General features: G+C 46.6%; 2 protein-coding genes across 2 annotated transcripts; both read right to left on the bottom strand.

Moving 5' to 3' along the window:
- Positions 1 to 256,528: 256,528 nt before the first annotated feature.
- LOC139228252 (transcription factor Atoh1-like) lies at positions 256,529 to 297,605 on the bottom strand. Its single transcript, XM_070859437.1, has 3 exons — positions 297,287 to 297,605; positions 273,496 to 273,631; positions 256,529 to 257,516 (listed from the first exon to the last, which is right to left on the bottom strand). The coding sequence occupies exons 1-3, from the start codon at positions 297,603 to 297,605 to the stop codon at positions 256,529 to 256,531; spliced, it is 1,443 nt and encodes a 480-aa protein (XP_070715538.1).
- A 3,656-nt stretch (positions 297,606 to 301,261) lies between these two features.
- grid2 (glutamate receptor, ionotropic, delta 2) lies at positions 301,262 to 769,002 on the bottom strand. Its single transcript, XM_070859425.1, has 15 exons — positions 768,657 to 769,002; positions 761,493 to 761,777; positions 711,758 to 711,963; positions 677,032 to 677,085; positions 666,481 to 666,654; positions 656,666 to 656,827; positions 653,614 to 653,733; positions 611,583 to 611,684; positions 601,882 to 602,079; positions 589,373 to 589,685; positions 518,995 to 519,133; positions 458,803 to 458,998; positions 416,268 to 416,434; positions 326,317 to 326,557; positions 301,262 to 304,990 (listed from the first exon to the last, which is right to left on the bottom strand). Exons 1-15 carry the CDS (start codon positions 769,000 to 769,002, stop codon positions 304,568 to 304,570), a joined length of 3,126 nt encoding a protein of 1,041 aa, XP_070715526.1. The 3' UTR covers positions 301,262 to 304,567.
- Positions 769,003 to 1,153,433: the final 384,431 nt, after the last annotated feature.

Here is a 1,153,433-nt window from a genome sequence, read left to right as displayed (position 1 = left end):
TGACTGATGTGGCCTCTTGAATTAAAGATAAACAATCATGACTGGGTTCTTCCTCATCTTGGGGCGGCTCAGTAAGAAAACAGGCTGGATTAATTGCAGTACAGTGCCGAAAGGTCAGCTTAGGATTGTTTAGTAAGTAGATCTCATATCTGCTTTGCCTGGCCATTGTAAGGTGTTGAGTCTGCAGTTGGCCCAGGAGGGCAGCTACGGAGTGAGATGTGTTAAGACAACGGTAGCACAGTCTTTCAGAATTGTACAATACAGTTGAAAGGGCCGGTCATAGAGGGGCCGGCCCAAAGCCGGAGCTTGCAGCAGGGCTGTCTTTAGTTCCTTAAAGGCTTGGACGTCTGCGGTTTCTATTTCAAAGCTGCCTTACTTATTTGTATACGGGGTGAGGTGCTTAGTCATTAGAGCATGGTACGGTCAACCTCGTCTATAGCCTGGCGCACCATAACACCCAAATCTTTAGCGTGGTGGGGAGGTAATACTTCACAAGTAATATGTGGTGCCACCGTTGGGGGCTGTCCATTTCCACAAAATCTGCCTTCCCTTCCGGTCCAGTCACTCTAGCCCTTAATAGAATTTCCTTCACTTCCCCTTCGTGATCCTGATAAAAGTTCTGCAGGTCCTGATTCTTTCCACTGGGATCGTATGCTAGGGTCACGTGATAGGGTGCCTGCGGCAGGTCCAGAGACCACCACTGAGGGGTTCTAGTGGTATAATACTGCCGCTTAAGGGTTCCCTGTTTTACAATAATCCCATCATCTCCACACTCCAAATACAACTGGAATTTGCAGAGGAGGTCTCTAGCCATCAAGTTACAGTCCAGATTGGTTGTGATAACAAATCGATGTTCCACCGATTCTTCCTGGTAACCCATTTTAACCGGTTCTGACACCGGGAATGTAGAGACTTGTCCCAGGAATCCTGACAGTCCCTGTGTTTCAGTGAAGGCGGGGAGTTTAAGCTTTGATTGTACAGAAGGCATGAAGGCTCCCGTATCTATCAAGAAGGGTTGCCACTCATTCCGAATTTTTAACAATATCATCGGTTCGTCATCCGGGGAGGGTCCCTGCACAATCAAGCTGCGTAGTCAATACGAATTGGGGGATGGTTGGCCAAAGGGGTTGTTCTGGGAGAAGTTAGTGTAAGATCCCCGTCCTCTCCCCCCCTTGCCCCCCTCCTCTTCCTCCTCTTCCTTTTTCGTGCTGACGGGAGGGACAATTTCTATTCCAATGTCCTTCTTGCCCACAAATAAAGCATCCATCTCGTCTTTCCCAGCCCCGACCTCTTCCCATACCAGGCTGGGGACAGTAGGGCGGTCCGTAATTAGCAGGGCCCGGGCCATTTGGGTGTTTGATATAACCGTATCCCTGTTTATCCACCCAACCCTGCACGCAATACTGCGGTTCCATCTGGTATCCCCTTGGGTCAGGTTTTGGTCCTTCCACCCGAGGCGGCTCCATACTGATGGGCTTCTGAAGGGTCGTGGTGAGAGCATTAAAGATAGTGTTTCGGCGATCCTGGACATCGTTAGGGTGAGCAACCACCAATGCATCATGAGTAGCACGTCCTAGGTGAGTTAGAAATCGGGCATGCTCAGTTGGGCTCAGGGTTTGCTTTACCAGGGCCCACAGGTCCCTTGATTCTGCATTATATCCATGCATGTCGAGGTCACTCCATGAAATCGGAGGTCAGGGTTAAGTTGGGTTTGTGGATCCCTTTCCGCTTATTTATCTTAGCCTTTTAACTCTTCAATTTGTTTTGTTTGAGTATCTATTTCTTTATTGTATCAGGCAAGTATTATTACATAAGCTAGTTCTGTTTTTATTTTTATTCTGACTATCGCACCATTCCTCTGTTAGGTGAGTCTTTTTTCTATTAAGAAATCCAAATTGATAATGTTCAGTATGAAACGGCTTTCAATGGAAAGGGTTAACTCCTTTACAGGTTTGTAAGAAGACCTGATGTCATTACGTGACTTCACGTAACCATCTGAAAAAAAATCTTTTCATCAGGAAAGGCAGCATTTGATTAAACTCCAATATTTTTTTAACTTCTTATTCAAGTACTTGCCAAAGATATTTTTTTTTTAATTGATTTAAAACGAGACCACACATTTGTTTACTGAAATTCAATTTCGTCATCAGCCTCGGTCAATGCAAAGCCAACCATTTTAACTACGTAGTCTATCGATATATTTCTCAGAAGTCCCAGTGGAACTCTGAGTACATTTCTCGTGCGTGCATTCTTTCTTTAAGACGTCTACGGTTTTTAATATGTCCTCCTTCTGTCAATGAAAGCCCTAATTTAATGGAGTTTTTCTGCCAACTCGACAGGAGTGATTTTTTTTAGACTGCAGTGGAATTTTTCTCATAATTTAAAATCTCAGAACATTTTTTTTTCTTTCAGCACCTTTTTAGTACGTTACTTTTTTTTTGTCTTTTCCATAACTAGAGGGAAGTCTGACACGTAGGCTGTGGACTGCTTTTCGTTATCTCAATTGTTCCAGCCTCAAGGTCGTGTTATTTAAGATAATATTTTTTTTGAATCCTTTTGAATCCATCTCAGTTGTTTTGCTGTGCCTTCTCTGAATGTTTTCTTTCGACAAGTAAGTGAGCATGTCAAATCCTTTTTTTTAACCACCGGGACCATGTATTTTTTTCTTTTTTTTTTACTCAACAAACCTATCCTTTGTGCATTTCCTGGCTCCGTAACTTATCATCCGAACATACGTAATTCAATAAGGTTCACACTCTTAAACTTCCCACATACAGGACAACACTACGAAGGGTTAAAAAAAACTTTCATTCTGTTTGAAAAAGTGGGTGGAGCTAAAACAAACCACAACTCCCCGGCTTTTTTTTTACACAGTAAAAATCACACAAGCATTTCTCATTTAAAACAAACGTTCACAAGAGTCTCTTTTCTTTCCTATTAATTTTTGGATCCATGATTGATCATCTATCCTATCTAGCTCTAACTATCCCTACTTTCCGTGTCGCCGCACGGATCTACTTCTAACCTATCTTTCCAAGTCGCCGCTTGGTTTGCGTCACCGTGCAAGACTTACCTATTCTAACCTATCTTTCCAAGTCGCGCTTGGTTTGCGTCACCGCGCAATACTTATCTATTCTAACCTATCTTTCCAAGTCGCCGCTTGGTTTGCGTCATCGCGCAATTTCCCTATCTCTATCCCTATTCTAAGTTTGAAAGGTATTCACCAGATTGTCCTGGATCTCGTTCAGACACTACCTGAGAACCAGCGAGTGGCTAAACTTTCCTCAGACTTTTGAAACCGGGGGAAACTGGAGCAGTATTGAAATCATACTCACTCCAGTGGCCACTTTCCCCTCGTCTCGTCCAAGGCTAGTCTGGCTCTTAATTCGCAAGTTTTCGGCAGTCGTCCGTTGAGATCCCACTTCTGACACCAAATGTAAATGTAGATTCTTTTCTCTCAATCTGGTTCAGCAAAATTACTGAAACAAATACCGTTTGTGCTTTAAACAAAGCAAGCTTTTATTTAAAAAGCAAATCCCGATCGGGGACCTTATCAGACAGAAGGAATGCAACTCTGATAGAACGCACCCACTTCCTACGGACAAAGTGACGTTACATTGTAAAGGGACGACGGTTATACATTTTCGGCAAAAGATAACAAGATAGGGCTAGAGTGACATCCTAGTTCAGCCTATCTCTTTTGATCCCTCTTTCCCTTTGTCCACTCATAAGCCGACCTAAGTATGGTCTGATTTTAAACAAAGACCTTCTGTTAATGTTTCAGGTTAATAACGTGATTTAATAAGACCTTGAGGTTTTTCTGCAAGCTGTGGGTTTTGCTTCAATATGTGTTAGTGTTGTAACATTTCGCAGTGTCGAGTCTGAGATGTCATGGCTATTCCTCCATGAATTCTTTGTTAGCTTATACTGTCCCTATATAATTCCCATGTTCTCAACTTCTCGACTTTATACATTTTTAAACATTCACACTTTTCCGAATGACAGGCAGTGACTAGTGGAGTGCCGCAGGGCTCAGTGCTGGAACCCCAGCTCTTTACAATATACATTAACGATTTAGATGAAGGAATTGAGTGTAATATCTCCAAGTTTACAGATGACACTAAACTGGGTGGCGGTGTGAGCTGTGAGGAGGATGCTAAGAGGCTGCAGGATGACTTGGATAGGTTAGGTGAGTGGGCAAATGCATGGCAGATGCAGTATAATGTGGATAAATGTGAGATTATCCATTTTGGGGGTAAAAACACGAAGGCAGAATATTATCTGAATGGCGGCAGATTAGGAAAAGGGGAGGTGCAATGAGACCTGGGTGCCATGGTTCATCAGTTGTTGATACGGATTCTTTTCCCCTCAATCTGTTTCAGCGAATACACTGACGCGAACACCAAAGCAGCTTATAACAAAGCAGTCTTTATTATTTGTTTCACTGGCCGGGACTTATCAGAACTCCCTTCAGAGTGCGCTCACTTCCCTCGGACAAGCCCCGTTACAATGTAGGGGCGCAACGGTTATACACTTTCGGTACGTAATACAATTGAGGGACATTCAGTTCACCCTATCCTTTGTGATCCCTCCTTCCCTTTGTCCACTCATGAGCCGACACCTGGCCTTCCTTGCCCAATTAGATAGCAATTGTTTTGCACAAAGAGCTTTTTCACCCATTACTTATTATTGCTACAATTTTACTGGCGTGACTAGTAACCAAGACCTTGAGCAAAAAGTCTGCTATTTCTGCTGATGTTGTAACATTTGCAGTCTGACATTCTTTTAGTTATCCTTCCATGATTCCTTTGTTCACTTCACTGTCTCTATTGCTATACATTTTTACACATTCTCATTCCCCCCTTTTATCATTCCATGATAACCCTGGTGACTATTCCAGGAGTATCGCATTCAGCCGTTCGCACTCTCTTTCCTGATCCTCCTTGTCGAGTAGGTCTTTAGTTTGCTGGATCATAACCCGGGAGCCCATGGCCACAAGAGGGTTTGCTAACCTTGCCATCATGACTTTACAACAAAGGTTAAAGCAACCAATAATCAAGCAACAGGTAATTATTACTACGATGAGAATAATTGCTCCATGCATTAGATACGATCCCCAGGATCCACCTAACAGCCAATCAAACCAGCCTACTCCTCCTGCAGGGGTGGATAACTTCTTTACCTCCCTTCTTATGTGATCAGCGAGATTGGTTATATTTTCTGAATTATCGGGGATGTAAGTGCAACATTCAGATCCTATCAGGGCACACATTCCCCCTTTCCCAGCTAACAGATAATCGAGGGCCATTCGGTTTTGTAATGCCACGGTCCGTATTGCTATCATTTCGGCCGTGATGCCCTCCAGAGCTTCAGCAGTATAGTTAGCTATCTGTTCCAATACCTTCTCTAGGTTCTGTACTTCATCCATGGTGCGTCCTATCACAAATGGTAACATCATGACCCCAAAGAACCTCTCGACGGGGGTGAGGGCTCGCCTGTGTCGGCTGGAGGCATGTGCTTCCGCCAGGGTACGTGTTTGCCGCACAAATGGCACCACATATCCCAAATAGCAGGACCCTGTCCATCGCCTAGGTAACCAGGGGTATGCCCTATGCTCGCACACAAAATACGTGCCGTTATACGCTGCCTTTATATATATTGTGTTGGGGTCCCAAGACTGGGCCCACAGACCTCCACCTGTTTTATTCGGAAGGTAAGAGAGGATAGTGACTCGTGCACCTGTTGTGATGTTGAGGTTGTGTGGGCAATCGCTGTACCCTATGATATGTCCCTTTCTGCTGTTGTCATTTTGGGTTAAACATATGGCCCCGGTTGGCCTCCCGATCCCCGAGGTATTGGTCAGGACTAAGAATGGGGGTTCCTTTTTATGGTCATAGGGTGGTTGGTACCATCCCTGGAACGTTTGACTAATGGGGTACCCAGCACTCTCCCACTCGGTGACGTCCCCGTGGTTGTCCACGCGGTAACGGTATTATGCTCCTCCTGCCCTCCGTGATCCCTCTCTTGACCCACCTTTCATCTTTCATATTTGCATTGGCCCCCCTCCTCTCATGCTAGTCTGGCTCAGAAGCCACTTGACAGTCTCAGTTAGGGTCAGTGGAACGGGTGCAAAGGAATTCCCCCTTTGGAATGTATAGGGATATGTAAGCACACCCAGCAACTAGAAAAGTTCCCATTTCGCGCATAAACATAAGACATATACAAAAAGGTGTTTACATGGAGCTCTCGCTTCAGTCTCGCTTCCCACGCGCCGCACTTGACGTACACCAACGCTACTATACAGACTGTGGCACACAGACACAGTTTCATCTTATCGCTCTAGGTTAACAATTACTCGAGAACAAAATGTTTCTTGTAGCATCTCTATGGACAAGGATAAATAGTCCGAATATTTTACTGATTCAAAGAGTTCGGTTTTCTCGCCTCTCTTATCAGGTCACCGTCGATGTAGCTGGTTGTCTATCACTACGGGCAGGGGTTCAAACTGTTCTCCTCGGGACCCACTCGGTTAGTCGGGATGCTCCTAGGAATGACCTTATTCAGCTATGGAGAAGAGGAAGTCTGGATCCGAAACAGGGGTTAGGACAACCAGTAAAATAGGTTCGTTATGGGGTGACAAGTTTACAGTGGTGCAGGTGAACCCAGGCACTTCTTCCTTCAACCTTAGCTGCAGTGGGGGTAGTAAGTAACACCTGAAAAGGCCTCACCCATCGTGGCTCTAATCCCTTCCGCATCCATTTCTTAATCAGGACATACTTTCCTGGTGCCACGAGAGACGATTCAGGTAAGACTGGGAAGTCGAGGTGAGCATCTCGGACCTGGTTGTGGGCAATTCGCAGAGCCTGAGTCAGGGCAAGAATGTAGGTAGTCATTTCCTCAGTCATGTGGTGGAATTGGACAGTAGAGGGGACATTCTGGTTCCAGGGGGTCCTAAGGGGCCTACCATAAATAACCTCCGCGGGGGTCAGTCTAGCCTTACCGGTGGGAGTAGTTCGGATCTGGAATAGGGCTATGGGAACGAGTTTGAGCCAATTGAGTCCGTTGATGCTACCAGTTTTGCAAGCTTGGTTTTAAGAGTTTGACTAGCATGCTCAACTAGTCCTGCAGCTTGGGGTCGGTAGGCACAATGCAGCTGCTGGTTAATGCGTATCTGGGAACAGAATTCTTTGTTAACTTGGCCAATAAAGTGAGGGCCATTATCGGAACTCAGTCGAGCTGGGATACCATATCTAGGAACAATTTCCCTCATTAACACCTTAACAACAGTTTGAGCCTTATTGCCCAGGGTAGGGTAAGCTTCGATCCATTTGCTAAACACATCTACTATTACTAACACATATTTGTAACACTGAACTCTTTGCAACTCAATGTAGTCCAATTGCAAGGTCTCAAAGGAACCTTCTGGTAGGGGCGTCCTACCCCAATCACAGGGGACTCCCTTCTCTGGATTATGCTGTTGGCAAACAAGGCAGCGACTACTGATGTTCTGGGCCAGCGCCTGGAGTCTAGGGTGCCACCAAGTGGCCAAAAGCGTGTCACTTGTTGTCCTTGCTCCACAATGAGTAGCAAAGTGCATACATTCAATAACCCATAGGGCCAACTCGTCAGACATGCAAGTCTGTTCCGTGGGAGTGGTCCAGAGTTTAGAGACATTCTCATAAGCACATCCATAATCTTTCCACAACACTTTATCTTTTTCAGGAGCGTCCTCCTGTGCTTTAATGACATCTTGGATGGTTGGCATTGGTTTTTCCGAGGCTAACTTATCTTTTGCAAGGTTTTAGTCTGACTCATCTTTTATCCATGCATGTCGAGGTCACTCTGTGAAATCGGAGGTCAGGGTTAGGTTGGGTTTGTGGATTCCCCACCGTGGGGTACATTGGCTCGTTTGCCACAGGTGATGGTGCTATGGCTGTGCACTGTACTATCTGTCTCTGTCTGGTCCCGTTTTTTTAAATCTCTTTCAGCTTATTTATCTTAGCCTTTTAACTCTTGAATTTGTTTTGTTTGAGTATCTATTTCTTTATTGTATCAGGCAAGTATTATTACATAAGCTAGTTCTATTTTATTCTGACTATCCCACCATTTCCTTTGTTAGGTGAGTCTTTATTCTATTAAGAAATCCAAATTAATAATGTTCAATATAAAACTGCTGTCAATGGAAAGGGTTAACTCCTTTACAGGTTTATAAGAAGACCTGATGTCATTACGTGACTTCATGTAATCATCTGAAAAATTTTTTTTTAAGTCTTTGTGCCTTCAAAACTTGCTTAGAAATTAGGAATCCGTTAAACAGCAGAAATCATGAGTAAAGCCGTCATAATAAAAGTCTTCTCATCAGGAAAGGCAGCATTTTAGATTAAACTCCAATTTTTTTAAACTTCTAATTCAAGTACTTGCCAAAGATTTAAAAAAAAAATTGATTTAAAACGAGACCACACATTTTTAATAGCTATTTTGTTTACTGAAATTCAATTTTTTCATCAGCCTCAGACAATGCAAAGCCAACCATTTGACTACGTAGTTGGTCAATACCTTTCTCAGAGGTCCCAGTGGAACTCTTAATACGTTTTTCGTGCGCGCACTCTTTTTTTAAGACGTCTACGGTTTTAACATGTCCTCCTTCTGTCAATGAGAATCCTAATTTAGTGGTGTTTTCCTGCCAACTTGACAGAAGTGATTAATCTTTTCAAACTGCAGTGGAACTTTCTCATAATTTAAAATCATTGTCAATGGAGAGTGTCTTTTACCTCTTCCAAAATTTTTTCAATTAAGCCAATATCTTTTTCACAGCAAATATCAGCTAGTATTTAGTAAGTTATGTCCTCGGAACACTTTTTTCCCTTTCAGCACCTATTTAGTACGTTACGTTTTTTTTTTAAGATCTCCTTTCTTCAAATTAGGTTTTGTATTTGTTTTCTTTCAAGGTAGCGTCTTTTTTTCCCGTCTTTTCCATAACTAGAGGGAAGACTGGCACGTAGGCTGAGAGGGCTGCTTTTCGTTATCTCAATTGTTCCAGTTTCAAGGTCATTACCATGTCTCTTCTAAACTGCTAAAGCTTGCTGTTTTTAACATTTTTCAAAAGTCACTTTTACACCTTCGCAGATAGCTCGCCAGTCGCCCAGGAGTTTGACCTGATCCCTGAAGGTATTTCCAGATTGTTTCCAAACCTTTTAGTTTTATATCTCCTATTTTCTTTAAGAGATCAGATTTAATATAATAATTTTTTTTGAATCCACCTCAGTATTTTGCTGTGCCTTCTCTTAATATCTCAAAATCCCAATTCAAATTTTGTAATTTCAATCTTTATTTAAAACCTTTTTTTTTGAGCTGAGAAGCTTTTTTTAAAAGGCATTCTTTATCTCATTCTGAGGCTAAATTTATGTCTTTCAACCCAATGTAATCAATCATTTCATGTCTTCTTTCGACAAGTAAGTGAGCGTGTCAAATAAATTCTTTTTTTTTCAACCACCGGGACCATGTATTTTTTTATCTTTTACTCAACAAACCTATCCTTTGTGCATTTCCTAGCTCCGTAACTTATCAACCGAATATATCCACACCTGTGTTCCTAACTTAAAATGTAATTCAATAAGGTTCACACTCTTAAACTTCCCACATACAGGACAACACTACGAAGGGTTAAAAAAACTTTCACCCTGTTTGAAAAAGTGGGTGGAGCTAAAACAAACCACAACTTCTCGGTTTCCCAAACAGGCTTTCATTCTACAGTCAAAATCACACAAGTACTTCTCATTCAAAACAGACGTTCACAAAAGTCTCTCTTCTTTCCTATTAATTGTTTTGGCCAGCTCCATTTTTGGATCCATGATCTTTCAGGGAATTTGTAGTTTTATCTAAATTACCCATCCTCATGTCGCCCCGCGTAGGATCAACGCCGTACCTAGAATAAGTACAATTTTAAATTTACACAGTCCCGCGTTGCCCCGTGGCTTAATTTTACGTAATTCCCTAACCTCCGCGTCGCCGCGCGGTTCACGTCACCGCACGATTGTCTATCCCTCCACGTCACCGAGCGGTTTTCCTGTTCGCGTCGCCGTGCGATAAGCCTTACTTAATTTGTTCTAGGTTCCAGATTTCCCTATCCTTCCACGTCGCCCCGCGGTTCGCGTCGTCGCGCGATTTCCTAAGTTTAGAAGGTATTCGCCAGATTGACCTGGATCTCGTTCAGACACTACCTGAGAACCAGCGAGTGGCCAAACTTTCCTCAGACTTTTGGAACTGAAGGAAACTGAAGTGGTATTTAAAGTATACTCACTCCAGTGGCCACTTTCCTCCCGTCTCGTCCAAGGCTAGTCTGGCTCTTAATTCGCAAGTTTTTGGCACCAAATGTTGATACGGATTCTTTTTCCCTCAATCTGTTTCAGCGAAATACACTGACGCGAACACCAAAGCAGCTTATAACAAAGCAGTCTTTATTATTTGTTTCACCGGCCGGGACTTATCAGAACAAAGGAACGCTCTCCCTTCAGAGTGCGCTCACTTCCCTCGGACAAGCCCCGTTACAATGTAGGGGCGCAACGGTTATACACTTTCGGTACGTAATACAATTGAGGGACATTCAGTTCACCCTATCCTTTGTGATCCCTCCTTCCCTTTGTCCACTCATGAGCCGACACCTGGCCTTCCTTGCCCAATTAGATAGCAATTGTTTTGCACAAAGAGCTTTTTCACCCATTACTTGTTATTGCTACAATTTTACTGGCGTGACTAGTAACCAAGACCTTGAGCAAAAAGTCTGCTATTTGTGCTGATGTTGTAACATTTGCAGTCTGACATTCTTTTAGTTATCCTTCCATGATTCCTTTGTTCACTTCACTGTCTCTATTGCTATACATTTTTACACATTCTCACAGTCATTGAAAGTTGGCATGCAGGTACAGCAGGTGGTGAAGAAGGCAAATGGTATGTTGGCCTTCATAGCTAGGGGATTTGGGTATAGGAGCAGGGAGGTCTTACTGCAGTTGTACAGGGCCTTAGTGAGGCCTCACCTGGAATATTGTGTTCAATTTTGGTCTCCTAATCTGAGGAAAGACGTTCTTGCTATTGTGGGAGTGCAGCGAAGGTCCACCAGACTGATTCCAGGGATGGCTGGACTGACATATGAGGAAGACTGGCTCAACTGGGCCTTTATTCACTGGAGTTTTGAAGGATGAGAGGGGAGCTCATAGAAACGTATAAGATTCTGATGGGACTGGACAGGTTAGATGCGGGAAGAATGTTCCTGATGTTGGGGAAGTCCAGAACCAGGGGGACATAGTCTTAGGATAAGGAGAGGCCATTTAGGACTGAGATGAGGAGAAACTTCTTAACTCAGAGCATTGTTAACTTGTGGAATTCCCTGCCGCAGAGAGTTGTTGATGCCAGTTCATTGGATATATTCAAGAGGGAGTTAGATATGGCCCTTACGGCTAAAGGGATCAAGGGGTATGGAGAGAAAGCAGGAAAGGGGTACTGAGGGAATAATCAGCCATGATATTATTGAATGGCGGTGCAGGCTCGAAGGGCCAATTGGCCTACTCCTGCACCTATTTTCTATGTTTCTATGTTGTGGGTATATAGGTGTTGACAGCTATTCTCTGGCAGCGTAAATGTGATGACATTGGGGTGAGTTTCCTCAGAGTTTAGAATCATCCAGCAGAGAAAGAGGCCTGTTAGCTCATCGTGCCTATGCCGGCTCTTTGAAACAGCTATCCAAATAGTCTCACTTCCCCACTCTTTCCTCCTAGCCCTGTAAATCTTTCCTCTTTAAGTATTTATCTAACTTCCTTTTAAAAGTTACTATTGAATCTGCTTCCACTGACCTTTCAGGCACAGGTTGGATAATCCATTGTTGCTTTGACAAAGAAGTTGACATGAGGGAAATTTTGATTGGGTTTACACACCATTATCGCTTAAAGGGGGTTGTTGACATTTTGATTATTACCGATTAAATAAGTCTACAATTACCCTTAAACTGGTAATTTTTACTGTACTTTTCTCATGGAGATTGCAATGTATGCACCTGTGAGTATGCTCACAGGTTTGTAGAGCTCTTGCATTGTGAGTGTCTTAGTCATTCACGTGATGGTCACAAGACTCAATAAAACCCCAGTCAGTTGGGTCTAGGTCATCCACGATGAGGTATGCAGTTGTGAGCCTAGTGGATGAACTGGTAATGTGTAGTGTGATTGTTAAACCTTTGTTAATAAACTAGTTCTTAATAGCAATGTGTTGCTATGAATTCTTAAGCAAAGAACCCATGAAGCAAATGCATTACAGAGATGACAACATAAGAATGATTTTCCTGTGAAGTTACTCTAGTTTTCACCACCCACTTTATGACCTGCATCGACTGTAACATCGTCACTCTCGCTGGACACCAGAAGTATCGGCCCTAAAACAAGTGGACGGAACCAGAAAGGGCAGTAAAGAAGGAGTGATGCCCTGCATCACATTTTCCATTATTACTGCCGTGGCAACGCTGGCTGTCAGAACCGCCGACATACAACAGGCTCTCTGCGTTGCTAGGGCCAGCAGAGCCCCATTCCTCATACTGGCACTTGGCACCAGGTCTGTCAGAGGCCAGTAACATTTCCCTGGCCTGAGGACAGATGATCATTTTTAAGTTTCTGCACATGCCAGAGTCCTGCAATAGCAGGGATTTTCTATGCACCCCCCCCCCTCCTCCCCCGCACACTCCCCCCGCACTCTGGTAGGATCTCTGGTACAGATGGAAGTCCTGCTAGAGCCCACCAAAGCTATATAAATTAGGCCGAATCTGGAAAATGTGCAGGGATCTGTTGAATGGAAGGAGGCGCCATCCTGCCATACTTACAGAAGCTTAGCTGCCACATAGAGCTGTCCAGGCCCATACAGTCAAATTATTAGAACTATTTTTAATCACAGAATCATTGAAAGAGCACTGACCAAAAGTCATTCCTTCTCTGGCAGTATGTTATATCAGCCCTGTGTGTGCACATTAATTAAAGTGAGATATGAGTATTCATTTAGCAATACCAACCTCTCCAAATGCCACTAAACCAAATTGGTTTTAAGCACAATGCCGCTACAGATTACCCCTGCACTGATGCGAATATCAAAGAAACATTTCAGTCTAAAATAAAGCAAGTTAAGCCTTGAGACAACATATGCACTTCTAAAAAGAAAGAGCTTGCATTTATCATCATCATAGGCGGTCCCTCGTGTCGAGGATGACTTGCTTCCATGCCAAAAAGTGATGAGTTCACAAGAGTTTCAGTGAAGGACCTAATATTCCAGGATTTCAAACTGAATGTTGAAGGGTGGAAGATGCCTGTGCGTGGATTTTTTTAACGTGTAGTGGCCGTTGCACACCAGCCACTGTGAATGTGTGAAAATGTATAAGCAATAGAGACAGTGAAGTGAACAAAGGAATAATGGAAAATAACTAAAAGAATGTCAGACTGCAAATATTACAACATCAGCACAATTAACAGACTTTCTCACGGTCTTAGTTACTAGTCACGCCAGTAAAATTGTAACATTTACAAGCAATGTGTGAGAAAGCTCCTTGTGAAAAACAGTTGCTGTAACCACTTGCCCATATTTAATTGGGCAAGGAAGGCCAGGTATCGGCTAATGAGTGGACAAAGGGAAGGAGGGATCACAAAGGATAGGGTGAACTGAATGTCTTTCAATTGTATTACGTACTGAAAGCGTATAACTGTTGCGCCCCTACATTGTAACGGGACTTGTCCGAGGGAGGTGGGCGCACTCTGAGGGAGAGCGTTCCTTCGTTCTGATAAGTTCCGGCCGGTGAAACAATTAATAAAGACTGCTTTGTTATAAGCTTCTTTGGTGTTCGCCTCAGTGTATTCGCTGAAACAGATTGAAGGAAAAAGAATCCAGAATCAACACCACCACACGGGCTTGACAGAGCTAGGTCCTGGTCCAGTGGCAAGGATTAACCAAGAGGACTGGAGACCAGCTCTGCTGCACGGGCCTGGTGCGCGCACATATAACAGTGTGGGCTGGCCCGTGCTGCCTCTGGGCCCTTGGCTCTTCTGGGCCCTGAACTCGCACCTCTCCTGGGCCCCGATCACATTGCTCCACAATCACTCGCTGTTCCTGTGCCCCTACCACGCCACTCGTGCTGTATCTGCCCACACTCCAATCACCGACCTGGACCTTAGTGACGTCCAATCCAGTTGTCCTCTTGCATTTATACCTTTCACCTTTCACAGCCCCAGAGAGCTTTACAGTCAATTAAGTACTTTTTGGAGTGTAGTCACTGTTTTAATGTAGGAAACACGGCAGACAATTTGCACACAGTAAGCTCCCACAAACAGCAATGTGATAATGACCAGAATCTGTTTTAATGATGTTGGTTGAGGAATAAACATTAGCCAGGACACCAGGGAGAACTCCACTGCTCTTCAAAAAAGATCCATGGGATCTTTTACATCCAACTGAAAGGACAGATAAGGCCTTAGTTTAATGTCTTGTCTAAAATAAGCTACCTCTGACAGATGCAGAACTCCCTGAGTATTGCTTAGATTTTCGTGCTCAAGTCTCTGGTGTGGACTTTGAACTCACAACCTTCTAACTCAGATGCATGGGCGCTGCCACTGAGCTGACACCCAACTCGATGTTGACATGTTAAAACGGAACATGGTTTATGTAGTATGCATTCAATTTGAGGTATATGCTCAGCCACTTATTTATATACAAGCGAAAATAAAGCACTTCTGAGATTCAAGGTACTTATGCTTTGGGGAAATAGTTGGACTCAGAATTTTAATTTTTAAAAAGTAAGGATAACAACAACAACTTTTATTTATATAGTGCCTTTAATGTAGTAAAATGTCTCAAGGTGCTTCACAGCAGTGTTATAAGATAAAACAAATGTGTAAGATTGGAGAATAGCTTTTACTAAACACTGCAGAAAGAGCCAGTTAGAAACTCTTGTATCGCAGTGACATTGGACAACTACTGCTTACAAACACACAATGGTAGATCTGAAAAACACTGCCAAGACAAATTCCGACTTTTAAAAATATTGTGATATTTATTTATTTCACTGGCATTTGAGCATTCTTTTTGAAGTGATTCATTACGAGGCAGCGCTTTATAACACCTCTGACTGCAATGAGTTTACAAAAAAATGAAATGAGGAAGGAATGCTTCCTGACTTGCTTCCATAGTGCCACTGTGGCCTCCTGCTTGATGCACAAGCAGTTTCGGAGCGTTAATGTAAGAGACAGCAGAGGACTGTGCTACCTGATTTCTGTCTGCACAAGACACAGATGAATGGTCGCTCACAGTGCATAGGTCACGTGTGAGGAGTCCAAGGTCACATGCTTTACATGCAACCTGATGTGCCTGTCACCCTGTAGCAGAGCTCTCCTGTGGTAACATGGCGACATGACGAGCTGATCACTAAGGCACCAGGTCTGGCATTTAAACTTGCTGCACTGACTCCCACAGTGTCAAATTATCAGTAAATTATTAGAAGGAGGGTAACAACAGCAACCGACTGCCAGGACCATAGAGTCTTTTCCAAATGGACCCATGGGTGGCGCCATATTAAATCTTGTGCTGCAGTCCAGCTGAGCTGAGTGGGATTCCTCCAGTACTTTACAACAGCAGGGGCTTAATTGGGCAGCAAAGAATTTACATAGAAAATACATTAGCCGCACACTGCTTTCTTGGACCAGGCTCCGCCAAGGGTGACAAATGTGAAGGGTTTCTTGGGCAAATGCAGTTCACAGCGTTGGCTAAATTTAAAAAAAAATTAATGAAGATGTCGCCAATTAAAGCTATCGCGGCGACGTTTTGCTAATGGGAACTTGAGCGCTGCCAAAGGGTAAGGATAAAATGGTTGGAATTGAAGAGCCATTGCAGGCTCTCGTGAAGGCGTGGAGAAAACACACAGCAATAAGATGGATTTGTAGAAAGTTATAGAGACTAAAAGGCGGGTGGCAATGCTATACCAGGCCACTAGTTATTGAGGGATTCTGATCACGTCTAAAGCCACAAAGACCTTCAGAATGATGTCCTAATTTTATTCATTGGTCTAATCCCCTTACTCGCCCCCACTCATCCGAAAAGAAATATAGATATTCTGCAAGGCTGTTTGTAGTAGTGTCTGTGCAACCTGACTACTCAATGTTGTAATAAAATAATCTAGATAAATACCATACAATATTAGTGCACTCAAATGGTTATCAGAGCCAATGCTACTGGAAGGGCTTTGACTCCAAAGGTTATGCTTTTGAACCAAATGATCCTAAAATCCTGCCTATACATTGGGGTACATTTTGTGAGACTGAAGTCGCAGTGCGGAATTTCACTCAATGGGAGTGTGAATTAGCCATGGAAGTCAGTTTGCTTCAATCGTGGTGCTACCGATTTTCCAGTCATTAATCATTAATAATTGGAGCTTCACAAACGTTACCCCATCTTGTATTTGTTCTTACCTTTTGTTGTCCTTTCATATTGTCAATGCTTTCTGAAGTTTCATTCCCTCCCACCCCCCACCTCAGCATTCAATTTTTAAAATTTGCTGGCATATCTTCACATTATGAATTCTCACATATCACTGTTTGGTACAGACGCATTCTGCTTCATCGTCACTTCGTTTTGGCTCCAGTCTTACGGATCTTAGAGCTCCCTCTAGGTGTTGAAATAAATAATTCCCCCATGGACTGGTGGTGCAGTGTTAAACAGTCATGATCATTCTACTCTAAGACAGAGAATTGGGCTCACATTTTCCTCTGTAAAAGGTCATGGTTTTTACATTGGACTACATGAGATGTATGGCACAGAAACAGGCCATTTGGCCCAAGCGATGTTTATGCTCCAGTGAGCCTCCTCCCGTCTTTCCTCATCTAAATCTATCAGCATAACCCTCTTATGCTTGTCTATCCTCCCCTTAAATGCATCGATACTATTCACTTCAACCACTCCTTGTGGTAGCGAGTTCCACATTCTCACCACTCTCTGGGTAAAGAAGTTTCTTCTTAATTCCCCATTGGATTAATTGGTGACTATCTTATGTTGATGGCCTCTAGTTATGCTCTTCCCCACAATTCTCTCTGTGTCCACTCTATCAAAACCTTTCATAATTTTAAAGACCTCTATTAGGTCACCCCTCAGCCTTCTTTTTTCAAGAGATAAAAAGAGACCCAGCCTGTCCATCCTTTCCTGATATGTATATCCTCGCATTTCTGGTATCATCCTTGTAAATCTTCTCTGCACCCTCTCGAGTACCTCTATATCCTTTCTATAATATAGTGACTAGAACTGTACGCAGTACTCTATAAGTGTGCTCTAACCAAGGCTCGATAGCATAACTTCCCTACTTTCAAATACTATACCTTGAGAAATAAACCCTAGTGCTACTTTTATTTGTGTAATTAGAATAAGTGCTTTGATTCTCATATTACAAGATACTTTAAATGTAAATTGAATTCAGCCTTATATTGCTGCTGTCACGCCACAGAGCGTATAGATTCCTACCTTCACGTCTGTTGTACTAATGTCGCCATCTTTTCATTGATACAAAGTGTGACTTGTAACAGGCAATCACTCAGGTACAGCAGCAATTAAGAAAGCAAATGGAATATTGGCCTTTATTACAAGAGGATTTGAGTATAAGACGTCTTACTGCAATTATGTAGGGCCCTGGTGAGACCACACCTGGAGTATTGTGTAAAGTTTTGGTCTCCTTTCCTAAGGAAGGATATACTTCCCACAGAGAGAGTGCAAGGAAGATTTACCAGACTGATTCCTAGGATAGGGGGATTGTCCTATGAGGAGAGATTGAGTAGACTAGGCCTATATTCTCTAGAGTTTTGAAGAATGTGAGGTGATCTCATTGAAACATACAAAATTCTTACAGGGCTTGACAGGGTAGATGCAGGGAGGATGTTTCTTCTGGCTAGAACCAGGGGTCACAGTCTCAGGATAAGAGGTCAGCCATGTAGGACTGAAATGAGGAGAAACCTCTTCACTCAGAGCGTGGTGAATCTTTGGAATTCTCTACCCCAGATGCTCAGTCTTTGAGTATATTCAAGACAGAGATCGATAGATTTTTGGATATTAAGAGAATCAAGGGATATGGGGATAGTGCAGGAGAGTGGAGTTGAGGTGGAATGATCTTATTGAATGGCGGAGTAGGCTCGAGGGGCCGAATGGCCGACTCCTGCTCCTAATTCTTATGTAATCATATGGTTGGCGTCCATGCAAGGATCTTCGGCATTTTCATTCCTTTGCCAGCGTCAATGCTCCAGTGTTCACTTTGCTGATCCACTTACATTTTCAGCCTGTCAATGTACACTGACAGTTCAACAGGAACATCATGTAGTGGTGCCACATTGTGCAGGATGTGATGGGCAACATCATGTTTGGAGATCTTCCCTTCCTCCATGATATTGAAATATCAGTTTATTTCTCTTTATATCTGTGGTACTTGACCCATTCATTATACCATAGTTGGCTGCGGTGTTCTGGCACTTACAGTGATGAGACAAGAAAGAGAGAAAGAAAGAGAGAAAGAAAGAGAGAAAGAAAGAGAGAAAGAGAGAAAGAAAGAGAGAAAGAAAGAGAGAAAGAAAGAAAGAAAGAAAGAAAGAAAGAAAGAAAGAAAGAAAGAAAGAAAGAAAGAAGAAGATAGATGCTGGAAATCTGAAATAAAAACAGAAAAAGCTAGAAACACTCAGGAGGTCAGACAGCATCTGTGGAGAGAGAAACCAAATTAACGTTTCAAGTCGATTGCGTTTATATTTGATTTGCATTTATATAGCACCTTGAATAGGCCAATGAAGTACTGTTTTTTAAAGTTTTAACATCTGTAAATGCTGCAGCCAATTTGCACACAGCAAGGTCTCAAAAACAGCAATAAGATAAATAACGAGATAATCTGTTTTGGCGATGCTAGTTGAAGATCAATGTTGGCGAGGAGACCAGAACGCACCTGCCCCTCTTTGAATAGTGCAATCTCTTCCAAAAGGTGGCACCTCTGACAGCACAGCACTCCCTCAGTACTGCACTGAAGAGCCAATGTCGAACACAGACAAGGATATTATCTTAATTAACTGCCATTAAAAAGTTAATTGTCATTCCATAAACCTCCTTCCTAGATCCAATTTACCAAGGATACATGGTTGTGGCCAGGGAGATTGCCACAATGATATTTTTGGTATCTCAAACTGCGTGTAGATTCATAAAAAAGAAATACTTTGATTTATATAGCGCCTTTCACGACCACGAATGTCTCAAAGTGCTTTACAGCCAGTGAAGTACTTTTGGAGTGTAGTCACTTTGGTAATGTGAGAAACGTAGCAGCCAATTTACGCACAAGCAAACTCCCACAAACAGCAATGTGATAATGACCAGATAATCTGTTGTTGTTATGTTGATTGAGCGATAAATATTGACCAAGACACCGGAGATAACTCCCCTGTTCTTCTTCGAAATAGTGCCATGGGATCATTTACGTCCACCTGAGAGAACAGACGGGGCCTCGGTTTAACATCTCATCCGAAAGGCAGCACCTTCAACAGTGCAGCACTCCCTCATACACTCTCTTCCTCAGGCAACCGAAGGCACACTGGAGGCGATGTTGGATCTCATCGTCGATGTCTGCTCTTGCTGATAGTAGGCTCCTGAGGTATGGAAAATGGTCCACGATGTCCAATGCCACGCCATGGATTTTGATGACCGGGGTGCAATGCTGTGAGGCAGGGTCAGGTTGGTAGAGGACCTTTGTGTTACGGATGTTTAGTGTAAGGCCCATGCTCTTGTATGCCTCGGTGAAGATATTGATGAAGGCTTGGAGTTTGTACTCTGAATGTGCGCAGACGCAAGCGTCGTCCACATACTGTTGTTCGATGACAGAGAATGGGACAACCTTGGATCTAGCCTGGAGGCGATGAAGGCCAGGACCTCAAACCTGGCACCAAGCTTATGGTCTACAGGGCAGTAGTGATACCCGCTATATTGCTCAGAGACGTGGACCATATACAGTAGACACCTCAAAGCACTGGAGAAGTACCACCAACGCAGCCTCTGCAAGATCCTGCAAATCCACTGGGAGGATAGATGCATCAAAGTCTGTGTTCTCGATCAGGCCGACATCCCCAGCATTGAAGCACTGACCACACTCGCCCAGCTCCGTTGGGCGTCCATATCGCCCGCATGCCTGACATGAGACTCCCAAAGCAAACGCTCTACTCGGAACTCCTACACGGCAAGCGAGCCCCAGGTGGGCAGAGGAAACGTTTCAAGGACACTCTCAAAGCCTCCTTAATAAAGTGTAACATCCCTACTGGCACCAGGGAATCCCTGGCCCAAGACCGCTCTAAGTAGAGGAAGAGCATCCGGGAGGGCACTGAGCACCTCGAGTCTCGTCGTCGAGAGCATGCAGAAACCAAGCGCAGGCAGCGGAAGGAGCGTGCGGCAAACCAGACTCCCCACCCACCCTTTCCTTCAACCACTGTCTGTCCCACCTGTGACAGAGACTGTAATTCCCGTATTGAACTGTTCAGTCACCTAAGAACTCATTTTTAGAGTGGAAGCAAGTCTTCCTCGATTTCGAGGGACTGCTTATGATGATAATGATCATAAAATGAAAGTTACTCTATTATAGCAGCTATACAGATGGACACATGATCATTGGGCTGGATTCTCGGGTGCTTTGCCAGTGGGTTTTCGCCGCGTTTTGACCCACCGCGGCGAAAACCTGGTTGCAAGGCCTGGGTGCGATCCTTGGTTCCTTGTTTGCGGTGGCGCCGGGGAGAGCTGCACCGGATGTATAACGGCGTGGATTGCACTCACCCGTCCTGTACGCCAAGCCCAAACACCGACAGGTAAAACCTCGCAGTGCAGCCCTGCCAGCAGTGGCAAGTAGGAAAACTTGCAAAAAAGGTAAGTTAAAGTTGTTATTTTTATTTTTTTTTGCAGCGATTTTTTAGCTAAGGGTCTTGGTAACCTTGTTTGAATCTTTTGAATTTTTTTTCCCGCCTCCCAAGGCCTCTCTCACAGCGCTCCCGGCCCCGCAACAAAAATCAATTCAACAATTTAGATTTGAATATAGGGAGTATGATTAAGAAGTTTGCAGATGACACTAAAATTGGCTGTGTGGTTGATAATGAAGAGGAAAGTCATGGGCCGCAGGAAGATACCTACTGGTCAGATGGGCAGAGAGGTGGCAAATGGAATTTAATTCAGGAAAGTGTGAGGTGATGCACTTAGGGAGGGTTAATAAGGAAAAGGTGTACACATTAAGCAGTAGGCCACTTAATAGTGTAGCTGAACACTATTAAGGGACCTTGGAGTGCTTGTCCACAGATCCTTGAAAGTAGCAGGCCAGGTGGATAAGGTGGTTAAGAAGGCATACGGAATGCTTGCCTTTATTGGCCGAGGCATAGAATATAAGAGCAGGGAGGTTATGCTTAAATTGTATAATACTTTGGTAAGGCCACAGGTGGAGTACTGCGTGCAGTTCTGGTCGCCGTATTATAGGAAGGACGTGATTGCACGAGAGAGGGTGCAGAGGAGATTTACTAGGATGCAGCCTGGAATGGAGAATCTTAGTTATGAGGACAGATTGGACAGGCTAGGTTTGTTCTCATTGGAACAGAGGAGGTTGAGAGGTTGAGGTGTACAAAGTATTGAGGGGCCTGGACATAGTGGACAGTAAGGGTCTATTTCCATTGGTGTAAGAGTCTATTACGAGGGGGCATAGTTTTAAGGTGGTTGGTGGAAAGTTTAGAGGGGATTTGAGGGGGGTCTTTACGCAGAGGGTTGTGGGGATCTGGCTGCCTGGAAGAGTGGTGGATGCAGAAACCCTCACCACTTTTAAGAGATGGTTGGATGGGCACTTAAAGTGCAGTAACGTGCAGGGTTATGGATCTAGAGCTGGTAATTGGGATTAGACTGGATGACCTTTAGTTGTACGGCGCAGATATAATGGTAAGTACTGCAGGGAATAGAATACAGCCAGGGTGATCTCCTGGACTAGTTTCAATTGCCTGGATGCGTCGGACAGGAATTTTCCCAGATTTTTTTCTCCCTAAATTGGCCTGAGTTTTTATCTAGTTTTTGCCTCTCCCAGGAGATCACATGGTTAGGTTGGAGTGCAGAATGTTTCGGTGCAGGGGGTGTCGCAGTTGTGTGAGGCGGACTGGTTGGGCTGGGTGCTCTTTGCCTTTCTGTCATTGTTCATAGGTTTATATGTAACCTTTAGGGCTGTTGACCAAGGGCCGTGCGGCTCTTTGTCAGCCGGCACGGACACGATGGGCTGAAATGACCTCCTTCTGCTCTGTAAATTTCTATGTTTCTATGTTTCTAAAGTTGGCGAGGATCGCGCTTTTTGCACCGCAAGTAATTGTGCAATGCCTCCCTCTGTGACCTGGCATAGACCTCAAAGACCAAAAATGAGGCCTCAAATCGGTAACACAGCGAAAACCATAGTTTTTACATATCGCTTGGGTTTTCACCCGAAAATCCAGATCCTGGATTGCAGCCCATGAAAGCCGAGGTAGGGAGGAGGGATTTACATTGCCTGCGGGGTTCTGGCTGGAAACTGGTTTCAATAAGTTTCCCGACTACGCGCGGCAATTTTAACTGGCTGCTTCATCAAGCTGCTGCCGGTCCACTTCCTTCCTGGAACGGATGGGAAGTGTCTGCCTGTCCCCGGAAAATCAATGGACCCTTGGCCGTCTGCCCGCCAGTGTTTGGGTAAGTTTAATGCTTTGATACCCAGACTCAGTTCACCATCAGGAGCACATTAAATGATGGTGCACAGTTTGAGGCACTTCGGTGTCGGACTAGACCTACTTTTAGCCCTGCTACGATCAGCAATGGCTATCAGTCACCAATTTATGGCTGGTTTAAATACATATAATCCCAGCCCATTTTGTTGAAGCCTATGTTTGAATTAATGATTATAAATACAATATGTGTACCTGTTTATGCTTTATTTCAGGTCTATTAAAAAAAACCCTCAAGATTATGTTACCATTAATACTCTGTGCCCGCCCGCATCCCGAAAAGGTTCTGTCCAATTTAAAAGAGGCAAAATTGCACCGCAGTGCCAAATTTCCCCCACGATTATTTTATTTATTGGCGCAGAAAATATGCTCAGAAGTGTGATCGTTATGTCGGACAACTGCAGTTTACTCCAAAGATTGTCATTAAATAAATGAGAAAAGATGCTGCGAGCCACTTGCATGATATTAAAAGTCTGAAACTAGAAGTTTTCGCAAGGTATACTGCACTTGTAACTGGGCAATTTGCCTCAAGAATTCAACCCGGGGTTGAAAGATAAAATGGAATTAAATGTCTATGATCAGTTTGGGTGGTAAATGTATAGACGCTTATGCTATAATAAAAGTTATTATGTACTTATGCTAAGAATAAGTCATGTTGCATAATTAAAAGTGCATAGTCACAACAGGTTACTTTTGTTGAGTAGGTCACTATCATCAGAAACACATCATCTGTGAGAATGGAGATTAAAAATCTCTACTTATCCAAAGTGCAAGTTAAAAAGTGCAAAGAGCATCTTAAAACTACGCACAGCGGCTCGAATGTCGTTATTGTCTCTAAGTTAGGATATTTTTTCTGCTGTACAATTTGCATAGGTTGGTGGTTGGCTTATTTGGAGACGGGAGTCTTTGAATCTTTTTTTTTCCTTGTTTCCTTCAGACTTGGATGTCATCGGGGAAGGATAGCTTGGAGGCACCTCGAAGCTTCTCACGGTTGGTGGTCACAGACCTGGACTAATTCAGGGCAGCGTTGTTTAATTAAAACGCAGTCCAGTTGTTTCCCTGGTAAAATGAGTGTGGGAAGGGAATGTGTGTCAAAAGAGACATGCTCCTCGCTGTGTGCGCTTATTGTCATACCAGGCTTAATATATTGTGGGAATTCCCAGAGCTCAAATGATAACAGTATTAAAAATGCCACATAAAAGAGGCACACCACAGCACAGGTTACTGTAGCTCTGAATTGCATTAGTCTGTCCCATTTATTTTATTATAGCTGTATTCAGTGCGCCATAAATGCATTAGACTCTTTTCATTCTGCTCTGGAGCGTTTATTGTTTACCTCAAATTAAGTGTCGTGTTATTTTTTTTTGTTTTGGAGGCTTAAGTTTGGACCTGCACCTAAAAAGAAAATAGAATTATTGGGAAAAGAACATAAAGTACAGTTGACAGTTTTTGTTCCAAAGGAACTAAAAGATCTTATGAAAGCTGACAGCCTAGGTGGCGAATTCCTTAGCAGCTGCGATCGCTTCTGTTCCATTTACTTGAAAATTCAGTTTGACTTCACCGCACTCTAAATAAGTTAATTAGAGCTGAGGTGTCCAAAATGTCCTCGGTTTTGAAAAGTGCGGAGCAGCTTTTGCAGTGTACTTAATATGGATTATGCCACTTAAGGAATTCTTCATCATTTATCAGAGGAACGCTCCCCGCTCCTCAACTTGGCAGGATGACAGCACAGATAACAGTACTGTTCTATCGGAAAACAAGAACTGATTGTCAGTGAATAAATTGTTCAGATTCATAATCTACGCCTCAGCCCTGCAAGCACTTCTGATAATGGTTGTGTTGAATGTTTCTGGCTAGCAGGACTGAATGAATGTATTGATTACTTTTTTTAGTGAGTCAATAATATTTTTGAAATAGTATTAATGGCTAAGTACAGTCACTGTGAATTTTGTATATTTCCATTTTCAGATAGCAATTGGTTCAGAATTACTGTATTACTGACCAGTGGAAACAACCTCTCGCTATTCACCTTATCATAATCCTTCATAATCCCAAAGATCTCAAATCACCCTTTACTTTCTGAGCCTTAGTTTCAAAAATTGCCCTGGTTTTTCAAATCTCTCTGATAGCTATAATCTTTCAGCCAGGTAACATCCTAATAAATCCACACGGCATCGTTCCAAGGCTTTTATATTCTTCTTATATTGGGTGGCTACAACTGCACACTGAATTCTAACTGCAGCTTAACTGAGGTTCAACATTACTTCTTGCTTTTGTATTCTGTGCCTCTCATTACAAAACCAAGGATTCCATTTGCCATTTTTTTACCCGCACTACTTGCATTGCCACCTTTAATGTGTATCAAGACCCCTCTGCTCTTCTATTCCATTCAAAATCTTACCATTTAAAGTGTATCTTTTTTCTCTGTTCCAAAATGTCCGACTTCACATTCTTCTACAATGAACCTATCTACCCATCTTGCGAGTGTATGTATGTCCTCCTGCAGTCTTGTACAGTTCTTGCCACAATATGCAATCCCTGCCTCATCCAATTTGGTGTAATCAGCAAGTTTTGATATTATTCACTCAATTCCAAAGTCCTGACCCCGTCTAAGTATTTATAGTGATTAAACCAGACAAATAGAGACTGCTGTGGAACACTAATCGTGCTCACTAGGAACAGGATTGAGACTGCTCAAACCCTTATGCCTGGCAGAGAAAGACACTTTTATCCCATCACTGCACTGGACTCAAACTCAAACATGAAAGGAAAGTGCGCTAATCACCTGCAACACTTAGTTCCTATGAAGAAAGCTACTTCATCATCTTAAACAGTTAGCAAAGAATACTCTGTTACAGTTTGGACTTCTTCCTCACACCTTTGTTTGGTGTTTACAACTATACAGCGGTTTCCATAAATAGACTGAGTCGCCTCTGAGTGGAAACTTGTATTCATATGGGTTAATGTCGCCAGGTTTAACAGTTGACCTTTAATCAAGGGAATACTGCTCAATGGAGAATTACCCACCATGTACTTCAGCCCTTTTCGAAAAGCAAGAGTTTTGAGCCTTTAATGGATTCTGTAATGGTTCAGTGGTCTGTGTAGTCCAATATATGAGTATACTCATACAGTGTGTGAGTAATTTGAGACATGACTTGGGAGGAACAGGTAGCTATGGACGGACCTATGGTTCCCAAAGCCCTCCACTACTGGGAGTTTTCCTCACCTTATATCTGGGTCTGCTGTAGACTATTTGATAGAGGTTGATTGCTGTGCTTAGTTAACAACTCCATTATCATTGTATCAAACGACTACCAGGATGACAGATGACAAACTAGATGGACCTTGGTCTTGTTTCATCTAAGTATGCTCATTTATCCATAGTGTAGCAGAGATCACAGTCATTCTGTAACCAAAATGGAACAGTATTACTCACTAGAGTGGTTATGAGGGCCCATTTGATACAATGCAGAGCTCTAGAATGCTGTGATATCGAATATATGGACATACAGATGTTAACGAGTCTGCTTTGAAACAGAGGCTGGCATAGCAGAGCGGTATTGAGGAATTACTTGCCTCCTTGTAAATGAGAGTGGGTGGTGATCTGGGTAGTGGGGAGTCTAGCTGTCCCTTTTATCTGACTTGGGGATTGATAACACCAGTGGTATCCACAGTGGAGACGTTAATTAGTCAGGTCCTAGACAAAGTATGATGATCTTTGATGAACACTCACACTGCTGCAATAGAGGGTTTGGGGCTCAAACTCCAATGTCAACTCACTTGGAGATCAGTTATAGTCAACAGTGAGGCCAGGATTCCGAGAAGCTGGTAGATGCCCACTGTTCTGTTCTCAGACAGGGCAGTGGACATGGTGAGGAGATGGCCCATGTTATTGTTGGCAGTAAGCAGTCGCAAAGATGCAGTTTTACCGTCCACTTATAGTGGGAAAATCACGCTAACACCAACAGCACTAAAAGTGGTGGGGACTGTCTCAGGAAATGGTTTTTGTTACAAAAGGTAATGATGGACTGTAGCCAGAGCCTACAATTATATTGTGATAGTTGAGTGGGAAAAGTTGACACAGCAACTTACAAGGATAAATGTTGCCACAAAAGCTTGACCAAAAATTGTGGTACCAGCAAGTGCACACTCTGCACAAAACATTTAAAAACATATAGATGCAAAAGAATATTTTATATTTTGATTTTACTATTTAAAAGCGTTGCTTCAGTCTTGTACTTATATTTGAAATGTCTGCCCACAGGTACTTGCACCACGACATCTGCTGACAGATGCGTACCTATCTCACTTTGGCAGAGGATTAACACAAGCAGAGGCTGCTGTTCCAAAAGGAAGTGGGCACAGGACACCTCTAAGATTTTACATATGAACATAAGAAATAGGAGCAGGAGTCAGCCATTCGGCCCGTCATTCAATAAGATCATGGCTGAATTGATCTTGGCCTCAACTCCACTTCCCTGCCTGCTCCCCATAACCGTTGACTCCCTTATCTTTCAGAAATCTGTCTATCCCTACCTTAAATATATTCAATGACCCAGCCGCCACAGCTCTCTGGGGTAAAGAATTCCAAAGATTCACGACTCTCTGAGAGAAGAAATTCCTCCTCATCTCCATTTTAAATGTGTGACCCCTTATTCTGAAACTATGCCCCAGAGTTCTATATTCCCCCAAGAGTGGAAACATCCTCTCCGCATCTACCCTGTCCAGCCCCCTCAGAATCTTATATGTTTCAATAAGATCACCTCTCATTCTTATAACTTCCAATGAGTACAGGCCCAACCTGCTCAAACTTTCTTCATAAGACAACCCCTTCATCTCAGGAATCAACCTAGTGAACCTTCTCTGAACAGTCTCCAATGCAAGTATATCCTTCCTTAAATAAAGAGACCAAAACTTACGCAATACTCCAGGTGTGGTCTCACCAACGCCCTGTACAGTTGTAGCAAGACTTCTCTACTTTTATACTCTATCCCCCTTGCATTTTATCCTTTTGTGCACTTAATGCACCCAAAAGGCACAACCTGCCAAGAAATGGAGCAATAAGCTTCTGTAGTTTATCCAAAAAGTACCTGTAGCCTCCCTTGGGTTATTTGCCATTCATGTAAGGATGTGCTTTTCCATCATTCGCGCATTATTTCTTACATATATACTAAACAAATAAACCATATAAAGCTGTGTGGGTCAGGACAGATTAAAACAAGGCAGCAGCACCTAAGCAAGTCAACATTTATTGCTGATGTCAGCTGTGGCTCAGTGCGTAGCACACTTGCCTCTGAGTCAGAAGGTTGTGGGTTTCAAGCCCCACTCCAGGGACTTGAGCACAGAAATCTAAGCTGATGCTCCAGCGCAGTGTTGAGGGAACGCTGCACTGTCAGAGGTGCTGTCTTTGGTACGAGACGTTAAACCGAGGCCCCGTCTTCCCTCTCAGGTGCACGTAAAAGACCCCATGGCACTATTTCAAAGAAGAGCAGGGGAATTATCCCCGGTGTCCTGGTCAATATTTCTCCTTCAATCAACATCACTAAAACAGATTATTGAGCCATAATTTGCGGCCCATATAGACGTCTACGCACCTCGTACGCATGCGCTAAAACCCAGAACCTGCAATCTGTCAAGAATCTCCTTGACAGATCGCACGCATTCCCAGAAAAAAGGCCTCCGAGTGGGGCTATTTGCCCAACATCCACCCAGCGAATGCCAGTGAAATTCTTACACCAGCATAAGACTTTTAAAGGACAAAAAAATACATTTTTTTCATTCATTTAAACATTAAAGCACATGTAAAATAAGGTAAGTTTATTTTTAGACACTTTAAAATATGCACATTTATTTTTCAAAAAATCAACTTTTTGTTTTAAATATTTAATTAAATGCCATTTTGATTAACTTTAAATATGTGATTTAAAAAAAATTATTTTGGGGGGTTTTCCCATTCATACTTATAGTGATTCAGTACATACGGAATCCCCATGTGTATGAATGGGGGTCCCCCTTCTTTCATTGGTTGGGCCAGCCCATGTGATCCCAGGGGCGCTTGCGAATTGCCTGCACCCCTGGAATACGTGGGCTTCTACGCAGGCCTACGTGTAGAGGCCCAGGAGCGCAAGTCCCCGAACCTCCGGGACCATCAGGTAACTTCGTAGATGTTTTGCAGGTCGGAGGTATCCGCTCACAGGAAGCCTCCGACCGCAATTTCAGGCCCCATCTCATTGCTGTTTGTGGGAGCTTGCTGTGCGCAAATTGGCTGCCGCATTTCCTACATTACAACCATGACTACACTTCAAAAAAAATTACTTCATTGGCTGCAAAGCGCTTTGGGACGTCCTGAGGTCGTGAAAGGCACTATATAAATGCAATTTCTTTCTTTTTTTCTGTTTATCACTTATGTAAATGCAGGGAACTGGCTCGGGGGAGAGAGCACAGTGCCTGAACCGACTGTAGGAGTGATCTATTTCTGGAGCGGCTGGCTTCTTTGACAAACTATTGGGCTGTAGTCACTGACACCTGAGATGCAGGCTGCTTGAATCTTCACCTTCTATCCAGTTAACTCCTTATTTGTAGCTGATCCTCTTCACCTAAAGCTGTGACATCTCTTCAATTTCTGGATAATATGTGCATGGTATATTTACTGCTGTTGTTCGTCTGTTGTAACACCCAACACAATGACACAAATCTCCTTTAAATGCGTTATGTGCATGAAGTTGATTTTCCCTCCAAAAACAGTGAAATATTCACCAGGGTTAATTTGAATCTAACTCGCTGGGCAGCAAACCATCTCGGCCTCCTCCTGAGGTACCCGCCATCACAGAAGCCAGTCTTCAGCCAATTCGATTCACTCCTGGTGAAATCAAGAAATGGCTGAGCGCACTAGATACAGCAAAGGCCTTGAAAATATCCCAGCTGTTGTGCAGAAGACTTGTGCTCCAGAACTAGCTACGCCTGTAGTCAAGCTGTTCCAGTACAGCTACAATACTAGCTTCTACCCGGTAATGTGGAAAACTGCCCAGGTATGCCCTGTCCACAAAAAGCAGGACAAATCCTATCTGGCCAATTACCGCCCCATCAGTCTACTCTCAATCATCAGCAAAGTGATGGAAGGTGTCGTCGACAGTGCTATCAAGTGACACTTACACACCAATAACCTACTCACCGATGCTCAGTTTGGGTTCTGCCAGGACCACTCAGCTCCAGACCTCATTACAGCCTTGGCTCAAACATGGACAAAAGAGCTGAATTCGAGAGCTGAGGTGAGAGTGACTGCCCTTGACATCAAGGCAGCATTTGACCAGTTGTGGCATCAAGGAGCCCTAGTAAAATTGAAGTCAATGGGAATCAGGGGGAAAACTCTCAACTGGCTGGAGTCATACCTAGCACAAAGGAAGATGGTTGTGGTTGTTGGAGGTCAATCATCACAGCCCCAGGACATTGCTGCAGGAGTTCCTCAAGGCAGTGTCCTAGGCCCAACCATCTTCACTTGCTTCATCAATGACCTTCCCTCCATCATAGGGTTAGAAGTGGGGATGTTCGCTGGTGATTGCTCAGTATTCAGTTCCGTTCGTGATAATGGAGCAGCTCATGCCCACATGCAGCAAGACCTGGACGACATTCACGCTTGGGCTGGTAAGTGGCAAGTAACATTTGCGCCACACAAGTGCCAGGCAATGACTATCCCCAAAAAGAGAGTGTCTAACTATTACCCCTTGACATTCAATGGCATTACCATTGCCAAAACCTCCACCACCAACATCCTGAGGGTCACCATTGACCAGAGCAGCCCATTTGATCGGCACCCCATCCATCACCTGAAACATTCACTCTCTCCAACATCAGCGCACTGTGGCTGTAGTGTGTACCATCTGCAGGATGCACTGCAGCAACTCGCCAAGGCTTCTTTGACAGCACCTCCCAAACCCGTGATCTCTACTACCGAGAAGGACAAGGGTAAGCAGGCGCTTGGAAATATATTGCCGTTTCATCATCGCTAGGTCAAAATCCTGGAACTCCCTCCCTAACAGCACACGGACTGCAGCGGTTCAAGAAGGCGGCTCACCACCACCTTCTCAAGGGCAATTAGGGATGGGCAATAAATGCCGGCCTTGCCAGCGACATCCATATTCCATGAATGAATAAAAGAAATCCTATGGGATCAGGTGTAATGCATGTTTAACATAACGTCCAATATTACTCTCCAGTGACTTCAAAGGAGAGTAAGATGAAGCGGGGTGTAAAAGTAATGTTGGATCCGATCCCATCTGTCTATCAATGGGCAGAAGGGCTATGTTTCAATGATCCCCTTTAAGACAAAGCAGCGCCCCTTTAATTCCATACTTTCAAAAGTTATTTTTGTGTTGTAGCGATGTGTTTGCTTTTGCCCTTTCTGCTCATTCTCCTGGGAGTCTTCAAGCGGATTTCAATCTCCTCATTCCTTGTGGTGCCATGTGAATAATTAGTTCAGCATTCTTAACCGCGACTGATTATAAATCAGCAGCAAATTCATTCAAAAAAGGTGACTGCATCAATTCCACATGTCTGTAAGCTATTCAGTTGATCCAAAGCAGTCAATTTTACAAATATCGGACTTACAAGAAAGCACAATTTTTTCACAATGCAAAGGGAATTATCTTAAAAAGTGTTGATTTATGAAATTGTGATATTGGTTATGACTAATTCTGTGAAGTAATAAGTGGCTTTGTGGTTAATGAAACATCACATAAGGCAAAATGATTCTTTACAAAACCAAAAAGTAAAATCTTTCAGTTATTAAGGAAGCTATATTAATGGCATGGGCTCGACAGGCCAAATGGCCTTCTTTTGAGCTGCAACCATTTTATGATTCTACAACCATGGTTTTTCGGATGAGACATTAAACTGAGGTCCCATCAGGTGGACTTAAAAGATCCTATGGCAATATTTTGAAGAGGAGCAGGGGATTTATCCCCGGTGTCCTGGCCAATATTTATCCCTCAATCAGCATCACTAAAAAAAACAGATTATCTGGTCATTATCACATTGCTGTTTGTGGGAGCTTGCTGTGCGCAAGTGAGTTGCTGCGTTTCCCACATTACAACAGTGACTACACTCCAAAAGTACTTCATTGGCTGTAAAGTGATTTGGGACATTCGGTGGTCATGAAAGGTGCTGTATAAATGCACGTCTTTCTTTACATCATTTTTAGTGATGTTATAAAAGAGAAAAAGGAACACATTTTAAAAAGGCCATGAAATAATTTCAGCATGGACAGGGTTATAGTAACTTATATTGGTTTATACATTGGGGTTGAGCAAAAAAATACTTTCAGATCTTTGTTGCATTAATCTTATCTTTCAAATCACTTTTCATAAAGTAAATATTATTTTCAACTTGGCCAAAAAAAGACTTCCTTTGTTAAGAAAGATAAGACACTCATAAATGAATGTGTGTAAACGCGCTGTAACATTAAAAGATTTTCTATTTGCAACTTCGGAAATATCACGGGCTTTCTACAAAATTGCTGCATTTGAAAATCCAATAAATGCAGGACGGTCTATATTTCTGGCTTTCTCTACTTCGTACATCTCTACGCTTTGTTTATTGAATTGTGCAGGTTATCAGCTTCTCTGTAAATCCCCCCGATGGAATGTTTAAAGGCTGTTGCAGGGAACTTCTCCCTGGCATTGGTGGTCTGTCGGAGGAATGCTGGCCGGACGTGGATTATATAAACTGGGACAGCCCTTGGACACTTCATGTAGATCAACTTGCCGTCCTTTACTCGCTGGTGGGTTTGCTGAAGTCTCAGAGAAGGATGGCAGAGTGTTAGCAAGCTATCGCCTCTCTATCTGGGTCTTTCTGTTTCAGATAACAAATACTACAAAATATAGATCAACTGCCTTAAGAAAACACATAATCAAAGTCATGTAAATTTAATGTCAAATTTATCTGTTTTGTCCAATAATACTGCTGTGAAGCGCCTTCAGATGTTTTACTACGTTAAAGGCGCTATATAAATACAAGTTGTTGTTGTAAATAGCCTGTAGCAAGAACCCGCTTGGCTACATCTCTTTATCAAACAGATAATAAAACATGTCTGTGAATCCTATTGGATTATTTGTTATGAATTAAAAGATCTTACAAGGCAATTTAAGAATCTACGAAGGAAGATTCATTTCTAAGAATCGATTTCTGTTACATGCAGTATTTGACTAACAAGCAAAGTTTTTCAATTGGGAACCACTGTTTAATACATGGTTAAGTATCGTTCCCTGTCTGAGAACATGTCTACAGCGTCTCTGCCTATTCAGACGCCGTTGGTTCTTCCCGAGTGCAGAGTCAAAAGCATCCAAAATGTCAATGGATTCCTCCGGGCTCCCCCGCTGCCAGGGCTGGTATGGTCCTTGTCTGCACTGAAGCAGCCCTACCAGGGGGTGGTGACAGCTCTCAGATGCAAACAGCAAAATAAAGAGGTACATGACAGGGGCTGCTGTCTGACATGGACCTCAGCAGCAGGGGACAGGTTGGGGGAGTGCCCTCTGCACAGCAGGGGACTGGGAGAGTCGCCATTTATTCTGGTTGTCAGACAGACAGTCTTCGACTAACAGACAGGTAAAGACAGACAAAAAAATCTGCATTTTGTTAGGAAATGCACATACATATTGGAAAAGCGAAATACAAAGTGCTTTGTCTGACAAAGGGAGGGTTCCTGTTATAATGACTAGAGAACTGACAGCCACTTTTTTTTTCTTGCCCACCAGACATATTCAGACTTTTCAGGGTGACAAAATACATTCTTCATACCTCTCGTCCAAAAATTTCTGATTGATAAAAAATCACATAAGATGTGTTCAGATACTTAGATCAATTTGCCCGTGTTCCCTGAATAAACAGCTAACTTTGAAGTTTTGCATCGATCAGAAATTGGGTTCATAATAAAATATAATATTGTTTATAACAAAATCTATTAACAATGCGGAGGTTCTGAATATTTTAGCATCCAACAGTGTGTTACATTTTACCGAGACTGAACGAATAATTGTCCTTTTTCATTAACTCTCCATAGCAATTATTCTTTTGGTAAGTATTCTGATTTATTAATTACTTTTTCCCCCACGAGAGGTCTGACTGTAATGATTGAAATGAAAACTATGATTATTGGGAGCTGTTTCAAGAAGTTTTGCAGTGCAGCTCATCCCATACAGTGTGAACTGCAACCTTTTGTCCATACAGAAAAATTGAGAAGTTTATTCTTAATAGAAATGTGTAATGTTCCACTACATTCATGGTTCAGGGTTCAAACATACATTACTGTTTGTCAGCCTTGACATTTAATAAGAAATTGGGCAGGTTAGTATTTTAGTTTTAAGTTGTAACTGTTTTGCAACTTTATTTTTTTGAACATAGATTTTAAACACTGTACACAATAAACATGATGTTCTTTTTCGAAAGGTACAACTGCTGGTTTTTGATTTTGCACAATTGTCAAGTTTTGGGATTTTTGACCTTGGAGGAATTTTTTGGGCCGAGGCAGAATTTTGGGTAATTTTGTTGCGATGTTCTAAGTTTATAAATCAACAGTTAGGCCTCAACTAGAGTATTTTGCCCAATTCCGGGCACCACACTCTAGAAAGGATGTCAAGACCTGGAAGAGGATGTAGAGGAGATTTACCAGAATGGTATGAGGGATGTGGAGAGTTATACATTCTCCATTCCATTGCCCTCGGACTCCATCCGGACACGTCCTGGCATTTCATCTTGCCACCCGGCCGAGGGAGGGGTCGTCGGTGGAGGGCTCTCTATGCGGGAGTCGTCCCCTGTTCCATTGGGGATCTGGCATGGTGGGTGTTGCACAGAGCAGGCGTGTGCAACCGGGGGTTGTAGGCAGATTCACGGACTCCCACGCTGCCCGGAACTTCTGCGGCCTGGAAGAGTCCGTATTCCATGTCTACACAGGGTGTGAGAGGTTGCAGAGACTCTCTTCCAATAACTGAAAGGGCTGCTCCTCAGCTTCTGGCTGCACTTCAGTCCCACACTCCTGGTCTTTGACCACTTGGTGCGGAGGGGAGCGGGCAAGTCAGAGGGCATCCTCAAGGGTCTGCTCCTGGGCCTGGCCAAGGTGGCCATCCACAGGTCCAGGCAACGCACGGTCAAAGGGGTCGTTCAGCCCGACTGCCTGCTTCTTCTCCGCAGTTTTTGTCCGCTCCCAGGTGTCCCTGGAGAAGGAGCACACTGTGCCCACAGGTAAGCTTGAGGCCTTCTACGACCGGTGAGCATTGGGGAGACTGGAGTGCATTGCACACACTAGAAATAATATTACGATTTAATTTGATATGATTCCTTTGTTTTCATTTATAATTTGGATTTTATGGTTTGTGCCCCTTTAAATAAGAGGTGTGTTGGTTAATTTGATTTTTAATTGGTCATTCAAATCAATGAATCAGAAGAGGAGAACTTCCTTCTTAAGTTTAGTGCTGACTAATTTCAGAGAATTGCTCATCAGAAAGGTGCATTTAGCCCGCTTACCTAGATAGTGTGGCGTGCTTTGTTACTGTCTATGTTCTAAGGAGTATTATAAAATAGATTAAAATTCACGGTCAATTTTTATCTTGTTTGCTCATCGATTATATGTAAATTAACTAAAGGAAGAAAAGAAAGACTTGCATTTCACGACCTCAGGCCATCCCAAAGTGCTTTACAGCCAATGAAGTACTTTTGAAGTGTGGTCACTGTTGTAATGTGGTAAGCGCGGCAGCCAATTTGTGCACAGCAAGCTCCCACAAACAACAATTTGATAATAGCCAGATAATCTGTTTTTGTTATGCTGATTAAGGGATAAATATTGGCCCCAGGACACCAGAGATAACTCCGCTGCTCGACTTCAAAATAGTGCCATGGGATGTTCTACATCCACCTGAGAGAGCAGACGGGTCCTCGGTTTACCATCTCATCCAAAAGACGGCACTTCCGACAGTGCAGTGCTCCCTCAGTACTGCACTGGAGTATTAGTCTAGATTCATGTGCTCAAGTTCCTGGAGTGGGACTTAAACCCACAACCTTCTAACTCAAAGGCAAGTGTGTTACCCACTGAGCCACAGCTGAAAAGGTGCCATGTAAATTTAAGTTCTTTAACCTTCTTCACCCTGCCATTGATGGCCGTGCCTTCAGCTGTCTCGGCCCTAAGCTTTTGCATTCCCTCCTTAAACCTCTCCACCGTTCTTCTCCTGTAAGACGCTTTTAAAACCTACCTCTCTGACCAAGCTTTTCGTCACCTGTCCGAATGCCTTGTTCTTTGGCTTGGTCTCAATTTTTGCATGATTATGCTCCTGTGAAGTGACTTGGGACATTTGACTGTGTAGAAGACGCAGTATAAATGCAAGCTGCTGTTGAAGTCACCAGATTTCTGGCTTCAATGAAAGTTTTGCAAGCTGAAGCCCCGATGTTAAGTTGAGCGTGAATCGTTTGGGCGGGAGCTGAGGTGGGCAGCAAACCGCCTTAACCCTGGCAGCGTGAGGACAGGGACGTTTGAGTGCCTGGACCTCGGCTGGATACCCCCAGTCCGTTTCCCACCTGACATTTGATGGGAAGCGCAGCTAGCTGGTGGGCAGGAGTGCGATGTCGGACGAGAGTAGGCTGCTGCCGGGGACCGAAGGAATGGTGTGGAGTAGAAAGGGCCTCACACAATAGGGTGAGCAGGAGTCTTCAACTCCCACATGTAACGTATGTGCCTGTGTGCTCACAGGTTTGCAGAGCTGTTGAGCTGTGAGTGGCTTAGCCAGTCACACGATGTTCACAAGTCTCAATAAAACCCCAGCCAGTTGGGGTCAGGGGATCCATGGTGAGGTAGGTGGTTGTGAGCCTGGTGGATGAAGCGGTAATGTGTAGTGTGATTGTTAAACCTTTGCTAATAAACCAATTCGATCTTAATAGCAATGTGTTGCTATGAATTCTTAAGCAAAGAACCTATGAAGCAAATACATTACACCACATGAGCAAGCTGGCTGTCCCTGCAAATTAATTGATGCCCTCCTGAATCTTCCCGAGGCACTTTGGGGTTTTTACTCGGCCCACAACTCACAAGTGTGAGTTCTGTTGGGTTTATCAGGTGGCATACTGGGTAAACCTCCCCTTAACATGGTGGGGGGGGGGAGGGCGGTGGCGGTGGTGGTCACAGAGAGTCAGTTCTCACCCCTCCATTGACATTTTTCACCCTCCATGGCAAAGGACAGAATCCTAGTGGGATTAAGTTTTTCCCTATTTACTAGTTCCCTCTAATAGTTACACTAGAGATGCTCCTAGGCCCAGGGTGGAATTTCAGGCCCTACCTTTTTAATCACATCCATTTCAATGTTTTTCTCGCCTTCTTGGCCACCGTCTGTCACACACTGATAAACTGAGAGGTGTCCTGCAGCATGACCCATAAAAGGTCTAGAAAAATTGTTCTACATGCTGTCTTCTTAGTTATTAGTCAAAAAGTACAACACCAATGTAATGTGCCGCTAATTCTACACAGTGTAAATGATAGAAAGTTGCTGTGTAAGATTGTGAATAAAGTGCCTGATGTACAAACACAGGAGCTTTGCTTAGCACTAATACAGTAACTAAAGAATAAAGTGGTACCCTAGCCTGGTGATTATGGTGCTGGATAACCTAGATTTAACAGAGGCATTCAAAGTTATGTGGGGTTTGGGTAGATAAATAAGGAGAAACTGTTCCCATCGGCGGGAGGCTCGGTAACCAAAGGACACAGATTTGAAATAATTGGTAAACGAACCAGAGGGGGAGATGAGGAGAATTCTTTGAACGCAGCGAGTTGTTGTGATCTGGAATGCGCTGCCTGAAAGGGCGGTGTGGGAGCAGATTCAAGAGTAGCTGTCAAAAGGGAAATTGGATAAATAATTGAAAAAGGAAAACTTGCCGGCTGTGGGGAAAATGCAGGGAGAGTGGGAATAATTGCAAAGCTCTTTCAAAGAGCCAGTACAGGTGCGATGGGCCGAACGGCCTCCTTCTGTGCTGTGTGATTTCTTCTCTTCTTAGTCAGTCCCTCAGAGCTGAGGATGACTTGCTTCCACAATAAAATTAGTTCTCACGAAACTGAAGAGTCCAATGCGGGACCTACAGTCTCTGTCACAGGTGGAGTAGACGGTGGTTGAAGGAACGGGTGGGTGGGGAGCCTGGGTTGCCGCGCACTCCTTCTGCTGTCTATGCTTGGCTTCAGTTTGTTCTCGGATGCTTTGCCTCCACCTTGGGCGGTCTTTGGCCAGGGACTCCCAGGTGTCAGTGGGGATGTCGCACTTTATCAAGGAGGCTTTGAGGGTGTCCTTGAAACGTTTCCTCTGCCCACCTGGGGCTCGCATGCTGCGTCGAAGCTCCGAGTAGAGCGTTTACTTTGGGAGTCTCGTGTCAGGCATGCGGACGATGTGGCCCGTCCAATGGAGCTGGTCGAGTGTGGTCAATGCTTCGATGCTGGGGATGTTGGCCTGAGCGAGAACACTGACGTTGATCTCGCTCAGACCAACATCCCCAGCATCGAAGCATTGACCACAGTCAGTATGGATTTGTTAAGGGAAGATCGTGTTTGACTAATCTGATTGAATTTTTTGAGGAGGTAACCAAGAGGGTCAATGAAGGTAGTGCGTACAATGTAGTATATGTGGACTTTAGCAAGGCTTTTGATAAGGTCCCACATGGTAGACTGGTCATGAAAGTTAAAGCCCATGGGATGGGATACAGGGCAAAGTGTCAAGTTGGATCCAAAATTGGCTTGGAGGTAGGAAGCAAAGGGTAATGATTGATGGATGTTTTTGTGACTGGAAGGATGTTTCCAGTGGGGTTCTGCAGAGCTCTGTACTTGGCCCCTTACTTTTTGTGGTATATATCAACGATTTAGATTTGATTATAGGGATTACGATTAAGAAGTTTGCAGACGACACTAAAATTGGCTGTGTGGTTGATAATGAATAGGAAAGTCATGGGCTGCAGGAGGATATCAATCTACTGGTCAGGTGGGCAGAGCAGTGGCAAATGGAATTTAATTCAGAGAAGTGTGAGGTGATGCACTTTGGGAGGGCTAATAAGGACAGGGTATACACATTAAGTGGTAGGCCACTTAATAGTGTAGATGAACAAAGGGACCTTGGAGTGCTTTTCCACAGATCCCTGAAAGTAGCATGCCAAGTTGATAAGGTGGTTAAGAAGGCATACGGAATGCTTGCCTTTATTGGCTGAGGCATAAAAGCAGGGAGGTTATGCTTAAATTGTATAATACTTTGGTTAGGCCACAGCTGGAGTACTGCGTGCAGTTCTGGTCGCCGAATTATAGGAAGGACGTGATTGCACTAGAGAGGGTGCAGAGGAGATTTACTAGGATGCTGCCTGAAATGGAGAATCTTAGTTATGAAGACAGATTGGATAGAAACATAGAAACATAGAAAATAGGTGCAGGAGTAGGCCATTCGGCCCTTCGAGCCTGCATCGCCATTCAATGAGTTCATGGCTGAACATGCAACTTCAGTACCCCATTCCTGCTTTCTCGCATACCCCTTGATCCCCCTAGTAGTAAGGACTACATCTAACTCCTTTTTGAATATATTTAGTGAATTGGCCTCAACAACTTTCTGTGGTAGAAAATTCCACAGGTTCACCACTCTCTGGGTGAAGAAGTTTCTCCTCATCTCGGTCCTAAATAGCTTACCCCTTATCCTTAGACTGTGACCTCTGGTTCTGGACTTCCCCAACATTGGGAACATTCTTCCTGTATCTAACCTGTCTAAACCCATCAGAATTTTAAACGTTTCTATGAGATCCCCTCTCATTCTTCTGAACTCCAGTGAATACAAGCCCAGTTGATCCAGTCTTTCTTGATATGTCAGTCCCGCCATCCCGGGAATCAGTCTGGTGAACCTTCGCTGCACTCCCTCAATAGCAAGAATGTCCTTCCTCAAGTTAGGAGACCAAAACTGTACACAATACTCCAGGTGTGGCCTCACCAAGGCCCTGTACAACTGTAGTAACACCTCCCTGCCCCTGCCCCTGTACTCAAATCCCCTCACTATGAAGGCCAACATGCCATTTGCTTTCTTAACCGCCTGCTGTACCTGCATGCTAACCTTCAATGACTGATGTACCATGACACCCAGGTCTCGTTGCACCTCCCCTTTTCCTAATCTGTCACCATTCAGATAATAGTCTGTCTCTCTGTTTTTACCACCAAAGTGGATAACCTCACATTTATCCACATTATACTTCATCTGCCATGCATTTGCCCATTCACCTAACCTATCCAAGTCACTCTGCAGCCTCATAGCATCCTCCTCGCAGCTCACACTGGCACCCAACTTAGTGTCATCCGCAAATTTGGAGATACTACATTTAATCCCCTCGTCTAAATCATTAATGTACAATGTAAACAGCTGGGGCCCCAGCACAGAACCTTGCGGTACCCCACTAGTCACTGCCTGCCAATCTGAAAAGTCCCCATTTACTCCTACTCTTTGCTTCCTGTCTGACAACCAGTTCTCAATCCACGTCAGCACACTACCCCCAATCCCATGTGCTTTAACTTTGCACATTAATCTCTTGTCGAAAGCCTTCTGAAAGTCCAAATACACCACATCAACTGGTTCTCCCTTGTCCACTCTACTGGAAACATCCTCAAAAAATTCCAGAAGATTTGTCAAGCATGATTTCCCTTTCACAAATCCATACTGACTTGGACCTATCATGTCACCTCTTTCCAAATGCGCTGCTATGACATCCTTAATAATTGATTCCATCATTTTACCCACTACTGATGTCAGGCTGACCGGTCTATAATTCCCTGTTTTCTCTCTCCCTCCTTTTTTAAAAAGTGGGATTACATTGGCTACCCTCCACTCGATAGGAACTGATCCAGAGTCTATGGAATGTTGGAAAATGACTGTCAATGCATCCGCTATTTCCAAGGCCACCTCCTTACGTACTCTAGGCTGGGTTTGTTCTCATTGGAACAGAGGAGATTGAGAGGAGACCTCATTGAGGTGTACAAAATATTGAGGGGCCTGGACATAATGGATAGTAAGGGTCTATTTCCATTAGTGGAGGGGTCTATTACGAGGGGGCATAGTTTTAAGGTGGTTGGTGGAAGGTTTAGAGGGGATTTGGGAGAGGCTTCTTTACGCAGAGGGTTGTGGGGATCTGGAACTCGCTGCCTGGAAGAGTGGTGGATGCAGAAACCCTCACCACTTTTAAGAGATGGTTGGATGGGCACTTAAAGTGCAGTAACCTGCAGGGTTACGGACCTAAAGCTGGTAATTGGGATTAGACTGGATGACCTTTTGTTGTATGGCGCAGATATAATGGCAAGTACTGCAGGGAATAGAATACGGCCAGGGTGATCTCCTGGATTAGTTTTGATCGCCTGGATGGGTCAGAGAGGAATTTTCCCATATTTTTTCTCCCTAAGTTGGCCTGAGTTTTTATCTAGTTTTTGCCTCTCCCAGGAGATCACATGGCTCCGGTTGGGGTAGAGTGTAGAATGTTTCAGTATAGGGGTGTCGCATTTGTGTGAGGCGGACTGGTTGGGCTGGTGCTCCTTGTCTTTCCATCATTGTTCATAGGTTTATATGTAACCTTTAGGGCCACTGACCGAGGGCCGTGTGGCTCTTTGTCAGCCGGGGCGGACACGATCGGCCGAAATGGCCTCCTCTGCGCTGTAAATTTCTATGTTTCTATGATGCACCTATCCTGCCAATGGATTTGCAGGATCTTGCAGAGGCAGTAATTCTCCAATGTTTTGAGGTGCCTTCTGTACATAGTCCATGTGTCTGAGTCATATAGGTGGGTGGGTATCACTACTGCTCTGTAGACCATGAGCTTGGTGCCGGGTTTGAGGTCCTGGTCTCCAAACACTCTCTTCCTCAGGTGAACGAAGGCTGCACTGGCACACTGAAGGCGGTATTGGACCTCGTCGTCGATGTCTGCCCTTGTTGACAGTAAGCTCCCGAGGTATGGAAAATGGTCCACATTGTCCAAGACCTCGTCGTGGATTTTGACAACTAGGGAGGCAATGCTGTGGCGGGGCAGATTGGTAGAGGACCTTTGTCTTATGGATGTTTAATGTAAGGCCCATACTCTTGTACGCGAGGGTCTATGGAGCGTCCTCCTCCGTTTCGGATGCCCCCAAAAGTACGTCACCATACTCCGCCTGCTCCACGACGACATGCAAGCCGTGATCCTTACCAATGGATCCATCACAGACCCAATTCATGTCCGGACCGGGGTCAAGCAGGTCTGCGTCATCGCCCCAACCCTCTTCTCAATCTTCCTCACTGCCATGCTCCACCTCACAGTTGATAAGCTCCACGCTGGGGTGGAGCTAAACTACAGAACTAGTGGGAAGCTGTTCAACCTTCGCCGTCTCCAGGCCAGGTCCAAGACCACTCCAACATCTGTCGTCGAGCTACAGTATGCGGACGATGCCTGCGATTGTGCACACACAGAGGCTGAACTCCAGGACACAGTATTTACCGAGGCATATGAAAGCATGGGCCTTACGCTAAACACTAGTAAGCCAAAGGTCCTACACCAGCCTGTCCTCGCCACACAGCACTGCCCCCAAACATTCAACATGTGGCCCTGGACAACGTGGACCACTTCCCCTATCTCGGGAGCCTCCTATCAATAAGAGCAGGCATTGATGATGCGATCCACACCGCCTCCAGTGCGCCAGTGCAGCCTTCGGTCATCTGAGGAAAAGAATGTTTGAAGATCAGTCCCTCAAAACCGTCACCAAGCTCATGGTCTACAGGGCCGTAGTAATACCCGCCCTCTTGTATGGCTCAGAGACGTGGACCATGTACAGTTGACACCTCAAGTTGCTGGAGAAATACCACCAGCGATGTCGCCGCAAGATCCTGCAAATCCCCTGGGAGGACAGATGGACCAACATTAGCATCCCCGACCAGGCCAACATCCCCAGCATCGAAGCACTGACCACATTTGATCAGCTCCGCTGGGCAGGCCATATGGTTCGCATGCCAGACACGGGACTCCCAAAGCAAGCGCTCTACTCGAAACTCTTCCACGGCAAACGAGCCAAAGGTGGGTAGAGGAAACGTTACAAGGACACCCTCAAAGCCTCCCTGATAAAGTGCAACATCCCCACCAACACCTGGGAGTCCTTGGCCATAGACCGCCCTAAGTGGAGGAAGTGCATTCGGGAGGGCGCTGAGCTCCTTGAGTCTCGTCGCCGAGAGCATGCAGAAATCAAGCGCAGGCAGCGGAATGAGCGTGCGGCAAACCAGACTCCCCACCCACCCTTTCCCTCAACGACTACCTGTCCCACCTGTGACAGAATCTGTGATTCCTGTATTGACTGTACAGCCACCTAAGAACTCATGCTAAGAGTGGAAGCAAGTCTTCCTCGATCCCGAGGGACTGCCTATGATGATGATGATGATGATGATGACGACGATGATGATGACTCTCGTACGCCTCCAAGCCTCCGAGTGTACGCAGATGCAAGCGTCGTCTGCGTACTGTAATTCAATGACGGAGGATGGGACGACCTTAGATCTGGTCTGGAGGCGGCGGAGTTTGAACAGATTCCCATTTGTCCTGTAATTTAGCTCCACTCCAGCGGGGAGCTTTCCGAGGGTGAGATGGAGCATTGCAGCGAGGAAGATTGAGAAGAGCGTTGGTGCGATGACACAGTCTTGCTTGAGCCCAATCTGAATGTGTATTGGGTCTGTGGTGGATCCGTTGGTCACGATCACGGCTTGCATGTCATCGTGAAACAAGCGGAGGATGGTGGCAAACTTTTGAGGGCAGCCGAATTGGAGAAGGATGCTCCATCATCCCTTACGGTTGACAGTGTCGAAGATCTTTGTGAGGTCAAAAAAGGCCATGTACAAGGGTTGGTGCTGTTCCCTGCATTTCTGTTGTATCTGCAGTATGGTGAAGATCGTGTCCATTGTGCCCCTTAGTGGGCAGAATCCGCATTACGACTCTGAGAGGAGCTCTTCAGCCACAGGGAGAAAGCGATTGAGGAGGATTCTTGCAATGACTTTCTCTGTGACCGCAGCAGGGAGATTCCTCTGTAGTTACCTCAGTCGGACTTGTCTCCATTCTTGAAGATGGTCACGATTACGGCGTCTCTGATAACCAAAGGCATTAAGGAATATGGGCCAAAGGCGGGTATATGGAGTTAGGTCGCAGATCAGCCATGATCTCATTGAATGGTGGAACAAGCTCGAGGGGATGAATGGCCTCCTTCTGTTCCTATGTTCTTATGGTCTATAATTCTATGAACTTGCTATCACACCTGAAGATAGAATTCACCAACAAATTAAGATAACACGACACTACAGTTTTTATGCCAAGCAAATACTTTAAAATCACAAAAGACGCAGGTCGTTACTATTCTAACTATAGTTAGGCTTGCAATCTGCTTTCATCCAATGTGGATAGGCTGGCAGTGAAGCAAGACTCAACCTTTAAACTGAGAGTGGCCGTGCCTGTCTGCGTGCTGCTGGGGCTTTTCTTCATGTGGGTAAATCCATTGTGGTTCCTTCAGCCTTGGTAGGCTGCTTGGGTGGTTATACCCCAGGAACAATGCTTGTCCCCTTGAAAACCATTGTTTCAATTCAGGTGTTAAACGGCAGAAAGGCACTCCACGACAGCGAGAGGGAGAAATAGCGCAGTCTGCGACATTGCCCTTGAAGCAATTCAGACAGACGCCCTGTTGCTTCTCAGGGAAGGAGCTTGTTGCGAGAGAACCTTTTTGGGGGGGTGGTGGGGGATCAGAGATCACACAAGAGAACTCCTGACTTTACCCACATCACTTCTGGCTTTGGATGGCTAAACATGATGATGCATAAATCTCTAAGCTAAGAGGCTAACGTGGCATGTTTTCAATAGTCTGGACTGCTTCCATGCATTGCCTGGCAAAATACAGTTAGTATATACGCCTTTGTCACGGACTCCTTCTGTGTGAGGAGTGAAGGGAAGAAAGAGGGATATGGAGGAGGTGTGGGGGAAGGAAGGACAGTCAGCTTTCAAGTTTACAGAGCACACAGAACACTGTGGAAAATGCCCTAGTCCTTTATAATTCTCAGTTTCAATTTCAAGGTTAGAAAGTTATAAAGAAAGACTTGCATTTCTTAGCGTCTTTCACGACCACTGGACGTCTCAAAGCGCTTTACAGCCAATGAAGTACTTTTGGAGTGTAGTCATTGTTGTAATGTATGTTCTAGTATATTATAATAAAATATGTACACTTTTCAATATAATATTGCTGAGGTAATTAAAATTAAACATCGATTCCTCGATGGTATTCTCGGTAAACTGTGAAACAGTTTAATTATGAAGGAAAACTGACAAACATGGGAACAAGGGTAGGCCATTCAGCTCCTTGAGCCTGTTGGTGATGCTGGTGGAAAATATTAACAGGACATGCATGTTATATATGTGGACTTGTATTTACACTGTACAGCCACCAGAAGGCTCATTCTCCAGAGTCCCAAGGGATCCCATAATCCCTTGGGAGCACAGGTATTTAAGGAGGCTTCACAGGTTGGAGAGGCACTCTGGAGACCTGCAATAAAAGACTCAGGTCACACTTTACCTTGAGCTCACAGTGTTCAGTCTGACTCTTTCTCCATACACAACAACTGGCGACGAGATACAGATAGCGAACCCAAAGATGCAGAGAACAGTGGGCATCCAGGAGAAATTTTCGGAGGGAGATGATTCGGAAACGTTTGTGGAGCGACTCGACCAATACTTCGTGGCCAATGAGCTAGATGGGGAAGAGAGCGCTGCCAAACGAAGAGTGATCCTCCTCACCGACTGTGGGACACCAACGTATGGCCTCATGAAGAATCTGCTCACTCCAGCGAAACCCACGGAGAAATCATATGACGATTTGTGCACACTAGTCCGAGACCCAAACGAAAGTGTTCTGATGGCGAGGTACCAGTTCTACACCTACAAAAGGTCTGAAGGCCAGGAAGTGGCGAGTTATGTCGCCGAGCTGAGACGCCCTGCAGGACATTGCGAATTTGGAGCATATGCTCAGAGACTTTTTCGTACTTGGCATTGGCCACGAAACCATACTTCGCAAGTTTTTGACTGTAGAGACTCCAACCTTGAGTAATGCCAAAGCGATAGCCCAGGCGTTCATTGCCACCAGTGACAATACTAAGCAAATCTCTCAGCACACAAGTGCTGCTACAAGTACTGTGAACAAAGTGATGTTGTTTTTGAATTGTAATGTACAGGTCAGGTCACACATACCTGCAGCTACACGTCCGCAGATGTCTCAGAGTCCACTATCAAGCGTGATGAATGCAAGGCCATTAACACCTTGTTGGTGCTGCGGGGCTGATCATTGTTTTCATTCATGCCGATTCAAAGGATACGTTTGCAAGAGCTGTGGAACAATGGGACACCTCCAACGAGTGTGCAGTGGAGCTGCTAAGTCTGTTAATCCTGCAAACCACCACATTGCAGAGGAGGACAGATCCAAGGAGGATCACTACAAACCAGAGCCTCAGATAGAGGAGGCAGAGGTACATGGGGGGGCACACATTCTCCATGAATTGTCCCCCGATAATGCTGAATGTTGAACTAAATGGAATCTCGGTGTCAGTGGAGCTGGACATGGGCGCGAGTCAGTCCATCATGGGCAAAAAGACTTTCGAAAGGTTGTGGTGCAACAAGGCATCAAGGCCAGTCTTAACTCCAGTTCACACGAGACTAAGAACTTACACTAAAGAACTGATTCCTGTAATTGGCAGTGCTACCGTAAAGGTCTCCTATGATGGAGCAGTGCACAAGCTACCACTCTGGGTGGTATAGGGCGATGGTCCTATGCTGCTCGGCAGGAGCTAGCTGGGAAAGATACGCTGGAACTGGGACGATGTCAGAGCACTATTGCCCACTGACGACACTTCGTGTGCCCAGGTCTTAAACAAATTTCCTTCACTGTTCAAACCAGGCATCGGGAAATTCCAAGGAGCAAAAGTGCAGATCCACCTAATTCCGGGGGCGCGACCCATCCATCACAAGGCGAGAGCAGTACCGTACATGATGAAAGGAAGGGTAGAGATCGAGCTGGACCAGCTGCAATGAGAGGGCATCATTTCACCGATCGATTTCAGTGAGTGGGCCAGTCCTATTGTCCCAGTCCTCAAGGGAGACGGCACCGTCAGAATCTGTGGCGATTACAAAGTAACTATCAATTGTTTCTCCCTGCAGGACCAATATCCACTACCAAAAGCCGACGCTGGCGGGAGGAAAGACGTTCACGAAGCTGGATCTGACTTCAGCCTACATGACGCAGGAACTGGAGGAATCATCGAAGGCCCTCACCTGCATCAACACGCACAAAGGTCTTTTTGCTTATAACAGATGCCCGTTTGGAATCCGATCGGCGGCGGCGATATTCCAGAGAAACATGGAAAGTTTACTGAAGTCGGTCCAGCACACCGTGGTCTTCCAGGAAGACAGCTTGGTCACAGGTCGGAACACAGTCGATCACCTGCAGAACCTGGAGGAGGTTCTTAGTCGACTCAACCACGTGGGGCTCAGGTTAAAACGCTCAAAGTGCGTTTTCCTGGCGCCTGAAGTGGAGTTCCTGGGAAGGAGGATTGCGGCGGACGGCATCAGGCCCACTAACGTGAAGACGGAGGCAATCGAGAACGCACCGAGGCCACAGAACGGGACGGAGCTGTGGTCGTTTCTGGGACTTTTGAACTATTTTGGTAACTTCTTATAAGGTCACAGCACCCTGCTAGAACGACAATATGTCTTACTACAAAAAGGAGGAGAATGGGTTTGGGGCAAAAGCCAAGAAAATGCCTTTGTAAAAGCAAGAAAATTGTATGTTCAAACAAATTGCTTGTGTTGTATGATCCATGTAAGCATTTGGTACTTGCATGTGATGCGTTGTCATATGGCGTCAGGCGTGTATTGCAATAAGCTAATAATTTCGGGAAACTGAAACCGGTTGCTTATGCATCCAGGAGTCTGTCTAAGGCCGAGTGAGCCTACAGCATGATTGAAAAAGAAGCGTTAGCATGTGTCTATGGCGTAAAGAAAATGCACCAATATTTTTTTGGGCTAAAATTTGAATTGGAAACTGACCATAAGCCACTTATATCCCTGTTTTCCGAGAGTAAAGGGATAAATATCAATGCATCGGCCCGCATCCAGAGATGGGCGCTCACGTTATCCGCATACAACTACGCCATCCGCCACAGGCCAGGCACAGAAAACTGCGCCGTTGTTCTCAGTAGGCTGCCAGTGCCCACCACGGGGGTGGAAATGGCGCAGTCCGCAGATCTAGCCATGGTTATGGAAGCATTTGAGAGTGAGCAATCACCCATCACTGCCCAGCAAATCAAAACCTGGACAAGCCAGGACCCCTTATTATCTCTAGTCAAAAGCTGTGTGCTTCACGGGAGCTGGTCCAGTGTCCCAGTGGAAATGCAGGAAGAGATAAAGCCGTTCCAGCGGCGCAAAGATGAAATGTCTATACAGGCAGACTGCCTTCTGTGGGGCAATTGAGTAGTGGTCCCCAAGAAGGGCAGAGACACCTTCATCAATGACCTCCACAGTACCCACCCAGGCATCATAATGATGAAAGTGATAGCCAGATCCCACGTGTGGTGGCCTGGTATCGATGCGGACTTAGAGTCCTGCATTCACAGATGTAATACATGCTTGAAGTTAAGCAATGTACCCAGGGAGGCGCCACTAAGTTTATGGTCTTAGCCCTCTAAACCGTGGTCTAGGGTACACGTTGACTATGCAGGAACGTTCTTGGGTAAAAATGTTCCTGGTGGGTGTAGATGCGTATTCCAAGTGGATTGAATGTGAGATAATGTCGGCTAGCACACCCGCTGCCACCACTGAAAGCATGCGGGCCATGTTTGCCATACACGGCTTACCCGATGTCCTGGTGAGCGACAATGGGCCATGTTTTACCAGTGCTGAGTTCAAAGAATTCATGACTCGTAACGGGATCAAACATGTCACATCTGCCCCGTTTAAACCAGCGTCCAATGGTCAGGCAGAGAGAGCAGTGCAAACCATCAAGCAAGGCTTGAAGAGGGTAACTGAAGGCTCACTGCAGACTCGCCTATCCCAAGTCCTGCTTAGCTACCGCACGAGATCACACTCACTCACTGGGATCCCACCTGCTGAACTGCTCTTGAAAAGAGCACTTAAGACAAGGCTCTCGTTAGTTCACCCTGATCTACATGAACAGGTAGAGAGCAGGCGGCTTCAACAAAGTGCATACCATGATAGCGCAAAAGTGTCACGTGAGATTTGAAATCAATGATCCTGTATTTGTATTAAATTATGGACAAGATCCCAAGTGGCTTCCCGGCACTGTCGTGGCCAAAGAGGGGAGCAGGGCATTTCGGGTCAAACTTTCAAATGGACTCATTCACCGGAAACACTTGGACCAAATCAAACTCAGATTCACGAACCCACCTTGGGCCCTACCTTTTTTGATCCCCCAACACACACACCAGTGGCAACTGACACCACGGTTGACCACGAAGCAGAACCCAACCCCTGCAGGGCCCAACACACCAGGCAGCCCAGCAAGGCCAGCTGCACAGCAGCCCAGCGAGGGCCCAACAAATGATTCAACAACACAGCTTTCACACCGAGACGATCAACCAGGGTAAGAAGGGCCCCAGATCGACTCACATTGTAAATAGTTACACTATTGACTTTGGGGGGGAATGTTGTTATATATGTGGACTTATATTTACTCTGTACAGCCACCAGAGGGCTCATTCCCCAGAGTCCCAAGGGATCCCTTAATCCCTTGGGAGCACAGGTATTTAAGAAGGCTTCACAGGTTGGAGAAGCACTAAGATCACACTTTACTTTGAGCTCACTGTTCAGTCTCACTTTTTCTCCATACACAACAATGCAGACATGTAAAAATGTTTTAATATATGATGCAAGAAATTAGAGCAACATTGGAAGTCAAAGATCAGGTTACAAGATCAGCTCAGACAAAGAGCAACCTTCAGCCCATCAGAGATATCCCTGCCAGAATATCAACCTTGTGGGAATTAAAAAATAAAATTGTGGTTCGATACCGTGTTGCGGCTTCCCTGCTGGTAAACAAAGGCTGGCAGATGAACCAACGATTCGCCTAGTGCTTTAGTTTATTCATGCATCATGTCTTCAGCCCCTTGCAGACTTTTATGGTAGGTTGGGATCTCAGAGCCGTTTAGTGGGATAATGCTGAGGAGGTGTTAAAGGTGTTTGGGAACGTGCTGCCTGCAGGCAGGCAGAGAAATAGCCCACTGCTGATGAGTGCTTATCCTTGAAATTTCTTTTTGGTGTGGAAGCAAGTCATCCTCACTTTGAGGGCCTGCCTATGATGATCCCTGAAAACCAGTGAACAGCAACGGGAAAGCAACAAATCAGACACAACTAGTCAGAAGAAGTGGTTCCGAAAATCCACAGCCCTCCCGATGTATTTCCACTGTAACTTTGATAGAGAGTCACTAGAAAGGTCAGACTTCAGGCTGAGACTCTCGGGTATCCAGGTTCAGGGGTTCCTTAAAGCTAGCAGGTGTTATCGAGGGGCCAGGGACCAAGGGCAGAAAATCCCAATGTTGGAGTTCCCGCTTCCCCGGTCCCCCTCAACAACAACAACTTGTATTTATATAGTGCCTTTAATGGTGTGAAACGTCCCAGGGCGCTTCACAGGAGTATTATGAGATAAAAATTTGACACTGAGCCGCGTAAGTAGAAATGAGCGCAAGTGACCAAAAGCTTGGTCAATCGGTATGTTTTAAGGAGCATCTTGAAGGAGGAGAGAGAGGCGGAGAGGTTTAGGCAGGGAGTTCCAGAGCTTGGGGCCGAGCCAACAGAAGGCTAGGTTGATCGATTATAATGCTCAAGAGGGTAGAATTAGAGGAGCGCAGACATCTCGGGAGGGGCGAATCCATGGAGGGATTTGAAAATAAGAATGAGAATTTTGAAATCGAGGCGTTGCTTAACCAGAAGCCAATGTAGGTCAGAGAGCACAGGGGTGATGGGTGAGCGGGACTTGGTACGAGTTAGGACACGGGGCAGCCAAGTTTTGGATCACCTTTTGTTTACGTCAGGTAGAATGTGGGAGGCCATCCAGGCATTGGAATGGTCAAGTCTTGAGGAAACAAAGGCACGGGTGAGGGTTTCAGCAGCAGATGAGCTGAGGCAGGGGCAGGTGAGAGAGGCAGGTGAGACCACGTAAACCACTGTATGGCGGAGGGCAGCCAACTTGAGTTCCAGGCCGAATGACGGCCTGGATCCCTTTTAAACTCTTCCCCACTCCGCCCTTGTCCTGCTGACAAAGCGAGCTGCTGATGCAGCTTAGGGGTGTTTCAGTGGGCAGACTGGCACTCCCTACCCGCACCTCCCCACCCCCCCCCCCATCCCCACTCTTTTGCTGGACTGTCCGGCATCTCCAGGTTCCCTAGATGTTGTCCGAGTGGCATGTGCGTCCGCCATTGCCCTGCAACAAAGCAGGGCACCTTCATCTGACACCTGGCACTTGGGCAGGATCAGCTGCAGAGATCCTGAGTGGGGGCAGCTCAACAATTACCCTGAGACCCAGCAGCTCTAAGACGCTGGTTTCTTTAACTGATGGGAATCACAGTCGCTTTGGAAACTCAGGTTCCAGCCAGTCCAAAGGGTTAGAATTGCAGCACGTCTGTAGATTTTAAAGCCTAAGAGAACAGTTGTGTGCTTGAATTTCTATCTGAACTTTTCAGTTCTTTTGGTGGAATAAGATCTAAATCAGCCATCAATGTTAAGACAAACATAGAATTAGGAGCAGGAGTAGGCCATTCATTAAGATCATGGCTGATCTTCGACCTCAACTCCACTTTCCCTTCCGATCCCCATTACCCTTGATTCCCCCAGAGTCCTTGAATATACCCCCTTGAATATACTCAACTATTGAGCATTCACAGCCCTCTGGGGCAGAGAATCCCAAAGATTCACAACCCTCTGAGTGAAGAAATTCCTCCTCGTCTCAGTCCTAAATGGCCGACCCCTTATCCTGAGACTGTGGGGCTGAAATTGCCCCTCTCAAAAAGGTCCGTTGGCGCATTCCAGGAAGCGCTAACTGGGCGATAAAGGGCACGTTGGCCAGAGCGCCCCACCTAGAATTGCCCCTGTGGCTCCACCACGAAAAGTGGGTTGTGCCACGCCCCGGGATTAGCACACCGGCGCAATGCACGCACGGCGATGATGCCATTACCGTGCGTGTCGACCCCTTGTCGTCCCCCGCACCAACCCCTTTGTGGGACGCGAGGGGCGGCATGTGGCGATGCCAGTGAAAGCTTGAGAAGCTGCGCTGGCTGTGGTGTCCCGGCCACCCTTAAAGGGGAGGCGGTAGCACGACGGCCGCCATATCTTTTCATTCGGCCCAACAATGGCGGCCGCTGGTGTGGCCAGGCCACCAACATGCAGCCCCGCACCCCTTCTTGGGTGCCAGGCCGCTGGCCCGGCCAACACCCTCCCCAGTGGCCCAGTGGGCTCCACTAAAGGGGCTGCAGAGTTTGCAGTGGTCCTCCCCTTTAAAAGAAGGGAAGGGGCATTGTGACGCGTCAGCCCCACGAGCACTGCGCGAGCGCCGGACAATAATGCTCCGTTACTGCTCCCCAAATTTGTTTTTACTCAAAGAAACCAATTCCGCTCTGGGACCGGCGTTTCCCGCGATAAATTGATTTGATCGCCCCTAACCCAGCGTGGCGCAATTTCAACCGCTATGACTCCTGGTTCTAGACTCTCCAGCCAGGGGAAAGAACCTCTCGGTATCTACCCTGTCAATCCCCCTCAGAATCTTATATGTTTCTGCTATGTCTGCAATGCACTTATGAATGACTCCACGGGGCAATGTGTTGTACTCAAACTGTAGTGACCTTGGTCCTTTATTCGTAACTCCAGAGTGAGGCACAAGCATGGTGGGCAGCCTTTTATACTGGGCCTGCACACCTATGCAGGTGACCCTCAGAGGCAGGAAACCCCGGTCTCCACCAGTTGCACCCTCTAGTGATGCCAGCATAGTATATTCATAGTGTAAACCTTATTGATAGTACATCAGGTAACAAGTTTCCATTTTATGCAACTATACAGTGACTACACAGAGAGTATATCTATAGTCTGCATTCTAACATCACTCTCCCCCAAGTCCTTTGTGCCAATTACCTTTGCACTATGTGCTCTGGTTTAGATCTCCCCAGATTTAAGTGCCAATAGCCCTTGCACCTTGGCTGTGCTTTGGCTTGGCTCTCTCCCTGTTAACCCCCAAGTCCTTTTGCCACAATGTTGGGTCGTAGTTACCAGTTTGGATGGTTCGATGATGCAGTGGAGGTTCCAATGTTATCTGGGTGTAATCCATGTGTGTGTCCATGGCTACATACATCCATTTCCTCCCCCCACCCCACCACCCCCTGCCACACAGCGACTGGCCCATTACATTAACATACAGGGTCAGACACAGTGCAAGTACAAAGAAAGGAAGTTACAGTTTGTATCGTGACACCTTGGTTCAGTGACTTACATTCGTTACGTTTTACGGTCGTGCGCCAGGATTGGGTAGATTGCATTCATCGTTCAGTCATGGTAAATACTGAGGTAGCAGTACAGGTATGCGAGGACGCAGGTTCCAGAGCAACCGGGCGGGGTCCTAGTCGTCCTGCTAGCGGGGTGGGCTTGGTTCGCTCACCTAGCCAGGACTCAGGGCCTTTGCCATTGCCTAGTGGTGGGCAGAGCCACAGATGTGTGTGGCCTCCTTGTCCTCCTTTGACGGCTTCAGAATCTTCTGCCTGCTCTCTAACGGTGTTGGGAACCTGGCTGTTTCAAGTCCGGTTTGGGGAACTCGTTGGTTCTGACCTTTTGCTCCCGGACATGGCCGAGGTAACGACTGGGTCTGGCTGACTGCGCGTATTGGCGCCGTTTTCGTTTCCAGGTACGTGGCGAATAGTGCCATCGAGTGCCTGCAGTGTGGGATAGACCTGGGGCAGGGTATCAGGATCAGTGTCCTCACCCTCCTGAGGTCACTGGCATATAACTTGAGGGGACACCTGGGGCAGGGCATCACGATCAGATCCTTTACTCTCCCGATTTCGCTCGCTTGTTACTTTAGGGGACACTCTATTCCCGCAACATTTTGTTCTTTACATTAGGACTGGTACCAAAATCTCGCAATAACATTTTGTTCTTTACATTAGTTTGTTCACAATCTTAATCGGTTCGTTACATTGATTGCCGTGCATACAATGTCTCTTTAAGTTCAGTTGGTTGCAGGTCTCCTTTACGAGAACCCTGCTGGCTTTACCCCAATCAAATCCTTTGTTAGACACCACGTGTTGGTCCCTCAGCGTTGCACCTCGTGATATGGCCATGAACATCTTTTTTTTCAGCCACACTGCACCTCGCTGCAGCAGGGACACCATCTTGCCTCTGTCCTCGAGGTCGACTGCCTTGATCCTTCTCTCCCGCGATTCTGCCACAAAAGCTGGAAGAGTGCCTGTGAATTCGATCTTCCTCCCCAGGAGTCCTGCCACTGGAGCCGGGAAAGTACTTTTAGGTCGTTCCGGTCAGATCATTGCCACGCAGTTGTGATGGACGGTCTGTGCCTCAGGTGCTGTGCTCTCTGGTGCCTGGCCCAAGCGAAGATGAGGTTTTGCTCTGCCTCTGAGCACGGGGGACATCGATTGCTGGAGTGAAGAGGTCTTCCCATTTCCACTGGATCTTCCCCATCCACCTTCTTCCGAGTAGCATTGGACCATCACTGGCAACAAGCCACAGAGGTAACTTGTGCACCATGCCATTATGGATTACACTTACATCTGCACTACCAAGGACTGGGATCAGTTCCTTGGTGTAGGTGCGCAACTTTTTTTGTACTGGAACCAGCTCGGGTCGTTTTTCATTCCATAGCCTCTCAAAGGCATCCTGGCTTATCACTGACTGGCTCGCTCCCGTGTTCACTTCCATGAAAGACTGGAACGCCGTTTATCTCGACTTCCATCCTCACTGGAGGACAATCGGTGGTGCAGATATACACTCTATACACTTCTTCTTGGGGCTGAGTTGCTTCTCTGGCCAAATCATCATACTCCCCGCTGGCTTCAAAGTCATCTACCGACTCCTCTGCTAGACAGTGAGTCATATTTCTTTTACACATACGCTGGAGTTGGCCCTTTGTGTTACAGGTTTTGCATACGTACTCAGCAAACCGACACTGGTGAGCCCTATGGTTTCCTCCGCAACGCCAGCATGGTGCTACTCGATTAGCACCCCTTGGCGCAGAGTTCTGGAACCCTGAGGTCTGTGCTCTCTGCCAGTCTTGCCTGTGAAAGGCACCATTCTGTGTACAGTACTTGCCGGGTTTGAGTCCACAGGATGAATAATTTGCTTGGTGCTGCAGGTCGAGGTCATGAACGCCTGACTGATGCCGATGGCCTTCTGCAGGTTGACTGTGGTGTCGGCAGATAATAGCTTGTGAAGGAGGCCCTTGTGGCCAATTCCCATAACGAAGATGTCTCGCAATGCTTCGTTGAGGTGCGTACCGAAATCACACGGTGCCGCAAGTCTCCTGAGGTCGGCAACATATTTTGCAATCTCCTGGCCCTCAGGTCTGTGGTGAGTGTGGAATCTGTGCCTGGCCGTGAGGATGCTCTGTTTTAGTTTCAGTTGATCGCGAATTAGTTCAGTCAGCTCATCGTATGTCTTATCCTTGGCCTTCGTGGATGCCAGCAAGTCCCTGACGAGGAGGTAGACCTCGGGCCCACAACTGGTCAGCAGTATAGCCTTGCGCTTCTCCGCCAAAGTGTCCGTCTCCCCTGCCAGGGCGTTTGCCACAAAATATTGCTCGAGCCTTTCCATGAAGGCATTCCAATCATCACCCTCTGCGAAGTCTTTGAGTGTGCCAAAGATAGCCATAATCACGTGAAAGTCCGTATTCTCAGTTGATATGTCTATAATGCACTTATGAATGACTCCACGAGGCAATGTGTTGTACTCAAACTGTAGTGACCTTGGTTCTTTATCCAGAGTGAGGCACAAGCATGGTGGGCAGCCTTTTATACTAGGCCCTGCACACCTATGCAAGTGACCCTCAGGTCTCCCACCGCAGTGCCCTCTGGTGGACAGCTTCTGCCAGAGAGGCAGGAAACCCCGGTCTCCACCAGTTGCACCCTCTAGTGGTGCCAGCATAGTATATTCATAGTATAAACCTTATTGATAGTGTAAGCCTTATTGATAGTACATCAGGTAACAAATCTTCATCTTATGAAACTATACAGTGACTACACAGAGAGTATATCTATAGTCTGCATATATAACAGTTTCAATGAGATCACCTCTCATTCTTCTAAACTCCAGAGTATAGGCCCAATCTACTCAATTTCTCCTCAGAGGACAGCCCTCCCATCCCAGGAATCAATCTAATTTCTTTACTATATCAAAACATCACTTAATTTTTTTTTGCTGAACTTTCCTTTTCAACCGTTGGAATTTGCACAAAGCTAATATTCTATTTTGCAAAATTTGAATGGTGAATAATAAAAATGATAATTAAATGAACAACGGGCTATTTATTTTTTTAAAAAGTAAATTATTTTTGGCTACTAGTTTAATTTATCCTCCACCTCCCTGCCTCGTTTCAAGTCTTCTTGGACCAGTTATCATTCCCAGGAGGATAGGCTGCTTACAAGCCTGCTTTGCTTTAGGTCTGAACCATGGGGATTAGTCAAGGATTGTGGGAGTGTCTCATCCCCCCTTCTGCTTGCTGTATCACCAACCTTAATAGCTGGTACTGGAATGTACCCCTCAGAGCACTGTGGGTATGAACTAGAGGTGCCAACTTTGTTTGGAAATATCCCTGGAGGTTTCCTCACATGACCACCCCACCCCGCCCCCACACTCTCGCCATTGGTCCCCCGGCATGCCCATCTTCCTGGTGCACCACCTACCTATGCCAATCAGAAAGATGAATAGTCAAACATTATATTTTCCCCCATGTGCAATATTTTATAAGTAGCAAACATTGTTTTTAAAACACAGTTTCCACCTGGGTTGCGTGCAGCAGTGTTCTAGTGATTAGAATTTAATTCCTACAGGCTCCAGGGCAATCCTAGTATGAATCCATGTCCCACCTTTCTGTCGTACAGTTTATTTGAGTCTGTTTTACTTGTGATGTACATTGTTTTACTTGCAGAAAACTCTTAATAGGCTGAGAAAATTGCAGACGTCCTTTCCGTTTACTGTTAATGCCATGTTGCCGCATTAGCTGCCAAAAGGGTTAAATGGAGGCCTCAAGGTATCATTTAAGGTTTGACACTTCCTGACTGTCCTTTTTCTGCGATAATTCTCGAAAAGATGATCAAATACAGAAGAGCAATTATTTGGCTAAATCTGTGAATTGAAAAAACTCTGAGCTCAGCGCCCGTATGCATTACAGCTGAGGAGCCAGAGTTATATTCTGTCTGGGTACGGTCGGAGCTCGAGCACGAACAGAGGACACTGATGCTCAACCTGAAACCAGAGCCTGACGTAGGCTGCTCTTCTCTTGTTGTCCCTTTTCTTGTCAAACCACAGGGTCACACATTGTGCTTTCCCTGGGTCACGCGGGTCCAGTCACAAAGCTGCCTCTGTCTGCCTACTGTACTTGAGACTTGTACTAGGCAGCAGAGCGTAAACACTGAAGAGAAGTAACCAACCAAAAGGCTTTTAGACACAATGCCTGCTGCTATCAGAGCAAGACAATCCAGGGGATCTCGTGGTGGTGTATATTTTCCATCATATGCATGAAAGAAGCTCTAATGGGCCTTGTTAGCCTCTTAACTAGCTTTTAGTGGCCTCTGAAATGGCTCATTATCAGTTCTATCTGTGTTTCCAAGATGTCTACCTGAATGTCATGGAACTCGGGCAATAGTTCTGTTTTTATTCTCCCAATCGGCTTGGAACTGATAAGGTAATTAGCTGGGAAACTAGAGATCTAAACCATTGGCATGCCCCAGAATTACCATAATGTTAAATAGATAAACTGCCTAATGTTCAGCTTGTATGCTCAGACACCTGAACATGTTTAGTTTTGCTGCAATCCAACGGAACCTGGGGAGAAACTCATCCCCCCCCCCCCCACAACCCCAATAAATGACAAGTTGGTGAAAAATTCCGACCGTGTCTTTAGATCAAGTACCAATAGTTCAGTATTTTCATATCAGTTCTTTCTTCAATCATCAAGACACTTTTTATTTATCAGAGTTGTGTTCATTGTATCTCTAATCATATTGTGCTGAAAATTGCGGCCTCTCCGGTTGAGTGTAAAGTACGCACGGTGAGGCCTGGCAAAAGCCGGTTCTTGGGGCGTGATGCGCCTGCATGAGAACCAGATTTTCCGATCTGTCAAAATTTCTTAAGTCAGATCTACGCATCCCCGCAGGAAGGACATCCGCGCAGCAGAGATTGGGCAATTTGCCCAACTCTTGCCCAGCGAATGTCCTTCAAACTTTTATGCCTGGTAAACTAGCGTAACACTTTTTAAAAAGTAGAAAAATTAAATTTAATCTGTGATAAAGCAACGAAGCAAAGGCGTTCACTGCTGGCCCCGAAGTAAATCTTGCACAAGGCTCTTGCGATTCTTGTGTTGGGAACTTCAGGTTTTCCAACCTTCATTTCAAATCAACGGAAGTTAATGGGTGCGAACTGCTGTGACGTCAATGGGCTGTCTAAGCAGCCAATCAAAAGGCAGAATTCTGACAGACAACGAACAAGGAAGTGAGTAAGCTCTTAAAATTCTAACTTTTAAAAAATGTTAGAGAGAGCAAAACAAAGATTAGAGCTCTCACCTGGGAAAAGGCAACAAAGATGGACAAACTTTAAAAAAAAATTAAATTTTCTTTGAAAAGTTTCTTAAAAAGGTAATTTTTAAAATCAAAATGGGCAAATTTCACACTGCACAAATTAAAATCAATTTTACAGGCCCTTAACATTTGTTTTGCAGTAATAACACTGTAAAAAGCCCAGTTACAGCTAATCCCTTTGGGTGAATTTAAGTGTATTTACTGCGGAAGAGCCGAAGTTTTCATCAGTTTCAATAATTTAGCTGATTTCACAGATTGCCGGCTCTGTAGAGTAGGGGGTGGCGGTGGGATTGGGGGGGGGGGGTGCATGTATGGCACAATGCGGCCTGTTTTGGAGCTGTCAATGACAGACTGCAACTTCAGGAGTTCTGCATGCGCATGCGCCAAACCCTAAAGTTGCGGTCAATTTCAAAGGCGGAATGATGGCGAACGCTGCCAGTTCACCTTCATCCCGACCGCAAATTCTGGGCCGTTAAGTCACTTACTTACAACTTCAAGAAGGTAAGAAAAAGCTCCTTTGAAAAGGAGAAAATAGTCATGCAGCATAATAGCATTGCATTTCTGAGCTGTCTGATAGACTCGGCATGGAGCATTCATAAACAACTTAGCATGTCAGCTTGTAGTAATTGACTGGTGGGGACTGCGTATTACTTCATTGATTTGTCAGGTCTGTTCTGACATTAATTACATAATTATTGGTGCAGAGTTACAAGTTCAGCATGTATTAGAATAGACAACAAAAGATTTGTGTTGGGGAGGTATCTGAGCTCGTATTAGTTAATATTACATACCCACTGACAAAATAAGTTTCCATGGGTTTTGATGTCATCAGGTTTGAAATACTCGACAATACAACTACCGTATATACTCGCGTATCATGCGACTTTTGAAGACCTAAATTGTAACCTAAATTTGGGGGGTCGCATGACACGCGAGATACAAAATTTGCGGGTGTGAAGTGCTGGCCAAGATTAGGCTGTTAGGCTGTTAAGCAGACCGTATCCACGCTGAATCTCGGCAGGTATCTCCTGGGCTGGATTGCAGCCTCTATTGTCACTTGTACTGTATCTTTGCTGTGGTCTAGAGATCGCCACCCACAACTCCCTCTGAAGTTTGCTGCATTATTAGAGGCTTTAACAATCAAATCTCCATCTATCTCAGCCCATGCTTCTTTTACCCGCAAACACAGTCGAGGCAAATCCGGAGCCTTCATATTCCCTCCCTTCGTAAATGATTTCTCTCCTTCCATCATCCAGTCATTCCATTTCCTTCTTATATTGTCTTTAAATGGCTTATTAATGGATACGTCAAGCCAGCTGGAATGATTGCTATATCGGTGTTCGATTCGCGAACAGCTTTCACAACAGAATCCACTCGATGTTTCATGATTCGGTTGTTAAGGTCTGTATTCGATCGTTGTTATGTGTTAGGGTACTTGTTACGTGTTGGGTACTTGTTAAACTTGTTTGAAAGCCTAGCCTAGTGGCATCTGGCATCTCAAAAAAGTGACTCGCATGATACATGGGATATATGATAAAATCATGTTTTGGGGACGAAAATGTAGGGGTCGCATGATACGTGAGATCGTAGGATACGCGAGTATATACGGTATGTCAATATTTAGGGGGCTTTGGCATATATTGAGGGCGGCAAACAATGGAGGCAGTTAACATGGGGAAATCCAAGAGTCTATTAGATAAGTATTTGAAGAAATGGGCCATTTTTTAAATTCATTCATGGGCTGTGGGTGTCGCTGGCAAGGCCAGCATTTATTGCCCATCCCTAATTGCCCCTTGAGAAGGTGGTGGTGAGCCGCCTTCTTGAACAGCTGCAGTCCATGTGGTGAAGGGACTCCCACAGTGCTGTTAGGGAGGGAGTTCTAGGATTTTGACCCAGCGACGAAGAAAGAAATGCACATTGAGGGGTATTAGTTTCTGGGAGTAGCCTGTTGGATGTCAGAATGCTTTGAGATGCTGCACTCTCTAATGTACATATATTAGTTATCAGAGCAAGGGGATGTGTGGCTTTGTATTAATCATGGGTTAAGAGAAAGAAAAACTTGGATTTATATACCGCCTCTCACGACCACCGGACATTTCAAAGTGCTTTACAGCCAATGAAGTACTTTTGGAGTGTAGTCACTGTTGTAATGTAGGAAATGTGGCAGCCAATTTGCACAAATACTTATCTAATACGCCCTTGGATTTTCCCATGTTAACTGCCTCCACTGTTTGACACACTCAATATATGCCAAGGCTCATTAAATATCAACACAGTTGACACTGTTTTTTGTTATGTTGATTGAGGGATAAATATTGGCCAGGACACCGGGGATAACTCCTCCGCTCTTCTTTGAAATAGTGCCACGGGATCTTTTACGTCCACTTGAGAGAGCAGATGAGGCCTCGGTTTAATGTCTTGTCCAAAAGATGGCCCCTCCAACAATGCAGCATTCCCTCAGCACTACACTGCACGTGTCGGCCTAGACTTTTTGTGCTCAAGTCCCTGGAGTGGGACTTGAACCCACAAGCTTCTAACTCAGAGGCGAGTGTGCTGCCCATTGAGCCACAGCTGACACCACAGCAAGAAAATCATCTTAAAGCATTGGTACTCTACTATGGAGGATTAGGCAGTTGATACTCATTTTATAAGAACATAAGAAATAGGAGCAGGAGTAAGCCATTTGGCCCCTCGAGCCTGCTCCGCCATTCAATAAGATCATGGCTGATCTGATCCTGACCTCAACTCCACTACTCCACTTCCCTGTCTGCTCCCCATCATCCTTGACTCCCTTATCATTCATAAATCTGTCTGTCTCCACCTTAAATATATTCAAAGAGCCTCCACAGCTCTTTGGGGTAGAGAATTCCGGAGAAGAAATTCCTCCTCATTTCGGTTTTAAATGGGCGACCCCTTATTCTGAAACTATGCCCCCTAGTTCTAGATTCCCCCACGAGAGGAAACATCCTCTCTGCATCTACCCTGTCAAGCCCCCTCAGAATCTTATACGTTTCAATAAGATCGCCTCTCATTCTTCTAAACTCCAAGGAGTATAGGCCCAACCAGATCAACCTTTCTTCATATGACAATGTCTTCATCTCAGGAATCAACCTTGTAAACCTTCTCTGAACTGCCTACAATGCAAGTACTGGTGTTCCGGAGTTCCGGAATCCAGAAAATCCGGAGTTCCGGAATCCAGACCTATCGACCCTGCCGACCTCGGGCCTCGCCCCACCGCCCCTTGCCCTTCCCCGCCGCTGCCCTTACCTCGAGCCTCCTCGCCGGCCCGCCCCAACACCTCCTCCGTGACGGGGCCCGCCCGAACACCTCCGCAACGGGGCTCGTTCGCCCAAACACCTCCTCCACGGTGGGGCCCACCCGAACACCTCCCTTACAACGGGGCCCGCCCAGCCACCTCCTCCGCGATGGGGCCCACCTGAATACCTCCGCGGCGGGCCCCACCCGGACACCTCCTCCTCGTTGGGGCCCCGCCCGAACACCTCCTCGGCGGTGGTGCCCGCCCGAACACCTCCTCCGCGGTGGGGCCCGCCCGAACACCTCCTCCGCAGTGGGGCCCGCCCGAACACCTCCTCCTCGGCGGGGCCCCGCCTGAGCACCTCCTCCGCAGTGGGGCCCGCCCGAAGATCTCATCCACAGGGCCGGCGGCCCGAACAGCTTCCCCACCTCCCTTTCTGGTGTTCCGAAATCCGTAAATATCCGAAACTGGGCTCGGGTGTTTCTGGAATCGTGACATCAGAAGGACGATCGAAAGTCCAGAAAAGCCCGGTATCTGGAACAGCCTCTGTCTCGAGGGTTCCGAATTCTCGACGCTGCACCTCTATATCCTTCCTTAAATAAGGGGACCAAAACTGTACGCAGTACTCCAGGTGTGGTCTTACCAATGCCCTGTACAGTTGGAGCAGGACTTCCCTACTTTTATACTCCATCCCCTTTTTGCTAGAGACTGGAAGGAAGAGGGAATTTGGGATCGGTTAATTTCACTACATATTAAACAACCAATTTGTCAAGCATGTGGTATCCATTTTACAAGTCTACTATGCCTTGAATAAAATGAGGGTGATCTAGATATGTAAAATGAATACTTGGTTGACATGCCTAAGTATTGCGTTTCCAAAGGAATCAGTGCCAGTACATTGCAGTGGATCTACCAATCTCCAAAAAGTGGTATATATTATCTTGCTGGCACCAACCTATGTTGTTTATATTTACATCTGTAAGGGTTGCCCTTGCCTGGAGATAGGATGCTCAGGATGCAGCAGTTATAGGTCTCAAGGGGGCTATCAGCAGTTATGTCTCGTTGGACTTGTTCGTAATACTGCTATTTAATTTTAAGTTCAGGATTGAACTGAGCCAAAGTTCAAACATTTGATAGTTTAATTTGGATTTGTCACAATTTTATTTTTTAATTCCCAGTAAAACGTTACACGTGTTTGGGGAATTACACAAACACTTGTGTTACCAGAATTCGTGTGACTGTAAATGCATGGGGCTCACATGTCGACCTGAGTTAAAAACTGTACAGGATGCCATTGATTGAGTAGTTGTCGATCCGTAAGACAAAGGTCCTCCACCAGCCTGTGCTCGCCGCACAGCACTGCCCCCCCCAGTCATCAAGATCCACGGCGCGGCCCTGGACAACGTGGACCACTTCCCATATCTCAGGAGCCTCCTATCAACAAGAGCAGGCATTGACGACGAGATCCAACACCGTCTCCAGTGCGCCAGTGCAGCCTTCGGCCACCTGAAGAAAAGAGTGTTTGAAGACCAGGCCCTCAAAACTGCCACCAAGCTCATGGTCTACAGGGCTGTAGTAATACCCTCCTTCCTGTATGGCTCATAGACATGGACCATGTACAGTAGACACCTCAAGTCACTGGAAAAATATCACCAACGACGTCTCTGCAAGATTCTACAAATCGCCTGGGAGGACAGACACACCAATATCAGTGTCCTCATCCAGGCTAACATTCCCAGCATTGAAGCACTGACCACACTTGATCAGCTCCGTTGGGCAGGCCACATAGTTCACATTCCAGACACGAGACTCCCAAAGCAAGTACTCTACTTGGAGCTCCTTCACGGCAAACAAGCCAAAGGTGAGCAGCGGAAACGTTACAAGGACACCCGCAAAGCCTCCCTGATAAAGTGCGACATCCCCACTGACACCTGGGGGTCCCTGTCCCAAGACCGCCCTAAGTGGAGGAAGTGCATCCGAGAGGGCGCAGAACACCTCGATGCTCAACGCCGAGAGCATGCAGAAATCAAGCGCAGGCAGCGGACAGAGCGTGCGGCAAACCTTCCCTCAATGACTATCTGTCCCACCTGTGACAGAGTGTGTGGCTCTCGTATTGGACTGTTCAGGAGTGGAAGCAAGTCTTCCCCGATTCCGAGGGATTGCCTCTGATGATGATGATAAGGAGGAGTCGGTGATGGTTCCTGTCTTATTTGGTGATAGAATTGCATATTTACCAGTTTCAACAGACACTGCATTAGATTATTTTGAAATAACTGACATTCAGAAAGATGATAACAAACTAGATGAGAAAAGCATAAATTGGTAGCTCCTTTATGTAAATAAAGCGTCAGTAAATATAGCATCAGCTGTGGCTCAGTGGGCAGCACTCTCGCCTCTGAGGCAGAAGGTTGTGGGTTCAAGTCTCACTCCAGAGACTTGAACACAAAATCCAGACTAATGCTCTAATACAGTGCTGAGGAAGTGCTGCAATGTCGGAGGTGCCTTCTTTCGGTTGAGATGTTAAACTGAGGCCCCATCTGCTCTCTCAGGTGGATGTAAAAGATCCCATGGCACTAATTTGAAGAAGATCATCATCATCATAGGCAGTCCCTTGGAATCGAGGAAGACTTGCTTCCACTCCTGAAGTGAGTTCTTTGGTGGCTGAACAGTTCAATACGAGGGCCACAAACTCTGTCACAGGTGGGACAGACATTCGGCGAGGGAAGGGGCTGAGTGGGACTGGTTTGCCACACGCTCCTTCCGTTGCCTGCTCTTGACCTCTTCACGCTCTCGGCGTTGAGATTCGAAGAGCTCAACGCCCTCCCGGATGCATTTTCTCCACCTAGGGCGTTCTTCAGCAAGGGACTCCCAGGTGTCAGTGGTGATGTCGCACTTTACCAGGGAAGCTTCAAGCGTGTCCTTGTAACGTTTCCGCTGCCCACCTTTGGCTTGTTTGCATGAAGGAGCCCTACTCCTAATAAAATGTCTCGAACATGAACTCCTCATCACCAACACCCTGTTTCGCCAGAGGGACAAATATAAGGCATCGTGGCAACACCCTCGCTCCAAACACTGGCACCTGCTCGACTATGTCATCGTCCGAGCCAGGGATCACAAGGATGTGTGCATCACCCGCGCATGTCAGGAGCTGACGACTACTGGATGGACCACGGCCGAATCCAATCCATCATCGACATTAATATAACCCCAAAGCAGAAGGGACAGCAGAAGCAGTGCTGCAAAATAGTCAATGCCGGGGCACTTAAAGAGCCAGCTAAGAGAGCCCTATACAGCCAGCGCCTCACAGTTAATCTGGCGTGCCTTGATGACCCTGAGATGCTGAATGCCCACAGCACTTGGTCTGCCATCCAGGCCTCTATAACCAGTGCCTGAGAAGAGACACTTGGTCACTTAACCAGAAAACACCAGGACTGGTTTGATGAAAATGATCAGAAGATCCAAACACTAATAGATCACAAGCGCAGAGCATTTCTGAGCCTCAAGCAATAACCCAACTCGGGAGCAGCAAAGCAACACTACAAACGGATCAAGGCTGAGGTCCAACAAAAAATATGGAACCTAAAGAACAGGTGGTGGATGGAGAAAGCACAGGAGATACAACAACTGGCCGACAGCCATGATATGTGAGGATTCTTCATTTGAAGAAGAGCAGGGGAGTTATCCCCGGTGTCCTGGCCAATCCCTCAATCAACATAACAAAAAACAGATTATCTGGTCATTATCACATCGCTGTTTGTGGAAGCTTGCTGCCTACAAATTGGCTGCCGCATTTCCCACATTACAACAGTGACTACACTCCAATACACAGACCCAATCCACGTCCGGACCGGGGTCAAACAGGGCTGCGCCATCGCCCCAACCCTCTTCTCAATCTTTCTCGCCGCCATGCTCCACCTCACAGTCAACAAACTCCCCGCTGGAGTGGAACTAAACTACAGAACCAGTGGGAACCTGTTCAGTCTGTGCCATCTCCAGGCCAGATCCAAGACCACCCCAACTTCTGTCGTCGAGCTACAGCACGCGGATGACGCTTGCTTCTGCGCACATACAGAGGCTGAACTCCAGGACATAGTTGACGTATTTACTGAGGCTTATGAAAGCATGGGCCTTACGCTAAACATCCGTAAGACAAAGTCCTCCACCAGCCTGTCCTCGCCGCACAGCACTGCCCCCAAGTCATCAAGATCCATGGCACAGCCCTGGACACCGTGGACCACTTCCCATATCTCGGGAGCCTCCTATCAACAAGTGTAGGCATCGACGATGAGATCCAACACTGCCTTCAGTGCACCAGTGCAGCCTTCGGCCGCCTGAGGAAAAGTGTATTTGAAGACCAGGCCCTCAAAACTGCCACCAAGCTCATGGTCTACAGGGCTGTAGTAATGCCCGCCCTCCTGTATGGCTCAGAGATGTGGACCATGTACAGTAGACACCTCAAGTCGCTGGAGAAATATCACCAACGATGTCTCCACAAAATCCTACAAATCCTCTGGGAGGAGAGGCACACCAACATCAGTGTCCTCATCCAGGCTAACATCCCCAGCATTGAAGCACTGAACACACTCGATCAGCTCTGCTGGGCAGGCCACATAGTTTGCATGCTAGACACAAGACTCCCAAAGCAAGTACTCTACTCGGAGCTCCTTCACGGCAACCGAGCCAAAGGTGGACAGCAGAAATGTTACAAGGACACCTTCAAAGCCTCCCTGATAAAGTGCGACATTCCCACTGACACCTGGGAGTCCCTGGCCAAAGACCGCCCTAAGTGGAGAAAGTGCATCCGGGAGGGCGCTGAGCACCTCGAGCCTCAACACCGAGAGCATGCAGAAAACAAGCGCAGACAGCGGAAAAGGCGTGCAGCAAACCAGTCCCACCCACCCCTTTCCTCAACGACTATCTGTCCCACCTGTGACAGAATCTGTGGCTCTTGTTTTGGACTGTTCCGCCACCAAAGAACTCACTTCAGGAGTGGAAGCAAGTCTTCCTCGATTCCGAGGGACTGCCTATGATGGTGATGACTCTCCAAAAGTACTTCATTGGCTGTAAAGCGCTTTGAGACATCCGGTGATTGTGAAAGGCGCTATATAAATGCAAGTCTTTCTTTCTAAATAATCTTAGGAAGAAAAAAAAACAAAATTGCAAAAGCAGGTGAACGTGTAAATACAATAGGAAGCCTTCCACTCTGATCAATGTAAGAACCTATTTATTGTCAAATTGAAATGGAAGCTGAGACACAGTCGTAAACAACAGTAGTTTAGAGATACAGCGAGGAGGTTAGCAATCAGTTCAGCAACTTTTTCCCTGCCGACACAATTAAGCAAAACAGTTCAAATTAAATGTCCACGAGGGGTCTGGAGAAAATGTTCCCATTGACGGAGGGGTTGAAAACCAGAGGACACAGATTTAAGGTGATTGGCAAAAGAACCAAAGGCGATTGAAGAAAAAACTTTTTTACGCAGTGCGTGTTTGGGATCTGGAATGTGCTGCCTGAAAGGGTGGTGGAGGCAGACTCAATTGCTGTTTTCAAAAGGGAGTTGGATAAGTATCTGAAGGAAAATAAATTGCACGGTTATGGGGAAAGGGCAGGGGCGAGAGTTGACAGGGCTCGACGGGCCTTCTTCCGTGCCGCAACCATGTTATGATTCTAGGTTACAGGAGCTACCCGAGAACCCAGGATTAAACCATAGCCAAAATCCACAGAGCACAGAAAACGGGGGCAGTAAAAACAAGGTCCATTTCTATCTGCACTACAAAAGTTAAGAGAAGAGAAAGACCAGTTCTGGGGTCAGAAGTCAAGCGAGACCCACATACTGGGAGGCTTGGTTACCAACTTTTGGAGCTGATATCAGCTTTTCCAGCCGCCGCTCATAATGTTCACGTGGGGACCGTGGATGCAGCTGATTGCTGAAGATCCTACAAATCCCCTGGGAGGACAGATGCACCAACATTAGTGTCCTCGACCAGGCCAACATCCCCAGCATTGAAGCACTGACCACACTTGATCAGCTCCACTGGGCAGGCCACATTGTCTGCATGCCCGATACGAGACTCCCAAAGCAAGCACTCTACTCGAAATTCCTTCACGGCAAACGAGCCAGAGGTGGGCAGAGGAAACGTTACAAGGACACCCTCAAAGCCTCCCTGAAAAAGTGCAACATCCCCACTGACACCTGGGAGTCCCTGGCCAAAGACCGCCCTAAATGGAGGAAGTGCATCCGGGAAGGCGCTGAGCACCTCGAGTCTCGTCGCCGAGAGCATGCAGAAAACAAGCGCAGGCAGCGGAAGGAGCGTGCGGCAAACCAGTCCCACCCTCCCTTTCCCTCAACGACTATCTGTCCCACCTGTGACAGGGACTGTGGTTCTCGTATTGGACTGTTCAGCCACCTAAGGACTCATTTTAAGAGTGGAAGCAAGTCTTCCTCGATTCCGAGGGACTGCCAATGATGATGATGAAGTTTCCCCAAAATGCTCTGTGACCAATACATTATGCAGCAGCTGCAGCAACCTGTTATATTCATGCATTATCCCCACCCACACAAACAGCACAGAAATGGTTGTCAACCATGCATCTACTGGTTTGACAATTGACAATACCGCCGAACCTTCCGGTACCTTGTCCTAACGCATCAAAATCTGGCAGTCACCCAAGAAATGTCAGAATCTTAAATGTATCCATTTTGTTCCCCTTCTGAATTCCCAGAATGTATAAACCAGTTAACCGACAGATTGCTGCTTAGCCATCTCTCAACACACATTGGCTGACCACAGCAGGAATGGTAACTTCCCTCAATATTGGTTGTTCAGTGAAGGTGTTGCTTGCCGTCGGACCCTGAGATCTTAGAAATAATTGCATTTGTATAGCGCCTTTCAAGACCAGCGGACGTCCCAAAGTTCTTTACAGCCAACGAAGTACTTTTTGACGTGTAGTCACCATTGTAAAGTAGGAAACTTTGCAGCCAATTTGCACACAGCAAGCTCCCACAAACAGCAGCGTGATAAGGACCAGATAATCTGTTTAAGTGATGTTGATTGAGGGATAAATATTGTCCAGGACACCGGGGATAACTCCCTTGCTCTTCTTCGAAATAGCGCCATGGGATCTTCTACGTCCACCTGAGAGAGCAGACGGGGGCCTCGGTTTAACGTCTCATCTGAAAGACGGCACCTCTGACAGTGCAGCACTCCCTCAGCACTGCACTAGAGTGTCAGCCTGGATTTTGATGTGCTCAAGTCTCCAGCGTGGGACTTGCACCTTAACCTGCTGACTCAGAGTGAGCCACGGCTGACCTTTGGGACATCCTGGTGTTGCGAAAGGTGCAATATAAACGCAAGTTTTTCTTTTTATCAAAGGAAGCTTCCCTGACAGCTAACTAAATGGATCTCTTTGTGACTGTAAAGTTGAAATCATTAGTAACTTAATTTTCATGCACTATGAATCTCCCTTTGGGCATAGAAACATAGAAACATAGAAAATAGGTGCAGGAGTAGGCCATTCGGCCCTTCGAGCCTGCACCACCATTCAATAAGATCATGGCTGATCATTCCCTCAGTACCCCTTTCCTGCTTTCTCTCCATACCCCTTGATCTCTTCAGCCGTAAGGGCCATATCTAACTCCCTCTTGAATATATCCAATGAACTGGCATCAACAACTCTCTGCGGCAGGGAATTCCACAGGTTAACAATTCTTTGAGTGAAGAAGTTTCTCCTCATCTCAGTCTTAAATGGCCTACCCCTTATCCTAAGACTATGTCCCCTGGTTCTGGACTTCCCCAACATCGGGAACATTCTTCCCGCATCTAACCTGTCCAGTCCCGTCAGAATCTTATATGTTTCTATGAGATCCCCTCTCATCCTTCTAAACTCCTGTGAATAAAGGCCCAGTTGATCCAGTCTCCCCTCATATGTCAGTCCAGCCATCCCTGGAATCAGTCTGGTGAACTCCCTCAATAGCAAGAACGTCCTTCCTCAGATTGGGAGACCAAAACTGAACACAATATTCCAGGTGAGGCTCACCAAGGCCCTGTACAACTGCAGTGAGACCTCGCTGCTCCTATACTCAAATCCTCTAGCTATGAAGGCCAACATAACATTTGTCTTCTGCACCACCTGCTGTACCTGCATGCCAACTTTCAATGACTGACGAACCATGACACCCAGGTCTCGTTGCATCTCCCCTTTTCCTAATCTGCTACCATTCAGATAATATTCTGCCTTCGTGTTTTTGCCCCCAAAATAGATAACCTCACATTTATCCACAGTATACTGCATCTGCCATACATTTGCCCACTCACCTAACCTGTCCAAGTCACCTTGCAGCCTCTTAGCATCCTCCTCACAGCTCACAACGCCACCCAGTTTAGTGTCATCTGCAAACTTGGAGATATTACACTCAATTCCTTCATCTAAATCGTTAATCTATATTGTAAAGAGCTGGGGTCCCAGCACTGAGCCCTGCGGCACTCCAGTAGTCACTGCCTGCCATTCTGAAAAGGATCCGTTTATCCCGACTTTCTGTTTCCTGTCCGGCAACCAGTTCTCTATCCACGTCAGTACATTACCCCCAATACCATGTGCTTTGATTTTGCACACCAATCTCTTGTGCGTGACCTTGTCAAAAGCCTTTTGAAAGTCCAAATACACCACATCCACTGGTTCTCCCTTGTCCACTCTGCTAGTAACATCCTCAAAAAATTCCAGAAGATTCGTCAAGCATGATTTCCCCTTCATAAATCCATGCTGACTTGGTCCGATCCTGTCACTGCTTTCCAAATGCGCTGCTATTTCATCCTTAATGATCGATTCCAACATTTTCCCCACCACTGATGTCAGGCTAACCGGTCTATAATTACCCGTTTCTTTCTATTTGCCTGCTGTAAGGGAGAAGTAAGAAGCAGGTTGAAGGAGATGTGCCAGGCAGATGTGTTTGCACCTTAGGTACTCCAGTTGACCATGAGCTTGTTTGAACAAGCCCAGGCTCTTGTATCTGGACGCACCTGCCTGTGCAGATCAAGATTCCCAAAGGATGTCGAAACAGAGTTGCAGCTGGCCCCAGAGTTCAGCACAGCGATTGCTGTGGCTGCAGCTGTAAAGGTTTGTGGCAGCAAAATCTCAGTTCATCATTGCATCAAGCAGGCTAGCAATGTGTTGTCAGCTGTGTCTCAGTGGGTAGCACACTCACCTCTCAGTCAGAACATTGTGGGTTCAAGTCCCACTCCAGGGACTTGAGCACATAAATCCAGGCTGACACTCCCAGTGCAGTGCCGAGGGAGTGCTGTGCTGTCGGAGGTGGCGTCTTTTGGATGAGACGTTAAACCGAGGCCCCGTCTGCTCTCTCAGGTGGACGTAAAAGATTCCGTGGCACTATTTCGAAGAAGAGCAGAGGAGTTCTCCCTGGTGTCCTGGGACAATATTTATCCCTCAATCAACAGAACAGAAACAGATTATCTGGTTATTATCCCATTGTTGTTTTTGGGAGCTTGCTGTGTGCATAGAAACATAGAAAATAGGTGCAGGAGTTGGCCATTCGGCCCTTCGAGCCTGCACCACCATTCAATAAGATCATGGCTGATCATTCTTTCAGTACCCCTTTCCTGCTTTCTCTCCACACCCCTTGATCCCTTTAGCCGTAAGGGCCATATTTAACTCCCTCGTGAATATATCCAATGAACTGGCATCAACAACTCTCTGCGGCAGGGAATTCCACAGGTTAACAACTCTCTGAGTGAAGAAGTTTCTCCTCATCTCAGTCCTAAATGACCTGCCACTTATCCTAAGACTGTGTCCCCTGGTTCTGGACTTCCCCAACATCGGGAACATTCTTCCTGCATCTAACCTGTCCAGTCCCGTCAGAATCTTATATGTTTCTATGAGATCACCTCTCATCCTTCTAAACTCCAGTGTATAAAGGCCCAGTTGATCGAGTCTCTCCTCATATGTCAGTCCAGCCATCCCTGGAATCAGTCTGGTGAACTTTCGCTGCACTCCCTCAATAGCAAGAACGTCCTTCCTCAGACTAGGAGACCAAAACTGAACACAGTATTGCAGGTGGGGCCTCACCAAGGCCCTATACAACTGCAGTAAGACTTCCCTGCTCCTATACTCAAATCCCCTTGCTATGAAGGCCAACATACCATTTGCCTTCTTCACCGCCTGCTGTACCTGCATGCCAGCTTTCAAGGACTGATGAACCATGACACCCAGGTCTCGCTGCGCCTCCCCTTTTCCTAATCTTCCGCCATTCAGATAATATTCTGCCTTCGTGTTTTTGTCCCCAAAGTGGATAACCTCACATTTATCCACATTATACTGCATCTGCCATGTATTTGCCCATTCGCCTAACCAGTTCAAGTCACCCTGCAGCCTCTTAGCGTCCTCCTCACAGCTCACACCGCCACCCAGTTTAGTGTTATCTACAAACTTGGAGATATTACACTCAATTCCATCATCTAAATCATTGATGTATATTGTAAAGAGCTGGGGTCCCACCACTGAGCCCTGCGGCACTCTACTCGTCACTGCCTGCCATTCTGAAAAGGACCCGTTTATCCCGACTTTCTGCTTCCTGTCTGCCAACCAGTTCTCTATCCACGTCAATACATTACCCTGGGTGTCATGGTACATCAGTCATTGAAGGTTGGCATGCAGGTGCAGCAGGCGGTTAAGAAAGCAAATGGCATGTTGGCCTTCATAGCAAGGGGATTTGAGTACAGGGGCAGGGAGGTGTTGCTACAATTGTACAGGGCATTGGTGAGGCCACACCTGGAGTATTGTGTACAGTTTTGGTCTCCTAACCTGAGGAAGGACATTCTTGCTATTGAGGGAGTGCAGCGAAGGTTCACCAGACTGATTCCCGGGATGGCGGGACTGACCTATCAAGAAAGACTGGATCAACTGGGCTTGTATTCACTGGAGTTCAGAAAAATGAGAGGGGACCTCATGGAAACATTTAAAATTCTGATGGGGTTAGACAGGTTAGATGCAGGAAGAATGTTCCCAATGTTGGGGAAGTCCAGAACCAGAGGTCACAGTCTAAGGATAAGGGGTAAGCCATTTAGGACCGAGATGCGGAGGAACTTCTTCACCCAGAGAGTGGTGAACCTGTGGAATTCTCTACCACAGAAAGTTGTTGAGGCCAATTCACTAAATATATTCAAAAAGGAGTTAGATGAGGTCCTTACTACTAGGGGGATCAAGGGGTATGGCGAGAAAGCAGGAATGGGGTACTGAATTTCACTGTTCAGCCATGAACTCATTGAATGGCGGTGCAGGCTAGAAGGGCCGAATGGCCTACTCCTGCACCTATTTTCTATGTCTATGTCTATGTCTATACCATGTGCTTTGATTTTGCACACCAATCTCTTGTGTGGGACCTTGTCAAAAGCCTTTTGAAAGTCCAAATATACCACATCCACTGGTTCTCCCTTGTCCACTCTGCTAGTTACATCCTCAAAAAATTCCAGAAGATTTGTCAAGCATGATTTCCCTTTCATAAATCCATGCTGACTTGGACCAATTCTATCACTGCTTTCCAAATGCGCTGTTATTTCATCCTTAATGATTGATTCCAACATTTTCCCCACTACTGATGTCAGGCTAACCAGTCTATAATTACCCGTTTTCTCTCTCCCTCCTTTTTTAAAAAGTGGTGTTACATTAGCAACCCTCCAATCCATAGGAATTGATCCAGTGTCGATAGACTGCTGGAAAATTATCACCAATTATCACAAATTCTCTGCTGCATTTTGTTCATTACAACAGTGACTACCCTTCAAAAAAAGTACTTCATTGGTTGTAAAGTGCTTTGGGATGTCCGGTGGTTGTGAAAGGCACTATAAAAATGCAAGTCTTTCTTTTTTTATTGGTCGCACCAATTAGTGGAAAACTGACAGCACCAGGAACAAGCTCTCCACCGCCACTGTGTGGCTGGATTCCCACAAGACCAGAGCATCACGAACAGCACTCATGTGTTCATATATTCCTCAAGCTCCAATTGATACGTCCTTACTATACAGTATAAATGCACACGAGGCCGATGCTTGAGAGAAGGTCAGTCTGTGACCTGTCCTTTATTCCTTAGCACTCAAGTGACGGAAGTGGGTGGAGCTTCCCCTTTTATACCTGAAAGTCCAGGTTAGGAGCATCTCCCACAAGTTCATCACCTAGTGGTCAGTGTTCTCACGGTGTACAACTTAGGTCAGATTATACATGGGTTACAATGCTGGTTGAATACATGGCATCACCTCCCCCCCAAAGTCTTATTGGGATCACAGGTTGAGTCTCTCTGGTGGTTTACGCTCTCTTGTAGAGCGCCTGAGTTGGGACTCCGGTTGTTGGGTGCTGACCTGAGTGTCTGCTCTTTGCGGTGCCTCAGGCCTGTCCGGACTGCCCACAGTGACTGGGCTCTCCTCCCTTTGGTTCCGGTGTTCGGTCACCTGTGGTGGAGTGAACTCTATATCGTGTTCTTCCTCTGCTTCTTCTATGGGGTTGCTGAACCTCCTTTTTGTTTGATCCACATGTTTGCGGCAGATTTGTCCATTGGTAAGTTTAACTACCAGAATCCTATTTCGCTCTTTGTCAATCACAGTGCCTGCGAGCCATTTGGGCCCTGCAGTGTAGGTGAGGAGAAAAACAGGGTCATTTACATCAATACATCGTGCCCCCGCATTCCTGTCATGGTAGTCATATTGTGACTGGCACCTGCTCTCGAAAATTTCTTTCATGGTGGGGTGTATAAGGGATAACCGGGTTTTGAGCGTCTTTTTCATTAGCAGCTCTGTGGGTGGAACCCCTGTGAGCGAGTGTGGTCGGGATCTGTAGGCCAACAGGAAGCGTGATAAGCGGCTTTGTAGGGAACCCCCTTGGATTCTGAGCCTCCCCTGTTTGATTATCTGCACTGCTCGTTCTGCCTGGCCGTTTGAGGCCGGCTTGAACGGTGCCGTTCTAACATGGTTAATTCCATTGCCTGCCATAAAGTCCTGGAATTCGGTGCTTGTGAAGCACGGGCCATTGTCGTGACCAAGATGTCCGGTAGACCGTGGGCGGCGAATATTGTCCGTAGACTTTCCACCGTGGCAGAGGATGTGCTTGAATTTAAAATGTCACACTCGATCCATTTGGAGTAGGCGTCTACTACAACCAAAAACATTTCTCCCATGAAAAGATCTGCGTAGTCCACATGGATGCATGACCAAGGCTTGGCGGGCCATGGCCAGGAGCTAAGGGGGGCTTCCCTGGGCACATTGCCCAGCTGGGCATACGTGTTGCACCTGCGAACACAAAGTTCCAGATCTGCGTCTATCCCTGGCCACCAAACGTGTGACCTGGCAATTACCTTTATCATGACAATTCCTGGGTGCTCATTGTGGAGTTTTCTGATGAACACCTCTCTGCCCATCCGGGGCATGACTACGCGGTTTCCCCAAAGTAGGCAATCGGCCTGAATCGAGAGTTCATCCCTGCGCCTGTAAAATGGTTTCAATTCCTCAGGGCATGCCCTGTACGTGGGTCTCTATTTGTCCAGACTTTAATCTGACAGGCTGTCACGGGTGAGCCTTCGCTTCGGAAAGCTTCAACAGCCATGACCATCTCAGCAGCATGCTCAGTAGCCCCCTCAGTGGTGGCTAGTGGGAGCCTGCTGAGTGCATCGGCGCAGTTTTCGGTCCCCGGTCTGTGCCGAATTGTATAGTCATAGGCGGCTAACGTGAGTGCCCACATCTGTATGCAGGCCGATGCGTTTGCATTTATGGCCTTGTTGTCGGCCAAAAGGGACGTTAGGGGTTTGTGATCTGTCTCCAGCTCAAATTTCTTGCCAAACAAGTACTGGTGCATTTTCTTTACCGCATATACACATGCGAGCGCCTTCTTTTCTACCATCGCGTAGCCCCTTTCTGCCTGGGACAGACTTCTGAAGGCATAAGCTACCGGCTGCAACTGACCCTTGGCATTGACATGCTGCAACACACACCCGACCCCATAGGACGACGCATCGCATGTTAACACAAGTTTCTTACATGGGTTATATAACGTTAACAGATTGTTGGAACATAACAAATTGCGTTCTCTATTAAAAGCCCTTTCCTGGCTGTCCCCCAGACCTATTCGCGACCTTGGCGTAGGAGCACGTGTAGCGGCTCTAGCAGCGTGCTCAATTTGGGAAGAAAGTTACCAAAATAGTTCAGGAGCCCCAGGAATGAACGCAGCTCCGTCGTGTTACGGGGTCTGGGTGCTCTCTGGATCGCTTCCGTCTTGGACGCAGTAGGGCTGATCCCATCTGCTGCTACCCTCATCCCCAGGAATTCTACCTCTGGAGCTAGGAAGACGCTCTTCGCCATTTTCAGTCGCAGCCCTACCCGGTCCAGTCTGCGTAGCACCTCCTCCAGATTATGGAAGTGTTCTTCAGTTTCGTGATGAGGATGTCGTCCTGAAAAACCACCGTCCCTGGAATCGACTTGAGGATGCTTTCCATATTTCGTTGGAAGATCACGGCGGCCGAGCGAATCCCGAACGGACATCTGTTGTACTCAAACAACCCCTTGTGTGTCGTGATGGTGGTCAGCTTCTTCGACTCACTCGCCAGCTCCTGGGTCGTGTAAGCTGAGGTCAGGTCCAATTTTGAAAAAAGTTTGCCACTGGATAGCGTCGCAAAGAGGTCCTCTGCTCTCAGTAGCGGGTACTGGTCTTGGAGTGACTCCCGATTGATGGTGGCCTTGTAATCACCACATATCCTGACCGACCCAGCCGCCTTGAGCACCGGCACAATCGGGCTCGCCCAGTCACTGAATTCGACTGGCGAGATGATGCCTTCCCTCAGCAGGCGGTCCAATTCGCCTTCTATCTTTTCCCGCATCACGTACGGCACCGCTCTGGCCTTGTGGTGTACTGGCCTGGCGTCCGGGTTTACGTGAATCACTATCTTGGCCCCCATGAAAGTGCCAATGCTGGGTTGAAATAATGAGTCAGATTTGTCCAGGATCTGTGAGCATGATACTCGCTCCACAGAGGAAATTGCATTGACATCGCCCCATTTCCAGTTCATGACAGCAAGCCAACTCCTCCCCAGTAGTGCGGGACTGTCCCCCGGGACAACCCAGAGTGGCAACCTGTTCTCCGAATCCTTGTGGGTCACGATTACCGTGGTGCTGCCTAGCACTGGAATGATCTCCTTTGTGTAAGTCCGTAGCTGTGCGTCAATCGGCGATAATTTTGGCCTCCTGGTCTTGGATGCCTACAACTTTTCGAACTGTTGAATACCCATCAGGGACTGGCTGGCCCCCGTGTCTAGCTCCATTGATACTGGGATGCTACTGAGGAGCACTTTCATCATTATCGGTGGCGTCCTGGTGTATGGACTGTATACGTGCTCCACATGAACTCGCTGAACTTCAGCTTCCAGCGATTTCCCCCAGCGTTCATTTCTGCAATTTCTGCAGGCATTTTGCTCATCTCTGCAAACTCCGGCTGAGTGTGTGTCTCCACGCCTCCAACATGAGCTGTTGCTGGAAACAAAAGGTCCCTTACCAGTCGATCGTCCCTGACTGCCACTGTGACTGTCCTTGAGTGCGCCATTAACAGGTGTTGATGGCCCCATTACTGGCCACATTGTCCCTTGCAATGGCGTGAATCGCCGTTCAGCTTGCCATTGTCTCTGTCGAACTCCCCCTCTGGGTTCGACTACATGTTGGGGCATGCCCGATTGCCCTTGTCTGCCTCGAGAACTGTGTGCTGCTTTAACAATGTTGAATCTCTGTCCCAACCATTCCTTAATACAGTACCTCTCGTCTGTTTTGCTAGTGGCCATGCTCGCATGGTTTAAATCCCAGTTTCTCGTCGCCATTGATACGTCCTTACTATACAGTATAAATGTACACGAGGCCCATGCTTGAGAGAAGGTCAGTCTGTGACCTGTCCTTTATTCCTTAGCACTCTAGTGATGAAGGTGGGTGGAGCTTCCCCTTTTATTCCTGAAGGTCCAGGTTAGGAGAGTCTCCCACAAGTTCACCACCTAGTGGTCATTGTTCTCACAGTGTACAACTTAAGTTGGATTATACATGGGTTACAATGCTGGTTGAATACATGACACCAATGAAGCTTCATTCATGAATAGAAAGGGATAGAGACTATCAATGTGCAGTGAGCCTCAGACCACAGTAACAGAAGCATGCATATCAGTGCTCTTTACCCTGGCCACTCTCATGATTCCAGCTTCCTGCGGCAGCTAATGATGCTAGTGTTATTTGAAGGACGAAGAAGACTTCAGGAATGGTTGTTGGGTGATCACGGATCAGCCCTGCATCTGCAGCTCATGACACTGCTATATCACCGACGGAGAAAACCTGAGGTAAGGTACAATGCGGCCTATCCGTCTAGCAGCATCATAGTGGAACACATCTTCAGGATCCTCAAACAGCGATTTTGTTATCCTGACAGATCAGGGGGATTGCTACACTATATCTCAGCCAAAGCCTCCAAAACCATTGTGCCTCCCCTGTCCTGCTCATCTTTGCCATGCATTAAGGGCCTAAGCATTAAGGATAATCAGGAGAAAGGCGGAAGAAGATGAAACGGATCAGGAGACAGAGGGGCTGAATTTGCGGTCCCTATGGTCGCGTATGAGGTGCGCACGCATAAGTTCCGGGTTTAGGCACGTTCTGCGCACGCGCTAAAACACGGAACTTGCGGTCTGTCAAGAACCGTCCGAATCCCCGGGAAAAGGGCCTCCGTGGACGGAGAGTTCGGCTATTTGCCCGACTTCTGTCCAGCGGCTGCTCTTGAAATTCTTACGCCTGGTAAAAGCAGGCATAAGGCCTGCTTTTACCAGCGTAATAGTTTTAAAAAACAGAAAAATAAATTTTTTTCAATCACTTATACATTAAAAGCGCTGTGCAAGAAGGTAAGTTTATTTTTTAGCCCCATTAAAACATGTAAATTTTTTTTTTCAAAAAATTAAATGTTGGGGATACGTGGGCCTCTACGCAGGCCTACGGGAAGTGGCCCAGCAGCACAAGTAACCGAACCTCCTGGACCATCAGGTAAGTTCGTAGATTTTTTGCAGGTCGGAGGCATCTGCCCGCGGGAAGCCTCCGACTGCAAATTCAGCCCGAGGGTAATTAGCTGTCTAATGAGCTGTTCGGTCTACCAAGGTCAGCGGACAGAGTTCAATTGACCAAACTTTTAACTAAGTGTCTTACAAAGGTCAATGCAAGACAGTAATCCCCATACGTGCCCAAACCCCATTGGGCCAGGTTGTACGTAAATACATATGAACATTATGTCATTTCTCCCCAGCAACCTGAATCTGCCTCATGACAGAAGACATACAAAAAGAAAATCAGAAACAAAGGCTGACTCCATCTAAACTCACTTTATACCTGCCTGTTGACCCTGGTAGCCACTTCCTTCCAGATATGTTGTGCTGCTGCCCCCTAGGGAGGATCCCCTGTAGTACCATAACGGACAACCCTCCCCATGCACCAGCATCTTGTGTCAGCTATGACTCAATGGGTAGCACTCTCACCTCTAAATCAGAAGTTTGTGGGTTTGTATCCTACTCCAGAGGCATGAACACAAATTCTAGGCTAACACTTCAGTACAGTGTTGAGGGAGTGTTGGACTATCAGAGGTGCCGTCTTTTGGTTGCGATGTTAAGGCCCTGTCTGCCCTCTCAGGTGGATGTGAAAGATCCCATGGTACTATTTTGAAGAAGAGCAGGGAAGTTATCTCTGATGTCTTGGCCAATATTTATCCTTCAAACAAGATAACAAAAACAGATTATCTGGTCATTATCAATTGCTGATTGTGGGAGCTTGCTGTGTTCAAATTGGCTGCTGCGCTTCCCACATTACAACAGTGACTGCACTCCAATAGTAATTCATTGCCTGTGAAGCACATTGAGATGTCTGGTGGATGTAAAAGGTACTATGTAAATACAAGTCTTTATCTTCAATTCACCAACCAAACAGGCATTGGATTCTGTGCCATGCTGTCACTTGCTCGCCAACCCCATTTCCTGTCTCCATATTTGTTTTGCCAGACACGTTTCCTCAACCAGTCTTTGGACAGTCCTACGTACAGCTACACACCTTTAAGTGGAGTGACTTAGCTGTTGATAAGTAGATGTCATGTGTTAGCTGTGGCTCAGTGGGTAGCATTCTCACTTCTGGGACAGCAGGTTGTGGGTTCAAGTCCCACTCCAGCGCGAAATTCAGGCTGACGCCCTAGTGCAGTGCTGAGGGAGTGCTGCCATCTTTCGGATGAGAAGTTAAACTGAGAACCTGTCTGCCCTCTCAGGTAGACGTGAAAGATCATGTGGCACTATTTTGAAGAAAAGAAGGGGAATTCTCCCTGGCGTCCTGGGCCAATATTCATCCCTCAATCAACATAACAGAAACAGATTATCTGGTCATTATCATATTGCTGTTTGTGGGATCTTGCTGTACGGAAATTGGCGGCCGCATTTCCCACATTACAAGTGACTACACTTGGCTGCAAAGTGCTTTGCAATGTCCTGAGTTCGTGAAAGACTATATAAATGCAAGTCTTTCTTTATAAGACATACCAAAAGAAAATCAGAAAACAAAGTAAAAAAATGATTGAAGCACACGCTGTTAAATAATACAATCTTGGGTTCAGAAACAATACGATGTCATCTGAAGTTACTGACCAGGTTATTTCCTTAAGACCCCTTCTCTGGTCCATTATTCCCTATGCCATTATCACCAACCAAACTGGCTCCTTAAAACAATAGTAAAAGGTAAATCCTTAATTGTATTCATAGACTACTACTCCCTTCAAGATATCCATCGTAAATGAAAGACTTGCATTTATATAGCACCTTTCACAACCACCGGACGCACCACAGCGCTTTACAGCCAATGAAGTACTTTTGTTTTTGGAAATGTAGTCACTGTTATAACGTAGGAAATGCAGCAGCCAATCTGTGCACAATAAACTACATAAGCTTTTCCGTTAGGGCATTATTAACAAATTGTCTTTTGAATCAACATGTCAATTATGAGGCTGGTAGAAAAAGAACAGTTTAGAGAAAACTAAACATCGCGCCGGTTGGCTCAAATGTGTTTGGCATAGACCCCTCCTGCCGCTCCCTGGTGCTACAGTTAATATCAGGGGAGGACAAAACAAAAGGAACAATCTCCAATAGATGGTCGCTGAAAGGCTGGTTTCAAAAGAACTGTCTGTGTAGGAAACAAATCCCAAAACCCAACATATTTCAGTGTTTTCAGAAGGAAATGTTGGCACAGTTTTGAAGTCTGGCTAAGCACTGGATAGGAACGCATCCCACTGCACAGATTCCAGTTTACATATGTTATGTTGTAAGTTGGATACAATAACAACAACTTGAATTTATGTGGCACCTTCAACGTAGTGAAACATGCCAAAGTGCTTCACAGGTGTATTATACGACAAAAGATTTGACACTGAGCCACATAAGGAGAAATTAGGGCAGGTGACCAAAAGCTTGGTCAAAGAGGAAAGTTCTTAGGAGCGTGTTGGAGGAGGGTAGAGAGGCAGAGAGGTTTAGGCAGGGAGCTCCAGAGCTTGGGGGCCTCGGCAACAGAAGGCATGGCCACCAATGGTTGAGCGATTATAATAAGGGATGCTCAAGAGGGCAGAATTGGAGGAGTGCAGACATCTCCGGGAGTTGTGGGTCTGGAGGAGATTACAGAGATAGGGAGGGGTGAGGGCCATGGAGGGATTTGAAAACAAGGATGAGAATTTTGAAATCGAGGCGTTGCTTAACCGGGAGCCAGGGGTGAGAGGTAAACTGGACTTGGTGCGAGTTAGGACAGGGGCAGCTGAGTTTTGGATGCAAACCTAAGTAAGCTAATGACAAACAACCTTAGTCCTTGACGACCAGATGGAAAAGGTATAGGCGCCGAAATTCAGGATCTCGAAGAGACCCGTTAATGCCCATAAAGAAGATTTTTTGCAATCTAAAAGTTGTAGAGTGAGATTTTCTTGCTGGAAAACATAGGAATATAGGTACAGGGAAAGGCCATTGAATCACTCGAACCTGTTCTGCCATTCAGTCAAAACATGGCTGATCTGTACCTCAACTCCACTTACTCACCTTTGATCCATATCCCTCAATATCGTTACCGAATAAAAATCTATCGATCTCAGTCTTGCAAATTTCAATTGACCCCAGCATCCATAGCTTTTCATCTCACCTCCAAAACAATACACACAAAAACACATACTGAGCAATGTATAAATAGGTAGAAAGACTTGCATTTATATAGCGCCTTTCACGAACACCAGATGTCTCAAAACGCTTTACAGTCAATGAAGTACATTTGGAGTGTAGTCACTGTTGTAATGTGGGCAGCTAATTTGTGCACAGCAAGCTCCCACAAAAAGCAACGTGTGACCAGATAATCTGTTTTTTGTTATGTTGATTGAGAGATAAATATTGGTCCCAGGACACCGGGGATAACTCCCCTGCTCTTCTTCAAAATAGTGCCATGGAATCTTTTATGCCCACTTGAGAGAGTAGACGGGGCCTCGGTTTAACGTCTCATCCAAAGGATGGCACCTCTGACAATGCAGCACTCCCTCAGCACTGCACTGGGAGTGTCAGCCTAGACTTTTGTGCTCAAGTTCCTGGAGTGGGACTTGAGCCCACGACCTTCGAACTCAGACACAAGTATGCTACCGTTATGTATGTAACCATCATGCAACGATAATCTTCATGTAACTGTAACCTTCATGCAACTCCTGTACACTGTACTTATACCCTAGAAATGTACACCCTGACCACAGGGGGCGAACTTGTGGGAGACACTCCTCACCTGGGTTTCCAGGTATAAAAGGGGAGGTCTCACCCAGGGTCAGACGCCTTGGTCCTGGGAATAAAGGTTAAGGTCACGTAGTGACTGTGTCTGCAGTACATGCCTCGTGTGAGTTTGTAGTACGGTTCAGGGACACCACATTTGCCGACAAGAAACGGGAATCACTGAACCACGAGGATGGCCACCGGTAGCACGGGGGAATGTTACTGTGTGGGTGAGGACTGGGACAACTTCGTGGAAAGAGTCCAGCAGAGCTTTGTCACGAAGGATTGGCTGAGAACGACAGCGGCTGACAAGCGGAGGGCGCATCTACTGACTAGCTGCGGACCACAGACATATGCGCTGATGAAAGACCTGCTCGCACCCCAAAAGCCAGCGGACAAGCTCTTTGAAGAGCTCAGCCAGCTGATCAGTGAGCATCTCAAGCCGGCGAGTAGCATACACATGGCCCGGCACCGGTTCTACACACACCGGCGTCGGGAGGGACAATACATCTCGGACTTCGTTGCGGACCTGCGGCGGTTGGCCAGTCTCTGTAAGTTCACAGACGCCTGCAGGGGGGAGATGTTATGAGACTTTTTCATTGAGGGCATTAATCATGCTGGGATTTTCAGGAAGCTCATAGAGGCCAAGGACTTGACTTTTGATAGCTCAGACCTTCATGGCAGGGGAAGAGGAGACCAAGCTAATTTACGCACGCAGCCCTGGTCCCAACGTGGCGATGGACCAGGGAGTTAACATTGTGAACGTGGCTCGGGACCCCGCAGGCAGGCAAGGGCATTTCGAAACCGCCCAGGCAGCAACAGACTCTAGGGTGGGCCCGCAACAGAGACAATGGAAAGGGGATCGGCAATTCACGCCATCATGAGGAACAATGCGTCCCGTGATGGGACCATTAACACCACCATCAGAGTGCTTAGAAACAACCAAATGGGCAATCAGAGAGGAATGCCTGGTAACAGTCCCTTTGCTAACAACAATCTCAGCTCATGCTGGAGATGCGGGAGTAGACATACTGCGAAAAGCTGCAGGTTCCAGCAATATACCTGGAGGATTTGTAACATCAGTGGACACTTGGCCAGGATGTGCAAAAAGGCTGTGGCGAGGCTAATCTGCAAGACAGAGGAACCAGACGAGGGGTCTGCAATGCAGGATGGTGCCTGGGGAAAAGCCATGGATGCTGAAGTTCAGTGGGTTCACATGGCTGACGTCCACAGCTCATACACTAAAACGCCACCCATGATGATGAAAGTTTTATTGAATGGCATCCCAGTGCGCATGGAGCTGGATACAGGAGCTAGCCAGTCACTTATGAGCGCCCAACAATTTGAGAGACTATGACCACACGGGGCTAGCAGGCTCAAACTGGAACGCATTGACACGCAGCTACGAACGTACACCAAAGAGATCATCCCAGTGCTAGGCAGTGCAAACTTGGTGGTAACACATAATGGATCACAGAACCGGCTGCCACTCTGGATCGTCCCGGGCTCTTGAGGAGGAGTTGGCTAGGAGATGAATTGGAAATGGGGGGATGTGCACGCCATTTCATCTGTGGAGCGAAATTCATGCTCACAGGTCCTACAAAAATTTGGGTCACTGTTTCAACCCGGTGTCGGAACATTCAAGGGCACTAAAGTAGTGATACGCATCACTCCGGACGCCAGACCAGTGCACCACAAAGCCAGAGCGGTGCTGTATGTGATGCATGAGAAAATTGAAAGTAAATTGGACAGGCTGCTCAGAGAGGGCATAATTTCGGCCATTGAATTCAGCGACTGGGCAAGTCCCATCGTTCCTGTCCTTAAAGCAGATGACTCGGTCAGGATTTGTGGCGACTACAAAGCCACCATCAACCGAGTGTTGCTACAAGACCAATACCCGCTCCCGAGAGCGGAGGACCTTTTTGCCACGCTGGCAGGTGGCAAGCTGTTCACGAAGTTGGACCTCACTTCGGCCTACATGACTCAGGAACTGACTGAAGAATCCAAGCTTCTGACCACCATCACGACGCACAAGGGATTATTTATCTACAACAGGTGTCCATTTGGCATTCGTTCGGCGGCAGCTATCTTTCAGCGGAACATGGAAAGCTCGCTCAAATCCATTCCTGGGACAATCGTATTCCAAGACGACATCCTTATAACGGGTCGAGACACCGAGGAACACCTCTACAACCTGGAGAAGATGCTACGCCGACTGGACCGGGTAGGCTTGCGGCTGAAAAAGGCCAAGTGTGTGTTTTTGGCCCCAGAGGTCGAGTTTTTGGGCGGGAGGGTTGCCGCAGACGGGATCCGGCCCACTGAATCAAAAACGGAGGCAATCCGCCGGGCGCCCAGACCCGGCAACACGTCGGAGTTGCGATCATTCCTGGGACTTTTGAACTATTTTAGGAACTTTCTGCCGAACTTAAGCACATTGTTAGAGTGGTTACACGTGCTCCTGCGTAAAGGTTGTGAATGGCTTTGGGGGGACTGCCAAAAACGAGCTTTCAATAAGGCGAGGAACCTGCTGTGTTCTAACAAACTGTTGACATTGTATGACCCCTGTAAAAAAACTGGTTTTAACGTGCGATGCATCGTCCTACGGGATTGGGTGTGTGTTGCAGCAGGGTAATGACGTTGGCCGATTCCAACCGGTGGCTTATGTCTCCAGGTCACTCTCCCTGGCAGAGCGTGGATACGGCATGGTCAAAAAGGAAACACTTGCTTGTGTTTACGGTGTGAAAAAGATGCACCAGTACCTTTTCGGTAGACGGTTCGAGCTCGAGACCGACCAAAAGCCGTTAACATCCCTGTTGTCTGACAGCAAGGCTGTCAATGCCAATGCATCAGCTCGCATACAGCGATGGACTCTCACGCTGGCTGTGTATGACTACACCATACGGCACCGGCCAGGTACCGAAAATTGCGCTGACGCGCTCAGCAGGCTCCCACTGGCCACCACCGAGGGGGCAGCGGAGCAAAGCGCTGAGATGGTCATGGCCTTTGAGGCTTTTGACACCGCAGGCTCCCCCATCACAGCCCGCCAGATCAAACTCTGGACCAACAGAGACCCCTTCCTATCCATGATAAAGAAATGCGTCCTACCTGGGGATTGGGTGCCCCGAGGAGGTCAGATCGTTTCAGAGACGGATGGATGAGCTCTCCATCCAAGCCGACTGCCTGCCAAGGGGCAGCCGGGTAGTCATGCCCCAGAAAGGCAGGGAAGCGTTAATCATGGAATTCCACAGTGAGCACCCTGGCATCGTGTTAATGAAGGCCATTGCCCGGTCACATGTATGGTGGCCGGGGATTGACTCAGACCTGGAACACTGGGTTCGCAGGTGCACGATGTGTACCCAGCTGGGCAATGCCCCCAGGGAGGTCCCACTCAGCCCGTGGCCCTGGCCCACTAGGCCATGGTCACGTATTCACGTAGACTAGGCGGGCCCGTTCAAGGGGAAAATGTTCTTGATCGTTGTCGATGCACTCGAGATCGAGTGCACGACATCCATCACTGTGGAGAGTCTGCATACGGTTTTCGTGACCCACGGCTTGCCGGACATCCTGGTCAGCGACAATGGCCCGTGTTTCACCAGCCATGAATTCCAGGAGTTTATGTCGGGCAATGGTATCAAACACCTCCGGACAGCGCCGTTCAAGCCGGCTTCCAATGGCCAGGTGGAACATGCGGTCCAAGTCATAAAACAGGGCATGCTACTCATCCAAGGACCCTCCCTTCAGTACCGCCTATCGCGCCTCCTGCTGGCCTACAGGCCCCGGCCGCACTCGCTCACGGGAGTCCCGCCAGCGGAACTCCTCATGAAACGCACGCTTAAAACGCGGCTGTCCCTCATTCACCCAGCCCTGGCAGACATTGTTGAGGGCAAGCGCCAGTCCCAAACTGAGTTCCATGATCGAAACTCAAGGGGGAGGTGTATAGAAATGGATGACCCGGTATTTGTTCTTAACCATGCTTTAGGACCCAAGTGGCTTGAGGGCACAGTAATTGGCAAAGAAGGGAATAGGGTCATAGTGGTCAGACTAAACAATGGGCAGATATGCCGCAAACACTTGGACCAAGTAAAGAAAAGGTTCAGCATAGACACAGAAGAACCTGAAGAAGAGCATGAGATGTCACCCACACCACTGCCAGTGGACGAGCAACGAGGACAATCCATAGTATGCACAGTCCCTGCGGCCAGCCCGGACAGGCCGGAGACACCTCAGGTGACAGAGACGCGTGCCGAGGCTCAGCCACCAGAGCCACAACTGCGGCGCTCCACGAGAGAGCGTCGACCACCTGAAAGACTTAACCTTTGACACAAAAAGACGTAAGAGGGGAGGTGATGTCATGTAACCATCATGCAACGATAATCTTCATGTAACTGTAACCTTCATGCAACTCCTGTACACTGTACTTATACCCTATAAATGCACACCCTGACCACAGGGGGTGAACTTGTGGGAGACACTCCTCACCTGGGTTTCCAGGTATAAAAGGGGAGGTCCCACCCAGGGTCAGACTCCTTGGTCCTGGGAATAAAGGTTAAGGTCACGTAGTGACTGTGTCTGCAGTACATGCCTTGTGTGAGTTTGTAGTACGGTGCAGGGACACCACACTACCCACTGAGCCACTTGAAAGAAAGAGCTTGCATTTATATAGTACCTTTCACATCCTCAGGGTACTCCAAAGTCACAGCCAATGAATTACTTTGAAGTGTAGAAGCTGTTGTGTAGTTCAGCGCGGAGGTGGATCTGTGTGCCTCAAGCTCGGACCAACAGCAGTGAGATAAATGGCCGGGTGATCTGCAAATGTGGACTTGTCGGCTTAGCGCTCAATATTAGGAGTAACATGAAGAATTTCAAAACAGTAAAATTGTAAACAGAAAGATAGGGGTTAGATGTAGAAGGGTGGGAGGAGGCTGGTGTGGAGCATAAACACTGGCACGGACCTGTTGGGCTGAATGGCCTGTTTCTGGGCTGCACATTCATGTCATCATCATCATCATAGGCGGTTCCTCAAACGAGGATGACTTGCTTCCACAAGAGTTCACAGATGTTTCAATGAGGGACCCAATGTTCCAGTCCTGAACTCCAATTGAGGGGATGGAAGATGTCTGTGCGTGGATTTTTTTAACGTGGGGTGACCGTTGCACACCAGCCACCACACGGGCTTTACAGAGCTAGGTCTTGGTCCAGTGGCAAGTGACTGGAGACCTGCTCTGCTGCACGGACCTAGTGCACACATATCGCAGTGTGGGCTGGCCCGTGCTGTCTCCTGGGCCCTTGGCTCTTCTGGGCCCCGTACCCTCATTCGCCGCACCTTCACCCACGATGTTCCAGGGCCCGCGCTCCAGCTCTATTTATAGCCCCGACCTGCGGTGGTGGTCTCACACAGGTCGGGGCGGCCCACATTCATGTACAAGAAAAATCAATACATTAAAAAAAAATGTGACAAAATAAATGAAAACAAATAGTGAGGGGGCGTAAGGGAGATGAGCGGCGCGCTTTGGAAATGCTATAGTGTCTTCACTTGAAAGCCTTCTAATGGAACTTTCATAATTTAATGAAAATAATCTGGGTTTGTCGTAGCAGAGGCTTCGTTTGAGATTTTGAGACAGGTCCTGTGTGCGGACAGATAAAACAAACCGTACTGTCTTTCAACTCTTTTATTCACTTATCAGGTACACAGTTAATGTGAAACGTACTCTATCTGCCTTGGTCTGTATACATGATAGTACAGGATACTTAGATACAACCTAACAATGAAGGTCTGACATTTAAGTAATTCAGCCGCAACTCAGTACTGTCTATTTGTAGTTTTTTTTTTAACTTTGCTGCTGGGTCAAATGCAGAGCGACTACATTGTGAGTTGCACCTTATCTTGCCTGCCTGCAGCCTTGAAGGGTTTGTGGCTAGATGTGTCAGGTATCACCCAGGGACTTGGGCAGGAGGCTTTTGCAGTTAACCCAATACGATGACCCGAGCAGTGCCGGCTTTGATTTAAAGGGAGTTTCGTTAACCGCTGGATCTGCCTGTTCCATTAAATGGAATCAAATTCGCTTCAAATGTGGGCTTACAATAATTCCTGTTTTTCTTTATAATGGCTTTGGCTATACTGTGTTACACCTTGCTGCCTTGAGAGCATACAGCCATGCCAACAGCAAACAAAGGGCAGGTTTCCCATTCGCCTTTTAAAATTTAAAGTACGTCCTTGCCATTTTTTTCCCCTTCGCCCTCCCCCCTCCCGCTGCTGTTATCCTCGCGATATGGCGTTTTTGCACTCACTGATTACATTGTGCCTCACGGAAAGCCTTCACGTTAGAGGCAAATATGTCCCTCAGATCACTGAACTGCCTTTGCAGAATATGCTGTGTGCTGCAATTAGAGCCAATCGACTCCTTTGACCTTTTCACCATAACTATTATGGGGCGAAGCTCAGGAGTCCCATAACAACAAGGGTGGACACTTGCCAACCACAATCCACAGCATGCTGTCAAAACAAAGACCTGGTCACTCTTATGTCTCTCTCACTCATTAGCATAACAAAAATGCAGCCGTTACTGAGCAGGGTTTACCGTAGGATCACATGTTAATGGAAAAAGTAAAAAAAAGACTTGCATTTATATAGTGCCTTTCACGACCACCGGACGTCCCAAAGCGCTTTTCACATAATGAGGTAGTTTTTGAAGCGTAGTCACTGTTGTAATGTAGGAAATGCAGCAACCAATTTGCACACACAAACAGCAGTGTGATAATGATAATCTGTTCTTTTTAGTGATGTTGGTTGAGGAGTAAATACTTCTTGGATACCAGGGACCCTGGAACCCTCCTCCTCTTCTTCAAAATAGTGCCATGGGATCTTTTACGTCCAACTGAGAGAGCAGACGGAGCCTCGGTTTAACGTCTCATCTGAAAGACTGCACCTCCGACAGTGCAGCATTCCCTCAGCCACTGCAGCGTCAGCCTAGATTTTTGTGCTCAAGTCCCTGGAGTGGGTCCTGAACCAAAAACATAAGTGTCATGATTGCTGTGAGGTGCATAGCTGTTCCAAAGCCATTGCTACATTTCACTATCATCATAGAACCAAATCTTGGAAGACAATGCCCAGGATGTACATGGGCAAACCATTCCTCAAACTGAACTGAAAGAAATATTGAGCTGGTAAGAATGCACAATGTTTCTTTGAACCAATTCCTTCTGGCTTGCTAAATCTCACTCCTGACCAATATAAAGCAGATGTTTACAAGTTGTTAAGCTACATCCGCCATACCTAAAGAGCTGCTTGGCTTGTACATAGCGAGAGGATTTGAGTCTAGGAGCAGGGATGTCTTACTGCAGTTGTACAGGGCCTTGGTAAGGCCACACCGTGAATATTTTGTACAGTTTTGGTCTCCAATCTGAGGAAGGACATTCCTGCTGTTGAGGGAGTGCAGTGAAGATTCACCAGACTGATTTCTGGGATGACAGGACTGACATATGAAGAAAGACTAGATCGACTAGGCTTATATTCAATGGAATTTAGAAGAATGAGAGGGGATCTTATAGAAACATACAAAATCCTGACGGGATTGGACAGGTTAGATGCAGGAAGAATGTTCCTGATGTTGGGGAAGTCCCGAACCAGAGTTCACAGTCTAAGGATAAGGGGTAAGCCATTTAGGACCGAGATGAGGAGAAACTTCTTCACTCAGAGAATTGTGAACCTGTGGAATTCTCTACCACAGAAAGTTGTTGGGGCCAGTTCGTTAGATATATTCAAAAGGGAATTAGATGTGGCCCTTACGGCTAAAGGGATCAAGGGGTATGGAGAGAAAGCAGGAATGGAGTACTGAAATGCATGATCAGCCATGGTCATATTGAATGGTGGTGCAGGCTCGAAGGGCTGGATGGCCTAATCCTGCACCTATTTTCTATGTTTCTATGGGGCCAAGTTTCGGGCTGCGCCATTCTGGACACCCGTTTTTGGCACCTAAAAGTGTTACAGAAAAATACCTCTTAATTCTCCAGCTCCTTGCTGGTCCCTGGGAGCTCGGCGCGGCGCACAGACAGCAGCGGGGAGGCGGAGCCACAGAGTCGTGCCGATTCTACAAGTGGAGGGGGGCGGGGCTAAGTTAAATGAGGCAACGTCGTGCCGGCAGTCCTGCGCGTGCGCGTTGGAGCGCGCGTACGCGCAGTAGCCCAGAAACATTGGCACTCGGCCATTTTTAAAGGAACTGAAAGAAAAGTGCTGATTTGTCTCGTGGACCTCTGGAAAGGCTTGGGATTGAATTTTGGTGATTTTTTTGTGTCTGAAGGACTGCTTTTAGCAGCACTGTTGAATAAATCACCTGATGAAATCAGTGGGTGCTGCTTTTCACTGCTAAACTTCCAGAACAAGTGCTGCATTGGTGCATGCAAATTAAAGACTGTGTGTTTTGAAAAATAAGAGTCTCAATTCAATACAGCAATGGAACAACGTCCACCAAGAACAAAGAATTTCTTGCATGAGGAAGTAGAGATATTAGTCAACGTCATTGAGCAGAGATGGCAGGAGCTAGATACCAGCAACAGAGGTCGCATAAAAGTGCTACCTAAAGAAATGAAGAAACGCTGGAACCAAGTTGCAGAAGATTACTGCGCAGTGGTGCATACCAGGAGATCTGGAAGCCAGTGTAAAAAGAAATGGCATGACCTTGGTCAAGTAGTTAGTGTAAGTAATATTTTCCATTTTTAATGTAATCGTAATTGTAATGTGACTATCTGTATGTCCCACCCTGCAGAAAGACGCACTCTGTAAAAAGTTATATTTTACTCTTTGCAGAAGAAATTGGCCCACAACAAAAGGGAAGCAACTCGAACAGGAGGAGGCACGCCCAATCTGCATCCACTGATACCCTTGGAACAGAGGGTAGCTGCAATGATGAGTCGTACATGGAGAAAAGTAATCAGTACAGCACAAGCTGGGCCCGCACGCGAGGAAGAGGGTAAGTCCTGAAAATGCATCGTGGCCCTTCAAATCAACCTGCTGGCTGGCCTGTGTGAGAGTACTCATGCCACCCATCCTGCCCCCTCCCTTGCTGTTAAACATTTGACTGTTCTGATGTATTTTGCAGAACATGATGATGATGATGATGATGATGATGCCAACCCTGAGGATCCTGAAGATACAGAACAAGAACCAGTACAACCAGATGCGGACGATCCAGACTGGATGCTGGCGGCGATGACTGAAATATCTACAGGGGAGAGCTTAAACAAATTAATGTTTATGAGCCCCCATTAAGGGGCATCAGAGTTTCAACCCCTTCCATAGGTTCTGGTTCCACCTTCCATGGTTTTGATTCAGATGTTGCGGGTCCCAGTGGTGCTGGTGATATAATGGAGCAGTTTTCACCCATTCACCCACCATCCCAGCCCACAGCTTGCACTCGAGTGCTGTCGTCTGGAACACCGAGCGTCCCACCGTCCCAGCCCGCGCCTCTCTCTCTAGTACTGCCGTCTGCAACACAGAGCGCCCCACTGTCCCAGCCCGTGCCTCTCTCTCTAGTACTGCCGTCTGGAACACAGAGCGTCCCACCGTCCCAGCCTGAGCCTCTCTCTCTAGTACTACCGTCTGGAACACCGAGTGTCCCACCGTCCCAGCCCGTGCCTCTCTCTCTAGTACTGCCGTCTGGAACACCGAGTGTCCCACCGTCCCAGCCCGCGCCTCTCTCTCTAGTACTGCCGTCTGGAACACAGAGCATCCCACCGTCCCAGCCCGAGCCCCTCTCTCTAGTACTGCCGTCTGGAACACAGAGCATCCCACCGTCCCAGCCCGAGCCCCTCTCTCTAGTACTGCAATCTGGAACACCGAGCGTCCCACCGTCTGTGCCCGCGCCTCCCAGTGTAGTGGTGCCACGAGGCAGACCCAGGCAGAGGAGAAGGGGATTGGAGACACGCTCTCCTGAGATTCAGCGTGCAATAGATGCGGCTCAGGTTGTGGTATTGGGTATGGAGACCAATGAGCTTACCCGATCACTCATCGGTAGCGTCAGTGCAGTGGGTGAAGAGGTGACGGTCCTGACAGGAGAAATAGCAGTAATGACACGGGAACTTAGGGAGGGAATGTCCGAGGGAGTGCAATCGATGACACAGGCCATCAGGGAGCATGCAAGCGACGGCACAAGCCGTCAGGGAGGGCACAGGCCACCATGGAGGTAGCTGCTGCAATCAGGGCACACAGCCCCGCCAATCAAATAACACCCCCATGAAGAAGTGAACATTCACTGAGATGTGGATGAGAGATGGTTGCAGCCTTTCTTTGCTGCTTTTGTTCTTGTTCTTGATGTAGCTCTAGTAATGTTTTTCAAATTGAAATTGTTTTGTAAGTTTTGTAACTTTACAACTTATAAGTGATCTTAGGGTTTTTAAATGATCTTATAGTGTAAATGCTCTCACATTTTGTATCTTATTTAATTTTGCACCTAAAAAGTGATCCTGAAGTCTAAGTGATCCTAAGAGTGTAAGATTTCTCACATTGAAATTGTTTTTTATGTTTTGTAACTTTACAACTTATAAGTGATCTTAGGGTTTTTAAGTGATCTTATAGTGTAAATGCTCTCACATTTTGTATCTTATTTAATTTTGCACCTAAAAAGTGATCCTGAAGTTGAAGTTATCTTGAGAGTGTAAGATTTTTCAAATTGAAATTGTTTTGTAACTTTTGTAACTTTACAAGTTTATAAGTGATCTTAAAGTTTTTAAGTGATCTTCAAGAGTCATGTTAAAAAGTAAAGTTTGATACAACAAATATTTTATTACAGTGACGTTAACTTTTCAATAAAATTTTTTTTTCATTAAAACTGAATCATCTTCCATTAACACAACACAAAGTAAGAACAACTGCAAAGAATAAACATGTCCATGCACAACAGTGGTCGCAGAGCCCTCAGGCATCAGTAGTTGAAGCGTTCACAGATGAGCTGCTGGCGCAGGGCTCGAGCAATCGTTAAAGGAGCACGATGGACAGCCCTCCTCCGACCTCGTGCTCCGGCATCAGTCACTTGCATGCTTTCCTGATCGTCGTCATCATCCTCATCCTGCTCTTCCAAAATACTATCATCATGCATTGGACCCTCACGTGTGTCTTCTGGTTCCACTACCAGCTCCTGCTGCCTCATGATGGCTAAGTTATGAAGCATGCAGCACACAACAGTGAAGTGACCGACAATCTGAGGAGAGTATTGCAAGTGGCCACCGGAATGGTCCAGGCATCAGAATCGCTGTTTCAATATGCCAATGGTCCTCTCAATGATGCTGTGCGTCGCAATGTGCGCCATGTTGTATTGACGGTCAGCTTCTGTCCGTGTCACGCGTAGGGGCATCATGAACCAGGTGGTCAGGCCGTACCCTTTGTCTCCCAGTAGCCAGCTCTGCCCTTCTGGCTGCTGCTCAAACATGTCAGATATAACGCTGTCGCGTAGGATGAATGCATCATGGGTGCTGCCAGGGTATCTCGCATCGACTGACATGATGCGCTGCTTGTCGTCACACACGAGCTGCACATTGATGGAGTGGAAACCTTTTCTATTCCTGTACTGCTCGGAATCCTCCACAGGTGCTCGCAAGGCTATGTGGGTACAATCAATGCAGGCCTGTACCTTTGGGAAGCCGGCAATCCTGAAGAAGGCCACAGCCCTCTCATGGATCGCTTGTGCGGTCATTGGGAAATTGATTAAGTCATTCCTCTGCGCATACAGTGCAGCCGTGACCTGGTAAACGCAGGCATGTATTGCTCGTTGAGAGATGGCGCACACATCTCCAGTTGTAGCCTGAAACGATCCCGAGGCACAGAAGGCAAGTGCAGCTGTTACCTTCACTTCAACAGACAAGGCAGTTGGCGTTCTGCTTCTGGGCTGCAAATCTGCTCTCAGCATATCACAGATCTCAACGACAACTTCTCTGTGGAAATGCAGCCTTTTGACACAATCAACCTCGCTCATGTCCAGATATAAGCGCCTGGCTCGATATTGTCGATGTGGGTAAGGTCTCCTGCCCATAAGTCTATGGTCTATGACGTTCCTGGTGCGGTGAGCTCTAATCAATTCTCTCCTATGCAGTGAATTGCTGGTGAACCATTGCATAATCAGTGGTGTTGACAATGCAGCACCCATTCTACAAATTTAAATTTCAAACTGGCTATCTGGCTGCCTCTCCCTGTCCCTGGCCGAATGGCCTCAGCCTCCCTCGCAGCTCAAAGGCTGCTTGCTGTGTCTTCGGCTGCCGTCGAGCCACTGATGCCGCCCCTGTCTCCTACATGGAAGGAAGGACTGCCTGAAGCACCGCAGCTCGAAGGCTGCTGCTGATTCACACAGGTAGGAATATTCAATATTTTGTATTTGCTTTGTTTATAATTTTTTATTCAGGATGGCTCTTTATTTGTATAAGTATTACTGTTGAATGCTTGTAGAATTTAATTACTTCCCTCCCCACCCCCACCCTCCCCCCCGTTCCCTACGCCTGATTTGTAACCTACGCCTGATTTGTAAAGTGTAGGCAAGGTTTTTCTGAGCGTACAAAAATCTACACTTACTCCATTCTAAGTTAGTTTGGAGTAAGTTTTCACTGCCTAAACTTTCAAAACAGGCGTAAGTGGCCGGACACCCCTCCTTTTGAAAAAAAAAATCTGTTCTAAAATGAAACTGTTCTAACTGACTAGAACTGGAGCAAACTAAATGCCGACAATTACAATTTCTAAGATACTCCATTCTAAACCAGTTGCTCCAAAAAAATAGGAGCAATTCAGGCCGAAACTTGACCCCGATGTTTCTACATGTTCGTAGGGACACTGTGCACCTTCCAGGCCACACAAATCTCCCTGTATGCTTCAGAGCGGTGACATTCTTGGCATGACCTGGTTACCATTTGCTACATGGCTTCCTTTGCCCTCAGCAGACTTGATGTTTCAGTCGATTTTCGGCCTTTATTCGCAGTTTGCAAGCTGTGCGGTGTCAAACAATTGCAGGATTCACTACTGTTCCCTCCCCTTTTCTTGCTCTCCAGCAAAAGAGGTCGATTCAAATAGAAGCATTTGATAGAACGATGCTTTCTACAATCTCCTCTCCCCGCCCCCCACCCCCCCACCCCCCACTGCTGCCCAGCTCTCTTCCTTTGGGGAAACATCTTGACAACTGGCCATTAAATTCAGGAATAAAAAACAGAAAATGCTGGAAATCTCAGCAGGGCAAGCAGCATCTGTGGAGAGAAACAGAGAAAACATTTTAGGTCAGTGATCCTTCGACCTTGAGAGTGGCCTTGAGCAAGATATGGTTTGGGATGTTGACACTGGAAAGAAAGTGAGTAATGTCGACTTCAACTAACAACTTGGTGCAAACTGATGTGGAGAAGAAATAATTTTTTTTGCCATTTTAGTTGTGTATTTGCCTCCACAGCAAATAATATTTTGTAAAAACGTTGTAAATATTCATCCCCATCTTGTTTCAATGCAGTTGCTGTAACGACTGGGTGATCTGCTGTGCCGGATTACCACCCAGGCATTGAAGATGAACATTTACCCCACATGCTAATTGGGTGGTTGTCTCAGGATAAGGGGCCGGCCATTTAGGACTGAGATGAGGAGAAATTTCTTCACTCAGAGGGTTGTGAATCTTTGGAATTTGCTGCCCCATAGGGCTGTGAATTCTCCGTTGATTATACTCAAGACAGGGATTGATAGATTTTTGGACACTGGGGAAATCAAGAGATTATGGGAATAGGGCAGGAAAGGTTTTTTTTTAGTCATTCACGGGATGTGGGCATCACTGGCAAGGCCAACATTTATTGCCCTTCCTTAATTGCCCTTAAGAAGGTGGTGGTGAGTTGCCTTCTTGAACCGCTGCAGTCCATGTGGTGAAGGTGCTCCCACAATGCTGTTAGGGAGGGAGTTCTAGGATTTTGACCGAGCAACGATGAAGGGACGGCCGATATATTTCCAAGTCAGGACGGTGTGTGACTTGGAGGAGCACTTGGAGGTGGTGGTGCTCACATGCGCCTGCTGCTCTTGTCCTTCTAGGTGGTAGAGGTTGTGGATTTAGGAGGTGCCGTCAAAGAAGCCTTGGCGAGTTGCTTTCGTGGGGTTGATATAAAAGGTTCAGCCATGATCTTATTGAATGGTGGAGCTGGCTCGAGGGGCCGTATGGCCTACTCCAGCTCCTATTTCTTATGTTCTTGTGTTATTCAGAGATGCTTATTGCTAATTACAGTCTATTTTCTCACAATTGCCTTTTCGCCCCACTGGGGTAATGTAGAACTGTTTGGCTAAAGCTTTATAATGGAGCCCCAAAATGAGGGTAGGAGCCTGCAGGCTACTGTGACCCAGGCTTTGTGCCCCTCCCATTGATTTCTCAGCAGATCTGGCATGGGCAGACACACCTCCCCACTATTTTCCATGGGCTGGTTCCATTAGGAGAAAGTTTGCTTGCCCATATGCGGTTGAGCATATGGTACAGAGATGCCATGTTTCCCACTATTTGTACCCTTGGAACTGGGCACAGGGGTGGCCTATTAGGCCCCAGGCTAACATCCCCAGTATTGAAACACTGACCACACTCGATCAGCTCCGCTGGGCAGGCCACATAGTTCGCATGCCAGATACAAGACTCCCGAAGCAAATGCTCTATGCGGAGCTCCTTCACAGCAAACGAGCCAAAGGTGGGCAGCAGAAATGTTACACGGACACCCTCAAAGCCTCCCTGATAAAGTGCAACATCACCACTGACACCTGGGAGTCCCTGGCCGAAGACTGCCCTAGGTGAAGAAAGTGCATCCGGGAGGGCGTTGAGCTCTTCAAATCTCAATGCCGAGAGCGTGAAGAGGTCAAGCGCAGGCGGTGGAAGGAGCGTGCGCTGATCGAGTGCGATTAGTGCTTCAATGCTGGGGATGTTAGCCTGGACGAGGACATTGATGTTGGTGCACCTGTCCTCCCAGGGGATTTGCAGGATCTTGCGGAGACATCGTTGGTGATATATCTCCAGTGACTTGAACTGAACACTGGGGTCTAATAGGCCACCCCTGTGCCTAGTTCCAAGGGTACGAATGGTGGGAAACATGGCATCTCTGTACCATACGCTTAACCACATATGGTCAGTCCCACACACCCCTTCCCTTGGCGAATATCTGTCCCACCTATGACAGAGTTTGTGGCTCTCATATTGGATTGTTCAGCCACCAGAGAACACACTTCAGGAGTGGAAGCAAGTCTTCCTCGATTCCAAGGGACTGCCTATGATGAGCGTTCAGCATCTGGTGATCATTGGAGGGCGTCCCAGGGAAAAAACTAATGTGAGCTTCCACCGATTGCATTCGTTAGGGGGACGTTCATCACATTTGCGACCAAATTCTCAGGCGCACAGGCACCCGTGGTCACATGAATCCAGCTAGTCTTCTTTGGAGCTCATACAAGTGACTTCCTCTGATCATCATTGTATCATGTCTGCTTTGGGGAGATTCAAACCTTTTCCTCAGTTAAAAAAAAATACTCTTTTATTGATTACATTAAGCCTGCTGTGTTGCATTAAACTTGTTCCCCCGTTATTAAATACATTTACGGTAAATTAGTAACGTTGTCTTTGAAGTCGCCTCTATGTCTCCCTCGGGGAACTACCATAGACTTAATGGAATTGTCTTGATTTAAGGGCTGTAGATAATAAATTCTTACACTCTCTACGCGTAGTGCACTTTTTTCTAACACGCTGTTATTGCACAATATTGAGTTTGAAAAGTAAGTCCGAATCTTTAGTGATGTGATTGAGCTGTCCACAAACTAATATTGTGCAATGATTCTTTGATATCACACCATTTTACTGTCAGAATATAGTGCAGTTTCCCTTTGATTATGTTTTTGTTTGGATCTTTGCTGCAGAATTGAATAGAGCGCAGTTTTATCCTGAGTCTCAGAGGACTATCATTTCGAATGTTGACTTGTATTAGCCTGTTGGGACTTCACTGAATACGTTTCAGTTGAAACCTGTATTATTCCTGTTCACAAGCTGATGGCACTGATACAATTTTTAGGGGTGATTCACTTAGGATGGAGGCTAAAATTCAAAGTAGTCTTTACCCCCTTTGACCTGACTATTCTTGAAACTAATTGAGACAATGTACATGAATGCGCTGTTAGCCAACTTACTGTTGAATTATATTTTAACTAAAAACATCAAAATATAAGTGAAAACTGGTTTGATAAGCATTAGTGCACACACGCGATTAGGACAAGCACTTTTGAGATACAGAAAGAAAGAAGAAAGAACTTGCATTTATATAGCGCCTCTCACAACCTCACAGGATGTCCCAAAGCATTTTATAGCCAATGAATACTTTTGAAGTGTAGTCATGGTTGTAATGTAGGAAACACGGCAGTCAATTTATGCACAGCAAGCTCCCACAAATATACAAATGATGCTGACCAGATAATCTGTTTTTAGGTATTGGTTGAGGGATAAATATTGTCCACAACACCGCGAATAACTCCCCTGCTCTTCTTCAAAATAGTGCCATGGGATCTTTAATGTCCACCTTAGAGAGCAGATGGGGCCTCAGTTTAATGTCTCATCGGAATTATTATTATAAATATGTCACATTGACCCTGTTTGCATATTACAGTGTATTTCATTTTCAATCATTGCATATCAATTGGACGTTATAGGATTTTAATAATTTCTTTTATATATCAGTTGCATTTACTGATGTGTTGGCAAAGGTTGGTTTTACCACAACATTAACCAGCATGTAGGTATTAGTGACTAAAAAACTGTCACTTGTGCCTTCATGATGCAGAAGAAGCAGAAGTTTATTGTCTCATTTTCTGATCAAATTCATCGATCAATTTTCTGACCAATCATCCATCATCATCATCATAGGCAGTCACTTGGAATCGAAGAAGACTTGCTTCCACTCTAAAAGTGAGTTCTCAGGTGGCTGAACAGTCCAATACGGGAATTACAGTCTCTGTCACAGGTGGGACAGACAGTGGTTGAAGGAAAGGGTGGGTGGGGAGTCTGGTTTGCCACACGCTCCTTCCGCTACCTGCACCTGATTTCTGCATGCTCTCGGCGACGAGACTCGAGGTGCTCAGTGCCTCCCGGGTGCTCTTCCTCCACTTAGGGTGGTCTTTGGCCAGGGACTCCCAGGTGTCGGTGGGAATGTTGCATTTTATCAAGGAGGCTTTGAGGGTGTCCTTGAAACGTTTATCTGACCACCTGGGGCTCGCTTGCTGTGAAGGAGTTCCAAGTAGAGCGCTTGCTTTGGGAGTCTTGTGTCGGGCATGCGGACAATGTGGCCCGCCCATCGGAGCTGGGCGAGTGTGGTCAGTGCTTCAATGTTGGGGATGTTGGCCTGATCGAGAACACTGACGTTGGTGCATCTGTCCTCCGAGGCATATGGCAGTGAGCACTATTGATTTGCATTGCTGAACAATACGCAAAGGTTTACCTCGACTTCATCTACATGGCCTGCAGTCAGAATAAGTTAGAAATATTGCAAGGTGCAGATTTATAGATCAATTTCAGAATTTAGTGCTAAATATTAGCTCATATGCAAATACCAAAAGTTAAGGGCCTAGAAATCTGTCTCGGACAGTATTGGACCGCTCGCCCGATAATTAATTCCATTGACTGCAGTGGGACTGAATATCAGGCGCTGCGTATAACGAGCGGGCGATCCAATATCGCCCGTTTTGGGCCAGTGTCAGAGGCAGATTTCTAGGCCAAAAAGTCTTGATATGATTGTAATAGAGCTCCCCCTAGAGGACTACTGATGTAAATGATAAAAGGGTCATGAGGCAAAGTCACATGATGACAGTTTTCTGTGTTGGAGCCACCTTGTAGACTGAGTTTCCTAGTGATGCCATAAGAATATATCACATTGATCAATCTAGTCAAAACGCAATTGAAGTCATGAAAATACAATTATTTTGCTGAGTTACGTAGCATGGTCACGTTATTCCAATGGAGATTATGACAAATCCTGCATATGAGGATGTAGTTTAGGGTGTGTGAGTATGTGAAAGTGTGTGTGTGTGTGAGAGTGTGTGTGTGGGCGATACCAGTTTAGTCCATCTTCAAGGCAGTTGATTCTTTGTTCATAATTTAACTATTTAATAGAGGGATAAAATGATTACATAGATAAAGATGTAATAGTGTCATTACTTGTACACGAGTAAGTAAGTGTGTAGCATCAATGACAGCGTGCTGTTAGCTGTTTCTGGTATTTCACTGTGAACTTAAGTACTGTACATGATTGTATTGCAGCTATACTGCTTTAATACTGCTATGTTTGACAGTGTTAATTAAATTAGATTATTGATCTGTATATATATTTCTCTCTCTTTCTGACATTCATTGATACAGAAAATCAATTTTGCAGATCGCACATGGAAAAGTGACATGTTTAGATCACTGAAAATTCTACTGAGACTGGGATGATTGGAATGTAAAAAGTACATTCAGATTCTGCCTTTGACCTGTGAAAATAACAGGTTGGATCTCATTCTAGTAACCTAATAAATATCTGGTATCCTGCTCAGTAGAAGACAATTTCTTCTTCCGCTGAAATCTTGCTTTAGAGTTTGAAGTAGAGCAAGTTACAGCTAACTGAAAAATATTGACATTTGCAATAAAATATTAGGTTACAATACTTTTCACTAAATATTCATTCATCCTGTACAAGCTGACAGACTAGAATTTAGGTAAAAAAGGAAAAAGAACGACTTCTATAGCGTCTTTCACGACTACCAGACGTCTCAAAGCTCTTTACAGCCAATGAAATACTTTTGGAATGTAGTCACTGTTGTAATGTAGGAAATGCAGCGGCCCCGACCTGCATGGGAACGTCAGCGGCAGGTCAGGGCCATAAAAGGAGTGGCGAATGGCGGCCTGGGTACAGCGCGAGCTGATGCAGGAGAGTGACGGCTGTGAAGAGGGCGACTGAATTGGATGTCACCGTAACCCAAGTCGGTGATTGGAGCTTGGGCAGGTACAGCAGGAACAGCGAGGTCGGGGCGCAGGAGCGGTGAGAAATTGCAGAGCGACATGATCGGGGCCTAGGAGAGGCGTGAATTCGGGGCCCAGAAGAGGTGCGGGCCCAGAAGCAGCACAGGCCAGCCCACACTGCGATATGTGTGCACAATAGGTCTATGCAGCAGAGCAGATCTCCAGTCGTCTTGGTTAACCCTTGCCACTCAAGACCTAGCTCTGGTGTGCAACGGTCACCACACGTTAAAAAAATCCATGCTCAGGCATTTTCCACCCTTCAACATGTAGTTCGGGACCTGGAATATTAGGTCCTTCATTGAAACACCTGTGAACTCATCAAAATCATCCCTTTTGGCGTGGAATCAAGTCATCCTCAATTCAAAGAACTGCCTAAGAAGAAGAGAAGTAGGAAACGCGGCAGCCCATTTATGCACAGCAAACTCCCACAAACGGCAATGTGATAATGACCAGATAATCTGTTTTTTTGTTATGTTGATTGAGGGATAAATATTGGCCCCAGGACACCGGGGCTAACTCCCCTGCTCTTCTTCAAAATAGTGCCATGGGATCTTTCACGTCCACCTGAAAAAGCAGATGGGGCCTCGGTTTAACGTCTAATCCGAAAGATGGCACCTCCGACAGTGCAGCACTCCCTCAGTACTGCAATGGAGTCTCAGCCTGGATTATGTGCTCAAGTCTCCGGAGTGGGACTTGAACCGACAACCACCTTCTGACTCAGGGAAGGGTACTACCCACTGAGCCACGGCTGATAATAAGTAATTAATGTAACAAGTAACATAACAGGGGAAAATAGTGATAAGTTTAAAAGTGACTAATTGCCACACAGTTATACTGTTTATTTATTTTAATGTCCCAAATGTTCTTATTGATGGTACCATTCCCTTGGATTTACAATGTTTCTTTTGGGAGACGGTTTAATTCCACTAGTGAAAGATTAACAGCCAGCTTTCATGTTCCAGTTGGTGTTAATCACTGCCTGCAATGGCTCCCATCCATTAAAAACAATAAGGGATGTCTGGGAAAGGCCTATTTCCTATTTTCCAACGCAAATCGTTGCTCTGAAAAATGACTCTACAAAGGCTCATTTTAAGTTCGTCTTAATAGTCACAAGGCACCATTTCGAAGAGGAGCCGGGGAGATATCCCCAGTGTCCTGGCCCTCAATCAATATCACTAAAACAGATTATCTGGTCATTATGTTGTTTGTGGGAACTTGCTGTGTGCAAATTGGCTGCCGCGTTTCCCACATTACAACAGTGACTGCACTTCAAAGGACTGAGATGAGGAGAAATTTCTTCACTCTGAGAGTTGTTAACCTGTGGAATTCCTTGCCGCAGAGAGTTGTTGATGCCAGTTCATTGGATATATTCAAGAGGGAGTTAGATATTGCTCTTACAGCTAAGGGGATCAAGGGGTATGGAGAGAAAGCAGGAAAGGGGTACTGAGGTGAATGATCAGCCATGATCATATTGAATGGTGGTGCATATCGAAGGGCCGAATGGCCTACTCCTGCACCTGTTTTCTATGTTTCTATGTTTCTATGTAAGGCACTATATAAATGCAGGTCTTTCTTTCTTTCTTTCTTTCTTTCTTTCTTTCTTTCTTTCTTTCTTTCTTTCTTTCTTTCTTTCTTTCTTTCTTTCTTTCTTTCTTTCTTTCTTTCATTCATCCACATTCTAACCACTCTCTAGGTAAAGAAGTTTCTCCTGAACTCTCTATTGGATTTATTGGTGACTATCTTATATTGTAATGGATTTCTCGCTCTCTCTCCTGAAGATATTGACCCTACATGTACTTATGCAGATCTTGGTTACGGTATTTGCTATGGCTACTATTGCCTTTAAGATACCTCTAAAGGATCATGGTGCGAAGTTGTGAACGTCAAACACCCTGCTTTTGATAACCCCAAAACTGATGATGTCTTCAAAGAAACTTGAGCCTGAAAAACCTCCATCAAATTATTGAGGCAGCTCTGGAATAATGCTGACATCATTTGTCTTCATCTTATGATCTAGCAGAACTTCAAATTTGATCAAAACCAAAATGGTGTTTTTTTTCTCCACGTTTAAAGATCTATATAGTCAAATCATCCCATTACTGTTGTAATCCAGGGTCGTGTATCTGATGTTTTCATTCTTCAGAGGTCAGGAGAGGCCACTAGACTCCTCTCACACACCATGTAAGTAATTTTCACTTTTGATGATAATATAAAATGGTGATGATAATATAAAATGGGAGATAATGATTCAGCCGCATGTCATACACCACTCTCGAATTTCATTTCCATTGAAGTCAATGGAATGGGCTGAATCGATATGGCCCATATTACACTAACACACAAAGTCAAAATTACCCCCGTTGTTCAAAGCTGAGATTGAATTTATCCTTATTGTTATCTGTTCTCATATGGGTGACTTACAAATAAACCTTAATCATTGTTTATTTGTGTCAGAATCTGTGTGTGGAATGGCCTGCATTTTTGTAACTCTCCAAGATATCTGCCCTCCTCTAATTCTGGCTTCTTGCAGGTCCTCGATTTTAATGGCTCCACCATTGGCGGCCATGCCTTCAGCTGCCTAAACCCTAAGCACTGGAATTCCCCCCCCTAAACCAATCGCCTCTCTACCTCACTCTCCTCCTTTAAGACATTCCTTAAAATCTAGCTCCTTGACCAAGCTTTTGATCATCTGACATAATATCTCCTTGTGTGGCTCGATGTCAAATCTTATTTGGTAAGGCCCCTGAAGCGCCCTGGGAAGTTTTACTATGTTAAAGCTGCTATATATATGCAAGATATTGTAGTTGCATTCACGCAGTGATCCTTGTATGCATACAACTCAGAACTGATGAAACGTATCCAGTAGCCCGAGGATTCAGTTACTTAGGTATGGTACCACTGAGTCAGGCAGACAAGGTGGGTGTAACATTCCCGCTAAGGTGCGTGGCCATGTAGCTATTTGGAGGTCCCGCGCAGCCTTGGACCGGCTGTTCAAATGGGATATTTTGTGCATATGTGAAATTTTGAATGGGCCACGCGACCTGTTAAAGGGACCACGCACCCCCCAAAAATTAGGGGGAACATTGGGCAGGTCCCAAGTTCAATTCCACCTACGCTGAGTTAGCTTGTCTCAGCTGAGTCAGTGCTAAGGCACTGAAATGACTCTCTGGACGAGGGTGGGTAAAGGTTAGTCGAGTCTCCAAAACCCAATGTCTATCTGGTGACCCTTATAGGGTCGTTCATGTGTGGGTTATGTTGGGTAAGGATTGGGTCAGTTTTAACTGTGAAGTACCTTCTAGTTTAATAGCCTGCATCTTGTCATGGCTCACACGTGAAGAATAACTTCATGGAATTGGTGGTAATATACTAGCATGGATTGAGTATTGGGTAACGGACAGGAAACAGAGAGTAGGAATAAAAGGGTCATTTTCGGGTTGACGGGCTGTAACTCGTGGGGTGCCGCAAGGATCGGTGCTTGGGCCCCCGCTATTCACAATCTATATCAATGATTTGGATGAGGGGACCCACTGTAATATTTCCAAGTTTACTGATGATACAAAGCTAGGTGGGAATGTAAGTTGTGAGGAGGATGCAAAGAGACTTCAAGGGGTTATAGACAGGCTAAGTGAGTGGGCAAGAACATGGCAAATGGAATATGATGTGAAGTTTCCCACTTTGGTTGGAAAAATATAAAAGCAGAGTATTTTTTAAATGGTGAGAGGTTGGGAAATGTTGGTGTTCAGAGGGACCTGGATGTCCTTGTACAACAATCACTGAAAGTTAACATCCAGGTACAGCAAGCAATTAAGAAAGTAAATGGTATGTTGGCCTTAATCGCAAGAGGATTTGAGTATGAGTAAAGACATCTTATTGCAATTATATAGGGCCCTGGTGAGACGGCACCTGGAGTATTGTGTACAGTTTTGGTCTCCTTGCCGAAGGAAGGATATACTTGTCAGAGAGGGAATGCAAGGAAGGTTCACCAGACTGATTCCTGGGCGATTATCCTATGAGGACAGATTGAGTAGACTAGGCCTATATTCTCGAGAGTTTAGAAGAATGAGAGGTGATTTCATTGAAACATACACAATTCTTACAGGGCTTGATAGGGTAGATGCAGGGAGGGTGTTTCCCGCTGGCTGGGGAGTCTAAAAGCAGGGGTCACAGTCTCAGAATAAGGGACGGCCATTTAGAACTGAGATGAGGAGAAACCTCTTCACTCAGAGGGTGGTGAATCTTTGGAATTCTCAACCCTAGAGGGCTGTGGAGGCTCAGTCATTGGGTATATTCAAGACAGAGATTGATAGATTTTTGAATATTAAGGCAGCTGAAGGCACGGCCTCTAATGGTGGAGCGATTATAATCAGGGATGCTCAAGAGGGCAGATTTGGAGGAACGCAGAGATCCTGGAGGGTTGTGGGGCTGGAAGAAATTACAGCAATAGAGGGGGCGAGGCCATGGAGGGATTTGAAAACAAGGATGAGAATTTTGAAATTAATACTAAGGCAAATAAATTTAAGCATCAGGCTGTTATGTATTTATGCTTGGGGTCACCAGACACCAGGGGGTGCCACTGTCGGAGGACATCGGGCTGTAGGCGCGCGGGCGCAGTGACTGGTATATAAACGTGGGTACCATGTCACGCGGGTTACTTTGGGCGCGAATAAAGTTGGATCAGGTTTATACTTGAGGCAGTTTACAGTAACAAGTCTTTTGAGTTATTACATTCATTACAGTTGGCGACGAGGTGACTTAAGAACCTTCACATGTACAATGGACAATATTGGAATTCTGGAGAGATTCGCGGATGGTGAGGATTGGGCGGATTTTAACGACCGCCTGGATCAGTGTTTTGTGGCCAACAAAATGGAGGGAGAGGCTGACGCAGTGCGGTGCAGGGCGGTTTTCTTCACCGTTTGTGATCCAAAAATTTATGGCCCCATGAAGAATCTTCTCTTGCCTTTGCGTCCAACAGACAAAGAATATGGGGATTTGTGTGCTTTGGTGCGTGACCATCTTAAGCCAAAAGAGGGGATCATCATCTCACGCTATGGCTTCTACACGCATGTTCGTGCTGAGGGCCAGGATGTGTCGGGATTCGCCGCCGACCTGCGACCTCTCGCTGAGCCGTGTAAGTTTGGGAACGTGTTGGAAGACATGCTGCGAGATTTCTTCGTGATAGGCATCAACCATGATGTGATTCTTCGGAAGTTATTGGCCGAAGAGAAGCTGGATTTGAGCAAGGCCATCGCGACTGCCCAGGCATGCATGACGACTGATGATAATTTGAGGCCGATATCATCGAAGAGTCGGAGCTCCACGGCAAGTATTGTAAACAAGATTGTGTCGTCGTCTGGCAGATCTGCTTATGGCAGGGCCTATTCGACTGCTTATATGCTGCTCAAAGTCCGCCAACTGTTACGAATCCGATCTCACCCTGTTGGCATTGTGGGGGCAATCATCGGCCTCATCAGTGTCGGTTTAAACCGTACTCCTGTAATGGCTGTTTGAAAGTGGGGCATCTTCAGAGAATGTGCCCACAACTGAGCAAGCATGCTGCCGCTCATCACATTGCTGATGATGACCAGTCCAATGCTGGCCCGGATACACAACCCGAGGAGGAAGTGTATGGTCTGTATTCGTTCTTGGGAAGGAGCCAGCCGATAATCGTTAATGTGAATCTGAATGGCGTGCCTGTATCAATGGAGCGGGACACGGGTGTGAGTCAGTCGATAATGAGCCAAAGGACATTCGACAAGCTGTGGGACACTGAGGATGTGAAGCCTAAGCTGAGTCCAGTCAATGCCAAGTTGCGTACTTACACTAAGGAACTCATACCGGTGATTGGCAGTGCAGCAGTCAAGGTGTCATATGATGGTGTAGTTCATGATCTACCATTATGGATCATCCCAGGTAATGGTCCAATGCTGTTCGGCAGGAATTGGCTCGAGAAAATCAAGTGGAATTGGAATGATATCAAAGCATTGTCATCGGTGGATGACACTTGGTGTGCTCAAGTGTTGAAGAAGTTTCCTTTTTTGTTTGAACCTGGCATTGGTAATTTTACTGGAACCAAGGTGCAGATTTACCTGGATTCTGATGCAAGGTCTGTCTATCATAAAGCTCGGTCGGTTCCCTACATGATGAGGGAGAAGGTTGAAATTGAGCTTGACAGATTCCAACGTGAAGGGGTCATATCACCGGTCGAGTTTAACGAGTGGGCGAGTCCAATTGTTCCTGTGTTGAAGAGTGATGGCACTGTCAGGATTTGTGGAGACTACAAGGTTACGATTAAGCACTTTTCGAAACAGGATCAGTACTCGTTACCGAAGGCTGATGACCTGTTCACCATGCTAAATGGTGGAAAGTCGTTCACTAAACTGGGTCTGATGTTGGCCTATATGACACAGGAGCTTGTCGACACTTCGAAGAAACTCACCTGCATCAACACCCATAAAGAACTGTTTGTCTACAACAAGTGTCCTTTTGGAATTCGTTCGGCTGCAGCCATATTTCAGAGGAATAGGAGAGTCTATTGAAGTCTGTTCCTAGAAATGTCGTGAAACAAGATGACATTCTGGTCACAGGTCACGACACTACTGAATATCTGAACAATCGAAGAAGTCCTACATCGTCTGGACAAAGTGGGACTCAGGCTGAAATGTTCGAAATGTGTCTTCATGGTACCTGAAGTTGAATTCCTGGGGAGGAACTTGCTGCTGATGGCATCAGGCCCACTGATTCAAAAACCAAGGCCATCAAAAGTGCACCCAGGCCTCAGAATGTGACGGAGCTGCTTTCATTCCTTGGGCTATTCAACTACTTTGGTAATTTCTTACCCAGATTGAGCACTTTGTTAGTGCCACTGCACGTGCTAATTAGAAAAGGCGACAACTGGATCTGGGGTGTGTCTCAAGATAAAGCCTTTGAGAAAGCAAAGAATCTGCTCTGTTCAAACAAGTTGCTTGTTCATTATGATCCATGTAAGCGTCTTGTATTGGCCTGTGATGCTTCAACATATGGGGTTGGCTGTGTACTCCAACAAGCAAATGAGTCGGATAAGCTACAACCTGTTGCACATGCTTTGAGAAGTTAGTCAAAGACAGAAAGAGCTTACAGCATGGTAGATAAAGAAGCTTTGGCCTGTGTGTATGGGGTCAAAAAGATGCAACAGTACCTGTTTGGCCTTTGTTTTGAACTCGAAACAGATCACAAGCCACTCATTTCATTTTTTTAGGAAAACAAAGGTATTAATACCAATGCATCGTCCCATATCCAGGGGTGGGCATTGACATTGTCTGCCTATGATTACGTCATCCGACATAGACCTGGCACTGAGAATTGTGCCGATGCACTGAGCCGTCTGCCATTGCCCACACCTGAGGTGGAGACGCCTCAACCTGCAGATCTACTGTTAGTAATGGATGCTTTTGTGAGTGAAGGAATTCCTGTCACTGCTCTACAAGTTAGGATCTGGACCAGCCATGACCCTATTTTATCGGTTGTGAAACATTGTGTCCTCAGTGGTGATTGGTCTGCAATACCTATGGAAATGTGTGATGAGACCAAACCTTACAACCGTCGCAAAGATGAACTGTCCATACAGTCAGATTGTTTACTGTGAGGTAATCGTGTCGTTATGCCTAAGAAAGGTAGAGAAAAATTTGTACGTGAACTACATAGCACTCATCCTGGTGTTGTCATGATGAAAGCCATTGCTAGGGCTCATGTATGGTGGCCTGGAATTGACTCTGATCTGGAATCATGTGTGCATCAGTACAATACTTGCATGCAGCTAAATAAAGTACCAGTGGAATCTCCGCTGAGTCTTTGGTCGTGGCCATCTAACCAGGGTTGAGGATCCACATTGATTTTGTGGGCCCTTTCCTGGGAAAGATGGTTTTTGTTGTGGTGGATGCATATTCAAAGTGGATAGAGTGTATTATTATGTCATCCAGTACATCCACAGCTACTATTGAGAGCCTTCGTGTTATGTTTGCTACTCATGGTTTGCCTGACATTGTTGTGAGCGACAACGGATCTTGCTTCACAAGTCTGGAGTTTCAAGAGTTCATGAAACTCAATGGTATTAAACATGTGAGGTCAGCCCCATTCAAACCTGCTTCTAATGGTCAAGCAGAGCGTGCTGTTCAAACGATCAAGCAGAGTATGAAACGTGTAACTCAGGGTTCACTGCAGACCCGCTTGTCCTGTATACTGCTCAGTTACAGGGCCAGACCTCATACACTTACTGGGGTCTCCCCTACTGAACTATTGATGAAAAGAAATCTCAAGACCAAGCTCTCTTTTGTTCATCCTGATTTGAATGATCGTGTTGAAAACAGACGTCAAAGTCAGCAATGGTGTCATGATCGTGCTGCTGTTTCACTTGACATCTCTATCACCGATCCGGTTTATGTACTGAACTATGCTCAAGGTCCAAAGTGGATTGCCGGTACTGTTACAGCCAAGGAGGGTAACAGAGTGTTTATTGTCATGTTCAAGAATGTGCAAACATGCAGGAAACATGTTGATCAGATAAAACTGTGGCACATGGATGAACTGGAACCGCTTGAGGAAGATGCAGTCAGTGACCAACCAACCAATGTTCATTCATCAGAGGACTTTGCTGTCATTATTGAAACTGGACCCCCGTGGTCATTACTACTCCCATCAGATCGGTTACTCAGCCTTCAGTCACAACTGACTCAGAACGCTCGCCGAGAACTGAAGTTGAACTGAGACAATCAACTCATGAGCGGAAAGTCCCAGACCATCTTAATTTGTAAAAAGACTGATATTAAGATCTTGAAAGGGGATGTTGTTATGTATTTATGCTTGGGGTCACCAGACACCAGGGGGCACCACTGTTGGAGGTCATCAGGCTGTACGCGCGCATGCGCGCTCACTGGTATATAAGCATGGGTACCATGTCACGGGTTACTTTGGGCGCGAATAAAGTTGGATCAGGTTTGCACCTGAGGCAGTTTACAGTTACAAGTCTTTTGAGTCATTACATTCATTACAGAGGCAGTCCTAGCTATCTAATCAATAATCTTCCTGGCACGAGGAAGAGTCTAACATGCTGCTTTTTAAAAAACTGTTATATTTTTGTTAGGCAAGGGTATTAAGGATTACGGAACCAAGGTGGGTAGAAGGAGTTAAATTACAGATCAGCCATGATCTAACTGAATGCAGAACAGACTCGAGGGGCTGAGTGGCCTCCTCCTGTTCCCACGTTCCTAATCTGTGCATGTTTTATTTTCATTAATAAAAGGATCTGAGAAAAAGGCTCACCCTTGTGTCTTTATGCTTGTACCTTCTCTCTGGTTCCTTAAACTAGAAACATTAGGATACCCTTTACAATTAGGTTGTAACGCATCAGTAAATTCACCCTCTTGTGGCCTTGGATTAAACAGTGTGGAAAACTTTGCTCTAAACTCAGCCTTTGTTCGGTGGGAGATCGGAAAAACTCCCACGAGTCCCCGTCTCAATTTGAAATTGTTCAACACCAGAGCGTTGATGTGAATTCAAAGCCATTGTTTCCAGGACAGGATAGTTAGTGACACTTTCTTTTACGAGGGCTCCCTCTGATTCTTAGCAGTCTTACGCTGCAGTCTCACACAGCCGGACCAGCACCTTTCTAGCGACTGCACCCTGACATCAGGTAGGCCGTCGTCTCTTTAACAGCGCTGCGAGCTTGCACTCAGAGTGTCATCCTTGTGAGGTGCATCACAAAGGGCAGAGGCAGAAATCATTTGGTCAGTGTGGATGACTTGGTGACAAGAGAAGAGTAATTCACCTGCCACTCTTGTGCCAGTAGCTTTCAGGAGCAGTTCAAAGTGAACACGATAATGACCCCACTTGAGGGACAGCGTGTGTTTAGCCAGTGCCCCTCAATAATACCAATAACAAATACCGAGCAAATGCAGAAATACAAAGGGTGAGGGTTAGGGTTAGGGTTAAACCTTTAAACCTTTTACCTGAATTTGACTGGCTGAGAATCTAACCATCACATGTTGATGCAAATGCCCTTGAGTGACGTGTGTTTTCTTGTTTTGGAATGAAAGAAAAAAAAAGACTTGCACTTATGTAGCGCCTTTCACGGCCTCAGGACGTCCCAAAGCGCCTTACAGCCAATGATGTACTTTTTGGAGTGTTGTCACGGTTGTAATGTGGGAAATGCGGCAGCCAATTTGCGTACAGCAAGCTCCCACAAACAGCAATGTGATAATGATCAATGAATCGGTTTTTGTGATGTTGATTGAGGGATAAATATTGTCCAGGACACCAGGGATAACACCCCTGCTCTTCTTCAAAATAGTGCCATGAGATCTTTTTAAGTCCACCTGAGAGAACAGGCCTCGGTTTAATGTCACATCCGAAAAACGACATCGCCAATAGTGTAGCACTCTCTCAGTACTGCACTGGAGTCTCAGCCTAGATTTATGTGTTCAAGTCTCTGGAGTGGGACTTGAACCCACAACCTTCTCACTCAGAGGGCACGGCTGACAAGAAGCTAAAGTTATCACATCAGTTTGATTTCATCGTTAGTCACTACTGATACGGGTTTCTCTGTGTGGTCTGGTGAGGCCATCGCCAGAAAACATCGTACAAGAACAGAATTTTTTTACTGCCTATTTTCTCCCCTCCTTTTTCCTCCTGAAGAAGCTGACCCTTGACGGTCCTGCCCTCTGGTAATTCTTCCATTTGGCCGTTATTCCTGTTTGAGCCTTCAGGGTGAGTCGCAGCAGGCATGCATGGGGAGGGAGGCATCACACGTGACCCCAACCCCGACCTCACCCCATGTCCGCACAGGCGCACCTTCCAGTGGGGGTCAGTGGGAAAGTGATCAGCTTCGGAAATTCTTGGCAAGCTTCCCTTCCCTTCCGTGGCGTTGCTGAGGCCAACAGGAGAATCCATGGTCGTGAAGTTAGCATGGGCAGGGACGCAAAACAGCCGGTATGGCATCGATTGCCTGATACACGCTCCACCCCATAGTCAGTTCCTTAAACATCAATCCAACTAACTATCGGGCGGCACATGTGATTCTGCCTGCTTTGTGTGCCCACGCATGGCCAATTTCAACCCCCATATTACAGAGATCAGCTAATTCAGCCCAGAATGGGGGCTAAATCTTACGGCTCACTGGCTGAACCTGAGGAGCTTAGTTCCTTAGATGTTGACAGTAACTTTAAAAAAATTCATCATGGGCTGTGGGCGTCGCTGGCAAGGCCGGCATTTACAGTTGTACAGGGCATTGGTGAGGCCACACCTGGAGTATTGTGTACAGTTTTGGTCTCCTAACCTGAGGAAGGACATTCTTGCTATTGAGGGAGTGCAGCGAAGGTTCACCAGACTGATTCCCGGGATGGCGGGACTGACCTATCAAGAAAGACTGGATCAACTGGGCTTGTATTCACTGGAGTTCAGAAGAATGAAAGGGGACCTCATAGAAACATTTAAAATTCTGACGGGGTTAGACAGGTTAGATGCAGGAAGAATGTTCCCAATGTTGGGGAAGTCCAGAACCAGAGGTCACAGTCTAAGGATAAGGGGTAAGCCATTTAGGACCGAGATGCGGAGGAACTTCTTCACCCAGAGAGTGGTGAACCTGTGGAATTCTCTACCACAGAAAGTTGTTGAGGCCAATTCACTAAATATATTCAAAAAGGAGTTAGATGAGGTCCTTACTACTAGGGGGATCAAGGGGTATGGCGAGAAAGCAGGAATGGGGTACTGAAGTTGAATGTTCAGCCATGAACTCATTGAATGGCGGTGCAGGCTAGAAGGGCCGAATGGCCTACTCCTGCACCTATTTTCTATGTTTCTATGTTTCTATGTTATTGCCCATCCCTAATTACCCTAGAGGAGGTGGTGGCGAGCTGTCTTCTTGAAACTGCTGCAGTCTGCGTGGTCAAGGCCTTATTATAGCTTCTTGTAGCGGCTTGATAAAACGGAGTGGCTTGCTAGGGCATGTCAGAGGGCCAACCACATTGCTGTGGATCGAGAGTCACAAATAGGCCAGACTCGGTAAGGATGGCAGATTTTCTTCCCTAAAGGACATTGGTGAACCCGATGGGTTTTTATGACAAACCGGTAGTTTCATGACACGAGCTGCCTGCCGCATCTATTTAATTGAATTTAAATTCCTCAGCTTTTTTAAAGAATTAGCTCACGGGATGTAGGTGTCGCTGGCAAGGCTGGCATTTATTGTCCAATCCTTAATTGCCCCTTGAGAAGGTGGTGGTGAGCCGCCTTCTTGAACCGCTGCAGTCTGTGTAGTGAAGGTGCTCTCACAGTGCTATTAGGGAGGGAGTTCCAGGATTTTGACCCAGTGACGATGAACGAACGGCCGATATATTTCCAAGTCAGGATAGTGTGTGACTTCGGGGTAAACTTTCAGGTGATGGTGTTCCCATGCGCCTGCTGCCCTTGTTCTCCTAAGTGGTGGGTTTGGGAAGTGCTGCTGAAAAAGCTGGTGTGGTGGGATTTTAACTCACATCTCTGGATTATTAGTCTGGTCCTCTGTATTACTAATCTAGCAACATAACCACTATGCTACCATACTCCTGTTACAAGTTACAAAATTACAGGTTACAAAATAAAAATACCAGCTATTCAATGCACTGCTTAAAGTTTAAAGATGTATCGGATCTTATTGGATGAAGTTTACCTCCTCGGAGGTACGTTTTGATGTAAAACAGGAGACAGTGAGTCGGCAATCCATTTTAAACCTCTTCCAATTTTTGAAGTCAGTGGAAATAAAAATAGGGAGAGATGTAAAACGGGCTGCCAATTCGCCAAGTCAAAATTCCATCCCCCCCTGCCCCGCTCTCTCCCCAGTCGGTACTGAGCGAGCTGAACTCAGCTCACAGGCAGTCCCTCGAAATCGAGGAAGACTCTAAAAGTGAGTTCTCAGGTGACTGAACAGTCCAATATGGGAATTATAGTCTCTGTCACAGGTGGGATAGACAGTGGTTGAGGGAAAGGGTGGATGGGACTGGTTTGCCGCACGCTCCTTCCACTGCCTGCGCTTGATTTCTGCATGCTCTCGACTACGAGACTCGAGGTGCTCAGCGCCCTCCCGGATGCTCTTCCTCCACTTAGGGCGGTCTTTGGCCAGGGACTCCCAGGTGTCGGTGGGGATGTTGCATTTTATCAGGGAGGCTTTGAGGGTGTTTGTTATTTATGCTATTTGCCTCAACCAGTCCCTGTGGTAGCGAATTCCACATTCGCTGGTAAACAGGTTTCTTCTGAATTCCCTATTGTTGAATGTTCCTGTTCAAAAACTTCACGCATATCAGAATGGATAAAAATTAAATGAAATATCCCATTGTGCATACACTATGAGTGAGAACTGAACCACATCTAAAATGAAAATGGACATGAATATGTAAATTTTGGTCAAGTTACAAATTAGCCACATTTTGACCAGTGTGGAAATATGGGGTTCATGTTGTTTCATCCATGTGAAATATAATAGTGTGCCTGTGAACAGGAATGACATTTCCCTCTCTCTGGGCATGCCATCATGGAGTACATCTGCCATTAATCTCCCACCACTGTGATGGATGGTACAACAACAACAACAACTTGTATTTATGTAGCACCTTTAACATAGTAAAACGTCCCAAGGCAGTTCACTGGAGTGTTTTAAAACAAAACAAATAAATTTGACACCAAGCCACATAAGATGATGCTCAAGAGGGCAGAATTTGAGGAGCGCAGACATCTCAGGGGGTTGTGGGGCTGGAGGAGATTACAGAGATAGGGAGGGACAAGGCCATGGAGGGATTTGTAAACAAGGATGAGAATTTTGAAATCGAGGCGTTGCTTAACTGGGAGCCAATGTAGGTCAGCGAGCACAGGGGGTGATGGGTGAGCGGGTCTTGGTGCGAGTTAGGACACGGGCAGTCGAGTTTTGGATCACCTCTGGTTTACGTAGGGTAGAATGCGGAACGTTGGAATAGTCAAGTCTAAAGGTAACACAGACATGGGTGAGGATTTCAGCAGCAGGTGAGCTGAGGCAGGGGTGGAGACGGGCGATGTTACAGAGTGTTGTGAGTGATACTGAAGTGAGTACAGCCATAGTTGGTTCCTTAGTTGTGAGGAGACATTCAATTCCTTATGGTTTAGAATCTGAGCACTAGTCTCCTTTCGGTGGGTATGGGTCCATTTTCTCTTGTGGCGAAACGTAGTAGTAATCTCTTTCAGTCCCGTGGTGATTGGGTGTTGGTACTCACTGGTGCACTGGTAGGAGTGCCTGTGTTTCTTGTTGACTTTGATGGAGTATGTGCCCCTGGCAATACTGACAGACTGGGGTTGAACTTTCAGCGGGGGCTGAAATATTTGTCCACATTTCTCTGCGTTACAGCGAGAGGGAGAAGGTGTTTGCTGTCATTGGCAGTTGTAAGGAAACTTGTGCGTTGGTTTGGTTGAGATCTGATTTTTGACTCCGTAACTATTTAGATCTTCAAAGGTGAAGTCACACTGTAAATGATGCTGAATCCTCATTTCTGATCCATGCAGGGCCTTTTCTCTTAATTATTCTTAGGCAGTCTCTCAAATCAAGGATGACGTGCTTTCACGCCAAAAGGGATGAGTTCGATGAGTTCACAGGTGTTTCAGTGAAGGACCTAATATTCCAGATCCCGGACTACATCCTGAAGGGTGGAAGATGCCCGTGCGTGGATTTTTTTAATGTGGGGTGATTGTTGCACACCAGCCACCACACGGGCTTGGCAGAGCGAGGACTTGGTCCAGTGGCAAGGGTTAACCAAGACGACTGGAGACCAGCTCTGCTGCACGGACCGAGTGCGCACACATATATCGCAGTGTGTTCTCTTAAAGGCACATCCCAACAGCATTCGAATAACTTGGCCAATGTTTCGACTCTTTCAGACTTATCCGTACCAGCTCAGTTTTGGAGGGACGGAATTCAACCTGATCCCCAGGAGGTTACGCTGCTTCAGTTTGTGTTAAAGTGAAACGGCACTCCATTTAAAAGTGACAGACTGTACTAACACAGCCCTCTGCCAGGTAACCTGAACCACATCTTGCCATGTCACAACGAGCAACAGTCCAGTTCAGCCTACTCTGCCTCCAGGGAAAGTTGGACTCAATAATATCATGTTTCCATGGGGAGAAAGGATCCCCATGTTATTCAATTTACTCCCTTTCAGAACACTGTCCAATGATTTGTTAATATTGTGCTCCCTTGTACTCCAGTCCATGTGTCCTGGCTGGAGTCACACTTAGCAGAAAGGTGCAGCAAGTCAATAATAGCAGGAAGAAGACAAAATGCCACACACATTTCTGGAGATTCTTCCAGACAGCACAATACCTGGACGAGGACTGTGTTTCTGTGTAAGCTATTAATTTTTTTTTACCATTTTTAAACAGGGTAGGGTTTCCCCTATGATAAAAATACATTCCTGTTTCTTTGTCATACATGACTGTTGTGGACTAGGGAATTAAGCAAAAACTAATATGGGGCTGTCTGAGTGAGAGGAGCAGAACAGATATAACAACAGCTTCATTCATATAGCGCCTTTAATGTAGTAAAATGTCCCAAGGTGCTTCACAAGCGTTATGAGTCAAAATTTGACACCGAGCCACGTAAGGAGATATTAGAACAGATAACCAAATTCTTGATCAAAGATGTAGGTTTTAAGGTGCGTCTTAAAGGAGGAGAGGGAGGTAGAGAGAGAGAGAGATCGTAGAGTTGTGCCCCATTTCCCAGCAAGACATCTGTAATATACGCACCTGTGAGTATGCTCACAGGTTTGTGGAGTTGTTGAGTTGGGAGTGGCTTAGCAAGTCACATGATGCTCACAAGACTCAATAAAACCCCGGCCAGTTGGGTTCAGGGGATCCATGATGAGGCAGGTGATTGTGAGCCTGGTGGATGAACTGGTAATGTGTAGTATGATTGTTAAACCTTTTACTAATAAACCAATTAGTTCTTAATAGCAATATGTTGAAGCACTCATGAAGCAAATACATCCATAGACGTTACAACACTGAAACAGTCCATTCAGCCCAAATGGTCTGTGTTGGTATTCACCCTCCACATGAGCAATGCACCTTTAATGTTTGACGGCTTGCATGAGGAGAACAAACGCACGCTGCACCAAAGAATGAGAAATTAGGAGAGGTGACCTAAACTCTCAGGGGTGGGTTGCAATGAATCTTAAAGAAGGAGAGCTGGTGAGGCCGAGGGGTTCAGGGAGGGCGTTCCAGGGCTTGGGGCCTATGTGACTGAAGGCACGGCCATTAACGATGAGGCAAACGAGGGCAGGGATTGCGCAACAGACGGGAATCGGAGAAATGGAGAGTTTGGAAGACTGGAGGAGAGAGATAGGGAAGGGTGATGCCATGGAGTGATTTAAATACAAGGATAAGAATTTTAAACCTCAAGGAAGATGGGAAGGCAGAACTTGGTGTGGGATACCAACTTGAAGTCAAAGATTCAGCAGCAATTTATATATTTTTAAATGTAATTAAAATTTTAAGGGGGAGAAATTGGATTGCGCCCCGATTGGGGCGTTAACTTTTAAAAGTTTGAAAAATTAGTGCCAGGCGTTAATGGTTTCAAACTTAAAAAAAAATGTGATAGTTGCGCTCTAGGGAGGAAGTGGAGCCCTAAAGCAGGCGATGCACTTCCTTCCTGGAGCGCAAGAGGCAGCAGGCGGGTCGGTGACGGGAGCAGCGTTGCACACTGGGCCGTGCAGCGTTGGGGCACTGAACGGCTCCTTCCCTCCCTTAAAGGGAAGGGCCATCGCTGCAGGCTCTGCACAAAACACCTTACCTTCTGCACGATGGCAGCCGCGATCCCGTCTGATCAGCCCGGCACTCAAGCAGAGCGCCGGGCTGATCGATCGTGGGGGCAGGAACCCGTGAAAAAAACCTGCAAAAGAGAAGTTAAGTTGTTTTTTTTCTTCACTTACCTCGGCCACTTCGTCTTTAATCTTCGCCCCCCCGAAGTGGCCGGCCGCCCAACACATGCCTCCCGCAGCTGTCGGTGTTTCCGCCCGACGATGCGACAGGGGGCGGAATGCAGTTTCGGCACCGGGGCGCTACCGGGGCGATGCGCACGGCGACGACGTCACGATCTCCGGGCGAAGTAGACCGGGGCGCAACGCCATAGCACCACCGCAAAACTCCCGCCATATATAGCGAGAGGCGATGATCTCGGCACGTCTGGTCGCAAAGCCATTTGCGACCCGACGGCACCTACAGGATGCACAAAGGGGCCCAAATTCACATCCTAAGAAGTTACATACACAATCCAATTTATAGAAGCCGCTGTGCCTTTTAGGAAAGTAGATTAATATATAGGGTTGTGTGCATGATTATATATGCTATGTATTTATGGTTGTTCAATCTTGGTCTCTGGGGTTTAGGGAATGAGGTATTTTGCTTACATTAACCTGTGGTCTATTCGTTGGAAGGCGTGCAGTCTTCATGAAAAAGCGTTTCATTCATTTGTTAATATGTAACACAATAACCAAAATCATGTCAAAACATAATCATTTAAATCTTGTCAGGACACATCACATGAGATGTGCGGTGATGAAAGTTATACTTCTTCAAACGTGCTCTCCAAATGTTTGATTAGCTTTGATACAGCACTTTTCGTGACCTCAGAATTTCCCAAAGCGCTTTACTTTTGGAGTGTAGTCACTGTTATAATGTAAGAAACGCGGCAGCCGGTTTGTGCACAGCAAGCTCCAGCAAACTACAATGAGGTAATGACCAGATAATCTGTTTTAGTGATGTCTATTGAGAGATAAATATTGGCCAGGGACACTGGGGATAACTCCCCCTGCTCTTCTTCAAAATAGTGCCATGGGATCTTTTACATCCACCTGAGAGAGTAGACGGGACCTCAGTTAAACGTCTCATTCAAAAGACGGCACCTCCTTCAATGCAGCGCTCCCTCAGCACTGCACTGGAGTGTCAGCTTGAACTTTGCGCTCAAGTCCCTGGAGTGGGCCTTAAACCCGCAACCTTTTGACTCAGAGGCGAGAGTGCTACCCATTGAACCACAGCTGAGACCAGTACCCCTTGTGAAAGATCAAACAACAGATTGCTGCCACATTAATCGGTGTAGGTCCAGCAATTGCGCTGTGGGGTACTCGACTATAAAAGCTAAACATTTGTGAACATACGACTAAGATGGACAGGAAAGAAAGACTTGCATTTATATAGCGCCTTTCATGACCACTGGATGTCCCAAAGTGCTTTACAGCTAATTAAATACTTTTGGAGTGTAGTCACTGTTGCAATGTGGGAAAAGCAGCGGCCAACTTGCACACAGCAAGCCCCCACAAACTGCAATGTGATAATGACCAGATAATCTGTTTTTGTTATGTTGATTGAGGGAAAAATATTGGACACAACTATTTGTACTAATAAAATGGCCATCGTGTCTCTGATTGGCTCTCCATTATCACATGACCTATTGCTGATTGGTCCCCTTGGAGGATAAGCCACACCCTGAAGTTTTTCTGGAATGTGTAAATGGAATTGCCCAGCCCAAGTACTGACTGACTGCAAATTGTAATTTGATCCATTCTGACTTCTGAAGCCGTAGAGGACAGACCTCGAACAACCCAGCAAAAGCCTCCCAAGTTCCAGCCAAAGTCCCTTACCCCAGCGCAAGTACATCCCTCCCCCAGCCAAAGTCCCTTACCCCAGCGCAAGTACATCCCTCCCCCAGCCAAAGACCCTTACCCCAGCGCAAGTACATCCCTCCCCCAGCCAAAGACCCTTACCCCAGCGCAAGAACATCCCTCCCCCAGCCAAAGACCCTTACCCCAGCGCAAGTACATCCCTCCCCCAGCCAAAGACCCTTACTCCAGCGCAAGTACATCCCTCCCCCAGCCGAAGTCCCTTACCCCAGCGCAAGTACATCCCTCCCCCAGCCAAAGACCCTTACCCAAGCGCAAGTACATCCCTCCCCCAGCCGAAGTCCCTTACCCCAGCGCAAGTACATCCCTCCCCCAGCCAAAGACTCTTACCCCAGTGCAAGTACATCCCTCCCCCAGCCAAAGACCCTTACCCCAGCGCAAGTACATCCCTCCCCCAGCCAAAGACCCTTACCCCAGCGCAAGTACATCCCTCCCCCAGCCGAAGTCCCTTACCCCAGCGCAAGTACACCCCTCCCCCAGCCAAAGACCCTTACCCAAGCGCAAGTGCATGACCTTAACCCCCCCCACCGCCATAGATGGGGCATATTGTGTGCGGATTGTTCACAGATTTATTGAGTATAAAGTGAATAGTGACAGTATCGTGACTTCTGGATTTCATCCACTTAACGATGTCCCTTGTAACACACACACCGAGCTTTCTGAGAAATCGGCTGTGGGTGTAAAGGAGGTTGGAAGAACGTGATCCGTCTTCCCTGGGTTCCCTCTCTCCCCTCTGATCCCCCCCACCCACATCTCTCTCTTCCCTCCCACTCCATCTTTCCCCCCGCCCCCATGTCTCTCTCCTCCAACCCCCCCCGCCACCATGTCTCTCTCTCCACCCATACCCCCCCTCCCCCCCGGCTCTTTCTGTCTCCCCCCATGTCTCTCTCTCTCTCTCTGCCTCCCCCATGTCTCTCTCCTCCCCTCCCCCCGCCCCCCCACCACCAGGCTCTCTCTCTCTCTCGCCAACCCCGCTCAACACCGCCCCCACCACCGGGCTCTCTCTCACCCCCCCCACCAGACTCTCCCCACTCGCCCCCCCCCCTCCACCAAGCTCTCTCTCGCTCCTTAGCCTCCCCTCCCCCCCTGCCCCAACCAGGCTCTTTCTCTCTCTTCCCTCCCAGGCTCTCTCTCTCTCCCCGCTGCCATTGCTGGCTCTCCCCCACCCCGCCACCACTGCCTCTCTCCGCCCCCCACCCCCCCCCCCGACCACCGCCGGTTTTCTTCGGCCCAGCCGCCACCACCGCCGCCCTCCCCCCACCCCAACCCCACCTCTGCCGCTGCCCTCCCCTCCCCCCCACCCACTGCCAATATTTATCCCTCAATGAACAGCATTAAGAAAACAGATTATCTGGCTATTATCACCTTGCTGTTTGTGGGAGCTTGCTGTGCGCAAATTGGCTGCCGCGTTTCCCACATTACAACAGTGACTACACTCAAAAAAGTACTTCATTGGCTGTAAAGCGCTTTGCGACATTCGATGATCATGAGGGGCGCTATAGAAATGCAATTTTTCTTTCTTTTTGATTAAGAAAGCAGAGAGAGCAATTCAGACAGAAGCGCTGAGCATTTGCGCACAATTTCAGTGGCGTGTTTGTTTTCTCAGGCGCTTTTATGAAATGATGGCAGGCGGCAGCTGGAGTCAGGGTGGGCTCTGGAATTAGACTGTTTCGCTTTGAATGGTTCCGGTCTGAATAGTTTTTGGAATCCCCTTCGCAAACAGGAATAATTGGAGTCTTTGTACTCTGAGCACGCTGTCAGTCAACGGCGTTGCCAGCAAATATCACCCGCTGTCCATCAGGAGAATTGCACAGGAAAGATCAATTGATAAAGGTGGCTGAACAACCCTGCTGATGGCCGCTTACAACTGCCCTGTGCCCTTTACCTTTCAGACGCAAGCTCACTGGAAATGTCAATACGCTTTAAAAAAAAATTGTTCAAGGGAGGAAACACAAGAGAAATAAAAGGGGCAATGTGGAAAAAGCCCAATTGCCCTACAGGGAGTTTTACACATCGCGTTAAGATCACCCGCTGCACTTGTTTTAAATTCGAACCTCCCTTTTAAATCTTGTCTGATCGTGCCGTACTGGTTGGTGGGTTCCTGACCGCTACTTCATCTGGGTGGTTCTGGCGGGTCAGAACAGAAGTAACTATCGGTGTAAAACTATCTGCTACATTAACCTTAGCAAGGACTCTCTCCTTTGCTGCAATCTTTCAGCAAGGGCCCAAGGGAGGCTAAAGTTTAGATAGGCCTATTCTCTGGCAGAACTTTGATTCTCGATTAAGTTCCTTATAATGAAGAGAACTTCTCCATCTCACGTTCATCAGCAGACTCTAGGCGGAACAATGCGAGAGCCAGCTTAGATAGAAGCTCATTGTTCAACGTTCCTTTTTTGTTAAGTAGAACAAGCAAAAAAAAAAATCTCAAAGTCCAAACTGAGTTGCTGGGGTTTTAGCTGATTCTTTTCCACTTTTAAAACACTACTTAAAAAGATATTATTTACAACCCCATAAAGCGCAACGCTAACCAAGATCTAATCAACTGAATTTAAATGACCAAGATTCTGTTCACAGCTCACGTCTCAGCCACTTTGCAGATTATTTAGTGGTTGTTCTTGCACCCTTGATGCCATCAATTCACTTGGGAGCTGGCTCATTGGTGTTGGTAATGTTTATTGCGCAAGGAATAGAGTCATTTGTTCACCTTAAGATAGCTACGGAATAATCCGCCACTGGTTTAAAATCTGATGCTAATGTAATAAAGAAAGACTTGCATTTATATAGCGCCTTTCACGGCCACCGGACGTCTCAAAGCGCTTTACAGTCAATTAAGTACTTTTGGAGTGTCGTCACTGTTGTAATGCCTGAGAATATTACATAGAAACTGTGTGGAGGTGCGTGGAGAGGCGTGAGTTCCGGGGTCGGCGAGAGGCCTATAAAGGCCCAACGCGGCGGCAGTCGGGAGCAGCGTGAGGAGGTGCGTGGAGAGGCGAGCCGGTGCAGCTACAGGGAGAAGGCAAAAAAGAAGTAGAAAGAAACAGAAAGGTGACGTCACAGCCAAGGGGGTAAGTGATTGGCTGGTGATTGGTGAGTTGGTTTTCTTTTTTCTCTTCTATAACAGTGAGTAAACTTTAGCATTGTTGTTGCCTATCTAAGGGTTAAGTCATGGCAGGACAGCTCGGTCACGTGTTATGCTCCTCCTGTACCATGTGGGAACTCAGGGATGACACCAGTGTTCCTGACGACTACGTGTGCGGGAAGTGTATCCGCCTCCAGCTCCTGACGGACCGCGTTGCGGAGTTGGAGCTGAGGGTGGATTCACTCTGGAGCATCCACGATGCTGAGAATGACGTGAGTAGCACGTGTAGTGAGTTGGTCGTACCGCAGGTAAAGGGTCCACAGCCAGATAGGGAATGGAAGACCAGCAGGAAGAGCAGTGCAAGGAAGGTAGTGCAGGGGTCCCCTGTAGTCATCCCCCTGCAAAACAGATACACTGCATTGAGTACTGTTGAGGGGGATGACTCATCAGGAGAGGGCAGCAGCAGCCAAGTTCATGGCACCGTGGCTGGCTCTGTTGCACAGGAGGGCAGGAAAAAGAGTGGGAGAGCGATAGTGATAGGGGATTCAATTGTAAGGGGATTAGATAGGCGTTTCTGCGGCCGCAACCGAGACTCCAGGATGGTATGTTGCCTCCCTGGTGCAAGGGTCAAGGATGTCTCGGAGCGGGTGTAGGACACTCTAAAAAGGGAGGGAGAACAGCCAGTTGTCGTGGTGCACATTGGTACCAATGACATAGGTAAAAAAAGGGATGAGGTCCTACGAAACGAATTTAAGGAGCTAGGAGCTAAATTAAAAAGTAGGACCTCAAAAGTAGTAATCTCGGGATTGCTACCAGTGCCACGTGCTAGTCACAGTAGGAATCGCAGGATAGCGCAGATGAATACGTGGCTTGAGCAGTGGTGCAGCAGGGAGGGATTCAAATTCCTGGGGCATTGGAATCGGTTCTGGGGGAGGTGGGACCAGTACAAACCGGACGGTCTGCACCTGGGCAGGACCAGAACCAATGTCCTAGGGGGAGTGTTTGCCAGTGCTGTTGGGGAGGAATTAAACGAATATGGCAGGGGGATGGGAACCAATTCAGGGAGACAGAGGGAAACAAAAAGGAGACAAAAGCAAAAGACAGAAAGGAGATGAGGAAAAGTGGAGGACAGAGAAACCCAAGGCAAAGAACAAAAAGGGCCACTGTACAGCAAAATTCTAAAAGGACAAAGGGTGTTAAAAAAACAAACCTGAAGGCTTTGCGTCTTAATGCAAGGAGTATCCGTAATAAGGTGGATGAATTAGCTGTGCAAATAGATGTTAACAAATATGATGTGATTAGGATTACAGAGACGTGGCTCCAGGATGATCAGGGGTATTCAACATTCAGGAAGGATAGAATAAAAGGAAAAGAAGGTGGGGTAGCATTGCTGGTTAAAGAGGAGATTAATGCAATAGTTAGGAAGGACATTAGCTTGGATGATGTGGAATCTATATGGGTAGAGCTGCAGAACACCAAAGGGCAAAAAACGTTAGTGGGAGTTGTTTACAGACCTCCAAACAGTAGCAGTGATGTTGGGGAGGGCATGAAACAGGAAATTAGGGATGCATGCAATAAAGGTGCAGCAGTTATAATGGGTGACTTTAATATGCACATAGATTGGGCTAACCAAACTGGAAGCAATACGGTGGAGGAGAATTTCTTGGAGTGCATAAGGGATGGTTTTCTAGACCAATATGTCGAGGAACCAACTAGGGGGTGGCCATCTTAGACTGGGTGTTGTGTAATGAGAGAGGATTAATTAGCAATCTCGTTGTGCGAGGCCCCTTGGGGAAGAGTGACCATAATATGGTGGAATTCTGCATTAGAATGGAGAATGAAACAGTTAATTCAGAGACCATGGTCCAGAACTTAAAGAAGGCTAACTTTGAAGGTATGAGGCATGAATTGGCTCGGATAGATTGGCGAATGATACTTAAGGGGTTGACTGTGGATGGGCAATGGCAGACATTTAGAGACCGCATGGATGAACTACAACAATTGTACATTCCTGTCTGGCGTAAAAATAAAAAAGGGAAGGTGGCTCAACCGTGGCTATCAAGGGAAATCAGGGATAGTATTAAAGCCAAGGAAGTGGCATACAAATTGGTCAGTAATAGCAGCGATCCCGGGGACTGGGAGAAATTTAGAACTCAGCAGAGGAGGACAAAGGGTTTGATTAGGGCAGGGAAAATGGAGTACGAGAAGAAGCTTGCAGGGAACATTAAGACAGATTGCAAAAGTTTCTATAGATATGTAAAGAGAAAAAGATTAGTAAAAACAAACGTCGGTCCCCTGCAGTCAGAATCAGGGGAAGTCATAATGGGGAACAAAGAAATGGCGGACCAATTGAACAAGTACTTTGGTTCGGTATTCACTAAGGAGGACACAAACAACCTTCCGGATATAAAAGGGGTCAGAGGGTCTAGTAAGGAGGATGAACTGAGGGAAATCCTTATTAGTCGGGAAATTGTGTTGGGGAAATTGATGGGATTGAAGGCCGATAAATCCCCAGAGCCTGATGGACTGCATCCCAGAGTACTTAAGGATGTGGCCTTGGAAATAGCGGATGCATTGACAGTCATTTTCCAACATTCCATTGACTCTGGGTCAGTTCCTATGGAGTGGAGGGTAGCCAATGTAACCCCACTTTTTAAAAAAGGAGAGAGAAAACAGGGAATTATAGACCAGTCAGCCTGACATCGGTAGTGGGTAAAATGATGGAATCAATTATTAAGGATGTCATAGCAGCGCATTTGGAAAGAGGTGACATGATAGGTCCAAGTCAGCATGGATTTGTGAAAGGGAAATCATGCTTGACAAATCTTCTGGAATTTTTTGAGGATGTTTCCAGTAGAGTGGACAAGGGAGAACCACTGGATGTGGTATATTTGGACTTTCAGAAGGCTTTCGACAAGGTCCCACACAAGAGATTAATGTGCAAAGTTAAAGCACATGGGATTGGGGGTAGTGTGCTGAAATGGATTGAGAACTGCTTGTCAGACAGGAAGCAAAGAGTAGGAGTAAATGGGGACTTTTCAGAATGGCAGGCAGACCCTAGTGAGGTACCGCAAGGTTCTGTGCTGGGCCCCCAGATGTTTACACTGTACATTAATGATTTAGACGAGGGGATTAAATGTAGTATCTCCAAATGTGCGGATGACACTAAGTTGGGTGGCAGTGTGAGCTGCGAGGAGGATGCTATGAGGCTGCAGAGCGACTTGGATAGGTTAGGTGAGTGGGCAAATGCATGGCAGATGAAGTATAATGTGGATAAATGTGAGGTTATCCACTTTGGTGGTAAATACAGAGAGACAGACTATTATCTGAATGGTGACAGATTAGGAAAAGGGGAGGTGCAACGAGACCTGGGTATCATGGTACATCAGTCATTGAAGGTTGGCATGCAGGTACAGCAGGCGGTTAAGAAAGCAAATGGCATGTTGGCCTTCATAGCGAGGGGATTTGAGTACAGGGGCAGGGAGGTGTTGCTACAGTTGTACAGGGCCTTGGTGAGGCCACACCTGGAGTATTGTGTACAGTTTTGGTCTCCTAACCTGAGGAAGGACATTCTTGCTATTGAGGGAGTGCAGCAAAGGTTCACCAGACTGATTCCCGGGGTGGCAGGACTGACCTATCAAGAAAGACTGGATCAACTGGGCTTGTATTCACTGGAGTTCAAAAGAATGAGAGGGGACCTCATAGAAACGTTTAAAATTCTGATGGGTTTAGACAGGTTAGATGCAGAAAGAATGTTCCCAATGTTGGGGAAGTCCAGAACCAGGGGTCACAGTCTAAGGATAAGGGGTAAGCCATTTAGGATCGAGATGAGGAGAAACTTCTTCACCCAGAGAGTGGTGAACCTGTGGAATTCTCTACCACAGAAAGTTGTTGAGGCCAATTCACTAAATATATTCAAAAAGGAGTTAGATGAAGTCCTTACTACTAGGGGGGGTCAAGGGGTATGGCGAGAAAGCAGGAATGGGGTACTGAAGTTGCATGTTCAGCCATGAACTCATTGAATGGCGGTGCAGGCTAGAAGAGCAGAATGGCCTACTCCTGCACCTATTTTCTATGTTTCTATGTTAAATTTAAGACAGAAACAGACAGTTTCTTAACCGATAAGGGAATAATGGGTTATGGAGAGCGGGCAGGGAAGTGGACCTGAGTCCATGATCGGATCAGCCATAATCATATTAAATGGCGGAGCAGGCTCGAGGGGCCGTATGGCCTGCTGCTGCTCCTATTTCTTATGTTTCTTATGTTCTTATAATACTTCTGTGAAGCACCTTGGGACGTTTCACTCTGTTAAAGGCGCTATATAAATACAAAGTGTTGTTGATGTTGTTGTGGGAGTTCTATTGGTCTCCTGTTGATGATATTGGCAGGAGATCAGGAGAATCCCCATGGAATTTCCAGGCCATAATATATATAAATACACATCCACAGTCCCTATCCACACAACCATATATATCAACCAAGCACACACGCATATACACTTTCATTATATTCCATATAACTTTGCATGCATCCATATATATCACACATATAGAAACATGCATATACATATACATATACACACATATAAACATATATATTACTAAAACAAAGGGAGAGCAGGTTCAGGTTCAAAAGGCAAAAAAGAAGCAGAAAGAAATCAAGTGTGATGTCACAGCCAAGTGGGTAAGTGATTGGCTGGTCGATTGGTGGATGGTTTTTCTTTTTACTTTAACTTTTCTTTTCTTATCAGTAAGAAACCTTTGGCATTGTTCCCAATTACGTTAATTTAAGGCTTAAGTCATGGCAGGAGAGCCCAGACCCGTGTCATGCTCCTCCTGTGCTATATGGGAAGTCAGGGACGCTTCCAGTGCCCCTGACAACTACATGTGCAGGAAGTGTATCCAGCTGCAGCTCCTGACAGACTGCATTATGGCACTGGAGCTGCGGATGGATTCACTGTGGAGCATCCGCGATGCTGAGGATGTCATGAATAGCACGTTTAATGAGTTGGTCACACCGCAGGTAAAGGTTACACAGCCAGATAGGGAATGGGTGACCATCAGGCAGAGCAGTGGAAGGAAGGTAGTGCAGGGGTCCCCTGCAGTCATCTCCCTCCAAAACAGATACACCATCTTGGGTACTGCTGGGAGAGATGGCTCATCAGGGGAAGGCAGCAGCAGTCCATGGCAGGGGTGGCTCTACTGCACAGGAGGGCAGGAAAAAGAGTGGGAGAGCTATAGTGATAGGGGTTCTGTTGTAAGGGGAATAGATAGGCATTTCTGCGGCCGCAAGTGAGACTCCAGGATGGTATGTTGCCTCCCTGGTGCAAGGGTCAAGGATGTCTCAGAGCGGCTGCAGGACATTTTGGAGAGGGAGGGTGAACAGCCAGCTGTCGTGGTGCATATAAGTACCAACGATATAAGTAAAAAATGGGATGAGGTCCTACAAGCTGAATTTAGGGAGCTCGGAGTTAAATTAAAAAGTAGGACCTCAAAGGTAGTAATCTCAGGATTGCTACCAGTGCCACGTGCTCGTCAGAGTAGAAATTTCAGGATAGCTCAGATGAATACGTGGCTTGATAATGGGGGACGGCTTCAAATTCCTGGGACATTGGAACCGGTTCTGGGGGAGGTGGGACCAGTACAAACCGAACGGTCTGCACCTGGCCAGGACAGGAACCGATGTCCTAGGCAGAGTGTTTGTTAGTGCTGTTGGGGAGGGGTTAAACTCATATGGCAGGAGGATGGGAATCTATGCAGGGAGGCAGAGGGAAGTAAAAAGGGGGCAGAAGCAAACGGTAGGAAGGAGAAAAGCAAGAGTGGAGAGCAGAGAAATCTAGGGCAAAAATCAAAAAGGGCCACATTACAACATAATTCTAAAAGGACAAAGAGTGTTTGTCTCTGAGTCTCAATGCGAGGAGCATTCATAAGAAGGTGGATGAATTGACTGCACAGATAGCTGTTAACAGATATGATGTAATTGGGATTACGGAGACATGGCTCAAAGGTAACCAAGGCTGGGAAGTCAACATCCAGGGATATTCAATATTCAGGAAGGACAGACAGGAAGGAAAATGAGGTGGGGTAGCGTTACTGGTTAAAGAGGAGATTAACGCAATAGTAAAGAAGGACATTAGCGTGGATGATATGGAATCTATATGGGTAGAGCTGCGAAATACCAAAGGGCAGAAACCGTTAGTGGGAATTGTGTACAGACCACCAAACAGTAGTAGGGAGGTTGGGGATGGCATCAAACAGGAAATTAGGGATGCATGCAATAAGGGTACAGCAGTTATCATGGGTGACTTTAATCTACATATTGATTGGGTTAACCAAAAGTAGCAATACTGTGGTGGATGATTTCCTGGAGTGTACAAGGGATGGTTTTCTAGACCAATATGTCGAGGAACCAACTAGCGAGCAGGCCATCCTAGACTGGGTCTTGTGTAACGAGAGAGAATTAATTAGTAATCTGGTTATGCGGGTTCCCTTGGGGAAGAGTGACCATAATATGGTAGAATTCTTCATTAAGGTGGAGAGTGACACAGTTAATTCAGAGACTAGGGTCCTGAACTTAAAGAAAGGAAACTTCGACGGTATGAGACGTGAATTGGCTAGAATAGACTGGAGAATGATACTTAAAGGGTTGACGGTGGATAGGCAATGGCAGACATTTAAATATCACATGGATGAACTACAACAATTGTACATCTCTGTGTGGCGTAAGAATAAAAAAGCGAAGGTGGCTCAACCGTGGCTAACAAGGGAAATTAGGGAAAATGTTAAATCCAAGGAAGAGGCATATAAATTGGCCAGAAAAAGCAGCAAACCTGAGGTCTGGGAGAAATTTAGAATTCAGCAGAGGAGGACTAAGGGTTTAATTAGGAGGGGAAAATAGAATATGAGAGTAAGCTTGCAGGGAACATAAAAACTGACTGCTAAAACGTCTTTAGATATGTGAAGAGAAAAAGATTAGTGAAGACTAAAGTAGGTCCCTTGCAGTCAGAATCAGGTGAATTCATAATGGGGAACAAGGAAATGGCAGACCAATTGAACAAATACTTTGGTTCTGTCTTCATTAAGGAAGACACGAATAACCTCCCGAAAATACTAGGGGACCAAGGATCTAGCGAGAAGAGGGAACTGAGGGAAATCCTTATTAGTCAGGAAATGGTGTTCGAGAAATTGAAGGGACAGAAGGCCAATAAATCCCTAGGACCTGATAGTCTCCATCCCAGAGTACTTAAGGAAGTGGCCCTAGAAGCAGTAGAGGCATTGGTGGTTATTTTCCAACATTCCATCGACTCTGAGTCAGTTCCTATGGATTGGAGGATAGCTAATGTAACCCCACTTTTAAAAAAAGGAGGGAGAGAAAACGGAATTATAGACCGGTTAGCCTGACATCGGTGGTGGGGAAAATGCTGGAATCAATTATTAAAGATGTAATAGCAGCGCATTTGCAAAGCACTGACAGGATCGGTCCAAGTCAGCATGGATTTATGAAAGGGAAATCATGTTAGACAAATCTTCTAGAGTTTTTTGAGGATGTAACTAGTAGAGTGGATAAGGGAGAACCAGTGGATGTGGTGTATTTGGATTTTCAAAAGGCTTTTGACAAGGTCCCACACAAGAGATCAGTGTGCAAAATGAAGGCACATGGTATTGGGGGTAATGTATTGACGTGGATAGAGAACTGGTTGGCAGACAGGAAGCAAAGAGTGGGAATAAATGAGTCCTTTTCAGAATGGCAGGCAGTGACTAGTGTGGTGCCGCAGGGTTCAGTGCTGGGACCCCAGCTATTTACAATATACATTAATGATTTAGACGAAGGAATTGAATGTAATATCTCCAAGTTTGCAGATGACACTAAGCTGGGTGGCAGTGCGAGCTGTGAGGAGGATGCTAAGAGGCTGCAGGGGGACTTGGACAGGTTAGGTGAATGGGCAAATGCATGGTAGATGCAGTATAATGTAGATAAATGTGAGGTTATCCACTTTGGTGGCAAAAACAGGAAGGCAGATTATTATCTGAATGTTGACAGATTAGTAAAAGGGGAGGTGCACTGAGACCTGGGTGTCATGGTACATCAGTCATTGACGGTAGGCATGCAGGTACAGCAGGCAGTAAAGAAAGCAAATGGCATGCTGGCCTACATAGCAAGGGGATTTGATTATAGGAGCAGGGAGGTCTTACTGTAGTTGTACAGGGCCTTGGTGAGACCACACCTTGAGTATTGTGTGCAATTTTGGTCTCCTAATCTGAGGAAGGATGTGCTTGCTATTGAGAGAGTGCAGCAAAGGTTCACCAGACTGATTCTTGGGATGGCAAGACTGACATAAGAGGAAAGACTGGATCGGCTAGGCTTATACTCACTGGAATTTCGAAGAATGAGAGGGGATCTCATAGAAACTTATAAAATTCTGACGGCTCTGGACAGGTTAGATACAGGAAGAATGTTCCTGATGTTGGGGAAGTCCAGAACCAGGGGTCACAGTCTAAAGATAAGGGGTAAGCCATTTAGGACCGAGATGAGGAGAAACCTGTGAAATTCTCAGCCACAGAAAGTTGTTGAGGCCAGTTCGTTGGACATAATTCAAAAGGGAGTTAGATGTGGCCCTTACGGTTAAAGAGATCAGGGGGTATGGAGAGAAGGCAGGGGTGGGGTACTGAGGTTGCATGATCAGCCATGATCATATTGAATGGAGGTGCAGGGTCGAAGGGCCGAATGGCCTGCTCCTGCACCTATTTTCTATGTTTCTATGTTTCTATATACATATTATATATACACACATACATGGATAACTTTTTCTGGGTGCGCGTCCGCTTTGACGGGCTACAAGGCCCATTCAAATTTCTGCCCATGCGCAGCTTTTCCGTTTAAAAGCCGGTGAGCAGGCTGCGCGGGACCTCCAGACCGCTGCATAGCTGTGCGGCCACACAGCTCAACGGGAACACTGATCCATATCTGTAATCACAGACACCCACACACAGACACACATTATACGATATGTATATATCGTCAGTCAGTCAGAGGCGGTCCCTTGAATCGTGGATGACCCGCTTGCACGCCAAAAAGGGATGAGTTCACAGGTGTTTCAATGAAGGGCCTAATATTCCAGGTCCCGAACTACATGTTGAAGGGTGGAAGATGTCTGTGCATGGGTTTTTTTAACATGTGGCGGCCTTTGCACACCTCTGTTATTTCTTCTCTTGCTTCTCTTAACAGCCTGCTATACCCTCTGTACCTTTCACACTAATTCGATCATAGTTAATATTAGGATAGTTGAAATCCTCTACTATTACTGCCCTATTGTTTTTGCACTTCTCAGAAACCTGCCTAGATATTTTTTCTTCTCTCTCCCTCTGACTGTTTGGGGGTCTATAGTATACTTCCAGCAGTGTGATCGCCCCTTTTTTGTTCTTCAATTCAACCTATAGGGCCTCATTTGATAATCCTTCCAACATATCATCCCTTCTCACAGCTGTAATTGTTTCTTTAATCAATACTGCGACCCCCCCCTTTTTTTACCCCCTCTCTATCCCGTCTGAAAACTGTGTAACCAGGAATAATGAGCTGCCATTCTTTACATTATATCTACATACACATACACCCATACACATACATAGGTATTACCACACACACACACACATATATACACATACATGTATAAATATATATATATATATATATATATAAATATATGTATTAAATTACTGTACTTGAGGCTGTGATGGATCCGTGATCTGTGTCCAGGTCAGTCACCTCTGAACTATGAGTGGCAGCATCCATGCTTGTAACAATTAAAAATCTTTCATTCTAAAACCACACAAGTGTTCGAGAAATAATATACCAGTTCAGCTCTCATAGCATTGCTTGCAGAAAGTCCAGGACACGGCGTGCAGATTTTAATGTTTATCGTCCTTCTTTTGTTGACTAAGCCTGCACACGGTTCACTCATTGTTGGAACACAGCAGATTGACCAAGACAAATATCACACAGATAGAAATTACAATACGGAAACAGGCCGTTTGGCCCAACCGCTCTATGTCAATCCTCCACATAAGCAATAATCCTAATCTTATGTGCCTGCCTTTTACACTTTCCTTAAACCATCCATCTCCCCTTAGTGTCAGCTGTGGCTCAGTGGGTGGCACTCTTGCCTTTGAGTCAGAAGGTTGATGGATTCAAATCCCACTCCAACTCAAAATCTAGGCATGCAGTGCTGAGCAAGTGCTTCACTGTCAGAAGTGCTGTCTTTCAGATGAGATGTTAAACTGAGGTCCTGTCTGCTCTCTCAGGTAAGTGCAAAAGATCCCATGGCACTATTTTGAAGAAGAGCAGGGAGTTCTCCCCAGTGTTCTGGCCAATATTTATCCCTCAATCAGCATGACAAAATACAGATTATCTGGTCATCATCACATTGCTGTTTGTAGGAGCTTGCTGTGCACAAATTGGCTGCTGCGTTTCCCACATTACAACAGTGTCTACACTTCAAAAGTAATTTATTGGCTGTAAAGAGCTTTGGGACTTCTGGTGGTCATGAAAGGCGTTATACAAATGCAACTCTTTCATTTTCTTTCTATTCTTAAATGTTTGACATGGTCTGTGCTTCATTCACTGACTCCAGTTGTGCATTTTATGCCTCATGATCCTCTGTGTAATAAGGTTTCTCCTGCTCAATGTCCTAAATCTCTTACATTTAACCTTCTAGCCTCACTCGAGACCCCTCAATCATTGGAAATTTACTTCAGTGGAAAAGAAGATTGGGCCAATTCGCTACTGCCCAAATTTAATTTCACCCCCAGTGTGTTTCAATCTACTCAGTCCCAATCCCGTCATGATTTTAAACACCTCAATCAAATCACCCGGTAATCTCCTCTGTTCAAATGGAAGCACCACCACTGGTGGAATGCTGTCATTGCAGTTGAAGAAGACTCTTGCACCCAAAGTGGAAACTCTACCCCTTGGTATTTACTCCAACTAATATCTGTATCTATATGAGGTACATTGCTCCTTTAAGGATCTCCTGAATGACAGTGCTACAATACGTAGGAACATCAGTAGGCCATTTAGCCCCTCGAGCCTGTTCCATCATTCACTGAGATCATGGCTGATCTATGACCTAACTCCATATACCCGCCTTTGCCCCATATCGTTTAATACCTTTGGTTAACAAAAATCTATCAATCTCAGATTTAAAACTAACAATTGATCTGGCATCAATTGCACTTTGCGGAAGAGAGTTCCAAACTTCCACCACCCTTTGTGTAGAAGTCTTTCCTAATTTCACTCCTGAAAGGTCTGGCTCTAATTTTTTTTATTACCTATACCTTTATTGTTTAGCTTACAGTTTTGTTTAAAATTAAATGTTATCATTTTATGTTTGAAAGAACCAAGATTATAACCATTAGAATCATTTAATATCTCCTAATAGTCAGAGAGAGAGAGAGCAGAAAAAAGGAGAGGGATGAGAGGGACATTTAAAAAAATCAACTCAATTGCAGTAACTTCCTCAGACATTACCAATCAAACTCTGTCAGGGCAACCACTCCCATAAACGGTTCCCTCCAATGTTACGTCTCCAAAGTCCATTCCCAGTGCGGGAAGAGGAACAGGAAATCCATCCATGTCGTCCTCAGAGACATTCATGCTCGGGATAATAGGGGAGGTGAGGAGAATTTTTTTACACAGCCAGTTGTTGTGATCTGCAATGCGCCGCCTGAAAGGGCGGTAGAAGCAGATACAACAGAAACTTTCAAAAGGTAATTGGATAAATACTTGAAAAGGGAACATTTGTAGGGCTATGGGGAAAGAGCAGAGGAGTGGGTCGAACACTACTGCTAATTTCGCAGGACGGGAAAAGCCTATAATGGGAAGTCTAGTTTAGCCATCCATTCAATGGGCCCCTGAAGTGCTGAGTGGAGAAAACAGATCTTAGTGAGTGGGTCTAATTGAATAGTGTCATGTATTCAACCCATGTATAAACTGACAAGTTGTACACTGTGAGAACAATGACCACTAGGTGGCGAACTTGTGGGAGACACTCCTAACCTGGACCTTCAGGTATAAAAGGTGAAGCTCCACCCACCTTCATCACTTGAGTGCTATGGAATAAAGGACATGTCACAGACTGACCTTCTCTCAAGCATGGGCCTCGTGTGCATTTATACTGTATAGTAAGGACATATCAGATAGCTCTTTCAAAACACAGGCACCATGGGCTGAATGGTTTCTTTACTTACTGTCAGATTCTATAACTAGGCCTTAAGTGTTGGTTACAAAATTCCTGCTGTTCAATGGTTTTTTTGAGAGAGCAATTAATGGATTTGAATGCTTTTGAACATTATCATTCTGGAGATGTATCCATGTTCAAACTAAATCATCGAACCTTCAGACATAAACAGAGCAGTGCACCCCTCGTCCTTTGTGGGGTAGAGGCCGTCACGGATGATACCAACCTTTCTAACCAAGTCGGCAGCCCATTCCACATCTCTCCCGAGTTCTATGTCTGTTGAAGTCACTGGAAATAAATATCGAGAGAGATGTAAAACGGGCTGCCGACTTGCTATTGCCCATTTTACAAGATCTACCCCAGTGATCGTACAACGTAAATGCCCAGAATACAGACGGAAGGAGAGGATATCAACCAGTGTCCAGCATTACCTGTTGGTCCTGGCACCAACATGTGTAAGAGTCGGGCTCATTCTGGAACCGACAGCTTGGAACGTTAACATACCAGAGTAGCCACTCCAAAGATTCAAAAGGATGATTCCTCTTATCGTATCAACTGGCATCTTGAGTGACATTAATTCATGTTCCATTTCTGTCGCAGCCTATTATAATAATATTTAAAAATCACACGGAATTTATTCCAATGGCAAAGATGCTATCTCCTAGCTTGAAGAAAAAGAAGGCTTGAAGGAAGATTGATGGAAGCAACAGAGTGGGAGAGCAGCAAGAGTCTGAATTGATGATCACTTTTGAGTATTGCCACTCAGATTATCACCTGCAGCTTTTTACAGCTGAAATTTGCAGGTTTAACCAAGGAATGAGATGATTGGTAAGGCAGAACACATCCCTGGCAGAACATTTCATCGCATCAAGTGTGTTATCTACCTTAGGGGTTGATTTGGTCAGATAGCCACAAACTCTGTTAAACTCTTTTATCTGAAGTTGTAAGCAATGCTAATTAAATTTATCATGGAGAAAAATTTCAAAGTGCCGCAGTACAGAGGGACCTGGGGGAGTTCTTGTGCATGAAACACAAAAGGTTAGTATGCAAGGTACAGCAAGTAGTCAGGAAGGCAAATGGAATGTTGGCCTTTATTGCAAGGGGGATACAGTATAAAAGCAGAGAAGTCCTGCTACAACTGTACAGGGTATTGGTAAGGCCACACCTGGAGTACTGCGTACAGTTTTGGTCTCCGCATTTAAGGAAGGATATACTTGCATTGGAGGCTGTTCAGAGAAGGTTCACTCGGTTGATTCTGGAGATGAGGAGTTTGACTTATAAGGATAGGTTGAGTAGGTTGGGCCTATATACATTGGAGTTCACAAGAATGAGAGGTGATCTTATCAAAACATATAAGATAATGAGGGGGCTCAACAAGGTGGATTCAGAGAGGATATTTCCACTCATAGGGGAAACTAAAACTAGGGGACATAGTCTCAGAATAAGGGGCCGCCCATTTAAAACTGAGATGAGGAGGAATTTCTTCTCTCAGAGGGTTGTAAATCTGTGGAATTCTCTGCCCCAGAGAGCTGTGGAGGCTGGGTCATTGAATATATTTAAGGCGGAGATAGACAGATTTTTGAGTGATAAGGGAGTGAAGGGTGTTGGGGAGCGGGCAGGGAAGTGGAGCTGAGTCCATGATCAGATCAGCCATGATCTTATTAAATGGCGGAGCAGGCTCGAGGGGCCAAATGGTCTACTCATGCTCCTATTTTTTATGTTCTTATGTTCTTATCAGGCTCAGCTTCCAGGTGCAGATGGGTCATCTTTGGGATTGGCCAATTTACCAACTCTAGCTTAAATCAGAATGCAGAAGGACAGACATGAAAGAAGGAGGAAAGGATTGGGGACTATTGGCCGTCCCATTCTTCAACTGAAGACTGCTCGGACAATATCTGATGGTGGGCAGTCCTCTCTGAGTAGAGTTTGAGATGGTGGGCATAGCATTAGCTGTGAAGCATCTTGGCAAGGGGAATAGGATGGGCCTTGTACAAATCTCCAACATCCAGGGGTGAGGATGGGACTTATACCAACTTGGACTGTCCAAGATCTGTTGACATTTTAAGAAGCAACAAGTCATGCTTGGGGTAAAAAGTTTTGATAGGGCACAGTTTAGCTGGAAATGGTGTAATGTGGAAGATCCCGTTAACTTTTCTCTCATGACTGTCCCTGTCTAAAACGCTGAAGGTGAACATTGCCGTCCAACTCATTTTCAGATCCCCACGTGATCTTGCCCTGCCATATGTCCCAGACCAACTTTGCATTTCTCTAAGCTGAATTACTGCTTGTCCCCTTCCACTCTGCTCTGTCATTGGAGACTGATCCTAGAACCATTAACTGGAAACACTTTGAATTGCTAAGAAGAAAGACTCGCATTTATATAGCATCTTTCAGGACCACCGGGTGTCTCAAAGTGCTTTACAGCCAATTAAGTACTTTTGGAGTGTAATGTGGAAACGCGGCAGCCAACTTGCGCACAGCAAACTTCCAAAAACAGCAATTTGATAATGGCCAGATAATCTGTTTTTGTTATGTTGATGGAGGGATAAATATTGTCCAGGACACCAGGGATAACTCCCCTGTTCTTCTTCAAAATAGTGCTATGGGTTCTTTTACGTCCACCTGAGAGAGCAGACAGAGCCTCAGTTTAAGGTTTCAGCCGAAAGACGGCACCTTCGACAGTGTGGCGCTCCTTCAGCACTGCACTGGAGTGTCAGCTTAGATGTATGTGCTCAAGTTCCTGAAGTGGGACTTGGACCCACAACCTTTTGACTCAGAAGCAAATGTGCTACCCACTGAGCCACGGCTGACCATCTAAACACCTGTCTCTCCCACCGCTGAACACACAGTTTCTTGACCATGCTACCCAACTGTCTGCCTTCAGAAGCCTCCTAAAAACCTATGACTTCTCTCTGATCTCCAGCCAACATGCCAAACTTTATTCCCTGGTCGGCATCCACATCTTCTCCTTGTAAAGTTCTCCGAGAAGTTCTTCATTTGAGCAGCACTTATAACTACGAGTTGTTGTTACCAAGTACTTTTGCTTTAAAATATAAACTTTTATAATTATTTTATTTTTAAGAAATTGAAGCACACATTGACATCTCTAAAAATGCAGTCAGCATCCCACACCAGTTGTCCTATATCCAGCCTGCTAGGTAAGCAGGGAAGTGGACCTGAGTCCATGATCAGATCAGCCATGATCTTATTGAATGGCGGAGCAGGCTCGAGGGGCCGTATGGCCTACTCCTGCTCCTATTTCTTATGTTCTTACAAATGTGGTGCTTTGACTCCTGTTTTTAATGATTAAAATATGTCATTTTGTCAACTTTATCATAACTACGCTGGCTTTAGTGACAATTATACCCCGTCTGTGCCTGTTGTTGGTCACAGATTGGGCATAATGGACCATGAAATTTGGTGGAAATCCATTTCACGCCGTGCTAGATCTTGCCGTTAGGTCTGCGGGGAGGATGGTAGATGTTTTGGTCTGAAGCAACCGCAAGGTTCCTTTATGCCCCTGGCTGAATGAGAGCTGGGCATCAAACCTAAAACATGCTCAAGAAACCGTTCAGCAGTGGGAGAGACAGGTCTTCAGGTGAGGGGACTTTCAAACGGTCCTGAATTTAACAGCTAAGTATTTTGGGGCAATTTTGAGGTTATTTTCTTTTCCTGCTGGCATCTAGGCTTTCATGAGCTTTTCTTTTGTTGTCATTTTTACTTAATTATTATGTGTGTTTTGCAGCAATAATGAATTTATAAATTAATGAAGCTATGTCCCCCCAAGAAAGTTTTCAGTTTTGAAACTTTATTTTATGAACTTTCCAGAATTATTTGACCTACTGTATTCCTGTTTTTGTGGCCATAAAATAAGTTCTCCTGGAAGGGTAATTTTAAATATGAAAATTAAAATAATTGTATGGTCTTCAAAAAGTCAAAACATTGGATAAAGGGATGTCAGATGTTTTTTGTGCTATTATTACCAACAGCAATCTGTACCCCTTATTGCTCCATTGAATCTGCCATAGAGGTGTAGTTGCCTCTACGAGAAATAAAAATGACATTGTTATGCTTCAGGATTTTGTAACCATTTTCCGCAGAGAGAATCTAGATATGAGGGGGCCAAAATTCAGGATCCTGGGAGGGACCGTTACTGCGGGTTTTCGGCAAAATCGAGTGGCCGCCGTGTTCCGGTCGATTGGCTCCCGCGAAGCATTTTCAGCACGGGAGTTTTTTCGGCGGTGTAGACTTCCGAGGCTTGCGGCCGTGGTGATGTCATCAGGGTGCGTGCCGTTGCTATGCGGCCACGCCACTCAAATTCAGCTTTAAAAAGTGAGTTTTTTGTTGGACAGTGCCCCTGCCAGTTTTTTGGGTCGGTATATTTTGCCATGTCTACTCGACACTGCTGGAGGAGGAGAACGTAGGATTCCAGCGATCGGGCATTTTAGGCCACAACTTTTTCTGTTCCTTTGTGTGCGTTTGGTTAACCTGCAGAGTTGTGTTCATCACTTTTTGGTGAGTTTTGACGACTTTCAGCTCTCACTGATTAGTGAAGGCCTGTAGGCCTCAGTCTGTGCTCCACAGAGGCCTACGTGTCAGGGTCCAGTGTTGGCAGGGGAATGCCTTGTCCACCTTGTGAGATGCAGAGCGTCACGCAGGAGAAGGCGGCGCCCTCAGCAACAGGTAGAGAGATAGCAGGCAAGGGAGGCAGCAGCCAACATCGAGAAGGTCCTGCAGATGGGCGCAGACCTCCTCATAGCGAGGGTGGCCAGGAGTGAGATGGCGTGAGGAGGAGGGTCAGGTACACTGACCGCTCCCCCCCCCCCGCTCACCACATACTGGGCCAGGAGTGTTACCTTGCCAGTAACAGCCTGCAGAGGCTCCCGAACATGAGGAGGAACAGGGAGAAGGCCATGGGAGGGGCCCAGCACAGACCTGGGGGAAGGAGGCCCTACCATCAAAGGGTCTACCGACGTCAGTTCTCCTTCCTGGAGCACAGTGATGAGCAATGCTTGTGAAAGCTCATGTTTAGAAAGGACTTTCTGAAGGAGCTCTGCAATGTCCTGTGCCAAGATCTGGAGCCTCACACAAGGCTCAAGGCCGCTCTGACTGTTGAGACCAAGGTCACCATAGCTCTGAACTTTTATGCTATGGGGTCTTTCCAGTCTGTGACTGCAGCCATATCCAACATTTCCCAATTCTCTGCCCATCACTCCATCCGGCAGGTCACCAATGTTCTGTATACATAAGAACATAAGAAATAGGAGCAGGAGTAGGCCATTTGGCCCCTCGAGCCTGCTCCGACATTTAATAAGATCATGGCTGATCTGATCATGGACTCAGCTCCACTTCCCTGCCCACTCCCCATAACCCTTTATTCCCTTATCGCTCAAAAATCTGTCTATCTCCGCCTTAAATATATTCAATGACCCAGCCTCCACAGCTCTCTTGGGCAGAGAATTCCACAGATTTACAACCCTCTGAGAGAAGAAATTTCTCCTCATCCCTTATTCTGAGACTATAGGCCCGACTTTCGGCTTCATTGTCGGTGATTTTCTCAGCGTTACAGCTGGTTTTTCGCCCGGTGAGAGTTTCCAGGTAAGTCTTTGAACGTTGAACGTTATCGCCCACATCTGAAGTCGCCCGCTGGGACCAGACCGCCCACGTGCAACGCTGAGAACAACCGCCAGCACGTAAGTTTGGCCTTAACCGCCGACGTCCCAATCGCCAAGAGACCTGCCCTGTAATAACTGCTTAAACAGGCTGCAAAAAAAGGTAAGTGAAAGGTTATGTAATTTTTAAAAAAAATGTTATCACGGCGATTAGGGTTAAAACTGTCTTGGGAATGTTTTGTATGTGTTTTTTTTTAATGATAATTTTTTCTTTTCAGTTTTTCCCCTCTGTAGGCCCAACTGCAGCCTTGGCCTAAATTTTTCTACTTACCTTCCATTCCGGTAACGACCGCCCATTTGGCTAACTTTCCACTTACCCGCCGAGAAAACCGCCGAGAATGAGTGTGCAACGCCCATTTTTTCACCCGGCGATCAGTTCTACTTACCTTTACACTCAAAATGGAAATTCTCGCCCGCTTTTTTCACCGAGCATTAGCGATCCTTCTCGGCGGGCAATCGGGCGTTGAGGCCCTTTATGGAAAGTCTGGCCCTGTGTCCCCTAGTTTTAGTTTCCCCTATGAGTGGAACTTTCCTCTCTGCATCCACCTTGTCGAGCCCCCTCATTATCTTATACATTTCGATAAGATCACCTCTCATTCTTCTGAACTCCAATGAGTATAGGCCCAACCTACTCAACCTACCTTCATAAGTCAACCTACCACTCATCTCCGGAATCAACCTAGTGAGCCTTCTCTGAACAGCCTCCAATGCAAGTATATCCTTCCTTAAATAGGAGAAGAGTGGACTATATCTCCTTCCAGATGACCAGTGAGAGGCAGGTGGAGTGGCAGGCTGGATTTGTCTGGAGGGTGCAGGGTGACATCGACTGCACACACGTTGGCCTGAGGGCGCCACAACACCATCCCGAGATCTTTATCAACCGGAAGGGATTCCACACCCTTAATGTGCAGCTGGTATGCGACAGCCAGTGTAGGATCCTGGCGGTTGATGCCAGGTATCCAGGCAGCAGCCACGATTCCTTCATTCTGCGCCAGACCAGTGTGCCCGCCCTCTTCACCGGCCCAAATCAGGATTGTGGTTGGCTGCTTGGTGACAAGGGATATCCCCTATCCACCTGGCTGCTGACTCCACTGCAGACAGCGGCCGAGCATGCATACAACGACGCTCATTCTGGCACCAGGTGCATCCTCGAGCACTGCATGGGGATCCTCGAGCAGAGGTTCCATTGCCTGGAGGACGTCCTGAGTCTGGTGGTGCCTTGCAGTACTCTCCTGAACGCGTCTCCATATTCGTGGTGGTCTGCTGCATGCTGCACATCCTGGTCTCCATGAGGGGCCAGCCGCTGGAGGTCGAGCCAGCAGTAGCACTTGATGAGGAGCAGGCGCAAGAGGAGTCGCAGTCGGAGTCAGATCCCCATCGCCACCCAGCCAGGAGGCGTTTTCGCCATCCCAACCCTGCAAGCGAGGTGCAGATACATCTGATAGCTGCTTGATTCACATAATCTCATTCCCACATGACCCTTCAGCTCCTATTTTCCATGGCCATCCCAATGAGTGCCTTCACACAGTGCCCATTCTCAAATGAAACACCTGGTCAGTTATATGTGCAAAATATAAAGATTTATGACATGATGCAAGTCAGTGCAAAAAGACAACAGAGCAAAAAACAGTACCAGAAACTAACAAAAAAACATCATTTTTTTGCCCTTGTGCATCTTCTTATAACACCTCTTATGTGTGCCTATCCTAATACTACGCCTAAGTGACTCCCCTGTGGCTGCCTCATGCCTCTGGGAAGGCTGCTGTGGTTGTTGTGTCGGAGCTACAGATGTCCTTGTCGGACGCCCTCAACCACCTTTGGGCCTGGAAGGGCCGGATGCAGATTGGCCAGCACCCTCCTGCGAGGGTTCAGCCTGTCTTGGCTCAGGCGAGGCCATGCGTGGAGACACTGGCGGAGTGGCAGGTCTGGGGCCAGGAATGCTGCGATCCTGAGATAGCGCATCATCCGTATCCTGGCCCGAGGAGCCTGAGTCACTCCCCGGGGGAGGCACATTAGCATCACCACCAAGCTGAGGGCGCGACACCGGAAGGCCCCCCGTGGCCCGTGGTGGACCCAGCCGCAAACGCAACACTGAGGTGTCGGGTGGCATCGAGCTGTGACTGCGTGAGAGCAGCCAGAGTTTCAAAGCCAGCAGACATGGCAGTTGTTTGACTCTCCGTGGCAGCAATAAATTGCTCCATGGCCTGTTGCCTAGAGTGCATCAGAGCATTCTGAACTTCCAGGGCCGCGGCCATCCTCTCAAGCCTGTGCTGCAATGGCAGCTGTCACATCACCTGTAGGTTGCAGCATCACAGCTGGATCCACACGGTCTCTCTGGGAGTCCACCATCGCCTGCACATTGGCAATAATGGGCTCCATGGTGTGCGCAGAGTGTCCATACTCCTCACCACTTCTGATAGCCACTCGAGCACCCTTGTCAGTGCTCCCAACATGTGGGACTGTGTGGCTTCCACCCTTCTTTCGCAAGCCGCAACATCGATGACATCATCTGAGTCCTCCTCGGCAGAACTCCGGAGCGGACTTGCCCCCCCGGAGAGATGGCACCTGAGGTTGCCTAGCCCTGTCACCATGCTATAGCCCGCTATGCGCCAGTGCAGCACCCAATGCAGACCGCTGAACTACGTCAACTATATCAGACCGCCCTCCCAGTATCTGAGCTGGCACATTGGTGCCTCCTCCTCTTCCTCTTCCTCCTCCTCTTCCTCTTCTTCTTCCTCTTCCTCTTCAGTTGCCTCCCCAAACGATGGAGTGCTCTGGATACTGTCAGCAGGGCTTGACCCCTCAACGTCGTCACTGCTGCGATTTGAGATGTCTGCTGTGATGTGGAGAAGGCTCTGATCCAGGCCTCCAGCTGGTCTGCGAGGTCTTCCTCACTCCCCACTGCGCTGGGTGCGCTGCCACTCGGGCTGTCATTTCCATAAATTGGAGAAGGGCTGCCGTGAGGGGGAGGTGGAGGATTGAGGCATGGAGCCTATCAGAAGGAAAGGCACAGTAGGTAATTTCTTAACTTCTCACCCTTTGTGTTGAAAAACCCTTTGATTGCTGACTGTCAGTGAGTGGGGGTGAAGAAGAGCGACACACGGAGAGGTTTTTGAATGAGCAAAGCTAGTCAGTTGTTGCTAAGGGAAATTCTGTGAGGGCCTTTGCTGAAGTGAAGAGGTGGCGGATAGTTTAAAAACCTCTTGTTCAAATTAGGCCAAATGACCCACTGATGTGGGCTGTTGTAGCATCTTCATTATTTTTATACTATTGAACCAAGATAAGTTGTATTGATTAAACCAAGTCATAACTATGACTCAGTGTATTCACCTCACTGTGGAATAAACTAGCTTCACAATTTGAATCAAACTTCACCTCACCAGTGTTAATTTAGTTTGACGTTAGAGAGATTGAAATAAATAAAGACTTGGATTTATATAGTGCCTTTCACGACCACCGGACACATCAAAGCACTTTACAGCCACTTTTAGAGTGTAGTCACTGTTGTAATATGGGAAATGCGGCAGGCAATTCGCACACAGCAAGCTCCCACAAATAGCAATATGATAATAGAAACATAGAAACATAGAAAATAGGTACAGGAGCATGCCATTCAGCCCTTTGAGCCTGCACCACCATTCAATATGATCATGGCTGATCATGCAACTTCAGTAACCCATTCCTGCTTTCTCTCCATACCCCTTGCTCACTTTAGCCATAAGAGTCACATCTAACTCCCTTTTGAATATATCTAACGAACCGGCCTCAACAACTTTCTGTGGTAGAGAATTCCACAGGTTCACAATTCTTTGAGTGAAGAAGTTTCTCCTCATCTCGGTCCTAAATGGCTTACGCCTTATCCTTAGACTGTAACCCCTAGTTTTGGACTTTCCGAACATCGGGAACATTCTACCGCATCTAACCTGTCCAATCCCGTCAGAATTTTATATGTTTCTGAAATCCCCTCTCATTCTTCTAAATTCCTAGTCGATCCAGTCTTTCTTCATATGTCAGCCCTGCTATAAGTCTGGTGAACCTTCGCTGCACTCCCTCAAAAGCAAGAATGTCCTTCCTCAGATTAGGAGACCAAAACTGTACACAATATTCCAGGTGTGGCCTCACCAAGGCCCTGTACAACTGCAGCAAGACCTCCCTGCTCCTATACTCAAATCGTCTCGCTATGAAGGCCAATATGCCATTTGCCTTCTTCACCACCTGCTGTACCTGCATGCCAACTTTCAATGACAGATGTAAGATGACACACAGGTCTTGTTGCACCTCCCCTTTTCCTAATCTGTCACCATTCAGATAATATTCTGCCTTCCTGTTTTTGCCACCAAAGTGGATAACCTCACATTTATTTATATTATACTGCATCTGCCATGCATTTGCCCACTCACCTAACCTGTCCAAGTCACCCTGCAGCCTCTTAGCATCCTCCTCACAGCTCGCACTGCCACCCAGCTTAGTATCATCTGCAAACTTGGAGATATTACATTCAAGTCCTTCGTCTAAATCATTAATGTATATTGTAAATAGCTGGGGTCCCAGCACTGAACCTTGTGGTACCCGACTAGTCACTACTTATCATTCTGTAAAGGACCTATTTATTCCTACTCTTTGCTTTCTGTCTGCCAACCAGTTCTCTATTCACGTCAATATATTACCCCCAATACCATGTGCTTTAATTTTGCACACTAATCTCTTGTATGGACCTTGTCAAAGGCCTTTTGAAAGTCCAAATACACCATATCCACTGGTTCTCCCTTGTCCACTCTACTAGTTACATCCTCAAAAAATGCCAGAAGATTTGTCAAGCATGACTTCCCTTTCATAAATCCAAGTTGACTTGGACCGATCCAGTCACTGCTTTCCAAATGCGCTGCTATTACATCTTTAATAATTGATTCCAACATTTTCACCACTACTGATGTCGGGCTCACCGGACTATAATTGCCTGTTTTCTCTCTCCCTCTTTTTTTAAAAAGTGGGGTTACATTAGCTACCTTCCAATCCATAGGAACTGATCCAGAGTCAATAGAATGTTGGAAAATAACCATCAATGCATCCACTATTTCCAGGGCCACTTCCTAAAGTACTCTGGGATGCAGACTATCAGGCCCTGGGGATTTATCAGCCTTCAATCCCATCAATTTCTTTAACACAATTTCCTGACTAATAAGGATTTCCTTCAGTTCCTCCTTCTCGCTAGACCCTCGGTTCCCTATTATTTTTGGGAGCTTATTCATGTCTTCCTTAGTGAAGATCGAACCAAAGTATTTGTTCAATTGGTCTGCCATTTCCTTGTTCCCTATTATGAATTCACCTGATTCTGACTGCAAGGGACCTACATTAGTCTTCACTAATCTTTTTCTCTTCACATATCTATAGAAGTTTTTGCAGTCAGTTTTTATGTACCCTGCAAGCTTACTCTCGTACTCTATTTTCCCCCTCCTAATTAAACCCTTAGAACTCCTCTGCTGGATTCTAAATTTCTCCCAGACCTCAGGTTTGCTGCTTTTTCTGGCCAATTTATATGTCTCTACCTTGGATTTAACACTGTCCCTAATTTCCCTTGTTAGCCACAGTTGAGCCACCTTCCCCTTTTTATTTTTACGCCAGACAGGAATGTACAATTGTTGTAGTTCATCCATGTGATCGTTAAATGTCTGCCATTGCCTATCCACCATCAGCCCTTTAAGTATCATTCACCAGTAGATGTAGCGTAAGTTAACTCCCATAAAAATAACATGCTCAGACTGCTTACGGCACCACTTAACCCAAGACATTATGTTCGGCAGGCCTGAATTTGTAACTGTAATAATTAAAAAGAGTAGAGCGTTCAAAAATGTGTCCTAGAAACTGGCATGGCGAGTTCAATCTTGTGCTCCGAGATGCACCTGACTGATTGCCTCCAGGCTGGAGATGGCAACCGATTATACTCTTATAGATTATTAATGCAATTCCTCATATTCCCCTGTGGATGTTGATTGCTATGATATATGTGGCATGCGCTCGTTCTCCAGTTACTCCACAGTAACAGAAGGACCTCCCTATGAGTGTATAAATGCACTAAAAACTGCGAAGTTCTATAAGGTAACCAGGCACTTGCGTCCACATACACACACGCCAGCAACCTTCGTCACACTTCTTGTTTCATTCATTCTGGGGATGTGGTCCATTTGGGACCATGACCGTAATTGAGAACAAACACACGATCATTAACCTCAGTGTCACGTGATACAGCCGCGCGATCGTGGTACACGTTATGCCGGTGCTGCCGGGTTTCTACATGATCATTGAGATCCAGGTGGACTAAGGATAGCCTGGTTTTGAGTGCTCTCTTCATTAACAATTCTGCAGGGGGAACCCAGAGAGCGAGTGGGGGCTCGTCCGGTAGCTGAGCAGGACCCGAGATAACTGGGTCTGCAAGGAGCCGTCCATTATGCGTTTCAAGCTCTGCTTGATGGTTTGGACTGCCTATTCTGCTTGACCATTGGATGCAGGCTTAAATGGGGCAGACCTGACATGCTTAATGCCATTGCGGGTCATGAACTCGTTGAATTCTGAGCTGGTGAAACACGGCCATTGTCACTAACAAGGACTTCGGGCAAACCATGGTTGGCGAACATGGCCCTGAGGCTTTCAATAGTGGCAGTGATGACATTATTTTACATTCAATCCTTTTAGAGTAAGCGTCCACTGCTACTAGAAACATCTTTCCTAGAAAAGGGCCAGCAAAATCTACGTGGATCCTGGACCACGGTTCGGAGGGCCATGACCACAGGCTCAGTGGGGCTTCCCTGGGTGTGCTGCTCAACTGTGAGCAGGTGTTGCATTGGTGTACGCATGATTCCAATTCGGAGTTAATGCCGGGCCACCAAACATGTGACCTGGCGATAGCCTTCATCATGACTATGCCTGGGTGGGTACTGTGTAGGTCGCGTATGAACATTTCCCTGCCTTTTTTTGGCAAAACCACGTGATTCCCCCATAGAAGACAATCCGATTGCATAAACAATTCATCCTTACGTCAGTGGAACGACTTAATTTCATCTTGCATTTCCCCGGGAACCACCGACCAGCTCCCATTAAGGATGCAGCTTTTTACTAGTGATAGCACAGGGTCTTGGCTGGTCCAGGTCCTGATCTGACGAGCCGTGACGGGTGACCCCTCGCTCTCAAAAGCATCCATGACCAGAAGCAAGTCTGCAGGTTGTGCCATTTCCACCCCGGTGGTGGGCAATGGTAGCTGACTGAGGGCATCAGCACAGTTCTCAGTGCCTGGTCTGTGGCAGATTACATAGTCATACGCAGACAATGTTAGTGCCCATCTTTGGATGCGGGACGTATCATTGGTGTTGATACCTTTGCTTTCTGAGAGCAGTGAAGTAAGCGGTTTGTGGTCGGTTTCGAGCTCGAACTGGAGCCCAAATTAGTATTGGTGCATTTTCTTAACCCCGTATACACATGCTAACGCTTCTTTCTCAACCATACTGTAGGCTCTTTCAGCCTTGGATAAGCTTCTGGACGCATATGCAACCGGTTGCAGTTTGCCTGACACATTTGCTTCCTGTAACACACAACCGACCACGTATGACGACACATCACAAGCTAGTACTAAACGTTTACATGGGTCATACAGTACAAGTAACTTGTTAGAGCACAGCAGGTTTCTGGCCTTATTAAAGGCTGTTTCTTGAGATTTACCCCAAACCCAGTCATCACCCTTGCGTAGCAATAAATGCAAGGGTTCCAGCAAAGTGCTCAACCCCGGTAGAAATTTACCAAAATAATTGAGGAGCCCCAGGAACGAATGCAGCTCCGTCACATTCTGTGGTCTGGGTGCATTCCTGATGGCCTCTGTCTTGGAGTCCGTAGGTCTGATGCCGTCTGCCGCAATCTTTCTCCCCAGAAATTCGACCTCTGGCGCCAGGAAAACACACTGGGAGTGTTTCAGCCTGAGTCCCACTCTGTCCAGTCGCTTTAGAACCTCTTCCAGGTTGTGCAAGTGTTCGGTGGTGTTGCGACCAGTGATCAAGATGTTGTCTTGGAACACCACAATGCACGGAACCGATTTCAGCAGATTCTCCATGTTCCTCTGGAAGATGGCCGCAGCCAAGCGAATCCCAAAGGGTCATCTGTGGTACACGAACAGTCAATTTCTTTGACGGTTCAGCCAACTCCTGTGTCATGTAAGCAGAAGTTAGATCTAGCTTGGTGAATGACTTTCCCCCTGCTAGTGTTGCGAATAGGTCCTCCGCTTTAGGTAGTGGGTACTGGCCCTGTAACGAGACTCGGTTGATCGTTACCTTGTAGTCCCCGCAGATTCTGACCGTCCCATCGCTCTTTAGCACCGGCACGATTGGACTGGCCCACTCGTTGAACTCGACTGGCAATATGATTCTCTCTCATTGAAGTCTGTCCAGCTCGATCTCGACTTTCTCTCGCATCATATATGGGACTGCTCGGGCCTTGTGATGAACAAGAACAAGATGGATCTGCACCTTGGCGCCTATGAAGTTGCCGATGTCAGGAATTTGTTTAGTATCTGGGCGCACGAGACGTCATCCACCGAAGACAGTGCTTTGATGTCGTCCCGGTTCCATCAGATCTTTCCTAGCCAGTTTCTGCCAAACAGCATTGGGCCATCGCCTGGTACAATCCATAGTGGTACATCATGCACTATTTCGTCGTACGATACTTTCACTGCCGCACTGCCGATAACAGGTATGAGTTCTTTGTGTAAGTGCGCAGCGTTGTGTGAATCGGGCTCAGTTTTTACCTCTGTACCTTGTTGCCCCACAGTTTCTCAAAAGTCTTCTGGCTCATGATTGATTGACTCGCCCCCGTGTCCAATTCCATGGAGACGGGAATGCCGTTGAGTTTAACTTTTAACATTATTGGAGGGCTTTTGGTGGTGAAGGTGTGTACTCCATACACTTCCTCTTCATCCTCAGGTTGAGTTGCCTCTCCTGCTCGTTCAGCGTGATCCACGCTGGATCGGTCGTCCTCTGCTGACTCTGCCACGTGGTGAGTCAGAGGTCGTCTGCACATTTGCTGGAGGTGCCCCATTGTTCCACAGCCCTTGCATACATAGTGCTTGAATCGACATTGATGGGCTCTATGACTGCCCCTGCAGCACTAACATGGTGTTAATGGCCCCACAGCGGCCTCTGAGTCACCCTAGGCCTGGCCTCTGTGGTCGTGTAGGCCCTGCCATGTACAGTTCTGCCTGCTGAAGGCATTTTTTTATGCACAGTACTTGCCGGTGAGCTTCGATGCTGTGAAGATATCTGTTTCGTGTTGTCGCTCGTGGATATGAAAGCCTGGGCTATCATGATGGCCTTGCTCAGATCTAGGGATTCGGCAGACAGCAGTTTGCAAAGAATGACCTCGTGGCCGATTCCAAGCACGAAAATGTCCCGCAACATTTCCCCCAAAGATCCGGCAAATTGACACTGTCCCACAAGGCGTCTTAGGTCGGTGACAACGCTCGCCACGTTCTGGCCCTCGGAGCGATGGTGCGTGTAAAAGCGATACCTGGCCATTAGGATGCTCTCGTTCAGCTTCAGGTGTCCCCGAACCAACGTGCACAGCTCTGTGTAAGTCTTGTCTGTTGGTGCCAACAGATTTTTGAAGAGGCCATATATCAAAGACCCACATATGGTGAGGAGAATCGCCCTGCGCTTGACCGTGATCTCAGCTGTGTCCAGCTCATTGGCCACGAAGTACTGGTCGAGACGCTCAATGAAGGCTTCCCAATCATCACCCTCAACAAATCTCTCAAGAATACCAACAACGGCAGCCATTACCACGTGAAAGTTCGTGATCTGTAACTCGTCGTTAATTATTATGTTCAGAATAACTCCACAAGGCTGTGTTGTAAGTTCAAACCATTGTGACCTTGGTCTCTTTAATGTAACTCCAAAGTGAGGAAGCAGCATGGTGGATTGCCTTTTATAGCTGCTTGTCCAGGGTGCACCTTAGGTCTCCCACAGGTGTGCCCCCTGGTGGCAAGTCTTAAACATTGGTGAGGTTTGCATACATAACAGTAAGGATGGCAGGTTTCCTTCTCCAAAGGATACTTGGGAACCAGTTGGGCTTTTCCGACAATCCGATAGTTTCAAAGCCACTGTTATATTGCACAATTGATTGCTATTTGCATTTATATTTTTGGATGGAATTTGCATAAGTTTATAACCGTTTATAAGATGAAAACTGGCCTCAAGGAGCTGACAAAAATGCAAACTACTTTGCTGTAGTATTGGTGATTTATATTGGAAGTGCTGTTGGAAGTAGTCTTAAGTAGATCCCCAGTAAGATCATTAAAACATCGTAAATCCAATCACCGTATCGCTTCTGTGAAAATATATATCGAAGCATTCGTGGAGTGTGGTGAAGTCGGTTGATGTATTAACACGTAACCTGCCTCTTCGCACCGCAATAAGTGGCCCTGGTCTGCTCTGCCACAGAACACTGCTCTACCTCAGCCACCACACACAGATCGTTGGATGTGCAGCTAAAGGCCGCCATGAGGATGGTGTCGGGGATGCTCGGGTCCACTCCAACTGAATGGCTCCCGATGCTGTCCAACATCGCCCCGCCTGCCATTCGCGACAATGCCACCGTGCTCCCTGAAATGCAAAAAAAATAATGAGCCTTCCCGTTCACCAAGACTTGAAAAACCCACCACGAAAGCGCTTAAAACGGCGCCGGCCATTCTGGGAAACGGCAGCCTATTCACGCAGCCAGTAGCGACTCACTGTCTAGGTAGACGGAATCGTGCGACACGCGCAACGTTAAGAACCAACTCCTCATCACTGACCCCAACAGCAGAGGTCCCTGGCTTCGACCTCCCTCAGAGACAGTGGGCAGCGCTCAACCCGACCCACACAGGGGCACGAATAATGCAGCCACCTGCTCCACACGTAGAAGATGAGGGAATGATCCGAAGTGTGATTATGACCACTGTCATACATGTGGACTTGTATTTACTCTGTACAGCCATCAGAGGGCTCATTCCTCAGAGTCCCAAGGGATCCCATAATTATTTAAGAAGGCTTCACAGGTTGGAGAGGCACTCTGGAGACCTGCAATAAAAGACTAAGGTCACACTTTACTTGGAGCTCACAGTGTTCAGTCTGACTCGTTCTCCATACACAACAACTGGCGACGAGATACAGATAGCGAACCCAAAGATGCAGAGAACAGTGGGCATCCTGGAGAAATTTTCGGAGGGAGATGATTGGGAAACTTTTGTGGAGCGACTCGAGCAATACTTCGTGGCCAACGAGCTAGATGGGGAAGAGAGCGCTGCCAAACGAAGGGCGATCCTCCTCACCGTCTGTGGGGCACCAACGTATGGCCTCATGAAGAATCTGCTCACTCCAGCGAAACCCACGGAGAAATCGTACGACGATTTGTGCACATTGGTCCGAGAGCATTTGAACCCGAAGGAAAGTGTTCTGATGGTGAGGTATCGGTTCTACACCTACAAAAGGTCTGAAGGCCAGGAAGTGGTGAGTTATGTTGCTGAGCTGAGACACCTTGCAGGACATTGCGAATTTGAAGGACATTTGGAGCACGTGCTCAGAGACTTTTTCGTACTTGGCATTGGCCACAAAACCATACTTCGCAAACTTTTGACTGTAGATACCCCAACCTTGAGTAAGGCCATAGCAATAGCCCAGGCATTCATTGCCACCAGTGACAATACGAAGCAAATCTCTCAGCACACAAGTGCTGCTACAAGTACTGTGAACAAAGTGATGTTGTTTTTGAATTGTAATGTACAGGGCAGGCCACACATACCTACAGCTACACATCCGCAGATATCTCAGAGTCCACTATCAAGGGTGATGAATGCAAGGCCATTAACACCTTGTCGGCGCTGCGGGGGTGATCATTGTTTCCCTTCATGCCGATTCAAAGGGTACGTTTGCAAGGGCTGTGGAACAATGGGACACCTCCAATGAGTGTGCAGGCGAGCTGCTAAATCTGTTAAACCTGCAAACCACCACGTTGCAGAGGAGGACAGATCCACGGAGAATCACTACAAACCAGAGCCTCAGATAGAGGAGGCAGAGGTACATGGGATGCACACATTCACCATGAATTGTCCCCCGATAATGCTGAATGTTGAACTAAATGGACTCCCGGTGTCAATGGAGCTGGACACGGGCGCGAGCCAGTCCATCATGGGCAAAAAGACTTTCGAACGGTTGTGGTGCAACAAGGCCTCAAGGCACAAGTTCGCACGAGACTAAGAACTAAAGATCTGGTTCCTGTAATCGGCAGTGCTACCATAAAGGTCTCCTATGATGGAGCAGTGCACAAGCTACAACTTTGGGTGGTACCGGATGATGGTCCCATGCTGCTCGGCAGGAGCTGGCTGGGAAAGATACGCTGGAACTGGGACAACGCCATCGCCTGCTGACGACACTTCGTGTGCCCAGGTCTTAAACAAATTTCCTTCGCTGTTCAAACCAGGCATTGGGAAATTCCAAGGGGCAAAAGTGCAGATCCACCTAATTCCGGGGGCGCGACCCATCCATCACAAGGCGAGAGCAGTACTGTACATGATGAGAGAAAGGGTAGAGTTCGAGCTAGACCGACTGCAACGAGTGGGCATCATTTCACCGATCGAGTTCAGCGAGTGGGCCAGTCCTATTGTCCCAGTCCTCAAGGGAGACAGCACCGTCAGAATCTGTGGCGATTACAAAGTAACTATCAATCATTTCTCCCTGCAGGACCAATACCCACTACCAAAAGCTGACGACCTCTTTGCAACGCTGGCAGGAGAAAAGACGTTCACGAAGCTGGATCTGACTTCAGCCTACATGACGCAGGAACTGGAGGTATCATCGAAGGCCCTCACCTGCATCATCACGCACCAAGGTCTTTTTGTTTATAATAGATGTCCATTTGGAAACCGATTTGGCGGCGATATTCCAGAGAAACATGGAAAGCTTACTGAAGTCGGTCCCGCACACCGTGGTCTTCCAGGATGACATCTTGGTCACAGGTCGGAACACAGTCGAGCACCTGCAGAACCTGGAGGAGGTTCTTAGTCGACTCAACCACGTGGGGCTCAGGTTAAAACGTTCAAAGTGTGTTTTCCTGGCGCCTGAAGTGGAGTTCTTGGGAAGGAGGATTGCAGCGGACGGCATCAGGCCCACCAACGCGAAGACGGAGGCAATCGAGAACGCACCGAGGCCACAGAACGTGACGGAGCTGCCGTCGTTTCTGGGACTCTTGAACTACTTTGGTAACTTCTTACCGGGTCTCAGCACACTGCTAGAACCATTACATGTCTTACTACGAAAAGGGGGCGAATAGGTTTGGGGCAAAAGCCAAGAAAATGCCTTTGTAAAAGTGAGAAAATTGTTATGCTCAAACAAATTGCTTGTGTTGTATGATCCATGTAAGCGTTTGGTACTAGCATGTGATGCGTCGTCATATGGTGTCGGGTGTGTATTGTAACAAGCTAATGATTTCGGGAAACTGCAACCAGTTGCTTATGCATCCAGGAGTCTGTCTAAGGCCGAGTGAGCCTACAGCAAGATTGAAAAAGAAGCGTTAGCATGTGTCTATGGGGTAAAGAAAATGCATCAATATCTGTTTGGGCTAAAATTTGAATTGGAAACTGACCATAAGCCACTTATATCCCTGTTTTCCGAGAGTAAAGGGATAAATACAAATGCATCGGCCCGCATCCAGAGAGGGGCGCTCATGTTGTCCGCATATAACTACGCCATCCGCCACAGGCCAGGCACAGAAAACTGCGCCGATGCTCTCAGTAGGCTGCCATTGTCCACCACGGGGGTGGAAATGGCGCAGCCCGCAGATCTAGCCATGGTTATGGAAGCATTTGAGAGTGAGCAATCACCCTTCACTGCCTGGCAGATCAAAACCTGGACAAGCCAGGACCCCTTATTATCTCTAGTCAAAATCTGTGTGCTTCACGGGAGCTAGTCCAATGTCCCAGTGGAAATACAGGAAGAGATAAAGTCGTTCTAGCGGCGCAAAGATGAAATGTCTATACAGTCAGACTGCCTTCTGTGGGGCAATCAAGTAGTGGTCCCCAAGAAGGGCAGAAACACCTTCATCAATGACCTCCACAGTACCCACCCAGGCATCGTAATGATGAAAGTGATAGCCAGGTCCCACGTGTGGTGGCCCGGTATCGATGCAGACTTCGAATCCTGCGTTCACAGATGTAGTACATGCTCGCAGTTAAGCAATGTACCCAGGGAGGCGCCGCTAAGTTTATGGTCTTGGCCCTCCAAACCGTGGTCTAGGGTACACGTTGACTATACAGGCCTGTTCTTGGGTAAAATATTCCTTGTGGTTGTAGACGCGTATTGCAAGTGGATTGAACGTGAGATAATGTCGGCTAGCGTGTCCGCTGCCACCACTGAAAGCCTGCGGGCCATGTTTGCCACACACGGCTTACCCGATGTCCTGGTGAGCAACAACAGGCCATGTTTTACCAGTGCTGAGTTCAAAAAATTCATGACCCGTAACGGGATCAAACATGTCACATCTGCCCCGCTCAAACCAGCGTCCAATGGTCAGGCAGAGAGAGCATGCAAACCATCAAGCAAGGCTTGAAGAGCATAACTGAAGGCTCACTGCAGACTTGCCTATCCCGAGTCCTGCTTATCTACCGCACGAGACCACACTCACTTACTGGGATCCCACCTGCTGAACTGCTCATGAAAAGAGCACTTAAGACAAGGCTCTCGTTAGTGCACCCTGATCTACATGAACAGGTAGAGAGCAGGCGGCTTCAACAAAGTGCATACCATGATAGCGCAAATGTGTCATGCGAGATTGAAGTCAATGATCCTGTATTTTATGGACAAAGTCCCAAGTGGCTTCCCGGCACTGTCGTGGCCAAAGAGGGGAGCAGGATGTTTCGGGTCAAACTTTCTAATGGACTCATTCACTGGAAGCACTTGGACCAAATCAAACTCAGATTCACGGACTACACTGAGCAGCCCACCTTGGACCCTACCTTTTTTGATCCCCCAACATACACACCAGTGGCAACCGGCACCACGGTTGACCACGAAGCAGAACCCATCATCCACAGCAGCCCAGCAGGGCCCAACACACCAAGCAGCCCAGCAAGGCCAGCTGCACAGCAGCCCAGCGAGGGCCCAACAAATAATTCAACAACACCAGCTTTCACACTGAGACGATCAACCAGGGCAAGAAGGGCCCCAGATCGACTCACATTGTAAGTAGTTACAGTATTGACTTTGGGGGGGGGGGGGGCAGAGAATGCTGTTATATATGTAGACTTGTATTTACTCTGTACAGTCACCAGAGGGCTCATTCCCTGGAGTCCCAAGAGATCCATAATCCCTTGGGAGCACAGGTATTTAAGAAGGCTTCACAGGTTGGAGAGGCACTCTGGAGACCTGCAATAAAAGACTAAGGTCACACTTTACTTTGAGCTCACAGTGTTCAGTCTGACTTTTTCTCCATACACAACAGCCACGAGTCCCAGACCACGGAACACATCGCATCAACCGGCCCATTGAGATCTGTTGCAGGAGGCGCCTCATTTCTCCACTCGGCATCTCCGGAGGGCATCGAATCTTTTCCCGTCACACGAAACAACAACAACCTGCCTCTTCACTTTGGCTGACTTGATTAATGTTTCACGGTCCACTTCTGATGGGGGAAATATCAATATATCAGTATCACATCAAAAAGATGAATTATGCAGAATGTGACTACCTAACGAAAAAAACGACAAGCATAAATCATAAATAACAGGACTCCAGCTGTTGCTGGTATTGACTTTATCGAGCGTTTTAGCTTTGTGCTGGCCTGGTGAATGCGAGCAAGCTTTGTTGCTTTTCAAAATTTGGACATGACTTCTGCGAATGGATGCTGTTTCTTTCTCCGTTTTTATGACTCATTATTATAAAATTATCAGTCTGGAAAAATGAATAGATTTTTCAAAGCCTTTTTTGCCGAAAAAAAGGTTGTTGTCTCAAATACTGATCATGTTTCTGAGAAATTATTGCATGTGGCAGATCAAGTCAGATAAAGTTACAGTGTTCTGTTTTATCCTTTAGAATTATTAGAACTTTAGGCCGTGATGAAAAGGACACCACCTACTAATAGCGCATGTTCCTATGGTAACGAGGTTATGTAAAAAAAGAAGATGGCACATGACTGCCCCTTCCCTTTTTACCCATCACTAAGCACCGAGGAGAAACATGAAATCCCAGCGGAGGACAGTAAACCCAAAGCAAAGTACACTGTAACACTTGTTGACAGCGATGGCTTTGCAAAACAAAAGTAGAAAGCCAATACACCAAAGCCCCATAGTGTGTCACTGAAATCACACAAAGTACCGTAATAATCTTCTCCAAATAAAGGAGAAGGTATTTCCATTTATTTAGTGGGTGAACAGTCATCGACTTGTGCCTTCTTGCTTAACCTTTCTTACGGGACATTTTAATAGCCCTGTTTGACGACTGTTTCAAATGAAAGGTTTAGAGCGCTTTATTATCTATTTTCTTTTCAAGGCACCCACTTGAATAAAACTCTGCCCTCCCTTCATTTGCTTTCCTATTTTTAGATACAAAGATGTTTTACTGCAAATGTACCATCTGGCAAGTGTATTAAAAGGAGTTTTATTCTTCTCGCAGATAAATTTTGTAACACTCAAATATTATTTGTTCTTCCGTTGAACAAACAGCATCGACTCATATCTTTTAGTGTATTAAAGTCCTCTAACAATCTATAATACATTAAAAATGTTCCGTCTGCACAATGTCCTGATACTTTCTTCAATATAATTCCACTGGTAGGAGGGTGTAATTAAAGCGTGACACGCTTTCACGGGCATAGGAATTTGTAATGGGAATGTAGAAAAATAAGAACAGAATGTCTGGCTTTCGAATGGGGAGTGAATGGCATCTGTCTAACCCCTCTTCAGCGGAAGATGAGAGTTGGTCTTTACCCTCCGTATGAAATGACATCTCTAACCATTTCCAGTTCTGATGAAAGGTCATCGACCTGAAACGTTAACTCTGCAAGAGGTGGTTGTAGGGTGTGATATGTTGAGACACCACAATGCAAGCACACACCTTACAAGATGGTCCCTAACAGAACTGTGTCACATGACCTTGCCACATGACTATTTATTGGTATTACATCAGTGGTTGATGTTACATCAGTAGTTCACGAGGTGGCGCTCTATCACATAGGGAAGGCGGCCATGTTTGCCACTTTACAGTACTTGTACCATCTCCATCGGTCCGCATGGTAGCATCGCTTCATCCCGGGTACCATTCTGGAGAGCTGAGGGAAGGAGGTTGAACTAAAGGATGGGGCTAAAGATTGGGTCTCCAGTTGGCATGCTATCCTCGGTTTCCTAGGACGGTGCAGCTGAAAATTGTTACACCCATTCAGTCACAGTCCTTGTTTCTACTATTCGAGTCATTATCTTTCAATTCTAGTCTTTGGATCTTTTAGAAACTGCTGGCTGGGCTCAAATAGGGTTCATTCATCGCTGGTGACATGCTAAAGAAAGACTTGCATTTATATAGCACCTTTCACCACCACCAGACGTCTCAAAGTGCTTTACAGCCAATGAAGTTATTTTTTTTAAAGCGTGTAGTCACTGTTGTAAGGTGGGAAACGCAGCAGTCAATTTGCACACAGCAAGCTCCCACACACAGCAATGTGATAATGACCAGATAATCTGTTTTTGTTATGTTGGTTGAGGGATAATTATTGGCCCCAGGACACTGGGGAGAACTCTTCTGTTCTTCTTCTTTGAAATAATGCCATAGAATCCTTTACCTGAGAGAGCAGATGGGGCCTTGGTTTAAGGTCACCTCTGAAAGACAGCACCTCTGACAGTGCAGCACTCCCTCAGCACTGCAAGAGTGGGACTTGAACCCACAACCTGTGTGTGTATGTGTATGTCTGTGTATTTATGAGTGCATAAGTATGTATATGTGTGTGCATATGTGTATGCATATATATGTGTGTGTTGTGTGTTTATATGTCTGTGTATTGATGAGTATACATGTATGTGTGTATTTGTGTATATATATATATAAATATATATATATGTGTGTATTTGTATATATATGTCTGTGTATATGTGTGTGTGTATGTGTGTGTGCATGTATATATCTATGTGGGTATGCTTCTCAGAGTGTTAGCTGTGGTTCAGTGGGTAGAATCATTGGGCCCTAGTTTCAGCTCAAGTTGCTCCTATTTTTTTGGAGCAACTAGTTTAGTACGGAGTATCTTAGAAATCGCAATTCTCGGCATTTAGTTTGCTCCAGTTCTAGTTAGTCAGAATAGTTTTGCTTTAGTAGTTTTTTTTTTCAAAAGGGGGCGTTACCAGCCACTTACGCCCGTTTTGCAAGTTTAGGCAGCGAAAAGTTACTCCAAACGAACTTAGAATGGAGTAAGTGTCGATTTCTGTACGCTCAGAAAAACCATTTTAGAAATTAAGCGCAGAGAGTGAGAGATGGGGGTGGGGGGGAGGAAGTTAGAGGGAAGTTAGGGAATTTTACAAAGCATTAAACACTTCACTTTTACCAATAAAGAGCCATCATCAATAATAAATGATAAATAAATTAATAAATAAATAAATTTTCCTCCCTCTCCATCGAAGCAGCGGCAGCAGGCACCGAGCTGCGATCGTTCGGCCGCTCAGCCAGGGGATAGGGGTGGCCTTGAAAATACTTGGAGGGCGATGTCCAAAGAGCTCGGCTACAGAGCAGAGTCCCAGCTCGCAGGCAGCACACCGAGCTGCGATCTTTCGGCCGTTCGGTCAGGGGATAGGGGCGGCCTTGCAAACACGGGGAGGGAGAGCCAGCCAGCCAGCCAGCATGCACCTTTGAAAGTTTAATTTTTACGTCAAGTATGGGTGCTGCATTATCAATGCCACGGATTATGCAATGGTTCTCCATCAATTCGCTACATAGGAGAGAATTGATTCGAGCTCACCGCACCAGGAACATCATAGTCTGTAGGCTGATGGGCAGGAGGTCTTTCCCACGTTGGCAATATTGAGTCAAGCGTTCGTACCTGGGCATGAGCGAGGCTGATTGTGTCAAAAGGCTGCGTTTCCGCAGAGAAGTTGTCGTTGAGATCTGTGATATGCCGAGAAGCAGAACGCTGACTGCCTTGTCTGTTGAAGTGAAGGTTACAGTTGCACTTTTGTTCTATGCCTCGGGATTGTTTCAAGCTACAACTGGAGATGTGTGCGCCATCTCTCAACGTGCAATACATGCCTGCGTTCACCAGGTCACGGCTGCACTGTATGCGCGGAGGAATGACTTTATCAAGTTCCCAAATGACCGGCCAAGCAATGCATGACAGGGCTGTGAGGTTCTCAAAGATTGCTGGCTTCCCAAAGGTACAGGGCTGCATTGATTGTATCCACATTGTCTGTGAAGGATGCCAAGCAGTGCAGGAATAGAAAAGGTTTCCACTCCATTAATGTGCAGCTCGTGTGTGACAACAAGCAGCGCATCATGTCAGTCGATGCGAGATACCCTGGCAGCACCCATGATGCATTCATCCTATGCGACAGCGTTATATCTGACATGTTTGAGCAGCAGCCAGAAGGGCAGAGTTGGCTACTGGGAGACAAAGGGTACGGCCTCGCCACCTGGCTCATGATGCCCCTACGCGTAACACGGACAGAAGCTGACCGTCAATACAACATGTCGCACATTGCGACACGCAGCATCATAGAGAGGACCATTGGCATCTTGAAACAGCGTTTCCGATGCCTGGACCATTCCAGAGGCCACTTGCAATACTCTCCTCAGATTGTCGGTCACTTCACTGTTGTGTGCTGCATGCTCCATAACTTAGCCATCATGAGGCAGCAGGAGCTGGTAGTGGAACCAGAAGACCCACGTGAGGGTCCAGTGCCTGATGATAGTATTACGGAAGAGCAGGATGTGGATGATGACGACGATCAGGAAAGCATGCAAGTGCCTGATGCCGGAGCACGAGGTCGGAGGAGGGCCGTCCATTGTGCTCCTTTAACGATTGCTCGAGCCCTGCGCCAGCAGCTCATCCGTGAACGTTTCAATTACTGATGCCTGAGGGTTCAGCTGTTGCGCATGGGCATGTTTATTCTTTGGAGTTGTTCCTACGTTGTGTTGTGTTAATGGAAGATGATTCAGTTTTAATGTAAAAATATTTTATTGAAAAGTTCACAATGTGCTGCACGTTAGTGTAATAAAATATTTGTTGTATCAAACTTTACTTTAATATGACTCTTTAAGATCACTTAAAAACTTTAAGATCACTTATAAACTTGTAAAGTTACAAAAGTTACAAAACAATTTCAATGAGAAAAATCTTACACTCTTAAGATCACTGAAACTTCAAGATCACTTTTTAGGTGCAAAATTAAATAACTTACAAAATGTGAGAACATTTACACTCTAAGATCAGTTAAAAACCCTAAGATCACTTATAAGTTGTAAAGTTACAAAACTTACTAAACAATTTCAATTTGAAAAAAGTTACTGCAGTTACATCAAAAACAAGAACAAAAGCAGCAAAGAAAGGTTGCAACCATCTCTCATCCACATCTTGGTGAATGTTCACTTCTTCATGGGGCTGTAATTTGATTGGCCGGGCTGTGTGCCCTTATTACAGCGGCCACCTCACCCAGGCCCTCCCTGATGGTCTATGCCGTCACTTGCATGCCCTCCCTGACGGCCTGTGCCACCATTTGCACTCGCTCTGACATTTCCTCCCTCATTTCCCGTGTCATTACTGCTATTTCTTCCGTCAGTACCGTTACCTCTTCACCCACCGCACTGATGCTGTCCACGAGTGACCGGGTAAGGTCATTGCTCTCCACCCAATGCCACAACCTGAGCCACATCTGTTGCACGCTGCATCTCAGGAGAGAGCGTTTCGATTCTCCTTCTCCTCTGCCTGGGAGCCACGGGCTGGCACAGTGGGGCCCTGGGTGTTGTTTCCGGCACCACTCCAGTGCGAGTGGACGAGGACAGTGGGGCACTGGGTATTGCAGGCAGCACCACTCCAGTGGGAGTGGACGAGGACAGTGGGGCCCTGGGTGTTGTTTCCGGCACCACTCCAGTGCGAGTGGACGAGGACAGTGGGGCCCTGGGTGTTGTTTCCGGCACCACTCCAGTGCGAGTGGACGAGGACAGTGGGGCACTGGGTATTGCAGGCAGCACCACTCCAGTGGGAGTGGACGAGGACAGTGGGGCACTGGGTATTGTTTCCGGCACCACTCCAAGTGGGAGTGGACGAGAACAGTGGGGCACTGGGTATTGCAGGCAGCACCACTCCAGTGGGAGTGGACGAGGACAGTGGGGCCTTGGGTGTTGTTTCCGGCACCACTCCAGTGGGAGTGGACGAGGACAGTGGGGCCCTGGGTGTTGTTTCCGGCACCACTCCAGTGCGAGTGGACGAGGACAGTGGGGCCCTGGGTGTTGTTTCCGGCACCACTCCAGTGGGAGTGGACGAGAACAGTGGGGCACTGGGTATTGCAGGCAGCACCACTCCAGTGGGAGTGGACGAGGACAGTGGGGCCTTGGGTGTTGTTTCCGGCACCACTCCAGTGGGAGTGGACGAGGATAGTGGGGCCTTGGGTGTTGTTTCCGGCACCACTCCAGTGCGAGTGGACGAGGACAGTGGGGCCCTGGGTGTTGTTTCCGGCACCACTCCAGTGCGAGTGGACGAGGACAGTGGGGCACTGGGTATTGCAGGCAGCACCACTCCAGTGGGAGTGGACGAGGACAGTGGGGCCCTGGGTGTTGTTTCCGGCACCACTCCAGTGGGAGTGGACGAGGACAGTGGGGCCCTGGGTGTTGTTTCCGGCACCACTCCAGTGCGAGTGGACGAGGACAGTGGGGCACTGGGTATTGCAGGCAGCACCACTCCAGTAGGAGGCGCAGGCGAGGACAGTGGGACACTGGGTGTAAAATGCTGCATTAGACCATCACCAGCACCACTGGGACCCGCAACGTCGGAATCTGTGAAACCATAGAATGTCAGACCAGAATCTATGCAAGTGTTTGAAACACTGATGTCCGTTAATATGGGCTGATACATATTAAGTTCAAAAGCCTCTCCTGAAGACATTTCCGTCAATCCCTGCAGCCACCCTTGGTCTGGATCGTCCGCATCTGGTTCTTCTGGTTCTTCTTCTGTATCTTCAGGATCTTCAGGATTGGCATCATCTTCTGCAAAATATATCAGAACAGTCAAATGGTTAGCAGCACAGGAAGGGGCAGGATGGGTGGCATGAGTAGTCTCACACATAGCAGGCCAGGCAGCAGGTTGGTTTGAAGGGCCACGATGCATTTTCAGGACTTACCCTCTCCGTCGCGTATGGGCTCAGCTTGTGCAATACTGATTGTTTTTCTCCATGTACGACTCATCAAAGCAGCTACCCTCTGTTCCAAGGGTATCAGGGGATGCAGATTTAGCACGCCTCCTCCTGTTTGAGTTCTTTCCCTTTTGTTGTGGGCCAATTTCTTCTGCAAAGAGTAAAATATAACTTTTTACAGAGTGCGTCTTTCTGCAGGGTGGGGCATATCAGATGGTCACATTTACAATTGAGAGTCCATTGAAAAATGAAAATATTACTTACACTAACTACTTGATCAAGGTCGTGCCATTTCTTTTTACACTGGCTTCCAGATCTCCTGGTATGCACCACTGCGCAGTAATCTTCTGCAACTAGGTTCCAGTGTTCCTTCATTTGTTTGGGTGGCACTTTTGTGCGACCTCTGTTGCCGGTATCCAGCTCCTGCCATCTCTGCTCAATGACATTAACTAGTGTCTCCAATTCCTCATGCAATAAATTCTTCGTTCTTGATGGACGTTGTTCCATTGCTGTATTGAATTGACACTCAGTGATTTTTAAAACACACAATCCTTATTTTGCATGCAGCACTTGTTCTGGAAGTTTAGCAGCAACAAACAGCACTCACTGATTCTAGCAGCTGATTTCTTCCACAGTACTGCTAACAGCACTCCTTCAGGCACAAAAAATCAGTCAGTACAGCTCCACAAAATCAAAAATCACTCTTTCGCATGTCCCTTTAAAGATGGCCGATTGCCAATGTCTGTGTGCCACTGCGCATGCGCGCATGCTCCATCGTGCATGCGCAACGCTGCCAACACTCAAAATGATGCTGGGCCCTAGCCCCGCTCCCTGTCAGCAGTGCTTGCTCAGAATGCATTTGCTCCGCCCCCAGCAGCTCCTGCTGCGCCGTGCTGAGCTGCAAATGGACCTACAGATATCGGAGAATCGCGAGTTAAGTAGTTGGCACTTTTTGAGTTCTAGAAATTAGGCGGGCCTTTCCGAGGTGCGCCGTTCTACCAGCGATCCAAAACTTGGGCCCAATACTTCTGTGTCAGAAGGTTGTGGCTTTAAATCTTGCTCCAGAGACTTGAGCACAAAATTTAGGCTGACATTCTGAGAGAGGGCTGCACTGTTGGAGGTGACATCCTTTGGATGAGATGTTAAACCGAGGCCCCGTCTGCTCCCTCAGGTGGACGTAAAAGATCCCACAGCATTATTTTGAAAAAGAGTAGGGGAGTTATCCCCGGTGTCCTGGGCCAATATTTATCCCTCAATCAACATCACTAAAACAGATTGTCTGGTCATTAACACATTGTTGACTGTGGGAGCTTGCTATGCGCAAAATGGCTGCTGCGTTTCCAACATTACAACAGTGACTACACTCCAAAAGTACTTCATTGGCTGCAAAGCACTTTGGGTCATCCGGTGGTCGTGAAAGGCGTTATATAAATGCAAGTCTTTCTTTTCTTTTTCAAGCCTATAATGTGTATTTATGTATGCATACATCGAACTAGCATGTTTTTATTAAATTCCCTCATCATTCATGCACATACAAATCCTCGATCACAGTTTGGAAGTGAAATGCAACCTTGCATTCCTGTGACTGGTAAAACTGCTTGTAAGTTGTGGCCCCATGCTACAGGTTCGATGTTTATCTCTGTCGTTGCAGTGACGTGATGTAGCGTTAAAGGCAACATTCAGCCTGGATACTCGGGGTAGGTGAGCCAACACTGGTTAGATATGCAGTTAGGACCGAGCTCAATGTCAGAAGCACATTGAGTTAGGAGCTGACAACAGCTAGAACTGATTAACCGCCTCTTCTCAGTTATAAAGTGGAATGTTTGCTCAGCTGCCGGGTCGTAGATACTATAATGAAGTAAATAACAGAAAAATGTGCTACATTTTTAGAATAAATTTAAACTCATGAGGCTTAGCTGAATAAACTTAGGTTGATTCCGGAGATGAAGGGGTTGTCCTATGAAGAAAGATTGAGCTGGTTGGGCCTGTACTCATTGGAGTTTAGAAGAATGAGAGGTGATCTTATTGAAACATATAAGATTCTGAGGGGGCTCGACAGGGTAGATGCAGAGAGGATGTTTCCCCTCATGGGGGAATCTAGAACTGGGGGCATAGTTTCAGAATGAGGGGTCGCTCATTTAAAACGGAGATGTGGAGGGAATCTTTAGAATTCTCTACCCCTGTGGAGGCTGGGTCATTGAATATATTTAAGGTGGAGATAGACAGATTTTTGAACGATAAGGAAGCCAAGGGTTATGGGAAGTGGGCAGGAAAATGGAGCTGAGTCCATGATCAGATCAGCCATGATCTTATTAAATGGCGGAGCAGGCTCGAGGGGCCATTAAATGTTAGGCCTTGTTGGATTTGGTGTAACTGGGGATTTAACAGCGCATTGACTGCTAAACAAAGGTTACGGCCCTGAAATATTCATTTTAATTTTGTGCTGTCTCAAATTTCTCCATCGACTCCTGCTCCTATTTCTTATGTTATGTTCCTATGTAAACCTCCAACTCTGACAAGGCATCCAAATTCAGCTCAACAGGTCTGGGTTTTTATTCATCAATGTACGATATATGGCGGTTGTTACTACAAAGCTATCTGTAAGAGGCAATACAAGCTCTGCCAGTGGCTCAGTGACCACGGCCCGGAATTTGCGGTGGGTAATATCAGCATTATTACCCCTCTGAAACTGACCGCAACTTCAGGACGTAACGCGCGTGTATCTAAACGCGGAAATGCTGAAGCTGCGGTCAGTCATTCGGTGCTCCGATACAGGCTGCGCTGTGCCCCCCCCCGGCCCACCCACAGGGCCGGCAATCAGGGTAATCAGTGAAAGTGACAGAAACTTGGGCTTTTCCGCGGCAATAGCGCTGTTAAATACCCCATTAAATGTTAGGCCTTGTTGGATTCGGTGTAACTGGGGATTTAACATCGCATTGACTGCTAAACAAAGGTTACGGCCCTGAAATATTCATTTTAATTTTGTGCTGTCTCAAATTTCTCCATCGATGAAAATTACAATTTTTAACTAACTTAAAAAAAAATTAGACTTTTAAAAAGTTTGTTCATCTTTATTTCAGGTTTACCTTTTCCCCATGTGAGAGCCCCGATCTGTGCTTTGATCTCGCGAACATTTTAAAAAGTCAGAATAAAAGGAGCTTCTTCACTTCCTGATTTCTGGTCTGTGAGACTTCTACATTGCGATTGGCTGCTTAGACAGCTTGTTGACGTCACAGCAGCTCGTGCTCGGGGATTCCCATTAACTCACACTGATGGTAATTGAGCATCGCATGAAGGTATGAGGGAGAGAATTGGTGGGAGGGAGGGAATCGGATGGGTGAGAATCGAGAGGGAGGGAATTGGGCAGGTGGGGGTCGGGCCGGAACCGGGTGGGAGGGAATCGAGTGGGAGGGAAACGGGCGGGTGGGGATCGAGTGGGAGGGTATAGGGCGGGAGGGAATCTGGCGGGTGGGGATTAGGTGGGAGGGAATCGAGTTGGAGGTAATTGAGTGGGAGGGAATCTAGTGGGAATCAGGGGGAGGGAATCGAGTAGGAAGGGAATCGAGTGGGAATCGGGTGGGAGGGAATTGAGGGGGAGGGAATCGGGGTTGGGGGGAGGGAATCGAGTGGGAGGGAATCGAGTGGGAAGGAATTGAGTGGAAATCGGATGGGAGGGAATGAGGGGAGGGAATCGAGTGGGAAGGAATAGAGTAGGAATCAGGTGGGAGGGAATCGAGTGGGAGGGAATCGAGTGGGAAGGAATTGAGTGGAAATCGGATGGGAGGGAATGAGGGGAGGGAATCGAGTGGGAAGGAATAGAGTAGGAATCAGGTGGGAGAGAATCGAGTGGGAGGGAATCGAGTGGGAAGGAATCGAGTGGAAATCGGATGGGAGGGAATGAGGGGAGGGAATTGAGTGGGAAGGAATAGAGTGGGAATCAGGTGGGAGGGACTCGAGTGGGAGGGAATTGAGTGGGAAGGAATCGGGGGGATAGTATCGGGGGGGTGGCCGGGGCTTGTGGCAGAGACACAATGTTGGGCAGTGGGAGGCTGTTGCCTCAGGGAACTCACGTGGAGTGGGCTCAGGATGGCCTTGCAGGCGGGAGGCAGCCTGGGCAGGGAGACCTAAACTTTCCTTATGGGGCCGAGAGGAGCACTCCTGCTCCTCCTGGCCAAATAAGGAACATCAATATAGTGATAAAGTCTTAGCTCTTTTGACCTTGGCTCCTCTCCTCACTCGGTTGACCTGGCTAGAAAGCCACAGCCACTTCCTCCACTCAGGCCTATGGTTAAAAGCAGTTGAGCCTAAATAAAATCACCGGAGGTTGACCTGCTGGGGGTGTATGGGTTCTGCTGGGCGGGCAGGGTTAAAATTGCCCCAACTACATGTTCTCAACATTATAGGATTATATAAAATATACGGCACAGAAACAGGCCATTCGGCCCACCGATATTTATGCTCCACTCGAGTCTCCTCCCGTCTTTCCTCATGTAAATCTATCGGCATAACCCCCTATTTATTCTCCCTCATTTCCTTGTCTAGCCTTCCCTTAAATGCAGCCAGACTATTCGCTTCAACCACTCCCTGGGGCAGCAAGTTCCACATTCTCACCACTCTCTGGGTAAAGAAGTTTCTTCTGAATTCCCTATTGGATTTCTTGGTGACTATCTTATATTGATGGTCTCTAGTTATGCTCTCCCCCACAAGTAGAAACATTCTCTGTATCCACACTATCAAACCCTTTCATAATTTTAAAGACCTCTATTAGATCACTCCTCAGCCTTCTTTTTTCAAGAGAAAAGAGACCCAGCCTGTTCATCCTTTCCTGATATATATACCCTCACATTTCACGTAACATCCTTGCACATCTTTTCTGCACCCTTTCCGGTGCCTCCATATCCTTTTTATAATATGGCGACCAGAATCTGCATGGGCATTCATTTCTTTACTTACCTTGGCCAGCTTGGTGAATAAGGAACAAGAGGACTTGCATTTCTATAGTGTCTTTCCCCATCCTAGGACGTCCAAAAGGGCTTTAAAGCCAATGAAATACTTTTTGGAGTGTAGTCACTGTTGCAATGTGGGAAACGCAACAACCAATTGGCGCACAGCAAGCTCCCACAAACAGCAATGAAGTTTATTCATTTATTTCGCGTATGCAGACTCGGATAATTCCCGCCAGTTCAGAGCATTGTCATCACCAGCATATAAGTCAGATAGGTGACCAGAAAGTTTAGTTAGTGGACAGAATCTCACTGGCGTGGGAACGTGGTTTGTTTGTTGTCGTTACAAAGGCGCTATACTTGAAGACTAGGGCCGCACGTTCCCTGTCCAGCTCAATATCAGTGGAGAAGTGCCCGATTACGACGTGGCCAGTTGACTCCTGGTTGATGGTCTGTAGGGTTGTAGATGATTCGATGATTTTTAAGAACATCTGCCGTCCAACTCTTCCGGCCAGCAAGTTGATGAGGAAACGTCAAAGGCATCAGTTAAAATTAGCACCATCTACGAACTTTTTTTGTTTTACATGCCAACTGCATGCATGAGTGTTTTGAAGAGAGCCGCACCGTTGGTGGATAGAACGGATCAGAGTGAATTGCAAACATGATTTTGTCAGAAAGTTTATTCATCAGTTTTGCTAGTACATTTGATGCAGTTGTGATGAGGTAAGCACACATCGTTTTTTGTTGGTTGGTTGAGGACAGAAAGCGTAATGCCAACTGGTGGTCTGCAATGACATATCCAAGGTGTCAGCCTTGACTCTGAGTCAGAAGGTATTGGGTTCAGGCCACACTCCAGAGGAAGGTACTGAGGAAGTGCGCCACTGTTGTTGTCATCCTTCGGGTGAGATGTTAAAAACAGGCTCTACCTGCTCCCTCAAGTGGATGTAAAAGATCCCATGTTACTGTTCAAAGAAGATCAGGGGAGTTCTCTCAGTGTCCTGGCCGACGTTTATCTCTCAAACATCACTAAAGCAGATTATCTGGTCATGTACCTCATTGCTGTCTGTGTGATCTTGCACCATGGGAGTTGGCTGCAGTGTTTCCCTCCATTGCAACATTGACTCTACTTCAGAAGTCGATCATTGGCTGTAAAGTGCTTCAGGCTGTCCTCAGGTTGTGTAAGGCGCTATAGAAATGCAAGTTCTTTCTTTAAGCAGGAAAAGGATGGATCTTGCGCTGGGCTTCGGTGAGTCCTGCAGCTTCAGCCTGATCCACTTCCTCTATGTCTGAGGCTCCAAGATGGTCAAGTCAGGACAGTTCAAATTGACTCAAGGATCGACTATTACAGGGCGAAGTTTGCATCAGCCCTGGTGGACACTCACTGAAATTATGGCTGGAGTCCCCCGGAACATAAGAATTAGGAGCAGGAGTAGGCCATTCGGCCCCTCGGGCCTGCTCCGCCATTCAATGAAATCATGGCTGATCATCGACCTCAACTCCACTTGCCTGCACTGTCCCCATATCCCTTGATTCCCTTAATATCCAAAAATCTATCTATCTCTGTCCTGAATATACTCAAAGACTGAGCCTCCACAGCCCTCTGGGGCAGAGAATTCCAAAGATTCACCGCTCTCTGAGTGAAGAAGTTTCTCCTCATCTCAGTCGTAAATGGCCAACCCCTTATTCTGAGATTGTGATCCCTGAGGAACAGCTGAGGAACTTTGGTTCTGTGATTTTTGATACAGATACATGATCGATACATATGTCTCGGTCAAATATACTACTAGCTCACCTTCTCCACTTGGTGCCAATAACTGGTAGTAATATCTGTAAGTAATGTACAATATTTAAGGAACAGGACACTGGAAAAATAACTCAGTTTCACTTTTCAAATACTAGCAGCATTATTATTGACAGTAATAAGACCAACTTTAAATCGAGTGGCCTATCAACTCCAATAGTCATTGCAACTCTTTGATCTGATGCTTCAGAACATTTCTAACAGGGTATGTTGTGGGTGACTAGAGACAGCCATGTTGTCCAAAAGTTGACCAGATAGTCAACCATATTCATGTAACTGATCCATCTGGTTTGGATATGTTTGTACATCACGGCCAAAATGCTATTCTGGCAGGCAAAGACACTCAGTCTTACACCATTATCCTCCTCCAACCCTAAAGTACCCTCAGTTATTTTGCACCAATTACTTCTTTAAATCATAGGTGCTCCCTCGTAGCGAGGATGACTTTCTTCCACGCCAAAAAGGGATGAGTTTACGGGTATTTCGATGCAGGATCTAATATTCCAGATCCCGAACTACATCTTGAAGGATGGAGGATGCCGGTGCGTGGATTTTTTTAACATGTGGTTCTGTCACTTAACCAATTTCCTATCCAGGCTGCCATTGTCCCTTTTATTCCATGGGCTTCAACTTTGCTGGTAAGCCTATTATGTGGCACTTTATCAAATGCCTTTTGGAAATCCATGTACACCACGTCAACCACATTGCCCTCATCAACCCTCTCTGTTACCTCACCAAACGATTCAATCAAGTTGGTTAAACACGATTTGCCTTTAAGAAATCCGTGCTGGATTTCCTTAATTAATCCACACTTGTCCAAGTGACGGTTAATTTTGACTCTGATTATTGTCTCTAAAATCTTCCCCACTATCAAGGTTAAACTGACTGGCCTGTGGTTGCTGGCCTTATCTTTGCATCCTTTTTAGAACAATGGTGTAACATTTGCAATTCTCCAGTCCTCTGCCACCAGCCCTATATCCAAGGAGGATTGGATGATTTTTAAAAATTATTATTATTAGTTCTGGGATGTGGGCATCGCTGGTAAGGCCAGTATTTATTGCCCATCCCTAATTGCCCTTGAGAAGGTGGTGGTGAGCCGCCTTCTTGAACTGCTGCAGTCCGTGTGGTGAAGGTACTCCCTTTGAGTTCCTTCACCACTGCAGGGACCATCAGCAGGTCGGAGCCTTCAAAGAAGCGTACCACTTCAAGGTACAGCGTGTGCTGGAGAGCGACGGCTGTGAAGGGGGCGACTGGATTGCACTTCTTTAAATATTAGTTAGATGGTCACTGTAGTAAGATAGTTGATATTCTTGTGTTTAAATCAGCTCACGCACCATAACATCAGTTGTTTCTGAAGGATAGTTTCGAAGGATAGGTTGATAGGATTAGATGGAGAGGGGCGGGAAGAGGCTGGTGTGGAACATAAACACTGGCACGGACCAGTTGGGCCGAATGGCCTGATTCTGCCCTGTACACACTATGTAATTCTATGGGGGAGAAATTGGGTGCCTTTGTGCCTCCTGTTCGTGCCGCCAGGACTTTGCAAACTGGCGCATGTTCGGCGGGAGTTTTGCACTCCGATCTCCAGCGCCCGGAGATCGTGACAACATCGCCGTGCGCATCGCCCCGTTAGTGCCCCGGACCCGAAATTGACTCCCGCCCCTGCAGTATCGCCGGGCGCAAACATCAACTGCTGCGGGAGGTGCGGATTGGGCGGCCGGCCGCTACAGGGGCGATGATTAAAGGCCAGGTGGCCCAGGTAAGTAAATAAAAAACGTACTTTCTCGTTGCTGGTTTTTTTCGTGGGGTCCTGTCCCCGATCGTTCGGCCCGACGCTCTGCTTGAGTGTCGGGCTGATCGCGCAGGATCGCGGTGGCGGTGGTGGTCCAGGTCTGTGCCTTTTACATTGCAGAGCCTGCAGCGATGGTCCTTCCCTTTAAGGGAGGGGAGTGGCCATTGAACGCGGCAGTTACCGCCTGCTGCCGATTGCCCTCCAAGAAGGAAGTGGAGCGCCTGATTTAGCATTCCATTTCCTTCTTGGAGTGCAATTGGCAAATTTGTTCACCTGGTGCTAGTTTTTCAAACTTTTAAAAATGCCCCAAACGGGATTTTTGTGTACGTGTAAATAACTGACAAACTGAGCCAGGAGAAAAGTAACTTAACTTAACTATGCTTTTATACAACCCAAAATGGTGTCCCAAATTGGCATGAACCAGAAAGAATACAGTAACTGTGACTAGCTCCCGCAGGGTCCTAATGCCCGTCCAGTGCGCTGTAACAAATAAATAGAGTATGAACACAACAGGGGTGACAGTGAATTTCTCCCCCTATATCTGTGTAAGTTATGAAGGGATAGACGTAAAGAAGATGTTTTCACTTGTGGGGGAGTCCAAAACCAGGGCCCATCAATATAAGGTAGTCACCAAGAAATCCAATAAGGAATTCAGGAGAAACCTCTTTACCCAGAGAGTGGTGAGAATGTGGAACTCGCTACCACAGGGAGTGGTTGAGGTGAATAGCATCGATGCATTTAAGGGGAAACTGGATAAACACATGAGGGAGAAAGGAATAGAAGGATATGCTGATACGGTGAGATGAAGTAGGGTGGGAGGAGTCTTGTGTGGAACATAAACACTGGCATAGACCTGTTGGGCCGAATGGCCTGTTTCTGTGCTGTAAATTCTATGTAATTCTATGAACTGATCAGATGAAAAGGATGCTGAAATCTTACATCCCACAACGGCTTCAGGTAGTTAGAGAAGTTTTTTTTGCTGTTGTAGCATTGGTCGCTGCGAACATTTGTATCATACCTTAGTTTTGCAGAGGGCTTTCTTCCGTCTAGTGGATTAACAACTTACTTAAATTGTTCTGCTGTGTGCTTCATTCCTCTGTCCCTGAATTTTCCGTAATTTTCCCTCAGTTTGTTTCCCTTCAGTGTCACGTGCCACTTTGACAGTGTCAGCCGTGGCTCAGCGGGTAGCACTTTTGCCTCTGAGTCAGAAGGTCATGGGTTCAAGTCCCACTCTAGAGATGTGAGTACAAAAGTCTAGACTGGCACTCCCAGTGCAGTGTTGAGGGAGTGCTGCACTGTCAGTAGGTGCTGTCTTTCAGATGAGACGTTAAACCAAGGCCCCATCTGCCCTCTCTGGTGGATGTATAAGATCCAATGGCACTATTTCGAAGAAGAGCAGGACAGTTCAATGGTTCCTCAACCAACATCACTAAAACAGGTTTCCTGGTCAGTATCACATTGCTATTTCTGAGAACTTGGTGTGTATAAATTGGTAGCCGTGTTTCCTACATTACAACAGGGACTGTACTTGATTGGCTGTAAAGAGCATTGGGACATCTGATAGTTGTGAAAGGCACTATATAAATGCAAGTCTTTCTTTTCTTACTATTTTTGGAAGATCAACATTTAGGAAAGCCTCATGTTGGGTGGGGCCAGTTTTGTGATGCACTGCTATACTTGCACGCTGTAACACCAAGCCGCTCTGTGATTGATATGAACGTTAATATGAGTGTGGGCCAGCATGGAAAACTGGAATTAGTTTTCCTTAGTTGCGGCCAAGCTTTGCCTTTCCAAACTCAAAGGTCATCTTTTAGAATAAATGTCATTATGTGGAAAGACAGGAGAAGCTGGGGTTGTTCTCCTTAGTGCAGAGAAGGTTAAGGGGAGATTGGATAGAGGTGTTCAAAATCATGCATGGTTCTGATAGAGTAGATAAAGATAAACTGGCCTGGAAATCTCAGCCTCCCCGGGTCGGTACGGAGTGTGTACGGAGAGTGCACGGAGTGTGTACGGCGTGTGTATGGACCCGGGAAGGCATCACAAAAGCCGGTTTTCAGCGCACAATGCGCATGCGCTGAAAACCAACTTTACCGATATGTCAAGCCTCAGCTTGACAGATCATCCGCGCCTCGGGAGCGAGGACATTTGCAAAGGCAAGATTGCGGGATTTACCCATACCTTGCCCAGCAAATGTCCCCAAAACTCTTGCGCCTGATAAAAGCAGGTGCATAGCTGACTGTTACAGACATAAGAGTTTAAAAGCATTCAAAAATATAATTAAATGAAAAAACACATTATTTTTAAAAACCTTGCCCACTACCTTACATTTATTTTTAACCATAATTAAAAAATCTTTTAAAATACTCTGATTTTTTTTCTCCAAGATATTTATAAATTTTAATTTTAATTATGTGAGGTGTGTTTTTTAATTTTTATTATATGTGCTTAGTGTGTTCATTTTTTCCCCCTCATTAATAGCGATGAGAACTGGTAGATACGGAGTTCCCATTGCTATTAATGGGAAAGCTGTGGAACACTGTACCTGATTGGCTGAGCAGTCACACGTGACTGCACCGTCTCCGTGGGAACCTGGAGGACGGGAGCGCGCTTCGCAGCGCGGGAAGAGAAGGCCTCCCCACCGGAATCCCACGTTCCTCCCGGGACCACCGGGTAAATTTGTAGAAATGTTTCAGGTCAGAGGCAATTGCCCGCGGGAAGCCTCCGACCGCAATTTCAGCCCCGCTCTGTTTCCAGTGGCAGGAGGGTTGGTAACAGATTTAAGGTGATTGGCAAAAGAACCAGTGGCGACATGACGAGTTGTTGTGATCAGAAACGTGCTGCCTCAAAAGGTGGCAGAAGCAGATTCAATAGTAACTCCCAAAGAAAATTGGATTAGTACTTGATGGGGAAATATCTACAGGGCTATGGGGAAAGAGCGGAGGCATGGGATTAATTGTATGGCTCCACCAACAAGCCGGCACAGGCCCGATGGTCTCCTTCTATGATGTATCATTCTATGATTCTGTGACTTCAAATATTATTTGCAAAAGTGACAGCAAGTCTATTAAAGCTGTTCCAATTATTTTGAAAGACTGTGGCAAATTAACCCTGCAATGATAAAAAAAAAAGTGAGAGACTGTGTGGTCTTTTTGCATGGCCCAGTTGTTCTGAGAGACATGATAAGATGCAATACAAACAGAGGTTCTTTCTATAGTAGTAATTGCCGTCGGTGTCTGTTACACCTATCCTGGGAGACTAAATAATCTTTAAATGTTACAGTCTTCTCCACGGTAGACACTTGTGCCATGCGCTGTGCTCCATTAACCACAAATCTGGGGCGGTATTACGCTTTCTCGATGCCTGGGGGCAGTGGGAATGAGCGGAGCAGGAGGAAACACCAATGGAAGTAATTAGTTTTGGGGTTCGGGAGGTTGGGTGCCTCGAAGCATTGTATATTGTATGTGACACGCATGTTAGCATTAGTGCTATTGATCATAATACTGTATTCTAGATGACGGGAAAGGGAATAAGCAGCCTTTAAAATTCGGGTCAGACAGTTTGACCGGCACCAAATATTTCCCTCCCATGCTAAAAGTTTAAACCATCAATTCATATTATTACATTAGTGACTGCACTCTATTTCAAAGGCTATAAAGCGTTTTGAGATGTCCGGTGGTCGTGAAAGGCGCTATATAAATCCAAGTCTTTCTTTACCACAGTGGAATCGTTAGGCAAATGTCATGTCAAAAGTACACCCATCCTACTAAAACATAACCTTTTCTTTGCAGGTTTTCCCAGCCCTAGGTGCAGCTTCTGATCCTGAAATCGCGGTCCTTATCTTTGTTGAAATGAATGAGGTCAGGCATGTCGCTCTAATTGGGGAGGGGGGAGTGTATGAATAAACTGAAAGCGATACGCTTGTCTGTTTGAACTGCTCCCTCCACCCACTAGTTATCTGAGAGACACCGTCCCGAGGGAAGAGCGGGGGAAAGGGACGTTCAAAGGGTTTCAAGGAAACAAAGCCCAAATACTGTACCTGACTCAAAAGCCCGTGCTTAGATCTGAAACCATATCTGTACAGAGCCAGTACTGTGTGGGATAAACCAATGGAATCAGCAACAAGCCAACACTGCCCCTGCACAGTGCAAAAATCTATCAAAAAGCAAGGCAGCGGTGTATTGACCTCATGTTCTCAATGTGGTTTTTTTTAAAAGATATTCTTCATTCGTTTATCAATAAAAAAGTTACAATTCCAAAAGAAAACAGTTGCATTAATAAGGGCACAAACCTAGCTGAGGTGTGTGGGTGGGTGTGGAGGGAAGGAGTTATTTGGCAAGATCTTTCTTTGTATACTGTGCAACTCAATGTGCATTCAAAGCCCTTGTCCTTGTGAAATATTATACATTGCTAAAAATAGTGTATTTTCGACTGAAGATTCTGGCTGTGCGAGGCGTTGTCATGGAGCTCAGAAAAAGCACTCACATCCCATATCTTTCAAAGAAAAAATGTTATCGCCTGTTAGGAGCAGGGGAGGGGTGGGATTTGAGTGCAATCTCAGGTAGTTCAAAGCCCAATTGTAACCAAGCGTCAATTTTTCCTCAATCCCCAAATAAAACCTTCGACGTCGGCCACTGGGGGGAAAAAAAGGACACGGCATTTCTAATCGCACAGTATACATTATCATCATCATGGGCAGTCCCTCAGAATCGAGGAAGACTTGCTTCCACTCTAAAGGTAAGTTCTCAGGTGACTGAACAGTCCAATAGGGGAATTACAGTCTCTGTCACAGGTGGGACAGACAGTGGTTGAGGGAAAGGGTGGGTGGGGAGTCTGGTTTGCCGCACGCTCCTTCCGCTGCCTGCGCTTGGTTTCTGCATGCTCTCGGCGACGAGACTCGAGGTGATCAGCGCCCTCCCGGATGCACTTCCTCCACTTAGGGCGGTCTTTGGCCAGGGACTCCCAGGTGTCGGTGGGGATGTTGCATTTTATCAGGGAGGCTTTAAGGGTGTCCTTGAAACGTTTCCTCTGCCCACCTGGGGTTCGCTTGCCCTGTAGGAGTTCCGAGTAGAGCGCTTGCTTTGGGAGTCTCGTGTCGGGCATGCGAACAATGTGGCCCGCCCGGCGGAGCTGGTCGAGTGTGGTCAGTGCTTCGATGCTGGGGATGTTGGCCTGATCAAGACATCTTTCTCGACATCTTTACACACAAACAGAATTACAGTTAATAACGGCCCTGAATTTGCGGTCGGAGGTTTCCCGCGGGGAAATGGCCACAAATCCGCAAATAAGATGCCGGCGTACCTGGTGGTCCGGGAGGTACGGTGGTGCTGGGCCTCTCTGGGTACCTGTGGGTAGAGACCCGCCTATCCCAGGAGTGCAGACGCCCCTGGGATCACGTGAGCAGACCTAACCAATGACAGAAGGGAATACCCACTCATGCTTTTGGGCATTCTGGATGTACGGAAACCCTATCAGCATGAATGGGACTACCCCCAAAATACCTCTACACATCAAATCATTAAAAAAAACTATCAGATATTTAAAATTCATTAAAATGCCATGTAATTAAATAGTTAAAACAAAAATTTATTTTTTTCAAAAATAAATTTACGTGTTTTAAAGTGGCTAAAATTAATCTTACCTTTTACACAGGTTTAAACGTATAAATTATTGATAAAATATTATTTTTCTGTTTTTTAAAACTCTTACGCTGGTAAAAGCAGGCTTTATGCATTCCAGGCGTAAGAATTTCACGGGCATTTGCTGGGCAGAAGTTGGGCAAATAGCCCAACTCTCCACCGGCGGAGGCCCTTTTCCCGGGGATTCGTACAATTTGTCAAGAGAATTCTTGACAGATCGCAAGTTCCGGGTTTTAGCGCATGCGCAGTGCGTGCCTAAACCCGGAACTTGCGCACCCCTTACAGGCACGTGCGCAGCTTGTACGCACTCGTTGGGGCTGCAAATTATGGCCCATCATTACCCACCATTTTATAATGGTGAAAAACGTTCTTAATATGTTACTAGCAGGTCTTCTGCTACATTGTTCAAGGTGCCCAGAATTGGACACAATGCACTAGCTGAGGCCAAAACAGGGATTTACAAAGGTTTACGATTGCTTTTGTACTCTATGGCCAGGATTTTCTTGAGGTAAAGAGTGGACAGGTTGGAGGCATGGGGGGGAAGTGAATGTTTACAAAATTTGAACCCTGACTCCAACCCACCTCCAACCTGCCAACTTTCACCTTTCTCTCAGGCAGGACAGGGGGATGGCGGGGGGGGGGGGGGGTTGAGGGGGATGGGCTGCCAAGCGCTGCCAGGAGGCGGGTTGGCAATTTACGTATGATAATAAGACCCAAAGCCTCTACTTTAACTGGCAGGCCTCCGGTGATCCTGGGGCTCGGGATTCCTGGCGGTCGCAACCTCTGGGAGCAATCCTTGTGAGCCGGAAGGAGCAGAAATGCTTCCTCCTGGCTCGCCAAACTCTCCCACCGTAGCAATAATGTTACTGGGCTAGTAATCAAAAGGGCTGGACTAATGATCCAGAGATATGAGTTCAAATCCCACAGCTAGGGAATTTAAATTCAATTAATTAAATAAAGCTGGAATAAAAAGCTACTATCAGTAATGGTGACCATGGATCTAAAAGATTGTTGCATAAGGAGCAGGAGTAGTCCATACGGCCCCTCAAGTTTGCTCCGCCATTTAATACGATCATGGCTGATCCGATCATGGACTCAGCTCCACTTCCCTGCCTGCTCCCCATAACCCCTTATTCCCTTATCGGTTAAGAAACTGTCTATCTCAGCTTCCACAGCTCTCTGAGTCAGTGAATTCCACAGATTTACAACCCTCTGAGAGAAGAAATTTCTCAGTTTTAAATAGGCGGCCTCTTATTCTAATATTATGCCCTCTGGTTCTAGTCTCCCCCATCAGTGGAAACATCCTCTCTGCATCCACCTTGTCAAGCCCCCTCATAATCTTATACGTTTCGATAAGATCACCTCTAAATCTTCTGAATTCCAATGAGTAGAGGCCCAACCTACTCAACCTTTCCTCATAAGTCAGCCCCCTCATCTCAGGAATCAACCTTGTGAACCTTCTCTGAACTGCCTCCAAAGCAAGTATATCCTTTTGTAAATATGGAAACCAAAACTGCACGCAGTATTCCAGATGTGGCCTCACCAATCCCCTGTATAGCTGTAGCAAGACTTCCTTGCTTTTATACTCCATTACCTTTGCAATAAAGGCCAAGATTCCATTGACTTTCTTGATCACTTGCTATACCTGCGTACTAACCTTTTGTTTTTCATGCACAAGTACCCCCAGGTCCTGCTGTACTGCAGCACTTTTCAATCTTTCTCCATTTAAATAATAACTTGCTCTTTCATTTTTTTCTGCCAAGGTGACCTCACACTTTCTAACATAGACCCATCTGGTTTGCTAATGTCCTTCAGGGAAGGAAATCTGCCGGCTCTGACAATTGCGACTCGCTCCTGCGTTAGGAATTAGAACCCCCCGACGAGGAATCGGACTCTCCACTGCCATTCACCAAGGTTTGAACCCCCCCCCCCCCCCCCACAATCGCAACTCGGCTCTGGGGTAGGATCCCCCCCGCCCCATCCTGGGCCCAGCACTTGCCTGTTGTTGTGGCCTCCATGTCCGAGTTCTCCACATGACTGGCCTGTCAATCAGGCTGATATCTGGGCGGGGGGCCCACCCCTGACATCGCACGCTCGCTGCGGAGTTAAAATTCCACTGCCTGCCGGGAAACCCGACCTTTCGGCTTCTCCTGGGTCACACCCCTCCCCCATGCGGATGGGACCAGGGAAAATCCAGCCCAGGGAAAATAAAGCCACGGACCCTGTATGCTTTTTTTTTAAACAGCATTATCAACTTGTCCTGCTGCCTTCAAAGATTTGTGTGTGTGAACCCCTCGTCTCCCTGTTCCTGTACCCCCTTTAAAATTGCACCATTTACTTTACATTGCCTCTCCTTATTCTTCCTACCAGAATATATCACTTCACACTTTGCTGCATTCATTTCTATCTGTCTTGTGTCTGCCCATTTCACCAGTATGCCTATATCCTTCAGAAATCTGTTACTATCCTCCTCCCTATTTACTGTGCCATCTTAAAACTATGAAATTATGCCCTGTATACCCAAGTCCAGGTCATTAATATATCTCAAAATGAGCAGAGGCCCTAATATCGACCCCTGGGGGACGCCACTCTCTATCAATGTTCCTGCACAGTTCGATTTTACAGGATTTTCATTTATTTGCATACGTTGCGATCTATGACATTGATTAATTTCTCTTTCTTTAAATATCTTCAACAAGTTTTGCTTATCGAGGCGATCATCGCTAAAAAACAGTTGGACTCTTTTCCTTGAAATTCAATGGTAGCTAGGGGCACTGGAGGTCGATGCCACTCATGAATCTTTAAGCGAAAGAGTTAAAGAGGGTCTTCACTTTTTGAGCAACAGAGAGTGCAAGATGTCCAAGGGGCAGCAATCGAGGGGTTAGGGGAGGGCAGTCAGCAGTAGGAAGTGCTCTTAGATTCTTTGATGCATTGGTGGAGGTGCTGGATGAATTTAGAGCAAGAAGGAAGTAACTATTAGGCACTGAGGGCAGGAAGCCCCATGAGGGAGGTTTAAGCTGTGTGGAGGAAGGCAGCAGAAGTTGCCAGTGCCTTCTCCATCAATGAGCTTCCAGATATAGCCAAGGTAAACCTATGAATTCTTGGCAATTCACAACCTGCACCACTGATAGAGGGTTTACATAGAAACATAGAAATCTACAGTGCAGAAGGAGGCCATTTCAGCCCATCGTGTCCGCGCCGGCCAACAAAGAGCCGCACGGCTCTCGGTCAGCAGCCCTAAAGATTACAAATAAATCTTTGCACAATGAACAATGGCGGAAAGGTAAAGAGCACCCCACACAACTGCGACACCCCTTACACTGAAACATTCTACATTCCACCTCAACCGGAGCCATGTGATCTCCTGGGAGAGGCAAAAACCAGCTAAAATCCCAGGCCAATTGGCGAAAAAAATCTGGGAAAATTCCTCTCTGACCCATCCAGGCAATCAAAATTAGTCTAGGCGATCACCCTGGCCGTATTCGATTCCCTGCAGTACTTACCATCATATCTACACATCTCTTTAACTCTCATACTCTATCTCATATTCTTACGACAAAGCTCGATAGATTTTTGGATATTAAGGGAGTCAAGGGATATGGAGACATTGCAGGAAAGTAGTGTTGAGGTAGAAGATCAGCCATGTTCTTATTGAATGGCGGAGCAGACTCGAGGGGCCGAATGGCCTACTCCTGCTCATATTTCTTATGTTGTAATGTCAAAACCTGGGTGTCAGGGAAACTCACTTAGGCAAAGGGCAACCTCTGCAAACACTCACACAACCATCTGAATTCACAAGCACTTTGCCAGCTCAAATAGCCTGCCACAAGGTCTTCCGCTAGACCTCAAGGGGAGAATGTACCTGCACCTCTTGTCATCATGGGATACATGCACTCAGGTCTCCATCCCTCTCGCATCTACAAAGGAAAAGGTAACATACCGGCACTGTGCTGGAGGGCACCAACAGACATAATTTTGTCATAACTCTCTCTATCAATGTTCCTATACAGCACGTTTTTACAGGACTTTTATTTATTTGCATATGTTGAGATCTATGACATTGATTTATTTCTCATTAAATATCTTCAAGACGTTTTGCTTATCGAGGCGATCAACATCATTGCTAAAAAACAGCTGGAAACTTTGGCCGAGAAATTCAATGGCAGCTAGGGGCACTAGAGGTCGATGCCACTCATGAATCTAGGCTGACGCTCCCAGTGCAGTACTGAGGGGGTGCTGTCTTTCGGATAAGATGTTAAACCGAGGCCCTGTCTACCCTGTCAGGTGGAAGTAAAAGATCCCATGGACTATTTTGAAGAAGAGCAGGGGAGTTATCCCTGGTGTCCCGGCCAATATATATCCCTCAAATAACATCACTATAAAAAAGATTATCTGGTGATTATCACATTGCTGTCTGTGGGAGCTTGCTATGCGCAAGTTGGCTGCGAGCAAATTGGATTTAGTAGTGACTATCTTATATTAATGGCCTCTAATTTTGGAGCCCCTCAGAAGTATAAACATCTTCCCCACGTCTACCCTATTAAAACCCTTCATCATTTTAAAGAACTGTATCAGGAGGTATTAGGACATAAGACCAAAAGCTTGGTCAAAAGGATAGGTTTTAAGGAGCATCTTAAAGAAGGATGGAGAGGTTTAGGGAGGGAATTCCAGAGCTTGGGGCCCAGGTAGTTGAAGGCATGGCTGGCAATGGTGGGGTAATGAAAATCGGGGATGCACAAGAGGCCAGAATCAGGGAAGTGCAGAGATCTCGGAGGGGTTGTAGGGCTGAAGAGCAGAGGCAGTTGTCAAAAACACAAAATAATGGTAATGGTGGATCTCCATAGTTTCCTTTCTCTTTAAGTAAAAATGCTGTAAAATTGACAAAAAGGCTACTAATATTGGAGTTTATAGATACAAGTTGTAGGTTGTCTCACCTTGGAATGGAGTGTCATAATACATGAGAGGCGGGTCCCGCTGCCTTGGATTCCCTTCACAGCAGAAGAGTCAGCGTTACGGTCTCGTGTGAGACAGATTACAGGCTGACCACAATGTTTTTATTTCGCTCATGGTTGCTACCTATAAAGTACCCACCTGAATCCAAAAAGTTCGGCATGCTATCTCCAGTGTGTGTCAGTGCTACATAAAAGTGCAAAGGCTATAAATCGGAATCAAAGACAGAAAGTGTTGGATTTTGCACACCAGGGCAGTCAGCATCGGAAAGAAAAAGATAGATTAACATTCCCTTTATCATCTCAATGTATGGAGATAAATGAGTAACTTGCTGCGACAGGAAAATTTGAATGATTGCGTAAACTGCACGGGGGGAGAAATTGGGCTGTTTCGCGACACCATTAGCGGTAAAGGGGCCGCTAAGCCCCTGCTGCCCGAGCGGCGCACTGTGACAGCCTGCCGCGAACTCCACTGGCGGTTTAGCGGCGGCGCTGTCATTTAGCGCTGCGCACTATAACCCTGCCCACTTGGTGACATCACCGAGTGCGCAACGTCCCCATTGAAACGCGTTTCCGAAATTGACTGTTTTCACCTGCCGTAGCGCCCATCGCCACTCCCGACGGGGGAAGCAGACGGTGCACAGAGGATCCCGGGGCAATATTGCAGGGAATGAAAGGGGTAAGTGGCAAGAGTCACATTTTTAACAATTTACTTACCTCCCTTCCATTTTTTCACAGGTTTCACATGGTCGCCCTCACCTCCTCTTTCGGCGCTAAGACGCTGGTATCCAAGCGCCTCAACTTGATAAACGCTCCCGCGGTACCGTCCCACGATGGCCCTTTAGCGCCCCAAGAGGATTGTGCAGCACTCCCCTTAGCGCTCCACTCTCCTCTTGGAGCGAAGCCACTGAATATTGCACTTTGAGGCGGTAGACACCACCCGGTGCTAAAGGTGGCACCCCGGTGCCATCATCACCTCAAAACGGGCGGTACTGAATTTCTAGCTCTTTCAAAACTAGTGAAATCAAATCAGCATTCAAGCCTTCAAATACATCAGAGTATTAAGTTAATATTTTTGTCAGTTCCAGTGTGGCCCCCTGTCCTAAATGCTATCACATTCGGATTCAGTGGAGTCCCAGTTGGGGAGGCAACAGGCGTTTTTCATCCTCACGTTCCGTAATTGCCACATTTTAGCCACCGCATGGAGTCAAGCGCGGAGGCTCCCGACAGAGAACAGCGCTGTCCAAGAAGATCCTGCAGCCACCTGCCCTTTGTTGGCAGGCTCAGCGCCACAGCTGCCAGCTGCAGAAGTGGCATCGGAAGGCAGAGTGCACAAGATTTCCAGCACTGGCATCTCGCAGTGCCGAGGTGGCAGACACTTCAAAGGGGCTGGTGTCGGGAGCTTCAGCAATGTGCTGGCGGGAGTCCAGGAGGGAGGCAGGCTGGAAAGAGAAAAGACAAGCAGAGTCCCCGAATATCTGAACGAGGAAGGTGAGCAGCGAGAAAGTGAGAGGGAAAGAGAGAAAGAGGAAGGAAGGGAGGAGGAACAGAAGTTACTGCAGCACAAATAAGCAGCATTGGGTCTAGAGTTAAAAGAGTGATCGAGCTTAGGAGAAACAGACACATGTGAGTGATCTTTAAGCAAAGAATTTAAACAGGGGGAAGGAGAAATGGAACGGGTGCGACTGAAAGCACAATGTGTTAAAGTCAATCCTGCTGGTTGAATCAGAAGAATCACATGGCAAATTTAAGGAGGGAAAAAGTAATTTGTTTAATTCTGAGCTGTTTAGTTAAAGAACAATATCAGATGAAGGCAAAATGGGCACAGGAGAATTATACAGGGCACATCGAGCCAACACACTGAGCTCTGTGAATGTGAGGGAGAAAAACTATTACAATGGCGGAAGCCATTTTTTAATGATTCACATGCACAGTATTCCAACAACAACAGCATTTATATAGCGCCTTTAACGTAGTAAAACATCCCAAGGCGCTTTACAGGAGCAGAATCAAATAAAACGTGACACCGAGCCACATAAAGGAGATATTAGGACAGGTGACCAAAAACTTGGCCAAAGAGGTAGGTTTTAAGGAATGTCTTACAGGAGGAGAGAGATGTAGAGAGGAGGTAATGAAAACAGAAAGTGCTGGAAACATTCAGCAGGTCAGGCAGAAGGTTTCTTCTGTGGAGAGAGAAATAGAGTTAATGTTTCAGGTCGATGACCCTTCGTTAGAACTGGAAAAAGTTAGAGAAGTAACAGGTTTTTAAGCAAGTGTAAAACAGAAAGCAATGAAGATGAACAAGGTAAAAGAGACAAATGTAAATGCCGTCGGAGAGAAGAGCAGAACTTCTTCAAGGTGGGCATTCCTGGAAGAGAATTGGCAGTGAATTAAACACTAATACAAAAGCAAAACACGACGGATGCTGGAAATCTGAAATAAAAACAGAAAATACTGGAAATGCTCAGCAGGTCAGGCAGCATCGGCAGAGAGAGAAAAACAGAGTTACTGTTTCAGGTCGATGACCCTTCGTCAGAACTGGGAAAAGTTAGAGATGTAACACGTAGAGAGGTTTAGGGAGGGAATTCCAGAGCTTAGAGTCCAGGCAGCTGAAGGCACGGCCACTAATGGAGTGAGGAAAAGCAGGAATGCGCCAGAGGTCGGAATTGGAGGAGCACAGATATCTCGGAGAATTGGAGGAGATTACAAAGATAGGGAGGGGCGCGTCCATGGAGGGATTTGAGAACAAGGATGGGTATTCCAAGCACTGTCACAAAGAATTTCTGCTTAAATATATTAGTTTTCTTTCCAAGACCATCTGATGGTGAGGATATTCAGTTACCCTCCTGCAGCAACGTAGAGGCAGAACAATGGATCGGGAATCAGCGAGAATTTCAACACATGTACAATAAATAAAACTACTGGCAGAATGAAGGATGCTCCTGAGTAATAAAGAAAGGTTGCAGGTTTCAGGTCTTTGATCTAGAAGTTTTTGTTGTGCCCCACTCATTTCCAGTCGGATCTGACTAGGATACATTGCTTTTCACTCACAATTCGACCTTTCAATTTACGTACAGTAGTTATTACATCAGGTTGAGCAACAGCCATACTGTATGATTCAGAAACTTTTTTTGCTGTGACACAATCTGCGATAAACTTTCAAAAGGACAAGTTTCTCTTTACCGAACCAGAAACCAATGCTTGAAACATCTAGTTCTATTGTTATATCCTGAATGGAACAGTTACTCAAGACGCCTTCTGTAAGTTCACGCATTTACAGTTTGCAGCAGTAATGAAACTTTACACAAAAGGCCATCATAACTTAAGTGGCTCAAGCACCGATATTTGTCTCAGAAATGCATTTGATCTTTGCAGATTTCAAAAACTTAATACCTGCTACTATAGAAATATGCACAATAAAGCAGCTCTTCTAACAGGCTGCCGCGGTATATGTGGACACATTCCCTTTCCTTTAATGTGCAGAAGTCGGCAATAAATGGCTTCAATGCGGTTTTTATTGAAAGTTGTCGGCCGTGAGGTTTACTGGAATGTAACAATTAAACGTGCATCGATGGTATCTGGCATCACCGTGCGTTGCAGCGGCAGTTTTCTGCATCGAGCTGAGTTCCTGATCTTGGCTGTGCTACTGTGACGTGGCACTGAGGCAAATATCATCATCATAGGCAGTCCCTCGGAATCGAGGAAGACCTGCTTCCACTCTTAAAATGAGTCCTTAGGTGACTGAACAGTCCAATACGAGAGCCACGGTCCCTGTCACAGGTGGGACAGACAGTGAATGAAGGAAAGGGTGGGTGGGGAGTCTGGTTTGCCGCACGCTCCTTCCGCTGCCTGCGCTTGGTCTCTGCACGCTCTCGGCGACGAGACTCGAGGTGCTCAGCGCCCTCCCGGATGCTCTTCCTCCACTTAGGGTGGTCTTTGGGCCAGGGACTCCCAGGTGTCGGTGGGGATGTTGCACTTTATCAGGGAGGCTTTCAGGGTGTCCCTGTAACATTTCCTCTGCCCACCTTTGGCTCGTTTGCCGTGAAGGAGTTCTGAGTCGCGCGATTAAACGTGCCTCGGTGGTATCTGGCGTCACCGTGCGTTGCAGTGGCAGTTTCCTGTATCGAGCCTTCATTCCGCTGAGTTCCTGATCTTGGCTATGCTACTGTGATGCAGCACTGAGGTAAATAAGCCACTTGCTTTCACCTGGGCACTTTTGGTCAACCTTCGACAGCCAGCCACAAAAATACACTGACTGTGGCCCGAGAATAGGCTGTCTTGCCACTCACGACTGCTGTCTGGCCTGGGAGTGCTAGTAATGGGAGAAAACTCGAAGGAGAGAATGGGGTAGAGGGAGAGCAATATATTCCTGGACGATGGAGACATGTGATATGTTGGTCCCTCCTTACTGCAGATTAGGGTTGCAAAAGCCACTGCTTGTCCAGTTACCGATAAAATCCACGAATAAAGAAAGACTTGCATTTCTACAGTGCCTCTCATAACTTCAGGACGTCCCAACGCGCTTTACAGCCAATGAAATACTTTTGAAGTGTGGTCACTGTTGTAATGTAGAGCAATAATGTGATGGTCTTCCAGAAATTCTCCCTTTCTATATTACCCGGCCTCGCCCTCTAAACAAGTGCCTCCCTCAAGAAAAAATATGAAAATTTCAAGGGATATGGTTTTCACAGAAAAGTGTTTCGCTAACAATTTCGGAAGGCAAACATCAGTTTTTGTCACAATGCAGGGCTTATGTCAAAGTATTCCTTTAAAGGAATAAAAAAGAAAAACTTGCATTTATATAGATCCTTTCACGACCTCAGGACGTCCCAAATCACTTTACAGCCAAGAAAGTACTTTAAAAAAATGTAGTCACTGTTGTAATGTAGGAAACATGGTGACCACTTTGTGCATAGGTAGGTGTCACAAACAGCAATGTAATAATGATCAGATAATCTGCTTTTAGTGATGTTGGTTAAGGGATATATACTGGCCAGGGCACCGGGGAGGACTCCCCTTCTCTTCTTCGAAATAGTGCCGAGGGATCTTTTACGTCCACCTGAGAGGGCAGACGGGCCTCGATTTGACGTCTCATCCGAAAGACTGCACCTCCGACAATGCAGCACTCCCTCAGTACCACGCCGAAGTGTCAGCTTGGATCTTCCACATCAAGTCTCTGGAGCGAGACGCGATTCTTCCGACTGAGAGGCAAGAGTGCTGCCGACCGAGCGACTGCTGACATCTAATGTTGGATGTTGGTGCAGGGCATGGGCAGTGCCAGAGGGGACAATCCAAAACCCTTCACATTCAGAGGTGGAGAGATCAGATATATTAAATGACATTAATTTGTTAGCCCTTGTAAAATGAATCCTTGGCTTCTTTCCCCATTCCCACTCACCAGCTGCCTTGTTCTTTTCAATCCAGTTGTTGTTGAGTTCGTACATGTTTGTACGCGGCTAATAATGGACATATTGTGACTGTATTAGTGCTGCCTGAAACTCTAGTCATCAATGTCCGAGGGACCCATAACTCTTCGAAACCAGCCCACTCTCTCAGGTTTTCGAGGGAAAGATCAGTTTTCTTACTTTGCACAGTTAAACATTACCAAACACGCCTTCGCACACACAGCCGGGAATTCCCACTCTTCACTGCCTCACCAGGATGAATGTGCCCGTTCTTGTCCGGTTGGTTCTAACCTGACAAGTGAATGTCTTTCCCCGTAGCCTCAGCGGGAGCTAACCCATGTGCATGTAATGAATCATGCCTCATGTGAAGTCAGCAGTGTGAGTTTTACAATTGACACTAATGAAGTGATTAATTGAACTGATTCCTAAATCTGCTCTCAGATGCTGACAGACATGCAGCGTATTTCCAGCTATCACAGTTTGGGCTTTTTCCCAACATTTTCTCTTTTGCTCTTGGCTACACGGAAGTTTTCATGAGGGGATTGAGTTCCTTATGAACTTATTGTGGTACATTACTCACTGGAGAATACATGGGTCAGCACCATAGTCTCCCATCACTTCTGAAAACAGAAAGAAAGAAAGCACTTGTATTAATTCCAGTCCGGCAACGATTTTAAAATTCTAAACCTTGTTTGCAAATCCCTCCTCGGCCTCAACTCTCCCTATCTCTATAACCTCCTGCAGTCCTACAACCCTCCAAGATCTCCTCCAATTCTGGCCTCTTGTGCATCCCGATTTTCATCGCTCCACCATTGGTGGCCGTGCCTCCAGCTGCCTGGGCCCTAAGCTCTGGAATTCCCTACCTAAACCTCTCCGTCTCTCTACCTCTCCCTCCTCCTTTAAGACACTCCTTAAAACCTACCTCTTTGATGAAGCTTTTGGTCACCTGTCCTAATATCACCTTATTTGGCTTGGTATCAAATTTTGTCTGATAATATTCCTGCGGGATGTTTTACTATATTAAAGGCGTTATATAAATACAAGTTGTTGTTATATTGCACCTTTCTTGATCTCAAGATGCCCCAAGGCTCTTTATAGCCAATGAAGTACTTTTGAGTTTGGTCACTGTTGTGATGTAGGGAAATAATACATTTCCAGATCACTGTGTATCGGCTAACATTGGTTGATCAAAGGTACCTGCAAGTTAAATAGTACACAGATGCCAAATAATACAAGTAAGATATGGTGGGAAAGCCAGTTGTGAGGAGGACACAAAGAATCTGCAAAGGAATATAGACAGGCTAAGTGGGGTTGCAAAAAATTGGCAGATGGAGTATAATGTGGGAAAATGTGAGGTTATCCACTTTGGTAGGAAAAATAAAAAAGCAAATTTTCATTTAAATTGAGAGGGATTACAAAATGCTGCAGTACAGAGGGATCTGGGGGTCCTTGTACATGCAACACAACAAGTTAGCTTGCAGATACAGCAAGTAATTAGGATGGCAAATGGAATGTTGGCTTTTATTGTATAAAAGGGTATAAAAGCAGGGAGGTCCTGCTACAGCTGTACAGGGTATTGGTGAGGCCACACCTGGAGCACTGCGTACAGTTTTGGTCTCCGTATTTAAGGAGGGATATACTTACATTGGAGGCAGTTCAGAGAAAGTTCACTAGGTTGATTTGTGAGATGAAGGGGTTGTCTTATGAAGAAAGGTTGAGCAGGTTGGGCCTGTACTCTTTGGAGTTTAGAAGAATGAGAGGTGATCTTATTGAAACGTAAAAGATTCTGAGGGGGCTTGATAGGGTAGATGCAGAGAGTATGTTTCCCCTCGTGGGGGAATCTAGAACTAGGGGGCATTGTTTCAGAATAAGGGGTCGCCCATTTAAAACAGAGTTGACGAGGAATTTCTTGTCTGAGGGTCGTGAATCTTTGGAATTCTCTGCCCCAGAGAGCTGTGGCGGCTGGGTCATTGAATATATTTAAGGTAAAGATAGATTTTTGAATGATAAGGGAGTCAAGGGTGATGGGGAACGGGCAGGGAAGTGGAGTTGAGGCCAAGATCAGATCAGCCATGATCTTATTGAATGGCCGAGCAGGCTCAAGGGGCCAAATGGCCTATTCCTGCTCCTATTTCTTATGTTCTTGTGATATTACAACAGCACAATATTTTTAAAAGACAGTGAAACCCGAATCAGTGCACAAGTTGTTAATATACTCTTTACAGAATGGTGTTTCTTACAGAATCTAATAGGCATCAGAATGTTTGGTGGGAACAGTCAGATTTGTCTCTTAGTAGACTTACAAGATGAGATGCAAGACCAATTTGCGTACATGAGAGTGAATGTTTTTGAAAGAACTGAAAAGCTCAGGGCTCAAGTTGTGATCCATGCCTATGGATTTCTAACTTTCGATGGCCATTTCTTTTCAGATTACCTTGCAAAACGGTTGTATCATCATTTGGAGATTGCCATTGCTTTTCTCCGAGCTGGGGGTTTCACCCCTTATTATGGAGAGTAGGTTATTTACATCGCTGTCGAGTAAGACGAGAAACTCTAAGGAACATTCTTTCCCTCAGAGTAATGGGTATATGTAAAGCAGACTCCAGCAAAAGCAACTGATTCTGTTTCACTTAACTCTTTCAAAAAAATGCGAGATAAGTTGAACCTCCCTTATCCAGAACTCCCTTATCTGGAACCACCCCTCATCCAGAACCATTCCTGGCCACCGGGTGGTGTATGCGTAGAACTGCGACATGAACAAATTGAAGTCCTTCCTCGCTGTCGACTCCCACAATCGCTGGCCTGACCCCATGATCCACCGCCCCCCCATGATCTCTGTGCCGCACTCCCAGCCCCAAGCCAGCCAACCCTGATATTGCCTGGCTCAGTACCTGTACCATCAAATTTAACGTGACCACCACTCGTCTGGAAAAATCCCTGATCCAGAACAGGCCAAGTCCTGAAGGTTCCGGATAAGGGCGGTTCAACTGTATCTGCTTGGAAATTGGATTAGAGGTTGTAGATAGAGGTATAGGCTAGAATTATTAAATATTCAATTGGGCATTATGATCCTCTGCTGCTGGAAGGCAGAAAACCAGGGATGGATAGTGGAGATCTCAGAATGAATTCCAATCATCCTTGACCCATCTATGCTCTCCATTTACCATCTCCTGCCTCCCTTTCCTCTGTAATGTCCATGAATAGCCTCCCAGATCCTTGGCCATCTCTTCCATAATTATTTGTTTGAGCCCCTCCAATCTGACCCTTCTCACAGCGCCGAGATGCTTCTGGCCAAAGTCACAAATATCATTGTCTGTGAGCATGACCATGGTACATTATCCCTTCTTGATCTCCTCAACCATTCTGTGATGTTTACTACGATCGACCGCATCATTCTCGTCCATTCTCTCATCTGTAATCCAGTTGGATAATGGGACTGCCCTTGTGTGGTTCCACTCTTACATGTCTGAATGTGGGCAGCACATCTCCAGCAATGGCTTCCATATCCTTCCATATGTGTCCGAATTTTAGATCAGTTAAAGCATTTGCATAATTCGTGGGATTTGGAATGGTTAGTGTCCAGGGTAGGATCTATTGCCCATGCAGGCTTCGTCCCGGGCCCTGTACATCCATAAACTAGTTTTGCATTGAAGTTGCCAATGCAACAAGAACCCTTAAGATCTCTTAATTCCAAGCCATTTGACCTCATTTCTACATTTTGGGTCATCGACCTGAAACATGAACTCTGTTTCTCTCTCCACAGATGCTGCCTGACCTGTTGAGTATTTGTCACCATTTTCTGTTCTTATTTCCAGTATTTTGCTTTTGTTTATTTCTACATTTTCACAGTTTTGCATGGGTTCCCATTGTGAGTATTGAACTTGCTGGTAAACAGTCCTGATCTGGGAATGCTTATTTTTTTTAAACTTTCATTCATGGGATGTGGGCATCGTTGGCAAGGCCGGCATTTATTGCCCATCCCTAATTGCCCCTTGAGAAGATGATGGTGAGCCGCCTTCTTGAACCGCTGCAGTCCCGTGTGGTGAAGGTGCTCCCACAGTGCTGTTGGGGAGGGAGTTCCAGGATTTTGACCCAGCGACGATGAAGGAACGGCCGATATATTTCCAAGTCAGGATGGTGTGTGACTTGGAGGGGAACGTGGAGGTGATGGTGCTCCCATGCTCTTGTCCTTCTCGGGGGTAGAGGTCGCCGGTTTGGGAGGTGCTGTCGAAGAAGCCTTGGTGAGTTGAGGCAGTGCATCTTGTAGTTGGTACACACTGCAGCCACGGTGCGCCGATGATGGAGGGAGTGTCATCATAGGCAGTCCCTCGAAATCGAGGAAGACTTGAAGAATCGAGAAAAAATTAGTTCTTAGGTGACTGAACAGTCCAATACGGGAATTACCGTCTCTGTCACAGGTGGGGCAGACAGTCGTTGAAGGAAAGGGTGGGTGGGACTGGTTTGTCGCACGCTCCTTCCGCTGCCTGCGCTGATTTCTGCATGCTCTCGGCGATGAGACTCGAGATGCTCAGTGCCCTCCCGGATGCACTTCCTCCACTTAGAGTGCTCTTTGGCCAGGGATTCCCAGGTATCAGTGGGGATGTTGCACTTTATCAGGGAGGCTTTGAGGGTGTCCTTGAAATGTTTCCTCTGCTCACCTGGGGCTCGCTTGCCGTGTACGAGTTCCAAGTAGAGCGTTTGCTTTGGGAATCTTGTGTCAGGCATATATGTATGTTTATTGTGTATATTTAAGGTGGTGGATGGGGTGCTGATGCAAAAAGTGGAAAACTGTTCCTTTATCCAATGCCTTGATGAGGATTTAAAATAAATATATCCAGATACTAAAAAACAAAATTCTACTTCAATATATTGCAGTAGCCATTTTATATCAGCCGTAACTTGTATTGATATAGTCCCAGTAGCAATGAGGGTTAAAAGGCAGAACGCAATGTATTCAGATAGCAATAATCAAAGGGCATGGACCTTCTCCAAGGCTATTTGTTTATGGACATGAACTATAAAAAAAAAACAGGTTGCTTCCACTGTAATATATATTACATACAAAATCAACAAGGTTAAGCTGCCTCATTTTTGTCAGGAATCTTAATAAGTATATAAATCCTCACTGGTCCTACTGATAAATATAAAATAGGAAGTATTTAATTCAAGTTGAGGATAATTCTAGGATTTGTCAGGATGTCTTCTTCATACATAAATTGACCTCCAACAGATCCAGGATCCAGCTTATTTCAAACTGTAGAGATTCTACACACGATATCTTTTGATATGAAGTTTCTGGATTGTATCCCTTTGTGCTTTTAAATATATACGAAGGGCATGGTGTGGTGTTTTTATAACTAGCTAGGGTTAGAAATGAAAATTGCTCGTCTTATGTGATCACCAGGTGAGGATGTGTCAACCTGTCTAAGGGAAAACCAGCCAGACTCTTTGATCTGATCATTCGCTCGGGAAGACCGTGTTTGTACAAAGGGGCAAATGATGCATGACCCAGTGTTATCATTTCCTGAGTAACACAGATGCCAGGTGGCAGTACAGGGATTCATTAGCACGGAATTCGCCCATTTCCATGGAATGGATTTTGTGGGTAGAGCAGTAGAGGTGAAAAGCCTGGAATTATTTCAGCAACAGCTGAGTACTTTGATGGGATTGTAGTATCTTTCTGGATGTATGAGGGTAGATGGGTTGAATGACCTTCCACAGCTCTGGCCATCTTGTGATCCTTGGCTGCCATTTTAAATATAGGCATCATCAAAACCGATTTGCAAACTTCCAGTGGTTGTGAAATAAACTAAAGACTAAAAATTAAAGAAGGTCATGAATCTTTGGGATTCTCTACGCCAGAGAGCTGTGGAGGCTGGGTCATTGAATATATTTAAGGTGGAGATAGACAGATTTTTGAACAATAAGGGAGTCAAGGGTTATGGGGAGCGGGCAGAGAAGTGAAGTTGAAGCCAGGATCAGATCAGCCATGATCTTATTAAATGCCGAAGCAGGCTCGAGGGGCCAAATGGCCGACTCCTGCTCCTATTTCTTATGTTCTTATGAATCAATTCAATACAACAGGCCTTGTTCACTGCTGTCCTTTAGAAAATGCCACAATTCACTGAATGATAAGAATGATATTTTTCACCTAACAGTTTAATGCCTGTCAGCAATGCTTAAGAGGTAGCCGGGAGCCAGAGACAGTCAATGGGCCATGTTGGCTTGCTGTTGGAGCACATGACACGACCATGACAGGGTGTCAACAGCTCGAACCTTTTGTTTATGAGCAACACCAAACAGCACCCACCCCTTAACATAGTCGTACAGACCGGCAGAAAGTGATACCATCGTACAGCTGGAGCACTTCTCAAATTCTGCATTTTAATGTGAGTTGATCTCAGTTTTGCAGGCAGCAGAAGACTTGGGTGTACTTATAAATTTTTTAGTAAGTAAACTACAAAGAACGGTAATTAACCTCAAATGCAATGACAGGTGTTCTGTGCAGAAATGCTGGCTTTCATCATCAAATTGAATGACTGCGTGCCAAATGCAGTCATCAGTAACGGTGCTGCTTCAACATAAAGTATAATTGACAGCAAGCCCTGGGGAGGATACGTGACCGTCAACATTATGAGGGTGTGTGTCTCTCCACCTATTAAATAGATAATATATCATAACTTTTCTTTAATGCTGGGGGAAGATGCAAAATATTTATTGTAAATATCGTGCCTTCAGCTGCCTGGGCCCCAAGCTCTGGAACTCCCTCCCTAAACCTCTCCGCCTCTCTACCTCTCTCTCCTCCTTTAAGATGCTCCTTATAACCTACCTCTTTGACCAAGATTTTGGTCATCTGCTGTAATTTATTCTTATGAAGCTCGGTGTCAAATTTATTTGCTTTGTCTTATTATACTGCTGTGAAGCGCCTTGGGACGTTTTACTACTTTAAAGGCGCGATATAAATAAAAGTTGTTGTTGTTGTAACCAAATGCATGCCAAAAACATTGTTTGTGCTTTTAGTGAATAGACCGTAACAATGTGCATTGCATTGGAGATCTAAGTAAAGGCATGTTTTATCAAAAAATGATTCAGCGTTGGTCAACATTGGATGTACAGATAAATAGAAATACATCTGAATCCTGTTGGATATCTGTCCCATGAGTGGATGAGACTGAATAATGTACAAATGATTTTGATGGATCTTTGCATCATGTTAGGTTTCACCTTCGATTAAAGGTGCCCGTCCAGTTTACTGTTCGCTGAACGCTCGAGGTTATGTTTCTGTTGTGGTGACTATCACAGAGAGTGCAGGAAGACAGCTGTGATTTTCGAAAGACTTGTTCAACAACTTCTGGATATAAGTTGTTAGTGCAGCAGGGAGGAGGGCTTTGCATGATACGATGTGCTATGCTGGTGGCAAGGACAATTAACTGCTTATCCAGTGACTTGGATGAGTACTGCTCTCCATTCCTATCCTGCAGTCACAGACTCGTTACATTATATTTCCATTGGTACAGGGAGTGCTCCAGTACCTCGCCCAAGTGGCATTTGTTATGTGTGAGCTGAGATACAACAATAACTTGCATTTATATAGCACCCCTAAAGTAGTAAAAAGTTCTAAGGTGCTTCACAGAAGTGATTATCAAACAGAACTGGACACTGAGCCACATAAGGAGATAATAGGACACCGTGAGAGACGGAGAGGTTTTGGGGATGGAATTCCACAGTTTAGGACCCAGGTAGCTGAAGGCATGGCCACCAATGGTGGAGCGGTTAAAATCAGGGATGGACAAGAGGCCAGAATTGGAGGCGCGCAGAGATCTCTGAGGTTTTTGGGGCTGCAGGAGGTTGCAGAGATAGGGCAGGTGGTGAGGCCATGGAGGGATAGGGAAAACTGAGAGTCCATCTACCACCAAAACCTTCAATAGGTTTGTCAACTGTCCCGCTTTGCTCCGGAGTCTCCGGAATGGACGGTAGTTCTCCTAGCTGCTTGCTGAATTTGGATGACTCGATTCAATGGAGCCTCTCCTCTTGTCTCAATAGGCGGCGCCAGTAAACCTATCTGTGTAATAACAATCTTTGTGACTGCTGTGTCTTTAATGAATAGGCCATCGGTTTCATTTGTTGAACATCAGTCTTTCTCATAGGGTAAATGTAATGTCTTCTTCCTCATTGGTTTTGTCTTTCTCCTTTTTAATTGGTTATTCTCTACATTTTTTATTAATTAAAGTGCACAAAAAAAATTCTTTACCCCCAAAAAATTTCCTATCCAAAAATAATTTTCCCAACTATATTGCAACAAAATCATATTCTCTGACACATTGCCACTATGACAACTCTTAACCACCCTGCCAACAATAAAGTTTAGGAAGCAAATACCTCACAAACCTCAACACTTAGAACATAAGAAATAAGAGGAGTCGGCCATTCAACAAGACCATGGCTGACCTTCGACCTCAACTCCACTTTCCCGCCCGATCTCCATGGCCCTTGATTCCCCTAGAGTCCAAAAAACTATTGATCCCGGTCTTGAATAGACTCAACGATTCAGCATCCACAGCCCTCTGCGGTAGAGAATTCCAAAGATGATTCACAGGAGACTCAAAGTTTTACCAATAAACCTACACATCTTCAGCAGTTCAAGAAGGTCCATCACCACCTTCTCAGAGCAATGAAAGCTGGCCTTGCCAGCGACGTCCACATCCTGATAATGAGTTATTATCAATTGCTCCCTCCTTTCCACAGAGGGCTTAATGCCCCTCACCTCCTCAATAGACCTCACCAACAAGGTAAACCTCACTTACACACTTTCCTAAGAATCTATTAGGGCTGGATTTTTGGTTTTGATGATTTTGGGGCGGTTATGGCGGCGGGCGCTAAAGTTTGTGCCCGGGAACAGTTTGTGCCTCAGCGAGCAAAATTGGGCATCTGGACCCTGAGTGTGGGGCGCAGCACTAAGGGAGGCGTTGTACATCTCTCTTAGAGCATTAGCATTGGAAAATCCCGAGATAAAGAGCTGGGCCGGGAGCGCTCTGAGAGACGCCTGGGGAGAAAAAGAAAACCTGAAAAAAAACCACAAAACATTCCCACACATAGTCCATGTCACCACAACATAAATCACAAAAAAAATTAAAATAATCAACAATCACACTTACCGAGCACTCTGCAGTCGGTATGGGTTCCCTGCCCGATTTCCCAGGCGGTCACTGCGGGACGTGCTGCGGGGCGTACAGGTCGGGCGGGAGTCAAAAAGCGTGCTGGTGTCGCAACCAGGGGCGTTGCACACCGGCACAGCTCTTCCGGGCGGTGCTGCTCCACACCGCCACAAAACTGGCCCCAAAAACCCCCGCGGGGCGCTCCAGGCGGACCGCCCGCCCAGAAGTGCTCACCGCAGCCATTGCCTCCGATCCGGGGCGGAAAATGGAACGCAAAGGACCGGAAAATCTGCCGCTAAGTCTCTTGTAATTTAAGTTAATATAGTTACCCTTCACCTATAAGCTTATAATACCCTCCTTTAACGAGTTATTCAATAAAATGTGAAGTTAGCTCACTGCGGCTCTTACCTCGGAGAGATTGAGACAAAGCTGAATGCAATCACTCTTCCGCGATATTGCTGAAAATGGAGAAAAATAAAGCAGCGATTAGTGGGAATGAAGTTTCTTTGGAGAACTATTTGCTATTTGGCAGCCGAGGATTATATTGACTGCCGATGCTTAAACTGTTCTGACAAGTTGCCTCCACAAGATGGGGTTATCAGAACTCCCTCTTGAAAATAAGCGCTGCACAGATTGAGTGCTTAGACAGACCATGTTATAAAAAAGGATCTGCGGAGGTGGAAAAATTACTGCTGCACCATATCAATGAATCATTCGTGGATCTTCTATCATCAGTTGGTGAAAGGTGTAAAATGATGCAAACCTTATCTGATCTAGCTTATAATTTGAAGCAAATTTAAAGGAAATCCCTGCATTTGGAAGCTCTTACTTTCAAATTGCTATTGGCATTGATTAATTTAGTATAAATAATAGGATTAAGATCAGAGGGTTGTAAATCTGTGGAATTCGCTGCCTCAGAGAGCTGTGGAAGCTGGGTCATTGAATAAATTTAAGACGGGGATAGTCAGTTTCTTAACGGATAAGGGAATAAGGAGTTATGAGAATGGGCAGGGAAGTGGACCTGAGTCCATGATCGGATCAGCCATGATCGTATTAAATGGTGGAGCAGGCTCGAGGGGCTGCAAGCCTCCTGTTCCTATTTCTTATCTCCTTATGTTCTTATCAGGCTTTTGAAATGAGCCCTTTACAAGGGGAATAGTCTGTCTGAAACACTTGATGAATTTGAATTATGTGTGAGCAAGGTAGATGATTGTGTGAAATGAGCCTGAACGGTAGTTTCTGTTGTCTGTCTACTGTGTGAGACAACATAACCTGAAAGATACACTTTAGCAGTGACAGAAAAAATGGAACAAAGGACGAAGAAAATAGAAAACTTTGGTAAATCTGTAAAGAAAGACTGGCATTTATATAGCACCTTTCATGGCCACCGGATGTCTCAAAGCACTTTATATTTAATGAAGTACTTTTGGAGTGTAGTCACTGTTGTAACATGGGAAACGCGGCAGCCAACTTGCGCACAGCAAGCAATGTGATAATGACCAGATAATCTATTTTTGTTATGTTGATTGCGGGATAAATATTGGCCAGGACAATGGGGAGAACTCCCCTGCTCTTCTTCAAAATAACGGCGTGAGATCTTTTCTGTCCACCTGAGAGAGCAGACGGGGCCTCGGTTTAACATCTCATCTGAAAGACGGCACCTCATACAGTGCAGCACTCCCTCAGCACTGCACAGGGAGTGTCAGCCTGGATTTATGTGCTCAAGCCCCTGGAGTGGGACTCAATCTCACAACCTTCTGACTCAGAGGAAGAGTGTGCTACCTACTGAGCCGCAGCTGTAACCTCCTCTGGCTCTACAACCATCCAAGATCTCAGTGCTCCTGTTGAGCATCTCTGATTATAATCGCTCCACCATTGGTGGCCATGCCTTCAGCTGCCAGGGCCCCAAGCTCTGGAATTCCCTCCCTAAACCTCTCCGCCTCTCTCTCCTCCTTTAAGACGATCCTTAAATCATTTTGGTCACCTGTCTTAATAGCTCCTTACGTGGCTCGGTACCAAATCTTGTTTGATAATCGCTCCTGTGAAGGCTCCTTGGGCATTTTACTATGTTACAGGCGCTATCTAAATACATGTTGTTGGTCTTGTTGTAACTAGGGAGTGAAAGGAATTGTCTGGCAAAAGAGGAGCTCCAAGATCCATATTGTGGGACCTTTCCTCTTTCATTATTTTTCATTGTTTGGAAATGTAATCACTGCAGAGAAAGTGGGTTTTGCGAAAAGTGAAAAGTGCAGAATGGGCTGAAATTTTTGAATCATGAAATTGGTTTCAAACTACTTTTTGTAAATTGAAATCCTGCTCGAAACCCCAGCCAAGACGGCCCAGCATTAAATGGCCGTCGGCAGCACAATCAAGAATGAAAATAATTTCTGCATGGTAGGGAGACATAAATATTATTTAAAGAGGGTAATGCGGCACTATCTAACCAGCCTAGTGCAGCCAACAATATTTTTATGATTTATGGACACCCTTAAAAAGCAATACGTGGCAGTTCAAAGGTGATTGTTTAGTTTCTCAGAAAATAAAACAGTCATTAGACATATAGCGGGGGAAGTTGTACATGAGCGGGGATCGGTCGCCCATTATAGGCCCCTCCCCTATATTCAGTTTGATCGAAAAGGACCTGGTAACCTTTGCACACAAATATAGATGTGCATTGGCTCCAATCCTCCATGTACAATTTCTGTTACACGTGAGGTTTGAACGGGATCTGTTTCTGTGAGAGGGCTTTGAGGGTGCCCCGTGACTATTAAAAAAAAGACTTGCATTTATATAGCACCTTCCACGACCACTTTACAACCAATGAAGTACTTTTTGAAGTATAGTCACAGTTGTAATGTAGGAAAAGCAGCAGCTAATTTGTGCACAGCAAGCTCCCACAAACAGCAATGTGATAATGACCCGATAATCTTTTTTTGTTACGTTGATTGATCAATAAATGCTGGCCAGGACACCGGGGAGAACTCCCCTGCTCTTCTTCGAAATAGTGCCATGGGATATTTTATGTCCATCTGAGAGAGCAGACGGGGCCTTGGTTTAAGGTCTCATCTGAAAGACGGTAACTCTGACAGTGCAGCACTCCCTCAGCACTGTACTGGGAGTGTCAGCCTAGAATTTTGTGCTCAAGTCCCTGGAGTGGGACTTGAACCCACAACCTTTAGGTTGTGCATTAAAATATAATTAAAATAAATTAAAATAAAACTGAACACTAAAATAGAAATCGAAGTCAGTAGAACTGAATATTGTGTGCGCCCTATATCGAGCAGCAAAAGCGATTCTACCAAATTTGCGTCCCCGCTCCCAAGTCCAATTTCACCCCAATAAAAAGTACTCTGCCATAGGGATGTGAAGCTTGTACTGATCTCCAGTTCCCAGCTGGATTGTCACAGTGGGAAATGCTGATGCTCCAACAAGTGCAGATTTGTTTCCAAAATGTTGTACAACTTGCCCCTTTCTTGGTCTTCCCATGTCAAGGACTATCCCTGATAGAGAGGGTGGGTGAGGAAGCCCACACTAAACCATGGACAGTGCTGCTCTGAGACTGAATTGCTGGGAGGTGTACAGGTGTAGCCCACCGCGAAGAGTCACCACGCAAATTCTCCCTTGTCGCGTGACGGAGTGGCTGGGTAGCCTTTCGAGGATGTTCTTCCTTTAAGTTAAGCCTTTTCCTGCTGTTTTATTGTCTGCTTTCTCTCGTGCCTCAGTCACAGAACAACAAAAATTCAGTTACGCCCAACTGCTCAGAACACATTCAAGATCAAACAATGGCAACACTTCAAGCACAGGTTCGTTTATCGCACTTCCCTCTTTGAAAAGACCGTCCATCAATTATGTAGATGTCTCAGTAGCTTAGTGCATCTGGAGGCTCGTACTCAGAGGACAAGTCATTACCGAGCAGTGTCCAATGGGGCATAACCTTCAAATTAGAGCTCGGCCATTCAGTGGTGATATCAGGAAGCAATTATTCACACAAAGGGTGGCGGAAATCCAGAACTCTCTCTCTTAAAGGGTTTTACAGGGTAGATGCTGGAAGAATGTTTCCCCTGGCTGGGGAGTCAAGAATTAGCAGTCACAGTCTCAGAACAAGGGACCAGCCATGTAAGTCTGAGATGATGAAAAATTTCTTAACTTAAAGGGTTCTGAATCTTTGGAAATCTCGAGCTCACAGGACTGTGGATGTTCAGTCGTTGCGTATATTCAAGACTAAGATCGATACGCTGTTGAGGGCGAGGGGGGGGGCAGTGGTCGGGGGCGGGGGTGGTCAGTTAAGAATTTCAAAACTGAGATAAATAGATTTTTGTTAGGAAAGGGTATTAAGGGTTACGGAACCAAGTTGGGGAAATGGGGTTAAGGTACAGACCAACATAGGCATCATAGGCAGTCCCTCGGAATCGAGGAAGACTTGCTTCCACTCCTGAAGTGAGTTCTTTGGTGGCTGAACAGTCCAATACGAGAGCCACAGACTCTGTCACAGGTGGGATGGATAGCCGTTGAGGGAAGGGGTGGGTGGGACTTGTTTGCCGCACGTTCTTTCCGCTGTCTGCACTTGTTTTCTGCATGCTCTCAGCGCTGAGACTCGAGGTGCTCAGTGCCCTCTCGGATGCACTTCCTCCACTTAGGGCAGTCTTGGGCCAGGGTCTTCCAGATATCGGTGGGGATGTTGCACTTTATCAGGGAGGCTTTGAGGGTGTCCTTGTAGCGTTTGCATTGCTCACCTTTGGCTCGTTTGCCGTGAAGGAGCTCCGAGTAGAGCGCTTGCTTTGGGAGTCTCATGTCTGGCATGTGGACAATGTGGCCTGCCCAGCGGAGCTGATCGAGTGTGGTCAGTGCTTCAATGCTGGGGATAGACCAACCATGATCTAATTGAATGACAGAACAGGCTTGAGGGGCTGAATGGCCTCCTCTGTTCCTATCTTCCAGGGGTGGTGCCTGGTATGGAGAGGTACTCAGTTGATGATTCCAACTGCTCTAAAACCACAACAACTATCAATTTCTTGGTCACCGATTTGTTCCAAGAGGTGATATAGATAGTGAGCAGGGTTTGCCGGTGATGTTCAAGTTGGCTGAAATCTTGTGTCAACACCAATTCAGCACAAATATCAATGGAACACAGCTCTGAGTTCTTGGATGTAGGAGCACAGCTTAGGCAAGGTCAATTAGGGATGGGCAATAAATGCTGGCTTTGCCAGCGATGCCCACATCCCAATAATGAAATTTTAAAAATCATTGCATGCAAATACACCTTCTCACTTTCTTGCATATATACTCTATTAAAGGCACAGGCACATAAGACAAATAGAGAGCGGCACACTTGTGCACATTTGTGTTACATAGTATTACATAGGATACACGGCCACGGAACAGGCCATTCGGCTCAACCAGTCTATGCCGGCATTTATGCTCCGCTCGAGCTGGTGTTCAAACAACTTTCTGCTTTTGCCTGTTCTGTAAACATCCAGGTATTATCAGCACATGCTCAAGTGGCTGAATTACTGTTACGTTGCAGAATATCAGTGTCCAAGTAAATAAAATGGGCAGCATAAGATAAATGTTCCAGTGCATCAGCTGAAGGAAGCAAGATTTCAGTTGAGCATCAGCTTGCCTCCATGGTAGCATTGTTGCTCGTGCATCAGAGGTCATGGGTTCAAATCCTACATCAGGGACCTAAGCACCGTCTGACTCTTCAATGCAGTAATGAGGGAGCGCTACTTTGTCGAGGAACGCTGTATTTCCAACGAGATGGTAAATCGAGGCTCCATTTGCCTGTTTCGTTGATGGATATGATCCCATGGCATAATTTGAAGAAGAGCAGGAAAATTCTCCAGATGTCCTGGCCAACATTTATTGCTCAACCAACATCTCCAAAACGGACTAACTGGTAACTTTTGTCGGACCTCGCCGTGCACAAGTTGGCTGTCTACATGTCAACAGTGACTTTTTAAAATTCGTTCATGGGTTGTGGGCGACACTGGCAAGGCCAGCATTTATTGCCCATCCCTAAGGTGGTGGTGAGCCGCCTTCTTGAACCGCTGCAGTCCCGTGTGGTGAAGGTGCTCCCACAGTGCTGTTAGGGAGGGAGTTCCAGGATTTTGACTGCCTTTCCAACGTCATTAATTAGCTCTGCAGCACTTTGGGATGTCTTGAGGATATGAAAACAGCTCTATAAACAGGAGTTCTTTCTTTGCTACTGTTCTTGGCTGCCGGTGGTCCTTCTTCCTTGAGGGCAGATGTTGTTGCCCCTCCTCATTGTCCTGTTGCATTGCTGTCTGTTGATCATCATTGAACAGGATACTGATCAGGGCTAACATGATGCAGCATTCAGCATGATCATAATTTGGTGATCTTCGTTGGGACATGAAATGTCCTCATGCAATGTTGATTAAAATGAAATGACTTGCCAGTTCATGAGGAGAAATTTGTCGTGAGTCCGATGGGAAGGGGCCTGAAATCTGAAGGAACCCACATTTGATGACTTGATTCTAGTGACTGACCTGGAAGCTGATTAAATGGGGGCTCCACCATTGCTGGCCGTGCCTCCAGCTGCCTGGACCCCAAGCTCTGGAACTCCCTCCCGAAACCTCTCCACCTCTCTATCTCTCTTTCCTCTTTTAAGACACTCCTTAAAACATACCTCTTTGACTAAGCTTTTGGTCACTTGCCCTAATTTCTTCTCATGTGGCTCGGTGTCAAATTTATTATATAACGCTCTTGTAAAGCGCCCTGGGACATTTTACTACATTAAAGGCGCTATATAAATACAAGGTGCTGTTGTTGTTGAGGGGGTAGTCAAGAGGCAGGAGCACATCTGGGAAGGAACTGGTGTCTGCTGGAAAGAGTTCCATATTTCCATGCTGTTGGGAGAAACACCCACAGCGTAAGCTTCAGCGGCAATTAATAGTAATTACACAGTGTTAATTGACCAGCCGGCAATCATGCAAAGGCTATTAATTTATCTACTGTCATTACTACTAGCAAAGTAATTAACAGGTACATTTAATGGCTCACAATCAGTCCGAGAAAGCCACATAATTGATCCACAATCGCAAGCTTGGCAAATTCTTGTTGGTAACGAAATAGAAGGAGTAAATGTAATTTGCCCAAAGAAATAATCACTTGTCACGGAGGTTAATGTTCCCAAGGTGGAGCTTGTTTTATTGATGTGTGCTATACTTCTTTGTGAGGGGCATGAGTCAGTGATAGACTACAACTGCACTCTACTCTAATGCGGTCTATGTATAATGCTACACCCACAGTCTCCTCTCATTCCTCTTTCTCTTCTCTTTACTGTCACTGGTGGCCTCACTTGCCTTAAATCGTTGAAGCCCAGACCCCATTTACAACAATCTCCATTAATACTCTCCCTTCTGGACTGCAAGCTCGGCCTCAAGACAGAATTGAGCACCTGCCTGTTTATCTCATCCAGTATGAAAGGGCCCATACATGGTACTACATGACATTGTGTGTAACTTAATGAAGTGGGTCTCATGACCGCCAATGAGGAAGATAAGATATATAGGAGAGTGAAGGGAAAGCATTATGAGATGAAGTCATCTCACCCTTGTCAATCAATAGTATAAGTTTACCAAGTTTACCCATTGGTCATATAGATCTTTACATACATTTAGAGAGTCACTTGCATGCCTTATAAGGGCATTCAGCTTAGTAAATTGTAGCACATAAAAAGTGTCCAATTGTGGTCGGACTTTGGACTCACTCCAGGAAAGTTTGAACTCAAGAGCTGTATCCTCAATAGGTCTCCTCTCCCATAATCAGCCTCCCTTGATTTGTACTTATTTCACCTCATTTGGTGCTAAACATTGACTATACAAAACTTTGCTTGTTAGCATTATGCCTTACCATCATTGAATGAACTCACTTAAAAGTAACTCCCCAACACTCTCATCGTTTACCTTGTTCTAAGATGTCATTTCGTTTGGGCTGTTTGCAATGACGCAGGAAAGAGCAATTTTATTTAATTCTGAATATTAGACACATCCCCTCCACTCCATGGAATAGTTCATATTTGACGTTTCATTATACCTTATTCTGCATTCCTCATTCATGCAGTCTCAGATATAGATATGTACTACTCAGTCTTAAGTGTCAGCCGTGGCTCATTAGGTAACACACTCACCTCTGACTCAGTCAGAAGGTTGTGTAGCTCAAGTCCCACTCCAGAGACTGAAGCACAAAAATCTAGACTAACACTCCAGTGCAGTACTGAAAGAGTGCTGCACTCTCATAGGTGCAGTCGTTCGGGTGAGACATTAAACTGAGGCCCTGCTTCAGATCCCATGACACTGTTTTGAAGAAGAGCAGGGGAGGTGTCCTGGCCAATATTTATCCCTCAATTGGCATCACTAAAAACAGATTATTTGGTCATTATCGTCTTGCTGTTTGTGGGAGCTTGCTGTGCCACATTTCCTACATTGCAACAGTGACAACACTTCAAAAGTACTTAATTGGCTGTCGGGCCCTTTGGAATGTCCTGAGGTTGTGAAAGGCGCTATATAAATGCAAGTCTTTCTTTTTATATTCATGGTTTCACAAAAGCAATTTATATGAATAAGCTGCAGTTCACTGTACAGGCATGCATATCAATCATCACTTATTGCCTTTGTCATCCTGCCCGTGTCTTTGTTTGTGGGTTTTGCAACAATTTTCTTTGGTTTTGAAACAAGGCAATGTCAAAATGATAAATATTGCGAACAAGGATGTGCAACAAATGAGCCTTCTGCGAGAGGTGGGCGCCGAAGGGACTGGAGTGCATCATCACCCCCGGCAACCAAATTTTAATTTGAACGACAATATCTAAAGTTTAATTTGTTTAAGTTTGTCGGTTTTGGTGCGACCCCCTCTCCCTTTTAGCCAGGGGGCATTTGTATAGTTTGTGTTTTTGGTGCCCTTAAGAAACAAAACAAAAAAACCAAAAAAAACAAGGGGGCACTTGATTGAAAGTTTTTGGAGTGTGACCCCCCCTTAACCAAGGGCACTTGTTTACAGATACAACAAAAATAGTTGTACAACAAATGATTGGCTCAAACCTGCAGTTAATTAAGAGCCAGCCTTCTAAGTTAGCGGGCATCGCAAGTCAGTTCAGACACTCTATGCATGTAAAAATGCCAGTGAATCATTGATTGCATGCAGTGGTGTCCACGCCGAAGGATTAATGATTGCCACACGGTCACTGCAAGCATATCTGTGATTTGGTCAACATTTGATGTAGGCAGCATACATTGTAACATTTATTATGTAAGGCCATAATAGTTTGAGTAACTATCAAGAACAGGATGTAATACACACATCACCTAATCATAAAATCGTTATCTTATGTGCATTATTAAGTCTGGGGGAATTTATGGTGATCTTTTGTAAGTCCAAAGACCATAATGCCAGTTTCTTTTTCACTCTTTCTCATAGTCCCAATTTTCATCCGGGGCTAGTTTGCGGCAGCTAAATTTTGACAAGGAGCCCCCCCTCCCCCAGTAAGTCAGGGAGAAGTGGTACATAGTCGCACGGCCTGGAGGCTGCTTGCCAAGGCCAGGTAGGCCTCGGGGGTGGGGGGGGGGTGTGTGTGTGTCAGCTGCCAGGGAAAGAAAAGAAAGAAAGACTTGCATTTATATAGCGCCTTTCACAACCACCGGAAGTCTCAAAGTGCTTTACATCCAATTAAGTACTTTTGGAATGTAGTCACTGTTGGAATGTAGGAAACACAGCGGGCAATTTGCACACAGCAAACTCCCACAAACAGCAATGTGATAATGACCAGATAATTTGATTTTTTTCCATGTGGATTGAGGGATAAGTATTGGCCAGGACACTGGGGATAACTTCCCCCTGCTCTTCTTTGAAATAGTGCCATGAGATCTTTTGCATCCACTTGAGAGAACAGACAGGGCCTTGGTTTAACGTCTGATCCGAAAGACGGCACCTCCAACAATGCAGCACTGCACTAGAGTGTCAGCCTAGATTTTTGTGCTCAAGTCCCTGGAGTGGGACTTGAACACACAGCCTTCTGACTCAGAGGTGAGAGTGCTACCCACTGAGCCACAGCTGACACTGAGGAGGGCTACAGGGGCAGGAGAGGCCCAAAGTTTCACTCCTGCTCCTCCTAGCCCCACAAAAAAGCATAAAATAAAAATGAACCCTAGCCCTTTTTGGGGCCCCTTCTGGCCCCGATCCTGTTCATTGCTGGGCAGGCCTGGCGGTTAACTTGCTGCTGTTTTCCAGCTCGGGCCTGGTAGCAAAGGTTTGCAGTTGGGTCCTGATGATGTCAGCCTGTGCTAAAAAGGATCCCGTTGGCTTTACACCGGGTTGTCCTTGCCGCCTGCGGTGAAAGTCCCAACAGGTCCAGGGCGGATAACTGACCTGGGGGCTTCTAACTGGCCTCCTGCCCGGGTTTCCACTAGGCGGGTAGGATTAAAATCACCCTCCCGGAAATCTTATTAAAAGTACACTGCTTAAAATTTGTTGAGAATTACCTTGCGTCCATGGCGCAGAAACAGGCCATTTGGCCCAACTGATCTATGCCGGTGTTTATGCTCCATATCAGCCTTCTCCCACCCTACTTCACCTCACCCTATCAGCGTATCCTTCTATTCCTTTCTCCTTTATCGTGCTTATCCAGTGTCCCTTGTATGCACCTATGATATTCATCTCAACTACTCTATGGGGGGAGCAATTTCCACTCTCTGGGTAAAGAAGTTTCTCCTGAATTCCTAATAGTATTTATTAGTGACTGTCTTATATTAATGACCCCTAGTTAAAAACAAAACTAATCGTGATACAGCTTAACAAAACCCGTCTCTGGTGGTTGCGGGTTATGTGACCCGTGCCACTTGCTGCTTTATTTCACATACTCTACTATTACCCAATTTGCATGAGGGCAATGCAATTATTTATATGACCTTCTGGTATCTTCAGTACTGTGGTAGCGAGTTCCACATTCTCACCGCTCTCTGGGTAAAGAAGTCTCTCTTGAATTCCCTATTGGATTTATTGCCGATAATAGAAACATAGAAACATAGAAAATAGGTGCAGGAGTAGGCCATTCGGCCCTTCTAGCCTGCACCGCCATTCAATGAGTTCATGGCTGAACATTCAACTTCAGTACCCCATTCCTCGCCATACCCCTTGATCCCCCTAGTAGTAAGGACCTCATCTAACTTCTTTTTGAATATATTTAGTGAATTGGCCTCAACAACTTTCTGTGGTAGAGAATTCCACAGGTTCACCACTCTCTGGGTGAAGAAGTTCCTCCGCATCTCGGTCCTAAATGGCTTACCCCTTATCCTTAGACTGTGACCTCTGGTTCTGGACTTCCCCAACATTGGGAACATTCTTCCTGCATCTAACCTGTCTAATCTTACATTTATAAGTCAGTAAGAAGTCAGTGTGGTGATATTTACCCCCCCCCCCTCTAAAATAAAGATTGCTGGGTATGTGATTTTGTTTAATTCAACAATGACCTTAGCTACCAGTGTCAATATAAAGAGTGCTAACTTGTGCAGAAGTAAATTGTTGGAGAACATGACAACGGCGATCAGGAAGTGAGGCACGGGTTCTTGAAAAATAGGAAAGGTTCATTTAATTTTTAACATTCAGAAGCCAGCGACATTTTTGCAGGCCTCACAGTAGAATTTTTGCAAGGAAGGCATTGCGAAAGGTGGGCCTGCAGTGTTCCTTTATGTCAATGCCAACAAACATAAGCTTAACGGAATCTAATTTACCAAGTAACGCCCGCAAACTGATTGGTTCCGGTACGTTTGCCTCCTGTCGAATTGTGATGAGCGGAAAGATGGACAGCACTTGAGCAATCACGGGGAATAGCCGCAGGAAGGCCGCGGAGGGGAAGTCTTCCGATTTAAGCCGCCAGTTCGTTTTGAGGCTAAATTTCCACAATGACTTTTATAGTCTAAAGGCTGGAGTTGGCAAATGGGTTATAGACCAACAAAAAAACCCCAGAAGACTCGACAGCTTTATGCTTAAATAAGATATCAAAATGATTTTGCCCTGTATTAAATTCCATCTTTCATTTATTTGTTTTTTTTTTGTGTTGCTTTCTTTATCTCGGGTGAAAATAAAGTCGCTCAGGACAATGGAGCTTATCACATTAGTGAAAAGATAGTGCTGGATATATGTAATATAAATCCAGTAATATCCCCATGGGGGTATTTATGGAACGTAGTCTAATTTGAGCCTGCTTGATTAAATTAACAAAAGCCATTTATATGTATCTGCAAGCACTCCGTCTGCAATCCCCCTCAGGTTTGTTTAGAAATAAATATAAATGAAGTATGTTTTTAAGAAGTTAGTTACCATGCTACTGCTGCAATATTGGAATCAGCTTGACATTATGTTTTTTTTAACGCACTAACAGTTCTTGTTGCAAGTCAGTTCTATTGCTGTCACTGCGACCATGAAAATGCCGCCTGCACCAGGAAGGAATAATAGGAAATGAGCAGCATCTTGCCAATAAAAAAAAAATTGAAAACGACGCCACACATTGCCTCTGTTCTTCAGGTTTCCAGCAGCCCAAGCTCGTCCTTCACACCCAGTGCCAGATGGGGAGTGAGAGCTGACACAACTCTTTGTGCTGGAAACCCCCAGAGCTTAGTTTGCAGGTTACAGGTTACTGAAGCCCTCATGAAAAATTCAAAGCTGACTTAACAAGCTGGCTGAAAGTGAACATGCCACTTTATCCACCCCTTCTCTCTCCCTCTCTCCCTGTGTGAGCACCGTGACTGATACGCAACAGGTCTTTAAATGGAGAATGTGGGTCCCCAATTGCTCGGGCTAGCTGACATAACCGGTGCTGAATAAAGAAATTGCCTTTCACAGTCGGCCAGGAACAATGCTGACACCGAGCTAATACCTTAGCGGAACGATCAGCCGATCAATGAGATTAACTCTTCTTCTGTTAAAGAGACACTGGGAACATCGGGGGATTTGATGCTGCTTGAGAGTGTATTAAAAAGTATTCAAAACAGTTGATAATAGGATTAATTTGATCTGAACTGCTCTGTGGCGAGCGCCAATTTATTCCTAAGCAGCAAAGTTTTTTTTTTAAAAAGAAAAGTGATTCGGTTAACAAAACTTTTCATTTCTTTTGTTGAAGCAATTGGCCCAAAATTTGCATCTCACGCCGAGCCCCGTTTGTGAGGTGTTTTTCCTCACCCTTCAGCTCGAAAATGTTTTGCGCCGCAAATTGATGGAAGTGCTAACGGATAACGGCGGCGGGGACCTCGGTGAGCGACAGCACCAACAGTCTATCTCCTCATCAACGTGTGGACCTACTTTTTACAATTTATGTATCTGTATTCCCAGATCTCTTTGCTCCTCCACCCAGTGGTGTCCCTTACCTTCCAAGGAATAAGTGGCCCCCTTATTCCTCGACCAAAAATTAATCGCCTCACCCTTCGCTATACTGGATCTCATTTGCTATTTATCTGCCCACCCTGCGAGCCTGTTACTATTATCCTCTCTGCATCTACCTTGTTGAGCCCCCTCATTATCTTATATATTTCGATAAGATCACCTCTCATTCTTCTGAACTCCAGTGTGTATAGGCCCAACCTACTCAACCTATCTTCTGGTGCAGTCTCCTCATTATTAGCTCTAACCGCCTGAAAATTTTGACACGATACCTCCAATTTCTGAGTCAAAATCCTTCACGTACATGGTGAACAACAGTGGTCCCGGTACGGATCCCTGTGGGGCACCACTTCTCACCTTCTGCCAGTCCGCGAAACTTCCTTTAATTCCGACCAATTGTTTTCTGTTTTATAGCAATCCTGCAATCCATTCGGCTACCTAATCTCTGACTCCACACGGCCTGACCATTGTCGTGACTCTCTTATGTGGTATATAGGCCTTGTGAACGTCCATATATACCACATCCACTGCATTACCCTTGTCAGTTCTTTCTGTTATTTCTGTGAGGTTGGTTAAACATGACCTTCCTTTTAGAAATCCATGCTGACTTTTATTATATTCCCCACCTCTAGATGTTTTATTATCTGATCTTTTAGCAAGGATTTTGGTATATTTCCTACCACTAAGCTAAATCTATAGCTCCCTAGATTAATTAAATCACCTTTTCTGAATAAAGGTATTACTTGACTATTCCAATGCACTAAGATCATAAGAACATAAGACATAGAAGCAGGAGTAGGTCACCTGGACCCTCGAGCCTGCTCCTCCATTCAATAAGATCATGGCTGATCTGATCATGGACTCAGCTCCACTTCCCTGCCTGCTCCCCATAACCCTTTATTCCCTTATTGCTCAAAAATCTGTCTATCTCCGCCTTAAATATATTCAATGACCCAGCCTCCACAGCTCTCTGGGGCAGAGAATTCCATAGATTTACAACCCTCTGAGAGAAGAAATTCCTCCTCATCTCAGTTTTAAATAAGCGGCCCCTTATTCTGAGACGATATCTTCTAGTTTTAGTTTCCCCTATGCGTGTAAATATCCTCTCTGCATCCACCTTGTCGAGCCCACTCATTAGCTTATATGTTTTGATAAGATCACCTCTCATTCTTCTGAACTCCAGTGTGTATAGGCCCAACCTACTCAACCTATCTTCATAAGACAACCTCCTCATCTCCGGAATCAACCAAGTGAATCTTCTCTGAACAGCCTCTAATGCAAATGTATCCTTCCTTAAATACGGAGACCAAACTGTACGCAGTACTCTAGGTGTGGCTCATCACCAATACCCTGTACAGTTGTATACTGCTTTTATACTCTATCCCCCTTGCAGTAAAGGCCAACATTCCATTTGCTTTTCTGATTTCTTGCTGTACCTGCACACTAACTTTTTGTGTTTCATGCACAAGGACCCCAGGTCCCTCTGTACTGAAGGACTTTGCAATTTTTTTCCATTTAAATTATAATTTTCTTTTCTATTTTTTCTGCCAAAGTGGATAACCTCACATTTTCCCACATTATACTCCATCTGCCAAATTTTTGCCTACTCATTTAGCCTGTCTATATCCCTTTGCAGATTTTGTGTATCCTCCTCACAATTTTCTTTCCCACCCATCTTTGTATCATCAGCAAACTTGGCTACTTTACACTCGGTCCCTTCATCCAAGTTATTAATATAGATTATAAATAGTTGAGGACCCAGCACTGATCCCTGCGGCATCCTACTAGTTACTGTTTGCCAACCTGGAAAATGATCCATTTATCCCGACTCTCTGTTTTCTTAGCCAATCCTCTATCCATGCTAATATATTACCCCCAACCCCATGAACTTTTACCTTGTGCAGCAACCTTTTATGTGGTACCTTATCGAATGCTTTCTGGAAATCCAAATACACCACATCCACTGGTTCCCCCTTATCCACCCTACTCATTACATCCTCAAAGAACTCCATCAAATTTGTCAAATATGATTTCCCTTTCATAAAACCATGCTGACTCTGCTTAAATGAATTATGCTTTTCCAAATATCCTGCTACTGCTTCCTTAATAATGGATTCCAGCATTTTCCCAATGACAGATGTTAGGCTAACTGATCTATAGTTTCCTGGCTGGTCTCCCATGTTCTACCCTTTGTAAACTTTACGTCATCCAAAACTCGTCTGCTCGTGTCCTAACTCGCACCAAGTCCCATTCATCCATCACTTATGCTCGGTGATTTAAATTGGCTCCCAGTTAAGCAATGCCTCAATTTCAAAATTCTCATCCTTGTTTACAAATCCCTCCATGGCCTCGCCCCTCCCTATCTCTGTAATCTCCTTCAGCCTCACAGCCCCACGAGATGTCTGCGCTCCTCAAATTTTGCCCTCTTGAGCATCCGTGATTATAATCGTTCAACCATTGGTGGCCGTGCCTTTGGCTGCCTGGGCCCTAAGCTCTGGAACTCCCTAAACCTCTCCACCTCTCCACCTCTCTTTCCTCCTTTAAGACGCTTCTTAAAACCTACCTTTTTGACCAAGCTTTTGGTCACCTGCCGTAATTTCTTCTTATGTGGCTCGGTATCAAATTTATTTGTTTTAGAACATAAGAACATAAGAATTAGGAACAGGAGTACGCCATCTAGCCCCTCGAACCTGCTCCGCCATTCAACAAGATCATGGCTGATCTGGCCGTGGACTCAGCTCCACTTACCCGCCCGCTCCCCGTAACCCTTCATTCCCTTATTGGTTAAAAATCTATCTATCTGTGACTTGAATACATTCAATGAGCTAGCCTCAACTGCTTCCTTGGGCAGAGAATTCCACAGATTCACAACCCTCTGGGAGAAGAAATTCCTTCTTAACTCGGTTTTAAATTGGCTCCCCCATATTTTGAGGCTGTGCCCCCTAGTTCTAGTCTCCCCAACCAGTGGATACAACCTCTCTGCCTCTATCTTGTCTATCCCTTTCATTATTTTAAATGTTTCTATAAGATCACCCCTCATCCTTCTGAACTCCAACGAATAAAGACCCAGTCTACTCAATCTATCATCATAAGGTAACCCCCTCATCGCCGGAATCAGCCTCGTGAATCGTCTCTGTACCCCCTCCAAGGCTAGTATATCCTTCCTTAAGTAAGGTGACCAAAACTGCATGCAGTACTCCAGGTGCGGCCTCACCAATACCCTATACAGTTGCAGAAGGACCTCCCTGCTTTTGTACTCCATCCCTCTCGCAATGAAGGCCAACATTCCATTCGCCTTCCTGATTACCTGCTGCACCTGCAAACTAACTTTTTGGGATTCATGCACAAGGACCCCCAGGTCCCTCTGCACCGCAGCATGTTGTAATTTCTCCCCATTCAAATAATATTTCCTTTTACTGTTTTTTTTCCCCAAGGTGGATGACCTCACACTTTCCGACATTGTATTCCATCTGCCAAACCTTAGCCCATTCGCTTAACCTATCTAAATCTCTTTGCACCTTTTCTGTGTCCTCTACACAACCCGCTTTCCCACTAATCTTTGTGTCTGCAAAATCTGCAAATTTTGTTACACTACACTTTGTCCCCTCTTCCAGGTCATCTATGTATATTGTAAACAGTTGTGGTCCCAGCACCGATCCCTGTGGCACACCACTAACCACCGATTTCCAACCCGAAAAGGACCCATTTATCCCGACTCTCTGCTTTCTGTTCGCCAGCCAATTCTCTATCCATGCTAATACATTTCCTCCGACTCCATGTATCTTTATCTTCTGCAGTAACCTTTTGTGTGGCACCTTATCGAATGCCTTTTGAAAATCTAAATACAGCACATCCATCGGTACACCTCTATCCACCATGCTCGTTATATCCTCAAATAACACTGCTGTGAAGCGCCTTGGGACGTTTTACTACGTTAAAGGTGCTATATAAATAAAAGTTGTTGTTGTTATTGTTTGTACTGTGTATACCACTGTTAATCATTATATTAACCCTTATTTGATTGTGATCAGTGCTCCCTAGGTGTTCACCGGTGCTTAATTCTCTTATCTGCTCTAGTTCATTTCCCCTTACTAGGTCTAACAATATTTAAGCGACACCGAGTATAGGTGAATAGTTGAGGCAGTGGAGGGGATGGAAGAGAATGATGAGGAAGCACCAACCAGAGACGGGGCTAGAAATTCGACACCTAAAGATCGATTTAGCTCCATTTTTTGGAGCTAAATTTTTTTTTGGAGCTAAATAACTTTAGGACCATTTTGCTAGTTTCGCTAGTGATGTAACACCATCCTTAAAAAAATAAGGGCCGATTATTTTGAGAACCGTTTTTGTAACGTCACTCAGGGTCAAACCAAACGATAACGCCGTTTTTGCGAGTTTCCCCAATGAGGATATTTTTAAGGACAGTGCTAAATACCATTTTTAAAAAGCTTGCCTTACCTAGTCAAGTTCGATCGAAATCAACGTTAATGGGGCTATCTCGGGAAACGGAGCTAAAAGTTAAAGCTTTGGGAGGGAACAAAACCTATATTTTATATAAAAACGGCTTAAAAATGCGCTGAACATTTGAGGTTTTAAAAAGACTACTTTGACTACGAAGCAGCAATTTCAGAAATGTAAACTTTTGGGAAATTTTGTTTTATTCTTCTGCCGGCACTGTCAGCCACACTGCACTGCAACAATTTCCCTGCCCTCCTCCTCAAAGCAGGCATACTGGCCGTAACTGGCCTCAGTACCCGACCTGGAAGGTAACACCACCGCCGGCAGCAGGGAGATAAAGAGCAGCAGCCCACGGACATGAAACTACATGGACATTTCAGTCTCATTTCCAACCTTGTTAAAGGGGTTTAGGAGCTGTGGTTACAAGAGAGCAAGAGAGAAGAGAGCATGAAACAAGACAGAGAGAGAGAAAGAGAGAGAATGGAAAGAGACAGAGAGAGAATGAAGCGAGACAGAGAGAGATTGAACTCAAAACTCTATGTGGTCAGGCCATGTTTATTTCACAGAACAAGTTTCACTAAAAGATGCCCAAATATCCATTCACCAGCACCAACACAGAGAATAAGAAATGTTTCGATCAGAGTAATCTCCTGCATGTTAACTTTAGAGCCTCAAGTATATGTTGTGTTGGACATGCGCAGAACGGGTATTATTTTTAAGGTGAAAAAATTTAGCTCCATCCTTAAAACAGTGGTATTTTAAGGCTACACCAAAATTTTAAAAACTTTTGGCGAAACTTAGGCCTTAATTTTTTTGCCGCTATTTCGGCATTAAAAAAATTAGCCTTATTCGCAAATAGCGCCAAAAAACGGAGCTATTTTTCAATATGGAAAGTCCGGCCGCAGATGTTTTGTTGTTTGAAATGAAGTCAGTTTGGAGGATATTTCCACTCTTGCATAATTTGTAATGTCAAGTTCAAGAGCGTGATTTGCAGGAGGGCTAATTCATAAAATGTATCCTTAGGTGCCATAATGACCAAGTGCAGCTGAAGATGACTATGATCAGGACAGGCATCTCTTACATTGAACCCAAGAGGTTATTGAGTGCACAGGTGGCAAATGTTAATAGAGGATGCCAAAAGAAACTAAGAAGGTGAAAAGATTTGTGAGTAACTAATGGACAGGAGGTGCCCTGTCATGTTTCTGCTGGCTATTGGAGATGCTCATCCACCTACCTACCTTGCCACATTTGATTTGGGCGTTGACCTTCTTCCTGGCACTGCAGTCGTGTCCTTGGCACCTCATCTGCCATCACCTACCATGCTTTTTTATGTACCACAGCCTTTGGCATCTTTGTGTCCTTACTTCTACCTGCAGTGCTGTTGGACATTGTAAGCTTCTTCTTCCATGTTCAAAGACAGCGTAAATGCTGATGCAACATTACCTCCAAATGCGACTAGAGCAGGCAGTCAAAACTGTAACGAGAACCACAACAATTACATAGAATGTACAGCACATCTTCTCCATGCCAGTGTTAATGCTCCACACGAGCCTCCTCCCAACCTACTTCATCTCACCCTATCAGCATGTCCTATTTCTTTCTCCCTCATATACTTATCTAGCTTCCCCTTAGATATATCTATTCGCCTCAACCACTCCCTGTGGTAGCGAGTTCCATATTTTAACCACTCTCTGGGTAAAGCAGTTTCTCCTGAATATTTCTTAGATTTATGAGTGACTATCTTATATTAATGACCCCTAGTTTTAGACTCAATATCAAATCCTTTTATCATTTTAAAGACTGCTATTAGGTCACCTCTCAGCCTTCTCTTTTCTAGAGAAAAGAGTCCTGCTTGTTAAGTCTTTCTTGATTAGTTTCTAACCTCTCAGTTCTGTTACCATCCTTGTTACCAGATAAAAATGATAGACTGGACAGACGATCCAACAGTAAAGGCATCCAAGGCGCAAAATCCACCCTAACAACAACATGCCCAGTTCCTATCTAATGCACGCACAATGTATGCCCTATGCATGCCCACTTCATTCAAAATGCATGCACAATTTATGCCCAATTAATTTACAATGCATACCAATTCCTTCCCAATTCCTTCCCAATTCATTTCCAATTCATTCCCAATGCATGTCCAATTAATTCCCAATCCATTCCCAATCCATTCACAATTAATTTCCAATCCATTATCAATTAATTCCCAATTAATTTCCACTTCATTCCCAATTCATTCCCAATGCATGCATAATTCCATTCCAGTGCATTTTCAATTCATTCCCAATTCTTTCCCAATACATGTCTAATTCATATCCAGTTCATTTCCAATTCATTCCAAATTCTTTCCCAATACATGCCTAATTCATATCCAGTTCATTTCCAATTCATTCCCAGTTCTTTCCCAATACATGCCTAATTCATATCCAGTTCATTTCCTATTCATGCCCAATGCATTCCCACTCTTTTCAAATAAAGCAGCCCTGAAATATGGCTGTGTTACTGATCCGTCTGGTGGAGTGCACTTCCACTTCTACTAACTGTGTGCTTGGGCAAAGGCCACAGGGGAAGATCAGCCCCTCACAGTCACTTTCTCTGTGATCGTGGGAACAATTTATAATGTAAATATTTTCTCTGCATCCTAATCCAAAAAGCGTGTAAGAAGGCAATGCAAAAAGCTCATTTAAATCAACATAAAAATCCTGTGTCGCTTCCAGGGTTGCTTTCTACAAGAAGCTCGGCGATAATGCTTGGTGTGAATGGGCTGTACTATCATGTTAAACTTGTATCGAACTTTGGTTAGATCTCACTTGGAGTATCGAGCACAGTTCTGGTCTTCATATTATAAAACGATACAGGGGCACTGGAGAAGATAACTTTTTTACCCAAAGAGTAGTAAGAATGTGAAAGATTCACAACGATAATACTAGAACTGAGCAGATACACTTATCAGGAAACGGGGCTTTTTTTTCTCTCAAAGAATGAGGGGTGACCTAATAGAGGTCTTTCAAATTATGTAGGGGTTTGAAGGGTGGACGTAGAGAAGATGCTTCCACTTGGGAGAGACTAAAACTAGGGGCTATAAATATAAGATAGTCACTCATGAATTAATAAGGAATTTATAAGAACTGTCTTTACTCAAAGAGTGGTAAAAATGTGGAACTCGCTACCAGAAGGAATAGTTGAGGTGAAAAGTGGAGATGCATTTAAGGGGAAGCAGGATAAGCACATGAGGCAGAAAGGAGTAGAAGGATATGCTGTTAGGATTAGAGGAGGAGTGGTAAGAGGTTCGTGTGGAGCATAAACATCACATAGACCAGTTGGCCTGTTTCTGTACTGTAGACTCTATATAACATATAATGTAATAAGATATAAGAAATACAACATGTATGGTCTGTCAGCAAACAAGATAAATATGCTGAATAAGACTAGATGGTCGGCATTTTGGGAGAATAGACGACCATCAACCACCCAGTTGAGATGTCCCGGGTTGTGAGTATGTGACACCTGTAAATTGTAATAGAATAGGCAATATAGCATTATGTTTCATCTAGAAATCTAGCACTCTGCCTAAGGTTTTGTGGATGTTGGACGAATAAAGTTGTACCTTAAGTTATACCGTGCCTGTGAGATCCATGCCGAAACTGGAGTAAAGTTATCCCGATCAACATTATTGATCCTTGCAGCACCTCGATGTGTGGGTCTCATTCTACCATCACAAAGACTTGGGACATGCAGAATTTTGCCCTCCAAACCGCCCCCCCCCCCCACCGCCCCATATCAATATTATACCAGCTACCTGATATGTTTGGCCCACTTGCCATTTTTTCCATTGCATTAGGGAAAATAGTACTGAATAGTACTGAATACAGATGAAAAAGATACTGAATTTCAAAAGGTTGTGACTGCTGATGAGGTGAATTTCTGGATGGTTTCTCTTGTTGAAACTAATGTGCCAGCTTTACTTAGTTACTGTCACAAGGGATCTGGTCTGTTCTCCATGTCCTGCTGGAAAAAAAATTAAAAATGACTCTGTTTCTAACTGTCTGTTTTTATGTTTGCTTTGCGGAAATGTGAAGAGAATTTTCAGGGCCGAGAGTCACATGAAACTCTACTGACACACTTCAGAGCTATTAACTTAATGAAAGTCTTTAATAATTAAAGATTTTTTTTCTCATTTTACTATGCTTCTGTTGCTTATGAATTACTGCCATTTTCTCATTTTGTATGTCCTCATTGTATAACTTAATCCTCTAGTAAAATGAACAAGATGCCTTTTACCACTCCCTATTGTACGTGGAATAAATAATTGATAGTTGATAACTTTCAGTTGTAGTCCTCTCCCTTCCATGTTTTATTGCTTGGTCTCACTGGAATTTTCCTTCCTGCTTTGCATCTTGGTTTACGGCCAAGGTATCACTTACCTGTTGCCTTTCACAATGCTATGAAATGAAATCTGTAATAAAGATGAAACAGGAATATATTAAAGTTCAGCATTTCTCTTCTGACCAAGACCTTCCAAATCAGCCATTTTCTTTTGTCACCAATGGTTGTGACAAATAGAATTTGTGGTCAGGCCAACTTTTGGGCCTATTTTCTGAGAACTCCTCACCTTTGCAGCAATTTAGCACCGCTTTTTAAAAACATTTGTTCCTGGGATGTGGGCGTCTCTGGCAAGGCCGGCATTTATTGCCCATCTCTAATTGCCCTTGAGAAGGTGGTGGTGAGCCGCCTTCTTGGACTGCTGCAGTCCGTGTGGTGAAAGTTCTCCCACAATGCTGTTAGGGAGGGAGTTCCAGGATTTTGACCCAGCGATTTTGAAGGAACAGCAATATATTTCCAAGTCAGCGCCCACTGCCCTTGTCCTTCTAGGTGGTAGAGGTCGTGGGTTTGGTAGGTGTTGCCGAAGAAGCCTTGGTGAGTTGCTGCAGTGCACCTTGTAGATGATACACACTGCAGCCACGATACATCGCTGGTGGAGGAAGTGAATGTTGAAGGTGGTGGATGAGGTGCCAATCAAGCGGGCTGCTATGTCCTGGATGTTGTCGAACTTCTTGAGTGTTGTTGGAGCTGCACTTGCCAGGCAAGTGGAGAGTATTCCATCATACTCCTGACTTGTGCATTGTAAATGGTGGAAAGGCTTTGGGGAGTCAGGAAGTGAGGCACTGTAGAATATCTAACCTCTGACCTGCTCTTATTGCTACAATATTTATGTGGCTGGTCCAGTTAAGTTTCTTGTTAAACAGAAATTTACACTCTGTCTAAGGTTTTGTGGACATTGAACTAATAAAGTTGTACCTTAAGTAATACTGTGCCTGTGAGATCCCTGCCTAAACTGGAGTAAAGTTATCGCGATCAACATTTTTGATCCTTGCAACATATCGATGTCTGGATCTCATTCTACCATCACAAAGACTTGGGACATGCAGAACTTTGCCCCCCCCCCCCGCCCCATATCAATATTATACCAGCTACCCGATATGTTTGTCCCACTTGCCATTTTTTCCATTGCATTCGGGAAAATAGTACTGAATACAGATGAAAAAGATATTGAATGGTGGCAGATTAGGAAAAGGGGAGGTGCAACGAGACCTGGGTGTCATGGTACATCAGTCATTGAAGGTTGGTATGCAGGTACAGCAGGTGGTGAAGAAGGCAAATGGTATGTTGGCCTTCATAGCTAGGGGATTTAAGTATAGGAGCAGGGAGGTCGTACTGCGGTTGTACACGGCCTTAGTTAGGCCTCACCTGGAATATTGTCTTCAGTTTTGGTCTCCTAATCTGAGGAAGGATGTTCTTGCTATTGAGGGAGTGCAGCGAAGGTTCACCAGACTGATTCCCGGGATGGCAGGACTGACATATGAGAAGAGACTGGATCGACTGGGCCTGTATTAACTGGAGTTTAGAAGAATGAGAGGGGATCTCATAGAAACATATAAAATTCTGATGGGACTGGACAGGTTAGATGCAGGAAGAATGTTCCCGATGTTGGGGAAGTCCAGAACCAGGGGACATAGTCTAAGGATAAGGGGTAAGCCATTTAGGACCGAGATGGGGAGAAACGTCTTCACTCAGAGACTTGTTAACCTGTGGAATTCCCTACCTCAGAGAGCTGTTGATGCCACTTCATTGGATATATTCAAGAGGGAATTAGTTATGGCCCTTACGGCTAAAGGGATCAAGGAGTATGGAGAGAAAACAGGAAAGGGGTACTGAGGTGAATGATCAGCCATGATCTTATTGAATGGTGGTGCAGGCTCGAAGAACTGAATGGCCTACTCCTGAACCTATTTTCTCTGTTTCTATGTTTCTATGAATTTCAAAAGGATGAGATGAGTTTCTGGATGGTTCCTCTTGTTGAAACTAATGTGCCAACTTTACTTAGTTACTGTCACAAGGGATCTGATCTAACATGAAGTTCCACAAGCACCACTTGAATCAATTTTAACAGGATGGATCCAATCAACTTAACTAAGATTGCATATTGCGAAGACTTTACGTTAGCTGTCTGTCACTTTTGGACCATGTTTTGAACGTGACAGCAGACTGAAGTCAATACATGTCATTTTTGTAGTAAATTCAACTCCCTAATAATGCACTGATCTATTCTCAAGCAATTGGAATATGATTGAAGATGGATTAATTTATAATTTAATATTATAAATTAATATTAATAATATTTAATTATTAATGAATGAATACCTCATTCTAGGTTCACATGGAGTGTGGGAGGTTATAGGAGGGAACGTATAGTGTTAGTTTAATTACTGGGACTATCATATATAAAACAAAGACCACAATACTGAGACTATAAAAAACATTAGTATATTTGGAGTATTTGGTCTTTGCACTTGGCAAGAGATATATAGCTTCTAGGGAAGGTGCATAATAGGATGAGCAGAATGATACCCAGCCTTACAGCTTTTAGATTGGTTCCAATAGGCACTCATATATTTCTCTTTAACAAGTCATATTCCAAACCACTTGTGTATTCCCACATGATTGATTGAAGCCTCCAATTAAGTGATTGACTGTTTATGTATACCTCTTTTACCTCTTCATTGATCAACGTGTCAGCCTTCTAGTGCTGACTGGTGGTCTGTAACTTACCTCCAATGGCAACTTTGTCATTTTCACATCAGAGATGTCTAACTTTCCACATCCCACAGAATCAATTTCATTATCCTCCCAGCTATCCCTAGCATACAGGGTTACACCATGTCCATTCCTATCTTGTTCCATATTTTGCGAACACTCTCTACCTCTGTATATCATCATCTGGGGCTAACCGTATTTCTGATGTTTCTACTACATTGTACTTGCCTCCTGCTGTATCCTTTAGTTCCAGCACCTTTTTCTGAATGCTACAAACATCCTTATATATATATTTTCATACTACTTAATATTTACCTACACATGGTATCTGGTACCTACATGTCTCTCTTGAGTTTCTTGTCCATACTTGCCTGTTGACACCTTCCATTCTGTGATCAGTCTTTTCATGAATTCAATTTCTTCCCACACCTATCTTGTTTAAATCATTCTTGATAGCCTCTATGTTCCTTGCAAGTCATGTTCTTCCAACTTTGTTTCTGCGCAATTCATATATTCTGTCCAATAATTTTGACTTTAAAATGTTCCCAGTTACATAAAAGAAGCTGCATTATTATTCCCTTAATCTTCTTCGTCCACTGCCCTCCTTTACTAAACACTGGACTCATAACATTTATGGCACAGAAGGAGGCCATTTGGCCCATCATATCTGTGCTGGCTTGAAAAGAGCTATCCAGCCTAATCCAATTTTGCAGCTCTTGGTCCGTGACCTTGTGGGTTACGGCACTTCAAGCGCACATCCAAGTACTTTTTAAATGTGATGAGGGTTTCTGCCTCTACCACCCTTTCAGGCAGTGACCTCCAGACCCCCACCACCCTCTGGGTGAAGAAATTTCTCCTCAAATCCCCTCTAATCCTTCCAACATATTAAGTAATGGCGGTTTATATGTCCAAGTTAGGATGGTGTGTGACTTAGAGGGAAACTTGGAGGTGGTTGTGTTCCCATGCACCTTGTCCTTCTATGTAGTGGAAGTCGTAGATTTGGGAGGTGCTGTCGAAGAAGCGAGTTGCTGCAGTGCATCTTGTAGATAGTACACACTGGAGCCACGGTGCGCCGGTGGTGGAAGGAGTGAGTGTTGAAGGTGGTGGATGGGGTGCCGATCAAGCGGGCTGCTTTGTCCTGGATGGTGTCGAGCTTCTTGAGTGTTGTTGGAGCTGCGCTCATCCAGGCAAGTGGAGAGTATTCCATCATACACTATAGTATAAGCAGATATGGGATAGCGTGAGTCTACTTGGCATGTAAGGGACATGGGATCCACTTGCAGGGCAACAAGGTACCTCTGGAAGACCCTAAGCCTGTAACAGTGAGATTTGCAGTTTAGTGCTAATTACTGATGAATTGGAGCAGATTTGTAAGGTGGGCCCATTCCCAGTAGAAGCTAGATTGAACCGACACAAACTTGCTTCATATAAACCATCACAGCCAGCAGAAAAAATAAGTCCTTTATCTCTTCAGTCTGGGCTGAATTTGAAGCCAGGTTCCAGAGCCGCTACAGTGTAACAAGGGGAGACATCATCGATCTTGACACCATACGGAATTCTGGTAAACAGTTCGCGATCACCTCAAGGAGCTAACTTCACATGAGAGCAAAAGCAAAATACTGCGCATGCTGGGAATCTGAAATAAAAACAGAAAATGCTGGAAATACTCAGCAGGTCAGGCAGCTTCTGTGAAGAGAGAGAAACAGAGTTTAACATTTCAGGTTGACGACCTTTTGTCATAACTGAAAAAAGTTAGAGATGTAACAGGTTTTAAGCAAGTGCCGAGGCAGGGACAGGAGGGGAAGGAACAAAAGGGAAAGTCCGTGATAGGGGTGGAAGGCAGGAGAGATTAAATGAGAAAAGGTAAGATTGCGCGAGGCAAAAGGGGATGGTAATGGGACAAGTAAAGAAAAAAAAAGATGGGTCCAGAAGAGCTGTAAATGGCAATAGCAGAATCATCATCAGTTATCTTCTGAGAAAATGAGGCAGAGGTTACGGTCTGAAATTGTTGAACTCAATATTGAATTCAGAAGGCTGTAAAATGCCTCATTGAAAGATGAGGGAGGAGAAATTCAGTTGGATAGCACCCCCCCGGTGAGGGGTGCTGCAAGGCCGCTAAAGGGTTTGAAGCCACGGGCACAGGCATTCATGCCGCTCGGCAAATTCAGTGTGCCGGTACCGGTGGGGCTGAGGATTTTCGCCCGAGAGCGTCGCGCCGGTGTGCAACGCCTCCGGTATCGGCACAGGTGCAAAATTTGGTTTGCACTGCACCCATAGCGCCCTCTAGTGACCGCGCCTGACGTGCTGCCATGTCGAGCTGTCCCGGGCATTAAGGGAAGGAATAACTGTGTGAGATAAGTGTGAGTGATATTCTTTATTTGGAGTGAGTAATGTTTGGGGAATGTTTTTTGTGGGTTTTGTTCCGAATCTTTTTTTTATTCCAGGGAGGCCTCTCTTAGGGCGCTACGGAGCCAGCTCTTTAGCAATGGGTTCTTCAGTTGCTCACCCGGCCTAGCGCCTTAAGAACCCTCCAACCAAATTTCTAGCCTGAGGTGCTGTTCCTCGAGCTTCATATGAGCTCCAGCTTCGCTTGGCTTCATTAGAACATAAGAACATAAGAAATAGGAGCAGGAATAGGCCATACGGCTCCTCGAGCCTGCTCTGCCATTCAATACAATCATGCCAGATCCGATCATGGACTCAGGTCCACTTCCTTACCCGCTCACCATAACCCCTTATTCCCTTATCGGTTAATTCTAGCTGTCTGACATTTCAATGCTTGATTTAAACATCTTACTATTACCAGAGGGACAGCTCGCCCATTAGTTTTTTTTTGTATTTCTGATGCTAAAATTCTGACTAATATTTGTAAGCAGATCTCCACTCTGGAGATGGAGGCTGCACTCTGCCTGGCTGGTAGGTGATGTAGAGCAGGGCTCTGCTGTGCAGGAGATACCAGTGACAAGCCTGCAGTATAACAGCATTGTTTGACTCCATGATAGTCACGTATTATCAGTACAGCCTTGGAAACACCTGTCTGCTTAAATGACTTGCAGTTACTGTTGTATCAAAGCAAATAAAAGGTTCCAGTCCAGTACAACTGTAAATGAGCAGAAGACTTTATTGCAGGGTGTGGAACTGAACTTGGGCCACAAGCTGGAAAACTCGCAACAAGTTAAGACTCATGTGAGGTAATTTTTAAGACTTGCACAAAATGCCATTGATTTTGTCTGATATTATAATAGTTTTGTCCTAAATAGCATCTGTCAAATGAACTTCTGAATCCATTTCTTTTTTATATTTTCCACAAGAATTTTTTTTTGTTCTATTCATTCACGGGATGTGGGCATCGCTGGCAAGGCCAGCATTTATTGCCCATCCTTAATTTCCCTCGAGAAGGTGGTGGTGAGCTGCTTTGAAAACAACTGAGTGGCTCGCTTGGCCATTTCAGAAGGAAGATAGGAGTCAGCCACATTGCTGTGGGTCTGGAGTCACATATAGGCCAGACTGGGTAAGGGCGGCAGATTTCCTTCCACAAAGGACACAAGTGAACCAGATGGGTTCTTATGACAATCTGGTAGTTTCATGGTCACCATTACTGATACTAGCTTTTTATTCCAAATTTTATTTAATTAATTGAATTAAAATTCCCCAGCTGCCATGGTGGGATTTGAAGATTTTAACAACATTCCCTCTGTGAAAGACACACACACCTTTATTTAAATATTTCTTCAGTTCTCCTACCATACGCACATTATTTTATTTGTGTCTCTACCATTTGAGTATAGTGCGCATGTTGGGTGTTGGATGAAATACTGGTCATTTCCTCCTCCTTCTTTAACACTTTCTAATGGTGATTTAGAATAAATTTTTGGGACACCCTGAAATCACAGCATGCATCAATGTTATTGTGGGATCAAGTTCTATTTTACGACTAGCCAAGTATTCCGTAAACACAGTGTCACTTTTCACATATGTGCTGACGACACCCAGCCCTACCTCACCACCACTTCTTTCGACCACTTCACTGTCTCTAAATTGTCAGACGGCTTGTCTGACATCCAGTTTTGGATGAGCAGAGATTTTCGGCAATTACATTTTCGGAAGACCGAAGCCATTGCTTTCGGTCCCCGCCACAATCTCCGTTCCTGAGCCACTGATTCCATCCCTCTCCCCAAGTTCTGTCTGAGGTTGAACCACACTATTCGCAACCTTGGTGTCATATTTGACCCTGAAATGAGCTTCCGACCATATTTCCGTGGCATAACTAAGACCGCCTATTTCCACCTCCGTAACATTGTCCATCTCCGCCCCTGCCTCAGCTCATTCGCTGCTGAAACACTCATCCATGCCTTTGCTACCTCTAGATGTGACTATTCCAAAGCACTCCTGGCTGGCCTCCCACATCCTATTCTTGTAAAACTTGAGGTAAACTTAAGGTCATCCAAAACTCTGCTGCCCGTGTCCTAACTTGCACCAAGTCCCGTTCACTCATCACCCCTGTGCTCACTGACGTACATTGGCTCCCAGTTAAGCAATGCCTCGATTTCAAAATTCTCATCCTTGTTTACCATGGCCTCGCCCCTCCCTATCTCTGTAATCTCCTCCAGCCCCACAACCCCCCGAGATATCTGCGTTTCTCTAATTCTGCCCTCGAGCATCCCTGATTTTAATTGTGCAACAATTGGTAGCCGTGCCTTCTGTCGCCTAGGCCCCAAGCTCTGGAACTCCCGGCCTAAACCTCTCCGCCTCTCTACCTCTCTTTCCTCCTTCAAGACGCTCCTTAAAACCTACCTTTTTGACTAAGCTTTTGGTCACCTGCCCTAATTTCTCCTTAGATGGCTCGGTGTCACATTTTTTGACTTATAACACTCCTGTGGAGTGCCTTGGTATATTTTACTATGTTAAAGGTGCTATATAAATACAAGTTGTTGTTGTATGATGAGAGAATAGAAGCACACAGAGAAGGTTTGTGAGCCTATAAAGAAAGGAAGACTTGCATTTATATAGCACCGTTCATGACCTCAAGACATCCCAAAACACTTTATAGCTAATGAAAAACCTTTGAAGTGCAGTCACTGTTGTAATATTAGAAACGCAGCAGCCAATTTGCGCACAGCAAGCTCCCACAAACAGCAATGTGATGGTGACCAGTTAATCTGCTTTGATTATGTTGATTGAGGGATAAATATTGGCCGGGACACCAGGGAGAACTCCCCTGCTGTTCTTCAAAATAGTTCCAAGAGATTATTTACGTCTACCTGAGAGAGCAGATGTATACAGAAAGTAGGAAGTGTTTTGCTCAACATCCACCCTTTACTGAGGAGCTGCAAGCAAGGCCAGCACCCACGACACTATGGTTATAATGTCAATTTCAACAGGGCACCTCCCTAACTAAATAATGCCATTGATCAATTGTTTACACACAAACACTGGGTTATAACACTTACCATAGAACTGTTGCTCAATTGTTGAGCAATCCAGCTTTTCATGTGGGACGCTGCAAGCCTGGATTTGCTGTTGTGGTGGAAAGTCAGCATGTGTGCTTTGCACCTACTGCTTTGCCCTGTGAATCTCACGGGATCCACCTCCTATGATTAACATTGATAAGCTCCCAGCAAGACTCCACTCCCACGTTTAAAGAATCCACCTTGAGCACCTGCAGTGGCGGAGAGTGTCTGTCTGCTGAAGAAACTAAGGGGCTGAAATTACCCCTTTCCTTAAGGCGTGTTACCACCGCAAATCGGCAGGCAGGCTGCGGAGTGGAGAGGCCGCTGACTTTTGCTGGAATGGCCGCTGCTAGCCCAGTTGCCCTCCCGAGTTTTCCCGATGGTGCCCTGATCCCCCACTTACCGCTCCGCTGCTGCCGATCGGTGTTAAGCTCGTCATCACCGTACGCACCACCGATGCTCCCACCTCCCCCCCTCCCCCCCCCCCCGCCTCCCGATGACGACATTCCCCATGGAAAATCTTCAGCCCGCCCGCTGTGCCAAAACAAGCTTTTTCCCGGTGGTCCAGTGAGGCTGTGGCCCTCTGCAACAGCGGTGTGGCTTCCCGTGTTTTTAGCTTGTCGGCCGACTGCCAATTATGGCCCCGGGTTCGGCCGGGCCACCAACAGGCAGCCTGGCACCCCCTCTTGGGCCGAAGTTTCAAAAGCATGGAGGCTCTCCCCTTTAAGTTAAGCGGTGGTGCGGCGCCGTGATGACGTCTACGCAGCGGAGACTCCGCTCCCCCCCCCCTCCGCCCCCAACTTCCGCCCCTCAGTTGTTGTCACCACCACATCTTTGCCCCTCAGGTGTAGTCACCGCCCCCACTTACACCGACTTCCAGATCAAAACAAGAAAAAACACAAAGAGTGCAATTTTGTGAAGGAGTCCTCCTGAATCGCAGCTGCGGTAAAAACCATCGAAACAGGGCGGAGGGGCAATTTTTACCCCTAAATTTTTCATGTTAAAATTTCCCGGGCAGAGGTGGTGTAATTGATCACCCCATGATCGATGTGGGGGAGGGGGAGCGGGGAGCAGGGAGAGGTGGGGGTCTGTGGAAATTACATTTTGCATGTCCTTCTTTTCGCCATAGTGATCGTTAATACCAATGATGCAGCATGTCATCCAGCTTTGATCTGGTGCTAGTGATTTCTAGGCATTTCCAGTCATTAATGTGTCATTTGAAGACACCTAACCATATCAGGAAGAGTGAAACTTTGGCTTAGTGGTAGCATTCTCACCTCTGAGTCAGGTTTTTAAATAACACACTATGTATGATAAGAAGTGGGCCGATGTATTTATTGCCTAATGAAATGTACTGTTGAGAGATCCCATTGGATACCAGGCAAAGTGAGATAAAGAGAAACTGGTCCATCAAGATTGTCACATCCTGATATGGCACAACCTAAATGCACTTTTGGGGCCCCTATTCCCCCCACCTCACCCCGTCACTGGGAGGGGTGATAAAGTCTGGAAACTTCTTCTTCGACCCCTGAAAATAGGACAGCAAGCTCCAGGAGACTACCGTGACTGATGTAACTAGTCCCAGCGAGCCGTTTTCTGAATGGACGCAACTGCTGACAACGATATAAAATAGTTGTGCATGCACCGTCCCAATGGTTTCTTGGTTGTTCTTGCCGTACTTATTAATGTGGTTTGTTCGTGAAATAAGTACATAAGAACTAGGAGCAGGAGTAGGCCATTCAGCCCGTCGAGCCTGCTCCACCATTCAATAAGATCATGGCTGATCTTCGAAGTCAACTCCACTTTCCTGCACTGTCCCCATATCCTTTGATTCCCTTAATATCCAAAAATCTATCAATCTCTGTCTTGAATATAATCAAAGACTGAGCCTCCACAGCCCTCTGGGGTAGAGAATTCCAAAGATTCACCACCCTCTGAATGAAGAAATTTCTCCTCATCTCAGTCCTAAATGGCCGACGCCACTTATTCTGAGACTGTGACCCCTGGTTCTAGACGCTCCAGCCAGGGGGAAACATCCTCCTTGCATCTACCCTGTCAAGCCCTGTAAGAATTTTATAGAAACATAGAAATATAGAAAATAGGTACAGGAGTAGGCCCTTCGAGCCTGCACCGCCATTCAATAAGATCATGGCTGATCATTCACCTCAGTAGCCCTTTCCTGCTTTCTCTCCATATCCCTTGATTCCTTTAGCCGTAAGGGCCATATCTTACTCCCTCTTGAATATATCCAATGTACTGGCATCAACAACTCTGCGGCAGGGAATTCCACAGGCTAACAACTTTGAGTGAAGAAGTTTCTCCTCATCTCAGTCCTAAATAGCTTACCCCTTATCCTTAGACTGTGACCCCTGGTTCTGGACTTCCCCAACATTGGGAACATTCTTCCCGCATCTAACCTGTCCAGTCCCATCAGAATCTTATATGTTTCCATGAGATCCCTTCTCATCCTTCTAAACTCCAGTGAATAAAGGCCCAATCGATCCTGTCTCTCCTCACATGTCAGTCCTGTCATCCCGGGAATCAGTCTGGTGAACCTTCGCTGCACTCCTTCAATAGCAAGATTGTCCTTCCTCAGATTAGGAGACCAAAACTGAACTCAATATTCCAGGTGAGGCCTCATCAAGACCCTGTACAACTGCAGTCAGACCTCCCTGCTCCTATACTCAAATCCCCTAGCTATGAAGGCCGACATACCATTTGCCTTTTTCACCGCCTGCTGTACCTGCATGCCAACTTTCAATGACTGATGTACCATGACACCCAGGTCTCGTTGCACCTTCCCTTTTCCTAATCTGCCACCATTCAGATAATATTCTGCCTTTGTGTTTTTGCCCCAAAGTGGATAACCTCACATTTATCCACATTATACTGCATCTGCTGTGCATTTGCCCACTCACCTAACCTGTCCAAGTCCCCTGCAGCCTCTTCGCATCCTCCTCACAGTTCACACCGCCACCCAGTTTAGTGTCATCTGCAAACTTGGAGATATTACACTCAATCCCTTCATCCAAATCATTAATGTATATTGTAAACAGCTGGGGTCCCAGCAGTGAGCCCTGCGGCACCCCACTAGTCACTGCCTGCCATTCTGAAAAGGACCCGTTTATCCCGACTCTCTGCTTCCTATCTGCCAACCAGCTCGCTATCCATGTCAGTACATTACCCCCAATACCATGTGCTTTAATTTTGCACACCAAACTCTTGTGAGGGACCTTGTCAAAAGTGTTTTGAAAGTCCAAATACACCACGTCCACTGGTTCTCCCTTGTCCACTCTACTAGTTACATCCTCAAAAAATTCCAGAAGATTTGTCAAGCATGATTTCCCTTTCATAAATCCATGTTGACTTGGGTGGATCCTGTCACTGCTTTCCAAATGCGCTGTTATTTCATCTTTAATCATTGATTCCAACATTTTTTCCACTACTGATGTCAAGCTAACAGGTTTATAATTACCCGTTTTCTCTCCCTCCTCTTTAAAAAAGTGGTGTTACATTAGCTATCCTCCAGTCCATAGGAACTGATCCAGAGTCAATAGACTGTTGGAAAATGATCACCAATGCATCCACTATTTCTAGTGCCACTTCCTTAAGTACTCTGGGATGCAGACTATCAGGCCCCTGGGATTTATCGGTTTTCAATCCCATCAATTTCCCTAACACAATTTCCCGCCTAATAAGGATATCCTTCAGTTCCTCCTTCTCACTAGACCCTCGGTCCCCTAGTATTTCCGGAAGATTATTTCTGGCTTCCTTCGTGAAGACAGAACTAAAGTATTTGTTCAACTGGTCTGCCATTTCTTTGTTCCCCATTATAAATTCATCTGAATCTGACTGCAAGGGATCTACGTTTGTCTTCACTAATCTTTTTCTCTTCACATATCTATTACATTTCAATGAGATCACCTCTCATTCTTTTAAACTCGAGAAAATATAGGTCTAGTCTACTCAATCTCTCCTCATAGGACAATCCCCCACATCCCAGGGATAAATCATCTTTGTAATTATTAGAAGTAAAGATATTGGTGGTTTCAAATAATTTCTAACGTGTTTCTGATTGCCGATGTGGTAGTTTGATTGGAATCTGTTTGATGTGGTAGTTTGATTGAGTGGCTCTGGGTTCCTTGCATGGAGCTGGCATACTTGAGAAGTGAAAGCACCTGGAGTTTGCCAACAGTCAACAGCCACCGAGCTTTAAATATCATTAATAATATAAATGGCTGATGATGGTTTAATGCTAAAAATGACCAACAACAGGGAGGGGGTGGGGAAGAGAGATCGCTGCTGCCAAACTGAGCCCAGAGAGAGATAGTTGACAATTATGCGCTGGCGAACTGAGCCGAAAAGAAAATTAAAATTACATTTTGAATCGGTGTTTCTCTCGCATTATGTCTTTCGTCCGACTTTCAGATGAGACGTTCAACCGAGGCCCTGTCTGCTCTCTCAGTTGGACGTAAAACATCCCAAGGCACTATTTCGAAGAAGAGCAGGGGAGTTATCCCCGGTGTCCTGGCCAATATTTATCCCACAATCAACATCACTAAAACAGATTGTCTGGTCATTATCACATTGCTGTTTGTGGGAGCTTGCTGTGCGCAGGTTGGCTGCCGCGTTTCCCACATTGCAGCAGTGACTACACTCCAAAAGTGCTTCAGTGGCTTTGAGACATCCGGTGGACGTGGAGGGCCCTATATGGATGCAAGTCTTTCTTCTTTTATATTCAAGACTGACATCGATAGATTTTTGGATAATAAGAGAATCAAGGGATATGGGGACAGAGCAGGCAAGTGGAGTTGAGGTAAATGATCAGCCTTGATCTTATTGAATGGCGGAGCAGGCGCGAGGGGCCAAATGGCCTACTCCTGCTCCTATTTCTTATGTTCTTATGTTGAATTGGTTTTTCTATTGGATTAATGAAAGTTATGAAAGTTGACATTTACGCGCAGAATGCTTCTGGGCAGCTTCCGGCAGCTTCTGGTAGCTTCTGGTTCATTGGCAGCATTCACTCCGTTTCGGAATACAGATGTTTAGCACTTGCAGGAACTCCTCCAGCTGCCTGTAAAGACCTGCAGTCAATCCACACTCAATGCACTGGCCAGAAATCTATTCCAGAAGCCAACGACTCTTTGCGAACAGAAGTGCTCCCTGGCACCTAACCTAACTCTTTGCTTTCATAATTGGTAACATAGAAAACAGGAGCAGTAGTAGGCCATTCGGCCCTTCGAGTCTGCACCGCCATTCAATATGATCATGGCTGGTCCTCTATCTCAACACCATATTCCTGCTTTTTCCCATACTCCTTGATGCCTTTTGTTTCTAGAAATTTATCGATCTCCTTCTTAAATATATTCAGTGATTTGGCCTCCACAGCCTCCTGTGGTAGAGAATTCCACAGGTTCACCACCCTCGGACTGAAAACATTTCTCCTCATCTGGTCCTAAATTTCCTACCCCGTATCCTGAGACTGTGACCCCTTGTTCTCGACTTCCCAGCCCGGGGAAACATCCTCCCCACATCCAGTCTATCCAACCCTGTCAGAATGTATGGATATAAGGACTTACTAAGGATATATATGGACTGGCTGCGCCTAGCCTGTCTCAAATGGACAGAATATAATGCCCTCATTATTTTAAAGAACGCAATCTTATCCCCTCATAGTCTACGCTTTTCCAGAGAACAAACCAACCTGCAGTTCCCTACACCTGTTACGATAACTCAGGGCATCTATCAATGAGTGGCCCTGATCTGGACCTTTTCCAAGGGGTTGAGGAGATCAAAACTGGGTGCCGTAATCTAGATGTAGCTGGATTGCTTATCTATTACTGAATTTCTGTTCCATATTTTCCAATGACTCTCTCATTTGCATTTTGCAACGGTAGAGAGAATTCACCTTTGACCAAGTTGATCCTGGTTTTTACTGCACGCGTGGGATACGATACTTAACTGCCAATACTTTGTGGGGCTATTTTGCAATGCTACTGCTTACACCCCAAACTCACTCAGCTGACACTTTTAATCATTCTCAACTTCCTCTCCTCTCCCTGCCGCATCTCCCACCCCCATTCACCCCCACCCCCATGCATTTACTTTCATTTTGGACTTTTCCATTCACTGATTTCCATCCATTTTTTATTCCTGGTGTTTCTTCCTCCCTACTGCTCTCTCCAGCCCATACAATCATAGACTGAGTGCTCAGTGGCACTAATCTCTGATAGGCCGCAGCAACCAATCTCATCAACCATTTCACTCCAGTGCAGCATAACACAGCAGAGAATATCATAAAAATCACAAAGAAATACTCAAATATTTAAAAACTAAAGGGTAACCGAATATTTGTGATGTGAACAAAGTGCATTGGAATAGCAGTTCATAAGGATTACATTACATCGAGTGTACAGCACAGAAACAGGCCATTCGGCCCAACTGCTCCGTGCCGGTGTTTATGCTCCACACGTTCCTCCTCCCACCCCTCTTCATCTCACCCTATCAGCATATCCTTCTATTCTATTATCCCTCAAGTAATTATCTAGCATCTACTTAAATGTATCTCAACTACTCCACAGGGGGAGCAATTTCCACTCTCTGGGCAAAGAAGTTTCTCCTGAATTCCTTATTGGATTTATGAGTGACTATCTTATAAAGAATCATAGAATCATAAAATCAGAGAATGGTTATAGCACGGAAGAAGGCCATTTGGCCTGTCGAGCCAATGCCAACTCTCAGCTAGTCCCACTCCCCTGCCCTTTTCCCATAGCCCTGCAATTATTTTTCCTTCAGATACTTATCCAACTCACTTTTGAAAGATAAGATTGAATCTGCCTCCACCACCCTTTCAGGCACTGAATTCCAGAACCCAACCACTCGCTGTGTTAAAAGGTTTTCTCTTACTTCGCCTTTGGTTCTTTTGCCAATCACCTTAAATCTGTGTCTTCTGGTTCTCGACCTGCCAATGGGAACAGTTTCTCTCTATCTACTCTCTCCAGACCCCTCATGATTTTGGACACCTCTATCAAATCTTTGCTCCAAGGACAACGACCCCAGCTTCTCCAGTCTATCCATGTCACTGAAGTCCCTCATTCCTGGAACCATTCTCGTAACTCTTTTCTGCACCTGCTCACCTATTTAATGACCCCTAGTTAAAAACAAAACTAAACGTAATCAATGTTTCCATCCATTTTTTATTCCTGGTGTTTCTTCCTCCCTACTGCTCTCTCCAGCCCATACAATCATAGACTGAGTGCTCAGTGGCACTAATCTCTGATAGGCCGCAGTAACCAATCTCATCAACCAGGGATCCCGCGCAGACGGCGTTTTAACTCAAAAAAACCCACGTGCGTGGCATTTTGAATGGCCTGCGCAACCTCTTAAAGGGGCCGTGTAGTGCCCCCCCCCCCAAAAAAAATAGACAGGGGACATTGACCACGATACATCTTAACAAACCTCGTCTATGGTGCGTGCGGGTTATGTGACTTGTGCCACTTGAAGCTTCACATTACATAGTCTACTCTTGCCCAACTGGCAGGGTTATGCAGTTACTTGCTGCACATATCACCAGTATCATTTGTTGGCCATGTTAAAAGGATGGTGAAAGCATAACTACCTCGGTAGGTCTCATCTGCCGCACAGCTACAAAGAAATTCAATGGGATTTGTTGAGCGGGGACAATGGTAGGTGGCGTTCATTTCAGGCTCAGCGGCGGGTAGAATAGAATGAAGTAAACCTCTGCTCCCGGTGTGTCATTACTTACTGATAGAATGTCCCTGCAGGCACCTGAGACAACAGATGCCAGGCTGAGGCTGTTCTCCTCCCGCCCCCGCGCGCCCCCCTACTTTGCAGCCAGCCAATTTTCATTTGTAGAGTACATATATTTATCTGGCTGTTTTATCGAGCCACTCCTCCCGACCAGGATTCTGAGCAGGATCCAGGCTTGTCTCTTATAAAACATTTACTAGTTTTCAAGATAACACACACCCCAAGATCCAGTAGGTGGTGAATAGTACAAGCACTGATGTGCTCTCTGATATTCTGAGCATTACAAATTGTGTAGACATAGTTACTCAGAGAATCGGTGCTAACTAAGTGAGTGTTGACGGTTGCTAGGATAAGCATTTGTTATTTGGCTTGAACAGATCTTTATTAAATTTTTTTTTTTCAAATTCACTGATAGTGCCAAGGCTTATGCTAAATGTGAGGTGATTTGTGGTGAATGTAGTTTCACCTTTGACCTCCACACGCTCCTTTCTTTCTTTTGCTTGATAAGCTCAGAACAGCCGAAAGGCTTTGATACGATTTTGTCTGCAAATGACCCTGAAGGCAATATGAGAGGCTTTTCTAATCACTTTATTCAGTTTCACTTCGTGCAACTATAAACAACATACTGTTTGACACCCTAATTAGATTTATGTTGTAACTACACTCTACGTGTTATTACACCTGGACTGGGTCTGAATATGCAACCAGTATAGTCTTACCACCACAACAACAATAACTTTTATTTATATAGCGCCTTTAACATAGTAAAATGTTCCAAGGCGCTTCACAGGAGTATGACAAGACAAAAAACATTGACACCGAGCCACATAAGGAGAAATTAGGGCAGGTGACCAAAAGCTTGGTCAAAGAGGTAAATTTTAAAGAGTATCTTAAAGGAGGAAAGAGAGTTAGAGAGGCGGAAAGGTTTTGTAGGGTGAGGGGGGCGAGGCCATGGAGGGATTTGAAAATAAGGATGAAAATTTTGAAATTGCAGCGTTGCTTAATCGAGAGCCAATGTAGGTCAGCGAGCACAGGGGTGATGGGTGAATCCAAAGTTAATCAAAAGAACTACCAAAGAGAGTGGAAGCCATTTGGATAGAGGGTGAGTGGAACTCGGCATAATCAGTTGTGCAAAGGATATTGGCATGAATTAAAAATCTTTCAAAGAGCTGCCCTATTTTAACTAATATTTATAACAAAGTTATGGATATCTGCAGGGGCTTAGGACGAATAGATAATTGGGAGCAGGCTTCATGATTATTGTACATTGTATATGAACTGTGGATGGAGTGGCAATGATGGGCTAAATTACTTTTCTGGTTCCACAGATTCCTTTTTCCCTGCATTTTTAAATGTGTAGTAGCTGTTTCGTTATGTGAAATCGCTCATGATCATGCATTCACTAAATCGGAATGTGTTACAACTAAGCAATCCTAAGGATAACAATAGTATCCAAATGTATAATGGCCAGCATTGAACCAGTAAAATATTTATCTAGCGCAGTGAGCACTTAAATCCCATAAGAAAAATAGCAACTTAAAAGTAGAGTGCTGCAAAAAAATAGAAAATGCTACAGGGCTTAACCAAATATGCATAGACTTACAGTATTATTGCAGGCATCATTTGACATCAGTACTTGTTGCTGAAGCAGTGCTAGTTGTCAGTAGTTATACTGTCGCACTTGCACCACTTGCTAATCAGAGCAAATACGTCAAGCTGTGCACAGAGCTCTGCTCACTGACTTTGAATTGCCAATTAAATTTCTAATGTTTTTTTAAAAAGTGCTGATGGGATAGTTGGTTCTTTTGTAAAAATAATTTTCATTTTGGTTGTGCTGGGAGACTGATTCAGTTGGATTATAGTTATTTTAAAAAATTCATTCATAGAATGTGGGCATCGCTGGCAAGGCCAGCATTTATTGCCCATCTGGAATTAACCTTCAGAAGATGGTAGTGAGCTACTTTTAGCTGCGGAGAGCAGTTAAGAGTCAACCACATTGCTGTGGGTTTGGAGTCATATATAGGCCAGACCGGGTAAGGACTGGCCTATAGTCCTTCCCTAAAGGACATTAGTGAACCAGATGGGTTTTTGTGACAATCCGGTAGTTTCATGGTCACCAATACTGAAAGTAGCTTTTTATTCCAGATTTATTTAATTAACTGAATTTAAATTCCCCACTTGCCATGGTGGGATTTGAACTCATGTTGCTGGATCATTAGTCCAGGCATAACTATAACCACTATGCTGCCATATCCCTAAGTTATATCTATAGTCTACCTAGAAGGACAAGGGCAGTAGGTGCATGGGAGCACCATCACCTGCACGTTCCCTCCAAATCACACATCATCCTGACTTGGAAATATATGGGCCGTTCCTTCATCGTCGCTGGGTCAAAATCCTGGAACTCCCTCCCGAACAGCACTGTGGGAGTATCTTCACCACACGGACTGCAGCAGTTCAAGAAGGCGGCTCACCACCACCTTCTCAAGGGGCAATTAGGGATGGGCAATAAATGCTGGCCTTGCCAGCGATGCCCGCATTGAATATAGACTCCAGAGTGACGCTGTCAATTTGTGCACCCAAAACCATTTAGCATTGATACCAAAGTGCCAGTGAGAATCTTGTTTTGCAGTGAAGCAGAAACAAAACGTGCCGTATGACTGCACTACAGGAGATTTCCTCAGAGCTCTGGGTGTAGCAAATATGTACCAAATAAACGTTGTTTTGAGAATTTTGTTGGACTGAGCACACTAACATTTTCACTGAAGACAGTCATAACAGTGACTTATTTTCACTTATCTATTGATCATTTTAGTCTGGTACAATTTGTACCAATTTTTTCTTCACAATATCTACTGGACAGAAGCTTTCCCAATGAGAGTCATAGAAACATAGAAACAGAGAAAATGTCCCTTCGAGCCTGCACCGCCATTCAACAAGATCATGGCTGATCATCCATCCCAGCACCTCCCCCCCACGCCCCCTCTACACACCCCCAACCCCCCAGCTGCAAGGACCACATCCAACTCCCTCCCGAACACATCCAATGAACTGGCATCAACAACTCTCCGTGGCAGGGAACCCCACAGGCCAACAACTCCCCGAGTGAAGAAGTCGCTCCCAATCCCAGCCCCAAACAGCCCACCCCCGATCCCAAAGCGTGCCCCCCACCGGCTCCAGACCCACCCAACACCGGGAACACTCCCCCCGCACTCAACCCGCCCCGTCCCATCAGAATCCTTCCCAAATGCCGAACACCCCCGGATGTCGAGCCCCCAGCCCCGGCCACCCCGGAGCCACGCCCCCCGCGACACCAACCACACCACATCCACCAACCGCCATCTGCGCAGTCAACCCATCCACCCCACTCTGAACACTCCCCGCACCGAGGCACAGAGCCCCCAGGCCCGCCCCTCCAACACACTTCGCCCCCCCCCCCCGCAGACCTTCGCTGCAATGTGGCCCCTCCTGTCCCCCGCCCTGGGTTTCTCTGGCCCCCCAACTCCACCACTCTCCCCTCCATCCCCCGCTCCCGTCTCCCCTCATCTTCCCGCTGCCTCCCTGCACAGGCTCCCATCTTGGGGGCGGTAAACTTCTTGGGCAGGGAACTTTAGCCCCCAGCGGGGAAATCCTGCTCCCGCCGCAGAATTGGCCTTACCACCCCTCAATGGAAGCGGAGTGCAATTTCCCACACTCCACTTCCCTTGGGGGCAGTTACCGGGGCACGACTGGATGCTCCTGTGACAGTTTGAACTGGTGCTCTCCACTCTCCTGTCCTGTGACAGTTGGAACTGGTGCTCTCCACTCTCTGTCCTGTGACAGTGGGAACTGGTGCTCTCCACTGTCTGTCCCACGACAGTTGGAACTGGTGCTCTCCACTATCTGTCCTGTGACAGTTGGAACTGGTGCTCTCCACTCTCTGTCCTGTGACAGTGGGAACTGGTGCTCTCCACTCTCTGTCCTGTGACAGTTGGAACTGGTGCTCCCCACTCTCTGTCCTGCAACAGTTGGAACTGGTGCTCTCCACTCTCCCATCCTGTGACAGTTGGAACTGGTGCTCTCCACTCTCTGTCCTGCGACAGTTGGAACTGGTGCTCTCCACTCTCCCATCCTGTGACAGTTGGAACTGGTGCTCTCCACTCTCTGTCCTGCGACAGTGGGAACTGGTGCTCTCTACTCTCTCTCCTGCGACAGTTGGAACTGGTGCTCTCCACTCTCTGTCCTGTGACAGTTTGAACTGGTGCTCTCCACTCTCTGTCCTGTGACAGTTGGAATTGGTGCTCTCCACTATCTGTCCTGCGACAGTTTGAACTGGTGCTCTCCACTCTCTGTCCTGTGACAGTGGGAACTGGTGCTCTCATAGAAACATAGAAACATAGAAAATAGGTGCAGGAGTAGGCCATCCGGCCCTTCGAGCCTGCACCACCATTCAATGAATTCATGGCTGAACATGCAACTTCAGTACCCCATTCCTGCTTTCTCGCCATACCCCTTGATCCCCCTAGTAGTAAGGACTATATCTAACTCCTTTTTGAATATATTTAGTGAATTGGCCTCAACAACTTTCTGTGGTGGAGAATTCCACAGGTTCACCACTCTCTGGGTGAAGAAGTTTCTCCTCATCTCAGTCCTAAATGGCTTACCCCTTATCCTTAGACTGTGACCCCTGGTTCTGGACTTCCCCAACATTGGGAACATTCTTCCTGCATCTAACCTCTCTAAACCCATCAGAATTTTAAATGTTTCTATGAGATCCCCTCTCATTCTTCTGAACTCCAGTGAATACAAGCCCAGTTGATCCAGTCTTTCTTGATATGTCAGTCCCGCCATCCCGGGAATCAGTCTGGTGACCCTTCGCTGCACTCCCTCAATAGCAAGAATGTTCTTCCTCAAGTTAGGAGACTAAAACTGTACACAATACTCCAGGTGTGGCCTCACCAAGGCTCTGTACAACTGTAGCAATACCTCCCTGCCCCTGTACTCAAATCCTCTCGCTATGAAGGCCAACATGCCATTTGCTTTCTTAACCGCCTGCTGTACCTGCATGCCAACCTTCAATGACTGATGTACCATGACACCCAGGTCTCGTTGCACCTCCCTTTTTCCTAATCTGTCACCATTCGGATAATGGTCTGTCTCTCTGTTTTTACCACCAAAGTGGATAAACTCACATTTATCCACATTATACTTTATCTGCCATGCATTTGCCCACTCACCTAACCTATCCAAGTCACTCTACAGCCTCATAGCATCCTCCTCGCAGCTCACACTGCCACCCAACTCAGTGTTATCCGCAAATTTGGAGATACTACATTTAATCCCCTCGTCCAAATCATTAATGTACAATGTAAACAGCTGGGGCCCCAGCACAGAACCTTGCAGTACCCCACTAGTCACTGCCTGCCATTCTGAAAAGTACCCATTTACTCCTACTCTTTGCTTTCTGTCTGACAACCAGTTCTCAATCCATGCCAGCACACTACCCCCAATCCCATGTGCTTTAACTTTGCACATTAATCTTTTGTGTGGGACCTTGTCGAAAGCCTTCTGAAAGTCCAAATATACCACATCAACTGGTTCTCCCTTGTCCACTCTACTGGAAACATCCTCAAAAAATTCCAGAAGATTTGTCAAACATGATTTCCCTTTCACAAATCCATGCTGACTTGGACTTACCATGTCACCTCTTTCCAAAAGCACTGCTATGACATCCTTAATAATTGATTCAATCATTTTACCCACGACCGATGTCAGGCTGACCGGTCTATAATTCCCTGTTTTCTCTCTCCCTCCTTTTTTAAAAAGTGGGGTTACATTGGCTACCCTCCACTCGATAGGAACTGATCCAGAGTCTATGGAATGTTGGAAAATGACTGTCAATGCATCCGCTATTTCCAAGGCCACCTCCTTAAGTACTCTGGGATGCAGTCCATCAGGCCCTGGGGATTTATCGGCCTTCAATCCCATCAATTTCCCCAACACAATTTCCCAACTAATAAGGATTTCCCTCAGTTCCTCCTTCTTACTAGACCCTCTGACCCCTTTTATATCCGGAAGGTTGTTTGTGTCCTCCTTAGTGAATACCGAACCAAAGTACTTGTTCAATTGGTCCGCCATTTCTTTGTTCCCCATTATGACTTCCCCTGATTCTGACTGCAGGGGACCTACGTTTGTCTTTACTAACCTTTTTCTCTTTACATATCTATAGAAACTTTTGCAGTCCGTCTTAATGTTCCCTGCAAGCTTCCTCTCGTACTCTATTTTCCCTTCCCTAATCATACCCTTTGTCCTCCTCTGCTGAGATCTAAATTTCTCCCAGTCCCCAGGTTCACTGCTATTTCTGGCCAATTTGTATGCCACTTCCTTGGCTTTAATACTATCCCTGATTTCCCTTGATAGCCACGGTTGAGCCACCTTCCCTTTTTTATTTTTATGCCAGACAGGGATGTACAATTGTTGTAGTTCATCCATGCGGTCTCTAAATGTCTGCCATTGCCCATCCACTGTCAACCCCTTAAGTATCATGCGCCAATCTATCCTAGCCAATTCACGCCTCATACCTTCAAAGTTACCCTTCTTTAAGTTCTGGACCATGGTCTCTGAATTAACTGTTTCACTCTCCATCCTAATGTCCATTTTCTGTCCTGTCACAGTTGGAACTGGTGCTCTCCACTCTCTGTCGGCATATTATTTCTTGAAAAACACAACAATAGGATAAAAGGATTCAATAGGTTAGATAAAGAGAAGCTATTTCTTCTGGCGGGGGAATCGAGAACAAGGAGCCAGGCGATTCTAGGCATGGAGTCAGGAAGCAGGGTAATGGAAATCTGGAACTCTCTTCCCCAAAAGGTTGTAGAGGCCAATTGAAATGTTCAAGGATGAGATTGATAGATTTGTGTTCAAAATTCCAAAATTTTCATTCTTTTGTTTTGAAATCCCTCCATGGCCTCGCACCTCCCGATCTCTGTAATCTCCTCCAGCACCCCTCCCCCCCCCACACCTCCCCCCCCCCCCCGAGATATCTGCACTCGTCTAATTCTGCCCTCCTAAGCATCCCTGATTATAATCGGTCAACCATTGGTGGCCGTGCCTTCTGTTGCCTGGGCCCCAAGCTCTGGAATGCCCTGCCTAAACTGCTCTCCCTCTCTTTCTCCTTAAGATGCTCCTTAAAACCTACCTCTTTGACCAAGCTTTTGGTTACCTGTTCTAATTTCTCCATTTGTGGCTCGGTGTCAAATTGTTTGTCTTATAATACACATGTGAAGCGCCTTGGGACGTTTCACTATGTTAAAGGTGCTATATAAATACAAGTTGTTGTTGTTATTGTTGTGTTAGGTAAATGTATCAAAGATATGGAGTGGCACCTCCAACAGTGCAGCACTCCCTCAGTACTGCACTGGAGTGTCAGCCTAGATTTTAGTTTGAACTGCAGCCATAACTGAAACCTAATGTTGGGTTTCAGGTAATAGTAATTGTGACATGATCTCAATCACCCCTCCGCAAGATCCGCGCCTTGTAATCACTCCCAAACTTATATTGTCCTTTAAGTGTCAGCTGTGGCTCAGTGCCTCTGAGTCAGAAGGTTGTGGGTTCAAGTCCCACTCCAGGGACTTGAGCACATCAATCTAGGCTGATATTCCAGTGCAGTGCTGAGGAAGTGCCGCACTGTCGGAGGTGCCGTCTTACAGATGAGACGTCAAACCAAGGCCCCGTCTGCTCGCTCAGGTGGACGTAAAAGATCCCATGGCACTATTTTGAAGAAAAGCAGTGGAGTTATCCCCATTGTCCTGGGGCCAATATTGATCCCTCAATCAATTTCACTAAAACAGATTATCTGGTCATTATCACATTGCTGTTTGTGGGAGCTTGCTGTGCGCAAATTGGCTGCTGAGTTTACCACATTACAACAGTGACTACACTCCAAAAGTACTTAATCGGCTGTAAAGCGCTTTTTGAGACGTCCGGTGGTGGTGAAAGGCGCTATATAAATGCAAGTCTTTTTTTATGTGAATAGGAGTTACTGATATCTCGCATTGTTCGCTGGGTTCCGATCAGAGCCCGATGTGAGTTTCCAGGAGACAGCATAATGCTAATAACACCGTTTATGCTCATCAGTTCGGGGGAAATTGATTAATCGTCCAATCTGCAAAGTAAGCTCGATTTAAAGAGACACCTTTAATGCTCAAACCTCTTCTGCCGCCAGCTTTCGTAGCAAATCTCTGCTGGCCAACTTTACGAGAGCGAAAAACGAACCCACTGCATTTATGTCTCTTCTAATCCAGCAGTTAATTGTCAATGACATTGCAACCTGGTCGCTGCACAACACGCTGGCGCGTCCTTTCTAAGTGCGGGATGGGATATTTCGGCAGGAATTCTCCTCGTTTGGAACGAAATACTGTACCGGGGGAGGGGGCGAATGGGTCGCAAAGTGCCCTGTTGGAAATGGGCAGCGATGCTTAGATCTGTGTCGACGACCTGACCGGGTAGACTGGACCGATAAACGGCCCCGGTCTCCAGATGTTGTACCGAAATAAATGCAGTGGATCCAATAACACGCCCCTGAATAAGCGATTCCATGATGCATATTGTGAGGAGCTCGTGGGCTGAACTCAAGCCGGAGTTTTATTTATTATTCATTTCTTCCTTGCATAATCTTTTCTGAACAAACTGTGGGGCGCGTTTAAAATATGTCGAAAGTTTTTTAAAATGGAGATATTAAATATTAATCTTTAGCAACCTTGTGAGGTTAATGCGGTACGTGCATTGGAGTTTAAACAAATGACTCGTTTTGTAAGGCATTGCATTGGTTTTGGCAAAGTTTGCAAACAAAAATGGGGCACATCGATGTATCTGGGATTAAAACCCATTTGGGTTCGTTTTAAACTGCGACCACTGCATTATCACAGTGGCACTGCACCATATCTTCCTATATCTACCATTTGCACTTTCTCGTCAAACTGATGAAATTATTAATTATGTAATAGCAAAATATGTGGAAAGAATTGAATTTTCGCGGTGCAGTCGAAGCCTTGTTATAGTTTAACCACTTGTACCGTTTCAGATTAAACCCATGTAGAGGTGATCCCTATTTTTGGTGATTTTTACCCTCCCACTTGTGAGCCGCTGTAAACACACTCAAAAATAGTTCGTCAATAACGTGAAGCAAGAGCCTGGACTGGTATTCTCCAGGTGAACAGCCCGGGCACTTTGCTGTGCTCAATAGCAGAGTCACTCGCCGTCTCCCCACTCTGGGGAGCACGAACTATATTGTACAGTGCACTCACCGAATTACAGTCAAAGCCCCGGGAGCTGGTGCCGGTCCTGCCAACCCCGAGGAAAGTGCTGCAGACTTGTCCTCTCTAACCCAAGGAGAGAGGCAGAAGGGACAGTAGACGGTGGGGAGGAAAAATAAAACGCAAATCCTAAAGGGTGATACAGGGGACAAATGAAAGATTTAAATCCGATCCGCATTCACCCGGCGCTCACACTTGCAGTGAAAGTGTCACGGTAAAATAACTGGAGCAGGATAGTTGGAGAGTTAATTCAATACAAGCCGGTGCAAATATAACGCGGAGAACCTTTCCGTTCGAACACCGGTCTGGGGCTGTATTTTTGCAGAAAGGATCATGTGTTGTGTAATTCAGAGATAAAGAATTAAACGACTTGGATTTATATAGGGGGATAACGGATAGAAACACGGATACGTTCAAAAGGGGGAAACGAGTCAAGGTAGAATGTGGGCAAGGGAGTTACCATATGGGTGAATAAAGTGTTTAAAATTATGAGCTGTAGCTGGAGTGGACAGGAAGGACCTATTCCCCTGAGCAGAGAGGTCAATAACCAGGAGGTATAGATTTAAAGTAATTGGTAGGGGAATTGAGGGGAACTTTTTTCACCCAGGGCGGTCTGGAACTCACTGCTTGAAAGGGTGGTAGAGGCAGAAACCCTCATTTAAAAAGTGCTTGCTATGGACCAAGATCTGGAAGGTGGGATTAGGCTGAATGGTTCTTGGTCGGCCGGCATGGACACGATGGACCGAATGGCCTCCTTCTGTGCCGTAAATGTCTATGATTCTAAGATGGGATCACATCGAAATAAGATGCAACTATTAATATGCGTACGTATATCCTGGTTCATACCTGCCCGTTCACGGGGAATAGTCAATAGTTATAAAACACAGTTCAAAGTAAGTTGGGTGAGATTTAAACCACTTGGTGTGGACTGTGCTGATATAAGGGGGCTGCACAGGACACAACTTGAGCTTCGTCTCCAGTTGAAAGAACACGAGAAGAGGCTTCATTAGGTGCAGGGTAGGTAACCGTGGAACATGTTGTCACCCCCCTCTCAAGGGCTTTGTGCTATTACTTTGATCCTTGGACTAGTGGACGGTGGGGGCTTGGTTGTCAAGAGTGAAGTGTGTGTGTGTGTGTGTGTTTTAAAAAGAAGTTATGGCTTGGCACGGATTGTTTTATTTGTGCAGGTTCCCCGGGGAGATGGAGGGGTGTTGGAAGGGCGGGTCGTGCGCTGGCCAGCTGACGGCGCGTGTCTCAGACCAGCTCCCAAAGACAGTCCGCAACAAGCGCACGGAGCCCCGCCACAAATGCCAACCTCCCATTGTCCCAGTCTTAATTAATAACCCCAGTGGCAGTCACACTCCGCAGGCTCATTCTGACAGCAGTCTGGAGGCGAGATTCGTCACAAATTACAATTATATCACACGCAAGAGGTGTTGTAAACCCTTCCACCAACCTCCCCCCTCCCTCCCAATATATAATCATTATCAGGAAATAAAGTTTGGTTAGTTATAATACAGCCAACTAACCAAATGTGTATCCTTTATTTCGTTAGGACTTCTATGCAATGGACAATAAAGGCACCGGGCTAGATATAAAGAACCCGCTTTGTATTCTCTCAGCCTAATTGTTCAAAACATTCAATTGCAAGAATCAAAAGTTTGCATAATTAATATAAAGTGACAATTAACACGAATTAGCGACTGAGCCGCTTGGGAATGAAGCGAGGGCAACCAGATTTTTGTGGGGGGGTTTTTCCCGATGCAATTGCGGACTTGTGTCATTTTGTTCCGCGTTTTTTTGCACAATTTCGTAAACGCTGTACCGTCCGCATTCTCCAACTCCCCCCCCCCCTCCCCCGCGGAAAATCCGGCGTAAAACAACAGATGCGAGTGTTTTGGTTTTCTCCTCTCGAATCAATGCTGGGTGGGGTGCTAATGAGAGCCATGGGATGGTGAGGTTTGTATATGTGTGTGTGTGTGGGTCCATACCATTCCAAACCTTGCCCCAATCCTTTGCCAGTCTCCTAGATAACCGGCGCTGGAGTCTGGAGGTTGGGGGGCGAGTTGCAACTCTCGAGGAGGAAGTCTGTGCTCAGCAGGTCACGAGTGGGCTGGCATATGGGAAGTGCGCACCACACAAGTCCTAACTCCCCGAAGTGTTAATGAGATTATTAAAAACAGGCCGCAACAAAGGTTACAGCTTGTTGATGGAGCACAAGAATTCAGGCTGTCAAGGGTGCTGAAAACATGAGCGATTCTCGTTGACACCGGTAGCCAACTTGATAAACTGTTTCAGAGTTTAAAGCGTGGCTTCCAGAATTTTAGGATTATCATAATATATACTATTGTAAATTATTCCAGCCGTCCTTAATATTGCACCGACTTGAAGATGAGTTAGTTAGCGTAATTTTCCTAATGTGAATTATTTGGAAAAAACTGGACAAATTGTAAGCGTGTGTAAAAGAATGTCCATTTTATACATACAGTTGCCTGGCTTGCTGAGTATTTTCAGCATTTTCTGTTTTTATATTATATAAGATTTGCCAGTTCAGCTTTAAGAAGTACAGTAATTTGATAGGTGTGTGCTTACAATGCTGTAACTCTGTCTACTGCCCAGAACTGTAACTGTCTGAATTATATCTCTCATTACAACACAAGCTGTATGTGAGTTTATTTAACCTTTCTCCTCCAGCACTCTTCTGAAACCCACCGAAGTTCAGAATCGTCAGAATAAGCAATTGCCTCTCCGAAAGCGGAGAGCGCCGCGAGTGACGGGAATTTAAATAATAACCACATATATTATTTTGTTTTAAGTTTGTACAACTCGGACTTGGCATTATTCAACCAATAAAACAACTAGGCAACTGAAAACGTTTTTGGAATTCGATTTTCTGCCTTTAAAAAGTGCATTTAAAACCATCGGTGCCAGATCTTACATTAATTGCAAGCACTTCCAAAAATTTAGTTCAATGGCAGAAGAGATTGACAAGAATGGTTCCAGTGATAAGGGATTACAGTTACCTGGAGAGACAGGAGAAGTTGGGGTTGTTCTCCTTGGAGCAGCGAACATAAGTACATAAGAAATAGGAGCAGGAGTAGGCAATACAGCCCCTTGAGCCTGCTCCATTCAATAAGATCGTGGCTGATCTGATTATGGACTCAGCTCCACTTCCCCGCCCGCTCCCCATAACCTCTTATCCCCTTATCGTCTATTTCTGTCTTAAATTTATTCAATGTCCCAGCTTCCACAGCTCTCTGAGGCAGTGAATTCCACAGATTTACAACCCTCTGAGAGAAGAAATTTCTCCTCATCTCAGTTTTAAATGGGCTGCTCCTTATTCTAAGATCATGCCCTCTAGTTCTAGTCTCCCCTATAGTGGAAACATCCTCTCTGCACCTTGTCAAACCCCCTCATAATCTTATACGTTTCGATAAGATCACCTCTCATTCTTCTGAATTGCAATGAGTAGAGGCCCAACCTACTCAACCTTTCCTCATAAGGCTAAGAGAAGATTTGATAGAGGTATTCAAAATCATGAAGGTTTTAGATGGAGTAAATAAAGAGACTTTTCCAATGGCTGAAGGGTCGATAACCAGAGGGCACCAATTTTGATTGGCAAAGAGGCGATATGAGGAAGAACGATTTTAGGCAAGAATTTGGAATGCGCTGCCTGATAGGGCGGTGGATACGGATTCAGTAGTAGCCTTCAGAATGGAATTGGATAAATATTGAAGGAGAAAAATAATGCAGGGATGTGGGGAAAGAGAGGGGGGAGTAGGACTAACTGGATTGCTCTTCGAAAGAGCCGACACAGATTCAATGGGCCGAATGGCCTCCTTCTGTGCTGTACTATGTGCTGAAGCATCCGGGAATGTGCCGAACACTTCGAGTCTCTTTGCCGGGAGCGCGCGGAAGCCAAGTACAAACAGTGGAAGGAGCGCACGACAACCCAAGCCCCCCACCCACCAGTCTCTCCAGCCACCGTCAGCCCCACCTGTGACAGAGACTGTAGGTCCCGCATTGGACTCATCGGTCACCTGAGAACTCATATCAGTGTGGAAGCGAGTCATCCTCGACTCCAGGAGCCTGCCTAAGAAGAAGAATATTTTATGATTCTATAAGTCAGTCTGGACTCAAACACTCATTCCTTGCAGATATTTAAAAATGGGCTGATTAGGACTGCAGCCCTCCCTCCCTACCTGCCTCTGGGTAGCGGGATCCTGAGCACTGGAACTTGTTCCTAGCCTGCAGTATGTTAGCTTTGCTTGTGTACCTTGGAACCAGTAGCACAATTCGACTGGTAAATAGAGCTGTATGTGTGCAGATTATCAGTGGAGCAACCAGTTGGGAGTCAGAGGTTATCTGGTGGGATAGGTGCAGCCTGCTTGTTGTACCTCTCTACTCCCGGAGAGATTGCAGATTCGGTACAACCTGAGCACGGGGTTGATTCCGTTCTGTGCTAACTGCAGGAATTCCTGTCAAACCCGGCGGACGGAAGGTGGGAAAAACTCAAACCAGAACGAGCCCCCCTTTTCTAAAATTCGCGGTTACTGCATGAAACGCCAAATACATCACTAGTATTTGTTACTATGTTATCAACCCTTGTAGCTTAGAAAATACTGAGCAGATCAGTTTGAAAGTTACTTTAAAAAGAAATTATTTTAGGATTAAAAAAAAAACTTTAACCTGAGTTGCTTCGAGTCACTCCCAATATTAAAGAATAATTTGCAGTGAATCTGTGAACGTTAGTATATAATCTTCACCCGTCTTAACCATAACACACAATGGCAAAACTCTGGAAATCATACTTTAAAATCCTGCAAACAGTCTATCAAGTGGGGTATCTGTGTCAACAAGCGGCACTCGCATTTTTTTAGCCCCTATTGTCTGCAGATAGGTATTAACTATGGAATTCAGACCTATTGTAACGCATGATAGATTTTGGATAAAAATGGACTGGAGCGATATCTATCTATCTATCTATCTATCTATCTATCTATCTATCTATCTATCTATCTATTTATCTCTCTATATATAGCTCTCTCTCTCTATCTATTTCTCTCTCTGTATCTATATATCTATCTCTCTCTCTTTCTATATATATATACATATATCCATCTCTCTCTCTCTATCTCTGTATATATATATATATATATATATATAAAAGCTCTATCTTTCTATATATATCCATCTCTCTCTCTCTCTCTATGTATATATATATCTCCAGGAATGCACTGCCTGAAAGGTTGGTGGAATCAGATTCCACAGGAACTTTCAAAAGGCAATGGGACATGTTTTTGAAGAAGACTAATGTTCAGGGTTATGGGGAGAAAGCTGGGGTGTGGGACTAATTGGGCAGCTCTGTCAAAGAGCCGGCAGAGACACGCCGGGCCGAATGGCCTGCTTCTGTGCTGTAGGATTCTATGAAGTGGGTTTCTAAAAGTGGCGGAAGATTCACGGAAACCTGGTTTTATACCTAGTTTGACACTGCACTGGTGTCTCACTCCATGTGGGAATACCACCAGCTCCAACTCGCGCTCTTGCCCGACAAAGCGGAGCTCTGCCCCCGGGTGCAAACAAACCTCCCGGCATCCAAATGCTGGTTACATTTAAATGTTATCAACGAGCTTGACGAGTCGCTCGGCTCTCTGCACGCATTAAAAAGAACACTCATAAAGTTTCCATTAAATGATTTGCAACTGGAATGAAGCCGAAGTGGTTGGATGATTTCCTGGAGGTCGTTTCACATCACTCACACCCCTCGCCATCTTTCATTGCTGATTGGCCCAGTCAAACTATTGCTGGTCCCATCCACCAAGCACCGCCTAACCTCATCACCGCGACTGCAGAACTAAACTGGCACATTCTAACGCTGAACGTAAATACAAAATATTGAAATACTAAATTCGTTCGAAAGAAAAATGGAAATGGAAACGACACAGTCTAAAGAGTCACACTTTGGACAGATGCCTTATACTGGATTATGGTAAAATGGTAGTGAATATAAGAAGCACTGTGTCCATGGTTATGGTATCAGTGACAGGCTGACATTACAAACCAGCTTCGACTGGTTGTCAACACTGCAATATATATATATGTATTAAATGTAATGTTTTAAATAGGTTATGATGTTGACAGAAATGTAATGGGACACATATGTCCAGATATGTGGTTGATTAGAAACCCTGATCATTTTGAGACAGATCAGTTGTGCAGTTACTTTTGAGTTTTTTAAATTCATTCGCAGGATGTGGGTGTTGCTGGCAAGGCCGGCATTTATTGTCCATCCCCCATCGTCCTTGAGAAGGTGGTGGTGAGCTGCCTTCTTGAACCGCTGCAGTCCGTGTGGTGAAAGTGCTCCCACAGTGTTGTTAGGGAGGGAATTCCAGGATTTTACAATATATTTTCAAGTCAGAACAGTGTCTGATTTGCAGGGGAACTTGTAGGTAGTGGTGTTCCCATGCACTTGATAATTGGCTAACTCAATAAAGACTTGCATTCAAACAAGGTGGGATAAACAGTCATTATTTTGTTCAATTGCTTACTTTGGTGAGTTACTTCTGGTCATAACTGAGGTGTGTTTTAGCACCTCTGCTGCCAAACTAGCTGTGACCAGTAAACACAGCACAAACCAGGGTCAAATCTGGCACTGTCCCACTCTGTATGGATTGACTTAAGCAACTAACCTGCATTTGGCTGCAAAAAAAAAAAATCTATTTTTGAAATAGTATCACTGTTTAATTGTATGGCTTTCTGTGATAGTATAATTAATTCAGTGCGTTTGCATTGTACCATTGCTTTTCTGTTCATGCATTCTGTCTTGATGGGGCGCTTCACAAGAGCGTTATCAGACGGAGTGTGGCCACATGGGGAAATGTTGGGCTGGGTGGCCTGGGGCTTGGCCGGGGAGGTCAGTTTTGAGGAGCGTCTTGGAGGAGTAGAGTGAGGTGGAGAGCTGTATTTACATAAATGCACTAGACACAGCCGGGATGCTCATTGAACATAAAGATGTGTAGTAATGTATTCTTGATGCCATCTTCCACATTTGAGCAAATCCTGTAGCTTCACGCTGTAAATGATTGAAACTATGATCCCTCCTGAACAGTGTGCACATTGGCCTTTTCTCTGTCCGGCTTACGTGGGATCTGGTTAAAGTGCTGGTTCAAGTACCATCCAACCACTTTGCTTTAGAATAGTAGTAAAAGCAGAAACTGCTGGAGCACTCAGCATTTCAAGGCAGCATCATCGACCTGAGACATTAACTCTGTTTCTCTCTCCATGGATGCTGCTGAGTATTTCCAGCATTTTCTGTTTTAAACTCAGACTTACAGTATCCACAGTATTTTGCTTTTTGTTTTATGCTTTTGTAGAGATCTGGTTCTTTTGAGGGGGAGGGAGGGGCCGGAGAGAATGGTACATTGCTAATTAAGGTAATTGGCAAAAGAACCAAAGACGACAGGAGGAGAGTGAGGTAGCGAGGCGGTGAGGTTCAGGGCCTATGTGGCTGCACAAAAGGTCAGAGTTGGAGGAACGCAGAGTTCTCGAAGGGTTAAAGGTCTGGAGGAGGTTGCAGGGATGGGGAGATTATTTGCCAATAACACCCTCACCTCGCAGTACACACATGAAGGATATCTGTATTCAATTGCAAACCCATTTTCACTGCGCACGGTTATTTGGATTTATTCCATCTACCATTCCAAAGCTAAGGTTTGAACCTCTGTCAACATCTCAGCAATACAATATTGTGTTCATGGAATTGAAGAAAACTTTGTACACTGAAATTCTTCTCGATGGCTGTAGTTTTTTCTGTATATGTGAAGGGTTGTGAATGAATAAAATCAAGCCAAATCAATTCATTGAAGTTGTCATTGACAGTCAGTAGCAGGACATCACAAATGCACAGACCTTCACTTGTATTGGTCACAAGCTGTCCTATTAGAGCATGTTGATATGCAATTGGATTTTCCATCTGTACATTGCAGAATGACTTGACTGGATTTATATTGCATGCTTTAGGAACTCAACCCAGTGCCTCGGTAACGTTCTGACTTACGCAGGCAATTTTACAATGATGTTTCTCCCAAAACTGCCCTGCAGGGCTGCTGAACTAGTGTAACGGCAATCTGGAGTTTGGGCCTGAATTAACTGCATGGAGTCTCACTCCTTCACTCTTGCCAACTCACAGTGTCAGCTGTAGCTCAGTGGGTAGCATACTTCCCTTTGAGTCAGAAGGTTGCACACCTCAACAGTAGACACCTCAAATCGCTGGAGAAATACCACCATCAATGTCTCCGCAAAATCCTGCAAATCCCCTGGGAGGACAGGCACACCAACGTCAGTGTTCTTGATCAGGCCAACATCTCCAGCATCGAAGCACTGACCACACTCGACCAGCTCTACTCGGCGGGCCACATTGTTCGCATGCCCGACACGAGACTCCCAAAGCAAGCGCTCTACTCGGAACTCCTGTGACAGAGACTATAATTCCTGAATTAGACTGTTCAGTCATCTGAGAACTCACTTTTGGAGTGGAAGCAAGTCTTCCTCGATTCCGAGGGACTGCCTATGATGATGATGTGGCTTCAATTCCCACTCCAGGAACTTGAGTACATAACTGTAGGCTGACACTCCAGCACAATGTCTTTCAGATGAGACATTAAACCGAGGTCCCGTCTGCCCTTTCAGAGTGGACGTAAAAGATCCCACGACACTATTTTGAAGAAGAGCAACGGAGTTATCCCTGGTGTCCTGGCTGATATTTATCCCTCAATCTACATGACTAAAACAGATTATCTAGTAATTATCACATTGCTATTTGCGGGAATTTGCTGTGTGCAAGTTGGCTGCCACGTTTCCCACATTACAACAGTGGCTATACTCCAAAAAGTACTTCATTGACAGTAAAGCGTGAATATCGTGAAAGTTGCTATATAAATGCAAGTCTTTTTTTCTTGAGTCAGACTACATGTGACATGTGCCTATGCCACAGTTTAGTTTAAATGCATCCTTACTTAACAGATCCGGTGCCCTCGTTGTATACTTGCCGTGGCAGTATTTTGATAGAGTTATGGGCAATCTGAACTGCATAATCTGGCGCAGTTAATAAGTACAAGCTACAAAGGAAAGGGGAGGCAGTGAGTCAACAGCCCTCCAAGACCAAATGCACACATCCCCCAAAAATGAGCTAGGTCCATGTTTCCTTACTTTAATCTGACTTCTATTTTCACATGCTGCATATTTCCAGTAATTCTGATTTTATTTCAGATTTCCAGTATTGAGTATTTTTAGCACCCTCCAGTTGCTGATTTTGCTCCTTGTGTTTTTACTATAAATTCACCAATAAAATATTCTCTACCTTTTTGAAAATTAACCAAAATGACCTAAAATTAATATATGAATAAATGTATATTGAATAATGACATAAATGCATCTTTATATAATGGGGATCGTTGTATTTTAGATTAGTGATTGAGCATTAAATCTTGGATCTACACAATCCTGTTTTATAGTAATATCGCTCAATGCCACTTTATTAATTTAGTATTGATTCTATGGTTATAAAATAGACAATTTTAATCATAAAAATTGAAGTTTCCATCTTTATCCAGTCCCCTTGCCCATATTTTGTTCTATATTACATAGTTCTCATTTAAATAAGCTACAGAGTTCTTCTGCAAATCATCTTAGCATAGAGCATAGGACCAGGCCATTAAGCTGACCTACATTGACTCCTGGTTAAGCAACGCCTCGATTTTAAAATTCTCACTCTTGTGTTCAAATCCCTCCATGGCCCTCGCCCCTCCCTATCCCTGTAATTTCCACTAGCCCCACCCCCCGAGATCTCTCCGCTCCTCCAATTCTGGCCTCTTCATCATCCCCGATTTTAATCGTTCCACCATTGGGGGCGGTGCCAGTTGCTTGGGCCCCAAACTCTGTAATTCCCTCCCTAAATCTCTCTGCCTCCCAACCTCGCCTCCTTAAAACCTACCTCTTTGACCAAGCTTTTGGTCATCTGCCCTGGTATCTCCTGATGTGGCTAGGTGTCAAATTTTGTTTGATTACGCTCCTGTGAATTGCCTTGGGACGTTTTACTATGTTAAGGGCGCTATAGAAATACAAGTTGTTGTTGTTAAATGCGCTATATAAATGCAAGTTGTTGTTTTAAATTCATGTCACAATGTAACACAAACAACAGGACCAACTTAAACCTTATACTGTTAAGCAGCACGTTCTAAAATGTTGCCCCAGATAGTGGAGCTTTGCTGCTTAATTAACCTTGGGTCTAATTACAGGGGCTGACCTCCAGTGAGAGTGTAACACTAGTGCTTGCGTGTTGCAATGTACAAATGCATTTGTAATGCTTTGTCTGAGCAGATCTACATAATGCCCTCCCCAAAGCCCTTACAAAAACGAAATGGCAAGCCTAACTTTCTCCGTTCAAATGAGGCTCCTTCATGAACCGACGATCAAAGGAGAAGCGAACTTTTTGTTCACTGCTATGGTCTTTGTCCCGCCCAGTAAGACACCTCAACGTTTTTAGCACATATATTTTAAAAAGCAATCTACAACTTGGGTCTCTCGCTTTGAGAATCCTCCAGTTACAATAATACCAAATTTAAGTACAGCAGCAAAGATTTTTTTTTAAACATTTTGCACAAATTAAAGTTTACGCATACGAATATATGATTGCAATTCCTCGCCATGTGTGAGCAAATTTCGAAGCGTGTTTTAAATATCCCAAAAGCTACACAACTTTCAGCGAGGAGAAACCCAACCTTTTTTTATGATCGAACATCCTCTATTTAGCTATTTTCTCTTTTATTCGATTATATTAACTTGTTTTTTTGTTGCACTTTTCTGATGAACTAGCTTTTTAAAAGAACATTTTTTTATCAATAAATAACAACCACACCCACCGCACATTTTCAGAAACATTTATTTAGTTCAAAAACTCAAAAAGCAACATTTACATAAACGGTGGCAAAACGACAGCTAAATTTAAACGAAACTTTTTTTAAAAAGATGCATTTTTTTTTCCATTTGCACGATTGCAATTTAAAAAAAAATATATATAATATATACAAGAGTAACCCAACAGAGACAAGCGATCTAGACAGAAATACACTCGGAATCAGTAATAAATAATAATTGTATTATTTCCAGCAGCCAAGACACATTAACTCGTCTACGAGGCCAGATGCTTGACACAAACGTCTCGAACCAATATCACCTACACATATATATATATATATATATTTCTCTCTTTCTCTCTCTCTCTCTCTATATATATATAAAAACACCGTAATTGGCAGTTTCAGAACCAGGGGCTTACGCCGAAAGGCTGAGTTTTAAAGTGCGAGCGTATGGAATCCGTATAAAAATTAGCAATTTTATTTAAACACATGAAAACAAAAATATTTCTATTAGCATTCAGCGTCATAGCACGAACAATTATTATGGAAGACAACAAAGTTCGTTTTCTCCCTCCACTTGTTGCATTTCTGCGCTGGTTTTTGCATTTAATCCCATGTCGCATTTATGCACTTGTTGCAATTATGCACCGGTTTTATTTTTGTTTTGCATCCGTGCACTTGTTGCATTCATTGGTAATTCGGGCATTGGCGGAGTTCAGAGAATTCCTCGTCTTCGCTCTGCAAGTCCAGAGGGACGTCCTCGGAGTCGCTGTAGTGTGAGTGAGGGGAGGACTCGCCGTCGCTGCGGTGGGAGAGCGGCGAGGTCTTGCTGCCCTCCTGGCTGGACGAGCAGGACAGCTGCGCCTGGGCCACGATGTCCATGGGCACGGCGGGCTGCAGGGTGAAGGGCAGCGGCTTGACCTGCAGCGAGTAGCCGGGGTTGGAGTAACGCCGGCAGGCCGGCGGTGGGGCCGCTGGCGGTGCTGCTGGCGGTGGCGGTGTGGGTGGCTGCGCCCGGGAGGAGCCCTCGCCCCTGGGGCTGGCCTGCTCGTTGCCCCCGGCTGTCGCCCCTCCTTGCAGCAGCTCGGCCAGCGCGTTGATGTAGATCTGCGCCATCTGCAGCGTCTCGTACTTGGACAGCTTCTTGTCGTTGTTGAACGAGGGGATGACGTTCCGCAGCTGGTCGAAGGCGTGGTTCAAGCCGTGCATCCTCCGCCTCTCGCGGGCGTTGGCCGCCAGCCTCCGCTGCTTCTGCACACAGCCGCCGGCGCTGCTACCGCCGCCGGTACTACCGCCGGCGCCGCTACCGCCCTTCAGCCTCCACAGCTCCCGCGCCCGCAGCGGGCTCTTGCAGCGCAGCGGCTCCAGCTCCATCCCGGCCCCAAGCAGCAGCAGTTCCTCCTGCTCCTCTTCCTCCTCCTCTCCCTCCTCCTCCTCCTCCTCCTCGGGCATCAGGTAGTCGGCATGAGCCGGGCAGCTGCTCTGCAAAGCCGGGGCGAGCCAGGCTCGGGGGTCGGTGTCCAGCAGGGAGAGGGCAGCGGCGGCGGCCGCCGCCTGCGGGTAGCCGTGACCGTGACCGTGGCCGGTCTGGTGCTGGTGCTGCAGACACCTTTCAGCCGCCAGCTCTTTCATTTCTCTCCAATCTTCCGAGTGCATCAGGCTCATTGCAACTTGACTATTGCAATAAAACAATTGCACGCGCACAAAAACAAGAAACAGCGAATAAATTTAAAAATGCAAAATAAAAAGTTTTTTTGCAAAATAAGTTTGCTCCAAGTGCTGGTGCTTTTTTTTTCTTAGCTTCTTGCGTGCATATATGATACAATAGCACAACACTATCCATGCGTGCATGCATATACACACTGTGCACACACACACGCAGCAGACGTGTGCAGGTAAATCTTCTCCTGTTGCTGCAGACGGGCTTGCGGCTGCCTTTAAATGCGGCACGCGCCGCCGGGATCAAAGGCGCCGCTCTTTCTCCCCCCTCCCCCCCCCCCCCGCGCGCGTGTGCGTGTGTCAATGGGAGGGAGGGGGTGGTGCTCGCGCCGGTCGCGTGTTGCCAACCAATCGGGGGGGGCCGCCAGCCGGCGCGTGCGGCCGGCCGGCCCAATGGCAAAGGGGGCGGCGCCAGCGGCAGCGGCAGCGGGCGGCGGTGAGCACTATGCAAATGAGAGAGGGGAGGAGCCGGCCAATCAGAGACAATGGAGTGCGGGAGGACATGGAATGTTGCGTGCCCCCGCGCCGCCGCGCGCCGCGCGCGCCTCCTCTCCCCCCCACTACCCGGGGGGTTTTGTATCAATGAAAAGGGGAATGGCACGCGGCTTGCTTTTGAGCAAAGCGGCTGATTGGTTCCCCAGCTCTGGTTCCCTCCTCCCCCGGGGGGGTGTTCCCCAACTCGCGCCAGCCACGCGCCTGGCTTCACACTCTCTCTCTCTCTCTGTGTTTGCATACCTGTGTCTGCAAAGCGCTCTGCAAACTCCACTCGCCCCTCTCTTTTAACCCCCCCTTGTACTTTTTTTGGAGGGCACTTTGCACTTTTTTTTGGGGGGGTGGGGGGGGGGTAAGTGGGTCGGGGGGGAAGCCCACTCCAGAGCAAGGAAGGGTGGGTTTGCATGCACAGATAACGAGGGGGGTGGATTTGTAGCGGCGAAAGGTGCGCACAAAAAAAAAACAAATCCAGAGGTGGTGGGAGAATAAATGCCAGCTCATAAATTGTGCATTTATGCTTCTGCAACAAAAAAAAAAGGCAGAGGTGGTTTTAGGACAACCAGCCTTCGCAGTTGAACCCTGCAAAGTGAAGGGATTGTGTCTTTAAGCCACACTTCTCAGCAGTCACAGCGCAAATGCTGCAGATAGCGAAAGTTACCTTGTCCCGGAGCAGGATAGCTGGTGCACTTAACCCAACCGTGCAGGGTGAATCCCTCTCCCTCTCTGTGTATCTCACTGTTAGTTTATTAATTTCCATCAATCAGTGACTGACTTGATGCTTGGTGGTGGGGAGTAGGAGCATAATCTCTCTCTCGCTCCCCCCCCCCCCCCCCCCCACCACTCCCCCCAATACAATCCCTCGGGAGCATTTTATGGAATGGGATGCTGTGCACACGATACTTTGTTTTCCCTCTAGGCTTTGCACGTTTAGAAGACAACCACCTCTTCAGATTTAATTCGTACATTTAAAGCACTCGTTTATGTGCCTATAGTTAAATGCGCAGAACGGGAATCATTTTTAAAATGCTGTGCTTTAAATAAGAAATATGCACTTTGACCGTTTCAATTCGCAACTTTCAACCATATCCTAGAACCATCAGTTGAGAGAGCAAATAATCTAGCTGGCTTAAATGATGTGTCTTAAACCTTAAAGGGCTTTGGATTAATGTCAGTAACACCGAGAGCCTAGCTAAACAGGATTTAAACGAGGATTTTAAAGACATGGATTATAATCTTAACTATAAAACAGCAGCAATCGCCTTGCCTCAGTAAAATGCTACAATCGCGATCAGTCACACCACGTGGCGGGCCTCACCGAATTGCAATTTAAAGCCAAGATTGACTTTTGCTTGTGTGAGTCATATCTCTGCATCAGGAGTTTATGGCTGCATCACCATTGTACAGTAGTGTGTAGAAACGTGCGTTGGAGAACTACCGTGTTAAGCCTATTAAAGGATTAATCTCCCACTGCGGTGTGTTTACTTTGGAATGATATTGCCACAGCAAGCATCCCACTTTTTCCTTTGGTTCAACCTATTTTTTCATTAATTTAACACAGGAGGGTAACATAAATAAAACGACCGGTCTCTTCTTTAGTTTCCTTTAAAAAAAAGTTCAATTAAAAATTATTCTTCGCAGTTAAACTGTGTTCCAGTCTCCCCGTCGCTTGTTGAGTCCGTCTGATTTCTGACAGCCCAGAGATAACTGCTTCTTTGTGCTTGCAGAAGATTGACAGAGGAGGTTTGAGTCTGAAAGATTGTACGGCGCAGGTCTTTCCTTTCTGACAACTCGTATTTTACTACAAAAGGAAAAGTTAACGGGGTATATCAGCCCGGCTACAAAAGGACCAGAGAGAGAGAGAGAGGGAGATACCCATTTCCCACACATGGATAAGCAAGTTTCATTGATTCGCCCCAGTTGCATTAAAACTAGCACTGTGCCGCCTCTTAACACAATGACATGTGCCTGTATTAAAGCAATCACACAGACAGCAACCGAACAGACGGCCAATCCATATCAGGTCTCACTGATTTTCGTTCATATCGAATCCCCCAGGCGTGCCCACCTGATGGATGTTTTAACCCAAGAGAGATATTTGAGGGTCTATTTATAAATAAGAGCCTCTTGACTTTGTCCACAATTGCGTATCATTTGTAACCGTTTTTGAGCTGGCTGCAATTATATTATAGAATCATGCAGCACATAAGGACCGGCCGACCAAGAGCTATCTAGCCTTATCCCACTTTCCAGCTCTTGGCCCGTAGCCCTGTAGGTTACGGCACTTCAAGTGCACATCCAAGTTTTTAAAAATGTGCTAAGTCTTTCTGCCTGTACCAACCTTTCGGGCAGTGAGTTCCAGACCCCCACCATCCTCTGGGTGAAGAAATTTCCCCTCAAATCCCCTCCAAACCTCCCCCCAATTACTTTAAAACATGCCCCCTGGTTGTTGACCCCTCTTCCAAGGGAAACAGGTCCTTCCTATCCACTCTATCCAGGCCCCTCATAATTTTATACACCTCAATCAATCATGAGTCCCACTTTCCCAGCTCTTTCCCCACAGCCCTGCAACCCTTTTCTTTATAAAGTATTCATCCAATTTCCCTTTTGAAAGTTACTATCGAATCTGCTTTTTCAGGCAGTGCGTTCCAGATCACAGCAAATCTCTGCGTAAAATAAATTCTCCTCATCTCTCTCCCTCTTTGGTTCTTTTTCCAAATGATCTTAAACCTGGGTCCTCTGGTTACCGAGCCCCTCCTGCCAGTGAAAACCTTTTCCAATCTTGCAGTGATACGAAAAGCTATGCGTTGTCCTTCAGCAAAGAGTGTAAAAGCTCCGATCTGCCCCAGTCCCCGGTCTACATCTGGCTTCCTGCCAAACCTGCACACTTAAAAAGTAAACTCTCGCTTCCAACTTCACGTTCCCCCCCGCGCCCCAAAGTCAGAAAACGAACCCAACTCCCATCTGAGGCGATGCCAGCCACAATTTGCTTTTCTCTCTCGAGCCGGCAGACGTTGTACATTGGGACGGACATTCGAGGAACTAACAGTCAATGATTACCGCAGTCCCGGTCGCTTTCAAAGCTTTCAAGTGAGAAAGTAATCTGATTAAACAAGTTCGAAGGAAATGGACAAACCACACGAACGAATTATGACAATATGCAAAATTGGCGGACAATGGCATTGTATGTGTCAACATGTGTCACCGTTTGATTAGAATAGGGTTTTTAAAAAGTAAAAAGCAAGAGACAAAAGTGCCTGTTTGTGTGTGTGTGTGTGTGCAAACGAAAACAGTGCTTCCTGTGACGACCCTGAAGTACACAATTGTAGCTTGCAGGAGTTGAAAGGTTTGGTTGGTTAAACTCTTGTCGCATTCACCACTCTGTGTGTGTGTGTCTCTCTCTCTCTGGCCAGCCTCAAGCTTACTTGAGTTTCCTGCCTCGCTCTTTTGATCTGAAAACGGCACGCCCTGTTCGAGAGGTTCACACAATGCAAAACACTCATCAGAATTCAGTATCTTATCATAACTGTGCGTGCATGTGATATCCACGTGTAGAAAATGCACCGAAGCATGAACAGAGTAATATATATATTATATATATCAAAAACGAATATATATATACATAGTGTCTGTCAGCTGTGGCTCAGCGGGTTACACCCTCGCCTTCTGAGTCAGAAGGTTCAAGTCCCACTCCAGGGGCTTGAGCACATCGGCTGACACTCCCAGTGCAGTGCTGAGGGAGTGGTGCACTGTCCGAGGTGCCGTCTTTCGGGTGAGATGTTAAACCGAGGCCCCGTCTGCCCTCTCAGGTGGACATAACAGATCCCATGGCACTACTGTGAAGAAGAGCAGGGGAGTTATTCCCTGGTGTCCTGGCCAATATTTATCCACAACGTAACAAAGACAGATGATCTGGTCATTATCACATTGCTGCTTGTGGGAGCTTGCTGTGCGCAAATTGGCTGCTGCGTTTCTCACATTACAACAGTGACTACACTCCAAAAGTACTTCATTGGCTGTAAAGCGCTTTGAGATGTCTGGTGGTCGTGAAAGGCGCTATATAAATGCAAATCTTTATATATATAAATGCGTGTATATATAAATAACATTTATATTTATATAAATAGAAGAGATTTACTAAAATGATTCCAGGGAACGTGGATACACTGCAGAAGCTGGGGTTGTTCTCCTTAGAGCAGAGAAGGCTAAGAGGAGATTTGATAGTGGTGTTTAAAATCATGAAGGGATTAGACAGAGTCAATAAAGAGAAACTGATTCCAACGGCTGAAGGTCGATAACCAGAGGGCACAGATCTAAGGTGATTGGCAAAAGAACCAGAGGTGACATATATATAAGTTGTATTTATGTACATACATTTTATTTATATATACATGTATACATTCATTTTTATATATATACTATATATATTCCTCTACCTACTGTGAGAAAAAATGTTTTTTAAACAAGGGAGTGGTTAGGATTTGGGATGCACTGCCCGACAGGCCGGTGGATACAGGATCAATATTCACCTTCAAAAGGGAGTTGGATAAATACTTGAAGGAGAAACCATTGCAGGGATATGGGGAAAGAGCGGGGGGAGTGGGACTAACTGGATTGCTCTTCGAAAGAGCCGGCGCGGACTCGATGGGCCGAATGGCCTCCTTCAGTGCTGTACTGTTCTATGATTCTATATAAATAAAATGCATATAAAATTCTAAATATATAAGTATATATATAATGCATTTATGTGTGTGAATACACACAGAAATATAGATACAGTAATATAGATGTGGCGTATATATATATACACATACAAAGGCATTATACATACATACACAGAAATATATATATACACATCTATTTTGCTGTGTACATATATATTTCTGTGTATGTATATATAATGCCTTTGTATGTGTATATATATACGCCACATCTATATTACTGTATCTATATTTCTGTGTGTACATATATAAACGTATGTATATGTAATGCATTTGTGTATATATATATGCGCATTTATATTTCTGTATATATATTTTAGTGTGTATATATGTACATACACATCACATCTATATTCATGGATACCTGCACAGTATTTTAGAGTGGCGCCAGGAAAAGACGTAAAGAAATGAACGAAGAAAATGAGATTGGAAAAAAACCCAAACGCAATTAAAAACTTTTTTCCCCCAATGTGGAATCCAACGTCTTATAAATTACTGCTCCCAAATTCTTCTAGTGCATGTTGCTGATTTGAACTACCGTTTTAAAGTATCGTTCTTTCTGGGCATGTCTAACAATCCGATATAAAGCGACCAAAGCCACAAGGCTCCGAGTGAGAGTGCAGGTGTTGTTTGGGCTGTAAAGTCACATCTTGGCTGTCCCCCGATGCAAATATAAAAAAAAATCAAAGCAGGGAGAGCCAATGCATCAAGCAAAACGCAGAGAGAATGCAACGGTAAAACGCGAATCAACGAAAAGGCAAACGGATGCAAATATTTCGTCCTTGCTGCACGGATTATTGGAAATAGTTTGTGCGCAACTGAGGTGCAGTTGGGGAGAGGTGGCGCCTTGTGGCTGGGACTGGAGATTTCTCGGTCTCCCCCTCAACGCTCTGCTCCCCGTTCCTGTGCCATAGGACCAACCCCTGTGCAAAGACCAGGTTGAGTATTTGTAACTGGGGATTATTAAAATGTCCCCGGCACAATGGCGTTCTGTGTCCCATTGGCCACGCGCTGCTGGCTCCTTACAGAGTGTGACGGGAGAATGTGACACCATGGTTGCCCCTGCACATTATTCAGTCTGGATACCAGCTAACACAGCGCAGTCTCCATGGCAATCATGCCCCCAGACACCTTCCCACAAAAAAACAACCCATCCCAGATCAAGAGACATAATGCAGAGGTGGGGACAAGAGAGAGAGGAAGAGATTATAAATTACATCACCAAAATAAGCAGAAGAAAATGTGTATCACATTAACCTGTACAGCCCTATAAGGTTATCCACATTCCAGTTGCCTGTTATTACTGTGTGTATATATATATATATATATATATATTGTGACAATGATTGCTTCCAAGGGTCTATTTTACTAACCTGGCCTTTCCCTAACAGTCAGGGCTCCTTGCCCCTAACCCATCTCAATATGCACTTGGCACAACACCGTTATCAGCTGCACTTTTGTGATGAAAATGCATGATATTATTAACTTCCGAATGCATGTATCTCACGGTTACAAACCGAGAAGGGCAAACCGTTACTATGAGTGCAACATGCCTTAGTTACGCCAATTAGATAGATGCAAAAATTATTAAAAAATATATATAAATTGCACCTCCAAAAAGAGAGAAAGACTTGCATTCATATAGCAACTTTCACAACCACTGGATGTCCCAAAGTGCTTTGCAGCCAATGAAATACTTTTTGAAGAGTGGTCACTGTTGTGTCCAGATAGACATTTAATGCATAGGCAGTGCATTCCAAATCTTAATCACTCATTGCGTAAAAAACATTTTCCTCATGTCACCTCTGGTTCATTTGCCAATCACCTTTCCTCTGTGTCCTCTGGTTATCGACCCTTCAGCCACTGGAAACAGTTTATCTTTATTTACTCTATCTAATCCCTTCACCTCTATCGAATCTCCTCTTAACCTTCTCTGCTCTAAGGAGAACAACTCCAGCTTCTGCATTTTCTAATCCCTCATCCCAGGAACACCTCGAGTAAATCTCTTCTGTACCCTCTCCAAAGCCTTCAATAGGGTGGTGGATACAGAGTCAATAGTGGCCTTCAAAAGGGAATTGGATAAATACTTGAAGCAGAACAAATTGCGGGGCTACGGGGAAAGAACGGGGGAGTGGGACTAACTAGATTGCTCTTCGAAAGAGCCGGTGCAGACTCGATGGGCCGAATGGTCTCCTTCAGTGCTGCACTTGTTTATGATTGTATGATTCTATAAGGATCGATCCTTGGCCCCCTCCTATTTCTCATCTACATGCTGCCCCTTGGCGACATCATCTGAACATATCCTCATCATAGTCAGTCCTTCGAAATCGAGGAAGACTTGCTGTTCTCAGGTGACTGAACAGTCCAATACGGGAATTACAGTCTCTGTCACAGGTGGGACAGACAGTGGTTGAAGGAAAGGGTGGGTGGGGAGTCTGGTTTGCCGCACGCTCCTTCCGCTGCCTGCGCTTGTTTTCTGCATTCTCTCGGCAACGAGACTCAAGGTGCTCAGCGCCCTCCCGGATACTCTTCCTCCACTTAGGGCGGTCTTTGGCCAGGGATTCCCAGGTGTCCGTGGGGATGTTGCACTTTATCAAGGAGGCTTTGAGGGTATCCTTGAAACGTTTCCTCTGCCCACCTGGGACTCGCTTGCCGTGTAGGAATTCCGAGTGGAGCGCTTGCTTTGGGAGTCTTATTTCGGGCATGCGGACAATGTGGCCCACCCAACGGAGCTGGTCAAGGGTAGTCAGTGCTTCGATGCTGGGGATGTTGGCCTGATCGAGAACATTAACGTTGGTGCGTCTGTCCTCCTAGAGGATTTGCAGGATCTTGCGGAGACATCATTGGTGGTATTTCTCCAGTGATTTGAGGTGTCTACTGTATATGGTCCATGTCTCTGAGCCATACAGGAGGGCGGGTATCACTATTCACAGCGTCACTTTCCACATGTATGCTGATGAAACCCAGTTCTACCTCACCACCACGTCTCTCGACCTCTCCAAGGTCTCTAAATTGTTAGACTGCTTGTCTGACATCCAGCAGAAATTTTCTCCAATTGAATATTAGGAAGACCAAAGCCATTGTTTTTGGTCCCCGCCACAAACTCCGTTCTGACTCCACTGACTCCATCCCTCTTCCCAACTTCTGTCTGAAGCTGAACCAGGCTGTTCGCAACCTTGATGTCATATTTGAACCTGAAATGAGCTTCTGACTATATATCCACAGCATAACTAAGACTGCCTATTTCCACCTCCATAACATCACCTGTCTCCGCCCTTGCCTCAGTTCATCAGCTGCTGAAACCCTCATCCATGCCTTTGTTACCTCTAGACTTGACTATTCCAATGCATTCCTGGCTGGCCTCCCACATTCTACCCTATGTAAACTAAAGGTGATCCAAAACTCGGTTGCCCGTGTCCTAACTCGCACCAAGTCCCGCTCACCATCACCTCTGTGCTCGCTGACCTACATTGGCTTCTGGTTAAGCAATGCCTTGATTTCAAAATTCACATCCTTGTTTTCAAATCCCTCCATGGCCTCACACCTCCCTATCTCTGTAATCTCCTCCTGCACTCCTCTAATTCTGCCCTCTTGAGCATCCCTGATTATAATTGCTCAACCATCGGTGGCCGTGCCTTCAGCTGCCTGGGCCCCAAGCTCTGGGACTCCCTCCCTAAACCTCTCCGCCTCTCTACCTCTCTTTCCTCCTTGAAGCTCCTTTAAACCTACCTCTTTGACCAAGCGGTTACCTGCGCTAATTTCTACTTATGCGGCTCGGTGCCAAATTGTTTGATCTCATAACACTCCCATGAACGCCTTGGGATGTTTCACTATGTTAAAGGCGCTATATAAATACAAGTTTTGTTGTTTTATAACAATCTATAAAATACCGAAATGATCATATTTATTCTGTACGGTTGATTTTATATTCAAGAACTTGTTCAAATTCCTTGATTGTATTCTTCTCCAAAGATTTAATAATCGGAGGAAGAATGAATGCTTGCTGCATATAAAACCCCGACTAGCTGTCCACTCTAAGTACATTTAGTCTTTAATGTTACATATGAGATATGTGCCTCACAATTCATTTTGGGAAGTTATGCATGAATTTTCCCTTATTTTTGACTTCTGAAGGAACACTGCCTTCATGAAGAAAGAAATATTTGTGCTAAAATATTGCATTACGCAAGATCAGTATCGCTTAAAAATGAACTTGGGAACAATTGTACTGTTTTGTGAAGTTGCACAGTTACCTGATTGTAATATTAATGGTAAGTTATTGCAACTGGGTGCAAAAAATACTTGGCAATTAGAAAATGTTTCCAGATATTACAACAACAACAACTTTTATTTATATAGTACCTTTAACATTGTAAAACATCCCAAGGCGCTTCACAGCAAGACAAAACAAATAAATTTGACACCAAGCCACATAAGAAGAAATTACGGCAGATGAAGAGGTAGGTTTTAAGGAGCGTCGTAAAGGAGGAAAGAGAGGCGGAGAGGTTTAGAGAGGAGTTCCAGAGCTTGGGGTCCAGGCAGCTGAAGGCACAGCCACCAATGGTTGAGCGATTATAATCAGGGATGCTCAAGAGGGCAGAATTTGAGGAGCGCAGACACGACTGTCTGTCCCACCTGTGACAGAGACTGTAATTCCCGTATTGGACTGTTCAGTCACCTGAGAACTCACTTTTTGAGTGAAAGCAAGTCTTCGATTTTGAGGGACTGCCTATATATACTGATATTTATCATATTGAAACATATAAGATTCTGAGGGAGCCTTGACAAGATAGATGCTGAGAGGATGTTTCCCTTTGTGGGTAATCTAGAACTAAGGGGCATAGTTTCAGAATAAGGGGTCGCCCATTTAAGATGGAGATGAGGAGGAATTTATTCTCTCAGAGAGTTGTGAATCTTTGGAATTCTCTGCCCCAGAGAGCTGTGGAAGCTGAGTCATTGAATATATTCAAGGCGGATATAGACTCATTTTTGAACTATAGGGAAGTCAAGGGTTATAGGGAACAGGCAGGGAAGTGGAGCTGAGGCCAAGATCAGATCAGCCATGATCTTATTGAATGGCGGAGTAGGCTCGAGGGGCCAAATGGCCTACTCCTGTTCCGATTTCTTATGTTCTTATATTGGCTTCTGGTCCATCGACGCCTCAATTTAAAATTTCACATTCTCATGTGCAAAATTTGATACCGAGCCACATAAGAAGATATGAGAATAGGTGACCAAAAGCTTGGTCAAAGAGGTCGGTTTTAAGGAACGGTTCAAAGGAGGAGAGACAAGTGGAGAGGTTTAGAGCTTAGGGACCAGGCAGCTGAAGGCACGGCCGCCAATAGAGGAATGCTGAAAATCAGGGATGCGCAAGAGGGCAGAGTTGGAGGAACGCAGAGATCTCGGAGGGCTGTGGGGCTGATCAACAGAGGGCTCAACTTGTGGCACGGACTTCGAAGTAGTGCAGTAGAAGCAGTTGGGCTTTGTAATGGGGACTGCTTCTTTTAGCAGATAGATTGTCAAGTTGCCTCCCTTGTCAGAGAGAGAGAGAGAGTTTTGAGAATATAGTCCTGTTGCAGAAAATGTACATCTTTTGCTCTGTGCGTAGAAATTTTGCGCCCATCAAGGTGATGAACAATAGTGGTGTGGGATGAACATTTCCCTCAGTAGCTCATGGAGTTGATCTGTCGGAGCGACACAGTGGTAGCATCCCAAGCATTTATCCAGCACCATCTTTCAGTTTAAAGTTCAGTTTCTCTTGCCTTGAGTCCAGACATGAAATAACTATCTGTTAATTTGTTCTGTCTCGCTCTGCAATAGTGGATAATATCTTGTGCATTAAATTAATCTATCTTAGCGTCCTTAATACAAAATAGCATAGTATTTATTGTGTGACTCAGTTATTTTTATGACCTGAAAAATTAAAATAACTTTTAAAATCTATGTATTAGACTGTTTTCTATTGCTTCCTGTCAATATTTAAGTACAACATTACAATAAACTTTCCCCACTTTCGGCTGTGAATTTTAGGAATAATTTTTAATATTTTAGTTACTTTTTCATTTTAGCGTGTAAATTGCTTGCACCCATACTTTGAACATTTATTTTGCTGGGTATGTGTATTACACTCTAAAATTTACAGCTGCAAAGATTGAGTTAGTGGCTCAGTGGGTAGCATACTCGCCTATGCGTCCGAAGATTGTGGGTTCAAGTCCCACTTTAGAGACTTGAGCACAAAAATCTAAGATGACGCTCCAGTGCAGTGCTGAGGTAACGCTGCACTGTTGGAAGTGCTGTCTTTTCGATGAGATGTTAAACTGAGGCCCTGTCTGCCCTCTGAGGCGGATGTAAAAGATCCCAGATCATTTTTTGGAAAATGAGCTGTGGAGTTCTCCCCTGTATCCTAGAGAATATTTATCCATCAACCAACATCACTAAAAAAGATTATCTGGTCATTATCACATTGCTGTTTGTGGGAGCTTGTTGTGCACAAATTGACTGCCACGTTTCCTACATTACACTTCCAAAAGTGCTTTTTTGGTTGTAAAGCGCTTTGGGACATCCTGAGGTTGTGAAACACATTATATTGTAACGTATTTGCTTCAATGATTCTTTGCTTAAGAATTCATAGCAACACATTGCTATTAAGAACTAGTTGGTTTATTGGCAAAAGGTTTACCAATCACACTACACATTACCAGTTCATCCACTGGGCTCACAACCACCTGTCTGATCGTGGATCCCTTGAACCCAACTGGCTGGGGTTTTATTGAGTTTTGTGAACATCATGTGACTGGCTAAGCCACTCACAACCCAACAGCTCTATAAACCTGTGAGCATACTGGAGAAGCCAGCAATGGAATCAATTATACTGCAGAGTCACGCCCAACAGAGGATTTAAAAAAAAATCATTCATTCATGGGATGTGGATGTCACTGGCAAAGCCAGCATTTATTGCCCATCCGTTATTGCCCTTGAGAAGGTGGTGCAGTCTGTGTGGTGAAGGTGCTCCCACAGTGCTGTTAGGGAGGGAGTTCTCGCATCTTGACCCAGCGACGATGAAGGAACGGCCGATATAGAAACATAGGCCCCAAGTTTCCACATGATTTGCTCCTGATTTTTAGGAGCAACTGGTGTAGAACGGAGTATCTTAGAAATCGGAATTCTCGTCATTTAGTTTGCTCCAGTTCTAGTCAGTTAGAACAGTTTCACTTTGGAACAGAATTTTCTTTTCAAAAGGGGGCGTGTCCGGCCACTTACGCCTGATTTCAAAGTTTCGTGAGTGAAAACTTACTCCAAACTAACAGAATGGAGTAAGTGAAGATTTTTGTACGCTCGAAAAAACCTTGTCTACACTTTAGAAAATCAGGCGTAGGTTACAAATCAGGCGTAGGGAATGGGGGGGGGGGGGTTTAAAGGGAAGTTTACAAACATTAAACACTTCAGTTTTACAAATAAAGAGCCATCATCAATAATAAATGATAAATACATCAATAAATCAACCAATAAATCAAACAAAAAAATTAATAAGAAATAATTAAAAAAATAATCAATAAATAAAAAATGTTCTACTTACCGACTGCAGCACCGGGAGCCCTCCAACAGCGTGCTGGGATGCCCCCCCTCAGTGTGTCTCTGTCAGTGTCTCTATCTCTCTGTCTGTCTGTGTGTCGCTCATTCTCTGTCTGTCAGTGTCTGTGTTTCTGACAGCGAGGGGAGGGGGAGGAGGGGGGTAGAGGGAGAGAGGGGGGGAGCAGAGGGAGGGAACGGGGTGGGAAGGGGAGAAGGGGAGGGATGGGGGAGAAGGGGGAGGGAGGGAGAAGGGGGAGAAGGGGATAAAGGGGAGATGGGGGGAAAGGAGATGGGGGAGGAGATGGGGGGTGAAGGAGATTGGGGGGGAAGGAGATTGGGGGGGGAAGGAGATTGGGGGGGGGAAGGAGATTGGGGGAGGAAGGAGATTGGGGGGGCGAAGCAGATTGGGGGGGGGAAGGAGATTGGGGGGGGGGAGGAGAAGGGGGTGGGAGGCTGAACGGGCCGGGCCCGAGACTTCGGGCAGGGCCCGTCCCCAGCACCAGATTTACAGGTAGGTGGCGTTGGGTCGGGTCGGGGGGGTGGTGGGAGGGAGGGAGGCTCGGTTCGGGTCAGGGGGGAGGGAGGGAGGGAGGGAGAGGGAGGGAGAGGGAGGTCAGGTCGGGGGGAGGGAGGTCAGGTCGGGGGGAGGGAGGTCAGGTCGGGTCCGGTCCGGGGGCGGGGGAGCGGGTGTTGGGTCCGGTCCAGGGGGTGGGGGAGGGGAGTGGGTGTCGGGTCCGGTCCGGGGGCGGCGGGGGGGGGGGGCGGTGGGGGGGAGCGGGTGTCGGGTCCGGTAGGGAAGGTGGAGTCGAGTCGGGTCGGGAGGAAGCAGGAGCTGGCCATGGGAGGAGCCTTATTCACGCAGCTCCAGTGAGGCCATTCGGCCAGGGCTAGGGGCTGCATGCTTCGGGCCCCTCCCACACAGTTTCGGGCGCCTGGAGCTACTGCACTTGCGTGCCCACTGTTCCGTGCATGTGCAGAGGTCCCAGCACTGTTTTCAGCGCAGGGACCTGGCTCCGCCCCCTACAGCTCCTGCTGCGCTGCGCTGAGGGCCAGAGGACCTGCAGGGAGGTGGAGAATCTGGAGGGTTTTTTTAGGTGCACTTTGTGGCACGCAAAGTGGGCGTCCAGGTCGGGACTGCGCCGTTCTAGACGTGGCTCAAAACTTGGGCCCATAGAAACATAGAAAATAGGTGCAGGAGTAGTCCATTCGGCCCTTCTAGCCTGCACCGCCATTCAATGAGTTCATGGCTGAACATGTAACTTCAGTACCCCATTCCTGCTTTCTCGCCATAGCCCTTGATCCCCCTAGTAGTAAGAACTACATCTAACTCCTTTTTGAATATATTTAGTGAATTGGCCTCAACAACTTTCTGTGGTAGAGAATTCCACAGGTTCACCACTCTCTGGGTGAAGAAGTTTCTCCTCATCTCAGTCCTAAATGGCTTACCCCTTATCCTTAGACTGTGACCGCTGGTTCTGGACTTCCCCAACATTGGGAACATTCTTCCTGCAAGTAACCTGTCTAAACCCGTCAGAATTTAAACGTTTCTATGAGGTCCCCTCTCATTCTTCTGAACTCCAGTGAATACAAGCCCAGTTGATCCAGTCTTTCTTGATATGTCAGTCCCGCCATCCCGGGAATCAGTCTGGTGAACCTTTGCTGCACTCCCTCAATAGCAAGAATGTCCTTCCTCAAGTTAGGAGACCAAAACTGTACACAATACTCCAGGTGTGACCTCACCAAGGCCCTGTACAACTGTAGTAACACCTCCCCGCCCCTGTACTCAAATCCCCTCGCTATGAAGACCAACATGCCATTTGCTTTCTTAACCGCCTGCTGTACCTGCATGCCAACCTTCAATGACTGATGTACCATGACACCCAGGTCTCGTTGCACCTCCCCTTTTCCTAATCTGTCACCATTCAGATAATAGTCTGTCTCTCTGTTTTTACCACCAAAGTGGATAACCTCACATTTATCCACATTATACTTCATCTGCCATGCATTTGCCCACTCACCTAACCTATCCAAGTCATTCTGCAGCCTCATAGCATCCTCCTCGCAGCTCACACTGCCACCCAACTTAGTGTCGTCCGCAAATTTGGAGATACTACATTTAATCCCCTCGTCTAAATGATTAATGTACAGTGTAAACATATATTTCCAAGTCAGGATGGTGTGTGACTTGGAGGGGGAGCTTGGAGGTGGTGGTGGTCCCATACGCCTGCTGCCCTTGTCCTTCTTGGTGGTCATCATCATCATAGGTAGTCGCTCGAAATCGAAGAAGACTTGCTTTCACTCTAAAAGTGAGTTCTTAGGTGACTGTACAGTCCAATACGGGAATTACAGTCTCTGTCACAGGTGGGACAGACAGTGGTTGAAGGAAAGGGTGGGTAGGGAGTCTGGTTTGCCGCACGCTCCTTCCGCTGCCTGCGCTTGTTTTCTGCATGCTCTCAGTGACGAGACTCGAGGTGCTCAGCGCCCTCCCGGATGCACTTCCTCCATTTAGAACATAAGAACTTAAGAACATAAGAAATAGGAACAGGAGTAGGCCATACGGCCCCTCGAGCCTGCTCCGCCATTCAATAAGATCATGGCTGATCTGATCATGGACTCAGCTCCATTTCCCTGCCCCCTCCCCATAACCCCTTATCCACTTATCGTTTAAGAAACTGTCTAATTCTTTCTTAAATTTATTCAATGTCCCAGCTTCCACAGCTCTCTGAGACAGCGAATTCCACAGGTTTCCAACCCTCTGAGAGAAGAAATTTCTCCTCATCTCTGTTTTAAATGGGCGGCCCCTTATTCTAAGATCATGCCCTCTAGTTCTAATCTCCCCCATCAGTGGAAACATTCTCTCTGCATCCACCTTGTCAAGCTCCCTCATAATCTTATACGTTTCGATAATATCACCTCTCATTCTTCTGAATTCCAATGAGTAGAGGCCCAACCTACTCAACCTTTCCTCATAAGTCAACCCCCTCATCCCCGGAATCAACCGCGTGAACCTTAGGGTGATCTTCGGCCAGGGACTCCCAGGTGTCGGTGGGCTTGTTGCATTTTATCAAGGAAGCCTTGAGGGTGTCCTTGAAATGTTTCCTCTGCCCACCTTAGGCTCGCTTGCTGTGTCGGAGCTCCGAGTAGCACGCTTGCTTTGGGAGTCTTGTGTCAGGCATGCGAACAATGATCTTGGAGGTAGAGATCTGGCGGCCGTTCACTTGTTTTTTCTTTAGTGTTTTGTTTATTCCTGGAGGCTTTTTAGCCGCGCTTTTGGCCAGCAAGCAAAATTCTGGAGGTGGAAATTTCAGTGGGGTTTCCTTTCTTTGGCATGAAAAAAGGTGAAAGGAGATAAGGTTAGATTGTATCTGAGACAGACTGCTCTTACCCACACGACTGCTACTATACACCCAGACACATCTACCTGGAATGTCTGACTTTGCCATCCAGACAGGCTTCTCAATGGAGCAGCTGGAAGAAGAGAAGGCCGATCTACTGCCAAGGGCAGACTAAGATACCAGTGACTAACCAGAAGATATCCCACATGAAGCATTGTTGTCGGGAATAAGGAGCCGTATGGCAGGCTCTTGGGAGGGCAAGACGTGACATACAGGCACAGAGGATGCCTGCTTACTTTCTGGTTGCACCCTGAGAGGCATATCCACCCAATTGAAGAAATTGTTATCGCTACATATGTGCACAGTGCAGTGGCCTAAAGCCTTTCAGCAATATTGGTTTTAATACAAACTCTTATCATTTCATCTGCTAATTCTACATCCTCAGAGGAAAGTTCTCTGGAAACATCTCAAATAAACTGCAACCAAATTTAATTCCCTACAAATTATATATGAGGCCGACACATTTTTCTTCTTAATTGCCTGCTCCTTCTAGGGTTCCACCAGCCCGACAACGCTCCGAGATCTCTGTGCTCCTCCATTTCTGGCCTCTTGTGCATCCCGGATTTTAATCGCTCCACCACTGGCGGTCGTGCATTCAGCTGCTTCGGCCCTAAGCTCTAGAAATTCTTCCCTAAACCACTCTGCCTCTCTCCTCCTCCAAGACCCTCCTTACAACCCATGTCTTGACCAAACTTTTGTCCTAGTATCTCCTTATGTGGCTCGGTGTCAAATTTTGTTTGATAATCGCTCCTGTGAAGCGCCTTGGGACATTTTTGCAATGTCAAAGGCGCTATATAAATGCAAGTTGTTGCTGTTAATTCCACTGTGGCAGCAGTAAGTGAGGAGGCACCTGGATGTCAGTGGGAGGATTGTTAGACTGAGGTGGCTCTGATTCTCGCTGGCGAGATCATGAGATAAACCTCCAACCCAATGTGAGTCGTGGCTCAGTGGGCAGCACTCTTGCCTCTGAGTCAGAAGGTTGTGGGTTCAAGTCCCACTTCATGGGAGTTGAGTACAGAAATCTAGGCTGATGCTCTAGTGCAGTACTGCAGGAGTGCTGCATTGTCAGATGTGTCGTCTTTCGGATAAGCCATTAAACTAAGACCCTGTCTGCTCACTCAGTTGGACATAAAAAATCCCATGGCATTATTTCAAAGAAGAACAGGGGAGTTATCCCTGGTGTTGTGGTCAATAGTTATCACTCAATCAACATAACCAAAACTGATGATATGGTCATTATCTTATTGCTGTCTGTGGGAGCTTGCTGTGTGTAAATTGGCTGCCGCGTTTCCAGCATTATAACAGTGACTACTGTTATAATGCGGGAAAAGTAATTCATTGGCCGTAAAGTGTTTTGAGACATCCAGTGGTCATGAAAGGCGCTATATAAATGCAAGTCTTTTCTAAGTGATGCTGCCATCTAGTAAAAGATAAGTATATTCTCAAAGAAGAAAGCTTAGGGATGATACAAATTTTAAGAGTGTAACATTTGTCGAATATCAGTGGTTAAGGAGAGACGAGAATTTTGTGTCCATTCCACTGATGGTGATTTCCAGTCCTATATAGGCCTACGTTTCTCAGGAAATTGGGACATTTTGTGGGGAGGGTGGAGATTTAGCTTAAGTAAGTCTAGTGATATGTCATGGCTAACCATAGGCCCCAATTTTACTCACACCTCTCTTCCACTCAGTGGGAATGGGGCACGGGAAGGGTTAAAACGTACAAATTCTACCTCTTGGCTCCAACCCACTGACTTCTCAGCTATGTACATTTTAACTCCCCCCAACTCAAGCCGTCCATGAGGCCCCAGCAAACGTCGTGGCTTGATGACATCAGCAGTGCCGCCACGCAGAATTAACCACACGTTAGGGGGTGTCCCGCGCGGTCAGTTGCCCGGCAGCACACCCAACGTAAGATGGCTCTGATTGGCCAAGGTGGCTATTAATGATCTGCTCCTTTTAGATCTGCTTGTGGGCCAGAAGGAGCAGCAGTGCCTTCTCCCTCCCCAGGCCTCTCAAGGAGTTCTTGGGCCTTCCCATTCCTGGCCTCCACCCTGTATTGTATGCACCTGTGGGTATGCTCACAGGTTTGTAGACCTGTTGCCACCCTGTGCGGAGGGGAGCGGGCAGGTCAGAAGGCCTCCTCGTAGGACTGCTCCTGGGCACGGCCAAGGGGGCCATCAGCCGGTCCAGGCAGCGGGTGGTCGAGGGGTTCGTTCAGCCCGACTGCCTGCCTCTCTTCCACGGTTACATCCGAGCCAGGGTGTCCCTGGAGATGGCGCACGCGGTGTCCACCGGTACGCTCGCCGCCTTCCGCGAGAGGTGGACGCCAGAGGGACTGGAGTGCATCATCACCCCCGGCAACCAAATTTTAATTTGACCGTTTAATGTTAAAAAGTTTTATTGGGTAATTTGTTGGTTTTAGTGCCCCCTTTAATCAAGGGGCACTTGATTTATTGTTTTGCACTAAAATTGTTGAAGAGTTGTTGCATTGTTAGCCAGTCACATGATGTTCCCAAGACTCAATAAAACCCCAGCTATTTGGGTCTAGGTCATCCACGATGAGGCAGGTGGTTGTGAGCCTAGTGGATGAACTGGTAACGTGTAGTGTGATTGTGAAAGCTTTGTTAGTAAACCAATTAGTTCTTAATAGCAATGTCTTGCTCTGAATTCTTAAGCAAACAACCCATGAAGCAAATATATTACACGCCTTACCCCATGATCTTGCTGGAACCACCGAGCTTCTTTGCACTCACTGCTGGGATGGCGGGGGTGGGGGGGGGGGTGCTGTCCCCGCGGGTCCTGCCGCTGAATTTCCGCCGCCTCCCGCTGGCTAAGCGGCCCATTCAAATCTTCGCACATGCGTGGTCGTTCCCGTTGAAAAGCCGGCGAGCGGCCTGTGCGGGACCTCCAGACCGCTGCACGGCCGCGCAGCTTAACGGGAATGTTGCAAAGGACTACAGACAACATCTACGCGGCCTGTCCTCAGCATTTATCCCTTTCAGCCCTGGTGTCATTCTGGTGAAACTGCTGTAGTTTGCACACGCTTCCTGCTCTCTTTCTTTCAGGCGCGTTTGAACCACTTCAGCACATGTGGTACTAGAGCGCCACCATAGGTAACAGAGCAGAACTGCAGGTGAGGTCCACTACGTCCGTCCACAAGTGTTCAGTGAAGAAAGGCATCCCTTGGTTATTTTAGTTTGTTTGGCAAGGCAGCAGTTTCACAAAGAAAGGGATGCAGTTCAAAGAGATCTATAGAGAGCCAAGCAATTGGCATTTTGCATTAAGAGATGCAAGATTAGAGGAATAGAGCTCCAGTTATATGAAAATAAAGACTTACATTTATATAGCCCCTTTCACAACCTGAGGATGTCCCAAAGCGCTTTACAGCCAATACAGTACTTTTGGAGTGTAGTCACTGTTGTAATATAGGAAACGCGACAGCGAACTTGCGCACAGCAAGCTTCCACAAACAGCAATGTGATAATGACCAGATAATCTGTTTTACAGATGTTGGATGAAGGATAAATATTGGCCCCAGGACACCTCCCGCTGCTCTTCTTCGAAATAGAGCCATGGGATCTATTACATCCACCTGAGAGAGCAGACGGGCCTCGGTTTAACGTCTCATCCAAAAGACAGCACCTCCGACAGTGCAGCACTCCCTCAGCACTGCACTGGGGGCGTCAGCCTAGATTTATGTACTCAAGTTTCTGGAGTGGGACTTGAACCCACAACCTTCTGACCCAGAGGTGAGGGTGCTGCCCACTGAGCCACAGCTGACATTTGCTACAGGAATAGACATATTGTATAGAAAAGCACGGAATTTAACCTCAGTGAAACGCTTTAGACCCTCTTTTGACATTGAGAATGTATTGAGATCTGTCACGTGGTTGTTGTTATCAGATCTGCTCTGTCCACTTTATCACGCTCAAACTTACTCAACTGAGCAAAACTTTACAGGTTAGTAACTTATCATTTTTCCCCCCCCAGGAAATCTTTAGGGTTAGTTTGCCTGAGTGCTGCCTCAGAGCAAACCAATGGTGCGGTAACAACCTGAAGCAGGCATAAGGCCCCTGATTTGCACATGCAAACACCTTAAGGCCTGCTCCAGACGTGGCTGAAGGACACCTGTTGTTTGTGCTGACTAAGGCCCCAATATGGCTGGCGGGCGGGCACAGTCCCGGTCGGAAGTGCGCATGTCCTGCCTGCCATTTTGGGGCCTCAGGAGGCGCGGTGCGACCAAATTTCAGATGCAACATAATTATAATTTTTGAATATAGTTCAATACAATGATCTTGACGTCCCGAAGGATATTGCTAGTTTAAATTCCGTTTACCCATCTTTGGTCCACGTCACTTACCTAACAAAAATTCATTGATCTAATTCTTGAAATTATCAATTGACCCTCCCCCCCGCATATCCACAGCCTTTTGGGGACGGAGTTCGAGATTCCTACTATTCTTTGCATGCAGGAGTGCTTCCAGATTTAATTCCTGAATTATCCAGCTCTAATGTTATGATGATGCCCCCTTGTTCTGGATTTCCCCACCAGAGGTAGCAACTCTTCAATATTTATCCTATCCAATCCTTTTATCGCTTGAGCCACCTCATCCAGATCACGCCTCAACCTTCTAAACTCAAGGGAATACAAACCAAGTCAGTGCAACCTGTCCTCATCATTTAACCCCTTAAGCCTCGAAATTCTCATCCTTGTTTTCAAATCCCTCCATGGTCCTCGCCCCTCCCTATCTCTGTAATCTCCTCCAGCTCCCCAACCCCCCCCCCCCGAGATGTCTGCGCTCCTCTAATTCTGCCCTCTTCAGCATCCCTGATTGTAATCACCTGAACCATTGTTGCCTGGGCCCCAAGCTCTGGAACTCCCTGCCTAAACCTCGCCGCCTCTCTACCTCTCTTTCCTCATTTAAGACGCTCCTTAAAATCTACCTCTTTGACCAAACTTTTGTTCATCTGCTGTAATTTCTTCTTACGTGACTCGGTGTCAAATTTATTTGTTTTGTCTTAAAACACTGCTGTGCAGTGCCTTGGGATGTTTTACTATATTAACGGCGCTATATAAATCCAGGACTTTGTTGTTGTTGTTGGCATCATCCTGGTGAATCTGCGCTGCACCGTCTCCAAGACTGATATAACCTTCGTGTGGTGCGGTGCGCAGTATTGAACACACTACTCCAGATGGGGTCTGACCAGGGCTCTGTACAACCAAGGCCTCACTTCCTCCACTTTGTATTCCAACCCCCTGCAGATAAAGACCAACATTCCATCTCCACGTTTTACACCTGTGCCCGAGCTGCAGGTGAATTGTGTACAAGGACACCCGAATCTCTTTGTCCCTCGACAGCTTCCATTTTTAGACACTGGACCTTCTTTTCTCTTGGTTTCTTTCTTTTCCTCTTTTTCCTGTTTCTCACATTCTCACATAGAAACATAGAAATTAGGTGCAGGAGTAGGCCATTCGACCCTTCGAGCCTGCACCGCCATTCAATAAGATCATGGCTGATCATTCAACCTCAATACCGCTTTCCTGCTTTATCTCTCGTTCTATCTCTCTCCTCTCTCTCACATTCTCACTTTCTATCTCTCCCACTCTCTATCTCTCTTCTCTCTCTCTCTCTCTCTCTCACACTCAGTTTCTACCTCTCTCCTCTCTCTCACACTCTCACTTTCCATCTCTCTCACTTTCTATCTCTCTCCTCTCTCTCTCACACTCAGTTCCTATCTCTCTCCTCTCTCCCACATTCTTACTTTCTATCTCTCTCCTCTCCTCTCACTTTCTATCTCTCTCCTCTCTCGCTCACATTCTCACTTTCTATCACTCTCCTCTCTCTCACTTTCTATATCTCTCCCCTCTCTCACACTCTTACTTTCTATTTCTCCTCTCTCGCTCACATTCTCACTTTCTATCACTCTCCTCTCTCTCACTTTCTATATCTCTCCTCTCTCTCACACTCTTACTTTCTATCTCTCTCCCCTCGCTCTCTCACACTCACTTTCTATCTCTCTCCCCCTCTCTCTCACTCTCACTTTCTATCTCTCTCCCCTCTCTCACTCTCTCACTTTCTCATTCGCTATCTCTCTCCTTGCTCTCTCTCTCTCTCTTTGCCACTCGAATCATATCACACAGCACAGAACAAGGCTATTCGGCCCATCAGACATATGCCAGCTATTTGAAAGAGCTATCCAATTAGTCCCACTCCCATGCTCTATCCCAACAACCATGCAAATTCTTCCTTGTTAAGCAGTTATCCAATTCCCATTTGAAAGTTACTATTGAATCTGCTTCCAACGCCCTTTCAGGCAGTGAAGTCCAGATCATGCTTCTGACCAAATCAGATACATTAAAATGTGGGCAAGTCATTGCAAGTTGGTGCAAATCTTGTCAACAGATGCATGTGATTTCCATGTGGACTCACCTTTTCTTTACTGACCATTGCTAACTTTTGTAAGTGTAACTTTCTAGTGTTTATAAATATAGTAGAAAATATACGTGTGTGTGTGTGTGTGTGTGTGTGTGTGTGTGAATGTGTGTGTGCGTGAGTGAGTGAGTGAGTGAGTGAGTGAGTGAATGTGTTGTGTGTATGTGTGAGTGAGTGTGTGTGTGTGTGTGAGTGTGTGTGTGTGTGTGTGTGTGCGTGTGTGGACTGTGTGTGTGTGTGTGTGTAAATGTGTGTGTGTGAGTGAGTGAGTGAGTGAATGTGTTGTGTGAGTGAATGTGTGAGTGATTGTGTGTGTGAGTGTGTGTGTGTGTGTGAGTGTGTGAATGTGTTGTGTGTATGTGTGAGTGAGTGTGTGTTTGTGTGAGTGTGTGTGTGTGTGTGTGAGTGTGCGTGTGTGGACTGTGTGTGTGTGTGTGTAAATGTGTGTGTGTGTGAGTGAGTGAGTGAGTGAATGTGTTGTGTAAGTGAATGTGTGAGTGATTGTGTGTGTGAGTGTGTGTGTGTGTGAGTGTGTGAATGTGTGTGCGTGAGTGTGAGTGTGTGTGTGAATGTGTGTGTGAGTGTGAGTGAGTGTGAGTATGTGTGAGTGAGTGAGTGTGTGTGAGTGCATGTGTGTGTGTGTGAGTGTGTGTGCATGTGAGTGTGAGTGTGTGTGTGTGTGTGCGTATGAGTGTGTGTGAGTGTGTGTGCGTGTGAGTGTGAGTGTGTGTGTTAGTGTGTGAATGTGTGAGTGAGTGTGAGTGTGTGTGTGAGTGAGTGAGTGAATGTGTGTGTGAGTATGAGTGTGTGCGAGTGAGTGAGTGTGTGTGAGTGTGTGAGTGTGAGTGTGTGTGTGTGAGTGAGTGAATGTGTGTGAGTGTGTGTGAGTGTGAGTGCGTGTGAGTGTGAGTGTGTGAGAGTGAGTGTGTGTGTGCGCGTGTGAGTGTGAGTGTGTGAGTGTGTGTGTGTGTGAGTGTGTGTGAGTGTGAGTGTGGTTGAGAGTAAGTGAGTCCTTGCTCGTACTTATCCTGGCCGACGTGATATATGTGCTTTGTTGTTGCTGTGAACAATTTATTTCCGTTCACCTTCACTCAGGTTCCGACACCTTGCCTGGTCCTTGCGAGTTCTGGCCCTGGTCCTTGCGAGTTCTGGCCCTGGTCCTTGCGTGTTCTGGCCCTGGTCCTTGCCTGTTCTGGCCCTGGTCCCTGCCTGGCCCAGCCCTGGTCTTTGCCTGGCCCAGCGCTGGTCCTTGCCTGTTCCGGCCCTTGTCTTTGCCTGTTCCGGCCCTGGTCCTTGCCTGTTCTGGCCCTGGCCCTTGCCTGGCCCGGCCCTGGTCCGTACTCGAATCCCCCTAACCTGTTGCATTATGGGTGCCTCCCAGCAACATCCCTGAGTCCATCTCCTCCTCACACAGATGCTCAAAAACTGGACTTTAATTAAGAGGAAATAGACATCTGTGATTGAGAGCATAAGAACATCATTAGGAGCAGGAGTAGGCCATTCGGCCCCTCGCACCTGCTCCGCCCTTCAATGAGATCATGGTTGATGTTCCACCTCAACTCCACTTTCCCGCCTGATCCCCATAATCCCTCAATTCCCCTAGAGTCCAAAAATCTATCGATCTCAGCCTTGAATATACTCAACGACTGAGCCTCCACAGCCCTCTGGGGTAGAACATTCCAAAGTTACACAACCCTCTGAGTGAAGACATTTCCCATCATCTCTGTCTTAAATGGCCGACCCCTTATCCTGAGAATGTGCCCCCTGGTTCTAGACACTCCAGCCAGGGGAAACAATCTCTCAGCATCTACCCTGTTAATCCCCTTCAGAATCTTTCAATGAGATCACCTCCCACTCTTCTAAACTCCAGAGAGTATAGGTCCAATCTACTCAAACTCTCCTCATAGGACAATCCTTACATCCCAGGAATTGGTTTCACTGCCTCCATGGCAAGTATGTCCTTCCTCAGAGAAAGAGCACTGTGCGCAGTACTCCAGGTGTGGTCTCACCAAAGCCTTGTATAATTGTGGCAAGATTTCCTTACTCTTGTTCTCGAACCCCTTTGCAATAAAGGCCAACATACCACTTGCCTTCCGAATTGCTTGGAGGATCTGAGTGAATTGCTGTTATGTCTCACAGTTTATATGATGGCAACACTTTTACTTTTTTCTCTTCTTCTTAGGCAGCCCCCCGGAGTCGACATTAAAATGAGTTCTAAGGTGACTGGTGAGACCAATGTGAGACCTACAGTCTCTGTCACAGGTGGGGCAGATGGTGGTGGGAGGGGCAGGTGGGTGGGGGGGCTTGGGTTATTGTGCGCTCCTTCTGCTGCTTGCGCTGGGCCTCCGCGTGCTCCTGGCGATGAGACTCGAGGTGTTCGGCGCCGTCTCGGATGCTCCTCCTCCAATTTGAGTGGTCCCGGGCCAGGGATTCCCAAGAGTCGGTGGGGATGTTACATTTTTTCAAGGAGGCTTTGAGGCGGTCCTTGAAGCTTTTTCTCTGCCCTCCTGGGACTCGCCTGCCATGACGTAGCTCGGAGTAGAGCGCTTGTTTCGGGAGTCTAGTATCGGGCATGCGGACAATGTGGCCCGTCCATCGGAGCTGGTCGCGTATGGTCAATGCTTCGATGCAGGGAATGTTGGCCTGAGCGAGAACACTGATGTTGGTGCACCTATCCTGCCAATGGATTTGCAGGATCTTGCAGAGGCAGTGCTGGTGGTACTTCTCCAGAATTAGAGGTGCCTGCTGTACAGAGTACATGTCTCTGAGGCATATAGGAGGGCGGGTATCACTACTGTAGACCATGAGCTTGGTGCCGGGTTTGAGGGCCTGGTCTTCAAACACTCTTTTCCTCAGACAACCGAAGGCTGCACTGGCACACTGAAGGCAGTGTTGGACTTCATCATCAATGTCTGCCCTTGCTGATAGCAGGCTCCCGAGGTATTGCGCTCCTGCTGTCCTCCAGCAGCTCAATGGAAGAGCGACAGTGGCATTGACTGAAGTCTGGCTCCAACATTCCGGGAGTCCCGTCTCATTGGCGGGAGCGCGGTGGTGGGCAACTCACGCCAGTCCGCCATTAGTGATGCGGGCCCCGGGCCAGAGTTTTGGTCCTGCGTGTGGAATTAGGTGGCAAGCCAATGGCTGCGTGCTGGTGCCAGGGGCCGTGCTGAATTCATCACCAGGCCCCCGCCTGCGTTTAACCGGCGAGCTCTGGATGCTGATTGGGTGACCCGTGGTAACTCGCCGGTCTGGAGGTCACCCAATTAAATGTACCTGAGGCCCCCAGGTAGGTTATCGGAGGAGGGTGGGGAGGTTATCGGAGGAGGGTGGGGAGGTTCTCGGAGGAGGGTGGGGAGGTGAACGGGAGGCGAGCGAGCGAGCTGTGGAGCCGGCAAGAGCACTCCACCTCCTCCTGGCTGCACATTCAGGTAAGCAAAGAAGAAAATGTCACTGCCCCTCTGTCACTCCTTGTGGTCGCTGACCGACATTGGCTCCTGTAATGGAGCTCCTCCTAGTGGACTACTGCTCCACCCAGTGCACTACTGATGTAGACATTTAGAGACCGCATGGATGAACGACAACAATTGTACATTCCTGTCTGGCGTAAAAATAAAAAAGGGAAGGTGGCTCAACCGTGGCTATCAAGGGAAATCAGGGATAGTATTAAAGCCAAGGAAGTGGCATACAAATTGGCCAGAAATAGCAGCGAACCTGGGGACTGGGAGAAATTTAGAACTCAGCAGAGGAGGACAAAGGGTTTGATTAGGGCAGGGAAAATGGAGTATGAGAAGAAGCTTGCAGGGAACATTAAGACGGATTGCAAAAGTTTCTATAGATATGTAAAGAGAAAAAGGTTAGTAAAGACAAACGTAGGTCCGCTGCAGTCAGAATCAGGGGAAGTCATAAAGGGGAACAAAGAAATGGCGGACCAATTGAACAAGTACTTTGGTTCGGTATTCACGAAGGAGGACACGAACAACCTTCCGGTTATAAAAGGGGTCGGGGGGTCTAGTAAGGAGGAGGAACTGAGGGAAATCCTTATTAGCCGGGAAATTGTGTTGGGGAAATTGATGGGATTGAAGGCCGATAAATCCCCAGGGCCTGATGGACTGCATCCCAGAGTACTTAAGGAGGTGGCCTTGGAAATAGTGGATGCGTTGACAGTCATTTTCCAACATTCCATTGACTCTGGATCAGTTCCTATGGAGTGGAGGGTAGCCAATGTAATCCCACTTTTTAAAAAAGGAGGGAGAGAGAAAACAGGGAATTATAGACCGGTCAGCCTGACATCGGTAGTGGGTAAAATGATGGAATCAATTATTAAGGATGTCATAGCAGCGCATTTGGAAAGAGGTGACATGATAGGTCCAAGTCAGCATGGATTTGTGAAAGGGAAATCATGCTTGACAAATCTTCTGGGATTTTTTGAGGATGTTTCCAGTAGAGTGGATAAGGGAGAACCAGTTGATGTGGTATATTTGGACTTTCAGAAGGCGTTCGACAAGGTCCCACACAAGAGATTGATGTGCAAAGTTAGAGCACATGGGATTGGGGGTAGTGTACTGACATGGATTGAGAACTGTTTGTCAGACAGGAAGCAAAGAGTAGGAGTAAATGGGTACTTTTCAGAATGGCAGGCAGTGACTAGTGGGGTACCGCAAGGTTCTGTGCTGGGGCCCCAGCTGTTTACACTGTACATTAATGATTTAGATGAGGGGATTAAATGTAGTATCTCCAAATTTGCGGATGACACTAAGTTGGGTGGCAGTGTGAGCTGCGAGGAGGATGCTGTGAGGCTGCAGAGCGACTTGGATAGGTTAGGTGAGTGGGCAAATGCATGGCAGATGAAGTATAATGTGGATAAATGTGAGGTTATCCACTTTGGTGGTAAAAACAGAGAGACAGACTATTATCTGAATGGTGCCAGATTAGGAAAAGGGGAGGTGCAAAGAGACCTGGGTATCATGGTACATCAGTCATTGAAGGTTGGCATGCAGGTGCAGCAGGCGGAAAGCAAATGGCATGTTGGCCTTCATAGCAAGGGGATTTGAGTACAGGGGCAGGGAGGTGTTGCTACAGTTGTACAGGGCATTGGTGAGGCCACACCTGGAGTATTGTGAACAGTTTTGGTCTCCTAACTTGAGGAAGGACATTCTTGCTATTGAGGGAGTGCAGCGAAGGTTCACCAGACTGATTCCCGGGATGGCGGGACTGACCTATCAAGAAAGACTGGATCAACTGGGCTTGTATTCACTGGAGTTCAGAAGAATGAGAGGGGACCTCATAGAAACATTTAAAATTCTGACGGGGTTAGACAGGTTAGATGCAGGAAGAATGTTCCCAATGTTGGGGAAGTCCAGAACCAGAGGTCACAGTCTAAGGATAAGGGGTAAGCCATTTAGGACCGAGATGCGGAGGAACTTCTTCACCCAGAGAGTGGTGAACCTGTGGAATTTTCTACCACAGAAAGTTGTTGAGGCCAATTCATTAAATATATTCAAAAAGGAGTTAGATGAGGTCCTTACTACTAGGGGAATCAAGGGGTATGGCGAGAAAGCAGGAATGGGGTACTGAAGTTGAATGTTCAGCCATGAACTCATTGAATGGCGGTGCAGGCTAGAAGGGCCGAATGGCCTACTCCTGCACCTATTTTCTATGTTTCTATGTTTCTATGTACTGCAATTACTGGTGTCAGTAATAAAGGATCTTGTGGCAAGATCACATAATGACAATTTCTTTATGGATCCATCTTATAGAGTATGTTTTTTAGTGATGTCGTAATAAAATGTCACTGTTCCCAGTCCCGCAACACCTCGATTATAAAATTCTCATTCTTGTTTTCAAATCTCCTCTGTGGCCTCGCCCCCTCCCATCCCTATCTCTGTTATCTCCTCCAGCCCCACAACCCTTCGAGATGTCTGCGCTCCTCCAATTCTGGCCTCTTGAGCATCACTGATTATAATCGCTCAACAACTAGTGGCCGTGCCTTCAGCTGCCTGGGCCCCAAACTCTGGAACTCCCTCCCTAAACCTCTCCGCCTCTCTACCTCTCGTCCCTCTTTCAAGGCGCTCTTTAAAACCGACCTCTTTGGTCACCAATCCTAATATCAAATTTTGTTTGATAATCGCTCCTGTGAAGCGCCTTCGGAGGTTTTATTATGTGAAAGGCGCTATATAAATGCAAGTTGTTCTTTCGCAGCCTCCAGTGGTTCCTTTAAGTCTCCCAAGTATCGTAACTGATCATCCAGAAAATTCCTTGTGAATCCAGATCTGCGATCTGATAACTTCTCAAAACTTTACAACCCAAAGTTGTGAAAATAAAAACCCAGACAAATTGTTGCACTTGAGCTGCTGTCAACTTTAATATCACTGCACAAACCGAGCAACGTACATTCGGAAGGACTGCTTTGGTTTAAATCTTTGGTTTTACTTGTTCCTAGAGATTGAACCAGCTGTCCTTGTACGCTTTAGGTACGTGTTTGTGGGATGGACTTGGGAGCGCAGGGCTGCATCTGCTGAAGTGTGATTTATCTGGGAACGGTGTAATAGAATAGAATTGGACATTACATTGGAATGCTTTGTGTTCAGAGTTACTGGGGTTATCTCAAACCCCCAGAATTCAGACTCGCTTGAAGTTTGGGTTCAGACTAATACAGTTCCAAAAAGGCAGCATTCACCCCCTCACATCACCACTCCCAAACACACATAAAATACACCCTGCCACACACCCTCCCACACACTCTCACGCACGCACACACACACGCCACATGCACACACACCTTCCCACACACCCTCCCACACACCCTCCCACACACACACACACACACCCCTCCCACACATACCCAAACACACACCCTCCCACACACACACACACACACACACACACACCCCTCCAACACACATACCCACACACACACCTTCCCACACACCCTTCCACACACACTCTCACAAGCACTCTCACACATGCACACACCCTCCCACACACCCTCACACACACATACACCCTGCCATACACCCTCACACACACACACATACACCCTGCCACTCACACACACCCTCCCACACACACACCCTCCCACACACTCACATACACACCCTCACACACACATACACACACACACATACACCTTCACACACACACATATATCCTGCCACACACCCTGCCATAAACCCTCCCACACACACACATCCTCATACACACAACCCCACCCCCACACACACCCTCACACACACTCTCCCACACACTCACATACACACCCTCACACACACACACACCCCTCCCACAAACACACCCGTCCCACACACACCCCTCCCATACACACACACCCCTCCCACACACACACTCCATCCATGCACACACACACACACACACACACACACAGAATACACGTTGGATCAGGGCTTTTCCAACATAATCAATATCTGCCCAACAGTGCTATTATTTGCATCATTAAGCAAATCAATCGGCCTATCAGCAGAGCAATTGATTGCTGCAATCAAACTTGAAATGAAACAGATTAAGGCTCTAAATGCCCACAGGCTTCCATGCCAAAAGTCATGCTGGGGTCACCCCTGCCCGCTGCCCTCGGGCACTGACCCAGCTGGACTTGGCAAGAGCATTGGGAGGGCATCGAGTTTGCTTGGGGCTGTTAGGCTTATGCAGGCCCACCTAGCCCCTTATGCCTGCAAAATCTGCGGCCTGGCCTCCTTCGAGTAAGGGGCTGTCTGAGCCTCCTCCCAGTTCCCATGAAGCTCCCAGCCCACCTCCCCCACCCCCACCTGCCCTGAACCCCCTGCCCTTCTTGTCTTCAGAGGTGCAGGATGCCTCCATGGCCTGGCCCACACATGGGAACCCACTTCTGTCCATCAGGTTGCCAGTCCGCCTTGTCTGACTCGGAATCCTGGCACCGGCGGAGGGGGAGCAGGAGCTCACTGCACAAGGTGCCCACCTCCCCCGAAATCTTTCTCCTTGTAAAGGGCGGGCGGAGGTTCCACCCCATGCCCATAAAATTCTGGAAACAGCCAAGGGATTTTGGGGCTGAATTGTTATCGTCCACAACACGGATGTTGATCAAGTGGAGAAAGAGATGACTAAGCTCATACGCTTGTCATAAACACCAATATAGTAAAAGGTGTCTGTCATGTAAGCACCAGTGAGCACGCTCCGGGTTTGTAGAGCTGTTACACTGTGAGTGGCTTAGCCAGTCACGTGATGTTAACAAGACTCAATAAAACCCCGGCCAGTTGAGTTCAGGTTCTCCACAATGAGGTGGGCTGTTGTGAGCCTGGTGGATGAACTGGTAGTGGTTCAATTTGATTGTCAAATCTTTGCCAATAAACCAGCTAGTTCTTTATAGCAAATGTGTAGCCGTGAATTCTTAAAGCAAAGAATCCATGAAGCAGATACACTACAGTGTCCATTATCTTATATTGGCTGGAAGCCATGTCATTTTGACTGCTATTTATTTGCTTCTAATCACAAAGAAAAACAACTTGATTTATGTTGACATCTCAAAGTGGTTCACAGCCAATGAATCACTTTTGAAGTATAGTTATGGAGGCAAATACAGCAGCCAATTTGCGCACAGCAAGGTGCCACAAACAGCAATGAGCAAAATGATCTGTTAATCAGGTAATCTCCCTATCTCTGTAATCTCCTCCAGCCCCAATTCTGTCCTCTTGAGCATCCCTGATTATAATCACTCAACCACTGGTGGCCATGCCTTCTGTTGCCCAGGCCCCAAGCTCTGGAACTCCCTCCCTAAACCTCTCCGCCTCGCTACCTCTCTTTCCTCCTTCAAGACGCTCCTTAAAAACCTACCTCACCTGTTAATTTCTCCTTATGTGGCTCGGTGTCAAATTTGTTGTCTCATAACACACTTGTGAAGCGCCTTGTGATGTTTCACTACATTAAAGGCGCTATATAAATACAAGTTGTTGTTGTTTTGGCGCTATTGGTCGAGGGCTAAATGTTGGCCTGAATACTAGGAGGATTCTCCTGTTCTTCTTTGAATAATGCCATGGGCTCATTTGTGTCTATCTGAGCAGGCAGATGGGGCCTCAGGGTTAATGTTTCAGCAGAAAGCATGGCACCTCCGAGAGTGCAGCACTCCCTCGGCACTGCACTGATGTGTCAGCCTAGATTTTGCACTCATCTCCTGGAAGGGGGGACGTAGAACTCGTGACTTTCGGACTCAAAGGCAAGGGTATTGACACTGAGCTGGGCTGCCATTTAATCACAATATTAATTTAGTAGACTTTCTAGAAGCTCTTTATATCATTGTTGTCAGCTGTTTGCACAGTTTTTGGTCAGAAACCATTAGCTCAGGAAGAAAATACCTAAACTTAGCCAGAATCTATCTCGAATTAGTTATTTTATTTGCTTCGCAAGTCTTATTTACATAAGAACATAAGAAATAGGAGCAGGAGTAGGCCCCTCGAGCCTGCTCCGCCATTTAATAAGATCATGGCCGATCCGATCTTGGACTCAGGTCCACTTCCCTGCCCGCTCCCCATAACTCTCCACTCCCTTAACATAGAAACATAGAAACATAGAAAATAGGTGCAGGAGTAGGCCATTCGGCCCTTCGAGCCTGCACCGCCATTCAATAAGATCATGGCTGATCATTCCCTCAGTACCCCTTTCCTGCTTTCTCTCCATACCCCTTGATCCCTTTAGCCGTAAGGGCCATATCTAACTCCGTCTTGAATATATCCAATGAACTGGCATCAACGACTCTCTGCACCAGGGAATTCCACAGGTTACCAACTCTCTGAGTGAAGAAGTTTCTCCTCACCTCAGTCCTAAATGGCTTACCCCTTATCCTTAGACTATGTCCCCTGGTTCTGGACTTCCCCAACATCGGGAGCATTCTTCCTGCATCTAACCTGTCCAGTCCCGTCAGAATTTTATATGTTTCTCTCTCATCCTTCTAAACTCCAGTGAACACAGGCCCAGTCGATCCAGTCACTCCTCATATGTCAGTCCTGCCATCCCGGGAATCAGCCTGGTGAACCTTTGCTGCACTCCCTCAATAGCAAGAACGTCCTTCCTCAGATAGGAGACCAAAACTGAACACAATATTCCAGGTTGAGGCCTCACTAAGACCCTGTACAACTGCAGTAAGACCATCCTGCTCCTATACTCAAATCCCCTAGCTATGAAGGTATTTGCCTTCTTCACTGCCTGCTGTACTTGCTTGCAAACTTTCAATGACTGATGTACCATGACACCCAGGTCTCGTTGCACCTCCCCTTTTCCTAATCTGCCGCCATTCAGATAATATTCTGTCTTCGTGTTTTTGCCACCAAAGTGGATACCCTCACATTTATCCACATTATACTGCATCTGCCATGCGTTTGCCCAATCACCTAACCTGTCCAAGTCACCCTGCAGCCTCTTAGCATCCTCCTCACAGCTCACACCTAGCTTAGTGTCATCTGCAAACTTGGATATATTACACTCAATTCCTTCATCTAAATCATTAATGTATATTGTAAATAGCTGGGGTCCCCCACTAGTCACTGCCTGCCATTCTGAAAATTGACCCGTTTATCCCGACTCTCTGCTTCCTGTCTGCCAACCAGTTCTCTATCCACGTCAGTACATTACCCCCAATACTATGTGCTTTAATTTTGCACACCAATCTCTTGTGTGCGACCTTGTCAAAAGCCTTTTGAAAGTCAAATACACCACATCCACTGGTTCTCCCTTGTCCACTCTACCTGTTACATCCTCAAAAAATTCTAGAAGATTTGTCAAGCATGATTTTCCTTTCATAAATCTATGCTGACTTGGACCGATCCTGTCACTGCTTTCCAAATGCGCTGCTATTTCATCTTTAATAATTGATTCCAAAATTTTCCACACTACTGATGTCAGGCTAACCGGTCTATAATTCCCCGTTTGCTCTCTCCTTCCTTTCTTAAAAAGTGGTGTTACATTAGCTACCCTCCAGTCCATAGGAACTGATCCAGAGTCGATGGACTGTTGGAAAATGATCACCAATGCATCCACTATTTCTAGGGCCACTTCCTTATCTACTCTGGGATGCAGACTATCAGTCCCTGGGTATTTATCAGCCTTCAATCCCATCAATTTCCCCAACACAATTTCCCACCTAATAAGGATTTCCTTCAGTTCCTCCTTCTCACTAGACCATCTGTCCCCTAGTATTTCCGGAAGGTTATTTGTGTCTTCCTTTGTGAAAACAGAACCAAAGTATTTGTTCAACTGGTCTGCCATTTCTTTGTTCCCCATTATAAATTCACCTGAATCTGACTGCAAGGGACCTACGTTTGTCTTCACTAATCTTTTTCTCTTCACATATCTGTAGAAGCTTTTGCAGTCAGTTTTTATGTTCCCAGCAAGCTTCCTCTCATACTCTATTTTCCACCTCCTAATTAAACCCTTTGTCCTCCTCTGCTGAATTATAAAATTCTCCCAGTCCTCAGGTTTGCTGCTTTTTCTGGCCAATTTATATGCCTCTTGCTTGGATTTAACAGTATCCCTAATTTTCCTTGTTAGCCACGGTTGAGCCACCTTCCCTGTTTTATTTTTACTCCAGACAGGGATGTACAATTGTTGAAGTTCATCTATGTGATCTTTAAATGTTTGCCATTGCCTATCCACTATCAACCCTTTAAGTATCACTCGCCAGTCTATTCTAGCCAATTCATGTCTCATATCATCAAAGTTACCTTTCCTTAAGTTCAGGACCCTAGTCTCTGAATTAACAGTGTCACTCTCCATCTTAATAAAGAATTCTACCATATTATGGTCACTCTTCCCCAAGGGGCCTCGCACAACAAGATTGCTAATTAGTTCTTTCTCATTACACATCACCCAATTTAGACTGGCCAGCCCTCGAGTTGGCTCCTCAACATATTGAGCTAGAAAACCATCCCTAATACACTCCAGGAAATCCTCCTACACCGCATTGATCCCAGTTTGGTTAGCCCAATCAATATATAGATCATCCTTCAAAAATCTGTCTATCGCCACCTTTAATATATTCAATGTCCTGGCCTCCACAGTTCTCTGGGACAAAGAAATCCACAGATTTATGACCCTCTGAGAGAAGAAATTCCTCCTCATCTCAGTTCTAAATGAGCGACTCCTTATTCTTAATCTATGCCTCCTAGTTCTAGATTCCCTCGAGGTTTTTTTTTATCATTTTTTAATTCTGTTCAGATAAGAATGGGAGATAGTCACATTGCTTTCAGTGCCTTCAGTATGTAGACTGCCTTAGGATCAACATGCCTAGTCAGTGTTCCCCAAACGCCGATCCTGAGGGCGCATGTTTCTAAGTAGGTGGATTTCGGCAGTGTGAAGAAGATCAGAGCTGAAGCTGCTTCAGGGAGAGTTTAAGCTGCAAGGACAAGTGGAGGAAAGAAAAAGCCTGAAGGCGTTTCACACCAAGGCATTGTGTGTTCCAAAGGCAAGCTTCTCAAATACATTGCCTCTGCCCATATTCCTCTTGCCTCCTGTTTTTCATACAAACCCCTCCCTCCCTTTTTATTTTTATTTTTTTCTCTGTTTCCCACGGCAGCTGGTAATTATTCCACCAGTCACACCCTACCTAGACTCATCTTTGGTTTCCTAACTTGTCCTATTACCATCTCGATTCGGCCCATCATCTCTTTTGTCTCTCAAATCTCTCCTGCCTTCCACCCTATCACAGACCTTCCCTTTTGTTTTTTCCTCCCTTCTGCCTCCTTTCCCGACCCCTTGCACTTCCTTAAGAATCTGTTACATTTCGAACTTTTGCCAGTTCTGACGAAGGGTCGGTGACCCGAAATGTTAACCCGAAAGGTCAGGTGCGGGAGCGGGAGGTCGAGGCCCATAAAAAGGGCCTGGCAGTCGGAGAAGCCAGCTGGTGCAGGGGAAAAAAAAAAATAAATCAAAATCGAAGTGTGACGTCACAGCCAAGCGGGTAAGTGATTGGCTGGTGGATTGGTGAGTAATTTTCTTTTTCTTTTCAGTATGAAACCTTTGGCATTGTTGTAAGTAGGATCTGCAAGTAAATATATGTGATCTTTATTATCTAAAGAGAGCCAGTTAATTAAATCGTCTGTTTGCTGAGTAGCGGCTGGGTGTGTTGTGCTAAGATAGTTGCGAGTGTAACTCGAGGGACGGCAGGGCAGCTAAGTCCCGTGGATTACGCATCCCGTGGCACGTGGGAAGTCCCAGATGCTTCGCGCAGCCAGGGTGACCATGTGTGCAGGAGGTGTCTCCAGCTGCACTAACTCCAGCTCCGTGTTTTTGAGCTTGAGCGGCGGCTGGGGGTCACTGCGGTGCATCCGCGAGACTGAGAGTAACATGGATAGCACGTTACTAGAGGCGGTCAGCCCACAGCTTAAGAGTGTGCAGGCAGTTAGGGATTGGGTGACCCCCTGGACAGAAGAGGAGAACTAGGCAGGTAGGGCAGCAGTCCCCTAAGTTCATCTCGCTCTCCAACTGGTACTCGGTTCTGGGTACCAGATGGTGGCTCTGGGGAGTGCAGCCAGAGCTAAGTCCACGGCACCACGGGTGGTTCAGCTGCACAGGGGGGAGGAAAAAGAATGGAAGAGCTATAGTGGTAGGGGATTCGTTAGTCAGGAGAGCAGACAGGCGTTTCTGCGGCCGCAGACGTGAATCCAGGATGGGATGTTGCCTCCCTGGTGCCAGGGTCAAGGATGTCACTGAGCGGCTGCAGGGCATTTTGGGGGGAAAGGGTGAACAGCCAGAGGTCATGGTCCACATCGGGACCAATGACGTAGGCAGGAAGAGGGATGAGGTCCTGCAGGCAGAGTTTAGGGAGCTAGGAGAGAGATTAATAGGCAGGACCTCAAATGTAGTGATCTCCAGATTACTCCCAGTGCCACGAGCTAGTGAGTACAGAAATAGGAGGACAGAGCAGATAAAGAGATGGTGCAGGCAGGAGGGCTTTAGTTTCCTGAGGCATTGGGACCGCTTCTGGGGGAGGTGGGACCTGTACAAGCCGGACGGGTTGCACCTCAACAGAGCCGGGACCAATATCCTCGCAACTTTGCTAGTGCTGTTGGGGAGGGTTTAAACTAGCTTGGCAGGAGGATGGGAACCTGAAAATAGATTCAGTAGGGAGGGGAGTAAAGCTGGAATTAGAAAGCAAAAATAAAGAAAGTGAGTTTGAAGGAGAGAGGAAACAAGCAGGAAAAAAGGGTAAAAAAACAAACTTAAAGGCATTTTGTCTAAATGCACGTAGCAGTTGTAACTAAATGGATGAGTTGACGGCACAAATGGGTATGATCTGATAGCCATTACAGAGACGTGGTTGCAAGATGACCAGGACTGGGAATTAAATATTCAGGGGTACTTGACAATCCAGAAGGACAGACAGAAAGGAAAAGAAGGTTGGGTAGCTCTATTGATAAAGGATGGAATCACTGCAATAGTGAGAAACGATATTGGCTCAAATGACCAGGATGTTGAAACAGTTTGGGTGGAGATAAGGAACAATAAGGGGAAAAAGTAACTGGTGAGCATAGTCTATAGGCCCCCTAACAGTAGCAATTCTGTTGATCGCAGTATAAACCAGGAAATAGTGGGGGCTTGTAAAAAGGGAACAGCAATAATCATGGGTGATTTTAACCTCCATATTGATTGGACAAATCAAATTGGTCAGGGTAGCCTTGAGGAGGAGTTCATAGAGTGCATAAGGGATGGGTTCCTTAAGCAGTATGTAACGGAACCAACCAGGGGGCAGGCTATCTTAGATCTGGTCCTGTGTAATGAGACAGGATTAATAAACAATCTCCTCGTAAAAGATCCACTCGGAATGAGTGATCATAGCATGATTGAATTTCAAATTCAGATGGAGGGTGAGAATGTTGGATCTCTAACCAGTGTTCTAAGCTTAAATAAAGGAGACTATGAAGGTTGAGTAGGTTGGGCCTCTACTCATTGGAATTCAGAAGAACGAGAGGTGATCTTATCGAAACGTATAAGATTATGAGGAGGCTTGACAAGGTGGATGCAGAGAGGATGTTTCCACTGATGGAGGAGACTAGAACTAGACGGCACGATCTTAGAATAAGGGGCCGCCCATTTAAAACAGAGATAAGGAGAAATTTCTTCTCTCAGAGGGTTGTAAATCTGTGGAATTCGCTGCCTCAGAGAGCTGTGGAAGCTGGGACATAGGACAAATTTAAGATAGAAATAGACAGTTTCTTAAACGATAAGGGGATAAGGGGTTATGGGGAGCAGGCGGGGAAGTGGAGCTGAGTCCATGATCAGATCAGCCATGATCTTATTGAATGGCGGAGCAGGCTCGAGGGGCCGTATGGCCTACTCCTGTTCCTATTTCTTATGTTCTTATGTTCTTATGTTAACTCTATTTCTTTCCACAGATGCTGCCTGGCTCACTGAGATTTCCAGCATTTTCTGTTATTACTTCTCAAATACATACTGCTCACTGCCAATTGTCAGATCGCTTGGCACTTGGATTGATATGTGAGGCGCCCTGGCTGGAACGAATGATTCCTTGGGAATGAGTGGGATTCTGTATGGAATGTGCTCAATGCATCGGAGTGCGTGGAGTCCGTGGAGAAGCAAATGGACTGGAGAACTCTCTCGGCCTTTGTTGACAGCTGAAGCCTGTGGAACTTTGCCTTGAAAGGTTCAAATCAGGAGCAACTTGGCTGACCTGAGGATGCTGGGGGGCAGATTATGTGGATTCTGTTCTGGGAATTGTACTGCACAAAAGTGCATGCTCCTGCCTCAGCCCATCTGCTGCTGAGTGAGACTCCAGACTCGACTATTCCAATATACACCAAGTCCCGCTCACCCATCCCCCGCTGTGCTCGCTGACTTACATTGGCTCCTGGTCCAATTTTAAAATTCTCATCCTTGTGTTTAAATCCTTCCATGGTCTCGCCCCTCCCTATCTCTGTAATCTCCTCCAGCCCCACAACTCTCCCAGGTGTACAAAATATTGAGAGCCCTGGATTATAGTGCATAGGAAGGGCCTATTTCCATTAGTGTAGGGGTTTATTCCGAGAGGGCACAGGCTTAAAGTGGTTGATGGAAGGTTTAGAGGGGATTTGAGGCGGGGGGGGGGGGCTTCTTTACGCAGAGGGTTGTGGGGATCTGGAACTTGCTGCCTGGAAGAGTGGTGGATGTAGAAACCCTCACCACATTTAAGAGATGGTCGGGTGGGCATTTAAAGTGCCGTAACCTGCAGGGTTACGGACCAAGAGCTGGTAATTGGGATTAGACTGGATAACCTCTTGTTGGCCGGCACAGATATGATGTTAAGTACTGCAGGGAATCGAAGACTGCCAGGGTGATCTCCTGGATGAGTTTTGATCGCCAGGATGGGTCGGAGAGGAATTTTCCCAGAATTTTTTCCTCAAATTGACCTGGCTTTTATCTGTTTTTTGCCACTCCTAGGAGATCACTGCTCCGTTGGGGTGGAGTGTAGAATGTTTCGATGCATGGGGTATCACAGTTGTGTGGGGCGGACTGATTGGGCCGGATGCTCTTTACCTGTCTGCCTTAGTTCATTGTTCGTAGGTTTATATGTAATCTTCAGGGCTGCTGACCGAGGGCCGTGTGGCTCTTTGACGACCGGCGCGGACACGGTGGGCCGAAATGGCCTCCTTCTGCGCTATAGGTTTCAATGTCTATGTTTCTAACTCTGCGTTCCTCCAACTCAGACCTCTTGAGCATCCCCGATTTCCTTCGACCGACCGTTGGAGGTCGTGCCTTCACCCTAAGCTCTGGAATTACCTCCCTAAACCTCTCCACCTCTCTCCTCTCCTTTAAGGCGGTCCTTAACACCTACTTCCGTGAGCAAGTGCAGCGTCCCATTTGGGGGAGCGGTAACAGCCGCGAGACGAGAGTCCCTGCGGCAAAGCGCGGAGGTCCCATACGTATCGCAGCCTAAATTCGGGTTGCCGCCCCCCCGAGAGCAAGTGGAGCGCAAAATAACACTCTGCGGGGCGCAAAATAACACTCTGCGGGGCGCGAGCGGGGTGGAAGGAATCCGAGAGGGGCGCAGCGCTACGCGGTGGGGCACTTAGCGCCAACATGGAGAAAGGCCCTACCCTTCATTACAGGTGAGGGCCAAGCTGGCGATTCTGCGGGTCCCTACCTTGGACCACCGGGGAGCCGGGGGGGGGCGGGGGTTGGGGGAGGGGTGCCGAAGCATCAGCCTGGCACTCAAGTGGAGAGCCGGACTGCCAGATCAGGCGCGGCCCCCGCGATCCACGCGGCAACGAGCCGCCGATTCTTTTTAAAAGCGCCACCTCCCCGCTAAAAGCGTCAAGGGCGGGACGCTCCCGAATTCTCGCTCCGGTGCGGTGATAACCACTGGCGCAGCGACGCGGCTCGCTACCGGCTCCTGCTGCCGCCAAACTCCCGCGGAATTTAGCGGGAGTCGTTAGCGGTGCCACGCCTGAGTGAAATGCCATTTGCGCCCCTTTAGCGCTCCCCGGATGCACTAACAGGAAGCTGAATACCTGGCCGAGGGCGGCGGGGTCGAATACATGGCTGGGTGGTGGGGGGGTGGGCGGGGGGGTTGAATACATGGCCAGAGATTTTGTCCCGGTGTTGTTTTGTCCGATGAGCAACATCAGAGGGACGGGAGGCATGCACCTCAAGCTACCGGGTGTTTACCTCCCATGTTAATTGGTGTCCGCGCGGCCAGATCCTGAGTTTTGGTGAACAATTTACCCCTTTTGGTGAATGATTTCCTACCATTCTAGTGTCAAATGTAAAGGATATCGATTTGAAGTGGCCATCCCTGGCTGCTCAGTCGCAGTTGTATCTTGGAAAAGGCAAAGCAGAACTTCATTTAATAATGCTGGCCAGAGGGACCGGTAGTGTGTTGGGAGGATTTTGTGAGGCCAAGAGGAGCATTCATGCGGCGGGTCCCTTTAAGGACCACCGGTTAGGCCGCTCTGCGCCGAGTGTCAATACTCTGCCCATTGGTGCCTCCAAACTGCCTTGGGAGTCCTACGTGCGATCCCCGTTCCAATACTGAGGCAGGCAGGTGCCTGGGCTGCCCTTGTGAAGGCCCCAAACAAAATGGCAGCGGGCGGATGGAGAATGGGGAGAAGGCGGTAAACGTTCAGCCCCCTGCAGATATTTGGTGCAGGACCTCCTCATTCCTGCCGGGTGGAGTCTGTGGAGGCCTTCAGGTCTGCGCGCTTGCTCAAGGCCACAAGAGCAGAAAAGCATCACCAGTAAAATATTCTGAAATCAGCACCTTGAGTCTCTCTGAACAGTTTTCAACCAATCATCAGATGTGAAGTGACAAAGAGTTCAGTGGGCAAGAAACATCAGCGCACGGTTTTCCCATGTGACCTTAACAAAATCGACATGGCAACCGACAGTTGGGTCGGCGATTCTGATTGGGTGCGTTGCTGGAGGTTTCATCACATGACCACCTGTCTCGAATCAAATCGTCCTGCTCCCACACTCCTGCCATTGGTCCATCCTCCGGGCGTCCTGCCTTCCAACAGCCAATCGGGAAGTGAACAGACTCTTTGGGCTGGATTTTGAGGAGGGCGGGAAATCCGGGAGGCCGATTTTCCCGCAGGCCCTGCCGACCTTAACGGCAGGGCCTGATTTGCGTGCCAAGCCTGGGTTTCTCCCCCGGCAGCTAGCCAGATGGAGAGGCTATGACTGGCAGTGGGCGGGCAGGCCTGAGGTGCTAGGCCAGACAGAGAAGGGAGAAAGAGATCCAGGATCAGGCCGGGTCGTTAAAAGGATCGGGGATGGGGAGCGGGGGGGCTGGTTCGGGCAGACGATCGCGGGAGGAAGAGAGAGAGGATCAGGGGCGGATGATCGGAGTGGTAAAAGGAAGATCGTGGCTGGCCTCAGCATCATCGTGGGAGGGGGGGGGGGGGAGGGAGGGGGGTTGCCGGGGGTGGGGGGATCGGAGGTTTGTGGAGGTGATTGGCATCCTAGGGGGTTGATGGGAGGTCTGAGGAGGTGATCAGCGACCAGGGCAGCGGGGGGGGGGAGTTGATCAGAGGCCTGCGGGTGGGGAGTGGTAATCAGAGATCTGGGGAGGTGATCGGAGGCTGGGCAGCGAGGATCTCTGACCACAGGGGAGTGGGGTCGGTAGGGACCCTGGATCCAGGAGATAAGTGCCTTTACCCACACCTTGCTGTCACTGCTGGATTTTCCGAATTGCGTGAAACCCGTCGACAAGCAGTTACGAACAAAATGGAGGATAAAAAATAGATTTCCAGCCTCATTATAACATTGACGTCCCATCCCCTTGCAGCGGATTGGTCCCATCTCACCTCCACTAAAATCAGAAGTGGGCGAATTGGAGGCGGGTATTCCCATTTTTAACAATTTGTCTACCCCCAAGCCCACAACCTAGCCGTCTTTTTAAGGTTAAAATGGCCCTGTCTGTTTCCCAATTGGGTTCATATTGCCTGCCCGTCAAACAATCTTGTTCTCCCCATCTCCAATGCTTTTACAACTAATAAATGAAAATTTAGAACGAAAATGAAAAAAATAATAAACGCCATTTTTTTTTCACGTCCCTGTGAATTTTTTTCTCCTGTTTGCGAAATTAATGTTCAATTCTTGATGAGTTCATGGCAATCCTGGAGAATTGGAAACCCTAAACGTATGGTTACGGTAGCATAGTGGTGTTGTTACTGCACTAATGTTTCTTGAGGCCTGGAGGAATGATCCAGGAACATGAGATCAAATCCCACCACGGCAGCTGGGGAAATTTAAATTCAAAATAATTAAATAAATCTGAAATTAAAAAGGAAAAAGCAGTAATAGAGACCATGAAACTACCGGATTGTCGTTAAAAACCCATCTAGTTCAGTAATGCCCTTTAGGGAAGGAAATCTGTCGCCCTTACCCTGCCTGGCCGCTAAGTGTGACTCCAAACCCACAGCCATGTAGCTGACTCTTAACCAGCCTCTGAAATGGCCACCACCACCTTCTCGAGGGCAATTCGGGGATGGGCAATAAATGCTGGCCTTGCGGTGCTTGCATCCCATAAACAAATGAAAAAAAAAAATCGTCAGTCAGCAGCGCGTGGTGTCAGCAAGATTCAGGGATCACAGTGGGCTGCCAGGAGCAAGTACTCACAGGCAACGTTCCTCCTGAGACACACAAGCCATGCATCCATTGGGGGGTCCCGCGCAGGCCGCTCACCAGCTGTAGACGCTGGCAAAGTTATGTTACGGGACCGGCCACCTCCAACCACACACCCCCCCACCCCCCCCCCCCATTGGTCGCCTGACATGTCAATCCTTGTGGCGCCCCGCCCTCCCACGGCCAACTGAAAAGAAACACTTGCATTTGTATAGCGTCTTTCATGACCACCAGACGTCTCAGAGGGCCGTATAGCCAATGAAGTACTTTTTGGAGTGTAGTCACTGTTGTAATGTGGGAAACGCGGCAGCCAATTTGAGCACAGCAAGCTCCCACAAACAGCAATGTGATAATGACCCGATAATCTGTTTTTTAGTGATGGTGATTGAGGGATAAATATTGGCCAGGACACCAGGGATAACTCCCCTGCTCTTCTTTGAAATAGCACCATGGGATCTTTTACGTCCACCTGAGAGGGCAGACGGGGCCTCGGTTTGACGCCTCATCCGAAAGTGAACAGGCTCTTTGTTACCTGATTAGCTGATTCTTGACTGTCAGTCAAAGAGCCTTTTCCCGCCCCACCCCCCCCCCCCTCCCCACCCTCGGGCATCAATCTCCAATATTTTTGTGACCAATAAATAAATGTTTTCAAAGAGTATGAAAAGCAAAACCCACACACGCTTCCCCCCCTGGGTTTTGTTCCCAACAGTGTCCTGGAGATTATAGCCTTTAATTCCTGGAGACCCCAGGGCAATCCTGGAGAGTTGGCAACAACCCTACCTTTTGGGGTCATCACCTTAAAATATCTCGGATTTGCTTTAAATAATGAATGAAAGACCGTGTAAGAAAAAGAAATATTTTTATTAGACAAATAATACACAGAAAGCTTTGCCACTTGCAACAGAGGCCCCCCCACCCCCCAATTTCCCCCCCACCCCCCCCCCCGAAAAAGTGTTCTCTATATGTAACACTTACATCAAAATAGGCCTATAAATATCATTCATGGTTAACTATGTTCCTTTTCTAACCCAGTAAATTATTGTAATCTGGCTTGTCCCTGTATATTTGCGTCCAAATGAAAATCCATAATACTTTGATATGAAACAGAGTGTTACGAGGTTTAGGCAAAGTCAGGCATGCTTCCACTAATTTGCTTTCTTCTATAAACTGTCTCCTGTGGTAAAAATGAGCGTTTTGTCTGACACTGTAGACAACTGTAGAAACCAGTAACGTAACTATATCAGACGCTATTTCGGAACAGGTAAAAGAGAAGAATTAGCATCAAAATATATATACTTTTTATGCGTGTTCAGTTGTACCGAACAAGAGGAAACAGCCATGAGCCATTATTTTTGTTCTCAGTTCGTTAATGAGTCTGAGTTAAATCACACCTAATGTCGTTATCAAACACAGAAAAAAGATGTACCTGTTTTTCTAGCTACCACTTTTATGATTTTTCTTGAAAAAAAAAAATTATTTTTAATAAAGATAAGGAAAACTCACCACGAATCTCTCATTAGTCATTTGCTTCTGACAGAGTTACAGAATTTCTAAAGGACACGCTGGGAGTGAAAAGTCACGCTTGCCTCAGCAGTCGTCTGCCTCTGTGTGTGTGTTTGCTGTCATTCGCGTATCGGCTCGCCTCGTTGCAAAATATATTAAAGTCACAATTCGACTACTACCGGACTAACTACCCAACCGCTTAAAGCTGCAACTTAAAACAAGAAAAAAAAAAGCTTCCAGGCATCACCTGCACAGGTCTTCCAGCATCAGAGTGAAGCAGTTACACTGGCTAACCTCCATCTATGGAATTATAGAATGGCTCTCTGCAAGAGCACCTCAGCCAGTCCCACTCCCCCGTAGCCCTGCATTTTTTTCCCTCCAGGTACTTATCCAACTCCCTTTTGAAAGCCACGATTGAGCCTGCCTCCACCACCCTCTCAGGCCGTGCATTCCAGATCCCAACCACTCGCTGCGTAAAAAAGTTTTTCCTTATGACACCTTCGGTTCTTCTGCCAATCGCCTTAAATCTGTGTCCTCTGGTTCTCGACCCTTCCGCCAATGGGAACAGTTTCTCTCTCTATCTACTCTGTCCAGACCCCTCATGATTTTGAACACCTCTATCAAATCTCCTCTCAACCTTCTCTGCTCCAAGGAGAACAACCCCAGCTTCTCCAGTCTCTCCATGTAACTGAAGTCCCTCATCCCTGGAACCATTCTCGTACATCTTTTTCTGCACCTTTTCTGAGGCCCTTCACATCCTTCCTAAAGTGCCCAGAATTGGACACAATACTCCATATGTAAGTGTTTTAGCCAACACCGTTTCACTTCCATTTACTGATGCACAAAGCTCCAGTGTATGCTCATTATATATCGAGGTGCACAATGGCTTAATTTTCAGATCAAACAGTTGGTTCAAGAATTTTGTGTGAGAAATACATTGCCTTTTGATGAAACTAATTGCTCTTAAGATCCAAGAGACAATTTATTTCCCATCTCATGTGGTGCGAATGTTTCCGGTTGTTTTTGGGACGGTATAGTCTATCCAATCGGCAGGAGGGTTGCTGAAGACAATTATTTTCTACCATGATTTGCACTCTGTCAATAAAATTAAGGCCACGTTCAATAGTAACTTACAAAAAAAAATTGGATAAATACTTGAATGGGATAAATTTTGCCTGGGATATAGGTGTAATGTATGCTCTGGTGAGCATGCTCATGGGTTTGTAGAGCTGTTTCATTGTGAGTGGCTTAGCCAGTCATGTGATGTTCACAAGACTCAATAAAACCCCAGTCAGTTGGGTCTAGGTCATCCACGATGAGGAATGCAGTTGTGAGCCTGGTGGATGAAATGGTAATGTATCGTGTGATTGTTAAACCTTTGTTAATGAACCAACTAATTCTTAATAGCAATGTGTTGCTATGAATTCTTAAGCAAAGAACTCATGAAGCAAATACATTGCAATGGGAAAAGAGCAGGGGTAGTGGAACATTCAAAGAGCACAATGGACCAAATGGCCTCCTTCTGTGCTGTCACAGGCTATATGATTGTTACACGTTTAATTTCAATGACTTTATATCTCTGGTTAGTTAAAACCGCAGCTGGATTTAAAAAAGAAATCTTAGGGTGTTCTCATACTTTTCTAAAAACTGTTATCGCCAACACACTAATTAACCACCATGACTTTTTTCCTTACTTAAATGTAACTCTTACAAAGCTTACATGGTTCTATAATTAGATTTCTAAAGTAATCTAATTTTGGTGAGTGTCTTAACCAAGATGTATGCTACTAGTCTAAAGAGTTAAGGCCAAGAAATTCATCTGGGGTGTTGGTGCAAACGAGTGGCATTGAATTGTCCGGCCATTATATGCAGCGCCTGACATATCGTTCCACTGACTGGCATGGAACTGTGTGTCAGGCACTGGGCACAATGGGCGGGCCGATCCGATATCGCCCGCTTTGCCTCGCCGCTCGGGACGAATTTCTCGGCTGTGACATTTTGTCACTGATCGCCCAGCAACACTATTATACAGCGGCAACGAACTCAAGATATCCTGGGCTGGTTCGGGGGCCGAACGGGCCTGTTTCTGTGCCATACGCCCCGTGTAAAAAAATCCCACTTCCGAAGTTTGGCGCTCTACATCCTCCGCTTGCCCAGAACAAACCAAAAGGACAGTTCTGACAGTATCGTATCCTGGCAATATCGAGCTTACAACCACCTTGCGGGAAACAGGATCAGCCAATGGTTGCCAGTGTGTGGCAGGCTTAGTCTTGCCGTAATACTGTTGATTTGATCTAAACTGTACATTAGAAAACATCTGCATAGGATACAACCTTACAGAGCTTCCTCCCCTTTTAAAAATAATTATGCAGGGACTACACACATACACACACACGCGCGCGCGTCGTATTTCATTTTTTTTTGCAACATGATGCTGAAAATATCTCTACAAGCACATGGACGATTTCATATATATGTGACCCTATAAAATATAGCGTTCTTGAACGGTGTGGCCTGAAAGTTCTTTACTTTTAACAGCAGGATGTGCCTTTGGTCCGGTCTGAAATAAGACATGAAATTGTCAGCGGTTAAAAGCATTGGGGTTCAAATACAGCAGAAATAAACATACTTGCGTCAAACAGGCTTGGAGTTATTGCGATTATATCTGAGAAAGCTGTAACTAAGATCCTGACTTTTAAAAACAGAAAGAGTTATATCCAGGTTAGTCCTACCACGAATTCTATCGTCTCACAAACTGAGTCCCGGTTTTGAAAAAAAAGAACTAAAATGTGACATTTCATATGGAGGTGCCCCGATCGGGATCATTATTCAGGCTGTACACGGCTGACGGAGTTGGTTGATAGGGGATAGAGGACATGGTTTTGATGGGACTTCTAAAGAAGCCACCATTGGGTGCCCTGCTTCGGAAGGGGCCAGTTCGGTGGTCGGGCATCGGCCCGAAGGAGAAGCCAGAGGCGGCTTTGGCCGACAGGGTGCGGCTTATAGTCTGGATCTGCTCCGGTATGAAGGTGGTGGTGGTGATGTGGGTGTTCCTGAAGTCGCTGATCTGCTCCAGGGCCTGCCGGGTGGGAATGGTGTCCACCTCGAGCGGGGTCAGGTCGATGGACGAGGTGGAGAACTGCTTGTGTGGGCTGTCGTCATCCGTGCACAGGCTGTTGACTCGTCTGTGGAGGTGCTCCAGGTCGATCTCCTTGTCGTCCTGCCGGAGAGAGGTAGAGAGAGAAAACAGAAAGAGGTTTAAGGCCTGGGCTGGATTTTTGGGCTGGCTGCCGCCACTGTGGCGGTGGTAAGCGCTTCCCGGAGCGGGCCGCCAGGACTTTTGGTGCCCGGTTCCGACCTCACGACATCCCCCAAATGCTTGACAGCTAATGAAGCATTTTTGAAATGTAATCATTGTTGTAATGTAGGAAACACGGCGAATAATTTGCGCACAGCAAGCTCCCACAGACAGCAAAGTGATAATATCTCATCCGAAAGGCGGCACCTCTGACAATGCAGCACACCCTCAGCACTGCACTGAAGTGTCAGGCTAGGTTTTTACGCTCAAGCCTCGGGAGTGCGACTTGAACCCACAACCTTCTAACTCAAAGGCAAGAGTGCTGCCCACTGAGCCAAGGCTGACACCATGCAAGCTCTCACTCATAACAATATTTTCTCCTTCGGTGTTGCATTTCTGCCAGTTTCCATGTCCTCACTCTCTGCTTTTTTTCCTGCAGAGTTGTTAATGAAGGTTACTACAACAACAACTTGCATTTATATAGCGGCTTTAACGTCCCACGGCGCTTTACAGGATATTATCTGATAAAAAATTTGACACTGAGCTGCGTAAGTAGAAATTAGCGCAGGGGACCAAAAGCTTGGTCAAAGAGGTAGGCTTTTAAGGAGCGTCTAGAAGGAGGAAAGAGCAATAGAGAGGTGGAAAGGTTTAGGCAGGGAGTTTCAGAGCTTGGGGCCTAGGCAGCTGAAGGCACGACCACCGATGGTCAAACAAATATAATCAGGGATGCTCAAGAGGGCAGAATTAGAGGAGCGCAGACATCTTGGAGGGGTTGTGGGGCTGGCGGAGATTACCAAGATAGGGAGGATACTTTACTAAAATAAAGCAAGAATTTAGCTTGGTGCTGAATACTACCATCATAATTGTGCCACCAATGCCATTTAACGGTGACACGAGAGAATACACTTGGACTAACAGTGCTCCATTGATAAAAGCAGGCAGACACTGGTAGTGGTGTGTGGTACAGCTAAACTCAGGGTTACACTGGCAGTTAAATAGCCTAATGAGACTCATACAAAGGTTCTTACCAGCTCATCCTTCTGATCAGTGCTGGAGAGCAATTTGGGAGTCTTAGAAACAATGCTTGAATTTAACAAGCACATGGTAAAATTACTACCCAGATTATCTTAAAATGAAAGAGTCTCACTGGGCTGTGTGTTATTTGCCGAGGTCAAATGGCGGCAATACCTGTTGTTGGATTTACCGCTGTGACACTGCCTGCTTTTATTTTAATACGAACTGTTTTTGATGCAGTTTGATGAGCTAAAGGGAACCGACGATGTAACTGGACAGACAGGGCAACATTGGCCCGGATTTGCGGCGGGCATTAACGGTGACAAAACAGCGCTTGCTGTTCATAGAATCAAAGAGATTTACAGCACGGAAGGAGGCCATTTCGGCCCATCGTGTCCGCGCCGGCCGACAAAGAGCCATCCAGCCTAATCCCACTTTCCAGCTCTTGGTCCGTAGCCCTGTAGGTTACGGCACTTTAAGTGTACATCCAAATAATTTTTTAATTCAATGAGGGTTTCTGCCTCTACCACCCTTTCAGGTAGTGTGTTCCAGACCCCCACCACTCTCTGGGTGAAGAAATTTCCCCTCAAATCCCCTCTAAACCTCCCCCCAATTACTTTTAATCTATGCCCCCTGGTTGTTGACCCCTCTGCTAAGGGAAATAGGTCCTTCCTATCCACTCTATCCAAGTCCCTCGTAATTTTATATACCTCAATCAGGTCTCCCCTCAGCCTCCTCTGTTCCAAAGAAAACAAACCCAGCCTATCCAATCTTTCCTCATGGCTAAAATTCTCCAGTCCAGGCAACATCCTCTTAAATCTCCTCTGTACTCCCTCCAGTGCAATCACATCTTTCCTGTAATGTGGTGACCAGAACTGCACGCAGTACTCCAGCTGTGGCCTAAATAGTGTTTTGTACAGTTCAAGCATAACCTCCCTGCTCTCATATTCTATGCCTCCTTATTACCCCTTTGAAACAGACCGCAAACAGGAATGCGCATCTAAACGCAGAAATCCTGAAGTAGCGGTCAAACATTCACTGCTCTGACGCAGGCTGTGCTGTTCCAACCCCCACCCCCCTATAGCCGGCATTCAGTGGCACTGACAAAACCTTGTGCTTTTCCGCGGTAATATCACTGTTAAATGTTAGACTCTGCTGCATTAGGTGTAACAGGGGTTTTAGCAGCGAATTGACTGCTAAATAAATGTAATGGTCCTGAAAAACGAATTTTAATTTTGTGGAGTGTCAAATTTGTACATTTTAACAAAAATTACAATTTTTAAGAAATTAAAAAAAATATGTTTTAATTATTTTTTTAAAGTTGATCCATCTTTATTTCAAGTTTACCACGTGAGAGCCCCCAATCTTGCTTTTTGCTCTCTGTAACATTTGTTAAAAGCTAGGAGCTTCTTCACTTCCTGGTCTGTGAGAATTCTGCATTGTGATTGGCTGCGCAGACACCTTGTTGACGTGACAGCAGCTCGCGCTGTGGAATTCCCACTAAACTGCACTGATCTCAACTGCACGTCGGGAAATCCGAACTTCTCGGCACAGAGATCGCGGGATCTTTGAGGGCAGCTTACTTCGGGGACAGGGGAAAACACCTTTGCTTCACCTCTGACCGCAAATTATAAACCAAGGTCTTTGTATAGCTTCACAAGAGTATGCAGTGAAATGGTGGTGCAGGCTCAAAGGACCGAATGACCTACTCCTGCATCTAATTTCTATGTTTCTATGTTTTAAGTTCTACATGAAGTAGTCTATTTTTAATGAGACAGTCTTTCTTTAACATTTTTATTGAATTCACCCAATCCTTTCTGAGACTATAGTGTAAAACAGGCCATGCTATGGTAACCAGAGAATACACATTTAATGTCATTGGTAAAAGAACCAGAGGAGGAGGTGATGAGGCAACATTATTTTATGCAGTGAGTTGTTGTGATCTGGAACGCGCTGCCTGAAAGGGCGGTGGGAGCAGATTCAATAGTAACGCTCAAAAGGAATTGGATAAATACTTGAAAAGGAAACAAATATGCAGGGCTATGGGGAAAGAGCGAGATGGTGGGGCCAATTGGATAGCTCTTTCGAAGAGCTGGCACAGATATAATGCGCCAAATGGCCTCTGTAATGTAAGCACCTGTGAGAATGGTCACAGGTTTCTAGAGCTATGAGGTGGCATGGTGCCTATCCTGGACCCACGACGAGCACGCGGCCAATGCCAACGAGTTGCTAAAAACGGCACTGGGCCCTGACTCCACGAGGTGCGTCGAGGAGGCTCGAGCACGTGGGGCGATCCCGTCCGAACTGACCCCCGTTCGGACGGAATTCCTCATCGGTGCCAAGCCCCGAAACCTCCCTTGGGAGCCAGCGCCTCACAACTTGAGCCTCCTCCGGGAAATCCCCTCCGTGCCTTTAAGTTCTGCGCGGAGGGGGTTCCTGTTTGGGCTGCTCTTGCACACTCTCCACTTTGCCATCCTCGTCTGCCGTCCGGACACGCCATGGTACACCATCTTGCCGTCTGGAGGAGGCGGGGGTCGCCGATGGAATGCTCTCTACATGGGAGTCTTCCCTTTATTTATTGGGGACTTGACCTGGAAGGTGTTGCCTGGGGCAGTCCCGTAAAATCGTTTTTTAAGTGGGTTCATGGACTCCCAGGCCACCTGCAATTTCTGTGGTCTGGAGGAGTCCGTGTTCCACGTATATGTGGAGTGTGTGAGGTTGCAGCCCCTGTTCCAATATTTGAAGGGGCTTCTCCTCAAATTCTGATTATACTTCAGTCCCACACTCCTGATGTTTAGGCACCCTGTGCGGAGGGGAGCGGGCAGGTTAGAAGCCTCCTCGTAGGACTACTCCTTGGCATGGCCAAGATGGCCATTGACCGGTCCAAGCAACGGGCGGTTGAGGGGGTCGTTCTGCCTGCCTCTCTTCCGCGGCTATGTTCGAGCCAGGGTGTCCCTGAAGATGGAGCACGCGGTGTCCACCGGTATGCTCACGGCCTTCCGCGACAGGTGGGCGCTGGAGGGACTGGAGTGCATCAACACCCCTAGCAACCAAATTCTAATTTGATTTAAGGTTTTCGTTAAAGTTTTAAATTGTTACTTTGTGGGTTCTAGTGCCCTTGCAAAAAGGGAGCATTTGATTTACATTTCAACTAAAAATAGTTGTTGAGCTGTTGAGTTGGGAGTGACTTAGCCAGTCACATGATGGTCACAAGACTCAATAAAACCCCAGCCAGTTGGGTTCGGGGGATCCATGACGAGGCAGGTGGTTGTGAGCCTGCTGGATGACTGGTAATGTGCAGTGTAACTGTTGAACCTTTTGTTAATAAGCCAACTAGTTCTTAATAGCAATGTGTCGCTATGAATTCTTAAGTAAAGAACCCATGAAGCAAATATATTACAGCCTCCTTCTGTGCTGTATGCTTCTATGATTCTACACGGTTGTTACTGAGATGCATGGATAGATTTTTGACTTCACTGGCTGGGCGTTAATCTAGCGGAGTCAATCCCCTGTGTTTTGTACAACTTCCCACTGAAATCAATAACAGGCGGGCGATTCAATCTGCCCAGGCGGTGAAGGCGAAAATGATCCCAATAGAGTGAAGGTTTTATATAAGATGTTATAGTGCTTACTGCAATGGTGGTGCAGGCTCGAAGGGCCGAATGGCCTACTCCTGCACATATTTTCTATGTTTCTGTGTTTCTTTTATGCAATGAGTCAGGGAGCCGTGGCTTAATTGGTAGCACTCTCATGAGCTTCAAGTCCCACTCCAGAGACTTGAGCACAAAAATCTAGGCTGGCACTCCAGTGCAGTGCTGAGGGAGCGCTGCACTGTAAGAAGTGCCATCTTTTGGATGAGTCATTAAACCGAGGCCCCTTCTGCTCTCTCAGGTGAATGTAAAAGATCCCATGTCACTATTTTGAAGAAGAGCAGGGGAGTTATCCCCGGTGCCCTGGCCAATATTTATCCTTCAATCAACATCACAAAAACAGATGATCTGGTCATGTATCTCACTGCTGTTTATGGGAGCTTGCTGTGCACAAATTGGCTGCTGTGTTTCCCACATTACAACAGTGACTACACTCCCAAAGTACTTCATTGGCTGTAAAGCACATTGGGATGTCTCGAGGTTGTGACAGGAGCGATATTAATGCAAGTTCATGCTTTTCTTTTTGACTGCTTCAGGATTGTGCTGTTCTGACGGGTTATATTGTTTTTTAGGGTTCCGAATGCACCAATAGCAAATGGCCAGGGAAAAGCACCATGATTTATTATGGTTGAAAATATCTTCAATTACAGCAGTACTCAGGCTGGCTGACAAACTCTATCCTGCAGACTGATTCACTTCCTGAATCATGATCTAACCGCTTGCTTAACTGCAACATTGATCCAGAACTTTACAAGTGTTAATATTAGTTTGAATGAATGGTTGAGTTAAATAAGGTTTACAAATCCATGATCTTTACAAGATATACTCTATTTGAGGTGACAAAGGTCACTTATTTTTCAGTGGGTTCCTCTGATTCTATCACTGCAACATGGGAAAAATTTAAGCACCAATTCGTTTGAAATAAATTGTTTCCAGATTGATTCCTGGGATGAGAGAGTTGTCCTATGAGGAGAGATTGAATCGATTGGGCCTATACTCTCTGGAGTTCAGAGGAATGAGAGGTGATCTCATTGAAACATAAGATTCTGAGGGGGATTGACAGGGTAGGTGTTGAGAGGTTGTTTCCCCCTGGCTGGAGTGTCGAGGACTGGGGGGCATAGTCTTAGGATAGGGGATCAGCCATTTAAGACAGAGATGAGGAGGAATGTCTTCTCTCAGAGGGCTAAGAATCTTTGGAATTCTCTGCTCCAGAGGGCTGTGGATGCTGAGTCTCTGAATATATTCAAGGCTGAGATCGATAGATTTTTGGAGTCTAAGGGACTCTAGGGATATGGAGATCGGGTGGGAAAGTAGTCCAAGATCAGCCATGATCTTATTGAATGGCGGAGCAGGCTCAAGGGGCCGTGTGGCCTACTCTTGCTCCTAATTCTTATGTTATGTTCTTATGTTCAATGACTCGGACTGTGTCAAATTAGTTGGGTCACCATGAGATGCTGGCTCACCTGAGAATGTAACCCTTAGTGTTTTCAAATTTATTTTCAAATCGCTCCATGGCCCTCGCCCCCTCCCTATCTCTGTAATCTCCTCCAGCCCCACAACCCCCCCGAGATGTCTGCGCTCCTCTAATTCTGCCCTCTTGAGCATTCCCAATTATAATTGCTCCACCATCGGTGACCGTGCCTTCCGTTGCCTCGGCCCCAAGCTCTGGAACTCCCTGCCTAAACCTCTCCGCCTCTCTACCTCTCTCTCCTCCTTCAAGATGCTCCTTAAAACCTACCTCTTTGACCAAGCTCTCGGTCACCCTTCGCTAATTTCTACTTATGCGGCTCAGCGTCAAATTTTTATCGCATAATACTCTTGTGAAGCGCCTTGGGGATGTTTCACTATGTTAACGGCGCTATATAAATACAAGTTGTTGTTGTTGTAATACTCCAGGTGTGTCGAATTTACCGCAAAATCTGATGCATCTCAATATCAAAATTAACCTTGTCATTTTATGCCAACCCACGGTAAATCCACAATTGGCAAGTCGCCATCCTTTCTCCAGAAAAGGTTAAATGATGAGGACAGGTTGCACAAACTTGGCTTGTATTCCCATGAGTTGACAGGGGTGATCTGATGGAGGATTTAAAAATGATCCAGGGATTTGACAGGGTAGAAAAAGAGAGAGAGAGAAGCTCTCATCTCTGGTGGGGAAATCCAGCACAAGGAGGCACAATTGCAACATTAGAGCCAGGCCATTCAAGAGCAAAATCAAGAAGCACAAAGCAGAGTGGAGATCTGGGACTCTCTCCCCTCAAAAGGCTATGGATGCTGGGAGCCAATTGAAATGTTCAAAACTGAAATGAATGGACTTTTGTTGGGTTAGGTTAACAAAGGATATGGAGCAAAAGTAGGTGGATAGAGTTGAGAAACAGATCAGCCATGATCTGATTGAATGGCAGAACAGGCACGAGGGGCTGAATGGTCTCCTCCTGTTCCTATATTCTTTAAAGGGTGTGCAGGACAGACAATCCTGTAGCTCTATCTCTGACCTGTGTTCCCTTTCAGCCTAACGGAAGCAGGACACTGGGGAATTTGCCTTCTATACCAGTGATTTGGAAACCTCACAGAGAATGTATTTTCTATAGAGTGATTCAGTTCCTATGTCAAGTCCATGTGGTGACTGATGTGCAACGGCCACCACACGTTAAAAAAATCCAAGCACAGGCATTTTCCACCCCTTCAACTGGAGTTCAGGACTGAAATATCGGTCCTTCATTGAAACATCTGTGAACTCATCCCTTTTGGTGTGGAAGCAAGTCATCCTCGTTCAAGGGACCGCCTGTGATGATAATGATATTTGTCCAATTTATTTTATTACAATTTATTTTCTTCGACAACACCCGCGGCCTCTACCACTAAGAAGGACAAGGACAGCGGGAGCATGGGAACACCATCACCTGCAAGTTCCCCTTCAAGTCACACACCACCCTGACTTGGAAATATATCAGCCGTTCCTTCATCGTCGCTGGGTCACAATCCTGGAACTCCCTCCCTAACAGCACTGTGGGAGCACCTTCACCACACGGGACTGCAGCGGTTCAAGAAGGCGGCTCACCATCACCTTCTCAAGGGGCAATTAGGGATGGGCAATAAATGCCGGCCTTGCCAGCGACGCCCACATCCCAGGAACTAATTAAAAAAAATAAATGATGTGCACCTTGGTTTTGTCATCTTTCTGCTGAAGGAGCAGCTTTAGATGTAATTTTAAGTCATGCCAGGTATTTTAATCCATCCAAGGTGAACTGTACTGGAAAAGGTGATATATGCGTGAAAGGTTCATTAGGGAATATTAGTTCCCATTTTGCATGTTGTATTGACTCTCATGTGTCAAGTGGAGTTAAGAAAAGTGGAGCCTTTTGTTATGTATGGAGAAAGAGCCAGACTGAACAGTGAGCTCAAAGTAAAGTGTGAGCTTAGTCTTTTATTGCAGGTCTCCAGAGTGCCTCTCCAACCTGTGAGGCCTCCTTAAATACCTGTGCTCCCAAGGGATTATGGGATCCCTTGGGACTCCAGGGAATGAGCCCTCTGGTGGCTGTACAGAGTAAATACAAGTCTACATATATAACAACACCCCCCCCCCCCCCCCCGCCAAAGTCAATAGTGTAACTATTTACAATGTGAGTCGATCTGGGGCCCTTCTGGCCCTGGTTGATCATCTCGGTGTGAAAGCTGGTATTGTTGAATCATTTGTTGGGCCCTCGCTGGGCTGCTGTGCAGCTGGCCTTGCTGGGCTGCCTGGTGTGTTGGGCCCTGCTGGGCTACTGTGGATGATGGGTTCTGCTTCGTGGTCAACCGTGATGCCAGATGCCACTGGTGTGTGTGTTGGGGGATCAAAAAAGGTAGGGTCCAAGGTGGGTTGCTCAGGGTAGTCCGTGAATCTGAATTTGATTTGGTCCAAGTGTTTCCAGTGAATGAGTCCATTTGAAACACCCTGCTACCCTCTTTGGCACTGCTCTCTCTGCCTGACCATTGGACGCTGGTTTAAATGGGGCAGATGTGACATGTTTGATCCTGTTACGGGTCATGAATTCTTTGGACTCAGCACTGGTAAAACATGGCCCACTGTCGCTCACCAAGACATCGGTAGGCCGTGTGTGGCTGCTACTTTGCTTAAGACCCTAGGATGCAAGCCATCAGGTCCAGGGGATTTATCTGCCTTTAGTCCATTATCTTACTGAGTACCATCTCCTTAGTGATTGTGATTGTGTTGACTCCTTACTCTAATATGGCGGTCAGAACCATACACATTTCCAGTGGGGAATGGACCAATGCCCTGCATAAGCTCAGTGTCACATCCTTTGATTCTGTTCTATTCCATGTGCTTATACAAATCAATATCCTTCCTGCTTAATTCGTCAAATATCTTGTGTCATCTGTGGCTCAGTGGGCAGCACTCTTGCCTCTGAGTCAGAAGATTGTGGGTTCAAGTCCCACACCAGAGACTTGAGCTCATAAATCCAGGTTGACACTCCAGTGCAGTACCGAGGGAGTGCTGCACAGTTGCAGGTGCTGTCTTTCAGATAAACCGAGGTGCTCTTAGTTGGATGTAAAAGATCCCATGGCACTATTTTGAAAAAGAGCAGGGGAGTTATCCCCAGTGTCCTGGGCCAGTCAACATCACTAAAACAGATTATCTGGCCACCATCACATTGCTGTGCGCAAATTGACTGCCGTGTTTCTTCATTACAACAGTGACCACAAGTACATCATTGGCTGTAAAGTGCTTTGGGATGTCCGGTGGTCGTGAAAGGCGCTATATAAATGCAAGTCTTTCTTATCGAATTTACTGTCTTCACAGCCCTTGTACTGAATTGAGGAGATTTAGTTCTGCAGCTCAGAATCAGTGCTTCATCATTCCACCACTGAGCATCGAAGTTGCTAATGGGGATGACTTTCCGACCCCCCCCCCCCACTTTGCTCCAGGAACGATCTCAACCTGTTTGCCACAGTGCGGAGCGAATGTAATTACAGGGTCGCAGACCTGAGTGTTTGCAAATGAATGGAATTTGCAATCCCTATCGAGTACAAGGGGTTGGGCAACATCACAATTAGTCTTTCTCAGCAGAGTTTTTGACCTGGTCTTTTCAGTACTAAGGTTTAATATGCACGCTGTTTAATTAGCGCGATGAAAAGTCTGTAACTGTCTCCAGTGATTTGGTTGTCATTGTCTTTTTAGATGGGAAATTCATCATTTTGCAGCAGACTGTGTTCCCAGCAAGAAGAACACTCGCTTTTGACAATATCCGCCAGGTCATTGATGAGGTCTTGAAACAAAAAACCTAGGTCACTGACAGCTCACTGTGTAAAGAAAGAAATACTTGGATTTATATAGCGCCTTGCACAACCACCAGACTTCCCAAAGCGCTTTACTCCCAATGAAGTACTTTTGGAGTGTAGTCTCTGTTGTAATGTGGGAAACGCAGCAGCCAATTTGCGCACAGCAAGCTCCCACCAACAGCAATGTGATAATGACCAGATAATCTGTTTATTCATTAAGTTGATTGAGGGATAAATATTGGCCCAGGACACCGGGGATAACTCCCCTGCTCTTCTTCAAAATAGTGCCGTGGGATCTTTTATGTGCATCTGGGAGAGCAGACGGGACCTTTGTTTAACTTCTTATCTGGAAGATGGCACCTCTGACAGTGCAGCACTCCCTCAGCACTGCACTGGGAGTGTCAGGCTAGATTTTTGTGCTAAAGTGGGATTTGAACCCACAACCTGCTGACTCAGAGGCAAGTGTACTACCCACTCAGCCACCGCTAACAACAAACTTATTCATCTTGTTCAAGAACATTTCAGCAAGATATCATCTTCTCTACTATGATGAGAGATTGTGTAGAACGGTATGCTCTAGAGTTTAGAAGAATGAGAGGTGATCTCATTGAAATATATAAGATTCTGAGGGGGATTGACAAGGTAGATGCTGAGAGGTTGTTTCTCCCTGGCTGGAGTGTCTAGAACCAGGGGGCACAGGATAAGGGGTTGGCCATTTAAGACTGAGATGAGGAGAAATTTCTTCACTCAGAATCTTTGGAATTCTCGACCCTAAAGGGCTGTGGATTCTGAATCGTTAATTATATTCAAGGCTGAGATCGATAGATTTTTGGAGTCTAGGGTAATCGAGGGATATCTAGATCGGGCGGGAAAGTGAAGTGGAGGCTGATGATCAGCCATGATCTTATTGAATGGCGGAGCAGGCTCAAGGGGCCGTATGGCCTACTCCTGCTCCTAGTTCTTATGTTCTTATGGAATTGCTCAATGCTGATACCATTTCCTTGTCCAACATTGTTATTTCTCCTCTCGATTTTTGTTAGGCATGAGTATTATGGGTTGCAGAACCAAGGCGGTTTGATGGAGTTAAGATACAGATCAGCCAAGACCTAAATGAATGGCGGAACAGGCTCGAGGAGCTGAATGGCCTCCTCCTGTTCCTATGTTCCCATGAGTGTAAAATGTAGCAGGACAAAGTTACACTTTTGGCTTATTTTTCATTGATCTTGCCATTGCATTCTCATCATCATCATAGGCAGTCCCTCGGAATCGAGGAAGACTTGCTTCCACTCAAAGTGAGTTCTCAGGTGACTGTACAGTCCAATACGAGAACCACAGTCTCTGTCACAGGTGGGACAGACAGTGGTTGAGGGAAAGGATGGGTGGGGCTCTGTGCTTGATTTCTGCATGCTATCGGCGACGAGACTCGAGGTGCTCATCGCCCTCCTGGAAGCACTTCCTCCACTTAGGGCGGTCTTTGGCCAGGGACTCCCAGGTGTCGGTGGGGATGTTGCACTTTTTCAGGGAGGCTGAGGGTGTCCTTGTAACGTTTCCGCTGCCCACCTTTGGCTCGTTTGCCGTGAAGGAGTTCTGAGTAGAGCGCTTGCATTCTACAATAATATTCTCATTCACTGATACACCAGACCCTCAGACGTCAATTAGTTACGGCTCACTTGTTATTGGAGAAGTACGCTGTCTGTATACTGTACCTTTTGTTATGACACACCTTCTGGTAGACATCCTGAAGGCTCTGCTGAGGATTATTCATTCTGCACTGGGTTCTGCCAAGTATTCGGAGATGCATTTCATTGTCAAATGAATCTGTGAGGTGCCCCAAGCCTTCAGTGACGAGACTGTGAATTGACAGTGAGAGCTGACAACTGATGCTCGAAAAGATAAATGGAACGAATCAAATTTGAACAAGGGGTTCACAGAAGTGAATCGTGCTTCAGCAGCACCGAAACACAACGGGGTTAGGTGGGCGGAGTGGGGAAGTGGGGGGGTTTAAGTTCCTTATTGTGCGCTGAAAGCGTATCTTTAGTCCTTATTGTTCCTGAGCAGGTCCATGCATCCTCACCCAAATGGGGTCCATTTTAACTTGGCGTTAACAGGGTCAAAATGGGATTGGTGGCCTCTCCGCCCCATCAACCCTGACCAAAGCAGCTCCCGCCATTTTGAAAGGGGTTTATCGCCGGGCACTCAGAGCACCCACCTGTTTCAGGCACCAGGCCCCTTTAAATATGCAAATGGGGGTCCGATGACCTACGACGGCCATTTTAGTTTCGGAATGTTCGGAGCGCGCAGTGTGTGGGTTCCAATCAGTCCTACGGCCAATGGAGCCGAAGAGGACCGGTCAAAGGGTACGTTTGGTATTATTTTCGTGGGACCTGGTGAAGGAAAAACTCACATTTATATAGCGTCTTTCACAATCTCAGGACCTCCTAAAGCACTTTACAATACTTTTGAAGTGCAGCCACTGATGTAATGTCGGAAATGCGGCAGCCAATTTGCGCACAGCAAGCTCCCGCCATTTTGAAAGGGGTTTATTGCCGGGCACTCAGAGCACCCATCTGTTTCAGGCACCAGGCCCCTTTAAATATGCAAATATGATCATTCTTAAAGAAAGCTAATAACTGAATTAATTTGATTCAATTGCTGATTTTCTAATTTTAACTTAATCTATAATTATAGTATATTTTATTTAATTTTGTTTAATTATAATTAATCTTTATTATACTGATTTTACTATTGTATACACCTTATTATATTAATTACAATGTAATTTGAAGTTAATTTGTTTTAGTTTTTTCGCCTGTGTCGATCTGCGGCACATTTTGGCTGCTGCTTCGGACCCGAGCCTTTAATATCTTTTTACACTTCATTCTCAAGCTTTTTCTCTTTCCCTTAATTGTCAATATCTAACGTGTTGTAAAATTATTGTGAAGTACCTCGGGACGTTTTACTATATTAAAGGCGCTATATAAATAAAAGTTCTTATTATAATGACCACTTAATCTGACTTAATGATGTTGATTGAGGGATAAATATTTGCCCCCAGGACACTCGGAATAACGCCTCTGCTCTTCTTCGAAATAGGATGGGATCTCTTACGTCTACCTGAGAGAGCAGATGGGGCCTCATCCAAAAGGCACAACCTTTGACAGCGCAGCACTTTCCCAGAGTGTCAACCTAGATTTTTGCACTCAAGTCCCTGGGTGGGACTTGAACCCACAACCTTCTGACTCAGAGGCAAGAGTGCTACCCACTGAGTCATGGCTGACACTGGTGCTGGAGCATGTCCTCTGAGCCCCACAAAAAATAACATGATGCGCTGCCCCTCCCTCTCTGTGAACTTATGACCTTGCTTGTGGGCGGGGCGGATCCAAAGAACTGCGTCACTGGCCTGATGTAAATGAGGGCACGGCCTTAAAATCACTCCCGTGCTTACTGCAAACCGGGTGGTGCACAAAAGTTAAACCAGACCCTCAACGTGTTAACTTAAGAATATAAGAAATAGGAGCAGGAGTCACCCATTTGACCCCTTGAGCCTGCTCCGCCATTCAAAAAGATCATGGCTGATCTGATCTGGGCCTCAACTCCACATTCCTGCCTATTCTCCATAATCCTTGACTCCCCTATAGTTCAAGAATCTGTCTGGCTCAGCCTTAAATATATTCAATGACCCAGCCTCCACAGCACTCTAGGGTAGAGAATTCCAAAGATTCACGACCCTCTGAGAGAAGAAATTCCTCCTCATCTCCATCTTAAATGGGCGACCCCTAATTCTGAAACTATGCCCCCTAGTTCTAGATTCCCCCACGAGGGGAAACATCCTCTCTGCATCTACCCTGTCAAGCCCCCTCAGAATCTTTTACGTTTCAATAAGATCACCTCTCATTCTTCTAAACTCCAATGAGTATAGGCCCAACCTGCTCAACCTTTCCTCAATAAGACAACCCCTTCATCTCAGGATTCAACCTCGTGAACCTTCTCTGAACTGCCTCCAATGTAATTATATCCCTCCTTATATAAGGAGACCAAAACTGTACGCAGTACTCCAGGTGTGGCCTCACCAATACCCTGTACAGTTGTAGCAGGACTTCTCTGCTTTTATACTCCATCCTCCTTGCAATAAAGGCCAACATTCCATTTGCCTTCCTGATTACTTGCTGTACCTGCACACTAACTTTTTGTGTTTCATGTACGAGGACACCCAGATCGTTCTGTACCATTAGCATTCTGTAATCTCTCTCCATTTATATAATATTCTGCTTTTCTATTCTTCCTACCAAAGTGGATAACCTCACATTTTTCCACATTATACTCCATCTGCCAAATTTTTGCCCATTCATTTAGCCTGTCCATATCCCTTTGCAGACTCTTTGTGTCCTCCTCACAACTTGCTTTCCCACCCATCTTTGTAACATGGTTCCTGAGAGAATTGGATGTATTGCAGCTAAAACATATCTGAACAGCGACAGAGAATACACCTGCAGCAATGATGCTGAGCCACGTGTTAAGGTGAAAGTCATGTACTTAAGGGAGCTCAGACAGTTGGCTGTTTTCTTTTGTGTAAGGGCCAAGCTGGTAGTGATTTGCGTTCTTGGGGTTGGGAATTTGTTTTGTAACGCCACCGTGTTGCTGCCGGAGAGGGGCGGCTAACAGGCGGCTGACTCCTTACCGTCGGCAGCGACGGGGCTCCTGGCCTCACGGTAAAGTTAGTTGGGCGGTGTGGGTGGCGGCAAGACGTACCGCTGGGCGCTCGGCCGCCACCCACGCGGTGACGTTATCGAGCGTGTCACGCCCCCTTGCCGGCGCGGCTGGGAAATTCGGTGGCCTTACCGGCAGGCGTCCATACAGCCCGGGAAAGGTGGCGGGACGTCGGGGATCCCGGGGTGGGAAGGTCCAGGGATCAAGGCAATTGCGTTTATGTTGTTTTTTCACATTTAGTTATTAATGGGATAAGTGGGGAAGTGCGGGTGAGGGAGAGTGTCAGAATTTTTTCCCCCATAAACCGCACGCCGGCAGCCTACCGTTGGCAAGTTCGGTCGGCCTCCTGAGATGCCGCTCCGTTGGCCACTGAGGATGAGTGTGCAATGCCACTTTTAGCGCTGCTGTCCCGTCTTTGGGCGACACCTACCGCCGACCGTTACAACCAGCGCTCAGCCGCTGACACCACCTCAAAAGCGGTGAGACTGAATTTCGACCCCTTGTTGCCTCCGGTAAAAGTTCGGCAGATCTGATACACCGAGAAGGCTCTCACGGTCAACTAACTATTCTGTACTTTTGCTTATAAAATAATAGAAGGCCGTGTTAAAATAATTTCCAGGAGCGCTACTTGCTGCCTGTTTCATACGGTTTCTCACCAGTGGGAAAAAAATGTGTCTTTAAAGTCATGCATCCAGTACGCATTTGTAGTACTTCCTGTTTGCCACATCTTCTTCCTGTGGTCACACTGTTGCCGCCACACTTCCCTGATTGGCTCGAAGGAAAGCCAGCAGCAAATCAGAACTGAAGAGGCAGGTAACAGGCGAATCAAAATTGGGGAAAGCAGCCAGGAAACTGCCAATGAGGAAGGACTAAGGATTTATCAAAGCAACCAATCCCGAATGAGCAGTCAGACACGATGGGCCAAATGGCCTCATAATTTACCGTTAATTTCTCTGATTCTATGAAAAAAATGTGAATCAATCAAATCACTTAAATTGCTTATTTATATATATATTACATGTATAAACATCATTGACTATTTTTCTTAGTAATTGAAAATTCTAATGTCTAAGGTAAGGTTGCAAACAAAACACAAACATAGGTTGTTTTCAATGCATTGTCTTTCAATACCTCGTTAAAGTTTTTATTTTAAGCCCTTGGCTTCTCCAATTAGTCTGAGGAGCTAAGTATTTTGTTTTGATTCTCAAAGATGAAGGCAAATCTCGCAGTCTGAACATGTGCAGTGAGGACAAGTTCCCAGGATGGATGAGTAACATTTACAGAGAATTACATGGGATATACGGCACAGAAACAGGCCATTCGGCCGAACCAGTCCATGCCGGCGTTTATGCTTCACTCGAGCCTCCTCCCGTCTTTCCTCATCTAAATCTATCAGCATAACCCTCTATTCCCTTCTCCCTCATATGCTTGTCTAGCCTCCACTTAAATACATCTATTCTATTCGCTTCAACCACTCTCTGTGGTAGCGAGTTCCACATTTTTACCACTCTCTGGATGAAGAATTCCCAGAGAATAGTCCACCTCTGGAACAAGCTGCCGTTTCATGTGGTGGATGCAGACTCACTGAAATCCTTCAAGTAAAAGCTGGATTTGTTTCTGGCTGCGGTGGAATTCACCTCTTACAGAAGGTAGGTACTGCAGGGAATTCAAGACCAGGGTGATCTCCTGGACTAGTTTTGATTGCCTAGATGGGTCGGAGAGGAATTTCCAAGCTATTTTTCCCCAAATTGGCCTGGGGTTTTTACCTGTTTTTTTGCCTCTCCCAGGAGATCACATGGTTTTGGGGTGGGAAGAAGTGTATATGTTGTGATACACAAGGTATCGCTGTGGTGTGGGACAGGCTCGATGGACCTGATGGTCTTTACCTGTCCATCATTGTTCATATGTTTGTAAAGAAATTTCTACTGAATTCCCTATTGAATTTCTGGGTGACTGTCTTATATTGATGGCCTCTAGTTTTGCTCTTCCCCACAAGTGGAAACATTCTCTCTGTATCCACTCTATCAAAACCTTTCATGATTTTAAAGACGTCTATTAGGTCACCCCTCGGCCTTCATTTTTCAAGGGAAAAGAGACCCAGTTATTTAGTTGTAACATATGCACCTGTGAGTATGCTCAGAGGTTTGTAGAGCTGTTGAATTGGGAGTGGCTTAGCCAGTCACGTGATGTTCACAAGGCTCAATAAAACCCCGGCCAGTTGGGTTTGGGGGATCCACGACGAGGCAGGTGGTTGTGAGCCTGGAGGATGAACTGGTAATGTGTAGTGTGATTGTTAAACCTTTGCTAATAAACCAACTAATTCTTAATAATAATGTGTTGCTATGAATTCTTAAGCAAAGAACCCGTGAAGCAAATACATTGCATTAGTCAGTCCAAATATTGCGGTATTTCTATTTAGCTTCCAACCGTACCTGTTTGGCTGTTTCTCAAAGAAACGCTAGGGAACTAGGTTGAGAAATCCGCCTCGGGCGGTGGCCCAAAGCAGGCGGTATCAGATCGGCTGCCTGTTATACGCATCGCCTGATATTCAGTCCCACTGCAGTCAATGGAATGAAATATCAAGCGCTGCTATAATGGGCGACCGACCCGATATCGCCCCTTTGGCGTCATTGCTCAGGACTCGTGTCTCGCCCTCGTCTTAAAAAGTTACTGGTTAAAGTTTATACCGAGTGTCATTTTAAATAGAGAAGCTGTGCTTGTGTGTCTGGGGTCTCGTAATGTATGCACGTGTGAGCATGCTTGTAGAGCTGTTGCAGCCTTGTGTGAGAGACAGGCACTGGAGGGACTGGAGTGCATCATTACCCCCGGAAACCAAATTTTAATTTGATTTAAGTTTCCTTTAAAGTTGTATTTGGAAATTTGTGGGTTCTAGTGCCCTTACCAAAAGGGGGCACTTGATTTAAGGTTGTGGTCAAAATAGTTGTAGAGCTGTTGCATTGTTAGTGGCTTAAACTCAAAAAAACCCCAGTCCGTTGGGTCTAGGTCGTTCACAAAGAGGTATGCAGTTGTGAGCCAAGTGGATGAACTGGTAATGTGAAGTGTGAGCTGTTGAGTTGGGAGTGGCTTAGTCAGTCATGTGATGTTCACAAGACTCAATAAAACCCCAGCCAGTTGGGTTCGGGGGATCCACGAGGAGGCAGGTGGTTGTGAGCCTGGTGGATGAACTGGTAATGTGTAGTGTGATTGTAAATCCTTTTGTTAATAAACCAACTAGTTCTTATTAGCAATGTGTTGCTATGAATTCTTAAGCCAAGAACCCATGAAGCAGATACATTACAAGGTGAAACTGTGGGGAAAAAAACAAACCCACTTCAAATATAACTGCCCCTTCTCTTGCAGGTTTTGTATATTTTCAAATTATCTTCTCTAAATTATATAAATCCATTTATTTTTGGGGGGGTGGAAAAGCCAAATTGCATCTCTGTCCATAATAGTATATTGAAACATGATTTGATTGCAAGTTGGATGATGAGTTGGAGTCGGTTTTGTAAATACACTTTTAAATAGAAGCTTTTCATTTGCTTTTCCTTCAAGAAATGTTGCCAAATTCAGAAAGGAGAGAAAGATAAAGAGAGAGAGAGCGAGAGAAATCGTGTCTTTACTCACCAATTTTTCCTTTAAAACAAATTACATTTATTGAAGATAACTTTTCAGGCAAACAGAAAGGCCCCAATTAGCAATGGTTGCCTTGTTGCTAGTTAGAACATTTAAATGTTTGCATCAGTGACAGTTGGGGGAGAAGTAACGGCCCCGATTTTAACCCCAGGGGGATTGCCCGCTCAGGTCTGAATTAAAATTACAGTCGGGTCTCAACGATGTCATCGGCCCACAACATGCACATGTAAGGAAGGACCCTGTTGGCTCTGGGCACCTGTCCTTGCTGCCTACTCAGGAGAGCAGGTTAAAATCACAGATGTTGTGATCATGGCGGTTTTCAGACAGGTTAAGAGCCGGAGCAATTTTAACTAACCTACCCGCCAAGTTTCTGTTGAGTGAGTTGGGTTAAAATGGCTCCCCTTTTAAAGAGAGAGAGAGAGAGAGGCAAACACATGCAGGAACTAATCGCAAAAACAATGACTTTGGTGTCCGCAGAGAAGCCTACAAACCAGTGTTTGCCATATCTGGATCTTTCCCCTTTCCTCTTCCCCTCTCGTTCCCTCTCCTCCTCGTTCTGGGCATCCGCTAGTAAGCAAACGCAATATTCCATCGCCGACTTCTATCAAACCTCAGGTCACTCCTCCACAGTTCTCTCAAGCCTCAGGTTGTCCTTCCACAGAGCTGCGAAACCACAGCACCCTTCCCCCCTTGGAGCTGCCAAACCCCAGGAACCCTCACCCAGCGCTACCCAAGTGCAGCAAAACCATAATTCCGCCCACCTCCCCTCCCCCCTCCCTCCCTAGTGCTGCTAAATACCAGATACCTACCAAGTTGTACATCGTGCACTCCATCCTGCTGTGCAGACCCAGCTTTGAAACGGGAAAGGATAATAATTAAATGCACAGAGAAAGCAACGTATATAAAATAAAGACTATGCATTCATGATTTTCATCGAATAATGGACAGTGTTCAGGGAATTCAGTCCTGCTGTCACTAATCCAAAATACTACGGCATAAAAATGGAACTTGACTTAATTGTCACCATAAATCAGTTGGCCCTGAGGTTAAGTCCCACCAACAACACTCCATGGATATAAAACAGCACAGCCTCTGACTCGTGGTAACTAGGCCATGGGATAGCAGCCAACTTACATCTGTATGTACATCCCGGAACCTCCATTATCATAGAATTATAGAACGGATACAGCACAGAAGGAGGTCATTCAGCCCGTCGAGCCCGTGCCGGCTCTCTGCAAGAGCACTTCAGCCAGTCCCACTCCCCCGCCCTTTCCCTGTAGCCCTGCAAATTTATTTTCCCTTCCAATTCCCTTTAGAAAGCCACGATTGAGTCTGCCTCCACCACCCTCTCAGGCAGCGCATTCCAGATCCTAACCACTCGCTGCGTAAAAAAGAAGGTTTTTCCTCGTGTCGCCTTTGGTTCTTCTGCCAATCACCGTAACTTTGTGTGTCCTCTGATTCTCGACCCTTCCACCCATGAGAAACAGTGTCTCTCTCTATCTACTCTGTCTAGACCACTCATGATTTTGAATTTTAGAAGTTCTAAATGTCAACATTTATAATGGAAACTGCTCAGGTAAACGTGTCACGCTGTAGTTACACCCTCCTCCCCAGTGTGGCGCTGCAATCATCCCAGCTTTGCATTCTCCAGCTCCTCTGCAGAGAAACTCCAAGCACTCCAACCAACTCCACTTCTCTGCTTCTCAAACGGCTCTGTGTTTTATTATACTTAATTATAAATAATAATGTAAGCTAAAAGTATTATATGAAAATAAGGACATAAAAATGGGCACTGTCCCTGTGTACCCGAGTCTAATTATTCCCCACCCTCTCTCCCCATTTCACTTGATCTCAGCTCCCCATGTGCAGCGCCCCAGGAGATCCTCTCGTGTCTGTGCACTTTCTATATCATTTTTGAGAAATGTGTCTGTCGCGTTAATGTAATTTTGGGATTTCTCCCCTCTCATATTACCTCTATCTCAATTTTAAAATTCCCATCCTTGTTTTCAAGTGGCCTCGCCCCTCCCTATCTCTGTAAACTCTTCCAGCCCCACAACCCCCTTCGAGATCTCTGCGCTCCTCTAATTCTGCCCTCTTGAGCATCCCTGATTATAATCACTCAACCATTGGTGGCCATGCCTTAAGCTGCCTGGGCCACAAGCTCTGGGACTCCCTCCCCAAACCTCTCCGCCTCTCTACTTCCTCTCCCTCTTTAAGACACTCCTTAAAACCTACCTCTTTGACCAAGCTTTTGGTCACCTGTCCTCATATCTCCTTATAGGTGTCAAGTTTTGTTTGTTAACACTCCTGTGAAGTGTCTTGGGATGTTTTACTGCATTAAAGGAGCTATATAAATGCAAGTTGTCGTTTAGAAGAATGAGAGGTGATCTCATTGAAACATATAAAATTCTTATGGACTGGACAGGGTAGATGTACGGAGGATGTTTCCTCTGGTTTGGGAGTCTAGAACCAGGGGTCACACAGTCTCAGGATAAGGGGTTGGCCATTTAGGACTGAGGTGAGGAGAAATTTCTTCACTCAGAGGGTGGTGAATCTTTGGAATTCTCTGCCCCAGAAGGCAGTGGATGATGAGTCTTTGAGTAATTCAAGGCGGAGATCGATAGATTTTTGGATATTAAGGGAATCAACGGATATGGGGACTGGGCTGGAAAGTGGAGTTGAGGTCGAATATCAGCCACGATCTCATTGAATGGTGGAGCAGGCTCAAGGGGCCGAATGGCCAACTCCTGCTCCTATTTCTTATGCTCTTGTTGCTGATTTTAGTAACTGGCGGCCCACTGCACTGAATGCCGTGCAGCGATATATCTCCGTGATCATTAACCTGTACACACTAAGTCCTCAGCTGTTTGGCAGTGGACACCTCACGCGGGCGCGGAGTGGCGTTAAATCTGTCACTCGTCGCCGGGACAACGCATGCCGAAGACCGCAGAATTTTACCTCTTTCGAGGGGGCCCGGGATCCTTTCCGTCTGTTCCACCAGTTTTCCACGATGGCGATGAGGCAGGCCAGTATGATCCCGGCCGCCAGGATGGAGAAGACGCCGGCAAAGCTGGCCAGGTCGAGGGCGCTGCCCCTCTGCTGAGCTCGGGATGAGGAGTAGATGTCACACTGGGCATCCTTCGGCCACCACTTGTGTTTCAGCAGGTCGAGATCGCCGTGCTGCAGAAGTTCCAGGATCCTTGAGTTAAAGAAGAAAGATTAACATTGTAAACATTGTGCGCGCGAAGCATTCCTGAAATTTCCAATAACAGCATGCAGGGGTCATCCAGACTCTCCGTGTAGCTTGTTGACACAGCAATGCAGTGTGTGTGTGTGTGTATGTGTGTACTTGTGTATGTGTGTGTGTGTGTGTGTGTGTGTGTTTGTGTGAGTATGTATGTGTGTGTGCGTGTCTGTTTGTTTCTGTGTGTCTAAATGTGTGTGTGTCTGTGGGTGTGTGGCTGTGTGTGTGTATCTGTGTGTGTATATGTGCAGGTCAGTGTGTACATCTCTGTGTGTGTGTGTATGTCACTGTATGTGTCTATGTGTGTACATATGTGTCTGCATGTGTCTGCGTCTCGATGTGTGTGTCTGTGTATGTGTCTGTCTGTGTGTGTATACGTGTGCCTGTGTGTGTACGTGTGTGCTTATGTGTGTGTTTGTGTCTGTGTGTGTATGTGTGTGTGATTATGTGTATGTGTGTGTCTAGGTGTGTTTGTGTGTGTCTGTGTATGTGTTTATGTGTATGTGCGTGTATGTGTGTGTTTGTGTCTGTGTCTGTGTGTGTGTCTGTGTGTATATTTATGTGTATGTGTGTGTGTATGTGTGTGTGTATATTGTGTATGTGTGTGTACGGGTGTGTGTTTATATGTATGTGTGTGTGTGTGTGTATATTGTGTATGTGTGTGTACGGGTGTGTGTTTGTGTATGTGTGTGTGTATGACTGTCAGTGTGTAATATATGATATTAAATATTTTGTGTGGTTTGCTGGTTGCAGAATTGGCGGTGTTATAGCTTCACCCTGCCATCCCACAAGCCTCTGGAGCGGAGACTCACAAATTCCCCAACAGCAATTCCACTGATTTCCACATGGGGGCAGGCTGTACACAGGAAGCAGAGTCTGGAACCCTCCCCAAGTAATTGTGTGATCCTGCCTTTAGCATTACCTAAACACACATTTCCTGAAAGGTTATAATGTTAAAAAAAGAAGCTGAATAAAATGCAAGTCTCTCTAAGAGTGAAGACGGAAGGTAAAAGTAATAGGCAGGAGACTTTGGGCAATATCTTGCCTTCTGAATTGAACGTGAAACAACTCCTTATACCAGCTGGCTTTGTGCCACTAATTCCTGTGCGTCAAGCAGTTTGAAGATGGCAACTAGGAGAAGTGCAAATGAATAATGACAGAGTGCTGTTCTTGTGGGCACAGGTGCCCACCTCTAGTTCAGCACAGGCAAGATACTGGGAGACATCACAGAGATATAGTCAAGGCACTGGATAGTAGCGAGCTGTGTGGCTTATATACTTGAGCTCGAGCACAATATTCCAGGCTGACATTCCCAGTGCCGTGTTGAGGGAGTGCTGCACTGTCGGAGGTGCCGTCTGTCAGATGAAACGTTAAACCGAGGCCCCGCCTGCTCTCTCAGATGAATGTATAAGATTCTGCGGCGCTATTTGGAAGAAGAGCAGGGGAGTTCTCCCCGGTGTCCTGGGGCCAATATTTATCTCTCAATCAACATCACTAAAAACAGATGATCTGGTCAATATCGTGTTGTTATTTGTGGGAGCTTGCTGTACGCATGTTGACTGCTGTGTTTCCCACAGTACAACAGTGACTACACTTCTTCATTGGCTGTAATGCGCTTCGGGGCATCCGAAGGTCCTGAAGGGCGCTATACAAATGCAAATCTTTTCTTTTGTTTTCGCTCTGGAAACACAGCGCTAACCTTGCATTTATGCCAGCAGTGTGGTCCAATGGATTAAAATAATCAAAGCTTGGTTTATCAAACGGGCAGGATTTTAATTTCCTGATTAAACTCTTGCCACCAACACAGGGAACGTAATTGGTTTGGCCGCCAGCCAGTTCCTTAATTTCTTCAGAAAACAAGCGCAAAACAAAATAAAAATGCACGTAGCCCATAATATGCAACAAAACTGAAATTTCATGTGCAGAACAATTAGGAATGCTTGTCAGTACTGTGACTCTTGTTTTAAAAAAAAGTCACCAATTCTTTTTGTAATTCAGGTATAAACATTTCTGGTGATTAATATGTATAATTATATTATATGCCCATTTCAGTTTTTTTTCTTTAAAACGTGAAGCAGCAATTATGCAGGTGCATACCTTGATATTCCGTGCCGTAGAAAAACAGATCAAGCTGTTTCTGCATTCCTGGAATAGGTAACTGAATTAACACGAGCATTTGCAAATGAATAATGTCAAATCAAAGCAGAACATCATGAAAGGCAGCGTGTTAGCTTCCTGCCAGGTACCAGTTTAATTGTGCCTCTGATAGTCTTTCGAGCTCCCTAGAATTGTGTGATCTGTTCCAGTCCAAAGCTCAGTACAGAATAGCTCTCACTTGCTGAGATTGTGACTTCTGGAATTTTTTAAGGGTGTTTCCAGTAGAGTGGACAAGGGAGAACCAGTTGATGTGGTGTATTTGGACTTTCAGAAGGCTTTCGACAAGGTCCCACACAAGAGATTAATGTGCAAAGTTAAAGCACATGGGATTGGGGGTAGTGTGCTGACGTGGATTGAGAACTGGTTGTCAGACAGGAAGCAAAGAGTAGGAGTAAATGGGGACTTTTCAGAATGGCAGGCAGTGACTAGTGGGGTACCGCAAGGTTCTGTGCTGGGGCCCCAGCTGTTTACACTGTACATTAATGATTTAGACGAGGGGATTAAATGTAGTATCTCCAAATTTGCGGATGACACTAAGTTGGGTGGCAGTGTGAGCTGCAAGGAGGATGCTATGAGGCTACAGAGTGACTTGGATAGGTTAGGTGAGTGGGTAAATGCATGGCAGATGAAGAATAATGTGGATAAATGTGAGGTTATCCACTTTGGTGGTAAAAACAGAGAGACAGACTATTATCTGAATAGTGACAGATTAGGAAAAGGGGAGGTGCAACGAGACCTGGGTGTACATCAGTCATTGAAGGTTGGCATGCAGGTACAGCAGGCGGTTAAGAAAGCAAATGGCATGTTGACCTTCATAGCGAGGGGATTTGAGTACAGGGGCAGGGAGGTGTTACTACAGTTGTACAGGGCCCTTGGTGAGGCCACACCTGGAGTATTGTGTACAGTTTTGGTCTCCTAACTTGAGGAAGGACATTCTGGTTCACCAGACTGATTCCCGGGATGGTGGGACTGACATATCAGGAAAGACTGGATCAACTGGGCTTGTATTCACTGGAGTTCAGAAGAATGAGAGGGGATCTTGTAGAAACGTTTAAAATTCTGACAGGTTTGGACAGGTTAGATGCAGGAAGCATGTTCCCAATGTTGGGGAAGTCCAGAACCAGGAGACACAGTCTAAAGATAAGGGGTAAGCCATTTAGGACTGAGATGAGGAGAAACCTCTTCACCCAGAGAGTGGTGAACCTGTGGAATTCTCTACCACAGAAAGTTGTTGAGGCCAATTCACTAAATATATTCAAAAAGGAGTTAGATGTAGTCCTTACTACTAGGGGGAATAAAGGGGTATGGCGAGAAAGGAGGAATGGGGTACTGAAGTTGCATGTCCAGCCATGAACTCATTGAATGGCGGTGCAGGCTCGAAGGGCCGAATGGCCTACTCCTGCACCTATTTTCTATGTCTATGTTTCTATAAGAGTTGCCAAGCCTCCATTAGCACTCTGGAGTGTCCAGAAATGAAAGATCAATCTGCTCGAGGAACAGCACCTCATCTTTCGTTTAGGCACTTTACAGCCTTCTGGACTCAACATCGAGATCAACAATTTCAGAGCATAACCTTTGCCCATCTTTGGTTCCTTTCCGCCTCCCCCCCCACCCCGCCCCACTCCCTCCCCCCTGCCGCCCCCCCCCCCCCCCAGAGCCTGTTTCTTTCTTTTTTTCTCCTTGTCTCCAACGACAGTCGGTCATTATCCCACTATTCACACCCTATCTTGACTAATGTTTTTCTAACTCCTGCCATTACTATTGAATTTGGGCCACCCTCCCTTTTGTCTCTCTAATCTCTCCTGTCTTCCGCCCTATCACAGACCTTCCCTTTTGTTCTTTCTTGCCCTCCCCCTTCCCTTTCAGTGCTTCTTAAGAATCTGTTTTTCCCAAATACTCTCCGGTTCTGACGAAGGGCCATCGACCCGAAACGTTAGCTCTGCTTCCTCTCCACAGATACTGCTTGACCCGCTGAGATTCCAGCGTTTTCTGTTTTTATTCCAGATTCCAACATCTGCAGTTTTTGCTTTTGGATCAATCTGCTGGACTGTGTTGTGAGTAAATCCCCAGGAGAAGAATCATAGGGGCATTAAAAAAAGGTGTTTTTTATGCTCTTTGAACTTTTATTGATCAGTTATCAAAATATTAGAGATGGCTGCTGTAATATATTTGCTTCATGGGGGTCTTTGCTTAAGAATTCATAGCAACACATTGCTATTAAGAACGAGTTGGTTTATTAGCAAAAGGTTTAACAATCACATTACACATTACCACCAGGCTCACAACCAACTGCCTCATCGTGGATCCCCGAACCCAACTGGCTGGGGTTTTATTGAGTCTTGTGAACATCATGTGCTAAGCTGCTCCCAACTCAATAGTTCTACAAACTTGTGAGCATCCTCACTGCCGCATACATTACACCAGGAATGAAAGATCAATCTGCTGGACTTTGTTGTGAGCAAAATCCAGGAGAAAAATCATAGGGGCATTAAAATAAGCTTTTTTTTAATGCTCTTTGAACCTTTGTTTATCAGTTATCAAAACATTGGGGTTGGGCCGGGGAAGGCCGTTTGACTGGATGGGTTGGAGGCAAGAGGTCACATGATGAAACCTCCAGGAATACGTACAACCAGCTTCAGTGACCCAAGTCAGGGTCCACACGCAAACCTTTAACTTCTCCAGGGGCTGACCCTCTGAGTGTCACCTCCTCCACTCTCAATTTTTGTTTTCTTACAATTAATACACAGAGAATAATACGGCCATAACTGAAAAATTCCTCTCACCACCCCCCCGACCTCCCCTCCATTCGCTTTGTGACACGTCTTTTGGCTTACCGACCAATGGCACGATGATAAAATCTCCCTGAAACCAGCCACTTCTGCGTGGCGTTGTGAGGCCACAAAGGATGCATGACTTGTTTGTTCTTCTTTTAGCCGGTGCCCTTTAAACAGAGTGATCTCATTCTTTATCTCCAACTCCATTTAGAGCCACAGGAGCCGAAATTGGCCGGTTGGGGGGGTGAGGGGAGTGGGGGGGGGGGAAGGTAACCTTTCCCGAGGCCGAACATTCTGTGCCCGGCGCAGAAATCCCGCCCCGGAAGGGAAATTGGGGTCACCGCCTCTCACAGGAAGTCGAGTGCACTGCTGCGTGCTCCTCTTACTCTCAGAGCGGGATAAGGGGGGAACTAACCGGGCGCATCAACAGAGCGCTACGCGGCCTCTCCACGTAGCGCTGATGCGTTTCAATGCCACTCTCCTCCCGGTAAAGGGGGAGGGACGCTGTGAGCCTTTGATGGCCTCTGCAGGCCCTTTGAAGGCCACCACTGCGCCACCAGGGATGCGGGATGCCGTGGCCGCTGCCCGGCACAAAGCGGAGTGTCGGGGTTCACGATCGCAGGCCATACCCTGGCGGCAACGCTGCACAACGGCTCGACCGATAAGTGGGGGAAAAAAAAAAAAAAAGATGGCGTGCGTTGCGCAGCGCACCTCCCTTTTAACTTTCACCCCGTTTCGTGACCCGTGAGGTTTGGCGTGGGCATCTTCCACGGCGGCCTCACGGGGCGCTGCCCAATTTCAGCCACGGGGCGAAAAGGGGTCGCCGATGACGTAATTGCCGGAGGAGCAGTGGCCCAAGGTGCGTCCAGCGGGACGTGCTACCGGATTCATCATCATACATCATAGGCAGTCCCTCGGAATCGAGGAAGACTTGCTTCCACTCTTAAAATGAGTCCTTAGGTGGCTGAACAGTCCAATACGAGAACCACAGTCCCTGTCACAGGTGGGACAGACAGTGGTTGAAGGAAAGGGTGGGTGGGGAGTCTGGTTTGCCGCACGCTCCTTCCGCTGCCTGCGCTTGGTTTCTGCACGCTCTCGGCGACGAGACTCGAGGTGCTCAACGCCCTCCCGGATGCACTTCCTCCACTTAGGGCGGTCTTTGGCCAGGGACTCCCAGGTGTCGGTGGGGATGTTGCACTTTATCAGGAAGACTTTGAGGGTGTCCTTGTAACGTTTCCTCTGTCCACCTCTGGTGGATTCACACCACCGCTAACTCCCGCGCGATTTCGCGGGAGCCAATCCCGCCCCCCCCCCACAGTTTTGCGCCCCTTTGGTGCTCCCTGGGGGCACTAACAGGGGAATTTTGCCGCCATTGAATCACAGAATGATGTCGCACAGAAGAAGGCCAATCGACCGATCGTGCCCGCACCGGTTCTTTGAATGAGCGATCCAATTAATCCCACTCCCTCTGCTGTCTTCCATTGCCCTATAATTTTTTTCCCTTCAAGTATTTATCCAATTCCCTTTTGAAAGTTACTATTGAATCTGCTCCCACCGCCCTTTCAGGAAGCGCGTTCCCGATCACAACAACTCGCTGCGCAAAAACATTTTCTCATCTCGCCCCTGGTTTTTTTGCCTATCGCCTTAAATCTGCGTCACCGACCCTCCTGCCACTGGAAACAGTTTCTCCTTAGTTACTCCATCAAAATGGTTCATTATTCTGGTGAGGAACTTCACATCTCTGGAGCTGCCCCTCTCCAAATGTTGACATTGGATTAAGGCAGAGAATAATCGCAGTTTGGTGACATCAAGATATACTAGACTAATGTTCTTGTATGGGCCTCGATGGTACGAGCTAAATGAATTGGGATCACCTTGGAATCAGAATAGGCAGATAGGAACACAGGAACAGGAGGAGGCCATTCAGCCTCTTTCGCCTGTTCCACCATTCATGGCTGATCTGTATCTGATCTCCATCTACCCGTCTTGGTTCCATAATACCCTTGCCTGACAAAAATCTATCAATCGCAGTTTTAACATCATAGGCACCTCAATTAGATCACCCCTCTACACTCTATACACAGTGAACATCAGTGATAGAAATGGAAAAACATTCTGTTTAAAAAAATGCAGACAGGTGTGATTTGTGATGTGTTAACATTATTCCATCGTTCACTCTGTCTCATGTCTTGCATAGGAACATGAGATAGAAGTCTGGAAAAATACTTCACCATGGCAACAATGCTTCTTTAAAGCAGAGCTAAAGGTATCCCTAGAACGTACTGCTCAAAGGCGACGATCATCTAAGGATTGGTACTGAATCTTATTTCATTCCCCATTAATTTTACGGCTTGGGCTGATAAGTGACAAATAACATTCGCACCACACAAGTGCCAGGCAATGACTATCTCCAACAGGCGAATGTCTAAACACCGCCCCTTGACATTCAATGGCATCACCATCGCCGAATCCCCCACCATCAACATCCTGGGGGAGTCACTATTGACGAGAAACTTAACTGGACCAGTTACACTCCCTCCACCACCGGCGCACCGTGGCTGCAGTGTGCACCGTATACAAGTTGCACTGCAGCAACTCGCCAAGACTTCTTCGGCAGCACCTCCCAAACCCACGATGTCTACCACTGGGAACACCACCACCTCCACGTTCCCCTCCAAGTCACACACCATCCTGATTGGAGGTATATCACCATTCCTTCATCATTGCTGGCTCCAAATCCTGGAACTCCCTCCCTGACAGCACTGTGGGAGCACCTTCACCACACGGACTGCAGCGGTTCAAGAAGGAGGCTCACCACCACCTTCTCAAGGGGCAATTAGGGATGGGCAATAAATGTCGGCCTTGCCAGCGACTCCCACATCCCGTGAATGAATAATTTAAATAAATCCTCCGTTGGGCTTGGCTCTGCAGTATAATTGGTTCTATTGCTGGCTTCTCTGCCCCATTTATACTGCAGGGCAGATTTGGAAGCTGCTGGAACTATACTGTGTCTGCTGTGTCTCAGTGGGTAGCACTCTCACTTCTGAGTCAGAAGGTTGTGGGTTCAAATCCCACTCCAGAGGCTTGAGCGCAAAATCTAGGCTGACACTCCCAGTCCAGTGCTGAGGGAGTGCTGCACTGTTGGAGGTGCCGTCTTTCAGATGAGACGTTAAACCGAGGCCCCGTCTGCCCTCTCAGGTGGGTTTATAAGATCCCATGGCGCTATTTTGAAATATAGCAGCGGAGTTATTCCCGGTGTCCTGGCCAATATTTATCCCTCAACCAACATAGCAAAAACAAATTGCTGTTTGTCGGAGCTTGTTGTGCACAAATTGGCATTGTCCACATTACAGCAGTGACTACACTTCAAAAGTACTTCATTGGCTGTAAAGTGCTCTAAGACGTCGTGAGAGGCGCTATATAAATGGAAGCCTTTCTTTTAACCCTTATTTTACTTATATGCGCATTCAACCATGTAGATATAACAAAAGTTTTTTTGCAAAAGTCTTGCAAGTTTGTGTCTTCTTTTCCTTTTACACGTGTGTTTGATTTGTGGATGCGGGGTTGCTCCAGAGTTTGTGACTGGTTGGGATCTTCGGACTGTATGAATGGACCGACTGGTTAGCCTGTACGTAGCCACACCCAAAATGATATCTCGAGTTACATACTAAAAGTAGCAATGTAGGTTTGAATCGCACCACCATTGGCGGCCATGCCTTCAGCTGCTGAGGCTCTAAGCTGCCCGTGTCCTAACTCGCACCAAGTCCCGCTCACTCATCACACTTGTGCTCGCTGACCGACATTGGCTCCTGGTTCAAACGCCTCGATTTCAAAATTCTCATCCTGGTTTTCAAATCCCTCCAAAACCCTTGCCCCTCCCTATCTCTGTAATCTCATCCAGCCCCACAACCCCCCGAGATGTCATAGAAACATAGAAACATAGAAAGTAGATGCAGGAGTAGGCCATTCAGCCCTTCGAGCCTGCACCGCCATTCAATGAGTTCATGGCTGAACATGCAACTTCAGTACCCCATTCCTGTTTTCTCGCCATACCCCTTGATCCCCCTAGTAGTAAGGACTACATCTAACTCCTTTTTGAATATATTTAGTGAATTGGCCTCAACAACTTTCTGTGGTAGAGAATTCCACAGGTTCACCACTGTCTGGGTGAAGAAGTTTCTCCTCATCTCGGTCCTAAATGGCTTACCCCTTATCCTTAGACTGTGACCCCTGGTTCTGGACTTCCCCAACATTGGGAACATGCTTCCTGCATCTAACCTGTCTAAACCCGTCAGAATTTTAAACGTTTCTACAAGATCCCCTCTCATTCTTCTGAACTCCAGTGAATACAAGCCCAGTTGATCCAGTCTTTCTTGATATGTCAGTCCCGCCATTCCGTGAATCAGTCTGGTGAACCATCGCTGCACTGCCTCAATAGCAAGAATGTACTTCCTCAAGTTAGGAGACCAAAACTGTACACAATACTCCAGGTGTGGCCTCATCAAGGCCCTGTACAACATCTCCCTGCCCCTGTACTCAAATCCCCTCGCTTTGAAGGCCAACATGCCATTTGCTTTCTTAACCACCTGCTGTACCTGCATGCCAACCTTCAATGACTGATGTACCATGACACCCAGGTCTCGTTGCACCTCCCCTTTTCCTAATCTGTCACCATTCAGATAATAGTCTGTCTCTCTGTTTTTACCACCAAAGTGGATAACCTCACATTTATCCACATTATACTTCATCTGCCATGCATTTGCCCACTCACCTAACCTATCCAAGTCACTCTGCAGCCTCATAGCATCTCCTCGCAGCTAACACTGCCACCCAACTTAATGTCATCCGCAAATTTGGAGATGTTACATTTAATCCCCTCGTCTAAATCATTAATGCACAATGTAAACAGCTGGGGCCCCAGCTCAGAACCTTGCGGTACCCCACTAGTCACTAGCCTGCCATTCTGAATAGTACCCATTTACTTCTACTCTTTGCTTCCTGTCTGCCAACCAGTTCTCAACCCATGTCAGCACACTACCCCCAATCCCATGTGCTTTAACTTTGCACATTAATCTCTTGTGTGGAACCTTGTCGAAAGCCTTCTGAAAGTCCAAATACACCACATCAACTGGTTCTCCCTTGTTCACTCTACTGGAAACATCCTCAAAAAATTCCAGAAGATTTGTCAAGCATGATTTCCCTTTCACAAATCCATGCCGACTTGGACCTATAATGTCACCTCTTTCCAAATGCGCTGCTATGATATCCTTAATAATTGATTCTGCACTCTAATTCTGCCCTCTTGAGCATCCCTGATTATAATTGCTCAACCATTGGTGGCCGTGCCTTCTTTTTCCTCAGCAAGTTCTGGTACTCCCTGCCTAAACCTCTCCACCTCTCTCTCCTTTTAAGACGCTCCTTAAAACCTACCTCTTTGACCAAGCTTTTGGTCACCTGCGCTAATTTCTACGTATGCGGCTCGATGTCAAATTTTAAAAATCTTATAACACTCCTGTGAAGCGCCTCGGGACGCTTCACTACCTTAAAGGCGCTATATAAATACAAGTTGTTGTTGTAAGCTCTGGAATTCTCTCCCTATATCTCTCCATCTCTCTACCTCTCCCTCCTTCTGTAAGACGCTTCTTATATCTCTTTATGTCGCTCGGCCTTGTGTACTGATTATCGCTCCTGTGAAACACCTTGGGACGTTTTGCTTTGTTAAAGGTGCTATATAAATATAAGTTGTTGTTTTATTAACAAAGTTATTAAAAAAAAGCAAGCCAAGCACTGGGGTTCATTTGCAGAGGAATAGAATTGAAAATCAGGGAAGTTATGTTAAACTTGTATAGAACCTTGGTTAGACCGCACTTGGAGTATTGTGCACAGTTCTAGTCTCCATATTACAAAAAGGATGTAGAGGCACCGGTGAAGGCTCAAAAAAGACTTACAAGAATGATAATAGAACTGAAAGGTTTTGGGGCCCGAATTTGGTGAAGGCCCCCGCCCGCCCAAGTGACGCCCAAAGGACTGCCGATGGCCGCCGAGGTACCTGACGGTACTTTGGGCGGGGTTTTCATCAAAAAAGTCCTTCAAAGGGTGGCGGCGGCAAATGAGAGACTTAAGCCGGCAATCTGGGTGGCAGCCGGTGGGCGCTCCCAATCTCGGCGGCAGAGGTGCTTGCCGCCCAAGTGCCGCCGAGGATGGAGTCGGGCCCACGGAGGGTCGAAGACCTGCAAAGAAAAAGCATTAAAAAAAAACCCATTGGAACACCTTCAGGGGACCCCTGTTCAGGTAAGTCCCTGTAAAGAAATAAAGAAAAAAATGTTTACTCACCTTTAATTTCAGCTCTTCATACTCACCGTCGGCGACAGACCAGCCTCCTGGCAGCGGTCCACCCCCGTTCTGCCGCTGACTGCGCCCGCACCAATCGGCGGGCGGGAGGTCAGTTGCGTCACTCGGCCGGCCGCTGACGTCAACGGGCGGTTCCCGGTGGCTCTCCCCTCCCGCCCGCTCTAGACCAGGTCAAAAGTGGCACTGGGTGCAACTCGAGGAGGAATGTCAGCAGCAGTGGATGGTGAGTGCATCAATTTCGGGCCCTATAATTATCAGGAAAGCTTGAACAGGCTGGGGCTCATTTCTCCAGAAGAAAAGGCCGAGTGGTGACTTGATAGGTCTTTAAAGTGCTGAAGGATTTTGATAGAGTAGATATAAAGAAGATGTTTCCACTTGTGGGGAAGTCCAAAACTAGGGGCCATAAATATAAGCTAGTCACACATGAATCCAACAGGGAATTCTTTATGCATCGAGTGGTGAGAATGTGGAACTTGCTATCACAAGGAATAGTTGAGGCGTATAGCATTTAAGGGGGGATATACTTACATTGGAGGCAGTTCAGAGAAGGTTCACTGGGTTGATTCCTGAGATGAAAGGATTGTCTTATGAGGAAAGGTTGAGCAGGTTGGGCCTGTACTCATTGGAGTTTAGAAGAATGAGAGGTGATCTTATTGAAACGTAAAAGATTCTGAGAGGGCTTGACAGGGTAGATGCAGAGAGGATGTTTCCCCTCGTGGGGGAATCTAGAACTAGGGGGCATAGTTTCAGAATAAGGGGTCGCCCATTTAAGATGGAGATGAGGAGGAATTTCTTCTCTCAGAGGGTCGTGAATCTTTGGAATTCGCTACCCCAGGTAGCTGCGGAGGCTGAGTCATTGAATATATTCAAGGCGGAGATAGACAGATTCTTGAACTACAGGGGAGTCACGGGTTATGGGGAACGGGCAGGAAAGTGGAGTTGAGGCCAAGATCAGATCAGCCATAATCTTATTGAATGGCGGAGCAGGCTCGAGGGGCAGTAAGGCTCCTATTTCTTATCTTTTATGTTCTTAAGGGGCAGCTAGATAAGTATATTGGGGAGAAAGCAATAGCAGGATATGATGATAGGATGAGATGATGTAGGGTGGGAGGAGGCTTGTGTGGAGCATCGACACCGGCATGGACTTGTTAGACTGAAAGGCCTGTTTCTGTGCTGTAAATTCTACATTATTCTATGCAATGTGTGGCAGGGTAATTCTCAGTATTTACAAGAATGGATTGTGCTGTCAAATTCTATCTGATTAGAGTCCAACAAAAAACCTATTTGATTATCACATCTGTGATGATGTCTGTATCAAAGACACTTTTATAATCTGACTGAGACCTGGAAAAAAAGATATGTGTTGGAGAAAAATACTAATATTTGCCAGCATTTTTATATTCTAAACAGAGTTCACTCACCACAGCAACGGAGTTCTGGCTGATGCCTCCACTCCATCAGCTTCGATGAATTTTCAACCAGTAATGGAAACCTCAGGAACTGGTGCTGATTCCAGACTTCCCAGGTAAGACCCACCAAGACCAAGTGCACACAAGCACTTTGACATAAAATGAACATTTACCATGGATGATTGCTCTCTTTCTAATGTTGGTGCTGCTGGTGACAATAGTCTGCAGTTATCAAGGAAAGCTTCCATGTGCTGAAGATAGGACCCAAACAGGATCCAAGCAGCATTGTTGAAAAAGCTGGACTGAAGAAGCCTATTTCTCCTACCCCAAATAAAGAAAAGTGGATTTACTATTCTAATGGACAAGACAACATGCGCGAGACCATCAGCGGCAGGTCGGGGCCATAAACGGAGCGGCGAGTGGCGGCCATAGCAGTGTGGCGGTGTACCATGGCAAGGTACAGCGTGAGCTGGTGCAGGAGGGTGATGGCAGCGAAGAGGGACATCACCAAGGTCCAGGTCGGTGATTGGAGCGTGGGCAGATACAGCAGGAGTGGGCGAGGTCGGGGCGAAGGAGCGGCGAGAGATTGTAGAGGGACGTGATCGAGGCCCAGGAGAGGCGTGAGTTCAGGCCCAGAAGAGACGAGGGCCCAGGGGCAGCACGGGCCAGCCCACACTGCGATATGTGTGCACACTAGGTCCGTGCAGCAGAGCAGGTCTAACGTCCTCTTGGTTAACCCTTGCCACTGGACCAAGACCTAGCTCCGTCAAGGTGTGCAACGGCCACCCCACATTAAAAAAATCCATGCACAGGCATCTTCCACCCTTCAACATGCAGTTCGGGATCTGGAATATTAGGTCCTTCATTGAAACACCTGTGAACTCATCCTTTCTTGGCGTGGAAGCAAGTCATCCTCACTTCGAGGGACTGCCTCTGATGATGATGATTCTAAACAGAATTTGTGTCAGGGGAGTGGTGAATTATAAAATCCATCAACTCAGAGTTCAACCGTAGCAACAATACTCGGAGGGTTGTACAATCAAATCACCACCAATATTCATGATGTATCGCCCCCATTTTATCTTTCTTCCCCAACTCAAATCCTTCCTGCACACACAGCCAAGGCTATGGCCGCTATGACAAGCACTTTGACAAGTGAAGATTCGGTAAAATTGCCTGCCAAACTGAGGATGAAGATAAGAGTTTTAAAATGTATGATATACTTTCTCAAATACAAGGAACTGTAAAAGTATGTCACACAGGTCTCTGCAGACTGTGTGCAGACTCTGAATAACAAGCATTTTGCAGATCAATGTGTGTGACTGGACACCAAATGCAAATTACCTACCATTCATTCTCAAATGCAGAATTCCTGATCCAGCTAGAAGAGTCAAATGGGTAAATAGAAATATAGAAACTTAGAAATTTACAGAGCAGAACGAGGCCAGTTTGGGCCCATCGTGTCCGCACTGGCCGACAAAGAGCCGCATGGCCCTCGGTCAGCAGTCTTGAAGGTTAAGGGGCAGCACGGGCCTGCGATATGTGTGCGCATTAGGTCCTTGCAGCATAGCAGGTCTCCAGAAAATCCACGCACAGGCATCTTCCACCCCCTCAATTGGAGTTCAGCACTGGAACACTGGGTCCTTCATTGAAACATCTGTGAACCCATGTGGAAGCAAGTCATCCTCGTTCGAGGGACCGCCTGTGATGATGATATAAACCTATGAACAATGAACAATGGCAGAAAGGTAAAGAGCACCCGGTCCAACCAGTGCGCCCCACACAACTGTGATACCACTTGCATCGCAACATTCTACATTCCATCCCAACTGTGATTTCCTGGGAGAGGCAAAAAACCAGATGCAGACCACACGCTGTGTTTTTCTCAAATATCTGTATTCTGGTGCTGAGTCAGGGCAAGGCTGCTGTTGAATCTGCTTCCACCGCCCTTTCAGGCAGTGCGTTCCAAATCACAACTCTCTGCGTTAAAAAAATCCTCCTCATCTCCACATTGGTTCTTTTGCCAATTATCGTATATCTGTCTCCTTTAGTTGCTGACTCTCCTGCCAGTGGAAACAATTTCTATTTACTTATTCTAACAAAACCCCTCCTAATGTCCCCTGATTGTAGTATCCAATTGACTCTGACATGATTCCAGTAATGGAATTATCAAATTTCAGGCAGATCGATATTTGAAATATATTGATGATTACGTTTTTATTCATCTAGAAAAAACAACAACAACTGCTATTCATATAGCGCCTTTAACGTAGTAAAACGTCCCAAGGTGCTTCACAGGAGCATAAAACAAAATTTGACACCAAGCCACATAAGGAGATATTAGGGCTGATGCTTGGTCAAAGAGGCAAATTTTGAGGAGCTTCTTAAAGGAGGAAAGAGAGATAGAGAGGTGGTGAGGTTTAGGGAGTGAGGGAGTTCCAGAGCTTAGGGCCCAGGCAGCTGAAGGCATGGACGCCAATGGTGGAGTGATTAAAATCGAGGATACGTAAGAGGGCAGAATTGGAGGAGCGCAGACATCTCGGGGGGGTGGGGGGGCAGATTACCAGAGATAGGGAGGGGCGAGGCCATGGAGGGATTTGAATATAAGGGCGAGAATTTTTAATTTGAGGCGTTGCTTAACCGGGAGCCAATGTGGGTTGACAAGCACAGGGGTGATGGGTGAGCGGGACTTGGTGCGAGTTAGGACACGGGCAGTAGAGTTCTGGATGACCACAAGCTTACATCGGGTAGAATGTGGGAGGTAATAAAGCCTCTCTGTTGATTATCAATTATATACGCACAACCATAAAGCTGAATAAACAAACATAGATAAAGTAAAGTGAATCAAGTTTTTTTTAAAGTTATTAAATGACTCAAGACTTTGTTATCGTGACGTAACCAACACAGATATTTTTCTAATCCAAGACAGTGTAGATGTTATGATTTGAAATTGTAATAGAAATCCTGATAAATGACCAGGATAGATCATAATCGTGCATAACATGAAATACATGCAAAGAATAGCAATTAACCTTTTTTACAGAGTCTTTGCATTTTTAAATGTGGGAAACCTGCCTCTCCAGACTAGCAGGGGATATGTCCCACTTTACTGCTTCAGAAAGCATCCCTAATGATCAGATCCAGTACTACGCTTTCAAACTCCTTAACACCAATCAGAAACCAACACACTCCACCATTAGATTGCCAGAGGCAATGCTCTGGTAGATTATCAGGGAAGATGGGTACGCTCTAGACTTCTTGATATTGAGTGTCTCTCCTAGTCTTCCACCAGGGAAAGTGACTGTGGGTTTGGCATTAGTGGCTACAAGAGCAGGTCAGAGGCTGGGCATTCTGCGGTGAGTGTCTCATCTCCCGACTCCCCAAAGCCTTTCCACCATCTACAAGACACAAGTCAGGAGTGTGATGGAATATTCTCCACTTGCCTGGATGAGTTGCAGCTCCAACAACACTTAAGAAGCTCGACACCATCCAGGACAAAGCAGCCGCTTGATCGGCGCCCCATCCACCACCTTCAACATTCACTCCCTCCACCACCGGCGCACCGTGGCTGCAGTGTGCCCCATCGACAAGATGCACTGCAGCAACTCGCCAAGGCTTCTTCGGCAGCACCTCCCAAACCCGCGACCTCTACCACCTAGAAGGACAAGGGCAGCAGGCGCATGGGAATACCACCACCTCCACGTCCCCCTTCAAGTCACACACCATCCTGACTTGGAAATATATCGGCCATTCCTTCATCGTCGCTGGGTCAAAATCCTGGAACTCCCTCCCTAACAGCACTGTGGGAGAACTTTCACCACACGGACTGCAGCGGTTCAAGAAGGTGGTTCACCACTTTCTCAAGGGCAATTAGGGATGGGCAATAAATCATCATAGGCAGTCCCTCGAAATCGAGGAAGACTTACTTCCCCTCTAAAAGTGAGTTCTCAGGTGACTGAACAGTCCAATACGAGAGCCACAGACTCTGTCACAGGTGGGACAGACAGTGGTTGAAGGAAAGGGTGGGTGGGGAGTCTGGTTGACCGCACGCTCCTTCCGCTGCCTGCGCTTGATTTCTGCATGCTCTCGGCGATGAGACTCGAGGTGCTCAGCGCCCTCCCGAATGCTCTTCCTCCACTTAGGGCGGTCTTTGGCCAGGGACTCCCAGGTGTCAGTGGGGATGTTACACTTTATCAAGGAGGCTTTGAGGGTGTCCTTGAAATGTTTCCTCTGCCCACCTGGGGCTCGCTTGCCATGTAGGTGTTCCGAGTAGAGTACTTGCTTTGGGAGTCTTATGTCGGGCATGCGAACAATGTGGCCTGCCCAGCGGAGCTGGTCCAGTGTGCTCAGTGCTTCGATGCTGGGAATGTTGGCCTGATCGAGCACACTGACATAGAAACATAGAAACGTATAAAATAGGTGCAGGAGTAGGCCATTCGGCCCTTCGAGCCTGCACCACCATTCAATAATATCATGTCATTCCCTCAGTGCTTTTTCTCCATACCCCTTGATCCCCTTAGCCATAAGGGCCATATCTAACTCCCTCTTGAATATATCCAATGAACTGGCATCAACAACTCTCTGTGGCAGGGAATTCCATAGGTTAACAACTCTCTGAGTGAAGAAGTTTCTCCTCATCTCAGTCCTAAATGGCCTACCCCTTATCCTAAGACTGTGTCCCTGGTTCTTCCCCAACATCGGGAACAATCTACCCGCATCTAACCTGTCCTGCCCTGTCAGAATCTAGTATGTTTCTTTGAGATGCCCTCTCATCCTTCTAAACTCCAATGTATAAAGGCCCAGTTGATCCAGTCTCTCCTCGTATGTCAGTCCAGCCATCCCGTGAATCAGTCTGGTGAACCTTCGCTGCACTCCCTCAATAGCAAGAACGTCCTTCCTCAGATTAGGAGACCAAAACTGAAGACAGTATTCCCGAAAGAAAACCCCAAAAAACAAGGGGGCACTTGTTTGAAAGTCTTTGGTGTGTTCCCCCCTTTAATCAGGGGGCATTTGATTTATTGTTTTCTACAAAAATAGTTGTAGAGCTGTTGCCGGACAGAATTCCTCATTGGCACCAAGCCCTGAAATCTCCCTCGGGAGCCGACGCTTCACAACTTGAGCCTCCTCGGGGAAATCCCCTCTGTGCCTTTCAGTTCTGCGCGGAGGGGATTCCTGTACGGGATGTTCCTGCACACTCTCCACGTTGCCATCCTCATCTGCCATCCAGACACGCCATGGCACACCATCTTGCCGTCCGGAGGAGGCAGGGATCCCCAATGGAGTGCTCTCTATGCGCGAGTTCTCCCCTTATTTTTGGGGGCTTGACCTGGAGCAGTCCCGTGCAATAAGTTTTTAAGTCGGTTCACGGGCTCCCAGGCTGCCTGTAATTTCTGGAAGAGTCCGTGTTCCATGTTTTTATTGAATGTGCGAGATTGCAGCCCCTATTCCAATATCTGAAGGGGCTGCTCCTCAAATTCTGGTTGCACTTCAGTCCCACACTCCTGATCTTTGGGCACCCTGTGCGGAGGGGAGCGGGCAGGTCGGAAGGCCTCCTCGTAGGACTGCTCCTGGGCTTGGTCAAAGGGGCCATTAACCTGTCCAGGCAGCGGGTGGTCGAGGGGGTCGTTCAGCCCGACTGCCTGCCTCTCTTCCGCAGTTACATCTGAGCCAGGGTGTCCCTGGAGATGGTGCATGCGGTGTCCACCAGTACGCTCGCGGCCTTCCGCGAGAGGGGGGCACCGGAGGGACTGGAGTGCATCATCACCCCCGGCAACCACATTTTAATTACATCTTAATATTTAAAGTTTAATTTGTTTAAGTTGCCGGTTTTAGTGCGCCCCCCCCCCCCACCTTTTAGCCAGGGGGCACTTGTATAATTTGTGTTTTTAGTGCCCTCAAAAAAACCCCCCAAAAAACAAAAAAACAAGGGGCACTTATTTGAAAGTATTTGGGGTGTGCCACCCCTTTTAACCAGGGGGGTGGGGGAGGCACTTGATTACTGATACCACCAAAATGGTTGTGGAGCTGTTGCATTGTGAGTGGCTTAGCCAGTCACGTGACGTTCACAAGACTCAATAAAACCCAGGTTAGTTGGGTCTAGGTCATCCACAATGAGGTATGCAGTTGTGAGCCTGGTGGATGAACTGGTAATGTCTAATGTGATTGTTAAACCTTTGTTAATAAACTAACTAGTTCTTAATAGCAATGGGTTGCTATGAATTCTTAAGCAAAGAACCCACGAAGCAAATACATTACACCCACCTCGATCAACTCTCCCACCCCTGATCTACAACACTCTCACTCCCTCCCCACCACAATATCCGACTCCCCCACCTGCCCCCACCACAATCTCCGACCTCCACCACAATCTGGGACTCCCAACCCCCCACCACAATCTCCGACTCCCACCCCCCCATCACAATCTGGGACTCCCAACCCCCCACCGCAATCTCCGACTATCACCCATGCCCCCCCACGATCTCCTACTTGCCTGGCCTCCATTCTCCGGCTGTTTTCCCATCCCATCGGCAGGCGGCCTGTCAATCAGGCTGGCTGTCGGGCAGGGAACCAGCTGATAAAATGTAAAAGACGTCTGGTAGTTAATTTCAGCATGAGGTCCGGTATATGTCCAGAAAGCCTCCCCCCTTCCCCGCCCCGCTCTCTTTTCGGCCCTGAGTAAATATCAGAGCCTAGGTGTCTGCAAATGGTCCAGCGTCAATAATGAGGCAATGTTTTAGAGCATTGTCATCTTGATTTATGCCCAATTGGAAAAGCAGCAACATGCTTGTTTATTGTCCAGATCTAACCTTAGATGAAAAGTCACAGATCAAGCTATTTATGTGAAGTAATCCTTCTACCATCTATGCTGATGCCTCTCAGCCATTGAATTAAGTGATAAGCCTCTGGGAAATTAATAGCCCACTTTACAAAGTGGCACTGACCTCAGGTAGAGTCACAGATCTTAAACGATGTGTCCATTACTTGAAATAATCCTCCACCCAGCTATATTACGAGATCTCAAAGTGATGTATCAAAGTAGTGACCACAATTTCTCAAACATCGTTGGATATGGGGTTGTGCCAGAGGACTGGAAGGTTGCCAATGCAACAGCTCTGTTCAGAGAAGGTGAAAGTGATGAACCAGGTAACACTTCCCCAATCAGCCTAACATTAGTAATGTTAAGCTTCCCGAGACCATGGGTGTAATTTTCTCAAGGGAGGTGGGTTAGGGACGGGGGGCCTCCGAGGCGGGGGCTGGGGGTTTCCTGCAGGCCCTGACGACGTTAACGGCAGGGCTAGATTTGAAAGCGAGGCCAAGGATTCCCGCACGCAGCCAGCCAGATAGAGAGGCAGGCTGGCTGGCTGCGGATGGGTAGGCCTCAGGAGCATTGGGGACCGGTCCGGGGGAGAGGATCGTGGGAGGGGAGTCAGCAATCGGCTGCGATCAGGGATCAGGGAGGGGTCGGCTAGGGATCGATCGGGGGTGTGGGGGGGGGGGGAGTTGGAGTGAATCGACCAGGGATCGGTGGTGGGGGTTGGAGGATTGTGGCCGGCCTCATCATCATCGCTGGGAGGCGGAGACCTGGGTGGAGAGGGGGAGGCCTGGGTGGGGGAGGAGGGGGAGGCCTTCAGGCTGATCGGAAGCCTCGTTGTGGGGCGGGGGGGGTCTCCGATTGCGGGGGGTGGGTTAGGTAGGGACCCGGGATCCAGGAGGTAGAGACCCTGCAGCGGTGCCAGCCACAGGCAGTCAAACACAAATTGGAGGGGTAAAAAGCAATTGGAAGCCTCATTACAATATGTAAATTGAGGTAACGTCCACCAGGAGTGAGTTAGCTGCCCGCCCCTCACCCCCCCCCCCCCGACCCGCACCCCGCAAAACTGGAAGGGGGAAGGTTGGAGGCAGGATCAGGCCAGGAGTCCCATTTGTAACACTTTAACTGCCCCTACGCTCCAAACCCACCCATTTTATGTAGCGGAAAAGTCCGGTCGATAATATGGGATAAAGACATGGGTTAAGGACAACCAGCATGGAATTGTAAATGGCAAATCATATTTCACAGATTTAATAGAGTTCATTGAGGAAGTAACAATGTGGGTTGATAAAGAAAATGTAGTAGATGTTGCATCGACAGATTTGATGAGGTACTTGCATGAGGCACTTATTACATAAGAACATAAGAATTAGGAGCAGGAGTAGGCCATGCGGCCTCTTGAGCCTGCTCCGCCATTTAATAAGATCATGGCTGATTATCGACCTCAACTCCACTTTCCCGCCCGATCTCCATATCCCTTGATTGCAAATCACCAGTGTTCTCGATCAGGCCAACATCCCCAGCATCGAAGCACTGACCACACTCGATCAGCTCCGTTGGGCGGGCCACATTGTTCGCATGCCCGACACAAGACTCCCAAAGCAAGCGTTCTAGTCGGAACTCCTGCACGGCAAGCGAGCCCCAGCTGGGCAGAGGAAATGTTTCAAGGACACCCTCAAAGCCTTCCTGATAAAGTGTAACATCCCCACTGACACCTGGGAGTCCCTGGCCAAAGGCCGCCCTAAGTGGAGGAAGTGCATCCGGGAGGGCGTTGAGCACCTCGAGTCTTGTCACCAAGAGCATGCAGAAACCAAGCGCAGGCAGCGGAAGGAGCATGCGGCAAACCAGACTCCCCACCCACCCTTTCCTCCAACCACTGTCTGTCCCACCTGTGACACGGACTGTAATTCCCATATTGGACTGTTCAGTTATCTGTGAACTCACTTTTCGAGTGGAAGCAAGTCTTCCTCGATTTCGAGGGACTGCCTATGATGATGATGATTCTCCTAGTCTGCGAAAATCTATCCCTCTCAGCCTTGCGAACAAAGGGAATGTGACAACCTGGATAGCCATGTTCTTTTAAGATGAGGAAATGGAGTGTAATGGTTAAAGGAAGTTCTTCAGATTGGAAGGACGGAAACAATGGCATCTCCCAGGGGTCAATGGTTGGGACAATTGCATTTCTCTCTCTCTTACATTTTGATCTGTACCTGGATATAAGTGGCACAATGTGAAAAAATTGCAGACATAAAATAGGGAGTATGATTCATTGTAAAGCTGACTGTAAGCAACTTCAGGAGAATAATAAACAGATTAGTAGATTGGGCAGATAGTTATTGGATAAAATGAAACGTGTCAAAATGTGAGGTGATACATTTTGGGAGGAAGAATAAGATAAGGACATATACACTAAATGTTAAAACTGTAACTGGAGTAGTGTAGCAGAGTAACTTGGATGTTGATAAAGCTCTAAAAACACGTTTCTATGTTTTCTCGCTATCTGCCCTATCTGTTCCCCTTAATTTCTTGAAAACTTCGATCAGATTACCCCTTAACCTTCTAAATTCTAGAGAATACAACCCTAATTTGTGTAATCTCTCCTCGTAACTTAACCCTTGAAGTCCGGGTATCATTCTGGTAAACCTACACTGCATTCCTTCCAAGGCCAATATATCCTCCCTAAGGTGTGGTGTCTAGAACTGCTCACAGTGCTCCAGGTGTGGTCTAACCAGGGTTTGGTACAGCTGCAGCATAACTTCTACCCCCTTGTATTCTCGTCCTCCAGATATAAAGACCATAAAGGCAACCTTTCTTCGAGGATGTAACGAACAGGGTGGATAAAGGGGAACAAGTGGATGTGGTGTATTTGGACTTCCAGAAGGCATTTGACAAGGTGCCACACAAAAGATTACTGCACAAGATAAAAGTTCACAGGGTTGGGATTAATATATTAGCATGGATAGAAGATTGGCTGACAAACAGAAAACAGAGAGTCGGGATAAATGGTTCATTCTCTGGTTGGCAATCAGTGATGTGTGGGGTGCCGCAGGGATCAGTGCTGGGACCCCAACTGTTTACAATCTATATAACAACTTGGAAGAGGGGACTAAATGTAACGTAACCAAGTTTGCTGACGATACAAAGATGGGGGGAAGGGTAATGAGTGAGGAGGACATAAAGAGGCTGCAGGAGGACGTAGACAGGCTCAGTGAGATGGTGTATAATGTCGGGAAATGTGAGGTCATGCACTTTGGCAGAAAAAAAATCAAAGAGCAAGTTATTATTTAAATGGAGAAAAATTGCAAAGTGCTGCAGTACAGCGGGACCTGGGGGTACTTGTGCATGAAACACAAAAGATAGTATGGAGGTACAGCAAGTGATCATGAAGGCCAATGGAACCTTGGCCTTTATTGCAAAGGGGATGGAGTATAAAAGCAAGGAAGCCTTGTTACAGTTGTACAGGGTATTGGTGAAGCCACACCTGGAATACTGCGTGCTGTTTTGGTTTCCATATTTACGAAATGATATACTTGCTTTGGAGGCAGTTCAGAGAAGGTTCACTAGGTTGATCCCGGGGATGAGTGGGTTGACTTATGAGGAAAGGTTGAATAGGTTGGGCCACTACTCATTGGAATTCAGAAGAATGAGAGGTGATCTTATTGAAACGTATAAGATTATGAGGGGGCTTGACAAGGCGGATGCAGAGAGGATGTTTCCACTGATGGGGGAGACTAGAACTAGTGGGCATGATCTTAGGATAAGGGGCCGTCGATTTAAAACTGAGATGAGGAGAAATTTCTTCTCTCAGAGGGTTGTGAATCTGTGGAATTCGCTGCCTCAGAGAGCTGTGGAAGCTGGGTCATTGAATAAATTTAAGACAGAAATAGACAGTTTCTTAAACGATAAGGGGTTATGGAGAGCGGGCAGGGAAGTGGACCTGAGTCTATGATCAGATCAGCCATGATCTTATTGAATGGCGGAGCAGGCTCAATGGGCCGTATGGCCTACTCCTGCTCCTATTTCTTATGTTCTTATGTTTATTCCATTAACATTTTTGATTATTTTCTGGACCTGTTCATGACATTTTAATGATCTATGTACCTGAACCCCCAAGTCTCTTTGGACCTCCACTGTTTTTAGCCTTTCACCATTTGGAAAGTACCCTGGTCTATCCTGTTTAGGTCCAAAGTGAATGACCTCACATTTGCTCACATTGAATTCCATTTGCCACAGTTTTTCCCCAATTAGGCGGGTTGTCCAACCGACCCAATCCTGTCAGTTTCCTGTTGAGGCGGGTTGATTGAAATAGCCCCCATTATGTTCAGATTTCACCACCAAGGTTAAGGAGAGGGTAGAAAAGAGATTCACTGAGATGTACCAGAGATGAGAGGCTTTAGTTATCATGAATGACTAGAGAAACTAAGGGGCCAAAATTGAAGAATGTTCTGCCCACTGCCACCCGCTGCCACCAACATTCCTCTCGTCGAACTGCCCAGTGCCACTTTCGTTGTGGCCTGAAGTGGGCGGGAGGGGGGAGCTGCCGGGAAGCGCCCGTCGACATCAGCAGACGGCTGAAGCACGTAAGTACATTCCCGCCCACCGAGATGCCATATTCATTGCGGGCGGCAGGCAGGACGGTGGTGGACCGCTGCATGCAGGCAGCTCTGCCCTCAGTGGTGAGTGTGAAGACCCTGTAAAAAACGTTAGTGAAGTTTATTTAAATTATTTCTTTACAGGTACTTACCTGGATGGGGTCCCCCGAAGGTCGTCAGATATTTTTTGTTTTTGTTTTTGATGCTTTTTATTTTCAGCTCTTTGACCCTCCGTGGGCCCGACTCCATCCTCTGCGGCACTTGGGTGGCAAGCGTCTCTGCCGCCGAGATTAAGACCTCCCGCCCGCTGCCGACCAGATTGGCGGCGTACTCGCAGATTTGCCGCCCGCCGACCTTAGAGGGACGACCTGGGCCCAGAGAACCGTCGGGGACCTCGGCCGCCATCGGCGGTCCTTTGGGCGGCAATTGGGAGGGCGGGGGCCTTCACCAGGTTCGGGCCCTAAGGCTTTTTTTGATGAAACAGAGAAGGTTAGGAGAAGACCTGATAGAGGTGTTCGAAATTCTGAAAGGTTTTTGAAATTAGAAAGAAGCCAACTATTTCCACTGGCCAGTGAGGACATAGATTTAAAATCATCACTCAGAGGACAAAGCAAATGCTTAGAGGAATTGTTTTTGGCACAGAGGGTGGTGAGGACTGGGAATACCTGACCATAAACAGTAATGGAAGCAACATCTATGTTGGAGAGGTGGATAACTGTTAGATAAAGGAATGTTTAAAAGGGTATGAGGAAAGTGCTGATGAATGGGATTGAGTTCCTGCAGTACAGCAGTGACTGCACTTCTAAAGTACTTCATTAGTTGTAAAACGCTTTGGGACATCCTGTGATCATGAAAGATGCTATATAAATGCAATATATATTCTAAATGTAGGGTGCCGTAGCATAGTTACTGAACTAGTAATCCAGAGGCCTGGATAACGATCCAGCAACATGAGGTCAAATCCTACCACGGCAGCTGAGGAATTTAAATTCAGTTAATTAAATAAATCTGGAATTTAAAAACGCTAGCGACCATGAAACTACCGGATTGTCGTAAAAGCTCATCTGGTTCACTAATGTTCTTCAGGGAAGGAAATCTGCCGTCCTTACCCGGTCTGAGCTTTATGTGACTCCAGACCCACAGCACAACTGCTCTCTGTAATGTTGTACTCAGTTGTAACAAACTGCCAAGAGAAACTATACCTTCGCCACACGGACTGCAGCGGTTCAAGAAGGAGGCTCACCACCACCTTCTCAAGGGCAATTAGGGATGGGCAATAAATGCCGGCCTTGCTGGCAACGCCCACATCGGGTGAATGAATTTAAAAAAGTTCTGTATTTATTTCTTGCTGGATGTGAGATCTGTTGCTGAGCTGACAATCAGAAACAATTGCTTGTGCTGAAATTAGTGGGGTGACAGCACAATTCAAAACAACACAAATGGGCCAAGGAAGTAACTTTATGACACAGTTAATAAAACAGCTCTTCGAAATATTGTATGGCCAAATACAGTAAACAATTCATACCACTGACATGATGCCCAGACTGGGAGATTCATTTGCCCAATCTGCCAAATCCTCACATGTTTTATTAATACTAATCTGGTTGACTGTAGCTTCCAACTGTCTTGCTTATTAAAGCATTTAGGATGCCAGTATTGTTACATGGTTATCATGACAACCTGTGGACATGATGAAAAGTGACCTGCGAATGCTCTCTGTGAAAACAGAATGCTTGAAGCAGTGACTAGCATCATTATTACACAAGCCAACAAGAAGAAAGGCAAATAGGAAGTGGTCAGACTTCACGAAGGCTCAAATTGTGATGAAAAGGGTGTAAGATTGATCACAATCAAATTAAATCTGAGAAACAAATAAGATGGCCAGAGGAATAAAACATGCGGACTTCTTTTGAAGTAGAAGATTGGAAATGGTTGTCTAACTATTATTATAATAGTTATAACTATTAGACCTATTATCCATCATCATCATTATCGGCAGTCTCTTGTAATCGAGGAAGACTTGCTTCCACTCTAAAAGTGAGTTCTCAGGTGACTGAACAGTCCAATACGGGAATTACAGTCTCTGTCACAGGTGGGACAGACAGTCGTTGAGGGAAAGGGTGGGTGGGGAGTCTGGTTTGCCGCACGCTCCTTCTGCTGTCTGCGCTTGGTTTCTGCATGCTGTCGGCGTCGAGACTCGAGGTGCTCAGCGCCCTCCCGGATACTCTTCCTCCACTTAAGGCGGTCTTTGGCCAGGAACTCCCAGGTATCGGTGGGGATGTTGCACTTTTTCAGGGAGGCTTTGAGGGTGTCCTCGACACGTTTCCTCTGCCCACCTGGGGCTCGCTTGCCGTGTAGGAGTTCCGAGTAGAGCGCTTGCTTTGGGAGTCTCGTGTCGGGCATGCAGACGATGTGGCCCACCCAACGGAACTAGTCAAGTGTGGTCAGTGCTTCGATGCTGGGGATGTTGGCCTGGTTATAACTATCAGGAAAGACTGACTAGGCTGGGGGCTCTGTCCTGTAGAATTGAGAATGCTGAGGGGTGAAAAATTATGCAGGGGTTTGATAGGATAGACGTAGAGAAGATGTTTCCACTTGTGAGGAAGTCCAAAACTAGGGGCCATAAATATAAGGTAGTCACTAATGAATCCAATAAGGAATTCAGCAGAAACGTCTTTATCCAGAGAGCGATTAGAATGTGGAACTCGCTACCACTGGGAGTAGTTGAGGCGAATAGCAATGATGCATTTAAGGGGAACCGAGATAAGTACACAAAGGAGAAAGGAAGAGAAGGTTATGTCGATAGGGTTAGATAAAGAAGAGTGGGAGGAGGCTCGTGTGGAGTATAAACACCGGCAGAATGGCCTGTTTCTGAGCTGTAAATACTATGTAACTCGCAAGATCAGTTGAAAGAATCTTGCATTGTAGAATTCCAGTTGGAACACAATTACAGAAATAGGTACCACAGCAGCTGTTGTGTGGAAAAGTGTCTGAAAGTGTATTTTGGATGAGGCTTGTGTTACCAGTCACAGTTAACTTGAATTGTAGCTTGCTGAAAAGGTCAACAGAAAGTGGCCAAACAAATGAATAATTCAAAGCGTGGCAACAACAACTCATATAGTTCCTTCAATGCAATACAGTTCCCAAGGCTTTTCATGAGGAAACATCGATAATACCGAGCAGAAATTGCAGGGAGGTCTGGCTGAAGAGGTATGGTTGCAGCAAGGTTTTCAAAATGCAGTGGATTTTGGAACAGAATTTCAGATTGCAGGGCCATAATTATTGAAGGTTTCTGTCCCCAATGATGGAGAAACCCGCACTAGAAGGTTAGAGACTGTGAGTTTGGTTGCAGACCTGGGGGAACACAGCAGGGACTTGGTGCAATGAGGCGTGAAAGCAAATGCAAGTGAGGATGAAGATTTTTAATTCAACATGATGGGGAATGGGAAATCAGTCCAGTTGGCTGGCCTCCCGCACTGGGAGTGTTAGCTTAGATTCTTGTGCTCAAGTCTCCAGAGTGGGACTTGAACCAACAACTTTCTGACTCAGAGTCGAGAGCGCTACCCACTGAGCCATGGCTGACACTGTGAATACGTGCACCTCCTGACAGATAGAAAAATAGAAACATAGAAAATAGGTGCAGGAGTAGGCCATTCGGCCCTTCAAGCCTGCACCACCATTCAATATGATCATGGCTGATCATGCAAGTTTAGTACCCATTCCTGCTTTCTCTCCATACCCCTTGATCCCTTTAGCCATAAGGGCCACATCTAACTCCCTTTTGAATATCTAACGAACTGGCCTCAACAACTTTCTGTAGTAGAGAATTTCACAGGTTCACAATTCTCTGAGTGAAGAAGTTTCTTCTCATCTCGGTCCTAAATGGCTTACCCTTTACCCTTAGACTGTGGCCCCTGGTTCTGGACTTCCCCAACATCGGGAACATTCTTCCTGCATCTAACCTGTCCAATCCCGTCAGAATTTTCTATGTTTCAAAGAGATCCACTCTCATTCTTCTAAATTCCAGTGAATATAAGCCTAGTCGATCCAATCTTTCTTCATATGTCAGTCCTGCCATTCCGGGAATCAGTCTGGTGAACCTTTGCTGCACTCCCTCAATAGCAAGAATGTCCTTCCTCAGATTAGGAGACCAAAACTGTACACAATATTCAAGGTGTGGCCTCACCAAGGCCCTGTACAACTGCAGTAAGACCTCCCTGCTCCTATACTCAAAACCTCTCGCTATGAAGGCCAACATGCTATTTGCCGCCTTCACCGCCTGCTGTACTTGCATGCCAACTTTCAATGACTGATGTACCATGACACCCAGGTCCCGTTGCACCTCCCCTTTTCCTAATCTGTCACCATTCAGATAATATTCTGCCTTCCTGTTTTTGCCACCAAAGTGGATAACCTCACATTTATCTACATTACACTGCAGCTGCCATGCATTTGCCCACTCACCTAACCTGTCCAATTCACCCTGCAGCCTCTTAGCATCCTCTTCACAGCTCACACCGCCACCCAGCTTAGTGTCATCTGAAAACTTGGAGATATTTCATTCAATTCCTTCATCTAAATCATTAATATATATTGTAAATAGCTGGGGTTCCAGGACTGAACCTTGCGGTACCCCACTAGTCACTGCCTGCCATTCTGAAAAGGACCCGTTTATTCCTACTTTTTGCTTCCTGTCTGCCAACCAGTTCTCTAGCTATATCAATACATTGCCCCCAATATCATGTGCTTTAATTTTGCACACTAATCTCTTGTGTGGTACCTTGTCAAAAGCCATTTCAAAGTCCAAATACACCACAGCCACTGGCTCTCCCTTGTCCACTCTACTAGTTACATCCTCAAAACATTCTAGAAGGCTAGTCAAGCAGGATTTCCCTTTCATAAATCCATGCTGACTTGGACCGATCCTGTCACTGCTTTCCAAATGCGCTGCTATTACATCTTTAATAATTGATTCTAACATTTTCCCCACTACCGATGTCAGGCTGTTTTCCACTGTTTTCTCTCTCCCTCCTTTTTTTAAAATTGGGGGTACATTAGCTACCCTCCAATCCATAGGAACTGATCCAGAATCTATAGAATGTTGGAAAATGCATCCACTATTTCTAGGGCCACTTCCTTGAGTACTCTGGGATGCAGACTACCAGGCCCTGGGGATTTATCAGCCTTCATTCCCATCAATTTCCCTAACACAACTTCCTGACTAATAAGGATTTCCTTCAGTTCCTCCTTCTCACTAGACCCTTGGTCCCCTAGTATTTCCAGAAGATTATATCTGTCTTCCTTAGAGAAGACAGAACCAAAGTATTTGTTCAATTGGTCTGCCATTTCCTTGTTCCCCATTATAAAGTCACCTGATTCTGACTGCAAGGGACCTACATTTGTCTTCACTAATCTTTTTCTCTTCACATATCTATAGAAGATTTTGCAGTCAGTTTTCATGTTCCCTGCAAGCTTACTCTCATACTCTATTTCCCCCCTCCTAATTAAACCCTTTGTCCTCCTCTGCTGAATTGTAAATTTCTCCCAGTCTTCAGGTTTGCTGCTTTTTCTGGCCAATTTATATGCCTCTTCCTTGGATTTAACACTATCCCTAATTTCCCTTGTTAGCCACGGTTGAGCCACCTTCCCCGTTTTATTTTTACGCCAGATAGGAATATACAATTGTTGAAGTTCATCCATGTGATCTTTAAATGTCTGCCATTGCCTATCCACCATCAACCCTTTAAGTATAATTCGCCAGTCTATCCTAGCCAATTCACATCTCATACCCTTGAAGTTACATTTCTTTAAGTTTGGGATCCTAGTCTCTGAATTAATTGTGTCACTCTCCATCTTAATGAAGAATTCTACCATATTATGGTCACTCTTCCCCAAGGGGCCTCGCACAACAAGATTGCTAATTAATCCTGTCTCGTTACACAACACCCAGTCTAGGATGGCCAGCTCTCTAAGTTGATTCCTCGACATATTGGTCTGGAAAACCATCCCTTATAGACTCCAGGAAATCCTCCTCCACCCTATTGCTACCAGTTTGGTAAGCCCTATCTATGTGTAGATTAAAGTCACCCATGATAACTGCTGTACCTTTATTGCACGCATCCCTAATTTCCTGTTTGGTACCATCCCAAACTTCACTACTACTGTTTGGTGGTCTGTGCACAACTCCCACGAGCATTTTCTGCCCTTTGGTGTTCCGCAGCTCTACTCATACAGATTCCACATCATCCAAGCTAATGTCCTTTATTACTATTGCGTTAATCTCCTGTTTAACCAGCAACGCTACCCCATCTCCTTTTCCTTTCTGTCTATCGTTCCTGAATGTTGAATACCTCTGGATGTTGAGTTCCCAGCCTTGGTTACCCTGGAGCCATGTCTCCGTAATCCCAATTACATCATATCCGTTAACAGATGTGTGGCAATGAGCCATGCAGACCAGAAACCTGTCTCTGATACAGACTGTGGCTGCTCACAATGGAAAATGTTTCATTACCCCGCACCTAACAGGAAGCATTTGATTAATGGATATTGTATTCTATGTAAACACTGCAATGTACTGCCAAGTTAAACAATGCAAAGCAAACCTTTGGAGGAAATAATCCCAAAAGATTTCTTTGTGTGAGGCAAACCCAGGCTAACTTTTTGTTCTCTTAGAAAAAGGGATGCAGTGTTGCCTATTGTATACATAAATAATTTGGGAGCTGAATTCGTGGTCCTGATGGGTGTGTACGAGGTGTGCACATGCCCATAGAGGCCCCGCAAGTTCCGGGCTCAGGCACGCACTGCGCATGTGCTGAAACCCAGAAGTGCAATCTGTCAAGAATCCTCTTGACAGATTGCACAAATCTGACAGAAATGGGCCTCCGTGGGCAGAGATTTGGGATATTTGCCTGACTTCTGCCCAGCGAATGCCCGTGAAATTCTTACGCCTGATAAATGGCCTGCTTTTATATGCGTAAGACTTTTAAAGCACAGAAAAATAATTTTTTTTCAATAATTGTATCATTTAAAAACCGTCGAAATACATTAAGTTTATTTTAAGACCCTTTAAAATATGTAAATTTATTTTTCAAAAAATTGCATTTTTGTTTTAAATAATTAATTGAATTCCATTTTGATTAATTGCAAACATGTGATGTTTAAAAAATGTATATTTTATGTGTTTGTGTGCTTTGTGGGGGTATTCCCATTCATAACTTATGGTGACTCCGTACATACGGAACACACCATAAGTGTGAATGGGTATTCTTCGTCTTCTTCTACTTTGATTGGTTGGGCCGGCCCACGTGATCCCGGGGATATGTGTGTGTGAAATGTCGTCGCCCCTGAGGTACGTGGGCCTCTACTCGCGGGTACCCGGAGAGGCTCAGGACCACGAGTCTCCATACCTCCCGGACCACCCGATCAGTTCGTAGATTTTTTTCAGGTCAGAGGCATCCGCCCGCGGGAAGCCTCCGACCGCAATTTACGCACCGATGTTTCTGCTTCAGGAAGTGCAAACGTACTTAGGACCAGTGGACAATCTAGAATTAGGTTGGGGATGGGCCGGGGAGGGAGGCATTTTATAGCTAGTATCTCTTATGTTGGTTTGGGCAAGTTACACCATCTGTTATAGACTCCAGAATACAACAGGTTTAATTCAATTGATTATACTGTATAGGTTTAAAATCCCGCTAAGAGACAAACTTGTCTGCATTTTATTACGAGTCATACTGTTTTGTTCTTTATGACTGGAGTTATTTACAGACTGTAATCGATAGGGTCCTTACTGTAAAATGCAATCGGTACGTGCGGTTGTTAGGTTATAGAAAACAGCACACTGTGATCAATAAATGGCTGACACGTTGTCCAGTTCCATTTCCAGGTACTCGCATGTAAAAGCACTCTTCAATTTAAGTCAAATTCTACCTATGATTGGGGTATAATATTATGTTGTTGTTTTACTACATTAAAGCCGATATATAAATGCAAGTTGTTGTTGTAGTGACCCATTTTCTTATTTATAATTTCTAAATTCACTGCTACTTCCCAGTTTGGTTTTGGGGATTGTTATGTTCTCAGTCCAACATCACAAAAACACATACAGGCTGTAAGATGGCTGATGCAACGAGACCTGGGTGTCATGGTACATCAGTGATTGAAAGTTGGCATGCAGGTGCAGCAGGTGGTGAAGAAAGCAAATGGCATGTTGGCCTTCATAGCGAGAGGATTTGAGTATAGGAGCAGGGAGGTCTTACTGCAGTTGTACAGGGCCTTGGTGAGGCCTCACCTGGAATATTGTGTTGAGTTTTGGTCTCCTAATCTGAGGAAGGACGTTCTTGCTATCGAGTGAGTGCAGCAAAGGTTCACCAGACTGATTCTCGGGATGGCAGGACTGACATATGAGGAGAGACTGGATCGATTGGGCCTGTATTCAGTGGAGTTTAGAAGAATGAGAGGGGATCTCATAGAAACATATAAAATTCTGACGGGACTGGACAAGTTAGATGCAGGAAGAATGTTACCAATGTTGGGGAAGTCTAGAACCAGGGGTCACAGTCTAAGGATAAGGGGTAAGCCATTTAGGACTGAGATGAGGAGAAACTTCTTCACTCAGACAATTGTGAACCTGTGGAATTCTCTACCACAGAGAGTTGTTGATGCCAGTTTGTTAGATAAATTCAAGAGGGAATTAGATGTGACCCTTAAGGCTAAAGGGATCAAGGGGTATGGAGAGAAAGCAGGAAAGAGGTACTGAGGTGATGATCAGCCATGATCTTATTGAATGGTGGTGCAGGCTTGAAGAGCTGAATAGCCTACTCCTGCACCTATTTTCTATGTTTCTATGTTTCTATGAAGCCAGTCGCGTGACTTGTTCCCTCTTTATTGTTGTAAACAGCAGTGGTTGCAATGCCACAGTAGTCTACTGGGTGGAGCTATATATATTACACTTCTCCCTCCTTAATGAAGAAGTAATTATAACAAAATAACCATCATACATAACTTTCATAACAAAAGATATGGACTTAGTTTGTCATATTTACAAATCAAGCTTAACCACTTGTTTTCTGTTTCAAAGAGGATGCCTTTGCTCTTGAACAGAATCTTCCAAACATGATGTTGAACTTAGACACATTCTGGGCTGATCCTGAGGAAAGTTTTCCTCCAAGGGTTGCCCTTGATTTACGTTTGAACTTTCTACGACTTCAAACTGTTTGTCTGCCTGACTCGGACTCAGACTTAAATTCTGATCCCTCTTTATTGTTGTAAACAGCAATGGCTGCAATGCCACGGTAGTCCATTGGGTGGGGCTATATATATTCCAGAGATGGATCTGCGTTAGTAGTTACAATTACTGCTGGACAGTAATGAAGTGGCATAAACTAGTGTCATCCGTGGATAGCACCCTCGCTTCTCAGTCAGAAAGTTGTGGGTTCAAGTCCCACTCCAGAGACTTGAGCAAATCCAGTGCACTGTCGGAGGTGTCATCTTTTGGACAAGACGTTAAACCGAGGCCCCATCTGCCTCACACATAGAAACATAGAAACATAGAAAATAGGTGCAGGAGTAGGCCATTTGGCCCTTCGAGCCTGCACCGCCATTCAATGAGTTCATGGCTGAACATGCAACTTCAGTACCCCATTCCTGCTTTCTCACCATACCCCTTGATTCCCCTAGTAGTAAGGACTTCATCTAACTCCTTTTTGAATATATTTAGTGAATTGGCTTCAACAACTTTCTGTGGTAGAGAATTCCACAGGTTCACCACTCTCTGGGTGAAGAAATTCCTCCTCATCTCAGTCCTAAATGGCTTCCCCCTTATCCTTAGACTGTGTCCCCTGGTTCTGGACTTCCCCAACATTGGGAATATTCTTCCTGCATCTAACCTGTCTAACCCCGTCAGAATTTTAAACGTTTCTATGAGGTCCCCTCTCATTCTTCTGAACTCCAGTGAATACAAGCCCAGTTGATCCAGTCTTTCTTGATAGGTCAGTCCCGCCATCCCGGGAATCAGTCTGGTGAACCTTCGCTGCACTCCCTCAATAGCAAGAATGTCCTTCCTCAGGTTAGGAGACCAAAACTGTACACAATACTCCAGGTGTGGCCTCACCAAGGCCCTGTACAATTGTAGCAACACCTCCCTGCCCCTGTACTCAAATCGCCTCGCTATGAAGGCCAACATGCTATTTGCTTTCTTAACCGCCTGCTGTACCTGCATGCCAACCTTCAATGACTGATGTACCATGACACCCAGGTCTCTTTGCACCTCCCCTTTTCCTAATCTGTCACCATTCAGATAATAGTCTGTCTCTCTGTTTTTACCACCAAAGTGGATAACCTCACATTTATCCACATTATACTTCATCTGCCATGCATTTGCCCACTCACCTAACCTATCCAAGTCGCTCTGCAGCCTCATAGCATCCTCCTCGCAGCTCACACTACCACCCAACTTAGTGTCATCCGCAAATTTGGAGATACTACATTTAATCCCCTCGTCTAAATCATTAATGTACAGTGTAAACAGCTGGGGCCCCAGCACAGAACCTTGCGGTACCCCACTAGTCACTGCCTGCCATTCTGAAAAGTCCCCATTTACTCCTACTCTTTGCTTCCTGTCTGACAACCAGTTCTCAATCCATGTCAGCACACTACCCCCAATCCCATGTGCTTTAACTTTGCACATTAATCTCTTGTGTGGGACCTTGTCGAAAGCCTTCTGAAAGTCCAAATATACCACATCAACTGGTCTCCCTTGTCCACTCTACTGGAAACATCCTCAAAAAATTCCAGAAGATTTGTCAAGCATGATTTCCCTTTCACAAATCCATGCTGACTTGGCCCTATCATATTACCTCTTTCCAAATGCACTGCTATGACATCCTTAATAATTGATTCCATCATTTTACCCACTACCGATGTCAGGCTGACCGGTCTATAATTCCCTGTTTTCTCTCTTCCCTCCTTTTTTAAAAAGTGGGGTTACATTGGCTACCCTCCACTCCATAGGAACTGATCCAGAGTCAATGGAATGTTGGAAAATGACTGTCAATGCATCCACTATTTCCAAGGCCACCTCCTTAAGTACTCTGGGATGCAGTCCATCAGGCCCTGGGGATTTAATTCCCCGGATTAATTCCATTTGCCACTTTTCTGACTTGTTAAAGATACCAATGAATGACGAGCAATCCACACACAGCGAAATGAATGAATGTCATCATCATCATCATAGGCAGTCCCTTGAAATCGAGGAAGACTTGCTTCCACTCTAAAAGTGAGTTCTCAGGTGGCTGTACAGTCCAATACGGGAATTACAGTCTCTGTCACAGGTGGGACAGACAGTCGCTGAAGGAAAGGGTGGGTGGGGAGTCTGGTTTGCCGCACGCTCCTTCCGCTGCCTGCGTTTGGTTTCTGCATGCTCTCAGCGCCCTCCCGGATGCTCTTCCTGCACTCAGGGTGGTCTTTGGCCAGGGATTCCCAGATGTCAGTGTTGCATTTTATCAAGGAGGCTTTGAGGGTGTCCTTGAAACTTTTCCTCTGTCCATCCGGGGCTCGCTTGCTGTGTCGGAGCTCCGAGGTCAGCCCAGCATCGAAGCACTGACCACACTCGACCAGCTCCGTTGGGCGGGCCACATTGTCCGCATGCCCGACACTAGACTCCCAAAGCAAGCGCTCTACTCGGATCTTCTACGTGACAAGCGAGCCCCAGGTGGGCAGAGAAATGAATGCAGCACCAGGTGGCACATCAGCTGTTCTGATCAATTCACACTGCTGCTGTGTTTAAAGACTTGTTTAAAAACTTGCGCAGCACAAGAGGGTGAGCAGATGGAAGATCACTCTAAGAGAAACCTTCGACAGTCGATGAGCAGCAAATATTGGAATTATCAGGGAGGGGATTTCTGGAAACAGCAGGTCCATAGGAGGTTGCGGGGGACACGGAGTGAGAAGGGAGAAAGAGAAGCATTGACGAGAGGTACAAGGGAAGGAAGAAAAGGCGAAATGTGTCGATGAGCGAGAGAGGAAAAAGGAAAGGAAAGTGAAGGGGAAAGAAAGACTTTCATTGATATAGTGCCTGTCACGACCTCAGGACACAGCAAAGCGCTTTACAGCTAATGAAATACTTTTGAAGTGTCATCACTGTTTTAATGTAGGAATTCAATCCGGGAAAGTGTGAGGCAGAAGGGGCCTCGGTTCAACATCGCGTCCGAAAGTGCTCTGGATTTATGTGCTCAAAGCTCTGCAAGGTCCCACAAACAGCAATGTGATTATGATCAGATAATTAGTTTTTTTATCAGTAATGTTGATTGAGGGATAAATATCGCACCGATCACAACCTCATGATGTCCCAAATTGCTTTACAGACGATGAAGTACTTTTTGAAGTGTAGTCACTGTTGTAAAATAGGAAGGAGATGAGAGAGGAGAGAAAGATAGACACCAGCGGAGAGAGCTCTCCAATCAGTCCTACCCTCCCCGCTCTTTCCTCATAGATCAGCAATTTTTTTCCCTTCAAGTATTTATCCAATCCCTTTTGAGAGTTGCTATTAAATCTGTTTCCTCCACCCTATCAGTGGCAGTGCATTACAGATCATAACAACATGCTGTGTAAAAAAATATGTAAAAATCTGATGGAGCAAATCGCACGTCCTTATGGAACCCGGCTGATTTGCATTTAAAAAGAAGAAAGACTTGTATTTATATAGCACCTTTCACATCCACTGGACGTCCCAAAGTGCCTTACAGCCAATGAAGTACTTTTTGAAGTATAATCACTGTTGTAATGTGGGAAACGCGGCAGCCAATTTGTGCACAGCAACTCCCGCAAACAGCAATGTGATAATGACCAGAAAATCTGTATTTTGTGATGTTGAATGAGGGATAAATATTGGCCAGGGCACTGGGGGTAACTCCCCTGCTCTTTTTCGAAATAGTGCTGTAAGATCTTTATGTCCACCTGACAGAGCAGACAGGGGTTAACCTCTCTTCCGAAGATGGCACTTCCGACAGTTCCCTCAGCACTGCACAGGAGCATCAGCCAAGATTTATGTGCTCAGGTGTCTGGAGTGGGACTTGAACCCACAACCTTCTGACTTAGAGGACAAGTGGGCTAATAACTGAGTCACATCTGACTCGATTCCAGTTCATGGTCCAAGCAATGAAGGCAAATATTATGCCCCCCCACCCCCCCACCCCATCCCAGTGCCTACCCCGTTGGTTAGAGGGGTGTGATATGATAAGGGTTTTGGGGGGGGGTAACTTTAACAAATTGTAATAGTTTGAAAATGGCAGCATTCGATCATTTTGCTTATGTTTGATGCCAAGGGTGACATATCACATCACTGATCTCTGGCTAAACTTGGGGTATGAAAACACAAACCGATATCATTGTACTCCGGGGCTTTTGCTCCAACAAAACTCGATGTGGTCACCCCAGATCCAAACTGTAACGCAGCTTTCAATAAATGCAACAGGCATAAAGCCACATGTGAGAACTGCTTCAATCTTAGCTCAATCCTTAATACCAAAGAGGTTCCTTATATGTTTTGCTTTAGGGGAAGTTTTTGGAAGACACGATGTACTGCTATCGGCCATACGACCTCTCGTGCAAATAGAGGAATTGGTTCGATATGAGCGAGGAAAATAATATTGCCTCTCAGTCGTGTTGCAGTCCTAATTTAGCCTGATGTTCCTGAAGAATGTTCCCGATGTTTGGGAAGTCCAGAACCAGGGGTCACAGACTAAGGATAAGGGGTAAGCCATCTAGGACCGAAATGAGGAGAAACTTTTTAACCCAGAGAATTGTCAACCTGTGGAATTCTCTGCCACAGAAAGTTGTTGAGTACAGTTTGTTGGATATATTCAAAAGGGAGTTAGATGTGGCCCTTACGGCTAAAGGGATCAGGGGGGTATGGAGAGAAGGCTGGGGTGGGGTACTGAAGTTGCATGGTCAGCCATGATCATATTGAATGGTGGTGCAGGCTCGAAGGGCCGAATGGCCTACTCCTGCATCTATTTTCTATGTTTCTATGTCAGACCCTATAAAGGTCACGGCACAGCTTTAGGAGTTGGGACCGGTTTCCTATCAGCTCGGTAAACTGATAGCACCGAGGGTGCAGACAGGTAGACCTTTCTTCAAAGAAAGAGTTGCATTTATATAGCGCCGTTCACAACCTCAGGATGCCCCAAAAGCATTTTATTCACCTCAATAAGGTCTCCCCTCAACCTCCTCCGTTCCAAAAGAAATTTGCCTAATAAAAATGTATCAATCTCAGTTTTTAAACTTTCAACTGGTGGAAATGGTGGAATGGCCTCCTCCTGTTGCTATGTACCACAGAAGTGACATTTTATTACAAATAAAACTCCCACAATAACTCAGAGAATAGAAGGCCGGTTGCCCATTTTTAAGCAGAGCCTTCTGTACTAATTAACAGCTTTTGTCAGTTCTGATCTTGGCACCCAACCCTAGCATTTTCAGAGACCCCCATTGGGAAATAACCACTGTTTAGCCTCTTTTCAATTTCTCTGTGTTCCATCAGGGTGAAGCAGTGCGATTATACAAAGAGCACATTATTCTCAGCTCCAGCAAGATCCACCCTGATACGTCTTCAGAAACCAGCCTTTCCTAACTGGCAAAGCTGCTGCTGATGGTGAAATAATGCCACTTCTCAGTAGCCTTGCAGTCCGAATTTAACTAACATCACACACTATAAAGGTAGTGTAATGTATGCACCTGTGAATATGCTCACAGGTGTGTGGAGCTGTTGTTCCTCCCACTATTTATTGGGGACTTGGCCTGGAGGGTGTTGCTCGGAGCAGTCCCGTGCAATAGGTTTTTAAGCCGGTTCACGGGCTCCCAGGCTGCCTGAAATTTCTGCGGACTAGAAGAGTCCGTGTTCCACGTGTATGTTGAATGTACGAGGTTGAAGCCCCTCTTCCATGATTTGAAGGGGCTGTTCCTCAAATTCTGGTTGCACTTCAGTCCCACGCTCCTGATCTTTGGGCATCCTGTGCAGAGGGGAGCGGGTAGGTCCGAGGGCCTTCTCGTAGGACTGCTCGTGGGCACAGCCAAGGGTGCCATCAGCTGGTCCAGGCAGCGTGCGGTTGAGGGGGTCGTTCAGCCCGACTGCCTGCCTCTCTTCTGCGCTTACATCCGAGCCAGGGTGTCCCTGGAGATGGAGCACGCGGTGTCCACCGGTACACTCGCGGCCTTCTGCGAGAGGTGGGAACCGTCGGGACTGGAGTGCATCATCACCCCCGACAACCAAATTTTAATTTGATTTAAGATTACCGTCAAAAATTTAATTTGTTTAACGTGTCGGTTTTAGTGCCCCCCTTTAACCAGGGGGCACTATTTACAGTCGCAACTTAAAATAGTTGTCGAGCTGTTGAGTTGGGAGTGGCTTAGCCAGTCACGTGATGTTCACAAGACTCAATAAAACCCCAGCCAGTTGGGTTCGGGGGATCCACGATGAGGCAGGTGCTTATGAGCCTGGTGGATGAACTGGTAATGTGTAGTCTGATTGTTAAACCGTTTGTTAATAAGCCAACTAGTTCTTAACAGCAATGTGTTGCTATGAATTCTTAAGCAAAGAATCCATGAAGTAAATATATCACAGGTATTGACATAGCTTTAAGAGATGGGAGCGGTTTCCTATCAATTCGGTAAACTGATAGTGCCGGGGGTACAGGTGTGTGAGGGGCCCCAGAAGAGGCGAGGGCCCAGGGGCAGCATGGGCCAGCCCACACTATGATATATGTGCGCACTAGGTCCGTGCATCAGAGCAGGTCTCCAGTCGTCTTGGTTAACCCTTGCCACTGGACCAAGGCCTAGCTCTGCCAAGCCCGTGTGGTGGCTGGTGTGCAACGGCCACCACACGTTAAAAAAATCCACGCACAGGCATCTTCCACCCTTCAACATGCAGTTCGAGACCTGGAATATTAGGTCCTTCATTGAAATACCTGTGAACTCATCGAACCCATCCGTTTTTGCCATGGAAGCAAGGGATTGCCTAAGAAGAAGTAGAGCAGTGTTATGTAATGATGTGTGTATCGTCCCAGTACCTTAAATGTAATGTAAGTACTATGCCACACCACAGAGGGCGCTGCGGTGGGAAACCCTGGTAGCACCTGTAACAAGGACTATATAAGGCTGACCACCACACCTGGGAGGCACTCTGGAGCTGAACAATAAAGGACGAAGGTCACAGCAGTTAGACTTACACCAGACCGTGTGGAGTCAGTGATTTGTGTGCTACATACACCACATTGGCAACGAGGAAGCGGATGAACTCCACGCAACCATGGCTACTCTGGGCTCGCTAAAGGATTTTACCGTGGGCAATGATTGGGAGGCCTTTACGGAAAGGCTCGAGTACTACTTCACAGCAAATGACCTGACGGAGGACACATACGCAATGAGAGAGAAGCGTAAGGCGATATTGCTCTCCAGTTGTGGAGATGAGGTTTACTGTCTCGTCAGGGATTTGCTGGCACCTGGGAGCGCCAGGGACAAGTCATACGAGGAGCTGACTGAACTCATTCGTGACCAGTTGAAACCGAAGGAGAGCATCCTCACGGCCAGATACAAATTTTACCATCACTGCAGACCCGAGGGCCAGGATGTCACCAAATATGCTGCGGACCTCAGGAGACTCGCGGCGCCATGTGATTTTGGGGCACACCTTGACGAGGCTTTGCGGGACGTTTTCGTTATGGGGATTGGCCACGAGGGCCTCCTTCACAAGCTGCTGGCCACGGAACCCACAGTCACTCTGACAAAGGCCATCACCATCAGCTGGGCATATATGACCTCGACTTGCAGCACCAAGCAAATAATCCACACAGTCTCGAACCCGCAGGCACTGTCCACAGGATAGCGCCCACCACGGACAAAACTGCAGAACGTGGCTCTGCCCGGGGCAGAGAGCACGGACCTCGGGATCCTGGAACTCAGAGTCCGCTGAGGGGGGCCAATCAAGCAGCACCATGCTGGCGCTGTGGAGGAAGCCATGGGGCTCACCGGTGCAGGTTTGCGGAGTACACGTGCAATACCTGCCACGTTAAAGGCCACCTTCAGCGTATGTGTAAAAGAAATCAGACTCACCGTGTGGCTGAGGAGATGGGGGATGATCCACTGTTCAGCGAGGAGCAGGTAGAAGAAGATGAGGTGCTTGGACTGTATACGTGTACCGACGATTCGCCCCCAGTGATAAGGGAAGTAAAAATCAACGGAGTCCCAGTGAATATGGAAGTGGACACGGGCTCGGGTCCGTCGTTGATGAGTCGGAGAACTTTTGATAAACTGTGGATTAACCCAGCTGCACGACCCAAGCTGGTCCCGGTCACGGTGCAGCTGCGTACCTACACCAGGGAACTGATACCTGTTCTTGGCAGAGTGATGGTGCAGGTATCCCACGGGGACGAGATGCACGCTTTACCTCTGTGGGTTGTTGCAGGTGATGGGCCGACACTCCTCGGCCGGAGGTGGATGGGGACGGTCCGTGGGAGCTGGGAAGACTTCATCACCCCACAGGCTGCTGCTCCCCGGGGTGCTGCCGTGCCTCGGGTCCCCAGAGAGCAGCGCCGACCGAGCTGGAGCTGCAGCCTCAATCCCCCCACAGGCAAGTCCCAGGCCCGGGCCTCACACAGAGACCCTGAAGCCCCAGCCCCCACAGGCAAGTCCCAGGCCCGGGCCTCACACAGAGACCCTGCAGCCTCAACCCCCCCACAGGCAAGTCCCAGGCCCGGACCTCATACAGAGATCCTGAAGCCTCAATCCCCACAGGCAAGTCCCAGGCCCGGGTCTCACACAGAGACCCTGCAGCCTTAATCCCCACAGGCAAGTCCCAGGCCCGGGCCTCACACAGAGACCCTGCAGCCTCAACCCCCCCACAGGCAAGTCCCAGGCCCGGACCTCACACAGAGACCCTGCAGCCTCAACCCCCCCACAGGCAAGTCCCAGGCCCGGGCCTCACACAGAGACCCTGCAGCCCCAGCCCCCACAGGCAAGCAGCCCTGCACAGAGGGGCCTAGTGGCGGGGGGGTGGGGGGGTGAGCCGGCGGGGTGCCGAGGGATCCAGGGGCCGGCGGTTCGGAAGGACCCTGCAGAGGAAGAGGCCGTTGGGCGGGCCCCGCCGAGGAGCTGGTAGCGTCGGGCAGCAGCGGCCATGGCAGTTCAGGGGAGGCCGCTACGGAGAGACCACGACGGCCGCAGGAGAGGCGGCAAGTCAGGTGGCAGCGGAGGGGAGCGGAGGCTGCGACGGTGGAGGGCATTCGGAGCGACGGAGAAGAAGATGGCGGCGGCATCGTGTCGGAGCTGCAGAGCATCAAAGATGGCGGCGCCCAAGGAGAAGCCTCGTGGAATCCACCTGCATCAAAGATGGCGCCTTAAAGAGGAAATGCACCCGGGAGTCTTAAAAGGGCCTTACAAAGAGGTGGTCCCCACAAAGGACTTCTGTTTGGCAGAGCGAGTCTAAAATGAGCTATGTTAATGTGAGAGAGTGAATTTATAATAAGAATTACTTTTTTTATGCTGAATGGCCACTGTATTTGTGTAAAATAATGGATGAAGTACAATCAATGATAACAGCTAACAAGGAAATCAAGGTTCCGCTACCAGTCAATAACCAGTTAATGTACCAGATAATATGTACCATACTAACGCACTGTCTATGCCCACCTGCCTTCCGTTGGACAAGTGTGATGTTATGTAATGATGTGTGTATCGTCCCAGTACCTTAAATGTAATGTAAGTACTATGCCACACCACAGAGGGCGCTGCGGTGGAAAACCCTGGTAGTACCTGTAACAAGGACTATATAAGGCTGACCACCACACCTGGGAGGCACTCTGGAGCTGAACAATAAAGGACGAAGGTCACAGCAGTTAGACTTACACCAGACTGTGTGGAGTCAGTGATTTGTGTGCTACATACACCACAAGCAGTACAATGAAAAGACACCCTGTCTTCCAAAAGCTTTGATTAAAGCAAAATGTGTAAAGAACCTCTTTGGTATTAAGGATTGAGAATAGATTAAACAGCTCTAACGAGTTGCTTTATGCCTGTTGCGTTTAATGAAAGCTTCGTTACACCTTGGGTCTAGGGTGGATGCACCAAGTTTTGTTGCAGCAAAATCTTGAAGCCCTGAAGTAAAATGGTATCCACTTGTGTTTTCTAAGCCCATGTTTAGCCGAAGATCAGTGATGTGATATGTTTCCCTCAGCATCAAAAATAAGCAAAATGTTCCAATGCTGTCATTTTCAAACTTTTACAATAGTTTAAAGTTACCAAAAAAAAACCCTTATCATATCACACCCCTCTAACCAACGAGATAGACACAATGGTGGGGTGGGACGGGGGGGGGCATAATATTTTCAATACTGGTTGGGCTCAGGTGGGTGAGAAGTGAGATATCCGAGAGCTTTGAAAGGTCTTGCTCAGGTATTTACATGACACCACGGATGTAATGGAGCTCAGCAGAACATTGTAATGGTACAAGATTACCTCTTTTTGGAACTTCCATTCATGACCATTTCACAGACCACGAAGTGTCTTTGCCCCGATTTTAATGCAGTCCGCCCGTCGGGAGTGGGAGGGTTAAAATGGTGGTCCGGTACGCTACCCACTGTGTTGCTGGCAGGTTGGCGCCCGCCGCCATTTTAACGTGCGGCGGTTTTTGGGAGCGTTGGGCCCATACGCCGCTGGCAGTCAGGGGCCTCATTAATCGTCGGGGTCTGCTGAGGTCATTCGGAACCAGACACTGTTTTAGCTGCGGTCCTCACCGTGACGCCCAGCACCAAAACCGCCAGGGAAAGCTAGTGCCAGCCAGAGCACATGGCCAGAAGAAACCCAAGTCAGTGAATTTTTGAAAAGTTTTTAACGGTTTCCTTGAGGGCCAGGCAGAGTTTCAAAGAAACCTTGTGTTTCCCCTAGCCCGAGCCCCACCCCCACTTCTTGGCTGAGTGGGTCACAGTCTTGCCTCAGAGTCAGAGGGTCCTGGGTTCAAATCCCACTCGAGAGAGAGCCGAGCACATAATATAGACTGAGAGTTGAGTGAAGTGCCTGAGGGAGTGCTGCACTGTCGGAGGTGCTGTCTTTTGAGGAGACGTTAAACCGAGGACTTGTCTGCCCTCTCAGGTGCATGCTAAAGATCCCATGGTAACTATTCGTTGAAGAGCAGGGGAGATCTCTCTGGTGTCCTGGCCAGTATTTATCCCTCAATCAACATCACTAAAACAGATCATGTGGAACATCGAGAGAGCTGCATTACAGCTTGAAATTCATTAGCAATGGTAGATGGTAAATTGCACGTCTGTGTGTGTAGTAATATAGAAACATAGAAAATAGGTGCAGGAGTAGGCCATTCGATAAGATCATGGCTGATCATTCCCTCAGTACCCCTTTCCTGCTTTCTCTCCATAGTGAGTTGGTCTTACCGCAGGAGAAGGGTCCACAGCCAGATAGGGAATGGAAGACCAACAGGAAGAGCAGTGCAAGAAAGATAGTGCAGGAGTCCCCTGTGGTCATCCCCCTGCAAAACAGATACACTGTTTTGAGTACTGTTGGGGAGGATGACTCATCAGGGGAGGGCAGCAGCAGCCAAGTTCATGGCACCGTAGGTGGCTCTGCTGCAAAGGAGGGCAGGAAAAAGAGTGGGAGCGCGATAGTGATAGGGGATTCGATGGTGAGGGGAATAGATAGGCGTTTCTGCGGACGCAACCGAGACTCCAGGATGGTATGTTGCCTCCCTGGTGCAAGGGTCAAGGATGTCTCGGAGCGGGTGCAGGACATTCTGAAATGGGAGGGAGAACAGCCAGTTGTCGTGGTGCACATTGGTACCAACGACATAGGTAAAAAAAGGGATGAGGTCCTACGAAAAGAATTTAAGGAGCTAGGAGCTAAATTAAAAAGTAGGACCTCAAAAGTAGTAATCTCGGGATTGCTACCAGTGCCACGTGCTAGTCAGAGTAGGAATCGCAGGATAGCGCAGATGAATACATGGCTTGAGCAGTGGTGCAGCAGGGAGGGATTCAAATTCTTGGGGCATTGGAACCGGTTCTGGGGGAGGTGGGACCAGTACAAACCGGACGGTCTGCACCTGGGCAGGTCCGGAACCAATGTCCTAGGGGGAGTGTTTGCTAGTGCTGTTGGGGAGGAGTTAAACTAATATTGCAGGGGGATGGGAACCTATACAGGGAGACAGAGGGAGACAAAAAAGAGGCAAAAGCAAAAGACAGAAAGGAGATGAGGAAAAGTGGAGGGCAGAGAAACCCAAGGCAAAGAACAAAAAGGGCCACTGTACAGCAAAATTCTAAAAGGACAAAGGGTGTTAAAAAAACAAGCCTGAAGGCTTTGTGTCTTAATGCAAGGAGTATCCGCAATAAGGTGGATGAATTAATTGTGCAAATAGATGTTAACAAATATGATGTGATTGGGATTACGGAGACGTGGCTCCAGGATGATCAGGGCTGGGAACTCAACATCCAGGGGTATTCAACATTCAGGAAGGATAGAATAAAAGGAAAAGGAGGTGGGGTAGCATTGCTGGTTAAAGAGGAGATTAATGCAATAGTTAGGAAAGACATTAGCTTGGATGATGTGGAATCTATATGGGTAGAGCTGCAGAACACTAAAGGGCAAAAATCGTTAGTGGGAGTTGTGTACAGACCTCCAAACAGTAGTAGTGATGTTGGGGAGGGCATCAAACAGGAAATTAGGAGTGCATGCAATAAAGGTGCAGCAGTTATAATGGGTGACTTTAATATGCACATAGATTGGGCTAGCCAAACTGGAAGCAATACGGTGGAGGAGGATTTCCTGGAATGCATAAGGGATGGTTTTCTAGACCAATATGTCGAGGAACCAACTAGGGGGGAGGCCATCTTAGACTGGGTGTTGTGTAATGAGAGAGGATTAATTAGCAATCTCATTGTGCGAGGCCCCTTGGGGAAGAGTGACCATAATATGGTGGAATTCTGCATTAGGATGGATAATGAAACAGTTAATTCAGAGACCATGGTCCAGAACTTAAAGAAGGGTAACTTTGAAGGTATGAGGCATGAATTGGCTAAGATAGATTGGCTAATGATACTTAAGGGGTTGACTGTGGATGGGCAATGGCAGACATTTAGAGAACGCATGGATGAATTACAACAATTGTACATTCCTGTCTGGCGTAAAAATAAAAAAGGGAAGGTGGCTCAACCGTGGCTATCTAGGGAAATCAGGGATAGTATTAAAGCCAAGGAAGTGGCATACAAATTGGCCAGAAATAGCAGCGAACCTGGGGACTGGGAGAAATTTAGAACTCAGCAGAGGAGGACAAAGGGTTTGATTAGGGTAGGGAAAATGGAGTACGAGAAGAAGCTTGCAGGGAACATTAAGGCGGATTGCAAAAGTTTCTATAGGTATGTAAAGAGAAAGAGGTTAGTAAAGACAAACGTAGGTCCCCTGCAGTCAGAATCAGGGGAAGTCATAACGGGGAACAAAGAAATGGCAGACCAATTGAACAAGTACTTTGGTTCAGTATTCACTAAGGAGGACACAAACAACCTTCCGGATATAAAAGTGGTCAGAGGGTCTATTAAGGAGGAGGAACTGAGGGAAATCTTTATTAGTCGGGAAATTGTGTTGGGGAAATTGATGGGATTGAAGGCCGATAAATCCCCAGGGCCTGATGGACTGCATCCCAGAGTACTTAAGGAGGTGGCCTTGGAAATAGCGGATGCATTGACAGTCATTTTCCAACATTCCATTGACTCTGGATCAGTTCCTATCGAGTGGAGGGTAGCCAATGTAACCCCACTTTTTAAAAAAGGAGGGAGAGAGAAAGCAGGGAATTATAGACCGGTCAGCCTGACCTCAGTAGTGGGTAAAATGATGGAATCAATTATTAAGGATGTCATAGCAGCGCATTTGGAAAATGGTGACATGATAGGTCCAAGTCAGCATGGATTTGTAAAAGGGAGATCATGCTTGACAAATCTTCTGGAATTTTTTGAGGATGTTTCCAATAAAGTGGACAAAGGAGTACCAGTTGATGTGGTATATTTGGACTTTCAGAAGGCTTTCGACAAGGTCCCACACAGGAGATTAATGTGCAAAGTTAAAGCACATGGGATTGGGGGTAGTGTGCTGACGTGGATTGAGAACTGGTTGTCAGACAGGAAGCAAAGAGTAGGAGTAAATGGGTACTTTTCGGAATGGCAGGCAGTGACTAGTGGGGTACCGCAGGGTTCTGTGCTGGGGCCCCAGCTGTTTACATTATACATTAATGATTTAGACGAAGGGATTAAATGTAGTATCTCCAAATTTGCGGATGACACTAAGTTGGGTGGCAGTGTGAGCTGCGAGGAGGATGCTATGAGGCTACAGAGTGACTTGGATAGGTTAGGTGAGTGGGCAAATGCGTGGCAGATGAAGTATAATGTGGATAAATGTGAGGTTATCCACTTTGGTGGTAAAAACAGAGAGACAGACTATTATCTGAATGGTGACAGATTAGGAAAAGGGAAGATGCAACGAGACCTGGGTGTCATGGTACATCAGTCATTGAAGGTTGGCATGCAGGTACAGCAGGCGGTTAAGAAAGCAAATGGCATGTTGGCCTTCATAGCGAGGGGATTTGAGTACAGGGGCAGGGAGGTGTTGCTACAGTTGTACAGGGCCTTGGTGAGGCCACACCTGGAGTATTGTGTACAGTTTTGGTCTCCTAACTTGAGGAAGGACATACTTGCTGTTGAGGGAGTGCAGCGAAGATTCACCAGACTGATTCCCGGGATGGTGGGACTGACCTATCAAGAAAGACTGAATCAACTGGGCTTGTATTCACTGGAGTTCAGAAGAGTGAGAGGGGACCTCATAGAAACGTTTAAAATTCTGACGGGTTTGGACAGGTTGGATGCAGGAAGAATGTTCCCAATGTTGGGGAAGTCCAGAACCAGGGGTCACAGTCTAAGGATAAGGGGTAAGCCATTTAGGACCGAGATAAGGAGAAACTTCTTCACCCAGAGAGTGGTAAACCTGTGGAATTCTCTACCACAGGAAGTAGTTGAGGCCAATTCACTAAATATATTCAAAAGGGAGTTAGATGAAGTCCTTACTACTCGGGGGATCAAGGGGTATGGCGTGAAAGCAGGAAGTGGGTACTGAAGTTTCATGTTCAGCCATGAACTCGTTGAATGGCGGTGCAGGCTAGAAGGGCTGAATGGCCTGCTCCTGCACCTATTTTCTATGTTTCTATGTTTCTATACATCTGGATCCCTTTAGCCATAAGGGCCATATCTAACTCCCTCTTGAATATATCCAATGAACTGGCATCAACAACTCTCTGCGACAGGGAATTCCACAGGTTAACAACTCTCTGCATGAAGAAGTTTCTCCTCATCTCGGTCCTAAATGGCCTACCCCTTATCCTAAGACTGTGTCCCCTGGTTCTGGACTTCTCCAACATCGAGAACATTCTTCCCGTATCTAACCTGTCCCGTCCCGTCAGAATCTTATACGTTTCTATGAGCTCTCCTCTCATCCTTCTAAACTCCAGTGTGTAAAGGCCCAGTTGATCCAGTCTCTCCTCATATGTCAGTCCATCCATCCCTGGAATCAGTCTGGTGAACCTCCGCTGCACTCCCTCAATAGCAAGAATGTCCTTCCTCAGATTAGGAGACCAAAACTGAACACAATATTCCAGGTGAGGCCTCACCAAGGCCCTGTACAATTGCAGTAAGACCTCCCTGTTCCTATATTCAAACCCCCTAGCTATGAAGGCCAACATGCCATTTGCCTTCTTCACCGCCTGCTACACCTGCATGCCAACTTTCAATATAGAATGTCATAGACATCATGGCCGCATCACAAGGTTGTGGTACCACACAGGAAGCTATGTTTAATGCACACCCTTCTGGGAGATGTTGGAAGCACATTATGTGGTGCAGAATGGAGAAGGTTAAATACTCGCACCAAGTCTGCCCATCAGCTTCAATCAAGTAGAATGGCATACGGCATTCCAACTTTCAGTTGCCGGAGTCTCTTTTAGCAATAACAATTTTGGGCTTTGACTGCTTGATTCACTTGTATCTTGTACTGATGTCTTTTGCACACAAACTAAATGTCAGCACTGCAGCACTTAGCTGTTAAACCCTCAATATGTGTGCACATCTTAAGGATACCAGACAAGTGTACAAGAATGACTTCCAATAAGAAAATAAATGAAATGGTAGCATGTGATGTCTGATAGATGACCCAAGGGAGGAGGTCAGTCGGAATATGTGTGTGTGTGTGTGTGTGTGTGTGTGTGTGTGCGCGTGCGTGCGCGCGTGCTATACCTTCCCTCAGTGAAATATCTGTGAACTCATCCCTTTTTGGCATGGAAGCAGGTCATCCTCAATACGAGAGACAGCCTAATAATAATACTAGGCCCATACAGCGGAACCTGGTCTCCAATCGTCTTGGATCCCCTTGCCATTGGAACAAGACCTAGTTCTATCAAGCCCGTGTGGTGGCTGGTGTGCAACGGCCACCCCACGTTAAGAAAACCCACACACAGGCATCTTCAAAATGAAGTTCGGGATGTGGATGTGGAATGTCAGGCACCTTAGAACTCAGGTTAGTGTGGAAGCAAGTCATCCTCGACGCCGGGAGACTGCCTAAGAAGAATAAGAAGACTTAGCTGTGCCTGCTCCTGTTTCCCGAGCTGGTCTATCATTCAATTCATTATCGTTGACGTTGGGCAGACTGAAGCATTATTTGCAGAGTAGCTGTGGCTGTGGTTGAGACACATGGCGATGTTGCATTCGGAGTCCATCCTGAATTCGGGAAGGAAAGGTTGCCATGGCGATCAGACAAAGAAACCTGTTTGTACACAGCCCTTTCAGACCATAATTGAAATGCTCCACTCTCCTCACTTGGACGACTGTAAAGCGTAAATGTTTGATTAACTTCAATTGCATGAGTTCAGCAAACATCTGAGAGGTGAGCAGAAATCCATTAAGCGAAACCAATTTATTAAGCGTTACTTTTCTGCTGAAAGCAGGAGAACAGAACTTGATGAGCATCCACTTGTGAAAGAAAACAAACCAGACCGTGTATTGCAGTGTTCATTGGTGTTCTTGTGTCACCCGCTTGTGTCACCCACAGACACGAGACTCCTAAAGCAAGCACTCTACTCGGAACTCCTGCACGGCAAGCGAGCCCCAGATGGGCAGAGGAAACGTGTCGAGGACACCCTCAAAGCCTCCCTCATAAAATGCAACATCCCCACCGACACCTGGGAGTCCCTGGCCAAAGACCGCCCTAAGTTGAGGAAGAGCATCCGGGAGGGCGCTGAGCACCTCGAGTCTCGTCGCCGAGAGCATGCAGAAACCAAGCGCAGGCAGCGGAAGGAGCGTGCAGCAAACCAGTCCCACCCTCCCTTTCCTTCAACCACTGTCTGTTCCACCCATGACAGGGATTGTGGCTCTTGTATTGGACAGTCCTAAGGACTCTCTTTTAGAGTGGAAGCAAGTTTTCCTCAATTCCGAGGGACTACCCATGATGATGATATGATGATGACTACGCAATATTGTGCCGGAAATTCCAGCTTCGCCAATGCCGGTTTTCGGGGCGGGATGCACATGCACCGAAAACCGGCTTTTCCAATCTGTCAAGATTTCTCTACACAGATCCTCCGCATCCCCGGGAGAAGGACATTTGCCCAACTCATGCCCAGCGAATGTCCTTCAAACTCTTATGCCCGGTAAAAGCAAGCGTAAGAGTTTTAAAACATATAAAAATTAAATTGAATCATTCATTTTTATGTTAAAAACCCTGACCATTGAGGTAAGTTTATTTTTAACCCTATTAAAACACACCAAAAAAAATCCAAAAAGCGATATTTTTTTTCTAAAACATTTAATTACATTTACTTTCAATTAATTTTAAATATGTGAGGTGTTTTTTTTACTAATTATTATGTTGTGTTTCTTGTTTTCGGAGGGTTTTCTCATTGATAGTAATGGGATCTCGCACAAACTGGGTTCCCATTTTTATCAATGAGAATACTGCATCGTGATTGGTGGTCCAGGCCCACGTGACTCCAGCATTTCTCTACGTATGGTGAAGTCAGCTTCCCTTATGCTACGTGTGGAACGAAGGCCTCATCCGCAATCGAAGGCGCCTCCGTGGACACCAGGTATTTTCGCGAAAATTTTTTCGAGTCGGAGGCGTTGGTCCGAAGGAAACCTCCGACAGGAATTTTCCCCCCAAAATCAAATGCAGTCTTAAAAGTGTCTCCGATTCTGCCTCTGGAACAAGTCAGTCAGGTTCAGCAGCCAAAATCTGGGCAACTAGGACTTGCATTTATGTCGTGTCTTTCACAACCTCAGAGTGTCTCAAAGTGCGTCACGGCCAATTCGGGACTTTTGAACTGTCGTCATTGTTGTACAGGTTCAACTTCCCTTATCCGGCACACTCGGGACCTGGCCTGTGCCGAATGTGGGATTTTTCCGGATGAGGGGAGGTCAGTGGCCCGAGGTCTGGGGAAGGAGGCCGGCGACCCGGGCAGGCCCGAAGTGCCAGCGGGCCGCGAAGGAAGTGTCAGCGGGCCGAGTGTCGGAGCGGCCCCAAAGTCGAGGTGGAGGTCGGCCACGTTCTACCCATGCGCCCCCGGCCGCCAGAATCATGCCGGACGAGGGGTGGTGCCGGAGAAGGGAGTCCCGGAATCGAGAGGTCAAACCTGTAGTATATTGGGAGGTCCGCCCAATTCACCACGACTGAAACAGAACAACACATTTCAGCAGCAGGGCAATCATAGCAGCACACACAACAGCAAGGAGTTGAAATTATGGAAACTTTTAAAGCTCAAAAACACTCGCGAGGATGAGGAACCAATTAACGGCAGACTCGCTTCCAGCTTTTCCCCGACTTCAGGGGAAAATTCTTACAGGGCTTGTTGACAGGGTAGATGCAGGGAGGATGTTTCCTCTGGATAGGGAGGCTAGAACCAGGGGTCATCGGCTCAGAATAAGAACATAAGAAATAGGAGCAGGAGTAGGCCATTTGGCCCCTCGGGCCTGCTCCGCCATTCAATAAGATCGTGGCTGATCTGATCATGGACTCAGCTCCACTTCCCTGCCCGCTCCCCATAACCCTTTACTCTCTTATCGCTCAAAAATCTGTCCATCTTCACCTTAAATATATTCAATGACCCAGCCTCCACAGCTCTCTGGGGCAGAGAATTCTACAGATTTACGACCCTCAGAGAAGAAATTCCTCTTCATCTGTGTTAAATGGGCGGCCATTTAGGACTGAGATGAGGAAAAATGTGTTCACTCAGAGGGTGGTGAATCTCTGGAATTCTCTACCCCAGAGGGTTGTGGAGGCTCAGTCATTGAGTACATTCAAGACAGAGATCGATAGATTTTTTGATATTGAGGGAATCAAGGGATATGGGGACAGTGCAGGAAAGTGGAGTTGAGATAGAAGTTAAATGGGCGGCCATTTAGGACTGAGATGAGGAAAAATGTGTTCACTCAGAGGGTGGTGAATCTCTGGAATTCTCTACCCCAGAGGGTTGTGGAGGCTCAGTCATTGAGTACATTCAAGACAGAGATCGATAGATTTTTTGATATTGAGGGAATCAAGGGATATGGGGACAGTGCAGGAAAGTGGAGTTGAGATAGAAGATCAGCCATGATCTCATTGAATGGCGGAGCAGGCCCGAGGGGCATAATGGCCGACTCCTGCTCCTAATTCTTATGTTCTTATGTTATGTTCAGCTAAGGATCCCTTTAAGGACCACTGTAAATGTGTGCATCTAGACCTGTGGCGCCCATGGTTTGTGGGTGAGTTGAGGAAGTAACGCTGACAGTGTTGGTCGAGATCAAATTGGTATCATGGCTCCTGATAATGTCATCTGATGCCTATTTGCATATATCTCTGAAACACCTGCCTATTATTAAGTGGAGCGGTGGCCGTCTAAATCAAGTTTAATCCTAAAATTGGAATAAGATGCCCATCGGCGTTATGGCGATATTTTTTGGTAGGAGTGGCGTCCTGTTACCGCTTTGTTGACGTATATTAACAGGGCAGCTATGAGTCGCCCCCCTGGTGTCATGGATCTGTGGCATGAGTGAGGATTGGATAAACCTGAGCATCACAGCCATCACAAAAGGCAGCTGAGAGGTGACGTTGTAGATAATTATATCCAGAATAAGGCTTAAAAGTAAATTTACAAAAGTAGAAAAAAAGAACACGGGTTCAAATTAATTAAAAACATTAATTTCATATTGATATCAGGAAGTTAGTACTTTACACGAATAAGGCTGCCGACGCTCCAGGATTTGCCTTGGGGTCTCCAGGAATTGAAGGTTAATCTCCTTGATACTCCAGTGAGAAAAACCCAGGAGTAAAAATCATAGGGGGTACCCTGTATTAAAAGATGATGGGGGAGAAATTTGGGCCGTTTGCGCCTCCTGTTAATGCTTCAGAGGCGCAAATTACTTTTCTTGACATGCCAGTGCAGTGCTGTGGGAGTGCTGGCACTGTCTGAGGTGCCGCCTTTCGGATGAGACGTTAAACCGAGGCCCCATCTGCCCTCTCCGGTGGACGTAAAAGATCCCGTGACACTTTTTCGGAGAAGAAGGAGGGGAGTTCTCCTCGGTGTCCTGGGCCAATATTTATCCCTCAATCAATTTCACTGAAACTGATTATCTTGGTCATTATCGCATTGCTGTTTGTGGGAGCAAATTGGCTGCCGTGTTGTCTACATTGCAACAGTGACTGCACTTCAAAAAGTACTTCATTGGCTTTGGGAAGTTCCAAGGTTGTGATAAGGCGCTATATAAATGCAAGTCTTTCTTCCTTTTACCCCTGGGTGATGTGCCCCAATTGGTAAAGGATGCTGCCACACCAGCGGGAATTAGGAGCGGTGCTTTGCCGATCTGACCTCAGTGCCCAAGAGCACGACACAAAATACTGGCTTCTCTTTCATTCTTCTCCGACTTCCCTAACACAAATTGACCTCCATTAGATCGATTGGCTTTGAGATGCGTTTTGAGCAGCCCACTGGTTGTATTTATTTTGTTCATATCTGGGATGTGGGCGTCGCTGGCAAGGCCGGTATTTATTGCCCATCGCTAACTGCCCTTGGGATGGTGATGGTGAGCCGTCTTCTTGAACCGCTGCAGTCCCTTTTGGCAAAGGTACAGTTAGTGGTGCTGTAAGGTTGGGAGTTCCAGGATTTTGACTCAATGACGATGAAGGAACAACGATATATTCCGAAGTCAGGATGGTGTGTGACTTGGAGGGGAACATGGAGGTGGTGGTGTTCCCATGCCCCTGCTGCCCTTGTCCTTCTCGGTGGTAGAGGTCGCGGGTTTGGGAAAGAAGCCTTGGCGAGTTGCTGCAGTGCATCTTGTAGATGGTGCACACTGCAGCCACGGTGCGCCGGTGGTGGAGGGAGTGAATGTTGAAGGTGGTGGATGGGGTGCCGATCAAGCAGGTTGCTTTGTCCTGGATGGTGTCGAGCTCCTTGAGTGTTGTTGGAGCTGCACTCATCCAGGCAAGTGGAGAATATTCCATCACACTCCTGACTTGTGCCTTGTAGATGGTGGAAAGGCTTTGGGGAGTCGGGAGATGAGACACTTGCCACAGAATACCCAGCCTCTGACCTGCTCTTTTAATCACAGTATTTATGTGGCTGGTCCAGTTAAGTTTCCAGTCCTTGGTGACTCCCAGGATGTTGATGTCGGGGGATTCGGCGATGATAATGCCATTTAGTGTCAAGGAGCGGTGGTTAGATGGGGTCTTGTTGGAGATGGTTATTGCCTGGCACTTGTGTGGCACGAATATTACTTGCCACTTATCAGCCAGAGCCTGAATTTCATCCGAGTCTTGCTGCATGTGGGCGTACACCCCTTCATTATCGGAGGAGTTGCAAATGGAACTGAATACTGTGCAATCATCAGCGATCATCCCCACTTCTGACCTTATGATAGAGGGAAGGTCATTGATGAAGCAGATGAAGAAGGTTGGGTCTAGGACACTGCCCTGAGGAACTTCTGCAGCAATGTCCTGGGACTGAGATATTTGACCTCCAACCACCACAACCATCTTCCTTTTTATTGGAAGTTTGTCTCATTCCTACAGACATGACTGCTGATTAGATGCTGGACAGAACTGGTGAGATTTCCAGGGGAAGTTCAGCCTCCAATAGTGACGTCCCAATGGGCGGAACAAACACATGCTCCCACCCTCACACCAAACCCGCTACGAAACTTCTAAATCAGGCTAGGAAGGACTGAGACCTTCTCACAACTGGCCTGAGACTTCTGAGATAGAAACTCTTGACAGACAGAGCTAGGGTTGCCAACCTTCCAGGACTGTCCTGGAGTCTCCAGGAATGAGAGAGAAATCTGGGCATAGCTGCAGGAAAACCCATGAGAAAAATCGCAGGGGTATCTGTACAAATAGTGGTGGGGGGGGGGGAAATTCCCCAGCATGCTGATTGGGGGCGGTAACCGGCTGGGGGCAGGACTTCCTGCGTCCGGCGCGCAAGTCCTGCCGCGGCCGCGAAAATTGCGGTTGTCGCCCCTCAGAGGAAGTGGAGTGCAATCCCGCGCGCTCCACTTCCCCTTGAGGCGGGTCCCGGTCTCCCCTTTAACTCCCCCCTCCCCCGAGCGGATGTTGGCCCGATTTGCAACCTGCGAGGCTGGCGCTGACACCACTCGCAAGGTGCGGGGCGCTAAATGACATCATCGGCGGTTACGCGGCAGTCCGGGGTGCTACCGTCGGGGTGTGGTGCTTAAGTGGCCACTTCTCCACTAACTCCTGCGCAATTTTGCGGGAGTCGGTACAGCCCCCCCACACCCTGGTCGAAACGCGATTTGCGCCCCGTTACCTCCCCTCCGAGATGCTAACAGGCATCGCAAAAAGGGCCAATTTCAACCCCTGTATGTCTTTTTTCATTTTCTTTGAATACTTTTGTTTAATGGTTATAAAATTGTCAGAGGGTGGGAGAAATGGCTGTTTGCTTGTGCGGGGCGTTTGGCGGGGGGGTCGTGTGTTGAAATCTCCAGGAATACATCCAACCTGAGTTGCCAACGATAGACACAGCAGCAGCCATACTTTCACACTAACAATCCCAGCGCCATTGCCCAGCTAAAAATTCACATAAAACAATCCAATCGAAAAATGTTATAACTTGAAACTGCCTCAAGTGGGTCAAGTTTCGCTCCAACTAGTCAGTCTCCCATTTTTCACTGAAAGAATGTTTTCACGGCTCAGTAAGACGTTGCAGGTCGGCGACAAATCCCATCCTCGTCGCCAAATGTAATGACTCAAGAGTCTGGTTACTGTAAACTCACTCAGGTGCAACCTGATCCATTTTTATTCCAGCCCAAGAGTGCCAGCGTGACAAAGACACCCAGCTTATATCCAGGCGGCCAAGCACAAATGCCACAGGCGTACAGCCCAATGACCTCTGACCGCGGCGCCCTCTGGTGTCTGGTGACCCCCAAGCATTAATACATAACAACTAGAGCAGGCATGCGGTGTGATTTGCCGCTGAAAATGCAACTTACGAATCTACACTTGCATACAAAAAAGCTCTGAAGCTTACTCCTGATTGTGTAAATAGAAGGGAAAAATGTGAGCTATCAAGCAACTAATGTCACACATTTACATGCTAGTCGTATCACAAGTATCATGACTGGCCTCCTACTTTCTACCCTACATAAACTAGAGATGATCCAAAACTTGGCTGTCCGTGTCCTAACTCGCACCAAGTCCCGCTCACCCATCACCCCTGTGCTCGCTGACCTACATTGGCTCGGCCCGGTTAAGCTATGCTTCGATTTCAAAATTCTCACCTTATTTTCAAATCCCTCCATGGCCTCACCCCTCCCTATCTCTATAATCCCCTCCAGCCCCACAACCCCTCCTGCGCTCCTCTAATTTTGGATTTTGAAAGGAATTGATAGGGTAAATAGAGAGAAACTTTTTCCACATGCGGGGAGACTAGGTTAAGGGGAACATCACCTTAAAATCAGAGCCAGGCTTTTCAGGAGAGAAATCAGGAAACACTTCTTCATGTAAAGGGTGGTGGAAGTGTGAAACTCTCCCACAAAAAGCAGTAGATGCTGGCTCAATTAATCATTTAAACTCTTAGATCGAGAGATTTTTGCAAGCCAACGGTATTAAAAGGATATGGAGCCAAGGCAGATGGATGAAGTTAAGATACAGATCAGCCGTGATCTCACTGAATGGCGGAACAGGCTTGAGGGGCTTAAAGTCCTACTCCTGTTCCTAATATTGGCTTTTAAGATCAGAACTGGCGGTGGTCATTTGACTCATTGAATCATGGTGGTGCTATCTTATTAAATCCCAATTCCCTGCCTTTTCTCCATATCCCATAATACCTTTACCTTCCCAGTAATTATTTAAGCATTTCACTCGACTTTGCATCGATGCCCTATGAGAAAGGCATTCCAAATTCCCACGACGCATTGTGTGAAGCGATTTTATCTGGTAAGATAATTTAATTGGTAGGATTATGTCTTCTTGTTCTGGATTCCCTTAATACCACCCTGTCAATTCTCATCATTCTTTCTTCAATGCAATCCAATTTCCACCAACCTCAGCACCAAATGATATAAGAACAGAAGAAATAGAAGCAGGAGTTGGCCATACGGCCCCTCGAGCCTGCTCCGCTATTCAATAAGATCATGGCTGATCTGATCTTGGCCTCAACTCCACTTCCCTGCCCGTTCCCCATAACCCTTGACTCCCTATCTGTCTCTCTCAGCCTTGAATATATTCAATGACCCAGCCTCCACAGCTCTCTGGGGTAGAGAATTCCATAGATTTATGACCCTCTGAGAGAAGAAATTCCTCCTCATCTCCACCTTAAATGGGCGACCCCTTATTCTGAAACTATGCGCTCTAGTTCTAGATTCCCCCAAGAGGGGAAACATCCTCTCAGCAGCTACCCTGTAGAGCCCCCTCAGAATCTTATAAAATCACCCCTCATTCTTCTAAACTCCAATGAGTACAGGAAAGAACCTTTCCTCATAAGACAACCCCTTCATCCCAGGAATTAACCTCGTGAACCTTCTCTGAACTGCCTCCAATGCAAGTATATCCCTCCTTAAATAAGGAGACCAAAACTGTACGCAGTACTCCAGGTGTGGTCTCACCAACGCCCTGGATATGGAGCTGATGGTCCGTGATCACGCTCCACCAGCCCAATAGTGTTGGAGTAGGATGTCCTCTACACTGGCAATTGAAGCGCCTGACTTCATCGGGATTCCTACGATCAGGCTATGCCCATAAAGAGGTTGGGTGCCCGCACCAGTATTGGCGGGACTGGGGTTCCCGCTCGTTGGGGGAAGGGGAAGTCAGGAAATGTTCTCATTGGCCATCCGATGATGCCCGGTGCTGGCAGGTCATAGAAACATAGAAAATAGGTGCAGGAGCAGGCCACTCAGCCCTTCGAGCCTGCACCAGCATTTAATATGATCATGGCTGATCATGCAACTTCAGTACTCCATTACTGCTTTCTCTCCATACCCCTTGATCCCTTTAGCCGTAAGGATCACATCTAACTCCCTTTTGAATATATCTAACGAACTGGCCTCAACAACTCTCTGTGGTAGAGAATTCCACAGGTTCACCACTCCCTGAGTGAAGAAGTTTCTCCTAAATGGCTTACCCCTTATCCTTAGACTGTGACCCCTGGTTCTGGACTTTTATATGTTTCTGTGAGATCCCCTCTCATTCTTCTAAATTCCAGTGAATATAAGCCTAGTCGATCCAGTCTTTCTTCATATGTCAGTCCTGCCATCCCGGGAATCAGTTTGGTGAACCTTCACTGCACTCCCTTAATGTCCTTCCTCAGATTAGGTCTGGCCAGAAATGGAGGCAACGCTGACAGAAATTGGCCAGGAGGGCCTGTTTCTATACCGTAGCTTCATGCAGGTTTACCGTATGTTGGGGGCCATGTTGAGTTGGCAGCAATGCTAACCGGTGGCACAAGTCCTGCTTCCTTCTTTTGATGCCACTAGCAAATCAGGCAGACGCACAAAGCGCCCGGCAACAGGGCAAGTATGGCTGAGTGCCTGGCTATAAATCCCTCCATGCCCTTGGCCCACTCTACCTCTGCAGTCTCCCCCCCAGCGCTGTATCCTCTCCCAAACACTCCGTTCCCATGTCCCTATACGCTCACCATTGCTGGCAGAGCTTTCGGCCACCTTGCTTCTACTCTGTCAAACTCACTTCTCAAAACTCTCTTGGGGAGAAATTGGGGCTTTAATCCAGGCGGAGCGGTACTTTTAGCGCCTTGAAAACGTTTGCGCCTCTGGCGCAGAAATTTGTCAGAATCGGTCGAAAAGCTGACAAGGACGACAAATCAGCCGTTGCACACCAGAGCTGGGGGGGGGAGGCAGTGGCGGGCTGGCGATAACAAAAGTTCAGTCGGTAAATTTTGCGGACCCCTTGCGCATGCGTGGAACTCCAAATCAGATCCCGGGAAAAGCCGAGTCTTAAAGGCGCGGCAGAGCACTTGTTTTCAGGCTGTACTGTTATGTCTGTCTGCCGCTGCACACTGGGAGGCTCACGCACCGAGCTGTGTGTAAACGTTGCACTGACTGTGACCTCCGAGGGAAGCGCTTCCTCATCCCTTTAAGTAGCCGCCAGTTAACGACTCTGCAACTATTTTTGTGAAACAATAAATCAAATGCCCCCTTATTAAAGGGGCACTAAAACCGACAAATTAACCAATAAAACTTTTTAAACAATAACCGGTCAAATTAAAATTCTGTTGCCGGGGGTGATGATGCACTCCAGTCCCTCCGGCGCCCACCTCTTGCGGAAGGCTGTGAGCGTACCGGTGGACACCGCGTACTCCATCTCTAGGGACACCCTGGCTCGAACGTAACCATGGAAGAGAGGCAGGCAGTCGAGCGGAACGACCCCCTCGACCGCCCGCAGCCTGGACCGGCTGATGGCACCCTTGGCCATGCCCAGGAGCAGTACTACGAGGAGGCCCTCCGACCTGCCCGCTCCCCTCCGCACAGGGTGCCCAAAGATCAGGAGCACGGGGACTGAAGTGCAACCAGAATTTGAGGAGCAGCCCCTTCAAACTTATGAACATAGAAACTTAGAAAATAGGTGCAGGAGTAGGCCATTCGGCCCTTCGGGCCTGCACCACCATTCGATAAGATCATGGCTGATCATTCCCTCAGTACCCCTTTCCTGCTTTCTCTCCATACCCCTTGATCCCTTTAGCCGTAAGGGCCATATCTAACTCCCTCTTGAATATATCCAATGAACTGGCATCAACAACTCTCTGCGGTAGGGAATTCCACAGGTTAACAACTCTCTGAGTGAAGAAGTTTCTCCTCATCTCAGTCCTAAATGGCCTACCCCTTAGCCGAAGACTGTGTCCCCTGGTTCTGGACTTCCCCAACATCGGGAACAATCTACCCGCATCTAAGCTGTCCCGTCTCGTCAGAATTTTGTATGTTTCTATGAGATCCCCTCTCATCCTTCTCAACTCCAATGTATGAAGGCCAAGTTGATCCAGTCTCTCCTCATATGTCAGTCCGGCCATCCCTGGAATCAGTCTGGTGAACCTTCGCTGCACTCCCTCAATAGCAAGAACGTCCTTCCTCAGATTAGGAGACCAAAATTGAAAACAATATTCCAGGTGAGACCTCACCAAGGCCCTGTACAACTGCAGTAAGACCTCCCTGCTTCGATATTCAAATCCCCTAGCTATGAAGGCCAACATACCATTTGCCTTCTTTACCGCCTGCTGTACCTGCATGCCAACTTTCAATGACTGATGAACCATGACACCCAAGTCTCGTTGCACTTCCCCTTTTCCTAGTCTGCCACCATTCAGATAATATTCTGTCTTTGCGTTTTTGCCCCCAAAGTGGATAACCTCACATTTATCCACATTATACTGCATCTGCCATGCATTTGCCCACTCACCTAACCTGTCTAAGTCACCCTGCAGCCTCTTAGCGTCCCCCTCACAGCTCACACTGCCACCCAGTTTAGTGTCATCTGCAAACTTGGAGATATTACACTCAATTCCTTCATCCAAATCATTGATGTTTATTGTAAAGAGCTCGGGTCCCAGCACTGAGCCCTGCGGCACTCCACTAGTCACTGCCTGCCATTCTGAAAAGGACCCGTTTATCCCGACTCTCTGCTACCTGTCTGCCAACCAGTTCTCTATCCACGTCAGTACATTACCCCCAATACCATGTGCTTTGATTTTGCACACCAATCTCTTGTGTGGGACCTTGTCAAAAGCCTTTTGAAAGTCCAAATACACCACATCCACTGGTTCTCCCTTGTCCACTCTACTAGTTAAATCCTCAAAAAATTCTAGAAGATTTGTCAAGCATGATTTCCCCTTCATAAATCCAAATATTGAAAGAGGGGCTGCAACCTCGCACATTCACCGTATACATGGAAGCCTGCACTGACTGTTTTTCCCGATGTTGTTATTGGCGGGCGCTCAATGAGGCGCACGCACCGAATTTAGCAACCAGGGTGCAAGCATGGGCGATGCACCAGGAATGCGTCATGATTGGAGTAATTATTAGCAGCCAGGCACTAATGGTTTGCGCCCCCCTGTGAGCCTCTAATGAATTTTCCATCGGGGCGCTAAAAACTGAGTGCCCGATCATTGAGCTCTAATGCTCCCATTAGCGCCCCCTCTGGCTGCTAACTGAGGCTATAGACAACCAAAAATCCAGACGTATGTCTTGCCAAATCCTTCTCCACCTTTTAAAGGCTTCTTACTATCTCTTTCAGTCGACCCGTCTAAACCTTCCGTTCCTGCCTTGATGGTCTGTGCTCTTCAGGCCTTGGGCTGTTTCTTACATTAAAGTCATTAAGAAACATAAGAAACATAAGAAATAGGAGCAGGAGTTGACCATTCGGCCCCTCGAGCCTGACCGCCATTCAATAAGATCATGGCTGATTTGATCATGGACTCAGCTCCACTTCCCCGCCCGCTCCCCATAACCCTTCAATCCCTTATCGTTCAAAAATCTGTCTATCTCCGCCTTAAATATATTCAATGACCCAGCTCCACAGCTCTCTGGGGCAGAGAATTCCACAGATTTACAACCCTCTGAGAGAAGAAATTCCTCCTCAGCAATTTGTAGAATTACATAGTATTTACAGCACACAAGCAGGCCATTCGGCCCAACTGGTCTATGCCGGTGTTTATGCTCCACATGAGCCCCCTCCCACCCCTCTACATCATCTCACCCCATCAGTAGTTTCCCTTTTGTTGTCACAAATCACACCCCAAAGATTAAACTGCTCCTTGAAAAGGGGCTATATAAATGCAGGATGTTGTTGTTGTAAGATTTAATCAATTTTGGTCCGTTCGATTTTTTTTTGCTCTTCTATGTGTACACATCCTGGCCATCTGGCCTCTCTTCCTTCCCTAATAACTTGCTAATTTGTTTGATTTTTTCCTAATGGATTGCTTAATGTTGCAACAATAAAAGCATTTCTCCTTCAGCTCCGATATAGATGGTCCCCAGTGGGCAGTAAGTACTAAATGACCTGGTTAGCAACACAATTCTGCTCTGTCATCTTCTACAAGGGATAAAGTTTCACAAATCAGATCCTTCAGGTAAAATCCCTCAGCCGCAACTTTTTTAACTGTGTGTGGTCCTGTACTGACACATATTGACACAGGGGACCCACGCAATATTAATCAACAATATATCACACCGAGATTGGCAAAAGTCTAACAAAAATAATGCTAGTGAAAAGTATCTTGGTCTGTCTGTCTGTGTGTCTGTATGCGTGTGTGTGTGTCTGTCTGTGTGAGTGTGTGTGTGTGTGTGTGTGTGTGTGTGTCTGTGTGTGTGTGAGTGTGTGTCTGTGTGTGTGTGAGTGTGTGTCTGTGTGTGTGTGTGTGTGTGTGTGTTTTTGTGTGTGTGTGTGTGTGTGTGTGTGTGTGTGTGTGTGTCTGGTTAAGCAGAGGAACTGGATAGGCATATGAACACATACAACCAGTGACCAAGGAAAGCAAGGCCGATAAGGTTGGTTATGCCACAGAATTGTGTCTTTATTGTCTTATATGGAACAACAAGAAATTGTTGCCGTCCCACTGTGAAAACTGTATTCTGTTCCCTCATGGGAACAGGAGTAGGCCACTCAGCCACTCGAGGTTGTGGGCTCAAGTTCCACTCCAGGGACCTGAGCACATAAATTTAACACTCCAGCGCAGTGCTGAGGGAGTCCCGCACTGTCAGAGGTGCCGTCTTTCGATTGAGACGTTAAATCAAGGCCCCGTCTGCCCTCTCAGGTGGACGGAAAAAATCCCACGGCCACTATTTCGAAGAAGAGCAGGGGAGTTATCACCGATGTCCTGGGGTCAATATTTATCCCTCAATCAACATCACTAAAACAGATTATCTGGTCATTATTGCTTTGCTGTGTGTGGGAACTTACTGTTTGCAAATTAGCTGCCGCATTTCCCACATTACAACAGCGACTACACTCCAAAAGTACTTCATTGGCTGTGTAGCGCTTTGAGACGTCCGGTGGTCATGAAAGGCGCTATAGGAATGCAAGTCTTTTTCTTTTCGATGCCTGTTCCACCATTCTATTGCTTCCTGGCTGATCTGTACCTCTGTTCCATTTACCCATCTTTGCTCCATCTACCTTGATCCATTACATAATAAAAATCCATTGGTCTCAGTCTTGAAAGGGCCAGCTGACCCCAGCCTTTCGGGAGAGAATGTTTCAGATTCCCACTGCTCTTCATGTGAAAAATGCTTCCTAATTTTGCCCCCAACCGGCTAGATCTAATTTTAAGATCGTGCTCCCTTGTTCTGGATTCTCCCACCAGAGAAAATAGTTTCTCTGCATCGACCCGATTAAAATCCCTTAATCTTTTTAAATGCCGCGATTAAAGTCAGCCCTCAATCTTCCAAACTCAACAAAATACAAGCCAAGCTTACGTAATCTGTCCTCATAATTTAGCTTTTATAATTCTGGTGAATCTGCACTGCACACCCTTCGAAGGCCAACATAGCTTTCCTGAACTGTGATGCCAGAAACTGAATGAAATGCTCCAGATGGGGTCTGACCAAGGTTTTGTACAACTGAGGCATCACTTGCTCACTTACTCTTTTCAAAAAATTGCCAACATTTCATTAGCCTTTTTTGATTGCATTTTTGCCTGTGCACTAGCTTTTAGTGATTTGCGCACATGCAAATCTGCAAAAGGGAATTGGATATACAGGTTGAACCTCCCTTATCCAGAACTTCCTGATCCAGATCCACCCCTCGTCCAGAACCATTCCTGGCCACCGGGTGGCGCACACGCTAAATTCTGACATGAACAAATTGAAGTCCTTCCTCGCTGCCGACTCCCGCAATCGCTGGCCTGACCCCGCGATCCTCTGCCCCCCCACCACCCACTATGATCTCTCTGCCGCACTCCCAGCCCCAAGCCAACCAGCCCCGATATCCTCTTGATCAGTACCTGTAGTATCCAATTTAACTTGACCATCCCTCATCCGGAAAAATCCCGTATCCAGAGCAGACCAGATCCCGAGGGTTCCGGATAAGGGAGATTCAACCTGCACTTGAAAAGGAAAAATTTGCAGGGCTATGGAGAAAGAGTAGGGAGAGCAGGACTAATTGGATGAGATGGCAAACCGAGGCCCCGGCTGCCCTCTCAAGAGGTCGTAAAAGATCCTGTGGCACTATTTAGAAGAAGAGCAGGGAAGTTATCCCTGGTGTCTTGGGCCAATATTTATCCCTCAATCAACATAATAAAAACTGATTAACTGGTCATTATCACATTGCTGTTTGTGGGAGCAAGTTAGCTGCCGCGTTTCCTACATTACAACAGTGACTACACTCCAAAAAATACTTCATTGGCTGTAAAGCGCGTTGAGATATCCGGTGGTTGTGATAGGCGCTATATAAATCCGCGTCTTTCAAAGAGTCGGCACAGGTACGATGGGCCGAATGGCCCCCTAGTGTGCTGTACGATTCTGTGAAAGCTGTAAATAATTCTCTGTGCTCAGAATTGAGGTGGAAGTGTCTTTTAAAACGCCTGTGGTGTTTGCAGCTAAGTAGGTTAAAAAAGGCTGGATAATAAGCTAGTGTTACACTGGAGATGGAAGAGAATTGTAATTAGGTAACAGTGTAAAGTGGCTTAATGGCTCTTCCCGATTAAAAAAAAAGATCAAAAATAGGCAAAGCATACAACATTTCTTTCAAATATCTTCGCGTTAAATGACGGAATTAAAACAGGGAACAATTAAAATGAAAATATGACTCCGAGAGTAGCTGTCATTATGTGTCTACTGTGCTCAATTAAACAGAGGTTTATGAAATTAGATTGAAACCAATTGTTTGAAATGCATAGTTAAGTCATATGAAAGAGCATCCTGCAGATTGAATCTCAATAAAGAACTAAATGTTTCCTCATTGTTTTATTATGCCACTGCTGTTGTGAGACAATATAGCCATTTCTGATCCATTACCACTAAATCTCATTTGCATTATCTTTGCCTCCTCACGGCAAATGCCATCTGATTAGAACAGGAATAAAATTATACACCAATGTCATGATTACAAAATATGACCTTGTAATACCCTCCTGCTGGTCGTGGATGTGAAAGATTCCAGAGCACTATTTCGAATCAGAGCAAGGAAGTTCATCCTGGTGTCCTGGCCAGTATTTATCGCTCAACCAACATTGAAAACAAACAGATTATCTGGTCAATGTCGAATAGTTGTTTGTGGGACCTTGCTGTGCACAAATTGGTTGTCGCATTTCCCTCATTACAACAGTGACTATACTTTAAAAGTACTTCATTGGCTGTAAAGCGCTTTGGGACGTCCGGAGGTGGTGAGAAGTGTTATATGAGTGCATTCATTGCAGGATGCTCCACAGATAGGCGTGCCATCCTTCAGAATACTTGCCTTTATTAGCCGAGGCATAGAATACAAGAGCAGGGAGGTTATGCTTGAACTGTATAAAACACTGGTTAGGCCACAGCTAGGTCACGGGAACGTGGGAAGGGAGGACCTTGAGACAATCACTATCTCTCGGGGGGTAGTGCTGGACAGGCTAATGGGACTCAAGGTAGACAAGTCCCCTGGTCCTGATGAAATGCATCCCAGGGTATTAAAAGAGATGGTGGAAGTTATAGCAGATGCATTCGTTATAATCTACCAAAATGCTCTGGACTCTGGGGAAGTACCATCGGATTGGAAAGCAGCTAATGTAACGCCTCTGTTTAAAAAAAGGGGGCAGACAAAAGGCAGGTAACTATAGGCTGGTTAGTTTAACATCTGTAGTGGGGAAAATGCTTGAAGTTATCATTAAGGAAGAAATAGCAGGACATCTAGATAGGAATAGTTCAATCAAGCAGAAGCAACATGGATTCATGAAGGGGAAATCATGTTTAACTAATTTACTGGAATTCTTTGAGGATATAACGAGCATGGTGGATAGAGGTGTACCGACGGATGTGGTGTATTTAGATTTCCAAAAGGCATTCGATAAGGTGCCACACAAAAGGTTACTGCAGAAGATAAAGATACGCGGAGTCAGAGGAAATGTATTAGCATGGATAGAGAATTGGCTGGCGAACAGAAAGCAGAGAGTCGGGATAAATGGGTCCTTTTCGGGTTGGAAATCGGTGGTTAGTGGTGTGCCACAGGGATCGGTGCTGGGACCACAACTGTTTACAATATAAATAGATGACCTGGAAGAGGGGACAGAGTGTAGTGTAACAAAATTTTCAGATGACACAAAGATTAGTGGGAAAGCGGGTTGTGTAGAAGACACAGAGAGGCTGCAATGAGATTTAGATAGGTTAAGCGAATGGGCTAAGGTTTGGCAGATGGAATACAATGTCGGAAAATGTGAGGTCATCCACCTTGGAAAAAAAAACAGTAAAAGGGAATATTATTTGAATGGGGAGAAATTACAACATGCTGCGGTGCAGAGGGACCTGGGGATCCTTGTGCATGAATCCCAAAAAGTTAGTTTGCAGGTACAGCAGGTAATCAGGAAGGCGAATGGAATGTTGGCCTTCATTGCGAGAGGGATGGAGTACAAAAGCAGGGAGGTCCTGCTGCAACTGTACAGGGTATTGGTGAGGCCGGACCTGGAGTACTGCGTGCAGTTTTGGTCACCTTACTTAAGGAAAGATATACTAGCTTTGGAAGGGGTTCAGAGACGATTCACTAGGCTGATTCTGGAGATGAGGGGGTTACCCTATGATGATAGATTGAGTAGACTGGGTCTTTACTCATTGGAGTTCAGAAGGATGAGGGGTGATCTTATAGAAACATTTAAAATAATGAAAGGGATAGACAAGATAGAGGCAGAGAGGTTGTTTCCACTGGTCGGGGAGACTAGAACTAGGGGACACAGCCTCAAAATACAGGGGAGCCAATTTAAAACCGAGTTGAGAAGGAATTTCTTCTCCCAGAGGGTTGTGAATCTGTGGAATTCTCTGCCCAGGGAAGCAGTTGAGGCTGGCTCATTGAATGTATTCAAATCACAGATAGATAGATTTTTAACCAATAAGGGAATTAAGGGTTATGGGGAGCGGGCAGGTAAGTGGAGCTGAGTCCACGGCCAGATCAGCCATGATCTTGTTGAGTGGCGGAGCAGGCTCGAGGGGCTAGATGGCCTACTCCTGTTCCTAATTCTTATGTTCTATGTATGTACTGCATGCAGTTCTGGTCACCACATTACAGGAAAGATGTGATTGCACTGGAGAGGGTACCGAGGAGATTTTCGAGGATGTTGCCTGGACTGGAGAATTTTAGCTATGAGGAAAGATTGGATACGCTGTATTTGTTTTCCTTGGAACTGAGGAGGCTGAGGGGAGACCTTATTGAGGTGCATAAAATGATGAGGGGCCAAGATAGAATGGATAGGAAGGACCTATTTCCTTTAGCAGAGGGGACAATAACCAGGGGGCCATAGTTTTAAAGTAATTGGTAGGAGGTTTAGAGGGAATTTGAGGGGAAATATTTTCCACCCAGAGGGAGGTGAGGGCCTGGAACTCACTGCCTGAAAGCATTCAACACATTTAAGAAGCATTTGAATGTGTACTTGAAGTGCCGTAACCTACAGGGCTACGGGCCGAGAGCTGGAAAGTGGGATTAGGATGGATAGCTTTTTGTCGGCCGGCACGAACACGATGGGCCGAAATGGCCTCCTTCCGGGCTGTAAATTTCTATGATTCTATTCTATGAATGCCCTTGGAGTCTCCAGGAATTAAAGATAAATCTGCTGGGAACTGCGGATGAGGATGAAAAAGCGCGGGGGCATTAAACACAAGTGTTTGTTTTTTTTTCCATTATATATTAAAACTTTTGTTTATTAGATATAAAAAAATTTGTAGACAGGGAAAAAAGCTGTCAGACCGGGCAGGATGGGAGGCGGCAGGAGGTCATGCGATGAAACCTCCAGGAATATGTCCCACCAGCGTTGGCGACCCCATCTGTACTCGCACAGCCCATGGGACCTGGATGCTTGGTAACCTTTGCAAACATCTGCATCAGTGACAAGATTGTGTCCATCATTGCTTGTTGTATCCATGTGACTTAAAAATGTGATTTTTAAAAATGAATTCATGGGATGTGGGTGTCGCTGGCAAGGCCAGCATTTATTGTCCATCCCTAATTGCCCCTCGAGAAGGTGGTGGTGAGCCATCCCCTGGGAGGACAGACACACCAACGTCAGTGCTCTCGCTCAGGCCAACATCCCCAGCATCGAACCACTGACCACGCTCGACCAGCTCCGTTGGGCGGGCCACATTGTCTGCATGCCCGACACAAGACTCCCAAAGCAAGCGCTCAACTCGGAACTCCTACACGGCAAGCGAGCCCCAGGTGGGCTGAGGAAACGCTTCAAGGACACCCTCAAAGCCTCCCTGATAAAGTGCAACATCTCCACCGACACCTGGGAGTCCCCTGGCCAAAGACCGCCCTAAGTGGAGGAAGAGCATCCGGGAGGGCGCTGAGCTCCTCGAGTCTCGTCGCCGAGAGCATGCAGAAAGCAAGCGCAGGCAGCGGAAGGAGCGTGCGGCAAACCAGACTCCTCACCCATCGTTTCCTTCAACCACTGTCTGTCCCACCTGTGACAGAGACTGTAATTCCCGTATTGGACTGTTCAGTCACCTGAGAACTCACTTTTAGAGTGGAAGCAAGTCTTCCTCGATTCCGAGGGACTGCCTATGATGATGATGGCGAGCCACCTTCTTGAACCGTTGCAGTCCATGTGGTGAAGGGTCTCCCACAGCGCTGTTAGGGAGGAAGTCCCAGGACTTTGACCCAGTGACGATGAAGGAACGGCCGATATATTTCCAAGTCAGGATGGTGTGTAACATAAGAACATAAGAAATAGGAGCAGGAGTAGGCCATACAGCTCTTCAAGTCTGCTCCGCCATTAAATAAGATCATGTCTGATTTGATCATAGACTCAGCTCCACTTCGCTGCCCACTCCCCATAACCCTTTATCCCCTTCTCGTTTAAGAAACTGTCTATTTCTGTCTTAAAGTTATTCAATGTCCCAACTTCTACAGCTCTCTGAGGCAGCGAATTTCACAGATTTACAACCCTCTGAGAGCTTAAATTTCCCCTCATCTCATTTATAAATGGACGGCCCCTTATTCTAAGATAATGCCCTCTAGTTCAAGTCTCCCCCATCAGTGGAAACATCCTCTCTGCATCCACCTAGTCAAGCCCCCTCATAATCTTATATGTTTCGATAAGATCACCTCTCATTCTTCTGAATTCCAATGAGTAGAGGCCCAACCTACTCAACCTTTCCTCATAAGTCAACCCCCTCATAGAAACATAGAAAATAGGTGCAGGAGTAGGCCATTCGGCCCTTCTAGCCTGCACCGCCATTCAATGAGTTCATGGCTGAACATTCAACTTCAGTACTCCATTCCTGCTTTCTCGCCATACCTCTTGATCCCCATAGTAGTAAGGACCTCATCTAACTCCTTTTTGAATATATTTAGTGAATTGGCCTCAACAACTTTCTGTGGTAGAGAATTCCACAGGTTCACCACTCTCTGGGTGAAGAAGTTCCTCCGCATCTCGGTCCTAAATGGCTTACCCTTTATCCTTAGACTGTGACCTCTGGTTCTGGACTTCCCCAACATTGGGAACATTCTTCCTGCATCTAACCTGTCTAACCCCGTCAGAATTTTAAACGTTTCTATGAGGTCCCCTCTCATTCTTCTGAACTCCAGTGAATACAAGCCCAGTTGATCCAGTCTTTCTTGATAGGTCAGTCCCGCCATCCCGGGAATCAGTCTGGTGAACATTCGCTGCACTCCCTCAATAGCAAGAATGTCCTTCCTCAGGTTAGGAGACCAAAACTGTACACAATACTCCAGGTGTGGCCTCACCAATGCCCTGTACAACTGTAGCAACACCTCCCTGCCCCTGTACTCAAATCCCCTCGCTATGAAGGTCAACATGCCATTTGCTTTCTTAACCGCCTGCTGCACCTGCATGCCAACCTTCAATGACTGATGTACCACGACACCCAGGTCTCTTTGCACCTCCCCTTTTCCTAATCTGTCACCATTCAGATAATAGTCTGTCTCTCTGTTTTTACCACCAAAGTGGATAACCTCACATTTATCCACATTATACTTCATCTGCCATGCATTTGCCCACTCACCTAACCTATCCAAGTCGCTCTGCAGCCTCACAGCATCCTCCTCGCAGCTCACACTGCCACCCAACTTAGTATCTCTGGAATGAACCTAGTGAACCTTCTCTGAACTGCCTCCAAAGCAAGTATATCCTTTCGTAAATATGGAAACCAAAACTGCACGCAGTTTTCCAAGTTATGGTATCATCAATACCTTATATAGCTGTAGCAAGACTTTCCTGCTTTTATACTCCAACCCCTTTGCAATAATGGCCAAGATACCATTGACCTTCCTGATCATTGCTGTACCTACATACTATCCTTTTGTATTTCATGCACAAGTACCCCCAGGTCCTGCTGTACTGCAGCAATTTGCAATCTTTCACCATTTAAATAATAACTTGCTCTTTGATTTTTTTCTGCCAAAGTGCATGACCTCACACTTTCCAACATTATACTCCATCTGCCAAATTTTTGCCCACTCACTTAGCCTGTCTATGTCCTTTTGCAGATTTTTTGTGTCCTCCTCACACATTGCTTTTTCTCCCATCTTTGTATCGTCAGCAAACTTGGCTCCGTTACACTCGGTCCCTTCTTCCAAGTCGTTAATATAGGTTGTAAATAGTTGGAGTCCCAGCATTGATCCCTGCGGCACCCCACTAGTTACTGGTTGCCAACTTGGATGGGAACTTGCTCCCATGGTCGTGGTAGAGGTCACGGGTTTGGGACGTGCTCCTAAAAAGGCCGTTGTAAACAAATCTGATTGTTTCCTGCACACATTCCTGCTCCTTCTCTCGTGAGCCCAAGCTTTTGCCTCCCTCCCATAAAGCAGGAAACACTTGCATTATTTAGCAATTTTCACTGTTATAATGCAGGAAACGCGGCAGCCAAATTGGCGCACAGCAAGCTCCCACAAACAACTATTCGATATTGACCAGATGATCTGTTTGTTTTAAATGTTGGTTGAGGGATAAATACTGGCCAGGACACCAGGAAGAACTTCCTTGTTCTGATTCAAAATAGTGCCATGGGATCTTTTACGTCTATCCGAAAGACGGCACTGGAGTGCTACACTGTTGGAGGTGCTCAAATAAGGGACCTTGAGAGCTTACCAGACAGAACCCTCAAGACGGGAACAAAGCTTATTGGATGTTAGGTTGCATAGAAAGAGCAATGTAGAGTGATCCTATTATCATGCAGCGCGGGAGTACCCAAGCTTTAGTTTTTGTGCACTATTGTGCCTCCTTTGTGGGGGAGGAACGGATCCTACAGTGTGGTAGGAGATCGTGGAGGAGGTGCAGCAAATGAGGGTACGGGGCCCAGAAGAGGTGAGGGCCCAGGGGCAGCACGGGCCAGCCCACACTGCGATATGTGTGCGCACTGGGTCCGTGCAGCAGATCAGGTCTCCAGTTGTCCTGGTTAACCCTTGCCACTGGATAAAGACCTAGCTCTGTCAAGCCCGTGTGGTGGCTGGTGTGCAACGGTCACCCCACGTTAAAAAAATCCACGCATAGGCATCTCCCACCCCCTCAACTGGAGTTCAGGACTGGAACATCGGGTCCTTCGTTGAAACATCTGTGAAATCTCATGGAAGCAAGTCATCCTCGTTCGGCCTATGATGATGACTATTGTGCCTTGGGGGCCACTTAAATCCATGTTCTGCATCTGATCAGAGTGTCCTACTTTAGGGTTTACCCAGGCTCTGCCGCATGTGCCAATACATACACACAAACTCAAACATACTCCTACTGTCCTCCTTCCCACAGGACCTCAGTCAGAGGAGCAGTTTGGAGCACGAGGCTGGAGCTGTGGGCAAATTTAAAAAAAGGCCCAACGAACGCAGCAGGAGAATGACCAACGCGGAGGTCGGGACTGGCGAGGAGCGGATGTCTCCAGTTGTCTTGGAGCCCCTTGCCACGGAACCTTGCTCCGTCAAGCCCGTGTGGTGGCGGTTGTGCAACGGCCACCCCACGTTAAAAAAATTTGCGCACAGGCATCTTCCACCGTTTGAAATGAGTTAATCAGTCACCTGAGTGCTTATTTTTAGCGTGGAAGCAAGTCATCCTCGACCCCGAGGGACTGCCTATGATGATGAGGGTTTACCCATGAATAAGGCAACAGAAGGATAAACAGCTTTTTCCAAACTATTGTCACTCACAAAATTTAAACAGGGAAAAACTGTCAAAACAATTCTGGGCCTCGTGGGCTGGGTTGCCAAGACTTGAAAGCCACTCCTTGCCCTGAGGCCTCACGCTGAACACCCAACACCGAAAATCAGGCAGCTCCCTCTTTCCAAAGTGCGTCTCCCTCAAAGCTCCAACACTCTGAGACCCTCGATAACCCCCTGATCCCCTCGGGGGTGACTGCGAAATGACGTTTGTGTCACCCTCGCCTCAGAGTCAGAAGGTTGTGGGTTCAAGTCCCACTCCATAGTACTTTGAGCACAAAAATCTCGGCCGATGCTCCAGTGCAGTGCTGAGGAAGAGCTGCACTGTCGGAGGTGCTGTCTTTTGGATGAGGCACTAAACCAAGGTCCCGTCTGCTCTCGCAGGTGGATGTAAAAGCTCCCACGGCACTATTTAGAAGAAGAGCAGGGGAGGTATCCCCGGTGTCCTGGGGTCAATATTTATTCCTCAACCAACATCACTAAAACAGATGATCTAATCGTGATCATTCTGCTACTTGTGGGAGCTTGCTTGTGCGCAAATTGGCCTTTCCTACATTACAACAGCGATTACACTTCAAAAGTACTTCAGTGGCTGTAAAGCGCTTCGGGACGTCTGGTGGGCGTGAAAGGCGCTATATAAATGCAAGTATTTTTTTTTTAAACGTGCTTTGTTCCAGGTGCGTGCTCAATTCCACCAACAACCCGCACTGCGCCAAGGCAGACATCACTTAAACTAAACTGCACAACAACGCAATAAAATTCACGCACGCATCTGTGTTCTCAGAAAGGAAAAAAAAAGATGAGAAAGAATAATTGAAGATTATTTTGGCCAAGGACCATAATGAACCTTTGTGGATGGAGAAGCAAAAACGTGTACATTCTAAATCATAATGAAAACCTGCCACCATGATATTTGGCATTTCAAACAACATAATGTTTCTCATTTAAGTTAAATAAATGACCAGCGCTACTCAATTATTTGGAAATTCAATGTGCATTAATTTTGATGAAGGCATATGATGAACACTGTTCAATTAATAAAATAACGACATCTTGTCGAAACAGAGCTCATGTATCTTTTAATTAACAAACCGTTAATTTATGTTCAGAGTTAATTTGCCGTGACATTGGCTTCCAAACTTGTGGATCCCCCGTGACAATGCTCACGAAACGTTGGGGCCTATTTTAACCCTATCCCACTGTCAGCTCTGGCTCAGTGGGTAGCACACTCTGACACACTCTGAGTCAGAAAGTTGTGGGTTCAAGGCCCACTCCAGGAACTTGAACACAAAAATCTAGGCTGACACTCCCAGTGCCAGTGCTGAGGGAGTACTGCACTGTCAGAGGTGCCGTCTTTCAGATGAGACGTTAAACCGAGGCTCCATCTGCTCTCTCAGGTGGACAGAAAAGATCCCATGGTGCTAGTTCGAAGAATAGTTATCCCCAGTGTCCAAGACCACTATTTATCCCTCACTACCAAAACAACAGATTATCTGGTCACTCTCACATTGCTGTTTGTGGGAGCTTGCTGTGCACAAATTGGCTGCTGCGTTTCCCACATTACAACAGTGACTACACTCCAAAAAGTACTTTGTTGGCTGTAAAGCGCTTTGAGACGTCCGGTGGTCGTGAAAGGCGCTATATAAATGTAAGTCTTCCTTTTTTCTTTCAAAGCTCCAGACTATTAACCTGCAAGTCTTTCTTTCTATCCACTCGGTGGGAAACTTGGTGGGTGAGCCGTTACAAATGAATAAAGTTACTGGCCCGACACAGGACTCATCCCTTTCCCACCATCTCCGGTTCTAACCTTCAGGCAGATGAGGCAACCGTCTAAAGCAGGTAGGGAAACACCTTAATTTATGGCAATCCCGCCTTAATTTATGCAAACCGGGCCTTAATTTACGCGAATCACCTTAATTTTTGCAAGCCCCACCTTAATTTATGCAAGACCCGCCTCAATTTATGCAAATTGTAGTCCTATTATGTTACTCAGTCCGTGATTCAATTTTAACTGGGGCCTGAGTGGTGGAGCCACCCTATCTTTCCCCGGAAGGCTGAAGCAGGTCTGTAGCTGGTTATCACCCCCTGTGCTCGCTGACCGACATTGGTTCCCGGATTGGCAACACCTCACTTTCAAAATTCTCATCCTTATTTACAAATCCCTCACTGGCCCTCGCCCCTCCCTATCCCTGCAACCTCCTCCAACCCTGCAAGCCTCCAGAGGTCTCAGCACTCCTCCAATTCTGACCAATTGAATCTTGGCCTTTCTTGCAAAGGGGATGGAGTATAAAAGCAAGGAAATCTTGCTACAGTTATACAGGGTATTGGTGAGGCCACACCTGGAATACTGCGTACAGTTTGGTTTCCATATTTACGAAAGGATATACTTGCTTTGAAGGCAGTTCAGAGAAGGTTCACTAGGTTGGTTCCGGAGATGAGGGGGTTGACTTATGAGGAAAGGTTGAGTAGGTTGGGCCTCTACTCATTGGAATTCAGAAGAATGAGAGGCAATCGTATCGAAACGTACAAGGTTATGAGGGGGCTTGACAGGGTGGATGCAGAGAGGCTGTTTCCACTGGTGGGGGAGACTATAACTAGGGGGCATAATCTTAGAATAAGGGGCCGCCCATTTAAAACTGAGATGAGGAGGAATTTCTTCTCTCAGAGGGTTGTAAATCTGTGGAATTCACTGCCTCAGAGAGCTGTGGAAGCTGGGTCATTGAATAAATTTAAGACAGAGATAGACAGTTTCTTAACCGATAAGGGAAAAAGGGGTTATGGAGAGAGGGCGGGGAAGTGGAGCTGAGTCCATGATCGGATCAGCCATGATCGTATTAAATGGCGGAGCAGGCTCGAGGGCCGTATGGTCTACTCCTGCTCCTATTTCTAATGTTCTTATGTCATGTTCTCTTGTGCATCCCTGATTTTCGTCTCTCCACCATTGTCAGCCGTGTCTTCAGCGTCTGACACCTTAAGCTCTGGAATTTCCTCCCCACTAACTTCTCTGCCTCTCCACATCTCTCTCCTCCTTTGAGATGCGCCTTAAAATCTACTTTACCTGCCTTGATATGTGGCTCGCTGTTAAAATTTTGTTTGATAACGCTGCTGTGAAGGGCGTTGGGACATTTTACGATGTTAAAGGCGCCATATCAATTCAAGTTGTTGTTGTTTTTGTTGTTTTCAGTCAGAAGAGGCCCCTCCAAGGTAAGTCTCAAACTGTCCATTGTGCGGCCCAGAGGAGCAGGAGTTCGCCTTCAGTCTGCATTAGCAAAGCGACAGCATCCCCCGCACACAGCTCTCCCCTCACCCCGCCCTTTCCCTCCTGCAAGTCCGACCACAACCCGCTTCCCGTGACACTCCTACAAGCTGCTGGCCAGCCGAGGACCGCCAGATCTCTCATTCACAGCGGCCCTCTCCGTGTTCATCTTCCCACCTTTTCTAGGTGAGCGGAGGGGGGGGTGGGTGAACCAATCACATTTAAATGAGGCCCGGGTGTTAAAATAACCCGGGCCCTGAAATTTAGACGTCAGCTTGAAACCCGGCCTAGGGTTCAAGTCGACCCCCGTTGCTTTAGAAGGTAGTCCCGTTTTTAAAAAAAACACATGCACACAAACGCCTGGAACTTCCGCTGAGCTTCTTCCGAATTCCCCGCTGTAACTTTTGCGGAAACCCCTCGGAGAAATACGAGCTTTTTGCATAATGTCGCCGGGGGTTCCAGCCGATCATCCACCAAAGTTACTTTAATTTCTGCGCCTGTGAGCTGGCTTGTAGAGATGTTGAGCCAAGAGTGTCATGTATCTTACATTATTATATGTAACTGTATCCTAACATGCGATACATGACTGTAATAAGATATGACCTGTAACCACCAGCATACCTTACCACCAGGGGTGCACTTGCAAGAGACAGGTATATAAGGACAGGTCTCAGGCAAGTGCAGCATTCCAGAGCTGTGAAATAAAGGTGCAGGTCCAGAGTGACCTTGACTTCACTACATGCCTCGTGTGAATCTGTACTGAGGGGACAGGACTTTACAGAGTGCATGTAGAAAGCAAGCGCAGGCAGCGGAAGAAGCGTGCGGCAAACCAGACTCCCCACCCACCCTTTCCTTCAATGACTGTCTGCCCCACCTGTGTCAGGGACTGTAATTCCCGTATTGGACTGTTCAGTCACCTGAGAACTCATGTTTAGAGTGGAAGCAAGTCTTCGTCGATTTCAAGGGACTGCCTATGATGACAGCTGTTGAGTTGGGAATGGCGTGATGTTCACAAGACTCAATAAAACCCCAGCCAGTCGGGTTCGGGGGATCCACGACGAGGCAGGTGGTTGTGGGCCTGGTGGATGAACTGGTAATGTGTGGTGTGATTGTTAAACCGTTTGTTAATAAACCAACTAGTTCTTAATAGCAATGTGTTGCTATGAATTCTTAAGCAAAGAACCCATGTAGCAAATACATTTCAGTTACAGATAAGGATTTTCTAACGTCATCTTAAACAGTTGCCTGCTTGCATTTATACAGCGTCTTTCGTGACCACCAGACATCTCAAAGCGCTTTACAAGCCAATGCAGTACTTTTGGAGTGTAGTCACTGTTGTAATGTAGGAAGCGTGGTGGCCAATTTGCGCACAGCAAGCTCCCACAAACAGCAATGTGATAATGGCCCAGATAATCTGTTTTCTTTGTTATGTCGATTGAGGGAGAAATATTGGCCAGGACACCGAGGATAACACCCCCTGCTCTTCTTCGAAAAAAAAAGAGAAAGCTTTTGAGTAGCAAGCGTCAGGTAAACTCTGAACCCTCTTTAACTCCGTCAAGCTGGGTTTATTTTTTTTTTAAGATGGATCAAATTCCTGTTTTTGAACCAAAAGGTGAATGGTCGTTTGGCCTCATGAGCGACCCCTGGCAGATTTTAAGACTTTTTTTTTTTGGGAGCAGCACTAAATCATCACACCCTTCCCCTTCACTCTCGTGAAATGTCACGGCGGGTGCCGGGAGGGTAGTGACCCAGCTGCAGGTTCCAGTTCCTTGATGTGCGGCATCTTTCAGCATTCAGGACGTGCAGGAAATTACTTTGTTAATAATCCGCCGCTAGAATGTCGCCTGTTGTTGTGTGAGGTGTAGGTGGTCCCCACGATATGTTCATCAATCATTTCAGGGATCGGTGGAGGGGGTCGAAACCGGGAAACTGACAGCTTCCTGTAATAGAATCGCTAATACAGTATAGAAAATGTTTTTTTCTTTCCGCTTGAAATATTGGCACTGCCGTGAGACAAGGGGGTCAATCGCATTCCTCCTGGGGAACGTTATGAAGTAATAAATTGCGTTTATTCGCGACCAGCACACTGCTATTGTTCTTCCTGCTGAATTTTCGGCGCTGTTGATCCAACTCGAGTGAGGCTTGTGGAGCAATCCATGGCCTCGCCCCTCCCTATCTCTGTCACCTCCTCCAGCCCCACAACCCCCTCTGAGATATCTGCGCTCCTCAAATTCTGCCCTCTTGAGCATCCCTGATTATAATCGCTCCACCATCGGTGGCCGTGCCTTCAGCTGCCTGGGCCCCAAGCTCTGGAACTCGCTCCCTAAACCTCTCTGCCTCTCTACCTCTCTTTCCTCCTTCAAGACGCTCCTTGAAACATGCTTCTCTGAACAAGCTTTTGGTCACCTGCGCTAATTTCTACTTATGCGGCTCGATGTCAAATTTTTAAATTCTCATAATCCTCCTGTGAAGCGCATTGGGACATTTCACTACGTTAAAGGTGCTATATAAATGCAAGTTGTTGTTGTAGTTATGCCTTTACCTATTAAACTCGCCACAGAAAGTTAAGTTTTGTCATTACAAGCACAAGTACCCTGTTACATAAGAACGTAAGACATAGGAGCAGGAGTAGGCCATTTGTCCCTCGAGCCTGCTCCGCTGTTCAATCATGGCTGATCTTCAAATTCAATTTCATTTTCCCGCCCGATCCCGATAACCCTTTGATTTCTCGATAGTACAAATATATCGCTCTCAGCCTTGAGTATATGCAACAACATTAAAAATGACAAATTTTAAATGTTACAATTTTTAATTTACTTTTTCTTGCTGTCTCTATTTCCTCTCTCTTTCCCTCTCTTTATTTCTCTTGCTGTACCAGATTTGATATTGAATGCAGCCCCCGCTAATTCATCCTCCTTCGCAGTCTTTCAGCTGTTTATTGACCAATGCTGAAATCTCATTGGTTCAGGAGTGTATTATTGGCCCTGAAATTCCTTCCCGCGGGAATTTTTGGAGAAAAAATACTCACCAACCTTAAGCTGCTGCCCACGTTCGACTTTTCGATGCTGAGGCCTCTCCTGACTGCCAGTCACAGCGCGTACACGTCGACGCGTGCGCAGGCCTACAGCTGGAGTCACATGGCTCTGGGCAGCCAATCAGGTAAAGTATCATAGTAATAGGAGTTCTGCAGGGTCCTAAACTCCTATTACATTGATTGAGGAACAGCCCCAAACACCCAAAACACTAATAAAATATAGAAAATATACACTACATTCATTTAAATTAAAGTTATTAATATCTTAAAAAAATATATATTTTCCCGATTTTTTAAAAAGTAAAAAAAAAATAAACTTACCTTTGTGGGGAGGGTTTTTTATGATAAAATATGTTTTAATAACTTTATTTTTATGTTTGTGTGTTTTTTAAACACTTGCGTCTGTAACAATAAGCTATGCGCCTGCTTTTTCAGGCGCAAGATTTTTGAGGACAATTTGTAAGCATAAATATCGGAAATTTCCACTTACAAGTGTCCTCGCTCCCGATCTGCTGAGGATCTGTCAAGCCAGAAACTTGACAGATCGGAAAAGCTGGTTTTCAGCGCATGCGCATTGTGCACCGACAACCGGCTTTTCCGATGCCTTCCCAGGTCCGTAGGAACTCTGTACGGACCCGGGGAAGCTGGAATTTCAGGGCCATTATGTCATCCAGTACATCTACAGCCACTATTGAGAGCCTACATGTCATGTTTGCTACTCATGGTTTACCTTGGAGACCTGCTGCGGATATGAGCACGGCCCGGCGTGAGATTTACACCATCTCCCCCTGGATTTTCAAGGGCCAGTGAGAGCTCCACGGACGCCTCTGGAACCGCGACGCTTTCCAAGGCATGGGCCCCTCTCTCGGGGCGAACCCATTCTAGGGCGCCCTGCCCTTCACAAAGAAAAGAGAACTCTTCCCGGGGCTCCCGCTGGCTTCTCCGGGAGTCAGGTTCAGATCCCCGAATCTGGAATGGCGGAGACAGGTGCTTCACGGCGTCCAGTGCGGTAACGTAAAAGATCCCGTCCTCATCGCCAATGCAATAACACAAGAGTCCTGTTTTATCAAGTGCCGCCGGGTGTGTACCCAATACCTTTTAGTCCCGCCTCGGATAAGTACAAGATCCGACTTGTTGTATTACCTGCATGACATCCAACAGTAGCGCCCTCTGGTGTCTGGTGACCCCAAGCATAAATATATTGCAAGGAGATACCCTGTTCATTGTCCCCCTGTTTGCTCAGGTCCCGGGTGCGCTGCTCCCTCGCTGCGCCATTATCGGCTCACACTTTCAGCAGCTTTCTGGGCAAATGTTTTACAGCCAAAGGGTGCAGGAGCAAGTCGAACTCACAGCAGATACCGTTGGACGCCCTGCTCCAACAAAATCTGGCCCATTATAACACTGACAACAACAACTTGCACTTAGATAGCAGCGTTAACGAAGAAACAATTGTCCCAAGGACCTTCACAGAGACATGAGGAAAACAAAAAAGCAATAATTCTCACAGTTCTAACAAAAGATCATCAACCTGAAACCAGGTGTCAGCCGTGGCTCAGTGGGTAGCACTCTCACCAATCAGTCAGTAGGTTGTGGGTTCAAGTCCCACTCCAGGGACTTGAGAACATAAATCTAGGCTGACACTCCAGGGCTGAGGGAGTGCTGCACTGTGAGAGGTATAGTCTTTCAGATGGGACGTTAAACCGAGGCCCTGTCTGCCCTCTCAGGTGGATGTAAAAGATCCCATGACACTATTTCGAAGAAGAATGGGGGAGTTATCCCTGGTGCCTTGGCCAATATTTATCTCTCAATCAACATAACAAAAACAGATTATCTGGTCATTATCACATTGCTGTTTGCTGTGAGCAAATTGACGGCACTCAAAAAGTACTTCATTGGCTGTAAAGCGCTTTGAGATGTCTGGTGGCTGTGAAGGGTGCTATATAAATACAGTTCTTTCTTTCTTTCTGAAATGTGAACTTTGTTTCTCTCTCCACAGATGCTGCCTGACCTGCTGAGTATTTCCAGCATTTTCTGTTTTTATTTCATATTTCCAGCAGCTGCAGTATTTTGCTTTTGTTGAAGCAATAATTCTTATTGGAAACACCCTATAGCATCAGGTAGAGTAGTGAACTTTGGATTATTCCAGAGTAAATACCATACAAATAGTCCAAAGCAGGAATAGCTGTGAGGGTGCTCTTGTACAGCACGATGTACAGAAGACACCTCAAGTCGCTGGAGATATATCACCAATGATGTCTCCGCAAGATCCTGCAAATCCTCTGGGAGGACAGATGCACCAACATCAGTGTCCTCGCCCAGGCTAACATCCCCAGCATTGAAGCACTAACCACACTCGATCAGCTTCACTGGACAGGCCACATAGTTTGCATGCCAGACACGAGACTCCCTAAGCAATTGCTCTACACGGAGCTCCTTCACGGCAAACGAGCCAAAGGTGGGCAGCGGAAACGTTACAAGGTCACCCTCAAAGCTTCCCTGGTGAAGTGCAGCATCACCACTGACACCTGGGAGACCCTGGTCGAAAACTGCCCTAGGTGGAGAAAGTGCATCCGGGAGGGGGTTGTGCTCCTCGAATCTCAACGCTGCGAGCGTGAAGAGGTCAGGCGCAGGCAGCGGAAGGAGCATGTGGCAAACCAGTGCAACCCCCCACTTCCCCTGACGAATATCTGTCTCACCGGTGACAGGGTCTGTGGCTCTCGTATTGGACTGTTCAGCCACCAAAGAACTCATTTTAGGAGTGGAAGCAAGTCTTCCTCGATTTCGAGGGACTGCCTATGATATGTTCTTTTCTCACTCGTTTGACATTTCTGTGGAATATTGTTTTCCTGATAAACTAGGAGACCACCCATGGCATTGCTCGAACAAACGGTGCTGAACCAGTGTTATAGCATGTGATGCAAACTGGCATAGAACTTCACTCTGTGCAAGAGTTTAAGACGGGTGATAGTGAATCACCAGTCCATTTCATATCCTTCTCCATTTTTATTTCCATTGACTTCAATTGACAATGCAATTTGGATGTAAAATGAATTGCATTTATATAGTGCCTTTCATGTCCTCAGAACCGGCTAAAGTGCTTCACAGCTAAGTCCAAGCTCCCATTAACATTTTAATTCTGAAGTTCTCCCCGGTGTCCTGGCCAATATTTATCCCTCAACCCACATCACTAAAACTAGATTATCGAGCCATTTATCTGATTGATGTGCACAAATTAGCCACTGCATTTCCTACATTACAACAGTGACTACACATCATCAGTAATAATGGTTCGATGTCAAATGTATCTGTTTTGTCTTGTCATCATTGGCAGTCCCTTGAAATCGAGGAAGACTTGCTTCCACTCCAAAAGTGAGTTCTTAGGTGGGACAGACAGTGGTTGAAGGAAAGGGAGGGTGGGGAGTCTGGTTTGCCACACACTCCTTCCGCTGCCTGTGATTGTTTTTTGCATACTCTCGGCGACGAGACTCAAGGTGCTCAGCGCCCTCCCGGATGCTCTTCCTCCACTTAGGGTGGTCTTTGGCCAGGGACTCCCAGGTGTCGGTGGGGATGTTGCACTTTATCAGGGAGGCTTTGAGGGTGTCCTTGAAATGTTTCCTCTGCCCACCTGGGGCTCGCTTGCTGTGTAGAGTTCCGAGTAGAGTGCTTGCTTTGGGAGTCTTGTGTCGGGCATGCAAACAATGTGGCCCGCCCAATGGAGCTGGTCGAGTGTGGTCAGTGCTTCGATGCTGGTGATGTTGGCCTGATTGAGAACACTAACGTTGGTGCGTCTGTCCTCCCAGGGGATTTGCAGGATCTTATGGAGACAGCGCTGGTGGTATTTCTCCAGCAATTTGCGGTGTCTACTGTACCTGGTCCACCTCTCTGAGCCATACAGGAGGGCGGGTATCACTACAGCCCTGTAGACCATAAGCTCGGTGCAAGATTTGAGGGCCTGGTCTTCGAACACTCTCTTTCTCAGGTGGCTGAAGGCTGCGCTGGCGCACTGGAGGCAGTGTTGAACCTCGACGTCGATGTCTGCCCTCATCTGCTCTAAGTACGGAAATCGGCACAGTCCCGGCCTGCAAGACCATCAGCAGGCCGGAGCCATTGGAGGGAGCAGCGTGCGATGACATACCACTGCAGAGAGCAACGTGTGCTGCTGCAGGAGGGCGACAGCTGCGAAGCCAAGTTGGTGATTGCAGTGCGGGCAGGCACAGCAGGAGGGGCCCAAGAGAGATGATAGGTCCTTACTATACAGTATAAATACACACGAGGCCCATGCTTGAGAGAAGGTCAGTCTGTGACCTGTCCTTTATTTCTTAGCACTCAAGTGCTGGAAGTGGGTGGAGCTTCCCCTTTTATACCTGAAGGTCCAGGTTAGGAGTGTCTCCCACCTAGTGGTCATTGTTCTCTGTGTACAACTTAGGTCAGTTTATACATGGGTTACAATGCTGGTTGAATACATGACATCACCTCCCCCCCCAAAGTCTTTTTGGGATCACAGGTTGAGTCTCTCTGGTGGTTTACGCTCCCTTGTAGAGCGCCTGAGTTGAGGCTCCGGTTGTTGGGCGCTGGCCTGAGTGTCTGCTCTTTGCGGTGCCTCAGGCCTGTCCGGACTGCCCACAGTGACTGGGTTCTCCTCCCTTTGGCTCCTGTGTTCGGTCACCTGTGGTGGAGTGAACTCTACATCGTGTTCTTCCTCTGCTTCTTCTATGGGGTTGCTGAACCTCCTTTTTGTTTGATCCACATGTTTGCGGTAGATTTGTCCATTGGTAAGTTTAACGACCAGAATCTTATTTCCCTCTTTGGCAATCACAGTGCCTGCGAGCCATTTAGGCCCTGCAGCGTAGTTGAGGACAAAAACAGGGTCATTTACATCAATACATCGCGCCCTCGCATTCCTGTCATGGTAGTCATATTGTGACTGGCGCCTGCTCTCGACAATTTCTTTCATGGTGGGGTGTATAAGGGATAACCGGGTTTTGAGGGTCGTTTTCATTAGCAGCTCTGCGGGTGGAACCCCTGTGAGCGAGTGTGGTCGGGATCTGTAGGCCAACAGGAGGCGTGATAAGCGGCATTGTAGGGAACCCCCTTGGATTCTGAGCATCCCCTGTTTGATTATCTGCACTGCTCGTTCTGCCTGGCCGTTTGAGGCCGGCTTGAACGGTGCCGTTCTAACATGGTTAATTCCATTGCCTGCCATGAAGTCCTGGAATTCAGTGCTTGTGAAGCACGGGCCATTGTCGCTGACCAAGATGTCCAGTAGACCGTGGGCGGTGAACATTGCCCGTAGACTTTCTACCGTGGCAGAGGATGTGCTTGAATTTAAAATGTCACACTCGATCCATTTGGAGTAGGCGTCTACTACAACCAAAAACATTTTCCCCATGAAAGGACCTGCGTAGTCCACATGGATGCGTGACCAAGGCTTGGCGGGCCATGGCCAGGGGCTAAGGGGGGCTTCCCTGGGCGCATTGCCCAGCTGGGCACACGTGTTGCACCTGCGAACACAAAGTTCCAGATCTGTGTCTATCCCTGGCCACCAAACGTGTGACCTGGCAATTGCCTTCATCATGACAATGCCCGGGTGCCCATTGTGGAGTTCTCTGATGAACACCTCTCTGCCCATCTGGGGCATGACTATGCGGTTTCCCCACAGTAGACAATCAGCCTGAATCGAGAATTCATCCCTGCGCCTGTGAAATGGTTTAAATTCCTCAGGGCATGCCCTGTACGTGGCTGCCCAGTCTCCATTCAGGACACATTTCTTGACTAGAGACAATAGCGGGTCTCTATTTGTCCAGACTTTAATCTGACGGGCTGTCACGGGTGAACCTTCGCTTCCGAAAGCTTCAACAGCCATGACCATCTCAGCAGCTTGCTCGGTAGCCCCCTCAGTGGTGGCTAATGGGAGCCTGCTGAGTGCATCGGCGCAGTTTTCGGTGCCCGGTCTGTGCCAAATTGTGTAGTCATAGGCGGCTAACGTGAGTGCCCACCTCTGTATGCGGGCCGACGCGTTTGCATTTATGGCCTTGTTGTCTGCCAAAAGGGACGTTAGGGGTTTGTGATCTGTCTCCAGCTCAAATTTCCTACCAAACTGGTACTGGTGCATTTTCTTTACCGCATATACACATGCGAACGCCTACTTTTCTACCATCCCGTAGCCCCTTTCTGCCTGGGACAGACTTCTGGAGGCATAAGCTACCGGCTGTAACTGACCCTTGGCATTGACATGCTGCAACAAACACCCGACACCATAGGACGACGCATCGCACGTTAACACAAGTTTCTCACATGGGTCATATAGCGTTAACAGATTGTTGGAACATAACAATTTGCGTGCTCTATTAAAAGCCCTTTCCTGGCTGTCCCCCCAGACCCATTCGCAACCTTTGCGTAGGAGCACGTGTAGCGGCTCGAGCAGTGTGCTCAATTTGGGAAGAAAGTTACCAAAATAGTTCAGGAGCCCCAGGAATGAATGCAGCTCCGTCGTGTTATGGGGTCTGGGTGCTCTCTGGATCGCTTCCGTCTTGGACGCAGTGGGGCTGATTCCGTCTGCTGCTACCCTCATCCCCAGGAATTCTACCTCTGGAGCTAAGAAGGCACACTTCGCCTTTTTCAGTCGCAGCCCTACCCGGTCCAGTCTGCGTAGCACCTCCTCCAGGTTGTGGAGGTGTTCTTCAGTATCGTAACCCGTAATGAGGATGTCATCCTGAAAAACCACCGTCCCTGGAATCGACTTGAGGAGGCTTTCCATATTTCGTTGGAAGATCGCGGCGGCCGAGCGAATCCCGAACGGACTCTGTTGTACTCAAACAACCCCTTGTGTGTCGTGATTGTGGTCAGCTTCTTCGACTCACTCGCCAGCTCCTGGGTCATGTAAGCTGAGGTCAAGTCCAATTTTGAAAAAAGTTTGCCACCGGATAGCGTTGCAAAGAGATCCTCCGCTCTTGGTAGCGGGTACTGGTCTTGGAGTGACACCTGATTGATGGTGGCCTTGTAATCGCCACATATCCTGACCGACCCATCCGCCTTGAGCACCGGCACAATCGGACTCGCCCAGTCACTGAATTCGACTGGCGAGATGATGCCTTCCCTCAACAGGTGGTCCAATTCGCCTTCTATCTTTTCCCGCATTACGTACGGCACCGCTCTGGCCTTGTGGTGTACTGGCCTGGCGTCCGGGTTTATGTGAATCACTACCTTGGCCCCCATGAAAGTGCCAATGCCGGGTTGAAATAATGAGTCAAATTTGTCCAGGATCTGTGAGCATGATACTCGCTCCACAGAGGAAATTGCATTGACATCGCTCTATTTCCAGTTCATGGCAGCAAGCCAACTCTTCCCCAGTAGTGCGGGACCGTCCCCTGGGACAATCCAGAGTGGCAGTCTGTTCTCCGAATCTTTGTGGGTCACGACTACCGTGGCGCTGCCTAGCACCGGAATGATCTGCTTTGTGTAAATCCGTAGCTGTGCGTCAATCGGCGATAATTTTGGCCTCCTGGCCTTGGACGCCCACAACTTTTCGAACTGTTTGATACCCATCAGGGACTGGCTGGCCCCCGTGTCTAGCTCCATTGATACTGGGATGCCATTGAGGAGTACTTTCATCATTATCGGTGGCGTCCTGGTGTATGAACTGTATACGTGCTCCACATGAACTCGCTGAACTTCAGCTTCCAGCGATTTTCCCCAGCGTTCATTTCTGCAATTTCTGGAGGTATTTTGCTCATCTCTGCAAACTCCGGCTGAGTGTGTGCCTCCACTCCTCCAACATGAGCTGCGGTTTGAAACAAAAGATCCCTTGCCAGTCGATCGTCCCTGACTGCCCCTGTTATTGCTAGTGGCCATGCTCGCGTGGTTTAAATCCCAGTTTCTTGTCGCCATTGATACGTCCTTACTATACAGTATAAATGTACACGAGGCCCATGCTTGAGAGAAGGTCAGTCTGTGACCTGTCCTTTATTTCATAGCACTCAAGTGCAGGAAGTGGGTGGAGCTTCCTCTTTTATATCTGAAGGTCTAGGTTAGGAGTGTCTCCCACAAGTTCACCACCTAGTGGTCATTGTTCTCAGTGTACAACTTAAGTCGGATTATACATGGGTTACAATGCTGGTTGAATACATGACAAGAGGCGTGAGTTCGGGGCCAGAAGAGGCGAGGGCCCAGAGGCAATACAATATGTGTGAGCACTAGGCCCGTGCAGCAGAGCAGGTCTCCAGTTCGTCCTGGTTAATCCTTGCCACTGGACCAAGACCTAGCTCTGTTAAGCCCGTGTGGTGGCTGGTGTGCAACGGTCACCCCACATTAAAAAAATCCACGCACAGGCATCCTCCACCCTTCAAGGTTTAGTTCAGGACCTGGAATATTAGGTCCTTCATTGAAACACCTGTGAACTCATCCTTTTTTGGCGTGGAAGCACGTCATCCTCATTTTGAGGGACTGCCTATGATGATGATGATCTTATAACACTGCTATGAAGCGCCTTGGGATGGTTTACTACGTTAAAGGCGCCATATAAATAAAAGTAGTTGTTGTTGCATTAATTGGCTGCAAAACGCTTTGGGATGTACTGAGGTCGTGAAAAAGGCGCTATAGAAATGCAAGTTCAATTCAGTTCAAACTATCTGTGGACCTGAACTTTTGGCTCCGGCATCTTATTTTGTATCCCACAAGGAATGAGATGATCCATCAAGATTCAAAACATGAGACTTACTCGGTTTGCGATGAAGAGATAAAACTCAGCAATGGGAAATCACGCAGGTTGTGCCGACCTCAAAAGGATTTATCTTCTCCCGTCACACAAAGCTCGGTGCTGGGAGTGCTAATTAGTGGGGGGAAAAAATCTCCTCCTGCGGATGGAGACATCTCTTAACTTGAGGAAGGACATTCTTGCTACTGAGGGAGTGCAGCGAAGGTTCACCAGACTGATTCCCGGGATGGCGGGACTGACATATCAAAAAAGACTGGATCAACTGGGCTTGTATTCACTGGAGTTCGGAAGAATGAGAGGGGATCTCATAGAAACATTTAAAATTTTGATGGGATTGGACAGGTTAGATGCAGAAAGAATGTTCCCGATGTTGGGGAAGTCCAGAGCCAGGGGTCACAGTCTAAGGATAAGGGGTAAGCCATTTAGGACTGAGATGAGGAGAAACTTCTTCACCCAGAGTGTGGTGAACCTGTGGAATTCTCTACCACAGAAAGTTGTTGAGGCCAATTCACTAAATATATTCAAAAAGGAGTTAGATGTAGTCCTTACTACTAGGGGGATCAAGGGGTATGGCGAGAAAGCAGGAATGGGGTACTGAAGTTGTATGTTCAGCCATGAACTCATTGAATGGCGGTGCAGGCTCGAAGGGTCGAATGGCCTACTCCTGCACCTATTTTCTATGTTTCTATGTTTTCAGACTCAGCAGTGCTGCCCGAGATGAGTTGGATACGCAGCAGGGGGGGGTCTCTCAATTCAAAAGACACTTATCCCGTTGATGGCCTGGTGTGTACTGCTCTAGAATTGATGAAGAAAAGGCACTGATATTCCCTCTCACGGTAGCAGTGGCCTTGTGAAACAGTCTGCCATGCTCTCGGTACAGGCCATGCCATCACACTGCTCCTTCTGCTCCCTGGCCTGCTCCGATGGTGCTGGCAGGCCGGGGGGCCACGCAGACTGCTGGACCAGGCTGCCACGCTGCTCCTTCTGCCCGCCCAGCAGTCTGCCTATGATGATGACAGATTCCATTTCATAAAAATTGTGGGTACATGTTGGGAATAACCAGCACCTTTCCTGTGGGCGCCCTTCGAAAGAGATTCCAGTTTACGGAATGGCAATGGACACCCATTGACATGGTCTCGGTTTGAATCACTCCGTTCAGGTTTCCATTCCTCGCAGAGCAGCAAAACTTTTCTACTCCTACCTGATGAACAGCATTCGCAAAAGTTTGGGTGAAGGTCGATAGATTTGAAAGAGGGGAAATATAGTACAAATATAAATTTACAAAACGGCAACAAAAAGTAATGAAGAATTTTTGCATCCGCCATTTCCTAAACACACAAGAAATATGTTTGTGCAAAATTGACATTGGAAAGATCATGCGTGATTAAAAAAACACTTTGTCCTGATGGTGAAAGGAAGGTTAATTTTGTTTGATACATTACCGGAAATTGATTATCAAAATTGATTGTCGTAAAAACCCAACTGTCCTTTAGGGAAGGAAATCTGCCGTCCTTACCCGGTCTGGCCTATATGTGACTCCAGACCCACAGCAATGTGGTTGACTCTTGACTGCTATCTGAACTGGCCCAGCAAGGGCAATTAGGGATGGACAATAAATGCCGGCCTTGTCAGCGACGCCCACATCCCGCGAATGAATTTTAAAAAACCTCTTGATCCAGCAGTTCTGATCAAACACATGGGCTAAGTTATATTCAATCGGTCGGCTCCTACCTTTGAGAAAAGATGTCTCGGTACGGGCTGCCGTGTTGGAGGGCGATGCCGTACCCTCGGTCTGCCAGCGTGTTGCCGATGGTGAATAAGGAGCAGTCCGGACTGTTCAGGGCGATGTATTCCAACACGGCAAAGTCCCAAACAAAGGCATAGTTTCCAGCTTTCACCTGTAAGTTAACAATTAGATTTTAGTCAAATCCAAGGCAGCTTGATCCGCTCTCCCTTTTGTGTCCCTGGAGGTGGAACATTTAGGGGGAAAAATAGCAATGAAAGAAAAGGGAGAAGATATGTTTGCTTTGATTCCAGATGAGGGCCATTGCCAAATCGCCACGTTTTAATCATTTCATAGAATCATAGACATTTATGGCACAGAAGGAGGCCATTTCGGCCCCTCATGTCCGCGCCGGCTGAAAAGGAACTATCCAGCCTAATCCCACTTTCCAGTCCTTGGTCCATAGCCATGTAGGTTACAGCACTTTAAGTGCACATCCGGGTACTTTTTTAAAGTGAAGAGGATTTCTGCCTCTACCACCCTCTGGGTGATAAAATTCTCCTTAACTCCCCTTGAATCCTTCCACTAATTACTTTAAACCTAAGCCCCCTGGTTATTGACCCCTCTGCTAAGGGAAATAGGTGCTTCCTATCCACTCTATCTAGGCCCCTCATAATTCTATGCACCTCAATAAGCCTCCTCTGTTCCAAAGAAAACAACCCCAGCCTATCCAATCTTTCCTCATAGCTAAAATTCTCCAGTCCCGACAACATCCTCGTAAATCTCCTCTGTACCCTCTCTAGTGCAATCTCATCCTTCCTGTAATGTGGTGACCGGAACTGCACGCAGTACTCTAGCTGTGGCCTAACTTGTGTTGCATATATTTCAAGCATAAACCCCCTGCTCTTGTATTCTATGCCTCGGCTAATAAACATAAGAACATAAGAAATAGGAGCAGGAGGAGGCCATACGGCCCCTCGAGCCTGCTCCGCCATTCAATAAGATCATGGTTGATCCGATCATGGACTCAGCTCCACTTCCTCGCCCACTCCCCATAACCCCTTGTTCCCTTATCGTTTAAGAAACTGTCTATTTCGGTCTTAAATTTATTCAAAAGGAAAGTATCCCGTATGCCTTCTTAAACACCTTATGTACCTGTCCTGCTACTTTGAGGAATCTGTGGACATGCACTCCAAGGTCCCTCTCCACTTCTCAGTATCCTACCATTTATTGTGTATTCCCTTGCCTTGTTAGACCTCCCCAAATGCAGTACCTCACACTTCTCCGGATTGAATTCCATTTGCCTCTTTTCTGCCCAACTGACCGGTCCATTACAGTTTACTGATCCCATGAACAGTAGGTTTCAAGTCAGTTTTGAGAGAGTTTCTCATTTAAAAGTCCGCTCACTGAACACATTCCAAGAGATGGCATTTCATACAGATGCTGCAATAGAATAACAAAATGACGTGTTCAAAATGTTGAAGGGTTTTGATAGAGTAAACAAAAAGAGACTGTTTCCAGTGGCTGGAGGGTGAGAAACCAGAGGACACAGATTTAAGGTAACTGGCAAATGAAGGAGTGGGGGGAGATGAGGAGAAACTTTGTTTTACGCAGTGAGTTGTACTGAACTGGATTGCACTGAAAGGATGGTGGAAGCAGTTTCAATAGTAACTTTCAAAAACGAATTGGATAAATATTTGAAAAGAAAGTATTTGCAGAGCTATGGGAAAAGAGCAGTGAAGGGGCGGGGGTGAGGGGGTGGAGTGGCGTATGGTGGGGGGGGGAAATGGGACCAATTGGGGAGCTCTTTCACAGAGCCCCCACAGGCACAAAGGGCCGAATTACCTCCTTTCTGTGCTGAATGTTTCTATGAAGAACTTGCATTTATACCGCGTCTATAACACAGAAAAAACTGCTCAAGGTGCTTCACAGAGGCAAAGAAGGAGATATTTCCAGGGATGAGGGACTCCAGTTATGTGGATAGACTGGAGAAGCTGGGGTTGTTCTCCTTAGAACAGAGAAGATTGAGAGGAGATTTGATAGAGGTGTTCAAAATCATGAGGGGTCTAGACAGAGTAGAGAGAGAGAAACTGTTCCCATTGGCGGAAGGGTCGAGAACCAGAGGACACAGATTTAAGGTGATTGGCAGAAGAACCAAAGGCATCATGAGGAAAAACATTTTTACGCAACGAGTGGTTAGGATCTGGAATGCGCTGCCTGAAAGGGTGGTGGAGGCAGATTCGATCATGGCTTTCAAAAGGGAGTTGGCTAAGTACCTTGTTATGTTTATAATGTACTTATGAATGACTCCACAGGGCAAGGTGTTGTACTCAAACTGTAGTGACCTTAGTCCTTTATTCCAAACTCCAGAGTGCTGTACAAGCATGGTGGGCAACCTTTTATACAGGGTCCTGCCACCAGGGCAGGAAACGTCCGGTCTCCACCAGTTGCGCCCTCTAGTGGTGCCAGCATGTATGTACACGGTGTGAAACTTATTGATAATACATCAGGTAAACAAGTCTCCATCTTATGCAATCACACAGTGATGACACATGGAGTACATCCATAGTCTGCATATACAACATACCTGAAGGAAAAGAATTTGCAGGTCTACGGGAAAAGGGCGGGGGAGTGGGACTAGCTGAAGTGCCCTTGCAGAGAGCTGGCACGGGCTCGACGGGCCGAATGGCCTCCTTCTGTGCTGTAACCGTTCTATGATTCTATAGTCAGAAGCGTGGCCAAAAGCAAAGCAGTAACTACACATACACCCACTGTCAAAAGGATTCAATAAATTGTATTGGCTCGTGTCAACACGCAGATCATAATTCACACTCATTTTCTGCAGCACAATGAACGAACAAAACTCCACCAACACCAACAATTTACATTTATATCGCGCATTTAATGCAGTAAAACGTCCCAAGGCCTCACAAGAGTGATATCAATAAAAACATTTTGACACTGAGCCACAGAAGGAGATATCAGGAAATATGACCAAAAGTTTGATCAAAGAGATAAGTTTTAAGGAGCATCTTAAAAGAGGAAAGAGGTAGAGAGCTCAGGGCCTTGACAGCTGAAGGCATACCCGCCAATAGTTGAATTATTATCCTTTCCATCTTAACTCCCAGCTGGAAGCTTCAATTTACCCTTAAATTTCCAAAGTCTCAATACCCGCTGGTAGCAATGGAATGAGAGAGAGAGAGGGAGAGGGAGGGGGAGAGGGGATGAGGGGGAGAGAGGGAGACAGGGGAGAGGGGGAGAGGGGATGAGGGGGAGACAGGGAGCAAGAGAGTCCAAGTCCCACTCCAAGGATTTGAGCACAAAAAAATCAATGCAGTGCTGAGAGAGCGCCCGTCTTCGCTCTCAAGTGAACATAAAAAATCCCATGGCTCTTCTTCGAAGAAGAGCAGGGGAGTTATCCCCGGTGTCCTGGGGCCAATATTTATCCCTCAATCAACATCACAAAAAAACCTGATTATCTGGTCATTATCACATTGCTGTTTGTGGGAGCTTGCTTGTGCACAAATTGGCTGCCGCGTTTCCCACATTACAATAGTGAAAATACTCCATTGACTGTAAAGTGCTTTGAGACGACCGGTGGCTATATAAATCCAAGTCTTTCTTTCTTTTTAGAACCTGGAGGAGAGGGACGAACTTACGATTTGCATTTTTCATGACTTGCGCAAATTTGAGCCCAGCCTGCAAAAGTGACAAACTATGTAAGGAAATCTTCTCCAAAGATAATTTCCCTGTAAGCTATTTTTTCCAAACCAAGGGGAAGATTCCCTCATTAAAACTTTAATGGTTGTTACATCTCATGTACCCGCTGTCCGAAACAGAAATTTCTCTTGGTTTATCAGCTTATCCAATTCTGGCCCCTTGCGCATCCCTGATTCTAATCGCCCCACCATTGGCCACCGTGCCTTCACTCTAAGCTGTCAAATTTATTTTCTTGTTTTGTCTTATAAAACTCCTGTGAAGCATCTTCGGATGTTTTACTACGTTAAAGGCACTATATAAATACAAGTTGTTGTTGTTGTAAGCTCTGGCATTCCCTCCCTAAACCACTCCGCCTCTTTATCTCTCTCTCTCTCCTCCTTTAAGGCTTTCCTTAAAACCTCCCTCTTTGACCAAGCTGCCCATAATTCTCCTGATGTGGCGTGGTGTCAAATTTGAAGCAACAATCACTAAAATTGGGGGAGGGGCAGACGGAAGTGTGGTGCGCGTCACTGTTGAGATTGGTGGGATGAAGGGCTCCACCTGTCCCAGAGCACCTCACCAGAAAGCAGGGACCAAGTCAAACGGGCTGCAGTTAGTAGGTTGGTGTTGCATTACAACATGACGCACATGTAGCTTTTCAACACAAGTAGTGCAAAAATGAGGATTTCTCATTCTCGAAGCACTTGACCATTGCACTGCTGTCACTGCGCAAGTTGAAGCCAGTCGGGCTGTTAGGGATGGAGATAAGACCGGCGACTAGGATGCAAGGGTTCTGTGAGGAGCTAAACAAGAAGGCTTTGGCCTCAGTATCAGTTGTGGCTCAGTGGGTAGCACTCTCGCCTCTGAGTCAGAAGGTTGTGGGTTTAGGTACCACTCAAGGGACTTGAGCACAAAATAACTCTAGTATGACACTTCCAGTGCAGTACTGAGGGAGCGCTGCACTGTTGGAGGTGCCATATTTTGGATGAGACGTTAAGCTGAGGCCCCGTCTGCTCTCTCAGGTGGACGTAAAAAATCCCATAGCACTATTTTGAAGAAGAGCAGGGGAGTTATCCCCGGTGTCCTGGGGCCGATATTTATCCCTCAATCAACATAACAAAAAAACAGATGATCTTGTCATTATCACATTGCTGTTTGTGGGAGCTTGCTGTGCGCAAATCGGCCGCAACGTTTCCTACATTACAACAGTGACTGCACTCCAAAAGTACTTCATTGACTGTAAAGCGCTTTGAGACGTCCGGTGATCGTGAAAGGCGCTATATAAATCCAAGTCTTTCATTTTTTTTATTTCCCCAGTTTTGTGCTGAAGTCGAGAGAGACTCTCGATCCCGCATCATAGAAACATAGAAAATAGGAGCAGTAGCAGGCCATTCGGCCCTTCAAGTCTGCACCGCTATTCAATATGATCATGGCTGATCCTCTATCTCAACACCATATTCCCGCTTTTTCCCCATACCCCTTGATGCCTTTTGTTTCTAGAAATCTATCTATCTATCTCCCTCATAAATATATTCAGTGACTTGGCCTCCACAGCCTTCTGTGGTAGAGAATTCCACAGGTTCACCACCCTCTGAGTGAAAACATTTCTCCTCATCTCGATCCTAAATTTCCTACCCCGTATCCTGAGACTGTGACCCCCTTGTTCTAGACTTCCCAGCCAGGGGAAACATCCTCCCCGCATCCAGTCTGTCCAACCCAGTCAGAATTTTATACGTTTCAATGAGATCCCCTCTCATTCTTCTAAACTCCAGTGAATGCGGACGGACTCATCAGCCTCCTTAGAACTCACGTTGGTGCAGAAGCAAGTCATCCTCGACTCCGAGGGACTGCCTCAGAGAAGGGACGCAGGGATATTGGGAATCAGCAGCATTGAATTGAATGTGAACCAGCAAGACTGCGATTGCCAAATAATGGATGACGAGAATTGAAATGTGTGCATGTTGAGGGATAGCTTCCGCTGATTTAATTTTGCTTCGTATCTTGAATTATTCTCTGCTTTTATCCATTCCTTGAAATACAGCGAGACCACTGAGCAATCCAGCTGCCACATTATTACCTTTGTCTCTGTTGTCCCGATGGATGGTGCTTGATCCTTCAACAAGACTGATTCCCTTGAAAGGAGATGCCGTTCTCCCTGCAAGGCACCACCACTTTACTCCGCTGCTCATTCCCAAGTCGCCTAATTGCATGCCATTTAGAGTAATGCTCAAATGCAAAGAGGGTAAGGCCAACCACTGAAATTCCCTGACTAAGCAGATTCAGCAGCAGGCAAAGCCATAAAGTGGCGCATTACCCACTGTCAGGATCTCACGCTTCAGTACACCTGCAGTTAGAGCGTATAAAATCAGAACATTAATTGTTCGCAAAATATCCCCCTCACAGCAGTTGATTGAGAGTCATGTGGCTCGCTTTGCAAAGGTATTGGATGAATGTGCGTCTTGGTGCCGAAGTGAATTACTTATGCTGCAAAAATATTTTCTTAAGTTCCAACTTTTTTTTTAGCACATTAAGAATGATACTTGAAAAATGAGCGGCAATGTATCCTTAAAGTGGCAGCGTCATTGTGGAATAGTGTATTCTCAGATATTATAGCCCTGGATTTTTGGTTCATCGCTGCCTCTGCTTTCGACCCCCGGATCAGTGGTGATGGCGGCGGAGAACATTTCCGGGTCGGGCGGCTAGCTTCCAGCACCCCGCCGGGACATTCGGTGCCATGTTTGTGGGGCTGTGGAGCAGTACCGCCCGGGAGAGGTGAGCCGGTGTGCAACACCCCCTGGTTGCGACACCGGCTCGAAATTTGAAACTCTCCCGATCCGTAGCGCCCTGCAGCGCCCCCAAGTGGGACCGCCTGTGAAAGCGGGCGGTCCGAGCTGGAGCGGCCACAGTGAGGGAAGGAATGTCCACCTCAGGTAAGTGTGATTGCTTTTTATTTTTGTGATTCATGTGGATGTGGCGACGGTCGAGCATTGGGAAAGTTTTTGGTATTTTATTTGCAGATTTTTTTTTCCCCAGGGAAGCCTCTCTTCGGGCGTTCCGAGGCCGGCTGTTTAGCTTGGGATTTCCAGTTGCTCAGCCGGTCCAGCGCCCTGAGAGAGGTGTGTAATGCCTCCCTTAGCACCCGCCCCACACTCAGGGCCCAGCTGGTGAATTTTGCGGCTGAAGACACAAACCATTTCCCGCCGCAAAATTTACCGCCCCGCCCGGGTTAACGCCGCAACAGAGGCGTGACCGAATTTCCATCCCTATGTCTCTGCATAAGTAGTTGTATCCAAGTATTGACGGTGAACTTACTCTTTGAACCCAAAACCAACATCGGCCTCAGAAGGCCCGCACGATGGGGGTAATTTTGACTTTGGGTGGAGGTAATTAATGGACGATAGAAAATTAGTCGCACATTGTACACCCTTCTCCAGCTTTCCTCACCGCTGAAGTCAATGCAAGGGCAAATTCAGTGAGGTGCGTAACATGCAGTCAATTTGATATTGCCCCATCGAGTGGGCGCGCTGCCCAATCATATCGGGAATCGATCCTGAAATGAGGTGCAGGAGTTAAAACCGCTCAGTAGTCATGCTGATCCACTTGAGAAAGCAGCCTGCCTGTGGCGTCAAGCCGTCAGCCGTGGCTCAGTGGGTAGCACAATCGCCCACAATCACCCGAAGTCAGAAGGTTGCGGGTTCAAACCCCACTCCAGCGACTTGAGCGTATAATCTATGCTGACACTCCCAGTGCAATACTGAGGGAGTGCTGCACTGTTGGAGGTGCTGTCTTTCAGATGAGATGTTAAACCAAGGCCTTGTGTGCCCTCTTGGGTGAATGGAAAAGATCCCACGGCACTATTTGAAGAAGAGCAGGAGAGGTCTCCCCAGTTTCCCCCCAACCCACATCACTAAATTGGGTTATGTATCACATTGCTGTTTGTGGGAGCTTGCTGTGTGCAAATTGGCTGCTGTGTTACCCACATTACAACAGTGACTACACTTTGAAACATAGAATCATAGAAAATAGGTGCAGGATTAGGCCATTCGGCCCTTCGAGCCTACACCGCCATTCAATGAGTTCATGGCTGAACATGCAACTTCAATACCCCATTCCTGCTTTCTCGCCATCCCCCTAGTAGTAAGGACTACATCGAACTCCTTTTTGAATATATTTAGTGAATTGGCCTCAACAACTTCCTGTGGTAGAGAATTCCACAGGTTCACCACTCTCTGGGTGAAGAAGTTTCTCCTCATCCCGGTCCTAAATGGCTTAACCCTTATCCTTAGACTGTGACCCCTGGTTCTGGACTTCCCCACATGAAAGGTACTTCATTGGCTGCAATGCCCTTTGGGACGCTGAGGTTGTGAAAGCTGCCGTATAAATGCAAGTCTTCCTTTCTTAAAAGCATCCAGGAGCAAAACATCGTCAGCAAATCAACACGGTCTCCAGTTCTCAACAATGCTCTCACCCGCCGCCATTTTAAACATAGTGTATGGAACTGGTTGGGGAGGTCTCAAGCATTGGGGTCTTGTGATGCAATTAGGACTCTGACACCATTTTAACTCCAAAATGAAAACCCGAAGGGTGAGAAATTCAGTATCGCCCGCTTTGAGGTGGAGACGGGCCGCTACCTTTAGCACCGAGTGGTGTCCACTGCCTCAAAGTGGGATAATTTAGTTGTTTCATCCCAAGAGGAGAGTGAAGCACTAAGGGAAGCATTGCACAATCAACTTGGGGCGGTAAAGGCCCATCGCGGGGCGGGAACACTTCTCCAGCTGAGGCACTTGGATACTGCCATCTTAGCGCCTAAAGAGCCCCTTTCTATAAGGCCCGTGGCTGCCTGAAAGTGGCGGCCATGGGTCGGTGTGGACCGGTCACCGAGTCACCGTGGAGGGGCTGCCATTTTGTATAATGCCATCCTTTAGTTTTGGAGCAGCGTAGGGGACCACCCTGCCCGTTTTCCCTCCGCGTTGTGCACGCGCCGACCCCTCACCAACCGTCGGCGACCCCCTTTCCGAAACTGCCCCGTGGGAAATTGCCCCTTCAAGGGGAGGTGGCGCTGCCGGCGACTCCCATTTTATTTTTTATTGTCGGCCGACTGCCAGGCCGGGCCGAGAATTATGGACGTGGATCCGGCAACAGGCAGCCTGGCAACCCCTCTTGGGCGCCAGGCCGCTGGCCCGGCCGGAACCCTCCCTGGTAGTCCGGTGTTTGCCACTGAAGTGGCTGCAGAGTTCGCAGCGGACCTCCCCTTTAACTTCCGCTCCGCCAGTGGTGGCCACTCCAACCGACCGCACTTCCGCCCCTCTCCCGACACCAACGCCGCTCTGACCGCAAACATAAGCCAAAGAGCTGAAAATCGCAGAATTTGTCTGCCCCATGCATTGGGGTGGACGGAGCACCTAAAAAACGTTAGGTGCTCCCTGTTAGGGCAATTTCAGCCCCAATATACCCACCATATTGGTTTGCACTCGATCCTGATTGTTTGAAAGACCAGAGCTAAGTTAATCTCAGCAAAAAACCCTCGTAACATCTCCATTAGTCTGTTCAGTCACATCTTAAATTAATGGCATGCCTGAAACAAGACTCCCAAAGCAAGCGCTCTACTCGGAACTCCTGCATGGCAGGCGAGCCCCAGGTGGCAGAGGAAACGTTACAAGGACACCCTCAAAGCCTCCCTGATAAAATATAACTTCCCCACTGACACCTGGGAATCCCTGGCCAAAGACCGCCCTAAGTAATGGAGGGTGAGCATAAGAACATAAGAATTAAGAACAGGAGTAGGCCATCTAGTCCCTCGAGCCTGCTCCGCAATTCAACAAGATCATGGCTGATCTGGCCGTGGACTCAGCTCCACTTACCCGCCCTCTCCCCGTAACCCTTAATTCCCTTATTGATTAAAAATCTATCTATCTGTGACTTGAATACATTCAATGAGCTAGCCTCAACTGCTTCCTTGGGCAGAGAATTCCACAGATTCACAACCCTCTGGGAGAAGAAATTCCTTCTCAACTCGGTTTTAAATTGGCACCCCCGTATTTTGAGGCTGTGCCCCCTAGTTCTAGTCTCCCCGACCAGTGGAAACAACCTCTCTGCCTCTATCTTATCTATCCCTTTCATTATTTTAAATGTTTCTATAAGATCACCCCTCATCCTTCTGAACTCCAACGAGTAAAGACCCAGTCTACTCAATCTATCATCATAAGGTAACCCCCTCATCGCCGGAATCAGCCTCGTGAATCGTCTCTGTACCCCCTTCAAAGCCAGTATATCCTTCCTTAAGTAAGGTGACCAAAACTGCACGCAATACTCTCGGTGCGGCCTCACCAATACCCTGTACAGTTGCAGCAGGACCTCCCTGCTTTTGTACTCCATCCCTCTCGCAATGAAGGCCAACATTCCATTCGCCTTCCTGATTACCTGCTGCACCTGCGAACTAACTTTTTGGGATTCATGCACAAGGACCCCCAGGTCCCTCTGCACCGCAGCATGTTGCATCCGGGAGGGTGCTGAGCACCTCGAGTCTCGACGCCGAGAGCATGCAGAAAGCAAGCGCAGGCAGTGGAAGGAGCGTGCGGCAAACCAGTCCCACCCACCCTTTCCCTCAACAACTGTCTGTCCCACCTGTGACAGGGACTGTTTCTCTCGTATTGGAGCCACCTAAGAACTCATTCTAAGAGTGGAAGCAAGTCTTCCTCGATTCCGAGGGACGGCTTATGATGATGATGTATGAATGGGAATACCCTCTAAAACACACAAACACTTAAATTATTTTATTTAAAATCACATATTTAAAATGAATCAAAATGGAAATTAATTAATTATTTAAAATAAATATTTCATTTTTAATAATATAAATTTACTTATTTTAAAGGGTCTAAAAATAAACTTACCTTGTTTAACAGGAGTTAACATATTTGTATTGTTGAACAAAACGTTTTTTTCTGTCCTTTAAAAGTCTTATGCTGCTAAAAGCAGACCTTACGCCTGCTTACATCAGTTGTAAGAATTTCGCGGGCATTCGCTGGGCAGACGTTGGGCAAATAGCCCGACTCTCCGCCCGCGGAGGCCCTCTACTTCCGGGTGCACATGATCTGTCAAGAGGATTCTTGACAGATCGCAAGTTCTGGGTTTAGGTGCATGCGCTTCGCACGCCTAAACGGGAACTTGCGGGGAACCCTACGGGCGTGTGTGCACTTCATATCCACCCGTAGGGGCTGTGCATTGTTCTGGATCTCACGTTTGGAATCGAGCTGTTTTGACATGTAGCAGACAGTCTGTTTATTGAGTGAACAGTCTGGTTATTGAGTGAACAGCCTGGATATTGAGTGAACAGTCTGGATATTGAGTGAACAGCCTGGATATTGAGTGAACAGCCTGGATATTGAGTGAACAGCCTGGATATTGAGTGAACAGCCTGGATATTGAGTGAACAGCCTGGATATTGAGTGAACAGTGTGGTTATTGAGTGAACAGCCTGGTTATTGAGTGAACAGTCTGGTTATTGAGTGAACAGTCTGGATATTGAGTGAACAGCCTGAATATTGAGTGAACAGCCTGGATATTGAGTGAACAGTGTGGTTATTGAGTGAACAGCCTGGATATTGAGTGAACAGTGTGGTTATTGAGTGAACAGTCTGGATATTGAGTGAACAGCCTGAATATTGAGTGAACAGCCTGGATATTGAGTGAACAGTCTGGATATTGAGTGAACAGCCTGAATATTGAGTGAACAGCCTGAATATTGAGTGAACAGCCTGGATATTGAGTGAACAGTCTGGATATTGAGTGAACAGCCTGAATATTGAGTGAACAGCCTGAATATTGAGTGAACAGCCTGGATATTGAGTGAACAGTGTGGTTATTGAGTGAACAGCCTGGTTATTGAGTGAACAGTCTGGTTATTGAGTGAACAGTCTGGATATTGAGTAAACAGCCTGAATATTGAGTGAACAGCCTGGATATTGAGTGAACAGTGTGGTTATTGAGTGAACAGCCTGGATATTGAGTGAACAGTCTGGATATTGAGTGAACAGTCTGGTTATTGAGCCAACAGCCTGGATATTGAGTGAACAGTGTGGTTATTGAGTGAACAGCCTGGTTATTGAGTGCACAGTCTGATTATTGAGCGAACAGCCTGATTATTGAGCAGACAGTCTGGTTATTAAGTGAACAGTTTGGTTATTGAGTGAACAGTTTGGTTATTGAGCAAACAGTCTGGTTATTGAGTGAACTATGGAATTCCCAAAATGTAAATTAGCCACCAAAAGTCTACTTTAAAAAATGTTTTTAATATTTTCTATTTATTTCTCCATCTTATGGAGACAGGAGATGTGAGGGTTTCCAATGTATTTCAATGATTTGCAAAGCCAACCTCATCATTCCACCCACCTTTCCCCTTTCTTACACTGCCCCCGTGTGGATTCAGAACCTTTAATAAATGTGGCAGGACCAGTACTCGGTTTCTCAAATAATAATGTAAGCTGTTCAGTGGCTTTGGGATATTCAGGGTTTGCTACATTGAAGGCAAGATTGTCTTTTCTTGCTCTCTATGTCGATGGATTGTACAAATGAAGACAGCACAGTTCAGTTCTCTGTGTGGCACAAAATGGTCAATGAACTAACAAGCAGACAATCTGCTTGTTGACTGATGGAGCAACATTAGGCAGGACGCCACCCATACTTTCTTCAAATGATGCTGTAGGATAATTTAAGGCCATGTGAGCAAGGCACTCTTGTTACAATTCGCCTGACAGCCCATCACTGACAGTGCAGCGCTGCCTCCGTGGGATATGAACTTACTACCTTCAGACTCGTGGGCGAGAGTGCCGCCAACAATCCCGATTTTGTTTCTTCAGAGTCATTACGGCATAGAAGGAGACCATTCAGCCCATTGTGTCCATCAGCAACATGTAACCCTTTGAATACCAATCCCTTTGTGCATCGACTTTTAACGCAAAAACAGGCCTTAATAATATTGTCAGTTGAGCATTTGAAGAGATAAATCCTACGAGGTGTTTGAGTTGTGAAGTTGGATCCAGGTTAAAGGGATCTTCCAATCTTCAGATGTGACTGGAAATGATATGAAGGGAATGATGTTTGAAAATGGAAGGACTGAGCAAAAACAAGCTCCAATATAGGCCTGTCACTGTCTCACTCTCTGAATGTGATTCGATGGCTTCACTTATTCACTTTACTATTCCAACGCACTCCTGACTGGCCTCCCACATTCTACCCTATATAAACTAGAGGTCATCCAAAACCCGGCTGCCCGTGTCCTAACTCGCACCACGTTCCGCTCACCCATCATTATCATCATCATCATAGGCAGTCCCTCGGAATCGTGGAAGACTTGCTTCCACTCCTGAAGTGAGTTTTTTGGTGGCTGAACAGTCCAATACGAGAGCCACAGACCCTGTCACGGATGGGACAGATAGTCGTTGAGGTAAAGGGTGGGTGGGACTGGTTTGCCGCACGCTCTTTCCGCTACCTGCGCTTAATATCTGCATGCTCTCGGCGATGAGACTCGAGGTGCTCAGTGCCCTCTCGGATGCACTTCCTCCACTTAGGGCGGTCTTGGGCCAGGGACTCCCAGGTGTCAGTGGGGATGTCGCACTTTATCAGGGAGGCTTTGAGGGTGTCCTTGTACTGTTTCCGCTGCCCACCTTTGGCTCATTTGCCATGATGGAGCTCTGAGTAGAGCGCTTGCTTTGGGAGTCTCGAGTCTGGCATGCCAACTATGTGGCCTGCCCAGTGGAGCTGCTCGAGTGTGGTCAGTGCTTCAATACTGGGGATGTTAGCCTGGACGAGGACGCGGATGTTGGTGCGGCTGCCCTCCCAGGGGATTTGTAGGATCTTGCGGAGACATCGTTGGTGATATTTCTCCAGCAACTTGAGGTGTCTGCTGTACGTGGTCCATGTCTCTGAGCCATACAGGAGGGCAGGTATTACTACGGCCCTGTAGACCATGAGCTTGGTGGCAGTTTTGAGGGCCTGGTCTTCAAACACTCTTTTCCTCAGGCGGCCGAAGGCTGCACTGGCGCACTGGAGGCGGTGTTGGATCTCATCGTCGATGCCTGCTCTGGTTGATAGGAGGCTCCTGAGATATGGGAAGTGGTCCACGATGTCTCGGGCCGCGCCGCGGATCTTGATGAATGGGGGGCAGTGCTGTGCGGCGAGCACAGGCTGGTGGAGGACCTTTGTCTTACGGATGTTTAGCGTAAGGCCCATGCTTTCGTATGCCTCAGTAAATATGTCGACTACGTCCTGGAGTTCAGCCTCTGCATGTGCGCAGATGCAGGCGTCATCTGCATACTGTAGCTCGGCGACAGAGGTTGGGGTGGTCTTGGACCCGGCCTGGAGATAACGCAGGCTCACCCATCACCCCTGTGCTCGCTGACCTACATTATCTTTCGGTTAAGCAATGCCTCGATTTCAAAATTCTCATTCTTATTTTCAAATCCCTCCCAATCGCTGTAATCTCCTCCAGCCACCCCCCTCCCCCTCCCCCCTACCCACCCCAAGATGTTTGCGCTCTTCTAATTCTGCCCTCTTGAGCATCCCTGATTATAATCACTCCACCATCGGTGGCCGTGCCTTCTGTTGCCTGGGCCCCAAGCTCTGGAACTCACTGCCTAAACCTCTCTGCCTCTCTACCTCTCTTTCTTCCTTCAGGACGCTCCTTAAAACTTTGGTCACCTGCGCTAATTTCTATTTAAGCGGCTCGGTATCAAATTTCTATCTCATAACACTCCTGTGAAGCGCCTTGGGATGTTTCACTACGTTAAAGGCGCTATATAAATACAAGAAGTTGTTGTTGTTATGGAAGATCGGAAATGCTTTGACGGGTTGCTGCAAGAGGCACTTAAGCGAATCTGTGAGCAAGGTCACTCCTTTAGCTTATTAAAAAAAACTTGCTCTTGGTGCGGGTGTAATTTATGAATGGCCGCTGGATTAACAGAAGAAGAAATAGCTGCTGGGGTTGGAGAAGGGTCCAGATACTAAGCAAGGCTAAAGGCAGTGTCCCGTCTGCTTTCTCAGCTGGAGGTATAAGAACTGATGGCACTATTCAAAGTAGAGCAGGGGAGTTCTCTGCAGTGTCCTGGGCCAATATTTATCCCTCAATCAACACCACTAAAACAGATTACCTGGTCACTATCACAGCGCTGTTTGTGGGAGCTTGCTGTGCGCAAATGGGCTGCCGCATTTCCCACATTACAACAGTGACTTCACTTCAAAAGTATTTTGTTAGCTGTAAAAAGCTTTGGGACATCCTGAAGTCATGAAAGGCGCTATATAAATGCAAGTTCTTTCTTTCATATGCTGTCCATGCTGCTCCAGTATAGCCTTCAGTTGTGTGGTGGTATGAATGGAAGATGTCAAGCTATACTCATCACTTACAACTCTGGAAAAGGCAATACTCCTCAAACACACACATACACATACAACCAAAGACTGATTTTGCTTGCCTCTTGTACGTGCCATCACTCTATTTTCCTATCTAAAGAAGTGACTGTGAGTACCTCCCAGTGACTCAATTGCTAAGTGCACTTCTGAGCATTGGGCCTGGTCAATATAGCTCAGAAAGGTATCAAGAACATAAGAACATAAGAAATAGGAGCAGAAGTCGGCCATTCGGCCCCTCGAGCCTGCTCCGCCATTCAATGAGATCATGGCTGATCTTCGACCTCAATTCCACTTTCCTGCACTGTCCCCATATCCCTTGATTCCCTTAATATCCAAAAATCTATCAATCTCTGTTGTGATATCTTCTTTACGACATCATAAGCACACAGACTACGAGATGGTTCCACAGAAAACTTTTCAGGTGACCTGGTCACATGACTCTTTCATGATTGTACACCAGCAGTTGCATTACCACAGTAGTCCACTAGGTGAAGCTATATTACAAATATGCTCAAACACTGAGCTTCCACAGTCATCTGGGGTAGAGAATTCCAAAGATTCACAACCCCGTGAGTGAAGAAGTTTCTCCTCATCTCAGTCCTAAATGGCCGACCCCTTATCCTGAGACTGAGACCCCTGGTCCTAGACTCCCCAGCCAGGGGAAACATCCTCCTTCAGCTGCCTGGGCCCTAAGCTCTGGAATTTCTTCCCGAAGCCTCTTTGTCACGCTGCTGCTAATGTCAAAGGAGATTGAGCCATCCATATAATTTAAAATCAACTTTTAAGCTGCATTGATGTTTATAGCTGAAATAAATCTTTTGTTTTCCTAAAAGAGCCCTACCAAAAAGACTTGTTTCCCACTACTAATAACTTCTTGCCCGCTTAATTGAACAGTTTAGAACACTGTATCAAACAACATTTAATCATCCCTTTTACAGTATTTTGTTTTTAACTGAATCAGCCACCAGCTTCCTGCACATGGAGAACAGACCAGATAAGAATCAGATCAGATTTAAGAGTTCGGATTAATCCTCAGCCTGGCTGACCCTTACACGTTGCACTTCCAGGTGAATGGGCTGTTCTAACTATGGAGACAGCCAGATTTGCCATTGGCCACTGGCTCGCATGACAACCTGAGAAAACCAGACTGGGTGACTAAAGGTTAATCACCACCCAAAGTCATTCAACTTTCTTTGGGCGGGATCAACCCTGAACAGAAGGGCCGACATCCTCTGGAGTTTAGAAGAATGAGAGATGATCTCATTGAAACATGTAACATTCTTACAGGGCTTGACAGGGTAGATGCTGAGAGCTGGAGAGTGTAGAATCAGGGGTCACAGTCTCAGGATAAGGGGTCGGACATTTCGGACTGAGATGAGGAGAAATTTCTCAACTCAGAGAGTTGTGAATCTTTAGAATTCTCTGCCCCAGAGGGCTGTGGATGCTCAGTGGTTGAGTATATTCAAGGCTGAGAGCGATAGATTTTTGGACACGAAGGGATGGGTCGGGAAAATGGAGTTGAGGTCGAAGATCAGCCATGATCTTATTAAATGGCGGAGCAAGCTCGAGGGGACCGTATGGCCTACTCCTGCTCCTAATTCTTATGTTCTTATGTTCTCCTGTAGAACAAATAGGTTAACGGAGAAGATAAAGTCTCTCGTACCCCAGTAATTATTTACAACAATTGATTTATTGTTGATGCCAACTCAACATTTCTGTGATTGTGGTTCACCACAATGCATGCTGGGAAAGGCCCAGATGGAAACATGGCTTCCTGTCTACTTTAGTTAAGAGACAAAGCTTCTGGAATTTAACGGAATGTCACTGAATTATTGCTGAATCATTTGCTGTGAAATGGGAATGGTTGACAGTGCTTTCTACACTGTAAAACTTTACTGATTACATCCGACACAATTATGCATGCTTGAAAATGCATCACGATTAATTATTTTAGCAATTTCCATGTTTACAAGTGTTGATCTGACAAACATGGAATTTTATCAGCTGTGAAATTTTTTCATGCGTTATTGTATCTCATACAATGGCGTATAAAATCTTCAGGCAATCAGCATTGCATCCATCACATCCCTTGCAGTTCACACATTATTCAAAGGGGTCACAGTCTAAAGGTAAGGGGTAAGCCATTTAGGACTGAGATGAGGCGAAACTCCTTTACTCAGAGAATTGTGAACCTGTGGAATTCTCTACCGCAGAAAGTTGTTGAGGCCAGTTCATTAGATATATTCAAAAGGAAGTTAGATGTGACCCTTACTGCTAAAGGGATCAAAGCATATGGAGAGAAAGCAGGAATGGGGTACTGAAGTTGCATGATCATCCATGATTATATTGAATGGTGGCGCAGGCTCGAAGGGCTGAATGGCCTACTCCTGCACCTATTTTCTATGTTTCTATGTTTCTATCAAGCTGTGGGAAATCCCAACACCTTGTTAATAAGAACATAAGAAATAGGAACAGGAGTAGGCCATACGGCCCCTCGAGCCTGCTCCGCCATTCATTAAGATCATGATCCGATCATGGAGTCAGCTCCACTTCCCCACCCGCTCCCCATAACCCCTTATCCCCTTATCGTTTAAGAAACTGTCTATTTCTGTCTTAAATTTATTCAATGTCCCAGCTTCCACAGCTCTCTGAGCCAGTGAATTCCACAGATTTACAACCCTCTGAGAGAAGAAATTTCTCCTCATCTCTGTTTTAAATGGACAGCCCTTTATTCTAAGATCATGCCCTCTAGTTCTAGACTCCCCCATCAGTTCTCATTTACAAAATCAGGATATTACTTATGGAGCTCAGTGGTGGAGAAGTCCACAAATGATCTAATTAGCACTGTTTTATTACTGTTTGTTTATATCACTAACGATTCTTCCCGAACTATGGGTTTAGTTTCCACTTGTCTACTCTTCAGCCGTGTGAGATCTGATGATCTGTATTGACAGGCTTAAATGAGCAGGTTGTGCATACACCCAGACATCCACTGCGCAGATTTAGCAACAGAGTAAACTAAATGCCTTGGTCACAGCAAAATCCATACTTCTTAGAAAGCAACAGGTTGTGGCTCAGTGGGCAGCACACTCACCTCTGGGTCATAAGGTTGTGGGTTTAAGCCCCACTCCAGGAACTTGAGCACAAAAATCTAAGCTGACACTCCAGGGGAGTGCTGCACTGTCTTTTGGATGAGACATTAAACCGAGGCCCCGTCTGCTCTCTCAGGTGGAAGTAAAGGATCCCATAGCACTATTTTGAAGAAGAGCAGGGGAGTTATCCCCGGTGTTCTGACCAATGTTTATCCCTCAATCGACATCAAGAAAACATCTGGTCATTATCACATTGCTGTTTGTGGGAGCTTGCTGTGCGCAAATTGGCTGCCGCGTTTCCCACATTACAACAGTGACTGCACTCCAAAAGTACTTAATTGGCTGCAAAGCACTTTGAGACGTCCGGTGGTTGTGAAAGGCACTATATAAATGCATGTCTTTCTTTTCTAGTTTATTTTTTAGGGCCCCCGAATTCAGTTGCCGTCTTTTGGTGTATCCTTGGTGATGGAATGGCAACGGCAGGTTCTCGGCGGCACAAATTGCGGTGGGTTCTGTTTCCGTCAGACTCCCACCCCACAATATTGATGCTCGATGGGCCTTCTCGCCACCCACCCTTCGAGATCCCATCAGGTTAATTTAAATTATTTTTATATATTATCACTGTCTTCATCATAGTCCACAAGAACATAGTGATAACATATAATAAGAACAGGGGAAACAGGAGCAGCAATAAGCCATAAGACCCCTCGAGCCTGCTCCGCCATTCATGGCTGATTTTCTACCTCAACTCCACTTTCCTGCCCTATCCCCAGATTCCTCTAGAGTCCAAAAATCTATCAATCTCTATCTTAAATATACTTGTAATGTATTTGCTTCATGGGTTCCTTGCTTAAGAATTCATAGCAACACATTGCTATTAAGAACTAGTTGGTTTATTAACAGAGGTTTAACAATCACACTGCACATTACCAGTTCATCCACTCGGCTCACAACTGCATCGTGGATGAGCTAGACCCAACTGGCTGGGGTTTTATTGAGTCTTGTGAACATCACACGACTGGCTAAGCCACTCACAATGCAACAGCTCTACAACTCTTTTGTAGAAAAACATAATTAATTAAATCAAGTGCCCCCTAATCTGGTGGACACTCCAACCACTTATCAATGCCCTTTTTTTGTGTTTTTTTTTGTCTTTTTTTTTGTGTTTTTTTTTGTTGTTTTTTTGGGGCAGTTAAAACATGAATATATACAAGTGCCCCCTATAAAAGGGAAGGGGGACACTAAAACCGGCAATTAAAACAAATGTAAGTTGTTGCTATAATTACCTGTCGTATATCCTGGAGCAAGCTCCCACAAACAGCAACGTGATTATGACCAGATAATCTGTTTCTTTGTTATGTTGATTGAGGGATAAATATTGGCCAGGGCACCAGGGATAACTCCCCTGCTTTTCTTTGAAATAGTTCCATGGGATTTTTTTATGTTTCAACTGAAAGACAACACCTCCGACAATGCATTGAAGTGTCAACCTAGATTTTTTGTGCTCAAGTCTCTGGAGTAGGACCTTCTGACTCAGAGGCAAGAGAGCTACCACTGAGTCACAGCTAACAGAATTTACACAGAAAAAGTACTTGAGTTGTGTTCTAGGGGGTCCGTGGAATTTTAAAAACATGAGCATGGAGGGTGGGGGTCGGGTGGGGTTGCTCAGAAGCAAAATGGTTGAGAACCCGTAACCTAAAGTTCATAGTGTTGGAAACAGGCACTATATACTGCAGGAACAAAGGGGTTAAAATGATCCATACAGAACGCAGAAGAACCAAGTGGACTGGGATTTGATTCGATTGATCACAGGCTGATAGACGATCAAAGGAAGGAAGCAACAACAATGTGATGGCAGTGTCTGACAGAGCAGTGATAAATCGAGGGGCTGTGTTGGAGCAGCCTTTCGAAGGACGGTAGGTATGAAACCCTGCAGCGATTCAGTTAAAAAGGCTCATTTGTATGTTTTCTGATGTTTTATTTTTTATTTCTTGAAAAAATATTTTCTGTGTTTTCCCCCTCCCTAGGTTAACTCTAGCCTCGGACTTAATTTGACCAGGATCGCCGAGAATCCATCTGCAACGCCCATTTCTACCACCGGGTGTTTTTTTTCTTACTTTTGACCAAAGTTCCGTCCGATGTCAGGACCAAAGCGGCCTTTTTGACGGTAAATGCCATTGATCAATTTCGACCACATAAATTTGACACCGAGCCACAAAAGAAGATATTATGGCAGATGACCAAAAGCTGAGGTCGGTTATTTTAGACTTTGACCAAAATGGCCCATTCTGCCTCGGGCAGCTACTCCTGGCCAATTATCAAGGTCCAGGTCGGTGATTGGAGCGTGGGCAGATACAGCAGGAGTGGCGAGAGACTGTGGAGAGATGTGATCGGGGCCCAGGAGAGGCGTGAGTTCGGGGCCAGGGGCCCAGGGGCAGCACGGGCCCAGCCCACACTGTGCGATATGTGCGCGCACTAGGTCCGTGCAGCAGAGCTGGTCTCCAGTCGTCTTGGATAACCCTTGCCACTGGACCAAGACCTAGCTCTGTCAAGCCCCGTGTGGTGGCTGGTGTGCAGCGGCCACCCCACGTTAAAAAAATCCACCCACAGGCATCTTCCACCCTTCAAGACGTAGTTCGGGATCTGGAATATTAGGTCCTTCATCGAAACACCTGTGAATTCATCCTTTTTTGGCGTGGAAGCAAGTCTTCCTCATTTCGAGGGACTGCCTATGATGAAATCGAGGGGCATATCTGCCCGCAAGCAGTTACCGAGACTGATCACCAGGAATGATGGCTCCAACCCACCTGTGGGGAAGGAGAAGAAAGTCGTTTTCAGATACAATTTGTAAACTCGACAGTGTGAAAATGGGACGTGTGTTCGGCTTTGAAGCATCCATGCAATCATCCAGAGCAGTACAGCCTGTGGGAAGATGATGTTGTTGTTGTGACACTGTTCCAAGCTAAAGCCAATTTTGCATGGTGGGATTTGCCCCAGGACTTATCAGAGTTTCTCTTCCAAGACCTGCCTGATTCCCCCAAGGCTAAGTACACTTTGCTCTGTATGGATTGTTCTGAACAATGACTAAACTGTCACTTGCTCTTCTATTAGCATGCTTGCTTGGTGTCTTCATAGAATCATAGAAAGTTACAGCACAGAAGGAGGGCATTCAGCCCATCGTGTCTGGGCCGGCCGACAAAGAGCTATCCAGCCTAATCCCACTTTCCAGCTCTTGGTCCGTAGCCTTGTAGGTTACAGCACTTCAAGTGCATATCCAGGTACTTTTTAAATGCCCACTGATACCCGGGCGTCCCTGGCCAAAGACCGCCCTAAGTAGAGGAAGCGCATCTTTGAGTCTCGTCGCTGAGAGCATGCAGAAATCAAACGCAGGCAGCGGAAAGATCATGCGGCAAACCTGTCCCACCCACCCCTTCCCTCAATGACTATCTGTCCCACCAGTGACGGGGACTGTGGCTCTCGTATTGCACTGTTCAGCCACCTAAGAACTAATTTTAAGAGTGGAAGCAAGTCTTCCTCGATTCCGAGGGACTGCCTATGATGATGATGATGAAATGAGATGAGGGTTTCTGCCTCTACCACCCTTTCAGGCAATGAGTTCCAGACCCCCGCCACCCTCTGGGTGAAAAAAGTTCTTAACTCTCCTCTAATCCTTACGTCTTGAATTTGCGACAAACTAAGTGCTGTGTTGGCACGTGGAAGCCAATTGCTTAGAACTGGAACTGACTAGAATCGAGAGGAGGACATTTTTTTTTTTGTTATGCAGTGAGTTGACGCGATCTGGAACACACTGCCTGAAAGGTGATGGAAGAAGATTCAATAATAACTTTCAAAAGGGAATTGGATTAATACTTGAAAGAGTTCAAAATTTGCTGGGCAATGGGACAGCAGGGGGAGTGGGCCTAAATGGGTAGCTCCTTCTAAGAGCCGGCACAGGCACGGTGGGCCAAATGGCCTCCTTCTGTGCTGTCTCGTTCTATAAATCTCTCCATGAGACAATGATCAGAGAAAAGCAAAAATCAAAATAAATAACCAGATACTTTCAGAACAACCAGAATTTCGGTCTAATCCAAATAATATTAAATGCAGGGTTTTCAAAGGGAAATACAAACCTCATTTGACTTCAGAGAGCAGTCATTTTAGTCGGGGGCGAGATCATATAGGATGTGACACCATATCCCCCAGATGCAGACCTGTATGAGTGCAAACAAACCTTCTCGCGTTTACCATCTGACAGTCCTATCACAGGAATCTGCAAATACTTTTAACTTACTCGGTAAATTTATTTTTAACTCTGTTTCAGACCTCTGTGATGGCAGAAGAAAATACTAGAGGGATTTTCTTCACAAGAGAGAGAGATTGAAATGACACACGTATTTTGCCCAAGGTGTGTGCGCTTAAACGCTGCTGTGTGGTGGTGGAGCTGAAGCTATGGGAAAAGTAATGCGGTTAAGCGAAGGATTGTGGCATTTCATTGAATGTTTCCCTTTGCTCAATTTTGGTTGTTGTTGAGAAAATTTGGATTCACTACTTTGGACAGGTGACTACACTGTAATTAAACACTTGGGGCTGGAAATTCGGATGCAGGTTTTTTTTTGAGGCGCTAATGGTGGGCGGACGTTGAATTTAGCGCCGGGAAATGGTTTGCAACGGCAGCCAAAATACTCAGTGGTTGCGCCCTGAGAGTGGAGCGGAACGCTAAGAGAGGCGTTCCACACTTTTCTTCGGGCGCTAGGCCGGGTGAGCAACCGAATATCCCGTGCTAAAGAGCCGGCTTCGTAGCTCCCCAAGAAAGGAGACCCTGCAAAAAAAAAAAAAGAATGGGAAAAAGCTCCACAAAAAAACATTCCCCAAACATTAGTCACCCCAAATAAAGTTAAATCGCAATAAAAATGGCAGTCACGCTTACCTCACGCAGTCATTCCTTCCGTTGGTGTGCCAGGACAGCTCTGCATGGCAGCTTTTTCTGGCGGGGTCACTAGGGGGCGCTACGGGTGCAGCGCAAACCAAATGTTGTAGCCGTGTCGATAGCGGGGGTGTTGCACACCGGCGCGATGTTACCGGACGATACTCCTCAGCGCCGCCGTTACCGGCACACTGAATTTGCCGAGCGCCGCGAATGCCAGTGCTCGCGGCTGCAAACCCTTTAGCGCCCCTGTTCCGACCCTTGCCAGGGGCAGTATCCAACCGAATTTCTCCCCCCTGGTGAGTGGTGAATTTGCACATGGTCAATTGCACGGCTTTTACACCAATGGAAAAGGTTCTGGAGAGCTATCTACCCGAGGTCTTCCTGGGCCAGCTCAGTTGCAGAGCTACTGGATACAAATTTTACACGTATCCCATATAAAATGGGCAAGTGCATGGAAATTAGAGTGTATCCTTTAAACAGACAGATCTAGCTACCTGGGCACAACACAGATCATGAATGAGCAGTGCTTTCTCCCTCACTTGACTCTCAGTCATGTCAGGAGGGCTCAGTTGGTAGAACTCTCGCCTCTGAGTGAATGGTTGTGGAAGCTACAGAGATTTGAACACAAAAATCTAGGTTGACACTCCCAGTGCAGTACTGAGGGAGTCCTGCAGGGTTGGAGGGGCTGTCTTTCAGATGAGATGTTAAACCGAGGCCCCGCCTGCTTTCTCAGGTGGATGTGAAAGATCCCATGGCACTATTTTGAAGAAGAACAGGGGAGTTATCTCCAGTGTCCTGGCCAATAATTGACCCTCAACCAACATCACTCAAAACAGAGTATCTGGGTCATTATCACATTGCTGTTTGTGGGAGCTTGCTGTGTGCAAATTGGCTGCCGCGTTTCCCACATTACAACAGTGACTACACTCCAAAAATTACTTTGTGACATTCTGAGGTCTTGAAAGGCACTATATAAATGAAAGAAAGACTTGCATTTATATAGCGCCTTACATAGGACCGAGAATGCAACGAGACCTGGGTGTGATGGTACATTAGTCATTGAAAGTTGGCATACAGGTCCAGAAGGCGGTGAAGAAGGCAAATGGCATGTTGACCTTCATAGCGAGGGGATTTGTGTATAGGAGCAGGGAGGTCTTGCTGCAGTTGTACAGGGCCTTGGTGAGGCCACACCTTGAATATTGTGTACAGTTTTGGTCTCCTAATCTGAGGAAGGACATTCTTGCTATTGCGGGAGTGCAGCGAAGGTTCACCAGACTGATTCCCGGGATGGTAGGACTGACATATGAAGAAAGATTGGATCGACTAGGCTTATATTCACTGGAATTTAGAAGAATGAGAGGGGATCTCATAAAAGCATATACAATCCTGACAGGACTGGACAGGTTAGATGCAGGAAGAATGTTCCTGATGTTGGGGAAGTCCAGATCCAGGGGACACAGTCTAAGGATAAGGGATAAGCCATTTAGGACCAAGATGAGGAGAAACTTCTTCACTCAGAGAATTGTGAACCTGTGGAATTCTCTACCACAGAAAGCTCATTGGATATATTCAAGATGGAATTAGATGTGGCCCTTATGGCTAAAGAGATTAGGGGGTACGGAGAGAAGGCAGGAGTGGGGTACTGAAGTTGCATGATCAGCTATGATCATATTGAATGGTGGTGCATGCTCGAAGGGCCGAATGGCCTGCTCCTGCACCAATTTTCTATGTTTCTATGACTACCGGATGTCTCAAAGTGCTTTACAGCCAATTAAGTACTTTTGGAGTGTAGTCACTGTTGTAATGTGGAAAACGCAGGAGCCAATTTGCGCACAGCAAGCTCCCACACACAGCAATGAGATAATGACCAGATAATCTGTTTTACTGATGTTGATTGAGGGATAAATATTGGCCAGGACACCGGGGATAATTCCCCTGCTCTTCTTCTAAATAGCACCATGGGATCTTTTACGTCCACTTGAGAGAGCAGACGGGGCCTTGGTTTAACATCTCATCCGAAAGACGGCACCTCCGACAGTGCAGCATTCCCTCAGTACTGCACTGGGAGCGTCATCTTAGATCTATGTGCTCAGGTTGCATGTTATTTCTTTCAGTTAACGTCACTGCCCCTTTAATCGATCTGATACCTTTCAAGAGCGCCCACTACAGGTGCAGCCAGAACACGCAGCCAAGTATGGCATCCGGTCACAGTACGTCGACACAGAAATAGGTGCCTCAATTTTCCTGACTCCAACCTGTACGTCCTCCTCGGGGAAAGTGGTAACAGGAGACAACAGGCAACAAGCCTACCAAGACTGTCACCTACCACCTGGAGGGAAGGTGACACTGGTGCTGAATGTCAACTCTCTTGTTCCCAGGACTGCAGACCAATAAGAACTTATGAACATAAGAAATCGGAGCAGGAGTAGGCCATAAGGCCCCTCGAGCCTGCTCTGCCATTCAATAAGATCATGGCTGATCTGATCATGGACAATGTTGAAAGAAGTTCAATAACCTCACCAGGTCAGGCAAGGTAACACACTGGTCACTCTCCCTTTTCTTCCTTGACCAACCTGGGCCACAGAACACTCTTTATCCTGTAATAGTAACCACTCTACAACTAATACTTCACAATTCACTCTGGTTAGGGGGGGGCACTACCTCGGGATTTTGCAGTATTACTACCCAGCTCCCCAAAATTACTCATCTGTACTGCCCTAAAACCCCTTCCTTCACTTCAACTGATAGCCCTACATCTCTTACACCATGCTTACACCATACAGGAGGGCAGAGAAAATGCTTCAAGGACACCTCAAAGTCTCCTTGAATAAATGTAACATCCCCACCGACTCTTGGGAATCCCTGGCCTGGGACCGCTCAAAGTGGAGGAGAAGCATCTGGGAAGGTGCCGAACACCTCGATTCTCTTCGCCGGGAGCACGTGGAAGCCAAGAACAAGCAACGGAAGGAGTGTATGACAAAAGAAGCACCCCACCCACCCGCCCCTCCAACCACCGTCTGCCCACCTGTGACAGAGACTGTAGATCGCGCATTGGACTCATCAGTCACCTGAGAACTCATTTTAGTGTAGAAGCAAGTCATCCTTGACTCCAGAGGACTGCCTAAGAAGGAAGAACACCATGCTACTTGCTAAGCACTCCTTAACTGATAGCCTTCCTTTATTTACTCAAACCTTGCAAGAGAAATTGGTGCACAACGCGCGTGTGAGGTAGGCCATTGAGGGGGGAATTTCTGCTTTTAGCCCTACGAAGAGAAGGCCAAGGAGCCCATGGGAGGCACTCTGATCTTGCCGTGTGGGAGATGACGAGGTTGGGGATATATAGTCAGTGCCAAGGTTAGGACACCTACACTGACTCCATGTGAAGTACCAGACAGACACAACCTTCCACCTCTTTCTCTTTGCTCTGAATCCCAAGGGGGGAACGGGGGATTGCTGCGGGGGTGGGGGGGTAATGCATTCCCATTCTTAGCTTCTATTCTGCAGATCCATCACAGAAGGAAGAAGATGATGGTGGAGGGCAGCAGAACCAATAGAGACCCAACTACCTCCTTGTGAACTGTGAGGATGAGGAGAAGGAAGATGAAAGAAAGAAAGACTTACATTTCTTTCACGACCACCGGACGTCTCAAAGTGCTTTACGGCCAATGAAGTACTTTTGGAGTGTAGCCAGGGCCTCAGCTTAACGTCTCAGCTTAACGTCTCAACAGTGCAGCACTCCCTCAGTACAGCTGTGATGACCTGCTGAAAATGGCGGCCGCTGCGGTACCTGCCCCCAGCTGGCGGAGGAGCGCTGGCCGCCATTTTGTCGCCATTTCACAGCGCGAACTGGTGCCGCAAACCACCCGAATTTCTCGGCCTCTGATTCTTACCAATGCATTTTCTGCGGCGAGGTTGCACAACTGGTTTCTTCCTTGGTCGAAGAGAGTGTCCAGAAGTAACACAGGTTCCCCTCTTGGAAAGCAAGACAGGAATCTGTCTGTACTTTATACACTTTAAGCGGACATATGGGTGATAATTGGAGAATTTGATAAAGTTAAGAAATGGAGTTGTGGCTAAGAATTTTGCTCTCCAAAATTACCCAGCCATATAGCAATCAAAAAATAAATAAATTCCATTGAATTTCGACCTATTTAAGAAAGAATTGCTTCTCTCTTCACCCACGGATCAGATTGTAGTTTAATCGAACTGTAATTATTATGGTGTTGTCACATCAACAGTCTAGTTCAATAATGTCCCCAGATGTGATTGCACAAAGAAATTATATTTTCTCTTTGCTGTATAGTTATTACGTTTTCAGCTGAGGGAGGTCAGCACTTGTACTGTTTTGAAGTACTGGGAGAAATGAATTGAAGTGGGAGAATGTGTGGGCAAGTCTTGATGTCAATACTGCGGGCGATGTAGGGTCGAGAATTTTGTGTCGGATGACATTATTGAAGCGTACAAGGCAAATAGAGGAGAGCTTAAGGGGAATAGTTGTAAATAAAATAGAGAACGTTCTCTTACAACCGGCTTGCTTACAGTTACTATTTCCCTTGTAACAAGATGGCAAGGATAAGAACTCCTGTGAGATTCCCATGGTGTTCTAAGATTTGGAGGAGGATAAGCAGTCATTGGGGGGAACAAGAAGAGGATAAAACCCCTGATTCGGAATGGTTGCATCCACGCATTTTAAAAGAATCTAGGGAAGAGATAGCAGGGGCATTACTATACATATTTAATCATTCGTCAGACTAAGGTGTCGTGCTAGAGGACTGGTGGATAACTAACGTAACACCTATATTTAAGAAGGGAGATAGACATATTCAGGGAATTATAGATCAGCCAGCTTAACATTGGTGGTAGAAAAAATAATGGAATCCCTACTAAAGGAGAAAAATAGAAGAACATCGAGAAACCAACAACATAATAACGAATAGTCAGCGTGGATTTCAAAAGCGAAAGTCTTGCTTGACTAAACTCGTTGAATTTTTTGAAGAGGTAACAGAGAGAGTAGACAATGGTAATGGAGTAGTTGTAATTTATCTCGATTTTCAAAAGGCCTTCAATAAGGTACCCCATAGTAGACTAATGAACAAGGTCAGAGAATGCAGAGTCAGGGGACAAGTAGCAGAATGGATAGCTCACTGACTTCAAGACAGAAAGCAGAGAGTAGGGGTAAAGGGCAGCTATTCACAGTGGCAGAAGGTGGGCAGCGGTGTTTCACAAGGATCAGTGCTGGGACCACTGCTGTTCATATTTTAGATTTAGAATCAAAAGCACAATTTCTAAATTTGCAGATGACACCAAATTGGGGGTAATACTGCGGAGGGCTGCAAGACATTACAGGAAGATATTAATAAACTTGCAGAATGGGCGTATAATTGGCAAATGAAGTTCAACACAGATAAATGTGAGGCATTACATTTTGATAGGAAGAATAGGGAGGTCATTTATCACTCGGAGGGTGCGAGTCTGGGCGGGGCAGAGGAACAAAGGGATCTCGGAGTACAAATACACAAATCACTGAAAGTTGCGACACAGGTTAGCAAGGCGTTTAAAAAAAGTAAACCAACCAAGCACGAGGGTTTATTTCTAGAGGCACAGGGGCCGAAATTCAGGGTCAGGATAAGGCCTGTTACGGCGGAATCGAGTGGCTGCCGTATTGCATTCCATTGGCTCGGGGATTTTTCGGGTGGTCCCCACTTCTACCCCGCCGCTGCCTACCGCCGTAAGCGCGTCATTAAAGAGCGCACCAGCGCTCTCCCGCAGCTCCATCCTACTCCGTGCGAAATTTACCTAAAAAAAAAATCCAAGCCATGCAGGGGCCCCCGCCAGCTTTTTCTTTCGGCGAATCTAATTTTTTGCAGCAGTGCGGCAGCGCGCGGCCCTTCAAGGGGAGGGCGCACTGCAACAGCCGCCATGTTTTTTTTGTTGCCGGCTGACTTCCCGATCGGCTGGACAATCACAGCCCCGAGTTCGGACGGGCTGCCAACCGGCAGCCTGGCACCGCCCCCCCCTCCCCCCCCCCCCCCCCCCCCCCACTGCTCGTGGGTGCCAGGCCATTGGCCCGGCCGAAACCCTCCCTGATGGCCCAGTGGCCGAACCTGGAAAATCGCTGCTTCTCTCCCCTTTGAATGAGGGCAGAGACCTGGTGACGCACACGCGCACTGAGTGACAGCGGCGGAGACTCGCCCCACCCCCACCCCCACTTCCGCCCCTCACCAGCATTTCCCGCCGTACTTCCGCCCCCTTTACGACCGACTTCCGGTCCGCTCCAAAAAAATTGCCAAAGAGCTGAAAATAGATCAAGAGGCCGCCTCGTCTGACGGGATGGTAAAAACATCTAAAAAAAGATAGGGGCGCCAGGTTTCCGATGGGCCTGAATTTCGGCCCCATTGAATTGAAAAGTAGGGAAGTTATGCTCAACCTGTATCGAACCTTGGTTAGACCGCACTTGGAGTACTGCGTGCAGTCCTGGTCGTCATATTATATATAGAGGCACTGGAGAGGGTGCAGAGAAGATTTACGAGGATGATACCAGAAATGTACATATCAGGAAAGGATGAACAGGCTGGGTCTCTTTTCTCTTTAAAAAAGAAGGCTGAGGGGTGACCTAATAGAGGTCTTTAAAATTATGAACGTTTTTGATCCAGTTGATACAGAGAAAGTGTTTCCACTTGTGGGGAAGAGCATAACTAGAGGACATCATCATAAAATAGTCAGCATGAAATCCAATGGGGAATTCAGAAGAAACTTCTTTACCCAGAGAGTGGTGAGAATGTGGAACTCGCTGCCACAGGGAATGGTTGACGTGAATAGTATCGATGCATTTAAGGGGAGGCTAGACAAGCATATGACGGAGAATAAATAGAGGGTTATGTTGATAGATTTAGATGAGGAAAGACGGGAGGAGGCTCGAGTGGAGGCATGGACTGGTTGGACCGAATGGTCTGTTTCTGTGCCGTATATCCAATGTAATGTAATCCTATGTAAGAAGAGCAGATGTGACTGTACTTCATGCATTATAAATGCACAAACTTCTACCCTAGGTCCCCACTTTCTGATCCAGATAATCCATCTTTGGCAGGTCTTCAGCACAAAGGGGCCACCACATGGCCCATGCCATCTCTTGGATGCAAACCTACTGACAACTTGTATCCAGGGGGACGACTATTGCTATTGGCAGGCACCGATGTTTCTTTCACTCGAACGCTCCAAATTCGCCACCGGTGAAGTATGCAGCATTTTCCTTCTAGTAAAATAAATTGGACAGAAGGTCCATCGTGTGCTCTGACCTCTGCAGCGAGATATGCTCCGGATGAGTGAAGCTGCGAACCGGGAACATGAATCATAGAATCATAGAAATTAACAGCATGGAAGGAGGCCATTCGGCCCATTGTGTCCGTGCCGGCCGACAAAGAGCTATCCAGCCTAATCCCACTTTCCAGCTCTTGGTCCGTAGCCCTGTAGGTTACAGCACTTCGAGTGCACATCCAAGTACTTTGTAAATGTGGTGAGGGTTTCTGTTTCTACCACCCTTTCAGGCAGTGAGTTCCAGACTCCCACCACCCTCTGGGTGAAAAAAGGTTCTCCTCAACACCTCTCCAATCCTTCTACTAATTACTTGAACTGTGGCTCAGTGGTAGCACTGTCGCCTCAGAGACAGAAGGTTGTAGGTTTAAGTCCCACTCCAGTGACTTGAACCCAAAAAGCTAGGCTGACATAGAAACATAGGGAATAGGCCATTTGGCCCTTTGAGCCTGCACCACCATTCAATAAGATCATGGCTGATCATTCATCTCAGTACCCCTTTCCTGCTTTCTCTCCATACCCTTTAGCCGTAAGGGCCATATCTAACTCCCTTTTGAATATATCCAATGAACTGGCATCAACAACTCTCTGTGGTAGGGAATTCCACAAGTTAACAACTCTCTGAGTGAAGAAGTTTCTCCTCATCTCAATCCTAAATGGCTTACCCCTTATCCTTAGACTGTGTCCCCTGGTTCTGGACTTCCCCAACATCGAGAACATTCTTCCAGCATCTAACCTAACCTGTCCAGTCCCATCAGAATTTTACATGTGTCTATGAGATCCCCTCTCATCCTTCTAAACTCCAGTGAATATAGGCCCAGTCAATCCAGTCTCTCCTCATATGTCAGTCTTGCCATTCCAGGAATCAGTCTGGTGAACCTTCGCTGCACTCCCTCAATAGTAAGAACGTCCTTCCTCAGATTAGGAGACCAAAACTGAACACAATATTCCAGGTGAGGCCTCACCAAGGCCCTGTACAACTGCAGTAAGACCTCCCTGCTCCTATACTCAAATTCCCTAGCTATGAAGGCCAACATATCATTTGCCTTCTTCACCGCCTACTGTACCTGCATTTCAATGACTGATGTACCATGACACCCAGGTCTCATTGCACCCCCCTTTTCCTAATCTGCCGCCATTCAGATAAAATTCTGCCTTCGTGTTTTTGCCACCAAAGTGGATAACCTCACATTTATCCACATTATACTGCATCTGCCATGCATTTTCCCAACTCACCTAACCTGTCCAAGTCACCCTGCAGCCTCTTAGAGTCCTCCTCACAGCTCACACTGCCACCCAGCTTAGTGTCATCTGCAAACTTGGAGATATTGCACTCAATTCCTTCATCTAAATCATTAATGTATATTGTAAATAGCTGGGGTCCCAGCACTGAGCCCTGCGGCACTCCACTAGTCACTGCCTGCCATTCTGAAGAGGACCCGTTTATCCCGACTCTCTGCTTCCTGTCTGCCAACCAGTTCTCTATCCACATCAGGACATTACCCCCAATACCACTCCCAGTGCAGTGCTGAGGGAGTGCTGCACTGTCGGAGGTGCCATTTTTCAGATGAGACGTTAATCTGAGGCCCCGTCTGCTTTCTCAAGTGGACATAAAATATCCCATGGCGCTATTTGAAAGAAGAGCAAGGGAGTTATCCCTGGTGTTCTGGTCAATATTTGTCCCTCAATCAACATAACTAAAAAACTGTTTAATTGGTCATTATCACATCGCTGTTCGTAGGAGCTTGCTGTGCGCAAATTGGCTGCTGCGTTTCCCACATTACAACAGTGACTACACTCCAAAAGTACTTCATTGGCTGTAAAGCGCCTTGAGACGTCTGGATGTCATGAAAGGCGCTATATAAATGCAAGTCTTTCTTTATAAGTCAATGCCCCCTGGTTATTGACTCCTCTGCTAAGGGGAATAGGTCCTTCCTATCCACTCTATCTCGGTCCCTCATAATTTTATACACCTCAATTATCTATCCCGAGGTGAGGACAGAGTTTGGTTTATCTGCAATGACCTTTTATGTCGACATTCAACATTCAACATTTAAATTCATGCTACTTGGGGGAGATGCCAGAATGGAGTAGGGGACTGGAAGGCTTTCAGTCGAGCCTTCAGGGCACCTCATTGAACGGGACAAAGTATCTGCACATCTGCTGTCTCTCTATTCTGATCACAGCTGTTAATGCGATTTCTACATGACTAGAGATGTTCATTCTTACAACGACAGCTTAAACTTTAATTGCATTTTTAATGCCATAAACTGTCTCAAATGCACCTCACAAAGGTGAAAATAACCAGTGGCGGAAGAAAGGGTGAAGGGTGAAGGGCAAATTGATAGGTTTTCAGCAGGTTTGTGACGGAGGGCAGAGAGGCAAAAAAAAGACTTGCATTTATATAGCGCCTTTCACCAACATCGGACGTCTCAAAGCGCTTCACAGCCAATGAAGTATTTTTTGGAGTGTCGTCACTGTTGTAATGTGGGAAACACGGCAGCCACTTTTCGCACAGCAAGCTCCCACAAACAGCAATGTGATAATGACCGGATAATCTGTTTTTGGTATGTTGATTGAGGGATAAAATATTGGCCCCAGGACACCGGGGATAACTCCTCTGCTCTTCTTCGAAATAGTGCCATGGAATCTTTTACATCCACCTGAGAGGGCAGACGGGGCCTCGGTTTAACGTCTCATCTCATCATAGTGCAGGACAGAGTGGAGTATTGAATCAGTGGCTCAGTGGGTAGCACACTCACCTGTGAGTCCGAAGTTTGTGGGTGTTGTGTAGGCATGCCTGTTCACCGTGTGATGTCTGTAACACTGTCATGCAACATTATACTGTACACACCTTACCGGTACACTAGAGGGTGCTGTTGCTGGAGACCCAGGTGTTGCCTGCACACGGCAGGTAACCCAGTATAAAAAGGAACACACAGCTTGTTGTCAGCACTCAGGAGCTGCTAATAAAGGACTGCAGGTCTGCACAGTTTAAGTACCATACCCTGCCTCATGGAGTCATTACAAAAGGTGCCTATATACACTACAGTAGGTTCAAATCCCACTCCAGGGACTTTGAGCACATAAATCTAGACTGACACTGCAGTGCAGTGCTGCACTATCAGAGGCTCTGTCAGGTGGATGTAAAAGATCCCATGGCACTATTTCGAAGAGGAACAGGGGAGTTATTCCCGGTGTCCTGACCAATATTTATCCCTCAATCAACATAACAAAAAAAAACAGGTTTTCTGGTCATTATCACATTGTAGTTTTTGAGCTTGCTGTGCAATTGGCTGCCACGTTTCCTACATTATAGCAGTGACTGCACCTCAAAACGTACTTCATTGGCTGTAGAGCGCTTTTAGACATTTGACAGTCGCGAAAGGCACTATATAAATGGAAGTCTTTCTATTTTATTCCTTTCAATTTGTGAAGGGAAGTACTCAGGAGGCCAGCAAGGAGAACTTTGGAACAGTGATGTCCAGTTGCGACAAAGAAGTGGTGAATGTTTTCAGCAGTGGTAGTTGCAGTGAGGCGTTGGTGGAGGCAGGCAAAGTTGCATGGTGTAAAGAGGTACTGTCAAACAGGATACCAAGATTAGTGCTCTAGACTGGTGCAGGCAGCCAGGGAGGGGAATGGAGTTCGGGCCCAAGGCCCAGAGCTTTAGGCGGATGTTGAACCGGATGACCTCAGTTTTGCTGATGCTGTGTTGAAGCAAGTTCTTGCCCAGTGTAAGAGCGAAAAACCTTAATCAGGGATAAAGTAATTCCGTGTAATTAATATATAAAGTAAGAAAGACTGAGAGTGAGGTTTAAAATGCGTTCATGGTAGAATAGCTGAATTAGGCAGAAACACTAAGGTCAGAGAAATTCGCTTAGGAGATAAGAACACCCACAAGATTTACGTAGTCAGCTCACAGAAATAATAAGGGGAGGCCACGATGTTCCAGCCACATGAGATAACAGGGACAATGCCTCTTTTAAGCAGAGAGTAATCATATGTCTGCCAAGGACATTAGTCTGAGAATTAGCCTGAGAAGACATTCCCAGAAATGTAACACATAACCTGTAGGGGGCTTTTCCCTAGCAACAGTCGCCAGAATTGTATGTACCAATGGAATCATTAGAAATTACTGTAACCAATAAAATTAATGTAACTGTACCACCCAATGAAATTGCTGTAACCTGTATTAACCAATGAAACACTTCCCCGCATAGTTCCACCATTTTGACTGTATCTGAACTGTATAAGAATGTAACTGCATAGCTTGTCCCATGAGATCGGCGTGGAGAGCACTCAGTAACGGTACTGATGAGGCCGGATCTCCCTTGATAAATCAGGTTTTAATAAACAACTCTTTTCTCCATAAAAAGCCTTTAATGTGAGTGTTCTATTTTTAACACTCCACAACACCCATCCACGACTCGTTGTTGGCTAAGCACAGAGATGGTTGAGGAGTGATGCATTGTGGAGGAGAGATCAATCTGGCTGCCAATAGCACACTTCAGAAAGCTGACCCCTGTGCCTGTGTATTGGGCCACCTAGCCGGGTATGGGATCTTGGGACATACCTGAGGTGACTTTGCAAGCGCAGGAAGAGAAGCCATTGAAGGAGATGTGCCGACTTTTACTTGGGACAGGAAGGAGTGGAACCAGACTAGAGCGATGGAGGTGAATGGTACAGGAGGATAGAGTGGTCGACCATGTAGAAAGGTCAAGAAGGCTGAGAAGGAATGGGACACTATGGTTGCAGCCACAGAGAATGTCACTGGGGACTGACCAAGAGAGGGGTGGAAATTCGGTTAGAGGCTAATTAAGGCGCTAATTATCGGCGGGATGGTAAATTTTGCGCCGGGAAATAGTTTGCGTCTGCAGCCACAAATTTAATCAGCTGGGCCCTGGGTGTGGGGCGGAGCGCGAAGGGAGGCGTTCCACACCTCTCTCAGGGCGCTACGTCGGCTGAGCAAGCGAAAATCCCCGAGCTAAAGAGCCGGCCTCGAAGTGCCCTGAGAGAGACTTCCCTGGAAAAAACAATTGTCAAAAAAAACACACCCAATACCTTGCTCACCCCACATAAACATAAATCGCAAATATAAAAAAAACAGAAAAACCATCACACTTACCCGCTATATTCATTCCTTCCCTCACTGTTGCCGGAACAGCTCGGACTGCCTGCTTCCCCAGGCAGCGCCACTAGGATGCGCTACAGGCTCAGCACCAAACAATAATCATCGCGCTGTCGAAACCGGGGGCGTTGCACACCGGCTCGACGCCACGAGGGAGGGTACTGGTCACTGGGACCGGCACCGGCACACTGAATGTGCCGAGCGGCCCCGGACCCCTTTAGCGCCCCTGTTCCGACCCTTTCCAGGGGCGCTGAGCGACCCAATTTCTACCCCGTGATGTCGTGCACCGAGTCAAAATTGGATTGAGGATATGCTTTGGTGAAAAGATGGTGAAATGCTATAAAATTTACCGCAACCCCGCATTGTAAAATTGTCTTTTACAACAGGGAACGTGACATTTGGGCAATTCAACCAGTACCCGACACCTCTCTTTTAAGCATTGCACACATTTGCACCCCTCTTAACATATTCCAATCAATTATTAAAATGTTCAGTGCCATTATTTCAAACAAAGCAGCCCTTGTGATACAACATAAGTCGAGAACAAATACATAAAATATTCATACAAAATAATATAGCTTGAGGCCGAACTGAATGAAGCACATCATAAATAATATATTGTCAGTCATGCCTGTCTGATTATGATATGCTGAGCATCATTCACTTTTAATAGTACAATGTATTTAATAACAGCGGACAAACTCGGTAGTAACACAGATGTGTTCACTTGAAAGTCCTGTGAGTTAAGTAACGGAGATGAAATAATAACTGAAGCTACACACTGAGCAGAACTCCAAAATCTCTCCCTGAATCATCTGGGGACACACCGAGTTACTGAATTCTATCTTCCTCCTCCAGGACAGTTTAAGATTCTGCTGTTTTAGCGGATGTAAAGGCTCCGTACTCTTTGTTTTGTTCCTCGGATGTCAGGAACAGAAAGGAATTTGTTACATGTTTGATGCTGACAGCAGCTGACGCAAATGAGAGAACCTGGGCCTCTCTGCATTTCCTTGTTCTCAAATCCCTCCATGGTCTCGCCCCTCCCTATCTCTGTAATCTCCTCCAGCCTCCACAACCCTCCCAGATCTCTGCGCTCCTCCAATTCTGGCCTCTTGCTCATCCTTTGATTTTCATCGCTCCACCCTTGGTGGCCGTGCCTTCAGCTGCCCGGGCCCTAAGCTTTGGAACTCCCTCCCTAAACCTCTTCGTCCCTCTACCTCTCTCTCCTCCTATAAGACGCGCCTTAAAACTGTCATGTATGTACATTCTGTTTGTGGCCACCAGATGGCGTCATTGTTGGAGGCCACTGAGCAGCGCGCACATGGTGCTGCTCAGGTATAAAAGGCCAGCCATTTTGAGAGTCAGGCACGTTGGGCCAAAATAAAGCAGAGCCAAGGTTATGCCTTGCTTAGTTAAACAGTACTCAGTTTGAACCTTATTTGCATACAGGGATGGGGTACTGAAGTTGCATGTTCAGCCATGAACTCATTGAATGGCGGTGCAGGCTCGAAGGGCCGAATGGCCTACTCCTGCACCTATTTTCTATGTTTCTATGTTTCTATAACAAAAACCAACCTCTTTGACCAAGCCTTTGCTCATCTGTTCTGATAGCTCCTTCTGTGGCTCGGTGTCAAATTTTGTTTGATAACGCTCCTGTGAAGCGTCTTGGGACGTTTTATTACATTAAAGGCGCTATATAAATGCAAGTTGTTGTTGTCGTTCCCAAAGCTCTCCAGCACTGGAATTTATCTCGAGGCCTCTGGCAAAGCAGCTTACTCCAACTTCCATCATGGACCGCCAAATCTCTCTCAAGCCACTCAATGCTTATTGACCCAACAACATCGGCCCTGAAATCCCGAGGAGGGCTTCCCACGGGCAAATCCTGAAAAAATAGAAATAAACTGCGCACTTACCTGGAGCTGCTGCGCACATTGAGACTCCCGATCCACAGGCCTCCTCTCCCAACGATGCGCAGCGCGTGCACGTCGGCACGTCTGCAGGAGTCGTGTGTGCCTGGACACCCAATCACAGGTAAGTATTTTCTCATTCATAGTAATAGAAGATTCCTAAGTTACAAATCTCCATACTATGAATGAGAAAAACCCCAAAAAGGACAAACACTATACAAAACATTTAAAAAACACCTCACACAATAAACTAATAGAAATTAAAAATGTTACACACAATTTCTAAATTTAATAAATTCCCGATTTTTAAAAAAGGTTCAGATTAGGGTTTAAAATAACATTTTCTGAGTGGCAGGGTTTTAACATAAATGTGTTTTTAAAATTTTTAATTCAATAATGTTTTTTCTATGTTTTTAAACTCTGACGCCTGTAGAAGTAGGCTATAGGCCTGCTTTTTCAGGCGCAGGATTTTAAAGGACATTTGCTGGGCAAGATATTTGTAAATATCGGAAATCTTGCCCTGCAAATGTCCTCGCTCCCGAGATACGGAGGATCTGTCAAGCCAGAAACTTGACAGATCGGAAAAGCCGTTTCCAGGGCACGTGAATTGCGCGCCAAAACCCGGCTTTTCTGATGCCTTCCCGGGTCCGTAAAAACTTCTTACCAACCTGGGGAGGCCGGAATTTCAGGGCCATCATTTAGCAGTTGAAACTTCTATCAGTACAGAGGAAGATGCCCCAAATGCTGATCCACTCCCCATCCCCCTCTTGATTTCCACTACCTCCCGACCCTTCCCACCCTTCCCACCCTCTCCCCCTTCCTCACTTACCCGAGGGCTCCTCCAATACCAACAGAGGCCTGAACTTCCATCACTCTTCGCTGCTTGGTGCCTCCATGGAAATGCGGCCCAATATCGGGGAAGGGGCCTCGGGCCTAACAATTCGGGCGCAGGGATCATTCCCAGCACGACCCCCACCACCCCACATATCCAGAAATGGGAGCAGCTGAAATTCTAGGCCTATCTCGTTCCAAAGTTGAGGAAGGTCACATGAGGGCATGTGATAAATCACGAAAGGGAGTGAAGGATTATGGGGAGCGGGCAGGGAAGTGGAGCTGAGTCCATGATCAGATTCGCCATTAAGTTATTAAATGGCGGAGCAGGCTCGAGGGGCCAATGGCCTACTCCACTCCTATTTCTGATGTTATGAAATAAGGACTTTAGTTTAATCCCCGAGTTTGCTTCAAGTTGCCTTGCTGTTGGACAGAGAATGGTGCACTCTAAATTGTAGAAACCAAAAGCTGAGAATAATAGAAGAATCGTATGATACAGAACAATGATACTTTGCCGGCTCTTTGAAAGAACTATCCACATAGTCCCACTCCCTCTTTCCCCATGGCCCTGGGAATAATTTCCCTTCAAGTATTTATCCAATCCTCTTTTGAAAGTTACTACTGAATCTGCTTCCACCGCCCTTTCAGGTAGTATTCCAGATCACAACAACTCGCTGCGTAAAAAACAAGGTTATCTCATGTTGCCTCTGGTTCTGTTGCCAATTACCTTAAATCTGTGTCCTCTGGTTATTGACCATTCTGCCACTGGAAACAGTTTTGCCTTATTTATTCCAGCAAAACCCTTCATGATTTTAAACACCTCTATTAAATCTCCTCTTAACCTACTCTTCTCTAAGGAGAATAATCCCAGCTTCTCCAATCTCTCCACGCAACTGAAGTCCCTTATCCACGGTACCCATCTAGTAAGTCTCGTCTGCAAGGCCAGGCTATCCTTCCTAAAGTGTGGTGCCCAGAATTGGACACAATACTCCGGGAACCTTGATCAATTCTCTGAGACACTGCTCCTGAGAAAACTATCTTGATTAAAAATACCCCAAAATAATGTGTATTTCCCATGAGAATCTAATAATTATTCAGTGTGAATTATTGCTGGGGACCTTGGGGGTTCTCTCAATTGATTGCATGTAAATCGGTTTTCCACCAATCTCTGTCAAAGTTACTGATGCCCATCGATAGAATCCCCGAGGAATAGAAACATAAAAACATAGGAAATAGGTGCAGGAGTAGGCCATTCAGCCCTTCGACCCTGCACCACCATTCAATAAGATCATGGCTGATCATACAACTTCAGTACCCCATTCCTGCTTTCTCTCCATACCCCTTGATCCCTTTAGCCATAAGGGCCACATCTAACTCCCTTTTGAATATATCTAACAAACTGGCCTCAACAACTTTCTGTGGTAGAGAATTCCACATGCTGACAACTCTCTGAGTGAAGAAGTTTCTCCTCATTTCGGTCCTAAATGGCTTAACATTTATCCTTAGACTGTGACCTCTGGTTCTGGACTTCCCCAACATTGGGAACATTCTTCCTGCATCTAACCTGTCCAATCCGTTCATAATTTTATATGTTTCTATGAGATCCCCTCTCATTCTTCTAAATTCCATTGAATATAAGCCTAATCGATCCAGTCTTTCTTCATATGTCAGTCCTGTCATCCCGGGAATCAGTCTGGTGAACCTTCGCTGCACTCCCTCAATAGCAGGTATGTCCTTCCTCAGATTAGGAGACCACTTCACTAGATTAATTCCTGCGAAGAGTGCAGTCCTCGAAGGAGAAATTGAGTAGAATGGGCCTATATTCTCTGGAGTTTAGATAAATGAGAGGTGATCTCATTGAAATTCTTAGGGAGCTTGACAGAGTAGATGCTGAGAGGCTGGCTGAAGAGTCGAGAACCAGGGGTCACAGTCTCAGGATAAGGAGTCAGCCATTTAGGACTGAAATTAGGTAAATTTCTTCACTCAGAGGGTTGTGAATCTTTGAAATTCTCTACCCTAGAGGGCTGTGGCTGTTGGGTCAATGAGTATATTCAAGACTGAGCGGTAGATTTTTCGGACACTAAGGGAATCACGGGATATGGGGATGGGGTAGGAAAGTGGAGTTGAGGTCGAAGATCAGCTATCATCTTATTGAATGGTGGAGCAGGCTTGATGGGCCGAATGGCCTACTCCTATTTCTTATGTTCTTATGTTTTTACATGTTTCTGAGCTTCAAACGAAACAGTTAGGGATATGTCTACGCTCTGTATAAAGTTGAAATTGTTTTTTTAAAAGCTATAATTCGGATCAGCAAACTTCATTTTTTCTCCATTTAACCATGCAGCAACATCTAGTCCTCAGTTCAAAAACTTCCAACCTATTTAAGTTGGCAAGTAAACTAAGATTGCTAGGTAAGGGTTGGTTTTGTTATATATGCAGACTATAGATATACTCTCTGTGTAGTCACTGTATAGTTGCATAAGGTGGAGACATGTTACCTGATATACTATCAATAAGGTTTACACTGTGTATATACTATGCCGGCACCACTAGAGGGTGCAACTGGTGGAGACCGGGGTTTCCTACCCCTGTGGCAGAGGCTGTCCACCAGAGGGCACTGCGGTGGGAGATCTGAGGGTCACCTGCATAGGTGTGCAGGGCCCAGTATAAAAGGCTGCCCACCATGCTTGTGCCTCACTCTGGAGTTATGAATAAAGAACCAAGGTCACTACAGTTTGAGTACAACACATTGCCTCGTGGAGTCATTCATAAATGCATTACAGACATAACAGGTTTGAAATCAGATGAAATCGGAATGAGAAAAGCATCATAGAGGCAGGTGGTATAGATAAAGGAACATTGTTTCACTAAACTGTGAAAAGAAATGAATGATAGTTTAGTAAAATATTGTATTTACCAAAGGGAAGTACATTGCAGGCAGTTGATTACAAATTTGCATTGCATTAATAGCACAGAAGCAGGTTATTCCATCCAACAGGTCTATGTTTATGCTCCACACGAGCCTCCTCCCAACTTTCTCATCTCACCCCATGAACATAATCTTCTATTCCTTTCTCCCTCATGTGCTTATGTAGCTTCCCCTTAAATGCATCTATACTCACTGGAGTTTAGAAGAATGAGAGGGGATCTCTTAGAAACATATAAAATTCTGCCGGGACCGGACAGGTTAGATGCAAGAAGAATGTTCTCGATGTTGGGGAACGCCAGAACCAGGGGACACAGTCTAAGGATAAGGGGTAAGCCATTTAGGACCGAGATAAGGAGAAACTTCTTCACTCAGAGTGTTGTTAACCTGTGGAATTCTCTGCCGCAGAGAGTTGTTGATGCCAGTTCATTAGATATATTCAAGAGGGAGTTCGATATGGCCCTTACGGCTGAAGGGGTCAAGGGGTATGGAGAGAAAGCAGGAAAGGGATATTGAGGTGAATGATCAGCCATGATCTTATTGAATGGTGGTGCAGGCTCAAAGGGCCGAATGGCCTACTCCTGCACCTATTTTCTACGTTTCTATGTTCGCCTCAACCACTCCCTGTGGTAGCGAGTTTCACATTCTCAGCACTCTCTGGGTAAAGTAGTTTCTCCCGAATTCCCTTTCTTGATTTATTCGGGAATGTATTATATTTATGGCCTCTGGTCTCCCCACGCAAGTGGAAACATCTTCTCTATGTCTACCCAATCAAATCCTTTCGTCATCTTAAAGATCAGTTCACCCCTCAACCTTCTCTTTTCTAGAGAAAAGAGCCCCAGCCTGTGCCGTCTTTCCTGATGGGTGACACTTTTCAGTTCTGGAGTCATTCTCGTTTTTGCACCTCCAATGTGTGATGTACTTCGCAAATTTAGAATGTGATTTTGCACCTATGTCACGAGCAAGGCACAGAGCAGAGGGAAGGAACAGTGGAAGGTGACCACTTTAGTGCCCATTATCATGACATTTGCCAGGGGGCTGTATCTGAGCTGACTACCTTTCCTTTCAACTGGAGCATTGATGCTCTAAATGGAGCAAAATTAAATGGAGCACATTATCTATTTTGTAAATGGAAGAAAAAGACATTTAAAAAAAAAATTTAATTGCAGCTTAGGGCGAAAGCTGAACTCTGTTTATCCAGAATCACGCACTTTGCAATCTCCCACTCATGCACATCGGCCAGCATGCAATCTAATCTAACACTTTTGGAAAAAGATTTACAGCTGGTGTAAAGACGTGAGAGAAATGCACTGTACCCTTCTGATGCCTTCCTGGGAATCCTTCACCGAAGTTTCTGTGCCGTTACCTCTGTTCATCATCCTCCACATCTGGGCGTACATGTTGTCTCTCTCAAAGGGGTTCATTCCTTTCACTTGGACGTGCTCGTACACAGCTGACTCCATCACTGTGCCGTAGGGAATGTCTGTTTGCTTGGACAAATCCTGCAGGGACCTTTTGGGTCAAGAAGAAATACAGGTGTAATGTATTTGCTTCATGGGTTCTTTGTTTAAGAACTCATAGCAACACATTGCTATTGAGAACTAGTTGGTTCATTAACAAAAGGTTTAATAATCACACTACACATTACCAGTTCATCCACCAGGCTCACAACCACCCGTCTCATTGTGGATCCCCCGAACCCAACTGGCTGGTGTTTTATTGAGTCTTGTGAACATTACGTGACTGGCTAAGCCACTCCCAACTCAACAGCTCTACAACTATTTTGAAAGACACAAAATCAAATGCACCCTTATTAAAGAGGCACTAGAACGTTCAAATTAACAAATTCAACTTTGGAATATCAAATTCAAATTTGGTTGCCAGGGGTGATGATGCACTCCAGTCCCTCCGGCGCCCACCTCTCGCGGAAGGCCACGAGCGTACCGGTGGACACCGCGTGCTCCATCTCCAGGGACACCCTGGCCCGGATGTATCAACAGTTCTATAAACCTGTGAGCATACTCACATGTACATACATTACAACAGGATAAATAAATAATGGCAATTAAAAAACAAATCCTAAATACAAGATCAAATGTAGCTTACCCGTGCCCCAAAGCTCTGATTGTTAATTTGAAGGAAAGCTGCAGGCCGCAATAAATTTACGTTTAATTCACTAAACACTTTGCTGATCTCAGAAGCTCTTATTACGGAGCATTTGTTGATCCTTCACTAATCAAGGTGGCACGGTATGGTGGGGCTCCAAGACATGATGGCAATAGAGTGGTGGGAAGCAGGTTCATACCTTGCACTTCACACACATTGGGCCGAAGATTGCGGCCTCTCCGGGGGTGCGTTCAATGTGCGCACTCATCTGAAGAAGCCTCGTAAATGCTGGTTCTCGGACGTATCCCCCGGAGCAGGACATCTGTGGGCGGGGATTTGGACTATTTGCCCAACTCTTGCCCAGCGAATGTCCTTCAAACTCTTACGCCCGGCAAAAGCAGCATAAGAGTTTTAAACCATAGAAAAATTAATTGTAATCACTAATTTTTATATTAAAAAACCCTGTCCATTAATGTAAGTTTATTTTTAACCCAATTAAAACACATAAAAAAAAAATTAAAAAAAATAGTTTTGTTTCTAAAACATTCAATTTCAATGAATTTTAAGTATGCAAGATTTTTTTTAATTTATTGTGTTGTGTTTCTTGTTTTGGGGGTGTTCTCATTGATAGTAATGGGAGCTCGTAGAAACAGAACTCACCATTATTATCGATGAGAATAGCAGATGTCCATTGGTGGTCCAGGCCGACGTGATCCCAGGATACGCTCCTGGAAGATATGTTCCCGTACGCTGGAGTGCGAAACTCGGCCTCCGACCGCAATCTTACATTCCTCCAGGACCACCAGATATTTTCGTTAAAAAATTTCCGATCGGAAAAAATTCCCGAAGGCAGCCTCCGCCCACAATTTTCCCCATTGTATTAACAATATCACTGTATTACACTGAGAAGAAAGGCTGAGAGCAGATGCATCTCTGCAGGGAGGGAGGAAAGATCAAAGGCTGAGACAAGTTGGGATGCTCTCATGCATTTACAGCAAGCAGCTAATCTGCTGCTCAAACCTTCATCCATGCATTTGTTATTCCTAGACTTGAGTATTCCAATGCTCTCCTGGCTGGCCATCACCTTGTACGCTCCATAAACTTGAGCTCATCCAAGGCGCTGCGGCCCACATTCTAACGCACACAAGTCCCTTTCACCCATCACCTCTGTGTTCGCTGACCTACATTGGCTCCCAGTCCGGCAATGCCTCGATATTAAAATTCTCATCCTTGTTTTTAAACCCTTCCATGGCCTCGCCCCTCCCTATCTCTGTAACCTCCTCCAGTCTTACCACCCACCAAGATCTCTGCGTTCCTCCAATTCTGGCCTCTTGAGCATTCCTGATTTTAATCATTCCCCCATTATTGGCCATGCCTTCAGCTGCCTGGGCCCCAAGTTCTGGAATTCCCTCCCTAAACCTCTCCGCCTCTCCACCTCGTTCCTCCTTTAAGTCGCTCCTTAAAACCTACCTGTTTGACCAAATTTTTGGTCACATGTATTAATATCTCCTGACATGGTTCAGTGTAAAATTCTGTCCGTGTGATACACCTTAGGACATTTTAATATATTAAAGGTGCTAAATAAAGAACATAAGAACATAAGAAATAGGAGCAGGAGTAGGCCATCTGGTCCCTTGAGCTTGCTCCACCATTCAATACGATCATGGCTGATCTGATCTTGGCCTCAACTCCACTTCCCCACCCGCTCCCCATAACCGTTGACTCCCCTATCATTCAAAAATCTGTCGATCTCCACCTTAAATATATTCAATGACCCAGCCTCCACAGCTCTCTGGGGCAGAGAATTCCAAAGATTCATGACCCTCTGAGAGAAGAAATTCCTCCTCATCTCCGTTTTAAATGGGCGACCCCTTATTCTGAAACTATGCCCCCTAGTTCTAGATTCTTCCACGAGTGGAAACATCCTCTCTGCATCTACCCTGTCAAGCCCCCTCAGAATCTTATATGTTTCGATAAGATCACCTCTCATTCTTCTAAACTCCAATGAGTATAGGCCCAACCTGCTCAATCTTTCTTCATAAGACAAACCCTTCATCTCCGGAATCAACCTCATAAGCCTTCTCTGAACTACCTCCAATATCCTTCCTTAAATAAGGAGACCAAAACTGTACGCAGTACTCCAGGTGTGGTCTCACCAATACCCTGTACAGTTGTAGCAGGACTTCTCTGCTTTTATAATCCATCCTCCTTGCAATAAAGGCCAACATTCCATTTGCCTTCCTGATTACTTGCTGTACCTGCATGCTAACTGTTATGTATGTGAACCTCACCTGTGTGTAAGACTTGCCACTAGAGGGCACACCTGTGGGAGACCTAGGGGTCACCTGTGTACCCTGGTGCAAGCAGGTATAAAAGGCAGTCCACCATGCTGCTGCCTCACTTTGGAGTTGTATTAAAGAGACCAAGGTCACAATGGTTTGAGCTTACAACACAGTCTTGTGGAGTTATTCTGAACTTAACACTAACCTTTTGTGTTTCAGGTAGAAGGAACCCCAGATCCCTCTGTACCACAGCAGTTTGTAATCTATCCCCATTTAAATAATAATTTGCTTTTTTATTTTTATTTTTATTTGGTGAACCTGTGGAATTCTCTACCACAGAAGGGTGTGGAGGCTAAATCACTGAATATATTTACGAGGGACATAGATAGATTTCTAGACACAAAAGGCCTCAAGGGGTATGGGGGAAAAGCAGGAATATGGTATTGAGATAAAGGATCAGCCATGATCATATTGAATGGTGGTTCAGACTACCAAAGCGGATAACCTCACACTTTCCCACATTATACATAAATGCAACTGTTGTTGCTGTGGTTATCAGGGGTATAGGCCACAGTTTTGGAGCAGGGTGCATGCCCTCTTGCTCGATCTGGGTGTAACCTGGTGTCGGAGACCAAAGGAAGCAGGTGAAGAAAATAAAACACATTCCCTTCATTCGATTTATTTACCGTCATTAACCATCATCAAAACAGACAACCATGGATTGGGCAATACACAAATAAATGATCCAGCCGCAATTTAGATTTACAGATTCCCTTGTAAAATCTCAAAATCTAATGTCCAGCAAGAAACCTAATCACAAGGATACATGTAATTATGTTTTCATGTTGGCTACAGCGCTACATAATTACTATCGGTGGAAAGAAGCTAATGATGCAGATGGGAGACTGGGAAGGGGAGCATGAGCCTGGATTTTAATGTACTGAAGCAAAGCAAAAGGGTGAGAGAGAGATTTTGTGCAGGAACAAACTCCGAGAACCAAAGGTAACATTTATTAGTTGAAGAGCTTATGAAGTAAATAGCTAAGCACAACTTAAGGAACAACTGCACCATTCATAGGGGATATACTCAGGAAAAGATCGACAGGAGGAATTTTACCTCTTTAAGGTTAATCAATAACACCTGGACTCCAAGGGGCTAAGTTACGAGGGGAGATTACACAAACTAGGGTTGTATTCCCTGGAATTTAGAAGGTTAAGGGATGATTTGATCGAAGTTTTCAAGATATTAAGGGGAACAGCTAGGGTAGATAGAAAGAAACTATTCCCCTGGTTGGGAATTCGAGGACTAGGGGGCATAGTCTAAGAATTAGAGCCCGACCTTTCAGGAGTGAAATTAAATAAACACTTCTACACACAAAGGGTGGTAGAAGTTTAGAATTCTCTTCCGCAAAAGGCAATTGATCCTGTGTCAATTGTTAATTTTAAATATGAGATTGGTAGATTTTTGTTAACCAAAGGTATTAAGGGATATGGGGCAAAGACGGGTAGATGGAGTTAGGTCACAGATCAGCCACGATCTCCGTGAATGAGGGAACAGGCTCAAGGGGTTAAATGGCCTCCTCCTGTTCCTAAGGGCCCAACTTTGCCCAACCCCTTTTTTCGGCGCACTTACCTTAAGTGCGCAGACTTTGCGCGCTGGAAATGGAGCCGGAAAAAAGTTGTCCCATCCTGGCCGCTCTTCCGAGTCCCCGGACTCTCAGCGTGGCGCGAATTCTGAAGTGGGGGGGCGGAGCAACAGGCCAGCGCCGAAAACAGTGCCGGCACCTGCGCGCATGCGCAGTGAAGTCTGCACGCATGCTCCTGCCCTCTCTGCTCGCAGCCCCTATCCCCAGCCGAAGGGACGCCCCGATCTTCGCCGCACCTTATCCCCGGCCGTGTGGCCTCCCGCACCGGCCGGCCGGCTTGTTGACTTCCCGGCCGAGGTAGGACTTCGATTTTATTTTTTAATTATTGGCTGTGCTTGAGAGTTTTGATTGGGTGGGGGGAGGAGGAGAGTTTTGAGGGTGGGGAGGAAAGAGTGCTTTGTATATCAGCATCTCTCGCTCTCTCTCTCTGGCTACCACCCCCCCCGCGGTGACATCACGGCCAGCATTTCTCTCTCTCTCTCTGTCGCTTGCCCCTGCCCCCCCCCCGCCCCAGTGATATCGCAGCCAGCAGCTCGCATTTCTCCGGTCGCTCTGGACTCCCGGTGCGTGTCTTCCCTCTCCTATTCCAGGCCGAATGGCCTCACGCACAGGCTGGCCTCTGCCTTCCTGGGCCGACTTCAAAGATTAAGGTAGGAGTTACTTCATTTCTATTAGTATTTTAATTGTTTGAGCTTTTCCTTGCAATGTTTGGTGCTTGGTTGTTGAGGTCCTCTCCTATCCCTGCCCTAATGTCTGCCGAATGTGCGCTGCTTTTTCTTCACTGCCCGCAAGGTTTTTCACAGCTGGCCCCATACGCTGACCTAAGTCGATTTGGAGTAAGTTTTTGCTGGCCAAAGTGGTATAAACGGCCAAAACTGGCGTAAGTGTCTGGGAACGCCCCCTTTTGAAAATAAAAACGTACCTAACTGTCTTACTCTGGAGCAAATTTTTTGGGGAAAATGGCATTTTTTAACTTATGCCAGAAAAAAGAACTTACTCCAAAAAAATTTATGCAAGTCATGGCCAAAGTTGGGCTTTATGTTCCTAAGGTCTCTCCTGGTGCAGTCTTTTACTGACTCAAAAGAAGTTATTCAAATGGATTTAGCTTAAGCAAATGAAACGAGAGCAACGTCGCTTTGACGCAGTGGCTGGGACCAGCGGGGTCAGTGGGGGGGGTCAATGGAGGCATTTGAAGACGATTTGAACAAGATCAGCCAGACTGCAGAGCTGAAAGACCTTTTCACATTCTTGTATTCTTATCACCGAACTGCAGCAGTGATATTTTCTCAAACTTTGTGCAGCTCACAACATTACAAAGGGGTTTAATTGAAGAAATGGTAGTGGTTGCATTGCTGAGGAGTCTATTTAAGGACACTCCCGACACAATGGCTTTCTTTTCAGACGGCACAGTTTAAAAATGCGCTATCTCCGACCCATTTATTGTGTATTTAAATAAGCCATTTCCTGTCCTGCATAAAATTTAAATGGGGCTTTTCTCGAGCGGTGGGCTGGAAAAATGAGAGCTGTAAGAACGACAGTACTGTGGATGGAAAGTGATGTTGGACAGATGTTGCAGCAGTCCACTGGAGGGCAATGGCGTCATGGTGCTGAAATGGGGAGCTGGCGTTTGATGCTGGGTTTGTACTCGCCTGCAGACCAGAGTTCTGAGTTCTCAGTTCAACCAGTCCTGGATACCTCACGTACACTGCCTGTGTTATGCTTGTCACATGCCTGTTTTTTCACTCTGACTCCCAGAGCACCATCACTATGGTGCTGTTACTGATGTGGATGCATGATGTCGTGTCCTAGTCCAGGCCAATATCCCCAGCATTGAGGCACTGACCACACTCGACCAGCTCCGCTGGGCAGGCCACATTGTCCGCATGCCCGACTCCCAAATCAAGCGATCTACTCAGAACTCCTTCACGGCAAACGAGCCAAATGTGGACAGAGGAAACGTTACAAGGACACCCTCAAAGCCTCCCTGATAAAGTGCGACATACCACCGACACCTGAGAGTCCCTGGCTAAAGACCGCCCTAAGTGGAGGAAGTGCATCCGGGAGGGCGCTGAGCACCTCGAGTCTCATCGTCGAGAGCATGCAGAAATCAAGCGCAGGCAGCGGAAAGAGCGTGCGGCAAACCAGTCCCACCCTCCCTTATCCTCAACGACTATCTGTCCCACCTGTGACAGAGTCTGTGGTTCTTGTATTGGACTGTTCAATCACCTAAGGACTCATGTTAAGAGTGGAAGCAAATCTTCCTCGATTCCGAGGGACTACCTATAGAAACATAGAAAATAGGTGCAGGAGTAGGCCATTCGGCCCTTCGAGCCTGCACTGCCATTCAATGAGTTCATGGCTGAACATGCAACTTTAGTACCCCATTCCTGCTTTCTCGCCATATCCCTTGATCCCCCTAGTAGTAAGGACTACATCTAACTCCTTTTTGAATGTATTTAGTGAATTGGCCTCAACAACTTTCTGTGGGAGAGAATTCCACAGGTTCACCGCTCTCTGGGTGAAGAAGTTTCTCCTCATCTCGGTCCTAAATGGCTTACCCCTTATCCTTAGACTGTGACCCCTGGTTCTGGACTTCCCCAACATTGGGAACATTCTTCCTGCATCTAACCTGTCTAACCCCGTCAGAATTTTAAACGTTTCTATGAGATCCCCTCTCATTCTTCTGAACTCCAGTGAATACAAGCCCAGTTGATCCAGCCTTTCTTGATATGTCAGTCCCGCCAACCCGGAGTCTGGTGAACCTTCGTTGCACTCCCTCAATAGCAAGAATGTCCTTCCTCAAGTTAGGAGACCAAAACTGTACACAATACTCCAGGTGTGGCCTCACCAAGGCCCTGTACAACTGTAGTAACACCTCCCTGCCCCTGTACTCAAATCTCCTCGCTATGAAGGCCAACATGCCATTTGCTTTCTTAACCGCCTGCTGTACCTGCATGCTGACCTTCAATGACTGATGTACCATGACACCCAGGTCTCGTTGCACCTCCCCTTTTCCTAATCTGTCACCATTCAGATAATAGTCTGTCTCTCTGTTTTTACCACCAAAGTGGATAACCTCACATTTATCCACATTATACTTCATCTGCCATGCATTTGCCCACTCACCTAACCTATCCAAGTCACTCATAGCATCCTCCTCGCAGCTCACACTGCCACCCAACTTAGTGTCATCCGCAAATTTGGAGATACTACATTTAATCCCCTCATCTAAATCATTAATGTACAATGTAAACAGCTGGGGCCCCAGCACAGAACCTTGCGGTACCCACGAGTCACTGCCTGCAGGCAGGAGGGCGGGAGGGCGCTGAGCACCTCGAGTCTCATCGCCGAGAGCATGCAGAAATCAAGCGCAGGCAGGCTACTTATGCACATCGGCCGTCCGCTGACGTCGGTGGGCACTTTCCAGCGGCTCTCCCCTCCCCCCACTCCAGGCCACGAGGAAAGTGGAGGTTAGAGCAGAGGATCGTCGGTGGCAGTTGGCGGCAGTGGGCGTTAAGTTGATCAATTTTGGCCCCATATGAGATCCACCTACTGTTCAGTGCCTCTCTAGTCTATTCTCCCAGTTCTCTATTTTCTGCAATCGAGCTGTGGTGTTATTATTCCACTCCCCGACCTGCGATCACCGTCGGGGCAGGCTGGGGAGCGGAAGGAGCAGTGTGGTGGCATACCACTCCAGGAAGCAGCACGGGCTGGAGCAGGTGAGCAACGGCAGTGAAGGGGGACATCACCAAGATCCAGGTCGCTGATTGGAGCGTGGGCAGGTACTGCAGGAGCGGCGAGGTCGGGGCGAAGGAGCGGCGAGAGATTGTAGAGCGACGTGATCGGGGCCCAGGAGAGGCGTGGGTTCGGAGCCCAGAAGAGGCGAGGGCCCAGGGGCAGCACGGGCCCAGCCCACACTGTGCGATATGTGAGCGCACTTGGTCCGTGCAGCAGAGCTGGTCTCCAGTCGTCCTGGTTAATCCTTGCCACTGGACCAAGACCTAGCTCTGTCAAGCCCGTGTGGTGGCTGGTGTGCAACAGTCACCCCACGTTAAAAAAATCCACCCACAGGCATCTTCCACCCTTCAAAGATTTAGTTCGGATCTGGAATATTATGTCCTTCATTGAAACACCTGTGAACTTTTTGACGTGAAAGCAAGTCATCCTCGATTCGAGGGACTGCCTGTGATGATGATGATATTATCAGACAGTAAGTTTCAAGGGGTCTTCATTCTGCAGTTCGAGGCTTGGTTAAAATTATTGATTAGTACATTGATCTTATTTTTGGGGAGATATCATGATTCGAGGATATATTGCCTCTGTCAGCTTTCACACAAGCAGTTTCCATAACCGGATGTTACCAGCCGATTGGATGGTTTGCTATATGCAGCCAAAGGGTTTTAAGGACCCCACATCAATGAAGTGGGGGGGGGGGGGGTTGGGGGGGGGAGGATTGCCCACAGCCGCCAGACACGAATACTCAGATCTGGAGCTGTAGTCTTCACTTGCCGGGGCTGAATGAACCATTGCTGTTATTTAGGCAGGGGTTTCTGCTTGGCTGCGTTGGTTTTTTTTTAAGCGCAATCGGCCCAAAATCGGCCAAACTAGCGCAAAATATATCATAAGATCAACCGCAAATTCGCTCAGCGCAAATTGCGTTTCCACAATCTTTAGCGCTAGTTTAAAAATCATCGCCCAGAAACCTTAATCTCCTTATTTAAGGAGGGGAATACTTGCATTGGAGGCTGTTCAGAGAAGGTTCACGAGGTTGATTCCTGAGATGATGGGCTTGTCTTATGCAGAAAGATTGAGCAGGTTGGGCCTGCACTCATTGGAGTTTAGAATAATAAGATGTGATATTATTGAAATGTATTAGATTCTGAGCGGCCTTGACAGAGTAGATGCAGAGAGGATGTTTCCCCTTCATGGGGGAATCTAGAATTAGGGGGCATAGTTTCAGAATAAGGAGTCGCACATTTAAAACGGAAATGGAGAGGAATTTCTTCCCTCAAGTAATCTTTGGAATTCTCTGCCCCACTGAGCTGTGGAGGCTGGGTCATTGAATAAATTTAAGGTCGACAGATTTTTGAACTACAGGGGAGTCAAGGGTTACAGGGAAGGTAGAGTTGAAGCCAAGATCAGATCAGCCACGATCTTATTGAGTGGTGGAGCAGGCTCGAAGGGCCAAATGGCCGACTACTGCTCCGATATCTTATGTTCTAAGCCAGCCCGCCCCCAGAACTGGCCCCGCCCTCAAATCGAATTAATCACCATGGCAAGTTTCTGCTAATTGTGCCCATTATTAGGCCTTCGAGGAGGCTCTTAAAATTAAGCCGGCTTATTTAGGCACAAGCACATGAAGAGGAGCGTTTTTAAAGTGTTTTACGATAATTTACTTTGAATTTACTCAGAAAACTAACTACTGTACCCCAATATAATTAGCAAATGGTTCTGTAAATATGTCGAAGTAATTTTCACTCATTTAAAATCGAGATATTTACAGGTGGTGGACTAGACACTGATTAGAAATGCTTATTAGCTGCACTAATCAAACTGCGCCAAGTTACCACTCTTAAATATATAAAGGAATATAGTTCAAAGCAAAAAATATATTTTTTTAAATTCGTAAGTTGCAAAACGCTGTCCAACTGCGTTGGTTCATGCTAGATTTTACATCTGCCAATATGAAATACGAGCGACTGGATCGCAGATCAATGTCCAAAGCAGAAACTCTGCCACGTTAGATTATATGTAATAGTTTGTAAGGTAACAGATGGTCGTGGGTGGAATCGAAGGTGTGTGTGATCCCTCGTCACTTTCCGATATCTTCGTACAGTGTGCTCGCTGCGATGACACTTGTGCGCAGACCAGCCTGAAACTAATTCAAGACCTCTCGCACCTTTTGTTTCGCTTCATCTCCCAGCCATCTGTTATTCCATAATTAAAATAACAAATTCAAGGTCAAGTTGACATTTCATCATGGCTGTGCCTTTGCTTCTTTTAAAACAAAACTTTATTTTACTCATCCACATCTGAACTGTGCCTCAATGTTGAACAAAGGGGCGCAGCCACACCTTGAGTCACAACCAGAAGGGTCAACGCATTTGTAATATATTCTCTGCCACAGCACAAACACACCCCGACAAAATGGCTCCACAGGAACTTGTCAGGTGACCGAGTCACATGATCTTTTTATTGTACAAACAGCAATGGCTGCATTACCTCAGTAGTCCACTAGGTGGAGCAGTAGTCCACTAGGTGGAGCTATATAACAACGTTTATTAAAATAAACTTTTAATTTTAGTTTTAAGTTCTATTTTGTAACTTTCTAACAGGGAGTAAAGGATGTGACTTGAGTCTCGATCTCTGGTAATGTCGATGAGGGGGGAATTGTGACCCTGTTGGGGTCAGTTCCTACCAGAGTTTCCGAACAGAAACCACCTTGTTGGAGAAATGTTAACTTTGCTAAGAAACATGTGCTATGCAGGAGGACGTTAAAGATCCAATGGCACTGTCTAGAAGAAGAGCAGGGGAGTTATTCCCCGTAATCCTGGCTAATATTTATCCCTCAATTAACGTCACTAAAAAAAACTAGATTACCTGGTCATTATCACGTTGCTGTTTGTGGGAGCTTGCTGTGCGCACATTGCCTGCCGCTTTTCCCACATTACAACAGTGGCTACACTCGAAAAGTACTTCATTGGCCGTAAAAAGCGCTTTGGGATGTCATGAGGTTGTGAAAGGCGCAAAATAAATGCAAGTTCTTTTAGGGGTGAAAATTTGGGTCGTTTGCGCCTCCTGTTAGCGCCCCCCGGGAGACACAAACAATTCTTGTCCGTGCACGGTCCTGCAGTTTAATGGAAGGGAAGGGTCCCTGTGTTCCCGCCAGCGCTACCCGCCACACCGCGTAGCACTGGAAATTTTGCGTGTCTTTGCGCCCCCGGTCCCGCCCCCGAGAGGAATCACTGTGCGAGATTTTACTCTGTGGATCCTTTCCGGGCGGTAAGCCCAATGTAACTCGCGGGCAGGGACTTCCATGCCTGGCACAGGAACTCTCGCCTGGCGGCTGTTACCGCCCCGTACCGAATTTCGCCCCCTTTATCACTTAAGTCAACATTACAATGGTTGTTTGCTGGACCATCAGCAGGCCGGAGCTATTAGTGGGAGCAGTGTGTGGCGGCGTGTGACTTCAGGGAGCAGTGCGTGCTGCAGGAGGGGGCAACAGCTGACTGCAGTGCAGGCAGGTACAGCAGGAGCGGCGAGTTTGGGGCGAAGGAGCAGCGAGAGACTGTAGAGGGATGTGATCGGGGCCCAGGAGAGGCGAGAGTTTGGGGCCCAGGGGCAGCACAGACCAGCCCACACTGCAATATATGTGCGCAATAGATCCGTGCAGCAGAGCTGGTCTCCAGTCGTCCTGGTTAACCCTTGCCACTGGACCAAGACCTGGCTCTGTCAAGCCCGTGTGGTGGATGATGTGCAACGGCCACCCCACGTTAAAAAAATCCACGCACAGGCATCTTCCACCCTTCACACATATAGTTCGGGACCTGGAATATTAGGTCCTTCATTGAAACACCTGTGAACTCACCCCTTTTCGGCGTGGAAGCAAGTCATCCCCATTTCGAGGGATTGCCTATGATGATGATGATCTTAGCTATCTGTAAGCCGATAGATTGGTTTATAAGGAATGGGGTGGGGCCACGAACTGGGGCATAAATGGTCGAGGTGCAGAAGAGAAACAGAATGGACTTTTTGTATTGTTGTTCTGCTCACCATTTCTGTTGCTTTTATATTTATCCTTCCTTCCAATTATTGCTTCTTTCCCCTGTCATCACGTTCTACCCACAAAACGCAATCATCCTTCAAAAAAGTTCAAAATGGCGCAGTATTGGTGTCTCAGTGAGTAATGCAGGCACATATTTTAACCTCATTGGAAGACAATTTTAACCAAATATTTTGCATAAATGTAGTAAATTGGTTGCGCTCAGGCGATCTACTGTTCTACATTAGACTCACAGTCAGTCAATCATTCGGCTACAAATGCACGCGTAAGATTATGAATAGGTTCAAATTTTGATTTTGATCAGCTTGAAATTTGAAACATCCAAATTTAAAGTTGCATTTTTAACAACAACTTGCATTTATAGAGCATCTGTAACATCGCAAAACATCCCAAGATGCTTTACAGGAGGTATAAATTGACACCGAGCCACAGAAAGAAATATGAGGATTGGTGACCAATAGCTTGGTCGAAAAGGTAGGTTTTAAGGAGGAGAGAGAGAGGTGAAAGGTTACGGGAGGGAATTCCAGAGCTTAGGGCCCAAACAGCTGAAGGGACGGCCACCAATGGCAGGGTGAAGGAAGGACAGGGGAGGGGAGGGGGATGGACAAGAGGCCAGAGTTGGAAGAACGCAGAGTTCCACGAGCTTTCTCAATAACTCAGACACATCAATAGCCAATAATGGCAAATGTGCTTTTCAAACTAATTTTCTGAAAACCAAATGGCAGAGAACACTAAAGATGTGCATCAAATAACAAAGGAAAGCCAAACAGTTTAACGTCATCAGCACCAATGAGGAAAGGTTGAACAGGTTGGGCCTGTACTCATTGGAGTTTAGAAAAATGAGAGGTCATCTTCTTGAAACATATAAGATTCTGAGGGGGGCTCGACAGGGTAGATGCAGAGAGGATGTTTCCCCTCATGGGGGAATCCAGAACTAGGGGGCATAGTTTCAGAATAAGGGGTCGCCCATTTAAGATGGAGGTGAGGAGAAAATTTCTTCTCTGAGGGTCGTGAATCTTTGGAATTCTCTACCCCAGAGACCTGTGGAGGCTGAGGCCTTGAATATATTCAAGACTGAGATAGACAGATTCTTGAACTATAGGGGAGTCAAGGGTTATGGAGAACAGGCAGGAAAGTGATGTTGAGGCCCAGATCTTCTTCCTCATTCTTCTTCTTAGGCGGGCCCTCGAATAGAGGATGACTTGCTTCCACACCATAAAGGGATGTGTTCAATGAGTTCACAGGTGTTTCAATGAAGGACCTAATATTCCAGGTCCCGAACTGTATATTGAAGGGTGGAAGTTGCCTGTGCGTGGAATTTTTTAACATGTGTTGGCCGTTGCACACCAGCCACCACACGGGCTCGATAGAGCTAGGTCTTGGTCCAGTGGTAAGAGTTAACCAAGACAACTAGAGACCAGCTCTTCTGCACGGACCTAGTGCGCACACATAGAAACAATAGAAAATAGGTGCAGGAGTAGACCATTCGGCCCTTCGAGCCTGCACCACCATTCAATAAGATCATGGCTGATCATTCCCTCAGTAGCCCTTTCCTGCTTTCTCTCCATACCCCTTGATCCTTTTAGCCATTAGGGCCACATCTAACTCCCTCTTGAATATATCCAATGAACTGGCATCAACAACTCTCTGCAGCAGGGAATTCCACAGGTTAACAACTCTCTGAGTGAAGAAGTTTCTCCTCATCTCAGTCCTAAATGGCCTACCCCTTATCCTAAGACTGTGTCCCCTGGTTCTGGTCTTTCCCAACATCGGGAACACTCTTCCCGTATCTAACCTGTACAGTCCCGTCAGAATCTTATATGTTTCTATGAGATCCCCTCTCATCCTTCTAAACTCCAGTGTATAAAGGCCCAGTTGATCCAGTCTCTCCTCATATGTCAGTCCAGCCATCCCTGGAATCAGTCTGGTGAACCTTCGTTGCACTCCCTCAATAGCAAGAACGTCCTTCCTCAGATTAGGAGACCAAAACTGAACACAATATTCCAGGTGAGGTCTCACCAAGGCCCTGTACAACTGCAGTAAGACCTCCCTGCTTCTATACTCAAATCCCCTTGCTATGAAGGCCAACATACCATTTGCTTTCTTCACCGTCTGCTGTACCTGCATGCCAACTTTCAATGACTGATGAACCATGACACCCAGGTCTTGTTGCACCTCCCCTTTTCATAATCTGCCGCCATTCAGATAATATTCTGCCTTCGTGTTTTTGCCCCCAAAGTGGATAACCTCACATTTATCCACATTATATTGCATCTGCCATGCATTTGCCCACTCACCTAACCTGTCCAAGTCACCCTGCAGCCTCTTAGTGTCCTCCTCACAGCTCACTCCGATATTACACTCTATTCCTTTATCTGAATCATTAATGTATATTGTAAAGAGCTGGGGTCCCAGCACTGAGCCCTGCGGCACTCCACTAGTCACTGCCTGCCATTCTGATAAGGACCTGTTTATCCCGTCTCTCTGCTTCCTGTCTGCCAACCAGTTCGCTATCCATGTCAGTACATTACTCCCAATACCATGTACTTTGATTTTGCACACAAATCTCTTGTGTGGGACCTTGTCAAAAGCCTTTTGAAAGACCAAATACGCCACATTCGCTGGTTCTCCCTTGTCTACTCTGCTAGTTACATCCTCAAAAAATTCCAGAAGATTCGTCAAGCATGATTTCCCTTTCATAAATCCATGCTGACTTGGACCGATCCTGTCACTGCTTTCCAAATGCGCTGCTATTTCATCCTTAATGATTGATTCCAACATTTTCCCCACTACTGATGTGAGGCTAACCGGTCTATAATTACCCGTTTTCTCTCTCCCTTTTTTTTTAAAGTGGTGTTACATTAGCTGCCCTCCAGTCCATAGGAACTGATCCAGAGTCGATAGACTGTTGGAAAATAATCACCAATGCATCCACTATTTCTAGGGCCACTTCCTTAAGTACTCTGGGATGCAGACTATCAGGCCCCGGGGATTTATCGGCCTTCAATCCCATCAATTTCTCTAACACAATTTCCGACCTAATAAGGATATCCTTCAGTTCCTCCTTCTGACTAGACCCTCGATCCCCTAGTACATCCAGGAGGTTATTTGTGTCTTCCTTCGTGAAGACAGAACCAAAATATTTGTTCAATTGGTCTGCCATTTCTTTGTTCCCCATTATAAGTTCACCTGAATCCGACTCCAAGGGACCTACGTTTGTCTTCACTAATCTTTTTCTCTTCACATATCTATTGCAGTGTGGGCTGGCCCGTGCTGCCCCTGAACCCATGCCTCTCTGGGCCCCGATCACATCACACTGCAATCTCTCGCCGCTCCTGTGCCCCGACCTCTCCACTCCTGCTGTACCTTCCCACGATCTTATTGAATGGTGGAGCAGGCTCTAGGGATCGTATAGCCTACTCCTGCTCCTATTATATTCTTATGCAAGCCTGCTTATGCACTGGATAGAATGACCCGTCTTTTCAATCAATATGAAGTTTGATAAAGGAGCACTTACAATCCTTCTGCATCCAAGCCAGTCTACAATGAATAAATGTTCAATAATAAATGGAAAAACATTCATTATGGCGCAGATTATACAGGATTTAGCCCAACACCCCTATTGGAAATCCTTGCACATCCAATCACACGGTAGGCAGTTGCCATTTCTAAATTCATTGTTGCCCTGTTACAGTTAAACATTTATTTTTCAAACTACCAGTTTCCTGGGCAATTGGGAAGGGGTGGGGGGGGCGGAAGGGATGGGCGTGGGGATGGCTAGAATGTTAAAAGCGAATTTAGTTCATAGAGCACCTTATCATGTCTCTCAGAAACATCTCGATGCAACTTCATACACAATGACGGTTGACGGGTGATTTTGCGACTGAAAGGCTGTTTCCAGTGGGGTTCCACAGGGCTCAGTGCTCAGTTCCTTGCTTTTTGTTGTATATATTCATGATTTAGACTTAAATGTATGGGGCATGAGAAAGAAATTTGCAGAGATACAAAAATTGGCCGTGTGGTTGACACTGAGGAGGAAAGCTTCTTGACTGTAGGAAGATGTCGTTGAACTGGTCAGTTGGGCAGAAAAGTGGAAAATTGAATTCAATCCGGAGAAGTGTGAGGTAATGCATTTGGGGAGGTGCAACAAGGCAAGGGAATACACAATAACTGAGAAGTGTGGAGGAACAGAGAGACCTTGGAGTGCATGTCCACAGGTTTTAAAGGTAGCAGGACAGGTCGATAAAGTCGGTGAAAAGGCATACGGAATGCTTTCCTTTATTAACCGAGGCATAGAATACAAGAGCAGAGAAGTTATGCTAGAACTTTATACAGCACTAGTTAGGCCACAGCTAGAGTACTGCGTGCAGTTCTGGTCACCACATTACAGGAAGAATGCGATTGCACTAGAGAGGGTGCAGAGGAAATTTTTGAGGATGTTGCCAAGACTGGAAAACTTTAGCTATGAGGATAGCTGAGGTTGTTTTCTTTGGAAGAGAGGAGGCTGAAGGGAAATTTAATTGAGGTGTAGAAAATTCTGAGGGACCTAGATAGAATGGATAGGAAGTTATTATTTAAATGAAGAAAAATTGCAAAGTGCTGCAGTACAGCAGGACCTGGGGGTACTTGTGCATGAAAAACAAAAGGTTAGTATGCAGGTACAGCAAGTGATCAGGAAGGCCAATGGAATCTTGGCCTTTATTGCAAAGGGGATGGAGTATAAAAGCAAGGAAGTCTTGCTACAGTTATACAGTGTATTGGTGAGGCCACACCTGGAGTACTGCGTATAGTTTTGGTTTCCATATTTACGAAAGGATATATTTGCTTTGGAGGCAGTTCAGAGAAGGTTCACTAGGTTGATTCCGGAGATGAGGGGATTGACTTATAAGGATAGGTTGAGGAGGTTGGGCCTCTACTCATTGGAATTCAGAAGAATGAGAGGTGATCTTGACAAGGTGCATGCAGAGAGGGTGTTTCCACTGATACGGGAGACTAGAACTAGAGGGCATAATCTTAGAATAAGGGGCCGCCCATTTAAAATTGAGATGAGGAGGAATTTCTTCTCTCAGAAGGTTGTAAATCTGTGGAATTCACTGCCTCAGAGAGCTATGGAAGCTGGGACATTGAATAAATTTAAGACGTAGATAGACAGTTTCTTAACCGATAAGGCAATAAGGGGTTATGGGGAGCAGGCAGGGAGGTGGACCTGAGTCCATGGTCAGATCAGCCATGATCTTATTAAATGGCGGAGGAGGCTCGAGGGGCCGTATGGCCTACTCCTGATCCTATTTCTTATGTTCTTATATTACAAGAAGAAAGATCCTCCACACAAAAGTGGGATATAGCATGGATAGTGCTGTGTACAACATGGCTGCCGCATTTGCTGATTATGATTCATAGAATCATAGAAAAATGATGACACAGAAGGAGGCCATTTCGGCCCATCGTGTCCGTGCTGGTCAAAAATGAGCTACACAGCCTAATTCCACCTTCCAGCTCTTGGCCCGTAGCCCTGTAGGTTGCGTCACTTCAGGTGCACATCCAAGTACTTTTTAAATGGGATGAGGGTTTCTGCCTCTACCACCCTTTCAGGCAGTGAGTTCCAAACCCCCACTATCCTCTAGGTGAATTTATTTTTCCACATTTCCCCTCTAATCCTTCTACCAATTACTTTAAATCTATGACTGCTGGTTGTTGACCCCTCTGCTAAGGGAAATGGTCCTTCCTATCCACTCTATTTAGGCCCCTCATAATTTTATACACCTCAATAAGGTCTCCCCTCAGCCTCCTCTGTTCCAAAGAAAACAACCCCAGCCTATCCAATCTTTCCTCATAGCTAAAATTCTCCAGTCCAGGCAACATCCTCGTAAATCTCCTCTGTACCCTCTCTGGTGAAATCACTTCTTTCCTCTAATGTGGTGACCAGAACTGCACGCAGTACTCCAGCTGTGGCCTAACTAGTGTTGTATACAGTTCAAGTATAATCTCCCTGCTCTTGTTTTCCATTCCTTTATTCGCTTTTACTTTCAAATGGGATATCCCAGATTATGTTGTTTTGAGAGAAGGAGAAGGTTTCCTGTAAAAGATCATTTAGCTGGATCAACAAATACACATAGATTCATTCTGAAAGGAAACATGGGTCGGAGAATCATCACAGCAACGTGATAACTATATCTCTGACCGATGCTCCTTTCAATGGCAGCTTCCTTGGCTGGTCGTGCAGCACTGGCGAGTCTGTCATGGAGTGCCAAGATCAAGAAACTTTGGGCTGGATTTTCTACTTTTTTCACCCCTATGAGTGGAAATATCCTCTCTGCATCCAGCTTGTCGAGCCCCCTCATTATCTTACATGTTTCGATAAGACCACCTTTCAGTCTTCTGAACTCCAATGTGTATAAGCCCAACCTACTCAACCTATCTTCATAAGTCAACCCCCTCATCTCCGGAATCAATCTAGTGAACCTTCTCTGAACAGCCCCCAATGCAAGTATATCCTTCCTTAAATACGGAGACCAAAACTGCATGCAGTACTCCAAGTGTGGCCTCACCAATACCCTGTACAGTTGTAGCAGGATTTCTCTGCTTTTATACCCTATCCCCTTGCAATAAAGGCTAAGATTACATTTGCCTTCTTGATTACTTGCTGTACTTGCATACTAACTTTTTGTGTTTCATGCACAAGGACCCCAGGTCCCTCTGTATTGCAGCACTTTGCAATTTTTCTCCATTTAAATTATAATTTGCTTTTCTATTTTTTCTGCCAATGTGGATAATCTCACATTTTCCCACATTATACGCCATCTTCCAAATTTTTACCCACTCTCATAGCCTGTCTATATACCTTTGCAGATTTGTTGTGTCCTCCTCACAATTTGCTTTCCCACCCATCTTTGTATCATCAGCAAACTTGGCGACATTACACTCGGTCCCTTCATCCAAGTCATTAATACAGATTGTAAATAGTTGAGGACCCAGCACCGATCCCTGCGGCACCCCATTAGTCACTGTTTGCCAACTGGAAAATTTATCCCGGCTCTCTGTTTTCTGTTAGTTAGCCAATCCTCTATCCATGCTAATATATTACCCCCAACCCCGTGAACTTTTACCTTGTGCAGGAACCTTTTATGTGGCACCTTATCCAATGCCTTCTGGAAATCCAAATACACCACATCCATTGGTTCCCCCTGATCCACCCTGCTCATTACATCCTCAAAGAACTCCAGCAAATTTGTCAAACATGATTTCCCTTTCATAAAACCATGCTGACTCTGCTTGATTGAATTATGCTTTTCCAAATGTCTCGCTACTGCTTCCTTAATAATGGACTCCAGCATTTTCCCAACAACAGATGTTAGGCTAACTGGTCTATAGTTGCCTGCTTTTTGTGTGCCTCCTTTTTAAAATAGGGGCGTTATATTTGTGGTTTTCCAATCCGCTGGGACTGCCCTAGAATCCAGGGAGTATTGGTAGATTACAACCACTATCACTGCAGCCACTTCTTTTAAGACTCTAGGATGCAAGCCATCAGGTCCAGGGTACTTGTCTGCCTTAAGTCTCATTATTTTACCGAGTACTACTTCATTACAGATAATGATTGTATTAAGTGCCTCCCTCCCTATAGCTCCTTGATTATCCATTATTGAGATGTTTTTAGTGTCTTCTACCATGAAAACCGATACAAAATATTTGTTCAATGTCTCTGCCATTTCCCTGTTCTCCATTATTAATTCCCCAGTCTCATCCTCTATGGGACCAACATTTGCTTTAGCCATGTGTTTCTTTTTACGTACCTGTAGAAACTCTTACTATCTGTTTTTATATTTCGTACTAGTTTACTTTCATAATCTATCTTCCCTCTCTTTATCCTTTTTTTAATCGTTCTTTGCTGGCTTTTAAAAGTTTTCCAACGCTCTGGCCTCCCACTAGTCTTGGCCACATTGATACCATCCCTTATTTCTTTAGTTAGCCACGGATGGTTATCTCTTCTCTTACAGTCTTTCTCATAGGGAAATAATTTTGTTGCGAGTTATCTCCTTAAATGTATGCCACTGCTCATCAACCGTCCCAATCTTTAATCTACTTTCCCATCCACTTTAGCCAACTCTGCCCTCATTCCTTTGTAGTCTCCTTTATTTAAGCTAAGGACTTTGGTTTGAGATCCAACTTTCTCACCCTCCAACTGAATTTGAAATTCAACCGTGCTATGGTCACTCATTCCTAGTGGATCCTTTACTACGAGATCATTTATTACTCCTGTCTCATTACACAGTACCAGATCTAAGATTGGTGACGATTCTGTTAAATACAGTTCTCCTCTATGTTAGCTGCTGGAAGTAAGTGTTATAGATTCTCCTTCCAACACTGCAGGCAGAGAATCTGTGACACATCAAAGTGTTTCAAGTGCTGCAGGTATCATATAATCTCGATTTAGTTACTATGCCTCAGAGAACACTTACCTACATCTGAATATATCAAAGGTACCCCAATGTGAGAAATTTCTCAATGTGCCTGGGACGTCGGAGAAAATCGGCCGGTTTTAATGTCGGGATTATCTTCTAAACCATCAACCAACTTTACTTCTGACCTGATTTTTCCTGGGCCCTGTTACATTCTGTGGCAAAGCATAATTCTAAGGCGACTCCAGGATGCTCCAGCAAAATACATGTTTTGTTGGGATACCTGCTGTTTGGACAAGAATCTCATTTCCTCCCTTGTCAAATTTATTCTGGGTTCAGAAGATCAGTTGTTTCCCATAAACAGCTTTCTTTTGAACTCTCTGCACCAATTCATAGTCTTACATTTATTTGTAAATTGCTCCTATCGATTGCCATGCTTTTCGGAACTGTCCAAACGAACCAATGAATTGTCGATTTCTGGGGGCTGGAGAGTCCGGTCCTTTGTGCTCCGGGTTCCGCCTTAAAAGGCGGAGGTGAGGTCTCCAGCGCCCTGCTGCGATCCTCCGGTCGGGTTTTGCGGAGGCGCCGAGCGGGAGCTCCTGGGAAGAGCCAAGCCCCATGTGCAACGCCCAAGCTTGCGACACGGCGCAAGTTTCGACTCTTGCCCGAACCGTCTGCCCGGAAGTGCGCTTCGCAATGATCGCCTGGGAAATCAGCTTGGTCCAGCCATGCCGGCGGCAGAGAGGAAGATAAAGTACTCTGAAGGTAAGTGCGAGTGTATTTTGTCTTAAATTTCTGTATGATTTGTGTTGTGTTGTGCTGAAGTTGCATGATCAGACATGATCATATTGAATGGCGGTGCAGGCTCGAAGGGTTGAATGGCCTACCGCTGCTCCTATTTTCTATGTTTCTATGGTGGCGTAGGTAATGTTTTGGGAATGCTTTTGTGGGTTTTTTGTGTGTCTCTCGGAGTGCTCCCGGGCCGGCTGTTTAGCTCGGGAGTTTCCCATTCCGCGCCACGAGAGGTGGACAACACCTCCCTTAGCGCTGTGCCCTCTGATGCAGGGCCCAGATGCCCAAGCTTAACTACTAAAGCGCAAACTATTCCCGGCTGCTAGCTTTCCCGCCCCACTGCCATTATCGCCCCAAAAACAGAAAAGCTGAAAATCTAGCCCCATATATGGTCTTTCAGATGCCTATACATAGAATTACGTAGAAGGTACAGCACAGAAACAGGCCATTCGGCCCAAATGGTCTGTGCTGCATACAAACCTCTTCCCAACTCTCTTCATCTAACCCTATCAGCATATCCTTCTATTCCTTTCTCCCTCGTGTGTTTATCTAGCTTTACCTTAAATGCACCCTTTAGAATTGCAGCCTTGCATTCATCTGATTGGATGCACCATATTGAAGGATCATTCTCAAACTGCAGCTGTGATTGACAGCCTCAATACAATGTCGCTCCATCCGGTAGATGCTGGTTCAATGAATCATTTTAAATATGAGATCACTAGATTTTTGCTAGACAAGGGTATAAAAGGATATGGATCCAAGACAGGTGGATGGAGTTAAGACACAGATCAGCCATGATTTCATGAATGGGGAAACAGGCTCGAGGGACTGAATGGCCTACTCTTGTTCCTATGGCAGAACATGTGGTCGCCATAGGAACTGTAATATTTACCCGTGTATTGAAATGTGGCCAACGCAAGAGCTTTGGCTCAATTTTTTTTGTAGAACAGTTGCTTATTTCTTTATCATTATAAAACACTTGAAATATTTTTGTTGTCAATTGGGAATCAGAGAAAGATATTAAAGGAGACTAATTTGTCATTTAGATTTTCCAGTCAACAATAGTGCACGATTTCGAAGAAGAGCAGAGGAGTTATCCCCGGTGTCCTGGGGCCAATATTTATCCCTCAATTACCATCACAAAAACAGATTATCTGGGTCATTATCACATTGCAGTTTGTGGGAGCTTGCTGTGCGCAAATTGGCCGAATCATTTCCTACATTACAACAGTGACTACTCTCCAAAGGTACTTCACTGGCTGTGAAGCACTTTGAGGTTGTGAAAGACGCTATAGAAATACAAAATATTTATTTTTTTAATTTACAATTGTCCAGCCATTCAGATGTATAAATATTAATTGACAATAAACATATCCACCAATTGGCAGGTGTCAGCCTGACTCAATAGGTAGATACTTCTGCCTCAAGTCAGAAGGTTGTAGATATAGAATTGAGTGCATGCGCCTGGAAATTCTGCAGGCTTTCTCTCGATTCCCTGCTTACCTTGGGCGGAAGGTCTGAGAAACCCCAAAGAAGCGGTGTGTAACAGAACCCCACAGATATTCCACCCCAAGATGGAGGCCGGCTCAAATGGTGGTTAAAAAAAACCCCATAGCACCTTTAGAACAGAAACTTTGCAGCATCCCAGAGTTGGTTGGCTTCAGTATGGATTGCCGACTCTTCCAAAGTTTAGAGCTCCATTAAAATGATTTGAGTTGTTTCAGGACCCTTCCAAATAGCAAAATCAAACAACATGCCTTGATATAACACCTTTTAAAGACACTTTACAACTGCAATGTATTTGCTTCATGGGCTCTTTGCTTAAGAATTAATCGCAACACATTGCTATTAACAACTAGTTGGTTTATTAACAAAGGTTTAATAATCATACTATACATTACCACTCCATCCACTAGGCTCACAACTGCATACCTCATCGTGGATGACCTAGACCCAACTGACTGGGGTTTTATTGAGTCTTGTGAACATCACGTGACTGGCTAAGCCACTCACAGTGCAACAGCTCTACAAACCCGTGAGCATACTCGCAGGTGCATCTATTACAACAACCAATTCATTATTTTTGGAGTCCATTTATGTAGATAAACATGGCAGAAAAGTCCCGCCAACAACAAAGAGACCAAATAATCTGATTTTGGTGGTCTAGTTTAAGAGAGGAATGTCGACCAGGACACCACGTGGAAGCATTCCCTGCTCTTCTTTGAATACTGCCGTGGGATCTTTTACATCCACCTGAACTGTTAGTCGGGACCCCGATTTAACATCTCATCTGAAAGACGGCACACCCCCGGCAGTGCAGCACTCCCTCAGTACTGTACTGGAGTGTCAGCCTAGATTATATCTTCAAGTCAACCCACAACCTTCATTTAGAGGCAAGAGCACTAACCACCGAGACACAGCTGACATCAACATCACTTTAGCCAAGTAGCATTTAAGAGCATAAGAACATAAGAAATAGGAGCAGACGTCAGCCATCTGGCCCGTCGAACCTGCTCCGCCATTCAATAAGATCATGGCTGATCTGATCTTGGCCTCAACGCCACTTCGCTGCCCACTCCCCATAGCCCTTGACTCCGTTATCATTCAAAAATCTGTCTTTCTCCACCTTAAATTTATTCAATGACCCTGCCCCCACAGTTCTCTGGGGTAGAGAATTCCAAAGATTCACGACCCTCTGAAAGAAGAAATTTCTGTTTTAAATGGGCGACCTCTTATTCTGAAACTATGCCTCCTAGTTCTAGATTCCCCCATGAGGGGAAACATGCTCTCTGCATCTACCCTGTCAAGCTGCCTCATAATATTATAGGTTTCAATAAGATCACCGATCAGTCGTCTAAAATCCTATGAGGATAGGCCCAACCTGCTCAACCTTTCTTCATATGACAACCCCTTTCATCTCAGGAATCAACCTGGTGAACCTTCTCTGCTCTGCCACCAATGTGAGTATAATGTGCCATTGTTACAAATAGCGCGCATCCCAACACAAGGAAAAACTCAAACTTTCAGCTGTCGGAGATTTATATTTGTAAGATAAGTACGGGCAAGAGGCAGGAGACTCTCTGGAAATGAATGGTAGATCTTGGCCCTGAAATTGCGGTCTCTCCGGGTGTGTATGATGTGCGCTCACGTCCGAAGAGGCCCCGCGAGTTCAGGCTTTCGGCGCGGGAACCGTATGCGCCTGAACCCGGCACTTGCGATTTGCCCAACTCCTGCCCAGCGAATGTCCTTCAAACTCTTATGCCTGGTAAAAGCAGGCGCTAGCTGTGCTTTCAGCATTGTAAGAGTTTTAATAGACAGAAAGAATATAGTTTATTACTTATTTCTGTATTAAAAACCCTGTCTATGAAGGTAGGTTTATTTTTAACGCTATTAAAATATTTATAAAAAATTAAAATACATTTTTCTCTAAAACATTTAATTTAATTCAATTTCTATTAATTTAAAAAAAGTGAAGTGTCTTTTTTTTATTTATGTTTATGGGTTTTTTTTGTTTTTAGGGGTATTCTTGTTGACAGTAATGGGAGCTCGGAGCTCAGAGCTGCCATTACTATGAATAAGAATACTACATTTTGATTGGTGGTCCAGGCCCACGTGATCCCAGGATGCGCCTATGCTCCTGGAATATGTGGGTCTCTGCGCTGGGCTATGCATCTAGGTCTTGGAGCACAAGTGTTCATTCCTCTGGGACCACCAGGTACTTTCGTAAATTTATTTTCGGTCAGAGGCATCGGCCCGCTGGAAGCCTCTGACCGCAACTTTTGGCCCATTAGGAGGCAGTTCAAAGAAGGTTCACTGAGGTGATTCCGGAGATGAGGAGGTTGACTTATGAGGAAAGGTTGAGAAGGTGAACTCATTGAAATTCAGAAGAATGAGAGGTGATCTTATCGAAACTTATAAGATTATGAGGGGGCTTGACAAGGTGGATGCAGAGGGGATGTTTCCACTGATGGGGGAGACTAGAACTAGAGGGCATGATCTTAGAATAGGGGGCCGCCCATTTAAAACAGAGATGAGGAGAAATTTCTTCTCTCAGAGGGTTGTTAATCTGTGGAATTCGCTGCTTCAGAGAGCTGTGGAAGCTGGGACATTAAATAAATTTAAGACAGAAATAGACAGTTTCTTAACCGATAAGGGAATAAGAGGTTATGGGGAGCAGGCAGGGAAGTGAAGCTGAGTCCATGGTCAGATCAGCCATGATCTTGTTAAATGGCGGAGCAGGCTCGAGGGGCCATATGGCCTACTCCTGCTCCTATTTCTTATGTTGTTATGTTCTTATTAAAAGTGCAACAAATTTGTACGCTCACTATCATAGGTGTGCTTGAATCGCTGGGAATGAATTTGAGCACTCCCCACCCATTAGTGAGCTCGGTTGACTATCCCGTCGGGCGGGTTTCAGATGGCCAAGTGGCAGGTGGTTTGATTTAAAAAAAATGTCACCAGACAGCTGCCCGGCTTTCTACATTAAAGGAGTGGGCGGCAGGGGAAAATCGATCCTCCCCACCCCCACCCCGCCACAACCCCTCCCACCCCACCCACCCCCAAATATTCCTGCTGCCTAATTTGACTGATTTGCTGACTGGTGCCAGCTACGTTTGTGATTTTTAGCAATGCACTGTTTCCCTGTTGGGAGACTTAAGCATTTTAAAGTGTTAAAACCAGTCCTTGAACAGATGGACAGAGATAAGATGAGCTGATTACAATGAATTCAACTGAAACAGGTACACGAAAACAGACAGAGAACTACCAGAGTGTAATTGTAACACAACTTGTTCAGGAAATGAAACCTATAGAAACACAACTGTTATTGTAAGAACAGCAATTTTATTTCGGGGAAATAGTAAATGATCTTTCAAAACTAATAAGACTTCAGTTGAACACACTTTATTCAGATACCTGAAATATCATTAATAATTGTCTGTGGAAACGATCCAATTTTATTTGTAATATTTATTTGGAATATAAAGTTCCTTTTTATTATACTCTTTGGCCTGAGGTCTTTTTAAAGTTGAAAGTCGGGAAATAATAAAAACAATCAATAAAGGGTTTAATGTGAGAATTGGAGGTCCCAACTCCATTGAAGAATCCACAAGGGAAATTGTGAATGAGATCCAAAGAAGGGTTGTCTGATATTTACATGAAACCCTGGGCATTGCCTGCTGCACTTAGTGTTACAGGGAGGTTGCTAACTCTCAGGAAATCAGGATAGGAAAAAACTACTGTGTCAGCTGTGGCTCAGTGGGTAGTACTGTCACCTCAGAGTCAGAAGGTTGTGGGTTCAAGTCCTGCTCTGGAGACTTGAGCACAAAAATCTAGGCTGATACTCCAGTGCAGAGCTGAGGGAGTGCCGCATTGTCGGAGATGCTGTCTTTTGGATGAGACGTTAACCGAGGCCCCATCTGCTCCCTCAAGTAAAAGATCCCATGGCACTATTTTGAAAAAGAGCAGGGGAGTTATCCCTGGTGTCCTGACGGCAATATTTATCACTAAAACAGATTATCTGGTCATTATCACATTGCTGTTTGTGGGAGCTTGCTGAGCGCAAATTGGCTGCTGTGTTTCCCACATTACAACAGTGACTACACTCCAAAAGTACTTCAATGGCTGTATGTCGTCGTGGAGCAGGCGGTGGATGGTGATGAACTTCTGAGGCACCTGAAATGGAGGAGGACGCTCCATAGATCCTCGCATTTGAAAGGCACGACATAAATGTCTTTCTTTCTGTCTGTTTCGGTCAGCCGTTTAGAATATGATGCGCTTCTTATTTTGTCAAAACAGCTCTACTGAACTAATTTACATAGAATTACATAAGATTACAGCAGATATATGGCACAGAAACAGGCCATTCAGCCCAACCAGTCCATGCGGTGTTTATGCTCCACTTGAGCCTCCTCCTGTTTTTCCTCATCTAAATCTATCAGCATAACCCTCTATTCCCTTCTTCCTCATATGCTTGTCTAGCCTCCCCTTAAATGCATTGTTACTATTCGCTTCAACGTCTTGCTGTAGTAGCGAGTTCCACATTCTCACCACTCTTTAGGTAAAGAGGTTTCTTCTGAATTCCCTCTTGGATTTCTTGGTGACTATCTTATATTGATGGCCTGTAGTTATGCCCTTCCCCACAAGTGGAAACATTCTTTCTGTATCCACTGTGTCCTTTCATAAAGTGACCATTTTTTAAAAAGGAGACAAGTCCGACTGCGGCAACTACAGAGGTCTCTCGCTGCTATCAGCCACTGGGAAAGTCATCGCTAGAGTCCTCCTCAACCGTCTTCTCCCTGTGGCTGAGGAGCTCCTCCCGGAATCACAGTGCGGATTTTGTCCCCTATTGAGCACAACGGACATGATTTTTGCAGCCTGACAGCTGTAGGAAAAATGCCGGGAACAGCACCAGCCCTTATACATGACTTTCTTCGACCTTACAAAGGCCTTTGACACTGTCAACGGCGAGGGTCTATGGAGCGTCCTCCTCCGTTTCGGATGCCCCAGAAGTTCGTCACCATCCACCGCCTGCTCCACGACGACATGAAGGCCGTGATCCTTACCAATGGATCCATCACAGACCCAATCCACGTCTGGACCGGGGTCAAACAGGGCTGCATCATCGCTCCAACCCTTTTTTCAATCTTCGTCGCTGCCATGCTCCACCTCACAGTCAACAAGTTCCATGCTGGAGTGGAACTAAACTACAGAACCAGTGGGAACCTGTTCAACCTTCGCTGTCTCCAGGCCAGGTCCAAGACCACCCAACCTCTGTCGTCGAGCTACAGTACGCGGATGATGCCTGCATCTGCGCACATACAGAGGTTGAACTCCAGGACATAGTTGACATATTTACTGAGGCTTACGAAAGCATGGGCCTTACACTGAACATCCGTAAGACACTAGCCTGTCCTCGCCGCACAACACTGCCCCCCAGTCATCAAGATATACGGCGCAGCGCTGGACAACATGGACCATTTCCCATACCTCGTGAGCCTCTTATCAACAAGAGCAGACATTGACGACGAGATTCAACATCGCCTCCAGTGCCCCAGTGCAGCCTTGGGCTGCCTGAGTAAAAGAGTGTCTGAAGATCAGGCCCTCAAAACTGCCACCAAGCTCATGGTCTACAGGGCTGTAGTAATACCCGTCCTTCTGCATGGCTCAGAGACATGGACCATGTACAGTAGACACCTCAAGTCGCTGGAGAAATACCAGCAACGATGTCTCCGCAAGATCCTACAAATTCCCTGGGAGGACAGACGCACCAACATTAGCGTCCTCGACCAGGCCAACATCCTCAGCATTGAAGCACTGACCACACTCGATCAGCTCTGCTGGGCAAGCCACATCGTTCGCAAGCCAGACTTGAGACTCCCAAAGCAAGCACTCTATTCGGAACTCCTTCACAGCAAACAAGCCAAAGGTGGGCAGAGGAAACGTTACAACTACACCTTCAAAGCCTCCCTGATAAAGTGCAACATCCCCACCGACACCTGGGAGTCCCTGGCCAAAAACTGCCCTAAATGGTGGAAGTGCATCCTGGGAGGGCGCTGAGCACCTCGAGTTTCGTCGCCGAGAGCATGCAGAAATCAAGCGCAGGCAGCGCAAAGAGCGTGCGGCAAACCAATCCCACCCACCTTTTCCTCAACGACTATCTGCCCCACCTGAGAAAGGGACTGTGGCTCTCGTATTGGATTGTTCAGGCATCTAAGGACTCATTTTAAGAGTGGAAGCAAATTTTCCTCGATTCCAAGGGACTGTCTATGATGATGATCATCAGAATTTTAAAGACCTCGTAGGTCACCCCTCAGCCTTCTTTGTTCAAGAGAAAGGAAGCCAGACTGTTCATGCTTTCCTGATATGTATACCCTCGCATTTTTGGTATCATTCTTGCAAATCTTCTCTGCACCCTCTCCAGTGCCTCCTTTTTATAATATGGCGACCAGAACTGTACGCAGTACTCCAAGTGCGATCTAACCAAGGTTCGATACATGTTTAGCATAATTTTCCTACTTTTCAATTCTATACCTCTAGAAATAAACCCTAGTGCTTGGTTTGCTTTTTTATGGCCTTGCTAACCTGTGTCGCAACTTTTAGCAATTTGTGTATTTGTACTCCGAGATTCTTTTATTTCTCCACCCCACCTAGACTCGCACCTTCCAAGCAATAAGTGACATCCCTATTCCTCCTACCAAAATGTAATAATCATAATTATCTGTGTTGTACTTTATTTACCAATTATATGCCCAAGTTTATTAACGTCCTCCTGTAATTTGTTGCAGTCCTCCTCAGTGTTGACTATCACCCCCAATTTCGGGTCGTCCGCAAATTTAGAAACTGTCTAAATCGTTCATTTAAATTGTGAATAGCAGTGGTCCCAGCACTGATCCTTGTGGAACACCACGACTCACCTTCTGCCACTGTGAATGGCTACCCTTTACTCCTACTCACTGCTTTCTGTCTTGAAGCCAGCTAACTATCCATTCTACTATTTGTCCCCTGACTCCGCATTCTCTAACCTTGTTCTTCATTCTATTATTTGGTACCTTATCGAAGGCCTTTTGAAAATCTAGATAAATTACATCGACTGCATTACCATTGTCTACTCTCTCTGTTACCGCTTTAAAGAATTTATTGAGGCTGGTCAAGCAAGACTTTCCCTTTTGAAATCCATGCTGACTACTCCTAGAATCATAGAAATTTACAGCACGGAAGGAGGCCATTTCGGCCCATCGTGTCCACGCCGGTCGACCAAGAGCTACCCAGCCTAATCGCACTTTCCAGCTCTGGGTCCGTAGCCCTGCAGGTTACGGCACTGTAAGTGCACAGCCAAGTACTTTTTAAATGTGGTGAGGGTTTCTGCCTCTACCACCCTTTCAGGCAGCGAGTTCCAGACTGTCACCACACTCTGGGTGAAGAAATGTCCCTTCATATCTCCTCTAAAGCCCGCCCCAATTATTTTAAATCTAAGACCCTTGGTTGTTGACCCCTCTGCCAAGGGAAACAGGTCCTTCCCATCGTCTCTTTCCAGGCCCCTCATAACTTTATACATCAGATCTCCCCTCCGCCTCCTCTGTTCCAAAGAAAACAGACCCAGTGTCTCCAATCTCTCCTCATAGCCAAAATTCTCCAGTCCAGGCAACATTCTTGTAAATCTCCTCTGCACTCTTTCCAGTGCAAACACATCTTTCCTGTAATGTGGTGACCAGAACTGCACACAGTACTCCAGCTGTGGTCTAACTAGAGTTTTATACATTTCAAGCATAACTTCCTTGCTCTTGTATTCCATGCCCTGACTAAAAATGGCAAGTATTTCATATGCCTTCTTCACCACCTTATCTGCCTGGCCTGCTACTTTCAGGGATCTGTGGACCTGGACTCCAAGGTCTCTTTGTTCCGCTACACTTTTCAGTGTCGTACCATTTAATGTGTTTTCCCTTGTCTTGTTAGACCTCCTCAAATGCATTATCTCAAATTATCTGGATTGAATTCCTTTTGCCACTGTTCTGCCCACCTGACCAGTACATTGATATCTTCCTGCAGTCCGCATATTTCTTTTTCATTATCAACCACACAGCTTATTTTAGTGTCATTTGCAAACTTCTTAATCATACCCCCAACATTCAAATCCAAGTCATTGATATATACCACAAAAAGCAAGGGACCCAGCACTGAGCCCTGTGGAACCCCACTGGATACAGCCTTCTAGTTACAAAAACACCCATCAACCATAACCCTTTGTTTCCTGCCTCTGAGCCAATTTTGGATTCAACTTGCCACTTTGCCCTGGATCCCATGGGCTTTTACATTCATGACCAGTTTGCCATGTGGGACCTTATCAAAAGCTTGGCTAAAATACATATGCACTACATCATATGCACTTCCCTCATCGATCCTCCAAGTTACCAGCTTGAAAAATTCAATCAAGTTAGTCAGACACGATCTTCCCTTAACAAATCCATGTTGACTGTCCTTGATTAATCCATGATGTTCCAAATGAAGATTTATCCTGTCCCTCAGGAATTTTTCCAATAATTTTCCTGCCATTAAGGTTAGGCTGACTGGCCTGTAATTACTCGGTCTATCCCTTTCTCCCTTTTTAAACAAAGGTACAACATTAGCGGTCCTCTAGTCCTCTGGCACCACACCTGTAGCCAGAGAGGATTGGAAAATGATGGTCAGAGCCTCTGCAATTTCCTCTTTTGCTTCTCTTAACAGCCTGGGATACATTTCATCCGTGTTTGGGGATTTGTCCACTTACAAAGCTGCTAAGCCCATTAATACTTCATCTCTCACTATGTTTATCTTGTCTAATATTTCACACTCCTCCTCCCTCATTGCAAAGTCTACATCGCCCCTCTCTTTTGAGAAAACAGATGCAAAGTATTCATTAAGAATCATACCCACGTTTTCTGCCTCCACACACAGATTTCCTTTATGTCTCTAATAGGCCCCACTCTTTCTCTAGTTATCCTCTTGCTCTTAATGTATTTATAAAACATCTTTGGGTTTTCCCTGATTTTACTTGCCAACATTTTTTTCATGCTCTCTCTTTGCTTTTCTGATATCTTTTTTAATTGCACCCCATGCACTTCTTATACTCCTCTAGTGTTTCTGTAGTATTGAGTTCTCGGCATCTGTCATAAGCTTCCCCTTTTTTCTTTATCTTACCCGGTATGTCCCTTGACATCCAGGGGGCTCTCGATCTATTAGCCTCACCCTTTTACTTGAGGGAACATACTTGCTCTGTACCCTCTGCATCTCCTACTTGAATGTATCCCACTGCTCTGACACTGATTTACCATCAAGTAGCCATTTCTAGTCCACTTTGGCCAAATCCCATCTCAGCTCAGCAAATTTGGCTTTACCCCAATTGAGAACTTTTTTCCTGGTCCACCTTTATCCTTTTGCATAACTACCCTAAATCTGACTGAATTATGATCTCTAGCACCAAAATTCGTAATTATATTTTTGGGTTCTAGATGTTCTTCTATTTTCTCCTGTAGTAGGGATTCCACTATTTTTCCCACCACCAATGTTAAGCCGACTGATAATTCCCTGGAAATGTTCTGTCCCCCTTCTTAAATATAAATATTACGTAAGCTATCCACCAGTCCACTGGCACTACACCTTTTTCTAACGAATTATTAAATATGTGTAGTAATGCATCTGTTACCTCTTCTCTAGATTATTTTCAAATGCGTGGATAGAATTATCCTATTTGAGTTTGATTTGTTTATTCACTATATCCCTTCTTTTTATTGTAAATGTACTTATCTCATTACTAATCTCATCATCCAATGTCATCCTGTTCTATCTCCCTGGTAAATACTGAAACACAATAATTATTTAATATTTCTGTTATCTCTCTATCGTTACCTGTGGGATTATCCTGTCTATCCTTTAATGGCTCTTTTCCCATCCCAACCTTCCTTTTTTTATTGGCATACCTGTAAAAGATTTTAAGCTTATGTTTTATGTTCCTTGATAATTTAATTTCACAGTTTCTTTTTGGATTCCTCATCGTTTTTTTGACTTGGCTTGCAAAGTGGGACTGTGCTGCATTCAAGGGACATTTTCCTGAGTCTGCACTTAGGTGCACGGGATTGCATGGGCGCAGTGAATGTCGTAAAGTCGTGGTGGGTCAGAACACATGTCTCTTGAGGAACCAACCTATTTTCCTTCCATTCACTTAAGTGGAAGAACATAAGGCCATAAGAAATAGGAGCAGGAGTAGGCCATTTGGTCCCTTAACCCGCTCCGTCATTTAATACGATCATGGCTGATCTGATCATGGACTCAGCTCCACTTCCCTACCCGCTCCCCATAACCCCTTATTCCCTTATCGGTTAAGAAACTATCTATCTCCGTCTTAAATTTATTCAATGACCCAGCTTCCACAGCTCTCTGAGGCAGTGAATTCCACAGATTTACAACCCTCTGAGAGAAGAAATTTCTCCTCAGCTTAGTTTTAAATGGGCGGCCCCTTATTCTATGATTATGCCCCCTAGTTCTAGTCTCCCCCATCAGTGGAAACATCCCCTCTGCATCCACCTTGTCAAGCCCCCTCATAATCTTATACATTTTGATAAGATCACCTCTCATTCTTCTGAATTCCAATGAGTAGAGGCTCAACCTACTCAACCTTTCCTCATAAGTCAACCCCCTCATCTCTGGATTCAACCGAGTGAACCTTCTCTGAACTGCCTCCAAAGCAAGTATATCCTTTCTTAAACATGGAAACCAAAACTGCATGCAGTATTCCAGGTGAGGCCTCACCAATACCCTGTATAACTGTAGCAAGACTTCCCTGCTTTTATACTCCATCCCCTTTCCAATAAAGGCCAAGATTCCAATGTCCTTCTTGATCACTTGCTGTACCTGCACAATATCCTTTTGTGTTTCGTGCACAAGTGCCCCCAGGTCCTGCTGTACTGCAGTACTTTGCAATCTTTCTTCTTTTAAATAATTGGGCAGGCTGCTACACAGGCACCTGCTCTGACCTGCCCAAATGTATTCCGGTGTTCACTGCACCTGCACAATCTGACTCATCTCGGGACAGACCCGGGTAAGCCTCCACGACAGTAGCTGGTATTCCCGTGGTTCAGCCCATAAGCTAATTCCCAACATCAGTCCCGGCACACTTGCATGGTGCGACGTCACTTCAAGCCCAAAAACAGTGTGGGTAAACGGAAACTGACTCTCGTTCATTGTGCACCATCGCAAAAGACATGCAACAATAGAATCAAAGAATCATAGAAATTTACAGCACGGAAGGAGGCAATTTTGGCCCATCATTTCTGCACGGCCGACAAAGAGCTATCCAGCCTAATCCCACTTTCCAGCTCTCGGTCCGTAGCCCTGTAGGTTACGGCACTTCAAGTGCACATCCAAGTATTTTTTAAATGTGGTGAGGGTTTCTGCCTCTACCACCCTTTCAGGCCGTGAGTTCCAAACCCCCACCACCCTCCGGGTGAAAACATTTCCCCTCAAATCGTCTCTAAACCTCCTACCAATTACTTTAAATCTATGCTCCCTGGTTGTTGACCCCGCTGCTAAGGGAAATAGGTCCTTCCTATCCGCTCTATCTAGGCCCCTCATAATTTTATGCACCTCAATATGATCTCCCTTCAGCCTCCTCTGTTCCAAAGTAAACAAACCCAACCTCTCCAATCTTTCCTCATAGCTAACATTCTCCAGTCCTGGCAACATCCTCATATATCTCCTCTGCACCCTCTCTAGTGCAATCACATCTTTCCTGTAATGTGGTGACCAGAACGACATGCAATACTCTAGCTGTGACTGAACTAGTGTTTTATACAGTTCAAGCATAACTTCCTTGCTCTTGTATTCCATGCCGTGGCTAATAAAGGCAAGTATTCCATATGCCTTCTTAACCACCTTATCTACCTGGCATGCTACCTTCAGGGATCTGTCAACAACCAGCGATCCCAGGACCCTTTGTTCCTCGACACTTCTCAGTGTCCCACTATTTAATGTGCATAGCAAATAGCTAAGAGCAAACCGGAAAAAAAATTCAGTAACGGTAATTACCATCGGGTTCGTTTTCCGAAAGCTCCATTTTTGGTTTGGACTATTCTTTCCACACGAGCACTGATGGAGAATTGGCCACTGATGAAGGTGTTCCCAAGTCGCAGTGCACCCAGCTGTCCAGTGTTCAAGACTTACCCATATACTCCTATATATTGTAATGTAAATCACATCAGTATGCAGGCAATGTTGGCAAGGCTGCATTTCGAGCCGATCTTGGATGCCCTGAGGAGGTGCTGGGGACAGACCTGCTTGTTGAGCATAGAAACATAGAAAATAGGTGCAGGAGTAGGCCATTTGGCCCTTCGAGCCTGCACCACCATTCGATAAGATCATGGCTGATCATTCCCTCAGTAGCCCTTTCCTGCTTTCTCTCCATACCCCTTGATCCCCTTAGCCGTAAGGGCCATATCTAACTCCCTCTTGAATATATCCAATGAACTGGCCTCAACAACTCTCTGCGGCAAGGGAATTCCACAGGTTAACAACTCTCTGAGTGAAGAAGTTTCTCCTCATCTCAGTCCTAAATGGCCTACCCCTTATCCTAAGACTGTGTCCCCTGGTTCTGGATTTCCCCAACAACGGGAACAATCTATCCGCATCTAACCTGTCCCGTCCCGTCAGAATCTTGTATGTTTCTATGAGATCCCCTCATTCTTCTAAACTCCAATGTATAAAGGCCCAGTTGATCCAGTCTCTCCTCATATGTCAGTCCAGCCATCCCGTGAATCAGTCTGGTGAACCTTCGCTGCACTCCCATAGCAAGAACGTCCTTCCTCAGATGCCTGGGGCATTGGAACCGGTTCTGGGGGAGGTGGGACCAGTACAAACCGGATGGTCTGCACCTGGGCAGGACTGGAACCAATGTCCTAGGGGAAGTGTTTGCTAGTGCTGTTGGGGAGGATTTAAACTAATATGGCAGGGGGATGGGAACCAATGCAGGGAGACAGAGGGAAACAAAAAGGAGGCAAAAGCAAAAGACAGAAAGGAAATGAGGAAAAGTGGAGGGCAGAGAAACCCAAGGCAAAGAACAAAAAGGGCCACTGTACAGCAAAATTCTAAAAGGACAAAGGGTGTTAAAAAAACAAGTCTGAAGGCTTTGTGTCTTAATGCAAGGAGTATCCGCAATAAGGTGGATGAATTAACTGTGCAAATAGATGTTAACAAATATGATGTGATTGGGATTATGGAGACGTGGCTCCAGGATGATCAGGGCTGGGAACTCAACATCCAGGGGTATTCAACATTCAGGAAAGATAGAATAAAAGGAAAAGGAGGTGGGGTAGCATTGCTGGTTAAGGAGCAAATTAAGGCAATAGTTCGGAAGGACATTAGCTTGGATGATGTGGAATCTATATGGGTAGAGCTGCAGAATACCAAAGGGCAAAAAACGTTAGTGGGAGTTGTGTACAGACCTCCAAACAGTAGTAGTGATGTTGGGGAGGGCATCAAACATGAAATTAGGGATGCGTGCAATAAAGGTGCAGCAGTTATAATGGGTGACTTTAATATGCACATAGATTGGGTTAACCAAACTGGAAGCAATACGGTGGAGGAGGATTTCCTGGAGTGCATAAGGGATGGTTTTTTAGACCAATATGTCGAGGAACCAACTAGGAGGGAGGCCATCTTAGACTGGGTGTTGTGTAATGAGAGAGGATTAATTAGCAATCTCGTTGTGCGAGGCCCCTTGGGGAAGAGTGACCATAATATGGTGGAATTCTGCATTAGGATGGAGAATGAAACAGTTAATTCAGAGACCATGGTCCAGAACTTAAAGAAGGGTAACTTTGAAGGTATGAGGCGTGAATTAGCTAGGATAGATTGGCGAATGATACTGAAGGGGTTGACTGTGGATGGGCAATGGCAGACATTTAGAGACCGCATGGATGAACTACAACAATTGTACATTCCTGTCTGGCGTAAAAATAAAAAAGGGAAGGTGGCTCAACCGTGGCTATCAAGGGAAATCAGGGATAGCATTCAAGCCAAGGAAGTGGCATACAAATTGGCCAGAAATAGCAGCGAACCCGGGGACTGGGAGAAATTTAGAACTCAGCAGAGGAGGACAAAGGGTTTGATTAGGGCAGGGAAAATGGCGTACGAGAAGAAGCTTGCAGGGAACATTAAGACGGATTGCAAAAGTTTCTATAGGTATGTAAAGAGAAAAAGGTTAGTAAAGACAAACGTAGGTCCCCTGCAGTCAGAATCAGGGGAAGTCATAACGGGGAACAAAGAAATGGCGGACCAATTGAACAAGTACTTTGGTTCGGTATTCACTGAGGAGGACACAAACAACCTTCCGGATATAAAAGGGGTCGGAGGGTCGAGTAAGGAGGAGGAACTGAGGGAAATCCCTATTAGTCGGGAAATTGTGTTGGGGAAATTGATGGGAGTGAAGGCCGATAAATCCCCAGGGCCTGATGGACTGCATCCCAGAGTTCTTAAGGAGGTGGCCTTGGAAATAGTGGATGCATTGACAGTCATTTTCCAACATTCCATTGACTCTGGATCAGTTCCTATGGAGTGGAGGGTAGCCAATGTAACCCCACTTTTTAAAAAAGGAGGGAGAGAGAAAACAGGGAATTATAGACTGGTCAGCCTGACATCGGTAGTGGGTAAAATGATGGAATCAATTATTAAGGATGTCATAGCAGTGCATTTGGAAAGAGGTAATATGATAGGTCCAAGTCAGCATGGATTTGTGAAAGGGAAATCATGCTTGACAAATCTTCTGGAATTTTTTGAGGATGTTTCCAGTAGAGTGGACAAGGGAGAACCAGTTGAAGTGGTATATTTGGACTTTCAGAAGGCTTTCGACAAGGTCCCACACAAGAGATTAATGTGCAAAGTTAAAGCACATGGGATTGGGGGTAGTGTGCTGACATGGATTGAGAACTGGTTGTCAGACAGGAAGCAAAGAGTAGGAGTAAATGGGGACTTTTCAGAATGGCAGGCAGTGACTAGTGGGGTACCGCAATGTTCTGTGCTGGGGCCCCAGCTGTTTACACTGTACATTAATGATTTAGACGAGGGGATTAAATGTAGTATCTCCAAATTTGCGGATGACACTAAGTTGGGTGGCAGTGTGAGCTGCGAGGAGGATGCTATGAGGCTGCAGAGCGACTTGGATAGGTTAGGTGAGTGGGCAAATGCATGGCAGATGAAGTATAATGTGGATAAATGTGAGGTTATCCACTTTGGTGGTAAAAACAGAGAGACAGACTATTATCTGAATGGTGACAGATTAGGAAAAGGGGAGGTGCAAAGAGACCTGGGTGTCATGGTACATCAGTCATTGAAGGTTGGCATGCAGGTACAGCAGGCGGTTAGGAAAGCAAATGGCATGTTGGCCTTCATAGCGAGGGGATTTGAGTACAGGGGCAGGGAGGTGTTGCTACAATTGTACAGGGCCTTGGTGAGGCCACACCTGGAGTATTGTGTACAGTTTTGGTCTCCTAACCTGAGGAAGGACATTCTTACTGTTGAGGGAGTGCAGCGAAGGTTCACCAGACTGATTCCCGGGATGGCGGGACTGACCTATCAACTGGGCTTTTATTCACTGGAGTTCAGAAGAATGAGAGGGGACCTCATAGAAACGTTTAAAATTCTGACGGGGGTTAGACAGGTTAGATGCAGGAAGAATGTTCCCAATGTTGGGGAAGTCCAGAACCAGGGGACACAGTCTAAGGATAAGGGGGAAGCCATTTAGGACCGAGATGAGGAGGAATTTCTTCACCCAGAGAGTGGTGAACCTGTGGAATTCTCTACCACAGAAAGTTGTTGAGGCCAATTCACTAAATATATTCAAAAAGGAGTTAGATGAAGTCCTTACTACTAGGGGAATCAAGGGGTATGGTGAGAAAGCAGGAATGGGGTACTGAAGTTGCATGTTCAGCCATGAACTCATTGAATGGCGGTGCAGGCTAGAAGGGCCGAATGGCCTACTCCTGCACCTATTTTCTATGTTTCTATGTTTCTATTAGGAGACCAAAACTGAACACAATATTCCAGGTGAGGCCTCACCAAGGCCTTGTACAACTGCAGTAAGACCTCCCTGCTCCTATACTCAAATCCCCTAGCTATGAAGGCCAACATACCATTTGCCTTCTTCACCGCCTGCTGGACCTGTATGCCAACTTTCAATGATTGATGAACCATGACACCCAGGTCTCGTTGCACCTGCCCTTTTCCTAATCTGCCGCCATTCAGATAATATTCTGTCTTCACGTTTTTGCCCTCAAAGTGGATAACCTCACATTTATCCACATTATATTGCATCTGCCATGCATTTGCCCACTCACCTAACCTATCTAAGTCACCCTGCAGACTCTTAGCGTCCCCCTCACAGCTCACACCGCCACCCAGTTTAGTGTCATCTGCAAACTTGGAGATATTACACTCAATTCCTTCATCCAAATCATTGATGTATATTGTAAATAGCTGTGGTCCCAGCACTGAGCCCTGCGGCACTCCACTAGTCACTGCCTGCCATTCTGAAAAGGACCCGTTTATCCCGACTCTCTGCTTCCTTCTGCCAACCAATTCTCTATCCACGTCAATATCTTACCTCCAATACCATGTGCTTTGATTTTGCACACTAATCTCTTGTGTGGGACCTTGTCAAAAGCCTTTTGAAAGACCAAATACACCACATCCACTGGTTCTCCCTTGTCCACTCTGCTAGTTACATCTTCAAAAAATTCCAGAAGATTCGTCAAGCATGATTTCCCTTTCATAAATCCATGCTGACTTGGACCGATCCTGCCACTGCTTTCCAAATGCGCTGCTATTTCATCCTTAATAATTGATTCCAACATTTTCCCCACCACTGATGTCAGGCTAACCGGTCTATAATTACCCATTTTCTCTCTCTCTCCATTTTTAAAAAGTGGTGTTACATTAGCTACCCTCCAGTCCATAGGAACTGATCCCGAGTCGATAGACTGTTGGAAAATGATCGCCAATGCATCCACTATTTCTCGGGCCACTTCCTTAAGTACACTGGGATGCAGACTATCAGGCCCCAGGGATTTTTCGGCCTTCAACCCCATCAATTTCCCTTGCACAATTTCCCGCCTAATAAGGATATCCTTCAGTCCCTCCTTCTCACTAGACCCTCGGTCCCTTATTACTTCAGGAAGGTTATTTGTGTCTTCCTTCGTGAAAACAGAACCAAAGTATTTGTTCAATTGGTCTGCCATTTCTTTGTTCCCCATTATAAATTCACCTGAATCCGACTGCAAGAGATCTGCATTTGTCTTCACTAATCTTTTTCTCTTCACATATCTGTCGAAGCTTTCACAGTCAGTTTTTATGTTCCCGTCAAGCTTCTTCTTGTACTCTATTTCCCCCTCTTAATTAAACCCTTTGTCCTCCTCTGCTGAATTCTAAATTTCCCCCAGTCCTCAGGTTTGCTGCTTTTTCTGGCCAATTTATATGCCTCTTCCTTGGATTTAACACTATCCCTAATTTCCCTTGTTAGTCACGGTTGAGCCACTTTCTCCATTTTATCTTTACTCCAGAAAGGGATGTATAATTGCTGAAGTTCATCCATGTGATCTTTAAATGTTTGCCATTGCCTATCCACCGTCAACCCTTTAAGTATCATTTGCAAGTCTATTCGAGCCAATTCATGCCTCAAACCATCGAAGTTACCGTTCCTTAATTTCAGGTCCCTCGTTTTTGAATTAACTGTGTCACTCTCCATCTTAATAAAGAATTCTACCATGTTATGGTCACTCTTCCCCAAGGGGTCTCGCACAACAAGATTGCTAATTCGTCCTTTCTCATTACACATCACCCAGTCTAGGATTGCCAGCTCCCTGGTTGGTTCCTCGACATATTGTTCTGGAAAACCATCCCTAATCCACTCCAGGAAATCCTCCTCCACCGCATTGGTTAGCCCAATCAATATGTAGATTAAAGTCACCCATGATAACTGCTGTACCTTTATTGCACGCATCCCTAATTTCTTGTTTGATGCTGTCCCCAACCTCACTACTACTGTTCGGTGGTCTGTACACAACTCCCACTTGCGTTTTCTGCCCCTTGGTATTCCGCAGCTCTACCCATACAGATTTCACATCATCCAAGCTAATGTCCTTTCTTATTATTGCTTTAATTTCCTCTTTAACCAGCAATGCCACCCCGCCTCCTTTTCCTTTTTGTCTATCCTTCCTAAATGTTGAATACCCCTGGATGTTGAGTTCCCAGCCTTGGTCACCCTGGAGCCATGTCTCCGTGATGCCATTTACATCGTATCCGTTAACTGCTATCTGCGCAGTTAATTCGTCCACCTTATTCCGAATACTCCTCGCACTGAGGCACAGAGCCTTCAGGCTTGTCTTTCTAACACACTTTGCCCCTTTAGAATTTTGCTGTAATGTGGCCCTTTTTGCTTTTTGCCTGAGGTTTCTCTGCCCTCCACTTTTACTTTTCTTCTTTCTATCTTTTGCTTCTGAGCAACAATTGAGTGGCCTGCTAGGGCACCTAGGAGCACAGGAGCAGGAGGAGGCCACTCAGCCCCTCGAGCCTGTTCCGTCATTCACTGAGATCACCGTTGATCTGTGTCTTAACTCCATCCACCTGCCCTGGCTCCATACCCTTGGCCAACAAAAATCTATCAATCTCACATTTAAAATTACTGGGCCGTAAATTGTGGCCTCTCCGGGCATGTACGATGTGCGCATGTGCACAAAGAGGCTCTGCACGCGATGGTTCTCAGCGCGTGATGCACGTGCGGCAAGAAACAGCGCTTGACAACTGTCAAAATGTCTTTTGACAGTTCCAACGCATCCTCGGGAGAAGGCCATTTGTGGGCAGAGTTTTGAGCTATTTGCCCAACTTCTGTCCAGCGAATGTCCTTCAAACTCTAACACCTGGTAAAAGATAGAAAAATAAAATGTTATCAGTAATTTTTATATTAAAAATCATGTCCATTATTTTTACCCCTGTTAAAACATATAAAAACAAAATTCAAAAAATGAATTTTTTGTCTAAAACATTTAATTCAATTCAATTTCAATTAATTTTAAATATGTGAAGTGTTTTTCTTATTTATTTTAAATGTGTGTGTGTTTTTGGGGGTATCCCCATTCATAGAAACGGTGATCTCCGTACAAATGGAATTCAACATTACTGCCGAATGGGGGTACGCCATTTTCATTGGTTGGTCCGGCCCATGTGATCCCAAGCGGCACATACACTCCTGGGATACGTGGGCCCTGACGCTGGGCTGAGCAGCTAAGCCTCGAAGCGCAAGTGTTCGTTTCTCCGGGACCACCGGGTACATTCCTAAATATTGTTCTGGTCGGAAGCATCCGCCCGCAGGAAGCCTCCGACTGCAATTTCTGGGCCATTAATTCAGCCAGCATCTTGTGGGAGTGCTTTTTGTGGGAGAGAGTGCTACACTTCTACCACCCTTTGAGTGAAGAAGTATTTCCTGACATCTCTCCTGTGGCTTAGCTCTGATTTTAAGGTTGTGTTCCCCTTGTCCCACATTCTTCCACCAGTGGGAAAAGGTTTCTCTCTATCTACCTTATCAATTGCTTTCAAAATCCTAAATACATCAATCAAACCACGCCTTACCCTTCTATATTCCAGCGAATACAAGCCTGGTTTATGCAATCTCTCCTCATAATCTAACCCTTGGTAAACTAGTAACATTCTGCAATCCATCCAAGGCCAATGTATCGTTTTAAAGTATCGGGGTTAACGTCAGAGGCCATGAGGAATCAACCACGTAGTCTGGACTACAGTTACATGGAGACTCGGGAGGTGCATTATGAGTGGAATTCTGAGATCAGGTTGTCTACTTGATTTCTCACCCCCCAGCCGCCATCCTCCCCACTTTTATGTCTGCGTCAATAATGAAACAGACCCGAAAACATGTATAAGAACATAAGAGCTAGGAGCAGGAGTAGGTCATTTGGTTCCTTGAGCCTGCTCCGCCATTTAACAAGATCATGGCTCATCTTCTTCCTGCACTATCCCCATATCCCTTGATTCCCTTAAAATCCAAACACCTATCAATCTTGGGCTTGAATATACTCAATGACTGAGTATACCCCTCTGGCGTAACGAATTCCAAAGATTCATCACCCTCTGAGTGTTAGAAATTTCTCCTCATCTCAGTCCTAAATGGCCGACCCCTTATTCTGAGCCTGTGATCCCTGGTTCTAGACTCCCCAGCCCGGGGGTAACATCCTCCCTGCATCTACTCTGTCAAGCCCTGTAGGAATTTTGTATGCAACATACCACAGAGAGTTTTAGATCTCTTGTCCTTGACCTTTCTAGCTGTTTTCTGCACGACTCTACAAACTGCTGTATACAAGGATAAATCTAGTAGCGCCAAATTCTTCTCAGAATGTTTCTTTCATTCATTTTTTTGGATTTAGGATCACAGAACGAACAAATTATAAATGACTATTGTTTTGTCTCACTGTGCAGTCTGTAGTGACAGAAACAGTTAGTCTCACTGAAAGGGGTGTCTCGCTGCTTGTTAAAGTCTGCTCTGGCCATTACCAAGTAATGTTCTGCGTTTTATGGGTTTCTCCATTTTAAAATGTGCTCGAGAAGCAATTTATTCCAATCTGTTGGTTCTAGGATCAATTAGTAACTGCCGAACAGTGCATTCCCGAAGAAGATCAATCGTCCTTGCAAGTGTGTATTTGTGTCAAATTGAACTTGGCTCACAATACAGTCCAGTCCCTCTCTGTGGGCTCAATTTCCCCCGAGTGATTTGCACAGTTTGTTTGGCCCGGGCCACTTTTTTTGGCCTAAATTAAAATATCCAAGTTTCCCCAAAGATTGTGCGCCAGCGTAACTCAGTTAGTTACGATTTTTTTAGGTTAATTTTTTTTCTTGTAACCTGATGTCTGCCCCGGTTTTTCATATTCATGCAAGTCTGGCCAATTTACATTTCTCCTCGGACGGCGTATGTGGCCACTCTCAAAAAACCTTCTGGGCACTTAAGAAAAACCAGCGCACATTAAAAAATCGGCGCAGAAAGACACCATTGTTTTTATGCAAAGTTTTGGAGGGAGTCCAGGACACATTAAATATGCATCATCAAGCTTAATTATTTTGAAACTTAAGACGCAGAAAATGGAAGCTGAATGCAATTCTTAAATTTTGGATTTGTTTCAAAGTGCCACACCACCACCGAACGTCTCCAAACCGGGCTCGAGGGTCGGAGTGTCGGCCGGCAGAATCGGTCTGTCGCCCGGACACAGGGGCTCGGGGCTCGGCTTCAAATGAAGCCCGGGCTGGGTGGGGATGTGTGGAAGCCAAACTGAAGGGATGAGAACCTTTACACTATGCAGCCAGCAGCATCAAATGAAGCCCGAGCAGGGGGTGGACCCTGTGCCCCCTGTGGCGAGAGAGCGATTCTGCCGGCCGACAATCGAGCCCGGTGAGGAGACGTTCGGTCAGTGGTGGGGTGGTACTTTGAAAAAAATCTAAAATTAAAGAATTGCATTAGACTTTGTTGCCCCAAATGTCCTCATTTGAATGCCTAGCTTCCTGTTCTAAGCAAGCCAATTGTGCATGCCCAGACCTGGGTGTGGTCCATACTAGGGTGTCAACCTTGGGGAGAGAGAGAGAAGAAAGAAGCTTCTCCTGCTGTCTTGAGCTTCTTGCAAAGGTACAATTTAATCATGGGGGAAATCCTGACAATGCCATACCTTGTGCAAGCCTTCTGCATGATGGTGCTGCGGAAGATATGATTGATTCGATGTCATCGCATGAGGAACCTCAGAGCACATAGGATGATGGGCTAGTGGCCTTACCCATGTCGCGTATATCGAGACAGGCATTCGTACCTGCCCGAGTGATGCAGACTGTGTCAGAAGGCTGCATTTCAGCAAATAAGTTGTAACCGAGATCTGTGAGTTAGTAAAAGCAGACCTGCAACCTAAAAGCGTCAGGAGGATTGCTTTGTCAGTTGAAGTGAAGGTTACAGCTGCACTTTCATTCTATGTATCTGGATCATTCCATGCCACAATTGGGGGTGTGTGCGGCATTTCTCAACATACAACACATACCTGCATTCAGCAGGTTGCTGCACTATATGCCCGGAGGAATGACTGCATAAAGTTCCTCATGACTGCCCAAGCAATGCATGACAGGGCTGTGGGCTTCTCCAGGATTGCTGGCTTCCCAAAGGTACAGGGCTGCATTGATTGTATCTACATTGCCTTGCGAGCACCTTTGGAGGATTCCGAGATGTACAGGAACAGAGCAGGCTTCTACTCCATTAATGTGTAGCTCATGTGTGATGACATGCATCACATCATGTCAGTTGATGCGAGATACCCTGGGAGCACCCATGATGCGTTCATCCCATGTGAGAGCGTTATATCTGCCATGTTTCAGCAGCAGCCAGAAGGGCAGAGCTGGCCACTGGCAGACAAAGGGTATGGCCTCGCCACCTGGCTCACGATGCCCCTACGCGTAACCCGAACGGAAGCTGACCGTGAATACAAAATATCGCACATTGCGACATGCAGCATAATAGAGAGGACCATTGGCATCTTGAAACAGCGTTTCCGATGCCTGGACCATTCCGGAGGCTACTTGCAACACTCCCCTGAGATTGTCGGTCAATTCACTGTTGTGTGCTGCATGCTGCATAACAGTCATCATGAGGCAGCAGCTGTTAGTGGAAGACGCACCTGAGGTGAGAATGGCTGATGATGATGAGGATGATGCAGATGAGGCGGAAGAGGAGGAGGAGGGAGCCATGCAACTACCTGAACCCAGAGCCCGATGGCCCTTTAATGATTGCTCGAGCCTTGCACCAGCAGCTCATCCGTGAACGCTTTGCTGCCTGAAGGCTCAGTGGCAACTATTCCAAATATGACCATGTTTACTGCTTGGACCTGTTCCGTAATGTTGTGTTGTGTTAATGGAACAAACGATGGAAATTATTCTTCTTTACTTCAATTAGTTATGTTAATGATGGAACAAATGATGCAAATGATTCAGTTATAATTTAAAATATATTTTATTCAAAAGTTGAACAAACACTTGCTGGTACTTAACTTAACTTTAATATAAATATTCTTGTATCAAATTTTAAAGTTTTCAGTTAAGATCACTTACAAACGTTAAGATCACTTACAAACTCTAAGATCATTTACAAACTTTTAAACTTGTAAATTTACATAACTTAAAAAAACTTTTAATTTGAGAACAGTTACAACAGTAACAATAACAACAGCAGCAGCAGCAGCAAAGAAAGGCTGCACTCATCTCTCCTCCAACTTATTCTAAGACCGCCCACTGCACTTGGGCTTGTTGACTCCACCCCTGCCCGCAGGCGGTGGTGCATCTTGGATCTTGGGTAATGCGCACTTCCTGATGGCGGGGGAATGGGAGTGGGGAGGTGGGGGGGGGGGGAGAGCTGGCAGTAATTGTAAGGCCCAGCTTGGGCCTCTTCAGAGGCTGGTCAGGGAGTGGCAGTTGATTCTGTTAATGGCCGTGGGGTGTGGGGGTGTGGGCGTGTTCCCTTATTGCAGCAGCTAATTCGACATTCCCTCCCTCATGTGCCCTAACAGTGTCTCAACTACCTCCGACATTCCCTCCCTCATGTGCACCGAGAGTGTATCAGCTGCCTGCGACATTCCCTCCCTCATGTTCCCGGACAGTGTTCCCATTTCTCGTGAGAGTGTTGTTATTTCTCCTGATAACTCATCACCCACCTCACTGATGGTGTCCAGGAGTGATCGCTTAAGGTCAATGCTCTCCGCACTCATTGTCATCATCTGAACCACATCTGTTAGATCCTGCGTCTCAGGAGAGCGCTGTCAAGCTCCCCTTCCCCTCCTCACCCTGGGTGTGACTCGCTGCATCCCACTGGGACCCGCAGCATCAGAGGGTGGGGCCCTGGGTGTGACTCGCTGCATCCCACTGGGACCCGCAGCATCAGAGGGTGGGGCCCTGGGTGTGACTCGCTGCATCCCACTGGGACCCACAGCCTCGGACTGTGAGAAACCATGGAATGTTCCATCATCACTCGTACCACTCAGGAAAGGGCCTGGCACCTCAATGGGCGGCACCTGCACCTCCTCCAGCATGAGTACAACAGTGGGGGTTTCATCCATCCCCTCACCCTGACCCTCCCCCTCACCCCCACGCTCTTGGTCTGGAAGGTGGGATTGGAAGATATTCTCCTCTTCAGGCTCGTCTGTATCTGAATCTTCTTCTGCATCGGCTTCAGCCTCGTCGGGGTTGGCCTCAAGTTCTGCAAAATATAACAGAACAGACAAATGGTTTGCAGTGGAGGAGGAGGCAGGGTATCATGAGTAGGCTCACACAGTGCAGGCAGCAGGCTCATTTGAAGGACCACGATGAGTTGCATCAACCGAAACGTTGCTGACAGAGACATCCCCATGAACCGAAGCATGGCTAGCCCGTGCAGTTTAGCAAAGCCAGACAGTGGGATTTGCAGGACTTACTCTCTCCCTTGAGTGTGGGCCCAGCTTATGCAGTGGTGGTTGCTTTTCTCCAGGCAGGACCCATCAAAGCAGCGACCCTGTCTTCCAAGGGTATCAGTGGGTGCAGACTTGCCGAGCCTCCTCCTGTTCGAGTTCTTTCCCTTTTGTTGTGTGCCATCTTCCTCTGCAAAGATGAAAATATAACTTTTTAGAGAGGGTGTCTTTCTGCTGGGTGGGACATATACAGCTGGTCACATTTACAATTGCAATTCCATTGAATAATTGCAAATATTACTTACACTAACTAATTGACCAAGGTCCTGCCACTTCTTTTTGCGCTGGCCTCCGAACCTCGGGGTGATCACCATTGCACAGTAATCTTCTGCAAGTTGGTTCCAGCGTTTCTTCATTTCTTTTGGTGAAATTTTGTGACCTCTGCTGGTGTCCAGCGCGTGCCATCTGGCCTTAATTACAGTAACTAGTGCCTCCACTTCATCCTGTAAGAAATTCTTGGTATTTGAGCCGCGTTGCATATTGTATTGCAGCTCCGATTTTTCCACTGAGAATTAAAGTTCTCACACACATCAACTGGCTCTTTAAAAATGGCCAAATGCAGACCGGGAGCTGTATGGGGCATGCGCGCCCATAGTAACCATATCAAAAATGTCCTTTTTTATTCACGCATGCGCAGAAGGGGGGCATAGTTTTTATGGCGCAAACATTAGGCTCCACCTGCCCCGCCCCCCCCCCCCCCGGCATCCGCCCCCCCCCACCCCCGCAACCCCCCAAAGCTAAAGGACAGGCTGCATGGCGTCAAATTAAAAAAATAGAATGGGGAAACTTGCTAGTTATTTTTTTGGAGTAATTGGGGCCAAGAAAAACGGGAGTTACTCTTGCAGTACGCCAAAAAATGGCATTGGGGAAAATTGAGCCCAATAAATCTACAATATATTCGAAGTCTTGTGCATAGCATGTACTTACTGCACTCGCCATGCTTGTTTCGGTCACATTTGAGAGATCACCTTCCGACTAGCTGCGAGCAATGCCACAGGAACTCTGTCAGTGATTGTGTGTGTATGAGATAGACAGACCGAAAGAAAGGCAGATTAGACAGATTGACAGGCAGACAGATAGACAAGACAGATACATAGACAGATCGATAGATAGATAGTCAAGACAGATAGATCGATAGATAGACAAGACAGACAGACAGACAGATAGATCGATAGACAAGACAGACAAATAGATAGACAGACAGATTAGACAGATCGATGGAGAGATAGACAAGATAGACAGACAAACAAGACGGAGAAAGAGAGAGAGAGAGAGAGAGGATAGATAGATAGATAGATAGATGGATATAGACAGATTAGACAGATGGATAGATAGATAGGAAGACAGACAGCTAGGAAGACCGACAGATTAGACAGATTGATAGATAGACAAGATAGACAGACAAACAAGACTAAGAGAGAAGATAGATAGATAGATAGGTAGATAAATAGATAGATAGATAGAGCAAGAGATAGAGTGAGAGATAGATAGATAGATAGATAGATAGATAGATAGAGTGAGAGATAGATAGATAGATAGATAGATAGATAGATAGATAGATAGATAGATAGATAGATAGATAGATAGATAGATAGATAGATAGATAGATAGATAGATAAATAGACAGACACATAGCTAGAGCGAGAGATAGAGCAAGAGATAGATCGATAGATAGATAGATAGAGAGATAGAAGAGAATGCTTGCTCTCTGTTGGGATCACACATTCAGAAGGTTAGTCCGATATAGTGACAAACTGAACTTTTAATTTATTTGTAGACAAAATTTGTCTGATCTCAATTGTCTGGGATCATTCACTTTCACAATGCAGGGGGTAATTTTAATCTTTACTGAACTGAACAGGATGAAAATCGGAGGAGTTCCAATTTCGACCCTCATCAGTTTCCTGCTTATTTAGGAAGGCCATTAAAAAAGAAAATCTTCCTTTCATGTTTTGCCGGCGATTTTCCCTTCCTCAGATGTCTTAACATACTCACAATGAATGCATGACACATCACACGGAACACTGAAGGAAATCAATCGGTAATAAGGCAGAAACAAGCGCAATTACACGTCGGAAACCCTCCAAACAAGGAGAGCATTTGGAGGCAAAGATCAGAGGACACGCAGACCAAACAGATTACAGGAAGATTGTTATAAAGACAGCAGGGAATCGTATCCTGCCAACATGAAAAGTAATTCCCGTTGAAGAAGCAACAGTCAAGAATAACTTCTGCCCATATTTTGTTTCATTTCCTCGCTTTTTTTTTACAAAAATACCCCCCCCACCTTTTCTATTATTTTTTAAATTTTAATTTTGTTTCTCTCTGTTTCCTATGGCAGCTGGTAATCATTCTGCCATTCACACCCGATCTAGACTCACCTTTTGTTTCCTAACTTGTGCTAGTACTATCTTAATCCAGCCCATCATCTCCTTTGTCTCTCAAATCTCTTCTGCCTTCCACCCTATCACAGACCTTCCCTTTGTTCTTTCAACCCCCTCCCCCCCGCCCCCTCCGCTCCCCCCACACCCTCTCCTCCCCCTTTCAGGGTCCCAGCACTTCCTGAAGAATCTGTTACATTTCGAATGATTGCCAGTTCATGGAATCCTGGCAAACAGCGTTCCCTTATGCCACCTCATCATCATCATAGGCAGTCCCTCGGAATCGAGAAAGACTTGCTTCCACTCTAAAAATGAGTTCTTAGGTGGCAGTCCAATACGAGAACCACAATCCCTGTCTGTTATATATGCAGACTATAGATATATTCTCTGTGTCGTCACTGTGTAGTTGCATAAGATGGAGACTTGTTACCTGATGTACTATCAGTTAGGTTTACATTGTGTATATACCATGCTGGCACAAGTAGAGGGTGCAACTGGTGGAGACGGGGGTTTCCTGCCCCTGTGGCAGAGGCTGCCCACCAGAGGGCACTGCAGTGGGAGACCTGAGGGTCACCTGCATAGGGGTACAGGGCCCAGTATAAAAGGCTGCCCACCATGCTTGTGCCTCACTCTGGAGTTACGAATAAAGGATCAAGGTCACTACAATTTGAGTATAATACATTGCCTCGTGGAGTCATTCATAAGTACATTACAGACACAACACTGTCCTTTCCACCTTGTTCCTTGAGCTGACCTTCTCCTGCCCCCCGGGTCTCGCTTAGGGCGGTGATGTTGATATCAAAGCGTCTAAGTTCCCGGGCAACTATGGCGGTGCGGCGTTCCGGCCTGTCACTGCTGGAGTTGTCTATGTGGGTCCTGACGTTCCAGGTCCTGAACTTCATGTTAAAGCAGTGAATTATGGATGAAGGGTCATCGACCTGAAACGTTAACGGTTTCTCCCTCCACAGATGCTGCCTGCACCCGCTGAAATTTCCAGCATTTGCTGTTTTTATTCAAGAAATACATCTGGCTCCTCAATGTGATGAAACAAGGCTAAAGTAGATCAAAATGCTGGATTTGTGAAAAGGAACAAGATATTTCAAAAGTAGAATCAGGTGTACATAGACAAACCAGCACCGAAAGTTACATTGTGACTCGTATCCGCAAAGGCACTCCTGCCTCGGAGCCAGAAGATTGAGAGTTCATGCTCCGCTCTGCTGACAGTTCAGTGGAGCGCTGAGCGAGTGTGGGACTATCGGAGGTGCCATCATTTGCACGGTCCGTCAACACCTCAATTTTAAAATCCCAATCCTTGTTTTCAAATCCCTCCACGGCCTCACCCTCCCCTTTCTCTGTAACTAGCTCCGGCACTCTAACCCTCCGAGATCTCTGCGCTCTGCCAATTCTGGCCTCCCCGATTTTAATCGCTCCGCCATTGGAGGCCGTGCCTTCAGCTGCCGAGGTCTTACGTTCTGTCATTCCCTCCCAAACCTCTCTGTCGCACTCTCTGCCCCTTTAAAATGGTCCTTAAAACCCATCTGTCCTAATATCTCCTTACGCGGGGCTCGGTGTCAATTTGTTTTATAATGCTCCTGTGAAGCACCTTAGGATGCTTTGCTACATTACAGGTGCTATATAAATGCAAGTTGTTACTGTTGATTTTAAACTGAAGCCCTATCAACTCTTTCAGGTAGACTGCCAGAACGATTTAAACTTGCACGATACTCTAGGTGTGGGCCCTGGTGAGACCACACCTGGAGTATTGTGTACAGTTTTGGTCTCCTTACCTAATGAAAGATATACCTGCCATAGAGGGAGTGCAACGAAGATTCACCAGACTGATTCCTGGGATGGGGGGATTGTCCTATGAGGAGAGATTGAGTAGACTAGGCCTATATTCTCTAGCGTTTAGAAGAATGAGAGGTGATCTCATTGAAACATACAAAATTCTTACAGGGCTTGACAGGGTAGATGCAGGGAGGATGTTCCCCCCGGGCTAGGGAGTCTAGAACCAGGGGTCACAGTCTCAGAATAAGGGGTCGGTTATTTAGGACTGAGATGAGGCGAAATTTCTTCATTCAGAGGGTGGTGAATCTTTGGAATTCTCTACACCAGAGGGTTGTGGAGGCTCAGTGGTTGAGCATATTCAAGACAGAGATCAATAGATTTTTGGGTATTTAGGGAATCAAGGGATATGGGGATAGTGCAGGAAAGTGGAGTTGAGGTAGAAGATCAGCCGTGATCTTACTGAATGGCGGAGCAGGCTTGAGGGGCCAAATGGCCGACTCCTGCTCCTATTTCTTATGTTCTTATTGATCAGCCAAGATAACCTGGATTTCTGTGGAATTACTGGCTGTCCAAGAGGATAGTTAGAGTGGCGTGTAGCAGTGCAAAGGAAGCAAAGTGGCCCGCAGAGAAAATCAACTACTGCAGGACACTGAGGCCGAGAAATTCATTGTCGACCCGTTTGGGGACGGTAACATCAGGGAGGTGGGACGGAAGTCCCGCCCCTCACGCTAAATTCGAGTTACTGCCCCCTAACGGAAGAGGGGTGCTAAATCAAAGCGCTCCACCTCCTTCCTGGGGCGGGAGCGGTGCGCGCGTCTTAGCAGTGCCACACACTGGGCCGGCGTAGCGCGGCCGCATACGAAAGGGTCTTCGCTCAATTAAAGGAAAAGGGCCCACGCTGCCGACTCTGTCCAACCACCTGCTTGGATCACCGGGGAGCGGGGGCATCGCGCAATCAGCCCGGCACTCAAGAAAAGCGCCGGGCCGACCGATCGCGGCACCGACCCCGCCAACAAACCGCGACCGATCGCGGCACCGACCCCGCCAACAAACCGCGACCGATCGCGGCACCGACGCCGCCAACAAACCGCGACCGATCGCGGCACCGACCCCGCCAACAAACCGCGACCGATCGCGGCACCGACCCCGCCAACAAACCGCGACCGATCGCGGCACCGACCCCGCCAACAAACCGCGACCGATCGCGGCACCGACCCCGCCAACAAACCGCGACCGATCGCGGCACCGACCCCGCCAACAAACCGCGACCGTTTGTGGCAACAAAAAGGTCAGAATGTTTGTTTCCCACAGCAGGCGGCCACCTCCCTTTTTAATTCCGTCCCAGTAGCGGTCGGCCGTCCGCTATGCGTCTCCTGAAGCGGTCACTGTCGTCGCACCCGGCGCTGCTTCAGGGCGACGAATTTTGAGGGGGGGGGGCGCTGGGGCGCTAACGGGGCTCTGCGCATGCCGATGACATCACGATCTCCGGGCGCAAGAGATCGGGGCGCAACGCTGCCGCTAAACACCCGCCGAATTTAACGGGAGTCGTCAGAGGCGCAGCTGCCGATCGCACACTGGTTAGCGCCCCCCCGAGGGTGCTAGCGGGAGGCGCAAACGCACCCAATTTCTCCCCCCGAGAATGTTGGCGGATATTTTATTACCATTTTTTTAAGGATGCTTCCCCCAACACCCCCCGCCCCCCAATCAAAACACCATATTGAAAGGTCACTGGAATCGACGGTATCAACGCTCAGCACATTTATTTGCAGCAATAACCTCCACGATAGTGGGGACTGCACAAGCTCTTCATTGCCGTAACTTAAAGGCGACCAATGAAAGAATGGACGTAACGCGGGTGTTGGGGCGGGGAAGGAGAGAACCTTAATTGTCAATCCTCTCGAAACACCAAAGCAATTTTCTGAGGCAGTGAGGTTCGGAAATAATATTACTTGATGGGAAGGGTGGGGGAAGGGGGGGGGTGTGGGGGGGTGGGGGAGTATTCAACTGATCGATCCTTTTTATTTTACAGCTTGAAATGGGAGCAAAACTGCAATGTGCTAAACAAGAACCACTGAGTTTGTGCGGAACCCGATGGAATAGTGACAGTGTTCAGCAATGGCATTATCAAAACACCTTGTGTATGGTCTTCTATTTTCATACTCGCAAGCAAGAAATAAGACAGCATAGCGATTTGAACCAGTAATGTATACCAATGCATCATCCTTAGATTTTTGGTTTCTTTCAAACTATGGTTAATGCAGAGATATGAAAATTATATAAATATTACCAAGCAAGATTATGTTAATGAAATATGAAAATATATTCACAATTATGATAGAAACATAGAAACATAGAAAATAGGTGCAGGAGTAGGCCATTCGGCCCTTCGAGCCCGCACCACCATTCAATAAGATCATGGCTGATCATTCACCTCAGTACCTCTTTCCTGCTTTCTCTCCATACCCCTTGACCCCTTTAGCCGTAAGGGCCACATCTAACTCCCTCTTGAATATACCTAATGAACTGGCATCAACAACTATCTGCAGTAGAGGATTCCACAGGTTAACAACTCTCTGAGTGAAGAAGCCTCTCCTCATCTCGGTCCTAAATGGTTTACCGCTTATCCTTAGACTGTGTCCCCTGGTTCTGGACTTCCCCAACATCGGGAACATTCTTCCTGCATCTAACCTGTCCAGTTCCGTCAGAATTTTATATGGTTCTATGAGATCCCATCTCATTCTTCTAAACTCCAGTGAATACAGACCCAGTCTATCTCGTCTCTCCTCATATGTCAGTCCTGCCATCCTGGGAATCAGTCTGGTGAACCTTCGCTGCACTCCCTCAATAGCAAGAATGGCCTTCCTCAGATTAGGAGACCAAAACTGAACACAATATTCCAGGTGAGGCCTCAACAAGGCCCTGTACAACTGTAATAAGACCTCCTTGCTCCTATACTCAAATCCTCTCGCTATGAAGGCCAACATACCATTTGCCTTCTTTACCGCCTGCTGTACCTGCATGCCAACTTTCAATGACTGATGTACCATGACACCCTTTTCCTAATCCGTCGCCATTCAGATAATAATCTGCCTTCCTGTTTTTGCCACCAAAGTGGATAACCTCACATTTATCCACATTATACTGCATCTGCCATGCATTTGCCCACTCACCTAACCTGTCCAAGTCACCCTGCAGCCTCTTAGCATCCTCCTCACAGCTCACACTGCCACCCATAGACAGATTAATGCAGCAACAGAATATTTGTCGACCAAATTTTAACATTTGCTTCATTTTCATTTATACATGCATAATTAGGTTAAATTGCACAGGAACTTCAGAACAGGAGTAGGCCATTCAGTCCCACTATTTAATTAAATCATGGCTGATCAGTACGCCAACTCCCTTGACCCGACTTTGATCCGTATCCCTTGATACCCTTACTTAATAAAAATAAGCCAATCTCAGTCTTGAACATTTCAATTGACTCAGCACCTGCAGCCTTTTGGGGGAGAGAATTCCACATTTCCACCACACTTTGTGTGAAAATGTGCTCCCTGAGTCCAGTCCTGTATTGCTTCGTTCTAATTTTAAGATGATACCCCCATGTTCTGGATTTCTCTATCAGAAGAAATAGCTTCTTTGTAACTACTCTATCAAATCATAGAATCACAGAAATTTACAGCAGGAATGAGGCTATTTCGGCCCATTGTATCCACAGTGGCTGACAAAGAGCTATCCAGCATAACCCACTTTCTAGCTCTTGGTCCATAGACCTGTAGATTACAGCACTTCAAGTGCACATCCAAGTAGTTTTTAAATGTGGTGAGGGTTTCTGCCTCTACCACCCTTTCAGGCAGTGAGTTCCAGACCTCCACCATCCTCTGGGTGAAGAAATTTCCCCTCAAATCCCCTCTAAACCTCCTACCAATTACTTTAAATCTATGCCCCCTGGTTCCTGATCCTTCATAATTTTATACACTTCAATAAGGTCCCCCCTCAGCCTCCTCTGATCCAATGAAAACAACCCCAGCCTATCCGATCTTTCCTCTTAGCTAAAATTCTCCAGTTCAGGCAACATCCTCGCAAATCTCCTCTGCACCCTCTCCAGTGCAATCACATCTTTCCTGTAATGTGGTGACCAGAACTGCACGCAGTACTCCAGCTGTGGCCGAACTAGTGTTTTTTTTCAAAAGCAAAATACTGCGGATGCTGGAATCTGGAATAAAAACAGAAAATGCTGGAAATCTCAGCGGGTCAGGCGGCATCTGTGGAGAGGAAGCAGAGTTCACGTTTCAGGTCGATGACCCTTCGTGTTTAAAGCATAACCTCCCTGCTCTTGTAGTCTATGCCTCGGCTAATAAAGGCAAATCCGATTATCATTTTAAACACCTTGATTAGATCATGCCTCAATTTCCTAAACTCAAGGTGATGCAAGCCATATTTATGCAACCTGTCCTTGTAATTTAACCCTTTAAGTCCCAGTCATCATCATCATTATAGGCAGTCCCTCGGAGCGAGTATGACTTGCTTCCACGCCAAAAAAGGATGCGTTCACAGGTGTTTCAATGAAGGACCTAATATTCTAGGTCCCGAACTATATCCTGAAGGGTGGAAGATGCCTGTGTGTGGATTTTTTTAACGTGTGGTGGCCGTTGCACACCAGCCACCACACGAGCTTGACAGAGATAGGTCTTGGTCCAGTGGCAAGGATTAACCAAGACGACTGGAGACCAGCTTTGCTGCACGGACCTAGTGTGCACACATATCACAGTGTGGGCTGGTCCGTGCTGCCCCTGGGCCCTCGCCTCTTCTGGGCCTCAGATTCACGCCTCTCCTGGGTCCTGGTCACTTCCCTCCACGGACTCTTGCCCCAGTATCATATCGGTGAATCTGCGCTGTACATCCTCAAAAGCTAACTTGAGTAGGACTTGAACCCACAACCTTCTGACTCAGAGGCGAGGGTGCTGCCCACTGAGCCACAGTTGACGTTTGAGCATAAATGTCTAGTATAGAATCAGGAGCACATTCAAACTGTAGGAATCTCAGTACAAATTGAGACATGAAAGATTCTCACACGGACCGATACATAATTATATACAATTACATAGAACTTCACGGCACAGGAACAGGCCATTCGAACCAACTGATCTATACTGGTGTTTATACCCCACATGAGTCTCCTCCCACCCTACTTCATCTAACTCTACCATCAAAATATTCTATTCCTTCCTCCCTCATGTTTATGCTAGCTTGTGTGTCAGCTCTAGCTTAGTGGTAGTCCCCTCGCCTCTGAGTCCAAAGTTTGTGAGTTCAAGTCCCACTCCAGAGACTTGAGCACAAAAAATCTAGGCTGACACTCCAGTGCAGTGTTGAGGGAGTGCTGCACTGTTGGAGATGCCGTCTTTCAGATGAGACACTGAACCAAGTCTGCCCTCTCAGGTGGATGTAAAATATCCCATGCCACTATTTCTAAGAAGAGCAGGGGAGTTATCCCCAGTGTCCTGACCAATATTTATCCCTCAATCAGCATCACTAAAACAGATTTATGGTCATTATCACATTGCTGTTTGTGGGAGCTTGCTGTGTGCAAATTGGCTGCCGCGTTTCCCACATTACAACAATGACTACACTCCAAAAGGTACTTCATTGGCTTTGGAACGTTTGGTGGTTGTGAAAGGTGCTTTATAAATACAAGTCTTTCTTTTTTCCCTGAACTATATCTACGTTATTCGCCTCAACCACACCCTGTGGTAGTAAGTTACACATTCTCATCACTCTCTGGGTAAAGAAGTTTAACATTTTGTTGGCAATCTTTTCTTTCAGAGTATTCTATTCCTATTAGTTTTCAGAGACGCAGATGTGAAATAAGTGAGTGAGATGCTGTTTGCAAGTCCCATTGGGTTTATGATTGTCTATACCAACAGCTGCCTCATAAGTGATTTTTTTTTATATACGCAGCCTGTCAAAGATAATGTTAAATTTTCATTTTGTATCGAACACATTTTTATTACATATTGTACGAAAAATCAATTCTAAAGAAAGCTCGGTGCCATCACTTCATTTCTCAATAACCCAGTTGGAGCACTGTAATTGTAACATATTTCCTATCAGCTATGGTTCAGTGTGTAGCACTCTCACCTCTGAGTCAGGAGGTTGTGAGTTCAAGTCCCACTCCAGTGACTTGAGCACAAAAAAATCTAGTCTGACACTTCATGTTCAGTGCTGAGGGAGCGCTGCACTGTCAAATGTGTCTTTTGTCAGACGAGACATTAAACCGAGGCCCCCTCTGCTTTCTCAAGTGAACGTAAAAGATCCCATGGCACTATTTTGAAGAAGAGCAGGGGAGTTATCCCCGGTGTCCTGGCCAAAATTTATCCCCTCAGTCAATATTTTTTAAAAAACAGGTTATCTGGTCATTATCACATTTCTGTTTGTGGGAGCTTGCTGTGCGTAAATTGGCTGCCACGTTTCCCACATTACAACAGTGACGACACTCCAAAAGTACTTCATTGGCTGTAAAGCGCTTTGAGACTTCCAGTGGTCATGAAAGGCGCTATATAAATCCAAGTTTTTCTTTGTCAATTAGTAATAAGTGGGAACCAAAATGCCCGCTGCTCAGAGAAGAAGAACTTGCATTTGTATAGCATCTTTCATATCCTTAGGACATCACAAAGTGCTCCAATGGAGTACTTTTGAAGTACAGACACTGTTATGTTGCAGGTAAACTCTTCAATGCCGTTTGCAAAGTTCCCCAGTATCTCCTGTATTAGCTGCTCACGGTGTGGTCTCCTCTACAACGGGGAGACCAAACGCAGATTGGGTGACTGCTTTGCGGAACATCTCCGTTCAGTCCGTAAGCGTGACCCCGAGCTTCCGGTCGTCTGTCACTTTAATTCTCCGTCCCACTCCCACTCTGAGCTCTCTGTCCTCGGCCTCGTACACTGTTCCAATGAGGCTCAATGTAAGCTTGAGAAACAGCACCTCATATTTCGATTCGGCACTTTTCGGCCTTCCGGACTCAACATCGAGTTCAACAATTTCAAACCATAACCTCTGTCCCGATTTTTTCACAAGGCAGCTGTTGCTGCGTATGCCATTCCCATTTACACCTCCTCTAGACACATCTTTTGTTTCTTTATCTGTCCCATTACCATCTCCTTTTGCTTTGTACTATCATACCTTTTGTCATTTCATCTCTCCTGCCTTCCACCCTATCACAGACCTTCCCTTTCGTTCTTTCCTCCCCCACCTCACCTTTTCCTATCCTTGCTCAAAACCTGTTACATCGCGAACATTTTCCAGTTCTGATGAAAGGTTATCTCTGTCTCTCTCTCTCTCTCTCGCCACAGAAGCTGCCTGACCTGCTGAGCATTTCCAGCATTTTCTGTTTTTATCCCCAGTACCTCACTGGACATTGCCACCTCGGAAGGACTGATCTCATTGGTAGCAGACAGTGATCAACTTGGACCGATTCTACACGTCCAGCTTTCAGGAAATGCTGCTGTGGCTCAGTTGGCAGCACCCTCGCCTCTGAGTCGTGAAGGTTATGGCTCCAGAGACTTGAGCACAAAATAACCCAGGCTGACACTCCAGTGCAGTGCTGACGGAGCACTGCACTATCGGAGATGCCGTCTTTTGGATGAGACACTAAACCAAGCCTGCTCTCCCAGGTGGATGTAAAAGATCTCAAGACACTATTTTGAAGAAGAGTTATCCCTGATGTCCTGGGGCCAATATTTATCCCTCAATCAACATAACAAAAACAGATTATCTGGTCATCACATTGCTGTTTGTGGGAGCTTGCTGTGTGCAAATTGGCTGCCACGTTTCCCACATTACAACAGTGACTACAGTACTTCATTGGCTGTAAAGTGTTTTGAGACGTCTGGTGATTATAAAAGGTGCTATATAAATGCAAGTCTTTCTTTCTGAAATGTTCCCCTCTTGCTTTGATCAAAACGTGTTTGACTTTAAAAGGAACTGCGTAATCCTCTTTGTGCGATACTGTAAAGCGAATAGTCACACTATTGTGCAAAGTCAAATTATGCCATTCACTTTGCCCCATTCAGTGAGGTGGTGTTGACTATAAATTGACAATGTAAATGGCACGACAATACACTGATTTCACTCCATTGTGATATCCTGTTCCTTTTATAAAATTGCACTTTGTTCCTGCACAAAATAAAATCATGAAGGCATAATTGCAGTCACAGTGAGAATCCATTCAGGGCATTTTATCTTAGCATTAAATCACTGCAATGCGATGGTAGCCGATGTAGGCACTTACTGAATGGAGTTTTCAATGCGGTTGATTGTGAGGAAAGCGGCCAGGTTTGCTGTGTAGGAGGATATGACGATCAGCGCAAAGAGCCACCAAACGCCCATCATCATCCGCGTAGCTAAAGTAGTGTAAGGAACCTCTCCGCCTGTAACAAGGGAAAAAAAAACTAATTATATTCTTCTATTAAACAAACCACGCGTGCACTTACACCACAAAAGCAAGTTGAGCAAATTTATGGGAAGTTATGCTAAAACTGTATCGAACCTTGGTTAGATCACACTGCATCATCATCATCATCATAGGCAGTCCCTCGAAATTGAGGAAGACTTGCTTCCACTCTAAAAGTGAGTTCTCAGGTGACTGAACAGTCCAATATGGGAATTACCGTCTCTGTCACAGGTGGGACAGACAGTGGTTGAAGGAAAGGGTGGGTGGGACAGGTTTGCCGCACGCTCCTTCTGCTGCTTGCGCTTGTTTTCTGCACGCTCTCGGCGACGAGACTCGAGGTGCTCAGCGCCCTCCCGGATGCTCTTCCTCCACTTAGGATGGTCTTTGGCCAGGGACTCCCAGGTGTCAGTGGGGATGTTGCACTTTATCAAGGTGGCTTTGAGGGTGTCCTTGAGATGTTTCCTCTGCCTACCTGGGGCTCGTATGCCATGTAGGAGTTCTTATTAGGAGCGCTTGCTTTGGGAGTCTTGTGTCGGGCATGCAGAATATATGGCCCAACCACTGGTTGAGTGTGGTCAGTGCTTCGATGCTGGGGATGTTAGCCTGATCGAGAACACTGACGTTGGACTGTATACAGTTCTGCTCGCCATATTATAAAAAGGATAAAGAGGCACCGGAGAGAACGCAGAGAAGATTTGCAAGGATGATACCAGAAGTGCGAGGGTGTACACGTCAGGAAAGGATGAACAGGCTGAGGGGTGACCTAATAGAGATCTTTAAAATTATGAAAGGTTTTGATAGAGTGGATCAGAGAGAATGTTTCCACTTGTGGGGAAGAGCATAACTAGAGGCCATCAATATAAGATAGTCACCAAGAAATCCAGTAGGGAATTCAGAAGAAACTTCTTTACCCAGAGAGTGGTGAGAATGTAGATCTCGCTAACACAGGGAGTGGTTGAAGCGAATAGTATCGATGCATTTAAGGGGAGGCTAGACAAGCATATGAGGGAGCAGGGAATAGAGGGTTATGCTGATAGATTTAGATGAGGAAAGATGGGAGGAGGCTCGAGTGGAGCATAAACGCCGGCATGGCGTGATTGAGCTAAATGGTCAGTTTCTAGGCCATATATCTCATGTAATCCTATGTAAATGGGCTTAGGTGCTCTCTTTGAAAGAAAGATTTTTTAAATTCACTTTCCCTTTAGGTAAGGTCGGGTAGGGTCTTGTAGGGGTAGGAATTGGACCTTGATGCACTGACGGAAAATGGGCACAACGCGGCCCAATTTCAGGGACCGATGTCCTGCACCCCAATGACGCCCGAAAAACAACCTCGTTAAAACATTCTGCAGATGTCCCTGGTGGCCAGGAGTTAGGTCCCCTCACATATGTAAATGAGGCACCTGCTTTCGGTCCCCGCAGCGAAATCATTTACGATGGTTCTTCAATGACTACCCACTAAGCCTTGCCTTCGTGCAGAGCCAGGAAGAGCTCGGTTGCTCCCCCCAACCCCCGGCTCCCCACATGCCCCTGACAGACGCTACTGGCCGAGATCGGCCAATTTCCTGCTGGGCCTCCCCGCCCCTGCTCCCCGGTATTTACCTGAGGCTGCTGCCGGGAAGGCAGGCGGGCTGAAGTTAGTTGCAGGAAAAGGATCAGCTGCCCATGGACGAGTGACAGCCACTGGCAACGTGCCCAGATTATTCAGATGAGGCCCGATTTTAGTCTGGCCTGAGGCCTCCAGTTTGAACATAAGAACATAAGAAATAGGAGCAGGAGTCGGCCATTTGGCCCCTCGAGCCTGCTCCGCCATTCAATGAGATCATGGCTGATCTTCTGCTTCAATTCCACTTTCCTACACCATCCCCATATCCCTTGATTCCCTTAATATTCAAAAATCTAATGATCTCCCTCTTGAATACACTCAAAGACCAAGTCTCCACAGCCTTCTGGGGTAGAGAATTCCAAAGATTCACCACCCTCTGAGTGAAGAAATTTCTCCTCATCTCAGTCCTAAATGGCCGACCCCTTATCCTGAGACTGTGACCCCTGGTTCTAGACTCCTCAGCCCTGGGGAAACATCCTCCCTGCATCTACCCTGTCAAGCCCTGTAAGAATTTTGTTATTTGCCTCAACCACACCCTGTGGTAGCGGGTTCCACATTCTCACCACTCCCTGGGTAAAGAAGTATCTCCTGATTTGATTTTTATTAATGACTATTTTCTATTTATGGCCTCTAGTTAGGCTCTTCACTTAAAGTGGAAACATCTCCTTACATCTATCTTCATAATTTTAAAGACCTCTATTTAGGTCACCCCTCAGTCTCCTCTTTACTAGATTAAACATAGAAACATAGAAAATATGTGCAGGAGTAGGCCATTCGGCCCTTCGAGCCTGCACCACCATTCAATATGATCATGTCTGATCATGCAACTTCAGTACCCCATTCCTGCTTTCTCTCCATACTCCTTGATCCCTTTAGCCGTAAGGGCCACATCTAACTCCCTTTTGAATATATCTAATGAACTGGCCTCAACAACTTTCTGCAGTAGAGAATTCCACAGGTTCACAATTCGCTGAGTGAAGAAGTTTCTTCTCATCTCGGTCCTAAATGGCTTACCCCTTATCCTTAGACTGTGACCCCTGGTTCTGGACTTCCCCAACATCGGGAACATTCTTCCTGCATCTAACCTGTCCAATTCTGTCAGAATTTTATATGTTTCTATGAGATCGCCTCTCATTCTTCTGAATTCCATTGAATATAAGCCTAGTCGATCCAATCTTTCTTCATATGTCAGTCCTGCCATCCCATGAATCAGTCTGGTGAACTTTCATTGCACTCCCTCAATAGCAAGAATGTCCTTCCTCAGATTAGGAGACCAAAACTGTACACAATATTCAAGGTGTGGCCTCACCAAGGCCCTGTACAACTGCAGTAAAACCTCCCTGCTCCTACACTCAAATCCTGTTGCTATGAAGGCCAACATGCCATTTTCCTTCTTCACCCCTGCTGTACCTGCATGCCAACTTTCAATGACTGATGTACCATGACACCCAGGTCTCGTTGCACCTCCCCTTTTCCTAATCTGCCACCATTCAGATAATATTCTGCCTTCCTGTTTTTGCCACCAAAGTGGATAACCTCACATTTATCTACATTATACTGCAGCTGCCATGCATTTGCCCACTCACCTAACTTGACCAAGTCACCCTGCAGCCTCTCAGCATCCTCCTCACAGCTCACACTGCCACTCAGCTTAGTGTCATCTGAAAACTTGGAAATATTACATTCAATTCCTTCGTCTAAATCATTAATGTATATTGTAAATAGCTGGGGTCCCAGCACTACACCACTAGTCACTGCCTGCCATTCTGAAAAAGACCCGTTTATTCCTACACTTTGCTTCCTGTCTGCCAACCAGTTCTCTATCCACGTCAATACATTACCCCCAATACCATGTGCCTTAATTTTGCACACTAATCTCTTGTGTGGGACCTTGTCAAAAGCCTTTTGAAAGTCCAAATACACCACATCCGCTGGTTCTCAGTTGTCCACTCTACTAGTTACATCCTCAAAAAATTCTAGAAGATTTGTCAAGCATGATTTCCCTTTCATAAATCCATGCTGACTTGGACCGATCCTGTCACTGCTTTCCCAATGCGCTGTAATTACATCTTTAATAATTGATTCCAACATTTTCACTACGACCGATGTCAGGCTAATCAGTCTATAATTCCCTGTTTTCTCTCTTCCTCCTTTTGCCTTTGCCTGATTAGTCCTTCCTGATAGTTATCAGAAACCTCTCAGTTCTGGTACAATCCTTATAAATCTTTTTTGCACCCTCTCCAGTGCCCCGAACTCCTTTTGGTAATATGGAGACCAGAATTGTGCACAGTACACCAACCAAGGTTCAATACAACTATTTTGGTGTAAAACAATAAAATGGTACTAGAATCGACAAATTGACCAATAAAACCTTTTACATTAAAGAATCAAATTAAAATTTGGTTGCCGGGGGTGATGATGCACTCCAGTCCCTCCGGCGCCCACCTCTCGCGGACATCACATGCTCTATCTCCGGGGACACCCTGGCTCGCATGTAACCGCGGAAGAGAGGCAGGCAGTCGGGCCGAACGACCCCCTCGACCGCCCGCTGCCTGGACCGGCTGATGGCCCCCTTGGCCATGCCCAGGAGCAGTCCTACGAGCAGGCCTTCAGACCTGCCCGCTCCCCTCCGCACAGGGTGCCCAAAGATCAGGCGTGTGGGACTGAAGTGCAACCAGAATTTGAAGGAGCAGCCCCCAAGGTCCGATCCAAGTTGTATAAAATTAGAAATCTCCTACAGGGTGCACATGCTCAGTGACAAAGGCTTCACATCCCATAGTTGTCAAACCTCAATGGCATCAGGCCTGCAGGGCATACCATAGCAATTGTCTCAGATATCACTGATCCGCTCAACAAACTGATTAACCAATCAGGTGGCTGAATGTGTACCAATCAAAAACCAATTCCATTCACTTGACAGTTAGGGAAATGCTACCATTCATAGAAACATAGAAACATAGAAAATAGGTGCAGGAGTAGGCCATTCGGCCCTTCTAGCCTGCACCGCCATTCAATGAGTTCATGGCTGAACATGCAACTTCAGTACCCCATTGCTGCTTTCTCGCCATACCCCTTGATCCCCCTAGTAGTAAGGACTTCATCTAACTAGTTCATCATGAATGAACTAATAGTTCTCATCGCCGAGAGCATGCAAAAATCAAGCGCAGGCAGCGGAAGGAGCGTGCAGCAAAACAGTCCCACCCACCTTTCCCTTCAACCACTGTCTGTCCCACCTGTGACAGAGACTGCAATTCCCGTATTGGACTGTTCAGTCACCTGAGAACTCACTTTTCGAGTGGAAGCAAGTCTTCCTCGATTTTGAGGGACTGGCTATGATGATGAATAAGTACCAGACAACCGACAAATCAAACGATTCAATATTTTGCTCCAACTTCTTTTATTACCCATGTTGCTTTCCAAGCAACCAGTTCCACTAGGAACAGGACTCCTTGTTGTCATTAATGAGCATAGAGACCCAAACATCATGGGTTTTAACAGAAAAAAGGCTAGATTCTATTTGATAGCACTGAACACAGAAAGGGGAACATCAAGTATCAGTGTTGAGGCTCCAGTGACCCATCTTTTAGTCAGCCAACGGGTCCATGCCGGTGTTTATGTTCCACACGAGCCTCCTCCCACCTTACTTCATCTCACCCTATCTGCATATCCTTCGATTCCTTTCTCCCTCATGTGCTTCCCCTTGAATGAACATAAGAACATAAGAAATAGGAGCAGGAGTAGGCCAGTTGGCCCCTCGAGCCTGCTCCGCCATTTAATAAGATCATGGCTGATCTGATCATGGACTCAGCTCCACTTCTCTGCCTGCTCTCCCTTACCCTTTACTCCCTTATTGCTCAAAAATCTGTCTATCTCCGCCTTAAATATATTCAATGACCCAGCCTCCGCAGCTCTCTGGGGCAGAGAATTCCACAGATTTACAACCCTCTGAGAGAAGAAACTCATCCTCATCTCAGCGGCCCCTTTATTCTGAGACTATGTCCCCTAGTTTTAGTTTCCCCTATGAGTGGAAATATCCTCTCTGCATCCATCTTGTCCAGCACTATCATTATCTTATATGTTTCGATAAGATCACCTCTCATTCATCTGAACTCCACTGAGTATAGGCCCAACCTACTCAACCTCTCTTCATAAGTTACTTTTATGTCAAGGACAATTTGAATTACAGCCTTGTGACAGGAATGCAATACCAGGAAAATTAAGAGGTGAAGTAATTAAAAGCTAATCAACCATTTCAGACCATGATACTAATTTTACAATCTCATTTGGCATTAAAATGTGATATTCTCAGGTAATCCAGCTAATGATGACGCTCATATTTTTTTATAGGCCTCCTGGCCAATGTATGTCTGCTAGATTTTACCAGCAATTTTACATTTAAAGGTACATGATGCCACCAACAACAATTTAAGACCCAGTCCTGAACAACTTATATGCAGATGAGACTTTAAATTGAATTGTCTAGTGTGAACAAGAATGGCGGGTCAGATTTTGCTGTCAAGATAATGATGGGGCTAATGGTGTTGGTCTTGATTTTTGGGTAAATGGTACAGCAACTTCAGGGAGGGAGCAGATGTGCGGTCAAATGCCAAAATCCACAAGTTGGTACAGGATATACCCTGTTGGTTGCCCCCCTGTTCACTCAGGTCCCACATGCCCTGTTTCGCAAATTGTGCCATTATCAGCTCAGACTTTCTGCAACTTTGTGAGTAAACTTTTTTCAGCCGAAGGGTGTAGGAGCAAATCTAACTCACGGCGGATGCTCCTACAACAAAATTGGCCTGCCATTATTTGGTTCAAGAATTGTAGAACATATGTGGGCATAGTTTCCGCTTTGGGCACAATCGGCGATTCCGGCACTAATTGCACCCAAAATTGGGCCCGTTTTGAAAAGTGTTTTGGTTTCCCTCTGGAGTTTTCAATCAAACTCATTTACATATCAGTGCACGCAAATTCTGCCATGAACCAGCGTTTTAAAACCTAATTAAAAAAAATACTTGCTTTAAAAGATATTTCTTGATCTATTTAAAAGCGGTAACTTGGTGCAGTTTGATTAATGCAGCTGAAAATCAGTTAATCACATAAAATAAGCATTTTAACTCATTGCGTCAAATCCACCACCTGTGAGTAATCCGATTTTAAATGACTGAAAATGACTTTTAAAGAATATACAAAATTGTTAGCTAGTTAAAAAAAAATCAATCAAAACTTTTCAAAACCTGCCTATTAAAGTCCTTGTGCCCAAAACTTCCAGCTTAACTTTTTGAGTCTCCTCAAAGGCCAGCAAACAAGCACAATTAGCGAAAACTCACAATGTTGATTAATTAACCCTGGGGGGGGGGGCCTGGACAGTTTTGTGGGTGGGGCCTGCTTAGAAACATAGGAACAGGAGCAGGCCATTCAGCCCCTTGAGCCTGTTCCGCCATTCAATGCGATCGTGGCTGATCTGCTACCTAACTCCACATTGGTTAACAAAAAGCTATTAATCTCCGATTTAAAATCAACAATTGATCCAGCATCAATTGCCGTTTGCGGAAGAGAGTTCCAAACTTCTACCACCCTTTGTGTGTAGAAGTGTTTCCTGCCTTCCCTCTGAAAGGTCTGGCTCTAATTTTTAGACGATGCCCCCTGGTCCGAGCATCCCTAACCAACAGAAATGGTTTCTCTCTATCTACCCTATGTAAGGGTTACATATTTCGTGATCAAGGCACAGCAAGAGGCCACGGACTAAAATGGTTTAAAACAAAACCTGTGGGACTGTTGAAAGGGACAAAGAGCACCAGCCTGGGGCAGTGGTGACGCCTAACTGATTGATGCAATTTCTGGAGGCGGGAGCGAGACCCGATTAACATCGAGACAAAGGGTTTAGATATAATCAAGCAGAGAAGCCCATGGATTAATTGGCTGGAGGGGAAAACCAGTTCCCCATGGAGACTACAAGTCTGCAAAAACCCAAGACAACAAAGGATCCCACAAGGCGTGCATTTTTGGGTAACGGGGCACAAGAGATAAGATCTTTTGCCCTGTCGATTCCGTGCACAGAAGGTGTGAATTGTGACCATTCAAACAGATCCAGAGCCATCGTCACAGCCATCGAGACTCATCCAGGCGCATTAACTGAAAACGAACACCCTACACCTACCTGTTCTCTGTAATATCTTGAAAACTTTGATCAGATCACCCTTTAACCTTCTAAATTCGAGAACCCTAATTTGTGTAATCTCTCCTCGTAACTTAACCCTTGAAGTCCGGGTATTCTGGTAAACCAATGCTGCACTCTTTCCAAGGCCAATATATGCTTCCTAAGGTGTGGTGCTCACAGTACTCCAGGTGCTGCTAGCATGATGCTTTCAAAACTAGCGCAAAAGATGGCGGAAACTCTAGTTATGCTTAAAATTCTGCAATTTTTTTGTGCTGGTTACACCACTATCAGGCGAATTGTGTCAATAAAACCAGTGCAATCGAGCGGAACCTCCAAGCCATGGACACGTAGCACGTCACCAATTGGCCAAAGTGTGTGAGACCGTGTCCAATATTACAACGGACGAGTAATATTGAACCAATAGCAAACACTCGGCCATAATTTGCGGCCCTGATGGGTGTGTATGAGGTGCGCCCATGCCTGTAGGGGTTGCGCAAGTTCCAGTTTGGGCACGCGCTGAAACCCGAAACCTGCAATCTGTCAAAAATTCTTGTGAAAATTCCTGGGAAAAGGGACCTCCGCGGGCAGAGAGTTGGGGATATTTGCCCAACTTCTGCCCAGCGAATGCCCGTCAAATTCTTGCACCTGGTAAGAGTTTTAAAAAACAGAGAAATAAAATGTTATTAATAATTTATGAATTTAAAAGCTGTGCAATAAGGCCAGTTTATTTTGAGCCCCTTTGAAACATGTACATTTATTTTTCAAAAAAGGTAATTCTTGTCTTAAATATTTAATGAAGTGCCATTTTAATTAATTTTAAATATGTGATGGTCTTTTAATTTTTTTTTAACATTTATTTGACGTGTAGAGGAAATTTTTGGCGTATTCCCATAAGTACGAATGGGGATTCCCTTCTGTTATTGGTTGGGCCGGACCACATGATCCCGGGTGCTCATGAATCGCCTGAATCCCTGGGCTACATGGGTCTCTACCCACGAGTACCCAGAGAGGCCCAGGACCACGAGACTCCGTACCTCCCAGACCACCTGGTACGCGGGCATTTTATTTGTGGATCGGAGGCATTTTCCCGCGGGAAGCCTCCGACTGCAAATTCAGAGCCATTGAGTACCATCAGTGAATGTCAAAGTACTTACTTAATTGAAGGAGTGCATTTGAAATCATGAAAGCAAACTGCAAATAATTGCTGTTTGTTATTTAAACTTTGAGATTGTTACCTTAAGTGAGAAGCATCTGGTCAGTATTTGTAATATTTGCCAAGTATCAAACTTTCTTGATTTAGTTATCATCACTGTACCAGAGATTTGATAGGATGAGTAGGTTGGGCTGTACTCATTGGAGTTCAGAAGAATGAGAGGAGATCTTATTGAAACATATAAGATAATGAGGGGGCTCGACAAGGTAGGTGCAGAGAGGATATTTCCACTCATATAGAGGAAACTAAAACTAGGGGACATAGTCTCAGAATAAGGGGCTGCCCATTTAAAACTGAGGAGGAATTTCTTCTCTCAGAGGGTTGTAAATCTGTGGAATTCTCTGCTCCAAAGAGCTGTGGAGGCTGGGTCATTGAATATATTTAAGGCGGAGATAGACAGATTTTTGAGCGATAAGGGAATAAAGGATTATGGTGAGTGGCCGGGGAAGTGGAGCTGAGTCCATGATCGGATCAGCCATGATCTTATTAAATGGCGGAGCAGGCTCGAGGGGCCAAATGGCCTACTGCTGCTCCTACTTTTTATGTTCTTGTGTTCTTATGTAAATGATGGAGCAAAGGAAGTGGGAGGTGCGCAAGAGGCCAGAGTTGGTGGAATGCAGAGATCTTGAAGGGTGATTCATTCCTTGCTATTATTTAGGGCACTGGTTAATGCACTTGTATTAAGTCCTCTCTGAGCTGTTAACCTGTCAGAATAAATGGATGAATTATTACTTTTTATTTTGAAAAGTGCAGGCAGGAATTTAACTCAAGCACATTAGCCAATGTGCTAAAAAATACATTGCCCTGAGGGAATGAATACCCTAGTAACTCAACCAGCTGCTCTTGCCGCCCGGTTTTGCCAGAAGTGAGCACGTCTCATTAATATGTGTCAACTTCCCCGAACTTTTCTCTCCAGCTGTCTAGGAAGAGGTCTGTTTTGGTGAGCTCCATGGGCTAAATAACATTGGGAAGAAAGTTGGAATAAATCTGCAGGGGTAAGGGTAAGACACGTACGTCTGTTAACTAATTTCAGAGAGTGGCTAGAATCTAGATCATTGATTATCTAGCACAAAAAGCAAGGGACACAGTACTGAGCCCTGCGGAACCCCACTGGAAACATCCTTCCAGTCACAAAAACACCCATCAATCATTACCCTTTGCCTCCTACCTCTAAGCCAATTTTGGATCCAACTTGCCACTTTGCCCTGGATTGCGACCACAGGGAATTGTTGAGGTGGCTAGCAAAGATGCATTTAAGAGGAAGCCAGATGAACACATGAGGGAGAAAGGAATAAGTTGATAGGATGAGATGAGGGGTGGGTGGAGGCTTGTGTGGAGCACAAACATTTCAAATCCCGCCATGGCCTTCCCCCTCCCTATCTGTAATCTCCTCCAGCGCTACAACCACCCCCTGCCCCTGCCCCCCCCACCCCCCACCACCGAGATATCTGCACTTCTCTAATTCTGCCAGCTTGATTGTAATCGCTCAACCATTGGTGGCCGTGCCTTCTGTTGCCTAGGCCCTAAGCTCTGGAACTCCCTCCCTAAACCTCTCCACCTCTCTTTCCTCCTTCAAGATGCTCCTTAAAACCTACCTCTGGACTTTAGCAAAGCTTTTGATAAGGTCCCACATGACAGACTTGTCACAAAGGTAAAAGCCCATGGGATCCAGGGCAAAGTGGCAAGTTGGATCCAAAATTGGCTTAGAGGTAAGAAGCAAAGGGTAATGGTTGATGGATGTTTTTGTGACTGGAAGGATGTTTCCAGTGGGGTTCCACAGGGCTCAGTACTATGTCCCTTGCTTTTTGTGGTACATAATCAATGATCTAGATTTGAATATAGGGGGTATGATTAAGAAGTTTGCAGTTGACACTAAAATTGGCTGTGTGGTTGATAATGAAGAGGAAAGTCATGGACTGCAGCAGGATATCAATCTACTGGTGAGGTGGGCAGAACAGTGGCAAATGGAATTGAATTCGGAGAAGTGTGAGGTAATGCACTTGAGGTGGCTAATAAGGAAACATAGAAACTGTGGTGGTTTGCTGTGAAGTAGTACTCGAGCCTTTCCGTAAAGGCCTCCCAATCATTGCCCATGGTAAAATCCATAAGCGAGCCCAGAGTAGCCATGGTTGCGTGGAGTTCGTCCGCTTCCTTGTAGCCAATGTGGTGTATGTAGCACACAAATCACTGACTCTGGTGTAAACCTAACTACTGTCACCTTCGTCCTTTATTGTTCAGCTCCAGAGTGCCTCTCAAGTGTGGTGGTCAGCCTTTTATAGTGCCTGTTGCAGGTACTTCCAGGTTTCCCACCACAGCGCCCTCTGTGGTGTACCATTGTGCCTACATTACATTTAAGGTACCAGGACGATACACACATCAATACATAACAAAAACATAGAAACTTAAAAAATAGGTGCAGGAGTAGGCCATTCGGCCCTTTGAGCCTGCACCACCATTCAATATGATCATGGCTGATCATGCAACTTTAGTACCCCATTCCTGCTTTCTCTCCATACCCCTTGATCCCTTTAGCTGTAAGGGTCACAAAGGGTATACACATTAAACGGTAGGCCACTTAGAGTTGTAGATGAACAAAGGGAGCTTGGAGAGTTTGTCCACTGTCTGCCCCACACAACTGCGATACCCCATGTATCGCAACACTTTACACTCCACCCCACCCGAAGACATGCGATCTCCTGGGAGAGGCAAAAAAAACAGACATCCAGGGGGCTCTAGAATTGTTTCTCCCACCCTTTTTCTTTAAGGGCACATGTTTGGCCTGAGCCCTCCGGATCTCCTCCTTGAATGCCTCCCACTGTTCCAACACTGATTTACCTTCATGTAGTTGTTTCCAGTCCACTGAGGCCAAATCACTTCTCAACTTAGCAAAGTTAGGTTTTCCCCAATTTGGGACTTTTATTCCTGGTCTATCCTTGTCCTTATCCATTACTACCTTGAACCTGACTGAATTATGGTCAATAGCACCAAGTGCTCTCCCACTATTACCCCTTCCACCTGCCCAGCTTCATTCTCCAAAACTAAATCCAGAACTGTCCCCTCCCATGTTGGGCTCGTTACATACTGACTAAAAAAGTTCTTTTGAATGCATTTTAGGAATTCCACACCCTCTATACTCTTCACACTATATTTGTCCCAATCAATATTAGGATAGTTGAATCCCCTACTATTATTACCCTATGATTTTTGGACTTCACAGAAATTTGCCTACATATTTGCTCTTCTATATCCCTCCCACTTTTTGGGGGTCTATGAAGAAATGTCCAGCAGTGATTTCGCTCCTTTTTTATTTTTCAGTTTGACCTATATGGCCTCATTTGATGATCCCTCTAACATATCATCCTTCCTCACAGCTGTAATAGTTTCTTTAATCAATACCGCGACCACCCCTTTTTTACCCCCTCCCCCCCTGTCTTGTCTAAAGATCCTGTAACCAGGAATATTGAGCTGCCAAACCTGCCCCTCATTCAGCCATGTCTCTGTAATGGCTAAAATGTCATACTCCCAAGTGTCTACCTGTGCTCTCAGCTCATCTGCCTTATTCACTATACTCCTTGCATTGAAGTGTATAACATTTATCACATGAAGACCTCCTTGATTACTACTTACTAACCCTTGTTTCCTCTGTCTTACAGAGTCACTTTTTACATTCTTGCTTTCCAATTTCAGCTGTACTTCCTTCCCTATAGAATTTGTTCTCAGGTTCCCATCCCCTTGCCAAGCTAGTTTAAACTCTCCCCAAAAGCACTTGCAAAACTCCCCGCGAGGATATTGGTCCCAGCACTGTTGAGGTGCAACCCGTCTGGTTTGTACAGGTCCCATCTCCCCCAGAAGTGGTCCCAATGCTTCCTACACCAACTCTCCAGCCACGCATCATCCTCTCTATCCTTCTATTCTTCTAATCATTAGCACGTGGCACCTTTGAGGTCCTACATCCTTTCATTTTTCTCCTAGCTCCCTAAATTCTGCTTGCAGGACCTCATCCCTCTTTCTACCTATGTCATTGGTCCTGATAGGACCATGACCTCTAGCTGTTCACCCTCTCCCCCCAGAATGTAAATCTTTTTTTCTTTCCCAAAAGAAAAAATACAATCAGTGGGGTGTTTCATATGTAAGAACAATTTACATTGGGACCTGCACCAGCATCAGCATCTAACAGAAAAAAATAAGCATTGAAATTTCAAGGAACTACAGAAGAGCAAAGTGTAGAACGTTAGTTGGACCATACTAACAGCACTGTGCAAAGTCCTGATTTCCATTATACAGAAAGGATACAGAGGCACTGGAGAAGGTGCAAATTCTTTGCAGGGATGATACCAGAACTGCATCTAAAAAGTACCCAGACATGCACTTGATGTGCCGTAACCTACAGGGCTATGGACCAAGAGCTGGAAAGTGGGATTAGGCTGGATAGCTCTTTGTCAGCTCTTTGCTAGGGGTCACAGTCTAAGTATAAGGGGTAAGCCATTTAGGACCGAGATGAGGAGAAACTTCTTCACCCAGAGAATTGTGAACCTGTGGAATTCTCTACCACAGAAAGTTGTTGAGGCCAGTTCGTTAGATATATTCAAAAGGGAGTTAGATGTGGCCCTTATGGCTAAAGGGATGAAGGGGTATGGAGAGAAAGCAGGAATGGGGTATTAAAGTTGCATGATCAGCCATGATCTTATTGAATGGTGGTACAGGCTTGAAGGGCCAAATGGCCTACTCCTGCACCTATTTTCTATGTTTCTATGTTTAGTCTAGAAAAGAGGAGACTGAGGGCTGACCTAAATAGAGGTCTTTAAAATTATGAAGATAGATGTAAGGAAATATTTCCACTTTAAGTCAAGAGCATAACTAGAGGCCATAAATATAAGATAGTCACCTATTTTCTCTGTTTCTATGTTTCTATGTTTTTATGTCAGCTGGTACGGACACAATGGGCCTCAATGGCCTCCTTCTGTGCTGTAAATTTCTATCAAAAAAACGTGAGATGTTATACTCATCAGGAAAGACTGGTCAGGCGGGAGCACTTTTCTCCAGAAAAGAGAAGACTGAGGGGTGACCTAATCGAGCTCTTTAAATTATGATGGGGTTTGCTAGGGTAGATGTCGAGAAGATGTTTCCACTTGTGGGGTGCTCAAAACTAACAGACACATATATCAGACAGTCACTGATAAACCCAATGGGGAATTCAGGAGAAACCTCTTTACCCAGAGAGTGGTGAGAATGTGGCACTCGCTGCCACAGGGAGGGGTTGAGGCGAATAGTATCGATGCATTTAAGGGGAGGCTGGATAAGTACATGAGGGAGACGGCAATAGAAGGATGTGCAGATAGGGTGAGATGAAGAAATAACAAGGAGGCTCATGTGGAGCATAAAATCTGGCCGAGACCAGTTGGGCTGAATGTCTTGCTTCTGTGCTGTAAGTTCGATGTAAAAGCCCTTCTTTTGATTTTGCCCGCTCACTTACTGTCTCGATATCTGGATTAGTGCTATCCGCAGTCATCTCCTTCTTATCTCTCTCCTCATAATTCAAGCATCTCTGTTACCTCAAGTCTAAGTCCATTTCAATCCCCGCAAGCCGTTGGCCTTAACCTTACCTAAACCCCTATCTAGACGCATATCTCTTTGGCAGCTGCTCTGTTACAATCTTATCAATTTGTTTCTGAATGCAATCCACAGCTTTCCTTCCTGATTCACGGGCTGGCGGTTGATTGTATTCATCAGTAGACCTGTGTGAGGATATATTTCGCTAGGAACTGACTTTTCCCACACTGCCGTGGCTCAGTGGGTAACACTCTCACGTCACAAGACTCCCAAAGCAAGCGCTCTACTCACAACACCGAAACGGCAAGCGAGCCCCAGGTGGGCAGAGGAAATGTTTCAAAGACACTCTCAAAGCCTCCTTGATAAAATGCAACATCCCCACCGATACCTGAGAATCCCTGGTCCAAGACCACCGTAAATGGAGGAAGAGCATCCCGGGAGGGCGCTGAACACCTCGAGTCTCGCCGCCGAGGGCATGCAGAAAACAAGAGCGCAGGCAGCGGAAAGAGCGTACAGCAAACCTATACCACCCACCCCTTCCCTCAACCACTGTCTGTCCCACCTGTGACAGAGACTGTAATTCCTGTATTGGACTGTACAGTCACCTGAGAACTCACTTTTTGAGTGGAAGCAAGTCTTCCTCGATTTCGAGGGACTGCCTATGATGACTCTCACGTCTGAGTCAGAGGGTTGTAGGTTCAAGTCCCACTCCAAGGACTTGAGTACAAAAAAATCTAGGCTGGCACTCCAGTGCAGTGCTGAGGGAGTGAGGGCCATCTTTCAGATGAGACGTTAAACCGAGGCCCAGTCTGCTCTCTCAGGTGGACGTAAAATATCCCATGGCACTATTTCGAAGAAGAGCAGGGGAGTTATCCCCGGTGTCCTGGCCAATATTTATCCCTCAATCAACGTAACAAAAACAGATTATCTGGTCATTATAATATTACTGTTTGTGGGAGCTTGCTGTGCGCAAATTGGCTGCTACATTACCACAGTGCCTGCACTTCAAAAAGTAGTTCACTGTCTCTGAAGTGCTTTGGGACATCCTAGGGTTGTCGAAGGGGTTAAATAAATGCAGGTTGTTCTACTTTCGATTATCTTCTTGACCTATGCTTCAGCAATTGTTTGAAGAAACAGTTGCCCTCCATTTGAACCACACCTTTCATTATTTTAAGTATTTAATCACCTTCCTCTACAGCCATTTCTCTTTAGGAGATCAATTTGAGTTCCTTTCATTTACATCCACGGAGTAAAGAATTAGAGGGTAGATTTGAGGTGATTGGCAAAATAACCAGAGGCAACATGAGCAAACATTTATTTTGATGCAGCGAGTTGTTGTGATCTGGAAGGCAATGCCTGAATGGGTGGTATTCAATCGTAACGTTCAAAAGCATATTAGACATATACTTGAACAGAAAATACTTGCAGGGTTACGGGGAGAGAGCAGAGGATTGAAACTAATTGGATAGTTTTATGGAGCTCCACCTAGCGGACTACTGCGCCACCTAGTGCACTAATGTGTTAATGCAACTGCTGATGTAAATACTGCAAAAGGGTCATGAGGCAAAGTCACATGATGACAGTTTCTGTGTAAGAGCCATTTTGTATAGTGTGTTTATTCGTGATATCGTAGCACACTACTTAGTGGCACTCCCATTCCAAGTAAACATTGGCTGCTACACACTCCAGGCCACAGGTAACACCAGAAACATCAATTTTGTTATACTGCAGGCTATGGTATATGAGGAGGGCTGCTCTCCTTTCATTCCTATATCTCCTGTCTGATCTGATAAAGCTGCAGTTCAGTACCTGAATCAGACTTTGCTGGAGAAATAGGATGCATTTACTTAGGTTATGAGGACACTGTTTTTCGCTAGAGTCCTCAATTTCTCTCTCTGTTGTTCCAGATTCCTTTAATGGTCACTTGTAATCTGTTAATTCCCTTCACAGGGGACACTGGTGAGACTTTGTTTTGAAGTATTTGTTGCAGCCATTATTGGTCTCAATCGAGGCTCACTAGCGACCTATGGCATTTCTTAACGAATGTCAGCATACGCAACCTGACAACTTGGAGGCTGCAGTTCCATAAACTTCCTGGCAAAAGCAGCTCCCTGTTTGTGAACAATCAGAGAGTGGCTTTTCCCCAATCTTCCAGGCTTTAAATGGCTATACAAAGCTGCTGAAATCAAGCTGGTGCTTAACACTATTTTCTACTGTTTCTTTCTACTGTTGGCCAGGACCTTCTCTGCCGCAGAGTCCATTTGGATGTACGTGTATGATTTGGAAACACACTGATCCTGGCAGGACGTCAATGCAAAACATTTCATTTGGGGCAGCCAGTCCATTAACGCTGCAGGCAAAGAGTTACTTGATATGACTGTGGATCTGGACTGCAGCACCTAAAAACTGCAGAGTCCACTCATCAGAGCAGCAGCTTCAATTCTCGTGGCTGGCTTGACCTCACCATTGTAACACCAGCTCTATCCAGCAAGTGCTCAGACCTACGGTTTTGGGGAAATGTGGGGAGGCTGGGGGGGTGCTGGGGAATGGCTATCTGACAGTTCTGTTCACACTGAACCCCTCTACTGATCCAAATCACCCAGAACTAGGCTTAAACTACAGAAGAGTCGACTGTCCTGCCATCAGGCTGCTTCAAGCAGAGAATATCACCCACCCAATTATCGTCAAAATCCCTGACTACCTAGTGCTAGCCAGTAAGCAGCTGACTGACGCACTAATTGGAGCAGTATAGACAATGATATTGTCATGTTTGCAACTACAATGTAACACCACTGTATTACTGTATACACTCAACTCAGATGCACACCTTGACCACAGGGAGTGAACTTGTGGGAGACACTCCTTACCTGAACACACAGGTATATAAAGGAAGGTCCCATGCAGGGTCATCACTTCTGGAGTCCTGTAATAAAAAGTCAAGGTCACAGAGTGGCCTTGTCGCTGGAATGTGCCTCGTGTGGTTTCATGCTGTAGAGTAAGGACGTTACAGATATAGATGAAGAATTATTCTGGTGCTAGTCTGCTGTGATACCCCAATACATCAGATTTGGTTAAGAAAACAGACCGAGGAGGAACCACACAACTCAGAGACATAGCCAATCCAGCCAATTACCGCCCATCAGTCTACTCTCAATCATCAGCAAAGTGATGGAAGATGTCGTCGACGCTATCATGCGGCACTTACTCACCCAGAAGAGGCGAGGGCCCAGGGGCAGCACGGGCCCAGCCCACACTGCGATATGTGTGCGCACTAGGTCCATGCAGCAGAGCTGGTCTCCAGTTGTCTTGGTTAACCCTTGCCACCGGACCAAGACCTAGCTCTGCCAAGCCCGTGTGGTGGCTGGTGTGCAACGGCCACCACACGTTAAAAAAATCCACCCACAGGCATCTTCCACCCTTCAGCATGTAGTTCGGGATCTGGAATATTCGGTCCTTCATTGAAACACCTGTGAACTCATCCCTTTTCGGCGTGAAAGCAGGTCGTCCTCATTTCAAGGGACTGCCTATGATGATGATATCGTAAGAATATATCACAGATAGCAATACCAAAGAGCCATCACAGACGTGATGGCCTCCTCCTGTGTCATACTATGATTCTATAATCTGCCGGATCGCAATTTCTCAGTCTCTTTGGAAAAGGAACTTGCAGCTTCACAGCACCTTATCACCTCTCAGGAACATTACAAATAATGCACAAAGCATAAATTAAATTGTGCAGCCATTTTGTGCACAGCACAGTCCTATAAAGGGCAATGAGAGTTAAATCTGTTCTTATGGTATTGATTAAGGGAGGAACATTAACAGAGCATTTCACAGGAACTATAAGGGAAGTATTTCCTTCCATCCCTCCCCTTAACTGGATTACTGAATCTCACCCGAAGTGCACAGCTCCCGAACAGGCTTCGGTTCACAGGCACATAGGAGCAGGAGGAGGCCATTCAGCCCCTCAAGCCTGCTCCGCCATTCAATGAGATCATGGCTGATCTGCGACCTAACTCCATATACCCGCCTTTGGCCCACATCCCTTAATACCTTTGCTTACCAAAAATGTAACAATTTCAGATTTAAAATGAACAATTGACATAAGATCAATTGCCATTTGCGGAAGACAGTTCCAAGCTCGTACCACCCTTTGTGTGTTGAAGTGTTTCCTAACTTCACTCCTGAAAGGTCTGGCTCTAATTTTTAGACTATGCCCCCTGATCCGAGACTCCCCAACCAGCGGGAATAGTTTGTCTCTCGCATAAGAAATAGGAGCAGGAGTAGACCATTCGGCCCCTCGAGCCTGCACCGCCATTCAATAAGATCATGGCTGATCTGATCTTGGCTTCAACTCCACTTCCCCGCCCGCTCACCATAACCCTTGACTCCCCTATATTTCAAAAATCTGTCTATCTCCACCTTAATATATTCAATGACCCAGCCTTCACAGCTCTCTGGGGCAGAAAATTCCAAAGATTCATGACCCTCTGAGCAGAAAAAATTCCTCTTCAGCTCTGTCATAAATGAGCGGCCCCTTATTCTGAAACTATGCCCCCTAGTTCTAGATTCCCCCACGAGGGGAAACATCCTCTCTGCATCTACCCTGTCAAGCCCCCTCAGAATCTTATATGGTTCAATAAGATCATCTCTCATTCTTCTAAACTCCAATGAGTACAGGCCCAACCTGCTCAACCTATCCTCATATGACAACGCCTTCTTCTCAGGAATTAACCTAGTGAACCTTCTCTGAACTGCCTCCATTGCAATGATATCCTTCCTTAAATACGGAGATCAAAACTGTACACAGTACTCCAGGTGTGGCCTCACCAATACCCTGTACAGTTGGAGCAGGACTTCTCTGCTTTTATACTCCATCCCCCTTGCAATAAAGGCCAACATTCCATTTGCCTTCCTAACTACTTATTGTACCTCTATGCTAACTTTTCGTGTATCATGCACAAGGAACCCCAGATCCCTCTGTACTGCAGCATTCTGTAGTCTCTCTCCATTTAAATAATATTTTGCTTTTCTATTGCCTTTCTACCCCAACAGTTCCCCTTAATATCTTTAAAACTTTGCTCAAATTACTCTTAACCGTCTAAATTCCAGGGAATACGACCTTAGTTTGTGTCGTCTCAACCATTGGAATCCAGGCATCATTCTGGTAACTCTACGATGCACTCCCTCCAAAGGCAATAGATCCTTCTTGGGACTTCCTGCGCTGGGCAGGAAGTGGCCTCACGCTGGCAGAGGGGGCTGGAAACGTTAAGCGCCACCACAGGCTTCTCAAGCCTCCAAGATCAGGGCCTACTGGCTGCAAATTAGTGATCACCAGATTGCTGGAAAACATTCTGAGTGTGGGGCGGGGGCGGGGATGAACTTAGAACAATGAACACTTACCCAAAAGTCTTTAGTCTGTTGTCAAGACACTCCGCTGGGTCTGGGTCTGGCAGGGCAGGTCACAGCATCGTGTTTCACTGACTGGCCATGCGCTGGGGCGACCAGCCAAAAATTGCCCAGGTAAAGGAATGGGGCGTGGGGGGGGGCGCGCAAGTGGGGATGATGGGGTATGCCTGGTCCCGTCTCACTACCATTACAACGAAGGGTCTGAGTAAGTTACGCTCCCTGCGGGCTTCCCCAGGAGCACACGGCAGTGTTAAATGAGTAGAGTCAAAACACGAGACGGGTGTGGGTAAAATTGGCCTTTGCCAGTTGCGTGAAATGGACTCGTAGAGAATCGGCAGTCAATAGGAAAGGAAATCGGGCACAGGTGTAAAGCAGGACTGCCGATTAGCGATCAGCCTGTTCCGCACTTTTGGCACAGGCCAAAAATCTCTGCGTCCAGTTAAATGGGCACTCGCTGGGGGCAAGAGTCAGGAACGTAAGCCCTTTGGGGGCCAAAATAGCCCCCCTCCTGAAGGCCCATTACCTGCCTATAAGAAGCGACAATGGAGTGGGGAAGCCTCACCGACTGGGGGCAGATGGATGGGCTGACCCGTCCTAAATTGCCCCTGGGCTGGGAGCGCTGGGAACGGGTTTCAGCGCCGCCCGTTGCTGCCGCCTGTTGGATACGTGCCGACCCCACGCCAACCGGTGATGACCCCCGGGGGAAATTGCCCCGCGGGAAATTGACCCGCAGGAGCGGTGAGGCCGCCGGTCAATGGCCCCTGACAGCTTTCCCTGCGGGGTGGGGCGTGTCTGCCTTTAAAAGGGGGGGGGGGGGGTGCACTGCCCCGGACGCCATTTTATTTTACTCGTCGGCCGGCTCTGAGGTCGGCCCGTCGACGGTGGCCACGGGTTCGGCCAGGCCACCAGCAGGCAGCCCGGCACCCCCTCTTGGGCACTGCACCACTGGCCCGGCTGAAACCCTCCCTGGAGGCCCAGTGGACTCAACTAAACCGCATACAGAGTTCGCAGTGGCCCTCCCCTTTAACTGAAGGGGAGGGATGTTGTGAATCTTCAGCTGACTTCCGCCCCGATCCCGACCTATTTCTGCCCGTCATCCTCCCCAAACATAGTCCGGAGGGAAACAAAGGATAAAAGAGCCCAATTTTGCTCCCCATGGATTGGGGCGGAGAACAAACGTTCGGTTCGCCCCCTTTCAGTCGGGGGGGGCAATTTTGACCCCATTGATGTCTCACTAAACCACTGGGGGTAGGCAGACTGTTTATTAGTATTCTAATCTTGTTATACAAGTGAAGCTACAGAAACATTATAAATGTGATTTAATTGGTTTCTATAGTGTAATGGGTCCCGACCTGCCTGAGATCACCAGCGACAGGTCGGGGCCATAAAATGAGCAGCGAGCAGAGGCCCTGGGAGCAGCATGGAGGCCAATGCAAGGTACAGCACGAGCTGGTGCAGGAGGACTGTGGCAGCGAAGAGGGATGTCATCAAGGTCCAGGTCGGTGATTGGAGCTTGGGCAGATACAGCAGGAGCGGCAAGGTCGGGGCGAAGGAGCGGCGAGAGATTGTGGAGGGACGTGGTCGGGGCCCAGGAGAGGCGAGGGCCCAGGAGCAGCGCGGGCCAGCCCATACTGCGATATGTGTGCGCACTAGGTCCGTGCAGCAGAGCAGGTCTCCAGTCGTCTTGGGTAATCCTTACCACTGGACCAAGACCTAGCTCTGTTAAGCCCATGTGGTGTGCAACAGTCACCACATGTTAAAAAAATCCATGCACAGGCATCTTCCACCCTTCAGGATATAGTTCAGGACCTGGAATATTAAGTCCTTCATTGGAACACTGGTGAACTTACCTTGTTTTGGCGTGGAAACAAGTCATCCTCGTTTCAAGGGACCGCCTATGATGATGACGATAGTGTAATAATGGGCCAACAATTCTGGCCTCCCCGGGTCCATACCGAGTTCCTACGGACCCAGCGAGGCATCGGAAATGCTGGTTTCCAGCGCGCAATGCGCATGTGCTGGAAAACGACTTTTCCGATCTGTCAAGTTTTTGCCTTGGGAAAACACGAAAACATCGAAAAATAAAGTTATTAAAACATATTTTATCATTAAAAACCCTCCCCACAATGGTAAGTTTATTTTAAAAAACTTTTTTAAAAAATTGGGAAATTATTATTTTTTTAAGACATTAATAACCTTAATTAAATGAATGTAGTGTAATTATTTTCTATTTTTTATTAGTGTCTTGGGTGCTTGGGGCTGTGTTTTGGGTGTTTCAGGCTCTATTACAATCATAGTAATAGGAGTTTAGGACCCTGTGGAACTCCTATTACGATGATTTGTTACCTGATTGGCTGTCCAGAGCCATGTGACTCCAGCTCCAGGCCTGCGCACGCGTCGAAGTGCACGCGCTGCGACTGGCAGTCAGGAGAGGCCTCAGCATCGGAAAGTCAAACGTGGGCAGCAGCTTAAGGTAGGTGCGTATTTTTCCTCTAAAATGCCCACGGGGAGGTCAAACCGGAATTTCAGGGCCATTATCTGATTGAACTAGTAACCAATGATCGTCATTCATCAATAATTGTATTGACCATATTAATTTGTGTGCCATGCCGTGGTGCTGACGTTCCGTCTCCCCTTCCCATCGCCACCTCTACCTGAAACTAACAGTTTGGCTGTTGTGTTTTTTTGCAAGTTATCTATCCCCTGGTGCGCTCATGCTCCATATTAACGGGCTCAGTGCGTGTAACTTTACATTCATCACCACTAAAGGTAATTTGCCAATCACCAAGCTAAGTGGCAAGTGTCAAGTGTCTCTAGATCCTTGCGGATAATTAACTGCACAAGATAACTTGCCTTCCAGCATAATCCAGTATCAACTGCCAATATCCATATTTAACATTATATAATAATTTGTAACACTGAATCACACAGCTCTGAAGGAGAAAGCTCTGTCTTAACATTCATCAGATGTTATGTGAGCATTTATTCTGACTCGCTAAATACTCTCAGGAATATTTCTTAACACTTATTATGCTCTGACATTTATTATAATAACCCACTTTTCCATGTTGGTAGCTTCATGGGATCAGTTGACTTATTCACAAGCATTTGAGTCTCCCACAGCCCTACAACCCTCCGAGAACTCTGTGCTGCTCCAACCCTGGCCTCCTACGCATCCCCAACTCTCTTCACCCCACCGCCGGTAGCTGTGACTTAAGTTGTCCCGACTCTGAGCTTTGATGTTCCCTCCATAACCCTTTCCACCTCTCTCTCTTGCTCCTCTAAGGCTATGCTTAAAACATACTGGGGTCGAAATTGCCCTTTTTTGAGATGCCTGCTAGCGCCTCCGGGGGGCGCTAAGGGGGCGCAAACCAATTTTCGCCCGCGGGGAAGGAGGACGCTACCGGCTCAATGGTGCAGGAGTTAGCGGAGGCGTTGCCATGGTAGCGGCGCGCACTGCCGGTAACGCCCCGGGCCGCCGCGCAATTGCCGATGACGTCATCGGCGTGTGCGCCGACCCCTTTTTGCCATGAGCAGTGTCAGCATCAGCTTCGCGGGTCGCGAACCGAGCCGGCTTCCGCTAGCAGGGCGGAAGTAAAACGGGAGGTCAGGAGCGCCCCACACCGCCATCTTGGCGATTTTGCCGATTCTTCGGTCAGCCTGACTTCTTCGCCATCGGTTACTGCCCCCAATCGGGGCGATGGGCAATTTCGCCCCCGCTAGTATGACCAAACGTTTAGTCACCCCTCTTAATATCACCCTATTTGGCTCAATTTACATTTTTGTCTGATTAAAAAAATTAAAACGATCTTGGGGTCGAAATTGGTTATGGCCGTTTTTGAGGCGGTGTCACTGGCTGCGTGCTGATTTTAGCGCCGGGCTGTAGGTGCTGCCTCAAACTGCAGAATTCAGTTTTTACACCCAAAGACGAGACAGCTGCGCTAAAAGCTGGCGTGGCGCACTCACCCTCGGGCGCCAACAGGACGGGAGCGCAGGAGGCCGACTGAATTTCCCGATGGAAGGTTGCTGGCATGCGAGCTGCAAAAACAGCGGCAGAAAACTTCCCTGACCCACACCCACACTTGCCCACTGTTGCAACGAATAAATGCATGCTGAAATAAATAAAGAGAGAAACTTACCTTGCTCTCTGGGCCAATACCGCCCCGGGGTATCCGCTTTAATGACAGTTTTTTGCAGGCACTATGGATACCTAGCCGTTAGGCACCCGTACAAACCAACTATCGCAGCAGAGGCGCCAAGGGGGCGTTGCCCGCTAGATGACGTCACCACGCGGGTGGCGTTAGAGGGCACAGCGCTACCTCTTGGTACCTCCTCCAACGCCCAACTCAATTTCTACGGAGGCGTGAATGCCGCTTACTGCCGACGGCAGGCCTTTGCCGCCCGATGGCCGCCCATTGCCGGCATTAACGGGCGGCATTATAGAAAACATAGAAAACATAGAAAATAGGTGCAGGAGCAGGCCATTCAGCCCTTCTAGCCTGCACCGCCATTCAATGAGTTAATGGCTGAACATGAAACTTCAGTACCCCCTTCCTGCTTTCTCGCCATACCCCTTGATCCCCCGAGTGGTAAGGACTTCATCTAACTCCCTTTTGAATATATTTAGTGAATTGGCCTCAACTACTTTCTGTGGTAGAGAATTCCACAGGTTCACCACTCTCTGGGTGAAGAAGTTTCTCCTCATCTCGGTCTTAAATGGCTTACCCCTTATCCTTAGACTGTGACCCCTGGTTCTGGACTTCCCCAACATTGGGAACATTCTTCCTGCATCCAACCTGTCCAAACCCGTCAAAATTTTAAAAGTTTCTATGAGGTCCCCTCTCATTCTTCTGAACTCCAGTGAATACAAGCCCAGTTGATCCAGTCTTTCTTGATAGGTCAGTCCCACCATCCCGGGAATCAGTCCGGTGAATCTTCGCTGCACTCCCTCAATAGCAAGAATGTCCTTCCTCAGGTTAGGGGACCAAAACTGTACACAATACTCCAGGTGTGGCCTCACCAAGGCCCTGTACAACTGTAGCAACACCTCCCTGCCCCTGTACTCAAATCCCCTCGCTATGAAGGCCAACATGCCATTTGCTTTCTTAACCGCCTGCTGTACCTGCATGCCAACCTTCAATGACTGATGTACCATGACACCCAGGTCTCGTTGCACCTTCCCTTTTCCTAATCTGTCACCATTCAGATAATAGTCTGTCTCTCTGTTTTTACCACCAAAGTGGATAACCTCACATTTATCCACATTATACTTCATCTGCCACGCATTTGCCCACTCACCTAACCTATCCAAGTTACTCTGCAGCCTCATAGCATCCTCCTCGCAGCTCACGCTGCCACCCAACTTAGTGTCATCCGCAAATTTGGAGATACTACATTTAATCCCCTCGTCTAAATCATTAATGTACAATGTAAACAGCTGGGGCCCCAGCACAGAACCTTGCGGTACCCCACTAGTCACTGCCTGCCATTCTGAAAAGTACCCATTTACTCCTATTCTTTGCTTCCTGTCTGACAACCAGTTCTCAATCCACGTCAGCACACTACCCCCAAACCCATGTGCTTTAACTTTGCACATTAATCTCCTGTGTGGGACCTTGTCGAAAGCCTTCTGAAAGTCCAAATATACCACATCAACTGGTTCTCCTTTGTCCACTTTACTGGAAACATCCTCAAAAAATTTCAGAAGATTTGTCAAGCATGATCTTCCTTTCACAAATCCATGCTGACTTGGACCTATCATGTCACCATTTTCCAAATGCGCTGCTATGACATCCTTAATAATTGATTCCATCATTTTACCCACTACTGAGGTCAGGCTGACCGGTCTATAATTCCCTGCTTTCTCTCTCCCTCCTTTTTTAAAAAGTGGGGTTACATTGGCTACCCTCCACTCCATAGGAACTGATCCAGAGTCAATGGAATGTTGGAAAATGACTGTCAATGCATCCGCTATTTCCAAGGCCAACCCCTTAAGTACTCTGGGATGCAGTCCATCAGGCCCTGGGGATTTATCGGCCTTCAATCCTATCAATTTCCCCAACACAATTTCCCGACTAATAAAGATTTCCCTCAGTTCCTCCTCCTTACCAGACCCTCTGACCCCTTTTATATCCGAAAGGTTGTTTGTGTCCTCCTTAGTGAATACTGAACCAAAGTACTTGTTCAATTGGTCTGCCATTTCTTTGTTCCCCGTTATGACTTCCCCTGATTCTGACTGCAGGGGACCTACGTTTGTCTTTACTAACCTTTTTCTCTTTACATACCTATAGAAACTTTTGCAATCCGCCTTAATGTTCCCTGCAAGCTTCTTCTCGTACTCCATTTTCCCTGCCCTAATCAAACCCTTTGTCCTCCTCTGCTGAGTTCTAAATTTCTCCCAGTCCCCAGGTTCGCTGCTATTTCTGGCCAATTTGTATGCCACTTCCTTGGCTTTAATACTATCCCTGATTTCCCTAGATAGCCACGGTTGAGCCACCTTCCCTTTTTTATTTTTACGCCAGACAGGAATGTACAATTGTTGTAATTCATCCATGCGGTCTCTAAATGTCTGCCATTGCCCATCCACAGTCAACCCCTTAAGTATCATTCGCCAATCTATCCTAGCCAATTCACGCCTCATACCTTCAAAGTTACCCTTCTTTAAGTTCTGGACCATGGTCTCTGAATTAACTGTTTCATTCTCCATCCTAATGCAGAATTCCACCATATTATGGTCACTCTTCCCCAAGGGGCCTCGCACAATGAGATTGTTAATTAATCCTCTTTCATTACACAACACCCAGTCTAAGATGGCCTCCCCCCAAGTTGGTTCCTCGACATATTGGTCTAGAAAACCATCCCTTATGCACTCCAGGAAATCCTCCTCCACCGTATTGCTTCCAGTTTGGTTAGCCCAATCTATGTGCATATTAAAGTCACCCATTATAACTGCTGCACCTTTATTGCATGCACTCCTAATTTCCTGTTTGATGCCCTCCCCAACATCACTACTACTGTTTGGAGGTCTGTACACAACTCCCACTAACGTTTTTTGCCCTTTAGTGTTCTGCAGCTCTACCCATATAGATTCCACATCATCCAAGCTAATGTCTTTCCTAACTATTGCATTAATCTCCTCTTTAACCAGCAATGCTACCCCACCTCCTTTTCCTTTTATTCTATCCTTCCTGAATGTTGAATACCCCTGGATGTTGAGTTCCCAGCCCTGATCATCCTGGAGCCACGTCTCCGTAATCCCAATCACATCATATTTGTTAACATCTATTTGCACAGTTAATTCATCCACCTTTTTGCGGATACTCCTTGCATTAAGACACAAAGCCTTCAGGCTTGCTTTTTTAACACCCTTTGTCCTTTTAGAATTTTGCTGTACAGTGGCCCTTTTTGTTCTTTGCCTTGGGTTTCTCTGCCCTCCACTTTTCCTCATCTCCTTTCTGTCTTTTGCTTTTGCCTCATTTTTGTCTCCCTCTGTCTCCCTGCATTGGTTCCCATCCCCCTGCAATATTAGTTTAACTCCTCCCCAACAGCAGTAGCAAATACTCCCCCTAGGACATTGGTTCCGGTCCTGCCCAGGTGCAGACCGTCCGGTTTGTACTGGTCCCACCTCCCCCAGAACCAATTCCAATGCCCCAGGAATTTGAATCCCTCCCTGCTGCACCACTGCTCAAGCCACATATTCATCTGCGCAATCCTGCGATTCCGACTCTGACTAGCACGTGGCACTGGTAGCAATCCCGAGATTACTACTTTTGAGGTCCTATTTTTTAATTTAGATCCTAGCTCCTTAAATTCTTTTCGTAGGACCTCATCCCTTTTTTTACCTATGTCGTTGGTACCAATGTGCATCACGACAACTGGCTGTTCTCCCTCCAATTTCAGAATGTCCTGCACCCGCTCCGAGACATCCTTGACCCTTGCACCAGGGAGGCAACATACCATCCTGGAGTCTCGGTTGCGGCCGCAGAAACGCCTATCTATTCCCCTCGCCATCGAATCCCCTATCACTATCGCGCTCCCAATCTTTTTCCTGCCCTCCTGTGCAGCAGAGCCAGCCACAGTGCCATGAACTTGGCTGCTGCTGCCCTCCCCTGATGAGTCATCCCCCCCAACAGTTCTCAAAGCAGTGTATCTGTTTTGCAGGGGGATGACCACAGGGGACCCCTGCACTATCTTTCTTGCACTGCTCTTCCTGCTGGTCTTCCATTCCCTATCTGGCTGTGAACCCTTCTCCTGCGGTAAGACCAACTCACTACACGTGATACTCACGTCATTCTCAGCATCGTGGATGCTCGAGAGTGAATCCACCCTCAGCTCCAATTCCGCAATGCGGACCATCAGGAGCTCGAGGCGGATACACTTCCCACACACGTAGCGCCCAGGGACACCGGAAGTGTCCCCGAGTTCCCACATGGTACAGGAGGAGCATATCACGTGACCGAGCCTTATCAAATGAATTTCGGCCCCTTTGCATTTATATAGCACCTTTCATGACCTCAGAACGTCCCGAAGCGGCTAACAGCCAATGGCATCACCTTCCTGCCGCTGACGTCCTTGGCAACCTCCGACCGAGCCTTCATAGTCTCAGCCGTTGGCTCCTTCCTCCCATCATCGGGGAAGAGTGTCTCTCTCCGATTCCGCACGGACCCCAGTAATACATCCAGGGAGGTCTCACTGAAGTCTTTGCCCACCTGGACTCAATTCCGCCAGTTCGGAGTATCTGACGATCGACTCCGACTCCTTCACCTTGCTTGTTTGCATCGTCTGGAGAGCAGGTCTCCAGTTGTCTTGGTTAACCCTTGCCATGGGACCAAGACCGAGCTCTGTCAAGCCCGTGTGGTGGCTGGTGTGCAAAGGCCACCACACGTTAAAAAAATCCACACACAGGCATCTTCCACCCTTCAACATGTAGTTTGGGATCTGGAATATTAGGTCCTTCTTTGAAACAATTGTGAACTCATTGTTTTTTGGCGTGGAAGCAAGTCATCCTCGTTATGATGATGATGATTAAATACTGGAGTTCAGGTCACGTCGTGCAGGTCCACATCACAACAACAACAACTTGTATTTATATAGCGCCTTTAATGTAGTGAAATGACCCAAGGTGCTTCACAGGAGTATTATGAGATTTAAAAAATTTGACACCGAGCCGCATAAATAGAAATTAGGGCAGGTGACCAAAAGCTTGGTCAAAGAGGTAGGTTTTAAGGAGCGTCTTGAAGGAGGAAAGAGAGGTGGAGAGGTTTAGGGAGGGAGTTCCAGAGCTTGGGGCCCAGGCAACAGAAGGCACGGCCACCAATGGTTGAGCGATTATAATCAGGTTTGCTCAAGAGGGCAGAATTGGAGGAGCGCAGATATCTCGGGGGCGTTCTGGGGCTGGAGGGGATTACAGAGATAGGGAGGGGCGAGGCCACAGAGGGATTTGAAAACAAGGGCTTTCACTGATTGGACGGAAAACTGACAGGAAAATGTTAATGAGCTGGACGAGTTAAAAAGCCACCGACAGATGCGTTGCACGTATTTCCGGGATTCCTGTACACAATCGGACTTCCCTGCCACTCCCAGCGTGAAGCAAACTGAAAATCAGGGCTGTTAGCTCTACTCGGAACTCCGACACGGCAAGTGAGGCCCAGGTGGGCAGAGGAAACGTTACAAGGACACCCTCAAAGCCTCCCTGATAAAGTGCAACATCCCCACTGACACCTGCGAGTCCCTGGCCAAAGACCGCCCTAAGTGGAAGAATTGCATCCGGGAGGGCGCTGAGCACCTCGAGTCTCGTCGCCGAGAGCATGCAGAAAACAAGCGCAGGCAGCGGAAGGAGCGTGCGGCAAACCAGACTCCCCACCCACCCTTTCCCTCAACCACTGTCTGTCCCACCTGTGACAGAGACTGTAATTCCCGTATCGGACTGTTCAGGCACCTGAGAACTCACTTTTAGGGTGGAAGCAAGTCTTCCTCAATTTCGAGTGTCTGCCTATGATGATTCTTTCTCCACAGATGCTGCCTGACCTGAAGAGTGTTTCCATATTTTCTGTCTTTTGGTCAGATTCCCAATTTTTACTTTAATAATTTTAAATTAAAAAAAAATCCATTTATTTTTCACGCTTCTATCTCCAATCTCATTATCTCCACAATTTCACTCTCCCATACAGATGGAACAGGTTTTCACTGCACTGAATGTGAGTTATCAACAGAACGTGGTGTCACAGATTAAGATTGAGTTATAGTGAAGGAATCCATTTCACATAAAAAATACCACTTACATTCTAATACTTCATTACATTTTAGGTTATTTCTGCAGGAAAATACTGCAAGTAAGGCTGACAGTGTACCTTTGAGATCTCTGCGCTCCTCCAATTCTGGCCTCTTGTGCATCTTGATTTTAATCACTCCAACCATTGGCAGCCGTGACTTAAACTGCCTGGGCCCTGAGCTCTGGAATTCCCTCCCGAAACCTCTCCAACACTCCACCTCTCTCTCCTCTTTGAAGCCCCTCCTTAAAACTGACTTCTTTAAACAGGCTTTTGGTCATGTGGCTCAGTAAGCAGCACACTTGCCTCTGAATCGGAAGGTTGTGGGTTCAAGTCCCACTCCAGGGAATTGAGCACATAAATCTATGTGGACACTGCAGTGCTGAGGGAGCTGCATTGTCGGAGGTGCCGTCTTTCAGATGAGACGTTAAACCGAGGCCCCGTCTGCTCTCTCAGGTGAATGTAAAATATCCCATGGCACTATTTTGAAGAAGAGCAAGGGAGTTATCCCTGGTATCCTGGCCAATATTTATCCCTCAATCAACATAACAAAAACAGATTATCTGGTCATTATCACATTGCTAGTTGTGGGAGCTTGCTATGCGCAAATTAGCTGCCGTGTTTCCCACATTACAACAGTGACTACACTCCAAAAGTACTTCATTGGCTGTAAAGCGCTTTGAGACGTCCGGTGGTCATGAAAGGTGCTATATAAATGCAAGTCTTTATTTTCTTTTTAGCTGTCCTAATATCTCTTTATGTGGCTTGGTGACTAATTTTGTTTGACAATGCTTCTGTGAAGCACCTTGGGACTTTTTACTAAGTTAAAGACGCTATATAAATGCAAGTTGTTGTACCTCAACAAAAGATTACTACAGCATTCTTTAAAGCCAGCTCTTGTATGTTGACATTTGGACTCGCTTCTTCACCCCAAACTTGAGATTCAGTTCTCTTTTTATTCCTGGTTAACCCAAACACCGATGCTTTTAGTGCAACTTTGGGAACGTACTATTTAGCGGGAGTAGGACATCTTGATGGGGGCTGTCCCGAAAGCGGGCGAAGGGTTAAGGACTCTAAAGCCATGGAATAGCACAGCTTATAAACAGAATACATGAAGTGAGATCCTAACCGCAAACAGGAGGGAGGGAAGAAAGACTTGCATTTATATCGCGCCTTTCACGACCACCGAACATCCCACTGAAGTACTTTTTGAAGTGTCGTCACTGTTGTAACGTAGGAAACGCGGCACCCAATTTGCGCACAGCAAGCTCCCACAAACAGCAATGTGATAATGACCAGATAATCTGTTTTTGTTATGTTGATTGAGGGATAACTCCCCTGCTCTTCTTCGAAGTAGTGCCATGGGATCTTTTACCGCCACTTGAGAGGGCAGTTGGGGCCTCGGTTTAAGATCGCATCCAAAAGACGGCACTCCCTCAACACTGCACTGGGAGTAGCAGCTAAATTTTTGTGCTCAAGTCCCTGGAGCAGGACTTGAATCCACAACCTGCTGATTCAGAAGGGAGTGTACTACCCACTGAGCCACTGGCTGACACTGAGGAGTAAGCTTTGCTCCATGCAATGACTATTCTTCTACAGCGTCATCACATGTGACCTCAGATATTGGCTGTGAGTGTGCATAACGTTTAACTTGAATAAACCTGCAGGCGTTTTTTGACGGCGTGTTTGAACTCACTCATGGAGATACAGCACTCCGACCTCTGTCTACGTACTGAAACTAATTCACAATCCCAACAGCGTTCCAGGCGAGATTAAACATTTATAGTGTGACTTCAACGAATCGGAACCTCCGACCCCTCTCCCTTCACGTAGATGGAATTAACATATCAATTTAATCTGAATGGATATTTTAATATAGAAACGATTCACCAGAGGGTCAAACCCACATTGGAATACCAAATGCAAGCTTAGTGGCCGGACTATCATTCTCAAAACGTGGCACGTTGGCAATAGTTAGAATATTACCCTGCCTGTGTTTCTCAGTCAGATGTTTTCTGTGATCAGGAGGCATCGATAGGTTTTGTTATTCCCCAGACTGTTTTGTTTAATGACAATCCAGCCTTAATGCATGAAAACAGCCAAGCTATTTCAGCTGACATTGAGTGCAAGACAGTTCTCCAGTCTGACAAAGGAGTTATTCCGTATAATTATGATATAGTCATTCCATTTGACGTACTCTATATCATTACTTTACCTGATTTGAGGATTACAGTATTGTTATTTTACTTGACATAAGGCGACTGCATTTATTTAATCTGACATTAAACTCTGTGGCCTGACACACACTATAAAATATGCCTTTCTACCTGCCAGAAAGGCTGTAAAGACACAATCAAACAAAGTAGATGGCTCAGATTATGCAGTAATATATCCTCAGCACACTTTTGGAGCACAAATGCAGCCTGCCTAAAGGTTTCGCTTGTGGGCTCCCCGATCTACTGATTTTGCTCGGTTAAAATTGCACGGCATCATCGATGACATCATCGGGCTTTTGAATGTTACCACCGGCGCACCGTGGCTGCAGTGTGCACCATCTACAAGATGCACTGCAGCAACTCGCCAAGGCTTCTTCCACAACACCTCCCAAACCCGCGACCTCTACCACCTAGAGGGACAAGGGCAGCAGGCGCATGGGAACACCACCACCTCCACGTTCCCCTCCAAGTCACACACACCATCCTGACTTGGAAATATATCGGCCGTTCCTTCATCGTCGCCGGGTCAAAATCCTGGAACTCCCTCCCCAACAGCACTGTGGGAGCACCTTCACCACACGGGCTGCAGCGGTTCAAGAAGGCGGCTCACCACCACCTTCTCAAGGGGCAATTAGGGATGGGCAATAAATGCTGGGCTTGCCAGCCACGCCCACATCCCGTGAATTTTTTTTTTTTTAAGTAGCCACACTCCCTCCTGCCTGTCGGGGGCAGGGCACTATCTCAACATGTTCTTTTGCTGAGTAAAAATGGTGGACCGTGGGAACACATCCTCATCTCTGTCCTAAATGATCGACCCCTTATCCTGAGACTGTGCCCCCTGGTTCTAGACACTCCAACCAGGGGAAACATTGAGCTGTTACCCTGTCAATCCCCTTCAGCACCCACATAGCGTTGACCAACGCGCCCCAGTACCACACCGGGACCCACCCCAAGAGGAAGTGCAGCGCGCGAGATTGCCCTCCACTTCCTGTGAGGAGCGGTAAACGCAAATCCGCGGTTGAGGCGGGACCTCCCCACCGGGCGCAGGAAGTCCCACCCTGATTCGGTTACTGCCCCCAATCGGGGCGCTGGGCAATTTCGCCCCCGCTATTTTGACCAAACTTGTAGTCACCCTTCCTAATATCACCTTATTCGGCTCAATTAAAATTTTTGTCTGATTAACAAAATTAGACAGATCTTGGTGTCACTGCCTGAATGCTGATTTTAGCGCCGGGCGCTAAGTGCTGCCTCAAACTACCAAATTCAGTTTTTACACCCAAAGATGAGAGAGCAGCGCTAAAAGGTGGCGTGGCGCACTCACAGCAGGAGGCCGACTGAATTTCCCGACGGAAGGCTGCCGGTATGCGAGCTGCAAAAACGGGGAAAGAAAACTTCTCCGACCCACACCCACACTTCCCACTGTCGCAACTAATAAATACATGTTGAAATAAATAAAGAGAAAAACTTACCTTGCTCGCTGGGCCAATATCGCCCGGGGATCCCCGCTTTAACGACAGTGATTTGCCGGCAGTACGGACGCCTAGCCGTTGGACCCCCCCCCACCATACAAACCAAATATTGTGGCAGAGGCAGAGGGGCGTTGCCAGCTAGATGATGTCACCACGCGGGTGGCGTTAGAGGGCACAGCGCTACCTCTTGGCGCCTCCTCCAACGCCCAACTCAATTTCTACGGAGGCGTGAACGCCACATACCGCCGACGGCAGGCCTTTGTTAACGGGCGGCGTTACCAAGCGATTTTCGGCCCCTTTGCATTTATATAGCGCCTTTCATCACCTCTCATTCTTCTAAACGCCAGAGAGTCTGGGCTCAATCGACACAATCTCTCATCAGAAGACAGCCCTCTCATCCCCGGAATCAATCGAGTGAACTTTCGTTGCACCGCCTCCAAGGCAAGTATATCCTTCCTTCGATAAGTGCTGAGATAAGGGAGGATAATACTTATGCGCTGAAGTGACTGAACTGAAGCATGAACACATGACCTTTTAACCCAGAAACAAGAGTATAACCGCTGAGTTGAACTGGCACTATGTATGAACGCACATTACAGGTACAACGTCTCAAATCCGACTGTCCGTAAATCGAAATTGTCCGAAAACTGGACATTTCTGAGACGATCCCATTTGATATTTAGTAAAATAAAATCCGGAATTATTGTCCACAAACCGGCGGGCCGGGCTAGTTATCGGCTTTGCCACTATGTTTTAAATGGCGTGCGATTGGTTCGAGCCTTTCTGAATGACCCTCGACTCGGCGCGACCCGACCTGACCCACGCCACCACGAGTACTTTGTCTGTCCCCGCAGCACACGCATGCTCTTGAATTACGTGTCTGAAATCCGGAAAAATCTGGAAAAATCGGCACGGTCTCGGTCCCGAGGATGCTGGATTTGAGACGCTGTCCCTGGTACTATCTATTCATTAATAAATAAGCCTGATTTACTGCAGTGTTGACTTCCCCGTGCAAGTAAATGTCCCAAGTGAAGAAGCTTAAGAGATAAGAAATGCCCATTCAGCCCATTTAGCGCACATCTTTAAATAAGGATTATGTGACAAGCAGGCAGAAGCTTCCCATTCAGACTCAGCACTGTAATTCTCTGATTTGCCGATTGTATCTAGTCCCAGAAATGAGATTGTGCTTCGCAAATGAAATGTATGAAAAATGCAGCAGTTCCCGCAAGTGGAGAGGTTGTCGAGCATAATAATAGCACTTTGTATTCTTGCTGTGTGCTTTCATATTAACAAGATGCACCATCATGATTCCAATAGTTCTATAATAGGACATAATGGCTACCAGAGTGAGTGATGTAATAATCATAAATCGAAATCCAACAGACATTGAAAGACATTCTGGCATCTATCGGTTGAAACTTCAGGTTTAATACATACTAAACAGTCATAAATAATAGTCAAACTCTATTAGTTTTCTGTCGTGGCAGCTGTTGAGGCTGTCTGAGTAGCGGGTTTTGTTTAAAGTGTCAGTTTTGCTCAGTGGTAGCATTCTTGCCTCCGAACCAATGAGGTGGGGATTCAAGTCCCATATCAGGACTTGAGCACTTGATCTCGGCTGCTACTTCCGTGAGGTGCCGAGGGAGTGCTGCATTGTTGAAGGTACCGTCTTTGGGATCAGATGTCAAACAAAGGCCCTATCTGTCATATGTGTATACTCTGTACCATACTAGAGGGTGCAACTGTGGGAGGCCCAGGCAGCAGCTGTGTAAGAGGCTGGTCACCACATTGCTGACTCACTCTGGGTTACAATAAAGAGACGAAGGTCACAGCAATTCAAGCACTCCTCGTGGAGTTATTCTACAGATAAGTAGAGACACATTAACTGGCGACGAGGACAGATCACGGACTTACACGCAGAGATGGCTGCCGTTGGTGGTTTGGTAACGTTTACAGAGGGTGAAGCCTTTACTCGGGTTTCACTGGCCAGGTATCGCTTCTACACACACCGCCGCACCGAGGGCCAGGATCTGGTGAAATATGTCGCAGACCTACGAAGGCTCGCGGAACCGTGCGAATTTGGCGAACTCCTCAACAATGTGTTGCGGGGCGTTTTCGCGACGGGACGGAACGTGAAGCCGACCATCACCTTAAGCCAGGCGTTCACGACCTCACCGCTGAGATTTTCCCAGAATCTAAACTCACTGGCAAGTACTTTGCAGAAAATAACTGTTGATCAAAGAATTAGTCCGACTCAGAGTCCGCCAAGGGGTGTAAATGTGAATCGTTTAACATGCTGGCGTTACAGGGGTAACCATCGGGTCCATCTGTGTCGATTCAGACACTATGTGTGCAAAGGCTGCGGCCAAAAGGGCCACCCACAGCGAATATACAGAAGAATTACGACTCAAAACGTGGCAGAGGAGTTGGCAGGAGGTTTCCGATCCAGAATGGATCATACAGTACAAGCTAGAGAGGCGACTCAGCCCAAGAAGGCAATGCACGGGGTGCACGCCTTCACTACCAAAAGTCCCCCCATGATGATGAAAGTCAAGATAAATGGCATTCCTGTTTCCATGGAGTTGGACACGGGGGCGAGTCAGTCACTTATGAGCCAGAAGGCATTTGAGAGGCTGTGGGGCAACAAAGAACAAAGACTCAAACTGAGCCCGATTCAAACAAAGCTGCGCTCTTACACCAAGGAACTGATCCCAGTTATCGGCAGTGCGAACGTAAAGGTATCCTATGATGGAGAGATACACAAATTGCCACTGTGGGTTGTACCAGGCGACGGGCCATCGCTGCTTGGCAGAAGCTGGATGGGGAAGATTCGGTGGAACTGGGAAGACGTCAGAGCGCTATCTTCAGTGGACGATGCTTCCTGTGCTCAAGTGCTGAGCAAGATTCCCGTCATTATTTGAACCAGGCATCGGCAAATTCACAGGCGCCAAAGTGCAGATCCACTTGGTCCCCGAGGCACGGCCTGTTCACCACAAGGCTCGAGCGGTCCCTTACATGATGAGGGAGAAAGTGGAGATCGAATTGGACAGACTTCAACGCAAGGGAATCATATCACCAGTCGAATTCAATGAGTGGGCCAGCCCGATTGTTCCGAGCGATGGCACAGTCAGAATCTGCGGCGACTACAAGATAACGATCAACCGAGTTTAATTACAGGGCCAGTACCCGCTACCCAAAGCCGATGATCTCTTTGCGACATTAACAGGGGGAAAGGCATTTAGCAAGCTGGATCTAACCTCTGCTTACATGACCCAGGAGCTGGCTCAGTCATCGAAAAAATTAACATGCATTAACACACACAAGGGACTGTTTTTGTATCACAGGTGCCCGTTCGGGATCTGCTCGGCTGCAGCTATCTTCCAAAGGAACATGGAGAGTCTGTTGAAATCGGTGCTATTGTGTTCCTAACACAGATGAGGCTGCACACAGGAAGGTTAAAGTAACAGTGACCTCAGTCTTTAATAAGACACTCCAGAGTTAGGAACAGGCCTTGGGAGCTGGCTGAGATACAGTGCTCCCAAGGGATGCTGGGCTCCCTTGGGACTTCAGGCGATGAGCTCCCTGGTGGCGGAACATGGGAGTGCATGCTTTACCGACACACAACATCACTCCCCACCCCCCCCAAAGTCAAAGTGAAAACTATTTACAAGGTGAGGCGGTCGGGAGCCTTTCTTTCCCTGGTGGACCACCTCGGTACAAATGTCTGTTCTGGTGTGTTGGCTGTGCCCTCGCTGGGCTGGCGTGTTGTTGGCCCTGCAGGCTGCTGGGTGAGCCTGGCCTTGTTGGGCTGTTGGACGTGATGGGTTCGATTTCCTGGTCCGGCATGGTGTCGTTGATCCTTTGGGTGTTTGTTGTGGGCTCGAAAATGGTGGTGTCTGCTGTGGGTTGTTCAGGGCAGTCTGTGAACCGCAACCTCGTTTGGTCCAGGTGCTTTCTGCAAATTTGTCCATTGTCGCGTTTGATTACAAACACCCTACTCCCTTCTTTAGCTATCACCATGCCCGCGATCCACTTGGGACCATGTCCATAGTTTAGCACATACACAGGGTCATTCAGATCAATTTCCCGTGACACAGTGGCGTGACCATCGTTTACATTTTGTTGCTGCCGCCTGCTCTCTACCTGATCATGCAGGTTGGGGTGAACCAGCGAGAGTCTGGTTTTAAGTGTCCTTTTCATGAGTAGCTCAGCCGGGGGCACCCTGTGAGCGAGTGGGGTCTCGTGCGGTAGCTGAGCAGTACTCGGGACAGGCGGGTTTGGAGTGAGCCTTCTGTGACTCGTTTAAGGCTCTGTTTGATTGTTTGTACTGCCCGCTCTGTCTGCCCATTGGAAGCTGGTTTAAACGGGGCTGAGGTGACATGTTTGATCCCATTGCGGGTCATGAATTCTTTAAATTAGGCACTGGTGAAACATGGCCCGTTGTCACTGACCAGTATGTCAGGCAGGCCGTGGGTGGCAAACATGGCCCTCAGGCTTTCAATGGTGGCGGTGGCGGTGCTTCCCGACATTATTTCACATTCAATCTAATATGTCCTTACTATACAGTATAAACGCACACGAGGCGCATACTTGAGACAAGATCACTCTGTGACCAGTTACCTTTATGACCAAGACCTCAAGAGGCAAACGGTGGGTGGAGCTTCCCCTTTTATACCAGAAAGTCCAGGTTAGGAGTATCTCCCACAAGTTCGCCCCCTGTGGTCAGTGTTCTCAAGGTATACAACTTAGGTCAGCTTATACATGGGTTACAATGACAGTTAAATACATGACATCACCTCCCCTGCAAAGTCTTATTGGGATCACAGGTTAAGTCTCTCTGGTGGTTTACGCTCCCTTGTGGAGCATCTGAGTTGGGGTTCCGGTTGATGGGCGCTACCCTGAGTGTCTGCTGTTTGCGGTGCCTCAGGACTGTCCGGACTGCCCACAGTGACTGGGCTCTCCTCCATTTAGTTCCGGTGTTCGGTCACCTGTGGAGGAGTGAACTCTACATCGTGTTCTTCCTCTGCTTCTTCTATGGGGTTGCTGAACCTCCTTTTAGTTTGATCCACGTGTTTGCGGCAGATTTGTCCATTGGTAAGTTTAACTACCAAAACCCTATTCCCCTCTTTGGCAATCACAGTGCCTGCAAGCCATTTGGGCCCTGCAGCGTAATTAAGGACAAAAACAGGGTCATTGACATCAATACATCGCGCCCTCGCATTCCTGTCATGGTAGTCACATTGTGACTGACGACTGCTCTCAACAATTTTTTTCATAGTAGGGTGCATAAGGGATAACCTGGTTTTGAGCATCCTTTTCATTAGCAGCTCTGTGGGTGGAACCCCTGTGAGCGAGTGTGGTCGGGATCTATTGGCCAACAGGAGGCATGATAATCGGCTTTGTAGGGAATCCCCTTGGATTCTGAGCATCCCCTGTTTTATTATCTGCACTGCTCGTTCTGCCTGGCCGTTTGAGGCCGGATTGAACGGTGCCGTTCTGACATGGTTAATTCCATTGCCTGCCATGAAGTCCTGGAATTCAGTGCTTGTGAAGCACGGGCCATTATCACTGACCAAGACATCCGGTAGACAATGGGCGGTGAACATTGCCTGTATAATTTCTAGCGTGGCAGAGGATGTGCTTGAATTTAAAATGTCACACTCAATCCATTTGGAGTCGGCATCTACTACAACCAAAAACATTTTTCCCATGAAAGGACCTGCGTAGTCCACATGGATGTGTGACCATGGCTTGGCGGGCCAGGACCAGGGGCTAAGGGGTCTTCCCTGGGTGCTTTGCCCAGCTGAGCACACGTGTTGCACCTGCGAACACAAAGTTCCAGGTCTGCATCTATCCCTGGCCACCAAACGTGTGACCTGGCAATTGCCTTCATCATGACAATGCTCGGGTGCTCACTGTGAAGTTCTCTGATAAACACCTCTCTGCTCTTCTGAGCATGACTACTCGGTTTCCCCACAGTAGGCAATCGGCCTGAATTGAGAGTTCATCCTTGCGCCTATGAAACGGTTTAAACTCCTCAGGCCATGCCCCGTACGTGGCTGCCCAGTCCCCATTCTGGACACATTTCTTAACTAAACACAGTAGCGGGTCTTTATTTGTCCAGACATTAATCTGACGGGCTGTCACAGGTGAGCCTTTGCTTTTGAAAGCTTCAACAGCCATGACCATCTCAGCATCATGCTCAGCTGTCCCCTCAGTGGTGAATAGTGGTAGACTGCTGAGTGCATCGGCACAGTTTTCAGTGCCCGGTCTGTGCCGAATTGTGTAGTCATAGGCGGCTAACGTAAGTGTCCACCTCTGTATGCGGGCCGATGCATTCGCATTTATGGCCTTGTTGTCGGCCAAAAGGGACGTTAGGGGTTTGTGATCTGTCTTCAGCTCAAATTTTCTGCCAAACAGGTACTGGTGCATTTATTTTACTGCATATACATATGCTAGCGCTTCCTTTTCTACCATTCCGTAGCCCCTTTCTGCCCGGGATAGACTTCTGGAGGCATAAGCTACCGGCTGTAACTGACCATTGGCATTAACTGACCATGCTGCAACACACACCTGACCCCATAGGACGACGCATCACACATTACAACTAGTTTCTAACACGGGTCATATAACGTTAACAGTTTGTTGGAGCATAACAAATTGCGTGCTCTATCAAAAGCCCTTTCCTGGCTGTTCCCCCAGACCCAATCGCGTCCTTTGTGTAGGAGCACGTGTAGCGGCTCTAACAGCATGCTCAATTTGAGAAGAAATTTGCCAAAATAGTTCAGGAGCCCCAGGATCGAACGCAGCTCCGTCGTGTTACGGGGTCTGGGTGCTCTCTGGATTGCTTCCGTCTTGGACGCAGTAGGTCTGATCCCGTCTGTTGCTACCCTCCTCCCCAGGAATTCTACCTCTGGAGCTAGGAAGACGCACTTCGCCTTTTTCAGTCGCTGCCCTACCCGGTCCAGTCTGCGTAGCATCTCCTCCAGGTTGTGGAGGTGTTCTTCAGTATCGCAATCCGTGATGAGGATGTCGTCTTGAAATCCACTGTCCTTGGAATCGACTTGAGGAGGCTTTCCCTATTTCGCTGAAAGATCGCGGCGGCCGAACGAATCCCGAACGGACATCTGTTATACTCAAACAACCCCTTGTCGTGATGGTGGTCAACTTCTTCGACTCACTCGCCAGCTCCTGGGTCATGTAAGCTGAAGTCAGGTCCAATTTTGAAAAAAGTTTGGCAACGGATAGCGTCGCAAAGAGGTCCTCCGCTCTTGGTAACGGGTACTGGTCTTGGAGTGACACCTGATTGATGCTGGCCTTGTGATCGCCACATATCCTGACCCATCCGCCTTGAGCACCGGCACGATCGGGCTCGCCCAGTCACTGAATTCGACTGGTGAGGTGATACCTTCCCTCAGCAGGCGGTCCAATTCGCCTTCTATCTTTTCCCGCATCACGTATGGCACCGCTCTGGCCTTGTGGTGTACTGGCCTGGCGTCCGGGTTTATGTGAATCACTACCTTGGCCCCCATGAAAGTGCCGATGCCGGGTTGAAATAATGAGTCAAATTTGTCCAGGACCTGTGAGCATGAAACTTGCTCCACAGAAGAAATTGCATTGACATCGCCCCATTTCCAGTTCATGACAGCAAGCCAACTCCTCCACAGTAGTGCGGGACCATCCCTCGGGATGATCCAGAGTGGCAACCTGTTCTCCGAATCTTTGTGGGTCACGACTAACGTGGCACTGCCTAGCACCGGAATGATCTCCTTTGTATATGTCCGAAGCAGTGCGTCAATCGGCAATAATTTTGGCCTCCTGACCTTGGACGCCCAAAACTTGTCGAAATGTTTGATACCCATCAGGGACTGATTGGCCCCCGTGTCTAGCTCCATTAATACTGGGAGGACATTGAGGAGCACTTTCATCATTATCGGTGGAGTCCTGGTATATGAACTGTATATGTGCTCCACATGAACTGGCTGAACTTCAGCTTCCAGCGATTTTCCCCAGTATTCATTTGGCCTCGTAGGGCCCGTCCTCCTCGTACATCAACCTGGCTGCAGGCTTCCTGCACATACGTGCCAAGTGACCGCTGACGTTGCAGTTTCTGCAGGTATATTGCTGATACCTGCAAGCTCTGGCTGGGTGTTTGCCTCCACATCTCCAGCATGAGCTGGAGGTCCCGTTGTTGGAAACAAAAGGTCCATTACCAGTCGATCGTCTGTGACTGTCTCTGTAACCGTCCTTAAGCGCACCATTAACAGGTGTTGATGACCCCATTACTGGCCGCATTGTCCATTACGATGGCATGAATCGCCGTTCAGCTAGCCATTGTCTCTGTTGAATTCCCCCTTTGGGTTCGACTGCATGCTGGGGCATTTCCGATTGCCCTTGTCTGCCGAGAGAACTGTGTGCCGCATTAACAATGTTGACTCCCTGTTCGTTTGCCGCATTTGAGCCATGATTTTTGCCACAAATCATTCTGGTCTCTTCCTCCCCTGAGATAATTGTCTGAGCTATCATAGCCGCCACTTCCAAGGTCAAGTCTTTGGTCTCAATCAGTTTCCTGAAAACCCCAGCGTGCCCGATGCCCTCAATAAAAAAGTCTCGTAGCATCTCCGCTCTGCATGCATCTGGGAACTTTCACAGGCTCGCCAGTCGCCTGAGATCTGCCACGAAGTCTGGAACGCTTTGCCCTTCTCGCCGCCGGTACGTGTAAAACCGGTGTCTTGCCATATGCATGCTGCTCGCCGGTTTAAGGTGTTTCCCGATCAACTTACTGAGCTCTTCGAACGTTTTGTCCGCCGGCTTCTCTGGCGCTAGAAGGTCCTTCATCAGGGAATACATTCTGGATCCACAAACCGTCAGATGAGCCCTGCGTTTGTTGGCCGAATCCTGTCCCAACCATTCCTTAGTGACAAAACTTTGTTGTAGTCTTTCAATAAAGTCGTCCCAATCATCACCAACACAGTACCTCTCTTCTGTGCTGCTCGTGGCCATGTTCGCGTGGTTTAAATCCCAGTTTCTCGTCGCCAATAATATGTCCTTACTATACAGTATAAATGCACATGAGGCTCATACTTGAGAAAAGATCACTCTGTGAGCAGTTACCTTTATTACCAAGACCTCAAGAGGCAGATGGTGGGTGGAGCTTCCCCTTTTATACTGGAAAGTCCAGGTTAGGAGTGTCTCCCACAAGTTCGCCCCCTGTGGTCAGTGTTCTCAAGGTATACAACTTAGGTCAGCTAATACATGGGTTACAATGACAGTTGAACACATGACACAATCCATTTTGAAAAAGCATCCACCACCACCAGGAACATTTTACCGAGAAACGGGCCCGCATAGTCGACATGGATTCTCAACCATGGTCTGGAGGGCCAGGACCACAAACTTAGTGGTGCCTCTCTGGGCGCGTTGCTCAACTGAGCACATACACAGGACTCTAAGTCAGAGTCGATACCGGGCCACGACACGTGGGATCTGGCTATCGCTTTCATCATTACTATACCCGGGTGTGTGCTGTGGAGATCCGAGATGAACGTCTCCCTGTCCTTTTTTGGTAGCACGACGCGGTTACCCCACAACAGGCAGTTTGCCTGAATGGACAGCTCGTCCTTTCGCCGCTGGAACGGCTTGATAGGCTCTTGCATTTCAACGGGGATGCTGGCCCAGCTCCCATGCAGTACACAGTTTTTGACGAGGGACAGCAAAGGATCTTGGCTGGTCCAAGTCCTAATCTGGCGGGCCATGACAGGTGATTTATCATTTTCAAACGCCCCCATGACCATCAACAAGTCTGCGGGCTGCGCCACTATCAACAAGTTTGCAGGCTGCGCCATTTCCACCCCCGTGGTGGGCAATGGTAGCCGACTGAGAGCATCCGCACAGTTCTCGGTGCCTGGCCTTTGGCGGATGGTATAATTATACACTGATAGCGCGAGTGTCCACCTTTGCATGCTGGCTGAGGCATTAGTATTTATCCCCTTATTTTCAGAGAACAGGGATGTGAGGGGCTTGTGATCGGTTTCCAGCTCAAACTTGAGGCCAAACAGGTACTGATGCATTTTCTTTACCCCGAACACACACGGTAATGCCTCTTTCTCAATCATGCTGGATCCCGACTCTCTGCTTCCTGTCTGCCAACCAGTTCTCTATCCACGTCAGTACATTACCCTCAATACCATGTGCTTTAATTTTGCACACCAATCTCCTGTGTGGGACCTTGTCAAAAGCCTTTTGAAAGTCCAAATACACCACATCCACTGGTTCTCCCTTGTCCACTCTACTAGTTACATCCTCAAAAAATTCTAGAAGATTTGTCAAGCATGATTTCCCCTTCATAAATCCGTGCTGACTTGGACCGATCCTGTCACTGCTTTCCAAATGTGCTGCTATTTCATCTTTAATGATTGATTCCAACATTTTCCCCACCACCGTTGTCAGGCTAACCGGTCTATAATTCCCTGTTTTCTCTCTCCCTCCTTTTTTAAAAAGTGGGGTTACATTAGCTACCCTCCAGTCCATTGGAACTGATCAAGAGTCAATAGAATATTGGAAAATGATCACCAATGCATTCAGTATTTCTAGAAACATAGACACATAGAAAATAGGTGCAGGAGTAGGCCATTCGGTCCTTCTAGCCTGCACCGCCATTCAATGAGTTCATGGCTGAACATGCAACTTCAGTATCCCATTCCTGCTTTCTCGCCATACCCCTTGATCCCCCTAGTAGTAAGGACTTCATCTAACTTCTTTTTGAATATATTTAGTGAATTGGCCTCAACAACTTTCTGTGGGAGAGAATTCCACAGGTTCACCAGTCTCTGGGTGAAGAAGTTTCTCCTCATCTCGGTCCTAAATGGCTTACCCTTTATCCTTAGACTGTGACCCCTGGTTCTGGACTTCCCCAACATTGGGAACATTCTTCCTGCATCTAACCTGTCTAAACCCATCAGAATTTTAAACGTTTCTATGAGGTCCCATCTCATTCTTCTGAACTCCAGTGAATACAAGCCCAGTTGATCCAGTCTTTCTTGATAGGTCAGTCCCGCCATCCCGGGAATCAGTCTGGTGAACCTTCGCTGCAGTCCCTCAATAGCAAGAATGTCCTTCCTCAGGTTAGGAGACCAAAACTGTACACAATACTCCAGGTGTGGCCTCACCAAGGCCCTGTACAACTGTAGCAACACCTCCCTGCCCCTGTACTCAAATCCCCTCGCTATGAAGGCCAACATGCCATTTGCTTTCTTAACCGCCTGCTGTACCTGCATGCCAACCTTCAATGACTGATGTACCATGATACCCAGTTCTCGTTGCACCTCCCCTTTTCCTAATCTGTCACCATTCAGATAATAGTCTGTCTCTCTGTTTTTACCACCAAAGTGGATAACCTCACATTTATCCACATTATACTTCATCTGCCATGCATTTGCCCACTCACCTAACCTATCCAAGTCGCTCTGCAGCCTCATAGCATCCTCCTCGCAGCTCACACTGCCACTCAACTTAGTGTCATCCGCAAATTTGGAGATACTACATTTAATCCCCTCGTCGAAATCATTAATGTACAGTGTAAACAGCTGGGGCCCCAGCACAGAACCTTGCGGTACCCCACTAGTCATTGCCTGCCATTCTGAAAAGTCCCCATTTACTCCTACTCTTTGCTTCCTGTCTGACAACCAGTTCTCAATCCATGTCAGCACACTACCCCCAATCCCATGTGCTTTAACTTTGCACATTAATCTCTTGTGTGGGACCTTGTCGAAAGCCTTCTGAAAGTCCAAAAATACCACATCAACTGGTTCTCCCTTGACCACTCTACTGGAAACATCCTCAAAAAATTCCAGAAGATTTGTCAAGCATGATTTCCCTTTCACAAATCCATGCTGACTTGGCCCTATCATGTCACCTCTTTCCAAATGCGCTGCTATGACATCCTTAATAATTGATTCCTTCATTTTACCCACTACTGATGTCAGGCTGACCGGTCTATAATTCCCTGTTTCCTCTCTCATTCCTTTTTTAAAAAGTGGGGTTAGATTGGCTACCCTCCACTCAATAGGAACTGATCCAGAGTCAATGGAATGTTGGAAAATGACTGTCAATGCATCCGCTATTTCCAAGGCCACCTCCTTAAGTACTCTGGGATGCAGTCCATCAGGCCCTGGGGATTTATCGGCCTTCAATCCCATCAATTTCCCCAACACAATTTCCCGACGAATAAGGATTTCCCTCAGTTCCTCCCCCTTACTAGACCCTCTGACCCCTTTTATATCCGGAAGGTTGTTTGTGTCCTCCGTGTTGTGAATACCGAACCAAAGTACTTGTTCAATTGGTCTGCCATTTCTATGTTCCCCGTTATGACTTCCCCTGATTCTGACTGCAGGGGACCTACGTTTGTCTTTACTAACCTTTTTCTCTTTACATATCTATAGAACCTTTTGCAATCCGTCTTAATGTTCCCTGCAAGCTTCTTCTCGTACTCCATTTTCCCTGCCCTAATCAAACCCTTTGTCCTCCTCTGCTGAGTTCTAAATTTCTCCCAGTCCCCGGGTTCGCTGCTATTTCTGGCCAATTTGTATGCCACTTCCTTGGCTTTAATACTATCCCTGATTTCCCTTGATAGCCACGGTTGAGCCACCTTCTCTTTTTTATTTTATGCCAGACAGAAATATACCATTGTTGTAGTTCATCCATGCGGTCTCTAAATGTCTGCCATTGCCCATCCACAGTCAACCCCTTAAGTATCATTCGCCAATCTATCCTAGCCAATTCACATCTCATACCTTCAAAGTTACCCTTCTTTAAGTTCTGGACCATGGTCTCTGAATTAACTGATTCATTCTCCATCCTAATGCAGAATTTCACCATATTATGGTCACTCTTCCCCAAGAGGCCTCGCACAACGAGATTGCTAATTAATCCTCTCTCATTACACAACACCCAGTCTAAGATGGCCTCCCCCCAAGTTGGTTCCTCGACATATTGGTCTAGAAAACCATCCCTTATGCACTCCAGGAAATCCTCCTCCACCGTATTGCTTCCAGTTTGGTTAGCCCAATCTATGTGCATATTAAAGTCACCCATTATAACTGCTGCACCTTTATTGCATGCACCCTTAATTTCCTGTTTGATGCCCTCCCCAACATCACTACTACTGTTTGGATGCCTGTACACAACTCCCACTAACGTTTTTTTGCCCTTTGGTGTTCTGCAGCTCTACCCATATAGATTCCATATCATCCAAGCTAATGTCCTTCCTAACTATTGCATTAATCTCCTCTTTAACCAGCAATGCTACCCCACCTCCTTTTCCTTTTGTTCTATCCTTCCTGAATGTTGAATACCCCTGGATGTTGAGTTCCCAGCCCTGATCATCCTGGAGCCACATCTCTGTAATCCCAATCACATCATATTTGTTAACATCTATTTGCACAGTTAATTCATCCACCTTATTACGGATACTCCTTGCATTAAGACACAAAGCCTTCAGGCTTGTTTTTTTAACACCCTTTGTCCTTTTAGAATTTTGCTGTACAGAGGCCCTTTTTGTTCTTTGCCTTGGGTTTCTCTGCCCTCCACTTTTCCTCATCTCCTTTCTGTCTTTTGCCTTTGTCTCCTTTTTGTTTCCCTCTGTCTCCCTGCATTGGTTCCCATCCCCCTGCCATATTAGTTTAACTCCTCCCCAACAGCACTAGCAAACACTCCCCCTAGGACATTGGTTCCGATCCTGCCCAGGTGCAGACCGTCCGGTTTGTACTGGTCCCACCTCCCCCAGAACCGATTCCAATGCCCCAGGAATTTGAATCCCTCCCTGCTGCACCACTGCTCTAGCCACGTATTCATCTGCGCTATCCTACGATTCCTACTCTGACTAGCACGTGGCACTGGTAGCAATCCCGAGATTACTACTTTTGAGGTCCTACTTTTTAATTTAGCTCCTAGCTCTTTAAATTCGTTTTGTAGGACCTCATCCCTTTTTTTACCTATGTCGTTGGTACCAATGTGCACCACGACAACTGGCTGTTCTCCCTCCCTTTTTAGAATTTCCTGCACCCGCTCCGAGACATCCTTGACCCTTGCACCAGGGAGGCAACATACCATCCTGGAGTCTCGGTTGCGGCCGCAGAAACGCCTATCTATTCCCCTTGCAATTGAATCCCCTATCACTATCGCTCTCCCACTCTTCTAGGCCCACTTCCTTAAGTAATCTGGGATGCAGCCTATCAGGCCCTGGGGATTTATTGGCCTTCAATCCCATCAATTTCCCTAACACAATTTCCTGACTAATAACGATTTCCTTCAGTTCCTCCTTTTCGCTAGACCCTCGGTCCCCTAGTATTTAATTAAGGTTATTTGTGTCTTCCTTAATGAAGACAGATCCAAAGTATTTGTTCAATTGGTCTGTCATTTCTTTGTTCCCCATTATAATTTCACCTGATTCTGTCTGCAAAGGACCTACATTGGTCTTCACTAATCTTTTTCTCTTCACATAGCTATAGAAGCTTTTGCAGTCAGTTTTTATGTTCCCTGCAAGCTCCCTCTCATACTCCATTTTCCCCCTCGTAATTAGACCCTTTGTCCTCCTTTGCTGAATTCTAAATTTCTCCCAGTCCTCAGGTTTGCTGCTTTTTCTGGCCAATTTATATGCTTCTTCCTTGGTTTTAACACTATCCCTAATTTTCCTTGTTAGCCACGGTTGAGCTACCTTCCCCGTTTTATTTTTACTCCAGACAGGGATGCACAATTATTGAAGTTCATCCATGTAATCTATAAATGTCTGCCATTACCTATCCACTGTCAACCCATTTTAAGTATCATTTGCCAGTCTATCCTAGCCAATTCACGTCTCATATCATCGAAGTTACCTTTCCTTCAGTTCAAGACCCTAGCCTCTGAATTGATACTGTCACTCTCCATCTTAATAAAGAATTCTATCATATTATGCTCACTCTTCCCCAGGGGGCCTCGCACAACAAGATTGCTAATTAGTCCTCTCTCATTACACAGCACACAACACACACAAGGGAGACGACTGGGTTTGGGGTCAAAATCAAGAGGCCACCTTCAAAAAGGCCAGAAACTTGCTGTATTCGAACAAGTTGCATGTATTGTATGACCCAAGCAAACATCTAGTTTTAGCATGTGATACGTCATTTTATGGTGTTGGATGTGTTTTACAGCAAGGAAATGTCATGGGCAAACTCCAACCGGTTGCATCTGCGCCTAGAAATCTATCCAAAGCTGAAAGAGCCTACAGTATGGTTGAGAAGGAAACTTTGGCCTGTGTCTATGGGGTAAAAAAAATGCACCAGTATTTATTCGGACTCAGATTCGAGTTAGAAACCGACCTCAAGCCGCTAATCTCATTGTTTTCAGAAAGCAAAGGCATAAACATCAATGCTTCGTCGCGAATCCAAAGATGGGCACTAACACTGTTGGCCTACGATTATGCGATCCGCCACAGGCCAGGCACTGAGAACTGCGCCGATGCCCTCAGCCGGCAACCGTTGCCCACCATCGGGGTGGAAATGGTGCAGCCCGCAGACCTGTGCCTGGTCATGACGTCTTCGAAAGCGAAGGGTCACCCGTAACGGCCCGCCAGATCAGGACCTGGAACAAACAGGACCCCGTGTTATCTCTTGTAAAAAGTTGTGTCCTCAATGGGAGCTGGTCAGCAATCCCAAGAGAAATGCAAGACGAGATAAAGCCATTTCACCGTCGTAAAGACAAAATGTCCATCCAATCGGATTGCCTCTTATGGGGCAACCATGTCGTCCTGCCAAAAAACAGCAGGGCAATCTTCATACGCGACCTACACAGTGCCCACCCAGGCATAGTCATGATGAAGGCTATCGCCAGGTCCCACGTCTGGTGGCCCGGCAGTGACTCAGACTTGGAGTCGTGAGTGCGCCAGTGTGACACTTGCTCACAACTGAGCAATGCCCCCAGGGAGGGTCCACTTAGTCTCTGGTCCTGGCCCTCAAAACCATGGTCCAGGATCCACGTAGATTATGCGGGCCCCTTTCTGGGGAAAATGTTCTTCATTGTAGTGGACACCTACTCTAAGTGGATCAAATGTATAATAATGGCATCCAGCACGTCCACCGCCACCATTGAAAGCCTCAGAGCCATGTTCGCCACCCATGGCTTGCCCGACATTCAGGTTAGCGACAATGGTCCGTGTTTCACCGCTCAGAATTCAATGAATTCATGACCCGCAATGGCATCAAGCATGTCAGGTCTGCCCCATTCAAGCCCGCATCCAACGGACAAGTGGAGCGGGCAGTCCAAACCATAAAGCAGAGCTTGAAACGCATCACGGAAGGCTCCTTACAAACCCGCCTATCCTGGGTGCTGATCAATTACAGGACACGATCCCACTCGCTTACCGGGGTCCCCCCTGCAGAGTTACTAATGAAACGTACACTCAAAACCAGGCTCTCCTTAGTCCACCCTGACCTCAACGATCAGGTGGAAACCAGGCGTTATTGGCAAAACATGTACCATGACTGTGCGGCTGTATCACGCGACATCACTGTAAACGACCCGGTGTTTGTGCTGAATCATTGTCATGGCCCCAAATGGGTTGCTGGCACTGTTTTAGCCAAGGAGGGGAATAGAGTGTTTTTTGTCAAACTGCTTAATGGACAAACGTGCAGAAAACATTTGAACCAGACCAAATTGCGATTTGGAGGCAATCAGGAACTACCAGGGGAGGACCTTACCTTCAGTGATCCACCTACACACACCCAATCAGCAACAGACCTAGCTGCCAACCACGAGGATGATCCCACCACCTCCAACAGTCCAGTCAGACCAACAGCGCTGCAAGACAGCAGTAGCCCGACCAACTCACCCATGCCAGAAGTGACACTCAGACGATCAACCAGGGAGTGCAGAGTTCCGGATCGCCTCAACCTGTAACTAACTTGCATCAAAGACTTTGGGGAATGTTGCCATATATGTATATGTATACTGTACATACTTTGCTGGTACCATTAGAGGGTGCAACTGTGGGAGGCCCAGGCAGCAGCTGTATAAAATGCTGGTCACCACATTGCTGACTCACTCTGGGTTACAATGAAGAGACTAAGGTCACAGCAGTTCAAGCACAGCACTAGGCCTCATGGAGTTATTCTACAGATAAGTCAAGACACATTACTATCCTCCTGTCCTCCTGTTCAACTGGATGTAAAAGATCCCCTGGCACTGGTATCTTGGACAACATTCCTCCCGCAACCAACATCATAAAAGAAAATGGATTATTGATCTCACTGCTGTCCGCGGGATCTTGCTGTGACCCTTGAGTTTGTCTACAAAATAATTAGTTAGCTGCGGAATGCTTTGGGACATCGTGAAGATTCGAAAAGCACTTTTTTTGCTTTGGAACAGAGGAGGCTGAGGGCAGATTTAATTGAGGTGTGAAGGGTTATGGGGAGTGGGTGGGGAAGTGGAGCTGAGTCCATGATCAGATCTGCCATGATCTTATTAAATGAAGGAGCAGGCTCGAGGGGCCAAATGGCCGACTCTTGCTCCTATTTCTTATGTGTAGAAATTTATGAGGGGTCTAGATAGAGTGGATAGGAAGGACCTATTTCCTGTTAGCAGAGAGGTCAATAACCAGGGGGGCATAGATTTAAATTAATTGGGAGAAGGATTAGAGGGGAGTTGAGGAGAATTTTTTTCACCCAGAGGGTGGTGGGGGTCTGGAACTCACTGCCTGAAAGGATGGGGGAGGCAGAAACCCTCACCACATTTAAAAAGTGTTTGGATATGCACTTGAAGTGCTGTAACCTACAGGGCTACGGGCCAAGAGCTGGAAAGTAGGATTAGACTGGATAGCTCTTCATTGGCCAGCTCAGATATGATGGGCCGAATGGCCTCCTTCTGTGCCGTAAACTTCTATGATGTAGGAATGCAAGATTTTTCTCCTTTGTCCAATGGCCGGTGTATAAATCCCTCTAATGGTTTCCCAAATTGCTGATATTTGCATGACCCACGAGTGAATACGTTTAAACATAGATTACTCTGGGAATATAAACACCAGCTCCAGGTGTGAAAATGGACCTTTGATCGACAACATTCTTTTTGATCGTGCGCCTCAATCCTCGGTTTAACTGTTGTTGACAACACCGTGCTTGGAAGCAGGAATGTCTTCGATGCACAGACTCCAATGGGCCCCCAGATGATACTAATGTAAGGACAAAGCGCGAGAATCCAATTTGCTCAAGCAACATCGGGTCTAATGGTATAAGGACAATGAAATTGAAAGCGGCATTATCAAAGGCGAAAGCCATTTCCTTCACTGAGCCTCATGGAACCCACTCTGTGCTACTTTCAAATGATCACTTGACGGTTTCAAGGCAGCAAGCTGAAACATGGGCTACACGAGCTGAAAATTGCATCGCTATATTTGGACAATTCAGTGTCGTTATAATTGCATTTTAGATTACTTCCTTCCAATGATTGTGCCAGCCAGGAAGGTTAGATGGCAGCCTTTGGAAAAGCCAATGATTTGATCATTGACGTTTGCTAATATCTGTCTGAGGTTATATCCTTACTAAGCGTCACTTATCTGGCCAAGGCAGTTTCAATCCCCTGCCTGGCCACCAGCTGATAGAAGGAATTAGGGGACCTGGGAGCTACAAAGCAGACTGGCGACACGAGTCACATAGAAATAAAGGACTTGCATTTATGTAGCGCCTTTCACCACCTTAGGAAGTCCAAAACCGCGTTACAGTCAATGGATTTTGACGAGTGGTGACTGTCGTAATGCAGGAAACCCAGCAGCCAATAGGAGAGGGGAGAGAGGAGAGGAGACGAGGGGAGAGGAGGAGAGGGGAGGGGAGGGGAGAGGAGAGGAGGGGAGTGGAGGGGAGGGGAGAGGAGGAGAGGAGAGGGGAGAGGAGAGGAGGGGAGGGGAGGGGAGAGGAGAGGAGGGGAGGGGAGGGGAAAGGAAGGGAGGGGAGGGGAAAGGAAGGGAGGGGAGGGGAGGGGAGAGCAGGGGAGAGGAGAGGAGAGGAGAGGAGGGGAGGGGAGGAGAGAGGAGAAGAGAGGAGAGGATGGGCTAGGTGAGGAGTGGAGGGGAGAGGAGAGGAAGGGAGAGGGGCCGAGAATATAATTCGACACTTACCTGTGGTCGGCCTCTTCGGTTCCATCAGGACCAGTTCCAGCATAAAATGGCAACTGGGGTGCTATTTGCGCCATAGGACTCAGATTTTCAAATTAAAAGGGGTCTGACTCTAGAAACAGGCGGACGTTTTAGACACATGGTGGTAGGCCTCCTCTGAAAATGGAGTCAGCCACATGGCAGGGAATGGGACAGTAAGGCGACTGACCCCATTTTGATGCGAATACCGCCAGGCATAGACAGTCAAAATCAACCCCAATGACATTGAAACATAGAAACATAGAAAATAGGTGCAGGAGTAGGCCATTCGGCCCTTCGAGCCTGCACCGCCATTCAATAAGATCATGTCTGATCATTCCTTCAGTACCCCTTTCCTGCTTTCTCTCCATTCCCCTCGATCCCTTTAGCTGTAAGGGTCATATCTAACTCCCTCTTGAATATATCCAATGAACTGGCATCAACAACTCTCTGCGGTAGGGAATTCCACAGGTTAACAACTCTCTGAGTGAAGAAGTTTCTCTTCATCTCAGTCCTAAACAGCCTGCCCCTTATCCTAAGACTGTGTCCCCTGGTTCTGGACTTCCCCAACATCGGGAACATTCTTCCCGCATCTCGCCTGTCCAGTCCAGTCAGAATCTTATATGTTTCTATGAGATCCCCTCTCATCCTTCTAAACTCCAGTGTATAAAGGCCCAGTTGATCCAGTCTCTCCTCATATGTCAGTCCAGCCATCCCTGGAATCAGTCTGGTGAACCTCCGCTGCACTCCCTCAATAGCAAGAATGTCCTTCCTCAGATTAGGAAACCAAAACTGAACACAATATTCCAGGTGGGGCCTCACCAAGGCCCTGTACAACTGCAGCAAGACTTCCCTGCTCCTATACTCAAATCCCCTTGCTATGAAGGCCAACATACCATTTGCCTTCTTCACTGCATGCTGTACCTGCATGCCAACTTTCAATGACTGATGAACCATGACACCCAAGTCTCATTGCACCTCCCCTTTTCCTAATCTGCTGCCATTCAGATAATATTCTGCCTTCGTGTTTTTGCCCCCAAAGTGGATAACCTCACATTTATCCACATTATACTGCATCTGCCATGTATTTGCCCACTCGCCTAACCTGTCCAAGTCACCCTGCAGCCTCTTAGTGTCTTCCTCACAGCTCACACCACCACCAAGTTTAGTGTCATCTGCAAACTTGGAGATATTACACTCAATTCCATCATCTAAATCATTAATATATATTGTAAAGAGCTGGGGTCCCAGCACTGAGCCCTGCGGCACTCCATTAGTCACTGCCTGCCATTCTGAAAAAGACCCGTTTATCCCGACTCTCTGCTTCCTGTCTGCCAACCAGTTCGCTATCCACGTCAGACATTACCACATGCTTTGATTTTGCACACCAATCTCCTGTGTGGGACCTTGTCAAAAGCCTTTTGAAAGTCCAAATACACACATCCACTGGTTCTCCCTTGTCCACTCTACTAGTTACATCCTCAAAGAAATTCCAGAAGGTTTGTCAAGCATGATTTCCCTTTCATAAATCCATGCTGACTTGGACCAATCCTATCACTGCTCTCCAAATGCGCTGCTATTTCATCCTTAATGATTGATTCCAACATTTACCCCACCACCGATGTCAGGCTAACCGGTCTATAATTACCTGTTTTCCCTCTCCCTCCTTTCTTAAAAAGTGGTGTTACATTAGCAACACTCCAGTCCATAGGAACTGACCCAGAGTTGATAGACTGTTGGAAAATTATCACCAATGCATCCACTATTTCTAGGGCCACTTCCTTAAGTACTCTGGGATGTAGACTATCAGGCCCTGGGGATTTATCGGCCTTCAGTCCCGTCAATTTCCCAAACACAATTTCCCGCCTCATAAGGAGATCCTTCAGTTCCTCCTTCTCACTAGACCCTCGGTCCCCTAGTACATCCGGAAGGTTAATTGTGTCTTCCTTTGTGAAGACAGATCCAAAGTACGTATTCAATTGGTCTGCCATTTCTTTGTTCCCTATTATAAATTCACCCGAATCTGACTGCAAGGGACCTACATTTGTCTTCACTAATCTTTTTCTTTTCACATATCTATAGAAGCTTTTGCAGTCAGTTTTTATGTTTCCAGCAAGCTTCCTCTCATACTCTATTTTCCCCCTCTTAATTAAACCTTTTGTCCTCCTCTGCTGATTTCTAAAATTCTCCCAGTCCTCCGGTTTGCTGCTCTTTCTAGCTAATTTGTATGCCTCTTCCTTGGATTTAACACTATCCTTAATTTCCTTTGTTAGCCACGGTGGAGCCACCTTCCCCGTTTTATTTTTACTCCAGACAGGGATGTACAATTGCTGAAGTTCGTCCAAATGCTCTTTAAAGGTTTGCCATTGCCTATCCACCGTCAATCCTTTAAGTATCATTTGCCAGTCTAATCTAGCCAATTCGTGCCTCATACCATCAAAGTTACCTTTCCTTAAGTTCAGGACCCTAGTTTCAGAATTAACTTTGTCACTTTCCATCTTAATAAGGAATTCTACCATATTATGGTCACTCTTCCCCAAGAGGCCTCGCACAACAAGATTGCTAATTAGTCCCTTCTCATTACACATCACCCAGTCTAGGATGGCCAGCTCTCTGGTCGGTTCCTCAACATATTGGTCCAGAAAACCATCCCGAATACACTCCAGAAAATCCTCCTCCACTGCATTGCTACCAGTTAGGTTAGCCCAATCAATATGTAGATTAAAGTCGTCCGTGATTACTGCTGTACCTTTATTGCACACATCCCTTATTTCTTGTTTGATGCTGTCCCCAACCTCACGACTACTATTTGGTGGCCTGGACACAACTCCCACTAGTGTTTTCTGCCCTTTGGTATTCCGTAGCTCCACCCACACCAATTCCACATCATCCAAGCTAATGTCCTTCCTTACAATTGCATGAATTTCTTCTTTAACCAGCAACGCCACCCCGCCTCCTTTTCCATTCTGTCTGTCCTTCCTAAATGCTAAATACCCTTGTATGTTGAGTTCTCAGCCTTGGTCACCCTGGAGCCATGTCTCCGTGATGCCAATCACATCGTATCCGTTAACTGCTATCTGCGCAGTTAATCCGATACTCCTCGCATTAAGGCACAGAGCCTTCAGGCTTGTCTTTTTAACACACTTTAACCCTTTAAAATTTTGCTGTAAATTGGCCATTTTTGTTTTTTGCCTTGGTTTTCTCTACCCTCCACTTTTGTTATTCTCCTTTCTAGCTTTTGCTTCTGTCTCCATTTTATTTCCCTCTGTCTCCCTGCATAGGTTCCCATCCCCCTGCCATATTAGTTTAACTCCTCTCAAACAGCACTAGCAAACACTCCCCCTCGGGCATTGGTTCCGGTCCTGCCCAGGTGCTGACCATCCGGTTTGTACTGGGTGCCACCTCCCCCAGAACCAGTTCCAATGCCCCAGGAATTTGAATCCCTCCCTTCTGCACCACTGCTCAAACCATGTATTCATCTGAGCTATCCTGCGATTCCTACTCTGACTAACACGTGGCACTGGTAGCAATCCTGAGATTGCTACCTTTGAGGTCCTGCTTTTTAATTTAACTCCTAGCTCCCTAAATTCGTCTTGTAGGACCGCATCCCATTTTTTTACCTATATCGTTAGTACCTATATGCACCACGATAACTGGTTGTTCACCCTCCCTTTTCAGAATGTCCTGCACCCGTTCCAAGACATCCTTGACCCTTGCACCAGTTTTGGTTTCCATATTTACGAAAGGATATACTTGCTTTGGAGGCAGTTCAGACAAGGTTCATTAGGTTGATTCCGGGGATGAGGGGTTGACTTATGAGGGAAGATTGAGTAGGTTGGGCCTCTACTCATTGGAATTCAGAAGAATGAGAGGTGATCTTATCGAAACATATAAGATTATGAGGGGACTTGACAAGATGGATGCAGAGAGGATGTTTCCACTGATGGGGGAGACTAGAACTAGAGGGCACGATCTTAGAATAAGGGGCCACCCATTTCAAACAGAGAAATTTCTTCTCTCAGAGGGTTGTAAATCTGTGGAATTCGCTGCCTCAGAGAGCTGTGGAAGCTGGAGCATTGAATAAATTTAAGACAAAAATAGACAGCTTCTTAAACGAAAAGGAGATAAGTGGTTATGGGGAGCGTGCGGGGAAGTGGAGCTGAGTCCATGATCAGATCAGCCATGATCTTATTGAATGGTGGAGCAGGCTCGAGGGGCCAAATGGCCGACTCCTGCTCCTATTTCTTATGTTCTTATAATGTTCTTATTTTTCAGAGTAAGGGGCCAGCCATTTAGGACTGAGATGAGGAGAAATTTCTTCACTCAGAGGGTTGTGAATCTTTGGAATTTTCTAGCTCAGAGGGCTGACTGGTTGAGTACATTCAAGTCTGGGATCGATAGACTTTTGGCCCCTAGGGGACTCAAGGGATTTGGGGATCGGGTGCGAAAGTGAAACTGAGGCCAAAGATCATCTTGATCTTCTTGAATGGCGGAACAGGCTCGAGGGACCAAATGGCTGACTCCTGCTCCTAATACTTATGTTCTTATGTAACTGTGGTTCCCAAAATTGGAACAAAATCCAAAAGCTGTGTTCCTGCCCACGCGGGGCATATATCTGAAGGGGTAGCAATTGCCTTACGTGGAGTAATGGATTTAACACCAATTGTGATGCACTGCCAAACTCTCTTTGAAATGGCAGATATTACCAGACAGGCCAGAAAGTCACAGACTGAAACAACAAATATCTTTTTGTTCACAAATTAAGTAGCAATATGAATAGTTAATGACGAGGATCGTTATAGACTTCAGGCTGACATGGGCAGGATGGTAGGAGGAGTTCAATGTTGAAATGATGTACTTTGGGGGGACTAATACGGAAAGACAACATACTGTAAATGGCACGATTTTGAAAAGTGCAGATGAGCAGAGACCTTGGTGTCCGCATAGACAAATCCTTAAAGGTGGCAGGGCAAGTTGATAAAGTGGTTAAAAAAGCATATGGGTTACTGTCCTTTCACCACACTTCAGGAAAATTGTAAAGGCCTTAGAAAGGGTACAGAGGAGGTTCAGCAGGGCGTTACCTGGGATGGGAGACTTCAGTTATGAGAACAGGTTGGAAAAGTTAGGACTGTTCTCCTTGGAACAGAGAAGGTTAAGGGGCGACTTAATTGAGGTTTTCAGGATGATGAGAGGATTGATAAGAGTAGAGAGAGAAAAACTATTTCCTCTGGCGAGTGGGTCATTAACCAGAGGTCATAGATTCAAAATCACTGGCAAAAGATCTCAAGGTGGGAGATGAGGAGAGATTTTTTTCACTCAGAGAGTTGCCGGGGTCTGGAATGCTGTGATGTAAGCTGATTCCATCAATAATTGTAAGAGGGAGTTGGATGGGTCCTTGAGGATGAGGAGCTGACAGGGTTATGGGCAGAAAGCGGGGGTGTGGTACTGAGCACGAGCGCTCTTTCGAAGAGCCAGCACTGGCACGACGGGCCGAATGGCCTCCATCTGCGCTGTAAGTTTCTACGATGAAGCTCAATAGTGGTCAGATCCTTAAAGGATAATGTATGTAAATATACATTCTATGGCAAAGTCTATAAAGTGTCAGTTACCTTTCATAAGAGTGTCTGTTTGATACTGAACAAAGTTCTGTTTCTGACTAGTCTGTTTTGTCTTGTAAATCTTAGATATCAACTCGGGGGAACTGTCCCAACTTTCTCAAGCAGGGAGCTTCACTTGCGAGAATGCATCCTGATGCAGAAGGGGAATGATTTTCCAACGATTATTTGAAGTGGCCGTAAAGATGCGTGCCATGCGTGGCACAATTTCCTATGTGCGTTCTCGCCCGTGAAAACAGAAGGTAGGGAAATAACCCCACTCATATCGTTCAGGCAGGCAGCAAAAACCCAGGGCTGAACTTTCGGTTTTTCTGCCGCCCCCGTTAGCGCCCCCGGAGCAGCGGCAATGGCGGCGGTAAGCACTTCCGGGCACTTCCGGCCAGCTTCCAGCGCCCCGCCGGGGTTTTCGGTGCCGGTTTCGGCGGGGGCGCGGAGCATTACCGCCCGGGAGAGGCGAGCCGGTGTGTAACGCCCCTGGTTGCGACACCGGCTCGATATTTGGATCTCGCCCGACCCATAATCGCTCCGTAGCGCCCCCTGCTGGGAGCGCCTGTGAAAGCGGGCGGTCCGAGCTGCAACGGCCTCAGTGAGGAAAGGAATGTCCACCTCAGGTCAGTGTGGTTGTTTTTTTTGTGATTTATGTTGTGGTGCCATGAGTTAGTTATTGGGAATGGTTTTGGTGGTTTTTTTTAAAGATTTTTTTTTCGCTCCAGGCCTCTCTTAGAGAGCTCGGGATTTTCACTTGCTCAGCTGGCCTAAGAGAGGTGTGCAACCCATCAGGGCTCCAAACTCAGAGCCCAGCTGATGAAGTTTGCGGCTGGAGACGCAAATCATTTGCCGGCTGGTACAAAATTTACCGCTCCGCCCGGATTAACACTGCAACAGAGGCGCGACCAAATTTCCACCCCTAAGTGTCATCTTGGCTGGGTGGTAGCACTCTCTACAATCAGTAGGGTGTGGGTTTCAAACTCCATTCTAGGATGTCAATGAAAACGAAAATGGGGCGAGATGGTAAATGGGCTGCTGATTTACTATCACCTGTCGCACAAAGTCAGAATGTGATTGCTAAACCAAAACTGCCTGCCCACCTGCCCAAGCTCCACTGCTCTGCCTTTCCCTGCCAAGTTTGGAAGAAGGTGCTTTGGTTTTTAATAAAGGGAGAAAAACTTCCATTTATATAGCGCCTTTCACGACCACTGAACGTCTCAAAACTCTTGATTGCCAATGAAGTACTTTTGGAGTTAGTCACTGTTGTAATGTGGGAAACGCGGCAGCCAACTTGCGCACAGCAAGCTCCCACAAACAATCTGTTTTTGTTATGTTGATTAAGGGATAAATATTGGCCAGGACACCGGGGATAACTCCCATGCTCTTCTTCGAAACAGTGCCGTGGGATCTTTTGCATCCACCTGAGAGAGCAGACAGGACCCTTGGTTTAACATCTCATCCGAGAGACAGCACCTCTGACAGTGCAGCACTCCCTCAGCAACTGCACTGGAGTGTCAGCATAGATTTATATGCTCAAGATCCTGGAGTTAGAGGCGAGAGTGCTACCCACTGAGCCAATAGCTGACACTGAGCAATTAACAACAGTTAAGACAAGACCACTGGCAACGTCTGCCGATCGTACACAAATCCATAAAGTGGAACCAATCCTTTCACATCAAAGACTGCCAACTTGATCAGGGACCAGACCACCTCTTCAGTAAATGAAACCAACAATTTAATTTTTTTAAAATGTATTAGTTCATGGGATGTGGCAAGGCCGGCATTTATTGCCCATCCCTAATTGCCCTCGAGAAAGTGGTGGTGAGCCGCCTTCTTGAACCTCTGCAGTCCATGTGGTGAAGGTACTCCCACAGTGCTGACTTTGTTGTAGTGGTTTGGTACAACTGAGTGATGTGTGGGTTTGGAGTCAGATATTGGCCAGACTGGGTAAGGATGGCAGATTTCCTTCCCTGAAGAAAATTAGTGAAATAGTTTGGTTTTTAAAACCAATCTGGTCGTTCATGGCCACCATTACTGATACTAGCTTTTCATTCCTAATTTATTTAATCAACTGAATTTAAATTCCCCAGCTGGTGGGATTTGAACTCATGTCTCTGGATTATTAGTCCAAGCCTCTGCAATGTTAGTTCAGTAACATGACCATTATGCTACCGTACGAAATGTGTTGGAATCAATGAGTTATCATTGGCCGAGGAGACACATTCTGTTCAGACCCAGCACAATTTCAGTGAAAAATGTTCTATTCCCAAACAAAATTCAATGAACTAGAATGCGATTAGCCTCGGCACAGAAAATCCACAGCCACGCTAAACACTTTTGACAATGTTTAAAGCTGTCCGTGTGGCTGCAATGACATTTGCCAGACGCAGTTAATGGCGTTGGATCAGAAAGCTCAATGAGTTTTGAGAAGTCTGATTGCTGATACGCCATCACCATTGACTGCGGGAAAGCCAGGAAAAGAAAAATACGGCTAATCTGTCAACAGGAATGACTTGATCTGTGATTTCAGCGGGGTCAGCGAAAGGTTGTTACTTTAAGTCATGCATGGGGGCCGAAATTCGGTTGTTTGGCGCCACCATTAGCGCCAGAGCGGGGCGCTACGGGGCCGATAAACACCGACCACCCGAGCAGCGCGCTGTCCTCGCCTCCCGCAAACTTCAATGGAGGCGGCGCTAAGCGGTAGCACGGCGCACTCTAGCACCCCCACGTGGTGACACCATTGAGCGTGCAGCACCCTCTTGGCCGTTCCATGAAGCATCGGGGGCGAAATGTCTGCGGGGGAGAAGTTAAGTGGCTGCAATCCACTTTATTCATTTTTAATTCCATCACTTACCTGTTTGACTTACCTGCTGTGCTTTCTCTACAGGTTTTTGAGCTGGTCGATCTCACCTCAGAGAGGATGTTTCCCCTCGTGGGTGAACCTAGAACTAGGAAGCATAGTTTCAGAATAAAGGCGTCGCCCATTTAAAATGGAAATGAGGTTGGAATTTCTTCTCTCAGAGGGTCGTGAATCTTTGGTATTCTCTGCCCCAGAGAGCTGTGGAGGCTGGGTCATTGAATATATTGAAGGTGGAGATAGACAGATTTTTGAACGATAAGGGAGTGAAGGGTTATGGGGGGGCGGGTGGGGAAGTGGAGTTGAGGCTAAGATCAGATCAGCCATGATCTTATTGAATGGTGGCGAATGCTCGAGGGGCCATATGGCCGACTCCTGCTCCTGTTTCTTATGTTCTTGTGTTGTCCTCTTTAGGCGCTAGGATGCCAGTATGCTGGCGCCACAACTTCAGTAGGACTCCCACGTTACCACCCCATTAGCGCCCTAAGAGCAGCGGGGAATGCTTCCCTTAGCGCTCCACTCCCCTCTTGGGGCGCTAATAGCGAGTATCCCGATTGGAGGCGGTAAACTTCGCCCGGCACTAAAATTAGCGCCCAGGCGGAGCCACCGCCTCACAGCGGACGATACCGAATTTCCACTCCATATTGTTTTTGTGCAGATTCACTAGGATACTGCCTGGTATGAGGAAATGGAAAGACAGAGACTTTGAAAAATTGGGCCAATTTGTCATTAGAGCAGAGGCGATTGAGAGGTGATTTGTTTGAGGTGCTTAAAATAATGAAGGGATGGGATAGGGAAGCAAGAAACACAATGTTTCCAGTGATTGAGGGGACTAGATTAAATGTAAGAGATTTAAGTTCGGGAGCAAGAATTCTGACCTCGCCTGAGACACCCACGAATGAATATGAAACAAAATCAATTTTTGTTGGGGTCTGTTGGGTGAAACACAGATGGATAATCTGTTGGGTACTTCCTGATCAGATAACATCCCCTTTTCACTTACACTAACTTTGCCTCAGCCATGGCTGAGTGAGCAGCACTCAGTCTTAAGGTTGTTGGTTCAAATCCCACTCCAGCAACTTGAGCACAAAAATCTAGGCTGACTAGACGAAGGGAGCGTTGCCTTGTTGAAGGTGCCGTCTTTCAGATAAGACATTAAACCGAGGCCCTGTCTGCTCTCTCAGGTGGATGTAAAAGATTCCATGACACTATTTCAAAGAAGAGCTCAGGAGGTATCCCTCGTGTCCTGGCCAATATTTATCCTTCAATCAGCATCACTAAAATAGATTATCTGGTCATTATCTCATTGCTTGCTGTATGTGGGAGCTTGCTGTGTGCAAATTGGCTGCCACGTTTCATACAACAGTGACGACATTTCAAAAAGTACTTCATAGGCTGCAAAGTGCTTTGGAACATCCTGAGGTTGTAAAAGGTGCTCTAGAAATGCAAGTTTTTCTTTGCCTTTATCCATGAAAGGAACAAAAGTTGTTCATTTGGAATCAGCAAGCCTGGGCAATTTAATAAGTGATATGACTGAAACTTCTAACTGAAGATCGCCTTATCTAAGGAGGGAGTGCAATGAAGGTTCACCAGACTGATTCCTGGGCTATGGTGGATTGTCCTATGAGGAGAGATTGAGGAGACTCGATCTATATTGTCTGGAATTTAGAAGAATGAGATCTCATTGAAACATATAAAATTTTTTCGGGCTTGACAAGGTAGATGCAGGGAGGATGTTTCCTCTGGCTGGGGTGTCTAGAACCAGGGGTCACAGTCTCAGAATAAAGGGTCGGCCATTTCGTACTGAGATGAGGAGAAGTTTCTTCACTCAGAGGGTGGTGAATCTTTGGAATTTTCTTCCCCAGAGGGCTGTGGATGCTCCGTTGTTGAGTATATTCAAGACAGAGATTGATAGATTTTTGTGTATCAAGGTAATCACGGGATATGGAACGGGATGGAAGAGTTGAGGTAGAAGATCAGCCTTGATCTTATTGAATGGTGGAGCAGGCTCGAGGGGCTACTCCTGCTGTTCATGTGGCCTACTCCTGCTGCTCTTGTGTCAGCTGTGGCTCCGTGGGTAGCACACTCGCTTCTGAGTCAGAAGGTTGCGGGTTTATAATCCCACTCCAGGGACTTGAGCACAAAAAATCTCGGCTGACACTCCCAGTACCATTCTGAGGGAGCGCCTCGCTGTCGGAGGTGCCGTCTTTCGGGTGAGACTGAGACCTGCTCTCTCTGGTGGACGTAAAAGATTCCTTGGCCACTATTTCAAAGAAGAGCAGGGAAATTTATCCCCGGTGTCCTGGCCACTATTTATCCCTCAATCAACATACCAAAAAAAAAGATTTAGACTGGGTCTTTACTCGTTGGAGTTCAGAAGGATGAGGGGTGATCTTATAGAAACATTTAAAATAATGAAAGGGATAGACAAGATAGAGGCAGAGAGGTTGTTTCCACTGGTCGGGGAGACTAGAACTAGGGGGCACATAAGTAAGGAACATAAGTTGTTCATTTGGAATCAGCAAGCCTGGGCACTTTAATAAGTGATACGACTGAAACTTCTAACTGAAGATCGCCTTATCTAAGGGGGGAGTGCAATGATATGTCCCCTCAAAATACCGGGGAGCCAATTTAAAACCGAGTTGAGAAGGAATTTCTTCTCCCAGAGGGTTGTGAATCTGTGGAATTCTCTGCCCAAAGAAACAATTGAGGCGAGCTCATTGAATGTATTCAAATCACAGATAGATAGATTTTTAACCAATAAGGGAATTAAGGGTTACGGGGAGCGGGCGGGTAAGTGGAGCTGAGTCCACGGCCAGATCAGCGATGATCTTGTTGAATGGCGGAGCAGGCTCAAGGGGCTAAATGGCCTACTCCTGTTCCTAATTCTTATGTTCTTATGTTCTTATGTTCTTTATCACATTTTCACATCGCTGTTTGTGGGAGCTTGCTGTGCACAAATCAGCTGCCGCGTTCTCCACATTACAACAATGACTACACTTCAAAAAGTACATCATTGGCTGTAAAGTGCTTTGAGATGCCCGGTGGTCGTGAACACTATATAAATACAAATCTGCCTTGTTTTATTCTTTGTATTTCTTCTATTCTTAAGGGTTAGTTGGAAGAATTTCGATGCAGAGGTTCCCTGAAAGGTTCGAGAAGTCGCTGTTGACCATACACTCGGGCTCCTGGGACAAAAAACCATAATTATTTGCTCAAGCTTTGTTCGAATCAGATTTTCTCATTTCTTTCTTTTTGAAACGGCAACAGCGGAAAATGTCCTCAGGGGAAATTAAATGCAAATTTCAGTTGATGTGCAGACAACTGCTGCTTCAGATAAAACGATGGAGAAAAAACAAATGTTCAAATGTTCTGAACACTGTTATCTCAGGGCAAGATAAATATTTGCACGGAGTGAAGTAATTTTATATAATGAAAGTCGATAAGTAGTGATTCGGTTGGCGAGAACCACTTCGTGTTGAGGAGTTGTGGACTTATCAAGTTCAGAGAAACATAGAAACATAGAAAATAGGTGCAGGAGTCGGCCATTCGGCCCTTCGAGCCTGCACCACCATTCAATAAGATCATGGCTGATCATTCCCTCAGTACCCCTTTCCTGCTTTCTCTCCATACCCCTTGATCCCCTTAGCCGTAAGGGCCATATCTAACTCCCTCTTGAATATATCCAATGAACTGGCATCAACAACTCTCTGCGGCAGGGAATTCCACAGGTTAACAACTCTCTGACTGAAGAAGTTTCTCCTCATCTCAGTCCTAAATGGCCTACCCCTTATCCTAAGACTATGTCTCCTGGTTCTGGACTTCCCCAACGTCGGGAACATTCTTCTCGCATCTAACCTGTCCAGTCCAATCAGAATCTTAGACGTTTCTATGAGATCCCCTATAATCCTTCTAAACTCCAGTGAATAAAGGCCCAGTTGATCCAGTCTCTCCTCATATGACAGTCCAGGCATCCCTGGAATCAGTTTGGTGAACCTTCGCTGCACTCCCTCAATAGCAAGAACGTCCTTCCTCAGATTAGGAGACCAAAACTGAACATAATATTCCAGGTGAGGCCTTACTAAGGCCTGTACAACTGCAGTAAGACCTCCCTGCCCCTATACTCAAATCCCCTCGCTATGAAGGCCAACATACCATTTACCTTCTTCATCGCCTGCTGTACCTGTATGCCCACTTTCAGTGATTGATGAACCATGACACCCAGGTCTCGTTGCATCTCCCTTTTTCCTAATCCGTCGCCATCCAGATAATATTCTGCCTTCGTGTTTTTGCCCCCAAAATGGATAACCTCACATTTATCCACATCATACTGTATCTGCCATGCATTTGCCCACTCACCGAACCTGTCCAAGTCACCTTGCAGCCTTTTAGCATCCTCCTCACAGCTCACACTGCCACCCAGTTTAGTGTCATCCGCAAACTTGGAGATATTTCACTCAATTCCTTCATCTAAAGCGGCACTCCACTAGTCACTGCCTGCCATTCTGAAAAGGACCCGTTTATCCCGACTCTCTGCTTCCTGTCTGCCAACCAGTTCTCTATCCACATCAGTACATTACCCCCAATACAATGCGCTTTGATTTTGCACACCAATCTCTTGTGCGGGACCTTGTCAAAAGCCTTTTGAAAGTCCAAATACACCACATCCACTGGTTCTCCCTTGTCCACTCTGCCAGTTACATCCTCAAAAAATTCCAGAAGATTCGTCAAGCATGATTTCCCTTTCATAAATCCATGCTGACTTGGTCCGATCCTGTCACTGCTTTCCAAATGCGCTGCTATTTCATCCTTAATGATTGATTCCAACATTTTCCCCACTACTGATGTCAGGCTAACCGGTCTATAATTATCCGTTTTCTCTCTCCCTCCTTTTTTAAAAAGTGGTGTTACATTAGCTACCCTCCAGTCCATAGGAACTGATGCAGAGTCAATAGACTGTTGGAAAATGATCACCAATGCATCCACTATTTCTAGGGCTCTAAGTTCACTGTAGTTTCAATGCAATTTCATATCTGATCAAATCACTTCTTGATGACAATATGTTTTTGCTTGTGTAATTAAGGATGTGTATGATTGCGTGTCTGTTCGTGTGAATCCCTCATTTCTCTAAGCTCTTTGCCCACTTGAAGCCCTGGCTTCAAGTCCCAGCTGAAGTTATATCCCCAGCTGCTGGAACTGGGAGGCACGCATCATGTAGGTTGGATCAAAATGATCTCTGTCTTGTATATACTCAACAACTTGCATTCCCTTTGCTTCCGGAGGAAACAATGCCTCGGTTTGCTGCCCTCTGGGGCAGTTGGCGAATTCTCTTTCTGCGTGATTCTCATCCTTATTTTCAAATCCTTCCATGGCCTCGCCCCTCTCTGTCTCTGTATCTCTATAACCCCCGCCCCCCCCGCCCCGCCGAGATGCCTTTGCTCCTCGACTTCTGGTCTTTTGAGTATCCCTGATTATAATCGTTCAACCATTGTCGGGCGGGCCACATCGTCCACATGCCCGACACAAGACCTCCCCAAAGCAAGCGCTCTACTCGGAACTCCTACACAGCAAGTGAGCCCCAGGTGGGCAGAGGAGACGTTTCAAGGACACACTCAAAGCCTCCCTGATAAAGTGCAACATCCCCACTGACCCAAGCCCAGGTCCCTGGCCCAAGACCGTCCTAAGTGGAGGAAGAGCATCCGGGAGGGCGCTGAACACCTCGAGTCTCGTCGCCGAGAGCGTGCAGAAACCAAGCGCAGGCAGCGGAAGGAGCGTGCGGCAAACCAGACTCCCCACCCACCCTTTCCTTCAACCACTGTCTGTCCCACCTGTGTCAGAGACTGTAATTCCCCTATTGGACTGTACAGTCACCTGAAAATTCACTTTTAGAGTGGAAGCAAGTCTTCCTCGATTCCGAGGGACTGCCTATGATGATGATGATTGGTGGCCATGCCTTCTGCTGCCTCGGCCCCGAGCTCTGGAACTCCCTGCCTAAACCTCTCTGCTTCTCTTTCCTCCTTCAAGATGCGCCTTAATACCAACCTCTTTGGCCAAACTGCCCTAATTTCTTATTATGCGGCTAGGTGTCAAATTTTTAAAATCTCATAACACTCCCGTGAAGCGCCTTGGGACGTTTCACTGTGTTAAAGGCACTATATAAATTCAAGTTGTTGTTGTTTTTTTAATTGCTGGGGATGGGGAAATCCGTAACCTATCACCCTATGTCACGCACATTGGTCCGGGCAGGCTTTGGCTGCCCTGAAGAATGGTTAGTGGCATCACACACAGCACAAGCGCAGTTTGTTATATGTTACAGATTAGCGGTGACTGTCTCCCCAAAGGGTGACAGAACGACAGGGTGGATCAAGTAATTCCCACAGTGGTTCTCGCCCCCTGCTTGACTGGTCAGGCTTTCCACGTTTACTGAGTTTATCTGGGCCGGGAAGCGGGAGTTTCGCATCAAGAAAGAAAGACTTGCATTTATATAGCGCCTTACACGACCACCGGACATCCCCAAGCACTTTACAGCCAATGAAGTACATTTTGGAGTGCAGTCACTGTTGTAATGTAGGAAACGTGGCAGGCAAGTTGTGCACAAGCAAACAGCACTGTGATAATGACCAGATAATCTGTTTCCTTGTTATGTTGATTGAGGGCTAAATATTGGCCAGGACACCAAGGGAGAACTCCTCTGCTCTTCTTCAAAATAGTGCCATGGGATTTTTGACGTGCACCTGAGAGAGCAGACGGGGCCTCGGTTTAGCGGCACCTCCGACAGTGCAGCACTCCCTCAGCACTGCACTGGAGTGTCAGCCTAGATTTATGTACTCAAGTCCCTGGAGTGGGACTTGAACCCACAACCTTCTGACTCAGAGGCGAGGGTGCTACCCGCTGAGCCACGGCTGACACAATCAGACCCGTAGAAGTGCCGGGTGCAGAACTGTTACTGTGAGAAAGGAAAAATCTGTGCACGTAGTGAGTTGGTAAACCAACGGTGGAGGGACTGAAACTGCATGAAGGAAGTCGAAAAGATGGTTTCAGAACTTCCCTCCCACTCTGATCTCTCCGTCCTCGGCCTCCTACACTGTTCCAATGAAGCTCAACGTAAGCTCGAGGAACAGCATCTCATTCTTTCAATTCGGCACTTTGCAGCCTTCTGGTCTCAACATTGAGCTCAACAACTTTTGATCATAACCACCACTCACATTTTTCGGATGGTAGGTGTTATGTGTTTAGATGCTCTGATAATGACTCCAAGAGGCAAAGTATTGCACTTGAACTGTAGTGACCTTAGTCCGTTTAATATAACGCCAAAGTGAGGATACCACATGGTGAACTCCCTTTAATACCTGGGTACCTGTGGTGTACAGGTGACCCCTGGGCCTCCACCAGTTGCACCCTCTGGTGGTGCCAGCATAGTGTATACAGTGTGAACCTTGTTGATGGTACCTCTGGTAAACAAGTCTCCATCTTATGCAGCTATACAGTGACTACACAGAGAGTATATCTATAGTGTACATATATAACAGTAGGTGCTGGTAATGATTCTGCTGTAACCATTTACACTTCCCCTCGGACCGATCTTTTGTTTCTTTACTTGTCACATTAGTTTCCCCTTTTGCCTTTTCCCTCCAAACTATCACACACCTTTCTGTGGTACGCAAACGCCGCGAATATGCAGTCTCCAGAGAATACAACCGCTGCGCCCTCAAAAGACCTGCCGATCCAGGCCAGATTGAACAACCTATCACCAACCCCTCTCAAATCTAGAAGGCCATTTTTGACCATCGCCGAAGCCTTTTCTTATGTTCTTATGCAACTGTGGAGCTCCTAATCAGACCCTGGAGCACATCATTGTGCACTGCCCTCAGAGGAAATTCGCAGGCAGCCTACAAAATATCCACGGTGTTACCTTGGCCTTCATTGGCCTTCATTGCAAGAGGATTTGAGTACAGGAGCAAGGATATCTTACTACAGTTATTCTGGGCCTTGGTGAGACCGCACCTGGAGTATTGTGTGCAGTTCTGGTCTCCTTACCTTAGAAAGGATATTCTTGCTAGAGAGGGAGTGCACCAAAGGTTCACCAGACTGATTCCTAGGATGGCAGGTCTGTTGTATGAGGAGTGATTGGGTCGACTAGGCCTGTATTCACTAGAATTTACAAGAAGAATGAGAGGGGATCTCATTGAAACGTATAAAATTCTGACTGGGTTGGATAGACTGGATGCGGGGAGAATGTTTCCCCTGGCTGGGAAGTCTAGAATAAGGGGTCACAGTCTCAGGATACGGGATAGGACATTTAGGACCGAGTTGAGGAGAAATGTTTTCACTCAGAGGGTGGTGAACCTGTGGAATTCTCTACCACAGAAGGCTGTGGAGGCCAAGTCACTGAATATATTTAAGAGGGAGATAGATTTCTAGAAACAAAAGGCATCAAGGGGTATGGGGGAAAAGCGGGAATATGGTGTTGAGATAGAGGATCAGCCAGGATCATACTGAATGGCGGTGCAGACTCGAAGGGCCGAATGGCCTACTACTGCTCCTAGTTTCTACGTTTCTATGTTACACCGGAAGCTTTGGCCTGGATATCCGACTTAGATATTGAAATTTGATTTGCTTTGCTGTTACCGTATGGAAGAAGAGGAGACGGCATTGAATCAAAATGGCGGCAAAGAGGTGGGCCGTTAGCGACGTTACGATGAAGCAGTCTCTTACCTTGCTGAACAAAGGACCCGTAGACGAACCACATGGAGTTGTACAAGGTGGTAGAGGTGACGGATCCCATCTGCAGCCTGGGAGGATTGAGCCAGTTCAGCAGGTACACCAACAGGCCCACCAGTATCACCGTGCCGGCGATGCAGGCCCACAGGGAGAAGTCAAACGGCGCCAGACAGGCAAACATGTCGACCGTCTTCTCCGTCTTCTTCAGAAGGAATCCCACCGAGTAATCCATGTAACGTGTGGTGAAGTCCACCACACTCTCCCGCTCCGGAGTGATGGTCAAGGCCGAGATTCCCACGTCGGCTCTCTGTAAATTTGTTTCAAAAAAAGGGCGTTAATCACAAGTGACAGGGAGCAAGCTTTTATCTTCCTCCATCCCTTTCTCCAATCTACTTGCGAATGACAACGACAACTTGCATTTATAAAGCGCCTTAGAATCATAGAATGGTTACAGCACAGAAGGTGGCCATTCGGCCCGTCGAGCCCATGCCGGCTCTCTGCAAGAGCACTTCAGCTAGTCCCCACACTCCCGCCCTTTCCCTGTAGCCCTGCAAAATTCTTTTCCTTCAGGTACTTATCCCATTCCCTTTTCGAAAGCCACGATTGAGTCTGCCTCCACCACCCTTGCAGGCAGTGCATTCCAGATCCTAACCACTCGCTGCGTAAAAAGGAGCGTCCCTGGTGTTGCCTTTGGTTCTTTACAGCAATCAACTGAACTCTGCGGCCCCTGGCTCTCGACCCATTCCGCCGCCAACGTAGTCAAACGTCCCCCGAGGCGCTTCACGGAGGCATAATCAGACAAAATTTGCCACCGAGCCAAAGAAGGAGACACTGGAACAGGCTTGGTCAAAACAGCAAGGTTTTGAGGAGGGTCTTAAAGGAGGAGAGAGGGAGGGGGGGAGGTTTAGGAAGGGAATTACAGAGCTGAGGGCTTAGATGGCTGAACGCACAGCCACCAATGGTGGGGCGAAGGAAATGAGGAGTTGCACAAGGCTAGAGTTGGAACAGCGCAAAGATCTCGGGGGGTTTGTGGGGCTAGACGAGGCTACAGAGATAGGGAGGGGCAAGGCCATGGAGAGACTTGAACACAAAGATGAGAATTTTAAAATCAAACCTCTAGTGGACTCTAAACTTTAAGTTCCCTGGATCACATTGACTTCAGCACATAACAAAGGCCATTTACATAAAGATTTAATGATCAGCACTTGAATCCATGATTGAAACAGTTTCATTATTACGCCTGAATGTTTCTTGAACGAATCTAGCTGGCTGCTTTCTAACAAATCTATTCATTAAATCAATTATTTATTTTTTCTAGCACAGTTAATCATGCAAAATGTACTTGAGCGTCGAGTACTAAAGTGATTAATAATGCACTACAAATTATCTTGCGAATGAACTGATGTAACCATGTAAGAAAAATAAATTATATATATTGGCCTAGAAATCCCGGTCGAGGTCTTCCCGCGGGCGAACGACAGAAAAAGGGGAAAAAGGATGCGCACCTACCTGTTCCTGCCACACCCACCAGCGATCCCGGTCCTGAGGCCTCCACTGACTGCGCATCGCAGCGCGTGCACATCGGCACATCCGTAAGCTGGAGCTGGAGTCACATGGCTCTGGGCAGCCAATCAAGGTACAGTATGTTCTCATTCATAATAATGGGAACTCCGTAAATTGGATTTCCCATTATGATTGAGAAACCCCCCTCCAAACACCCAAACACAAATAAAAAATAGAAAAAATACACCACATATTTAAGATTAATTTAAATTAAAGTTATTAATGTCTGATAAAAAAAAGATATATTTTTCCGCTATGTTTTTAAGTTTTTTTAATTAGGGTTTAAAATAAACTTACCTTCGTGGGCAGGGTTTTTAACAATAAAGTGTGTTTTTAAAATTTTATTTTACTGTGTTTTTGTATGTTTTAAAACTCTTACGCCTGGACCAGTAGGCTATACACCTGCTTTTATCGGGCGCAAGAGTTTTCAGGACTTTTTCTGGGCAAGAGATGAGCAAATACCGCAATCTTGCCCATGCGAATGTCCTGGCTGAGGGGTTATGGATGATCTGTTAAGCCAGAGCTTGACCGATCGGAAAAGCCGGTTTTCAGCGCATGCGCATTGTGCACTGAAAATCGGCTTTTGCGATGTCTTCCCGGGTCCGTACACACTCCGTACACACTCCGAACGGATCCGGGGGGGCCCGGATTTCAAGGCCATAATCTGCATGCACTACATACTTTACTAAAAAAATAAGTTTTTTTTCCAATTTTTCACCTCTCGTTGAAGGTATTTATTTGAAAAAGCTGAACTGGATGCGTATTGATGTCTAGTTTGACATGAGAAATGAAGCCGACATTTGAGTATTTGGAGAAAGAAAATCCAAATGAAGTCCATTTTGAACTACATTGAGCCAGAGTGCCCAATCCGTCTATGAAGATCAATTGGACAGATGCATTGATCCAACGTCGGTGTCAGCTCTGTAATTGCATTCAGAATTAACTTTTCTAATCTCCATGCTTGCACTCGGGCTCAGCTGATGAGTTTCACAGCAGCAGACGCAAACCATTTGAGGGCGCAAAATTTACCGCTCCGCCTGGATTAATACCGCAACAGAGGCGCGACCGAATTTCCACCGCCTAGTGCTGTATTCTCTTCAGAAAAGTCCAGGGCATGAAAGCTCCTGCATTGAGGCGAGAGATGAAGTGGTGAGTCTTCCTGGTTAACCCTTGCCACTGGACCAAGACCGAGCTCTGTCAAGCCCGTGTGGTGGCTGGTGTGCAACGGCCACCCCACGTTAAAAAAATCCACGCACAGGCATCTTCCACCCTTCGGGATGTAGTTTGGGATCTGGAATATCAGGCCTTTCATTGAAACACCTGTGAACTCATCCCTTTTTTGTGTGGAAGCAAGTCATCCTCGATACGAGGGACTGTCTATGAAGAAGAGGTGATGTACAACACCAACAGCACGCAATTATATTGTGCCTTAAACATAGATAGTTCTCCCACAGGGCCTCACGGAGGGGTAAGGAAACAATAGCCACCGAGCCAAAGGAAGGGGGGTTAGGAGGAGTGACCGAGAGCTTGGTCAAAAAGATTGGTTTTAAAGAAGTCTTAAAGGAGGAGAGGGAAGTGAAGAGATTTATGGGTCTTTCAGCCCCTCGCACCTGTTTCGCCGTTTATTTGGATCATGACGGATCTGTATCTTGACTCCATCTCCCCTCCTTGGTTGCATAACTCTTAAGAACCATGCCTAACAAAAATCAATCTCATTTCAGTTTGATCCCCCCCCAGCCTCAACAGCGTGTGTGTTTGGGGCGGGGGGGAGTGTTCCAGATTTCCACGACCCGTTGGGTGAAAGAGGGATTGCCCTAGAGCTAGGATGCCAATGGTGAGGCGCAGGCCAGGTCAATTAAAATTTTCAAGACTGAGATTGATATATTTTGTTAGGTACGGGAACATAAGAACATAGGAACAGGTGGAGGCCATTCAGCCCCTCGAGCCTGCTCCACCATCCAATGAGATCATGGCTGATCTGTGACCGAACTCCATAATACCCATCTTTGCCCGGAGGATAAATGAGGTACAGATCAGCCATGAATGGCGGAGCAGGATCGAGGCGCTCAATGACCTCCTCCTCACGAGGTTGATTCCTGAGATGAAGGGGTTGTCTTATGAAGAAAGGTTGAGCAGGTTGGGCCTATACTCATTGGAGTTTAGAAGAATGAGAGGTGACCTTATTGAAAGGTATAAGATGAGGGAGCTTGACAGGGTAGATGCTGAGAGGGGGTATCTGGAACTCGGAGATATCGTTTCAGAATAAGGGGCCGCTCATTTAAAACTGAGATGAGGAGGAATTTCTTCTCTCAGAGGGTTGTAAATCTGTGGAATTCTCTGCCCCAGAGAGCTGTGGAGGCTGGGTCATCCAATATATTTAAGATGGAGATAGACAGATTTTTGAATGATAAGGGAGTCAAGGGTTATGGGAAGCAGGCAGGGAAGTGGATTTGAGGCCAAAATCAGATCAGCCATGATTTTATTGAATGGCAGAACCGGCTCGAGGGGGCAAATGGCCTACTCCTGCTCCTATTTCTTATGTTCTTATGTTTCTGTTCCTATGTGTATCGCTCAGACACATCTTATATTGGCAGCATTTAAACTGAGATGTCTCAAACGTACATTAGAGGATTTTTTCTTGAATTGATTATTGCTTCTTTTGCTAGCTCTCCAAACTAAACAGGTTATGGTACAAAGGCCCTGCATCTAATATTGCAACCTCAAGCTCCTCTCTCAGGATATAGAAGAACAACGTATTTATATAGTGCTTTTAATGTAGTAAAACGTCACAAACCATCTCACAGGAGCTTTATCAAACAACATTTGACACCGAGCTACATAAAGAGATATTGGGGTGGATGCTTGGTCAAAGAGGTAGGTTTTAAGGAACGTCTTAAAGGAGGAGAGAGAGGTGGTGAGGTGGAGAGGTTCAGAGAGGGACTTCCATAGCTTGGGGTCTTGACAGCTGAAAGCATGGCCGCCAATGGTGGAGCGATGAAAATCGGGAATACTCAAGAGGGCAGAATTAGAGGAGTGCAGACATTTTGCAGGGTTGAGGGGCTGGAGGAATTTACAGAGATAGGGAGGGCCATGGGCCATGGAGGAATTTGAAGACGAGGATGAGAATTTTTTTGAAATCAAGGTTGTGACTGTTAGTTGCCGTCTGGACACGCCATGGCGCACCATCTTGCCGTCCGGAGGAGGTGGGGGTTCCCAATGAGTGCTCTTTACACGGGAGTCCTCCCTTTATTTAGTGGGGATTTGGTCTGGAGGGTGTTACACAGAGCAGTCCCGTGCAATCGATTTTTAAGTCGGTTCATCAACTCCCAGGCCGCCTGCAATTTCTGCGGTCTGGTAGAGTCCGTGTTCCATGTTTATGTTGAGTGTGCCAGGTTGCAGTCCCTATTCCATTATTTGAAGGGGCTGCTCCTCAAATTCTGGCTGCACTTCAGTCCCACTCCTGATCTTTGGGCACCCTGTGCAGAGGGGAGTGGGCAGATCAGAAGGCCTCCTTGTAGGACTGCTCTTGGGCACGGCCAAGGTGGCCATCACCCAGTCCAGGCAGCGGGCGGTCGAGGGGGTCGTTCAGCCTGACTGCCTGCCTCTCTTCCGCGGTTACATTTGAGTCAGGATGTTCATGGAGATGGAGCTCGCGGTGTCCACTGGTACGGTTGCGGCCTTCCGCGAGAGGTGGGTATCGGAGGGACTGGAGTGCATCATCACCCCCGGCAACCAAATTTCAATTCGAACTGTTAGTGTCAAAAGTTTAATTTGTTTATTTGTCGGTTTTGGTGCCCCCTTTAATAAGGGGGCATTTGATTTGCATTTGATTTACAGGTTCATTTAAAATAGTTGTAACTATTAGTGATGAAAAGGTTATCAGTCTTCGGAAGTTGGCCTGACATAACAAAATGTCACATTCTGGACTGTACTGGTACAAATTTAGCAAGTCGTCTTGGAAACATAGAAACATAGAAAATAGGTGCAGGAGTAGGCCATTCGGCCCTTCGAGCCTGCACCGCCATTCAATGAGTTCATGGCTGAACATGCAACTTCAGTACCCCATCTCTGCTTTCTCGCCATACCCCTCGATCCCCCCAGTAGTAAGGACTACATCCAACTCCTTTTTGAATATATTTAGACAATTGGGCTCAACAACTTTTTATGGTAGTGAATTCCACAGGTTCACCACTCTCTGGGTGAAGAAGTTTCTCCTCATCTCTGTCCTAAATGGCTTACCCCTTATCCTTAGACTGTGACCCCTTGTTCTGGACTTCCCCAACATAGGGAACATTCTTCCTGCATCTAACCTGTCTAAACCCGTCAGAATTTTAAACGTTTCTATGAGGTCCCCTCTCGTTCTTCTGAACTCCAGTGAATACAAGCCCAGTTGATCCAGTCTTTCTTGATATGTCAGTCCCGCCATCCCAGGAATCAGTCTGGTGAACCTTTGCTGCACTCCCTCAATAGCAAGAATGTCCTTCCTCAAGTTAGGAGACCAAAACTGTACACAATACTCCAGGTGTGGCCTCACCAAGGCCCTGTACAACTGTAGTAACACCTCCCTGCCCCTGTACTCAAATCGCCTTGCTATGAAGGTCAACATGCCATTTGCTTTCTTAACCGCCTGCTGTACCTGCATGCCAACCTTCAATGACTGATGTACCATGACACCCAGGTCTCATTGCACCTCCCCTTTTCCTAATCTGACACCATTCAGATAATAGTCTGTCTCTCTGTTTGTACCACCAAATAACCTCACATTTATCCACATTATACTTCATCTGCCATGCATTTGCCCACTCACCTAACCTATCCAAGTCACTCTGCAGCCTCATAGCATCCTCCTCGCAGCTCACACTGCCACCCAACTTAGTTTCATCTGCAAATTTGGAGATATTACATTTAATCCCCTCGTCTAAATCATTAATGTACAACGTAAACAGCTGGGGCCCCAGCACAGAACCTTGTGGTACTCCACTAGTCACTGCCTGCCATTCTGAAAAGTACCCATTTACTCCTACTCTTTGCTTCCTGTCTGACAACCAGTTCTCAATCCACATCAGCACACTACTCCCAATCCCATGTGCTTTAACTTTGCACATTAATCTCTTGTGTGGGACCTTGTCGAAAGCCTTCTGAAAGTCCAAATACACCACATCAACTGGTTCTCCCTTGTCCACTCTACTGGAAACATCCTCAAAAAATTCCAGAAGATTTGTCAAGCATGATTTCCCTTTCACAAATCCATGCTGACTTGGCCCTATCATGTCACCTCTTTCCAAATGCGCTGCTATGACATCCTTAATAATTGATTCCATCATTTTACCCACTACCGATGTCAGGCTGTTTTCTCTCTCCCTCCTTTTTTAAAAAGTGGGGTTACATTGGCTACCCTCCACTCAATAGGAACTGATCCAGAGTCTATGGAATGTTGGAAAATGACTGTTAATGCATCCGCTATTTCCAAGGCCGCCTCCTTAAGTACTCTGGGATGCAGTCCATCTGGCCCTGGGGATTTATCGGCCTTCAATCCCATCAATTTCCCCAACACAATTTCCCAACTAATAAGGATTTCCCTCAGTTCCTCCTTCTTACTAGACCCTCTGACCCCTTTTATATCCGGAAGGTTGTTTGTGTCCTCCTTAGTGAATACCGAACCAAAGTACTTGTTCAATTGGTCTGCCATTTCTTTGTTCCCCGTTATGACCATTCTGTCCCACCAATTCTTTTGAAACTAGAAATAAAAATGTGGAATTATGTATGGTCCAAAATTGCAGGAAATCGAAGAAAAATACATATGTTAATCTTAAATGGTGAATCCATTTTTCAAAAAGTAAAGATAACAGACTTGAAAGCTCCAATGTGGGATGATGAATTGAAAGTGTGCACTGTGCAGGTTTGCATCAGGATCCCTTGTGCTACTTACTGTTTGCCGGCCTTTTGTTACGTGCAAGACAGGAATTCCCAAGAATTTTAAGCTTCACATTGGTCGTAACGTAAACTGGATGAGATGAAAAGAGTATAGGGAGCCACTTTGTTTTATAAAGCTCCCCCTAGCTGTTTTATTGTAGAATAATGACTAGATTTGTGGTGTGGTGCAAGGCCATGATTGACTTGGTCCATCTCCACTATTACAAATGAAAAATACTGCGGATGCCGGAATCTGGGATAAAAACAGAAAATGCTGGAAATCTCAGCGGGTCAGGCAGCATCTGTGGAGGGGAAGCAGAGTTAATGTTTCGGGTCATTGACCCTTCGTCAGAACTGGAGAATGTTTTGTCTCTCGAATCTCTCCTGTCTTCCACCCTATCACATACCTTCCCTTTTGTTCTTTCTTCCCCTCCCCCTTTCAGGGCTTGTTAAGAATCTGTTCTTTCCGAACACTCTCCAGTTCTGACGAAGGGTCATCGACCTGAAACGTTAACTCTGTTTCTCTCTCCACAGATGCTGCCTGACCCGCTGAGATTTCCAGCATTTTCTGTTTTTATTCCATCTCCACTATGTTGCCTTCAACTTCAAACAAGCTGCATTATCAGCAACCCAGCAACAGATACGTACTGTTGTCTCTGCGCTTACTTGCATGTAATAAAATAACTCCAGAGCTAATTTATACTCTCCTTTCAGACCCCCTTTCAGCCTAATCAATTCATTACTGAAAGCACTTTTATGTTGTTTTATTGTGGATAACTGGTGTTTATGATCGCACTCGAGAGGGTACAGAGGAGATTTACGAGGATGTTGCCAGGACTGGAGAACTATAGCTGTGAGGAAAGATTGGATAGGCTGGGATTGTTTTCTTTGGGATAGAGGAGGCTGAGGGGAGACCTTATTGAGGCGTATAAAATTATGAGGGAGGTAGATAGAGTGGATAGGAAGGATCTATCTTCTTTAGCAGAGTGGTCAATAACCAGGGGGCATAGATTTAAATTAATTGGTAGGAGGTTTAGAGGAGAGTGGAGAACTTTTATCTCCCAGAGGGTGGTGGGGGTCTGGAACTCACTGCCTGAAAGGGTTGTAGAGGCAGAAATCCTCTTCATTGTTAAGAAGTACTTGAAATGCCGTAACCTACAGGACTACGGACCAAGAGCGGGAAAGTGGGATTAGGCTGGAAAGCTCTTCGTTGACCAGCAGAGACACAATGGGCTTAATGCCTCCTTCTGTGCCGTAATTTTCAGTGACATGATTCTATGATTCAGGTACCAGCGGGTAAAAGTCAACCACATCGGTTTGGAACTGGAGTCACATATAGACCAGACCAGGAGGTTACCTTCCCTAAAGGACATTAGTGAACCAGCTGTGTTTTTACAACAATCCCACATCTAATAGAAAAGCAAAATACTGCGGATGCTGGAATCTGAAATCAAAACAGAAAATGCTGGAAATCTCAGCAGGTCAGGCAGCATCTGTGGAGAGAGAAACAGAGTTAATGTTGTGGGTCTGTGTCCCTTCGTCAGAACTGGCGAATGTTCGGAATGGACACATACTTAAGGACCACTGCAAGGGGGAAGGGGAGGAAAGAACAAAAGGGAAGGTCTGTGATAGGATGGAAGGCAGGAGAGATTAGAGAGACAAAAGGGATGATGGGCCAAATTGAAATGGTAACGGCAGAAGTTAGAAAAAGGTTGGTGCAGATTGGGTGTGAATGGCGGAATAATGACAAGCTGCCATTGGAGACAAAGAGAAAAAATATATTAGATGGAGGGGGGTGGGGGGCGGTGGGGAACAGAGCCAAAGATGGGCAGAGGTTACGCTCTGAAATTGCTGAACTCGTTGTTGAGTCCAGAAAGCTGTAAAGTGCCTAAACGAAAGATTAGGTGCTGTTCCTCGAGCTTGCGTTGAGCTTTGTGGGAACAGTGTAGGAGTCCGAGGAAAGAGAGATCAGAGTGGGAATGGAGTCGAAAATTAAAGTACAGGCGACCGGAAGCTCGGGGTTACAAGTGAGGTGTTCAGCAAAGCGGTCACCCAATCTACATTTGGTCTCCCCAATGTCGAGGAGATCCCATCGTGAGCAGCGAATACAGTATACTAATTTGAAAGAAGTACAAGTAAATCCCTGTTTCACCTGGAAGGAGTATTTGGGGCCCTGGGTTATCACATCTAATATTGGTAACTTTTTTCGATACCAATTTTTTATTTCCAAATTAAAAAAAAATATGCCCTGGTTGGATTTGAACGTGCATTCACCTGGATTATTAGTGTTGTTTGTGGATTACAAATGCTGCAATATAACCACTGCACTACCGTATCCCCTGTAATAATATGGCTACTGTGTTTCTGCTGCCTTCTCTGATCTCAGTGTTTGCTCACACCACTGATGTTCTCACAAACCATGTTGGATTTATCACCTGAAATGTTTGGCACTGAAGCCTAATTTCATTCACATCTAACAATGTTTCATTTTTATTCTGTCAGCTGTGGCTCAGTGGGTAGCACACTCGCCTCTGAGTCAGAAGGTTGTGGGTTCAAGTCCCACTCCAGAGACTTGAACACATAAATCTAGGCTGACACTCCCAGTGCAGTGCTGAAGGAGTGCTGCACTATCAGAGGTGCTGTCTTTTGCATGAGACGTTAAACCAAGGTCCCTGTTTGCTCTCTTAGATGGGCGTAAAAGATGCAACGGCACGATATCGAAGAAGAGCAGGAGAGTTATCCTCGGTGTCCTGGCCAATATTTATCCCTCAACCAACATCACTAAAACAGCTTATCTGGTCATTATCACATTGGGACAGGAACTGTGGTTCTCGTATTCGACTGTTCAGCCACCTAAGGACTCATTTTTAGAGTGGAAACAAGTCTTCCTCGATTCCCAGGGACTGCCTATGATGATGATGCTGTTTGTGGGAACTTGCTGTACGCAAATTGTCTGCCGCGTTTCCCACATTACAACAGTGATTACACTTCAAAAGTGCTTCATTGGCTGTAAAGCGCTTTGGGACATCTGGTAGTTGTGAAAGGTGCTATATAAATGCAAGTCTTTCTTTTCTTTTTATTGAGCAGCCAAGGTTTAGAACCCAGGGCCACATTGCAGGTTTGAAGAAGTCTGCCATGGTGGAACCAAGGTGTTGTGTTAGATATAACAGAAGGGGGAGCATGAGCAATGGAATCTTCCATTGTGGCCGGAATATCCTCAGTTATAGAAGGGGAAGATGGAGCGAAAGTGGCAGTGAGACCAAAGAAAAGCAGCACCTCATTCCTAGACAGGGTAGCTGGAGAATTTTACAGTGGTTTATGGAGTGTGATTGGTGGCTGAGCATTTTACAAGAGGCAGACAGGAGATAGTGACCAAAACATATCGTGTAATGTGCGTGAAGTCTATCTAAAGGATGATCAAAACGTTGATGCTGTTTTTCTGGGGTTTCTACGGATATTCCTCCAAGGACATCTTGGAGGAGCAGGAGAATCTCCGTGGACATTCACCCCCATTATTATGCCGCAAAGGTCAGGTTCCTCCAGCAAGGACGGGTTCTCGTGTGTGTAATAGAGCTTCCCCTAGTGGGCTACTGATGAACTGCAACTACTGATATAAATCATAAAGGATCATGTGGCAGGGTCACATGATGACAGTCTGTGTTAAAAGCCATCTTGTGTGCAGTGTGCTTGTTGGTGCTGTCGTAAGGATATATTACAGTGTATTACTACTCGGAACTCCTACACGGCAAGCGAGCCCCAGGTGGGCAGTGGAAATGCTTCAAGGACACCCTCAAAGCCTCCCTGATAAAGTGCAACATCCCCACCGACACCTGGGAGTCTCTGGCTAAAGACTGCCCTAAGTGGAGGAAGAGCATCCGGGAGGGCGCTGAGCACCTCGAGTCTCGTCGCCGAGAACATGCAGAAAACAAGCACAGGCAGTGGAAGGAGCGTGCAGCAAACCAGACTCCCCACCCACCCTTTCCTTCAACCACTGTCTGGCCCACCTGTGACAGAGACTGTAATTCCTGTATTGGACTGTTCAGTCACCTGAGAACTCACTTTTAGAGTGGAAGCAAGTCTTCCTCGATTTCGAGGGATTGCCTATGACGATTACATTGTGGAACGTGTGTGCATTAACTGGGGGTGCCCAGCCCCTGGTATTTCATCCCAGGGAGCGTTGGATTACTGAATCATCTCTTCACCGTATAAAAGATGGGGATCATCATAGGCAGTCCCTCGGAATCGAGGAAGACTTGCTTCCACTCCTGGAGTGAGATCTTTGGTGGCTGAACAGTTCAATACGAGAGCCACAGACTCTGTCACAGGTGGGACAGGTGGTTGTTGAGGGAAGGGGTGGGTGGGACTGGTTTGCAGCACGCTCAGGGATATGAGACTGCTGTTTGATAAATGAGGGAGAAGTAGGGTTTTGGAGACAGATATGGATTGCCTCGTTTGAAATATTCTGAAACAATGTGTGTCTTTTTCCGAATTCATATTTCATGATTTTCCTAGAAATCCCGATGGAATAAAAAGTAAAAAAAAAACAATGAATAATTAAAACTTCTCAGCGGCAATAGTGGCAAATGTGAGCGGTTCAATTTGTGTCGCTCCTTCAAACTCGCTTTTATAGCAAAGGCAAACAGCACTCGACACTCATAAAGAAAGAACGTGCATTCATGAACACCCATTGTCAGGATCAATTGTGCCCAGGCCAGAGATGGCAAGGGCTTTCGGAGAATTAAGGGAATATTTCACAAGTTAACGCTTGCAGCATGGAGCTTTATTCAATTGGCTGCCGCGTTTCCCACATTACAACAGTGACTATACTTCAAAAAGTACTTCATTGGCTGTAAAGCGCTTTGAGACGTCCGGTGGTCGTGAAAGGTGCTATATAAATGCAAGTCTTTCTTTCTTTCAAGCTGAATTGCCAAAGTTGAAAGGTCAGCGTGACTGAAAGTCGTAATCATTAAAATAAGTACGGGCGAGTAAGCATGCACGGAGCTGTAACAAACAACGGCGAGACTGACCTTGAAGGCGATTTCTCCAATCAGCCCATTCCAGTTTCCATTGGGTTGCTGACTCCCAAACTTGTGATCAGGAGCCACGTAGATTTCATATTTGAAGCCCAGGTAACTGGACAAGGCATCCAGGACATCGATGGAGAACCCATAGTATTTCTTTGTTCTTCCGAGCACGTTTTCTGACACCATAACAAAAGGTTCCTCCTGAAAGGGAAGAGATGTGACAGGGTCAAGAAGTGTGCGAGTGACATTTGTAGGATTCATGGACATGTAGGATGATGAGGGATAGTTTTGCTGTGGTTGGGTGCCCGCAATTTCCCGCAAGATGTTTCCTGGGAATGGCATTCCCAGGTACTCTATTGTGGGAACTGCAATGTATATACCGGTGAGTATGCGCAAAGGTTTGTAGAGCTCTTGAGTTGGGAGTGGCTTGGCCAGTCATGTGATGTTCACAAGACTCAATAAAACCCCAACCAGTTGGGTTCAGGGGATCCACGATGAGGCACTGGTTGTGAGCCGGGAATGTGTAGTGTGATTGTTAAACCTTTTGCTAATAAACTAACTAGTTCTTAATAGAAATGTGTTGCTATGAATTCTTAAGCAAAGAACCCATGAAGCAAAGACATTACAGGAGCCATCACTGTCAAACCTGGTCCTGTCTTTACCCAAAGTCCACAGATACACACACTTTCCACCAGTGGTCATTGGATAGTGATGACATATGGGGACCCTGGCTGATCTTCCTCCCCCTCCCTAGGAGCGCTGGGCCCAGATGTTACCACTGCTCTGATTGAGAGAGATAACTGAGCTTAAACCAGCAACTGAACTTGCGATCTTTCTGATCTGTATGGCCCAGAGACTTGAGTGTAAATGCTAAGCTGACACTCCCAGTGCTGTGCTGAGGAAGCACTGCACTGTCAGAGGTGCCGTCTGTCATGTATCTCACACTACTGTATATAACTGTATCTTATCATGCTATACATGACTGTAACTAGATATGACCTGTAACCACAAGCATACTTTACCACCAGGGGTGCACTTGCAGGAGACACTGCGTACCTGTTCCACACAGGTATATAAAGGCAGGTCTCAGGCAAGTGTGGGACTCGAGAGCTGTGAAATAAAGGTGCAGGTCCAGAGTGACCTTGACTTCAGCATATGCCTCGTGTAAGTCTGTACTGCAGGGTCAGGACTTTACACCGTCTTTCGGATGAGGCCCAGTCTGCTCTCTCAGGTAGACGTAAAAAGAAATCCTATGACACTATTTCGAAGAAGAGCAGGGGGAGTTCTCCCCGGTGTCCTGGCCTATATTTATCCATCAACCAATATCACTAAAATTGATTATCTGGTCATTATCACATTGCTGTTTATGGGAGCTTGCTGTGCGCAGATTGGCTGCTGCCTTTCCTACATTATGATAGTGGCTACACTCCAAAAGCACTTCATTGTCTGTAAAGCGCTTTGGGATGGTCTGAGATTGGAAAAGGCAACATATAAATGCAGTCTTTTTTTTTTATTACTAGCACGCCAGCCCCTTACTATGAAGTTTAAAGGATGTTGGTTTCTCTGGGGTGTATTTGACTTTTGGGCGACCTTTTGGCAGAGCGTGCTGATTGGCTAAGAGGCCCTCGTGAACGAATTCGCCTCCTTTGTGCCTCCTGTTACCGCCTCCGGGGGGGGGCGATAATGTGGCGCTACCGGCTTTACGACCGGGCGCGGCGAGAGTACCAACGCCCGCGACCTTTCCGTTGAGGTTTGCGGCGGCAGTGACGCCTAACACCACGGGCTCCTGTGCCCGGAAATTGTGACGTCATCGTGCTGCCATTGCCCTCAGTCGTAGCCCAGGGCCCGAACTTTGGTTACGCCCCTCTGCGGCATCGCCGGGCGACAACACCGACAACTGCCGGAGGGGTTTATCGGTAGGTCGGGTGCCGCGGGAGCGCAATTTCAAGGGGATGAAGTCTGCGGGGGGGGGGGGGGGGGGGGGGAGGGGCAGGTGAATTTGTTGTCATGCCGAACGTTCATTTTTCATGATTTTCCTGGGCCGCGATTGATCAGCCCTGCACTCCGCGAGAATGCTTGGCGCTGATCGTGACGGTTCGCGGCTGCCATTGGCGACGAGGTACCTCTGTCCATGGAACGATTTCTCTTCCCTTTACGGAAGGGAAAGCACCTCCGTACCGGCATGGCTGCCCTTGACATTGCGCAGCGTAGCAACGCTGCCGCCGCCGCCCTTCCTCCCGGCTTTAGCGCTCTAAGGGAAATTGTAGCACTTGATTGAGCGCTCCACTTCCTTCTTGGAGCGCTAAACCGGAAGTTGGCGTCGGTGTCCCTTGCGTATCACCCGGCGATACTTCCTGCGCTCCCGCAAAGTTATCACCCCGAATGGGGCGCCACACAATTTCTCCCCTCCAAAGTAATTGTGCGAGTTACAGCTGAGGAAGATGGAAAGCATGATTCACAGTGATCGCGACAGATAGGTTTACCCAGAGACTACAGCTAATGCTTATTTTCAATGAAACTGCATTTAACAGCTCTTGCAAGTTCTGAGCAGCGATCGCCTGATCTTGTGGATGCACCAGAATACGCAAGGTGGGAAGAACTTTGCTGCGAGAGCAGAACCTCAGCCATGTTTGAGCCAAGAGTCGATGGAAGTGGAAATGTTGGAATGAGAAACCGTTCAATGCCAGCTGGAAAAACAGCACTTTCTTCACTTGCACAGATTGAAGGACCAGGGCCAGTCAAAGAAACAGATGCATCAGGGAAATGCAGGGAGAACGAGTTCTCGAAGAACAACACAGTTGGTTGACTTATATGGGTAACCTTCAGATCATATAAGAAATAGGAGTAGGAGTCGGCCATTCAACCCTTCGAGCCTGTTCCGCCATTCAATGAGATCTTCAGCCTCAGCTCCACACCCCCATATCCCTAGATTCCCTTAACATCCAAAAATCTACCAATCTTTGCCTTGAGTATACTCAACAACTGAGCATCCACAGCCCTTTACACCTTAGCGGTACCACACAGAGCCTCATCGGACAGGTGTATGATTTCCAGCCATTATGATTGCAGGACGGTGAAGACCGTGAATTGTTTTTCATTCCTTCATGGGATGTGGGCGTCGCTGGCAAAGCCAGCATTTATTGCCGATGAGAAGGTGATTGATAGAGAATTCAAACAGGCTGCATTTAGACAGGCTGTGAAAATTCACAGACAACAAGTCAGAGATGCTACATGCATTTCAGCATGTTGCATTAAGGCATCAATCAACTTGACATTTTAGGACCCTTGGGTAGTGAGCCAATAAGGTCAAAGAAGGCGAGTTTTTTTCTGTAAATTGATCCAGGCATAAATACAGCCATTTTGACCATGTGGTTTCAGTAAGACAAAGGAACTGGCAATCAGCCAGCAGTTTGTTGCTCTCTGCCAAGATTAAAAAGTTAAAACTACCATCGGAGTTCGTATTTCATTGGAAATTAAGAGATCTAACAGTGGTGGTAAGCTGCCTTCTTGAATACAACTGAGTGGCTCGCTGGGCCATTGTGGAGGGCAGTCAAAGAGTCTGGAGTCACATATAGGCCAGACCAGGTAAGGGCCATAACTTTTCTTCCCTGAAGGACATTAATGAACCAAATGGGCTTTTATGACAAGCTAGCTTTTTATTGCAGATTTATTCATTTAACTGAATTTAAATTCTCCAGCTGCCATGGTGGGATTTGAACTCATGTCTCTGGATCATTAGCCCAGGTCTCTGCATTACTGGTCCAGTAACATAACCACTATGCTACCGTACCCCTGCTGACATCATGGCATCCGATTGGAAGAAATCCCCCAGGAAAATCCCGACGTCAATACTTTTGTTCTCATTTAAAGCGCGCACATCCTTCCACTGTTTCCATGTTCTCCACTGATGACTCCTTTTAAAAAAAATTGTTCCTGGAATGTTGGTGTTGCTGGCAAGGCCAGCATTGATTGTCCATCTTTAATTGCCCTTGAGAAGGTGATGGTGAGCTGATGTCCCACTCTGTACCTGACTGTATTAAGGATACATTTTGTGAATGTATACCCCTGAGAAGGGGACCCTCCCCACAATCTTCCATTCATTGGATCCAGTGCGCTCAAAAGCATGGGGAGTACTCTCAACCGGCATGGATTCACACTGCGGTGCACACTCCTCTGATCCACCTCTTGACCGTCAACTTGTGGCAGGTCATTTAAATGGTGATGGCTTGGGAAGTGTCAATGTACAGAGGGACCTGGGTGTCCTTGTACACCAGTCATTGAAAGCAAACATGCAGGTGCAGCAAGCAGTTAGGAACGTAAATGGTATGTTGGCTTTCATCGCAAGAGGATTTGAGTACGGGAACAAGGATGTCTTACTGCAGTTATACAGGGCCTTGGTGAGACCGCACCTGGAGTATTGTGTGCAGTTTTGGTCTCCTTACCTAAGAAAGGATATACTTGCCACAGAGGGAGTGCAGCGAAGGTTCACCAGACTGATTCCTGGGATGGCAGGACTGTTGTATGAGGAGAGATTGGGTCGACTAGGCCAGTATTCACTAGAGTTTAGAAGAACGAGAGGGGATCTTATTGAAACGTATAACATTCTGACGGGGTTGGATAGACTGGATATGGGGAGGATGTTTCCCCTGGCTGGGAAGTCTAGAACAAGGGGTCACAGTCTCCGGATAAGGGGTAGCAAATTTTGGACCGAGATGAGGAGAAATGTTTTCACTCAGAGAGTGGTGAACCTGTGGAATTCTCGACCACAGAAGGCTGTGGAGGCTAAATTCACTGAATATATTTAAGGTAGATAGATTTCTAGACATAAAAGACATCAAGGGGTATGGGGAGAAAGCGGGAATATGGTGTTGAGATAGAGGATCAGCCATGATCATATTGAATGGTGGTGCAGACTTGAAGGGCTGAATGGCCCACCACTGCTCCTATTTTCTATGTTTCTATGTAGGACCACACTGTCGATGACCATTTTCAGTTTGTGCCTGTGAGAATAACATCAGCAGGAGAAGCAATGGTGACACTTCATTATTGATATTTGGCATTGAATTTTTTTGGGTGGGTACCACCTGTCGAACAGATTTGCTCACCATTCACAGCCAAGCTGTAAACACTGTTTGCACATACCCTCTTGCGATTTCGCTGCCAATGCCAAAACGGAGCAAATCTTCCTTCTGTGTGTTTATAGTAGGGTTGCCCGCTCTGTTTGACAGTATGCCTGGACATTTCATCACATGAACTCCTGCCCCCTACGGCCCCGCCCCTCTCCCCCCAGGCTGCCGTCATTGGTCGGCCAACACGTTCATCCTCACGACACACCACTTTCCCATGGCCAGTTAGCAAGCGAAGGGACTCTTCATTTCCCAGTCGGATGACTATCATTCAAATGGTCTTTCTCCTCCGCCCTCCCACCATCTCCAATATTTGTATTACTAATCCGACAATTCTGGCCTCTCGTGCCTCCTCGATTTCAATCGCTCCACCATCGGCGGCAGTGCCTTCAGCCCTAATTCTTGGAATTCCCTCTCTCAGCATCTCCACCTCTTTCTCTCCTCCTGTAAGATGCTCCTTAAAACCTACCTCTTCGACCAAGCTTTTTGTCACCTGCCCTAATATCCCCTTACATTAGCTGCTTTCCAATCCTCTCGGAGTGAGTGATCACAGTATGGTTGAATTTGTAATACAGATTGAGGGTGAGGAAGTAGTGTCTCAAACGAGCATACTATGCTTAAACAAAGGGGACTACAGTGGGATGAGGGCAGAGTTGGCTAAAGTAGACTGGAAACACAGACTAAATGGTGGCACAATTGAGGATCAGTGGAGGACTTTTAAGGAGGTCTTTCATAGTGCTCAACAAAAATATATTCCAATGAAAAAGAAGGGCGGTAAGAGAAGGGATAACCAGCCGTGGATAACCAAGGAAATTAAGGAGAGTATCAAATTAAAAACCAATGCGTATAAGGTGGCCAAGGTTAGTGGGAAAATAGAAGATTGGGAAAATTTTAAACGACAGCAAAGAATGACTAAGAAAGCAATAAAGAAAGGAAAGATAGATTACGAAGGTAAACTTGCGCAAAACATAAAAACGGATAGTAAAAGCTTTGACCGATATATAAAATGGAAAAGAGTGACTAAAGTAAATGTTGGTCCCTTTGAAGATGAGAAGGGGGATTTAATAATGGGAAATGTGGAAATGGCTGAGATCTAAAACAATTATTTTGCTTCGGTCTTCACAGTGGAAGACACAAAAACCATGGCAGAAATTGCTGGTCACAGGAATGTGGGAAGGGAGGACCTGGAGACAATCACTATCACTAGGGGGGTAGTGCTGGACAGGCTAATGGGACTCAAGGTAGACAAGTCCCCTGGTCCTGATGAAATGCATCCCAGGGTATTAAAAGAGATGGCGGAAGTTATAGCAGATGCATTCGTTATAATCTACCAAAATTCTCTGGACTCTGGGGAGGTACCAGCGGATTGGAAAGCAGCTAATGTAACGCCTCTGTTTAAAAAGGGGGCAGACAAAAGGCAGGTAACTATAGGCCGGTTAGTTTAACATCTGTAGTGGGGAAAATGCTTGAAACTATCATTAAGGAAGAAATAGCGGGACATCTAGATAGGAATAGTGCAATCAAGCAGACGCAGCATGGATTCATGAAGGGGAAATCATGTTTAACTAATTTATTGGAATTCTTTGAGGATATAACGAGCATGGTGGATAGAGGTGTACCGATAGATGTGGTGTATTTAGATTTTCAAAAGGCAATTGATAAGGTGCCACACAAAAGGTTACTGCAGAAGATAAAGGTACGCGGGGTCAGTAGAAATGTATCAGCATAGATAGAGAATTGGTTGGCTAACAGAAAGCAGAGAGTCGGGATAAATGGGTCCATTTCGGATTGGAAATCGGTGGTTAGTGGTGTGCCACAGGGATCAGTGCTGGGACCACAACTGTTTACAATATACATAGATGACCTGGAAGAGGGGACAGAGTGTAGTGCAACAAAATTTGCAGATGACACAAAGATTAGTGGGAAAGCGGGTTGTGTAAAGGACACAGAGAGGCTGCAAAGAGATTTAGATAGGTTAAGCGAATGGGCTAAGGTTTGGCAGATGGAATACAATGTCGGAAAGTGTGAGGTCATCCACCTTAGGAAAAAAAACAAAAAAAGGGAATACGATTTGAATGGGGAGAAATTACAACATGCTGCGGTGCAGAGGGACCTGGGGGTCCTTCTGCATGAATCCCAAAAAGTTAGTTTGCAGGTGCAGCAGGTAATCAGGAAGGCGAATGGAATGTTGGCCTTCATTGCGAGAGGGATGGAGTACAAAAGCAGGGAGGTCCTTCTGCAACTGTATAGGGTATTGGTGAGGCTGCACCTGGAGTACTGCGTGCAGTTTTGACCGCCTTACTTAAGGAAGGATGTACTGGCTTTGGAGGGGGTACAGAGACAATTCACTAGGCTGATTCTGGAGATGAGGGGGTTACCTTTTGATGACAGATTGAGTAGACTGGGTCTTTACTCGTTGGAGTTCAGAAGGATGAGGGGTGATCTTATAGAAACATTTAAAATAATGAAAGGGATAGACAAGATAGAGGCAGAGAGGTTGTTTCCACTGGTTGGGGAGACTAGAACTAGGGGGCACAGCCTCAAAATACGGGGGAGCCAATTTAAAACCGAGTTGAGAAGGAATTTCTTCTCCCAGAGGGTTGTGAATCTGTGTAATTCTCTGCCCAAGGAGCAGTTGAGGCTAGCTCATTGAATGTATTCAAGTCACAGATAGATAGATTTTTAACCAATAAGGGAATGAAGGGTTACGGGGAGCGGGCGGGTAAGTGGAGCTGAGTCCACGGCCAGATCAGCCATGATCTTGTTGAATGGTGGAGCAGGCTCGAGGGGCTAGATGGTCTACTCCTGTTCCTAATTCTTATGTTCTTATGTTCTTATGTCAAATTTAGTTTACTAACGCTCCTGTGAAGGGCCTTGGGACATTAAAGGTGGTACAGAAATTCAGGTTGTTGTTGTTATTGTAATAAACTAAAGTAGTCACAGAAATTGAAATACAACACGCTATTTTTTCACGCCCTGGTGATTTTCCTCCCGGGTGCTGCTCGCAGCCGTGACCTGGAGATTAACTTTCAATTTCCGGAGATTCCAGGGCAATGATGTCGGGTTGACAAGCCCTCGTGTCTGGCCTAAAAGAAATGGGTTGCAACTCACATTTGGAACTCAAACCATGCGCATTCTGCCTCTAATTACTACGCTGAAGGAAAATGTAGTTCACAAATTGCCCCCTCCCCCTTGGTGGGCAGAAGGGCGAACAAGGCCTCATTTACAAATATTTACTTCCATCTGTAATGTATTTGCTTCATGGCTTCTTTGCTTAAGAATTCATAGCAACACATTGCTATTAAGAACTAGTTGGTTTATTAACAAAGGTTTAACAATCACACTACACATTAGCAGTTCATCCACTCGGCTCACAACTGCATACCTCATCGTGGATGACCTAGACCTAACTGGCTGGGGTTTTATTGAGTCTTGTGAACATCTCGCGACTGGCTAAGCCACTTACAATGCAGCAGTTCTACAACTATTTTGAGTAGAAACTTTAAATCAAGTGCCTGGAACAGCTCCGCAATTATTTTTGTGAATCTATAAATCAAGTGCCCCCTTGTTAATGGAGTCGGGGGGGGGGGGGATGTGTGGGTGGGGAGGGGGCACTAAAACTGGCAAATTAAACAAATTAAACTTTAAACGATCAAATTAAAATTTGTTTGCTGGGGGTGATGATGCACCCCAGTCCCTCCGGCGCCCACCTCTCGCGGAAGGCCGCGAGCGTACTGGTGGACACCGCGTGCTCCATCGCCAGGGACACCCTGGCTCGGATGTAACCGCGGAAGAGAGGCAGGTAGTCGGGCTGAACGACCCCTTCGACCGCCCACTGCCTGGACCGGTTAATGGCCACTTTCGCCGTGCCCAGGAGCAGTCCTACGAGGAGGCCTTCCAACCTGCCCGCTCCCCTCCGCACGGGGTACCCAAAGATCAGGAGTGTGGGACTGAAGTGCAACCAGAATTTGAGGAGCAGCCCCTTCAAATAATGGAACAGGGGCTGCAACCTCACACATTCGACGTAAATGTGGACTCCTCTAGACCGCAGAAATTGCAGGCGGCCTGGGAGTCTGTGAACCGACTTAACAATCGATTGCGCGGGACTGCTTCGTGCAACACCCTCCAGGCCAAGTCCCCAATAAATAGAGGGAGGTATCCCGCATAGAGAGCGCTCCATTGGGGACCCCCGCCTCTTCCGGACGGCACGATGGTGTGCCATGGCGTGTCCGGACGGCAGACGAGGATGGCAAAGTGGAGAGTGAGCAAGAATCCCCTCCGCACAGAACTGAAAGGCACGGAGCAGCTCTACAAACGCTTGAGCATACTCACAAGTGCATACATAGCACCATCGAAAGGAGAGAATCCAAACGATTAATCACCGTGCCGCCTTACAAAGCAGCCGAATGGATTAATCATAGGCAAAGGGAACCCACGAGTTGACCTCACCGCACATGGTCATTAAGCAATGCCACCTTAATCCACTCTTTTCAAGATCAGCCGATAAACTACCAGTGTTAACAGAGCAGCACTTTTTTGAAACAAATTAGGCCGAGGGAAGGAATAAAAAGCCCTTACCGGCAGCGTTACCACCCGGAGCATCACTCCACGCATGTTGTTCTCCAGTTTTTTATCTGTCAGGGATCCGTTCAACCCGGAGTCAGGTTTCCAGGTGGCAAGCTGTGAAAGAGGGAAGATGGGTCAGTGCGGCATTATTCAAATCACAAGGCTACCCTGGTGATGCATACCGAATGGGGTGGAAATTCGGTCGCCCCCTCTGTCGCGGCGCTAAGCCGGGCGGGGCGGTAAATTTTGCGCCGGCAAACGGTTTGGGTCTGCCGCCGCACAATGAATCGACTGGGCCCTGGGTTTGGAGCGGAGAGCTAAGGGAGGCGTTACACACCTCTTTGAGGGCGCTAGGCCGGCTGAGCAACTGAAAATCTCCAGCTGAACAGCCGGCATCGGAGAGATTTCCGGGGCGCCAACAGTGGCGGCAAAAGACCAAAAATCCAGCCCAATATCTCTGTGTTACCCTGACAAAGCCTTAAGCTCAAACATTCACACCTACGAATTGACAAGTCCAAAGTTTCTGTTGAATTTGAGGATCTGTCACTTTCACACGGATTGCTAGCTTGGGAAAGTTTCACCTCGTTTGCTTTCTACCATCCTGGCAGTCGCTCGATACAGCGCTAATAGAGTTGTTGGCTAATCTTGGCAATCTGTCAATGAGTTTACAACAGATCCAGACCCGAGGCGAGGAAAAACCCCCAGTAATGGAGAGCTTTGTGAACCACAGGTCCAAAGTCATCTGTCCCTCCCACGCTCACTGCACTCACCACACACCATGTCTCAAATTACTCCTATACTGTATCGAAAATGTTATTTGCTGAAAGAAATCTATCTAACTTGCATTTGCAGTGACAGCCATGGCTCAGTGGGTACCACACTCCTCGCCTCTGAGTCAGAAGGTTGTGGGTGCAAGTCCCACTCCAGGGACTTGAGCACAATAATCTAGGCTGACGCTCCCAGTGCAGTGCTGAGGGAGCGCCGCACTGTCAGAGGTGCCGACTTTCAGATGAGACGTTAAACCGAGGCCCTATCTGCCCTCTCAGGTGGACATAAAGAATCCCATGGCACTATTTCGAAGAAGAGCAGGGGAGTTCTCCTTGGTGTCCTGGCCAAGAGTTATCTCTCAATCAACATCATTAAAAAACCCAGATGATCTGGTCATTATCACATTGCTGTTTGTGGGAGATTGCTGTGCGCAAATTGGCTGCCGTGTTTCCCACATTACAACAGCGACTACACTTCAAAAGTACTTCATTGGCTGTAAAGCGGGTTGAGACATCTGGTGGTTGTGAAAGGCACTATATAAATCCAAGTCTTTCTTGAATCACTGAATCAGCACTAACTGGTTACACCTTCTCCCTGGGGAGTCTGTTCCATAAATTGACCACCCGCTCACTGAAATATTGTTAGTTCTGAATTTCCCCACCCCTCCCGCCTTGAAACGCAGGTCGTGTCCTCTGGTTCAACTGTTTTGGACAAGGTGAAAGCAGCTTGTCATGGTCGACGTTATCTCGTCTCTTCACAATCCTAAAAACAGCAATCATTCAGTCTCCACTCAACCTTCTCTGTTCTGGTGAGAACAGGCCCAATTTACATAATGGTTGCTCCTAATCCAATCCCTCCATCCCCTCGATCATTGAGATTGCTTTCGCATGATTCCAACGATGTCTCCGCAAGATCGTACAAATCTCCTGGGAGGACACACACACCAATATCAGCGTCCTCAACCAGGCTAACATCCCCAGCATTGGAGCACTGACCACACTCGATCAGTTCTGCTGGACGGGCCACATTGTTCGCATGCCAGACACTCCCAAAGCAAGTGCTCTACTCGGAGCTCCTTCACGGCAAACGAGCCAAACGCGGGCAGCGGAAACGTTACAGGGACACCCTCAAAGCCTCCCTGATAAAGTGCGACATCCCCACTGACACCTGGGAGTCCCTGGCCAAAGACCGCCCTAAGTGGAAGAAGTGCATCCGGGAGGGCGCTGAGCACCTCGAGTCTCATCGCTGAGAGCATGCAGAAATCAAGCGCAGGCAGCGGAAGGAGCGTGCGGCAAACCAGTCCCACCCACCCCTTCCCTCAACGACTTTCTGTCCCACCTGTGACAAAGTCTGTAGCTCTCGTATTGGACTGTTCAGCCACCAAAGAACTCACCTCAGGAGTGGAAGCAAGTCTTCCTCGATTCCGAGGGACTGCGTTTGATAATGAATTGGGAGAATGCCAAAGGAAAATGTACATAAATATTGCCAGAGTAGATGCTTAACACAGGAGGACATAGTGGAGGGGGAACAGGCCATTTAGTTTATTAAGTACACCCTTTGTGACATACTTGCCATCGACTTTGCCCAGATTATTTAAGGATTTAACTTTTTTTTTCTTGTGACAAAGGAACAGGCACAGTCTTGAGTGTGGGATGGAGAGAAGAATCTCCAGAGAGCCTTGATACTTCGACTGGGTAGCTGACCTTGAGACTGGACTTGAATACCACAGATTGGTACGGACCCAGACGATATACCTCATCGGGAGAAGCAGCAAGTAAGCCAGAGGGGTAATTGGTGAGAATTTATCCCAGCCCACGCATCTTTAAGACCACTGCATAGTGTGAAAGAGTGTTGTGTGTCCCAACCAAGCCTTAAGGGCTTTAGTGGAGAAATTTTTGCAAGAATCATAAGCGTGCGCACATTCTGTTGGACAGATTTAGTGGTGCAATTTTGAATCTGAGCAGGGGTGTTTTAGATGTGGGTACTTCGCATTAGGGGCCTGTTTAGACAGGCCAGACTGTGTGTTGTACTGTGTTTGTTTGTATTACACTACTAGAGTGTGTTTTTACTAGATACAGGTGTGTTTTAACTTGAATAAAAGCATTGTGACGGTTAAAACCGAAAGATCTGTTTATAACTGTATATTACTATTCACAACTATAATTCCGGTGTCTAGAACTGTTGTAAGAGGGATGATTTGAAACCACCAAGGGCAAAACCACTTACAATATCTTCCACATACATAGCTGGACTCTTACTCACACAAGTTCCTTTCTTTTGCAGGCCAAAGTTGCACATAACAGGAGGGAGCAGCAGCAGACTGGAGGTGGGAGAAAAGTTGAACTCAGTGACTTGAGTGATCTGGACAAGTGAGAGCTGCGGCTCATTGGCCGGCAAGTAGTGTACGCCGTGTCCGGTGGAGACATCGAGCCCGCTGTGGCAACAAGGGTATCTCTAGCCTCTCTTCTCATCGCACTTCCCGTTCAACCACAAGGCCTTCTCACTTTCCAGCCCCTCATTCTGTCTGCCTTCCTTACTCCATTCCTAGCCTCCTGTCCTCAGCTTAACGTGACTCTTGCCATTTATGCTTTCAGATAACCATGCAGCCAGCAGATGATGAACCTGTCCCTGAACCCCGCTCAACAGAGTCGTGAGGGAGAAGAGGAGGAGGAGGGGGAGTAGGAGGAGCCAAGCCATGTGTCACTGCTTCTCTCAGCCGTAGGCACCAGCTCAGATACTGGCACTACGCGGTCCTTAGAGGTTAGGTTAGTAGAGGGGTCTGCACTGGGTGACGCACCGGGGCCTAGCAGGCTGCAGCACGGTCAAGGGGAAAGGGAACCTCGGGAGCCATCTCCCCGGAGGGAGAGTTCGCACGCGAGTTCTGCTGCACAGGACTCAGGTGAGGACCTCGACGGGGCGGCATTCACACAAAAGATGATGGCCATGCACTCCGACACGATAGGTGCAATGGCAAGGTGCCCGAGAGCCTCCCGGCAGTGGTAAGGAGCATGGAGGAGCCTGCCTCCTGCATTGTATACAGCTCTGCGCACAGCATGGAGCCCATCATTGCCGGTGTGTAGACGATGGCGGACTCCCAGAGAGGCCGTGTGGATCCAGACCTCATGACGCGTGTCATGGGCGATGTGGCAGCTTCCATTGCGGCACAGGCGGAAGCAACGCAACGCTGCAATGCAGACAATGGTTGGCGGCATGGAAGCTCAGACTGCTCTCATGCAGCCTTGGTGCTGTCGTGCAGTCAGTGAGTGCTGGCATCGAGTTTCACACTGCTCTCCCGCAGACTCAGCTGGATGCCACGCAAGCTCTGACTGCTGCCATTGCCGCTGGGCCCACCACTGCCCACCGGGGCTCTCAAGGTGTAGCAGCAGCCCACCAATCTGTCCTGCAGCGGGATTGCTGGGGACGCTGAGGTGCTGCCCCAGGGGAGTGGCAGTGGGTCAGTGGAGCAGGAATCTGCTGTCCTCTCTCTCTCAATGACAGCATTCCTGAGCCCGCCGCTGCCACTCCGCCATTACATTTGGTCCTGCATGTCACCCAGGCAGCCCAGACTGCCGCTGCCCAGCCTGAGGTGGTGCAGTCTACAGCCGGGCCTTCCAGGCCCAGAGCTGGTCGAGGGCATCCTGCAAGGCCATCTGTATCTCTGGCCCTGACACACAGCAGCTCTCCACCAGCCATGCTGCAGCCACAGGGGACAAACTGCGGAGCAATAGTAGAATAGGTAAACGATAGAGGGGATATAAGGAAATGCACAAGGGTGATTCATAGATACACAATTACACAGTTTATTGTTGTTTTATAAATTTTGATTGCAATGTTTAACATTTGCTGTTGTTTCTCATTTCAGCTTTGGGGCTTTGGTATGGAAGGGCAAATTGATGTGGTGATGGAGGTCGTCCAGAGGAACCGGGAAGTGGGATGGAAGTCAGTGGAAACAAGCTCTGATGAGATTGTCGCGGACCTCCCTTGCAGATGCGATGGAGTGGATGCCTCCTCCGTTGTGGGTGTTGCTCCTCCCGGTCCCCCTGCTGTTGCTCCTCCTCCCCCTCCTCCTCCTGGTCCTCATGCTGGTCTTCCTCCTCCTGTGATGGTGCGGCTATGCCTGGTGGCAATGGCTGTGCTGTGCCCTCATGATGGCCAGATTGTGCAGCATGCAGCAGACGACGACGAATAGGGACATCGGCTCAGGCGAGTACTGGAGGACTCCTCCCCAACGGTCAAGGCAGCGGAACCGTTGCTTGAGCACTCCGATGGTCTGCTCAATGATGTTCCTGGTGACGGCATGGCTCTCATTGTACGCGTGCTGGGCAGGATTGGTAGGGTTGGGGAGGGATGTCATGATCCATGTGGAGAGCGGATAGCCCTTGTCTCCGAGCAGCCAGCCGCGAGCTTGATGTGGTGGCTGGAAGACAGCTGACACACCAGTCTGGCGAAGGATGAAGGCATCGTGGCTGCTGCCAGGATAGCGGGCATTGACGGTGATAATTCGTCATGTGTGGTCACACACCTACTGCACATTCGGTGCGTGGCAGCCTTTGCTTTTACGGAATACCGTAGGATTGTGATGCGGTGCCCGCAAAGTGACGTGGGTGCAGTCAATGGCGCCTGCACCATGGGGGAGCCCACTATCCTGGCAAAAACCACATGCACACTCCAGCTGCTTCTCTCTGGTCATGGGAAAGGAGATGTAGTCCCTCATCTTTCTGTACAGAGCATCTGTGACCTCACGGATGGAGCAATGGATGGCAAATTGGGAGATGTTGGAGATGTCTTCTGTTGCACGCTGGAAGGATCCCATTGGCATAGAACTTGAGCGCGATGTTGACCTTGCCTGCTGCTGAGAGAGCCGTCCTCATCCTGGTCTGAGACTCAAGCTTGGGTTATAGGAGGTGGCAGAGCTCTGTGACCACGCCTTTGCTGAAGTGCAGTCTTTGAACACACTGCTCCTCAGTGAAATTGATGTATGAGAATTGCTGCTGGAATACCCTGGGAGGGTAAGTTCTCCTGTTGCCAGGGCTGTTGCACCTTCTCCCTCTGGCCACATCATGCTCTACTCGGAACTCCTACACGGCAAGCGAGCCCCAGGTGGGCAGAGGAAACGTTTCAAGTCACCCTCAAAGCCTCCTTGATAAAGTGCAACATCCCCACCGACACCTGGGAGTCCCTGGTCCAAGACCGGCCTAAGTGGAGGAAGAGCATCCGGGAGGGCGCTGAGCACCTCGAGGGTCGTCGCCGAGAGCGTGCAGAAAACAAGCGCAGGCAGCGGAAGGAGTTTGCGGCAAACCAGACTCCCCACCCACCCTTCCCTTCAACCACTGCCTGTCCCATCTGTGACAGAGACTTTAATTCCCATATTGGACTGTACAGCCACCTGAGAACTCACTTTGAGAGTGGAAGCAAGTCTACCTCGATTTCGAGGGACTGCCTATGATGATGATGATGCTGTCCTTGTACCTGTCTTTCTCCCTCCCTTTCTCCTTGCCCTTCTCCTTTTCTTGCTCCCTCTCTTTCTCTCTGGCTTTGTCTCTGCCGAAGTAACCTCCGACGGTGACGTCAGAGCAGGTAGTCGAGCGCCACACAGCCCCCAGGAACGAGTCAAATCTGCCCTGAGTTAAACAAAGCAATGCTAAAGAGCCAGAACAGTCTTCGAGGTCAAAGCCGCTGCAATCTTTGCAACAGGCACTCTGCCTATCGGTCAGCAAGCCGGAAATTGCACCCGGCGAGGCCTCACAATAGCCGGTTCTTGCCGTGAGGTGCAGAAGCCGCTGAGAACTGGCTTTCCCGATCTGCCAAAATTTCTTTAGTCAGATTCTGCGCATCCCACGGAGAAGGACATCCATGCAGGAGAGATTGAGCTATTTACCCAACTCTTGCCCAGAGCATGCACGTCCTTCAAACTTTTACACCTGGTAAAAGCAGGCATTTGGCTTACTTTTACCAGCGCAACACTTTTAAAGCACAGAAAAATTAAATGTAATAAGTCATGTTTATATTAAAAACCCTGTCCATCAAGGGAGGTTTATTTTTAACCCTATTAAAACACATTAAAAAAAATTCCAAAAGATATATTTTTTTCCAAAATCTTTAATTTCAATTAATTTTAAATATGTGAGGTGTTTTTTTTATTTATTGTGCCATGTTTCAGTGTTTTAGGGGGTTATTCTCAGTGATCGTAATGGGAGCCCTTACAGACAGAGCTTCCATTATTATCAATGAGAATACGAGACAGTGATTGGTGGTCCAGGCCCACATGATCCCAGCAGATGCGTACGTACGTGGAAGATAGATCCCTGTATGCTGCGTAGAGAATGAAGGCCTCCGACTGCAAGCCTACGTTCTTCCGGCACCAACAGGTATTTTCGTAGATTTTTTTCGGGTCAGAGGCGTTCATCCGAAGGAAGCTCCGACCGCAATTTTCGGCCCAATAATAGCCGACAGAAATATTTTTGACAAGACGGCGCCTTTAAACAGCACTTCTCCGGCCGACTCCCGCCTGCAACCCGACAGCTGAAGCTGCCGTTGTCAGCGCCAGGTGGTAGTTGAGGGGGAGGGGCCGAATTTATGTTGGGGGGGGGGGGCGCTAATGAGGCGGTGCGCACGCCGATGATGTCATCATTGGTGGGCACACCCGAGCGAGGCACTACCGGCAGGAGCGGGGCGTTACCAGGTATCGCCTCTGCTAAAAACGAGGCCAATTTCGCTGGAGGCGATCGCCTGGGCGAAACAGATTTGTGCCCCTCAGCGCCACCCGGAGGCGCTAGCGGCAGACGCACGAGAGGCCAATATCGGTCCCGGAGAGTTGAATGAGGTGGCAGGATGCTGTGCAGTGCAGCTTTAAGTGGTTGGTCAAGGATTGGTGCATCTCAAAACTCAAGAGCTGCTGAATATTCTACCAGGGTTAACCATCAAGCTACATCAGTCTCTCATTTGTGCTGCGGAACTTGTATAAAGGGTTCTTAATTTAAAACAGCTTTTTTTAAAATCGCATTTCTGAAACAACCATTGGGGACTTTTAAGCACCTTGTACCATTTGAATTGTTATTAAGTGTAAAATTGAACACTGATTCATTTCGAAGCAGCAGCACTGCCAGAAGCGTTTTCGGCTTAAGATTCTTTCACAATTAATAACACTTGGCCAGTTTGCTTCTTGTCATTCGAGGGGTGTGCATTAGCAATGCATCAATAATGGATGTTTTTTTTAATTCTTAAAATGAGCTGCGAATAAACATGTGGCAAGAGCAACAGGTTCTTTCAAAGAGAATTTTTTGGCACCAGCTGTGGCTCAGTGGGTAGCACTCTCGCCTCTGAGTCAGAACGTTGTGGGTTCGAGTCCCACTCCAGAGACTGGAGCACGTCCCCAATCCCAGTACTGAGGGAGTGCAGCACTGTCAGAGGGGCAGTACTGAAGGAGCCCCGCACTGTCGGAGGGGCAGTGCTGAGGGAGCGCCGCACTGTCAAAGGGGCAGTACTGAGGGAGCGCTGCACTGTCGAGGGGCAGTGCTGAGGGAGCGCCGCATTGTCGAAGGGGCAGTACTGAGGGAAGGCCGCACTGTCGAGGGGCAGTACTGAGGGAGTGCCGCACTGTCGGAGGGTCAGTACTGAGGGAACCCCGCACTGTAGGAGGGGCAGTACTGAGGGAGTGCCGCAGTGTCGGAGGGGTAGTGTTGAGGGAGTGCTGCTCTGTCGAAGGGGCAGAACTGAGGGAGTACAGTGCTGAGGGAGCTCCGCAGTGTCGGAGAGGCAGTGCTGAGGGAGTGCTGCATTGTCGGAGTGCCGCACTGTCAGAGAAGCAGTACTGAGGGAGTGCTGCACTGTCGGAGGGGCAGTACTGAGGGAGCGGCGCACTGTCGGAGGGGCAGTACGGAGGGGGTGCCGTCTTTCAAGTAAGACATCAAACACAAGACCCCATCTGCCCTCTCAGATTGGACACAAAAAGATCCCATGGTCACTATTTCAAACAAGAGGAGGGGAGATTGGAGTCCTGTCCAAAAGTTGTCCCTCAACGTAAGTTAAAACAGATGATGTGCCCATTGATCTCACTGCTGTTTGTGGGATCTTGCTGTGTACAAATTGGCTGCTGCGATTCCTATATTAAGACCACATTTCAAAAGTATTTAATTGGCCACACTGTCGGAGGGGCAGTACTGAGGGAGTGCCGCACTGTCTGAGGGGCAGTACTGTCAGAGGGACAGTACTGAGGGAGCGTCGCACTGTCAGAGGGGCAGTACTAAAAGAGCCCCGCACTGTCGGAGGGGTAGTACTGAATGAGCCCCGCACTGTCGGAGGGGTAGTACTGAAAGAGCGCCGCACTGTCGGAGGGACAGTACTGAGGGAGTGACGCACTGTCGGAGGGGCAGTACTGAGGGAGTGACGCACTGTCGGAGGGACAGTACTGAGGGAGTGACGCACTGTCGGAGGGGCAGTACTGAGGGAGCGCCGCACTGTCGGAGGGACAGTACTGAGGGAGCGCCGCACTGTCGGAAGGGCAGTACTGAAAGAGCCCCGCACTGTCGGAGGGGCAGTACTGAGGGAGTGACGCACTGTCGGAGGGGCAGTACTGAGGGAGCGCCGCACTGTCGGAGGGACAGTACTGAGGGAGCGCCGCACTGTCGGAAGGGCAGTACTGAAAGAGCCCCGCACTGTCGGAGGGGCAGTACTGAGGGAGTGACGCACTGTCGGAGGGGCAGTACTGAGGGAGTGACGCACTGTCGGAGGGATAGTACTGAGGGACGTCCTGAGGTCGGGAAAGCATTATATAAATTCTTGAAATTAGACTGTGGGGCAGAGCGTAAATTCTTACTGCGTATGAAGATCCCCTCCCCCCACCCCCCCTGGCTATTTCCATTAAAACAAATAGCTTACTGGTATCCCGCAGCATAATTTTAAGTTCTGGATTCTGCGATGCTTATCCCTGGTTCGCACATAGACAGGAGGGCTGCTGATGTGAGGTCTCGTCTGTCGGCCAAAGCGATCAGTGGTTGCCCGATGTGTGTGCGTGTTGTCGGTGGGTGAGGCTCGCGTCAAGGCAGACCATGGACACCCGTAGTGCCACTTTCAGCATGGTGCGAGAGGCCTCCCGGCTACGGAGCCAATTTCACGGAAGTTCGCATTTCAGCTTCTGCTGGCTTCGCCAGGTTCAATCTTTCAAACAGTCGGCGTACACACTTGTGCATTTGATGCCTTGAGGTCCTCACATTTCTCCATCTGTCCTGATTCATGACCTGCTCCGGTTTTGCTCCAGGTTCGAAAGCAGCCACGGTCAAAAGGCACAATGTGTGCGCAAGAACTGAATTCGATTCCTGATCCAGGTTGACCTCACACAATAAGCTCGAACGCGCATGCAGTTACCACAGCGGCAGATAGAAAGCAGGGTGCGGCATTATTCTACTACAGTAAAGTGGCTTGGGAGGCTAAATTAAAGGTGCTATATAAATGCGTGTTGTTGTTGAAAGACTAAAGGGGAGAAATTTGGTTGGTCAGCACCATCCGTTAGCGGGGCACTCAGCACCTCCCGCCCGAACCTCAGTGAAGGTTTCGTGGCACTTTGCGCTGCGCTCGCTAGTCCCGCCCACTGGGTGATGTCACCGAGTGTGCGATGCCCCCGTAGCCCCGCGGTTGCAAAATTCACTCTCTTGCCTGCAGTCGGTCCGGCGACGATCCCGGAGCGATATCGTCGGGAGCGCAAGGTAAGGGCTGAAATTTCAGTGGTTCAACTTCTATTTACTTGTTGCAGCCGTGGGGGAAGTGTGGGTGAGGGTCATTGAATTTTTCAGCTGGATTTTTGTTTTCATCTTCAGGCGCTCGGATGCCAACATCCTGGTGCCAAAAATTGAGTGGGCCTCCTGCACTATCGCTCCGTTAGCGCTCGAGGAGCAGTGTGGAACGCTTCCCTTTGCACTCCGCTCTCCTCTTGGGCCGATACAACTGAATATCCCACTTTGAGGCGGTAGACATCGCCTGGCGCTAAAGGTAGCATCCTGGCGCATTCCCCGCCTCAAAGCGGGCGATACCGAATTTCTAGCCCACAATGCCTCAGTTTACGCCTCTGGAGAATGATATATTAGTATGCCTTAACACCAATGTGATTTATGTAGTGCAAATGCCAAAAGGCATAAAACATAGATGTTAATGTTATATTGAAGTTTATTCTTGCAATATTATCATCTTTTGGATGAGATGTTAAACCTCTCAGGCAGACATGTAAGATCCCATGGCACTATCTCGAAGAGCAGTGGAGTTCTCCCCGGTGTCCTGGGCCAGTATTTATCCCCCAACCAACATCATTTAAAGAGATTATCTGGTCATTACCTCAGTGCTGTTTGTGGGAGATGGATGTGCGCAAATTGCCTGCCGCGTTTCTTACATTACAACAGTGACTACACTTCAAAAAGTACTTCATTGGCTGTAAAGCGCTTTGGGACCTATTGAGTTTGCGAAAGGCGCTATAGAAATGCAGGACTTTCTAATGGAGTAACAAGAAAAAAAGTCAGAACAGTTATATCAGTGGATTAGCAAACTCCTTAGTAAATGGTATGAGATCAATTTGACATACTTGACTACAGCGATGAAACCAATCAAAGTTCATGAGCATACAAAGGGAACATTAACCAATTACATTTCTGTTTTGTTTCAGTTGGATCCCCCATTATGCGTCCCTCTTTTGATAGGATTGACTCTGGCCATGCCTTCAATTGCCTGGGCCCCAAGCTCTGGAACTCCCTCCCTCAACCTCTCCGCCTTTCTACCTCTCTTTCCTCCTTCAAGGCACTCCTAAAACCTACTTCTTTGACCAAGCTTTTAGTCACCTGCGCTAATTTCTCCTTATGCGGCTTGGTGTCAAATTTTTATCTCAGAACACTAATGTGAAGCTCCTTGGGACATTTTACTATGTTAAAGGCGCTATATAAATACGAGTTGTTGTTTTTGTTGGTGGTGACAAGGTTCTATGGTTGCACCAATGCAGCCTTCGGCCACCTGAAGAAAAGAGTGTTTGAAGACCAGGCCCTCAAATCTGCCACCAAGCTCATGGTCTACAGGGCTGTAGTGATACCCGCCCTCCTGTATGGCTCAAAGACATGGACCATGTACAGTAGACACCTCAAGTCGCTGGAGAAATACCACCAATGATGTCTCCGCAAGATCCCGCAAATTCCCTGGGAGGACAGACGCACCAACATTGGTGTCCTCGCTCAGGCCAACATCCCCAGCATCGAAGCACTGACCACACTTGACCAGCTCCGTTGGGCAGGCCACATTGTTCGCATGCCTGACACAAGACTCCCAAAGCAAGCGCTCTACTCGGAACTCCTACATGGCTAGCGAGCCCAAGGTGGACAGAGGAAATGTTTCAAGGACACCCTCAAAGCCTCCTTGATAAAATGCAACATCCCCACTGACACCTGGGAGTCCCTAAATGGAGGAAGTGCATCCGGGAGGGCGCTGAGCACCTCGAGTCTCGTCGCCGAGAGCGTGCAGAAATCAAGCGCAGGCAGCGGAAAGAGCGTGCGGCAAACTAGTCCCACCCTCCCTTTCCTTCAACCGCTGTCTGTCCCACCTGTGACAGAGACTGTAATTTCCGCATGGGACTGTACAGTCACCTTAGAACTCACTTTTAGAGTGGAAGCAAGTCTTCCTTGATTTCGAGGGACTGCCTATGATAATGACGGTTGGAGGTCATACACAGGTGGCCATTTATCATGTTTGAGCTTAGATTATGAGCGGTGCCAGGTTTCCTCCACTGATTGCTGTGTTTCTGGAGGGCAACAGAGGCCACCACAGCCATGTCTGGCTCTGTCCTCACACACGTGTTGGATTTTTTTTCTTTCCTTAGTTTTGGGACACTGAAGCTGACAGAAGCGTCCCAACAGCGGTCTGATTAAAACGGGATCATGGAATGATTAGGGCTGTAAGTAATTGTCGCAACATTTGAAATACTGATATCGTTTACATGACATCCAGATCCTTGATTTCGTAGAACGATGCAGTGCAGAAGGAGGCCATTTGGCCCATCGTGCCCGTGCCATCTCTTTGAAAGAACGATCCAATTCGTCCCAATCTCGTGCCCTTTCACCACAGTAACTTTTTCCGCTTCAAGTATTAATCCAATTTCCTTCTGAAAATTGAGATCCATGATCTCAGTGCAGACTGGAGACTGAATCCGATCCCTTCCTACTTTGCAGGGCTGAGTAACATATCAGATGGCGCATTTATCCACTAAACCAGCAGGGGATCTAATTATGGGATGCTTCTTTATGCGTTTAGACACATTTCGACTAAAAGCATTTTCTTGAGACTCTCTGCAGGCAGGTAGAATTGCCGGGAGGTCGATAGCATAGGAAGAGCCGAGAGATTACACTATCAATGCAGAAGCAAGCGTCTCCATATCTAATTATGATTTATTTTTTTCTAAATCTCATGCAATAATAATGAAAGGAGTTTGTGAAAAAAACCTTGCAAGGCATACAGCTGCCAAATTGTCACATTTTCCTTACCTGCTTTCTTAACCTGCCAGCCTATTGCCATGGTTACGTGCATGTGTGTGTGTGTGTGTGTAATTATATCTGGGCAAACAATAACAATAACTTGCATTTATATAGCGCCTTTAACGTAGTAAAACGTCCCAAGGCGCTTCACAGGAGCGTTATCACCGAGCCAGATAAGGGGATATTAGGTGACCATAGGCTTGGTCAAAGAGGTAGGTTTTAAGGAGCATCTTAAAGGAGAAAGGAGAGGTAGAGAGGCGGAGAGGTTTAGGGAGGGAGTTCCAGAGCTGAGGGCCCAGGCAGCTGAAGGCACGGCCACCGATGATGGGGTGAAGGAAATCAGGGATGCTCAAGAGGCCAGAATTGGAGGAACGCAGAGTTCTCAGAGGGGCGTGGGGCTGAAGGAGGTTACAGAGATAAGGTGGGGCGAGGCCATGGAGGGATTTGAACATGAGGATGAGAATTTTAAATTTGATGCATCGCTGTACCGGGAGCCAATATAGGTCAGGGAGCACAGGGAGTGAACGGGACTTGGTGCTAGTTAGGACACGGGCTGCGCGTTTACCAAGGGTGGGGGAGGGGAGGTCAGCCAGGAAAGCGTTAGAAACAGAAACATTTCTGTTATGTATTTAACCCCTTGCAACTTGTACTACACTACCATCAGAGGGCCTGCCTGTTGGAGTCCCAAGGGATCCCAGCATCCCTTGGGAGCACGGTATATAAGCAGGCCACTCACGAGCTACCTGCACTCTGGAATCTTATTAAAGGAGCCAAGGTCACATTTGCTCATTGTACACAGTACTCAGTTTCGTCCTTTATTATGAACGCATCAATTTCAACCTGTATTCACCATAGGGATGTCTGGCGGGGGTAACAGGTACCACAATGTAGACCACGGCCGAATCTATGATGCAGCCTTCTCAATGTGAAAGTGCTGTGGGTAATTGGTTTGGAGTAATGCTATGATTTGTCATTATGATCTAAAGTCAATCCCAATGATAAATTAAAGGAATTTGTTTAATATAAGGACATTAAGGTTGTGTACTAATCATAACATCAGTGCACAATGTCTATTGACTAAAATACACAGCTTAGAGAGGGAGAACAGTACTGTTCATGACTGAGAGAGTAAACACTACAAGTTCTGTGGATTAGTTGCATGGGGATGCCCAGCTCGGCTTAGTGTATGGCTCACTAGCCATAGTGAGTAACTCAATGCTCTTTTGTCTATGGTTTAGCCCCCTTCCTGCCCCACAAAGAACTCTCTATGCCCCTTACCCACACAATATATGTTTCAGCTCCATTCCAACCATCCGTCCAACTTCATGTTAAACATGTCTTGTGCTGGTTTCTGTAATGAGAGGCTTACAATGCAAGGTAGACAGCCCGAATGCTTTTCAACTTGGAAATTAGTCCACTCTCACCAGAATCATAGAATGGTTCTCGATGTTCACACGTGACCAGCTTCGCTGGGTGGGCCACATTGACCGCATGCCTGACACAAGACTCCCAAAGCAAGTGCTCTACTCGGAACTCCTACACGGCAAGCGAGCCCCAAGTAGACAGAGGAAACGTTTCACGGACACTCTCAAAGCCTTCCTGATAAAGTGCAACATCCCCACCGACATCTGGGAGTCCCTGACCAAAGATCGCCCTAAGTGGAGGAAGAGCATCTGGAAGGGCACTGAGCACCTCGAGTCTCATCGCTGAGAGCATGCAGAAAACAAGCGCAGGCAGCGGAAGGAGCGTGCGGCAAACCAGACTCCCCACCCACCCTTTCCTTCAACCACTGTCTGTCCCACCTGTGACAGAGACTGTAATTCCCATATTGGACTGTACAGTCACCTGAGAACTCACTTTTAAAGTGGAAGCAAGTCTTTCTCGATTTTGAGGGACTGCCTATGGTGATGATGAGAATGGTTACAGCACAGAAGGCGGCCATTCGGCCCATCGAGCCCGTGCCGGCTCTCTGCTAGTCCCACTCCCCCGCTCTTTCCCCGGAGCCCCGCAGGGCTTTTTCCTTCAGGTACTTATCCAACTCTCTTTTGAAAGCCGTGATTGAGTCTGCCTCCATCACCCTCTCAGTCAACGCATTCCAGATCCTATTTACTCGCTGCCTAAAAAATAATTTTCCTCATGTCGCCTTTGGTTCTTCTGCCAATCACCTTAAATCTTTGTCCTCTGGTTCTCGACCCTTCCACCAATGGGAACAGTTTCTCTCTATCTACTCTGTGCAGACACCACATGATTTTGATCTCTATCAAATCTCCTCCCAATCTTCTCTGCTCTGAGGCGAACAACCCCAGCTTCTCCAGTCTATCCACGTAACTGAAGTCCCTCATCCCTGGAACCATTCTTGTAAATCTCTTTTGTCTGTGGTATGGCCCCTTCCCTCCCTCCGCAAATATTGACCATAAGGAGCGTCCCATTGCTACTACCTCCCAGTGACATTCTCGAACTTTCACTGTGAATATGCAAGCGACATTAAATTTGGAAATGCATAAGTTTGCTGGGTTAGGGAATTGGGATTGAAGGTAGGCTGCAGGCACCTTGGCTAACAGGAAGGACGAACTGTCTTGTGTGTTTGTATATTGACACAAATTATCAGTAGAAATAGAGGATGATGTGCCACCAACTGTCGTAAACCCCCAAAATACACGGCAAAGCTATCAAACGGTGTCTGGATAAAAGGTTCAGCGTTAGAAGTCGAGGCTGTGTGGGAAGCCTCAGACTGAAGAACGATGCAATCTTTGCTCATTGAGATAGCTGCACCGAGCAGTAAATTAATTTTAACCATCAATGTTACTCCTACATTGTCAACCAACACAAGACTGCTTCCCTCCCAATCCTGGGCACAATGAGGAGTCGTTACCTGTTGAATATGACTGAAACTAATAACCTCCCTGGATAATTACAGTTCTTTCAGACATGACTCTTTTGAACAGTCAGTATCTATGTTAATCAAGTGATTACAATTAGACTACAATAAGATTGTCCAAGGAGGCAACTGAATGCGTAGAAGGGGATTACCTTCAATACGAGAATGCCCAGCTATATTTTGCACAGCTGGTGGTCTAGAATGGAGGGCAGTCTGCTGCTTAGCAATACCAAGAGCTAATTAATGCCCCACATTGCTTGGCGATCTCTCCTTCAGCTGGCATTATGCCATATCATAAAATATATATGCCGTATTATTTCAAAATTCTCATCCTTGTTTTCAAATCCCTCCACGGCCTCGCCCCTCCCTATTTCTGTAATCTCCTCCAGCCCCACAACCCCACCTCCCCTCCCTCCACCCACCCCCCCACCTCCGCCGAGATATCTGCGCTCCGCTATTAGGTCACGAGGACCGGATGGGATGCATCCTCGGACGCTGAGGGAAATGAAGGAAGAAAACGTGGAGGTGCTGGCCATAATCTTCCAATTCTCCTTGGGGGTTGGTGCTGGAGAACTGGAGAATTGCAAATGTTACACCCTTGGTCAAAAAAGGATGCAAAGTTAAACCCAGCAACTACAGGCCGGTCAGTTTAACCTCAGTAATGGAGAAGCTTTTAGAAACAATCGTCAGGATAAAATTAACAGTCAGTTGGAAAAGTATGGTTTAATTAAGGAAAGTCAGCATGGATTTGTTAAAGGCAAATCGTGTTTAACCAACGTGATCGAGTTTTTTGATGAGGTAACAGAGAGGGTTGATGAGGGCAATGGAGTTTGATGTGGTGTAAATGGATTTCCAAAAGGCGTTTGACAAAGTGCCACACAATAGGCTTTCCAGCAAACTTGAAGCCCATGGAATACAAGGGACAGTGGCAGCATGGATACAAAATTGACTAAGTGTCAGGATACAGAGAGTAGTGGTGAACGGTTGTTTCTCGGACTGGAGGAAGGTATACAGTGGTGTTCCCCAGGCGTCGGTTCTAGGACCACTGCTTTTCTTGATATATATTAATGACCTGGATGTGGGTGTACAGAGCACAATTTCAAAATTTGCAAATGACACAAAACTTGGAAGTATCGTGAACAGTGAGGAGGATAGTGATAGAATTCAAGAGGACATAGACAGGCTGGTGGAATGGGCAGACACGTGGCAGATGAAATTTAACGTAGAAAAGTGTGAAGTGATACATTTTGGCTGAAAGAATGAGGAGAGGAAATATAAACTAAAGGGTACAATCCTAAAGTGGGTGCATGAACAGAGAGACCTAGGGGTATGTGTACACAACTCTTTGAAGGTGGCAGGGCAGGTTGAGAAAGCGGTTAAAAAAGCTTACGGGATCCTGGGCTTCATAAGTAGAGTACAAAAGTGTGGAAATTATGATGAACCTTTATAAAACACTGGTTTGGTCTCAACTGGAGTATTGTGTCCAATTCTGGGCACCACACTTTAGGAAGGATGTGAAGGCCTTAGAGAGGGTGCAGAAAAGATTTACGAGAATGGTTCCGGGGATGAGGGACTTCAGTTACATGGAGAGACTGGAGAAGCTGGGGTTGTTCTCCTTGGAGCAGAGAAGGTTGAGAGGAGATTTGATCGAGGTGTTCAAAATCATGAGGGGTCTGGACAGAGTAGATAGAGAGAAACCGTTCCCATTGGCGGAAGAGTCGAGAACCAGAGGACACAGATTTAAGGTGATTGGCAGAAGAACCAAAGGCGATGTAAGAAAAAAACTTTACACAGCGAGTGGTTAGGATCTGGAATGCACGGCCTGAGAGGGTGGTGGAGGCAGACTCAATCGTGGCCTTCAAAAGGGAGTTGGATAAGTACCTGAAAGAAAACATTTGCAGGGCTACGGGGAAAGGGCGGGGGAGTGGGATTAGCTGAGGTGCTCTTGCAGAAAGCCGCGCGGTCTCGATGGGCCGAATGGCCTCCTCCTGTGCTGTAACCATTCTATGAATCGACGATTCCGTGTAATTGTGAGGACAGGTTGCACAGACTGGGCTTGTACTCCCTTGATATACAAATGATTAAGGGGTGGTCTAATTGAGGTGTTTAAGATGATTAAAAGAGTTGCTAGGGTAGACAGAGAGAATCTATATCCTCGGGTGGCATGACCACCACAATGGGGCATAACCTGAAAATTAGAGCCAGGTCGTTCGAGGGTGACTTTAGGAAACACTTCTTCACACAAAGGTGGTGGAAATCTAGAGCTCTCTCCCACAAAAAGCTGTTGAGGCTGGGGGTCAATTGAAAACTGAGATAGATAAGATTGTTTTTAGGCAAGGGTATTAAGCAATGTGGAGCAAAACTAGGTAAATAGGGTTGAGATACAGATCAGCCATGATCTCATAGAATGGCGGAACAGGCTCAGGAATTACTTCATGGCCTTGAAATCCCGGCCTCCCCGGGTCTGTATGGAGTGTGTATGGAGTGTGTACTGACCCGGGAAGGCATTGCAAAGGCATTGCACAATGCGCATGCGCTGAAAACCGGCTTTTCGGATTGGTTAAGCTCTGGCTTGACAGATCCTCCGTATCCCCACAGCCAGGACATTCGCATGGGCAAGATTGCGGGATTTACCCATCTCTTGCCCAGCGGTTGTCCTGAAAGCTCATGCGTCTGATAAAAGCAGGTGCATAGCCGACTGTTACAGGCGTAAGAGTTTTAAAACATACAAAAATATAGTAAAATAAAATTTAAAAGACACATTTTATTGTTAAAAACCCTGCTCACTAAGGTAAGTTTATTTTAAACCATAATTTAAAAAACTTGATAAAAAATTGGAAAAATATATACTTTTTATAAGACATTAATAACTTTAATTTAAATTGATCTTAAACATGTGGTGTATTTTTACTATTTTTTATTTGTATTTTGGTGTTGGGGGAGGGGCTGGTTCTCAAAATAATATTGGGAACTCCAACTTATGGAGCTCCCATTATTATGAATGAGAAGATACTGTACCTGGATTGGCTGCCCAGTGCCATGTGACTCCAGCTCCAGCATACGGATGTGCCGACGGGAATGAAGGCCTCAGGACTTGTATCGCTGGTGAGCGTGGCAGGAACAGGTAGCTGCGCATCCTTTTTACCTTTTTCTGTCGTTCGCCCGCGGGAAGACCTTGACTGGGATTTCTAGACCATTATTAATCATACCCAGATTTCAATAAAATCAGAAAAAAAGACTTGGATTTATATAGCGCCTTTCACGACCATTGGATGTCCCAAAGTGCTTTACAGCCAATGAAGTATTTTTTGTGAAGTGTAGTCACTGTTGTAATGTAGAAAACGCGGCAGCCAATTTATGCACAGCAAGCTCCCACAAACCGCAATGTAATAATGACCAGATAATCAGTTTTGTTGATAAATATTGGCCCCAGGACACTGGGGGTAACTCCCCTGCCCTTCTTCGAAGTAGTGCTGTGGGATCTTTTACGTCTAACCTGAGAGAAAGCAGACAGGGCCTCGATTTAACGTCTCATCAGAAAAGTGGCACCTCCGACAGTGCAGCACTCCCTCAGTACTGGCAGTAGAGCATCAGCCTAGGTTTTTGCGCTCAAGTCTCTGGAATGGGATTTGAACCCACAACCTTCTGACTCAAGAGGCGAGGGTGTTCCCCAGTCAGCCACAGCTGTCACTCAAATGGCGGCACAGGCTTGAGGGGTTGAATGGCCTACTCCTGTTCCTATGAAACAGCTAACCATGCTTAATGAAGGTGAGACTGGAAAGAGGAAAGTATGTGGCTGCACGCACACAAAATACTAAACTGCGTTCTGCGGCTAGCCATTCCGATCAAGCTTCTTGACAGAGACTAGTAAACACTGGTGATCATGTTAACCAGGCACATCTGAAGGATCAGTGTGGAAAGTGTGCCAAATTCTGACATTTAGTACGCGAGCCCCAGCTGGGCTCAGGATCCTGGTTGAAGCTCACCCTGTCAATGATTCTGACAAGGCACAGCTTCCCCATCTGTACATGTGTGCACGTTTGGATATGAACTGGAAGACCTAAGCAGACAGTGAATGTTAGCTGCTGGCAATAGGAAGCTATGAATCAGCAACCTGTCGGAAATGATCCGTGCTATGTTTTCAGTGAGATAAGATTTGCCTTGTCTGTTACCTGCACTGCATTATCCTTCCCTGTGTAAATATATTTTCCGTTGTTCGTGCACTCATGAAGCTCTAAGTGCTTTTACTAAGTAAATGCGCACTCTGCCAAGACAGGTATGAAAGTATTACAAATGAGCAGGAGATGATTACGTGGATTCATTCTGTTCCACTGTTCTGTCTCTCTCTTTTTGTTGACCAGCCTTTAGAAGGTTTACAGCAATGTACCATTATTTGCATTCATTCATCAATGGCACACACTTGTGCAAGACCAGCGTGCCATTTGCTACTTCAACCACTTTCAACTTGATATTGCCTTTATCTCTGCGCTTATAAGGTTACAGATTCAAAGGATTCCAGGATTTGAGCAGGGACTCTTGGCCGACGCTCCAGTGCAGTTGTGTCTGGACCGCTGCATTGTGGAGGTGCTGACTTTTGGATGAGACTGTACTAGACCAAAGACCTGTTCAAGTGAATAATAACATTCTTGTGCACCATCCACCAGAACAAGGAGGTGCCCTGGCCAAAATAGGTGGCTGTTCATCTGATTTCCGTTCATGGGCTCCGACTGCATGCATCAACAGCATCTGTGCACCCCGATGTAACAGAAATTTATGCATTTCAAGGTCACTAATGTACGTGAAGCGTTTGGAATAAGGCAAAATATACGAACATTCTTGTGAAGCGAGTCACCCAACATAGAATCTCTCTCAAGTGATGCGTGGATTGGAGAATTGGTCATACAGGGCAGCAAGTCCAATTTTCAGCGCTCCCGAGTTTCTGGCAAATTGATTTGGATGAGCGGAAAAGCAGGAATGCCGTGAATCAAATGTCCTGACTATCTATACCCAATCAAACGCCCTGAATATCTGTACCCAATCAAACTCATTGAAAATCTGTACCCAATCAAACGCCCTGAATATCTGTACTCAATCAAACTCATTGAACATCTGTACCCAATCAAATGCCCTGAACATCTGTACCCAATCAAACTCATTGAACATCTGTACCCAATCAAACTCATTGAACATCTGTACACAATCAAACGCCCTGGACATCTGTACCCAATCAAACACCCTGAACAGCTGTACCTAATCAAACTCATTGAACATCTGTACCCAATCAAACTCATTGAACATTTGTACCCAATCAAATGCCCTGAACATCTGTACCCAATCAAACGCCCTGATCATCTGTACTCAATCAAACTCATGGAACATATGTACCCAATCAAACTCATTGAACATCACTACCCAATCAAACGCCCTGAACATCTGTACCCAATTCTCTGATCGGTGTTGCTGTCGAATGAGAGGAGTGTGGGGGGGGGGCGGGGGGGCGGTGCGGGGAGAGTCTGGCAAAACTTATCCTGATGTAAATACAACTGTTTATCAAATATTACAGACACCAGAGGTGCCATTAAAACTAAATATGTGGCATGACTACACTTTTAAAACAAATAATTGAGCTATTTCCTCCCCTGTCCTATCGCTGAAGGTTTCTCATGCCAGGTATAATCTACGATTGAGACAGCGAACTGGCAATTGGTTCCCGTACCCTTGCCAATGAACCTGCTGTTGGGTCTTGCAGGTGAACAGCCCAGGCTGGCTCACTGCAGCCTGTTCTTCCTCCCTGCGGGGAAGTATCCACCAGACATCTGGCACCTTGCCACGGCAACAGATTGAAATTGGGACCTCAGAGTGTGCATGATCGTGGATCTAAAAAATGGACACTTGTTACTGCTCTCAATACCTTTCCCAGTAACATTGAGTGCAGCTATGCAAATGTATGTTATCACGATGTTATTATGCTGCATGATGAACACATAACAGCCATTCAGTGTGTATCTGAACTATCAATGCAAGGTGTTTGCCTTTTCAATCCAAGTGAGCCAGCGATATTTCTGGTAAAACATATGAATGAGCTCATTTCTAAAAATTAACTGGATTATTAACTTCCTTATATTCAAGCCCATGGTGCTTGTTATTACATTTGGGAAGGAATATCATCATCATAGGCAGTCCCTCGAAATCGAGGAAGACTTGCTTCCACTCTAAAAATGAGTTCTTAGGTACAGTCCAATACGGGAATTACAGTGTCTGTCACAGGTGGGACAGACAGTGGTTAAGGGAAAGGGTGGGTGGGGAGTCTGGTTTGCCGCACGCTCCTTCTGCTGCCTGCGCTTGTTTTCTGCATGCTCTCGGCGACGAGACTCGAGGTGCTCAGCACCCTCCAGGATGCTCTTCCTCCACTTAGGGTGGTCTTTGGGCCAGGGATTCCCAGGTGTCGGTGGGGATGTTGCATTTAATCTAATACTACATTAGATAAACAGTGTTTGTATAGCAGGGTGGAAAATTCAGGGATCCAGACTGTTACTGAAATGACCACATTTTGGGCAGTCACCGAATTCCACTGAGTCGATCCAATTCAAGTCAAGTTGGGTTTAGAATTCAATTCATAAGAAAGAAAAACTTGCACCTCTGAGAGTGCGGCACTCCCTCAGTGCTGTACTGAAGTATCAGCCTAGACTTTGTGCTCAAGTCTCAGGAGTGGGACTTGAACCATCTGATTCAGAGGCGAGAGTGCTTCCCACTGAGCCACAGCTGACACGGTGATTCACGATGTTATTCAGGATCATTCTCTGAATGTATATCACATTGACTTTGTTGTTGGACATGCGCATCTCAAAGACAAAAAAGGCTCAGGAATTCCTTATTATTTACAAATTCATACCCTAATTTCAATAGAGAATAAAATCAGAAAGAAAGAAAGAATTGCATTTATATAGCAGCTTTCACGACCACCGGACGTCTCAAAAGCGCTTTACCGCCAGTGAAATACTTTTGGAGTGCAGTCACTGTTGCAATGTGGGAAACGCAGCAGCCAACTTGCGCACAACAAGCTCCCACAAACAGCGATGTGATAATGACCCAGATAATCTGTTTTTGTTGTGTTGATTGAGGGATAAATATTGACCAAGACATCGGGGATAACTCCCCTGCTCTTCTTCAAAATAGTACCCTGGGATCTTTTACATCCGCCTGAGAGAGCAGACGTGGCCTCGGTTTAATGTCTCATCGAAAGACGGCACTTCTGACAGTGCGGCGCTCCCTCAGCACTGCACTGGAGTATCAGCCTAGATTTTTGTGCTCAAGTTCCTGGAGTGGGACTTGAACCCACAACCTTCTGACTCAGAGTCCAGAGTGCTACCCTGCAATGGTGTAAAACGGGTGTTCAGCCCGACCCCTCAGGTTCCCATCGGACGACTTAGGTTAAAATGATACCCTCTGGAAAAAGAACTGTGCTGTTCAACGAACATCCCTACTTTCCAACAAAAGGGAGCATATTATCACCATCAAACAATTTTCCATGCTTCATATTCAGACTTCATCGAGCAAAGGCATTATGGACAGAATCCATTGATGCCAGCTTACTATCGTGTACCTGTCCTTAAGTGCTTTTTCAGCATGAAGACAGGTCACTCACTAACAAAAACTGGCACCCAAATGCCAAAAGTTCCAGCAAGAAGGACCATTTGATGGGAGGTTTCTCCAAGGTAAACCTTCCTTGTTCACAGAACTAAATGTATGGTCAAATCTGTATCAAAGAAAACATGGGCAGCAAAAATGTCACACTTCAAAGGAGATTGCACACACCACATTCAAAGTGACAGTAAAGGTGTTAGCTATGGCACAGTGGGTACCACTCTTGCCTCTGATGCGAGAAGGTTGTGGGTTCAATTCCCACTCCAGAGACTTGAGCACAAAATCTCAGCTGACACTTCAATGCAGTACTGAGTGCAGCCCCATCAGAGGTGACGTCTTTCGGAGGAGATGTTAAACATGTCTGCTCTCTCAGGTGGACGTAAAAGATCCTATGGCACTACTTCAAAGAAGAGCAAGGGAGTTATCCTGGTCATTATTTATTCCTCAGTCAACAGGTTATCTGGGTCAGTATCACATTACTGTTTGTGGGAACTTGCTGTGCACAAATTGGCTGCCGCATTTCCTACATTACAACAGTGGTTACACTTCAAAAGTACTTCATTGCCTGTAAAGCGATTTGGGGTGACCTGAGGTTGTGAAAGGTGCTATATAAATGCTGGAGTGTCTAGAATTAGCGAGGGGGCACAGTCTCAGATTAAGGGGTCGGCCATTTAAGACAGAGATGAGGAGGAATTTCTTCACTCAGAGATTTGTGAATCTTTGGAATTCTCCACCCCAGAGGGCTGTGGATGCCGAGTCTCTGAATATATTCAAGGCTGGATTTTTGGAGTCTAGGGGAATCAAGGGATATGGAGATCGGGCGATAAGTGGAGTCGACCAGGATTTTATTGACTGGAGGAGCAGGCTCGATGGGCCATAGGGCCTACTCCTGCTCCTATTTCTTATGTTCCTAAAGGTGGACCTATTGCGCTGACGGATATTTCGTCGAATTCTATCATCTGACAAAGATAAGCAAAATCAATCTAAAAAAAGCAGAAACGACTGCCACATTGTAAGTCATTCTGAATTCCTGAGATGACCAGAGACCATTTCAAGCAGTCTAATTATATGCTGAAGCATGTATTAGATCACTGAAGCACGGGAAAAGCATTTGTGAGAAAATTAGTCTTTCAGAACTCATTTTGATTTAGATTCTCCACTTCTGACATTTTCATTAGTTGAAATGGCAGAAAGTATATATAATTTATCTTCCCACTGAATTACTTATACATGTGGACTTTCCACATCGAAATGCCTCTTTGTTGACTGTTAGCCGCTGATAAATGATTGGAAAGCAAGTCCACGGCCAGGATATTTTTAACTCTTCGGCAGCTAGGTTCAGGAGAACTCCTCGTGTTCCTGGACCAACTCAGGTTTTTTTTTTGTTCAGGTACAGAACAAATGGTGAAGCCACGAATTCCCTCATAGTCCTTCCTGTCCCGTGCCCTAACTCGCACCTGGTCCCGTTCACCCATCGCCCCTGTGCTCGCTGACCTACACTGGCTCCTGGTCCGACAACGTTTTAAATTTTAAAATCCTCACTCTTGTTTTCAAATCGCTCCATGGCCTCTGTTGTGTTCATACTCTATTTATTTGTTACAGCCCAATGGATGGGCATTAGGACCCGGCGGGAGCTATTCATAGAAACACGGGGCTAGATTTTACACTTTTGTGCATATTGCCCAAAAGTGGACGTTATTTCCGGCGTGGGAGTAAAAATGGGTTTTCAGATCGCCGGCTTCTCGCCCTTTCTCAAAGCACCTAGTCTCCATTTTTGAAATTGGGCGTTACGGCGAGCGATATGAAATGGGCGGTAGCGTTAAATCTCACTGACCTTCTGCTGTAAAGTGTCGTTGTCCTTAGCAACGGCATGCCACAACTCGATTCCCGCGATTCAGGAGGTCAAGGGTCATCATGACATGTGCAGAAAAGGAGACAGAGGGACAGGGAGCTGAGAGGGACTGAAAGCGTGTGTGGCTGTGGTGTGTGCTTGTTTGGCTGTTGTGGGAGGCACGAGGGAGATTCACCAGCAGCAAAAAGTCTATTAAGCACCAAGAACATAGTTGGCACTGAGTTTTTGTCCAACAAATAAGATATAACATGGAAGGGATGGAGGAGACCCTGGAGCTGGTAGCCAGGAACACTGGTGGCAGAGGGCTCCCAGTGGTCCCGGAGCGCTGCACTGCACCCCAAGGTGACGCACCCCCATTGCCAACCACACATGAGAGCCAGGAGCAACATCGTGCTGCCAGCTCGGAGCACGTTCCCACCTTGGGACCATCCTCTCCCGTATCCGTCCAAGCAGGGTTCGGCCGTCATCCCCCTCGCAATGAAGCTTCGCCTGAGGACCTCCTCGGCATAGTGACTTGGAGTCAGGAGAGGAAGGTGAAAGGGTAGAGGTGGAGAGGAGAAGCGGAGTGGGGGGGAAGTGTTTTTTTTTACAGAAATACTGATGATTTCAGACAACTGTTCAGTTTAAATGTTTTTTATTTAACAAAACCTTGTTGCGCATTGTCTCAGATAGCTGCACCGGTACACGCTGGTGATTCCTTAACATCAAAAGGTATAATTACACTTAACTTCAATCAACTTTAACTTCAACTGTCACCAAGTTGATGCCCACCATTGACGTATGAACTGCACACTTAGCAGTGCGTCAGCCTTGTAAATAACACCAATGTTCTTTCAGACAAAGTGATCATTGATGAGCTCCTGTCATAAGGCTCTTGTAGCTATCATGCCACCACGGGCCCTTTCATGCGGTCTACAGAGGGGGTGGGGGCATGGCTTCAGTGTCAGTCTGATTGTGTGGGCCAATGTCAGTGTCCGCCTCCTCGTCTTCTCTCTGGTGAGGTGGACTGTCAGACTCATCAGGCAATTCTTGTCCCCTCCTGACAGCCAAGTTGTGCAGCATGGAGCACACCACCACGAATTGAGCTACCTGCTCAGGGTGGTATTGGAGCTCACTTCCTGAGTGGTCCAGGCATCTAAAGCGCTGCTTCAGCACTCCAATAGTTTTCTCCACGATATTGCATGTTGCTCTATGGCTCTCGTATCGCCTCTCGGCTTCAGTGTGGGTGTCATGCAGGGTGGTCATCAGCCAGGTGGCGAGGCCATATCCTTTGGCACCAAGCCTCCAGCATTGACCTTGTGGCTGATTGTTAAACAAGTTAGGTACAGTGCTCTCATGCAGGATGTGAGCATTATGGATGCTGCCTGAAAATTTAGCACTCACTGCCATTATAATTTGCTGGAGGTCGACAACGAGTTGAATATTCAGGGAGTGGAATCCCTTGCAGTTCCTGAAAACCTCTGCATCCTGGAAAGGTGCCCGCATATCGATGTGCGTACAGTCTATTGCTCCCTGCACCTTGGAGAAGTTTGCAATTCTGGAGAATCCTAGAGCCACCTCACTATGTGCCTCCCTGGTCATAGGGAAGCTGATCAAGTCCCTCCTGCATGCATACATGGCTTCAGTGACCTAACCAATGCAGCAATGGTGGCATGCTGAGACAGACTGTAAAAGTCGCCAGCTGAGGCCTGAAAAGCTCCCGACATGTAGAACGACAGTGCCGCGGTGACTTTAACCTCGATGGAGGTGTGCAGTACTGATGGTGCTGGTAGGCTGAAGATCTTCACTTATGAGCTGGCATACCTCAGTGATAATCTTTTTTGTGGAAGCGCAGTCTCCGAAGGCAGGTGGTGTCGGGCAAGTCAAGGTAAGACTGCTTCTCCCTGTACTTGCGGTAGATATAACGTCTGGTCCTCCTCATCAGTCTGGCATGTCTTACATTGGGCATATAATGCTGTGGAGCGTACCTTCGGCGATGTCGAGTCTGCTGCATGTAATTGGTCACCAAGAGAGGGTGGGAAAGGACAGGCCCCATTCCAATAGCTCTCTGTTTTCCACCGATTGGTCACAAACAATGAATGTCCTGACGAAGACACCTACTTAATTCCAATCGGTCACAGTATGGTCAAGATGTTTGTAGAGATGTTCACATCAACTCCAACGACCTCCAGAGTACATCCGAACTCCCCCGAGGTTGAAGAACAGCAGCCTTTTAAATGTGATGTTGAACATGGCATCCATAACGTTATCATTAGTTCCAGTTAGTTCCATTTTATCTGGGCGGTTTTTTGGGCGAGCGATATTGTGGGCGATATGTGTGCGAGATGGTGAAAGTGACACTGGGTGATCTCATGGCCGCTAGTTTTGGCACATATGATCTTTACGACAAAAAAAAGTGGGCGGGCGTTAATATTGAATCTCGGCGTTAATTCCGTGGGGAAAGTAACGATGGGCAATACTATGGGCGTTGATTTCACCCATTCTGATGATCCCATCCAAAAAAAGTAGGCGGGCGGTAATATTTTTTCCCGGCGTTACGTACATGGGGAAAGTAATGCTCGCCGATAAGTTTCTGAAAAATGCCCGTCAGTTTCTATTTTGTGGCTAAATGGGCGATATATGGGGTTATACATCATTTCAGCGGTAAAATGGACGTTAAGTGGGCGTTAAGCATGCAAAAAACGAGGAAACTCTAGCCCATGGAAACATAGAAAATAGGAGCAATAGTAGGCCATTTGGCCCTTTGAGTCTGCACCGCCATCCAATATGATCATGGCTGATCCTCTAATTCAACACCATGTTCCGCTTTTTTCCCATACCCCTTGATATCTTTTGTGTCTAGAAATCTATCTATCTCCGTCTTAAATACATTCAGTGACTTGGCCTCCACAGCCTTCTGTGGTAGAGAATTTCACAGGTTCACCACCCTCTGAGTGAAACAATTTCTCCTCATCTCGGTCCTAAATTTCCTACCCCCTATCCTGAGACTGTGACTCCTTGTTCTAGACTTCCCAGCCAGGGGAAACATCCTCCCCGCATCCAGTCTATCCAACCCAATCAGGATTTTATACGTTTCAATGAGATCCCCTCTCATTCTTCTAAACTCTAGTGAATACAGGCCGAGTCGACCCAATCTCTCCTCATACAACAGTCCTTCCATCCCAGGAATCGCTGCACTCCCTCTATGGCAAGTATATCCTTTCTTAGGTCAGGAGACCAAAACTGCACACAATACTCCAGGTGCGGTCTCACCAAGACCCTGTCCAACTTGCTCCTGAACTCAAATCCTTTTGCAATGAATGCCAACGTACCATTTGCCTTCCGAACTGCTTGCTGCACCTGCATGTTTGCTTTCAATGACTGGTGTACAAGGCTACGCAGGTCTCTCTGTACATCGACACTTCACAAGCCATCACCATTTAAATAATACTTTGTCCTTATGTTTTTCAGACCAAAGTAGATAACTTCACATTTATCCATGTTATACTGCATCTGCCATGTGTTTGCCCACTCACTCAACCTATCTAAATCGCCTTGCAGCATCTTTGCATCCTCCTCACAACTCACAATCCCACCTAGTTTTGTGTCAACAGCAAACTTGTAAATATTACTTTTGGTTCCCTCAGCCAAATCATTTATATATATTGTGAATTGCTGGGGCCCAAGCACTGATCCCTGTGGTACCCCACTAGTCACTGCCCGCCACCCCGAAAAAGACTTGTTTATTCCTACTCTCTGTTTCCAGTCAGTTAACCAATTTTCAATCCATGCCAATACATTACGCCCAATCCTATGTCCTTTAATTTTTCACACGAACTGCTTATGTGAGACTTCATCAAAGGCCTTCTGAAAATCCAAATACACTACATCCACTGGTTCTCCCTTATCTATTCTATCAATTACATCCTCAAAAAACTCCAGTAGGTTTGTCAACATGATTTTCCTTTCATAAATCTATGTTGACTTTGTTTAATCTCATTGATATTATCGAAGTGTGCCGTTATCACATTCTTTATAATAGACTCTAGCATTTTCCCTACTACTGATGTAAGACAGGAAGCAGAGAGTCGGGATAAATGGGTCCTTTTCAGAATGGCAGGCTGTGAGTAGTGAGGTGCCGCAGGGGTCAGTGCTGGGACCCCAGCTATTTACAATGTACATTAATGATTTAGATGAAGGAATTGAGTGTAATATCTCCAAGTTTGCAGATTTTCACTAAGCTGGGTGGCGATGTGAGCTGTGAGGAGGACACTAAAAGGCTGCAGGGTGACTTGGACAGGTTAGGTGAGTGGGCAAACGCGTGGCAGGTGCAGTATAATGTGAATAAATGTGAGGTTATCCACTTTGGTAGCAAAAACACGAAGGCAGAATATTATCTGAATGGTGACAGATTAGGAAAAGGGGAGGTGCAACGAGACCTGGGTGGCATGGTACATCAGTCATTGAAAGTTGGCATGCAGGTACAGCAGGCGGTGAAGAAGGCAAATGGCATGTTGGCCTTCATAGCTAGGGGATTTGAGTATAGGAGCAGGGAGGTCTTACTGCAGTTGTACAGGGCCTTAGTGATACCTCACCTGGAATATTGGGTTCAGTTTTGGTCTCCTAATCTGAGGAAGGACATTCTTGCTATTGAAGGAGTGCAGTGAAGGTTCACCAGACTGATTCCCAGGATGACAGGACTGACATATAAGGAGAGACTGGATCGACTGGGCCTGTATTCACTGGAGTTTAGAAGGATGAGAGGGGATCTCATAGAAACATATACAATTCTGACGGGACTGGACAGGTTAGATGCAGGAAGAATGTTCCCGATGTTGGGGAAGTCCAGAACTATGGGACATAGTCTAAGGATAAGGGGTAAGCCATTTAGGACTGAGATGAGGAAAAACTTCTTCAGTCAGAGAGTTGTTAACCTGTGGAATTCCCTACCGCAGAGAGTTGTTGATGCCAGTTCATTGGATATATTCAAGAGGGAGTTAGATAGGGCCCTTAAGGCTAAAGGGATCAAGGGGTATAGAGAGAAAGCAGGAAAGGTGAATGATCAGCCATGATCTTATTGAATGGTGGTGCGGGCTCGAAGGGCTGAATGGCCTACTCCTGCACCTATTTTCTCTGTTTCTATGTTAGGCTAACTGGTCTGTAGTTCCCTGTTTTCTCTCTCCCTTCTTCACAGTTGCTGTATTCATTCTGGTTCATGCCGGTTTGAGACGCCATTTTGGGTTGTATAAAAGCACAGTTAAGTTAAGTTACATTTCTCCTGGCTCAGTTTGTCAGTTATTTACACAAACACAGCAGTCTTGCCTCCCCCCTCCCTATCTCTGTAACCTCCTGCAGACCCTACAAGCCTTCGAGATCTCTGCTTTCCTCCAATTCTGGAACATTGCACATCCCACGATTTTGATTGCTCCGCCATTGGTGGCCGTGCTTTCAACTTCCTGGGTCCTAAGCTCTGGAATTCCCTCCCTAAACCTCTCCACCTCACTCTCCTCCTTTGAGATAGTCTTTGACCAAGCTTTTGATCACCTGCCCTTATATCTGCTTCTGGGGCTCGGTGTCATATTTTTGCTGATAACGCTCCTGTAAAGCACCTTGGGATGTTCTGCTACGTTAAAGGCGCTGTACCAATGCAAGTTGTGTTGTTTTTCCCTGTAGCTTAACCAGAAGTGTGGTGTAAATCCCGTTTACGATTACCTTTTCTCATAATTGGAGGGTTTCCAGCATTTTCTGTTTTTATTTTGTTGTTTTGGAATAAGTGGAAACTCAGCGAGAGGTAGACGGTTTGCTATACCGCCTCACTCTGGTAGGAAAAACATTAGGACAAAGCATTATTTAAATGGTGATGGCTTGGGAAGTGTCGATGTACAGAGGGACCTGGGTGTCCTTGTACACCAGTCGTTGAAAGCAAACATGCAGGTGCAGCAAGCAGTTAGGAAGGTAAATGGTATGTTGGTCTTCATTTCAAGAGGATTTGAGTACAGGAGCAAGGATGACTTACTACAGTTACACAGGGCCTTGGTGAGACCACACCTGGAGTATTGTGTGCAGTTTTGGTTTCCTTACCTAAGAAAGGATATACTTGCCATAGAGAGAGTGCAACGAAGGTTCACCAGCCGATTCCTGGAATGGAAGGACTGTTGTATGAGGAGAGATTGGGTCGACTAGGCCTGTATTCATTAGCGTTTAGAAGAATGAGAGGGGATCTCATTGAAATGTATAAAATTCTGACTGGGTTGGATAGACTGGATGCGGGGAGGATGTTTCCCCTGGTTGGGAAGTCTAGAACAAGGGGTCACAGTCTCAGGATACGGGGTAGGAAATTTAGGACCGAGATGAGGAGAAATTTTTTCACTCAGAGGGTGGTGAACTTGTGGAATTCTCTACCACAGGCCTGTGGAGGCCAAGTCACTGAATATATTTAAGAGAGAGATAGATAGATTTCTAGACACAAAAGGCATCAAGGGGTATGGGGAAAAAGCGGGAATATTGTGTTGAGATAGAGGATCAGCCATGATCATATTGAATGGTGGTGCAGACTCGAAGGGCTGAATGGCCTACTACTGCTCCTATTTTCTATGTCTATGTTTCTATGATCCAAATGGACATGTATTTGAAGAGAAATCATTTGCAGGGTTATGGGGAAAAAATTGAGGCATGGGGCTAAATTGGACAGCCCTTTCAAAGAGCCGGCACAGAAACGACTGGAAGAATGGTCCCCTGCTGTGATGTAAGATTTTGCGATTCCATCTAAACTTAGCTGAACAAATAGGCCATAAAAAGAGTACGGAGTCAGCAAATCTTTGAAAGTGTGCTCAAGTCATACTTATTGATGATGAGAAGCTTTGTACTTGGCAGGTCAAATTGTATTATTTGTGTTTCTTTGTGCCGTTGAAACAGTTTTCTAAACTTCAATATTCCTTGCCCTGAGGTTATTCTGTATGATTTTTAATATACAGATTTTAAAAACTAATTCAAGGATACATGTATTTCTCTGACCAGCTGTTAGTGTTTCTGCTTCAATTGTTTTTAAAAAAAGAGATGGTTTTAAAATTTGATCTCTGCTGCACAAAGATAGACCAATTGTGAAATGGGCTGCTTCAATGTGGTTCACAATGGACAACAGCCTATGAAAGCCCAAAGAAATCCCATGCTTAGGTGTTGGCCTTGACTCAGTGGGCAGCACCATCACCTCTTAGTCAGAGTACTCCCCGGGATGGTGGGACTGACATATCAAGAAAGACTGGATCAACTGGGCTTGTATTCACTGGAGTTCAGAAGAATGAGAGGGGATCTCATAGAAACGTTTAAAATTCTGATGGGTTTAGGCAGGTTAGATGCAGGAAGAATGTTCCCAATGTTGGGGAAGTCCAGAACCAGGGGTCACAGTCTAAGGATAAGGGGTAAGCCATTTAGGACCGAGATGATGAGAAACTTCTTCAGCCAGAGAGTGGTGAACCTGTGGAATTCTCGACCGTAGAAAGTTGTTGAGGCCAATTCACTAAATATATTCAAAAAGGAGTTAGATGTAGTCCTTACTACTAGGGGGATCAAGGGGTATGGCGAGAAAGCAGGAATGGGGTACTGAAGTTGCATGTTCAGCCATGAACTCATTGAATGACGGTGCAGGCTCGAAGGGCCTAAAGGCCTACTCCTGCACCTATTTTCTATGTTTCTATGGTATCCTGGGCCAATATTCATCCCTCAACTAACATTATTAAAACTGATTATCTGCTCATTCATCATAGGCAGTCCCTCGAAACGAGGATGACTTGCTTCCACGCCAAAAAAGGGTGAGTTCACAGGTGTTTCGAATGAAGGACCCGAACTATATCCTGAAGGGTGGAAGATGCCTGTGCATGGACAACACCAGCGGCAGGTCTGCTCATTATCTCATTGCTGTCTGGGGGAGTTTGTTGTGCGCAAATTGGTTGTCAGGTTTCCTAATGTCCAGCAGTGACTACACTTCAAAAGTACTTAATTGGCTTTGATATGCTTTTGCATGTCCTGAAGTCACGAAAGGAGCTATTTAAATGCAATTTTCTTTTTCCATCAAGGTGAGCACTGTAAATGCAAGAGAATGGAGCCTGTTTTGCATATTGGACCCCTCATTGCAACACTGGCTGCACAAGTATCCTTACCCAGATGACGAGCAAAGCTTCCAGGAAAACTGGTGAAGGATCGGCAGACCGATCCCTTGATTTACCTTTCCGGTTAAGAAAGGGGTAGAAATTGCCCCCCCGCCTGAATCAGGGTGCACGCACCCCGTTTCATTGTTTTTTACCGCAGCTGCGGTTCAGGTCCACTCTTTCTGGAAATTCCGCTCTTTGTTGTTTTTTGGTTTTGATCCGGTGATCGGTCATAGTGGGGGCAGTGACTGCACCCGAGCGGCAAAATCGTGGTGGTGACGGCAACTGAGGGGCGGTGCAGAGTGACCGCCGTGATGATGTCACCATGACGATTTTCCGAGGGGAATGTCGCCATCGGTGGGGGCTTCGATCGGCGGTGACGCACTTACCGCGGATCGGCAGCAGCAGAGCGGTGAGGGGGAATCGGCACACCGCCGGAAAACCTCGGGAGGGCAATTGGGCTAGCAGCGGCCATTCCACTAACCAGCGTGGCCGCCGATTTGCAGTGGTAACAGGCCTTAAGGAAAGGAGTAATTTCGGCCTCAAAGAACTTTATATAGCGACTTTCACGTCCACCGGACATCTCAAAGCACTTTGCAGCCAACGAATAAGTTTTGGAGTGTAGTCACTGTTTTAATGTAGGGAACATGGTGGGTGATTTGCGCACAGCAAGCTCCCACAAACAGCAACGTGACAGTGTTTTGCTGTGTTGATTGAAGAATAAATATTGGCCAGGATACCGGGGATAACTCCCCTGCTCATTTTCGAAATAGTGCCATGGAATCTTTTACATCCACCTGAGAGAGCAGATGGGGCCTCGGTTTAACGTCTCATCTGAAAGACGGCACCTCCGACAGTGCAGCGCTCCCTCAGCACTGCACTGGGAGTGTCAGCCTAGATTTATGTGCTCAAGTTCCTGGAGTGGGATTTGAACCCACAACCTTCTGACTCAGAGGCGAGAGAGTGCTGCCCACTGAGCCACGGCTGACACCACACACAGGAAAATTGGGCGGGTTGTTTAACTGGGGGGGTGGGGGGGCCAGGGGGGAATCCGCAGGTTTTCCTCCCGCGCACAAAGTGATGATTACCCCCTCCCTCTCTCTCCCTCCCCATTTCCTGAGGGCGAATTGAACCCACGACCTTCTCACTCAAAGGCGAGTGCTACCAATTGCGCATTTAAGCCACATCATCGAGGAGTCGCCACAGGCAGAAGGTGGTGCTCTCCTCGTCGAGTTCGCGACTCCATCCAGCAATTTGAAGACGATTGCCTGACACAAGTGGAGCGTTAATTTATTTATGTATAAACACACTTTACTGGCGAGGTCGGATGCTACTGATGGGGTTATCGGAGTGGATGAACCCCACTGCCAGCATTAAGTATACATGGGTTGGCTCCAACCCAACTTTTTTATCGACATAAAAAATTTAATGAACCCTGGAGCTCTTCATTAACAGAAGCCACACGGGATCCGGGGGTTGTGCAGCCTGCAACTGTCAAACCTTGTTCTTGGTGCTCAATGTTTTCAGTCTCTGTTTTAATGATGCCCAGTTTTTGTCCTGCTATTTAGCTCATGCAGTGTCTCGGCTCCTTGCAATGATAAGTCGCCGCAGCTCCCTGTTATCATCCCTGAAGAGATGGCTAATACAGTAATAGTAACATCATTGTGTTTAGCCATTATAGCCTTAATGCCTTAGGGCTAGTAATGAGCATTAATGCTCTTCCACAAATGACTATATTCATCTCCCTTTCGGTATTGAGAGGGAGCAGCGCTTAAAATACATTTATGACTGATTACAGTCTTTAGAAAAAAAAGTACCACACTTACAATTCCAAATGTGGCTTAAAGCATCATCATCATCATAGGCAGTCCCTCGGAATCGAGGAAGACTTGCTTCCAGTCCTTAGGTGGCTGAACAGTCCAATACGAGAACCATAGTCCCTGTCACAGGTGGGACAGAGCGTTGTTGAGGGGAGGGGAGGGTGGGACAGGTTTGCCGCACGCGTTTTCCGCTGCCTGTGCTTGATTTCTGCATGCCCTCGGCGATGAGACTCGAGGTGCTCAGCGCCCTCCCAGAAGCACTTTCTCCACTTAGTGTGGTCTTTGGCCAGGGACTCCCAGGGTCAGTGGGAATGTTACACTTTATCAGGGAGGCTTTGAGGGTGTCCCTGTAACATTTCCTCTGCCCACCTTTGGCTTGTTTGCCGTGAAGGCGTTCCGAGTAGAGCGCTTGCTTTGGGAGCCTCGTGTCTGGCATGCGAACGATGTGGCCTGTCTTGCGGAGCTGATCAAGTGTGGTCAGTGCTTCAATGCTGGGGATGTTGGCCTGGTCGAGGACGCTAATGTTGGTGTGTCTGTCCTCCCAGAGGATTTGCAGGATCTTGCGGAGACATCGTTGGTGGTATTTCTCCAGCGACTTGAGGTGTCTGCTGTACATGGTCCATGTCTCTGAGCCATACAGGAGGGCGGGTATTACTACAGCCCTGTAGACCATGAGCTTGGTGACAGCTTTGAGGGCCTGGTCTTCAAACGCTCTTTTCCTCAGGTGGCCAAAGGCTGTACTGGCGCACTGGAGGCGGTGTTTAATCTCGTCGTCAATGTCTGTTCTTGTTGATAGGAGGCACCTGAGGTATGGGAAATATGGGAAAGCAATAACGCACATCGGCCCGTGTAGAAATACAGACCAAGATACTGAAATCTATGCACCTTAAAGGTTCGGAAGGAGGATACACTGGACTGGAACTTGTCAGAAAAATAATGGCCTCAGTTAACGTCTCATCTAAAAGATCACAAATGCCCACATAATGGTTGCGATGCAGGCCCAATCTCTACCTCTACCAGCCCAAGTTATGTATTGCTGCAGTTGACATCATTACCTGAATAATTGTTCGGATGAAATTCCTTCCTCTGATATTTTATTAGAGACATAGTGGGTGAAGGACACCGAGAAGGACAAGGGCAGCAAGCTCATGGGAACACCATTACCTGCAAGTTCCCCTCCAAGTTACGCTCCATCCAGGCTTGGAAATATATCGGCTGTTCCTTCATCGTCGCCAGCTCAAAATCCTGGAACTCCCTCCCTAACAGCACTGTGGGAGCACTTTCACCACACGGACTGCAGTGGTTCAAGAAGGCGGCTCACCACCACCTTCTCAAGGGCAATTAGGGATGGGCAATAAATGCTAGCTTTGCCTGCAACACCCACATCCTAGGAACGATTTTTTTAAAATTCAACTTTCCGTGGAGTTGGCTGTGAATCGAATGGCCGTTATACATCTCTCCTGATATTCCTTTTCCCTGACATCAGTCAGGTAGCCAATCCGCTACAGCCCATTTTGCAAACCCCTCCCCCGCAACACCACCCCCCCATACCACCCGATGGACAAAATTGAATTTCACCCCCATTAACCCTGTTGAAATCAATGCATTGGCGCCTCTGTCAAAATAACATTAAATAGTGATTGCACGATGACCTTGATTTTCACACATACTAGACCTCACGTATTTCCTGCTCTATCTGTGACCGTAAGGTTGCTATATCCGCATCAGTGATGCTTACATATCCAATCCTCACTTAGAACCATTGAATGGTCACATCATGGAAGGAGGCCATTCGGTCCATCGAGCCCATGCCAGCTCTCTGCAAGAGTACCTCAGCCCTTTCCCCGTATCCCAGCACATTCTTTTCCTTCAGGTACTTATCCAACTCCCTTTTGAAAGATAAGATTGTGTCTGTCTCCATCACCCTCTCAGGCAGTGCATTCCCGATCCTAACACTCGCTGCGTAAGAAAGCTCCCCCCGTCATGTCACCTTTGGTTCTGTTGCCAGTCACCTTAAAAGTATTGCTAAAGTGTGGGGAAAGCTTTGCAGCCACAGAAGTTGTCAAGGAGCCTTTGCTGGTCTCTGTTATCTATTACTCATTAATTCCCTTCGCTCTTCAACTTAACAAAGGCTTTGCTCTCTTCGAAAGATAGAGGGGTCTCAGGTTCCCAACTGCACCACGGGAGACCAATTTAAATATGTTAATGATGTGCCCTGCCTCTACACGGAGGGACACATTGACGCACCGATATCTGGCACCATGATAAAGGCGGTGGGTGCATGTGTGGCAGGTTGGGATCGAGTTCGCCGTATTTAACCCTTTAACCCCCCCTCTCTTCCCCTCCATGACCCTCTCCTGCCCCTCATTCATCATCATAGGTGGTCCCTCGAATGAGGATGACTTGCTTCCACACCAAAAGGAATGAGTTCACAGATGTTTCAATCAAGGACCCGATGTTCCAGCCCTGAACTCCGGGGTGGAAGATGCCTGTGCGTAGATTTTTTTTAACGTGTAGTGACTGTTGCACATTAGCCACCACATGGTCCAAGGACAGGACGACTGGAGACCTGCTCTGCTGCCGCTCATTACAACAGTGACTACACTCCAAAATTACTTCATTGGCTGTAAAGCGCTTTGAGACGTCCAGTGGTCATGAAAGGCGCTGTATAAATCCCGGTCTTTCTTTTTTCTTTCTGATATCGGGGTTAATATCGAGCCCATTATTTCAGTGGGCAAGTGGTCATTCTATGGGACAGAGGCTGTAGATTTATTTCAGAAAATAACATTTTGGGGATACACTCGAGGAGTAAAATGAGATGTGACATGTGGTAAGTGTAGCGTGCCGAGGAGATAACAGGCGAGTTTGAAATTGTTCTTTTCAAACCTCTCCATCACTGAGGGTTTTCCTCAAGTCATCTCTGGGTCTGTAGAGAAGAATGGCCATGGTTGCTCAACAACTTCATTAATCGTTTATCAGACAAGATGTTAAACCCAGGCCCTGTCTGCCCTCTCAGGTGGACGTAAAAGATCCCGCGGCACTATTTCGAAGAAGAGCAGGGGGAGTTATCCCCGGTGTCCTGGCCAATATTTATCCCTCAATCAGCAAAACAAAAAAAAAAAAATTATCTGATCATTATTGACCAACGCTTGAGATTTTAACTGGGCAGAAGGAGTTCAAATTCATCTCCCATCCCCTCCCCTCTTTAGTTACAGAAAGTGATGCTTCCTTTTGAGCTTTTTTTATCTGTGAATATTGCCACAGGGGATTACCTTTCTGTATAATGAAATCATTGCTTCTAGTCCATCACACAATAAACTTGTGGGGAGCTTGGGGTGGGGCATTAAATCTATTTGCAGCCGAAACAAAATCAAGTGGCACGCAATTATTGGCCCAAGTAATGTTGGGGACACTGTACCCCTGATATATTTATCAGCGTAGAATCCCTTACAAACCCACAGAAAAGAAACCACTTGAACATAAGGACATAAGAAATAGGAACTGGAGTAGCCCATTCAACAAGACCATGTGTCAGCTGTGCGCCAGCGCAGCCTTCGGTCACCTGAGGAAGTGAATGTTTGAAGACCAGGATCTCAAATCTGGAACCAAGCTTATGGTCTACAGGGCAGTGGTGATACCCGCCCTCCTATATGGCTCAGAGACGTAGGCTATATACAGCAGACATCTCAAAGCGCTGGAGAAAAATACCACCAGCGCTGCCTCCACAAGATCCTGCAAATCCACTGAGAGGATAGACGCAGCAACGTCAGTGTTCTCGCTCAGGCCAACATCCCCAGCATTGAAGCACTTTGACCACACTCGACCAGCTCTGCTGGGTGGGTCACATTGTCTGCATGCCCGACACGAGACTCCCTAAGCAAGCGCTCTACTCGGAACTCCTACATGGCAGGCGATCCCCAGGTGGGCAGAGGAAAGGTTTCAAGGATACCCTCAAAGCATCCTTGAGAAAATGCAACAACCCCACTGACACCTGGGAGTGCCTGGCCCAAGACCGCCCAAAATGGAGGAAGAGCATCCGGGAGGGTACTGAGCACCTCGAGTCTCGTCGCCAAGAGCATGCAGAAACCAAGCGCAGGCAGCGGAAGGAGCGTGCAGCAAACCAGGCTCCCCACCCTCCCTTTCCTTCAACCACTGTCTGTCCCACCTGTGACAGAGACTGTAATTCCTGCATTGGACTGTCCAGTCACCTGACAAACATTGACTCTGCAACTTGAAGATTGAAGATAGAACAGGCTTAGGACATTTGTATGCTATACCACGGGATTCTGTTGAGTACCATCTCTTTGGTCCACATAGGTCAGAGATACTGAAGATTCGATTTAGATCAGGGAAGCGATCTATCATTTAAACTCTGCTGTCGCAATCTTCACCAACACATACTAAACTGGAAGGTTTGAAATGAAGTCGGTGGTAATGGGTAATAAGGTCAATAAGAGCAGAATAGTAACACTTCAAGCTTGCTGAAAAGCTGTAAAGTTATTGGATAAATAGAATAATATAATAGCCTGGAGAATGCTTCCAAATGGTTTAAAAAAATGACTTGTAATTATACAGCACCTTTCATGACTTCAGATCATCTCAAAGCACTTTACAGCCAATGAAGAACTTTTGAAGTGTGGTCACTGCTGTAATATCGGAAACGCAGCAGCTATTTTGCACACAGCAAGCTCCCACAAACAGCCCTGTGATAATGAGCAGATACTGGCCGTGAATCTGCAGTGGGAACTCTCAGTGTTCACCAGTCACTACCCCTCTGAAACTGACCGTAATTTCAGGATTTAGCGCACGCCTATCTAAATGCGGAAATCTTTAAAAAATATTCAAAAGCTTTAAAGATTACAAAATCTCTGTGGGGAGCTTTCTTCGGGGACAGCGTCGAGCACCTTTGCTTCGCCGCCCAATCTCCATATCCCTTGATTCCCCAAAACTCCAAAAATCTAGCGATCTCAGTCTTGAATATATTCAGAGACTCAGCATCCACAGCCCTCTGGGGCAGAGAATTCCAAAGATTCACAACCCTCAGTGAAGAAATTCCTCCTCATCTCCATCTTAAATGGCCCACCCCTTATCCTGAGACAGTGCCCCCTAATTCTAGATACTCCAGCCCAGGGGGAAACAACCTCTCAGCAACTACCCTGTCAATCCCTTTCAGAATCTTGTATGTTTCAATGAGATCACCTCTCATTCTTCTAAACTCCAGAGAGTATCGGCCCAATCTACACAATCTCTCATCATAAGACAGCCCTCTCATCCCAGGAATCAATCGAGTGAACCTTCATTGCACCGCCTCCAAGGCAAGTATATCCTTGCTTAGATAAGGAGACCAAAACTGTGCACAGTACTCTAGGTATGGTCTCACAAAGGCTCTGTATAATTATAGCAAGACTTCCTTACTCTTATACTCCAACCCCCTTGCAATAAAGGCCAACATGCCATTTGCCTTCCTTATTGCTTGCTGTACCTGCATGTTAGCTTTCTGTGTTTCTTGCAGGAGGACACCCAAATCTCTCTGAACACCAACATTTAACAGTTTCTCACAATTTAAAAAATATTCTTGTTTTCTATTCTTCCTACCAAACGTATAGGAAATGCATTTGGAAAGACTCAAACCAGTTGCCAATTAGTATGCCTTCCCCACCCCCACCCCCCCCGCCCGCCCCCCCTCCCCCGTCCCCCTTCCCCGCACCAAACTGCTGATAAGTTGACAATCGAAATTGACAATCTAGCTCAGGGAAGCAACGGAAATGCTAAGTGTGGGGTGGAAGTGGATACATGAACAATTCAGAGGTTGTGGAGACTGCAGGGCTGATATGGGAAAATAATTCATCACCCTCTGTGCTCGCTGACCTACATTAGCTCCTGAGCCAGCAACACCTCGATTTAATCATTCTCATCCTTATTTTCAAGTCCCTCCATGGCCTCGCCCCTCCCTATCTCTGTAACCTGCTCCAGCTCCAAGCCTCCGAGATCTCTGAGCTCCTCCAATTCTGGCCTCTTGCACATCCCTGATTTTCATCGCTCCAACATCGGCGGCCGTGCCTTCAGCTGCCTGGGCCCCAAGCTCTGGAACTCTCTGCCTAAACCTCTCCGCCTCTCTACCTCTCTTTCCTCCTTCAAGACGCTTCTTAAAGCCTACCCCTTTAACCAAGTTTTTGGTCACCTGCCCCGATTTCTCCTTATATATCTCAGTGTCAAATTTGTTTTATCTCATAATACCCCTGTGAAGTGCCTTGGGACATTTCACTATGTTACAGGCGCTATATAAATACAAGTTCCTGTTGTTATTGCCAGCACCGATATCCCTCAACAAAGTCAGGACAAAATTTTAATGAATAAAGAAATTCACACGCGTGCAGACACACGCTAGGATTGTTTTGACATTGAGATCAAAATGAAACAATATTCAAACGTGAATCATTTTCTGACAGCAGCTCACTTACTTTGCGAATCCCTCTCCCCAAGTCTTCGCCATAGTTTGTGCCCAGAATTTCAAACTGCACGTTGGGATTTCCACCATGATCTTTAAATTGCAGAAACCCAGTCATCCCAGTTACTCCACCCTGGGGGAAAAAAAAAACATTTTCAAACAAGTCATGTGTCGAGAGTTGCCTGTGCTGATGATACACCATTCGATCAAATCTATACATTACAGAACCGATTCTTTTTAAATATCCATTCATTGGATCTGGAAGTCACTGGCAACACCGGCATTTATTGCCCATCCCATCCCTAATTGCCCTGGAGATGATGGTGGTGGAGCTGCCATTTTAGAGACAACCACATTGCCGTGGGTCACATATAGGCCAGACCGGGTAAGGACAGCAGATTTCCTTATGTTTTTTTTTAAACCACAATCCAGTAGTTGCATGGTCACCATTACTGATACTAGCATTTTAATTCCAGATTTATTTAATTAACTGAATTTAAATTCCCCCAGCTGCCGTGGTGGGATTTGAACTCATGTCCCAGGATGATTAGACGAGGCCTCTGAATTACTAGTCCAGTAACCTAACCACTATGCTACCGTACTGAAAAAACAGAGAAGAGGAGTTCCCGCACGGCTGCACTGGTGTTTGGCAGCGCAATTTTCCCAAAATCGGCAAAACCAGCGAAAGAGATTGCGGAACTTTAAAACGCAAATTACGTCCAGCGCCAATCGAGTTTACGCGAGCTTTTTGCCCCAGGTTTTAAAAAGTCATGCTGAAAGCTGGCCCCGCCCACAAACCTGGCCCCGCCCCCTGATCAAATTAATCGGAATGGCAAGTTTCCGCTAATTGGGCCCGTTTGGGCAGGTTGGGCCTATACTTATTGGAGTTTAGAAGAATGAGAGGTGATCTTATTGAAACATATAGGATACTGAGGGGGCTGGACAGGGTAGATGCAGAGAGGATGTTTCCCCTCGTGGGGGAATCTAGAACGAGGGGGCATAGTTTCCGAATAAGGGGTCACCCATTTAGAACTGAGATGAGGAGGAATTTCTTCTGTCAGAGGGTCATGAATCTGTGGAATTCTCTGCCCCAGAGAGCTTTGGAGGCTGGGTCATTGAATATAATTAAGGCGGAGATAGACAGATTTTTGAGCGATAAGGGAGTAAAGGGTTATGGGGAGCGGGCGGGGAGGTGGAGCTGAGCCCAGATCAGCCATGATCTTATTAAATGGCGGAGCAGGCTCGAGGGGCCAAATGGCTTACTCCTGCTCCTATTTTTTATGTTCTTATGTTTGCGGGCCCTTGAGGAGGCTTTTAAAATCAAGCTTTCTATTTTAGATGCAAGGACACTAATAGGAACCAGTTGAAAGGTTTTAAGTATGACTTTTTTTTTACATTTCCTAAGAATTTACTGACAATTATACAGCAATGTAACGAGTAAATGGCTCTGTGTAGTGTTTTTTTAAAAGTAATTTTCAGTAATTTAAACTCGGGTTACTCGTAAGTGGTAGACTAGACACTCAAATTAAAAATGCTTATTTTTTTTAGATAAAAGCCATTTTCAGATGTATCAATGAAGCTCCACCACTCCTAAATACATCACAGAATATTTTTAAGGCAAAGTTTATTTTAAAAATTACGCTGTAAAACCTTTGTGTCAATGACCTTCATTATACCGGTGGTATACAAGTAATTTTTTATCTACAGAAGGTGCAGGCTGGCATTAATAAATGTTCTGACATTTATTTTAAGTCAAAGTTTGTAGAAAACTTTTGTCCATAATTATATCGACAAGTCGCAACAAAACTGACTTAATATTAAGCAACTTTACCTTCACTTAGGTTGTAAACAGACCTGTGTTTCTACTTCAGAGAATCATACGGCACAGAAGGAGGCCATTCGACCCATCGTGCCTGTGCCGGCTCTTTGAAAGAGCGATGCAATTAGTCCCACTCCCCCTATCCGTCCCCCTCCAGCCCTACAAAATCTCCCCCTTCTAGTACTTATCCAATTCCCTTTTGAAAGTTACTGTTGAATCTGCTCCCACCACTCTTTCCAGATCATAACAACTTGCTCCGTAAAAATATTTCTCCTCATCTACCCCTCTGGTGCTGTTGCCAATTATCTCAAATCTGTGTCCTCTGGTTACTGACCCTCCTGCTAGTGGAAACAGTTTTACCCTGTCAAACACCCTCAGATTTAGGATACAATGGGCCAACAATTCCGGCCTTCCCGATTCCGCACAAAGTTCCTACGGACCCGGGAAGGCATTGGAAAAGCCGGTTTTCAGCACGCAATGCGCATGCGCTGGAAACCGGCTTTTCCGATCTGTCAAGTTTCTGGCTTGTCAGATGGCCGCATATCGGGAGCGAGGACACTGGTGAGTGGAAATTTCCGGTATTTACGCTTACAAAGGTCCTCAAAAATCTTGCGCCTGAAAAAGCAGGCACATAGTCTACTTTTACAGGCGCAAGTGTTTTAAAAAACACAAAAACATATAAAAATAACGTTATTAAAACATATGTTATCATTAAAAACCCTCCCCACAACGGTAAGTTTATTTAAAAAATCTTTTTTAAAAATCGGGAAAATATATATTTTTTTAAGATATTAATAATTTTAATTTAAATAAATGTAGTGCAGTTATTTTCTATTTTTTATTAGTGTTTTGGGTGTTTCGGGCTCTATCACAATCATAGTAATAGGAGTTTAGGACCCTGTGGAACTCCTATTACTATGATACTTTACCTGATTGGCTGCCCAGAGCCATGTGACTCCAGCTCGAGGCCTGCGCACGCGTCGACGTGGACGCACTGCGACTGGCAGTCAGGAGAGGCCTCAGCATCGGAAAGTCCAACGTGGGCAGCAGCTTAAGGTAGGTGCGTATTTTTTCTCTAAAATGCCCGTGGGAAGGCCAAACCGGAATTTCAGGGCCAATAATTCACGGGATCACAAAATAAATGAGACATGCCTTTACGGGGGGTAGTCTTTGTTGTCGATATTTTGTTAATCAAACATCACACAGGCACAAATATACGACTTGTGTGTGTAGCAGCTGACAGTACCTTCTTGATGGTCTCTAACATGGAGCGTCCACCTTGCCAAGGCTTGGAGCTCTTCCTGATACATGTCAAGCTGGCCATACTGTGCCATTTCCGATCCTCCAGCTTCTTGTGAAAGGCATGTGCCAGCAACACCACGGTGTCGTAGATGTAGAGATTGGTGATCTGTGTAGGATCCAAGCCACGGTGTTAATGTTTTGCGATTCATGCCAACCTCTCACAATGCAATGAAACAATTAAGAGACAAGCCAGGATAATGATCTCAGGCAATTATTGCGCATCAGTGGCAGGAGCGTTCAGAGGTAATTTGTGCAGTTTGCAAAAATCAATGATACTGTTGTAATGTACTTGCTTCATGGGTTCTTTGCTTAAGAATTCATAGCAGCACATGACTACTAAGAACTAGTTGGTTTATTAGCAAAGGTTTAACAATCATCATCATAGGCAGTCCCTCGAAGCTATCACAGTACACATTGCCAGTTCATCCATCGGGCTCACAACTGCATGCCTCATTGTGGATGACCGAGACCCAAATGGCTGGGGTTTTATTGAGTCTTGTAAACATGACGTGATTGGCTAAGCCACTCACAAAGCAACAGCTCTACAACTATTTTACTTGTATCAGTAATCAAGTTTCCCCCTGATTAAAGTGGAGGCACACTCCAAAGCCTTTTCAAGTGCCCCCATGTTTTTTTTTGAGGGCGCTAAAAACACAAATTATACAAGTGGCCCCTGGCTAAAAGGTGTGGGGGGTGGGGGGCACAAAAACTGAAAACTGAACCAAATTAAACTTTAGACATTAAGATCAAATTAAAATTTGGTTGCCGGGGATGATGATGTACTCCAGTCCCTCCGGTGCCCACCTCTCGCAGAAGGTCACGAGCATACCGGTGGACACCGTGTGCTCCATATCCAGGGATACCCTGGCTCGGATGTAACCGCGGAAGAGAGGCAGGCAGTCAGGCTGAACGACTCCCTCGACCGCCCGCTGCCTGGACCGGCTGATGGCCCCCTTGGCCGTGCCCAGGAGCAGTCCCTACGAGGAGGCCCTCGGACCTGCCGGCTCCCCTCCGCACAGGGTGCCAAACCTGTGAGCATGCTCACAGGTGCACATATTACAGGTGTGGGCCCCACATTGTGTATTAATAGGAAAAGGAATTTAATAGAACGCAGCAGACACTAAGCAATACGGAGAAAGACACCACGGAAACTGCGTAAGCTCAGCACGAACTGACTCATAACACATGGCAGCAAATGAGTTATAAAGGTCACACCCGCGTAAATCCATCTGAGCCCAGTCTGCGGTCCACCTCGATCAATGTTGTTCTGTTTCAAGCCGAATAAGGAGAATGGGCTAGAATTTCTAAACAATCCACCAGTGCCCGATTGCCGCCCAAAAGACCGCCAACTTTATTGTCGGCAAAAAATTCCCCCCAAAAAAGAAAAAAATCCGCCCAGCAGAAAAAATGGGCGTTGCACCACGATTCTGGATGAAAAAGTGGAATGTTGGGCCGATTGGGCGGTTCTTAAAGAAAATGGCCGATAATTAATACATTTACTAAAAATTTATACCAAACTGCAGGTTGGGCCAAGGAGGAGAAAAGCACTAATAAATTTTTTTCTAAAAACATAAAATTAAAAAAATCATAAAAACATTCTCGGGACCCTTTTTACTTAATCACCACAACAGAATTTTAAAATAATGAGTAGCAAAATCAATCACTTACCTTTTTGTTGCAGGACTACTCACCTACCACCCAGCTTCGCTGATTCTCGTGAGCGTTTTTTTTTTTAATCCTTACCTACGGGTCACCGCTGAGCCAAAGATCGCGCCAGGGCGATCTGAGGACGGTGCACGCCGGTGGTGCGCTCCCCAGCGGCACCTCGAAACCGCCGGCATAACTCAGCTGGGCAATTTCTCGCCGACTTGGGTATCGCCCAAAACGGCCAATACCGCCCAGAAACTGGGCGGTGAAACAATGCAGATTCCAGCCCAATGGGCTTGTCGGGAGAAGACAGGAGGCTGGAATTCAACCCCCCCCCCCCCCTCCCGCTTAAAATTGAGGGCGCGATAAAAGCTCACTGACCATTTCCAACAGCGTCACCGTGTTGGAAATACCAGAGAGGGTCTGCCCCTCTCTTTTTCCAAACTCTCGACTAATAAGACTGCTGAGAAGCTAGGCCTCCAAGACATTGGGATTTGAATGAGGTGGAAGCATTCACTAATTTAATTAAGATATGTTGGGCTGGATTTTCCGGTGCTGTCCACCTCTGTTTTCGCCCCCGGAGGAACGGCAATGCCGGCGGTGAGCTCTTCTGGGCAGGCAGCCAGCTTCCAGCGCCCCGCGGGGGTTTTCGGGGTCGGCTTCGGCGGGGCACGGAGCATTACCGCCCGGAGAGTTGAGCCAGTGAGCACCGCCCCTAGTTGCGAAACCAGCTCGCTTTTTGACTTCCCCCCACCCGACCCATACGCCCCGCAGCGCCCCCTGCTGGGACCGCCTTTGAAAGCGGGTGGTCCGACCGAGCTCGGCCGCAGTGAGGTAAATAATGTCCACCTCAGGTAAGTGTGATTGTTTTTCCTTTTTCTTTGCGATTTATGTTGAGGTGGCGTAGGCTACGTATTGAGTATGTTTCTAGTGTTTATTTTTTTTTCTCCCCGGGCCTCTCTTAGAGCACTCCCGGGCCGGCTGTTTAGCTCGGGGATTTTCGCTTGCTCAGCCGGCCTAGCGCCCGAAGAGAGGTGTGCAGCACCTCCCTTAGAGCTCCGCCCCACACTCAAGAACTCAGCTGCCCAATATTGCTGACTGAGGCGCAAACTGTTCCCGGGCGCAAACTTCACCGCCCCGCCGTCATTACCTCCCCCGAAATCATCAAAGCCGAAAACCCAGCCCCTTATCTACTTAATTCCTGTTCACGTACCAACTTACATACGAACATAGGAATGTAAGAAATAGGAGCAGGAGTCGGCCATATGGCCCCTCGAGCCTGCTCCGCCATTTAATACGATCATGGCTGATCCGATCATGGACTCAGGTCCACTTCCCTGCCCGCTCCCCATAACCCCTTATTCCCTTTAAAGCAGGAAGTAGAATATTGTTTATCCATTTTATGATTCGACATTAGATTTCTTTCAGAGAATAGATATTTTGGGATACAGTACATGAGTAAATTGGGACATGGCATGTGGAGTGCTTGGGAAGAACAGGTGACTTTGGACCTGTGGTTCCTGAAGCTCTCCGTCACTGGGTGGGTTCCTCACCTCATGTCTGGGTCTGTTGCAGATTAATTGATAAGGCATTGATTGCTGTGATTGGTCCAACTCCGTTATTGTTGTATCATGGGACTAACAGGGTGGTATCTTGGACCTTGGTCTCAGCAACTTCTACCTCACTCTGACACTTTAATATTTTAAGCTCAGAGTGAAAGAGGATTGCAGGTGAGCTGCACAAAGGTTCCTAATGGTTAATAAAATATATATGTTTAAAATAAAAAGAAGGTTGCTTGAAGCAAGATATCGTGGGTGAATTATCTTGTAATCTATAGTGGAATGTGTGTGCTGGTGAATATCTTTCATAGAAATAGTTAGACACCTTGGCAGTCAAAATGAGTGCACAGCTGAGTTTAGTAACTTATGTACCAACAGCAACTTGCCTTTATAAAGCACCTTTAAATATAGAGAAAGAAAGACTTGCATTTATATAGCGCCTTTCATGACCACCAGACGTCCCAAAGTGCTTTACAACCAATGAAGTACTTTTGGAGTGTAGTCACTGTTGTAATTTGCACACAGCAAGCTCCCACAAAGAGCAATGTGACAATGACCAGATAATCTGTTTTTGTTATGTTGATTAAGGGATAAATAGTGACCCCAGGACACCAGAGGTTAAATCCCCTGCTCTTCTTTGAAATAGTGCCAGGAGATCTTTTATGTCCACTTGAGAGAGCAGATGTTTTAACATTTCACCTGAAATACGGCACCTCCAACAGTGCAGCACTCCCTCAGCACTGCATTGAAGTGTCAGCCTAGATTTTTTTTACACCCAAGTCTCTGGAGGAGGACTTGAACCCACAACCTTCTGACTCAGTGGTAAGTGTGCGACCCACTGAGCCACAGCTGACACTACAGGAGTAAAATGTTACAAGGCACTTCACAGGAGTGTAATTAGACAAAAATTGAGGTGGAGCCAAAGACTGAAACATTAATGCAGGTGACCAATTGCTTGTTCAAAGAGGTAGGTTTTAAGCAGCATAAAGGAGGAGAGAGAGGTAAGGAGCCAAGGAGGTTTGGGGAGGAATTTCCAGAGCTTAAGGTCCAGACAGCTGAAGGCACGGCCGCCAATGGTGGGATGAAGGATGTTGGGGATGCCCAAGAGGCCAGAATTTGAGGAGTGCAGAGATTTTGGAGGGTTGTAGGGCTGGAGGAGGTTACAGAGATAGGGAGGGGGTTGAGGCCAGGGAGGGATTTGAAAATAAGGATGAGAATTTTAATATAGGTTAGAATATGGGCTGCAGAACTTTGGATAAACTCAAGATCATGGAGGGTGGAAGATGGGAGGCCGGCCAGGAGAGGATTGAAGTAGTGACCACACTCGACCAGCTCCGTTGGGCGGGCCACATTGTTCGCATGCCTGACACAAGATTCCCAAAGCAAATGCTCTACTCGGAACTCCAACATGGCAAGCGAGACCCAGGTGGGCAGAGGGTCGTTTCAAGGACACCCTCAAAGCCTCCCTGATAAAATGCAACATCCCCACCAACACCTGGGAACCCCTGGCCCGAAGTGGAGGAAGAGCACCCGGGAGGGCGCTGAGCACCTCGAGTCTCGTCGCCGAGAGCGTGCAGAAATCAAGCGCAGGCAGCGGAAGGAGCGTGCGGCAAACCTGTCCCACCCTCCCCTTCCCTCAACCACTGTCTGTCCCACCTGTGACAGAGACTGTAATTCCCATATTGGACTGTTCAGTCAGCTGAGAACTCACTTTTAGAGTGGAAGCAAGTCTTCCTCGATTTCGAGGGACTGCCTATGATGATGATGATGGAGTAGTTGAGTCTGGAGATTAAGTCAGCATGAATGAGGCATGAACTCCACAGCACAAGAGGCACCACAACGAGTTGTAACAAAATAGGGTGTTTTATTTTTGCCTTTTCCACCTGAGGAACAAGCTGCCGGACTGAATCGCCCGCCTATTGTGGGGCCGGAGCAATTTTCAATCCAGTGCTATCAAAAATTTTACCTCAAAGCCTCTCAAAAGTTGCTCAATGTTGCTGAAAATTGAGATTGTGTTTGTCTAAATTTTGCATTTATAATTCAAATTCAACTCACTGCTCAGTGTCTATGCTGCAGAATTACCAGTACATCCTGATGTGAAATAACAGTGGGAATCATTGACTCCAGTGTAACAATCTAACCTTTCCTCCACGTAACATCACCAGGTAGATGTCTTACCAAGTGAGTGCTGTCAGTTTGAATTTCCGCAGGAGACTCAACAACGATCTCCAATCTTCCGGGCACAAGATTTATTGGACGTCCCGCTGCTGATAAAGCACCTAGATCAGTGGAATCTAATTAACTACCCGACTGCTTAATATTCCATTTTTGTTTAAAACGTGCGGGTTATAATCTCTGCGCTGATGGAAATAATTGATATCACAGACTCTAATTAGAATCATCTTATTTACTGCAGTTTGAAAAGCTCTGTAGTAAATAACGTGATTCTAATTAGTTTTCACATCTGCGACCTTTTAATAGCATTCATGTTAATTTGCTAGCCAATCAGCAGCGATTCTATGTTTTCGAAATTATAGCATATTTCATTCTCGGTTGTTTGGGGATCATTTCCTGGGCAGCCAGCCGGCTGTTTATCAGCTACACGGAGTAATCACAATTCCTTATGCCCCCATTCCAAGTATTTCTGCGCTCGTAAACTAAATTGAATATCAAAACGAGTGCCGGGCTTTTAACATTGGAGGTTGATTGGGTGAAGGAAGTCTGAAATGCAAGGAAATCATTATGAAGGAAAGCCTTTCTTAATAAAACACAACTTGTGTCATAGAAACATAGAAAATTGGTGCAGGAGTAGGCCATTCAGTCCTTCGAGCCTGCACCGCCATTCAATATGATCATGGCTGATCATGCAACCTCAGTACCCCATTCCTGCTTTCTCTCCATACCCTTGATCACTTTAGCCGTAAGGGCCACATCTAACTCCCTTTTGAATATATCTAACGAACTGGCCTCAACAACTTTCTGTGGTAGAGAATTCCACATGTCCGCAACTCTCTGAGTGAAGAAGTTTCTCCTCATCTCGGTCCTAAATGGCTTACCCCTTATCCTTAGACTGTGACCCCTGGTTCTGGACTTCCCCAACATTGGGAACATTCTTCCTGCATCTAACCTGTCCAATCCCACCAGAATGTTATATGTTTCTATAAGATCACCTCTCATTCTTCTAAATTCCATTGAATATAAGCCTAGTCGATCCAGTCTTTCTTCATATGTCAGTCCTGTCATCCTGGGAATCAGTCTGGTGAACCTTTGCTGCATTCTCTCAATCGCAAGAATGTCCTTCCTCAGATTACAAAAGATAACAAAAACAGGGGACAAGAAGTGAGCCTCGTCTCACAAAATGGCTGCAGCCTATTGGAGCTGCGGAAATTAGCGATCCTTCCATCAGGATGATGGATTCCCATCTTTTATAATAACAAAATACCTAGAAAATATATTGAGGGCGAAATTACCCTTTTTTTATAGCCCATTAGTGCCACCGGAGGGCGCTAATGGGGCGCAACGAGGTTATTGCCGGAGGGGTGTGGGGGAGGGGTTGATCGTGCCTCCGGGGAAATTGAAGAGCAAGAGCATTTCAGCAAGTCCCCCCCCCCCCCCCCCCACCCCTGTCCATCCCCCGTAGCCCTGCAAATTCCCTTTCGAAAGCCACGATTGAATCTGCCTCCACCACACTTTCAGGCAGTGCATTCCAGATCCTAACCACTCACTGGGTAAAAAAAGACTATACTTGCCCATGCTGGAGGTGTACATGACTACTTATCAGCATACATTCTCCTCCAGCCCTACAACTCTCCGAGGTCTCTGCACTCCTCCGATTCCGGCCTCTTGTGCATCCCCGATTTTCATCGCTCCACCATCGGTGGCCGTGCCTTCTGTTGCCTGGGCCCCAAGCTCTGGAACTCCCTCCCTAAACCTCTCCATCTCTCTACCTCGTTTTCCTCCTTCAAGGTGCTCCTTAAAACCTACCTCTTTATTCAAACTTTTGATAACCTGTGTTAACATCTCCTTATGTGGCTTGGGGTCAACCTTTGTTTGATAATGCTCCTGTGAAGCGCCTTGGACGCTAAAGCTGCTATATAAATGCAAGTTGTTGTTGTTAAAGTTCAAATAACAGGTATTTAGTGACTGATCGAAAGTTCACGGTGATTTGGGAAGGGAGGGAATTGTTTCTTCATGAAATGTTTAAACTCTGAAAAGAGTTGTGGTGAAAAAGATCGTAGCAGTTTTATTACGATTGGGTCGATAGTCGGTTTGCATTAGTAATCGCAACAAACGTCAATAAATCCGCATAAATTTAATACATTTGATCCAAAAGTTAATTCATATAAGGGGCCAATTTTCCACATTGCCGATTTTTGCCGCAGTTGTCGAGGTACGTCCGATGTTTTAGTGCCCAATTGCAGCCCAAAAAAAAGTTGCAAGTTTTGCCGGAATAAACTTTCATTTTGGAGCGGCGCAGATTGTCCGTAAGCTCTGTGCGTGGAACTTAAGGTCTGCGCCGAAAAACCGAGGTTGCCAGGGTAACGAGGGACACACTGAAGGGCTGAGGCTGCAAAGTGGAAACGCACAAGATGCAGCAAGACATGAGAAATTGCAGAGCAGTAGTGCTGCTGCTATCCCGGGCCGAATGCCTCCCCTACTCCCTCCCCTCTTACTCCCTCCTCCCGCCATCAGTGCACTGCGCCGTTTCTGAAAAAAATCCTTGTTGGTGAAACTCGCTGAAATAGGCAGAAATGGCGATGCCGGCACCCCCAGTGCTGTCAAAAAATCGGCAACTAAAATAATCGGTGTAAGTAGTTCACGATGGTGCAGAAACGGTGGCAAAACTTGCAAATTTTAGTTGCTCAAAAAAACCCAGCTGATTCAAAAAAAACGGCGCACAATGGTGGCAAAAATACAGCCCACTAGTCATTTTAAATTACAAACATCATCCCAGTGTGTGCTAGATGTGTAGTCCGCTGTCCCGTGTGATTGGCATTTGACAATTTATATCACACATTATAGTTCAATACAGCCATTACAATTCATCCAAGTAAAAAGGCAATTGCACCGATCTGACAATACTGCGCTTTGGGAGGGAAATCCCGCTCACCAGAAGCGCCTTTCTGGAAATCGCAGACGCACTCCCACCCTTTATTGCCCATTTAAAATAATGGATGGAAAATAATGTTATGGGCACCGTGATTTTCTAATATTCGCTTCCGGAGGTGAGGCTCCCCACCGGAAGGGCAATTTCATTAGATGTGCCCTTTTGTGTCATTAAATATTTAAATATCAGGCAATCTGGGATATAAGGGGCTGGGTTTTCGGTTCTGCTCTTTTCGGGGGCGGTAATGGCGACGGGGCGGTAAAGTTTGCGCCCGGGAACAGTTTGTGCCTCACAGTCAGCAAAATTGGACAGCTGGGCCCTGAGTGTGGAGCGGAGCGCTAAGGGAGGCCTTCCACGTCTCTCTTGGGGCGCTAGGCCGGCTGAGCAGGTGAAGATCCCCGAGCTAAACAGCCGGCCTCGGAGCACTCCGGGAGAGGCCTGCGCGGGAAAAACACCCCACCAAAATCAATCCCAATAAATAACTCACGCCACCACAACATAAAATGCAAAAAAAATAAAAGAAGAAGCAATCACACTCACCTGAGGTGGACATCACTTACCTCACTGCGGCCGCTACAGCTCGGACCGTCCACTTTCACAGGCGGTCCCAGCAGGGGGCGCTACATGGCGCTACGGATCGGGCGCGAATGCCCTGCCGGGGAGCTGGAAGCTGGCTCTGCTGCCATTGCCTCCGTTCCAGGGCGCTAACAGGACCGGCAAAAGACCGAAAATCCCACCCAATATATACACACAAACACGTATATGATCCTACAACAACAAAATACTGCAGATATTTGAAATAAAAATAGAAAATTCTGGGACTACTCAGCAGGTCAGGCAGCATCTGTGGAGAGAGAATCAGAGTTAACGTTTTAAGTCGATGTCGTTTCATCAGAACTCACAAAAGGGTCATCGACCTGAAACATTAACTCTGTTTCTCTCTCCACAGATGCTGCCTGACCTGCTGAGTATGCGCAATATATTTTGCATCTGGTTCTTGAAGCCTGTGCATGTGCCTGTGCGTGCGTGCATTTGTGTGTGCGTGTGTGTGTGAGTGCCTGTACACACGTGAATGTGATTAAGCTTGTGTGTACATGTGTGCACGTGTGCGTGCATGTGTTTGTGTGTACGTGTGTGGTTGAGTATGTATGTTTGTGTTTACACGTGTGCTTGCGTGTACGTGTGTGCTTGTGCACACACATGCAGCTTTTGCCTGTACATGTGTGCTTGTGTACACAAATACACCTTTGATTGTGTGCTTGCGAGCGCTTATGTCTGTGTTTGTGTGTGCGTGTAACATAGGCCCCCACAAGATACCTTTCATGCCCAACACAGCACAGTAACACTGAGAACATCACTCATAGTAAAGGAATAGAATACATTCCTAGCATCAACAAGTTTAAGCATATATAATTTATTCTGACCGATGAGTTGAAGGAGTCCTACCTCCAGGTTGTGTTTGTAAGGGTCCTTGGGATCACACAGTGCTGGAGAGATCCTGTGCTTACCACGAAAGCAACTGTGAGTGCCGTTTAAAGTCCATGGAAAGGTCTGCCGAATTATTGTCAACCTCCCTATTGACCGCCTGACCAACTCCTCGACATCAGCATCATTTAGTTCCTGGGAAATGGCAGAAATACTTTTTATTTTTTAAACAGAGTGTAGATCTTTGTTCTTCACTTCCTTTGCTCTCCAAAGGCTGCATTGCCCATTTCGCCTCTGCATACCGCCCTGTCTCTCACCGCTACTGCAATAAACCGACAGGGAGTTGGTTAATGGAACCGCAGACTGTCGGGCCGCTTCAACAGAAAAAGAGAAACCATTTGATAGTTGAGCACATTGCTATTAAGAACTAGTCGGTTTATTAGCAAAAGGTTTGACAATCACACTACACATTAGCAGTTCATCCACCATGCTCACAACCACCTGCCTCGTTGTGGATGAACTAGTAATACATCGTGCGATTTTGTTAATAAACCAACTAGTTCTTAATAGCAGTGTGTTGCTATGAATGCTTAAGCAAAGAACCCATAGAAACATAGAAAATAGGAGCAGTAGTAGGCCATTCGACCCTTCGAGTCTGCACCGCCATTGAATATGATCATGGCTGATCCTCTATCTCAACACCATATTCCCGCTTTTTCCCCATACCCCTTGATGTCTTTTGCTTCTAGAAATCTATCTATCTCTCTCTTAAATATATTCAGTGACTTGGCCTCCACAGCCTTCTGTGGTAGAGAATTCCACAGGTTCACCACCCTCTGAGTGAAAAACTTTCTCCTAAATTTCCTACCCCCTATCCTGAGACTGTGACCCCTTGTTCTAGACTTCCCAGCCAGGGGAAATATCCTCCCCGGATCCAGTCTATCCAACCCAGTCAGAATTTTATACGTTTCAATGAGATCCCCTCTCATTCTTCTGAACTCTAGTGAATACAGGCTTAGTCGACCCAATCTCTCCTCATACAACAGTCCTGCCATCCCAGGAATCAGTCTGGTGAACCTTCGCTGCACTCCCTCTGTGGCAAGTATATCCTTTCTTAGGTAAGGAGACCAAAACGGCACACAATACTCCAGGTGCGGTCTCACCAAGGCCCTGTCTAACTGTAGCAAGACATCCTTGCTCCTGTACTCAAATTCTCTTGAATGAAGGCCAACATACCATTTGCCTTCCTAAATGCTTCCTAACTGTGTGAGAACACCACCGCAGGTCGGGGCTATAAATAGAGCTGGAGCGCCAGGCCCTGGAACATCGTGGGCGGAGGTGTGGCTAATGGGGGTACAGGGCCCAGAAGAACAGAGGGCCCAGGGGCAGCATGGGCCTACCCACACTGCGATATGTGCGCGCACTAGGTCCGTGCAGCAGAGCAGGTCTCCAGTCGTCCTGGTTCAACCCTTGCCACTGGACCAAGGCCTAGCTCTGTCGAGCCTGTGTGGTGGCTGGTGTGCAACGGTCACCACACGTTAAAAAAATCCACGCACAGGCATCTTCCACCCCCTCAATTGGAGTTCAGGACTGGAACATCGGGTCCTCCATTGAAACATCTGTGAACTCTTGTGGAAGCAAGTCATCCTCGTTCGAGGGACCACCTATGATGATGATGATTAAGAACTAGTTTGGTTTATTAGCAAACAGGTTTTACAATCACACTACACATTAGCAGTTCATCCACCAGGCTCACAACCACCTGCCTCGTCGTGGATGAACCGGTAATGAGTAGTGGGATTGTTAAACCTTTTGCTAACAAACCAACTAGTTCTTAATAACAGAGTGTTGCTATGAATTCTTAAGCAAAGAATTCATGAAGCAAATGCTTTACAGTAGCTAAAGCAACCGTAGATTAAAATGTAGGAAGGGCTTCCTCTGGTGATACAGCAGCTCACTCCTTCTGTTCGATAATCACACGTACAGTTCACGAGCCGACAGCTGAGTGAAGGTTTGGATTGACAAAGACCTTTCGCCCACACTCTGCGGAGCAGAGTTTACATTTCGCTCGCTCCATACTGCACTTAAGCTCGGAGTACTTAATGCTGTCAACCAGCTGCCGGACAGAAAATGTCTCACTCTCCAGCACGCCCAGCATTGGCTAAAAAAAGTGAGCTTTAAAAAAAACAAATAGATCGCAGAATTGTCGTTACATTTCAATTCTCGCGCAAAACTCATTTTCAATAACTCCAACAAAACAAAAGCGAGGGAAAAACACAGATTGAAACACAGACAGCTGAGGCCTTTTGTTTTTTGAAAGTGAAAAAAAGGACTGTCATCTTCTCATCAAGCCGGGATGTCTGTGGCTGTGGAAAATTAAATCTAACACCCACCGAACTGTAAAATGGTCGCTGCTATTGTTGCCAGCCAATTTAGAGTCAGTTGAACATTTGAGTATGTGGTTTCCAAGCAATTGCTTCTCGAGTCCTTGCGTCCCTTCAACACTCCACCTTGGAGCTTGACTTGTGTCTCAATGACTGCCTCCCCAACTTAACCTGACGTTTAAAGCGGTCGTTAATATTTTGCATTTCTCCTGTAAGTGGATGAGATAACAACTTGATTGTGAGGGAGTAAAGGTGGTTTTGCTGAACCAGAGAAAGTGGTGCAAAGACAATTTTGAAAACTAGATTGCGTTCAGGGAGGAACAGAAGAGCGTAATGGGTTTTCTGTCAAACTATTCATCAACCCAGTCTGAACAGATGGGAACAGGATGAGGCCACATTGTTGAAGCACGGGATTGGACAAGATATTAACGGAAGATGTCCTGATCTCCAAAAAAAACATTAATGCCCTTCGTGGCTTGCAGGTTGTAAAAGTGGTGAAACTTTAAAATAACCAGAACTTGGGGGAGAATTTAAGAACACAGAAATTAGGAGCAGAAGTAGGTCATTCGGTCCCTCGAGCCCGCTCCGCCATTCAATAAGATCATGGCTGATCGTTGACCTCAACTCCTGTCATGTATGAGTGCTTGGGGTTACTAGCCACCAGGTGGCGCGACTGTCGGAGGTCATTTGGCTGTGCACACTGGTGTGCAGGCCAGGTATAAAAGGCAAGCCATCATGTAACGAGGTCACTTTGGGCCCTAATAAAGCAGAGCCAGGTTTGTGCCTGTGTTAGTTTACAGTCTTCAGTCTATCGAGTTATTTCATACATAACAACTCCACTTTCCTGTACTATCCCCATATCCTGTTGATCTCAGGAAGTAGAACCAACCATGCCATGGTGAATCAGCCACCCATCTTACACCCAACTCAACTGAGTTCGATGGGGTAGGGTGTACAATGATCCACCGATTCGCTGTCACCAGGTCTGCTCCTGTTGTCCAAGAACTTTTTCATTCCACCCCTTTGTATGTGTGCAGGGACAGAGGCACCTGGGCTTTATGTGCATAGATCCTATAAGAACATAAGAACTTAAGAATTAGGAGCAGGAGTAGGCCATTCGGTCCCTCGAGCCCGCTCCGCCATTCAATAAGAGCATGGCTGATCTTCTACCTCAACTCCACTTTCCTGCACTGTCCCCATATCCCTTGATTCCATTAATATCCAAAAATCTATCGATCTCTGTCTTGAATATACTTAAAGACTGACCCTCCACAGCCCTCTGGAGTAGAGAATTCCAAAGATTCACCACCCTCTGAGTGAAGAAGTTTCTCCTCATCTCAGTCCTAAATGGCCGACCCCTTATCCTGAGACTGTGACCCCTGGTTCTCGACTCCCCAGCCAGAGGAAACACCCTCCCTGCATTTACCCTGTCAAGCCCTGTAAGAATCGTGTATGTTTCAATGAGATCACCTCTCATTCTTCTAAACTCTGGAGAATATAGGCCCAGTCTACTCGATCTCTCCTCAAAGGACAATCCCCCCATCCACCCATCCTTGAAGGTGATAGGACATATTGAGAGAGTAGTTAGCAAAGCATATGGGATCCGGGGCTTCATAAGATATGATGGTAAGTACTTCAGGGAATCAAATACAGCCAGAGTGATCTCCTGGACTAGTTTTGATCACATGGATGGGTCAGAAAGGAATTTTCCCAGATTTTTTTCCCCAATTCGCCTAGGTTTTTATCTGTTTTTTTTGCCTCTCCCAGGAGATCGTATGGCTCTGGTTGGGGTGGAGTGTAAAATATTGCGATGCAAGGGGTATTGCAGTTGTGTGGGGTGGACTAGTTGGGCCGGATGCTCTTTACCTGTCCGCCATTGTTCATTATTCATAGGTTTATATGTAACCTTCAGGGCTGCTGAACGAGGGCCGTGTGGCTCTTTGTTGGCCGGCGCGGACACGATGGGCCAAAATGGCCTCCATCTGCACTGTAAATTTCTATGTTTCGATAAGTAGAGGTATAGAGCCATCATCATCATCATAGGCAGTCCCTCGGAATTGAGGAAGACTTGCTTCCACTCTTAACATGAGTTTTTAGGTGGCTGTATAGTCCAATACGAGAACCACAGTCTCTGTCACAGGTGGGGAGATAGTCGGTGAGGGTAAGGGAGGGTGGGACTGGTTTGCCGCATGCTCCTTCCGCTGCCTGCGCTTGTTTTCTGCATGCTCTCGGTGATGAGACTCGAGGTGCTCAGCGCCCTCCCGGATGCACTTCCTCCACTTAGGGCGGTCTTTGGCCAGGGACTCCCAGGTGTCGGTGGGGATGTTGCATTTTTTCAAGGAGGCTTTGAGAGTATAGCGTGCTCATTGACACATATAGGGGACTGGCCAACCTGTTTCTATTCATTTCCTGTTTGCACTACCTTAGTGACGTTGCTAATTCGCTTATGTTAAATGGGTTAGCGGCTGCAGTAAAGTTAGCAGAGGAAGGAATTTAGTGTTAGAAAGTACAAGAAAAAACTGTACACAGAGCGAAAGAAGCCTCGGGCATCATGTTCAATCTGTGACCCATGACCTTTTGCAGTCCGGCCGACAAAGCTCAGGAATCTGGGTTCTATTCTATTGCTGTGGGGGAAAGAGCAGGGGAGCGGGACTAATTGAATAGCTGTCTGAAAGAGCGGGTACAGCCACGAGGGGCCGAATAGCCTCCTTCTGTGTTGCATGATTCTGCAACATTCGTCTTCATGTTGCTTCGTTTGACGTTTTGAGTTTCGTGGGCTCGGAGGTTTGAAAAGGACCATTCTCGGCTCAGTTATAAGAACAGAAGAGCATAAGAAATAGGAGCAGGTGTAGGCCATTTGGCCCCTCGATTCTGCTCCGCCATTCACTAAGATTATGGCTGATCTGATCCTGGCCTCAACTCCACTTCCCCGCCCGCTCCCCATAACCCTCGACTCCCTTACCTCACTGGCGGATAAATTTTACATCAGAGCATCAACGCTGTCAGTGGTGGCATGTTGAGGTGAGGGCACATTAACGGGAACATGGCTTAAATTCAGTGATTCTATTGCGTACAGTCTATTGGCCTACAAAATAGATTAAACATTCTTGTTTGGGAGATTATTAGATTGGACTCGTGCTGTGTAATATTAAGAATTGATACATTTGGATAAAATACTTCTCTGCAATGTTACAGAAGGCATTCACATTTAAAATAACCCATTTATTAGTCATGCCCCCTCACACAGCATGATTTCAATTCACTTCTATTGTGTGCTGAATGAGCCAGTGCTTTATGAAGTGCAGTTCTTACACAAAAGATTGACAGGGTTGGGCTGATGCTAGCGATGTTCCGTGAATTAATTTTGCTTATTTATATAGTCCCATACTCTCACAAAACGCATGGGAAAAACTGAAGCAGCCTTGTGTGTTTCTCCCAGCAGTGCAATGAAGGAACTGTACCTTGTTTGGAAGCATTATGCAAAAAAATAAATAAAACAAGATCCTCCTTCTCAACAATTAACACATTTGGGAGTCTAATTAGTTCTCACAGAGAGGACCTTTTTCTCCACAATCGCTAAAACAGAAAATTAAAATATTTTGTCGGACTTGCTTTTCTTGTTCTCCTCCTCCCTCATTTACTCCAGACAAGGCTCAGACAGCTATACAAAGCCCTGGTTAGACCACATCTGGAGTGCTGTGTGCAGTTCTGGGCACTGTAGCTTAAAAAGGAGATATTGGCCTTGGAATAGAAACATAGAAAATAGGTGCAGGAGTAGGTCATTCGGCCCTTTGAGCCTGCACCACCATTCAATATGATCATGGCTGATCATGCAACTTCAGTACCCCCTCCTGCTTTCTCTCCATACCCCTTGATTCCTTTAGCCATAAGGGCCACATCTAACTCCCTTTTGAATATATCCCTTTTGAATATGAATGAGTACTGCGCATAATTTTTTTAAAATTCATTCATTGGATGTGGACATCGCCGGGAAGGCCAGCATTTATTGCCTATCCCTAATTGCCCTCAAGAAGGCAGTGGTGAACCACCTTGGTGGTGCCTTACTGGGCCATTTAAGAGTCAACCACATTGCTGTGGGTCTGGAGTCACATATAGGCCAGACCAGGGAAGGGAAACAGATTTCCTTCCCTAAAGGACATTGGTGAACCAGTTGGGTTTTTACAACAATTCAGTAGTTTCATGGTCACCATTACTGACACTAGCTTTGCAATTCCAGATTTATGTAATTAACTGAATTTAAATTCTCCAGCTGCCATGGTGGGATTTGAACTGATATTTCTGGATCATTAGTCCAGTTACATAACCGCTATGCTACCGTACCCATAATGGATTCTAAGGGTTAGATTATGAGGAGAGATTACATAAACTAGCCTGTGTATTCACTGGAATAGAGAAGGTTAAGGGGGTGATTTCATTGAGGTTGTTCGGGTTGTGAAAGGAACAGATAGGGTAGATAGAGAAAATCCTTTATCCGCTGGTGGGGGAATCTAGGAAACGGGGAACACAACTTTAAAATCAGAGCCAGCCCATTCAGGAGAGAAGTTGGGGAAACACTTCTTCATGCAATGGGTGGTAGAAGTGGGAACTCTCTCCCACGAAAAGCAGAAGATGCTGGCTCAATTAATCATTTCAGCTCTGAGTTGGAGAGGTTTTTTTTCTCACCAAGGGTATTGAGGGACATGTAGCCAAGGTGGGTGGGTGGAGTTCGTCACAGATTAGCCATGATCTCATTGAATGGTGGCACAGGTTTGAGGGGCTGAATGGCCTCCTTCTGTTCCTATGTTCCTCTGCACAGGCCTCTCGAGCCAGCCCCTTTGCAGAAGAGAGACACTTCACCGAGGGGTTGCCAACCCGCCCCAGGATAGTTCTGGAGTCTCCAGGAATTGAATATTAATCACCAGGACACTATTGGGAACAATAAACCTGGGCCAAAAAATCATAGGGGCGTTATTAAAAATGGTGGGGTCTTTTTTATCTCATTTCTTCACCATTTTTGTTTATTAGTTCAAAAAATATTGGAGTTGGAATAAACATAGAAACATAGAAACATAGAAACATAGAAACATAGAAAATAGATGCAGGAGTAGACCATTTGGCCCTTCGAGCCTGCACCACCATTCAATATGATCATGCAACTTCAGTACCCCATTCCTGCCTTCTCTCCATATCCCTTGATCCCTTTAGCCATAAGGGCCACATCTAACTCCCTATCTAATGAACTGGCCTCAACAACTTTCTGTGGTAGAGAATTCCACAGGTTCACAATACTCTGAGCGAAGAAGTTTCTCCTCATCTCGGTCCTAAATGGCGTACCCCTTATCCTTAGACTGTGACCCCTGGTTCTGGACTTCCCCAACATCGGGAGCATTCTTCCTGCATCTAACCTGTCCAATCCCGTCAGAATTTTATATGTTTCTATGAGGTCCCCTCTCATTCTTCTAAAGATTGTTTGACTGTCAAGAATCATCTAATTGGGTAAGGAAGAGTCTGTTCGCTTTCCAGTTGGTGTGGGACGGAGGTGAGGATTGACGTGTTGGACGACCAATGGCGGGAGCCTGGGGGCGGGAAGTCATGTGATAAAACCGCCAGGAATATGTCCACAGATGGCAATCTTAACTTCACCTCATCCTCAACTTATAGTTTCCTTTCCTTCTCGGATATTCCTTTTCACCCACAACAGCCAGTTAAGAGATTATCGTGATGGTAAATTGTGTTACAATAATGCTTGCACATTAAAGGAAGCAGAAAGAAAAATCTATAAATAACTGATGGTATTGGAACTCCACTGCGATGCCGAGGACAGCCAATTCATTATTTGAGGACTTCAGGTCGATGGGAACTATAGCCACCAATTTCCTTGGAGGTGCTGACACTCTGCTGCATAACTTTGCCGGCAGTTGTACTGTAGGCACCTGTGACTATGCTCACAGGTTTGCTCTTGATCTTTGGGCACCCTGTGCGGAGGGGAGCGGGCAGTTCGGAAGGCCTCCACGTGGGACTGCTCCTGGGCATGGCCAAAGTGGCCATCAGCTGGTCCAGGCAGCAGGCGGTCGAGGGGGTTGTTCAGCCCGACTGCCTGCCTCTCTTCCACGGTTACATTCCTGGTGTTCCTGGAGATGGAGCACGCGGTGTTCACCGGTACGCTCGCGGCCTTCTGCGAGAGGTGGGCACCGAAAACTGGAGTGCATCATCACTCCCGGCAACCAAATTTTAATTTGAATTAAGTTTACTGTCAAAAGTTTAATTTGTTTAATGTGTCGGTTTTAGTGCCCCTCTTTAATAAGGGGGCAATTGATTTATGGTTTCAACTTAAAACAGTTGTAGAGCTGTTGAGTTGGGAGTGGCTTAGCCAGTCACGTGATGTTCTCAAAGACTCAATAAAACTCCAGCCAGTTGGGTTTGGGGGATCCCTGATGAGGCAGGTGGTTGTGAGCCTGGTGGATGAACTGGTAATGTGTAGTGTGATTGTTAAACCTTTTGCTAATAAACCAACTAGTTCTTAATAGCAATGTGTTGCTATGAATTCTTAAGCAAAGAACCCGTGAAGCAAATACACCACAGCGGGAACCTCGAGGAAATAACCGGCCGATATCTAAAATGGAGCGGGGGAGGGAGGCACTAAGCTCTGATGAACTTACTGAGGTAAATTCAGAGAGGATATGCTAACCGGCAGCGAGGCTTGTTCGATGGGAGCGAAGGGTGGAAGATTCGAGTGCGGAGATCCACATTGTCTGCGCTGTGACGTGATTTTTGGGTCATTAAATTGAACTAGTGTTTCCCCTTCTCAGTCAACAGTGGCTCTCTTATCTGTTACCATTATAGACAGTGCAGCAGCATGTGCTGGTGAGTGGGGCTTTGATTGGAGTCGCGGTACAGGTCTTTGAATGGCGGAACAGGCTCGAGGGGCTGAATGGCCTCCTCCTGTTCCTATGAAATCATAGCTCTGCCATAAAAACCCAATCGTCGAAGTGTTAAGAAAGGTATGCATGTCATTGAGGCAGAAAGGATCATCTGTCTACAGTTCTGGGCATCGCGTTTTAGAAAGGATATATTGGCTTTGGACGGAGTGTTGCACAGATTCACCTGAATGTTACCAGGACTCCAAGGGTTAAACTATGAGGCAAGACTGCATAAGCTAGGCTTGTATTCCCTGGAATATAGAAGGTTAAGGGTGATTTGATTGAGGCTTTTAAGGTTTGGAAAGGAATAGATAGCGTAGCCATGGGTAGCCTTGGTGAGACCACACCTGGAGTACTGTGCAGAGTCTTGGTCTCCTATCTATGGAAAGAAACACTTGCCTTAGAGGTGGTACAACGGAGGTTCACTAGATTGATTGCTGGGATGAGAGGACTGTCTGCTGATGAGAGATTGTGCAGAATAAGCCTATACTCTCTGGAGCTTAGAAGAATGAGAGGTGATCTCATTGAAACATAAAAAATTCTGAAGGGTATTGACGTGGTAGATGCGGAGAGACGGTTTCCCTCAATGATTTTATTGATTGGCGGAACAGGCTTGAGGGGCCCGATGGCCTACTCCTGCTCCTAATTCTTATGTCCTATATTTACATAATATTACATTTTTTATTATTAATAACCGAAACAGTCAGGCAGCTGTGCAGTACACTTACTCCTTAAAGTTGATGCACGCTCGGTTTTTGAGCTGCCGAGAGCCGATTTGAAAATGACGGTGCCTGTTTAAAACGAGCGCAGTCACTCAGCCCAAACACACATAAGCTTTTCCAGCGGCAGATTCCAGGCGACAGGAAGTTTTGCCAAAGGGCCAAAGTGTGAATGAGACAAAGCCGCACTTTGCTGCGACGTATTCGCCGGGCTGACAAAAGGGGGGGGCCTGTATTCCGAACAGGAAACCCTCCAGTACATAATCCCAGGCGGGCGGGCAGTCCAACGGGAGGCGCAGCATGGCGGCGCTGCTCTGTCGCCCTGTGCAAGGATCGTGAAGCATAATTCCCGTCCTATTTGCATCCGTTATATCCCGTGGTATCCCTTGAACTTTGCACGAGGTGACAGGAAACCATGAGCCAGCAATGGAGGGCATATTCACGCCTTTGTGCTCTTGCGATTAAAAGGAATTTATAATATCTCTTGCTCCTTGGCAAAACTTTGGTCGAATTTTGTCTCGTTTCCCCCTCCCACGCACGAACAATTACCTCATTTATGAAGATCCAGTGGCAGTCAAAAGCTACGAGGTTGGAGTCAACGACCTGTGGAGTGGAAAGGACCAGTCTGTCACTCAAATACTCGTTCCATACAAAAGCCATTTGATACATGCAGCCAGAGCTGTGCACTGCTTCAGTCTTTCATTGCTCCAGCAAATCTCCAACATTGCTTTTCCTTTCCCCACCAACCCCGTCTCCCCTCCCCTGCCACCCCCCACCATTCCCCCCCCCCCCTCCCACCCCAACAAAGTGCTTGTGTTAAAAAAAGGAGTCCCTTTATTCATTGACTGAGAAAATACAAGCAACCCTTCAGTGCTTTGTGTTATGTTTTATATCTCCAACGCTGGCAGATGATTTTTATTTTCGAGATGCCGTTGAAGGCATTCCAACTGGGAAGCCAGCTGACACGCAGCCAGAGCCGAAAGGACAGCATTTTTATTTTCTTGTCGTCCGACTTCATCAAAACGAAAAATATTTTCAAAAGAGGCGACTATTCAAACAGCACCGCTTCCGAGAACCCAGCAGAAATACGACTTGTGCCACGGTTCGGCTTAACGTTCCTGGGCTCGGCTGTGACAACTACCACTCCCCAGTTGTGACAGTGGCAACTTGGAAAAGTGCCTTCCCCTCTTTCCAACCTTCGCCCGCAGTCGAACGCGAGCGGTTTCAAGTATGCACCACCGACAAGCCGCTCACACTGCCTTGCATCTCAGCAACAACTTGCGTCTGCCGAGCGCCGTTAAGGTGGTGAAACATCCCGAGAATGACGCAGAATTTACCGCACGGAAACAGGCCGCTGGGCCCGACTGGTCCGTGCCAGCGTCTAATGCTCCACTCGAGCCTCCTCCCGTTCCATTTACTCACTCTCACCCCATCGTCTCAGTCGCCCTGCCAGACTCCCAATTCCTTCCTCTGTGCTGAGCGCAGGGGCGGAGTTCGCGGCTCCCACGGGCAGGTACAAGGTGCACAAGCGCCCGTAGGGGCCCCGCAGGTTCCGGGCTCAGGCACGCGCTGCACATGCGCCGAAACCCACAACTTGCGATCGGTCAAGAATCCTTTTGACACATCGTAGGAATCTAACAGCAGTGGGCCTCCGCGGGCGGGGAGTTGGGCCATTTGCCCACCTTCTGCCCAGCGAATGCCCGTGAAACTCTTACGTTTGAGAAAATCAGGTGTAAGGCCTGCTTTTATCAGCCTGAAACTTTTAAAGGACAGAAAAATACTTTTTTTTCAATAATTGAAACATTTAAAACCTTTAAAATATGTACATTTATTTTTCAAAAAGTGTAATTTTTGTGTTCAAAAATAATTAAATTCCATTTTGCTAAATTAGTGGTTTAAACATATGTATATTTTAATTGTTTGTGTATTTTTTTGGGGGGGGGGGTATTCCCATTCATAGTAATGGTGATTCTGTACATGTGGAACTCATCACAAGAATGACTGGGAATACCCCTACTTTGATTGGCTGGGCCGGCCCATGTGATCCCAGGGATGTGTGTGAAACGCCTGCTCCCCTGAGACATGTGGGCCTCTCCGCAGGCCTTCGTATACAGGCCCGGGACCACAAGTCTCCGAACCTCCCGGACCACCTGATAAGTTGGAAGAATTTTTTTTCAGGTCGGAAGCCTCCGACTGCAATTAATGCACCGTAGAGAGTGGACGCCCACTGACGTCAACCGTGCTCTCACAGGATTCTGTCAGCTTTGCCTCCGTCGAGCTAGCCCGGTGAAAGGTATCGCACTGTACATTGTACGTGAAGCCTGCACCAGTCAGCCAACACTACAGGCCGTGTTATCTGTTGTAGCTGAATGCCGTCTTTATGCGGAGGCATCAAGCCTTCAGCTGCAGTGGCACCAGAGCATAAAGAAATACTCCAGCTTCTGTTAAACACTCTTTGTTGCTCCGCGCTCTCAAACCATCAATAAAAAGCATCGTTACTTTCTGGGTTTGCTTGTCGACATGAGATTACATTCTGATCTTATCTGCATAAGAACATAAGAAATAGGAGCAGGAGTAGGCCATACGGCCCCCTCGAGCCTACTCCGCCATTTAATACGATCATGGCTGATCCGTTCATGGACTCAGCTCCACTTGCCTGCCCACTCCCCATAATCCCTTATCAGTTAAGAATCTGTCTATCTCTGTCTTAAATGTATTCAATGTCCCAGCTTCCACAGCTCTCTGAGGCAGTGAATTCCACGGATTTACAACCTCTGAGAGAAGAAATTCCTCCTCATCTCTGTTTTAAATGGGCGGCCCCTTATTCTAAGATTATGCCCCCGAGTTCTAGTCTCCCCATCAGTGAAAACATCCTCTCTGCATCCGCCCTGTCACGCCCCTTCATAATCTTATACGTTTCGATAAGATCACCTCTCATTCTTCTGAATTCCAATGAGTAGAGGCCCAACCTACTCAACCTTTCCTCATAAGTCAACCCCCTCATCCCCGGGATCAACCGAGTGAACCTTCTCTGAACTGCCTCCAAAGCAAGTATATCATTTCATAAATATGGAAATCAAAACTGTACGCAGTATTCCAGGTGTGGCCTCACCAATACCCTGTATAACTGAATCTGATCGATTTGGCTTTGTGCAATGGTGGCTATTTATTCTACGTTTAGTGAAGTGCGCTTTCTTCGCTGGTTCGTAAATTTATCTTGAAGTTTTGCCCATGCTTTGGAACTCATCATCATAGGCAGTCCCTCGAAATCGAGGAAGACTTGCTTCCACTCTAAAAGTGAGTTCTCAGGTGAGTGAACAGTCCAATATGGGAATTACAGTCTCTGTCACAGGTGGGACAGACAGTGGTTGGAGGAAATGATGGATGGGCAGTCTGTGCAATATATAAATCCATTTTTTCTTATTAATTGCTTCCCCCTTTTTAAAGTGACTCTCAGGTTGATTATTTTAGATTGAGCTTGTAATGTATGCACCTGTGAATATGCTTAAAGGGTGGTAGAGCTGTTGCATTGTGAATGGCTTAGCCAGTCACGTGATGTTCACAAGACTCAATAAAACCCCAGCCAGTTGGGTCTCGGTCATCCACGATGAGGTATGCAGTTGTGAGCCTGGTGGATGAACTGGTGATTGTTAGTGTGATTGTTAAACCTTTGTTAATAAACCAACTAATTCTGAATAACAATGTGTTGCTATGAATTCTTAAGCAAATAACCGATGAAGCAAATACATTACAGAGGTGAAGATACAATGTGGATGATTCCTGGCAAAGGCGAGTGCCACTTTAATGGAAGCGAACGCCACAAACATGGGCCCGATTCTAGAACACGTCCGCATCTCTGGATTGCTGGCCCTTGGAATTTTACTGCAGCCAGCTCCAATTCTCAAGCGTGATTACTAATCTCTCTTATTTAAGCATGATTCCCCCAAATGTATGGTGGGCTAGTCTAGGCACATTGAAAGAAAGACAGACTTGCATTTATATAGCGCCTTTCATTACCACCGGGTCGCCCCAATGCACTTTGCAGCCAATGAAGTACTTTTTTTGAAGTGTATTCACTGTTGTAATGTGGGAAACACGGCTGTCAATTTATGCACAGCAAGCTCCCACAAACAGCAATGTGATAATCATCAGATAATCTGCTTTTACTGATGTTGATTGAGGGAAAAATATTGGCTAGGACATTGGGGATAACTCCCCTGCTCTTCTTCAAACTAGTGCCATGGGATATTTTACGTCCACCTGAGAGAGAAGACAGCGTCTCGGACTAACGGCTCAGCTGAAAGACGGCCTCTCCGACAGTGCAGCACTCCCTCAGCACTGCACAGGGAGTGTCAGCCTAGATTTATGTGCTCAAGTCCCTAGAGTGGGACTTGAACCCACAACCTTCTGACTCAGAGGTGAGTGTGCTGCCCACCGACACTGGAGATTCCAATTACAAAATGGCAGAGCAACAGTCAACGAAATAACATGTTTTACAAATTGACTGTCAGTGAAGATTTCTCAAACAAGCTCTGGAGGTTAATATTTTAATGATGGTAGTTGGGACAGGCAGTTCCTTCAACATTGAAAAGTGTGGATTCGGTGCTTTGTTATGCATCTTTGAGATTTATTTTAAGCTCCCTGAAGACACATCAGTAAACATAGAAACATAAAAACATAGAAAATAGGTGCAGGAGTAGGCCATTCAGCCCTTCGAGCCTGCACCACCATTCAATAAGATCTTGGCTGATCATTCACCTCAGTACCCCTTTCCTGCTTTCTCTCCATACCCCTTGATCCCTTTAGCTGTAAGGGCCACATCTAACTCCGTCTTGAATATATCCAATGAACTGGCATCAACAACTCCCTGCAGTAGGGAATTCCACAGGTTAACAACTCTCTGAGTGAAGAAGTTTCTCCTCATCTCAGTCCTAAATGGCTTACCCCTTATCCTTAAACTGTGTCCCCTGGTTCTGGACTGCCCCAACATCGGAAACATTCTTCCTGCATCTAACCTGTCCATTCCCGTCAGAATTTTATATGTTTCTATGCGATCCCCCCTCATCCTTCTAAACTCCAGTGAACACAGGCCCAGTCGATCCAGTCACTCCTCATATGTCAGTCCTGCCATCCCGGGAATCAGTCTGGTGAACCTTCGCTGCACTCCCTCAATATCAAGAACGTCCTTCCTCAGATTAGGAGACCAAAACTGAACCCAATATTCCAGGTGAGGCCTCACCAAGGCCCTGTACAACTGCAGTAAGACCTCGCTGCCCCTGTACTCAAAACCCCTAGCTATGAAGGCCAACCTACCATTTGCCTTCTTCACCGCCTGTTGCACCTGCATGCCAACTTTCAAAATACTCCCGAGGCATGGAATACAAGAGCAGGGAGGTTATGCTTGAACTATATAAAACATTGTTAGGCCACAGCTAGAGTACTGCGTGCAGTTCTGGTCACCACATTACAGGAAGGATGTGATTGCACTTGAGAGGGTACAGAGGAGATTTACGAGGATGTTGCCAGGATTGGAAAACTTTAGCTATGAGGAAGGATTGGATAGGCTGGGATTGTTTTCTTTGGAACAGAGGAGGCTGAGTGGAGATTTAATTGAGGTGTATAAAATTATGAGGGGCCTAGATAGAGTGGATAGGAAGAACCTATTCCCCTTAGCAGAGGGTTCAATAACCAGGGGGCATAGATATAAAGTGGTCGGAGGTTTAGAGGGGAGATGAGGAGACATTTCTTCACCCAGAGGGTGGTGGGGGTCTGGAACTCACTGCCTGAAAGGGTGGTAGAGGCAGAAACCCTGACCACATTTAAAAAGTACTTGGATGTGCACTTGAAGTGCCATAATCTACAGGGCTATGGACCAAGAGCTGGAAAGGGGGTTATGCTGGTCATTATCATCATAGGCAGTCCCTCAAATCGAGGATGACTTGCTTCCACGTCAAAAACTTCACAGTTGTTTCAATGAAGGACCTAAAATTCCAGGTCCTGAACTAAATCTTGAAGGGTGGAAGATGCCTGTGCGTGGATTTTTTTAATAGGGGAACAAAGGGACTTTGAAGTACAGGTCGACAGATTCCTGAACATAGCAGGCCAGGTAGATAAGGTGGTTAAGAAGGCATATGGAATTCTTGTCTTTATTAGTTGAGGCATGGAATACAAGAGCAAGGACGTTATGCTTGAACTGTATAAAACATTGGTTTGCGAGCACCATAGGCTGGGTAGCTCGTTTTCGACCGGCACGGACACAATGGGCCGAATGGCCTCTTTCTGTATGGTAATTTTTCTATGATTGGTGGCAGCGTGCCAAGCACAGGATTGTGCTGTAAATCTGGGAGAGATGTACCCCCTGGGGCCAAGGGGGGGGAACCGTAGCAGCCTTGAACTCGCTTCCTGAAGCGATTTCTCAATTATATGCTTTGCTGCCTTCGATGAAAGATAATTATTGTTTCTATTTTTCCCAGCAGGCCACTTACTCAATGAAGAGGGTGACAGAACACAATTAGGAGTAAATGATCCTTTCGGCTTGACAGAGAGCCGAGACCTTTTCCCAGAGCGGTCCTTGCCTATCGCAAGCGCTTCACTGTACAGTGTGCACAATGTGAGCAGATTTCAGTTTCTGGACAATGTCCAATGATTTTTCACAGTTATTTCTGGCTGATTTGAATCTGTTGCGCTCTACGTCCTTCAACGGAGCCGATCTTCTTGGAGCACGTCATCTCGCAGTGTGCGCCATTAATTGGAATTTTCTCTGCACCCTTCAGCTCGAATATAATTTGTCAGCTGTGGCTCAGTGTGTAGAACTCTCTCGCCACTGAGTCAGAAGGTTGTGGGTTCTAGTCCCACTCCAGGGGCTTGAGCACAATAAAAGCTAGGCTGACACTCCCAGTGCGGTGCTGAGGGAGTGCTGCACTGTCAGAGGTGCTGTCTTTCGGATGAGACGTTAAACCGAGGCTCTCTCGAGTGGACGTAAGAGATCCCACGGCACCATTTTCGAAGAAGAGCAGGGGAGCTATCCCCGGTGTCCTGGCCAATATTTATCCCTCAATCAACAAAGCTAAAACAGATTATCTGGGTCATTATCACATTGCTGTTTGTGGGAGCTTGCTGTGCGCAAATTGGCTGCCGCATTTCCTACATTACAACAGTGACTACACTCCAAAAAGTACTTAATTGGCTGCAAAGCGATTTGAGACGTCTAATGTTCATGAAAGGCGCTATATAAATGCAAGTCTTTCGAGTCTTCCTTTTCTGGGCCGGAGATATTGATTAGCATTGCGTCATCATGTTGTTAAAAGGGTACTTGGGCAATTCATTATGAGCACTCACTTTCTGGGTTTAATGGTCAATTATTGTGTAAATCCAGCAACTTCTTAAAAATAATGGGGAGGCTCAGGGTGAGGGATCGTTTGTGCAAAGTTAACGACGGAGCGGCGAAAATCGACCAGAGATTCGCGACTCGCGCCCCATCACTTCTTCGCTTGAAGTTGCTGCCCAATTTTCGTTTTGATAGCAGCGTGCGCGAACTAGCCATGATTTTCCAGGACGATTTCAGCCAATGTTTCTTAATTGGTAACCAATTGCTTTCCAAATTCCACCAAGTGTGCATAAACTTGAGCTCGCCTGAATCTCGGCTGCCAGTGGCCTAACTCGCACCGAGTCCCGTCTCCTGTGCTCGCTGACCTGCATGTGAATCTGTGGAATTCTCTGCCCAAGGAAGCAGTTGAGGCTCCCACTCCGGCAACGTCTCGATCTTAAAATCCTCTTGCTCATTTTCAGATCTCCCCGTGGCCTCGCCCCCTCCCTATCCCTTTAACCCATATCAGCCGACCAACCCCCGCGAGATATCTGCGCTCCTCCAATTCTGGCCTCTTCCCGATTTCCATCGGTGGAGTACAAAAGCAGGGAGGTCCTTCTGCAACTGTATAGGGTATTGGTGAGGCCGCACCTGGAGTACTGCATGCAGTTTTGGTCACCTTACTTAAGGAAGGATATACTGGCTTTGGAGGGGGTACAGAGATGATTCACGAGGCTGATTCCGTAGATGAGGGGGTTACCTTATGATGATAGATTGAGTAGACTGGGTCTTTACTCGTTGGAGTTCAGAAGGATGAGGGGTGATCTTATAGAAACATTTAAAATAATGAAAGGGATAGACAAGATAGAGGCAGAGAGGTTGTTTCCACTGGTCAGGGAGACTTGAACTAGGGGGCACAGCCTCAAAATACGGGGGAGCCAATTTAAAACCGAGTTGAGAAGGAATTTCTTCTCCCAGAGGGTTGTGAATCTGTGGAATTCTCTGCCCAAGGAAGCAGTTGAGGCTAGCTCATTGAATGTATTCAAGTCACAGATAGATAGATTTTTAACCAATAAGGGAATTAAGGGTTACGGGGAGCGGGCGGGTAAGTGGAGCTGAGTCCACGGCCAGATCAGCCATGATCTTGTTGAATGGCGGAACAGGCTCGAGGGGCTAGATGGCCTACTCCTGTTCCTAATTCTTATATTCTTATGTTCTTATGTTCTTATGTTATCGGTGGCCGTGCCTTCAGCTGCCCGGGCCCTAAGCTCTGGAATTCCCTCCTTAAACCTCTCCGCCTGTCTCCCCTCTTTTAAGACGCTCCTTAAAACCTACCTCTTTGACCAAGCTTTCGTTCAATATCTTTGCCCTAATAACTCCTTATGTGGCTCGGCGTCAAATTTCTTTTGATAATCGCTCCTGCGAAGCGTCTGGAGATGTGAAAGGCGCTGTATAGATGCAAGTGGTTGTTGTTGGTGCATTATGAGCAGTTTCACAGTGCCCCTCTGATATTCAGGGAGAATTAAACAGGAGGGAACACAGCCTCAGTACAATGAGCTGGAACCTACTCCAGTCTGATCACCATGGGAGGTCCATTACTGACAGCTCTGGCCTTATCCCGATTCAGAGTGAATGAGCTGCAAGAGCAAAAGCAAAGAATCCACTTATCAGGAAGTGCATTAAAGTACTTCTCTTTTTGAAAAATGCGAGGGACATAACCCATCATTTAAAAAAAAAAATGTGTATATATTTTCCTCTCCCCTTTTTATATCTTCCAAATGAAACATTCTATTCCTGACCGAGAGTGCGGGTTCGTGACTCCCTCCTGCAAACTGATTCACGCTTCCTCCTTTCCGCTCTCCCTGTGAGGATGTGCCTGACACAGTGCATGTTTAACCTCATTTGCTCTGCAGTGGTCAGGGATCAATGTGAGTGCAAGCACCTGATCTCCTGCCCTGGTTCTCGACTCCCCAGACAGAGGAAACATCCTCCCTATATCTACCCTGTCAACCCCTGTAAGAAGTTTGTATGTTTCAATGAGATCACCTCTCATTCTTCTAAATTCCAGAGAATAGAGGCCTAGTCTACTCAGTCGGGGCCATAAAAGGAGTGGAGATCGGCGGCCTTGGAGCAACGTGGCGGCTTACCACTACACAGGGTACAGCGCGAGACGGTCCAGGAGGGCGACGGCCGTGAAGAAGGCGACTGGATTGGACGTCACCGTAACCCTTGTATCATCATCATCATAGGCAATCCCTCGGAATCGAGGAAGACTTGCTTCCACCCTAAAAATGAGTCCTTAGGTGACTGAACAGTCCAATACCAGAACGACAGTTCCCGTCGCAGGTGGGACAGACAGTCGTTGAGGGAAGGGGTGGGTGGGACAGGTTTGCCGCACGCTCCTTCCGCTGCCTGCGCTTGATTTCTGCATGCTCTCGGCGACGAGACACGAGGTGCTCAGCGCCCTCCCGGATGCACTTCCTCCACTTAGAGCGGTCTTTGGCCAGGGACTCCCAGGTGTCGGTGGGGATGTTGCACTTTATCAGGGAGGCTTTCAGGGTTTCCTCTGCCCACCTTTGACTCGTTTGCCATGGACGAGTTCCAAGTAGAGCGCTTGCTTTGGGAGTCTCGTGTCTGGAATGCAAACCATGTGGCCCGCCCAGCGGAGCTGATCAAGTGTGGTCAGTGCTTCAATGCACCCACATGAAGAATGCACCTCATGAAAGAAATGAGGGATTGCGGGCGCATAACAACGCTCAATTCTTCACGAAACCCAAGTCTATACAAGACTTGAATATTACTCCTATATCTGGGAGGCTTTTCTAACACTTCTGGAATGTGATCATTAATCCTCATCCCATCTCCAAGTGCCAACCTCTCTTTCTCCATTTCAACCTTTCTCGTTTCTCTACTTTAATCGATTATTAGATTAACGCTGCTCCTTTTTATGTTCCATTCTCTGTACTGTTCTTCACGCATCTGCACTGCTTTCAAATCATTGGTAACTCACTCTTCACCCAATCAGGAAAGCTGAGGAACGTCTCACCTCTCTCCGACAATCGTAAGGTTTCTGAAGCCCAGCTTTTTCAACATTACCGAACCATTTCTCCTTGATGGGTCTCGACTTCTGTCCTACTCTTCCCATCACTTAGGTTTCTCAGTTTTAAAATGAAGTTCCTAGCTCTGTGTAACACGTGCCTCCGCGCTAGGTGCCACCAATAAAAGAAAGAAAGACTTGCATTTGTATAGCGCCTTTCACATCCACCGGACATCCCAAAGCGCTTTGCTTTACAGCCAATTTTTGAAGTGCAGTCACTGTTGTAATGTGGCAGCCAATTTGTGCACAGCAAGCTCCCAGAAACAGCTATGTGACAATGACCAGATAATCTGGATTTTTTGGGGGGGGATAAATATTGGCCAGGACGTTTGTTTTCCTGAGAATGACAGTGGAGAAAACTTCATTATGTGGAGAGACTATATAAACTAGGCTGGCATTCCCAGGAATATAAAAGGTTAAGGAGTGATTTTACACAGGATTACATTGGATAGACAGCACAGAAACAGGACATTTGGCCCAACCAGTCTATGCCGGCCTTTTTGCTCCACTCGAGCCTCCTCCTGTCTTTCCTCATCCAAATCTATCAGCGTAACCCTCTATATTTGCGGAGCAGACTCGAGGGGCCGAATGGCTTACTCCTGCTCCTAATTCTTATGTTCCCTTCTCCCTCATACGCTTATCTAGCCTCCCCTTAAATGCATCGATACTATTCGCTTCAACCACTCCCTGTGGCAGCGAGTTCCACATTCTCACCACTCTCTGAATTTGTTTTGATTGAAGCTTTTTGGAATTGACAGCATAGATAGAGAGAAACTTTTTCCACTGGCGGGAGCGGGGGGTGGGGGGTGGCGTCTAGGACAAGTGGACACAAGCTTAAAATCAGAGCCAGGCCATTCAGCAGAGAAGGTAGGAAACACTTCTGCACACAATGGGTGGTAGAAGTGTGGAACTCTCTCTCGCAAAAAGCAGGAGATGCTGGCTCAGTTAATCATTTAAGCTCTGAGATCGCTAGATTTTTGCACAGCAGGAGTATAAAAAATGTATGGAGCCAAGGCAGGTGGATGGAATTAAGATACAGATCAGCCATCACCAAATTGATTTGGTGAAACAGGCTCGAGGGGCTGAACTGACTGCACTTCAAAAGCACTTAATTAGCTGTAAAGAAAACTTTGGGATGTCCTGGAGTCATGAAGGGCACTATTCCTGGCTCCTCTGCTCATATTTCGCACTTTGATATCAAATCAATCTACCCTTTGGTAGGACACAGTTTTTCCCCCCTCTCACCAAGGCTCACCTGGGAGAATCGCTGTGGGTTATTATTCAAAGCCTGACTTTGTTCCGTGCTGCCATCAGCATTCACGTTCTGTCTCCATTCACTTCAAAGAAACATTCACCCAGCAGCTGGTTACTTCAATGAGATTAAACGCAGCATTGTTTTGAATAAAAACCTAAAAGTTCTTATCAGCTAAATTGGAAAGTTTCCAGCTGTGTTGCATCTAACGTAACCAGCAGCGAAAATAGATTCAGAACAAATCAGACTCTGTAAACATAAGAGTTTTATTAGCTGTTCAGTTGAGAGATGCTCTAGGTAAATACAACGCACTGGTACACAGTGTCAGATGGATTCTCCCTGACACTAACCAAAAAATGACTCAATTTGTTTTATTATTCTTTCCAGGAACCTAGAATTCAGTTAGGGATATGAAGTAGATGAAGAGCATGAAATGAGGTTATTGAGCCCCCAATAATTGTTTGTACCTTTTCCCTTTGATTCCACAACATTTGCATCAAATAATATTTAAATGTCACAGCTTTAAAACGTGCTCTGGTGATATTATTCTGGTCTGGTGGTTTAGAAACATATAAATCTACAGTGCAGAAGGAGCCCATTTCGGCCTCTCGTGTCCGCACCGGCCGACAAAGAGCCACACGGCCCTCGGTCAGCAGCCTTGAAGATTACATATAAACCTATGAACAATGAACAATGGCGGACAGGTAAAGAGCATCCGGCCCAACCAGTCCACCTCACACAACTGCGATACCCCCATGCACCGCAATATTCTACACTCCACCCCACCCGGAGCTGTGATCTCCTGGGAGAGGCAAAAAAACAGATTAAAAAACCCAGGCCAACTGGGAAAAGAAAATCCCGGAAAATTCCTCTCCAACCCATCCAGGCGATCGAAACTAGACCAGGAGATCACCCTGGCCGTATTCGATTCTCTGCAGTACTTACCATCATATCTGCGCCGGCCAACAAGAGGTTATCCAGTCTAATCCCACTTACCAGCTCTCGGTCCGTAACCCTGCAGGTTACGGCATTTCAAGCACCTTTTAAATGTGGTGAGGGTTTCTGTGTCCACCACCCTTCCAGGCAGTGAGTTCCAGACCCCCACAACCCTCTGCGTGAAGAAGCCTCCCCTCAGATCCCCTCTAAAATTTCCACCAACCAGCTTAAAACTATGCCCCCTCGTAATTGACCGCTCTGCTCAGTGAAATAGGCCCATGCTATCCACTATATCCAGGCCCCTCAAAATTTTATACACCTCAATGAGGTCTCCTCTCAGCCTCCTTGTTCCAGTTTAGTTGGGACTGTGCAGAACCCCTTTCTCTGCAACAGTGAGTACACTTCAAAAGGACTTCATTGGCTGTAAAGAACTTTAGGATGTCCTGGAGTTATGAACGGCCCGATATAAATGCAAGTCTTTATGGATTTCCTCAATGTAAGAAATGAAGAATGTACTATATCAGACTTGTCAGACTTAGTTCAGTGAGTAGCACACTTGCCTCTGAGTCAGAAGGTTGTGGATTCAAGTCCCACTCCAGAGACTTGTGCACATCATACAGGCTGACACTCCAGTGCAGTGCTGAGGGAGCGCCGCATTGTCGGGGCTGCCGTCTTTCGGATGAGTCGTTAAACCGAGGCCCCATCTGGCCTCTGAGGTAGATGAAAAAGATCCCATGGAAAAATTTGAAGAAGAACAGAGGAGTTATCCCCAGTGTCCTGACCAATATCACATTGCTGTTTGTGGGAGCTTGCTTGTACACAAATAGGCTGCCGCATTTCCCACAATACAACAGTGACTACACTCCAAAAGTACTTCATTGGCTGTAAAGCGCTTTGAGACATCTGGCGGTCGTGAAAGGCGCTATATAAATGCAAGTCTTTCTTTCAATATTTATCCCTCAACCAACATTACTAAAGGCAGATGATCTGGTCATTATCACATTGTGCAAATTAGCTGCTGCTTTTCCTACATTGCAACAATGGCTTCACTTCAAAAGTACTTTGTTGGCTGAAAAAGCACTTTGGGATTTTCTGAGCTAATGAAAGGGGCTGTATAAATGCACGTCTTTCTTTATCTGTGTACCATCATGGTATCATTTCTTTGCGCTTCTGTTATTCTTACAAGAGACTTAATAGCTTGCTCATCAACATGTTTGTCTTCAATTTGTCTGAAAAAGTATAATGCAATTTAAAAATATAAACATTTATTTCTGTACACATTTCTTTAAAGAGTTTTTCTTTTGAAAAGTAATTGTTTAGTTAACAATGGAAGCATTGAAAACTTGATCAGTCAGGCGTGCCTCTTTCTGTTAGCTATTATTATCCTGGTTTGGAGAATGGTTAGGCGGTAGAAGACAGAGAGTAGGGATAAAGAGTATGTACTCGAATTGGAAGGCAGTGACTACTGCTGTCCCTCAAGGATCTGTGCAAGGACCTCAACTATTCACTAGCTTTATTAATGACTTAGACACGAGAGCCATATTTCCAAGTTTTCCGATGACACAAAGATTGATGGCATCGTAAGTAGTGGAGACAGAACATAAAATTACCAAGAGATATTGAGCCGTAATTTAAGGCGCCTATGAACGCGTATGAGACGCGCACGTGCCTCTAGGGCCCCGCAATTTCCGGGTTTTCATGCTTGAAGCGCATGCGTTAAAACCCGGAACTTGCGAGCTGTCTTGACAGATCCAACGCATCCCCGGGAAAAGGGCCTCCATGGGCAGAGCCCAACTTCTGCCCGGGCGAATGCCCATGAAATTCTTACAGCTGGTAAACTTTTACCAGAGTAAGAATTTAAAAAAACATAAAAATAAAATTGTATCAATAATTTATACATTAAAATCCATGTGGAAAGTTTATTTTAAGCCTCTTTAAAACATGTAAAAAAAAAATTTTTTTTAAATTCATGTTTTGTTTTAAATATTTAATTAAATGCCATTTTAATGAATTTTAAATATGTAATTTTTGAACATTTATTTGAAGTGTAGATGTATTTTTTTGGGGTATTCCATTTCATTCTTATGGGGTTTCTGTACATTCGCATAAGCATGAATGAGGATCCCCTTCTGTCATTGGTTGGGCCGGCCCATGTGATTCCAGGGGCGCTTGCAAACTGCCTGCGTCCCTGAGATATGTGGGCCTCTACCCATGGGTACCTGGACACCAGGTACACGAGCATTTTAATTGCGGGCCGGAGACATTTCCCCGCGGGAAGCCTCCGACTGCAAATTCCGGGCCAATGAGAGATTAATTAGATGGGCAAAACTGTGGCAGATGGATTTCAGCAGAGGCAAGTGTGAGGTCATCCATTTTTGACTAAAAAACGGCAAGACCTGTGTATTTTTTTAAATGATGAAAAGTGGTGGTCCAAAAAGATTTAGGGGTCCATGCACACAGATCACTAAAATGTAGTAGTCAGATAAAAAAAAAATCAAAAAAGCTAATGGAATGTTAGCCTTTATATCTCGAGGGCTAGGATATAAAGGGGAGGATGTTTTGCTGCAGCTAACAGAATCATCATCATCAACATAGGCAGTCCCTCGGAATTGAGGAAGACTTGCTTCCACTCTCAAAGTGAGTTCTCAGGTGACTGAACAGTCCAATACGGGAATTACAGTCTCTGTCACAGGTGAGAGGGACAGTGGTTGAAGGAAAGGGTGGGTGGGGAGTCTGGTTTGCCGCAAGCTCCTTCCGCTGCCTGGCTTGTTTTCTGCATGCTCTCGGCGATGAGACTCGAGGTGTTCAGCGCCCTCCCAGATGCACTTCCTCCACTTAGAGTGATCTTTGGCCAGGGTCTCCCAGGTGTCGGTGGGGATGTTGCACTTTATCAGGGAGGCTTTGAGGGTGTCCTTGAAATGTTCCCTCTGCCCACCTGGGGCTCGCTTGCTGTGTAGGAGTCCCGAGTGGAGCACTTGCTTTGGGAGTCTCGTGCAGCTATACAAAGCCCTGGTTAGAAACATAGAAACATAGAAACATAGAAAATAGGTGCAGGAGCAGGCCATTCAGCCCTTCTAGCCTGCACCACCATTCAATGAGTTCATGGCTGAACATGAAACTTCAGTACCCACTTCCTGCTTTCACGCCATACCCCTTGATCCCCCGAGTAGTAAGGACTTCATCTAACTCCCTTTTGAATATATTTAGTGAATTGGCCTCAACTACTTTCTGTGGTAGAGAATTCCACAGGTTCACCACTCTCTGGGTGAAGAAGTTTCTTCTTATCTCGGTCCTAAATGGCTTACCCCTTATCCTTAGACTGTGACCCCTGGTTCTGGACTTCCCCAACATTGGGAACATTCTTCCTGCATCCAACCTGTCCAAACCCGTCAGAATTTTAAACGTTTCTATGAGGTCCCCTCTCACTCTTCTGAACTCCAGTGAATACAAGCCCAGTTGATCCAGTCTTTCTTGATAGGTCAGTCCCACCATCCCGGGAATCAGTCTGGTGAATCTTCGCTGCACTCCCTCAATAGCAATAATGTCCTTCCTCAAGTTAGGAGACCAAAACTGTACACAATACTCCAGGTGTGGCCTCACCAAGGCCCTGTACAACTGTAGCAACACCTCCCTGCCCCTGTACTCAAATCCCCTCGCTATGAAGGCCAACATGCCATTTGCTTTCTTAATCGCCTGCTGTACCTGCATGCCGACCTTCAATGACTGATGTACCATGACACCTAGGTCTCGTTGACCCTTCCCTTTTCCTAATCTGTCACCATTCAGATAATAGTCTGTCTCTCTGTTTTTACCACCAAAGTGGATAACCTCACATTTATCCACATTATACTTCATCTGCCACGCATTTGCCCACTCACCTAACCTATCCAAGTCACTCTGTAGCCTCATAGCATCCTCCTCGCAGCTCACACTGCCACCCAACTTAGTGCCATCCGCAAATTTGGAGATACTACATTTAATCCCCTCGTCTAAATCATTAATGTACAATGTAAACAGCTGGGGCCCCAGCACAGAACCCTGCGGTACCCCACTAGTCACTGCCTGCCATTCCGAAAAGTACCCATTTACTCCTACTCTTTGCTTCCTGTCTGACAACCAGTTCTCAATCCACGTCAGCACACTACCCCCAATCCCATGTGCTTTAACTTTGCACATTAATCTCCTGTGTGGGACCTTGTCGAAAGCCTTCTGAAAGTCCAAATATACCACATCAACTGGTACTCCTTTGTCCACTTTATTGGAAACATCCTCAAAAAATTCCAGAAGATTTGTCAAGCATGATCTCCCTTTCACAAATCCATGCTGACTTGGACCTATCATGTCACCTCTTTCCAAATGCGCTGCTATGACATCTTTAATAATTGATTCCATCATTTTACCCACTACTGAGGTCAGGCTGACCGGTCTATAATTCCCTGCTTTCTCTCTCCCTCCTTTTTTAAAAAGTGGGGTTACATTGGCTACCCTCCACTCGATAGGAACTGATCCAGAGTCAATGGAATGTTGGAAAATGACTGTCAATACATCCGCTATTTCCAAGGCCACCTCCTTAAGTACTCTGGGATGCAGTCCATCAGGCCCTGGGGATTTATCGGCCTTCAATCCCATCAATTTCCCCAACACAATTTCCCGACTAATAAAGATTTCCCTCAGTTCCTCCTCCTTAATAGACCCTCTGACCACTTTTATATCCGGAAGGTTGTTTGTGTCCTCCTTAGTGAATACTGAACCAAAGTACTTGTTCAATTGGTCTGCCATTTCTTTGTTCCCCGTTATGACTTCCCCTGATTCTGACTGCAGGGGACCTACGTTTGTCTTTACTAACCTTTTTCTCTTTACATACCTATAGAAACTTTTGCAATCCGCCTTAATGTTCCCTGCAAGCTTCTTCTCGTACTCCATTTTCCCTGCCCTAATCAAACCCTTTGTCCTCCTCTGCTGAGTTCTAAATTTCTCCCAGTCCCCAGGTTCGCTGCTATTTCTGGCCAATTTGTATGCCATTTCCTTGGCTTTAATACTATCCCTGATTTCCCTAGATAGCCACGGTTGAGCCACCTTCCCTTTTTTATTTTTACGCCAGACAGGAATGTACAATTGTTGTAATTCATCCATGCGGTCTCTAAATGTCTGCCATTGCCCATCCACAGTCAACCCCTTAAGTATCATTAGCCAATCTATCTTAGCCAATTCATGCCTCATACCTTCAAAGTTACCCTTCTTTAAGTTCTGGACCATGGTCTCTGAATTAACTGTTTCATTCTCCATCCTAATTAGACCACATATGGAGTCATGTGAGCAGTTCTGGGCAGCTTAGGAAGGATATATTGGCTTTGGAAGATGTACAGTGCAGATTCACCAAAATGTTATCAGGGATCCAAGGGTCAGGTTATGAGGGGAGATTACATAAACTAGACTTGTATTCCCTGGAATTTAGAAGGTTAAGGGATCATTTTATTGAGATTTTTAGGAGTTTGATAGGAATTGATAGGATAGATAGAGCAAAACTTCTATCTGCTGGTGGGGGAGTCTAGGCCATGGGGAACACAACCTTAAATTCAGAGCCAGGCCATTCAGGACAGAAGTTAGGAAACAGTTCTTCACGCAAAGGTTGGTGCAAGTGTGGAACTCTCTCCCACAAAAAGCAGCAGATGCTGGCTCAATTAATCATTTTAAATCTGAAATCGATAAATCTTTGTCATCCAAGTGTCTGAAGGATATACGGAGCCAAGGCAGGTAGATGGAGTTAAGATACAGATCAGCCTCGAGGGGCTGAATGGCGGAACAAGCTCGAGGGGCTGAATGGCCTCCTCCTGTTCCGATTTTCCACTTTAGCTGTGAGGATGAAAACAGTGACAATCACGACACTCAGCTGATCGTGTTTTGGATTACATTCTGTCCAACATTTTATTTTGTTGCATCCATAGATGTTTAGTCCTCAATGTGACTTCACCCGGGAGTATTTATTTAACAAATCGATCAGCGGTTGACGATGTAATGCTGTCCAAACCGATTGCTCGTTTGTGATGAATTGGACCATCGCCTCTGAATCGATTGAATCCATTTCAGACGGACTATCTTTTTGTATCTATCATTACTGTTTACATCCGTGAAAAATGATTCAATTCCAAATCTATTTCATCATTCCTAGATTGAATTTGCTTGTCATCCAGTGTTATACCTGGAATCTGTGCAATCTGCTTTTCAGACTGAATAGTCATTAATACATGGTGTTCCAGTGAACGATAGGGGTCGCTTTTAACTCCCGGGTGGAATGCAGCAGAAGGTCTAGGTTGAACGACCATGGAGCTGTACCAGCAGGTCTGGCCTATTTTAATGGCCAGGCTTCATTAACTTTCTGCCGCCTGTGTGGCCTCCTTAAACAGGCATCCAGAATCAGTTCGCTGGCTTTGGGTGGGTGACAATTGAAGGTCACCAAGTTGACGGTGATAGATCCTTACTATATAATATAAATGCACACGAGGCCCATGTTTGAGAGAAGGTCAGTCTATGACCTGTCCTTTATTCCTTAGCACTCAAAGTGATGAAGGTGGGTGGAACTTCCCCTTTTGTACCTGAAGCCCCAGGTTAGGAGTGTCTCCCACCTAGTGGTCATTGTTCTCACAGTGTACAACTTAGGTCAGATTATACATGGGTTACAATGCTGGTTGAATACATGACAGGCGGGTTCAGGGTCGGGGTGGGGGGGGCGGGCGTTGTAATGTTTGTACCTGTGAGTATGCTCACAGGTTGGTCGAGCTGTTGCAATATTTAAAGGGGCTGCTCCTTAATTTCTGGTTGCACTTCAGTCATAACGTTCCTGATCTTTGGGCACCCTGTGCGGAGGGGAGCGGGCAGGTCGGAAGGCCTTCTCGTAGGACTGCTCCTGGGCACGGCCAAGGGGACCATCAGCCGTTCCAGGCAGTGGGCGGTCGAGGGGGTCGTTCAGCCCGACTGCCTGCCTCTCTTCCACAGGTACATTCGAGCCAGGGTGTCCCTGGAGATGGAGCACGCGGTGTCCACCGGTATGCTCGTGGCCTTTCGCAAGAGGTGGGTGCTGGAGGGACTGGAGTGCATCATCACCCCTGGCAACCAAATTTTAATTAGATATATTTTTCTGGTTAAAAATTAATTGGGTTCATTGTCGGATTTAGTGTCTCCCCGTTAATAAGGGGGCACTTGGTTTATGGTTTTACACAAAATAGTTGTGAGTGGCTTCGCCAGTCATGTGACATTCACAAGACTCAATAAAACCCCAGCCAGTTGGATCTAGGTTGTCCACAATGAGGCAGGTGGTTGTGAGCCTAGTGGATGAACTGTCATGTGTAGTGTGATTGTTAAACCTTTGTTAATAAACCAACTGGTTCTTAATAGCAACGTGTTGCTATGAATCCTTTAGCAAAGAACCCATGAAGCAAATACATGACAGGCGGAAGGAGGGAGCCCGAACTTTCTTTGTGTGGCCTGATGGGGAAGGAGAAGGAGGAGTTGTACGATCACCTTTGAACTGCGATGGCACCCTAGGCCACTCAGCAAGCAGCTAAAGTAGTACTGGGTACTGGGGTTCCTGATAACTCACCCGCCGATACCCATTTATTGATGAGGCCCCTCTGTCCGAGTCAGGCGGGTGCCTCACCCACACAAGGACAGAGCTGTGCCAAAATGGCGGCGGGGTGGGAAAAGAGCAATAAATCATCACTTGGGTTTTAATGCCCATTGGGTGGCGATAGTCCAAATGCTCCATGTTCTGTCTAAGCCTCACACGGAAGCATTCTCGACTCTGAGGGAGCGCTGCATGGTCGGAGGTGCCGTCTTTCGGATGAGATGTTAAACCCAGGCCCCGTCTGCCCTCTCAGGTGGAAGCAAAAAGTCCCATGGCCACTATTTCAAAGAAGAGCAGGGGCATTATCTCCAGTGTCCTGGCCAATATTCCTCCGTCGCCCAACAGCACAAAAAAAAAGGATTATCTGGTCATTATCTGATTGCTGTTCGTGAGAGCTTGCTGTGCGCAAAAGTGGCGAGTTCATCACCTACAGTACAACAGTGACTACACTTCAAAAAGTGTAGTCACTGTTGTACTGTAGGTGTAGAACTCGTGAAGTACTTTGGCTGTGAAGTACTTTGGGTCATCTTGAGGACATGATAGGCGCTATATAAATACAAATTCCTCTCATTCTCTCCATGCAAACACTTGTTCTTGACGGAGGTGTTTGGGTGAAGTTAAATTCTTCGGGCTAAAAATTAGTTTGCTCAGCGCCACCCGTTAGCGCCCGAGAGGGACGGTAATGGGCCTCGAAGCTCTTACCGATCGAGTGACGCACTGGCAACGCCTCCCGCGACCTTCAGTGGAGGTTTACCGGTGGTGCTAAGTGTTAGCACTCCGCACTCTCGTGCCACCCCGCTGGGTGATGTCATCAAGCGTGCAACACCCCCTTAGCAGCGCGGTCGTGAAATTGAACGCTTTCACCTGCCGTAGCACCTGGCACTAATTCCGACAGGGAAAGCAGACGTCATGGAGAAGCTGCCGGGGCGATATTTCCGCAGGTGAGCAGGTGGGCAGCTAACATGGAATTTATTCGTACTAATGTATCGCTCTTTGGTGTTCGACACTGTTGCTTAACGCCCTTGGCTTTTTCTTACAGTTTTCGGGTGGCCCGGCTGAACTCCCGTTTAGGCGCTGGGATGCCGGTTTCCTCGTGGCAGAACTTTAGCAGCGCTCCCACGATAGCGCCCCAGGGATCGGCGTTAGCGCCCTGAGAGCATAAGAACATAAGAAATAGGAGCAGGAGGCGGCCATTTGGCCCCTCGAGCCTGCTCCGCTATTCATTAAGATCATGACTGATCTGATCATGGACTCAGGTCCACTTCCCCGTCCACTCCCCATAACTCTTTACTCCCTTATCGCTCAAAAATCTTTCTATCTCCACCTTAAATATATTCAATGAACCAGCCTCCACAGCTCTCTGGAGCAGAGAATTCCACAGATTTACAACCCTCTGAGAGAAGAAATTCTTCCTCATTTCAGTTTTAAATGGGCGGCCCCTTATTCTTAGACTATGTCCCCTAGTTTTAGTTTCCCCTATGAGTGGAAATATCCTCTCTGCATCCACCTTGTCGAGCCCCATCATTACCTTCTACATTTCGATAAGATCACCTCTCATTCTTCTGAACTCCAATGAGTATAGGTCCAACCTACTCAACCTATCTTCATAAGTCAACCCCCTCATCTCTGGAATCAACCTAGTGAACCTCTCTGAACAGCCTCCAATGCAAGTATATCCTTTCTTAAATGCAGAGACCAAAATTGTAAAGTCCTTACACAATACCACAAATCCACACGAGGCACATTCTATGGACAAGATCACTCTGTGAACTGCACCTTTATTTACAGGACCAAGAAGTGATGACCCAGCATGGGACCTCCCTTTATATATCTGGATGACCAGGTGAGGGGTGTCTCCCACAAGTTCACCCCTGTGGTCAATGTGTTCATTTCTCAAATATATACAATATTGCAGTGTTGTTGCATGAAGGTTACATACATGACAAAAATTGTACACAGTACTCCAGGTGTGGCCTCACTAGTACAGTTGTAGCAGGACTTCCCTGCTTTTATACTCTATCAGAATTAAAGACATAGGGAGGTGACAGAGACCAGAAGACTTACAAGTTGTGAGCATATTCTGGACTCTTTGGCTTGGCAGGTTGCCTTGCTTTGCAGTGAGAGTGACAACATACTCAGTCCCAGGCAGCAACCTGGGGCGTGGAAAGCTTCCCTTAGCGCTCGACTCCCATTTTGGGGCGTTAAAAGCGAATATTCCGGTTGGAGGCGGTAAACATCGCCCGGCGCTAAAGTTAACGCCCAGGCGGTGTCACCACCTCAAACCGGGCTGTGACTTATCTTTAGCCCTTTGTCCTTTCTAAATGTTCTTTTTTTTAGTTTCAAAGTGATCTTGTTCCCAAGCCAGATGCACAAAGCTGAATACACAGTCCAGCCCTCTCACTTCAATTAAAGTATCTTTTGGTATTCTCTGCTATACTTAGGTCATAGCGGTAATAATTATCGACAGGGAAAGGGGAGAATTCATTTTGAAAAGATTCAGTGTTCGGATGTGGACATCACCGGCAAAGCCCGGATTTATTGCCCGCCCCGAGTTGCCCTCAAGAAAGTGATGGGGAGCGGCCTTCTCGAACCGCGGCAGTCCGTGTGGTGAAGGTGCTCCCATGTTGTGTTCGGCAGGAAGTTCCTGGGATTTTGACCCAGCGACGATGAAGGAAGGGGCAGTGCGTACAAAGGCAAATATAAAATTGACAATGGCGGGTATACTCCGTACCATGAACTGGAATGTCTCTGTAATATCGTGAGATGAGTAACTTGCCTGCTCATCAATCGGCATGGTCTCAGATCACAACCTGCAAGTAGTTCTTTGCGGGGGGGAAAAAAAGCTACTGTGAAACTTCCTCGGCTTCAGAGCTACCATTGTTGTGGCATGCCATCTTGAATGAACAAACAACCTGAAGGACTGGGAGACAGAATTGCTGCCTGTCTGTGAGTGCGATCTTGAAGAGCTGTCATAAGTCATTTGTACTCGAAACACACTGGAACCTTTCCAGTTAAAGGTTATCTGCATGCTAAATGAAGGTCAGAATGTGGCATTTTGTTGAGAGGACCGGTGCTAGAAGGTATTTTCTCGTCCCTTGTGATTTCTTGGAGGATGTTGAAGAATCCATAAATATGTCTTCTCTTGAACGCGCTCCTCATGACAAAGTTGAGAGAGCAGAAAAGCTTTTTTTTTAATCCAATTTACCATTTTCACGATTGTTTATGCACTACACTTCCCAAATTGACAATGAGTAAAACCTATGCTATTATCAACCATTTTATGACTGCCTATTCTACAACATTTGATTAATTACCAGTCAGTTCCCACTATTATCTGCCATATTACCTCAAGCACTGAACTGCATTGAAGATTTTATTGTCTGGCTTTTCATATAAACTCTTTGGATCTTTGCCAGTCAGAAGTGATGCTTCTGCTCTTTATGACCTAGGCTTGGAAGCTTCATATTTGTGGGTTTTGGAATAGAAAGAGGGTTTTTTTTTGAGTCTATACTAATATACATTGTATAAGAACATAAGAAATAGGAGCAGGAGTAGGCCATTTGGCCCCTCGAGCCTGCTCCGCCATTCAATAAGATCATGGCTGATCTGATCATGGACTCAGCTCCACTTCCCTGCCCGCTCCCCATAACCCTTTACTCCCTTATCGCTCAAAAATCTGTCTATCTCCGCCTTAAATATATTCAATGACCCAACCTCCACAGCTCCCTGGGGCAGAGAATTCCACAGATTTACAACCCACTGAGAGACAAAATTTAGTCTCTGCATCCACCTTGTCGAGCCCCCTCATTAGCTTATGTTTCAATAAGATCACCTCTTATTTTTCTGAACTCCAATGAGTATAGGCCCAACCTACTCAACGTATCTTCATAAGCTAACCCCCTCATCTCTGGAATCAACCGAGTGAACCTTCTCTGAACAGTCTTCAATGCAAGTATATCCTTCCTCAAATACCTGCATAGTAACATTTTGTGTTTCATGCACAAGGACCCCCAGGTCTCTCTGTACTGCAGCATTTTGCAATTTTCTCCATTTAAATTATAATTTGTTTTTCTATTATTTCTGCCAAAGTGGATAACCTCATTATTTTCCCATATTATACTCCATCTGCCAAATTTTTGCCCACTCACTTAGCCTGTCCATATCCCTTTGCAGATTTTTTGTGTCCTCCTCACAATTTGCTTTCTCACCCACCTTTGTATCATCAGCAAACTTGGCTACATTACACTCGGTCCCTTCATCCAAGTATAAATTGTAAATAGTTGAGGACCCAGCATCGATCCCTGCGGCACCCACTAGGCTCAAGAAACTGTCTATTTCTGTCTTAAATTTATTAAATGTCCCAGCTTCCATAGCTCTCCGAGGCAGCAAATTCCACAGATTTACAACCCTCTGAGAGAAGAAATTCCTCCTCATCTCTGTTTTAAATGGGCGGCCCCTTATTCTAAGATCATGCCCTCTGGTTCTAGTCTCCCCCATCAGGGGAAACATCCTCTCTGCAGCCACCTTGTCAAGCTCCCTCATAATCTTATAAGTTTTGATAAGATCACCTCTCATTCTTCTGAACTCCAATGAGTAGAGTCCCAACCTACTCAACCTTTGCTCAGTCAACCCCCTCATCCCCGGAATCAACCTAGTGAACCTTCTCTGAACTGCCTCCAAAGCAAGTATATCCTTTCGTAAATATGGAAACCAAAACTGTATGCAGTATTCCAGATGTGGCCTCACCAATACCCTGTATCGCTGCAGTAAGACTTCCCTGATTTTATATTCCATCCCCTTTGCAATAAAGGCCAATATACCATTGGCCTTCCTGATCACTTGCTGTACCTGCAAACTATCTGTCATGTATTCAACTGTCATTACAACTGTATAAACTGACCTAAGTTGTACACCGTGAGAACACTGACCATTAGGTGGTGAACTTGTGGGAGACACTCCTAACCTGGACTTTCAGGTATAAAAGGGGAAGCTTCACCCACCTTCTTCACTTCAGTGCTGGCTAATAAAGGTTACTGGTCACAGAGTGACTTTCTCTCAAGTATGGGCCTCGTGTGCATTTGTACTGTATAGTAAGGACATATTATTGGCGACGAGGATGGGATTTAAACCACGCGAGCATGGCCACTAGCAGCACAGATGAGACGTACTGTGTTGGTGATGATTGGGACGATTTTATTGAGAGACTACAGCAAAGTTTCGTCACTAAGGAATGGCTGGGACAGGATTCGGTCGACAAACGCAGGGCTCATCTCCTGATGGTTTGTGGATCCAGGACCTACTCCCTGATGAAGGACCTTCTAGTGCCAGAGAAGCCAGCGGACAAGGCTTTTGATAGAGCATGCAACTTATTATGCTCCAACAATCTGTTAACGCTATATGACCCATGTAAGAAACTTGTTTTAACATGCGATGCGTCGTCCTATGGGGTCGGGTGTGTGTTGCAGTATGTTAATGCCAAGGGTCAGTTACAGCCGGTAGCTTACGCCTCCAGAAGTCTGTTCCAGGCAGAAAGGGGCAACTGGATGGTAGAAAAGGAAGCGCTTGCATGTGTATATGCAGTAAAAAAAATGCACCAGCACCTGTTTGGCAGGAAATTTGAGCTGGAGACAGATCACAAACCCCTAACGTCCCTTTTGGCCGACAACAAGGCCATAAATGCAAATGTGTCAGCCCGCATACAGAGGTGGGCACTCACGTTAGCCACCTATGACTATACAATTCGGCACAGACCGGGCACTGAAAACTGCGCCGATGCACTCAGCAGGCTCCCACTAGCCACCACCGAGGGGGCAACCGAGCATGCTGCTGAGATGGTCATGGCTGTTGAAGTTTTCGAAAGCGAAGGCTCACCCGTGACAGCCCGTCAGATCAAAGCCTGGACAAATAGAGACCCTCTACTGTCTTTAGTCAAGAAATGTGTCCTGAATGGGGACTGGGCAGCCACGTACGGGGCATGCCCTGAGGAATTTAAACCATTTCACAGGCGCAAGGATGAACTCTCGATTCAGGCCGATTGTCTACTATGGGGAAACCGAGTAGTCATGCCCCAGATTGGCAGAGAGATGTTCATCCGAGAACTTCACAATGAGCACCCGGGCATTGTCATGATGAAGGCAATTGCCAGGTCACATGTTTGGTGGCCAGGGATAGATGCAGACCTGGAACTTTGTGTTCGCAGGTGCAACATGTGCACCCAGCTGGGCAATGCGCCCAGGGAAGCTCCCCTTAGCCCCTGGTCCTGGCCCGCCAAGCCATGGTCACGCATCCATGTGGACTACGCAGGTCCTTTCATGGGAAAAATATTTTTAGTTGTAGTAGACGCCTACTCCAAATGGATCGAGTGTGACATTCTCAATTCAAGTACATCCTCTGCCACGGTAGAAAGTCTACGGGCAATGTTCGCCGCCCATGGTCTCCCGGACGTCTTGGTCAGCGACAATAGCCCATGCTTTACAAGCATTTAATTCCAGGACTTCATGGCAGGAAATGGTATCAACCATGTCAGAACGGCACCATTCAAACCGGCCTCAAATGGCCAGGCAGAATGAGCAGTGCAGATAATCAAACAGGGGATGCTCAGAATCCAAGGGGGTTCCCTACAAAGCCGCTTATCATGCCTCCTGTTGGCTAATAGATCCCGACCACACTCGCTCACAGGGGTTCCACCCGCAGAGCTGGTAATGAAAAGGACGTTCAAAACCAGGTTATCCCTTATACACCTTACCATGAAAGAAATTGTCAAGAGCAGGCGCCGGTCACAATGTGACTACCATGACGGGAATGCGAGGGCGTGATGTATTGATGTCAATGACCCTGTCTTTGTCCTCAACTACGCTGCAGGGCCCAAATGGCTCGCAGGCACTGTGATTGCTAAAGAGGGGAATAGGATTCTGGTAGTTAAACTTACCAATGGACAAATCTGCCGCAAACATGTGGATCAAGCAAAAAGGAGGTTCAGCAACCACAAACAGCAGACACTCAGGCCAGCGCCCAACAACTGGAGCCCCAACTCAGGTGCTCAACAAGGGAGCGTAAATCACCAGAGAGACTTAACCTGTGATCCCAATAAGACTTTGGGGGTGGGAGGGGGGGGGGGTGGATGTGATGTCATGTATTCAACTGTCATTGTAACCCATGTATAAACTGACCTAAGTTGTCCACCGTGAGAACACTGACCACTAGGTGGTGAACTTGTGGGAGACACTCCTAACCTGGACTTTCAGGTATAAAAGGGGAAGCTCCACCCACCTTCTTCACTTCAGTGCTGGCTAATAAAGATTACTGGTCACAGAGTGACCTTCTCTCAAGTATGGGCCTCGTGTGCATTTGTACTGTATAGTAAGGACATATTATTATCCTTTTGTGTTTCATGCACAAGTACCCCCAGGTCCCGCTGTACTGCAGCACTTTGCAATCTTTCTCCATTTAAATAATAACTTGCTCTTTGATTTTTTCTGTCGAAGTGCATGACCTCACACTTTCCAACATTATACTCCATCTGCCAAATTTTTGGCCACTTACTTAGCCTGTCTATGTCCTTTTGCAGATATTTTGTGTCCTCCTCACACATTGCTTTTCCTCCCATCTTTGTATCGTCAGCAAACTTGGCTACGTTACACTCGGTCCCTTCTTCCAAGTCGTGGTGTGATTGTTAAACACATCGTGCGCACCCGGAGAGGCCGCAATTTATGGACCATTCTTTTATTAAATAGTCAAAGTAAGGGAGAGTCAAGGTGGCTTTGTATTCTATCAAAGGCTCCCCATGAAACATTTAGAAAACAAACTTGCTCAGCAGGAGCACTGGAGATTGTCAGTGTCCTTTTCTGCTGTACTTCCGTGACTGACCAGAAGTGTCACCGTTGAACAAGTGTAGAACCAATCATTTAAACTGTGAAATTAAAATGGTCTATTTCTTCCTCACAGGATTCAAAGATTTAGTTTGAAGCTTAATTTGTTTCAGTTGAGCTTAAGGCCAAATGATTTCTACGGTTGGAGTCACTATCCAAGAGGTAGGAAATTGAAACATCATCACCATGTTCGCCTGTTCAGTCCAATAATAAAGAAAGACTTGCATTTATATAGCGCCTTTCGCGACCACCGGACATCTCAAAGCGCTTTACAGCCAATGAAGTACTTTTGAAGTGTAGTCACTGTTGTAATGTGGGAAACGCGGCAGCCACTTTGCGCACAGCAAGCTCCCGCAAACAGCAATGTGATAATGACCAGATAATCTGTTTTTGTTACTGTAATATATGCGCCTGTGTGTATGCTCACAGGTTTGTAGAGCTGTGCATTGTGAGTGTCTTCGCCAGTCACGTGATGTTCATATGACTCATAAGACCCCAATCAGTTGGGTCGATGATGAGGTATGCAGTTGTGAGCCGAGTGGATGAACCGGTAATGTGTAGTGTGATTGATAAACCTTTGTTAATAAACCAACTAGTTCTGAATAGCAATGTGTTGCTATGAATTCTTCAGCAAAGAACCCATGAAGCATATACATTACAGTTATGTTGATTGAGGGATACATATTAGCCCAGGACAACGGGGATAACTTACCTACTCTTCTTCAAAATAGTGCCATGGTATCTTTTACGTCCACTTGAGAGGGCAGACGGGGCCTCGGTTTAACGTCTCATCCGAGAGACGGCACCTCCGATAGTGCAGCACTCTCTCAGTACTGCACTGGGATTGTCAGCTGAGATTTATGTGCTCAGGTCCCTGGAGTGGGACTTGAACCCACAACCTTCTGACTCAGGTGAGAGTGCCTCCCACTGAGCCACAGCTGACACTAAAACTTGGTTCCGTTCCCAAGCTTTTATTATCTGTGGTTGACTGCTTGCAGAATCCTGCTGCACAGGAAAGGCAAACCCACATTTTGGGGTAGGAAAAAAAACCCTACCAAAGGATATCTGGATTAGATATCTGTGCTCAAGTCTCTTGGAGTGGGTCTTGAACCCACAATCTTCTGACTTAGGTGGGTGTGCTACACGCACTGAGCAACGGCTGGTGCATAAACATTTGGGCTAATGCCTTAAGTCAGTCCAAAAAAGAAAAGAGTGAGACAGGCTTTCAAAACCTCAGGTCTTTCCGGAAAGTCATGAAATGTAGGTCATCATTTGTAAAGACCTGTGCGGGGTTGGATTTGCCAAATTAGGACATTTTCGGAGCGGGCTTAAGCTCCTGGAGCGGAAGTGATGTTGCCAGCTGGTTGTGTTGGCCGCTTGCTGCTAGTTCCTGCTCTCGTAGGAGGTACATCTGACTTGTGGTGATTAGTAAGAAAATGATTTATCGCATTACTGATCAAGCCATTATTCTGAGCCTTCTATATTGCAAGGCACGTTACCAGGGCAACGCTGACTCACTGAAGGAGCATTACGACATTCGTTTAGCATAAGTAGGCCCTTGTATGAATTTTCAAACACTTCAGATGAAGTTTCGGAATTTGTTTCAAGTTAATAAAATCTATGGGCCATTCCACCCCACCTCCACCGCCCCCACTGCTCCTGCAGCGATGGTCACAGAGCTGAGTATGGTGTTGAGTCTTTCCTGCGCAACATACTGCTGAGTTAAGGGCCCACTGCCCTCCATAAACCTGAGCTCATCCAAAACTCTGCTGCCACAATCCTAACTCGCACCGAGTCCCGCTCACCCATCACCCCTCTGTGCTCGCTGACCTAACTTGCCTCCCAGTCCAACGCTTCGATTTTAAAATTCTCAATCTTCGTTTTCAAATCCCTCCATGGCCTCGCCTCCTCTCCCTATCTCTGTAACTTCCTCCAGTCCCACAACCAATGTTCCCCTTTAAGGGGTGGCACGGCCCATTCGGAATACCGCGTAGGCGCGGTTCTTGAGTCGAAAATCTATCTGCGCGGGACCCTTGGAGCGCTGCACAGCCACGCAGCTTAAAGGGTACATTGCCGACACGCATCCAATATCTCTGCGCTCCTCCAATTCTGGCCTCTTGAGCTTCCCCGATTTCCATCGCTCCACCATCGGCGGCCGTGCCTTCAGCTGCCTGGGCCCCAAGCTCTGGAATTCCCTCCCTAAACCTCTCCACCTCGCTATCTCTCTCCTGCTTTAACTAGCTCCTTTATGTCTACCTCTTTGACCGAGATATTGGTCACATCTCCGAATATCTCCTTATGTGGCTCGGTGTTAAATTTTGTTTGATAATCGCTCCTGTGAAGCGGCTCGGGAGGTCTTGCTACATTAAAGGTGCTATATAAATGCAAGTTGTTATTCGGGTGTTGTGGAGGGGTGTGAAGACACAGTCATCTCTCTCTGCACTGCCTCAGTTTCGAGATCATGATCAGGGACAAGTGGTGTTTGCTTATTCAGTTTAAAGGTTTACGACTTTCAGTGCCGTTTTAGAAGATGTTTCCTATTTGCTCATTTCCTATTTCCCTGCTCCACACACCACCACTGACCAGAGCTCACAGTCCACTTACTCCCATGTTTCTGTTAATGACACTCTGCAGTGCCAGAGGGATACTCGGACTGACAGATCTTCTCATTTCTCTTCCCTCCCTATTGGGAGGTAGCTGCCTTGTGTCCAGTTCCTCCTTCTTCATGATGACGTAGTGAAGCCCAGGACGTCAACCACATGAAGAAACGTGTGCAAAGCAACAACAACAACTTGTGTTTATATAGCGCCTTTAACGTTGTAAAACGTCCCAAGGCGCTGCACGCGTGTGTTTTAAGCCAAAACAAATACATTTGACACCGAGTCACATAAGAAGAAATTACGGCAGGTGATCAAAATCTCGGTCAAAGAGGTAGGTTTTAAGGAGCGTCTTAAAGGAGGAAAGAGAGGTAGAGAGGTGGAGCGGTTTAGGGAGGGAGTTCCAGAGCTTGGGGCCCGGCCACCAATGGTTGAACAGTTATGCTCAAGAGAACAGAATTTGAGGAGCGCAGACATCTCGGAGGGTTGTGGGGCTGGAGGAAATTACAGAGATAGTGAGGGGCGAGGCCATGGAGGGATTTGTAAACAAGGATGAGAATTTTGAAATCGATTTCTTAACCAGCTTCCTATTATTCCTCGACATAATACTTGGGACTTCTCGTGTGCTTTGCTATCATGTCGCAGTGAAGGAACCGTCCACTCTCCATAAACTTGTGGTCCTCCACAGTCTTGCTGCATGTATTCTAACCCACACCAAACCTTTGACAAATATTTGTTCCCAATCCACCATTGCCTCAATTTTAAAATTCTGCTCCTCATGTTCAAATATCTCCATGGCCTATCCCCTCCCTATTTCTATAAGCTCCTCTAGCCCGACCACCCTCCAGGAAATCTGCATTCTTCCAACTCGTGCCTCTGGTCCATCCCCCACTCCCTTGGCTCCACCATTGGTGGCCGTGCCTTCAGCTGTCGAGGCCTCAAGCTCTGGAATTCCCTCCCTAAACCTCTCCGCCTCTCCCACTCTCGCTCCTCCTTTGAGACCCTACTTAAAACTTAACTCTTTGACCAAGCTTTTAGTCACCTGCCCTAACAGCTTCCTCTTTCTTCTGGGAGTGAATTTTTGTCTCATTACACGCCTGTAAAGCGCCTTACCACGTTAGGGCGCGATATAAATGCATGTTATGGTTGTTTAGAAGGGTAGTAATGATGGTGGCACCTGTTGGAGCACTGACATGTGGCGATGCGCAATAGCGAGACAAACGTTCGACATCTCAATCTACAGACTTGCTGGTCTCAGCCATGTTGTTGGGTGGCGATTGTAATGTATGCACCTGAGAGCATGCTCACTGGTTTGTAGAGCTGTTGCTCCACTGTTACGCTCACGGCCTTCCGCGAGAGGTGGGCGCCGGAGGGACTGGAATGCATCATCACCCCCGGCAACCAAATTTTAATTTGAACCATGTCTAAAGTTTAATTTGTTTAAGTTTGTCGGTTTTAGTGCCCCTCCCCCTCCACTTTTAGCCAGGGGGCATTTGTATAATTTGTGTTTTTGGTGCCCTTAAAAAAAAAACAAGGGGGCATTTGAAAAGTTTTTGGGGTGTGCGCCGCCCCCCACCCCCCCACCCGATTCCTCTGCTTTTAATCAGGGGGCACTTGATTGCTGTGTCTACAAACATAGTTGTAGAGCTGTTGTATTGTGAGTGGCTTAGCCAGTCATGTGACATTCACAAGACTCAATAAAACCCCAGTCAGTTGGGTCTAGGCCATCCACAATGAGGTATGCAGTTGTGAGCCTAGTGGACGAACTGGTAATGTGTAGTGTGATTGTTAAACCTTTAGTGATAAGCCAACTATTTCTTAGCAGCAATGTGTGTTGCTATGACTTCTTAAGCAAAGAACCCATGAAGCAAATACATCACAGAGCTATAGAGCAGAGACTCAGGCCCTCCTCCACAGCTGTCACACTTCCATGTGTTGGCCCAGCCTTAGATATCTGGGGGGGCTGTATTTGTGGTCTTCTGCCGCCCCTGCTCGCGCCCCAGAGGGGCTGGCAATGGCTGAGGCAAGCACTTCCCGGCAGGTGGCTAGCTTCCAGTTTCCCGCGCCGGGAAAATCGGTGCCGGTTTGGAGGGGGCGCGGAGCATTACTGGCCAGGAGAGGCGAGCCAGTGTGCAACACCCCTGGTTGCAACACCGGCTCAATTTTTAGCTGCCGCCCGATTTGTAGTGCTCCGTAGCGCCCCCTGGTGTGAACGCTTGTGAAAGTGGGCGGTCCGAGCTGTAACGGCTGTAGTGAGCTAAGTAATGTCCACCACAGGTAAGTGTGAGTGTTCTTTTAATTAATTTTTGTGCGATTTATGTTGTGGTGGTGTGAGTTATGCATTGGAAATGTGTTTAGTGTTTTAGCACCCCCTAGGTCTCCCTTAGGGCGCTCCGAGGCCGGCCGTTTAGCTCGGGATTTTCGCTTGCTCACCCGGGCCTAGCGCCCGAAGAGAGGTGTGCAACGCCTCCCTTCGCGCCCCGCCCCACACTCAGGGCCCAGCTGAAGAATTTTGCTGACTGTGAGACACAAACCATTTCCCCGGGCGTAAATTTTCACCGCCCTGCCATCATTACCGCCCTGAAATCAGCAGAACCGAAAATCTAGCTCCCTGACATTTATCCATTCAAAGGTTGGACCCAGCAATCGGATTGCACAGCACAGTACGTTTCAGGCACTGAAGTTTCCGACATGGCGTGATGCACATGCTTTCACCCGTGCTGCACGTGCGCCTCACCCTACATTGGTTAGGGCTCACAATGGTCAATGCAGGGCACCCACCCGAAACAAGTGTTTAGCTCATTACCTATGCAAATCGGCTCTTATTCCACGGCCATTTCCGATGTTGGCTCACGACTGACATATGACCTGAGTCAGGTCTGCTGTGGTCAGCTTTCCCTGGCAAACATCATCAAAGCGGCAGTCGTTAAATGGACCGCCGGAGGCCGTCCCCAGAAAAGTCGCGTAAAAGTTTGTTTTTTCTAAACTTTACCTGATTGTGGTGCCAGGAGAAGCAGCAACGCACCGCCCGACTCCAGGTTAAAAGTGTTGAATGCTGATGGTCGCGGCTCACAATGCCCCTACCCCCCCCCACCCCCCAATCCCGCTACCCCCGGACTCACAGCAGGGTCTAAGCTGGCCCCCCCCACTGGCCAACCAGCTTCTTCATGACCAGCGCACTGCCTCTTGGTGTACGACCGGCCACTCCAGCACTTTTACCGGGATGTTGCTGGGAGTGGAGAATCTCAGCTATGAGGACAGATTAGACCGCCTGGATTTGTTTTCATTGGATCAGAGGAGGCTGAGGGTAGACCTCATTGAGGCATATACAATTATGAGGGGGTTAGATCGAGTGAGATAAAAAGGGCCTATTTTCCCTTAGCAGAGGGGTCAACAACCAGGTGGCATAAATTTAAAGTAATTGGTAGACGGTTTAGCTGGATTTGAGGGGAAATTTCTTCACCCAGAGGGTGGTGGGGGTCTGGAACTCACGGCCTGAAAGGGTGGTCGAGGCAGAAACCCTCACCACATTTAAAAAGTACCTGGATGTGCACTTGAAGTGCCTTAACCTGCAGGGTTACGGACCGAGAGCTGGAAAGTGGGATTAGGCGGAATAGCTCTTTGTCCGCCGGCGCGAACACGTTGGGCCAAAATGGCCTCCTTCCGTGCTGTAAACTTTTATGATTCTCTGACTATGATATTGCCGCAATGCGGACCAATTTCGCATGGTCCTCTTGTTCGTCAGTTTCGGGGAGGCGGCGGAGGGGGTGTAATCCACGGTTGCCACTGGGTTCACTTCTAAGCCCAGTTCTTGCAATTGGACGGAATCTAAGCTCTTCAAGTTGGATGTTAGGGATGAGCAATAAATGCTGGCCTTGCCAGCGAGGCCGAAGTCCCAGGAACAAAAGACGGAGGCAGTTGTAGTACTCATGTTCTGCTGCTAGAGGCCGCTGGCACCACTTGGTACCAGTCACACTTCCAAGCACGTTGAAAGGACAGGGAATCACTACTGCACTAGCTTTTCCCTCTATTTTAACTCGAGGGTCGGGCTCTCGCAAATTGGATTAGTTTCAGAATCCCAGGTTGGAAAGTATGTGCCCATTTTAGTGAATTATGAAAGACATTTTGCTGGCTATGCCCATCCCCATCATTGAAGTCTTTCTGTTTTTAAGACTGACAAAAACATTGTTAATATCTGACTTGAACTCTTGGATGTTTAAATGAAATCTGGACGACGGGAACAGTTAAAACGAGAATCAAGAGATGTTGGGTTGCTGGCGAACAGATTCAAAATGGCTGCCTCTCAGACGCCATTATCTCAACTTCAGACCTCAATATCATCCCGCATTGGACACGCATGTTGCACTGTGTGCAGATCGAACAGTGAACTCAGCAGAGGAGAAGAGGAATTCTGATGCCTGACCGACCAGGAAACCATGGATTTTCATTCACAAAATTTGAATTAATTTTACGCACCCAAATGACGCAAGTGCAATCGGTTTCAGCCACCAGCACAGTGTTGTTCCTACCTGGCGCACGTGCGTATGCTGTCGTACCCCCACCCCCCACCCCTCCACCCCTCCCCCGCCCGCCCCTACCTGTGAAACGAAGGCCTTCGCTGTCTGCGGGCTCAGGAAGAGAATCGCCCGTCGAAGTGTGTCGCGATACCGGTTCATCTCTTCCAAACGCATGGTGGCGAACATGCTGCTAATCATCTTGTTGATGTTGCTCTCCACTTTCTGCAGAGCCACGTCCATCCCCTGCTGCGAAGCTTTGTCCAGGAAGTCCTGAATCCCGCGGATGTCTGCCAATCGGAGCAATAACAACGACCGTGTTAAATATTACCATTCAGCCACGCAAACCCCGAAATGGAGACTTTAAATCTCGTTAAATAGTTATCCCTTTTTCAAAAATAGTTAACGTGAGCCGAGTTAGTTTGGAGTAAATCTTGTGCAAGTGCTCACTGCACAGACCCCTGGCTGGATGAAATCCCTTTGATGAGTGCCCTCTTGTTGGTCATTGGAACTGCCCTACAATGCAATGGGATGTCGAAAAACTGATGGGCAATCTGGTATAAGATACAGTTAATTTTTCAGCACATCATCTCAAGCCAATTTTGTCAAAATTATAAATTGCTGTTTAAAAATCAAACGCCGCATCCTTTAGATAGAAAAAGATCATATTTAATAATGTGACTGTGACCATGGCCATTATCCCTCATTGACCTCCTCAATCTCTCCACAACATTTGATAATGGTTATCCATTCAATCTTCTTCCATTGCCTCTCCTCCACTGTGCAGCTCCGTGGGATTATCCTTGCATGGATCCACTCCGACCTGTCAAAGCATTCCCAAACAAGGCTTCTCTTCCCAATCCTATACAGTCTTCAAGGACCTGCCTGAAGAATCGAGGCCATGTCTGACCTCTCAGTTGGACTTAAAATATCCCACGGTACAATTTAAGGAAGAGCATAGGAGTTCTCCCGAAGTTCTGGCTAATGTTTATCCCTCAACCAGCACCATCAAATAAGATTATCCAGTTACTTACTTCACTCCTGTTTGTGGGACATCGCATTGTGCAAAGTTGTCCATCGCGTTTCCCTGCGTGACATCTCTTTCACTTTCCTTCACTCTTTCTTTCTCTCTTTCTACCTTTCTTTCTCTCATCTCTCTCTCTCTCATTCTACCCTATCTCTGCAATCTCCTCCAGCTTTATGTCCTCCCCTGCATCCTTCAGTCCTCTGATTTTGCACCTGCTCATCCCCTCTCTCATTGGCCCACCAGCAGAGTCATGAGCTGCCCCAACCCTACAATTCTGGATTTCCATTCCGAAGCCACTCTCCCTCCCTCCCTCCCCCTTTTTTCTGTCTACCTTTCGAAAAGCTTCTCCAAATCCACCTATTCAGCCAAGTCTTCAATCACTCTGTCCTAATATCTCTCTCCGTGGCTTGGGAGGATCCTCATCTTTTTCCTATTTATTTTGTTCTCCTTTTTCTTTTCCCTCCCCCCCCGCCCCCCCAACTCTTCCCACCCTATAGGGAAGTGGGCGGAGAAGTGGAGCTGAGTCCATGATCAGGTCAGCCATGATCTTATTGAATGGCGGAGCAGGCTCGAGGGGCTGTATGGCCTACACCTGTTCCTATTTCTTATGTTCTTATAAAGTACCTTGAGATGTTACTCTTTATTACATGGACTATCTGTCGTAGCAATCAAAATCATTACAAGGAAGAAAGGAAAGAACAACTGGGCAGGAATTGCCCGCGCTGGGTTTGGGGCGGTCAATTTGATTTATGTGATTTTTTTTTTGCCATCCAGCATGGCAAGTGCCGGCCCTGATGCGGAATTGGCCTCTTTGAGTCAACTAAAGCTTGCTACAGCTATACAGGGTATTGGTGAGGCCACACCTGGAATGCTGCGTGCAGTTTTGGTTTCCATATTTACGAAGGGATATACTTGCTTTGGAGGCAGTTCAGAGAAGGTTCACCAAGGTTGATCCCGGGGATGAGGGGGTTGACTTATGAGGAAAGGTGGAGTAGGTTGGGCCTCTACTCATTGGAATTCAGAAGAATGAGAGGTGATCTTATCGCAACGTATAAGATTATAAGGGGGCTTGACAAGGTGGATGCAGAGAGGAAGTTTCCCCTCATGGGGGAGACTAGAACTAGAGGGCATGATCTTAGAATAAGGGGCCGCCCATTTAAAACTGAGATGAGGAGAAATTTCTTCTCTCAGAGGGTTGCGGATCTGTAGAATTCGCTGCCTCAGAGAGCTGTGGAAGCTGGGACATTGAATAAATTTAAGACAGAAATAGACAGTTTCTTAAACGATAAGGGAATAAGGGGTTATGGAGAGCGGACAGGGAAGTGGAGCTGAGTCCATGATCAGATTAACCATGATCCTATTGAATGGCGGAGCAGGCTCGAGGGGCCATATGGCCTACTCCTGCTCCTATTTCTTATGTTCTTATGTTAAATGTTTGTTGCGCTAACGGAGCGTTCGCCTGGCGCTACACTCAGCAAAGCCTCACGTCCTGCGGGGCAATCTCTCCCCGCGAGGGGCGCAAATGGGTCGGTGTGGGGCGATAAGGGGTCGGTGCGCACGGCGATGACGTCATTGCCGTGCCTGCAACGCCGGTGCGCTGATATCGGGGAAAACCATTTTTTGGCCGCGGGGGCAATTTTCAGGGAGGGGGGGAGGAGGGAGTCACTCTGGTGGGCGCACCCGGGCAAAAACCCTTTTGTGCCCCGTTTGGGCTTCCGGAATGCTCGAACGGGCCTTTCCGAGAGAGGCAACCCCGATGCTTTTCTGAGAAATGTTGCAAACATTCCCGTTTTCGGCAGCTGAAGTTATTTACAATTGAGGTGGTCGGCGGTACATTTGAAGAGCAATCTGCAGCTGTAAATGTAATTATGCTGCGGCTCAGCTTTGCCAGTCACCCCCGCTGTGCCGTTACACTGCAAACAGGATGGCTTCGTGTGTTAATCTGACTGGTGCCTGAAGCAACTGGATGTGGAGCAGTTGGAGGCCAGTGGCGACATCAACAGAGCTGTAATAATTACTGTTGATGTGATTGTGGAGTAAGCAATGACACAGGCGGACAGAATTACCTCAAAGAAAACATCACAATGAACAGCGTGCTCTTGAAGCAAGTCTCTTACAATGTAACAACCCAGAAAATTAAATCTAACAACCTGCAGAGAGTGAACCGCACAGAAATATTGGGTCAGAATGCTCCGGAAAACACGCGGTAAAAAGAGAAAGTGGCCACTTAGTCATACTGTAGTTTAGTAGGGATCCTGAGGTGATCACGCGACCATTACTGTTTAAAGAACAGTGTTCAGCTCAGAGAATCATGGAAAATTAGCCCTGTAGGTTACGGCTTTTCAAGTGCACATCCAAGTACTTTTTAAATGTGGTGAGGGTTTCTGCCTCTACCACCCTTTCAGGCAGTGAGTTCCAGACCCCCACCGCTCTCTGGGGAAAAAGGTTTTTCTCATCTCCCCTCTAATCCTTCAACCAACTATTTTAAATCTATGCCCCCTGGTTGTTGACCTCTCCACCAAGGGAAACAGGTCCTTCCTATCCACTCTATCTAGGCCCCTCGGAATTGTATACACCTCAATAAAATCTCCCCTCGGCCTCTTTTGTTCCAAAGACAATCCCAGATTATCCAATCTTGCCTCATTGCTAAAGTTTTCCAGACCAGGCAACGTCCTCATAAATCTCCTCTGCATCCTCTCTAGTCCAATCACATCATTCCTGTAATGTGGTGACCAGAGCTGCACACAGTACTCCAGCTGTGGCCTAACTAGTGCAACGCCCCCGGGAGCGACACGGAAGCAAACTTTGATTGACACTGCACCTGTAGTGACCTCACCAGAGAAAGCCTGACAAGCAGAGCTTTCCCGGGGAGCTAAGGGAAGGCACGAGGAGGGATATACTTGCATCGGAGCTGTTCAAAGAAGGTTCACTAGGTTGATTCCGGAGATGAGGGGGTTGACTTATGAGGAGAGGTTGAGTAGGTTGGGCCTATACTCATTGGAGTTCAGGAGAATGAGAGGTGATCTTGTCAAAACATGTAAGATAATGAGGGGGCTCGACAAGGTGGATGGAGAGAGGATGTTTCCACTCACAGGGGAAACTAAAACTAGGGGACATAGTCTTAGAATAAGGAGTCACCCATTTAAAGCTGAGATGAGGAGAAATTTCTTCTCTCAGAGGGTTGTGAATCTGTGGAATTCTGTGCCCCAGAGAGCTGTGGAGGCTGGGTCATTAAATATATTTAAGACGGAGATAGACAGATTTTTGAGCGATAAGGGAGTGAAGGGTTATGTGGAGCGGGCAGGGAAGTGGAGCTGAGCCCAAGATCAGATCACCCATGATCTTAATGAATGGCGGAGCAGGCCCGAGGGGCTGTATGGCCTACTCCTGCTCCTCTTTCTTATGTTCTTATAACTGCATCAGGTAAGTGCGATTGATTTTAGGAATGTTTTGTTGCAATTTAACTTTATTTGGGGTGAGCAATGTATAGTGAATGTTTTTTGTGAATTTTGGTCAGATTTTTTTTTGCAGGGAGGCCTCTCTTAGGGCACTACGAGGCCAGCTCTTTAGCAACGGGATCTTCAGTTGCGCATCTGGCCTAGCGCCCTAAGGGAAGTGTGGAATGCCTTCCTCAGCACTCCACTCCACTCTCAGGGTGCCGAAATGAATTTTGCTGGGCCGGCTGCTAAAAATCATCCACCGCTAAATTTAGCGCCCGGGCAATATTGGTGCCTTCAGAGCCCGCCAACTGGATTTCGAGCCCGAAGCATCCAATGGGGTAGATGTGCAAAGTGATCAAAGGAGTACAGATACACAAATTACTAAAAGTAACGATGCAGGTTAAAAAGGCCATAATAAAAGTAAACAAAGCACTGGTGTTCATTTCCAGAGAGATAGAATTGAGAAGCAGGGAAGTTATGTTAAATGAACCTTGGTTAGACCGCACTCGGAGTACTGTGTAGCGTTCTGGTCTCCATATTATAAAAAGGATATAGAGGAACCGGACAAGGTGCAAGAAAGAGTTACAAGGATGATACTAGGACTGAAAGGTTATAACTATCAAGAAGGACTGAACAGGCTGGGGTGCTTTTTTTCCAGAAAAGAGAAGGCTGAGGGGTGCTCTAATAGAGGTCATTAAAATGAAGAGAGGGTTTGAAAGGGTAGACACAGAGAAGTTGTTTTCACTTGTGGGGGAGACCAAAACTAGGGTCCATAAATAGTCACCAATAAATCCAATAGGGAAATCAGGAGAAACTTCTTCGCCTAGAGAGTAGCTAGAATGTGGACCTCGTTAAAACATGGAGTAGTTGAGGCGAATAGCATAAATGCTAAGAAGAAACAAGGGTTAGTAAATAGTAATCAAGGAGGCCTTCCCGTGCTAAATGGTATATATTTCAATGCAAGGAGTATAGCGAGTAAGGTGGATGAGCTGAGAGCACAGGTAGACATGTGGGAGTATGACAGCCATTACAGAGACATGGCTGAAAGAGGGTCAGGTTTGGCAGCTCAATATTCCTGGTTACAGGCTTTTTAGACAGGACAGAGAGGGAAGGGTAAAAAAAAGTGGTGGGTGGGGGGTCGCGATATGGAGTAAAGAAACTATTACAGCTGTGAGGAGGGATGATATGTTAGAGGGATCATCAAATGACACCATATGGGTCGAACTGAAAAATAAAAAAAGGGGCGATCACACTGCTGTATTATAGACCTCCAAACAGTGGGAGGGAGATAGAAGAGCAAATATGTAGGCAAATTTATGTGAAGTCCAAAAACCATAGGGCAATAATAGTAGGGGCTTTCAACTATTCCTCATATTGATTGGGACAAATATAGTGTGCAGGGTATAGAGAGTGCAGAATTCCTAAAATGCATTCATGAGAACTTTTTTAGTCAGTATGTAACAAGCCCAACATGGGAGGGGGCGGTTCTGGATTTAGTTTTGGAGAGTTAGTCTGGGCAGGTGGAAGGGGTATCAGTGGGAGAGCACTTGGGTGCTAGTGACCATAATTCAGTCAGGTTCAAGGTAGTTATGGATAAGGACAAGGATAGACCATGTTTAAAAGTCCTAAATTGGGGAAAAGGTAACTTTGCTAAGTTGAAAAATGATTTGGCCACAGTGGACTGGAAACAACTACTTGAAGGTAAATCAGTGTTGGAACAGTGGGAGGCATTCAAGGAGGAGATCCGGAGGGCTCAGGCTAAACATGTGCCCTTAAAAAAAAAGGGTGGCAATAACAATTCTAGAGCCCCCTGGATGTCTAGGGACTTACAGGGGAGGATAAAGAAAAAAAGGGACGCTTATGTCATATACCGATGGCTAAATACTGTAGAATCTCTGGGGGAATATAGGAAGTTCAAAGGTGAAATTAAAAAGGATATTAGAAATGCTAAGAGAGAGCATGAAAAATTCTTGGCAAGTAAAATCAAGGAAAACACAAAGATGTTCTATAAATATATTAAGAGCAAGAGGATAACTAAAGAAAGTGTAGGGCCTTATTAGATACAATGAGGGTAATCTGTGTGAGGAGGCAGAAGATATGGGTATGCTGCTTAATGAATACTTTGCGTTTGTTTTCACAAAGGAAAGGGGCAATGTAGATACTGTTATCGAGGAGGAGTGTGAAACTCTGGACAAAATAGACATAGTGAAAGAGGAGGTATTGGGGGGTTTGGCAGCTTTGAAAGTGGATAAGTCCCCAGGGCCGGATGAAATGCATCCCAGGCTGTTGAACGAAGCAAGAGAGGAAATGGCAGAGGCTTTGACCATCATTTTCCAGTCCTCTTTGGATCTGGGCATGGTGCCGGAGGACTGGAGGACTGTTAATGTGGTACCCTTGTTTAAGACGGGAGAAAGGGATAGGCCGAGTAATTACAGGCCTGTCAACCTAATCTCAATGGTGGGAAAATTATTCGAACAAATCCTGAAGGACAGGATAAATCTACATTTAGAAAGGCAAGGATTAATTAGGGACAGTCAACATGGATTTGTTAAGGGAAGATCGTGTTTGATTAACCTGATTGAATTTTTCGAGGAGGTAACCAGGAGGATCGATGAGGGTAGTGCATATGATGTAGTGTATATGGACTTTAGCAAAGCTTTTGATAAGGTCCCACATGGCAGGCTGGTCACGAAGGTAAAAGCCCATGGGATCCAGGGCAAAGTGGCAAGTTAGAGGTAGGAAGCAAAGGGTAATGGTTGATGTATGTTTTTGTGACTAGAAGGATGTTTCCAGTGGAGTTCTGCAGGGCTCAGTACTGGGTCTCTTGCTTTTTGTGGTATACATCAATGATCTAGATTTGAATATAGGGGGTATGATTAAAAAGTTTGCAGATGACACTAAAATTGGCTGTGTGGTTAATAATGAAGAGGATATCAATCTGTTGGTCAGGTGGGCAGAACAGTGGCAAATGGAATTTAATTTGGAGAAGTGTGAGTTAATGCACTTGGGGAGGGCTAATGAGGAAAGGGTATACACATTAAATGGCAGGCCACTTAGAAGTGTAGATGAACAAAGGGACCTTGGAATGCTTGTCCACAGATCTCTGAAAGTAGCAGGTCAGGTAGATAAGATGGTTAAGAAGGCATACGGAATATTTGCCTTTATTGGCCGAGGCATAGAATACAAGAGCAGGGAGGTTATGCTTAAATTGTATAATACACTGGTCAGGCCACAGCTGGAATACTGCGTGTAGTTCTGGTCGCCGTATTATAGGAAGGACGTGATTGCACTGGAGAGGGTGCAGAGCAGATTTACGAGGTTGCTGCTTGGAATGGAGAACCTTAGCTATGAGATTGGATAGGTTGGGTTTATAAAATTTTGAGGGGCCTGGATATCGTGGATACCAAGGGCCTATTTCTCTTGGTGGAGGGGTCAATTACGAGGGGGCATAGGTTTAAGGTGGTTGGTGCAAGGTTTAGAGGGGATTTGAGGGGAAGCTTCTTCTTGCAGAGGGTTGTGGGGGTCTGGAACTCACTGCCTGGAAGGGTGTTGGAGGCAGAAACCCTCACTACATTTAAAAGATGCTTGGATGGACATGTGATGTGCCGTGATCTACAAGGTTATGGACCTAGAGCTGGTAAGTGGGATTAGAGTGGATAGCCTCTTGTTAGAACATAATAAGAACATAAGAATTGGGAACAGGAGTAGGCCATCTAGCCCCTCGAGCCTGCTCCGCCATTCAATAAGATCATGGCTGATCTGGCCGTGGACTCAGCTCCACTTACCCGCCCTCTCTCCGTAACCCTTAATTCCCTTATTGGTTAAAAATCTATCTATCTGTGACTTGAATACATTCAATGAGCTAGCCTCAACTGCTTCCTTGGGCAGAGAATTCCACAGATTCACAACCCTCTGGGAGAAGAAATTCCTTCTCAACTCGGATTTAAATTGGCTTCCCCCTATTTTGAGGCTGTGCCCCCTAGTTCTAGTCTCCCCGACCAGTGGAAACAACCTCTCTGCCTCTATCCTGTCTATTCCTTTCATGATTTTAAATGTTTCTATAAGATCACCCCTCATCGTTCTGAACTCCAACGAGTAAAGACCCAGTCTACTCAATCTATCATCATAAGGTAACCCCCTCATCTCCGGAATCAGCCTAGTGAATCGTCTCTGTATCCCCTCCAAAGCTAGTATATCCTTTCTTAAGTAAGGTGACCAAAACTGCATGCAGTACTCCAGGTGTGGCCTTACCAATACCCTATACAGTTGCAGCAGGACCTCCCTACTTTTGTACTCCATCCCTCTCGCAATGAAGGCCAACATTCCATTCGCCTTTCTGATTACCTGCTGCACCTGCAAACTGACCTTTTGGGATTCATGCACAAGGACCCCCAGGTCCCTCTGCACCTCAGCATATTGTAATTTCTCCCCATTCAAATAATATTGTTTTTTTCCCCCAAGGTGGATGACCTCACACTTTCCAACATTGTATTCCATCTGCCAAACCTTAGCCCATTCACTTAACCTATCTAAATCGCTTTGCAGCCTCTCTGTGTCCTCTACACAACCCTACACAACCCTACACAACTCTTGTTGGCTGGCGCAGATACGATGGTAAGTACATCACCGAATCTAATACGGCCAGAGTGATCTCCTGGACTAGTTTCGATTGCCTGGATTGATTGGAGAGGAATTTTCCCAAATTTTTTTCCCCAATTGGCCTGGGTTTTTACCAGTGTTTTTTTCTCTCCCAGGAGATCGCATGGCTCCGGGTGGGGTGGAGTGTAGAATGTTTCAATGCAAGGGGTGTCGCAGTTGTGTGGGACGGACTGGTTGGGCCGGGTGCTCTTTGCCTTTCCGCCATTGTTCATTGTTCATAGGTTTATATGTAACCTTCAGGGCTGCTGACTGAGGGCCGTGTGGCTCTTTGTCGGCTGGCTCGGACACAATGGGCCGGAATGGCCTCCTTCTGCACTGTAAATTTCTATGTTTCTATGCATTTAAGTGGAAGCTGGATAAGTACATGAGGGAGAAAGGAATAGAAGGATATGCTGATAGGGTGAGATGAAGAGGGGTGGGAGGAGGAACGTGTGGAGCATAAACACCGGCATCGACCCGTTGGGCCAAATGGCCTGTTTCTGTGCTGTATGCTGCATGTAATTCTATGCTATGCTCTACATTGATCTTGGCGGTGGTACCAGGAGCCGAGTTGTAGCTGTGCTTATGACCAGCAGCGAACTTGTTCTTATTATGTCTGGTTGTCCCACTGAGTGACATTCACATAGCGAAACTCCGTAGCATCTCACTGAGTATGGATTAATGCAAGGGGCGCCTGAATGTGTTTGACATTTGGTTCTTTTCTGTTTTCTCAGGAATGGAGGAGCATTTCATGCAACAAGGCAGCCTGCCAAGTACCGGCACAGCAGTACACCTTTCAGAGGCTGTAGAGCGTGATGCAAGTCCAGCAGGGGGCGTTTTGGGCAGTTTGTTTTTGCAGATGCAGAGAAAACGTTTCAGAAAGGGTACAACTTCGGTCCTTATTGGAACCTATCTTGCGTCAGTGCCTGGAACAGCCATGTTGCAGCTATTTCCTCCCGGTCACGGACATCCTCCTGCTCTAACATGGTTTTAGGACCATGCCCTGTTTGCGCTGCACCAACAGGGCTGGATTTTCAGCTTCGATGATTTCGGGGCGGTAATGGCGGTGGGGCGGTAAAGTTTGCGCCCGGGAACAGTTTGCTGCCTTATTCAGCAAAATTGGGTCCTGAGTCAGGGGCGCAGCACTAAGGGAGGCGTTGCACACCTCCATTAATGCGTTAGCATGGGAAACTCCCGAGCTAAAGAGCCAGGCCGGGAGCACTCCGAGAGATGCCTGAGGAGAACAAAAAAAACCTGAAAAAAAACCTCACAAAAAACATTCCCAATACATTGCCCACACCACCACAACATAAATCGCAAATAAAAATGAAAAGAAAACACAATGGCACTTGCCTTAGAACTGCACTACTTACCTCTCTGCAGTCGGTATAGATCGGACTGCCCGATTTCCCAGGGTGGTCACTGCGGGGCGCGCTGTGGGGCGAACGGATCGGGTGGGTGTCAAAAAGCGCGCCGGTGTCGCAACCAGGGACGTTGGGCTTCTGGCGGTGCTGCTCTGCGCCGCCACAAAACCGGCCCCGAAAACTCGCGGGGCACTGGAAGCTGACTGCCCACCCAGAAGATCTCACCGCCACCATTGCTGCCACTCTGGGGCGAAAAACAGAACACACATATTGGGAAAATCCGCCCCTTTTTGCTCAGCAAGGTTTACGGTGCAGGTAATGATAAATCTTACGATTGGAGGGGAGCTGTACTGTAAATTATTCCCCGGGTCTGTCAAAATGTCCAACACGTTGCTCGAAAATGGTAGCCATATAGTCGAAAATGATCTTGCTCTTAGAATGAACCTAGTTGTATCTGCACTTTGCTTCTGCCCGGAGCTGGCAAGTTAAAATTTACCCCACTGTCTGACAATCTAAACTTTGGCCTCGATTTCAGAGGCGGGCGAGCAGGAAGGTCGGCCAAGATGACACGGTGCCATGTGGGAAGGGAGTGACCGCAGGCCACAACATTACCTTCATCCATCTATCCGATACCTTCAAAATAAAATACTTGGTGTCAGGAAGTGGTTCTTTTGCTAGAGGACAGTGGACTTGTGCACTGTCGACTCGTGCGGTAAATGCTGATTCGCTGAGTTCCTTCAAGTGAGAGCTGAACCTGTTTCTGTCTGGAGCGGAGATCACTTCGTACATAAAGGTCGATACTGCATGGCGTTAATCACTGCCAGACTGGTCTCCTGCACTAGTTTTGATCGTGTGTGAGGGTTGGAGAGGAATTTTCCAGATTTTTTCTCTCCAATTGGCCTAGGTTGATATCTGCTTTTTCGCCTCTCGCAGGAGATCACATGGTTTGCAGGTGGGATGGAGAGTGTCTGCATTGTGTTGGATAAGGCAGCACATTTGTGTTGGACAGGCTGGAGGGAACAATGGGTCTTTTCTTGTACGTTCTTTTTCATACGTATGTTTGTTTTTGTATAATAATGTATAGTTAGTACATAAACAGTACAATGTTTAACCTTGTATAGTCAGCCATGGTTCAGCGGGTAGCACACTCGCCTCTGAATCAGTAGGTTGTGGGTTCACGTCCCACTCCAGAGACTTGAGCCCCAAAAATCTAGGCTGATACTGAGAGATGCTGCATTGTCAGAGGTGCCATCCTTTGGATGAGATGTAAAATATCCCTTGGCACTATTTTGAAGAAGAGCAGGGGAGTTATCCTCGATGTCCTGGGTCAATATTTAACCCTCAATCAACATCACTTAAAAAACAGATGGTCTGGTCATTATCACATTGCTGTTTTTGGGAGCTTGCTGTGCGCAAATTGGCGTTTCCCACATTACAACAGTGACTACACTCCAAAAAGTACTTCATTGGCTGTAAAGCGCTTTGAGACATCCTGAGGTCATGAAAGCTGCAATATAACTGTAAGTCTTCCTTCAATATAAAGGTTGGCATGCAGGTACAGCAGGCGGTTAAGAAAGCAAATGGCATGTTGGCCTTCATAGCGAGGGGATTTGAGTACAGGGGCAGGGAGGTGTTGCTACAGTTGTACAGGGCCTTGGTGAGGCCACACCTGGAGTATTGTGTACAGTTTTGGTCTCCTAACTTGAGGAAGGACATACTTGCTGTTGAGGGAGTGCAGCGAAGATTCACCAGACTGATTCCCGGGATGGTGGGACTGACCTATCAAGAAAGACTGAATCAACTGGGCTTGTATTCACTGGAGTTCAGAAGAGTGAGAGGGGACCTCATAGAAACGTTTAAGATTCTGACGGGTTTGGACAGGTTGGATGCAGGAAGAATGTTCCCAATGTTGGGGAAATCCAGAACCAGGGGTCACAGTCTAAGGATAAGGGGTAAGCCATTTAGGACCGAGATAAGGAGAAACTTCTTCACCCAGAGAGTGGTGAACCTGTGGAATTCTCTACCACAGGAAGTAGTTGAGGCCAATTCACTAAATATATTCAAAAGGGAGTTAGATGAAGTCCTTACTACTCGGGGGATCAAGGGGTATGGCGTGAAAGCAGGAAGTGGGTACTGAAGTTTCATGTTCAGCCATGAACTCGTTGAATGGCGGTGCAGGCTAGAAGGGCTGAATGGCCTGCTCCTGCACCTATTTTCTATGTTTCTATGTTTCTATGTTTCACGTAGCCTACTCCATGCCTTGACACTTTTGTGTTTTTACCTAGTTCCTGAATCTGTGCATCTATTGTGAAGTAAGATCAGATAATTTAACTGCAGGATGGATTAGCCCTGTCGAAATGTATTTTTTATAAAGCACAATCTCCTCATAAGTCACTGCTGTTCTTCAGGGACACTGTTTCATAAAATACAGTGCTGCTCCCAGATCTTCAGAGGTTTTCGAATTGAATATTACTTCATTTTTCATCAGGCAGTCCCATTATTGCCAAGCCTTAATGTTATCAGTGAGAGGATAGAGAAATACAAAACGCGAAGCAGTTTTATTAGTGTTGCCTTAGCTACTATTGCCTGGCTTCATTTTATATTTAATGGTTGCATTTAATGAAATCAATTTTGTACAGAGTATCAAATCTCTTCATCTTTCCTTGCGGAGTCAGAACACACCGATGGATTATAACCTCTCGTGCTCGCATGAACCAGTTCAATAAAATGCTGTGGAAAGCTCACAATTAAACAGTTCATGATATTTTGCGCTAGGCACGCAATAATTGAAGAGTTCTAGATATTTATGCTCGCTACTTAATAACTAAATCATTCCAGATAATTGTACCCAGTACCCAAGAATTAAACAATTCAACATTCTGAGTTGGGTGTGTATGTGGTTCTTAAATATGCGCGCCAAGGGACTTCAGCACATCAACCCAGGTTGACACTCCCAGTGCACTGTCGGAGGTGCCATCTTTCGGATGAGACGTTAAATCAGGTGGACGTAAAAGATCCCATGGCACTATTTCGAAGGAGAGCAGGGGAGTTATCCCTGGTGTCCTGGCCAATATTTATTCCTCAACCAAAAATAATAAAAAAGGGATTATCTAGGTCATTATCACACTGCTGTTTGTGGGAGCTTGCTGTGCACAAATTGGCTGCCGCGTTTCCCACATTACAACAGTGAGTACACTCCAAAAGTACTTCATTGGCTATAAAGCGCTTTGTGACGTCCGGCTCAACTGGTCTATGTCGGTGTTTATGCTCCACACGAGCCTCCTCCCACCCTATTTCATCTCACCCTATCTGCATATCCTTCGCTTACTTTCTCCCTCATACGCTTATCTGGCTTCCTCTTAAAGCCATCAATGCAATTCACTTCAACTGCTCCTTGTTCCAAGTTCCACATTCTCACTACTCTCTGGTTAAGAATCCTGAATCCCCTACTGGAGTTATTAATGACCATCTTATATTTATGATCCCTAGTTATGGACTCCTCCTCCTCAAGCGAAAACATCTTCTCTACGTTTACCCTACCAAACCACTATTAGGTCACCCTTGCATTTTCCCTTTTCTGAGCAAAGAACCCCAGCCTGTCATCCACTCCCATTAGCTGCTGGACATGCCCTGGATAACGTGGATCACTTCCCATATCTGAGGAGCATCCTATCAACAAGAGCAGGCCAACGACAACGAGATCCAACACCGCCTCCAGTGCGCCAGTGCAGCCTTCGCCCACCTGAGGCAAAGAGGGTTTGAAGACCAGGCCCTCAAAACTGTCACCAAGCTCATGGTCTACAGGGCTGTCGTAATACCCGCCCTCCTGTCTGGCTCAAAGACATGGACCATGTACAGTAGACACCTCAAGTCGCTGGAGAAATACCACCAATGATGTCTCCGCAAGATCCGACAAATGCCCTGGGAGGACAGACGCAGCAACATTAGCATCCTCGACCAGGTCAACATTCCCAGCATTAAAGCACTGACCACATTTGATCAGCTCCGCTGGGCAGGCCACATAGTTCGCATGTCAGACACAAGCCTCTCAAAGCAAGCGCTCTACTCGGAACTCCTTCACGGCAAACGAGCCAAAGGTGGGCAGCAGAAACGTTACAAGGACACCCTCAAAGTCTCCCTGATAAAGTGCGACATCCCCACTGAGAGTCCCTGGCCAAAGACTGCCCTAAGTGGAGGAAGTGCATCCGGGAGAGCCTCAAGGCTCATCGCCGAGAGCATGCAGAAATCAAGCGCAGGCAGCGGAAGGAGCGTGCGGCAAACTAGTCCCACCCACCCCTTCCCTCAACAACTGTCTGTCCCACCTGTGACAGGGACTGCGGTTCTCGTATTGGACTGTACAGCCACCTAAGGTCTCATGTTAAGAGTGGAAGCAAGTCTTCCTCGATTCCGAGGGACTGCCTATGAAGATGATGATGATTAGCTGCTGGGAATCCAGAGTCCCCGGAACCCCGGCCGGCTATGGTTAAACCTGTACAGCAGGTTAAATCGGATGTTAACAGCCTCATTATAATATTTAAAATGCCAACCCGCCTCCTGGGGGCGGATTGGCTGCCTGCTCCCATCCCGCCTCTGTTAAATGCGGAAGGAGGCGGGGTGGAGGCGGTTTGGGCTCAGGGTTCATATTTTCAATACCTTAGCCTCCCATCTGACTCCTCAATCCACCCGTTTTTTGGGGTTCAAATTCACCCCACCGTGATAGATAACTGGTGACAACAGGAAATATGAGGTAATGCATTTGGGGAGGGGCAACAAGGCAAAGGAATACACAATAAATGGGAGGATACTGAGAGATGTGGAGGAACAGATGGACCTTGGAATGTATGTCCACAGATCCTTAAAGGTAGCAGGACAGGTCGATAAGGTAGTTGAAAAGACATACGGAATGCTTTCCTTTATTACCGAGGCATAGAATACAAGAGCAGAGAGGTTATGCTAGAACTATATACAACATGAGTTAGGCCACAGCTAGAGTACTGCGTGCAGTTCTGGTCGCCACATTACAGGAAGGATGTGATTGCACTGGAGAGGGTGCAGAGGAGATTTACTAGGATGTTGCCTGGACTGGAAAACTTTAGCTATGAGAAAAGATTGGATAGGCTAGGTTTGTTTTCCTTCGAACGGAGGAGGCTGAGGAGTGATTTAATTGAGGTGTATAAAATTATGAGGGGCCTTGGTAGAGTGGATAGGAAGCACCTATTTCCTTTAGCAGAGGGGTCAATAATCAGGGGGCAGAAATTTAAAGTAGTCGGTAGAAGGATGAGAGGGGAGATGAGGAAACATTTTTTCACCCAGAGGTTGGTGGGGGTCTGCAACTCACTGCCTGAAAGGGTGGTAGAGGCAGAAACCCTCACCACATTTAAAAGGTACTTGGAAGTGCACTTAAAGAGCCAAAACCTACAGGGCCACGGACCTAGTGCTGGAAGGTGGGATTAGGCTGGGGAGCTCTTTTTCAATCGGCACGGACACGATGGGCTGAATGGCCTCCTTCTGTGTTGGAATTTTCTATGATTCTATGAAGTTGGATGTATGTGTACAGAAGTAGCATAGTATATGCCAGCCTTTGAATCTATTTTATAGATTATATAAATGGGGAAAGAAGTTGGAACTTTATCTACTTCCAACACAGCACTAGTCAACAATACATCTGACTTCTAAGAAAGAGCTTTTATATAGCACTTTACCGTAATCAATGTTCCCTCCAATTTTTTTTCCGTGCGTGGCCCCTTTAAAGTTACTGCACCTTCGGGGAAACCCCGATCATAACATCCCAAAACACTTCACAACCAACAAAATACTTTTGAGACACAGTCTCTCTTGCAGGGCGTGCCCTGGCCAATATTTATCCCTCCGTCAACCTAACAAAATTGCACATTACCACAGTAACGCCACACTCCAAAAGTACTTCATTGGCTGTAAAGCGCTTTGAGACATCCGGTGGTCATGAAAGGTGCGATATAAATGCAAGTCTGTCTTTTCCTTTTTTGGGGGATCAAAACTTGCACACAGCAAATGAGATGAAAGACTAATCTATCTGTTTTGGGTAATGTTGATTGAAGGAGAAATGTTGGGCAGGATACCAGGGGAACTCTCTGCTCTTCTTCAAATAGAGCCACACCACCATTTATATCCCCCTGAACAGAAAGACAGGAGCCTGGTTTAACATCCCATCTGAAAGACAGCACCCGCTCTCACTAATGCACTGGCGTGCCTGCCCAGACCAAGTGCTCACTGTCATATATCCTACATGGCTACTCTTGATACTATCACAGGGTGTGCCACCAGAGGGGACAGCAGTGGGAGACTTGTACGTTACCTGTATGGTATGCCTGGCCTAGTATAACAGGCAGCCACCAGGTGTAATCCTCACTCTGGAGTTAACTAATAAAGGACTAAGGTCACTACAGTTCAAGTACATAAGAACATAAGAACATAAGAATTAGGAGCAGGAGTAGGCCATCTAGCCCCTCAAGCCTGCTCCGCCATTCAATAAGATCATGGCTGATCTGGCCGTGGACTCAGCTCCACTCACCCGCCCGCTCCCCATAACCCTTAATTCCCTTATTGGTTAAAAATCTATCTATCTGTGACTTGAATACATTCAATGAGCTAGCCTCAACTGCTTCCTTGGGCAGAGAATTCCACAGATTCACAACCCTCTGGGAGAAGAAATTCCTTCTCAACTCGGTTTTAAATTGGCTCCCCCGTATTTTGAGGCTGTGCCCCCTAGTTCTAGTCTCCCCGACCAGTGGAAACAACCTCTCTGCCTCTATCCTGTCTATCCCTTTCATGATTTTAAATGTTTCTATAAGATCACCCCTCATCCTTCTGAACTCCAACGAGTAAAGACCCAGTCTACTCAATCTATCATCATAAGGTAACCCCCTCATCTCCGGAATCAGCCAAGTGAATCGTCTCTGTACCCCCTCCAAAGCCAGTATATCCTTCCTTAAGTAAGGTGACCAAAACTGCACACAGTACTCCAGGTGCGGCCTTACCAATACCCTATACAGTTGCAGCAGGACCTCCCTGCTTTTGTACTCCATCCCTCTCGCAATGAAGGCCAACATTCCATTCGCCTTCCTGATTACCTGCTGCACCTGCTAACTAACTTTTTGGGATTCATGCACAAGGACCCCCAGGTCCCTCTGCACCTCAGCATGTTGTAATTTCTCCCCATTCAAATAAAATTCCCTTTTTCCTGTTTTTTTCCCCAAGGTGGATGATCTCACATTTTCCGACATTGTATTCCATCTGCCAAACCTTAGCCCATTCGCTTAACCTATCCAAATCTCTTTGCAGCCTCTCTGTGTCCTCTACACAACCCGCTTTCCCACTAATCTTAGTGTCATCTGCAAATTTTGTTGCACTACACTCTGTCCCCTCTTCTAGGTCATCTACAACACATTGCCTCGTGGAGTCATTACTAGAGCATCTAAGGACACAACACTCACAATCCATGAACCCACAAACTTTTGACTCAAAAACAAGAGTGTTGCTCACTGAACTCTAATGTATGCACCCTGTGAGTATGCTCACGGGTTTGTGGAGCTGTTGCATTAGGAGTGGCTGAGCCAGTCACAAGACTCAATAAAACCCCAGCCAATTGGATCTGGGTCATTCTCAATAAGGTATGCAGTTGTGAGCCTGGTGGATGAACTGGTAATGTGCAGTGTGATTGCTAAACCTTTGCTAATAAACTAGCTAGTTCTTAATAGCAATGTGTTGCAATGAATTCTTAAGCAAAGAACCCATGAAGCAAATACATTACATGAACCAAGCTATCACCTCCGTATGTCCATCCAAGGCAGGTTTAAGTGAGGGAAAGGGAAAACTAGCAACTAAAGTACAGATGCTGGGTTGAACGGCATATGGTTGAAAATCAGAAATAGATCAGAAGGCAAAGCGACAGAAGGTGCGAGCAGGCGTTTAACATTAACGTGCATAATACTAAGCTTCATCAATACTCCAGTGTCGTAGGATCTGACAGACTTACAGACTAATGTAGTGTGAATGAGCTGTAGTAATAGCTACTTCCATCTTGTCCTTTAGTTATTGACTTATTGACTGCTTGTGAGTGAGCACCCAGATTTAAATTGCTATTTGGCACTTGTTACCTTTACAGTGAGAATAGACTTGTAATACTTATTCCAAGTGCCAATCACTCACCCTGAAAGAAAGCTCGATGACTGATGGAATTATTCAAGCTCAGTACCGAGGTGTAGAACCACTGGGGGCAATTTACAACTTTTCCACCTCAGGGCTAATCTGATGGAGCAAAATCACCCGCCCACTGTAAAGCCCACCTGATCTCCATCCCATTGAGATATCAGGCAGGTTCGACAGCAAGCCGGCTTCCTGCTCTGCCAAGTTAAAGTCCAGCTGTCGAGCTTCAGAATTACCCCCGTGGAATTTTTACAGTGCAGAAGGAAGCATTTGGCCCATCGGACCTGTGCTGTCTGCCTGAAAGAACAATTCTTCAGTGCCATTCCCCCTGCCCTTTCCTCATACCCTTCAATCTTTTTCTTTCTTCAAAGGGGAAACTCGAGAAAGTACATTAGAAGCGCCACAAGGTTCTTCCCTATCGTCAGGGGTCTGAGATGTGAGGAAAAACGGGAGATACCCGGGCTCCACAGGATGCAAGGAAGGCGTCTGAGGTGTGATCTTATAGAAAGAAAGCAAAGAAAGACTTTGATTTATATAGCGCCTTTCACGACCACCGGATGTCTCAAAACTCTTTACAGCTTCAAAATGAAGTACTTTTGGAGTGTAGTCACTGTTGTAATGTAGGAAATGTGGCAGCCAATTTGCGCACAGCAAGCTCCCACAGACAGCAATGTGATAATGACCAGATAATCTGTTTTTCTGTTATGTTTATTTGAGGAATAAATATTGGCCAGGACACTGGGGATAACTCCCCTGCTCTTCTTCGCAATAGTGCCGTGGGATCTTTTATGTTCACCTGACAGAGTAGACGGGGCCTCTGTTTAACATCTCATCCGAAAGACGGCCTCTGACTGTAATGTATGCACCTGTGAGTATGCTCACAGGTTTGTACAGAAGAAGCTGGTGGACTTTTTCTGGAACAACAGGAAGCACTGGGTCTCTGCTGCGGTTTTGAGTCTCCTGCTTGGGAAGGGCGGTCAGGCATTGGTGTGCGTCATCACCCAGCCTGCAACTTTCCATCTTCAGACCCTGCAGAGATACCTCTACGTCGAGCCCCCTCCTAGGTGGTGTGCGCTGGCGACGTATTTCTTCTGCCAGCAGTACAGCCTCAATTATGACACGCAGCTCCTGTTTGTGAGCCTGGGGGGGCATCAGGACCGCCATGCAGGGGCTGCCTGTCTTTTACCAGGAACTCATCAGGGTCTGGAACAGAGTCGCTACCAAGTGCAGCCCTCCCCGTCTGCAAGAGCCGCTGCTCAGGAATCCGTACCTCCACGACCGAGGTTTTAGGTGGTAGGCAGACGAGAGGGCTGTGGCTGGCGAGGTGACCAGGGTCAGGGAGCTGCTCGATGGCGGAGGAGCGGGCTGGATGGCACCAGACGAAGCTGCTACGGTGCCTAAACTGGGCCGACATCCGGCGCACGGCCAATGCCATCGAGTCGCTAAAAACAGCGCTGGGCCCTGATTCCATTAGGTGTGTCAAGGAGGCCCAAGCACGTGGGGAGATCCCGTCCGAACTGACCCAACGTTCGGATGGAATTCCTCATCGGCGCCAAGCCCTGAAACCTCCCACGGGAGCCAACGCCTCACAACTTGAGATTCATCCGGGAAATCCCCTCTGTGCCTTTCAGATCTGCACAGAGGGGGTTTTCTGTACGGGCTGCTCTTGCACTCTCTCCACCTTGCCATCCTCGTCTGCCGTCTGGACACGCCATGGCACACCATCTTGCCGGAGGAAGCAAGGGTCCCCAATGGAGTGCACTTTATGCGGGAGTCCTCCCTCTGTTTATTGGAGACTTGGCCTGGAGGGTGTTGCATGGAGCAGTCCTGTGCAATAAGTTTTTAAGTCAGTTCACGGGCTCCCAGGCCGCCTGCAATTTCTGCGGTCTGGAAGAATCCGTGTTCCATGTTTTTATCGGATGTGCGAGGTTGCAGCCCCGTTCCAATATTTGAAGGGGCTGCTCCTCAAATTCTGGTTGCACTTCAGTCCCACACTCCTGATCTTTGTGCAGCCTGTGCGGAGGGGAGCGGGAAGGTTGGAAGGCCTCCTGGGCATGGCCAAGGGGGCCATCAGCCGGTCCAGGCAGCGGGCGGTCGAGGGAGTCGTTCAGCCCGACTGCCTATCTCTCTTCCGCAGTTCCATCCGGGCCAGGGTGTCCCTGGAGATGGAGCACGTGGTGTCCACCGGTATGCTCGCGACCTTCCATGAGAGGTGGGCGCTGGAGGGACTGGAGTGTATAATCACCCCCGGCAACCAAATTTTAATTTGATTTTAATGTCTAAAGCCCCCCGCCCCTCCACCCCCTTTTTAACCAGGGGGCACTTGTATAATTTGTGTTTTAGTGCCCTCAAAAAAAAGAAAACAAAAAAAAAGGGGGCACTTGATTATTTGTTTTCTACAAAATAGTTGTAGAGCTGTTGCTTTGTGAATGGCTTAGCCAGTCACGTGATGTTCACAAGACTCAATAAAACCCCAGCCAGTTGGGTCTCGGTCAACCACGATTGTGCAGTTGTGAGCCGAGTGGATGAACTGGTAATGTGTCATGTGATTATTAAACCTTTGTTAATAAACTAACTAGTTCTTAATAGCAATGTGTTGCTATGAATTCTTAAGCCAAGAACCCATGAAGCAAATACATTACACCAAACAGTACACCACTCACTCAGCACTGCACTGGGAGTGTCAGCCTAGATTTTTGTGCTCCAGTCCCTGGAGTGGGACTTGAACCCACAACCTTCTGACTCAGAGACGAGTGTGCTACCCACTAAATCACAGTCGACACCAGAGGAATTTGACATACAAACACAGGAATTGCTGGTCATAAAAATGACCAAAGTCCACCTAGTTTACCGTCTACTGTCCTGGTAGCCACATGATATAATGATAATGGAGCATAATGAATCAAGCAATCGATCCCTATCAATGCTCTACAACACACCCAAACATGAGGCGAGGATAACCGCAGTGGCAGAGAGCTTTGGGAACTATAGGTCCAAAGTCCCCTGTCATGTCTGAGATACTAAGGTAGTACATGTTATTGAGGTTTATGGCACAGAAGGAGGCCATTCAGCCCATCGTGTCCGTGCCGACCGAAAAAGAGCTATCCAGCCTAATCCCACTTTCCAGCTCTTGGGCTGTAGCCTTGTAGGTTGTGGCACATCAAGGTATGGAGAAGGTTAATCTGGAATACTGCCTTAAATTAAACTGAGGGAATAGGACAAGGGGGCAGAGGTTCAAACTAGCATGGTAGCTTTAGGACTGATTTCTGGAGATGTTCCTTCACAAAGTAAGTGGTCAGCACTTGGAATGATCTCCCAGGTAGAGTGCCGGAGATGGAAAGCTTGGAATCATTTAAGAAATAATTAGTGTAGAGGTTTTATGGATGGGTGAATTAAAATGGGCTGAATGGCCATCGTCATAGATAAAATCATAGAATGGTACAGCACATAAGGAGGCCATTCGCCCCTTCATACTTGTGCCAGCTCTTTGGCTCGCTGGGCGGGCCACATTGTCCACATGCCTGACACAAGGCTCCCAAAGCAAGCGCTCAACTCGGAACTCCTTCACGCCAAACAAACCCAAGGTGGGTAGAGCAAACGTTTCAAGGACTCCTTCAGAGCCTCCTTGATAAAATCCCCACTGACACCTGGGAATCCCTGGTCAAAGACCGCCCTAAGTGGAGGAAGTGCATTGGGAGGGCGCTGAGCACCTCGAGTCTCGCCGTCGAGAGCATGCAGAAATCAAGTGCAGGCAGCAGAAGGAGCGTGCGGCAAACCAGTCTCCCCACCCACTCTTACCCTCAACGACTATCTGTCCCACCTGTGACAGAGACTGTAATTCTCATATTCGACTGTTCAGCCACCTAAGAACTCATTTTTAGACTGGAAGCAAGTCTTTCTTGATTCTGTGCCTATGATGATCATGGTGATGAGCTCTTCAGTACAGCTATCCAATTAATACCACTTCCAATAATTCTTTCCCTTCAAGCATTTATTCAATTCTCTTTTGAATGTTGCTATTGAATCTGCAGTGCAGATCACAATAACTCACTATGTAAAAACAAAATGGTACCTCATGTCACTTCTGGTTCTTTTGTATTCATAATAGATAGTTATGAATACAAAAGGGTTGTGAATCTGTGGAATTCTGTACCCCAGAGAGCTGTGGAGGCTGAATATATTTAAAGTGGAGATAGACAGATTTTTGAACGATAAGCGAGTCAAGAGTTATGGGGAGCGGGCAGGGAAGTGGAGTTGAGGCCAAGATCAGATCAGATTTTATTTCTTATGTTCATTCGTATCTTGGGAAAGGTTGCAGTGGATTAATATATCGAATTACTTCTAGAAGGATAGAATTAAAAGGCAGGGAAATTATATTAAACTGGTATCGAACCTTGGTTAGACCGCAGTACTGTACATAGTTCTGGTCTCCTTATTATAAGAAGTGTTGTGTATGCAATAACTGTTAGACTGAATACTGTTTAACTCCAAGGGGTATGACCTTGGCTCTGCTTTATTAAGGCCATAAGTGACTCATATACAAAATGGCTGGCCTTTTATACTTGGGCTGCACACACGTGCTTGCAGCCCAATGGCCTCCAAACAGTGACGCCATCTAGTGGCTAGTGATCCCAAAAGTATATACATGGCAAGAAGGATATAGACGTACAAGAGAAGGTGCAAGAAAGATTCACAAGGTTTATAGCAGAAGAGAGGAAAGGTTGACATGCTGGGGTTCTTCGCTCGAGGAAAGACAATGCTGTTGGGTGTTGACCTGATAGAGGTCTTCAAGATATGAAGAGGTTCGATAAAGGTTGACGTAGAGAAGATGTTTTCACTTGTGGGGAGCTCAAAATTATGGGCCATAAATATAAGATAGTCACCGATAAATCCAGTAGGGAATTGAGGAGAAACTTCTTTACCCAGAGAGTGGTGAGAATGGGGATCCAAGGAGTGGTTGAGGCAAACAGCATAGACCCATTTAAAGGGAAGCTAGATAAGCACTTGAGGGAGAACGGAATAGAAGTATATGCTGAGAGGGTGAGATGAAGAGGGGTGGGAGGAGGCTCGTGTGGAGCATAAACACCGGCACGGACCTGTTGGGCCAAATGACCTGTTTCTGTGCTGTACATTCGATGAAATTCTATGTAATGATAGACCTGGAAAAGGATATTACATTTTCACATTACACTTCATTCCTCTTGATAAAAAGTCACAATTCAAATGATCAGATAATTCATAGTTTAGCACTCCATTCCTACTTCACTGTGCTATTTACATTGCTTAATTTGAATTAATGTCGATTTCAATGTTTTACTTCAAAAATTGACTTAATTATGAGCAGTAGATTGCACATAATTTGAGGACAATTGGTGTTCCCGTGGTGCCTGCAAAGTCTATCAGAGTACAGGGCACTTCAATTCACTGTGAGTTAAACTGAGCTATGTTTCGCAATCTGCCTCACAAAGTAATCCTTCAAAAAAGAGTGTTTAAATGCCTGTATGAATAAATAACTGATAGTTAATACATGGAAAACTAAGTGCGACTTTTTTGTGTGCTAACTGCAGGTTAGAGAAAAGATCGGTCTGCATTTCCAAATTGAATTGAACAACCGCACGCACAATTAGAAGGCTGAATGAGATAAAGACAATGCCTGACATACTACTGTTCGGTAAGAAAGAAAAGAAAGACTTGCATTTATACAGCGTCTTTCACGACCACCGGACGTCTCAAAGCGCTTTACAGCCAATGAAGTGCTTTTTTGGAGTGCAGTCACTCTTGTAACGTAGGAAACACGACAGCCAATTAACACACAAGCATAGGCCGTCCCTCGAAACGAGGATGACTTGCTTCCACGCCAAAAAGGGACGAGTTCACAGGTGTTTCAATGAAGGACCTAATATTCCAGGTCCCGAACTACATCTTGAAGGGTGGAAGATGTCTGTGCGTGGATTTTTTTAACGTGTGGTGGCCATTGCACACCAGCCACCACACGGGCTTGACAGAGCGAGGTCTGCTGCACGGGCCTAGTGCGCACACATATCGCAGTGTGGGTTGGCCCGCGCTGCCCCTGGGCCCACGCCTCTTCTGGCCTCAAACTCACATCTCTCCTGGGCCCCGATCACATCCTTCTACAATCTCTCGCCGCTCCTTCGCCCCGACCTCGCCGCTCCTGCTGTACCTGCCCACGCTTCAATCACCGACCTGGACCTTGATGACATCACTCTTCGCTGCCGTCGCCCTCCTGCACCAGCTCGCGCTGTACCATGCCGTGGTACGCCACCACGCTGCCCATGGCCGCCGTTCGCCGCGCCTTTTATGGCCCCGACCTGCCGCTGATGCAAACTCCCAGAAACAGCAATGTGATAATGACCCAGATAATCTGTTTTTTGTTATGTTGATTGAGGGATAAATATTGGCCAGGACATCAGGGATAACTCCCCTGCTCTTCTTCAAAATAGCAGCAAGAGATCTTTTACTTCCACTTGAGAGAGCAGATGGGGCCTCGGTTTAACGTCTCATCCAAAATACGGCACCTCCAACAGTGCAGCACTCCCTCACTACAAAGTGTGTCAGCCTAGATTTATGTGCTCAAGTCCCTGGCATGGGTCTTGAACCCACAACCTTCTGACTCAGAGGCGAGGGGGCTACCCACTGAGCCCAGCTGACGCTGACATGAAGGAGATCCCGGTTGTCTGGGCTGCCCCCAAAATGGATAACCTCACATTTATCCATATTATACTGCATCTGCCATGTATTTGCCCACTCACCTAACCTGTCCAAGTCACCCTGCAGCCTCTTAGCGTCCTCCTCACAGCTCACACTGCCACCCAGTTTAGTGTCATCCGCAAACTTGGAGATATTACACTCTATTCCTTCATCTAAATCATTAATGTATATTGTAAACAGCTGGGTTCCCAGCACTGAGCCCTGTGGCACTCCACTAGTCACTGCCTGCCATTCTGAAAATAACCCGTTTATCCCGACTCTCTGCTTCCTGTCTGCCAACCAGTTCCCTATCCACGTCAGTATATTACCCCTAATACCATGTGCTTTGATGGCTGGGCTGTCATATGAGGAGTGATTGGGTCAACTGGGCCTTTATTCACTGGAGTTTAGAAGGATGAGAGGGGATCTCATAGAAACGTATAAGATTCTGACGGGACTGGACAGGATAGATGCGGGAAGAATATTCCCGATGTTGGGGAAGTCCAGAACCAGGGGACATAGTCTTAGGATAAGAGGTAGGCCATTTAGGACTGAGATGAGGAGAAACTTATTCACTCAGAGACTTGTTGACCTGTGGAATTCCCTATCGCAGAGAGTTGTTGATGCCAGTTCACTGAATATATTCAAGACGGAGTTAGATATGGCCCTTACGGTTAAGGGGATCAAGGGGTATGGAGAGAAAGCAGGAAAGGGGTACTGAAGTTGAATGATCAGCCATGATCTTATTGAATGGTGGTGCAGGCTCGAAGGGCCGAATGGCCTACTCCTGCACCTATTTTCTATGTTTCTATGTGTCCTTGAATAGGCCATCAGTACCCTCGTTTTTTTTTTACTTGGTCCAGGAGTAGCATCTCTTGAGCCATTTTCTCAACCTGTAAGGACCACTGGTTAGACCAACTCACTGCCCGGTACAAATGGGGAGAATGTGCGCAGTGCCCATTTGTACCTCTGCTTTGCATGCTGCAAGTGGCCACTTACAGTCTTGCAGTTTCATGATCATCCACACTGGTGAGCAACTGGGTGTGTTCTCGGTGCAGGGGTTTGTAGCCTGATCGGCGGATGAAGCTTGCGGATTTCAACCTGCCATCTCGTACTGAAAGAGGTGAGCGCTGCGTTGGCCTATCTCAGGACCCTATCCAAAAGGGCAACGGGCAAAGCAGTAGCGTACCAGCCCCATTTTTAACTGTTACTGTAATGTATACATCTGTGAGCATGCTCAGGGCTTTGTAGAGCTGTTGCATTGTGAGTGGCTTAGCCAGTCACGTGATGTTCACAAGACTCAATAAAACCCCAGCCAGCAGGAAAATGCAGCAGCCAAATCAGAAAATATCTTGCATCACATGAAACCTAGCAATTAGTAAATTGGGGAATAATCAGTGTGATCTCAAACTCAATGTGAACGAGAGAAAGAGACAGAGAGAGAACATGCAAGAATGGAAGACATTTAAAACGTACTTGGATATGCACTTTGTTATGTATGCATCTGTGAGTATGCTCACAGGTTTGTAGAGCTGTTGAACCAAATTCTAATTTGATTAAGGGCTTTTTGTTCCAGTTTTCAATTGTTAATTTGTCGGTTCTAGTGCCAAAATGGTACACTAGATTTAAAGGTTCGACTAAAAATAGTTGTAGAGCTGTTGTAGTGCCTCCCCCCCACCTTTTAGCCAGGGGGCACTTGTATAATTTGTGTTTCTAGTGCCCTCAAAAAAAAACAAGCGGGCACTTGAAAAGCTTTTGGAGTGTGCCCCCCCTTTAATCAGGGGACACTTGATTACTGATACAACTCAAAATAGTTGTAGAGCTGTTGCATTGTGAGTGGCTTAGCCAGTCACGTGATGTTCACAAGACTTAATAAAATCCCAGTCAGTTGGGTCTTGGTCATCCACGATGAGGTATGCAGTTGTGAGCCGAGTGAACGAACTGGTAATGTGTAGTGTGATTGTTAAGCCTTTGTTGATAAGCCAACTAGTTCTTAATAGCAAAAGCAAATTACTGCGGATGCTAGAATCTGAAATAAAAACAAAAAATGCTGGGAATCTCAGCGGGTCGGACAGCATCTGTGGAGAGAAACAGAGTTAACGTTTTCTCTGTTTCTCTCCACAGATGCTGCTTGACCAGTTTCTGTTTTTATTTTAGTTCTTAATAGCAACATGTTGCTATGAATTTTTAAGCAAAGAACCCGTGAAGCAAATACATTACAGTTACCATCTCATTGGAGCAAGTTTAAAATCAGCCCTTTTGTATTTTGGGTGAGGGGGAGGTTTTACAATCTAATTTGGAGGCAATTCATCAAAAGTGTTATGTCTGTAATGTACCTGTGAATGACTCCACGAGGCAATGTGTTGTACTCAAACTGAAGTGACCTTGGTCCTTTATTCGTAACTCCAGAGTCACGCAGCTGCATGGTGGCTACCCTTTTATACAGCCCCTGCCACCAGGGCAGGAAACCCAGGTCTCCACCAGTTACACCCTCTAGTGGTGCCAACATAGTGTATACACAGTGTAAACCTTATAGATAGTACATCAGGTAAACACGTCTCCATCTCATGCAACTATACAGTGACTACACAGAGAGTATATCTATAGTCTGTATATATAACAAAAAGTGTGGCTGGTTTTATTTCAGTGATACAATGGGGCTACCATGATGGAAATATCATCACACACACCGCCGTAAGAGGCAAAGAATCACACCTCCTTCCTCGCGAGTTCCTAGTCCACAGTATGAGGTGGCATGTTGAGACCGGCAAGCTTCACCCGCCCATCAGGCCACCGATCTACTCACCGAGAACAAACCCAGTTCCTCGCCAACGCGGGCGACTGTTATACTGCCAGACTGCGGTCCCGCTGTGCAGTGCTCAAGAAGCATCGTGCGCTTAAGGCTTGGAAGCGAGAAGGGCCAGTTCTTTGAGGGACGAGCCCGTGCGTAACGAGCGGATAGTCCTCGAGGGGACGCCAGTTGTGACAGTGTGTGCTATTGAAATGTGTGCTTAATGCCAGCATTCCACTTGAGGACATTAAAGCTCCACAGTGCCAGGAGCTGTGACTGAAGAACACTCTTCATGCACACTCCTCCGGGAATTCAATTGCAAACTGTATTTATAATAAGAGATAAAGAGATTCCAGACAGCTCTTCTTCACAGAACTCTGAGTGCAAATGCTCCGAACTGAAAATTAAAACTAAACAACATCTCTCTTAGAATCTTACAGCACAGAAGGAGGCCATTCAGCCTACTGTGCCTGTGCTGGCACTTTGAAAGAGCTACCCAATTCGCCCCACTCCCGCTCTGCTCTTCTGCCTCGACTGTAGAAGCTGAAACAAACATTGCTAAATAATTCTGGGCCATGCATCAAAATGGATGACAGCTAACAGCTTGATATATTTTTGATTTATAAAGATACGTTATCGTTCTCTCTTTTTTTCAATTTGCTTTTCCCAAACTCTTTTACCAGGGGAATAATATGTCAATCTTGGGCACATACTTGAGAGATGCATTAAATTTGTTGCAATGTGCTGTGTGACATTGTTAAACTGGAGTAGTCCAGACAACCAAATATCTTTAAGATTGCTGTGCTCCTGTTCAGGTGCATTAAGGCTACGTGACATAAAATCACAGCACCGAAACTGATCATTCAGCCCCACAGGTCGTACCCACACTCTGGGTTTCCGGCATTTGTTTCTCTCCAGTTACTTCTGTGCCTTGTCGGCCCTTTGCCAACCAAACATTTTTGGTATATTGTTTATTTTATGGGCAATTATTTTCACCAGTTTTTGTATTCTGGTTTAATCCACTTTTAATTTTCCCTTTTTTCCCCCTATGTAAGGGGTGTCGCAGTTGTGGTGAGGTGGACTGTTTGGGCTGGCTGCTCTTTGCCTTTCCGTCATTGTTCATGGGTTTATATGTAATCTTCAGGGCTGCTGACCGAGGGCCGTGCGGCTCTTTGTCGGCCGGCACGGATACCATGGGCCGAAATGGCCTCCTTCTGCGCTGTAAATTTCTATGTTTCCACGTTTCTATATTTTTTCACCAGGCACGAGATGAGAAATTTTTTTATGCCGCGAGTTGTTATGATCTGGAACGTGCTGCTTGAAAGGGTGGTGGAAGCAGATTGACTTTCAAAAAGGAATTGGATAAATGCACTTGAAGGGGGAACATTTGCAGGACTATGGGGGAAGGGCAGAGGGGAGTGGGACTAATTGGATCGCTCTTTCAAAGAGCCGGCACAGGCACGATGGGCCGAATGGCCTCCTTCTGTTCTGTATCATTCGATAATTCTATTCTAACCTTTCCATCTTTCTATTTTTCTCTTCTATTGGCCAGTAATTGTTTCTGCGGGTCTGTGAGGACGGTTTTACTGAGGCCTTGAAAGTTGATGCGAGCGAGAGGGGCGGGAACAATCGGAGGCGAGGGGTGGGAGCGACTCAAAAACAAAATGTCCAATTCTGGGCACCGCACTTTAGGAAGGATGTGAAGACCTTGGAGAGGGAGCAGAAAAGATTTACAAGAATGGTTGGTGCCAGGGATGAGGGACTTCAGTTGCGTGGATAGACTGGAGAAGCTGGGCTTGTTCTCCTCAGAGCAGAGCAGATTGAGAGGAGATTTGATCGAGGTGTTCAAAATCATGAGGGATCTGGGCAGAGCAGACAGAGGGAACCTGTTCCCATTGGCTGAAGGGTCGAGAACCAGAGGACACAGATTTAAGGTAATTGGCAGTAGAACCAAAGGCGACATGAGGAAAAGCGTTTTTTTATGCAGCGTGTGGTTCGGATCTGGAATGCTCTGCCTGAGAGGGTGGTGGAGGCAGATTCAATTGCGGCTTTCCAAAGGGGATTGGATAAATATCTGAGGAAAAAAAACTTTGCAACGGTATGAGGAAAGGGCGGGGGAGTGGGATTAGCTGAAGTACTCTTGCAGAGAGCCGGCACGGACTCGACGGGCCGAATGGCCTCCTTTTGTGCTGCAACCATTCTATGATTCTATGATCAAATTCTTTATTTACTGGGAATAGGTTTAATATCTCAGGCCAAAATTCAAGTATGTGGCCTGTGGAGTGATTCTTTTCAACAGGAATTAGCTGAAACGTTCCTTCCTGCACACATGGCTGGCACTTTTGACCAGAAAATGTGGCTGTTCAAAGATGGTTCGATTTGATCTCTTTGTTGATTAAACTTCTATTTAGCTCTTGCATTAAACAAAAGTAATTCTAGATCAGCGTGGGATCTGTACCTTGAGCCGTAATCTTTTAAGAGTGTAAAAATAAAGGGGCTGAAATTGCCCCCTTTTATAGCCCCGTTAGCACCCTCCAGGGGGGGCAAGATAGTTTTCGCCTGGGGGAGGGGAGCACTACCATCTCCCGGGAAATTGCTCCGGAGGTTGCAGAGGTGCAGGCACGGTAGTGTTGTGCGCGGCGACCGCTCAGCACCCCGGTGCCGACCCCTCAACGCCCCGCAGAGGAACAGGCCGACACCCGCTCTCGGGTCGCTGATTAAAGGGGAGGGCGCCGGTGCCCTGGGCCGCCATCTTTTTTTGTCGACTCGACCGTGGCGGCCCGAGCGTGCAGCCCGGCATACCGGTGCCGGGCTGTTGGCCCGGTCACACACTGCCCTGGTGGCCCAGTGGTGGACACCAGAGGCTGTGCCGAGTGTTCAGCGACCCTCCCCTTTAAGGGAAGGGCAATTCTGCGTTGGGGGCTGGACTTCCGCGCCGGGCGCTAAACGTCCCGGCTCCGGAAGGTTACTGCCCCCCAATCGGGGCGCGGAGCAATTTCGCCCGCCAAAAGTTAACCCTTTTGGAATTAGTCTGGGCTCTTACACAATTTTATGCAGGAAAAATGTTCCCGATGTTGGGGAAGTCCAGAACCAGGGGACATAGTCTGAGGCTAAGGGGGTAATTTTAAACGACAGCAAAGAATGACTAAGAAAGCAATAAAGAAAGGAAAGATAGATTACGAAAGTAAACTGGCGCAAAACATAAAAACAGATAGTAAAAGCTTTTACAGATATATAAAACGGAAAAGAGTGACTAAAGTAAATGGTGGTCCCTTAGAAGATGAGAAGGGAGATTTAATAATGGGAAATGTGGAAATGGTTGAGACCTTAAACAATTATTTTGCTTCCGTCTTCACAGTGGAAGACACAAAAACAATGCCAAAATTTGCAGGCCACAGGAATGTGGGAAGGGAGGACCTTGAGACAATCACTATCACTAGGGGGGGTAGTGCTGGACAGACTAATGGGACTGAAGGTAGACAAGTCCCCTGGTCCTGATGAAATACATCCCAGGGTATTAAAAGAGATGGCTGAAGTTATAGCAGATACATTCGTTATAATCTACCAAAATTTTCTGGACTCTGGGGAGGTACCAGCGGATTGGAGAGCAGCTAATGTAACGCCTCTGTTTAAAAAAGGGGGCAGGCAAAAGGCAGGTAACTATAGGCCGGTTAATTTAACATCTGTAGTGGGGAAAATGCTTGAAACTATCATTAAGGAAGAAATAGCGGGACATCTGGATCGGAATAGTGCAATCAAGCAGACGCAGCATGGATTCATGAAGGGGAAATCATGTTTAACTAACTTACTGGAATTCTTTGAGGATATAACGAGCATGGTGGATAGAGGTGTACCGATGGATGTGGTGTTTTTAGATTTACAAAAGGCATTCGATAAGGTGCCACACAAAAGGTTACTGCAGAAGATAAAGGTACGCGGAGTCAGAGGAAATGTATTAGCATGGATAGAGAATTGGCTGGCGAACAGAAAGCAGAGAGTCGGGATAAATGGGTCCTTTTCGGGTTGGAAATCGGTGGTTAGTGGTGTGCCACAGGGATCAGTGCTGGGACCACAACTGTTTACAATATACATAGATGACATAGAAGAGGGGAGAGAGTGTAGTGCAACAAAATTTGCAGATGACACTAAGATTAGTGGGAAAGCGCGTTGTGTAGAGGACACAGAGAGGCTGCAAGGAGATTTGGATAGGTTAAGCAAATGGGCTAAGGTTTGGCAGATGGAATACAATGTCGGAAAGTGTGAGGTCATCCACCTTGGGAAAAAAAACAGTAAAAGGGAATATTATTTGAATGGGGAGAAATTACAACATGCTGCGGTGCAGACGGACCTGGGGGTCCTTGTGCATGAATCCCAAAAGGTTAGTTTGCAGGTGCAGCAGGTAATCAGGAAGGCAAATGGAATGTTGGCCTTCATTGCGAAAGGGATGGAGTACAAAAGCAGGGAGGTCTTGCTGCAACTGTATAAGGTATTGGTAAGGCTGCACCTGGAGTACTGCGTGCAGTTTTGGTCACCTTACTTAAGAAAGGATATACTAGCTTTGGAAGGGGTACAGAGACGATTCACTAGGCTGATTCCAGAAATGAGGGGGTTACCTTATGATGATAGATTGAGTAGACTGGGTCTTTACTCCTTGGAGTTCAGAAGGATGAGGGGTGATCTTATAGAAACATTTAAAATCATGAAAGGGATAGACAAGATAGAGGCAGAGAGGTTGTTTCCATTGGTGGGGGAGACTAGAACTAGGGGGCACAGCCTCAAAATACGGAGGAGCCAATTTAAAACCGAGTTGAGAAAAAATTTCTTCTCCCAGAGGGTTGTGAATCTGTGGAATTCTCTGCCCAAGGAAGCAGTTGAGGCTAGCTCATTGAATGTTTTCAAGTCAAAGATAGATAGATTTTTAAGCAATAAGGGAATTAAGGGTTACGGGGAGAGGGCGGGTAAGTGGAGCTGAGTCCACGACCAGATCAGTCATGATCTTATTGAATGGCGGGGCAGGCTCGAGGGGCTAGATGGCCTACTCCTGTTCCTAATTCTTATGTTCTTATGTTCTTATGTAAGCCATTTAGGACCGAGATGAGGATAAACTTTTTCACTCAGAGAGTTGTTAACCTGTGGAATTCCCTACCGCAGGGAGTTGTTGATGCCAGTTCATTGGATATATTCAAGAGGGAGTTAGATGTGGCCCTTATGGCTAAAGGGATCAAGGGGTATGGAGAGAAAGCAGGAAAGGGGTACTGAGGTGAAAGATCAGCCATGATCTTATTGAATGGTGGTGCAGGCTCGAAGGGCCAAATGGCCTACTCCTGCACCTATTTTCTATGTTTCTATGTTCCTTTGTTTATCCAAGGTGGTTGAGTCGAGGACAATGGGTTATACATAGAAGGTGGTCACCGACAGATCAAATAAAATATTTCGGTGGAATTTCTTGGCGCAGAGAGGGGTGAGAATGTGGAACTCTGTGGAGTTGTTGAAACAGATATCATTACTCCATTTAGGAGGAGGCTTAATGCTTGCAGAAAGAAGAAGGGAATAGAGGGATATGGGGGCAAGACAGGAAATGGTGATTCGAGTGGGGTGAGGATTGTGTGGAGTGTAAAAAGACCAATTGGGCCAAATGGCCTGTGACTGTGTTGCAGATTCTATGTAATGTATTTGAATGGAATCATAGCGATCTTAAAGACATTGGGGCAGATTTTCGACCGTAATGCCTGGACATAAAGCATTGTCTGGACAGTATGCAGAATGGAAAATCAGGCGGGGAGGATTACACGTGCATAATGGATCCTGAATATTTTTTCCTCTATTTAAACCAATGGAAGGAACATCTTGATGGCCCCTGTTGCTGCTTGCAATCCTCCCTTCTTGATTCTCTTCTCTGTGGTGTTATATATGGAGACCATAGATATACTCTCTGTGTAGTCACTGTATAGTTGCATAAGATGGAGATTTGTTTACCTGATGTACTATCAATAAGGTGGCACCACTAGAGGGTGCAACTGGTGGAGACCGGGGTTTCCTGCCCCTGTGGCAGAAGCTGTCCACCAGAGGGCACTGCGGTGGGAGACCTGAGGGTCATCTGCATAGGTAAGCTGGGCCCAGTTTAAAAGGCTGCCCACCATGCTTGTGTCTCACTCTGCAGTTACGAATAAAGGACCAACGTCACTACAGTTTAAGTACAACACATTGCCTCGTGGGGTTATTCATAAGTACATTACAGACATAACACATGGTTTAACCCAGCTGATAATCCACATCTCGGCAATCCACTGCTTCCTATTATCTACTGCTCTAAATATACAAAAGACCATCTCCTTGTAAAAAGATCACCGTTTTCTGCGGCACTTTGTTACTTCTCCTTGTTCACCCTCAATCTCAGATTTGAACTTGCATTTCCGCAGCACCTTGCATGACCTCAGGACGTCCCAAAGTGCTTGTCAGCCAACTACGTACTCCTGAGGTGTAGTCACTGTCGTTCTGTAAGGAAACGCGGCAGCCAACTTAAGCACAGCAAGCTCCCACAAACAGCAATGTGATAACGACCAGGTAATACCATTTTTTTTTCAGTGATGTTGCTTGTGGGTGCAAATATTGGCCAGAATACCAGGGATAACTCCCCTGCTCTTCTTTGATGTCACGCCATGGGATCTTTTACATCCACCTGGGAGAGTAGAGGGGAGCCTTGGTTTAACGTCTCATCCGAAAGACGGCACCTCCGACAGTGCAGCACTCCCTCCGCACTGCACTGGGAGTGTCAGCCTAGATTCTGGGCTCAAGTCTTTGGTGTGGGACTCGAACTCACGACCTTTTGAGTCAGAGGCGAGAGTGCCAGTATTGTCCACATGTGGCTAATCGGCAATCCGGTTGTTGCAAATTGCATTTCTTATTAATAAATAAAAAACGTGCAGTAGGCGCCGTTGTGGATTAGGTGATCTCAATACTCATATTCGTACGGCATATGCATGTTAACTTTAACTTTTTGGTGCGTGTGTTGGTAAAATGGTAAAATGGAAAAGCACAGAGTGTGTAAGCGTCAACAATATGCGAATCGGAAAGTAGGCGAGAAGGAAACATAAGAACATAAGAAATAGGAGCAGGAATAGACTATTTGGGCCCTCAATTCAATAAGATCTTGGCCTCAACTCCACTGTCCTGCCACTCACCATAACCCTTGGCTCTCTTCTCTTCCCCACCTTAAATATATACAAAGACCCAGCCTCTCTGGTGTAGAGAATTCCAAAGAAATTCCTCCTCATTTCCGTTTTCAATGGGCGACTCCTTATTCTGAAACTATTCCCTCTAGTTCTAGATTTCCCCCACGAGAGGAAACATCCTCTCTGTGTTGGAATATGTGCCTCTCTCTCGTACTTTCGGGAAAATAATTGGAAAAGACGAGTTATATATTCACTGGGCTGAAGCAGGCAGTTGGACACAATCCTGCCCAGCGCAGTTGCCTTTTATGAGGTCTTTAAATTTGATGACACTGTCTGTAGTCGAAGTACAAGTTAGATGTGCTGTAGTGACTGTTATTTTCTCATTGAATTGCCAAAAGACCTTTTATTAATATTAAATAATATTTCATGCTAGTTCTTTACTGACATCGCTTGTTATGAAAGGAACAATGATATTTGTTTGGAGAAGTGTTTTCTATTTAACTGTGAACATTATTGTATAATTGAGATTTTTTTGTTGCATTTAAAACAGCGGGGTTCTGCAATCGAGCCCATCCAACCAAACATTGGCCAGTTTAAGAGAGAAAACCTGTAGTGACTCAAATTGCATCAGTTTTGAGTATCAGCCATGGCCCGCGCCTCCGTGTCAGAAGGTTGTGGACTCATAAACATAACATACACATGAAAATTAGAAGCAGGAGTAGGCCATTCGGCCCATCAAACCTGTTCCGCCATTCAATCAGATCATGGTTGATCTTCAACCTCAACTCCACTTTACTGCTCTGTCCCCGTATCCCTCGATTCCCTTAATATCCAAAAATCTATCGATATCTGTCTTGAATATACTCAAAGACTGAGCCTCCAGGGACTCGAGCAAAAAATGCGAAGCTAACACTGCACTGCAGAGCTGAAAGAGTGCTGCACTGTCGGAGGTGCCGTCTTTCGGATGAAATGTTAAACCGAGACCCCGTTTGCTCTCTCAGGTGGACGTAAAAGGCCCTTCGAAGAAGAGCAGGGGAATTCGCCCCGGAGTCCTAGCCAACTCAATCAACATCACAAAAACAGATTATCTAGTCATTATCACATTGCTGTTTGTGGGAGCTTGCTGTGCGCAAATTGGCTGCTGCGTTTCCTACTTTACAACAGTGACTACACTCCAAAAGTACTTAATTGTCTGTAAAGCGCTTTGAGACGTCCGGTGGTTGTGAAAGGCGCTATATAAATGCAAGTCTTTCTTTCTTCTTTCTATCAGTTCCGATCCCGTTAATAATATAAGAAGTGGACCCAATTCTGGTTCTACTTACAGGATTCAGATGGACCCAACAGTTCTTTAAAAAAATGCTTAAAAATAAAATTACACTGCCTATTGTCTCAATGTGTGCTTGACATCATTTTCCATGGCCTGTTCACAGTGCCACTGACTGCCCTCTTGATAGTGATGGGCAACCCTCTGGTGTTTCTAGTTAGAGACATCTTTACAAGGGTTTAAGATCTTTCTTGTTGCTTTTAAAATGTGCCACCTGGAATAAATCCAAAGGCAGGTCCAGCCTCTGGCTGGGCCCTGAGCCAAAAACATGCCTGCAGCTGTTCTCCAAGCCATTGAGATCAGGGTCTTTAGCCTGTTGTTGGAAGCCATCCCAGGGAGGGTTTTGAAACTAATGGTGTTACTTACTGTATATTCCTCAGCCTGTCTCCCCACTCCCTTCCCCCCGTTCAAGCTCAATCGAGGTCTCAGAGGCAGCCTGAAAGAACGTGCTGTCAACGTGGCAAAGTTAGTTCCAAGATCCAAAAGAGAACGAGTGTGGAAGTATCATCATTACCGTCATCATAGGCAGTCCCTCGGAATCGAGGAAGACTTGCTTCCACTCCTGAAGTGAGTTCTTTGGTGGCTGAATAGTCCGATACGAGAGCCACAGACTCTGTCACAGGTGGGACAGATAGTCGTTGAAGGAAAAGGCGGGTGGGACTGGTTTGCCGCAAGCTCTTTCGCTGCCTGCGCTTGATTTCTGCATGCTCTCGGTGTTGAGACTTGAGGTGCTCAGCGCCGTGGAAGTATAGCCATTATAAGAACATAAGAACATAAGAATTAGGAACAGGAGTAAGCCATCTAGCTCCTCGAGCCTACTCCGCCACTCAACAAGATCATGGCTGATCTGGCCGTGGACTCAGCTCCACTTACCCGCCCGCTCCCCGTAATCCTTAATTCCCTTATTGGTTAAAAATCTATCTATCTGTGATTTGAATACATTCAGTGAGCTAGCCTCAACTGCTTCCTTGGGCAGATAATTCCACAGATTCACAACCCTCTGGTAGAAGAAATTCCTTCTCAACTCGGTTTTAAATTTGAGGCTGTGCCCCCTAGTTCTAGTCTCCCCAACCAGTGGAAACAACCTCTCTGCCTCTATCTTGTCTATCCCTTTCATTATTTTAAATGTTTCTATAAGATCACCCCTCATCCTTCTGAACTCCAACGAGTAAAGACCCAGTCTGCTCAATCTATCATCATAAGGTAACCCTCTCATCTCTGGAATCAGCCTAGTGAATCGTCTCTGTACCCCCTCCAAAGCTAGTATATCCTTCCTTAAGTAAGGTCAATTTTCTGCAGGAAAGAAGCTATTAACCCCAATTGTGTTACAATAGGCCAGCTACTAGTGAATTGGCCAGACACAAGCAAAACAATGGTCATCGAATTTAGCTGATTACATTAGACTTACTGACATAATCACCTCAGACATACCAGAGACAACTCGACAGTTTAGGTTAGAACTGAACAGGCAGAAGAAAGGTATAAAGATAGATAGCTTCGGACCATCCATAGTGAGTACCTAGGAGCAACACTTGACAGAAGTAGGTGCCAAGGAAGAGATGCTTGATGGAACAGTGTTAGTATGGACTGGACCTATTGGATAACTATAAAGTATAAGTAGTGAGTCATGTACTTCTTCTGTAATAAACGAACATTAACGGTACTACCATTGCCTCGTGTGTCATTTGGTATTTAACACAAGAACCGTTGCAGGCAACTATTAGTCACACGACGAGCGAAATTGCTGTTCGAGCAACAATGAGGTTGGAGCTGGATTGATTCCGGGGATGAGAGGGTTGTCCTATGAGGAGAGATTGAGTCAATTGGGCCTATGCTCTCTGGGGTTTAGAAGAATGAGAGGTGATCTCTTTGAAATATATAAGATTCTGAGGGGGATTGACAGGGTAGATGCTGTTGTTTCCTTGGGCTGGAGAGTCTAGAACCAGGGGTCACAGTCTCAGGATAGGGGGTCGGCCATTTAAGACAGAGATGAGGAGGAATTTCTTCACTCAGAGGGTTGTGAGGCTTTGGAATTCTCTATCCCAAAGGGCTGTAGATGCTGAATATTTGAGTATATTCAAAGCTGAGATAGATTTTTGGACTCTAGGAGAAGCAAGGGATATGGAAATCAGGCGGGAAAGTGTAGTTGAGGTCAAAGATCAGCCATGATCTTATTGAATGACGGAGCAGGCTCGAGGGGCCACATGGCCAACGCCTGCTCCAAATTCATATGTTCTTATGAGTCTGGGCACTCCCACTCCAGCCTCTTTATAATAGCTATGCTGGTCCTGCACCCACCAATGTCACAGGACCAGGAGCCCCTGGAGGTCCCCAGCATGGTGCAATGTGGGCAAGGAACCAACCCCATCGATCTTTCACCTTTAACCTTGCCGTGCAGCTGGTGAATGCTGATCCACCAGACACAGGTCAAAGGACCAAAATCTACCCTTATAAGTCTTCCAGGGCTGGATTTTTGGTCTTCTGCTGCCCCTGTGAGCGCCCCTGAGGGCCGGCAATGGCGGCGGTAAGCACTTGCGGGCGGCTAGCTTCCAGCGTCCCGCCGGGACATTCGGTGCCGGTTTCGGCGGGGGCGCGGAGCATTACCGCCCGGGAGAGGCGAGCCGGTGTGTAACGCCCCTGGTTGCGACACCGACTCGATATTTGGATCGCGCCCGACCCGTAACGCTCCGCAGCGCCCCCTGCTGGGAAAGCCTCTGGAAGCGGGGTTGGAAGTAATGTCCACCTCAGGTAATTGCGATCGGTTATTATTTGCAATTTATATTGTGGTGGCTTGAGTTATTTATTGGGAATGTTTTTGGTGTTTTTTTTTCAGATTTTCTTTCTCCCTTTAAGCCTCGCTTAGGTCGCTCCAATGCCGGTTGTTTAGCTCGGGATTTTCACTTGCTTTAACTCGCGTGACCATCTTTAAAAAAGGGGACAAATCCGACTGCGGTAACTGCAGAGGAATCTCCCTGCTATCAGCCATTGGGAAAGTTGTCACTAGAGTCCTCATCCACCATCTTCTCCCTGAGGCTGAGGAATTCCTCCCGGAGTCACAGTGCGGATTTTTGCAGGGCGGTAGCTGCAGGAAAAATGCAGGGAGCAGCGGCAGCCCTTATACATGGCCTTCTTCGACCTTACAAAGGCCTTTGACACTGTCAACCGCGAGGGTCTATGGGGCGTCCTCCTTCGCTTCGGATGCCCCAAAAGTTTGTCAACATCCTCCACCTGCTCCACAACGACATACAGGTCGTGACCCTTACCAATCCACGTCCGGACCGGGGTCAAACAGGGCTGCTTCATCGCCCCAACACTCTTCTCAATCTTTCTCGCTGCCATGCTTCACCTCACAGTCAACAAGCTCCCCGCTGGAGTGGAACTAAACTACAGAACCAGTGGGAACCTGTTCAACCTTCGCCGTCTCCAGGCCAGGTCCAAGATCACCCCAACCTCTGTCGTCGAGCTACAGTACGCGGACGATGCCTGCGTCTGCGCACATACAGAGGTTGAACTCCAGGACATAGTCGACGTATTTACTGAGGCATACGAAAGGATGGGCCTTACGCTAAACATCCGGAAGACAAAGGTCCTCCACCAGCCTGTCCTCGCCGCACAGCACTGCTCCCCAGTCATCAAGATCCACGTCATGGCTATGGACAACGTGGACCATTTCCCATATCTCGGGAGCCTCTTATCAACAAAGGCAGACATTGATGATGAGATTCAACACCGCCTCCAGTGCGCCAGTGCAGCCTTCAGCCGCCTGAGGAAAAGAGTGTTTGAAAACCAGGCCCTCAAACCTGCCACCAAGCTCATGGTCTACAGGGTTGTAGTAATACCTGCCCTCCTGTATGGCTCAGAGACATGGACCATGTACAGTAGACACCTCAAGTCGCTGGAGAAATACCACCAACGATGTCTCCGCAAGATCCTACAAATCCCCTGGGAGGACAGACGCACCAACATTCGCGTCCTCGACCAGGCCAACATCCCCAGCATTGAAGCACTGACCACATTTGATCAGCTCCACTGGGCAGGCCACATTATCCACATGCCAGACATGAGATTCCCAAAGCAAGCGCTCTACTCGGAACTCCTTCACGGCAAACGAGCCAAAGGTGGGCAGTGGAAACGTTACACAGACACCCTCCCTGATAAAATGCAACATCCCCACTGACACCTGGGAGTCCCTGGCCAAAGACCGCCCTAAGTGGAGGAAGTGCATCCGGGAAGGCGCAGGGTACCTCGAGTCTCGTCGCTGAGAGCATGCAGAAATCAAGCGCAGGCAGCGGAAAGAGCGTGCGGCAAATCTGTTCCGCCCTCTCTTACCCTCAACGGCTATCTGTCCCACCTGTGACAGGGACTGTGGCTCTCGTATTGGACTGTTCAGCCACCTAAGGACTCATTTTTAGAGTGGAAGCAAGTCTTCTTCGATTCCGAGGGACTGCCTATGATGATTCACTTGCTCAGCCGGCCTACCACTCTAAAACAGGTGTGCAAAGCCTCCCTTAGCACTCCGCTCCAAACTCAGGGGTAGCTGGTGAAGTTTGTGGCAGCAGACGCAAAACATTTTCCGGCGCAAAATTTACCGCTCCGCCCGGGTTAACGCTGCCACAGAGGCACGACCAAATTTCCCACCTCCTCATCTTTTAGGTCAGTACGTCATTCATCTCAAGGATGCAGCAAGTCATGGTACTGTATCTGATGCAAAAGACAATCCCCAGACATTTAGAATGGCCCTGGACCAAGAATATTGACAGTTCCTCTCACTTTCATAGCCAAAGGCAGAGCAGTAAAAGTCAGACTTGGACACTGAGGACCATAACAACAACAACTTGTATTTATATAACACCTTTAATGTAGTAAAATGTCCCACGGTGCTTCACAGGAGTGTTAGCAAATAGAATTAGACACTGAGCCAAATAAGGAGATTTTAAGGTGGTTGACCAAAAGCTTGGTCGAAGAGGCACTGGAGAAGATGCAAAAATGATTTACAATGATGATATCAGAACTGAGAGGTTATACCTCGAATGAGAGGACGAACAGGCTGGGTCTCTTTTCTATAGAAAATAGAAGGGGTGACCGAATAGAGGGCTTTAAAATTATGAAAGGTTTTGATAGAATGGGTACAGGGAGAATGTTTCTACTTGTGGGGAAGAGCATAACTAGAGGATATCGATATAAGATAGTCACCAAGAAATCCAGTAGGGAATTCAGAAGAAACTTCTTTACCCAGAAAGTGGTGAGAATGTGGAACTCGCTGCCACAGGGAGTGGTTGAAGCGAATAGTATCGATGCATTTAAGGGGAGGCGAGATAAACGTATGAGGGAGAAGGGAATAGAGGGTAATGCTGATAGATTTAGATGAGGAAAGATGGGAGGAGGCTCAAGTGGAGCATAAACGCTGGCATGGACTGGTTGGGCCGAATGGCCTGTTTCCAAGCTGAATATCCGATGTAATGCTATATTTTAATGAGCATCATAAAAGAGGAGAGATGTGGAGAGGTTGATAGAGGGAACTCCAGAACTTAGTGGCCAGGCAGCGGAAGGCACGGCCACCGATGTTGGAGTGATTAAAATCAGGGATTGGACCTTATTGTGTCGGTGCATTGTTTTGGGGTAATTGTAACTTTAGACAATAGTGTAATATTTAGAATATCGAACTGGCCACCCATTATACTCCACGCCTGGTTCCAATTCCCATTGATTTAAATGGCAAGTAAAATAGTGCAAGGTGCACAATGGGTGGCAAATTCCAAATGGCCCATTTTGCACCGTTAGCCAAAGTTATCATCCCCCCCACCCCTCGCCACCCCCTCCACAAGCACACGTAAACCCATCGGGGCCAAAATTGCCCTGCACTGGGTTTGGGGCGGTCATTTCGCTGACGGAAATTTTTCGGTGCTGACGTGGGCTGTGGGCTCTTTGTGAGGAAAAACCATTTGACTGAGCTAACCTGGCATTCCTCAGGCAGTCGCACGCCACTAAGGGTTGTAATGCCCCCCGCTGCGCTCAGCACATCAGCGGGCCGACTGGAAAGTCAGCCGGCACAAAAAAGATGGCGGCCACACCTCCCCTTTAAGGGCGGCCGTGGCCGCAGGACATCGCCCCCCCTCTTCCCCCACCCTCCGCACCCCACCCCCATACAGACCTCACTCCCGCCGGCCAATTTCACCCGGCAGGGCGCAAACGGGCCGGCACGGGACGATAAGGGGTCGGCACGCACGCCGATGATGTCATCGTTGCGCGTGCGCCACGCCCGTGCACTAATCGCGGGGCGCGGCACAAACTGCTTTTCACCATGTGGAGCCATGGGGTAAATGCCGCGTGGGTCAATGTTTCCGCCCGGCCCGCGCGCCAACATAGTCGCGCTCCGTTAGCGCGGCCAACAGCACTAACTGGCCCTGTGCAAAAGAGCAATTTCAGCATCATTTTTTTTTGTCAGAAATGTGTTTGGTGACAGTGGTATTACAGTAAAGCCTGATTTGAGCATGACTTACAACTCACATCTCACATATAATTCACATATAATACCTCAAAGCCTACCTGATAAAGTGCAATATTCCCACCAACATCTGGGAGTCCCTGGCCAAAGACCGCCCTAAGTGGAGGAAGTGTATCCGGGAGGGCGCTGATTACCTTGTGTTTTGTCGCCGAGAGCATGCCGAAAACAAGTGCAGGCAACCAGTCCCACCCTCCCTTTCCCTCAACGCCCGTCTGTCCCACCTGTGACAGGGGCTGTGGCTCTCGTATTGGACTGTTCAGTCACCGAAGGACTCATTTAAGAGTGGAAGCAAGTCTTCCTCGATTCCGAGGGGCTGCCTATGATGATGATGAATTCTAGAATCCCTGTCTGGAAAGCTATTTGGGTTACTCAACCCCACTCCTCATCGCCCCCCCCCCCGAGCACCATTTCCTCCCATGTGACTCCCTCCCCCCCACCTCGCCCCTTGCCAACAACGTCCCTCCTAAAATCTTCAGTGGTGTTTCTTTCCAGAGTTAAACATATGCTGTGAACTGTGACCCAGTGCAATTAGCGGTCAATACTTTACTCATTGTAGTAATGGATGGTGAAATTACTGTCAGGATGGTTTTCACCGCCAACGTTGTCTTCCAAATCCCAGTCGATGATTGGTCATTAGATAGCGCAGATCATCTCACCAATCATGCATCGGAGAGAGAAATTGTCAAAGGAAGCAATGAGCTATTGACTTAGTGCCATCAGGCAGAAGAGAATTTATTTGACTTGTAATGTCTTCTTCGACCATGTCTATCGCTGAAAACATGTGAAGTAACCGCTTTCGGGGAAACAACTTTCAAATAACAGGAGCTCCATAAAAGTAAGTGCTATTTATCAATAACAATCCTTGCTCCTAAAGAGTTTTATAAAGCTGCTAAAAATGATTGAACAAATCCAGCCCATCATTATTAGTTTGGCCCCTTCATTCTTTGAGTGAGTCACACTGTTCCCTGGCTGACAACAGCTTTCCAGTACTCATTCCGTTGGTTCATTCTACCCTACGTAAACTAGAGATGATCCAAAACTCGGCAGCCCGTGTCCTAACTCACACCAAGTCCCGCTCACCCATCACCCGTTGTGCTCGCTGACCTACATTGGCTTCCGGTTAAGCCACTCCTCGATTTCTCATCCTTATTTTCAAATCCTTATCTCTGTAATCTCCTCCAGCCCCGCAAACCCCCCGAGATGTCTGCGCTCCTCTAATTCTGCTCTCCTGAGCATCTCTGATTATAATCGCTCAACCATTGGTGGCCGTGCCTTCTGTTGCCGAGGCCCTAAGCTCTGGAACGCCCTGCCTAAACAGTTGGAACTGGTGCTCTCCACTCTCCCGTCCTTATATATATCAGTAATTAACTTTTAGCATTGTTGTTGCCAATTTAAGTGTATCTAAGGGTTAAGTCATGGCAGGAGAGCTCGGACACGTGTTATGCTCCTCCTGTACTATGTGGGAAGTCAGGAACACTTCTCCATATGGATACCTACCAGCAGGGATGGGTCATCGGACGGTAATCATGAGGGGGAATCATGGATGATTCTCCTCACCCCCACACCCCACTTTGCCTGTGGCAGCATCCACTGCCCCTTTGTAGATTGGCTGACAAAGTGATGACCGAACCAGCGACCATCTTACTCTGCAGAGCTCGGTATTAAACCATGCACCTGGGTCACTGGGAAACCATGGGCATTTACATTTCAAGCAACCCTGACAGCTCCACCAAGTAAAACTGTAACTTAATTCCGATCCTATCGTTCAAACAATAGGGTTCATTCTGCAGAAAATGCTGGAAATACTCAGCAGGTCGGGCAGCATCTGTGGAGAGAGAAACAGAGTTAACGTTTCGGGTCTGTGACCCTTCATCAGCACCGTTCCGACGAAAGGTCACAGACCCGAAACATTAACTCTGTTCCTCTCTCCACAGATGCTGCCCGACCTGCTGAGTATTTCCAGCATTTTCTGTTTTTATTTCAGATTCCAGCATCCGCGGCATTTTGCTTTAGTATTCGGGTTCATTCTGCAATCAGATGTTCGCCTCGCAGCACATCGGATTGTGGAATCGCGCCCGTTATCAATTCTTCAGGAATGGGGCTGAAGCTGATGTATGTGTAGGGAGGTGAGATACATTTGGCAATTATCTACCGCGGTTCAATTGGGAAACTAATAAAAAAAAACATTTCCTCCGCACGTTTTCATAATTCTCTGTCACTCCAGATTCAAAGGTCCTACAGAAGGAACATTTGGAAGTTGAACTTGTATTAATTACATGTATGCTGAACCACATCAAAGCCAATATGTGTACTGGAACTTGGCAGCAAAACCAAATGACTATAAATACACTGCGAGAGTGTCTGGCGAAGGCTTGCGCTCGTAATTTTCTAACGTGGTGTCAGCTGCCATGTGCATACTTAAGGAAGATTGGGCTTCAGGCAGAGGAGTGACTGTTAAAAGTATTTGCATCAGAGAAAAATAAAGATTTATCTAACCCCCTGGACTTGGTGGATGATAAATTTGTCAGCGTCCATTTTTAGGTGCGCAAGGGGGGTGGGGGGCGAAGAGTAAATCCCCTGCGCTTAAATGGTGAGGTCCGAGGCTCCCAGATATTTGCCCTCTGAACTCAGTGTAATGGAGCAGACAACTCTGGAGAGAATAAGACACCTGCTAGCGTCGCAAGGGTTCTCGGGTAAGTGGGTCAGTGGGCCGGGGCGGGGGTGAAGGGGAGGAGGGGATGTCCTGGAATTTCTGGGGCCAGGATTGGGGGTGGCCTGGGGTCCTGTGGGGGCCAGGGCTGAGAGTATTGGCGATTGGGGGTCGGGTGAGGGCAATTAGGGGGTTGGCGCCATGTGGGTGGTGTATATCGGGTGGGGTGTATAACGGGCGGGGTGTATGATGGGTGGTGTGTATAACGGGGGGTGTATGATAGGTGGGGTGTATTACAGGCGGGGTGTATAAATGGCAGGGTGTATAAACGGGCGATGTGTATGATGGACGGGGTGTATGACGGGCAGGGTGTATGACGGGCAGGGTGTATGACGGGTGGGTGCAGAACGGACGGGTGCAGAACGGGTGGGTGCGTAATGGGCGGGTGCATGACACGGGGGTGTATGATGGGTGGGTGTATGATGGGCGGGGTGTATAACGGGAGGGTGTATAACAGGCGGGTGTATAACGGGCGGGTGTATAATGGGCGGGTGTATAACGGGCAGGTGTATAACGGGCATGATGTATAATGGGCGGGTGTATAACGGCCGGGTGTATGACGGTTGGGTATATGACGGGCGGATGTATAACAGGTGGGTGTATGATGGGCGGGGTGTATAATGGGTGGATGTATAACGGGCGATGTACAACAGGTGGGGTGTATAACGAGCGGGGTGTATAATGGGCAGGGTGTATGATGGACAGAGTGTATAAGAGGTGGGGTGAATGATGGGCGGGTGTATAATGGGCGAGTGTATAATGGGTAGCTGTATGACGGGCGGGTGTATGACGGGCGGTGTGTATAACGGGCGGCATGTATAACGGGCGGGGTGTATAACGGGCAGGTGTATAACGGGCATGATGTATAATGGGCGGGTGTATAACGGCCGGGTGTATGACGGTTGGGTATATGACGGGCGGATGTATAACAGGTGGGTGTATGATGGGCGGGGTGTATAATGGGTGGATGTATAACGGGCGATGTACAACAGGTGGGGTGTATAACGAGCGGGGTGTATAACGAGCGGATGTATAACGGGCGGGATGTATGACGGGCGGTTGTATGATAGGCGGAGTATAAGACAGACAGGTGTATTACGGGCGGGGTGTATAACAGACGGATGTATAACGGGCAGGGTGTATAACGGGCGGGATGTATAACGGGCAGGTGTATAACGGGAGTGGTGTATAATGGGCGGGTGTATAACGGTTGTGTATATGACGGGCGGATGTATAACGGGCGGGTGTATGATGGGCGGAATGTAAGACAGGCGGGTGTATTACGGGCGGGGTGTATAACGGGCAGATGTATAATGGGCGGATGTATAACAGGCGGGGTGTATAACGAGCGGTGTGTATAACGGGCGGATGTATAACGGGCGGATGTATAATGGGCGGTGTGTATAACGGGCGGATGTATTACGGGCGGGGTGTATAACGGGCGGATGTATTACGGGCGGGGTGTATAACGGGCGGATGTATAACGGGCGGGGTGTATAACGGGCGGGTGTATAACGGGCGGCGTGTATAACGGACGGATATATAACGGGCGGGGTGTATAACGGGCGTGGTGTATAACATCTGGCCGAAAGTGTGCAGACGTTTTCTGCCTGCAATTTTGGAGCATTAGGTGCCCGCTCAGCACTCGAAAAATGTGTGATCCAGTTTCTAGGCCGGTGAACCGGTTGGGGATTTTGACTTCAGCTTGTGTGGATTGTGGTATGTTCCACTGCAGAGAAGTTATGCTAGTGTAGCACTGTGTTACTGGACCAGTAATACCGAGGCCTGGACCACTAATCCAGAAAACCCGAGTTGAAATCCCAGCAATAAGTTTGAGAATTTGAATTCAGATATTTAAAACAATCAGATTGTCTTACAAACCCAACTTGTTAAATAATGTCTTTGAGGGAACTAATCCAGCTGTCTTTACCCGCTCTGGGTTACAGGTGACTCACAGTCCCACGCCAAAGTGCTTGAATCTTAACTGCTCCCTGAAGTGACCTCCCAAACCACTCGGCTCTGTCAAACTTCGACAATGTAGCAGTTCTAGAAAATGGGTCACCACTAGCTTGCTCAAGGGCAACTGGAGATTGGCATCCCTGGGATGAGAGAGTTGTCCCATGAGGAGGGATTGAGTCATTTGGGCCTATACTCACTGGAGTTTAGAAGAATGAGAGGTAATCTCCTTCAGAAATAGAAGTTTCTGAAGGGGATTGTCAGAGGTTGTTTCCCCCGGGCTGGGGTGTCTAGAACCAGGGGGCACAGTCTCAGGATAATGGGCCGGCCACTTAGGAGTGAGATAAGGAAGAATTTCTTCGCTTAGAGGGTGGTGAATCTTTGGAATTCTCTACCCCAAAAGGTTCTGGAAGCTCAGTCATTGAGTATATTCAAGACAGAGATTGAGAGAGTGTTGGACTCCAGAGTAATCGAGGGATATGGGGACAGTGCAGGAAAGTGGAGTTGAGGTTGAAGGTCAGCCATGATCTCACTGAATGGCGGAGCAGGCTCAAGGGGCTGAATGGCCTACATAAGAACATAAAAACTAGGAGCAGGAGTAGGCCATTTGACCCCTCGAGCCTGCTCTGCCATTCAATGAGATTGTGGCTGATCTGATCATGGACTCAGCTCCACTTTTCTGCCCGCTCCTCATAAGCCTTTACTCCCTTATCGCTCAAAAATCTGTCTATCTCCACCTTAAATATATTCAATGGCCCAGCCTCCACAGCTGTCTGGGGCAGAGAGTCCATAGATTTACAACCCTCTGAGAGAAGAAATTTCTCCTCATCTCAGTTTTAAATGGGCTGCCCCTAATTCTAAGCCTATGTCCACTAGTTTTAATTTCCTCTATGAGTGGAAATATACTCCCTGCATCCATCTTATCGAACCCACTCATTATCTTATAAGTTTCAAATAACAGCATCTCTCATTCTTCTGAACTCCAACGTGTACAGGCCCAACCTACTCAATCTATCCTCATAAGTCAACCCCCTCATCTCCGGAATCAACCTCATGAACCTTCTCTGAACAGCCTCCAATGCAAGTATATCCTTCCTTAAATACGGAGACCAAAACTGTACACAGTACTCCAGGTGTGGCCTCATTAATACCCTGTACAGTTGTAGCAGGACTTCTCTGCTTTTATACTCTATCCCTCTTGCAATAAAGGCCAACATTCCATTTGCCTTCCTGATTACTTGCTGTACCTGTGTACTAACTTTTTGTGTTTCATGCACAAGGACCCCCAGGTCCCTCTGTACTGCAGCACTTGCAATTTTTCTCCATTTAAATTATAATTTGCTTTTCTATTTTTTCTGCCAAAGTAGATAACCTCAAATTTTTGCCCTCTCACTTAGCCTGTCTATATCCCTTTGCAGATTTTTTGTGTCCTCCTCACAATTTACTTTCCCACCCATCTTTGTATCATCAGCAAACTTGGCTACATTACACTCGGTCCCTTCATCCAAGTCATTAATATAGATTGTAAATAGTTGAGGACCCAGCACCGATCCCTGCGGCACCCCACTAGTTACTATTTGCCAACCGGCAAATGACCCATTTATCCTGGCTCTCTGTTTTCTGTTAGTTAGCCAATCCTCTATCCATGCTGATATATTACCCCCAACCCCGTGAACTTTTATCTTGTGCAGTAATTTCTTATGTGGCACCTTATCAAATGCCTTCTGGAAATGCAAATACACCACATCCACTGGTTCTCCATTATCCATCCTGCTCATTACATCCTCAAAGAACTCCAGCAAATTTGTCAAACATGATTTCCCTTTCATAAAACCATGCTGACTCTGCTTGATTGAATCATGCTTTTCCAAATGTCCCGTTAACGCTTCCTTAATAATGGACCCCTGCTCCTAATTCTAATGCTCTTATACATCAGCAGTGCCTGTAATAATTTAAATCAACGTGAGCTGTATTATGTTACTGAGTATGTAACTGCTTACCATAGTCACTGTCGTAGAAAATAATGAACTTCTGCCAGGCAAATTCTGAAATAACTTTGAGAATGACTTCATTCAGATAGACGGGCGGACGGACAGAGAGGGTGTAGTTTTCGTTCCTGTTAGACCTGGTGAGACCGCAGCCGCTCCGTGGTGATCCAGCCGTCGCCCTCTGGATGTAGAGGTGTGGGATGTGCATGGCGTCCGCCAAGGACTGGAGGGACCCGGCTGACATGCAGCCGACGGAACTGACGAGGGCCAGGATGCCTTGGTTCATCAGGTCACACGCTGAAAGAGACGCAGAGGAAAGAAATTGTGAATAAGACAGTTTGCTTCCGAAGGTAACCTTCGGCAAAATAAACTCACAATAACCTGCATTTATATAGCACCTTTAACGTCCCAAGGAGCGTTATCAAACAAAATTTGACATCAAGGCACATAAGGAGATATTAGGACAGGTGACCAAAACCTTGGTCAAAGAGGTAGGTTTTAAGGAGCATCTTAAAGGAGGAGAGAGAGGTAGAGAGATGAAGAGGGTTAAGGAGGGAATGTCAAAGCTTAGGGCCTAAGCAGCTGAAGGCAGGGCCGCCAATGGTGGAGTGATGAAAATCAGGGATGCACAAGAGGCCAGACTTGGAACAGAGTAGAGAAACACTTGATAAGGTGCATATAGAACTGGCTTCTCTGCACACTCTCTCCTCCAGTTAATCATTTTTATGATCAGGAACATTAAATAGTCAGCGGTAAGGCTCAGTTGCTAATATACAATTCAATGGTTATCCATTGAAACTAAAGAAACTGTCTCAGCTAATTTTGATTATTGATTATCTGTAATGAATTGAAATGAGTTTTCAACCACATATCCACCTAATTCCACCTCCGTAACATCAGCTGTCATCTGCTGCTGAAAGCCTCATTCATGCCTTTGTTACCTCTAGACTTGACTATTCCAACGCACTCCTGGCTGGCCTCCCCCATTCTACCCTATGTAAACCAGTGGTGATCCAAAACTCGGCAGCCCGTGTCCTAACTTGCACCTAGTCCCGCTCACCCATCACCCGCTGTGCTCGCTGACCTACATTGGCTCCTGGTTTAGCAATGACTCAATTTCAAAATTCTCATCCTTGTTTTCAAATCCCTTCATGGCATCACCCCTCCCTATCTCTGTAATCTCCTCCAGCCGCCACCTCCCCCCCGCACCTCCCCCCCCCCCCCGAGATATCTGCGCTCCTCTAATTCTGCCCTCTTGAGCATCCCTGATTATAATCGCTCAACCATTGGTGGCCGTGCCTTCTGTTGCCTGGGCCCTAAGCTCTGGAACTCCCTGCTTAAACCTCTCCGCCTCTCTACCTCTCTTTCCTCCTCCAAGACGCTCCTTAATATCTACCTCTTTGACCAAGCTTTTGGTCACCTGCGCTAATTTCTCCTTATATGGCTCGGTGTCAAAGTTTTAAAATCTCATAATACTCCTGTGAAGCGCCTTGGGATGTTTCACTACATTAAAGGCGCTATATAAATACAAGTTGTTGTTGTTAGTCTAAAACTGGTTTTCCTATTTCTCTTACCAATCCTTCCATCAATCTCAGAGACTGCAGTTGTAACAGAAGACGTAACATTCATAGGAACATAAGGACAGGAGGAGGCCATTTATCCCCTCGAGCCTGTTCCGCCATTTAATGCGATCATGGCTGATCTACGACCCAACTCCATATACCCGCCTTTGGCCCATGTCTCTTGATACTGTTGGTTGCCAGAAAGCTATCAATTTTAGATTTAAAATTAACAATTGACCCAGTATCAACTGCCACTTGCGGAAGAGAGTTCCAAACTTCTGCCAACTTTGGCCTGGATTTTCGGGATTTGGGGTTTTGGGCGAAAACGCAGGCGTTACGTGAAAATTACCGTTTTCGCTGTGTTACCGATTTAAGGCCCAACTTTCGGCACTTGGTGTCGGCGCCAGGTTGCGAAGTGAGGTGTTGCACAATTATTCGCGCCGCAAAAACGCGATCCTTGCCAACTTTAGTGCGGGGAATTCAAAAAAACATTCAAACAACATTACTAAGACGCTTAGCTAACAAATGGCTGCAAAACATTTTTCAAAAATAACAACTTTAACTTACCTTTTTTGCAGGATTTCCCACTTACCGCTGCTGGCAGGGCTGCACTGCGAGGTTTTACCTGTCGGTGTTCGGGGTGCGGTGTACGGGACGGGTGAGTGCCGAAACTCGGACACTGATGAAATCTGAGTCGTTACACGTCCGGCGCAGCTCTCCCCGGCGGTGCTTCACCGCCGCAAACAAGGAGCCGAGGATCGCGCCCGGGCTTTGCGACCGGGCTTTTGCCGCGGCGGGTCAAAACGTGCCGAAAACCCGGTCGCAAACCACTCGAAAATCCAGCGCTTTGTGTGTAGAAGTGTTTCCCAACTTCACTCCTGAAATGACTGGCTCTAATTTTTAGACTGTGCCTCTTTGTCCTAGACTCCTCAACCAGCGGAAATAGTTTATCTCCAACTACCCTACTCTTGTCCCTTAATATCTTAAAAACGTCAATCAAGTCAACCTATTAACCATCGAAATTCCAGGGAATACAACCCTACTTTGTGTAATCTCATAATTTAACCCTTGGAGTCCAGGTATTATTCAAACTGGTCTTTATATTTTTCCAAAAATGGATAGAGCTCCCGAGAGGAAAATTCGCAGCATCACAAAAGCCAGTCTTGTTAAATGGCCTTGACAGTTGACTACCTCAACTTCCGCAAGTCACACTGAGAATCTCGGAAAATGATTACACAAGTTTATTGTCCAAATACCACAACCCCTGTGGCATCTTGGTTACCATCAGCTCTATGTACGCTGAATGATTTAAATTGGTAGCTGTGTGAGGATAAAGTTCACGACACGACAACTATTGAATCTGTTGTAGTCTGGCATTGCGGCATGAAGCTTCAGAGAGTGAGATTGAGGAGCCCAAGGTCAGCCAGAAGGCCGAGACGAATAAGAAAAACACAGAGGCAGAGTACATCATGACAAGTATAATTACAGCTGAGTTTGGAAAGAGAGAGAGAGAGAGAGAAAGAGAGAGAGAACGTGATGTCCATCGGAATCAATTGAAGAAAAACTGAGATACCCAACTCAGCTGTTACAGAGTCAGCCGCAACTCAGTTAGTAGCACTTTCGTTATGGGGTTGGAAGTTTGTGGGTTCAAGACCCACTCCGGAGACTTGACCACACAATCCAGGGTGACACTTCTCTGTAGTGCTGAGGGAGTGCTGCACTGTCGGATGAGATGTTAAACCAAGGCCCTGTCTGCCCTCTCAGGTGGATATAAAAGATTCAACAGCACTATTTGAAGAAGAGCAAGGGGAGTTCACCCGATGTCCTGACCGATATTTGTTGTTCAACTAGCATCACTAAAACAGATTATCTGGTCACTTATTTCATTGTTATCGTCATCATAGGCGGTCCCTTGAACGAGGATGACTTGCTTCCATGAGAGTTCACAGATGTTTCAATGAAGGACCCGATGTTCGAGTCCTGAACTCCAGTTGAGAGGGTGGAAGATGTCTGTGCGTGGATTTTTTTTAACGTGTGGTGACTGTTGCACACCAGCCACCACACGGGCTTGACAGAGCTAGGCCTTTATCCAGTGGCAAGGGTTAACCAGGACGACTGGAGACCTGCTCTGCTGCACGGACCTAGTGCGCGCACATATCGCAGTGTGGGTTGGTCCGTGCTACCCCTGGGCCCTCGGCTCTTCTGGGCCCCGTACCCTCATTCGCCGCACCTCCGCCATGATGTTCCACGGCCCGGGGCTCCAGCTCTATTTGTAGCCCCGACCTGCGGTGGTCTTCTCAGTGATTCATTGTTATATGTGCCAATTGTCTCCCATGTTTCCTGCATCACAATAGTGTCTACACTTCAGAAGTACTTCATGGAGGTAAAGAACTTTCGGACGTACTGGGGTTGTGAGATGCGCTATGGAAATGCATGTCATTTTTTTCACTTTATTTCAAGAACAAGAGACAGACGGGATCTGGAAGGCCTACAAAGCATGTGGATACAGATCTCCCTTGAGCTTTAGGGCCACCTTTCAGCCAACACTCGCAAGGCTTCCCGATCAAGTGTCCCTCTGGTTCAGCGACAGTGCTAGCATTGGGAAAACCACTTCTATACTGACTGGATGTGGATGCTCGCAAAGGCGGAAAGCTTTCAGTCAGTTGACTGTGCTGATTTTAGGTGCAAAATGAGAAAGTCCAAATTGCTTCGTGCTAAAATGTCCTCAGAAGATGTTTACGATTTTCTTATTCTCTAATTTCATCTTCCCCTCAGCTAAACCTTGGGGGCAAAAGCCTGAAACTCTTCTACTTTCCTTTATGTTGTTTCATATTTTCGCATCAATGGATGATTTGCAGCCAGCAATAATAAACGGAGTGATTATTGACACCACTGTTTCAGCCAATGAGTTGGAGATCGGGCAGGACTTACAACAATAAGAATCTATTGACTCAGCAAACAATAAACAGAATCTATTTATTCAGAAAAAATAAACAGAATCTATTTATTCAGAAAACACAGCAAACAGAACCTATTTATTCAGAAACAATAAACAGAATCTATTTATTCAGAAACAATAAACAGAACCTATTTATTCAGAAACAATAAACAGAATCTATTTATTCAGAAACAATAAACAAAACCTATTTTTTCAGAAACAATAAGCAGAATCTATTTATTCAAAAACAATAAACAGAATCTATTTATTCAGAAAACACAGCAACATAACCTATTTATTCAGAAACAAAAAAACAGAATCTATTTGAAGAGTCTCCCGATAAAAGCAGGATTGTTTTTCCAGCAAAATGCAATGAGTGAAGGATAGTCACACAAAACAAATTGTGGGCATAAAATCAATCCCAATCACTTACATCAGGGTCTCCAGGCATGATTGACGGGGGAATAACCCAATCATCTCCATTCTGCCCTGGACTTGTGGTGTCACTTTATGCAGCCTTAAAAAAAAACCTTTGCACCTCAAGTAAACCCATATCAACGTATACTTTAAATTACCATTGCCTTGTGATGTTACCCAGCTTTAACTGTTTAACTGTTATTAAAATAATAACAATAGTACCAATTAAAAATACGCTAATCAAGACCGAGCTGAGAATTTCACTTCAATGAGGAGAGCAGCCGCAGTTAGACTTCTCACTTTTACATAGGCTATACGGCACAGAAACAGGCCATTCGGCCCAACCAGTCCACGTCAGCGTTTAGGCACCACTCGAGCCTCCTCTCAGCTAAATCTATCAGCATAACCCTCTATTCCCTTCTCCCTCATATGCTTGTCTAGCCTCCCCTTAAACGCATCAATACTATTCGCTTCAACCACTCCTTGTGGTAGCAAGTTCAACATTCTCTGCCACAAAAGTTACAGCAATACCATTGTGGAATATATTTCAGGTTGAATGTGGCACAAGACTTTCCTGCTGAGAGGATTTTGTAAGAGCGATCCTTTTTGGTGTTCGGGGTGGGGCAGCGGGAGGGTGGGAGTTATGGCAGCATAAGGGTTATGTTACTGGACTAGTACTACAAAGGCAAAAGCAAAATACTGCGGCTGCTGGAATCTGAAATAAAAACAGAAAATGCTGGAAATACGCAGCAGGTCAGGCAGCATCTGTGGAGAGAGAAACAGAGTTGACGTTTCAGGTCGATGAACGCATTAAGCATCTGCCGGACCTTGCTGTGCGCAAATTAGTTGCTATGTTTCCTACATTACAACTGTGACTACATTTCAAAAGTACTTACACAAAGCAAAATACTGCAGATGCTGAAGTTCTGACAAAGGGTCAGCGACCTGAAACGTTAACTCTGTTTCTCTCTCCACAGATGCTGCCCAACCTGCTGAACTTTTCCAGCATTTTCTGTTACATAGAAAAATAGAAAATAGGTGCAGGATTAGGCCATTCGGCCCTTCGAGCCTGCACCACAATTCAGTATGATCATGGCTAATCATGTAACTTCAGTACCCCATTCCTGCCTTCTCTCCATACCCCTTGATCCCTTTAGCCGTAAGGGCCACATCTAACTGAATATATCCAACGAACTGGCCTCAACAACTTTCTGTGGCAAAGAATTCCACAGGTTAACAACTCTCTGAGTGAAGAAGTTTCTCCTCATCTCGGTCCTAAATGGTTAACCCCTTATCCTTAGACTGTGACCCCTGGTTCTGGACTTCCCCAACATCGGGAATATTCTTCCTGCATCTAACCTGTCCAATCCCGTCAGAATTTTATATGTTTCTATGAGATCCCCTCTCATTCTTATTATTAAAGTAATCCAGAGGTCTGGACTAATTATCTAGAGTTCAAATCCCACCACGGCAGCTGGAGAATTTAAATTCAGTTAATTAAATAAATCTGGAATAAATCTGGTGACCACGAAACTAGCGGATTGTTATAAGAACTCATCTGCTTCACTAATGTCCTTTAGGGAAGGAAATCTGCCACCTTTTCCTGGTCTGGCCGATATGTGACTCCAGACCCACAGCAACGTGGTTGGCTCTTAACTGGCCTCTGAAGGGATGGCTCATTACCACCCTCTCGAGGGGCAATTAGGGATGAGCAATAAATGCCGGCCTTGCCAGCGACATCCACATCCCGTGAATTAATAAATGTAAAAAGTAGGCGAGCACTACACTTTTTCTTTATGACTGATAATCCCCCGCACAAGAATTTTCACGGGCTGGGATCCAAAGTCAGTAATACCTTTTGAAGTTGTCAGAATCTGGCATCCAGTGACTGTTTCATCAATTCAGGTTGTCATTGGGTGCAAACAACTTCAAAGGAATAATCACCTTTCAAGTCTCCTTTCTGAAGACGTTAAACCCTATAATATTGTGATGGAAATGTCAGGAACTGTGTAGGTTTGGCAAGAATGGAGAGGGAAACATGCACATCTTTTGTTATTACATTTTCTGAACTGTCAAGAATATTGATGAGGACATGATTCCACCTTTATTAAAAAGCCTGGCATTCACCTGTGGTCTTACATCTTGTTGAAGGTAAAGCGAATAGTCTGGCTGGAAGGCCTCAGAAGACAATGGGGTCAGAGTGTGTCATGGCCCATTCTCAGATTTTAAGGGATTTTAAGACCTGATCGCCACCATTACACCGGGCACTCCGCTGGTCAGTGGCAACACACATCCAGGGTCCATCATCATCGTCATCATCATAGGCAGTCCCTCGAATCGAGGAAGACTTGCTTCCACTCTTAAAATGAGTCCTTAGGAGGCTGAACAGTCCAATACGAGAGCCACAGTCCTTGTCTTTCCGGATGAAGGTGTAACCTCCACCTTGTTCCTTGAGCTGGCCTTCCCCTGCCCGCCGAGTCTCGCTCAGGGCGGCGATGTCGATATCAAAGCGTCTAAGTTCCCGGGCAACATATGGTGGTGTGGCGTTCCAGCCTGTTCCGGAGTTGTCCATCAGGGTCCTGACGTTCCAGGCCCTGAACTTCATGTTAACGGAGTGGAAGATGCCTGTGCCTGAGTTCTTTTAACGTGGGGTGGCCGTTGCACACCGGTATCCACACGGGCTTAGCTGAGCAAGGCCTCGACGGTCCAGGGTCCAGCAATGGCGATGGCTGAAGTTGACCAGCCTGGTACTATCATCCTCTCAGGACAGTGTCACAAGCCAAAGATGCCAGTCTAACCCCACACCCTCAGAGCACCACGACAGTGTAACATGGCAGGCAAGGATTTGCGCACAGCAAGCTCCAACAAACAGCAAGGTGATCAGATAATCAGTTTTTTTTTTTGTTATGTTGATTGAGGGATAAATATTGGCCAGGGCACCTGGGATAACTCTCATGCTCTTCTTTGAAATAGTGCCATGAGATCTTTTACATCCACCCGAGAGAGCAGACGGAACCTCGGTTTAACATCTCATCCGAAAGACAACACTTCCAACTGTGCAGTGCTCCCTCAGCACTGCACTGGAGTGTCCCTGCAAATCCCCTGGGAGGACAGACACGCCAATGTTAGCATCCTCGATCAGGCCAAAATCCCCAGCATCGAAGGAGTGACCACTCAATCAGCTCCGCTGGGCGGGCCAGATTGTTTGAATGCCTGACACAAGGCTCCCAAAACAAGTGCTCTGCTCGGAACTCCTACACAATAAGCGAGCCCAAGGTGGGCAGAGGAAACGGTTCAAGGACACCCTCAAAGCCTCCTTGATAAAGTGCAACATCCCCACCGACACCTGGGAGTCCCTGGCCAAAGACCGCCCTAAGTGGAGGAAGTGCATCCGGGAGGGCGCTGAACACCTCGAGTCTCATCGCCGAGAGCATGCAGAAACCAAGCGTAGGCAGCGGAAGGAGCGTGCGGCAAACCAGTCCTACCCACCCTTTCCTCCAACCACTGTTTGTCCCACCTGTGACAGAGACTGTCATTCCCGTATGGGACTGTACAGACACCTGAGAACTCACTTTTAGAGTGGAAGCAAGTCTTCCTTGAATTCGAGGGACTGCCTATGATGATGACTGGAGCATCAACTGAGATTTATGTTCACAAGTCACTGGAGTGGGATGTGAACCCCCAATCTTCAGACTCAGAGGTGAGAGTGCTACCCACCGAGCCACAGCTGATACACAACTATCTAAATCAAATAAATACGTCTACCAAGGGATGTTAGAAAGCAAGAGAAATTATGAAGGCGGCTAGTTGCCCAATTACTAAATTAAAATCGAGGCTATATTTGCTCAGGGCACATATTTGCCATCCATTTTGTCTATCAGCAAACCTCTTGGAATTCATTGAGCCCTGATGTCCTTACGAGATAAGGGGCTAAAAATTCGGTACTGCCCGCTTTGAGGCGGTGATGGTGCCGGGACGCTACCTTTAGCGCCAGGCGATGTCTACCGCCTCAAAGTGGGATATTCAGTTGTATCGCCCCAAGAGGAGAGTGGAGCACTAAGGGAAGCGTTCCGCACTGCTCTTCGGGCGCTAACGGAGTGATAGTGCAGGAGGCCCACTCAATTTGTTGCCGCCAGTTTGCCTGCACCCCAGCGCCTGAGGTGGGAAAAAAAATTCCTGGTGAAAATTTCAATCAACTTCACCCACACTTCCCCACCACTGCAACAAAATAAAAGAAATTGAAACACTGAAATTACAGCACTTCCTGTGCACTCCAGACAATATCGCCCCGGGATCGTCGCTGGACCGACTGCTTTCCCCGGCCGGTCTCAGCACCAGGCACTACCACCGCAGGCGGAAGACTGAATTTTGCAAACGCAGGGCTACGGGAGGCGTTGCACACTCGGTGATGTCACCCAGTGGGCGGGGCTAGCGAGTGCAGCGCAATCCGTCAGCGCTGCCACTAAACCTTCACTGAAATTCGCGGGAGGAATAGACAGTGCGGTGCCTGGGCGGGGAGGTGCTGAGTGGCTCCACAGCGCCCCCTCTCTGGCGCTAATGGCGGCGCTGAACAACCCCATTTCACCCTGAAGGAGTTTTCAGCTTGAGACCAAGTTCATTTCGGACCTGTACTGAATTGATCAAACATTTTCCAGGAAGCTCGGAATTTCGGGTCTTCTCCGCTCCTCGGTGTTTCTTGGGCCGGGCGGTCAGCCTCCAGCGCCCCGGGGCGATCCTCGGGTCGGGTTTAGCGGCGGCGCGAAGCAGCACCGCCCGGAAGAGCTGTGCCCGGTGTGCAATGCCCCTGTTTGCAACACCGGCGCGGGTTTGAGCTCCTGCTCGAGCCGTCCGCCGGAGAGCGCGCCCCGCACTGACCGCCTGGGAAATCAGGGCGGCCCGACCATCCCGTCGGTGAAGAGGGGAGTAATGGAACCCTGAGGTAAGCGCGACTGTTTTTTTTTCTTTAAATTTTTACGATTTGTGTTGTGGGACTGTTTTTGGGGTCTTGTTTTTTAGGTCTTCCCCCCTCCCCCGACCCCAGGTGCCTCTCGGAGCGCTCCCGGCCCCGCCTCTTTAGCCCAGGATTTTTCTACGCTCGCGCACAAAAGAGGTGTACAATGCCTACCTTCGCGCTGTGCCCCCTGGTGCTAATTTTCCCAGCCTGCCGCCATTAGCGCCCCAAAAAGATCAAAGCCAAAAATCCAGCCCTTAGTGTAGTTGATCCTGATTCTGAGACTTGTACAGCTTGGAAATTAGGCTCTGTGCTGACAGAAAAGAAACCGTTTAATCCTGGCTGTAACTCCAAATGGAATAAGATGGAGTTTTTTGGTTCAATATTACCTGCAAGCATCACTGCCTGCTGTTACTCATAGAAGAAGTGCATCTAAAGAGCACATTGTTGATGACCTAACACCGGCACATGTGCAATTGGACTGAACAGAGAAAAATAAGCTGTCTTGTACTCCTATCAATCTGAACTAAATGGTTTGATCTTTGACAAATGTATTTTCCATTGCCCTCGGGCAGTACTGCTGTCGGTGATAGGGAGTCGGCTGTGGATGACAATGGAGCCAATGAATAGCAACAACAGCATCAGGAACAACTCTAAAGCTCATGTCAAACACACCGATGCCCTGCAACAGAAAAAAACAGTTTGCTATAATTTTTGTTTCCCAAGGTGGAATAGGTGTAAATAAGAAAATAAGAATATAAGAAATAGGAGCAGGAGTAGGACATATGGCCCCTCGAGCCTGCTCCGCCATTCAATAAAATCTTGGCTGATCTGATCTTGGCCTCAACTCCACTTCCCTGCCCGCTCCCCATAACCCTTTACTTCGTTATCGCTCAAAGATCTGTCTATCTCCGCCTTAAGTATACTCAATAACCCAGCCTCCACAGCTCCCTGTGGTAGAGAATTCCACAGATTCATGACCCTCTGAGAGAAGAAATTCCTTCTCATCTCCATTTTAAATGGGCGACCCCTTATTCTGAAACTATGCCCCCTAGTTCTAGATGCCCCCACGAGGGGAAACATCCTCTCTGCATCTACCCTGTCAAGCCCCCCTCAGAATCTTATATGTTTCAATAAGATCACCTCTCAGTCTTCTAAACTCCAATGAGTAGAGGCCCAACCTGCTCAACCTTCCTTCATAAGACAACTCCTTCATCTCCGAAATCAACCTCGTGAACCTTCTCTGAACTGCCTCCAATGCAAGTGTATCCCTCCTTAAATCAGGAAAACTTGCAATAGTAGTGACTTTTTAAAGCTCCTCTGACTCTGCAAATAAAACATTCTTGCATATTCTGTCAGCCTTGACACTCGCAAGTCACAGCTGGAATGTTAAGGTTTCCAGTCCCACTATTGAGCACATAATCTATGCTGAGGCTTCAGTGCAGCACTGAAGGAGTGCTGCATTGGCATCTTTTGGAGGAGGGCACTGTCTGACTTTCAGGTGTATTTAAACGGCCCATATTCAAAAAAGAAAAAACTGTGCATTTCTCCCACTGCCCTGGCCAGCATTTATTCCTCAACCGACATTATTAAAACAGGCCATCGGGTCATTTATCGCATTGCTGCTAGTGGAATATTGCTGTGTGCAAATTGGCTGTTGCACATTACAGCAACGACTACTCTTCAAAAGTACTTCATTAACTGTGATGTGTTTTGGGATGTGCTGAGGTTATGAAAGTTGATATATATATATACATGCAAATTCTTTTGTTCTTTTGGTTTCAACTGGGAGCCTTTCAATTTTTTTCTCCGCACCATTTCTCATATTTATCAAATTATTTTTGTGTTCGTTTTGCCGGCAGTTGAAGCTTCGAGACTCTCGAGTGTGTATGTGTGTGTCCTGCTGTTTGCTTCTGTCTGAAGTTATCTCGCATTGCTTGAGATTTTGTTCGCAGTTCTGTCGATTGACTGTTCCTCGAATATGTATTAAAAGGGGCCTCCCATGTCTTCTCTTCAGAGGTGTTATTAGTTTGCACTGCTTAAAGCCAGTCCTTTGCCCAATGTCAAGCATGCACTGTACACCACAGTTCTCTGTGGTCCCAAGTCGCCGTAGGCACATACGAACATACGAACATAAGAATTTGGACTGGGGGTAGGCGATTTTGCCCCTCGAGCCTGCACCGCCATTCTATAAGATCATGGCTGATCTGATCATTGGGCTCAGCTCCACTTCCCTGCCCGCTCCCCATAACCCTTCACCCGCTTATCGTTCAAAAATCTGTCTATCTCCGCCTTAAATATATTCAATGACCCAGCCTCCACAGCTCTCTGGGGCAGTGAATTCCACAGATTCACGACCCTCTGAGAGAAGAAATTCCTCCTCATCTCTGTTGGGGTATGGGGAAAAAGCAGGAATATGGTGTTGAGATAGAGGATCAGCCATGATCATACTGAATGGCGGTGCAGACTCGAAGGGCCGAATGGCCCACTACTGCTCTTATTTTCCATATTTCTATGTTTCTAAATGTGCGATCCCTTATTCTTAAATTATGCCCCCTAGTTCTGGATTCCCCCATGAGGGGAAACATCCTCTCTGCATCGATCCTGTCGAGCCTCCTCAGAATCTTATATTTTTCAATGAGATCACCTCTCATTCAGTGAGTTTGGAGATGATAAAGCAATAACATAGTAGATCAGCGTTTGTGAGCAGCAAGCATTGGGGGCTTTTTCTACAACTTGAAATGCAGCCAATAAACAGAACTGCTCGCACAATGAATATAATTGAGTTGCGGCAGAAAACATAGGGCAAACCAAATAGCATAATAAATAACTGCAGAACTAATCATATTCTCCATTGAAGCACCAACAACATATAGAGAAATGTATCGGCTCTTACTAAACGCTCTCAGCTCAGGCAGTTTGCATCCAAGACTACACTGAGTGTGCGATTTTGAATGGAAGCAAGATTGTTTGGTGAGTCGTTAACTGGACAGCATCAATTTAAAATGGGAGAAATTAGGAGATTTTCTCTAACAAAGCATCAACAGGACATCTACATTTCCTGCCAGTAACAGCAGTGGATGCAGAATCCATAATAGCTTTTATAAGAGAAGTGGATAAATATTAGAAAAATTGAAAAGGACAGGGGACAGGGCAGGGGGATTGAGGCCAGGCACGATGTGCCAAATGGCTTCCTCCGTGTTGCAAAAATGTTTTGATTCTGAGATATTCATTGACAGTTATAAAAAACTTAGAAAGCGTTGATTCAGAACAGAAAACAGAGCTCCAGAGGGTAGGCATCAGATGTCTGAAAGCTCTGCTATTAAGGGAGGAGAGAACGTCAAGGTCCAGGTCGGTGATTGGAGCATGGGCAGATACAGCAGGAGCAGCGAGAGAGTGTGGAGGGACATAATCGGGGCCCAGGAGAGGCGTGAGTTCAGGGCCAGGGGCCCAGGGGCAGCACGGCCCAGTCCACACTGCGATATGTGTGCGCACTAGGCCCGTGCAGCAGAGCAGGTCTCCAGTCGACCTGGATAACCCTTGCCACTGGACCAAGACCTCGCTCTGTCAAGCAAAATCCACGCACAGGCAGCTTCCACCCTTCAACATGTAGTTCGGGATCTGGAATATTAGGTCCTTCATTGAAACACCTGTGAACTCATCCCTTATTAGCGTGGATGCAAGTCATCCTCGATTCGAGGGACTGCCTATGATGATGATGGTGGGAAGGAGAATGCTTAGGGAGGGGTTTAAGGCATAAGTTGGGGCTTGGGGCTGGAAGAGATGGCTCAGATAGGATACAGCATGACCATGGAGGGGTTTGTGGACAAGCATTATTTTTGAACGTGGCATGTTGGGGATGGTGGAGATCGGCGGGGATAGGGACAATAGAGCCAGCCAGGATGTAGGTGACAGAGTTTGAATCAGTTGGGAGACTGTGTTGGTTCATGTTTGGACGGCTGGCAAGGAGGGTATTGAGGACGTCGAGTCCGGAGATAACAGAAGTGTGGAATAGAGTTTGAGTGGGATTGGAGTTGGAAGCAATTGGTCTTAGTGATGAATCATGGGATCTGAAATTCAGTTCAGGGTTGACCAAGGTTGCTCACCATCTGTTATAACACAAGGCAGAAGGACATGGGTTCAAGCCCATTCCAGAGACTTGAACACATAATCCACGTTGGCACTTCAGTGCGGTACTGGTGAAGATGCTTCGATGCTGGGGATGTTGGCCTGGTCAAGGACGCTAATGTTGGTGCGTCTGTTCTCCCAGGAGATTTGTAGGATCTTGCGGAGATATCGTTGGTGGTTTTTCTCCAGTGACTTGAGGTGTCTACTGTGCGCTGGGCAGGCCACATAATTCGCATGCCAGACACAAGGCTCCCAAAGCAAGCGCTCTACTCGTAACTCCTTCACGGCAAATGAGTCAAAGGTGGGCAGCGGAAACGTTACAAGGACACCCTCAAAGCCTCCCTGATAAAGTGCAGCATCCCCACTGACACCTGGGAGTTCCTGGCCAAAGACCGCCCTAAGTGGAGGAAGTGCATCCGGGAGGGCGCTGAGCACCTCGAGTCTCGTCACTGAGAGCATGCAGAAAGCAAGCGCAGGCAGCGGAAGGAGCGTGCGGCAAACCAGTCCCACCCATCCTTTCCTTCAACCACTGTCTGCCCCACCTGTGACACGGACTGTGGTTCTCGTATTGGACTGTACAGCCACCTAAGAACTCATGTTAAGAGTGGAAGCAAGTCTTCCTCGATTCTGAGGGACTGCCTATGATGATGATGATGGTGAAGGTGCTATCTTTCAGAGGAGATGTTAAACTGAGGCCCTGCCTGTCTGCCTGCCTACTGAGGTGGACATAAAAGATCTCATGTGTAATGCACTTACTTCATGGGTTCTTAGCGTAAGAATTCATAGCAACACATTGCTGTTAAGAACTAGTTGGTTTATTAGCAAAAGGTTTAACAATCACACTACACATTACCAGTTCATCCACCAGGCTCACAACCACCTGCCTCATTGTGGATCCCCCGAACCCGACTGGCTGGGGTTTTATTGAGTCTTGTGAGCATCACACGACTGGCTAAGCCACTCACAACTCAACAGCTCTACAACTATTTTGTTCCAAGACAATAAACGAGTGCCCCCTGATTAAAGGGGGGAGGGGGGCACACTCAAAAACTTTTCAGGTGCCCCCTATTTTTATTTTGAGGGCACCAACACACAAATTATACAAGTGCCTCCTGGCTAAAAAAGGGGTTAATATGTCCTTACTATACAGCATAAATGCACACGAAGTCCATACTAGAGAGAAGGTCACTCTGTGACCAGTAACCTTTATTAGCCAGCACTGAAGTGATGAAGGTGGGTGGAGCTTCCCCTTTTATACCTGAAAGTTCAGGTTAGGAGTGCCTCCCACAAGTTCACCACCTAGTGGTCAATGTTCTCACGGTGTACAACTTAGGTCAGTTTATACATGGGTTACAATGACAGTTGAATACATGACAGGGTGGGGGGGAGGGGCACTAAAACTGGCACAATAAACAAATTAAACTTTAGACAAAAAACATCAAATTCAAATTTGGTTGCATGGGGTGATGATGCACTCAAGTCCCTCCGCTGACCACCTCTCACAGAAGGCCGCAAGCGTACCGGTGGACACCGCGTGCTCCATCTCCAGGGACACCCTGGCTCAGATGTAACCATGGAAGAGAGGCAGGCAGTCGGGCTGAACGACCCCCTCGACCGCCCGCTGCCTGGACCGGCTGATGGCCCCTTTGGCCGTGCCCAGGAGCAGTCCTACGAGGAGGCCTTCAGACCTGCCCGCTCTTCTCTGCACAGGGTGCCCAAAGATCAGGAGTGTGGGACCAGAATTTGAGGAGCAGCCCCTTCAAATATTGGAACTGGGGCTGCAACCTCGCACACTCAATAAAAACATGGAACATGGACTCTTCCAGACCGCAGGAATTACAGGCGGCCTGGGAGCCCGTGAACCGACTTAAAAACCTATTGCACGGGACTGCTCCGTGCACCACCCACCAGACCAAGTCCCCAATAAATAGGGGGAGGACTCCCGCGTAGAGTGCACTCCAACGGGGACCCCCGGCCCCTCCAGACGGCAAGATGGTGCGCCTTGGCGTGTCCGGATGGCAGATGAGGATGGCAAGGTGGAGAGTGTGCAAGAGCAGCCCGTACAGGAATCCCCTGAAAGGCACGGAGGGGATTTCCCCGAGGAGGCTCAAGTTGGATTTTGGGGCTTGGCGCCGATGAGGAATTCCGTCCGGAATGGGGTCAGTTTGGATGGGATTGAATCACGTGCTTGAGTCTCCTCGACACACCTAATGGAGTCAAGACCCACGCTGCTTTTAGCGACTCGATGGCATTGGATGTTGGCCTCAACAGCTCCACAACTATTTTGTTGTAAACATTAATCAAGTGCCCCCCCAAGGGTGGGGCGTCAGTCTCCAAAAACATTTCAAATGCCCCCATTGTTTTTTTTTTGAGGGCACCATAAACACAAACCCGTGAGCATACTCGCAGGTGCATAAATTACACCATGGTATTATTTGAAGAGGAGCAGCGGAGTTCTCTCAGTGCCCTGGCTAACATTCCTCCCTCAATGAACATCACCAAAAACAAATTATCTGGTCATTTTACCTCATTGCTGTCTGTGAGACCTTGATGTGTGGAAATTAGTTGCCATGGTTCCTACATTACAACAATGACTGCACTTCAAAAGTACTTCATTGGCTGTGAAGTGCTTTGGGACATCCTGAGGTTGTGGAAGGTGCTATATAAATGCAGGTTATTTCTTCCTGGAAGCACACTTTCAGTCAATGCTAATCTTTGCTTGATTTTGTGCCAGGAGACAACACAATCTATCCCTGTGTGCCTTCCCAAGGGGATTCTCTCTGAAAAGCCTCTTTAGAAGCAGCCAGGTCTGCAACAAAAATTTTTATCCATTCCATTTGTGAGCGCAATTAAAATCAAACATACTGGGGACCGATTCACAGTTACGGGAGATAGATTAGCCAGTCCAATTTCTAAAGGCTGAAATTAATTTCTAATACTAGATTGGCTAGCTTTTAAAAAATTAATTCTGATATGTGGGCGTCGCTGGCAAGGCCGGCATTTATTGCCCATCCCTAATTGCCCCTTGAGAAGGTGGTGGTGAGCCACCTTCTTGAACCGCTGCAGTCCGTGTGGTGAAGGTGCTCCCACAGTGCTGTTAGGGAGGGAGTTCCAGGATTTTGACCCAGCGACGAGGAAGGAACAGGCGATATATTTCCAAGTCAGGGTGGTGTGTGACTCGGAGGGGAACGTGGAGGTGGTGGTGTTCCCATGCACCTGCTGCCCTTGTCCTTCTAGGTGGTAGAGGTCGCGGGTTTGGGAGGTGCTGCCGAAGAAGCCTTGGCGAGCTAGTTAAATAAATACTACTTCTGTTTATGGAAATTTATTTGCAATAATGTCATCAAGTTGGATGTGATCTAATGCCATCCATTTTTGATTCCTCGTTGTGACTGAATTATTATTATATATGGTTATATTGTGAATACAATGGATAGATAGGGAAACTGACTGAATCATGAATGATAATCCACTGCTTCAATTAAGTTTGAGGTGTCCATTCTAGAATAGAAGTACTCCTATACATTCAACTCTTGCAATCAGTAAGTAATTTAATGTAGTGGTTTTAAGAATATGACAGTAACACTTTGAAACCAAAGCTGAAATCAAAGTTTTTTCAAAATGCGAATCTCCCAGAAATTGTCATCATGTCACTGACCATCCACAAGTAGCGACTACCCTGTAATTGCAATTCCAGCCCATCGTTAAATGTTTTCCAGCAATCGATGCAAAGGTGCAATCAGGGATTGAGCTGCAAACCTCGCACTGTGTCCTAATCACAGCATTTACTGCAGCACTCAACCAATCAGAATAGGTCACACTTTTAAGTACTTATCCGAACTAGAAAAAAAACCCAGCTGCTCTTAATTTGGCAGCTGCTACATTCCTGGGGCATGCATTCCCACATTGGACTGTTGCGCACGGCACCAGTTCTCAATCCTTCCTGAGGTTGTTGTCCTCTCCCTCTGGGCCACCCCTTGAAGTCCACACGTTCAGGCTGGTGCTGCTGTATTTCCCAAGGCCGCAGCTGTCCTCCTATGCCATCTCACTCAGACAATTGGTATTAAAATTCCGGACTCATGGGAATACACGAGGGAAGGCAGTAACATGCAGTCCATTTATGCTGAATTGCTTTTCTAATTTGGCAATTATGGTGTATGAAATGATACAATGAACTCCGTTCTGTGAACCAGTGACCAGGTGTAACTTGGTCAGACTTTACTGGCTTCCAGAAGTGACAATGCAAAGGTGAAGTTCAGCTTATAAACGTGGCCCAGCACGAGTGTACCTATGACCCTAGGACCTCCGACGGTAGTGCCCTCTGGTGGTGGGCAGACCTTATGTACATACATTACATCATTCCCCCCGCCAGTTCTTGGCACAAGTCCATATTACAAGTTCAGACGGTCCGGAGCCCTTCGCTCCCTGGTTGACCACCTCAGTACAATCCCAGTGCTTTCCGAGTCTCTCACAACTTGGGGCTCGGTGTTGACCACAGTGGGTTCTTCTGATGGCTGGACGAGAGTTGGTTGGTCGTCTAAGCTCACAGTGTCTTCTTCCAACTGTGTCTTAGCTTGATTTGATCAATGTGTTTCCTGCACATCTGCCCATTCTTGAGCTTAACCATATACACCCGGTTACCCTCCTTACCCATAACATTGCCCGGGAGCCACTTGGGCTTTTGACCATGGTTAAGTACATACACTGGGTCATTTACAGATATGTCACGTGACACTGCGGCGTGGTCGTGATACCACTGCTGGTGTTGACGTCGGGTTTCGACATGATCGTTAAGGTCAGGATGGACTAGAGAGAGCCTGGTTTTGAGGCCTCTCTTCATCAATAGTTCCGCATTCGGGACCCCGGTGAGCGTGTGTGGCCTTCTCGTGTAACTGAGCAGTATGCGTAACAAGCGTGTCTGCAAGGAACCATGAGTTACATGTTTCAGGCCCTGCTTGATGGTTTGAACTGCCCACTCCACTTGACCATTGGAGACGGGATTGAACAGGGCTGACCTCACGTGTTTTATGCCGTTGCGTTTCATGAACACTTGAAATTCCAGGCTTGTGAAACACGGTCCGTTGTCGCTGACAATGATGTCTGGCAGACCATGTGTGGCAAACATGGCTCTCAGGTTCTCAATGGTGGCAGTGAAGTGCTGGATGACATGATCACACATTCTATCCATTTGGTATGCATCCACCACTACAAAAGATATTTTACCGAGGCAGGGGCCCGCAAAGTCGATGTGGATTCTAGACCGTGGTTTGGATGGCCATGACCATAGACTGAGCGGAGCTTCCTTTGGGGCATTGCCTAACTGCAGGCAAGTGCTGCACTGATGTACGCATGACTCTAAGTCCAAGTCAATGCCAGGCCACCAAAAATGGGACCTGGCGATGGCCTTCACCATGACAAGACTAGGATGTGTACTATGTAACTCGCGTACAAATCTCGCCCTGTCTTTCTTGGTTATTACAACATGATTAGCCCACAGTAAACAGTCGGACTGGATGGAAAGCTCATCTTTGCAATGGCTGTACAGGTTGCTTTCATCACCCATTTCCTTGGGGATCGTCGACCCAGTTCCCATTAAGAACACAATGTTTTACAATCGTATCGGCTCTGATCCTGGTTGGTCCAGGTCTTAACTTGTTGAGCAGTGACAGGTGACAGGTGACCCTTCACTCTCAAAGGCATCCATGGCCATGAGTAGCTCTGCGGGGATTGGCATTTCCACCTCCGGTGTGGGCAACGGTAACCGGCTCAATGCATCAGCGCAGTTGTCGGTGCCTGGTCTATGGCAAATGACAAAATCATAGGCAGATAATGTCAACGCGGGACGATGCGTTGGTATTGATACCTTTGTGTTCCGAGAACAACGGTATAAGCGGCTTGTGATCAGTTTCCAGCGAAGCCCAAACAGGGACTGGTGCATTTTTTTTTACCCCAGAAACACATGCTGAATCCTTTTTCTCTACCATGCCGTAGGGTCTTTCTGTCTTGGACAGGCTTCAAGACGCGAATGCAACTGGTTGTAGTTTGCCTGACTCATTAGCTTGCTGGAGTACGCAGCCGACCCCATAGGACGACGCATCACAGGTCAAAACTAGACACTTGCATGGGTCAAACAGTACCAGTAGTTTGTGGGAACACAACAGATTTCTAGCCTTCTCAAAGGCTCTGTCTTGAAGTTCACCCCACACCCAGTCGTCTCCTTTCCTGAGCAGCTTGTGCAAAGGCTCTAATACTGTGCTCAATTTGGGTAAGGAGTAACCGAAGTAGTTGAGAAGAACCAGGAACAAATGCAGCTCCGTCACATTCTGGGGCCTGGGCGCATTTTTGATGGCCTCTGTTTTCGTGTCTGTAGGCCTGATTCTGTCTGCAGTAATCTTTCGTCCAAGAAATTCGACCTCTGGTACCATGAAAACGCACTTCGAACGTTTCAGCCTGAGTCCCACTTTGTTCAGATGACGCAGAACCTCTTCCAGATTGTGCAGGTGCTCGGCGGTGTCACGATCTATGACTAGGATGTCATCTTGGGGAGGGATTTCAATAGGCTCTCCATGTTTCTCTGAAATATGGCTGCTGCCGAACGAATGCCAAAAGGGCACCTGTTGTAAATAAACAGTCCTTTGTGCGTGTTAATGCACGTAAGTTTCTTTGATGATTCAACCAGTTCCTGTGTCATGTAGGCTGACCTTAGATCCAATTTGGTGAACGATTTTCCCCCGGCTAGCGTTGCAAACAGGTCATCAGCTTTTGGTAGAAGGTACTGATCTTGTTTCGAAACTCAGTTGATCGTGACCTTGTAGTCTCCACAAATCCTGACTGTGCCGTCGCTCTTTAACACCGGAATAATGGGACTGGCCCATTCATTAAATTCGACCGGTGAGATGACCCCCTCGCATTGTAGCCTGTCCAATTCGAGCTCGACCTTTTCTCTCATCATGTGCGCGACCGCTCTGGCTTTGTGATGGATGGGCCTTGCGTCTGGGCCTAGGTGAATCTGCACCTTAGCTCCCTTGAAGCTGCCAATTCCCGGTTCAAACAGTGAGGGAAATTTGCTCAGCATTTGAGCACATAAATCATCATCCACTGATGAGAAAGCTTTGATATCGTACCATTTCCATTTTATTTTCTCGAGCCAACTCCTGCTGAATAATGATGGGCCATTGCCTGGGATAATCCATAATGGTAGATCATGAACTGCTCCCTCATACAACACTCTTACTGCTTCACTACCGATCACTGGTATGAGCTCTTTGGTGTAGGTACGCAACTTCGCATTTATCGGACTCAGCTTGGATCTCTCTGCCTTGGGCTCCCACAGCTTTTCGAAAGTCCTCTGGCTCATTATCGATTGACTCGCACCCGTGTCTAATTCTAAGGATACCGGCACGCCTTTAATTTTACTCCCATCATTATCGGTTGGCTCTTTGTTAGTATTTTTACCTCCATCATTATTGGTTAGCTCGCTGTTAGGAACGCACGTACGTTACACACTTCCTTCTTGGAGCTTTCAAATGCCTCGGGCTGCATCGCCAGATCCACACTGGATTGATCATCATCCATGTGGTGTGTCGCAGCTCGCTTGCTCTGCTGTGGACACGTCCGCTGAAGATGCCCCATCTTCGCACATCCTCTGCATGCATACTGCCTGAAGTGGCACTGATGGGTTTGGTGATTGCCCCCACAACACCAACACTCGGATTTGCGCCCGATGGCGGGCTTTGAGCAGCTCCCGTCCTCGCATACGCAGTCGAGTAGGCCCTCGATGGCGAACTTTGAGTGGCTCCCGACCTTGCAGACGCAGTCGAGTAGGCCCTCGATGGCGAACTTTGAGTGGCTCCCGACCTTGCAGACGCAGTCAAGTAGGCCCTGCCATGTGCAGCTCTACCGGCCATCGATACAATTTTGTATGCATTACTTGCCATGGAGTTCCTGTTTTGTTGCGATATCTGCTTCGTGCTTTTCTGCGCGGACATGCAAGCCTGGGCGATGGTGATGACCTTGCTGAGGTCCGGAGTCTCCACAGCCAGCAGCTTACTTAAGATCGCGGCATGTCTTCCAAATCAGGCCCAAATTTGCAAAGCCCTGCAAAACGTCTCAGGTCGGCAACAAATGTTGCTATGTCCTGGCCTTCTGGACGAACGTGCATATAGAAACGATATCTGGATATGAGGATTTCTTCCGTGGGTTTAAGGTGTTCCTGAACTAGAGCACACAGTTCTTTGTAATCCTTTTCTGTTGGAAGAGTGGGTGAGAGAAAATTCTTGATGAGTACATAGGTTGTGGGGTCACAGACGGTGAGAAGAACTGCTCTGCGCTTCCCTGCATCCTTATCTTTGTTTAGGTCGTTTGCCATGAAATACTGATCAAGATGATCTCTCCAATCCTCTCCCTCATTGAATCTCTCGAGAATTCCAACAGTATTCGATCGTGCTGTGCTCGCCATACTTTTGCGTGGGTTCTTATTTGCCTCGTCACCAGTTATGGTGTATAAAATGATACAATGAACTCCGTACTGTGAACCAGTGACTAGGTGTAACCTGGTCAGTCTTTATTGGCTTCCAAAAGTGAAGATACAAAGGTGAAGATCAGCTTATATACCGGTCCCAGCACGAGTGTACCTATGACCCTAGGACCTCCGACGGTAGTGTCCTCTGGTGGTGGGCAGACCTTATGTACATACATTGCAGCAATATATGAGTGAACGGAATGATTCTGATTGATGGAATTTCATGCTAAATCCCAACTGGGGCTCTGTTCCTGCACCTCAGGAGTTGTAATGCTACAAAGAAGGTAACTAATTAGCGGACACCGGCATAACCCAGAAACATAGGGACAGGAGGAGGCCATTCAGCCCCTCAAGGTTGTTCTGCCATTCAGTTATATCATGGCTGCTCTGTATCTCAACTCTATTTACCCGCTGTTGCTCCATGACCCTTGAAACCCTCACCCAAGGGACTAAAAACCTTGAAGCATTTAGCTAAATCAAGCCATTGCATGGAAGCAAAGATGCATTAACTCAGTTTGCTTGGTGACCTGTTTGGTTAAGCATTTCCTTTAAGTTTCTTTTAAAATCTTACTCTATTGAACATTGAGATGGCTGAAGCCATCACCTTCGGCTCCTGCCATTGCTCTCGTGCACATTTGGCCCTGGCCACTGTCTCAGGCTGAGCCAGACCATTCACAACCTTGGCATTCTATTTGACCCCAAAGCTTCCTTTCCAAACCCTGTGGCTCATCGGGTAGCACTCTCGCCTCTGAGTCAGAAAGTTGTGGGTTCAAGCCCCACTCCAGGGACTTGAGCATGACAAAATCTAGGGTGCACTGCACTGTCGGAGGTGCCGTCTTTCAGATGAGACGTTAAACTGAGGTCCTGTCTGCTCTCTCTCTCTCTATCTCTCGTAAAAGATCTCATGGCACTATTTCGAAGAAGAGCAGGGGAGTTATCCCTAGTGTCCTGGCCAATATTTATCCCTCAATCATCCTATCAAAAAACAGACTATCTGGTCATTATCACATTGCTGTTTGTGGGAGCTTGCTTGCACGCAAATTGGCTGCCGCATTTCCCACATTACAACAGTGACTACACTCCAAAAAGTATTGCAAAGTGCTTTGAGACATCCGGTGGTCGTGATAGGCCTTATATAAATCCAAGTCTTTCTTTCTTTCTGCACACTCTCCATCACAAAGACTACCTCCGTAACATTGCCCATCTCCTCAGCCCATCTGCTGCAGGTCCTCTGAAGTGTCTGCTGGAAAAAATTTTTTTACCACAAACTAAAGGGTTTGGAAACATCGCCCTGCTGCAGACGCTATAGTTAAAAAACAGAATGGAAAGTGCTGGGTAATTATACAGAAGGGAGTGTTTCATCCATAAATATATCTCTCTTGTAGCAAGACAGACAGCTAGACAATCTGGAGATACTTAATTAGTAAACTGCAGCAGGCATCAATGATTAGGTCATCTTGAAGCCAGGCTCTGTCAGAGAATCACACTTTGCCTGGAACATGTCGAACCGCACCAGCACTTACATTATTCATTTCTGGATCATTCAGATGCCTACGGGGGACATGTCAAGAATTAGACAGCCATCTGTATTGCATTACACGTCTCAGGTGATTGTAACTCTGAGCAGGAAAAATGAACAATTTGGTTTTTATTTTGGTTTCCCCACAAAAGTGCCCAGCAGCAATAAGGAAAGCAGGCATTAGTTCCAATAAATAGTCGGCTTTCCTGGAGCACAGTCAGCAAAGACCGTGTGGGTTTGTAAATGTTGATGCTCACCAAGGGACAGCGGTGTCGGGATGTGAAATATTTATTCCACTTTTCTCACCCAGTATCACTCGCACGTCGCTTAAAATGTGGGGAGATGTAGAGAGCAAGGTCCCCCGCAGGATAGCTTTGTTGGCCGAGCGAACGATATGAAAGATCTGTGCCAGACTTGTATCTGCTGAGAACTAGATTGAAAAGCATTTAAACTCCTTTCACCATTCGGACCTTCACGGTCATCGGGCAATTTTAGCTTTCAAATCCATCAGTCTAGGTTAACATTGAACCCAGTTCCCACAGGTCAAAGGCAACCCACACTGCCTTTCAGAAACAGCTCCGCTCCATCAAGAACACAGTGATTTTTGCAGTGTGGAAGAGGTTGAAAAGATTGACAAATCAGAAGAGAACCATAAGTGGCAGTAAATATTGTAACCTCAAAGAGTGTGGCGAGTTCAGAATCAGCGAAGGAGTTATGCTGCTTCATATATTTCTTCCAGCTGTGATTATACACTACCTTCTCATGCAACATTGAGATGGTATTTAGGCTCATAGGTTGAGGCCTTTGCATCAATCCAGCCCTGCCTTCAACCGAGTGTTTCATGTAAGCATGGCGCACCTAAAAATCTACAGACCACAATGGAAAGAGAGCCAAAAATGGCCAGAGATTATGGTCTGAAATTGTTGAACTCAACTTTGAGTCGAAAATACTGTAAAGTGCCTAAATGAAAGATGAGGTGCTGTTCCTCGAGCTTGCGTTGAGCTTTGTTGGAACAGCGTAGGAGGTAAGGACGGAGATGTCGGAGTGGGAGTGGGACGGAGAATTAAAGTGGGGACTGAACGGAGGTGTTCCACAAAGCGGTCACCCAATGTGCACTCTGTCTCCCCAATGTAAAGGAGACCACATCATGAGCAGCGAATACAGTACACTAAATTGAAAGAAGTACAAGTAAATCGCTGTTTCACCTGGAAGGAGTGTTTGGGGCCCTGGACAGTGGGAAGGGAGGAGGTAAAAGGGCAGGTGTTGCATCTGTTCTTTTCGAACATTCGCCAGTTCTGACGAAGGGTCATCGACCTGAAACGTTAACTCTGTTTTTTCTCTCCACAGATGCTGCCTGACCTGCTGAGATTTCCAGCATTTTCTGTTTTTATTTCAGATTCCAGCATCGGCAGTATTTTGCTTTTGTGTTAGTACTAAAAAAACAGATGATCGACTAATTATCTTAGTGCTGTTTGTGGGAGCTTGCTGTGTGCAAACTGGCTGCCACATTTTCCACATTACAGCAGTGACTACATTCCACAGAGTGCATCATTGGCTGTAAAGCATTTTGGGAAGTCCGGAGGTGTAAAAATGCAAGTTCCTTCTGAGACTTTGGATCTGTGGATACTGTTTACCTTCTAAAAGGAGCGGTGAGCGGCGGCCAAAGGCAGCGTGGCAACATACCACTACAAAGTACAGCGCGAGCTGGTGCAGGAGGGTGACGGGTGTGAAGAGTGACATCATCAAGGTCCAGGTCGGTGCTTGGAGCGTGAGCAAATACAGCAGGAACGGCGAGAGACTGTGGAGGGACGTGATCGGGGCCCGGAAGAAACGTGAATTCGGGGCCAGGGTCTCGGGGGCAGCACGGGCCCAGCCCACACTGTGCGACATGTGCGCGCACTAGGTCCGTGCAGCAGGGCAGGTCTCCAGTCGTCTTGGTTAAGCCTTGCCACTCGACCAAGACCTAGCTCTGTCAAGCCCGTGTGGTGGCTGGTGTGCAACGGCCACCACATGTTAAAAAAAAATCCATGCACAGGCACCTTCCACCCTTCAGGATGTAGTTCGGGTCCTTCATTGAAACACCCGGGAACTCGTCCTTTTTTTGGCATGGAAGCAAGTCATCCTCGTTTCGAGGGACCGCCTATGATGATGATGATCTATCAACAAGAGGTGGGGACACAATCACCAATTCTGAGTCGTTCCCTGAGGCAGCAGCTAGTTGTCTTGTTACCACCTTTAGTTTTGCTTCACATCAGAGCAATACAAAGCTGGCTCTCAGAATGGAGTGCTGCTGTCTGCAATGCATTAATAATCTGAATGTGTGTCTCGAAATGGTGCTTTTTAAATTTGTATTCATGTTTATTCTTGTGGAGATTGTCACAATTAAGTGTGGAACTGGAGTACAGATAGGCCTATTGTAACAATCAATTTTGTTAATACTCGTATGGAGCTCTGCTCTATTATTCCTTGTCCCCAGTTGCCATTAGTCAAGCGTGTGGGAGAGCAGGGTACAAATAGATTCTTCACGTAAAGAGTTTCCAATTTTCTTTGCAATTCACATGTTTCTGCCAAAGATGCCTTATAAACTATTTGCACGATAAATCTATGGTCGTGTATATGGATAAACAACAAATAATTCAAAACTGATTGCTGAACCAATTCATCATTGTAAATTGACTCTCCTTTGAGGAATTGTAATCTTTAGTTTCAGTTCCCAACCTCTCTCACAGTGAGATTCCTCCTGTACTTCTATCTGGGAAGCAATTCCAATTATAATAAGTTTGGCTAACATTCTCCCGTTGAACACAACAAAAACCATTTATAAAGCTCATGTTATAAAGCATTTATAACAGGATTACAAAATTCTCATCCTGGTTTTCAAATCCCTCCACGACCTCACCCCTCCCTATCTCTGTAATCCCCCCAGCCCCACAACCCCTCCCGAGATGTCTGCGCTCCTCTTGAGCATCCCTGATTATAATCGTTCACCCATTGGTGTTCGGGAACGGTAGTATAGAGGCCTGCAATAATAATCCATAGAAGTGAGTTCAAATCTTACCACGGCAGCTTGGGAATTTAAATTCAGTGAATTAAATTAATCTGGGATTTTTTTAAAGAACTAGTATCGGTCATGGTGACCATGAAATTATCGGACGGGCGTAAAAACCCATCTGGTTCACTAATGTCCTTTAGTGGAGGAAATCTGTATTTCCTGGTTTGGCCCATATGTGACTCCAGACAAGTCATTTCAGTTGTAAAAAAAAAAAATGCTGCAAGAAACAGTTCGCCGTGAAATTCCGAGGAGGAGTTCCCACGGGTAAATCCTGAAAAAATAGAAATAAACTGCGCACTTACCTGGAGCTGCTGCGCACATTGGGACTCCCGATCCACAGGCCCCCTCTCCCAATGATGGCAGCACATGCACGTCGGCACGTCCGCAGGAGTCACGTGTGCCTGGATATTTTCTCATTCACTTTTCAGAATGGCAGGCAGTGACTAGTGGGGTACCGCAAGGTTCTGTGCTGGGGCCCCAGCTGTTTACACTGTACATTAATGATTTAGATGAGGGGATTAAATGTAGTATCTCCAAATTTGCGGATGACACTAAGTTGGGTGGCAGTGTGAGCTGCGAGGAGGATGCTATGAGGCTACAGAGCGACTTGGATAGGTTAGGTGAGTGGGCAAATGCATGGCAGATGAAGTATAATGTGGATAAATGTGAGGTTATCCACTTTGGTGGTAAAAACAGAGAGACAGACTATTATCTGAATGGTGACAGATTAGGAAAAGGGGAGGTGCAAAGAGACCTGGGTGTCATGGTACATCAGTCATTGAAGGTTGGCATGCAGGTGCAGCAGGCGGTTAAGAAAGCAAATGGCATGTTGGCCTTCATAGCAAGGGGATTTGAGTACAGGGGCAGGGAGGTGTTGCTACAGTTGTACAGGGCATTGGTGAGGCCACACCTGGAGTATTGTGTACAGTTTTGGTCTCCTAACCTGAGGAAGGACATTCTTGCTATTGAGGGAGTGCAGCGAAGGTTCACCAGACTGATTCCCGGGATGGCGGGACTGACCTATCAAGAAAGACTGGATCAACTGGGCTTGTATTCACTGGAGTTCAGAAGAATGAGAGGGGACCTCATAGAAACATATAAAATTCTGACGGGGTTAGACAGGTTAGATGCAGGAAGAATGTTCCCAATGTTGGGGAAGTCCAGAACCAGGGGTCACAGTCTAAGGATAAGGGGTAAGCCATTTAGGACCGAGATGCGGAGGAACTTCTTCACCCAGAGAGTGGTGAACCTGTGGAATTCTCTACCACAGAAAGTTGTTGAGGCCAATTCACTAAATATATTCAAAAAGGAGTTAGATGAGGTCCTTACTGCTAGGGGGATCAAGGGGTATGGCGAGAAAGCAGGAATGGGGTACTGAAGTTGAATGTTCAGCCATGAACTCATTGAATGGCGGTGCAGGCTAGAAGGGCCGAATGGCCTACTCCTGCACCTATTTTCTATGTTTCTATGTTTCTAATAGGAGATTCGTAAGTTACAAATCTCCTATCCGATGAATGAGAAAAACCCCAAAAAGGACAAACACTATACAAAACATTTAAAAAACACCTCATACAATAACCTAATAGAAATTAAAAATGTTACACGTTTTTTAAATTAAAATAAATTCCCGATTTTTAAAAAAGGTTAGGGTTAGGATTTAAAATAAAATTATCTGAGTGGGCAGGGTTTTAACATAAATGTATTTTTAATTTTTATTTTAATCATGTTTTTTCTATGTTTTTAAACACTTACACCTGTAAAAGTAGGCTCTAGGCCTGTTTTTTTCAGGTGCAGGATTTTAAAGGACATTTGTTGGGCAAGATATTCATAAATATCGAAAATCTTGCCCTGCAAGTGTCCTTGCTCCCGAGATACGGAGGATCTGTCAAGCCAGAAACTTGACAGATCAGAAAAGCCGGTTTTCAGCGCATGCGCATTTCGTGCTGAAAACCGTCTTTTCCGATGCTTTCCCGGTTGTGTAGAAACTTTGTACAGACCCAGGAACGTTGGAATTTCGGGGCCAATAAGAAGAATAAAACCGAACGGACCACTCGGCACCAGCTACAGACATGACAATGGCACAACCAGCCCAGTCAACTCCGCAAAGTCCTCCTCACCAACATCTGGGGACTCGTGCCAAAATTGGGAGAGCTGTCCCACAGACTAGTCAAGCAGACAGTCATCCTCACAAAATCATGGCCCTGAAATTGCGGTCGGAGGCTTCCCGCGGGCAGAAACATTTCTACGAATCTTCCTAGGAGGAGCATGGGATTCCGCTGGGGAGGCCTTCTCTTCCCGCGCTGCGGAGCGCGCTCCCGTCTTCCAGGTTGCCACGGAGACGGTGCAGTCACGTGTGACTGCTCAGCCAATCAGGTACAGTATTCCAGAGCTTTCCTAGTCATAGCAACGGGAGCTTCATATCTACCAGCTCTCATTGCTATTAATGAGAAAAAAAACAAACACACTAAGTACCATAATAAAAAATAAAAAAACAAACCTCACTTAATTAAAATTAATTGAAATTAAAGTTAATAAAAACCTTGGAAAAAAAATATATTTTTCCAATTTTTTAAAAAGTTTTGTAATTAGGGTTAAAAATAAACTTCCCTTAGTGAGCAGAGTTTTTAACAATAAAATGTGTTCTTTTTATTTAATTTTATTATATTTTTGTATGTTTTAAGACTCTTATGCCTGTAACAGTAGGCTATGTGCTGGCTTTTATCAGGCGCAAGAGTTTTGAGGACATTTGCTGGGCAAGTTATGGGTAAATCCCGCAACCTTGCCCTTGCAAACGTCCTCACTCCCGATATGCATGCGATCTTTCGAGCTCCAGCTTGACAGATCGGAAAAGCTGGTTTTCAGCGCATGCGCATTGTGCGCTGAAAACCGGATTTTGCGATGCCTTCCCGGGTCCGTACACACGCCGTATGGACCCGGGAGGCCGGGATTTCCAGGCCAATGCCTTTCAGCCAATGTCCTAAATTCCCCCATTACCATCCCTGGGTATGTCCAGTCCCACCGGCAGGACAGACCCACTAGGGGTGCTGACACAGTGGTATACAGTCCTCAACATCAACTCTGGACCCCATGAAGTCTCATGGCTTCGGGTCAAGCATAGGCAAGGAAACCTCCTGTTGATTACCACCTAGCGCTCACCCTCAGCTGATGAATCAGTGCTCCTCCATGTTGAACACCACTTGGAAGAAGCACTGAGGGTAGTAAGGGCGCAGAATGTGCTCTGGGTGGGGGAACTTCAATGTCCATCACTAAGAGTGACTCGGTAGCACCACCATTAACTGAGCTGGCCAAGTCCTGAAGGACATAGCTGCCAGACTGGCCCTGCGACAGGTGGTGAAAGAACCAAACCGAGGGAAAAACCTACTTGACCTCGTCCTCACCAATCTACTTGTTGCAGATGCATCTGTCCATGAGAGCATTGGTAGCAGTGATCATTGAACAGTCATTCACACTGAGGACACCCTCCATCGTATTGTGTGACACTCTTCTTCTTAGACAGTTCCTCGTATCGAGGATGACTTGCTTCCACGCCAAAAGGGGATGAGTTCACGGGTGTTTCAATGAAGGTGAACATCACGTGACTGGCTAAGCTGCTCACTGTCATGTATCTTACATTATTATATATAACTGTATCCCAACATGCTATACATGACTGTAATAAGATATGACCTGTAACCACCAGCATACCTTACCACCGGGGGTGCACTTGCAAGAGACAGGTATATAAGCACAGGTCTCAGGCAAGTGCAGCATTCCAGAGCTGTGAAATAAAGGTGCAGGTCCAGAGTGAACTTGACTTCACTAAATGCCTCGTGTGAATCTGTACTGAGGGGACAGGACTTTACAGTGGCGATGAGGATGGGATGACAGAATCCACAGAATGGCGAACAACAGATCAGAGGAAAAGTACAATGCGGGAGACAATTGGGAGGACTTTATAGAAAGGCTCCAGCAAAGCTTTGTAACCAAAGACTGGTTAGGCGACGATACGGCAGACAAGAGAAGAGCCCATCTCTTGACCAGCTGTGGCTCGAAAACATACGCTTTAATGAAGGACCTGCTGGCACCCGAGAAACCAGCAAGCAAGTCGTTTGAAGAATTGAGCACACTGGTAAGAGACCACCTGAAGCCAGCGAGCAGCCTACACATGGCCAGGCACAGGTTCTATAACTACAGACGCTGTGTGGGCCAGAGCATACCCGACTTCGTGGTGGAACTTCGGAGGTTGGCTAGTTTATGTGAGTTCTCCGATGAACTGAGGAGAGAAATGCTGAGAGACTTTTTCATTGAAGGAATAGGCCACGCAGGCATATTCCAAAAGCTCATAGAGACCAAGAACCTGACCTTAGAGGCAGCAGCACTGGTTGCACAGACATTCTTGGTAGGGGAAGAAGAAACGAGGTTGATTTACAATGCAAGTACGAAAACTAACGAAATAATGGAACAAGGAGTTCACAGCATTCGAAAAGCTGCTACACCCGCACACAGACAAAACCAGGAGAACAGGCTTTCGACAGCAGGCAGTGGCAACAGAAGCCATCAAGAGCCACAGGAACGGCCGTTTACACCTCATCAACCCACAATGCAAGCAATCAACTACAAACTGAGAGAATCTCAAGAGAGATCAGCCAGACGCAGCTCATTCTTTGCAAGCAGTCTGTGCTGGAGGTGTGGGGGTGGGCATTCATCAAGGGAATGTCGATTTCAGCAGGCTGTTTGCAAGAACTGTGAACATACAGGGTATTTGGCCCGCATATGCAAAAAAACGGCAGCTCAGCTGGTATATGAATCGGATGGGTCGGAAAGCGGACCAGAAGACGGTGTGGACAGTACCCGGGACACCGATGTACAGCGGGTCAACACGATCAATGGCCGCTGCTCCTACGACAGGACGCCTCCTATAATGATGAGGGTCCTACACAACGGGATATCTGTCAACATGGAGCTGGATACAGGAGCGAGTCAATCTCTCATGGGCGCTCAACAATTTGAACAACTGTGGCCGCAGAAAAGAGACAGACCAAAACTCACAAGGGTCGACACCAAATTAAGGACCTATCCCAAAGAAATCGTACCAGTCCTCGGCAGCGCCATGCTCTCTGTCACACACAAAGGGACAGTGAACCGACTTCTGCTGTGGATTGTCCCCTGAGACCCCCCAGCACTGCTGGGGAGAAGCTGGCTGGTAAAACTAAACTGGAAATGGGATGATGTCCATGCCATGTCATTAGAGGAACGGACCTCCTGCTCAACAGTTATAAAGCGATTTGAACATCTCTTTCAGCCAGTTGTGGGCACTTTCAAAGGGGCCAAAGTTAAAATCTACATCACACAGGATGCTAGACCGGTCCATCACAAGGCCAGAGCTGTACCCTATGTGATGAGGGAAAAGATTGAACATGAACTAGACAGGCTTCTGCGGGAAGGCATTATATCACCTGTGGAATTTAGCGACTGGGCAAGTCCCATCGTCCCAGTCATGAAGCCTGATGGATCCGTACGAATCTGTGGGGACTACAAATCTACCATAAACAGAGTGTCCCTACAGGACCAGTACCTGCTGCCCAGAGCGGAGGACTTATTTGCCACATTGGCTGGAGGTAAAATGTTCTCAAAATTAGACCTCACATCAGCGTGTATGACGCAAGAATTGACCGAGGAATCCAAGCTACTCACCACCATCAATACACATCGAGGCCTTTTTATGTACAATCGATGCCCATTCGGCATCAGGTCGGCAGTTGCCATATTCCAGCGCAACATGGAGAGTCTGCTCAAGTTCATCCCGGGGACAGTTGTATTTCAAGATGACATACTTATCACGGGCAGGGACACCGACTCCCATCTCCATAATTTGGAGGAAGTTACTAAAGTGGTTGGATCGGTTAGGCCTACGAGTCAAGAAATCCAAGTGCCTGTTTCTCGCACCCGAGGTTGAATTTTTGGGCAAAAGGATAGCCACTGATGGAATCCGCCCAACAGAGTCCAAAATAGAAGCAATTCGCCTGGCACCCAGGCCCCGGAATGTCTCAGAACTGCGCGCCTTTCTCGGGCTACTCAATTACTTTGGGAACATTATGCAGAACTTAAGCACACTGCTGGAGCCTCTCCATGTGCTACTCAGGAAGGGGTGCGATTGGTTTTGGGGGGACGCCCAGGAACGCGCCTACAATAAGGCACGCAACCTTCTGTGTTCCAACAGTGTTTTGACTTTCTTTGATCCAGGTAAAAAGCTAGTTCTCACATGCGATGCGTGAGCGTATGGGGTCGGGTGTGTTTTGCAACATGTCAACAGTGCGGGCAAATTACAACCCATTGCTTATGCCTCCAGGTCACTTTTGCGGGCGGAGCGAGGGTACGGAATGGTAGAGAAGGAGGCGCTCGCGTACGTGTACGGCGTGAAAAAGATGCACCAATACCTTTTCGGGGCCAAGTTCACGTTCGAAACCGACCATAAGCCCCTCACGTCCCTCCTATCCGAGAGCAAGGCAATAAACGCCAACGCCTCGGTGCGAATTCAACGGTGGGCACTCATGCTGGCGTCCTACGACGATATCATAAGGCACAGACCAGGCACAGACAACTGTGCCGACGCGCTCAGCAGGCTACCCCTGGCGACCACGGAAGGGTCTGACGAACAGGACTGTGAGATAGTCATGGCAATCAATGCCTTTGAGTCCGCAGGTTCGCCCATGACGGCTCGCCAAATCAGAGCCTGGACAGCCAGCGACCCCATGTTATCCTTAGTAAAAAGATATGTCCAAACCGGTGACTGGGCAGAGGCTCGCGATGCCTGCCCCGAGGAATTAAAACCCTTTCACAGGCGCATGCATGAGCTATCACTACAAGCAGACTGCCTGATGTGGGGCAGCCGAGTAGTCATGCCTCTGCGAGGCAGAGAGGCATTTGTCCGGAAGCTCCACCGCGAGCACCCGGGGATCGTTCTCATGAAGGCCATAGCCAGATCCCACGTCTGGTGGCCTGGTATTGATGCGGACCTGGAGCTCTGCGTCCAAAGGTGCACCATTTGTGCCCAACTCAGCAATGTCCCCAGGGAGGCTCCACTGAGCCCCTGGCCCTGGCCTACCAAACCGTGGTCGCGGGTGCACGTAGACTATGTGGGCCCATTCATGGGCAAAATGTTCCTCGTAGTTGGAGATGCATTTTCAAAGTGGATCGAATGCACCATTTTAAACTCGAGCAAAACCTCCACCACTGTGGAGAGCCTCACAACCATGTTTGCAACGCACGGAATCCCTGACATATTAGTCAGTGACAATGGTCCGTGCTTCACCAGCGCAGATTTCCAAGACATTATAATTGACCATGGTATAAATCACGTCAAGACAGCACTGTTCAAGCCGGCCTCCAACAGCCAGGCGGAGAGAGCAGTGCAAATCATTAAACAAGGCATGCTTAAAATCCAAGGTCCCACGCTGCAGGGTCGCCTGTCGCGACTGCTGTTGGCATATAGATCTCATCCGCACTCACTGACTGGGATCCCCCCCCGGCGCAAATGTTGATGAAAAGGACTTTAAAAACAAGGCTCTCATTAATCCTCCCAGACATGCACAAAATCGTTGAGGCAAAGCGCCGTAAGCTGACTGAGTACCATGACAGAAATTCGAGGGGGAGATGGAATGAGATAGGGGACAAAGTGTTTGTAATAAACTATAGCAGGGGTCCCAAATGGCTTGCTGGGACAGTAACGGGCAAGGAAGAAACTAATATGGCAGGGGGATGGGAACCAATGCAGGGAGACAGAGGGAAACAAAAAGGAGGCAAAAGCAAAAGACAGAAAGGAGATGAGGAAAAGTGGAGGGCAGAGAAACCCAAGGCAAAGAACAAAAAGGGCCACTGTACAGCAAAATTCTAAAAGGACAAAGGGTGTTAAAAAAACAAGCCTGAAGGCTTTGTGTCTTAATGCAAGGAGTATCCGCAATAAGGTGGATGAATTAACTGTGCAAATAGATGTTAACAAATATGATGTGATTGGGATTACGGAGACGTGGCTCCAGGATGATCAGGGCTGGGAACTCAACATCCAGGGGTATTCAACATTCATGAAAGATAGAATAAAAGGAAAAGGAGGTGGGGTAGCATTGCTGGTTAAGGAGCAAATTAAGGCAATAGTTCGGAAGGACATTAGCTTGGATGATGTGGAATCTATATGGGTAGAGCTGCAGAATACTAAAGGGCAAAAAACGTTAGTGGGAGTTGTGTACAGACCTCCAAACAGTAGTAGTGATGTTGGGGAGGGCATCAAACATGAAATTAGGGGTGCGTGCAATAAAGGTGCAGCAGTTATAATGGGTGACTTTAATATGCACATAGGTTGGGTTAACCAAACTGGAAGCAATACGGTGGAGGAGGATTTCCTGGAGTGCATAAGGGATGGTTTTTTAGACCAATATGTCGAGGAACCAACTAGGGGGGAGGCCATCTTAGACTGGGTGTTGTGTAATGAGAGAGGATTAATTAGCAATCTCGTTGTGCGAGGCCCCTTGGGGAAGAGTGACCATAATATGGTGGAATTCTGCATTAGGATGGAGAATGAAACAGTTAATTCAGAGACCATGGTCCAGAACTTAAAGAAGGGTAACTTTGAAGGTATGAGGCGTGAATTGGCTAGGATAGATTGGTGAATGATACTGAAGGGGTTGACTGTGGATGGGCAATGGCAGACATTTAGAGACCGCATGGATGAACTACAACAATTGTACATTCCTGTCTGGCGTAAAAATAAAAAAGGGAAGGTGGCTCAACCGTGGCTATCAAGGGAAATCAGGGATAGCATTAAAGCCAAGGAAGTGGCATACATATTGGCCAGAAATAGCAACGAATCCGGGGACTGGGAGAAATTTAGAACTCAGCAGAGGAGGACAAAGGATTTGATTAGGGCAGGGAAAATGGAGTACGAGAAGAAGCTTGCAGGGAACATTAAGACGGATTGCAAAAGTTTCTATAGATATGTAAAGAGAAAAAGGTTAGTAAAGACAAACGTAGGTCCCCTGCAGTCAGAATCAGGGGAAGTCATAACGGGGAACAAAGAAATGGCGGACCAATTGAACAAGTACTTTGGTTCGGTATTCACTGAGGAGGACACAAACAACCTTCCGGATATAAAAGGGGTCGGAGGGTCTAGTAAGGAGGAGGAACTGAGGGAAATCCTTATTAGTCGGGAAATTGTGTTGGGGAAATTGATGGGATTGAAGGCCGATAAATCCCCAGGGCCTGATGGACTGCATCCCAGAGTACTTAAGGAGGTGGCCTTGGAAATAGTGGATGCATTGACAGTCATTTTCCAACATTCCATTGACTACTAGGGGGATCAAGGGGTATGGCGAGAAAGCAGGAATGGGTACTGAAGTTGAATGTTCAGCCATGAACTCATTGAATGGCGGTGCAGGCTAGAAGGGCCGAATAGCCTACTCCTGCACCTATTTTCTATGTTTCTATGTTTCTATGACTCTGGATCAGTTCCTATGGAGTGGAGGGTAGCCAATGTAACCCCACTTTTTAAAAAAGGAGGGAGAGAGGAAACAGGGAATTATAGACCGGTCAGCCTGACATCGGTCGTGGGTAAAATGATGGAATCAATTATTAAGGATGTCACAGCAGTGCATTTGGAAAGAGGTAATATGATAGGTCCAAGTCAGCATGGATTTGTGAAAGGGAAATCATGCTTGACAAATCTTCTGGAATTTTTTGAGGATGTTTCCAGTAGAGTGGACAAGGGAGAACCAGTTGATGTGGTATATTTGGACTTTCAGAAGGCTTTCGACAAGGTCCCACACAAGAGATTAATGTGCAAAGTTAAAGCACATGGGATTGGGGGTAGTGTGCTGACATGGATTGAGAACTGGTTGTCAGACAGGAAGCAAAGAGTAGGAGTAAATGGGTACTTTTCAGAATGGCAGGCAGTGACTAGTGGGGTACCGCAAGGTTCTGTGCTGGAGTCCCAGCTGTTTACACTGTATATTAATGATTTAGACGAGGGGATTAAATGTAGTATCTCCAAATTTGCGGATGACACTAAGTTGGGTGGCAGTGTGAGCTGCGAGGAGGATGCTATGAGGCTGCAGAGCGACTTGGATAGGTTAGGTGAGTGGGCAAATGCATGGCAGATGAAGTATAATATGGATAAATGTGAGGTTATCCACTTTGGTGGTAAAAACAGAGAGACAGACTATTATCTGAATGGTGACAGATTAGGAAAAGGGGAGGTGCAAAGAGACCTGGGTGTCATGGTACATCAGTCATTGAAGGTTGGCATGCAGGTACAGCAGGCGGTTAAGAAAGCAAATGGCATGTTGGCCTTCATAGCGAGGGGATTTGAGTACAGGGGCAGGGAGGTGTTGCTACAATTGTAAAGGCCTTGGTGAGGCCACACCTGGAGTATTGTGTACAGTTTTGGTCTCCTAACCTGAGGAAGGACATTCTTGCTATTGAGGGAATGCAGCGAAGGTTCACCAGACTGATTCCCGGGATGGCGGGACTGACCTATCAAGAAAGACTGGATCAACTGGGCTTGTATTCACTGGAGTTCAGAAGAATGAGAGGGGACCTCATAGAAACGTTTAAAATTCTGACGGGGTTAGACAGGTTAGATGCAGGAAGAATGTTCCCAATGTTGGGGAAATCCAGAACCAGGGGACACAGTCTAAGGATAAGGGGGATGCCATTTAGGACCGAGATGAGGAGGAATTTCTTCACCCAGAGAGTGGTGAACCTGTGGAATTCTCTACCACAGAAAGTTGTTGAGGTCAATTCACTAAATATATTCAAAAAGGAGTTAGATGAAGTCCTTACTACTAGGGGAATCAAGGGGTATGGTGAGAAAGCAGGAATGGGGTACTGAAGTTGCATGTTCAGCCATGAACTCATTGAATGGCGGTGCAGGCTAGAAGGGCCGAATGGCCTACTCCTGCACCTATTTTCTATGTTTCTATGTTTCTATGAAACAGGCTACTGGTCGCACAAATGGACAATGGCAAAACCTGCCGGAGGCATGTCGACCAAGTCAAAAGCAGATTTACCAACAACACTGCGGAACCAGAGGCAGACTACAATGTGGAACTCGCACCACACCTGGTGGACAGACAGAGGGAACAACCTGAGGAAAGGGCAATCCCAACAGACAGCCCAGGTGAGTCAACAACAATCACACCAATCGAAACAGACAGCCCAGGCGAGATACCAGCAACCACACCCAAAGAAAAACAGACACCAAGGCAAACAACTGAACCACAACTCAGACGCTCCACGCGAGAGCATAGACCACCTGAGAGACTGAACTTATAAAGACAATAAGACCTTGGGGGAGGGTGATGTCATGTATCTTACATTATTATATATAACTGTATCCCAACATGCTATACATGACTGTGATAAGATATGACCTGTAATCACCAGCATACCTTACCACCGGGGGTACACTTGCAAGAGACAGGTATATAAGGACAGGTCTCAGGCAAGTGCAGCATTCCAGAGCTGTGAAATAAAGGTGCAGGTCCAGAGTGACCTTGACTTCACTCCATGCCTCGTGTGAATCTGTACTGAGGGGACGGGACTTTACACTCACAACTCAAAAGCTCAACCAACCTGTGAGCGTACCTGTACTCACAAGGTGCATACATCACACCTTCTGACGGCTAAATTCCTTTTTTTTTAAACTTGTGAACTCTGCCCCTTAATGAACAATTTGCATTGGTCAACTTGGCCAAGCAGCTTCACAATCTTGAAAAACCTCAACTTGGGGTCCGTTTAAAATCTCCTCCTTTCTGAAGAAAAAGGCACATTGTCCTCAAACCTTCTTCTCAACCTTCAGATCACGGGCTCTGAAATGATCCTTGTGGTTCCCTTCCAACCTCACGGACAGGTAAAAGTGCAGCTCGGATTCACCAGAAAGTTACCGAGGCTCCAAGGGTTCGATTCTGAGGAAAGGTTACATAAACGAGGCTTGTACTCCCTGGAATATAGAAGGTTAAGGGATGATGGATTTGATTGTTTTTAGTATTTTGTCAGGAATTGATGGGGGCAGACAGAGATGCATGTGGGGGAGCTGAGGACAAAGAGACATAACTTTAAAAATCAGAGCCAGGTCATTCAGGATAGAAGTTTAGAAAGACTTCTTCATGCAAAGGTTGGAAGAAATGTGGAACTATGTCTCACAAAAAGCAGTAGATGCTACCTCGATTACTCATTTTAAATCTGAGGTCGATAGATCTTTGCGATAAAAGGCAAGGGTATAAAAGGCAGGTGGATGGAATTAAGATACAGGTCAACCATGATCTCATTGAATGGCGGAGCAGTCTCAAGGGGTTGAATGGCCTACCCCTGCTCCCATGTTGCTATCCTTCCAATGATTAGCTGGTACCAGAACAGCAAGGTACTTTCTAATTTGATTTTCAAAAAAAACACTGCACCCAATGGGAAAGAAGCTGGGATCTCCTTTGACCAATTTAGCTCAAGTGCATACTAATTCACACAATAACCTACATATTAAATCAGAGTCAGTTCCTTCAGGGATCATGAGAGTGCCTGTGCTCCAGGGAGGAGGTGTTATTTGTGTGAGATAGCTGGTGTTCTGCTCGACTACCGATGAGATTCAAGGAGGATATATGCAAAATTTCCCCCACAAGAATCCAACATAATTGTACATCAGAACAGAGAAACAGGAGTAGGCCATTCAGCCCCTCGAGCCTGTTCTGCCATTTAATTAGAACTTGGCTGTTCTGTATCTTAACTCCATCTACCCACCCTGGTTCTGTAACCTATAATAGCCTTGCCTAACAAAAATCTATCAATCTTAGTTATGAACATTTGCAATTGACACCCAGCATCAACAGCTTTGTGGGGGAGAGTGTTCCAGATTTCCACTGCCCTGTTTGTGAAGAAGTACTTCCTGACATAAGAACATAAGAAATAGGAGCAGGAGAAGGCCACCTGGCCCCTTGAACCTGCTCCGCCATTTAATAAGATCATGGCTGATCTGATCATGGACTCGGCTCCACTTTCCTGCCCGTTCCCCATAACCCTTTACTCCCTTATCGCTCAAAAATCTGTCTATCTCCGCCTTAAATATATTCAATGACCCAGCCTCCACAGCTCTCCGGGGCAGAGAGTTCCATAGATTTACAACCCTCTGAGAGAAGAAATTTCTCCTCATCTCAGTTTTAAATGGGCGGCCCTTATTCTGAGACTATGTCATCTAGTTTTAGTTTCCCCTATGAGTGGAAATATCCTCTTTGCATCCACCTTGTCAAGCCCCCTCATTATCTTATATGTTTCGATAAGATCATTTCAACATCACCCCCTGAATAACCTAGAAAGAAGAAAGAAAGACTTGTATTTATATAGTGCCTCTCACGACCAACAGACATCTCAAAGCGCTTCACAGCCAATGAAGAACTTTTGAAATGCAGTCACTGTTGTAATGCAGGAACACAGAAACAGGGGATTTCGGGCGGAGGTGGGGCATGGGAGGTAGCAGGGGGGGGGGGGAGTATCATGTAGAGGGCAATGACTATCCAATAGGAGAGAGGGAAGTTCGGCGTACCTTCCGGTACATTACCGCAGCTTTGCAGAACATCTCCGTTCAGTCCGTAAGTGTGACCCCGAGCTTCCGGTCACCTGTCACTTAATTCCCCGCTCCACTCCCACTCTGATCTCCCCATCCTCGACCTCCTACATTGTTCCAGTGAAGCTCAATGCAAGCTCGAGGAACAGCACCTCAACTTTCATTTAGGCACTTTACAGCCTTCTGGACTCAACATCGAGTCCAACAATTTCAGAGTGTCACATCTGCCACAGTTTCTTTTCTTTCTTTTGTTTTCTCTTTCCCACGGCAGCTGTCGATGATTCTGCCATCTCCATTCACACCCTATCTAGACTCATCTTTTGTTTCTTAACTTGTCCCGTTGCCATCTCCTTTTGCCCTGCGCCGTCATACCCTTTTGTCCCTCTAATTTCTCCTGCCTTCCACCCGATTACAGACCTTCCCTTTTGTTCTTTCCTCCCCTCCTCCCTTTCCCTGCCTCTACACTTTCCTAAAAATGTGTTACATCTCTGACCTTTTCCCAGTTCTGACAAAGGGTCATCGAGCTGAAACCTTAACTCTGAGTCTCTCTCCACAGAGGCTGCCCGACCTGCTGAGTGTTTCCAGCATTCTCTCTTTTTATTTCAGATTTCCAGCCTCCGTAGCATTTTGCATTTGTACAGCACTGCAGCTACTCGTTGAACGGCCGCAGCAAAGGTCTGGAAAAAGGGAACATACGGAGGCTTTTGATCCGAGGAATGGCACAGAGATCGGAAGATAACACTGAGAGAGTGAAGAGGAAATAACACAGCAATCTCCCAATTTCTACATCCTGATCACATCTACAGTGATGTACAGTACACGTACACCGGTGAGTTATTTTTCGTATTGCAAACATGTAAATCAAACTGACACCAAGTAACAAGAGGGTTGAGTGCTGTTAAAATCTGAGTCATTTATAGCCGATGATTGTGTTTCCTACTAAATCTTATTGATGATAATGATTAAATAGTTACCAGCGGCCTTGACTCTCGAGAGGCAAAGCTGAGGTGCTCAGTCATGCATCAAGCATTCAGCCCAAGACGTGACTTGTCAGTTAGCAGCCTCTGAGCATGCCTGTTGAAATAATTATTTTGAGGGTGAATAAAAAATAATAACACAGAAAACAGTGCTGGAAAACATCTTAACCTTTGTCAAAAGCAAAGCATGCGGGTGCTGGAAATCCGAAATAAAAACAGAAAATGCCGCAAGCCCTCAACGGGTTGGGCAGCTTCCGATGAGAGGGCGTCTGACCAACTAGGAGCTAAATTAAAAAGGAGAACCACTAAGGTAATAATATAGAAACATAGAAACATAGACAATAGGTGCAGGAGTAGGTCAGTCGGCCCTTCGAGCCTGCGCCACCATTCAATAAGATCATGGCTGATCATTCCCTCAGTATCCCTTTCCTGCTTTCTCTCCATACCTCTTGATCCCTTTAGCTGTAAGGGCCATATCTGACTACCTCTTGAATATATCCAATGAACTGGCATCAACAGCTCTCTGCGGTAGGGAATTCCACAGGTTAACAACTCTGTGAGTGAAGAAGTTTCTCCTCATCTCAGTCCTAAATGGCTCACCCCCTATCTTTAGACTGTGTCCCCTGGTTCTGGACTTCCCCAACATCGGGAACATTCTTCCCGCATCTAACCTGTCCAGTCCCGTCAGAATCTTATAGGTTTCTATGAGATCCCCTCTCATCCTTCTAAACTCCAGTGTATAAAGGCCCAGTTGATCCAGTCTCTCCTCATATGTCAGTTCCGTCATCCCGGGAATCAGTCTGGTGAACCTTTGCTGCACTCCCTGAGCCACGAGCAAATTTGCATAGGGTAAATAAGATCAGAGAAGTGAACACGTGGCTCAAAGACAGGTGTGGGAGAAATGGGTTTTTCGATTCCCGGGCCATTGGCACCAGTACTGGGGTAAGAAGGAGCTGTTCCGTTGGGATGGGCTCCACTTGAACCATGCTGGGACTAGAGTCCTGGCGAATCGAATAACTAAGGCTGCAGAGAGGGCTTTAAACTAAATAGCTGGGGCGAGGGTTCAGTTAAGTGAGAATACAAAAAGTCAAAGAGCAAGGAGAAGGCAATAGGGCAGGGTAGCGATGGGGGAAATGATAACCAGAGCATGACAGGAAGGGGCAGAATGTATAAAAATAAAGGTGAATCAGAAAGTGGGGTCAAAGCAAGGAAAAATGGTAAAAAGATAAAAGTAAAAGCTCTTTATCTGAATTCATGCAGCATTTGTAACAAGATAAATGAGTTGACGGCACAAATAGATAGAAATGGGGATGATTTGATAGCCATTACAGAGACGTGATTGCAAGGTGACCAAGGCTGGAAACTGAATATTCAGGGGTAATTGACAATTTAGAAGGATGAACAGAAGGGAAAAGGAGGTTGGGTAACTATGTTAATAAAGGATGAGATCAGTGCAGTAGTGACAAATTATATTGGCTCAAAATGTAGAATCAGTTTGAGTAAAGATAAGAAATAATAAGGGGAAAAAGTCGCTAGTGGGCGCAGTCTATAGGTCCCCTAACAGTAGCTACACTGTTGGATGGAGTATAAATCAAGAGATAATGCAGGCTCGAAAGAAAGGTGCAGCAATAATCATGGGCGCTTTTAATTTTAGTATTGATTGGACAAATCAAATTGGCCAGGGTAGCCTTGAGGAAGAGTTCATAGAGTATATCCGGGATGATTTCTTCGAACAGTACGTTGCAGAACCAACCAGGGAGCAGGCTATCCTGGATTTGGTACTATGTAATGAGAGAGGATTAATAAATGATCTCATCGTAAAGCAAAGAGTGATCATAGCATGGTTGAATTTCAAATTCAGTTGGAGGGTGAAAAAGTTGGATCTCAAACCAGTGTCTTGATCTTAAATAAAAGTGATTATAAAGGTATGAAGGCAGAGTTGGTTAAAGTGGACTGGGCAAAGAGATTAAATTGTAAGATGGTTGATAAGCAGTGGCAGATATTTAAGGAGATATTTCACAACTTTCAACAAAAATATATTCCAGTAAGAAGGAAAGACCTTAAGAGAAGGGAATAGCATCTGTGGCTAACGAAGGAAGTAAAGGATGGTATCAAACTGAAAACAATGGCATACAAAGTGGCCAAGACTAGTGGGAGATCAGAGGATTGGGAAATATTTAAAAACCAACAAAGGATGACTAAAAAAATAATAAAGAGAGGGAAGACGGATTCTGAGAGTAAACTAGCAAGAAATATAAAAACAGATAGTAAGAGCTTCTACAGGTACATAAAAAGGAAGAGAATAGCTAAAATAAATGTTGGTCCCTTAGAGACTGGGGAATTAATAATGGGGAACGGGGAAATAGCAGAGACTTTGAAGAAATATTTGGTACCAGTCTTCACGGTGGAAGACACTAAAACCATCCCAATAATAGATAACCAAAGGCTATAGGGAGGGAGGAACAATCACTGTCACTAAAGAAAAAGTACCCAGTAAACTAATGGGTCTAAAGATGGACAAGTCCCCTGGACCTGATGGCTTGCATCCCAGGGTCTTAAAAGAAGTGGCTACAGAGATAGTGGGTGCATTGGTTGTAATCTACCAAAGTTCCCTGGATTCTGGAGAGGTCCCAGCAGATTGGAAAACCGTAAATGGAACACCCCTATTTAAAAAAGGAGGCAGACAGAAAGCAGGAAACTATAGACATGTTAGCTGAAAATCGTCATTGGGAAAATGCTGGAGTCCATTATTAAGGAGGCAGTAGCAGGACATTTGGAAAAGCATAAGACAGTCAAGCAGAATCAGCATGGTTTTATAAAAAGGAAATCATGTTTGACAAATTTGCTGGAACTCTTTGAGGAAGTAACGAGCAGGGTGGATAAAGGGGAACCAGTGGATGTGGTATATTTGGATTTCCAGCAGGCATTCGATAAGGTGCCACATAAAAGATTACTGCACAAAATAAAAGCTGACGGGGTTGGGGGTAATATATTAGCATGGATAGAGGATTGGCTAACGAACAGAAAACAGAGAGTCGGGATAAATGGGTCATTTTCTGATTGGCAAACAGTAACTAGTGGGGTGCCACAAGGATCGGTGCTGGGGTCTCAACTATTTACAATCTATATTAATGACTTGGATGAAGGGACTGAATGTAATGTAGCCAAGTTTGCTGATGATAAAAAGATGGGTGGGAAAGCAAGTTGTGAGGAGGACACAAAGAATCTGCAAAGGGATATAGACAGGCTAAGTGAGAGGGCAAACATTTGGCAGATGGAGTACAATGTGGAAAAGTGTGAGGTTATCAGCTTTAGCAGGAAAAATAAAAGAGCAAATTATTATTTAAAAGGAGAGAGATTACAAAATACTGCAGTACAGAGGGACCTGGGGGTCCATGTGCATGAAATAAAAGAAGTTAGTATGCAAGGTACAGCAAGTAATCAGGAAGGCAAATGGAATGTTGGCCTTTATTGCAAGGGGGATAGAGTATAAAAGCAGGGAAGTACTGCTACAACTGTACAGGGTATTGGTGAGGCCAGACCTGGAGTACTGCATACAGTTTTGGTCTCCGTATTTAAAAACTTAGAAACATAGAAAATAGGTGCAGGAGTAGGCCATTCAGCCCTTCGAGCCTGCACCACTATTCAATAAGATCATGGCTGATCATCACCTCAGTACCCCTTTCCTGCTTTCCCTCTGTTGTGTATCTGTAAAACATGCACTCCCATGTTCCGCGCACTGTGTATAAGCCGGCCCCTAAGGCCTGTTCCTCACTCTGGAGTGTCTTATTAAAGACTGAGGTCACTGTTATTTTAACCTCCCTGTGTGCAGCCTCATCTGTGTTAAGAACACAATAGCTGGCGATGAGTATACGAATCCAACGCAAAGATGCAGCAAACTGTGGGCATCCTGGAAAAGTTCTCGGAGGGTGAAGATTGGGAAGCCTATGTCGAACGGCTAGACCAGTACTTTGTAGCCAACGAGCTGGACGGAGAAGGAAGCGCTGCAAAAATGAGAGCGGTCCTCCTCACAGTCTGCGGGGCACCGACCTACAGCCTCATGAAGAATCTTCTGGCTCCACAGATAAATCGCATGAATAACTGTGTACACTGGTTCGGGAGCATCTTAACCCGAGGGAGCGCATGCTGATGGCGAGGTATCAGTTCTACACGTGCCAGCGATCTGAAGGTCAGGAAGTGGCGAGCTACGTCGCCGAGCTAAGGCGACTTGCAGGACAATGTGAGTTGGATGGCTACCTGGAGCAAATGCTCAGAGACCTTTTTGTACTGGGCATTGGCCATGAGACCATCCTACGAAAACTTTTGACTGTAGAGACACCGACCCTCAGTAAGGCCATTGCGATAGCACAGGCGTTTATGTCCACCAGTGATAACACCAAACAAATCTCTCAGCACACAAGTGCCAGCAATGTTTATAAATTAACTGGAACTGTGTTTGCGAGCAGAAATGTACAGGGCAGAACCCACGAGTCTGCATCTACCAGTAGGCCTCATTAGACTCATTAGATTCCCCAACAAAAGATGAATGCAAGACAATTCACATCTTGTTGGTGTTGTGGAGACTTCCGTTCAGCCTATTCATGCTGCTCCAAAGGGTATGTTTGCAAGAGCTGTGGAACAATGGGGCACCTCCAACGAGCTTGCAAATGAGCTGCAAGCTCTGCAAAACCTGCTAACCACCACGTGGCAGAGGAAGATTGGTCCATGGTGGATCAATGCCATTTCGAGCCTCAGAGAGAGGAGGCAGATGCTGAAGTACACAGTGTGCACACATTTTCAACAAAATGTCCACCGATAATGCTAAATGAAAAATTGAATGGCATACCCGTAGCCATGGAACTGGACACTGGCGCTAGCCAATCTATCATGAGCAAAAAGATGTTTGAGAGACTTTGGTGCAACAAGGCATTCAGACCAGCCCTGAGCCCCATCCACACGAAAGTGAAAACGTACACCAAAGAGCTTATCACAGTCTTGGGCAGCGCCATGGTCAAGGTCACCTACAAGGGCACGATGCACGAACTGCCACTCTGGATTGTTCCAGGCAATGGCCCCACATTGCTTGGAAGGAGCTGGCTGGACAAAATCCGCTGGAACTGGGATGACATCCGAGCGCTATCACATGTCGATGAGGCCTCATGTACCTAGGTTCTCAACAAATTTCCTTCCCTTTTTGAGCCAGGCATTGGAAACATTTCCGGGGCAAAGGTGCGGAACCACTTGGTCCCAGACGCATTCACCACAAGGCGTGAGCGGTACCTCACATGATGAGGGAGAGAGTGGAAATCGAGCTGGACAGGCTGCAACGCGAGGGCATCATCTCCCCAGTGGAATTCAGCGAGTGGGCCAGCCCGATTGTTCCAGTGCTCAAAAGTGATGGCACGGTCAGGATTTGCGGCGATTATAAAGAAACTATTAGTCGTTTCTTGCTGCAGAACCAATACCCGCTACATAAGGCAGACGACCTATTTGCGACGCTGGCAGGAGGCAAGGCATTCACCAAGCTCAACCTGACTTCGGCCTACATGACGCAGGAGCTGGAGGAGTCTTCGAAGGGCCTCACCTGCATCAACACGAACAAGGGACTGTTCATCTACAACAGATGCCCATTTGGAATTTGGTCGGCTGCAGCGATCTTTCAGAGAAACATGGCGAGCCTACTCAAGTCGGTACCACACACGGTGGTCTTTCAGGACGACATATTGGTCATGGGTCGGGACACCGCCGAGCACCTACAAAACCTGGAGGAGGTCTTCCAGCGACTGGATCGCGTAGGGCTGTGGCTGAAGAGGTCGAAATGCGTCTTCATGGCAACAGAAGTGGAGTTTTTGGGAAGAAAGATCGCGGCGGACGGCATTCGGCCCACAGACACCAAGACAGAGGCTATCAGAAACACGCCCAGGCCACAGAATGTCACGGAGCTGCGCTCGTTCCTGGGACTCCTCAACTATTTTGGTAACTTCCTACCGGAGTTAAGCACCCTCTTAGAGCCCCTACATGTGTTATTGCACAAAGGTGCGAACTGGGTATGGGGAAAAAACTCAAGTAATTGCTTTTGAGAAAGGCAGAAACATTTTATGCTCCAACAAGCTGCTTGTATTGTATAGCCCGTGTAAAAGACTTCTGCTAGCATGTGATGCGTCGTCGTATGGAGTTGGGTGTGCATTACAACAAGCTAATGTTGTGGGGAAGTTGCAATCTGTCACCTATGCTTCCAGGGGCGTGTCTATGGCCGAGAGGGCCTACAGCATGATTGAGAAAGAGGCATTAGCATGAGTGTTTGGGGTAAAGAAAATGCATCAGTACCTGTTTGGCCTCAAATTTGAGCTGGAAACCGATCACAAGCCCCTCACATCCCTGCTCGCTGAAAACAAGGGGATAAATACTAATGCCTCAGCCCGCATACAAAGGTGGGCACTTGTGCTATCTGCGTATAAGTATACCATCCGCCACAGGCCAGGCACCAAGAACTGTGCGGATGCTCTCAGTCGGCTACCACTGCCCACCACGGGGGTAGAAATGGCGCAGCCTGCAAATTTGTTGATGGTGGCGCAACCCACAGACTTGTTGATGGTCATGGAAGCATTTGAAAATAATAAATCACCAGTCATGGCCCGCCAGATTAGGACTTGGACCAGCCAAGATCCTCTGCTGTCCCGAGTAAAAAACTGTGTACTGCATGGGAGCTGGGCCAGCATCCCCGTTGAAATGCAAGAGCCAATCAAGCTGTTCCAGCGGCGAAAGGATGAGCTGTCCATTCAGGTTGACTGCCTGTTGTGGGGTAACTGCGTAGCGCTACCAAAAAAGGGCAGGGAGACGTTCATCTCGGATCTCCACAGCACACATCTGGGTGTAGTAATGATGAAAGCGATAGCCAGATCCCACGTGTGGTGGCCCGGTATCGACTCTGACTTAGAGTCCTGTGTACGGCAATGCAGCATATGTGCTCAGTTGAGCAACGTGCCCAGAGAGGCACCACTAAGTTTGTGGTCTTGGCCCTCCAGACCATGGTCGAGGATCCATGTCGACTATGTGGGCCCGTTTCTCGGTAAAATGTTCCTGGTGGTAGTGGATGCTTTTTCAAAATGGATTGAATGTGAAATAATGTCGGGAAGCACCGCCACCGCCACCATTGAAAGCCTGCCTGACATACTGGTCAGTGACAACGGGCCATGTTTCACCAGTGCCGAATTTAAAGATTTCATGACCTGCAATGGGATCAAACATTTCACCTCAGCCCCGTTTAAACCAGCCTCCAATGGGCAGGCAGAGCAGTACAAACCATCAAACAGAGCCTTAAACGAGTCACAGAAGACTCACTCCAAACCCGCCTGTCCTGAGTACTGCTCAGCTATAGCACGAGACCCCACTCGCTCACAGGGGTGCCCCCGGCTGAGCTACTCATGAAAAGGACACTTAAAACCAGACTCTCGCTGGTTCACCCCAACCTGCATAATCAGATAGAGAGCAGGCACCAGCAACAAAATGTAAACGATGGTCGCGCCACTGTGTCACGGGAAATTGATCTGAATGACCCTGTGTATGTGCTAAACTATGGACATGGTCCCAAGTGGATCGCGGGCACGGTGATAGCTAAAGAAGGGAATAGGGTGCTTGTAGTCAAACTAGACAATGGACAAGTTTTCAGAAAGCACCTGGACCAAACGAGGCTGCGGTTCACAGAACAAATCACAGCAGACACCACCTTTTTCGAGCCCACAACACACACTCAAAGGATCAACGACACCATGCCGGACCAGGAAATCGAACCCATCACGCCCAACAGCCCAGCAAGGCCAGGCTCACCTAGCAGCCCTGCAGGGCCAACAACACGCCAGCCCAGCGAGGGCACAGCCAACACACCGAGATGGTCCACCAGGGAAAGAAAGGCTCCCGATCGTCTCACCTTGTAAATAGTTTTCACTTTGACTTTGTGGGGGGAGTGATGTTGTGCATCTGTAAAGCATGCACTCCCATGTTCCGCCACCAGGGAGCTCATCCCTTGATGTCCCAAGGGATCCCAGCATCCCTTGGGAGCATTGTATATAAGCCGGCCCCTAAGGCCTGTTCCTCATCTGGAGTATCTTATAAAAGACTGAGGTCACTGTTACTTTAACCTCCCTGTGTGCAGCCTCATCTGTGTTAGGAACACAATACCCTCCATACCCCTTGATCCCTTTAGCCGTAAAGGCCATATCTAACTCCGTCTTTAATATATCCAACAAACTGGCATCAACAACTCTCTGCGGTAGAGAATTCCACAGGTTAACAACTCTCTAAGTGAAGAAGTTTTTCCTCATCTCGCTCCTAAATGGCCTACCCCTTATCCTTAGACTGTGTCCCCTGGTTCTGGACTTCCCCAACATCGGGAACATTCTCCCCGCATCTAACCTGTCCAGTCCCATCAGAATTTTATATGTTTCGATGAGATCCCCTCTCATCCTTCCAAACTCCAGTGAATACAGACCCAGTCGATCCAGTCTCTACTCATATGTCAGTCCTGCCATCCCGGGAATCAGTCTGGTGAACCTTTGCTGCACTCACTCAATAGCAGATTCCTCAGGTTAGGAGACCAAAACTGAACAGGAAGGGTATATTTGCATTGGAGGCAGTTCAAAGAAGGTTAACTAGGTTGATTCCTGAGATGAAGGGGTTGAATTAGGAAGAAAGTTTGAGCAGGTTGAGCCTATACTCATTGGAGTTTAGAAGAATGAGAGGTGATCTTATTGAAACATATGATACTGAGGGGGCTCAACAGGGCAGATGCAGAGAGGATGTTTCCCCTTGTGGGAGAATCTAGAACTAGGGGACATCGTTTAAGAATAAGGGGTCGCCATTTAGAACTGAGATGAGGATGAATTTCTTCTCTCAGAGGGTTGTAAATCTGTGGAATTCTCTGCCCCAGAGAGCTGTGGAGGCTGGGTCATTAAATATATTTAAGATGGAGATAGACAGATTTTTGAATGATAAGGGAGGCAAGTGCTATGGGGAGCAGGCAGGGAAGTGGAGTTGAGCCCAAGATCAGATCAGCCATGATGTTAGTGAATGGCGGAGCAGGCTCGAATGGCCGAATGGCCTACTCCTGCTCCTATTTCTTATGTTCTTATGTTCTTATGAGAGAGAAACAGAGGGAATGGGCCTAAAATTGTCACCTTGCCGTGTGTGTACGATAGGGAGGGGCGAGGCCATAGAGTGATTTGAAAACAAGGATGAGAGTTTTTAAATTGAGGCATTGCTTAGCCGGGAACCAATGTAGGTCAGCGAGCATAGGCGGTGATGTTGAAGCTGGAAGGGAGATCAAATCTGAGGCATGCATCCCACGTTCCCGTTAAGCTGCAAGGCCGAGCAACTGGCTGGAGGGCCCACGCAGGCCACTCACCAGCTTCTCAATGGGAGATTTTACGCATGTGTGAAATTTTGAACAGGACGCTCAGACCTTAAAGGGACCGTGCACACAAAAAAACATTTGGGGAATATTGCATGCAGCCTCATTAAAATATTAAAATGAGTGACCCGCCTCCTGAGAGAGGTTTAGTCACTCGCTTCCTCACTCCTCCTCCGCCCCCCCCCCCCTACTCTGCCTTTGTTAAAACCAGAAGTGTAAGGCTTTGAGATTTCTAGAATTTTCACAAGCCACCTGAAAAAACACAGGATTCTGAAAGAAAACGAAAGTCTTCTATTTATATAGCGCCTCCCGCGACCACCGGACGTCTCGAAGCGCTTTACAGCCAATGAAGTACAGCTGGAGTATAGTCATAGAAACATTGAAACATAGAAAATAGATGCAGGAGCAGGCCATTTGGCCCTTCGAGTCTGCACCACCATTCAATAAGATCATGGCTGATCATGCAATTCAGTACCCCATTCCTGCTTTCTCTCCATACCCCTTGATCCCTTTAGCCATAAGGGCCACATATAAACTCCCTTTTGAATATATCTAACGAACTGGCCTCAACAACGTTCTGTGGTAGAGAATTCCACAGGTTCACAATTCTCTGAGTGAAGAAGTTTCTCATCATCTCAGTCCTAAATGGTTTTCCCCTTATCCTTAGACTGTGACCCCTGGTTCTGAACTTCCCCAACATCGGGAACATTCTTCCTGCATCTAACCTGTCCAATCCCGTCAGAATTTTATATGTTTCTATGAGATCCCCTCTCATTCTTCTAAATTCCAGGGAATATAAGCCTAGTCGATCCAGTCTTTCTTCATATGTCAGTCCTGCCATCCCGGGAATCAGTCTGGTGAACCTTCACTGCACTCCCTCAATAGCAAGAATGTCCTTCCTCAGATTAGGAGACCAAAACTGTACACAATATTCAAGGTGTAGCCTCACCAAGGCCCTGTACAACTACAGTAAGATCTCCTTGCTCCTATATTCAAATCCTCTCACTATGAAGGCCAACATGCCATTTGCTTTCTTCACCGCCTGCTGAACCTGCATGCCAACTTTCAATGACTGATGTACCATGACACTCAGGTCTCGTTGCACCTCCCCTTTTCCTAATCTGTCACTATTCAGATAATATTCTGCCTTCCTGTTTTTGCCACCAAAGTGGATAACCTCACATTTATCTACATTATACTGCATCTGCCATGCATTTGCCCACTCACCTAACCTGTCCAAGTCACCCTGCAGCCTCTTAGCATCCTCCTCACAGCTTAGTGTCATTTGCAAACGTGGAGAAATTAAATTCAATTCCTTTGTCTAAATCATGAATGTATGTTGTAAATAGCTGGGGTCCCAGCACTGAACCTTGTGGTACCCCACTATTCACTGCCTGCCATTCTGAAAAGGACCCGTTTATTCCTACTCTTTGCTTCCTGTCTGCCAACCAGTTCTCTATCGATGTCAATACATTAACCCCAATATCATGTGCTTTAATTTTGTACACTAATCTCTTGTGTGGGACCTTGTCAAAAGCCTTTTGAAAGTCCAAATATACTACATCCACTGGTTCTCCCTTATCCACTCTACATCCTCAAAAAATTCTAGAAGATTTGTCAAGCATGATTTCCCTTTCATAACGTCATGCTGACTTGGACTTGGACTGATCCTGTCACTGCTTTCCAAATGCGCTGCTATTACATCTTTAATAATTGATTCCAATATTTTCCCCACTGTTGTAATGTGGGAATGTGAAACTATGAATGAGTTCTGAAGCTTTGGGGTAGGGTCTTGTTCAGCTGAGCGCCCCGTTTATCGGCTGCACCGATCATGAGGCAATGCAGTTCCATGTGACCGCAGATTCCATCATGAACGTGAAAAGAACAATAACGATGATGAGACGAAGACAACAGCAACGATACTGATGCCCAAACACTGCTGCTCACTTCAGGTTCCACCTCCCTATTTTACAGGATGATTGATTGTGAGTCGTGTCTTGTGAGAAAATCACGGCTGCAGAGCTGCAAAGCTGCTTAATTAATAGAAAGTGCCATGTTTTTCCAACACACCGTTAACTTTTCTCGCCTCCCCCGTACCTCCAACAAAAACAACAACTTGTGTATATATAAGCGCATTTAACATTGCAAAATGTCCCAAGACGCTTCACGGGAGCGCTGATCAAACACAATTTGGTCAAAGCTTGGTCAAAGAGGTAGGTTTTAAGTGACACCTGGGAGTCCCTGGCCAAAGATCGCCCTAAGTGGAGGAAGTGCATCCGGGAGGGCGCTGAGCACCTCGAGTCCCATCGCCGAGAGCATGCAGAAATCACACGCAGGCAGCGGAAAGAGCGTGTGGCAAACCAGTCCCACCCACCCCTTCCCTCAACGACTATCTGTCCCTCCTGTGACAGGGACTGTGGTTCTCGTATTGGACTGTTCAGCCACCTAAGGACTCATTTTAAGAGTGGAAGTTAGTCTTCCTCGATTCCAAGGGACTGCCTATGATGATGATTTAAGGAGCGTCGTGAAGGAGGAAAAAGAAGTAGAGAGGCGGAGAGGTTGAGGCAGGGAGTTCCAGAGCTTGGGGCCCAGGCAGCTGAAGGCACGGCCACCGATGGTGGAGTGATGAAAATCGGGGATGCACAAGAGGCCAGAATTGGAGGAGCGCAGAGATCTCAGAGGGTTGGGTTATAAGGCTGGAGGAGGTTACAGAGATAGAGAAGGGGGAACAAGGCCGTGGAGGGCTTTTATTGCTGGACATTACGGGTGTTGCTCAGATCAGCTGCCACCAGGCGGGAGACGGCCCAAAACGATTGAGTACGAATGAGGCTGTCCCATGGTGGGGTGTGGTGGGGGGGGGCATGTGACAGCTCGATTGGAAGCGAGGGTGCCTTTCAGATATTTATCTTCACCAAGGTACCGCTGGTATCAAGCAACTCTCTCCCAGCTGGTGCAATTCTTCAGCAATTCTTGAACCTGTCGTCACACTTGCTGGAATCATACAATAGGACAGCACACAAGGCGGCCATTCGGCCCATCAAATATATGCCGGCTCTTTCGCTGAAAGGTGAGGTAGAAACAAAGTAACGTTTAAACAAGATGCACGCCAGTAACAGTGCACACGCAAGTCCAACTATAGCCAAGGGCAATACAGATGTCGACCTTAGTGTGGGGCGTAGACCGAGTGAACGAGCAGTGTTTTTAAAAAATTTGTTCCTGGGATGTGGGCATCGCTGGCAAGGCCGGCATTTATTGCCCATCCCTAATTGCCCCTTGAGAAAGTGGTGGTGAGTCGACTTCTTGAACCGCTGCAGTCCGTGTGGTGAAGGTTCTCCCACAGTGCTGTTAGGGAGGGAGCTCCAGGATTTTGATCCAGCGACGATGAAGGAACCGCCGATATATTTCCCAGTCAGGATGGTATGTGACTTGGAGGAGAACATGGAGGTGATGGTGTTCCCATGCGCCTGCTGCCCTTGTCCTTCGAGGTGGTAGAGGTCGCGGGTTTGGGAGGTGCTGCCGAAGAAGCCTTGGCGAGTTGCTGCAGTGCATCTTGTAGATGGTGCACACTGCAGCCACGGTGCGCCGGTGGTGGAGGGAGTGAGTGTTGAAGGTGGTGGATGGGGTGCCAATCAAGCGGGTTGCTTTGTCCTGGATGGTGTCGAGCTTCTTGAGCGTGGTTGGAACTGCACTCATTCAGGCAAGTGGGGAGTGTGTCGGACCATCAGCTCTGCACACCCGACAAAGTCAGCGAGAGGCTCGATCATATTCCAGGGTAGATCATTGACATCGACTCGACGAAGTGCTGGCACTAATTGTGCTCCTTATAGGATACCTGCCTATCGGGAGAGGCAGGCAACATGGCCGCGCAGCCGATCTTAATGATCCTGCTGCAGCGTCTTAAAGGGGAGGGGTGGGAGCGCGGGCCTGATCGGGAGCGACAGATTTGAGAAACAGGGAAATTTCTGTAGCAACCACACCAGTGAGAAGATGAAATATTGGAAGGCTTAAAGAGCACATAAATCTAGGCTGACACTCCCAGTGCAGTGCTGAGGAAGTGTCTTTCGGATGAGACGTTAAACCGAGGCTCTGTCTGCCCTCTCAGGTGGACGTAAAAGATCCCATGGCACTATTTCGAAGAGGAGCAAGGGAGTTATCCTCAGTGTCCTGGCCAATATTTATCCCTCAATCAACATAACAAAAAAAACAGATCATCTGGACATTATCACATTGCTGTTTGTGGGAGCTTGCTGTGCGCAAATTGGCTGCCGCGTTTCCCACATTACAACAGTGGCTACACTTCAAAAAGTACTTCATTGGCTGTGAAGCGCTTTGGGATGTCCGGTGGTCGTGAAAGGCGCTATATAAATGCAAGTCTTTATTTTCGTTTTCAGAAGTCACACAAGTGCCTGAAGCAAGGAAAGAATGAGAGTCAGCTGTTTTTTGCACCTTTCCCTGACTACTTTCCACAAGTACTGCTGGAAGTGGCTGTCCCCCCCCCCCCGACTCGCACAGCCGCGTGGGGTGTGTGTGGGTTGAGGAGCAGGCCGTGGCAATGAAGGTGGAGATGGCTTTAGGGTCCTGACAACATTGTCTGATTCTCCACCACTCCCCCCTCCCGCCCTCAGCTGCAATGTGCAAATACTCTAATTTCGCCTGTTGCTGGAGGGTGCAGGCGGGAGGCGTTGGGATCGATTTTGAATTGGCCGCTGGTTCGGAGGCTCCACGGCAAGCACCAATGGGCGGGGCGTGCACAGCGCACATTCTATCCCCTGGAACCTCAGAATTACAGCGGGGCCCGATTGACAACACAGGGCCCTGATTTCTAAGGAGCTATTTGAAGCTTATGGAATCATAGAATCATAGAAATTTACAGCACGGAAAGAGGCCATTTCAGCCCATCGTGTCCACGCCAGCAGACAAAGAGCTATCCATATTCCAGCTCTTGGTCTATAGCCCTGCAGGTTACGGCACTACAAGTGCACATGCAAGTACTTTTTAAAGGTGGTGAGGGTTTCTGCCTGTACCATCCTTTGAGGCAGTTAGTTCCAGACCCCTATTATCCTCTGGGTGAAGAAGTTCCCCTCATATTTCCCCTTACCTTCCTACCAATCACTTTAAATCTATGCCCCCATCGTTGTTGACCCCTCTGCTCAGGGAAACAGGTCCTTCCTATCCACTCTATCTAGGCATCTCATAATTGTATACACCATAGCAAGGTCTCCCCCCTCAGCCTCCTTTGTTCCAAAGAAAACAAACCTCCTGTTTTTGGGAGGAGCCCGGGCTGCCCGTTTCATGGCCCCCCCCTCCCCCCACCAAAATGGCGGTGACCCAAAATCCTGGGAACAGGACAGTGCGTGCTGTGCTGCCATTTTAATCGCACTGCTGCCCCCATTCCTGGGCAATGTGTCCCTGGCCAATGACCGCCCTAAGCACAGGAAGAGCATCTGGGAGAGCGCTGAGCACCTCGAGTCTCATCGCCGAGAGCATGCAGAAATAAAGTGCAGGCAGCGGAAGGAGCGTGCGGCAAATTTGTCCCACCCACCCTTCCCTTCAACCACTGTCTGTCCCACCTGTGTCCGAGACTGTAATTCCCGTATTGCACTGTTGAGTCACCTGAGAACTTCCTCGATTTCGAGGGACTGCCTTTGATGATGATGATGCAATGGGGGAACCATCAGAATCAGCCCATTGAATGCTGTTCTCAGCTTTTTATTTACAACTTTATAAGTTGCTCTCTTTTCCAGAATGCGCATCCTATCTGATGAGAGATATTTATTTTCGCCTTTAACAGTGCCTCCCACTTTCATTTAATCCTTCTCTCCCTTTGTGTTGACATTCGCTCGTGTTTAGGCCCTTGTAAACTCGCTTCTTCAATCAAGTTGACATGTCAATTTTCAACCAGAACCAAGGTATTTTTGTGCCGAAGGAAGATTGAGTGAACGCATGATTAAAAAAAAATTGTGACTTCAAAATATTCCAGAAACTGGATAAAGCAGAAGCCAGTAAAATATTAGAAGCAAGGAATGCCAATGTGGCCTGATTTCAAAATGACATCCAGCCTGAGCTGCATTGGAACTAGAGGGGAGAAATACATTATAGCCCAGGAATGGGCGGTAACTTTAGAAAAGTTTGAGATCTGCTGCCAGGCACTTATGAATCATGCTGCATGCAAAATTAAGTCTCATTGCTCAAAGAAAGGATTGGAGTGCTAAATCAAGTGCTAATAGCCTAGCTTAGTGGCGTTAGACTCAAAGCACGAAGCAATATCAGGTGTAGCCTAATCGCAAGTCAGCGTTGCCACAGGCTCTTTCCAGTTCTTAAAGGGGAGGCTCACTTAAGCTGCAGAATCCTACTCTAGTGTAGCACTTTGATATCGTGTGAGAATAAAAATGTCACAATTTTTTAGGAGCCACAACATGCCGGAGACGAAAAGAAAGAAAGACTTGCATTTATATAATGCCTTTCATGACCACCGGACATCTCAAAGCGCTTTACAGTCAATTACGTACCTTTTGAAGTGTAGTCACGGTTGTAATGTAGAACCTTTCATCATCGTAGGCCTTCCGCTGCCTGCGCTTGATTTCTGCATGCTCTCAGCGATGAGACTCGAGGTGCTCAGTGCCCTCCCGGATACACTTCCTCCACTTAGGGCAGTCTTTTGCCAGGGATTCCCAGGTGTTAGTGGGGGTGTTGCACTTTATCAGGGAGGCTTTGAGGGTGTCCTTGTAACGTTTCCTCTGCCCACCTTTGGCTCGTTTGCCGTGATGGAGTTCCGAGTAGAGCACTTGCTTTGGGAGTCTCGTGTCTGGCATGCGGACAATGTGAACTGCCCAGCGGAGCTTATCAAGTCTGGCCAGTGCTTTAAAGCTGGGGATGTTGGCCTGGTCGAGGACACTAATGTTGGTGTGTCTGTCCTCCCGGGGGATTTGTAGGATCTTGCGGTATCGTTGGTGGTATTTCTCCAGCGACTTGAGGTGTGTACTGTACATGGTCCATGTCTCTGAGCCATACAGGAGGGCGGGTTGCACGTTCTCTGACATCACGATCTGCCTGGTGCTGAAGTCCCCGGCGCTAACTTGTAGAGGCGGTGCTATGGAGGTGGGGGGGGGGGGTGCTGTGGCTGGATTTGGGGTGCGTCGCTGGATTTGCGCTACTGCCTCAGCGTCCGTTAGTGCTCCCATCAGGTGCTAACTGGAAGCATTAAGGTACCAAATTTTTCCTGCTAGGAGCTTTGCTTAAATTTATAGAATTGTGGAATACCTACTCATCTCGGGCAGTGAGAAGTACACCTTTTTTCTCATTCGTTCCTGGGATGTGGGCGTCGCTGGCAAGGCCAGCATTTATTGCCCATCCCTAATTGCCCTTGAGAAGGTGGTGGTGAGCCACCTTCTTGAACCACTGCAGCCCATGTGGTGAAGGTGCTCCCACAGTGCTGTTAGGGAGGGAGTTCCAGGATTTTGACTCAGCGATGATGAAGGAACGGCCGATATATTTCCAAGTCAGGATGGTGTGTGACTTGGAGGGGAACGTGCAGTTGGTGATGTTCCCATGCGCCTGCGGCCCTTGTCCTTCTGGGTGGTGGAGGTCGCGGGTTTGGGAGGTGCTGCTGAAGAAGCCTTGGCGAGTTGCTGCAGTGCATCTTGTAGATGGTACACACTGCAGCCACGGTGCGCCGGTGGTGGAGGGAGTGAATGTTGAAGGTGGTGGATGGGGCGCCGATCAAGCGGGCTGCTTTGTCCTGGATGGCTTCTTGCAGGATACAAGCAAGTGGAGAAGGATGCAGCCAGAAATCTAGGCCCATGTACTGGCTAAAGCTCGGAATGACAGAGTCACTTCATTCTCTTGGTGAGCACCATCCTGTTCTTCAACCCCAGGGTGATGCCTCTTTGTAACTTCCGGAGCACTCAGCAGCTGAGAGGCGGAGGGTTGCAGTGCAAAGAACCATCCAATTATTTGAGACCTCTGAAGAGATGCCACCAGATCCCTGGCAGGTTCAGTCATAATTCTGGTTGGTCATGAGCATCATTTCCCTCTTAACCTCTGTCTGCGATTGGCGCAAGGGTGTCATGTGCCACCCTTGAATTGTTGGGTCTTCTCTAAACTTCTCATTCTCAGTTTCTTTTTTTGGCCACTCTCACAGGTGACTTCCAACTCTGTTATGTCTTCACGAGCAATTATGCGAGCCTTGATTGCTAAAGTTTTCAAAAATAACAAACAGATCAACCTATTGTTAATTATTTATTGCTACTAGAATTATCTTGTGCCTCCATAGGATCTCGCTCCCATCTTTGATCAACAATAGGTCTTCACAACATCAGAACTCATTTTTGGTTTTACATGGAATATAAAGACAGAAACAAACCAGTAGATCCAACCAGTCCATGCTCCACGTAAGCCCCCTCCCATCCTTCCCCATCTCTCTCTATCAGCATAGCCTTTTATTCCTTTCTCCCTCATGTGCCCATCGAGCTTCCCCTTAAATGCATCTCTGTTATTCGACTCAAATGCTCCCCAAACTACTGTGAAACATATAAAAATGTCATTGAATATATTTAAGGTGGAGATAGATAGGGTGGAATTCTTTGCCCCAGAGAGCTGTGGAGGCTGGGTCATTGACTATATTTACGGTGGAGATAGACAGATTTTTGAATGATAAGGGAGTCAAGGGTTATGGGGAGCGGACAGGGACATGGAGTTGAGGCTAAGATCAGATCAGCCATGTGCTTATTGAATGGCAGAGCAGGCTCGAGGGGTCAAATGGCCTACTCCTGCTCCTATTTCTTACGTAAGGTTCTTACAGGGCTTGACAAGGTAGATGCAGGGAGAATGTTTCCCCTGGCTGGGGAGTCTCAAACTAGGGGTCACAGTCTGTGAATAAGGGGTCAGCCATTTAGGATAGAGATGAGGAGAAATTTCTTCACTCAGAGGGTGGTGAATCTTTGGAATTCTCTGCCCCAGAGGTCTGTTGCTGCTCAGACGTTGAGTATATTCAAGACAGAGATCGGTATATTTTTGGGCACTAAGGGAATCAAGGGATATGGGGATAGTGCGGGAAGGCGTTGAGGTAGAAGATCAGCCATGATCTTATTGAATGGCTGACCAGGCTCGAGGGGCTGAATGGCCTACTCCTGCTCTTATTTCTTATGTTCTTATGTGGTGAGTTCAACATTTTTAAAAATTATTAAATAAATTAATTTAACTCCTCCCCGCCCATTTTCCTCCATGTCCTTGCTTTCCTTGATGGTCCAAGTTTTATGAGGTAAACCTGTTCTTAGGACTCATCGCAGAATCTCCTATTCTTTCACAGGGCCTCAGCTTTGGAACATACAATCCTCACTCAGTCGCTCCTTCCTCCAACAATTGCCTGATGTTTGAAACCCTGCTTGGGGGTCACCTCATCACTAATTTGCTCCTTTACCTTGCCTTTTCCTTTACTCTGTTCAAAAGGGTAATGGAATGCTGGCCTTTATATCTAGAGGACTAGAGTACTAGAGGGTCAAAGTTATGCTCCAGCAATTCAAAACCCTGGTTAGACCACACCTGGAGCACTGTGAGCAGTTCTGAGCAGCACACCTTAGGGAGGGTATATTGGCCTTGGACGGAGTGCAGCGTAGGTTTACCAGACTGATCATCATCATCATTGCAATATATATAGTGCCACCCAGTGGACTACTGTGACATTGCAGAATAAACAGAACAAGTCACCTGACAAGTTCCTGAAGTTACCAACCATCTTAAAGCCTGTCTGTTTGTAATTTACCTTGGATTTTTAGCTGTTACTCAAAACAGAGAAGCTCTCAAAGTCTCTGTCAGATAATTGAATCATTCACCAACTAAAATTTCAGCCAGGTTATCCAATTATCCCATCCTCGTCGCCAATATTATTTTTTCGGTACAACTTCATAAACACACAGGCTCGAAGATGGCTGATAACTTCAGGAATGTGTCAGGTGACCTGACCTGTTTATTCTTGTAAAACAGCAATGGCTGCAGTGCCACAGTAGTCCACTGGGTGGAGCTATATATATTACAATCATCATAGGCAGTCCCTCAAAATCGAGGAAGACTTGCTTCCACTCTGAAAGTGAGTTCTCAGGTGGCTGTACAGTCTAATACAGGAATTACAGTCTCTGTCACAGGTGGGGCAGACAGTGGTTGGAGGAAAGGGTGGGTGGGGAGTCTGGTTTGCTGCACACTCCTTCCGCTGCCTGCGATTGGCTTCTGCATGCTCTCGGCGACGAGACTTAAGGTGCTCAGCGCCCTCCCGGATGCTCTTCTTCCACTTTGGCCAGTCTTGTGCCAGGGACTCCCAGGTGTCGGTGGGGATGTTGCACTTTATCAAGGAGGCTTTGAGGGTGTCCTTGAAACATTTCCTCTTCCCACCTGGAGCTCGCTTGCCATGCAGGAGTTCAAGTTTTAAGTTACGAGGGGAGATTACACAAATTAGGGTTGTATTCCCTGGAATTTTGAAGGTTAAGGGGTGATCTAATCAAAGTTTTCAAGATATTAAGGGGAACCGATAGGGTAGATAGAGAGAAACTATTTCCGCTGGGAGAGGGCATAGTCTAAAAATTAGGGAAAGAACTTTCAGGAGTGAAATTAGGAAACACTTCTACATACAAAGGGTGGTGGAAGTTTGGAACTCTCTTCCGCAAACGGCAATTGATGCTAGATCAATTGTTAGTTATAAATCTGAGATTGTAATATATACTCACAGATTTGTGGGGCTGTTGCACTGTGAGAGGCTTAGCCAGTCACATGACATTCACAAGACTCAATAAAACCCCAGCTAATTGAATTCAGGTTCTCCACGATGAGGCATGCAGTTGTGAGCCTGTTGGATGAACTGGTAGTGGTTCAGTTTGATTGTTAAACCTTTGCTGATAAACCAGCTAACTCTTCACAGCAAACGTGTAGCTATGAATTCTTAAGTAAAGAACCCATGAAACAAATACACTACAGATATTGATAACTTTTTGTTAACCAAAGGTGGGTATTTCGAGTTAGGTCGCAGATCAACCATTGAATGGTGGAACAGGCTCGAGGGGCTGAATGGCCTACTCCCTATGTTGCTATGTTGGTGATGGCCTCCACTGTATGCCTTGACCCTTCACTGCGGTGGAAGATGCCTGTCCGACAATGATCCTGACCAACGGATCCACCACAGACCCAATCCACGTCCGGACCGGGGTCAAGCAGGGCTGCGTCATCGCACCAACGCTCTTCTCAATCTTCCTCGCTGCAATGCTCCACCTCACACTCAACAAGCTCCCCGCTGGTGTGGAACTAAACGATAGAACCAATGGGAAACTGTTCAACCTTCGTCGCCTCCAGGTCAGATCCAAGGTCGTCCCGTCCTTTGTCATCGAACTACAGTACGCGGACGACGCTTGCATCTGCGCACATTCAGAGACAGAACTCCAAGCCATCGTCAACATCTTCAGTTATACACGCACAACGACTGATAAGACACTTGCCAAGGTTGTATTTTTGATGCCAGATGGGTTTATGGGGAGCGGACCAGAGATTTAAAAGAGCATTAAAAAAAAGAGACAAGCAGCGGGAGACAAAAGTAGAAAGAGAGAAAACAGACCAGACAATGAGACACCTAAATAAAAACTCGTCCATTGGAATGTGATTGTAGGAAATGGGGAACGTCAGAGCTTATTTATGCGTGACTGGGAACATCGGCCAAGAATGGTGTAAATTAAACGTCAGGAGAGAGACAAAATAACTGATGGCTGCAAATTATACATTTTGCAGGAAGAAACCCCACATCACCTGCAGCAGAAGGGTATTACTGAAACCACAAACACACTGGAGAACAGTTTAATTTTGTCCGCCTTTAATGGAAACTCCGCAGCACGTCACGTTAGACTGCCTGATCAATCTTGTCAGATTGGCCTGTAATACTTCTTGTTGCAGCCTTTCAACGAGTGGTGTTTGAAACCCTGGTGCCTGATCAAATCAAAGTTTTGATGCAAGCTTTATATTTCCAATGTATCTAATCAGTACGATATCATTCACATTGGAGTGTATTTATAATCCAACTCCAAACTTAATAATGTCTAAATTTTCAAATTTACAGCGCTCATCACTGTCAATCCTTAATAACACCTCAAAACAACAATGAATGCTGGAAGTTTAATCTTCGGCTCACTGTCCCTTTCAATATACACAGATAAATCACATTTTTAGATTATTAAATTATTTGAATTGTTTACCACACTAAACACAAGAAACATAGAAATCTACAGCACAGAAGGAGGACATTTCGGCCCATTGTGTCCGCGCCGGCCAACAAAGAGCCACATGGCTCTCGGTCAGCAGCCCTGAAGGTTACATATAAACCTGTGAACAATGATGAACAATTAACAAAGAGCATCCGGCCCAACCAGTCCGCCCCACACAACTGCGACACCCCCTGCACCGCAACATTTTACACTTCACTCTACCCGGAGCCATGCGATCTCCTGAGAGAGGCAAAAAACAGATAAAAACCCAGGCCAATTGGGGAAAAAAATCTGGGAAAATTCCTCTCCGACCCATCCAGGCAATTGAAACTAGTCCAGGAGATAACTCTGGCCATATTATATTCCCTGAAGTACTGACCATCGTATCTGCGGCAGCCAACAAGAGGTTATCCAGTCTAATCCCACTTACCAGCTCCAGGTCCGTAACCCTGCACGTTACAGCACTTCAAGTGCCCATCCTTTTAAATGTGGTGAGGGTTTCTACCTCTACCACCGTTCCAGGCAGTGAGTTCCAGACCGCCACAGCCCTCTGTGTGAAGAAACTTGCCGTCAAATCCCCTCTAAACCTTCCACCTTCAACCGATGCTCCTCGTAATTGACCCTCTACCAAGGGGGATAGGTCCTTGCTATCCACTGTATCCAGGCCCCTCAAAATGTTTTACACCTCAATGAGGTCTCCTCTCAGCCTCCCCTTCTCCAAGGAGAACAAACCCAGTCTATCCAATCTCTCCTCATAGCTAAGATTCTCCATTCCAGGCAGCTCATCCTCATAAATCATTGAATATATTTAAGGCAGAGATAGACAGATTTTTGAGTGATAAGGGAGTAAAGGGTTATGGGGAGCAGGCAGGGAAGTGGAGCTGAGTCCATGATCAGACCAGCCATGATCTTATTGAATGGTGGTGCAGGCTCAAGGGGCCAAATGGCCTACTCCTGCTCCTATTTCTTATGTTCTTAAATCTCCTCTGCACCCTCTCCAGTCCTTTCTATAATACGGCGACCAGAACTGCATGCATTATTCCAACTGTGGCCTAACCAGTGTATTAAGCATAACCTCCCTGTTCTTGTATTCTATGCCTCGGCCAATAAAGGTAAGCATATCATATCACTTCTTAACCACCTTATCTGTCATGTATGTACTTTTGAGATCACTAGCCACTAGATGGCGTCACTGTTGGAGACCATTGGGCTGCATGCATGTGTGTGCAGCCCAAGTATAAATGGGCCAGCCATTTTGTATATTAGTCACTTCGGGCCTTAATAAAGCAGAGCCAAGGTCATACCTCTTGGAGTTAAACAGTACTCAGTCTAACAGTTATTGTATACACAACATTATCCACCTGGCCTGCTACTTTCAGGGATCTGTGGACAAGCACTCCAAGGTCCCTTTGTTCCTCTACACTTCTAAGTGATCTACCATTTAATGTGTATACCCTTTCCTTATTAGCCCTCCCCAAGTGCATCACCTCACACTTCTCTGAATTAAATGCCATTTGCCACTGCTCTGCCCACCCGACCAGTAGATTGATATCCTCCTGCAGCCCATGACTTTCCTCATCATTATTTACCACTCATTCAATTTTAGTGTAATCTGCAAACTTCTTAATCATACTCCCTATATTCAAATCTAAATCGTTGATATATACCACAAAAAGCACTAATGAGCCCTGTGGAACTCCACTGGAAGCATCCTTCCAGTCACAAAAACGTCCATCAACCATTACCCTTTGCTTCCTACCTCTAAGTTATCAAAGCAGTTTAAAGAATATTATGGAGTGCCGTCCCAACAGGAAATCTTGGATGAATCATAGAAATTTATAGCACAGAAGGAGGCTATTTCGGCCCATTGTGTCCGCGCCGGCCGACAAAGAGCTATCCAGTATAATCCCACTTTCCAGCTCTTGGTCTGCAGCCCTGTAGTTTACGGTACATTAAATGCACATCCAAGTATCCTTTAAATATGGTGAGGGTTTCTGCCTCAAATCCCCTGTAAACCTCCTACCAATTGCTTGAAATCTATGCCCCCTGGTTGTTGACCCTTCTGCTAAGGGAAATAGGTCCTTCCTATCCATGGGCCACAAGTTCCACCAACTCAACACTGGGAAAATCAAATGTCATTCATTCCAGCTGCTGCCCTGGTCACTCTCTTAAACTGAACCAGACCATCTGTATTCTCAGTGCCCTGTTTGACCTGGAGCCCAGGTTCAAACCCCACGTACTATCCATCTCCAATACCCCTTACTTCCACTTCTGCAACAATATCAGCCCCGACTGCACCCCTGCCTAAGCCCCTCCGCGACTGAAACCCTTATGCGTGCCTTGGCTGCCTCCACGCGTTGACTATTCCAATGCTCTCCTCCCTGGCCTCCCATCCATAAATTGGAACTTTCCCATAACTCTGCTGCATGTATCCTGTCCCATGGTAATTCCTGCTTGCCCATCACTCTCGTCCTTGCTCTAGGTCTCCCAATGTATCACATTTAAAATTCTTGCGTTCGTATACAAGTCCGGCATTGGTTCGACCACAGTTATAATACTGCGTGCGTGGCCCCGACCTGCGAGCACCATCAGAGCAGGCCGGGGAGCTGAAAGAGCAGCACGTGCTGGAGCAGGAGAGCAACGGCAATGAAAAGGGACGTCATCAAGGTCCAGGTCGGTGATTGGAGCGTGGGCAGGTACAGCAGGAGCGGTGAGGTCAGGTGTAGGAGCGGCGAGAGATTGTATCGAGACGTGATCGGGGCCCAGGAGAGGTGTGAGTTCGGGGCCCAGAAGAGGTGAGGGCCCAGGGGCAGCACGGGCCAGCCCACACTGCGATATGTGCGCACACTAGGTCCGTGCAGCAGAGCTGGTTTCCAGTTGTCTTGGTTAATCCTAGCTACTGGACCAAGACCTAGCTCTGTCAAGCCCGTGTGGTGGCTGGTGTGCAACGGCCACCCCGCGTTAAAAAAATCCACGCACAGGTATCTTCCACCCTTCAGGATGTAGTTCAGGATCCAGAATATTAGGTCCTTCATTGAAATACCTATGAGCTTTTTGACATGGAAGCAAGTCATCCTCGATACGAGGGAGGAAAGCAGGGTGGAGATTGGATTCCTGATAAAGTTACAAGTAAAGATTCACCAGAAGTAAAAGGTATTAGTTATGGAGAAATGCTGAAAAATTGGGACTGTAACAATGTAGGTCAATATATATTTAATAAATATGATCAAAATTCTGAAAGATTTTTAGAGAAAGAAAGACTTGCATTTATATAGCGCCTTTCCTGATCACCAGACATCTCAAAGCGCTTTACAGCCAATGAAGTACTTGTGGAGTGTAGTCACTGTCATAATGTGGAAAACGCGGCAGCCAATCTGCTCCCACAAACAGCAATATGATAATGACCAGATAACCTGTTTTCGTTATTTTGGATGACGGATAAATATTGGCCAGGACACCAGGGATAACTCCCCTGCTCTTCTTCGAAATAGTGCCGCGGGATCTTTTACGCCCACCTGAGCGAGCAGACGGGTCCTCGGTTTAATATCTCATCCGAAAGACGGCACCTCCGACAGTGTAGCGCTCCCTCAGCACTCAAGGGCTAAACATTTTGGTGCGCCCCGTTTTTGGGAGGGGGGTGGGGGAGGGGGGGAGGATAACACGCGCAAGGCGCGGGACTTTGCGTCAGGTGCAGAAGTCTCGCCTCTCGCGAAAAATTGGGGTCACCACCTCCGAAAGGAAGTGGAGCGCCATATCAAGCATTCTTTGACTCATTCTGCAAAGAGGAATTTAAATCTGCTGCTTTTCTTCTGGCTGGTCTGCACTGGGCTGATGGGATGCTCTTGCTGAAGGAACACGGCAGCCCGTACATGTAATGTATGCACCTGCGAGTATGCTCACAGGTTGGTAGAGCTGTTGAGTTGAGAATGGCTTAGCCAGTCACGTGATGTTCGCAAGGCTCAATAAAACCCCGGCCAGTTGGGTTCAGGGGATCCACGATGAGGCAGATGGTTGTGAGCCTGGTGGATGAATTGGTAATGTGCAGTGTGATTGTTAAACCTTTTGTTAATAAAGCAACTAGTTCTTAATAACAATGTGTTGCTATGATTTCTTAAGGAAAGAACCCATGAAGCAAATACATTGCAGTACAAGTTCTTAGAAATTTGGTTAGTGCACCGGGCCTATTACTTGCCCCAATGTCTCCCCGGAAATGTGCGAGCAGTGCAGTGAGTTACCAATGAATTATTATACTAGACAGATCTTTGAGGTCATGTTAGAAGGCGGATTTTGCTCGTTCAACATTGCTACTCACAGGCCTGCCTTTTGCACTTTTGGTGCCTTTTTCTCCCCAACAGTTTGTCTTTGTACATTCACTCATTGCTAGCTTTTTACAGTAAACTTCAAACGCATTTTAAACACCCAAAGTTGTTGCCATGAGCATTTCTCTGGGAATTCTGCTTGCCCCGAAGGAGCTTGAAAAATGAGGAGGAGTTTCAGAGCAGCGATCAGAGCAAGAGGTCAGCTCGTACCTTAGCTGGGTTGCACAGATCCAGAACCTGCTGATGGTCCTTGCAGGTCGGGGGTCAATGGAGCAGTGTGTGGAGGCATACCACTTCAAGATACAGCACGAACTGCTTCAGGAGGGCGACGGCTGAGAAGAGAGCGACTGGATTGGACGTCACCAAAATCCAGGTCGGTGATTGGAGCGTGGGCAGGTACAGCAGGAGCGGCGAGGGCGGGCCGAAGGGGCGGCGAGAGGTTGTAGAGGGCTGTGATCGAGACCCAGGAGAGGCGTGAGTTTGGGGCCCAGAAGAGGCGAGGGCCCAGGGGCAGCACGGGCCAGCCCACACTGCGATATGTGCACGCACTCGGTCCGTGCAGCAGAGCAGGTCTCCAGTCGTCTTGGTTAACCCTTGCCACTGGACCAAGACCTAGCTCTGTCAAGCCCATGTGGTGGCAGATGTGCAACGGCCACCCCACATTAAAAAAATCCACGCACAGGCATCTTCCACCCTTCAACATGTAGTTCAGGATCTGGAATATTAGGTCCTTCATTGAAATGCCTGTGAGTTCATCCCACTTTGGCGCGGAAGCAGGTCATCCTCGATGCGAGGGACTGCCTATGATGATGACAGACCCATGGCTACTCAGATCGCCCCAGAGACACTTGGGCACATGACAGAGAGTCCCTTTACCATCTATGAGTCAGCAAGGCTCTTCCAGAAGCATGCGCAGAATGAGAGAAATGCACCCAACCTGCAGGCTAACTTAGGTGTGCATAAGTGATTCTTGTGGAAAATGTGAGCATGTCATGGGTTTCAATATCACACTAAAGTATGGGCATTCCTGCGCTACAGTGAAAGAGCTCTATAAGTTTATGTGAGAGCTTGGATTGGACGAGTGTTAAATGTGGCACTGGTTGGCCAGCAACTGCCTTGGGCGGACTGGAAACTTGGAACTGTTTGACTTGACAACACCTTGTGGAATGCAATCTTTTGGGATGCCTACTGAATAACTTGGTACTGTCAGTCCTTCCTTGCCAGATTCCTTCAAGTTGTACCATCTTCTAATGGTTCTGTTCCCAAGCTCTGCAGCTCGCTGGAACACTGGGTTGAGCCTCATCACCACATGTGGCCAGGAATGGTGCATTGCTGTCCTCTGACGAGAATGCCTTGAAGTGCAAAATAGGGCAACCTTGCCATGCAGCTGCACATCAAATTTTGCCAGCTGATGGGTAATGGGTCGGGTGCAATATTGTTCTGTCACATGCCCACAGAATCTGTTTGGCGTCTTCCCTTCACTTGATTTTGCCTGGCACTTCTTCCCTCCCCCATCTTCTGGAGTGTCAGCCGTGGCTCAGTGGGTAGCACACTTGCCTCGGAGTCAGAAGTTTGTGGGTTCAAGTCTCACTCCAGGGACTTGACCACAAAAATCTAGTCTGACGCTCCCAGCACAGTGCTGAGGGAGTGCTGCACTGTCGGAGGTGCCGTCTTTCAGATGAGACGTTAAACTGAGGCCCCGTCTGCTCTCTCAGGTGGACGGAAAAGATCCCATGGTGCTATTTCGAAGAAGAGCAGGGGAGTTCTCCTCAGTGCCTTGGCCAATATTTATCCCTCAATCAACAGAACCAAAACAGATTATCTGGTCATTATCATATTGGTGTATGTGGGAGCTTGCTGTGCTCAAATTGGCTGCTGCGTTTCCCACATTACAACAGTGACTACACTCAAAATGTACTTCATTGGCTGTAAAGAGCTTTGAGACGTCCGGTGGCCGTGAAAGGCGCTATATAAATGCAAGTATTTCTTTCTTCTCCCCTCCCAACTTGAAAAAGGCGAATACATATTTTTTAAAAATCAACTTTGAAGCTTCATAGTCACTGAAACAATATTTGTTGCCAGAGGCCGTCGCTTATCTTTAAGTGTGAACATCCCTTTACATTTGACCGACTGGCCAGGTGAGCAACTATTAAGCCTGGCTCCCTGTATAAAGCTCTTGCAACTATTAATAATAATTCAAATTTGCTGACCACGGAAAAAACGCGGGCAGGCAGTGGACGGACACCACAAGGCAGGTAAAGACTTTAAACTTAGCCAGAAGAGGTACTTGTTGCACTTAGTGTGGGCTCAGAAACTGTGAGAAAGTCTTGTGGAGTCTCACACACTTTTCTTTGCTTGGTTCCCTCGTGCGTCAGGTCGAGATCAATGACCCAAGTTATGTTTGCAGGGTCATGTCACTCTGCATCTGAAGCTTGCAAAAGAGGCAAGAGAACTGTAGTTGCAAAGTGTCAGTTGTGGCTCAGTGGGTTAGCACCCTCGCCTCTGAGTCAGAAGGTTGTGGGATCAAGTCCCACTCCAGGGACTTGAGCACATAAATCTAGACTGGCACTCCCAGTGCAGTGCTGAGGGAGAGCTGCACTGTCAGAGGTGCCATCTTTCGGATGCGATATTATGCTGAGGCCCCCGTCTGCCCTCTCAGGTGGACGTAAAAGATCCCATAGCTCTAATTTGAAGAAGAGCAGAGGAATTATCCCCGGTGTCCTGGGCAATATGTATCCATCAATCAACATAACAAAAAAAAAAAGTTTACTTGGTCATTATCACATTGCTGTTTGTGGGAGCTTGCTGTGCACAAATTGGCTGCCATGTTTCCCACATTAAACAGTGACTACACTCCAAAAGTACTTCATTGACTGTGAAGTGCTTTGAGATATAAAGGGCCGGATTTTCGCCTTTCAGGGTTTTTTGGTGAAAATGGTAGCGATACATTTTTTAGCCCGAACCTTCGTCCTTTACATCTGCGCTGGGGAGCATCAGTAAGGGAGCATTGCACAAGCATTCGCGGCGCAAACTATGGGTTCTGGCAACTTTAGTCCGGGGCCGGGAACGCTGTGAGAGAGGCCTTGGGACAAGGGGGGGGGGGGGAATTCTAAAAAAACATTCCAAAAACATTTACAAGACCCTTAACGATCTAATCGCTGCAAAAAATTAAAAAAATGTAAAACTTTAACTGCTCTTTTTTTTGCAGATTTTCATACTTACCGCTGCTGGCAGGACTGCACTGACAGGTTTGACCTGTCGCTATTCTGGGCACGGCGTACGGGTCGGGAGAGAGCCGAAAGTCCAACGCAAACGCAATCCGCATCGTTGCACGTCGACGCACCTCTCTCTGGCGGTACTTGAAAGGGGCGCCGCAAACAGGTGCCCGAGGATCGCGCCCGGGCTTTGCGGCCGGGATTTCGCTGCGGAGGGCCAAATCGCAGCAAAATCCCGGTCACAAACCTGCCGTAAATTCAGCTCTGGCAAGTCTTTCTTTCTTTTTCAAAATACATTGAAAATGATGACTATAGATTACTGTCAGGTACAGACAAGCAAGTTAAGTAAATCAAAAGTTGTGACTATTGCCAAAGGTTGATTAATGGTCAACTAAGGAGATGAAGTAATGAGGATGAACTAACGTTGCGAGCAAGCCCGTTTTGTTTTTTTGGTTATAGAACTCTAGGGTGTCATTGGACAAAATGTGCAATTTACATTGATAATTACAATTCCAACTCTCTCAGGTTGAACAGTTTATCTTATCTCAAATATAGAAAATCAATACTGTTCCTTTATTAATCTCTATTCACTTGCTTTAAATTGCAATCTTCCTCTGCTTTGGCCCTTTTAATGGCAAAGCTCGCCATAATTTGCAATGCAGATTTTCTTGTGACCTTTGATAGGAAACTCTGAGAATAGGCAAATTAAGCAATGATGAGCACCCGTTGTTAAATTAATTCGATTCTAAGTCTGGAGGTCGTTCAATTTCAAACACTTATCCTTCCAATTGTATTTGTCGAGGAAGCCTATTGTATTCCTGGAAAGAGTGCAGATTGCAACACCATCCTTTCATTTAAAAGACTCCAGGGTGCGGGAGGGGACAATTTTCACCATCACTACCTGGGCAGGAACTTGTCCAGTGTGGATCCCCTAATCTTCAATATTCATCGGCAAGATGCTGCAAGTCCCCTGGGAGGACAGGCGCACCAACGTCAGTGTCCTCGACCAGGCCAACATCCCCAGCATCGAAGCACTGACCACACTCGACCAGCTCCGTTGGGCGGGCCACATTTTCCGCATGCCTGACACAAGACTCCCAAAGCAAGTGCTCCACTCGGCACTCCTACACGGCAAGCGAGCCCCAGGTGGGCAGAGGAAACGTTACAGGAACACCCTCAAAGCCTCCCTGATAAAGTGCAACATCCCCACTGACACCTGGGAGGCCCTGGCCAAAGACCGCCCTAAGTGGAGGAAGATCATCCGGGAGGACACTGAGCACCTCGAGTCTCGTCGTCGAGAGCATGCAGAAATCAAGCGCAGGCAACGGAAGGAGCGTGCGGCAAACCAGACTCCCCACCCACCCTTTCCTTCAACCACTGTCTGTCCCACCTGTGACAGAGACTGTAATTCCCGTATTGGACTGTTCTGTCACCTGAGAACTCACTTTTAGAGTGGAAGCAAGTCTTCCTCGCTTTCGAGGGACTGCTTATGATGATGCTGATTCATCCTATTGATTTAAATCGGGTTCTACAATGGACAGGTGATCCACTCCCCCAGAATTTAGGCACAGGAGCAGCCCATTCAGCCCCTTGAGTCTGTTCCGCCATTCAGTTAGATCATCATGCCTCATTTGCGCCTCAACTCCACTCAGCCGCCCTTGCTTTACGTCCCTTGATACGCTTATCTAATAGAACTTAGTCGATCTCAGTCTTGAAAGTTTCAAGTGGTCCCCAGCATCCATGGTTGAGGTCAGACCTGCCTCCACGTGGCAGTCTATTCTGTTGCTGGAGCGGAGGTCCGTCCAGATCAAACTGGGGACTCTCCGGGCGGGAGGACTCTTGTGGACGTTGCACGCCGGCGCACGCCAGCGGACGCTCCCCAGCGGTCTTCTCTCACCGCCGACGTGAGGACCTCACCAAACTCGCTCGGAGGGGAGAGCGCCCGAAAAACATCGAGACCGCCGAGCAGCCGGCGGTGAGTCAACCAAACTCGGGCCCTAGGTATCTCTCTCACGCCAGCTAGACTTGCAACGGTCAGTGTGAAGACCTGCAAAAAAAGGTTAGTGCACCTTCTGTTCTTTATTTATTTTGCAGCCATTTAGGTCGATGGGGTCCTCCGAAGGGTTTCTGGTAGTTTTTTATTTATTGGTTTGAAAATTTTTAAATGTCGCCGTTCGCCCCTCTCTGGTCCCAATCCTAACCTCGGCGGTACTTTGCCGTGAATTGCATTTGCCGCCCAGAATGGTGGACGTAAAAGATCCCGCGGCACTATTTCGAAGAAGAGCAGGGGAGTTATCCCCGGTGTCCTGGGCCAATATTTAACCCTCAATCAAAATAACAAAAAAAAAACCCAGATTATCTGGTCATTAGCATATTGCTGTTTGTGGGAGCTTGCTGTGCACAAGTTGGCGGCCGCGTTTCCTACATTACAACAGTGACTACACTCCAAAAGTACTTCATTGGCTGTAAAGCACTTTGAGACGTCCGGTGGTCGTGAAAGGCGCTATATAAATGCAAGTCTTTCTTTCTTTAGAAATGTATTGTTTGCCCTTTTAATTTTATTTTCCGTCATTTATTTCTCTTATTTTCTTACTTCCCTCCCTTGTCTTATTTCTTCCTCGGGCCTTGGTCCAAGACATAGTCCAACCTCAGAACCCTGTGCTGGCACTTCCTGTTGCATTCAGCAAGAGGCATGTTTGAGACGCACAGAAAGGGATCGTTCCCTGGCCTGGGTTCCTTTCCCTCGGGTGACGGGCTACAAGTGACAAGTTGGCTCCCTGCAGGCGTGCAAGTGTCAGATGCAACTTGAGCTTCAAACTCATGCCCCGCACCACAATGTAGCCGCCAAGCTGCCTTAAGGTCGATCCGTCAATGGAACACCTCAGGGTTTGTTGTAGCAAGGGAGAAAAATGCCTTCAGACGTTCTTCTTTACAAAATCATTTGGGAAGGTTTCAAGGGTGCAAACATCACCCGTGAGCTTTTTCCCCAAGAGCATCAGGCCACTGCGAACATTCCGGAATGTATTTGTGGCAGAAATGCAGCAAACATCACAATCTTATCGAGCACGGATGCCCTTTATTGGTCACGGAAGACTTTCCCAATGAGATGCCTTCAAATTACGTTGCAAATTCATGAGAAAAGCTCAGTTGCCAACTTCAGATCTGGAAACAGATTTAGTAAACTGACCAAACTCTCTCAGATTGAGTTGCTCAAGTCATACGAAGCTTGCTCCTTTATTAAATAATCCCATGCTCCTTTCAGATGTCTATGCTATAATGTCTGAGTGGCAGAAAAAATAAACAATCTCGAAAAGCCTCCGACAGGCCGTCACAAGTCTGTTATTAATCTTGCGCGTAGCTGCATAAAATAAGGGCCTGGAATAGCTCTCCTGGCTGAACCTCCCACCTTCTGTAAACCTCAGCTCCTCCAAAACTCTGCTGCCTGTGTCCCGATTCTCGCCAAGTCCCGTTCACCCCATTACCCCCGTGCTCGCTAACCTACATTGGCTCCTGTTCTGGCAACGCCTCTATTTTAAAATTCTCCCACTTGTTTTCAAATACCTCCATGTCCTCGCCCCTCCCTATCTCTGTAACCTCCTCCAGCCCTACGAGATCTCTGTGTTCTTCTGATTCTGCCCTCTTGCGCATCCTCGATTTTAATCTCTTCACCATTGGCGGCCGTGCCTTCAGTTGCCTGAGCCCTAAACTCTGGAATGCCATCCCTAAACCTCTCTGCCTCTCTCTTATCCTTTAAGATGCTCTTCTTTAAGCAAAGACTGGTGAGAATGTGGACTTCACTACCACAGGGAGCGGTGGTAGAGAATAGTATAGAAGTATTTAAGGGGAGGCTGGACAAGCACATGAGGGAGAAGGGAATAGAGGGTTACACTGATAGATTTAGATGAGGAAAGACGGGAGGAGGCTCGAGTGGAGCATAAACGCCGGCATGGACTGGTTGGGCCAAATGGCCTGTCTGTGCCGTATATTCTTTGAATCCTATGTAATACTTACCTCTGTGTCCAAGCTTTGGGTCATGTGTCTTAATATTTCCTTATGTAGTTCAGTGTCAACTTTTGTTAGTGAAATGGCTTGACATTCTAACCACTCACTGAGTAAAGAGGATATTCCCAAGTTCTTTATTGGGTTTATCAGTGACTATCTTATATTTATGGCCCCTTGTTCTGATCTCCCCCACTACCACCGGGCTCACCCCCCCCCCTACCCACCACCCCAAGTAGAAACCAAGCGTGCGACAAACCAGACTCCCCCCCCCATCCCTTTCCTTCAACCACTGTCTGTCCCACCTGTGACAGAGACTGTAATTCCCGTATTGGACTGTTCAGTCACCTGAGAACTCACTTTTAGAGTGGAAGCAAGTCTTCCTCGATTCCGAGGGACTGCCGATGATGATGAGAAGTTGTAAGGCGTTTCATTAAGGAGCGGCAGTTATCAGCATAATCAGATACTTTGCACGATTAAGATAGATATAGTAGACACATAACCCGTGACAGATGAAAACGATCTACGTCCCAGAACGGAACAGACGGACGGAGAGGCAGAATGGTGGTCTCGGATTGGATCCCTGCGGCCAGCTGCGGTCTCTTCTATTTGGTCATTTCCCGGAGGTTTTAGGGTGAGGACAGCATGAGGTCCACCTCCACCTCAGAGGAAACCCTCTCCTTAGTCTGCTCGTTTCCCTCTCTCGGCTCTCTGTTTATATACCTTATTTCCATGGGCCGGTGGATACGTCGCAACAATCATACTTTTACCCATTCAATTATCTAATTACAGGGGAGTGAGTACCTATGACAGACCCCTCCCCTCATCATGAGGTCACCTTTTTCCTTATCTCTCTTCTAAATGTCTTGCCCTTCCGTTGACAGTTGTTTATTCGACATCTCCTTGCTACCTTCTTTATCAGTTTAGTCATGCATGCTTGAAGGCCTGTTTTTCGTCTTCCGACCTTGTAATGACCTTAGCTCTTGGTGTAATTCTTATCTGATGTGGCTGGAATTCCTCCTGTGTTCTCATCTCCTGAGTTGGTATACCCCTTCTCTTCTTAGGCAGTCCCTTGGAGTTCAAGGATGACTTGCTTCCACACTAAAATGAGTTCTAGGGTGATTGATGCAACCAATAGAAAAGCAAACTATAATTTAAATGTTGAAAAATTGCAAAGTGCTGCAGTACAGCGGGACCTGGGGGTCCTTGTGCATGAAACACAAAAAGTTAGTATGCAGGTACAGCAAGTAATCAGGAAGGCAAATGGAATGTTGGCCTGTATCGCAAGGGGGATAAAAGCAGAGAAGTCCTGCCACACCTAGAGTACTGCGTATCCTTAAGAAATAATAAAATTGCATTGGTGGCTGTTCAGAGAAGGTTCACTCGATTGATTCCGGAGATGAGGGGGTTGACTTATGAAGATAGGTTGAGTAGGTTGGGCCTGTACTCATTAGAGTTCAGAAGAATGAGAAGTGATCTTATCGAAACATATAAGATAATGAGGGTGCTCGACAAGGTGGATGCAGAGAGGATATTTCCACTCATAGGGGAAACTAGAACTAGGGGACATAGTCTCAGACTAAGGCGTCGCCCATTTAAAACTGAGATGAGGAGGAATTTCTTCTCTCAGAAGGTTGTAAATCTGTGGCATTCTCTGCCCAAGAGAGCTGTGGAAGCTGGGTCATTGAATACATTTAAGTCGGAGATTGACAGATTTTTGAGCAATAAGGGAGTAAAGGGTTATGGGGAGCGGGCGGGGAAGTGGAGTTGAGTCCATGAACAGATCAGCCATGATCTTATTAAATGGCGGAGCAGACTCGAGGGGCCAAATGGCCTACTCCTGCTCCTATTTCTTATGTTCTTATGTTCTTAATGACAGTCTCTGTCACAGGTGGAGCATTTGGTGGTTGGAGGGACCGGTGGGTGGGATGCTTGATTTGTCATGCTTGGTTTCCACGTGCTCCCGGTGACAAATCTCGGCGCCTTCTCGGATGCTTCTCCTCCACTTTGAGCGGCCTTGGGCCAGGGATTCCCAAGAGTCGGTGGGGATGTTACATTTTTCAGGTCTGTTGCTGTTAGGGTTGTCCATGAGGGTCCCAATGTTACTTCTTTTATAAATTCATTATTTCTTTTATAATTCACAATTTCTTCAGATCACTGATTTCTGACATGTACTGGCAAGATTAACGGGACATGCATTATCACGTCACTCTTAGAAGAACAATTAGCAACTGAGTGAAAGTAGGACGTTGCATTTTGATGCTCGAAAGAGCAAAATGCAAGAAGATGGACATTGATCCTTGCATGTCTAGGAACTCTAAGAACAGAGCATTCTGCCATCAGTAAGTGATCTGTTTGGTTCGGTTCTCAAGTACAGGCAACTCTCGATTATCCGTACACGGATCCAACAGGAAACCTTTGTAACGGGATGTAGAATTCTGTTGCTAACAAGTGAAAAGACAGTTCTAAATAATTTGGAAAAATCGCCTTCCAAACAATGTGCTCATTTGTATTTGCTCATTCTTTCTTTCACACTCTCTCTCTCACACTCACACATTCTCTCACACACTGACACCGGGTTCCAGGCACAGAACCTGTACATGCATGCTGGTAATGTCCATCCTTTGTTACTGTTTGTAGCTGATTGTATTGATTCATTAAAGTTTTAACTTATAAATGTAAACTCGCCCTAACGGAAAAATCATTTACCCCGAATAGCCCAATCCCCGAGGGACCCGGATAATCGAGAGTTGCTTGCATCCCTGTAATTTACCGGCAAGAGCCAATACCGCAAAGAGCCATTGCCTTCACATCTCATAAGAGTACGATTACCGCTCATCGATGTCCTCTAACTGCTCACTGCCTCGCAACACTGACACAAATAAATCTTCAGAATGTCCTGGGATCATTAAGATGTTCTACACAGTTATCAAAGGAAAAATAAATTACTGAAATTGATTGTTTCCAAGTAATGGACCATAGAGAAAAAAAAATTTCTGTTAATAAATGCATGTGCTCAGTATCATAATCATCATTTCTAATTTGGCTCTTAATTCCTTTTCCTTTTGTAGATCGGAGAAGACGCGTTCTATCAATTATCACAACCAAGTCAAGTCATTGGATTGAAAAGATTTCATCATCGCTAATAAATCTGGTTCTGCGTTTCAAAATTTTACCTTGAAATAAATCCCAGCAGTCAATTTTTTAACAGGTCTGTCACGGTAGAGTGTGAGTGATCTAAATGTTTCCTCGTTTTATTACAGTTATACAAAGAAAATACTTAACCATATTTAACTAAAACAAGTAAAAATAGTAGATTTACCAGGGATTATTGGTGCATGATGGGTGTGTCCCAAAGAAGTCAGATTTAGCTTTTACTTCTAAGTCATAAACTTGAGCACATAATCTAGGCTGGCACTCTCTAGTGCAGTGCTGTGGGAGTGCTGCACTGTCGGAGATATCGTCTATCGGGTGAGACATAAGAACATAAGAACATAAAAAAATAGGAGCAGGAGTCGGCCATTTGGCCTCTCGAGCCTGCTCCGCCATTCAATATCATGGCTGATCTGATCTTGGCCTCAACTTCAACACCCCACCCACTCCCCATAACCCTTGACTCCCTTATCGTTCAAAAATCTGTCTAACTCCACCTTTAATATATTCAATGACCCAGCCTCCACAGCTCTATGGGGCAGAGAATTCCAAAAATTCACGTCTCACTGAGAGAAGAAATTCCTCCTCATTTCCGTTTGAAATGGGCAACCCCTTATTCTGAAACTGTGCCCCCTAGTTCCAGATTCCCCCATGAGGGAAAACATCCTCTCTGCACCTACCCTGTCAAGCCCCCTCAGAATATTATACGTTGCAATCAGATCACTTTTTAGTCTTCTAAACTCCGCTAAATCGAACTTTTTTTGTCTGCTCTCTCAGATGGGTGTAAAATATCCTATGGCACCACTTTAAGAAATGGAGTTCTCCCAGTGTGCTGGTCTGCATTTATCACTCAACGGGGTAGATCTTGACTTTGTGAGTTAGCGTAAAACAGGTGCTGACAAGTCGGCAGCCCATCAATGGAAATAATAGTCGGGAGAGATATAAAACTGGCTTCAGACTTTCTATCACTATCATACAATGTCAACGAATATCACTAAAACAGATGACCTGGTCCTTTATCACATTGTTGTTTGCAATATTATTGCAGTGACTTTTAAAGTACTTCACTGGCTGTAAAGTGTTTTGGGACATTTGAGATGATGAAAGGCGCTATACAAATGCAAATCAAAGATTACATTTATATTGCACCTTCCACATCCACTGACATCTCAAAGCACTTTACAGCTAATAAAGTACTTTTGGGAGTGAAGTCACTGTTGTAATGTGGGAAACGCGGTAGCCCATTTGCACACAGCAAGCTCCCAAACACAGCAATGTGATAATGACCAGATAATCTGTTTTTGTTATGTTGATTGAGGGATAGATATTGACCAGGACAGCGGGGATAACTCCCCTGCTCTTCTTCAAAATAGTGCCATGGGATCTTTTACGTCCACCCGAGAGAGCAGACAGGGCCTCAGTTTAATGTTTCATCCAAAAGATGGTACCTCCAATAGCACAGCACTCCACTGGAAGTGTCAGCCTAGATTTACGTGCTACAGTCCCTGGAGTGGGACTTGAACCCACAACCTTCTGACTGAGAAGCAAGTGCGCTACCCACTGAGCCACAGCTGACACTGATTTAGTTGAAGAGTGAAAATGTAGTCTGTGATACAAATTGACAACTCAGGTTTGGATTTATCCAATATTTTACGTACAGTAAATCAGCGCATCACAAATGTTTGTTTGTAGAAAAGTTAATTTGTTTTTAAATCCAGTGCTTCTATTGGCATCTGGATGTCATGCCTCATTAACTGATGTGTTAGCAATCCAGATGCTCTTCACAACATGTAATACACGAAGTTGTGTGGATAATGTGAGTATACAGTTTGAAGTCGAGGAATATTCGTGCTTCTGCCAGCTAAACAGAAAATTGCCTTTTAGGAGTTCAGATATGCGACGGAACATTTGTGAGACAAGGCCAACCATTCTAACATCATGACCTTATCTAAACGTATAAACATAGAAACATAGAAAATTGGTGCAGGAGTAGGCCATTCGGCCTTTCGAGCCTGCACCACAATTCAATATGATCATGGCTGATCATGCAACTTCAGTACCCCATTCCTGCTTTCTCTCCATACCCCTTGATCCCTTTTGCCGTAAGAGCCACATCTAACTCACTTTTGAATATATCTAACGAACTGGCCTCAACAACTCTCTGCGGTAGAGAATTCCACAGGTTCACCACTCTCTGGGTGAAGAAGTTTCTCCTCATCTCGCTCCTAAATGCCTTACCCCTTATCCTTAGACTGTGACCCCTGGTTATGGACTTCCGCAACATCAGAAACATTCTTTCTGCATCTAATCTGCCCAATCCCATCAGAATTTTATATGTTTCTATGAGATCCCCTCTCATTCTTCTAAATTCCAGTGAATATAAGCCTAGTCGATTCAATCTTTCTTCATATGTCAGTCCTGCCATCCCGGGAATCAGATTCTGAGGGGGCTTGACAGGGTAGATGCTGAGAGGATGTTTCCCCTCGTGGGGGAATCTAGAACCAGCGGGCTTAGTTTCAGAATAAGGGGCCATCCATTTAAGATGGAGCCGAGGAGGAATATTCTTCTCTCAGGGGGTCATGAATCGTTGGAATTCTCTGCGGAGAGAGCTGTGGAGGCTGTGTCATTGAATATATTTAAGGTGGAGATAGACAAGATCTTTGAATGATAAGGAAGTCAAGGGTTATGGGGAAGTGGAGCTGAGTCCAAGATCAGATCAGCCACGATCTTAATGAATGGCGGAGCAGGCTCGAGGGGCCAAATGGCCGACTCCTGCTCCTAGTTCTTATGTTCTTATGGCCAACATTAAGGGAATGGTCAAAATTTGAGGCATTTTCACGAAAGCAGATTAAATGAAATGGATAATTCCTATGTTGAGTGAGAAAAGCCCTCAAGTCTAGTTATTGGTCGGGGTGAGCGGCCTGTCAATGCAGCGGGCCCTCAATTTCCATGGGGGTTCTTCGCCGGGGAGACTGAAGGAAACCCCAGAGAAATGATGCAAGTGCCGGTCTTTAGGGGGTTCGACCCTGGCTTCTGCCGAACCTACGTCCTAAGTAGCGCCTGACCAGAGGCCACCGAGCGTTTCTCAAGGCCACGGCAAACCTACCCACATAATGACCATGGGTGGGGATCCAGCTTGTCGGGGTCTGAGTCAGCTGAGAGGCAGAAGCCTCAGGACACCTGCAGCAATGTACTCACCCTAGTGCAGCGCTGAGGGAGTGCCGCACTGTCGGAGGTGCCACCTTTCGGATGAGACATTAAACCGAGGCCCCGTCTGCTCTCTCAGGTGGATGTAAAATATCCCATGGCACTATTTCGAAGACGACCAGGGGAGTTATCCCCGGTGTCCTGGGGCCAATATTTATCCCTCAGTCAACATCGCAAAAACAGATTATGTGGTCATTATCACACTGTTGTTTATGGGAGCTTGCTGTGCGCAAATTGGCAAATTACAACAGTGACTACTCTCCAAAATTACTTCATTGGTTGTAAAGCGCTTGAAGACATCCAGTGGTCATGAAAGGGGCTACATAAATGCAAGTCTGTCTGTCATTCCTTCTTTCCTATCCTCTTCCTTTCTTTTCTTTCCTTTCTTTCTTTCTGAAGTTCTCCAGATGTTTTTTCCAATTGTTATCCCCCTATTGTAGCACTTGTAATATTTTCTGACGACATCACTGTCAAACACATTCTACAAGATGGCTCTGAGACAGAAACTCTCATTATGTGACTTGGTCACATGACCCTTTTATTGTATCTACATCAGTAGTTGCAGTTCATCAGTAGTCTACTAGATGGAGCAGTAGTCCACTAGGTGGAGCTCTTTTGCAACACTCCCCTTTAATTGTTCTCATCCCTTTAAATTACACTTGTATGCAATATTCCTCTTCCACCATGAGTGTCACCCCCAGGCCTATCTGGGTTTGTATCTCGAGTGAACAAATGAGCTTAGATACCTAAAACTATTTGAACTTGAGAGTCAGGCAGGTGCGAAAGCAGATCAAACCAATTTTTAAATAATTTTGCATCCGAGGACAAAATTCAGTCCCAAAAGCGTGGCGTTAATTTTTTTTGTCCCCGTGACACGTTCAGTGTTATACTCTGAAATCACCCTTGTTTATGCAAAATTTCTTGTAACTGAGTGGCTCAAATTTCATATTCATGAAACAACAAGGCACAAGTAAGCAGGAAACCTACCAGGTGTCAGGAGGGACGAAAATCGCCGATCGTGAAGTGTAAAGAGCTAAAAATAAAAATGGGCAGTCAACAGGGACTACTGAAAAGAAAAGAAATCAATCAAGTCACTCCAACCTTTACAGCTGCCAGCTTGCTTTCTACACTAAGCTGGAGAGAGACTGATCTTTGAACGATAAGAGAGTCATGGGCTATGGGGAGCGGGCAGGAAAGTGGAGCTGAGCCCGAGATCAGATCAGCCATGATCTTATTGAATGGCGGAGCAGGCCCGAGGGGCCGAATGGTCGACTCCTGCTCCTATTTCTTATGTTCTGAGGACTTACTACCAGAAATAGGTACAAGACAATTCAGGCATTATAAATATTAAATTTACAACAAAATGATGAAAGCCTGCAAGCACACTTTCTGTGAGAGACCTGTGCACATATTAGAACATAAGAACACATAATAAATAGGAGCAGGGGTAGTCCATTTGGCCCCGCAAGCCTGTTCCGCCATTCAATAAGATCATGGCTGATCTGATCATGGACTTAGCTCCACTTCCCTGCCCGCTCCCCATAACCCTTTATTCCCTTATCACTCAAAAATTTGTCAATCTCCGACTTAAATATATTCAATAACCCAGCCTCCGCAGCTCTCTGGGGCAGAGAATTCCAAAGATTTATAGCCTTCAGAGAAGAAATTCCTCCTCAGCTCAGTTTTAAATGGGTGACCTCTTATTCTGAGACTATGTCCCCTAGTTTTAGTTTCCCCTATGAGTGGAAATATTCTCTCTGCATCCACCTTGTCGAGCCCCCTCATCTTATATATTTCGATAAAATCACCTCTCATTCTTCTGAACTCCAATGCGTATAGGTCCAAACTACTAAATCTATCCTCATAAGTCAACCCCCTCATCTCCGGAATCAACCTAGTGAACCTTCTCTGAGCAGCCTGCAATGTAAGTATATCCTTCCTTAAATACGGAGACCAAAACTGTACGCAGTACTCCAGATGTGGCCTCACCAATGCCCAAAAAGTTGTAGCAGAACTGCTCTGCTTTTATAATCTATCCCCCTTGCAACAAAGGCCAACATTCCATGAAGCCTGAGCCTTGAGTTTACGTGAGTTGCTAGACCAATCAGTGTTAGCTGAAGAGTTTTATATGATTGACAGCGAGACTGGCCATTCACAACGTAATGCCGGGCATTGCTGTTTTTAAGCCTCACATTTTCCAATGGACAATTACTCAGATGAAAAGCCCCAAGGAAACTATTGTTGGGACTCGGAAAGTAACTTAATTTTTTAAAATAAAACATCACAGAGCTCTTCAATATTTTCTTATGTAATTTTTTGAAAAAAACACATTAATGCACCTATGTCCAAGCGGTTGTTTACAGAATGTTATGACCGGCAAATAAAACTCAAAATTATAGCAAACTTTAAATAGGAATGGTGCCTCATCTTTCGATTGAGCATTTTTCAGCCTGTTGGCCACAACATTGAGTTGAACGACTTCAGATCGTAACCACCACTTCAATTTTCTCAGGCAGTAGGTTCTGTAATATATGTGCTTCATGGGCTCATTGCTTAAGAATTCATAGCAACACATTCCTATTAAGAACTAGTTGGTTTATTAACAAAGGTTTAACAATCACACTGCACATTACCAGTTCATCCACTAGGCTCACACCTGCATATCTCATCATGGATGACCTAGACCCAACTGGCTGGGGTTTTATTGAGTCTTGTGAACATCATGTGACTGGCTAAACCACTCACAATGCAACAGCTCTACCAACCTGTGAGCATACTCACGAGTGCATACATTACAGGTTCTACTATTTCCATTTGGACCCAACTTGTGTTTCTTTACTTGTCCCATTACCACCCCTTTTGCCTTGGACCATCATCCCTATTGTCATTTAGTCACTCCTGCCCTCTCCCTAACATCGAATTGTACAGCACAGAAGGAGGCCATTCGGCCCATTGAATCTGCGCCGCCTCTTTCGAAGAGCAATCCGCTCTTTCCCCACATCTCTGCAATTTTTTTCTCCTTCAAATATTTTCGATCACCAGAGCTTTCCTTTTTTTTCTTTCCTCCCTTCCCCTGCCCCTGCATTTTCCCCGGCCTCTGTCCTTGCGTAAAAACTCTTAAATCTCTTACTTCTTCCAGTTCCGATGAAAGATCAGCGACCTGAAACATCAACTCTGTTTCTCTCTCTGCAGATTCTGCCTAACCTGCTGAGTCTTTCCAGCATTGTCTGTTTTCATTTATCAGTTGTAAAGTATTCGAAATGGTTACCGTAGCTGCCTCTCTTTTATTGACGTACACGGACAACTTGAAAACAGCAACTTTTTACAGAAACTGGTTGAAACTTCTGGAAGGACTGGTGGTGTGTTCTACAAGTTTGGAGGAAATTTGAAATAAATGTCGTCAATTTAAAGCATCCTGCTTAAATGCACTGAGGGGGTGAATTTCCTTGTGGCTTCTTCAGTTGCACTGATGTAACTTCGACGGAGATTTAGCCGAAGCCCTATTTGTGAGCAGAATAGGAAGTCTTGCTGCAATTGCACAGGGCCTTTGGTGAGGCCACACCTGAAGTACTGTGCAAAGTTTTGGTCTCTGTACCTAAGGAAGGAGACACTTGCCTTAGAAGGGGTGTGAGAGATTGAGTAGAATGGGCATATGCTTTCTTGGAGTTAGAAGAATAAGAGGTGATCATACTGAGATGTATAATATTCTGAAGGGGATTGACAGGGTAGATACTGAGAGGTTGTTTCCCTTGGCTGGTGTGTCGAGAAATACAGGGTGGGGGCGGGGGTTGGGCACAGAGGATAAGGGGTCGGCCATTTAAGACAGAGATGAGGAGAATTTTTTTCACTCAGAGGGTTGTGAATCTTTGGACTCGTCTGCCCCAGAAGGCTGTGGATGCTGAGTCATTGAGTATGTTCAAGGCTGAGACCGATAGATTTTTGGACTTATGGGGAAACAAGGTGTTACGTTTAGAATAGCTCCACACGACTGTATATCTTAAGCTCAAACTGTTGTGACCTTGGTCTCTTTATTGTAACTCCAGAGTGAGGAAACAGCATGGTAGACTACCTTTTATACCTGCTTGCCCAGGGTGTGCAGGTGACCCTTGGGTCTCCCACAGGTACGCTCCCCCTGGTGGCAAATCTTACGCATTGGTAATGTTTACATACCTAACCCAAGGGATATGTGGATTGGGTGGGAAAGTGGAGTTGTGGTCAAAGATCAGCCATGATCTTATTGAATGGCGGTGCGGGCTCGAGGGGCCGTATGGCCTACTCCTGATCGTAACGCTGATGTTTCCACGAAGTTATGGCAGCGGAGTAGGAAAAGCCCGGAGGAAATTCCCGACGTAAGTATTTTTTCAAGGAGATATTTGATAAAGAAAGAAAAAGGAAAAAAGACTAAAGCAAAGATGAAGTGAGAGTTTTATATGTTTCTTGGTCTTCACTATTGAAATCGCTGCTCCTTGCAATCGTGTAAACCTGCGACTCACCACACACAGGAGATCCACTAGTTTTCAGCAACTGCAGAGACCAGTGCTAAGAATACTTTGTGCACTGCAAAATCTATCGGAAATTTTCAGCCGGTTCTACAAACTGAAGGACCTGGTTAGAATTCATCCGAATTTATTGCGGTTTGTACAACAGGAAATAGATTTCTAAGTAGCACAGCCATGTCAAACCACCCGCTGGCTGAATATATCCAATACGTCAGTCCGGAGTATTTGACTAATAATTATAGCCTCACTTATGAATGGAAATGAAAATTAGGCGGAGTCTATCGCATTCAGACTATCTGCTCCATGAGTTTGCCGCCCAAGCAGTGAAGTTGAAAATGACCCCCTCATGAGTCTTCAGCCCTTCATCCCTCTCAAGCTCAACAGAAATCAAACAAAGGTTGTGTAATGTATGCAACTGCGAGTATGCTGACAGGTTTTGTAGAGCAATTGAGTTGGGAGTGGCTCAGCCAGTCACGTGATGTTCACAAGACTCAATAAAACCCCAGCCAGTTGGGTTCGGGTGATCCACGATGAGGCAGTGGGTTGTAAGCCTGGTAGATGAACTGGTGATGTGTCATGTGATTGCTAATAATTCTTAATAGCAATGTGCTGCAATGAATTCTTAAGCAAAGAACCCATGAAGCAAATACATTACAAGTACCAAACAGGCATAAACTTAAAGACACAGAGATTCTCTCCAGTGTCCAACTAATAGGTATTATTTCAAGACTATTTGATATCTTAGTCCTCATCGACTGTGCATAAAACAAAGCAATTAGTGGTATAAAATAATTTTCAATGGGAATAAGATCTACTTTTAATGTGTCTGGAGAATGAAATATATCCACTAAGGGAAGGGCGTCCTGTCAATGCAATTGATTATGAAATCCATAGACTATTAACTGAAGCCTGCTTGTGTATTTTGAAGGCAATACTAACTCTCTAACCTCCGCCATCCCTACAACATCTCTGCACTCCTCCAATTCTGGCCTCTTGCGCATCCCTGATTTTCATCGCTCCACCATTGGCGGCCGTGCCTTCAGCTGCCTGGGCCCCAAGCTCTGCAATTCCCTCCCTAAACCTTTGGCCTTTATTGCAAGGGGGATGGAGTTTAAAATAGCTAAGTCCTGCTACAACTCTACAGGATGTTGGTAAGAGCACACCTGGGGTACTGCATACAGTTTTGGTCTCCTTATTTAAAGCAAGCAGTTCAGAGAAGGTTCGCAAGGTTTATTCCTCAGATGAAGGGGTTGACTTATGAAGAAAGGAGAGTTTCAGCCTCAATTTTGATCAAAAATATTTCTATGCACAGTGAACTGGCAGTCACTTGAAATTTTAGATACTGCTACAACACCAATAGCTTGCATTTATATAGCGCCTTTAATGTAGTAAATCGTTCCAAGGCACTTCACAGGAGCAGGTTGGGCCTATACTTATTGGACTATAGAAGGCAGAGAGGTGATCTTATTGAAACATAAGATTCTGAGGGGGCTCAGCAGGGCAGATTCAGAGAGGATGTTTCTCCTCGTGGGGGAATCTAGAACTAGGGGGCATCGTTTCAAAATAAGGGGGCTGCCCATTTAAAACGGAACTGAGGAGTAATTCTTTCTCTCACGGGGTTGTGAATCTTTGGAATTCTCTACCCCAGTGAGCTGTGGGGGCTGGGTCATTGAATATATTTAAGGTGGAAACAGACAGATTTTTGAATGATAGGGGAGTCAAGGGTTATGGGGAGCGGGCGGGGAAGTGGATTTGAGGCCAGGATCAGATCAGCCATGATCTTATTGAATGGCGGAGCAGGCTCGAGGGGCTAAGTGGCCCACTCCTGCTCCTATTTCTTATGTTCTTATGTACCTCACCACCTCTCAACTTCTCTCTCCTCCTTTAAGATGCTGATTAAGACCTACCTCTTTGACCAAGCTTTTGGGCACTTATCCTATTATCTCCTTGTGTGTCCTGGTATGACATTCTGTGATGAAGCTCCTGTGAAGCGTCTTGGGAGGATCTACTACTTTCAAGGCGCTATATAAATGCAAGCTGTTGGTGTTGTGGCAGGATCTAAAATTTCAAGTGACTGCCAGTTCACTGTACATAGAAATACTTTTGATCAAAATTGAGGCTGAAACTCTCTTTTCATCGCACCCATCAAAACACACCAGCAAACCCAACAAAATATGTCAATAAACCAAACACAATACCTTCACAAACTCACCATATGTGCATTTGAATTTTGTTATTCCGGTTTGACATTTATTTGGTTAGGACAAGTAAATAACTCACTTCCAACACTCCCAAGAAAGAACCAAAAAGAAATTCTTCTCCGCTTAGCACCGATGAATTTTCAGGTTAGGTTCTGAAGCAGCTGTTAGGGCGCTCATTAACATATGCAAGGGGCCTAACACCCGTTTCTAGGCAACCGATATGTCGTTGGGTGCATTTCATGCAACCTTGAACGGGTGGACAAAGCCCTGTGAAATTGGAGCAGTTTGCCCACATTTCACGCCCATAAACCACCGAAGGGCTAATTTTGACCTCAACGATTCCACCTGTAATGCATTTGCTTCATGGGTTCTTGTTTAAGAATTCATAGCAACACACTGCTATTAGGTACTAGTTGGTTTATTAACAAAGGTTTAACAATCACACTACACGTTACCAGTTCATCCATCATCATCATCATAGGCAGTCCCTCAGAATCGAGGAAGACTTGCTGCCACTCTTAAATGAGTTCTTAGGTGGCTGAACAGTCCAATATGAGAACCACAGTCCCTGTCACAGAGGGGACAGATAGTCGTTGAGGGTAAGGGATGGTGGGACTGATTTGCCACACGCTCCTTCCGCTGCCTGCGCTTAGTTTCTGCAAGCTCTCAGCGCTGATACTCGAGGTGCTCAGCGGCCTCCCGGATGCACTTCCTCCACTTAAGGCGGGCTTTGGGACTCCCAGGTGCCAGTGGAGATGTTGCACCTTATCAGGGAGGCTTTGAGGGAGTCCTTGTAACGTTTCCTTTGCCCATCTTTGGCTCGTTTGCCGTGAAGGAGTTCCGAGCAGAGCACTTGCTTTGGGAGTCTCGTGTCTGGCATGCAGACAATGTGGCCTGCCCAGCGGAGCTGGTCGAGTGTGGTCAGTGCTTCGATGCTGGGGATGTTGGACTGGTCGAGGACGCTAACGTTGGTGCGTCTGTCCTTCCAGGGGATTTGTAGGATTTTGCGGAGACATCGTTGGTGGTATGTCCCCAGCGACTTGAGGTGTCTACAGTACATAGTCATCACAAATACAACTTCAACACCAAAACTTCGAAGATGGGATACATTCCAGTGCCAGAATATTATATAAAGAAGGAGGAAAGTAAAACGGTTTAGCTGTAGTAATGCTTGGTGAAGGCCACAGGTTCAGCTAGGAACACATCTCTGCTCAAGCACAATCAGAATCAAATAGATGGGTTTAAGGTCTGAGAGACGATTGCTGAAGACACTAATTGCATTGCATTTGGCGAGTTGCACAGGCTAGTGAGTGGCTTGGGACTCAAGTGCGCAAAATCAACTGTAATCAGCGGTAATAGTTGAGCAATCCTGCGCTAAGAGCTGGTAAGCCTGGAGGAGTGCAGAAAGGAAATGGAGAGCTGTAGTAGTTGGAAGTGCTCTCCTGAGGTGCGTTGCTATGGCAATGTAGCTGGAGCTGCCTGTTGCACCTCACAACATCTTGGCTGACATAAAGGATGAGAGCAGTTGCGATCATTCAGGCTGTTCTGACAATGTTCCACCAATAGAATTATGTAGAATGTACAGCACAGAAACAGCCCATTCGACCCAACTGGTCTGTGCCGGTGTTTATGCTCCACACCAGCCTCCTCCCACCCCACTTCATCTAACCCTGCAAACCCTGATGTATTAGCTAGCTTTCCCTTAAATGCATCTATAATATTCACCTCAACCACTCCCTGTGGTAGCGAGTTCCACATTCTCACCATCATCATCATCATAGGCAGTCCCTCGGAATCGAGGAAGACTTGCTTCCACTCTAAAAATGAGTTCTCAGGTAGCTGAACAGTCCAATACAGGAATTACAGTCTCTGTCACAGGTGGGACAGACAGTGGTTGAAGAAAGGGTGGGTGAGGAGTCTGCTTTGTCGCACACTCCTTCCGCTGCCTGCGCCTAGTTTCCACATGCTCTCGGCGACGAGACTCATTCTCACCACACTCCGGGTAAAGAAGTTTCTCCTGACTTCCTGTTAGATTTATTAGAGGCGATCTTATATTTATTGTAATGTATGCACCTGTGAGCATGTTTGTGGAGCCGTTGCATTGTGAGTGGTGTAGCCAGTCATGTGATGCTCAATAAAACCCCAGCCAGTTGGGTCTAGGTCATCCACGATGAGGCATGCAGTTGTGAGTCTAGTGGATGAACTGGTAATGTGTAGCGTGATTGTTAAACCTTTGGTAATAAACCAACTAGTTCTTAATAGCAACGTGTTGCTATGAATTCTTCAGCTAAGAACCCGTGAAGCAAATACATTACATTTATGGCCCCTAGTTTAGCCCTCACTCCCAGTCTACCCTGTCAAACCCTTTGATATTTTTATGGTTCTCTATCAGGTCACCCCTCAGCGTTTAAGTGCTGCCTCCCCCAGTTGAAGTGCCTTGCCCCAGCGCAAGTGAATGAACCCCCTCCCCCCGCCGGAGATGGGGCATTGTGCGCAGATTGCCAACAGGTTTTTGGGTATGAAGTGAAAAGTGACAGCGTCGTGATTTCTGGATTGGAAAACCCTCCCTCCTCTCCGATCCTCCACCCCGTCTCTCTCTTCCCCGCCCCCGGATCTCTCTTCCACCCCCAGTACAGTACAAATAGTCAGTCCCCCCAAAAAATTGCAGCTGCTATTTCAGTGCAAATAGAGTGGTGGAGAGGTACAATTTCAAATGACTGGGCCGTGCGACACCGGGATCCTATTGTTTTTGAGCCTGCTCTTGCAGCTCCCTCACATAATGTGGAAATTAGTCAGCATCAGGCAACATCTGTTCTGCCGAAAGGTCAGCGGCCCAAAACGTTAATTCAGTTTCTCTCTCCACAGACGCTCCCTGACCTGCCGAGTGTTTCCAGCACTTTCTGTTTTTATTTCACGTTTCCAGCGTCTGCAGTGTTTTGCATTTGAGTTGAAGGTGTTTCGGAGATTACATTCACAAGCCAGACCGATTACAAAGAGTAAAGAATGGAACAATACAAGAGTAAGCAACGTGAGCTGAGAATTATCGGGGGCTGATTTTCCTGTGCTTTGTGCTACGGGGGAAGGGAGGGGCAGTTATTCCTTGGGCACAAAGTACTGGAGAAAGGGGCATAGAGCCATGACGCTGGATCGGTCTTAACTTCCTCTGAGATTTCCAGGGCTTCGCCTGAGGAGGACAGCAACGTGCTTGCAATTGCGATGGTCGGTTAGCATAGTGGTTATGTTACTTTGCTAGTATATCCAGAGGCCTGGACTAATCATCCAGAAACGTGAGTTCAAATCCCACCATGGCAGCTGGGGAAAGCTGCCGTCCTTACCCGATCTGGCCTATATGTGACTCCAGACCCACAACAATGTGGTTGGCTCTTAACTGCCCTCTGTGGTTCAAGAAGACGGCTCACCACCACCTTCTCGAGGGCAACCAGGGATGGACAATAAATGCTGGCCTTGCCATGAATGAATTTTCAAAAAATGGTAACGAGGTTGAAGGGGGCATAGAGCCACAGAGGGCAGCTTTCCTTCCCTGAAGGACATTAGTGAACCAGATGGGTTTTTACGACAATACAGTAGTTTCATGGTCACCATTACTAACACTAGCTTTTTATTCCAGATTTACTTAATGAACTGAATTTAAATTCCCCAGCTGCCATGGTGGGATTTGAACTCACGTCTCTGGATGATTAGTCCAGGCCTCGGGATATACTAGCCCAGTAACATAACCACTATGCTAACCGACCATCGCAATTGCAAGCACGTTGCTGTCCTCCTCAGGCAAAGCCCTGGAAATCCCAGAGGAAGTTAAGACCGATCCAGCGTCATGGCTCTGTGCCCCTTTCTCCAGTACTTTCTCCTTCTCTAGCACAGGAAGTACATCCATTTCGAGGAGGAACACGGAGGAAGCGGGTGTAGGCTCTGTACCCTGCCCCTATCCAATCGTAGCAATCAACGTGAGCAGGCAGTAAAGTTCAAGGTAAGGCCACTTTTTCTTCCAAGGACAGAGATGGGCGCTTGAGGGCTGTGGCTGATGTTTTTTTGGCCAACCCCCATCAGTCCCTGAAATGGGCAGTCTTTACAAAACAATAACATCAACTTGCATTTCTATAGCGCCTTTAACATCGTAAAACATCCCAAGGCACTACCACAGGAGTGTTATCAAACAAAATTTGACACCAGGCCACATAAGGAGATACAGGTTAAACCTCCCTTATCCAGAATTCCCTTATCCGGAACTCCCTTATCTAGAACTCCCTTATCCAGAACCATTCCCCCCCACCGGGTGGTACATGCGCAGAGCTCTGATATGAACAAATTGAACTCCTTCCTCGCTGCCGACTCCCGCAATTGCTGGCCTGACCCCGTGATCCACCGCCCCTCTCCCCCCACTCTGCCGCACTCCCAGCCCCAAGCCAGCCCCAATATCCCCTTGCTCAGTACCTGTACCATCCAAATTAATGTGACCATCCCTCATCCGGAAAATCCCCTTATCCAGAACAGGCCAGCTCCTGAGGGTTTCGGATAAGGGTTATTCAACCTGTGTTAGGTTAAGTGACCAAAAGCTTGCTCATAGAGGTGGGTTTTAAGATGTGTCTTAAAGGAGGAGAGAGAGAGGCAGAGAGGCTTAGGGAGGGAATTTCAGAGCTCAGAACCTCAGCAGCTGAAGGCACGGCTGCCAATAGTGGAGTGATTAAAATCAGGGATGCTCAAGAGGCTGGGATTGGAGGAGCGCAGAGATCTCGGAGGACTGTAAGCCTGAAGCTTGCCTGCTTCATGGTGCTAGGGTCTATAGGGTTACGAGTCGCTTCCTCAGTAAGTTACGATCCGGAACGCACTGCCTGAAAGAGTGGTGGAAGCAGATTCTAAAAGGAATTGGATATATACTTGGAAAGGTAAAATTTGCAGGGGAAGAGTGGGGGAGTGGCACTAATTGGATGCTCTATCAAAGAGCTGGCACAGGCACGATGGGCTGAATAGCTCCTTCTACACTGTCAGATCCAATGATTAACCTGTTGAACATAAATCGGTTCACATCTTATTCAAAATAATAGAAAGAAATTCCAGACAGATGCACTAAGTGTCCATACAGAGCATCACACCGTGATTTTTTCAGGGCCGATATGTTTGGTTTTATTCCGGGAATTAGTCCTCATCACCTTAAATAGAAAGACCTCAATCATTTTTTTTTTGTTCCCTGTCTGTGCCTCTGCTTCTCAATTCATCTCTCTCTCTCTCTATCTGTCAGTTTTCAGATTCTACCACAATGCCAAGGCCCGAAGATTCTCGCAATATAGCAAACCAGCAGTTGCTATGGTAACATTTCATTTTTTGGACTAGGAAGAAGAAATCTGACTTTTTATTCTTGATAACATTTCAACTGGTTCTTTTTTTTTGGAAGAAACCTTCACTGTTTTATAAACTAAAGTATCTTAAACACCATCCATGCCATGTGATCAGGTGAATAGATGGTCAGTGGAAACATTTTAAAACATGTCCCAACGAGAGAGCTGGTTATAGTCAGCATAACTGTGAGCCATCACGTTGCATTCATTAAATCTATTGATCTATGTCCAACAGTTCAGTATTACAATTCTGTGCTTGGTTTACTAAACGACATTTCAGCATTGTACCGACGTTGTCTTTTCCCAGAATAGCTAATTCTTATTAGACAACTGCAGCGGATCTCATTGATTTACGAGTAAATAAGGTTTACCGCAACCCAAAGGTCACATTGCTAGGGATTCAATGAAGACACTTAAAGAGGCAACATGGCGTTAGATTAAATAGGCTTTCAGCTCAAGTTAAGAGTTGAACTACTTGTTCTCAGAATACGATGATAAACAAAGAGTGGGGCAACAGAGAGTCCCAAAGATATTTGTTTGCTGTGTTTTCTTTTCTGCATTATCCAGCATCTCCACTGCTAAAATAGCTTTAACAACATAAGAACATAAGAAATAGGAGCAGGAGTAGTCCATTTGGCCCCTCGAGCCTACTCCGCCATTCAGTAAGATCATGGCCAATCTGATCATGGACTCAGCTCCACTTCCCTGCCCGCTCCCCATAACTTTTTACTCCCTTATTGCTCAAAAATCTGTCCACCTCCGCCTTAAATATATTCAATGACCCAGCCTCCACAGCTCTCTGGGGCAGAGAATTCCATCGATTTGCAACCCTCTGAGAGAAGAAATTTCTCCTCATCTCAGTTTTAAATGGGCGGCCCCTTATTCTAAGACTATTTTCCCTAGTTTTAGTTTCACCTATGAGTGGAAATATCCTCTCTGCATCCACCTTGTTGAGCCCCCTCATTATCTTATAAGTTTCAATAAGATCACCTCTCATTCTTCTGAACTCTAGTGTGTATAGGTCCAACCTACTCAACCTATCCTCATAAGTCAACCCCCTCATCTCCGGAATCAACCGAGTGAACCTTCTTTGCGAAACGTTGCTCCAGGAATCTGTTGGATCGTCCACAACAGAGAATCCATTTACGCACATGGAATCCCATCTTGAGGAGCACCTCAGAATGTCATTTTCACAAGATGACAAGAAAGAAAAGGGTGAAATGGTTAATGTCTCGAAGGGGTGACCACCGAGTGGACCTATTGGCCACCAAAGAAGAAAAAAACTGCCAAATGGGTTGTTAACATCAAAAAGGCGGATTTGTGTTACGTCGCAACTTGCCGAGTCACTCAGAAACATCTCAAAGTGTTTTGCGTGCAATGAGTTTGGAACTTCATTGTTCTTCTCCTTCTTAGGTGGTCCCTCATATCGAGGATGACCTGCTTCCATATCAAAACGGGATGAGTTCAGAGACGTTTCAATGAAGGACTTAATATTCCGGATCCTAAATCTTGAAGGGTGGAAGATGCCTGTGCGTGGATTTTTTTAACGTGTGGTGGCCTTTGCACACCTGCCACCACACGGTCTTGACAGAGCTAGGTCTTGGTCCAGTGGCAAGGGTTAACCGAGATGACTGGAGACCAGCTCTGCTGCACGAATCTAGCGCGCACACATATCGCAGTGTGGGCTGGGCCCGTGCTGCCCCTGGGCCCTCGGCTCTTCTGGGCCCCGAACTCACACCGCTCCTGGGCCCCGATCACGTCCCTCTACAATCTCTCACTGCTCCTGCGCCCCGACCTCGCCGCTCCTGCTGTAGCTGCCCACGCTCCAATCACCGACCTGGGTTATGGTGACGTCAATCCAGTTGCCCTCCCCCAAGACGACGCTCTCCTGCACCAGCTCGCGCTGCCCCCGAAGTGGTGTGCTGCCACACTGTCCAGGGGTCGCTCGCCAATCACCTTTTATGGCCCTGACCTGCCGCTGGTGTTCTCACTGCATTGACCACTGTGATGTCAACAGCAAGGCAGTCCACACAACCAGATCCAACAGCGATGAGACGAATGGTTAGTTTTGGTGGCGGTAGGAAGGGAGGATCATCAGTTGGGAAAGTTGATGTCCTTTCAACAGAGACACAGGTTTTTGAACGTCCACTTGAACATTTGGAAGCGGCAGCTGGATCCTTAGGTTAAGTATTCATCTCAAAGAGAGCACTTTTTGACTGCATTATCGTGTCAGCTGTGGCTCAGTGGTTAGCACATTTTCGTTTCTGAGTCAGAAGGTTGTGGGTTCAAGTCCCGCTCCAGCTACACTATCGAAAACATAGAAACGTAGAAATTAGGTGCAGGAGTAGGCCATTCGGCCCTACGAGCCTGCACCGCCATTCAATAAGATCATGGCTGATCATTCAACCTCAGTACCCCTTTCCTGCTTTCTCTCCATACCCCTTGATCCCTTTGGCCATAAGGGCCACATCTAACTCCCTTTTGAATATATCTAACAAATTGGCCGCAACAACTTTCTGTGGTAGAGAATTCCACAGGTTAACCACTCTCTGAGTGAAGAAGTTTCTCCTCATCTCGGTCCTAAATGGCTTACCCCTTATTCTTAGACTGTGACCCCTGGTTCTGGAACTCCCCAGCAATGGGAACATTCTTCCTGCCTCTAACCTGTCCAATCCTGTCAGAATTTTATGTTTCCATGAGATCCCCTCTCATTCTTCTAAACTCCAGTGGATACAAGCCCAGTTGATCCAATCTCTCCTCATATGTCAGTCCTGCCATCCCGAGAATCAGTCTGGTGAACCTTCGCTGTACTCCCTTAATAGCAAGAATGTCCTTCCTCAGATTAGGAGACCAAAACTGAACACAATATTCGAGGTGTGGCCTCACCAAGGCTCTGTACAACTGCAGTAAGACCTCCCTGCTCCTATACTCAAATCCACTCACTATGAAGGCCAACATGCCATTTGCCTTCTTCACTGCCTGCTGTACCTGCATGCTAACCTACAATGACTGATGTACCATGACACCCAGGTCTCAGTGCACCTCCCCTTTTCCTAATCTGTCGCCATTCAGATAATATTCTGTCTTCCTGTTTTTGCCACCAAAGTGGATAACCTCACATTTATCCACATTATACTGCATCTGCCATGCATTTGCTCACTCACCTAACCTGTCCAAGTCGCTCTGCAGCCTCTTAACATCCTCCTCTCAGCTCACACTGCCACCCAGCTTAGTGTCATCTGCAAACTTGGAGATATTACATTCAATTCCTTCATCTAAATCATTGATGTATATTGTAAATAGCTGGGATCCCAGCACTGAACCCTGCGGCACCCCACTGGTCACTGCCTATTCTGTAAAGGACCCATTTATTCCGACTCTCTGCTTCCTGTCTGCCAACCAGTTTTCTATCCCCATCAATACATTACCCCCAATACCATGTGCTTTAATTTTGCACACCAATCTCTTGTGTGGGACCTTGTCAAAAGCCTTTTGAAAGTCCGAATACACCACATCCACTGGTTCTCCCTTGTCCACTCTGCTAGTTACATCCTCAAAAAATTCCAGAAGATTCGTCAAGCATGATTTCCCTTTCATAAATCCATGCTGACTTGGACCAATCCTGTCACTGCTTTCCAAATGCGCTGCTATTTCATCTTTAATGATTGATTCCAACATTTTCCCCACCACCGATGTCAGGCTAACCGGTCTATAATTCCCTGTTTTCTCTCTTCCTCCTTTTTTAAAAAGTGGTATTACATTAGCTACCCTCCAGTCCATAGGAACTGATCCAGACGCAATAGAATGTTGGAAAATGATCACCAATGCAGAGGTGTCATTTTTTTAATGAAACGTTAAACGGAGTGGTCTGCCCTCTCAGGTGGATGTAAAAGATCCCATAGCATTATTTTGAAGAAGAGCAGAGGAGTTATCCCCGGTTTCTTGGCCAATATTTATCCCTCAATCAAATCAGTAAAAAACAGATTGTCTGGTCATTATCACTTTGTTGTTTGTGGGAGATTTTTGAACGCATATTAGCTGCTGCGTTTCCCACAGAAGTATATCATTGGCTATAAAGTGATTTGCGACGTCCTGCGGTCATGAAAGGCGCTATATAAATACAAGTTCCTTCATTCTTTCTTTTATTTAAGTGTGAGCCAACTGGAATGTATACAGTAACTGAAACATATACACAGTGGATGGATATCTATTGATTGAGTTTTTTTTTTAAGTGCTGTTTATTGACTACGCTCTGAAATATGCGACTCCCAACAGGTTGAATGAAATATTGGCAAGTAATTCAAGGGCATGTCATTTTAAATAAAATAATGTTATTTCAACCCTGTAAACTCATTGTAAGGGTCACACACAGAATATTATGTCTAATTTAAGGTGTCCTATTTATAGGTGACATTGATCTATTGGAAGGGATCAAGGAGAGGATTAAATATTGGGAAGACTGAAGCCATTGCTTTGGGTCCCCACCACAAACACTGTCCCCTACCCACTGACTCCACCCCTCTCCCCAACTTCTGTCTGAGGCTGAACCACACTGTTCGCAACCTTGGTGTCATATTTGCCGCTGAAATGAGCTTTTGACCACATATCCGCGCCATAACTAAGACCGCCTATTTCCACCTCCGCAACATCGCCCGTCTCCACCTCTGTCTCAGCTCATCCGCTGCGGAAACTCCCATCCATTCCTTTGTTACCTCTAGACTTGACTATTCCAACGCACTCCTGGCTGGCCTCCCACATTCTACCCGACGTAAACTAGAGGTGATCCAAAACTCGGTTGCCCGTGTCCTAACTCGCACCAAGTCCCGCTCACCCATCACCCCTGTGCTCGCTGACCTACATTGACTCCCGGTTAAGCAACGCCTCGATTTCAAAATTCTCATCCTTATTTTCAAATCCCTCCATGGCCTCGCCCCTCCCTATCTCTGTAATCTCCTCCATCCCCACAACCCCCCGAGATATCTGCGCTCCTCGAATTCTACCCCTTTGAGCATCCCTGATTATAATCGCTCAACCATCGGTGGCCGTGCCTTCTGTTGCCTGGGCCCCAAGCCCTGGAACTCTCTGACTAAACCTCTCCACCTCTCTACCTCTCTTTCCTCCTTCAAGACGCTCCTTAAAACCTACCTCTTTGACCAAGCTTTTGGTCACCTGCCCTAATTTCTCCTTATGCGGCACAGTGTCAATTTTTTACAATGTCTCATAATACTCCTGTGAAGCGCCTTGGGACGTTTCACTATGTTAAAGGCGCTATATAAATACAGTGGTTGTTGTTGTTGTTGTTGTTGAGAACGGTTTAGCATTAAAACTCTGAGATTTGAGGACAGGGTCACTAATTTAAACTTCTACATTGATTAAAAAAGGACTGCGAGAAGACAAATTTTAAGGGGCGGGGGGGAATTGTGTCGTGCCCCATTTGGGGTCAGCAACAGCCGCGAAGAGGGAGTTCCTGTGCCTGGCGCGAAAGTCCCGCCTCACTCGCGATATTGGTGTCACCGGCCCCGAGAGATAGTGGAGCACAATATAACGTGCCCCACTTGCTCTGTGGTGCGTGAGCAGGGCAAAGCAAAAGGAGAGGGACAAAGTGCTATGCGCTGGGACGTGTAGCGTGCCATGTAGAAGGGGCCCGCCCCTTCATTAAAGGGGAGGGCCAAGCTGCCGACACCACGGGTCCCTACCTGGACCACCAGGAGAGCAGGGGTGCCGCGACATCAGCTCGGCACTCAAGTGGAGCGCCGGGCTGCCAGATGGCGGCCACGGACCCAGCGTTCCACGAGGCAACAGGCCGCGACCGGTACGTCGGACGGTTTTATTTTTGCAAGCGCCACCTCCGCTGTGACTGGCACCCCGCGAGCGACCTACAGCGTAATCGGGGTCACCGGGCACGGTGATGTCACCCGCGCAACGGAGCGGGGCGCGGCCGGTTACCACCGCCGCTAATCCCCCCCGCGGGGTTTGGCGGGAGTCGTTAGTGGTGGCGCAGATGGGCGAAATGTCATTTGCGCTCCGTTAGCGTCTCCCGGGGAACGTTAACGGGAGCCTCAAACGACCCCAATTTCTCATCCTAGTGCTTTAAAATAAGAAGTGGCATAGATCATGCAGAATTTATTTTACACAGCGAGTGATTATGATCTGGAATGCAGTGCCTGAAAGACTGGTGGAAGAAGATTCAATAGCAACTTTCAAATGGTAATTGGATACATACTGCAGGAAAGTGGAGATGAGGTCGAAGATCAGCCATGACCTTATTGAATGACGGAGCAGGCTCGAGAAGCCGAATGGCCGACTCCTGCTCCTTATTCTTATGTTCTAATGTTCTTGGTCATTGGCTGGCTGTTCACCAGCTCCATTATAATGAGGCCCACAATCCAATATCAAGAATGCTTGGGCATTCAGGTACAGGGGACCCGCTCCCCACGTGGCCAAAAGTGGCCCACCTGAATTTCTAAGACACAGAGTTAGCGTTTTGCCTTCACCACCTCAGTAGCACTAGGTGGATAGTCGCACCAACATCAATGTTCTCGCCAACATCCCCAGCATCGAAGCACTGACCACACTCAACCAGCTCTGCGTGCCCGACACGAGACTCCCGAAGCAAGTGTTCTACTCGGAACTCCTGCACGACAAGCGAGCCCCAGATGGGCAGAGGAAACGTTTCAAGGACACCCTCAAAACCTTCCTGATAAAGTGCAACTTACCCACAGGCACCTGGGAGTCCCTGGCAAAAGACCGCCCTAAGTGGAGGAAGAGCATCCGGGAGGGCGCTGAGCACCTCGAGTCTCGTCGCCGAGAGCATGCAGAAAACAAGCGCAGGCAGCGGAAGGAGCGTGTGGCAAACCAGACTCGCCACCCACCCTTTCCTTCAGTCACTGTCTGTCCCACCTGTGACAGAGACTGTAATTCCTGTATTGGACTGTTCAGCCTCCTAAGGACTCATTTTAAGAGTGGAAGCAAGTCTTCCTCGATTTCGAGGGACTGCCTATGATGATGATGATGAATAATCTGGTGCAGCAGATCACCTGGCCCTTATAGAATCTGTCCAATTTTCATTCCACTATTTTCAGTGGATTGAAAGTCGGGTGGGTTCTCTATAGGGCAGTGTTTCTGCTTTGCCAGATTACCACCCAAATGGCACCATACTTAGTCGAGCAGCAAAAGCTGATTTCAAGGATATTTTTAAAGTTCCTTCATGGGGAGGTAGGGTTCGCTGGCAAGGCCGGCATTTATTGCCCATCCCTAATTTCCCCTTGAGAAGGTGGTGGTGAGCCGCCTTCTTGAACCGCTGCAGTCCGTGTGGTGAAGGTGCTCCCACAGTGCTGTTATTGAGCGAGTTCCAGGATTTTGACCCAGCAACGATGAAGGAATGGCCAATATATTTCCAAGTCAGGATAACGTGTGACTTGAAGGGGAACTTGGAGGTGATGACGAAATGGGTGGAAAAGCAAGATGTTAGGAGGACACAAGAGTCTGCAAAGGGATATAGACAGGCAGGTGGAGTATAATGTGGGAAAACATGAGGTTATCCACTTTGGTTGAAAAAAAAAGAAAATAAAATTATTATTTAACTGGAGAGTGATTAAAAAGTACAGAGGGACCTGCGGGTCCTTGTACATGGAACACAAAAAGTTAGTATGCAGGTACAGCAAGTAATTAGGAAAGCAAATGGAATGTTGGCCTTTATTGCAAGGGGGAGAAGTCCTGCTACCCCAACTGTACAGGGCATTGGTGAGGCCACACCTGGAGTACTGCGTACAGTTTTGGTCTCCTTACTTAAGGAGGGATATACTTGCATTGGAGGCTGTTCAGAGAAGGTTCACGAGGTTGATTCCGGAGATGTTGAATTATGAAGATAGGTTGAGTAGGTTGGGCCTATACTCATTGCATTTCAGAAGAATGAGAGATGATCATATTGAAACATATAAGATAATGAGGGGGCTCAGAGGTGGATGCAGAGAGGATATTTCCACTCATAGGGGAAACTAAAACTAGGGGGCATCGTCTCAGAATAAGGGGCCGCCCATTTAAAACTGAGATGAGGAGAAATTTCTTCTCTCAGAGGGTCGTAAATCTCTGAAATTCTCTGCCCCAAATAGCTGTGGAGGCTGGGTCATTGAATATATTTAAGGCAGAGATAGACAGATTTTTGAACGATAAGGAAGTGAAGGGTTATGGGGAACGGACGAGGAAGTGGAGTTGAGCCCAAGATCAGATCAGCCATGATTTTATTAAATGGCAGAGCAGGCTCGAGGGTCCGAATGGCCTCCTCCTGCTCCTAATTCTTATGTTCTTATGTTCTTATGATGGTGTTCCCATGTGTCTGCTTCCCTTGTCCTTCTAGGTGGTCGAGGAGCTGTTGTCGAAGATATGAACCTCACGAGTTAAGAATCTCTGTCAGGAAATCACAGGAAGGCAGCCCACATTCCTTTAACTTAAATCCAAGGTCACAAGGAGCGCATGCATGATTTCCAAAAATGCACTCGGGAATTCGGGAAATCAGACCCTGTGATTTCTGCCCTGTTGGGGCCATGGCGGTATAATCCAGGGAATTGTGATGGATGGGGTGAAGGAGAGATAACCATACTGGAACGGATCTGGAAGGAGAAATAACCCTGACAGAGACGTGAGACAGGGAAAAAGATGACTCTGGTATTTCAGATTGTGGAGCAAGGCTTTATGCTTCTATTGGTATGCAAATCGAGGAAGACTTGCTTCCACTCTAAAAATGAGTCCTCAGGCGAGTGAACAGTCCAATACGAGAGCCACAGTCTCTGTCACAGTTGGGACAAACAATGGTTGAAGGAAAGGGTGGGTGGGACAGGTTTGCCGCATGCTCTTTCCGCTGCCTGCGCTTGTTTTCTGTATGCTCTCGGCGACGAGACTCGAGGTGCTCAGCGCCCTCCCGGATGCACTTCCTCCACTCAAGGCGGTCTTTGTCCAGGGACTCCCAGGTGTCAGTGGGGATGTTGCATTTTATCAAGGAGGCTTTGAGGGTGCCCTTGAAATGATTGGTATGCATAACGCATTCGTCAGGAGTACACTGCAGCTCTTGTTCTCGCGGGTACGGTAATGTGCTGGCTTGCTGGATGTGCCACGTTTCTGTGGGCTTCTCATGCTAGAACCATCCCAAAATAATCCTGGTCGATAGTTTGCACCACCACGGCTACACAAACCAAGAGGCAGAGTACAGCAAACAGATCACCTGGGCTGATTGAAAGGATGTTGGTGGTGCATAAACACGGACATGACCCTCATTAATTACTCATTGCAGCAGCACACTTGGGGTTATTTAATGACGTGACTTATGAATGTGATTCAGCTGACATTATCGCCGGCATAATTCAGTCTCTGCAGTTCTGTCATTGGAAAAAAATCATTCTTGTCAATTGTTACCAGCTGCTTTTATCCCTCAGTCTCTGTTCACTTTCAGAAAAATAATTACGTCTGCCTGTTTTCATTAAACAGTCCTGCAAGGTACTGCACACATTTCTAAGGTTTCAGGAAGAAAAATTCTGCTGCGCCCAATTTCAGGGGGAGGTAACATTCCCAAGGCAGGACTTCTATGGCAGGCACTTTCCCGAAATTGGGGGTCCCGCCCCACCCCCCCACAAAAGGAAATGGGGCACAACAGAACGCCCTGCACTTCCTGTCTGGGGTGCTAAGGGGTGCAGAGGGAGCGGGGCACGGCACTACGCACTGGGCCACGTAGTGCTGCTGCGTACGAAGAGAGGGCCCAAGCGGCCAAATCCGCGGGGCTCTACCTAGACCGCCGGGGAGCGGGGGGGGGGGGCGAAGCCTTACCACCAGCCCGGCACTCATGCGGAGCGCCGGGCATGCCAGATCGTAGCACCGACCTTGCGTTCAAAGCGCCAGTGGGAAAATGCAGACATTTTTTTATCAAGCATGGCCGACACCTCCCTTTTAACGAGCGCCCCGCGAGTTTCCTGCCACCCCGTTCACGTCCCCTGAAGCTGTCGCTGCCGTCATCCGGCGTAGCTCCAGGGGGGGCGCGGGTCAATTTTTGTTCCTGTGCGAAAACAGGGTGTTGCGCACCATGATGACATCATCATCGCCAGCGCAGTGGAGCGGGGCGCTACCGGTTACCACCGTCGCTAAACTCCCACGGAGTTTGGCGGGAATCGTTAGCAGTGCCGTGCACAGACAAAAAGCCATTTGTGCCCCTTTAGCATCCCTCCCCCGGGGATGCTAACGGAAGACACAAACGGCCCCAATTTCTCTAATTTCACCCCGTTACTCACAAGACCTCTCACATTCAACACCCATAGACTGATTCCACCATTTTTCTGTACCAGCCATCATAGTCACAAGCTGGATGCTTATTTCACCACACCCTACCTTCAGGGGCCGGATGCCAACGCAATGTGAAATATGGCTCGATGGCATCGTTCCTGCTTCGAGTCTGAAGGTTGTGAGTTTAAACTCCACTCCCGAACTCGAGCAGTACTGAGAGACCGCTGTACTGATGGAGGTGCCAACTATTGAATGAGAAGTTAAACCGAGTCTCTGTCTGTCAGGTTAGGTGGACGTAAAAGATCCCATGGCACTATTGGAAGAAGAGTATCTCCTGGCTGTCATTAATCTCTCAACCAAAGCAGATAAGATGGTAATTTGTTTCACTGCTCTTTGCAACACAAATTGGCTGTGATATTTTCTCCTCATATGAAGAACATAAGAAATAGAAGCAGGAGTCAGCCATTCGGCCCCTCGAACCTGCTCCGCCATTCAATACGACCATGGCTGATCTGATCATGGACTCAGCTCCACTTCCCTGCCCGCTCCCCATAACCCTTTACTCCCTTATCGCTCAAAAATCTGTCTATCTCCACCTTAAATATATTCAATGACCCAGCCTCCACAGCTCTCTGAGGCAGAGAATTCCACAGATTTATAACCCTCTGAGAGAAGAAATTTCTCCTCATCTTAGTTTTAAATGGGCGGCCCCAGATTCTAAGACTATGTCTCCTAGTTTTAGTTTCCTCTATGAGTGGAAATATCCTCCCTGCATCCACCTTGTCGATCCCCCTCATTATCTTATAAGTTTCAATAAGATCACCTCTCATTCTTCTGAACTCCATATTCCCGTTTCCTACAATACAAAAGCGTTTTGGGACATCCAGTGGTCATGAACGACGATATATAAATGCAAGTCTTTCTTTATTTCTTTCTTTCACAACAGTAACAGCACTTCCTCAGTCATCATCATAGGCAGTCCCTCGGAATCGAGGAAGACATGTTTCCACTCCTGAAATGAGTTCTTTGGTGGCTGAACAGTACAATACGAGAACCACAGTCCCTGTCACGGGTGGGACAGATAGTTGTTGAGGGAAGGGGTGTGGGATTGATTTGCCGCATGCTCTTTCCGCTGCCTGCGCTTGATTTCTGCACGCTCTCGGCATTGAGACTCGAGGTGCTCAGCGTCCTCTCAGATGCACTTCCTCCACTTAGGGCGGTCTTTGGCCAGGGACTCCCAGGTGTCAGTGGTGATGTTGCACTTTATCAGGGAGGCTTTGAGGGTGTCCTTGTAACGTTTCCGCTGCCCAACTTTGGCTTGTTTGCCGTGAAGGAACTCTGCATAGAGCACTTGCTTTGGGAGTCTCGTGTCTGGCATGCGAACTATGTGGCCTTCCCAGCGAAGCTGATCGGTGTGGTCAGTGCTTCAATGCTGGGGACGTTAGCCTGGAGGAGGACACTGATGCTGGTGCGCCTGTACTCCCAGGGGATTTGTAGGATTCTGCGGAGACATCGTTGGTGATATATCTCCAGCGACTTGATGTGTCTTCTGTACATCGTCCATGTCTCTGAGCCATACAGGAGGGCGGGTATTACTACAGCCCTGTAGACCATGAGCTTGGTGGTAGATTTCAGGGCCTGGTCTTCGAACACTCTTTTCCTCAGGTGGCCGAAGGCCGCACTGGCGCACTGGAGGCGGTGTTGAATCTCCGTATCAATGTCTGCCTTTGTTGATAAGAGGCTCCCGAGGTATGGGAAGTGGTCCACATTCTCCAGGGCCGCGCCTTTCTCCTTAGCTCCTAGGGTATGAGGCACTTTGGATTTTTCTGAAAGGTGCTTTAATAAATGCATAATATTTCCTGCAGGTTTTCCTCTAGTGGCTGAGCTGAGACATGGCAAAGCTTCCCCAAGATATTGTGGTGGCTCCAGGTCCATGAATTGAAATGACAAAGAGCTGTTGTCAATGATGCAATTGAGATGCTTTGTGAACTGTTGCACACTGAAGTGAAAATCTCGCCTTCGAATGCTAGGATTCGGTAAAGTTCAAAAAGAGGTGATACATTCAATAATTAATGTGAAAAGCCCAAGGCCGTTGTCCCGCTGAAGCCTCACCGTTATTGATCCAATGTCTAGGGCAGCCTCTGGTTCACAACAAATTACATATCTGTCTGTTCACAGTGTTAATCAGCACCTTGCAAAGATCACACCACTACACCCATGCTGTGAATATGCAGTCTCCAGAGAATACAACCACTACAACCACAGCAAAGACACACTGATCCGGGCCGACTTGACCGACCACCAACCCGTCTCATATCTAGAAGGCCATTTTGGACCGTCGCCGAAGCTCTTCAGCGATCTCCCCTCAGCCTTGATGACCGATGGCAAAATGCTCGGAAGAACTGCGACATATGGAATGGATTCCCTATAGAGGACCCCACAGTGCAACCTGTAGGATCAAACCTTCCTCGCAAACAGTGGACAACCATCAACCGCCTCAGAACCGGTCACGGTCGATGCTGCCACCTTCTCCATAGGTGGGAGATTAAAGACTCCCCATCATGTGACTGTGGAGCTCCCAATCAGACCCTGGAGCACATCATCGAGCACTGCCCTCAGAGGGAACTCGCAGGCAGCCTACAGGATATCCACACTGTTACACCGCAAGCTTTGGCTTCGATCTGTGACTTGGACCTTGACGTTTGATTTGCTTTGCTGTTACCATACGAAAGAAGAAGAATGGTGGTCATTTGAGTCATCACATATTGAATGGCCTTGCAGCCTAGTTTTTGAATCAGAGACCAGTTGCAAATCTAAGCACCTCCATGAAACTCTGTTGTAAGGCCAATGACTAGATCACTGATCACTGACCAAAGGTGGAATATTTGTTTGTTTGATATCCATTTAAGCACGGGTGGAATTTTTATCTCCACTCATTGTAGATGTGCATAAAAAGTCACTTATTACTTTATTAAAATTACCGAGGACAGGAATTTCAACTCTCATCCTTTGGAACATTATTTGTCCATCTAAATGCATGGCAGTATCATAACTTTACATACTTTAAATGGTCTCCACTGGCCATTGGAAAAGGATTCCAATTATCCCAGACTTAAAATTCATGAGATTTTAAAGTGGTCACAAGTTCCGATGAGAATATGCTTCCTGAAGTTTACACGTCTCAGTAATCTGCTCTCTGGGACAGGATTCTGTAACATAGGCACGATTTGTTCTTCATTGTATAGTTGATAACCTTTCCAATCATTCCCAATAACCACCTTACCTGCACCATATTATTGAGATTGTTGGTCTTTGTAAAGCAATTTCTCCAGTCGCAATAAGGCCATCAAAATACCTTTTGTGATGATTATTACAAGTAACATGTACAGTATTCATAATCAGGCACAGAAAATAAGAGCAACTATTGGACAGTTGCTCATGGCCACCAAGGCTCTGAAATTCCAAACGATATGGAGAATAAAAATCAACAACTTGCATTTATATAGCGCCTGTGACATAGTAAAACATCCCCACGCTCTGCACAGGCGCAATTATCAAACACAATTTGACACTGGGCTGCACAAGGAGATATTAGGACGGATGACCAAATACTTGGTCAAAGATGTAGATTTTAAGGAGCGACTTAAAGGAGGAAAGAGAGGAAGAGAGGCAGAAAGATTTCGGGAGGGAATTCCAGAGCTTAGGCCCAGGCCTCTGAAGGCACGGCCACCGATGGTGGAGCGATGAAAATCGGGGGATGCGCAAGAGGCTAGAATTGGAGGAGCACAAAGATCTTGGAGAGTTTAAGGATGACGTTGAAAATAAATTAACTGTGTGTTTCCTGTGAACATTCCTATTGTATATTCTACTTGAATGTTACTGCACTGATATTTTGAAGAACATAAGTGTTAAAAACATGTTTTGTTTTGAACAGACTTACAACACAAGGCTGCACAGTAAAGGGATGGTGTCACACTCCCATCGAATGAGGTGGTTTTCCTCACATTCCCCTCAATAGAAACATAGAAACATAGAAAAGAGGTGCAGGAGTAGGCCATTCGGCCGTTCGAGCCTGCACCACCATTCAATATGATCATGGCTGATCATGCAACTTCAGTACCCCATTCCTGCTTTCGCTCCATACCCCTTGATCCCTTTAGCCGTAAGGGCCACATCTAACTCCCTTTTGAATATATCTAATGAACTGGCCTCAACAACTTTCTGTGGTCGAGAATTCCACAGGATCAGAACTTTCTGAGTGAAGAAGTTTCTCATCATCTCGGTCCTAGCTGGCTTACCCCTTATCCTTAGACTGTGACCCCTGGTTCTGGACTTCCCCAACATCAGGAACCTTCTTCCTGCATCTAACCTGTCGAATCCCTTCAGAATTTTATATGCTTCTATGAGATCCCCTCTCATTCTTCTAAATTCCAGTGAATATAAGCCTAGTCGATCCAGTCTTTCTTCATATGTCAGTCCTGCCATCCCGGGAATCAGTCTGGTGAACCTTCGCTGCACTCCCTCAATAGCAAGAATGTCCTTCCTTAGATTAGGAGACCAAAACTGTACACAATAATGTCAAAACATCATTTTGTTTGCGGAGATGAGTGGAGTGGAAAGCAAGCTGATGACACCAATTATAATTGACCTCACAAAGGATAGACAGAAAACCGAAGATGCACAAATATATATAACACACACAGATCCCACCATTAGTGCCACATCTGGGAAACAGGAACATTCATCCACCGTGTATTGCCGAAGGTAAGAGTAACAGCTTTCTGGTGAAATTAAGTTGTGGTACCTGTATAAGCAAAGTGATAAGGTCTGGTTTCATAAATTGCTCAAGCTTTACTCTTGTGATTTGTATTTCCTTACATTTCTGTGTGAAGTGCCTCGAGACATTATCTATATCAAACACACGATGTCATTGCTAATTATTGTTATTTTTGCTCTGCTCAATTTGATAACACCCTTATAGCTCCAGGGTTCGTAGCCAATCACTAATTGTCATTTTCCATGTGTGATTAATGCCTTGGATTTAATAGCATCATAAATGGTTTGGTGTTTCTTACTCAAAAGAACTTTTACATATCGAGTCAATTTAGGATCAATTGACACCTTTGAAGGGGACTTGGGTTAACATCTGTTATAAAAGGTATATAGAGATATAATTAATTGTAAGTAATTGCACTGCTTGAGCTTTTTCAGGAGAGGTATTGGAAGGAGCTAAGGCAAGAGGGAGAAAGTGAGAGGAGTTCACAGTAGAACAATCACACAGAGATTCTGGATAGAGCCAGGCTTGTTGGGTCAATTGGCACTGCCTTAAACATTCACTCCCTCCCCCACCGGCGCACCGTGGCTGCAGTGTGTTATCATCTACAAGATGCTCTGCAGCAATCTGCCAAGGCTTCTTCGGCAGCATCTTCCAAACCCGTGACCTCTACCACCTAGAAGGACAAGGGCAGCAAGTGCATGGGAACACCACCACCTCCACGTTCCCCTCCAGGTCACACAATGTAATGTATTTGCTTCATGGGTTCTTAGCTTAAGAATTGGTAGCAACACATTGCTATTAAGAACTAGTTGGTTTATTAACAAAGGTTTAACGATCACACTACACATTACCAGTTCATCCACTCGGCTCACAACTGCATACCTCATCATGGATGACCTAGACTCAACTGGAGTTTTATTGAGTCACATGACTGGCTAGCCCACAGCTCAAGACAATGCAACAGCTCTACAAACCTGAGTATACGCACAGGCGCATACATTGCACACACCATCCTGACTTGGAAATATATCGGCCGTTCCTTCATCGTCGCTGGGTCGAAATCCTGGAACTCCCTCCCTAACAGCACTGTGGGAGCACCTTCACCACACGGACTGCAGCGGTTCAAGAAGGCAGCTCACCATCACCTTCTCAAGGGCAATTAGGGATGGGCAATAAATGCCGGCCTTGCCAGCGACGCTCACAGGAATAAAATAAAAAGCACTCACGCTCCTCCCAGCCCACAAGGGGTGCTCGCCGAGAATGTCCTCGGCTCGCTGCAGAAACCCAGGAACCCCAGCCAGTCACAGTCACTGCACGTTATATCAGAGGCTTACAGCCTCATTATAATGGCCCTGAAATTGCGGCCTCTCCGGGTGCGTACGATGTACGCACGTGCCCGAAGCGGCCCCGCAAGTTCTGCATTTAGGCGCACATTCCCTGGGAGAAGGGCCTTGGCAGGCAGAGATTTGGGCTATTTTCCCAAAATCCTACCCAGCGAATGTCCTTCAAACTCTTACGGCTGGTAAAAGCGTATTGGCCCAATATTTAAAATGCCAACCTGTTAAAAACGGGAGTGGGGAGGGGAGCAGGGGGGAGGTTGGAGTCGGGATTTGCATCTTCAACACTTTAACCTCCCACCCGACCCCAATCCATCCATTCTTTGGAGGCATAATTTTCCCCTAGGGGGGGGAGTCGGAGCAGGCAAAGGAAGGGGGGAGAGGGCATGGGGGTCGGTGGAGTGGTCGTCGCTGCTACGGAGTCGGGGGAGAACTCCTGCTCTTCCTGGTTCCAAAGAAAGAAACTTACCTGGAGATGGTGGCCATGGGGGCTGCTGAAGCATCCTGAGCCAGCTAGGCCCGACGCCTGCCCCGCTCATCGAGAACTCATTTTGCAGATGGCGTTAGGCCCCTCATTAACATAATTAAATGGACGAACACCTCTTTTAGGCGTCCACCCAGAACGCCTGCAAAATGATCCCCATGCATTTAGCAATGGGACCAACGCCATTGCTGATTGGGGGCAAACTACCCCACAGCTAAATTGCCGTGCTTTGTGCCCGCATTGTGCCCAGAAAACAGGCACAGTGCATACCAATTTCTACTCCATTGACTGCGGAGCCACAACTCACTGCTACACATCTCCTTTTGCCTTTACTGACTCAAATTGCACCAGGCAGAGTCCTTGTTGAGGATAGTCCTTCACTTCTGCCAAGTCTGCTTTGCTATTCAATTAGGTAACGTACAATATTTTAGTTCAAAACAGAACAACAATGTTTTCATCATCAGTCACCTTCAGGCGACCGGGCAAGAAAATCTACTTTGTCATGATCATTTATTGGCGGATGTAACGAATATATATGTTGGCACATTAGCAAAGACCAACAATAGGCAAAATAATGACACCATTTCAGGGTTCAGCAATCAGTGGGGAACCAGATACTGAACGCTTCAGTCACATAACTTTGTTTCAATTATCAGAGAATCATAGAAAGATTGCAGCACGGAAGAAGGCCATTCGGCCCATCAAGCCTATGCCGGCTCTCTGTAAGAGTGCTTCAGCTAGTCCCACCCTTTCCCCATAGCCCTGCAAAATATTTTCTTTCAGGTATTTATCCAACTCCCTTCCGTGATTGAGTCTGCCTCCACCATTCATTTTGAAAGTACTGTTAATATATACTAGACAATGTCCTATGACATTGCACACGGGAAGTCAGGACGCATATCTGGTTCACTAACGTCCTTTAGGGAAGGAAATCTTCTGTCCTTACCCGGTCTGGCCTACATGTGACTCCAGCCCACAGCAAAGTGGTTGACTCTAAACTGCGCTCTGAAATGGCCAAGTGAGCCACTCAGTTGTATTCACTCACCATCACCTTCCCAAGGGCAATTAGCGATGGGCAATAAATGCTGGCCTTACCAGCGACATCCCATGAATAATTTTTTTTGAAAAAGGTCATGTGTGCCTGCCGCTGTTAGAATGTTATAACATCCACACTGAATTATAAAAAAGGCCAACAGCCATATCTTAACCCATGGAGATATATTCCTTTTGAGTTGCCATAACTACTCCAGATATGAGTCTTGGAAAATTCGGTTGCGTTTCTGTTGCGGGGTTAACCCGGGTGGGGGCGGTAAATTTTGCGGCGGGAAATGGTTTGCGTCTCCAACCGCAAAATTCATCAGCTGGGTCCTGAGTGTGGGGCGGGGCGCTAAGGGAGGCGTTCCACACTTCTTTTAGGGCACTAGGCCGGCTGAGCAACCGAAAATCCCGGGATAAACAGTCGGCCTCGAAGCGCCCTGAGAGAGGCCTCCGTGAAGAAAAAAAGTCTGAAAAAAAGCACCACCAAAAAACATTCCCCAAAATTTCCTGGCGCCACATCCAAATGAATCGCAAAAATAAAAAGCAATCACATTTACCTGAGGTAGACATTCCTTCCCTCACTGAGGCCGCTGCAGCTCGGACCACCAGCTTTCACAGGCGGGCCCACTAGGGGGCGCTGCGGGGCGCTACGGATCGGGCGAGCTGCAAATTCCGAGCCGGTGTCACAACCAGGGGGCGTTACATACCGGCTCGTCTCTCCCGGGCGATACTGCCCTGCTCCCCCGCAAACACGGCACCGAATGTCCCAGCGGGACGCTGGTAGCTGGCCGCTCGGCCCAGAAATGCTCTCCGCCGCCATTACCGCCCCTCCGGGTCAAGAACAGAGGCGGCGACAACCCGAATATCCAGCCCTTGATGGTCAAGAACAGATGATGTAAGACTGTCATCAGATCAAACACCTGCGTATGCCAGGGTGTGACCGACGTGGCATCTTTATGATTGGACTTTGGGTCTGGGTGTCAGACAGTGATTGGTTCAGGAGGATGCCATAGATTTTGAATGAGAGTAAGGCTATAAGAAGGGGGTCTTAACAGCCACAAATTGTAGAAGATTTCAGGAGTGGAAGATCTCAGGACAAATCAAAGAGACACCGGGGGGATGGAGAGAGAGAGAGAGAGAGACGCAGGAGACACAGGGTGTAGCCTACTCTTAATGGCGGCTTTTACCCAGAGTATAAGTGGTTATATAAGTCTCAATTATTCTCTGTAAACTGCTGCTCTGATACTGTAATGTATTAAGTCGTACTTGAGCTGAAAAAAGTTATCTCTGTCCCCAATACAGGTCAACCTCAAATCATTTGGAACCAGGGTCCCTTTGGTCAAAGGCTCCCTGATTTCCCTCATCCACCATATCTGTCACTTCAGGTCTACCAAGCATGATATTCCTCTCTGAAATCCATTCGGGTTGCCTCTAGTTATTTTCTAAGTTTAGCTGTCAGCTCTGAGTTAGCAATGTGTGGGTTCAAGCCGCACTCCAGCGACTTGAATGTATAATCTAGGCTGACACCTCAGTGCAGTGCTGAGGGAGTGCGGCACTGTTAGAGGGGCTACCTTTCGGACGAGACGTTAAACCCAGGCCACGCCACTTTTCTTAGGTGGTTGCCAAAAACCCGAGGCACAATTTGGAGAAAAACAGGGGAGTTCTCCTGGTATCCGAGGCAACATTTTGAAAAATTGACAACTCGGCTGATGATTGGTATATTCCCTGCTTGAAATAGCCGCTCACCATTATAATTTGACCTGGTCTTCTTGCAGATGACAGGCAATAGGTACCTAGAATTTACAGTGCAGAAACGGGCCATTGGGCCTAATTGGTCTATTCTGGTGTTTATGCTCCATGTGAGCCTCTTCCTGCTGCCTACATCATCTCAATCTATCCGCATAACCTATTCCTTTCTCCCACATATGTTTATCCAGCTTTCCTTTAAATGCATCTACACTCAACCGCTCCCTGTGGTCATCATCATCATCATAGGCAGCCCCTCGAATCGAGAATGACTTGCTTCCACGTGAGTTCACAGATGTTTCAATGAAGGACCTAATATTCCAGATCCCAAACTGCATCCTGAAGGGTGGAAGATGCCTGTGCGTGGATTTTTTTAACGTGGGATGACCGTTGCACACCAGCCACCACACGGACTTGACAGAGCTAGGTCTTGGTCGACTGGCAAGGATTAACCAAGACGACTGGAGACCAGCTCTGCTGCACGGACCTAGTGCGCTCACATATCATAGTGTGGGCTGGCCCGTGCTGCCCCTGGGCCCTTGGCTCTTCTGGGCCCTGAACTCACGCCTCTCCTGGGCCCCGATCACATCTCTCTACGATCTCTCGCCGCTCCTTCGCCCCGACCTCGCCGCTCCTGCTGTACCTGCCCACGCTCCAATCAGAGACCTGGATTTGGGGGATGTCAAATCGAGTCGCCCTCTTCAAAGCCATCGCCCTCCTGCGGCAGCACGCTGCTCCCTCTAACGGCCCCGGCCTGCTGATGGTCCACATTCTCACCACTCTCTGGGCAAAGAAGTTTTTCCTGAATTCCCTATTCGATTTATTGGTCCCTCGCTTATATTTATGACCCCTAGCTTTGGACTCCACCACAAGTGGAAACATTAATGGGCCAAAAATTGCGGTCGGAGGATTCCCGTCGGCGGATGCCTCCGACCGAAAATTGTTTTACAAAAGTACCTGGTGGTCCCGGAGGAAGGAACACTTGCGCTCCGAGGCCTAGCTGTGCAGCCCAGCGCAGAGGCCTACGTATCCCGGGAGCATACGGGCATCCTGGGATCACGTGGGCCTGGACCACCAATCACAATGTAGTATTCTTATTCATAATAATGGCAGCTCCGAGCTCCCGTTACTATCAATGAGAATATCCCTAAAATCAAATAAAGCACATATATAAATAAAAAAACACTTCAGTTTAAAAAAATTAATAGAAATTGCATTAAATTAAATATTGTAACGAAACATTTATTTTTTTGTATGTTTTTTAAGAATGTTTTAATAGTGTGAAGATAAACTTACCTTCTTAGACAGGGTTTTAAAAATAAAAATAAATAATAACATTTATTTTTTCTATCTATTAAAGCTCTTACGTTGGGAAAATCAGACCTTACACTTGCTTTTACCAGGCGTAAGAGTTTGAAGGACACTCGCTAGGCAATGTGTTGGGTAAATATCCCAAATCGCTGCCCGCGAAGGCCTTTCTCCCTGGGATGCACGCGATCTTCACAGATTGCAAGTGCCGTGTTTAGGCGCATGAGCTTTGCGCACCTACACCTGGAACCTGCGGGGCCTCTTCGGGCGCACGCGCATATTGTACGCACCCAGAGAAGCCGCAATTTCAGGGCCCCTCCGTACAATTATTTTTGGGTGTGCGGCCTCTTGGATTGGCCACGCGGCTGATCCAGATTTTCACGCAGCGCGTTTTTTTTCCATTTAAAAGCCGGTGAGCGGGATCTCCAGACCACTGCATGGCCACGTGGTCTCGGAGCGAGGCAGGAGTGTTGCTTCTCTATGTCTACCCTATCGAAGCCCCTCCACTTTCCTAGAGACAATAGCCCCGGACTGTTCAGTCTTTCTTGTTCCGGTCTGTTTACAAAGCAAAGAGTTCATGTTATCCAAAGTACCAGAATGCATTTAAAAAGTTAGTTAAAACATCTATACAATTCTTCGACTCAATAGTGAACAGGCAGTGTCATTTCATGGGACATTATGCTACACTCAACGCTCAGCAGAATCGCTCCAACATATTGACATGTACAAGATGTGGAGGAAGTTTACCTCATCGCATTGGCTATTAGCATTATTCAAAGCTCTAGTTTAAATTGGTTAGCACTTCATATAGTTACTGAACCAGACCAATAATTTCCTACAAAGGCATAGTGCCAACTATCTTTTAATCTCGCAGCTTTCAATATTCTTCACGGATTATAAATCTTCACATACCATTTCGATACACAGTGGAGAAACTATAAACACTGGAAAATATGCTTCTCATCGCGACTGCTGCGCCGATTAATGAGCTGAAGAGCTCATCGTTGGAAAACAGTTCAGACTGGCAGAGAGAGGGAGTAAGACAAGCCTTTTCACCCAAAGGATGATAAAGTTTGGAGACGAGATTAGCAGGGAAGGCTATTTGAAAGAAAGACTTGGATTTACACATCGCCTTTCACGACCACCGGACGTCTCAAAGCACTTTACAGCCAATGAAGTACTTTTGGAGTGTAGTCACTGTTGTAATGTGGGGAACGCGACAGCCAATCTGCACACAGCAAGCTCCCACAAACAGCAATGTGATAATGACCAGATTATATGTTTCATTGCGATAAATATTGGCCAGGATACAAGGAATAACTCTACTGCTCTTCTTCGAAATAGTGCCACGGGATCTTTGACATCCACCTGAGAGCCTGACTGTCTGCCTCTCTTCCGTGGTTACATCCGGGCCAGGGTGTCCCTAGAGATGGAGCACGCGGTGCCCACCGGTACGCTCACGGCCTTCCGCGAGAGGTGGGCACCGGAGGGACTGGAGTGTACCATCGCCCCTGGCAAACAAATTTTAATTTGATTTAAGATTTGTTAAAGTTTAATTTGGTAAGTTGTGGGTTTATCGGGCCCTTGCCAAAAGGGGGCACTTGATTTGACGTTCTACCAGAATAGTTGTAGAGCTATTGCATTGTGAGTGGCTTAGCCAGTCACGTGATGTTCACAAGGCTCAATAAAACCCCAGTCAGTTGGGTCTAGGTCGTCCATGATGACGTATGCAGTTGTGAGCCTAGTGGATGAACTGGTAATGTGTAGTGTGATTGTAAAACCTTTGTTATTAAACCAATTCCGTTCTTAATAGCAACGTGTTGCTATGAATTTTTAAACAAAGAACCCATGAAGTAAATACATTTCAAAACAGGTGCCAGGTCCTTCAATTACCGGCCGGGTGGTCCTTTGCCCGATCTGCGTTGCTGGCATATTCTCTGCCATATTGGTCCTCGTTGTTTTTTGGCCTCTCTGGCAGCCATCTGAATGTAGCTTTAGCCTAATTCGGATCGGCAAAGAAGGATCCTGCACTCATTTCAGAACCCGTCTTCAGTATGTGAGGAAAGCTAGGTGGAACGCGTACCGTGCAAGGTCCCGACAAGTTTTTCCAGCCCATCTTTAACGTGATCACTGGAAGCCGCAAGTAGGAAGAAAGGTCAGTAAAATGTTTGCTCGGGTAAATTTCGGTGGTGTTGGAGGGAGCAGGAATGTATCTTCCAGCTCCATATCATCAAAGGCAGTCCCTCGGAATCGAGGAAGACTTACTGCCACTCTTAAAATGGATCCTTAGGTGGCTGAACAGTCCAATATGAGAACCACAATCCCTGTCACAGGTGGGACAGACAGTGGTTGAGGGAAGGGGAGGGTGAGACAGGTTTGCCGCACGCTCTTTCCGCTGCCTGCGCTTGATTTTTGCATGCTCTCGGCGATGAGACTCGAGGTGCTCAACGCCCTCCCGGATGCACTTCCTCCGCTTAGGGCGGTCTTTGGCCAGGGAGTCCCAGGTGTCGGAGGGGATGTTGCACTTTATCAGGGAGGAAACGTTACAGGGGCACCCTCAAAGCCTCCCTGATAAAGTGCAATATCCCCACCGACACCTGGGAGTCCCTGGCCAAAGTCTCAGCTCCACTGCATTACTGCTGGCTCGCTAATGCCATCCCCCCCCTCCCCAGCACCCCACCTCACCCCCCCCCCCACTCCTCCCACAGGGACGTAACTGATAGGCCCTCGTGGCGCGGCACTGAGATCCTTACGAGAAGCGACGATCTGCCTCCGGAGACATGACAGGCTCGGCAGCTTGCCGCGGTCATTGAGGCGAGGTCCGCGGACCAGCTTGGGGCCGGCACCTTCAGGCACGGGCTGTGGCCGTACCGCCTGTTTCGTGCCGGTCACTGGACGCCGACCAAACTCTACCCCAAACAGTTTGTTAGCACACAAACACATGAACTAACAGCTGCCTTACCTTCAGAGCAGAAAACACACCGGTGGTAGAAATTCTGGCGCGCTCATTGATTCAGGCGCGGGCCCCGGACGCCTCTTTCCTTTCCTTTACCAATATGGCGCACTTCTGGCCAGACATGTGTGCACTTCCTGCCCACCGCACTGCCGGCTCAGTGCGCCGGTTAGCGCCCAAAAAGCATTTATAGGCCTCAGCCTGGGTTGGTTGTAGATTCAAGTTCGAGCACCGAAACACAGTTCTGCACTGGGGTATCAGCCTCGATTTTTGTGCTCAAATATGTGCTCAAGTGTCAGCCAGTGACTCAGTGGGCAGCAGGAGGATTATGGGTTTAAGTCCCACTCCAGGGACTTGAGCACATAAATCTAGGCTGACACTCCCAGTGCAGTGCTGAGGGATCGCCGCACTGTCGGAGGTGCCGTCTTTCGGATGTGACATTAAACCGAGACCCCCGTCTGCCCTCTCAGGTGGACGTAAAAGACCCCACAGCACTATTTCGAAGAAGAGCAGGGGAGCTATCCCCGGTGTCCTGGGCCAATATTTATCCCTCAATCAAGATAACAAATAGATTATCTGGTTACGATCACGTCGCTGTTTGTGGGAGCTTGCTGTGCGCAAATTGACTGCCACGTTTCCCATATTACAACAGTGACTACACTCCACAAAGTACTTCATTGGCTGTAAAGTGCTTTGAGACGTCCGGGTAGTTGTGAAAGACACTATAGAAATGCAAACCTTTCTGTCTTTTAGCCGGCCGATTACCATTCTGAGCACAAGTCAATGCTACACAGCGGTCTGCAAATCTGGTACTGCTGTAACAAAGAGTCTTCATTTTTCAGGTGCAACTTGTCAGCATGTCACCAGGATACTTTCTTCAAGGCAGTTCACACAGCCACCACAGGAAGATCTACATGGGCAAAGAAGCATGGTCCCATTGCCTGTCATCTGTATACAACGCTGAACATGCTCGACGAAGAAGGAATATCACCCCGGGAAATGGCTGCACCGCTGACAGAGAGCGGATAGTCTCGACTGCTGGCACAATGTTAGGCCAGTGGCAAAGGACCAATTAAAATCTTTCAGGTTCGATCCAGGCAGTTTTATGCTTGAAATGAGATATACTGTCAGCAGTTGAGAGTAGAAGAGGCATCAAACCCGGCAGCTGAATCAGGGCCAGGTTCAATTTTGAAAAGCAATATATATATGTTGCGAAAAAGCCTCGCTCGATTGTTGTGAACTCACAAAGTTGCTGTCCTGTCGTCACTTAGAGTTGATGGAGGGCGGGGGGAATGCGCAGGGGTGGGGGGTGGGCAGATTCTGTAAAATAAATCATCATCATAGGCAGTCCTTCGGAATCGAGGAAGACTTGCTTCCACCCTTAAAATGAGTCCTTAGGTGGCTGAACAGTCCAATACGAGAGCCACAGTCCCTGTCACAGGTGGGACAGATAGTCGTTGAGGGAAAGGGAGGGTGGGACAGGTTTGCCGCACGCTCCTTCTGCTGCCTGCGCTTGATTTCTGCACGCTCTCGGCGACGAGACTCGAGGTGCTCAGCGCCCTCCCGGATGCACTTCCTCCACTTAGGGCGGCCTTTGGCCAGGGACTCCCAGGTATCGGTGGGGATTCTGCACTTTATCAGGGAGGCTTTGAGTGTGTCCTTGTAACGTTTCCGCTGCCCACCTTTGGCTCGTTTGCCGTGTAGGAGTTCCGAGTAGAGCGCCTGCTTTGGGAGTCTCGTGTCTGGCATGCCCAGCAGAGCTGATAAAGTGTGGTCAGTGCTTTGATGTTGGCCTGGACGAGGACGCTAATGTTGGTGCATCTGTCTTCCCAGCCGATGTGTGGAATCTTGTGAAGACATAACTACACTTGCATTGGAGGCAGTTAAGAGAAGGTTCATGAGGTTGATTCCTGAGATGAAGGGGTTGTCTTATGAGGAAAGGTTGAGCAGGTTGGGCCTGTACTCATTGGAGTTTAGAAGAATGAGAGGCGATCTTATTGAAATGTATAAGATTCTGAGGGGGCTTGACAAGGTAGATGCAGAGAGGATGTTTCCCCTCGTGGGGGAATCTAGAACTAGGGGGCATAGTTTCAGAATAAGAGGTCGTCCATTTAAAATGGAGATGAAGAAGGATTTCTTCTCTCAGAGTGTTGTAAATGTTTGGAATTCTCTACCCCAGAGAGCTGTAGGCGCTGGGTCATTGAATATATTTAAGGTGGAGACAGACAGATTTTTGAACAATAAGGGGTTAAGTGGTTATGGGGAGCAGGCGGGGAAGTGGAGTTGAGGCCAAGATCAGATCAGCCATGATCTGATTGAATGGCGGAGCAGGCTCGAGGGGCCAAATGGCCTACTCCTAGTTGCGATGTTCTTATGTAAACAACAGAAGTGATTGATGGTGGATCATCCCCCGAATGCCACTGAAAGCAGTCGTGTTGCTCCTGATGCTGCGCTCCCTCGATATTGAGACAGATTCTGTTTGAAACCGCCCACATGAGAGCCCGATTTGTGGTAGGCAACAACTGTTCCTTATCCAACTGATTTCGAAGTTCTTCCAGGCATTGATGCAGTTAACAAGCTTTTTTCTCTCTCTCTCTCTCTCTCTCTCAGGGTTCTTAATCGCTTCATGAATGGAAGGACATTGCCTGCAGGCCAAGAATGAGTTGCACAGTTTCTGCAAATTTTGCCTATATCTGGATCCCTCGACAATTGATGACATTCACCATTTTGGTGCAAACCATGAGGCGAACGTTCCAAAACTTCTCAATCGCACACTCCGCGGTAAACAAATGTTTCCTTAATCCAAATAAGCAACACCTCGATTTCAAAATCCTCATTCTTGTCTTCAAATCCCTCCGAAGAGAAGCTCCTGGATATTATCCAGAACCTGTCCGCGCTATTCCACAACCAGCATAATAAAGACAATTATATAACACCTTTCACATCATCCCAAAGCCAAGTTCACTTTTGTAATGTATTCACTGTGGTAATGTAGGAAACACAGCGGCTAATTTGTGCACAGCAAGGTCCCACAAACAGGGATGTGATAATGACCAGATTATCTGCTTCAGTGGTGTTGGTTGAGGGATAAATATTGGCCAGGACACTGAGGAGAACTCCCCTGCTCTTCTTCGAATAATGCCATGGGATTTTTTACATCCAGCTGAGAGGGCAGACAGGGCCTTGGTCTCATCTTAAAGACGGCACCTCTGACCGTGTGGCACTTCCACTGTGCTGCACTGGGAGTGTCAACCTCGATTTTCTGCTCAAGTCTCTGGAGTGGAATTATGAACCCACAACCTTCTGACTCAGAAGTGAGAGGGCTATCATCATCATCATCGGCAGTCCCTCGGAATCGAGGAAGACATGCTTCCACTCCAAAAATGAGTTCTCAGGTGACTGAACAGTCCAATCCGGGAATTACAGTCTCCGTCACAGGTGGGACAGACAGTGGTTGGTGGAAAAGGTGGGTGGGGAGTCTGGTTTGCTGCACGCTCCTTCCGCTGCCTGTGCTTGTTTTCTGCATGCTCTCGGCGACGAGACTCGAGGTGATCAGCGCCCTCCTGGATGCTCTTCCTCCACTTAGGGCGGCCTTTGGCCAGGGACTCCCAGGTGTCGGTGGGGATGTTGCACTTAATCAGGGAAGCTTTGAGGGTATCCTTGAAACATTTCCTCTGCCCACCTGGGGCTCGCTTGCCGTGTAGGAGTTCAGAGTAGAGCGCTTGCTTTGGGAGTCTCGTGTCGAGCATGCGGACAATGTGGCCCGCCCAGCGGAGCTGGTCGAGTGTGGTCAGTGCGGTCAGTGCTTCGATGCTGGGGATGTTGGCCTGGTTGAGAACACGGACGTTGATGCGTCTGTCCTCCCAGGGGATTGGCAGGGCTACTAAATCACAGCTAACACTGTGGATATCCATTGCTTGCTTCGATAGCAGCTTGTGTATAGTGCACTAGATACATGATCATGTCTTGCAATTGCTAAGGGTCAGTGTAGCGGGACTACATATTCCGGTGCCACAGACCAATGCATTGCCTCAATCAGTGATAAGACATGATGAAGTTGTACTATTTTGCTGTCCAAACAAGGTGAATGTTGGCATGACATTTAGAAATGAGTAGGTATGTAAGAAATATAAGTCAAGCTTCCTGATGCAAATGACCTCAGAATATGATCAGCACATTTCAACTAACCTTAACAGTTTTGATGCCGATGCTTAAATGATGGCATTAGGAATATGAGTGTGATTCATTAAACATCGTAAAAATCATGCATTGAGCATTTATTTACATTTTTACAGTCTTTAGTAAAAGTGATTCATTGCCGTTGTCCTTCTTGAGATGATTGCATCAGAAATTGGAGTCAGAACGTGCTCAGCACACAGGGTGAACATTTTCATCCGTAAGTTTATTAGTTGTATGTTCCCTCCTTCTATGAAAAGTTGCCTTGCCACCCACTGCCTGTGTCAGATGTCAATCTTTCCATGTCTCCCAAGAAGCCTTTGCAATGAAGTGCCTTTGGCTTCTACATGTCACCATCCAATTTGTGATCAACCCAACCTAATCTCATGCTTCTGCGGCCGCAAACGAGACTCCGGGATGGTTTGTTGCCTCCCTGGTGCAAGGGTCAAGGATTCTGGAGGAGGAGGGTGAACAGCCAGGTGTCGTGGTACATATAGTTACCAACGATATAGATTAAAAAATGGGACGAGGTCCTACAAGCTAAAGGGATCAAAGGGATATGGAGAGAAAGCAGGAATGGGGTACTGAAGTTGCATGATCAGTCATGATCATATTGAGTGGTGGTGCAGGATCGAAGGGCCGAACGGCCTACTCCTGCATCTATTTTCAATGTTTCTATGTTTCCAGTTCTAGCCACGAGCGAAGCAACTAAGAAGCATCCATACAGAGCCTGTGGGGCAATAGAGTCTGCCCCAAAATGCCATAGTGTCTATTGATGAGCTTAATAAGAGCCGATAACAACCCCTGGTCAAGTAACAACAACAACAACAATAACTTCTATTTGTATAGCATCTTTAACGTAGTAAAACGTCCCACGGCCCTTCACAGGAGTGTTATGGGATACAAAAAAAAATGACACTGACCCACATAAGAAGAAATTACTGTTATATATGTAACCAGTAAATACCTTGTATAACCACCAGAGGGCTCATCCCCTGGAGTCCCAAAGGATCCCACAATCCCTTGGTAGCACCTGTACTTAAGGAGGCCTCACAGGTTGAAGAGGCACTCTGGAGACCTGCAATCAAAGACTAAGGTCACACTTTACTTTGAGCTCACAGTATCTAGTCAGACTCTTTATTCACACATCACAATTACGGCAGGTGATCGAAATCTTGGTCAAAGAGGTAGGTATTAAGGAGTGTCTTATAGGAGGAAAGAGAGATAGAGAGGTGGAGAGATTTAGGCAGGGAGTTCCAGAGCTTGGGGCCCAGGCAGCTGAAGGCACAACCACCAACGGTTGAGTGATTATAATCGGGGATGCTCAAGAGGGCAGAATTTGAGGAGCGCAGACATCTCGGGGGGTTGTGAGGCTGAAGGAGATTACAGAGATAGGGAGGAGGCGAAGCCATGGAGGACTTTGTAAACAAGGATGAGAATTTTGAAATCGAGGTCGTTGCTTAACCGGGAGCCTATGTGGGTCGGTGAGCACAGGTGTGATGGGTGAGCAGGACTTGTTGCGAGTTAGGACACGGGCAGCCGAGTTTTGGATGACCTCAAGATTACGTAGGGAGGCCAGCCAGGAGTGCATTAGAGTAGTCAAGTCTAAAGGTAGCAAAGGCATGGATGAGGGTTTCAGTAGCGGATGAGCTGAGGCAGGGGTGGAGACAGGCGATGTTATGGAGACGGATATAGGTGGTTTTAGTTACGCTGCGGTTATGTGGTCAGAAGCTCAGTTCAGGGTCAAATATGACACCAAGGTTGTGAACAGTAAAGCTCTCAAAGAATCTTACAGCACAGAAGGAGGCCATTTGGCCCATCATGCCTGTACCGGCCCTTTGAAAGAGCTCTCCAAGTAGTCCCGCATCTCTGCTCTTTCCTCATAGCCCTGCAAATGATTACTTTTTAAGTACATATCTAATTCATTTTTTAAAGTTGCTATCGAATTGCCATTCCAGATCAAAGCAATTTACTACGTAAAAAAGTCTCCTCGTTTCCTCTTTGGTTCTTTTGCACATTATATTAGATCTGTTTCCTCTGATTAATGACCCACCAGCAGTGGAAACTATTTTTCTTTATTTACTCTATCAAAACACATAATTATTTTGAACGCCTCTATTAAAGTTCCCCTTAACCTTCACTGCTCCAAGGAGAACCATCCCAATCTCGCCAGGTAACTAAAGTCCCTTTGGTTAAACTCCTCTGCATCCACTCCAAAGCCTTGACATCCTTCCTGTGGCTCAGTAGGTAGTCACCCTCGCCTCTGAGTCAGAAGGTTGTGGGTTCAAATCCCACTCCAGGGACTTGAGCACATAAATCTAGGTTGAAACTCACATTGCTGAGGGAGTGTTGCACTGTCAAAGACGCTGTTTTTCGGATGCCATATTAAAACCGAGGCCCTGTTTGCTCTCTCAGGTGGATGTAAAAGATCCCATGGCACTATTTCGAAGAAAAGCAGGGGTCCCAATATTTATCCCTCAATCAACATAACAAATATAGATTACCTGGTCATTATCGCATTGCTGTTGGTGGGAGTCGCTGTGTGCAAATTGGCTGCTGCGTTTCCCACATTATAACAGTGACTACACTCCAAAAGTACTTCATTGGTTCTGAAGTGCTTGAAGATGTCCGGGGGTCGTGAAAGGCGCGATTATAAATGTCAGTCTTTCTAAAGTGTGGTTCCCCGAATTGGATGCAATACTCGAGTTAGATGTGGCCCTTATGGCTAAAGGGATCAAGGGGTATGGAGAGAAAGCAGGAATGGGGTACTGAAGTTGCATGATCATATTGAATGGTGGTACAGGCTCGAATGGCCTACTCCTGCACCTATTTTCTATGTTTCTATATTTACTCTAGCTGAGGCCTAACCAGTGATTTATAAAGCTTTAGCTTCACTTCCGACGAATTACCCACCCATTGTGTAATTAATGGAAAGAATGCATTCACTTGGAAACAGCAAACCACACCAGGAACCTCGGGTATGTTGAGACACGATGTCACAGTCTCACTTCCCCAAATATGTTATTTTCTTCCCGTCACAAATCAGTTTATTGGAGCATGCAGAGCGGACAAGTTTATAGCCCAAGTAATTTTTAATGGGCAGTAATTTGCGGCCCTGGCGTGCGCGTACGAAGTGACGGGTTTAGGCGCGCGAAGTGCTTGCGCGGAAACCCAGAACTTGCCATCTGTGAAGAATCCTCTTGACAAATCGTACGGATTGTACAAATCTAAAAGAAATGGGCCTCCGCGGGCGGAGAGTTGGGCTATTTGCCCAGCGAATGCCCATGAAATTAAAAATAAAACGTTGTCACTCAGTTATACATTTAAAAACCCTATAGAATAAGGTAAGTTTATTTTTAGCCCCGTTGAAACATATTAAAGAAAAATTCAAAAAATTAAATTTTTGTTTACAATATTGAATTAAATAGTATTTTAATTAATTTTAAATAAGTAATGTTTTTTAAAAATTAATTTCATGTGTTCGTGTACTTCTTTAAACGATTCCCATTCATACTTATGGGAATTCTGTACAAACGGAAACCCCATTAGCATGAATAGAGAATCCCTTCTCTTTATTGGGTGGGCTGGCCCATGTTATCCCAGGGGGCGCTCGCGAAGCGCTTGCGTCCCTGAGATACGTGGGCCTCTATCCACGGGTACCCATAGGGGCTTGGGACCGCGAGTCTCCGTACCTCCCAGACCACCCGGTAAATTCGTCCATTGTTTACAGGTCGGAGGCCTATCCCCGCGGGAAGCAAGCCTCCGACCACAAACTTAGGGCCTATATATCAAGGGACGAGACTGCTTTCACTCTAGTGTCTCAATTATTTGTGATATTTCTATTCCCTTTTTCCCTATTTCAAATCTGTCTTAAATCTGTCACCTTGCTGACTTTTATGCCTCTTGCAGTGCAGACTTATAAAAGTCCTGCTTTTATCAGTAGCATGCAGCTGTTCCGTGGACATAAACCTTTGTAACCAGAGGAGTATTCCATTTTTTTTTTACAAGCGCATAAAACATTCTTCTTTTTGCATTTTTTTCTGTCACACACAGCAGAGAAGATCATATCCCTAATACTCTTGCAAACTGGGAGACCTTTCTCTCTCCAGGGCACTTGATTATTATTTTGACACAATATAAAAGTGCTTCCAAAAGGCATAGGTTCAACAACATTTACTCAGCAATGGGAAACATAATTCAATGTCACAAAATATTTTTCCTGCACCATGGCATGCAGAGCTATGCCTTCTTTCCCCACACTTCTCACAAAATATGCATGATGCAAGGCATTAAAATTCCCATCCATAGACTTAGAATCTTCTTTCTTTTAAATGCAATTATGTGGATGGTAATGTTCAGCAGATGGTTGAATTACTGACGTAAAATATTTGCTACATAAGAACATAATAGGAGCAGGAGTAGGCCATACAGCCCCTCGAGCCCGCTCCGCCATTTAATACGATTATAGCTGATCCGATCATGGACTCAGCTCCACTTCCCTGCCCACTCCCCATAACCCCTTATCCCCTTATCGGTTAAGAAACTGTCTATCTCTGTCTTAAATTTATTCAATGACCCAGCTTCCACAGCTCTCTGAGGCAGCGAATTCCACAGATTTACAACCCTCTGAGAGAAAAAATTCCTCCTCATCTCAGTTTTAAATGGGCGGCCCCTTAGTCTAAGATTATGCCCCCTAGTTCTAGTCTCCCCTATCAGTGGAAGCATCCTCTCTGCATCCACCTTGTCAAGCCCCTTCATAATTTTATACGTTTCGATAAGATCACCATGTTTGTAACTGGAACTGCACCAACCAGCGACTCTTCTCCTCGGGGACAGGGGGCGCTAATCAATGTTCTCTTTGGGTTTGAGTTGGATCCAAGATGGCACTGCTGGCAATGGGAAGCTGGAACGAAGTCAGTCTCATGTGGCAGTCCTGGGTGATACCTGATCAAGGCAGGTCCGTAGTACTCCAAGGTGCTGTTGGTGAGTGACCAGCCCAACTAACTCAATTATGGGACTCAAAGTAGTGGATCTGTCACTGTGGACATGTGGGTGTTCTTACCATTTGTCTCGAGATGACCCCTCCAGTCAGTGAACAAACGGTTGGGATGGACAAGTAGTGGGAATCATACGAGTGATCGATGTCAATAGGGTGAGATGAAGCAAGGTGAGAAGGGACTCCCATGGAGCTTAAACACCGTCATGGACGGGTTGGGCCAAATGGTCTGTTCCTCTGCTGGCCTTTATTGCAAAGGGGATGGAATATAAAAGCAGGGAAGTCCTGCTACAGTTATAGAGAATATTGGTGAGGCCACACCTGGAATACTGCGTGCAGTTTTGGTTTCCATATTTATGAAAGGATATACTTGCTTTGGAGGCAGTTTAGAGAAGGTTCACTAGATTGATTCTGGAGATGAGGGGATTGACTTATGAGGAAAGGTTGAGTAGGTTGGGCCTCTATTCATTGGAATTCAGAAGAATGAGAGGTGATCTTATCGAAACGGATAAGATTATGAGGGGGCTTGACAAAGTGGATGCAGAGAGGATGTTTCCACTGATGGGGGAGACTAGAACTAGAAGGCATAATCTTAGACTAAAGAGCCACCCATTTAAAACTGAGATGAGGAGGAATTTCTTCTCTCAGATGGTTATAAATCTGTGGAATTCACTGCCTCAGAGAGCTGTGGAAACTGGGACATTGATTAAATTTAAGACAGAAATAGACAGTTTCTTAACTGATAAGGAGATAAGGGGTTATGGGGAGCAGGCGGGGAAGTGGAGCTGAGTCCATGATCAGATCAGCCATGATCTTATTGAATGGCGGAGCAGGCTCAAGGGGCTGTATGGCCTACTCCTGTTCCTGTTTCTTATGTTCTTATGTTGTAAAATTCAATGGCCTGGAATTTTCGGTTCCAATGACGGCAAACTGGCATTTCGCCTTTGAAACTGACTGCAACTGAAGGATTTAGCGGCTGTGCAGCCCCATGCCCAAATCCTGTGGTCTGACATTCACTGCTCCGACATGGGCTGAGCTGTGGCCCTCATTCCGTCCCACAGAGACGTGGCGATCAGCAAAATCTCTCAAATCATTGAAACTGACGAAAACTTCGGTTCTGCTGCAGTAATTACACTGTTTAATTAGCCACTAAAAGTGTTATGTATGTATTTTAATACATGTACTGTAACACTAGACCACCGAGTGTACCTTCGCCCTGTAAACACCATACCTGTACCACCAGAGGGTGCTACTGCTGGAGACCTAAGGGTCACCTGCACACTGCAGGTAACCCAGTATAAAAGGGAGCTCACCTCTTGGTGTCCTCACTCTAGGAGCTGCAATAAAGGACTGAGGTCACTACAGTTCAAGTACTATACCCTTACCTCGTGGAGTCGTTATTAGAGTGCTTGCATATACTACAAAAAGTTAGCCCAAAAAGATTAGGTATAACTGGGGTTGTAATACTGTATTGACTGCTAAACAAAGGTTATGGCCCTGAAAAACTAATTTTCATTTTGCGCAGTGTCAAAATTATCCATTTTAATAAAGATTAAAAGGGCCAGAAATTGCCTTCCACCCCAAACCGGATGGATCAGTCGAATTAAATGAATATTCTCCGCTCTTTAACTTTTAAAAATCGTTGCGGCAGTGTTTGGGGCGGCTGAGGCGCGTAGGTGCGTCGGGAGCGTGGCGGAAGGCGGACGGTGTCATCAGCGTCGCGCAAACGTGTAGCAATGCCTTTCTCCTTCAGTTAAAGGGGAGGGCCGCTGCGAGCTCTGCAGCCACTTTAGTGGCACCCACTGGGACACTAGGGAGGGCTTCAGCCGGGCCAGCGGCCCGGTACACAAGAGGGGGTGCCGGGGCTGCCTGTTGGCGGCCCTGCCGTAAACCGTGGCCGCCATTGTCGGGCCGACTTCAGAGTCGGCTGACAATTAAAATAAAATAGCGGCCACGGTGGTGCGCCCTCCCCTTTAAGGGCGGACGCGCCTCTACCTGTGTGGATTTCTCGTTAGTTTGGTTTAGAGATTCATGATGACGGGGTTGGATTTCCATGCGTGCAAGACACCCAGATGTCCACAAGTTACTTTGTATCAGCTGTGGCTCAGTGGGTAGCACTCTCACCTGAGTCAGAAGGTTGTGGGTTCAAGTCCCACTCCAGAGATTTGTAAAAGAAAGACTTACATTTATATAGCACCTTTCATGACCGCCGGACGTCTCAAAGCGCTTTACAGCCAATGAAGTAGTTTTTGGAGTGCAATCACCTTTGCAATGTGGGAAACGCGGCAGCCAATTTGCGCACAGCAAGCTCCCACAAACAGCAAGGTGATAATGACCTGATAATCGGTTTCTGTGATGTTGATTGAGGGATAAATATTGGGCAGGACACAATATTTATCCCTCAGGTGGACTATTTTGAAGAAGAGCAGGGGGATAACTCCCCCTGCTCTTCTTCAAAATAGTCCACCTGAGAGAGCAGGTTTAACGTTTCATCCGAAAGACGGCACCTCCGACAGTGCAGTACTCCCTCAGCACTGCACTGGGAGTGGCAACCTCGATTTATGTGCTCAAGTCCCGAGAGTAGGACACTGAACCCACAATCCTCTGACTCAGACGCGAGTGTGCTGCCCACTGAGTCGCTGGCTGACACTTGAGCACATATTTGAGCACAAATATTGAGACTGACACCCCAGTGCAGAACTGTGTTTCGGATGAGACTTTAAACCGAGGTTCTGTCTGCTCTCTCAGGTGGATATAAAAGATCCCACGGCACTATTTCGAGAAGAGCAGGGGTGTTATCTCCGGTGTCCTGGGCCAATATTTTTCTCCCTCAATCAACATAACAAAAACAGATTATCTGGCCATGATCACAGTGCTGTTTGTGGGAGCTGCCGCACGTCCCACATTACAACAATGACTACACTTTACAAGTACTTCATTAGCTGTAAAGTGCTTTGAGGTGTCCCGAGGTCGTGAAAGACGCTATATAAATGTAAGTCTTTCTTGTTTCATTTCACAAAAAAAATCTGCAATCATTCGATGCTATCAGGAGCTTCACGTTCCGTCAGTTATTCAAGTCAAATTAATTGTAGATATTTGAAGATTTAATTGCATTAATCTTGATTATACAGATCATTACATTAAAGAATCACTTTCTTTCTCTGTGTAAAATCTTCACTCTGTGCTTTAGTTATGTTGCTTGTCACACTCACAACGCATTAAATTAATTTTGATCCTGAAGTTGTTTACATAAGTCAGATAAAGCATGCGAACCTTGAGAAGTTTATCATGCTCCAAATAAAATATTATCCTTATTAGACCTATTTTCTGAAGCTATGACTGCCTGAGGGCTTGCTCAAAGACATTGCGGAATTGGAAGCGACAGTCCTGTGATTACTCGAATTCTGGAAATGTTGCTGAGTGTAAAAATTACACTCGAGCACGTTACCAAGGAGATAATAAGTCATCATGCCTGATAAATAGTCTCTGAGGGTGAGACTTTGAAGCCTGGGGCTATGTTGCAAACCAGTGAAGATTTCTCTTGTGAATTGTGCATAGATTAACAAATTTCAAAAATATTTAGCTAAAAAGACAGACTGCTGGATGCTGTAGGAAAATAGCCTTGCAAAAAACTTCCGAGGTCTTAAAATCACTTTGTTAAATCCAGCCCATGAGACTTACATTCAATTGCACATTTCAAGAAAGAAGAAAGCAAGACTTGCATTTATATAGCGCCTTTCACGACCGCCGGACGTCTCAAAGCGCTTTATAGCCAATGAAGTACTTTTTGAAGTTTGGTCTGTGTTGTAATGCGGGAAATGCGGCAGCCAATGTGCACACAGCAAGCTCCCACAAACATCAATGTGGTGGTAACCAGGTAAACTGTTATTGTTACGTTGATTGAGGGATAAATATTGGCCAGAACACCGGGGATAACTCCCCTGCTCTTCTTCGAAATAGTGCCATGGGATCTTTTAAGTCCACCTGAGAGAGCAGACGGGGCCTCGGTTTAACATCTCACCCGAAAGACGGCACCTCCGACAGTGCAGCGCTCCCTCAGCACTGCACTGGGAGTGTCAGCGTAGATTTATGTGCTCTATGTGATTTCAACTAAAATTATCTCAAGAGATTTGTGACCAAATCCTTTAGGGGCCAATATGGTACTTGCCCTGTCATTGACTGCAAGGTAGTATTGTGTACTGTAGAATTTTTTAAGTGTTCTTGGACAAGACACCGATAGGCAGCAGTCAGTGGGGCCGAAATTCACCCTCCCTGAAGGGATGGCTACGGTGGGGTTTAGGCGGGCGACCAAAAAAAATCGATCGGCCACCGCGGCCGGGTGCTATTCCCTCCCCGAGCCATATTCAGCTCGGGGTGGAGGGGGGATTTGATCGGTGCGCACTTCCGCCGGAAACGGGCACAGTGAAGCCGCAGTAAAGGAAGGTTTCCCGTGGCGAAGTAATCAGCGGGCGGGCCACTGGAAAACTGCCACCACAGCGATTTTCACCGACAACAACGGGGGACTTCTTCAGGCAGTGCTCCCACGGGGTATTCGAGTCGGTGCTCGAACGCGAGTTTTGCCGAGATCGGGGACCTTTGGTGCGAAAAGAGTTTCATTCATTTTTCATTTGAATTTAAAGTGCAATAAGTTGTATTAATTGTTTTGGCTTCATTAAACCTGCTGAGTGTTGCTCAGAGGTTTTGGCAGACTTTTGTCGAACTTTCACTTCTGACTGTTTAGTGGAAGCCTGTAGGCCTCATTGGGGGCTGCGGAGACCTGCTTGGCAGGGTTCACCCTGAGGATGGGGGGAGTGTTGGGAGGGCGCCACCTGGTACACCCTGGTCAGAAGCAGGGCGCCACACAGGAGAAGGCATCGCCGTCAGCACCGTGCAGCGAGGCAGCGGGCAAAGGAGGCAGCAGCCACGGCTGCACAGCGGAGGGAAGGGCGTGGAGATGCGCGCAGACCTGCAGCTAGAGAGGGTGTCCAGGAGGGAGATGGCATCAGGAGGAGGGTGAGGGATGCTGCCCCCCCCACCCCTGGGAGAGGAGCCTTTCCAGCGAGAGCCTCCACAAGAGCCTGAGAATGAGGAGGACCAGGGAGATGGCTAGCAGGCAGCTGCCAAGAGAGATGGCCAACGCAGACGTGGGGGAAGGAGGCCATACCCTCAAAGGGTCTACAGACCTCCTTCCTCCAGATTACTGATGAGCAGTGCCTGCGAAGGCTACGGTTTTGGATAGAAGTACTCAGGGTGCTCTGCACTGTCCTAAGAGAGGATCAGACACGCCTCAGGACCGCCCTCACTGTGGAGACCAAGGTCACTGTCGCCTTGAATTTTTGCGCAACTGGGTCGTTCCAGTCTGCCACTGCAGACATTGGCAACATCTTCCATCTTTCGACACATCAGTGCATCCGGCAGGTCACAGATGCACTGCACAGGAGAAGGGTCCTTCCCGATGACAAGGGACAAACAGGTGGAGCGGCAGGCCGGATTTGCCCGAATGGCAGGCTTCCCGAGGGTGCAGGGTGCCATTGACTGCACATACATTGGGCTGAGGGTGCCACAACATCAGCCCAAGATCTTTGTCAACCGCAAAGGCTTCCACTCTCTGAATGTGCAGCTCATGTGTGACCACCAGCGTCGGATCCTGGCAGTTGATACCCAGACCCAGGCAGCTGCCACGATTCCTCCATTCTGTGCCAGACCAGTGTGCCCGCCGTCTTCACCGGCCCAAATCAGGACTGCGGTTGGCTGCTTGGGGACAAGGGACATCGCCTGTCCACTTGGCTGCTCACTCCACTGCGGAACCCCAGGACAGCGCCAGAGCATGCATACATTGGTGCTCATTGTGCCACCAGGTACATCATCGAGCAGTGCATGGGCATCCTCAATAAGAAGTTCCGGTGCCTGGACCACTCTGGTGGCACCTTGCTGTACTCTCCTCAATGGGTCTCCATACTCGTCGTGGTCTGCTGCATGCTGCACAACCTGGCCATCGTGTGGGGACAGCCGCTGGAGGTCGAGCCAGCAGTACCACCTGAGGAGGAGGAGGAGGATCCCCATCGCCCCAGAGCTCGGAGGCATCGAGCCATCACCACCCTGGACGGGAGGTGCAGCTGCATCTCATAGCTGCTCGCTTCAGATGATCCCATCCACACATGACCCTTCAGCTCCCAGTTTAATGGCCATCGCAATAAGTGCCTTAACGCAAAAATGCCCACTCCCAAATGTAACACCTGGTCAGAAATATGTGCCAAAAATAAAGATTTATTCAATTATCCAAAATACTGCAAAAACAGAACATAAAGAACAATATGTAATAATTTTTTACCCCGTGCCTCTCACTATAACACCTGTTACGCGTGACTGGTCCAACACTACACCTAACTGTCATCCCAGTGGCTGCATCATGGGTCCAGGAAGGCTGCTGTGGTTATTGTCTGGGATCTACAGCTGTCCTTCTAGGACGCCCTGGAACACCTGTGGGCCTGGAAGGGCCGGGTGCAGACTGGCCAGCACCCTCCTGGGAGGGTGCGTCCTCACATATATGGAGGTGCCTGACACCTCCCCTGCAACCTCCCTCCATGTATTATGTACTGCCTGTCAACCAGGTCTCCCCACGTCAGGAAACAGTATTCTTCTTCTGTCCTCCACACCGTCCATCAGTGTCTCCAGCTTCATATCAGTGAGCCTGTTGGCTCTCCTTGCACCTCTTACACCAGCCATCTTTCTAACCTCCTTCCAACTCCCTTCCCCCCTCAGGGCCTTGCTGCAATCCCGGGCCTTTAAAAAGGCCAGGGAGCAGATGGCTCATTAGAAACCCTTACCTGCAAGCTGAATTTCTCAGTGGTGATAATGCTCAAATTAAGACAGACACACCGCTGAAAAATCCACCTTGGAAGGGTTCATTAGCGCTGGAACCCATGTTTTCACTTTTGGAGCTGAATATGGGGTGGCCCAGCCACAAAAACATTTTGGTGCGAATGGCCCCAAAAAGGTGGGGGGGAGCACCGGTTTTCCGGCGCTACTGAATTTCAGGCCCAGTATGTTTTGAGCAATGGATCAAGATTTATTAAGCTTACAGCAGTAATATACTCAACAAAAGGCAATAACTGTTAACGAAAGCTCGCAGCCCACGGTCTCTGGGAACGTCAGGACACAGGTGATGTCGTCTTCAATCTGTCCCAGCAGTTTCTGTGTGAAGATCTTCTTTGAGGATCGATCTTTTCACCAATATCTTATCAAAGATTCGTTTAGCCAGTGTCCATATATGGTCATTAACAAAATCACCTATTTTAATTGGTCCCAGTGGTCAGAATACGATTGTCACTCAGGCCCGAGGTCGTGTCCTGGCCATTCTTGCCTCCAGTAATTTTCCATCAACCCTATTTTGTCCATTTTATACATTCTTTTAGCTCACTGGAATTTGTCTTATCACTTTCACTCCTAACAAGCAGTATCCGGTCTGGTAACAAGGGTCCATTTCAAACTGTCTCTCGAGTCTTGACAAACTCACTTTAATCTATCAGATGTGTACCTTAACTCCAATGATTTGACTTATTTTATGTTTCTTTACACTAACTATAGTTTAAATATCTTTGTAATTAGTTTTGTTAAAATGAACTCTAATTTCTACTCTGCATGTGACTTAACAATTTGACCTTCACTGGCAGTCCGTGGCTGCTTGTTATCTGAGCCGAGTCAAAACTGCTTTTCGCCTACATTTGAGCAGCTTCTAACATTCGCATGCCCACAGAGAATCGTGGATAAGATTTGTTTGGTCAATGACTACAAATTGAATATATATATGTGAATCTCTAATACCAGTTTTTCGCACAGTACGTTATGTCCCAAACACATTAAAGAAACTCAACACAATATTTCACTCCGACATTTCCCATCTTCCCTGTTCTAAAGAAACCCTCGTGTGTTCATCACTTGATTTCATTCACTTGTTGTTACTTTCATCAATCTTCTGTGAAATATTTCTTGGTCATAAATGCCTGCTGCAAACATTTCAGTGGCAATGCATTGTAACATCACAGCGTCTCTCGAACTCATCCGGTGATAAATGATGCAGTTACGGAATGCTCTGCTGTGCCTCGATTAAATAATTTGGGACTTCGATTACCTCATTTTATGTTCGGTCGCTAGTTCTGACTCTGCTGGGTCTTGGAGGATGTCCCCTTGTTTCAGTGGCAGCACTCTCGCCCTTGAGTCAGCTGATCATGGCGCTGAAATTCCGATGTGCCGGGCCCGTACGAAGTTCTTACGGTCCCGGGAAGGCATTGGAAAAGCCGGTTTTCAACGCGCAATGCGCATGCGCTGAAAATCCGCTTTTCCGATCTGTCAAGTTTCTGGCTTGACAGATCCTCCGTATTTCGGGAGCGAGGACATTTGCAGGGCAAGATTTCCGATATTTATAAATATCTAGCCCAGCAAATGTCCTTTAAAATCTTGCGCCTGAAAAAGCAGGCATATAGTCTACTTTTACAGTCGCAAGTGTTTAAAAATACACAGAAACATTAAAATTAAATTAAATAAACACATATGAAAACATACTTTATTGTTAAAAATCCTCCCCACTACAGTAAGTTTATTTTAAGGCATCTTTAAAAAAAGTCGGGAAAATATTATTTTCTATAAGAACTTTAATTTAAATGATTCTTAAATACGTCGTGTATTTTCCATTTTTTATTGATTTTTTGCATGTTTGGGGGGAGGGTTTCATTCATAATAATGGGAACTCCAACTTACGGAGTTCCCATTATTATGAATGAGAAAATACTGTACCTTGATTGGCTGCCCAGAGCCATGTGACTACAGCGCCAGCCCTGCGCACGTCCTGACGTGCACGCGCTCCGATGCGTAGGAGTGAAGGCCTCAGGCTCGGAAGTTCGAGCGGGTGTAACAGTAACAGGTAAGTGCGCAGTTTTTTTTACCTTTTTTCTTTGGTTTGCCCACGGGAAGACCTCGAGCGGAATTTCAGGCCCCATGAGTTTGAGCCCCACTTCTGAAACTTGAGCACAATGATCTTGGCCGACAGTGCAGAGCGGTGCTGCAGGAGTGCCGCACTGCCGGGGGTGACCGTCTTTTGGATGAGATGTTAAACCGTGGCTCAGCCTGCCCTCTCAGGTGGGCGTAAAAGATCACACAGCCACTATTAAAGACATTGGGCTGGATTTTCGATTGAGGGAATTCTAGAGGTGGTAATGTCGGACGGTGGATAAATTTAGCGCCGGGAAATGGTTTGTGTTGGCAGCTACAAAATTCAGCAGCTGGGCCTAGAGAGTGGAGCGGAGCATGAAGGGAGGCGTTCCACACTTAACTTGGGGCACTAGGCCGGGTGAGCAACTGAATATCCCGTGCTAAAGTGCTGGCTTCATAGCGCCCTAAGTGAGGCCTCCCTGCCAAAAGCAAATCGGACCAACAAACACAAAAAGCATTCCCTACATCGTACTCACCCCAAGTAAAGATGAACCGCAAGAAGAAAACTAAAAATATCAATCACACTTACCTCATGCAGTCATTCCTTCACTCACCGCCGCCGGTATAGCTCTGACCGCCAGCTTTCTCTGACAGGTTATCTATGGAGCGCTACGGGGTCAGCGCGAAACAAATGTTGAGATCGGGACAATACCATATCGGTGTGACGTTCCGGGGCGGTTCTGCTTAACACCGGCACCAAATTTCCCGGCGGAGTGCTGGAAGATGGCTACCCGGGCGGTAACCATTTTGTGGTCCATTACCGCCCTTCAATGGCGCTAACAGGGGCATAATCCAAACAACAAACCAACCCCAGGGCTCTCCTCCTGGTATCTTCACTAACATTCATTCTTCAACCAATACCAGTGCGATTGTAATTTATCTCTTTGCTTTAGTGGGATCTTGCTGTGTGCAAACATGCTTCCCGACATTAGAAACACTTCAAAGGTACATCCACGGCTGCAAAGCAGTTTGACCGGATCTGAGGGTGTGAACAGTGCCGTATCAGTGCAAGTTCTTTCTTTGCAATTCATTCTGCACTGGCTGATCCCACTCGAGAGGGTGGAGTAGAGAGAGATGTGTTGCTTTGTTGTCAGTTTGACAGGATGTGAGCTTGCTGAGGTGGGCAGAGGCGAATGGCAGAATTCTCCTTTCCCTTCCTGAGATGAGACGCCCTGCTACTCTGCATATTGCCACTGGATGATCAGCATCATCATAGGCAGTCCCTCGGAATCAAGGAAGACTTGCTTCAACTCTAAAAATGATTCCTTAGGTGACTGAACAGTCCAATACGGGAATTACAGGTGGGACAGATAGTCGTTGAGGAAAGGGGTGGGTGGGACTGGTTTGCCGCACGCTCTTTCCGCTGCCTGCGCTTGATTTCTGCACGCTCTCGGCGACGAGACTCGAGGTGCTCAGCGCCCTCCCGGATGCACTTCCTCCACTTAGGGCGGTCTTTGGCCAAGGACTTCCAAGTATCGGTGGGAATGTTGCATTTTACCAGGGGGGCTTTGAGGGTGTCCTTGTAACGTTTCCGCTGCCCACCTTTGGCTCGTTTCCCGTGAAGGAGTTCCGAGTGGAGCGCTTGCTTTGGGAGTCTCGTGTCTGGCATGCGAACAATGTGGCCTGCCCAGCGGAGCTGGTCGAGTGTGGTCAGTGCTTCAATGCTGAGGATGTTGGCCTGGTCGAGGACGCTAACGTTGGTGCGCCTGTCCTCCCAGGGGATTTACACTGGATAACCGGTGAATATAACATCAAGAGATTCCTCTGCCAGCAATGCAGGTGCCGTACACAACAGCTTTGTTCTTTTACAAACGGCAATGGTGTCAGTCACTCACAACCGAGAAAGTAATTGGAAAGAGAATTGTTCTCACATCTTGTTTGTTCTCCAACAGTTCCCTGAATTATGACATTGTCTCACCCAGATTTCTCACATGCGAGGTCAAGACTCTTTTGCAATTTAATTAAATGTTAGTAATCTAACAAGAGCAGACCTGAGTCTGCAATGGGCTGGGAGCTGTTAACAAGCATTCACGGTCCATATGTCTTTTACATGATAAACTTGGGAAATATGTGAAATATGTGAAGACATTTTCAGGCCACAGAAAGAGTGTGTGTTGTGGGTTTTGCAGCAGTTTGAATTTCCCAATAGTCTGACCTCGATTGATTGTCCCTCACCACAAGTCGTGCACTGGTCCCCTTAAGCGAGGCAGAAATGACAACAGACAATTTTGAGAAACGTCATCATTTTTTGGCTCAGAGAAGGGCTAGACATCTGTAGTGTATGCGCCGGTGAGGATGCTCACAGATTTGTGGAGCTGTTGCATTGTGAGTTCAGAAGACTCAACAAAATCCCAGTCAGTTGGGTTCGGGGGATCCACAATGAGGTATGCAGTTGTGAGCCTAGTGGATAAACTGGCAATGTGTAGTGTGATTGTTGAACCTTTGCTAATAAACCAACTCGTTCTTAATAGCAATGTGTTGCTACGAATTCTTAAGCAAAGAACTGATGAAGGAGATTGGCAATTCACAGCATATCTCTTAATCCCCTGAACTTGCTGGTTGAAGTGCATGTGAAGTTGTTAACACAGTGTTATCGTTACAGCAAGATCTGACCCGACATTCTTTCACCATGGTAATCATTTATTGAGGGTAAAGGATCTGCCAACTGGAGTTACTTGGCTAATTAGTGGTGTGTGCTTTCGCACCAAGTAAAGTGCACAGTAGAGGAAGCAATAGTTGAATACCTCAAGAAAGACGTGCATTTATATTGTTCCCTTGATGATCTCAGGAGTTTGCAAAGCATTTTACAGCCAATGAAGTACTTTTTAAAGTGACATCACTGTTGTAATGTAGGAAACGCGACAGCAAGGTCCCCCAAATAGCAATGAAATAATGACCAGATAATCTGTTTTAGTTGTTGGTTTAAGGATAAATGTTGGTCAGGTTACCGGAGAGAACAGGCCCTGCTCTTCTTCGATTAGGGCCATGGGATCTTTTACGGCCGCCTGAGAGGGCAGATGGGGCCTCAGTTTAACGTCGCATCCAAAAGATAGCACCTCCGACAATGCAGCACTCCCTCAGCACTGCACTGGGAGTGTCAGCCTAGATTTTTGTGCTCAAGTCCTTGGAATGGGACTTGAACCCACAACCTTCTGACTCAGAGGCGAGAGTGGGCCTCACAGACCTATGACTGATACTTTGTTACCGCCTCAGCGAAAATCAAATAGCCTCCATGAAACATTGCTGCTAGTGCTTCAGAATTACTCTTAAAATTAACAAACAAATTGTTCACAAAAATATAAAGCTCTAAATAATGGTGCAATGCGAGTACATTATCTTCTAAATAAGGCAAGCAAGCCATTAATATCCAATAGTAAGCTGAAAGGAAAATGAAGGTTGGCTGCTGCAATTAAAGATAATTTGTTCAGACAGGGATAATACGTATTATAAAAAAAGACAACATAAAGATTGTAATCATCAGACAGGGTTTGTTTAGTAACTACACATCAGTACGAAGAGCATACTTGAATTATTTTGAGTGTATTATCTTTGGACAAAGAATGTTGGTTTTCCACGATCACCCCATATCTGATTGCCCGAATGTTTCTCTGCTTATGTAGAAAGAGAAAATGAAGAGTTCATTGGGAGACATAGATTGCTTTATCAGTCATGGGATAATGAAGAGCAGAAAACAGCAATGGGAACTTGGAAAGAGAGAAAGATGCTGTAATCTATTTTCTTCATAGGTTCTTTGCTTAAGAATCCATAGCAACACGTTGCTATTAAGAAATAATAAAAGGTTTAACAATCACACTCCACATTGCTAGTTCATCCACCAGGCTCGCAACCACCTGCCTCATCGTGGATCCCACGAACCCAACTGGCTGGGGTTTTATTGAGTCTTGTGAACATCGCGTGACTGGCTAAGCCACTCACAGCTCAACAACTCTAGAAACCCGTGAGCATACACGCAGGGGCATACAGTACAGCTGTGAAGACCAGCTCTGTGAATTACGGGGGGAAGAGAACAAGATGTGCTGAGGAGAGAGGAAGTGTACATCTATGAGGGTAAGAGATGGGAAGAATACCTCTGTGGGGGGTGGGGGTGAGAATTCTTTAAGCATTTAGTCATGGATACGTTATATGTTATCGAGAAAGACAGAGGTATCATACAGACCAGGATCTGACTGGCTCTATGGGAAATCGGGAGATTTCCTGAGTTCTCCCGCGAATGGTTCCACAGCTCTGTAATGTAACCGTCCCCTCCCCGCCCTCGCCCCCCCCCCCCCCCACCCACCATTTTCCATGAACCCTCCGCACCCTTTCTGGGGAACCAGTCCATCACTGTCACAGACTGCAAAAAGCTGAGTCACATTGACCTTGCTTTAATTACGTGAACCGTGTTAAACTGACTGATGCTATTCCCACACTATGAACCTTCATGATCAAACAACCCGATCAAGCATCAAAGGGGCACTATCAATAAAAAGAAAGACTTGGATTTATATAGCGCCTTTCACGACCTCCGGACATCTCAAAGTGTTTTACAGTCAATGCAGTACTTTCGGAGTGTAGTCACTTGTTGTAATGTGGGAAACGCGGCAGCAATTTGCGCACAGCAAGCTCCCACAAACAGCAATGTGATAATGACCAGATAATCTGGGTTTTTTTGTTCTATTGATTGAGAGATAAATGTTGGTCACGCTTATTTGCACTCGCAAAATGCTCTGATTGTCTCTCCACGATCACATGACCTGATTGCTGATTGGTCCTCTTTGGAGGATAAGACACACCCAGCAGTTTCTCTGGAATGTGTAATTAGAACCTGAAGCAGTCTGAATAACAAACGGCTCCAACAATGAGCAATCGCCTGAATTTTGTGGAGTCAAGGCTGATTTAAGGCAAAAGTGGATGGAGTCTCATTCAAATTCTTACCGTGTTGTACCTGACTTGCAAAAGCTTGATGTTGACACTTGGAGCCAGGGGAAAGGGATGGATTTATTTGACGGAAGGGCCATGGAAACCACCTCCGTAAAAATTTGTCCCTTTGAGTTCATAAAATGCAAATATCTCCCATTTCACAGTACGCCACTTCATGTTGATGAGCACGGAGCAGTCACCATAAAACTACTGAGACGGGAACTTGAAGAGGAGGATTTAACCCAGTATGAAGCAATGAAGCATAAAATAAAACTTCTTTACAAGTTTACAGTCCCAACACTCAGATTCTGAGAGTGAGCTCGTGGTTTACAAAGTGTGACTCGTGATACATATTGTGTCAAGGCACATCGGAAATGTGTCATGTTATAGATTTGTAGCTGTCAATATGCCATTCGAACCAGCAGGAATAACAACAACAACTGCTTGCATTTATATAGCTTGTTTAACGTAATGAAACGTCCCAAGGCGCTTTACAGGAGCGACAATCAGTCAATAATTGACAATGAGCCACAAAAGGAGATATTTGCTCAGGTGACCAAAAGCTTGGTCAATGGGGTAGGTTTTAAGGAGCATCCTGAAGGAGATGAGAGAAGTGGAAACATAGAAACAAAGAAAATAGGACATTCGGCCCTTCGAGCCTGCACCGCCATTCAATAAGATCATAGCTGATCATTCACCTCAGTACCCCTTTCCTGCTTTCTCTCCTTACCTCTTGTCTCTTTAGCCGTAAGGGCCACATCTAACTCCCTCTTGAATATATCTAACGAACTAGACTCAACAACTTTCTGTGCTGGAGAATTCCACAGGTTCACCACTCTCTGAGTGAAGAATTTTCTCCTCATCTCGGTTCCAAATGGCTTACTCCTTATCCTTAGACTGACGCCTGGTTCACGACTTCCCCAACATCGGGAACATTCTTCCTGCATCTAACCTGTCCAGTCCGGTCAGAATTTTATGTTTCTACGAGAACCCCTCTCATTCTTCTAAACTCCAGTGAATCCAGGCCCAGTCGATCCAGCCTCTCCTCATATGTCAGTCCTGCCATCCCGGGAATCAGTCTGGTGAACCTTTGCTGCACTCCCTCAATAGCAAGAATGTCCTTTTTCAGAGTAGGAGACCAAAACTGAACACAATATTCCAGGTGAGGCCTCACTAAGCCCTGTGCAACTACAGTAAGACCTCCCTGCTCCTATACTCAAAATCCCTTAGCTATGAAGGCCAACATACCATTTGCCTTCTTCACCGCCTGCTGTACCTGCATGCCAACCTTCAATGACTGATGTACCATGACACCCAGGTCTCATTGCACCTCCCCTTTTCCTAATCTGCCGCCATTCAGATAAGGAGAGGCAGAGAGGTTTAGGGATGGAATTCGTGTGCTCAGGGCCTAGGCAACAGAAGGTATGACCGCCAAAAGAGGAGCAGTTAAAGTCAGGGATGCTCAAGAGGCCAAAATTAGAGGAGTGCAGACATCTCAAAGGGCTGTAAGGCTGGAGGAGGGTAGGATGGGGCAAGGCCATGTAGGATTTGAAAAAAAGGATGAGAGTTTTACAACTGAGGTGTTGCTTAACCGGGAGCCAATGAAGGTCAGCAAGCACAGAGGTGATGGGTGAGCGGGACTTGGTGCGAATTAGGACACGGGCAGCTGAGTTTTGGATCAGCTCAAGTTTATGGAGCGTGGATGATGGAAAGCTAGCCACGAGAGCAATGATATAGTCTAGTCTCAAGGTAGCAAGGGCATGAATGAACATTTCAGCTGCAGATAAGATGATGACGGTGATGGAGCGGTTATAAGAACATAAGATCTAGGAGCAGGAATAGGCCATTTGGCCCCTCGAGCCTGCTCCGCCATTCAATAAGATCATGGCTGATCTGATCATGGACTCAGCTCCACTTCCCTGCCCACCCCCCAGAACGCTTCACTCCCTTATCGCTCAAAAATGTGTTCGGAAGCTCAAAACATTCATTGCGAGCCGACAACCGTGCAGTTACTTCTGATTGGAGTTTTCTGAGGAAAAACTGGCTTTGTTGCTGAGGTGTTTATCAATGGCTTTGTTTTAAAGAAGGCCCTGGGTATAAGTAAGTTGCAGGTACAAGGCTCTGGCCAGGCTACTGTGGCCCATTAGCAGCAATGTTGCAGCGACGACTGTAACTTGGTGCTCTACTGCACCTGCGCATGCATGAACTCATGTAGCCGTGAATAAAGTCAGTCCGCTTCTCGGTGGCTTACGAGGTTTGAGACCCGTGAGTTGATGGAGCCGTGCATTGGCCACACTGCGGTGTCCTGAAATAAAAAAGAAAGGGGGAGAAACTCGGGTTGCTTGTGCCTCCCGTTAGCGCGAGGGCACCAACAGGGCGCAAAGGGCAGCGCAATCGGCTCCCGCTAAATTCCACGGGAGCTTAGCGGCGGCGGTAACTGGTAGCGCCCTGCTCCACTGGCAATGATGACGTCATCAACGTGCGCAGCGACCCGTTTTCGCCCCGGAGCAAAAATCCGGTATCGCCCCCTGAAGCTGCGCCCCGCGATGACAGTGACAGCTTCAGGGGGTCCCGTACCGGGCTGTCGGCTGCTCGTGGGGCGCTATTAAAAGGGAGGTGACACTTGTATGTAAAAAATCGACCGGAATACCGGTCGCGACCTGTTGTATTGTGGAACGCTGTATCCTTGCTGTGATCTGGCTGCCCCGGCTCTCCGCTTGAGTGCCGGGCAGATGCCACGGCCGCGCACCCCCCCCTCACCTCCCCCGCTCCCCAATTACCCAGGTAGGGACCTGCAGAGTCGGCAGCTTGGCCCTCCCCTTCAACGACCCAGTTCATAGAGCTGTGTTCCTCTTGTTTTACTCCCGCCCCGCTCACACCCCACAAAGCAAGTTGGGCACTATTTTGTGCTCCACTCATTCTCGGCGGGGCGGTAACTCCAATATCACAAGCATGGAGGGACTTCCATGCCTGATGCTGGAAGTCCCTCCTCGTGCCTCTTACTGCCCCCAAACGGGGCATGATGCAATTTCCTTCCCAAAGACTTGCATTTATGTAGCACCTTTCACGATCTCAGGACGTCCCAAAGCGCTTTACAGCTGATTAAGTACTTTTGATGTGTCATCGCTGTTGTAATGTAGGGACCACGGCAGCCGATTTGCGCACAGCAAGCTCCCATAAACAGCAATGTGATAATGGCCAGATAATCTGCTTATATTTTTAAGTAATGTTGGTTGAGGGATAACTATTGGCTAGGACACCAGGGAGAACCTCCCTGATCTTCTTTGAAATAGTGCTGTGGAAACGTACGTCCACTTGAGAGAGGGAGCCTTGCTTTAATATCTCACCTGAAGGACAGCACCTCCGACAGTGTGACACTCCCTCAGTACTGCACTGGGAATGTCGGCCGAGATTCTGTACTCAAGTCTCTGGAGTGGGGCTTGTTACGTATATAAACATTGTAACTGTGTAAGACTTGCCACCAGAGGGCGCAACTGTTGGAGGCCCAAGGGTTACCTGCACACTTCGTGCAAGGGAGTATAAAAGGTTGTCTGCCATGTTGCTTAGGCACTCTGGAGTTGTATTAAAGAGACTAAGGTCACATCAGTTTTAGCTCACAGTACTCAGTCATGTGGAGTTCTTTCATACTTAACAGGGCTTGTGTTAGCTTCTAGAGTATTCTGCTGTCTCCGGCTGTTGGACAATGGGCAAAACATTGTCACTGGAGCCACCTACCAAGTGGGACATGCTGGAGGTGAAGCAGCTGAATCATCGTGGCCTCGCCACCTCCCTATCTCTGTAATCTCTATAGTCCTCCGAGATCTCTGCGCTCCTCTAATTCTGGCCTCTTGCGCATCCCTGATTTTAATCGCTCCACCATTGGCGGCCATGCCTTCAGCTGCCTAGGCCCCAAGCTCTGGAATTCCCTCCATAAACCTTTCTGCCTCTCTACCTCTCCCTTCTCCATAAAACCTACCTCTTTGATCAAGCTTTTGTTCACCTGTTCTAATATTTCCTTCAGTGTCAAATGTTTATGATAACATTCCTGTGAAGTGCCTTGGGACATTTTCATCATCATAGGCGGTCCCTCGAACGAGGATGACAAGAGTTCACAGATGTTTCAATGGAGGACCCGATGTTCCAGTCCTGAACTCCAATTGAAGGGTGGAAGATGCCTGTACGTGGATTTTTTTAACGTGTGGTGACCGTTGCACATCAGCCACCACACGGGCTTGACAGAGCTAGGTCTTGGTCCAGTGGCAAGGGTTGAACCAGGACGACTGGAGACCAGCTCTGCTGCACAGACCTAGTGCACACACATATCGCAGTGTGGGCTGGGTCCGTGCTGCCCCTGGGCCCCGTATCCTCATTCGCCGCACCTCCATGATGTTCCAGGGCCCGGCGCTCCAGCTCTATTTATTGCCCCGACCTGCGGTGATGTTCTCACACAGGTCGGGGCGGCCCACGATGGACATTTTACTACAGTGAAGACCCTACATAAATTGAAGTTGATGTAGTACGATTTACTCGAAACTGTGGGATCTCCGCAAGAAAATTGAGTCACAGTGGGCAAACAATGCAAAAAAAAATGTCTCCATTCTTATATATTGCATCAAGCACATTTTAATGACAATTGCCCAGACTAAAGCTTTGGGTCCTGAATGAACACTGAGATTGCCGGTACCTGTCTGCATAACATACGACATTGAATGAGACAGAAAACATTTCCATGACAATTAACATCACGCTGTAAATTCAATGCTGAGGGGCTGTTTGTGCACTAATAGCTTTGGCAGCCCTGTAATATGCATCTGTTTCCAACAATCAATCCGTTAGTGTTGTCCAAACAAGTAGCCCATCTAGCGATGGACTGAATCTAACATCGCTGTCTTTAAAAATAAAACTATTCACTCCGGCACTCCGCTTTCCTGGATTGAGTTTCTATATAAAGCTTGAACTCTTTATAATCCTCACAAGCCAGTCTTATTGAAAAGATTCAACGGCTCGAACGCTGCTGGGGAACTACTAAAGAGCCTGTTTGCATGAGGGAATTCCTGCCCTCGGACTCAGAACTCCTTGATTATTGCTATTCAGTCCCAGTGATGTGTACCTGATGGCTGTCATTAGACAGCATAAGCACAAGCCCACCAATTCCAAGATGTTCGAAGAGACAGTACACGGCACAGAGGCGCAATACAGGACATGTTCCGATTAAAGCGATGCGGCTTGACAAATATTTTCATGCTGTACTTTAATTACCACCGTCTAGCTAATGCTTCCCGATTCTCAATTCGGGTCAGCAACAGGAAATAACTGATTTGCACATTTGCCCAACAGCCCATCACGTATTCTTCAGCTGTTGAATAAAACAGCTCTCCGTGAGCACAATAACACTGCCGTTTGAGTCACTGCTGAAGTTCACAGCAGCGATAAAATTCAGTTTGTTACACAGTTCCACATGTTTCTTATAAATTTGCTCGACCGCGTTGCTGATCACATCGCATCATTTTGGCACACATTCTATATAGTTCTGCGCAACCTCTTGCAAACTACAAGGGACATTAAGCAATCAGAGTTTATTCACGGTTTAGCAGACAAAGAAATTGCGTAATTGCTTTTAAGATAATTTAAAAGGCTTTATAATTAATAATGGTTCGGGTGAGAGTTGATCGGCTGCAGCATCATCACCATAGGCAGTCCCTCGGAATCGAGGAAAACTTGCTTCCATTCTAAAAATGGGTTCTTAGGTGGCTGAACAGTCCAATACGAGAACCACAGTCCCTGTCACAGGTGGGACGGTTAGTTGTTGAGGGAAAGGGAGGGTGGGACTGGTTTGCCGCACCCTCTTTCCGCTGCCTGCGCTTGTTTTCTGCATGCTCTCGGCGACGAGATTCGAGGTGCTCAGCGCCCTCCCCTGGGAGGACCGATGCACCAACATTAGCGTCCTCGACCAGGCCAACATCCCCAGCATTGAAGCACTGACCACACTTGATCAACTCCGCTGGGCAGGCCACATCGCTCGCATGCCAGACACGAGGCTCCCAAAGCAAGCGCTCTACTCGCATCTCCTTCACGGCAAGCGAGCCAAAGGTGGGCAGAGGAAACGTTACAAGGACACCCTCAAAGCCTCCCTGATAAAGTGCAACATTCCCACCGACACCTGGGAGTCCCTGACCAAAGACCGCCCTAAGTGGAGGAAGTGCTGCAGCATATCGCAATGCCAAAGCCCCTTGTCACAGATTTTATGGGTCCACACTACAGTATATATTGTCTCGGGCTGAGCATCACTGATCACTCCCATAATTTGACCTTGTGTCCCCTACGATCTGGAGTTCACTTTTGCTGCCCAATATTTAGTTGAATGATGGTGTGACTCAGGGATGATTGACCCCAAACCTGCCGCCCCCCCCCCCTCCCCCCTGCCCCAACCCGCTGCCCCTGTTGGTGTCAGCTGTGTCTCAGTGGGTAGCACTCTCGCCTCTGAGTCAGAAAGTTGTGGGTTCAAGTCCCACTCCAGGTACTTGAGCTCAAACATCTAGGTTGACACTCCAGTGCAGTGCTGCGGGAGCGCTGCATTGTTGCAGCTGCCGTCGTTTGGATGAGATGTTAAACAGAGTGGTCGTAAAAGGCACTATATAAATGCAAGTCTTTCTTTTTTTTTCTTTTCATGTTAAACATTTGTTTGAATGAACTTACAAACATTTCAGTAGTTCAGGTAGTAGGCCCCAGAATTGTCAGGCATGAAGGCCTGAGTTCTATTTAATTCTATACCATATGATGGGGCCATTCATTTTACATCAATTAGGAATTCTCCCCAGAATGTGGCTGGAGTGCTTCAGCAACACTGCAGCACCCATTGACAATGGGTGTAGCAGGGGAGGCCTGCAAGAAAATTGAGTCTTTACCTCCTCGGTGACCTTCTTCTCACTATCATCATCATAGGCGGTCCCTCGAACGAGGATGACTTGCTTCCACAAGAGCTCACAGATCTTTTAATGAAGGACCCGATGTTCCAGTCCTGAACTCCAGTTGAGGGGGTGGAAGATGCCTGTGCGTGGATTTTTTTAACGTGGGGTGACCGTTGCACATCAGCCACCACACGGGCTCGACAGAGCTAGGCCTTGGTCCAGTGGCAAGGGTTGAACCAGGACGACTGGAGACCAGCTCTGCTGCACGGACCTAGTGCACACACATATCGCAGTGTGGGCTGGTCCGTGCTGCCCCTGGGCCCCGTATCCTCATTCGCCGCACCTCCTCCATGATGTTACAGGGCCCGGTGCTCCAGCTCCAATTATAGCCCCGAACTGCGGTGGTGTTCTCACACAGGTCGGGACGGCCCACAATGAGCCCCAATTACTCCCCCGCCCCCCATGGTACTCTCAGCGCCAAGCACCATGACTACTGCGAAAAAAAACTAAATGTGCTGTGCTGACCCACCATTATAAGGTGAGGACTGCTATGTGGAAGGGACAGATGCAATGTCTGTAGAGCAACGCCAACGTTGGCCAAAAAGCATCATTTAAAAGGGAACATTTTGAAAAGGAAGAATATAAAAGTCTAAGACAATAGGGGCTGGATTTTCCGATGCTGTCCACCTCTGCTTTCACCCCGGATTAGCGGCAATGCCGGCGGTGAGATCTTCCGGGTGGGCGGTCGGCTTCCAGTGCCCTGTGGGGCGGGTTTTGGGGCCGGTTTCGGCGGGACACGGAGCATTACTGCCCGGAAGAGGCGAGCTGGTGTGCAACGTTCCTGTTTGTGACACCGGCTCACTTTTTGACTCCTTCCCGACCCGTACACCCCGCAGCGCCCCCCCCTGCTGGGACCGCCTGTGAAAACGGGCGGCCTGACCTATACCGGGCCGCAGTGAGGTCAGTAATGTCCACCTCAGGTCAGTGTGATTGTGTTTTTTTTTGCGATTTATGTTGTGGTGGCGTGGGCTAAGGATTGGGAATGTTTTTGGTGGCTTTTTTTCAGTTTTCTTTTCTCCCCAGACCTCTCTTAGAGCACTCCCGGGCCGGCTGTTTAGCTTGGGATTTTCGCTTGCTCCGCCAGCCTAAAGCCCTGAAAGAGGTGTGTAACGCCTCCCTTAGCGCTCCGTCCCAGTCTCAAGAACCCAGCTGCCCAAGTTTACTGACGGAGGCGCAAACTGCTCCCAGGCGTAAACTTTACCGCTCCGCCGCCATTACCACCCCGAAATGAGCAGGGCCGAAAATCCAGCCCAGTTTTTGATTAGAGTCAATCACGCTACCTGAAGAGCTATAATTTCATGGCACACATGATACAAATCGGAATACTCAACAGTGAGCAGCCAAGTGCGCAACTTATTCTGATCTGAACAATTCATTTTCATCTGAATTTCCAGCACGGACACGAAGGGCCGAATGGTCTCCTTCTGTGCTGTAAATTTCTATGCTTCTATGATCTGCCATAATCATGAGTTCATTGGTCCCTTTCAGTTGTTGTATACAGTTCATATTGAATGGCTTTGAATGACATTGTGTTAATATTGAGAAGATGTTTCTTTTGAGTGCAACTCTTTATTTTAACATGTACCAGCTGTGGGAAGTAACACTATTCCAACTACTGTTGCCTCAACAACCACTCGAACACCAATAAACAGGTTAAAGACGAGGACCTAAACCAGCCAGTAATAACATCACTGGAAGCACATGCAAGACTCTGTGCCCTCCCCCGACAAAAATAGCACCGATTGCTGATGACATCATGCTGTCTATGGCATCATCACTTGGGTAAGTATGACATCTAGGGCAGGTTTCTACACTTAATGCATGCTGCCCAATTTGTACCCAAATACGGCAACTTTGCCATAATTCATCCTGGGCAGCAGCTGAGTGATATGAAATCACTTGCCCTATCACACACCCATCACCTCCATCCAGATTTTAATTGGCTTCAAGATTTGAATTGAATTGATACAATTGAAAAGTAGAGAAGTTATGCTAAACTTGTATTGAACCTTGGTTAGACCACACTTGGAGTATGGTGTGAAGTTCTGGTTGCCATATTATAAAAATGATATCGAGGCAATGGAGAGGGTGCAAGAAAGAATTACAACTATGATAGCAGAACTGCGAGGTTATATCGATCAGGAAAGGATCAACAGGCTTGAAAAGAGAAGGCTGAGGGGTGATCTAATATTTAAAATGATGAAAGGCTTTCATAGAGTGGACACACAGAGAATGTTTCCACTTGTGGGGCAGAGCAAACCTAGAGGCCATCAATATCAGTTAGTCACCAAGAAATCCAATAGGGAATTCAGAAGAAACTTCTTTACTCAGAGAGTGGTGAGTTGGACTCTAGGAGAAATCAAGGGATATGGGGATTGGGCCGGAAAGTGGAGTTGAGGTTGAAGATGAGCCATGAACTTATTAAATGGCGGAGCAGGCTTAAGGGGCCATATGGCCGACTCCTGCTCCTAATTCTTCTGTTCTTATGAGAATATGGACTCGCTACCACCTTCTCCATTAACCCCCAGGGTTGTTGACAATCTCCCCAACTGCCAATTACATATCAGGAAATGATGAACAGGCTGAGTCTCTTTTCACTTGAAAAACTAAGAGGGGTGACCTAATAGAGGTCTTTAAAATTATGAAAGATTTTGAAAGAGTGGATAAGGAGAGAATGCTTCCCCTTGTGGGGAAGAGCATAACTAGAGGCCATCAATATAAGATAGTCACCAAGGAATCAAATAGGGAATTCAGGAGAAAATTCTTTACCCAGAGAGTGGTGAGAATGTGGAACTTGCTACTGTTGTGTATCTGTAAAGCATGCACTCGCATGTTCTGCCACCAGGGAGCTCATCCCCTGAAGTCCCAAGGAATCCCAGCATCCCTTGGGAGCACTGTATATAAGCCGGCCCCTGAGGCCTGTTCCTCACTCTGGAGTGTCTTATTAAAGACTGAGGTCACTGTTACTTTAACCTCCTTGTGTGCAGCCTCATCTGAGTTAGGAACACAATCGCTACCACAGGGAGTGGTTGAAGCAAATAGTATAAATGCATTTAAGGGAAGGCTAGACATGCATATGAGGGAGAGGGGAATATAGGGTTATGCGGATAGAGTTAGATGAGGAAGGGTGGAAGGAGGCTCGAATGGAGCATAAACGCCGGCAAGGCCTAGTTTGGCCAAATGGCCTGTTTCTATGCTGTATATTTATGTAATTCCAATTAATTCTATGATTTCTTACCTTCAGCTATGCAGAATATTCACAGGAAAAAGTCACAAAGACCCGTTCAATACTGTATTTATCCAATAAACAGAGTTGACATTAAAAGAGTCAGGTCCGCCTGTAGGATAAATATTGATTCCAACAGGTCTTTAACCAACATTTGCCCTGCAGCACACTAATCCATGAACTGCAGTGGGAAAAGCACTTGTAATAATACAGGTCCTGTCACACAGTGTTAAATCCGTTCAGGTCTTATGTTGTATTCAAAGGTCTTATGCTGTATTCAACAGTAAGACAATAATTCTTACTTCATGCGATACTACTTTAGCTGACGGCTTTGGAGGAAATCCCTCCATAGCGGAATAACTAACGGGCAGGCACAGCAGGAGGGGGCAAAGGAGCGGCAAGAGTTTGTCGAGGGAGTTTGACCGGGGCCCAGGAGAGGCGTGAGTTTGGGGCTCAGAAGAGGCGAGTGCCCTGGGGCAGCATGGGCCCAGCCCACACTGCGATATGTGCGTGCGCTAGGTCCATGCAGCAGATCTAGTCTCCAGTTAGTCTTGGGTAACCTTTGTCACTGGACCAAGACCTAGTTCTGTCAAGCCCGCGTGATGGCTGGTGTGCAATGGCCACCACACGTTTTAAAAAAAACTCCACGCACAGGCATCTTCCACCCTTCGGGATGTAGTTCGCGACCTGGAATATTAGGTCCTTCATTGAAACACCTGTGAACTCATCCCTTTTTGGCGTAGAAGCAGGTCATCCTCGCTTCGAGGGGCTGCCTATGATGATGATGACTATGTAATACTATGCAACTTGTTGGGGCGCTCAGTCACTCAAGAGTAAGCCTTTTTATTCAATCAGAGTTATATAATAAATACAGGGAACCAGAATAATTTAATGCTGGGGCTCTGATAATAGTCACATTAGTCATCTGAACCCCTTCACTGCACCGAGGCCCTGTAATATGCTTTGAGTTATCTGTCAAATAGCACATGTTTTATTTATAGCAGTGGCTGTCACTTCGATGGTTTATGTCTCCAAAAACCTGCCAGTGGAATTCTTCTTTCAAACTGTCAGACAGGAGCGGTTGAATTTTTTATAACCCTCCAGCTCCCCCCCCCCCCCCCACCGCCTGTATCCAGGTTATTTTAATATAGTTATCATACAATCGCTTTTATGGAGTCTTGAAATTAATTCGGAGTTGTCTTTCTCTTCACGTGCAATGATCCATGCTTATCGGCAGCTCATTTTAAAGCCTTTAAATTTATTCAAGCGGAGCAGAATTTTCCCAGGTGGTCATCTTTCATGTGTAAACCTACGCAACGAGATCCAACAGGAGTACCAACCCGTGACAGGATACAGAGTTGAACCCAACGCGGTACGTACATACAGCACTACCACTGGGGAGCGTAATGTGCGGACTGGCAAATCGGTTCCACGTTGATGTATCCTCTTAGAACAGAAGACCATAAGAATTAGGAGCAGGAGTAGGCCGTTCGGCTCCTTGAGCCTGCTCTGCCATTCAATGAGATCATGGCTGATCTTCGACCTCACATAGTGTCAGCTGTGGCTCAGTGGCTAGCACTCTCTAGCCTCTGAGTCAGAAAGTTGTGGGTTCACATCCCACTCCAGGGACTTGAGCACAAAAAAAATCTAGGCTGACACTCTAGTGCCAGTGCTGAGGGAGCGCTGCATCATTCTTCTAAAATCTAGGCCTGGTCTACTCAATCGCACCTCATAGGACAATCCCCCCCATCCCAGGAGTCAGTCTGGTGAATCTTCATTGCACTCCCTCTATGGTAAATATACCCTTCCTTACGTAAGGAGACCAAAACTGTGCACAATACTCCAACTGTGGTCTCACCAGGGCCCTATATAATTGCAGTAAGAAGTCTTTACTCTAATACTCAAATCCTCTTGTCCAACTTGCGGTCCCTGCAAATGGAGCGTGGGCTTGATAATTCAGCCTGTGCTTTCTACAATGGGTTGCCAACCCTCCAGAATTACCCTGGAGTCTCCAGGAATGAAGCTCTTGGACACGACCGCATGCAAAACCCAGGAGAAAAATCATAGGGTGTTTTTCTCATTTTGGTTGATTGTTTTTGCTTATTCATTATAAAAAATATTGGACATGGGGTTAAAAAAGGCTGTTTCACCAAGTGGAGGAAGACATGTGATGAACCCTCCAGGAATAGGTCCGACCAGAGTTGGCAACCCTGGATTTCCATCGTAGAAAGTAGGTGCAGGAGTAGGCCATTCGGCCCTTTGAGCCTGCACCACCATTCAATATGATCATGGCTGATCATGCAGCTTCAGTACCCCATTCCTGCTTTCTCTCCATATCCCTTGATCCCTTTAGCCTTAAGGGCCACATCTAACTCCCTTTTGATCACTGATCACTGGACAGCAACAAGGAGCAGGTGACCTGGGTTGCTTTTTCGCAGGTCAACTATGCTGTTGCTCCAGCCAATGACAGCACGGAGCAGAAATGGTACCTTGTGGTACATTATAGTGTGACCCATAACACAGCAGCTAGTGCTCACAGCCACGGAGTTAATGTCATTGTGTAATGCATCTTGTCCCTCCAAGGTGACACCAATATTTTCCACTTTAAACCAAACTGACTTTAAGAAAATGATTATTAAAGGAATTTCTCTGGATTGGAATCTCATCGATCTCAATGTCCAACCTCTCAGGTGGATGTAAAAAAAAAATCCCATGGCACTATTTGATGATGAGCAGGGAGGCTCTCTTGGTGTCCTGGTCAATATTTATCCTTCAACCAACACTACCAAAACTAGATTACCTAGTCATTTACTTCATTGCTGTTTGTGGGAGCCTGCTACAGATTAGCTGCCGTGTTTACCTACATTACAACAGTCCATTTTGTGGTTGGCTGTGAAGCATGTAGAAACATAGAAACATAGAAAATAGGAGCAGTAGTAGGCCATTCGGCCCTTTGAGCCTGCACCGCCATTCAATATGATCATGGCTTATCCTCTATCTCAACACCATATTCCCGCTTTTTCCCCATACCCCATGATGCCTTTTGTGTCTAGAAATCTATCTATCTCCTTCTTAAATATATTCAGTGACTTGGTCTCCACAGCCTTCTGTGGTAGAGAATTCCACAGGTTCACCACCCTCCGAGTGAAAAAATATCTCCTCATCTCGGTCCTAAATTTCCTTCCCCGTATCCTGAGACTGTGACCCCTTGTTCTCGACGTCCCAGCCAGGGGAAACATCCTCCCCGCATCCAATCTGTCCAACCCCGTCAGAATTTTATACGTTTCAATAAGATCCCCTCTCATTCTTCTAAACTCAAGTGAATACAGGCCTAGTTGACCCAATCTCTCCTCATACGACAGTCCCGTCATCCCAGGAATCAGTCTGGTGAACCTTTGCTGCACCCACTCTATGGTAAGTATATCCTTTCTTAGGTAAGGAGACCACAATTGCACACAATACTCCAGGTGCAATCTCACCAAGGCCTTGACTAACTGTAGTAAGACATCCTTGCTCCTGTACTCAAATCCTCTTTCAATGAAGGCCAACATACCAGCTGCCTTCCTGACTGTTTGCTGCACCTGCATGTTTGTTTTCAATGACTGGAGTACAAGGACACCCAGGTCCCTTTGTACATTGACATTTCCCAAGCCATCACCATTTAAATAATACTTTTTTTTTCTACCAAAATGGATAACTTCACATTTATCCACATTATACTGCAACTGCCATGCGTTTTCCCATTCACTCAACCTATCTAAATCGCCTTGCAGCATCTTTGCATCCTCCTCACAACTCACAATCCCACCTAGTTTTGTGTTGTCAGCAAACTTGGAAATATTACATTTATATATATTGTGAATAACTGGGGCCCAAGTTGTAGAAGTGCTGTATCAATTCAAGTTCATTCAATCGTAATGTCGCAATGATAAAGTCATAGGTAACACAATGATGCAAAAATAAACATAGCAAGCAGTGATTGGAATCATTGCCATCACTTTAGGGTTGGTATAATGATAAACTTGTAAAACTTTGTTGCACCCTCTGAATCCCTTGAGAATAGGAACATAGGAATTGCTGGACAATAGAAGACCGATGTCCATCTAGTGTGTACCGCACTTTAAAAAGGATGTCAAAGCCTTGGAGAGGATGTTGAGGAGATTTACTAGAGTATCACCTCGGGGATGACAGACTTCAGTCATGCGGAGTGATATTGTTCTCGTTAGAGCAGAGAAGGTTAAGAGGAGATATAATAGAGACGTTCAAAATTATGAGGGGTTTTGATGGAATAAATAATGAGAAGCTGTTCCCACTGGCAGGGTGGTCTGTAACCAGAGGATACAGATTTAAAATAATTGATGCAAAATACAGGAGTGGGGGGGGGGGGCAATGAGGAGAATTTTTTTACTCAGAGTTATGATGATCTGAACTGAAAGGCTGATGGAAACAGATTCAATAGTAATTTTATCAAAAGGGATTTGGATCTCTACTTAAAAAGTAAAGATTTGTAGGGCTATAGGGAAAAGAGCAAGAGAGTGGGATTAATTGGCACCTCTTTCAGAGAGTCGGCATAGACACAATGGGCCAAATTGATTCCTTCTGCGCTGTATGATTCTATAATTCTAATCTACAGTTCGCCATCTACCATCCTGGCAGCCGCCTGATACAACGACAATAGAGTTGTTGACCAATCATGGCAATCAGTCTCTGTCAATGAGTCTACGCCAAGACCCAGACATGAGGCGAGGAGGGCCCCCAGTGGCAGAGGGCTTTGGGGGCCATAGGTCCAAAGTCACCTGATCCACCCAAGCACTCTACACTCATGTCTCCAATGATTCCTGTAAGGCTCAGAGACGTAGACCATATACAGTAGACACCTCAACTCGCTGGAGAAATACCACCAACGCTGCCTCCGCAAGAACCTGCAAATCACCTGGGAGGACAGACACACCGACGTCAGTGTTCTTGATCAGGCCAACAACCCCAGCATCGAAGCACTGACCACACTTGAACAGCTCCATTGGGCAGGCTACATCGTCCGCATGCCTGACACAAGACTCCCAAAGCAAGCATTCTACTCGGAACTCCTACACGGCAAGCGAGCCCCATGTGGGCAGAGGAAACGTTTAAAGGACACCCTCAAAGCCTCCTTGATAAGATGCAACATCCCCAGCAACACCTGGGAGTCCTTGGCTAAAGACCGCCCTAAGTGGAAGAAGAGCATCCGGGAGGGCGCTGAGCACCTCGAGTCTCGGCGCCGAGAGCATGCAGAAACCAAGCGCAGGCAGCGGAAGGAGCATGCGGCAAACCAGACTCCCCACCCTCCCTTTCCTTCAACCACTGTCTGTCCCACCTGTGACAGAGACTGTCATTCCCGTATTGGACTGTTCAGTCACCTGAGAACTCACTTTTAGAGTGGAAGCAAGTCTTCCTCGATTTCGAGGGACTGCCAATGACGATGAAATACCCCATTAAATGTTAATAAGCTTTGTTGGATTCGGTATAACTGGGGTTTTAACAGGGTAACTGCTAAACAAAGGTTATGGCCCTGAAAAACAAATTTTAATTTTGTGGAGTGTCAGATTTCTCCATTATAATAAAATTACAATATGTAAGAAATGTTTTTTTTTTAAATAATATTTTCTCAAGTTCAGCTCATGTTTACCTTTTCCCCATGTGAAAGCCCCAATCTTTGTTTTGCACTTATAACATTTTTTAAAAGTCAGAAGAATAGCGGCTTCTTCACTTCCTGGTTCCTGGTTTGTGATTTGCTGCATTGTGATTGGCTCTTTAGACAGTGTGTTGACGTGACAGCAGCTCGCGCTGTGGAATTCTCACTAAACTGCACTGCTCTCAACAGCACGTGGGAAAAGGCCGAGCTTCTCGGCACGGAGATCACGGGATCTTTGAGGGCGGCTTTCTTCGGGGCCAGGGGCAAACGCCTTTGCTTCTCCGCTGACCGCAACTTTCGGATGAGCATCTTTGCGTGGTCGCTCCCTGCGTGTTCTCGAAGCAAATCCTCAAAGCCTCCCTGATAAAGTGCGACATCCCCACCGACACCTGGGAGTCCCTGGCCAAAGACCACCCTAAGTGGAGGAAGTGCATCCAGGAGGGCGCTGAGCACCTCGAGTCTCGTCGCCAAGAGCATGCAGAAATCAAGCGCAGGCAGCGGAACGAGTGTGCGGCAAACCAGTCCCACCCACCCTTTCCCTCAACGACTATCTGTCCCACCTATGACAGGGACTGTGGTTCTCGTATTGGACTGTACAGCCACCTAAGGACTCATTTTTAGAATGGAAGCAAGTCTTCCTCGATGCGGAGGGACTGCCTATGATGATGATGTGTTCTCGAAGCAAAGTGCTGTCGTTTGTGGTGTAATTCCTGCTGATACGTGTGAATGGAGGTGACTGCTGTCTAGAGTGGGGAAGTGCTTTCATGGTCGATATCCTGAGAGACTGAACGGGTTGTGAAGTGAAGAGGTTGAACGAATGTCATTAAAGGGCAGAGTATTGGCGCATTATCAAACTCTTCTCTCCGATCAACTCAAATCAGATATCTTGGTTTACTGGGTGATCAAGCACCCCGCCCCAAAATTCTGACTGAATAACAACAGCAACAAATAAACTGAAGCTTCTCTGGTTACAGTGGTTACTCTCAGGTGTTACTCTCTGTCCCTTACATCCTCCGGAAAACAATCTGTTTCATGAAAACCATTGTTAATTGGCACAATGCACATTGAACAGTTCAGATCTCCATGTTTTGAATGCAGATGGCTATGGGTTTAAAGATGAGCTGATTCGATTGGGCTCTTATCTCATTGACTGCTAGTTTTTAAATTCCAACTTGTGCAGTGCTGTTAAATGCACTAGTTGGCACTGTTAAAAAAATAAGCCCAGATCAGCCATGTTCCAACATATGTGAGGAGGCTTGACAGGGTAGATGCAGAGAAGATGTTTCCCCTCATGGGGGAAACTAGAACTAGGGGGCACAGTTTCAGAATAAGGGGTCGCCCATTTAAAACGGAGATGCGGAGGAATTTCTTCTCTCAGAAGGTCGTGAATCTTTGGAATTCTCTGCCCCAGAGAGCTGTGGGCGCTGGGTCATTGAATATATTCAAGGTGGAGATAGACAAATTTTTGAAAGATAAAGGAGTCAAGGTTATTGGGAGTGGGTGGGGAAGTGGAGTTGAACCCAAGATCAGATCAGCCATGATCTTATTGAATGGCAGAGCAGGCTCGAGAGGCCAAATGGCCTATTCCTGCTGCTATATCTTACGTTCTTATGTTCTAACTGAATGATGGAACGGGTTCGAAGAGCTGAATGGCTTATTCTAGTTCCTACATTCCGAACAACGTAATTTATATAGAGCGAAAAATTTAATAGATTGGCGCCACCTGTTAGCACTGCCGAGGGTCGCTACTGGTGCATCAAAGGCTTATGCCCCTGGCGCAACAATATTAGCGCTGCTCGCGAACCTGAATAGGGGTTTCAACAGCAGCACTAATACTTAGCGGCAGAGAATGTTGTGCCAGTGTGCAACGCCCCAATAGCGCCACGGAAGCCAACTTGAATGTTATCACCTGACTGACCACCTGACGCTAATCACGTCAGAAAAAGCTGGCCTTCACAACCGTCCCGGAGCACTAATGAACGGGATGAGTGCCTCAGGAAAGTTTTAGAGATTTCATTTAACTTTATGTGCATCGATTCTACTTTATTTGGGGTTCCAGATGTTTGAATGGTTATGTTTTTTAAGTTTTCATTTTTTTACAGCTGACCTTCTGAGCACTGGGATGCTGCTACGTTAGTGCCAGAACTTCAGTAGCGCTGCAGGATTAGCGCCCTAAGAGAAGTGTGGTACGCTTCCCTTCGCGCTCCACTCCACTCTCAGAGCGCTAAAAATCAATATCGCTGACTCTGCCGTTAAATATCGCCCGGCACTAAATTTAGCGTTCAGACGATTGGTCGATAATCAATTCCACCCCCGCCCCCCCCAGTGCCTTAAATGCCGTAAAACTACACTATGAAAGTCAATAAATATAGGTTAAATGTTATTTGCTTCGTGACAGAGGTCATATACCAGTGCCCTTTTTAATGCAGAGAATCCCGGCTTCCTATTACTCTGCAGCAAACACGTGAACAGCCAACATTCCAAGCTGGAAGTCATTATTTCAAACCTTGTACTGTCATGTCAGCATTTCACACAAAAAATGATATAATTCCATCGAATTTACAGCACAGAAACAGGTCTTTTGGCCCAAATGGTCCGTGCCGGTGCTTATGCTCCATACAAGCCTCCTCTTCATCTCGCCCTATCAGCATCTCCTTCTATTCCTTTCCCTCTCATGTGTTTATCCAGCTTTCCCTTAAATGCATCCGTACTATTCATCTCAATCACTCCCCGTGGTAGCGAGTTCCACATTCTTTCAATCAAATTCTCCCTCACCCGCTCGCCACAAGCCCGCCACTCAAATTGAAGGTTTTCAACCAATCAGTTCAGTTGGAGGGCAGGTTTAGTGGATGCCAACCAATCAGAATGGGAATTTATTTTGTTAGGCTGATTTACAAAGGACGTGGATTTATATAGCGCCTTTCACGACCTCAGGATGACCCAAAGCGCTTTACAGCCAATCAAGTACTTTTTGTAGTGTAGTCACTGTTGTAATGTAGGAAATGTGGCAGCCCATTTGCCCACAGCAAGCTCCCACAAATGGCAATATGATCATGACCAGATCATCTGGATTTTTTTGTGACGTTGGTTAAGGGATAAATATTGGCCCCAGAACACTGGGGATAACTCCCCTGCCCTTCTTCGAAATAGTACCATGGGATCTTTTGTGTCCACCTGAGAGGGCAGAAGGGGCCTCGGTTTAACGTCTCATCCAAAAGACTGCACCTCCGACAGCGCACCTCCAATGAAATAACAGGTGCTGGAATGTCATCCAAATAATTGAAGCCTTCTCTATTATTGCCAGCAGTGATATCTAGCACATTCTGTTTTAAGGTTTTTATAAAGGAGAATATATTTGAAAAGACGACTCAAAATTAAAGCTTTTGTTTGAGTTTTGTGTTTTTGTTCTCCATGCCTTACTCATCTCTGAATAACCATTATTTAGTCATTCTTCCTTGATTGGTAGATTGTCCCATGTTCTCCGTCCCATGATTAGTTGTACTGACGACACCCCTTTCTTCCAGAGAGTATAGCGGTAAATGAGCAGATGCTTCATTTGTAAGAAAGAAAAGACTTGCATTTATTTAGTGCCTATCATGATCTCAGGATGTACCAAAGCACTTTACAGCCAATGAAGTACATTTTGGAATATAGTCATTGTTGTAATGTAGGAAACACGGCAACCAATTTGTGCACAGCAAGTTCCCGCAAACAGCAATGTGATAATGACCAGATAATCTGTTTTTGTTATGTTGATTGAGGGATAAGTATCAGCCAAATTTCTTTTGACAGATCGTACGAATGTGAAATAAAGGGTCTCCGCGGGCGGAGATTTGGGCTATTTGCCCAACTCCTGCCCAGCGAATGTCCTTAAAACTCTTACACCTGGTAAAAGCAGACGTAAGACCTGCTCTTACCAGAGTAAGAGTTTTGAAAGAGAGAATAAAAAAAGTCATGATTAATTTTATATTAAAAACCCTATTCATTAAGGTAAATTTATATTTAACACTATTAAAACACACAAAAAAAAGCAAAAATATAATTTTTTTCCAAAACATTTAATTTAATTCAATGTCTATCTATTAAAAATAAGCTTTTTTAATTTATGTATTGTGTTTTCTTTGTTTTGGGGGTATTCCCATTCATAGTAATGGGAGATCTGTACAAACAGAACTCACCATTACTATCAATGACAAAATACTTCATTGTGATTGGTGGTCCAGCCCATGCAAGCACAGGAGGCGCGTACATTCCTAGGATACATGGGCCTCTGCACTGGGCCGTGCATCCAGGCCTCGGAGCACAAGTGTTCATTCCTCCGGGACCACCAGGTACTTTCGTAAATTTATTTGCGGTCGGAGGCAAAACTTATGTCTCAAATAAAGCAATGTGACTGAGTACTGTCGACTTGAGTAAGTGTGACCTTAGTCTCTTGATTCTGACTCCAGAATGCTGGCACAGCATGGGAGGCCTGCTTATATACAGTGCTCCCAAGGGATGCTGGGATCCCTTGGGACACCAACAGATGCGCCCTCTGCTGGCGGTAGGATGCAGGTTACATTGTGTTGCGTACATAACAAAAACCTTCTGACTCAGAGGCAAGAACGCTACCAACCCGCACGGGTTGAAGCAAGAACAGATTACCAAAGATATGGTCAATCTTCAGTCTGAACCATATTCCACATTATGAGTAATGCACGGAGCTATCGCTTATCGTGGTTTAGCAATTGAATAAAATGCTTAGTAACCTTAGTACCAGTGTCCTGTGGTTGTTGTCTGTGCTCAAGGTTAGAACGAGTAATCAAAATTAAGAATATTAATCGTATAATATTAAACCCTCTTTCGGATTACATGTTAACCGAAGCCCCGATGCTCTTTCAGGTGGGTGTAAAAGATCCCGCGGCACTATTTCGAAGAAAAGCAGGAGAGTTATGACTGCTGGTCCAACCAATATTTATCTCTCAATCAACATAACAAAAACAGATTATCTGGTCATTAACACATTGCTATTAGTGGGAGCTTGCTGTGCGCAAATTGGCTGCTGCATTTCCTACATCATCATCATCATCATTATCATAGGCAGTCCCTCGAATCGAGGATGACTTGCTTCCACGTCAAAAAGTTCACGGGTGTTTCAATGAAGGACCTAAAATTCCAGGTCCAAACTAAATCTTGAAGGGTGGAAGATGCCTGTGGGTGGATTTTTTTAACGTGGGGTGGCCGTTGCACACCAGCCACCACACGGGCTTGACAGAGCTAGGTCTTGGTCCAGTGGCAAGGGTTAACCAAGACGACCGGAGACCAGCTCTGCTGCACGGACCTAGTGCGCACACATATTGCAGTGTGGGCTGGGCCCGTGCTGCCCCTGGGCCCTCGCCTCTCCTGGGCCCCGATCACGTCCCTCTACAGTCTCTCGCCGCTCCTTCGCCCCGACCTCGCCGCTCCTGCAGTACCTGCCCACGCTCCAATCACCGACCTGGATCTTGGTGACGTCACTCGGCACTGCTGTTGCTCTCCTGCTCCAGCACGTGCTGCTCCCTGGAGTGGTATGCCGCCTCGCTTCTCCTTCCGCTCCCCGGCTTGCTCCGATGGTGCTCGCAGGCCGGGGGCTCGTGCAGACGTGCGTGCTGGTGGCTCACACTGCGGGTACACTACAACAGTGACTACGTTCTAAAAGTACTTCATTGGCTGTAAAGTGTTTGGGACATCCGGCGGTCGTGAAAGGCGCTATATAAATGCAAGTCTTTCTTTCTTCCTATACTGGTGTTCATGTTTCTTATTTGTATACCATTATTTTGAAGTGTAAGGAATAATATTTTCTCTAAGGTAGTGGGAAACTATAGACCGGTTAGCCTAACATCCGTTGTTGGGAAAATGCTGGAGTCCATTATTAAGGAAGCATTAGCAGGATATTTGGAAAAGCATAATTCAATCAAGCAGAGTCAGCATGGATTTATGAAAGGGAAATCATATTTGCTGGAGTTATTCGAGTATGTTACGAGCAGGGTGGATAATGGGGAACCAGTGGATGTGGTATATTTGGATTTCCAGAAGGCATTCGATAAGGTGCAGCACAAAAGGTTACTGCACAAGATAAAAATTCACGGGGTTAGGGGTAATATATTAGCATGGATAGAGGATTGGCTAACTAACAGAGAACAGAGAGTCGGGATAAACGGGTTATTTTCCAGTTGGCAAACAGTAACTAGTAGGGTGCCGCAGGGATCAGTGCTGGGGCCTCAACTATTTACAATCTACATTAATGACTTGGATGAAGGGACCAAGCGTAATGTAGCCAATTTTGTAGATGATACAAAGATGGGTGGGAAAGCAAATTGTGAGGAGGACACAAAACATCTGCAAAGGAATATAGACAGGTTAAGTAAGTGGCAAACATTTGGCAGATGGGAGTATAATGTAGAAAAATGTGAGGTTATCCACTACGGCAAAAAAAATAGAAAAGCAAATTATAATTTAAATGGAGAAAAATTGCAAAGTGCTGCAGTACAAAGGGACCTGGGGGTCCTTGTTTATTAAACACAACAAGTTAGCATGCAGGTACAGCAAGTAATCAGGAAGGCAAATGGAATGTTGGCCGTTATTGCAAGGGGGATGGAGTATAAAAGCAGAGAAGTCCTGCTACAACTGTACAGGGTATTGGTGAGGCCACACCTGGAGTACTGTGTACAGTTTTGGTCTCTGTATTTAAGAAAGGATATACTTGCATTGGAGGCTGTTCAGAGAAGGTTCACTAGGTTAATTCCGGAGATGAGGGGGTTGACTTATGAGGATAGGTTGAGTAGGTTGGGCCTATACTCATTGTAGTTCAGAAGAATGAGAGATGATCTTATCGAAACATATAAGATAATGAGGGGGTTCGGCAAAGTGGATGCATAGAGGATATTTCCACTCATAGGGGAAACTAAAACTAGGGAGCATAGTCTCAGAATAAGGGGCCGCCTATTTAAAACTGAGATGAGGAGGAATTTCTTCTCTCAGAGGGTGATAAACCTGTGGAATTCTCTGCCCCAGAGAGCTGTGGAGGCTGGGTCATTGAATATATTTAAGGTGGAGATAGATTGATTTTTGTGCAAAAAGGGAATAAAGGGTTATGGGGAGCGGGCAGGGAAGTGGAACTGAGTCCATGATCAGATCAGCTATGATCTTATTTAATGGCGGAGCAGGCTCGAGGGGTCAAACAGCCTACTCCTGCTCCTATTTCTTGTGTTCTTGTAGGCTTTTGATGCCTCTGCTCTAGATAGGACTATTCCAATCATTATGAAGTTATTTCGTGAATTAATTCAGCGTATACTAAAACAAGCCATGTATAAGACAAAAATCAGTCATACACCAGCTTTTAGATCTATTAACTGCGAGCTTCATTACAATATTTATAGTTCCTGATGCATGAACTGATACCATAATCACATCTATCATTGCGTCAAACAGACCTGGGGCGACAGATGTTGAAATTAGGTACATGTTGTTTCGCTATAATATAAGGACATGTGCACTGAGTAAAATATATCGACTTGTTTTGCTGGTATTAAAATTACATCAAACATCCAGCAGCTCCAATTTCTCCAACATTCTTTTTTGGAAATAAGCTTGAGTAGAATGAGTTCTTTTTCAAATTTTTAAAAATTTTTTGTAGCCAATCTTTCCAATTCTTTGTCAGATCACAAATGCCAGAGGTCACCTTGCACACATCAAGGATCACCCTGCGCTAATGCTCTTAGCCAAAAGGCCTAGAGCCCAAGCACCGTTCCTGGAAGTACTGCAATACCAGGTTCGTGCCATGGAGGTGGATGGGTCAAGCCACCCCACCCAGTTCTATTCCAGGAACTTGAGCACATAAATCTCGGCTGACACTCTAGTGAAGTGCTGAGGGAGTGCAGCACTGTCGGAGGTACCACTTTTCAGATGAGACGTTAAACCGAGGCCCCATCTGCCCTCTCGGGTCGACGTAAAAGATCCCACGGAGCTATTTCGAAGAAAAGCAGAGGAGTTATCCCCAGTGTCCTGGGGCCAATATCTATCCCTCAATCAACATCACTAAAACAGATTATCTGGTCATTTTCACAATGCTGTTTGTGGGAGCTTGCTTGTGTGCAAGTCGGCTGCCGCGTTTCCCACATTACAACAGTGACTACACTCCATAAAGTAATTAATTGGCTGTAAGGCGCTTTGTGACGTCCAGTGGTCCTGAAAGGCGCTATATAAATGCAAGTCTTTCTTTTTATTTTTGGCTGCACAGTGCAAAGGCTATACTGGTTACAATTCCACCCTCTCCATTATGTAGCAAACTCAAGAACTGATTATTCTTTTAATACTGCATTTGCGAAAGAAACAACATTTTAAATATATAGATCCTTTCATAGGAGGCTAGGAATAGGAGGAGGCCATTCAGCCTCTCGGGCCTGTTACGCCATTCAATTAGATCATGGTTAATCTGTATCTTAACTCCATTCACCTGCCTTGGTTCCCTAATCCTCAACATCTTGCCTTACAAAAAATTAAGAGATTTTTTGCATCTTTAGGACATCCTAAACATTTCACAACCAGTGAAGTATCAGGGTAGGCAATTTGCTCAGCAAGAGTTCTGATGTTCAGCTGCTAACCTTTTACGTGGCAACTGTGGCTCAGTGGGTAGCACTCTCACCTCTGAGTCAGAAGTCCGTGGATTCAAGCCCCACCCTAGAGACTTGAGCACATAAACTAGGCTGACGTTCCTGTGCAGTAGTGAGGGAGCGCTGCACTGTCAGTGGCGCCGTCTTTCAGATGAGACATTAAACCATGTCTGTCCTCTCAGGTGGATGGAAATATAGTAAATAAGAGCAATAGCAGGCCATTCAGCCCTTCGAGCCTGCACCGCCATTCAATATGATCATGGCTGATCCTCTATCTCAACACCATATTCCCGCTTTCGCCCCATACCCGTTGATGCCTTTTGTTTCCAGAAATCTATCTATCACCTTCTTAAATATAAATCAGTGACCTGGTCTCCACAACCTTCTGTGGTAGAGAATTTCACAGGTTCACCACCCTCTGAGTGAAGACATTTCTCCTCATAAGAACATAAGAAATAGGAACAGGAGTACGCCATACGGCCCCTCGAGCCTGCTCCGCCATTCAATAAGATCATGGCTGATCCGATCATGGACTCAGCTCCACTTCTCCGCCTGCTTCCCATAACCCCTTATCCCCTTATCGTTTAAGAAACTGTCTATTTCTGTCTTAAATTTATTCAATGTCCCAGCTTCCACAGCTCTCTGAGGCAGCAAATTCCACAGATTTACAACTCTCTGAGAGAAGAAAATTCTCCTCATCTCGGTTTTAAATGGGCGGCCCCTTATTCTAAGATCATACCCCCTAGTTCTAGTCTCCCCTATCAGTGGAAACATCCTATCTGCATCCACCCTGTCAAGCTCCCTCATAATCTTAAACATTTCGATAAGATCACCTCTCATTCTTCTGAATTCCAATGAGTAGAGGCCCAACCTACTCAACCTTTCCTCATAAGTCAACCCCTTCATCCCCGGAATCAAACTAGTGAACCCTCTCTGAACTGCCTCCAAAGCAAGTATATCCTTTTGTAAATATGGAAACCAAAACTGCATTAATACTAATAATAACATTAATGATTTAGATGAAGGAATTCAGAGTAATATCTCCAAGTTTGCAGATGACACTAAGCTGGGTGGCAGTGTGAGCTGCGAGGAGGACGCTAAAAAGCTACAGGGTGACTTGGACATGTTAGGTGAGTGGGCAAATGCATGGCAGATGCAGTATAATGTGGATAAATTTGAGGTTATCCACTTTGGGGGCAAAAACACGAAGGCAGAATATTATCTGAATAGCGACAGATTAGGAAAGAGGGAAGTGCAACGAGACCTGGGTGTCATGGTTCATCAGTCATTGAAAGTTGGCATGCAAGTACAGCAGGCGGTGAAGAAGGCAAATGGTATGTTGGCCTTCATAGCTAGGGGATTTGAGTATAGGAGCAGAGAGGTCTTACTGCAGTTGTGCAGGGCCTTGGTGAAGCTTCACCTGGAATATTGTGTTCAGTTTTGGTCTCCTAATCTGAGGAAGGACGTTCTTGCAGCGAAGGTTCACCAGACTGTTTCCTGGGATGGTGGGACTGACATATGAGGAGAGACTGGATCAACTGGAGTTTAGCAGGATGAGAGGGGATCTCATAGAAACTTACAAAATTCTGACGGGACTGGACAGGTTAGATGCGGGAAGAATGTTCCCGATGATGGGGAAGTCCAGAACCAGGGAACACAGTCTTAGGATAAGGGATAGGTCATTTAGGACTGAGATGAGGAGAAACTTCTTCACTCAGAGAGTTGTTAACCTGTGGAATTCCCTACCGCAGAGAATTGTTGATGCTAGTTCATTGGATATATTCAAGAGGGAGTTAGATATGGCCCTTACGGCTAAGGGGATCAAGGAGTATGGAGAGAAAGCAGGAAAGGGGTACGAGGGGATGATCAGCCATGATCTTATTGAATGGTGTTGCAGGCTCGAAGGCTCGAAGGTCCGAATGGCGTACTCCTGCACCTATTTTCTATGTTTCTATGTTTCTATTCCAGGTGTGGTCTCACCAATACCTTATATAGCTATCGCAAGACTTCCCTGCTTTTATACTCCATCCCCTTTGCAATAAAGGCCAAGATACCATTGGCCTTCCTGATCCCTTGCTTACCTGCATACTATCCTTTTGTGTTTCATGCACAAGTACCCCCAGGTCCCGCTTTACTGCTGCACTTTATAATTTTTCTCCATTTAAATAATAACTTGCTCTTTGATTTTTTTTCTGCCAAAGTGCATGACCTCACACTTTCCAACATTATACTGCATCTGCCAAATTTTTGCCCACTCACTTAGTCTGTCTCTGTCCTTTTGCAGATTTTTTGTGTCCTCTTCACACATTGCTTTTCCTCCCACCTTTGTATCGTCAGCAAACTTGGCTATATTACACTTGGTCCCTTCTTCCAAGTCGTTAATATAGATTGTAAATAGTTGGGGTCCCAGCACTGATCCCTGCCGCACCCCATCTCAGTCCTAAATTTCCTACCCCATATCCTGAGACTGTGACCCCTTGAAATGGAGCGGGCAACATTTATCCCTCCATTAACATCCTGAAAACAGATTGTCTGGCCATTTATCTCATTGCTGTTTGTGGTGGGATTGTTCTGTGTACAAATTGTCCCCCGCGTTTGCCACATTACAACAGTGGCTACACTTCAAAAGTGCTTCATTGGCTGCAAAGCACTTTGGGATGTCCACTGGACAAATATAACACCTCCATCAATGAAGCACTCCCTCAGTATCACAATGACAAGTTAGCATGGTTCATGTGCTTGAGTCCTGCAGTGGGGCTTCTACCCAGAACCGAGATGTAATTGTACAAGACTTGGGAGGCTGTGAAAAGGGCTCTTGGTAAGATTGCATGCAAAGCAGCACTAGAGAAGACAATGTTAGAAGAGAGCAACGATGTACGATTGTAGCATTGAGGTTCCGAGGCACAGAATGGGGAGGGTGTAGGGTTAATCCTCAACTCTGCTTTGCTCCCAATAGGAGTTGTTCCGTCTTCCTACATGGGAAGCGACAATTGTGCCAGGACTGATCCAGGTATTAGAAAGCACCTTGACAGCATTTGGTTATTAGGTACAGCAATTTATGTCAACGCATATAACTGCTGTGGTCACATCAATCATATTTGATGCATTGTTGCGTGTTTTTCTTCAACAATACGTTGAAAAACATTTTTCGAAAAAGAACAACAAGAGACTACAAGCTATGAAGGCAGACTTGTGGAGAAAGATGAAGAGAAGTACATCATGTCTATAGCACAGAAACAGGCCATTCGGCCTAACAGGTCTGTGCCCATGTTTATGCTCCACACGAGCCTCCTCCCACTTTTCTTCATCTAACCCCATGAACAGATCCTTCCTTTCTCCCTCATGTGTTTATCGAGCTTCAACCTTAAATGCAGCTCTGCTATTTGCCTCAACTACTCCCTTGTGCTAGTGAGTTCCACATTCTGACCACTCTCTGGATAAAGATGTTTCTCTTAAATTCCCTAATGGATTTATTGGTGACTATCTTATAATTATAGCCTCTAGTTTTGCTCTCCCCCACAAGTGGAAATATCTTCTCTACGTCAAAGGCCCTCATAATTCTAAAGAGCACTATTAAGTTACCCCTCAGCCTTCTCTTTTGTAGAGAAAAGATATGATTAAGATCTTTGAAAAGGGATATTGTAAGTGTCAGCAGGCTGCTTAACAGGAACGAAGGTTGCAGAACTCAGACAGGAGTGGGGTCAAAATTGCCCCTTTTTGTGATGCCTGTTAACGCCTCCAGGTTGTGCTTGCGGGACACAAAACAGTTTTCAGCTGGGTGGGGTGGGGGGAGGGGCGACACGGCGCGACCAGTTCCCGCGAAATTGCACAGGAGTTAGCGGAGGCGCTGTCATGGTAGCGCAGCGTAACCGGTGATGACGCCATTGCCGCGTGCGGCGACCCCTTTGCCGCCAAGCGGCGACCCCTTTGCGCCCCGCGGCGGATATTGCCCTGCGTTACAGCGGGCAGTGTCAGCGCCGACCTCGTGAATGGTGAACCGAGCCGCGGGGCGCAGGTTAAAGGGTAGGTTAGGGAGCCGCCCCCCCCCCCACGCCGCCACCTTGGCAGTTTTGCCGACTCACGGGTCGGCCTGACTTCTTCGCCCCTGGCGTGATCTGGCAGAGGCCCGGCAGAGCGCGCAGTGGCCCTTCCCCTTTAACCGAAGGGACGAGGGGCTGCCGATCGTGCCCCAGTACCGCCCCGGGTCCCATTCCAAGTGGAAGTGGAGCACGCGAGATTACGCTCCAACGTCTGTGAGGTAACCGCAATTTGGCGGCCGGGGCAGGACCTCCCTGCCGGGCACAGGAAGTCCCGCGCCGAGCTGGTTACCGCCCCCTGTCTGGGTGCTGGCGAATTTTTCCCCCAGTGAGTAACAACTGAGGAAGAAGTAAGAGTATCTGCTTCAAACAAATGGTGGATTTACCATGCCATTTAACTGCTCTGAAAAGGAGCTGGAAGAATATCGGTTTAATAATGAGATTGAATCAAGTGAAGAAAAATACACAGATGTATGATCAGATATTCCATAATAATCCCGGTGCGATCAGCAACAGGCAACATGGCACTGATTAATAGTCTTGGCAGGGTTACATGTAGACTGTAATGTTACCTTGACATGCTTTATTACCTTTGGGAGCTGACTACCCCTGGCAGAGGAGAGGCGGCGGTTGGAAGAGCATCTCACACTCTCCAAGTATCTAACCCGCGGTTGGCTAATTCCCTCGAGATGTTTAACAGGTTGAGTGAGTCCATTAAAAAGCAAATTGTGCAAAATCCGTGGCGGGAATAGGTTACATGGTTGCAAATAGATATTTCACAGCTCATAAATAAAATGAACCGAACTGCAAACCATGGAAAGCTGAAATAGAAATAAAAATGTTAAAAAATCAGAGATTTAGCTGGAACTGAAATGGCAAGTTAGTCAGCAGCTGTGAAGAGCGAGGGTGAGTTAATGCTTCTGGTGTGAACTGATATATAGTTGAACCATTGACACAGACACTGACTTAGGTACCTAAGTAAGGACAAACTTGCCATTGAGGGAATGCAACAAAGGTTCACCAGACTGAATCCTGGGATGGGGGGATTGTCTTCTGAGGAGAGAATGAGTAGACAGGGCTTGACAGGGTAGATGCAGGGAGGGTGTTTCCCCCGGGCTGAGGAGTCCCGATCCAGGGGTCACAGTCTCAGGATAAGGGGTCGGCCATTTAGGACCTGAGATGAGGAGAAACTTCTTCACTCAGAGGGTGGTGAATCTTTGGAATTCTCTACCCCAGAGGGCTGTGGAGGCTCAGTCTTTGAGTACATTCAAGACAGAGATTGATAGATATTTGGATATTACGGGAATCAAGGGATATGGGGATAGTGCAGGAAAGTGGAGTTGAGGTAGAAGATCAGCCATGATCTCATTGAATGGGGGAGCAGGCTCGAGGAGCCGTATGGCCTACTCCTGCTCCTAATTCTTATGTTCTTAAGTTCTTATGATCTTTTACACCACACCTGAATTTACTTTCCATTGAAGTCACCGGAAAGGAAACTCAAGCGGAGTGAACAACGGCTGGCCGACCCAAAAACCATCACTACCCCGCCGGGCAGTTTAGGCTAAAGACGACATGGTCCTATTGATGGACGAAGACCGTGATTCGCATAAATGCACGAAGCTTCCATCTGACTCAAGCAGACACCTCATTATGGGGCAAGTTGTGGCTCAGTGGGCAGCACCCTCGCCTCTGAGTCAGAAGGTTGTGGGTTCAAGTCCTGCTTCAGAGACTTGAGCCCATAAACCTAGGCTGACACTCCCAGTGCAGTGCTGAGGGAGTGCTGCACTGTCAGAGGTGCTGTCTTTCAGTTAAACTGAGGCCCCTGTCTGCCCTCTCAGGTTGACATAAAAGATCCCATGGCACTATTTCGAATAGTGGCAGAGTTATCCCTGGTGTCCCTTAAAATATTTACCCCTCAAACAACATCACTAAAACAAATTATCTGGTCATTATCACATTGCTGTTTGTGGGAGCTTGTTTGTGTGCAAATTGGCTGCAGCTTTTCCTACATTACAACAGTGACTACACTCCAAAAAATACTCCATTGGCTGCAAAGTGCTTTGGGAAAATCCTTTGGTTGTGGGAGGCGCTATTTAAATGCAAGCCTTTCTTTTCAGATCCAGAACGCTGCCAGTATGAATAAAGAGACACAATTTCCGTGCGGAGCCTGCGCTGGGATTACGGACAATGATTTGAGACAAGATACGTTCTTTATTCAGCTTGCTTGCTTTGCCGTGCTGTGGCCTTTATTCCCTGCCCTGCTTCCCCCGACGCCGGGGATTAATCCTGGCGCCAGCCCGAGCATCGGTTGCACCTGGACACAAAACTGGTCCTTCCAACCATGCCAAAACAAAACGAGCAAATTAGCCCGTGACATTGCCGCCACACGTCAGTGACACCGTCTGCTCGTAAAGTGGCCTGAATTTCAGCTTGGAGGCATGTTCCATCCGGCAAGGGCGGGGGTCAGTTTTAAGATCGGGATCCCAGAGGTACGGATTTCCTGAACATCCGGCAGTGAGTCGAAATAAAATCGCTGCTAAAATGGAGGCAGGCAGCCTCATTATAATAGTTAAATGAGCAACCCGCCTCCGAGTTGATTTGCTGCCCGCCGCCCCAACCCACCCCCTTTAAATCCAGAAGTGTGCGGCTTCGAGGCGGGTTTGCGTTCCTGTTTCAGATCTTCTGACCTCTGACCTGACGCAAACCTACCCATTTATCCAACTCAAGAAAGACCTGCAGACCTTGCCAACTCTAGGGGCCATTAATGGGGGTAAAGAGTTTTTCCTCGAGGTAGCAGCCAGTGGGGACAGTCTGAGCACAGTACTGCTCCAAGAGCGGCACGGCCGGCTGAGACCAGTGGTCTACTCCTCCAGGATACTCACGGATGTAGAGAAGGGATACTCCAACTGTGAGAGGCACCTCCTAGCCACACACTGGGCTGTGAAAAGATCACTGATCTTCACAGGGGGTCCCCTATCACACTCCTTACCCACTATACACCCACTCAAATTCTCCTGGATGGGAGAATCAAGGACGGGACAGTGAGCAGCGCCCGCATTGCTCGCTGGATCCTGCTCCTCTCCCAAATGGACCTACGGGTAAAGGGTCTCTACGAGCCAAGACTTGCAGCCAACATGATTTATCCAGGGACTGTCCACCGGTGTTCTGTAGAAGGGGAATGGGAAATTGACATAGGCTTTCGGGCTGGGTGACACCCCACAGGCCGAGAGATCTATGTAGATGGTTCAAGCACGGTATCTGCGGGTGAACGACTCACAGGCTGCGGAGTTTATGACCCCGAGGCAGGCATTGCCCTGGCGATTAAACTCCCCAGTACTATGAGCGCCCAGCACGCTGAACTGTCTGTGGTGGTGTAGTTAGTCGCACAGCCTGAAGAATTCCCTACCCCATACACGATTTGCTCGGATAGTATGTTCACATACAATTCGTGTACGGAGTACCTGGCTAACTGGTCCCGCCACCGATATACATCCGCAGACGGGAGACCCCTGGCGATTAAGCCCCTACTGGAAAAGATCATGAAAGCCGTAGGGGAGGAAGGGAATATCTACATACATAAAGTGAAGCACATTCCACCACAGAACCCTGTGGCAAGGGAAACCAGCAGGCTGACATGTTAGCCAAGCAGGGAGCCCGCACGGGCAAGCTCTGGGATCCATACAACCCAGGAACCATCGCAGCAGTCAGGGGCAGGATAGGGACGGCAGGGAAGGCAGGGATAGCTTTGCCCCCGGACCTAAAAACGGTTCAGACCCAACACCCCGTCCTCAAAACTGTCCTGAACACGCTAGCTAAATGGGAAAGGGTAGACAGCCCGTACGGCACCGCAGCAATTACCATTAAAGAAGGCATGCTGTTCAGGGGAGAGGAATGGGTAGTGCCGCAACAACACCAGAGAGAGTCCACTTGGCAACGAGTGGAACAGGCAGGGTGGTGGCCAGGGCTCAGGGAGGATGTCCGCGAGTTCTGTGCTAGCTGTCTGGTGTGCGCGGCCAACAACACCGACCCCCAGAAAAGAAAGGTGTCTATGGGACATATCAGGAGGGCAGAGGGACTCTGGCAGTCGATCCAAATCAATTACATCGGGCCCCTACCCACTGCCCAGGGAGTCTACAAGTACTGCCTAGTATTGGTGAAGCCTTCCCATGCCGAACAGCCACTGCCCTAGGAACAGCTAAGATCCTGGTCAGAGAAGTGTTCTCTCGATGGAGACTACCACAATACGTGGAGTCCGACCAAGGGAGTCACTTCACCGGGCAGGTGATGTAGGAGACCCTTAAGGTACTCGGCATCAGAGGGAAATGGCATGTCGCCCACAACCTGCAGTCATCCGGGCCTGTGGAGCGTTTAAACCGCACCATCAAAGAAAGGCTGCGCAAAGAGATAGGGGATTCACCCAAAGGGTGGGTAGAAGTCTTACCACTGGTCCTCATGGGGATCCGGGTCAGCCAGCCTGTAAATTGCATTTGCATTTCAATGGGGGATGCAGGGTAATGTTTAGCTAGTATAAATGCAGGGAAGGTTGACTCTTGGGAGCAGCAATTTTGCTTACCTTGATTGACACTCAAGAGTGTGGAGTGTCAACAGCGGGGACTGCAGAGAGCAAAATTCACCAGAACACCCCCTGTGTTTGGGCTCATTCGAAAGGAAATTTAATTTGTGACTATCTACCGAAAAGTTTGGAACTCTAAAGTGCTTATGAAAGAAACTACGAACTTTAATAGAATTTTGGATTTTAAAAGACAGACTCAAGGCTGTGGGCGGACCTAAGGAACTAGCAGGTGACAGTCTAATTAAGTGAAGCTACCTGGGTGTGAGGACGAAGTTAACCTGTCTGAAGGGATGAGTATTCGAAAATCTTTCCCCCACAAGAAACATTAACATCACAAAATCACCCAGAGGGAGCTCCCCATCAACATGGGTCTGGACAACCATTTCAGCATGTACATCACAAAGAGGCCCAATCCAGCCTGTATGCGAAAGACTAAGCACAAAAGGACATTGCAATTACCAAACTAATATTTCCATCAGGAAACAGTTTTCGAACATCAACTCACCCAAGACATATCAACTTTTAAAGAGCCCACCAAAATATTACAAAGAAGAACCAAGCCTGCCAAAATTATACAAAGGATTTTGAACAAATTTGGTGCCAAGATTAGAACACTGAAATTGTATAATTGGCCCCTGTTTCAACAGAGGGTATGCCACACTACATCAGGTTGCTAGGTAGCTACAAGGCTACTACTACCTCAGCTGACACTTTGACTGACAGATTAGTACCACACTACGTTGTTCATCGAGACAAAGAGAGAAACCAACACGACAGTTGTAAACTAACTTCTCCAGGCTCGAAGTCCTGAAGTCCTGAAGGAAGGAAGAACATCACCATCGCGGCAGCGACTGACCACAACCAACATGGTATCAACGGAAAAACAACCGCGATCTACCGCTAACTATCAAAAGGATTGGTAAGCATAGTCCCTGCCTGTCCTGGAGTCCAACCTAGCTAGAATTAGGCATTGGGAGTTGGGAGGTATAATTTTACTGTAACCCACTTTGAATGTTTAGTGTATTGTTCTTTATTAGAGTGGTTATAAGTTTAACCTTGTACCTTTCCTTGTATTGTCCTTTATTAGAGTGATTGTAAGTTTGGCCTTGTATTTTCTTACTAAAGTATTACTTTGACTGTAATAAAAACAAAGTTCTTTTGCATTAAATCAGTGTCCTTTGCACTTTTGTCACCCCCCCCTCCAAATAAATCCAGAGTTTAGAACCCAAGGGAGTGAGAGCGATTCGAATCGCTCAAGTTGGTTAGAAGGGTACCTGACCCCCTCATAGAGACCACCCCCCTTACATAGGCAGTCCCTTGAAATCGAGGAAGACTTACTTCCACTCTCAATGTGAGTTCTCAGGTAACTGTACAGTCCAACATGGGAATTACAGTCTCTGTCAAAGGTGAGACAGGCAGTGGTTGAAGGAAAGGGAGGGTGGGGAGTCTGGTTTGCCGCACGCTCCTTCCGCTGCCTGCGCTTGATTTCTGCATGCTCTCGGCGACGAGACTCGAGGTGCTCAGCGCCCTCCCAGATGCTCTTCCTCCACTTAGGGCGGTCTTTGGCCAGGGACGTCCAGGTGTTGGGGATGTTGACCTGGATAGGGACACTGACATTGGTGCGTCTGTCCTTCAAGGGGATTTGTAGGATCTTGCGGAAGCATTGTTGATGGTATTTCTCCAGCGACTTGAGGTGTCTACTGTACATGGTCCATGTTTCTGAGCCATACAGGAGGGTGGGTATACTACAGCCCTGTAAACCCAGCATTGAAGCACTGACCACACTTGATCAGCTCCGCTGGGCAGGCCACATTGTCTGCATGCCAGACACGAGACTCCCAAAGCAAGCGCTCTACTCGGAACACCTTCATGGCAAACAAGCCAAAGGTGGACAGAGGAAGCGTTAAAAGGATACCCTCAAAGCTTCCCTGATAAAGTGCAACATCCCCACCCACACCTAGGAATCCTTGGCCAAAGACCGCCCAAAGTGGAGGAAGTGCATCCGGGAGGGCGCTGAGCGCCTCGAATCTCATCACCGACTGCAAGCAGAAGACAAGTGCAGGCAGCGGAAAGCGCATACGGCAAATCTGTCCCACCCTCCCTTATGCTCAATGGCTGCCTGTCCCACCTGTGGTAGGGACTGCGGCTCTCGTATTGGACTGTTCAGCCACCTAAGGAATCATTTTTAGAGTGGAAGCAAGTCTTCCTCGATTCCAAGGGACTGCCTATGAGGATGGCTCCCAGGTGTCGGTGGGGATGTTGCATTTAATCAAGGAGGCTTTGAGGGTGTCCTTGAAACTTTGCCTCTGCCACCTTGGGCTCGCCTGCCATGTAGGAGTTCCGAGTAGAGCGCTTGCTTTGGGAGTCTTGTGTTGGGCATGCGAACAATGTGGCCCGCCCAACGGAGCTGGTTGAGTGTGGTCAGCACTTCGATGCTGGGGATGTTGGCCTGATCGAGAACAGTAACGTTGGTGCGTCTGCTCTCCCAGGGGATTTGCAGGATCTTGCGGAGGCAGCGTTGCTGGTATTTCTCCAACGATTTGTGGTGTCCACTATTGTGTACATGTGCACGAAGCAAAATTGCTCTTTCAAAGAGCCAACGCAGAATCAGAGGCTTTTATAATTCCCTATTACAATTCAGTAACATTTACACATGACAGATGGAAATCAAACAAGAAAGAAGAGAGAAAGATTTGCATTTATATAGCACCTTTCACGACCACCAGACGACTCAAAGCGCTTTACAGCCAATGGCATACTTTTTGAAGTGCAGCCACTGTTGTAACGTGGGAACAACACAAAGTTACGAAGTAGAACTTTTGGAATGATTACCGCCTTAAGGTTTATAAAGGACTGTGCAAAGCTGCTAGCAATGTCATGCCTGATTAATGTTTACAGGTAGTGTCCCTATCATTATTCTCCCCGGAGGGTTTTAAACTGTTTCTGCTCATAATACTCAAAGACATGTTTCTTCAGCAACAGTAATTGGGTGTGACACCACCATATTAACAACAACTTGCTTTTATATAATGCCTTTAATGTAGTAACACGTCCCAAGGTGCTTCACAGGAGCGTGATCAAATAATAATATTGAGACAATTAAAGGCGATATTAGGACAGGTGACCAAAGGCTTGGCCAAAGATGTAGGTGTGAAAGGGCGTCTTAAAGGAGGAGAGAGAGAGAGGGGGAGAGACGGAGAGGTTTAGAGAGCGATTTCCAGAGCTTAGGGCCCAGGCAGCTAAAGGCACAGCTGCCAATGGTGGGATGAAGGAAGTGGGGGATGCTCAAGAGGTCCGATTTGGAGCAGCGCAGAGATCACCGAGGGTTTTAGGGCTGGAGGAGATCACAGAGATAGTGAGGAACGAGGCCATGGAAGAATTTGACGGGATCTCGGTTTAACATCTCGTACGGAAGGCGACACATATTATCATTACAAAAAGCCATTCTAGTTTCCCAGTTACAAGCGAGAGAATGGAGTGAATAGCAGCTTTGCTGACTATTATGCCTCCCCTGAAAGAAATAGATCAGAGAAATGAGAGGTGACATTTTTTACCAGCCGTAGTCTATTGATTAAATAAATCTGGAATAAAAGGCTAGTATCAGTAATGGTGACCATGGAACTACCGGATTGTCGTAAAAAATCCATCTGCTTTACTAATGTCCGTTAGGGAAGGAAATCTGCCGCCCTCACCCGGTCTGGGCCTATATGTGACTCCAGACCCACAGCAATGTGGTTGACTCTTCACTGCTCCTCCGAAATGAACCACCACACGGACTGCAGCGGTTCAAGAAGGCGGCTCACCACCACTTTCTCGAGGACAATTAGGGATGGGCAACAAAGGCTGGGCCCTGGCAGCGATGCCCACCATCCGAGTAACGAAGAAAACAAAAAAAATTCAGATTTTTCAATTTTGACCGAAGGGTTTTGGGGGCGTAGTTTTGATCCCTCATTTTGATATATAGAAGAGTGAGAATACGAGTGTCAGTAAATCGTTTGAACGAATGGTACCGAGGTTCCCCATGGCCGTGATCCTCACATGGCTGTCGGGCTCGACGCGATGGTCCCCTCCGGCACCGACCCCACCGGGGGGCGTGCGGGGTCCGCCAGAGGGCAACTCGCTTGCACGATCTAGGCGGGCGCCAGAATCTCGCAGGAACATCTCTGGTGCCCGCCTCTGAAAAGATAGAGGGCTGGATTTTTGGTCTGCTGCCACCCCTGTTAGCTCCCCGGAGAGGCGCCAATGAGCTCTTCCGGGCGGGCGGCCAACTTCCAGCGCCCCGCCGGGGCTTTCGGTGCCGGTTTCGAGGGAACGCGGAGCATCACCACCCGGGAGAGGTGAGCCTGTGTGCCACGCCCTTGGTTGCAACAACGGCTCGCTATTTGGATCACGCCCTGTTATGTATGCAACCCTATGTAACCAGTATTATACCGGCACCAGAGGGCGTGCCTGTTGGAGTCCGCAGGGAACCCAGCATCCCTTGGGAGCACTGTATATAAGCAGGCCACCCATGCTGAACCAACACTCTGCAGTTAGAATAAAGGAACTAAGGTCACACTTACTCGCATCTACAGTACTCAGTTACACGCGCCCCATAGAGCGCCCTGCTGGGACCGCCTGCGGAAGCTGGCAGTCCCGAGCTGTAGTGGCCGCAGTGACGTAAGCCAATTTGCGCACAGCAAGCTCCCGCAAACAGCAATGTGATAATGACCAGACAATCTGTTTTTGTTGTGTTGATTGAGGGATAAATATTGGCCAGGACACCGGGGATAACTCCCCTGCTCTTCTTCGAAATAGTGCCACGGGATCTTTGACGTCCACCTGAGGGGGCAGACGTCTCATCCAAAAGATGGCACCTCCGGCACTCCACTGGGAGCGTCAGCCTAGATTTTTTTTCTGTTCAAGTCCCTGGAGTGGGACCTGAACCCACAACCTTCTGACTCAGAGGCGAGAGTGCTACCCACTGAACCATGGCTGACATATTTGCTAAACGCAATACTTAATCGTCAGTAATTTAAATGTCACAACGGTCAACAACTGGGTTGTTTTAATGCACTTGTCACATTTGGAGCAACCCAATTCTTTGTCTTAAATTGAATGATATAATATTGTCTTCTATCTGCTTTGAGTTATATACATAATAATTCATGATCTTTACAACAAGTAAAATGCAGACAATGTTATGCTAAGGTTGGGGTAATTAGCATGCTTGTCACTGCCTGTATATCGTTAACCTGATACTGTTGCCAGCTCTGTCCCCAAATGATCCTTTAGCATTATTAAAGCAAATGAGATTTGAGTCGACTAATTTTTCATTGCTTGTCTGGATTTTTCACCATTTCCCATGATAGAATGATTACACAGAAGGCTTGGGAAGAGGTCTGGCCAACCTCAGTTCTTAGCCCGCGAGGAGATCAAGGAAGGTTTCTCTGCACATACCCAAACTGGGGAAATTGAAGTCAAGTCTCAAGCCGGTGCGATAAAACACAGGAACGTTAGGACCAGGAGGAGGCCATTCAACCCCTCGGGCCTGCTCTGCCATTCGTTTAGATCATGGCTGATCTGCACCTCAACCTCATTGACCCACTTTTGCTCCATATAGAATACAGAATCTTACAGCACAGAAGGAGGCCATTTGGCCCATCGTGCCTGTGCCGGTACTGTGAAAGTGCTGTGCAATTAGTCCCACTCCCCCTGCTCTTTCCCCACAGCCCGGCAAACCTTTCCTTTTCACCTATGTATCCAGTTCTCATTTGAAGGTTGCTATTTAATCTTATTTCAGGCAGGGCATTCCAGATCATACAACTTACTATGTTAAAAAAAAGTCCCCTTCTGCTTCAAGTATCTGTTCAATGCCATCTGAGTTGAACTTTCATGTCTTTTAACAAGTTTATGCTCCTGTGATAAGTAACATAGAAACATAGAAAATAGGTGCAGGAGTAGGCCATTCCGACCTTCGATCTGCACCACCATTCAAAATGATCATGGCTGATCATTCAACCTCAGTACCCCTTTCCTGGTTTTTCTCCATACCCCTTGGTCCCTTTTGTCGTAAGGGTATTACTCAGAGAGAGGTTAGAAGGTGGAACATGCCACCACACGGAGTGGTTGAGACGAGTATCATAGCAGCATTTAAGGGGTAGCCGGATAACTCCATGAGGGAGAAAGTAATAGAAGGCTATACAGATAGGGTGAGACAAAGTAGGGGTGGGAGGAAGCTCGTGTGGAGCATAAACACCTGCATAGACCAGTTGAGATCGGTGATTGAAGCATGGGCAGGTACAGAAGGAGCAGCGAGGTCGGGGCGAAGGAGCCGCGAGTGATGGTGGAGCGATGTGATCGAGACCCTGGAGAGCCGAGGGCCCAGGGGCAGCAGGGCCCAGCCCACACTGCGATATGCGTGAGCACTCGGTCCGTGCAGCAGAGCTGGTCTCGTCATCTTGCTTAATCCTTGCCACTGGACCAAGGCCTAGCTCTGTCAAGCCCGTGTGGTGGCTGGTGTGCAACGGTCACCACATGTTAAAAAAATCCACGCACAGGCATCTTCCACCCTTCAGGATGTAGTTCTGGATCTGGAATATTAGGTCCTTCATTGAAACACCTGTGAACTCATCCTTTTTTGGCGTGGAAGCAAGTCATCCTCGATACGAGGGACTGCCTAAGAAGAAGGAGAGACCAGTGGCCGGTTTCTGTGCTGTACATTCTATGTCATTCTATGTAGTTTGTAGATCGTTCAGCTTTCTTCTTGCTAATCAAAGTACTTGCTGTCTCCTCTGGAGCAGAGCATGCTCGAGCCATCAAACAGCCTACTCCTGCTCCTATTTCTTAGGTTCTCTCCCCTCCATCCCCCGCTTCGTTTTCCTACAAAAATACTTGCTTATCTTTCATTTCCAGGTGATGTACACTTGAAGCGTTAGCCTGCCATTGCTCCTGAGTGTCAGCTGTGGCTCAGTGGGCAGCACTCTCTTCTATGAATCAGAAGGTTGTGGGTTCAAATCCCACTCCAGGAGCTTGAGCACAAAAAAACATCAAGGCTGACACTCCCAGTGCAGTGCTGCACTGTTGGACATACTGTTGTTCGGATGAGACGTTAAACCAACTCTCAGGTGGATGTAAAAAATCCCATGGCACTATTTCGAAGAAGGGCAGGGGAGCTCTCCCTGGTGTCCCTCAAATCAATATGACTAAAACAGATTATCTGGCTATTTTGTCACATTGCTATTTGTGGGAGCTTGTTTGTGCGCAAATTGGCTGCCACGTTTGCTACATTACAACAGCGACTACACTCAAACGTACTTCATTGGCTGTAAAGTGCTTTGAGACGTCCGGTGGTCATGAAAGGTGCTATATAAATGCAAGTCTTTCTTTCTTTTCTGAATTAGCAGTCTGTGATTGGTTTTACCTAAGTAGGTACGATTGAAATCAATTCATCTAAAGGAAAAGCAAAAATCTCCATCAGCATCATTGATTTTATAATCTGTTGTTGAGTATTGCACAAAGGATAACCTTTGCTTTATAACTGCTGCATCAGCTCATGTAGTTCTAGAGTTAGACCTCATCAATGCTCCAGCTCTGTGTAATCCTGTGAGCAAGGCTGTAAATAATGCCGGATTTAAAAGGTCACGGATGGACTCATGTCCAATTTAATTGGACATGCACATCAGTAGTTTTTCTGCATGGGACAGCATTAATACTGATTCAGTGGCATCTATGTACACGAAGAGAATCATAGAATTATAGAATGGTTACAGCACAGAAGGAGGCTATTCGGCCTGTCGAGCCCATGTCGGCTCTCTGCAAGAGCACCTCAACTAGTCCCAACCACCCCACCAATCTTTCCCCGTAGCCCTGCAATTTTCTTTTCCTACAGGTACTTATCCAACTCCCTTTTGAAAGCCGTGACTGAGTCTGCCTCCACCACCCTTTCAGGCCGTGCATTCCAGATCATAAACACTCGCTGCGTAAAAAAATGTTTCCTCATGTCGCCTTTGGTTCTTCTGCCAATCACTTTAAATCTGTGTCCTCTGGTTCTCAACCCTTCCGCCAATGGGAGCAGTTTCTCTCTATCTACTCCTTCTAAATCCCTCATGATTTTTACCACCTCCATCAAATCTCCTCTTAACCTTCTCTGCTCCAAGGAGAACAACCCCAGCTTCTCCAGTCTATCCACATAACTGAAGTCCCTCATCCCTGGAACCATTCTTGTAAATCTTTTCTGCACCCTCTCTAAGGCCTTCACATCCTTCTCAAAGTCCAATGCCCAGAATTGGACACAATACTCCAGGTGAGGCCGAACCAATGTTTTATAAAGGCTCATCATCACTTCCTTGTGTTTGTACTCTATGCTGCTATTTATTAAGCCCAGGATCCCGTAAGCTTTTTTAACCACTTTCTCAACCTGACATGCCACCTACAACGGATTTGTGCACAAACACCCCCAGAGGGCAGGAAGATGTCCGCTCTGTGCTGCGGGTAACAAGATCTTAAACTGGTTCTTTATAAATGGTTTACACACTGAGGAAATCTCCCTCGTAGGAGCAGTGTAGGATATTCAACCCCTCTAGTCAGTTCCGTCATTTAATTATATCATGGCTGATCTGTATTTTAACCCCATCTGTCCGCCTTGGTTCCACATCCCTTAATACTCTCGCCTAAAAAAAATCTATTAATTTCAGCTTCAAAATGTTCCACTGACTCCCCCCCCCCCCCCCCACCCGCCCAGCCTCGACTGCTTTTTGGAGATGGAGTTCCAGATTTCCAGTACTCTGGGTGAAGAAGTGATTCCTGACTTCACCCCTGAACAGCCCAGTTCTAATTTTAAGGTTATGCCCCCTCACAACAAAAACAGATTATCTGGTCATTATGGCTGTTTGTGGGAGCTTGCTGTGTGCAAATTGGCTGCCGTGTTTCCCACATGACAACAGCGACTACACTCCAAAAAGTACTGAATTGGCTGTAACGCGCTTTGAAATGTCCAGTGGTCGTGAAAGGCACTATATAAATCCAAGTCTTTTCTTTCATTCACTGAAGGAGGAATTAGATGGCAAGCAAAAAAGTTAATCCAATGAGACCCTGTACACAAGATCAACAGACTATTTTGGGCCAGCAAGAACAGGCATCAAACACAAGAGAGTTTTCACAAATGGACCCTTATTATCTAATCCAAGAGCAGTCATCATAGGCGGTCCCTCGTGTCAAGGATGACTTGCTTCCATGCCAAAAAGGGATGAGTTCACAGGTGTTTGAATGAAGGACCTAATATTCCAGGTCCCGAACTACATGTTGAAGGGTGGAAGATGCCTGTGCGTGGATTATTTTAACGTGGGGTGGCCGTTGCACACCAGCCACCACACGGGCTTGACAGAGCTAGGTCTTGGTCCAGTGGCAAGGGTTAACCAAGACGACTGGAGACCAGCTCTGCTGCACGGACCTAGTGCGCACACATATCGCAGTGTGGGCTGGGCCCGTGCTGCCCCTGGGCCCTCGCACACCTCATTTGCATTCACCGGAATGGAAAATAGAGAAGTAAGGCTTGCATTTATTGTGTGCCTTCAACAACCTCAGGATGTCCCAAAGCGCTTTACAATCAACAAGTACTTTTGAAGTATCCTCACTGTTGTAATGTAGAAAACATGGTAGCCAATTTGTGCACTGCAGTAACCCATAGCACGCACACACACACAATGAAACAAGGAATAGACTAACTAGTTGACTGTATGCAAATTAATTATTGGTTTTGTTTGAAGTACATCACAGGCTCGTGCATCTGTTAACCGACTAACTGATGAGTTAATGACGAAAGAATCAAATATAAGACTGCTACCTCAGTCTAAGCTGCTTTTCTCTTAGACTATGTGGGACAACGATACATATCAACGATACATATAAGAAATTAAACATTTCATCACTCAAGCATCCCAATGCATTGTGAGAGATTTAAGTAACGAACTGAACGTGACAGTTTTATTAAAACCCACTGAATAACACATATAAGCCTGAGGCATTGACTTGAAGTAGTGTGAATAGATTGATCACAGACACCATGCATAGAGGTGTAGATTTAAAAGTACTGTTTGTTCAGGACAAGCTAAAGTGTCCCACATAGTCTAAGAGAGAAGCAGCTTAGACTGAGGTAGCAGTCTTATATTTGATTCTTTCGTCATTAACTCATCAGTTAGTCGGTCAACAGATGCACGAGCCTGTGATGTGCTTCAAAAAAACCAATAATTAATTTGCATACAGTCAACTAGCTAGTCTATTCCTTGTGTCAGCAATGGCTCAGCCAGGTCCCATTCCAGAGACTTGACCATAAAAATTTAGGCTGACACTCCAGTGCAGTGCTGAGGGATGTCGGAGGTGCCGTCTTTCGGATGAGATGTTAAACCGAGGCCCCGTCTGCTCTCTCTCAGGTGGCAATATTTCGAAGAAGAGTAGGTGAGCTCATCCTGGCCAATGGGGATAGACTTTCCACTATGATTGCTATCGCCCAAAAATGGGTGATATTTCCGACTTTAGTGTTTTTTAAATTTTTCAGTATCGCTGAAATATCGCCCATTTTAAAAACCACTAGTTTCGTCTTTTTAATTTAGGCAATAGCCTTAGCAATGTGAAATGGGCGATTCAGTCGTGCAAGTCTGGCGTCCATAGCAACGGCAGTTCTGCGCATGCGCATTTTTTTTCCAGGCAAAGAACTTTTCCCATTAATTAGAATGTAACTCAGCCGGATTGTAATTCAGCTGGGTAATCTTGGGTAGTTTCCCTGTTAAGATTTGAACTGCGATTGCTGTTTGTGAGAGCTTGCTGTGAACAAATTGGCTGCCGTGTTTTCTACATTACAACAGTGACGATACTTCAAAAGTACTTGTTGGTTGTCATCATCATCTTAGGCAGTCCCTCGAAAGCGAGGAAGACTTGCTTCCACTCTAAAAATTAGTTCTCAGGTGACTGAACAGTCCAATACGGGAATTACAGTCTCTCTCACAGGTAGGACAGATAGTCATTGAAGGAAAGGGTGGGTGGGGAGTCTGGTTTGCCGCACGCTCCTTCCATTGCCTGCACTTGTTTTCTGCATGCTCTCGGCGACGAGACTCGAGGTGCTCAGCGACCTCCCGGATGCACTTCCTCCACTTAGGGCAGTCTTTGGCCAGGGACTTATGATGATAGATTGAGTAAACTGGGTCTTTACTCGTTGGAGTTCAGAAGGATGAGGGGGGATCTTATAGAAACATTTAAAATAATGAAAGGGATAGACAAGATAGAGGCAGAGAGGTTGTTTCCACTGGTCGGGGAGACTAGAACTAGGGGGCACAGCCTCAAAATACGGGGGAGCCAATTTAAAACCGAGTTGAAAAGGAATTTCTTCTTCCAGAGGGTTGTGAATCTGTGGAATTATCTGCCCAGGGAAGTAGTTGAGGCTAGCTCATTGAATGTATTCAAATCACAGATAGATTGATTTTTAACCAATAAGTGAATTAAGGGTTATGGGGAGCGGGCGGGTAAGTAGAGCTGAGTCCATGGCCAGATCAGCCATGATCTTGTTGAGTGGCGGAGCAGGCTCGAGGGGCTAGATGACCTACTCCTGTTCCTAATTCTTATGTTCTTATGTTCTTATGTCTCCCAGGTGTCGATGGGGATGTTGCTCTTTATCAGGGAGGCTTTGAGGTGACCTTGAAATGTTTCCTCTGCCCACCTGGGGCTCGCTTGCCGTGTAGGAGTTCCGAGTAGAGCGCTTGCTTTGGGAGTCTTGTGTCGGGCATGTGGACGATGTGGCCCGCCCAACGGCGCATCCTGAGGTTGTTAAAGGCACTGTATAAAGCCTTTCTTCTCTGTTTTCCTTTCTGATGAATGTCAATGAGGTTGTTCCCAAGGTGGTGAAGTACAGGTGTCACGATTGTTTGAATAGATTTACATAGCCTCATACTGCAGAGTCAGTGCTAAAGCACTCAGTAGGGGAATTTGACACTATCTTAACACCTTATGGAAACTTGCTGTTAGAAATGAGATAATTTGGAAACTTAGAGCACTGTTCACTGCCATTTGTCCAAGCACATATGACACTAGATCATACAACAGCAAAATACTGCGGATGCTGGAAATCGGAAATAAAAACACGAGAGTACTAACCAGTGAGTATGTCCAGCATTCTCTGATACGAGATCGTACTTATCGAACAATATCCAGTGGCACAAATCGGAATTTAGTCTCAAAGAACTTGCAGTTATATAGCGCTTTTCAGAACCTCAGAACTCCCCAAAGCGCTTCACAGCCAATGAAGAGACTATTGAAGTGTAGTCACTGTTGTAATGTAGGAATCACAGCAGCTAATTTAGGCACAGCAAGGTCCCACAAACAAGGATGAGGTAAATGACCACTTAGTTTGATTTTTTTTTTTAGTGATGTTGGTTGTTCGACAAATGCTAGCCAGACTCCCCCTGCTCTTCTTCAAATAGTGCCGTGGGATCTTTTACATCCACCTGAGAGGGCAGACGGGGCCTCGGTTTAGCATCTCATCTGAAAAACCGGCACCTCTGACAGTGCAGCGCTCCCTCAGCACTGCACTGGAGTCGGCCTAAATGAAATGCTCAACTCTCTGGATGGTGGATTCAACCCACGACCTTTGTACTCAGAGGTATCAATGGTTTGACCCGAGCCAAGGCTGGTACCTTACTCCATCCTCAGTGGCAAATTCTGTGATTGTACCATCGCAGCATCAGAGTGGAATAATTATTTGCAGCCTCTGTTCGGAAAGTGCCCATTTTTCCGAATCATTTATGATTTTTTACACTTTATTTCAGAATCATCGCATTAAAAATGGACACTTAAAAAAGATCTCCAATTCTACTGGTGACACTCTCCAAACTGCATTAATGGGGAACCAAAACAGAAATCAGATTCATGTCCTATTCCTGAATGAATAATTATGCTTCATCAAATAGTTCCATAAATTGCAAGATATTGAACCCAGCATTATTTTCTTTAAAAAAAATTCATTCACGGGATGCCAGCATCGCTAGCAGGCCAGCATTTATTGCCCATCCCTAATTGTCCTTGGGAAGCAGGTGGTGAGCCTTCATGTCAGAGGGCAGTGAAGAGTCAACCACATTGCTGTGGGTCTGGAGTCACTTATCGGCCAGACCGTGTAAGGAGGGCAGATTTCCTTCCCGAAAGGGCATTAGTGAACCAGATGGGTTTTGACGATGATCCGGTAGTTTCATGGTCACCGTTACTGACTTATTCTGGATTTACTTAATTAACTTAATTTAAATTCCCCAGCTGCCATGGTGGGATTTGAACTCATGTCTTTGCATCATTCGTCCAGGCCTCTGGATTGCTGGTCCAGTAATGTAACTACCAGGCAACCGTAGATCACAAAGCCCTGTTGCTGTGGCATAGTCGTCAGTGAAGGACAATGGGACTGAAAACGTGAGAAGCAAAGACACGTCAAGTAGGAAGGGCTGGGTTACTCCAAGCTTGAGGTTCAAAGGGGCGAGGGCCTGAAATTCATCCAACTCCGTCACACCACTGCAGTGAGATAGGACTCGTTGTCCACCAGTCTGTGCTGACCCTAACCCTCATCCCAAGTCTCAGGGGCAGGATCATTTGCCTAAAGGGGGGTAGGATCCCAAGCCACGCACATCCGTCCCGCGGACAGCCAGGAATTTCAGCAGCTACGCTTTGCTGCTCCATCGGGGCGGGCCATATCTGGTCAGAAATCGATGGGGTTTCAGAACAGAGAGCTCCGGTTTAAGATTCATGCTTTTCCAGCGGACAAAACGTGGCAGCCATTTCCGCAAGTACCGGAAAGATTTCTGGCAGGCAACATCCTTCCACCAATCCCACCTAACCTTCAGTCATTGGCACAAAGAGGAGGCAGGAAGTTGTCCCCTACCAGAAACCATATAAAATTTGGGCTGACCACCTGGAGCAACTTATACTCTCAGGAATGTTGGGGGCCTGATCAGTTGGGAAAGATAGCACGTAATTAGATAGGCAAATGGAATGATGGCCTTTATTGCAAGGGGGATGGAGTATAAAAGCAAAGCGGTCCTCCTACAACTGTACACGGTATTGATGAGACCACACCTAGAGTATTGCATACAGTTTTGGTCTCCGAATTTAAGGAAGGTATACTTGAATTTCAGGCAATTCAGAGAAGGTTCACTAGGTTGATTTCTGATATGAAGGAGTTGTCGTATGAGGAAAGGTTGAGCAGGTTGGGCTTGTACTCATTGAGTTTAGAAGAATGTGAGGTGATCTTAGTGAAACAAAAAATTCTGAGGGGGCTTGACAGGGTAGATGCTGAGAGGATGTTTCCCCTCGTGGGGAATCTAGAACTAGGGGGCATTGTTTCAGCATAAGGGGTCGGCCATTTAAGACAGAGATGAGGAAGAATTTCTTCTCTCAGAGACTTGTGAATCTTTGGAATTCTTTACCCCAGAGAGCTATGGAGGCTGTTTCATTGAATATATTCAAGGTGGAGATAGACAGATTTGTGAACGATAAGGGAGTCAAGGGTTATGGGGAACAGGCAGGAAAGTGTTGAGGTCAAGATCAGATCAGCCATGATCTTATTGAATGGCGTAGCAGGCTCGAGGGGCCGAATGGCCGACTCCCGCTCCTATTTCTTATGTCCTTAGGTTCTTAAGAGAAAATAGAGGGAGTTACACAGGCCAAACTTTTTGACCTCCTGGGAAAGAATGAGTTAAAGAAAGAAAGACTTGCATTTCTATAGCGTCTTTAATGACCTCAGGATGTCCCAAAGCCAATTAAGTATTTTTGAAATGTGGCAGCCAATTTGTGCACTGCCAACTCCCACAAACAGCAATGTGATAATGACCAGGTCATCTGTTTTTTTTAGTGATGTTAGTTGAATAGAGTAAATGGGCTAGAACCTCCACTTTTTTTGCCTGCTTAACGGCCACTTAACACCCATTTTATCGCTGAAATGATTTGTAACGCCAATATATTGTCCAATCTGGACAAAATGGAGACTGACGGGCGTTTTTAGGAGACCTATCGCCAAGCATTATTTTCCCAGTGTGCTTAACGCCGAGAAAAAATATTACTGCCCGCCCACTTTTTTTGGCGGAATCAGCAGGATGAGCGAAATCAATGCCCATAATATCGCCCAGCGTTACTTTTCACACGGAAATAATACCAAGATTCAATAATACTGCCCGGCGACTGTTTTTTGTCATAAAGAGCATTTTTATCCAAACTAGCGGAAATGGAGATCGCCCATCGTCAATTTCACCACCTCGCACACATATCGCCCACAACATCACTCACTCAAAAAACCGCCCACAAAAAGGGATTCCACTCCCTGAATGTCCAGCTGGTTGTCGACCACCAGCAAATTATACTGGCAGTGAATGCTCGATTTCTGGGCAGCATCCATGATGCGCACATCCTGCGTGAGAGCACTGTATCTGACTTGTTTAACAATGAGCCACAAGGTCAATGCTGGATTCTTGGGGACAAAGGATATGGCCTCGCCAACTGGCTGATGACCCCACTGTGTGACACCCACACCGAGGCCGAGAGGTGATAAACGAGAGCCACAGAGCAACTCGTAATATCGTGGAGAAAACCACTGGAGTGCTGAAGCAGCACTTCAGATGTCTGGACCACTCAGGAGGCCAGCTCCAATACCACCCTGAGCAGGTAGCTCAATTTGTGGTGGTGTGCTTCATGCTGCACAACTTGGCTATCAGGAGGGGACAAGAATTGCCTGATGAGCCTGACAGTCCACCTCACCAGAGAGAGGAAGAGGAGGACAAGGAGGCGGACGCTGACATCAGCCCAGACAAGGAGGCTGACGCTGAAGCCATGCCCCTGCCCCCCTGTAGACCGCATGAAAGGGCCCGTGGTGGCATGATAGCTGCAAGAGCCTTACGTCAGGAGCTCATCAATGATCGTTTTGCCTGAAAGAACGTTGGTGTTACTTCCAAGGCTGACACAATGCTGGGTGTGCAGGTCATACATCAATGGTGGGCATCACCTTGGTGACAGTTAAAGTTTAAGTTGATTGAAGTTAAGTGTGATTATACCCTTTGATGTTAAGCAATCACCAGCGTGTAATGGTGCAGCTATCTGAGCCAATGAGCTGCAAGGTTTTGTAAAATAAAAAACATTTAAACCAAACATTAGTCTGAAATCATTAGTATTTCTGTACAAACCAGCCCTTCCCCCCCACACCCCTCTTCTCCTCCCCACCTCTACCCCTTATTCTTACCCTCCTGACTCCAAGCCGCCTGGCCGAGGTACTCCTCAGGCGATGCTTCATTGGGGGGGGGTGTGGGTGACGGCCAAAGCGCTGCTTGGATGGATACGGGAGAGGATGGTCCTGAGGTGGCAACGTGCTGCGAGCCATAAGCAAGATGTTGCTGCTGGCTCTCATATGTGGTTGACAATGGGGGTGCGTCACCTTGGGGTGCATTTCGGCGATCCGGTACCACCGGGAGCCCTCTGCCACCAGTGTTGCTGGCTACCAGCTCCAGGGCCTCCTTCATCCCTTCCATTTTATATGTTATTTGTTGGACAAAAACTCGGTGCCAACTATGTTCTTGGTGCTTCGTGGGCTTTTTGCTGCTGGTGAATCTCCCTCGTGCCTCCCACAACAGCCAGACAAGCACACACCACAGCCACACACGCTTTCAGTCCCCCTGAGCTCCCTCTTTCTCTGTCTCCTCTTCTGCGCGTGTCATGATGACCCTTGACCTCCTGAATCGCGGGAATCGAGCGTTGCCATGCCGTTGCTAAGGATGGCAGAAGGTCAGCGAGATTTAACGCTACCGCCCATTTCATATCGCTCGTGGTAACGCCCATTTTCACAAATGTAAACTAGGTGTTTTGAGAATGGGCGAGAAGCCGGCGATTTGAAAACCTTTTTTTACTGCACATGCCGGAAATAACGGCCATTTTTGGGCGATTAGCACAAAAGTGTAAAATCTAGCCCAGGATGTTTCTTTCGTTCTCAGTCTGGGCTCCAGACTCATCCAATCATTATCATTATCATAGGCAGTCCCTCGAATCGAGGATGACTTGCTTCACACCAAAAAGTTCACAGGTGTTTGAATGAAGGACCTAATATTCCAGATCCCGAACTAAATCTTGAAGGGTGGAAGATGCCTGTGCATGGATTGTTTTAACGTGTGGTGATCGTTGCACACCAGCCACCACACGGGCTCGACAGAGCTAGGTCTTGGTCCAGTGGCAAGGATTAGCCAAGACGACTGGAGACCAGCTCTGCTGCACGGACCTAGTGCTCACACATATCGCAGTGTGGGCTGGCCCGTGCTGCCCCTGGGCCCTCGCCTTTTCTGGGCCCCGAACTCACGCCTCTCCTGGGCCTCGATCACATCCCTCTACAATCTCTCGCCGCTCCTTCGCCCCAACCTCGCCGCTCCTGCTGTACCTGCCCACGCTGCAATCAGCAACCTGGATCTTCCTGACGTCCAATCCAGTCACACTTTTTGCTGCCGTTGTTCTCCTGCTCCAGCACGTGCTGCTCCTTGGAGTGGTCTGGCCCCACGCTGCTTCTTCCGCTCCCCAGCCTGCTCTGATGGTGCTCACAGGCCGGGGGCTGTGCAGACAAAGCAGGCCATTAGATCCCTCGGGCCTGTGGGGAGCTATCCAATTAGTCTCACTGCCCCCGCTCTTTCCGCATAGCTCTGCTTCCAACAATCTTTCAGGCAGTGCATCCCAGATCATAACAACTTCCTGTGTAAAAAGATTTTTCCCTATCTCCGTTTTTGCCAATTACCGTGAATCTGGATCCTCTGGTTACCGGCCGTCCTGTCAGTGGAAACAGTTTCTCCCTAGCTGCTCTCTCGGGTGGATGTAAAAGATCCCACGGCACTTTTTCGAATGAGAGCAGGGGAGTTATCCTCGGTGTCCCTCAGTCAACATAACAAAATCAGATTATCTGGTCATTATCACGTTGCTGTTTGTGGGAGCTTGCTGTGCACAAATTGGCTGCCACATTTCCCACATTACGACAGTGACTGCACTTGAAAAAGCATTTCATTGGCTGTTGTAAGGTTCCAAAATTCATGAAAACCCCTCTGTGTTTGGACTCACTGAAAAGGAAACTCGATTTGGGTCTATTAAGCAGAAAGTTTGGGATCCTAAAATGGATATGGAAGAAATCTACGCGTTTTAACCAAGTGTTGGATTTTAAAAGGCATGTGTTGGGTCTGTGAGGAAAAAAAGGCTGCAACCTCTGTAAATCCAGTTTGGATATTGTCAAATTGTCTAGGGAACTGTTTACCTTCAGACCTACCCCCTAGAAGACATTAACATTTCAACAATTGACCCAAGGAAGTACAGTTTTTAGTCCAAGCACAGAACCCATCCAACACATGCATAATGCTAATCACCTTTCCGGCCCGCATAGAAATATCGGACCCAGACAGGCAACTCGAAACCAGAAACTAATGTTAACAATTGCGACTCGAAACCAAAGGATAATTTCAACAATTGACACATCTGTAATCGAGTTACCATTAACGAGTCCAGCAAAACTTAAACAAAAGAAACGTTAGATTGGGCGCAAAGATTAAGCAGCCTCTCAGAGTATAATTGAGGACCTATCGTACCAAGAGAACTACTCTATTCTGACCATCACAGGAAGAACTGTTCTGACCATCACAGAAAGAACTATTCTGACCAGCACTTCGGAACAACAAAATCAAGATCGAGAGCACACGGCGAGAAAACGCAGGAAGAAACATCGTGACATCGGAGAAAAGAACTTCAAAAACCAATCAGTGGAACATCAATACCAACTGGCTTCAATACGCAGCAGAGGTCTTCTACCATGTCCGGGGTACGGCAAGGCAAACCGGCTATAACCAAAGAACCCCGAAACTGCGAAACAGCTCTAGCTGTCAAAGGAAAGGATCTGGTGAGCATGAGTCCCTGGAGCCCAAGATTGACCAAGTTAGAGTGTAAGTGGGAGGTGGGAGTTATTTCTGTTGTGTTTATTACCTGTAATAAAGTATTCCCCATTGTTTAGAATCTTTTTGTAAGATTTTACAGTTTTATTGGAGTGTATTTGTGTTATTTGCTTTCTTGAATAAAACCCATACCTTCTTTGTACAAAACAGTTGTCTGCTGTACTTTATCACACCCTGATTAATAAATCCAAGCTCGAGAACCAGGAAGTGGGAGTGACTCACAACCACTCTGGGTCAGGAAGGCAAGCTGACAGACCCACCACATCCTACAGAATGGTGAGCCAGGTAGGAGCTTAGTCAAAAGGGGTGATGCAGTAGGCACTGTTTTTGAGGAAAGAAGCAAAATGGAAGAGAGGATTTCCTCTTACATATTCAAGAATGCCAATATAACAAAGAAATGGGTACTGAACCTATTGTGCGCTGAGCGTCCTGTGGACGCTGCAGCCAAATGGACTGAGAGTAAGGACCATAAGCGCTCTGTGGAGAAAGCAATATGGTTACTCTGCCTACAGCGACAGGTCCAGCAATTGGACAAGAAAGTCAAGTCGCTGAAGGCAGACCCCAAGGAGTCCGAGGAACACTCGAGTGCCAGAGCTATCATGGGGGAGAGATTATTTGAGGAGTTAGGCAAGCAAAAGAAAAGGAAACTACGATTAGTGGAAACACATAGAAACCGCCAGGATTACCTTCAGTGCCAGGTCACCGAAGCGAAGGGTCATGAACTGGTGTCGCGGGGAGAAAACACCCGCCTCACCAGGATAATTCAAGAGCAGGAGGAGAGGTTGAGAGAAGTCCAGGCAGCTTACAAAGTAGCAAGCACTAGGGGTTTTGAGTCGGGAGACCACGGCCCCTGCCAGCAACAAATAAATAGTCTGAACCTTGCTCTGTCCAAGGCGAAAGGCATGGTATGCCTAATAAACCCTGGTGCGGCCCGGTGGACCTGGAAGAGCAGAGGGAAACCGTTGGGGAATGACCCTGTTGGGCAGCAGGAGGGGCGAGCGGGGAGGGACCTTCGACCACTACCTGTGGCGCTGGGGAATGACCCTGTTGGGCAGCAGGAGGGGCGAGCGGGGAGGGACTTTCAACCACTACCTGTGGCGCTGGGGAATGACCCGGTTGGGCAGCAGGAGGGGCGAACGATTTGTGAGGCGGGCAGGGATTGCGGACCACCACCACCTGTGGCGCCGGGTTTTAGCTCGGTTTGGCAGCAGGGAGAGGTGGGCGAGCCAATATGAGAAGGGCCGGGACCGGCGCCGATATGCCCGATCCGGCAGCAAAAGTTTGGCCCGCCCAACGGGGTCTCTCGAAGGTCACTTCGTGGTTCCCCATGGCACCCAACAGTTTAGAACCACGATAGCCCACCTGGATAAGCTGGATAAAGGGGACCCTACGGTTCACTTTATGGAAGTAGACCGAGCGGCCGGCATCAATGGGTGTGACGACTCCGAAATGGCAAAAATGCTCCAATTCTCCCTAGACAGTAGCGTATACCAGTCTCTCTCTGTGGAGAGCAAGAGAGGGCAGAGTACATACGCTGCAGTCAAGGAAGAAGTCTTGGAAGCTATGGGCCTAAATGACGGGAGTCCCTTCTCCCGAGAGGAGAAGACGATGCAACAGGCCACAAGCTTTCGCAGACAGGCTCGCAGACAGGCCCGTCTACGAGAGTGCCTGCAGTGGGACCCTCGCCCGGGATCACTTGACCCGGGATGAGAGGGCCCACTGGTTCCGGAGCCTGGTGGCAAACAGTTTTCCACGGGTGAAGGCCGAAGCCAAGCTGTGGCTCGATCCTAGGGATCCCAACGCCACCGAGGAGTCAGTGATTAGGCAACTAACCCTGGCGTTTAGGAATGGCCGAGGGACGGAGGAAGACCCACCCAAGGGGAGGGTACATGAGTTAAGGCCCCACCAAGCAAAGCGGGAATGGCACCAGGAAGGGGGTATCTCTTCTGACACCAAGCGTAACTGCTTTGGGTGCGGGAAAAGTGGGCATTGGAGAAAGGATTGTAGGAACCCATGGAAGGATAATGTAGCTAAGGAACCCCCAGTACCTGCCCAAAAGGCCGGACCCGGAGCACAGAACTCTCCCTCCTCCTTCGAGGAGTTCGTGGCCGTGCTCCGGTCCGTATTGGACGGTCCAGGGAAGGTAGCTACGGCCATTGGGAGGGAAGCCCCATCTGCCCCGCCAAATCCCGACCCATCACTAGAACCAGCGCCACCTGTCCACCGTGTCCCCTAGAATACGATGCACCACAAGAGACCGTGCGTTAAAATGGAGGTGGAGAAGGTGACAGGGACCTCTCTGCTGGATACTGGAGCCTCAAGCACCATTGTATTCGCAGCTAACCCAGCCACCTCACCTCTATCTAACGGGGTCCCGTAGTGGGTCTCACAGAGAACAAACAGCTGGGTCATTCTCCATCCCGCTACCATTGGGGGCAGTGAACCGTCCTCAGGATAGGGATCCCCAGCCCGCAGCCTTCAACGGTGAGGGACTCACAGGGGCGGTAGTGGTGGACCAGCCACCAAATGAGGGTCCCCAGCCGGCAGCCTCCGGCTGTGCGGAACTTACCGAAGAAGTAGCGGACTCACTGGCCCTACAGCAAGGGGTGGTGAACTGTAGTACAGGAGGAGCTATCCCGCCCATTATCTGGGACTCGGGAAAGGCCCCAGCTACCGTGGGAAGAACTCTCCGAGTTCTAAGGCACAAACCACCGTACACTCAAATGTACAAGCAGCCAAAGGATCGGAAAAGGCATGGGGCAAGCAGGACCCAGCTTGGCCACCCAGGGACGGGTGGCGGTGTGTATAGCTTTTCCAGGATTGTTTTTTTAGTTTAAGTTTTAGTATTTTAGTTGGAATTTTTTTAATTTTAAAGTTTAAGTTGGATTGTAGAATTGGATCACCTTTGCCAAGCCAGAGAACTGTTTTTCTCGAGGGCAAGGTCATCTATTTTGTGTCCCTACAGGGAAGGAATCGAATAATGAGAAGGGCCTTGCTCCTGCTCGCCCTAATGGGGGCGAGTACGGGTCACAGAGGTGACATCGAGGAAACCTTACAGAAGTACACTGACCTGTATGGTGCCCGAAGGAGACAGAGCATCTATACCAGGCCCGACTCAGAGAAATGTTCAGAAATGTTACGAATTAGATTTTGGCAACGTAGACAAAGCAGATTTATACACACTATACGCTGGGAACACCATGGGCTTGGGGAGACAAAGGAGGGGAACCTGGAACGATATGTTCACTGCATATAATACAGGATCCTCTGTGATAAATAGCATGGACGATATAGAACTGCAAACGCAAATAAATGGTCTAAAAAAAACAATTACGGAAGATCCTAAGGGAAGAGAACACAGTGGTCGGCTCAGAGCTACATGAGGACCAGGCTATGGTGGTCCATTTAAAGGAGATTATTGCGGAGCTGGAAAGACACGCAAAAACAGTAAATGCACTTATACGGGAGGACAGGAATGCTTGGATCAGGCTGCGAGGAATGAGGTGAGTGTGCTGTATGGGGCATGGTTGCTGGGTGAGGGCCGCAGCAACCTAGAGGATCTAAAGCAAGGCCAAGTCCCTTGGATCAGCAATAAGCACCTCGCAGCCCTCCATCCGTATAGCAATTCGCTAAGCCTGTGTCAGCTCTGTCTAGCTTCTGAAGCCTACCCTGTTGCAGTGGATTGCAGGTGTTCCAATCACATTATTATGGGAATAGTGGTGAGGATGCCGGTCATGGGTGGGACAGTATGACCCACACCGGTATACAGGGTGGAGAACATTGGGGTCATTCAAGGGGGTGCACATGTTGGTTTCACAGCGGTCCCACCTTATGTCATAAAGTGGGAGCATGCTATGACAGGTACTGACCTCTCCGGGTGCCGGAGCCGGGGTGCACACATAATACTGTGTCCCCAGCACTTGAACGTCTATTCCAAACCACAGTGCATGTTTAAAGCTGCTGGCGCACAACCTATCAACTGTACCATGGAACTAATGACACAAGATCATGTTGCTCCACAAGTAGCATACATAGGGGGGGGGGGGTGGGACATATTGTGTCACCACAAGTGCGCCCCACCACCACATGGACAGCATATCTGGTGTCCGGTGAGTGACAGCAGTTTCTGTTTTAAACCTGAGGCAGAAGTTCAAGTGGCCCAGGAACGGATTGTCCCCATTCCCGAACTCTCCTCTGTCCACCTCACTGTAAGTGACAACATAACAACCCTGCAAGACTATGTCGCACATTTTGGTTATGAAATTCCCCCCTCTATCTGAACATCTTACCGCCCTATTGAAAGCTGTAGAAGTAGAACAAAAAACAGTTGAGATCGGGGGCGATATTTCGGAGATCACAGTTCCACCCTGGTGGGACATTTTCAGGAATATAGAGGTCCCTGGATCAGAATAGCTGCTCACGTTTTAGCTATCTGCCAGCTCGTGATTATTTTTTATTTATGGTGTACTATCTGCAGGGTGAGGGACCGAGGTCGTTGATCCCGGCACCAGAAGGTGCTGGACAAGCCCCAGCTGAACTTAAGGATTGTATTAGGGAGGGAAACACAAAATATGATGGAACACTGCAGTAAAATCGCAGTCACATGGTGATGTCCGGTTTCGATTCCACCTGCTGAAAAAGCGCAGAGGTCAAGTGTTGTAAAAGTTTGTACTATATGTGTTCTACTGTGTATCTTTTGTGAAACTAGAGTAATGGAGGGGCATTGAACCCCCTCTATGCTGTAATGCAATTGAAATGACTGAAGTTACCTGTAAATAGCAATACATTTCAAAGGGGAATGTACGTTGGGTTTAGCAAGGTAAATGTCAGGGGAAGGTTGGCTCTCGGGGATCAGGAATTTTGTTCACTTCGGATGACACTCTGTGGCGAAGAGTGTTAAATGGGGGACTGTAAGATTCCAAAATTCGTGGAAACCCCCCAGTGTTTGGACTCACTGAAAAGGAATTTCGATTTGGTTCTATTAAACAGATGGTTTGCGATCCTAAAATGGATATGAAAGAAATCTACGAGTTTTAACCAAATGTTGGATGTTAAAAGGCATGTGTTGGGTCTGTGAGGAAAAAAAGGCTGCAAGACCAGGGGTGGGACCAACCTCTGTAAATCCAGTTTGGATATTGGAGCTAATCAAATTGTCTGGGGAACTGTTTACTCTCCGACCTACCCCCTAGAAGACATCAACATTTCAACAATCGACCCAAGGAAGTACAGTTTTAGTCCAAGCACAGAATCCATCCAACACATGCATAATGCTAATCACCTTTCCGGCCCGCATAGAAATATCGGACCCAGACAGGCAACTCGAAACCAGAAACTAACGTTAACAATTGCGACTCGAAACCAAAGGGTAATTTCAACAATTGACACATCTGTAATCGAGTTACCATTAACGAGCCCAGCAAAACTTAAACAAAAGAAACGTTAGATTGGGCGCAAAGATTAAGCAGCTTCTCAGAGTACAATTGAGGGCCTATCGTACCAAGGGATGGAGTACAAAAGCAGGGAGGTCCTGCTGCAACTGTATAGGGTATTGGTAAGGCCGCACCTGGAGTACTGCGTGCAGTTTTGGTCACCTTACTTAAGGAAGGATATACTGGCTTTGGAGGGGGTACAGAGACGATTCACTATGCTGATTCCGGAGATGAGGGGGTTACCTTATGATGATAGATTGAGTAGACGGGGTCTTTACTCGTTGGAGTTCAGAAGGATGAGGGGTGATCTTATACAAACATTTAAAATAATGAAAAGGATAGACAAGATAGAGGCAAAGAGGTTATTTCCACTGGTCGGGGAGACTAGAACTAGGGGGCACAGCCTCAAAATACGGGGGAGCCAATTTAAAACCGAGTTGAGAAGGAATTTCTTCTCCCAGAGGGTTGTGAATCTGTGGAATTCTCTGCCCAAGGAAGCAGTTGAGGCTAGCTCATTGAATGTATTCAAGTCACAGATAGATAGATTTTTAACCAATAAGGGAATTAAGGGTTACGGGGAGCGGGCGGGTAAGTGGAGCTGAGTCCACGGCCAGATCAGCCATGATCTTGTTGAATGGCAGAGCAGGCTCGAGGGGCTAGATGGCCTACTCCTGTTCCTAATTCTTATGTTCTTATGTTCTAAGAGAACTACTCTATTCTGACCATCACAGAAAGAACTATTCTGACCATCACTTCGGAACAACAAAATCAAGATCGAGAGCACATGGCGGAAAAACGCAGGAAGAAACATCGCGACATCGGAGAAAAGAACTTCAAAAACCAATCAGTGGAACATCAATACCAACTGGCTTCAATACACAGCAGAGGTCTTCTACCACGTCCGGGATACGGTAAGGCAAACCGGCTATAACCAAAGAACCCCAAAACCACGAAACAGCCCTAGCTGTCAAAGGAAAGGATCTGGTGAGCATGAGTCCCTGGAGCCCTCGAGCTTGACCTAGTTAGAGAGGAGGTGGGAGGTATTTCTGTTGTGTTTATTACATGTAATAAAGTATTCCCCATTGTTTAGAATCTTTTGTAAGATTTTACAGTTTTATTGGAGTGTATTTGTGTTATTTGCTTTCTTGAATAAAATCCATACCTTCTTTGTACAAAACTGTTGTCTGCTGTACTTTATCACACCCTGATTAATAAATCCAAGCTCGAGAACCAGGGAGCAGGAGCGACTTGCAAACGCTCTGGGTCAGGAAGGCAAGCTGACAGACCCACCATCCGCTACACTGTAAAGCGCTTTGAGACGACCGGTGGTCGTGAAAGGGGCTATATAAATGTAAGTCTTTTTTCTTTCTATCTACTCTATCAAAAACGGTTGTAATTTTGAATACCTCAATTATATCTGCCCTTAATCTTCTCTGGTCTGAAAAGAACAATCCCAGCTTCTCTCGTCTCTCCACATAACTGACGTCCCTCATCCCTAGTTCCTTCACTAAAGGGGGGGAAGTTTACCAGTTATCGGTCCCAATGTGAAGCTTTGCTAGACAGGAGGGTGGGTGGGTGTGGAGCACACAGAGGTATGCGGACGATGTGGCCTGCCCAGCAGAGCTGATCAAGTGTGGTCAGTGCTTCAATGCTGGGGATGTTGGCCTGGTTGAGGACGGTAACGTTGACGCATCTGTCCTCTGCAAGAGTGGCTCGTGAGCAAAACTGTTCCTTTTTACCTCGTCTGCAGGTTGTACATTGTGGCAGTTCTGCATTTGTAGGATCTTGCGGAGACATCGTTGGTGGTGTTTCTCCAGCGACTTGAGATGTCTACTGTACATGGTCCATGTCTCTGAGCCATACAGGAGGGCGGGTATTACTACAGTCCTGTACGTTTAGCGTAAGGCCCATGCTAGACACGAGACTCCCAAAGCAAGCACTCTACTCGGGAACTCCTTCCCGGCAAGTGAGCCAAGAGTGGCAGAGGAAACGTTACAAGGACACCCTCAAAGCCTCTCTAATAAAGTGCAACATCCCCACCGACACCTGGGAGTCCCTGGCCAAAGACCGCCCTAAGTGAAGGAAGTGCACCTGGGAGGCGCTGAGCACCTCGAGTCTCGTCGCCGAACACATGCAGAAATCAAGCGCAGGCAGCGGAAGGAGCGTCCGGCAAACCTGTCCCACCCACCCCTTCCCTCAACGACTATCTGTCCCGCCTGTGACAGGGACTGTTCAGCCACCATTTTTAGAGTGGAAGCAAGTCTTCCTCAATTCTGAGGGATTGTCTATGAATGAATGACACAGAGGTAACTCACTTGATAGGCAGCTCTCCTGACATTCTGGTCAGTAAAACCAATGACCGGAAAAGCAGGAAGACCGACCTGCATGCCAGCTTGTCCAATCTTTCCCGCTGTCCAGTGAAACTCCAAAGGTAGAGCAGCACTGTGTAAAGTTCACTGCTAAATGCTGCCATCATAGCAGATCAAACGAGTTTACTCCGTAAACTTGAGCTCATACAAAACCCATATCCTAACTCGCACCGAGTCCCGTTCACCCATCACCCCTGAGCTCACTGAACTATATTGGTACCCGGTCCAGCAATGGGTTGGGGAGCAAAATTGACCCTTTTTATAGCCCCGTTAGCACCTTTTCGCTTGGGGAGTAGGGGGGGGGGAACGGGTTGGGAGTGGGAGGGAGCACTTCTGCCTTCCAGGAACTTGCTCGGAGATTGCGGAGACGCTGCCATGGCAATGCCGTGCCCCGCGCTTAGCGGCCCGGGTTGCCGCGCAACCGGTGATGATGTCATCGCCACGTGCGGCGACCCCTTACCGCCCCGCGGGGGAAATTGCCCTGCAGGTCGCGAAGCTGGCGGAACATCTGCTCTCGGGGCGCTCCTTAAAGGGGAAGGTGCCAACGCCCCGGGCCGCCATCTTTTTCTTGGCTGTCGATTCCTGTGTCGGCTCAACGATGGCAGCCCTCGTGTGGTCCGGGGCCGCCGTCGTGCAGCCCAGCGCTCCATCTTGGGTGCTGGGCTGCTTGCCCGATCGTACGCTGCTATGGCGGCCCAGTGGAGGTCGTCAGAGGCTGTGCGGAGTGCGCACAGCCCTTCCCCTTTAATGGAAGGGGAGGGGCGTTGAAGCGTGTCAACGCCCTGGTTACCACCCTCCAAAGGAAGTGGCGCACACTAGATTGGACAGGTTAGATGCAGGAAGAATGTTCCCCATGTTGGGGAAGTCCAGAACCAGGGGTCACAGTCTAAGAATAAGGGGTAAACCATTTAGGACCGAGATGAGGAGAAACTTCTTCACTCAGAGAATTGTGAACCTGTGGAATTCTCTACCACAGAAAGTTGTTGAGGCCAGTTCGTTAGATATATTCAAAAGGGAGTTAGATGTGGCCCTTACAGCGAAAGGGATCAAGGGGTATGAAGAGAAAGCAGGAATGGGGTACTGAAGTTGCATGATCAGCCATGATCATATTGAATGGTGGAGCAGGCTCGAAGAGCCAAATGGTCTATTCCTGCACCTATTTTCTCTGTTTCTATGTTCCTGTTTCCTTTCAGGGGCGCTAAGGGCAATTCCGCACCGGGCGCTAAAACTCCCGGTCCCAGAACGTTACCGCCCCCTATCGGGGCGCAGGGCAATTTCGCCCCCACTCGAATTTAAAATTCTCATCCTTATTTTCAAATCGCCCCATAGCCTCACCCCTCGCTAAATCTGTAGCTTCCTACAACCATCCAAGATCTCACCGCTCCTCCAATTCAGACCTCTTGCGCACTCCCGATTTTCATCGCTCCACCATCGATGGCCGTGCCTTCAGATGTCATATCCTAAGCTCTGGAATTCCCTCCTTAGCCCTCTCCGCCTTGCTCTCCTCCTTTAAAAAGATGCTCCTCAAAACTTACCTCTTTGACTAAAGTTTTTGGTCACCGGTCTTGGTACCTCCTTCTGTGGCTCAGTGTCAAATATTGTTTCAACACGTTCCTGTGAAGCGCCGGGGGCTGTTTCACTACGTTAAAGGCGCTATATAAATGCAAGTTGTTGCCGCTTACTCGCTTTGGGGGGGAAAAAAATCGCCATTTTCCTGACTTTCCCTGAGATATGATAGTTTTAGTTTCACTTTGAGAAAGTGTTCACACTGTGTGCCAACACATTCTTCGAGTAATTATGTGCCAGCAGCAATTCTCTTTACTTGTCTCAGTGCTCCGACTCGATAAAGGTTCTGGGGAGCTACTGTGTGCGTGCAGAATTATGTTTTATTCAGCAGGCAAACAAACTTGCATAGGGGGACATCGGTTCATACCTCGCTCTGAGGGACTTGTGAAGATTTCACAGAACTTTCTGAGAAAATTACACAACAAGGTTTCGAAGCCTTTTTTCAAAAAGAGAACACGGGAGATTATTTTTTATCCTGAAACAATTTACAATATCAACATTTTTTATCTGAGTGAATGGGCTTGGCGGCGTGGCGGGGGGCAGTGGGGTGGGGGCAGGAGGTCGGGGGTGGATGTGGAGGAGAGCTATCTCACATCTTGTTCTAACACAGAGTAATCCTCAAAGGGTAAAGGGAAGCTTGCAGCATATATGCCTTCAAATAAAGAATAGCATTTTAATGGAATTGAGGCCTGTATTCCCAAGGTTATTCATTATGTATAGTGAGGGAAAACTGTACTTGTGAAGAGTACGTTATCGTTAAACACGATGATGCAACTATCAAGTATAATCCCGAGGGTTTACAATATAATTCTTTGTTACTCGTGCTGGATATGCAATGTGTGAAACGAAAGTCTATCTTGACTGCCCGTGGCAAAAATTTGAATTGGACAACACATTGTACAACATGATTGCTCGTAATCTCTACCGCTCCCCGTCCTTTACACCTGCATTTGTTGCCATTTGTGCCTGAAACTCTCTCGTCTCTGGTCAAGTCTTGTTAAACATCATCATTTTGCCATCAAACTGCTGCCAATTAAAAAAAAAAGTCAATTAACTTATATATTTTTATTCGTTTCAAATAGCGTTGCATTTCTGTCACGTCACCAGGCCAGTATTTTAAGGCTTGTGGGCTAAATGCAGACTGAAAGACTTGCATTTATATAGCGCCTTTCATGACCACCAGATGTCTCAAAGTGCTTTACAGCCAATGAAGTACTTTTGAAGTGTAATCACTGTTGTAATGTGGGAAATGCGGCAGCCAACTTGCACACAGCAAGCTCCTACAAACAGCAATGTGATAATGACCAGAAAATCTGTTTTTAGTGATGTTGAGTGAGGGATGTTGAGTGAGAGATGTTGAGTGAGAGAGCAGACAGGGCCTTGGTCGAACGTCTCATCCAAAAGACAGAACCTTCGACAGTGCAACACTCCCTCAGCACTGCACAGGGAGTGTCAGCCTAGATTTTTGTGCTCAGGTCCCTGGAGTGGGACTTGAACCCACAACCTTCTGACTCAAAAGTGAATGTGCTGCCCACTGAACCACGGCTGACAAATGAAGCCTGTCCCAACATTTTTGGATCAGTCGGCCTGATGCCAATGTCCCAACTATTGGGTAGGCCACAAACAGCAGGTGGCTCCAGCAAGAGGTCCCAAACCATTTTATGGTCGGGTCTCATCTCAATAATTCAGGTGAGCGGCTATCACTCAGCGAGCGCTCCCACTCCAGAGGGAGTGCTGCACTGTCGGAGGTGCCATCTGTTGGATGAGACGTTAAACCGAGGCCCTGTCGGCTCTCTCAGGTGGACGTAAAAGATCCCGTGGCACTATTTTGAAGAAGAGCAGGTGCCCTGTCCAATATTTACCCCTCAATCAACATCACGAAAACAGATTATCTGGTCATCATCACACTGCTGTCTGCAAATTGGCTGCCTGGTTTCCTACATTACAACAGTGATGACACTTCCAAAAAACAAAAAGTACTTTGTTGGCTATAAAGCATTTTGGAACATCCTGAGGACGTGAAAGGTGCTATATAAATGCAAGTCATCCTTTCATTTTATCATTACGTTAACGGTGTGACAGAAATGCCAGATGCTGTCATTGTTGCAATGGATGTATCCTTCTGCCTAGTCACCTCCAATTGCAAGAAGATATTGATTTGAAAATGTATGAGATTTCTTCAATAACGTTTGCATTTTCACTCCTAAATGGCAGCTCTGTCATCTGAAGACTGCTGTTAGATTTGGGTTGATTGGAGCAGGAGTACTGACACACTTGTAATCAGCTCAGCTCCAGCGGCAAATCAGATGACACTGATGGCCCTTTCACTACACTTCTCAGTTGACAATATTAGATATTATAATTTGACAAATGCGCTGCTAGAGATTGTCTGGAAACTAATAGTGACATTACTGGAATGAAAATCGGGTATGAATTTTACATGACTGAAGGAGATGAAAGGCATGAATAGAAAACAGTTATGCACAAAGTCCCAAGACACTGCAAGGCAGGAAACAGAAATAAGGCACGTGATTCTATAAAGATAAAAGTCTGGAAATTGGGTTGGATAGCACCCCTGGCGAGGGTTGGAACAGAGGCGTTAAAGGGTTTGTAGCCGCGAGCGTTGGTATTCACGACGCTCGATAATTTCAGTGTGACGGTACCGGCAGCGATGAAGAGTGTCGTCCGGGAGCGCCGCGCCGGTGTGCAACGCCCTCGGTATCGACCCGCTGTCAAAAGTTGTTTTGCGCTGAACCTGTAGCGCCTCCGAGTGACTCCACCAGAGAAAGCTGGCGTGCAGAGCTGTCCTGGGGAGCTAAGGGAAGGAATGACTGCGTGAGGGAAGTGTGATCGTTATTTGTTTCCTTTTTGCGATTTAAGTTTATTTGGGGTGAGTAACATAAAGGGAATGTTTCTTGTGTTTTTGCCGAATTTTTCTATTGTTGCAGGAAGGCCTCTCTTAGGGCACTACGAAACCAGCTCTTTAGCTCGGGATATTCATAGAAACGTAGAAAATAGGTGCAGGAGTAGGCCATTCGGCCCTTCGAGCCTGTACCACCATTCAATATGATCATGGCTGATTCACCTCAGTACCCCTTTCCTGCTTTCTCTCCATACCCCTTGATCTCTTTAGCCATAAGGGCCATATCTAACTCCCTCTTGAATATATCTAACAACAACTCTCTGCGGTAGAGAATTCCACATTTAACTACTCTCTGAGTGAAGACGTTCCTCCTCATCTCAGTCCTAAATGGCTTACCCCTTACCCTTAGATGGCTTACCCTTTCAGTTGCTCACCCGGCCTAGCGCCTGAAGAGAAGTGTGGAACGCCTCCCTTAGATCTCCGCTCCACACTCAGGGCGCAAACCATTTCCTGGCGTTAAATTTATCCACTGCCCAACATTACCGCCTCTAAAACCCATCAACTTAATTTCCAGCCCAACGTCATCATCATCATCTTAGGCAGTCCCTCGGAATCGAGGAAGACTTGCTTCCACTCTAAAGGTGAGTTCTCAGGTGGCTGAACAGTCCAATACGGGAATTACAGTCTCTGTCACAGGTGGGACAGACAGTGGTTGAAGGAAAGGGTGGGTGGGGAGTCTGGTTTGCCGCACGCTCCTTCCGCTGCCTGCGCTTGCTTTCTGCATGCTCCCAAAGCAAGCCCAACGTATACTGCAAGTATCATACAAAGGATCTGACACAACTGTAAGCAAATCATTATGATGTAACTTGATTGTACAGGTCAGTCAAAGACAAAAAAATGTTGGGAGGATGTTGTTTATCATCTGAGCACTAAAGCTTGATCAGCGCTTTCTGATTCACGAATACAAAAGCAAAATAGTTGCGGATGCTGGAAATCTGAAATAAAAACAGAAAATGCTGGAAATACTCAGCGGGTCAGGCAGCATCTGTGGAGAGAGAAACAGAGTTAACGTTTCAGGTCGATGACCCTCCGTCAGAACTGGCAAAAGTTAGAGATGAAAACAGGTTTTAAGCAAGTACAGGGGCAGAGAAAGGAGGGAGGGGAGGAAAGGTCATGGGTGAAGCCTGTGATAGGATAAGGCAGGAGAGATTGGAGCGACAAAAAGGATGATGGTGCGAGACAAAAGGAGATGGTAATGGGACAAGGAAAGAAACAAAAGATGGATCTAGAGGAGGTGAGAATCTTTACCAACAGCTGTTTTCTAAAGAAAAATGGGGGCCGTGTTTATGATCTGAAATTGTTGAGCTCATTGTTGACTCAGGAAGGCTGTAATGTGCCTAATCGAGAGATGAGGTGCTGTTGCTCGAGTTTACGTTGAAACAATTGGAACAGTGCGGGAGGCCAAGGACTGAGCGGGAGTGGGGCGCAGAATTAAAATGAGAGGCAACCGGAAGCTCGGGGTCACGCTTATGGACTGAACGGAGGTGCTCCGCAAATCGGTCACCCAATCTACGTTTGGTCTCCTCAATGTAGAGGAGACCGCATCGTGAGCTGCAAATACAGTATCCTAAATTGCGAGAAGTACAATTAAATCGCTGCTTCACCTGAAAGGAGTGTTTGGGGCCCTGGACCGTGTAACGGAAGGAGGTAAAAGGGCAGGTCTTGCATCTAATTTTTTATTTATTTGTTCACCGGACGTGGGCATTGCTGGCCCGTTAGTGCTTCCTTCAGGCGCTAACTGGGAGTGTTAAGATACCAAATTTTTCCCCCGAGGAGTTTTGCTTAAATGTATAGATTTGTGGAATAGCAACTCAGCTCGGGCAGAAGTGCACCTCTTTTTTTATTCATTCGTGGGACGTCGTTGGCAAGGCCGGCATTTATTTCCATCCCTAATTGCCCTTGAGAAGGTGGAGGTGAGCCGCCTTCTTGAACCGCTGCAGTCCCGTGTGGTGAAGGTGCTCCCACAGTGCTGACTTCGTTGTAGTGGTTTGGTACAACTGAGTGGCTCGCTGGGACATTTCAGAGGGCAGTTAAGAGTCAACCACATTGCTGTGGTTCTGGAGTCACATATATGCCAGACCGGGTAAGGGCAGCAGATTTCCTTTCCGAAAGGATACTTATGGCTATCTGTGCTTCTACAACATCAGCTCAAAGTGCATGTGCCAGTTAGGGAATCGAGAGTGCTTCAGCAGTGTAATGCATAATGGATAAGTACTTCTATCATAGCGCTGATATTCTAGGACTAATGGATTTACGGACACTTGTGGGTTTTTACTCCAGATAGGTTTAGCTCATTATTTTTTCTCCAGCATAACACAGAAGGTTGTAGATTAAACATTTCACTGGAGTATGGAGTAGGTTAAAAGCTGTCAAACAGAGTCATTAAGCAGTTATTGGTTAATTGAGCAGGAGCATAGTCACATGATAGAATTACTCTCGATACAAGCTTAACTATATCTCCTTGTAAGAGAGAAAGGAACAAAAAAAAAATCAAGACTTGCATTTTTATAGCGCCTTTCACGACCACCTGACGTCTCAAAGCGCTCTACAGCCAATGAAGTACTTTTGGAGTGCAGTCACTGTTGGACTATAAGAAACACAGCAACTAATTTGCACCCAGCAAGCTCCCACAAACAGCAATGTGATAATGACCAGATAATCTGTTTTGGTTATGTTGATTGAGGGATAAATATTGGCCAGGACACCGGGGATAACTCCCCTGCTCTTCTTCGAAATAGTGCGATGGGTTCTCTTACGTGCACCTGAGAGGGCAGACGGGGCCTCGAATTACCGTCTCAACCAAAAGACGGCACCTCTGACAGTGCAGCGCTCCCTCAGCACTGCAGTGGGAGTGTCTGCCTGGATTTATGTGCTCAAGGCCTTGGAGTGGGACTTGAACCCACAACCTTCTGACTAAGAGGTGACTGTGCTGCCCACTGAGCCATGGCTGACACTCAAAGTCACAAATAAGTCAGCTGTACTACAGTGCAATGTAAACTGGACTCGACACAATTAAATCCGAGGGATTTTCCTTTCTTTTGAAGTCAATGAAAGAGAAAATCGGGTGGGGCGTATAATGCCAATTTGCTCAAGCCCATTTTACACCTTCACCCAAAGGGTCCCTGAAAATTAATCCCATGGCAATGGGGATTCTGTCTGACTATGCACAGAGTCTTTATCTGGATGATCAGTCTTTCCCCGGTGCATTCGGACGGACGACAACATTTAAGCAAGACAGGCTGAGAAATACTTTTTTTTTAAATGACAGGGCATAAAGGAGTGAAATATGTGTGTGCTCTACACTCAAAAAGGGCTTCCAATCAAAATGTATTCAAATACAAGCTGCTGGCATTTCCCATATGACAATAGTGGCTACACTCCAAAAATACTTCATTGATTGTAATGTGCTTTGTGTCGTCTGGTGACCGTGAAATGTGCTGTAGAAATCCAAGTCTTTTTTCTTTACGAATAGCATTGCATCTCCCTTGGATAACGAGCTTGTCTATATTCTGGGGTCATTGTATCAAAAGAGTTTCTGTGCACGAATTTGTATGTCTTAATTCCAGATGCACCACAACAGAAGGATAGAAGTCAATACCATAATATAGTATTGACAAAAAAAAACTTCTATTTTGAGTCGCAGCACAACTAAATCGCCCTTTTCCAAAAACTGTCATCCAAGTGAGTAGAAAGAGAAACATCAGAGAGAGAAATGAAAGACAGAAAGGGAAGATACGCAGTTACAATGGCAAAGGCAAGCGAGCCAACATAAGAACATAAGAAATAAGAAATGGAGCGTGGGCAGGTACAGCAGGAGCGGCGAGGTTGGGGTGCAGGAGCGGAGAGAGATCATAGAGCGACATGATCGGGGCCCAGAAGAGGCGAGGGCCCAGGGCAGCACGGGCCAGCCCACACTGCGATATGTGTGTGCACTAGGTCCAGCAGAGCTGGTCTCCAGTCGTCTTGGTTAATCCTTGCCACTGGACCAAGGCCTAGCTCTGTCAAGCCCGTGTGATGGCTGGTGTGCAACGTACACTACACATTAAAAGAAATCCACGCACAGGCATCTTCCACCCTTCAGGGTGTAGTTCGCGACCTGGAATATTAGGTCCTTCATTGAAACACCTATGCCGTGGAAGCAAGTCATCCTTGATACGAGGGACCACCTATGATGATGATGATAAGAAATAGGAGCAGGAATCGGCCATTTGGCCTCTCGAGCCTGCTCCGCCATTCAATAAGATCATGATTGATCTGATCTTGGCCTCAGCTCCACTTTCCTGCCCGCTACCCATAACACTTGATTCCTGTATCGTTCAAAAATCTGTTTATCCCAGCCTTGAATATATTCAATAACCCAGCCTCCACAGTTCTCTGGGACAGAGAATTCCACAGATTCACGACCCTCTGAGAGAAGAAATTCCTTCTCATATCCATTTTAAATGGGCGATCCCTTATTCTGAAACTATGTCCCTTAGTTCTAGATTCCCCCAAGAGGGGCAACATCCTCTCTGCATCTACTCTGTCAAGCCCCCTTATAATCTTATACGCTTCAATAGATCACCTCTCATTCTTCTAAACTCCAATGAGTATTGGCCCAACCTTTCTTCATAAGACAACTCCTTCATACCAAGAATCAACCTCGTGAGCCTATGCCACTCTCATCCACTACTTGAATATAAAGAGGGCAATTTTCATCACCGTTTGAGGAGGAATTTCTTCTCTCAGAGGGTCGTAAATCTGCCCCAGAGAGCTGGGTCATCGAATATATTCAAGGTGGCAATAGACGGATTTTTGAGCGATAAGGGAGTCAAGAGTTATGGGGAGAGGGCAAGGAAGTGGGGCTGAGCCCAAGATCAGTGTTGTGTATCTGTAAAGCATGCACTCCCATGTTCCGCTACCAGGGAGCACATCCCCTGAAGTCCCAAGAGATCCCAACATCCCTTGGGAGCACTGTATATAAGCCGGCCCCTAAGGCCTGTTCCTCACTCTGGAGTGTCTTAATAAAGACTGAGGTCACTGTCACTTTAACCTCTCTGTATGCAGTCTCATCTGTGTTAGGAACACAATAGCTGGCGATGAGTATACGAAACTGTGGACATCCTGGAGAAGTTCTCGGAGGGTGAGGACTGGGAAGCCTATGTCGAACGGCTAGACCAGTACTTTGTAGCCAATGAGCTGGACGGAGAAGGAAGCGCTGCAAAAAGGAGAGCGGTCCTCCTCACGGTCTGCGGGGCACCGACCCACAGCCTCATGAAGAATCTTCTGGCTCCGGTGAAACCCACAGATAAGTCGTATGAGGAGCTGTATACACTGGTTCGAGAGCATCATAACCCGAGGGAGAGTATGCTGGTGGCGAGGTATCGGTTCTACACGTGCCAGTGATCTGAAGGTCAGGAAGTGGCGAGCTACGTCGCCGAGCTAAGGCGACTTGCATGACAATGTGAGTTTGATGGCTACCTGGAGCAAATGCTCAGAGACTTTTTTGTACTGGGCATTGGCCACGAGACCAGCCTACGAAAACTTTTGACTGTAGAGACACCGACCCTCAGTAAGGCCATTGCGATAGCACAGGCGTTTATGTCCACCAGTGATAATACCAAACAAATCTCTCAGCACACAAGTGCTAGCAATGTTTATAAATTAACTGGAACTGTGTTTGCGAGCAGAAATGTACAGGGCTGAACCCATGAGTCCGCAATTGCCAGCAGGCCTCAGGTGACCCAGATGACTCAGAGTCCGCAACAAAGGATGAATGCAAGGCAATTCGCACCTTGTTGGCGATGTGGAGGCTTCCATTCAGCCTATTCATGCCGCATCAAAGGGTATGTTTGCAAGAGCAAACAAAGGGTATGTTTGCAAGAGCAAGAGATGGTGGATCAATGCAATTTTGAGCCTCAGGGAGAGGAGGCAGATGCTGAAGTACTCAGGGTGCACACATTTTCGACAAAATGTCCACCTATAATGCTAAATGTAAAATTGAATGGCTTACCCATAGCCATGGAACTGGACACTGGCGCTAGGGAATCCATCATGAGTAAAAAGATGTTTGAGAGACTGTGGTGCAACAAGGCACTCAGACCAGCTCTGAGCCCCATCCACACGAAACTGAGAACGTACACCAAAGAGATCATCACTGTCCTGGGCAGCGCCATGGTCAAGGTCACCTACGAGGGCACGGTGCATGAACTGCCATTCTGGATTGTCCCGGGCGATGGCCCCACACTGCTTGGAAGAAGCTGGCTGGGCAAAATCCGCTGGAACTGGGATGACATCCGAGCGCTATCACATGTCGATGAGAACTCATGTACCTAAGTTCTTAACAATTTTTTTTTTTTTGAAATTCGTAGCCAATCGTTCCAATTCTTTGTCAAATCACAAACGCCAGAGGTCACCTTGGGCCCATTCAAGGATCACTCTGCGCCAATGCTCTTAGCCCAAAAGGCCTAGAGCCACTGCACCGTTCCTGGAAGTACTGCAATACCAGGTTCGTGCCATGGAGGTGGATGGGTCAGGTCCCCCACACACCTCCGTGGAGGTGGATGGGTCAAGCCACCCCACCCACCTCCTGAAAACTTTTCCGGGGCAAAGGTGCGTATCCACTTGGTCCCAGAGGCACGACCCATTCACCACAAGGCGTGAGCGGTACCTCACATGATGAGGGAGAGAGTGGAAATCGAGCTGGACAGGCTGCAACGCGAGGGCATCATCTCCCCAGTGGAATTCAGCGAGTGGGCCAGCCCGATTGTTCCAGTACTCAAAAGTGATGGCACGGTCAGGATTTGCAGCGATTATAAAGTAACTATTAATCATTTCTCGCGACAGGACCAATACTCGCTACCAAAGGCAGATGACCTATTTGCGACGCTGGCAGGAGGCAAGACGTTTACCAAGCTTGACCTGACTTGGGCCTACATGATGCAGGAGCTGGAGGAGTCTTCGAAGGGCCTCACCTGCATCAACACGCACAAGGGACTGTTCATCTACAACAGATGCTCATTTGGAATTCGGTCGGCTCCAGCAATCTTCCAGAGAAACATGGAGAGCCTACTCAAGTCGGTACCATGCACGGTGGTTTTTCAGGACGACATATTGGTCATGGTTTGGATACTGTGGAACACATACAAAACCTGGCGGAGGTCCTTCAGCAACTGGATTGGTTAGGGCTGCGGCTGAAGAGGTCGAAATGCGTCTTCATGGCAACAGAAGTGGAGTTTTTGGGGGGAAAGATCGCGGCGGACGGCATTCGGCCCACAGACGCCAAGACAGAGGCTATCAGGAATGCGCCCAGGCCACAGAACATCACGGAGCTGCGGTCGTTCCTGGGACTCCTCAACTATTTTGGTAACTTCCTACTGGGGTTAAACACCCTCTTAGAGCCCCTACATGTGTTATTGCATAAAGATGAGAACTGGGTATGGGGAAAAAAAACAAGTAATTGCTTTTAAGAAAGCCAGAATCATTTTATGCTCCAACAAGCTGCTTGTATTGTATAACCCGTGTTAAAGGCTTGTGCTAGCATGTGATGCATCGTCGTACGGAGTTGGGTGTGTATTACAACAAGCTAACGTTACAGGGAAGTTACAACCCATCGCCTATGCCTCCAGGAGCTTGTCTAAGGCCGAGAGGGCCTACAGCATGATTGAGAAAGAGGCATTAGCGTGTGTGTTCAGGGTAAAGAAAATGCATCAGTATCTTTTTGGCCTCAAATTTGAGCTGGAAACCGATCACAAGTCCCTCATATCACTGTTCACTGAAAACAAGGGGATAAATACTAATGCCTCAGCCCGCATACAAAGCTGGGCACTCGCGCTAGCAACGTATAACTATACCATCCGCCACAGGCCAGGCATCGAGAACTGTGCAGATGCTCTCAGTCGGCTACCATTGTCCACCACGGGGGTGGAGATGGTGCAGCCTGCAAACTTGTTGATCATGGCGCAGCCTGCAGACTTGTTGATGGTCATGGAAGCGTTTGAAAATAATAAATCACCTGTCATGGCCCACCAGATTAGGACTTGGACCAGCCAAGATCCTCTGCTGTCCCTAGTAAAAAACTGTTTACTGCATGGGAGCTGGGCCAACATCCCCATTGAAATGCAAGAGCTAATCAAGCCGTTCCAGCGGCGAAAGGACGAGCTGTCCATTCAGGCAGATTGCCTGTTGTGGGGTAACCGCATAGTGCTACCCAAAAAGGGCAGGGAGACGTTCATCTCGGATCTTCACAGCACACACCCGGGTATAGTAATGATGAAAGTGATAGCCAGGTCCCACATGTGGTGGCCCGGTATCGACTCTGACTTAGAGTCCTGTGTACATGCATGCTCAGTTGAGCAACGTGGCCAGAGAGGCACCACTAAGTTTGTGGTCCTGGCCCTCCAGACTATGGTCGAGGATCCATGTCGACTATGCGGCCCCGTTTCTCGGTAAAATGTTCCTGGTGATGGTGGATGCTTTTTCAAAATGGATTGAATGTGAAATAATGTCGGGAAGCACCGCCACCGCCGCCATTGAAAGCCTGAGGGCCATGTTTGCCACCCACGGCCTGCCTGACTGGTCAGTGACAATGGGCCATGTTTCACCAGTGCCGAATTTAAAGAATTCATGACCCGCAATGGGATCAAACATGTCACCTCGGCCCCGTTTAAACCAGCCTCCAATGGGCAGGCAGAGCAGGCAGTACAAACCATCAAACAGAGCCTTAAACGAGTCACAGAAAGCTCACTCCAAACCCGCCTGTCCCGAGTACTGCTCAGCTACCGCACGAGACCCCACTCGCTCACAGGGGTGCACCCGGCTGAGCTACTCATGAAAAGGACACTTAAAACCAGACTCTCGCTGGTTCACCCCAACCTGCATGATCAGGTAGATGGCAGGTGGCAGCAACAAAATGTAAACGATGGTCGCGCCACTGTGTCACGGGAAATTGATCTGAATGACCCTGTGTATGTACTAAACTATGGACATGGTCCCAAGTGGATCACGGGCACGGTGATAGCTAAAGAAGGGAATAGGGTGCTTGTAGTCAAACTAGACAATGGACAAATTTGCAGAAAGCACTTGGACCAAACGAGGCTGCGGTTCACAGACTGCCCTGAACAATCCACAGCAGACACCACCTTTTTCGAGCCCATAACACACACCCAAAGGATCAACGACACCACCCTGGACCAGGACATTGAACCCATCACGCTCAACAACCCAGCAAGGCCAGGCTCACCCAGCAGCCCTGCAGGGCCAACAACATGCCAGCCCAGCGAGGGCACAGCCAACACACCAGAACAGACATTTGTACCGAGGCGGTCCACCAGGGAAAGAAAGGCTCCGACCGCCTCACCTTGTAAATAGTTTTCACTTTGAATTTGGCTGGAGAGTGATGTTGTGTATCTGTAAAGTATTCACTCCCATGTTCCGCCTCCAGGGAGTGCATCCCCTGAAGTCCCAAGGGATCCCAGCATCCTTTGGGAGCACTGTATATAAGCCGGCCCCTAAGGCCTGTTCTTCACTCTGGAGTGTCTTAATAAAGACTGAGGTCACTGTTACTTTAACCTCCCTATGTGCAGTCTCATCTTTGTTCGGAACACAATAATCAGAACAGCCATGATCTCATTGAATAGTGGAGCAGGCTAGAGGTGCCAAATGGCCTACTCCTGCTCCTATTTCTTATGTTCTTACATTCACCTTCAGTGCTATGGCAAGAAATCAGCAGGACAGGTAGGCCGTCCGTTCTAGAATGGAAATGGAAATCAGGTAGTTTATATAACGGGCAGCGATTCATCCTGCTAGGTCACTGCCCCAGAAGCGAAGACAAAAATAGCTCCCAATGTGTCAAATGTTCAATCCTTGTTCGTCCAAATATCTAGGGAATCTGATGTGAGCCCAGGGGTCAATTTTGATTGGTAAGGTTGAACGCGAGTGCACAACTGACATAGGCTAACAATCTGGTATAAATTCTACAAAGTAATAAGCCACAGCAGTTGAATAAGCAATAAAACCTTATGGAATTAGCCGTAGAGTATTATGATTTGTCCAGAGCCGTGGTGCTTCCATGTGAATTTATATCAGTTCAGTCCTGATCTGAACCAGACGACTGTTGGGCACCTTTCTGTGTACGTATTAGGAAGATTTCATTTTACAGACTTCTGCAACTGGTCAGAGATCTGCATCTAGTTTCTCATAACGCAACTCCCTTTCTCAACTTGGTTCCATCCTCGGCCTTGACTTTGAACCTTTTCCAGTTTCCGATCTCAATTTATTGGAGTTCTGAACTTGTTTCCTGTATGACCTCATCCTGTCTTGCTCCCCTCAAGTAGTTACATGTCGCACAAAATATCATAGGGGAGAAATTCGGCCGCGCCTCATTTGCGGCATTAATCCTGTCGGGGCGGTAATTTTAGCACCTTGAAAAGGTTTGTGCCTTCCGCGGGGAAATTCGTCCTAATCGGTCGAAGAGTTGACAGCGGCGATAAATCAGCCATTGCACACCAGAGCCGGGGGTTCGATAATGAAAATTCGGTCCGTAAATTTTGCGGGCGCATTGCGCATGCGCGAAACTCTGAATCAGATCCCAGAAAAGGCCGAGTTTTAAAGGCGCGGCATAGCAATGCACCCATTAAAGTTTTCAAAATCACTTGTTTTCAGGCTGCAAACGCGGAGGCTCACGCACCGTGCTGTGTGTAAACGTTGCACTGACTATGACCTCCGAGGGCAGCGCTTCCTTATCTCTTTACGTAGCCGCCAGTTAACGACTCTGCAAGCCTGCACCCACTGTTTCTCCAGACATTGTTCTTGGTGGGCGCTCAATGAGACGGCCGCACCGAATTTACCGACTGGGGCGCAAGTGTGGGCGTTGCACCAGGACTGACGTCAGGATCGCAGCGATCGTCAGCAGCCGGGCGCTAGCGGTTTGTGCCCCCGGTGAGCCTCTAATGAATTTTTGGTCAGGGCGCCCAATGTTGTGTGCCCAGTCAGTAACCTCTTGCACTCCCATTAACGCCCCCTCTGGCCGTTAATGGCCGTCAGTCAACCAAAAGTCCAGCCCTATATATTTGTGAAATTATCACGCTGACATTTGTCTATCAATCACCTTGATGCATTTATCTTCCCCGGTTATGTTTTAAAACAATGTACTGAGAGCTGACCGGTTCAGGAAAGATCACATAAGGTGGGGTTCTTTTCTCTCGAACAGAGGAGACTAAGGGATGATCTGATCGAGGTATTTAAAATTATGAAAGGGTTCGATAGGTTAGACGTAGAGCAGATGTTACCACTTGCAGGCGAGACCAGACCTAGAGGCCATAAATACGAAATAGTCACTAATAAATCCAATAGGGAATTCAGGAGAAACTTCTTTACCCTCAGAGTGGTGAGAATGTGGAACTCATTGCTGCAAGGAGTAGTTGAGGTGAAAAGCATAGATACATTTAATGGAAAGCTAGACAGAAGGGAGAGAGGAATAGAAGGGATTGGATGAAGGAAGGAGGCTCGTGTGGAGCATTAACACCGGCATGCACCAGTTGGGCCGAATGTCCTGCTTCTGTGCTGTAAATACTTCACAATACTTTGTAAGTAAAGATATCCAAACGATTCAATTCAGCCCATTATTTAAATCCTCATGGCCCAAACAGATTATTTCATCACTCTCTTCCATTGCCACCAAGCCATTTCTCTGTTTCCCCTGTTAAATCCATAAGCACCTGTACAACACTGCAGTCGGTAAAATGAACAACTTTAAATGCGAAGAACTTGGGGGTCGCAATCTGGTCCTGCCGTTTTTGAGGCGGTGTCACTGCCCGAGTGCTGATTTTACCGCCGGGCGTTCGGTGCAGGCTCCAACTGATAAATTCAGTTTTTACGCCCAAAGATGAGAGAGCGGCGCTAAAAAGTGGATTTGCACACTCCCCCTCGGGCGGGAGCTCAGGAGGCCGACTGAATTTCCCCTCGGGAGGCTGCCGCCACGCTCGCTGGGAAACGGGAAGGGAAGGGAAGAAAGAACAAAATCCCCTCAAACCGCACACCCAAACTTCTCCACTGTGACAACTGATGGAACAAAAGAAGAAATAAATTAAGAAAAAAACCTCACCTCACTCTTTGGGCGATTCCGCTCGAGTTCCGCTCTTCACTCACCACTTTCTCCAGGCTGGAAGAAGGCCTGCCGGCAAGGCCGACGTTCAAGCTTTGGCAGAGGCGCCGGAGAGGCGTTGCACGCTGGATGATGTCACCACGCGGGTGGCGTTAGCCGGCCCAGTGTTGCCTCTTGGCGCCTCTGCCAAAGAGCCGAACGAATTTCAGCCGGGGCGTGGACGCCGTTTACCGTTGAAGGTCGGCCTTTGCCGCCTGTCAGCCGCCTCCTGCACGCGGTAACATGCGGTGTCCACAACCGAATTTCAACCCCCAGGCTCTTTAACTCACATTCCTATCCTGTTTCTATGTTCTTTGCTACCGTTTTCTTGGCTCCTCCTGAAATATTGTTCCATGCCTACCCCACGAATTCTCCTTGATTGAAATAAACAGAGAATGGGATAAATCACGGATGTATTTGACAAACTCAAGTTGCCCAATTATCATTGTTTGTTATCTTGCTAATTCACTCTCCAGTTTCCAAATTCCTGCTCGTTCCCATGAGCTCTCACAACGACAACAGGTCTCTCGTCAGGAAGATCAATTGTATTTATTGAAGTAAAGCTATGTATGATATGGCCAGGCTGCATTACTGTCAGTCGTTGGTCGATTTTGGGCCACGGGCTGCATTAAAATGGAGCGAGTGATGCGAAGAGGAGATCTAGATCGGGCTACTGCCAGCTTGCACGATGTTTTCATGTGACTGTGCATATTAGGGTCTGTTCAGCTTTCTGAAAAGGCTTTGAGCGGTGAAGTAAATGGTGTCAATTTTATTTTTAACAATAACTTGTATTTATATAGCACCTTCAACGTAATGAAAGGTCCCAAGGCGCTTCACAGGAGTGTTGTGAGACCAAAAATTTGACACCGTTAGAATAGTCAAGTCTAGAGGTAACAAAGGCATGGATGAGGGCTTTGACACATAAGGAGAAATTAGGGCAGGTGACCAAAAGTTTGGACAAAGAGATAGGTTTTAAGGAGCGTCTTGAAAGAGGAAAGAGAAGTAGAGAGGTTTAGGGAGGGAGTTCCAGAGCTTGAGGCCCAGGCAACTGAAGGCACGGCCACCGATGGTTGAGCGATTATAATCAGGGATGCTCAGGAGGGCAGAATTAGAGGAGCGCAGACATCTCGTGGGGTTTAGAGCTGAAGGAGCTTACAGAGATAGGGAGGGACGAGGCCATGGAGGGATTTGAAAACAAGGATGAGAATTTTGAATTCAAGATGTTGCTTAACCAGGAGCCAATGTATTTCAGCGAGCACAGGGGTGATGGTGCGAATTAGGACATGGTGTGATTTAGGATACGGGCAGCTGAGTTTTGCATCACCTCTAGTTTTCGTCGGGTAGAATGTGGGAGGTCAGCAAAAAGTGCATTGGAATAATCAAGTCGAGAGGTAACAAAGGCATGGACGAAGGCTTCAGCAACAGATGAGCTGAGGTAAGGGCGGAGGCAGGCGATGTTACGCAGATGGAAATAGGCGGATATGTGGTCGAAAGCTCATTTCTGGGTCAATTATGACACCAAGGTTGCGAACAATGTAGTTCAGCCTCAGACAGAAGTTGGGGAGAGAGATGGAGTTAATGGCTAGGGAACACACCTTTTTAGAGTTGGAAAAATATTTCAATTGCTGTTTTTTCAAATGTCTGGAATCTCATTTCCGTGAAGCCGGGAGGAGTCGGGATTAGAGGCTGGAGGTGGGGGGGTGCCGTGTGGAAGGATGGATGGCTGGCGTGGGTGAGGTGGAGAAGGATAGGAGGCCGGTGGTTGGGATTGGGGTGGGGTAGGGGTTGGTTAGTAGCGGCAGTGAATTGGGGGGGGGATGGGTGGGTGGAATGGGTTTTCTTTCAATGTGGGGTCGGCAGGAGTGCTCCTGCTCCTCCGTGCTCCACGTTGAGGTAAGTAAATTAGGAAAGCTTACCTTGTAGGTAGCAGGCAGTCCCAAGCTCTGGTTGTACTGAGTGCAGCTGGCAGGGGCACAGGCTGCACTCATGGTGAACATTTTTTGAATTGGGGGCCTCAATCATATATGCAATGTGAAATACGCAGCAGGTTAGTGAAGGAACTTTACCATGTCTCTTCCATTTACAGATGCCAACAGACCGCTATTTCCTAGCTGTATATGACCACACTTGATCAGTCCGCTGGGCAGGCCACATTGTCCGCATGCCAGACACGAGACTCCAAAAGCAAGCGCTGTACTCGGAACTCCTTCACGGAAAACGAGCCAAAGGTGGGCAGAGGAAACGTTACAAGGACATCCGCAAAGCCTCCCTGATAAAGTGCAACCTCTCCACTGACACCTGGGAGTCCCTGGCCCAAGACTGCCCTAAGTGAAGGAAGTGCATCCGGGAGGGCGCTGAGTACCTCGAGTCTCGTCGCCGAGTGCACACAGAAGACAAACGCAGGCAGCGGAAGGAGCATGCGGCAAATCTGTCCCACCCTCCCTTACCCTCAACAACTGTCTGTCCCACCTGTGACAGGGACTGTGGCTCTCATATTGGACTGTTCAGCCACCTCAGGACTTATTCTAAAAGTGGAAGCAAGTCTTCCTCAATTCCGAGGGACTGCCCATGATGATGATGATGATTTCCTAGCATAAGGGAATATTGAATATTAAATGTAAGAGAGTTACGACAGAGAACAGAAATAATGTGAGGCTGTGTTATGCACTATTAGACCTAATGAATGAAGCTGAGACCATGTCAACATTTATTAATAGGTTCAACAGGTAGTTGAAGGAAAGGGGCATAAAAGGAGATGGGAATGAGAGGGCTCTCCGATGAGGAGAGATTGAGTAGATTGGGACCTATACTCTCTGGAATTTAGAAGAATGAGAGATGATCTTATTGAAACATATAAGATTCTGAGGACAATTTGCAGGGCAGATGCTGAGAGGATGTTTCCCCCGGCTGGAGAGTCTAGAACCAGGGGTCACAGTCTCAGAATAAGTGGTCGGCCATTTGGGACTGAAATGAGGAGAAATTTCTTCACTCGGAGGGTTGTGCATCTTTGGAATTCTCGACCCCAAAGGGCTGTGAATGCTCAGTCATTGAGTATATTCAAGACAGTGATCGATAGATTTTTGGTCACCAAGGGAATCGAGGGATTATGGAGTTGAGGTCGAAGATCAGCCATGATCTTATTGAATGGTGGAGCAGGCTCAAGGGGTTATATGGCCTAATCCTGCTCCTAGTTCTTATATTCTTATGATCCTATGGAACAGAACAGGGCCTCGGTTTAACGTCTCATCTTGTGTGGAATATAAACACCAATACGAACTGGAAGGGCTGAACGACCTGTGTTTGTGATCTAATTTCTATTTAATTTTTTTTTTATTTCTATGATTTTTCTATTTTACTTCAGATTTAAAGCATTTGGAGTCTGTTTTTTTCTTAAATGTAAAGATTGTGGCAGCTTTTAACTCCTGAATTTCAATGGAAAAAAATAAGCTAATTTCGGTTTGACAAACAGGAAGTACTAATTTCCCAGGTGACAGAGCTTTCCTTTCTCCGGCTCTGGAAACCTAGGCTCCACAAAGGGAAGGTTCACAACATGACTGACTGTAGAAAGATGCTTTCTGGTAGGTGCATGTTGGTGGTTCTGCACAGAATCTCGGTCCAGTTGCTCGACTCAAGTTAGAACTTGAACTTAAATGTGGAACTCCAGTGCTCAGGAGAGTGTGAAATCTTAAGCACATTAAGCCTGGCATCCTATCAAAATGAGCATTAAAATGCACGGCTTTCCTGATAATGTGTGAGAAAGAAAGAAAGAAAGAGAGAAACAGAAAGATTTACACTTATACAGCACTTTTCAGGACCACAGAACATCCTGTGTACTTCACAGCCAATGAAGTATTTTTGAGGTGCAGTCACTGTTGTAATGTAGGAGACACTGCAACCAATTTACGCACAGAAAGCTCTCACAAACAGCAATGAGGTATTGACCGGACAATAGTGATGTTGGTTGAGGGATAACTATTTGCTAGAACAGCAGGGAGAGCTTCCCTGCTCTTCTTCTAAGGATAAGGGGTAAGCCATTTAGGACCGAGATGAGGAGAAATTTCTTCACTCAGAGAGTTGTGAACCTGTGGAATTCTCTACCACAGAAAGTTGTTGAGGCCAGTTCGTTAGATATATTCAAAAGGGAGTTAGATGTGGCCCTTATGGCTAAAGGGATCAGGGGTTATGGAGAGAAAGCAGGAATGGGGTACTAAAGTTGCATGATCAGCCATGGTCATATTGAATGGTGGTGTAGGCTCGAATGGCCGAATGACCTACTCCTGCACCTATTTTCTATGTTTCTTTGAAATAGTGCCACGCGATCTTTTATGCCCGCCTGAGAGGGGAGACGGGGCCTCGGTTTAACGTCTCCTCCGAAAGACGGATCTTTTAACTTTTGCTGTTTAGAATCTGGTCGTTGGCTTGGAGTTTGCTGCAATAATGTTGTCCGGGCCGAAGCGATGTTGTGCATCTGGCTCAACAAACCTACGTTCATCTAATGGGACGGGCGGAAGGGGCAGAACTCACTACTTTCTTTTCCAAAATATGGAAAGTTGACATGACAGCATCAGATGGTTCACGCTAAAAATCATTTTCAGTTGATTTTTGAATCTTCACATTTTCGAATTTTCCTGAAGGAGCTCTGCTGGTCTCCAAGCTGCTCGAACCTCGAGGGTTTTTTTTTTGAGCAGTCCTGTCGAAAGTTTGAAACCCTCCAAAGTTGCCAAACGTGCAATTTATTTAGTTGATTGGTTCCGTGAAATTAAGCAGAATCAAATGTCCCACCGAGCACATTAGCAATTGGCAAATGGTGTCACTAATGAGGACAACTAAATGCCGTGGCCTTCAGTCTCCCACACAAGCTCATTTGCCTAACACCACATCTGTAAATGATCATTCACTGCACAACATGCTGTTAAATCAGTTCAGGGTAAAATAACTGGAATCCTGATTTGCTGCTGCAGTATTCAATCTTGAAAAAAAAGTTGGGGTGGTGACAAATATTCATGTTTATCTTTTAACCCCCGCCCCCCAAAAAAATCAATCGATAGTACAACAACTTATATTTATATAGCGCCTTTAACGTAATGAAACGTCCCAAGGCGCTTCACAAGATCATTATGAGACAAAACAATTGTCACGGAGGGGCACATAAGAACTTAAGAAATAGGAGCAGGAGTAGGCCATACGGCCCCTCGAGCCTGCTCCACCATTTAATACGATCATGGCTGATCAGGTCATGGACTCATGTCCACTTCCCCGCCCGCTCCCCATGATCCGGTGTGAGCTGTGAGGAGGATGCTAAGAGGCTGCAGGGTTTAGGTGAGTGGGCAAATGCATGGCAGATGCAGTATAATGTGGATAAATGTGAGGTTATCCATTTTGGGGGCAAAAACACGAAGGCAGAATATTATCTGGCGGCAGAATAGGAAAAGGGGAAGTGCAACGAGACCTGGGTGTCATGGTTCATCAGTCATTGAAAGTTGGCATGCAGGTACAGTAGGCAGTGAAGAAGGCAAATGGTATGTTGGCCTTCATAGCTAGGGGATTTGAGTAGAGGAGCAGGAAGGTCTTACTGCAGTTGTACAGGGCCTTGGTGAGATCTCACCTGGAATATTGTGTTCAGTTTTGGTCTCCTAATCTGAGGAAGGAGGTTCTTGCTATTGAGGGAGTGCAGCAAAGGTTCACCAGACTGATTCCAGGGATGGCTGGACTGACATTTGAGGAGAGACTGGAACAACTGGGCCTTTATTCACTGGGGTTTAGAAGGATGAAAGGGGATCTCATAGAAACGTATTAGATTCTGACGGGACTGGACAGGTTAAATGCGGGAGGAATGTTCCCGATGTTGGGGAAGTCCAGAACCAGGGGACGTAGTCTTAGGATAAGATGTAGGCCATTTAGGACTGAGATGAGGAGAAACTTCTTCACTCAGAGAGTTGTTAACCTGTGGAATTCCCTGCTGCAGAGAGTTGTTGATGCCAGTTCATTGGATATATTCAAGAGGGAGTTAGATATGGCCCTTACAGCTAACGAGATCAAGGGGTATGGCGAGAAAGCAGGAAAGGGGTACTGAGGGAATGATCAGCCATGATCTTATTGAATGGCGGTGCAGGCTCGAAGGGCCGAATGGCCTACTCCTGCACCTATTTTCTATGTTTCTATGTTTCTATGTTTCTATCCCTTATTCCCTTATCAGTTAAGAAACTGTCGATCTCGGTCTTAAGTTTATTCAATGACCCGGCTTCCACAGCTCTCTGAGGCAGCGAATTCCACAGATTTACAACCCTCTGAGAGAAGAAATTTCTCCTTATCTCTGTTTTAAATGGGCGGCCCCTTATTCTAAGATCATGCCCTCTAGTTCTAGTCTCCCCCATCAGTGGAAACATCCTCTCTGCATCCACCTTGTCAAGCCCCCTCATAATCTTATACGTTTCGATAAGATCACCTCTCATTCTTCTGAATTCCAATAATTAGAAATTAGCGCAGCTGACCAAAAGCTGGGTCAAAGAGGGAGGTTTTAAAGAGTGTCTTGAAGGAGGAAAGAGAGATAGAGAGGGGGAAAGGTTTAGGCAGGGAATTCCAGAGCTTGGGGCCGAGGCAACAGAAGGCATGGCCACCGATGGTTGAGCGATTATAATCAGGGATGCTCACAAGGGCAGAATTAGAGGAGCGCAGACATCTCGGGGGGGGATTGTGGGGCTGGAGGAGATTTCAGAGGACTACCTAGGTTAACCTGGATAGGACAATGACAGAAGCATCTCAAAGTCACCTCCCATCCCCCCCTTCCCCGCCCCAAGTTTGTTAGCGGTTTAAAACCCAACCTTGCCTTTTGGACCTTCACGATGTTCCAAGGTGCTCAACAGCTAATGAATTACACCTGAGAAGTGGTTATTATCTTTGAAGACAAACAGCAGAGCCTCACTAATGGCAAAGAAGATGAAGGACCAATTCATCTGTTTTAGCCAAGAAAGGAATTGGACATCTCTCTGCTCTTCCCTCAATGAATTAAGATCTTCAATATCCACCTGAACAGGCCTTTGCATACATCTCATTCAAAATATGATTGCTCCAACACTGCGGCACTCTCCAGAAAGTGTCATCCTACATTATTCAAGGCCAACTGTTGTATAACTGAAAAACAGGCAGCTAGCAGTTGAAAATTGGGGCGTGGGCTCCACTAATGCCAAAGGTCCACTTTGCTGCTATATTTAGGTGGGCCTAAAACAGGCGACGTGACTATCAATGGGCTCAATTTTCCCCAAAGCATTTTTTTGGTGTACTTGAAGAGTTAGGCCCGATTTTATGGGGCCTAAGTACGCCAAAAAAATATATTCTAAGTTGCCCCGTTGCATCTCTTCATTTTGGCGTGGCGTAACTCGACCTTTAGTTTTGGGGGTGGAGCCTTGATCTACAGCAAAAAGATCGGGTCACAGTAACCAGGTACACAATGCGAGCTGAGGCTGCAAAGTGGAGCATACAGCCAGCTCCCAACACATGAAAAGAATTGAGAAACACATAGCAGCACTTACCTCCAACCCCACTCGAAGGGCCACTCTATCTTGTCTTTCTCTCGCTCTCTCAGCTGGCCAAACTTCCCTAATTGGCAGGGGTGGCTGGTTACGCCCCCTTTGGCTGAAAAAATCTGACCTAAAAAAAATCGTAACTAACTGAGTTACACTGGTGCAAATTGATTGGGGAAACTGTGGTTTTACAACTTAGGCCAAAAAGAGCCTGAATATACCCTTACACTGTACACACCTTACCTGTACACCAGAGGGTGCTGCTGCTGGAGACCTAAGGATTACCTGCACACTGCAGGTAACCCAGTATCAAAGGAAGCTCACAGCTTGGTGTCCTCACTCGGGGAGCTGCAAATAAAGGACTACAGTCCACACAGTTCAAGTATCATAACCTGCCTCGTGGAGTCATTGCTAAAGGTGCCTACATACACTTCAGTCTTGAAGGAGGAAAGAGAGGTAGCGAGGCGGAGAGGTTTAGGCAGGGAGCTCCAGAGCTTGGGGCCCAGGCAACAGAAGGCACGGCCACCAATGGTTGAGCGATTATAATCAGGGATGCTCAGGAGGGCAGAATTAGAGGAGGGGGGGGGAGGGTTGTGGGGCTGGAGGAGATTACAGAGATTACACAAATATTCCTACCAAGATGATTGAATGGATCTATCTACAGCCAGTGGCGCTAGTTAACAACCTAAGTGAGAAATGCTAATGGCCAGGCATGGATATTAGTAGCTCATCCATCATCTGTCATCAAAGTGGGGAAATTTCACAGATTACTTGCACAGAGTGCATTGCTCTATTCAAAGAGCTGAAGGGTTCACGTTGGCTAAAATCAGCTATATGATTCATTAATTGGTGCAGCATTCAGATTGAATCTTATCAAATGTCATGATTGATACTGGGGAACAAGAAGGAAACATAAAATACTTTGATTGTAATGGCAGATCAAGGGACAAAGGAAAAAACCTCCTCTGATAACAACATCACGGCTTTCTGGTGACTTTATTCATTGTGAGTTAATCGACTTTGTCGCTTCATGCTTCTGAAATAAAGTGACAGTTTATATGTTCCTTGCCGTGTGGTTTACAGTTGCTCATTTACAGGATAAGGGCCTCGCTCTGTCAAGCCCGTGTGGTGGCTGACACTGTGTGGTGGTGCAACAGGTCACCACACGTTAAAAAAATCCACGCACAGGCATCTTCCACCTCTTCAACTGGAGTTCAGGACTGGAATATCGGGTCCTTCATTGAAACATCTGTGAACTCTTGTGGAAGCAAGTCATCCTCGTTCGAGGGACCGCCGATGATGATATGATGATTTACAGGGGTATGCGGAAATGGCAGGCGAACGGGACTAGTTGGGCAGCTCTTTCAAAGAGCCGGCACAGGTGCGATGGGCTGAATGGCCTCCTTCTGTACTGTAAGATTGTATGATTCGACGGCAACAATGCCAAAGGAGCCATTTTGCTTAACAAATTGGCTGCCTTACCAGCCAAGTGCAGGCGCACTAATAGACATGTCCAGCCTTGTCATATCTAATTTCACATTTTATTTAGCTCTTGATAAAGCAGAATTGGACTGCGACTGAAGGAATGATTGACTGCGCTTCAAATGCTCCAGTGTAGTTAATGAAGTGAGTAGGAGTAAGTTTACAAGCACATTACTTTGAATGTTTTGTTCATTCAGTAAGCGCTTTTTTACATCACCTCAAGATGGTCAGTATGCTGTTACTGCAAAATGAATGATCTTATTAAAATGTCTCTTCCTCATTAGTCAGACTGAATAGATGTGAAGCCATGGAATAATTATTTCTTCTGGGTCTATGAGTTTTGCAGTTTAACTCTGCACGTTCGAGCACAAAATAATTTCAGCACCCCCAAAGATGCTTTACAAAAAAAAAAAATAACTTGAATATATGCAGAAGCCAGAAGACAATATTATATTTCGCTCCTTCCCCGAGGGTATTGAATCAAGTGTAGTTCCAGCAGTGCTGGCAGATCCCAGTACCTTGTTCAAGTGGCCATCTTCCTGGGGTGAAAATCCGTCGTGCGATATTGGACAAAGGATGCACTAATCCTTTCCCGCTGTCTCTCTCAGCCACTGGAGCTGTGCGTAGTTGTACTGTCCAAGCTCATGTCTTCGGGGAATGACTAAACTCATCTGGGTATCAAACCTGGGAACTAGACCCTGTTCTAAAAAGTTCAAAAAAGGCACATTTTTTAAATTTAAAGCAATAAACTACAATGGCCCAGACATTCCTTTGGGGGTCTTCCCGCTGGATATTTTTTATAAAAGTACTTGGCGGTATAGGAGGCGCCCTGATTTCCGATGGGGAGGCCTTCTCCTCCCGCGTTGTGAAGCGCGCTCCCGTACAGAGGGTCCCGATGCAGAAGATGCAGTCATGTGTGAGTGCTCAGCCAATCAGGTAAGTATTTCACAGGTTCCCATTAATAGCACTGAGACGCGCGTATCTACGAGTTCTCAGTGCTATTAATGGGAACAAAACCAAACACACAAAATAATGAAAAATAAAAAACAGACCACACATATTTAAAAGTAATTGAAATTAAAGTTATTATGTCTTATAAAAATAAAATATTTTCCCAATTTTTAAAGTTTTTTAAATTATGGTTAAAAATAAACTTACCGTAGTGGGAAGGGTTTTTAAGAATAAAATGTGTTTTTATAACTTTATTTTAAAATGTTTTTGTGTATTTTTAAACACTTGTGCCTGTAAAAGTAGGCGATATGCCTGCTTTTTCAGGCGCAAGATTTTTGAGGACATTTGCTGGGCAAGATATCAGTAACTATCGGAAACCTTACCTTGCAAATGTCCTCGCTCCTGATCTGTCATTCTCGCTCCCAATCTGGCTACGATCTGTCAAGCTCCAACTTGTCAGATCGGAAAAGCTGGTTTTCAGCGCATGCGCATTGCGCACCGAAAACCGGGTTTTCCGATGCCTTCCCGGTTCCGGACCCGTACGGACCCGGGACATCGGAATTCCAGCACCAATATTTGAAGTGGTTTTATGCGCCTCGACTCAATTCCGCTACAACAAAAGAAACACTTGCATTGAAATAGCACCTTTCACAACCACCAATCCTCGTTCTTGTCTTCAAATCTCTCCAACAACAAGAACTGGCATTTATATAGCGCCTTTAAGGCAGTAAAACATCCCAACGTGCTTCACAGAAGCATTATCAAATACAACTTGACACCGCGCCAAATAAAGAGATATTAGGACAGGTGCCCGAAGGCTTGGCCAAAGAGGTAGGTTTTAAGGAGCATCTTAAAGGAGAAGAGAGGTGCGGAGAGGTTCAGGGAGGAAATTCCAGAGTTTATGGCCGAGGCAGGTGGAGACACGGCCACCGATGGGGGAATGAAGAAAATTGGGGATGTGAAACAGAAATTGGAGGATCGCAGAGGACTTTTGGGGGGGGGTGGGGGTGGGGGACGTTGTAGGGCTGGAGGAGGCGACAGATACAGGGAGGGGCAAGGCCATGGAGGGATTTGCAAACAAGGATGAGAATTTTAAGATCGAGGCATTGGCAGAACGAGAGCCAATGTAGGTCAGCGAGCACAGGGGGTGAAGGCTTCACCTATTTTGGCAACCTCCTCCCACACACTTTGGTCCTCAATCTTTCAGTCACCTCCCCTAAATCTCGCACAATGGCTCAGTTTTCATTCCTTTTATCTATTTTTTTCTCCCCGTCCCTTGGGATGGTTTCTGCATGAAAGGCGCACTAAGACTACAGGTTTATTGTTGGGTTATACACAGCTTTATAACTAGGGACAAAATGGCAGCTACCCGAACTACACCCCTAAAACAAAACGGAGGGGGGATTTGAGAGTAGATGCAGTTAAATTGTTAAAAAAATGCGATTCGCGACCTGATCCCGTCTCCAATGCGCACCCCCCCCCCCACCACCACTTCCGGTTTTAACGAAGGCGGGACGGGAGGCGGGTGACTAGCCCGCTGCCAGAGGGGTGTGACCACAATCCCTCTCTCTTGCTTCCGAGGCCTCTCAATCCGGCTGGCTGTGGGCGGGAAGCCGAAGCCAAGCATTCAACTCAGGGCCTGCCGTGAATGTCGGCAGGGCCTGTGAGGAAACCCAGCCTCCCGGGTTTCCCGCCCAGCTCGGAGGCCCCCCGCACCCCAACCCGCCAACCTCCAGAAAATTCCACCCAATTGCAAATTTAGAAGAAAGAGTTCAAACTTACTGCTACATGTAGTTTCCTACAACAACAACAAAAAAACCTCGATATCGGATACACAAATCTTTGAAGGTGTCAGGTCAAGTGGATTAGGCTGCTAAAAACGCAAACTAGATCCTGGGCTTTAAAAATATTGACACAGAGTACAAAAGCAAAGACATTGTCGTGTATCCTACATGGTTACTGCTTGTACTATTACAAGGTGTGCCACCAGGGGGCACCTCAGTGGGAGACTTGTCGGTTACCTGTACAGGTGTGCCTGGCCTAGTATAAAAGGCAGGCCACCAGGTGTGAGCCTCACTCTGGAGTTACATTAAATGGACTAAGGTCACTACAGTTCAAGCACAACACATTGCCTCGTGGAGTCATTATCAGAGCATCTAAAGACATAACAGAAACCATGCCAAACCTTTTACATCTAAGCACCACACTTTATGAAGGATGTCAAGGCCATCGAGGGGGTACAGAGGAGGTTTACTAGACTGATACCAGGGACGAGAGACTTCAGTTATTTGGAGAGATTGGAGAAGCTGGGGTTGTTCCCCTTAGAGCTGGGAGGGTCAAGAGGAGATTTAATTGAGATGTACAAAATTACGAAGGGTATTGATAGAGTAAATAAGGAGAAACGGTTTCCACTGGCATGAGGGTCAGTAACCAGAGGACACAGATTTAAAATAATTGGCAAAACAACCAGAGGGGCGATGAGGAGATTATTTTTACGCTGCAAGTTGTTATGATCTACAATTCACTGCCTGAAAGGGCGGTGGAAGCAGATCCAATCATAACTTTCAAAGGGAATTGGGTAAATGCTTGAAAAGGAAAGAAAATGCAGGGCTATGGGAAAAGAGTGGGGGAGTGGGATTGATTGGATGGCCCTTTCACAGATCTGGTGCAGGCACGGTGGTCCAAATGGCCTCCTTCTGTGCCACATAATTCTGTGATCATGGGCTGTCCTATAATTTCAAACTTAGCAAAAATGCCAGTGAAATGGCGTAAGTCATTATTTTGTCAGTTTCTGTATGGAACAAGCTGCAACAATTTGCTGAACCTTATGTTCTCTGATGTAATGCATCATTAATAGAATGATTAGTCTTGCAGTCTTCGCATGCCCGACACGAGACACCCAAAGCAAGCGCTCTACTCGGAACTCCTACATGGCAAGCGAGCCCCAGGTGGGCAGAGGAAACGTTTCAAGGACACCCTCAAAGCCTCCTTGATAAAATGCAACATTCCCACCGACACCTGGGAGTCCCTGGCCAAAGACTGCCCTAAGTGGAGGAAGAGCATCCGGGAGGGTGCTAAGCACCTCGACTCTCATCGGCGAGAGCATGCAGAAATCAAGCGCAGGCAGCGGAAGGAGCGTGCGGCATACCAGACTCCCCATCCACCCTTTCCTCCAACCACTCTCTGTCCCACCTGTGACAGAGACTGTAATTCCCATACTGGACTGTCTGTGATCAGATCAGCCATGATCTTGTTGAATGGCAGAGCCAAATGGCCTACTCCTGCTCCTATTTCTTATGATCTTATGAATAGGCCATTTGGCCCCTCGAGCCTTCTTCGCCATTCAATAAGATCATGATTGATCCGATTATGGCCTTAACTCCACTTCTCTGCCCGCTCCCCATAACGCAGACTCCCTTATCGTTCAAAAATCTGACTATCTCCGCCTGAAATATACTCAATACCCCAATGATTCAACTTTTAGAGTGGAAGCAAGTCTTCCTCGATTTCAAGGGACTGCTTATGATGATGAATGTCTTATATAGTCGTTACAGGCCAAGTAACCCTGGACAAAATTCTAGGTTTGAGCCAACGAAATCCCAGATGGAACCAAGTGCTGTACTGAGCTACTTTGAAGCAGAATCTGATGGAACTTGGACTTGGGGTAGTCAACTCCTAAAGCTGGTCTGGTTAATCCACAGTTTCACTGCAGTTCTGTTGGAAGGAAGTTAAAAATGTTTAGCGGGTCTGATTTTGGCAATGGGTGACTTTTCAGTGTGCTGCAGAACATCTATCCACCTTGTAATACAACATAGCCACCCTCAATCGTGAGTCTGGATTAGACGCTCACGACGGGCTCGCGCCTGCACAGTCAGCTTCCCGTGGGTAACTCGCGCAGAGTTACTGCATGTGCAGCCGCAGCTATTTAAAGGGCTGCAGCAGCCATATGTGTCAGCTGTGGCTCAGTGGGTACTGCACTCTTGCCTCTGAGTCAGAAGATTGTGGGTTCAAGTCACACTTCAAGGAACTTAAGCAAAAAAAAAAAATTTAGGCTGACACTCCAGTGCAGTGCTGAGGGAGTGCTGCAGTGTCGAAGGTGGCGTCTTTCGGATGAGACGTTAAACCGAGGCCCTGTCTGCTCTCTCAGGTGGACGTAAAAGGTCATAGGGCACTATTTTGAAGAAGAGCAGAGGAGTTGAAGACGAGCAGAGGATTTATCCTCGGTGTCATAAGAACATAAGAAATAGGAGCAGGAGTAAAGGGTTATGGGGAGTGGGCGGGGAAGTGGAGCTGAGTCCATGATCAGATCAGCCATGATCTTATTGGATGGTGGAGCAGGCTCGAGGGGCCAAAAGGCCTATTCCTGCTCTTATTTCTTATGTTCTTATGAGTCGGCCATTTGGCCCCTCGAGCCTGCTCTGCCATTCAATAAGATCATGGCTGATCTGATTATGGCCTCAACTCCACTTTTCTGCCCGCTCCCCATTAGCGTTCAAAAATCTGTCTATCTCCGCCTTAAATATATTCAATGAACCAATGATTCAATATTGTCCTTGCCAATATTTATCCCTCAGTCAACATAACAAAAAAAGCAGATTATCTGGTCATTATCACACTGCTGTTTGCTGTGTGCAAATTGGCTGCCACGTTTCCCACATTACAACAGTGACTACACTCCAAAAGTACTTCATTGGCTGTAAAGCTCTTTGAGATGTCCAGTGGGCGTGAAAGGCGCTATACAAATGCAAGTCTTTCTTTTTCTTTCATTTGAAGGGGCACAGAGATGGGTGTGGAAGAACAAATTTTGAACAAAAGCTCCTTCTCGTGCCTGCGCATGTGTGGCTCCAGACGTCCACTGATGCAGGAAGCACTGCTGCATATTGTCGGGGAGAGAATGGGCTTCCCTTGTTCGATGCTCCTGGGCAACCCCCTCAGAGGTCAGCAGTTCAACAAGCTGACATCAATGGAAATTAACAATGGGGAGAGGTATAAAATGGGCTGACGATTCGCTAGCTCAAAGTCAACAAAGGAAACACAAAAAGTTAGTTTGCAGGTACAGGAAGTAATCAGGAAGGCAAATGGAATGTTGGCCTTTATTGCAAGGGAGTTAGAGTATAAAAGTAGGGAAGTCCTGCTGCAACTGTACAGGACATTGGTGAGGCCACACCTGCAGTTTTGGTCTCCGTATTTAAGGAGGGAGATACTTGCATTGGAGGCAGTTCAGAGAAGGTTCACTCGGTTGATTCCTAAGATGAAGGGGTTGTCTTGTGAAGAAAGTTTGAGCAGGTTGGGCCGTCACTCATTGGAGTTTAGAAGAATGAGAGGTGATCTTATTTAAATGTATAAGATTCTGAGAGTGCTTGACAGGGTAGATGCAGAGAAGATGTTTCCCCTCGTGGGGGAATCTAGAACTAGGGGTCATATTTTCAGAATTAGTGGTCGCCCATTTAAAACGGAGTTGAGAAGGAATTTCTTCTCTCAGAGGGTTGTGAATCTTTGGAATTCTCTGCCCCAGAGAGCTGTGGAGGCATTGAATGTAGTTAAGGCGGAGATAGACAGATTTTTGAACGATAAGGGAGTGAAGAGTTATGGGGAGCGGGCAGGGAAGTGGAGTTGAGGCCAAGGTCAGATCAGCCATGATCTTATTAAATGGTGGAGCAGGCTCGAGGGACCAAATGGCCTAATCCTGCTCCTATTTCTTATGTTATGTTGACATTACCTCCACAGAATGGCCACCGCACGGAATGGATTCCCAGAGAGTGGTGAATACCCTGGAACCTTTTTAAGTGACAGTCAAAAGGTGCATCCGGCGATTTAATTTCTGGATGGATCAAAAGACTCTCCTCGTCTGTAATTATCTTCCGAGCTCCTCATTCACAAAATTGAGAGTAAATGCTTATCCTCAATTCTCTTCAATCCATGGTTATTATCGAAGGAAATGGGACTGACACCAATGTTTAATATCTAACACTGCCACACCAGTGTTTGTTTGTTTTGCTGATTTAGGTCTTGTCACTATAAACGAGGAGCAAAGTTCACAATCCCAGCCCAATTACTTTAATTGTTCTAATTAAAAGCAGGAAATACGAGATGTCAAGATGCTTAAAACTAAGAGGCTACGGGGCAATTACTTTAATCTATGACTCACAGTTGATTGTTACTTTGACAATGGCCTAGGAATAAAATTGACGTGCTCCACCGACACTGTTATGGGTCTGATATTAATCCCTTCAATTTCTGATGAGTATTAAGATTGCAAAGATATATAATTACACCTGAAGCGTTGTATCCACCAGCACACACAGGAGCACTTGTGTCAGCCCAGTAATTGTATCAATGCATTCTTTAGCTCGAGCATGCCAAACATAATTTAACAGCAACCCCGGTGTTGTGCGATCAAATTTCTGCAGCTGAGGCCAATCTGCAGGTTGGCTTGTAAGGTTTTAAACAAAGGCGCTGCAGAAACAGCTGCTATAAAACACTCTTGGCATTTTAATGGTGCCTAATTATGTAATGTGAAGTCGCCCTGCTTGAATTAGGTGCTTATTATACGTCAAGGAATGAGAACAGTTGGAGAACTGTAATGTATGCACCTGTAAGTATGCTCACAGGTTTGTAGAGCTGTTGGGCGCCGGAGGGGCTGGAGTACATCGTCACCCCCGGCAACCAAATTTTAATTTGATTTTATATGTTTTAAAGTTTAATTTGTTTTAATTGCCGGATTTTTAGTGTCCCCCTCCCCTTTTATGGGGGCACTTGTAAAAAATATTATTTTAATGTCCCAAAAAAAACCACAAAAAAAATGCAAAAAAACAAAAAAATATATATTAAAAAAGAGGGCAATTAAAAGTGTCTGGAGTGTCCCCCAGATCGGGGGGCACTTGATCTAACGTTTATTTTGTTCCCCCCCCCAAAAGAGTTGTAGAGCTGTTGCTACACTTCAGTCCCACACTCCTGATCTTTGGGCACCCTGTGCGGAGGGGAGCGGGTAGGTCCGAGGGCCTCCTCATAGGACTGCTCCTGGGCACGGCCAAGGGGGCCATCAGCCGGTCAAGGCAGCGGGCGGTCGAGGGGGTCATTCAGCCCGACTGCCTGCCTCTCTACCGCGCTTACATCCGCACCAGGGTGTCTCTGGAGATGGAGCACGCGGTGTCCACCGGTACGCTCGCGGCCTTCCACGAGAGGTGGGCACCGGAGGGACCCCTGGCAACCAAATTTTAATTTGATTTTATATGTTTTAAAGTTTCATTTGTTTTATTGCCGGGTTTTAGTGCCCCTCCAGTTAGGGGGCACTGGTATAATTTGCCTCTCAGTGCCCAAAAAATACACAGAAAAAAAAGCACAAAAAAACAACAAAAAAAAACAAAAAAAAAGGGAACTTTAAAAGTGTTTGGAGTTTCCCCCAGATCAGGAGGCACTTGATTTAACTGTTTATTTTATTTACAACAAAAATATTTGTAGAGCTGTTGCTACACTTCAGTCCCACACTCCTGATCTTTGGGCACCCTGTGCGGAGGGGAGCGGGTAGGTCCGAGGGCCTCCTCGTAGGACTGCTCCTGGGCACGGCCAAGGGGGCCATCAGCTGGTCCAGGCAGCGGGCGGTCGAGGGGGCTGTTCAGCCCGACTGCCTGCCTCTCTTCCGCGCGTACATCCGAGCCAGGGTGTCCATGGAGATGGAGCACGCGGTATCCACTGGTGCACTCGCGGCCTTCCGCAAGAGGTGGGACTGGAGTGCATCATCACCCCCGGCGACCAAATTTTAATTTCAATTAGTTTACTGTCAAATGTTTAATTTGTTTACTGTGTCTGTTTTAGTGCCCCCTTTAATAAGGGGGCACTTGTATTAATGTTTCAACATTAAAATAGTGGTAGAGCTGTTGCACTGTGAGTGGCTCAGCCAGTCACGGGGGAGCCAAAATTGCCCCCCTCTTTAAGGTCAATTTGGGGCAGTAAGGCCTTTCTGAGCGGGGGCAGGTGGATGGGCCGTCCTGTCAGAAATTGCCCCCAGGCCGGGAACGGCTGATATGGGTTCCCCCCCCGCCCTGCCCCGCCCCGCCCTGCCCCGCCCCGCCCTGCCCCGCCCCGCCCCGCCCTGCCCCGCCCTGCCCCGTCCCGTCCCGTCCCGTGCGACCCCGTACCGCCCGGCAGCGATCCCTGTCCGCCCTTTGAGAGAAATTGTCTCACGGGAGCAGAGCCACCATCGCTCGGGCCTCCCGACAGCTTTTCCCAGCGGGAAGCTGCCCGTATTCGGCGGCGCATCTACCCTTAAAGGGGAGGGCCCACTGCCGCGGCCGCCATTTTATTATAATTGCTGGTCGACCATCCTCCACCCTCCATCAACTTTATCTCATCCAAAATTCTGCTGCCCGTGTCCTATCTCTTTTGAAGTCAAATTATTGTTGTTGCTGTTGTTGTCTCGCTCGCCCATCACCCCAGCTTCCTGACCCACCTCGGCTCACAGTCTCCCAGTGCTCCAAATTTAAAATTCTCATCCTTGTGTTCAAATCCCTTCATGGCCTCACCCATCTCTATCACTGTATCCTCTTCCAACGCAGCAACCATCTGAGTACTCTACGTTCTCCGAATCTGGCCTTGTGCATCTTCCACTCCCTTTGACCCACCATTGGCGGCCGTGCCTTCAGTCATCCAAGCCCTAGGATGCAGAATTCCTTCCCTCAATCTCGCTGCTTCTCCGTCTCCCTCCCCTCCTTTAAAACTCTGTTCATTACTTAACCTGTGTTCTTAATTTAAACCATGCCATGCCGCCTCTTGGAGTGCCCAGGCAATAGAAGGCACTGCCACGGCCAAGGGGGTTGACTTATGAGGATAGGTTGAGTAGGTTGGGCCTATATACACTGGAGTTCAGAAGAATGAGAGGTGATCTTATCGAAACATATTAGATAATGAGGGGGCTCGACAAGGTGGATGCAGAGAGGATGGTTCCACTCATAGGGGAAACTAAAACTAGAAGACATAGTCTCTGAATAAGGGGCCACCCATTTAATTCTGAGATGAGGAAGAATTTCTTCTTTCAGTAATTCTATGGAATTCTCTGCCCCAGAGAGCTGTGGAGGTTGGGTCATTGAATATATTTAAGGCGGAGATAGACAGATTTTTGAGCTATAAGGGAATAAAGGGTTATAGGGAACCGGCAGGGAAGTGGAGCTGAGTCCATGATCAGACCAGCCATGATCTTATTGAATGGTGGAGCAGGCTTGATGGGCCAAATGTCCTAATCCTGCTCCTATATGTTCTTATGGTTGAGCAGTTATAATCAGGGATGTTCAAAAGGGAAGAATTTGATGAGCACAGACATCTTGTGGGGTTGTGGGGCTGGAGAAGATACAGAGGTAAGGTGGGGCGAGACCATGGAGGGATTTGAAAACAAGGATGAGAATTTTGAAATCAAGGCGTTGCTTAACCGGGAGCGAAGAAAGGTCAGCGAGCACAGTGGATGATGGGTGAACGGGACTTGGTGAGAGTTAGGACATGGGCAGCCGAGTTTTGGATGACCTCAAGTTTACGTAGGGTCGAATGTGGGAGGCTAGCCAGGCGTGGCATATAAATACAATACATTTTGAAAAAGATTCTAAATTATCATTTGCATTTCTTTTCAGAATAAGACATGTTTTAGATTTGAGAGTTCACGAAAGGTGTCAACAATCAACATCCACTTACTTTACTGATTTTAGTCAATGATTGAACCGGACATTTATATTTCAGCTCTGCGACGCACAAAACTATCTGTCTCATTATATTGTAGAACCCATTTTTAATCCATTTCAATCCACCAAGGAATGTTCACTAGCAGACAATGTAAAGACAGAAACACACCGTTGGAGTGTGAGAATAATATTTAAAGGTGTATCTCAGATATAGATAGTAATTAGAATTTGTATATAGCAGACTGATAGCTTAATTTGAATAACTCAAATGGATAATTCCTTTCCAACTGGATGGTTGTAGATTCATAGGAATGTAGGAATTGCTAGACGGATAATGACCAAGGTACATCTGGTACGCACATTACCATCCTGGTAATCGCTCGCTACAACTGTAATGGAGTTGTTGACTAATCATGGCAATCAATCTCTGTCAATTAGTCTACAGCAGACGCAGACATGACATGAACACAAACCTATCTTTCAGTGGCTCAGTGGGTAGCACTCTCATCTCTGCACCATGAAAGTTGTGGGTTCAAGTCCCACTCCAGAGACTTAGAATCATTGAAAGTTACAGCACGGAAGGAGGCCATTTCGGCCCATCGCGGCCAACCAAGAGCTATCCAACTGAATCCCACTTCCCAGTTCTTGGTCCATAGCCCTGTAAGTTATGGCACTTTAAGTGCACATCCAAGTATTTTTTAAATTCGCTTTCAGGCAGTGAGTTCCAGACCCCCACCACCCTCTGGGTAAAGACATTTCCCCTCATACCTCCCCCCAATTACTTTAAATCTATGCCCCCTGGTTATTGACCTCTCTGCCAAAGGAAACTTGTCCTTTCTATCCACTCTATCCAGGCCCTTCATAATGTTATACACCTCAATCAGGTCTCCCCTCAGCCCCCTCTGTTCCAAAGAAAACAGACCCAGTATCTCCAATCTTTCCTCATAGCCAAAATTCTCCAGTTCAGGCAACATTCTTGTAAATCTTCTCTCCACCCTTACCAGTGCAATCACATCATTCCTGTAATGCGGTGATCAGAACTGCACACAGTACTCCAGCTGTGGCCTAACCAGTGTTTTACACAGTTCAAGCATAATTTGATCACAAAAATCTAGGCTAACAGTGCTGAGGGAATGCTGCACTGTCAGAGATGCTGTCTTTCGGATGAGACATTAAATCGAGGCCCTGTCTGCTCTCTCAGGTGGACGTAAAAGATCCCACAGCACTATTTCGAAGAAGAGCAGGGGAGTTATGACTGGTGTCCTGACCAATATTGATCTCTCAAGCAACATCACTAAAACAGATTATCTGGTTCTTATCACATTGCTGTTTGTGGGAGCCTGCTGTGTGCAAATTGGCTGCCGTGTTTCCTACATTACAAGAGTGACTACACTACAAAAAGTACTTAATTAGCTGTGGAGCGTTTTGGGAAGTCCAGTGGTCGTGAAAGGCGCCATATAAATGCAACCCATTCTTTTCTTTCATTCAAATTTGGGAGGTTTGCAATAATTCTAACCCATGAACCAGTCACAAGGAGTAATTGTCCTGCGTTTCTAAGTGATGACGGCACCTAAAGGTGCCCATGTAAATATACCCCAGCAAGAATCAACTCTCTTTAAGGAAAAATGGGGACAAAACTTGTCAAAAAAATGCTAAACTCTATTCTAAAGTCTCATCATCATCATCTTGGGCAGTCCCCTCGAAGCGAGGATGACTTGCTTCCATGCCAAAAAGTAATGAGTTCCCAGGTATTTCAATGAAGGACCTAATATTCCAGATCCAGAACTACATGTTGAAGGGTGGAAGATGCCTGTGCATGGATTTTTTTAACGTGGGGTGGCCGTTGCACACCAGCCACCACATGGACTTGACAGAGTTAGGTCTTGGTCCAGTGGCAAGGATTACCCAAGATGACTGGAGACCAGTTCTGCTGCACGGACCTAGTGCGCACACCTATCACAGTGTGGCTTTCTAAAGTCTATTAGAAAGCTCTAATGTAATTGGAAGCTCTCAGCATCATACAACTTTATACGTGACTGCAACTTTGGACTTATTTTTTGATCAGAACCCTAAGTACATGTTCGAGCCTATATCTCACTCATAGTTTTTGTGAATCATTTTTAATGTGGTTTTATTTTGTTTTCACAGAAGGGTTTTGACCCATGTTCAGAGAAATGTTCATGAAGGGCTTTCCACAGCATCACAAATTGCAGTTTGCTATTTTTTTGTATTTGTGAATTGTTGTGGCTTTAGACATTCAGGGCAGTTGTAGACTTTGCTGTTTCCAGCTGGAAGCCACTCAAGGTGGCTCTTACATCAGATTACATGATAATGGAGTACCAACCACTTACGTAGAAACATAGAAAATAGGTGCAGGAGTAGGCCATTTAGCCCTTTGAGCCTGCACCACCATTCAATATGATCATGGCTGATCATGCTACTTCAGTACCCCATTCCTGCTTTCTCTCCAGACCCCTTGATCCCTTTAGCCATAAGGGCCATATCTAACTCCCTTTTGAATATATCTAACGAACTGGCCTCAATAACTCTCTCCGGTAAAGAATTCCACAGGTTCACAATTGTCTGAGTGAAGAAGTTTCTCCTCATCTCGGTCCTAAATGGCTTACCCTTTATCCTTAGCCTGTGACCCCTGGTTCTGGACTTCCCCAACATCGGGAACATTCTTCCTGCATCTAACCTGTCCAGTCCCGTCAGAATTTTATATGTTTCTATGAGATCCACTCTCATTCTTCTGAACTCCAGTGAATACAGGCCCAGCCGATCCAATCTCTCCTGCCATCCCGGGAATGTTTCAGCCCTGCCTGTGATCGCCATTCACTCAGCGTGTGGCCCAGACCTGCGAGAGACCATCAGAGGCAGGTCGGAGCCATAAAAGGAACGGTGAACGGCAGCCCCTGGACAATGCGGAGGCGTACCACGGCAAGGTACTGCGCGAGCTGGTGCAGGATGGCGGCAGCAGCAAAGAGGGATATCATCAAGGTCCAGGTCGGTGATTGGAGTGTGGGCAGATACAGCAGGAGCGGCGAGGTCGGGACGAAGGAGCGGTGAGAGAATGTAGAGGGATGTGATCGGGGCCCGGGAAAGGCGTGAGTTCGGGGCCAGAAGAGGCGAGGACCCAGCCCACACTGCTATATGTGCGCCTGCTAGGTCCGTGCAGCAGAGCAGGTCTCCAGTCGTCTTGGGTAATCCTTACCACTGGACCAAGACCTCGCTCTGTCAAGCCCGTGTGGTGGCTGGCGTGCAATGGCCAACCCACGTTAAAAAAATCCACGCACAGGCACCTTCCACCCTTCAAGATGTAGTTCGGGATCCGGAATATTAGGTCCTTCATTGAAACACCTGTAAACTCATCCTTTTTTGGCTTGGAAGCAAGTCATCCTCGTTTCGAGGGACTGCTGTTAAGAATGAGATTTGCTTCCCTGGAGGTGTTCTTCTACATTGCCTCATTTTGGCTTTGGCACACAACACACTGGCAATGATGAAGGAGGTGGGCAGGCCATTCCATTGATAACCATCAGCTGTCAACCGTGGCTCAGTGGATAGCACCCTTGTCTCTGGGTCAGAGGATTGCGAGTTCAAGTCCCACTCCAGAGACTTGAGCACATAAATCCAGGCCGATACTCCCAGTGCAGTGCTGAGGGAGTCTGAGGGAGTGCTCCACTGTTGGAGGTGCCATCATTCGGATGAGACGTTAAACCGAGGCCCCTCTCTGCCATCTCAGGTGGATGTAAAAAAATCCCCTGGCACTATTTTGAAGTTCATCCAGTGTCCTACCCAGTAGTTATCTCTCGACCAACGTTCACTTCAACAGATTATCTGGTCATTATCTCATTGCCATTGGTGAGACCTAGCTGTGTGCAAATTGGCAGCGGAATAGCATGTTACAACAGCAACAAGTAGGCAATTGGCTGTAACATGCTTTGGGACGTTCCGAGGTCATGAAAAGCGTGATGGAAATTCAATGTCTTTTCTTCTTTACACAGAGCGCGGGGGTGACTTAACCTCGAGATTTTCCGCTCCTTCTCATGAGTGGGCCCTTGGTCCCCCTCCACCACGACAGGGCTTACACTGGAAAACAGCAGCAGATATTAGTCCGCTGCATCACCAGGAGACTGGGTGGCATGAAATCCGGGAACTGGCATATACATGCGGCATAACCTGACAGGGCCATTGGAGGGAGCAGCGTGCGGTGGTATACCACTGCAGGGAGCAGCGCGTGCTGCTGCAGGAGGGCGCCGGCTGCGAAGCCAGGTCGCTGATTGCAGTGCAAGGAGGCGCGAAGGAGCAGCAAGAGTCCGTAGAGGGAAGTGATCAGGGCCCAGGAGAGGCGTGAATCTGGGGCCCAGAAGAGGCGAGGGGCAGCACGGGCCAGCCCACACTGTGATATGTGTCTGTGCAGCAGAGCAGGTCTCCAGTTAATAAGAACATAAGAACATAAGAAATAGGAGCAGGAATAGGCCATAAGGCCCCTCGAGCATATTCCGCCATTCAATAAGATCATGGCTGATCTGATCATGGACTCAGCTCCACTTCCCTACCCGCTCCCCATAACCCCTTATCCCCTTATCATTTAAGAAACTGTCTATTTCTGTCTTAAATTTATTTAATGTCCCAGCTTCCACAGCTCTCAGACAGCAAATTCCACAGATTCACAACCCTCTGAGAGAAGAAATTTCTCCTTATCTCAGTTCTAATGGGCGGCCCCTTATTTTAAGATCATGCCCTCTAGTTCTAGTTTCCCCCATCAGTGGAAACATCCTCTCTGCATCCACCTTGTCAAGCCCCCTCATAATCTTTAACGTTTTTATAAGATCACCTCTCATTCTTCTGAATTCCAATGAGTAGAGGCCCAACCTACTCAACCTTTCCTCATAAGTCAATCCCCTCATCCCCGGGATCAACCTAGTGAACCTTCTCTGAACTGCCTCCACAGCAAGTATATCCTTTCGTACAGTCCCGGTTGGTCTTGGGTAATCCTTGCCATTGGACCAAGACCTAGCTCTGTCGAGCCCGTGTGGTGGCTGGTGTGCAATGGCCACCACACCTTAAAAAAATCCACCCACAGGCATCTTCCACCCTTTATGATGTAGTTCGGGATCTGGAATATTAGGTCTTTCATTTAAACACTTGTGAATTCAGCCCTTTTTGGCGTGGAAGCAAGTCATCCTCGCTTCGAGGGACTGTCTATGATGATGATGATGATCCTGACGGGGGCAGAGGCCTTTCTCGGATGTCTGTAAGGGCTCTCTACGTGAGGTGAATTTGTGTAATCTCAGTACAGTTCGTTTGTAGTGGCTCTGCAGCACAGAACTGCTTAGGATTCAGGAATAATTAGAGAGCTAGTCAGCGGATGGCAGCAATGAAAAACTGAAATGTCACACAGATGCAAGTCTCTAATGATCTCAGCATTAAGGCACATTATTAAGGCAGTCAATATGTGCTGCATCTGACTCTGGGAGCAGTGCAAAAAGGTACAAGATATTTATTCCCTGGTATTAACAACCCTCATCTTAATGAGCACAGACAGCAGAACCAAAGATAAGTATTAAAGTGCATTATATGACTGTAAAGGCCGTTGAGACCAGAAGCATTTTGTACCGACTGGTTATACATTTATACATTGTTGGTGGTATTTCTCCAGCGATGTGAGGTGTCTACTATATCTGAGCCACGTCTCTGAGCCATACAGGAGGGCGGGTATCACTACAGCTCTGTAGACCATGAGCTTGGTGGCAGATTTGAGGGCCTGATCTTTGAACACTCTCTTTCTCAGGCGACCAAATACTGCGCTGGCGCACTGAACGCGGTGTTGAATCTCGTCGTCGATGTCTGCCCTTGTTAATAATAGGCTCCCGAGGTATAGAAACACACACACACACACACACACACACACACACGACAGATCGACAGATGATTAAAGGTATTGAGGTACATTTTATGAGTTAACGTTCCCAGCACAGAACCTCGCTCCAAGGGGAAGGCAGCTCAGACAAGCAAGCATACCTAGACTGATCGACTGGGCTTTATGCCAAGTGAGGCCCCATGCCACGAGCCTGACTGTTAAATTTACCTCGCTCTGTGCAATTTACTGAATGGCCAAGGTAGGTCTGCTGTTGGCAGAGCAGGATTAAGACTCCCAGGAGCCCTGGGTGCCAAGAACATTCGGGGACCTTCTGCAGACCCCAAGCACAGCCACCGCCCCTCCTCCTCCATCCATTCATTAACACACAAACGTGGAGTAAGATGCACGAAGCAATAGTCCAATGGGATGTTTACTCATTGCATTATAAAAAGAAAGGTCTTGCATTTATATAGCACCTTTCACGACCTCAGGACATCCCAAAGCACTTTTCTGGAGTGTAGTCATTGTTGTAATGTAGGAAACGTAGCAGCCAATTTTTCGCACAATAAGTTCCCACAAACAGCAATGTGATAATGACCAGATAATCTGTTTTTAGTGATTTTGGTCGAGGGATAAATATTGGCCAGGACATCGGGGATAACTCCCCTGCTCTTCTTTGAAACAGTGACCGTGGGATCTTTTACATTCACTTGAGAGCACGTAAATGAGGAGTAATTTCTTCTCTCCGAGGGTTGTAAATCTGTGGAATTCTCTGCCCCAGAGAGCTGTGGCGTCTGGGTCATTGAATATATTCAAGGTGGAGATAGACAGACGTTTGAGCGATAAGGGAGTCAAGGGTTATGGAGAACAGGCAGGGAAGTGGAGCTGAGCCCGAGATCAGGTCAGCCATGATCTTATTGAATGGCGGAGCAGGTTCGAGGGTCCAAATGGCCTACTCCTGTTCCTATTTCTGATGTATGCTCTTATGGGAGGGAGGACAAGGCCCTGTTTTAACGTCTCTTCTGAAAGGTGGTCCCTGCTTCATTAATCATAAAGCAAGGCAAATTACAATGTACAATGCATGGTAGACTGATCCAATTGTCTGCAGTTTTATTACATTAGGCTGAGTTTTAATGGTGGCCCCATTTGACTGATTCCTCCGGGCATGTGTCCCATCGTGCCCCTGGTTAATGGAGACAGCCATCCCTCTGTAAAGATGGTTGGAAATTTACAACTTAAACAAAATGTCATCACTCGTGCTGCAATTTCATCCAGTGCAGGCTTTGTTTCAGGGGCGGGGATTAAGGGCAAGGATTATCCAGCACTGCTTTCACCCACTTTGCCAACCGTGTGTGCGCCAATCATGTTCAGGAGCATTGGGAAATGGATCACTCTCACTCCGACTTTATCATCACACGTTTACGTCTGCCATTTTTCTGCGTGAAGCTGGGGCAAGAGAAGAGCCACACCAATTCGCCGTGCCAGCAATAATTACACACTGCGGCACAAAAAATTCAAACGCATGAAGTTGTTCCCGGCTGCGTCCTGTGAAACTTTGACCAGTGTAAAATTTCCAGCCTCTGACGGGGCATCAACTGCTTCTGCAACTGAGCGGGGCAGCATCTGATTGACGTGAAAGAATGGCTGAAGCAGGCACAAAAGGCCTTTGTATCAAAGGAGATTCTTCATAGAATCATGGACATTTTCAGCACGGAACGAGGCCATTTCGGCCCATCGTGTCCACGCCGGCCGACAACGAGCTATCCAGCCTAATCCCACTCTCCAGTTCTCGGTCCGTGGCCCTCTAGGTTACGGCATTTCAAGTGCACATCCAAGTACTTTTTAAATGTGGTGAGGGTTTTCTGCCTCTACCAACCTTTCAGGCAGTGAGTTCCACCCCAGACCCCCACCAACCTCTGGGTGAAAAGCTTTCCTCTCAAATCCCCTCCAAACCTCCGACCAATTACTTTAGATCTATGCGCCTTGGTTGTTGACCTCTCTGCTAAAGGAATTCCTGAGGCCATCCTTTCTGCCACAGAGCCCGGTTCGACCTGGATAGCGCAAGTTTGAAAGAAGAAATAAGGAATGAACAAACTTGTCGAAGTGGCTGGGTGTACCTCCTTGTTCAGGCTATTTTTAATCACACTGGCCGGCGTACAATGTCACCACATCAGTTCAGTCTAGATATTAGCTGCTTGCCTTTGAAGGGCAGGCTCATTGGTTCTGCGTGATTACCAGATTACGCCAAAGCACTGCCTTGTCGATCATGCTGTTCAGACAGTTTCAGCTCAGACTCTAACCTTGGTGTTGAAATTCCGATGTCCCGGGCCCGTACGAAGTTTCTACGGACCCGGGAAGACATCGGGAAAGCCGGTTTGCAGCGCGCAATGCGCCTGTGCTGAAAACCGGCTTTTCCGATCTGTCAAGTTTATGGCTTGACAGATCTCGGGAGTGAGGACATTTGCAGGGCAAGATCTCCGATATTTACGCATATCTTGCCCTGCAAGTGTCCTCAAAAATCTTGCTCCTGAAAAAGCAGGTATATAGTCTACTTTTACTGGCACAAGTATTTAAAAATACACAAAAACATTTTAAAATAAAGTTATAAAAACACAATTTATTGTTTAAAAACCCTCCCCACAACAGTAAGTTTATTTTAAGGCATAATTAAAAAAAATTTTTAAAAAGTCAGGAAAATATTTTTTTATATAAGAACTTTAATTTATGAATCTTAAATATGTAGTATATTTTTCTATTTTTTACTGGTTTTGTGTGTTTGGGGGGAGGGTTTCTCATTCATAATAATGGGAACTTCGTAATAATGGGAACTCCAACTTACAAAGTTCCTATTATTATGAATGAGAAAATATTGTACCTTGATTGGTTGCCCAGAGCCATGTGACTACAGCTCCAGCATACGGACGTCCCAACGTGCACGCGCTCTGATGCGTAGGGAGTGAAGGCCTCAGGATCGGAAGTTCGAGTAGGCGCAGCAGGAACAAGTAGGTGCACATCTTTTTTTACTTTTTCAGTCGATTACCTGCGGGAAGACCTCGATCGGAATTTCAGGCCCCTTATATGTGACTTGCAACCTACGCGAGGGGAAGTTGAAATAGATGACTGAGCAGATGGAAAGCTTAAATGTAACTAGTTGTCACGGAGGCTGACAGGATACCTGAGGGGGGCCTCGGAGAATTATTGCAGAGAAAAGTCAAACTGCATGTGTCAGCTGTGGCTCTGTGGGCAGCATAGTTGCCTCTGAGTCAGAAGGTTGTGGGTTCAAATCCCACTCCAGGGACTTGACTAGTCTGACACTCCAGTGCAGTTCTGAGGGAGTGCTACACTGTCGGAGGTGTCGTCTTATGGATGAGACGTTAAACTGAGGACCCGTCTGTTCTCTCAAGTGGACGTAAAAGATCCCATGGTACTATTTCGAAGAAGAGCAGGGGAGTTATCCCTGGTGTCTTGGCCAATATTTATCCCTCAATCAACATAACAATATAACAGATTATCTGGTCTTGATCACATTGCTGTTTGAGGGAGCTTACTTGTGCACAAATTGGCTGCTGCGTTTCCCACATTACAACAGTGACTACACTTCAAAGTACTTAAATGACGTAAACGCTTTGAGACGTCTGGTGGTCGTGAAAGGCACGAGTCTTTCTTTGCATCTGCATGGAGATGAGCCATTCACAGAATCTGGCCTGGTTCTTGCAGTATCTTTTGCAAATTGGCGTTTGCCCACCGAACATTGATTTCAAAAGTAATTCATAGTCTGCAGAGCGCCTTGGAATGTCCTGAGATGCAATAAAGTGGTTCTCACTGACCCCCCCCCCCCCCACCTCCCAGGGGACCCCACCCTGTAATCCATCCTTACATCCACCAACAAACAAGTGTTTAAATTGCTCAAGTATTAAGAGTGAGAGCAAAATTCATCAAATATTAATGTCAGCTCCTTCTGATGTGATTTTGGTGGCTCGGAGGTAACTCACAGCCCTGGGGATGCGGTTCTGAACTATCATTCAATATCTGTTAAAAAAAAATGGCAAAATTAACATTTATAGCCCTCTTCTCAATGAACATTCATCAAGGTTCATCAAGCAATTTATGTTATGCTTCAGAATACCCTTGAATATTAAATGATGATTTCTGGGCTCGAGGACATTTGCCGCTACTGAAAATGTAATTGTGAGAGTCTATTACATGCAAATTCCTTGATGTTCACTTGAGGCCTGAATATTCATCAGCTCTTTTTGAAATGATAATGAAATGTTCTTCAAACCCCAAGAAGAATGCCTGACCATTATAACAAATGTTAGTCGGGGTGCATCGAGCAGTGTTTGCAAATGTACGGTTATTAAAAGATACACTTCTGTAAGTGGCACTAACGTGACCTTATGTACAAACACAAAAACTTGCCAATCTCCCGTGGCAGCGCTCATCGTGAGTCCGCAGATCAGGTGTCTCATTTCCAGGGAGTGTATTATCGGAACGCTGATTTGCAGCAAATTAATCAATTACTTTATTATTGCTAAATCACATTCTGAAGTTTTAGGGATCAGATGCCATGACTGGTAATTCTTTGGTGAAAACTGTAGAGTATAAGAACATAAGAATTAGGAGCAGGAATAGGCCATTCGGCCCCTCGAGCCTGTTCCACCATTCAATATGATCATGGCTGATCATGCAACTTCAGTACCCCATTCCTGCTTTCTCTCCTTACCCCTAATCTCTTTAGCCGCAAGGGCCACATCTAACTCCCTTTTGAATATATCTAACGAACTGGCCTCAACAACTTTCTGTGGTGGAGAATTCCACAGGTTCACAATTCTCTGAGTGATCTTCGACCTCAACTCCACTTGCCTGCACTATCCCCATAACCCTTGATTTCCTTAATATCCAAAAATCTATCGATCTCTGTCTTGAATATACTCAACGACTGAGCCTCCCCAGCCCTCTGTGGTAGAGAATTCCAAAGATTCACCATCCTCTGAGCGAAGAGGTTTCTCCTCATCTCAGTCCTAAATAACCGACCCCTTATTCTGAGACTGTGTGACCCCTGGTTCTAGACTCCCCAGTCAAGGGAAACATCCTCCCTGCATCTATCCTGTCATGCCCTGTAAGAATTTTATGAGATTACCTCTCATTCTTCTAAACTCTAGAGAATATAGGCCTAGTCTACTCAATCTTTCCTCATAGGACAATCTTCCCATCCCAGGAATCAGTCTTGTGAACCTTCGTTGCACTCCCTCTACGGCAAGTATATCCTTCCTTAGGTGAGGAGACCAAAACTGTACACAATACTCCAGGTGTGGTCTCACCAGGGCCCTGTATAATTGCAGTAAGATGTCTTTAGTGGGCTTGATTCTGATTCTGCAATCAAATTTATCTTTTACTTTTTTGAAAGTCCGGGATACAGAGCAAGATCTACGCTGAAAGTAAGCACATTATTTTCTCGGGAATTAGGTGCCGCTAGCTTGGCCGGCATTTATTGCCCATCTCTCTTTGCCCTGACACAGTGGTGGTGGGCCTTCTTCTTGCGGTTAGGCCACGTCAGAAGGCAGTTCAGAGTCAACCACATTTGTATGGGCTAGGACCGGTTAAGATCGCTAAAGGACACCAGTGAACCAATTGTGTTTTTACGATAGTTGGTCAAGGCCACTGATAGCAGCTTTTTATTTCCAGATTTTTAAAATGGAATTCAAATTCTCAAACTGCAATGGTGGGATGTGAACTCACGTGATCTGGATTATTTGTACCAGGCCTCTGCAAACAGCACCTCATCTTTCGATTAAGCACTTTATCACCTTCTGGACTCAACATTGAATTCAACAATTTTAAACCAAATTTTGTTTCCTTTCCTTCCTTTTTTTTTTACAAACACCCCCCACTTTATTTTCATTATTTTCTCTGTTTCCCATGGCAGTTAGTGATGATTCTGCCATTTACACCCTACCTAGACTCATCTTTTGTTTCCTAACTTGTGCCATTATCATCTCAATGTGACCCATCATCATTTTTGTCTCTCAAATCTCTCCTGCCTTCCACCCTATCACAGACCTTCCCTTTTCTTCTTTCCCTCCCCTCCCCCTTTCAGTGCTCCTTAAGAATCTATTACATTTCGAACTTTTCCAGTTCTGTCGAAGGGTCATCGACCTGAAACCTTAACTCTCTTCCTCTCCACAGATGCTGCCTGACCCGCTGAGAATTCCAGCATTTTCTGTTGTTACTCTAAATTACTGGCCCACGAACATAACCACTACACTACGCATACCCTAGCAGGACTGGGGAAAGAGGGACAGTTGTTGAGCTCGGGAGCACTGGAAGGATTCTGCACTTCGGTATGACTAAGGGTAGTGTTCTAGCGATTGGCAGCTCTGGGGTGGGTTATCCTTGAATTTGTCAGCACTGCAGGCGGGGGCCATCGGCTTTAGCACCATGGACGGATTCTGGGGTTTTGTTGCACTGAAACGATGCCAGCAATGGATGGAGCCCTGTGCTTGGGGATATTGGGGTTTGGTTGCACTGGGAAGTTAGAAATTAGTGTTAGCTGGGGCTCAGTGGGTAGCACACTCGCCTCTGAGTCAGAAAGTTGTGGGTTCAAGTCCCACTCCAGGGACTTGGGCAGATAAATCTAAGCTGACACTCCCAGTGCAGTCTGAGGGAGTGCTGCACTGGCAGAGGTGTGCTGTCTTTCTTCAGACATTAAACCGAGGCCCTGTCTGCTCTCTCAGGTTGACGTAAAAGATCCCATGGCACTATTGCGAAGAAGAGCAGGGGAGTTAGCTCTGGTGTCCTGGCCAATATTTATCCCTTAATCAAAAAAACAGATTATCTGGTCATTATCACATTGCTGTTTGTGGGAGCTTGCTGTGCACAAATTGGCTGCCGCATTTCCCACATTACAACAGTGACTACACTCCAAAAAGCCCTTCATTGGCTTTAAGCACTTTGAGACATCCGGTGGTCGTGAAAGGCGCTATATATAAATGCAAATCTGTCCTTCTTTTCTTTTTAGAACTTGGGGTTCAGCAGAACTGGTCGAATGGAATGTGAGGTTTGGCTCATTGAGGGATTCTTGAGGTCTGTCAATAATGGGGGAAGGGAGAGCATAGGGTCTGGCAGCACTAGGGAAGTGAATGAATGTGTGGAAACATAAAGATCTCACTCTGTGGGTGTCTCTCTGCCTCTTCCTCATTACCTTTGTTGCTCTCTCTGCCTCTGCAACATTCATTAAAGGCATAAAGACTTTAATAAATAAATCATATCAATAAACCTCCCCAAACCTAACCATTGTCTTACAAATTACCTCACAAACAGTTGAAATATTTGTAATTAATTCAATCCTATATTTAATTTTAAAAAAACATATTTTTTTATTTTTAAGCCCCAAAATTGTCTCTGTTCAATCAATGATATTCAGCATATTTGAAAAGAGCACAAAGGAAGCAGAACTCACAAGCACACAATTATCACATGCTCTCAGTGGCCAACCTTGCATCATAAAATTTCCTAGAATTTTCCTCCGCAAAGTATCATTTATGCCATGTAAAATTCATAAAGTTCATGGCTCACATTGTTATCAGATTGTTATGCAAAGATTTCAATTCATCTCATGCTTTCTCGCTATACACAAGACAGATAGGCTATAAGTAATTGTGAATTGGAAGAAATTACTTGAAAGCAAAAAAGTCTCTTCAGACTGGTGTTGGAATTGAAGATTTAATTACAGGGTACAGTCGCTAAAGCGACTTGAACAACGCGAACATAAATAACTGATAACAGGCAGCTCCAAACATCTGAAGGCCAAAAATGGCCTGTCTGGCTCCAGTAGGAGGATGTGAACTACCCAAGAGTTGAGACAAAGAACCCAACATATCATAGGTGAAATGGCCCTGCCAAAATCCTACACCAGGTCCACCCCTAAGAAAGAGAGTAAATTAAAGACTCAGAAGGCGTTTCAGGGCAGATGGTGAAGAGAAGAGCTGTTCGTGCCACCAGCCTATCACAGACCTTTCCTTTTGTTCTTTCCTCCCCTCCCCCTTTCAGTGCTCCTTAAGAATCTATTACATTTCGAACTTTTCCAGTCTGATCGGGACTAGTATCAGCTACTTGTCATGGTCGTATGTCTACTTTGTCTCTCCTGATTGTGTGTTGTGTTTGACTATATTTGAACTACTGCTCCCTTAATAAAATGTCTTATAACTCCCATTCATCATCATCATAGGCAGTCCCACGGAATCGAGGAAGACTTGCTTTCACTCTTAAAATCAGTCCTTAAGTGGCTGAACAGTCCAATCCGAGAACCACAGTCCCTGTCACAGCTGGGAGGGATAGTCATTGAGGGTAAGGGAGGGTGGGACTGGTTTGCCGCACGCTCTTTTCGCTGCCTGCGCTTAATTTCTGCATGCTCTCGGCGATGAAACTCGAGGTGCTCAGTGCCCTCCTGGATGCACTACCTCCACTTAGGGCGGTCTTTGGCCAGGGACTCCCAGGTGTCAGTGGGGATGTTGCACTTTATCAGGGAGGCTTTGAGGGTGTCCTTGTAACGTTTCCTCAGCACACCTTTGGCTCGTTTGCCGTGAAGGAGTTCCGAGTAGAGCACTTGCTTTGGGAGTCTTGTGTCTGGCATCAGTGTGTGATCTGTGATCCTAATCTTACAAGGCTGAGCAAAGCAACACGTGCTGACACACAAACTGTTTCTCCGAAGTACAATTTGAATAGATTCAATTTGAAACTTTACCTGAAAAAGCCTTTCCACGTTCATTTGCCAACTGACTTTCAGATTATTTGGGAAAACCGAGAAACTCAAAAATCTTGTTGTAGTACTAGTAAAAATAATGCTCCAAGTTTCATACTGAGATAATAATCCAAAACACGATAGCATAAGTTGACCCTGTGAAGCACCTTGGGATGTTTAACTGTGTTAAAGACACGAGATAAATGAAAGTTGTTCTTTGACAAAAGAAATGATGCCATTGTCTATAATCAATAGGTTAGTTTTTGTTAAATGTATTTATGTGTGTATGATCTGGAATGCACTACCTGATTCAATAGTAACCTTCAAAAGAGAATTGGATAAATACTTTAAGGAGAGAAAATTGAAGGGCTATGGGGAAAGAGCTGGGGGGGGGGGTGGGTGGGGTGGGAGGGAGTAGAACTAATTGGATTGCTCTTTCAAAGAGCCGGCACAGGCACGACGGGCCGAATAGCCTCCTTCTGTGCTGTATCATTCTATGATTCTATCTATGACTAATGGAATTTTAGGACTTAAGGGAAAAAAAATACTTGTTTATTTATCTAAAGTGGGTGAGTAGGATGATTTTTATTTAAATATTCAATTTATTTAAATAAAAAGTAAAAATAAGACTTGCATTTCTATTGAGCCTTTCACAACCACCAGACGTCTCAAAGCATTTTACAGCCAATGAAGTACTTTTGGAGTGTAATGTGGGAAACGTGGCAGCCAATATGCACACAGCAAGCTCCCACACACAGCAATGTGATAATGACCAAATAATCTGTTTTCAGTGATAAATATTGGCCAGGACACCGAGGATAACTTCCCTGCTCTTCTTCGAAATAGTGCCATGGGATTTCTTTTACATCCACCTGAGAGGGAAGACAGGGCCTCGGTTTAACGTCTCATCCAAAAGACGGCACCTCCGACAGTGCGGCACTCCCTCAGCACTGCACTGGGAGTGTCAGCATAGATTTATGTGCTCAAGTCCCTGAAGTGGGACTTGAACTCACAACCTTCTGACTCAGAGGCGAGGGTGCTACCCACTGAGCCACAGCTGACACTCTTAATAAGCGATCAAACATGTAATGCCATGGGAGATCAAACATACAAAAGTCCTCCTTCCAACAGATATTCATCACACTGCAGTCCAGATGGCAAAGCCAATCATTAATCAAATTTACTGCCTCTGGTCAGATCTCTCACAGACTTCTTTCTAAATCCTTGCAGTTCCAATTGTACCCCATCACTCACTCCCCACCTAGTATCATTCTTGAAAAATCTGCCATGAGCCAGCGTTTTGGAACATTGGCCGAGAAATCCCGGTCGGCTGCTTCCCGCGGGCGAACGACTGGAAAAGGGAAAAGAACTGCGCACTTACCTGCTCCTGCGTGCCCACCAGCAATCCCGGTCCTGAGGCCTCCACTGACTGCACATCGCAGCGCGTGCACGTCGGGACGGATTTAAGATGGAGCTGCTCTGGCCGTAAAGGTCACATCTAACTCCCTTTTGAATATATCTAACGCACTGGCCTCAACAACTTTTTATGGTAGTGAATTCCACAGGTTCACCACTCTCTGGGTGAAGAAGTTTCTCCTCATCTCGGTCCCAAACGGCTTACCCCTTTATCCTTCGACTGTGACCCCTGGTTCCAACATCGGGAACAGTCTTCCTGCATCTAACCTGTCCATTCCCATCAGAATTTTATATGTTTCTCTGAGATCCCCTCTCATTCTTCTAAATTCCAGTGAATATAAGCCGAGTCGATCCCATCTTTCTTTATATGTCAGTACAGGTACAGCCAAGGTACAGTATTTTCTCATTCATAATCATGGGAACTCCGTAAGTAGGAGTTCCCATTATTATGATTGAGATATAGACCCCAAACTCCACTAAAAAATAGAAAAAATACACTACATATTTAAGATTAATTTAAATTAAAGTTATTTATGTCTTATAAAAAAAATACATTTTTCCAAGTGTGGTTTAAAATAAACTTACTTTAGTGGGCAGGGTTTTTAAACAATAAAATGTGTTTTTAAAATTTTATTTTGTTATGTTTTTCTATGTTTTAAAACTCTTAGGCCTGTAACAGTAGGCTATGCGCCTGCTTTTATCAGGCGCAAGAGTTTTCAGGACACCTGCTGGGCAAGATATGGGTAAATCCCGCAATCATGCCCTGGCAAATGTCTTCACTCCTGAGATGAGGAGGATCTGTGGAGCTTGACAGATCAGAAAAGCCGGTTGTCAGCGCATTGTGCGCTGAAAACCGGCTTTTGCGATGCTTTTTCCGGGTCCGTGCCATCACTTTGTTTTTTAAAAAAATTTGCTTCAGAAAATATTCCTTGATATATTTAAGAGTGACAACCTGGCGCATCTTCAACAGTGCTGCACTCCAATCAATAATGCATTAGTGTGTCAACATAGATTATGGGTTCAGATACATGAATGGGACTAGCACCCTAATTTCTGACTCAGAGGTGAGAGTGCTGCCAACTGAGTCAATATCGATCAACGTGAACGAGGACGGGAGGGAAGGGACAATTTACTAAGAGCTGTGTCACTTCTCAGAAAGGCCGCCATGAATTAGAAAGATGTCAGGAGGTCAGAAGCTCGCGGCTGGAAGTCAATTGTTTTCGCAGATTGCCCAGAGCACTTTCTGAAATGGTATTTCCCCCGTGCGGCATTAAAAACGCCACAAATGTGCACTGAACCGCTGCAGACCATATTGCAAGCGGCTGAACATTGAAATCGCACTCCGAAGGTCAGAAGTTCAAATCCCGGCCCACAGAGGGATAACTCAACTTGCTTGAAGCACAGTGGTCCCGTCCGTCAGAGGCACACCTCACGTCTGAGCGTGGAGCTGGGAGGATAGTTACCATGGGCAACGGGCCCACTGGCCAGCCGGCCTTCCTTTTCGCAAGCAAATCGACCGTTTCAAGTGGAGGAACAGCGTCAGTAAAATAAAAAAAAACAGCGTTCAAAATTTGTGCACTTCGGTTCGAGTGACATTTATTATGAAAGACGAGGGTATCAAAAAGTTGAGGACTTCAAAAAATATTGCTTTTGGCAACAGCAAAATTCACTTCAGTGATTAATATGAGCCATCAACCCACTTAAAAATCACTAATTTTATATGAAAGTCGACAGTCATAAAATGTCAATGCCGGAATTTAGAGTTAACTTAAGAGTCAGTAAAGTCTTCATCTCCTAATGAAGTACTGGGCATCTTCCTGCTGCAGGCTTGTACTAATGCAGAGAAATGGGTTGTAATAACTTATGCAAAGTATTTTATTAGAGTTGAGGGGCAGATGATGAATGAGCTGAATTTAGTTGGTGCCTCTACTTATGAGTTCTGTTCAAATGGATCCTGCATCCTGTCACCGCGCTGCTTCTATCTTCAGGCTATGATGAAGTGACTGTTGTAGCGAAGTCATAACCTTACGGATCAGTGTGACTCCATCTTATCTATCTTCGAGTTGCACTACTTCACAGTCCAGTTAATGCGTTGCAGCCCAATGAACAGTTGCCGATCATTTCAAGGTTTGAAATTTGCACATAACAAAGTCCATTTTACGCGACTGTTCATGGAGTTTTGTTGCTGCACATCTTATTTGTCCGTTCCGTTGGCCAACTAGCTTTCCTGCAGTGAGTACTGAATCAGGACACTGAGGGATAAAATACCTGAGTACGCAAGTTAAAAATGAGGAGAGGTAGGAACTTATGTCAGGCAGAACCTTTCCACCGACAGGGTGATAAAGTTGCGGACTGAGATACCACTGAAGGTTATCAAAGTGGACAGTACCATTTGGGCTCAAGCAACAATTAAATGCATTTCCGTGAGAGGAGTGAAATGAAGGTGTTTTGTGAGAAAGCAAACATGTGGGCTTGAGTTATGAAGAAGGGATTGGGCTTGTTGGACCTTATGTTCTTGGAGCATCCTTGTGTCCTTATCTGATGTGCAAAATTAAAAGACATGAGGTGGCCCAACTTTCCAATTTGTGCAGGATTGGAAAACTGGTGGCACAGGATCAGCTGCTAGTTAGACTCCCGGTTTGATTTACCATTCCACTGACTTCAATGCAAAGGCGAATTGGGCACCGTGTACAACAGGCAGTCCTTCCACCACTGACGGTCTTGCACCCCCACCAAGTTGAAGAATACCCGCCATAATCTGGAAGTTCTGATTTGGATGCATCGATTCATAAAAACATAAGAAATAGGAGCAGGAGTAGGCTATTCGGCCCCTCGAGCCTGCTCCGCCATTCAATAAGATCATGGCTGATCTTCTACCTCAACGCCACTTTCCTGCACTACCCCCAAATCCCTTGATTCCCTTAATATCCAAAAAATCTATCGATCTCTGTCTTGAATATGCTGAAAGACTGAGCCTCCACAGCTCTCTCGGGTAGAGAATTCCAAAGATTCACCAGCCTCTGAGTGAAGAAATTTCTCCTCATCTCAGACCTAAATGGCCGACCCCTTATTCTGAGACAGGGCTTGACACGGTAGATGTAGGGAGGATGTTTCCCCTGGCTGGTTCTAGACTCCCCAGCCAGGGGAAACATACTCCCTGCATCTACCCTGTCAAGCCCTGTAAGAATGTTGTATGTTCCAATGAGATCATCTTTCATTCTTCTTAGTCTGCTCAATCTCTCCTCATAGGACAATCCCTCTATCCCAGGAATCAATCTGGTGAACCTTTGTTGCAGTCCCTCAATGGCAAGTATATCCTTCCTTCGGTAAGGAGATCAAAATTGTACACAATATTTGCAGTCTCACCAGGGCCCCATATAATTGCAGTACGACTTTTAAGATGTTTCCGAGAGCAGTGATAAGGTGCTATATAATGTGCAAGTTCTACTTATCTCAATTAATCGGGTTTCAAAAAAACAAATGTTACATTGATCATTTATGGCCAGTCTTCTTTCAATCAAATGAAAACAGTTTTGACGTGAATTGACTAGATGGTTTAATGGTCTGAAGTGTGTCAGGTATCTGACTTGGCCTTTGCAGCTTACGGTTCCCGATTTATCGTTGTTCTGGACATATTAGTGAAGGGCTCAGCATTAAAAGCAGTTCCGCTATAAAAAACTGGATTCAGTTGTGTATTGAAGTAGGATTATTGCAAGAACCAGCAGAAGATCTCAACTGGAGACATTAAAATAGCCTCAAGCGACTTTCAGCTCACTGACAGTTGGGACTCAAGCTCGCACTACCTTCACAGTTGCCATTGTCTGAACTGTGCTTTATGGTGCATTAAGTGTAAGCATGTTAATATACACAAAACCGAGATTACTGACAGATTTAACATTGACACACTCATTTGTATTTTCTAAGCCAGTTGAGCCAGATTTAATTTTATAAAGCTTCTCTTACTCGTTTGGTTGTATGAACATTTTTTATTTATAAATTTGCAGACATTAAAAATCAAAGCTTTGCTCTGTTTAGTCATTATGCTGTAATTCCTGGACGCAATCAATCCAATTTCCAGAATGGGTTAGACCGACAGCTAGGCAACAGTGATTCACAAGAGAGGTATGTACCGAATCTACTTCCAGGTTAATTTGTTACAAGCTATCGTAAATCCTTATCTGCGTCCCAAATAATGCTATCAAGTTGCCACAACGTGCGTAGTTAATTGGAGAACCAAAAGACGGCCTCCAGAGAATGGGCAACTGGGAGGCCCAACCGTTTGACGGATGCAGCAAGTCTCGGAGTTTCATGAGCCACGAGCTGAGCTCTCCTTTAAAAAAAATACACTGACGCCCTCGAGCATCCAACGAGCACACAGCAAGGGGACCAGGTGGAATTGATCCAAGAGTACATAAGCGTGCTTTTATCTTGTGTTTCTGGTTCCAGTGCTGCCCACTCCCAACGTGGATCGCCAATTCTAGTTGGACGTATCCCTGGAGGTTTTGTCACATGACCTCCCGCCTTCAACTGCCCCGCCCCCACATTCCCGCCATCGGTCGTCCAATGGCCCCAAGAAGATTCATGACAGCTCGCAAGTTGCGGGTTTACACGCGTAACTTACGCGGCTCTTACGGACGCGTGTGCACCTCGTACGCTGTCGGAGGGGCCGCAAATCACGCCCCACTGATCAGTCAATTCTATTTATGATGGAGTTGAAAATGCAGCCGATATTTTAAAGCTATTTAGTGACTCGGGCCATGATCTTAGTAGGTTCCAGCTCTGCTGCTTAGTAGACTTGCTCTCCCTCATCACCACTGTCCACTGTGACTCAGTTGGTAGCATTCTCGGCTCTGACTCAGCGCTTGTGGCTTCAAGTCCCACTCTGGGGGCTTACACAGATAATCCAGGCTGATGCTCCCAGTACAGTGCTGAGCGAGATAGCATCTTTTGGACGAGACAATAAACTGAGACCCGGTTTGCCCTCTCAGGTGGATGCAAAAAGATTCCACGGCCACTATTCTAAGTAGAGCAGTGCATTCCTCAGCCAATATTTATCCCTCAAGCAACACCTAAACACAGACTATCTGGTCATCATCATCATCATAGGCAGTCCCTCGAAATCGAGGAAGAATTGCTTCCACTCTAAAAGTGAGTTCTTAGGTGACTGAACAGTCCAATACGGGAATTATAGTCTCTGTCACAGGTGAGACAGACAGTGGTTGAAGGAAAGGGAGGGTGGGACTAGTTTTCTGCACGCTCCTTCCGCTGCCTGCACTTGTTTTCTGCATGCTCTCGGCGACGAGACTCGAGGTGCTCAGTGCCCTCCCGGATGCACTTCCTCCAATTAGGGCGGTCTTTGGCCAGGGACTCCCAGGTGTCAGTGGGGATGTTGCATTTTATCAAGGAGGCTTTGAGGGTGTCTTTGAAACGTTTCCTCTGCCCACCCGGGGCTCGCCTGCCATGTAGGAGTTCCAAGTAGAGCGCTTGCTTTGGGAATCTTGTGTCAGGCATGCGAACAATGTGGCCCGCTCAGGCGGAGCTGATCGAGTGTGGTCAGTACTTCAATGCTGGGGATGTTGGCCTGGTCGAGGACGCTAACTTTGGTGCGTCTGTCCTCCCAGGTGATTTGCAGGGTCTTGCGGATATGTACAGCTCAGAGACGTGGAACATATACAGTAGACACCTCAAATTGCTGGAGAAATACCACCAACTATGTCATTATCATATTACTGTTTGTGGGAGATTGCTGTGTACAAAATGTACGTTCCAACGTCACGCTTCAAAAGTACTTCATTGGCTGTAATGAGCTTTGGGACTTCCTGAGATCATGAATCATCATCATCATCATCCTAGGCAGTCCCTCAGAATCGAGGAAGACTTGCTTCCACTCCTGAAGTGAGTTCTTTGGTGGCTGAACAGTCCAATATGAGAGCCACAGACTCTGTCACAGGTGGGACAGATAGTCGTTGAGGGAAGGGGTGGGGAGTCTGGTTTGCTGCACGCTCTTTCCGCTGTCTGCGCTTGTTTTCTGCATGCTCTCGGCGACGAGACTCGAGGTGCTCAGCGCCCTCCCAGATGCACTTCCTCCACTTAGGGTGGTCTTGGGCCAGGGACTCCCAGATGTCGGTGGGGATGTTGCACTTTATCAGGGTGTCCTTGTAGCGTTTCCGCTGCTCGCCTTTGGCTCGTTCGTCATGAAGGAGCTCCGAGTAGAGCACTTGCTTTGGGAGTCTCGTGTCTGGCATGCGAACTATGTGGCCTGCCCAGCGGAGCTGATCAAGTGTGGTCAGTGCTTCAATGCTGGGGATGTTAGCCTGAATGAGGACGCTGATGTTGGCGCGTGTGTCCTCCCAGGGGATCTGTAGGATCTTGCGGAGACATCGTTGGTGATATTTCTCCAGCAACTTGAGGTGTCTACTATACATGGTCCATGTCTCATGAAAGTTGCTATATAACTGCAGGTTGGTTGTTCCTTATGCCAATGTTTGCTCTGCTGGGCTGGAGAAGCTCCAGGTCTGGGTACTCTCACCTCTAGCCATCACCCTTTGACCTTGGGTGTGATAGGCAGATTCTTAGGCCACACCGGTTCACGGCCCTTCCCCAACACTCCCACGAGCAGCGTATTGGAAAGGCTGTCGATTTTCAGCCCTTTTATATATTATCAAAAAATAAATGGTTGATGGATCAATAAGTTCGGTTGGGAAACTAGTTTGTGCATCACAGCTAAGCAGACATTCAAAATGTCATCACTGAGCATTGAAGCAGTCGCAAGATCAAACAAAATAATGTGGTGCGAAATTGGCTCCACAGAACATGAAGTAATAATGATATTGTATAACACACATGAACTATTGGGGACAATTATGGTCAATGTACTTGCAAGGCGAGAAAGTACTGCTGGCAATATTTGCAGACAAATGCTTAAATAACAGTCATCGATCTGATAATTTAATGATGGCATTAACCTGTCCATTTAAAATGGGTTGATAGCTTTGCTAAAAGTAGCAGACAGAGCAATGTCCTACAAAGGGATCAGTAGGTCTTTTCCTCTCCTCCTTTCTCGTATGGATTCTTTTCGTAGCCCCATCAAATTACTGTCCGCTGATATCGCCGGTGATCATTTCGAGCCAAAAGTGGCAGGCAATGTCGAGGATGTAAGAAGGGGAGCATGTTTGTGATTGAAGTCACTGAGCTACGAATAGACTGACAATATTAAGGGGCCCAAATTTCCCTGTGCTGGCTTTGGGGCGGTCAATTCGATTTATGCCCCAGCGTGGAATTGTCCCCTTTGAGTAAATAAAATGTTGCTCACGGTAACGGAGTGTTCGGCCGGTGTTCGCGGCGCTCGACGCTCAGCACATCAGTGCCGCGCCGATGACGCCAGCGCGGTGCAGATGTGCCGCGTTACGCTGACGCCTCAGAACGTCCCTCCCCTGCTCTTAAAGGGGAAGCTGCTGCAGACTCTGCCGCCTCTTTAATGGCGGCCACTTGGCCTCCTGGTCGAGTGTCAGCCGAGCCTGCGGCCCAGCACCCGAGAAGGGGGTTGCCGTTCTGCATGTTGACGGCCCAGCTGAACCCGCGGCCGCCATTGTCGGGTCGACTGAAAAAAAGATGGCGGCCGTCACGCCACCAGCTCCCCTTTAAGGAAGGCCGGGGCACCTGAGCCAGGTGAGAAGCTGCCGACGGCATCGTCCCACGCTGACCCCGCGTCCCGCAGAGCAATTTCCCCTGCGGGGCGCAAAGGAGTTGATGTGGGGCGATAAGGGGTTGGCGCGTATGGCGATGACGTGCATGCGTGCGCCATGCCAGTGCACTAATCGCAGGGCGCGGCACAAACCGCGTTCCGCCGTGGAACCCTGGGGGTAATTCCAGGGGGGTGGAGGGGGGGCTAAAATCTCCCCCAAGTGTTAGCTATGGCTCAGTGGTATCGCACTTGCCTCTGAGACAGAACGTTGTGGGTTCTAAGCCCCTCTCCAGAGATTTGAGCACGGAATTTAGGCTGACATTCTCAGTGCAGTAGAGGGAGGGAGCAGCGAGTGGCGGTCCGGCTCGGAAATCGGCGCGGTCCAGGCCTGCAAGACCATCAGCAGGCCGGGGTCATTGGAGGGAGCAGCGTGCGGCGGTATACCACTGCAGGGAGCAGTGCATGCTGCTGCAGGAGGGCGACAGCTGCGAAGCCAGGTCGCTGATTGCAGTGCGGGCAGGCACAGCAGGAGGGGCGAAGGAGCGACGAGAGTTCGTAGAGGGAAGTGAGCGGGGCCCAGGAGAGGCATGAATCTGGGGCCCAGAAGAGGCGAGGGCCCAGGGGCAGCACGGGCCAGCCCACACTGCGATATATGTGTCTGCTTGGTCTGTGCAGCAGAGCTGGTCTCCAGTTAGTCTTGGGTAATCCTTGCCACTGGACAAGACCTAGCTCTGTCAAGCCCGTGTGGTGGCTGGTGTGCAACGGTCACCACACGTTTAAAAAATCCAAACACAGGCATCTTCCACCCTTCAGCATGTAGTTCTGGATCTGGAATATTAGGTCCTTCATTGAAACACCTGTGAACTCATCCTTTTTTGGCGTGGAAGCAAGTCATCCTCGCTTCGAAGGACTGCCTCTGATGATGATGAGTGCAGAGAGAGCTCTGCACTGTCAGAGGTGCCGTCTTTTGGATGAGACATTAAACCGAGGCTCCGTCTGCCCTCTCAGGTGGTCGTAAATGATCCCATGACACTATTTTGAAGAAGAGCAGGGGAGTTATCCCCGGAGTCCTGACCAATATTTATCCCTCAGTCAACATAACAAAAACAGATTAGCTGGTCATTATCACATTGCTGTTTGTGGGAACTTGCTGTGTCCAAATTGGTAAGGGAGTTAGTGAGGTGGAGAGGTTCAGGGAGGGAGATCCAGAGCTTAGGGCCCAGACAGCTGAAGGCACGGTCACCAATGTGGAGCGATGAAAATCATTGTTACTCAAGCAGCCAGAATTAGAGGAGCGCAGCGATCTCGGAGGGTTGTTTGAGAATAAGACTAAAGACGTCTTACTGCAATTATATCGGGCCCTGGTGAGATTGCACCTGGAGTATTGTGTATAGCCTTGGTCTCCTTACCTAAGGAAGGATATACTTGCCTTAGAGGGCGTGCAATGAAGGTTCACCAGACTGATTCCTGGGGTGGGGGAATTGTCCTATGAGGAGAGATTGAGTAGACTAGGCCTATATTCTCCAGAGTTTAGAAGAATGAGAGGTGATGGGGAAGTCGCAGGGAGGATGTTTCCCCCTGGCTGAGGAGTCTAGAACCAGGGGTCACAGTCTCAGAATAAGGGGTCGGCCATTTAGGACTGAGATGAGGAAAAATGTCTTCACTCTTTGGAATCTTTGGAATTCTCTACCCCAAAGGACTGCAGAGCTTCAGTCTTTGAGCATATTCACGACAGAGGTTGATAGATTTTTGAATAATAAGGGAATCAATAGATATGGGGATAGTGCAGTAAAGTGGAGTTGAGATCGAAGATCGCCATGATCTCATTGAATGGCGGCGCAGGCTCGAGGGGCCGAATGGCCTATTCCTGCTCCTAATTCTTATATTCTTATGTTGTCAGGCTATAAGAGGTTACAGAGATAGAGAGGGGCGAGGCAATGGAGCGATTTAAATACAAAAATGGTGGCCAATTCAGCAGGACATAGAGGATATGGGTTTCGACTAAGATTGAGATGAGAAGTGTCCCCAAAATAGCAGGGAGGAGCTAGATGTATTTCTCTTATTCTCACATGCTTGTTTTTGTGTCATAATCTTCAGATGCTGCAGGCGTTAGTTGCATGTGGATGTATATGCAAAAGTGTTAAAAAAATCAATTTTATATTAAATAATAGATTGACACGTTGCAATTGTCACAGTGGTTTGAACACATTCAAAATTAAAAACTCAAACTTTAGCGCAAAATTGCAAGTGTAGACTAAAATTCTAGGGGGAAAAGATCAATGCTGGGATTATATTTTATTTATTAAGCTGTACAACTTTGACATAATACTGGAAATTGGATCTCATTGCTCCCTGATTGACAGAGTGCAGTAAAGTTAGTGCAGAGCTGAAATAATTCTTTCAGTTCAGTAATGTAACCCCAGCGGAATTTTAAAGCAGAGATTTTTGTTGAAAATTGGATTTCTTTTTCATGCAGTAATAATTAAACTTCTCATGAATGATAATACGCAGAAGTGAGAGCTGAAGGGCAAACCATGCTTATAGGATTAACCATGGGAGCAGTCGAGGGTAAGTGAAATAGCCAAAGCCTTTTAACAGATAGCAACGACGGGAGTGAAATTCATCTCGGGATCAACGCAAAATGGTCGATAGTGACTCGAAAAAGGTGGGATGTGCAACTACAACAACTTGTATTTATATAGCGCCATTAACGTAGCGAAACGTCACAAGGCGCTTCACAGGAGTGTTGCGAGATTTAAAAAATTGACACCGAACCGCATAAGTAACAATTAGTGCAGGCGACCGAAAGCTGGGTCAAAGAGGTTGGTTTTAAGAAGCATCTTGAAGGGGGAAAGGGAAGTAGAGAGGCGGAGAGATTTAGGGAGGGAGTTCCAGAGCTTGGGGCCCAGGCAACAGAAGGCACAGCCACCGATGGTTGAGTGATTATAATCAGGGATGCTCAACAGGCCAGAATTAGAAGAGCGCCGATATCTCAGTGGGGTTGTGGGGCTGGAGGAGATTAAGAAACATAAGAAACAGGAGCAGGAGTCGGCCATCTGGCCCCTCGAGCCTGCTCCGCCATTTAATACGATTATGGCTGATCTGATCATGGGCTCAGCTCCACTTCCCTGCCTGCTGCCCCCTAACCCGCAGAGAGGTTACAGAGATATGGAGGGGCAAGGCCATGGAGAGATTTGAAAACAAGGATAGGGCTAGCACCCATATTACCCTGCCACCTGAGTGGAATTTCTCCCGGAAGGTTTCTTGAAGCAGGACGAACGTAACCCTGGGAGAGAAGGGCTTTGATGTTAAACAAAAAGAAATAGAAAACCCTGTAATATTCTGGTTTATTTCTCGCGGTTGATTGTATGTGGGTCTTTTCATCTCCTGTCCTTTCCTCCCCCCCCACCCTCTTCCCCAGCATCTGTACATTTTTGCTGTCCTTTAGGACTAGCCTTTCCACTCAGATCACTCGGGCCCAAAAAATGAGCGATGTTCCAGGCTTGGCAATGTGTCAGCCTTCATGGTCTATGTCTGCATTACCTCACTGATGATCATCTATATCAGCAGATTCTATTCACCAGTTTTCAGGTCATTTAACTCACGTGCCTGGATATTTCGGTCAGCGGCAAAGGGCCGCCATTCGCCGCTGACTTCGAGGAAAGCTGCCCACAAGGATTTCGCGGGTTGTGTGTGTGGCATCGATTTCCGCCTATTCCGACGTCAGTTTCATACTGGCACCATCTATAGGGGTCCTGTGGCGGTGCAAAGCTGCCAGTGGCTGGGCAGTGTGGCCGCCCGTAAAGGGAAGTGTGGGCCGCCACGGCCGCCATTTTGTTTTAATTGTTGGCCCGCCAATGGCAGCCCATTGGTTCGGCCAGGCCGCCAACAGGCAGCCTGGCAACGCCTCATGGCTGCTGGCCCAGCCGAACCCCTCCCTTGGTGGCTCAGTAGCCTCCACGGAGGCCTCATGGTGTCTCTCTGCTTTAAGTGAAGGGGAGGGATGTAGCGACATTACCGTGCTTTACCAGGCCAACATCCCCAGCACTGAAGCACTGACCACACTCGATCAGCTCCGCTGGGCGGGCCACATTGTTCGCATGCCAGTCACGAGACTCCCAAAGCAAACGCTCTACTCGGGACTCCTTCACGGCAAACGAGCCAAAGGTGGGCAGAGGAAACGTTACAAGGACACCCTCAAAGCCTCCCTGATAAAGTGCAGCAACCTCACCGACACCTGGGAGTTCCTGGCCAAAGACCACCCTAAATGGAGGAAGTGCATCCGGGAGGGCGCTGAGCACCTCGAGTCTCATCGCCGAGAGCGTGCAGAAAGCAAGCGCAGGCAGTGCAGAGAGCGTGCGGCAAACCTGTCCCACCCTCCCTTTTCCTCAACAACTATCTGTCCCATCTGTGACAGGGACTGTGGCCCTCGTATTGGACTGTTCAGCCACCTAAGGTCTCATTTTTAGAGCGGAAGTAAGTCTTCCTCGATTCCGAGGGTCTGCCTATGAATGAATGATGGACACCGCACCGATACCAGTGTCCGAAAGCGCCAGGTGGCGTTTTCTTGGACTAACCGCTGAATTTCCCACCCCTTCCCTCCAACTCCCACCGGGCGCTAAATTTCCAGCTAATTCGACGTGTTCTCCCTCAATTTCTCGCTCCGGGCATTTTCGGCCCCTCAGTATCATTCTGGTTGCCTTTCTCTGGACCAACTCCGAGACCTCAGTATGCCCCGTCAGGGGAGCTAAGGCACCACCAGCTTCAGGTGAGCCAGAGGTCAGGCTGAGACCGGGCACGGTCGGTCCGGCCGAGGGAGAGCGCGATTGGTCGGGCAGCCGGAGGTCGGGTCGAGCGGCCAGAGGTCGAGCCGAGGCCGTGGAAGGTCGGTCGGGGAGAGGTCGGGCGGGCCGAGGCGAGGTCGGGCGGAGGCGAGGTCGGGCCGAGGGCAAGGGTGGGCGGCCGGAGTTCGCGCCGCCGAGGCGGGGGAGTCCGGATTTCGGAACAGTTTCCTGTTTCCGGACGACCCCACCACGGATTGGCCATGATCAGCCATGATCATATTGAATGGTGGTGCAGGCTCGAAGGGCCGAATGGACCTATTTTCTATGTTTCTATGAGAGGAGACGAGAGGGAAAATATTTGGAAGAGCAGAAACTCAACCGATGGCAGCAAAAATAATCCCAATCGGGATGAACTGACAATTACTATTTCAGTGAGCTGTTGTTTTCCTTGAAGAAATATTTTTGCTCATGTACCAAAACTGTGATGACCTGTTGCTGGAAAGACACCACCGAACAAGCAAGATGCTTCAAATGAGAGATTTCCTTTAGATATTCTCGGCAGGAGTTTTCTCGTCAGACAGAAATTCAAACATTTGCACATGACTAATGTGACAAGAAAATTATAATAAACATTTTAAACAATAATTCCAATGATCATGCTGTGAAAGGAATAGACTTGATGTAAATTAATACTTGAGCATTCCAAGTTACGAATTCTATATTCCAATCACATGAATTATCATTTCTGTTTTTCTCCAGTTTTTATAAAGTTTACATAACTTTGCAAACTTTATGGTGCACTGATTAATAGTGCTATGTTTAAGCTTTAATCTTGTGCAAATGTTAATGCACATAATGTGGCTGCTTTTAAGACTGTTTCAAAGAAAGAAGAGCTTTAATTTATATAGCGCTTTTCATGACCTCATGACATTCCAAAGCACTTTACAGCCAATGAAGTCCTTTTGAAACGTAGTCACTGTTGTAATGTGGGAAATGCGGCAGCCAATTGGCACACAGCAAGCTCCCACAAACAGCAATGTGATAATGACCAGATAATCTGTTTTTTTGTTATGTTGATTGAGGGATAAATATTGGCCCAGGACACCGGGGATAACTCCCCTACCTTTCTTCAAAATAACGCCACGGGATCTTTTACGTCCACCTGAGAGAGCAGAGAGGGCTTCGGTTTAACGTCTCATCTGAAAGACAGCACCTCCGACTGTGCGGCGCTCCCTCAGCACTGCACTGGGAGTGTCAGCCTTGACTTTTGTGCTCAAGTCTCGCTGACCTACGTTGACTCCTGGCCTGCAAACGCCTCGATTTAAAATATTCTCAACTTCAAAGCCCTCCATCGCCTCATCGCTGCCTAGTTCTGTTATCTCCTCCAGCCTTACAACCCTCCGAGATCTCTGTGATCCTTCACGACTGGCCTCTTGCATATTTCCGATTTTCGTCGCTCCACCGTTGGCGGCCTTGCCTTCAGCTTCCAAAGCCCTAAGCTCTGAAATTCTCTCCCTAAGCCTCTCCTCTTCGTTATCTCTCTCTCCTTAAAACCTACCTTTTTGACCAAGCTTTTGGTCACCTGTCCTCATATCTCCTTACATAACTTGGTGTCAAATTTAGTTTGGTAACGTTGCTGTGAAGCCCGTTGGAACATTTTACAGTGTTAAAGGCGCCATATAAATGAAAGTTGTTGTTGTCAGTGAAAGACGATCTCCATTCCACCAGCAGGGCTTTATTGGTATCCCAATCTCAGAGGTGAGCAATCTATATCCAATATTGGATGATACCTATGCTCTTGAGGTTTGAAACATTGCGGAGAAAACAAAAACGAAGGGCCAGATTCTCCTGCCCAATTCTGGCAGGAATCGGAGAACGACGAAAAATTGGAGCAGTGAGGCCTAGTGTCACCTCACCGTGCTACCTGGATTTCCCTGCCACCAGGTACAAATGGCAGTGCGAGTGGTGAGCAGACTGCGTGCGGAGCCCAGGTCTACCATGCACTTCCCACCTATCTGCCACACCTACTGTTGCTTCCCAGTGCCACCACGTGGGAGGTGGTGGTGGATCCTGGGAAAGACCCTAATGAAAAAAATACAGCTTAGAAATTTCTCCCACACCTCACCTCCCCCTCCCCATCCCTGTCCCCCACTGTAATGTATTTGCTTCATGAGCTCTTTGCTTAAGGATTCTTAGCAACACATTGCTATTAGGAACCAGTTAGTTTATGAACAAAAAATCAGACTGCACATTACCAGTTCATCCACCAGGCTCACAACCACCTGCCTCATCGTGGCTCCGCCGAACCCAACTGGCTGGGGTTTTATTGAGTCTTGTGAGTGGCTTAGCCAGTTAAGTGATGTTCACAAGACTCAATAAAACCCCAGTCATTTGGGTCTAGGTCATCCACGATGAGGTCTGCAGTTGCGAGCCTGGTGGATGACCTAGACCCAAATGACTGGGGTTTTATTGAGTCTTGTGAACATCACGTGACTGGCTAAGCCCCCCACAATGCAACAGCTCTACAACTATTTTAGTTGTATCAGTAATCAAATGTCCCCTGATTAAAGTGGGTGGGGGGGCACACTCCAAAAAACTTTTCAAGTGTTCTTTTTTGTGGGTCCTAAAATCACAAATTATACAAGCGCCCCCTGGCTAAAAGGGGGAAGAGCACTAAAACCGATAATTTAAACAAATTAAACTTTGGACATTAAGATCAAATTAAAATTTGGTTGCCGGGGGTGATGATGCACTCCAGTCCCTCCGAAGCCCACCTCTCGCGGAAGGCCGTGAGCGTACCGGTGGACACTGCGTGCTCCATCACCAAGGACACCCTGGCTCGGATGTAACCACGGAAGAGAGGCAGGCAGTCGGGCTGAATGACCCCCTCGACCGCCCACTGGATCAGCTGATGGCCCCCTTGGCCATGCCCAGGAGCAGTCCTACGAGGAGGCCTCCCGACCTGCCCGTTCCCTTCCGCACAGGGTGCCCAAGGATCAGGGGTGTGGGACTGAACTGTAACCAGAAATTGAGGAGCAGCCCCTTTAAATAATGGAAGAGGGGCTGCAACCTCACACATTCAATAAAAACGTGGAACACGGACTCCTCTAGACCGCAGAAATTACGGGCGGCTTGGGAGCCCGTGAACTGACTTAAAAACTTATTGCACAGGACTGCTCCGTGCACCACCTTCCAGGCCAAGTCCCCAATAAATAGAGGGAGGACTCCCGCATAGAGTGCACTCCATTGGGGAACCCCGCCTCCTCCGGATAGCAAGATGGCAACAGCTCTACAAACCTGTGAGCATTACACCCGGCAACACCACTAGGAAACGTCCTGAATATTCCTTAAATTTTTCATTGAAAGAGTGAAAGGTGATACTTTTTCCCCAGTCAGCATTCTACCCTGCCATACATCCTTGTCAGATTGTGAGGGGTGTGGCTTACATGCGGCTTACTGTGTCAGTTGTAGCTCAGTGGGTAGCACACTCGCCTCGGAGTCGCTTTGAGGCATCCGGTGGTTGTGAAAGGCGTGATATAAATGCAAGTCTTTCTTTCTCTCTCTCTTTCTTTTCACTGTCTGCTTTGTGAAAGAAGAAAGGAATAATGAACTTGCATTTATATAGCATCTTTCACCTCCTCAGTATGTCTCAAAACACTTCACAGTCAATGAAGTATTTTGAAGTGTAGTAGTCACTGTTGTAATTGAGGAAAATATGCCAGACAATTTGCTCACAGTAATGCTCCACAAACAGGCATCATCAAAGGCAGTCTCTCGGAATCAAGGAAGACTTGCCTCCACTCTAAAAATGAATTCTTAGGTGGCTGAACAGTCCAATACGGGAATTACAGTCCCTGTCACAGGTGAAACAAATAGTCGTTGAGGGTAGGGGAGGGTGGGACTGGTTTGCCGCACGCTCTTTCCGCTGTCTGTGCTTGATTTCTGCATGCTCTCGACGACAAGACTCGAGGTGCTCAGCGCCCTCCCGGATGCACTTCCTCCACTGAGGGCGGTCGTTAGCCAGGGGCTCCCAGGTGTCGGTGGGGATGTTGCACTTCATCAGGGAGGCTTTGAGGGTGTCCTTGTAACGTTTCCTCTGCCCACCTTTGGTTCGTTTGCAGTGAAGCAGTTCGGAGTAGAGAGCTTGCTTTGGGAGCCTCGTGCCTGGCATGCGGACTATGTGGCCTGCCCAGCGGAGCTGATCAAGTGTGGTCAGTGCTGCAATTCTGCGGATGTTGGCCTGGGCGAGGACGCGAACGTTGGTGCATCTGTCCTCCCAGGGGATTTGTAGGATCTTGCGGAGACATCATTGGTGGTATTTCTCCAGCGACTTGAAGTGTCTACTGTATATGGTCCATGCCTCTGAGCCATACAGGAGGGCGGGTATCACGAAAGCCCTGTAGACCATGAGCTTGGTGGCAGTTTTGAGGGCCTGATCTTCAAAGACTCTTTTCCTACTCTTTTACAAAGAGTACAGGTTAATGACTGGAGGCTTTGTGTTTTTACGCTGTTCGTTGAGGGTTAAATATTGGCCAGGTTAACTCACCTGCTCTTGTTCAAATAGTACTGTGGGACCTCTTATGTGCAGCTGAGGGGGCAGACAGGGCTTTGTTTCACCTCCGAGATGCAGCACTCCCTCAGCACTGCACTGAACTATTAATTTAGGTTCAGTGCTCAAATCTCTGGGACGGGGCTTGAATCCGCAACCTAGAAAAGAGAAGACAGAGGGGTGACCTGATAGAGGTCATTAAGATTATGGGAGGGTTTGATAGGGTAGACACAGAGAAGATGTTTCCACTTATGGGCGAGACCATAAATAAGAGGCCAAAAATATAAAAAGTCACTCATAAATCCAATAGTAATTTCAGGAGCAACATCTTTACATAGAGAGTGGTTAGAATGTGGAATTCACGACAGCAGGGAGTAGTTGAGACAAATCCCGGGAAGGCAGGACTGACATATGAAGAATGACAGGATCGTTTAGGCTTATATTCACTGGAATTTAGAAGAATGAGAGGGGATCTCATAGAAACATTATAAAATTCTGACAGGATTGGACAGGTTAGATGCAGGAAGAATGTTCCCGATGTTGGGGAAGTCCAGAACCAGGGATCACAGTCCAAGGATAAGGGGTTATCCATTTAGGACTGAGATGAGGAGAAACTTCTTCACTCAGAGAATTGTGAACCTGTGGAATTCTCTACCACAGAAAGTTGTTGAGGCCAGTTCGTTAGATATATTCAAAGGGAGTTAGATGTGGCCCTTATGGCTAAAGGGATCAAGGGGTATGGAGAGAAAGCAGGAATGGAGTACTGACGTTGCATGATCAGCCATGATAATATTGAATAGCGGTGCAGGCTCAAAGGGCCGAATGGCCTACTCCTGCACCTATTTTCTATGTTTCTATGAACTTGCATTGAAAAGACAGGCTTGCATTTATATAGCGCCTTTCATGGCCATCGGACGTCTCAATGCGCTTTACAGCCAATAAAGTACTTTGGAAGTGTAGCCTTTCATATCCTCAGTACATTCCAAAACACTTCACAGTCAATGAAATGCCTTTGAAATAAGAACCCTTGTTATTCTCCTGGCTATCCATTTGTATTGCATTATCTTGTGACTCTTGAAGCCTGCTTTTGGTAATGCGTTTCTCTGTGGGGATTGTTATATATGAAGACTATAGATATACTCTCTGTGTAGTCACTGTATAGTTGCATAAGATGGAGACTTGTTTACCTGATGTACTGTCAATAAGGTTTACACTGTGTATATACTATGCTGGCACCACTAGAGGGTGGAACTGGTGGAGACCGAGGTTTCCTGCCCTGGTGGCAGGGGCTGTATAAAAGGGGAGCCACCAGGCAGCTGCCTCACTCTGGAGTTACGAATAAAGGACCAAGGTCACTACAGTTTGAGTACAACACATTGCCTCATGGAGTCATTCATAAGTACATTACAGACATAACAACTGGCATAGAGAATACGGACTTTCACGCGTTTATGGCTACCTTTGGCACACTAAAAGACTTCACAGAGGGTGATGATTGGGATGCTTTCACGGAAAGGCTCGAGCAATAATTTGTGGCAAACGCCCTGGCAGGGGAGATGGACACATTGGCGGAGAAGCGAAAGGCTATACTGCTGACCAGTTGTGGGCCCGCGGTCTACCGCCTCGTCAGGGACTTGTTGGCACCCACGAAGGCCAAGGATAAGACATATGATGAGCTGACTGAACTAATTCACAACCAACTTAAACCAAAAGAGAGCATTCTCACGGCCAAGCACAGATTCTACACTCATCGCAGACCTGAGGGCCAGGAGATTGCAAAATATGCTGCCAACCTCAGGAGACTTGCGGCACAGTGTGATTTCGGCGCGCACCTCAACGAAGCATTGCGGGACATCTTCGTCAGAGGATTTGGCCACGAGGTGCTCCTTCACAAGCTATTATCTGCCGACACCACAGTTAACCTGCAGAAGGCCATCAGCATCAGTCAGGCATTCATGACCTCGACCTGTAGCACCAAGTAAATTATTCATCCTGTAGACTCAAACCCGGCAAGTACTGTAGACAGCTTGCCGAATTCGGGACGTTGTACCTGTAATATTTTATAAATTGGTTTATAATCTGGTTACCCAAGCATAGCTGATAATGAGTTTTTGAAGAGCGGGTTCCACACATTGTTGCAGCAAAGTGTCGAGCCTTACTACTGACCTAATGTGTGCTATTGGTCTCATGGACCATGTACAGTAGACACCTCATGGACCATGTACAGTAGACACCTCAAATCGCTGGAGAAATATCACCAACGATGTCTCCGCAAGATCCTACAAATCTCCTGGGAGGATAGATGCACCAACATTAGCATCCTCGACCAGGCCAACATCCCCAGCATTGAGGCACTGACCACACTTGATCAGCTCCGCTGGGCAGGCCACATTGTCCGCATGCCAGACACGAGACTCCCAAAGCAAGCGCTCTACTCGGAACTCCCTCACGGCAAACGAGCCAAAGGCAGGCAGAGGAAATGTCACAAGGACACCCTCAAAGCCTCCCTGATAAAGTGCAACATCCCCACCGACATCTGGGAGTCTCTGGCTAAAGACTGCCCTAAGTGGAGGAAGTGCATCCGGGAGGGTGCTGAGCACCTCGAGTCTCGTCGCCGAGAGCATGCAGAAATCAAGAGCAGGCAGCGGAAAGAACGCATGGCAAATCTGTCCCACCCTCCCTTACCCTCAACGACTATCTGTCCCGCCTGTGACAGAGACTGTGGTTCCCGTATTGGACTGTTCAGCCACCTAAGGACTCATTTTAAGATTGGAAGCAAGTCTTCCTCGATTCCGAGGAACTGCCTATGATGATGATGAATGCGTGCTGTGGGTCTCCTGGAATTACTTGATGCTGACATTGAGTGCAAATAGCAGATGGAGACTCTGTTCCTCAGCTCTGCTATCCCCGACCCTGATTAGCACAAAAATGACAGGGCTTCGACAGATACAGATTCCCCCATTGCAGTATAATCCTGCCTTTGAAATAAGGACCATTGTTGTTCTCCAGCCAACTCATTTGTATTGCATTATCTTGAGATTCTTTGAAATCAGCTTTTGTTAATGTGTTTCACAGTGGGGATATTAACAGCAATAATTCTTTTTTTTTGTTCATCTATATTCATTTCTTCCTTTTTTAATTTAAATACATGGTCACACTGGAGATAGATTATCTACAGTTTTGTTCCCATTCTGCACTACAATTCTCTATTGCTGCTGAGAAATGGGCCAATTTATTCGGGATAATGAGACTGGAGATTTTGAACTTTCTCTTTAAAAAGCAGCAATTTAGTTTTCTGTGTTTTTTTTTTGTCATTCTCTGGATAGGGACATCGCTGGCAAGGCCGCATCTATTGCCCATCGTCATTTGTCCTGAGAACGTTTGATATAACGAAGTCACTTTCTGGTCCACATTAGAGAACAGGTTAAGAGTCAACCATCTTGGTGGGAGACTGGAGTCACATATAGGCCCAGACCGGGTAATGGCAGCAGGTTTCCTTCCCCAAAAGGACACGAGTGAATCAGTTGGGTTTTTACTGATGGTCGCTTTTACTGATTTTTATTTCCAGATTTGTCTTTTTAAATGGAAATCAGATTCTCAAACTGCCGTGCTGTGAACTGTTCTCCAAATTATTGTCTTCCTCCTCTCCTGACAGCGTTGATTCTCACTAGCCTACGGTTCCTTGGATTCCAGGTGCCCTCCAGTAACTCACTCAGATGCCTGTTCCTCTCCTTCCTCTCACTCAAGTGGTCATTGCTCGTATTGCGAGTGGCAACAAGCTATTAGTTAACGGTCGGAACAAGTTGAGCCCAATTCCATCACCGCCCAATGGTCAGATATGCTCATTTTCCAAGGCTCGTTGTTACAGGGACAGACCATGGCTGATAACCCTTTACATTACCTGGGGGGAGGGGTTCCTGAGGCGTTGCTCTAACAGAGATACCTCAGCACATGCCAGGACCGATTGGCTAACTCATCAGCGCAGCTCACACCCGCCAGACCTTTGAGGGAGCTCCAACTAATGATGTATGAAATATCAACCAGTGTTGAACTTTAATCTTTATCTCTTAAGTGTCAGCCGTGGCTCAGTTGGTGGTATCCCCGCCTCAGAAGGTTGTGGGTTAAAGTCCCACTCCAGGGACTTGTGCACACAAATCTAGGCAGACACGTCAGTGCAGTGCTGAGGGAGCGCTGCACGATCAGATGTGCCGTCTTTCGGATGGACTTAAAAGATCCCATGACACTATTTCGAATAAGAGTGAGGGAGTTCTTCCCGGTGTCCCGGGGTCAATATTTATCATTCAATCATTATCACTAAAACATATTATCTGTTCATTATCACATTGCTGTTCGTGGGAGCTTGCTGTGCGCAAATTCTACCACATTACAACAGTGACTACACATCACAAAGTACTTCATTGGCTGTAAAGTGCTTTGAGATGTCTGGTGGTTGTGAAAGGCACTATATAAATGTAAGTATTTCTTTTCTCAAACAAGAAATAAGGGATGTGTGCAATATAGGTACAGCAGTTATCATGGGTGACTTTAATATACATATTGATTGGGCTAACCAAACTGGTAGCAATGCGGTGGAGGAGGATTTCCTGGAGTGGATTAGGGATGGTTTTCTAGAACAATATGTCAAGGAACCAACTAGAGAGCTGGCCATCCTAAACTGGGTGATGTGTAATGAGAAAGGACTAATTAGCAATCTTGTTGTGCGAGGCCCCTTGGGGAAGAGTGACCATAATGTGGTAGAATTCTTTATTAAGATGGAGAGTGACAGTGTTAATTCAGAGACTAGGGTCCTGAACTGAAGGAAAGGTAACTTCGATGGTTTGAGACGTGAATTGGCTAGGATAGACTGGCAAATTATACTTAAAGGGTTGACAGTGGGTAGGCAATGGCAGACATTTATAGATTACATGGATGAACTTCAACAATTGTACACCCCTGTCTGGAGTAAAAATAAAATGTGGAAGGAGACTCAACCGTGGCTAACAAGGGAAATTAAGGATTGTTTTAAATCCAAGGAAGAGGCATATAAATTGGCTAGAAAAAGCAACAAACCTGAGCACTGGGAGAAATTTAGAATTCAACAGAGGAGGACTAAGGGTTTAATGAAGAGAGGGAAAATAGAGTACGAGAGGAAGCTTGCAGGGAACATAAAAACTGACTGCAAAAGCTTCTATAAATATGTGAAGAGAAAAAGATTAGTGAAGACGAACGTAGGTCCCTTGCAGTCAGATTCAGGTGAATTTATAATGGGGAACAAAGAAATGACAGACCAATTGAACAAGTACTTCGGTTCTGTCTTCACGAAGGAATACACAAATAACCTTCCGAATGTACTAGGAGACAGTGGGTCGATGAGTTGGAGGAACTGAAGGATATCCTTATTAGGCGGGAAATTGTGTTAGGGAAATTGATGGGATTGAAGGCCGATAAATCCCCAGGGCCTGATAGTCTGCATCCCAGAGTACTTAAGGAAGTGGCCCTAGAAGTAGTGGATGCATTGGTGATCATTTTCCAACAGTCTATCGACTCTGGATTAGTTCCCATGGACTGGAGGGTAGCTAATGTAACACCACTTTTTAAAAAAGGAGGGAGAGAGAAAATGAGTAATTATAGACCAGTTCGCCTGACATCAGTAGTGGGGAAAATGTTGGAATCAATCATTAAGGATGAAATAGCAGCACATTTGGAAAGCAATGACAGGATCGGTCCAAGTCAGCATGGATTTATGAAAGGGAAATCATGCTTGACAATCTTCTGGAATTTTTTGAGGATGTAACTAGCAGAGTGGACAAGGGAGAACCAGTGGATGTGGTATATTTGCACTTTCAAAAGGCTTTTGACAAGGTCCCGCACAAGAGATTGGTTTGCAAAATCAAAGCGCATGGTATTGGAGGTAATGTACTGACGTGGATAGAGAACTGGTTGGCAGACAGGAAGCAGAGAGTCGGGATAAATGGGTCCTTTTTAGAATGGCAGGCAGTGACTAGTAGAGTGCCGCAGGGCATAGTGCTGGGACCCCAGCTCTTTACAATATACATTAACGATTTAGATGAAGGAATTGAGTGTAATATCTCCAAGTTTGCAGATGACACTAAACTGGGTGGCGGTGTGAGCTGTGAGGAGGACGCTAAGAGGCTGCAGAGGGACTTAGACAAGTTAGGTGGGTGGGCAAATGCATGGCAGATGTAGTATAATGTGGATAAATGTGCGGTTATCCATTGTGGGAGCAAAAACACAAAGGCAGAATATTATCTGAATGGCGACAGATTAGGAAAAGGGGAGGTGCAATGAGACCTGGGTGTCATGGTTCATCAGTCATTGAAAGTTGGCATGCAGGTACAGCAGGCGGTGAAGCAGGCAAATGGTATGTTGGCCTTCATAGCTAGGGAATTTGAGTATAGGAGTAGGGAGGTCTTACTGCAGTTGTACAGGGCCTTAGTGAGGCCTCACCTGGAATATGGTTCAGTTTTGGTCTCCTAATCTGAGGAAGGACATTCTTGCTATTGAGGGAATGCAGCGAAGGTTCACCAGACTGATTCCAGGGATGGCTGGACTGTCATATGAGGAGAGACTGGATCAACTGGGCCTTTATTCACTGGAGTTTAGGATGAGAGGGGATCTCATAGAAACGTATAAGATTCTGACGGGACTGGACAGGTTAGATGCAGGAAGAATGTTCCCGATGTTGGGGAAGTCCAGAACCAGGGGACATCGACTTAGGATAAGAGTTAGGCCATTTAGGACTGAGCTGAGGAGAAACTTCTTCACTCAGAGAGTTGTTAACCTGTGGAATTCTCTGCCGCAGAGAGTTGTTGATGCCAGTTCTTGGATATATTCAAGAGGGAGTTCGATATGGCCCTTATGGGTAAGGGGATCAAGGGGTATGGAGAGAAAGCAGGAAAGGGGTACTGAGGGAATGATCAGCCATGATCTTATTGAATGCCAGTGCAGGCCCGAAGGGCTGAATGGCCTACTCCTGCACCTATTTTCTATATTTCTATGTTTCTTGTATCCATATTGATGATACTGCATATTCATGGATAACAATTGAAGATTATGAGAAAATTCAAATTCTATGACCGAACTCAGCAAAATTATCCATCTTCGTTCACAAGCCAGACAAGCAGACTTGCAAAAATTAGTTTCAAAGCAAACATTGCTAGAGGGAGCCGCGCTTCATTGACAAGTCAACAATATTGTTTCCTTTGTTACATTCACAAAAGGCCATAAATATGCAAGTGCAGACGATGCCACTTAAATCAAATCGCTAATTTACATTGCCTAACACGAACTTTCAAGGGACACAAGTTGTCAAGAAAACCTATTTAACAAATGCAGTGTGTGTGAAAACATTTGACACAATGATTGCAAAACACATCACTTGGCTGATTCTTTTTCTATGTCCTTGGGATTTGGGTGACTCTGGCAAGGCCTCAATTGTCGCACAGCCCTCGTAGCCGTGAGGCGCTGGCGTTGGCCTTCGCGAACCCCTGTGCTCCTCACGACAATGGCGTCAGGTAGGGAATACATCGTGATAATGTCAATGGCTTTTAGTTATGTGGCGCCTTTAAATTCAGAAAACGTCCCACAGCGCTTCACAATAGCGATTATCAAACAACGATTGATACCGAGCCACGTAAGCAGATGTCAGAGATATGAGCAGTCCCTTGAAACGAGGATGACTTGCTTCCACGCCAAAAATGTTGAGTTCACAGGTGTTTCAATGAAGGACCGAGTAATCCAGATCCCGAACTACATGTTGAAGGGTGGAAGATGCCTGTGCGTGGATTTTCTTAACGTGTAGACACCAGTTGCACACCAGCCACCACACGGGCTTGACAGAGCTAGGTCTTGGCCCAGTGGCAAGGGTTAACTAAGATGACTGGGAGACCTGCTCTGCTGCACGGATCTAGTGCATACACATATCGCAGTGCGGGCTGGCCCGTGCTGCCCCTGGGCCCTCGGCTCTTTTGGCCCCAAACTCTCACCTCTCACACCTGGAGTACTGTGTGCAGTTTTGGTCACCTTACTTAAGGAAGGATATACTAGCTTTGGAGGGGGTACAGAGACGATTCACTAGGCTGATTCCGGAGATGAGGGGGTTACCTTATGATGATAGATTGAGTAGACTGGGTCTTTACTCGTTGGAGTTCAGAAGGATGAGGGGTGATCTTGTAGAAACATTTAAAATAATGAAAGGGATAGACAATATAGAGGCAGAGAGGTTGTTTCCATTGGTCGGGGAGACTAGAACTAGGGGGCACAGCCTCAAAATACGGGGGAGACAATTTAAAACCGAGTTGAGAAGGAATTTCTTCTCCCAGAGGGTTGTGAATCTGTGGAATTCTCTGCCCAAGGAAGCAGTTGAGGCTAGCTCATTGAATGTATTCAAATCACAGATAGATAGATTTTTAACCAATAAGGGAATTAAGGATTACGGGGAGCGGGCGGGTAAGTGGAGCTGAGTCCACGGCCAGATCAGCCATGATCTTGTTGAATGACGGAGCAGGCTCGAGGGGCTAGATGGCCTACTCCTGTTCCTAATTCTTATGTTCTTATGTTCTCTCCCGGGTCCCGATCATGTCCCTCAACAATTTCTCACCGCTCCTTCGCCCCGACCTCACCGCTCCTGCTGTACCTGCCCACGCTCCAATCACTGACCCACACCTGCAAGAGACCATCAGCGGCAGGTCAGGGCCATAAAAGGAGCGGCGAGCGATGGCCATGAGCAGTGTGGCGGTGTACCATTGCAAGGTACAGCGCAAGCTGGTGCAGGAGGGCGATGGCAGCAAAGAGAGATGTCATCAAGGTAAGTTTTAAGGAGTGTCTTGAAGGAGGAGCGAGAGAGAGAGAGAGATAAAGAGGTGGAGAGTTTATGGAGGGAATACCAGAGCTTAGCTTAGGTTCTAGGCAGCTGAAGGCCTGGCCGCCAATTGGTGGAGCGATAAAAATCGAGGATGTCCAAGAGGCCAGAATTGGAGCAGCACAGCAATCTCGGAGGGTTGGGGGCCGGAGATGGTTACAGAGATAGGAAGTATTGTGTTCCTAACACCGATGAGGGTGCACACGGGGAGGTTAGAGTAACAGTGACCTCAGTCTTTATTAAGACACTCCAGAGTGAGGAACAGGCCTTAGGGGCCGGCTTATATACAGTGCTCCCAAGGGATGCTGGGATCCCTTAGGACTTCATGGGATGTACACCCTGGTGGCAGAACATGGGAGTGCATGCTTTATAGATACAGAACATCACTCCCGTCCAAAGTCAAAGTGAAAACTATTTTCAAGGTGAGGCGGTCGGGAGCCTTTCTTTCCCTGGTGGACCGCCTCGGTACAAATGTCTGTTCTGGTGTATTGGCTGTGCCCTCGCTGGGCTGGCATGTTGTTGGCCCTACAGGGCTGCTGGGTGAGCCTGGCCTTGCTGGGCTGTTGGGCATGATGGGTTCGATTTCCTAGTTCAGGGTGGTGTCGTTGATCCTTTGGATGTGTGTTGTGGGCTCGAAAAAGGTGGTGTCTGCTGTGGGTTGTTCAGGGCAGTCTGTGAACCGCAGCCTCGTTTGGTCCAGATGCTTTCTGCAAATTTGTCCATTGTCTAGTTTGACTACAAACACCCTACTCCCTTCTTTAACTATCACCATGCCCACGATCCACTTGGGACCATGTCCATAGATTAGCACATATACAGGGTCATTCAGATCAATTTCCTGTGACACAGTGGCGCGACCATCGTTTACATTTTGCTGCTGCCGCCTGCTCTCTACCTGATCATGCAGGTTGGGGTGAACCAGCGAGAGTCTGGTTTTAAGTGTCCTTTTCATGAGTAGCTCAGCTGGGGTCACCCGTGAGCGCATGGGGTCTCGTGCAGTAGCTGAGCAGTACTCGGGACAGGCGGGTTTGGAGTGAGCCTTCTGTGAGTCGTTTAAGGCTCTGTTTGATTGTTTGTACTGCCCGCTCTGCCTGCCTATTGGAGGTTGGTTTAAACGGGGCCGAGGTGATATGTTTGAACCCATTGCGGGTCATGAATTCTTTAAATTCGGCACTGGTGAAACATGGCCCGTTGTCACTGACCAGTATGTCAGGCAGGCCGTGGGTGGCAAACATGGCCCTCAGGCTTTCAATGGTGGCGCTGGCGGTGCTCCCCGACATTAGTTCACATTCAATCCATTTTGAAAAAGCATCCACCACCACCAGGAACATTTTACCGAGAATCGGGTCCGCATAGTCGACATGGATCCTCGACCATGGTCTGGAGGGCCAGGACCACAAACTTAGTGGTGCCTCTCTGGGCTCATTGCTCAACTGAGCACACACGCTGCATTGCCGTACACAGGACTCTAAGTCAGAGTCGATACCGGGCCACCACACTTGGGATCTGGCTATCACTTTCATCATTAATATACCCGGGGGTGTGCTGTGGAGATCCGAGATGAATGTCTCCATGCCCTTTTTTGGTAGCACTATGCAGTTACCCACAACAGGCAGTCTGCCTGAATGGACAGCTCATCCTTTCGCCGCTGGAACGGCTTGATTAGCTCTTGCATTTCAATGGAGATGCTGGCCCAGCTCCCATGCAGTACACAGTTTTTTACTAGGGACAGCAGAGGATCTTGGCTGGTCCAAGTCCTAATCTGGCGGACCGTGACAGGTGATTTATCATTTTCAAACGCTTCCATGACCATCAACAAGTCTGCGGGCTGCTCCACCATCAACAAGTTTGCAGGCTGCGCCATTTCCACCCCCGTACTGGGCAATGGTAGCCGACTGAGAGCATCCGCACAGTTCTCGGTGCCTGGCCTGTGGCGGATGGTACAGTTATACACTAATAGTGCGAGTGCCCACCTTTGTATGCGGGCTGAGGCATTAGTATTTATGCCCTGTTTCCAGCGAACAGGGATATGAAGGGCTTGTGATCGGTTTCCAGCTCAAATTTGAGGCCAAACAGGTACTGATGCATTTTCTTTACCCGAACACACACGCTAATGCCTCTTTCTCAATCATGCTGTAGGCCCTCTCGGCCTTCGACAAGCTCCTGGAAGCATGGGCGACAGGTTGCAACTTCCCCGCAACGTTAACATGTTGTAATACACACCCGACTCTGTTCGATGACGCATCACATGCTAGCAGAAGTCTTTTACACGGGTTATACAATACAAGCAGCTTGTTGGAGCATAAAATGTTTCTGGCTTTCTCAAAAGCAATTACTTGTTTTTTTTCCCCATACCCAATTCACATCTTTACGCAATAACACATGTAGGGGCTCTAAGAGGGTGCTTAACCCTGATAGGAAGTTACCAAAATAGTTGAGGAGTCCCAGGAACGACCGCAGCTCTGTGACGTTCTGTGGCCTGGGCGCGTTCCTGATCGCCTCTGTCTTGGCGTCTGTAGGCCGAATGCTATCCGCCATGATCTTTCTCCCCAAAAACTCCACTTCTATTGCCATGAAGATGCATTTCGACCTTTTCAGCCACAGCCCTACGTGATCCAGTCGCTGGAGGAACTCCTCCAGGTTTTGTCAGTGCTCGACGGTGTCCTGACCCCGTGACCAATATGTCGTCCTGAAAAACCACTGTGCGTGGTACCGACTTGAGTAGGCTCTCCATGAAGATTGCTGCAGCCGACCGAATTCCAAATAGGCATCTGTTGTAGATAAACAGTCCCTTGTGCGTGTTGATGCAGGTGAAGCCCTTCGAAGACTCCTCCAGCTCCTGCATCATGTAGGCTGAAGTCAGGTCGAGCTTGGTGAACATTTTGCCTCCTGCCAGCGTCGCAAATAGGTCATCTGCCTTGGGTAGCCGATATTGGTCCTGTAGCGAGAAACAATTAATAGTTACTTTATAATCGCCGCAAATCCTGACCGTGCCATCACTTTTGAGTACTGGAACAGTCGGGCTGGCCCACTTGATGAATTCCACTGGGGAGATGATGCCTTCACGTTGCAGCCTGTCCAACTCGATTTCCACTCTCTCCCTCATCATGTGAGGTACCGCTCGCGCCTTGTGGTGAATGGGTCGTGCCTCTGGGACCAAGTGGATACGCACCTTTGCCCCGGAAATGTTTCCAATGCCTGGCTCAAAAAGGGAAGGAAATTTGTTAAGAACCTGGGTACATGAGGCCTCATCGACATGTGATAGTGCTCGGATGTCATCCCAGTTCCAGCGGAATTTGCCCAGCCAGCTCCTTCCAAGCAGTGTGGGGCCATCGCCCGAGACAATCCAGAGTGGCAGTTCATGCACCGTGCCCTCATAGGTGACCTTGATCATGGCGCTGCCTAGGACAGTGATAAGCTCTTTGGTGTACGTTCTCAGTTTTGTGTGGATGGGGCTCAGGGCTGGTCTGAGTGCGTTGTTGCCCCACAGTCTCTCAAACATCTTTTTACTCATGATGGATTGGCTAGCGGCAGTGTCCCGTTCCATGGTTACGGGTAAGCCATTCAATTTTTCATTTAGCATTATAGGTGGACATTTCGTCCAAAATGTGTGCACCCCATGCACTTCAGCATCTGCCTCCTCTCTCTGAGGCTCGAAATTGCTTTGATCCGTCTGCAAGCTCGTTGGAGGTGCCTCATTGTTCCACAGCTCTTGCAAACATACCCTTTGAAGCGGCATGAATAGGCTGAATGGAAGCCTCCACAATGCCAACAAGGCATGAATTGCCTTGCATTCATTGTTTGTTGCGGACTTTGAGTCATCTGGGTCACCTGAGGCCTGCTGTCAGTCGTAGTTTCTGCCATGTACATTTCTGCTCGCAAACACAGTTCCAGTTAATCTGTGAACATTGCTAGCACTTGTGTTCTGAGAGATTTGTTTGGTGTTATCACTGGTGGACATAAACGCCTGTGCTATCGCAATGGTCTTACTGAGGGTCGGTGTCTCTACAGTCAAAAGTTTTCGTAGGATGGTCTCGTGGCCAATGCCCAGTACAAAAAAGTCTCTGAGCATTTGCTCCAGGTAGCCATCAAACTCACATTGTCCTGCAAGTCGCCTTAGCTCGGCGACGTAGCTCGCCACTTCCTGACCTTCAGATCGCTGGCACGTGTAGAACCGATACCTCGCCATCAGCACGCTCTCCCTCGGGTTAAGATGCTCCCGAACCAATGTACACAGCTCCTCATATGACTTATCAGTGGGTTTCACTGGAGCCAGAAGATTCTTCATGAGGCTGTAGGTCGGTGCCCCGCAGACCGTGAGGAGGACCGCTCTCCTTTTTGCAGCGCTTCCTTCTCCGTCCAGCTCGTTGGCTACAAAGTACTGGTCTAGCCGGTCGACATAAGCTTCCCAGTCCTCACCCTCCGAGAACTTCTCCAGGATGCCCACAGCTTGCTGCATCTTTGCGTTGGATTCATATACTCGTCGCCAGTTATTGTGTTCCTAACACAGATGAGACTGCACACAGGGAGGTTAAAGTAACAGTGACCTCAGTCTTTAATAAGACATCCAGAGTGAGGAACAGGCCTTAGGGGCCGGCTTATATACAGTGCTCCCAAGGGATGCTGGGATCCCTTGGGACTTCAGGGAATGCGCTCCCTGGTGGCGGAACATGGGAGTGCATGCGTTACAGATACACAACAGGGTGGAACAAGGCATTACAATAAATTACATTTGAACTGCGATGACCATTCTATCGTCAAATTTTGGCAACCACTTGGTGCCAGTAATCATCACAAATAACAATGAAATGAATGGCGTTAACCTATTTTTGACAGTGTTGATTGAGGGATGAGTATTAGTCAGGACCTGAGGAGAACTCCTGCTCTACCTGAACTACCAGAACAGGCAGAGAGGACCAATTTAAAGTCAATTTATTTATTTAAGTATTATTATATCAGATATAGGAAGATCCTTTGGTAACAATGAAACGTGCGCATATATCAAGGACTTACATTAGTTGTACTTTTGTGTGTTGCAATAATTTTGATGCATCACCTGTGTCAAAATTACCACTTCTATGCCACTTAAATCAAATCGTCAATTTACAGTACTGAACACAAACTTTTAATGGACCCAAGTTGTCATGAAAACTTATTTAAATGCATACTGTGTGAAAGCATTTGACACAATGATGCAAATGAGGTCAAAACACATCAGGGCCCAGTCAGCTGAAGGAAAGAAAGACTTGCATTTCTATAGCGCCTTTCACGACCACCGGACCTCTCAAAGCACTTTACAGCCAATGAGGTACTTTTTGGAGTGTAGTCACTGTTGTAATGTAGGAAACACGACAGCCAATTTACGCACAGCAAGCTCTCACAAACAGCATTGTGATAATGATCAGATCATCTCTTTCTTTCTTATGTTGATTAAGGGATAAATATTGGCCCGAGGACACCGGGGATAACTCCCCTGCTCTTCTTCGAAATAGTGCCTTGGGATCTTTTACATCCACCTGAGAGGGCAGTCGGGGCCTCGGTTTAACGTCTCATCCGAAAGATGGCACTTCCGACAGTGCAGCACTCCCTCAGCACTGCACGTGGAATGTCAGCCTAGAATTATGTGCTCAAGTCCTTGGAGTGGGACTTGAACCCACAACCTTCTGACTCAGAGGCAAGTGTGCTGCTCACTGGGCCACAACTGACAATGAAGGCAATGATGGAGCGATGAAAATTGCTGATGCGCAAGAGGCCGGAATTGGAAGAGTGCAGAGATCTCGGAGGCTTGTTGGGATACATATCTTCAAGTTATTATTACCTTTATGGGTGCTTCAAATTCTATCGCTAAATTTATGTTGCCTTCCCCTTCCCCAGCAAAAGCTGAATTTGTTTCTGACTGCGGCGGAGATCACCTCTTACAGAAGGTAGGTATTGCAGGGAATTTAATGGCCAGTGTGATCTTCTGAACTAGTTTCGAGCGCCTAGATGGGTCGGAGAGGAAGTTCCCAGATTTTATTTCCCAAATTGGTCTGGGTTTTTTAATCTGCTTTTTTGCCTTTCCCAGGAGATCACATGGTTTCGTGGTGGGGTGGGGTGTATAAGTTGTGATACACAAGATATCACAATTGTGTGGGACCGGCTCAATTGACCAGATGGTCTTTACCTCTCCATTATTTTCCGTATGTCCGTATGTTCTCACGTTGGACAATTTCTTTGATGATGAATTACAAGCTTGCTCTGTGCATCATTTACTCAACTAAAAGTGATCAATCAGGGGACGTGGGACACTGGAAAATTGCATTTGGCTCAGGACTCGCGAGCTTGCGAAAGAATAGAAAATTAGCTCAGGATCTCACTCGAGGTGTAACTCCGGGTGGAAATCATTCATCCCGTAATGGATTAATTACTGGATTCTCTATTCAATTCTCAAAAGTTTACACAGCACGCATGGGATGCAGTTATATACTGCGAGGATAATTTTCAGGCAGGATAGAATATACAATACAGTCTGGGATGCAAAAGGAGCCAATAACAATTCTTGCGATGTTACCGTGCATTTGTCATATTTAATTTGCTCAGCTTTACTCCTTGGTCAGATAGAACCAGACAATCTAGTCAATACCTTTGAACTTTACTCTGCGTGGCAACTGTACTTGCATGGTCAAACACCTTTTATAGTTGATCACCGCTTAATTGCTGCTAACCTAATGTAATTATGAGAGATAATCTGTATCAGTTGAGCCTCCTCTATATCAGTGTGTCAAAAAAGATTATGAATTATGTATCTGAGTCTGATGTTATGCCAATTATCTTTCAGTCTGAAGCTATTAAAAACACTGGACTAGACCAGGGCTCTTACTATATCACATAGAAAGTGAAAAGAAAGGCTGGCATTTATATAGTGCCTTTCACAGCGTCAGGACATCCCAAAGAGCTTTATTTTCAAAAATATACTTTATTCATCTAAAATTTTCACAATACTTTGGAAAATAGTTCATTACCTTGCGGTCAGCAATTCCATACAATTCGTTGACAGCAGTTCCATACAATGCACTAGCGTGCATTTCATTTCAAGGTACAGTTTAGTACAATCCATAAATCACGTTACATATAGTACTGTGCAAATAAGGGTATTACATGGAGCAAATAAGAACAGGTTTACATTACGTTCCAGGATTGATTTCAATACCGATCACGAATCGCGTTACATGTGGCACTATGCAGATGAAAGCAGTACACGGAACGGATGAGAATATATTTACAAAGAGCTTTGCAGACACTTTTGGAGTGTGGTCACTGTTGTAATGTAGGAAATGCGGCAGCCAATTTGCATACAGCAAGCTCCCACAAACAGCAATGTGATAATGACCAGATAATCTGTTTTTTGTTATGCTGATTGAGGGGTAAATATTGGCCAGGACACCGGGAATAACTCCCCTGCTCTTCTTCGAAATAGTGCCATGGGATCTTTTACATCCACCTGAGAGAGCAGATGGGGCCTCGGTTTAACGTCTCATCTGAAAGTCGGCACCTGCGACAATGCAGCACTCCCTCAGCTCAGCACTGGGAGTGTCAGCCTAGATTTATGTGCTCAAGTCCCTGGAGTGGGACTTGAACCCACAACCTGCTGACTGAGAGTCGAAAGTGCTGCCCACTGAGCCACAGCTGACACTAGAGGACTTGAACTTGGAGAGGGACAACAGGGACTTGGGGAGTATGTGGGATTGGCAGGACTCTGGGGAGTAAGTGCCAGAAGCAGCACTTCAGGAAGTGGGAGCCAGAGAGACACTTCAGGAATTCAACAACAGCAGAATGGGACAGAGGAGCGAATGAGGAACTAAGGCATCGGATCCTGTGCTCCGCACACAAAGCACACCTAGAGTTCAACAGGAATCCCTCTATAACTTTCTCCAGAGCAGCCACACTCAGTGGACAAGCCTTGAGAACATGTCAAACCCAAGGGTCACAGGAGTTCTGTGAAAATCGTCAATGTTTTTATCTTTCCATGCTCGTGAGAGATCACGAACAAACTATATTAAAAATACAGTTCACGGATAAGGAGTATTGTTAAATCCAATGAGGTAGTAAAGGTCTCGATAATCCTCACAATCATAGAAATTTACAGAATGGTAGGAGGCCATTTTGTCCCATTGTGTCGGCGCCACTTGACACAGAGCTATCCAGCCTAATCCCATTTTCCAGCTCTTGGTCCGTAGTTACGGGACTTCAAGTGCACATCCAAGTACTTTTTAAATGTGGGGAGGGTTTCTGCCTCTACCACCCTTTCAGGTAGTAAGTTCCAGACCCCCACCACCCTCTGGGTGAAGGAATTTTCCCTCAAATCCCCTCAAATCCTTCTACCAATTACTTTAAATCTATGCCTCCTGGTTGTTGACCCCTCTGCTAAGGGAAATAGGTCCTTCCTATCCACTCTATCCAGGCCCCTCATATTTTATACACCTCAATTAAATCTCCCCTCAGCCTCCTCAGTCCAAAGAAAACAACCCCAGCCTTCTGGAATGTTCCGGCCCGCTTTAAGCACTGAGCCTAGAGGAACCAACTTGCACTGAAATGCAAGTCCGACATCAGCCATGTTCGCGGTGAAGGTACAGTTTTCACATTTTTACTGTTATGATACGAAGTTATAGTTACAGCAGCAAAGCTCGTGGAGAAGTGCACTGGGGTAGCAGATGCTGTCCTCCTTCCTTCAGGGATCTGGGCTCAAATCCAGCTCCAACTGACAAGGCGGAAAGTCTACTCTATCTGTTGGCATCTGTGGAAATGAGCATAGGGAATCTCAACCCAGTTCCTCGTGGGCTCGAGGCTGATGTGCACAAAACCAGCTGTAACTTGGAACCAAATTAGCAAATTCATTCAGGGACATCATTAGGATGTCTGGCAGTGGGTGGGTGAATGAGAGTTCCTGCAGTGATGCAGTGGGAGACATTCTCCCGAGGCTGGTGGTATTGGCATAGTGCTTGGACAGAGTGGAAGAGCTTTAACTCTGCCAATGCCGTGCACAGAACATAGTGATGTGCAAGGCTGGAAAAGATTGTGATCTATTCGACTGGTCCTAGTGTTTTCATTTAATTCATTCTCAGGATATGGATGTCGCTGACAAGGCCGGCATTTATTGTCCATCTCCAGTTGCCCTTGAGAGGTGATGAGCCGCCTTCTTTGGCCTTTATTGCAAAGGGGATGGAGTACAAAAACAGGGAAGTCTTGCTACAGTTATAGGGTACTGGTGAGGCCACACCTGGAATACTGCGTGCAGTTTTGGTTTCATATTAACAAAAGGATATACTTGCTTTGGAGGCAGTTCAGAGAAGGTTCACTCGGTTGATTCTGCGGATGATGGGGTTGACTTATGAGGAAATGTTGAGTTGGTTGGGCCTCTACTCATTGGAATTCAGAAGAATGAGAGGTGATCTTATCGAAAATATAAGATAATGAGGGGGCTCGACAAGGTGGATGCAGAGAGGATGTTTCCACTGATGGGGGAGACTAGAACTAGCGGGCATGATCTTAGAATAAGGGGCTGCCCACTTAAAATTGAGATGAGGAGAAATTTCTTCTCTCAGAGCGTTGTAAATCTATGGAATTTGCTGCCTCAGAGAGCTGTGGAAGCTGGGACATTGAATAAATTTAAGACAGAAATAGACTGTTTCTTAAATGATAAGGGAATAAGGGGTTAAGGGAAGCAGGCAGGGAAGTGGACCTGAGTCCATGATCGGATCAGCCATGATCGTATTAAATGGTGGAGCAGGCTCGAGGGGCCATATGGCCTACTCCTGCTCCTATCTCTTATGTTCTTATGCTCTTGAACCGCTGCAGTCCAAGTGGGGCAAGTGCTCCCACAGCGCTGTGAGGTCGGGTGTTCCAGGATTTCAACCCAGCCACGATGAAGGAATGGCAATATACATCCAAGTCAGGATGGTTTGTGACTTGGATGGGTAACTTGGAGCTGATGGCGCTCCTGTATTACTTCTGGTCTTGTCCTTAGTGGTTGAACAGATTCTCGCGTGTCCTGTAATTTAGCTCCACTCCAGCGGGAAGCTTGCTGAGGGTCAGATGAAGCATTGCAGCAAGGAAGATCGAGAAGGGCATTGGTGCGATGACGCAGCCTTGCTTGAGCCTGGTCCGATCTTGGAATGGGTCTGTGATGGATCCGTTGGTCAGGATCACGGCTTGCATGTCATCGTGGAGTAGGCGGAGGATGGTGACAAACTTTTGAGGGCAGCCGAATCTGAGTAGGACGCTCCATAATCCCTCACGGTTGACAGTGTCGAAGGCCTTAGTGAGGTCAAGGCGGCCATGTACAAGGGTTGGTGCTGTTCCCTGCATTTCTCTTGTATCTGCCGCGCAATGAAGATCATGTCCATTGTGCCCCATAGTGGGCGGATTCCCCACTGCGACTCTGGGAGGAGCTCTTCAGCCACGGGGAGAAGGCGATTGAGGAGGATTCTTGCAATGACTTTCCTGGTGGTCGACAGCAGGGAGATTCCTCTGTAGTTAGCGCAGTCGGACGTGTCATCTTTCTTGAAGATGGTCACATTTGTGCGTCTCTGAGATCCCCTGGCATGATCTCCGTCTTCCAGATAAAAGAGATGAGGTCATGGATCCACACCAGTAGTGCTCCCGATGACTTGTTGCTCCGACATAGCAAGTGAGCCGGAGGTGGGCAGAAGAAACACTTCAAGGACACCCTCAAAGGTTCCTTGAAAGAATGTAACATCCCCACCGACACCTGGGAATCCCTGGTCCAAGACCGGCCAAAGTGGAGGAGCAGCATCCAGGAGGGCGTTGAGCACCTCGAGTCTCTTCGCCGAGAGCAAGCTGAAGACAAGCGTAGACAGCGGAAGGAGCCCATGACAACCCAGGCCCCCCACCCACCCGTGATAGAGACTGTAGATCCCGCATTGGACTCTTCAGTCACCTGAAAACTCATTTTTAAAGTGGAAGCAAGTCTTCCTCGATTATGAGGGACTGCCTATGATGATGATGATCTAAATGGTGGGGATCATGAGGTTGAGAGACGCTGTATTGTGCAAAAAGCGTTCCGTCATTACCACTAATATCCCATACTTTGATAAGCACAAATAATCACTACAAAATAGCAGCATATAATGCAATGCATCAACAAATTACTGACTGCCATTCTCCCCAATTAAGTGTTTGTAGAACAATGTTTATATTGAGTTGTGCCAAATGGATTGCAGGAACAGCAATTTACCCCATCTCACCAATTTGGGATGCAGTATAATAAACATGGTCTAAGAGTAATCTGAGTTAAGAATTAGCTTCGTATCAGAAAATTATATCATACATGCTCTCAACAGGAATTCAACTGTTACTTTTCAGATTTGGCAAGCTCTAAAAGAAATAAGCCAGATTTACAAGAGACATCCATTTATTCTTCCATCAACAACTTCCATTGTTTCTTGCTCTGTTTTCCAGATACATCTTATACTTTGTGGGCTACTTTGTGCTCAAGTTCCCACTCCAGAAACTTGAGCACAAAAATCTAGGCTGACACTCCAGTGCAGTACCGAGGGAGTGCTGCACTATCGGAGGTGCCGTCTTTCAGATGAGATGTTAAACCAAGTCCTCGTCTGCCTTCTCCGGTGGACATTAAAGATCCCATGGCACTATTTTGAAGAAGAGCAGGGGGAGTTATCCCCGGTGTCCTGACCAATATTTATCCCTCAATCAACATAACAAAAACAGATTATCTGGTCATTATCACATTGCTGTTTGTGGGAGCGTGCTGTGAGCAAATTGGCTGCAAAGCGCTTTGAGGCGTCCGGTGGTTGTGAAAGGCGCCATATAAATACAAGTCTTTCGTTCTTTCTTTATTTCTTTCTTGCACAACTCTTCCCTGAGGGCTTTTTACCCTAAGTGGCTGCTTGGCTCAGTTTGTCGCACTCACACCTATGAGTCAGAAGATTGTGGATTCAATTCTGACTTCCAAGACTCAAACACACATTTTAGACTGGCCAATTTAACGCAGTAATGAGGGGTTGCTGCATTGTCTTTTGGATGAGGCTTTGAGCGGAGCCCCTGTCTGTCCTTTCAGGTTAAACATCCCATGACACTGTTCAAATAAGAGCAAATGTCTTGCACGCAAGTTGGCCGCCATGTTTGCCTACGTACATTTCAGAAGTAATCCATTGGTTGTGAAGTGCTTTGGGAAATTCAGAGGACATAATAGGCACTATATAAATGCAAGTTCTTTCTTCCTTTGATAAAATTAACCTTGCTTTACTTTCTTTTGGAAGAATTTAGTTTCTCTGCGATGACATAACAACAACAACTTGTATTTATATATGCACCGTTAACGTCGTAAAACACCCCATGGCACTTTACAGGAGGGTTTTAAAACTTAATTTGATACTGTACCACATAAGGAAATATTAGGGCAGGCTTGGTCAAAGAAATAGGTTTTAAGGAGCATCATAAAGGAAGATGGAGAGGTTGAGGGAGGGAATTCCAGGGCTTGGGGCCCTGGCAGCTGAAGGCACGGCTGCCAATAGTGGAGCGATTAAAATCGGACATGGTCAAGAGCGTAGATATCTCGGGGGGTTGTGGGGCAGGAGGAGATTACACAGATAGGGAGGGGGCGAGGCCATGAAGGGATTTGAAAACAAGGGTGAGAATTTTAAAATCAAGGCGTTGCATAACCGGGAGCCAATGTAGGTCAGCGAGCACAGGGATGAGCGGGACTTGGTATGAGTTAGGACACGGTCAGCAGAGTTTTTAACTGAATGAATGAAAATGTAACTGATTTGGAAAAATAGCTGCGCTCACTATATGGCAAGCTATCTTTCATATATACGTACAACACATTATTACCTCGAACACAGCTCACTTCATAGAATGCATTACTGAAGTGGACAATTCTTTGCCAACTGAAATGTGCCTCAATAAGACCCTAACAGTGAGACACAAGACACTTTAACCTGCAAATGTCCAAAATATGGTCACTTTCCATAGGCTTTATAACATGTACTAGATATAAAATAGACATCGTCCTACTTAAATGAGACACTAGGGCGAGAAATTTGGTTGGAGGGTTCCTCAGGTGCTAATGTCAGACAGCCCCTAAATTTAGTGCCAGAAAAATGTTAGCGACGGGAACAGCAATATTCAGATTTTGCAACCTGTGAGTGGAGTGGAGCGCTAAGGGAAGCGTTCCACGCTGCTCTTAGGGCGCTAGGCCGGGTGAGCAACCGAATATCCCGTGTTAAAGAGCCAGCTTCGTAGTGCCCTAAGAGAGGCCTCCCTGCAAAAAAACGAATCGGAACAAAAAACACAAAAATCATTCCTGATACATAACTCACCCCAAATAAAGTTGACTCGCAAAAAAAAAGATATATCAATCACATTTACCTCATGCAGTCATAGAAACATAGAATAGAAACATAGAATAGAAACATAGAAAATAGGTGCAGGAGTAGGCCATTCGGCCCTTCGAGCCTGCACCACCATTCAATAAGATCATGGCTGATCATTCCCTCAGTACCCCTTTCCTGCTTTCTCTCCATACCCCTTGATCCCCTTAGCCATAAGGGCCATATCTAACTCCCTCTTGAATATATCCAATGAACTGGTATCATTTCCACAGGTTAACATCTCTCTGACTGAAGAAGTTTCTCCTCATCTCAGTCCTCAATGGCCTACCCCTTATCCTAAGACTATGTCCCCTGGTTCTGGACTTCCCCAACATCGGGAACATTCTTCCTGCATCTAACCTGTCCAGTCACGTCAGAATCTTATACGTTTCTATGAGATCTCCTCTCATCCTTCTAAACTCCAGTGAATAAAGGTCCAGTTGATCCAGTCTCTTCTCATAGGACAGTCCAGCCATCCCGGGAACCAGTCTGGTGAACCTTCGCTGCACTCTCTCAATAGTAAGAACGTCCTTCCTCAGATTAGGAGATCAAAACTAAACACAATATTCCAGGTGAGGCCTCACCAAGGCCCTGTACAACTGCAGTAAGACCTATCTGCTCCTATACTCAAATCCCCTATTCCTTCAAAGACTCGTGTTTGTTTTCCCACTGATATTTATTGGCCTGCCTGTGGAGAAATAAATTAGACTATCTTCTTCAGACACATCTGTAGATGGTTTACCAAAGTAATTAAAATGTTATACAGGTATATTCGTAGACTGTTGTTGATGAAGTATCAGATATGATTGCAGGCTGTATAACTGTTTTTAAAGGTGGTGTTCTGTGGATCACTCTTAATACCCTAACAATAGATTTCCATCACAGCTAAGGTTGTTCAATTCTTAAGCAGTTACTTAAGTCTACCATTATAAAATCCAACTATGCAAGATTTTGAAACAAATTAGCTTTATTAATAACTATCTCTAATGCACATTAAATACAGGTACTACAATCCAATAGAAAATCAGATTAATTACAATTGAGACTAAAATAAGTTATAACTATCTATAGAACAGTTATTCAAGAACATAGGTTAATTGTGATAAAAATCTATTATCTTAGAACAAATTGTACCTTTAATTAAAGAGACTATAAAATCTTTGTTTAACCTATTGTATTTTGATATTTTTATATTTTGTTCAATTCTATTTCAGACCACTTTGTTGGTCCTTCTAATTTATCAGTGTCTTGCTCTCAGATTCTCCAACTCTGCTTTCATTTAACTCGATTTCCCTTGGAATCTCTGGTTCTTCTCCCATTAATGCATCTCTTTCTCCATCTTGGACCTTTGAAATTTCTGCCTAATCTCTTTTCTTCTCTGGATCTTGGTCCTTCAGATTCTGCAGCTCTTCTTTTTGTCTCACTTTTGCTTGGTCCTTCAGAAACTCCAGTTCTTCTGTTCTTTGCTTCTCTTCATCTTGATCCTTCAGAATCCCCAGCTCTTTTTCTTCCTCTCTCTTTTGGTCCATCAGACTCTCCAGCTCTGCTTCTCTTTGTTCATCTTTCTCTTGGTCCTTCAAAATCTCAAGACTAATGACACTGAGTTTTTCTGTATTTATGTCCTTGATAATCTCCAGCTCTACTCCTATTTGTTTCTCTATTTCTTTCTCCTTCAGATCCTTCGTCTTTTCGCTTTGTTTCTCTTTCTCCTCTTCCAGAATATCCAACTCAGTGGCTCCTCTATTTTTTCTCTCCTGGTCCTTCAAAATCTTCAGTTCGGTTCTCTTTGGTTTCTGGCTCTCCAGACTCTTCAGGATCTCCATCTCAGGTCCGGTTTGATTTTCTTTCTCTTGGTCCGTCAGAATCTTTAGGTTCCTTACTCTGAGTTTTCTGGCTCTTGGTCACTCAGGTTATCTAGCTCTGTCTCTCTGTGCTTCTCTCTCTCTCTCGATCCTCAAGTATCTCCAAGTCAGTTCCCCTTTGCTTTACTCTCTCTTGGCCATTCAAATCCTCCAGTCGTTCCTTCCCTTAGCGCCCCGGGGCAGCTCTGCATGGCAGCTTTATCTGGCGGGGTTACTAGGGGGCGCTACAGGGTGCAGTGCAAAACAAATGTTGCATCCGTGTCGATACTGGGGGCGTTGCACACCGGCGCTACGCTCCCGGGCGATAATCCTCAACGCCGCCGGTACTGGAATTTGCCGAGCGGCGTGAATGCTGGCGCTCGCAGCTGCAAACCTTTTAGCGCCCCTGTAACGAGGAACGTAATCCAACCGAATTTCTCCCCCCAAGGCTATTCATGCTCTATACCTGTTATTTCCCTCAAGCTTGTTCCCTTTTTATCTTACTTACTAACTGTAAGGGATAAATTGTAAGAATTGCAAATAGGTGGTAAGAATTATGCTGAAGGTAGTGAACTTATCAGTATTAGGAGGGTCTGTATAATTACCTATGTATGCAACACTTTCTTATATAGGTATAGCACACTTATAACGCACCAAACTGTATAGTTAACCTTCGTAACACTTAAACAGCAAAGTTAGCAGCCAAAAGTCTCTGAGGAAGAAATATGGAAGCCAGTACAGCCACCCTAGGCGTCGGACAGACTGTGGCAAAGTGCAAGTCATGGAACAACACAGTGGGAGATGGATAATTGCATATACCACTCAGAGTCAGTCTGATAAGAGTCGACAAATCAATGTAACTTCGCTGATAGAATTAGACCTATCGAGGATTTTGTAGGAGGGTGCTCCTCTCCAAAACCTGTATAAATTGTACTTGAAACCTCTTGTATTTCGGAGGTTCCACGACTGAACCTTCCCGTGCATTGCTCGTAATAAAACCGGTAAAACTGAGGTTTTGTTTGTTTACGTCCATGGTCGTTATTCAGTGGGAGCTGGGCGAGGTGTCGATTAACTATATCAGTTAGTCCACCTTGAAGGAGAGATGGCTCTTTTTTACCCCAACACTAATCATCACATTCCCCAAGTTTTATCTGTGTATTCACTATTACAATTTGCAGTCTAATAGTGGCTTCTGTTTGGAATCGGATACTCCACCCACCATTACCTCCACATGCTCAGCAGTTTTTCCTCCACTGTGTTCACTGAAGGCCCAATGAGTTCACTGGAGGCCCCCTGATCTTCAGGGACCACAATTTTATTTGATCTGAAAATCTGTTGCTTTGATGCTGTGTTTAAGCGGCAGAATTAATGGGAGACCTGCATGTAGACGAACATTTGGCAGACGTTCCTTTGGTGGTGGATCAGGCAGCTGTTCTGAGTCGACTCTTCCAACCACCAAGTCTCTTCGGAGCTTTCGGGTCCAAAGGAACCCGAGGTAACAGGATGAGTTGTCACGAGTCCACACCTGGTCCGTCAAGCAGCTGTTGCCAATGCTCCAGTTTCCTCTACATTTGGCTATGCCTCAACTTTAAAAAAGATTCATTCACGGGATGTGGGCTGGGCTGGCATGTTTTGCCCATCTCTGATTTCCCTTGGTGGTGGTGAGCTGCCTTCTTGAAATGCTGCAGTCCGTGATACTTCTTTGGTCCAACTGAATGGCTATTTCAGAGGGCAGTCAAGAGTCATTCACATTGCTGTGGGTCTGGAGTCACATGTAGGCCAGACCGGGTAAGGATGGCAGATTTCTTTCCCAAAAGGACATTAGTGAACCAGATGGGTTTTTATGACAATCAGGGTCACCATGACTGGCACAAGCTTTTATTTGTTTCATTGAATTTATATTCCCCAGCTGCCGCGGTGGGATTTGAACTCACATCGCCGGATCATTCGTCCAGGCCTCTGGATTACTAATCCATTACCACTATGCTGCCAAAGCCCGTGCCGACTATTGGCAGGAAACAGTCAGAGCGTGTATGTTGTTAGCATCGACCTACTGCTTCAGCTGTGGCACAAGCCCATCACTATGAGCTCCTTGCACTTGTTGGAGGTGAGGGAGGAAACGTGCAGGAGACAGGGGTTTAAGGAAATGGTTGCTAGTGGGAAAAGAGACACCGGAGAATATCTTTTTGTCTGGAAAGAAAGAAAGAAAGAAAGAAAGAAAGAAAGAAAGAAAGAAAGAAAGAAAGAAAGAAAGAAAGAAAGAAAGAAAGAAAGAAAGAAAGAAAGAAAGAAAGAAAGAAAGAAAGAAAGAAAGAAAGAAAGAAAGAAAGAAAGAAAGAAAAAGAATGAGAGAGAAAGAGCGAAAGAAAGAGAGAGAGAAAATACAAAAGACTTGCATTTATATAGAAACATAGAAACACAGAAAATAGGTGCACGAGTAGGCCATTCGGATCTTGGCTGATAATTCACCTCAGTACCCCTTTCCTGCTTTCTCTCCATACCCCTTGATCCTTTTAGCCGTAAGGGCCATATCTAACTCCCTCTTGAATATATCTAACGAACAGGCCTCAACAACTCTCTGCAGTAGAGAATTCCACAGTTAACAACTGAGTGAAGAAGTTTCTCCTCATCTCGGTCCTAAATGGCTTACCCCTTGCCCTTAGACTGTGACAGAGCTTGGTCTCCAGTCATCTTGGTTAACCCTTGCCACTGGACCAAGACCTAGCTCTGTCAAGCCCGTGTGGTGGCTGGTGTGCAACGGCCACCCCACATTAAAAGAATCCACGCACAGGCATCTTCCACCCTTCAGTATGTAGTTCGGGATCTCGAATGTCAGGTCCCTCATTGAAACATCTGTGAACTCATCCCTTTTTGGTGAGGAAGCGGGTTATCCTCGATACGAGGGACTGCCTAATACTATACTATACTGTGACCCCTGGTTCTGGACTTCCCCAACATCGGGAACATTCTTCCTGCATCTAACCTGTCCACTCCCGTCAGAATTTTATATGTTTCTATGAGATCTCCTCTCATTCTTCTAAACTCCAGTGAATATAGGAGTTTTCACTTACAGTCTCTCCTCATATATCAGTCCTGCCATCCCGAGAATCAGTCTGGTGAACCTTCGCTGCACTCCCTTAATAGCAAGAACGTCCTTCCTCAGATTAGGAGACCAAAACTGAACACAATATTCCAGGTGAGGCCTCACCAAGGCCCTGTACAACTGCAGTAAGACCTCCCTGCTCCTATACTCAAATCCTCTAGCTATGAAAGCCAATATGCCATTTGCCTTCTTCACCACCTGCTGCACCTGCATGCCAACTTTCAATGACTGATGTACCATGACACCCAGGTCTTGTTGCACCTCCCCTTTTCCTGATCTGTCGCCATTCAGATAATATTCTGCCTTCCTGTTTTTGCCACCAAAGTGGATAACCTCACATTTATCTACATTATACTGCATCTGTCATGCAGTTGCCCACTCACCTGTCAAAGTCACCCTACAGCCTCTTAGCATCCTCCTCACAGCTCACACCACCACCCAGCTTAGTGCCATCTGGAAACTTGGAGATATTACACTCAATTCCTTCATCTAAATCATTGATATATATTGTAAATAGCGCCATTAATGACCACTGGACATCATAAAGAGCTTTACAGCCAATGAAGTACTTTTGAAGTGTAGTCACTGTTGTAATGTGGGAAATGCAGCAACTAATTTACATACAACAAGCTCCCACAAACTGCAGTATGATCATGATTAGATCAACTGTTTTAGTGATGTTGATTGAGGGATAAATATTGGCCAGGACACAGGGTATAACTCCCCTGCTCTTCTTCAAAATTGTGCCATGGGATCTTTTACGCCCACCTGAGAGAGTAGACTGGGCTTCGGTTTAATGTCTCATCCAAAAGACGGCACCTCCGACAGTTCAGCACTCCCTTAGCACTGCACTGGGAGTGTCAGCGTAGATTTTCTGCGCTGCAGTCCCTGGAGTGGGACTTGAACCCACAACCTTCCGATGCAGAAGCAAGGGTGCCACCCGCTAAGCCACGGCTGACAAAATAACGGGTGGTTGTAGCAGGATGGGGCTCCATCAAGCCTGATCTGTTGATGGATGGCTTAACCAGTTGTGCCCACAGCAGTCAAAAACCAGCAGCTGGAACACCAAAGGTAAACAATAAAAGTAAAAGTCACCCCCACCATTTTCTGTCTCCTGTCCCGACAGTTACTGCATGGTTTCTGAGAGTGTGGAATGTGTACATGTCTTCACCCAGCAGCACACCAATTCCCCCAGGCGTACGTCTCTTTTCCTGAGCATTGCTTACATGTTTGTTCGATTGTTCAACAAGGGGAAAGAAAAAAAAGACTCCAATAGCAGCAAATGAAGGAACCGCCACACTCTCATCCTCACCAACAACACCCGAAGGGTTAATCTTGCTCAGCTCCCGGCAGTTAATTTGAATTTCACTGTCATTGTCCTGATATTGTATAACTTGTCTCCTTGCAGCCATCGCGGTCTCGTACTCTCCTTATAGCGAGTATTCAGCAGAGCTGGTCTCCAGTCGTCCTGGTTAATCCTTGCCACTGGATAAAGACCTAGCTCTGTCAAGCCCGTGTGGTGACTGATGTGCAACGGTCACCACACGTTAAAAAAATCCACGCACAGGCATCTCCCACCCCCTCAATTGGAGTTTAGGACTGGAACATCGGGTCCTTCATTGAAACATCTGTGAACTCTTCTGGAAGCAAGTCATCCTCGTTCGAGGGACCGCCTATGAAGATGAGGGAGATAGATGTGGCCCTTACGGCTAAAGGGATCAGGGGTATGGCAATAAAGCAGGAATGGGGTACTGAAGTTGCATGATCAGCCATGATCATGTTGAATGGTGGTGCAGGCTCGAAGGGCCGAATGGCCTACTCCTGCATCTATTTTCTATGTTTCTATGATGATAGCGAGTATTCTCGGGTTTGTACAAAGATGCCATGATTCCAAAACTTGGGGGATGGGTTGGCTCATTTTATAGTCGTCAACCAGGAATTGCTTTGAGCTACGTTCTGCCCGGATATATAATGAATGTGGATTTTAATGTAAAACATATTTGTGGAATGATTACCCAACGTTAAAATAATGGTGCTCCGTAATACCCCCCAGTTGACACAGTTTCCTATACCGTGATAAATTAATGGTACAAATCTTGAGACGTTAAACCGCGGCCCCTTGTACTCTCTCAGGGAGGCGGAAAAAATCCCACGGCATTATTTTGAAGAACAACTGGGGAGTTCTCCCCGGTGTCCTGGCCAATATTTATCCCTCAACCAATATCACTAAAAACAAATCATCTGTTTGTGGGAGCTTGCTGTGCGCAAATTGGCCGCTGCATTACAACAGCGCCTGCACTCCAAAAACTACTGCAATGATTGTGAAGAACTTTGGGTTCTCTCACAAGGAAAGTCATGGCCTTCCCTGCCCCAGGCTCCCCCGCGCCTAGCTCCCACCTCCCTCCCCGAGACCCACCTGAAACCCCTTCCCTGCAACCACAACTTGTATTTATTATAGCGCTTTTAACGTAGTGAAACGTCCCAAGTCACTTCATAGGAATATTAGATGATTTGAAAAATTTGTTTCAAAATTCTCATCCTTATTTTCAAATCTCTCCACGGTCTCACCCCTCCTTATCTCTGTAATTTTCTCCAGCCCTACAACCCTCCCGAGATATCTGCGCTCCTCTAATTCTGCCCTCCTGAGCATCCCTGATTATAATCGCTCAACCATTGGTGGCCGTGCCTTCTGATGCCTGGGCCCCAAGCTCTGGAACTCCCTGCCTAAACATCTCCGCCTCTCTACCTCTCTTTCCTCCTTCAAGACGCTCCTTAAAACATACCTCTTTGACCAAGTTTTTGATCACCTGCGCTAATTTCTCCTTATGCGGCTCCGTGTCAAATTTTAAAAATCTCATAATACTCCTGTGAAGTGCCTCGGGACGTTTCACTATGTTAAAAGCGCTATATAAATGCAAATTTTTGTTGTTGTTTAAAAGTTGACAGTCTTGCGTAACATCAATTATATTTGGCTTGTTTAAACTGCGTATGTTTGCATACTCAGTTGATCAACTTGCAGTGCTCTGTAACAATTTTGTACCCATGGGTAACAACTAATTGGGGCATGAATGCATTTCGGTGTTGGAAAGGTTACATACACAGTGATGTGACACAGTGGTGCACCTGCATGCAGCTCAATGAGAGCAGTGATGCTGAGTTTGATCTGTACTCTACTGAGCTCTTGACCTCAACGGCACTGCCCCAGAGAGATTCTGGTGAGAGGCCAAATGCATCGCCACAGGAGGAGGAAACACTGAGGCTCATCCTCACATCTCTCTCATTCACTTCCTCGCCTCTGGTTCTTATCATCGTTATAAGTCTGTCTGAGTTGCTGTTGCTCTACAATGGCAAAGAAAGAAAGAAAGGCTTGCATTTATATAACACCTTTCACAACTACCAGACATCTCCATGTGCTTTACAGCCAATGAAATGCTTTAGCAGTGTAGTCATTGTTGTAATGTATGAAACACAGCAGCCAATTTGCACACAGCAAGCTCCCACAAACAGCAATGTGTTATTGACCAGATAATCCGTTTTTTTTGTTATGTTGATTGAGGGATAAATATTGGCCAGGACACTGGGGATAACTCCCCCTGCTCTTTTTCGAAATAGTGCCATGGGATCTTTTACATCCACTTGAGAACAGATGGGGCTTTGGTTTAACGTCTCATCCGACAGGCGGCACCTCCGACAGTGTAGCGCTCTCTCAGCACTGCACTGGAGCGTCAGCCGAGATGTTATTGTGCTCTAGTCCCTAGAGTGGGATTTAAACCCACAACCTTCTGACTCAGAGGCGAGAGTGCTACCCATTTAAACTAAAAAGATTCTGTACCTCCAGACATAACAAAAGTTGCTGAGTATTTTAACAAGTTTATTCCCTACCCAGGCCACTATGCACCCAACCAATCACTTTGGTGAAGAGCTCATTGGACCAAGTTAATTCCGACTGTACTAATCTAAATGCGGAATACATCACAAAATTGCACAAGATAAAAGTTCACGGGGCTGGGGGTAATATATTAGCATGGATAGAGGATTGGCTAACGACCAGAAAACAAAGAGTCAGGATAAATGGTTCATTCTTGGGTTGGCAACCAGTAACTAGTGGGGTGCTGCAGGGATCAGTGCTGGGACCCCAACTATTTACAATCTATATTAACGACTTGGAAGAAGGGACTGAGTGTAACGTGGCCAAGTTTGTTCAAGATACAAAGATGGGAGGAAAAGCAATGTGTGAGGAGAACACAAAAAATCTGCAAAAGGACATAGACAGGCTAAGTGAGTGGGCAAAAATTTGGCAGATGGAGTATAATGTTATAAAGCGTAAGGCAGAAAAAAATCAAAGAGCAAGTTATTGTTCAAATGGAGAAAGATTGCAAAGTGCTGCAGTACAGCGGGGCCTGGGGATACTTATGCATGAAACACAAAAGGTTAGTATGTAGGTACAGTAAGTGATCAGGAAGGCCAATGGAATCTTGGCCTTTATTGGAATGGGGATGGAGTATAAAAGCAGGGAAGCCTTGCTGCAGGTATACAGAGTATTGGTGAAGCCACACCTGGAATACTGCGTTCAGTTTTGGTTTCCATATTTATGAAAGGATATACAGTTCAGAGAAGGTTCACTAGGTTGATTCCGGAGATGAAGGGGTTGACTTATCAGTAAAGGTTGAGTAGGTTGGGCCTCTACTCGTTGGAGTTCAGAACAATGAGAGGTAATCTTTTCGAAAAGTATAAGATTATGAGGGGGCTTGACAAGGTGGATGCAGAGAGGATGTTTCCACTGATAAGGGAGACTAGAACTAGGGGACATAATCTTAGAATAAGGGGCTGTCCATTTAAAACTGAGATGAGGAGGAATTTCTTCTCTCAGAGGGTTGTAAGTCTGTGGAATTCACTGCCTCAGAGAGCTGTGGAAGCCGGGACATTGAATAAATTTAAGATAGAGATAGAGAATTTCTTAACCGATAAGGGAATAAGGGGTTATGGGGAGTGGGCAGGGAAGTGGACCTGAGTCCATGATCAGATCAGCCATGATCGTATTAAATGGCGGAGCAGGCTCGAGGGGTCTTATGGCCTACTCCTGCTCCTATTTCTTATGTTTTTATGTTCTTATGTTTTTCATGATACTTTGGCCTGGATTTTGCAGTGGTAATAACAGCGAAACTGCCAGCGTTTGCCGTCACCACTCCTCTGAAAGTGACAGCAACTGCTGGAGTCAGCGCATACGCAGATATACACGAAAATCCAGCAATTACTGTCAGTCATTCCCTGCTCTTCCACAGGTAGCGCTGTGGAACTCTGCAAAGCCGGCAATCAATTCAAATCATGCAAAAGGATGAAATCTTCCTCTATTAGGCTGGAATATTGCTGTTAAACCGCCTCCCTCCCCCCCCCATCCCCACCCCCCCACAAAAAAGTTAAGCCTTGTCGAAAGAGGTTTAACTGGGTTTATAATTGGATATTGACTGCTGAATCTGAATGCTGGCCCTGAAAATCTAATTTTATATTTGTGAAATGTCAAATTTTTTCATAAATATGTTAAGGTTTTTAAAAATAATATGTATATTTTTTAAGTTGTTTTATGATAGTTCAGCTTCTACCTTAATCCTATGTGTATGTCCCAATCTTTATTTTGCTCCCTGTTAAATTTAGGAAAATGTAAATTAGAATCTGTGCATTTTACTTCCTGGTTTGCTGTCTGTGAGAATTCTTCAATGTGATTGGCTGCTCAGCCTGCTTGGTGACATCACTGTTGCTGGACGCTGGGGATTCGTCGGATTTGGCGGCAGATTCAAACCAACATCGGTAGAGGTGAAATTCACGCCACAGAGATCGCTAGATCTTTGGGGGCAGCTTTCTTGGAGGGCAGTGGCGAGCATCATCACTTTGCCACTAACTGCAATTTCCAAGCCATTAAGGGACTCATTTACAGTGGAATTTGTACATGAGTTAACTTCACTGGTAAGTATAATTGAATTCAATTTGAAACACCAGCTCAGAATAATCCTTGAATAATGAGTGGACAGGGGAATATTTTACTCATCATTGGACATAGTTAATTATATCTACACATCATTGTAGATAGATTCAAAAGAAGGCGGGTTACTCAGACACAGCACGTTGACAAATCTTTCTCTTTATCCCGTTAGAATCAGGAGCAGATTGGCATCACCCTCTTGGAGTCCCTGTGTTGCATGTACCTCAACATGGCTGTCTGATTCTATTCGTCATGACAAGACACAAATTACAACGACAGGTAGATGATCAATCAGGCATTTCCCAATAGAGATTAAATGGTTGTGTTACTCTACTTGAGGGGTATTACTCATTGGAGTGGGCGGGGCGGTGGGCGGTGGAGGGGAGGGGGGGGGTTAATAAGTGAAGGATTCCATCCTCATGCAATTAACACACTAATTACTCCAGGCGCTGTGAGTAATCAGCATTAGCAGTGGTATAATTATGGAAAAGAAGAATCATATGCAGTAAAGAGGTTAGAAAAAACCACTGAGATTCACTGTTCCTCTTGAAAACCTGGCTTGTGCTTTTCTGCACAGCTAGACTTTCTAATTGATTTACAATAATGTTCCATTTATCACAATCGTAAACAAGCCAATGACATCTTGCAGGAATGCTTGAATCCCAACAGCAGTCACCAGTCACTGCAGCGGAGGACAGACAACGGTGATTCCGTGGTGACCCCAATTATATTCTGATATAATATGAAGATCTTGCGATCACAAGGACTTGACGAGTAGAGCACCAGCTGTCGTGGCACTTGGTGCATCAGCCAAAGTATTCACCGCTCTCCATTTCAAAAGGCATCCTTAATTAATTGGCTTTTCACTGTGCCCCCCCAAAATGGATTTGGACTCAAGTCGTGTTGGGAAATGAATAAATCAGGTTTAGATTGTGTCATTATTGGAGGGCACTGGGTGAGAAATATTGTATTTTAATTAAAAGTGAGCTGCTGAATTTTAATTGAGTTGGTGTGTGTTACAATGTGCTTAATTTTCCATCAAAACACTGCCTGCTGTTTCCTTTCAACATCATAAGGCACAGTTTCTGTACTCGGAGTGCCTTAACTTCTGACACGATCATGATATCGATGCAAGCAGTGTTTCATTTTACAATGTCTCGTTGTTAATATACGGCACCTCTCCGTACCAAAAATCACAACGAGTTGCAAAAGTGCAACAAGACGCAGTAAAGCCATTGGAGCTATGGGTTCGGATTTTGTGCTTGGCGCCTGAGCATTAAACTGGCATTGTGGATTGGCCATGCATTATAGGGGCTGCTCGATTTTCATTTCCCTTCAGTGGCATTGAAAATCAGGTGGTTTCTACAGGAACATTTGGAATACGAGTAGGCCATTCAGCCCCTCGGCTCTGCTCCGCCATTCAATTAGATCATGGCTGACCTGGACCTCAACTCCATTTGCCCATCTTTGCTCCATATCCCTTAAAACCCTAAAACAAAAATCTATCGCTCAGTCCTGAAAGCTCCAACTGACCTTCATGGCTGTAATGTACCTGTGAGTATGCTCACAGGTTGGTCAAGCTGTTGTGGGCAGTCAAGGGGGTCGTTCAGCCCGACTGCCTACCTCTCTTCCGCAGCTACGTCCACGCCAGGGTTTGCCTGGAGATGGAGCACGTGGTGTCCACCGGTAAGCTCGTGGCCTTCCGCGAGAGGTGGGCGCCAGAGGGACTGGAGTGCATCATCATCCCCGGCGATCAAATTTTAATTTGATCGTAGTTTCGAAATGTTTTTTCTGCTAATTTGTTGGTTCTAGTTGCCCTTTAGTAAGGGGGCACTTGATTTAAGGTTCTACGTTAAAATAGTTGCAGAGCTGTTGAGTTGGGAGTGGCTTAGCCAGTCACGTGATGTTCACAAGACTTAATAAAACCCCAGCCAGTCGGGTTCAGGGGATCCACGATGAGGCAGGTGGTTGTGAGCCTGGTGGATGAACTGGTAATGTGTAGTGTGATTGTTAAAGCTTTGCTGATAAACCAACTAGCTCTTAATAGAAATGTGTGGCTATGAATTCTTCAGCAAAAAACCCATGAAGCAAATACATTACAACTGCCTTTTGTGGGAAGAGTATTCCAGCTTTCTACGATCCTTTGTGCAAAGAAGTGCTTCCTGCTTTCACTCCTGTATTGCCGAGCTCTAATGTTAAGATTATGTCCCTTTGTTCTTAATTCTCCCACCAGACGAAATCGAAATCGAAATCTCCGTATCGACCCTATCAAATCCTTTTAACACTTTATACACTTCAATCAGATCCCATCTCAATCTTTGATACTCCATAATGGGCTACACTATAAAACATTTTCTTCCCATGACCTTTAATGCTTCTGCAACATCCTACATTAAAGAATTTGCATTTATATAGAGCCTTTCATGACCTCAGGACATCCCAAAATGCTTTAAAGCTAATTGACTACTTTTGAAGTGTAAACAGTGTGGTAATGTAGGGAAACAAAGCAGGTAATTTGTGCACAGCAAGGTCCCACAAACAGCAATGAGATAATGACTAAGTAATCTGTTTTTTTTTAGTTGTGATGTTTGAGAGATAAATATTGACCAGGACACCTGGAGAACTCTCCTGATCTTCTTTGAGTAGTGCCACGAGATCTATTATGCTCACGAGAGGGCAGACAGGGTCTCGATTTGACATCTCATCCAAAAGGCAGCACCTCTAAGAGTCCATCACTCCCTCAGTATAGCACTCCCTCACTGGAGTGTCAGCCTAGGTTTTGTGCTCACTTCGCTGGAGTGCAGCTTGAAACCATAACCTTCTGACTCAGAGGCGAGAGTGCTAGCATTGAGCCAAGCCTATTACTCTCATAACAGTCTTAAATTGTGCAATAAATGGCAGAAAGTGAGTCTCAGTGTATCAGAACATAGCACAGTACAGGGGCAACGTGATCCTGCATGACATCTGGCTGATGCCAAAAACTTGTACTGCTCAATTGGCAGTTCCCTCAAATATCCATCCAATTCTCCATTAAATCTTTCCACACATCTGCTCAACTGAGCAGTCTATCCCTGCTCCCCTACCATCCCCCATCCCTTCACCAACATTTTTGGTAACTGTCCATGCAAAGATTCGGGATAAACGGGTCCTTTTCAGCATGACAGGCAGTGACTAGTGGAGTGCCGCCGGGCTCAGTGCTGGGACCCCAGCTCTTTACAATGTACATTAACGACTTAGTTGAAGGAATTGAGTGTAATATCTCCAAGTTTGAAGATGACACTAAACTGGGTGGTGGTGTGAACTGTGAGGAGGACACTAAAAGACTGTAGGGTGACTTGGACAGGTTAGGTGAGTGGGCAAATGCATGGCAGATGCAGTATAATGTGGATACATGTGAGGTTATCCACTTTGAGGACAAAAACATGAAGGCAGAGTATTATCTGAATGGCAGCAGATTAGGAAAGGGGGAGGTGCAACGAGACCTGTGTGTCATGGTCCATCAGTCATTGAAAGTTGGCATGCAGGTACAGCAGGCAGTGAAGAAGGCAAATTGTATGTTGGCCTTCATAGCTAGGGGATTTGAGCAGGAGCAGGGAGGTCTTACTGCAGTTGTACAGGGCCTTGGTGAGGCCTCACCTGGAATATTGTGTTCAGTTTTGATCTCCTATTCTGAGGAAGGACATTCTTACTATTGAGGGAGCGCAGCGAAGGTTCACCAGACTGATTCCAGGGATGGCAGGACTGACATATGAGGAGAGACTGGATCAACTGAGCCTTTATACACTGGAGTTTAGAAGGATGAGAGGGGATTTCATAGAAACTTAGAAGATTCTGACGGGACTGGACAGGTTAAATGCGGGAAGAATGTTCCTGACGATGGGGAAGTCCAGAACCAGAGGACATAGTCTTAGGATAAGGGGTCGGCCATTTAGGACTGAAATGAAGAGAAACTTCTTCACTCAGAGAGTTGTTAACCTGTGGAATTCCCTGCTGCAGAGAGTTGTTGATGCCAGTTCATTGGATATATTCAGGAGAGAGTTAGATATGGCCCTTACGGCTAAAGGGATCAAGGGGTATGGAGAGAAAGCAGGAAAGAGGTACTGAGGGAATCATCTGCCATGATCTTATTGAATGGTGATGCAGGCTCGAAGAGCCGAATGGCCTACTCCTGCACCTATTTTCTATGTTTCTATTCCATCTACTAAGCCTGCCCCCATGTGCCCTGGTTCTAGTGATTCTGAGATCCATGACCTTACTCTGGTGAAGGTTCGAAACCTGTTTGAAGGCCTCATGGAACTCACACCAGGCATGAAGTGCCACCGAAGCCTTTCAAGGGCGTGAAGGAAGACATTTCTGGAGAAGCCCGGGTACACGTCCCATTCAGCACCCACCGCCCCCACCCTCCAAGACAAGGCGGATGAGACGTTAAACCGAGGCCCCGTCTGCTCTCTCAGATGGACGTAAAAGGTCCCATGGCACTATTTCAAAGAAGAGCAGGGGAGTTATCCCCGGTACAAAAACAGATTATCTGGTCACTATCACATTGTTATTTGTGGGAGCTTGCTGTGCGCAAATTGGCTGCCGCGTTTCCCACATTACAAAAGTGATGACACTTGAAAAGTACTTCATTGGCTGTAAACACTTTGAGACGTCCAGTGGTCGTGAAAGGCGATGTATAAATGCAAGTCTTTCTTAAAATATATTTAATATGTCGGCAATGTTCACGACAGAAATTTGCCATCCTGGAAGTTTTATCTGTGGTAGATTACTTCACTCAGGAAACAGACAGGTAAATTTGGTGCCCCCCCTCTCCCAAACAGGAAGGTAGGTTGTCCAAATTTCCCAACCCACATTCAATTGAAGTACAGGCCAATGCAGGCCGGAGCTTCAGACTATCTCCTGCCATTGAACCCCCTGCACCACTCGGTGGGAGTGGGACTAGCTGAGATTTTCTTGCAGAGGGACGGCATGGGCTCGACGGGCCAAATGGCCTCCTTCTGTGCTGTAACCTTTCTGGGATTCTATGAATGTAACATTGAATAATTGGGCGGCAGTACATGACATGTCAAGTGAGTGTGTTCTGTAAACCAAGTGACTTTTCGTGCTTCAAAACGTTTCTTAGTCTCGTGTTCGGGTGATCTGTGGCCGTTACTTTCAACTGATATTAAAAAAAATTGCAATTTAAAATATCCTCGTCTATTTGGACTCCGCACATTGGGGAGGGAGAGAAAAAAAAATAATTGTGTTTTCGTTCTCTCGGTCCCGCGTGTGAATTTACACGATATGCAACAACAAATCAGCAGTCTCCAATTAGATTAAATTTAATATTCATACATACTCAAAACAAACAGATGCCCTCAAATTTATAAATACATATATAGTCAAGTACTTCACAAACAAATAATATGTAAATTATGGAAGAAATGCTTTAACTAATTTGTGTTTGTCATATTGCCAACACAGACCCTTAAGGAATCTGTTTTATCTAATTGGATGTTTACACTGCTATTAACTTCACACTGTATAAATAGTGCTTGAATGCAAGAATTACCAATAAATTTTGAGCTCACAGTAAGCACTTACTTCTGTTCCGAGCATTGCAAAAACTACAAGGAAAATGTTCGATAGAGGCGCGGGGGGCACATCTGTCTCTTTGAATCGCATTTGTAGTCGGGCACAGCAACTGTCCTGTAGTTCAGGGGTGCCAAAACTATGTTCTGTCTGCCGCAAGCTCCTCCGAGCCCTGACAATGTGACTCTTGAAACCCAGAATACTCAGCCCTAACTAACAGTTATATTTCTTATTTGCTGCTTTGTATTTTTTGAGTTTTTGTGGGTCCTGGAGGGTTGAAGATGTAGTGTATCTGCTTCTTGGCTTCCTTGCTTAAGAATTCACAGCCACACATTTGCTGTAATTTGCTGTAGAGGACTAGCAAAGGGTTAACAATCAACTGAACCCTACCGGTTTATCCGCCAGGTTCACAACTGCACGCCTCATCGTGGAGAACCCGGGCTCAAATAACTGGGGTTTTATTGAGTCTTGTGAATGTCACGCGTCTGTCTGAGCCACTCACAATGCAACAGCCCTACAACTATTTTTGGTCGAAACTTTAAATCAAGTGCCCCCTTTTGGCACTAGAACACACAAATTAACAACTAAAAACTGGAACAAAAACCCTTAATCAAATTAGAATTTGGTTGCCGGGGGTGATGATGCACTCCAGTCCCTCTGGCGCCCACCTCTCACGGAAGGCCGCGAGCGTACTGGTGGACACCACATGCTCCAGCTCCAGGGACACCCTGGCTCGGATGTAAACACGGAAGAGAGGCAGGCAGTCGGGCTGAACTACACCCCCCTCGACCGCCCGCTGCCTGGACCAGTTACTGGCCACCTTGGCCATGCCCAGGAGCAGCAACAGCTATACAAACCTGTGAGCATGCTCACTGGTGCATACATTACAGAAGAGGGACATTGCTGGCATTGCTGCCTGGTTGCTGGATCAATCCTGAATCCAAATCGCCAGCAAAAGGCATCTACATGGCCAAGGATGGCAAAAAGCTTGGCCACTGTTACCACATTCCTCTGGAACAGACATTTTGTACAAGGGGGAAGATTCCATATGGGCACTGTATGCTTGAATCTCCACGACTTGTTGTAAATCACGCACTTGGCTTGAGTGATGCGGAGAAAACCAGTCCTTACATGCCCCCTTGCAATCTTTACTGCTGTTATCGCGTTGTGTTCCCTTAAGCTCCAAGGAAAACAACCCCAGCTTCTCCAGTCTGGTTACAGAGGAAATTAACGCAATAGTAAGAAAGGACATTAGCTTCGATGATGTGGAATCTGTATGGGTAGAGCTGCGGAATACCAAAGGGCAGAAAACATTCGTGGGAGTTGTGTACAGACCACCAAACAGTAGTAGTGAGGTTGGGGATGGCATCAAACAATAAATTAGGGATGCATGCAATAAAGGTGCAGCAGTTATCATGGGCAACTTTAATCTACATGTAGATTGGGCTAACCAAGCTGGTAGCAATGCGGTGGAGGAGGATTTCCTGGAGTGCATTAGGAATGGCTTTCTAGACCAATATGTTGAGGAAACAACTAGAGAGCTGGCCATCCTAGACTGGGTGTTGTGTAATGAGAGAGGACTAATTAGCAATCTTGTTGTGCGAGACCCCCTGGGGAAGAGTGACCATAATATGGTAGAATTCTTTATTAAGATGGAGAGTGACAGTGTTAATTCAGAGACTAAGGTCCTGAATTTAAGGAAAGGTAACTTCGATGGTATGAGACGTGAATTGGTTAGGATAGACTGGCAAATGATACTTAAAGGGTTGACAGTGGATAGGCAATGGTAGACATTTATAGATTACATGGATGAACTTCAACAATTGTACATCCCTGTCTGGAGTAAAAATAAAAAGGGGAAGGTAGCTCAACCGTGGCAAACAAGGGAAATTAGAGATAGTGTTAAAACCAAGGAAGAGGCATATAAATTGGCCAGAAAAAGCAGCAAACCTGAGGACTGGGAGAAATTTAGAATTCAGCAGAGGAGGACAAAGGGTCTAATTAGAAGGGGGTAAATAAAGTATGAGAGGAAGCTTGCAGGGAACATAAAAAATGACTGCAATAGCTTCTATAGATATGTGAAGAGAAAAAGATTAGTGAAGACAAACGTAGATCCCTTGCAGTCAGAATCAGGTGAATTAACAATGGGGAGCAAAGAAATGGCAGATCAGTTGAACAAATACTTTGGCTCTGTCTTCACTAAGGTACAAATAACTTCCCGGAAATACTAGGGGTTCGATGGTCTAGTGAAAAGGAGCAACTGAAGGAAATCCTTATTAGTCAGGAAATTGTGTTAGGGAAATTGATGGGATTGAAGGCCGATAAATCCCCAGGGCCTGATAGTCTGCATCCCAGAGTACTTAAGGAAGTGGCCCTAGAAATAGTGGATGCATTGGTGATCATTTTCCAACATTCTATTGACTCTGGATCAGTTCCTATGGACTGGAGGGTAGCTAATGTAACACCACTTTTTAAAAAAGGAGGGAGAGAGAAAACAGGGAATTATAGACCGGTTAGCCTGACATCGATGGTGGGGAAAATGTTGGAATCAATTATTAAGAATGAAATAGCAGCGCATTTGGAAAGCAGTGACAGGATCAGTCCACATAAGCATGGATTTATGAAAGGGAAATCATGCTTGACAAATTTTCTAGAATATTTTGAGGATGAAACTAGTAGAGTGGACAAGTGCATGTGATATATTTGGATTTTCAAAAGGCTTTTGACAAGGTCCCACACAAGAGATTAGTGTGCAAAATTAAAGCACATGGTATTGGGGGTAATGTATTGACATGGATAGAAAACTGGTTAGCAGACAGGAAGCAGAGAGTCGGAATAAACGGGTCCTTTTCAAAATGGCAGGCAGTGACTATTGGGGTACCGCAGGATTCAGTGCTGGGACCCCAGCTATTTACAATATACATCAATGATTTAAATGAAGGAATTGAATGTAATATCTCCAAGTTTGCAGATGACACTAAGCTGGGTGGCGGTGTGAGCTGTGAGGAAAATGCTAAGAGGCTGCAGGGTGACTTGGACAGGTTAGGTGAGTGGGCAAATGCATGGCAGATGCAGTATAATGTGGATAAATTTGAGGTTATCCACTTTGGTGGCAAAAACAGGAAGACAGAATATTATCTGAATGGTGACAGATTAGGAAAAGAGGAGGTGCAACGAGACCTGGGTGTCATGGTACATCAGTCATTGAAGTTTGGCATGCAGCTACAGCAGGCAGTGAAGAAGACAAATGGCATGTTGGCCTTCATAGCTAGAGGATTTGAGTATAGAAGCAGGGAGGTCTTACTGCAGTTGTACAGGGCCTTGGTGAGGCCACACCTAGAATATTGTGCTCAGTTTTGGTCTCCTAATCTGAGGAAGGACGTTCTTGCTATTGAGGGAGTACAGCGAAGGTTCACCAGATTGTTTCCTGGGATGGCAGGACTGACATATGAGGAGAGTCTGGATCGACTGGGCTTGTATCCACTGGAGTTGAGAAAAATGAGAGGGTATCTCATAGAAACATATAAAATTCTGACGAGTTTGGACAGGTTAGAGGCAGGAAGAATATTCCTGTTGCTGGCGAGTTCCAGAAACAGGGGTCACAGTCTAAGAATAAGGGGTAAGACATTTAGGACCGAGATGAGGAGAAACTTCTTCACTCAGAGTGGTTAACCTGTGGAATTCTCTACCACAGAAAGTTGTTGAGGCCGGTTCGTTCAATATATTCAAAAGGGAGTTAGACATGGCCCTTATGGCCAAAGGGATCAAGAGGTATGGAGAGAAATCAGGAAAGGGGTACTGAGGTTGCATGATCAGCAATGATCTTATTGAATGGCGGTGCAGGCTCGAAGGGCCGAATGGCTTGCTCCTGCACCTAATTTCTATGATTCTATGTTTCTATATTTCTATCCACGATACTGAAGTTTTTGCACGCAGCAGCGTCCAGGAGATCAATCCTTAATCCAGGGCAATGCTGGAGTGCTTGCAACATTACGCTCCAGTCCTGAACCATCCACCTGAGAGGGTGGACAGTGACACAGTTGGATATCTTATCTGAAAGACAGCATATCTAGCAGTGCAGCGCTTCCTCAGTACCTCACTGAATTGGTAGCCTAAATCATGTGCTCAAGTATCTGGTATGGAGCTTGACCGCACGAACTTCTGACTCAGAGGTTTGTCGAGCTCGGGCTAACACTGATCATTCGATACTGGACACTTAAAGAGAAGGCTCACCTTACACACAGGTCCTGATTTTTTATACTCCGTTTCACCCCCTCTCCCATCAATGATCTTCGTTAATTTTTGTCCTTTGCATTATACAAGGGAAGGGGTCTTCACACTGGACTCTTTCAGCTTCATAACCCCATGAGATTTCTGCCCTCTTGAGCATCCCAGATTATAATTGCTCAACCATTGTTGGCCGTACCTTTAGCCTTATACTCTGGAGCCCTCTCTAAACCTCTCCGCCTTTCTACCCTCCTTTAAGATGCTTTCTAAAACGTACATCTTTGACCAAGCTTTTGGTCATCTGTCGTAATTTCTTCTTGTGTGGCTCGGTGTCAAATTTATTTGTTTTGTCTTATAACCGGGTCATGTTTCTGTACACCAAGCAGGTCGGCAAGGCACCACATGTGACATCTGTCCCGGAAGACTCGGGCTGTTCGACCCAAGGTCCTATCATCATCATATCATCATAAGCAGTCCCTTGGAATCGAGGAAGACTTGCTTCCACTCTTAGAATGAGTCCTTAGATGGCTGAACAGTCCAATACGAGAATCACAGTCTCCGTCACAGGTGGGGTAGATAGTCGTTGAGGGTAAGGGAGGGTGGGACTGGTTTGTCGCATATTCTTTTCACTGCCTTCGCTTGATTTCTGTATGCTCTCGACGACGAGACTCGAGATGCTCAGCGCCCTCCCGGATGCACTTCCTCCACTTAGTCTTTGGCCAGGGACTCCCAGGTGTCAGTGGGGATGTTGCACTTTATCAGGGAGTCTTTGAGGGTGTCCTTGTAACGTTTCCTCTGTCCACCTTTGGCTCATTTGCCGTGAAAGGGTTCCGAGTAGAGCGCTTGCTTTGGGAATCTTGTGTCTGGCATGCGGCAAGGTCCTAATGAGATGTCAAAGACTAAGAAGCATGTCAGCAGAGCCTATGGTGGATCCATGTGCGCCAAGTGTGTGCGCGACAGAATCAAGTGTGCCTTCCTTATTGAGGATCAGAAGGTAGTCGTGAAGGTGCTGAAGGCACAAGCACAAAGCCAGAAGTCAAAGTGAATCATCTAGTTTTGTATACACATAGAAGTAAAAAACAAAATTGGAAAGAAAACACCCCTGTGAAACACCCTTGGGATGTTTTACTACGTTAAAGGTGATATATAAATACAAGTTGTTGTTGTATACTGTCCTTCCCTCTGAACAGACTGTAACCCAAATGTGAAGAATTCACTTACGGTCGAAGATTAGTGGGTTATTTTTTGGTTGTCAGCAAAGGGACTGATAAATGGTTGAAAGTTCAGAATGAAATGGGGTGAGTGATTGATGCTCGTATACCCTCGGTCAGGAACAATGAATCGACTGCCACGAGACCAGAAGCTATCTGCACATTGCTCACAGCAGGAGGAAGGTGGCTGAGCTAATACATCCGCCACCTTTCATTGCCTTTCCGGAGCCTTTCAGGCTATTGTCTGAGTTTAACTTCACAGAACTCCAAATGGTTGTTCTGCATTGTAATGTATGCCCCCTGTGAGTATGCTCACAGGTTTGTAGAACTGGCCCAGGCGGCAAGCGGTCGAGGGGGTCGTTCAGCCCGACTGCCTGCCTCTCTTCCGCGGTTACATCCGAGCCTGGGTGACCCTGGAGATGGAGCATGCTCGCGGCCTTCCGCGAGAGGTGGGCACTGGAGGGACTGGAGTATATCATCACCCCTGGCAACCAAATTTTAATTTGATCGTTTAAAGTTACATTTGTTTAATTTGCTGGTTTTAGTGCCCCTTTAACAAGGGGTTACTTGATTTATAAGTTCACAAAACAAATGTGGAGCTGTTGATACAAAAATAGTTGGAGAACAGGTCCAGGCGGCAGGCAGTTGAGGGGGTCGTTCAGCCCGACTGCCTGCCTCTCTTCCGCGGCTACATTCACGCCAGGGTGTCCCTGGAGATGGAGCACGCGGTGTCCACCGGTACGCTCGTGGCCTTCCGTGAGAGGTGGGCACCGGAGGGACTGGAGTGCATCATCACCCCCGGGAACAGAATTTTAATTTGATTTGGCAAAGCTCCCAGTTGATTTGTAAATTTGTGGGTTTTGGTGGCCTTACCAAAAGGGGGCATTTGGCATCAAGTTATTTTTAAATAGTTGTAGAGCTGTTGCATTGTGAGTGGCTTAGCCAGTCGTGTGATGTTCACAAGATTCAATTAAACCCCAGCCAGTTGGATCTAGGTCATCCACGATGAGGTATGCAGTTGTGAGCCTGGTGGACAAACTGGTAATGTGTCGTGTGATTGTTAAACCTTTGTTAATAAAGCAACTAGTTCTTAATAGCAACGTGTTGCTATGAATTCTTAAGCAAAGAACCCATGAAGCAAATACATTACATGTGTAAACATCAAGTGGATTCCAACTGTACATATTTGGTTGTAAAGCGTTTTGGGGACGTCCTGAGGTTGTGAAAGGCGCGATATAAATGCAAGATCTTTCTTTCCATTGGTAAGACCTGCTGCATCCGGGGCTGACCAGGAAAATTATTGATACTAAATTAATCACCGCGAAGAATACCGTCATTTTTAACAGAAACATAGAGCACCTTTGAATGGAATGCTTGTTGCTGTAAGCTGGCAACAGTTGTAGGTTTTAACCCTTTGAATAAATGTACGGTGCACCAATGAAATTGGCAACTGAAAGCTGTCTGGGCCGCTCAGCTGTGATTTATTATCTTGTATTGAAGTATTGTATTTGTGTCTCCTTAAAAATTCTACTCCAAAACGCAGAAAAATACGGCGAATGTCAAGGTTTCGAAGGGTGGTCGAGCCCCAAACCGCCTTCCCCCACTGCCCCCCCCCCCACTCCATCCTGAAAATAAATCTTCCTTCAACGTCCCTCAGAAAGTTCTAAATCTACTACCCCTTCAGAATGATACAGGACGATGAGGGATTGGAAATGTTGAGATTGAGTTCCTGAAGATGAGAGAATGTTAGGGAGAGATTCAATGGAGGTGTTCAAAATCACGAGAAGTTTTAATAAAGAAAGAGGATATGCATTTATAGAGAGCCTTTCATGATCTCGGGAAGTCCCAAATAGCTTTACAATCAATGAGGTGCTTTGCTGAAGTGTAGTCGCTGCTGCAATATAGGAAACACGACAGCCAATTTGCGCACTGCAAGGTTCCACAAAGAGCCATGCAATTAAGACCAGATCATCTATTTCAGTGATGTTGGTTGAGGGATAAATATTGACCAGGACACCGGGGAGAACTCCCCTGCTCTTCTTCAAAACAGTGTCATGGGATCTTTTGCGTTCAACTGAGAGGGGAGACGGGGCCTCGGTTTAACGTCTCATCCAAAAAACGGGGCTGTCTTATTGACATTTTGCATTTTTCAGTATTTTGGAGTAGAGATTTTTTGGTGTGCAAATAAGTCTTGCCATTTATAAAGAGATACAGTTTCCACTGGCAGGAAGATTAGTAATCAAAGGGCACAGAATTAGGATAATTGGCAAAAGAACCAGAGTAAAGATGAAGAGAATTTTTTTTATGCAGATAGTTATTATCTGGAATGCACCATCTGAAAGGGTGCTGGAAGCAGATTCACTGGTAACTTTCAAAAGGGAATTGTTTATATACTTGACAGGCACAATGGACTGAATGTCCTCCTTCTGTGCTGTGAATTCCTAGTTTCTGACTTCCTGATGCTCGACGTGAAAGTGTCTTTGGTTAAAAAAAAGACATTTGATTTGCCAAAGAGGTGTTTTTTCAGCCAATAGACTGTAACAGAATGCGAGATTGTCATGATAAAAACAAAACAAATATAAGAACTTGGAGCATGAGTAAGCCATTTGGTCCCCCTTTAATAAGAATGGCTGTTCTGATCATGGACTCAGCTCCACTTCCCTGCCCGCTCCCCATAACTCTTTATTCCTTTATCACTCAAAAATCTGTCTATCTCCGCCTTAAATATAATAAATGACCCGGCCTCCACAGCTCTCTGCGATAGAGAATTCCACAGATGTACAACCCTCAGAGAAGAAATTCCTCCTCATCTCAGTTTTAAATGGGTGGCCCCTTATTCTGAGACTATGCCCCTGAGTTTTAGTTTCCCCATATAAGTGGAAATATCCTCTCTGCATCCATCTTCTCCAGCCCTCTCATTATCTTATATGTTTCGCTAAGATCACCACTCATTCTTCTGAACTCCAATGAGTAGAGGCCCAACCTACTCAACCTATCTTCGTAAGTCAACCCCGTCATCTCCGGAATCAACCTGGTGAACCTTCCCTGAACAGCCTCCAATGCAAGTTTATCCTTTCTCAAATACGGAGACCAAAATTGCTCACAGTACGCTAGGTGTGGCCTCACTAATATCCTGTACAGCTGCAGCAGGACTTCTCTGCTTTTATATTCTATGTCCCTTGCAATAAAGGCCAACATTCCATTTGCCTTCCTGATTACTTGCTCTACCTGCATACTAACGTTTTGTGTTTCATGAACACGAACCCCCAGGTCTCTCTGTACTGCAGCACTTTGCAATTTTTCTCCATTTAAATTGTAATTTGCTTTTTTATATTTGCTGCCAACGTGGATAACCTCACATTTTCCTACATTATACTACATCTGCAAAATTTTTGCCCACTCATTAGCCTGTTTATATCCCTTTGCAGATTTTTTGTGTCCTCCTCACAATTTGCTTTCCCATCCATCTTTGTATCATGAGCAAACTTGGCTACATTACACTCGGTCCCTTCATCCAAGTCATTAATATAGATTGTAAATATTTGAGGCCCCTGCGGCACCCCACTAGTTACTGTTTGACAACTGGAAAATGATCCGTTTATCCCGACTCTCTGTTTTCTGTTAGTTTGCCAATCCTCAATCCATGCTAATATATTACCCCAACCCCATGAGCTTTTATCTTGTGCAGTAACCTTTTATGTGGTACCTTATCGAATGTCTTCTGGAAATCCAAATACTCCAAATCCACAGGTTCCACCTTAACCACCCTGCTTGTTACATCTTCAAAGAACTCCAGCAAATTTATCAAACATGATTTCCCATTCAGAAAACCATGCAGATTCTGCTTGATTGAAATTTGCTTTTCCAAATGTTCCGCTACCGCTTCCTTAATAATGGATTCCAGCATTTTCCCAATGACAGATGTTAGGTTTATGCCCGCCTGATGGAGCACACGGGGCCTCGGTTTAATGACGCATCTGATAAACGGCACCTCCGACAGTGCAGCGCTGCCTCAGCACTGCACTGGAGTGTCAGCCTGGATTTTTGTGCTCAAGGCCCTGGATTGGGGCTTGAACCCACAATCTTCTGACTCAGAGGAAAAAATGCTATCCATTGAGATACAGCTGACATTAAGAATGGGAAAACCATTCTGAGCTTCAGTGTGGGCCATTTCCTCATCTTCGCTATCAATGTTGCCCAGTCAGTAATCGAGGTAGGTCATGGTTGTGTAAATTGCAAGGCAACTTAGTGAAGATCTCACGCAAGGCATTGTGAAGATAGCACAGCAATCCTGATTTGGAAATAATCGATTGCAAAAGGGAAGGATAATAGCTGATCAAAATAACTAACTCCTTGAGAGACTGGACAAATCCGAGTATTCTCCAGAATTATTATAAAAGCAACCCTCAAAGACCAAACGCTCTACTTTCAGACTTACGTGTCAGCCCGTGTCTCAGTGAGCAGCACACTCGCCTCTGAGTCAGAAGGTTGTGGGTTCAAGTCCCACTCCAGGCACTTGAGCAAATACATATAGGCTGACACTCCAGTGCAGTACGGAGGGAGTGCTGCACTGTCGGAGGTCCCCTCTTTTGGATGAGACGTTAAAACCGAGGCCCCATCTTCCCTCTCAGGTGAACGTAAAAGATCCCATGGCACTATTTCAAAGAAGAGCAGGGGAGGTCTCCCCGGTGTCCTGCGGCCAATATTTATCCCTCAATCAACGTCACTTAAACATAGATTACCTGGTCATTATCACACTGCTGTTTGTGGGAGCTTGCTGTGCATAGAATTGGCTGCTCGCCGACAATACAACAGTGACTACATTCCAAAAGTAATTCATTGGCTGTAAAGCGCTTTGAGACGTCCGCTGGTCGTGAAAGATGCTATATAAATGTAAATCTTTCTTTGATTGTGGGTAGTCAAGCTTGTTCTAATTATGAAGCCCGATGAGCAGCATTGGAGTATTATTCTCTCTCGCTCTCAACAACACACTGTTTGAAACAGGGAGATGCCCCTTTAAAGCTAGAAATGCGTTGGAAACTGCAATGTATTTGCTCCATGGGATCTTTGCTCAAGAATTCATAGCAACATGTTGATGTTAAGAATGAGTTGGTTTATTAAAGGTTTAACAATCACACTAAACATTACCAGTTCATCCACTGGGCTCACAACCGTATACCTCATCGTGGATGACCTAGACCCAACTGGCTGGGTCTTGTGAACATCACGTGACTGGCTAAGCCACTCACAATGCAACAGCTCTACAACTATTTTAGTTGTCTCAGTAATCAAGTGCCCCCTGATTAAAGGGGGGGTCACACTCCAAAAGCTTTTCAAGAGCCCCCTTGTTTTTTTCGGGTTTTTTTTGAGGGCACTAAGAACACAAATTATACAAGTGCCCCTGGCTAAAAGGGCTGGTGGGGGGTCACTAAAACCGACAACTTAAACAAATTAAACTTAAGACATTAAGATCAAATTAAAATGTGGTTGCCTGGGGTGATGATGCACTCCAGTCCCTCCGGCGCCCACCTCTCGCAGAAGGCCGCGAGCGTACCGGTGGACACCGCGTGCTCCATCTCCAGGGACACCCTGGCTCGGATGTAACCGCGGAAGAGAGGCAGGCAGTCAGGCTGAACAACCGCCTCGACCGCCCGCTGCCTGGACTGGCTGATGGCACCCTTGGCCACGACCAGGAGCAGTCCTACGAGGAGGCCCTCGGACCTGCCCGCTCCCCTCCGCACAGGGTGCCCAAAGATCAGGAGTGTGGGACTGAGGTGCAGCCAGAAATTGTTTAGTAGCCCCTTCAAATATTGGAAGGCAACAGCTCGACAACTCTTTTGGTTGTAACAAATAAGACAAGTGCCCCCCTGATTAAAGGGGGAGGACACTCCAAACATTTTTCAAGTGCCCTTTTTTTTCCTTTATTTGTTTTTTTTTGTGTTTTTTGTGGGGTTTTTTAGGGCACCGAGAGGCAAATTATACCAGTGTCCCCTGACTCGGGGGACACTAAAACCGGCAATGAAAAACAAATTAAACTTTAAAACATATAAAATCAAATTAAAATTTGGTTGCCGGGGGTGATGATGCACTCCAGTCCCTCCGGCGCCCACCTCTCGCGGAAGGCCGCGAGCGTACCGGTGGACACCGCGTGCTCCATCTCTAGGGACACCCTGGCTCGGATGTAATCGCGGAAGAGAGGCAGGCAGTCGGGCTGAATGATCCCCTCGACCGCCCGCTGCCTGGACCGGCTGATGGCACCCTTGGCCATGCCCAAGAGCAGTCCTACGAGGAGGCCCTCCGACCTGCCCGCTCCCCTCCCCACAGGGTGCCCAAAGATCAGGAGTGTGGGACTGAAGTGCAACCAGGATTTGTTGAGGAGCCCCTTCAAATATTGGAAGGCAACAGCTCTACAAACCTGTGAGCATACTCACAGGTGCATACATTGCAGAAAGTATGGTGCAGTATCAATTCGAACTGTGATTAAATAATACTGAACCATGCCGATGTGGTGGAATTGAATTTTGCTGCGAAACCAAGGCAAAGTTAGCAATATCTAATTACAGAGTCCGTTATGCTATTTTTTTCATCTCGATAATTTCAGTATCTATTGATTCACTCAGATCTAATCACACATTATGGAGTCATGGTTATTTAAAGCTCAGTATCGGTGTAAGGTGGAGAGACATCGTTTGCAATGATCCAGGCACGAGTAGTCACCCTCTACTTAGAAACCCTGAGGGTGGAACTTTAATTAGATGCAAAATAATATTATAGTAGTATCACAGAATGACACAGCATCGAAGGCAGCCATTCGGCCCGTCGTGCCTGCGTCGGCTCCTTGGTAGAACGACCCAATTAGTCCCACTCCCCTGCTCTTCCCCCACAGCCCTGCAAATATTTCCCCTTCAAGTATTTATCCAACTTCCTTTTCAGAGTTGCTATTGAATCTGCTTCCATCACCAGTTCAGGTAGTGTGTTCCGGACATATTCCAAAATTATTTAACTGCATTTCTGTGGATGAAAATGATCCGTTCCATTACTTTATTCACAAAACGCAAACGTTTTACTGAGATGGGAGAAGGTTTTTGTTTTAGTGGGGCTCTCGTGTCACTGTGGCATTCAAGTCCTTCAGCTGGATTACTTACACTTTGATGGGGGCGGGGTTAAGTTCATTGCCTCTGCAAATCAAATGGATTAACAACAACAACTTGCATTTATATAGCACCTTTAACATAGTAAAACATCCCAAGGTGCTTCACAGCAGCGTTAGCAAATTAAGTTTGACACCGACCCACATAAAGAGAAATTAGGGCAGATGAGCAAAAGCTTGGTCAAAGAGGTACATTTTAAGGAGCGTCTTGAAGAAGGAAAGAGAGAGGCAGAGAGGTTTAAAGAAAGAAAGACTTGGATTTATATGGCACCTTTCACGACCACCAGATGTCTCAAAGTACTTTACAGCCAATGAAGTACTGTTGGAGTGTAGACACTGTTGTAATGTGGGAAACGCGGCAGCCAATTGCGCAAGCAAGCTCCCACAAACAGCAATGTGATAATGACCAGATAATCTGTTTTTTTGTTATGTTGGTTGAGGGATAAATATTGGCCAGGACAACGGGTATAACTCCCCTGCTCTTCTTCAAAATAGTACCATGGGATCTTTTACATCCACCTGACAGGACAGACGTGGCCTCGGTTTAACGCCTCATCCGAAAGATGGCGCCTCCGACAGTGCAGTGCTCCCTCAGCACTGCACTGGAGTGTTGGCTTCGATTTATGTGCTTAAATTCCTGGAGTGGGATTTTAGGGAGGGGGTGCCGGAGATTAGGGCCTATTTCAGGCCTCCTTTCTGACATTGGATCGTGACTGAGCGCAGCACGAGCCATGAATGCTGCGGTCAGTTTTCTCGGGAAAACAGTGGCCAAACCAACGGTCTTTCGAGGGACCAACTGGAGGCTGCCACCAATAAGGTGAGCAAAAATTTTTTTACTTGACTGAATGTGGAGCCAGGAGCAGTGGAGTGCTGTTCCCGAGTTCACAATAAAACTCATCATCATCATAGGCAGTTCCTCAGAATTGTTTCCACTCTTAACATGAGTCCTTATGTGGCTGAACAGTCCAATACGAGAAACAGAGTCCGTGTCACAGGTGGGACAGACAGTGGTTGGAGGAAAGGGTGGGTGGGGAGTCTGGTTTGCCGCGCGCTCTTTCCGCTGCCTGTGCTTGTTTTCTGCATGCTCTCGGCGACGAGACTCGAGGTGCTCAGCGCCCTCCCGGATGCGCTTCCTCCACTTAGGGCAGCCTTTAATTAAACTTTAAACACCTAAAAACTACAGGAGGCACCACTGGCAACCACTCACCCACTTCCCCTTACCTTCCATCTGGACTCACTGCGCATCTGGTGCTGGTACCCCACTGGCCATAATACATCCTGCTAGCGACTGGCGCACTGCCACTTGGGGGGGAAAGACTGGCGTTCCCAGCATGCGGCTCATGTCCCAGTGGTACAAGAGATACAATTTCACATGGTCTTCTCGTGCATCCGTTCAGTCACGGCGCTTGATGGCGAATTCTAATAGGGCGATCCACCTTGTCGGCCCTGGACTCTCGTGGCATACAAGTCACGGTTAGTCACCCGTCGAGGGCTAACCTTTGGATTCCCGGTCAGGTGGCTGAGCTCTCAACGCCCACTGCTACACATCTGCCCAGGGATGCACCAAAGCATAGAATCATAGAACGGTTACAGCACAGAAGGAGGCCATTCGGCCCGTCGAGCCCGTGCCGGCTCTCTGCAAGAGCATTTCAGCCAGTCCCATTCCCCCGCCCTTTCCCCGTAGCCCTGCAAAATTTTTTTTTCCTTAAGGTACTTATCCAATTCCCTTTTGAAAGCCACGATTGAGTCTGTCTCCACCACCCTTTCAGGCCGTGCATTCCAGATCCTAACCACTCGCTGCGTAAAAACATTTTTCCTCATGTCGCCTTTGGTTCTCCTGCCATTACAGAGATAAGGAAAGTAGACGCATATATCACAAAGCGACCGATAAAGAACCAGAGGAAAATAAAATGATCTCTCACTCCATAAAATGCGGCAGGACACCAGGAGAACTGTAATTACAGCACTTGCAATATATGTGGCCATCTGCCATTCTTCAAATGCCCCATAGAGGAATATTCTTTGTTTGTCCCGATCTATTACTGTAAGTATGTGCAGAGCATAGTAGAAGATAAATGAAAAGGAGACAATTGAACAAAACTCCCTCAGACTGCTGCTTTGTGCACTTTTGATAACAAGTGATGAGATTACACTATGGTGACAACAGAGTTTTGACACACCATTTGCTCCTTGCAATATTGAGCAGAAACGTTGACATTTCCCTCGTACTCTGAAAAGCTGCCCATTCAATAGCTTAACGTCCTTCATCTACCCAAACTGGGGTAGATTGGCCTTTAATAAACCCTTAAAGGAGCCAGAATTTTTGGAGTCACTTTTAAGCAATGGACAAAAACAGGAAGGAAGGACTTGGATTTATATAGTGCCTTTCACGACCACCAAACTTTTCAAAGCGCTTTACAGTCAATTAAGCACTTATTGGACTGTCGTCAATGTTATAATGTCAATTTGCGCACAGCAAGCTCCCACAAACAGCAATGTGATAATGACCAGATAATCTGTTTTTGTTGTGTTGATTGAGGGATAAATGTTGGCCCAGGACACTGGGGATAACTCCCCTGCTCTTCTTCGAAATAGTGTCATAGGATCTTTCACCAGAGAGCAGACGGAGCCTGGGTTTAATACCTCCAACGAAAGACGGCACCTCCAACAATGCAGCGCTCCCTCAGCACTGCACTGGGAGTGCCAGTCTAGATTTTTGTGCTCAAGTCTCTGGAGTGGGACTTGAACCCACAACCTTCTGATTCAGAGGCAAGAGTACTGCCCACTGAGCCACAACTGACACAACTAACAACAACAACTTATTATATCACGCATTTTAACGTAGTGAAGAGTCCCAAGGTGCTTCACAGGAGTATTGTGAGATAAAACATTTTGACACCGAGCCACATAAATAGAAATTAGCGCAGGTGACTGAAAGCTTGGGCAAAGAGATAGGTTTTAAAGGATCGTCTTGAAGGAGGAAAGCGAGGTAGAGAGGCAGAGAGGTTTAGGCAGGGAGTTCCAGAGCTTGGGGCCTAGGCAACAGAAGTATGGCCACCAATGGTTGAGCGATTATAATCAGGGATGCTCAAGAGGGCAGAATTAGAGGAGGGTTGTGGGACTGGAGGAGATGACAAAGATAGGGAGGGGCGAGGCCATGGAGAGATTTGAAAACAGGGATGAGAATTTGAAATTAAAGCGTTACTTAACCGGCACCCAATATAGGCCAGCGAGCACAGGGGGTGATGGGTGAGCGGGACTTGGTGCGAGTTAGGACACGGGCAGCTGAGTTTTGGATCACTTCTAGTTTACGTCGGTAAATCAGGAGGTCAATAAAGGGGAATTAATGAGAGGAAAGCAAACTGCTCTATTTAGGTTTATATTTTTGCCGATACATTTTTCTATAGCGTTATGTACCACCCTTTACTTGCTGGAGGCAGTTTAATGCTGGCATATGACTAATAAAGTAGCAGAGACTGTGCTAGATGCTATGATTAACATCTTAAATGCTCCATTAGGACGCATCAAGAGCCATAATACAGAACACTTAAATGCATTAAATAAAAAAGTGTTTTGCAGAAAGCAAATGGAATTACTGTGGGATGGGGAGAGGGGGTGGCAGGGGGTGGGGGGAGGAATTGCTCAGCTGCTCATCATTTGATGCGTTAACATCAAAGTGCGAACATTTTGAAAAATTGCTTCTTTCCTTGATGTGATGAATATTGGGCAGTGTGCCTGATGTAGTCTTTCAGTTGTGGAGATGTTCGAGACAGGAACAGGCACATATAATTGATGGTTCTAATTACGCAGAATGATGTGGGTTACTGTGACACACTGATGAGGCTCATCAGTTTCCAAGGTAAGGTAGAATAGGATACCAACATTTTTTGCAGTAATTGGAGATCCATGCAGCACATCTGCAAGTACACCTAAGGAATATTTTTGTGGGTTATGAAACTTATTTGAAGAAGCAGAGTTTAAACAAGGACCAACCCCTTGCAATCTGTCCTTCTCGAGGCACTGTATGCTAATCAGAGCGTGCCTTCAACACGTATGAAATTCAATAAATTGGTCCAGAAATATGAATGAAAGGAGAGTTTGAACATCAGTGAGTTTCACCACGGCAAGCGAGCCCCAGGTGGGCAGAGGAAACGCTTCAAGGACACCCTCAAAGCCTCCTTGACAAAGTGCAACATCCCCACCGACACCTGGGGGTCCCTGGCCCAAGACCGCCCTACGTGGAGGAAGAGCATCCGGGAAGACGCCGAACACCTCGAGTCTCTTCGCCGGGAGCACGCGGAAGCCAAGCGCAAACAGCGGAAGGAGCGCACGGCAAACCAAGCACCCCACCCACCCGTCCCTCCAACCACTGTCTGCCCCACCTGTGACAGAGACTGTAGGTCCCACATAGGACTCATTAGTCAGCTGAGAACTCGTATTAGTGTGGAAGCAATTCATCCTTACTCTGAGGGGTTGCCTAAGAAGAAGAATTTTGGGTTCAAGAACTGTGTTAATAAAACTATAAAATGATGACTGATGTGATAGAACTAGTACATTCAAAGAGGCAGGCTTTGGCACGTGTTGTTTAGCAACAGGCTTCAGTGTGGTTTGATGATGGTCTATCCTGTGTTCTTTTTGTAAGAAAGACTTACATTTATATAGCGCCTTTCACAACCACCAGACGTCTCAAAGCGCTTTACAGCCTTTGGAGTGTAGTAACTGTTGTAATGTGGGAAACGCAACAGCAAATTTGCGCACAGCAAGCTCCCACAAACAGCAATGTGATAATGACCAGATAATCTGGTTTTTTGTTATGTTGATTGAGGGATAAATATTGGCCCCAGGACACCGGGTATAACACCCCTGCGCTTCTTCGAAATAGTGCCGCGGGATCTTTTACATCCACCTAAGAGGGCAGACGGGGCCTCGGTTTAACGTCTCATCCGAGATTGTAAAACAAGTGTTAAGCCCGGGAAGATATTAATGCACTAGTAAGGTTATTTCCCCACTCACAGATAAATACAAGCAATTACATAGAACATACAGCACAGAAACAGTCTATTCGGCCCCAACCAACCTCTGCTGGTTGCTCGTAGATTTACACAATTTTAGTGCTATTTTACTAAGTTCCTGGGGGTCATTATGTCATGATTGTTGGGGGGGGGGGGTGGGGTGGGGGTTGTGGATGAGGAATGTAAAATTTTTCCATTTTAGCAACCCACTATCAACAACTGGTGCTCTCAGTTCAGGTGAAGCATTGATAAGATGTACTTCCATCTTCTCCAATCCAACAATGCTTAAAAGGTAGCAGGACAGGTCGATAAGGTAGTTAAAAATGCATACGGAATGCTTTCCTTTATTAGCCGAGGCATAGAATACAAGAGCAGAGAGGTTATGTTGGAACTGTATACAACATTAATTAGGCCACAGCTAGAGTACTGCGTGCAGTTCTAATCACCACATTACAGGAAGGATGTGATTGCACTAGAGAGGGTACAGAGGAGCTTTACGAGGACGTTGCCAGGTCTGGAAAACTTTAGCTATGAGGACAGATTGGAAAGGCTGGAGTTGTTTTCCTTGGAACAGAGGAGGCTGAAGGGAGACCTTATTGAGGTGTATAAAATTATGAGGAGCCGAGATAGAGTGGATAGGAAGGATCTATTTCCCTTAGCAGAGGGGTCAAAAACCAGGGGGAATAGATTTAAAGTAGTTGGTAGAAGGATTAGAGGGGAGATGAGGAAAAATGTTTTCACCCAGAGGGTGGTGGGGGTCTGGAACTCACTGCCTGAAAGGGTGGTAGAGGCAGAAACCCTCATCCCATTTAAGGGGTATTTGGATGTGCACTTAAAGAGCCGTAACCTACAGGGCGACGGACCTAGTGCTGGGAGATAGGATTAGGTTGGTTAGCTCTTTTACGATCGGCACTGACACAATGGGCCGAATGGATGCCTCTGTGTCGTAATTTTTCTTTGATCTATGATTCTATGAAGACACCTCAATCTTAAACTCGGAAAAAACATATAATGCAAATTCCCCCCATTTCTCTCACAGCTCAACATCTCCTGGAACTAAAGGGCCTGTTTATGGAGAGTTTGGTGCTGCTGGCTAGTGCTTTGTGGGACCTGGCTTTGACACTGCCCACACATATTACACTCGAGATCCTGACAGGCAGCAGAAAGAGAGGAGACTGTCACTCTGATTTGGATGTAAGCCAAGATTCCCCAAGGTGAAAAGGCAGTGGACCAATTTACCGCCCCATTTTGTGGTCCTAGATGTAGTATGATGATGCCAGCTATGGCTCAGTGGATAGCACTCTCGCCTCTGAGGAAGAAGGGTATGGGTTCAAGTCCCACTCCAGGGATATAAACATAAAATGTAGGCTGACACTCCCAGTGCAGCACTGAGGGAGAGCTGCACTGTCGGAGGTACTGCCTTTCGGATGAGATGTTAAACCGAGGCCCCATCTGCACTCTCAGGTGGACGTAAAATATCTCATGGCTCTACTTCGAAGACGAGCATGGGAGATATCCCCGGTGTCCTGGCCAATATTTATCCCTCAATCAACAGAACAAAAAGAAAACAGGTTATCTGCTCATTATGTTGCTGTTTGTGGGAGCTTGCTGTGCGCAAATTGGCTGTGCCATGTCTTCCACATTACAACAGTGACTCCACTCCAAAAGTACTTCATTGGCTGTAAAGCGCTTTGAGACATCCAGTGGGCACGATATATAAATGCAAGTCTTTCTAAAAACAAAAATTGGTTCCTACTAAAATTCAGCTGCTCCAACAAAACATTTATCGGCGCCCATCACATTTGTAGGAGATGCTGGCCCCAAGTTTCCACATGATTTGCTCCTGATTTTTAGGAGCGACTGGTGGAGTATCTTAGAAATCGCAATTCTCCACATTTAAGTTTTCTGCAGTGCTAGTCAGGTAGAACAGTTTCACTTTTGAACAGAATTTTTTTTTCAAAAGGGGGCGTGTCCGGCCACTGACGCCTGATTTGAAAGTTTCCACAGTGAAAAACGTACTCCAAACTAACTTAGAATGGAGCAACTGAAGATTTATGTAGTCTTGAAAAAACCTTGTCTACACATTAAAAAATCAGGCGCAGGTTACAAATTAGGCGTCCGGAACGAGGTGGTGGGGGGGGGGGGGGGGGGAGGGAAGTCATTACATTCTACAATAAATCCTTAGTTATACTTATACAAATATTATACAAATAAATCCAACCTGAATAAAAATTTATAAGCAAAGAAAAGATTAAATAAACCATCTTCCTACCTGTGTGAAAGTGCTTCAGGCAGGCCTTTCAGACAGCGGTTTCCCGACGGCAGGGGGTGGGGGGAGGGAGGGAGAAGGCTGCAGGAAGCCTCAGAACTTGAGGCAGCCGTTTGCCGTCGGGACCGACGGACGGCAGAGGGAGAAAGCTGCAGGAAGCCTCAGTGCTGATCATGGAAGGGCAATGTGGTTTTATTAAAAAATGAACAGCTACAAAGAATTTGAATAGTCTCAAACAAGTGCATGTGTCCCGTTTATCACAGTCTATCTTTAATTACAGAATGCACTCCCTCACCCTCACACACAGAAATATCAAGACAATTAAAATACAAGTCTTTGCAAGGGTTCAATAAACAAATTTTCACTTTTTCTGCAGCACTTTTTAAAATGGCCGAGTGCCAATGTTTACTTCAGACTGCGCGTGCGCGAACGCTCTAACGCGCACGCGCAGGGTTGCCGGCACGAACAAAACTAATTTAAATTGTACCCGCCCCCTTCTACTTACAAAATCGGCGCGAGTGGTAGGCTCCGCCCCCTGGGCGCTGCACCAAGCAGAAATCGAGCTGCAAAGCGCTCGAGAATAGCGCGTTTTTTTTCAGGCGCTGTTTTCGGCGCGAAAAACGGGCGCCCAGCTCGGAGGGGCGCCTGTTTTGCCGCGTGTGGAAACTTGGGACCACTGTGTGGAAGCTAGCCTAGCGTTACAGTTTATCAACCATTACTGCCAGGCTGTTCACGGTCTGTGGTTTTCGACTAAGAACATCATTCTGTATCCATCTCTTGGTGTGATGAACCCTGCAACTCCCATCATTTTGCTGTACGGTGGGAAATTGAGAGTGAAACTGGTTGTACACTGCTGGTTATACATCGCCGAGAGCATGCAGAAAGCAAGCGCAGGCAGCGGAAAGAGCGTGCGGCAAACCTGTCCCACTCACCCTTTCCCTCAACGACTATCTATCTCACCTGTGGCAGGGACTGTGGCTCTCGTATTGGACTGTTCAGCCACCTAAGGACTCATTCTAAGAGTGGAAGCAAGTCTTCCTCAATTCCGAGGGACTGCCTGTGATGATGATGATGACTCTGCTGCTGCTGCAAGAAAAAATGGAAAACAGCTCAGGAACAAATGGAAGAAAAGAACCTCATTAGGGAAAGACTGTGTGCGATCCTCATGCACAGTGAAGTTGACGTTCCATCCCTTCTTACGCCGGTTAAGTGCTGTTGTAAGAGCGACTGCTTCAAAAACAGCGAGGACTGCCAGAGGATGAGTGGGCTCATTGCTGGCACTGTGAAGGAGATGCCTGCAGATTTCTGTCTGATCTCTCTCAAGAGGTCCTGGTGCAGCTGTTCGTGTGGGCGCACTGGACCTCGAGAGCATGTGCTGCAGCTGGCATTGCCTCGCTCTAGCTCTCTCAATGATCAGCTATTCCTTCTGCGGGCTTTGGCTAATCGCTTCTGCTCCGCCATCTCACGGCGCCTCCGCAAAGAAAGCACTCCTAAAATAAACATCAAGAATCTCCTCGATGATGTCAGCAGCCTTCAGTTTTTCCATTAGATCAAGCTGCCAGTCATTCTCGAAGAGACAGCGAACGTCCTCTTCTTAATCACAGGTGTTACTGTGAAATTTGAGTGGGTAAGCACAAGTTAATTGAACAGCAACGGCTGATTGAGCGAGACTAAAGCACTTCTTTGCCCCCAGCACCGATTGATAGCATATAGTGCTAAATGCCTTCAATACCCTCTGATGAATGCCCAATCAGCTTCCAGACACTGACTGGCAAGAAACTGAAAATCCAACATCTCCAAAAAGAATTATCGGAGTGCTACCCGCTTCAATTTTTAAACAATCGTAATGAAGGGCAGCTGTCAATCGTGCTCCTGAGGAAGAGAGTGTTTGAAGACCAGGCCCTCAAATCTGCCACCAAGCTCATGGTCTACAGGGCTGTAGTGATACCCGCCCTCCTGTATGGCTCAGAGATGTGGACCGTGTACAGTAGACACCTCAAATCGCTGGAGAAATATCACCAACGATGCCTCCGCAAGATCCTGCAAATCCCCTGGGAGGACAGGCGCACCAACGTCAGTGTCCTCGACCAGGCCAACATCCCCAGCATCGAAGCACTGACCACACTTGATCAGCTCCGTTGGGTGGGCCACATTGCTCGCAGGCCTGACACAAGACTCCCAAAACAAGCGCTCTACTCGGAACTCCTACACGGCAAGCGAGCCCCAGGTGGGCAGAGGAAGCATTACAAGGACACCCTCAAAGCCTCCTTGATAAAATGCAACATCCCCACCGACACCTGGGAGTCCCTGGCCAAAGACCGCCCTAAGTGGAGGAAGTGCATCCGGGAGGGCGCTGAGCACCTCGAGTCTTGTCGCCAAGAGCTTGCAGAAACCAAGCGCAGGCAGCGGAAGGAGCGTGCGGCAAACCAGAGTCCCCATCCCCCCTTTCCTTCAACCACTGTCTGTCTCACCTGTGACAGAGACTGTAATTCCCGTATTGGACTGTTCAGTCACCTAAGAACTCACTTTTAGAGTGGAAGCAAGTCTTCCTCGATGTCGAGGGACTGCCTATGATGATGATGATCTAACATTATTCGTCGGGAGTAGAGGGAGATTTTTAGTCAGGCTGGAAGGAGAACCACATGCTCAAGTAAAAGACTTGCATTTATATAGCGCCTTCCACGACCGCTGACGAAACAAGGTGTTGATTATGACAAGGCCATGTTCTGAGCATTTTGTCAAGAGGAGGCTACCATTGGAGTTAGTTTTCTCTACCTCTTCCCTGCCAATCATCATTCTCCATTCCAACTCTGGCATTAAAGTTGCCAAGAAAGTTCAGCTTGTCGCCCGTAAGGACTCGGGACAGGGATTGTTCCAAGGCTGGAGTAGAATTCCTCTTTGGCCTCGTCCATAGCTTCCAGGGTCGGGGTGCACGCACTGATGACCATAGCGCACTAGTTTTCCGGGTTAGGGTGAGCTGAAGGGTCACGAGGCATTCGTTTATCCTGTAGGGAGAATCTCTAAGGTGCTAAACTAGCTCATTTTGGGGAAACGCGGCAGCCAACCTGCGCACAGCAAGCTCCCACAAACAGCAATGTGATAATCTGTTTTTTCATGTTGATTGAGGGATAAATCTTGGCCAGGACACTGGGGATGAGTTTATAAATAAAACAAATTAAAATATCAAGAATGTTGACCGCCACTGTCCTGCCTGATATCCTGCAGAGAGCCATGGAATCATGTCAGATAAAGGCACGCCTTACTCCTTGATGACATAGGCAAAATAAATTCCAGCATAAATTGTAAATAATATCAAGTAGAGGAAAATGATTCTCAGATGCAGGTAAATTGCTGTTATAGTTTCTAATATGCTTTGAGTCTTGTGTTACAATACAGTTTCCAATCACGCTCCACTGTCCAATAGCCTGTAACATTGATTTACAGAGTTGCACATATTCTAAAGACTTTATATTGATTGACTGCTTTGTATGCAGTTCAAGGAGTGTTATTAATTATTGCCATTTCTGCAATTTTGTAATATCTCCTTACTTTTTAATCACACACATAAATATTTCATGGGATATGGGTGTCGCTGCCAAGGTCAGCATTTATTGCCCATCCCTAATTGCCCTCGAGAAGGTATTGGTGAGCTGCCTTCTTGAATACAACTGAGTGGCTCGCTGGGCCATTTCAGAGGGCAGTTAAGAGTCAATCACATTGGTTTGGGTTTGGAGTCACATATAGGCCAGACCATGTAAAGACGGCAGATCTTTTTCTCTGAAAGACATCAGTGAACCAGATGGGTTTTTACGACAATCCGTTACTTCCATGGTCACCATTACTGATACTAGCTTTTTATTCCAGATTTATTTAATTGACTTTAAATTCCCCAGCTGCCGTGATGGGATTTGAATTCATGGCTCCTGATCATTAATCCAGGCCTCTGGATTACTCGTCAAGTAATATTATCACAATGCTACTGTACCCATAACACATATATTATATAATCACACATTATATATAAAAAAATATTATACTATATATATCTCACACATATTATATATGCCATGCACAGGTTGGGCCTCTACTCATTGGAATTCAGAAGAATGAGAGGTGATCTTATCGCAACGTATAAGATTATCAGGGGGCTTGACAAGGTGGATGCAGAGAGGATGTTTCCACTGATGTGGGAGACTAGAACTAGAGGGCATGATCTTAGAATAAGGGGCTGCCCATTTGAGAAGAGGAGGAATTTCTTCTCTTAGAGGGTTGTAAATCTGTGGAATTCGCTGCCTCAGAGAGCTGTGGAAACTGGGTCATTGAATATATTTAAGACAGAGATAGACAATTTCTTAACCGATAAGGGAATAAAGGGGTTACGGGGAGCAGGCAGGGAAATGGACCTGAGTTCATGATCAGATCAGCCATGATCGTATTAAATGGCAGAGCAGGCTCGAGGGGTCATTTGGCCTACGCCTGCTCCTATTTCTTATATTCTTATGTGCTTATATATACCTACATGTCACACACACACACATATATATCTCACACCCACTATATATACACACATGTATACATAGCTATCATTAACAAGTCCTGTGCCAATCATGAATATCAAAGTTAGGACTAGAAATTGCGTGGCGCCCCGTCTGGGCGATAACTTTTGTGGGAGCACAAAAGTAATGCCAGGCGCTACCCAATTCAATCGGACGCGAAACTCCGGTTTAGCACTTCAGGAGGGAAGTGGAGCATTAAATCAAGTGCTAGCACTTCCCTTGGAGCGCTGAGGGGCGGTAGCGGAGTGCACTGAGCAATGTCCCGTGCAGTGCTGCCGGATTCACAGGCTCCTCTCCTCCCTTAAAGGAAAAGGCCATTGCTGAGGTGATTTCACGGTCAGGCTGGGAATGGTGGGTGACCGGACCTGCGATCCGCGAACAGCAGCCCCCAGCACTCTGAGAGAGTGCAGGGCTGGTCAATCGCAGGATGTGATAAAATTGAAAAAGCAAGCAGCACACAGGGGCGAGAATAAAATGTTGCCCTACCTGACCACCAACTGCCTTTAATTAGCGCTCCCGAAGCAGCTGGCCGAGGTGACGACGCCTCCTGCAGTTGCCTTTGCTGACGCCCGGCGATGCTGCGGGGGGGCGGGAGCGAATATTGCATCCGGGGCAGTAACGGGGTGCTGCGCACCGGATGACATTACGATCTCCGGGGCGCAGAAGATCGAGGCACTAAGGTTTAACACCACCTACCATGCAAGTTCGCGGACATCGGTAATCCCGCCGCGCCCGGTCGGTAAGCTGGAGGCGCTAGCTGGTACAGGAGGCCAATTTCTCCCCTTAGTTCTTGCCTTTAGCACGTCGTATGGATTTGGGCGTGAGCCCAATTTGCAACCACCGCAAGTTTGCATCTAATCGGTTCAGTGGACAGAAATCTTGGGAGACGCCACGGGGAGAAGGGGTGCCCGACTTTCCCGATGAGTGAAGCCGTGATTCGGGAACACTAAAGATGTACCTTCTATCCCGTCCTGTCTGTCTTGTCAATTTTCTCAGGTTTCTTGGCTGTCTCACCCTTCAATGAAAGGATGGTTGCCGACAAGATGTGAGATGTGATAGCGCCCAAATTAAACACGTCCAAAAATCCTAGCCAAGGGGGAAGGAGGAGGGCAATTCTCCAGGGCAACCATCAAAACAGTATGATTATGATCGTTCTGCACGGTTTGTGTTGGATATGTCGGGAGAGTTGAGAGTTAATAATCCAAGCTGAACTATGGTAACCGTAACGTGCTACAGTAATCACAACTGGTCGATGGCCCAGCAGGTTGTCTGTGAAGCACTCGGAAAGATGGAACACGGAGCATGGAACATGAACAAAGGGGTTATGTTCCACTCCAGATGTAAACCTTTCAACTGGAACACAAGGGCATGCTGGCTGGAACAGACATCGACTGTGAGGGATTAATGTGGAATTATAGTCCGTAGTTTAGATGCTTTGAAATAAACACTGTATCCTGGCCAATATTTATCCTCAATCAACATAACAAAAACAGATTATCTGGTCATTGTCGCATCGCATGTTGGCTGCCGTGTTTCCTACATTAAACAGTGACTACACTCCAAAAACACTTCAATGGTGTAAAGGGTTTGACTCTGAAATTAGCTCTCGACCACATACCTGCAGCATAACTAAAACCGCCTATTTCCATTTCTGTAACATCGCCCGTCTCCGCCCTTGCCTCAGCTCATCTGCTGCTGAAGCCCTCATCCATGCCTCTGTTACCTCTGGACTTGATTATTCCAACGCACACCTGGCTGGCCTCCCACATTCTACCCTACGTAAACTAGAGGTGATCCAAAACTCGGCTGCCTGTGTCCGAACTCACACCAAGTCCCGCTCACCCATTACCCCTGAGTTGCATCGGCTCCCGGTTAAGCAATGCCTCGATTTCAAAATTCTCATCCTTATTTTCAAATCCCTCCATGGCCTCGCCCCTCCCTATCTCTGTAATCTCCTCCAGCCCCACAACCCCCCGAGATGTCTGCACTCCTCTAATTCTGCCCTCTTGAGCATCCCTGATTATAATCGCTCCACCATTGGTGGCTGTGCCTTCTGTTGCCTAGGCCCCAAGCTCTGGAACTCCCTCCCTAAACCTCTCCGCCTCTCTACCTCTCTTTCCTCCTTCAGGATGCTCCTTAAAACCTACCTCTTTTGGTCACCTGCCCTGATTTCTCCTTATGTGGCCCGGGGTCGAATTTTTAAAAATCTCATAAAACTCCTGTGAAGCACCTTGGGACGTTTCACCACGTTATAGGCGCTATAGAAATACAAGTCGTTTTGTTGTTGTTTGTAGTAAGCAACCAATATATAAAGGGGGTGAGGTTGCAGGATGAAGTCAGGTGGTTGGAGTGAATTACTACCCTTTGTATTGTACAGACTGATCACCTATCATCCATCATCATCGGCGGTCCCCCAAACGAGGATGACTTGCTTCCACAAGAGTTCACAGATGTTTCGATGAAGGACCAGATGTTCCAATCCTGAACTCCAATTGATAGGGTGGAAGATGCCTGTGCGTGGATGTTTTTAACGTGTGGTGACCATTGCACACCAGCCACCACACGGGCTCGACAGAGCTAGGTCTTGGACCAGTGACAAGGATTAACCAAGGCGACTGGAGACCAGCTCTGCTGCACGGACCTAGTGCGTGCACATATCGCAGTGTGGGCTGGGCCCGTGCTGCCCCTGGGCCCTCGGCTCTTCTGGGCCCCGTAACCCTCATTCACCGCACCTTCACCCACGATGTTCCAGGGCCCGCGCTCCAGCTTTATTTATAGCCCCGACCTGCAGTGGTGTTCTCACACAGGTCGGGGCAACCCACGATCACCTATACTGTCGAAGTGAAGTCTGTGCCTTGCCCTCGACTGTCTCGTGCTTACTCGAAGCGTGTTGCCAGAACCACAGAGGGAAGCAGGTACAGCAACATGTTACTCACAGAATTCTCCTGGAGCTTTCTCTTTAATGCCTGGAAACTCCTGAAGGGTTGGCAAACCCTTTTGCTGGAGAGACTCTCTCTACCTCCGGGAGCACCAACTCCATTGATCGGAGTGAGGGGTTAATATCTCTTCGAGCAGCCCAGGCACCTGAGGCGTGACCTGTTGGAGGGACATTGGGTTCAGTTGACGACAGACAGATTTGCATTTATATAGCGCCTATCAGGCCCCCTAGCACGTCCCAAAGTGCTTCACAGCCAATGAAGTACTTTCTGAAGTGTAGTCACTGTACGAAACATGACTTTACGCACAGCAAGCTCCCACAAACAGCAAGATGAAAATGATTAGATAATCATTTTTTAGTGATATTGATTGAGGGATGAATATTGGCCGGGAGACTGGGGATAACTCCCCCATTCTTCTTCGAATTAGTGCCAAGGGATCTTTTAAGTCCACCTGAGAAAGCAGACAGGCCCTCGGTTTAACGTCTCATCCTCAAGACGGCACCTCCTACAGTGCAGCACTCCCTCAGTATTGGCACTACATGGTCAGCCTCGACTTTTATGCTCAAGTCCCTGGAATGGAACTCGAACCCACAACCTTCTGACTCAGAGGTGAGAGTGCTGCCCACTGAGCCACTGGCTGGCATGCTCGGGAATGGAAGAGGAGATTAGACAACTGATGATAACCCATGGCCTGAAAATAAAACCTGGGGTGGACCGAATCTTCTTCACTCCTCCTCCAACCTACCCATCTGCCATTGCCCATTCACTGTCCGCCCATGCACAGTGTGTGCCTCTTCTAGCAACTGACACAGACCCAGCAGGTTGAAGGGAATGGGTGGAAAGTCGTGTGGGGGGAGGGTACTTGGAGGAAAAATGATTTCCCGTACACTTTCCCCTCACGTTTAAGGCTGCTGCAAAGGGAAAAAGATTGCTTTCAAGCACCTCACCAAAAATAAGCATGTGTAGACCAATGTTCCTTTTGATGCACTGGCCATTTAACTAGCTGCTCGGCCCATTCAATCTTTCGTGCATGCACAGTTACTTATTCATCATCATCATCATCATCATCATAGGCAGTCCCTCGGAATCGAGGAAGACTTGTTTCCACTCTAAAAGTGAGTTCTTAGGTGACTGAACAGTCCAATACGGGAATTACAGTCTCTGTCACAGGTGGGACAGACAGTCGTTGAGGGAAGAGGTGGGTGGGACTGGTTTGCCGCACGCTCCTTCCGCTGCCTGCATTTGTTTTCTGCAAGCTCTCGGCGACGAGACTCGAGGTGCTCAGCGCCCTCCCGGATGCACTTGCTCCAATTAGGGCGGTCTTTGGCCAGGGATTCCCAGGTGTCAGTGGGGATGTTGCACTTTATCAAGGAGGCTTTGAGGGCGTCTTTGAAACGTTTCCTCTGCCCTGGGGCTCACCTGCCGTGTAGGAGTTCAGAGTAGAGCGCTTGCTTTGGGAGTCTCGTGTCTGGCACGAGGACAACGTGGCCCGCCCAACGGAGCTGATCGAGTGTGGTCAGTGCTTCAATGCTGGGGATGTTGGCCGGGTCGAGGACGCTAATGTGGGTGGGCCTGTCCTCCCAGGGGATTTGTCGGATCTTGCGGTTACTTACACCGAAAGGTCCATGAGCAACCTGCGTGGGACCTCCAGGGCCCTGAGTGGCCGCACAGCTTAGCAGGAACGTTGGTGTGGACCTGCCCCTCCCCCCATGCAATATGACGTCGGATGTCTCTTTCAGCCACTGTTAGGAAAAAGTCAGCGCCAATCACCGAACAAAAAATAGAAATGGCAAGGACTAACAATCCTATCAGCAGCACAGGATGTATCGCAGTGACAGATGGCTAATATGCACCATGATAATTTATCAAAAATGAATTGAAATTGATTGTAACGCGAAGATCAGTTCACTCATGCGAGACAGCAAACAATCTGATGTAGCATAACATGAGGAGCCAAGGCTGCTGTTCACAACGGGAGAATAGGCTCTGAAGATGCACAGAGCGGCAAATGCAGCAGGGACAATATCCAAAATCTAAAGCTGGGCACCTTCCGATCAATTTGCACATGAATGTGGAAGACTGGTGATATCCGGAAACCGAGCGAGTGCTTTAATTCCGCAGCCGGCTTTGCTTGCCACCACCAACAACTTGCATTCACGTAGCTCCTTTAATGCAGAAAAATATTCCAATGTGCTTCACAGAGGCACATCCATTAAAAACGAACCATTGTTGTTTGGTGCTGAACTGAATCGTTGGCAACAGAAGTTCCTGGCTTTGATTCAAATTCTGCATTGCTCTCACCCAGAGCAACAATTTGAGGTTTTACAATTGGCTTTCCGCACACCGGATCTATTGAAGGGAAGAATTCATTAGCATCCCCGCAACTTAGCGTACTGATGGCCCCTTCTGCCGAGGTTGCTGGTGATTGCGCGGGTAACGGCTATCTGGCAAATAACTGGGGTGTGCAAACCCGCTGTTACGTAACGTCATGCGCGCTCTCGTTGACCAGACCCTCAGACAAAGAATTGCCGCGTGGACAAGGTACTGGCGGGTGGTCCTGCACTGTTGCACCACACCACAGGGTGGGTCAGCAGCCTCAAGAGAGACGGGGAGAACATTGGAGAGGAGCAGAGGAAGAAATAGACTTCTGAGGGGGGAAGGGGGAAGGAATTGAACTGAAATTACTGTCAAACGAAAAGAAAAAAAGACTTGCATTTCTATAGCGCCTTTCACAACCACCGGATGCCTAAAAGTGCTTCACAGCCAATGAAGTACTTTGGGAGTGTAGTCACTGTTGTAATGTAGGAAACACAGCAGCCAATTTGTGCACAGCAAGCTCCCACAGACAACAATATAATAATGACCAGATAAACTGTGTTTGTTATGTTGATTGAGGGATAAATATTGGCCAGGGCACCTGCTCTTCTTCGAAATAGTGCCATGAGATCTTGTTTTACGTCCACCTGAGAGAGCAGACGGGGCCTCGTTTTAACGCCTCATCCAAAAGATGGCACCTCTGACAGTGCAGTGCTCCCTCAGCGCTGCACTGGGAGTGTCAGGCCAGATTCATGTGCTCAAGAACCTGGAGTGGGATTGTGAACCCACAACCTTCTGCCTCAAAGGCGAGTGTGCTGCCTGCTGGTGCCATGGGATCTTTTACGTTCACCTTAGGGAACAGACAGGGCCTCGGTTTAACATCTCATCTGAAAGAGATGTGACATTAATGACCTCTAAGTGTTCATTCCTTCTACATTTAACGACCAAGCCAGGATCATTCACGCAGTGAATCGATGAAGGATGAAATACCTCTTTATTGTTAGCAAAAATCGAACGCAAATCGCACGAACTGCCAGCTCGTTTTACATAAGAACATAAGAATTAGGAACAGGAGTAGGCCATCTAGCCCCTCGAGCCTGCTCCGCCATTCAACAAGATCATGGCTGATCTGGCCGTGGACTCAGCTCCACTTACCCGCCCGCTCCCCATAACCCTTAATTCCCTTATTAGTTAAAAATCTATCTATCTGTGACTTGAATAAATTCAATGAGCTAGCCTCAACTGCTTCCTTGGGCAGAGAATTCCACAGATTCACAACCCTCTGGGAGAAGAAATTCCTTCTCAACTCGGTTTTAAATTGGCTCCCCCGTATTTTGAGGCTGTGCCCCCTAGTTCTAGTCTCTCCAACCAGTGGAAACAACCTCTCTGCCTCTATCTTGTCTATCCCTTTCATGATTTTAAATGTTTCCATAAGATCACCCCTCATCCTTCTGAACTCCAACGAGTAAAGACCCAGTCTACTCAATCTATCATCATAAGGTAACTCGCTCATCTCCGGAATCAACTTAGTGAATCGTCTCTGTACCCCCTCCAAAGCTAGTATATCCTTCCTTAAGTAAGGCGACCAAAACTGCACGCAGTACTCCAGGTGCGGCCTCACCAATACCCTGTACAGTTGCAGAAGGTCCTCCCTGCTTTTGTATTCCATCCCTCTCGCAACGAAGGCCACCATTCCATTCGCCTTCCTGATTACCTGCTGCACCTGCAAACTAACTTTTTGGGATTCATGCACAAGGACCCCCAGGTCCCTCTGCACCACAGCATGTTGTAATTTCTCCCTATTCAAATAGTATTCCCTTTTTTTGTTTTTTTTCCCAAGGTGGATGACCTCACACTTTCCGACATTGTATTCCATCTGCCAAACCTTAGCCCATTCGCTTAACCTATCTAAATCTCTTTGCAGCCTCTCTGTGTCCTCTACACAACCCACTTTCCCACTAATCTTTGTGTCATCTGCAAATTTTTAAACTCTGCCCAATTTTCTTCTTAATTGTGAAATGAAAGAGAAAAAGACTGGCATTGATATAACACCTTTCATGGCATCCCAAAGCACTTTACAGCCAATGAAGTTCTTTTGGAGTGTAGTCACTGTTGTAATGTAGGAAATGTGACAACCAATCTGCACACAGCAAGCTCCCACAACCAGCAACGTGCTCATGGCCAGATAAGCTGATTTTAGTGATGTTGTTTAAGGGATCATTAATGGCCAGGTTACTGCCACTGCTCTTATTTGAAGTCGTGCCATGGGATCTTTTACATCCACTTGAGAGGGCAGAGAGTGGTTGTGTTTAACGTCTCAACTGAAAGACGGCACCTCCGACAGTGCAGCACTCCCTCAGTACTGTGCTGGAATTGTCAGTCTGGACTTTTGTACGCAAATCTCTGAAGGGGGACTTGAACCCACAACCTTCTGATCCAGAGGCAAAGGGGGGGGATTTTTTGAAATAGAGAGAGACACACACACGCACGAAATGTATTCGATTTGATCAACAAAATAACGGCACGAACCGATATGGGATTGGTGCCAGCAGCTGTGGGTTGTTTGCCTTGGTTCGTTCAAAGTTTGCTTTTCTGACCTCAGCCAGCTTATTAATTCAGCTCGAGCCAGGTCTCCATCTGCCTCGCCCCCTCTTGGCCTGTTCCTTCGCTTTCACACGCTGCATGAAACCGTTCCCACTCTCTGAATGCTTCATGTGCCCCAGACGCACATTAACCCTGCTGCCGAGCATCTCCTGCCTTTGACTTGCCGGTTGACAATAATGCCTTTGGCAAGTTATGCTGTAAAGATCCCAATCTTGTCATAAAATATTCAAGATACTTTAAATCAAAGCGTGCGTCCACACATAGGCGCAACCACCGAAATAATGCTGCTCGGGCCACTGGGGGCCTGCTCACATGAACGCGGCATCGGGGGAGCCCATTCGGCCAGGGCTAGGGGCGGCGTGCTTCGGGCCCCTCCCACACAGCCTGCAGCACACGTACGCAGAATCTGGGGGTGAGGAGCTACTGCACATGCGCGCGCACTCTAGCGTGCATGTGCAGAGGTCCCGGCACTGTGTTCAGCGCCGGGACTTGGCTCCGCCCTCCACGCGTTCTGCTGCGCCGCGCCAATGGCCTGGATCGATCGGACTGCGGGGAGAATACAAAGGTAAATAATAGGCGCCGTTTGTGTTCTAAAAATGTTGGCGCACCACACGGACGCTCGCCGTTCTAACCCTGGGGACAAACTTGGGCCCAAAAACCCAGGCCAATTTAGGGAGAAAAAAATCTGGGAAAATTCCTCTCCGACCCATCCAGGTGAACAAAACTAGTCCAGGAGATCACCCTGGCAGTATTCGATTCCCTGCAGTATTTACCATTATATCTGTGCCGGCCAACAATAGGTTATCCAGTCTGATCCCAATTACCAGCTCTAGGTCCGTAACCCTGCAGGTTACGGCACTTTAAGTGCCCATTCAACCATCTCTTAAGAGTGGTGAGAATTTCTGCATCCACCACGCTTCCAGGCTCTGTCCCATTCCTTCACAGATTTAAACACTTCCATCAAAACACCCGACAACCTCCGCTTTTCTAACAAGGACAGTCCCAATTATTCAAATCTTTCTTTGTATTTGCAGCCAAGCTTCTACCTCAGGGTAACATTGAAAACTGTGGTAATAATAAGGGCCGACTATCCTAGACTGGAGGTTGCATGATGTTTTATAAAGTAAGTCAAGGTTTCTGGCATCCAGGAGATTCCTGTCAGCCGCTGACTATTTTCCGCAGGAGAAAAGGTTAAACCGCACAGCGTGACATTTTCAAAAGGAGGATTGCTGGCTCTGTGGGTTGCTGATGTCCAGTGTTCGGCAACATTGACGCGAACTGTGAATGAGCCTGTGGCTCACTGAAAAATAAAAATGGTGCGTAGACATCCTTGTCACTTTGCATCTTTTAACAGCCAGTTTCCCGCTGCTCCGCAGGGAGACGGCAAGTGGCCGCTCGGTGTGGCTGGAGCTGCCACAAAAACAGGTCGTCTTTTTGAGGTTCAAGCTCCTGGAATGCTCTGAATGCAAAAGAAAACAAAGAAGACTCATATTTTTACAGCACCTTACATGACCTGAGCGCCCGACAGTCAATTCAGGATGTTTTTGTGATGTGGTCGCTGTCGTCATGTAGGAAACACAGCAGCCAATTTGCACACAGCAAGCTCCCACAGACAGCAATGACAACTTGTATTTATATAGCGCCTTTAGCGTAGTAAAACGTCTCAAAGCGCTTCACAGCAGTGTTAGAAGACAAACAAAAAATTTGACACCGAGCCGAATAATTGGAAAGTAGGACAGGTGACCACTTGGTCAAAGAGGTAGGTTTCAAGGAGCGTCTTGAAGGAGGAAAGAGAGGTAGAGAGGTGGAGAGGTTTAGGCAGGGAGTTCCAGAGCTTAGGGCCCAGGCAACAGAAGGCACGGCCACCGATGGTTGAGCGATTATAATCAGGGATGCTCAAGAGGGCAGAATTAGAGGAGCGCAGACATCTTGAGATAATGACCAGGTAATCTGTTTTAGTGATGTTGGTTGAGGGATAATTATTGGCCAGGACCCCAGGGAGAACTCCCCTGCTCTTCTTCGAAATAGTGCCATGGGATCTTTCACCTTCGCTTGAGAGGATCTCAGTTTAAGATCTCACCCTGAAGACAATGCAGCACTCCATCAGGACGGCACTGGGACTGTTAGCCTGGAATGATGCCGGGCTTCTTTCTGCTTCTTCGAAGGCAGTCCCCCGGAGTTGAGGATGACTTGCTCCCACACTAAAATGCATTCTAAGGTGACTGATGAGTCCAATGCGGGACCCACAGTCTCTGTCACAGGTGGAGCAGACGGATGAGTGGAGGGATGAGTGGGTGGGGTGCTTGGGTTGTCATGCGCTCCTTCCGCTGTTTGCGCTTGGCTTCCGCATGCCCCCGGCGACGAGACCCGAGGTGTTCGGCACCTTCCCGGATGCTCCTCCTCCAATTTGAGTGGTCCCGGGCCAGGGATTCCCAAGAGTCGGTGGGGATGTTGCATTTTTTCAAGGAGGCTTTGAGGGTGTCCTTGAAGTGTTTTCTCTGCCCTCCTGGGGATCGCCTGCCTTGACGTAGCTCGGAGTAGAGCGCTTGTTTCGGGAGTCTAGCATCGGGCGTGTGGACAATGTGGCCCGCCCACCGGAGCTGATCGAGCGTGGTCAATGCCTCGATGTTGGGGATGTTGGCCTGAGAGGGAACACTGACAGTGGTGCACCTGTCTCGTGGGGGAGGGAAGGGCGAATCAGTATGGATTTCAGTACGTGCATCGATAGGGGATATCATATAGCAATGTGAAGTCTTGCAACGAATGCAGGGAGTTACAACTGGTGAAAGTTTGAAGTAGGTTCTTTGGGAAAGACAGTGAAATGCACACAACTCATAAATATTAGAATAGCTGACAGAAACTATGTAGAATGGAAAGAATTGTCAAAGAACTGTTCACATATTTACTCATAATTAATTCACGACAGTCTGCCTTCACTCTCAGCCCCCACTATCTCTGCCTACACACTAGAACAGGGACAGGAGCTGGTCAACCTTCACAGTGTCAATAAACCCAAGTGTTGCTCAGTCTTGTAACAAGTGTCGACCTTGGTGTATATACCGCAAATGCGTTTTCTTCAGTGACACGCTTCACGCATTGTGTTGGGTTGTCCAATCCGTTAGATCGGATGGTTCAGATCCAATTTCGCCATGGCTATTTTTGTAATATAGCTCCCCCCAAAATGGACTACCGCCTGATGGACAACTGATGTAATGCAACTACTGATGTAAATACAATAAAAGGGTCGTGTGGAAAAGTCACATGATGACAGTTGGAGCCATCTTGTTGCGTGTGTCTGTTAGCGATGTCGTGAGAATATATCACAATTTCCTTCCCATATGAGACCTGCTGAGTCAAGATACAGCGACTGTGTGCCAGTGAGTACAAGTGAACAGGTTTAAATTAGCAGCATTGCTTTCAATCACTTGGGATTTTCTAGAATGTGTGCTGAGTGAGACGGTGGGGTCATTTTTAATTTCATCACCGGGCTCACAACAGGCCCAATTTTCATCCCAGTTTACCGACCAACAACAACTTATATTGAACAAGGATAACAACTTGCATTTATATAGTGCCTTTAACATCCCAAAAACGTGCCAAAGGTGGGCAGAGGAAACATTACATGGACACCCTCAAAGCCGCCCTGATAAAGTGCAACATCCCCACCGACACCTGGGAGACCCTAGCCAAAGGCCGCCCTAAGAGGAGGAAGTGCATCCGGGAGGGCACTGAGCACCTCGAGTCTCGTCGCCAACAACATGCAGAAATCAAGCGCAGGCAGTGGAAGGAGCGTGCGGCAAACCAATCCCACCCACCCTTTCCCTCAATGACTGTCCCACCTGTGACAGGGACTGTGGTTCTCATATTGGACTGTTCAGTCACCTAAGGACTCATTTTTAGAGTGGAAGCAAGTCTTCCTCGATTCCGAGGGGCTGCCTATGATGATGATGATGAACACCCCAAGGCATTTCACAGGAGCGTCGTAAATATTTGACACTGAGCCAAATCAGGAGAAGTTAGGGCAGATGGCCAAAAACCTTGGTCTAAAACAGATTATCTGATCATTATCACATTGCTGTTTGTGGGAGTTTGCTGTGCGCAAATTGGCTGCCGCGTTTCCCACATTACAACAGTGACTACCCATCAAAACAGTACTTCATTGGCTGTAAAGTGCATTGGTCGTGAAAGGCACTGAATATATGCAAGTCTTTCTTTCTTTCCTTCGGGTGACTGATTCTATTTTAACTTCAGCTTACTAACTGATGCAGAAACAAACTGACATTACAACAATAAACTCGCGAAAATGCCAGGAGTAACTTCGTACTCCAACAATAACAAACATAGAAATTCAATTTGAATCAAAAATTAAACAACCGCTTCTGGTCACCCCGTCTTCCATTCCCTTCAAGCCCATTTTAATTTATTGTTACATTTTATAATCTACCTTTACATTAAAAAAATCTGTTAAAACAGTCTAACTTTCCTTCACTCTGACTCCTACGGTCCATTTGAAGATGGGCGCAAAGGTCTTTTTATAAAAAAAGGCCTTTATGTCCCGTGAGACATTATTGTATGAAATGCTCAATGACATTTGCCTGAAATCCTTCTCCCTGTTGTTTCAGAGGAGGCCTTTAACCCACTGATTGGAGATGGATTAACACCCCCTAACATAGCTGAGAGAGCACTTCGACAGTCAGCTACTAGGGAGCCGTCAGCTGTTCAGATCAGAGGGGCACACGGTACCAGCGGAATAAAGGTCATGTTGGCGGGGTGGGAGGGGGTGGGGTGAGCGGAGGGGCACGACAGATTTCCTGCTTGAAAGCAAGCCCGTGTTGAGTATTAACCAATGCTAGACATAAGGTCATACATTGGCGTAATTTCAGCACTTACATTTCCATTCGTTGAAAACATAATTTTCAAGACTTTGTTAATTCAACCAATTGAAAACCTAAGGATTCAAATGGACCCAGATACAAATATGTCGAAGCAGGAAGGGAACTTGACAATAGTTCTGGAGCTCAACTTCTGGAGTTCTCCTCCAAGTCACACTCCATCCTGACTTGGAAATATATCGGCTGTTCCTTCATCGTCGCTGGGTCAAAATCCTGGAACTCCCTCCCCAACAGTTGAGAAAATGCTAGAGTCCATTCTTAAGGAAGCAGTAGCGGGACATTTGGAAAAGCATAATTCAATCAAGCAGAGTCAGCATGGTTTTATGAAAGGGAAATCATGTTTGACAAATTTTCTGGAGTTCTTTGAGGATGTAACGAGCAGGGTGGATAAGGGAGAACCAGTGGATGTGGCGTATTTGGATTTCCAGAAGGCATTCGATAAGGTGCCATATAAAAGGTTACGACACAAGATAAAAGTTCACGGGGTTGGGGGTAATATATTAACATGAATTGTGGATTGGCTAACTAACAGAAAACAGAGGGAGTCAGGATAAACGAGTAATTTTCCGGTTGGCAAACAGTAACTTGCCACAGGGATCGGTGCTGGGTCCCCAAATATTTACAATCTATATTAATGACTTGGATGAAGGGATCGACTGTAATGTAGCCAAGTTTGCTGATGATGCAAAGATGGATGGGAAAGCAAATTGTGAGGAGGACACAAAAAATCTGCAAAGGGATATAGACAGGCTAAGTGAGTGGGCAAAAATTTAGCAGATGGAGCATAATGTGGGGAAATGTGAGGTTATCCACTTTGGCAGAAAAAATAGAAAAGCAAATTATAATTTAAATGGAGGAAAATTGCGAAGTGCTGCAGTACAGAGGGACCTGGGGCTCCTTGTGCATGAAACACAAAACATTAGTATGCAGGTACAGCAAGTAATCAGGAAGGCAAATGGAATGTTGGCCTTATTACAAGGGGGGTAGAGTATAAAAGCAGAGAAGTCCTGCTACAACTGTACAGGATATTAGTGAGGCCACACCTGGAGTACTGCATACAGTTTTGGTCTCCGTATTTAAGGAAGGATATACTTGCATTGGAGGCTGTTCAGAGAAGGTTCACTAGGTTGATTCTGGAGATGAGGGGGTTGACTTATGAGGATAGGTTGAGTAGTTTGGACCTATACACATTGGAGTTCAGAAGAATGAGAGGTGATTTTTTTTGAAATATATAAGATAATGAGGGGGCTCGACAAGGTGGATGCAGAGAGGATACTTCCACTGATAGGGGAAACTAAAATTAGGGGACATAGTCTCAGAATAAGGGGCTGCCCATTTAAAACTGAGATGAAGAGGAATTTCTTCTCTCAAGAGGGTTGTAAATCTGTGGAATTTTCTGCCCCAGAGAGCTGCGGAGGCTGGGTTATGGAATATATTTAAGGCGGAGATAGACAGATTTTTGAGCGATAAGGCATAAAGGTTTATGGAGAACGGGCAGGGAAGTGGAGCTGAGTCCATGATCAGATCAGCCATGATCTTATTGAATGGTGGAGCAGGCTCGAGGAACCATGTGGGCGACTCCTGCTCCTTTTTCTTATGTTCTTATGTTCAGCACTGTAGGAGTTCCTTCACCACACGGACTGCAGCGGTTGAAGAAGGCAGCTCACCACCACCTTCTCAAGGGGCAATTAGGGATGGGCAATAAATGCCGGCATTGCCAGCGATGCCCACATCCCATGAACGAATGAAAAGCAGTACTTAGGTGAGAAACTTGTCAACAACTTCATGAGAACTAATACACTTTATCATCAACAAACCTTCACTTGACTGGAGCTGATTGGATAGTTCGTTCAAAGAAAGACTTGCGTCCATAGGCATCTTTTATGACCTCTGGACATCCCAAAGCGATTCACAGCCAAAGAAGTACTTCCGAACTGTTATGTAGGAAATATGGCAGCCAATTTGCGCACTGCAAGCTCTCATAAACAACAACAGGATAATGAGCAGATAATCTATTTTGTTAAGGTGTGAGTTGAGGGATACATATTTTCAGGACACCGGGAAGAACTTCCCTGCTCTCCTTTGAATAATGCCATAGAATCTTGTACGTTCACTCAAGAAGGCAGCCAGGGCCCTGGTTTAAAGTCCTGTCCAAAAGACAGCACCTCCGACACTGCCGCGCTCCATCAGCACTGCACTGCAGTGTTTTTGGTGCTTGGAGTGTGGGCAGATACAGCAGGAGCGGCGAGATCGGGGCGAAGGAGTGGCGAGAGACTAGAGGGACGTGATCGGGGCCCAGGAGAGGCGAGAGTTCGGGGCTCATAAGAGGTGAGGGCCCAGGAGCAGCACGGGCCAGCCCACACTGCGATATGTGCGCGCACTAGGTCCGTGCAGCAGAGCAGGTCTCCATTTGTCATGGATAACCCTTGCCACTGGACCAAAACCTAGCTCTGTCAAGCCCATGTGGTGGCTGGTGTGCAACGGCCACCACACGTTAAAAAAATCCACACACAGGCATCTTCCACTCACTCAATTAGAGTTCAGGACCTGGAATATTGGGTCCTTCATTGAAACACCTGTGAACTCATCCTTTTATGGTGTGGAAGCAAGTCACCCTCACTTTGAGGGACTGCCTATGATGATGACTGGAGTGTCAGCCTAGATTTTGCGCTCATGTCTCTGGATTGGAATTTTTGCCCACGTTTGGTGTCTGATGTGGCTCAGTGAGTAGCACTCTTGCCTCGGAGTCAGAAGGTTGGTAGAAGCTGGAATTGTGTCGCCCACCACATGGCCTTGATTTCCCTGCTATGTCCCTCTGATCTGGCCTGAGGATGCAGCTCATGGTGGTTGATACTGGCTCTCGAAGTGTCGGAGAGACAAACAGACACAATACAAGGGTCCCTGTTGGCAGAAGAAGGTGGTTCACCCTGAAAACGTAAAAACAAAAGTGGAGAGATTGAAAGGCCTGTCCTGGGCTTGTCTGTTATCTTTGGGCAGTTGCTGATTTTTCCCCTTCGGATTTTTTTCCCCCTCTTCCATTTCCCTCGGTCCCTCAAAAAATAAACATTTCAAACACAGGCTGCCCGACACGGAGCCAACTGTATCTTGCTTCCAAGGTTAAAGAACGCGCTTGAATGGGAGAAAGCCAGCCAGGCTTGAAAGGAAAAATATAGCACAGCAATTTGACCAACTGAGAGAGGTGCTCGTCAGGTTAAAATCACTTGGCCTGACGTTGGTGGACAACTGTCAGATTCAAACCAAGGGGGCTTGGTCCGCAAACTGACCAAGTCCAGGAGCCTGTGCAACAGCATCGAGGGAGGGAGAGAGTTTTCAAAACGGGAGGAGGTAATCCAGCTCAAAGCAAAACATCAGCACAACGAAAGAATTATAGAAAGAAAGGCGTGCATTTCTATAGCGCCTTTCGCAACCTCAGGACGTTCCAAAGCGCTTTACAGCCAATGAAGTAACTATTGAAGTGTAATGCAGCAAATGCGACAGCCAATTTACGCACAGCAAGCTCCCACAATCTCTGCCACAGAAAGTTGTTGAGGCCAGTTCGTTAGATATATTCAAAAGGGAGTTAGATGTGGCCCTTACGGCTAAAGGGATCAAGGGGTATGGAGACAAAGCAGGAATGGGGTACTGATGTTGCATGATCAGCCATGATCATATTGAATGATGGTGCAGGCTCGAAGGGCCGAATGGCCTATTCTGCATCTATTTTCGATGTTTCTATGTTTCTAATCTGCTAATGACCAGATCATTGTTTTTAGTGATGTTGATTTGAGGGATAAATATTGGCCCGAGGACACCGAGGAGAATTCCCCTGCTCTTCTTCGAAATAGTGCCATGGGATCTTTTACGTCCACCCGAGAGGGCACACCTGACCTCCGTTTAATGTTCCATCCAAAAGACGGCAGCTTTGACAGTGCAGCACTCCCTCAGTATTGCGCTGGAGTAGATTTTGTGCTCAAGCCCCTGGAGTGGGACTTGAACCCACAACCTTCTGACTCCGAGATGAGAGTACTACCCACTGAGCCACGGGCTAACAATCCTGCCAAGGTTTTGCAGGAGCGTGATGAGGCTACAGCAAAATTATCACAGGTGCGTTTAGATGAAGAAAATAATCTGATTCAATATTGATCAATTAATTCGTAGGGGTGAAAGTCTGAGTGACAGAACTGGAGTCATCAGACGTTAGAGCGGAAGAAATGAAACAGAAGTTAGAAGACTGTTTGCTCACTCTTGTGACAAAGCTCAAGATGTTTAAAGTTATATTATTAGATGAGAGGTGAAGTATTGCAAGAACAGAGAGTGGTTACAATGTGGAATCTGTGGAGCAGCTTGAGACAAATAGCATAGATGCACTTCAGGGGAAGCGAGAAAGGACTATATGTTGATAGGTTGAGATGAAATAGGGTGTGAGGAAACTTGTGTGAAGCATAAACACCAACATAGACCTGATGGGCCGAATGGTCTGTTTCTATGCTGTAAAATCTACGTAATTCCGTGTAGCAAAATGAGTTAGAAGTGGAACAATGCAAAATGATGGAGGTCAGAGGAAAACAGATAGATGGCAGCAAGCAGCTTCTCAAAATGGAAATTGGAGATGGAAGTAAAAGTTCGAATAGTTAGAGAGATAAACAAAATCAGGGAAACTGTAAGTAAGGCCCTACATGCAGAGCTGGGCTGGGGCTCAATGTACATCATAGGCAGTCCCTAGAAACGAGGATGACTTGCTTCCATGCAGCAAAGGGATGAATTCACAGGTGTTTCAATGAAGGACCTAATTCCTGATCCAGAACTATATTTTGAAGGGTGGAAATGCCTGTGTGTGGATTTTTTTAACGTGTGGTGGCCATTGCAAGCCACCACACGGGCTTGACAGAGCTAGCTCTTGGTCCAGTGGCAAGGATTACCCAAGACGACTGGAGACCAGCTCTCCAGGCTCAATGTACAAGCTTCAGGTGAATGAGTCTTGAAACTCCGTGCCCGCATGCCCACAAAATAAACTTTGATGGCTATTCTGGAGCTGAATTCGGGGTACAAATGGTGGCACGCGGACTACATCTCAGCAAGTGTCCGTGCGAAACGTGAACATCCATCATCTGCTGGGGGCAGCAACGTGAGGAGCTTGATAACGTTACAACACTGGCAATAGCTTTCTCCTGGTGCTGCTTTTAACCACCAGCGAATCATTCAAATTTTTTGCCTCAATCATTGACCACGTATCTCTGCCGCTTAAGAAAGCTAACTAAGGTTGCGAGAACAGGCCGCTTCACGCTCATGGACTCTGCTCTGGTTTAGGCCCATTACCAGCAATAAAGAGCAATCACCATTAGGACTGAAAGGTAATGGTTGGCACAAAAATAATAGTGTGGGAGGGCGAGCATCAAACTGCCTCAACAGCTCATCTTTTCAGAAAGTAATTGTCTTCAGAATATTGTGGTGGGTAAGTGTTCCCATTATCTAAACCTGCCAGAATAACATTGTACCGGAGGACACTATTTCATATGAGTAAAAAGCAATCTGCGACTTGTTTTGTGATTTACTCCTTCTTATAGTGCATCATTCACCAGACGCTGATTGTAAGTGTTCACTAATAGCGCTCTGTGACTGACTACAACCAGATAACAAAGCGTATTTACTGCTCATTGTGCACTTCTTCCCTCCCGCGCACACTAACAATTGCGGCGAACATTCCAGCAAAGTTTAAGAACTAACAGCATGAGGAATCGTAAGCACAACCGTGAATCCTATGGTTCCATGACGTAGCTTACTCAACTCACCCCATCCCCCCCAACTCACCCCATCCCCCCCAACACACCCCATCCCCCAACTTACCCCACCCCCAACTCACCCCAGCCCCCCAAACTCACCCCGTCCCCCAACTCACCCCATCCACCAACTCACCCCATCCCCCCCAATTCACCCCATCCCCCAACTCACCCCACCCCCCAACACACCCCATCCGCCCAACTCACCCCACCCCCAACACACCCCATCCCCCAACTCACCCCATCCACCAACTCACCCCATCCCCCCCAATTCACCCCATCCCCCAACTCACCCCACCCCCCAACACACCCCATCCGCCCAACTCACCCCACCCCCCAACACACCCCATCCCCCAACTCACCCCACCCCCAACTCACCCCACCCCCCAACACACCCCATCCCCCAACTCACCCCATCCCCCAACTCACCCCATCCCCCCCAACTCACCCCACTCCCCCAACTCACCCCACCCCCAACTCACCCCATCCCCCCCAACTCACCCCACCCCCAACTCACCCCATCCCCCCCAACTCACCCCACCCCCAACTCACCCCACCCCCCAACACACCCCATCCCCCCCAACTCATCCCACCCCCAACTCACCCCATCCCCCCCAACTCACCCCACCCCCAACTCACCACATCCCCCCAACTCACCCCACCCCCCAACACACCCCATCCCCCCCAACTCACTCCTCCCATAACTCACCACATCCCTCCAACTCACCCCATCCCCCAACTCACCCATCCCCAACTCACCCCACCCCCCCCAACTCACCCCACCCCCAACTCACCCCACCCCAACACACCCCATCCCCCCCAACTCACTCCTCCCATAACTCACCACATCCCTCCAACTCACCCCATCCCCCAACTCACCCCACCCCCAACTCACCCCACCCCCAACTCACCCCATCCCCCAACTCACCCATCCCCAACTCACCCCACCCCCCCAACTCACCCCATCCCCCCCAACTCACACCATCCCCCAACACACCCCATCCCCCCAACTCACCCCACCCCCAACTCACCCCACTCCCAAATCACCACATCCCCCCCAACTCACCCCACCCCCAACTCACCACATCCCCCCCAACTCACCCCATCCCCCAACACACCCCATCCCCCCCAACTCACCCCACCCCCAGCTCACCCCATCCCCAGCTCACCCCACCCCCAACTCACCCCGTTCCCCAATTAACCCCATCCCCCCAACTCACCCCATCCCCCAACTCACCCCATCCCCCAACTCAACCCACCCCCAACACACCCCATCCCCCCAACTCACCCCATCCCCCAACTCACCCCATCCCCCAACTCACCCGGTCTCCAACTCACCCAATCACCCCCCCAACTCACCCCACCCCCCCAACTCACCCCCATCCCCCAACTCACCCCATCCCCCAACTCACCCGGTCCCCAACTCACCCCATCCCCCAACTCACCCCATCCCCCCAACTCACCCCATCCCCCACTCCAATTCACCCCCATTCCCCAACTCACCCCATCCCCCAACTCACCCCATCCCCCCAACTCACCCGGTCCCCAACTCACCCCATCGCCCACCCAACTCACCCCATCCCCCACTCCAACTCACCCCACCACCGCCCCCAACTCACCCCATTTGCCCACCCAACTCACCACGACCCACACCCAACTAACTTTGCTGAACTTAAAGCATAAATTGGGTGCAAATTCCCGAACTGACTCCAAAGCCAAATGGAGCCGCAGCCCCTTCGCTCACTCTGCTCTGGGTGGGTGGGTGTGGTGGGGAGGTCTCACTCTGGTTTGCTCTCACGTTAGGTCATGTCCTGACTGTAGATTCACACCGCGTGCACACTACCACCACAGCATCGTTGCAAAGTGAAATCGCGTTATACCTTCATTACGGCTGTAGTGCAAAGGCTCCCAAAATAGGTTTGTGAGGTGCATGGTCATTACATGGTCAATTCGAAAGAGGTTAGGAGGTCCTCCCAAGACTCGTACTCATGCCATAGATTCTGATATTATGCCTCGACCTTACACAACGATGCCCATGGCCAACGTAGATAGGAATCCTTCTTTACTCCTATCAATTTACCCCACCTCATCAAAATGGCTCAATTTGCATCTTCACTGCGGGGAACAGTAGCCTGGAGTCTGTACACCAGCAGAGAAGGAGCACTCTCTCAGGGTGCCTCAATTCTAAACTCTTTCCAAACTTAATTAACTCTGCTCACTGAGCTGTTTTCTCTGCTCTCAGAAAAGTCATTGTCTGAGCATCAGCTCCACAGCTAGATTAACATCCAGTTGATTGCGGTGAGTTCATTTGAAGCGCTCATTGCACAGCGCACCCTCTATGTCACAATTGCTAAATTTAGCCACTTCTGCTAATTGGAGCACTTGCTGTTGCGAACTGTGGGACACAACTGCAATCAAGTATTCAGCGGCGCTCTCGAGAGCCTTGCTTGAGAAAACTGAAGCCAACAGTCATTGCAAAGGCCCTCAGTTGGTGAATGTTGCTGCTGGAGGTTTCATGCTGAAAGGAGGCCCAATATATCATGGACATTCCTGTTGTAGCAATCTCAAACAATTTATTTTGTGATTAATTAATGACTAGAATGCAAGTATCCCGACATTGATTTTCCCTTCAGGGATCTGCACAGCTTTGTCGCATTTGGCCATTTGCTAGATTGCCGCCAGCATTTAAATCTTTGTTTTCTTCTTCCCTTCAACCACCGGCCTGGCTTTTACCTCCATCACTGACACAAGCACAAGTGGAAAGCGCAAGTTTTCCAGCTGCAGGAAATCTGCAACTTTCTCCTGCAAAAAAAACGCCGTGGGTGCTGGGGGGGGCCAATTGAAAAAATTCAAAGCTGACTGAGATCGCTACATTTTTTTTGTTGCGTAAGGTGTTTCAAGGGACCTGGAGCAATGGTGGGAGAGTGGAGTTAAGGTGCAGATCAGCCATGATCTGATTGGATGGCGCGACAGGCTCGAGGGGCTGAATGGCCTCCTCCTGTTCCTGTGTTCCTACAACCAGATATTTACTATTGCCATTATGTTCAGTGTCATTTTTTTTTCGTTTTTAACAATAACTTGTATTTATATAGCACCTTTAACGTAGTGAAACGACCCAAGGCACTTCACAGAAGTATTATGAGATTAAAAATTTGACATTGAGTTGTCTAAATAGAAATTAGCGCAGGTGACTAAAAGCTTGGTCAAAGAGGTAGGTTTTAAGGAGCGTCTTGAAGGAGAAAAGAGAGGTAGATAGGGGGAGAGGTTTAGGCAGGGAGTTCCAGAGCTTAGGGCCTAGGCAACAGAAGGCACGGCCACCAATGGCTGAGCGATTATAATCAGGGATGCTCAAGAGGGCAGAATTTGAGGAGCGCAGACATCTCGGGGGGTTGTGGGGCTGGAGGAGATTACAGCGATAGGGAGGGGCGAGGCCATGGGGAGATTTGAAAATAAGGATGAGAATTTTGAAATCGAAGCATTGCTTAACCGGGAGTCAATTTAGGTCAGCGAGCACAGAGGTGATGGGTGAGTGGGACTTGGTACGAGTTAGGACACGGGCAGCCGAATTTTGGATCACCTCTAGTTTATGTAGGGTAGAATATGAGGGGCCAGCCAGGAGTGCGTTGGAGTAGTCAAGTCTAGAGGTAACAAAGGCATGATTGCATTGGTTCAACTAAATTGTGTTATGGCCGTGGTATGGAAGGGTGGTGGGAGGGGGTGTGTGGAAGGGGTGGGGGGGGGGGGGGGCGGGGTGATGTTCAGGGAGTTCAAAGACCTCCCACAATATCTGTATTTTTTTAAGCAGAGTACTCCTTTTGAAAGAATGTGCCTCAGATCATTGATAGAACACAGAAATCACAGGAAACCTTCCAGAGCTGATCAGTTCCGGAATTAGACCAATGGCTGAACTTGCGCCGTTAAAGGGCCGCTGGGTTACGGCGGCGAACAACAGCAAAGTTATTGATAGACCAGCATCACAGGACCAGCGCTTGGCCATGACTGTATATTCTTTTCATTTGCTTTATTTCAATTGTTAGATTGATAGAATTAATAAATGTTTATTTTTGTATCTTATTGTGAAATTCCTATTTATGAAAAGTACTATTCAGCACAAATCAAAGTGCAGCATTCTGTCACTATACAGAAAGAAAAAGAAAGTCTTGCATTTCTATAGCGCCTTTCACGACCACCGGATGTCTCAAAGCACTTTACGGCCAATGAAGTGCTTTTTGGAGTGTAGTCGCTGTTGTCATGTGGGAAACGTGGCAGCCAATTTGCACACAGCAAGCTCCCACAAACAGCAATGTGATACTGATCTGTGTTACAGATAATCTGTTTTGTTGTGTTGATTGAGGGATAAATATTGGCCAGGACACCGGGGCTAACTCCCCTGCACTTCTTCGAAATAGTGCCATGAGATTTTTAATGTCCATTTGAGAGGGCAGACGGAGCCTCGGTTTAACGTCTCATCCATAAGACGGCACCTCTGACAGTGCGGCGCTCCCTCAGCACTGCACTGGAGTGTCAGCCTAGATTTATGCACTCAAGTCCCTGGAGTGGGACTGGTAGAGGTCTATAAAACAATGAAAGGGCTAGCTGGCGGACCTCTTGATAGATTATAGGAGTTTTACAGATTGGAGAGGACCAGGGCACTTGAGTTTAGATGGGGTGTGGGGCAGTTGTTCTTTTCCCCGAGAGAAGTGAGCCTCTAGCATGTGTTGCCTGCTGGTGCGTAGGGTCATGACTCTCTGCACGCCTTCAAGGAAAGAGCTGGACCGGTTCTTGACTGAGGCAGAGATCGCTTTGGCCCTGGGTTTCTTTTTTGTCTTGCATGTACTTTAGGAATCACTAGCCACTAGATGGCGTCACTGTTGGAGGCGTGTGTGCAGCCCAAGTATAAAAGGCCAACCATTTTGCATATTAGTCACTTTGGGCCTTAATAAAGCAGAGCCAAGGTCATACCTCTTGGAATCAAACGGTACTCAGTCTACCAGTTATTGCATACACAACATTTTTACTGGTGTTTTGCCTCTCCCAGGGGTTTAGATGGTTGAGGGAAGGTCGGAAATGTCGAGACATGAAGCTCCAGGCATCCTAAATGTGGGGCAGGCTTGATGGATCAGCTGGTCTTTCGCTGCCCATCATTTTTGCAATGTCCGATGTAAACACACTCTTTTTTTCCCCCTTTGTTCTCAGAATGTAAGTCACAGGCAATGTTGCCTTTGCTATTATGCAGGTGGCGGGTTCAGTTTAGGATGTAACCACCAGCAGTGGGACTGTTCAGAATATCATCATCGAGGAAGACTCGCTTCCACTCTAAAAATGAGTCCTTCGGTGGCTGAACAGCCCAGTACGGGAACCGCACAGGCTGCTGGGGTGGCAGCTTCCGAGGGAGCTCCCCTGCCAAAACTACTTTACCCTCTCGTCATCTTCCGCCATCCGACAACTTTTCACCCTCAACCTCCCCCCTCCCACTCTCTAAACTTCCCCTAGCCTTAACAGACCCTAATAAGGGGGTACATTCTCTTAAAACTTTACTTTAAACCCTAATCCTGTAAATCCCACAAATTCGGGCCTACCTTCAGGCACGAATCCTTCCCTCCAAACCTCTACGTTCAGATTAATACTGGGGCCTAAAGGGTTAAACTAGGAGGGCAAGTTACATAAACTTTGCTTGTAATCCTTCGAATATAGACAACTGAGGGGCGATCTGATTGTGATGTTTAAAATGATAAGAAGATTCGATAAGATAGCTAGAGAGAAAGTATTTCCTCTGCGGGGGGAATCCAGAACTAAGGGGCATAATCTTGAGCCAGCTCATTCAGGAGTGAAATCAGGATGTACTTTTTCCACACAAATGATCCTGGAATTCTGGAATTCGCTCCCGCCAAACAGGCTATGGATGCTGGGTCCATTTTTCACATCTGAGACAGATAGAATCATAGAAATTTACAGCACAGGAGGCCATTTTGGCCCATCGTGTCCGCGCCGGCCAACAAAGGGGCTATCCAGCCTAATCCCACTTTCCAGCTCTTGGTCCATAGCCTTGTAGGTTACGGCACTTCACGTGCACATCCAAGTACTTTTTAAATATGATGTGAAGCAAATGAAAAATTCACAAGATACCCGCCCTGTGTTTGGGCTCATTCGAAAGGAAATTTAATTTGGGACTATCTACCAAAAAGTTTGGAACTCTAAAGTGCTTATGAAAGAAACTACAAACTTTAATAGAATTTTGGATTTTAAAAGACAGACTCAAGGCTGTGGGTGGACCAAAGGGACTAGCAGGAGACAGTCTAATTAAGTGAAGCTACCTGGGTGTGAGGACTAAGTTAACCTGTCTGGAGGGATGAGTATTTAAACATCCTTCCCCCACAAGAGACATTAACATCACAAAATCACCCAGAGGTAGCTACCCATCAACATGGGTCTCGACAACCATTTCAGCATATACATCACAAAGAGGCCCAATCCAGCCTGTATGCGAAAGACTAAGCACAAAAGGACATTGCAATTACCAAACTAATATTTTCATCAGGAAACAGTTTTCGAACATCGACTCACCCAAAACATATCAATTTTTAACGAGCCCACCAAAATATTACAAAGAACCAAGCCCGCCAAAATTATACAAAGGATTTTGAACAGATCTGGCGCCAATATTAGAACACTGAAATCGTATAACTAGCCCCCTGTTTCAAAAGAGGGTATGCCACTCTACGTCAGGTTGCTAGGTAGCTACAAGGCTGCTACTACCTCAGATGACACTTTGACTGACAAACTAGTACCTCAATACAGAGAGAGAAACCAACGCGACAGTTGTAAGCTAACTTCTCCAGCCTCGAAGTCCTGAAGTCCTGAAGTCCTGAAGGAAGAACATCACTATCGCAGCAGCAACCGACCACAGCCAACATGGTATCAACGGAAAAACCACCGCGATCGACCAAACTCGAACAAAAGCCACCAAAAGGATTGGTAAGCATAGTCCCTACCTGCCCTGGAGTCCAGCCTTGCTAGAACTAGGTATTGGGAAGTGGGAGGTATAATTTTACTGTAACCCCCTTTGAATATGTAGTGTATGGTTCTTTATTAGAGTGATTATAAGTCTGACCTTGTACCTTTCCTTGTATTGTTCTTTATTAGAGTGATTGTAAGTTTGGCCTTATATTTTTCTTACTAGAGTAATACGCTTGTATTACCTTAACTGTAATAAAACTAAAGTTCTTTTGCACTTTTGTCACACCCCCCCTCAAATAAATCCAGAGTACAGAACCCAAGGGAGTGGGAGCGATTTGAACTGCTCAAGTTGGTCAGAAGGGAACCTGACCCCCTCATAGAGACCACCCCCGTACAGGTGAGGGTTTCTGTCCCTACCATCCTTTCAGGCAGTGAGTTCCAGACCTCCATCACCCTCTGGGTGAAAAATATTCTCCTCAAAGCACCTCTAAACCTCCCACCAATGACTTTAAATCTATGCCCCCTGGTTATTGACCCCTCTGCTAAGGGAAATAGGCAAATCCTATCCACTCTATCTAGGCCGCACATAATTCTATATGCCTCAATTAGGTTTCCCCAAGGTAAGGATATCAAGGGATATGGATCAAAGTCAGGTAAATGGCGTTGAGTTGCAGATTAGCCATGATCTAATTAAATGGCGCAACAGGCTCGAGGGGCTCAATGGCCTGCTCCTGTTCCTATGGAGTCACGTGTGGAGCATGATGTTCGGTGCAGAGGGAGATTGTGGCGGAGGTGCGGCGAGTGTTTTAGTGCCGGAATAGCAGTGAGGAATCGTGGCGGAGGAGCGGCGAGAGATCGTGGCGGAACTGTGGTGAATGAAGGTGCGGGGCCCAGAAGAGCCGAGGGTCTAGGGGCAGCACGGACCAGCCCACACTGCGATGATATGTGCACGCACACTAGGTCCGTGCAGCAGAGCAGGTCTCCAGTCGTCCTGGTTCAACGCTTGCCACTGGATAAAGGCCGAGCTCTGTCGAGCCCGTGTGGTGGCTGATGTGCAACGGTCACCACACGTTAAAAAAATCCACGCACAGGCATCTTCCACCCCCTTCAATTGGAGTTCAGGACTGGAATATCGGGTCCTTCATTGAAACATCTGTGAACTCGTGTGGAAGCAAGTCATCCTCGTTCGAGGGACCGCCTATGATGATGATGATTAGTGAACCATTTAGAACAATGCTGAAACTGTGCTTATTTGTGTTGAAACGCCGGCCCACAATTATATCGCGTTACAACTTGCGGCAGCAGGATTTGAAGTCGGAGCCTCAGCAGCACCGCTCAGTTACCATGCCGATGTCAGAAGTGGCAGGTGATAAGAACGATCAGGTCCAGTCAAGGGGCAGAGAAATTAATTACTTCATGGGGTTCACCGCTTTGTGCTGCTCTGGGAAGTAAGAGGCCAGATTTTGATGGAAGCGAGATTGCTTAACAAATCATTCGCCCTCTAATGAGGAACAAACATCTCCTGGTGCTTGGTGGGGGGTTAAAGAAAGGCCAAATAATGAAGACTGAAGGGTGATACCACCAACAATCAGTCAGCCGTGTTGTTACAAACACAAAGAACTACAGGAAATACATGGACCGTCTCTGAGAGCAGTTGTTGTGTCATGTTCGACGGTAATGAAGCAGACATGGATCTATAAAAGTGATATCAGCTTAATCCACCGCAGAGAGAGTAGTGTTTGGCCTGTTTTGCAGCTGAATTGGCACACAGATTGATCGCTATTGACGAAATGCCTCAAAAATCATTGTCCCACTGCACAAATAGAGACAGCACTGGCAGAGGTGGCAAACTAGGTAGAGTTAAAGAAAAAAAAGAAAGACTTGCATTTATATAGCACCTTTCACAACCACCGGACGTCCCAAAGCGCTTTACAGCCAATGAGGCACTTTAGGAGTGTGGTCACTGTTGTAATGCGGGAAACGCGGCAGCCAATTTGCACACAGCAAGCTCCCACAAACAGCAATGTGATCAAGACCAGATAATCTATTTTCATTATGTTGATTGAGGGATAAATATTGGCGCCAGGACACCGGGGATAACTCCTCTGCTCTTCTTCAAAATAGTGCCATGGGATCTTTTACATCCACCTAAGAGAGCAGACTTGGGCCTCGGTTTAACGTCTCATCCAAAAGATGGCACTCACTCCCTCTGCACTGCACTGGAACGTCAGCCTAGATTTTTGAGCTCAAGTCCCTGGAGTGGACTTCTGACTCAGTGGCGAGAGTGCTACCCACTGAGCCACGGCTGATACAAAATTTGGAAGTCACTTTGTGCCTAATTGGTGATTTTTCGCTGAAGGATCACGGCGGATGTGATAGTTCTGGTCCCTCTGCATGTGTGTGTGGGCGCCCGCCCTAAAAAAGGTAGCGGATTGAGATCGGCCGAAACGCAGCCTTTCCTCAGAGCTGAAGTGTACTCATTATGGCAGGTCCGGGGGAATTAAAACTCGCAAGCTCATAAGCGAAGAAAAGTTTTGTAAAAAAATATCTCTAAATAATAGACGCATTTAGAGCCGGTGCCACAAATAATTTGTTTCACTGTCCGAAACTATGCACAATCTTAAAAATCAGGTGTTAAAATAACAAGTGCACAGCAACTCAAAAGTCAAAGCAGGGAGTTGGGCCTAACAAGCTCATTCCTTTTTGATAGATCACGTCTTTCCTACCTGCATTATCTCACTTGATGCCTCAATCCAACCTCTCTCCCGAAATACATCTAATTGCTGCCTGTTGGTAACAAAGCTAATACTTTTTGTCTAAAAATAAAAAGGACTTGCTTTCTCCACAATTACTTTTTTTAAACTGTACCACTCTTTTGACCCAATCCTCACAGGTTCAGCCGTGGCTCAGTGGGTAGCACTCACATCACCATAACTGGTTAAAGTGGTTACCAGGAAGTGTGGTGAAGATATGTGGTCCTCGCACATATTTGGTCAAGATGTTTGATCATGGACAGGTTAGGTTTGTTCATATTGATCATATTTTACCTACAGATGTGGAAGGAGTTGAAAGTTGGAATGATTCAATTATTTCTGACTCATCAGATAATTTTGATACAAGTACCAGTAGCACATCCTACATCAAATGTACTGGAAACAAGTCTAAGAGAAAGTCAGAATTTAAGTCTGAGTCCAAGTCAGGCAGACAAACAGTCTGAAGTTGTAGAAAGTTCAAAATGTAAATCGTGGGCATCCCTTGGAGGAAAACTTTCCTCAGGATCAGCCTCGAATGAGTCTAAGTTCGACACCATGTTTGGAAGGTTCAGTTCGAGAGTGAAGGTATCCTCTTCGAAACAGAAAACCAGTGGTTAAGCTTAGTTTGTAAATATGGCAAAATAAGTCCATATATTTTGTTATTTAAAACCATGCAAGTTATGTATGATGATAGTTTGTTATACTTACTTCTTCATTAAGGAGGGAGAAATATAATATATATAGCTCCACCCAGTGGACTACTGTGGCATTGCAGCCATTGCTGTTTTCAACAATAAAGAGAAAGTCACCTGACAAGGCTTCCTGAGGTTATCAGTCATCTTAAAGCCTGTGTATTTGTAAGGTCATACCGAAAACATAACAGTGGCTTCAAGTCCCACTCCAGGAACTTGAGCACATAAATCTAGGCTGACACTGTTAAGCAGTGCTGAGGGAGTGCTGCACTGTCGGAGGTGAGGTCTTTCGGATGAGAAGTTAAACCAGGACATCGGTGATCCCGGGCTGTATCGTCTGGAGAAGTTGTGATCTTAGATTTATTTAACTTCTATTTATTTATGGCAGCAGTGAGGGAGTGTGGGTGTAGTTCATTGAAATTTCCACTCACTTTTTTTCTCATCTTCAGGCGCCAAGATGCCAGCATCCTAGCAGCAAAAACATTGAGTATTCCTCCTGTGCTACCACTCTTTGGGCCCGAGAAGGAGGGTGGAGTGCTTCTCTCAGCGCTCCACTCTCCTCTATGGGGGAAACAAAATATGGCAAAATAAGTTCATAACATTTTGTTATGTATAACCATGCAAGTTATGTATGATGATTGTTTGTTATAATTACTTCTTCATTAAGGAGGGAGAAGTGTAATATATATAACTCTACCCAGTGGACTTCTGTGGCACTGCAGCCAAATACTGTTAACAACAATAAAGAGGGAGTCACCTGACTAGGCTTCCAGAAGTTATCAGCTATTTTAGAGCCGGTGTGTTTGAGGCGGTAAAGTTAGCGGCTAGATGGTGTCACCGCCTCAGTGCAGGTGGTACCGAATTTCCACCCCTTAGAAGAGGAAGTGCTGAGATGAGATAAAGTGGTGCGACACCCATATAACCTGCTGCTTCTCCCAGCTCAAGCACAACTTTTCCCATTGTCTACTCTTCCCAACTTCTTTAAATCTACCAGAAAAGGTTAGTATCTACCCACAGGTACCTTCTACCAAGCGAGGTAAGTATCTACCACAGCTACATTCTACCAAGCGAGGTAAGTATCTACCCACAGGTACATTCTACCAAGCGAGGTAAGTATCTACTCACAGGTACATTCTACCAAGCGAGGTAAGTATCTACCCACAGGTATCTTCTACCAAGCGAGGTAAGTATCTACCCACAGGTACATTCTACCAAGCGAGGTAAGTATCTACCCACAGATACATTCTACCAAGCGAGGTAAATATCTACCCACAGGTACATTCTACCAAGCGAGGTAAGTATCTACCCACAGGTACATTCTACCAAGCGAGGTAAGTATCTACCCACAGGTATCTTCTACCAAGTGAGGTAAGTATCTACCCACAGGTACATTCTACCAAGAAGGTGAGCTAGTTCCAACCTCCCAGAGCCGAGAAACGTCAAAACGTCAATCAAATTCTACGTCACGCACCTTTGATAAGTTGTACTGCAGAGATATTTAACTGGAGCTAGAAGCATATGTGACAATGTACAGTGTTTGATCGTCTGTCTACAGCTGCACAAATTCTTATAACCTTTCCATCTGTTTGTTACTCAGATATTGATTCAACTCTCTGTAAGCTGTTTAATGACTGCTTTTTATGCGAGTGAATTAACTGCTTTTTATGCGAGTGAAATTCTAATCCATACAATTGTTTGGGGATTATCAATTTTTGTTCTGTGTTACCATTTAAATGAGAAACACGTTTTATATGATTTACACCATTTGTCATTTTATAACACATTTATTTGCATTCTATCAGTGGGGATGGGACAAGTGATGTTCCCCAGGGATCTGTACCAGGGCCTCAGCCTTTCATCACATATCATCATAGGCAGTTCCTCGAAATCGAGGAAGACTTGCTTCCACTCTAAAAGTGAGTTCTCAGGTGACTAAACAGTCCAATACGGGATTTACAGTCTCTGTCACAGGTGGGACAGACAGTGGTTGAAGGAAAGGGAGGGTGGGGAGTCTGGTTTGCCGCACGCTCCTTCCGCTGCCTGCACTTGCTTTCTGCATGCTCTCGGCGACGAGACTCGAGGTGCTCAGCGCCCTCCCGGATGCTCTTCCTCCACTTAGGACGGTCTTTGGCCAGGGACTCCCAGGTGTCGGTGGGGATGTTGCACTTTATCAGGGAGGCTTTGAGGGTGTCCTTGAAACGTTTCCTCTGCTCACCTGGGGCTCGTTTGCCATGTAGGAGTTCCGAGTAGAGCACTTGCTTAGGAAGTCTTGTGTTGGGCATGCGGACAATGTGGCCACATATATCGGTAACTTGGATGACACGAGAGAGAGTTGTATATCCAAGTTTGCAGATGACACTCAGGGGCCGAAATTGCCCTCTGCCCCTAGCGGGGCGCACTTACCAATTTTTAATGTTTTTCTCCACCTCAATCCACAGGGCGGAGATTTGACCGATATTGAGCACTGTCATTTATTTTTGCAGCGGGGCGATGTTCTGGGGCAGAAGTGCCGTTCTGTCGGGTCGGTCGCCACTCTGTGTCGGCGATGAAGTCAGCATCCTTTCCCTTCAGTTAAAAGGGAGGGCCGCTGTGAACTCTGCATATGTTGCAGTTAGCTTCACTGGGCCACCAGGGAGGGTTTCGGCCGGGCCAGCAGCCTGGCACCCAAGAGAGGCTTCTGTTGGCGGTCCGGCTGAACCCGTGGATGCCATTGTCGAGCCGACCTTGGAGTTAGCCTATAATTAAAAGGCGTATGCGCCGCCCAGGCACATACATTTTCCGCTGGGGAAAGCTGTCGAGGGCTCCGCTCCCATGGGGCAATTTCCCGCGGGGGTCAGAATGGGGGCTCGGCACGTGCCTGATAGGGCGAGAGCATGGGCGGCGGGGAAACCTGTTCTCGGCCCGGAGGGCAATTTAGGACAGGTCGACCCATCCATCTGCCCCCGGTCGGTAAGACCTCTCCGCTCCATTGCAGCCTCTTAGCGGCGGTAATGGTGCTCCTGTATGGCTCAGAGATATGAACCATGTACAGCAGACACCTCAAGTCGCTGGTGAAATACCACCAACGATGTCACCACAAGATCCTACAAATCCCCTGGGAGGACAGATGCACCAACATTAGCATCCTCGACCAGGCCAACATCCCCAGCATTGAAGCACTGACCACACTTGATCAGCTCCACTGGGCAGGCCACGTTGTCCGCATGCCAGACACGAGATTCCCAAAGCAAGCGCTCTACTTGGAACTCCTTCATGGCAAACGAGCCAAAGGTGGGCAGAGGAAAGTTACAAGGACAGCCTCAAAGCCTCCCTGATAAAATGCAACATCCTCACCGACACCTGGGAGTCCCTGGCCAAAGACCGGCTTAAGTGGAGGAAGTGCATCCTGGAGGACACTGAGCACCTCGAGTCTCGTCGCCGAGAGCATGCAGAAAACAAGCGCAGGCAGCGGAACGAGCGTGCGGCAAATCTGTCCCACCCTCCCTTACCCTCAACGACTATCTGTCCCACCTGAGAAAGGGACTGTGCCTCTCGTATTGGACTGTTCAGCCACCTATGTACTCATTTTAAGAGTGGAAGCAAGCCTTCCTCGATTCCGAGGGACTGCCTATGATGATGATATGGAGAGGGGCAATTTTGGCCCCTCGGTCAGAATTCACGGTAAATTGTTTAGACGGGAGCAGGAAGTTACAAAGGGAGATAGACACATGAAGTGATTGGGGAAGACTGTCACAGATGGAATTCAAAGCCAGACATCCACTTTGGATCCAAGAACGAAAAAGCAAAATATTTTCTGCATCATGAGAGACGAGGAGCAAAGGGATTTGGATGCACAAGGTACACAAATCAGTAAAGGTTCGTGACCAGCGAATGTGCGACTGTTAACAGGATGAATGAAGTACTGGCAAATAACTCAAGAGCACGTCGTTTTAAATCAAAGAATGTTATTTCAATCATGTAAACTCATTGTAAGGGTCACACAGAAGAATATTATGTCTAATTTTAGGTGTCCTACTTACAGGTGACATTGATCGATTGGGAGGGATCTGGGAGAGAATAGTCTAGCTTTAAGCCTCTGAGATTTGAGGACAGGTTCACTGAATTGATCGTGTTCACTGGTTAAGAGGGAGATTGTGAGAGGACAAATTTCAGGTCTATAAAACAACAACTTGTAATTATATAACATCTTTAACGTAGTAAACCGTTCCAAAGCGTTTCACAGGAGTGTTGTGAGACAAAAATTGACACCGAGCCACATAAAAAATTAGGGGAGGTGACCAAAAGCTTAGTCAAAGAGGTAGGTTTTAAGCTACGTCTTAAAAGAGAAAAGAGAGGGAGAGAGGAGGCGAGGTTTAGGGAGGGAATTCCAGAGCTTGGGGCCCAGGCAACAGAAGGCACGGCCACCAATGGTTGAACGATTATAATCAGGGATGCTCAAGAGGGCAGAATTAGAGGAGTGCAGACATCTCAGGGGGGTTGTGGGGCTGGAGGAGATTACAGAGATAGGGAGGGGGCGAGGCCTTGGAAGGATTTGAAAACAAGGGCAAGAATTTTAAGATCAAGGCGTTGCTTAACCAGGAGCCAATGTAGGTCAGCGAGCACAGGGGGTGATGGGTGAACGGGACTTGGTGCGAGTTAGGACATGGGCAGCAGAGTCATGGATGACCTCAAGTTTACGGATGAATCAAATGATTCAAAATGCTTTCTGAAAACATTTTTTATATTCAAAATTCAAAATGTACAAAATATGCTTTAAACAAAATTACATATTTCACAGTTGCATGATTACATTTTCCCACTGATTATTTTGTATCTTTTAATGCCACCCTTGAAGGTTTTGCATAGGAACATAGGTTTCAGGAGTTGGCCATTCAGCCCCTCAAGCCTGTTCGCCATTCAATTAGATTATGGCTGATCCAGGGGAGTTCTCCAGTTGTCTTGGCCAACAGTGACAACACAGATTAACTGGTCATTCATCTCATCGCTGTTTGTGGGACACTGCTGTGCTCAAAATGGCTGTTGCATCTGCCTATGTAACAACAGTGACTACACTTCAAAAGTATTTCATTGGCTGTGAAGCACTTTGGGCCATCCTGAGGATGTGAAAGACAATGTATAAAGGCAAGTTGTTTCTCTTTTCTTTATGCAGGGAGAATAGCCATGAGCTTATTGAACGGCGGAGCAGGCTCAAGGGGCCGTATGACCTACTCCTCTTCCTCCTATTTCTTATGTTCTCTACCACCTAGAAGGGCAAGGGCAGCGGGTGCACGGGAACACCATCAGCTCCAATTTCCCCTCCAAGTCACACACCCTCCTCACTTGGAACTATATCGGCGGTTCTTTCATCGTCGCTGGGTCAGAATTCTGGACCTCCCTCCCTAACAGCACTGTGGGAGCACCTTCACCACACGGACTGCAGCGGTTCAAGAAGGCAGCTCACCACCACCTTCTCAACAGCAATTAGGGCCAGGCACTAAATGCCGGCCTCATCAGTGATGCCCACATATCAGGAACGAATAAAAATGAAAATGATCCGTGTCCTGCATGCAATTAACGTGGTGATGCATTTCAATCCAATTTATATCACTGGGATGTGGGCTGACTCACAATTGGGGGAAAAGCGTTGCCACAGATCTTCATATGAAGACCAAAAGAGCTTAAAAAATGACATCCCAGCTCCAGCATCAATAAAACTGTTGCCCGAATAGAGTTATTCAAATCAGACCGACTGATTTACAGAGAGCTACTGGCAAGATTATAGCCTTTTTTTTCTCCTTAATTTTATTATAGCCTTCAACAAAAACAGCAATTTCAAAATATTGCATTTGGTGGGATTTTAAAAGGATTTTATCAATTCAGTTTGAAAACACTTGCAACACAACACATTTACAGCCGCTATTTTAGAAATACTTCAAGTTCAAAATGATAGCTTGTCAGATAAATCTGAATATTGGAGACAGTGAATCATCGCGAAACACAAATAATTGCTCTGAATTCAAAACACTGTGGATTGAGTCTCTATTAGACTGAGATTTGTGCAATTAAATCTTCCAGGGACGGGAAATTGCTCTGCGCCGTGATCGGGGATGGTAATCTTTCTGGGCTGGGACTTCCTGTGCGAAATTGGGCGCGTGTGCCCCTCAAAGAAGTGGAGCACTGTCTCTGGCCTTCCGTTTATTTTGAGGGGCGGTCCTGGGGCAGGAGCACGGCACTGAGTCCACACGGCACTATGCCGATGCTCAGAGGCGGTAACACCCCCCACCTCCCCCGAGGCTATAAAAAGGGGCAATTTTGACCCCCTACTTTCAATAGATAGTTACGTCAAAACTGGTTACTTCCAAAGCACAGTATTAAGTGCAGAACATTGAAAAATGTATAGAATTCATTCAAAGTGCACATTGATTTGGTAACTCAGTCAGGTAACCAAATGAAGTCTGTCAGACAGGCAGTGCATTGTAAGCCAATGTGCTGTGACAGCATTGATTTTCATCTTCTGAATGACACAGCATACAGACATTATTTTATTGTTAGGTGAACTGTCGATTTCTTTTAATCATTCCCCAGAGGTGAACGCATTTCCTTGCTGCTCATGCCTTTATTTATAACAAATGGTATGTGTTAGCACTTGACTAATACTGGATGTCAGTCTTTAAGCAAAGAGTAAATCCAGAGCTTTTCAACCATTTCACAATGTCCCTCGTTTCTTAACAGTCTTCGCAGTAAGTGAATATGTTGAATCGCTGAGTGGCAGCCTGAAGGATATGTTTTTATCGCATTCTAATTTCATGCATGTTACTTACCCCAGTTGGGCTGATGGGGAGTTGTGGGTTACAGTGCCTCTATAAATCTATAAATTACTCAACCAGCTCCGCTGGGCGGGCCACATTGTTTGCATGCCTGAAACAAGACCCCCAAAGCAAGCGCTCTACTCGGAATTCCTACATGGCAAGCGAGACCCAGGTGGGCAGAGGAAACGTTTCAAGGACACTCTCAAAGCCTCCCTGATAAAGTGCAACATCCCCACCGACACCTGGGAGTCCCTGGCCAAAGACCGCCCCTAAGTGGAGGAAGTGCATCCGGGAGGACGCTGAGCACCTCGAGTCTCGTCGCCGAGAGCGTGCAGAAAACAAGCGCAGGCAGCGGAAGGAGCGTGCGGCAAAGCAGACTCCCCACCCACCCTTTCCTCCAACCACTGTCTGTCCCACCTGTGTCAGGGGCTGTAATTCCCGTATTGGACTGTTCAGTCACCTGAGAACTCACTTTTAGAGTGGAAGCAAATCTTAATCGATTTTGAGGGTCTGCCTATGATGATGATAAATCTGTTCAATGATAAGTTAATCCACCAGGAGACATTCAGAAAAGAACCTAACCAAATTCACAAATGACATCCACTATGACTTTGATTGTGGTGCACTGTCCTTCCTTGAACTCTCTCCAGGGACTTGAGCACATAAATCTAGGCTGACACTTGACGAGTGTTGAGGGAGTGCTGCACTGTCAAAGGTGCTATCTTTGGGATGAGACGTTAAACCGAGGCCCCGTCTGCTGTCTCAGGTGGATGTAAAAGATCCCCCGGGCCACTATTTCGAAATAGAGCAGGGGAGTTATCCCCGGTGTCCTGGGCCAATATTTATTCCTCAATCAACACAACAAAAGCAGATCATCAGGTCATTATCAAATTGCTGTATGTGGGAGCTTGCTGTGCACAAATTGGCTGCCATGTTTCCCACATTACAACAGTGACTACACTTCAAAAGTACTTCAGTAGCTGTAGAGCGCTTTGAGACATCCGGTGGTCGTGAAAGGGGCTATATAAATGTAAAACTTTCTTTCTTTTTCTCTGTAGCTTTTTGACATAATTGACCAACGTATCCTCCTCCAACCTCTCTCCTTTGTTGTCCAGCTTACTGAGGCTGCCCTTGGTTGACTCCACTCTTACCTATCCAATCATAGCCAGGGTATTTCCAGCTATGGATTCTCTTCCTGCACCATTACTCCAGAGTCCTTCAAGGACCTACCCTTGCCCCCCGTTCTCTTTCCCATCTGCAGACATGGGATCAGCTTCCACGTGATGGCACAAAGCTTCATCTCTCCACCATCTGCCTCGACCCCTTTACTGCCTCTGTGGTATCAGAATGCTTGTTCGACATCGAGTATTGGATCGGCCATAATTTCCTCCAGCTGAACATTGGAAAATAAAAACCAATGGTTTCAGAGGAAAGTTTTGTGTTTTGAGGTGTTCAAAATCATGGGGGGTCTGGACAGAGTAGAGAGAGAGAGAAACTGTTCCCATTGGCGGAAGGGTCGAGAACCAGAGGACACAGATTTAAGGTGATTGGCAAAAGAACCAAAGGCAACGCAAGAAAAACAAAATGTTTACGCAGCGAGTGGTTGGGATTTGCAATGCACTGCCTGAAAGGGTGGTGGAGGCAGACTCAGTTTTAGCTTTCAAAAGGGAGTTGGGCAAGTCTCTGAAAGGAAAAAAGATTTGCAGGGCTACGGGGAAAGGGCGGGGGAGTGGGACTAGCTGAGAGCCGGCATGGGCTCGATGGGCCGAATGGTCTTCTTCTGTGCTGTAACCATTCTATGATCATCTTTACGGTTTAAACAAGGACCTCAATGAGGGAGATCAAGTATTAAATGGAAAGGAAAGGATTAATTTCGGCCACTAGAACAAGACAAACATTAGTGTAAAGTAAATTAAGGCAGATGCCAGGAAAAAAAGTCTTTATTAAAGGGTTCGAAATGTTTGGAATTATGTCCCAGGTAAGGTCAGGGGGATTCTAAAACCTAAATCAGAGCCAAGCTCCATACCCTTGCCACCAATTCAATTGACCTCTCGGGCTGTTTGCAAACCCCATGTTCTATTCAACCCTGACCTGCGTTCTCCACCCCATATCCTCTCCAAAGACTGTGTACTTCCACCTGTGTAACATGGCCCGCCTTCATTCCAATCCCAGCTCATCGGATGCTGAAACCCTCATCCATGTCACTCCCAAACTATTACAATGCACTCCTGGCTGGCCTCCCGTCCTCCACACTTCTGAGCTTCAGTTCATCCTAAACTCTGCTGTCCATATCCCATCCCGCATCAAGTCCCACTTACCTATCAGCCATGGCTCACTGACCGACATGAACTCCTCAGTCCACCAATGCCCGAGATTTAAAATGCTTAATCACATATGTAAATCCCTTTATGTGCTCGCCCCCTCCCGATCTCTGAAACCTACTCCAGCCCAACAATTTCCCTCCCCAAATTCACTCTACAACTTGGGCCTCTCGTGCATTCGTCCCACCGCTGGTGACCGTGACTTCAGCGTAGGCCCACGCTGTGGAATTCTCTCCCTAAAACGCCATCACCTCCCCCCCTCCTCCTTTGCAAACCTTTCAAACCCACCACTTTGACCAAGCCCATCCCAATATCTCCTTCCTAGGCTCGGCATTCAGTATTTCCTTACATCTCTGTGAAGAACATAAGAATCAGGAGCAGGAGCAGGAGTAGGCCCTATGGCTCCTCGAGCCTGCTCCGCCATTCAATAAGATCGTGGCTGATCATTGACCTCAACTCCACTTTCCCACCCGATCTCCATATCCCTTGCTTCCCCTAGACTCCAAAAATCTAGCGATCTCAGCCTTGAATATACTCAGACTCGGCATCCACAGCCCTCTGAGGCTGATAATTCCAAAGATTCACAACCCTCTGAGTGAAAAAATTCCTCCTCATCTCTGTCTGAATTGGCCGACCCCTTATCCTGAGACAGTGCCCCTTAGTTCCAAATACTCCAGCCAGGGGAAACAACCTCTCAGCATCTATCCTGTCAATTCCCCGCAGAATCTTGCATGTTTCAATGAGATCACCTCTAATTCTTCTAAACTCCAGAGAGTATCGGCTCATTCTACACAATCTCTCCTCATTAGACAATCCTCTCATCCCAGGAATCAATGTGGTGAACCTTAGTTACACCGCCTCAAGGCAAGTAAATCCTTCCTTAGATAAGGAGACCAAAACTGATCACAGTACTCCAGGTGTGGTCTCACCAAGGCCCAGTACAATTGTAGCAAGACTTCCTTACTCTTATACTCCAAATCCTTGCAATAAAGGACAACAGCCATTTGCTTTCTTTTGCTAGCTTTTTGTGTTTCTTGCAGGAGGACACCCACATCTCTCTGAACACCAATACTTAAAAGTTTCTTAACATTTATAAAATATTCTGTTTTTCTATTCTTCCTACCAAAGTGAATAACCTGACATTTCCCTACATTATAGCACATGGGGTCGTTCTTTTTTCTAGGTTAAAAATGCAACATTATCGCAAGTTGTTGCTATTGTAAATTAAAGTAATCCAACTTTTTTGTATGCATCGTTGAAGTTTGTAGATTGTTCGCAGTATGGTTGTAGTATTACACTGTTCACCACAACCAAACTCTGCTTTCAGCACTGGACAGAGCACTCATCTCTGAGTCAGAAGGTTGTGGTTAAAGTCCAGGAACTTTAGCACAACTTTATGCTCCACTCGAGCCTCCTCCTGTCTTTCCTCATTTAAATCTATCATCATAAGCCTCTGTTCCCTTCTCCCTCATACGCTTGTCTAGCCTCCCCTTAAATGCGTCGATACTATTCGCCTCAACCCACTCCCTGTGGCAGCGAGTTCCACATTCTCACCACTCTCTGGGTAAAGAAGTTTGTGCTGAATTTCCGATTGGATTTCTGGGTGACTATCTTATAGTGATGGCCTCTAGTTATGCTCTTACACACAAGTGGAAACATTCTCTCTGTATCCACTCTATCAAAATCTTTCATAATTTTAAAGACCTCGATTAGGTCACCCCCTCAGCCTTCTTTTTTCAAGAGAAAAGAGACCCAGCCTGTTCATCCTGTCCTGATATGTGTACCCTCGCATTTGTTGTATCACCCTTACAAACCTTCTCTGTATCCTCTCCCGTAACTCTATGGGCTAGAATTTCCATTGCATCGCTGCCCGGTTTCTTGGCGGTATTGGTCGTTTTGGGTCAGCAAAAATTTCCACAGCTGAGTTACACCGGTGGTTTCGAAGCTCCGCTGGGGAGCGGACCGCCGGCGTGCAACGTCCATGGACCACCGTCGCCCGATTTCTTGGCTCAGTGGTGACTCATAGGCAAGTATAAAAAAAACACCCATGAGACACAGTGGTGGTGGGCGATAGGTAAATAGCCCTGCAAAAAAAGCTAAGTTCAAGTTTTTATCTTTTAATTCTTTGGCAGCAATTACTCAGTTAAGTGTCTTGTAAATGTTTTGTGATTTTTGATTTTTTGTTTTTTGTAAATTTTTTTTTGTGTTTTCTGCGCCCCCCCAGGGCCTGTATTTTTCGTGTTATGAGGCGACATCGCGGTTTTTAACGGGAATTGTCCTGGAGCGCCATTGTTTTTAAGGACCGCCGTATTATATGGCCAAATTTACCCCCTTAAAAAATGGCGACATTTTTATTCCTTTTTATTCACTATCTTGTTGTTATTTATCAAATGCTGGGGAATTTCTAGTCCTATGTACTTCAGCTTCACTCGGTACATTGCATTTTGTCGACGGGAAAACCTTGAAGCTTTCTACAAGGGATTAAATGAGGTCGAGTACTTGGTAAATCGGGGTCAGGAGAGGCGTGAGTTCGGGGCCCAGGAGAGGCGAGGGCCCAGGGGCAGCACGGGCCCAGCCCACACTGCGATATGTGCGCGCACTAGGTCCGTGCAGCAGAGCTGGTCTCCAGTCGTCTTGGTTAACCCTTGCCACTGGACCAAGACATAGCTCTGTCGAGCCCGTGTGGTGGCTGGTGTGCAACGGTCACCCCACGTTAAAAAAATCCACACACAGGCATCTTCTATCCTTCAACGTATAGAAACATAGAAACATAGAAAATAGGTGCAGGATTAGGCCATTCGGCCCTTCGAGCCTGCACCACCATTTAATATGATCATGGCTGATCATGCAACTTCAGTACCCCATTCCTGCTTTCTCTCCATACCCCTCGATCCCTTTAGACGTAAGGACCACATCTCACTCCCTTTTGAATATATCCAACGAACTGGCCTCAACAACTTTCTGTGGTAGAGAATTCCACATGTTCACAATTCTCTGAGTGAAGAAGTTTCTCCTCACCTCGGTCCTAAATGGCTTTCCCCTTATCCTTAGACTGTGACCCCTGGTTCTGGACTTCCCCAACATCGGGAACATTCTTCCTGCATCTAACCTGTCCAATCCCATCAGAATTTTATATGTTTCGATGAGATCCCCTCTCATTTTTCTAAATTCTAGTGAATATAAGCCTAGTCGATCCAGTCTTTCTTCATATGTCAATCCAGCCATCCCGGGAATCAGTCTGGTGAACCTTCACTGCACTTCCTCAATAGCAAGAATGTCCTTCCTCAGATTAGGAGACCAAAACTGTATACAATATTCCAGGTGAGGCCTCACCAAGGCCCTGTACAACTGCAGCAAGACCTCCCTGCTCCTATACTCAAATCCTCTCGCTATGAAGGCCAACATACCATATGTATAGTTCAGGACCTGGAATATTAGGTCCTTCATTGAAACACCTGTGAACTTTTTGGCGTTGAAGCAAGTCATCCTCGATTCGAGGGACTGCCTATGATGAGGTTAGACTGAAAATTGTGAAAAAGCTGTCTCCAATGATCTTTTGCCTCTCTATGTTCGAATGCCTTTATTTTTCCACTTCCTAAGAGTCGAGATGAAAGTATACGGGATTAAAATCATTTCAGTATCGAGGAACAAGTTTTATTGAGCAAAGGGAGTCGAGATGTGATGTGACCCGACACACAACAAACTAAAATTAAATAAAGCGAACAACAGTTAGAAGGAAAGTCTTACGATAATGAAAACAGTAACTGAAAGAGACTCCAGCCCTGTGTCAAGTTGTAAGCAATGTGTGCTGGGCCACATTGTATTTCGCTACATTTAATACAGGTTTGAAAAATTACTCAGCTCCAATCAATGGGTTTACCAGAACACATCACAGCTCCCAAGTGATGAAGCCATGACTAGGTGTCAGCTTTGGCTCAGTGGGTAGCACTCTTCCTTCTGAGCCAGAAAGCTGTGGGTTCAAGTCCCAATCCAAGAGACTTGAGTGCATAATCTAGGCTGGTACTTCAGTGCAGCACTGAGGGAGTGCTGCACTATCAGAGGTGCCATCTTTCGGAGGAGATATTAAACTTAAATCAATGGAATAGAAATGCGATGGGTTTTTACAAAGGCCAGAAGATCCCTGCCCAGATTGTTGCCTCGACATTGAAGATGAAAATCTACCCAGAGATATTTTGTCTGCCACTCTAAAGAATGGGAACTAAATCCTTGTCAGACTGCGCAGAAAGGGCCCTTAAAGTTGGAGAGGGTAAAGAGGGAGTTTACCACGGATGATACCAGGAATGATGTACTTCCGTTATGTGGAGAGATTGAAGCTGCGATTGTGCTCCTCGGAGCAAAGAAGGTTCAAGAAAGAATGACTGCATTTATATAGCGCTTTTCATGACCACTGCATGTCTCAAAGCGCTATACAGCCAATGAAGTACTTTTGGAGCCAACTTGCGCACAGCAAGTTCCCACAAACAGCAATGTGATAATGACCAGATAATGGCCCTACGATTGTGGCCTCTCTGGGTGCGTACGATCTGCAATGTGCATGCACCAAGAACCGGCTTTTCTGATCTGTCAAAATGGCTTCTGACAGTTCCAACATATCCCTGGGAGAAGGGCCTTCGCGGGTGGAGATTTGGGATATTTGCCCAACTCTTGCCCAGCGAATGTCCTTCAAACTCTTACGCCTGGTAAAAGCAGGCGTATAGCCAACTTTTACCAGCGTAAGAGTTTTAAAACATAGAAACATTAAATGTTACCACTAATTTTTACATTAAAATCCTCGTCCATTAAGGTAAGTTTATTTTTAACCCTATTAAAACATATTTTGAAGAAATTCCTCCCATTTTTTTTTCTAAAACATTTAATTAAATTCAATTTCAATTAATTTTAAATATGTGGGGTGTTTTTTTTAATTTATTGTGTTGTGTTTCTGTGTTTTGGAGTATTCTCATTGATAGTAATGGCAGTCTATGTTCCTCCAGGACAACCAGGTACTTTCGGAAAAAATCTTTTGGTCGGAGGCATCCGCCCGCAGGAAGACTACGACCGCAATTTTTGGGCCAATCTGTTTTTGTTGTACTGATTGAGGGATAAATGTCAGCCAGGGCACCGGGGAGAACTCCCCTGCTTGTCTTTGAAATCGTGCCGCAGGATCTTAGAAGGTTTAATACCTCATCCGAAAGACGGCACCTCCGACAGTGCGGCACTCCCTCAGCCCTGCACTGGGAGTGTCAGCTGAGATTTAGGTGCTCCAGTTCCTGGAGTGGGACTTGAACCCACACAACCTTTTGACTCAGAGGCGAGTGTGCTGCCCACTGAGCCACAGCTGACACTAAGGGGAAACCTAATAGAGGTATTCAAAATTATGAGGGGTTGTGATAGGACAAGTCGGGAGAAACTTTCTGCTGGGAGGTGATTCAGTAACCAGAGATAGATCATAGATTTAAAATAATTCGCAAAAGAACTAGAGGAGAAATGAGGGGAAATTTCTTCACCCGGAGGATTGTTAAGATCTGGGACGCACTGCCTGAAATGGTGGTGGAATCAGATTCCATGGGAACTTTCAAAAGGCAATTGGACGTGTACTTGAAGAGGACTGACTTACAGAATTATGGGGATAAATATGGACTGTGGGACTAAATCAGGCAGCTCTTTCAGAGAGCCGGCACAGGCACGATGGGCTGAATGGCCTCTTTCTGTGCTGTAAGGTTCTATGATTCTAAGAATGCATCATCGTGTCACTTGCAGGTGTTGCCACGGGGACAGCAATGACACGTGCCTGTACTGGATCATTTTCCTCCTCAACCAAACTGGTTGGAGATGGAAAGAGTAGACCAATCAACAAAGGAATCCCACCGAAAGAGACAAAAAAAAATTTAACATTTACTTATTTCTCCACCTCCCCTTTGACTTCAGTTCCTCAGCACCAACTGAAGAATTCTATTGTTTATTCCGAACGTGGATGGATTCAATGTGTAGCTGTTTTGGAACTGACTGGTCACCTGTCATCTGCTGACAGATAGGTGGTGAGCTGACATGACAGAAGGGCTGGCTGCATCGGTATGTGTGTGTGTGTGTGTGTGTGCGTGCGTGTGTGAGAGAGAGGGCAGCGCTCGGGGTGCGAATGGCAATCGACAAGCGAGGGCAGTGTTGGTGGCTTTGAGCTGCAGAGTTCGCGATCCACCCACAGATTGCAGGCAACCCTGCCGTGTTTAAGACTTGAGTGCACGTACGGCATTAAATCAAAAAGCCATTCGACCTGTGTGTCTCCTGGAATCATGGAAATTTACAGCACGGAAGGAGGCCATTCGGCCCACAAAGAGCTACCCAGCCTAATCCCACTTTCCAGCTCTTGGTCCGTAGCCCTGTAGGTTATGGCACTTCAAGTGCCCATCCAAACACTTTGAAATGCGATGAGTATTTCTATCTCTACCAGGCAGTGAGTTCCAGACCCCCACCACCCTCTGGGTGAAGAAATTTCTCTTCAAAGCCTCTCCAAATGTCCTACCACTTACTTTAAATCTATGCCCCCTGGTTGTTGACCCCTCTGCTAAGGGAAATAGGTCCTTCCTATCCACTCTTATCTAGGCCCCTCATAATTTTATACATATTTTTTTCTGCAAATATGTGAAGTAGGGGAGGAATTTTACACAAATATAAAGCACTGATAGTGTGCCTTATATTCTGATGGAGAAGCTGCATGCAAAATTATGGTACTTTACGTGTTGCTATGTAGATGGGACCATAGTAGTTAACATAAGAGAACTTTGGGTGCAGTGCAAAGTGAGCTGCTTCTTGAGCAACCCCGATTTTCATCGCTCCACCATTGATGGCCGTGCTTTCAGCTGCCTGGGCCCCAAGTTCTGGAATTCCCTCCCTGAACCCATCCACCTTTCCAGCTCTCTCTTCCTTCAGATACTCCTTAAAATCTACCTCTCTCACCAAGCTTTTGGTCATCTGACCTACTATCTCCTCATGTGGTTCGCTGTCAAATTTAGTTTGGTTACACTCCTGTGAAGAGCACTGGAATGACTTACTACGTTAAAGGAGCTATATAAATGCAAGCAGCTGTTGTTGTCGATTTGCTACTGCCCGTTTCATGCCTTTGGCAGAGACCAATTTCACCTACAATGCTCGTGGTGCAGAGTCCTTGCTCGACCGATAGAGCAGATTGAAGAAGCATGCCTGGCGGGGGCATGGGGCAGCAGAAGGTCCAGTGTGAGTCCTTCCTATGTTAGAGCCAATGGTTTTAATGGCCAGAAACCTCAACACTTGAGACTCTCATCTACGCTTCCGTCAACTGAGACTCTACTGGGAGTGAAGCCTCACATAGAATTCCAGCCATTTGGCCCAACGGGTCCATGCGGTGTTAATGCTCAACACGAGCCTCCTCCCACCCTACTTCACCGCACCCAATCAGCATATCCTTCTACCTTCATAGTCTTAAAATATTGGGACTTAATTACTTGTCCTTATCCACCCTTATGTTCAAATCCCTCCATGGCCTCACCCCACCCTATCTCTGTAATCACCTCCAGCCCCACAACCCCCCGAGATGTCTGCATTCCTCTAATTCTGCCCTCTTGAGCATCCCTGATTATAATCGCTCAACTGTTGCCTGGGCTCCATGCTCTGGAACTCCTTGCCTTTCTGCCTCTCCTTTCTCCTTCAAGACGCTCCTTAAAACCTACCTCTTTCACCAAGCTTTTGGTCACCTGTGCTAATTTCTAATTATGCGGCTGGGGTCAATTTTTTTTTAACTCATGGTACTCCTGTGAAGCGCCTTGGGACATGTGGCCACTGTTGTAATGTAATGATGTGATAATGACCAGATAATCTGTTTTTTTGTTACGTTGATTGAGGGATAAATATTGACCAAGACACCAAGGATAACTGCCCTGCTCTTCTTCGAAATAGTGCCATGGGATCTTTTATGACCACCTGAGAGGGCAGACGGGATCTCACCTGAAAGACGGAACCTCCAACAGTGCAGCACTCCCTCAGCACTGCACTTGGAGTGTCAGCCTAGATTTATGAGCTCAAGTCTCTGGAGTGGGACTTGAATTCACAACCTTCTGACTCAGAGGCGAGGGTGCTACCCACTGAGCCACGGCTGACACTAGCTGACAAATTGAGTAACCGGCATCACTTCACACTTCTGCTGAAACTGTTTACATCTGACGCAACTCAAGTCTGCGAGGACAAGACCTAAAATTGTACATCTCGGTTGATGTTTTTGTTTGCCGTTCAACTGCTTACCATCGTACTGAAATCCCAGTGCAGGTAATGAACAGCTACTGCCCCTAGCAACAGCACTGCAGTGGCTTTAAATCTGGTTGAATGGTAATTTGCTGAGGTGTCTATGTTCGATCTGGAGGACCATTCGTTATTTTGTGTGCTGCATTCAGCCCATGCAACGCAAAAGCCCCCGTGGAGGGAAAGTTTCTGATTATTTATTTGGTGTTCATGCCCCTGGGCTAACATCGATAGGCGGTGAATAGGTATTCCGTTTGTACTGCAGTGACGAAATAAGACATTTCAAGGAGCAACTCAGAATGTCCTTGATGCTTTCTCAACAATGCTAGCAGGATGCAACATTGACCTTAATAAAATACACACACACACACATACACTCATCATCATAGGCAGTCCCTCGGAATCGAGGAAGACTTGCTTCCACTCTTAAAATGAATCCTTAGGTGGCTGAACAGTCCAATACGAGAACCACAGTTCCTGTCACAGGTGGGACAGGTAGTCATTGAGGGAAAGGGTGGGTGGGACAGGTTTGCCGCACGCTCTTTCTGCTGCTTGCGCTTGCTTTCTGCGTGCTCTCGGCGATGAGACTCGAGGTGCTCAGCGCCCTCCCGGATGCACTTCCTCCACTTAGGGCAATCTTTGGCCAGGGACTCGCAGGTGTCGGTGGGGATGTTGCATTTTATCAGGGAGGCGGAGAGGTTGTCCTTGTAACGTTTCCACTGACTACCTTTGGCTCATTTGCCGTGAAGGAATTCAGAGTGGAGCGTTTGCTTTGGAAGTCTCGTGTCTGACATGCGGACCATGTGGCCTGCCCAGAGGAGCTCATCAAGTGTGGTCAGTGCTTCAATGCTGGGGATGTTGGTCTTGTCGAGGACACACACACACACACACACACACAGACACAGAAACTCCTGCATATCTAGCCACATTTCTCTCCAAAAACCTTGTATGCTCATCTTAGCTTCTCTGCAGAATACAAACTGCAACAGATTCTCTTCTTGTGGGTGGTTGATATTGAAAATGGGCCTCATTCCCCGTAGCGTGCAAAAGACATTTAGCGCCCAGATGGTTAACACCATCATTTGCACTCAAGTGCCAAATGCAGAAGAGCATTAGCAGAATGTTGGCTTGTATGTACTTACGTTACAAGAGATGCAGGCAGCCAGAAACTAAATCGATCACAAACCTAATTCAAAAAAACTGCTCCCCAAGTACAACCCATGGCCAATTGATGCATGCACTTACATGTATACATATGGACAAAACATATGTGTCATCATCATCATAGGCAGTCCCTCGAAACGAGGATGACTTGCTTTCACGCCAAAAAGGAATGAGTTCACAGGTGTTTCAATGAAGGACCTAATATTCCAGATCCCGAACTACATCCTGAAGGGTGGAAGATGCCTGTGCGTGGATTTTGTTTAACGTGTGGTGGCCGTTGCACACCAGCCACCACACGGGCTCGACAGAGCTAGGTCTTGGTCCAGTGGCGAGGATTGACCAAAACGACTGGGACCTGCTCTGCTGCACGGACCTAGTGTGCACACATATCGAGCGGTGGCCATGGGCAGCGCGGTTGCCCCGACCTGTGAGAGACCATCAGTGACAGCTCGGGGACATAAAAGGAGAGGCAGCCACGGGCAGCGTGGAGGCGTAACACTGCAAGGTACAGCGCGAGCTGGTGCAGGAGGGCGACGGCAGCAAAGAGGAGCGTCATCAAGGCCCAGGTCGCTGATTGGAGCGTGGGCAGGTACAGCATACACGTGTACCTGCACATGCGTGACACTGGCCCAGAAATTGCGGTCGGAGGCTTCCCGCGGGCGAATGCCTCCGGCCGCAATACATTTCTACGGAAATACCTGGTGGTCCCGGAGGTTCGGTGACTTGCGGTCCTGGGGCCTTGTGCAAAGTCAAGCGTAGGGGCCCACATATCCCAGGATCGTACGGGTTTAGTATGGATCACTGGGATCACGTGGGCTGGCTCAACCTATCAGAGTGGGGGGATCACCATTCATACTTTTGGTTTCTATGGAGCTGCCGTAAATATGAAATACACCGAAAAACACACAAACACTGAAACTACATTTTAAAAACACATTACATATTTAAAATGAATTAAAATCGTATATGATTACATATTTTATGCCAACATTTATTTTTTTGAACATGTTTTAACAGGGCTAAAAATGAACTTATATTAATGGACACTGTTTTTAATATATAAATTATATTTTTATTTTAAAAAAATCTTACATCGCTAAAAGCAGGCCTCAAGCCTGCTTTTACCAGACGTAAGAATTTTGCAGACATTCGCTAGGCAGGAGTGGGGCAAATAGCCCAACTCTCTGCCCGTGGAGGCCCTGTTCCTTCGCATGCGTACGATTGGTCAAAAGGATGTGTGATAGATCATAAGTGCCGGGTTTAGGCGCACGCGCTTCGCATACCTTAACCCGGAACTTGCGGGGACCCCACGGGCACGTGCTCACCTCGTACACGCTTGTGGGGAGCACGATTTCAGGCCCACTATTTTCTTGAAAGGAAAGCTGCACTGAAACCAAAAGCCATTTGTACTGCATTAAATGAGGACGCATTTAATACTAAGTGGGGTTCGGATAGAGTCATAAGAACATAAGAACATAAGAAATAGGAGCAGGAGTAGGCCATACGGTCCCTCAAGTCTGCTCTGCCATTTAATAAGATCATGGCTGATCCGATCATGGACTCAGCTCCACTTCCCTACCCACTTCCCATAACCCCTTATCCCCTTATCATTTAAGAAACTGTCTATTTCTGTCTTAAATTTATTCAATGTCCCAGCTTCCACAACTCCCTGAGCCAGCGAATTCCACAGATTTACAACCCTCTGAGAGAAGAAATTTCTCCTCATCTCAGTTTTAAATGGGCGGTCCCTTATTCTAAGATCGCACCCCCTAGTTCTAATCTCCTCCATCAGTGGAAACATCCTCTCTGCATCCACCTTGTCAAGCCCCCTCATAATCTTATACGTTTCGATAAGATCACCTCTCATTCTTCTGAATTGCAATGAGTATAGGCCCAACCAACTCAACCTTTCCTCATAAGTCAACCCCTTCATCCCCGGAATCAACCTAGTGAACCTTCTCTGAACTGCCTCCAAAGCAAGTATATCCTTTCGTAAATATGGAAACCAAAACTGCACGCAGTATTCCAGGTAAGGCCTCACCAATATCTTATAGAAATGCAGCAAGACTTCCCTTAGGGGGAAACTGTTTCCACTGGCAGGAGGGTCGGTAACAAGTATATGCACATTTAAGATGATTGGCTGAAAATCCAGCAGGGAAAATTAGCATGAAAAGAAATTACGTAGCAAGTTGTTCCAATCTGGAACACATGCCTGACAGAGTGCGCGAAGCAGATTCACTAGTAACTTACCATCCATTCACCACCTCCTTCGTATCAGCCTCCTCCTCTCTTCCCGTCGCTCCAATTGTTCACCTCAACCTTCACTGTGGCACTGACTCTTGTGCACCTCAAGGTAACTCATGAATTTCCCTGCATGCCTCATTTCCGTCCCACCACACCACCCGACGTGTCTTTAACGCTTCGGGACGTCTGCACCCTCACGGATTCCTTCCCGATGCTCAGTTACAGACAAGTTGCTTCACTTCATAGGGTTCTGATGCAGCAACAAGCCCCCAGCGCTGAAAGCACCCGTCTTTAAATCAGGCAAATCACACAAACCATTTGCCATAATGCCATATTGGCCTTTATTGCAAGGGGGTTGGAGTACAGTGTCAGTTGTGGCTCAGTGGGTAGCTCTCTTGCCTCTTGCCTCTTGAGTCAGAAGGTTGTGGGTTCAAGTCCCACTCCAGGGACTTGAGCACAAAAATCTAAGCTGATGCTCCCAGTGCAGTGCTGAGGGAGCGCTGCACTATCAGAGGTGCTGCCTTTTGGGTGAAACGTTAAACCGAGGCCCCGTCTGCTCTCTCAAGTGGATGTAAAAGATCCCATGGCACTATTTCCAAGAAGAGCAGTGGAGTTATCCCCAGTGTCCTGGGCCAATATTTATTCCTCAATCAACATAATTACCCAAGACTAGTGTCGATCGCCTGGATGGGTCGAAGAGGAATTTTCCCAGATTTTTTTCTCCCTAAATTGGCCTGGGTTATCTGGTCATTTTCACATTGCTGTTTGTGGGAGCTGGTTTTGCACAAATTGGTTGCTGTGTTTCCTACATTATAACAGGGGAATCACGGGCCAGCCCACACTGCGATATGTGTGTGCGCTCGGTCTGGGCAGCAGAGCTGATCTCCAGTTAGAAACATAGAAATTTACAGCGCAGAAGGAGGTTTTTTCGGCCAATCGTGTCCGCGCTAGCCAACAAAGAGCCGCGCAGCCCTAAAGGTTACATATAAACCTATGAACAATGATGAAAAGGCAAAGAGCACCCAGCCCAACCAGTCTGCCTCACACAACTGCGACACTCCTTATACTGAAACATTCTGCACTCCACCCCAACCAGAGCCATGTGATCTCCTGGGAGAGGCAAAAACCAGATTAAAAACCCAGGCCAATTTAGGGAGAAAAAAATCTGGGAAAATTCCTCTTCGACCCATCCAGGCGATCGACACTAGTCTTGGGTAATCCTTGCCACTGGACCAAGACCTAGCTCCGTCAAGCCCGTGTGATGGCTGGTGTGCAACAGCCACCACCATTAAAAAAATCCACGCACAGGCATCTTCCACTCTTCACGATGTAGTTCGGGACCTGGAATATTAGGTCCTTCATTGAAACACCTGTGAACTCATCTTTTTTTGGCGTGGAAGCAAGTCATCCTCGCTTCGAGGGATCGCCTATGATGATGACACTTCAAAGGTACTTCATTGGCTGTAAAGCGCTTTGAGAAATCAGGTGGTCCTGAAAGGCACGATATAAATCCAAATCTTTATTTCTTTGAGAAGGTGGAACTGAAGGATATCCTTATTAGATGGGAAATTGTGTAAGGGAAATTGATGGGATTGAAGGCCGATAAATCCCCGGGGCCTGATAGTCTGCATCCCAGAGTACTTAAGGAAGTGGCCCTAGAAATAGTGGATGCATTGGTGATCATTTTCCAACAGTCTATCGACTCTGGATCAGTTCCTATGGACTGGAAGGTAGCTAATGTAACACCACTTTTTAAAAAGGGAGGGAGAGAGAAAGCGGGTAATTATAGACTGGTTAGCCTGACATCAGTGGTGGGGAAAATGTTGGAATCAATTTATTAAGGATGAAATAGCAGTGCATTTGGAAAGCAGTGATAGGATCGGTTCAAGTCAGCATGGATTTATGAAAGGGAAATCGTGCTTGACAAATCTTTTGGAATTTTTTGAGGATGTAACTAGTAGAGTGGACAAGGGAGAACCAGTGGATGTGGTGTATTTGGACTTTCAAAAGACTTTTGACTGGGTCCCACACAAGAGATTGGTGTGCAAAATTAAAGCACATGGTATTGGGAATAATATACTGACGTGGATAGAGAACTGGTTGGCAGACAGGAAACAGAGAGAATGGCAGGTAGTGACTAGTGGACTGCTGCAGGGCTCAGTGCTGTGACCCAGCTCTTTACAATATACATCAATGATTTGGATGAAGGAATTGAGTGTAATATCTCCAAGTTTGCAGATGACACTAAACTGGGTGGCGGTGTGAGCTGTGAGGGGGACGCTAAGAGGCTGCAGGGTGATTTAGACAGGTTAGGTGAGTGGGAAAATGCATGACAGATGCAGTATAATGTGGATAAATGTGAGGTTATCCACTTTGGGGGCAAAAACACAAAGACAGAATCTTATCTGAATGGTGGCAGATTAGGAAAAGGGGAGGTGCAACGAGACCTGGGTGTCATGGTTCATCAGTCATTGAAAGCTGACACACTGCTGCAGCAGGCGGTAAAGAAGGCAAATGGTATGTTGGCCTTCATAGCGAGGGGATTTGAGTATAGGAGCAGGGAGGTCTTACTGCAGTTGTACAGGGCCTTAGTGAGGCCACACCTTGAATATTGTGTTAAATTTTGGTCTCCTAATCTGAGGAAGGACGTTCTTGCTATTGAGGGATTGCAACGGAGGTTTACCAGACTGATTCCCGAGATGGCTGGACTGACATATGAGGAGAGACTGGATCAACTGGGCCTTTATACATTGGAGTTTAGAAGGATGAGAGGGGATCTCATAGAAACATACAAGATTCTGACGGGGTGGGACAGGTTAGATGTGGGTTGATTGTTCCCGATGTTGGGGAAGTCCAGAACCAGGGGTCACAGTCTAAGGATAAGGGGTAAGCCATTTAGGACCGAGATGAGGAGAAACTTCTTCACTCAGAGAGTTGTTAACCTGTGGAATTCCCTGCCGCAGAATCCAGACCTAGTCAAGGTACAATTCCCAATTATACTCAATCATCGCTCAGTGATGTTGGCTAATACTGAAGGTGTTGGAAGAAATTGTGCATTTGGTGAATTTACAAATGCGTGACCAGGGGAAGATTCCGAGTATCACTTAGATTTTGTTCATGAGTTTCTAATACAGGATCTCACGTGCTAAGGTGATAACCAGAAACAACGTTCACTTTCGGTACTCCCCGCTTGAAATAATTCCAGTCCCAGTGTTTGTCTGTTGGCGGGAGCTTAGAAGGGAAATGACTCCTTCAGTTCCCCTCAGTTACTCGCACAGAAAGCAGTACCTAAAGCTTCCCATGCAACAAATGACTCTTACAAACCAGCCAACACGTATAATGGGCAAATCGCATTAGCTATAAGTGATAGGGCCTGTACATAAGAGCAGAAGAATTAAGAGCAGGAGTAGGCCATATGGACCCTCGAACCTGCTTCGCCATTCAATAAGATTATGGCTGATCTTTGACCTCAACTCCACTTTCCCGGCAAATCCTCATATCCCTTGATTTCCCTAGAGTCCAAAAATCTATCCATTAGCCTTTAACGTACTCAACGATTCAACATCTACAGTTCCCTGGGGTAGATAATTCCAAAGATTCACAACCCTCTCAGTGAAAAAAATTCCTCATCTTCTCAGTCTTAAGTGGTCGACCCCTTATCCTGACACTATACCCCCTAGTTCTAGACTCTCCAGCTGTGGGAAACAACCTCTCAGCATCTACTCCTGTCAATCCCCCTCAGAATCTTACATGTTTCAATGAGATCACCTCTCATTCTTCTAAATTCGAGAGTGTAGGCCCCATCTATTCAACCCACTTACTGAACTTGGTAAGAGCTTTTCACACCTGTGTACAGTCCCACACTGTACTTCCAGTCTTGAGGTTGTGCCAGTGTCAATACTATTCCACCACCTCCACTTTCTGGAGATTAGGGAGTATAGAATCATTTACAGTAACAGAAATATTCAATGTTTTGCTAGATTCAATGGCTAGAAATTTGGTTCTCGGCGATACCTGCATTTTTTCGCCAAAATTATCGCGACGCTATCGCGATCAGGCCGGAAATTCCAGGTTTGATTTGCGCAGCGGTAAAAATCAGCGTTGCACGAGGAATCGCGACACAAACCGCGACCCTTGCCAACTTTAGTCTGAGGCCGATACCGCTGTGAGTTAGGCCGAGGGAGGGCGGAAAACCACCTGAAAATAAATTGGAAAAAAAGAAAAAAAAAATTCACAAAACATTAACAAGATACTTATCTCGTGAATCGCCGCAAAAGAATTCAAAAATAAAAACGTTAACTTACTTTTTCTTTTGCAGGTCTTCATACTTACTGCTGCTCCAAGGGCTGCAACGCTGCTTTTTCCCCTGTCGGTCTTTTTCCCGCAAAATACGGGTGCACACAGAGCCAAATTTTTGGTGAAAGCGATATTTCGGGTCTTGCACGGTGACGCTCCTCTCTCCAGCGGTGTTTGAAAACCACCGCCTCAAAACATCTCCCAATTTTTCGCCAACCGGGTTTTCGCCAAAAAGGGTGAAATAGCACCAAAGACCCGGTCGCAAAGTCAATGAATTTCCAGCCCATTCGGTTCGTACCGATGGATTAGACAAACCCCCGTGCCCAACCCTCTTCTCAATCTTCCTCGCTGCCATGCTCCACCTCACAGTCAACAAGCCCCCCCCCGCCCCCCGCTGGAGTGGAACTAAACTACAGGACCAGTGGGAATCTGTTCGACCTTCGTCGTCTCTAGGCCAGGTCCAAGACCACCCCAACCTTTTTCAATTCTAGTGAAAAAGAAGGGCGGTGAGAGAAGGGATAACCAGCCGTGGATAACCAAGGATATAAAGGAGAGTATCAAATTAAAAACCAATGCGTATAAGATGGCCAAGGTTCGTGGGAAACTAGAAGATAGGGAAAATTTTAAACGACAGCAAAGAATGACTAAGAAAGCAATAAAGAAAGGAAAGATAGATTACGAAAGTAAACTTGCGCAAAACATGAAAACAGATAGTAAAAGCTTTTACTGATATATAAAACAGAAGAGAGTGACTAAAGTAAATGTTGGTCCCTTAGAAGATGAGAAGGGGGATTTAATAATGGGAAATGTGGAAATGGCTGAGACCTTAAACAATTATTTTGCTTCGGTCTTCACAGTGGAAGTCACAAAAACCATGCCAAAAGTTGCTGATCACGGAAATGTGGGAAGGGAGGACCTTGAGACAATCACTATCATAAGGGAGGTAGTGCTGGATAGGCTAATGGGACTCAAGGTAGACAAGTCCCCTGGTCCTGATGAAATGCATCCCAGGGTATTAAAAGAGATGGCGGAAGTTATAGCAAATGCATTCGTTATAATCTACCAAAATTCTCTGGACTCTGGGGAGGTACCAGCAGATTGGAAAGCAGCTAATGTAATGCCTCTTTTTAAAAAAGGGGGCAGACAAAAGGCAGGTAACTATAGGCCGGTTAGTTTAACATCTGTAGTGGGGAAAATGCTTGAAGCTATCATTAAGGAAGAAATAGCGGGACATCTAGATAGGAATAGTGCATTCAAGCAGATGCAACATGGATTCATGAAGGGGAAATCACATTTAACTAATTTACTGGAATTCTTTGAGGATATAACGAGCATGGTGGATAGAGGTGTACTGATAGATGTTGTGTATTTAGATTTCCAAAAGGCATTCGATAAGGTGCCACACTGCAGGTTACTGCAGAAGATAAAGGTACGCGGAGTCAGAGGAAATGTATTAGCATGGAACGAGAATTGGCTGGCTAACAGAAAGCAGAGAGTCGGGATAAATGGGTCCTTTTCGGGTTGGAAATCGGTGGTTAGTGGTGTACCACAGGGATCGGTGCTGGGACCACAACTGTTTACAATTTACATAGATGACTTGGAAGAGGGGACAGAGTGTAGTGTAACAACATTTGCAGATCACACAAAGATTAGTGGGAAAGCGGGTTATGTAGAGGACACAGAGAGGCTGCAAAGAGATTTAGATAGGTTAAGCGAATGAGCTAAGATTTGGCAGATGGAATACAATGTCGGAAAATGTGAGGTCATCGACCTTGGAAAAAAAAACAGTAAAAGGGAATATTATTTGAATGGGGAGAAATTACAATATGCTGCAGTGCAAAGGGACCTGGGGGTCCTTGTGCATGAATCCCAAAAAGTTAGTTTGCAGGTGCAGCAGGTAATCAGGAAGGCGAATGGAATGTTGGCCTTCATTGCGAGAGGGATGGAGTACAAAAGCAGGGAGGTCCTGCTGCAACTGTAAAGGGTATTGGTGAGGCCGCACCTGGAGTACTGCGTGCAGTTTTGGTCACCTTACTTAAGGAAGGATATACTAGCTTTGGAGGGGGTACAGAGACGATTCACTAGGCTGATTCCGGAGATGAGGGGGTTACCTTATGATGATAGGTTGAGTAGACGGGGTCTTTACTCATTGGAGTTCAGAAGGATGAGGGGTGATCTTATAGAAACATTTAAAATAATGAAAGGGATAGACAAAATAGAGGCAGAGAGGTTGTTTCCACAGGTCGGGGAGACTAGAACTAGGGGGCACAGCCTCAAAATACGGGGGAGACAATTTAAAACTGAGTTGAGAAGGAATTTCTTCTACCAGAGGGTTGTGAATCTGTGGAATTCTCTGCCCAAGGAAGCAGTTGAGACTAGCTCATTGAATGTATTCAAATCACAGATAGATAGATTTTTAACCAATAAGTGAATTAAGGGTTATGGGGAGCGGGCGGGTAAGTGGAGCTGAGTCCACGGCCAGATCAGCCATGATCTTTTTGAATGGCGGAGCAGGCTCGAGCGGCTAGATGGCCTACTCCTGTTCCTAATTCTTATGTTCTTTTGTTCTCCCAAAAAAGAAGACAAATTGAGAATGACAAATTGGCAATTGAGATATGAAAATTTAGTTGGTCTCCCAATTTAGTCTTTTCAACCCTGGATTCTGCCAGGTAGACTTTGACCCATCACCTCAACATCAGCAATAACAGGGGCTCCCAAAGACTTTTTGACACTAGAAACATCTGTAGGACCATGTGAACCTGTTCTGTGGTGATCGCATCGCAATCGCCACTTTAATGAAGGAAGTTTGTTCTCAATAACTCTGATAGTTAACCATCATGGTCAATCATTTTTCCAGGTTCAGACAGTGCCGGGACTTCTCAGGATGGCTTTAACCGTGAGTGGAAAAAAAAGAAAGACTGTTCATCAATCGTCCCACACTTTAATCTATTTTCCCAGTCCACTTTAGCCAACTCTGCCTTCATACCTTTGTAGTCTCCTTTATTTAAGCTTAGGACACTGGTTTGAGATCCAACGTTCTCACCCTCCAACTCATTTTTGAAATTCAACCATGTTATGGTCACTCATTCCGAGAGGACCCGTTACTAGGAGACCGTTTATTAATTCTGTCTCATTACACAGTACCAGATCACTTTTTACAATTGTCTCAGCATTAGATAATCCCAGTTATCGAGGATTAGTAAATAAAGAAAAAAAGACTTGCATTTATATAGGGCCTTTCACAACCACCGGACGTCTCAAAGTGCTTTACAGCCAATGAAGTACTTTTGGAGAGTAGACACTGTTGTCATGTGGGAAATGCGGCAGCCAATTTGCACACAGCAAGCTCCCACAAACAGCAATGTGATAATGACCAGATAATCTACTTTAGTGATGTTGATTGGCTGATAATTAATGGCCAGGACATTAGGGAGAACTCCCCGGCTCCTGTTCGAAAGAGCACCATGAGATCTTTTACGACCACCCGAGAGAGCAAACGGAGGCTTCAGTTTAAAGTTTCATCTGAAAGACGGCACCTCCGACAGTGCAGCCCTCCCCTCAGTGCCGCACTGGAGTGTCAGCCTGGGTTTTTGTGCTCAAGCCCTTGGAGTGGGACTCGAACCCACAACCTTCTGACTCAGAGGCGCGTGTGCTACCTACTGAGCCTCAGCTGACACATGCCCATTCTCAAATTCTTTACTTGAAACTTTGGTCACAGGTTTACAAAGCTGTGGAGAAAATAATCACTTCAAGGTAAATTCCACAATCCCTCACTGTCCAATGGTAGGAATCGCTCCTGCCGAGAAGTGCGGGTTGGAGATAATGCTCGGATTTTCTACCCGACCCATGCTCATTGTGAGCTCGACTCGACACTTGAGAGATCAGGATCGCAGAAATTACCCCTTCATATATATATATATATTTTTAAATACTGATTTTGCCATTTTCGTAAACTGAAGAGTGACATCAAAGAGAAACTGTTATCATCTTATTTCGACAATTGACAGCGTTAGTCAATAGATGATTGTTCAAATCAAGTAAACACAGAAATTTTACTACCTTGGAATTAGTAAAAATGGTGGTGTTTACAGCAGAGGTTCAGGCAATATTAGAAAAATTGCAAATGTCTTACGGATGTCAGATACACCGCTGAGATTAAATTATAGCCTAACACTCAAACTGTCATTGGTAATTCTTTTAAATAATATAGTATGCAGCATTAGGCTCCACAAAAATGAAAACAGTATTAATAATAGTAAGGAGTGGAGCAGTAACTAAAATTGGTCATTGCAGAACACAGTCGTGTGGTCCGTCAGACATTCTCAGGGTCAGAGTCTATGGGAGCCTCCTTCTTTTGTTGCTGTTGAGGTGAGGGCTTCAAGGCCTACAATATCATCATCATCATCATCATAGGCAGTCCCTCGAGTCGAGGATGACTTGCTTCCACGTCAAAAAGTTCACAGGTGTTTCAATGATGGACCTAAAATTCCAGGTCCAAACCAAATCTTGAAGGGTGGAAAATGCCTGTGCGTGGATTTTTTTAATGTGGGTTGGCCGTTGCACACCAGCCACCACACGGGCTTGACAGAGCGAGGTCTTGGTCCAGTGGCAAGGGTTAACCAAGACGACTGGAGACCAGCTCTGCTGCACAGACCGAGTGCGCTCACATATCGCACAGTGTGGGCTGGGCCCGTGCTGCCCCTGGGCCCTCGCCTCTCCTGGGCCCCGATCACATCCATCTACAATCTCTCACCGCTCCTTCGCCCTGACCTCGCCGCTCCTGCTGTACCTACCCATGCTCCAATCAGCGACCTGGATCTTGGTGAGGTCCCTCTTCACTGCCGTTGCTCTCCTGCTCCAGCCCGTGCTGCTTCCTGGAGTGGTATGCCACCACACTGCTCCTTCCGCTCCCCGGCCTGCTCTGATGGTGTTCGCAGGCCGGGGAGTGGAAGGAGTAGCATGGCGGCCTAGCCCAGCAGTCCTGCAGTACAGAACATGCTGGGTCTCTCCTCTCCAGAAAAGAGAAGGCATGGCTGAATGTTGACCTGATACAGATCTGCAAGATCATGAAGGGGTTTGAGAGGGTACATGTGGAGAAGATGTTTCTACGTGTGGGGGAGACCAGAACTCGGGGTTCGTCACTACTAAATCTAATTGGCAATTCAGGAGGAACTTCTTTTTACAGAGTGGTGAGAATGTGGAACATGCTACCACAGGGAGTAGTTGAGGCGAATAGATGCATTTAAGGGGAAGCTAGTGAGGGAGAAAGGAATAAAAGGTTGTGTTGATAGGGTTAGTTTAAGAACATAAGAAATAGGAGCAGGAGTAGGCCATATGGCCCCTCGAGCCTGCTCCGCCATTTAATACGATCATGGCTGATCCGATCATGG

This window comes from Pristiophorus japonicus, chromosome 2, assembly GCF_044704955.1.
Source record: "Pristiophorus japonicus isolate sPriJap1 chromosome 2, sPriJap1.hap1, whole genome shotgun sequence".
Taxonomy (NCBI): domain Eukaryota; kingdom Metazoa; phylum Chordata; class Chondrichthyes; family Pristiophoridae; genus Pristiophorus; species Pristiophorus japonicus.
The sequence above is the reverse complement of the archived record's forward strand: the minus strand, read 5'-3'. Positions and strand labels throughout refer to the sequence as shown.

Bases quoted from the DNA above. Each gene is read 5' to 3' on its own strand.
- LOC139228252 (XM_070859437.1), bottom strand. From the start codon at position 297,605: ATGGCATTTCACTCAGGCGTGGCACCGCTAACGACTCCCGCTAAATTC. The intron at 273,632-297,286 runs GTAGGGACCCGC...TTCCACCTCCAG, and splicing joins CGGCTCCCCGGTGGTCCAAG to AATTTTGCTTGCTGGCCAAA. The intron at 257,517-273,495 runs GCAAGCGTGCTA...TTATTGCAATAG, and splicing joins CCTGACACAAGACTCCCAAA to TCAAGTTGCAATGAGCCTGA.
- grid2 (XM_070859425.1), bottom strand. From the start codon at position 769,002: ATGAAGTTCAGGGCCTGGAACGTCAGGACCCTGATGGACAACTCCGGA. The intron at 611,685-653,613 runs GTAAGTGAGCTG...CCTCTTTCACAG, and splicing joins TGGGGAGAGGGATTCGCAAA to CTTGCCACCTGGAAACCTGA. The intron at 589,686-601,881 runs GTCAGTCTCGCC...ACAAATTTACAG, and splicing joins TTGGAGAAATCGCCTTCAAG to AGAGCCGACGTGGGAATCTC.